General features: G+C 49.3%; 46 protein-coding genes, 1 long non-coding RNA gene and 3 other non-coding genes across 120 annotated transcripts in view; 22 read left to right on the forward strand and 28 right to left on the reverse strand.

The window, feature by feature from the left end:
* PSKH1 (protein serine kinase H1) overlaps window positions 1–4403 on the reverse strand; it is a 39258-nt gene extending 34855 nt beyond the window's left edge. Inside the window, exons 1-3 of one of the 2 annotated variants that reach the window (XM_075040496.1) lie at window positions 4356–4403; window positions 2408–2570; window positions 219–1250 (exon numbers count right to left, since the gene is read on the reverse strand). In XM_075040496.1, coding sequence (XP_074896597.1) covers window positions 219–1163 — 945 coding nt within the window. In that variant the 5' untranslated portion in view covers window positions 1164–1250; window positions 2408–2570; window positions 4356–4403. The other variant, XM_075040495.1, reaches the window with a different exon arrangement.
* Window positions 4404–11345: 6942 nt separating this feature from the next.
* Window positions 11346–14642, reverse strand: NRN1L (neuritin 1 like). Its single transcript, XM_075039410.1, has 3 exons — window positions 14532–14642; window positions 11832–11991; window positions 11346–11744 (listed from the first exon to the last, which is right to left on the reverse strand). The coding sequence occupies exons 1-3, from the start codon at window positions 14587–14589 to the stop codon at window positions 11471–11473; spliced, it is 492 nt and encodes a 163-aa protein (XP_074895511.1). The 5' UTR covers window positions 14590–14642; the 3' UTR covers window positions 11346–11470.
* A 440-nt stretch (window positions 14643–15082) lies between these two features.
* Window positions 15083–52786, reverse strand: EDC4 (enhancer of mRNA decapping 4). Of its 3 annotated transcripts, XM_075040497.1 has the most exons (29): window positions 52634–52786; window positions 48101–48257; window positions 46894–47005; window positions 45649–45748; window positions 43916–44105; window positions 42701–42848; window positions 42055–42159; window positions 41503–41612; window positions 40912–40995; window positions 40231–40326; window positions 39034–39136; window positions 38410–38590; window positions 36507–36579; window positions 35968–36059; window positions 35125–35321; window positions 32730–32818; window positions 31790–31943; window positions 30585–31048; window positions 28797–28898; window positions 27652–27804; window positions 26219–26255; window positions 25050–25230; window positions 22932–23087; window positions 22083–22198; window positions 21215–21380; window positions 19823–20009; window positions 18349–18568; window positions 17438–17601; window positions 15083–16091 (listed from the first exon to the last, which is right to left on the reverse strand). In XM_075040497.1, exons 1-29 carry the CDS (start codon window positions 52710–52712, stop codon window positions 15899–15901), a joined length of 4209 nt encoding a protein of 1402 aa, XP_074896598.1. In that variant the 5' UTR covers window positions 52713–52786; the 3' UTR covers window positions 15083–15898. The 3 variants fall into 3 exon arrangements, with proteins under 3 accessions (XP_074896598.1, XP_074896599.1, XP_074896601.1); XM_075040498.1 differs by lacking the exon at window positions 27652–27804; XM_075040500.1 differs by lacking the exons at window positions 46894–47005; window positions 48101–48257; window positions 52634–52786 and adding an exon at window positions 45987–46028.
* A 2355-nt stretch (window positions 52787–55141) lies between these two features.
* On the reverse strand, window positions 55142–82341 carry NUTF2 (nuclear transport factor 2). Its single transcript, XM_075040501.1, has 5 exons — window positions 82251–82341; window positions 71452–71569; window positions 67960–68031; window positions 63734–63832; window positions 55142–55671 (listed from the first exon to the last, which is right to left on the reverse strand). The coding sequence occupies exons 2-5, from the start codon at window positions 71548–71550 to the stop codon at window positions 55558–55560; spliced, it is 384 nt and encodes a 127-aa protein (XP_074896602.1). The 5' UTR covers window positions 71551–71569; window positions 82251–82341; the 3' UTR covers window positions 55142–55557.
* A 5288-nt stretch (window positions 82342–87629) lies between these two features.
* THAP11 (THAP domain containing 11) lies at window positions 87630–90601 on the reverse strand. Its single transcript, XM_075040504.1, has one exon. The coding sequence runs from the start codon at window positions 90599–90601 to the stop codon at window positions 89855–89857; it is 747 nt and encodes a 248-aa protein (XP_074896605.1). The 3' UTR covers window positions 87630–89854.
* CENPT (centromere protein T) lies at window positions 90344–111740 on the forward strand. Of its 2 annotated transcripts, none has more exons than XM_075040503.1 (13): window positions 90344–90587; window positions 91668–91788; window positions 92369–92462; window positions 94508–94641; window positions 96109–96142; window positions 97300–97442; window positions 97906–98334; window positions 102776–102952; window positions 103688–103885; window positions 106566–106656; window positions 108710–108886; window positions 109376–109480; window positions 111325–111740. In XM_075040503.1, the coding sequence occupies exons 2-13, from the start codon at window positions 91764–91766 to the stop codon at window positions 111446–111448; spliced, it is 1731 nt and encodes a 576-aa protein (XP_074896604.1). In that variant the 5' UTR covers window positions 90344–90587; window positions 91668–91763; the 3' UTR covers window positions 111449–111740. The 2 variants fall into 2 exon arrangements, with proteins under 2 accessions (XP_074896604.1, XP_074896603.1); XM_075040502.1 differs by lacking the exon at window positions 90344–90587 and adding an exon at window positions 90740–91039.
* A 4756-nt stretch (window positions 111741–116496) lies between these two features.
* On the reverse strand, window positions 116497–141445 carry TSNAXIP1 (translin associated factor X interacting protein 1). The gene is given in 17 exon segments (XM_075040505.1): window positions 116497–118669; window positions 119513–119619; window positions 119937–120060; window positions 120906–121015; window positions 121874–122035; window positions 123529–123657; window positions 124947–125077; window positions 125362–125521; window positions 126932–127101; window positions 127898–128033; window positions 128707–128903; window positions 133124–133217; window positions 134660–134783; window positions 136062–136165; window positions 137852–137942; window positions 141380–141414; window positions 141416–141445. Coding segments are annotated over 17 exon segments (2133 nt in total). The 3' UTR covers window positions 116497–118440.
* LOC142036842 (uncharacterized) lies at window positions 136157–139790 on the forward strand. The gene is made up of 3 exons (XR_012652237.1): window positions 136157–136322; window positions 137888–138033; window positions 139273–139790. It is a non-coding gene; the product is annotated as an uncharacterized LOC142036842 (long non-coding RNA).
* Window positions 141446–141972: 527 nt separating the features above from the next.
* RANBP10 (RAN binding protein 10) lies at window positions 141973–229464 on the forward strand. 8 transcript variants are annotated; one of them, XR_012652235.1, is made up of 15 exons: window positions 141973–142210; window positions 143156–143267; window positions 164203–164255; window positions 187842–188009; window positions 196543–196565; window positions 202910–203094; window positions 210030–210142; window positions 212843–212951; window positions 213949–214097; window positions 216255–216450; window positions 217868–217992; window positions 218874–219019; window positions 219250–219380; window positions 219498–219609; window positions 221809–221901. XR_012652235.1 is itself a non-coding variant. In XM_075040506.1 (14 exons), the coding sequence occupies exons 1-14, from the start codon at window positions 142006–142008 to the stop codon at window positions 221937–221939; spliced, it is 1827 nt and encodes a 608-aa protein (XP_074896607.1). In that variant the 5' UTR covers window positions 141973–142005; the 3' UTR covers window positions 221940–229464. The 8 variants fall into 8 exon arrangements, 6 of the variants coding, with proteins under 6 accessions (XP_074896607.1, XP_074896608.1, XP_074896611.1 ...); XM_075040506.1 differs by lacking the exon at window positions 219250–219380 and having other exon boundaries at window positions 221809–229464; XM_075040507.1 differs by lacking the exon at window positions 219250–219380 and having other exon boundaries at window positions 218877–219019; window positions 221809–229464.
* Window positions 229465–231838: 2374 nt separating this feature from the next.
* Window positions 231839–233589, reverse strand: CCL17 (C-C motif chemokine ligand 17). The gene is made up of 3 exons (XM_075039411.1): window positions 233303–233589; window positions 232532–232637; window positions 231839–232194 (listed from the first exon to the last, which is right to left on the reverse strand). Exons 1-3 carry the CDS (start codon window positions 233367–233369, stop codon window positions 232104–232106), a joined length of 264 nt encoding a protein of 87 aa, XP_074895512.1. The 5' UTR covers window positions 233370–233589; the 3' UTR covers window positions 231839–232103.
* A 12886-nt stretch (window positions 233590–246475) lies between these two features.
* On the reverse strand, window positions 246476–254338 carry LOC142036843 (uncharacterized). The gene is made up of 3 exons (XM_075040513.1): window positions 254157–254338; window positions 251200–251320; window positions 246476–250337 (listed from the first exon to the last, which is right to left on the reverse strand). Exons 1-3 carry the CDS (start codon window positions 254221–254223, stop codon window positions 249149–249151), a joined length of 1377 nt encoding a protein of 458 aa, XP_074896614.1. The 5' UTR covers window positions 254224–254338; the 3' UTR covers window positions 246476–249148.
* Window positions 254339–263090: 8752 nt separating this feature from the next.
* PLLP (plasmolipin) lies at window positions 263091–270212 on the forward strand. Of its 5 annotated transcripts, none has more exons than XM_075040515.1 (5): window positions 263091–263759; window positions 264333–264693; window positions 268730–268903; window positions 269336–269455; window positions 269535–270212. In XM_075040515.1, the coding sequence occupies exons 1-5, from the start codon at window positions 263745–263747 to the stop codon at window positions 269624–269626; spliced, it is 762 nt and encodes a 253-aa protein (XP_074896616.1). In that variant the 5' UTR covers window positions 263091–263744; the 3' UTR covers window positions 269627–270212. The 5 variants fall into 5 exon arrangements, with proteins under 5 accessions (XP_074896616.1, XP_074896618.1, XP_074896617.1 ...); XM_075040517.1 differs by having other exon boundaries at window positions 263094–263759; window positions 263894–264693; XM_075040516.1 differs by lacking the exon at window positions 263091–263759 and having other exon boundaries at window positions 263798–264693.
* Window positions 264161–264243, forward strand: TRNAL-CAG (transfer RNA leucine (anticodon CAG)). Its single transcript has one exon. It is a non-coding gene; the product is annotated as a tRNA-Leu (tRNA).
* TRNAL-CAG (transfer RNA leucine (anticodon CAG)) lies at window positions 264384–264466 on the reverse strand. Its single transcript has one exon. It is a non-coding gene; the product is annotated as a tRNA-Leu (tRNA).
* A 902-nt stretch (window positions 270213–271114) lies between the features above and the next one.
* ARL2BP (ARF like GTPase 2 binding protein) lies at window positions 271115–281994 on the reverse strand. The gene is made up of 7 exons (XM_075040519.1): window positions 281905–281994; window positions 280912–281031; window positions 278673–278734; window positions 277382–277488; window positions 276617–276702; window positions 275288–275384; window positions 271115–274126 (listed from the first exon to the last, which is right to left on the reverse strand). The coding sequence occupies exons 2-7, from the start codon at window positions 280947–280949 to the stop codon at window positions 274046–274048; spliced, it is 471 nt and encodes a 156-aa protein (XP_074896620.1). The 5' UTR covers window positions 280950–281031; window positions 281905–281994; the 3' UTR covers window positions 271115–274045.
* A 566-nt stretch (window positions 281995–282560) lies between these two features.
* RSPRY1 (ring finger and SPRY domain containing 1) lies at window positions 282561–322969 on the reverse strand. 2 transcript variants are annotated; one of them, XM_075040521.1, is made up of 16 exons: window positions 322823–322969; window positions 310828–311016; window positions 308168–308664; window positions 304094–304146; window positions 302480–302592; window positions 299643–299769; window positions 298124–298182; window positions 297699–297765; window positions 296850–296981; window positions 295466–295581; window positions 293983–294126; window positions 291054–291165; window positions 290155–290257; window positions 288484–288636; window positions 286229–286333; window positions 282561–285297 (listed from the first exon to the last, which is right to left on the reverse strand). In XM_075040521.1, exons 3-16 carry the CDS (start codon window positions 308512–308514, stop codon window positions 285201–285203), a joined length of 1728 nt encoding a protein of 575 aa, XP_074896622.1. In that variant the 5' UTR covers window positions 308515–308664; window positions 310828–311016; window positions 322823–322969; the 3' UTR covers window positions 282561–285200. The 2 variants fall into 2 exon arrangements, with proteins under 2 accessions (XP_074896622.1, XP_074896623.1); XM_075040522.1 differs by lacking the exon at window positions 296850–296981.
* Window positions 322970–326325: 3356 nt separating this feature from the next.
* On the forward strand, window positions 326326–338904 carry PSME3IP1 (proteasome activator subunit 3 interacting protein 1). Its single transcript, XM_075040523.1, has 6 exons — window positions 326326–326469; window positions 326661–326759; window positions 330675–330796; window positions 334838–334971; window positions 336965–337029; window positions 338153–338904. Exons 1-6 carry the CDS (start codon window positions 326340–326342, stop codon window positions 338368–338370), a joined length of 768 nt encoding a protein of 255 aa, XP_074896624.1. The 5' UTR covers window positions 326326–326339; the 3' UTR covers window positions 338371–338904.
* Window positions 338905–341876: 2972 nt separating this feature from the next.
* On the reverse strand, window positions 341877–397588 carry CPNE2 (copine 2). 7 transcript variants are annotated; one of them, XM_075040524.1, is made up of 17 exons: window positions 397459–397491; window positions 382339–382535; window positions 382189–382260; window positions 374583–374762; window positions 370851–370925; window positions 367415–367486; window positions 364281–364364; window positions 361211–361300; window positions 360875–360973; window positions 359473–359559; window positions 358651–358710; window positions 356087–356220; window positions 355225–355279; window positions 349916–349967; window positions 348572–348705; window positions 343595–343831; window positions 341877–342561 (listed from the first exon to the last, which is right to left on the reverse strand). In XM_075040524.1, the coding sequence occupies exons 1-17, from the start codon at window positions 397460–397462 to the stop codon at window positions 342454–342456; spliced, it is 1740 nt and encodes a 579-aa protein (XP_074896625.1). In that variant the 5' UTR covers window positions 397463–397491; the 3' UTR covers window positions 341877–342453. The 7 variants fall into 7 exon arrangements, with proteins under 7 accessions (XP_074896625.1, XP_074896627.1, XP_074896626.1 ...); XM_075040526.1 differs by lacking the exon at window positions 397459–397491 and adding an exon at window positions 397516–397588 and having other exon boundaries at window positions 341879–342561; XM_075040525.1 differs by lacking the exon at window positions 397459–397491 and adding an exon at window positions 391752–391863 and having other exon boundaries at window positions 341881–342561.
* Window positions 397589–400033: 2445 nt separating this feature from the next.
* NLRC5 (NLR family CARD domain containing 5) lies at window positions 400034–451893 on the reverse strand. Of its 10 annotated transcripts, XM_075040533.1 has the most exons (50): window positions 451831–451883; window positions 450504–450663; window positions 449924–450037; window positions 447107–447271; window positions 446268–446568; window positions 443458–443520; window positions 440604–440669; window positions 437581–439336; window positions 435667–435750; window positions 435208–435291; window positions 435039–435122; window positions 433255–433344; window positions 432326–432376; window positions 431375–431440; window positions 430567–430650; window positions 429495–429578; window positions 429003–429092; window positions 428334–428399; window positions 427273–427350; window positions 426485–426568; window positions 425335–425418; window positions 424009–424098; window positions 423838–423885; window positions 423281–423355; window positions 422136–422219; window positions 421287–421370; window positions 420430–420519; window positions 420257–420319; window positions 419488–419571; window positions 418920–419003; window positions 418234–418323; window positions 417335–417400; window positions 416751–416834; window positions 416591–416674; window positions 415901–415987; window positions 415380–415460; window positions 414736–414819; window positions 414264–414347; window positions 413528–413611; window positions 412753–412836; window positions 412577–412660; window positions 411792–411875; window positions 410758–410841; window positions 409817–409900; window positions 408642–408725; window positions 407379–407462; window positions 407128–407211; window positions 404636–404719; window positions 403436–403519; window positions 400034–400751 (listed from the first exon to the last, which is right to left on the reverse strand). In XM_075040533.1, the coding sequence occupies exons 4-50, from the start codon at window positions 447110–447112 to the stop codon at window positions 400628–400630; spliced, it is 5631 nt and encodes a 1876-aa protein (XP_074896634.1). In that variant the 5' UTR covers window positions 447113–447271; window positions 449924–450037; window positions 450504–450663; window positions 451831–451883; the 3' UTR covers window positions 400034–400627. The 10 variants fall into 10 exon arrangements, with proteins under 10 accessions (XP_074896634.1, XP_074896632.1, XP_074896638.1 ...); XM_075040531.1 differs by lacking the exon at window positions 449924–450037 and having other exon boundaries at window positions 451831–451891; XM_075040537.1 differs by lacking the exon at window positions 449924–450037 and having other exon boundaries at window positions 400034–402346; window positions 451831–451891.
* A 1827-nt stretch (window positions 451894–453720) lies between these two features.
* Window positions 453721–464253, reverse strand: CETP (cholesteryl ester transfer protein). 4 transcript variants are annotated; one of them, XM_075040543.1, is made up of 16 exons: window positions 462794–464239; window positions 461664–461778; window positions 460737–460871; window positions 460129–460199; window positions 458954–459041; window positions 458756–458825; window positions 458392–458452; window positions 457671–457762; window positions 457205–457384; window positions 456725–456775; window positions 456224–456391; window positions 454703–454770; window positions 454540–454582; window positions 454385–454454; window positions 453974–454059; window positions 453721–453877 (listed from the first exon to the last, which is right to left on the reverse strand). In XM_075040543.1, the coding sequence occupies exons 1-16, from the start codon at window positions 462936–462938 to the stop codon at window positions 453803–453805; spliced, it is 1518 nt and encodes a 505-aa protein (XP_074896644.1). In that variant the 5' UTR covers window positions 462939–464239; the 3' UTR covers window positions 453721–453802. The 4 variants fall into 4 exon arrangements, 3 of the variants coding, with proteins under 3 accessions (XP_074896644.1, XP_074896645.1, XP_074896646.1); XM_075040544.1 differs by lacking the exon at window positions 462794–464239 and adding an exon at window positions 462467–462560; XR_012652238.1 differs by lacking the exon at window positions 454540–454582 and having other exon boundaries at window positions 453786–453877; window positions 462794–464252.
* Window positions 464254–469094: 4841 nt separating this feature from the next.
* Window positions 469095–476338, reverse strand: HERPUD1 (homocysteine inducible ER protein with ubiquitin like domain 1). The gene is made up of 8 exons (XM_075040546.1): window positions 476202–476338; window positions 475034–475111; window positions 474875–474949; window positions 473644–473765; window positions 473161–473283; window positions 472161–472508; window positions 470779–470884; window positions 469095–470136 (listed from the first exon to the last, which is right to left on the reverse strand). Exons 1-8 carry the CDS (start codon window positions 476331–476333, stop codon window positions 469969–469971), a joined length of 1152 nt encoding a protein of 383 aa, XP_074896647.1. The 5' UTR covers window positions 476334–476338; the 3' UTR covers window positions 469095–469968.
* A 4145-nt stretch (window positions 476339–480483) lies between these two features.
* On the forward strand, window positions 480484–486474 carry PARD6A (par-6 family cell polarity regulator alpha). The gene is made up of 3 exons (XM_075040553.1): window positions 480484–480612; window positions 481879–482101; window positions 484788–486474. Exons 1-3 carry the CDS (start codon window positions 480550–480552, stop codon window positions 485573–485575), a joined length of 1074 nt encoding a protein of 357 aa, XP_074896654.1. The 5' UTR covers window positions 480484–480549; the 3' UTR covers window positions 485576–486474.
* A 2402-nt stretch (window positions 486475–488876) lies between these two features.
* ENKD1 (enkurin domain containing 1) lies at window positions 488877–502701 on the reverse strand. Of its 5 annotated transcripts, none has more exons than XM_075040550.1 (9): window positions 502561–502701; window positions 501966–502091; window positions 497794–497918; window positions 497271–497495; window positions 495819–495991; window positions 492205–492366; window positions 490852–491021; window positions 489783–489919; window positions 488877–489278 (listed from the first exon to the last, which is right to left on the reverse strand). In XM_075040550.1, exons 3-9 carry the CDS (start codon window positions 497876–497878, stop codon window positions 489118–489120), a joined length of 1113 nt encoding a protein of 370 aa, XP_074896651.1. In that variant the 5' UTR covers window positions 497879–497918; window positions 501966–502091; window positions 502561–502701; the 3' UTR covers window positions 488877–489117. The 5 variants fall into 5 exon arrangements, with proteins under 5 accessions (XP_074896651.1, XP_074896649.1, XP_074896652.1 ...); XM_075040548.1 differs by having other exon boundaries at window positions 501966–502096; window positions 502561–502698; XM_075040551.1 differs by lacking the exon at window positions 501966–502091 and having other exon boundaries at window positions 502561–502700.
* A 469-nt stretch (window positions 502702–503170) lies between these two features.
* Window positions 503171–508438, forward strand: C11H16orf86 (chromosome 11 C16orf86 homolog). The gene is made up of 7 exons (XM_075040554.1): window positions 503171–503309; window positions 503393–503448; window positions 505106–505272; window positions 506010–506167; window positions 506797–506981; window positions 507454–507606; window positions 508140–508438. The coding sequence occupies exons 3-7, from the start codon at window positions 505138–505140 to the stop codon at window positions 508268–508270; spliced, it is 762 nt and encodes a 253-aa protein (XP_074896655.1). The 5' UTR covers window positions 503171–503309; window positions 503393–503448; window positions 505106–505137; the 3' UTR covers window positions 508271–508438.
* Window positions 508439–509813: 1375 nt separating this feature from the next.
* Window positions 509814–525543, reverse strand: GFOD2 (Gfo/Idh/MocA-like oxidoreductase domain containing 2). Of its 3 annotated transcripts, none has more exons than XM_075040555.1 (4): window positions 525410–525518; window positions 523895–524214; window positions 519489–519832; window positions 509814–512133 (listed from the first exon to the last, which is right to left on the reverse strand). In XM_075040555.1, exons 3-4 carry the CDS (start codon window positions 519745–519747, stop codon window positions 511235–511237), a joined length of 1158 nt encoding a protein of 385 aa, XP_074896656.1. In that variant the 5' UTR covers window positions 519748–519832; window positions 523895–524214; window positions 525410–525518; the 3' UTR covers window positions 509814–511234. The 3 variants fall into 3 exon arrangements, with proteins under 3 accessions (XP_074896656.1, XP_074896658.1, XP_074896657.1); XM_075040557.1 differs by having other exon boundaries at window positions 524176–524214; window positions 525410–525460; XM_075040556.1 differs by lacking the exon at window positions 523895–524214 and having other exon boundaries at window positions 525410–525543.
* A 3141-nt stretch (window positions 525544–528684) lies between these two features.
* Window positions 528685–533998, forward strand: LOC142036859 (uncharacterized). 3 transcript variants are annotated; one of them, XM_075040558.1, is made up of 7 exons: window positions 528685–529797; window positions 530206–530487; window positions 531131–531376; window positions 531747–531800; window positions 532202–532306; window positions 532810–532856; window positions 533152–533998. In XM_075040558.1, exons 1-7 carry the CDS (start codon window positions 529737–529739, stop codon window positions 533338–533340), a joined length of 984 nt encoding a protein of 327 aa, XP_074896659.1. In that variant the 5' UTR covers window positions 528685–529736; the 3' UTR covers window positions 533341–533998. The 3 variants fall into 3 exon arrangements, with proteins under 3 accessions (XP_074896659.1, XP_074896660.1, XP_074896661.1); XM_075040559.1 differs by having other exon boundaries at window positions 530209–530487; XM_075040560.1 differs by lacking the exon at window positions 532202–532306.
* Window positions 533999–540101: 6103 nt separating this feature from the next.
* Window positions 540102–557931, reverse strand: CIAPIN1 (cytokine induced apoptosis inhibitor 1). Of its 9 annotated transcripts, XR_012652243.1 has the most exons (13): window positions 557838–557874; window positions 557482–557555; window positions 555281–555456; window positions 554847–554999; window positions 552797–552873; window positions 552354–552522; window positions 552072–552145; window positions 551617–551732; window positions 551006–551075; window positions 547323–550422; window positions 544846–547080; window positions 544334–544522; window positions 540106–542050 (listed from the first exon to the last, which is right to left on the reverse strand). XR_012652243.1 is itself a non-coding variant. In XM_075040561.1 (10 exons), exons 3-10 carry the CDS (start codon window positions 555435–555437, stop codon window positions 550312–550314), a joined length of 927 nt encoding a protein of 308 aa, XP_074896662.1. In that variant the 5' UTR covers window positions 555438–555456; window positions 557482–557555; window positions 557838–557874; the 3' UTR covers window positions 547111–550311. The 9 variants fall into 9 exon arrangements, 1 of the variants encoding a protein (XP_074896662.1); XR_012652240.1 differs by having other exon boundaries at window positions 540103–544522; XR_012652241.1 differs by having other exon boundaries at window positions 540105–542050; window positions 544334–547080.
* Window positions 557908–566204, forward strand: COQ9 (coenzyme Q9). The gene is made up of 9 exons (XM_075040562.1): window positions 557908–558027; window positions 559137–559302; window positions 559923–560058; window positions 560415–560557; window positions 560829–560913; window positions 561999–562103; window positions 564088–564243; window positions 564654–564707; window positions 566084–566204. Exons 1-9 carry the CDS (start codon window positions 557958–557960, stop codon window positions 566117–566119), a joined length of 951 nt encoding a protein of 316 aa, XP_074896663.1. The 5' UTR covers window positions 557908–557957; the 3' UTR covers window positions 566120–566204.
* A 61-nt stretch (window positions 566205–566265) lies between these two features.
* On the forward strand, window positions 566266–574205 carry POLR2C (RNA polymerase II subunit C). Its single transcript, XM_075040563.1, has 9 exons — window positions 566266–566423; window positions 566751–566800; window positions 567077–567145; window positions 567316–567368; window positions 567495–567623; window positions 568690–568741; window positions 569256–569424; window positions 572934–573008; window positions 573677–574205. The coding sequence occupies exons 1-9, from the start codon at window positions 566338–566340 to the stop codon at window positions 573819–573821; spliced, it is 828 nt and encodes a 275-aa protein (XP_074896664.1). The 5' UTR covers window positions 566266–566337; the 3' UTR covers window positions 573822–574205.
* A 1906-nt stretch (window positions 574206–576111) lies between these two features.
* Window positions 576112–582059, reverse strand: DOK4 (docking protein 4). Of its 3 annotated transcripts, XM_075040565.1 has the most exons (9): window positions 581980–582059; window positions 580493–580704; window positions 579538–579645; window positions 578989–579103; window positions 578774–578893; window positions 578451–578640; window positions 577999–578137; window positions 577786–577909; window positions 576112–577689 (listed from the first exon to the last, which is right to left on the reverse strand). In XM_075040565.1, exons 2-9 carry the CDS (start codon window positions 580556–580558, stop codon window positions 577565–577567), a joined length of 987 nt encoding a protein of 328 aa, XP_074896666.1. In that variant the 5' UTR covers window positions 580559–580704; window positions 581980–582059; the 3' UTR covers window positions 576112–577564. The 3 variants fall into 3 exon arrangements, with proteins under 3 accessions (XP_074896666.1, XP_074896667.1, XP_074896665.1); XM_075040566.1 differs by lacking the exons at window positions 580493–580704; window positions 581980–582059 and having other exon boundaries at window positions 576112–577637; window positions 579538–580485; XM_075040564.1 differs by lacking the exons at window positions 580493–580704; window positions 581980–582059 and having other exon boundaries at window positions 579538–580483.
* A 922-nt stretch (window positions 582060–582981) lies between these two features.
* CCDC102A (coiled-coil domain containing 102A) lies at window positions 582982–589985 on the reverse strand. The gene is made up of 9 exons (XM_075039412.1): window positions 589910–589985; window positions 587609–588200; window positions 586106–586308; window positions 585882–585990; window positions 585511–585627; window positions 585214–585423; window positions 584775–584945; window positions 584580–584683; window positions 582982–583515 (listed from the first exon to the last, which is right to left on the reverse strand). The coding sequence occupies exons 2-9, from the start codon at window positions 588140–588142 to the stop codon at window positions 583389–583391; spliced, it is 1575 nt and encodes a 524-aa protein (XP_074895513.1). The 5' UTR covers window positions 588143–588200; window positions 589910–589985; the 3' UTR covers window positions 582982–583388.
* A 5152-nt stretch (window positions 589986–595137) lies between these two features.
* Window positions 595138–600759, forward strand: ADGRG5 (adhesion G protein-coupled receptor G5). The gene is made up of 14 exons (XM_075039323.1): window positions 595138–595248; window positions 595740–595871; window positions 596119–596197; window positions 596294–596396; window positions 596503–596636; window positions 597607–597728; window positions 597861–597977; window positions 598146–598188; window positions 598352–598458; window positions 598802–598920; window positions 599087–599352; window positions 599447–599546; window positions 599993–600255; window positions 600396–600759. Exons 1-14 carry the CDS (start codon window positions 595138–595140, stop codon window positions 600521–600523), a joined length of 1824 nt encoding a protein of 607 aa, XP_074895424.1. The 3' UTR covers window positions 600524–600759.
* A 5409-nt stretch (window positions 600760–606168) lies between these two features.
* Window positions 606169–618594, forward strand: ADGRG1 (adhesion G protein-coupled receptor G1). 2 transcript variants are annotated; one of them, XM_075040569.1, is made up of 15 exons: window positions 606169–606227; window positions 606263–606312; window positions 611924–612011; window positions 612527–612952; window positions 613484–613607; window positions 613689–613836; window positions 613921–614049; window positions 614247–614363; window positions 614906–614951; window positions 615317–615417; window positions 615499–615614; window positions 616181–616455; window positions 617101–617212; window positions 617481–617749; window positions 617920–618594. In XM_075040569.1, exons 3-15 carry the CDS (start codon window positions 611972–611974, stop codon window positions 618024–618026), a joined length of 2010 nt encoding a protein of 669 aa, XP_074896670.1. In that variant the 5' UTR covers window positions 606169–606227; window positions 606263–606312; window positions 611924–611971; the 3' UTR covers window positions 618027–618594. The 2 variants fall into 2 exon arrangements, with proteins under 2 accessions (XP_074896670.1, XP_074896669.1); XM_075040568.1 differs by having other exon boundaries at window positions 606180–606312.
* A 715-nt stretch (window positions 618595–619309) lies between these two features.
* ADGRG3 (adhesion G protein-coupled receptor G3) lies at window positions 619310–625448 on the forward strand. Of its 3 annotated transcripts, none has more exons than XR_012652248.1 (13): window positions 619310–619544; window positions 620026–620055; window positions 620144–620300; window positions 620383–620500; window positions 621061–621201; window positions 621287–621409; window positions 621493–621532; window positions 621618–621718; window positions 622230–622342; window positions 622493–622776; window positions 623298–623377; window positions 623853–624139; window positions 624578–625448. XR_012652248.1 is itself a non-coding variant. In XM_075040571.1 (13 exons), the coding sequence occupies exons 1-13, from the start codon at window positions 619463–619465 to the stop codon at window positions 624691–624693; spliced, it is 1686 nt and encodes a 561-aa protein (XP_074896672.1). In that variant the 5' UTR covers window positions 619310–619462; the 3' UTR covers window positions 624694–625448. The 3 variants fall into 3 exon arrangements, 2 of the variants coding, with proteins under 2 accessions (XP_074896672.1, XP_074896671.1); XM_075040571.1 differs by having other exon boundaries at window positions 623298–623391; XM_075040570.1 differs by lacking the exon at window positions 624578–625448 and having other exon boundaries at window positions 623298–623944.
* Window positions 625449–625867: 419 nt separating this feature from the next.
* LOC142036870 (uromodulin-like) lies at window positions 625868–632374 on the reverse strand. Its single transcript, XM_075040576.1, has 9 exons — window positions 632361–632374; window positions 631379–631445; window positions 630666–630833; window positions 629678–629883; window positions 628889–629049; window positions 628077–628322; window positions 627246–627405; window positions 626663–626807; window positions 625868–626006 (listed from the first exon to the last, which is right to left on the reverse strand). Exons 1-9 carry the CDS (start codon window positions 632361–632363, stop codon window positions 625906–625908), a joined length of 1257 nt encoding a protein of 418 aa, XP_074896677.1. The 5' UTR covers window positions 632364–632374; the 3' UTR covers window positions 625868–625905.
* Window positions 632375–633658: 1284 nt separating this feature from the next.
* On the forward strand, window positions 633659–649729 carry DRC7 (dynein regulatory complex subunit 7). 4 transcript variants are annotated; one of them, XM_075040572.1, is made up of 18 exons: window positions 633659–633752; window positions 634555–634709; window positions 635118–635292; window positions 636174–636299; window positions 637466–637660; window positions 637990–638151; window positions 638459–638677; window positions 639350–639478; window positions 640409–640484; window positions 640997–641125; window positions 641984–642112; window positions 642758–642984; window positions 643834–644049; window positions 645144–645254; window positions 646321–646431; window positions 647487–647681; window positions 648176–648315; window positions 648459–649729. In XM_075040572.1, exons 2-18 carry the CDS (start codon window positions 634573–634575, stop codon window positions 648547–648549), a joined length of 2568 nt encoding a protein of 855 aa, XP_074896673.1. In that variant the 5' UTR covers window positions 633659–633752; window positions 634555–634572; the 3' UTR covers window positions 648550–649729. The 4 variants fall into 4 exon arrangements, with proteins under 4 accessions (XP_074896673.1, XP_074896675.1, XP_074896674.1 ...); XM_075040574.1 differs by having other exon boundaries at window positions 647490–647681; XM_075040573.1 differs by having other exon boundaries at window positions 640412–640484.
* Window positions 649730–651160: 1431 nt separating this feature from the next.
* Window positions 651161–671110, forward strand: KATNB1 (katanin regulatory subunit B1). Of its 5 annotated transcripts, none has more exons than XM_075040583.1 (20): window positions 651161–651175; window positions 651589–651778; window positions 654424–654554; window positions 656682–656799; window positions 658604–658704; window positions 659245–659286; window positions 659975–660058; window positions 661062–661177; window positions 662253–662324; window positions 662590–662740; window positions 663170–663357; window positions 663481–663614; window positions 664447–664497; window positions 664672–664748; window positions 665419–665538; window positions 666448–666597; window positions 666934–667010; window positions 667423–667497; window positions 668235–668351; window positions 668945–671110. In XM_075040583.1, the coding sequence occupies exons 2-20, from the start codon at window positions 651739–651741 to the stop codon at window positions 669075–669077; spliced, it is 1977 nt and encodes a 658-aa protein (XP_074896684.1). In that variant the 5' UTR covers window positions 651161–651175; window positions 651589–651738; the 3' UTR covers window positions 669078–671110. The 5 variants fall into 5 exon arrangements, with proteins under 5 accessions (XP_074896684.1, XP_074896687.1, XP_074896685.1 ...); XM_075040584.1 differs by lacking the exon at window positions 651161–651175 and adding an exon at window positions 651196–651461 and having other exon boundaries at window positions 663484–663614; XM_075040582.1 differs by lacking the exon at window positions 651161–651175 and adding an exon at window positions 651197–651461.
* Window positions 671111–671782: 672 nt separating this feature from the next.
* KIFC3 (kinesin family member C3) lies at window positions 671783–692173 on the reverse strand. 4 transcript variants are annotated; one of them, XM_075040579.1, is made up of 21 exons: window positions 692050–692173; window positions 687161–687275; window positions 685351–685496; window positions 683868–684015; window positions 681537–681733; window positions 679100–679165; window positions 678338–678481; window positions 678012–678251; window positions 677614–677787; window positions 677337–677484; window positions 677118–677248; window positions 676911–677022; window positions 676459–676640; window positions 676266–676370; window positions 675875–676005; window positions 675039–675162; window positions 674460–674589; window positions 674115–674344; window positions 673314–673448; window positions 672853–672961; window positions 671783–672306 (listed from the first exon to the last, which is right to left on the reverse strand). In XM_075040579.1, exons 2-21 carry the CDS (start codon window positions 687243–687245, stop codon window positions 672281–672283), a joined length of 2763 nt encoding a protein of 920 aa, XP_074896680.1. In that variant the 5' UTR covers window positions 687246–687275; window positions 692050–692173; the 3' UTR covers window positions 671783–672280. The 4 variants fall into 4 exon arrangements, with proteins under 4 accessions (XP_074896680.1, XP_074896682.1, XP_074896678.1 ...); XM_075040581.1 differs by lacking the exon at window positions 692050–692173 and adding an exon at window positions 691137–691155; XM_075040577.1 differs by lacking the exon at window positions 692050–692173 and adding an exon at window positions 688104–688150.
* A 6805-nt stretch (window positions 692174–698978) lies between these two features.
* On the reverse strand, window positions 698979–740785 carry CNGB1 (cyclic nucleotide gated channel subunit beta 1). The gene is made up of 34 exons (XM_075040591.1): window positions 735332–740785; window positions 733467–733571; window positions 730791–730897; window positions 730462–730519; window positions 730260–730317; window positions 730012–730141; window positions 729735–729777; window positions 729461–729539; window positions 729290–729371; window positions 728850–728889; window positions 728340–728490; window positions 728159–728234; window positions 727561–727597; window positions 723840–724014; window positions 722612–722704; window positions 720569–720698; window positions 719736–719778; window positions 717258–717396; window positions 712457–712555; window positions 711304–711461; window positions 710967–711146; window positions 709989–710197; window positions 709078–709128; window positions 708876–708962; window positions 708446–708510; window positions 707846–707968; window positions 706423–706564; window positions 706030–706189; window positions 705327–705424; window positions 705158–705241; window positions 704649–704767; window positions 703904–704050; window positions 703237–703423; window positions 698979–701867 (listed from the first exon to the last, which is right to left on the reverse strand). Exons 3-34 carry the CDS (start codon window positions 730887–730889, stop codon window positions 701655–701657), a joined length of 3555 nt encoding a protein of 1184 aa, XP_074896692.1. The 5' UTR covers window positions 730890–730897; window positions 733467–733571; window positions 735332–740785; the 3' UTR covers window positions 698979–701654.
* Window positions 731860–745914, reverse strand: ZNF319 (zinc finger protein 319). 3 transcript variants are annotated; one of them, XM_075040588.1, is made up of 3 exons: window positions 745775–745901; window positions 742239–743880; window positions 731860–732348 (listed from the first exon to the last, which is right to left on the reverse strand). In XM_075040588.1, exons 2-3 carry the CDS (start codon window positions 743877–743879, stop codon window positions 732163–732165), a joined length of 1827 nt encoding a protein of 608 aa, XP_074896689.1. In that variant the 5' UTR covers window position 743880; window positions 745775–745901; the 3' UTR covers window positions 731860–732162. The 3 variants fall into 3 exon arrangements, with proteins under 3 accessions (XP_074896689.1, XP_074896688.1, XP_074896690.1); XM_075040587.1 differs by having other exon boundaries at window positions 731861–732348; window positions 742239–744252; window positions 745775–745914; XM_075040589.1 differs by lacking the exon at window positions 731860–732348 and having other exon boundaries at window positions 740938–744252; window positions 745775–745914.
* USB1 (U6 snRNA biogenesis phosphodiesterase 1) lies at window positions 745905–750951 on the forward strand. Its single transcript, XM_075040590.1, has 7 exons — window positions 745905–746812; window positions 746927–747078; window positions 747282–747465; window positions 747960–748013; window positions 749190–749295; window positions 750169–750252; window positions 750546–750951. The coding sequence occupies exons 1-7, from the start codon at window positions 745941–745943 to the stop codon at window positions 750648–750650; spliced, it is 1557 nt and encodes a 518-aa protein (XP_074896691.1). The 5' UTR covers window positions 745905–745940; the 3' UTR covers window positions 750651–750951.
* A 1613-nt stretch (window positions 750952–752564) lies between these two features.
* Window positions 752565–758241, forward strand: MMP15 (matrix metallopeptidase 15). The gene is made up of 10 exons (XM_075040592.1): window positions 752565–753069; window positions 754248–754396; window positions 754662–754784; window positions 754899–755206; window positions 755440–755601; window positions 755723–755946; window positions 756088–756226; window positions 756457–756607; window positions 756729–756844; window positions 757082–758241. The coding sequence occupies exons 1-10, from the start codon at window positions 752941–752943 to the stop codon at window positions 757534–757536; spliced, it is 1956 nt and encodes a 651-aa protein (XP_074896693.1). The 5' UTR covers window positions 752565–752940; the 3' UTR covers window positions 757537–758241.
* Window positions 758242–764928: 6687 nt separating this feature from the next.
* On the reverse strand, window positions 764929–776006 carry CFAP20 (cilia and flagella associated protein 20). 2 transcript variants are annotated; one of them, XM_075040595.1, is made up of 6 exons: window positions 775785–776003; window positions 769289–769368; window positions 768089–768200; window positions 767572–767760; window positions 766287–766397; window positions 764929–765413 (listed from the first exon to the last, which is right to left on the reverse strand). In XM_075040595.1, exons 1-6 carry the CDS (start codon window positions 775866–775868, stop codon window positions 765408–765410), a joined length of 582 nt encoding a protein of 193 aa, XP_074896696.1. In that variant the 5' UTR covers window positions 775869–776003; the 3' UTR covers window positions 764929–765407. The 2 variants fall into 2 exon arrangements, with proteins under 2 accessions (XP_074896696.1, XP_074896695.1); XM_075040594.1 differs by lacking the exon at window positions 764929–765413 and having other exon boundaries at window positions 766278–766397; window positions 775785–776006.
* Window positions 776007–782196: 6190 nt separating this feature from the next.
* On the reverse strand, window positions 782197–810486 carry CSNK2A2 (casein kinase 2 alpha 2). Of its 2 annotated transcripts, XM_075040597.1 has the most exons (12): window positions 810241–810486; window positions 809853–809964; window positions 798741–798842; window positions 797856–797906; window positions 791557–791616; window positions 789280–789363; window positions 788011–788121; window positions 787699–787800; window positions 787270–787370; window positions 786431–786579; window positions 786136–786229; window positions 782197–782642 (listed from the first exon to the last, which is right to left on the reverse strand). In XM_075040597.1, exons 1-11 carry the CDS (start codon window positions 810342–810344, stop codon window positions 786153–786155), a joined length of 1053 nt encoding a protein of 350 aa, XP_074896698.1. In that variant the 5' UTR covers window positions 810345–810486; the 3' UTR covers window positions 782197–782642; window positions 786136–786152. The 2 variants fall into 2 exon arrangements, with proteins under 2 accessions (XP_074896698.1, XP_074896697.1); XM_075040596.1 differs by lacking the exon at window positions 782197–782642 and having other exon boundaries at window positions 784704–786229; window positions 810241–810485.
* Window positions 810487–815731: 5245 nt separating this feature from the next.
* CFAP263 (cilia and flagella associated protein 263) lies at window positions 815732–823785 on the forward strand. Its single transcript, XM_075040598.1, has 9 exons — window positions 815732–815796; window positions 816183–816309; window positions 817684–817845; window positions 818900–819055; window positions 819492–819572; window positions 820136–820291; window positions 820988–821095; window positions 821638–821793; window positions 823315–823785. The coding sequence occupies exons 1-9, from the start codon at window positions 815732–815734 to the stop codon at window positions 823375–823377; spliced, it is 1074 nt and encodes a 357-aa protein (XP_074896699.1). The 3' UTR covers window positions 823378–823785.
* A 65-nt stretch (window positions 823786–823850) lies between these two features.
* PRSS54 (serine protease 54) lies at window positions 823851–852927 on the reverse strand. The gene is made up of 7 exons (XM_075039324.1): window positions 849588–852927; window positions 845810–845891; window positions 844049–844152; window positions 834596–834661; window positions 832929–833016; window positions 825532–825943; window positions 823851–824429 (listed from the first exon to the last, which is right to left on the reverse strand). Exons 5-7 carry the CDS (start codon window positions 832939–832941, stop codon window positions 824057–824059), a joined length of 798 nt encoding a protein of 265 aa, XP_074895425.1. The 5' UTR covers window positions 832942–833016; window positions 834596–834661; window positions 844049–844152; window positions 845810–845891; window positions 849588–852927; the 3' UTR covers window positions 823851–824056.
* Window positions 852928–859857: 6930 nt separating this feature from the next.
* On the forward strand, window positions 859858–865474 carry GINS3 (GINS complex subunit 3). The gene is made up of 3 exons (XM_075040599.1): window positions 859858–860163; window positions 860629–860862; window positions 863541–865474. Exons 1-3 carry the CDS (start codon window positions 859990–859992, stop codon window positions 863769–863771), a joined length of 639 nt encoding a protein of 212 aa, XP_074896700.1. The 5' UTR covers window positions 859858–859989; the 3' UTR covers window positions 863772–865474.
* Window positions 865475–885740: 20266 nt separating this feature from the next.
* On the forward strand, window positions 885741–906395 carry NDRG4 (NDRG family member 4). Of its 2 annotated transcripts, XM_075040600.1 has the most exons (17): window positions 885741–885944; window positions 889819–889910; window positions 890395–890439; window positions 897450–897555; window positions 898816–898936; window positions 899209–899271; window positions 899478–899538; window positions 899850–899936; window positions 900034–900090; window positions 900469–900572; window positions 901108–901164; window positions 901262–901313; window positions 902047–902094; window positions 902336–902371; window positions 902566–902617; window positions 903279–903317; window positions 903963–906395. In XM_075040600.1, the coding sequence occupies exons 1-17, from the start codon at window positions 885908–885910 to the stop codon at window positions 904115–904117; spliced, it is 1212 nt and encodes a 403-aa protein (XP_074896701.1). In that variant the 5' UTR covers window positions 885741–885907; the 3' UTR covers window positions 904118–906395. The 2 variants fall into 2 exon arrangements, with proteins under 2 accessions (XP_074896701.1, XP_074896702.1); XM_075040601.1 differs by lacking the exon at window positions 903279–903317.
* A 22364-nt stretch (window positions 906396–928759) lies between these two features.
* Window positions 928760–945560, forward strand: LOC142036287 (membrane-anchored junction protein-like). Its single transcript, XM_075039413.1, has 11 exons — window positions 928760–928800; window positions 929263–929387; window positions 932935–932980; window positions 934276–934351; window positions 936128–936253; window positions 937194–937225; window positions 938052–938161; window positions 940536–940590; window positions 943780–943852; window positions 944254–944398; window positions 945249–945560. Exons 2-11 carry the CDS (start codon window positions 929287–929289, stop codon window positions 945292–945294), a joined length of 810 nt encoding a protein of 269 aa, XP_074895514.1. The 5' UTR covers window positions 928760–928800; window positions 929263–929286; the 3' UTR covers window positions 945295–945560.
* Window positions 945561–977991: 32431 nt separating this feature from the next.
* On the reverse strand, window positions 977992–978065 carry TRNAR-UCU (transfer RNA arginine (anticodon UCU)). The gene has a single exon. It is a non-coding gene; the product is annotated as a tRNA-Arg (tRNA).
* Between the last annotated feature and the right edge of the window lie 90263 nt (window positions 978066–1068328).

Below are 1068328 nucleotides of genomic sequence, written 5' to 3' on the forward strand. Positions count from 1 at the left end.
CAGTTTTTCAAAGGAGCTCACTATGCTGCACTGGGAGCAGTTTTGGAAAGCAGACAGAAAACAGGAAAGGATTTTAAAAGCTAGAATCACAGATTTTTTTTTTAACCCTGGTCATGTTATCACCCTGCACATGACAGCCAGCTTCTCGTCATCACGAAGAGCCATCTACGGAGAGCTTCTTGTTTGACTTCCCCTCACCATAACCTCAGCACACTCACCTCGCCTGAATAACTGTATTTTCCTTTCAGGATCTGGCGATATAAGCGCGTGCGGTTGTCATCTTCAAAGGGCATAGTGCCGCTCAGGAGAATGTACGAGATAACACCCAGTGCCCACATGTCCACAGAGTTCGTGTACGGCTTCCTGACCAGGATCTCGGGAGCAATGTACTCTGGGGTCCCACACGTGGTTTTCATCAGGCAGTCATCTCCCTTCTTCCGAGCACTTGCCAGTCCAAAGTCCGTTATCATGATTTTGGAATCTGTTCCTGGATGGTAGTACAGCAGATTCTCTGGTTTTAAGTCCCGGTGCGTGATACCCAGCGTATGCAAGTACTTCACACCATCTAACACCATCTGCAGCACACGCGTAGCATCTCTCTCGGTGAAGGAACCTTTAGCAATGATTCGATCAAACAGTTCTCCTCCGGTCGCCAATTCCATCACCATGTACACACGGTCCTGGGTCTCAAACACCTCAATAAGCTGGATGATATTGGTGTGCCGAACCCGCCGTAGCACACTAAGCTCCGACTCACACACTTCCCTTCCCTCACGGTATTTGGTCTCTATCATCTTGATTGCGTAGGGCTGCTTGGTAGCCTTGTGTTCCACCCGTACAACACGGCTAAAACTCCCTCTCCCGATCAGAGCTTTAATGTCATACTTGGCTGTCACTCTGGGGTCAAATTTGGCACGGTATTTAGCCACTTTGTTCTTGCGAGGTTCAGGCTGGTCCACGTGGGCAGGGAGGTGGTTCCCAGGATATGGACTAGTGTGACGCGGAGGTGAGGGAGAGCCAGCTTTGATGACAGTCCCACAGTCATCTTTGATGAAATGCCTGTATATGTCACTGTGGCCTGTGTAAGGTTCGACTTTTTTAACCAGGTCTAGCTGCACATCTTTGGGGGGCTCGGGAAGCACTTTGCTTGTCCCACAGCCCATCACTGAATGGTGTTAATTCTCTATCAAGGCATTTTCCCGGGGCAGCATCAGCAGCAACCACATCCAGGGCAACGCCCACATTTGAACCTTAGGAAATAACGAGAAGAAACAGAGAGACAGGAATCAGCGTAGCAAAGGTTCAAACAGGAACAAAATACAAGTGGTTCACATCTCAATGGAGCCATGCTACCACAAACTAAGAGTGTGGGATCTTCACTGTACTATACTACAGAGCATGCACAGTGTTCCGTTGCTTTCATCACAAGCTAGTGAAGATAGTGCCTATAAAAACACAGTCATGGTCAGAACAGAAGTCTGTGGAAATCACACAGTATCTCTTTATTGAACATAGTTTGTTTAATGCTCCCAGCTGAGCACTGAATCACAGAGTCGCAGAATGGCTGAGGTTGGAAGGAACCTCTGGAGGTCACCTCGTCCAGCCCCAATTACTTAATAAAAATCAAATTAAGGAAAGAGACGAGCACTTTCCTTAATTTTGTTTAATCTGCTCAACTTTGTAAGGCAGCAGCCACTCCAAATCTTATAGTTTTGAAATTTCTCACTAGAAACTCCACAAAGTATCTCAGCAACTTGTTCACTTAACAAATCTTCCTAAGATTTTCTTTATATTGAAGTTGTACCGGTGTCTTAAACCTCTCACTACTTTGCTCCTGGGGATCAATTAAACTGCGCAGGAGGCAGGGAATACAGAGGCAGGGAATACCTTACTGGTTTTAAGATGCATTTTACCAATTAACTCACTGCATCCCCTGCAAAAAGGCAGGCCTTACTTAACCAGAGCAGCTTCTAGCTAGCAATTCCCTCACCCTCCAAACCTTAAGAAATCAAGGTGGGCTTTGGCGTATTTTAACATCCTCACCCAGCTTTGCTTTCTCTTGCATCTTCGGGTACCAAGTGGCACTTCTGGTTTTTCATATGGAGCTGGGTGTAGGCAGTGGAAGTGGTATTTCTACCAGCTTTTCCAGACTAGAGCAAAAGGAGGTCTTGCTCATCATACTGTAGAGCAGCAGAACCAAATCAGCAGCACTTCAGCAAGCCTTTAGGGGCTGATTAAAACAGCATGACTGGCTAGGAGATGGAGACACTGCCTGGATGTGCTCTGGCAGTTAGCCAACAGTTTTAAATTTCTACTCTTTGGCTCGGAGCCCATCAATACAGTGCCTGAGCCTTCACAGGCAGCTACAGAAAAGCTGTTAGCCTTGAAATGTAATTGTACGCCTTACCATCACCAAGCGTATCTTCACTCATTCACCACCTCTCCAAGCAACTATTCAGCATGAACAGCAGAAAGGGAACCCCAGCTGGTCTTCCATCAGGAGAATTACGTGGAGAAACAAGACAGATTTTAGAGAGACACCCAGAAGAAGTTTAGACTCTACATCCAATCTGGAGAGAAAACAAGGCTTTAGTTAAGACTCAATTTTAAATCAGACATCATCAAAGTAACTTCTCATGGAATACCTCCTGGCAGCAGCGCAAAGTTAAGCACACCAACCATGCACAAACATGACTATACTAAGGTGCAAGCAGTAGAAATAAAAAACAACTTCATAGAAACCTTAACTGACTTTCACTAAGGGCTATCTTGTAACTGGATATACATTCAGATTAAAGTACCGTGACAAAAAGCAAGTAAAATACTATAGCTAGTCCTGAATAATGCCTCTCGTGGAGAGTTTTTCCCAGCATTATTCTTCCTTTACACATATTAAGTTCACAGAGAAATGGCATGAGAGCACCTGCAAACAGAGTAATTCCACACGCTGAGAAGCACTTGTGTAAAATGTCCCACCCATAAACAAAACCAATGAGAAGGATCAAACACTTGAAAACATCGTATATAAAACTGCTATTAACTGAGATCAGGCATGAACCACCAGTATGTCAACGGCTCTTCCCCGTACGTGTAAGGGTCTCAGTGAAGCCTATAGAAACCCAGAGCTGCATGCCACAGCCAGCAACAAAATGCTTAGCCCCATGTCAGAGCAGATGGCAACACTCCTGTGTAATAATCACCGAGAGTTTGGGAGAAGGAACTAACATGTTAGAGAAACAAGGCATTACAAGGCCCCTCTGAGCAGGAAATCACACACTCTGCGGGTGCCAAACTATTTGAGAGAGGACAGAACACCTGAGCTGGGGTTATAAGTAAGGAGGAGGAACATGGGGTTTATGCTTCAGTATCTACCCACTTCTCTCCTTGGACAACCCACATGTTACATCCTGCAGCTCAGCAGGGCAACACCTCAGCTCTTGCTGATTCAGAAGCTTCTCCACCTCTCCAAAAATAATCAGGGCCTGAATGGTTTAATACCTGAGGGTTTCCCTGTGGATAAGGGGTGTCAGCCACCCAAATAACCCACCTGAGGCCTAGCAGGCCTTCCACCACCAATTAATTATCTCACAACTTGAAGCTATTTAATTTCATTTTTCTATGAGATACCAGTAAGGAAATTTGAAGATACTAGCTGTTAACTGCATTAAGAAATGCTCACACACAGTAACCTTCAAATCACACCTATGCCAACACAGCATGTCTGAAAGCACCTTACCTTTAGTTTTACTAATAACTCTCAAACGTGCCTCTTACTGCCTGACACAAATCTGGTATTACCAGTCACCCGGCTGGCAGTGTAAGCCTTTAGTGGGTTTCTGTGGGGAAACTCAGGGCTGGGCTGCTACAGCACTGCAGGCAGCTGTGCCAGAGCCGGTGGCAGGCCAGAATCGGTCGAACCAACCGGCATTTCCAAAACTCGGGTCGTTTTTCATCGCTCGGCCCCAACTAGGCCGTTTTTTCCCTATCCTTTCCGGGGAGGGCACCCAGGGCCGGGCCGGGCCGGTGCCGGTAGCTGGTCCGGCGGCAGGCTCAGCTCCAGGCCTGGGAAGCACCGCGCCCGTCCCGGTGAGGGGACGCTCCGGGAGGCGGTCAGGGCTCCCTCCCCGGCCCGCCCGTAGCCGCGGCCCAGCGCCCCGGGCAGGGGCAGGGCTGAGGGGCCGGGGCCCGCCGCGCCCGCGCCTCCCGGGCCGCACCGCTGTCGCGCCGCGGGACGAGCCGCCAGCGCCCCGGCAGGGAGGAGAAGGGAGGGGCGGCCGGAGCCGGGGCGGCCGGAACCAGAGCTGCCGGGCCGGGCGGAGCGGGCGGTCCCGGGCGGCGGCCGCTCCCACACTCACCTCGGCCCGCTCCGGCCCGCGGTTCGGCGCCGCCTCCTGACGTCATCCCCGAGCGCCGGGGACGCCCGAAGGGGCGGGGACACGGCGCCCGTCGATTGGCGGAGGAGGCGGCGGCGGGCGGGGCCCCGGCGGGGAGGGGGGAAGGAGCGCTGTTCCGCCGTCCCGCTCTCTACCGCCCCCTGCCGGGGCCGCCGGGAACACGCCCCCTCCCACCTCCCGCCCCCCGCCCCCCGCCCCCCCGCCTCCGGACCCCCCTCAGTCCCACGGGGCCCGGGACCCCCCTCAGCTCTACGGGCCCCAGCAGCCCCACAGGGACCGGGACCCTCTTCGGCCCCACAGGGCCCTGGGACCCCCTCAGCCCCATGGGTCCCAGGGACCACCCCCCCCCCTCAGCCCCATGAGCTGCAGCACCCCGCTTGGCCCCACAAGGCCTGGGACCCCCCTCTTAGCCCCGTGGGTCCCAGGCCCCCCTCAGCCCCACGGGCGAAGCAGGAGGCCCCCTGGGCAGGCATGGTGTTCCCGCTCCCCACACTCCTGCCTCTGAGGGGCGGCCATGGTGACCCGCTGCCTGAGGAAGGATGGCTCCTCACCTCCTTTTGGGAGCCAAACCCAGCCCAAAGGGATCCCCAGCAGCGCCTGGGAGAGCTGCTCCCACCGAGGGCTCCCTGCTGGGCTGCGGAGCTCTGGAAAAACACTCCCTTTGCAAGAAAACCGCCCGGAAGCGTCGGTCCCTTTTCCTTGGCAGGGAAAACCAGGTCCCTGTGGGTTAGCTCTTGTGCACAACAGAATAACGAGGCACATTCCTTCCTCCTTTCTCTTGCCCAGCTACTAAGTGCCACAAAACCCACAAAGCTTGCTTGGTAACTGCTGGTGGACTTTCTTCCTAATACCCTTTCCCCTTCCTTAAACCAAACACTCCACGTTTCAGCCCTAGATGACCTGAAAGTAGCAGGGCGCAGGATGACACCTTCTTGCAGAGATGCTGACAGCACTTCTTGCTCTGGGGAAGGTACCATCGGGCTTGTTTTCTAGGCTGCTGTCGCGTCATTCCTGACACAGTTTGGGTGGAGAGGGGCTATTTTCACAGTCCTACCATGCTTTTAAATATAGCTGGTTTTATTTTAATGGTCCTGGGCTCTAGGCGTTTAAAATGCGTAGTAAGTCATACTGTAATAAAAGTTATACCTGCTGATGCACACTATTGTCATCAGCTTCTTTCCCATGTCATTCCAGAGACGGTATGGAAATGCATCACAGGTCTGAGAAGGGGCTGCTTGGGCTATGCTCGGTGGCTCTGGTGAGTTGTACAGTTTCCTGCAAGGGAAATTAGCTGGTTCTTGTTGTCCCACACAGTAATGGTGCTGCTGGTACTTTTTCAGCTCTATAACCTCCCAGTTTTCTTTCTGGAGATGTTTCCACAGCCACACATCCCCCACACTGTCCCTGGGAGGTGGCTTAGCCTGTGCCCGATGTAAAACCTTGCACGTGTCCCTATTAAAGCTGATACCCTTATTTTAGGCTGTTTCTCAAGGTCATCCCAGCTTGGTGCCACCAGCAAATTAAAAAGTGTGCGCCTCTCCTTGTCAGCTTGGCTGCTACAGATGGGCGTACAGCACCAGGCTGCCTCACCTTGGCCACAGCTGCTCGGACAGGGATAACCGCTCTGCAAGCATGGCTTTCCCTCAGGGTTTTGCATCTTCTGTTAGTCACTTCCTCACAGCTTTGTTTCCCAGACGGTTCATGAGAACATCAAATGAGGCAGTTACAGGTCCATCACCACCGCTAATTGTCAGGACAAAACTGTCAAAGAGCCAACACGAATCAAACTCTTGGGCCAGAAGCATGGACTTCTGAGAACTTCAATCAGAGCGGCTTTTGCTTGTATTATTTATGCCATGGTAGTTCTCCAAGACCCACTGGAGCCAAGAGAACGTCACACCAGACATCCGTGTGAAGCCAACATACCCACTCTGCAGACTACCCAGGGACGAGGCCAGAAGGACCCGTACCTCACTGCAGAAGGTCTGGGGGAAGTGTGAAACCTGTGATGGAGCTTGAGAGCAGGCAGGGATCTTGGGGAACTGTCCTCTCATCTATGTGATCCACTGCCTGCCGGTTTGGGCACCCATTTTGAGTTTGGGGCCAGTGTCAGTTGGGCTCTGAAACTTGTTAGTCAATCTAGAGGCATTTCTGCAGCTACAGCAACAAGTTTTATGACCAGGGTAAGCATCTTGCCGCAGAGGGCACTGGCTGCAGGCTGCAAAACCCCGACCGCTGTGGAGGCTCTACAGCCTCTTGCCCCGCTGTCCACGGGCTGTCATCTTCTTGTTTCTTGATTGACTTTCACCTGGTTCTGCCTCCTCCCTTCCAAGATGTTGCTCTCCCAAGAAAGGAGCCTCACCCTGCTCCTCCTTGCTTGCCCCTTCAGAAATCCCCTGCCACCTCTTACCCCCCCAAGACCCACAGCCTGCCTCTGGCACTGTGGGAGGGATTCAGCCCATCGAGGCAGAGATCTTTATGAAGAAGCAGCAGCAGAGGTGACCCCGCAGCCTGGCTGCTCCCTCCTGGGAACCACCATCCCTCTGCAAGGATGCATTCCCCTTAGAGTTTTGCATCTTCTGTCAGCGGCTTCCTCACAACTTCTCCTGTGGAAGCTGCTAAAGGCAAGCTGGGACCACGGGGGTGATGCCAGCTACCCAGAGAGGTGGAGAATCCTCCCTCCTTGGAGATGCACAGCTCCCCCGGAGACAGCCTTGAGCAGCCTGCTCCAGCGCCAGGGTAAACCCTGCTTGGAGCAGGAGCTCAGACAATAGACCTCTGGAGCTCCCTTTGCATCCAATCCCCACCTGCAGCGCTGCTGTCTGAATCCAGAGTCTCACGGGGGTGCAGAGTGATGGAAATGGCCAGCACCACCTCCAGCATCCCCCGGCACCCCCAAGCTGCCTGGGACATCGCTGCACGTCCAGGGCACAGGGCAATTCTGGGAGCCCGGGGCTCCCTGCTGTGCCAGGCCATAGGAAGCCAGAAGAGGAGAATGGGGTCCCCCATCTGCCATTGAATGGACATGCAGTGAAGCAGGAAACCTGGATTTCCTCTGAGCCGCATCCCAGCCCCATGCGGCAGTGAGCCCGTGCCTCAGCAGCCACGCCAGGCCAGAGCTCAAGGTTGTCCCAGCAAGGCTGAGCAGAGGTCGGAGAGGGAGGATGTTCAATTAAAGCTGCTTAAAAAAGAAATCCAACTTTCCATATGCCTCTCTGGAGAAAAAAAAGCCCCAAAGCTGAGCACAGGCTGGGGGTTGAGCACGACCCCAGCGGCAGAGGTGACTCCGGCTCAGCCGTTCCCACTGCGTCCGATCTGCGGGGATTGAGGTTGCCTTTTGGCATTTCTTTATGGAAAGTTGGACATTTGGCTCGGCAGAAATCCCTGCGCGAGCTCGGACGGCAGCCAGCCCTGCGACATAGTGTCCTCCAGGGTACGCACGGCTCTCGGCGCTCCCTCTCCCCCCGGTGCGCTGGGGTGCTGGTGATGCTGGAGACAGCTCTGACCGGCAAGGCTGGTGCCTGGGTGTGCTCCTGCATGGGGACATCAGACCGGGATGGTGGCACTGGGGAACGTTGGAGGGCAAGGAGCCATCCCACCTTCGCTGGTGGCCCCGGAACAGCTTCAGCCCATCCTGTTGGAGAAACCCAAGTGTGTCCCTGCAGATGAGGAGTCATTCCCTGACCAGCACCTTCATCAGGAGGAATTTCCCTGGGCAAAGGAGCAAAGGATTCAACCATTGCATGGCAGAGGTGGCGGGCGGCATGGCTGGGAAGTTGGCCCTCGTGTTGTCATGCCACGTGTGCCGTCCCACTCACGCAGCTGCCCAGAATAGTGTCACCATCTGGTTTCAGCTGCCCAGGGACACGGGGGCGTCCCCGGCCCCTTCTGTGATTACAAAAAGTGAATTCAAACATCAACTCAACCTAACTCGGCCTTCCTTTATCCCCCCCCTTTTTTTTAATAATTCAGGTTTGTCTCTTAGAAAAGAGAGAGGGAGATAATGTCTGCAGAGCATTTAATCTTCTGCCCAAAGAATAGCAGAGAGCAAATTAGGATCTACTCCAATTAATTTGCCTTGATGGGCAAAATCTGGAGAGCAGCCATATCTGGGAATTAAGAACAAAAGCGGGGAGTGTAAAGTAGGTCGCTGGAGTTTCATAACCACAGCAATGGGTTTTCACAGCACGCTGGGTGCTCAGAGGCGCCCAGTGCCGGGGGCCACCAGTCCCCTTCCCCCCCCATCCAGCAACCACAGGTTTCACCCTGGGCAGTTGCTTTAAGATGCTGGCCAGCGTGCAGGGAACCAGCTGTTTAGTTTGGGGGGCAGAAACGAGGATGTTGTCCCTTCCCACGGCAGGATACGGCCACAGGGCTGTCCCAAACCCTTGAACCCAAGGGGAGGATGGACAGTGGCTGCTTGTCCCAATTTCGGAGCACCCGGCAAGCTTTCCTGGGGGTCGGCATGCCCATCCTTGCTGTCACACTGCCACTCTCGGCCTTGAGGATGCTTCCCTGAAGGAGGACTAGGGGTGACATGGTGACAGCAGGTTTAGGGCAGTGCTCTGCTATGGAACATTGCACTGTGGTGTGTCACCAACCCCCAATGACCCAGAGGCCCATCCTAGCCCAGCATCCCCAAATCCCAGCCCCAGCTCCCTGGAGCCATCAGTGCCTGCAGGCTGTGCGGTGACATACTCTGGTGTCACGTATGGGGACGCCTTCCAGCTGTAGGACACACGTGGTAGCATAGCCAAGGGTGCGGGCCATGCGTGGTGACATGCTGATGTGCAGGACATGTGGTGACATAACCAAGGGTGTGGGACACATCTGGTGACATCTTCGAGGGCATGAGATGTGTGCAGCACATCTTTCTGCGTGCAGGATCAAACACCCAACACATTTGGTGGCTGTTTGTAGATCTTCCTAAACACCCACAAGCTCCCGGCTGGATCAAAGTGGCGCAGTTTGGTGTATGCCAGTGTCACCACCGCAGTGACGGCCTGGCAGAGCACCACTTCAGTGGCCCTCCAGCTCCCCGGCCACCTCCCACCACCCCACTGCAGGATGATGGGGAGAAGCCAGCGGCGGCGAGCCCACCGCTCCTGGTCCCGCGGAGGTGCTGGCGGGGTGACAGGCACTGCGCGGTGCATCGTCGGCGCCCGTCCGGCGTTTATCCTCTTAGCCACCCTGCAGGGATCCAGCACTAATTCACCCTTAAACACAGGATTGTCAGGAACTGGAAAGGAAAGAATCGACAGATTATCCCCCCGGCGCCAGCGTTAAACACGGGGAGTGGCAGCTGCCGGCCGAGGAGAGCCAGGACAGCATTTTGCCCCATGTCCCGTGGGGCACTGGGCCCTGGGGTCAGTGCCATATCCCGGCAAAGGCTGCTGGCAGCCCGTCCCCGCTCCTCCCCATGTGACGTTTTGTGTCCCCCCACAAGCCGGGTCCGGGTTGGTTAATAAAAGAAATAGCATGAAATAAATATGGGGTTCCTCCGTAAAGCTGAGGGATCGGCAGCGACTTCTTAGCCCCCTGGGATGCACCATGGCACAACAATCCAGGTGGCATTTCCTGGCCCTGGATCCTGGCAGGGTACTGGGGCAGCTGGGGTGATATCCCAGAATTCAGGGATCACACGTTTAAGTGACTGGACCTCGCAGGAAGAGGTATTGCAGTGAAACGAGCAATAATTTTCCCTGGCTCAATGAGGACAGTGATAATTGAGCTTCTCGCTCGCACGCTAAAGGCTTTCAGACGCAGGCCAGTGTGCAAAGGCTTCCCCAGACCAAAACCATGACCGTGCCCCATGACTGGCCACAGGAATGTTTTTGGGACAGCCTTGAAGTCACCCTGGGAATCAAAGAAACTGCAGCAACTCACTACTCACAGCATGTAGCTGCTTTTCTCATTGCTCCTGCTTGCCACTGAGCCTCACATAGTCCACGGCGTGGTGGCACTTGTGTCAGCCAGAGGATTTTGACGGTCAGAGTGCTGTTGCCTTTACTGAGCAGGATGGTTTCCCACATGCTGGCCAGATCTACCTGCTGGGCCAGCCAGGAGCCATTGATCTGTGCAATTGATGGGGTAGCCCATTTGCAATTTTAATGTCCCTTTTGGTGACAGGTGGGGGGAGATGGCTGTTCCCTGAAGAGCAGGGAGGTCGCTTTGCCAACCCACATCTAGGGGAACTAGTTTGCCGTGATGGGGTTTAGTATGCTAGGAAAAAAAATCTGAAGTTTGCAGCATAACAGCAACAGCGATGGGAATAACAGCGTCTTCCACTGACAGACACAAGTTTAACCAAGTTAAACTCCAGCACATCATCTTGGCTTAACTTCAACAAGTCCCACTTGGACCTGGATGAGAGCTTCAGTTCCCTGGTTTTCTTCACCTATATCATCTTGGCTGAAAAAACCCTCCTCTCCTCCCTGCAAACCCCAATTTCCTTGATGACCGTTAATAGGACCAAATATAGCAGGACCAAAATAAAAGGGATGGAAAATGGGATTTCTTTCAGCAAATTGTCTGATGCCACTGGAGTTGCCTATCAGAGGACAAGCTATGGGTGTTTTCCTAAGATGCCCCTTAAAATAAAGTAACTATTTGACCCATCACTAAAGGGAATATCCTCTATGCCTAGCCCTGAAAAGCAGCTGTCAGGGAACAGCAGGGTGGTGGGAATCCTCAGTACAGCCCTCTCCGGGCCATCATGGTCCCGTGGGCTGCCCACTGTGGCTGCAGGTGATGCACCGGGGGGACAGAACCACAGATCCCCCCGGGGACCCTCCCTGGGGGCTGGTGCAGGGACGGTCTCCTCTCCAATCCCCAGAGCAAACCCAGAGCTTAGGAAGGGCATGAGGGGCATCCCATGGCAGAGAGACGAGAGAAATGTAAAAGTGTCTTTTAATATAAATATAAATCCATCTGAAGGGCTGCAAGAGAGGACCGTGCCCCCCGAGGGATGCCTGGGGACGGGGAGGTGGGCTCGGTGGGACTGCGGGCACCTGTGCCCCGCCAGTGCTGGGGGACCAACCCGGGGCATTGGCCGGACCCCCCATGGGCGGGCAGGGCTAGAGCCGGGGCATCAGCAGCGGCAGGGCCAGCAGGGCCAGGAGATGGGGATGCGGGGGGGTGGCCGAGCCCCGCAGCGTGGCCTGGTTGGTCTCGGCGGCCGGCGAGCCATGGGCACTGGCCACGCGTCCCCGGGCACTGCACAGCTCCTGCAGGTTCCCCTGGAACTGGATCTTGCGGGACTCCTGGCGCAGCGATTCCCAGATGGCGGCCGCTTCCTCGGGGCAGTTTGACAGCACCTCGGTGGCACAGGCGTGGAAGTCGTCCCAGGACCTGGGGAGATGGGCAGGAGTCAGGGGCAGCGCAGGTGGCAGGTCACCCGGCCGTCCCAGCAGCTCCCACGGGGATGGGGACACTCACTTGCAAATGGTGTCAAGCTCCTGCGCCTCCTCGCTGCCCTCCTCCCTCTGCCGCCGGACGCTCTGGGCCATGCTGTCCCCCAGGCTGAGGAGGCAGCCAGCGAAGCCCTTGTAGATGGTGTCACACTTCCCCGCCATGCTGACGGGCTCCTGGCTCGTGGCTGCGGGGGAGAGGAAGATGGAGCTGAGCCCTCGCAGAACCCCCTGATGGCTGTCACCCGCCTGGCTCAGGGGCGCATGGCGTGAGGGTGTCACCAGGTGGGGTGACACCAGGTTCTGAAACGTGGCGAGGGGCTGGCACCCCCCTTCCGCATCCCGCCAGATCCCTGGCATCCTCTCCCCAGGTGCTCGGAGTGAACCTGCGCTCCTGGCCCGGGAGCCCGATGTGGCACAATGTGATGACCCCGCAAGCGATGCTGCCATTAGCCGCAGGGGAAGAGCGGTGTGCCGGCCACTTCGCCTTGGGCCTCCCGGGCTCTTCCCAGAGCCATCTGTCCCAGCTTTTATCCCCTAACAGAAAAGATTAATTTGTGACTACAACAGAAAAAAACCCCAAACAAACAAAAGCAAAGGCTCAGCAAGCTGGAGTGCCTGCTCTTACTGCAGTGGGAGGGAAAGGGAATAGGGGAAGGGGAAAAGGGGGAGATGATAGGGGGAAGGGGGAAGATGAAGGGGGAAGATGAAGGGGAAAGAGGAAGGAAAAGGGGAAGAGGAAAGGGGGAAGTTGAAGGGGAAAGGGAAGGGGGAAGGGGAAAGAGGAAAAGGTAAGGGAAAAGGGAGAAGATGAAGGTGGAAGGGGAAAGAGGAAGGAAAAGGGGAAGAGGAAAGGGGAAGATGAAGGGGAAAGGAAAAAGGGAAGAGGAAAAGGGAAAGATGAAGGGGAAAGGGGAAGAGGGAAGGAAAAGGGGAAAGATGAAGGGGGAAGGGGAAAGAGGAAGGAAAAGCACAAAAGAAAGAGGCACAAGTACAACTCTGGCTCCTTCACCCTGGGAAGCCCCAATTCCCTGTTCTGCTCTGCAAGGGATCAACCACTGGGACCACTGGTGAACCACCACTGGCCAAGCCCCAGTGCCAGCCACAGGATGATGGGTGACAGAGTGTGTTGGGGATGACCACAAGTGCCATCCACAGCCAGGGGGAAGCCCCAAAAGAGCCAGTGTGTGGCTGGGTCACAGGGAAACGCTGTACGGTCGGCTTGGCTCTGCCCTGGGGGTCCGGCAGGGCGAGATAGATGTGGGTTCCCCAGGCCAAGTCATGGGAGACGCAGTACTTTCGAAGTGCCGTGAGTCTCCACCTGGGAGATTTCTAAGCTGAGGATGCTAAAAAGGCATGAGGACAGTCCCGGAGGGCTCCCCTGCAGGAAAGTGACCCCAGAAGCCTCTGAAAATTGCCCGGCGGCTGCCAAAACAGCCCGTGCTGCTGGCACCCCATGCCTGTGCCCCTGGAACAATGCCCCGAGCAAAGTGTCTGTGGCCAAGACTAACAGCAGGTGAGCCTGAAACCTCAGCCCGTCACGGAGCACGGCGGGTGTTTGTGATGAGAAACGCCCCGAGCACATCACCGAGGAAAGTCTCGGATTGACGCCAGCCACGAGGGTCACAAATATCGCAGGTATCGGTAGAGAAAGTGGGATCCATTGCTCCTTTTTCGACCCAGCCGGGCAACAAGCGTGTCTCCCACCAGCCCAGGGACACAAGGGCTGGTAGGGCCAGCAGATGCCTTCCCTCGGCCGGCTGGTCCCTGTTGCAGGCTGGGTTTTGTCCTCCTGGGCTCTAATGCCTGCCACAAGCTCTCTCCTCCACCCAGCTCCCTCAGCAGGGCAGGCGAGGAAGGAGAAACCAGGAGGGCAAATCTCTGCTATTCCGCTGCAAAACCATGGGGGAAAAACCTGCCCCCCCCCCCCCCCCCCCCGCCCCGGCTCCAGCAGGGAGAGAGCCCCGAGGGAAACGCACGGAGGGAGTTTCCCAGGGTGCTGCGGAGCATCGCTGGCTCCCAGGCGATGTGCGGACACGGCTGTAATGCTTCTAGGGAAGGGCCTGAATCATTCACCCCCGAGCCCGAAAACCACCCCAGGCTTGGTAGTCCCCATCCTCCCCGCTCTGCACAGCACTAGACCAGGGCAGGGATGCTGCTGGGTACCGCTGTGCCTGGAGCCAGTCGGTGTCTTCCCTCGGTTCTGGGAGGAGTGGGAGAGCGTGGAGGCGGGATGAGGTGCAGGATCGGCGGGGTGAAGTGCAGGATCTGCCGGATGACCGTTCCCCAGCGGGCAGGATGACCTCCAAGCCCCGGGTGTAGGAGGGCAGGCGGGGAAAGCCAGCAGGAGCATGGGGTCGGCCGACAGGGCTGGCTTAGGGCACCGCTCCGGGCTGGAGAGCCGGAGCCTGGGGACTGTCCCTGCCTGAGCAGAGGGACCCCGGGCAGCGCCGCGAAGCCGCTTTCCTCCTTGCCCGGCAGCAGATGGAGCCACGGTGGCTCGCTGAGCCGGGGGGCAACCGGGCACCTCGCTCCCCGCAGCTAGAGACGGTACGGGCGGCGCAGGGGCAACGAAGCCGGAGACGGCCGGGGGTCCCCGCTCCCGCCCGCCAGCCTCCCCGAGGAGAGACCCCGGGGATGTCCCATCCGCGGCCACCGGCGAGCTCCGCAGCCCGGGGCACGGAGCAGCTCCCGGTTCTCGGCCCCTCCCCATCCCGGCGGCACTCACCGAGCTGGAGGAGCAGCGGGCAGACGACCCCCAGCAGCCGCCAGCAGCCGCAGCCCATGGTGCGGACCCCACCGCCGCCGCCGCCACCGTGTGCTCCGCGCTCCGCCGCCACCGGCATCCCCGGCCCCGCCGCCCCGCCCCCGCCCCCCCCGGCCCCGGGCTGAGCCCTCCCCGCCGGCCCCCGCAGCTGAGCGGAGGAGCGCCCCGGAGCTGGAGCCCGGAGAATGTAATCCCGGGAGGGAAGAGGGGCAGGAGACGGTTTTGCTGTGAAAAGGGGAATTAGCGTCTCCTTCCCGCGGCCAGCTGAGCACCACCGGCCATAACACAACCTCCCGGCTCTCGCCCGGGAAGGAAAGACAGATGGCACCAGCTGGACTTGCCCGGGAAAACTCAAGCAGAGGCTGGAGGGGAGATCTGGGAAAAGAAAGGGGAGCCCAGCCCCTCACCTGGGCTCCCACCTGGAGATCATTTCCCATGGCTCAGGACTGGTTCCAAAGGCCATGCAGCCTTTCCTCCACAGCATAAGAGAAGCAGGTCCCCACTTTTTTTTTTTCTCAAAAAGTTGTTTATTGAATTGTTCTTAATGTTATTTCAAAAAAAAAAAATTCAAAATTTAGATAAAAAGAAAAACCCTGGTGTAAAATGAAAACTAATGTCTGAACCATGAACATGCTCCAATACACAACAGAAGTGAGGGCCCCCAAGGGCTCACGCAGCTTGCCGCTGCCTGACCATCCCGACCCAGAGCACCTCCTCAGGTCACTCCAGAGGCATGCACGTACAGCCCCCCTGCCCAAATCTGCCTGCACCACCTAGGATGGGCTAGGCACCCCACTACAGGGGCAGTGGGCATCTGGAGTTAAACAAACCCCCCTTCCTGCTCAGCTGATATCCTCCCAGCTACTCACCCCAGCAGGGAGGAGTTTGAGTCCTTGACTAAGATACCAGTACTAGTTTCTGGTCAACGAGGAGCACATGTGCCCTGCAGCCCCCTTACTTGGGGCTCAGCACAAACCTCCCTTCTCTGCTCACGGCAGCAGACTCCAAACTAAAGGGGTAAGAAATCCACTGGCTTCTGCTGAATGCAACTTGGTCTGCCAGCCAGGCCTCAGGGACGGATGGGCAGGTGAAGAGACTTAACTCTCTCAAAAAGAGGCTAGAAAAAATTCCTATTTAGGAAAAATAAGCCAAGTGAGCGTTCAGTGACTATTTGGGACTATACATAGAAGGCGTTTGCCTTAGAGACATCACACACATGTTGATAGATTTCCTGGCAAGAGCTCTTAACACAAGCCATACGTGGTTAGTAACTACTGGATCTGCTGGGTGGGCTTCCATGGAGCAGCCCACAAGGTAGCCAGGTCCTCCTAGGTCATGCCAGGGGTGACCAGGCCCTGGAGCATGATCATGAGGCGACGAGCAGGCTTGCTCAGCGTGTTGTGGGGTTCCACCTGGAGGAACTGGAAGAGCTTCTGCCGCACCTGATTCATGACTGACCCCATGTGGTCTCGGGTGATGGGGTCACTGTGGTCCAGGTGCATCACCGCTTCCTCCAAGTAACTGAAGGGGATAGACCAAAGTTAGAACCAAACTCGACATCCGATTCCAATCTGATTCAGTTCATTTTAGCACTGAAGATGAGCAATGCTGCTCCCCCCACCCACCCAAACTCAGTGCGGTATGTTCAGCCGTCAGAACATAAATGTTACTGACTCACAGCAGAGTCCACCTATCCCTTCTTCCACATGTAAGGGCAGCCTACAGCTTCCAGCCTGCAGTATGGGCAATACAACCTGGCTGCCTGAACCAAAGCAGGCACAACAGCAAGCTAGAACTCCCTGCAGTGCTGCAGGTGGCACTTGGCCCCAGGCCATGCCTGGTCACAGCTCTGTAGATATTTTCTTTGATGCCTTTTTAGCATAAGCAGAATTAGTCACTTACTAGACAGTAAAAATCCTCAGCAGTGAGGCTGATTTCACGTAGGGATATATTTAAGGTCTTCTTTCAATATGTCTGTCCAGGAAGGGTTGGGGGAAGAGCAAGAATTTTACCAACAAGCCATTCTGAAATTCAGATGAGCCATAAACTTTCAAACCACAGCCTGAGAGTAAGGCAATGTGGTCACTGGAAAAGGTTTTCATTAACAGACCAGCCTCAACTTAACAGCAGCAACTTTAACTCTGATTACCAGCTCATCTGTAACTTTAAGCTCTTTTTCAGTTTTCCTAGCTTGCTTTATCCCTATTGTTAACTTGAGTTAAAAACTCTATTTAAGCCATTTTCCATACAAGCCATGGCCAAAACCTGCAGGTACCTTATCGGGTTAGTTTTTTAGGGCAGGTAACAGGGTTTTGACTCACTCAAAACGTTCATGGCAAGTATCAGCACAGTCACTATTTTGTCACATGAGCTTTGCTTAGAACATCTAACAGACATTACTTCCAGTAGCTCCTGCTGCCACCTCCCACTGAACCTGTCTGGCAGTCACGATGAGAAACAGCCAACAGAAAGTCCAGCGATGGGTTAAGAATTGAGGACAGAGCAAAGCTGCTCTGGATATTGAGCTATCCAGGAAACATAGAACTATCCCTCCTTTTCCCTCCACAGGGGAATTGTTCCTTGGTTAAAGGAGATCACTGCACAGACAGCAAATATTTACAGACTACAATCCAGGAGGTAACAGCACCTACAGCTTGGTATCCCTCTTGCTACTACCTCTGGGCAGCAAAGCTTTCCACGGCAATGCCTACATCTTTTTCCAAGTTACTACCAGTTGTTCACATGCCAGGAACAGGCTACAGAGGCTCCAACCTTCGTCAAAGCACCACCTTCCAGGCAGTGAATTTAAAGCCAGAGCCAGAAACAGGTCTGCATAGGTTCAGATCTGGTGCTCTGATCTTACTCACTTCAGCTTCAGTTCTGTACGAGTACCCAAATCCGAGGAGAGCTGCTGAATGAGAGAGAGCAGCACCGGCTGGGACAGCGGGCATGGATGCTGTCCAAATACTTGCTGAGTATCCACAGTCTCACAGACATAGAGAACCAGGTTGAGATCAGCTGCTGTAAGAGCCTGCAAAGAAGACACAGCTAGAAATCCAGAGGAAACAACAGGCAGGTGAGGGACACAGGACAGAGCACAAGGCAGCCCTCTGCCTTGGAGCAGCTCAATGGCTTGCCAGCCTCCTCTGGGAGTGGAATTCTCTGGAAACCCTGCTGTACATGTAAGCAGGACCATGTTCAGGCTTTCAGTCTGTACTCAGAGGACATCCGTGTCTGTTCCAAGCAAAACAGACCACAACAAGACAGAGGGGAGCAAGTTACAGTTAGCAGCATGGAGCAGGACCATGTTTGCATCCCCTGCCAGCCCACCAGCACAGCATTGCTATTATTCCCAGAGCAGTTAGCCTGCAGCAGCTCAAACAGATCTGCCTACATATGCAAAGGCAAAGGCAAGGTCAGGCCCCACCTGGTAGATCTGCCTGGAGAGGCTTATGAAGCTGTTGCTCTTCAGGGGTGCACCACGTGCCACCGCTGATAGCAAAACACTGTGGCTTACTGGAGCACTGACACTGTCCTGACAGGGCACGGGCATGGAAGAAGGAACTTAACTGCCATCAAACCATGTAACTTGCACTGCTCTGGCCAAACCTGCTTGAGAGCACAACTGCACCCCTCAAGCAGTCTGCTGCCACAGGTCTTTTCAGTCAACTCCTGTATAAGTTGTTGTGGGATTATGTCCTGACCTCAGGGAGCCCTTTTTCCCCCCCACTGTATCCCCCAACAAGCAGCGATGCCCACTGCCAGGAAGCCTAGGTACCTGCTGGAAAGCTTGGTTGAGGTGTCCCTGCTGGAGTAGCTGAAGGATGTGAGTTTGCTGAGACTGGAAATCCAAGTGAGCAGAGGGGATTGGAGTCCCAGCCGCCGAGCGCATTGCCTGGACAATACTCGAGGTGACAGCTGCTTGCTGCTCCTTCATAGCCAGGCTCACTTCGCCTTTAATGACTCTCTGCACCTGGGCCAAAATAGACTCCTGCATGCTAAAAAAAAAAAAGCCCCAAAACAAAAACCAAACAGGCATCTCTGAAAATTAAGAGCTGAGGGACTCCATTGCATAAAGCTTGTGCTAGAGAGAAAGCAGAGCCTTGCTTGCTTATTGTAGCATGACTCCCAAAGGGTTAATACAAATTGCTCTGAGGGACAGGCATCGGAAACATGCTGTGCAAGGTAGCTCTGTGGCCAACAACACAATGTCCCAGGGTGCATGGAGAAGATGCTGGGATTCTGTGTGGCAAAGTGATGTTTCAGGGAACTAAGTCTCTCATTATATAGCGTTTTAAATCTTTAATGTCTCTGGCTTACAAGCAAGGCTGCTAAGCTGTAGGTTCATCCCCAAACAGGCCCAGCTTTCTACATCCAATCTGTTAGATGCAGTTTCCCAGTCTGCAGATGTCACCTTTAGAATGGGAACACACCTTCACTGAGCCTGGGAGTTGTCCACAGAAGACCAGTTCACAGCACAGGCTCCGCTTTACCCCCAAGGGGTGGATTCTCCCCTCAAGCATCAAACCTGCTCTACCACAGGTAGAATAGCAGGACTTCCCTGGGAGCAAGGACAGCCCATGTAACAAAATCAGAATTTAGTCTGGTAGCCTTCCTGGCAAGTCTGGTCTGCAAAGACCCGAATGCGCTCTGACATATGTTCTAGTGGCTTAAAATAGACAGGGGCATTCTGCCCTGCAGGTGACCACTGGCCAGTCTTAATGCCTGGCAACCTGCCACCAGCTTCAAGGCATGAATGTGCTAAAGGCACCACCAGGATCACATATTGCAACTAGGATGGCCAAGCACAAATTGCTGCAGAGCAGCTGGGAGGACAGAGTAGCATGCAGAAACTGTTAGTATGCCTGAGGACACAGAGTTAAGATGAAAATCCTTCAAAAGACCAGAAGAACATTTCAGAACAGGAAGGCTAGTCAGAATTGAGTGTACTTTTGGGCTGCCTTAGGTCCTCCTGTCCTCCACCATGCACATGGGACCCTGTGAAAAGCAGGCCCTGGGCTCCCAGATGCAGCAGTGATACAGTTAGTCGTTAGAAACCTGTGGTCTTTGTTTTGTGCCCTACAGGGCAACAGTTACACCAGCCCACACGCTTTGTCATACTGTACACAGAGCCAACCAGCAGTTCTACAGTAGCAAATGGCTTGTTCCACAGCTAGCAGGGAGAGGTTTTTGTTACGCACATGCGTACCTCTCACTGACATCTCTCTCCACAAGCCCAGCTGCTAACTTACTTGCCCACGATAACATGCAGCTGATGCTGCACCTCAGCATGGACGCTGGCTGCGACAGTGGAAGCCAGCTGCTCGGTGGTGCTCTGGAAGGTGCTGATGAGCTGTCGAAGCTGATTCAGCAGCGGGTCCCGGGCCTCCTGTTCTCGTACCTTCTTGTTCTTCAAGTGAGTCTCAAGCTGCTGGATATCTGCAACAAGCAGAGAGGAAGAATGTTTGTGCCATCGGTATCTGTGGCGATGGTCAGGGCAGAAATCCAGCTGCCAGACTCTATATGTTCCCCAGCAGAAACAATTACTGAGTGAGTGCACGAGCACAGGAGAGAGGGGAGAATGCACAACCCTTGTTTTGGGCTGCGTTACACTAACCTAGAAACCCTGCTTCCAGCCTCCCCACCATGCAGGATTACATGATACAGCAACAAAGCCATGAGTTCTCTTGCAACAGACCTTTACAGGCACTGTTTGTTCAGGGAAAGATAAAGGTGGGAGCGAGGGTATTTTATTTCATACAGAGCATGAGTTGTGATCTGCATTAGTGGTGGAGTTCAATGCCAATGAAGAAAGAGGAGGAACATTTCTGATTAAAAAAAAAAAATCACATCTGCAGAGATCAAAAAGCTGTATTTTAAAATATTTTATGAACTGGTCTGATCAAAAAGGAGAAGAATGTAAGCTCTATGTACTTGTGGGAGACTTGTGAGGAAGAGGATGGGTGCGGAATAAACAGTAGCTGGAGACGCTCTGCAGATCTGTGGACAACAGAAGTTGCTGTGCTAGCACTAGCCAACTTCAGGCCCCCTCAGGAACCAGCTCTACAGCATAATAGCTGCCTGGCCTCCCAGAAGGCCAAGGAACTGGATCCCAAGCCTGCAAACAGGAAAGATCTCCAGTGTGTCAGTATACAATTTTCCTTACTTAAGGGCATACTTTTATTTTTTCCAGCCTGACCATGCCTACACTCTGTTCAGCCACTGATCATCCCCATACCCTTCTCTTAAATCTTCCCCAATCTATTACGCCTCTGAGATGAGGACCTAGCTGCAGACCTGCTACCCTCTCCATCGGTCATCTTCCTGATGTCAGGATAGGGTAATCCTACAGCTGGGCTTTAGTACTCAATAGATGAAGTCACAGATTCACAGAATGAGGCCAAGTGTTTCGCTGCATGGGCTACAAAGACCAGAGGTGAATCTCTCTTCTTATAGCACCACCCACAAAAACCTCCTCACTTCTCTTTCCATTTCCCAAGTGTGAAGTGAAGCATGCAGATGGGCTAAGAGGTTGAACAGTTACCAGTGATACTCTGAAAGGCAAAGACATAAGGCCAACTTGTTGTCAGCCACTAACGCAAATAAGCTATGCAGAGAAAACTCAGAGAAGAAAACCTACTCACATTCCTGTGTGCCCTGCTTGAAGGTGTCATTGATTTGCTGGAACATGGACTGGCAGCTTTTCTCGAAGGCTGGCAACACAACGCTCTGAAATGCTTCCCTGTAAGCTGACTGGATTGGCCCCTGCAAGGTATCGGCTGTTGCCCTCACGACGGTATCTGTAAGGTTCTTACAAGCACACACGGAAGAGATTCCAGAAAATTAAAAACAGCCTGCTGCAGAACAAAGTCATGAACAAACCCTGTAGGTCCCTGCAACACACCCACACGAGATAAGGACAGCCCAGTGTCAGAAGCGTGTATTCCCTCAGCTCTTTCCACTGACTAGGTTGCACCATGACTACAGCAGGCAAAGCATCCACTTGCTGAGGGGCTGCCCAAGAACATCACAATTTCCCTGTAGTGCAGCTGTAGAGCAAGGGAAGGTGGCACAGTCAGGCATGGCTCCTTTCCCCTTCCCCTGCTTCCCTCCCACAATCTACCGCTCCCTGCCAAGGTAAGTAGCAAGCTTCTACTCCCTAAATAATGTAGAAATGAAGAACAGAGCAGAGAGCAGAAGAGCCAGTTTTGACTGGCTTTCACCACTTGGCTGATTGAGATGGGCCTAAAAGCACTGCTGTAGTGAGAATTCTCTGCTTTAATAGAAAATGAACAACTTGGTAAATGAAAGAAAGGGCTAATGAGGCAAAGTGGGCAGGGGAGTACACAAGCAGCTCACTCACTGGATGAGACCAGGAAAGAGCTTTGACCACTGGCAGCTAAACTGACCTTACCTGGAGATATAGGTGAGGGGAAGAGGTATGAGGAGTCACTACCCAGGCAGGTGACAACTCAATGTCCCCAAAAGAAGCTACAGTCTGGTTTTCCTTACCTTTGATTTCACTAGCTTGGTAATACTCTCTTTCAATGTCCCCTCAACAGCGGTGAGCTTGGTGGCAATAGTGTTACTTAGCTGGCCAGTGATAGGGTCCATGCTCTTGGAAACACCTAGGCATAACACAAACACGTCAAAGTTGCAGCTTTAAGCCTAGAGTCACACTTCAAAACTCAAAAAAGAAAACGGAGTCAAACTCTTCTTGGATACGACACAGTGAGGGGCAATGATAACAAGCCTTAGCAATGATGGGGTTGGACATTAGGAGAAACTTTTTGCGAGGAAGGTGGCACAGCTCTGGAAGTCACCAGAGAGACTGTTGAATCTCCAGCCTTGAAGGTTTTCAAGACTTCCCCCGACAAAGTCACAGCAGATCTAGAATAGTGTGTAGCCCTGCTTCAAGCAGAGTAGTGGACACTAATGGCTGCAGAAGGGTTTCCCGCCAGCGTTTCTTTGAACATTTCCTTACATGGATGGTGTAAGTGCATCAAGGAAGGGCAAAGACAAGTTTAAGCTTCCTGTAGTCAAGTCTCAGCATTTCCAAACTCACTAGCCTCTTTTGCCTTCCTCCACCAAACAGACTCCAGAAACTTTATGGATTATAATGGAAGGTCTGACCATGCTCTCTGGAAAGGCATCCCCTCTGGGAGCCTCATACTCCTTCCAAACCACAACCCCTCTTCTCAGATTACAGTAGGGCCTGCACCAGTTTAAAGTGCAATGACTAGTCTTCACATAACGTAACTCCTACTTCATATAGTGCCAGCACTTTTACGCAGCATGCTTTCAATCCCTATGGGGCTAACTGCAGGGATCCACCTTCAAAACCTAGGCAGCAATACTCACACTGGGGTACGGTCTTCTTCATCTCCTCACGAATGGTCCTCTCCAGACGGTTACACACAGCAGTAGAAAGGGACTGAGAGAGCTGCTGAGTCAGATGCTCCTGCAGCTGCCCATTGCGCTGCTGTCCTTCCGTCAGCGCTCGGTCTAGTCTTCTCTCTGATGAGAATGCATGTTAAGGAGCACGAACAACAGACTTCCTCATTACCCTCGACACTCCTGTCCACAAAGATGGACACTACCCTCGCTTTCAGAGACTCAGTGAGAGCAAATTTGCAGCTCTGGTGAAAGAGGGGTCTAATAACATTGCTGATGTTGTAATGTTGTAATTGCTGATGCTGTAAACAACAGGGTGCTCTTCAAAAAAGGATCAGTGTGAGAGAAGAGCTCTGGAAGGTGTGGAAGAAAAGCCAAACAGCTAAAAGAAGCTCAACACCAGCACTCCCTATGTATTGTGGGTTAACTTGGCTGCCCCTGTAGGCAGCTCAGCCCCACACAGCTACTCACTCACTCTGCATCGGGATGGGGGAGAGAACAGGAAAGGTAGAAGTCAGAAAGCTCACAGGTTGAGATAAAGACAGTTTGATAGGTAATGCAAAAGCTGCACATGCGAGCCAAGCAAAACAAGGAATTAATTTACTGCTTCCCATTGGCAGGCAGGTGTTCAGCAATCCTCAGGAAAGCGGGGCTCCGTCACACGTAACAAAGACTTGGGAAGATGAATGTCATCATTCTGAATGTCCCCTCTTCCTCCTCCTTTCCCCCAGCTTTTCCTCTGAGCACAGCGTCATACGGTATGGGACATCCCTTTGGTCAGTTGGGGTCAGCTGTCCCAGCTGTGTCCCCTCCCTACTTCTTGTCCACCCCCAGCCTGCTCACTGGTGGAGCAGTGTGAGAAACAAGAGGCAGCCTTGACAGGGTTTAGCAGTAGCAAAAACATCAGTGTGTTATCAACATTGTTTTGGTCACAAATCCAAAACATACCACCATACCAGCTGCTATGAAGAAAATTAACTCCATCCCAGCCAAAACCACTACAGAAATAAGAAGCCCAATATCCATAAAAAGCAGATTGGTAGTTTCTACAGGATGGAATCGATGGACATAAGTGATACAGTGCATGGCAGCAAACCCAGGCTTAATAAAAGCTAGTCATACCTCATGAAGCAACCAAGTTCTCTGAAGAAACCAACACACTGAGATGCATGTGCATCTTAAAAAACAAAACCAGAAACAAACAAAAAACACCCAACAAAACAAACAGTGAAAGGACAATTCAGCTGCTGACAAAATTCAGTGCAGATATGAAGTTGTGCAGATAGGTAAAAAATATTCTAATATTACAGTATAGCTCTAGACTGTGAACTTCAGTAGAAAGTTATCTGAATTATCTTTGAAAATATCATTCTGATGGTCAAAAAGAAAAATCCAAGACTAATTAATAGAGAAAACAGAAATTCTTGTCATATCATAGAAGTTAAGAGAGGTTTCAGACATGAAACCAGGCTAGAGCTGCTCAGTTTGGGGAACATGACCAAATTCAGTGCAGCAAAAGATGTGCAGGAACTGACTACTCACACTACAATAAAAATAATTGGATACCAAGTTTGAAAATACCAAAGGAAAGTACTTTTCAGACAACGCATAAGGGACCTGTGGACCACCAGATGTATATATGGGTAGAAACAAGATAATTCTATATTCAGCTATGCAGTATGGCAGTCAGATATGATTTCTGGTGCAAGTACTGACTTGCCTTAAGGAGGAAAGGATCATCCTATAATTACTCCTGTGCAACTGGCCACTGCCTGACGTAGGATAATGCATTAGGTGCATCTCTAGTCTACTCCAGCATTGCAGCACTTATGGTCTTAATGGGTAACTAGAAGATTCAGTGGCACAGAGAAAGTATCAGTTCTTCTCCATCCTATTTCTGAGTTTCTTGCCCTTAGAAAGGGACTGAGAGGAACTGAACTAGTTATACTTCAGCCAGGCAATTCTACTGCACCTACAGCCCACACTACCAAGATCCTTGAACTTTCTCAGCTTTCCTCATGTCTCTAGTCTGCCTTGCAGCCTTCCCCTCCTTAACTGCCACAGAGCATTTGCAAACAAGGATACGCTCCTGCTCCTGCTGGGAGTCAATCACCCTCTCCATGTGACCCATAAGGGAACTCTGAATGGCATCAAGGTGATCTGTGAGTCTCTGTAGCAGCTCCATCTGGTTCTGACGCAGCTCAGAGAGCTCCCGCTGTTGGCTCCTCAATATGCACATCAGCTCATCCTGGAACTCTGGTGTCACCTATGCGTGGAGAGGACAAACATTCATTTCTAACAGGATCAGAGGTCAGTCAAGCTTGCTGCTAGGTATTACATCAACACCTGTGCCTAGGACTGAAGCGTAACATGCAAAGCAGAAAAACAGGGCCAGCTCAATGCCTATTTCTAAGACTTTTGTCCCAAGAAATAAACTGATAAAAGTATATGAAGTTCCCACATGGAATTCATAAATGGTTGCTTAGAATATCCTCAAGTGTTTAGATTCAAGACTCTCTTCAAAGCTCTGGCATCTAAAAGAAAACAGAAGAAAACAGATCCTATTCACTTTTGGCCAGTTACTCAGAGTGTTTACACCTCTGAATGTAAATAATGACCTCAAACGCTTATGAAAAGAGCTGTGCAATGAGTAGAGTAAGAAGGAAGTGTCCCAGAGCACTTTTTCAGCTCTTTCACTTACTTACGAATAAATGAACAACTGGAGAAATATGCATTTATAGTTCATTGTCTCTCGACCTGCTCAAAATATCTAAAGGAGGAATACACATTTGGGCAGTTTAAAAAGTGTACACAACTCAGCTGAGAGCATTTTCTGCCAGATATGAAGGTACTATCAACAGGGATAAGAAATTCCAACAGGCCAGTCCCACTGTGACTCTTTGCTGGGAACAGCTTATCCTGCTGCTCATGCATGTGAGTCGGCTCAGCAGGGGAGGAAATGAGTGGTAGCATCTTAGATTATATAGAGTTTGTGAGAACACAGAAATGCACATTGATATGCAAAGGTGAGAAGGAAGCCATCAGTCTGGAGTAGCTCCTTCTCTGCTGTGCAAGTCAGAGAACAGCGCAATGCCAAGTCCAAGCGCAGCCCCATCTCAGCATGCTCGGGCACAGCAGGGGCCTACAGTACTTCAAGGAACTGGGATGAACCTTCTCTCAGGTCTTTAGTAAGACAGTAAATAGAGCTGAAGCATCATGCCCTTGGGATGGACTGCAGAGCAACTCTGACTCACCTGGTTATTAGATGATCTTGGCGACTGGTTCACATCCCTGGAAATGAAAAGAGAAAGGGTAGTAATCCAATTATGTCCATTAACTACTCTTATTATCCAAGCCTTCTGCCAAAACAGATGACACATTTTACAGTTGCTTTAGATTTTACACTCCAGCTCATACTTCTGTTTTGCCTAGTATAACACAAAGAGCAATGGGAAGGTGATGAAATCCCAGTCCTTACAGCACTGACTCCATCATTTGCACCATCCACAGGCCCTGAAGTTCCTTACAGACTGATCCCTTTGCAGGGAGGAAATTTGAACCAAGTCTTAATGAGGACTGTTATGAAGAACGATGCGCACTGATTGTTCAGTTTTGTCCAAATTCAAAGTCAGGGAAGGCTTTGCCAAACAGCTTTTGAAGGTCTCCTGATATTTTACAAAGAAAAACCAAGTAGCCATTTGTTAAATACAGAATTAATGAGCTTCAAATCATCTGGAACAATTCCAGCTCTCAAGGTGAAGAAACTAGTGATGCGCTCCAGCACATACAACAGAATAGAAAATAACACCAAACTGATGCACTAATATTGCATGTCTCCATCAAAGTCACAAATCTATGAATATTCAAACACTACCAGAAGGAAAGTAAGCATTTGTTATTCCCAGACAGCATCCATTCAGCAACTTTAAAAGGACTAAGGCAGGAAAAATGAAAGGCATTTCTGAGGCTAAGAGCTTCTGGGTGTCACAGTACAGGACCACAGCCAGAAACTTAATGCCATAGCTCATCTTTATTGTAATCTGCACAGCCAGAGATCCAAATCACAGAGCTATGGGAACACAAGAAAAGGAGAGAGACCCATGCAGAAGCTGTGCTGCTCTCCTCACGTTAATGCAGATAGGCTGATCTAATTTGCCATGGGCAGACCTTTCCAGTCATCAATTTTCACTTACAAGACATTCATACGGGCACGTTTAGAAACACACAAAAGCAGCAAGCAGGTAACAAATGAAGGATATTGTTGAACGAGGGCACTGTGCAAGCATTCAAAAGCCAACCAGAAGTGGAGGCCACATTAAGCTACACTCACAGTGTCACAGTTCCAATGAAGCCTTCACTGAAACCAGGAAATGGATCCAGTGTCCCCCCACAACATGCAATTTACCTCCCACACGTTCTTCTGAAGCCCAGGCTATATTCTGGATTTTGAGTCCCAGCTGGAAAGGTAGTGCAGAACCTACTCCCACACCCCTGAGTGGCAGTCAGTGCCTGAGTAACCAGCAACACTTTCTGCGGGGTTACTGCCATTTGCAAAATGGGGTGAGGGCTGGGAGCACTTGGCCACTGCCCAGCCTCAGACCCTAGACTCACTGTGAATGGCTATACCAGACTGTGGCCCAGCACAGCTGGTCCCACAGCCACCTGTATTCTGGCAAGCCCAGCATACCCGTCATCTTTCTTGCCCTTCCGCTTTAGCTTTGGGGAAGCCCGGGGGGATGCCTTGGCTTTCCAGTCCTTCACAGGCAGCCTCTGCGTAGATGCTTTGGCACCAAATCCACCTGATGTAGAAGCCAAGCTTGCAACTTCATCATCATGGTCACTATGAAGGAACAGCAGGGGAGAGGACATCACTTGCAATACTGGACAGCATTAGCCTTCACTAAGGGGAGGGGATTCACACTCTGCTCTTCATCCACACATGGCCAGAGTCGTGCAGCTAAGGACACCTACCACGTTGGTCTTTAACAGAGAGACCTCTACAGAGCTCAGCACGTGCTGCTCCATTTTGATCCAGGTACGCTCAGGTTGAGCTCGAGCGCTGCATAACAAGACTTGAAGGGTCTCTGCATTAGGGACAACTGTGGTTCAGGCAGCATGGCAGAATGATGCCTATTCTTGCTGCACATACACACTAGCATATAAGCCCTCAGGTGTGACACTGACCCAGCAGGGAACCCAAGCACAGCATGTCCTTAAGAGCTTTACAGACAGAAAACACTTAACACAGCAAGTATTGCGGGAACAGAGGAGAATCAGCTTAGGAAGTATGTGATCCTCAGTACTTTGGAGTGTTTCTGTTACTGACCAGCCACACAATACAGGCTACATGTTTCAGTCTGAATTTAAGTGTGGATTATGAATGAACCTTCAGCTGTCAAACAGGGCTGAGCTTGCCAGGCGCACAGAATGTGCCCATGGAGCTTTAGGGTGGCTCCTGAGGGAGCAAATATGTCAAAAGCAAGAAACTAACTCCTGAGATACCCTTGCTACCTTATCTAAGGCACAGTATCTGGAAACTGATCCCTTAATAGGTTTTCACTGGTAATTAAACCAAGCTTGGACCATGCTCTTAGGAGCAGTCCAGTCAAACCTTTCCCTACAGAGAATAAATTGGACAACGCCCAGAGGCCAATCTCGTGATCAGCTGAAGTCATCAGAACATTGTGGAAGCTGGACTGCATACGCACATTAAGTCAGGAGACAAAGCAAAGACATTCACCCCACACGTGAAGGCTTGCTGGGGACAGAAGCACAAATGCAGCCTGAACTGAGTCCATGCAGGGCGAGAGAGGGGGCTGAGCACTCTGGTACCTTTGTTCTGCACTAGCATCCTGGCTGTCATGCTGCAGCAGATGGTAACTGTGTCGATGATAGGAAGAGCTCTTGTGCTTTTCTTCAACCTCATCCCTTGGGCTGGGGGAGGAAAAGAAAGAAAATACCATTATGGAAGTCTCTTTCAGCTTGGATATTTGTTCACTCTACTTCTCATGACAGATCCTGATAGAACGTCTAAAACAAACAAAAACCCCACACCTATCTGCACAGATCCAGAAAGTGGCAGGTGTTGTTTAGAGGCACTAAACACTCAAAATTCTCTATGCATTTTTCTGGGAGCCTTAAGAAGGGAGAAGCAACTCAGCTATGCTTCAGGCACTAACCAAGAACAATCTCCCAACAGACATTCATGCAAGACAGGTAAGCCACTGCTCAAAATAGGGAGTATAGAGTACTTCAGTGAATAGCATCATCTTGGGTTTGTTTTTCCTCAAGTAATACTGATCACTGGGGCAAAACCCATCAGTGCTTCTCAGTTCTTTCAGGTGTCTGAGGAAGTATGTGAATTTGATGGGGTAGCTCTACCAGCCAGAACAGAATTGTAACAGTGAATCCAGTCTGAGTTTCACAAAGATTTTGAAAGCAAATTGCACGTGCTTCTAAGCTGTAAACTACATCTATCTGAATTCAGCTTGCAAGAAGATCTTTAGACAGAGGTGAGCACTTGTTACTTTCACATGGGCTGATGGCTTGACTGAGCTGCAGTGTGAAAAAAAAAAACCCACCAAACTCTTGGATCCAGAGATATCTGATCTGATATTCTGATATGAGAAGTCCTGAAGATTTCAAAGACAGAGTGGGATTGAGGGGAGTTGCAAATTCCTATAGCAAATTATGAGCAAAAGCAAAAACACTACATAGAGACACAGCCTCAGTGCCCTTCCCAGAGCCATCAGAATTGAGACCATTTCCTGAAGCAGCATCCTCAGGTGTGGAGGCACAAGGTGCAGCCTTTCTCTTGCAATTCTGATGGGAGGGAACAGCCCTCAATAGTTTGGGGGACAACACTGACACTCTCAGCCTCCTAGTTCTGTTGAAAAGGAAGGTGTTTGCAGGCTCTCATGGTGCATGCAGCCCTGGCCTAGACAGACTCTGGAGGTGACAGATGCATCTCACTGTTCCTGTCCCACTACAAGACAGAGATACTAATTCTGTGATGCATCCTAGCACTGCTCCAGTATAATAGTTTGCTCCTGGTAAGCAGGCGTATGTGATGTTGCCCCATTCTGCATGCCCGCTCCACAGGGACATTGCCATTAATTTTCTGATTTTTAAAGTACTTTATTTATAATGCTAGCTGCAGAGCCACTCCTAGAAGAGAGATATACAATTAACCTATAATCAAATCTGTCAATTATGTGCTAATTGATTCCTTTCAACAAAAGCATGCAGGAACGCATCACCTGGGGCAGAACTTAGCTTGTACTGGTTTTATTTCTAGAGCACACAAAAAAAATATCTCATCTCAAGTCTCCACTCCCAGGTGAACATGAAGGCCAATAAAGTAGACTTTTCACCTTCTTAACAGAGATCCTTTATGCTGCAAGGGGTATTAGAGAGCACAAATTGTTAGAGCTGGCCTAGGAAGTTCAGGACACAGATACACAGACCAAGCACACAAGAAGGTTGAATCATAAGATCCTTTAAGGAAAGGCAGGATGGTGAACTGCTCTGGTTTAATCACAACATAAGAGCTTTTCACCAAGCTAGCAATTTGGCAAGTGCAAAAAAACTGCCCTAAGCAAGACAAACCCAAGCGATTACCTGTCTGCCATGCTGTTCCTGGTTTCCCTGGTTATGTCAGGAGCTGCTGGCCATGGCTGACTCACAACACTGTCAGAAGATGCATTTTCCTGAGTTAAAGCAGTCTCCAGTAACGATGGAGCATTCAGTCTGTCTACCTCCACTGGAGGCATGTCCAAAGAGTGGTGGCTGTGCTCTGAATTGTGCCGGTTCCTCGGAGACAGCAAATGCAAGGCTGAGGCAGCGGATGCCATACTGTCTGCGTGATGACTGGGCTCCAGCACCTCCGCAGGGAGCCCAGATGGAGCTCCCGCAAAGCTGCGTTGCAAGGTCTCAGAAGCAATCTCTGGGATATCTTGGGACATGGCTGTGGAAGCAGAGGAAATGACGTCTGGCGAGCGCTCACGGGTGGGAGAAGCCTGGGGCACCACCAAGGGCTCCACCTCCTGCAGTTCCAGTGCTAGAGAGGGGTTTCCTGGTGTGACCTGAATTAAAAAAAATCAAATAAGAGCCTTCAGGGTAAAGTGGAGACACCCCAAGAACCCCTGGTACTTTACACCAACCACCTCTGGAAACAGCCAGCTGTATCTTTTCCTCATGTGATCCCTGTGCTCCCACTCTTCAGCAGATGGAGAAGGGCCCCAAAACTTCTAATGGACTCTCAAGTGGGCTAACAACACACTTAAGCCAATGCTAATTTGAACACACTTTCAAAAGAATATCTAACACCAGTTCTCCCTCCCTGCTCTGCTCCAAGATCCCTTCTCTTTGAGGGAAAAAGTTAGAACTAACATTGAATATCTCCTGGACTGAAAGCTTATTTCAGTTGCAAGCTTTGGTCATAATCTGTTTTACATCACACCTGGAAAGAAATATTTAGGAATAGGATATGATTGTTTCAGACCTGTCAGACCAACAAGGAGGAAGAAACCTTTCCAGGTAGCACTGTCTCCTAACACAAAGGCTGACCATGTCTAACCATTGCGATAGTGACAGCACAAGCTAGAGCTGTCGCTAGTTTTCAGAGACATGCTGTTTCACATGAGGCCAAGTACCATTAACACGGGTAAACCTGGCTGCAGATCTGTGCCAGCAGTTGTGTTTTCCAAAGGGCAGAGGCTGGCCCTGTTAATATTCAAGTAAGTCTAATTTCAGCTTGTATAGGCCCATAGAGAGAGGGCCCTTGGCCATGAGGAGAAGGAAGGGAGCAGCATTTGGAGCCTTACTGGAACAGGTGCCTTTGGTGTTAGCTTGTCAGGCAGGCCTGGGATAAGAACTGAATGGCTCCTAGGACTAGTCTGGAGACTGCTGCTACTGCTACTCAGTGTGAGACTGGTGTCCAGCTGCATCTTGGGGCTCACAGTCAAGTCTTCTGATGGCCTGCAGAAAGCAGAGACACAAACAAATCAAGCAGGTCAATCTAATGACACAGGTCTGCATCAAACACTCGGGGTGAGGAGACGGGCTCCACAGGTCAACGGAGAAGCCCAACCCAAACTTCACTAGTATTCTCCAAGTCCTTGGTCTTTCCACCGTGGTCAGCTACCCCCTGTCAACTAGCACCTGCATCTCCTAGTCCCCGTACAGCGCAAACAGATACCAGGTGGAAACAAAACAAAACAAAAAACCCCAAACAAACAAAAAAGAGGGGCATTGCAATCTCTTAGAATTTGAGGGGTCAACTCTGTTCACACTGTACAGAGTTTAGGGAGAAACAGGACACTACAGGGTAGGTCTTTGTCCTTTTCCCAGCCCACAGAAATGAAGTTTTTGCCTGTTATGCAGCCTAACCCACTGCAACACTAGTAAAGTTTTCCTAACAGTCCCAATTATCTCCCTGTCCTTGGTGGCTGCAGTGTTCTCTTACCTGTAAACAACAACAGCCCTTTGGGAGAAGCATGTAAAGCAACAAAACTGAGATGCAATAAGAGAATCCCTAGGAGGCACAAATGAAACACTATTGTTGGCCCCTTGGATGACAACAGGCATGCTCCAAGCTGCATTAGAGATGCAAACAGTTGCCCATATAGGGACACTGGGACTCAGGCCGGTTTCTAACTCTGGTTACAATCTCCTCTCCTACAAGATACACTACAGCTCTGCACCACCCTGAAGGACCATATCAGTTCAGCTGCAGATATATTATTTAATACATGCGCTATTTACCTGGGCATAGAGGCATCTGTGACAGAAGTGCTACTCATGGCTGTGACTGCAGTCAGGGAACTGACACTGCTGCCTGGAGATACAGCGATCTGTAAGAAAAATATACAGCAGTCAGGATGTGACAGAAGAGTCCAACAGCAGAGCTTGACCTGAGAACTCTGGCTTCAGAATTCCTAGAGGTTTTGGCAGAGAGGGAACAGAATAAAAAAATAGGTTGAATTGTACTGCTAGGGTGCTCAGGTGCTGGTCAAAGGCAAGCCCCAATATGTCCTCATGACATGAACCACGACTGCTTTTATCAAGCAATTGCTCTCCCAAAATAAAGTGGCATTCTGCAGGGGTCCGTACCAGATCCCCATTTTCTTCTTTGAGCTAGACTGCTCTTGTAAAGGCCTGTTGCCGCTAGCGAGGCCAGAGTCCGTACGGATTTTAGGTCCTGCACTGCTGATATGCAGAAGTAGAATACTCCAATGCACAAGAAGAGGTATTGCTCATCTAGCTAGCTGGCTAGCAGTGAAGAGCACAGGGGGATATGCTGGCCCCCACTGCTGCTTCTGGCTACCAAGAAACACCTACACAGACCACCAACATAAGCACACAAGTACTCAGCTGGGAAAGCCGGTGTGGCCAAGCTTCTTACGCTTGACAGTGCTTATGGTGGAGAGCAGAGATTGAGCTAAACTCAAGGCTCTGTCCACCCTACAGTACTCCTAGGTGCTGGTGCCAGCAGGAAAAAGCCTGCCATAAAACAGGTTGCAGTAAAAAGCCAGATTTAAACCGAACAGTAACACTGTTTAAACTGAAGAGTGAGCTGCTCCTTGCAGCAAACAGTATGTGCAACCACCACCTCATCAACAACTTCTCTCTGCTCCCTTAGGACATCTTTGCATTGGGAAGGCTACCTACCCTCAGGCACAAAATTAATTTCTGCACTCAGCAACTTTGCCAGCAACATCAAAACCTTTAGGAGGAGTTTAATTTATTCTTTGCTCCCCAGGTTGTCGCCAGGGTGGCTCTCTCTCATTAGTCAACTCAGCACAATCTCCATTTCTGGTCATCTCCATGTGCTGTCCATCCTCATCCAGGCTCCTCCAGTACAGGTTCAAGCTGTGGTGACAACCACGCGTTCCTCCCTTGGAGGGAGAAGCCCTGCCTTAGGATGTGTATGTGGAGCGCTGCTCACAAGCACTCTCTTCCTTGCCTGTAAGAACTGTATCATCACAGCAAATAACTGCTGACTGTTCATTTCTCATGGGAATGCAGACACAAACAGCACAGCTTCTCACCAGTGGAATCCACACCTTGTAATTAAGTTGCAGATCACTTTCCTTAAAGGATGCACCTTAAAAAATACTTTTTAATTTACGTGTACTCCCATTCTAAAAGGACATAGAGAAAACTACACAGCCACAAATTCAGTACAGAGATTCAGTACAAATTCAGTACAGAGGCAGGCTATAAAGCAAGAATATCTGAGTGGGTTTAAGACAAACTAACATGACACTTGGATGCAGAGTGGCCAAGCAACAGTGAGCTCCTGCACTTCTGCTTGTTGGCATGAACAACAAGGGGCAGCAGAAACCTGTGCTGAGTCAGACAGATGCACACTGTCAGTGCTAGACAGCCCCTAGAAATGCCCAGCAGGACCCAATGGTGGGTGTCGCAGCACTGCTGGCCATGCACATGTGACAGAACATCAAGAGGAATTCTGTATTTTCTGACTGGTCCATTAGAGCTCCACTGAGGAGTAAATGCTTGCTTATGGCTCTTCACCAAGACACTTTGCTATCCTTTGCAGACATCACCAAATCCCAAGGAATACTTGGCATGCTTCCTGATACCAAAAATCCCTGGTGCAAGCACAGATGACTTGCCTTCTGCACAAGTTAAGGCCTGTTGTATTAGGTTCAAAAAACCCCACCAAGCTACTGGATCGATGATTTGCAGATCTCATGCAGAAGATGTTATGGTCCCATCTACCTACCTGATCATTTCAGACATGCATCCCACAGGATCCCACAAGACAGGATGTGCAGAGATGGCATATTTTCTTCCATTATAGTTATATCACAACCCCAAACAACATGTGTAAACCAGTAAGAGCAGTCTTCCAGCTTAGGTACAGTTATTTAGCAAACCCGTATTCCTACACAACACAGCCAAATCAGCAGTTTTGCAGCTAAACACAGCACTCGCAACACAAGCTTAGGCCAGCTTAGCATTTTAGATGCGCCAACATGTCTTTACTCAGCTTCGCTACCTGCACAGTTTCCTGCGTGCTCTGCAGTCCGCTACTTTAGCCTATCAGAGTCATTACTGCCTAGAAAAAGTTCCCAAAAGTATCAAAACCCAAACCCACCCTTTGTACCCCAAAACAGTGCTGCTTTCTGGTTACCTGTTGAAGAGATGTACTTGGTGTCATGAATGCATCTGGAGTCATCAGCTTAGGTTTGGCATCATTAGAGAGAGAAAGGAAGTCTGCTGGTACAGGCAGATCAGCAATACGCCGCAGGTCTGGTTGAGAGCCATGCACCGATCCTTTTCTAGATCCCAGCCCTTCTGTACTTAGATCAGCCATGTGGTCTGGAAAGGCTTCCAAGGGAGAAATACAAATCAATTTGCAGGAACTTCCCCCAAAAGCTAAAGCTTTAATTCCACAAAGTATGAACTTATGCCATTGCTAGCCATACAAGCAAAGAACAAGCAAAAACTCTGCAACACTGTAGTCAAAGCTTAGGGCAAGGCAAATCCTGTGTTATGCTTACTCTTCATATGCTAAAGAGTGGATGTTATCAGGCTTTGACAATAAGAGATCCAAGCTTCCTTTCTTCCCTAAACTTAAGGCCAGTTTAACAGCCACATCCCAGAATGGCAAATGAACTGAAAGAACACACTACTCTCAGCCCCTCTACTCCCAAAGCTCTGGTGTCACTCTAATCTCTTCTGCCTGACAAGAGAAAAATGTCAAGTTTCTGGCACAAGTGCTAAATCACCTAGCAAGGTGAACTCAAGCATGCACAAAGCATTAGCGCTCCCAGCCTAACATGTCTCCCTGCTCCATACTCACACCAGTGTCTAATCAAGTGGCCTGCTTCACAGGTAGTCCATGTTCAGAATCCTTTACACGATGACACCATTCTGTTACAAAGACACACCTAAAGCTGCCCTCCTGCTGTCCCCCATCAACAACCTTTAAAGGCTCAGCAATGCTGAAGATCGTCTGAATACAAACGCTCACCAAATTCTTCATGAGAGCCATGGGAAGGCATGGATGCACTCATGTCAGGACTATGAAGAGGCTGGAATCTAATCTGCACATCCTGTAGGGCCCTGAAAAAAGAAAAAGGGCATCTCTGATTAGTTTATGAATCACCCCGAAAAATCTAATGCTTAGAAGATTCCTCTTCATAGAGCTGATTCCCTTGGAATATGCTTTAGTGTCTTCTGTGACAGAAGCAGCAGAAGCTGATCCTCACTCAGCTGTGTCACCCAGTTCTGGCACCCAGAGCATTCGAGAGATGCTTCCCAGCACTTACACATGAGCACAACTCTTAAGTCACTGCGTACTCATGGTGACGAAAATACTAGCTTGCCACAGCACCACACAGGGCTACTTCCTGGTAAGGCCATACTGAACACAGGACAGCTAGAAGTTTCTATGGGTTCAAACAGTTTTTGTTATGAGCAAAAGGAATTGCTAAATCAAATTTCTACAGGTCAGTGCAGGATTAGGACAACCACAGACAGCTGCCCATGGCAGCTGCTACACATACTCACTTGGTGTGCACACAGAAGAGTTTTATCAGCACGCCTGCTGCTGATTCAACAGCCCCAGCTCCCTGAGCACCTTCTGGAAGCAAGACAAAAGTAAGACATGAAGTTGGATGGAAACTGCAAACAAAATACTAAAAAATCACCATAGCAGATGAACCAGCAGCAGAGAACCACCATGATATAGCTTCATCACCTCTCCACTTTGGAGGTGGATTCACCCTGTTAAGGGAAAGTATATCCTACACTCCCTTTACTTTTCAAAGTGAGAGCAATCAAATTTGCTCTAATCCAGCCAAATATACCTCAAGGAAGAGAAAAAAAAGATAAAAAGAAAAAAAGGTAAAGAGGAGGAAGCTGAGGTCTGGAACTGCCAGCGATTTGTTCTTGCTTTTGAAATGACTGGTTGCATGTATTTTAAGAGACACACACTAGCTTATGTTGTACAGACGTTCAGACCAGGGCTCAACCATCCTTCCTGGCTGTAAATAACTACAGTTATGAAGAGCTCTGCAATAACTTCCCATCAGCCAGTGCTGACAACATTCACCCATGACCTGTATCAGTCTCACTGCTAAGAAAGCTAAGGAGGCTGAGTAGAAAAGATAAACCTAACTCCCCACTGAAAAAAAAAAGTATTAGGCATTCCTATGCAAATTGTCCGTCCCGGTCTGCTCCTGACTTGCTACATGTATCAGTCATTTCTACTTCTGCATTTCAGAGCAATATGCCACAAATATTGACAACAACATGAATTAACTATTATTACGTACAATAATAGGCATAGGGAAGCACACCATACAGCTGTACTGATAAGCCCAGGAATCTTTCTAACAGTAAACACGCTGATATTATTCAAAGCATCTTTCCAAATTTTACTAACAGAAAGGTGGGAGATCAGGAGCAAGCCAACAGCTGAAGAGAGGCAGTGATCAAGGAATGCTTGCATGGAACAGTTCTCCACAGGATTCACTATCATACTCATTGTAGTAACAGCCAGAGAAGACATCTCAGGTGTCTCTCCTCTGTAAGAGAGTTACTTGTTAATTTCTTCTACAAGAAGCTTTGTGGCTTGGCACTATGCCTTCCAGACACTATGGAGAACTGCCACACCTTTTCCTTCAACTCAGACTGTGTACTGTCCTCACATCTGTCAGGCTCAGGGAACACAATTCAGAAGCAACCAATTGGTTTCTCAGACCATATGCTCACATCTCTGATGTTAAACTACACAGAGTTTACTCAGACAAGCAGTCACAGAAATATATCCTGCCATTTCTTCCAGGAGCTCTTCTGCTCCTGTGAACTTGCATCAAACTGTGCTGGAGAGGGACTCAGGCCTACGCTGCCAGAAGTCCCCTGTGTTCTGCTGGGGGCAATGATGCTATGCAATCTCAAAAGCATCATGGCTCAGATACCAAGCAGCTCATCTTGTACCTTCACCAAAGCGTCACTTGCAGTCACTTCAACCTGCACGGCCCTGGAATCCTTTTTAATAACAGAAACACCTCAGCAGAGTTTCTGTGTAGTAAGGGGCAATGGCTACAATCTGGGTTGGGAGGTCCAGGTTGGATATTAGGAATACATTTTCTTTAGGAAATGATGCAGCCGTGGGATAGGGCACCAGAGCAGAGCCAGAAATGTCATGTTTAGGGGCCTTCAACTCACAACTAGATGAAGCCATAGGTAACCCAATATACCACCAGCAATAGTCCTGCTTCAAGCAGCAGGTTGGACCAGAGACTTCCAGAGGTCCTTTGTATCCAACTCCACTGTGCCTCTCTGAAGCACTCTAGCTGCACAGGATGTATTTCATACAGACTAAGAGGAGAGAGACAGCCTTTCATGAGAAAGCCAGTCAAGAAAGGCATCCTGATCTCACAGCAGGCAAATTCTCTTCATCACCTACCTACACTCAAGTTGTCATTTTCCTCTTCTGCTGGGAGCACTTCGGTGTGCCTTAACCGACAGCGGCTCACTGCCTGGATACCAAAGCTTAGGACTGGGTGGGTAAGGAGGAACTCTGAGATGGAGCTGAAGTAAGCTTTACCCTCCTCTTGGTTCTGCATCAGCTCCATCACATACAAGACCTGGAAGAATCAGAAACAGTAAGTCACTGGGCTTTCAGAGCAGACCACGCATACGTGTGTGTGGACTACAAAGCCTAGCTCCTGAAAGAGATTTGGAACAATGGGAATAACGTGAAGAATAAAGCCTGGGGCTTTTAAATTTGAAACCAAACACCCAAGGGAACCACAATAAGCACACTCCTATCTGAGTCAACGCTGATCAGGAACTCAATCCTACTGTGTCAGACACAGGTTCCTCCAAATGAACGCTTTACTTTAGGGTGAGAAGTACTACTTAAGGCTCCCATTCGTCATCTTATGGTGAAGTAGCTGAGGTCCACCTCTGCATTTTTAGCTATTAACGTGCAAATCCTAGACCTAGGCAGCAGAATCAGTCACACAGATGGCCACTTCTCCTTCTGCCACTATTACCCACACAGCCAGCAATAAAATGAACCACCTACTTTTCTCTGCACATCACTCAGTATCAGATATTCAGCAGAGAGGTCCAGGCAGACTTTCAGGCTGGGAAGAATACTCATGGAGCTGAAGATGTCAGGAGAGAAGCTGGATCCACAAATAAGAGGTGGGGGAGGGGGGGATGCAGAAAGCAACGTAAATTAGCACAACCAGAACGACTGCTATGAAACTGCATAAGTTTAAAAAAAACAACAACAAAACAAAACACAAAACCAAAAAACCCACCACCTTAAGGAGTTTACAGGCATATTACAGTGCAACCACCCACTAGAACAAAAACATCACTGCAGAAATCAGTGCTGACTTCAGCTAAGAGACTTCATCAGGGACATCACACAATAGGATCTAGATTCTGAACCTTTAAAGGAAAGATGACAGTTTGTCGTTACTTAACATGGTCCACATTCATAGAAGGACAAGAGCCAATGCTACAGATTTAAAAACAAAAATCCACCAAACCAATAACCCTTCTATAGGTTTTGGACCTTCTGTAGTATGAGGTAGAAAAAGCAGCACTTGGCTGTATGCCATATTCTTCTCACTTTAAGAGGACAATTCAGAAGTGGCCTTACATGTGCATGTGATCAGAGAGGCCACAATTCAACAGCAGTAAAGTAAAATCAGGGAACATAAACTGAATGAAGGGATGGACTAAAGCAGAATTTCAACTTCTGGACCTATGTGGCTCAGCAAATAAGCCTTGTATAATTGCTTATGCTCTGTCAACATAGCAGCTTCTCATTATTTATATCACAAAAAGCAGTAATAGGAAAAGATCTTAGATTGGTTATTGAATATCTAGTAATTTTACAGAAGAAAGCACTCAAGGAGTGCAATTTTGGAATGCCTCTCCTCATGCTACAGGTATGTCTATGCTCTTACAGACCAAAGCAAAGACAACAGGTCTTGGTAACACCAAGGAGACTGTGTAAAAGGATCAACCTCCCCGCCCTTGCCAAAGCTTGACCTGACAGTCACCTGACAGGCCACAGCCCTGATAGTTTTCAACAGATAGGTCAGACTGGCAAAGGAGGAGGCTCTAGCTGGGGCTAGAGTAGACTCCATCAGAGACCAAGGATTACCTTTGCAAAGTAAATATACCTGGAAATTGAGAGCTTTGTTACAATCCACTGCTCAAAGTAAATCCAACCCTTCAGGGGAGTCGGCGTATCAACACCTACCGGACAGTTTGCAGACAGGTCCAAGACACAGTGCACCACATCTTCAGTTCTCTATTCTGATCTGCTCCTGTGATGAGAAATCTCCAGAATGGAACCCTGCAGGCACAACAGAATTAAGTTGTCTTAAAGTAAGATCTGGTTCTTCCCATAAAAACATTTCACAGGAAAGTTCCTCAAAAGCTGCCCATAGCTGATTTTGCCCAACCATGTCTTAAAGTTCCTAGAAAATCTCTGCTTTTGAGGCAGATTAGAAACCACTGTAGCTTTCAAAAACCTTAAGGCCACAACTGACTGAAGAAAGACTAAAAATTTAAAAAAAAAAAAAACAAAAGAAAACACAAAACAAAACAAAACTGTTACTTTTTAATCGGCTGCAGTAAAAATTTGAAAGCTAACAGGCCAGTCAAAACTGACCATAGCACAAACCAGAAAGGACTCATCAATTTAGAATTTTCATTGCTTTCATGGAATTGACACTGGGATTGATGTCACTTTAGGCTATGCTCCAGAGCCTTATTTATTTCCTCATCACTAGAAAACTGACTACAAAGAGGACAGGACTTGCTCCTGCCACAACACTAAATTTTTACAAGTACAACGCAGTTACAAGGAACCCTCCAAAGGTAGAGTTAGAAGACACTACTAAACTTTGATACTCTGAGTACAGGATTAGGGACTTACTCTGGGTCTTGTTTTTTATGGTTGTCACAGAAGAGCAGGCAGGAAAGAGGCCTACCATCATGGGGTTTCCACTCATGAAGACACCTAGGAAAGAATCAGAAACGACCGAGTGTGCAGTAAGTAGTAAATAAGGAATATATAAGGTGGGTGCTGAACATATTATCCCTTGTCCAAAGACAGCATTAAGCCAGCAGCCACCAAGTGTTATCAGCTTGTAGCTTTTACAGGCTTATATAAAATAAGGAGATCACAGCCCATGCAGCCATAGATTGTGACACCCAGGAACAGCTCAGAGAAGCTTACTGCATTTACAGGGACAGTGCAAAAGTTTGACAACAGTCTGTGCAAAGCACAGAACTTCTGCTTCCAGACACAGCGCTCTGCTTTTTTTCCCAAGGTTAGCAAACCTTGAGCATATGTGATATTCAGTGATACAACTCTTCAGCAACAAATTACTTTACAAACATACACTCTATTTCTTTGTAACATCCTGAGAATGACCATCACAGGTAATTCTGTAACAAGTAAATTCTCACAGAGAAAATGCTGGTCTCTGTTCCAAGATCCTTCATTTTCTAATTCTCCAGTTACCTTGGCTCGTCTTGCCCCTCAATATAGATCTGCCAGAATTTGACAAAACCATCATGGCTTGCTGTGGCCAACACAGTTCCATCTGGAGAAAGTGCTCCCTCACTCAGGTACTACATAGAGGGGAGAGAAAAAGAGACACAGAAGTCATTTTATAGCTTTTTTTATTTCACAGGAAGAAAGAGTACTCTCTTCAAACAGGAATTTGACTAACAGTCTGATAGTACAGGAGGTCAGAGTAATTTCTATCAGAAGTACAGCCCAGGTTGTCGAACAGGCCCTTGGAAATACAGGTGAGTTTTTTCAAGAGCCATTTTCAAAGCAAATGACTACACATTCACCTTGGCTCTTTAAGCAAAAGTTATTTACTCACAGTGTGTGTACATAGCCAGCAGCTTGTGGGTGATGATATGGATGAGTAGAAAACTGGGGTTTTTTTACAGCCCACTGTCCTAAGAACTGCAGCGCCTAAGACACTATAACCCAAAGAAAACCTACACAATCTGTAGCAATCACCTATGTGACAGCAGTAAAGAAAACAAAATAGGTTTATACCGTGCTGTGGCCTTTCACTACTATGAAGCCTTCTTTGATGCTAGGGACTTCCACTGGCCAGGAGCTGTGGTTCGTTCGGATAATGTCCAAATCCCACACCTCTGCCTGGAAAACAAACATGTAGGCACACAGGTTTATATCTACAACTACTGGTCTGATGCAGTAGAGAATTTCTTATATACTTATTGTATATCCTGACATACCAGCCCAATGGCCAGCATGTGACATAAACCTTCCCATTTCCACCCGATATAGCCATTAGATGCTTTTCTGGCACCCAGCTGTACAAAAGTATGCGGAACTGCTCTTGGCAGTTGTAGTTGCTGCTCACCAAGCCCCCTCCCCTAGGTACTGGCTCAGCCTGAACAGACAAGTGATGCCTCTGGCCCTCCACACTATTTCTAGTGATCCTCGCTATTTGATGGCGAGCAGAAGTTACCACTTTCCATCCTCCTGAGGCCCAGAAAAGGATCAGTATGGCCTCTCCTCAGAAGAGAGGAATCCCACATCTCATATTACAGGAGGATCCCCAACATGGACTAGACAGGAGTCTTTACAACTCTAACCGTATCAGCTCTTTCCTTCATTAGATTCTCCCCCTCTAATGATAACAAGGGACAATGTTTCAAAAGTAGGGTTTCCTTACCCTGTCCTCATGTAACAACGCCAACGTTTGACTTCCCTCTTCACCACTCTCCTCATTATCATCTGGGATGAAAGGGCACCAGATGATTCTTCGAGAGGTGTTCAACGGGGTATTGTCAGGTCTCTTGATGTTAACCAAGATTTCCTCTCTGATCACCATGGTTAAGAAATGTAACATTCTGGCTGTGTTACTAATGCTCAGCAATAACCTATTCAGGCTTGGTCCTCTGTTAAATACTATTAAACCTCAAGGTTTTTTGAATCACTGTGATTCAAAAAGAAAACAGGTAAAAGGATTCTGCTAAGAAAGCACACAAGCTAGCATTTCTTCACTAGCAGAAGAGATTAAGCTTACTAAAGTTAATAGATTCTCAGAATTTTCTCTTGCAGGCTGCAGGTAGGGACAGGATAAGCACGAGAGGGGCACACAGCCACATCTGAATGTGCAATCCATGTGACTGCTGATGGACAGATTAAATTATTTCAGCTAGCATTGCAACGCTACCATGGAAGGACAAAAAAGCTACCATGTTGCCTCAGGCTGAGTGCTCTAGTCCACCCCTACAAATCAGATCTTAAACAACTACAACCACCTTTGCTCCAGTTGCTTTTGAAATGATGGTATACAATTAAAATGAAGATGCCACAACCTAAGACGACATATCCCACAGACTAACATGCTTCCCAAAAGCACTAAGCAGTCACTCCTAGCAACTAAAAGGAAAAGATTTAGGGTAATGAGTCAAACACTGGAATTAAATTTCAGGACTACCAAAAGAAGGATGACAGGTTTGGAAGGAAGATAGCGAGCGGGAGGGATGTATTACATCTTCCTCCCCAGAGAAGTAATGGAGGAAAAGAGCTAGAACTAGACAACCATGAGTAGAAAACTCCGTCACATGGTCGAGGTGACACTGCCCATGTGTAAGGCCAGCTAGTACAGACTGACACTTCTCACTGACTACTTTTGCCTGAACCAGAAGGAGCACTGAGGCGTCACTGCTAGAATTTAAAGTTACATGCAATTTCAAGTAATAATTGTGCTGAATACAGGCACAGGTTGACTGATTTGATACTCTGGAAGGGGTAGAACTATCAACCTTCCCCCTGCAAGCTGCTGTTCTGGAAAGGCTACAAAATAAGTTGCAATGTTGAGGTTGCATTCACATCAAGCCACTACACAAAGACTGATATGAGGCATATTTTGACAAGATACTGGATTTTTTCTTTATCCATGGCCAGGCGCCAGACAAAAAGGTTGCCAGCCTCATCCAGGCATGCCAGCTGGTTGGAGTTGAGATGAGCAAAAGCCAGGTCTGCCACACCGCCTGTGAATCCCTTCAGCAAGGTCCGCTCAGCAGTACTGACGCTCAACACTCGCACCATAGCAGAGCCATTACTGGCAGCTGGAGGAAAGACAGAGGGAGAAGTCACCATTTATCTGTGCAGTTTTTCCACAGGACTGCCTTTGTTTCCAGTCATCGGCTTGTCATTTCCAGCACCCGTCCTGCCATCAGCTGTGACTGGCAGCACACTGAAAACTCATATCAATAGATACCATGTTAACAAGCCCTTGCAAGACCCAGGGTACATGCACAAATATTCACTGCACTTTTCAGCTTTGGCACAGAAGATTGGAATGGCAGCATCAAGAAGGACTTTGCCTGGGGCAAGCTTAATTCCCTGTATCTTGTTTTTGAACACCGCAAATTCTAAGTTGTTCTACTTAAAAAGAAGGCAACAGAAGTTGACTTCTCATAATTCCCAGGATTATTCTCATGAAGATGCCTTCATTAAATGCAAGACCTAAATCTTTATCCTGAGCTTATGATAAAGCTACCAAACTTCCAACAATGACCTCCAGCTATAGTGAATTAATTTTAATTGCAATTTCACTGAGAGGCAGGTAGCTCAAATGCATGTTCTACAAGGGGAATGTAAAAAGCATAAACATTCACCTGGCAAAGAGCACTGCTTTTTGGCTTGTGTGACTGAAAAGGACATGCTTTAGAGCATGCACATACCAAGCAAAGTTTCCAGCTTCCCCACTTCAGACAAACATAATGCAGGCAGTCTTATGAAGACCATCTTGCTTCCACTTCTTAATGCCCAAGCCAGCCCTAGCAGACCACTCAGCTTTCCATAGTGTTACTCACCCAAGCTTTAATATTTTAAAAAAGGGTGAGACACCCTAAAGCTGCCCTAAAAGAACCTCAGCTAGGAAATCACACAGAAGCAGAGTAGTAGATTTCATAAAAGGCCAGACAAACTGACAGGTGCTAGAACTAAGAAGAAAGGGAAGAGCTGATGGAGGCCCAGACACTGAATGCTTGTATGAGAGCAGAAAGAGACATTGCAGAAGATCAAGTGTTCATTTGTTTCATGTATGTTGTAAAACAATCTTTCCCTGCGCTGTTCTGCTTTTCTCTTCCTTCCTACTGCAAAATACACTGCATCTGCATTGCTCTTTGGCTCCTCTAAATCAAGCCTTAAACACAACTCTAAATTTATGCAAGCAAATCCATCACAAACATTTATCTGCTCAAATTACCACAGGGCTGTTTCTGTGCTTAGCTACACAGAAGCTTGTCTGCTGTAGAAATATTTAATTAGAAGACTAATCTGAACATCAGCTTACTGTCCAGTGAAACCAATGCAGTCCTTCAACTTTTCCTCCATCCTCACTGAGTCCTTCTCTTTCTTTTATTTCTAACTTCAGAAAAGCTTTCTTTCTCAGTGGAAACTCTCCTACACAACCAACTCTTCTCTCCCCCATAGCTCCAGCTTCACTTACATTCCCACTACAACACCAGCTTGATGAGGGTATTGCAAAATGTGTTTCAATTATTGCCCCTTGTCCAAAGACAGCATTAAGCCAGCAGCCACCAAGTGTTATCAGCTTGTAGCTGATAGAATACAAATCACATGCAAGACAAGAAGGTATCTCACCTCTAATGGCATAAGCCAGGTAAGAGTTTGAAACAGCTATCAGATTGCCGTAATAGTATTTCTGCTCCCAGTCATACCTAGCAACAGGCTGTATTTTCACCTGCTCGGGAGAAAAAACAAAACATGAGAAATGTCTGGAATTAACTTCTTCCTGGAACAAACCTGCCAAATATACAATTTCCTCTAGGGAAGATCTGTAATGCTTGATAGGAAACTGTTAGAAGCAGCAGTTGGTAAGAAGAATTGCACATTGAATGCCAAGTAGCAGAGCCCTGAACATTCAGAGTTCTGGAGGTTGAGGAATATTTCCTTGCATTGCAAGAAGGAATGCAACTCACTGAATCTGTCATGCTGCATAACAACACTTGACCCTGCAACTGCAGCAAAGCAGCCTTTATCTCTTTATTAGCACTGTGTCTGTTTTCCCAGTTCTTGGAAACTTCTTTGAAATATAGAAAACACATTTGCTGCATGGGCACTTGCTTTTTAGTTTTAATACTGCTTTCCAAGAAAGTGAGAGTCCTGGTCTTATTTGATAAGCATTACCTCTGTGAGCAAAGAATACGGAAATTATGGCAGTGATCCTCCCTTTCATTTTTATCTTCAGTATTATCTATGAAAAACAATGATAACATGGCACAGTATTCATTTACTATCTCTGCAGTCCCTTAATTCACTGCACATTAAGAAACAAAATTATATAATATGGAAAAGGGCCGAGACGATCAAGACCAGAGTTCTCTCTCCTATTACTAGCATTTGCTCTAAGTATGTCTTGGTACTCTGCCACAGCACTAGTTCGAATCTCAGCATCTTGATTCTTCTGCAGCTCTGATCTGTTGGGTAGAGCCCTCAGCAGGACTGAGGCTAGCGAACTATCAAGAGCAACTCTCCCTCCATAGTGAAGACCTTTCAGTGAAGAAACATTCAGCAGAAAAAGCTTGTTTGTGAAGGAAGGCCACTTTCCCAGGAACCTACAACTTAGATCATGGACTTATTCCCCAAAATTGGAGGATAACTTGGCCAGACTCTGCAATAACAGTAACAATCAGCTACAAGATACCGCTCCAATTTTCCCCCCACTTGTTAAGCTTTTTGACAAACTGCTACCTAATTAAAATCTCCTATAACACAGGAAAGGAGATCATAATTTCTGTTTAAAATAGTCAAGCACGAGCTGATGTGACAAAAAAAAAAAAAAAAAAAAAAAAAAGAGACAGAACTATGCTTTCTCTTGCTCCTTACCTTGTTACTCCCTCTGGCCTTACTAGTGATGCTGGAATCACTGCTGGCCACTATCTCCACATCCTTTGCCGATATCACCACACAAGTGGAGCTGTCATCACCAGAAAGGCAGCTTTTAAGAAAAACAAAGGGGAAAAAAAATTCAGACAGGATTCACAGGAAGAGAACAGAGGTCAGATATTTGTTATTTATAATTTTAACAGCACTGCAGAAGGAGTATCTGAGCATCTATGAGGTTTGAGCTGAACAACTGAAAATAGAAACTACTTTCAGTTAAGTCTCCCTTCCTCACATGTTACAGGTTTGACAGCACCAAACAGCTGATTTGTTCAGCTTAAGAACCTCCAGCCTATTTGACTTGAGCACAGACTTACATTTGGTTAAAGTAGCCTTGACTACTATCCAACATTGGAAAGTGCAAAGAGACCAAAGCCAACCAGCTGAACCTCATCAACAACAGTGCACGCTGCTCACAGTTCTCACAGCATCCTCTCTCAAAACTAGGACCAGAGAACCTGAACAAAAGCTATTTACACAAGCTCTAATGTTAAGACTCAGCACATGAAGCCAAGCATTACGCTAAATAGACTGATGTGAATTTGTAGTTGTGGATTTACATTATTACTCCCGTGACAAATCCAAAGTATTCTATATGCATACGTTCTCTTGCATATAAGCAGTAAAAACATATGTACTATCCAAAACACTCCGATGTACACGTACAACTCAGCAAGGAGTTAGGTAGAAATCTAGCTCAGGATCATTTGTCCTGTTTTAAGTTATGTGGAGACAAATACTTTGACAAGTGCAAGGTCTACCATACTGCAAACTGGTATAAGTTACCCCTCACGTAACTTGGGTCCCTGAAGGAGTCCAGATGGAGGTCTACATGAGAACACTAAGTTTCACCCAGAGCCCTGCTAATTTACCTCCATCCTGACTTGCAATGTCCATCACACCCCCAGTCATGTTCCCCTTCTCTCTAAACAACTAATATTCTTCAGTTCCTGAGCAGCAAGGATGGCAGGCTCCATGTATCAGCCTCACAAAAGCTACAAAACCTCTGACCAACAGCATGGACTCACAACTGTCACCTGAACTCAATGTAAAACTCATTGTCAGATTCCCAGCATGCTTGTTCAGGCTCAGCAGAACTAATTTTTAACAGTTTTCTATTTACTCTTAGCCTTTTTTCGACAAAACTTACATGACTTGCTTCTCCTGCAGGGCTCCCAAAGAAATGCTGCGATGCACTGGCTTAGCCAAAGAAGGTCCATCTCCGGCCACGATGGGATCAGGCACCAGGAGTCCATTCAGGTCTCCGTTATATGAATTTGATGGTCTCTGGTTCTCATTCACTGAACCTAGGGAAAAGCATGACCAACTGTGTGCAATATCCATTTAAAAGAAACAGCAATATGTAAAATACACTACCTCCAGAAGTTTTCTGTCAGGTTCTACTGGTCTATCAGATAGAATATGATGAATTGGTTGGGAAAAGTTTTCTTTTCCAAAAAGGATGTGTAAGAGACCTCCTGTGTAAGAAACTTATCTCCACAAAAATGAGTGAAGCCATAGCTCTTTTCTTAAACAAGCAATCCCAGCAGACCAGAAAAACCACCAAAGAACAGGTACAAGGAACTTACCAGGTTCAAGGAGCAAATAGTCCTGGATCAGAAAGACTAAGCTGGTAACTCAGATTTACTGAATCAAGTGCCAGACCAAAGGGTTCTTGAAGGGTCATTTCCAACCCTCATGCCTGCAGAGAGATCTCTGAAGTCCAGCAATACAGTGGTTAGCTGCAACATTTGGGGTTGGGTGGAAGTAATACATTTGTTACTTTCCAAAAACAGCTTCTAACTGAGACCTGACCTCAAAGTCCAGGTGTTTGAGTAACTGAGCTATGAAACTGTGCAGCTGTGCCTATGGGATTCCCATACTTTTCCCTTGGTTGACTAATCACACAGAAGTTTCCAGCACCCAAGTTTTGCGTAAAGCAACCAAGTGTTCAGAGCTTCAGCTGTGCTTTGAGGAGTGCGTTTGCCCTGACTTCATATATTTGGCCTAACACAAGTTGCCTGGTGGCCTCCATGCCTTCTGAAGGCTTTTAGAAGGGGACAGATGTAACAGGGGGTGAAGGAGACTCTTCTATTTCACTAGCAAGGTAAATAGTTGCTGGTCCCCATTGGAGAGCAAGCCCACTCCATCTGCACTTACACATCAGTACACCGAAGTCAAAGCCTCCTGTCTCAGCAAAATCCTCACTTGAAATTTTCACTGGTTTTGAAAACTGAAATTTCGTATACTGTTGCCAGGTAACAACTGCTGCTGAGCTCTTGCAAAATGGCTGCTCACAGGACCAGAAGCTCCACTGTTACTGGCACATATAACAAACCTAAACATAACTGTGGGTGAGAGGCATGTCCTTTGAAAGTAAGGCAAGCTTTCAGTTACCAAATAGGCTAACATATCAGGATGAGTGCTTCTGCCTACAGAAATAAATGCAAATATTATTCATTTGCCAGAAGAATATTTAAAGCTTGCCTGTTTATGAACAGAGTAATTAAATCAGCAACTACGCTATAGACACAAAAACCCTGTGCAGCAACAGGGTATCCCGATGCAGAGACCATTTGGGCACTCACCTCAATTTACCTGCACTGCATGAAGAAAACAGCAGTGGCACTCACACAGCACAAGGAAATTGCAGGCCAGGGAATGCAATCCTGTAACCACCTAACACATTTGTGCTGTGCTTGCTGGTGCAAGATTAAGATGCACTCCTTATTCCTACAGCATATAGTGGGTGCTATGCCAGTTGCAGCTACTTGCATCAACTGCAATTTATCCTTTGCAACCAAAAGCAGGAAGATATTCACTACAGAAAAAGCACTGAGGCTGCCAGAGAAAGACAATACATTCTTTGCTCTCTTTGCAGCAACAGGAATGCCTAACGTAAGTATCTCTGCTCTTTTATGGACAGCAGGACAGCGACATTTGCTCCATGGGAAAGGGAAGGAGGAAACACTCCCCAGAGGCTGACAGGCACAACAACAGTACACCAAAGTTTAGAAACGGGCTTAGGCCATCACTCTGTCTTAATGGGAGACAGACTAGCACAGGTGCTGCCTGCACACAGTCCTGAAGGCACAAAAGAAGGGAAGAGGCTCAGTGTTTAGTAGGTACATGAACAAAACCAAAACGTTAACCTAGACTAGTAGATCTAGGCCTTCAATGGTAAAGAACTGCGGTCGTATTCATTACCTTTTCAAAGAGCAGGAAAGCAGGAGCAATCAGAGCTGTGATACTGAACTCTTCTTGCTCCCACCTCCCCACCCCCACATCAGGGACTCTGTACTAAACAGCGACTTCCCTGATCAACGCCATGCGGGTAGGGTGAGCCCACGTAACACCTGGTTATCAGCAGTGATTTCAGCACAGACTAAAGGATCCTGCCCACCACCCCAGCTGGGACTCTCCTCCATAGCACACCAGCATTAATGGCCTGTCTACATGCCCCAGCTGGGGGGGTCCATGGTTTGATATGCAGCTCCCCTGTGCTGAGTGCATGGCATCAAAAAAAGGCAAAGGGCTACTGAAGCAATGGATGAAGTTTGCCAAAACTGGGAGAAAACTGTGTCAAGAGAGACTTCAGTGGTGGATCGTGTTTTCACAATCACCAAACCCAGCAGAGCTAATAAAGTATTGTGACAGTTGTAAACTCTAAAGAGTGGGGAATGTTTCTTGTCACCTGCCTGGACAGCACCCAGAATAACATAACGCTGCTCATAGCTAAGTGCACCTAGTACTGCAAAACTTGCTTCATGACAATAACCTTGGAAAGCAGCTACACTAGTCTCTGCTGGCTATTAAAATCTGTAAGTGAAACCCAGGGTATAAAATAAACTAGAACTAGAGAGGGCCTTGACCACAGCAGCTTTATGCCAGACAAGACTAGCCCTACACATGCAATTCATGAGGCTGCTTCTGTTCCCTTTCAAAAGCCTTGAAGGATCCCCCAGTTTCCCTTTCCTCTGACATCCTAAGAGGACTTTCAGAGGCCTTCACTTAACAAACATGTACTCTTGCTCTTCACTTTACTATGTCCAGTTCTTTCAAGTCTATTTGCTATAACCGAGGCAGTGATTTCTGCTGAGAACCACAGGTTCCTTACTGCTTGACTTACTGTCCATTTGCTCTTTTTCCTCTCAACTCCTTCTTGCACACTAGAGTTGACAGAGAAGGTATAAAGAGAATGAACAGGAAAGAAGAAAAATGAAAAGAAATAAGCCATACTTAGTAAATAACTCCTTTGCTTCGACCAGCAAGAGAAGCTGCTTCAGGGGGAAAGTCAAGTCACCTTGAGAGAACAGAAACAACTCCAACCATTTCCCAACCATGACACATCCTTTCAGTTCAGAAATTGCTTGTGAAACAAGTGTTCCCCATGCCCACACTGAGTTCTCCTTTCAGTCTTTCAAGTAGAGAGTGCTGCACTGTGAAGAAAAAATGTACTTTCTTCTAAGATTTATAATCTTGGAGCACCAAAGTGCTCCAGAAACAAGAGAAACTACTTCAAGTAATGAGAAGTTTCTCTATCGGTAGTAAAACTAACAAAGCTGGCTTCCTTGTAGGTTCGCTCCATCACCCTATGTGCCTCTACACCCCTCCCACAACAATCCTGCATTCAACCTCTCATCCTTTTGGCCAAGCAAAAGGAGCACACATGGCCATGCACATTCTGCACTCTCAGGACACTTAAAAGCTATGTTATTCCTGCCTTTCCCTCAAGAGGAGCATAACACGGGCATAAATTCCCAGAAGCTAAGTTTTTTTTGCAAAAGATTCATGGTCTCTGCCTCTTTCAGACCTTTACCTTACCAGGCTTGACTGAAACACCACGGTAGGTTCAGAAAGCTATGAGGGTGGTTGAGAGAGATGCTAGGCTACAGTGGGAGCGGGAAGATGTTTTGCACAGCTGACTCCTAAGCCTGCTGCTGTTCGCCACTGATATTTTTACAGGCAGAAGGGAGTCCACTGAACTCTGAGCACAGAAGTATAATGGCTCAAAGCAAAGGCAAAAGACTCACAACTGCTTCAAGAGAGATATTTGTGATCCCATTTCACATTTAAACAAGGAGAGCAAAAAGTCTGTGGAAAGGGCGAAAACGGCACTGCTTGCAGAGAGGCCTGATAGCCCCTTCCACTGAACCCAGTGAGACACTTGGGAAAAACTCAAAGGATTCTTAGTAAAGGAAGGAGACTTGGGTGGAGGAGGTCAGTGCTGTTCAGTTCTCAGCAGCGATACCTCTCAGACAGCAAGAGCCCAGAGACCCGCAGCTGCAGCGAGCTTTGGGTCTGAACCGCTCCCGCTCTGCTCAGCCACCAGAATCCTCTCCCATAAGCGAGAGTGCTCAAGCTGGGTCGCTGGCTCTTCTCCTTACCCGGCTGGTACACGCCTCCCCGCTGGCTCCCGGGCTCCTCGGGGAGAGAGGCAGGGGCGAGCGGGAACCCCTCTCGCCCTGGGCGGGACGGAGCCAGCGGAGGGCGATGCCGCCGGCGCCCCGAGGGGAGACGGGGCCGCCTGACGGACGGCGGAGCCCCGGCACGCCGGCTGAGGAGGGTCCCGCAGCCCCGGCCCCGGCCAGGGCAGCGCGGCCGCCGGCCCTGGGCGACGGCCCCACCCCGGCCAGGCCCACCGGCGGCGGCCTCCCGCGCCCCCTCAGTCCCGGCCCCTCACCTCCCGGCCGGTCCAGCTTGAGGATGTCCCGCAGGTGCTGGGTCGCGTCCTCAATGTCGATGCTGGAGGAGGAGGCCATGGGGCCCGGCCCGCTTCCCGCCGCCCGCACAACCGCCACCGCGCTGCCCCGGCCCGGCCCGGCCCGCCGCCCACGCTTCCGCCTCCGGTCCGGGCCCTGGTGCGCCGGGCGGAAACCGTCGCCGGGACGGAGGGTTCCGGGCGCGGCGGGGGGCGGAGCCAGTCCGGCCCCGGCGTAGGGGGGCGGGCGGCAGAGCCAGCCGGCGGCCCCGGCCCCCTCCCGCGGCTGGAGCTCTCCTCCGCCTACCCCCTTCCTCCTCCCCGCGGCGCCGGGGCTCCGCTGGCCCCGCCAGGGCAGCCGGGCTGGCCGCTGCCGCCAGCCCGGGCGCTGAGGGGGAGCCGGTTGCCGCAGGCCTCAAGGGCCTACGGCGGCTCAGGCCCCCTCGGAGCACGTCGTCGGTGCCGCGGGTGTTAGGGCTAGTGTGATTTCCTGCTACGTGCAATAGCATGAGGGGATACCTAAAGTCTCGCTCATAAAGGGTTGAGGCAGGTCGTTTAGGGCGTAGAAATAATCCCACAGGCAGCTTTGGCCATCTCTCCACACAGGCTGTTGGGAGGAGGCTGTTGGCGTTCAGCCTAATACTTGCGCTAAACACGGGTACAAGAAACGAGAGTTAAGAGACGGCAAACGTATTGGGCCTCAAAAGTGACCTGCAGGTGTCAAAAACACTAAGCGATACTGATTTTGATTTAGCCTGTAGGAAGAGAGGAAAAAAGTTTAAAAAGCTCTTTCCTGAGAAATATATTCCCAAACCTCATGATAAGACAACTTAAAAGCTAACATTAGCAGTGATGTCACATGCAGTAAGAAGCATAGTACCTCAAGAGACACTAATACAACCAGAAGTCCTGTTCCAAGGTGCCTTGCAAACGCCTAGGGCCCAATGACACAGAAATCCTGCAACAGCATCTGAAGCTGGCATTTTCTGGAAGACTTGCAGACATCTCATTCCAGCAGCTTCACAACACTGATAAGAGCATGCCTGCCTCAGTGTTGAATCACATATTTTCTTTGGGCCTTGCTCAGGAAAGAGGCATAAACACTGGTGTTGGTCTCTTCCCAGTAAGGAGCCAGGAGTGAATGACTGTGTGGTGAAAGGCAGAAAAAAGAGCCCCCGAAAGATCTACATGACCAATTTCGGGGGAAAACTGCTTTGAACTTCTAATGGTCTAAAAGAATCTAATTTTATATAGTTTTTAAACTGACACCTACCACATGGATCGTTCCTTGAACCTGACTTTAAACCAAGCTCTCTCCTGGCTCACTGAGGTTGTTATGCAAAGGACTGCCCTGACTTCGCAGACCAGTTCCTTCTGCAGGGCAAGGTTCATAAGCCAGACCTATTCTTAGATCCTCCCTCCCCTGCCAGGCTTCATTTAGATCTGGAGCTACAACATAAGGACCCTTGCTGAGCAGTGACCATACAAAATGCCTCCTTCTACTGAAAGAGCTAATCTCTTCAAGTGATTAATCTTGAGCATGACTTTCATAGCATAGCAGTAGCGACAGGAGAACAGTCCTGCATTTGAAACAGGGAATATATGAGAACGCTGCAATAGTGAACAGGAGGGCCCTAACACCAGCTTCCAAAAAAGCTCTGTTCCAATTCAGAGGCCAAAGCAGCCAGATTTGAGAAATGACCCAGCCTGAGCACACCCCATCCCAGGCTTTCTTGACAAGTCTCAAAAAGGCAAATGCCAAGTTCATATACTTTTTAAAAGCAAGCTCAGCAAGGCATGCTAATCCCCTGAAAACTGAGGCCTAATAGCTTGGTGACATCTGAAGGTAAAGTAAATGTGATTCTGCTCCTGTGCCATCTCATATGCTGGAAAGATTAATTTACTAAATCCCTTCACTGCTAGAATACCACCACCTCCAGGGTGGAGGACACATGACAGCCAACCATGCTGTAAAAAACTGCACAGCAAACGCACTACTCAAATTATAATGAGGGGATACTAGAAAGACAGCACAGAGCACCAATCTGGCCAGGGCTTTAGAGCTGGACACAAACTCCAGGAGGGCAGTGCCAGACTGACATCCTGTGTGTCTGCCTATGAAGGCAACACAGCCGTCCTGTTTAGCTCTGAAGGTGACCTTAATAGATGTCACGAAGATTAACCACAGGCTACCGTGACTGTTGTCATCCTTGTGTACTATTTGAGGCATTTGCCTTGGTAAAACACAACAGCTGAGAACTAACCTGTTGATGTTAAAATCTGAACTAGAAGTCTCTGTTACAAAACCTACTGAGAGGGAGGGAAAAAGAAGTTGCATGGCCAAGGGTGTACCTGAACTGCCTTCATTGGTAAAACTATCAAGTGCTCTTCAGTTTTAAGTTTACGTTTGCAAGCATTTCCCCACCAGGCAGATATGAGATAGCCAAAGCAAGCGATATCATATACTCCATATCCAACTCATTAAAACAATTTAAACTGTTAAGAAAATCTCATGGTTTTATTGTGTAATGTAGCATTGAAACATCTGAACAAATCAATATCTGGGCTGTACAGGCTGCTGTTCTTTCATTTCTTTGGGTTATAGAGCATCTTGTCAGTACATAAACAACAACCTTTTGCATTATAAATTCTTTCCGAGGCATGCTGGTACAACACAAATTTCTCTTGTCAAATGCAGCTAAGTCTAACTTCCAAACATCATGCACAAGAAACTCATCTAGTGACAATGTAAACTCAGCAGAAGGGCAGGTCACAGGTCTTGCTTGCTCACGCTCTGCAGTGCTGCAGGTTTGTGTATGATATTTGGAATGTTCCGTGAGTGTGAATAATACCAGTAAGAGGAGAGGAGGAAAAAAAAAAAGCACAGGTGCCTCGGGGTTGCCAGCTCAGCCAAAGTTGTGCAATGCTAGCCTGAACATGTCATTGGTGCAAACCCAGGCATCATTGATGTTCTTTAATAGAAATATCTGGTGGAATCCCATGATAGGATCTTCATCAGCCTGTAGGAAGAGAGGAAAAAAGTTTAAAAAGCTCTTTCTTGAGAAATATATTCCCAAACCTCATGATAAGACAACTTAAAAGCTAACATTAGCAGTGATGTCACATGCAGTAAGAAGCATAGTACCTCAAGAGACACTAATACAACCAGAAGTCCTGTTCCAAGGTGCCTTGCAAACACCTAGGGCCCAATGACACAGAAATCCTGCAACAGCATCTGAAGCTGGCATTTTCTGGAAGACTTGCAGACATCTCATTCCAGCAGCTTCACAACACTGATAAGAGCATGCCTGCCTCAGTGTTGAATCACATATTTTCTTTGGGCCTTGCTCAGGAAAGAAGCATAAAACAAGGTGTTTCAAAATTAGTTTTTAGTTGCTGTACTTTGGATTGATGACAGAAGGGAGTTTCTGTAGAAGTCGGTATCAAAATATTGCCTGAATGATCTAGGTAGTGATCTAGGCTTTTGAAAGCTTTCCCAGAGCAGGTACAGCTGGCCAGCAATGTAGTACTTCCCGCTTCCACTGTCCAGGAACAGCTCGAAGGGAGCAAAACGTTTGCTATAGCTGCAATGAGATGTTCTCAGCACAGGGAATCTTTGCAGTAGTGCCTCAACTCCTGCCTTTGACAATTCATCTAGGTGCACTAGTATAGTGCCTGCACTGTATTTACTGTATTACTACAAAGGTAGAAAATAGTATTAGAGGGAGACCAGTTCTCCCGCCTAATGTTCACCGGTCTCCTCAGAGACATCATGCAGGAATTAAAGCCTCAAAGTAACATAAATGATTCCCAAATCAGCTTGGAAAAAAAAATAAATCACACAACAGGATTTAATCTGAGCAGCACACAGGACCAAGCTACAAAACAGTCTTCTGATTACTGACCATAGTGTATTGAATTCAGCATTTTTGGAGGATTTTAAGCTCTATTCTTTCAGCACATGATTATTTAGCTTCCGAAATGGGGGGAAATGCATAAAAAAAAAACCCAAACACACTGAAAAGCAGCAGCCAGAGTAGCACATGAAACAGATTGTCAAAGTGCTGAATGTTTATTCGCGATGTTCTGCTGCTGTCCACCAAGAACAGCAAATGAAAAGATGATGAGCAAAGCAGACTACAAAATAAAAAAAAAAACTTTACTTAAAATAGTAACATTCACGTAAGTGGTAAGTTGACTGTGAAACAAGTCAGCTTCAAGGAGCAACTTGCTAAGGACATCAGTTTTATCAGAAAACAGCAAGTCTGCCAGAGCACTGGTAGGATCGAGGGCATGTAAAAGCAGCATTCAAATCTAAAACCACTGCAAGGATTTCACAGTGACAACTGTCTAGTAAATAAAATGGTATAGACAAAGTGCAGTTTCAGTAAGTATATGCTAATCCACAGAGGAAAAGCAAAAAGGGCCCTAGATTAGCTATGGCCTCTCAGGAAAGTGATACTGAAATCATGATGGACAATTTTTTATTTATTTTTTTAAAACCAGCTGAGAGCTCAAAAGATGTCAAGGCAAGCACAGTGTTAGCAGTTATTGGGAAAGGAACACAGAACCAAAACCTGTAAGTAAGCAACTGCATAAATGCACAGAGAGCACCCACATATCAAATCCTGCATGCATTTCTTATTTAAAGAAATTAAAATGATACAGTAAGGAAAGGCCAGAGAAGGACAAGAAAGATGATCCAGCTACAGGGCAGTTTCCTACTCAAGAAAGTAAATTGAGTATGACTCTCTAGCTTGCAAAAGTGTGATCAGGGTGGGGAGAACAGGTGAGATAAATTACTATAAAACCATGAAGGACAAAGTGAATGAGGAAACTACTACAGCCAGAAATTACGAAGACAACAAGTCCAGAATTATGAGCACGTCCAAGTGTTCAGTGGACAAATGAATGAAAGAAAAATCCTCAAGCAAGGTAAGTGCCGATAAAGTCACTTCAACAGGCTTCACTGTTGATAAAGTTCATCAACAGGCTGATGAACCAGGCAGCTTTTTTGTCACATCGATATACACCTTCTTTTGCATTAGGCAAAGGCTCCTTAACAATTGGCACAATGTGAACACAAGGAATTATGCTGATTAGACCAGCCACCCATCTAGTTCATTAGCACATATGACAGCAGTCATGCCAATTATTTCAGGGGAAGCATTATCATTATTAGATCTGTCCAGAAAAGATGCTTGCATATCCACCCTGAAGAGGTGGCCTGTGAGCTGAAACCCATGAGTTTATGCCTCTTCTAGCTTTTCCTAGGTATCAAATATAACACTTACATCCTAGTATAGTCTACTACTGCTTGATAGTTGGCAGGTTCCTGGGCATGAAGGAATCTTTAAGAAAATTGAGTAGCATCAGAGCGCTGTACATTAAAGGTTGACACACGACTTTGTAAAGCATCTTAATGTTATCCCTTTTGACTAAGTTGGAATGAATTCATATTTCTGTCAGCTCCTTTCTAATGCCTTAGTTTAAACCAGCCAGGCAGACTCATTTCAGCTTGAACCACTTCTAATCACAACCAGTAATAAGCATTTAGTACACTCTCAGTTGCCCTATGGTCTCCTCTTCTTAGGTCACTGAGGCATCTATTACAAGTTGCATAAGTAGTTTTCACACCAAATTTGAGCATGTCATTACTGACCTGAGTACACTTTAAAAACGTAACTCTGGTAAAAAAAACGTATCACCACCAGACTAGTTTTACTGCAGGTTTCCTCAATTTCTGATAAGCCTAGCTGCACTGCAGCTCTTAATCCTTTGGCTTGAAGAGAATTCCCTCCTTTCATATGCAATTCAGGACTGGACACATGAAAAAAGATTAAAAGGGAATTCTTCCCCAAACACTTGCTGTTGTACATATGGCAAATTCCACAATGAAGTCACACATTATTGCTTTCTTTATTCCTTTCATGTTATGTCTTCACAGCATAGAGGAACAGTATACCTTAAAACAAAGGAAAAATCCTAGACTATATTTAAGGCAAATGAAATAATTTATAGACCACTCACAAAATTCTGAATATGTCCTATTAAGATATAGCAAAAACTCATAGTTGAGTGACTTGAGATGCTCTAGAAGGCATAGACTAATGCTATCCCATTTTAATTTGAATCTTCATCACAGCTCAGGTAACCTCACTGAAAATCTTTACTCTTTCCACTCCCAATTTAGCTATGTCCAACTCAAAATTTGCATTCCAGATGTGAGCCCAGGCTTGAAACACAGGGGCTTTATTTTTGTACGAAGCTTTCCTTTATGCAGTTCAAATTGTTTCATGACATCCCTGAATTAAAATAAAAATTTAAAAAGTCACAGAATCAGATTGGAAGGATCCTCTGGTTTCCAGTCTAGCCTCATGCTCATAGCAGGACTACCAGCAGCATTGCATCAGCCACAGCTTTACGGTCTTCCAAGACTCCAAGAATGGAGGTTTCACAATGTGTCCAGGCAACATTTCCCAGGGCTTCAACCTTCTTGGGGGGGGGGGGGGGGGGGCAGCGGGGGGGAAACAACACAAACAACCCCCCAAAACCAACCAAACTTTCCCTTGTGTCCAATCTGAACCTCCCAATTTATGGTTTGCAACCACTGTCCCTTGTTAACACTGTCTAGCACCACCAAGAAGAGTTTGCTTTCAGGTTGTTGGAAGTAGTCAACTACTTTCCACCTCCATTTCAGGCAGATTGCCCTCATTCACCTCCTCTGCCAGCTCAATAAGCTCAAACACTGGCAAACTTGGCAGTTTTTGACCTCTTCCAGTTTTTCTACATCCCTTCTGACCGGGAGACTCATAACTGTAGAAACTCCTCAGTTCACAGAACCATGGGTCATGTCAGAGTATTAGATGCAACACTACCTTGTAATCAAAGTTTAGCTGCAAAACTTAGTAGGAAAACATGACTCTTCTCGTCTTGTCTGGTGAGAGGCAGTCTTGCTCTTTCACCAGCCCCCCCCCAGCAACTGTCAATTGAACTGCAGGCTTGCAGCTATCCTTATCTCAAAGGAAAGGCTAATTACTTAAGATAGCAGGTTCTTTCAGACGTTAAGCCTCATTTAACAGGCTTTAAGCAATGCTTTAAGTGTTCAGCATGCATTACAAAAACATCTAGTGATTTTAATTGCAAATTTCCTTTCCCTTTTAAGACTAGGCAACACTGCATAACAATTAGTTATTCACAATTAATTCTGCAACAATCACTTCAAAATTCACACTCTCCGGGAGAGCCACAGATCTGCCACATTGCTCTGAGAACACACAAGCCACAGCCATGCTTCTCAGCGGAGCTCAACTGACAGAAGAGCGAGAAGAAAGCACTCCTTACTCAACCAGGACAGCGAGGACTGCATGGAAGAGAGGTAAGGTAGAGGGTTAAACGTTGTGGAGGGCTAGCCTGAAGACTTCATTGGTGCACACCCAGGCACCTTGAAAACTTTTCAACAAAAAGGTTTGGTGGAAGCCTAGAACCTGGTCATCATCTGCCTAAGCATGACAGGAGAAATATGTTACTAGGCGAAGCACACTGAAAATACTGGGTGACATTCTGGATGAACATTGGCAAAGTAGTATCACACCAAATGAAACTCACTTCTAAAAGCTTACACTGATGCTTACTCTTCCTAGATGAAGCAAGCAAGCATGTACCCAGACAGTGAATAGCAATAAAAACTGATAACAGAATTAGAATAACTGGAGGTATACTTATTATACCTCTGCAAAAGGATTAAAAAACAAACCCAAAAAACATTACTACCTATCCCAACATCCATTAAAGAGGATCTTTCATACGTTTACTTGTAAATATGCTTTTTCAATGAAAGCGATTACTGTACTGCTTCTGCCAGCAAGTTAGATCCTCACTAGTGACATTCACCCTACTTAGATGCTCTATTACTCTCTAACATCTTCTCCAAGAAGCTGTTGTGTCTGGTCCCCTCAGTGCAGGTGATTATTCTGCTCCAAAAAGATGTTGCTTTTTTTATTTATTTACCATATCGGTACTAGCATGCCAGGCTGTAGACTGGAGCAGCATAGAGGCAGATACACATCCTGACCTTGTCACAGGGCAGTAATGATTTCAACTGACCCCAGTTAAATCCCCCTCCAGCAGGATAGGCCAAAGGCTTAAAACAACCCAAACCTGCAGGTTCACTGAAGGCACAATACTCTGGTAAAGGAAATACAGAGTTTGACAGTACTAGTCCTTGGCCCCATTACTTCTTCAGAACTCTCTTCTACAGTTAAGAAGAGAGCTGAGGCTTTGTGACAATTTGTTAACAGTTCACCCCACAGTATATGCAGGGAGAGTAGAAGGTTTTTCTGCTTTGGTTTGTTTTTTTTCCCCCCTAAAATCAAACAATATCAAAATATAATGGTTTAAGTTAGAAATACAAGATGTGCCCAGGTCACTTAAAATGAGTTTCCACTGAACTTTTGAGACCAGCAATTCAAGCAACTAAGGCCTCAGGAAATCCATTTAAATATCATGGCAAGAATGACTTCTTAGAAAGGGCATGTTACAGGTATTTTAGCATTATTTTCTTGGATTACTCTATTGAAAGCATTATACATGCTCCTTCATTACATAAAACAACACAAGTTTTGAAAAACTGCAGAGAATTCAAAAGCATATGCATTAATTGCACTAGGCTTTGAAGAATTTGGCTCACAGTCCCATAAAAAGGATGGCTTTTCCCTTCAAACCCTGCTACTGATGGTCTCGAAAGTGCCCTTCCTTTTGCAAATTTCTCTACAGTTTTCCTCAAGACCAACAGATACGAGCTGAACAGCCACACCATTAAGGCAACCTTTAAATAAAACTAAGTATGCAGCTCCATGTTTGCGTGTTAAAGTGTACCCCATTCAACTGGAGCTATAGATGAGCCACTTGTTAAAATGCACTAACTGAACCCAGTTGTTCTCAGTTACTGTACTGTACCAAGAACAGCATTGAGATGCATTAAAATGGCTGTCAACATGTATGTATTAGCACAAGAAGTATTCTCTACATATGTCAGGCAGGTTCATGTACTGGCAGAAATGGTTACTGTATGTGTCATGCTACAGACTGTTACTGATTATTTCATTTGTCCACCTGTGTAAGTATCACACTAGGCAGAAGCAAGAAGTCAAGTTCCAAGCCGACTTTGACTTTCTGGACACTTTCTCAGTGAGGAGCAGCATTCTCAGGCATTAAAATGTGATTTTTAAAGCTAAGATTGGAGATGCACACACGTGAAGAGTGGAAAAATGTTGTCTCTCCTACTAAAAATTCAGAAACAAGTTGGATTTGATCATGCCAATAGGCATACTTTAACCCAATATGCTAGTTCCAAGTACCTAGATGCACTAGCACGTGATCCCTGAATTACTCTGAGTAATTCCAGCTTGCTGAATATTCAGAGGATAAAAACAGCACAGTAAGAAATACTACTCCAAGCCACAGTATTTATGGAAAGCTCCCAGAATGCATCTACAACCCTAATGACCATACTAAAGGAGAAAACCCAAAAGGCTTACAGAATCTTTAAGAACTTTGTATCTTGCCACAGGATTCAACACAATCACTGTTGCAAGCTGTGATCTGCTTACCGATTGTGCAATAACCTTAAAAACATGACTGTGCAAAACCAGGTGCCGATGTGACTGGCCCAAGAGAGTCAAAAAGTCCCAGTGACATCATTGAGTTCTGTGCATGTCCAAGAGTAAGACAGATGAGATCAGCATGTCTGACTTCATACCTGTCCTGCAATTCAGTGCTTTCTGTGGCCACATGTGGCTGTCTTTTCTCAACAGTGTGTACAGGTGGGATTGAGCAACAAGAAAGCTGGAATCCAACTTGCAGCTAGGAAGCAGGAGCAACTTTGATGAGAGCCAAAGCTATCCATGTTAGACTTAGAAATGGACACAATACACTGGGAACTGCTCTTAACTGCTCAGCCCAAAACAATTAAGGAGAATAGCTAAGCAAGCAGATTCAAACATTCAGTCCTATGTTTGCTTAGTTAACAGTACAGTCAGTGGAAGTTTGAATGTTTTGATACCAGAGGTGCCATTGAGAGTTAACAGGAAAAGGAAACCTAAACAGCTTTTTTAAAAGAAACTGGGTTCAAGTAACTCTAAAGACTGGATGGCTTTAGAGTCCTGACTTGACTGTATAGTTGGACCAAACCCTGACAAAACTAACTCATAATTTTAAGTGTTGCTGTGTAATTTCACACTTTTCAGATAAACACTGCCCACTGCGAGCAAGTTCTGCCTACAGCTGACTTTAAATTCAGGATATTTTCTGCAGATTCCAGGACAACTTCTTTCATTAATAAGTAGTCTCATTAATTTACAAGTCTGTGGCCCTGGTATATTTAGATGCAACATTTCCTCAAAGGAACAGGAGACTAGGTAAGTTTACACAGTTCAGTAGTATAACTTAAACAGCAATGTAATCATAGTACAGCTGAAAAATAATCTGACTTCTTCATAAGAATGAGCTGTTTCAACAGTGTTTGAGCTCAGAGGCAATACTCCAATTGCTGAACCAGTTTTGACTACAGAGGTACTGGACTGCATTAACACCAGGACTGTATTCTTGTGTCCTGTGACAGCAAAGAAAAAACATGGTCTTACTGAAGGGTTGTCGCTAACAAAAAAGCCTGCTAAATCATAGCTTAATGCATACATGACATCAAAAAGCACATTAAACTAGATGTGCTTATGTTGCCCAAGAATGCTGTAATGATGCTTTTAAGTGCAACATAAGAAAGGAAGTATTGACGCTTCTAGAGCCCATATGATATTTGTACACACAGTAAAAACCATGGTACTTTGCTTGGCAGGAACATATGATTGTCAAATTAAAGGTATTTTACCTAGTGCTAAATATCTGAAGGGATGAGCAGTTTCTTGACAGTCTTGAGCAGTAGAAGGATGACATCCCAATGCAAGCTTACCAGCGTTCCTTCCCCACCCAAGAGAGCATTTTAATGTTTTCAGATATCGGATGATTTAGAATCCTGCAAAAATCTAAGACATAAGCATTTGTTAACCTGTAATGGAAAGAGTTTACCTTAAGCTGTCCCACTACCATACTGAGTATACAGCTGTCAGGTGTAGGTTGGTGGTCTTGTGCTGTGATGCTGTGTTGTATTTTTTGGAAAGGGAGGCTCTGCAATGGAAAGAAAGCAAAATAAGGAAATGTACAGTCATTGCATTATTTAACTTGGAAAACAAAGATTGAGCAAATCCAACATTATGAGGCATCAGACTATTTTGGTAGTACTGCACGGAGAGTTTTTGCAATGGCACTACTCAGGTTGGGTTGATCATAGCAGTTGTTTCTCAAGGACCAAGACATTAAATATGTCACCATATATGTTAAGCAGTACCTTTTCCTAGTCTACCGACACTGCCTGAAGAGCTTCAGTTCATCTACAAGCTGCAAGTTCATATGATGAAGGCACAAAGCTTCTCTGCTCCTAAGAGTGTTAAAAGATTGTTTACCAGACAACTCCAAATTTGCTTCTTTGTTATAGGGGCTATGAATAGAAAGGAGAGGTGGTTGACCAAGAACCAGTGTTCAGGACTTGAAATCCACATATCCACATTTCCACTTTTTTCCTTCCTTGGTAACAGCACCTGAGGGGGACCAACACAGCAACAGGTACCATCTTTGCCATGTACCAGGCCGGAACAGGGGAAAAGGAGGAGGAAGGAGGTAGAGATCAAAAGCACACATATTGAAAAGAAAAAAGCTTTCCATGCTCATGTAGCAGATGCAAGTATGTCTGGAGTTAAGTGTGCAAGGAACACATTTTAAGAAACACCAGACATTGGGGAGTAATTTCTCTTTCAACTTAGACCACATTCACATTCCAACCATGGATGACTCCACGAGGTGAACGTCAAATATCTAGGGGATCTCAGAGTCCTGTCACAGAAATAGAATTTTGGCACTGTTCTATCAAAAGCTGCATTAATGCTAGATGCTTTAGAAGTGGCGGTTCAGCATGGATAGAGCTCTGAGTGACCACACGGCTGATGGCTAGAGTCCATGCACTGCACAGACAGCAGCATGTGGTCATTTAAACCTCAGGTTGTACTTTGATGCCTTTGCTTCATTTCCCTGGTTTGTTAACAGGTTGAGGCAGACCCAAACATGTAATTTGACAAGTTCTGCATTTCACTGTAGTGGAAGGAGCCTGAACAACTTCCTGGAAGGCCTAAGTACAAGAACAGGAGACCAGAAACCTACTGTCAAGGATGTGAAGTACAGTCTTGGCTCCACAAGCATAAAGCTCTAGGAAGAATACCAGGAAGCTAAATCCTTAGATAATAGAGAACACAGAAACTGTGGAAGGATCAGGACTTGGGGAAGCAAAGGAAGTGTATGGAACAGCCCTCTAATCAGAGGGATGCTATTCAAGAACACTCTCTAATAAAGCTTGCAGTGTTTCCTCTTGGCTGGGAGAACAATCCCAACCTACTATGAACTGCGAAGTGAGCCAACTGGTTTGTAATATGGAATAGACACTTAGTTAACCAAAAAAAATAAATAATCCAGAGCAGTCTTTTCTGAACTACCAGCAGAGTATTCTCCAGGGTCACCAACCCAAACTTGAAAGTGCAAAGTGCCCGCACAGCCTGCACAAGCATAGGCTGGGACATTACACACCCTTCCTTTGACAGAAGAGTACTATGAAGCCTGGTCCCACCTCAGTACAACAACTTCTTGTTGAACAACTCCTGCAAGAAGAGTCTCTTGAAAAGGTAGAGGGACAAAGGGAAATGAGTGTGGTTGTATCCAGAACTCAGCTTTCAGAGTGACAAGATACCAATGAGAGGTGAGACTGGGGAGAGAAGACAGGGAGGAAGGAAAGGCTTCAGAGTCAAGAGGTCTGCAAAATGGTGAGAAGGAACCAAAGACAAGGCTGGGTAAGACAGTGCCTGTTTCAAGCACCTGCTTGTCCCCTTCAGAGAACAGGACCACAATGGTTGGCCAGCCAAATGAGCTACTCATGTGATGCAGTGGGGGAAATCCCTCTGGAAAGATTAGGGTCAGCCGATAGGAAAGATCACTGATTTTTAAGATGGACAGAAGCTACCCCAAAAGGATGGTTGCTTATGGACATCCATCTGTACTGGAGACAAGCATTTCTTGATATGAAGAGCACAATAAAAGTGACTAGCAAGTGAGAAGTCACACAACAACCAAGGCTTAGTGTTCTCTGACACTAAAACTTCTCTGGACTTTCACTACCAAAATGGTGGAATCCACCCTGAAGTCAGGTGAGTGAAATTCTGCAAGAATATAGTTGAGTAGCTTTAACTCACTCCTGGCAACAACACTACCTGTCCCAGCCTCCTCCTTGATCCAGGAGATTTGTAGAACTACAGGATTATCTCAAATGTTCAATGTAAATCACACTGCCCCCTTGATTAGGGCAGGCACTCTATTTGAAACAACTCCTAAGCCCAGCACCAATCAAGACAGAAGGAACAAGTGTCAAGTCCCACTCTGTAAAAAGGTACAGGTGCACCAGTGCTGGGAAAGCAATGTCTTTACAACCTTAGCCTACTGTATTAGCATCATCTGACAGAGTAGGTTGAAAAGGTGCCATAGTGTTGCTGCAACACACCAGAGAACTCGCTGTAAAAGAAAATCCTCCCTCTTGGTGCTTACATTGATTAACTAGCCAGGCATTGAAGAACACAAGACTATAGAAGTGCAAAAGAATTTCAGTGTCAAACTTTCAGTGATCTGCTCAACTGACTAAGAAGCTCCAGAAGCACAGAGTAGGTGAGCACATTAAATTGGAACAGCAAACAGAGCCCAAGTAGCTCAGCGCTGACAGAGGTATGCTGAAAGACATTAGAGTCACAGTAAGTTGATACAACCCTGTAATAAGCCATGGCAGTGGAAGGGCATGGAATAATTTTACTGCATTTCTTCCTTACTTTAAGCAGATGGATGGATACAAGTCAGAAGGAGTTACCCGTGAGGCAATATAGCATGCCTTCACGCACCAAGCAAGACTGTGCAGCAGACACATGAATCCAGAAAGTCCAACTTGCACCACAGACAGGGAAGGTAAAGATGAGTAATGCTCTGGTGGGAAAGGGGCCGATCTGCACTGGGCCAGATCCAAGGCAGCAGTCTGAGACACTGTGGCCAAGCAAATGCTTAGCTGGTTGGGTATCTAAATGGCTGCTAGCCCAGAAGTATAAAGAACACTGAGTACACAGACAACCAACTCTGGAGCTTGAGTATCTCCTCATCTAGAAGCGAGCAGTTGCAACCTCTGCTATTTCTGAGGCATTTGGCCTTCTCGAAGGCAACGCAGGCACCTAAAACACAGATCCAAGGGCAAACCTCAGCCTTCGCAATTAAAGATGTCCTGGATGAAAGCAGTGATTCCAAAACACAGGAACAGTAGCTGTGCAACAAGACAAGCATCCAAGTTACAAAGATTTTTCTCCTCGATGTGTAACAAAAATGGTCTATCTGCCTGATATATCATGCTCTGAGCAGAATGCCCGAGGACCTAAAGCACACCCTCCACATATCTTGCAAGTGAAACAAACTTTCTAGTCTGATGACAGCTTGTAAGTACACCCAGTTTTATAACAGAAGCATGAATTTACTAAAAAAGAGATAAAACTTCTCCAAGTTTAACTAAATGAACATGGAGTTCCAGTCTCTATGTGGTAAGAAATGCTTTCCTCTCACTGCTGTAGAGGAAACACTGGTTTCAAAGTTCCGAACCATAACCGCTGATATCTGAACAGCTAACAAATGCCGCATTGAGGATAAGTCAGGTTCTCCACTGTAGAACTTATTTGCAGTTTATGTATCAGAAAACAAATTGTTCCTTGCAATAACGTGTTTAGCCTCTGTGACAGGCAGATCCAAGTAACTGGTTTGCTATTGCTACTTCCTTGGCTTGCTTTAAAAGAATAAAAATACACCTTTCATTCCTCTAGATCCTGGGATCAGCTTATGAACTATACTTTAAAAAAAAAAAAATCAATAATGTCAAACACAATTGCAGTCACAAAATAACCTTGCAAACTAACAGAGTCAATTAACGTTCCACCATTAGAGCCACTAATGGAACACTCCACTACATAGAATTAAATCACAAGTAACATTCTTCTGATGACGAAAAGTTGGAAGCACAAGTCCCATGTTCAAGAGTTTTAAACTACTGAAGTCTAACTCAAATTTTCAGAAGCAACTAATATATAGTCTTCAGAACTGTTTCCCAAAACATACAGTAAGGATTGCAGACTTACAGATAGTTTTTCAACAATAGCTGCTTTGCCCTGGAACTGCTGTCCTTCCCACGTAAGGCATGAGGCATCAATCTGAGGGGAAAAGAAAAAAAAAAAATCATCAACCTGCTTAGGTAACCCTTAAGCAACCCTGGTAAGAGACTTTGTTTACTTGGCATATATCTTCAGAATCCAGCTATTTAGAAACTACCTTAAAGGGAGATGGAAAAAAACCCACAAAACAAAGAGCAACTGAAAAGTTTGGAATAATCAACTAGAAATTAAATAGACTAAATTTCATTATCATGATTCTACCAGCAAAAAAAGTTCCTGCCTTTGGATCAAAGTTCGCTTTCACAAGCGAATCTAAAGGATACAAAAAAGAAATCCTATGGACGCAAAGTCAAGCATGGAGAGAGACAAAAGTATATGAAGAAATCTGACAAAATGAGTTGCACCACCAGTTTTTTTTCCTCTCGGGTACTGATTTGCATATCCTACTCACACCCAGAAAAACAGAATGTGCCTCTGAAGGTTTTCTAACAGACTGCCCTGTGTGGCATGAAATGATTGAGGCTCTTCAGCCTACAAGCACTTCCAGTTTACAAGGGAGGACATTCTTACCATGCTGTGTCAGGTGCAACAGCAACAAGCAAGAAACTGTCTATTCAACTTACGATACTCTGTTTAAACCAGAGTCACAATATCCTATTGTTGACATAGCTCTGCCTTTTCAAATCCAGTTTTAAACCTTGGCAAATTTATTTAAGTTAGTTCCCACTGAGCTCAAATTCTGCCTGCTGCCACCTCCAAATAGTACCCTTGCCCTATACCTAATAGCTCAAGTTCTTGTGCGTCCTATCACAGATGGCTATTCCTTCCACCTTTTTGAGTTTAAATACTTCCAGGAACATGATTCCCAGCTCTTTCCCATCCAGTCTTCAACTCTCACTGAAGCTCTGAATGTCTCAGCAGAAAATGGCAGATTCCAAAGAACTCCATTTGTATGCTCTCTGGTAGATTTTCCAGGCCGTTTTTGACCCACACCATATCAAAAAGCCGCCCCTTTCAGCCACGCATGCTGTGCTGAACCTGTGACTGTACAACAGTCACAGCCACTCTAAAAAAGCTTCTGGTCCTCCATATATCATCAGAAGGAACTATAGTGCAGCAAGAGCCAAAAGAACAAAGAAGGGGACCAGGGCCAACAGCACAAAGCATTGCAGGGTCACAGATGCAACTGAAAGCAGTATGAAAAGCCTCTGAATACAGTCTCCTGAGTTCAGACATGTTCCTTTTAGGATGAAATAGACTTAGATTGTGTAATCTAAAGTCACATAGCAAGTCATCTGACCAACACCACTTGCATCATACATGACAGCAGCCCCTAACACTGATAATTTGAGAAGCCAGGTGATGGTACCAGGGAATGAGGCTATCCTGTCAGGCAATCAAATTACAGCCTTCAAGTACAGAAAGCCACAAAAGCAGAGGGGACCCAGAACCTTCCTTACCAAATCCACTTCAGCAATCAGCAGGTGAGCACAGTGGTGCAGGACCACCCTGATGTTTCAAAAAGCAGCACAGGACAGATTAAGTTGGTGAGGAAATATGCTCTTCCTGAAACACACCACAACTTCCCATTGTACCCAATTAGTGTCCACCTGACTCTCTGCTATAGGTTACCTCCATAGCCATTTGCTGTAACAACAATCTGGGAGCAACTGCTTCAAGAACAAAAAGCAACCTCTCCTCTATCTCAAAAGCCCTACAGATAAGAAAACAGCATAAAAATAAGAAAATATTTCGTTATAAGTAGTCACACACCCAAAGCAGAGGAAAAGTAGCAGCTACAGCATTTTCCTCCAAAACAACCGCAGGAGGACAACTGTAAAACAAGTCTTTGACTTAGTGCTCCAACTCATGTAACTCAAGCAATTCATAGCAAAAGTGACTGGCCCAGATCCCTACCTGGAATAGGTGACAAAAGCTCAATTGACTCGGATTACAGCACTAAAGGAGGAAACTGAACCTTGTGGTGGAAGTAGCCATACAGGAATGCAAAACAAATCCAAGAGCTCCCTGCTGCGTTCCTGCATGCTGTAAAATGCGTTTGCTCCCATGGGGTCTCGGAAGGCAAAAAGCTCATCAGTAAAAGCGCATTTCTGCAGAACCTCCTCTAATTAGGCAAGTTGTGACCTTGGTGCATTTTAGCCACAAAAAACAAGGTCCCTTCCTCCATAGTTTAGGAACTCCACAAAACAATACACATCGGTGACCTGCATAACAGTTCTCCTGACTGCATTTGCATAGGTATCTCTATTGAATGATGAAAGGCAGAAAGACCCTACGGGTGGAAAAAATCCCAGGAGTTGATTGTGTGGAAGGCCATGGTTCCAGGAATTTAAATTAGCCTGTACTTATCAGTCTTTTGAGGACTGAATTTGTTTTGGTAATTAAATGACAGAAACTGCTAAGAACCTTCCTATTTAGAGCTGTGGATTGAACACAGGCTACTTGTTTTTCTTGCTTTATAGGCTCTCTGTACACAGCTTCTTTGCCAAAATAAGGCAAAAATCTAGCAGATAGCAAATACACAACAATCCAAAGAGTAAATGCTATCAGTGCTGGAGGATACTGCTGAGGTATAAGGAGGGGTGTGGGGTGTCAGATGGCGTTCATGCAACAGTTTCAATCCTCAAGAGCTTGATGAAGCTTCATACAACTCACCCAGCAGATGAAAAACAGGATATGCTGCTAGACAGCTTGTAAGACTTGAGTGTCTTGCTGAAACGCCTCAGCCACCCAGCAGGATTCCTCACCACCAGTAATCAACTCCACAGGCAGAGCACTTTGCATATTCTGGAGCAGTCTTCCCCCAAAACTCAAAGCTGAGTTCCTTGAGTTTGTTAGTTACAGTCTTTAATTTTGGAAACCAAATCTATTTTGCCTCAAATAAGGAGCAAAAATAAAAACCTAATTTTTGAAGAAATTTAAACTGAATTTACATTTATTTAACAAAGTCTAAATATTTAAACTGGATTAAAAATTTGAAATCTATTTTAGTGTTCTAAGGATTAATACAGCATGAGATCCAAGAAACACCTGCAAGAACTGCTAAACACAGAGTAGGACTTAATGACATCCCACTTCAGGAAAGATCCAAGCAAGTCCACGCCTGTACATTAATGGCAAACTAAGGCTAGCATATTTGTTTTTACAGAGAATTTCATCACAGGATTATCATCAGCCTTCTCCACTACAAGCTACTGCCTACAGTCAACCGGGGCTTTTATGAGTCTGACTGTCTATAAGGCAAACAAAGCTCAAAATAGAAGTGAAATGTAAAAGAAATGCAATAAATAAAAGTTGAGTAACTGTGATTGCACTGACTGACATTCTGGAGTCAGGATAAAACCCACTGTCCCACTCTGTGTATCCCCACACTTCAAAATAGAGAAACCTAGACAGATAATGGGAGAGCGCCCCGGTCCCCTTTTTGTAGATACTTACATATATTGCTCCTAACTGAGTCCTGTCTGCATCAAAAAGCTGGTAGTAATGCTGTACGAAGCTGGACCCAATCTGCTCCCAGATAGGCTTGTCTCCCATTCTGAATCCTCACCTAAAGCTGTAAAACAAACAAACAAAACCCCCCCAAAATCAAAGAACAATCACATAAATAAGCATAGCACTTGGCTTGTGTATTAAGCACCAGTAAACACAGATCCTGTCAGCTGGCCAAAATTTTTCTTTGGAAGAAGTAGGACAAATCTCACCTCTGTATCCTAGACTTTTGTGAAATAAAAATCTTGGATACCAAATGGTTTAATTCCTTATTATAGCATTTGGTAATTTCTAGAGCTATTTCAGTGTGAGGTCACAACTCACGTACAAAAGTGGAGAATGAGAGCAAAAATGAGTGTTACCACCTTATATTCACATATTTCAAAAATTATACCATCTGAAAAAGTTGGCAAGCACTTGCTATTTCAACTTGAACTCATTTACTATAAACAAATGACATGTTAATATGGATCGTCTGCAAGTGGCTTACCCCAACTGATTTATCTATTCAGCTCCTTAGGTATGTCACCTCCCACAGGCCATTCTAAGGAAGAGTGTCCTTTCAATGCTACACAACAGAGGTAATTCACTAGTTCTCTGCTTAACGCAAGCTTACTTTCCTCTTCTACCCTGTCACTAAGGCTGACGTATCGTATATTCGACATTTATCTTGGAACCTGTAGTAATTTCAAGATACAAACCATGATTTTTCAGAGTGGTGAGAATCTGCAGTTCCCAGTGAAGGTACTGGAAGCTCAGAAGCATCACACACTTCTGAACATGAGTCCCTCTATTGTAGAGAGATTATACAGCATGTGCAGCAGCTCAGACAGGCCCAGTCTAGAAACTATCGTGCACTATCAGTACAGATGATCACTTTACCATGCCATTAAGCTTTTCAAGAAAGCAAATTCATTTTTTCTTTATCTTGATCTCTCTCTGAAAGACTGAAGAATTAAGCTAAAAGTCAAAACACAACAATGCTGCACTCAAAACCCACTATGCTGCTTTTTAAGATCTGAGTTTACTTCAAGCAAACTAAATTATACTTGCTAAATGTCAAGATCCGACAGCCACCAGTCCCTCTTTGCAATCTCTGACCAAGAACCCTTGAGCTACAGGTCTGTATTGCACTGCGAGTCTGGAAAGGCATGAAATTCTGTTTTAGGACACAGGAAGTGACAGTTATTTTGGCTTCCTTTAGAGGTCAATTACTCACACACCTGTTTAAGGTTTGACAAATTTCTAAGAGAAGCAAGAAACATACTCCTAAGATCTCCACAGCAAGTATTACTAGGCCTAGCTTTCTGTGCACAGTACAACAAGAAAGCTCTTTTCATATTTTAGGCTTTTGGCTGTTTGAGCTTTATGCATACAAATAGGAATTGAAATATGTTCAAACCCTAGGCCCGAAGTTTTAAGGTTACACAAATATGGCCAGACTTACAGAAGAGCAAATATCTTTTATTAGATCAATGGCATAACAGGAGGTAGCATACAAGTTTTCAGGGCAGCAAATTAAACTACCAAAGTAAAATACAAACCAAGAACAACTGCTAAGCTTAGACACCCAAACTACTTGAGGGAAAAAATTTTTGGCATCTGTGGAGCAGAGAATGTGGCAGCATGAAGAGCTGGCAAGGTGGTTCTCCCTGCTGAGAAAAGGACATTTTGTAGCCTGTGAAAAGAGGAGAGGTTCAGTAGGAGGAGCTTTGGTTGTGACAACATGCCACAAAAGCATGCCACAGACTCCACGGTTTTTGACACCCAACTGATGTTGGCTGCATGCTAGTTCTTAAGTGCACATTAGAAATTTATTTTAGTCAAGGATGAGGTAAAAAATGAACTTAAGATAGAAACATACCTATCCCATTTTTAAACATCCTTATTTCAATATCAACCACCTAGGCAATACGGTCAACATCAAATCTATCCCATTTTTAAACATCCTTATTTCAATATCAACCACCTAGGCAATATGGTCAACATCAAACTCAGTAACCCTACACACTAACATAGACTAACAATTCAAAGACTTGTTGCCACATAACTAATATTTGAACTGCTCCAAAAAGATATAAAATCTGGCATCAGTCACCATCATGTGTGCTCCACTAACACTTGCAATACAGGACCAAGTCTGAAGGAGTTTTACCCAGTGTGGTCACTCCTCTAGGAAAACAGATCACAAAACAAAACCCCATCCAAGTACAACAGGTTTAAAAAACCAAAACACATGCACATCCCGAACAACTTAAACCTACTTCTTCACAAAAGTTGTATTGATTGCACATCCACAATTGCCACATACCAGCGTAACCTGGAGCAGATGTAGAAATCAAACAACTTCAGACTGTATTAAATGATTTTATGTTGAAAGAAAACCACCCTAAAACCATCACACCAACTCCCTGGAAACTTTACTGAGGGCTGCCTACCCTGCTGTTTGGGAGGACTCTCATGTCTTGTTTGGAAAACCAGAAGTACTAGTATTTAGTTTTGAAGTCTGCTGTTTCCATTCCAGACGTGCAGGTACCTAGAGGTGTGTGGTTTGGGATAGCTGTGATGGAGCCAACAATCAGTTCAAGTGAAAATCACTTCCATTCACTTTTTATGGATTGTCATAGGTTCAATCCCAACCCATGAACTCACATCACTATCAGATATCCTTCCTAAACATTCAAGTGCAAATCTAGTTGACAGTATCAATGTTAAACAGCCACACATCTAACACTGAGATGAAGCAGTGAACAGCAAAAACCCACCAGATTATTCTCCTGAAGCTAAAGTATGTTAGCTACTGCTAAATGAAATCTTCCCACACACACAATGTGTATTTACCCTTAGCAGCTCACTGTACCATACCTATCCAAGATCAAGCTGTATGCTAGCACTGCACCTTGTTCAGACCCAGAGGCTTTCAGCTCCTCAAGGCACAACAGCCTCACTCAAGCACCAAATGCCTTCTGTTCAATCCTGACACTGTGAGAAAGCCTTTGAGACTGCAAGAAATTAAGGAATTCTTATTTTAAACACAGAACGCAGTATTATGGTTTCTAAAACTAAAAATTAGTATGCTAGCTTACTATTTCCTTCTAAAAAAAATAATTTGTATTTTGGCAGGTAAAATACCATTAAATAATAATAAAAAAACAGTATAAATTTGACCAGTTACAATGTTGATTTTGCCCGAAGTGAGAACCAAACTAAAAAAAAAAGCGCTGCTGAAATTAATGATCCTTGATTATTTTTTTGTTTTGTTCTGTCACAACCTTGCTCTTTTTCCTGTGCCATTCATATATGGTTTTGCTGAACACTCTCACTGGAAAGGTTTTTTATTTTCCTTTTCTGATTTGGCACCTTTTCCTCCATGCTGTCTTAGGTTTTCTGCCTGTCATCACAGATGTAAGAAGCTTAGGAGATGTACCTAAAGAAAGAACAAGATAGGAATGATCTTCTGTGTCATGAAGCCCAGTCCCGTTCAATGAGATATAATCCATATAAGATTGTATTGATACATTTATCAGGCTGTTTTAATGAGGTAAATGTAATATAAAAGGCTTTTAAGATCTATTCCAAAGCTAAGAGCAATGCATGTGTTCTGATGTCATCAAACATTAGGACGACACAGATGTACCTCAGAGCCATCCAGCCAAATCTATCCATGGTTCACTCAAAGTTGGGGTTACAGAGGCAAGAATATTCAGTTAATATTAAGCCAGATAAAAGAAGTTTCAATAAGCTAGAAAGCATGTAAGATGTGGCACACCTGTCCTTTTAAAGGAATCTGCTGAAAATTACCACTGTATAATACTGGATATTCCACCTTAATTCCCCCATGGAAAAGGAGACAGTTTCCTTTAGCTAATTAATTTTCTTTCCTTTGTCACTTCAAACCAAACGTACCTCATCACATGCACTTAAAAACATCACAGTCCATTTGATTAACAGCTTCTTTGCAGAAGCACAGGACAAAGCTGAGCTACCAACACAGAGTATAATACTTTTACTCACATTACTCACTCAATTTCTTGGAATCTGCTCATATTAGAGAATTACCCCTACCTCAAATACCACCCAGCAGCCAGTGTTCAAGCTGAAACCCAATACAGTGCACAAAAGCTGCAGCTGCCAGCAACGCTCTCTTCAACAGGTATATGCTGACACTGCAGAACTGGGATCATGGCTCCACATGGGACTTTTCCAGTGACATCTAAACCAAATTTTCCAATGCCTTTGCCAGGCCGCACACCGACACATCCTCAAGTGTAAACTCCGGCCCTCTACATGTCTCACCACCCTTCCTACAAATCTCATCCTACAAGGTACCATGGTATCCCCACTATCTTCATCCCATGTTCATCCCTTGGCCTGGCACTGCCACTGCTGCACAACACCTTGGGGTACACAGTGTCCCTGAATGCACAGCAAAGCTCCCATGCTCAACATCCCACAGCACAGGAGAGGGAGTTCATACCCCAAACCATGCAGAACTTCCCAGTTCCCCACACCACCAGGCGTTCCTACATGCAGTCACAGACTCCCAACATCAGCAGGACTTCCACAGGGCCCCACAATCCCAGCAGCCTAGCCCGCACAGTCCCTACTGCCCAGTGCTTCTGTTACTCCTCAACCTTGCAAAATCATCCAAGGGTACACTACACCCCAAAGCCTCTCTCCCCTGTTTCCCACAGGTTCCTCCAGCTTGTTGTGTCCTGTGCCACCAGCCATGCTGGCCCAGGAGGGAGACAGCTGCCTGAATTAAGCTCCCCCCTCATCTGCTTTGGCACATGGCACATGGCACCAGTATCATGCGAAGCTGCATGACCCAGGGAGCAGTAGCACCAAAAAGGAAGATGCATCAAGCTACGAGACAGAGGACAACTGGAAAAGAACAGAGCCTTCACATTGGCCATGAGTGACCTTGAATTAAACTAGGCTTACACTGGCCTCAGGCAACAGGTTTTCTGTCCACAAAATCCAGAAACACAGAATCTTTCCCATTGCCTGTCACTGCTTAGGTGTTCCTATCTACATTCAACCCTGTTCCTTCTCTGCCTTAACTCTGGGCATGAGAAAGCAGCACAAACACATCAAGACTGCCTGTAGCTCCCAAGGGGAACACAGTCCTTAAGAGACCCATTTCTGCAGAAGGTCTGGGTGAAACCTCTTCCCATTGCTTCCTTCGACAAAGAAGAAGCCACGAAACAACCTGAAGACAATTCTTTGTCAGCATGTTGCAGCACAAAGTCCATCCTTCTGCTCAAGTGGCATCACCAGAGCTACTCAGAGTTGTAACTTGAGGAAAAGCCACCTTTTTACTTGGCAGAAGCAGAGTCACCTGCTGACAGACAAATAAACAGATTGCTTTCCCTGAAACATATAAGCACCAGTGACATTTGGAGCAGGTGAGGTGTTGTCACATCTCTGCAGTATGGAGAAAGACCAAATAATTGTTTCAACCAGCAGTTATGTTTACTGCATTATCAGACCTAGACATATGTAAGTTTACTGCTAACCATTAAAAAAAAAATCTTTTTGAATTCAAGGATGGCAGACCTGCACTTCTATAAGAATCCTACGTTTTCTGAAAACATCAATAAAAACTAGTATGAGCAATAGTAAAGTATAACATAAATTGCTAAAGAAAACAAAGGTGGTCTCCCAGGGATTGCCACATTTAAAAAGCTGTATTCAAAGAATCAATGAACAACCATCACAGGCAAATAAACTCAGTAAAGACTTTCTACAGAACATCAAGAAAGAAAACACAGAATTTAAGAGGAAAAAACCTCCAACCAATACATTCTAACATGCTACTGGAGAAAAAGAATGCCATCTACTATCAAGTTACGACTACGCTTATTCCGAAAGTAATCAGACCATAAATAAACCGTGCTCTCTGGATATTAGAGCTGGCCCCACACACCACAGCACCAAAGTTAAACTCTTAAGATTGCATTCAAGCTTGTTTTCTGGAAGGCTTGAAAAATCAGTGTAACAAGAGAGCACCAATGCTCCTTTTAAATTGGTGCTATTGGTCCAGGGGTACATGTGAATCCATGGCAAACATGATTTAGACCAACGGTTGCTGCACCCTTCACTACTGATTAACAAGAGTAAATAAGGACAACGAAAGAGCTCTCAGTTGTTTCAGTTCCTGTTATTTATGCAATTTCTACCATGCATGTATTTTTGATAGCTCAGATTAAAAAGAGTGAGCACTTTAGACTGCAGTAAAAAAAGACAAAGTAAAGCAGCAAACCATTTTTAGACTGTTTTTCCTTTATTCTCTTTACTATTGCCACTAAAACTTACGAAGATAGGAGCGTCTCCTGTGCACACTTTCTAGGAATATAATGGAACCAGCATCACCAGACCAGTTCTCTCAAACAGATCATCTATTCAACTAAAAGGATCACTTGATAACAGGTCATCATCTTCCTTAGCAAAGGCATACACTCTCAACAAAAGAAAACATGCAAATTATCACAGAATAATTCAGGTTGTAAGGGACCTCCCTCCAGCTCAAAGCAGGGTCATCTAGGAGATCAGACCAGGTTGCCCACGCCTTTATCCACTTTGACCCCACAAAGCTCTGATGATGGAGGCTACATAACCTCTGTGGGCAAACTGTTCCAATGCTTGACCATCCTCATGCAGAGGGCAGGTCTCCCGCATCCAACCAGAATCCCTTCTGGTCCAATTCATGCTCCTTGTCTCCTGTCCTCCCACCAAGTACCCCTGTGAAAAAGCCTGGCTCCATTTTCCTGATAATGGCCTGACAGATATCGGAGGCTACGATTAAGCCCCGCTCAAGCCTTCTCTTCTCTAGGCTAAACAAGCCCAGGCCAGGCAGAACGCACATGAACACAGGGATGATGAAATACTAGAACTTACTTGGGGATCATACATCATCAGTCATTTATCTTAAACACACTGTACCTCTTTCTGATAAATTCCAATTTAGTGGTCCATTTTTCTCCATTTGAAAACCTATTAAATTTCCAGTTGAGGAGCAAATTTGTGCATTCAAAGACCGAAAGAAAGAAGTGCTTCTCTTAGGTATCTCCGCAGTAGCTGACTGATCCATGGAGGTTAACAATCTGAAAATTACTGCTCCAGGCCAATCAGAAATTATTGATTTCAACAGAGACCTTCACCTAGTAATTGCTATGGGCTGTGCTGTGCCAGAAATTACATTATTCTAAATACGCTTTCAGATCTAAAAATAATTAAGTCTAGGTATGTGAACAGTGGAAGGATGGAAAGGGAGAAAGGGGAAGACTGACAAGGTGCAGACTGTTTCTTTCTGAAAAACATGGAAAATAAATTGACTTTCCCCTTCTCAGTCTTTTCATTCATTAATGAAATTAATTTCAAATTAATGCAGGGATTATGCCAACCTGAAGTATATTTTTTTGGTTACAGATGTCAGCAAGTACAAGGCCACTAATAAACAAAACATATGGGGAGGACTCTGGAAAAGCTTTCACTGTGCCTACAGCTTGATGCTTATCCTATCTGCAACCTGCCAACCCAACAGAGTCACAAAGAGTCAGTCGAGATGACTTTCAAATATACAGACACATAATATAGTACATATAATTGGAGAGGAAGACATAATGTTTTGTTGTTCAGCAATAGCCACAATGCTACACATCTGCCATTTTTTCCACAGTATTCTTTATGCAAGCCAAAAACTGAATTCAAGTTTACAAGGCTGAAGTCACATTTCTTTTCCCAGGATGAACCCAAGACAGCTCAGTTTTAAAGTAACAGAGGAGGCACTGGGGAACTGGAGGGGAGAACTACTTCCAACGCATTTTTCTTTACCTTATAGTAACATTTAATCTCCAAGAAACAGCAGAATATAAGATATTTCTACCCATCTGTCTCTGACTATCATGACAACTGTTTCAGGTTAAGAGAAAATTAGGAGCTGATTTTTAAGTTACAGAAGCAAAGACACCATACTTTAATCTGTTCTTCTCTATCAAATCATTACTTAAAACTTAACCAGGTTCATTCACAAACTCAGTAGCAAAATAACATTCAGTATTAATTTTTATTCTAAATAGAACTTCTACCAACAACTGCAATTTGACCATTGCAAGTTTTCTTGTGGTTCACAACTGAAGTTTGGCACATTCGAAAACAATCACTGTAGTATGTTTGTCAAAGTGGCCAGTTGTGTAAATAACAGCCCTGAATTAGCACAAAGGTAGTCACCCCTAAAAACGTAACTCTAGGTACCTTGGTGCAGTGCTAAATGCAAGAGGGCCAAGATAACATTGCTATTTTGCAATATATTACCCCATAATTTTATGTTTAGCCACAGCATTCCTCTATTATTGACGGGCAGCATTCAAAATATGGAACATTTTCTCTGACATGCTCCACGATCTACAAGCTTTTCATGTGTGCAAGCAAGGCTTGTTATACCTCACCTCCACACAATTGGTATCAAGTCTTTGGTTAAGCTCCAAATTTCCAAGATACACCTGGAAAAAACAAAACCACAAAAACTTTTCCTACAGTATCTACCTATCTTACACTTCTAAATCCGCACATTTTTCCTGCTGCTACTTCCTTTTTTCCCCGCTTAAACACACAATAGTTCTGCTTCCAGAAACATGGTATGTAAGCACACAGATTGGTCATACGCAAATATGAATATCAAAACTGTCTGTGAAGCCACAATATCTACGAGTTTTAAAACAACTGAAAGAAATCATACTTACAATGTTACCAGCTATTTGTATATATTGCTATCCTTACACAAAACATACTCCATGCCATCACTAACTAGACAACCCTATTATTAGTAACAGAGACAAAAGAAATCCCAGCAGAGAACTGCAGAAAGTTGTTACCATTTGCATTTTTCTAAAGAACTGAACAAATACAGATGTTAAAGCAAATATATTTCAAATCATCTACCAAATAACTTGCAATCTTTTAGAGAAGAACATGAAATAATAATTAGGACCCCAATGGGAAAACAGTTAAATAGTCCAAAAGTAGCCAAAATATCACTGCACTTTAAATCAGATGATGTGTTTCACTGATAATGATACTAAATACAGTAATTTCTCTACTTCTATGTGGAGATCTGTGAAATGCCTTTTTTTTTTTGTTGCTGCTAAAAGAAAACTTAAAAGTCACTACACACAAACACAGAAAGCACTGCTTGAACACAATTCCCCCCAGAAAAAGAGAACTCACAGGAGTATCAACTTGAGAAGGCGGCTGATTAAGGAATCAGATTTAACTTTCAAGCAACAGTTCTGCAACCGATTTCTCTTCAAGCATTTACCTGGGCTTTGTTCCAGTTCGACTGCAATACAATGCGTATGCCACAAATCCAACTCTAAAAAGACACATTTACACTGGAAATGATGGACCTCAAATGAGAACGAACAGTTAAAGTATTATTACAGCCTGCCTTAGACAGGTAGTTAAATTTGAATTGCAAGAACAGCATCTTTGGGACTTAATATCTTCAGAGAGCCATCTCATATTAACAAAATGCAACATACACTCCTTGCTACTGTAAATTTGTGCAGGTTTTGATTGGTTTTGAAGCTAAATATGACAACAGCTATGCAGGCAGATGGAAAAAAATCATCCCTTGTAGAATTACACTGGAAACCGGCAACTCAAAGGAAAAAAAATAGACGGCTACAGCAGATCGCCGAGCACGTGCACTTTTGCTAGTTTTACTCCAAGGAAACGTGAATCTTTCGTTTTCTATATGACAAAGTGATTCAACCAGGTCAGATTAATTTCAGCCCTCGCACAACCTTCTGGCAAGGCAGTAATACAGTAAGAACATCAAAAACACTCGAAGCAGAAAGCATACTCAGGGGCACCTTTCACGCTGCACAAACCATCTCCTCGCGGCTCCAAGAGTTCAGCCCGTCTACCTCTCCTCCCTGAGATACCAAACCATTGCAAACCAAGGCAGAGGCACGACGGGGCGCCGGGCTCGGTACCGAGAAGTCCCGGTGCCTCAGACCGTGACGGCGGCAAAGCCTTGAGCACCCGACAGCATTCGGCAGGGACAGCACTCCCGGGAAGAGCCGGCTGCTGCCGCAGGCTGGCTACGCCGGTGCTCCGGCGAGGCTGAGGAGCAGCAGCCTTCACCTCCCGACTACCTACCGGCCAAGGGATCTGCTCCCTAAGCCTGTGGCCCGGGCTCACCCCGGCCGAGGCCCCCCGCTCTCCCCAGCCGCCCGGAGGAGCTGGGCCGGGGACCTTCCATTCCCCCTCCGCCTACACGCGGGGCCCCGCCGAGCCGAGCCGAGCCGCGCCCGGCCTCCACACACCACACCCCCCCCAGCCCCGGGCAGAGCCGCCGGCGGCAGCGGCGGCTCGGCTCCCTCAGCCGGTAACCGCGGGCGCCGGGCCCCGGCCGCCGCCCCTCGGGGACCGCGCTGCCGGCGCCTCAAAGACGGGGAAGGTCAGGGCGGCTACGGCCACCGGCTCCCGCCCAGCCCGGCCCGGCCCGCGGCTGCCGGCAGCGCCCCGCGGCGGGGCCGGGGCCGGACCACGGGGCCGGGGCCGGGGCCGGGGCCGGGGCCGCGGCCGGAGCCGGGGCCGCGGCCGGCGAACGTGGGAGCGGGGGGGGGGGGGAGGGCGGCGCCATAGGCCGGCCCGCCGGCGACCCGGGCCCGGGCCCGGGCCCGCTCCCGCCGCCCCGCCGGGGACCCGCCGCTACCGCCCCGCCCCCCCGCACTCACCCCGCAGCTCCCACTATGGCGGCGGCGGCACCGTACGCGGCGCGAACCCCCTCAGCCTCTGTCGCCCGCGCTCCCCGCCCCGCCCCACCCCGCCGGCCCCGCCCCGCGGCACGCCGGGACAGCGAGTCCCGCTGGCCGCTGGAGCGCGCACTGGGAGGGGTGTGGAGGACTACAACTCCCGACGTGCACCGCGCCGCCGCCCGCGGTGGCTCATTTGAATGAAGGGAAGGGGACCGTGCATCGTCGGCCCCGCAGGCGGTGCCCCGGAGCACTGTGGGATAGTGGCGGAGCGTGGAGGGGCGGGGGAGGGGAAGGGAAGGTGAGCCCCCTCTCCCGCCTCAGCGCGGCTCTCCCGCCCCGAGGCCGCCGTCCGGTGTTTCCAGTCAGGGCCCCGCGGCCCTTCCCTGACAACCCCAGCGTCCCCGCCTGTCCTGGGGCCACCCAAGGCGTCCCCGGGCGGGAGGCCTTGTCTCATGGGGAGGCTCTGCCGGGCCCTGTTAGCCCCGCGGGCCGGCGGCAGGAGAGCAGTCGCGGCCCTGTGAAATGGAACTGGTGGGTGAGGGGACCCTAAGGCCGCCCCGGGCCTGGGCTCTCGCTGCAGTTGTCCCTGGGTTGTAACGGTGACAGGATTTCACCCCAAAGAGGCAGGCGAGAAGGATTTCCACCCTCAGAGGGTGATGGACCCCGAGCAAGGAAGTGGGCAATGAGCTGCAGCCAGAACTGCAGATACTGGAATTCATTTTTAACTCCCTTAACAACAGCTATACAATGAAAAATCTTCTTAAAAAAAAAAAAAGGAATTGCTCAGCTTGCTTGCAGCGAAAGAAGTTATCACTGAAGGTGTGGGGTGGTAGAAAAAACCCTTTGAATAAATACTTGCAAACAGGTAAGTGGCCTAAAAAGCATGGATTCGGTCTTGCTGGAGGACCGCACCACATTCACTCAAGCAGCAGCAGGAAGGGCTTAAAAAGTTCAGAAGCCTTTGTTACTGGCTAGTTTAGATCATAGAACTGAGCCTGAAAGAGAGCTCAGCGATTGTCCCGTAGTAAGTACAGCATTTTGGCCCAGCTCTGAAGGTTCTGGGTCTCTGCTGGCAAACCTAAGCATTAGCTGTCTGCTTTTAGAGAGACATGGCATTGCACAACCCTGGAAAGAGATGACTCCACAAAGTGTTTGCGTGGGCTTGCTGCTGAAGGCAGCACTAGGAAAGGAGATGGAGGTGGGTGACATTGAGCCTCTTTCCTAGACCCTAATGTTGCACTAAGAATATCTTCCAACAGGTTTCTTCTATTTGAAAAGGGCAAACCTGAGTGCCAACACTGTGTCGGTCACTCTCGTGGCTTCTTACCCTGCGTGGCCTGGAAATGGAGACTGCAGGCAGCCGATACTCCACTGAGTCCAGGTGAAGAGTAACTGAACAATAAATAGGTGATTCCCCTCCCCCTTGTTTTCTGACTGGGTGCTGGTTCATGCCTGGGAGAAAATGACGAGCTTTTTTGTTGCCTTTATCGTGATGTTCTCAGATGTCCAGCTGGCAGCCTGAGATATGTTTATGTGCTCTGCGCCTTGTGGTCCCTACTGATGTCTCTCCCCCCAGGGGAAAGATGTCAGTGGAACGACTGGCACCATCCTGACCACAGTTCTTTGTGGACTCAAGTTAAGGATTTGTGTCATGAACAAAACCTATCTTTTAAATCGTGGAGCCTGTGACACTCTTACATGGTTAAACAGTTTGTGCACAGCAAGCCTGACCCATCAGATTTTATCTAGGAAGATCTAGGAACTGGGTTGTTTACATACCAATGCAAAGCTGTGAATATACAGAAAAAGCTATTTCTCCTTTGCTCTTTGTATGGAAAGACAAAGGAGAAGGATTTGCATGATATGGCCCACCTGGGGTCCCTTGTTCTAGCTGATGTGTTGTGGAGACGTTTCCAAACATAGGATCCAAGCCTGGAACTTGCAGGCTTTAGGATAAAATGCTGTTGGTTTTCCTTCTGCTGTTCCTGTAGTAGCCACTATAGTGGGATAAGTATCTTTTAGGATATGACTACCCAGCTATAGTAGCCCCTTTCTGCTCTGTGCGGTGTAGTTTTTAGATTTTGTGAGGGAGAATTGCTACATGAGTTGGGGGGGAAAAGTAGAAATGAGATGGTGAGGGCTGAATGGAGCATCCTGAGAAGGAGGTAGCTAGTTTTTAGGGATGTTTTGCTTGTGTGAGAGCCGTTCCTAAATCATATTCCATCAGAAAGGACATACCCAGAGAGAAGTGAAGGTCTATCAGCAGATGGTAACGTCACCACCCACAGGAGCACACGATTTTTGTTCTTTGCCTGCGTGATTCCCAGAGGAGTTGTGGGACCAGCACAGGTGTGGCCAGTACCTTGCAGTTGCCAGTCTAGTCTCTGGGGCTGTCCCAGCATGCCTGTCTGAACTGTAATATTTCTGCAGGGAAGCGATCAACCCTTTGAAGTGACAACTGACTGGGCAGAAGCTGAATGATGGTGATTCTTTATTTCTTAGCAAAAGTTAAGAAGGGTATCAGCCTAGGCAGCATCAAAGCCCTGCTTTGCTGGGCATTATGCGCAAGTGGACAGGAGAGGCCATTTTTACCCTAGAAAAAGTGCCATCTAAAGACCATAGAATAATCAAGGCATTGAAGACGGGACTGTGCTATGAAGCACATGACAAAAGTGCACACTTGGCTTGGTAGTATCTACCCTGACCAGAAGTGAGCAAATTTTCCTAGGCTGCTTCTCACCCAGCCAGTTTGCGATGCTGGGACCCTGGGAGTGCTCCTGTGTTCTGCTCAGGAGGAAAGTGAAAGCTTTGGGTGCTTCCTCCTTGCCATTGGTCCTGGGAGGCTGCTGCGGCTTTCTGGATCTGGGAATGATATGAGGAGCCTGTCAGACTACCTGGACTCTGACAGAGAATAGCAAGGGGAGCCAGGCCCAAGATTGGGCCTCAACACCCCTCATCATGAGAGTAAAAAGAGGGCATGTGGTGAGATGCAGGGAAGGAAGAGAAGGGCAAGGAGCAGAAGGTTGGGGTTGTTGGCAGCGTCTCTCTCAATTTATCCCTGATCTAGCCCAGAATTTCAGCATTTCTGCTGTCTGTATAGAGAGCAGGGAAGTCTGAGACTGTATCAGAGATATCCACCATCCAGCCTATATTGGTCTGTGCTTTCTAGCACACTAGTTCCCAGAGGAGTCTCTAGCCTCTGCATAATGACACTCACTGGCACGGTAACTTCTGCCCTGTCAGGAGGTAGTTTCTGAAGCTGGAGGCAGGACACGAGACAAGGAAACAGAGGTGGGAGTTGGCATGGGAACACACTGACTTCCAACATAACGGCTTCCAACAATGGAAGAGAACTTCAGATAAAGAGTTTGGGCAGAACACTGGAGAATATTCCTTGTGGAGGAACCCACCCTGTGAAAGCTGCTGTGTTAGAGGTCATGAAAACAGTCATCTGCCCAATAATTTAATGGGAGCAATACTGATCTCTAAAATAACAGTGAACTGAGCAAGCCTTGTGCATGTGCAGAAAAATCGGTTAGGGTTTCATCTACAGAAGAGGGAGCTTTGCATTGGAGAGAAGCTTCTCTGTCTCTCTCCTGTTTGGTTCTGCTTGTTAACTTTCCTTGTCACATCAGAGCTCCTGTGTCCCTTCCCATCTTTATCTGATCATGAAGAACTCAACATAGAGCTCAGGCTACAGGTCACCACCTTGCACTCACAGGGGCTCCAGCCGAAGCTCTTTTTATACTCCCTTCTCACAAAGTCTGATTTTACTTCATTAACATTGAAAAACCTTAGTCCTTGGAAATGCAAACACTTCGGGTAGAGCCAAGTGATTAGGCATGCCACCTTCAGAAGAACACCTTTTTCATTTAATCCAGAGGTGTGAATTGTGTGGCTTTTACAGATGCATAGAACCATTAGGTAAAGGCTACGTATATTAGAATGCTGTTTTCACTCAGTCTAGCCTGAGCTTCAACCAGTCATGGTGTGATTTTTCAGCTAGTTTGGGAAACCGGGTAAGGACAAACCAGAAACTCTACAGATACCGAAAACCCCATCAGCCAGCTGATAGCCTGACTAGCAGCTCTCCCTGTTACAGGCAGGCTGTGTTACCCTCATCCATGTTGCCAGGATTTTAGGATTACATGGCCAAATGTGCCATAGATGGAGTTAGATTTCTAGATTTCTTGTGTAACTGGAAGGTTGAACTGGTAGGTGAACTTGTACCACAACGCTGGATATAGACTACTCAGGGAATACATGACTAGTTTAGTGCTCGAGCTCTACAGCTTGAGGATGCTGAGCAAGAATGCTATCATCAAATCATTAACCCTCTGGGTTAAAGACTATCATATTACTACAGAAAAACTTAAAAATAGGTACAGAACCCAGAAAGGGAGTTACCCTTAATCTCTAGGGGTGATTGTTATGAAGATGAAATTAAGATTTTCCCTTAGAACAATAAAAGCCATTTTAAATAAACATTGTTCAAGTCCCCTTCTAAGGATAATGTTTGATAATATACACACACAGGAATGTGGCAACCACAGAGAGTCAATGCTGGTATAAGAAAAATATAGCAAGGGTACAGGCTAGGTTAGAATACAGCATGCAGAAAGGTGAGGAGTTGAAATGGAAGAAAAAAGCATTTGCACTGAGCAATAACACAATTTATTTGTTAACATATTAAGGTACCTCCCTACGGAATTAGCCTCTTAATTCACTGCCAGTACCATTGCTCACTTACCTCAATTTAGCAGCAAATGGGGGAAAGCATGCATGAGAAAAAGCATTCGCTTTTGTCATGCAGCTTCATTTAACATTCCCAGTTCAACCCAAAAATGTGATGTTTGAGGCACAGCTGGAGTTTTTTGCCACTTACAGTTGTTTGAGACTAATAGCTCTAAACCAATCTGAAATTAGGAACTTTGGGAAGTGGGATTACAAATTCAAAGATACTATAGGCTAGCTCTTCCCTGCACTAGGCTGGTTCATGGGAGGCCATGCTTTCTCCTTCCTCCACCATGTGTAACACAGGAGACCAGGGCTGTCCCTCCAGCAGAAGCCCTGTGTGGGAAGTCTAGCTCTCGCTGCTCAAATCGCTCCTGGCTATTTAAAGAGCACCCCTGTCCTAACAGCCGTTTGCTCATCAAAACAGCTCTAACCTCTGTGTAAGCAGGCATGTAATACACTGAACAGACCTCAAACTCCTCTTCCTCACCCTACACGAGTGTCAAGATATTCATGCTGTTGCAGCCATGGAGTTCCTAAGAATAAAAAAATGTTGCAAAAGAGAAGACGCACTACAGCCACCAACCTTTCAGAAATATATATATACACGGCATGGAAACAGGAAACATAACAAAACAAAATATACTTTATTAAAATTAAGCATGTTAGCACCTCAGTGTAACCTGGAGAAGTTGAAGAGTCCAGCAGTTAACCAGTCCAGCAGGCCAAATGGCTGAACATCCTGAAGTGCATTCCAATGGTAGAAAAAATACCACGACTGTTACGACACACACGTTCTCAAGAAGCTAGGACACACAACCGGTCTCATTTGTAAGGAGAGACATTGTGCTGCCTATTGTCTTGATGGGAGCATATAGATCTGCTGGACCAATTACATATGTTAAATCAGATGGTGTAGCAGGTGTCTGCTTTCCCTAAAAAAACAAACAAACAAACAAAAAAAACCAAAACCAAACCAACCAACCAAAAAAATCGCTGCTTACTTGACTTGCAGGAAAATCAGCATATCACGGAGCTGAAGTTAAGAGCTATGTATCAGATTGGAGAAAATAAATTAAAATGAAATAATGGGAAATACTTAGTACATGAATAGACCTGTAGTATCCTTATGGTCGACCACCCAACTCAGTACACACGTTAATAGAAAAATGACCCATGCATCACATAGCAGGCTGTGACAACCAATGCCTTTAGCTGAACAGGCTACATGATCAATAGATAAACCTCCAGCTACCAAATCCCACTGTGCCCCTTTGTTTGGTCATACAGAGTATTGAAACCGACAGTTGTAAAGCTAAGTTAGCCAGTGTTACAAAGATTACAATGTTTTCAAACTAAAGATACTTTTTACATTTAGAAAATACTTCTATAAAACTTAGTAAAACTGACATCCCGATCTACCGAGTGTAACGCACTCTGATTACAGGAGGAAGATCTCACAGACCCAGAAAACACGTGGGCGTTCCTCCCTCGGATGTAATTATGGGCACACTGTGGTGAACTGCCTTTTGTTTCCAACATCCATCGCTATCGAAGCCGTACCCCCTAAGTACACATCGCCATAGAGCTATGCAGGTGCACCAGATACCCTCCTCGTCCTCCTCAGCGCTGAGGTATCTATTCCACCGGGCTAACCTAGAAGTACACATTCGAGCCTTGCTACCCTCACTCCACCCTCCTTCTAGCCAACGTTGATTTGGTTTCCTGTTGCTGAAAGCGAGGGGACTAATGCTGGCTAGAAACAGAAACTACACAATCATTCCACATAGTTTTGTTACAATACTCTTAAATCTCGGTTTAGAATACGCAAGCACGTTTCAGTAAGGTCTTGCCTAATGTACAGATTATTAGTCATGCCAACTAGTTGAGGATTAGACAGCAAGGGTTTGCAACCACTGCAGATAGATAAACTCACTTCGCTTCTGTCTCATCCCAGTTCTCCTGAACGAAAGCCAAGGACTTAAATGCCGATGTGTTACAAAGGCTCCGTTTCATTAGAGGGAGTTCTTAAGCCAATGAGATAAACTACAGCCGTCAAATGCCACCGGGTTCTTTGTACCAGATCGTAATCCTTACTAGTGTTGAGAGCATCAAGACATCTGTAACAAATACGTATGTACTGTGGAGAAAGCAGAAACTACATAGTACAAGAGCACTCTTTAATCTGGGGATTCTTTCACGCTAGAAACAGCAGTCTTTTATGGCATCAGTAATTTACTGAAGAAACACATCACCCTGAGAGGGTTTCTAAAGCTTTCCTCGTGCCTCTGCTAAGCAAGGCCACACGCGACATCGTTGTTCGTTCCTATGAAGGGTACAGTGCCACTCATGCTTTCAGGCACGCCTTCTCCAGGGGGTAGTGTTGCTGCTACCTCACTTAACACACGGCGAGTTTATTTGCTGAAAACTGATACCCTACGTCCACTTCGTGGTGACACGGGTCCCATCTACACTGCAAGAAGTGCTTTCCGCCGCTGCCGGCATAGGGAGGGTGCTGATGGGCCCGGAGTAGATGGGACGCCGGCAGGCGCCCGCAGTGCTAGCTCTGGGGTAACGCTGGATCAATAACGGGGGTCGGCAGTGGGTTGAGAGCGGCCGCCCCATCTAAGCAGGGGAATCCGATGGCGCGGGCTTGCCCGGGGCCGGGGGCTGCTTCGGCGGGGGCGGGAGGCACCGGGCAGCGAGAGCCGAGGAGAGGCTGTGGGGACGCAGCCCGTCCTGTCTCCACTCTGTCTGGGAACCTCACCGAGGGTGGCGGAGGTGCCGGGGTGGAGAGCCCCGGGCCGGGCCGGGCCGGGCACCCCCCCGCCCCGGGCCGGACCCCGGCCTCAGAGGCCGTGACGCTTGCGGGTCCCGGCGCTGGCGGCGTGGAGCAGCCGGTCCTTCTCGCGGATCTCCTCACGGAGCTGGGCCTCGGCCAGGCGCAGGCGGCGGATGCTGCCCTTCATCTCCTTCATCTTCACCTCCAGCAGCGCGATGATGTCGCGCTGCTCGTTCAGCTTCCTCAGCAGCTCCTCCGACGTGGTGCCCGACGACAGCGAGTACGAGTGGTCCGGGGGTCCGCCCTCCACCGGGCCCTCTTCCCCCGCCGCCGCCGGTAGCCTGCCAGGGCCGGGCCCAGCGGGCGCCCCGGCCCCCAGCTCCACCTGCACCGTCAGGTCGATGGGCTTCACGTCCTCGGCCGCGCCCCCTGCCGGGGCCTCGGCGGCGGCGGCACCGGAGCCCTGCGCGGCGGCGGCGGCGGCGGCGGCGGCGGCGGCGGCGGAGGCGGCGGCGGCGGGGCGGGGGCGGCGGGCGGCCCGCTGCGCCTTGCGCTCGTTGACGCCGCGGAGCGGGAAGATGGTAGGGACCCGCACCAGGTAGGACTTGCGACCGCCCTGGAAGTGCTCGCTGCAGACGCGGTGGCCCGTGGTGGGCTGGAAGGTGCTGAAGCAGCCGCTGACGCCCGCCCGGGAGACGTTCTTCAGCCAGAGGCGCCGCAGCTCCTCGTCCTTGGGGAAGGTGTAGAAGTGCAGCGCCTTGTCGCGGTGCGAGTTGTTGTAGCAGCCCGGCACGCAGCAGGTGAAGCCCGGCATGGCGGGGCGACCTCCCGGGGAGGGGGGGGGGTACCCCTGGGCGGCCCCGGCGGCGGGGAGAGCGGGCGCGGGGGAGTCCCGCCGAACTACAGATCCCACAAGGCCAACGGCGGCCTCTCGCCGCCCGCCAACGCCGCCCGTCGCGGCCGCACCGGAACTACGCGGACCACAATGCACCGCGGCGGCGGCGCCGCGCCGGAACTACCCGCCCCACACTGCGCTGCGCCCCCGCCCCCGCCGACTGCGGCCGCCACCCCCCGCGCCCCGCCCTCGGCAGGCTCCGCCCTCCGCTCCCGTGGGGCGCCGCGCGGCGGTCTCGCGAGAGGCGGCTGGGCGGGAAGGTGGCGGGGCCGTTACTCCGCCATGGCCGACAGCTGGCCGCGGGTCCGCCGCGGGGCCAGGCGTAGCGGCCGCTACCCAACGCGGGCCGCTGTGAAGGTGGCGGAGTGGGGTCCGGCCGGCCCCGCCGCGGGCTGTGCGGGGGGGGGGGAAGGGGAAGGTCGCGTCGCTGTCGGCACCAGCCGTCCCGCGGGGGTCGCGGGGCGCTGCCCGCCCGTACCTGCTCGGTGTGAGGGAGCAGCGAGGTCCTTGGAGCAGGGACCGGGGGGCAAAGCACGCTCCCTTGCCCTTGTTTGCCTTTAACAGGGAAAAATGGGTCGAAACTCATGAATTTCGTGCTCACCGAATAGCCGGGGCTGGCACAGCCTTCCACCTCTATGTTTTTCTTCTGTTTCCCCTTTTTGGGTTATTTTAGGTGAGGGCTGTGAGGGACGAAGGGCTGCGGGCCGTGCTTTCAAGTCCCCCAGGCTGTTGCCCACGATAAGAGCTGTGCATTGAAACCCACCTCGATCTGGCGTTGCGAATTGTCTTCTGCCCAAAAATGAAGCGCCAGCTTTGTTGAGACGCAAATGCACACGATTTCTTTTGGGGAATTTGGAAAATGTTTCATGTTGGCTAGCTTAGCTTTTCATTAGAAGTCAGATGATGAATGCTTTTGATGCTAAGATTCATCTTTAATGACGAAAATACCATTTTTGAATTGCATGTCTCTGTTTTCTCTCTTTAGACCTTATCCGATTCAGGGACAAATTCTGATAGAAGCACCTTGGTGAAGCAGAGACCAACTGTGTTCCCTGATCTTGACAATGACACACCACGGATTATGCTCAAGAGAATCATCCAGACCCGTAAGTATCTTTTTTTTCAGGAAAACGGAGAACAGAAGGACAGTGCTTTGGTGGAGTTGAGAACAGGAGGTGTTCTTTTGTAGTCTATTATTCTTACCCTGTTATGCGGAACAGAAATCCAGACCCTTGTAGTGACTGATTTATGTAAAAGAGGAATCACTGCTGTGACAGCTGAACAAAGTCATGTGATACAACTCTGTCTCAAAGACCAGGTCTTGGATTGGTGAAATCATATTCTCTTCACTCAGTGTTCTTATGCTGGTGAGCAAGCCTGTAATCTTTGTGCTGCCTTTAGCTGTAGCATCGTGTGTTAATTATAGAGGCATGCGCTGTTGCAGGCTTCACCTCAGCTCTGCTGCAGTACGTGGAACCCCCATGCTGCCATTTGTCACTGTTGGCTTTGTTGCTGTATGTGGCAGCCTTCCCAGGAGTAGAACCCAAATATTTTTCACCAGGTCTTTATTTTAAACCGTTAATATATGTCATTTACAGAATGTAGTATGGATTTGTTGCTCTGCTGCATTTTGGCATTCTTGCTGGATTGAATGTTGGAAAGGAAATGTTTTGGGTTTTTTGGCAGAACCACAAGTTTCACCTCTAGCACCTCAGATATCTAAACATGAAGAAACAGAAGAAGCTCCACCAGAACTCCCATCTAAGAGGGTGTCCAGCATGTAAGTGATATTTTAATTTTTACTTTTATTTTTTACACAACCAGTTATAGCTGCGGTTCCTGTGATGGCATTGGAGAGTAGGATTTCTCTTACTTCTGTTTCAGTGATCAGAATTGCATTGTCAGGTTGGATTTTCAGAAATACCTCTCCAGCTTCAAAAGTTGCATAGGAGTCACTGGGACTGAGGGACTGAATAGTAAATGCTGCATGTTTGTGCTTAGTCCTGCTTCTTAAATGCAGATTTTTAGTATCTTTTTGCAGTGGAAGTGCTGGTTACAATAAGGGTCATGATGGAAGCCTACTTTTCGTCGTTGTCTGACAGACACTAAAATAGAAGTTCTTGGATCTCTCCAAGGCTACAGGCCATGTGCTGATGATGCTGGGGTATAATGAGTTACTGCTGTGTCTTGTATTCAGAATGCAGGCTGCTGTAGCTTTTTACAGTGTTACTGCTCCTTGGTTGCCCTTGTTTTGGGCTGCTATGGGTAACTTCCTTCCTGTAGAGTGGTTTGGAGGTGAGGTTTGCCTGAGGCTCAGCCACTTATTCATGTTTAGCTTCTGTTAATATTTTAAGTTAATAGGCCTGACTGAATTGGAGAGGCTGAATTGTGGTTCATTTACTTCCACTTTGTTATGAAATAGAAGAAAGCCAGTAGTGGTAGTAGGTCTTAATTTGCTTTAGCTAGTTTTGTCACAAAACTTGTGTGTGTTTTTGCTTACTGCAAAATAGACTGTTCTAAATAATGTGATTACTTTTGTCTTTATAGCTAAACTTTTTGCATTGACCATAAGCAACCTTAAACAGGTCATGTAAAATATTAAGCAAGCTTCTATCTTTCTGATTTTTTAATAGAGGAGGAAACATCTGAGTTTTCTGTAAGTGTAACCACTTGTTTTTTTTAAAATCAAGAAAGATGAGCAATATTATTTTTGTTCCTTCTTGATTTTGCTTGTTGTAGCTCTTGAACGTCTTTGAATGTGCTTCTCATCAGCCTTTCTTAAGCAAAAAGACAAGCTGGTTGGACATTTGCAGGGGTTTATGTTCCATGTTAGTTAGTTCTTGAACAGAAACAGGTATAGACTTTTTGTTTTTAAATCCTTCCTCACAACCTTTGTTTAGTTGATGGACGTGAACTTTCCTGAATTTGGGAAGGCACTGCTTTCCCTAGTTTTAATAGCATGTTCCAGGATAGATGCAAAAAAATGAGAAATCTTTTTTTCCCTACTACTTTACATTTCTTCCCTGTTACAAGCCAGTTAATTCTAATGCTTAGGCTTACATTAGGCTCATAATAAGAAATGAAACTTAGCTACATTTCTGGGTGGTAGAGAATGTATTTTGTAGGGGGAAAAGACCTGTAAACATGATCACCTTACCTTTCTTGCTATATTGAAGCCACGTTTGTTGCAGCAAAGGATACAGAAGGATACATCTGCTGAATGTGGGCCCTTGGCTGGGAGGGATGCTCTGCTCTAGTACTGCAGGACATGGTGTGGAGTGCTGGCAGCAACTCGCTGCCTGAATGTGACCTTCCTGAGAGGGGATTCTTGGAACTTCCCAGTACAGGGGGAAAACAACTCAGAAACATACTTTCTGATCCTGATCCAGTGCTTGACTGGGATGTTATGTGTCAATTCCAAGCACCAGTGAGCTTTGCGATACCTAATGTTGTTTCATGATGATGGCTTTTTCATTTATGCTGTAATAGTTGACAAACCTAATTGCTCTTGTGTGCTGTTAGGAGGGGAGAGTTATGGAGCTTGTTGGAAGTCCAAGCTTTTACTCTAGTCTGACCTTTCTCAGCCCTGTCGTTTTGCATATATATATACTCAAGTTTTGATTCTCTTTGTGAAGTTTACTTTGATTTAGTAGGAGGGAATGACATGTTCCCTCATTTGCTGAGCTAATCGCCCATTAGTTCCTTACTTCTGCTGCAGCAAGGACAAATAATTTTAATTTGCTTTTCAGTGACATTACAGGGACCTTCCTAGGGTAGCCAAGTGATAATGTTATCCTTTGTTAAAGGCTTGGTTTGTATTGGTAGGGTGGAAATGCAACTGCCAGACCTTGTTCCTGAGGAGACATCTATTGCCACGTTCCGTATGACTAAGAAGAGAAAGAAACTCAGCATTTCTGAATTTGAGAGAGCAGCAGACAAAAGACTTCCCCAGAACCAAGGTAAGGCCGCAGTTGAAAATTATGTTGTTCAGCACTGTGTTTGCTGTCAGCTGATCATCATCTGCTGCAGTTTTGTTCTTCGTGACTTCTCAGCTGGGCAGCTGTACGCTTGGAAGCAAGATTGCAGTATCTTGCACAAAGGAGATAGGGGAGAAGGTAAAAGCCCCTCCTATCAAATTTACAATAAGCCTTTTTGAGCCAAGTTATGGGCTCTGCCCTGGCTGTATATAACTTGACTATTTTCCAACTTGGTGCTCTTTGAGTTTTGAAGTGCCTCTGAAGGAAGCAAGCCCTGTCTTCCCCTCAATTCCAGAAACTTGAAAATGCAACAAGCTGCATGCTTTTCGTTGCAATTACATCAAGGAGGTTATAAAGTTCTTGTTTGAGAAGAAAGGGTCTTATAGTTTTATAAAAGAAATGATGTTTTATATTGGAGTAAGTCTTCCCTTTAAACATAAATTTGCAAATTTGGTAAATATAACTTCCATTTTATTTGCAGTTTAACAGAGGCAGATAAAACACCTCACCTTGGTTTACATATCCTATTGGCAGTAGCAACTGGAGTAGAATTCAAGGGTGAGATTCAGCTCTGAATTACAGACAACAGTACCTCAGCTCTGAATTACAGACGCTCTGTGTCTGCATGCACACTAGGTAACTGAAATCCTCCTAAAGTTTAGGGGAGATCTAGTCAGTGGAGTATGGAGGGTATTGAGCTTACCCTAAAGTAGACAGCTGCATTTGATTAATTGTCCTTGACTATAATGGGATCAGACACCTGTGTTTGGATATTTTAATCTGGAGCTGAATCCCACCCTGACTCAAAACCTGTTTTGACCACCCTGTGGTCAAAAAAATCGACTTGTCTTTCTTTAGCCTGATACCTGGTCTGAACATGTTCTGGTAAGACATGGGCAGCTCTGTAAAAGCAGAGGGGGCATGCTCTAGTATTTTCTAGTATGAGCATGATTATGTCAGTGCTCTCCAGATCTGCTTTTGGATTTTGGGGGCTTTGCGAGTAGAACAGGTTTGAGTTATGCTTTCACCAACAATCTGTGGAGTAGTTATCTGTACTTCTGAAGCTTCCAGATGCTTTAATGTTTAGTTTAGGTTGCTGAAGGGTTGTGACTGACGCACTAGCCTAGTATCTTGCTATTAATGTGGTAAGATTAATATTGAGTATGAGGGCGTGTGCCATGTTAAATTTTCTTTGAAATAATTGTTTTATTACACTTTCAGAAATTGCTTACTAGAATTCTAATATGCAGTTCTGAAATGCAGACAAGAAATTGTAAAATGAACCTGTCATCTAATTCTGTTCTCACCAAAACGTAACTTTTGAGGATTGTAGCATAACTGGCTCTAGAAAGAGGAAGATCCATTGGGGTGTTCCTGTAGCCTGTTGTGTAGGCGGTAATTTCTCAGCTAGCACAATTTCTTTACTAATGTGTCACCAACTTTTTCTAGCTCAGTCAACGTTGGACAGCACTGCTTTGGCTCGGTGAGTTTAAATTAAAATGTCTTAACTTCTGGCTCTCCTAACTATAGCTGCCTTGATTCATCACCTCTGTAGTTGTGATGAACATTATAGATACCTGGGTTCATGATAAAGACCTATGTTAGTACTAACACAATCATCTCCCCGCTCTGGTGACAGAATTTGAAGGTGTTCTAGTACATACGTTGTGATTTTCAGAAATTGTGGCTCTGCACTGTATGCCCAGGTTGGTCTAGCTTGTATTGCTACTATTGTTCCTCTTTTTACTTATTAGAATCATTCCTTTTTTCCTTTCATTCTCATGTTTCCAACAATAAATCAGTACACAATATACCTTAGAATATTATGACAGCCTGTTGCATCTATGCAGTCTATAGTCCAACTCTCCTGGACTTTAAAAGCTTTTTAGCAAGTCAAAGAACTCATTTTCCTGTGTTGCCCCTGTACTTTGCTAATGATCCTAGCCATGGTTAGCAATTTATTTCACCCTTCTCGCTGCAGCCCTTGCCTGTGGTCCCATGCAAGGTGATTCATAGGACTGCATTCTGTACTGCCTATCTTTGAATCCTCTGAACCTTTTTGATTGTGCTGCCTAGAGAGAGGGACAGGAGGTAGCTGAGCATGGCCAGTCTCTTTAGGATGCAAAATATGTGCAGTGAGATACATCTTTTCCCATGCTTTGCATGTTGCTATCTTAGTTCCCATCTCAAAAAAGTTACAGTGTGTTGGTAGCTGTACTTTGCTGTGAATACTGATACTGAGCAGCTTCTTAGACTTAAGTCCTCCTACCATCCTGCTGTCATCTAGAGGACGTCTTTACTCTCAAACATTTGTTTTCCTTTTTTTTTTTTTATTTAAAATTTTTAAAATGCCAGAATCTTCTGTCAGATACATTGTTGCAGCCCTTGTGAGGTAGGAGGCTGTAAAACAGTCTGTTTCCTGATCTCTCTGATACATATCCCGATGTTAGGTGATACCATAAAATTAAACTATTTGTTTAAAGTAGACTGGCATGTAATCTTCAAGGTTTTGGGGGGAAATTCCTCCTAGCTAACAGATTTGTGAAATGTCTCATGGCTAGTGGCACCATGTCTGTAATCTGAGGGTAAAAGGGGAGTGTGTAACTTTGGAAAAGTGTTTCTTCCCTTCTCTTTTTACAGATCTCTTCGCCTGTCTCTTGGTTACTTGATCCCACCAGACACTGTTGAAAAGAGAGGCTTGCTCCGGAGGCCAAAAAATCGCAAAGCTATTGACATAGAAGCTTTTGAAGGCGGAGTGGAACAGAACATGCTGAAAAGAAAAGGTTTCTTTTGTGTTGTTACTTCTGTTTTGGGAGGGAGGGCCTTATATAAGGTGGCTTTTAGAAGCAATTACTGAAGTGTGGTCTGTATTTTACAATTTAAAGGCTACCAGCACGTGCACAGAAATCCAGTGTAATTTGGGAGGCAAGATTAGAATGAGACTCTGCATCTGTAGTTGCTTTGATTCTATGCACTTAAATATGTGCTCCACCCAGTTTGGTGATTTATACCACAGGAATCGTTTGGGATCGTGTTCATAACTGTGGGTACTGGAGATGGTTTGGTAGAGAAAGTTAGGGACACTGAAGTGTGGTGATGCAGTTTCAGTGTTTGATCTGTGGAGGATAAATAAAATTTGGTTGAATGACTTAAATTTTGAATTATGCAAGTCCTGGTAATAAATGGGTGTCCCTACGACCTTGAACAGTTTTTCACATAAAACTTGTTTTAAAACTTTCTAAACAGCACAGAACTATCTTGTGGACTCAGAAACAGCATCTGGGATTCCAACAGCCATGCTGGCAAGCGATGCGGAAATCATGCTGAGTAACACAGAGCTCTTTGTTCAGCCTCAGTTTGATGAACAGAGCCACAATAAGCTTTCTGCTCTTGAACCACAGCTATCAGATTCAAAAACTTCAGCACAGACAAGCAAGATTTCTGATGCAGCTCAAGAGGAAGCAAGGCTGGTGGGCTTGGTATCCAGTGTGGGCACAAATGAGGGAGGAACCCGAAGATACTCTGCAGACTTAATCCTTGATCATGAGCGTGTTGACGGAATGACTTGTGTATCTCCAAAAACACCTGCAAACCAGCAAGAAGATAAGCAAGATCATTCCCCGCGGAGTAACCCAATGGAACAGCTTTCTGTTTCAGAAGAGGTGGTGGTTGGCAGTGAGTACTCTTGGGTTAGGACTTGGGGCTTAGCAGGTATTACCTGAAATCACAGAATGGCTGAGGTAGGAAGGGACCTCTGGAGGCAATCTTCTCCAGCCCCCCTGCTCAAGCAGGGCCACCTAGAGCAGGTTGCCCAGGACCATGTCCAGTGGCTTTTATGTTTCTCCAAGTATAGAGAGCAACCTGTTCCAGTGCTGAGTCACCCTCACAGTGAAAAAGTGTTTCCTGGTGTTCAGGCAGAGCCTCCTGTGTTCCTGTCTATGCCCATTGCCTCCTGTCCTGGCAGTGGGCACCACTAGAAAGAGGCTGGCTCCATCTGCTTTACACACTCCCTTCAGATACTTGCATATATCGATGAGATGCCCCCGAGCCTTCTCTTCTCCAGGCTGAACAGTCCCAGCTCTTTCAGCCTTTCCTCCTAGGACAGATGCTGCAGTCCCTTAACTGTCCTGGTGGCCATTTGCTGGACTGTCTCCAGTATGTCCATCTCTCTCTTGTACTGGGAAGCCCAGAAGTGGGCACTGTAAATTGGTCACAAATATGGGGAGCTAAGGAGATAATGTGTAGGAGCGGTAGACAGAGTTAGAAGGAGTGTCAGGAGGTTAATAGTCTAGACCTTTACCCTGCTAAGGTCATTTATATGTCACAGCCAAACGCTTTGCCGTCTCCAGGGCCTTAAAAATCCCTTGGACAGAGGTAGTCACCTCCCTGGTCACTCTGTACCAATGCTTTGCCAGTCCTATCAACTTGCCAGTTTTTCCCTGGTGTCCAGTATCTCTCTCCTGCAATTTCCCTGTAAATACCTTGTCCTGGCTGTGTAAATGGGAGCACATTTTCCTCATACTGTGTTGACGAGGCCCCAAGGCACAGTTGTAACCCTAAAATTTTCTGCTTAGCTACCCTGAGGCAGCTAGCCAGGACAGGATCTGCTGCAGTAAATGACTTTGTGCAGTTCTTCTATCAAAACACCCTATGCTTTCCATGAAATACGGACAGCTATTGGTTTTTTTCATTTAGTTTTTTTTAAGATCCGTTGTCAAAAAGGCCACAGAGACAGTATTTAAAGAATGATTGTTGTATTCAGTACTGCTCAGGCCAGGAACAGTTCTTGCCCTGGAAAGTTTAGAAATTAATTAATGCGGGGTGGGCTCTTGCACCATACTCTGCTTCTGAAGGGTTGTCTGTGGCAGGCTTGCTGGGAAAAGTTGTTTTGAAAGGACAAGGGAAGAGATCAACAGAAAAAGGTTAGTTGCTCTGAAGAGTCCAATGGTAGGCACTGTTAGGACAAATGGATAGATAACGTGGAGAAAAGTGTGGAGGACATGGAATAGAGGACTGGATCAAATGAGAGGAAGAGGGAGGGGAGTGAGAGCATATCTAAAGATGCTGGAGTTTGTAAGGCATTGATGTCAAAAGTTAATGGTTATGTAGTTCTGCTCTTTTGCCAAAGGTAGCTGATGTCAATGTTGCTCCTCAGTGTGAACTGAAAAATAGTTGAAAGGACTTTTCCAACTGGTTCCTAAGATACAATGTGAACTCCCTAAACTGTTTCAAGTAAAGGAAGAGCATTTTCTTGTGTGTATTCCTCTCTCTGCTTGGTTGGTATTTTACTTACCAGGAAAGCTAAAAGGAAATTTATAAAGATAATGGGAGCAAGTTAATGCTCTCAATTTCTAGCTGTTAATAGATGGAGCTCCTCTTTGCCATCCAGAAGTCCAAGTAAATGTTTGGGATCCCCCGTCAATCTAAAGCCTAAGAGATATTTCAGCATGTCTTTGAGAGAAGTTTTGTCCCATGTAGTTGAAGACCTAGATGTATGCGATACAGAAAAAGCAGATGGCTGATACCGTGAACAAAGTGGAAGAGATTTTCAGAGAGGGTAAGAAGTGCTTGCAGTGTTGCAAGGGAATGGAGTACTTCGATTAAAACCAAGAGTTTTTCAGGTGACTTGCAGAGTAAAACAAGACTTTATTTTGCAGTAGATGCTAGAGATAATTTAATTCAAGTCATATAGGAGATACTGTGAGCATTTCCAGACAAGCTTTCTAAAAGTAAGCTGTGACTTGCTCATGTGCTTTCTTGTCAGTATTTGCTTTGTTCACAGTGACTGCAAATGGAATAAAGGTTCATATTTTTTGGTACATCCATAGTACTGCTCATCTTCCCATAAGAAAGATGAATAGCTCCCTCTTGGCAAGGAATATATCTGGCTAATCACTCTTTTAATGCTTTACTGTATTTATTTAAGCCATGTTGGCCGTTATCTTTCTCCAGTACCAACCAGCATCTTTTTCTCTTTAAGACAAGGGCTTGAAGGTTGCCCTCCCTTAAGTAATAAAGATTGTCACTAGTAGGTTGGGCTTTCATACCTCCTTGTTCCTGGAAGAGAGCAAGTCATGCAAGTTGTCTGCTTTCACAAGCACATGCTCAGTTATCTCTGAAATCCTTTTGCCTTAGAATAAGACAGTAAAAACTCTGTGCAGATGCTGAGGGTGGCAGGTGTTATCCAGTCATTACATAAAGCTTTGGGTATGTGTGGACACAAATTCCTGTGTTTTCTTGAATTTCATTTTCCAGACTCCAGTGTAGGATCCTTTTAAAGTCTTTCGCATTGTTCCTTTGACAGTGTCTGGAAATGAGAGAATACCGTTGCCATGCAGGTTTACCTTTCCCTAGGCTTAATTACGTCTGAAGTTTCATATGAATTACCTTTTGGCGGTATGGAAACTGCACAGTCTGTAGCACCAACAGTTTTGTTATTAGAATTTTAAACTGAATACTTGCAGTGCCCATAAGTAATTGCTTGCACATACCAGATGTATCACCAAAATTAGTTATGTTGCCTTTTTATCATGATAATATAGCCTTTTGTTTTAAACAGTTCTTTTAGAGTAGTTCATTAAGGTAGCAGATATTCTGCACCTCCAAATTTACAGTTGTGTAAGGTTGGCATCCTGTAATCTTCCATGATTCTTTTGTCCTGTTACAGTTTTACTTGGGTGCACCTGTGGAGTGTGAAATTTAAATGGGATGTTTCTCTTGAGGCTGATGAAAGTCACCTCAGAATTGTTACAGTTCTGTGAATAACAGCTCAAAGCTTGGGGGATGGTCAGAAAAGCAAATAACACGTAAAAGTTATTATGAAAGGAAGAGATGGCAAAAGGTCACTGTGTCACTATGGAAATGATTGTCATGCTCTCTTTTTGAATATTGTGTGCAGTTCTAACCTCTCCATCTCTAAATAGATTTAACAGAACTAGAGAAGGTGCAGAGAAAACCAGATTTACTGTTAACGATAATCAAATATATGGAAGCGTTTCTGTGCATTGAATGACTGAAGATAAGGACTGCTCAGCCTGGAAAAAAGACAATGGGAGTGAAATGTAAGGAGATTAAAAAGGAAGGCCTTGAGCAGCATGGAGGAGATGATTCAGCAAACAAATTGAAACAAACAGCTCCCTGATCTGTCAGTGCAGCAACTAGAGAGGAGCAACTTGCACTAACAGCTAGCAGGTTATACCAAACTACAGGAGGTATTGCTACTAGCAACAGGTGAAGATTCAGTAAAAATTAAGACTTGAATGTGTCAATAGCATCTGGTACTCCACTGTTAAAGTACTGTATCCCAGCAGGGATCCAGTAGTGGGGGATACTCACTGGTGCCTGTCTGCCTTATGCAATCTTAGTGTAGAGCTGAGCTTTTGTCTTCTCCCCACAAAGCTAGTTAATATTTCACTTAACTTTAGGCAAGATTTTGCCCTGCATTGGTGTAGAGAGTCCAATGTTCTGGTTAGTGGGATTGGTATTACTGATTTTTGCACCACCTTTGGCCAAATTTCCTTGTCCCCTTCACTGGGGCTTAGGGCTCCCAAGGCCTTGACACTTGTACTTTTGAGTGTGAAAACTCCCAGTCACTGGAGATGATGGTGTCCATTTATTTCTCCTCATCCTGCCTGCTAGAGGCTTGTCTGGGATGGTTAAAACCACTGCTAGGCGCTCTCCTCTTTATAATGCAATGTAACTCTTGCAAAATTGTTTCTTCAGAAAAACTGAGAAAATGGGGAGGAGAAGCTGAGCACAAACTCCGTGTGTTGTTAGACTTAAAGGAAAAGAAATTTTTCTTTCACACAATCACCAAAAGTGAGAACAGACATAGAGATGGCAGATTTTGAGGAGCTCTGCTTACTGATAGGTAAAATTCCTTCATCGGGATCTAATGTGCATCCTAATTAGGTGGCTGTAGAGCAAACACAGGAAAAGTTGTGCATTTCTTAGCTGTAAACTTTAGGATGGGAGCTGCATTTGCTTCCCTTATTTATAGCTTATGGCTATTTCTGAGTTTACTTATGAGTAAATCTTAGTAGTTGTTAAACTGTATGCTGGTGGTTGATTGGGGTTTTTTTGTAGGTAAAATTGTTGATAGAATTTCCTATTTTAGCTGCAGAGCATCGTGCAAGTGCTGGATATTCTGAACATTTGGAGGAGAAACTGACCAAAAAAGCAGAATCGCAGATAACTACAGTAGAGGATGCCAGAGTTAAAACAGAAATGGCCCCTTCGGAAGAAGAGGGAGTAGCAGAAGGCAGTGTTGAACACCAAGGCTCTCCCGAAGCTGGTGAGGACAACCTCTAATACTGACAACTATCTCTAATGCCAGAGACCTCTCAAGCTGCATTATTGGCATCAGTGCTGGGCGAGAGACTTGTTAACTCTCTTTGCATTCTGAAATCTGGGCTAAATGCTGGGAAAATATCAAACTAATTTTGGCATTTAAGCTGAAAGACTGCATTCTGTTCAAATGGAAAACAAAATTATATTGTCAATACTGCTTAGAAATATATAATTGTGGAAAGCTTAGTTAAAATTTACTAGTGGGAGTTCTAGAATCAGGCAAAGATTGATAAAACTTGGAGACCTTCTGAGTGTGTTGGCAAATCAGGATCTTCTAAGTTACTTTTCCTGAATTGCTGGGTCTTCTGTGTTCAACTTGCTGCACTAAGGCTTTGGTTAGACTTCTTTTGAGATAAAAGTTGTTATTAAAGGAAGTTCATTTAAAAGGAGCTCAGATAAAAATTTCACTAAAATCTCATGGGCTTCTCCACATTACCAGGTGCTATTTTTTCTGTTTGACCTCTGCAGACCTAGAGGAAGCAGAGGGAAAAGTTGAGGATTCATCAGTGCTTTAGCTTATCTAACTTAGTGTATTGACACCCTAATCCTTGAAGATAGGAATATAATAGGTGGCAACGTCATTAGGAATGGAAAGTTGGGTTTCATTCTTATGAGTGCTTTGAAATTTTGGCTATGATACTTGTTTCAGTGATGTATTTTTCCTGCTTTGGAAATGTAGAACGTGAGATTGCCAAAGGTGTTGGAAGTCTGGGCAGGCATTCTCATGCTTTTTCCTCCTCTGAAAAATCTGGGATGGAGCCATTAAAGGAAGCTATTGAACAAGCAGATGAACTAGAAGACCAGGTTATCACGGTAGAATTGGATGGTCCGGAAGAAGAGCCTACTGTGAATGAAACTGAAGACCCTGAGAGTGAAGGTAAGAAAAGGTGAAGGTACTGTTGCAGCAGTAGCAGAAGGCAGTTGGAGAAATTTTTTCCTGTTACCTCTTGATAGATTGAGGAACAACGTAGGTTAATAATGTGATTAACTGTTTAGTCCATTGGATAGTCCAGGGGAAGCTGTTGGCTGCTATTCGTAGGGCCAGATTGTTACTGGCTTATCAGGTGCTTCAGGGACCTAGATCATCTTCTACTTTTTTGAGGTGAAAGTAATGGAAGTGCACAAATCGACAAAACTGAGTGCAGAGTGGTTTTATATAGTGACATAGGGATATCCTCTGTTTCATTCTTCCTTCCTTCCTGACTCCTAACTTCATGCTGACTTTTTAATGTCTTAGCACTGAACTGCTGTTTCCACAGCCATTTATGTGACTCCAGGCTTGAAACCTGATTTAGAACCCCATATTTTGTACATGTAGTTACAGATTTCCTTTCCAGTTAACCAAAAGAGTAGGCTGGCTTTCCAGAAAGCTGAGAGGAAGTTTCTGTTTCTAAACAGTTCTTCAGATACTGCATCAGTCTGCTCTGTTGCCTCAAGAGCGCTGTGCCCTTTGGAAGAACATACACGGCAGACTGAGTTCTCGTTGATCAAGGCCACATTTGAGAATGCCCAGAATGTGTTTTAGTGGTGTCTTTTGGGACTGGTCTTAAAGTCTTTGAAAGTACAATACACCCTGAAATAAAAAACTGAACTAAAAGAATCTTATTGCCAGGATTTGAGGCATTGTGAGGAAATACAGCTGTAATGAGAGTATCAATGCCTGTATGTATTTGTGCAGCGTGGAAGGCACAAAGACGACAGTTGAACTGGTACACTTTTGTCACAAGAAAAGCTGTAGGTGTTCTTAGGACATCTACAATCGTGTGTCAACGTGCTTATCTTTAACACAGCTGTATGAAGAGATGGAGAGATCTTGATGAAGAGATCTCTGCTGATAGGGTGGAACAGTAAGAGTGGCATCTTACAGGTCTCATTGGACAAGGAGAGGAAGAAAAGATGAGAAATTATGTACACTTGTCATAAAACTGACCTCGGAAACCTCAGCATAACTCATCTTTTCTCCTGCATCCTGCTCCCTGTCCCTCCAGCACACAAATATTTCTTCAGAAGAAGCTAATGCGAGGAACTGTGGTAGTTCACCTGGTCCTGCTTTCTCTAAGATACTCCTGACCCTCTGAGTTGTACTGCTCTTAGTAGTACCTGAGCCCTCAGCCCTCTAGTAGCTGGGCTTGTCTTCTATGACAGTGCAGGTGTCCTAGCTTTTAGGGAGGGTTGTGAAGTTGACAACATTGCCAGATATGCTGGATTCTTGGGCTGCACTCAGCTTTCAAGGGAAACTGTCAGGCAAGAAGACCTCCAAGACCACTCGCTCCTCTTCTAGACAGGAAGCTACTCAGTATTTCATTTCTGTTAACATTGTTTTCTTTCCTGCTCTCACTTGTTAAGAAGTAAAGAAGTTTAAGAGTGAAGTGAGAGGATGCAGATTAGGCTTGGAGGAAACTGATATGGGTGGTTCACAGCAAAGAGGAGGTGAGGTACTGACTATAACCTGAGCCTTAGTTGGAGGGAATTTATGAAAACCTGTGAATATGGGAGATGCCTACAAACTGACCCTTGTAATGTGATTTTGTTGCTCTGCTCATCCCTGTGTTCAGGACAATTTGCCACTGATTTAGCAGGGTGGCAGTGAGGTAGCTTGCAGATTTTGAAGTTTGTCGTGGTTTAACCCCAGCCAGCAACTAAGCACGACACAGCCGCTCACTCACCCCCCCCCCCACCCAGTGGGGTGGGGGAGAAAATCGGGAAAAAGAAGTAAAACTCGTGGGTTGAGATAAGAATGGTTTAATAGAACAGAAAAGAAGAAACTAATAATAACGATAACACTAATAAAATGACAGCAGTAGTAATAAAAGGATTGGAATGTACAAATGATGCGCAGGGCAATTGCTCACCACCCGCGGACCGACACCCAGCTAGTCCTCGAGCGGCGATTCCCCACCCCCACTTCCCAGTTCCTAAACTAGATGGGACGTCCCATGGTATGGAATACACCGTTGGCCAGTTTGGGTCAGGTGCCCTGGTTGTGTCCTGTGCCAACTTCTTGTGCTCCTCCAGCTTTCTCGCTGGCTGGGCATGAGAAGCTGAAAAATCCTTGACTATAGTCTAAACACTACTGAGCAACAACTGAAAACATCAGTGTTATCAACATTCTTCGCATACTGAACTCAAAACATAGCACTGTACCAGCTACTAGGAAGACAGTTAACTCTATCCCAGCTGAAACCAGGACAAGTTCTCTCTCGGAAAACAGGCTGCAGCTTCTTGGCAGCCTAAGTCGACCCAGCCGTCAGCCCCTGCAGCCTGGCCCCGATGTGTGTTCTTACGCCCTGCCCGGTGTGCTGGTGGGCTGATGGGCTGGACCTGGGTGGGAGGGAAGCTGCCAGCCTGTGTGGCAGGAGGTGGGGTGGGTGGAACTGCAGCAGCCAGCAGTCGTGCTGGTTCAGGGTGCCATGGAGCCACAGCCTGAGCGCAGGCAGTGTGGCACTGGACCAGGTGTGTGGAAAGCTGGCTGGGCTTCTGTCTGCTGCTGCAGCACTGCTTGCTGCGGGAGCTCTGAAAATAAGAGTTCAGTTCCTCAAGTACTTTTTTTTCCCTAGAGGTTTCCATGAAGACACCCACGTTTGTCCGTGCTGCAGCCTACAAGCCACTGCTGTCAACTCCACGTCCTGTAAAACCTGCTTCTCCCAAGTAAGTATAAGCCACCTTCAACAGTGGCCTGGTAGAAGTGTGTCTGGGGGGTGTTAGTGCCAGGGAGAGAGCGCCGAGCCCAGCTTTGTCAATTGTTTTGTGTTTTATCAGCTATAGCAGGGAGGGAGGAGTCCTGAAGTCTCTAGTTCATTCACTGCTTTAGTAATTGAATAGAGTTCTATCAAGTGAATGGCAGCACTCTCCCAGAACAGGTCTGATGCCTCAAGTCTTTCCAATGAATGTTCTTGTAATGTTTTCTTGCGCTGAAGGCCAAAACCTTTTCCTAGGAGTTTTTCAACTGGTAAGCTACCCTGGAGCCATAGATTTCAGTATGGGATGCAGAGGGCCTTGCAGAAGAGGGGGAATTGCAGATTATGTTACATTGATCGCATAAAATGATGTATTTGTATTGACTTTAGAAGCCTAAAGCTGTATGCAGTTGCCACATGCTGAGTATAAAATAAAGCTTGCCTAGAGGCAGAAAGTGAACCTGTCCTCTGCATTACTCCAAACAAATTAACATTTGTCACCCTCTTAACTAGAAATTTGGTGAAGCCATATGCTTCATCAGAACCAGTAACAGTGGGTCCTAGGGAACAGGAGGAATTTTCTAGCCCATGACTCTAGATTTTTGTTTATTGAAGCAATAAACAATCAAACCAAGTTCTTGTGCCCTTTCCTGCTGTGAACAAAGGTGAGTGATGCTTACCAGAAGGTGCTGGATGATCACTCTAATCATGAATAGTAAAATATATTTATAAAATAGAAGAAGGAGTCTTTGATACTTTGCTGAAGTGGAACTGAATGAATGCAGATTTGCTTTCAAGCTGTGCTGAGATAACAGCTGATCATAATTACAGGTTCAGAGCCTCGATTACAGGAAGTTGTTGCACAGAAAATGCATGGTTTGTTCGCACTTTACGTAATGCAGTCTACCCTGAGTGGGCCTGGTTGTTCCTGAGATAGCGATGCTCAGGTTAAAAGCCCAAGGAATACTCTAGGCTATGTAGTGGAGCAATAACCATGTGAGAGCTACGGTTAAGATGTTCTGCTATAAAATAATCTCTTTATACTGGTACAATTCTACTGTGATCAGCTATACCAGATTAGAGCCATAGTACTTTTCATTTAGAAACACCAATGTCTAATGCAGTCACTAAACTTGAATTTTGCCCTGATCCTGTGAACCAAACGTTCATATATAATCATTCACAAATGGGTAAGCTGAGGCACAGGAACAGTAACCAAGATGACTTAAATGACTGTTTTTTGTCTCGCTACTACCCATACTTCATCTCTGGGGCTGATCTCTTCCACTTGCCTCTGAGGTTCTGACAGAAAAACATGCAGGTGGGCTGGTGAGTGAATCAAATGATACATGCACTCCGTCTGTGGGTTTTGCATGTGTTAGTCTGAGATTCCAGGGTTTTTTTTTGTTGTTTTCCACTTGTCTACTGAGTGTTTCCTTCCCTTTTTCATGTTACAATTTTTCCTTTTTAGAACGGAAAACAGTCGTAATTTCCTTTGGGACTTATAGTCATGTTTAAGAAAAAAAACAAAACAAAACCCACCAAAAAAACCAACCAACCAAAAAAAACCCAACCCAAAATCCACAAAAAAACCCACTAAACAAAATGTTTGTAATAGTGTAAAAGTATACCCTGCAGACCGGACTCCTGTCTGCAGATACAGAGGTGACCTGTGGATGCATCAAACTTTGTGCGCTCCTGGAGAGTGAATACTACAGGGATGCAGTGAAAACTGCATTTATGTATTGGAGGGAACTATAGTTTGCTGACTATCTGTTATGCTAGCATGTTTATCTTGGGAAACTTGAGTCTGGATTGCTTCTCCCAAGGTCACAATGCTATGTGAACTGTTTGCAAACTGTACTTCATGTGCATAAGGGTTTTGAAGAATTGGGAGGGAGAAAGAATTAAGAGCTCGAGGTAGTTTGTACCCCTTTAAATTCAGCATAAGGTTTGCCCAAACTCAGCCTGATGTGTTCTCTGCCTCTCCCCTATGTTTGTTCATTTGATGTGCGAATTTTCAGTTTCCCCCAAAGGTCTCCCCTGCAGCCACTGCGGGCCAAGCCAATTCCAAAGAGCTCGGGAGTGACACGGAGGAAAACAAGTAAGCCTGAAGTAGCAAGTAGTTTGATAAAGAAGATATTTAGCCATTATGTGAAAATGCCAGTGGCCAGAGATGCATACAAAATTGTTGAAAAATGGTAAGTGACAGCAAACTGTTCCTCCTCCTCCCCCCACTCTTTCTAGTCCTTTTTTTTTCTTTTTTTTTTTTCCCCCCCTTTCTTTTCTCTCCTGAAATAACAAACCTGTCAGGAGTACTGCTGGGAAGCTGACAGCCCTCCCTATTCAGCTGTGGGGAGAGTCACGGGAGGTCTGGTTAAAACAAGGACAGAAATTTGCTAGGTGCTTTTGGCTGCTGTGAGGGTATCTGTGACCAACGCTGCCTTGCAGGAGCTTCTGGGTTTTGTCCCAGCCAGTGCAAATTGCACCATTCACAATCTTCTCTAGCTAACAGCACACTAATATCATTAGCACTCTCCGTGAGCTGGGTGGCTGCGGAGTGTTTCTTCTCCTGCAGTTTTCTCTGGCAGGCTGTGACCTGCACGACAAGCAGTTCTAGTGCAGCTTGCCCTACAGAAGTTCACACACTCCACAGCCTGATTTTATTTCCCTCCCCAATCCTTCTTTAGCTGTGAGAGATACTTCAAGCAGCTAAGCAGCGATCTGGAAGCTTACACCAACCATGCAGGGAGGAAGACAGTGGAGATGGCTGACCTGGAAGTCCTCATGAGAAGGTAAAAAGAAAGTTATTACTAACTTGTAGTAGTGTTCAGTAGTGCTTTGATAGCCCGGTAAGACTGTCGTTGCCAGGGTGTGCACTAGCAGTATTTCCACAGGAAGCGTGGTATCTTGTGATTTACTCTGCATGATGCCACTTGGTCTTCTGTCCCAGGAGGGCATTCGTGGATGTGGGTTTTTACACTCCATGATGATGGTGGTGGAGGGCCAAAAGGAAGGAATGAGGGGTTGAGGGTGCAAGGAGTCATCTGAGGAACAAATAGCAAGAGGAGGGGGATGTGTGCAAGGGTGAAGCTGTTATGGCTGGGAAATGGTCTCAGTAGAAAAAGGAGAGTAACAGTAAGTGTGAGGCTGGGCTGCACTGTTTGTGTTCCTGGGCGATCTCTTTACTAAAAGTGCTTGCAACTGAAATAGCGTGAGCATTTTCACCTGCCCTGCTCTCTGTTTTGATGACTTACTCTTCCAAACAGAATCATAGAACCATTTAGGTTGGAAAAGACCTGTAAGATCATCAAGTCCAACCATTAACCTAGCACTGCCAAGTCCACCACTAAACTGTGTCCCTAAGCACCACATCTACATGTCTTTTAAATACCTCCAGGGATGGTAACTCAACCACTTCCCTGGGCAGCCTGTTCCAAAGGTTGATAACCCTTTTGGTGAAGAAATTTTTTCTAATATCCAATCTAAACCTTCCCGGCACAACTTGAGGCCATATTCTCTCGCCCTGTCGCCTCTTACTTGGGAGGAGAGACTGACCCCCACCTTGCCACAACCTTCTTTCAGGTAGTTCCTGCTCCTGCAAAAGCTGATACTTTGGATTCAAACTGACAGTTCCTCTCAAGAGCAGGAAAATGAGTCTCCAGCCTGGTAGGCCAGGGCTGACCTCTCCTAACAACTGTGTTCCCCTTCATGCTGCCACTTCATGCCCATAGAGGGTCAGGCTGGCCAGCAGCCTGGATGAACTGTTCTTGGAGCCTCTCCACTGCTGCTCTTTCCTGTGGGGTCCTTCAGCTCCCCCATCTCATGCCAGAATTTATTTTGTCCTGTGACCAAAACACAAGGGGTTCTTGGCTTGGGAGCCCTCTATAAAACTCTGTGTGGCCTGAAACAAATCCATTGCTCCTCATTTAAAGTCATTATCATTATGCCAAGTTGTTATTCCTCGTCTCCACTGGAAGAGTTTCAGATGCGATGCTGAAGTCATCTGAGGGATTTTGCAGGGCATGTCTGATTAAAGGCTTTGCATGGGCCTCTGTAGATGGAGCTGGTGCTGCTGCTTAAAAAAATAATCTGTTGTTGTCCTGGTCCAGAGATTTTCATTTTCCCACCTGACAGGTTTGTGCTAAAATCAGTATGAAGAGGCTGAGAGGTGCGACAGTTTAGTTGGCCAGATTTGAGGATTCCGTACTCTTGTTGTTTTACCTTTTTCTAGATGTCTTTATGCCTTTCCACTGCCTCATAAAGGGATCAGGAGTTGTTGCTGGTTCATGAATAAGAACAGTATTTCTGTTCCTTTCACAAGGAAAGCATAAATAAATGCTGCTTTTTTTCCTTTCTACAAGACTAGGAGATGCTGATTTTTCGGGCTAATCAGCTAAACGGTGTACTAGAAAACTACATGCCCTACACAGTTGGAAAATGCCAACCACCTCTGAATTGGGAATGTAAAAAACTCCTGGGTAACGAGCTATTTGCTTCTGTTACATCATTCTGTGTATGTCTTTAAATGGTAAAATTTATCCTGTGGCAGGTGGATTGTGAGTTTAAAAAGCAATGAGCTTATACTTGGGTAAAGTACAACTCTGTTTCTTCTCTGTTCTCCTCTTTTTGAACAAAGACAAGGGCTGGTGACAGACAAGATGCCATTGCATGTGCTGATAGAGCGTTACCTCCCTCTGGAGTACAGGAAGCTCCTGATTCCGGTTGCTGTGAGTGGAAATAAAGTGTTCCCCTGCAAATGAACGTGCCCCTCTGGCAGCAGTGGCCCCTGTGGATGGGAAGACAGCCTGCTTGCAGAGGCTGGCTGGACGCTGTTCTGTGGAACTGCTCTGTGTGAGGGTTTCCCACAAGGAACTAGTGGGGCAATAAACAGTTGACATTCTCTTGAACTGACGCAGGCTGTGCTCTGGCTATCAGGCCAGCCTGCTGGATCTCACCAACTATTGTTACAAGTCATTTGACAAACCTGAATTTTTTTATGTTACCTTTGAATACTTGTACAGCTCTGACAAATAAAATATGTATTCTGCATGATGCAAATGCTACTTTATTCCGGTGAGCTGAAAGGCTACTGCATTGTGGTGTTCAAAATGTTCCTAATAGACATTGAGGTGGGTCAATACTCGTCATACTAACCAGTTGTTTGCTCAAAGGAGAAAAGTTGTGTACTGCCTTCCAAAAAGCAGATCCTTGTTACAGCTGTGTATTTTTTTAAAGCAGAGGCTTTCAAACTTGGGGTTTGTTCCCCTTTGCAAACCTAGTCTGCTGTGTCAAGAGTAGATCATTGTCCATCTGTGACCACAGCTGGTTACTGATGTAAATTGAAATGGGAAAACAGACTTTATATTTACTTTATATATAACCAAATCTCACAGGGAATTAGCAAGCAATAATTTTAAGACCATTTCAGACATGAGATTTTCTGGTGCACACATGGTAGATAGACTGGGAGAGATTGATTCAGGTGGAGTTAATTGTGTGTACTGGGTTTATGTGGCAAGGTTTTGGTAGTGGGATGGGGGGAAGGCTGCAGGAGTGGCCTTTGGCCCCTGTGTTGGACAGAGCCGGTTCTAGCCAGCTCCAAAATGGACCCACCGCTGGCCAAAGCTCAGTCCATCAGCAATGCTAGTGGCATCTCAGTGATAATGTGTTTGAGAAAGGGTAAAAATGCTGCGCAGCAGCTGTGGGTGGAAGGAGTAAGGAGAAAAGTGTGAGAGAAATAACCCTGCAGACACTGAGGTTGGAGAAGAAGGAGGTGCTGGAGCCACGACTCCCCTGCAGCCTGTGGAGAAGACCATGGTGAGCCAGGCTGTCCCCCTTCAGCCCATGGAGGACCACGGTGGAGCAGATATCCACCTGCAGCCTGGGGTGGATCCCACACCATGGTAGGTGGACATGCCCTGCAGGAAGCTGCAGCCCATGGAGAGGAGCCCATGCAGGAGCAGGTTTGCTGGCAGGGACCTGGGGGGGACCTATGCTGGAGCAGTTCTTGAAGGAGTGTATCCCATTGGAGGGACCAGAGACACAGTGTTACGGACTGACTGAAACCCCCAGTTCCACATCCCCTCTGCACTGCTTGGCAGTAAGGAGCTAGTTGAGCCTAGGAAGAAGGTGGCGTGGGGGGAAGATCTTTTTTAGTTTTATCTTTGTTTCTCACTATCCTTCTCTAGTTAGCAATAAATTAAATTAATCCTCCCCAAGTCAAGTCTGTTTTGACTGTGACAGTAATTGGTGAATGATCTCCCTGTCTTTATCTCAATCCATGAGCTTTTGCTGTCTAATTTCTTCCTGCTATCCTATTGAGGAGGGCAAGTGAGAGCAGCTGGGTGGGTGACTGGCAGCCAGCTATGGTTAACCCCTCCCCCCCATTGCAGGTAGTGTAACCCCACAGCTGAAGGCTGTGCTTCACCAGCTGTTTTCTGCCAGCCCCAGTGCTGTCCCCTGTCTACACACAGAAACGTATCTGGAAAGTCACCGCTCCCGCCTGGCAGTGCCACCGAGGCAGGCCATGCCAGAAGCTGCTCTGTGAAGCAGGGTCCAGCTCCATGAACTGCAGTTTGCTCTGCAGAGGTCAGCCTGCTACTGTTGTGTGCTGGTACCCCACGTCACGATCCAAAGCCGCAAGATCCAAGCGGTGACTCTGTAAGTAAAAGTGCAAATAAATCCTCTGCATGTTCAACACACCCGTGCAGTTTCTGCTGCTCTGCTCCTGGTGTGAGCCATGGTGCATGGTGCCACTTGGCTTTCCACCTGTGGTTTCGTACAGGTGGTTGCTGCACAGAGCTCATCTGCACTGCGCTCCCTTGTGTTCCTCAAGTAGGGAGATGATAAAAGCAAAATTCTTGTAAATGATTTTACTGCTTACAGTGAACCTAAAGCACACCAGGAATCAGCCACAGCAAAGGACTTCAGGTGCAAAGGACCGTGACTTTGTAAAACAACTCAGAAGCTGGGAAAGAATGACACCTGTCACACCAGTTTCAGAGGGATGGATGTGGATATCAAACTTCGCATGTTTTTCATCAGTGTGGTCTTCAGTGTCTTTCCACGGGGTCAGTCTGACACACTAGTCTACTGCAGTTTCCTTTTATATAGCTAGTCTGTAATTCCCAAGGTAAGACATGATGCTTAGTTAATTTCTAAGAAAAATTAATAATTTTATTTTTTCCTCCTAATTCTTAGCATCTCTGTCTTGAACTTGAAAACCTTGAGCCTTTAAATTGATTAATTAAATTTCCAGATGTCTGTGAAGACGGGATGGCTCAAGGCTGCTGCTTTGCAGTCTCAAACAGGATAGAGAGAGGCTGAGCGTGGTCAGCACGTCTACTTGAGGTAAGTCAAAGCTCAGCGCAAACATCATCTCACTGCTGGCTCTTCTGATGCTCCTGGGGCGGGACAGTCTGCACAGGCTCTAATTGCAACAGTGCAGGCGGCTTGGTGGTCACACAGGATGCCTGCCACCCTCTAGTTTCTCCCCATCCTAAGCCTGTCCTAAATACCACTGCCAAGTATGAATCCTTGTCTCTGAATTAAGTTGTGCGCACAGCAGAGTTTCCTAAAACTACAGCCAAATGGTGCAGTTAATAAGGTCTCCTGGAGATCCAACCCAGGTCTTGGCAGCAACGCTTGCAAGTTAAACAGGTTTTGCACAAAACTGAAGGAAATGATGACCAATTTAGTTAAAATCTCTTTGGCAGGCAATACCAATACAAAGGTCAGTCATTTTTCAAGTTGGTTTTTTTTTTTTTAAAAAGTAATTTCATTAATACAACAAAGGGGATTTTTTTGCAATATTCAAAAGGAAACAGCTTTGTTGTTTGAACAAATATAATGCAAAACTTTTACTTTTAAAAATATATTTTTGTCATTATGGGACTGTTCGAGTGTGTCCTTGAGGCTTTGCATGCCAGAGTTTGAAAATTTTGATCTGAAGTAGTAATTGTTATAGACGCTCGTGACAAATTGGAGGAGCCAATTTGTATTAAATAAAAGATTGAATTTATTAGCAAGCGATAAAAGAGCAAAACAGCGCTGGGCGGCCGGGGAGACAGTGCTCCGCCAACAAGCTCGTGCCGAAACTGGGGAAGAGTCTCTTTATTTATACAGTCTTTTAGTCCCTGATACATGACGGCTGGCTGGTATCTTCGGTATCTTGTGCCATCAGTTGTTAGGTGGTCATAATCTGCCTTCTGGTTGTTGTTGGGATGAAGGCCGAAGTCTTCCTCAGCTGTTCTTTAGGTGACTCAAGTCCCATTCATGCTAATCATCAGTATGTAATTGTCTACTCAACTGGATACTTATGGTCTTAGATAAGTGAAGAATGTCCCTGCCTTTACAGGTTTTGGATAAGTGAAGAATGTCCCTACCCCCACATGCGATTTCATGAACAAAGTTAACCCGTTCATTACAGTAATGAAGTTTCCAACTCCTTTTCCCTCTGTTGCTAAACCATGGTGAGAACCCTCTTTTCCTAAGGAGAGAACGGAGACGATTTCCCAGGAAGAAGCTGCTGGTTCTTCTTTCCTTCCATTGTATTGCCTCCTCCTGCAGCCATGCTGGGAGGACACACATCTGCAACCAGCTTCCTCAGTGTAAGAGACTGAATTCTTATCCTGAACCATTTGCCTCAAAGATTGTCAGGTGTGGGGGACTGGACCATCATCTCAAGGAACTATGAACTGCTTATCTTGAGCCCTTTGTCTCTAAGATAGCCTGTTCAAGCAGGACACTCCTGCCGATAGGGACGATTACCAGGCCATTGAGGCATCCAGAGGAGGAAACCAGGCTGAAGCTGATAAGATACTGGTTTCGGGTGTTGATCACGCGAAGGTCGTGTGATGGACAAAACCTGCAGCGCATGACATCATTGAAATATACCCTATAAAAAACTCATAGAGACAAGCTGTGGCGGAGCCTTCACCACCAAAGAATTGAAGACTGAGGACCAACGGGATGCCGCTGGATCCGTGGTGGTGACCATCCTTACAACTCCCACCACCGACTACTTCCCTGAGGACCAACGGGACGCCGCTGGATCCATGGTGGTGACTATCCTAGCAATCCTATCCCGACTGCTTGCTTAATTTCTACCTTTTCTTCCATTCTATCCTATCGCTACCATTTTGATAATTTTGGTAATAAAACCTATTTTGACTATATGGCATTTGACCTCGTTTGTGTCTTAATCTCGCTCTTGGGATCATATCGAAACCTTCCCTGACATTGGATCGGGACACTCAGCTGCCAGGTTCCTGACCTGAACAGCTTCCAGCTGAAGGCAGGAGATGATGGGGCTTTGACTGTTGGGAATTTTGGGAGAGGGAGAGGTAATGTTACTGATTTGTCATTGATTTGTTATTAGTTAGAATTAATCATATTTAATTTTAATATTTTAGCAAAATTATATGTACGTTGTATTTTATATATTTAACCAACAACCAGTGTTGTTGTGGAATCCCCTGTATAGCCCTGTACCAAGGCCGGAGAAATTGGCTAAGGTCATCTAGTAGGAACATTTAGAACTTAGATAACAAGATAAAAGAAATTAAAATCTGATTATAAAAGAGTTTGGTTTGACTAAAAAATAGAAAATTGTGAAGTATAAGTATGGGAGTGTTAAGTTTGAAATGTAGCCTTAGGAACTTAGGAGCTTAGAAAATGTGTAATGTGTAACCATAAGAATTTAAGTATTGTTCAAAATCATTTAACCACAGAAGTTTTGACAAAGATTGGTAGTCTTGTAGTGTTTGTTTTAAAGGCTAAGGAAACCGTTATGGACACCAGCTTGCTGCTTGGAAACACCTGAGAGGTCAAGAAGCGGACGAGTGAGGAAGACTACGAAAGACCACCAGAGGACTCTAGAAGACCACCAGAGACCTTTAGTGCGCCTGCGTGATGGACATTAACATATACAAATGATTTCCTGGAAATCTGATGAATATGTAAATGATGTCTTTGTAATCTCATGAATATGCATAAGTAAGTTCAATATAAGGTGTATTGTTTTGGTGACAGGTGTGCGTGGTTCGTGAGAGGACTCGCCCGCGCACCCGGCCGTCAATAAAGAAGTGTCTGCTTATCTACACTAAATTGGTGTTGATAAGTTTTTATTCCGAGATTTCAGTAACAGTAAGACTCCCCATCTGGTCTTTCTCTTCTGTTGAGATGTGTTCAGCATCTAGTTGCAGTGAAGTCAGGGTTAACTAAATTCAAGACTTTTAGGGACACATTGTTCAAGTGCTAACAATGTAACTGGAAGGGGAAAGAAAGAGACACCTGGCCCTGTAAACAGCCATTAACTCATAGAGATCTAAAGTCCTCGGGGTGAAGCAAAATGAACGATTCCTGCTCTCTGTAGCCCGCTGCTTTCTCTTACATCCCCATTAGGGGCTTTTTTGAATAGCTTTGCAAATTTGATGTTCATCTACCAAACACTTTCTTGGTGTTTAAGTTCCCTGTCCTCTTTAGATATACTGAATTTTGCCGTAGTTTCTTTCAGAATATTCCTAGAGATACCTGCAGTTAGGACATTTGGTTTCTAGCTAGATGATGTGTCTCCCTGTTCACTAAAATACAGTTCCTTTCCTGGTATTTTGTGATTTGTGTTGGAAGCGCCGGGCACCAAATTCAGTATTCAAAGCAGAAATCCCAGGGGCCTCCTACCTCTGGGTGGTACTTCTTCTGTTGCGCAGGCTGTGATGCCTTTCCAGTTTACAAATGCAGTCAGTTTTTGCAAATGCTCGCAAAAATTGTGGTTTTTTTTAGGAAGACGATTTCTGATTTCAGCTTTCTCCTTTCTACTTTTCAAACTATGTTGTGAGAAGAACGGGTTTTGCCTCTTGGGTTTGCTCCGCTTACTCAGCAATTGAGGCACAACCATAACAGAGCTGTTTTCCTACGGGGTTTTTGTTTCAAGAACCCTCATTACCCTCCCTGGAGAGGGCTATGTGCTGGATAGAGAGCACATCAACGAATAGGAAAGATTAATTGATGCCAGTGGTTGGCAAGGCAGTTACCAAATGCATGTGGTGTCTTCTTTGAAGCAAGGAACAGATTTCAGTGTTTCTGTGCTTGGATTGCTTCTCCAGCTCAGAGTTTGGTTAAACCTACTCGTGGGGCAGCACTCAAATTTCTTTTGAAGTGACTTCATAGTGGACAACAGCAGCTACACCAGGATAAAAGTCTTGGCAACAGACACGATAGCAAACCTGGTGTGGGCTGAACTTGCCTCTCATGTGCACACTCACTGTGCTGATGGCACTTTATTTTGCAAATGTGTCTTTGAAACCTTGCCTTTGAGCCAAAGAACCGTAAGGCCCAAGGGCTAAAGCAGCCATGTCACAGGCTGGAGTTTGATGACGGCTTCTCCGGTTCTAGCAATGGCTGCTGGAGTGTAGTTGTTTTGTTTTGTTACCAAGCAGAGACCCCAACACCCTGCGGTGGCCAGTGCTGTGGGGGTGTGAAGCCTCTGTTTGGGGATCAGGCAACCTCCCACTCCAGGTCTTGCTGAGCTGAAATGATTCTGTGGAGGCTGCAAAATTGTATTGGAATGCTTTGCTGCTTAAGTTGAAAGTGCTTCTGATAGTTCAAGCTAGCCTATGCTCTCAACTGTTAGTTACTAGGTGTATCTCTGTATGCATGGGAGGAAGTATTTAGTGCAGTAACTCTGGCTGCCAGTTTGGTATCAAAACCTGCAGATCAAACAGTTGATTTATTCTTAATACTGGAAGTCTGCTTACTCTCCTTGAAAGCCTGCCGTGCTTCCCTCCCTGGGTGAGGGCCCGACTCGTCTCACATCTCCAGCAAGCAGTCTCTCAAGTGCAGTTTCCACAGGCACAACTTCCTGGCCTGGCTGTTCTCTTCGGACCTGGTAAGCCAGGCCAATGTAGGTATCTAGCGTCTGATCATCAATATCAGGATCGATTGTGCAGAAGGCGCCCTTCAGGTCATCTGCCTTCACCTCTCTGTTCAAAAACAACTTGGTCACTGCTATGCTGTAGTATGTGAGAAGAATATTTACTTATTTGTGCCACAGTGAGAATCCATGTTGCTTGAAATACAGAGCAGAGATGTCTTTTGATATTGTTATCTCTGCCGCTACTAGTATCCCTTTGTTTTTTAAATACACATGTAATAAAGGCTGATAAGTACTAAATTTCAAACTGAACAGAAGTGAGGAAATGTTAGACTTGTGATAACCTGGGAAGACCTTAAATTCACTCAGTTGTGCACTGTGATATCCTTTGTTACAGAACTACATTTTCCTTTGCTAATTCAGTGCCCACATTGGACAGTACTTAACTTCATGGGCATATACCCACCTTCGGTGTTCTCTGTGCTCGGTGCATAGCACCAGGCTTTTTCTCTATGCAGTGACCGCCTCTTGTTTTGAGGTGGAATTATTTCTCAGTTTGCACCTTTAAATCTGCAGTTGTCAGTCCTGTTTGCTCTTCCCACTCCTCAGAACCAATCTCTGAGGATGAACAGAATTTTACTGCTGTATTTGGAGAGCTGAGGAATGTTGAGACATGAGACTTCAGGTACTGAAGGGGATTATTGGTACAACCAATCTTCTCTACTCACTGTCTGCCGTATCCAAGTCCTTTGTGTCAGGAACTGACACTGTTCAGTGTTTTGCAGAGCAGGCTCAGCCAGGTTTCACTATTTACTGCAATATTCACAGCAGGGGCCCTCTGTAGTGCAGGGGGACACTGCGCTGGCCACACACTCCTGTGACCAAAGCGGGTTCCCTCTGCACGCACTGTCCTGATCTACTATCCCCATCAGCCCCTTCCCTCCAGACTTACATTACATCTCCCAGCTTGCTCTTCAGCTGTTTCAGATATTCCTGCTTCTCCCTGACATACTGGCTCCTCAGCTTTGCGATGAAAGGTTCAGCGTTCCCTTCCTCATCCTGAAAGAAATTACAGGTGTGTTAGCACTGAATATGTGTTCCAGTCTGGATAGGAGCTGCCCTCTGATATGTATTAAAATAACTCAGCTCTCCTAGAAATGGAATTTCCATGTGAAAAGTGGAAATAAAGAGCAAGAATATGGAAAAACTCCTCTCACAGCAAAGGCACAAGCTTGCATTGCCATTGTCTGCAGATGGCCTTCAGGTGTTAGAGCTTGTGGCAGGCACTGCAACTTTGTTAGTCTGATAAAACTAACTTAATCCCTAAATTAGGCTTAATCTGAATCAAAAGGAAAACTTAAGTAACATCAGCTTACTTCTTTGAATAAGGATATGTAGTCAATGAGGTCTTCAGTGCTGTCCAGCTTGTACCTGCTTGCATGAAGTAATTCTTGGATTGACTCTTTCCTTTTCAGGGGAAAAGCTTCCCTCAGAGCCATGCTGTGTGGAGACAGGCAATACGGGCAGAAGTGTGTATGCTGTTACAGTACGAGCACTTAACGACTGCCAGCATGGCTGGCTGTCTTTTTAGGCTACCAGTGTGTGCACGTATTCCATGAGCCAGATCTTCAGAAATTCATTGCTTTCATTTTTTGAGAAGCATGTGCACCTTCAGACACCAAATCAAGGGCAAAGCTTTCAGCAGAGCTTAGGACTCAGGTGAATGTTGGATGCTGAGCCATGTGGGAAACTCTGAATGCAACCGTGAGCATGTGTTATCTGGTACACCAGATCAAATTGGTTAGCATGTCTGTACTGGAGCCATGTTCCCAGCTAAGTGCTGGAAATGGCTGCTGCTTCTCTTCTCTGCCATGGCCCAAAGCAATGCTGTATTTAGGGTTTCAGTTAAGAAGGCACAGCTGATTGATGAACTGGGAGAAGATTAACAAACCTTGCACCTGTAGCAAAACTCACAGAAGTGCTTTGTGACCTATCATAGGAGCTCGTGGGAGCACTGTGTAGGGTCCTGTGTCCCCTCAGGGAGCATGGCAGGGTGCAGGGGCTGCCAGCCTGTCCCACTGTATGTGTGAAGCACCCCATGTCTGCTCTCAGGCCTCTTCAGTTGCACTACTCAAAACTTGCAGTATTCACATTATTCTAAACCTAATGCAGACGTTAACGAGTATATACTTGCTAGAGCTGTTTGCATAGGAATTTAAAAGAGAGAAAAACCTCCTCCCCTGGCTGCACTGGCAGATAAGCAAAGCAGACAGACTCAGCATATCACAACATCTCATGTGAGCCAGACATGGGCAGAGCTCAGTGGGCAACAGTCGGCCTCTTGCCTGAACTGCTTGCTGGTCAGGGATCCGCTGTTTGAGCTGTCACAGGCAGCCAGCTCCTTTTGCAGGTTGGAAATCAGCTGATTCTGGCTGTGGTACTGTTGTTCACCCACCTGTGAAACAGGGAAGGTTCACAGGTCAGTAACCATCCCATCTGTCCCTTGGACTACCTTCAAGAGGGAATCAAAACTGCAAAAGGATTGTGCTTGCTTCTAAAGCAACTTCTACCTGAGCAGCTTTTAGCAATTTACAAATAATTAAGCAAGCAATGCAGTGGCTTCTTGTTGAACAACTTCCTTAAACTGTTAAACCCTCAGTTGCAGATGCACACCCTGGATCCCCCAAAATGGTGCCCGCCTCCCTGCCCAGATGGTGGCACTTAGTCCCAGCCACTTTTCCACTTCCAAGCAAGACGTAAGTAGGGCAAGTATAAGAGGACTTGGGGGGTGGGGAGGAGGTTATATGTGCTTTTGTTGTGGGAGATGGAAAGACGTGGCTATGTAGCTAGAGCTCTCCAGCTCTGACGCAGTGCTGGGGAGCAGGGAGCAAAGCTGCCAGGACCTGCACGGCCCTGCAGTTCAGAGATTGTGTCCTGATCTTCACAAACACTGCACAGGGACAGACCATGAGCTGTTTCAGGAAAGACCTACTGAGACAAAAAGGCCTGTAAGTCTTGCAAACAGAAGCCTCTCATCAGAGAGAACAGATACAATGTGACTAATGTGTTTGAAAGAAATGGGGTCTTCTAGAAGCTCTGCTGGGAGCAGTAAGAGCCTGCCATGACTTGCATGGACAGGGTTCCCTTCTTTAGTGTGTGTCAGTGTTCACTTTTATTCTCCTGAGAAGGTGCAGCTTCCCAGGGTGAGGAATGGGAGATGAAGCTGCTTTGCAGAGGAACGCTTCCCCTTGCCTGTGGCCTGTCACACAGGGATGTCTGGGCAGAGGGCGGCATTGGGTTGCAGGTTGCCTACCTTCCCGGTGAGTATGTTGTAGAATGAGCTCAGGACGTGGTTTGATCGACAGAGTCGCATGGTCTCATAGAGGGTGTAAGACCATTCCATGGCAGCGGCATCTCCATACTTCTTCTGGAGGTAGCTGAGAAAGAACTCGGGAAGACTGGATTGCTTCCCTGTCTGAGGGATAACAAGAGAGTATCTCCCGTAAGCAGCAGAACTAAATCAAATCTGCCTGTTTGATTCTAGGTGTTTGTGTACAGATGTCTGTCTTTTGGGCATCTCACACGGTGATAACACAGTGCTAGGGCTGGCTGGAGTCTTCCCTGTTATTAGGTCATTCAAAATGTTTCTCCCAGGTTTGTTCTCTAAATGTGGGTAAGTTCACAGACTTGCTACCTGTGAGGCAATCTGTCAGATTTAGATGAGCTTGGCTCACGGGTTGAGAAATGGAAGCAGTTATTGGAGAGAAGTAGAGCCAGGCAGCGATTGCAGTGACCCTATTTCCTCAGGAAACCAAGCTGAAAGTAAAAGACAGCTGGTATAGAAAACAGTAAGCTGTTTAGGGCCACTCTCAAAGATGTTTCTAGGCTTCTAGCTCAAAAGAAGAAACCTGTAAAGTGACTGTCTCTCCCAAGGTTGCTCTCATATGACTGAGGCACAGTAACAGGGCTTGTCCAGTATCTGGGGAGATGGTGTCATACTTGTGCCTATCATGGGAAGAATTAAACAGCCACTTTTATTCTCTTTTTGAGTCTTGTATTGCCCCAGACAGGCAACCTATATCTGCCTCGGCAAAGGACACATACCTCACCCCTTTGGCCTCCAGTTGTCACTCCAGAACCACCCGTCTTTGCTCACAAAGGGGAAATTCTTTGGGTTTTGTGTAACAAAACCAAACTACTTTTATATTGATAAATGAATTAACGTATATTATATTTTTTGCCCCTGCTCCTCATTTTTCCTGCAGTGCCACTTGTTCCTGTCTTGCATGGGTGCAAACACTATGGAGCTTAATAATGGACTGGCATGGGTTAAAATCAACCCCAGCAAAACCCCCTGGCCATGTTTTGGCCGCACAGATGTCGCCAAGGTTTCCACCACCTAAGAACAGACGTTGCGTACTCATGATGGCATGGTGGTCTACAGAGACCATCACACCTCAGAATAGCAGCAGTCAATGTATCTGATGTATCTGTCTTGGACTCATGAGTGTGGCTGATTTAGCTCAGGGTGACTGCAGTGGTTCCTCCCTCGGGCACCCTGCATTGTAGAGGAGTTTTCACTGACAGCTCAGCTGCTCTTGCAACAGCTGCTGGACCACTGCAGTTTACGGCCCTGGACATCAAAGCAACCAGTGCTGAATTCTGGTTTCCTGAATGTCTCTGAATTCACAGTGTCCTGGGAGCAGGAGCTGCAGAAGAAGCCTCTTAGGCCTGAGATGGAGCTACTCCAGTTATCCACATGACACTGTCCTAATTCGTGAGTCAGATCCCTGGGGAGCCCTGCCAGGCACAGGGTTACTGCCAGCTGAGGCAGTTTGTTCTTACAATGTTTTATGCAGCTCGATACAGATGAAGCACTAGGGCAGGACACGGGTGAGACCCTGGCTTCCCAAACTGGACTGACTGTCATAGCAAAAGCTGTTTGTGGAGAAGGAAAATGGGACAAACCTGCTGTTCTAGTGCAATTTTCTCCTTCCAGACATCCTTTAGAATGTTCACCACATCCTTCTTAGTCAGTTTTTTGTTCTTGACTTCACCTTCATGCCTCAGGTACACAGGAACTTTGTCACCTTTGCCCTAAGTAATGGAAAAGAAACAGATCTAGGTAAGGCCTTCCCCTCACTGGCAGTGATGCAGCACCAAAGCCATGTTGTCAGCATCTAAAGCCATTTTAATGAGTCATTTGTGTGAGTCTCATTCCCAGTACTGTAAAACACATCTGTCAGCACCTCTGCAGTGTGCCTCAATTGCTCCAGCATGGACCTGCTTAAGTTGCGGCCCATGTTAGCCACATTGCCTGTTCCCTACAGTTACACTACTTAAAACTTAGTTCACGAGTGATGTTGGTTGATGCCCTCCCTGCTGTGTCCAGGCAGCTGTGAGCATACCTGATGACTAGTGTAATATATTTGCAGTCAGTAAGTTGTTTATTACAGTAGAGCGATGTTGAAGCCCTTTGTGTTGTACTAGAAACTCTGTGGTCACCTTGGGGCTTTCAGCTGGAACTATAGCTGCAGCGGAGGGTGTGGGACCTTCTCTCAGCAGCAGTGAGCTGACAAACCTGTCCTTAGACAAAACGGGACTGTGTTGAGAGGTTCTGCCCAGCAAGAATAGAAGAGGAAAGATCTTCCTTGGAAATGGCTTCCAGGAATGGCAGGGCAAACAGTTCAAGCTTCTGGAAAGGCTGAGGAAAAGATGTTGAAGGACCAAAGAAATGTTACTTTGTCCCTGAGAAAACCTTTGGATGCAGTTATGCTTGGTACGATGTGAAGAATCCTTGTAACATTTCCTTGTCCCTGTATCATTTCCTGATTCTCCCACGTGCTGGGGTGCAGTGCAATGGGGCAGTGTGAGTTGAATTAACTTCCTGATGCCACAAAAAGGAGTCATTCCCTACTATGTAGTCTTGCTACTTACTCTTAGTCATTCTAGTGCTTTGTCTGAGTTCATCTCATCAGCAGAGAACTAACCTGGGGAAAAAAGTACTACTCTGCTGGATACTTCCCTGTTGTTGCAGCCAGTAGCAGGGGATAGGGACAGGGGAGAAGGACAACGCTTTCAAGCAGCAGGAAGCTGTTAATTTGTCTCAGCCCTGTAGTGCAGCATTAGTAAGGGGCTCTAGCCCTGGATGTCTGATGATTCATGTAGCATCTTTGTAAAGTGTAGCTACTTCAGCATGCTTACTCTCAGTTTCAGCTTTTCTAATGCACCTGAATTTTCTTAGCTTAAACTTTTTGGTGGTTACACTAATGGGAAGGTGAATATTGAAGACACCAGCCACAAAACCAATTCTCCCACCTTCCTAATAGATATTTATTACCAATTAATCTCAGTAGAAACAAGCAGAGAAGAAAGCTTGCACATACCCATCCAGGGAAGACATTTATCTCTTTTAGCGCTCCTGTTCCTATTTCTTCCAGAAGCACATCCACTAGCTGACTGCTGCTCTTCCCCTCAGCCAGACAGCCCCACCGGTCAGCTCCACCAGGAATCACCTCTGCAAAAGCAAAAAGATGCTGAGCTCCTAGAAGAGGACAATGTGCCCACACATACTGGTTTTGTGTGAATCCCACTAGGAGCCTTACAATCGATACAGATCTCTAGACGTCTAGTTTGTCTCCTAAGATGTCTAAGGCAAAATGGAATATACCCTGCAAGCTCCTTTCAGGCCACTCCTAAAAGCCTAGGAGAAAACAGGGCATTGCAGGTAAGAAATGCACCATAGCAAAGTGTTTAAAGATGAGCTGCCTTAAGCAAACCACTACTGAATACATTTGGCACCTGAACACTTTGGCCAGTTTGGCCGGGGCGTGTAGTTGCGCTGAACTCGCTGGAGTTCAGTGCAGAAGTTGTCTCGCTCTTCTGCAGTCTCTCTGTGGATTTCCAGCAGTGTTTCATATTCCTTATGGAGCTGATCAAAATTTTTCTGCAGAGTCTTCATCTAAAGGATACAGAAAGGAGGACTGTAACAAAATAACCAGAGTAACAGACATTTTCTTTGTCAGACAGCTCAGGTGAGCAGTGTAGTCCATAGGCTTACTGGAGAGGTGTCCCTGGTTAATTGCTTCTAGATCAGAAGAAAACTAAATAATTTATTAAATTTTATTGTTACCATTTACAAAAACTTCTGACAAAACATGTCAATGACCCTTTTATACCTGTTTTTGTGTTTAAAAATAGATCTTAATCTGCTAGGAGAGAGCAGGAGAAACATAGGCTTCTGTTCTAGAAATTTTTACATGCATTCCCTTCAGATCTGCTGTACTTTATTTAGAAAGTGTTTCTTTTTTATATCATTTATCTTTGTTCTACTAGTACAAAGGTACATTGTGATTCAGAGCTCTAGTCTGGGTTTTGAGGGCTATGTCTGTATTTATTATGCCATGATACAGGGACATGAACAGTTCATCAAGCTGTGCTGATGGTCAGGGCTGGAATGGAGCTGCCAATGGCCCAAATGTAGCTCGAACAGCCCAGGATTGCTTTTCTAAAGCACAAAGACAGGTAGTGCTTTTTTGCCTTAATGGAGGTTTTCATCCATCCCTCTTGACAGCTGTGCACTAACTATGTGGTGGGATTCAACGCATTCTCTTTTTCATCCTCCTCCTAGAGATCAAGTCACTGCCCCTGTGCCACTGCAGGGTTGGAAGCAGACGCCATTGTAGCCACTGGTCTGTGTTGTCCTTTTACTGTCCTGCATGTGACATGGCATTGCTCCTGTACATCTCCAGTGCAAGCTAAGCAGTCAAACATTTATTCTGAAAAGGCAGCAAACGGATGCAACATGAGGAACCTAGTTCCAGTTCTTTCACAGCTGGAAAATGCCTTGATCAGCCCCATAGCTGGGTTGATGACCTTGGAGTTCCAGTAGGCTAAAGAAGCCATTTAATACTACTGGAAAAGGCAAAAACCCAGCTAGATGGATAAGCATTTGTAGGCCAGCAGTAGTCTCAGTCAGCTGTGGTTTGGACAAAACTGTGCAATGTATGTGAGGTGAACCTAGTTCATTTATTTATATATACGATGACTTCAGACAGTAGTTCCCAAGCTGTAATCTGTGGGCTCTTGGTGGTCTGTGGGCCATTATTGCTTTTATGGTATCAACTCAGTTAAACCTGATGTTAAGGGTTTGTGATGGTATACTGTTCAGGCAGTCTGTGATTCCAATAGATAGGGAGCTTTTGGGGATTAGAAGACAGTGGCTTTTCATGTATTTCATGTACAAAGAACAAAGAAATGCCCTTATGTGAGCTCTAGGTTTACTGAGTCCCTATCCCAACCCGAATACTGAAGCATCATGTTATGTTTGTATTTATGTGGTATAGCTTGAAAATTAGGAGCTTATGCTCACCTCCTGAAGTAAATCAGAGTATTTTTTCTCCAGTGATTCAAAATCTCTCCTGGGCACAACATCTTCATAGTCTGCTACTATGGTGTTCAGCTTCACCTGGGCTTTTGTGAGGTCCTGCCGAGCTACCTTTAATGCCAAAGTTAACTTCACCACATCTTCACCCTTGATGTCTTTAAACAACAGCCATTGATGAAAGCTCATGACAACAAAATTGTAGTTGTAGTTTTCCAAATTGTCTATTGAGTACTTAGACCACATAACCCTACAAAGTGTCAGCAAAAGCTGAATGGGCATAGACTGTTAAGAACTGCACGTCCAGGAGTATATTGCAGTGTTCACATTCCCACCCTCTGTCTTGCCTCCTCTCCCATGCACACATACATATTCAAAGGCTCAGGCTTGGTTTTGATTAACAGAAAGGATCACAGATGGGGGGAGGCTTATGCAGATGCAATGGCTACAGCCAGCAAGTGAGAAGCAGTACCACTGTGGGTGCCTGTAACCCAGCTGTGGACAACAGAGATCATGTACTGAAAAAGTTCCTACCACCATGAGTAACCTCTGTGCCAGGTATTTGTGACACCTGAATTTCAGCAGTTTTGTCCATCCTTGTGGACAGGCACAATGCTGCCAGCTGCCAGTTGGCACTGGAGTCAGAAACATAAGGAACCTTTGCATTGGGCAGCTCCTGCCTTCAATTTACCTGTTGGGCTAAGCAAGAGCATACGAGAATACAAGCAATGACTTACGGAATCAGATCAGACTAGTAGGTACATCCCTGCCTATTCCCTTTCCTACTTGTTTATGGACTTTTTGGCCATGAATTTGTCTAACTTCTTTTAAGAATCAAAGCATATCTGAAGATATTTCAGAGATACTCTGAATTTTTACTGCAATGCTGCACCCATGGGTGTGCATTTGGGTGTCTGTGCAGGACAGGTTCTTACAGAGATCTGCTCTCTCTACCTTGGACTTGGTGACGTGTCATGTCCAGCTGTTCATTATACATATCATTCAGTTTTGCTAGAAGCAGTTTGCGGGCACCATACTCATTGAGATAGTGAGCATACTCCTCAGCCACACTCGTCTGCAGATGCTCCACCTGCAGGAAACAGAGGTTTGAATTGATCAGGAGCATGGCATCAGTGGGAACTCTTGGACTGGTTTGGTGGGTCTAGAGCAGAAATTAAGGAGCAGAGAGTGGGATAAGGGAAGCAAAGTGGGGAAAAACTGGAGCAGGAGAGTGGGCAAGTGATAATGCTGTAGAAAGGGATGGGCCAGATAGAAATATGATGGGTTCAGACTTGGAAGTAGTGTGCAAAAGGGTACTCCATCTGAGTTTTAGCCTTCTAGAGAGTGAATTATATAGATTTCATGATCTGAGTTACACCATTTAAGATGAATGATACATATTTAAAGATACTAAGGGTACAATGTTGTAAAAGAGTGCATGTACTTTTACATAAGAACTTAAAACATTAGTACCAGGAAGATATTTATTTCCTCCCCCTTTCAAATGCAACACTGGTAGAGCCAGATGGGACAACAGGTACAAGTGAAGACTTCTGACAGTGGCAGCACAGCCTGTCCCTAGGGAACAGGATATTCTCTGGAGTTGGCCAAGATCCAGCATCACTACTGTACCAGATGTTCAGTGCCTGCTCCAGAACTTCTACTTGCACCAAAGGATGAGAGGCTGGGAGGTAAGAGATCAGATGTATAAAATGCATCCAACTGCAGTTGGGAAATGTTGGACTCATCATTGTATAATCTACCTGAGTCTGAAGAGAATTCTTTTCTTCCTTCATGTTGTCAATGAACTTTAACAAACGTTCTTTCTCTTGCTTTAACATATTTATTTCATCTTTCTCCTTTTCCTGCAGTGCCAGTATCTGCCGGGTGCACTCCTCAGAGACAGTTGTGACCATAGCCTTCAGGGGCTCTAGGGCACGAATTGTCTTCTTCTGATGAGCTAAAGAAAGCAGAGGTGGGTCTCACAATGAGCAACAAAGCCTGAATTTTACTCACCTGGGCTGTTGGATATTCAATGCCAAAACAGTGCTGGTCGGAAAGGGGACTGAACATGGAGCTTTTACTGCTTGGCCTGGTGAGTGCCTAAGGACTGGGAGTAGTATCTTTTGGGATTATACCCCATTGTTTATGCAGCTGTGCATATGAACTTCATAAGGATTTCTGATTTCAGCTCATGCTATTTATCCTGGTTTGGAAAACAAAGGATGAACAGGATTTTATTTTGTTTTCTTGAGTACTTAAGGTTTTGATAAGATAGAATGAGCACTGATGGCTTTGTCATATTTCACTAGGTGGGAAGGTGTCACCATTTAAGCACAGGCAGCATATGGGGCTAAAGACAGCTGGAAATTAGCAATATACCCTCTTTTGTGAAGGCACATTCTTCATGAACTTCGATCTGCTTTCTCGTCTCCAAATGCACAGTCTCATGCAACCTTTTGCATACAAATTTGTTGTCTACCCACTCTCCCCTCTTTTTAGGTATGCCTTGACCTCTCTTCTTTTGCTTTTCTCTTCACTACATCTAGTAAAGAACTTGTGCTCTTCTTGGCTTTCTCTGCTGTAACGTGTGCTTTTCACTTTCAGCTATTTCCCCTTTGACTTGAAAATTTTTCTTAAAGAGATTTACCTGAGGAACCTAGTGACAGTACTTGACTTGGCTCCCATATCCTAGTTACAGTTACAGGGTAGAATTTCATCTGATGCCACCTCCTTGGTGTGGAGGCTTGTTTTTATGACTAGATGGAATTCCACCAAGAGAATAAAATGATCAAAGATAGGATATGGTGTGATTCAAATGAGGCTGTGAGCAAGCTTCATTTTGTTTGTAAATAACTGCATTATTCAGCAATCAAAACTGTTCACTCCCTCTCTGAACAGAAGGATAGAAATGCTGATGGATGATGAATAATCTGACTTGGAGGTTTTTTTCCTCCTCAATAAAACCTGGTATTAGTATTTATGTACAAATACTATGCAACAGATTTTGTATTTTAAAAGTTAAAACGCATACATAATTCTAAGAACAGGAACTACTTTTCTCATTATACTTGGGTGTGAATTTCCTTCCCATGCTATAACTGTACCAAAGGGTTTGCAAAACTCTTTCACTATGGTCTTTGTATCAGGACAAGAGGTGGCAAAAATTAGAGCATTAGCACAGGGATTCTGCCACTGTGCTGTTTGGTTGTTCAGTGTGAGCTAAGAAGACCACGTTAAAACTTCAGCAAACCTGCTTTGAGGCATAGTCTGAGTGTTTTGCAACTGACTCCTGACCACAAGCAAACCCCTTTAAATTAAGTGCAACAGTATTTTTAATCGTAGCTGCCTCGTATGTCAGAAGTTATAGCACAACACGTTGGCTGCCAAAGTGATTATTTTGTAGTGTGGACACTGGCCAGTGCCATCTGAGAACATCAGCTCTCTGATGACCTCTCATAACTCTCCCCATGCCAAGAAAGGACAGACATTTTCCCACTTGGAAAGAATTCAGGCTGTGGTGCAGATCATTGCACATACAGAATTGCTGGATGGACCCAGAAGTCTTAGCATCACAAAGGAGTGAATGTGAAGGCCTTGTGGACATAGCAACCTGAGTATTATTTTAATCAAGAAATGGATTCAGCCGTGGATAACATCACCATGAAGACCTACCCTGTCATTCAGCTTTGTCTTAGAGGAGCTCCCAGCAACACAACCTTTATCTTGGACCAAGCTAACAACTGTAGGGATTTGATGGCTCTCTCCTCCATGATGTTATTTTCCAAATTCTGCTTAGTACCTTCACATTCATGTGGATTTACTCCAGAAACAATGCTATAACACCTCAGTGTTGGTTGAGCACAACCTTACACCCAAAGGAGCTACAGCTACAGTTGTATGTCCAGTTCTGGCAGAAGACAAATAGTTGCAAGCATCCAGTATGGGCTGAATGCCCCTGTACCCATCAGAGGCAGCTGCCTTCTCTGATCCGCATGCTCAGCTATGCACGTGCTAGCTACTTCAAACATTGTGCTGCCAAAACGATGCAGCTAAATATGTAGTGTAAGCAGAACAGTTTTAGGAAAACATTTAATAATATATTTGTTATTGTTGTTGTTGTTTTTTTAAACGAGATTATTCTGACTGAACTGGGAATATGTTGTAATGCTAGCAGATTTAAGGGGAGAACCTGGCCCAACAGTGGGTGCAGTGGTGAGCACCTTAAATGTTCATATAGGCTAAGCTAGTACAGGATGTATGACTAAGGCAGAAAAAGAGAGTAAGAAAAGCTGCTAAATACAAAGATAAGAGCCAGTTGGCTGAGAAATACAATGCTGTGGTGTAAAGGAGGTTTAGTTTCAGTTTCAAAGGGAGCTGAAATGCTACAGATAGAGCATGCATGTTAGGGGGAGTGATGAGACATCTCTCTAAGCAAACTGTCCCATTTATCAGCTCCAAAGCCACAACTTAAGACTCCAAGCACTGTAGTGAGGGACTATAAACAGAATATAAAATTCTGATGTTAGGAGCCCTCAGAATGGCCACCTCTCACAAATTTTAAAGAAGCTGGTTTTGTTAAGGACAGACATAATTTAAGAATAAAGATAAATATTTAGGAGTGCAGTTCTACAAATCAGTAAACTTCCTTCCTTTTTGCTTTCTTTTGTACTCTTTCTGCTCTCAGACACTTGCTTTTGTCTCTTGCTTAGCACAGACACTTTCTTGAGCAATTCAACTCACTAAACCCATAGGAAACTTTGCAGCTCTTGGTCTTTGTTTTTCCTGCTGGGTGAGCTGACGGAGGTCATGGATATGTCCAGCGAGTGGCAGAGCTGGTAAGTTCTAAGCAGTGGGAGTGCACCATCAGGACTTGGGATGTGGGACCATCTTGTTTCCATGGCCATGAGTTGTTGGGTTAGATTAGATCACTGCTTCCTTGGCCAGGCAGGTGAGCTGTTGTCTGTGCTAGGCAGGGAGAAAGAGGCCTGGAAATCACTTTCTGATAACCCTATCCAACACCCTTAGCTAAAAGGGGATGGATGTCATGCAGGCCTCATTAGCAAGGTAAAATCTGTAATTGGGACAATGAGTCCTCAATATACACAAAGGTGGGAGGAACCCAATCCCAGTTTAAAAAAAAATAATCATTTGCTTTATTCTTAGAGCTTCAAGTATACTTGCTACGATGGCATATTGGTTCATTGGCATTCAGCTGATTTTCAAAAATAAGGCTATCATAAAAGATACATTTTGCTCTGAAGTCTCCAGAGACTTCAAAGAAAAAAAAGGGAAATATCACATCCAAGCAATATGGAGGAGTCAGTAAATAAATGCTTAAAAAAAAAAAAGCTTCAGAAAGCAGTACAATATCAGCTACAGCATGGACACCAGTAATCTCTCTGGGAGCTGAAGCAAAGAAATGTCTACTAAAGAGTTCTGGAAAGAATGTGATTTAAAAAAAAAACGTTTTTATGTGTGATTAAAATTTACTTATTCACCTGGTTGAAAGATACTGTGTAAAGAAAGATTTTTGTCTATAATGAGGGATTATGATTAGATGTAACAGGTACTGGGATAGACAACATACATCCTTTAAGAGACTGTGCTGGTAAAAAACTGTTGACTTTTGATAGCTGCTCAGTGCCCAGCGTGAAATGAGCTCCTGGTTACAGTCTATTTCTAGCCCACTGTGATTGTTTACAAAGTACTGGTATCACTGTGGCATCTGAATGCCAAGCAAGGTTTAAAGCACACTAAGAATGGCCAGGGAACAGTCAGTTCAGTTCTCTGCCCTGCCTTGCTTCAGGAGTAATTCAAGCTTCAAGTTACCAGAGCAAGTGCATCCAGATATATTAGTATGATACACTCCACTATAAATGTGATTGTCCCAGAAAAACCTTGAGATTCTGCTGTTGCCTGAACTGTGTATGTGATAAGATTTAAAAAACTAACAATCTTAAATCTAAATCTAAAAATCTAAAATATTATACAAAAAAACCCTCCAGCAACAACTTCTTATGTATGAAGGAAATAGACCTAATGGACCAGAAAGATGGTTTTACCAGTTGACATCTATTTAGGCTGTTCATCCTGTGTATGTATCTAACACAACTAAGCTCTGTAAGAACATGTCTCCATTAGTGTTTTCTCCCCACAGGTCAAAGTCCAAAAGCTTACCCAAAGTAACTTCATATTCATTCTTTATAGCTGACAGCAAGGGCTTGTAGGTCTTGAAGTTGTCTATGAAGAATTCAAAAATCTCTCTGTAGGGCTGAAAGAAGAAAAAGAGCTTGAGAAAACATTCAGTGACACATTTTTCAGAATTCAGAGATAGCTGTTTTGTCCAACACAAATGGCATCTAATGACAGTGAGAATAAGTATAAAAATACTGCTACCACATTTTATTTTGTCTCTCCATCTTTGTTTCACCATCCCAAATACATCATATGAAGGTGGAGTTCTCTCCCCTGTTGATAGGCATCACAGCATGATGGAGAGCAAACAAAGATTTTAGCAGCCAAAGAGAAGATTTGATCAAGTCTGTCAGGGCACAGCTCCAAAATATGATGCTGTTCAGATGGAGCTGCCTAGAACTCAAGGATGTAACAATACGGAAGTTAAAGATGTGTAACAAGATCATATTGCTGCTTTTGTTGCCTACTTTGCTAAGTTAAATGGCACTCTTGGCAGAGCAGAGAGAGTCTCTCTGCAGATGTCCTTCTCAGCAGAATAAAACTTGTTCAGAGAGGACAGTCAAACTCCCATGGTGTATCTGGGCCATGGGAAGACTTCAGTAGCAATAAGGAATGTTCTCACTGAGAGTACCTCACTATTAAATACAATTAAACATGTTATGTAAGACAGTAAAAATATTTTCAAAGCAGAAACACATTTATGAAACCTCTGTTTTCTCTTGCCATTAGACACTCTTTGTTTCCCTCGAGTCTCTTCCACGTACCACTTTCCCCATCACTACAGGATTCCCTTGGGAATGAGAATTTGCATTAATTTGTGCAGAGAAAATTGAATCCAAACTTCCCACAGTCTGCATAAATGCTCTAATTGCAGGATATTACAAAAACAGGAGTACCCACTCTTACTCTATCTGTGTTTTGAATTAAAGTGGTGGTTCTCAATGTCTCCATGAGGTGTGTCCTCAAACGCTCACAACAAATCCCCCAGGATCAGACACATTAGAAGCTGCAAATTTGGGGGATCCTGACTGGGCTCAGACAAGAGCTAGATGAGGAAGCCCCTCCTTGTCACATGCAGAAACCTAACTTGAGAAATGAGAGGTTTTGCAGTGAAAATTTGGGAACCTACACACTTGCTGCTTTATGAGTTTACACAGGAACGTTCAGGAGTTTAGTGACTAAATTCTGTTTCACATCCATTTTAGATTACCATGTCTTTTTGAAGACTTGGGCTATGATTTGAAAATGGGAACAGCTATAGGAGACGCGGAGTACACAAGAAGATGTGAGCAACTCAACAACATATAAACCCAACAACGTATAAACCCAACACGCAAACAACAACCCAACATATAAATGAACTGCTTTTTGCGCAAGTTCTCTAACATGAGCTGCAAACCCACTTATCCAATACCACCATAGGTGCCTACTCTTCTCATCTGCTTTTTCCTTTGGATGGCAAATTTAAGTAATCCATCTCGGCACTTAGTTGCAAGTCAAGAGACCCTTGTATCAGACCTGTAACTTCAGTTCCTGGGAGTTCTTTTTAGTCAGATCAAGAGACTGCAGCTCTTTCCTTAAGTAGGACTCTAGTTGTTCCAAGTACCGTGGCTTTGGAACGGTGAGAAGGGCCTGTTTATTGCTGCAGAGACATAGGAAAAGAATGGACGCATGGACTTAGGTGTGTCATACACATAAGAATGAACTCATAATAAATCAGCTCAAGGATATTGGTTTTCTTCCTACTGCCCGTTGCTTCACAGCAGGACTTTTTTTTTTTTTTTTTTAATGTAGTACATATATATTCTCTCAGGTAAGGGAAAATTGTATAGCATACAGTGGACAATTTAAAATTCCCTGATGGAACAGGAGGCTATTCAAGACACCATGCTATTACTACTCATCAGTTTAAGAACTTCATAATGGTTTTTAGTATAAAAAGGCAGGTGAGTGGGTTTTCTGTATCAGAAGAGAATAAATACTAATTACGTTATTCGAAATGGATAAAGGAAAACAGCTGTTTGAAAAGAGAACCGATAATATACTATGTTTCAGGAGGTTCTAGGCTAAGTGTCCCTTGGCTGGATGTTATCATGCACATTTCATATTAAAACCAGCTAGAACTAAAAGCCCAACTGCCCTTATTATATCATCCACAACTGTGTCCTGCAGTCTGCCAGAGCCCTGAGTGCACCAACAGGCTCTGCAACCTCTTCCCCCATGCCTGGGGGTTTGGGTGCTTGTGCTCAAGGGGAGCTGGGACCCCATAGGGTGACAGCAAGGAAACCACAGAACTTGAACAAGAATAGCAGAGTGGGTCCCTTGATGGTAGCCAGGGTCATCCATAGTTCAGTGATGTCAGGCAAGTCTGCAGTGATGAGGAAGGTCCGATGTTAAGTCAGCAGGCTAGGGTCAGTGAGGTACAAGACACATGGCTACACCATAGCTCCAGCAAGAACCAAAGGTGAGTGAGCCTGAGTGAAGGCTTCTCACATCTCTTTCTCACACAGCTCTTTTTACAGCACCTGGTCCCAGGTTGTCCATCTGTGCCGTATCAAAACTGGTCTTGAGCCCAGGCACCCAAGTGCCTAGGACTGGAGAAGAGCTTGCAGAGCCTGTTGGTGCACTCAGAGCCCTGGCAGGATCCTATATAATGGCAGTCAACGAATCATTAAATGATAGCATTTTAGGATGATGTTTATACTAAGCATGACTCACTATTATGTAAATACTTAACATCTCCTATAGAGCTACTAGTCAGAACCAACAACGTCTTCTCTGTTATACTGAACTGCTGTGGGGTAACCCAACATCATTGTTCTCACTAACACTGGAAGAGGTTCTGCTCTGTAAAGTCTTAGTTTTCAAAAACTGCTTCAGCAATCCTGGTGACTTAGCCAGTAGTATGGGCTGAGCTTACCTAGACTGTCTCTCCTCTGGGGCGCAGCAGGGTTTGTGATTCTTTAAGACTGTCTGTCCAGATGCAAACGCAGGCCATGTGGACCAATGGCCTCTAGCAGAAAGCTGAAAAGATTGAAAGGAGAGAATCCCTTTGCTGTATCTGAGCACTGCAAACTCACAACAAAGAGCCAAAATCCAGAATTGATACAACTGCCTATGAAAGACAAGGGCCGTACCCTGAAATTCTTCTCAGCCAGGACTGACCACACTTAAAAACCCGGTAAACTTTTTTTTGTTCTTTGAAGAAATCATCTTCCCAGACTAGTACCACTTGTTAAACACCTTTGAACAATCTCCTGGTAGCTACTGTTCATGCTGCCTAGATTACATGATTGTGGGAAAGTGTTCACATCTTTGGGTGAAAAATGGTTTCTTGGTCTATACTAGGACCACTGGAAAATAAAGCATCATACAAACAATCAGAATTTTGCATTAATCCAGATGAAACCCAAAATAACAGGTTTCACTTGGGTCTTGTTTCCACTAGGGAGTTTTGTACTGGGGTGTGTCCCTCAAAGTAAAGGCACACTGAGCTAGGGTAAATCATATAGGTTATGAGTTTTAAATGCAGGCTGGTGACCCTACACAAAACAGCTGAATTTGCATTAGCGTAGAATGTAGTGAAGGTAAGGTCTGAGGAACAGTAAAAAGAATGTGATGAATTAATTTTCCTTCAGAAGCTGCAAGCTCTTCTGAAAGCAAAATCTTGTTAAGAGTCAGTTAATCTCTATCTTGGAACTTTCTTGGTGTTTCTTTGGGGGAAAAAAAGCCAGCTATGCTGGATTGCTCTACTTTATCTTCATTATTACAACCAAATAATTAGTATGTGATTGTCCAATACAAATCCCTCCATACTCTGTAAAATTTACAAAAAGTTAATAATGGGCAAACAGCAGGGTTTGACTTTCAACACCCAAACTTCAGACTCACCAAGCCTTGAAACAGTTAAATGTAAAGCCTCAGAAGTTTAAATGTCCTAATTTCAGTGGAAGAAGCAGGAAGATTACATTGGAGAAACAGTAAGATTCAATTTACTGAGAGTTGAAAATCTTTTGTACAATGAAGAAAGTGCTTACAGAATGTCCCAGCTCTAGGGACAAAATAATACTTTAAGTTCTTATGCTAATGTAGCGCATACAGCTTGTCAGAAGTGGCATATTCCTGACATACAACCAAAATGCTAATGAAAAAAAACTCCAAAAATAAATAACATATGAGTTTATAGACCTTAACCTCCCATTAGTTTGTTGGAATACATGTTTCTGAAATTTATTTTCTCATAATTTAGATATAAATTTTTCCCATGCTAATTTATTTTTATTAAGACTGATACATACTAGGGAGCAGATGTTCCTGCAGGATGCTCTTAGCCTATGATTAAAAAGCATGTGGTTTCTTTCTTTTTTTTTTTTTTTTTTTTTAAACTACATGGGTCAAATTCTGGCTTTGGTATTTGGCATGTATGTCCACTCATAAAGTTGCAGCCAAGAACAACATTTATATTTCTCTCCTCTTTCTTCCACCCTTAAAAATGCAGTAATTAATTCACAAAGATGACACCTGAATCTGAAATTCAAGAGTTAGCAGCAACATATAGATTTTCTCTATCTATATATTAAAGAAAGATTAAAATGATTAGAACTTGCTTGACTTCCTAATAGTTTGGGATGGTCCATGGGCTTCCAGCAAGATTCAAAGTTGACCAAGTTAGCTAAAGTTTGGATGTTGCACTGGAATTCTTCAACTCACCGGAGTCTTCTGTTTCTTGAACGGGATGTATTTCAGACTGTTGATACGTGTTTGGCAACCTGAAATCTCAGAGGAAGATTCAGGAGCAGTCCTGTGCAATGGCAAGAAAGCAACTTATCAAAACATACAGAATTAATTAAATATGCAGTGGAGATTGAGAGTCTGACCCATGTGTACCTAAGGTAAGCAGCTAATTTTGTGCCTGATGCATGAAACATCCAATAGGATAATGTACAGGGAGGGACTGATGGAGAGATTTGATAACTGGCACAACATTTGGTACTTTCCTCACTGTCCCAATGAGAGCAACCAGGCTGAACCCTGCAGCTGGGTGAGCCTGAATGAATTGTCTTCTGAAGAGGAGAGATTCAAAACAGCACTAGAAAACCTGTTACCCATGGGTCAAGAACTGGGATTTGGGGTCCCAAAAGTGCCTGCAAAGCCAGTAGTGCCACGGCACAGATGGCCTGACAGCCAGTAGAACCAGAAAACCATGGAACAAATAGAACCAGGAACTCTCTTTCCTAGACGAGAAGCTGGCATGTATAGGTGAAAGGCCTTTCAAGAGGTAAACATAGAGTTGCATGTGTTTTTTAGGGAAAATTAGGGTGGCTGTGATATGATAAAGCAATCCAGAGATCACAGTGAATTTGCAGGCACTGCAGTGGCACAACATAACCACAGACTCTGCTTGATATCTGAGCATTGCCTTCAACTGCCAGCATGGTTTCACGCTCGGGTGGCAGGTAGCTGTTAAACCTTAAGCAGATCGAAGTCTCTAACCATCCGCTTTCCAGGAGAGGTGTGCATAGGGCAAGCTGGACTAGCTCTCAGAGGAGCCCACCAAGGGCCAGCACAGAACTGGGGTGGGAGATCGTATCTGGTGGGCTGTTGGATCTCCCACCCTCGTGTATAAAATGGCTGCAGCTCTATGAAATGTGGCAACAGCTCAGCACTGCTGAAAGGGGAGGTCCTGTTTCTCCCCCACCACAACAGGGTCCTGATGCCTAGGTAGCATTAGCTTTACTCTATGCTGGACAACTCTCTGAGCTGTTCTAGTTTGCCAATCCAGGGAAAACCTGCAGTTACCCAGTTTAGGCTGACTAAAAACATAACATGCAAGTTCACCCCTCAGTGTGGGAGTGATTCTGCAGCTGGCAGTGAGGATGGAGCCAGAAACTGCAAGCAGTTGGGTCAGCTTGCCCAAGAAACCATACCTTTGGGTGAGATTCCTTGAGATACCGTTAATTGATCTAGCAGCTTACTGCTCTTGAAAAGCCATACCATCTCCTCCTCCTAGCCATATGTTCCCGCTGTTTACCTTGTGCTGCTGCCACGGCTCATCAGACCACTTTATAAGCTGCTTTAAGGAATCACCTCAGCGGAAAACTAACCCAGTGTCATCTTTTAATTTTGCTTAGTGATCATAGGCACACAGAAGACACTTCATTTTGCAAGAAGATTGTACCTGGCACAACATGCCTTCATGGCACAGTTCCACCGGCATGAGGAAGCCGTGCAAGTTTGTGCTGTGTGCCTGGCTACAGGGAGGTATGGAAAAGCGGCAGCAACTGGGAGCCATGCCCGAGAAGATTAAACTCTGCTGGCCAGGGACACTCCAGGACCAAGGAACGGGATGAAGTGGCCTATGGTCAGAATTGCAAAGTGTTTTGAAAGTCTCCAATATATAACAGACCATTAAACATATAGTAACTCATGGTTTAGAATCCGAAGGGCACTTTTAATGCATTTAAACAAAATAAGGTTCCTGGCTATGCAGAAATGCATCTTCTTATCCGCAGCTAAACTTGCAAACAGTACTTCGATACTCAAAGTACTGAGAACTCTCTGTTTCCTTTTGCTTTCATAAAAGCTGAGTGCACTTACCACTCAGGAGTATATGTCTCTTTTTTTCTTGCAGGGTAGGATCTTAAGATAATGGCAATCTTTACAGCCACATCAGTCAGCTAGGCAGTCAGTACGCTACCAGCCATGACAGCTTTTCACTTACCTGACAAAAGCAGGGTCTCCGACTACAAGATCCCACCTTTGGAAACTGAAAGGTGTCTGTTCCATGGTGACCACATTAAGTGAAAAAAAGAAGCACCTGTAACTTTTCCCATGAGCAAAAATGATTGTTACTCGGACTGTGGTACAGATGGCCTGCATTTGGAACTGATGGCTTTTTCAGCATTGCAAAAGCTAGCAAAATTGAAGCAAGAAAAACTTGCTTGTTTGATGAAAGGTACTTCCTGTGAGTGTAAAACATGCAACTTCAATATTATCAAAGTTGCTTTTCCTATATGTAAATTTTCTTGAATGGATGTAGACATTGCTGTGCATATTGGAGCTCTCAAGCAAAAAAGGTAGTGATAGCGTGATTTGAGACTACCTGCATCATACAACTCTGAGATCTGAAGACAAAAACCTATCTGTGGGTATAAATTAGGCCTTCACTGTGCCGGAGGGAGGCTCAAGAGATACAGAGAAAAGCAGGCTTGGCCACGAAAAGTCCAGAATTTTCCTTTTGAGGCAGCCCAGGCAGATGTCAGTGCCTCCGGCAGGCCTTAATTACCCAGACCAGCCTCAGCCAAGACCCTCACCCATGCACCCTCTTGCCAGTTGATCCAGGAGCTCCATTTAAGCTCAGGCCTGGGCCTTCACCCCCTGCCTGAGCTACTCTGTAGTTGTAACTGTCTTCAGCCCTCTCTCCTGGATGTGCCTTGGACCTATGCTGTAGCCTTGTCTCCAGTCCTGTCTCTGAGCTGCTCTCTCGGGACCCAATTCATCACTTGTCCTTGTCTAGGACTAGAGGTAAGGGCTGTTGGGGAGGGCCTTGCCTGTGCTGCCGTCACCTTTGGCAGCCATCTCACCCTCCCGTGGGGAGCAGCCCCGTGCTCTCAGAAGGCGAGGAAAGGACAGCCAGCAGAACAAAGACCCATGTGCTAGAAGACACCATCTCCTTCCAGGAAAGGAAAAGAATGGAGACATCTCTGCTTTTATAACTATTCTGAACTATTTGGACTAACTCAGGCTAATTAGAACAAGGTATTGATGGTAGAGGTGGATGCTTTGATAAAGGAATGGTATGGAAAACAACTAGTAAGGAGAAGCACTGCTTTCTAAATGATAAACTAACTATAGCTAACTATAAACAGTAACAATGGCAAAGTAAATGCCACAAGAGTCACTCAATGAGTTCCTCGCTCTGCTGGGAGTGAGTGTGGCCCTTGCAACCGAAACGCTGCGTCCTGAAGCCCCACGAGCAATTCTTGAAAGCCGTCCCCGCTGTTTATTTACACTTCCAGACAGGCTGGTGTGCTGAGCCGTGTCCCGCCGCCCCCGCGCTGCTGACGCCGGCTCTCGGCGGGCGGGGCGGTGTGACAGCGCCCGCGGCCTCCCAGCCGGTACGTGTGGCAGGGCCGGGGAGGCACCGCAGCCCCGCGGGAAGGGAAGGGCTGGGCTCTGCTCGGCTCTCCCTGCCGGGCCCGCACCCCGGTACCTCCCTCCCTCCGGCCCGGCCCTTACCCGCCCGGCGGAGCGCGGCGCGCCGCCATGGCCCGCACCGCCCGCGATGTTTACACCCGTCGCCATGGAGACGCCCCCAGGACCTCATCGCGTGCCGCCATAGCTGCCCCGGCAGTGCCTGACGCGCTGGTGCCGCTCCCCAGCCGCGGCAGCCCCGCCCCGGCGCAGCCCCGCCTCGGCGGGAGGCGGGCTCTGCGGAGCGGCCGGGCCCGGGGCGAGGCCTCCGGAACGGCGCTGACCGCCGCCCTCGTCGGAGCGGCCGAAACCGGCCCCTGAGCGGAGGCGGCCGGCGGACGCCGGCAGGAGCGAGGCGGTCCTTGGGCGCCGCGCTGCCGCGGAGCACGCTGGGAACGGGAGTCCCACGGTCGGCGGCGCTCCCCAGAGCCGGGCGGAGGGGAGGACACGTTTCCCGGCGTGCAGCGCGCCGAGGGGAGGGGCGGGGCTTCGAGCGCGGAGCCTTTCGGGATCTGCAGTCCCAGCGAGGGCGAGAGGCGGGCGGGCGGGAGTGGCGCAGACTCCGCTTCCCGTCGGGCCGCGCGGCCCCATTGTGGCCACGCTCGCACCCCATTGGCTGGCGGCCGGAGCCGGGCCTCGCTCCCCGCCCGCTGACACAAAGCGAATCCAAGATGGCGGACGCGGGCGCGGGGAGCCTGCACGGGGGGGACGCGGCGCTGCCGTGCCCGCCCGAGGAGCAGGAGCTGAGCCAGCGCCTCCGCCGCCTCTACCCCGCCGTCAACCAGGAGGAGACGCCGCTGCCGCGGTCCTGGAGCCCCAAGGACAAGTACAACTACATCGGCCTCTCGCAGGGCAACCTGCGCGTCCACTACAAAGGTGCCGGGCTGGGGCGGCGGCGGCGCCGGGTTCGGCTTCGGCCTCGGCCTCGGCCTGGAGCGGGACGGCCCTTGGCCCGGCCGCTCCGCGGGGCCAGCCGGGCGGCGGACTGGGCCGGCAGCCCGGGCCTCCGCTGTGGCAGCCCCGGTGGAAGGGGGGCCTCGGCCGGGGAGCAGCACGGGGAGCGGCGGGGGGACGCCGAGCTCCGGCCGCGGGGCGGGCTGCTCGTCCTGGGTGCCGTGGCCGGCCTCCAGCCCGGCGCGGGGTTTTCCTGGGCTCGGGAAGCGGCGGTGGTCTGGAGCCGGGGGCTCTTTCCCCGGCGGCGTGGCTGCCTTTTATATAACGCTTTGCGGTGTCACCGGGCCGGGCCCCAGCGCGTCTGTGTAGCCGGATCGTCTATTTACTCTGTCATCCCGCTTAAAACCCGGCCGAGGGGTCGGATGGCGTCGGCACGCTGCATAACTGGGGCTTTGGCTCCTTGAATTTACACAAAATAGACGCTCGCAGACTTGTAGGACTTGGGGAATCGCACTGATGTTTTTCTTGCTTGCTATTGGAGGCTGTTCTCCCTACCCACCCAGCGGAGAGCTGATTATTCCTTTTCTTGCCTGGTTAGTAAACACTGATGTCATTCCCCTCTTGTGTAATCATTTTTGTCTTCTGTTTGTGTACATTGGTCTTCAAATTATGTATGTGGGGAGGGGGATAGTGAGTCCTTCTCAGCAACTTCACAGTGAAAACAAAGGAGAAGCTACAGTGCTCTTAGTGTAGGGATTGTTCATGGTGGCAGTGCAGGATTGTGCATTCTAGTTCTCTGAATAGTGTGCTTTAAATTGTTGGATATATGTAGAAACGGATCCCCGCTGTGTTCAGACAGTGGCATTTTAGATCAAGGCGTGGGACAGTTCAAATCCCATCAGTACTTACATTTCTGTTTTTTCCTAGGTCACGGTAAAAATCACAAAGATGCTGCCTCGGTCAGGGCTACGCACCCTATACCTGCAGCCTGTGGCATTTATTACTTTGAAGTGAAGATCGTCAGTAAAGGTAGAGATGGGTAAGTGTCTTATTCCAGTTCAGTGGTTGGTGATGCGTATTTAGCAGTTCTGCTGTACTCTGACCTTCTTTCTGGAAGGTTTAGAGGTCCCATGGCTGCTGAGTGTAACAGGCAGGTACATCATGGGGAGGTTATATTCTCTTGGTTAAGAGATTTAAACGTGGTAGAATGCACTGGAAGCAGAGGCACTTACATAGCTGCTTTCTGTGCTGTTTGGTGTGGGCAGCTTTAAAAATTTAGGAAACTTTGGGTCTCCAGTGCAGTTTTCATTAAAATAGTTTTTCCTCTTGCTAGCTGGGTCTGGTCACTCAGATTTCTGAAATTATGATGCCTCAGAAGTGGAGTGAAGTAGAAGGGAGGGACCTTGAACTTAATTTTGGACTGTTAGAGAGTTGTTTGCATGGTAAAGAGTAGTCATAGCAGTACTCGAGCACTGGAAGGAGAACTTCGGAGACTGTTTCTTAGAAACCCCTTATGCATGATCAAGGAAAAGATGTTCAAAGAGAGGGAAATGAAATTATGAATATAAGCTGGAATCTGCGCTACTTCTGTCATCTCTAGTCTAGGACCTGAATTTGGACTCAAGTCATTATCTCAGGATAGATTAGAGTATCATGTCAGATAACAACTGTGGAAGCTTGGGAGACTGTGCTGGAACCAGAATGCTAAATATGAGAAAGTTTTTCCTCACCGAATCATGTTTGTGGTAATATTTAATATCGTAGGCTGTTGTTGAGACTGTGTTCGCCCTATCGGTCTGTACTACTTTGAACAGTAGCAAGTGGAAGAACTGCAAAAGCAGCAAATCCTTTCGGTAGCATTAGAAGCAGCCATCCCTTACTAGGCGGCACCTCAGTGAACTGAACTGGCAGTGGATTTTGGCGCTCATCCAGTCTTACGGTCACTGTATTGGGCAGTATTTTGATCCAAGATGTAACTGAACCAGAATGTATGTGGAGTTCCTTTTAAGCAGCATTCAGGATGTCGGGAAACGTGGCGAAGCAATAAAGGGGCATTTCTAACAAGGTCTGGGTTTTTACTGCTAGTGTACGTTTAATTTTTAATCATTATAAAGGTATCCGCCTGCTGCGTGTGTATGTATTTGGCGTTTTTCATTGCTAAAGGATGATTGTTGCAGATATAACTATCCAGAAGTGAAAGCCACACAGGAGAAGACATTTGAACTCTTGACTGGTTTAGGGGTCTTAGGGAAGGGCAGCAAACATTCCTACTGAAAACGAATTTAAAGTCATAACTTCTTACTGTTGAAATTTTTTGCTGTCATTGAATTGAGACATGGCCTATTTGTAAAGAGGCTTGCAAAGGATCTTGAATTGTGCTGCATTTAGGCCTTTAATAATTATTAGGTTATCTTTGCAGAGGTGGATGCTGGGCTGAACACTTTACAAATGCGGGGAAAAGACCATCTTTATTCTTTCACTTCACTGACTTGGCAATTAACTGCTTGTCTGTTTTAAAACCCCACTTTGATTAGTTTATGTAGCTGCTAAAATTGAAATAATTTACAGTGAACTTCAAGACAATTTTCCAAAGAAATCACATTATGAAAGGTCACTGAACAGCACTTAATCCTTACTGCATTCTGGATCAATCTTACAGGGAGATAATGGAATTTGCTGCTTGTTTCCCAAGATCAGAGTTTTCTATATTAATAGTCCATTGTTGTTTTTACTGTATTCTGTAATTGCAATTAATGTCCAGGAGTACTTTGAAAGATACAGAACCATGTGTATTAACACTATAGCAATATGCACATGAAATGTTGATAGCTATGGTCTCAAGTCAGGGCAGTGGTGAGCTTTTGAGAGCTGGTCTGATGTCTCAGCCATTGCTGTGCCTTGTTTTTCTTTTGCTGGTAGAGAGCACTCCAATTTCTATCTTGCACACTGTAGTGCTGGGGATTTGTAATTGTGAGTTTATATTGTAGCTGCTGTCTGTCTGTCACTTAAGAAGGTAGGCTTGTGCGTCTCATCTTTAGTAGTTTGAAGTCTGCCCATTGGAGGCTTGGTATGTTATAATAGTGAACTGTGACAGAGGCATGTCTTCTTAGGAAGCTCTCCAGGGTTTACTACACCATGGTGTCTTCAATTTAAAGGAATACAAGTTCAGAAATCTAAAGAAGGGATTGGAGGGAATGGAAGGAAGTTTTCAAGTGGCATAAGTGGTAAAGCATGTCCCTAGGAACTCAGCTGGAAGCCCTTTAGCAAGGGGAGAGGAAGAGGGATCTTTCTAAGCTCATTTCCAGAATGGGTACTTCAGGTGTAAAGTCTCTGCTCTGTAGCTTGTTATTTTATTTATGCTGTACGGAGTAGTGAGGTAAGGACTGCGTGATGTTATTCACTGTGTCTCTCTTGCTGGAGTTTGTAATGGCTTTTCACATTTAGGTTTAAAATGTGAGCGATTGGATTTTGAAACAAGGTTTACTCAAAAAATACTTTGGTGGAATGAATTTCAGGAAGTGTGCTTTGAGGAGTTCTGATTGATTTTGTTCCATAGCTCAAAGCTATCATCTTTCTGTGCTAATAATTGTTAGTCTAGCGCTCTACGCTCTGGTTAGATGCTGACAGTTGCTAATAAACAACAGAAACAAAGGTTGCAGGTAAGAAATGGGATAGAAGTTCCCAGTGGCTTTTACTGGAGCTGTAAGAATCCTGAAGCTCACATGATGACTTTGTGCAGCCTAACAAGAGATGTTGCCTGTCTGTGATATGCTGTGATAAGAGAGTTCTTGAATTGGCATCAGACAGTGCCAGTTCTGGATTTGGTGGTGTCCCTGTGGCAGAGAAACCTGAGATATAGAGTCAACTGAGTACCACCATCAGTATCACCTTTTTAACTTCTCCCTTCTGTTACTTTCATGGGGCTAAGGTGATTTAAATCCGGTATGCTGTGGTTCTCTCCTTTGTTTTTACCCACCACATTGTATCCTAGCAGTAAAAACAACGCACCCTCACCTCCCCCCATTTTTCAGGCAGATTATCTCTCTGCTCAGTTTTGCAAAGACCAGTGCCAGCGCAAGGGAAGAGGGAGGGACTGCAGCAGTACAGACACAAGTTGCTTTAGACTGCCACGGCACTGCACCAGTAGCTGGCAGAAAAGCTTCCTCTTTTGCATTGTCTTTCTCCCCTGCCCTTTAATGCACCTGCTCCATAAAGGTGCTTTTGTTAAAGAAGCAGATGAAGTGATTTATGAAAACTCTCCTTTTACCATTGCTAGACTTTTCTGCCTCAGCATCAGTAAAATCTAGCTTAGTTTACTGGCGGGTATTTCAAAGCAAGTACAGCATGTAAAAAGTCCATTTGGTGCACTTAAGAAACTTTTATCAGCTTTTCTTAGCTTTGGCTCTCCCACTGCTCATTCACTGAGATATAACCACAGTCCTTTGAGTTAAAGAAAGGTGATTGAGACTTACTTTTAGCTGAATGGTGGTCATTTCTCATTCTGGTGGTTTTAGTGTGTATTGATAAGAGGTCATGTTTACTTACTGCATTTGTTTTTTGTGGTGTTGGGTTTTTTTGTGTTTGTTTTGTTTTGATTGTTTGTTTTTCTGGGAGGGCGGAGGCTGCCAGGCTACCCTTGAAAAATTGTCTTGACAAGGAGGCTAGGTAACATAACAAATCAGATCTGTCAGTAGATTGATCTATTGTTTGTGCTACTCTTTGGGGAGATGGCTCTTATCCTCAGAGAGTAGAGGAGGATTTAGTTTACAGTCTCTAGTTCTAGCCCTCTTCTCACCTCCTTGTCTTCGCTGAACACACAGGGAGTGGTTCCACAACACTTTAAGATGATACAAGTCAAGACTGTGGGATTCTGCCCTTCCATTTGCTGTATGTTTCTGTGCCTTCCCTCACGTTGACAATCTGTTACCTGGTCCTATGGTGAACTGGTTCAAGGAGATAACTGGTTGAAAGCTGGCCACATCAAAATAATTATGATGATTTAATCTATTGACATCACTGTCAGAAATTGCTGCTCTCTTTCTTTTATATTTTTTTTTTAAATGGAGGACTACTTTTCAGGGTTCTGCTCCCTGATGTGCATTGAAGGCAAGTCAATAAAGGGATGGACTGAGCTGGGGGAGGGAAGGGTAGGATTGTAGCAACCCTCATTTAGTTCTGTTCCAAGTGTTATTGAACGGTTTTGTCTTAAGGCTTGCTGGGTACTTAATTCCTGAGCCATAGTGTGTGTGTCTCCTGAGTGTTGTCAACTGGAAAAAAAGGACAAGAGGCAATGGGTCACAAGTTGTGGCAAGGGAAATGCCAGCTGGAAAGACTTTCGCTCATGAGAATGGTTAAGCACCAGAACAGGATGCCTGGAAAGGCTGTGACATCTCCATCTTCAAATTTGCCCAGGCAAGGCCCCAGACTGCCTGATAAGACTTTCAGAGTTACTTATGCTTTGGGCAGGAGGATGAAGAAGGAAGGTCCTAAGGTCCCTTAGAGTCCAGACCTCTTCGTGGTTCTGTGAGTGGCTTGCTTCCAGCATTCCTCAGATGAGCAGCCTGGCAGAAATGTATGTGACTCTCTGTTCCTGAGCTGCCACAAATAACTCATGCTTTTATCACAGTGGTGTTTATAACAGTTCAACCTTAACTATATTTGAAGCACTGGACTCTTATCCTCTCTCTCTTTCTCTCTCTCAAATACGTGTTTCTGTTCACTGTTGATATGTCAGCACATCTCACAGCTTCTGTTTTCCCATTAGATGATCTCTGCTTGGTAAACAGGAACAGTGTAAGACTCATCAGGGTAGGGCAGTCAACCCACAACTTACAGGCTGTTGTGACTCAGGAGGACAATTCATCTTTGTTGTCCACTTTATGCTGGGGGAAGGTGAATTGTCTCATGGGTGGCAGTGCTTGTTCCTGACCACTGTTTCAGTTTCTTGACCTGTTTTACCTCCCCCAGCCACGCGTTGGGTTGTGATGGAGTATTACTGGGGAGGACATCCCAGAGGCTGACCCTGATTGTGCATGGGTTCCTGATTCCAGCAAAAGTCACCTGTCCTGCAGCATCTTCTCCATTTCTGAGCTGCTCCTGGGAAGGACAGTCCAGCAGCCTATGGACTGCCTTTGCAATGGCAGTTTGCTGTTGACAGCTGTCTTTTCTGCTAATTATTTGGTTTTGGATAGCGGCTTACTGATGGATACTTTGGCATGCTGGCATTCTGCAGCAAGTCTGACCTCTCTGGTGGTGGCAGAGCCTGCAGCCTGTCGGTGGTGGCTCTGTGTGCTCTGTGCAAACAGAGCAAGTGTGGTCTGTGGGCAGAGGAGGTGCCAAGTGGCACAGCCCTCTGTGCCAGGGGCACCGGGCGGTTTCACAAGGACTTTGAGTCGTCTCAGGAAGGCTCCCGAAAGAGCCAGTCTAGCTTTTCTTCTTGCCATGATTTTTATTTTTTTTTAAACCCTTTCGTTTGTGCCGGCACTACTGACTGTGTAATGAGTTGGATCATGTTAACTGTCTTTTTGCTGGATCAGTCCTTGATACAGTGCTTTCTGTGCATTAAGTGGGGAAGAAGAGACCCAGAAGGGCAGAAGAGGAACTGTGGGAAGACATGTGTGTGTTGGTATCCTTCTTCCAGCACTGTTTCACAGTTGCTTTGAGATGTGAAGCCTGTTGTCCAGAGATGTTGGTCAGCACTCGCTTAGGTTGCAGGCATTTTTCTGAGAGAGGGAGGAAAGACTACTTTGAGCAGAGTGGCTGAAGAGCTAATCTAGCTTAGTTCATACCATAGTTTATTTAAAATCTTTAGCTTTTATACGCAAGTGCATCGTATCCCAGACTTAAAAATAGCTTAGTTTCTCTCTGACTGAAAAAGAAAAATAAAGGTCAGATGTATTGGTTGTTTAGCAGTCTTTACATTAGTAACAAGTAATGTGCCCCTCTCTTCCTTGCTTATGTTTCTCCTTGCCAACTTTCCATTTCTCTTCAGCATATGGTGAGTGTGATTGCTGTTTGAAAAGCCTTTCACTCGTGTGCTCTAATGGTTTCCAGATGCTGATAGAAGGCCTGTCCATGAAGCGCTCTGACGTCGGTGGCTTTAATGGCATGGTTGTCTGTGTGCATCCATTGGCTGGTTATACTGCGGACACTTTATAATGTCATGCATGTCTGGATGTGGCTGTAGGGATATTCTGTGGGAACTGATGATTTTTAGTGTCTGCGCATGCTGTGTGATCCCTGATTTGTATCTGATAAGCCTGTAAATAATTGATTTCCTCCCCCTTTTTATTTTTTCCATCCTGGTTTCCAAGAATCCAAAACCAGCACAGAGAGGGGGTTGTTCTGTTTGCAGGTATGTCTGCTTGCTTGAATTTATGCTGCTCTGCAGACATTCATTTAAACAAACCAACACATAAATAAATCCCCCCAAGTAGATTCAGTAAACAGTTCTCACCTTGTTTCTGTTTGCAAACAGTCTTGCCCGAGCAAGTCTTGCTTGCTCAGCTACTGACTGACTGAGCTTTGGTGCTCCGAAGTGTAGAGACGCTCTCATTTTCTGTGGAGGTTTCATGTCTATTGATGACATCTCATATGAGTTGTTATTTTTTTTGTTGTCATTCTGCTAAACTCTTGCAAAAGGGAGTAGTACTGAGAGTAGCTTTTTCAGTGTAAAGCATGTTATGAGATTGGAATATCTGATTTGCAGCTGGTAACTTTTTTTAATTCCCTTTTTTTTTTTTAAATCAATGAAATGGAAAGTGAAACTCAGTGCTTTATAGTAATATCATGGACCCATCCATTGTACTGGTAGAATATAAATTTCTTATTAAAATAATTTGTGAAATTAGGAAACAAAATGGAAGTAGTGATGGTGATGTGTGATTTTTTTTTTTTTTTTTTTTTTTTTTTTTACTTGTGTGCATTTAGGTATGTCTGAAATCTGAGATCTTCTAGATTTCAGGCTATGATAACTTCTTTCTTTCTGTTAATTTTTCTTTTCTTTTGTCCAGTTAGACTTGTGAGATTTTTGCACAGTAAAGAAGAATAATTTCAGGAAAAGGTTTTGTTGTTGTTGTGTTTTTCTTTTCTTTCTTCTCCCTCCTCCCCCTGCTATTTCTGACTATCTCTTATAGAAAAAGCAGGAATATGGCAAAAGTAAACTCTAACAAAATCAACTCAACATCTTTAGAATATATGTAAAACATTATTATGCTTCAGTTCTTCAGAATATGTTTACAGTTAATAAATCAAATCATAGAATAATGGGAACTTATTTAAATGTTCTAGGCTTATAGATCTAAGCAATTCTCTGTTTAATAATTAAATTCTACAAGTTGAATAACTTTTATAGAGGCGAAACTTTTTTCCTTTGCTTACAAAGCTCTGAGATGATGAACTGCTGAAGAATTTATCATCTGCTGTGAAGCCTGACTCTTTCTTCAGCTCTGCCGCTGGCCCTGTAAAGCTGAATAGTGTTAACTGTCTTACATTGACTGCACTGCCAGATTCGTTTTCTTAACTGCTTTTCTAGGAATGGGTTTTACATTGTACCTGTGGTGTAAGACTGGATCTCCTGTTTCCACACTACAGTTTCAATCCTAGAGATACAATCTTCCTTCTTGTTTACAAGTTCTTTGTATTGATGCTCTCCACATCTAGCCTTTGTTCCTTGTTGTGGAGATGTCAGCATGTAAAGATCTGTGAATTCAGTCTGTGTTGCTCTCCCAGTGCTCACCCTAACTCTGACTATCTGTCACTGTTTTAAAGAGAAAGTATTCTTATTTCATAAATACATCTACCAAAACTTCCCATGTGTTACTTTTTCTGTAATATGTTTTCCACATAATTAGAAAAAAAATCTTATGTAAACATTACAGTTCTTTCTTACTGTAATTTCATGAAAACTTCTATTAGCAGGTAAATCCTCCTTTCATAAGAATTGGTACCATCCATTTCCTGATTGAAGCCTAGAAGAGAGCAAATTAGCCTATAAGGATGGGAGAATACCTCTTAAGAGAACCAGCTACCTGGCAGCAGAGTGTTTTCTTCTGATTTGGGTATTGGATTTATACTGCTCACCCTGTTTTTTAGTGGAGAAAGCAGGAACTCAAGCTGCTGTTTGAAGCTGACTGTCTGTTATGACAGACTGAAATGCAAGATTAGTCTTCAGCATGAAACTTGGTAGTCTTTATGTGACTTGCCATCTTTTGGACGCTTTTCTGTTAGATATTTGCGGTACCTCTGGCGTCTTTCTTTACTGTTTTCTGAGCTTTGTTCATGCCAAGAGAAAAGGCCTGTTGCTTAGACTGGCAGTCAAACAATCTCAAGTCCATTCAGTTGTGGAAACCTGTTTAACTTCCCTAATGTATTGGATAAAAATTTTCAGCAGCTCTGAATGGTGCATTTGGAAGTGAGGTTTGTTAATCAGCAGGACAAAGTGAACAAAAATTCTACTTCCTCAATCGGGTGTAACCAGAATAAATAATCAGAGAATTGGTATCAGTAATGCTTCATGCTGCTCCCAGACTGAATGCACTATTTGCCACTGACATGGTTTATGTAGACTTTGTTGAATACCAGCTGACTTAGAGAACAAGTCAGCTGTCAAGAATGAAAAATCTAAAGTTGGAAAACTAAGTTGGTGGGACACCTTAGCTTCAGACACAGTTGGTTTCAACCACAGTATATTGCAGGGTTTGGGGTCCTGTTGGATGTGATGGTGCTTGAGGTGGCAGATGGAGAAGTTTGTTATTCTGGCCAGATCCTAGCAGTGATTTTAGCCTGGTGAGGCTTGTGTTATGCCTTTTCTTTCTTAAATGGTGCTCAAGTCAAGTCTTATCTCTGATCTGTATTTTCTGCCTTTCAGTATTCCTACATACATTGCTAATCTACATCATCAGTCTTTTCCCTTCCTGAAGGTAACAGAGAAAAGGGATAGATTTGACCTGTCCTACAGCTGACAGTTACCAGTTGAACGTGATCCTAAAATTGGAAGGGAGCTGGGAATCTGATACCGTTGTCTAGCAAAAGTAATTTTTTATTCTTCCTGTAGTTTTGTCAGTATTTACTCATAAACAGACTGAGAAGATGTGTTATGTTACCAGATTGCTGCCTCTTAATTTTGTTCTGCTCACTCACCTTCTCTTCCACACTCTTTGGCTTTTAGAGCTTCTCTGCCTTTCTAAAGGCTGATGTGCAGTGGAATCCTCCATGCCTCAGGATACTTGTAGTTGTTTTTAATGAGTTCTTAAGAATTTTATTTTCTTGTCTTTATCTACTTCTTTTCAGCCTTGCATTATTTGTCTTTACTGACCTCTGCTTGGAGAATTGGGATTCTTTCTGGAGCCCGTCAGTGCTATTTCTGAAGCACTGTTACAGAACAGCTCAACATCTGCAAATAAAACCAGAACCACTTCCACTTCAGAGATTCATTCTATTCCATTATGAAGTAGTCCCAAAATATTTATTGTTAGACTGAGGAGTCAGAGACAGTTGGAATCCAGTATTTTATGTACCATAGGTAATTTTTTTAAACTGATGTTACTTGTTTTTTCACTGCCTTAAAATAACGTGACCCTTCCCCCACCATAACTGCAACAATGTGGTTTTAGGTGGTAAATTGATATGGGTTATCATTTCTCACCACTCTTTAAACCTGGCATGAAGTCAGGGCCCACCTCAGACAACAAGAATGATAGTTCAGAGCTTTGTACAAGAGACTATGAAAGTCCCTGAAATGCCACCAGTGTGATGGGGAATGTTATTAATCTCTAAGTTAATAATTTAGCTTGATTATTTTAGACTTAACTGTGTGTGTTGAAAGAGTGGGATGCATTATAGCTGGCAGGACAGGTTTCCTACCAGATAGGTGCGGTTACTGGAAAAAATTGCAGGATGCAGTAAGCCTTTGAGTCATGAACTCGCCTCTGGAAGAGAGGAACATCCCTTGTTTAACTCGCGGCTCAGCTGGGTTGCTTGGTCTTGGCTGAGCCACGTAATAAAATGCCAATCCCAGGAATTTCTACCACGTGTTAGTGATATTGTTAGTTCACTAACTGAGCAGGGAATGACTGCTTTACTGGAAGTCATGGCCTACAAAACAAATTATTTAACATCTCTGTTTTTAACTCTTTAAGTTTGAGCCTCAGTGTACCTTGGCATATATAGTAAAGCATGCTCTAAGGAGAGACTACTGTGGCAGGGTGTTACCAGCACAGTAAAGAAGAGTTCTAGGCTTGTCGTCATTAGATAGCCAACCAGTGCTAAACCGATGTATTTTTCCTCCTTCATTTCCCCAGCTTTCAGATGGCATGAATTTTGTTAGCCTTCTAGGTAAACTTTACAGGCGCTTGGAAGAGGAGTGGCATGGACCGTTTCACCATTCTGACTTGGTACCTTTCAACAGGTTAAGAAATAAATAAAGGGAAGGCATAATATCTTTCTTTTCATGGCAGAGCCTTAATAAATCTGCTCTGCTAATTGTCAGAACTAGCATTTGAGAAGAGTACTCTTTCTGAGTTTCTTGGAGAAAGCCTCATAGTTTTTTGGGTAAAGAAATGCCTCCTTTGTTTAAGGTATGCTGCCCTGGTCCAGTTATGACCATGGACTAATTGCTTTCTCCCTCCTTCTGCCCTACCCTTATTTATTTTGCATATAGCAATGCCTCCCAAGTGCTGGGTGCTTTCCAGGCATTCAAAAGGAGATGTTCTTTGCTCCTGGGATTCTTAAAACTGATGAATATAAAGTATGGGTATACATGAGTTCTGTTGCTGTGTCCTCCTCTGTTCTACCCAATGAGTTCTTCAGTCTTGCTCTCAAAAAGCCAAACAGATGCAAGTGCTGCAATTTCAGCATTAGCTACTTGCTGTCAAAGGGCAGGTCTGTTCTTTTCTGCTGGGTTCATGAGGATTTTTGTGGGTTGCTCACACAAAGTAGCTTCAGACTAGCCAAAACACTTTTCTTACGTTGGCTTTTTGGCAGGCTCTCTGGGTATCATGTTTGTTCTGAAGAAATGTCTTTTGACTTGAAGAATTGCTTGTGACATGGGTGGATTCCCCTTCTGGGGACAAACCAAATGCAGCCATCAGTGTACTCCTCTACTGGTATGACTGTGTAACACTTAGAACAGACACTTGAAGAGATCCCTTTGTTAGAATTTAGGTTAGTCAAATATTGTCACTCCTGTGAAATAACTTTTCTTGTAGCTTTTTGGGTAACTTCTGCCCAGTAACAATATATAATGCCTCCTGGCTAGAGCCGGTGCCTCTGAGATCTTTTGTATCTTTAAAAGTTAGGTGTTAATTTAGAAGTACAGTTAGCATTTTGGCTCTTTCCATCTCTGTTCCAGGGAAAGTCTTTTATTGGCAGAAGCAAAAAAGTAAAATATGTATTTTTAAATACACAAATTTAAATTGCAACATTGAAAATATCTGCACTGCAGAATCCACCACACAAATTCTCTTAGGAGCCAGAAGTGAATGCTGTCCTATTTCAACATCACTGTGCTGGAGTAGCATACATGCTGATGTTTACTGCTGAAGTACTTGGGAAGTGGGGGAGGGAACCAAAAAGCTTTGTCTCTTTGAACTTAATCTTACCACGGTCATGGTGCTGTGAGATCTAGAGGGGAAAAATATTGGTAATCCTGCTGGCTGTGTGCTGTGCAGAGCCATGTGTGGAGCCAGCATCTTTTGGCATGAGGATTTGCTACCAAGGTCCTTCATTCATCTGCTATGGCCAAGGATGGCCAGTGCACGGATAAAAGAGGCAGAGCTGATGTTGTGGCTGGTGGTAAGTGTGGCTGATTCAGTCTATTCAAATTTTAAAAAGCAACCAGTATTGACAGGGCAGGGCTGAGGTGCAGTAGAAGTCTGGAAGAATTTGGTGCTATGGTAACTGCCGAGGCTGCTGGTAAGTGGAAACAAGACTGTTCTTCTGATTCAATCACTAGCATGTGTCTGCGTTTATTTTTGTCTGTCTGCTCTATTTGGAATTGATCTACTGATGCAGCATTTTTGAAGCTTCTGGTTGGGTGTGGGGGGCAGTTCCAAGTTTTCAATGTTCACTGCTGAGAAGATGGTTTTAGGAGGTCACTTTTGCTTGGCTTTAGTTAAGGTATATATCTTATGTATGGTGGATAATGGATTTAAATGCATCATTACCCAAAACCTAAAAAAATATTTTTTTTTTTTCCAGTTTGAAAGTGGGTGCTAACATTTCTGTGCATTCTCTTGTAAGAGGCTCTTTGAATCCCTCAAAAAGGGACCCCAGTTAATGGATACCCCATATGGAGTCTGTCCACACCTAAAAACTCCAAAACCAGGGATGATACAGGCAGGCACACTCTATAGAGATTTATGTTGAATGATACTGAATGTTATAATTTGTTCATTTAAAAAAAACAAGCAGTAGGCTGTGCTTGATGATGCCCATAAGTACTGTTTAACTAGTTTTGAGTTTGTTGTATACACAAAACTGGTTTGGAGCATTTAGAATCAAGGAAGTGAGAAGCTGTTCTGCACCAAGAAGTTCAGAAAGCAGCTGATGGTTTTGATGGTGGTGGAGTTGAAGGTGAATTTTTTTTTCCCCTCAATTTTCAAGAGAATAGAGTGATTTTTAGTCTAAGCCTTTGTAGGTCTCAAAGCTCATTTCATCCATCGCTTCTGATATGTTAATTGGCAGTAGATGGGGGGAAAAGCAAACTAGCTAGCATCATCTAAAACAATAACCAGCAATCAAGTACGTGACAATTAGAAGTTCTGGATATAAGCTGTACACTGTGGAGTTGATACCCAGCATGGTGAGAGAGCCTTATTTTATTTTAGGTTGTCTGCAGATTCTGTGTACAGTTCTACAGTCATTATGGTCTTATTTTTAAAGTTTGTCTTGAGCTTTAAATGGGAGCTTAAGTTGAAGAGCAAAATTTTGTGAACTGGGCAGGCTTGTGGTCATGGTTTTTTTTTCTTTTCTTTTCTTTTTTTTTTTTTCCCCCTCCAGTGACACATTTCCATGGTGGTATGTATCTAGTTTAAAGTGTAATCTTAAATTTAGAAATTCTGGATTTGTAGTATTTGCTTTTTATAAAAATAGAAGCTTCTAGCCCTAATTTAAAGCTGTGTTGTCTGAAAATGGAAAGATACTATTGTATGATTTTTTTTTTTTCCCTTGGTTATGTGCATGGGATTTGCTGCAGTACATAAAAGAGGGAGGATGAATCTGCATAGAAAATAATAAAGTTAAGCAGGATGAGCTGAAGTGGGAGATGACCTATTTTATCCGAGTTCAACAATTATGTTATTTCTTGTAATTTCCAACAGTTTGCTCAGTATTGCCACCCTTGTTGGGTCATTGCACTGTATTGCCACCATAAGGGATGGGGACAGATGGGAAGACATCAAAATGCTGCAGCTGTGATTCTGATGAAGCTGTGCGCCAAGGTGACGTGCAGAAGTGGTGTCCACTCTCTCTGTTAAATTCCAGGTGTGCTAATGTCAACAGCAGCAGCAGAGGCACAGAAACAAGCAAGCACCCTCAGGCAGTAAGGAGGGACCGAGTTGGCCAATGGCCCTCTGCCAGTGGAGCTGTGCTGTGTGATACTGAAACTAAGGAGGCTTGACACCACCACATGACGAAGCTGCCCTAGAGGACACAAAGTGGCCACAGTTCTATGCTGTTTCACCTTCAGCTCAGCCAAATAGATCAGGGCATAAGAAACATTCTCTATGCCAAGAGGCATGTCCTGCTCATTGAACAACTGCTGGCAGCAAATCCAGCAGGTCTTGGGCTTGCTAATGTGAGCAGGTGAAGGTGGTGGGGATTGTTTCTGCCAGAGTAATTGAGTGGTCTGCTCCTCTACAGATTTTTGCTAAGTGTTTTCGGGTCTGTCAGGACCAAGCACTCTGGTATTATTGCACAAGGCTTAGATGGTGCCTTTATTGTGTGTTCAAACAATCTGGAACCTTGAATCACAGCTCCCCTGAGGCTTGAACAATTGGCAGAGGTGGCACTTTTCACTGCTCTCTGCAGCAATATATACCTGGAATGTAGTTCTAGCTGTGTCCACAACTGTTCACAGATGTAGTTGGAAAAAAAAATCAAAGCAGCAAACCCCACCATGTAGCAAGGAAACCTCTGTAGCAGCAGGGGGTTCCAGACTCCGTAGGAATAAGAAAATTGAAATGCTAACGAGCATGCTATCTTATCAGCCAATGTGCTAAGAAGGCAGCAAGGAAGAGCTAGAGCAGTCCCTGCAGCTATAGGGAGAAATCTTCTATATTGTGCCTGGAAGGCTGTAAACATATCCTTAAAATTCAGATTATTCTTTATAGATGTGTGTATGTCACATGACTGTGTGAGAGTAAATTTTAAGATGCTGTAAATGACTGCTTCAGAGAGGCTAGTCAGGGAACTCATGAGAAAGGATATAACTTCTGACTCATGCTCTGAGCAGTGCAGAAAATGTTTACAAAAAATGCGTGTTTATAAGTTGCTCTGCAGCACTTACTGTAAGTACTCCTGTTTACTGTCCTTTGAGAAGCACTATAAAAAGGCCCCCAAACCCTACCACTTCAGTGTTCATCAAAAAAACCCCACCATCCAACAACAAAAAAAGCCAGAAAACAAACCTATATAAATTGAGGAAGCTTGTTTAAGAAGAGTTAATAAAAAGATGCAATCAGAAAAGTAACTTGCTTTCAGATGGTATGGAGACTGTTTAAGGAGACATCATATTGAAGGATCAGAGTACAAGTGTGTGAACTATTGGAGAGACTCAGAATGACCTGACAGTTGGCATAATTACACACGAGGGTGAGATAGGATAGAGATACACCCTCCAAAAGCTGAAATTTTGTTAGATGAGAAAAATGGAAAGAACAAACTTCTAAGTTTAAAAAAACCAATAAGATTGACCAAAATGACTTGAGGGGCATCTGTCTCAAGGTCTGAAATGTTAAAGGAGTATTTTTCCCTCCCAAAACATCAGGGATGGGAAGCAAGTTGGAGAGTCTGTAAAACTGGGAGATGATTCAGGAGAACTTTTTATGAAGGGCTCTGAAAAAGTAGGAATGTTTAGAGGCTCCCAAATGCCATTCTTGGCTTTTAAAGGATTATCTGGCTCAAGTCAAAGAGTTAATACAACAATGTCACTTGTCAATAAAACAGATGCCAGTCTTTGTTTTTAAATTATTTTCTGGCTCCCATTGAAGAGTTAATACAACAACAGTGTTATTTATCCATAAAACAGGAAAGAATGAAATAGCTGAGCCATTAACTGTGGAGTGCGATGTTTAAAAGTCTTGATTACAGAGGACGAGAGATGTGTCTGTATGGCTTTTTTTTTTTTTTTTTTTTTTGAGGGATCCAAAGGAATGAGATCACATAGTGCTTTCTCTTAAAGTCTCTTCTGTCCTTGAGATCTCTACATCGGAGCAGAACCTTCCTTGTTGCTTTTCTTCAAGTGGACACTAGGTTCAGGAGCCCTTCAGCCAAAGAGCTAACAGGCTCATGGCGGTGTGCCAGGTAGCAGTCATCAGGGCATGTTTTGTTTGTGAGTTCAGGGTTGGTCTGTAGATCAGGAACCAGTCTTTCCTGGATGATCTATTCTCCTTGAGGTCTAGGAAGAAAACTGGGTTCAGCTGGTATGATCAGATCAGGACTTAGCTTGTGGTGTATGTGTGTGCCTCAGGAAGTTCTGCCTTTTCTCAACTTGGTCAATATCCTGCTGTATGCACTGCTAGCCAAGAGTTTGCTGCCTGTCAGCAAAACTGTCCTGAAGTCAAGATATTGTTGAATAATTCAGGTTGGAAAGGGTCTCTGTAGGTCACCCAGTTCAGCTCAAAGCAGGGCCAACTTCAAAGTTAGATCAGGTTCCTCAGGACAATGTGCAGTCAAGTGTTTGACTATCTTGAATAGTGGAGATGGAGTAGCATCTCTGGGCCTCTCTTCCAGTGTTTGATCACCCTCATGGTTAAAATATTTTCAGGAATATCTAATTGGAATCTTCCTTGTTACAAACTTGTCTGTTGTTTCTTATGATTTTGGGGTGTGTGTGTCTGAAGTCTGACTCCACCTTCCCTGTACTCTCCCATTAGGTAGCTGTAGACAGCAGTGAGATCCCTGCTTAGACTTTTGTTCTTAAGACTGAACAAACACATTTCCCTCAGTGTCTCCTCATACACCATGTGATTTGAGCCCCCTAACTGTCTTTTGCTGCACTCACTCCAGTTTGTTACTCTTCATTCTACTGGAGATCCCAAACCCAAACATGGTACTCCCAGGTGCCAAACAGAGGAGCAAATCCTTCCCTTGACCTGCTGGCTGCACTCATAGGATGTGGGTGGTGGGAATAGTTCTCCTTTATTGTATTGTTTAATCATGGTGGTCTTCCCCCCCCCTCTTTCTTTCCCACCTTCTGTTTCTTGGCTTTCTCAAATCTCATCTTCAAGTCACAGGTATTTGTCCTGAGCCTGTAATATGATGTCTTTACATCATGTTTGTGTTCCTGCAAGCATTTCTCTTACCCTTGGTCTTTCATCATTTAAACCAGTTACTACTATGTGAGGTAACTTTCTTCTTTTTATACCAAGATAATTTTAAGATCTTCTGGTGAAGAACCTTATCGAAACCTCTCTGTGTTCCAGCAGTGGCAATTTGCTTATGGTGCTCCAAAGTCTTTTCGTGTCCTTTTCAGGGCAGTTGTTGATGCTGGAGGGTCCTTGGGTAGGGGTGTTTTGCAGGCCGCGTTTTCTATCATAATAGGGAAGTGGAGACCAGCGATTATCTCTGTTCATAAAATACTGAACACTTTCACTGATATCTAAGATCAGAATAGTGGCTGACTGCTGTTGTCTTAGCTGATGATGGCCACAATGCTGTCCTTAGCATCTCTGCTCAGGTGCATTTCAGAGGAGTTCCAAGGCCAAAGATGAAACAAAATCTTCCCCTCTGGACTCTGTGCAGTGAACATACTAGCAGTTATGGTATCCCTCCTCAGATGAAACAGGTTTTTTTTTTCTGTTTATACTGAGTTATTGAGGAGTAGATAGTCTAGAGAATAGGTTCTGTCATCCTTACAGTCCTTTGCAAGTTTATGTTTTGGAATGAATGCCCCAAAGTCTTGCCTTGTCTCTGCCCAGTTCATGCATCTTTTGAAATAATGCTGGTCTTTAGCATTGAGCTTTATACTTCAGGACATACTGCAGATTATGCAGGTCTTAATTTTGTATGAATCCTCCCCATGCCACTCTTCCATTATATCTTGCCTGGCTATTCTGCGGCATGTGGCAGCAGAAACCTTTGGGATACCTTTTGTTAGGCTGTATCTTGGCAGCCTCTAATCCCTCCTTGGAGGGAGTACATGCCCAGGCAGATGCTAGCTGACCTTTGGCTGACAGTTCCCTGAGTGCAGGTGAAACAATCCCTGTTTGTGCTGGAAGAGCTCCTTCCATCATGACCAAGCAAGGTGAGGAGGATTATCTCCGGGGTAGGGCCAGTCAGATCTCAAAGCTTAGGTCTACTATGTGCAGGATGTAGTAATTTCATCTGTGTCCTGGGATTGGAGCAGTGCAAAATAGGTGTTTCTTTGCATTTCTGCATGCGTTGTGTCCAAGCTGTATTGTACTGGACTGTCTGTCCACTGTCCTGTCTCGACAAAGAGAGAGTCTTGAGCTCTTCTTTTTGTAGACAGGCTGCAAGCTTTTAGCATTTCTGCAGAGAATATCAGATTTGCTATGTAATAATGTAAACCCTAGGTATTTGGAAACTCTCACAAATCTGTCTTTATCCTTCTAAATGAGAAATAGGAAATCCAGCCAAATGTCCTGGAATCTGTCCTCTGTGACTGGAGAGCTTCTGAGATAAACTTGTTTGCCCTAAATGCCATCAGGAGGTTCAAATCTCCTGTTCCTGAACCGGCCGCTGCCAAAGCCTCTTTTGGGTATTTTTCTAAGCTCAGCAATTTTTTTACTATTTCTGTTATCAAATGCTAACACTTTCCTGGTGCTTTTGTAGTTACATAATTTATACCTGGTGAGAGCTGAGGGACCTGGGCTGACCTTTGTTGGTTGTAGCTCGCCATTCCATTGGCATAGCCCTATTTATCAGCGTTCACCCCAAGAACTTGAAGAACTTGAACTTGAAGGGTCCTAGTCTTGTGGCAGGAAAACACTGAGCTGGATGAAGGGAAATAACAAGTCCAGCAATAGGTTCTCCGTATCATGATCACGTATCATTTTCCTTTGAAGATAACCCTAAGAGGCCAGGGGCCAGCTCAAACGAGAAGGTGGACCATGTAATGGTTAGCAATTCAGTGATCAGGTATATAGATAACTGAGTTTGTGACGCCAGGGAGAATGGCATTATGACTTGGCTGTTAGGCACAAAGTACACAGCTCTTCCAAGGCATCTGAATATTTTATCAGTTGCTGAGCGTGAATTGATAAGAGTTGTGGTCCCTGTAATCTGAAGGCAGAGGGAAGAACAGAAAAGGTTCTGTATGTAAAACTTTTTAACTATTACATAGGAAGTTGAAAACCCACGACCTCTGCTGTAGCAGCCCCTAAAATGCTTTTCCCCACCTTTGCCCACTACTGTGTTTTGCCCAGTACCAGAAAGAGAAGTGAGTAGGAACAGTTCTGGTATGTTGCTGAGGAAGGGCTCTGGATCCTCTGGAAGCTGGGGCACTTCTGAAATAGAGCTTGTTTTTTAAAGAAGGGAGTGGCTTAATTTAAAGCATTGTAAAACTGGGTTTCAAGTGTTTAAAATCTGGAGGGTCAAGCTACCCAGATGTGAAGTGTACAAGAAAGACAAAGTTGGCCATGTTTGTGAAGATGCAGTGCTGTTCATTAAAGAGGTCATAGACTAAGATCTGATAAACTTACAGATCTCTAAGGCTTAAAATTTCTCTGTAAACAAGAAAAAAAATCAGTTATTACCATTTCCATCCTATTGGATGGGTGTGGTGACAATGATTGAGATGGAGAAGTTGGGGCAGGGAACATTTGTTGCAGGAGACTTAACCCACATAGTTTGAAGAAATGTAACTTTGGGGTCAAATTCTGAAATAACATTTTTAGACATGGTTAATGTTCTATGGAGCAGCTGGTCGAGGAAGCCATAGGAAGAAACTGAGAATGTGAAAGAATAGGAGGACACTGGCTGTAGCCTGTTTGGATTTATACATTTTTACATGAACAAAAGCCCAACAGTAGCTGTTAATTTCAAAGTGCAGTAACCTGAAAATATGGAAGCTTGTTAAAAACCAACTGAGCAGGGCAGCTGTTTCTGTGGTTCCAGGGGCTATTAAGAGAACTGCAGACCATGCAAATAAACAGAAATAGAACAAACAAAATAGGTATGTGCATAAATATTGCAGTGAGGAAGAAGAGCCTTTGGGAAGGCTGGCTATGCGTTACAGTCCTGTTGAACGCAGAAGTAGATGAAGATCAGTCTGCCTCGATTTGCAAAAGCCATTTGGCAAGGTCCAGTCTCAAAAATTCTTGAGAAATGTAAAGGAAACGTGGGACAAAGTGAACGAGCTTGTGTGGTTGAATGATCAGTTAGATGATTAGCTAACAGGTAGAAAGCAGGGCAGAGTAATGAATGGCCCATGTGTGCGTGTCATGCCCCCTCTCCTCCCTGCAACTGAGGATGTTCACCAGTGGATTTCTGTGGGGATGTGTATGACACCTCTGATGTTCACTATCTTAATAAATGACCTGGAAATGAAATTAATAGTAAGACAATATTTTTTGCTGATGATATGAAGCTAACTAGAGTTGTAAAATCAACTGGCTGTAAAATCAAGGGCTGACTATGGATGATAAAATGAAGGATGCAGTTCAGGCTGGGTAGATGTAAAATGGTTCTCATGAGGGGAGAATAAACAATCCAAACCTGACACAAAAAATGGTCTCTGAGCTGCCTCTTACAGTGCAGGGACAAGTTCTTTGTGTCCCGGTTCCATGGAAAAATCAGCTTAGTTCTCATCTGTGCTCAAAAAATAAATGGAATAATAGAGACCAGGTGGGGGAGGAATAGAAACCAAAATGGAGAACATCATTACACTGTTGTCTGTAATAATCACCATGTGTTTGTGTTGTGAATGATGCTTGTGGTTCTGGTTTTCCCCTGCTTCTCAAAAGATACAGAACTGGAAGCGTAGTGACTGTATTAAGTGGTATAGATGAGCTTCCATAAGAGGAACAACTGAGTAGACTGAGAGTAGCCAACCTTGAGAAGAGACCATTGGGGAGTGGGGTATGAATGAGGACTTCAAAATCCTTGAGAAAGTTAACAGAGAAACGCTATTCCTCTCTCTTCCAATTCTAAAAATGCAAGTACCAAGCAAAACTAGCTTGGCTAGTAATTGAATAGTGGAGCTGCAGGATGTTGCCTTTTCAAAGAGTTTACAAAGGTTCAGAAAGTGATCAGATTAATGGGGGGAATCTACTGGGGTGTGAAATACAGAAATAGCACCTTTTGCTTAGGAAGCTGTGTAAAATACATGTTGGACAATGAAAGAGTGTTCTTAGAAGGTACAGCTGTTTGTCTACATTAAGCTAGATAGACATTTGTTGTCACATACTGTATCTGCCCTTACGTATTTTTTACTCTTGTTAATCACCTATATAAATAAGTGGTTTTTTCTGATATATGAAAAAAACCCCACCAATAAAACCCCAGAAATTTAATTGTTTCTTGTTTTCCAGTCCTTTTTCCTACCAATTAAGAGCTAAAGAGTAGCTGTAGTTGTATATCAGAAAGCTGTCAGTCACTAAAGCAGACTGATGTTTTATCTTGGAGTCAAGAAAGGACTAAAAAGGTAATGGAAAATCTTTAGCAATTTCAATATTCTTACCTTAAATGATTTGTGGATTGGGGTTTTTTTTTGCTACTGTATTTGTGCTGCAGGAAATCTTGTGGCTTGGCCATTCTGTGCTTGATTGATATTTTGCTTCTTTTTTTTTTTGAAGGTACATGGGAATAGGACTTTCTGCTCAAGGGGTCAACATGAACAGGCTTCCTGGTAAGTCACTGTTAAGGTTTGTTTTGGCTTACAGTCCATGTTAAATGTGCATTTGAAATAAAGATTTTAATTTATATATGTATGAATTAGTGAATGTGTGTTTCTGTTAATAAAATGTCATGACTATAAGTGTCTTATGTCTGGAAGTTTCAAACTATTGTTATCCTAAACTGAGTTACTAGTACTGTTAATGTAGCCATGATAATTTTAGCAGATAATAGAAATTAATATTAAACTAATGAGTAACGGGTAAGATGATGAGCTTTCAGACATGTAAGCTTTTTGCATCTGAAAAATAAGTAGCAAAATAATTTGACATTTAATCTGTATATCCCACTTGACAAATTTACATGAAAGAAGCTGAAAATGACAGGAAAATTGGCCTGTCATATTGTCTCTCCTCTCTTCTTTCCCTCTTCCCACTGAAAAACTAGAAAAATGTGATAGAGTGGTATTTCCAGTTAATATTATTGCTTCCTTTGTTTGAAATGTTTGGTTTTAGGATAGCCTCTAAGTTGGTTAAGTAGCTTCTTTATTTGGTAAAATTATGATTTCTAGATTTGGATCAATGTAGTGACTTCTGTAGCAGGAATTCTTTCAGCTGGGTATGAAACTAGAAGTTGTCTGCGTTTTGGTAGAAAGTAAATGTTCTTCAAGTGCCAGAATGAATGACAGCTCGTTCCCAGTGGTGGGGGCTTTTTTTGGTCTTGGTGTGATTTTCTTCTGATGGAGTTGTTTTAAAGCTGAAATGTGTGTTCAACCCTTATTACGCATCTTGATATCTCCAAAGGAGAATGTTTTATGAATGTCCTAACAAAATGAAGAGCTTCCATAGGGTTTGCACTAAGACCCTTGTGAATTCACTTCTCAGTGGGGATTTCACTTTCATCTTCACTGGCAGCTCGCATATTCAGAGAGTGGAACATGCTTGGTTTTTTTCCTTATAACCTCCAATTGAAAATGTTGCAGCATTGGAGCAAAATCCCTGACTGCTCTGTTGGCAAAATATATGATTCTCTAGCTCTGTTATAAATTTCTGAAATGTGTATTTCTATAGCTATGTTTCTGAAATTCTGCTAAGACTGCAGATGGAGTCTTAGCAAGAAGACAAAAAGGAGACTAGACAGACAAGGTCCTTGGATGATTTCAGAAAATAGCCAACTTTCTGGTGGCCATTCTTTTAATTGCTGAGTTTTGCAATGGCTGCCTTGTCTGGTTACTGAAGAGAAGCATGGAGATCTTGGCATACGTGACTGAGCGTTTGGGACCTTTTACATTGATAAAGAAGAAATTTTGAATTGTAGGCTAATTGCACTAGTTAATCAGTTCAATTAAAATTTCACCAGTGAAACAAGCATTGTTGTTTAGTGACAAATGTCAGTGCAGCGTGTGGGCCGTTCATAAATCACAACCATGGTTAACAGTTGCAGGCAGACCTTCCTTTTCCAGGTACTGCTTTGATAACATTTGATCGACCTTGAGAGTCTTCTTTTGGCCACTGTCAGAGGCAAGTCCTAAGACCTGGTGGTTTGACTGGGGCACAACCTTTTTTGCATGTTCTTCTCTGGTAATTTCAGACCTGCCTAGAGATCTTGTGGAACCTCTAACTTTGGAGATATTTAGGACTCAGCTGGACATGGCATTGACCAACCTGATCTAATTAGACCTCCCTTGAGCTGGGATTGGACTATGTGACTTCTGCAGGTCCCTTCCCTCCTTAGTTATTCTACACTTCTATGATAACTCTGTTTTGGGGAGAATGGTTTCAGTGACACCCATGTTTTAAAGAATTTGCATCTTACTGCAAACTAGATTTGTTAATAATTGTTATGACAACTATAGCATATACACATTGGAGGGAGAATTAAGGTCACAGGTCTTTATCCACTCAGAACTAGGCCAGGGAAGGAGGAAGGCAGGACATTGCCAGTTTTCTCAAGTGATACTTGGTTGCAAAACAGTAGGGAATGTCCAGATCAAGATGATTGTGTCAACAGGTATGGAAGTCTCAGTTTTCAGACAACTCCTCTCTCTGCAGTCCCTCTCCCCTCAATCCTCCTGACCCAAGTGGGTTGTGTGCATGTGCAAGATGAAGCATGACTCTAGTCCCATCATCTCTTCCCAGGGTTGAAGTGCTTGGCTGCTTGGAAGAGGAGTTGTTTGGCTATTAAGGGAGCATGTTCTGTTCAAGAAATGGTTCTCTGGCTTGTGCAATGGAAAGATGGGTGGGATTGTCTTGTAGACTTGGCCTGTAGACTGCTGGTTGGATTATGCTTAACCTAGGATTCTCCTGGCATTATAACACAGTGTCATGGTTTAAACCCAGCCAGCAACTAAGCACCACACAGCTGCTTACTCACTTCCCCCTCACCCAGTGGGATGTGGGAGAGAGTTGAGGAAAAAAAAGTAAAACTTGTGGGTTAAAAAAGTAAAACTTGTCGGTTGAGATAAGAACAGTTTAACAGAACAGAAAGGAAGAAAATAATAATGATAATAATAAAATTACAATAATAAAAGGATTGGAATATATGAAACAAGTGATGCACAATGCAATTGCTCACCACCCACCGACAGGTGCCCAGTTAGTTCTCAAGTCCCCCCAGCCCCACTCCCCCCAGTTTATATACTGGGCACGATATCACACGGTATGGAATATCCCTTTGGCCAGTTTGGGTCAGGTGCCCTGGCTGTGTCCCCTCCCAACTTTTTGTGCCCCTCCAGCCTTCTCGCTGGCTGGGCATGAGAAGCTGAAAAATCCTTGACTTAGTATAAACACTACTTAGCAACAACTGAAAACATCAGTGTGTTATCAACATTCTTCTCATACTAAATCCAAAACATAACACTGTACCAGCTACTAGGAAGAAAATTAACTCTATCCCAACTGAAACCAGGACACACACACACACACACACACATATATATATATATATAAAAACCATGGTTGAATACTAACCTGAGATGGTATGTACTGAATAGGTACATATTAGGTGTGCTGTCCTGAAATTGAACAGCCAACATAATCCCCCCCCCCCCCCTTTTAGAGACTAAAATTTAGCCAAATCACTTCTGATGGATGTCTTTAAAGCCCAAGAGCTACACAGGCAGTGTTTTGTGGCCAGTTTGAATCAAAGTGCCTGTATACTACTGTTATTTCTAAAGTGTATGTGGCAAATTTGGAATTCTTTTCTCTGAGTGAAATAAAACATGAAGTGAACTTGAGACTACAGATAGTGTTTATTTAGCAATGAATTGTACAAATGTGATCCTATGAACCTGTTGTTTGTTTGATCACATGTAGATTATGCTGCCAAGAGTGGTTCTGTGGGCATAGTTAGGTCAATCTCCCATCATCTGTATGAAATAAACTGCATGGCTCTGTATTACAGCTCGGTAATTATCTTCCTGGCTTTTGGAGAATGAGTCTGATTTATTTTTTATAGTATGTTGCTCAAGTAATTGAAGTGAGAAACATGTGTCAGGCTTAACCGTTATCAGGTGCTTCACAACACAGAGTGATAGACTTTGGAGTCTTGACTTGGCTTCACATCAAAGTGTAATTTTGACTTTTTGTGACCTGAAACCCTGCCAGGTTTGTCTCCTTAGACCCTTTCTAAGTCACTTCTGCTTTAACATATCAATTTTTGCTCGGTGTGCTGGCAGGGCAGTATGTGACCCACTACAAATAGTGGTTTGGGAGCCCAAAGCCTGGTATGGGAGCCAGTTGGTCCGTTTCTTGTTCCTACTTTCAGTGGGGATCCTTGGCACCCTGTCAGTCCTAATTCGAGGAACAATCTTGCTGCTGGGTTCTGTCTCAAACTCCTTCCCCCCCCCCTTTCCCCTCCCCCGAGAACAAACACTGGCCATATCCAGTTCCAAGTCAGGGCATTTGTGCTTTATGCCAAATTTATTTTGGCTTCAGCCCAGCTCGGTGTTGGTGGGGGTAGTGCTGAGCTTTCTCTGAAGGTTGGAAGTGTGGTTGGAGCAACCTGAGCATTTCCTTAAACTACCCCTCTCTGTGTTGTGAACAGAGACTGCTTTTAAAAGGAGAGTGCCCTGTCCCTGTTCGACTCAAGGTTTCTGTGGGCTGTGCTTTGAAATTAAATAAGCAGGTCTGAAATTATTGTGGGATTTTTATTGAAGTGCCAACTTTTGTGGCCCTGACATATCTTGATGATTTTATTATTATTTTTTAAATTTTTAAAAGACATTTAGAACACTTACTAATAAACATTCTGCTTTAAACTAGTGGCTTTTATTGAAATGGTTGCTTGCTATTTTCCCCGCATACAACTTTTTTTTCACGTGTGCTCAGCTTTTTGGTATCTGAGGATGAAATTACATGTTACAGCTGAACTGATCTAACTCACTGTCATCAAAGAAGAGAAACCCGACCCTTCCCCTCCGCCCCCCACCTACAGCTGCACAGTCCCTCTTCTTCCCTTGTGCAAGCCCCTGGCTCTGGCACTTGTCACCTCCTTTGCCAGGCCAGGCCAGCTTTCAGGCCTGGCAGGAACCTGCCTGCTTTTCTGCTGTGTTGGGATTGTGGCAGGCTGGTTCCTTCAGAATTCATGGAGCAATGCTCTTACCTTTGCATCCTGAATGTAACATCTGAAACGTCCTTTTTTTTTTTTTTTTTATTGTTATCATTTAGCCCTCAATCCAGTAAGTTTTTCTGAGCCCAGCTGAAAATGCCTTTGTGGTTTGCTACAGGTTTCACCTAACCTCCATAAAATGGAGAAGATAGGTGTTCCTGTCTTTCATATGAATGAGATGTGCACACTGGAGATGATTCTCCCCTGCATGTGGTGTTCCACATTGGTTCAAGTTCTTCATGCTGTTGAGAGATAACGTTTCATTTGTTCTAGCTCTTTGAGGGTAACCCAGCAGGAGCATAAAGCCAGGCAGAGAGGGAAGGAGGGATGATTCTTTATGGTGGCAGCAAGGTCTTAATTCAGCCTAAAATGTTGTGAAACCATAACCTTAGGCATACCCTGCTTCAGTTTCTGAAACAGCATAGATAGGATCTGACCAATCGCTTTTAAAGACTTTAAACACCCTCTGGTTAATAACTGACTTGCCCTGCTATGTGGCATTGCACATGTTAAAGGGAGTGCCAGCTTTCATTCACCATTGTTTTGTTTTATGAAACTTTATTTTTTCACCTTACTTTTCAAATGAAAAGATACTGCTTGACTTATTCACTATCTACCTGCTTCAAACTCCTTATTAAAAGAACAAGCTTTCAAATTGAAGAATGTTTTATAGACTTGAATTAGAGTGCAGCCAGATAAACCAACAGAATTTGGTGTACAGAAACCTGTTCCATATTGGGATTTGGCCTCTGGGATTGTAATGCCTTAAGCCAGGTCAGCAAAACCAGGAACAGTTTGTCCAACTGTCCTGTGTCTTTGTTCAGCAAAAGGTCCTTGTGAGTGATCTGTTTCTGTAGACATGTAGATAAAATAAAAATGAGCACTGGGAATTAAGACTTCCCCAAGCTCCCCTCCTCTGTGAAAGCCATCTGTCCTTCTCCGTAAGACACCAACATGATGAACGGGCTTTCCATTTTGTTAGGAGATCCCTTCCTTTTCCTTTGCATTCTCCTGTTGCTGATAGGTTTCTGTTGACATTTATAGATAGGACTTTTTCTTCTTAGCTTATCTTGCATGTTATCAGAGGAGGTGCAAGCAGAGGAGCAAGGCTACTGAGGAATCTGTCTTCCTGTTCCTTCCTTTGAGAGGAAGAAGATACTGGTTTCTCCCCTAGGGATGCTCACAAGGGTTTTTCAGGCAAGTGTGCTTCCTTCCAAGAGGGACCAGAGAAGGGAGGCTGGATAGATGTTGTATTGTAGGAACCAGTGAGAAACTAAAGGAACTGGGTTTGTTCAGCCTGGAGAAGAGGCAGAGAAGGGATCTAGTCAGCAGCCTTTCACTAAAGGAGCTTGCAGAGAACATGGACCCAGACTCTTCTCAGAGGTGCACAGTACAAGGAAGAGAGGCAATGGGCACTAGTTGCAACATATAAAATTCTCATGGGAAATTAAGTGTACTCCTTATCAGAGCTGGGGATGGGTTACTGCAGAGGCTCTATCCTCGGAGATTTTCAAACCTCAATTGGACGAGGCTGTAGGCAGCCTGATCTAGCTCTTAAGTTGACCCTGCTATGAGTGGGAAGTTTGCCTAGAGACCTCCAGATGTTTCTTCTAGCCAGTTTTGTTTTGTTTTTGTTTTTTGTTTCTGTGATTGCCAGGGGATCTTTCTACTTCAAATGTGTTTAAAGAACTTAATTTCCATGTATCAGAGTGTGCTTTGGGTTGTTACTTTCTGTGACACCAATGACAAATGAAGGACCTGTGCTAAAGGACTTGGTCCAAGTGGTAAATACAATAATTATAGAAGATGAGACCTCACCAAATCATCTGATCTGAAGCTAATTCAATTATGCATCAGTCCTGCCTGACAGGTGTGTGTCTAAACCAGTCTTTCATTATCTTTCTGGCAACTTCTTCCAACGGCATCCTTATGTTGGAAACATTTCCTGATGACTAAGCTGAATATCCCATGTAGTCCAAGTCCATTACTCTTGGATCATGTGGAGGTGGAGAATAGTTAATTTCTTTCCTCTTTGTAGCTGTATACATGAAGACCTCTATCACTGCTTCGTGGTCTTCTCTCTAAACCAAACGTCCCTGGCTCTTCACCCTGTTCTTATGTTTTCTTGATTTGTGGATGCACTGGATGCATCACAAGCACCAGTGTCTTGCTCCCTATAGTAAAAGAAAACATTAAAATTCAGAGCAAGTCCAGGAAGTGGCTCTTATCCCATGCTGCAGACAAGGGCAAAGGAAAATCCTTGCCAAGCTTTCACAACTTCTAAGGCTTAAGCAGAAAGATGAGGGGAGGGGAAAGGAAGAAGCTAGATGGTTAACTGGGAAAAGAAGGGCCTTTCCCCTTGGCTTCTAGAGCAACCAGCAAAAGCCCTGAAGTATGGGATTAAATATATGAAAAGTATGTAGCAAACAAATAGTGATTCAGTCTGCTTTCAAACCCTCCTGGCTAAATCAGCATTTTGGACACCCAGCTTGATTTTCTATCTTTAGAAGTAATTTCTGTTAAGTTTGTTTAACTATTTATGCAGCTGATCAAGCTCTCTCTTAAAATACCTTATGGTATATGTCCTGCTGCAAAGCTCTTCCAGAACTGTCCTTAAAAATAGTTGACCAAAGTGGCACATGGGATTTCCATACATTGTCTTAGTAAAGTCTTATATAATGGTACTCACACTTCCTTGTCTCTTTAGTAAATATACCTCAGAAGCAACTTTTCTTCTACTCTATTTGCTGTGTTGAGGAAATATAGCAAATCAAAGTTTTGCTTTTAGTTTAGATGTAATTTTAATTATGTAGTCTATCCTTATTGCAACTTGTGGACATTTTAGGAAGGTAGATGGGTAGAAAAAAGGATGAGAAAGCAGTGGCAGTCCAAGCTGCTGACAGTGTAGACTCCATGTGTCAAGGCTGAGTGAGCAGACATCAGGCTATGGGCAGGCTACCTGTTGTGCTCAGTGCACATCAGGTTGAAGTAAAGCTACTCATGGTCAGTGCATGTGGAGTGTGTAGGGAACCTTGGAGCGCCATGGAGAAACCTGAATTCTGTTCCCTCCCTCTGTTATTATCCATAAGGAAGGCTTAATGCTGTAAAGAAGCATGGAGACATTCAGTTTGCCTCCCCCTTGACCCCTGTTTTGTTCTTAGTGTTGCTGTGGCTCTTCATGGAGAACTTGAGACCATTGAGGTTTCTAGTTAAACCACTCAAATTATTCAAGAATGGCTGAAGGAAGCCTTGTGATTTCTTAGAATGGGTCTGAGTACTTGCTTTTACATGATCATTGCTTATAGTCCTCTTTTTCTTGCCTGTTTTCCTTGTATTTTGTACTTGTACTTTGTTGGGTCCTCTTCAGGACTGAACACCATGGAAACCTTTGAGTACTGTTTGATAAGAGTTTTGGGATAAAAGTGGTTATTTAAGTAATTTAATCAAAGAGGTACCAAAATGTATACTTGGTTCAACATTTAATACTTTTTATGGAAATTTGGATCTGTTAATGCTAATTCTGCTAGATTGGTAATGGCAATACCATCTATACCGTGTCCTGGTGGAGTTACTCAATGAAGAATTAGTATATAACCCAACTCTGCTTGCCATTCCACATTTAAACCTTTCCCCTGGCTAGCCAGGAGGAGATTTAACTTGTCAGGAATTTTATTTTATTTTATTTGTGCAGTAAGTATAACCCAGATTGAATAGGACCTAAATCTTCATTTTGGTGTGTGATCTGCATATAGATAACTGTAGTACCCATAAGGACATAAAGACATCACTTATTTAGTACCTGCATAAATTATAGAGTGTGGTGATTAATTTTTGTATGTCAGGTTAAGGAAAATACAGGGTCGATACTCATTTATTTTTGAATAAATAAATGTGCAATCCCCAAAACCATTTATGGAAACACCTCCAGGACTTAGTTACACATGCAGTCCTTCAGCTGGCTGTGCCAGTTCCTATCCACGAACTTGCTTACAATTCTGGTACCCTCTCATTTATCCTAGCAAACCAGTTTGTGGGGCTGCATGTGAACTGGGTCATGTAATTGGGTTAATAATAATGGGTGGGGGGCACTGCTTGATTTTGGGGTTGTTATTAGCTTGGATCTGTTTTGTTGCCCAGTTGATCAGACAGGTAGTGCAGGTTGAAACAACTCCTCTGTAAAACTTTATTCTACAGAAACATGTGGGTAACAGTGGTCTGAGATTATTTTTGATACAATCAAATATTACTCTATGTGCTGAAAACCTTAATTAAAGACTGAGCGTTCCTTCCAATTAACAGTTATCCAGCTGGTCATGGAGACTTTTTTATGAAGGAGCATCTTGCTAGGGCATACTGGGCTGAAGCTAGCTTGGCTGGCTGTATCTCTCTAATTTTTTATCTGTCTCTGCCTTTTTTCAAGTTGTTTCAAGGTGATGGCTGGATACCTTTTCTTTTGGTGTTTAGTCAGATGATATTTGAACTCCACTGGATTTTTTTTTTTTTTTGCACTGAGCTTTGTTTCATTCAGTCACATAGTGAAGCATTGAAAACAAATGTCAATGAAAGCATATGCTTGTTTTACTGTTACCCATCTGATACCTTATAGTCCAAATGATCAAGGGACTGAAGGTTTGTGAAGCTACTGAGCTCAGAAGGGCTATTAGCTATTATTAGAAGTGCTGTCTGCTAGTAGTAGCAATGCCCAGGCTATGGAATGGTGTCATGAGGGAAAACTCAAAGGTGGGTGATGGAGGAGAATCTTATCTTGGGAAATTTCTGGGCCAAATGCCTTCTAGCTGTGTCTGGTTTGTTGCTGGTGATACCTTAAAGAGGCTGTGATGTGTGTGCCATGGTTATTAATGCCCTAGAGTATGATAGGATGAGAGCATCTACAGAGACCCTCTTGGTGGTAGTGGTGGAAGTTACCTGAAATCAAAGGACAGTGACTTCTTGCAAAGAAAATGTATTGTAGAGGACTCCAGTGGTAGTCTGAAGTAGAGGCCACCAGAAGGTCATTCACAGTAAATCGAGGGGGATGCTGTTAATCACTCCAAAATACAAAGGTACGTGAAAGATTGAAGCAGAGAGAGCCTCTGACCTGCGGTGGCTGTAGGAGGAGAGCTGCGATCCTACCACTGCTGTCTCTGCCTCCCCAGGCTGAGCAAACCCTAGATGTATATTGAGTAAGACATGCTGGAGCATCTAGGAAAGTGTCCTGTTGCTTAAACGCAGGTTACTTGGGAGCAGTTAGCAATGCCAAAACTCTGAGGTTCAGTAGGAGCTGAGGGGATAAAACAGCCTGAGAACTGCTTCAAAACCTTCACTTGGGTAGCCTTGTTGTTGCCAACTTAACTAGGTTTTGACCTGAAAATGTAATTTGTATCTGTCTTCAACACCCTAAGAGGTTATCGGTATGTTTAGAAATTGCAGGTTTTAGTGCTGCATAATGGAAGAAATGAGAGCAGAGTGGGTCAGTGTGTTGGTTCAGCACTGGAGTTAGTGATCCATTTGTGCAGAATGGATTTTTAGGGGAATTCCTCACCACTTGAGAGCTCCTCTGAATGGGTGAAGATTATTGTGGAGCTTAGAACAGTGGTGGGTAATAAACATACACTGCCAAGAAAAAGATACGATAGATTTAAGACTTCTGGCGTTTGTAAGTCACAGCCTTTTGGATTTGTGTACATGAGTGTCTTATTTTTGGAAGTGGGGTGGTTTTTTTTTTAAGTGAATCTCCTGGTTGTCACCACTTGGTGTACTTTTATTTACATCTTCAATTGTGCTACCCTTGTTTCTTCTAAACTAAACTGAAAGATGTGCTCCAGGATCACAGTTAGTGCACTCTGGCCACTAATAACTATTCATTCCACAGGATAAGGCTAAGTAATACAAGGTACCCATCCCCATTTAAAAAAAAAAATTAAAAATCTCATACTGGAGAAATTGCCCTGAGACTGATTGAAACTGGTTGTTTCATTCTTGAATCTGCTCTTGCTGTGCTGCACCATGTGCTATTTTCAAAGTAGCTTTCGATTTTTTAATTTTTTTTTTAATTAAAGTCCAAATGAAGGCCATACTAAAGAAATGGATAAGAAATTTGGGCTTCTTATAATAAAACAAAAGGATTTCCTTTGAACTTAAGCTTTCACGTATTTTTATTGTAAGAATTTATCCCATATGGAACCAATTTCCTGTGTTCAGTGTATGTAAAATTTCATCATAGGAAACTAATCTGAGAAATGCTCATTTTCTGTTTATTCTGGGCATACCTGGTTTATTTATATTGCTTCTTTTTCATCTTCACTCTCAAGTCTATGTATGTATGGTACCTGACCAAATTTTAAATGCACCATGGGTGCCTTGCTGCATCTCTGTTGAAGAATCATGATCTCCGAGTTCCTCTGGCATTACTTAACTCACCTTCATCTTGTTTTCTCTTCCTGCTTCCACTCTCTGCAGATCAGTAACACCCTTTAAAAAGGTTGTTCTTTCTCAAAATTGTATGATCTTTATTAAAAAAAAATAAAAATCTACATATCTTTGTGAATCTTGTGTTTTGTGATTGACCTATCCGCTACCAATCAAGGTCTGCCAAGCTCCAGTTAATTGCTCAGTCATCTTCTCATCCTGCGTAAGCTTTCTCACTTTCCAGTCAGTTTTTTAAGATCCTAGTTTGCATGCTGAGGTCACCTGAATTTGTATGAAAATTCCAGCTTGAATATTGAAATGGATTTGATGCGTTTGCTATTAATTCATTCATATCCCATCTTCAGCTCCTAGAAGAACTGGAAGTTCATTCTTCCACATTCTTCAATTTTTCACATATCAATAGTGGGCTTTCTGACAAAGTTTGGGTTTGCAAGATCTAAGTTTGGAGACATCCAAAGTTAAAACTTGCTGGTATACAATTAAAAGAATTAACTGGGTGTACTGTGTGTGGGTGCATTGTGGTATGGGAGGGGAAGGTTGTAGACTGGATTTGTGTACAAGGATGGCTGTGATGGTTTTGTTATACGCGTTATGTGAATGGATATTTTAGATCAGATTGTGTTGTTAGGGCATTTGAATAACCTGAATTCAGATCAGCCATTCTTTTAAAATGTTTATATTCTTTTGAAATCAGTAGTTTGCAAGATTTTTGTTTTTGAGGAGCATAGTAGCGTTTATCTTCCATGCCACTCCTTTGTCTGGGCATGGTGTCTTGCATGGGGCTGGCCTTGTGTAGGGAAAAAGCTTTTATGGACCCTGGCAAAAGTGGTCAGCTCATGTCTTGCTTACCCATAATCAGCACTAGAAAAAGAGCATGATGTCCACAACACCTGCAGAAGGGAAGTTGTGTAGGGGCATGGAGAAGTCCAGCTTAGGAAGCTTGAGCTGTCCTGTTGGGTAGATCCTTAACCAACTTTCACTACAAACACACTCAGCAGGAATTGCAAGAAATGCACAAATTTGTATGTTAGTTTATGTACCATTCCCTCCTTCTTCCCAACAGGTCTTGTTTTTTGGAGTCGTCGTGCTGAAGTGTGGTGTGTAGGATCTGTAGTTTATAGTGGATGGACTCGCACAGCTTTTATAAGCTGTCAATAATCAGCAAAATGAGAAATGCTGAACTGGCAGTTTTATTTGTACCTGGAAGCACGTGCAATTTCTTTCTTTACCCTCACAGCAGCCAAAGCCTCCGTCCCCATGCACTTCTGTGTTCTGCTCATTAGGTGTGCCTCCCCTAATTAGGTTATCTTGCACATAGCTGGATACAACTTCTTTAGGTGTGGCATGTTTTAAAACATGAGCCTTCTGCTAAGAGCTGATACTAGGCAAGTTGGCATGGCATGGAGGAGTTAGACAGATATCTTAAGTACAGTGCATGACACGCGCTGAAGAGTGACAACAGAGTGGTGATGATCAAGTCCTCAAATGAGGTCAGACCTGACACTCCTCAAATATGGCCAGACCTGACACTCTCTATCAGGTGTGTTCAGAGCTGAAGAGTAACAAAACCAGCTCCCGAACCACAGAATTGGGGTGAATAACCTTCTGAATTTAGGTTAAATTTAATCTCATGTTTTATTTATGGCTATTTATGTGAACATTAGGATTGTATAAAGTAAAAGTTACTGCCTTTTTCCCCTTCAGACCCACTTCAGTTCACGTGTTTGCTTGTATTGATTGCATTGATTGCCCTGTCTGCAGCCAGAAAAACTGCTGTCAGCCATTTGGTCAGGTTTTTAGGGAGGCATTGTTTTTATTTTCTTTCGTTCTTTCTTTTTCTTTTTCTTTTGGTCTTTTCAGTTAGACTAGCTTTTGGGCACACAGACTTGAGGTTTGAATGGAGGAGGCAGATTGAAAGCTCAACTTTCAGTAACTATGCTTCACCCTGGAATATTTGGGAGAGTGCTTAGCCACATCATTCAAGCTGAACAAAACCATGAATCAGTATTTCAAGGCAGTAACCCTGACCTTGGAAGATTAATCAAAGAAAGTGTTTCCATTTGGCTATTAAGTGCTCAGGCATCAGTGTGGGTGAGTAAGTGATTCTTACTCAGAGGGTATGGCTGTCCTGTGCTTTTCCATGCCCTGATTTCTGTGCCATAACTCTTCTGGAGACGGATTGGCTCCTTGTAGAGGTCCTGCACTCTTTTCTCATGCAACATGTTCCCAGAAATGTATGATACAGGTATGCTGGAGCCTGCCTTTGCGTGGAGCTTTCTGTCATCCAACAGGTTGTGTTCGTTTTGTGCCATGTGAAAACAGAGCTTCCAAAGCAGAGTGGAGATGGCATTGCATAGTGGGGTTTGTGATTTGGCCTTCACCAATACCGCAGGTTGCATCTCCAGTTGTACACAGATTATGGACAATCCAGGTAATTTTAGTGACAGTTAAGAGTTGACTAGCAATTTAGAGACAGCAGTCTAGCTGTCAACAAGAGTTGTAATCAGCACTCCTTGTTTTTCAGGTTAAAAAAAATTTCTTTAGAGTGGCTGTACCTATTATTTGAGTCTTTCAGATAAAAGGTAACATCAACACAAAACTAAATTTCCCTACAACTCAAACTGATAGATAGCAGCTATTTTTACTGATGGATAAATATGATCCTCTTCAGAAAACCCTGTTGCTTTACCTTAATTGATGTGGAAAGTATTTAAGGAGCTTCAGTTTAGAATCTAGAAGGCCTTTTTGCAACCCCTTAACATCATGAGATGCACTTCTTCTGGAAGACTTCTCTCTCTATAAGGTCTTGTGTTTGTATAAATATTTTTTTGTTCATAATTTTCTTACCTCTTTAAATACCATTTTAGGGATTGTTTTTAATAGTTGCTAGATGCTAGCCCCTTGCATTCTGTAGTGAGCTCTAACATTGCTTTCGGCTGAGTCATTTAACTGCCCTGCCTCAGTGTCTCTGTAAAATGATTCTTGCCCGTTACCTTGAAAGATTTTTCTCAAGGTGTCTTAATATTTTATAAAGATGTTCTTGTCCATCAGCCACAAGTTGAAAAGTTAGCCTGTAAATGAACATGTGAATTATTTAGTATGTTGAGATTGGAAGCCTGTCTATGTGATAAGCTTTTGTATCCAACTTGTTCTTTACCCCTGCCACTTAATAGATAAATGGCAAAACTCCTCATCGGACTTTTTTTTCATCCCAGTCCTACATTGTTTTGCACCTCTGCTCTTCTCCCCACCCCCTCCAGTGTAGTGTGTCAGGGAATATAATAGGTATAATAGTACAGTGGTGGCCTGATCATGCTAGAGAGCTTTTTGAACCTTGCCTTTGTAGTTAGAACCAACCTGTTTTGTAGTTGTGTTTTAACCATGTTGTGCTCTTTACAAGGCTATAAATGGCTTGTAGCACATCTTGACCTCTCTGGTATAGGGAAGACCAGATCATGTTCTGACTCTGGCAGAAGATAACCCATCAAGCTTGTAAGTTAGGAGGGCTTGCCATCTTTATTCATTCAAGGAAGTAGAATTTTTATCTTGATTACTGTATTCTGTGGTGAGGTGCATGCTAAGTAATAGTGAAATGGGTTCATTAAAAATCTCTGGGGCAGGTGGAACAGACCATTCCTGTTGACAAGGTATTGCCTGTGTTGCAGCCATCCAAAGCCTTCTGGTTTTGTTTTTTCTCTTTATGAGTCAATGGGTAGTGTCACTTTTATATAATTAAGTGCAGGCTGTGGTTTGATGTTGTTTTGAAGGCTGGTTAACATGCAGTAGCTGTCAAGTGGTAGGAGTTGCTGATCTGGTCTAAAAATTGCCATGCCAGATCAATATTGTTAAAAGGAAATTTTACAGTGTTACTTTCTGCTTATAGTCTCTGCGGTGGATCAGGCAATGCTTGTTAGCACCCACATTCTGCTGGATCTCCCAAACTCTTGCAGGCCTTTTTAGCTGTCTTTTTTGGAGTCTTTTTGATCTTTGGGTCACTGTGTCCTTTTGTTCCTGCTTGCTGTTAATATGAGAGATGCCTGTGATTCCTTTTTTTTTCTTTTTCTTTTTTTTCCCTCTCCTTTGGATGCTTGCCACATTTAAGTCCTTCTACCATGAGATTTGATCTGAGCTTTGTCTCTTTTACAGTTGCAAGTACTTTATTCAAAAACATGGAATAGCCTCTGAGCCAAACCTACAGCCAGGCCTGCCAAGAGTCCTGCACTCTTTGATTAGCATCATCTGGTGTTGCTCTGTAGGGGACCAAACCGGCCATGGATGAATCTGCTTGATCTGCTGGGAACTGGAGTGAGAGGGAGGCCGCTGTAAGCAGTCCCTCGTTGGGATGCATGCAGTGATGTGGTGCACTGCACCATTACCTTGTACGTGACTCAGCATGGTACTACTAAGACTATGGGACCTGAGTACGTCCAAGCCCTGCTTTAGGAAGTTTGTCCTCCATGGGGTGAAATGGTTTTATTTTCTGTATACGCATTGGTCCTGTAGTGCAGTGTTTGGGCTTCTACTGCATTCAAAGTCATTTTGCCACCTTGCAGAAGAAGTAGAAGCTCTTATGAGAAAGAAAAAGTTGGGGTATTACTAGGTAGGGCTTCTTCATTTCCTGGTGTCCCTAGGTAAGTGGGTTTTGGGGACTTGTTTTCTTTTTTCTTTTTTTTTTTCTTTTTCTCTTTTTTCTTTTTCCCCTTGACATATTCTAGGCAGATGTCCAGGCCCTTGAAGTTCTGCCAGGAAGATGCTGTAATATGCTAAGCGCACTGTTCCCCGGTCCTATTCCTGTCCTGCAGCTGGTGTTGTGACTGTACCTAGATAGTTGTTCCATGTGTGGACTGTACCTCCCCTATTTCCACCACCCGAAATCTATAGCATAAGTTGCTGTGGCCACTGAGCAGTGGTTATTTTTGTAGGCTGGTTATAGAAATAGAAGGATGTGTTGCAACAGTAATAGTTGATTTGATTCTGGAGCATGGTTGAATGAAGAAGAACAAAGTTACCTCCTTGCTCTCACCCAAGCATCTGATGTTTGTGCAACTTTGTATGGTTTTGGATAAATGCTATAAAACTGAACTACAGCTGAGATACTGCAGCTTGGGCAGATGCTTCTTGGGGCAACAGGCTTTTCTTGACCAGGCATTTAGCTTCTAAGGCTGTAGGAGCACAGGTGCTTGCTCAGCCTTCCCTTTGCTAGGGGCAGAGGCATGCTTTCACTGCTCTGGGCTAACGTACACCAAAGGCACATCCACTGGGAGAGCCAAGACCACTGGAAGATGGTAGAGCAGTTGAAAGAAGGTGGTTCTGCTTCTGCTGTGATAACAGCTTCTTTCCCATATTTATTTTTGTCCTGTCCCCTCAGACACCAGTCCCTGCATGGGACTGCTCTGCCCAGGACATTGTAGAAGCAACTCTGAACAGCAACATCCTAATTCTCCCTGCACCATATTCGTCTGTTCAGCCTCGGTCTAATGTACCTTCCCCTCCACTGACATCATGCTCTGCTGCTGCCAAAGACCCATAGCTGGCTGGGCAACAGCAGCCTGCACGGTGCAGTACTTGGGAAATGGTCCTGCCTCCAGCCAGAGCGTGGTCTGGTCCAGCATCGACTCTGGGCTCTGTAGCTGCCTCCACCCTCAACATCCCAGCCCCCAAACACTGTACAAGCAAAGTTTGTACATCTGTTTCTGCTGGACTTTGGATTCAATAAATCTTACTAAAATTATTTTGTTTGGTTTATTTCAATGTGTTGACACAAGTTCTTGTCCGTCTGCAGCTAGAGTTGGCACACTACTTGCCCTGGCATGGGCAGCTGTGGGAAGCTAGGATTGCTGGCCAGAGGAGTGGGAAGAGGAATGCCACAGGCAAAATACTGGACAAGAACAGGGAGGGGAGAAAAATGAGAAGTGTTTCAAAGTACAAAAGAGAGAAAGTAGGTACAGATAAAATTTGGGAAGATGCAGACACTGCAAAGACTGTCGAGCAGTCACTGGGGTCTGTCCTGAAGTATAAGCCTCCAAGCTCTCACATTACACAGGATACGACAGCCACAAACCCTATTTACAAATCTTCAGATTCTTTCTGAGGAAACTCCATCTCTTCATATGGCCAAATGCATACTTCACCAATACCTGGTTGGAGGTCAGTTTATCACTGAATTTGTTGTGCGCAAGGCCCTGCCCTTTGCAGCAGCTTTTTCACCAGGTACCGATTACCTTGAATGTGTGGGCTGAGCTGCAGTGGAACATATTTCTCCCCTCGAATGTGCATGGGCAGGGAATGGTCCATGTGTCAATCATAAAGCCCATCTGTCTGCCATCATTTTAAGCCTAGCAAGTGGCAGAGTAGGAAGAGTCCGAGGTGACAGGCTGTAACTTACTGAATCAACCATCTTTTCCATGATCACTGGGCCTTACATGTCTGTCCTCTGGCATGCTATCAGAGGAGAACTCAGTACAGATCCCTGTGAATGTTGCCTTCCCCGTAATCCTGTGTCTGCTGGCAGGTGTGGCATGTTTGAACCTTGATGCATAGGGGGATGTCATCAGTTTGTGTTCTTCTCCGTACTCTGCGGAAGGAGCAGCAGGCCAGCAAAGACCTCTTGCTCTTGGTAATTTCCATCAGGGCATCCTGCCCTTCCTTGCCTCTGTTGTATATGGCCTGATGTTACATGCTTTCAAAGTTGAGCAGCGTATCCAGGTCCTAGTGTTCCCACATGTGTGATGCCAGTTTTACCCAGTGCCTACCAGAGGAGGTTCTGTGCACATTGCTGACACTCTTTAAATGGAAAGCTAAAATGATGTGTTATTTCCACAGTGCTAAGAGGTAAATGATGTCCCAGCCCCATAGTACCACTTCCCAGTTGCTGCTTTGTGAGGCAGAGCCTGATCTCAGAAACAGAATATAGGCCCATCACAGGATCTGCCTATAAGTCAAGAGTAAAGCAGGGCTGACACTGAATGGGCAAGGTGGGATTGAACAGGCATGGACGTGGGATAATTAGGGGTACTAGTAGCACACTTCATCTATCTCCAATGCTCTCTTCAGAGCGAACATTTATGATTTGATCCTGTAACTGTGTCCTGAAGTAACTCAAGTCTTTTCTGCCACACGGTCTGGTATTGCATAATTAGGCCTGTTTATCAAGCATTGGCAATGGAACTTGCTGTTCATTTTTTTTCACTGTGTGTTGGGATCAGGACAGTCTGCCGAGAAGATCAATGTATCTGCTTTTTCTTGTTAGCGGGCCAAACAGAACTTCAGTTTGGTGTTGAACATATAAAAAATGTCCTCCCGAGCCCTAGTCATGGTTTCTGGTTTTCTTTCTTCCCATTCTCTTATTGATTGCACAGTCTGAGCTATTCTGCATCTGTCTGGCTGTTAATAAATACTATACATATATTTTGGGTTTGGTGGTTGAAGTGTTCAATTTAAAAGTACGTCATTTTAACCTCTTTTTGTTGACTAGCTGCTGAGGTCCTACCTGCAGAGTGGTTCTGCCTGTATATTTGCATGTTCAAAGTGCACTTGTCTTCAAAATGAGCTGTAGTGAAAACAGGAGCCTTAGGCAGGGTTTTTAGGTTCTGCTTTGACCACTGCCTTGGGACAAGTGGCCAAATCCTTTCTGTTCTCTGCCTGTCTCCTTTCTTTAAAATGACTTTGTGCTTTTGAAGAGAGGATGGGGAAGGAAAAGGAAGAAATGAGGGAACTGTTCTAACTGGACCCTCCAGCCACTCTAGCTGACTAGATTTCAGTCAGTAAGAGTATGGTCCTTCAGAGGTCCATGATCTGCTTTTTCTGAGGAAAAGCAAAGCACATTCTCCAATCTTGTTGTCCAGATTTCTGAAGTTTTGTAAGGAATCTGCACTTGTATTTGAGAATTTTTAGAGTTGGTCAACTGCACTTAGGCGTGAAGTGTCCATTGCTCTAGACATCAGCTATCACCAGAAGTGGGATGTTATTTAAACCCCATAGCCTTGTTGGAATGAGTTACTGGTCAGAAACTGTTCATGCATGGGTGCTCCCAGGGTTTTCTTAGAAGCAGCTGCCTCCGCCTCACCAGCCCAGGATGGACTGCTCTAGCTGTTGAGATTTGCGAGCCACTGAGGGTGGTACGGTGAAAGGTGCTGGAGAGGAGCTGTGGCAGCGAGCTGAGGCTGAAAGCACTGGCGGTGAGATGGCAGATGAGGATCCGCGCAGAGAGAGCATTGTCACAAGAGTGTTGATGTGTTTTGGAGTGATTACAATAGCTTCATGGAAACATCAGTTCAGTGGTAAAAAGGATAATAAAGGGGAAAATGCTAGGATTAACTGGCAGAGGGCTAGGGAACAGTACAGAGAACAGCTACAGCCTGCTTCCCTTCTCCATGCTGCACCTTCATCTCCATTCTCAAAAGCAACACTATAAATCCAGAAGAGGTTCAGATGATCATGGTCAGAAATGCAGGAAATGGCTAAATAAGCCAGGAGTCATCAGTCTGGAAAAGGGATGATTATGTTTAGGAGACATATTTTCATGCAGCTTGCAGTTATACTGTGAAACTCCTTGTTGCAGGATAGAGTGGATGGTATGAATGTGTACATGTGCTTAAAGGAGGATTGGACAGTTTAATGGAAAGAAAATCCTTTGAGGAGTACTAAGTGAACAGAATCTCCATCTGGCTCAGTATGTCTCTATGCTGTGGGTGATTGGAAAGTGGTAATGCTGTTCAGTAAGAGCATGATACATGCATGTCCTATGCTTATGCTCTCACTTCTAAAAGAGGATCCTTATGTGGGTTGACCCCAGTATCCTGTATGGCCAGCCTTTTTAAGAATATGCAGATAAAATCTCATCACTGCCTTCTGGGTCACAATGGTGGCTTCTGGAAGTACTTGAGTACAAGTGGTCCAAAGGTTAAAATGTCCAGCGAATTTGCAGGTGTAAGTGTGGGGAAGGCATATAGGAAGTCTGATTCAGCCCTTATTAAAGCAGTGCTAGATTTTGTAAAGGAAGAAAGAAGCTATTGAATAACTGGAGGTGTGAATAGTGTTGTGGGAGTCAAAGAAAAGGTTGTAATATCATAGACCTATTACTAGGTGGCGATAGTAAATTGTTAATGATGCAGAAAAGTCCCAAATTTCCAGCAAGTGTTTTTGTATTTGGAGGGAAGTTGGAGAATGTATTTGCAAAATACATGTGATGAGTTACTCCCCACTCTGCTGGTAATCCAAGATAATGCCAAACACTTTCAATAGGGATACACTATTTAAATCAGTAGGCCCAGATAACTTTGACCTAGAAGTATTAGAAATGCTGGCTGTTATTTTTAATTCAGATTATTAGGAAATTCCAGAAGACTGGCTGAATTTGGCCAGTGCTGGAATGACCTGTATGCCATTGCCCTCATGTTTATTCAGGGCAGAATTTTAGAAATACTGATACATTATTTGATTAATAAATAACTAAAGGTTAGGCATATAATTAACGCCACTCAGCTTATGTTTATGGTGAGTGCAGTAAGTTCTCTCAATACAAATCTGGCTTGTTTTTTTAAGATGGCCCTGGTGATTTGATAAGGCTGACAGTCTAGATTTAAAACACTTAGTGTTGTCTCAGGACCAGATTCAGCACTGCACAACATTTGAGTTGAAAATGTTAACTCTGTATATCATTAGCAAAGTGCTGGGTGAGCGAGATTTCCTTAACTGGTGATAATAGTGGTTGTCTGTGGAGAATAAGATTCAGATCAAGCTTTTTTGCAGGCACTGTTGCAATACATATGAAATTTGACACTGCCCTCAAAGCCTTTATTCAGTCACTTCCTATTGGAGTTCATCTCATCAGTGCGTTCATAACCACCTTTGGTGGTACAGCAAGTACTGATACTGTGAAGCAAAATGTCTTACAGGAGCAGGAGGAAGTTTTTTCCAGTATGATCAGTCGTGATCTGTAGGTAATGAAACATTTTTTTTTCTTATACTACAGAATCTGTAGTGTCTGCATTGGCACAAGTATTTTGTGAAGTTGTCCTCATGGTTGGGCATGCTGTTGCATTTCTCATAGTAGCCTTACCTGGTGCATGATGTGTAAGCATCTGAATACTTAGACATAACTGATAACAAATTCTTACTAAATGCTTTGTAATGCCAGGAATTTTTGTATGCAGAAGAGCTAGAAGTTTGTATTTGGATTGTATTATTAAGTAGCTTAAGAGATAAATTGATGAGAGTTAGCATCTGAAGTTACCAACAGCTTCATTAGAGAAGTTCTGAACTGACACACATGTAACAGGTCTGGTTTGGGGGAGACTAAAATAATAGGTCAGCAACAGCAGCCTTTCACAGGCCAGCAGCAGAGAAAATAAAAGGGATAGTGGAAAGGAGCCACAGTGTTAAAAACTCAGTATTTCAATGATATTTTTACTGGACGGAGTCTTAGTGGAAGTTTGACAACAGACTCTAGAGCCCCTATCACTCCCTCCTTTGTTTTTGGCAACCCGATTTGGCATCATTTTTGAGCTTGCTGAGGGTGCTGTCTGTGCTGTTGTCTCTGTCTTTCATGGAGATATTAAACAGGACTGGTGCTACTGTCAACAGCTTGTTTGGAGCTGGTCCGAGGGAAGATGGAGCTGACTCTTGGGACATCTCAGTCTGTTGCTGTGGATGTGTGGGACTTAACAGAGGAAATTATTCACCATTTCTAGACTAGGATTTGCTAGAAGTCCTTCACACCTTTCACTCCCAAACTTTGCCCTGAGGTCCAAAATCTTGGACCATGGCGTGTTTCAGTCTTGCTCCATTCCCTGACTTTCCCCTTGGCATTCATGTGGTGTGGTGCAATAAACGGAGGGCCTTGGGCATGCAGCGAATGTTTCATGCTTTTCTGAGAAACCCTGAGCATGTGGGTCCATTGATGATAAGACACCTGAGTACATGTAGCTGGGCACCATTTTACGGGATTAAATTTCTAGTGCCCTCATGTTGTTGTTGTTTTTGTAGAATCATGGCTTGCGGAAGTGCTCCAGCCCACCTTCATGGGACTCCTCTCTGTGGTTTGCAGTCATTTTTTGCCTTATTGCAGGATGCGTGCTTTCTACTTTTCAACGCTTCTCCTCTCAAAGTCTTTGCATTTCTTCTGCAGTCCTTTTGCCAAAATCATGCCTCCACATTTAACAGATTCTGCACTACCCTTAGGTTGTATAAGGTCAGTAGATGGTCAAAGCACCTTCTTTTGCTTCTGCTTCAGTGGGCATGGTCTGTCTAAGGATCCAACCATATCTGCTTAAAACACAGGGGGTTGTTATTAATGTTGTGTCTATCTCAGACTTTTTGATAGAAGTACATCTCTCTGTGAGATGTAGTTTTGATTGTGTAATTCATAGGAATGCTCTAAAGAGCTGGAGAAAATCCTGGTTCTTCTGGAAGTCTTATAATAAGACAGAGTGTGTCATGCTTTCTTTAAACTCTTCAGTAAGAGGACTGTTCCTCATGACTCCCTACCTGCTGTAGCTGGTCTCCTAAGAGAAGAAAGGATAAGCCATCTTGAGCAGTAGTGGCAAATGAAGTTGGCCAGCATGGGTTAGCAGATTCAGGTGGCATTCACTGAATCACTGTGTGGCCACAACCATGGGAGCACTGTCCTGTCCTCTGCAAGAGGGAGATGAGAGTCCTGAAAAGAGAAGACCAGTGTGTTGCCTGAAGAACATTTTAGCTTTTAAAGGATGCATTAATCTCTCTTCTTTGCGGTAGTTGGCAGTTATATCTGGCATTCCTACATGTAAGAAATTTACAAAAGAACTTAGAACAGAATTGGGATAGAACAGAAAAAAATTAGGAACTCAGAATGATGGAATTACTGTGAGATGTAGAAAAGAGCAAGTGGGCAGGGTGCAGTCCCTGAGCCCAGCTTTAACCCTAGGCACAGTGTTACTGACAGAAGAAATAAGATACTAATGTTAGAATTGGCCACTTTGAAAATTGCCCATTGACGTTTAAGGGTTGTGTTTTAAACTGTCCACAGAATGGGAAATGTTGTTGCCTAAGGGGAGCACAGAAATCCTTATAAACTGTTAGAAGGGAAGTGTAAATGTGAGAGTGCAAAAATTGCCTCAGGCCATTCAGTTATGCCTGTGAGCAGCACTTACGGACAAAGCTGCAATTGGACGAGAGTTATTTTATTAAATGGTTTTGCTGGAAGATTGTGTTAGTGCGAAACACAAATGTTTTACAAAGAGGAGCTTGTTTCACCGCAGGCAAGATAAAACAGAAACAGGGTTTTAATGTTTTTTTTTTTTTAACAAAAAAAATATTTGTCAGAATGACTTTTGGCAATCTGTTCTTTTCATTTCTCATAAGGGACAAATGAGGTTGAAACCCGAATGATGTGTTATGATTGGTAACCATTAATTTCTTTTCAGATACTGGTGTGTGAGAATTAATATCGGGATGAATCAGGAGTGGGAATCAAAATTTTGAACTTCCTACCAGAAAATTGTGTCCTGAGAGCTGTAGTTGCCATGTCGTTCTGCTAAACTGGCTTCATTGCTGACCTGTTCTTCTGTTTTGTCTTTTGCAGGATGGGATAAACATTCTTATGGGTACCACGGTGATGACGGGCACTCCTTCTGTTCTTCAGGGACAGGACAGCCCTATGGCCCTACATTCACCACTGGAGATGTGATTGGCTGCTGTGTTAACCTCATCAACAATACGTGCTTTTACACAAAAAATGGCCACAGTTTAGGTAAGTGAAGCAAGGTGTTCTCAGGAGAGGGATGCTCCTGCCCTTCTCTCACTGCTGCAGTTTAATACTTTGCATGTGTTGTAACTTGTGTCCCACATTTGTGGGTAAGATTTAAGAAATGGGAGAGAAAAAGGGAACTAAGCAGCAGTCAGGAGATGTAAACTGGCTCCAAGACATAAATACTTCCGGCACATAAAATGGTTTCTATGCTGCTCCATTTGTTTTAAGTAGGTTAGGATTGCACCCCCAGCTTTTGCTCCTTTCTTCTGCTACTGCACAGCCTGTGGGAGGATAAGATGGCTAATGGCTGGGCAGCAGGGAAATAAAGAAGTGGGAAGTTTAGCTAGTGTATTATTCAACTGACTACAAAGCCACTATATCAGTGCCTTTTCACTTCTTAAAGGGTCTTGTCTATCTGTAAGCCTTAACACGTTGGTCCAAGCATTCCCAAAGCTAGACGTTAATTCAGCATAAGAAGTCTTACTTAAGCACTGACCTGTAATTTGGTTCATTCCACAGTTATTTCAGTAGTTCCTCTAAAGTTAAAGGCTTCAAAATTTTGCCCAAATGAATCTCTCACAGATGTTTTCCTGGCATTCATCGTATCTGATTTGTCTAAAATAGAAAGTTGTGGCCATTGTCACCTAAAATGTCTTTCCCTTGGATGACATATTCACCCCAGATAAATTCTTATAGTTTGGGGTTTTTTTTGTCACATAAGACTTGCAGTAAATTTTGATAAGTTCGTCTCACTTTTTGCGCTGGAATTCATTTGGTTTTGTAGGGACAGGCACTCCTTTCCTTTGCTTCTCCTGACATTGCTGTGTCAATTCGTCTTTGTTGAATTCAAGATGAAGAAGCTGGTAGAAAAATACCCCACTCAAAACATTTATCTGAACAAAAGTTGGTTTGAGTTACTGGCTGGGCTGAAGGAAGGAGTGGGATTGGAGTGCAGTGTATGTCTGGAGAGTGCATAATTTCTGATGAGCTCTTGGGAAAAGTACTGGGCTCCCCCATACAAGAAAGAGATGGACATACTGGAGAGAGTCCAGAGAAGGGTCGTTAGGATGGTTAAGGCACTGGAGCATCTCTCCTAGGAGGGAAGGCTGAGAGAGCTGGTACTATTCAGCCTTGAGAAGAGAAGGCTCGGGGGGATCTCATCCATGTATATAAATACCTGAAGGGAGGCTGCAAAGAGGATGGAGCTAGACTCTTCTCAGTGGTGCCCAGTGCCAGGACCAGAGGCAATGGGCACAAACTGGAACACAAGAGGTTCCCTCTGAACATCAGGAAACGCTTTTTCACTGTGAGGGTGCCTGAGCACTGGCACAGGTTGCCCAGAGAGGTTGTGGAGTCTCCATCCGTGCAGGTATTCAGAAGTCACCTGGACACAGTTCTGGGCAAGCAGCTCTGGGTGGCCGTGCTTGAGTAGAGGGGTTGGACTAGATGACCTCCAGAGGTGCCTCCAACCTCAGCCAGTTTGATTCTGTGAAAGTAGCAAGCTGTACTACAGCTATAGCAGAGATACGGATCTGAGATGCGGGCTTTTCCCCTCAATCTCAAGAAAGCTCCTTCCTCTGAGGCAGATGCAGAAAGGCCTGGTGCTCATGCAGACAACTTCTTTTGGAAATTTCAGTTTTCCTCTAATTTCATACCCACTGTTTGTTGATTTGTGAAGGGATGGTTGCTTAGAAATGAGGCACGTGCCTTCTGAGAAACTTTCTAGATTGAGTCTGTGACTGTGCATTCAGCAACTAGTCCTGATGCTTTGCAACACGTCAAGAGGTCTTCAGCCCTGAATGGAAAAAAAAAATTCTTTGAGCATCCTTTGAGACTTGTTTTTAACATTCCAGTTTTATAAATGGAGCCTTGCTCAGAAGCCCAGTGGAGAGGTGCTCAGAGTTGAGTGTCTTATATGGCTTCATTTTTGAAATTATAACTATTTATCAGCCAGACCATGTGTGATACCGGGGGACTCCTAGTGAAGTCTTGCAGCTTACCACCTAGTGAGATCAGTCACTAGTGGAGACACTAGCAGTCATTTGTAGTCCATAAGTATTAGTTAATTGCCCAGATTTCTAATAGCTGGGTTATTTGAAATTTAACTCAGATTTGTGGACATAGCCCTTGTTAGTCCGGTACTGGGAAGACAAGCAGAGATGTGAAACCAACAGCTGATGGTGTAGAGCAAGAGCTATTTCTTAGGAATGAGTCAAGTTCACCATACAGTAGCAACTAAGGTGCTGAAATAGTTAAAAATATTTCACAAAATCTCTCTTTTTAGTTTCTGCCCTTGATTTTGAGTGTGTATTTACACAGAAGTAGTATAGTGGTTTGTGCTGTGCTCCTCTGGCTGTTTTCCTTTGTTTGAGTGGGTGGTTTTCCAGCTTCACTGTTTTTTACCCTGACGGTGCTGTTGCTTTTTGTCACAACAAAAGTGTATCGGTCAGGAAGAGGCCAGGTCTTCTATTTAATGAATACAAATTTGTTCATTTGAAATTCAATTTCTTTTTAGAGACCAAGAGTCTGCAGAGTAGAAGGGGTGTCAGTTGAAAAGTTGTCCTTTGCTCTGTCCTCTGTTCTGTTCCCAGGGCTGTGTTGTGCCTGAGTGTCTGGACAGATGAAGCCAAACAAAGAGCACAGTTCAGTAACTTCTGTATTGCATTCATCATTACCATCCTCTGATTCTTTGCCTCATGTCCTGCTCAGAGATTTGTTTTGTTTGGGGCATTTGGAGGTCTTTACAGCAATAAGTTGCCTGGTCTTCCTTTCTTGCTTTTTAGTGCTCCTTTTCCTTCAAAGATGTTTTTTTTGGGTGGAAAGCTTGTGTTTTCTAATCTGACACTGAATGATCCCTTGGGGAGCAGCCTACCCCAGCAGTGAACAATGCCAGTGAGAAGAAATAGGAAAGGAAGGGAATTAAATTATACTGTGCTTAGAGAACAAAGTAGATTATAAGCATTGCTTTCTTCTGGATATCCTCCTCTTGGGCTCTTCAGATGTATGATACAAGACATGAGATGTATGAGAAAATTATAGGTAGGAGACTCTCCTGAGCATTCACAATTGGTTCATTTGTGTGCCAGCTACTCTTTTAGCTGTAGTGGCATAATGGTTGTACTCAGAGACGAGAGATGATGTGGTTAGAAGAGACAGTGATGGAAGTACTATGGAGTCACAGACCATCAGTCATTGCTGGGCTGACCCCCCCCAAATCTGCTGGAACATTTTACTGTCTTTTTACAAAAGCAGAATTAAAACCTCAGCCAGGAAGTCTCTTGTTAAGGGCCAGTAGTGTCTATTTGTGCTGTTGATAAAGAAACACAGCATTCATGAGAATTGCTTCCCATTGAATGTTGAGGAGAGTGTGTCTGAGCCCCATAAGACCACAAATCCCAGTCATCTGGCTGTTACACAGCTTCTCATGAGCACTGAACAGGTAGATGTGAGAGAGGGAGTGAGGCAGGTCTCAGCAGAGGAACCAAGAACAGGTGGAGGCAGGAGCAATGATTTATTTGAAAGTCAAAACACTTTCTGCCTTAGTGGAGGCATCTCCGTGAAGATCTTGAACATTTCATGATTCTTAATGCTAACCTGAGAATCTCATTTCTGTGTTGTGTAAACCCAAGATTTACCAGGAAGAGGATGAATGTGCTTTTTCTTGATGTTCCCTTACACAAAGCCGCTGAAGCTGTATATCTCTCCTCTTAGGAAATCAGGTCATTATGTAATCCTGCTGCACATATAAAAAAAATAATTATGAGACTAATCAGCCGCTCTGCGATGCCAGCTAGCTTAACAGCAGGGTTTCAGGGCCCTGTGTCTGGGCATTTGAATTTGTCTTGCTTTTAATGGAATTACTGTAGCTTTGTCTTTCCCTAAAGATGATATTCTCTCTTCACCATTTCATCCTCTCCTTTTCATCCATTAATTAGACACCCCCCTTTGTTTTCCCTGCAGTTTCTCCTGTTGCTTAACTGTGATCTTCCATTGTCTCCATACTTTTCCATTTCATCAGATCCATCAGGAGCACTGTGTAAGAACTGTTTTCTTGGCCATCACAAATTCTGGATGTTCTGGTTGGAGCTAAGTCTTGAGACGTCACATGAAAACTGTTTGACATCGTATGTAGCCTTAATTCTCTGTTCTGGAAAATGTCTTGAATGTCTTCTGGCTGCTGATGAAATGCTTTTGACAAGTTCTGAGCAGAGTCCTGGCGATAAAAAACATGATGAGATGCGACCAGAAGTGTGGGGAGAGTGAATTAGGAGAGAAAGAGGGAGAAATGTGAGAGATATTGGGGCTTCAGTCATTACGCAGAGAGTCTTGGACACAGACATGATGAGGGAATGTGACTGCTACAGGTCTCTGGGATTAAGTGGATGAGTTTGCTCAGGGACTAATGTAGGAGTATTTCAGATCTCAGACTTTGACAGCAGACCAAGGTAAATGGAGCAGGAAGGCTATAAAAAGAGCATGCAACCCTCTGAAGTCTTGGCATAGAAAACTTCCGTAGTCTGAGTTCTAGTGCAGGCACTTGGAAAGACCAAGTTAACCTGTAAATTAAAATACCCATTCTCAACCAGTTTAGAGATTAACAGAAACATTAGAGATCATGAAGAAACCTGCTTGTCATAGGGATCCACAGATGTCCATCCCAGCTTTCCCCAGGTTTAACAGGTTTGTCCTCAAACCAAGTTTGCAGAGAGCAGGAGCATTGAGAGCTTTAAAACAGGCTTTAAAGATGAACCAGATTTAAAATGAATGGAAAATATCAAACTTGGCTCAGCCTGGTTTCTCTGTAAGAACAGTTTTCCCCAAGTGGCTTGATTGGATGATAACTGTTTCCAGGAGCATGTAGAGCTATGTGGGTTTAATAGTGCTTCTCCTCAGCAGCAAATTGTACAAGTATTCAAGTATTTCATGGGCTGACACTTCCTAGTCTACTTTTTAAGATGCCCATCTTGCTGAGTCTGTTGTTGCTTATTGCAGTCCATCAGCACTGCTTATGCATTCTCTGAATTATGATTACCTAAACAGATGATGGAGGAGTATCCTGCCATATAGGAAATGGGGTGTTGTGGCTGATCACCCAAATGTGTGTTGTCTTGTGCAAATTGAATTCTGAAATGTATTGTGAAGAAAATGGCCAGCTGTGTGGCAGACGATGATTGTTGCTGGGTGGAGGGTAGAGTTGGGCTAGAAGGTCCACAAGCATGTTGTATGCATGGGGATGCGTATAAGTGTGTGTTAGCCATGGAAGGTTGAAAGTCCTTTGATTAGATGGCAGGTGAAGGTGTCAATTACACTGTCCCCCAGCGCTGAGCCTTCATTTAATCTCCTTCCATCACTGCCTTGATGATCAGGTTAACATCGTGGACTTATAGGAGAGGCTCTTCACACACTCACTCTTGCTTCCTGACCCCTTGAGCTATCCAGTTCTTATGTCTTTAAATTTATGAAGTTTGTTATTTTAAATTGGATCCAGACTTTGGAGGTGCTGCAGAGAAAGAGTGCAGTTTCAAATTCAGCTGCCTAGTTAGAGCTGTGATTCTTTTGCTTTCTTTTGTTGACTTGGTTGAATGCAGGTGTGTAGCAGTACCAATTGAGAATGAAGTCTCTAAGCAGACATATTTTGTGCAACAGACCTAGTTCTGTATGCATAAAGCATTTCACTGGTCTTAGTAATGTAACAGAGGGTGCAAAACATATAAATGCCTTAATTTAAAGGCAATGTAATAAGTTTATTTATAGAATCGTAGAGTAATTTTCATTGGAAGGGATCTCTGGAGGTCATGCATCCAATGCCCTGCTGAAAGCAGGACCAACTAGATCACATTACTCAGAAACTCATCAAGTTTTTACTGTCTCCAAGAATGAAGATCCCCCAGGGAGCTTTTCTGGTCCCCTGATTCAGTGTTTGACCACATTCATACTGAATTTTCTCCCCCTAATATCTAATCAGAATTTCCCATGTTGCAACTTGTCTCTTGCCTCCTGTCTCCAGTCACCATGCATCTCTAGGAAAAGTGTGGCTCTGTCTTTTCGGTACCCTCCCATTAGGTAGCTGTAGGCAGCAGTAAGTGTCTGAACAACCCCTGAGTAAGACTGAGCAACCCAATTTCCTGTAGCCTCTCTTCATCTTGTTGGCCTCTGCTAGACTCACTCCAGTTTTGCTCTCTGTCTTGTATTGGAGAGCCCAAAAGTGAACATCATACTCCAAGTTTACAGTCAAAAGTGTTGAAGAGAAGGGAGCAATCCCTTCCTTTAACCTACAGTCTTAGCAATACAACCCAGCTTGCTAATACAGCTCGAGCTACACTCTTACTAATACAGGCCAGGATGTGGTTGACCTGCTTCACTGCTGACTCCTGCTCTACTTGTTGCCCAGCAGGACCCCCTGCATCCTTTTCTGTAGGTCTGCTTTCTCTCCATTCAGCCCCAGCCTGTCCTGTTTTCTGGGAATATTACAACATGGTGGAAGGGCTCTTCAGTTGCTTTTGTTCAGCTTTGTGAGGTTTGTGCTGGATCATTTCTCCAGCCTGTTGAGGTTCTTCTGAATAGCAGTATGCCCTTCAGTGTATTGTTCACTCTCCTGTTTGGTGACATCTGTGAGCCTGCTGAGAGTGCACGCCGTCCCATTGTCCAGGTCATTAGTTAGCACATTAAACTGTATTGGCCCTACTATTGATCCCTGAGCAACAACACTTGGACTTTGAGCTGCTGATCACAACCCTTCGGTCCTGACAGGCCAGCCAATTTTCCACCCACCTTGTAGTCCACTCAAAAATTGTATGCTTGTCCATGTGCTGGATGTAGCTCCCAGACATACAGCTATATGAGTTGTCGTGGGAAAGCCAGGCCACCTTTGGCTCTAAGTGATCCTGGGTGGCAGAGGAGGACTCCACCGGGCTACAGACTGAAGGAAGTTGGCCTCATTGCGGTGTAGGGGTAGAAACAAGCTTTTATCCAGCTGAGCAAAACAAGTGCAAAGTGAAAACAGGTTTGAGTGAGGAACAATATTTGGGCAAAGTGCTGGGGTGAGAGAAATGCTTACTGAACATTTTTCTCAGCCAGGTATTCAGTGTTGCTTGTGTACACAATTTTTGGTTGGGTTGTAGAAGGGGTACTCAACAGACAAGGAGCAAACTGCCATGATGCTAATTAAACCTATTGGCTTTCTGCCAGGCTGTTCATTAAACCTTACTGGCTATTTATTTAGTAAAATATTCAGGATTTTTTCCAAGTATTTGATTTTGTATCTGTGCTGTTTCAAATAGTAATTATTTGCTTCCTATGTTCACTCCTAAAATTGGTTCAAATTACCATTTCAGGCTGATCTGGTAACATTACATTGCAGCTTTTGATTAAAATAGTCCTAACATTAAAAACAGAGAATGATGTGCTCTTGCTTCTGTGCAACTGTTTCACTGCCACCCAGAAGGGACTGCTGTGTGGCTGAGAGGTGGGATGTGTAGAAGAACTGGACATACTGGTGTGGGTACCAGCCTTCCTCTGGCTGGGGACAGAAAGCATTGCTTGGAGCACGCATGGGGCAAGACTGCAGCTTCCAGATTGACTCCTAAAATGTTAGCTTAAAACATGAATTAAGCTCAGCCTGATAAGGTGAACAGGGCATGGTAGCAGTTTCCCCTCTGCTGTTGGTGAGGGTGACCCAACACCCATGGGTTAGAGCTGCTGTAGCTGGCCAATCCATCTCACCGTGCTCCTGCCTCGCTGCTGGTTCTCACCCATGGCAGATGGAGGCACATACACCACGGGCAAGGGAGGAGAGGCACCCTCCTTCTGAGTGGTAGCTTGCATCTAAATCAGATGCAGAGCATTGCAGAGCTGTGCCTGGGGGTAGCCTGACTCTAGCTGAGCGTTGTGTCTGGCTACAACTCTGTTAGTCATCCTAGGCAGTGGCTGCCTCTGCTTAAATATCTCTTTTCTGGCATGCCAAATGTAAATAAAAAGGGAAACCATACACTTTTTTTCCATCTCTTGTATTTGGAACTGTAGCAGCATAGTTGAGGATGAAGCTGTTCTTTGCACAGTATTTCTCAGGTGCTCCTGGCTGCAGCTTGGTCCGGTTGCAAGGCTGTTCCCCATCTGTAATGCAAAGTGTTGAATGTTCATTCCTGTCTCTCTGGCTGGTAAGAACTAGTTATAGCCTAAAGTGAAGCAACATTATAGTAAAACTCTGTTTCTAAAGCCAAAGTGAGTCTTGAAAACTAACTCCATAGTAACAGAGGGAGAAGCAAAGAAAAGAGGAGCTGCTTTTTAGAAAATCAGTTTTTTGGGAGAGATGTCTGAAACATTTAGGCTTTTCCCTGAACCTTTCTCCAGATGCAAAACCTTGCAGAGAAGGGGACTGGGGAGGGAGGATACTTCTGAATACAACAGGTGGTGAAATGCAGGGTCAGAGCTGGGATTTATTGAAATGAAGTAACATTTTGTAGCATGTTAAGGATGTAGTCAAGCAGGGAAAAAGTCCTTTGTCTTTTTAATTCTAATATTTTTCCCCCCACAGGTATAGCCTTTACAGACCTCCCTGTAAGTACACCTATTTTCAGTATTTTAACTAAGGGTGCAAACAGAAGGGAGGGGGAAGAGTGTGGGGTGTGATTTTTTTTTTTTTTTTCCTGTTTGATGCCCTGTTAAAAAAAATGGTAATGCACATTACTGAACGGTGTGAATGCTCCTTTTTCTGAAACTTTGTAATCCTGTGGCTGGGTTTGTGGGCTACTCACATGTCTCCCCTCTCATCCCTCATCACCTCTAAGAATTTGTTGCTCCTTCTCCTGGAATTAAAGCAAGGATTCAAACTTCATTATAGATCACTGTCTTCCAAATGCAGCTTTGGCTGTGGGGAGTATATGTGCAAAGTCATTGAGTAGCCTCTCATGTCCCATCATCAGAGAGCCCCAAAATGCCTAATGTTAGTATTATTCTCAGCTTCTTCCTCTCACGTTCAAGTTTTGCAGCCATGGTGAAGTTTTTCCTTTACCACAGTGTGGTTAGGGAAGGGTATTTCTGAGAATGAAGGTCAGGCTTAGCTGGCTGTAGTGTGTGTCCTCATTGCATGGGTTTTTGACAAGCCTCCGCCCATGATAAGTAACTAGCTCATGGAATTACTGGAGGAATGTATTTGGCATCCATTTGGGGTTGATAGTTACTCTTCTGATTCACCAGCCCTGATACTGAGTTACTCTTGAGTGCCATGACACCAGCTGAGTTACACCAGGCAATAACATCTAGCTGGGTCTTACAAAAACATGACTTTCACCATGGGTCATGAACAAAAAAATGGTTGCTCTTTTTCAGACCCAAGTGTTCCTGGACAAGGAGCAGGTGTTTAGGAAAAGAAGATGAAACCAGGTCAGGTGTACACCAATACATCCACTGCATCCATTTCTCTCATACATAGAGTTTCTTGTCCCTGAGGTTGCACTCCTGTCTTTGTACTTGATAACCCCAGATTAATTTCCTCTGAGGAATTTCTTATTTTCCATAGCTTGTTTGGGCCTCCAAAGTGATCTGTTTTCTTGACTGACTTCCATGTTGTGTGGAAGAAGGCTTCCTTTTCTTTGTTTTGCACCTCCTGCCAAAAAAAATTATTTTGTTCCTCTAATTTTTGTGTTGTAAGAAATAATGACCAGCATTCCCTGTTCACCTTCCCAATTTGAGATTGGTCTGCTTCCCAATGGGATTTATGACTTTACAGATCTCTCCCATATCCCAGCCAGTGTCTGTCTGAAGGATGTTCCAGTTATTTAATTTGCCTTTTCACATCAGCTGTCAACACAGCTTTTTTGGGGGTTCCTAGGCTCTTTGAACTTCGTAACATTGCAGTGTATTCTAAACCAGAAACCCTCTTTATGTGGGTTGTTTCAGTACTTTATTCACTTGGTCCAAGTACAGTTTATGAAAGTAAAAGAATATTTTACCTGTCCATGAATATTAACCTTTTGGAGTGAGGTTTTGTGACAGCCTTGCATCCATAGCAGCAAGACGCTTCTATGATATACCCCTTAGTTTTAGGTGCTCTTTATTTTCCCTCTGGATATAGATTACATTAGGAGTCACAGTTTTACCATATTACTTCTAATTTTTTCACCGCTTTGTCTTCTCATTTGGCTAGACTGCTTCTCTTTCTGACATTAGAGTAGTCTTCATGTTGGGGTAGATAGATGATTACTATTTAGGCTCTTATCAATCAGGAGTAGCTATCCAACACACATACTGTTGTTTTGTCATTTACAGCTAAAGTGTTGCCATAGGGCTTCGCAGCACAGATTTGGCAGGCTGAAGTCACCTGTCCTGCTTAGCTTAACTTGCATCCTTTTGATCCAGGAATGCACAATATGCTAGTGTATATACATTTAATGTGAACTTGTAGGCTGTTCACCCTGGTGTTCAGTCTCTGTTACAAATAGGGGATGAACGGTTGGGGAAGCAGATGAGACAGAAGGGCTCGTGTAGCAGTGAGGTCTTGCAGTGCAGTTGAGATTGAATTCAAAGCCCTCCTGAGCCCAGGGCATCCCCCCATCCTGCTGTTCCTTGATCTCACCAGATCATCCTTGCAGGATCTCATGCTTGTTTGTGTGTCCTGTGCAGAGGAGATGTCATTTTAGTGTTAAACTGGACGAAGACCTGGTCAGGTGGGTTTTTGCGATCGGGTATTCAAATGCTTTGTGACAGAGTCTCCAATAGTTAAATGGTATCTCTGTGCCTTTTACCAGCCAGTTTGCTGAGCTGTTTTCCGTGGAAATCTCCTTCTGGCTTTTACAGCAGCAACTAATCCATAACACTATTTTTCTGGACCAGGAAGGAGAACAGTGGATGCCCTATAGGCCTCCTACTATTGAGAATTATCCTCCATGAGATAATTTCTCTTTAAAAAGAGGGCGAGAGAAGCTTGCCTGGGTCATTTCACCCCCTAACTGTGGATGTGAGCAACGACAGGAGACTTCTGCCTCCATGTGGATTTTGGACCTTTCTCTCCATGTGCTAAATGGCTCAGCTGCTCTGTTGCAGCTTCATCCTGAGGATGCCTGCACCCAACTTCCATCACTCCCATCCTCCTTTTCCAATACCCTTCCCTCAATTACTGCCTTCTTCCCTCACCCTTGCAGACTCTTATGTTTTCCATGTCCTTTTCTGGCCTTCTTTGCTCCCTCGGACCATGGCTTCTTGGTTGTTCTTCCAAGGGGATGCGAAACCCAAGGTAGACTTTTGGTTTAAATATAATGACTATCATCAGAGATTGTAGAAGTCTTGAGGTAGTAGGGAATTTTAAGTTGATATAACTTGCAAGTGGTATTTTTCATTTATTACAGCATTGTGATCCAGGCTTGAACACTATATCCACTCATTATAAGGTAAAGAAGAGAAAACATCCATCATATGAAAGACATAGAATGTAATCTGTGTTCTTCACCTGCTAAAGCTGCAGTCTAAAAATTTAACTGTGCAAATGGGAATGGAAGCAGCAGTCTTACCTGAGTGACCCTTGAGGTTCTCTGGTTTGAGCAGCTTGACATGCATTTTTTGGCTCTGGCTTTGTTCCATACCTCATTACTGAAATCCCCCAGGGAGACGCTGTAGGTTGAAAGCTTTTTCTTGCATTACAGCCCATGTGATGTTGAAACTGACTGGTAGCACACATCAGCGAGAAGCTTGGCCAGTAAGCCCCATTACTTTTACACCTTTCAAGCTTAAATAACTTTTAGGGTTGGCAGGTCAGTGAGATTAGACAATGAATTAATTTGAACCTTCAAAACGTTACCAGTCTAGAAATTGTTTCCTTGAAGTGCTTATTGCAAAATTCCCCTTTCAGAAGCAAATGATGAAGACAATAATTGGCACAATATTAGGAAGTTCAAATGGATATTTTCCATTAAAAACCACATTTTGTTGTGCTAAGTCTCACACACGGTGAAGCACATTTGCTTTAGCTTGCTTCATTTCCTTCTAAAGTGTGTTTGCATTTGTACGAAAATACAGTGAGAGAAAAAATTGCATTTTGGCTTAGCACAGGCTGAAGTTAATATAAAAATAACTGCTTGCAAATATAAGTGACTATCCCACAGAGGGAGGTTCCCCCTTTTTTACCAATTTAAGTCAATGCTTAGGCCTAACTCTCTTATTTACACAAGTCCCTATCAGGTTTATCCTGCCTGGCAGTTTGCTGAAACAACAGGGAAATGTAAAAAAGCAGAATGTGGAAGAGCCCAGGGTGGGATTGCAGGGGTGCAAAGGCACAAGGGGGTTAAAAAACAAGTCAAGATGAGTTAGGGGGTTGTGAGCAACTGGCCACCAACATCAGAGGCAAGAGGTGGTTCAATTGTCACGGGAAAGGTGTGCCTGAAGAACTTGGCAGGAGAAGCATCTGCCTGGTCAGTGGGCTCTGGGATGATGTCTCCCTGCATCTGGCAGGGTGGTGGAGATACATGTAGTTCCTAAGAGTTGCTAAACAGAGAGGGCACATCCCACGTGTGAAAAATGGGAATTCTAACTCGGAGATGATTTGAGAGAAGTTGGGGGTAGGCAGCTTCCCCTCAGAGATGAACATACCCAGCAGTGGCTGAAAAATATGTGGTATGTTGTAACTTGGGGTTTTTTACTTCTAACTTTCAAGTATTTTGGGTGTCAGATTCCTGGCTTTGGAAGTCCTTGGGTTCATAAAACTAAAAAAAAAAGCTAAGTTAATAAAAAAGTCTAAAGTATGAACTGTGGAAAAGATCTGATCCCTCCTTAGAGGTATTTCCTTGTCAGCTAGGTTTGAAAGAAAGGAGAGACTGACTTTAAATATGGTATTTTCTTCTGGTAGCTCTTCCTGTATCATGCTGTATTTTCTTTGCACACCTCTCTAACTCAGTGACTTCCTTGGTGTGAGAATAGGAAAGGAGGAGGTGTGCTGAGTCAGCAATGATGCAGTCATCTTGATTTCTGATTTCAGTTTCCAGCCTGTATTTTATAGATTCATTTTTTTGCTTTGTTTTTTTGAGATTTGATAATTTCAAAGGTAGAGCAGGTTGGCCAGGACCTTATCCAGTTGGGTTTTGAAAATCTCTGAGGACAGAGATGCTACAGTCTCTCTGTGAACCTGTTCCAGTCCTTAATCATCTTCACAAGAAAGAATTTCTTCCTTATGTCCCATCAAAATTTCCCTGGCTGCAGCTTGTGCCTATTATCCTTTCACTGAACACCCTTGAGAAGAATCTGTCTCCATCTTTTTTATCACCTCCCTTTTGGGAGTGGAAGACTCACAGTTAGATTTTCCCTTTTGCTTTCTCTTCTCCAAGCTAATTCTCTCAGCCTCTGCTTGTATGCCATGTACTCCAGCCCTCTGACCATGTTAGCAGAACTCTGATGGACCCCGTTTATGAATGTCTTTCTTGTCCTGGGGATGTGGATGTGAAGGCGGAGAACGAAGTACAGTACTGCAGATGTTGCCATGCCTCTGAAAGCAGAGAGAAGTAATCGCTTCCCACGACATGCTGGCTCCATTTTTGCCAATGTGATTAGGATTTTGCTGAGTTCTGCCTCGTAACAGTCTTAATACTTTTAGTAAAAAGTAAAATCCACAAGTACATTAGGTCTCAAAGGGAGATCAATGACATTGCAATGTCTCAGGTCTCTGCAAGAGTGAAGAATTAGTTGAATAGATTTTCCAGATAACTGTAGGAAAGCCCATGGCCCTTGCTATAGAGGAGAGAATCATCCTGCCTTTCTAACGTCTGACATGGGTTCAGCCATGAGCAAGGCACCGCAACCAGGCACCTTCAAGACTTCAATTTCACTATATGCATCCGTGTGCCTTGCCCAGTGTCTGATTTCTGTCTCTATCAGTCTCTAGTGTGTTAGAACAAAGTGAAAAAGCTAACACCAAACAGTTCATGAGTGGCATGAGAGAGATTTCTTCCTAAACCCTGCAGGCTATCAGCAGATGCTCTGAAGCAAAGGATTAGTAAAGTTTGTGTTGCAAACAGAATACTAATTTGTGCTGCAGAAAAGTAACATGACAGTGAATGGAACATGCTCTTAAAAAAATATGATCCAGAGTGATGAGGACCTGGCACCCCTGTACCTTTTCTGATGCCATTTCTCTTTTCCCCACATTTGAGTGGGCTCAAGGACTCAATTCATATCCATAAGCTTATTCTTAAAATAGCCTGAATTCAGAGAACTTCTAGATAGACTTTGACCACCTGTTTTCAATTAGATCATCTTTCGAAGCTGAATTTATTGGCTGAATTTTAGAGGTATTTTCATGGTGGTAACCTTTTTCTTTTCCCCATGTTCTGGTGGAGGGTCAAAGCTTCCATTTGGATCTATATGCTTGTTCTTAAAATTAAATTAGTCTATCAGTAGTAGAATTTCTTGTGTGGATGGCTTGCTGTCTTGGGATAATCAACGACCTAATTTCAGAGCTCCACTACCATCCGTTCCCTTTTCATCAGAGGTGTAAAATACTCATACAGCAGCTTCCAAGGAATAAGAGAGTTCAGCTGAAACAGTGGAGAACACATAGATCTGTTGATTGAGATGATGCCCGTTTCATTTTTTTATTACTGTTATTTGTTGGCTCTTGAACTTTGGTAGAAATTGCAAAAAACTAAGACAGAAAGTGAACACACCATAGACAGCAGTCATGGCATCGATCACAGACTGCTGGGGGATTGAACCCATTGTTACGGTTTTATGCAAAAACTTTTAATAACTGCACAATAAGTCATGGGGTTCCTTGAGATGTACCTAAAGGACTGTTGCCCCTTCCTATTCCATTACATTTTTCAATTTAAAGAGCAGCTCTTTTGTCTTACCAAACCATGTAACTGGAACCAGAAAGAGAAAGCTGGGTTTAATACAGGTTTCTTTTTCTTCCTTCCCAGTCCAATCTCTACCCTACAGTGGGTCTCCAGACTCCAGGAGAGATAGTCGATGCCAACTTTGGGCAGCAGCCATTTGTGTTCGACATTGAGGACTACATGAGGGAGTGGCGAGCGAAGATTCAGAGCACCATTAAGCGGTTTCCCATAGGAGACAGACTAGGCGAGTGGCAAGCCATGCTGCAGAAGTAAGTCACTGTTCTGGTGTTCAGCTTCTTCTGTTCTGTTAGGCTTTAAATACCTTTTTAATGCTAATTTATGCTTTCTTATGGCAAAAATTGCCAGTCAGTGCATTTTGCTCAAATTGTTTTACCTTCTGTTTTGTTGTTTAATAGTCTTTCCTGTGTAGATTGCTGCTGTTTCAAATGTAAAAGATATGGGAGAAGTTTTCAGCCAAAGACTGCATGAAAGCTTGTAGGAATGGAAGAACATACACTTTGAGGTGATGCACTGGGGGAAGGGGAGTGGAGAGGATACCATAAAAACTCTAACGTAGGAGAAAAGCCAGTATGTAAGTCAGCTGAATTCAGAAGTGAAAGAGCAAAAAATAGTGTAAACCAAAGGCTTCCAAACCCAACCTAACTGAAAACATGATTATGGCACTTTATAAATTTATGAATATTGAATGCATTTCCCATTGCAAAAAGGATTAAGTGGAACTTGATGAGAACAATTGACAAGAGTTGTCAGAGGTCAGGAGTATCTTCTGCCTGAAGAAAGACAGAGTTGACTAAGGCTCCACAGCTTGGAAACAGGTGATTGAGGGAGGTGGACTGTAGCTGTCTGTCAGTCGTTTACACAATGAAAAGCATGACTAGAAAGTGATTATTCACTGTTTCTCAAAACACAAGAATTAGAGAAGAAGCACCTTCTGGCTTAAAAACAAAACAATTTTTTTTTCACTAAGTGTATGAAACTGTGGGACTTGCTGCTGCAAGAAGTTGTGGTGGTTTAAGTACAAGTGGATTTTAAAAGCTACACATTTAAATATTCACAGTAATTCATGGAGGCCAATTCCATACTTATATTTTAAACCCTTGAGTCTGTGGCTGTTGTTTCTATCTCTGATTGCTTATATCTCTGGTGACAGATAGCTCTGTGTTTTGCCTTTTTATTACATTCTTTCCTTAAATACCTGACACTGGTCACTATCATCCAGATGACTTTAATGCAGCGATGATCACATCCATATGATGGTTCTTGTTTTCTGCTAGTCTCGTGTTTACTTATTTGCAGATAATTCAGGGCAACCAGCAAAGCCTTTGAAAAGCAACTAGCGGAAGCTATTGAAAATAATAGTAATATCTTTTTTCAAGAAAATAAGGACAAGGGGGCCTGCCAGGGAGTTTGTAGGGCCTGTAGAGGATAGCAGTATAAAAAGAGACCTTGAGGAAGACAAGACCGTATCCAATTGAATTCTTTGCCTGTGTGTCCAGAAATCAGGTAAATTGCCATGCTGGGATGCATCTTTGTGAGGGACTTGGCAGAGGCTGTGTCTGGGATTGAAGTGTCTGTTAAAGGAGCAGTGGAAGAAATAGGTGAGGGGAAGTGGAGAAAGTCTCTGGGATCAGATATTTACACAGAGTCCGAATGGGACTCAAGGAGAAAACAGGTGAGCTTGTGGCTGTGGAACAGAGTTTCTGTCTGAACTGCCTTGGGTCAAGAGAAAGGGAGGATGGTGTGTATGGTGCCATGTTTCACGAAGGATTTCAGAAGAGAGTCAGGCAGCAATGGGTGGAGAGAACCTTAATGTCTGGCTTGGACAAATCCATAGAAGCACTACTGAAGGGTAGATACATTGGGCACGTGGAGAAATAGGACGTGGGTTTTGCAAAGAGGAGCCAGCAGACATGTGGATACGGTTCTTGGGCTGCTGTCTTTGTCTTGGAAGTCCAGAAGGCTTTTGAGAAGTTCCCTTGCTGCAAACTAAGGGGGGACTACAGCCAGAGGCTGAGGGCACTTCCAATGTGCATTATGAGTTGTTTAAAAGGGAGACAAGAGAGGGAATGAGTGGGTAAGGGATTGTCACTTTGGGAGGAGGAGACTGTAGAGAAACTTGGATGTGTGCTGGTAGTGCCTGTAGTGTTGAGGGTGTTCAGAAATGGCTGGGAAGAAGGGATCCTCCAAGAAGGAATGAGATCTTTGGGTTATGGTGAATCATTGCACAGAAATGTCAGCTCAATTTTTTTGGTAGCAAGCAGGAAAAAAAAAAAAGCTAGGATTTGTTAGGTGAAAAACAGAGGACAGAAATAATTCTGTCACTGCGTGAATATGTGATGCACCCTTAATGTGAATACCATGTGAAGTTTCAGCTCTTTCTTTCCAAAAGTATGTAGTAGAAGTGAGAAAAGCATTGGAAAAAAACAAGGCAGGATGTGCAAAGGCATGGGGTGGGTATAAAGCAGGGAACAAATACACAGACCCACAGCACTGGAGAATAAGGGTGTGAGGGGTAAGGCAGAAGTGTAAAAAAAAAAATCTTGAATAGTCTTGAGAAGGTGATGAAGGAACAGTTGTACTGCAAGAATTAAAGGGCATCAAGGACCTTCTATGACAAGGTGACCTGCTTAGTGGATGAGGGCGAGGCTGTGGATGTTGTCTACCTAGACTTCAGTAAAGCCTTTCACACTGTTTCCCACAGCTTTCTCCTGGAGAAACTGGCTGCTCATAGCTCGGATGGGTGTACTCTTCGTTGAGTAAAAAACTGTCTGGATGGCCAAGCCCAAAGAGTGGTGGTGAATGGAGTTAAATCCAGTTGGCAGCCAGTCACAAGTGGTGTTCCCCAGGGCTCAGTATTGGGGCCAGTTCTGTGTAATATCTTTATAAATAGTCTGGACGAGGGGATCAAGTGCACCCTCAGTAAGTTTGCGGATGACCCCAAGTTGGGAGGGAGGGTTGATCTGCTCAAGGGTAGGAAGGCTCTACAGAAGGATCTGGACAGGCTGGATTGATGGGCCGAGGCCAATTGTATGATGTTCAACAAGGCCAAGTGCCGGGTCCTGTACTTGGATCACAACAACCCCATGAAACGCTGCGGGCTTGGGGAAGAGCGGCTGGAAAGCTGCCCAGAGAAAAAGGACCTGGGGGTGTTGGCTGACAGCCGGCTGAATATGAGCTGGCAGTGTGTCCACGTAGCCAAGAAGGCCAACGGCATCCTGGCTTGTATCAGAAATAGTGTGGCCAGCAGGACTAGGACAGGGATCGTCCCCCTGTACTTGGCACTGGTGAGGCTCCCCCTCAAATACTGTGTTCAGTTTTGGGCCCCTCACTACAGGAAAGACACTGAGGTGCTGGCGTGTGTCCAGAGAAGGGCAACCAAGTTGGTGAAGGGCCTGGAGCACAAGTCTTATGAGGAGTGGCTGAGGGAACTGGGGTTTTTTAGCCTGGAGAAAAGGAGGCTGAGGGGAGACCTTATTGCTCTCTACAATTACCTGAAAGGAGGTTGTAGTGAGGTGGGGGTTGGTCTCTTCTCCCAAGTAACAAGCGATAGGACAAGAGGAAATAGCCTCAAGTTGTGCCGAGGAGGTTTGGATTGGATATTAGGAGAAAATTCTTCACCAAAAGGGTTGTCAAGCACTGGAACAGGCTGCCCAGAGAAGTGGTGGAGTCGCCATCCCCGGAGGTATTTAGAAGATGTGTAGATGTGGTGCTTAGGGACACGGTTTAGTGGTGGCCTTGGCAGTGCTAGGTTAATGGTTGGGCTCGATGATCTTACAGGTCTTTTCCAACCTAAACAATTCTATGATTCTACAATTCTAAGTGAAGTTAACCAGAAGATGGCACATTTAGTAAAAATAAAGGAGGGTTTTTTTTCACACACTCTGCCATGAGATACCATGAAAAGAGCATGGATTCAAAAACTGGCTGGAGACATTATTAGAAAGAAAAATCTATTGGAGCTACGATGTAGACAGATACCACCTCTAGGGCAGGAAGTATTTGAATGATCATTGGAAGCTGGAAGGGTTATGGGGGAAAGTATCATTTCATGTGTGCCTTGTTCCTTTATTTTTTTCTAGGCATTTGCTTTTGCCAGTTGGCAGGTAGAAGTACTGGGCTAACTGGGTGTTTGGTCTGACCCAACATGGAGGAGATGTAACAACTGGCATTGACTTTAACGTTAGTTTTCATTCTGATGTACTGCATTGTTGAATTTATGGGGTCATTTCACTCTCTGCAATGCATCTTGTCAGGCTATGGAAAGACAGGATCTGCTTTTGGAAAGCTTTCTTAGCAGCCAAAGAGAACGAAGAGGTTCATTGATATTTAAATGCAAAGACTTAGCTCCTACTGCTCAAAAGCCAACTTTTTCAGAAAAAAGTGTGTGCCCTGCATCTTTGAACATAAAAGCACCTGCATTGGGTGAGAGCACTGGTCTGTCAAGCTTGGTTTTATCAATATGTTAATAGCACAGGTTCCTGCAGCACTAGAGTGTTTTTTCCTTTCCCTGGTAAAACCGATCATTTTTTGCCATCCCATTATTTAACTGAATATTTAACCATGTTGGACCCTTCCTTTTATCACATGGTAAGACAGTTTCTTTGAGAGGCTTTGCTGAAAGACTCTGAAATATCTTTGGACAACCAAGTGGACTGCAACAATTATCTCTTTTCTGCCTGCTTCCAGACTCTCTCCAAAATGTCACCAAATGAGAGAGCCATGACTTCCCTTTACAAAAGCTGTTGATTCTTCTCCAGTTGGACCAGTTTATCCCTATGTTGTTCCTTGTGTTCTCCAGAATTGTTTCTTCTGACATGCACAGTGGTGGTGTCAGTGTCACCTTTCTGGAGTTCCTCATATCTCCTTTGGACTTCTTTTTAAGAATCAGCATCATGTTTCCCATCTACCTCCTCTGTGTAGGCAGATTTAAGTCAGGGCTTGTACCTCATGTTAGTAGTCCAGCTGTTTCAGGCTGGAGCTCCAAGCTCTTGGGCCAATGTTTTCTTGTCCTGTGGCTTTGTTAGGATTCATAGTATCTTATTTAATCTCTAACCATGCAGCTAAGCATTTCCTTCCCTTCAAAGACTCTCCTCCCTGACAGATCCTGAGAGGCGCAGTCCTAGAGAGGCTGTCACTGGAGAAGGTTTGCTGTAGGGAATGCCTCGCTGGATTGCAGAGGAAGAATTACCCTGGCAGAATTTTTCATCTGCATTGCACTCCTGGATATGCTGTCACCAGAAAGGCTGATCTGACAAGGTTTTCAAGTGCTTGAAACTCTTCTTCTTTGTGTATTGTTACAGTCTTATAGGATCTCTAATGTTCTTAGCTCTTGCCATGAAGGATCTGAGTAGGAGTCATCTGAGACTTGAGATCAGCTGGTGTGGTTGATTATGGGAGGAGGAACGGTGTAGGTCCCTGTTTCTGGTAAAGCAGGAGGACTTGGCATGTTCATTTGAGAAGTGGTACCATGCAGAAGGAGGAGAATTTTATGTAATTTGTACAGAGAAGCATGCAGTCGAGTTCTGTTTTGAAGACGAAAAGCCACAGACAGTACAAGCCTCTCTACCACCACCATGACCACTCTAGGTGAGAGAAGCACCCCTAGATGAAGCACAGAGATAGCTGCTCCTGTGATTTGAGCACCTCTGCTCTCAACAAGTTTCAACCATGGCTTCCAAGCAGTAAAAGCTATTCCTTTGGAGAACCAGGGATTCTGAAAAGTTTTTGTTGTCTGCATGAACATGTCACACAGACTACAGTGGAGTGCAATAATGTTCCCCCAGAACTTCAGGAGAGGTACCCCTGGATGCAAACGTGCTGCTGAATGTTTGAGAGTGTGCAGCACTGCTGTAGAAAGTAGCTGAGACACAGAACTAATAAGTCATTGCTGAAAATTAGCCTGGCATAGTGACCATCATGTAATAGTGCTGCGTACCCATGCAGGGACGCTTCCTGTGGTGCCACGGGCAGAAGTGGCATAGGGAGGAGCTCAGGTTTTGTGCAGCTTTGTAGAGCATTTAAATTTTGCAGCCTCTGACTCTGGCTACTGAATTACACTGAAGCAAGAGTTGGGTTTTCCCCTCCCTTCCTGCCAGCCTGGGTTGCTCTGTTCAGTGTGTCAGCCTGGCTGAGCAAGGGTAACCTGGCTGCTATGCTTGACAGTCAGAGGGATACACTTCATTATGCCTGTCTGTACCATCTCAAGGGCAAAGGGCATGTCTTGTACCAACAGTGGTCAGAAGCACTTGGTTTTAAAACAGGTTTTAAAAATTACACACCTGCTTACAATGAAAATTATTGCTGACTCATAAAATACTTCTTTCTTGTACTGAAAGTAGCCAAGTTGAATGTGTGTTTTGAGCTGTGTCTTGATCGGATCAGTACCAGCTACATCATGAGAAGCCTATTTTGAAATTCATCACTAGAAGCTTTGAAAACCTGTACTGGCTTTTTAGTTTTTGTTAAAATCCGGTGAGCATTAACATTTACCCACCATATCCTGGGAAGGCACAAGTGCTTTAGAAATGGTCTGTTCAGAAAGATGGTTTTGTTGTGTTTGTTTTCTGACAGTGGTACTACCTCCCTCCCCAATGTTTTTTGAAAATACAACTTTAAAATGTGTTAATGTTTGTAAAATCAATGCTGACAGTCTACTCTTTGTAAATCAGGAGATAAAAGTATCTGTGAATGTGTAGAATTCATAAAGACATTCAACTACCAAAGATACAATTGCTGGCAAAATAAGCAATGGGAGAAATTCAGGACCGGAACCTTTTTTGTGAGATCTGCTTTAAAGCCATGCGCTTCTCTGAGGTTCAGATTTTATGTCTATATAGGATGTCACTGGTAGTAACACAGTACTGAGCTCTTACAAGTGACCCTTGGACAGCAGTCATTAAATAAATAAATACCGTGTATGCCTTGGGAGTTTTAATTATTACCCCCTCACCCCCCCACCCTGTAAGGTAAATTTAGAGCCGCTGTCCTGTTTCCTGAGGACCAGGTACCCATCTTGTAAATTTACACTGTCTGCACCCAGAAGTAGGACCCTGGTTATGTCCTAAGCAAGCTGAGTTTGGTCACTGAAATTGCAACTTCTGTTGTGTTGGATTTTTTTCCTCCAGGGTGATTACCCTGTTTTTACCAATGTCTCTTCATCTGTTTGTATTTTCTTGTTTTCTAGTATGGTTTCGTCATATTTGGTTCATCATGGGTACTGTTCAACAGCAACTGCCTTTGCCAGAGTCACAGACACCACAATCCAGGAAGAACAGACCTCAATAAAGAATAGACAAAGTAAGTCTCTTGACTAGTCATTCCCAAAGTGTAGCATGCTGGCCACGTGTTACCTTCAGGACTCTGCAGAGGATTGAAGTGCTGTGGGAGTAGAAAAGTTATTCCACAACGGTACAAAGCTGTCCACAGCACACTGCTGACTTAGTGTTGCTGCCTGTGGGTCAGTAGAACTTGGGGACCACCGCTGGGAGCACTTTTCCCATCACCACTGTGTGTCCTCCACCCTCTGCCGTCTTTGGCTGAAGAACTGCCTTATTCTTTCCTCTGCCTGTCTGCTCTGAGAAATGACCTGCATGCCTGGCAGTGTTGAATATGCTAAGTTTTCTGATCAGCTTGGTTAATTTTCCTCAGTATTGTTGAAAATAAATAGCTGAATCCTGGAAGAGATGAGGTGACTCTCAGCTTTGAAACCAGCAGTTTCACACATCAGGCTAAACGTGATATCTAGGGCAGAAGGTGCTTTCTTGGAGGTAGTGCCAAATTGGTGGAGAACAAAACGGTTACCTTGGACTTTAGCTGAACTGAGGTCACAGCGTATCAGGATCCCTTTGGATTTGGGTTCTTCGATGCAGTCTGTTGCAGCAGGGGCAGTTTCATTAGCCTGGTCATAAGGACCCAGACACATCAATCTATTTTGACTACAGCTCCCAGAGTTAATGAGTCTTCCAGTTCGTTTGCAAATTTTGTCTTTAGGTAAATTTTTTGCATACTAAGGGTTTTGCAAATTCATAGCCAACATGTTTAGCTCACAGAAGGTGAAGAATTTGTATTCTATGTCTGTTTTGGTTACTGCTGTTTCCTCCGAAGTGGCTCATCTCTCATTTGGTAAGGCTGTAAGTGCTTTTGGTTCCTGCAGAATAAGGCTTGCAGCTTTCTCCTGCTGTACTTTTTTTTTTAGCTTTTCTATTCACAGGCTCAAACTGCAGAGTCACAGAACATTGGTGTGTTTTCTGCATTCTCCTGGCTGTTGAATACAGGCTACAACCCGCTCTGTACATTTCCCTTCCCTTTGTGAACTGTTTCTCATGTGACTGTTACATATCAGGAGCATTGTGCCCCTTTGTAGCTCACTCTCCATACATTACATATGCTTAGCCAGCATTCAGGTTCATTTGGGGACTCTGCTTAGTACCCAAAATAACTTGTAGTTGCTGCCTGTTAGTGCTGATGGGCTTTGTGCTTTCCAGGTCATGCATTATGCAACCCTGACCCCAGCCAGTGTTCTTGCTGGTGTGGGTTTAATTGGTAAAGCTTTACGGGAGGCTCGCGAGACAGTGCAGTCTCATTTGTCTGAGGACAGGTGACAAGGCAGATGGAGGGAAGGAATATAGAGCTCTGAAGTTGCGGCTTAAATAAAAGGTGTGAGGAAAACACAGATGGGAAAACAAAAAGGGGAAAATATAAAAGACAACGACGTCTGTGAGAGTTGTCAAACAAGGCAAAGAAGAGAGCTGTCAAAAGCAGCGAGACATGAAAACGGACATGCAAGTAAGTAGAAGAAACAGTGAAATGAAGGAGACTGTGCAACACACATTGGTGTGAGAGCCATGTCTTTGTTTTTAGCTTTCAGCTATGATAACAAGCAAACAGACACTGAGAAGTGGGAGCCAAGACAAGTCATTGCAGATTGTTACTGGGGATTGCTAATGAGGATCACCAGGCTGGGCTTTCAACTGCTCATGACTTGCAAAAGTCACAGCCTGTTGTTACTAGAGCCTCTGCTTGCAATGCACCTCACAGGCAATCTAAAACCTTTTCTCTGTTGTTTGTAAGGAGTCCAGGAAAAACAGAGAGGGAAGTGCAATGCATTTTTAGTTTTAAGTACATTTAGTTCTTAGTTTTAAGTACACTTAGAAAGAAAATAAAATGTGAACCTCTGTAGATCAGCAGCTTCTCTTGAGAGTTCAGGGATGGAATCTCAAGTTAAGTCTTGCACTTGTATCTTCTGACTCACTGAAGGAACATAGGTGGGACATGAACACCCAGGATGGTAGATGACTTCTGCCTTGTATCTTTGCACTCCTACCTGTGTACAACTTGTTGAGCTGTTTCTGGCTTAGTCAATAGTTGCTTCTTGGAGCTAGCTTACAGGTGCCACATCCTCATTGCAGGCGAAGCTCAGGTTACTTCTCTGGGAATACATTGAGGTGGGACTTGCATGAACCCAGTTTTGTTGGTATAATTACTTCTACTTAGAGGTAGGGATATTGGGGAAACAGTACTGTGCTGTGGTTTAAGCCCACAGACCCCCTAAGAATACTCTGCTTATCTGATGCTCAGCCGTACATACGCTTCCAAGTGTGAACCAGCCAGAGGATGTAACATGGGGGTGACCTAGGGGCTTCCCCTCTGAAATTGTCATTTCCCCAGCAGCCTCCTTGCTCCCAACCAGTTGTTGTGTCCTGCTTTCTTTTCCATTGCTGCATAGCTCTGTGACTAAAGGACTAAAGTCAAGAGCACCCCACCCAAGCGCACTTGCTTCATCCTTCAGATCCTTTCACTCTTGGTGTTTCTGAGCTACTAACAGATTGTCCCTCATTTTCATAGGCTTTTCCTCACCCTAATCCATAATAAAGAAACTGTGGTCCCCAGTTCTCCTTAGCCTCCCTAGTGGAGAGCTGTGTGGCATATGTGAGACAACTCTTCTGCCTGTTCTTGTTGGCCAGTCCTGTGTGTCAATAGGTCTCCTTTTGCTTTCAGGAATACAGAAGCTAGTATTAGCAGGCAGAGTGGGAGAGGCTATAGAAGCCACCCAGCAGCTCTATCCTGGCCTCCTAGAACATAACCCCAACCTGCTCTTCATGTTAAAGTAAGTATGAATAGCTTTATATTCCCTAATGCTGAAATGTGTAGGTGAAGGAGAGAAGAAAGAGGCTGTCCAGCCATCCAGTCCAGCTGCACACCTTGGTCTGAATTCAAACGGTTTGAGATCCCTTTGGGAGCAGGTGGGAGAGGACACAGGTTCAGTTCTTCCATGGTGCTTGTAGCAATGTAGACATAGTTCTTTTGTTGCTGCTCAGACCCAGTATGGCTTTGCCTCATGAGGTCAGGCACAGGTGGGTGAAATTTAGGTCTGCTGACTGCCAGAAACTCCTTCACAGGTGGCCTTTGCTTGTCTTGTGGAGATCTTGCAACACTGGAGCATGTGGCAGTCACTGTGAGGGTTCCTAGAAGGGCAGATGTACGGAAAAGGCTGTCTGGGGTAGGGACTAAAGGAAAGAAGTGCTTATGTGTCTCAGTTCTCCCAGCCATACAGAGTGGCTCTCCCCAGCCTCCTGAGACATATAAGGACAATTCCCAGTAAAGCTAAATGAGGAGCTGTCCTCACTGTCACTGTGGGTATTGCATTTTTCATCATTCCGTCTCTATTTCCCATTGGCCACCAGTATTTCTAGGTTGATGGAGTAGTGGGGGAACTATGATGTTTGGCAGATTTAGTATCTTCTCCCTGAAAAAAAAAACACAACACAATTGAATTTTAGAGTACCTGCATATGTGGTGGAGATGAAAGCATGCTGTAAAGGAACAGTTTCTTCTTAGCACAATGGAAATAAACTTGCTTTTTGGGACTGTCTCAACATTCATTAGCATCAAAGTTGCAGTTTCTGAACTCTTTCTTCCCATAGCATTATCAGAGCTTTCACAAAACAAAAGTATCCGGAGTCTGAAATGTCTTTTTGAAAGCCAAGAAATATAACTCCTATGCAGTTGCTAGGACTTCTCCTCTCAGTAACTAAGGAAATCTCAGTGCAGAGCATCCTGGCTGTCACGCACCCTTTTCTCCTTCTTCCCTCCTATGAAATCAGGTGTCGGCAGTTTGTGGAGATGGTGAATGGGACAGACAGTGAAGTACGTTGTTTCAGCGCCCGCAGCCCCAGATCCCAGGACAGTTACCCCGGGTCCCCCAGCTTAAGTCCTAGACATGGATCAAGCAACTCACATGTTCATAGTACCGGTAAGTGGGTTTTCTGTGTCTCCTAGTGAGAAGAGCAAATGTCAAAAGTAGACATGGTTGTGTATTACACTACCTGCTACTTTCTGTGCATTATTCTATGAAATGCTCCTTTCCTTTCTGATACCAGCTGAGAGGACATGCTGTTATCATGGGTGTCTCTATACTGTTAAAGAATTGGCTTTGCGTTAGTTATTTTCCACAGACAATTGTCTGCAGAGCAGGTTTTTTTCAGAATAAAGAAGCTTTTGAAGCTGGCCTTCTGGTGCAGCCACTAGCGACTCAGTGTTTCACTGATCGAGCTGTAAGAGGAGGTCTGGAAAACAAAGCCTGTTTCTTGTACCTTGGAGTCTGCATAAGAATTGCTTTCTGGTAAGAACCAAGCAGAGGATGCACTGTTCTGGCCAACAGAGCGAAAGGTTACGGGAATGCCTTGCATGACAGCTTCTCCCTCCCCCATGGACTTTACCTTGCAAGCTCTAAACACGTAAAAAGTGAGCAGTTCTGTACCTGCAAAACCCATCTCTGGAGCATCAACTCTTTGCAGTTTGGGAAATTAAACTTTAGGATTTGAAGTGGAAAGAACAAGATAAAGCGGGACACCCAAGGTATCTTCCCTAGGTAATTATTGACTACAGCTTTGAAGATGGAGTGGGCCTGGGAGTATGACCTGCAGAGCCCCTGAAAACAGTCTGAGCTGCTTCACTGAGCCTTGAGCTGCTCACAGCAATCCGAGTGTATTTTGTTTTGGTATTCGTACTGCTGCATGTGACAAACTGTGGACGGGCAAACATTGAAGGGAAAGGAAGACAATTACTTGAATGCCTCCAAGCTGTCACTCTCCTTCCCAAGCCAATATCTTTGTTTGCCAATATTGCCTTGCCAGAAACCCTTGATATGTTTCTTTGACTAGATAGTCAGAATGATCCCATTAATGCATAAAAGCTCTTGGTAATACCTGTTTTAAACTGGGAGGTGCCTACATAAAAAAAGCCCCTGCAACGCAATGCAGCATTCATATGTATTTATCTTCATACATGGGACATCACCTTCCACAGTTCTCTCTGTCAGACCTTGTGCTTTCAAAATAGTGATAATTTCATCAGTGCATGTTTCAAAGATTAAGCAGAACTGTTGTGCACGGTCTACTGCGTCTTTGTCATTAAAATGCACAAAATGGCCCATTGTTTGAATCTTTGTATTGTTGTGATAAAAAAATAAGTGAATTCCCTAGCTATAAATATAACTGTGTGATCAGCTGATGAATTTGGATATATCACCATCACATCTGGAGGAACAGCCACGCCAGGTCACATCATCTCGCCGAGATCCTGTGGTCAATATTGGTTGGTTAGGGAAGAATATATGAAGAAGGCAAGCCCACAGTGAGGTTTTTCCAAAATATTATTTGATGCCCTAATGATTTGCAGTTGTCTTGGTTTTAAATAGCCTCTGTAAGTTTAGCCAGTCATTTTTGAATCCATATAAAACTTGTGGTAATGACTAAAGGTTTGTGCCCTGTGTCAGTGAGTTCCACAGCTTGATGGGCACCTTTTGTGGGGGAGCGGATGAGATTTCAAGCCTGACTCTCCTTTCAGTGATGTCTGTTCTCCTGAATGAGGAAGGTTAGCTTTTGATTTTTAAGAGGATTGTTGTTATTTGCTGAGTGTTGTGTGAATCAAGTATATCCCTAATGTAAGATAGGTTGTGGAAAGCCTGGGAAGTTCTGCTTGCAAAGAGTTCTCCTTGTGGCCCAGTTTTCACCTGTGCTTTCATAGTTTTCCTGGATAGAGGGTTTATGAGAAATATTTGGGTTTGTGAGGAGAGAGTTTGTAAACTTTTTTACAAACCACCCATGCTTCGTATTTCAACAATAATTTCTGTACTTGTGTGAGCTGTTTCTGCCAATCTCTTATTTGCAGCCCATTTTTAGAACTTCCTTAAGCTCAGGGGTTGCTGATGAGTAGTGGGGTTCCTTCCATATACAGTTGTGTTTTCTCTAAACCCCATTGAATTTAAGAACGATGAATCATAATTTAAAATCTGCAGTCTTATTTTGCTTTCTTACTTTGGGGCCTGCTCTCTTGCTAAATTGTTGACTTCACAGTAGAGTGATATTGTTAGTCTGGTCTCATTTTTCCCTTTCTTCTTGACTTTCAGGAGCAGATAGTCCAACCTGTAGCAATGGAGTAATGTCCACAAAAAGCAAACAGAGTCACAGTAAATATCCAACACTGAGTTCATCATCTTCATCTTCTTCCTCCTCCTCCCCCTCATCTGTGAACTACTCTGAGTCCAATTCTACAGATTCTACCAAATCTCAGCAGCACAGTAGTACGAGTAACCAAGAAACCAGGTATTTTTTCCTTTTTTTTTTTTTTTTTGCCTGAGGAGGTTGAGATGGTGGGAGAGGGCTCAGTCTGCTTTCTGAGGAGCCAGAAGGGCATCTGTCCTACTCTTTTGAACAACAACGTAACTCTTCGTATCTACAAGGTCCTTACTATTCCTCGCAGTCACAAGCCTGTTCCAGTTCCCCTACTCTGGCTTAGGCTTGGAGGCTCATCTCATAAGGAATTATGATGATGCTCTTGTTTCAAACACCAAGCTGTCCCATTAAACTGATGTCATCAGAGCCCAACATGATAGTTTGCATAGAAGCTCTCCCATTGAGCCTGTTTTTGTTACTGCTGCCTCAGCCAGTCGATTACTCCTGCTAAGCAGCTTGCCTGCCCTTTAGTGGGTGAGGCAGCAGCTCAAGTGATTACGGGGTTGGTGCATTGCCTTCTTGAGTGATTTTCTTGGGCTCCCTCCACCTGTTGCCCAGTTCCTTCCAGATGAGCCTCTGAATCAGCAGTATTTGTTCATGCTTGTTTTAGAATTTGTTTCATGCTTGTGATGGCAGGTCAGACTTTTAGAAAGCCTCCCTTCTCCAAGAAGCCATAGGTGGTCCAGGAGAGTGGTATAGTTACTTCTGCATTTACTGGAGTGCGGAGCATATTGAGCTGTGGTGAGAACTGAGCTTCCTTTGGGCTTGCTTTCCAGGTTGATGTTGCAGGGCTGTCTGAGGCCCTGCTGGAGCAGAGGATATCCTTGTGATTTGTAGAATCTCTTGCTAATTGCTACTGGCACTCATCCTCTTGAGTACTGTGCTGAGCACAGTTTGCAGGACAGTTTGTAGTCTCTATCATGACCTTTTGAGAGCCTTACAGCACGTAACTGAGTGAAAAACACTTGTTCAGACTCAATTTACCAGAATAATTTGATAGTGCTGGATTTATGATTCTTTTTTTAAATGTAAAGCCCAAGTCCCAGCAAGATTTTCTCATAATTTCAGTTAATCAGCACTTACTCAGCAATCTCATTCAGACTGCTGTCTTGAACATTTAAGCCTAGAGCCCTTGTGTTCTGTATTGCACTTTTTGCAAGGGTTGATGGCTTACCACAGCCAAGATTTCCCTCCTGTTTAGTATGCTACTATGTTATCTGTTGTCTGGCTGCTGTTCGCTTCCTTCGCTTCCTGAAGGGAAAATGATAAGCATTCTGCACCTGTAATTATGACAGGCACTTTCAGAACAGAAACCTGTTTCATAAGTTGCCTTCAGAAGCCTGCAATGTTTTTTACTACACTGAATTAGACCATCTGACTCCCTGTAGTGCAGCTGGCACCTTTCCTGGTTTACTGGCCGTTGCTGGGCATCATTTGGCACGTGTCATCTTAATTTCTTCCCTTTCTAATTTAGACATCTGGCCTTTCTTTCCTCCTTTCGCCTCAGTGACAGCGAGATGGAAATGGAAGCTGAGCATTACCCCAACGGAGTCCTGGAAAATTCGTCCACCAGGATAATGAATGGCACCTACAAACATGAAGAGATCCTGCAGACAGATGAATCCAGCATGGGTAGGACCTCAGAGGCAGGAGGGGTAAAGGGAAATAGAAAGAGCTGGTAGGAGAGTTAAAATTGTGATTGGATTGTGGGGAAAAAACATGTACTTTGGGTTTCTTTCCCCACCTCAGTGAATGAAGTTCTCAAGATGCCCATTTCACGGGGAAAATGAATCTGTCCTGGAACTAAAACCAGCTCTGGCTTTTCATAGTCTTGCAGCAGTGCTGCTGATGTTGTGGAGCAGAGAAAGCAATGGGAGTCAAAGGTTTGTTCAGCACTGGTCATGAATTCCAGCTCAGAGCAGTCCTGGCACTTCTTCCAGCTGAGGAACTGAACCGAGCTGTGAAAGGCTGGCTGATGCCCAGCCACAAAGTGTCCTCAGCACAGTGTGGTCAGCTGCAGCTGTCTTGTTTGTGGGTGATTTAGCCAGGAGGGTGAGGATGAATTAGCTACACTACCTCTGAAACTGAGTTATAATGAGTGTTGTGGCCACCTAATACTGGGAAGTTGGTGGTGTTGGCATCTCTGACTGAAAGTTTTCTGAGTCCAGGGTGTGTTAGACCAGGGGTTTCCATGTTGTGTATGCTGTAACAGGGTAACACAGCTGGAGTTGCAAGCTCCCATGATTTTATCAGAATACTTGATTTGTAGGTAGTCCTAGGTAGGCATTAAACAAACTGAGCTCAAGTTTTCCCTGTACCTAGCAGGTGTTATGAAAAAAACACTCCTGGCTGTTGTAGTGCAGGGATCAGAAAAAGCTTCCACTGGGATAAACTTAGAGCAGGGAGCAGCGACCTGCTCCAGAAGGGGAAGGAGTTTATGGGTGGCATGACACAGAGTGGGCAGTGGTGGGGAGTGAGAGACGATTGTTACTTCTTCACTGCCTTTACTCTAGAAGACAGCTGCCCCCAGAGGCAGCTCTGTGGAGGGAACCATGCTGCCACAGAGCGGATGATCCAGTTTGGACGGGAGCTGCAGATGCTGAGCGAGCAGCTTTGCAGAGAATATGGGAAGAACACAGTGCACAAAAAGATGCTTCAGGTAAGCCTGGGCCTTGTGCTGCATCGCAGCAGTTCTTTGGGCCAGGACTGGGGTTGTGGGTTCTCTTGCAGAGCTCTGGGTGGCCCCCAATTCTGCACCTGGTGAGGAAGAGGGGGACTGCATGGGGATCGGAGGTCGAAACTCAGTGAATGTAGAGCATCTAGACCCAGTTCTTGGCACAGGAGAGAAGACATACAGCTCCTGCCTGCCTTCGCTCTTCTTCTCTCCAGGTGACACTCTACCTGCCTTCCTGTGCTGGCTCCCCTGTCAGGTGGAGGGGGCACCCTCTTTAATCCACTGTCTTGATGGCCCAGTGTGGTCCCTTGCTGCCAAGAAGAAAAGGGCCATTTCTTTTCAGGAGGTAGGCACCTGTCACCTTGGCGATGGCAGGAGGTGCCCCGGCTGATGGACTTGGCAGTTTTCCTGTGTGTTTGTAGCCATGCATGACCTTACTGTGCCTTTCTGTTCTCTCACACAGGATGCATTTAGCTTGTTAGCTTACTCAGACCCTTGGAACTGCCCCGTTGGTCAACAGCTGGACCCGATCCAGAGGGAACCTGTGTGTGCTGCTCTTAATAGTGCTATATTGGGTAAGGCCTGGTTCCTACATGAGTGCTACCCACTGGACGTTCCTGCGCTCAAGGGCTGTCCTGTGGCAGGCAAGCCTGTGAGTGTTAGGAAAAGTTCAGAAATAACTTGTGGTTAGCTTTTTCCTCTCTTTCTGTTGCTGGGAATTGACGGGGCAGTGATGCAGGAAGGGAGGTGGGAGAGAAGCCTGCAGAGAACGGATCCTCCTGATCTAATCTTCTTTTGGCTCCCTTCCTTGGGTCTTCCTCAACACTGCTTCCAAGGATGCTCCTTAGGATTTTCCTCCCTTGCTTACTGAAGAAGCCAAGATATCTTTTGATATATTTCCTGCCCCTCTTCCTTCTTGCTCTGAACCCACCTGAATCATTTTGCTGACATTACCAGGGCTCTTTTCCATGCTGTTTGGTTTGGCAGAGTTTTGTCCTGACACCATCCTACTTTCTGGTACGGAATGTGGTTCCTCTGATGCAGCAGCTCGTAAGTGAAGCAGGTTTCCATGATGTTGGCTTTAAAACAGAGAGGGGAGCCGTAATTCCAGTTACCTTTGAGCTCATGCTGAACATGCAGAGTTAAAAGCAGGCAGGGTTTTTCTTCCCTTCGAGCATTGCCTCTGCATGTTCCCATCATGTGCTATGCCTGCTAGAGCCCAGAGAGCCTGGCTGCCTGTGGTCCACTGTTAGAATCAGGGCTATGCGAATAGTCCAGCCCTGTTGCTCTTTCCCTTCTGGTCTTAACTGTGCTGAGAGGACCCTGCTCTGTGCAGAGATCTGGTTATAGGTTGTTTTTCTTCAACTAGCAAGACAGCTCCCCTTTTTCTGATGAGCTTTGCTCTTTGTGTCAGCAGGATGGATCACGGTTGGATCCAGGTATGAGCAGTCTCTTGCCCTCCTCTGTTTCCTCAGAGCTGAATGTTTATGCCTGCTCTTCCATTTTCCTTAGACAAGCACGTTCCTTGGCCCAACAGCTTGTTGTCGTTTACCCTTCTGTCTTGAACCTGGTGTAGTATATGCAGTAGCTTTCCCTGATGGAAGTCTTGTGCTTCCAGTCAATGAGTTGCCATGTCATTGCTGACCCTCCTGGCATCTTCAGCTACAGAAAATCCCATGGTGGAGAAATGGGTATAGTGAGAATGAGGTTATGGCGTGCCAGCAGCCTGCAAGAAAGAGATTGATTCATTCTAGGCAGGGTCCTTGATCCTGTCACCAGACCATGCTCAGGTAACTTCACAGGACACTCCTGGGTTAGCTCAGTCCATCCACAGCCGGCCAAACACTGTCCGCTGGACAGCTGCTTTGTCTGGGAAACTCATGCTTCACTCGTGTGCACAGTCTAGCTCACTGTGCCCAGATATGTTTCCTAGTGGCTCTGTGCACCTCACATTGACTGTGCCAGAAGGAGATTTAGAGATTATCTTCTGGGGGAAGGAACAGCTTGATGGACAAACCTGTGAAGGCTCCTGTTCTGTCTGAGTAAATGAACAGAAATTATATGGTTTGGGAAGGAGAGTCCCTTCCCTTGACAGTCAGCATGGGCAAGTGTGCAGCCGGGTGGCTCAGTTCTAGCTATTGTTTGTCCAGTGTGTGAGGAGCATGGACAAGTTGCTGAGGAATGTTACCAGGGAGATGCAAAAATCAGTGTCTGGACATGCTCCGTCACACAGGTCGCAAGACTCCTCGTCTAGCTCAGCTGATGATTCCCTCTTGCATACATAGCAAACATGAAGTTGAAAAGGAGTAGTGACCAGTGAGCGAGTTTGTCTAGGGCTTGGACTACTGTGTAGACTTGCACAAGTGGGAGAGATGGAGAGGTTACCTTTCACTTGGTGCCAATTTCTCCTGCCTTTCCTTATTCTTCCATGCTTTGATTTCTCATTCTTTGAGGGTTTTCTGGCAAACACTGAGGCAGCAGGAGCTCCACTGCCTTTTTCTTGCTCTGGCCACCACAGCAGCACTTTCTCAAAGGCCCTGTTGAGCTGTGGCCCCACATGGGATGTGTCATGGGTGAGGCATGTGGGTGAGGTGTGTGGAAGAGCAGTGGTGCAGTGCCAGCAGTACTCAGGAGTAGCTTCCTTCCAGAGCCAGCGCGTTCTGCCAGGGATGCTGGGCTTGGTGCCCAGGTGGGACTGAGAGGGACCTGAGTGCAGGTGAGCTGGCACGCAGCCAGGATGCCTCTTCTAAATAGATTTCTTTTTGCCCCCACAGAATCTCAGAACCTGCCAAAGCAGCCCCCGCTGATGCTTGCCCTGGGCCAGGCCTCGGAGTGTTTGCGGCTCATGGCTCGTGTGGGCTTGGGCTCCTGCTCCTTTGCCAGAGTAGACGACTATTTGCACTAGCCACCAGAGCAAGATGGAGTTGACATCGTTGAGTGCTGCCCTTCACCCTCCGCTGCTGCCACTCTACACCACCACCTCGTTCGATAGCCTGACCTTCTTGCCACCAACACCCCCTCTAGCACACACACACACAGCGCCTGTGAAAGGATTGAGTGAGTCCCTCACTGTGTGGCTATTCCTGACCCCAGGAACGACTGGCAGATCTTACCTGTCTCCCTGCCATTGCTGCGGCTCCAGCGGCACTCAGTATTTCGCTGGTTATTCTAATGTAGCGCCTTCTGATGTAGGGATTTCTCTTTATTTTGATTTGAGTTGTTTCTCATGGATCCACCAATATTTTATCTGGAGAGTTTTGCTGAGCTGGTTTATGCTGATTTACTGAGGAAGCTCATCAAGTTGGTGACAGCTTGTTCTTTTCTTCCCTTCTCCCTCCATCATGCACATACAGCATCATCTTCTGTGCTAGTTATCTGAACTCTTCTTGCAGTGGCAGTTCAGAGGGATTTTTTTTTATTTTATTTGAATCCTGTTTATTAAAAAGGTCTCTTCCACCTCCTCAAAGTCATTGATGTATTTATTGCCCTCAGACTCGGTCCCAGCCATGCACATCATACAACCCTGCAGGAGACCTGGTGAGGTAGGTCCTGTCACGCACTAATGATGGGAGTTAGAGGAGCTTGGTCCTTCATGGTGCATGCCTCTCTTCAGAGTACAAGGCTCTCAAATGCTTGTCTTTGTGAGTGCGAAGAGTAGAAGACTTGACATTGCCTATGTTAGTGGCTGCGCTGTAGAAGCATCTAGCAGCCCTGAGAAATAGGTAAATCCAGCTCTCACAGCAGATAGAGGGACAGGACTGACAAATATGAAGTCATCTACCACTGTATTGGTAGAAGCAGGTGATGTTAGCCTGCAAGAAATATCTGTGGGTGCTGCCCGGCTGGGCTGTCAGTTTTTGTGTTAAATCACAAATGCCCCTTTTTCTCCATATAAGAGGGCTCTGTCACTAAGACTCAAAAATAGTAGTATTTACTGACCCCCTCCAGGTAACACTGATCTAAATGAGCACTTCTAAATTTTGGAAGTGTCTTGAGAACACTAGCGTGGACTGTGCTCACCCTTGCAGGTGGCACATGCCAAGATCAAGTTGCAGGTTAGGGTCAGTACTAGCTTTGTAAGGTCTGAGCCAGTCAGAAGGGAGCAGCAATGTTTCTTTAAGGATTACTAAGAAAATTATTAGTTTCAGGCCCAAAAGTGACCAGCAAGGATCTGTGGGTGAGTAACCTCCAAGTAAGATGGACTAATGTGTCCCTGCTACAACGTGTATCAGGCCCAGGGACTCAAGTGCTGCTAAGCTTTTGGCATTCAAACCATCTGCCTGTGTGTGTTTCTGAGTGTGTACTCTTAACTGGTGAGGCTGTGTAGCAGGACTGCACGCTTTGCGTCGTCTGGTGTACCGTTAGGAGACTTCAGGTTCAGTCTGGCTGCATGGGAGGAATTGTAATTCTGCACCAAATGAATTTTAGGTCAGTAGCTCTGAGGAGGGCCCAGGGGAGCTCAGACCCAGCATGTATTTTACTGCTGTTCATGAATTTTTTTTTTGAAGGGTCAATGAAAGAAGAACAGATTGTATTGAAGTTTGCCCTTAAAATGGAGGTTAGCCTGTGGCAGGGCTTCAAGCAGCAAGAGCGCTTGTGTGCCACTGAAGAAAGGAAGGTGGTGTGTGACCTCTGTGCAGTAGCCCAGAGCCTTAAGGATTTTCTGCATTTGCGGGCTTGATTTGCAGCTGGAACTTGAGGTCTGAAATCAGGGCAGAGTAGGGGGGCATGTGTCCCCCAGACTGCAGAAGATGACTGTGGCAGTGAATGCACAGATGGTGTTGGAGGTGGTTGGGAACACCTAGTGCTACCTTTTGGTGAAGGTACACAGTGTGTAGAGGCAGTGCTAGAGGCGTGGTGGCCTAAGAAAACAGGCAACACGAGGTTTAGAGGTGGAGGAGATAATTTTATTAGATCAACTCGTATAGTTGAAAAAAGCAGAGGGAACTCTGCTTGTTTTCCTAGCAATGGATGTTACCTCAGGCTGCAGTCCTTACCTCACTGCAGTTCCAGAGACACTTTAACTCGGTGGGCAGGCTTCAGACCTGCCAGGCTGCCCAGCCTAACCCATCGTGCCCCGGTGCTGTTGCTGAACCTGAGGCAGCATGTGAACTTGGCCTGGTGAGAGATTCTTCTGCAGGCTCTCTGTTTCTTAGACCCAGGCTTATGGCACACTGATGGGCTGATTGTGGGTGCTTAGGTTGGAAATACCCTAGTACCTGGCTTTGCGTTTCACATTTGGCAGCTTTCTCTGCTGTTGGTCACCATTTAGCTTGCTGCTGTCTGACTGCAGTCGGACCTCTCTCTCATCTTTGTAGCAACACCATCTTTATCTCTTTCTGAGGTTTTTTTTGTTCCTTCTCTTTGTGGTTCTTTTAAGCCAAGTCTCTTTGTCATGTGTCACATTAATGCCCAACTTGGAGTCTCAGCAAAGCTGTGCTGACTATCCTAGAGCATTTTTTTTGTTTTGGTTTCCCTTTCACTATAAAAAAGCCCACGCGGTGCTCCTAGATACCCGGTTATTCTGGTGCCAAGAAATGTGTGATGGGATGGTTTCTCTGGCTTCTCATGGAGAGAGACCTGTGTTAGAAACCATCTTGCTGTTCTGTACATTGTTAGTGCTGAGAGGCCACGCTCTTGATGATTAATTGTGAGTCACTCTCTGGCACTGACGATGTGCATCACATAGTGGCAGTAGATCCCTGTAGAGTAGACAGCAGTGATGCTGTCCACTTCTTGCACTCAAAGCAATAGTACTAGCTTGAGTTGTTTTTCTCTTTCCACTTGTTCCAGTTCCTAACTGGCCTCACAGCTGTAACTGACACCCATCGCTGCTTCCAGCTTCTTGCCAGCTCTTGTACCTGGTGTCCTGATTCTGGTTTTTGAGGAGTGCAAAGACTTTTCTGCTGTGACGTATCTGTCCCATACCTGTTACTTGGGTTTTTTTTTATTTCAAGTGTTCTTGTGGTTTCACTAGGGGTTTCTGCTTGTTGCGCTCAGTGCTGACTAACATGGCCATGACTCAGTGTGGGGAAGGTGAGTGTGTTTGCGGTGTGTGGTGGGGTGTAGGTATAGGCTTCAACCTACCACGGATTGCTGTATGAGATTTCTGACTTGGTTTTCCCAGGTAATTTTTCAAAGCCTCTTGGTGTCTGAGTGTCCTTGGCTGCTCCTTGATGGTTCATGTCAGCTGAGACTTGGTTTGAATTGTTGCAGTCTTTTTAAAAAGTGAAGAGAACTAAACTGAATTGAGGTCTTTAACTCTTGAGTGTGGTTGTACACCACCAGAGGCTATGTGCAGTTTAAAAATTACTTTTATAAAAGTGATTTGAGATTTGTTATTCTAAGTGCCTCATGCTTTGCTCAGAAACAGATGAACTAAGAACACCCCAGCTGAGACTCTGCTTCATCTGGGCAGTCCCTCACAGTGTCACTTCTCCCAAGAGTCCTTCAGTAAAGCCATGTAAATGATTGTGTAGCCTGTAGTAGAAACTGCTGGCTTCCCATTTCTTGGTGAGGGTGACAAGGTCTCAGCTATGTCCCTGTGTTATAATGCTGATGGCATCGGATATACGGCTTCCATCACATGAGGTTGACACGTAGGTTACTGACTTCAGATCCTAGAAGAAGGTTTTCCAAACCACAGCCAGACACTGCTCACAGGCAACATTTCTCACCATGCAGCCCCAAGAGAGGCTTTCTAGCTGTGGTGTCCTTCCCCAGACATGTGAAATGCTGCAGCTGTAACAACTAAACCTCTTCCAGCTCTGCCATGTCTGCACACTCGAAGGGTCTCAGCTCTCCACTGATCAGTCCAGGGTCACCACCAAAGAGTTGTAATCTACAGAGTGGCAAGCACACTCCAGCTATGTACTCTGGATACCAACCACTCCACCTGCCTTCCTCAAACTCAGCATTGCAGCAAGGGCCTCTCAGAAGGATAACATTTCCCAGGGACCTGGTGAAAACCTGTTTTCAAGGGTGGTGAACTGCAGCCCTGCACATCACGGACTTTGGTTTTGAGCCTAATGCCCTGCCTGTTAAGTGGCCGTTTGAAAACAACATTTTGGGAACTCCAGACCTGGAGCCTTGTTTAAAGTGTCCCTCAGGGGTTCTGTGGGGAGAGCTTCATGGAGCTGAATTACATCACCAGGTTTTTCTCCCCACGGACAAGAGTTTATGCTGTCCCCACAAGCAGTGAGTGAGAGCAGTCACATCAACAGTAACATGGGAGAACTTCAGAGTGAGACAAGACGAAGGATCGATTTGAGAGTCGGAGGCATTGGAGTTGCTGGGATAAGTGTTTCTGGGAGGTGCATCCACCTCATACACCTTGTACTCCAGCCTCTGACCATCTTAGTGGCCGCTGATGAGTGCATTCCAGTTTGTGGACATCTCTCCTGTACCCCGGGAGCCAAATCTTGTTCCTTTTGGTTCCTACTGTTCCTCTTGGAACCATCTTGTTGGAGATGATTCCTCTTGATTCCTCTGTGATCCTGTCCTAGCAGGTGTTTAACAAAAGCTGATTCAAGACGTACAGGGTTGAATGAGCTCTCAGTCATCTCTTCTGTGAGCAGGGAGGGCAACAGTCTATTTCCTGTGCATCCTTAGAAGTGCTCTCAGGGCCAGCTTGTTTTGGGAAAACTTCTTACTGCTACCAGGTCTCCCTTTTTGCTCCTTTGCCTCCCACAATCCCGATATTCTCCCACCTGTGTGACTACCAGAAGTGGTATCTGCAGCGGTTCGTGCTGCAGGAGCTGCTTTGAGACCAGGGTCAGCTCTGTGGCTCGGCCAACAACATGTTTGTCGAGCCTAGGCTTGGCAACTCCAGCTGCTTTTCCTGGGCTTGCTTCTGCTGCGCTGGCCTAAAGGGGCAGATATGCATGCAACGATCCCTTTTTGTCACTATACAGGATCCCATCAGCCTGCAGCTGGGCTGGCTGTAGCACTTCTGCCGTTCTTTTGGAGTCTGGTTAGAAATTGAGCCTTTGCGTGTGGCTAGCAGAATAGAGAGGGACCTCCGAAGTGAAGCACCGGGTACACAGCATCCAGCTGTTGCGGGGAGGTTGTCCAGTGGCTGCTCTCCCTCCCCTCCAGCCCCCTATGTGTACCAGAACGAGCTTATTGCTTTGAGACACGTGGAATCTGTGTGGTTATCAGTGCTATAGCCTGTTTTTATTTCCAACATCCTGGTGGTGCTCACTGTGCTGCTGCCGACCTGATGTGGACACCAGGAGATGCAGCTGTGACTGGTGTGGAGAATGGGCCCCTTCAGTATAGTACCTCGTGGTTGCATACACGTAGAATTTTCCCATCTGCTTCCTTATTCTGTCTGTTTTTTTACAGTGACATCTCAACCTGTCCTCAAGCTGTGTCCTTATTTTTCTCATAGTCTTATTAAGGCATCTTTACCATTCTTTAAATAGCTTTGTTCTTGAGGCTTCCTTGAACAACTGGAACAACCAGAGCTGGTGTAACTAGCTCTGGGGATTGAATTTAACATTTTCCTCCTTAGGCATCAGGGATGGTGAACCGTCTCCTTCTCCAGCAAAGCAAACCTTGTTGGATTGCTGTGATGCTGCTCTGCTTTGGTACCTGTCTTTCTTAATACTCACGTAGCACATGTTGCTTAGATGCAAGTTTCAGAGTTCCTTCTGGTGTCGTGGGGTTGATTGAGAAGGTGGACCATGGTAGCCAGGCTATATAGCAGCGTGTAAATGCCACGAAGCTGCATGGTGCACAACACAGTATGGGGATGTTCTTTCCATGAAGAAGCAGTGTGCAGACTTCACCTGCCCCACAGGGTGGCAGGCGGAGAGGTCCTGGGCGCAGTGAGGCCCCATGGAGCTGGTCACAGCATGAGAGAAGGAACACGTTCCTTGAAAAGGTGATCCAGGTCTACCTGGGAGTCATCTTTGCAGAAGGAGCAACTTCCTTCAAACCTTGCCCATGTTAGAGCAGCCTGAGTGGTGTATCCGGAGGTTACTTGTAGAGAGCTGGTGTTGGGACTGGAGCTGTACATCTCTGTCCCAAAGTGTTTATGCAAAAGTGGGCAGGGGGGGCAGACAACACGGCACATGTGCTGTGTGCTGCTGGCACCCTTCTGCCCCAGAAGAATGACCGATGGAGGGAACTGCAGTCCAGCAGCTCTTACTCAGAGCCAAAAACTGGCTGTGAACCATGTCCCGTCTGCTGCGTAGGTCAGAGAGCTGGAGGAAATGTTGGTGGGGTGAGTGCTGGGGGAGCTACAGCAGATTTGGGGAGGAAAGGGGAGCTGTTGAGAGCCTGGAGGCCTAGCTCCTCTCCACCATCCTTCCCTGCAACAAGAGGTGGCAGGTGATGGATGAGTGAACGTGGCACGTCTGTCCCTCTCCCTGCATCCCACACCAGAGCTCTGAGCCTGCAGTGCCCAGCAAGCCGAGGGTTCATCCGGGCTGGAGGAGCACACGTCCTGCCAGCTGTTTTATTTCCAAGAGGGAGGCTTAACTCTCTCCTGCTCGCAGGAAGCCGAGTCCCGTGTGGGATTTTCACTCACATTGCCACAGAAGCATTCCTGGAGGCCATGCAGGCCTCTGCTCCTTGTTGAACTTTCTCTGGCCAGGCAGACACCTTTTCTCTGGTCACTCCACTTGGGTCCAGGCACGTGCTCTGACCCCTTTGCTTGGGAGGGCTTTAGCTGCATCCTTCCTCCGGGAGGGAGCACAGGGGATTTTTTGCAGGCTGGGCTTCTCACAGGCTCAAACTTGGAGAAAGGAGAAGCGGCAGCGACTCTGGGGATAATCAGGATTTTAAAGAAAATTTTAAAAATACAAGTATGGTGACTCTTCCAGACCAAGGACTCTGCACAGGCATTTGATTGGGATTGTCTCTCTTGGTCCTACCTGTGCATGCTCTTCACGGCTCTCCAGCCAGGGAAGGCAGGAGGAGGCTGCCGGCACCTGAAGCTCTTGCACACAACCTGTTTGGCAGTGCAAGCCCCAGGACCTGCCCACCATGCAGTTAACTCTCTTCTGCTGGTTGCTCAAAACTCAGGTATGAAACGCTCAGCTGGAGCATGGGGTGCGAGGTCTTTGCAGGTTTCCAACCAGCCCTGGAGGAATGGCCACCACTGGGCTGCGACAGAGCAGATCTCCCTCTGCCGCTCCAGACTTCTCATCGCCTTTGGAGGGGGGGGTTCCTCCTCTTTGGTACAACATTGGCTAAGTGGACATTACACAAATGATGGACATTACACAAATTGTGCACATTGGTTCAGTCTAAGCTTAGTATTTGTGAATTAAGTTATCTGACGCTTCGCATGAAAACTTCAAAAAGGGGAGGGGGGATTTTAACTGAGAAAAAGCCTATGAAAATATACTGGAAATATGGTAAAGAAATCGACGTTCTGCTGTATATTGACAGAATTATTTTTATTAAAATACACATCCATGTGCAAGAGCTAGCGTGGAGCCGTGTGCTTTGTCAGTCTCTGCTCACTGGGGAAGGCGAGCAGCGGAGCTGGCGCCAGCAGCACCTTGTGTCCCCTCTGACACGGGATGGGGTCCGGCCCTGCCGGAGCAGGGCTGCCTGCCCGCAGGCAGCCGTCGGGCAGGACAGCGGCGTGGTTAGTGCAGTGATGCCCCACAGCTCGGGAGGCATCAGCCCTGGGACCAAGCACTCGGTGAAATGAGCTGGGGTCTGCCCAACAGGAGTGAGCAGGCTCCAGGATGGGTGTTTCCCACCCAGGGGCAAGCAGACACCAGCAGGAGTGTGTCCATGTCATTACGTGGGTCAGGGCAGGCTGTTGGCTCGGGCTTTGCTGCCTCACGTACAATTATTGGAGAGAAACAAGCAATTATCACTAAGACTTTCAGGTAGGCCCTACCCAGCTTCTATAATGGGTATTTATGGGGCAGTTCATGATGCAGCAGCTGCTGACACCTATATATATTTCTGCTGTAAGATTTTCTTGGCATAACAGAAAGCACGTGATGGCTGTTCTTCAAAACTTTCTACAGAATTGCTTCTCCCACTGTTGCTAAGCTCTGCTAGAAAGAGTGGACAAGGAGCGTGTCCAGCACCTGCTTATGGCCAAACCCCTAGGGCAGACCCTGGAAATTATTAATTGGTGCCCTTTTTGTTGTGGACCACCTCCTGCATCTTGGGTCCTGATGCCACGCAATCAGTCACATTCCCACCCGGCAGCATCTCACTCGTCAGCTCACGTGAGTGGTCCCTGAGCAGGAGGTCCCTGGGGTCTGGATGAGTCCTCAACATCACCGCAACTCCATTCCCTGTTGCCCAAAACAGGCTGTCAGGGTGGTAAAATCCTCAGGAATAACGTCAGTGTGCCCAGTGGAGTGTCATTTTACTTTGTTAATGAAGGGATAGAGACTAGTAAAATTGTAATAATGATTTTTTTTTCATCAAGGCTTACTCTGTAATACAGGCAGATGGTGTTTCTCCCACATTTCCATCATCACCTTTGTCACAGAGGGTACGATGTATCATCCCCATAATATTCCTAGATGATCTGCTGGCCTTTCTCAGCTCTTGTTGGCAATGGCATCTTGTAACACCTTTCACATCTTGTTCACCACCACTCTTTCTGCAGGTCAAAAATTTCCAGATTAGCTGTGTGCTATGGCAAGAATTGCTTTTTCCCCTTAAGCATCATGTTGTCCACCTGTAATAATCTGGGTTTGGGCCTACATAATTGTGATTTTCAGTGGTGTTTAAAAAAAAAATAATGGTGGAAATAATCTTTGTAACCCTCAGATTTGAGTGATTGGGGAAGGCTGCTCAGTTTCATAAGCAAAGTGTTTAAAGAGTTTATGAAATACAGACTGGGGGTGTCTATACACAAGCTTACCACCTTGCACGGCTACTTGCACACCCATTTTTTCTTTCAGAAGACAACGTGGCCATTGTAGCCCTCAGTGTTACGTGCTGTGAAGGTGTAACCCTGGAGCTTTGTGTCTATAAACAGTCAAGCACAATCCATGAGACGTGTCTCCCAAAATCTGATTCTGCTTCAGCTTTCCTTTCCACCAGTGCTTCATCCCATGGTGCTTAATGATTTGTGGGCAAAAATGTCATTTGGGATATTTTTCCTGTCCCCTGCCTCCATTCAGTGTCCTAGAAAATACAGCCCTGCCCTGGTTTCTAATCATGGGCATGAAACACTGATGAAGCTTTATGCTGAGGATCAGTCCATGGCACTTAACCGCAACTCTTGGCTTCACCTTCCTGAGGTTTTCCTGGCTTTGCACCTCTCACACGAAATGATGGACCAGCAGCCTGGTGTTAACAGCAGGGTCCTGTGCAGCTCCCAGCCCTCCCCGACCCTGCAGAAGGTCAGCAGCCAGGACATCTCTTCTGCCCAGCTGAAGGGGTTGTGTCCTCCCCCTCCTTGCAATGCAGACATTGTTTTTCATCTCCCTTACTTATTTTGCAGTGACCACCAGCATATTTGGAAGCTGACAAGGTATTAAGGGCTTGGCAGATCAGTATCTTCTCCCTGAACCCTCCACTCCCAACCACCTCATTTTGGAGCACCTGCAAAGCCCGTGGGGCTGAGAGCATGCTGTAAGGACTTACAGCTTTACCTATGGGCAAGGGTAACCTTCCCTGTGGGTCCTTGACCTATGGGTCAGGATCTGGCCCCACTATCACATTCCCAATGAAGCACGCCGTAACCAGGCATAGTTTGCTCCAAGCCTGGAGAAACACATGCCTGTGGCAAAGGAGTTTTTTGGTCGCACAATGCCCTGGGCTTGTAGGATCTGCTCCTTGGGCTGAAGAATCAGGAAAAATTCAAAGAGCAACTTTTGGCAATGAGTCTTTATTATAAATATTTGCTCCACTGGGCACATACCGGTAGGGCAGTGACAACGGGAGGGACTTGGTGGCCGGCTGGTCCATGCTGCTGTGACACCTGGTCCAGCCAGGGTACGGGCTGGCTCCACCTGCAGTGACAGTGCCCACCGCCTTGGGACCCTTTGGAGATGTGCCGTGAGCGCCGTCTGCTCCCTCCAAAGATGGGAGGACTGGACAGGCGGGTCAGATGGTGGACGGCAGAAGGAGGATTTCATTTTTTCCTTCGAAGCTTTTTCATGGCTCTCATCACCCAGGGCTTCTTGGGGTCAGCACAGACCTTGGCACCGTTGGCAGCTACAATCCTGCAGTGAGAAAGTGAGGAAAGAGAGTGAAAACATGAACCACAAGCCATTCCCTTCCCATGCATGACTTCTCCCCTTGCTGTGTGCAGGCTCATCCTGGATGAAGGCTTGGAGCCATCTCCAGCAGCCTGTGCCCTCCTCAGGCTGACGGTGCACGTCTGAGTCTTCCCAGACCACTGGCATTAGCAGAAAGCACCAAAACCTAATTTTTTTTCCCTCTGCCCACCCCACGGAGCTACTTTCCTACCATAGCTCCCCCCACCAGGCACATGCTCCCAGCTGGGACCCAACCGTGACGCCGTGCTGGAGGTGGGAGGCAAACCCCAGGGGTACTCACACAACTGCAGGCAAGGAACAGTCGTTGGATGTCTCATAGAAATTCTGCATGTGTCGGATGGGTTTCTGTGCATGCTTGAAGCAGCATTCAGTGGGCGTGTTGTAGGCTGTGAAGGGAAGGGAGAGATGTTGTGAACGCCCTTGGCAGCATTTTGCAACTAATTGCATCGCCGGACAATGACACTGCAGGATGTCGAACACAGGATGGAGGCGGTGGAGCTTCTCAGCAGCTCCCACAGCACCCCATGGCAGGGATTCATTTCCCTTCATGGCAGCAAGCACAGGACTGGGAAATGTGGTCAGCAGTGGGGAGGGGAACAGTGTGGGACCTGGCACCCCACAGCCCACATTGCTGCAGCTGCCAAAGTGCACAGTGAGGTTGGGGTGTTCGGTCTGGGGACGAGGTTTTGTGGGTTTTCAAGGCAGGAGCACAACTTGCAAGGTGTTTTGGGAGGCTCCAAACAGCTGCACATGCTCCCCCCCCTCCAAGCACTTGCTCATCCAGCTGAGACCTGGGGAATGGCTGCCAGCATCTCTTCCAAGCTCCTGGAGCATCTCCCCAGGGCTGGCTTTGCTGAGGCCACCCAGCACCCTCTCCGTCCTTCCCCGCACCCCGGGACGTGCCGCCCTGCCCCGACCAGGGGGTTGCTCCTCCTGCCAGCAGCACTGTCCCTGCTCCCTGCTGGGGTTTCTTGCCCAGCGACCCCAACGGGACATCCCCAGTGGGGACCCCAAGCCCTGACCTGCAGCGGTGACCCATGAGGTGCCTTACCTGCAGCACAGTGCAGGGGGAAGGTGAGGAGCAGCACGAGCAGCAGGACTGTCCTTGCAGCGAGCATGGTGGCTGCGTGAGGGCTCTTCTTCCGTCCTGCTTTGTGCCAGCCTGCCCGGTGTCTGTGGCTTTGGCTCTCACTGCACCGTAATTTATCCTCTGCATGTCATCCACTTTAACTGCTTTTCCAAAAATTTCAGACGTGTTCTCAGAAGTCTCTTCCCAGGGAAAACGGGATTTCTGTCGTCTATTTTGAGGGCACATCCAGCAGCGAGTGGAAGAGGTTGAGGAGCGGGGCAGCCACTTCTGCTTTCTGCGGAAAAGCCACAAGGCTGCAAGGGGCTTCCAGGAGGCTATGGGGGAACTGAAATTTACCCACGAAACCAGATTAGAAGCAACTTTCTGTGAAGCCAAGACATCAAGTCTAACGCTTGCCTGCTTATTTCTAACAGGACAGACAACCCAAACAAAATCTCTGAGCTGGAGCAGGTCATTGACGGGTTTGCTGAGTCATCAAAAGCAAGTGACTAATGACTCCCCTCCAAACCAGCCTCCCCAACCCCCCTGACCATAGCAAAAGCATTGGCTTAGGCAGTGAAGCACTGGGGATGGGATGGGATGGGACGGGACGTCAGGCAGAAAAAGCCACACTGGACCAAACTAGGAGGGACCCCAGAGCAGGGGGTGGCAGAGATGCTTTTAGTGGGTTCAGGAGACTTTATAGAGGGGGAAGAAATGGGGCAACAGCAGCAGGGTGGCTGAGGAAAGTCTGGGTCTGATCCCAAGTCTGAGCCCAAGCATTGCCTCTGCCTCCCACACCTCTGACGGCATCGAAATGAGGGTCAGAGGGATGGAGCTTTGTGGTCATCAGTGCACAGGCAGCTCATTTCTGCAGAAAGATGGGACAAACCCTACCACAACCCCAAGAGAGCCATCCCAGACCCCAGAGAGGACCCCGAGGGCAGGAGGGGTGGGTGGCACAGACCCCACTGGCAGCACTGTGGAGTACTGGTGGACATCAGCCCAGCTTCCATGCAGAGATCTGCTCCTCAGGAAGGTGAGATGCAACTGCAATCTGCGTGCGAGGAGGGGGTGATGACCCAGTGGGAAGCCAAGTGGGATGATGGTGAGCGGGAACACGGGAGGGGATATGGCTGTGGCTTGGGGATGAGGTAAGGGGGGGCTTCTCAGAGAAGGCAAAAGGTGGAAATGGACTTCCCTGAAGATTATCTCATGTTTGCACTTCTCTGGAAGAAGAAAGGAGAAGGAAACAAACCAAATGTGCTGATGAATCTGTTTTGGAAGCTGTGATCTGCTGGCCATCATGTCTGGTGGCCTGGCACAGCGGCAGGGTGGCTATGTGGAGAGCTGGGCATGGCACTGCTGGTTTCTAATGCCTCTTTCCCCAGGAAAGGGCTCTGCAAGAACAAAATACCCGATATGCAGCCCCTGAGCCCCCTCCTACAGTCTCTGCATCCCCCTGGCTCTCCCACCTTCCCTTCTGCAACTCCTGCCATGTCCCCAGTGTACAGACCCTTGAGCCCAGCAAGCCACCAGGGTCACACCACCTCCTAGACATCGGTTAAAAGCGAAAGGCTGTAATTAAGGGAGAACTGAGCTAATGGCTTTTTCCAGCTGACATCTGCTGACATGCCAAACTCTGAGCTCCCTTTTCAGGCTTGTCTGAGGCACAGTTGCTCCTCCTTTCCCTTAGCTAATTAATCCTGTTCCCAGTCCCATCGGAAGTGTTAGTAGATGCCTCCACTGCTCCACTGCTCTTCCTAAAGCAAATCAGTGCATGTATTTGAAGTATTTGGGGTATTTGAAGGCCCAGAGAGGACCCAAGAGGGTCTCTGGAGGACCAGGCTTTCCTCTGTGTCCCTGCCCCAGCAGAGGACCTTTGGGCTTAGCTTTAGTCTTCTCCAGCCCCTTCAAAACTGCCATGCCTGGGGTGCTCCTGGCAGTCTCCTGGGCCATCCCCACGGGCAGCACAGCCTCTTCTCCAGGTGTGGAGCTCCAGGGCCTTCCCCAAATTTGCCTGGTTAGGCAAATGCAAAGACATGCAGCATCTGTGTAGAGAGAAGAGAAGGGACAGGCTGCTCACATGATTTTATTGATGTCCAGACCAACTGCAACCTCACTATAATTTATAATTGAATACAAACTATCTGACTGAGGGAAAACTCTACGTTAGAAATTAAAATGGGTAGGCACAGACAAAAAAAAATAATGTAGAGATGGGAAATATTTTCTGACTCATACAATGGGGTTTTTTTGAGTGGGTAATCATAATAATTTAACAGGATATGTGAATCCTCTGCATATAATAAATGACAAAGAAAATGGAAGAACACAAGGCACTCGCACACTGGGGATGCTGCTCTCTGACACTGATGCCACTAAAACCCTCTCTGGAGGAAGTCTTCATCACCATCAGACACAGCCGGAAAGGCAAAGGTGAAACTATAGCAATAACCAAATTTCATAAGTTCACCAGAGCCTTCTGCCATGGCTAGGAATAATAGAATTGGAAAAGGCAGTGATAGCAAGTGTGTCAAGGGAAGTAGTATTACAAATGCTATGGTAGATACCAAAAAGACCTTACAAATAGAGGTGAAATCTAGGTCTCAAATGGTAGTACAAAACCAATTGGCATTAGATGATCTATTAGAGGCCAAAGGAGGGGTTCATGCTCTCATAAACACCAGTGGCTGTTTCTGTGTAGACCAAGACAAAAGAATAGAAACAGATGTAATGACAATCCAAAGCCACCTAAAGTTTTTTTCATAAAATGAAAAAACAAACCCTTTTGATGGGTGGGGTTGGACACCAGGCATTGGCGGATGGTTTGGAAAGGTACTTAAAACGTTGTTCAAGTCTATATGTAGAGGGCTAATGGCTATAATAGTAACCTATATGCCTGTTCAGTTAATAATTGGTTGTGTTAAGGTTATGTGTCTAAGCAGCGAGCAACTACTCAGCAAGCGATAAAGTTGATGGCAATGCAAATGCATGGAAAGAAAAAGAAACTAAAGCAGAAGAAAACCAATTCTTTAATATACAAGTATAAAGGCTGCCCTGAGGTCCCAAGCATCCATGCCATGGCCATTCTCCGGTCCCACGGACCCTGTTTGGAGGAGATCAGAGGTAGAGTGTCTGTGGGGCGAGTCTCTTCCCTGTAGGTCTGGGAACCAGAGGTCGCATGGGTACCAAGAGGCAGGTGGAGATCTCTGGGGTGCACCAGGAGGTGCTTCAGCTTGCCCTTTCCTGACAGCTGTGCAGGACCCTCTGCCAAGGGTTTCTGATGCACATGATGGCATCACAGCCCTGGCAGTGGCGTCACAGCCCTGGTCCTGTCCCCACCCCCAGGTGACAGCAGCAGCAGAGGACTGCGCTGGTTGGAGACCGCAGCTCCAAAGGATGGCCCAATTCCTTGGCCCCTGCCCTACCATGCTGGATGCCATGGCGCTGGTGCCCCACAGCTGGCTCCCCCTGCTCAGGGACACCAGCTGCCCCCTCTTCCTCGGCCCCAGCTTCCTCCAGCTCCCAGTGGCCTGGGCAGCCCCGCACTGCTTGGCGCAGCACCGCCAGCCCATGCCAATGGGTAGGAGGGATGCTCCGGGCCAGGCCTTCCCGGGGAGCTTGGCAGGCAGGACCCTGCTGGGACCTGCTCCTGTTCAGCAGGATGGCCGCTGGCCAGGGGGCTGGCAGCACCCATGTGCACCATGGGGCAGGGGTTGGTGGGACCCATGTACACTGTGGGCCAAGGCACGAGGTCTCTCAATGGGCTCAGCTGGGGCCGAGGCCACAGTGATGCTACTTCTGTGCCAGCCGGTCTCTGCCAGGAGCCGACGCTGGGGAAGGCGAATGAAAGACCAGGATGCAGGTGAGGCCCCGCTCGGCCCTGGCACTGGCTCCTCCAGGTGATGGAATGCTTCGCCTTGCTTGGCTCTGGGCTCTCAGGCACACTGCAGTCACCCCCTGCACCGTGCTGAGCTGGACCTCCCCTTCCAGGTGGAGCCCTGGGGTCTGGGCTGCACCCATGCCACAGCTGTCAGGAGAGGGCACCAAGACCAAGCAAACAGGGTGTCTCCATGGTCTGAAGGCTCCTGAAGAGGAAAGGCAACAGTTTAGAATTCTTCCTCAGACCGAAGCACCTCCTGATCTCCACCTGCTTCTTCGTGCCCATGAGACCTCTGGTTCTGGATGTCAGGGTCATCCCTCAGCACTGGATGGGTTTTGCCTCTGCTGTGAAAGCATCCCTGGAGGTGCTGCAGCCAAAATCCTGTTCCCCAAGGGCTGGGAGCATAGGCAGAGGGGTTGCCAGGGTGGCTGTTGCTCAGGGACTGGCTGGCCATCATCCAGCTAGTGGTGAATGATGGCTTTTGCATCGCTTGGTGGTTTTTGTTTTTTTTTTTTGGCGGTTTTCTGTTTTTTGGTTGGTTGGTTTTCTTCTATTTCCCCTTATTAAACTGTCTCGGTGAAAGAAGGAGGAAGTGGGGAGACATTCAGAGTTATAGCATTTGTCTTCCCAAATCACTGTTATGCGTGATGGAGTCCTGCTCTGCTGGCAATGGATGAACACCTGCCCGCTGGTGGGGAGTAAATGAATACCTTATTTTCCTTTGCTTGTGCATGTAGCTTTTGCTTTACCTGTAAAACTGTCTTTATCTCAACCCACAAGTTTTCTCACTTTTGCTCTTCCAGTTCTCATCCCCATCGCAAAACCCTGGCAGGGATCGCTGGTGAGCTCCCTGTGGCCCCTGGTGCAGGGGGGACTTCCACAGCTGTAGGTGCGTGAATCCCTCATCTGCTTCAGCATCCCCTCTCTGTTCTACCTGCCCAGGGAGCTCTGCAGAGAAATCCTTCCTCTGCAGCACAGCTCAGGTACACTGAAGTCCTGGGGAAGATGTGGCAGCTGGGCTGTGCTCACACATGGCATGCACGGGACAAGGCAAGGGACAAGCTGAAAGCTCTAAGCCCAAAACCAATGGCAGTTTTGCACCTAAAAGCCCTCAGAGGATTCTTCAGCCCCTTTTGGGCCCCCTTGAAGTGAGTACCCAAATGCCCAGGGCACCCACGCAGCACCCTCCCATCCCCCTCCCTGTCTGCCCCAGCAAGACCCATGAGGTTTCAGGAGGCAGTGGGAAGAGCCCCCATCCCACCCCAGCCCCTTGGCTGGCTCCATGCCTCAGCCGGACAGCAGCAGCACAGTTGCTGGGGCTGGGAGAAGAAAGGACACCACTTTCCAATACCACATGAAGTAAACCTTTATTTTGTGGCTGTGCTCAGCAGGAAGGTGCTGACAGGGCTGGCAGCAGCCCAGGATCTGGTGCCCAGCTGGGCGATGCGGTGCAGGGCTCTGGGGAGTCAGTGCCATCCCTCAGCGTCAGGGAGCTCCGCAGGCCTTTCCAGGAGGATGACTATAAACATTCCTTCCCACCAGGATGTTGGGTAGCCTGAACCAGGGTACCCACTCTACATCATGGGGCATGAAGTCTTTTCCTTTTCTGAAGCCTCTCAACCGTTTTCTCCACCCAAGTCATCTGTGGGTTTGCACAGACCTTGATCCCATTCCGGGTCTCAAACCTGCCGAGATGAAAGGCGAAGCTTGGTGAGAAATGACAGCTCTTGGGTCCATGCCATCCTCCCTCCCCTGCTCTCCTTCTCCCCTCCCTTTGGCCCTGCACACTGCCCCTGGGTACTTGCTGTCCTACAAGCAGCTCATCCTGCAGCCCAATGCCTCTAGAGCCTGGGCAGAGCCTTCAGGAGCTGCAGCGGACTTGTGTCCTTAACTCTGCCCCGTAGAAGTGACCAGGCATGTCCTCCCCACTTCGTGCTGGAAGACGGCCACTCATGGAGGCCATACAGACCTGGCCCAGTCCTGTCCCCAGATGGGATGGATGAACTGAACCCGTGGTGGGCCAGGAGGCAGCACAGTGGTGGGGAAATTACCAGGACTTACACAACTGCTGGGGAAAAACACTCCTCGGGAGTTCTGTAGAAACCCTTCAGGTTAGCCAGCCGGAGAGGGGACTCTATGTAACTGAAGCAGCACTCAGACAGTGTGTAAGGGGCTGGAGAAGACAAAGAGAGATGGAAAAGCAGTTTTTAAGACCTTCCCCTGTGACAAGGCTGATGCATACAACGTCCCCCAAGTTCTGTAGACGCTGCCATGAGGAGCCCCAGCTGCCCTCCTTCCCTCCCGGGGCAGGAGGATGCTCCAGCTTATCGTCCAGCACCAACAGCCCTGCAGCTGGCCTCGCCGAAGCCACCCGGCCCTGGCAACGGTCTCGATCCTTTCCCCGCACCCTGGGACATGCAGCCCTGCCCCAACCAGGGGGTTGCTCCTTCTGCCACCAGCACCATCCCTGCTCCACACCAGGGTTTCTTGCCTGACCTCCCCAACAGGAAGACCCTGAGCCCCAGCCCGCAGCGGTGGCCCGTGAGGTGCCTTACCTGCATCACAGCGTGGGGAGAGGGTTAGTAGCATCACGAGCACCAGGACCACCCTTGCACTGAGCATGGTGGCTGTGTGAGGGCTCTTCCTTGCAGGATGCTGTTCTGCCTCTGAAGGAGCTCAACTGTAAGCTCAGGCAAGGAGGTGCTGCAATTTATCCTCTCCACCCCCTCCCCACATTACCCTTTTCCAAAGAATTTCAGTCAAATTCAAGTGAAAGCCCTGTATGTTTTCTTTGGCCAAGGGGATTTCCATGTCAAGTAGGATCTTCAGGGTTACTGACCGAGATGATACCTAGAAAGACTGAACAGACCTCAGCAACTTCTGCGTTCACTGAGACGGGTCTGTGAGAAAGCCGTAGGATCCACGAGGGAAGTGAAATCCTCCTCCATGGAGGCATAAACTGGAGGGTTCCCAAACCCACAGAGAGGGGATTCATGGCCATAGGAAAGGCAAGTCTGGCTTTCGACACAAAGTCACTTTTCAGCCCCAGAGCCAATTTAAATATGCTGGGGACGGTTGGATGGCTTGTGAACTCCCTGCAGAACATTAAAGCAGAAACACAGTGACTGCTGCTGCCACCAGCCTTCCACTGCTCGAAAGCTGCAAGATGTGATGCAATTTCTGGCAGTATTTGACGTTTGATGCTGTTCCTATGGAGAGGAACACAAGTTTTCCACCAAAAGTCCTTGTTTCTAGCCAGGAAGCATGGGGTGAAAGGAGAAGGGGGGTGCAGCCAAGCCCTCCCTTTGCAGATGAGGCTGGCTTAGCCCCTTGGCTTCAGGGCAGGGCAGGAGGCTGAATCAGTCTGAGGGAAGTGGAAGGAAAAGTTGGTGTTCAAAGTTCTTGGGTGTTTTTCCAACATCTTCCTTGCCTTGAAGCCTTCCAGACCCTGAAGAGACCTGCAGAAATGGGGTCAGCCTCTCTGTGTTAACCTGGGGACAGCTTCTCCCCACTGTGCTTGACTCCCCCTTCCTCACCCGGCCACTCAGACCACCAGACCCTTCTGCAGGGCCTTGCCAGTCATGCACAGCCCCTGCTCGGAAGCTTATTTCCCCATTCCCTCTTGGTTTTTTTCCAGGCTGTAGGTGGATGCACGGAGCAGCAGGGTCCCATGCAGATGCCTGGGGCACCATGGTCCCCCCTCATCCACTGTGAGCTACCCAAGGGGCCACCTCAAGCCCTTCTTCACAGTGCACCCCCAGCCACTCTCTGCCCCTTTGGAGCAAGACATTATGCCTGGGACTGTGTCATCCCTGGGTGCCTTTTAAAAAATTTGGGAGAAAACCACCCAGTGTTGAGAACTGCTCTGGTCATGCCCAGGTCTCCTTAACCCCAGCTGCAGGAGGAGACACATCTCCTGCTGCTGAAGGCTCAAGGAGCCCAGGCAGGGTATGCCAAGGCTCTTCCCAACCTAGTAGAAATGATTAAAATACATACTCAGACCTCTGCAGCTGCTGTGCTTTGGCTCAGCTCCTGTGGAGAGACGGAGTCCTTACATCTCAAAAGGGTGACTTGGCCCAGGAGGAGCTGGCATGAGGCCACCCATAATGCACAGCCACCAGAGGACTAAAAATAAAGCATTTCTGAACAGGTCCCAGAGTGCCGTTCCTTCTTGCGAGTGTTCAACCCAGTGACTCAGTGTCTCCCTGGGCTGTCATAAACTCCTCGTGCTCTCCTGCTGATCCCCAAAGGCATCTTAGCACCTTTCCTTTCCCCCACAGCTTTGTGGGTGCTCCTTTCCCTTCTTGTCCACCTCCCCACCTCTTCTCTGCCCCAGGCTCCCTTCTTGCAGACTCACGTGCCTCTCCAAGAGCCTCTCCACAAACCTGGGCCATGGTTACTGGGACCGGAGTAGCCTCCCGTCCCATAGAGACCATCCCAGCAGGCAGCCTTTTGGACACCGTGACACTCTTCGAGCTGCAGCCGAACTGGCAATGCTGAGCTGGGGACATGGGCCATATTGCTACTTCTGATGCATTTTTGTCTTGCCTGTGGTGTGCACAGGAGCAGAGCCACCAAGTGCAGGCGGCATGATGCTGTCATACCCATGGCAGATATCCTCAAGCTGGGGGAAGAGAGGTGCCCCTGCAGCCATGGACCAAGGGAGCGTACAGCCTGCCCTAACCACGCCTGGGGCAAAGCCACCATCCAAGGGCTGGACTGTTATCAACACAGAAGGATTTTGGGGATGGGTAGGCATGGTCTTGCTGCAAGTCCATGGCACGTCTCCCTGTGGCCTGGGGCCTCACGCAGCCACTCCTCAGCTATGGGTCATGCTTTGGGTGGGCAGCCAGGGCAGCATATAGTGCTGGTGGCTGAACAAGTACAAGGGCACCCAGCAACCAGGGTCAGGGAAGAGAGAAGAGACAGCTCTGGATGGAGAAGACCTTGAGAAATAAAAATACTAGTGGAGACCTGCTTCTGCTGAGCTGTGCTTACCTATCTGGCAGAATATCTGGCCTGGGATGTTCTGCTTTCCCTTTCTCAGGTTTTCAAACCATCACTATCACACCCTGGAGACCCTTTGATGTTTATTCTTTAACTTTACTTTTTGGGAAGGAAAAGGCTGATGTGCAGTTGTTAACTGATGAGTGCTGGAAAGCCCCACTGCTGGCCCAAGTTCCCTTTTCATTTGAATGGGCTCTGGAGAATTTGCTTGTTTATATTAAAAAAAAAAAATTGGTTCTTGATTCTACAAGAGGAGGAGGAGGAGGAGGAGGGAAACTTGGGGGACAGCTTTGCCAGCCATGGTGCCAGTGTGGCTGGTGCCCAGAGCTGGGCAGAACAAGCCCCACTCTTGGAAACAGGGTCTCAGCAGATAACTGAGCACATCCAGCTGTGCTGGAAAACACAGCCACATGGTCATCATGCTGCTCAGGAAAGCACAGGCTCTGCACTGCAAAAGCAGCTGGGCTGCCAAGGCAGGAGAGACATGGCTGAGCATCACTGAGTGCCTGAAACCTGTCCCCAAGGAGGTGGTGGGAGGGTTAGAAATAAGCTTTTCCCTATTATCTTCTGTTCCAGCCAGTCACTTTGAGTCTTCTCCATTTACAATATGAAACATTCTAGTTTTTCTTCTATTAAAATCTCAGCTTTCTGAGTGTAAAGCCCTCCACATTTCCCTGGGATGCTCACTCAAGGGTCTCCCCAGCTCCATTTCGAAGCTCTGGTTGACTCATGATACAATCACAAACCAAAGGCGATGCTCTTGTTTCTTCCCGGAGTCAATACTCACCCTGCGACTCCAGGTACGACCGTGCCAGGTCCTACAGCCTGGAAAGACACTTTAAAAAGAGGAAAATGAGAGTCTTTTCCAAAGCCTGCTTCCTACAGCTGGACACTGGGGACCAGCAAGTACTGGAAGCTGGTGATCCAAGCTGCATCCTGTACGGTAAGTCCTGCCCAGTGTCATGAGATGCAGAGGCTGCAGGAAGGATGTGTCCAGGAGCCCATTCCCAGAGGATTATCTGCACTGAGTCACTGGGCAAGCTCACCCACCAGTGCAGGGGACAGAGCAGAAACTCACCACAGCCAGGCAAGGAACCCTCACCATGATGCCCAAGCAGAGAGGCAGGGGTGGATGCACCTGGACCAGAAACTGGAAGTGGCTGCTTCGCTAAGGAAGAGAAAAAAAGTATGTGATGCCCATTTTCTCAAATGCACTGAAAAGGAGACATTTCCCCATTTTTCTCCAGTGAGGTTGATCGGCTGCCTCGAAGTTAAGTGAAGGATGGATCTGGTGTGTCAGGAGGAGCTGCTGCTCCCAAGGGAGATTCTGCACTGGAGAGGCTTCTGTGTCAGGTAGCAATCAGGAGAAATGATGCTTGGTGAGGACTTCACCCTCCCTTTTTCAACCCTGATCTTTTTTGAGCTCCTGGAGTTAAACACAGCAGTGGAGCGCTGCTTCAGCTCAGCTTTTAAAGCAAAGCTGTGATAACAGAAAAAGAATAGGGCATGGAAGCAATTTCAGCCATTTTTAGTGATTTAATTCTGAACAGAATTAGTCCTGATAACTCCAAGGAGGCAGTAGAACAAGTTATGAATTAACTTGTTCCTTAGTTTTTGATTAGGATAAAACCCAGTAATCAGAAAACTAAATTCAGTTCAAAGAATGTGATGAGAAAGATACATTAAGGTCCCTAGATATTGTAATCTAGATATTGTAATAAAAAAGTATTTGTGCCAACTATGGTCTGAGTTGTCAAGCTGACATCACGTCCCTCCTTGGAGGGCTCCTCACCTCTTTCTATTATTTTTTAAAACTTATTTGCTTTGTGGCCTTGTAGCTCACCTGGCAGAATTCAAGCATGCTTCAGAAATGAGGCTTCCTTCGTCACCAGAGATGGTCAATGATGAGGTATGACCCTGGAGAGTCCTGACAATCTCTTTGTTTACCCAATGGGGACTTCAGCTACAAGAGCAGCCCTTGCAGTGATGTGAACAGGGACACAATCCTCATAGAAGTGGAGATTAAGCAAGCGCAAAGCACGGGAGAACCACAGCCACACAGCAGAACTGCAGCTGTGCAACCAGAGAGCCAAAGCAGTGAAGAGGACATTCTGTGTTCTGCTAAGCCAGCATTATTAAAGTGGTGGTACGTTGACTTGACCAGAGGCTGCCCTAAGCACAAGTGCGCTTACGCAACATTTCATAGAAAAACCACCGTGCTGGGCAGGGACAGACATTTCACAAGTCACAATCCAAGTCTCAAACCAGAGAGGACGGAGACTGCAGGGTCTCTGCTTCACAGGAATAACCATGCTCCTCACACATCACCCTGGAGAGAAGTCAGGGCTTGGAGAAGACAAAGGCAGAGGTGTCTCACTGCCAGGTCCAGGCCACAGCGGGGAGTGAGAGGGGACGAGCCAGGAGCTGAGGATGACCCCAGCACAGGCAGCGTCCTCACCAGCAAGGTGGGGTCCCACGGGGTCTGAGCATGGGGGGCAGAGCCAGGGGCTGGTAACAGGGTCCATCAACAGTCCCAGACACACCAAAGTGAGGAACTAGAGCCAGGTTATATTGGGGAGGGTTAGGGGGTGTCTATTCAGCAGGACATGGGAACAGAGGCAGGGCTACAGCACCAAAGGGTCCATCCAGCCAGGCAACAAGATACCTACAGCTTAGGTCTAAGGTCTATCCAAGGGCCAGGGCCAGGGCCAGGACACCAGACCAACACTCTTACAACACTTCCAAAGCAAGGACCAGAGCCTCAAGCCTGAGCTTAAATGGGGCTCCTGGGCTGTGGGCAGAGGGGGGTGTGGGAGGGGGGTGAGTCAATCCACACGTGAGGTTGGTCAGAGTGATTAAGACCAATTAGTGCCCTCAAGGCCTGTCACCCTGCCATCTGATGGATCCTGTGGGGATGGGAATGCATGGAGCTGGGCCTGTGTGGCATTCCATTGACTCCTTGTTCTCATAAGGTCAATCAAAACAGCTGGCTAACAAAGTGGTGGAGAGGGTTTGCACTGGTGTGGGGTTGAAAACCAAATATGTGGGTCAGCGAGGGACCAGAAGGGGCACACCATGACCATGGGCCCCCTGTCTCCTGGTGGCTGGGGGGAAATCTCAAGGCAGAAGCACATGTCTTGCACACAAGGTGCAGAAGGCAAGCCTTGTCCCACCTGAGCATGACAGGCATTACTTGTCTCCTGGGCCAAATTCTGCACCGGAGGCAGCCCACAGACCTCCAGGAGGAGCACGGGAAGGTGCACGGTTAGACATCCTCCACAAAAGGTCCTTCCCTACACTGTCAGACCTAGAGAAGCCAGGGAGCAGCAGCAAAGCCAGCGAGTGTGTGCCACCAGCTGGCCAAGGGACCGGGCATCCAAAAGCTCCCTCAGTGCTCCGGAATCACAGCTCCCCAGCGGCCCACGCTGGCGCCGGCACTTGCTCTGCATGTTGGAAATGATTCATCACTGTCAGGGCTGCCTTGTTTACACAGCCTCCCCCTCCCTCGCCTGCCCTTTCCCCCTAACAGAGAGGAGGGAAAAAAAAAAAAAAAAAGTGTTTTTCTTTCCACAGAGCTTCTTATCCTCAAAATGACCTTTCTGGCCTGGTGATTCATCTGTGGGAAATTTTCACGGCCCTCACCATCCTCCCACTAAGCCGGTGGTGCCAGAGCATGGGGCAGGGTGGCCACATGGCATGGGGCTGGATTGCAGGGGACATGCTCATCCATGACCCTCTTGCTTCTTCCAGCTCCCCACTCCAGGCAAGTCCCTGGGCACTGACTCTTGTTTTGCATTGCCTTTCCCACCTCTCCTTCCTTACACCAGAGAGGAGCATGCAAGAGCAGCCCAAGCCCTTGCTGGGGTGGGAGAGATCCTAGCTCAGCCCTTGCCCTCTCGTCCCCTTACAGAACAGACTTGGAGCACAACGTTTGTTTTCCGTGGGTTGCTGTTTGGCTGTAGCTTTGCTGAAACAAAGCAAAAATTTGGCTGTTTTTTCAGTAGTGCCTTAACAGTATAGGAAATGTGACTCCCTGTGAGAAAATATATTCCCTGCAAATTTTTCGCAAGCCTGAAGCCCTTAAACAGCGAAGAGGTGGAGCAATAGCCCAACTGCATCAACTGTGCTGGCTTTCCCATCTCTCGGCGATGCTGGGATTCCCCCCATGGTACTTAAGTGTATGCATTCATCTCTGCACCTCTGGAGGGACCAGACTTGTTCACCCAGTCCTGGGCTGAATCCTCTGAGGACAAGAGTTTTTAACATAAGGACTTTATTACTTTTACTTCTAAAAAAAGGTACAGAACATATATCTTGCGCACGTACTCATATATATTTGATACACAAATGAATCGGAACCTGTAAAAGTCACTATGTTCTACAGCAAATGACATGAATAAGCCCCAGGAACCAGTGACACCCGCAGGCTCCGTCCTTCTGCATTGGCATTTGCCTCATGCCCTCCCAGACTGCCCATCGCACAGTGTAAAGCAAGGAGGAGCAGTGGTCATCGTCCCCCCCGGGGTTTAACTGCCCCCCGGGGTTTAACTGCCCCCCATGAGGATTGCCAGCATCCTGCCTGGTAGCAGTCTGGAAACAGGAGAGGGGAGCAAGACGAGTAAAAGAACGGATCTGGGCTGGAGGAGCAGCTCCTCCTGATGAGTGCCAGCATGACCATGGCAGCTGGAAGATGGTGGGAGCTGGCTGTGGAGCTGAAACCAGTGTCCTTACAAATACCATGGCGGGAGTTGAAGTGATCAGATCTGCCTGGTGCATGTTCACGTCCCCAGCATCACTCCAAGCTGAGAACTTCACCCATAGCCAGTCAAGACAAGTGTCCACTCCATTTCTGTACTGCCTGGAGAGTGACCCAGCTCCCATGGACATGCACAAGCCATCCAAGACCAGCAAGAAAATAGACAAGGTGTTTTCCAATGTTTCCAGAAATGTCTTGACTCCATGATGCTTCAGTAGCAAGGACAGGACATTACATACATTCAAATGGCTGCAAAACTTTACTACAAAAATAACATTTCTAGTATTTCATATAAAAATAATGCCATAGTACACCACCTCACAAACTGTGAGGCCAGAACCCCAGCCACACGCAAGCGGGGCAGATGGGGAGGCTGTGCCGACAGCCTCCAATTTACCCTCCACATAAATCAATGCCAGCCAGCATTACAGAGCTGGGCTGCACAGGAGTGCTGCTGTACAAGGAGGGGTTTCACCCCAAATTCCTAATTACAGTTAATCTGATTGCATTCTGTACTTGCAAAGCCCGAGATGAATACCTGGCTCCCCTCTCTCAAGTCAACAAAATGCAGAACTAAGGGACTGAATGAAGGCAGAAAACAAACACCACTACAGTCTATCCTCTCCACCTCCAGGGCTGGATGGATGCCCTGAAGGTGCCATCTGATGGATCTAATAGGCCACCTTCCTCTAGCTCTGCTTTACAGCTGACCCATCATTTCTTCTTTGATTATATTGCTTATTATGTGGTTTTGCTTTCTTTTTTCTACAGGCATATTTATACTTTGGGCTGTGATCCACTGAGGTTGGTTAGCAGAGGATCTGACCCTTGATGTGTAGCTCTACCTACAAAGCATCATATCTTGAAGACCTGTGCACGCTCCAGCAAAAATCATACTGGAGTCAATGTTTAATAATGGTTTTCAGGAACTGACCACAGATAAAAGATAAGGCTTACATACAGTAACATCTAGACCTCTAAAAGTCAAAACCAATTTGGGTTAAAAAAACCAGCCTGGTACTGTTATGGTGCTTTAATAGCCTGGTGATCGTTGCTAGCCAAAAAAAGAAAAACTAAAATGCAGCTGAAGTGTACGACCATGAACAGGTACTTTTTGCTTTTTTGTGGATTAGCAAACATGCTGATTTCTAGAGAGAATATGGGACCAGAAGGATGGTACGTCTGCTGTGGTGGAGTAATTCCTATGTGACTAAATTCAGACTTGCATTAAGCTACTCCAAGAGAATATTTCCTGGGTTTTGTGCTTGCAGAGAACAGCAAAAACCCTCCAACGTTATCACATGAATAGCAAAATTATTGGGTGACTCCTTGTTTTCTCCCATTTGCAAAGGCTCCTCCACATTATCCTGCCCTGTTGTTGGACGTGGCTGGACACAGGGCGCATCAGCTGGCAGAAGGGTTTTCTTGCAGTTGATTTGCCAAGAGCTAGGTCTCAGACTAAATAGGCAAGAAGAAATGCCTGTAGCTGTTGGAGAGAAAGGTGGCCCTATTTCAAGAAGATCAATTGTGTGCTGCCAGCTCCTCTGAATGTGGAATCTGTAGCACTGACCTTCAGTCCCCTAATCAGATGCAGTTTTTGTCACCTCTATCTGAAAAGCTAGACTACCCCTTGTGTCTCCACAAGAGTAAATGGGGTATTTGATCAGCCCAAGGAGAGCCAGCATCCAGCTGGCCACCAGCATCAGTCTTGGTCTGACAGAGCAGTGATCTGAAGTGCAAAGAAAGAAGCAACAGAGTTTGTTAAGTGCAAATTTTGTGATTTTGGTGTTAAGATTGCTCAAGGTGGCTGAGCCTGAGTCCAGCAGTGTGTGGGAGTGGGTGGCTTCTCAGCTGGGCCATGATGAAATGCAGAAAAATTCCCAACAGCAATTTGGAAATTCACTTCTGCCCAGCACCTGGCAAAGAGCCACCAAGCAGCTCTAGAACAGCAAGAGCCTTTGTACGTAACAGTACCAGAAGAAAAAAGCATCATCTCATTTATTTCCAATATACAAATTAAATATATTTTTTGACATTCTGCTCTGCAAAAAAATTCAGTTTTCTCTGGTATTTCTATTCCCTGCTTTGCTTCCTACTGGTCACCAGTTGAGCATAAACTTAGCTTTCCTGCAGCAACACACATCTGGTTTAGGCCAAAAATGTCCACACCATAAAGCATTCAGATTACTTCCATTGGATAGACACTGTTTTCATGTCCTCCATTCTGGTAGAGCAACCCCTGTACCATTTCTCTTGACATTTCTTCCGTTTTGACTCCAAATTTTAGATATAGCCACACAATGGCAACACTGCAAACCATCAGACCACCTACCACAGAAACTGGGATGATAAAATGCATCTGAGATCTTGATAAGAAGCTGTGAAGAGGCAGATTGTTTGGTCTTTCTGTAGTTATCTGCACTCTGACTTGGCCTGAGAATGCTTGACTAGTAAAAACTATTGTATCTGAAGGCTCTTGCTTTGCTACAGGCGATGAAGAATCAAATATTCTAGTACCAAAAGCACCTGCAGAAGAACTGGCAACCTTATTGGTATAGACAGAAGTACCTTTGTCTGTGGCAGTTGTGGAGTTTAGAGTAGAAACTGAGGTAGCCTCTGGTGGAACTGGTGTGTCTGGGATTGTGGTGATCTCCATGCTACCCAGGAGGGAGGGGAGATCTGAACTAGAACGGCTAGAATCAGCATCTGGTGCATTGTCTCTTGCACTTGTAGGGTCCAGGGATTCATTTGTAGAAAGTACAGGATGGTCTGATCCTTTAGTAATGGCCATGGGGTCTGAATTTGAGCTAGAAGAAGTGGTGTCTCCAATATGAGCCGTAGCATTTGCGGTACGTCCTACAGGTTCTTCTGTAGATCCCACAGCATTGTCAAAGTTATGCACAAGCGCCGTGGGATATGGGGTAGACTGGCTGGAGACCATGCCTGCTGCAAAAGTTGTTGAAGGTGCAGGAGATTTTAAGGAATCTCTGTTTGCTTCTGGAGTGACTTCTGAGCGGGCAGCAACTTCCTGTATCACAGGGGATGATCCTGCAGGGACCTGGGTGGTGTCCTGCATGGCTGGTGGAGGCTTGCTGGATGCCTCTGTCCTGGCAGCAGGAACACGTATTCTCTCCAGAACTGTTGTGCCAGTCCCCTGGAAGAAACTAGTTGGAGCAGTTGCTTGAGATGGAACTGTAAGACCAACATGTTTCTGAAAAACACCGACCTCTTCTGGTGCCACTGCTGAGGTGGCATCACGTGGAAGTGGGGAGGCTGCGGCATTTTTCTGGTCCAGTTTCTGTACGATCTTCTTCACCCACTCTGCCTCTGGATCTGCACAAATCTCCAGGGACTTGAGAGTAATAAATCTGAGAATAAAAAGGGATCACTTACTGGATAAAGAAAACACTGGTTTAGAAGATCAGCGTGGTAGGGAAGGCACGCAGACAGCAACACGAACTCTCTCAAGCCCATAGTAAACACCACCATGTTGGATGGATTATTTATTTCAGGAAGGGCAGGTGCCTCTGAGATCTGATTGAATGAGGAGCAGCTGAACGTGACTCATGGGTGAAGGGTTTCCCCCCCTGAATTTTTTCTTTTGAAAGCATTGTTCTGATGTTTGGATGCAGTCTGCCTCCAGTGCTCAGAGCAGGAAGCTCTGCAGGCACCAGCTGCCCAGGGACAAGCATACGTGAAGGCAAAACCTTCTGATTTACTCAGTGAGATGAGACTTTCCAAGGTCAGCCCAGCAGGTTCACTTTAGAGCAACCTCCTGGGCTGCAATAAAGTGGTCCCAATGGTGCCTCATCTTCTGGGCAATTTGAAAACAACAATTATCCTGGGGAAAAAAAATGTAGCTTTTCGCATCTCCAGACAAGCTCAAAAGTCTGAATCTGTCTCCAGAGAAAACACCTGCTTTCACAGAAACACGTGAGCTCTTGCCTTGCATGCTTCTGCTGCCCCATTCTGCCAACAAGTACGTCTGTCAGTCCCTTTCCCCATCCATTTATCCCTGTCTCACTCTGTGCCTGAGCCCTTGGTCTCACATGGAGGCTGTTGGTCTTCAAATAGGGAAAAAAAACAACCTGCCCCTCAAATAAATACCAGCGTCTGCTCTGTTTCCAGATTGCTCCTTGCTCCAAAGCAAGGGCATTTGCTGATGGGCTAATGCTTAATCGGGGTTGGAGGGCATGCGGCAAGGGAGGCAGGCGGTGGGGCCGTGCTTACATGACAGCTTGTTTAGTGCAGTGGGGTTCGGTCATGCGGTAGCTCCTTATCCGCTTCGCCGCTATCCCAGATGTAAAACGGCTGCACTCTGTTGAACACTTCAGAGGTGCTTTGGGTTGCCCTGAAATAAAGTTTTCAACATATTAAATGTTGGCTTTTATTAGGTACTATAAAAAACAGCACTGTTTCTTTTTCCCTTTCTCTGGGGAGAAGAAATCCAAAGCTTGCCATGAAAGTTTCCAATCCCTGATAAAATGAGATGAAGACAAATCCCATCAGGGCCACGATTGTTTGTATCACCCAAACAGGTGATAAGATACCCAGAAAACTGCAAAAAAAGTACTGTGAAAATTGTGGGGCTCTTGAGACACCATTGCAGCTTGCCTTACGGGATGTGCAAGCACTGGCTGGAGGTCCTTTGTGCAAGCACCTGGACCTGCAGGTCCTCTCCCGTTTGGGTCACAGGAGGACTGCTCTCAGCATGGTGCCCAGAAGACACATTTCTTCATCCCCCAAAGACCTGCTGCAACTGTCACCAATGGGCTCTTGGTGCAGACAGTGCAGATCAGAGGGCAGGATGCTTGTCCTCCCCTTATCTGGATCAATCCTAACTCTTCCTCCCACGGGAGTTCCCCTCCAGGCAAGCATCCTGCCTCTCCCTTTGCTGGTGTGTGGTCTCTGAATGCCACTTGGACTCAGAGAAAGGGTGCAGGGAAAGAACCTTTTGGTGAATGATACATTGCTCCTGTAGATATCTCAGCAGCCCGGCTTCACAGCACGGTTTCTCACCAAACATCTCTTTTCCATCTCCACCAGAAAATATGGTTTTCAATTTGCAAAGCGTAAAAACAAAACCCCACTTGAACCCTTCAAGGAGAAATGCCAGTCACACCACTGGGGACCCTTCATTTCTGCACCTACCCCCAGCCTCCAACAAGAGGCATCTGCCACGTGAGAGGAGGTTGCACAATGCAGCCTGGCAATTTGTTTCTGACATCCAAGGGGCAAGACTTATTAAAACAAGCCCTGATTTATCTGAGGACCCCTGTGAAGAAAGGAGCTGGAGTCTGGTTTAGATCAGGCAGTCTCTACAAAATGTCATCTCAGATTCCCAAATCAATTTGGTGAATTTGATGCAGTTCAGTTGGGAATGATCCATCCACCAGGTGCAAGAATGAGCATCGCTACAGGAGCACCCTCAGCTCTTTTGATTCATTTACTGGGGAAATGCATGGCTGCAAAGAAATCCCAAGCAAACACTCCTGCCGCCTCTCTACAGAAGCACATTTCAATCTCTAGGTCTCTGTAATGTTAAAGGAAAACTCTTTGTTCACACAATAATGTCTTCTGTGGCACTTTAGGGTCAAGAATAGCTCAGGGGCAACCAACTTCCCAATTAACTCTCATTAGCCAGAGGACATACTGCTGGTGTCCTCCAGGAGCAGTGTTCAACAAAACAGGCACAGCAAAGAGGGCCAGATCCGTCCCTGTGGACAGTCGAGGAGGTGCATGGCAGGGAATGGTCAGAGACTGCTCCCAAAGGCCCTTCTCTGTTAACCGTTAGCTGATTTTACAATTATTGGCACCAATGCAAATGGTTTGCAATTAGCTGAACTCCTGGGGTGTTCTTCCCAGAGCGGAGGAGCTTGGAAAGCACGTACCAAGGAGAGAGCAGCGTTGCAGGGAGCATGGAGCCAGCCCTGGTAGTCCCCCTCCTCCTGGGGCACACAACTCTGCTTCTCTGAGCTGCATCTGAGTCTTTGCCAAAGGGACCTTGGAGACACCTGGGAACTGAGAGTTTACCCATCCAGGACCACCACTCCTCTGAGGCACTGCTCTTGGGAGCCATTGGTACCTGCTTTTCAGCATGGTTCCTCAGGAGACCCTGACCAGGGAGCACCACCAGCCTTTCTTTCTGCAAAGCCAGCCTGATTTCATCACTTTAGAGGAGATGGATGTTTGGCCGCAGGTGAGCAGAGCTAGGCAGTGCCAAAGCAGGCAACGGGTTCCCAGGGCAGGATAAGCTGCCCGGTGTCCCCGTTGCCCACTTTACTCAGGCCAGCCCTGGAGAACCTGCCCGGAGGTGTGAGGAGAGGAAGAAGCTCCATCCCCAGCTGCCCTTCTTGCTGTCCTCACTCCTCTCATCTGGTGGCAACAGGGCACAGATCTTAAGGGCTCTTTGCCCCTCTCCCTTCCCATGGTGGGAATAGACCATTCCTTTGTCCTGGGTGAAGTCCAGCTTTGCCTGCACTGCTGAGAAGCTGGCTGCCAGCCTGGCAACCCACCCTGCTTAACTGCTGCCTTGAGCAGCAATCACTGCTCTGTGCCACAGACGACTTAGACCGAGAGCAGCCCAAGGAGAGCTGCGCCCACCTCCTCCTGGTCCTCTGGCCCCACTCAACACCACCTTGGAGCTCGCAAAGATCTTTATCCAGCGAACAGGAGAGCGTTTCCCACTTGTGCACACACACACGTGCGCACTGCACACATGCACCGCACAGGCACTGGGGCTGCAGGCGACAGCAGCCCCCGCCTCGCAGCCATGGGAGCACCAGCACCCTCAGGACAGGGAGCCTGTGCAGACAGGTAGCCACCCTCAGATGGGCTGCAGCCTGCCCCCACAGCATGTCCCTAGGGGACATGAAAAAAGGGGAAAAGAAGCGCATTATGCTTCTTTTCCAATACGGATCACATGAAAGTCTCTCCAACACTCTCCCCACCTACCCTCAGGAGTGACAAAAGCCATCACGGGGCTGCTCCCACTTCCCTGCTGCCAGGATTGCCTCCCAAACCCAGCCTGATCCTGCTACGAGATCTCCCACAGCCCACAAAGGTCCCTTGGTGCCCACAGCCCGATCCAGCACCGCTTCCCCCCCGCTCCATTCTTCCCTAGCCCCTCGTGAACCTGGCTGCTCCTCCGGGGAGCCCAGGGGGTGGCAAGGGGCACAGTGGCTCACCTCCAGCCAGGGTCGCCAGGCACAAGATCTTCAGCACAAACAGGACCCGGAGAGAAACAGCCTTCATGTTCCCGCGGTAGGAAGGGCAGGCAGGGAAGGATTACAGGCAGTTATTTCCCACTCCTGACTGCTTATTGCATCCTCCAGAACAGCACAGCTGCTGCAGCTCATTCCAGGATTATGAAGCCCTGAGATGGGGTTTTCAGCTGTTATTCTTCTCCCCCCACACGTGTCTCAGGGTGACGACAGGAGGCGGAGGGAAGAGCGGGACAGGGGAGGGAATACTGCCTGCACCAGAGCTAGATGGCTCCTGGAATTCCCCAGCTGCATTTACATCAGCTTTTCTTAGCGCACACAGAGCAGCTCCAGCCTCCTTGGCAAATTATTCAGGCAGGGACTTTCAGGAGTCAGCAGCTCCATCCTCCTCTCCCACTGATGTGTCTCTTGGCCAGACAGCCTGCGCTAAGGCATCACTGTCCTTAGGCTTGTAAAGCTCTCTCCACCTTCAACCTGCAGCTCCCCAATGCACATTAAGCTCATTATTTACCCCTGAATGCAAAAACAGCTACTCCCTACCTTTTTGGCAGACATCTTATAACAGCAGCACTGGTTGTTAGGCCAAAAGAGGTGGAATTTCCTAATCAGGATTACAAATTCATCAACTAGGTTGGTGAGCTCACACAAGGCTGCCTCTTAGAGCATCGCCAAAGCAAGGGGTGAGCAGGGACCCAGTGGCCTCCCCAAGCAGCTCCTTGTCCCTGGGCATGCTGTCTGTGGCATGTGCCTGTTACTACAGCCCTGACTTTTGATATACGGCAGGGTCTCAGCCATCGAGGTCTTGCTGATACTGAGAGCAGGAGTATGAGTCCCCCAGATCTGCAAGCAACCAGGCCAGCTGGGGGGCTTCCTGGCACGAGCACGAAGCCAGGTCTGAAGCGGACATACCAACACGCAGTCACATCCTGCACCTTTATTTTCTCTTTCATCTCAGATCCCAGCAGAATACATAACAATTTTCCCCTGCCAATTCCTTCAACTGAAAGATGAAGATAAGATCAAGACTGAGACAGTGTGGCTGCCCCTGAAATATTTTTTTCCCAGAGTTTTCTTAGGGCTGGTGGAAACCTGGCTTCTCTGTTCTGTGGGAAATTCCAGCAGTTCCCGTTAGGATTTTATTCCTAAAGAGTGAAAACCCCCAAGTTTCCATATGCTCCATTTTTGAAACATTTGGTGAAACTCCCAGCCTGTAACTCCAGCCTTTGCTTATGTTGCAATAGAAAATAAAACCCATTTCAAGGAAAGAAAATAAAATAAAGACCTTGAAATAGTCTGTTTGAACCAGCTGGACCACAACATGCTGCATCTTTTGGGATGCTTTCTGGACCCTTCCCCAAATGGCGTTTTCTCTGGCTGGGCAGAGACTTACAGGAAACTTTTATTCCAGGAACAGGCATTGCCTGAGGCCATCGGGCGCATTGACCGCTGGCAGTGATGGCACAGCCCACACATGCTCACATCTCCCCTGAAGAAACAAGTTCTGCTTCTTCTGCAAAGGTTTTACTGCCAGCAATGGATAAAACTGAGGAAGGGCCCCAGTATGCACATAACGTGGGAGGGTGAGTGCTTTGTTTGCTAAAGGCATGACTTGCCACAGGCATTGTTGGTTTTAAGGTGCAAAGAGTTCTTTGGCAGGCAGGGTAATGCAGCTGCTTTTCCTGCGCAGACTGGGCTAGTGGTGTTTTGCCTGGTAGGGGACTTCTCCAGGACACTCTCAGAGACCTCCTTTTGCTCCCAGTGAGCTCGGCAGCTGGATTTGGAGGTGGAATCTGCACAAGGAAAAACCTGCAGGAGGGCAGCGGAGGGCAGCTGCAGCCTCAGTGCAGCTCCATGGGACGTGGCAAGCCTTCACGTGCTGGCAGTGCCATGGGTCTAAGCCACCGGCAAGCCCTGCAGTTGTTACCAAAAGCAGGACACAGCAATTGGCTCTGAAGGGAGCGGGCAGCTCCAAAGAGCAGTGACAAACCTGGGCTGCAGCTGGCAGAAAACTGGCATCATTGCTCTCAACTTGCTTCCTATACCACCCTCCCTGTCCCATTGCACATCTGCTCCTCCAGCACGCCAGTGCCAGCCACTTACCGCACTTCTTTTGGGTCTTGCAGCACTGAAAAACCCAAAGTCAGAGGGCCTGCTGTAGCCCAGGAGCTATTTCTGCTGTAACTAGTGATAAACCACAGGCATTATATTGATCTGACAGTGAAGGGTCTCAGGTCTTCTCTGGACTTGTCTTGATTTCAGATTATTTTAGCTTCTTTGGTTATGATAGAAATTGTCTAGGCAATTGCTGTTATCTTAATTTGATTTATTTTTGCTTTAGTTTCTAGGAATAGCAAGTAGTTACTCAGTGTGGGTCTGGGACTGTAGATTAAATTGTCATGTGGATGAGGGCAGGTAGAAGAGGACACCAGCAATCCCAGTCCATAAACACGAACCACAGTGCCCAAGCAATGGAGTCTGCAACTCTGCAAGTCAGGGACAACCAGCTTTCAAGAAAAAAGAGCAGAAAAACTGAGTAACTGGGAACCAGGGAATACAGACTGTGCTAAGAAAATATATGAAAATGAAACAAAACAGACCAAGACTGAGGAGGAATAAAGCCCACCATGAACATCATAGCCTTCCAGTGAAGGCCACAGGCTGGGGCAGCTCATCACAGCCCTTCCCCATTCTTCCTTAGGAGGACTGGAAGGAGGCTTCTTGAGGTTACCCTTAGCACCCAAAGGCTCTCTGAAGGGATGGTATAGCACCAAAGAAAAGCAGTAGATACTAGGAAGAAGGTTGCTTTTTTCCCCCCATATAATGTTAATTGTAGTATGAATGAGGAAGGACCTTAGGCTGATCTGAAACATGGACAAGGAAAAAACATGAGCAAATGTTCGTCTGTGCACCTGCTAATGCATGTGGGCAGAGGGTCCATGCAGAGGGCACTGTACACCATTGGGGCTGGGACTGTAACCTCTGGGCCCACAGCTCCAGGTTTGATCCCGCGCACCCACAAAAGCACTTGGTGGCTCATGCCAGACAGTTTGGCGTCGAGGCTGGAGTCTGGGCTGTCTGGCTCCAGTTCCTGCTCTGCTTTAAGGACAGTTTCATATCCCGGTGGATGTCCTGCTACTTAAACACTAGCTCTGCTGCAGAGAAAGGGAGAACAATGTCTGGTGTAGACTAGATGTTGGTGACAGCACAAGGCATGGTCAGAAGCCTGATCTGATGCCATACCCCTAACCTTTGGTTGCTCACTGGCAACCATTAGCCAGGAGCTTGGCTTATTGCTCCAAACCACAGATAGCACGGGCCAAAGAGCCGGATCCTCTCTCCACCATGAGACACCTGAAAGCAGCTCCAAGCATTTCCCACCCACTGCAGCTTTGCCAGGCCTGTGCACAGGGTCAAGGTTCTCACAGGTTGAAGGAATGTATGACTCATGCAGGGAGATTTGCTCTTGAAAGCTAAAAGCAACTTGCCCCTGTAAAGGCAATATGCAAAACAATATGCAAAGAGAACAAGGGCTGTGTCCTAAACAAACAGGAAATAGCCCCAGAACATGGCCTGTCTCCTACAGGGTGTTTCCATGTTGGAAATTTATGTTCCATGGCTATTCTTGGTTCCTTGTGCAAGAAGGACTGTGCGCTGTTTGTTACAGTAGGTTTGTCTTCCTGGAAATCAAGTGCTGACTGGAGAAAAAGGAAAAGTCAGTGAGATGTAGGAGGCTGTATGTGACCTGGAAGAAAGAGATGCCAGAGCGGATCAGATGAGAATGCTGATGATTTCCACTGCATGGTCTGTACAGGAGCTCCCAAGACTTCAGGAGTTGGTCTTCCTAGAACAGGGAAGCCCAGCACCCCTGGTAGCAGGTATTAACAGCATCCTTTGCTGTCCACAATGTTGTCCATGATCTCTGTCCCATAGGCTTGTTGGAAAGAGGCAGCAGGAACACTTGGCTTTTGGGAAGACCCAGCCAGTCTTGATGCTGCAAAGGAGACAGGCTGACCCAGGACTCCAACTCTGGCCATATGATGAGATTCTCTTTCCCCTGCTAATGCTCCCAGCTCCAAGCTGGCAGCTCGTCTTTGCACTACACCCACCTCTCCTCAGTGGGGTTGGCAGCTCAGCCACCACTCTGATACAATCCCCTTTTACTGCAGTCCGAGAGCATTAGACTCAAGGCAGCTCAAGCACCAGCACTGCGGCAGAGCTTCCACACTCACCAGAACTGGGCTCCTCCAGTTTCTCTTGAAGAGCACACATGCAGCAAGGTCTGAGCCAGGACGTGGGAGACTGGTGGTACATGTACTACGGTCAAGGCCAGGGAACGCAGCCGGTCCCTGACGTGTGGGACCAGATTTCCAGACTTCAATCTGGAGAAATCTTGATGGCTTTTCCAATTACATGGCACTGGGTGATATAGCCCAGAGTAGTCCAGAACTGACCCAACATCCTCCTCTCTCGCGGCCAAGGCAACCAGTGCCATACTCAGGAGATGGTTCCTTAGAGCCAAAAGTGACCTCTCATTTTGGAGATGCCCTCAGCCTATGCTTAATGTAGAGCTCTTGAGCCATTAGTGTAATAAAGGGGAGAATTAAATGACAGGGGATCCAGCAAATCTGTTTGTTTGGCACTGCAGGACACTGAATTTTCTCACATTAAAGAAAAAGGCAGGAAATGAGGAACAGATGTCTGGGGCTGTCTGCAGCCAGTGTCTCCACATGGGATAGAACAACTATTTGGGAAATATCAACCAGTGCAGGGCTTGTGTTTTTAAGAAACTGCTTTACATAGAAAATGGTTCAAAAATAGCAGAGAACATCACCCAGGCTTTCACTTCTCTGAACACAATGGTTTCCTCCTTCCTTGTGAATAAGAGCAAATTTGGGCTCCAGCACACATTGCAAAATGCTGATGCTCTGTATTTTTCCACAGTAAGGCAGCCCACGACTACCGGTCAGCATCCCAAGCCAGCCTGGCTGTGGGATGCGGCTCTGTCCCCTGGCAGCACCACACCTGAGCTGCAAGCTGGTGGCTGATCCCAGTGGGACATTACACGGAAGGGTGCATACCTGCAGTGGGATTGGTGCCTCTCCTTGGCAGCTGGAGGAGCCAGAACTGAGGACAACTCATTCTGCTCCTGTCCCATGGAGACTGCCAAGGACTGCAAGGGCTGCTGCAATAAATGAGATTTAAGCTGGTTGAAAATATTGCGTGCAGAGAAAAAAAACACAGAGCTGTTTACTCTGCAACACAGTTAAGCTCTTTCCAAACAGAGAAGAGTCACTTGTCCCCCACAGAGAAACGCTGCCACTGGGTGCAAGCTCTTCCCTAGGACAGGGGATGGGGAAGGCTCTTCTGGGGAGATGTGCCTGGACAGCACAGATGAAATCGGGGCAGCTTTGCAGATAAGGGGAAGGAGCATGCTGGGACTCCGCCAGGATAGGCTTGCCTGAGCACATCGGGTCCTACTAAGTCCCTACAAAGCTGGAGAGACATCCTGATGTTGCAATCCTTCTGCATAGCTGCAGGCCCCAAAGGCAACATTTCCATGGAGCTGGCATGATGAAGAAGAGCCAGGTGATCCTGAAAGGGTGGTCTCTCACCACTGCATGGCAGGGAAAAGAGGGGAGAGCGGCAGCAGGGCTGGTCAGGATGGGCGTGACAGAACCTCTGTGCAGCACAGGAGACCATAGCTGCCGTGGGAGCTGCTGTCAGGCTTTCCCTTGGCATAGGAGTGGCTGTGCTGTGCCTCACCCCAGGGTGGTACAGGGCGTCTCCTCTCCTTTGCATCCTGGAAGAGGGTCCTACCAGGGCCACTGTGGGAACAGGCAGAAGGCAGGGAGCAGGAAGAGTGCCACAGCTCTGCTATTTCACCTCTGCCAGAGCCCAGGGCCAGGCTAGCACCTGCTGCCCTGGCTGAGGAAGAGGATGAGGCATGTGCCTCTTTGCAGCACCCCCACTTAATCTCCCCATCCCTCCCTCCCATGGCAGTGGGAACAGAAAGTGCATGTGCCAGCAACCCCTCTGTCCCAGGGGGTTCCTTCTTCTGGCAGGAATGGCCAGCTCCTGGCCCCAGCCCTTCGCTCAGGGGCGCAGGGAGCTCCCACCTGCCGCAGACCCAGCCCTTTGGCCCCATCCAAAAGCATGTATGGGTCAGCACAATCATTGCCCTCCACATCCGCACTTCCCACTTCTCCATCCAACATGTTCACACATGAATGCTGCCAGTCTCAAAGAAAGGAGCTTACCAGAAGCAGCTCTGTTTGTTGCCTTCTCGGAAAGGCTTGCCTCTTCCCATTGCCTTAGGGCAGGAGAAGGCTGTGTGCCTTCCCACAGCATCTACGGGATGAGTTTGACACAAGGTTTTTGTTAAGCCATGATGGTGGGTGAAGGAGAGATCCAGAAAACTTCTCTGCAGCAGTGCTGCTGGGGCTGACCCCCAATGGTGTCTCCATGAGAGCTGGTGGCAACAGTGGGCCAGCCCCAAAGGGCAAGAGGAGCTGCCCCATGCAGCACTATGACCTGCTAGATGTGGCTGCGCTGAGGCCATTGGCACCCCCTGGTCTGAGCCCAGTCCTCCTGTCCCACAAGCTTTCAAATCCCAGCCAGTGTCCTATAGAAATGGGACATCACAGCCCTCCAGACTGGAGCTGTCACCCCACTCATTCAAGCAGCTCTTTCTGCCAAGCCTTGGCCACGGGCACGTGCCGAGCTTCCTGCCGATGCCCAGGGATGCACACCAGCAGCAGCAAACAGCCCCAGCAGCCCACAGGGCTTCCAACACCCAACAAGCCTTTACATGAACTAGCATAATAAACACACAGGGGCTGGGCAGAGAAACAAACCCAGACACATGTTTCTCTGCCCAGGCTCTTAACACTTTTCAAGACTTGCTGGCTCAACTGTGAGACCAGGGAGTAACCAGACCCCTTCCCTCTCCCACCCCAGCTTTTCTGCACCCTGTGTTGTAAGAACAGGGTGTCTCCTCCTCCTCTGCTTTTGCCCAGAGCCTCCATGCTCCCACTAGGTTTCAGCTATAACCCCACTGGTGACCTGCTCCCTCATCAGCTTGATCCCAAGGAAATACGCTTTTGCCTTACCCAAACTTTCTTTCTGGGAGCATTATGCCTGTCCCACCACCCGACGGAAGAGCTCCTTGGAGTCCCAGTCAGCTGTGGTGGCTGTGGGGTGTGTTTTTAGGATCAATGTCACTGCCTCACCTCCTGACAGAGCAACAGGCTACAGATGCTGGCCATTAGCATTTCGGTGCTAGCTGGGGATAGTTAAAAAAGGGCTTGCTGGGGGTAAGGATAAGGGAGATTCTTGCCCTGGGCCATGATTCCTTGTATCAACCAGAGAAAGCAGCAGGGGAGAATTGAAGAAAGCAGGGGTGAGGCATGTCTGGGATTCAAAATGCTATTTGGGGAACAAATCCCCCCAGGACAGAGCCAATCTCAAACCAGGGCTTGTGATTGAAGGCAGTCCTGCTCACACCTGCGTGCCAAAACAAAATGAACCATCTGCTGCAAGAGCTGACGTGCCTGTGCCTCTTCTCCCTGATCTGGACTGAAGCCCAGAGACCTCCCCGCAGGCATCCTCCACGTCCAGCCCTGGCTCACACCTCCAGAGAACCCCAGGTTCGCCCGCTCCAGGCCAGCGGGGTGAAATTTGGGGAACAGCCCAACTGCAGGCAGCAAAAGCCGCCCCTCAAGGAACCCCCAGAGCTGTGACAAAGGGGATGGGAGAGCACCGGCAAGTGCTAGAGCAAAGGCCCTCTCTGGGAGGGGTGCAGGGCAGTGGTGCAGCTGGCCCCTGTGAGCCCCCCAGCCACCACCGACAGGCATCCACCAAGAGGAAAGACCCCCATCAGCAAAGGATGCACAGCTTCCTCTGGGCACTCGCTGGATAGCTGGTAAAGAAGAAACCCACCCAAAGTGCCCCCAGCTCCTGGCCTGCAGCCAGGGCCCCTCGCTGGCCCCGCCAGCCCGAAGGTGACAGGGGCCATGAGGAAGGGACGTGTCCTTTCCTGCTCTTTGAAAGGGTCCCGCTCTCCCCAAGGAGCTCACACCATGCTCTGGCCCCGGGGAAGGCTCCTGCGGAGTTTCCTGAGCTGGAAGGGCCTCTGCCTCTTGCTGCAGCAGACAATGCCATCATGCGGCAGTTATTACTTCCTTAGCTGAAGCATCCGCACTAAGAATTACTGCTTCTGCCCTGGAGTTTACTACCAAACCCCTCTGCCCTGCTAAAATGTTTCCATGCCATGAGGAGATCCCCTAGCTGGGTGCTGGTAACTCAGAGCTGGTAGGGCTGGACTGGGGCTCCCAGCCACTGCCCTGCCTGCGGGTCCTGGACATGTCCAGAGCCTGGGCTTCTCCCATGGGGCAGGAGAGGGACCTCCCGGGAGAAGGCCAGCCCGTGGAGGTACCAGGCTCCTGTGGATCCCACGCCAGAGCTGGCCCCACACTTCAAGGGCCCACGTGGAGGAGATGATTTCAGCCCAGCTGTATCATTTCCTGCTTGTTGAGTTGCAGCATGTGGACACAGATAGACATCTCTGCTCTGAGGCTGCTGGGACTTTCACCGCAGGACAATGGGCTGACTGAAAAGTTAAAAAAAATAACTTTCTCTGCTGGCTGTTTATGTCACTCTGTATGTGGCTTTTTCCCTTTCCACCCCCCCAACCCCCCCATTCACTTCTGCCTCATCTGGCTGCTCTCCCAGCTTGCTTTTCTAGTGACAGCTTATGCAAAGGCGTCCAAGAACAACTCCTCCGAGCTGTGCCCACAGGCTGGCAGGGTAGGAAGCTGCAGGCAGGCTCAGTACAGATCTTTCTCCAAAATGCCAGCTAAAGTATTTCAAGGAAAAGCCGTTTCTGGGGAAGGGTTAAATCAAGTGCCTGGGGAGTGCATGCCCAACGTCAGACCCTCTGGGGCTCAGCAGTGGCTGAGGGGGTTTCTCAGCTGAGGCAGCTCCAGGTGGGACGTGCAACCAAGACCACGTGCCACCTCCCATCCCCACACGGTCCGGTCCCACGTGCCAGATGTCCTGGTACCTCCCTCAGTCCCTTAGCAGTCCTCACTTCTGCAGAATATGTAATACCACATTTCATATAAACCCAATATTAAATATACTCCAGAGAAGCAGCAGGAGCTGCCGAGAGGTGCTGAGAGGATTTGTGTTTTTCTGTAGAGAAATCCAAGCGCCGACTTCTCTGCAGCTGGCCCATAGAGTGAAAAGCCGTCATCCTCCATCACGTCCTCAGAGTGACACCGTCGGCTATTTCTGGTCCCTTGTTAAATATATAAATAAGCAGCTGCACAGTGTTGCGGTGTTTCCTCTCCTCCTCGTGCTGCGGATGAGGGCCCGGGGCGGAACGCTGACTCACACTTCCCACCATTGTGTGGTCCGGGCCCGGGCCCGGGTCCGGGTCCTCCCCCCGGCCGCCCCCCGACCGGGTCTCCTGCCACCGGCCGGGACTGCAGCCCTTTCCCCCGTGCCGGCGGGACTTCCCCGGGGTATTTCTGTCAGGAGGAGGGGGAAGCCATGATGGCGTGGCAGGTGAGTTCACTCTCCCAATTTAGCTGGCTGTGCTGCTTCCCTGGGCACGGCCATGGCGGTTTCTCTCCTGTGTGGGGAGCACGGGTTGTGAGACTTGACCAGGGCACTGACAGCAAGTATATACCTTTGGGAAGCTTTTTGCCTGTGGAGAATTTGTCACGAACACCCAAGGTACAGCCAACGTGAGGTACACACGCCTCCGAGCGTCTGCCACTGCAGCCTGCGTGCAAGAGGGCCGCCGGTCCCCCACCCCCGGCGGGAGAGAGGTACAGGCTCCGAGCACCGCCAAGAAGGAGCCTCGGGGGGGGCCAACCGCCGGTGCCCGACACCCGCCGCCGGGGACCGCCGCAGCGGCCGGCTGAGGGTCGTGTAGCGCGGGGCGGGCCAGCCCTAACAGCGCTGTCAGGATGGCCGAGCGGTCTAAGGCGCTGCGTTCAGGTCGCAGTCTCCCCTGGAGGCGTGGGTTCGAATCCCACTTCTGACAACCCGCAACTGTTTTGCAGTACGACCGAATTTTGCTGTTAATTAGTTTTAATTCTACTGTGGTTTGTCTATTTCTTTTTTTTTAATCAGCCCCCGCCCCCTCCAAGCAAGAAGCGGTCGATGGGCGGTGCAAAAGAGAGCTGTCAGAAGTGGGATTCGAACCCACGCCTCCAGGGGAGACTGCGACCTGAACGCAGCGCCTTAGACCGCTCGGCCATCCTGACCCGCCGTTTCAGCCGCCCCCCGCCGCCGCCTTCCTCCAGCTCCCGGCCGGTGCCACCGCCGGGTCGTTCGCGGTCGTCCTGGAGCGGTCACGGTGACCGGGGAGAGGTGCCCGAGGGAAAGCGGGTGTCACCCCCGACTTCCAAAGGGCAGCCGGGAAGCTACGGGCCGGTCAGCCTCACCCCCACCCCTGGGAAGGTGGTGGAACCCCCCGGGGGACCATTCCCAAGTAGGTGAAGGTCATCAGGAGCGGGCAGCGTGGCTTCTCCTGGCAGGGGAGACGAGCCGATGAAATTCTGGGCCTGGCAGAGGAGGGGAGAGCAGCAGATACTGTCTGCTTGGACTTCTGTAGGGCCTTGGGCACCACCTCCTGTAAAATCCTCCTAGAGAAGCTGTTGGTGCCCAGGCATGAAGTCTAGCTGGAGGCCGGTCACTAGCGGTGTACCCCAGGGGTCAACACTGGGTCCAGTCCTGTTGAACATCTTCATTAACGATCTGGATGATAGGGCAGGGCGCAGCCACAGCAGGCCGACAGATAATACCAAAGCAGCAGGAGGGTCGTGCTGCTGTCCAGAGGGACCTGGGCAGGCTGGAGAAATGGGCCAGCAGGAACCTCCTGAAGTTGAGGGCGGTGAAACGCTGGCACAGGCTGCCCTGAGAGATGGAAGATGCCCCAGCCCTGGAAACATTCCGGGTCAGGTTGGACGGGGCTCTGAGCAACCTGATCGAGTTGAAGATGTCCCTGTGGCAGGGGGGTTGGAGCAGGTGACCTTTAACGGTCCCTTCGAACCCAGACCATTCTATGATTCAACGAGGAGACGTGCGAAGTCCTGTCCCTGCAGAGGAACAACGCCAGCCACCGAGACACGCTGGGGGCCACAAAAAGGCCCCGGGGTGCTGGTGGGCACCAAGGTGACCGTGCGCTGCAAAGAGGACTCGGGGTGTGCTGGGCTGCCTTAGGCAGGGCATTGCCGGGGTGGGGCGGGGGGGTCCTGCCCCTGCAACGCTGGCTCCGCTGCCGGGCGCCCCGGTCCAAGGGAGACGGGACGAACTGGGCAGCGCGGCGCGGGGCGACGCGGGAGGGACCGCAGCGTCTCGCCGGGGAGGAGGGACTGGGCACCGGGGGGGGGCTCAGCCTGGCCCCCCCCAGCCCGGTGCGTGGGGATGGGGAGGACCCACCCGCCACGCCCGGGGGAGGCGGCGGGGCCGGCCCCGCGCTCCGCCCGGGGAAGGGCGGGAGGCGTCCCGGTGCCGGTGCCGGTGCCCGCGGCATGGCAGGGCTGTCCGGCGCCGCGCGGACCCGGAGCGGCTCCCCGGGCTCCTCCGCCGCCCTGCCCGCCCTGGACGGCGCCTTTCTCCGCTCGCCGCTCGGGGGGCTGATGGGGGCCCAAGCCGTGAGTACCGGGGAGGGGGCAGCGGGGGGGGGGGCTCGGCCGAGGGAGCAGCCGTCTGAACGCATCACCCACCTCGAACGCTTTTCTTCATTGCCCTGGCTGGAAATAGGTTTCCTTTTGGCTGCCGTCCCTAACCCCATCCTCGCTCTCTAACCCTCATTCATCTCTAACCTTGGGATGCTGCAGCCTCCCTCTCTCCTGCTTCCCTCTCCAAAGCCAGAGGAAAATTCGGCTGCTTGTCCCTGCGCCCTTTGCCGGTTGTAACTCAGCTCGATGCCCGACGGGTCCGGGCACTGGCCAATCTGCGTGGGCATCCCCGCAGGGGGTCCCATCCTGGCACCCACCGCCCCTGGCAGGGGCCCGGAGGGCTATACGAAGCACGCTGGCCCTGACCAAGGTGTGTTGGGGTTGGTCCTGAGGTGCCCATAGGACTCTCATGTTCCCTGGGCACTCCCAGCCCTCCAGGTTGTCCTCTCCAGCAGTCAGGCTTTGACAGCCACTCGCAGACAAGGCCAAGGGTCTTTGCATGGTCAAACCGAGCAGCAGCATCCCCTCACCATGGCTTCAGCATCAGAGGCAACCACAGAATAAACCCCCGCTGCTGGTCTCTCCTGGTACCCGGGACCTTGGGCGCAATGTGTGCACAGGCGTGGGCGTTCAGCTGCACATGGGGCCACGTGTGACCTGCCCACGGTGCTGCCCCGCTGCGGTGGGGAGCCTGTTTACTTGTCCCCTCTCCCCAGGGCAGCATTGTGGGGGACAGCAGCAGGACATAACCTGAGCTGCTGCTGTGAAACAGCTGGCATAGACCTGGCTCCCTGATCCAGATTTGAACCCCTGGGCACGGCTGAGCTGGTTGTGACATGGAAACAAGCGCTCAGGAAAGGGTCAGGGACAGATGCTGCCAGGGGGTGTCTTGCAGGAGCATCAGGAAAGAGAGATGGAACCAAGATCAGCAGAAGGGACCCTTTAACCCCACACCTGGTCCCACCTCTCCAGCCCATTGCTGGGGCCATCCCATTAAACACGCTGCTGTCCACCAAGACCCGCCGCTCCCCAAAACCTCTCTCCTAAGGGCTCCTGCTTTTCTCTCCCCAGCAGCCAGAACAGGGCAGCTCACACATGCCGCCTCCTGCTCCCAGAGCACACTGGGCTTTTTCCTGTACATGTTTCTCCCCAGCGCATATTTTGCGATCACGAGTGTTAGAAATGGATGTGACAGACAAGGAAGCATTGTCGGGGCAGCCGAGCGCCAGGGCGTTGTACTCAGGCAGGACAAAGGCCGTTGTGTTTCTTCCATGACAATAAGCGATGTGGGCTTACGCAGGGGCAGAGTGGCTTTCCAAAGAGCCCTTCTCCTCCCCACCAGTGGGCGATGACTCCGTGGTTCCCCTGCCAAAGTGGAGGCGAACATAGGAGCCGGGCTTTGCCCAAAGAGATCCCAACCCCAGCTAGGAACCAGAATACGTCATGGCTGCAGCTGGGGCACGTTCTCACCTCAGCCTTGCTGTGGGCATTGCCCCAGGACATTTGGTCATGCTGGTAAATGCAAACGGTGCGGGGCTGGAGCCTCCCTGCTCTCCAGGAAGCGGGTGCGAAGGCTCCCTGCTTTGCTCTGGTCCAGCCAGGAGGTGATAAAGGATGGTGAAGCAGAGCCCACCAGCATCCCACCAGCTGCCAGAGCCCCAGATCTGTGTCCCAGTGCACAGGCTGTGGTTGAGGCTGCAGAACAAGCAGGGCAAATCACAGAAAATGCCATTTGCTTTGCAACAGCCTTTCTTCTCCAGGCCCCATTGCTATGTGCTGGTGTTTCATCCTCTGCTTGCTCCATCATGGGTTAGGGACTTTCTAAATAAAAAAATACCCACAAACTTGCTGCTCCAGGGAGTTCCTCAGGGAGAGGATGGTGGAGAAGGCAGATGCTCCCTGGACCCATTGCTGCGGGTGAAGCAGGGCAGCATCTCCTCCAGGGTCCAAAGATCAGGGGTGGACACAGCACAGGGAGGGGAAAGAAAAAAAAAAGAATAAAAGAAATGCCACCTGGGCTGGGCTCTTCCATCCCTGCCTGTCAGGGAGCCAAGGGCAGAGACCCGTTCCCTGCTGCTGCCTCTGCCCTGCGGGCTGTGCTGGGGGCTGCAGGGAGGGGAGAAAATGGTTCTGCCCTGTCTCTGCTTATTTCTCCTTGAGCAGACCCAGAAACAGACTCACCTACCTGGTTTTTTTTGTGGATCACTCTGCAGGCACACGATGCTGCAACTGGTATGCAGTTAAACCTGCTGAACGGTGAGAGGTGAGCCCCGTTAGCTGTATATACAGGAGGTATAAACCAGACCAGACTAGACCTACCCAAACAGTGGAGAGAAGCCAAGAAGCTTGCTTTTTCTTTTTTTTTCTTTTTCTTTTTTTTTAAATGATGCTGCACCTTGGGGAGGTGAAGGCTGAGCTGGGGCCCCAGGAGCCCCAACGTCCAGCTCTCATCCAGCCCATGAGATGCCCCTAATGCTGAGCCAGCACCTGCAGAGACTGGCCCTGGGCATGGGGTTTTCTTGGTTGAGAAGTGACCTTTGGCGGTGAGGATGCCCAGGTTTCACACGTCCTGCCTTGCAGGACATCCCCGTGCTGGCTGCTGGGGCAGCAGTACCAGGGGGACAAGCCCATCCCTGAGCAATGAGGGTCCCAGGTGGACTCCCCATCCTGAGCTGTCCTCAGGGTCCAGCCCTGCTGCATGGCTCTCACATGTCCCTGCTTCGCTAGAGCCAGGTTGGGTGACCCAACTGCCGTAGGTGCTGGCGAGGCCGGGCTTGTGGGCGATGCTCTGCTTTCCACCTGCAGGAACCACCACCTGAACGCTTTCCCCATTTCACCCCGCAGGTGCTCGGCTTACTGGTGTGGGCTCTCATTGCCGACACAACGTACCACCTCCACGCGGCATACGGCTGGGTGATGTTTGTGTCCATCTTCTTCTGGATAGTAACAGTCCTTTTCTTCGTGACTTACCTCCTGCAGCTTCAGCTGAGGTTCTACGTGATCCCCTGGTCCCTTGTGGTACGTAGCTGAGAGGGAGCAAGAGGGGGTTCCAAGTGGGAAACATCTCAGGGAGGTGCTCTGAGAGCACCAGGGCTTCAGGCTTTCCTGGGCTGATGGAACAAAGTCTTCTGCACTTTGCACAATGACATTGTTTCATTCTGCCCCTCAATTGCTTAGAAAATTTTTAAAACAGGGAGCCCTGTATCAATCCAGAAAGTTACAGCCACCGCGTCACTCCTGCAGTTGTGGTGTCAACCAGAAACTCAGCAGAACCTGGAGTGCATTTAATAAGATGTTAACCTGAGATTTCTTCCCAGCACGAGGGGCTGGACCCTTTTTGTCTGGTTCTGGGGAAGAGGGAGGAATGTGAAACAGGCTTTTGCTCATCCCTCATCCTAGCACGTACAAGTCTGAGCCCAGACCTCACAACCTCCTCTTTGCCTTCCCCAGCTGATGATCTTCAATGCTGTGGCGACCGTCCTGTACATCACTGCCTTCGTAACATGCGCAGCCGCCGTCCAACCTACATCCTGGCGGCAGTGGGATTACAACCGGAGAGCTGCGGCATCCGTAAGTAGTGGCGGGCAGGCAAGGGCCACGGGGCTGGCGCGGGTGCTGCGCTCACGCACAGGGTGTGCTCCTTTTCCAGTTCTTTGCCGGTCTCACGATGATCGCTTATGGGGCGAGCACCTTCTTCAGCTTCCGCGCCTGGAAAGGGTTCGGCAGCAATGCGGCCACTAGCCAAGTGACTGACCACACGTAAGGAGTGGACAACAAAGCCCAGCCACGGGCCACCCTGGGTCAGCTCATGCTGGGCTCAGTGGCCCAGAGCCTCGTGTGCCACTGGGTCTTATTCTTGGACCAGCCTGCGCTGGCAGCGATGGTCAGAACAGGCTTGCATGGACGCTGCTCTGTGGTCTCTGATGATGCTTCCAGCTGATGTACCCACAGCAGAAACCCACTGGCGGTGTCACCGACAGCCTTACCAGGAGGACACGGACTCACTGGAGGCTGAAGATCCTGCTTGTCCTTGGGGTTCATCCAGATCCTCACCGGAACAGCTCTGCTGAGGGGGCTCAGCCAATTTGGCACACTGAAATACTAAAACTCACTAAACCAAGCCCAGGCTTGTGTGTCTGGTCGTTCGTAGCTACAGTGCAAGTAATTGCAATTAACGTGCTACATAAACAGCAGCATAGCTGGAGGATGTAGGCTACGCAAAGGAAAAAGTCTAAACTCTTCCTGTATTGATTTCTAAAAACATGAAGCAAAAATTTTATGCTTTAAATAAAAATCTTCCTAAATCCAGCACTGTCAATACAAAATTTGTCTTGTGAGAAGGTGGTACAATACAGCACGGCAGGAATCCGACAGCAGAGATGTCACTGGCGGAGGCAACTGCCCCTTCCCACTGCATACAGGCTTGGGGCCAGGCTGTAAGTCCACAGGGTTCACCTTGCTTTACCTACGTGCACACACACATATATACGTACACACACACACAGAGCGTGCACCTGAGATTGCAAGAACACGAAAGAGGTGCCAAGGCTTTGATGCGCTCCCTCCTCTAGGCTCAGCACCATACACACCACAGAGGTAATAGGGCCACCTACTAACTGGCAAGTCAATTTTGCCCATTAGCTGCAAGCGTCCTTCAAAAATTAAAACTAAGTCTGCAAATGCTCTGGGAACACACACAGGATCAGTGCCTCAGGAGAACACAGAACCACGCTGCTCCCCCACGCTGCAGATGACAAATTTGCCTTTTATTTCTTGGGGACAGGGGTTGGCATTTGTCAGAACTAGAAACGATGCCCAGCCAGACACAGGAACTTTTCCCTTCACACCCTCCTTGCACAAGCTAATAAAAATAGATGAAATGGGTTCAATTTATTTCCAGATATTTCTACACAGGCAAGCTGGTGCACAGTGAGCTACACTGCAAAATCTACTGCATGCTCTGCATGGGAAAAGTTTTAACAGCTTGTCTACAGAGGATCGAGAAATTTAAGTGCATCGATGGAAGGTGTGAATTGAAAAGGACTGGACAAACTGCGTTAGCCCCTGACCAATCTGCCTTGATTTGGTTTTCAGTGAGCTAAATGAAGGGTCAAGTTTTCACAAGTATGAATATATACATAAAAATCAGTAAGAAAATTAGCCTCTTCATGCATTGTTATGACAACGTTAAAACTCTTCAAACATCAAGTCAGAACTGCACACAGATAGTCCAATATAGAGAGAAATTTAATCTCTTTAAAAAGCCCCTCTGCCTGATGGAAAATGCATCAAACCAGGGACAAGTGACAGGAGTATAGCAGAGGGACAAGTTATTCTGGGAACAGCAGCCCACAGAAAACACACAGACAGGAGAAAGTGGCACAGGGCAGAAAGGTATTGCAGGAAACACTGAGATACAATTCCCCATCAGAGTACAAATTCATCCCCAACTGCGCCTTGTTGGCTCTGAAATTACAAGAGACTTTGCTTAAAATACAACAGAACTCCCTTCAGAAAATAATTACCTGAGGTACTCATTTATACTGCCATTAGATTAAGTGATTAATTAAAGCAATTGCAACAGGAAAAGAATGAAAACTTTTTTCAGAAAAAAAAAAAGACAGGGATATTTTTAGCTTCAGTTACAAATCACTATTTTAGCTCAACCATTGAAAATGAAAATGTTAGCAGGATTCTTTTAAAATTTGATAAAATCTGTTCCCGACATTAAAAAGTCAACAGGTAAGGAGTTAACCGATGAACTCTAGTCCATACACTGACAGTAGAAAAACAACTAGATTTAAGCCTTACATTTCTCTGATGTTAACCTCAGGGTTCACATGGCAGGACAGCTGTATCTAGTTTGTATTAAAAACACAACCCAATGTTTTTGTAATTTTTTTTTTTTTCCTGGGAATAAGCATCTCAGAGCATCATCTCTGCTCGCAAACTAACTGCCCACGCATGCCTGAGCACCAACTTCTGTGCTCACAGGAAAAGCTGCTTTTTATGGCACGGGTGGTAGGAAGACCTGTAAAAACCTATGAATCCTGGTGGGGTGACCCCAGCTGATGGAGCTTCACCGACTCTGCTGCTGTCAGAAGGATCAGGAACACATGTTTCAAACCAAGGCACTGCAACTTAGCATTTTTAGGGATGTACTCACGTTGCCTTAGCAGGTTACTGTTGCTGAAAAGAGAATCAAAATGAGCTTCGGTGGTGTTCACTGAAACAGAAAGCCTATAAAACTGCTTTTGAACAAAACATACCCAGAAGGATTTCTAACCCCCTTTTTAAAAAAGAAAAAAACCCCAAAGACATTCCTTGCAATTTTGCTCCAGCTTCTGGCTTTCATCATTCAAATCTGACACGCACAAATTTATTGAAGGAGATTTAATAAACTTCTGAAGGAATAGTTTGGTGGTTTGTTTTTTTTTTTTTTTAAAAGGAAGTGTGTGTGTGTATCTGGGTGTGTGCAATTACAAGGGAGATTTCAATGCACTAGAATAATTCCAGACAAAAAACCTGCAGAGCCATGAGTACAACATACTAGAAACTTAATGAGATTAATTACTGCAACACTCACAAATTTGGTGTACACAGAGTCAAAATACTAGGATGCTACACTTAGTATTGCTAGCCAGCCTTTCAAAAGCCATTATGGTCTGTCCACAAACCTGTTTAATGTTATCGTATTTTGTAGTGGAAATATGGCTCATTTTTGCCTGCATGGCTAGGTGTCTTACTGGTATTCAAAAACTATTTTAGCTGAAGAACAAAGTCCTAGTACTGTTGAAATCACTGTCAGACATCAATAGGAACAGGATTTCATCTCATTTGTTCTTGTAAGACATTTCTTGTCCACAAACAAAAATTTGCAATGGCCTGGCCATAATTTTCCTTTGTCTAGGCCAGGTTCTCATCAGGTGACAGCCACTGATCAACACCTTCACTGCTGTTGAAGGCCATGTCCCCTGCTGCATGAACCTGCTGTGGGGACAAAGTGGAGGGTTCTGCTCACCATCCTGTGTTTCTACCTACTTGTAGGCTTTTGAAGACTTATTTGCATTGCCCGAGCACGTCATTAAGTGGCAGATTAACCTGTCTGAACAGCATAAGAACAGAGGGTCCCTGTAGCTCCACATGCAGTTTAATTCCAACCACCAACAGAGATGTGCTTGGGGTTTTGTGACAGGCTTACGGCTACAACTCCACCAGCAAGCTACTCATCTATTTTTTAACGGATGCTGAAAAATGCATTGCTGTGCTAATTACAGTTTAATAGCAAAAACACGCCCTTTAATCAGCATGCTATTTAGAGCAGTAAATGACATGGTGGTAAACATGTCTGTGCCCAAAATACCATCAAGCTTATATTACTAGAACTAACGCAGCTGTGCCACTGCCCAAAAGAAAGAAATTGCATACATAAGCCAGATTTTGGTTTATCGTAGTTATTTTTCCCAATGTTGAATAGCTGGGGCCTGAACAAAAGTGAATCGGAGAACTTTGCACATTAAGGATAAGACTTATAAAAGCTGGAGAGCAGATTTACACACTAACGTATCAATTGTCAGAGCCGCAAGACAGTCTTATGCTAGAACACCTACATATTAAAACATATTCTTCCATTACAAAGCTGTAGCACTTCAGAACATATTAAAGTAGTATTTAAAAAAAACCCAAAACAACAAAACATTGACGGGGAGGAACTCAGAGGTTATGTATTCACACCTGTCCTTCCAAGAGCCGGAGGAACATACTCTTCCTACACTGTCTTCTTGATTCGGCAAAGTTCTACATTTTGGGGAGATGGAAAAGGTGCCAACCCAAATAACACACGCACAGGTCTATTTATTGTCCTCTCAGTGTGCTGGGCTTCTCAGCATGCGCAACGGTTAGGCTGGTGTACAAATACTGTGTATTTATTAAAAACAATTACTCTGGTAGAGGTGAAATTGTCATCTTCTGTGTTCACTGAATACCAAACAGAATTCACAAACAGATGCTTTTAGGATCAGGCCTCTGAAGGTATAGTCTGGAGGATGAATGAGTTTTCATCATATAAAAGCACCTTGATTCCCATGACCTTTAGTGTTTTAATGTCCAAATGAAAGCAGCAGCACTCATCTGGAGAAGGAAAGTAATGCATAAACTGTTCTAGGAGGAGGATATTGATGATTTGTTTAATGAAGTCACGACTAACCCACTGCTTAAATCCAGACTTCGACCTTCTTTTTCCTAGAAACATGGAAGAAAAAGAAATCAGTGACTCAATGCTGTTTTGGAATAAGCAGTTAAAAAAAATGAAACGGGCAATACATATTCTGTTCGTTGCATCAAATCAATATAAAATTACATGTTACCTGAGCATCTATGATTGAATGTGAACCCAAACTTCAAGAAGAGATTGTGCAGGAATTCCTGGAATAAGGTCGCTGTCACTCTGCAAGCCGTACGTCCAGCTCAGAGCAGAGTCTTGCTTACATCTGGTCAAGAATGCCACGCCAGCAGGCTCACCCAGTGCTCAATGAACTAGTGAAATCTAGCTTCTGTGGTTTGCCTCTCAGGAGACCCCAAAGGCGCAAACCCCAACTGAAACTATTCCTGCTGCTGAGGCACGGACTGTCTCTTTCTCCTCAACCTGCCCCCATTTTCACAAAACTTAAAGGCACGGGGGGAGGCAGCAGAGGGCGTAACTCTGACAACAACTATGACTCTTTTGCTCCTTTGTCAAATGTGACTGGACAAGACACTGGAGAGCATTTACGTGTATTTCATTTCCCTAGGAAAAAGCTCATCCACAAACCTTAACACTTTTGTTTGTTTGTTTCTCCAGCCTGGACAGAGAGGAGGAGAAATACAAATGGAATAAGCTTAAAAAGCTCACATTAGATTGGCTGGGAAAAAAAAGAAAAACAGAGAAATGTATCATAGAATCACAGAATGGTCAAGGTAGAAAGGGACCTCTGGAGGTCATCTGGCCCAAACCCTCTGCTCAAGCAGGGCCACTCAGGACCACATCCAGATGGCTTTTGAATAACTCCATGGATGGAGACTCCACAACCTCTCTGGGCAACCTGTGCCAGTACTTCGTCACCCACACAGTGGAAAAGTGTTGCCTTATGTTCAGTTGGAAATCAATGTTCAAAGGTGCACAAAGCATGTGTTTCTGAAGAACTGCTCCACATGCCAGCTTCATTCATGTTTTCTAGAAATTATTAAATGTGTATTTTGAGTTTAAATAGCCACTCAGTGAAGTTATTTCCTTTTGAACCTGGTACAGCCTTTGAATAAATGCTGCTACCTACTGTAGTAACATTACCTTTGGTACTCCTAGGTAAAGCTATACAAAGCCAACAGCCATTATGCCAATGAAAATAAACAATGTGACATACTTACAGCTCTGTAATCCAAGAACATTTCTTTGAAAGCCAGAAAGTCAGTAAATGTGAGAAGCATATCAAATATATCGCCTGCTATTTCATCTTTGTGCTGTCTATAGAGAGAAGTTGGGGAATTAGAAAATTATGTGGGAAATAAATTTCATTACTTTAAAATGGTATGAAGTCAAAAAGGATACTGGGACAAGCAGAACAATATCAAAATTTAAACAAGAATGTTATTACAGGTCTATCATAAAGCAAAACTTTAGCCAAATATTACCTTGTGTATTTCCAATCCAAGTACGTTAATATATTATTTTTATCTAAATCCAAGACATAAGAGTATCACATCAGTCCTTGAAAAGCAGACAAAGAAACTGACCTGTAAGTCAACAGAAGTAACACTCAACTAGCATTTATCTGTTTATTTATCTTGAGCACTGAAACATCTAGACAGTCCCTTGGAAAGTGAGAAAGGTTAGGGAGAGGCACAGAATGCTCATACACATCCCTTAAGAACAAGGGACTGTACTGATGATACTTGGTAGAGGACTTTTTATGACAACATTTTGGAAGAAAGATTCTGTGCTCCCACATCAGCATGTTTCAACAAGACTTTCTTAACAGTCAAGTGTTGTTTGGTTTTTGTTTTTTTAATTATTTAATTCGTATCAAAAGGAGCTTTACCTTAAACAGTCTTTTAAGTGTATCATGTACATTCATAGTAACCTCCCAATGTCTTATTTAAAAAAAAATTAGAAATTAAATAGATTCAAATATTTTAAGATATTCAGTTCCAAATTAAACTTGATTTTCTTATTCAAGAGGAAAACCTGTGATCATTCAAAAGTGATCTCTTAATGAAGTTGGTTAAGCTAAAGCGACCAAATGCAAAAGCTTAAAAAACCCCAAACTCTTCTCTGAATGCTTTGTACAAGAATTGCAATAAAGGCATTTCATCACATGACTCTTGAAAAACTACCAGGCTATGTAAGTGTCCAACACAGAGCCTGAAAGAGATAAATGAGACCTAACCTTTTAAGGGTCTGGCTTCAAAGTGACAGTGATTATGAAAACCTTCCAGTGTTCTCATTCTGATTTGTCTTCCTACCCCTTAAAATGCAATATATTTCAGCATGACAGTTCAGAAATTAAGAGTAGCAGGACATGCTGAAGGCAAGAAAAGTGGTCAGTCATTGCCTGCATGAAAACTTTTTTTTCTTTTTTAAATTAAAGAGGAACCTCTTTCTAAAGGGAGAACAGTCAAACCTAAGCTTTAATCTAGATGAAAAGAATTGAGAGGCACATAAGCTGCCCCTCAACCAAAAGCAAAGCAGAGACTTACTGCAATGACATTGTGAATGCAGTCATATTAAAACCCGGAATCCGATCAAGCAACTTTTCTTCAATGTATTTCTCTACTAAAGAGATCTGAAAAAAACCAAACAAACCACCCCTATAACATCATAACAAATTTCAGAAGCAGACCTCAAAACAGCACATCTTCCTTACATTGACACCTTACTGACACTTTGTATTATCCTCACTGGGCAAACAATTGCAGATTCCTTAGCTGGGCATTGCTAGTTCAATTATTCACACCACCGCTGAGGCACAGGGCTGAACATTTTTGCTGGAAATATTGGTGAGAACAAATACCGACTATCTGTATCTAGTAACAAATTACTTTTAACTCCCTTAATGGTATTGACTAGTAGGCTGGTATAGCTTCACAATTATGCTTTGCATGAAGAATGTAATTGAAGTGTCCAATACACAAAATAATACAACTGGAAAAGAACAAACTCTGTTATGCACACGTTAAACACATTATTTACTACAGCAATAGGCTAAATTTCTATTCAAGAGACTTACACAACTTCCTAAACATTTATAGAAATTTTCAGATGAAACAAAGAGAAAGGAACCTAGAGCTCCAGAAAACATCTTTCTTGCTCACAGATCATGACTGTGCTTCAGAAAGAGGCAGCATGTTGGCTCTGCTCCATGTAAACCCAGTATTTTATAAAGGGGGGAATACAGGACCTGATGTTGGCCTTAATAAAAATAAAAAAGCAATACATATGAAAAATAACGGAAAGTATCTTACATATTCATTAAAAATAGAAGTGTAGATGAGCTTGTTTTCTTCTGAGTCATCAAACTCCTGGTAGTGCTTCTCCATAAAAGTCCTCTGTATTAACTGGAAATCATCATCTGGGCCACAACAAAAACGCATCATATGGTTACGAGTTTAGTCATTCTTTTTGTAACACAAAACCCACATTCACCAGTCCTCTGCTTCCCTGTGATAACCACAGAGGCCTGTACACGTGCAGAGTCAGTCACCAGTACCGCAGCTGCTGCTGAGCCACCATTTCTGACCCATCTGTGAGAAGACAGAGGCTGCTGGCAGAGGGCAGCACTACTTCAATTAAGGGAGCCAAATCAACAGGACAGCAGCACATCAGTCTGCATTTTGACAGCACTGTGTATCCAGAATGGAATGGGATGAACACATCCACCTAGCAAGGTCTACAATTACCTCTTATAAGTTTCATTTACACTTAGTATTAGCAAAAAAGTCCTCCTGCTTTACATTTTATGAATAAGGTTATTTATTCTGAACCCCTTTCTGTTCAGGCTCTCAGCAAAACATCTGTATTTTTTAATGAAGTGAATACCTCTTCCCTACAAGAGTTCAAAATAATGTTTTTTTCCTTGAATTAAAAAATATTAGCGAAATTCCCAGATTCACTTGCAATTGCTGAAGAATTTTTTTTCCAGTTGTGGAAGGAAACAAGAATAAAAATGAACATGGTAGGTCACTGCCACATTAAACAGGACAGGTATAAATATAAAGGTTACTTACACACAGTGTTAAAATACACCAGTCTCAGCTTTCTAAACCCTAACACATTCAAAATTAATTTTGTTAGCATTTCTCTAGAATCAACTACATCCCCAGGCAACTGAGGCTGCAGAATCTACATCTCTCTGGGAAGGATGTAGTCAAAAAGATTATACGCTGTTCTTATGAAGCAGCTGATGGCCAATTAGGATGAATTCTGTCTTGGCATCTTGTAAACTACTTCCTTGCACATGCTGCCTTCTCAGTTAAAATTATCGTCCTGAGAATTTAGCACCTTTTATTGCCTAAGCTCACACAATGACATTGGTGCCATTCAAAATTCCTGCTATGAATAGGTCCTGCCACGTTACAACTGTATGCATACATGCAGGTTACATACAACAAAATCAGCTCAGAAGGAAAGTCTCAAAAGTGGCAAGACATGGTGACAGGCAGGGGCTATTTTAGCTCTGTATATCTGCTAACAGAAGAGCGACTTGCAATATGTTTAGCACCCGTCTTGCTGTCTATAACTACATGCAGAGCTCACCCATTATGATATCCTCCAGGTACCCAACAACTGCATCAAACTCTGCATCAGAAGGGGAGGAGCTGAAAGCAAAGAAAGACGGTACTGCAAAAATATACATTTCAACAACAGCAGAAATAAAAGTTAAAATTAAAAAGCATTATCAAAAGCCTAAGCACAAATAAGCCCAGTAATTACAAGATAACTGAACAATTTCCTAGTTCCAAGCTACAAAACAATCCATGACACTGATAAGACTGCTCCATGGGGATTCTCATGAGGCCTCTACTCTATTTTCCCCAAATAGGTTCCTATAAATGTTGTTTTACTGGCATTACTGTTAAGGTAATTCCAGTCTTGGTGCAGAAGGATGTAAAGGGTGTAATTAGAACAGCAAATTAAGTATTTTCCAACCCACAAATCCTAGCTGCTACCACAGTCTTTCCTTCTGCTCTCTTCCCTGCATAACTCTATATGGTGATCACAGAACTCTAGACACTCTAGAGAATATTTTTAAATACTTGGTCTTGTGGAACCACTTAAACTCAATGTATACACAAGTATTATATAACTGAAGAAACTTAAATATTCTTCTTATGCAAGAAACATCCTTACATGCTACAAATAAATGGCATAATCTCCTAAGGTCATTCTACCATGAGCAAATATTAAACACCATTATGGATCTGAAGTCATCCAGAGAAGAAACCTTTGGTACCAGCATTTCAGGGCTCTGGATCCCTCTGCTAAATTTATTATTGTGCAGCGTATTCAGACACAATAAATAATCCACAGGATGTTCTTGGCCTTGGCATTCACAGCTCGTCTTTAGTAGGGGATGAACTCTTCCTATATTTGCCAGCAGATGAAAGGCAGGCTTTTCTCACACATGAGGGAAACAAGCCTCATAGGACACTTGTCTTTAAGAAAAAAATTAGCTTTGATCAGCGAAAGCACCATTTAAATTAAATTAAAATTAAATGTCTCTCTATTCCTCTTTCAAATTTCTCTTTACTAAACAGAGCAGAACACTCTTTCAGACTAAGTTTTAAAAAACCTCGTTATTTTGGCATTGAATAATACTCCACTGAAATTAATCCAACAACAGTTTAACTATAATGAGCCATTGGACTCATTCTGACCAGGAAAAATGAAAAGATATTTGATTTAAAAAGGCATCCAATCATCAAGTGGTGTTCTAGCAACTTTTCTGATCTGTTAAGCCTTGGGAGATGAGTAAAGCCAAGGCAAGGGACTGGAAAAGTGTGCTCTTCCACCAGAGGGCACGACACCACCAGGAGAGGAGCTGGCACAGCACAGTCGAAGCATTACATACCCTGAGCATCACACTTAGGACTTCAGGCAACAGGGCTCATCGCTTCCCAAGGATAATTTCCACTCTCTTTTCCCCTCCAAATAAGTGCTACTACTAGTTTTATAGCTTATTTTAACAGCAACAGAAACAAATTTAAAGTATTAATTTAAACACTGTTTTAAGCCTGTAAGGCAAATAATAGAATTTTAACTGTTTCAAAATAACGATTCCATCTCTCTATACAAACACATGTGCATCCACATACCTGAAGAAACACGTGCTCACCAATCTTGTGGTTTAAGCCTCTGTTGCTTCATCATGCCTAGTCGAGGCCAGCATACCTGTGCTGCTGAAGCAGCCCAGGGACCATGCGGCCTTTCAGTCCACAGAGTATCACAAATGAAGCAAATCTATGAACTAGAGCGACAGAGGCACAGGTGCATGTCCCCTTCTGCCACAAGCTTCAGGAGAAGAGTATGCCAGACAAATGTGGAGCGAAGTAGTGTCTTAGCATCTACTAGTGTAAAATTTGGTTGAGGCCACCTGTAAAAGGTCTCACATGTCTAGAAGTAGCACATTCAAACACAGAGGAATTGTCTCCTCTTAGAATCCATGATATAAGATAACATGCTACCGAAAAGGAAAGAGAAATTTTTAATTTACAGTGAACACAAAATAAAATAAATTCAGCCTTACAGTGCTTATTTTGATCACTCAGCCAGGGCTATCTAGTGCTACACTCATTGCAGTTAAATTTAATTTCAGTTCACCTAAACTGTGAACTGATGTTATTTCTCCTGGAGCTTTGCATGCTGCGCCCTTGTTCTCCTAAGAGGCAGAATTTGCTAATCAGTGTGGTATAAATTGTGTAATTATATTTCTATTATGATATTTTAACCAGTAATTAGCTTACTGAAAATCTGACACAGAATGTAGCATACTCACGTGGCTACACCAAAGTTTTCTTCATCAGAAGTCTCCATTGTTACTGCATAACCAGACTGGAGGAGAGAGACAATCTGCTATATTGCTGCTGTTAGTAGTTACTTCTTGTTGGAAAAACTGCTAAGGAATAACATGTGACTTAGCATTAATACAAATTCAATTGTTAAATTACCATACGCTTCTCAAACAATGAATCAGGAGAGAGTCTTTAATTTTTAGACAGAATTTCAAAATCATGTTCTTCCAAGGTTACTGCTACTTCTTTTCTGTAATAACCCAAATTCTCTAGGAACTTTCTCTGCCTGCTCAGAGAAGAGCTCAAAACTGCATATACCTGCAGCTAGTCTCTGTAAAGGGGGTTCAAGCAACCTTTACATCTTTTCTCCTGAAGCATCTATGACTGACTATTATAAAGACACAAGCAAATGAAGGCAGATGAGATGAAGATGCCACCCTGGCCCAGTGCATCCCAGAGAGCAGGCAGGCCAGGCTTTGGCTTGTGATCCCATGTGTCAGGCCCTCAGCCTGTGGCTGTGAGCAGCTGCTGACCCATCACACAGGACAAGGCACACAGCACCCCAGGGCCGCTGAAGATGGGCCAGCTGCCTTCTGGGTGCGCGCTGGGGACACCCTAACTCCCGCCACCATTGCTGGGTGATACCCGACGCCAGCCTTCAGAGCAGCCCGCCGAGGGTGCAGGAGGAGGGATGAGCGCGACCCTCGCCTCCCCCTTCTCAGTCCTGGCTCCTGGGGAGAGCGAAGCTCCCCGTCCCTGTCCCTCCCCAGGGGGACCCAGGCACACGGCCCACCTCACCTCCTCCTCCTCAGAGGGTCCCAAGCTACTGGGCCGTCACCTTCCTTCTCTAAAAGGCGCCCAGGCGACCCGCCCTTGTCAGCCCCCCGCCCCCTTCCCGAGGGCCACAGGCGTCGGGCCCGTATCACGGCCCCCGCCCCGCAGAGGGGCCCGCGGTCCCGGCCCTGCCCCGCACCTACCGCTGGTCACGGCAGCCAGCACCGCAACCCCATCGCACGCCGCCCTTCCCCTCCGGCCCGGCCGTCTCCTGGGAAACGCTTCCTTCCGCCCCGCCCGCAGCCAATGGGAGAGCTGAGGCAGCCGTGGAGGGCCCGCCCACAGCCCGAAGGCCCAATGAGAGCGGGACGGGCGGGAGGGCGGTGCCTGCCGCCATGGTGGGCCGTCGAGCCTGGCTGGGCGGGCGGCACCGGCGTCCTGGGCCGAGTTTAGCGTCCAGACATCAAAAGGCTGTCCTAGGAAGAAAATAAAAGGAAAACATAGATAACGTCCTTTGTTATGATGCACGCAGGCTCCCCTCGCTGTTATTAAAGTGGGTTTTCCCCTCACAAAGCAGGGCCCTGAGGGCTAGAGGAGGGCACTCTCAGCCTGGCCTCGGGGCCCACAGCCCACCCAACCCGGGCATAATTTGGGTCATGCTGGCAGAAGGCTGAGCTCGAATGTTTCGCACAAGTGTAGACACCTGCCTGGCACTGGACTTGCCTTTCTGCCTCATGGCTAACTTGTTCAAGTGACAGCTCCTGCTTCCACAGGCTGCCTGCATCCCTCTCCAGCACCGAACTGTTTGTAACCACAGCTCTCACCAGAAGTGAAAGAATTAAAGAACAACAAATAGCCTTCAAGATGTTTTTATTGTTGAATGGACAACTTTGCTACAATTCATTTTGCCTTCTGAGGGCCTGCGGAGCCACCACCTCCCCTCCCCGGCCCTAGAGCCTTTGGGGCATGCAGGGACCAAGGGGGGCACTGCACCAGTCATAGAAGATCAAGCTTTACAAAGACGCCCCCATCGTGGATTTCAGCAGAAAGTCAGTTGAATTGTACAGTCTCTTCCTCTGTGAAATGAACAGGACAGTTCTCTGCAACACAGCTCCCTCCTCCGGCACCGTCGGCTTTCTCTGCCCAGCACCAGCTGCATGGAAGACAGTCTGGGGCAAAATTTTCCAAAGCGTTCATATCTTTTCAACAAAGAATGCAGGCACTTAGTCCCGCGTCCACAAAGGCAGCAAGGCCCTTAGGTCACCTCCATTTCAAGGGGACACCAGATACCTAGAAGCCATTGTGGACCTGGGCCTTAAGAGCTTAATCTCATACAGCAGTTGGTACGAATCAGGAGTCCTAGGCACTTCTGAAAATTTTACCTCAGTTAATCCTGGCCAGGGAAACCAAAGCCCTGAAGTTACTAGAATCTATTAAGGCAGAGTTCAAAATGGTTCTGTCCCACCTCTTCCCTAAAGTTATCGTTTGCATCTTTGTACCTTAGGGATAAAACCCCTATCATTGCATTTGGAAGCATTTAAAACTTCATTTCAAGTGATTCTGAAATACTAAGATCCTTGTGGCAGTGATGGTGTTCACGTTTGCTCACTCAGCACTGAGCAGGAAGGGACTCAGCCCTGACTGGCAACATGGATTACAGCAAAACATCATAAAGGACAGTTAGTGAGGAAATGAGGTCCCCGTGGCACAGATTTGCCAGTCTGACTTTAATCAAAACAGGCATCCAAGGCGGAAGAGAATTCACATTTTAGCAAAAAGACTAACCAGCACTCTGTTTTTGGATTCAGACTATATTTGGAAAAAAGTCAACAAGAAAACAATGGACAGAACTTTTCTAATTCACACATTGTACTCCAGAGGTTCAATGGAGACACTTTTTTTTTTTAATCTCTGGATGAAATTCAGCACCCTTGAGTTAGCAAAGGCAGAAGGTGAAAGGAGTTGCTAGAGAGCTTGATTCTGGGACCCATGTGCAGAGCCTTCAGCTCCTATTTAGGACAGCAGGAAGGAAGAATGCTCAGCAGGAAGAAGCAGCCTCAGCTCTGCTTTGTCAATACTTGATAGTACAATAAAGATAATAAACGATTTTAAAAATAAGAATCATCGCAGCATGAGAATTCACTACAACAGCCTCTGCTGCTGAATCACTGCCAAGAAGTGGGATGGTTTTGGTGTAAGTTGTGTGTGAATTAGTAAAGTTCTACTATATAGCCAGATAATTTAAAAAAGCAACCTGTATAAGTCTTGGAAGAGACCGAGTCATATCCTCAGTTGGTGCAAAATAAGCATAACTCCACCAATTTTTGTGCTACTTCACTGACACCAGCTGTGAACCCTGATTCCTTGTAGAAACCTAGTAAAACAATCAAAAGCTGCCTGCTGAAATGCATCCTTAACATACAAACATCACAAATGTGTAATTAAACTGGAGCAGAGATTCCCACTGTATGATCCCTACCAAAAATACAAAGTGTGGCCCCAAACCTGCTCAGAGCAGGACTGACACGTGGCAAGCAAGGTGCATTTTTAAAGAGTTACAGAATAAGACTGAACTTGCTATCCAAATAACATTTTTTTTTTAAATAAACTGGCCCAAAATTCTCCTCCAATCTAAGATAGCTCAATATTTCCAAAGTGAATATAACTTTCAAAAACAACACTGATTAAAAAAGATGTTTGATGATACCTTAAAAAATACCCAGAATATCAAATTAATTCCAGTCCAGTGTTATAATTAGTTAAGAATACCTCCTGAAAATTATATCCTCACAAAAAAATGTGGGTACTGAAGTTAAAAGCATCAGAAACATTATGTACTTGAAAATACCACCGATCTTTTAACGTTTAAAAACAAATCAGAACATTCTTTGGAATCACCAAGTTATTAAAACATGTGAGTTTCTCTACAGTCTCCACACTGTCTTTTCAAATCAGTCTGTGTACAGATTAAGTCTGTGAGCAGTTTAATATCCACTGTCGGAAAATACAGAGTCTCTGACCAGCAGGAGGCTACATTGAACAGGAAAACATTGGCATTCTCTTTTTAGTACTGACTTCTGCCAAAAATAGACTTTTGAGCACAAGACAGAACAGCCCTGTTTTAGGAGATATTTCTTTTAACTTATTTTCTAAAATGCATTGTACGTGTACTTCCAGTGCAAATTTTTTCAACACTTGCAACAGGTGAGAAGGAAAGGGGGAGGAAGAGAGACACTCTCCTATGGTCTTGCTTGGAGGAACCAATAGCCATAGCACACTGACTACCAGCTTTCCTTACTGTTGAAACCAGTCCCCGTTGCTGGCAACTTGAAATAGCTTATTAAAGATTTCATTTTTTAAGATAAACAGATTACAGTTTAGCATGAAATCTGGCCATGGCTATGGTTCTATGTGCGTAAAGATTGGTTAGAGATGCTTTCCCCTTTCAGTATTGGTTGGAGTTCATTAAAAACAAGTCTGTAGTATTTCTCCACGTGTGTCATGAAATGTGAGAGATCTGTCTGACTCGGGTTTGTATTTCCTGTCGACACAAAGGGCAGGTCTCCAGTTGCAAGGCACACTCCATGCACAGGTCACTGAAGGAGAAGAAAAATCAGTTGAAGTCTGCATTTACAGTACAAAAAACTAAACAAACAAAAAAAATTCAAGCACTGAGCAGTTTAGTTAGCCTGCTAGAAACACAGTCAAGGTAAGTCTTTCAGTGCCAAGATTAGGAATTGCAAGTCAGGTGTTGTGGATCCACAGGCTTTGAGAGGAACTCCTGCTGCTCAGCATCTTACAGACCTCAAACTACTAGTGCAGCTGGTCAGGATTACATCTGCATGCTTTTGTTAGTGTTAACACTTCTCTGGTCTGGAGAACAGCAGCCCCAGTGCCCTGTGTGAAGCAGTCTCCACTTCTTGTGGAGACACACTGGGCATGTCTCTTCTCTTTCTATCTTTGCAGCATCTAGACAGAAGACCCATAGGAAGACTGCTTCCATTAGTGCTCTAAAAACACTAAGGAACTGGACTTCACTGGATTAAATTCCTAGTACACTGCTTAAATGCAGGAAAGTGCTATTATGGTATTACTCATACTGCTGTCCCATTTTTAGCTTTTAGATGAACTTGTGACTTGAGACAATCCCATTTGCTGAACGCTTAATGAGTGTTTGAGTATATAATGAATTTTCTGCTCTCCTCATGAGATCTGGATTTCACAGCACCAGTACTAAACAAGTACTCATCAGTAAAACCTTTGGTATCAGGGAATTAAGACTTGGTAGCCACAGTACTTCCCCAACCCCAAACACACACACCATTAGGGATTAAATCTGCTCAGGGTGAGGGGAAAGGTGGGAATATTATGCTTAACCTCTATCTGTCACATCCTTAAAAGGAGGGGTTATTTCCTTTATGCTGGGGAGTCAATCAAGCAAAGACTGCATCCGGTCTCACCTCAGCTGAACATCAAACACATACATTTTCCTGTTTCTTTGGTTTTGGGTTGTTTGTAAGGTTTTACCTGTGTCCACACGGCCTGAGTTCTGTGTCTGCTACCTCATCACAACAAAGCGTGCAGCAGTTCTCTCTGATACTCACTTGCTTCAGCAAAGCCAGGCGCCTGTGTCTGAAGAGAGAGAGACAAACACCCCCCCCCCACATTAGTTTGACTCAAAATGATAGATTCATAACTATTCTGAGTATTGCATCAAGACCAATGCAACACTTGCCTGTGCTACTCAACACTACTGCTGATAAACATCGATCATAACTTCCCACAAAAAAGGCTTAACACACCCAGAGATGTTCAGCACAGTCTTCGACTCCCTATTCTGGTCTGTCAGAAAGGGACAAAGAGAGCATTAGATTACAATTCTTCTAACCCCTACAGCTGAACATTTAAAAAAAAATCTTCTTTAGTATCTGTGTACTTTTAAGAGTTAAGGAAAAAAGCCAAATAAACCACACAAACCCACATATCAACAAAATTCAGAAACACTATAATGCTGTAACACAGTTTAAAAGAATAGAAATCGAAAACAAAATCAACAGCCCACTACAGCAATTGCCACAAGGGAGTGTAAATGGATAAAAATCCCCCATTTGATGAAATAAGACATTTCAAGTTTAGAACACATACGCTACATGTCAAAACTCTTCAATGGCAAGGCGACATGTTTAGCCCAGACTATGCCCCATGCTAGATGCATTAAATTCAGCATAACTCTGCATGAGTTTATGTTAACTCCTGCCATGGATAATTAGGGTCCACTTAGGCCCTTGCCTTTTTTTCCTTATCACTTTTAAGATCAAAGCTATCTTTTAATTTAGGATTGGCTTATCGTTTCCAAACAGTTCAGGCTGTAGGGCAGGGATGATCTTTGTTAACACAAAGAGCAACAGTGTCCAACCCTGAATAGAGCCTTTCAGTGCTATCACATACTAAATAGGCTCTAACACAGGAGGCCAAGTTTCTCATCAGGCATCAACAGGAAATCAGTTCCCCCCAGTTTCTCCCTACACCTTTTGGCACAATCAAATAATAGCTCTCACAGATAATGCTTAAACATTGCAAGAGTAGTGCCAGAATGACATCAGTAACAATCACATCTGATCATCAGCTAAAAACTGCAAAACCCCTCATCTAGCACATGACACTAATAAGACAGAACACAATTTGAAAACAGGGCTGACCAAGACTGATAACTAACAGATCATCTTAAGGGATTAAATCAGACTCTCACTTAAAACACCTGTAGCCACAAGCAGGTGTAAATTACTCTGCAAGTACAAAATGGTCCTGCAAGTTGCATTTGATTTTCTTTGCATAAATGCAATATCACAAGCCTCATACTTTGTCAGCCTGTGACTCTGATCCAAGAGTACGGTATTTTTTTGTTTTCTTTTTAAACACTAAGATACTTGGGTACCTCAAGTACACTTGATGGAACACCTAGATAATTCAAAACCAGTCTCTGAATTTTATTATAGCCGGGGGTACACACCTCCAAGAAGAACCCCTGTCCCCACTTAATTAGATGCAACAAAAGATTATTTCAACCACCATGGCCATCTTTAGACAAAGTTGGAAATCTGGGGTACCCTATATCCAGACTACACTGTATACTGTTACTATTTGTGTTCCAGGAAGATATTTCATTACTAATGACCCAAGCCAGAAGAGCTATTAGTTTTCATTCCTGTCAGAAATATGGTAAATTAAGGAAAAATGTACCCAAACCTGTTTCTATCTGGCTTGATTTATATTTAGGTGGAAAAGCACTTCTAAATTTGAATAACCTTTGTTGGTACTACCATTCACAAATGGAGAAATTTTCATCTGGATCAGAAAAGAAGGACAACTTCAAGTCTTACAATCATTCAGTACCTCCATGCTGCCACTGTCACAAATTAGGTCAATTTTAAATAAGACATCTTTTTTTAATTAAGACTATACCTCCTCAACCAACCTAATCATTCTTAGACAGCAGGAAGCACTTTTTAGTAAAATAGTTTACTGTGCAGTACTAGTTAATTTTAATGTAGCTTAATATACCAAAAAAATATTTTGGTTTAATGAATTTCGATTGTATATCTCCTGCCCTACTCATTAAGTTGCACTGGAGCCTATGGTCTAGTCCTTTTCTGAAAGAGACCTACGGAGGCGTGACCCCATAAAAGATTAACTTTGCCAAGTATGATGTAAGACTGCAACTTGGAAGTGAAGCATTTTATTTCTCCATATGCAAACACTCTCAAACTAGACAAGAGGATTACCTGGGCAAAATGATTTTCTCTTCCGCTGTCAGAAAGGCATAATCATTAAAGGTACTAAACTTCATTGATGGTGGGTACTTGAAAGGCTTTGCCCCAAAGTTGAACTCACATTGTTGATAGGACATGAAACTAGCTGCAGCAAAAAAGCCAGATCTGCAATACGATGAACAGACATTTTAGAATGACTTGAACAATAATAGAGCTTTCCAGACATGTTACTGGTATTACCAGACAAAAATACACCCTAAAACACAGAGACAAGTTCCTTCTATTTAAGTGTTCTACAGCAAATTGGGAGAAAAACCTAACATCATTTCAGCTGCACATACTTTCCTTGTTTAGTTCTTAACTTCCGAATTTACAATAAGGATTTATCTGAATTTACTGCTGAGTCAGTCAATAAAGGCTGCCTACTCTACAACAAGGATTAGTAACAGTAAGAGCAGATACATGTATCTAAACAGCCTACAACCTGATCCTCTTCACACTGATCAGCTCAGCTCCTTCAGCACTAGAAAAAGGATTTTTCATCCAAACTGCTGTTTAGCACAGTTGTGAGGAACAGTACCAACTGCAAGGGACACCTCCATGACCACTGCTCCTGCTGCTTTATTTGAGCAGGCACAAATCTGGGGAACTTGCAACTCTTGTACACTTGTCATGTGGAACCAGTGCAGGATGAATCCAGGTCTGAGCTCTCTTAGCCCAATGCCCATCTGTTCCTCCTTGCCCTTGCAGGATTAACTCAGGACAGCTGTATTTTCTTCACAGCCACACAGACACCTTGTAAAAACATAACTATCACCTCTTTCAGTTTTATTTACTGAAAGGGCCCATGCTGACTAATACCCTAAGTTCTAACCAAGTAACAGAATCTGTTGAGTATCAGTGACATACTCCACATGAAGAACAGAGTACTGCAAGCTGAACGGACAAGATGTTCTGCAACACTTTAAATTGAATTACTATTTTGCTTGCATCTTGAACTTCATTTTGAGGAGAAAATATGAATGAAATTATTATCACAGTAGTATTCATTTACAAAGTACTGTAATGTTAATTTAACTGCATGGCTTCTCTCTGAAGTATCATACCAGATTATCTTTTCAGAATTAAAAGGCTGAACTTCTCCACAAGATTCAGAGGAATTAGCCATGTGTTAATTTGAACAGAGTTGGCAAAATAAGCCTAACACCTTTCTGTAATGCTACCCAAAAGATGTCCTTCCATGCTACTCAAGATGCCCTTCCATGAATATTCAATATGCTACTACAAGAGCTGGCCCCAGTGAATGGCAAGAAGTTAATACTTCAGCATTTACAGGACTGAGGCTTTATTTTTTAAAAGATCGAAAAATCCTTATGTACTACTAGACATTTGTTCATCTTTGCTACAGCCTCATTCTATTTCAATGCTGTGCTAGTCTGACAGTAGAAAACACTGAGTTGAACCTACCTTTGGAAGGTCCAAAGTATTTATTTTGGACCCTGAAATCCACCTGTAAAATTTTATCCTTCTCACTGATTTCTAAGCAACTTTCAATTGGGAAACCTGCTTAATAATGGCTTCAGGTAAGCACATATGAATTTGCATCTCAAAGGGGAAACCTTTCATATAATTAAAACAATTATCCATACAGGTCACTATCCTTCCAAATGAGCACATACTTACACAGCAGATGAAAATACTTGCTTCTCAGCAGGAAGCTGGTTTCCATTTAAATAGAAGATCATTTGCTTTTCTTGCAAGTCTAGTAGAAAACCTATTGTGTCTCCTTACATGCAAAACAAAGATAATTTAAAGATTTCACTTCTGTTAAATGCCAACAGCTGAAAGTTGTTTTAATTATCATATATCTCATTATGAGGTGTCTCAAAAGGAACTGTTTGCAAAAGCATAAAGGAAGAAACACGCTTGCTGAAGACTAAGTTTCTAATATGCTTGTGCATATGCTTATTTTTCAGAGGCATTTTAATTTAGCCATCCTTGGGAGAAATTTTTAATAGAAGAGAAGGCAGCACAGTTCACACAAGCATGGCATGCACAGACTCCTACCAAGATTTCAAAGCTGAGATCAAGAACAGAATTTTCCTGTCCAAGTAGTTATTAAAGAACTTAAAGTAAGCAAGACAGTGCAACTCCCCCTTAACCTCGATCTCTAAATTAGTAATTTTTTTCCACTTCTCTAAAATAACTCTTTCAACCCAGGAAGGAACACTTCAAGCCTGTTTGCAGGACTACAAACATCTAGGAAAAAGTCTTATGATTAGTGTCCAGCAATGTTAGTTGATGCTATGATTTGTACTCTGCCTATGAAAAGAAAAAGCATTTAACCAACAAGATTCTCTTTACACAGACTGTGGAACAAGAGTGTGGTGCCCACTTTGTATGTTTAAACCATTGCAAATACTAGTAAAGGCACAATAATTATTAAACCTTCAGTATCATCAGGATTAGGCAGTAACTGCTCCGTTTGCACCTACTAACAAACTGTTTTCTAGACACCTGCAAGGGGAAAAATCCTGTGTAGAAATCCAGTTAGGATAAACAGCAGAAGATGGACTGAATACCTTCTTTCCAACAGGGATGGCAATGTGGTTTACTTCTGGCATTATACCAAATCAGCTGCCGGCAGCCATCATATGCACAGGAGTATTCATCGTCCCCAATGCCATAACCTTCCTTTAGAAAAGAGTAAAGCATTTCAGTCTTCAGCCATTCCTCACACAGAAGGACTAAAGTTTATTTTTATTCAACTAAACCATTCATCCAAGAGCAGGAAGGATTTTTCCCACTGCTATGAAGATAATTGTTTCAAACTAGCCTTAGTTTCATTTTCACATGAAAAGGAATTTGTTAGGGTGAGGAGGGGGGAAGAAGGAGATACTGTCTCCAAGGTGTTTTGCATTCTCGGAGTTGAAATCACTCCTGTCTATTAAAATATTTAAAAATCAGAAGGCTAGTACCCAAATAGCTGACTTTTTGCATCTTAAAAAGTCAACGTAGAAGTGTAACTACTCTCTTATCTTGAAGACCCATACCAGACTTGTAACACCTTCCCCCACAAGATAGCCAAGTGCCACCAGAACACACAGTACACAAAAAGGGAACAAACCCATAGTCCCCTCACTGAATTTGTTGCATATTGTGTCCCTTTCAGTGCCAGCCTTTCTCAGTTTGTGAAAAGGTTATCAAGTGATAGTCCCAAGGTCCAAGACAAATATAAAACTAAAAGTTTCAGAGTGGGAGAAGAATCTGTCATGCAGGAGAGCCCAAACTCAAAACCCAAAAGCATTATAGAAGATAACTTCCTCAAGCTCAGCATGGTTTGCCTGGAATGCAAATACTAGACAGCATCTGATTACACAAGCCTCTGATTCCCAAATTAAAGCTAAGCCCAGCTAATGGGTTTTTAATGTCATATTTAGGACTAGTCTTTGTTATACATGCTGTAAATAAGGAGCATATGGCTACTTTGATGACCATGTTTGTGACATACCCAGAAGATAATATCCTCGTATTTCAGTAGACACCTGATGAACTTAAATAAGTGGCATTTAGCCACCAGCAAAACAGTTGTAGCAACAGAAAAATCATCCTGCTCAGAGATGTGACATTTCCTATTTTCATACCTTGTACAGGAAGCACAAACAGAAAGATACATATACATCAAGCTTCTTAACAGTAAGTGGGAAAAATCTTTTAAGCCTCTTAGCAGTCTAAAGGCAGACACACAGCCTTTTATTTCAAACAGTTTCCATTACACTCAATGTCTACAACGCCTGTGCTCAGGCCAGGTCTATATGGTATTTTTCTTCGGTTGTGTTTGTTTAGTTTTGTTTTGTTGTTGTGTGGTTTGGGGTTTTTCATTTAAATCACACTTGCAATTCCAAGCTAGGAATGTGGGACTGTAGAGTTACACACGTGTGTAGCATGTTATACACCAGCAAAGGACAATGCTATTTACATGAATAATTAGAAGAAATGGAGCGAGACTATGGAATTCACAGGAAGACTTAAGTTAAACAGTGAGAAAAGCTACCCTCCCACCCCTGTTGGGTTTCTTGCCAATGGTGTTTGTTTCATCTCCTTGATGTATTTCTCTCATAGCCCCAACTATCAATACATACTCACATGTATTTGGCCTATCTTCATATTAGCTTCTGCATTTGACTCAGCTGTAGAATGACTTTCTATAATAATCACAAATAAGCAGTTTTAACTGCTTTTCTATGTTATATATATTTATAAAATTCTTCTCCTAAATTAAATTCCAAGTAGGAACAGAAAGCCATGCAGTTAAAACAATAAAGAAGGGCTACAGGTACATTTCTTACTCAATCTCAGCCAGTAGAAGTGTCAACTTAAAATCCCAGTGCTGTATTTCCATTCTGGTCAGTGGAAGTAGGCTAGGCCATACCTGCTTTTTGTAGTAAAATTCCAGCTTGCACTTTAATGAAGTTTAATGGAAGTTTGGAAGGTTGATAATATGGAAAGTCCTCTCTAAGCTGAAGCAGACAAGTGTTTTGGCTAGTAATCATTAGGCTTTTTTAGTATTATGGAAATACTGAAGCAAATTATGCTACAGCATACTGAGTTAATAACAGCCATACAGAGTTATCATGAAGATTTAAGAAGAAAGAAGTCCTAGTTACATCTCTACTAATATTCAAGATTATTCTTTGACTATAGGTTTGGACTTCGTATGCACATGGCACATTTTGCTTTAATGCTAGGAAGTACATAATTTTAAAAGTAAAGTAGTAGGAAGAATACTGAGAATTAAGAAAAAGATGCTAAGTTATCTGGATGAGAGGGAGAGCAAAGCAAAACTATAAAATAAGGCAGTGTACTTATTCTATATTATCAGAATAAAGGCAAGAAGGTAAAAGGTTTAATCTTTTTGAAGTCCTTATTTTTAATTAAAAAGAAGCTGTCACATACCCATACCATATTGCTGCTACCAGCAGATCCAATGATACCATGTTATCCCAGAGTCAATTTAAATAATTATTTCCCTTGTGGAAGTTAGTTTCATAGGAAAGTATGTTAAAAAGGGTAATCAAATGGCTGCTTGGTGACCTGTGTAAAAGTGAGTGCATTATAATCTGCTAGTACCTAGTGAGTAGTAGTTTACTTCCAAAACCAGACAGTAACCACTGCTGTTATGTAAAGAATTTGCAAGAAGAGACTAAGCCACAAGAAAGAAGAACTAATTTCCTTGTAGCTTGCAGACAACAGCAAGTAGATAACAAGCTGTCACTGCTAGCAGCTATGCATGACTTGTATGACCACTGTCACTCTGTAGCAATGACAATACAGCCTTTACTTGTACCACTAAATTCAGCAAAAACAGTTTCATGAAAGTACAGAAAGATTGAAGGAAACATGCAAGTGCTCAGTTACTACCACAAAATAACCAGAGCTATTTTCATAGGTGTTGTAAGCAGAAAAACACTGAAGTTGCATCATCTCCTAGATGGCATTACACATACTCACATGATTGAGAAATTTGCTGTCTTTGGTAGCCCATCCTATCTGCATCACTCCCGAAGTAATGACTGTAACCTCATAGTACCAAACTCCAGAATCGACACAGAACGTACATCTAACGCTTTCAAAGGATGACGCATCACATCGAGCCTACCAAAACCAAACCAAAAATTAAGTTTCTACAAAATTAGTATTCAAACAAGCCCCTTTCTTCCCTGGATCAAGTTTCTTGCGTATAAAAATACACCAACTTAATTTTAGAAGCACTTCAGACAGAAAGCAACCTCTCTTTATAGCAATAATTGTCACGCCAACTAGCAAGTAGGCAAGACTGAAAATTGTTCAGTGGTAAGCCACAGGGCGGGTGGGGAGGAAGAGAATAGAGTTGACAGAGTCAATTTAAAGATTAAGACAACCAACACAGGGAGACTCAAGTCATTGGTTGTTAGCTGACTCCTGGTATGGACAGAGAGGTATTCAATGTTAGTTTATAAAAATTAATCTGTGAGTAGTCAAACAAGTTTTTAGAGAAAGTAACTGTCATGGTTTAACCACAGCCAGTATCTAAGCACCATGTGACTGCTCACTCACTCCCCCCTCCCCAGTGGGATGGGGGAGAGAATAAAAAAAAATATAAAACTGGTGGGTTGACATAAAGACAGTTTAAGAGGACAGAAAGGAAGAAAATAATTAATAATAATAGAATTAGAATATACATAACAAGTGATGCACAATACAATTGCTCACCACTTGCTGACCAATGCCCAGTTAGTTCCCAAGCAGCGATCCACTCCACCCCCCACTAACTCCCCCCAGTTTATATACTGGGCATGATGTCACATGGCATGGAATACCCCTTTGGCCACTTTGGGTCAACTGCCCTGGCTGTGTCCCCTCCCAACTTCTTGTGCCCCTCCAGCCTTCTTGCTGGCTGGGCAGGAAAAGCTGAAAAATCCTTGACTCAGTATAAACACTACTTAGAAACAACTGAAAACATCAGTGTGTTATCAACATTCTTCTCATACTGAATCCAAAACATAACACTGTACCAGCTACTAGGAAGAAAATTAATTCTATCCCAACTGAAACCAGGACAGTAACAGAAGAAGAAAAAAAACATATGGCTGAGACAAAAATACTACTGTTATGGGCTTTTCAAGACTAGACAGCACAAACAATAGGAATTATACTTTGTGAACAACTTTAGTCGAAAAGAGTGAAAAATCAGCTGGCTCTTAAGCATCCTCCTCACTTTTCTAAAGTTTTGGGGCACAGATACAGGTGTTACTTTAGTGTGAACATTTCTACAAATTGCGATCAGTGTAGCGATGTTACAATCCTCTGACGAAGCAAGTTTTCTATACAAAGCTGACAGAGAACTTTGATTCATTCTAGGAAATCACAGAAGCAAGTAGCAAACAAAAATAGTTAAAACCTGCCTTTTTCTTCAGACTCCTTTTTAGGTTGAAATCATGAAATGATATCCTACCTCTAATCCATGTGGTGAGATCTTCAGGTATTCACTGACATCATTACTGTTCAGCATAGCCCTGATGTTGGTCAAGTCAACCTTCTCATATGTAAACTGCCTGCCTTCTTTTAAAACTGCAAAATAAAACTAGTTTTAATCACTGCTGCAGCAAAACTTTAAACATTTCACACAGTGGCAATCAAACTCTCTAGGATCCAGTTAATGTTTGGCATAACTGAATGAAATATTGATGTTTTGCCTGCATGAAAAACAGCATCACTTCCAATACACCGTGTGTTAAATATCCTCTAAACATAAGAACACAACCTATACCTCTGACTAGAGCTTCTACAATCTAATTACTACTTTCAGGAAACCCACAGGCAAATGTAAGGCATCCAAGTTCATACCAAAATGCCACAATGTTTCAGGATTTACCATTGTATTTGGATACTCAGTTGGGCAGTTTTTCTGATTCATCACAGCAAAAAAGGTTTTGAGGAGGGGGAAGAGGAAAACAAAGAGTTAAAGTTTTTCACTCTCTCATTTTCAGGTATGTGATGAACTTGAACTGAGCCAAAGCAGCTCTTTCTCCCTGCATCCCGTCTTTACACAGAAGGATCAGAAGCATTTATCTTGGCAGGTGTCAAATTGCTGACACATGCATGTTAATTTACAAATCAGAGATCTTATCTTAGAACCCATCACATATCCCAAACTTGCTACAACACTTACACAGATGTTTACTAAACACAATTGACATTGGTCTTCCATAAGCTGGCTACAGCTCCAATAAAGCCCAACACCACCTTTTACCCAAATTTATCTAAAAGGCATTAGAAACTACAAGATCCTTAGAGTTGCTGCACCCTCAAAAGTCACAGCTAAACAAGTGAATTTCATGACCATTAGTCATCCAAAAGGATAGATTTAGTAAAGTGCACTTTTCAATTTTGATCACAAGACCAAATCTTTAAAAAGTCTTTAAGAATTCTTTGAGACTGCACTGCTGGCATACGATCACAGTAGTGACTGTCACCAGGATAAGTCAGTAATCCAGCTGTTCCACAGAGAGACAGAGCTGCACTATTTAGCTACTCAGCACGTCTGCTGAAGCATGGGTTCCAGGAAATACAGTGCAAAGAAGAATTTTCATTGCAGCTCTAACTTGCAGAGTACAAACCACTTCCTTTCACAAACATTTTCCTTGCCAAAATTTCCTTTCCATGCTATTATACTGGATTTATTTCCCTTTTTTTTGTTTGTTTTTGAAGGAGAGTGATTACGAATGCAGTCAGGTATATTTACAGTAAGTGCTTATACAAAACACACACAAAGTAGTCCTCCATTTCTTTGGAGACGTGATTAATATTAAATGAATCCATCCCTTCGTTATACCTACACAGATTGTCTAAACTCCACTGGGCACAGAATCCAACCTGGCGTTTTAAATAGTCTGCATTATCTGTCCATTTCTCTAGCAAGACCAGTTGGTCGCTAATGCACGATTCAGAAACTGTAATTTTATTTTCACCTGCAATTTAAGAGCAAAAAAGAATAATTGCTATAATCTAGGCATAAGTTTAGTTAAAAATAGTAACATTCTACAAACACAGTAGAAGCCTCCCCCCATCTTTAAACCTCAGCATTATAAACAGCATGATATCCTTTCCCCAAGCAGACATGAAATTAACTGAGCAGTCAGATACACCACTTCTTAGCATGGAGCTGCATCATCAAGAGACTATTAGATCACAGCTGGTCTCCATCTCTCTAATACAGATTTTTTTCTTTTCAAGTAAAAAAGGTCTCATGTCATAAGTCTTTATGTAGCAATTTCTAAGGTGAGAAGGACTGAGTTTCAGCAAATCTCTTAAAGGTTTGTGGGTAGGAGTGTCATTAAAGCAATAAATATTTTTTCATGCCTGCAAATACCCAGTCATAGCTGTCCTCCATCTCTAATACAGATTTATTTCAGTAACAAAGGCCTCATGTCATAAGTCCTTCTACAGCAATTTCTAACTGGGAAGGACTGCAGTGAGTTTCAGCAGGGTTTTGAGGGGTAGAGGGATGTCACTAAAGCAATAAATATTTCTTCTTGCCTGTAAGTGGACAAACATTTCTCTTCTACATTTGTGTTTCCACCAATCCAGTCTGTCATGCTCACAACTGTCATCAGATGAAGCAAGTGACAATCATGCAGTAGAAGCCATAGTATGACTGTTAAGGACAGTATCAGGCTAATACTTACTTGTTTGTGCAAACTTCTCCAGTGCTATTAGTGCAAAAAGCATCACTGTCGGATGGGACTGGAAGTTCTAAACATGGGCAGTAAGAAAAGTTATTTAGTAAGTACCCAGCACAGATGGATAGGAAAAGCTGTTAGTCTGTCACAGAATGATATTGGTTGAAAGGGACCTCCAAAGCTCCTCCTCTAGTTCACCCTCCTGTGGAGGGTTGGTTCAAGTAGATCAGGCTGCTCAGTGCCTTGTCCTAGTGACTTCTAATTATCTCCACGGATGGAGACCCCACAGAGTCTCTGGAATCTCAGCTTTCTATAACATACGTTACCAGTATTTACCAAACATGACCCCAACTTTTCACAATAATAATAAAAAATAATTTGCATTATAATTGCTATGTACGGATACATCCAAAAAGTTTGAAGACACTTACCAAGCTGTGAAGTAAATATTCCAATATGCCTGGGCTGAGTAAGCCTATACTTGCAGGACCTAAAAGAAAATTAAGAATTAAATCCATCCATGGGAACTACCATATATTCATCATCATACTCACAGATCTTTTAAAGACAAGGCAACAAATTAAAGAAGATTCAAGAACTTCGCAGCAAACCAGAACTATAATACAGAACAATTATCTTTGTTCCCGGTCAAATATTTGCTACCCATTTAATAATTACACAGCTACTGGCAAATTACAAACATTCTGTTTACCTGCTGTAAATGGGTACAGAGCTCTAGCCACACTTCTGAGATTTTGAAGTAAGACTACACCAGCCCCTGCTTAGCATTTTCATGCTCATTACTTTTCAAAAGAGACTGGCACTCCTTTACTTCCAGAATCAAAATATGAAGACCAGCTCCATTTATCAGTAGCCCCAAATAAGCAAAACTGAGCATCTAATATAGCCTACTTGATAGTTAATTATACAATTTGCAACAGCACCATAGCAAGCAGCCAATGTAAAAAAAAAAAAAAAAAATGCCCTGAAATACTGTCTGCTTAATCAAGGGAGAGATACAAGTGAATCAAACTCTGGCATCTACAAACTCTAACAAATTGCAATGGGTTCCAACACAGCATTAGCAGATTTGCTGCCTGAGCTGATACAATGAGACCCGTGTCCACTAAGATGAAAGTAGATGCAGGATCTCATTTTGACTTAGTATAACAGTAGAAGTATTATAGTACAAAAATACTTCCTGCCCTTGTTCTTTACTTTTTTTGACAGAAATATTGAAATTATTTTTTAATAACCATTGGGTGATACCTGGCAATCACTTTTTTCTCCTTTTCCTGTCTGCTTTCAGAAAAGGAGCAAAAAAAATAGATACAAAACTGACCATCAGCAGGAAGGAAACTTAATCATCAGTTTCCAGCAGGGTACTAAATATGACAGGGAATGAAAAGTTCTATACAAAAAGTCACCTTAAAAGAGAATCCCAGCAATTTTCTTTTAAGTAACACAGAAGAGGGAATCTTGTCAGCTAACTAAAATAGATCAATACATGTTTAGCGGAAAGAGCATCTCTATTTCTATACAGCCTCCATGACTACTAATTTGATACTCCTGCCTACTGGCTAAAGAACTACGTGTTCTCAGTAATTCACCCACAGCCAGAGTAGGTCTATAGAAAAAACTGATTACCAGTGTTAGGCAATATACCATAAACAAACACTGAGCCACAATCACTAACCATACATCAGAAGGATTTAAACTTTTTAAGTATCTGGGATTGTGAACAGCTCATTCAGACCCAAGCTAGTGAGTGTTCAACATTTTAATCAAGCAGTAGATTGTGTCACACCTGTCACACAAGGTCTCCCCTCAATGCAGAGCATTATTCAGTTCTAAGAAAACATTTCTGAACTAGTCTGCATCATGGGCGCTTAAGCAGAAGGTGCTTCAGCAAGCCAAATGAAAGCTTTCAGAAGAATCCCACAGCTTTACCTGCTAACTTCTCTGCTAAGCAGCCCAGTACTGCAGTAGTATTCCGGTGTTTGGCAGGGTGACAAGCATCCTGGCAAGCAGCAGCTCCATTTAAGTTTAATATTTCAGTTAACTTTTGTAATGCATCCTGAAAAAAAAAAAATCATAAATCTCTTCAATATTACTGACATATATGGCTTTCCCCCTAACTCAATATAGTAAAACCAAATTATTTTTACACTATATTACTAAAGTCAGCATCGTATTACAGACAGCATAGGATGGTTATCTTCTAAGATAAGATAATAAAGAACAGATGGGAAGAAAAGTTCAACATACCAAAGAGTTGTAACTTTAAAATTACCACCAGATTGTTGGTCATTGTTGTGATCAACAACTCAGGACACTTCTGGACATAGACAAGTGAGTTACCTATAGCAATAAAACTAGAATAGTAGACAAAGGCAAACAATACCAATCAGCACATATGGCACTACTGCCATCCAATCTGTTTCCAGTGTCCTAAAACTCACACCCTTTCCAAAACAAAAGGTCTGTTTGAGACTTTAGAATTCAGGACTAAAGAAACATGCCTGACCTGCCCCCCCCGCGCCGAGTCCACATCCCCATCATAAATTTAGGATGCTGTCAGGTTTAGAGGACATCATAAATGGTATTCTTGAGAGCATAAATGGCCTTCTGTAGTCATGCTAATTTAGGAAGTAACCAATGAGAGTAATAAATCTAAAATCCCATGCTTTGACTTGCTTCATTCAGGCAGTATGGTATGGATAAAATTCAAGATAGATCTAGAGCACACCCTCCATTTTCAGAGTAGTTACACATTAATCTAGAGCCAGAACAAGTTATCCCACAGGAAGCACCCCACCCTGCAAAGTTCCAAAACCCCCTCAACTTTCCAGACTTCATGAAAGTTTCAGCTGATTCAGATTGAAACTGCACAATCTCAGGCTAGGATCTAATTAAAATAGAAGAACTCCTCACACTGAAGTCATCAGGAGGCCATCTGGAGAAAAAATGAGTACTGCTCAAGTTGAATATATATATATATTTTTTTTTTTTTAAATTTGTACTCTGAGCCACACTCAAATCAGTTTACTGCACTAGAGTCTGAGGTCTGTACGGAGATCACACCGAAAAGTAGTTATGTTCCAAAAGAAAAGCCACAAAACCAGAACTGATCAACAGGACTGACACTAAGTGGAAAGAATAGAGAAAGAAGAAAGGATGACTGAGCCACAGCCTTGGGATGGAAAAGCGCCACTAAAATTAGACTCTTGATGTACTCTGATACAGCTTTTAGCCATTATTAGAACTGTCACAGAGATCAACTATTTTGAGTTAAATAAAGACTTTATAGAATAAACAGTTTACTGTGCTGCCATTTTAACTTTATGGACTTCATAGCCTATACTAACAGAAGATGAAATACAGCCTGCTGCTGTTCTGCAGCTGTCACAGAAGTGGGACACTGACTTAAAACCCTTAAGTCCAAAAACTTAAACTTATTCTGAATAGAAAGAAAATCAACAGCAGCAAACACTTTACTAGGCTGCATGTGACCAGCAGATCCCACAACCGCAGCTCCCTGTGCTGTGAAGAGATTGCTCAGGAAAAAAACCTCTGTACACTCCAGAAACAGGCATTTTATTCCTTTTGTCTTGTTAAGATCAACTATCTCATAGCTAGCTCCTTAAAATTAAAATACCTAAATAAAAGTTACATGCTTTTGAAAAACAAATCGTTTGATTGCCAAGTACACTGTAAGGCCGAACAAAAAATACAAGATCACTCTTCATTTGGCACATTCACAGTGGTCTCCATTTCCTGATTTCTTTTTCAAAGCAGCCAAAATTTCTAATCATAGCTTATTTCAAAATAATTTTGCAGTTTATGCAACAGCCATCACACAACATTTAACTTGTTAAAAAGTATCAGATGACTTTAATCAATAGCCTAGAGAAAAAAAAAGCACTTTGGGTAGTTAGAGAGCTTGACTAGCTCTCCAGCCACTCATCTATTTACGTAACACAAAAAGCTACCAGCTTTTTTATATCCCTAACAATGCAAACTGAAAACTAAAATTGGCAGCATAAGAAGTAGATTGATAAATGAAACCTGCAATGATGTCGTCATCAATTTCTGATGAAATGAGATCATGACAAGCATTTGAAGGCAGACAAGTTCTCTGTACAATTATCATGTCTGAAGGGATTCAACAATGGTTAGCATCTTGAAGTGCTTGAGGCACTCACTAAAACACTTGTACCAACACAGTATAAACACCTCAGGTCAATCTTTCCATCCAAAAAACAGATTAGTGGTTAGTAAAAAAAAAGTATCCAAACTTGCCAAAACTGTATCTAGGTATTTCATAGTTAAAAAACTGTCATTTGTTTAACTTAACACACACACTTGTGTTGCATTCCTTACGTGCAGGGCAAGAACAAATTCAATAGTGACTTGCAAATACACAGCTTTCAGAACTTGAGAACAAAACAGCATAACTTTGTACTGCTTTTGCAGCATCTGTACACCCTCACTGCACAGCATGCATGTACCACATGGCAGGAAAGGACAGCAAGAAAAGCAGCTAAAGACAAAGGCGTCTTGTTCGTCCCCATGGACCAGATTTATCTTCCACTCCCACCCCCATGTTTCTAGCATTACATAGCAATTAGATACCAAGTAACCACAAATTACTCAAAGTTGCAAGTTACACCCTTTCCTGAACAGGTAATAGAGTGTTGCATCTCTGGTGAAACCCACTCAGAAACTATCATGGGCGTGGCAACCACAAATTCAGCCACAGCTAAATACATATGGTTTAGACTCACTTTTGTTGGCAGCGGACATTCATCAAGTAGTAGCGTTATAACAGCTGGTCCCAGGGGATCTTCTAATGGAATAACTCTAATTAAAGATTGGACAACTTCCAACCAGCCTTCATCTGTCAACCACAAAACAGAAGTAACACTTAGAATTAACACTGCAATTCTAAAGTGTTCAAAATACATCCATAAATGTAAATTGAAAAATCCTCAAAATTACCCAGTGAGTTTAAAGACACCACGAAAAAAAACACCACAACAAAAAACAAAACTACGAACCCCAAAGAAAACACCAAACCAGTTTGCTTTTTACATCAATGTCTTAGTTTGCAGTAGTTTAAAAGTTTAAATTCAAGGAGAAAAAAAAAGTTTACAGCAGCAGCTTGGGTAATAGTGAATGTCTCTATTGTTTGGAGAACAGTCTTGCCCAGGCCAGAGCATCCTTTAGTTCCCACTAGTATTGGGAAGGAACAGTCATGACCCATATGGACAAGCACTTTGTTCCAGCGTGATACTCAAAAGTTCAATGTCCACTGTTAACGCTTAGGTGTTAAATGGTGCATCCATAATGACACTGAAAAAAAAATTTTCTAGCCAGAATCAGAGCTCTCTTGAGTTCCCTCAAGTAACACGGGCCTCAGAGGAACTGCATTACCTTGTCCCATGCCTCGTGGTCTAAAGAAAATTTGCTTTCATAAGGAATGACTCCTACTGTTTAATGAGTAAACAAGGACTTCTACATGCAAGTAAACAACCACCCACATATAAGATGTTAAACTACTAAACAGATTTAGATTTACAAGAAAGTAATTCCCTTAGAAGTCAAAATAAAGACAGAGTCTGTATCTGCATACAAGTGAGTGAAGTTGAAGAGACTTAGCACTCCCTTCAACAATGACACGTAAATATAAGTAACACATTGGGGTTTGAGATTTGTTAGCACATTCCCCTGAAAAACATTTTACTGAATTGCTGTAATATCTAATCAAGTTCATGAATTTATTTTGATATAGAAATACATTTCCTAAGACCAGCATCAACTCTACCAAGACAGACAAAAATTCACCTAAACCAGAAATTTGGTGGAGGTCTTGAGCTAGGAGAATTTCTGCTACTGTAACAAAGATAAAACAGCCCTTGCACAAATATGGCTCACCTTGCCAGAGTACTTAGGGACAGGACTGAAAAAAGTACACCAATAAAGCAGAGGTCTAAGGAGACAGCAAAACCCAAACCAAAAAGTATGTATTATTTGCCAACACTGGAGCATGTGGGCTTAAACCACGTCTACATACATACATGGGTTGTTTCTGCCTTACTGCAAACAGACATTCTTTGTGGCTTACAGTTTAATGCCATTACAACGTGTTTGTGGCCATCCATTGACTGCTTCTGGAGAGTTCACGTGGTAAGTTTAACGGAGTTCAAAAAAACTGAGGCAAATGCCATGAGCTCAGAGAAGCTTCTGAAGGGCAGAACTGGATCCCACATCCCTAGTTACAGCAAGTCGTAACACATACTGCTAGCATGTATTTTTCTTCGCCAACAAAAGAGGATTTGTTTTTTTTTTCCTTTTGCTTTGGAGTCACAACTGAAATGCCCAACACAGTGCCTTGATACCTGTTTCTGCCATTTCATGCAACGTGATCATTGAATAAGGAGGCTCCTGGTCACTGAAAGAGATATTACACAGGTCAAAATTTATGTACAATCATCAACATAATACACTGAATAAAATGATAATACACAGACAGAAAATGAATCCAGTAAGTATTTAACAAAAGAAAGTTACATAGACCGCAGACTGCTAATGCCATTTTCAGATCTGAAACACAGATGGGGTTTGAGCCTTTCCCCAGCTCAAAGTCAACAACTGCATGTCTACGATAGCTGATAAATGAAACGGTGGTCCATATCTGCACATCTAAAAGCCGAACATAATGCTTAGGCTTAGTGCTATTCATTAGCAGGTTCCTCAGAGTATGTAACAGGAGACTATACGTCAGAGGTCATGAAGTGAACCAAGAGCGCTGCACAAGGGACATAGCTTAAACATGATTTTTTTTTCCCCCCAGACATTCTCTGCTAAATATATAAATTTAAGAAAACCCACAAAACTGAAAGGCAAGCCACCTAATAGCATCATAGGCTTCAAACTCATTAACAAGAGCTGTAAGAAATAGTTAAGGCAGTTTAAGAGAAGATACTTAACCCAATCCCCTTTCCAACTTGAAAAAACATAAAAAGTTCAGTTAGATCAGTTCCTCAGTCTGGTTTGCTGAAGCAAGGACAAGAAGCTATGGCCAGGTCTGTTTATCTGAACAGGCACTGCTGCTGAAATACCTGAAGCAAGATCTCAAAATCCTATTCAGTAAGCACCTCCAGGTCCAAAAAAAGCTTATGCAGCAGCATGTCCTAAATGCTTTATTCAGTGCTACTTAGGCACTGTGAGCTAACCCCAGGCTTAGAGTGAGATGTTCCACACCCAATTTCTATCCCACAGCTCTGAAATGAAATTGGAAATGCAAAATACAGATTAATTTTAGAAAATTTCAAGACTGATTAATCATGCAGATAATAAAACTACCTACTCTGGAAGGATTAATTATAAAAGAAGAGAAAAATCTCAGTTTTGACTAAAAATATACAATGTAAATACATGCTTTTCTTAAAAAAATTAACTCATTCTTAAATATTTCCATAAGAAAATGCTAAAAAGTGAAGTTTAACCCATTTTTATATTGCTATAACATTTGAAATAAATAGTATTATTTTTTTTCCTCCAAGCATCTCTGCCTTTCTTCTGGAAACTAATCTCCCCAGGAGGAAGAAGTATAATACTGCAAGCAGAATTATGTCAAGAGAAAGGATGTAAAGACTCAAAGAAAGAAGAAAAAAAATACCATAAGTACAAGTAAAGGCTACGATAAAAAAGGATGACATTTTTTATCAGCAAGATTTCTGATTCTGTCATGGGTAGCAGGTGTTAGCAGTACTCGCACTGAGCAAAGGAGAGTCCTGTCCCAATGATTTGCCATTTAAAAACTTCATTTCCAAACATCCCCTCCAGCACACACCTTCCTCAATTGGAAACAAAACAGGCATTTTGCTAATTTGCAAAGCAGCACTTCATATAAACTCAAAAAATTAGTACTTATCCTTCTGAGGCTAGGAAATGAAACTCCTTTCCTTTTAGGAAAGAGATATGTCTAGATATGACAGGATAAAAGCAGTTGTCATGTTTTAGGTCCAAACTTGGAGATTTGATAAAACAAAAAAACAACAAGAAAACCCAAACAAATACCAAACAGGGAAAGCAACTGTTCATTGCAGATCATAGTATAACAGCTTAATTTACAATTAATCTCAGAGTGTTTCTATGTATTAACTTTCAGTATAGAATTTGGAAAAAAATTGTCAGAAAAAGGGGTTTGCCTTCCATTCTTTAGACTGCTATCTTTTGCTCCTCAAGGCTGTACTATATTGCACTGAATCCCGTCTTTCCAACCTGTTGTTACTTACATAGTTTCATTTTAGTTTGACTTTATTCTTGCACATTTTTTGACATGAAAAGAGATTTGTCAGCTTCCCTACCATTTCCTTCAGTTGTGGTGTTTTCAAAACTGAAAAATCAGGCTCTAGGAGGAACAGGTGGTAATGGAACATACTTATTCCTACAGTCTCTCATCTACACTGAAAACCAAGATTTGCAGACATTAATTCCCCCCCACCAAGTGAACATTCCTATTAATCTAAAAAGGGCTATCATTAGCTTCAAGTCTAGCAGAAAGGCTCCTTATACTTTTTTTCAGACACATTTAGATAGTTTGCCTTATGAACAGACCCCTCCATTATTCATAGACATAGGTCTGTCTAATCTTCAAAAACTTGAATATTAAGCTGTGTTATAAAACCCACTGTGTCTTACCAACTGCCTTAATATGAAACAAGGGAAACCAATATACAAGTACAGCCCACTTTTGGGGTCCCCAGGACAAGACAGACCTTGCTATAAGGGAACATGTCTGGCTGAGGGCTTCCAAGATGGTTGAGGGCTGCAGAACATGACATACAAGCAGAAGCTAAGAGAAATAGATTTGTTCATCCTTAAGGGGGGATAATGGAAAGGAGGAGAAATTATATTGCTGCAACTACGTAAAGGGAAAGAGCAGAGAGGACAGAGTCAGGCTCTTCTCAGAGGAGCACAGCAACAGGACAAGAGGCAACAGGGGTGCGTTGGAACATGGGAAATTCCAACTTTTAAAAGTATTTACTTATTTCAACAATGGGTGTGGTCAAACACTGGAACAGGGACTCAAAGAGGTAGAGAATCTCTATATTCTAAAGACATTCAACACATGACTGGATAAAACCCTGAACCACCTGTTCCTACTATACCTGGGTTTTAAGCAGGAGGCTAGAGTAGAGGAACTTCAAGAGATCCCTTCCAATCTATGTGATTGTGTGAGTCTACGAAAGTATATCACTGGAGTCTGTATTAAAAAAAAATAAATACAGTAGCTTCAGGAATTTGTCAGAAACAGAACTCCAGGATCAGTCAAGTAACTACACTTATTGTCCCTCAGTAGCATAGGAAAGTGCTTACAAGATTACAAAACCAACTGCAAGACCCACAGGAACAGGATCAACTATGCACAGAAGTGTTGTGAAACAGCTTAAGGAGCTGAACTTAGGGGAAAGGGGAAGGCATGCAAGATTAGGGAGAGACTTGCAAAAAAGTTTGCCATGATTTTAACTTAATGATTTGAAGACAGACTGCAGAATAAAACCTGTTAAAAAAACCCCTTAGATTCAAATGTTCAGGAAGAAAAATATGCCCTGGTATTTCCATTTAAAGCATTTTACAGCAGGAAGGCAAACTTCTCTGCAGGCACATTACAGAGTAATGATGCAGGTATATGAACGAAGGCTCACGTATCCCGAGCGTCATCTACCTTGAACTCAAATCCCAGCTGTGATGCTAGAATGGTGTTTTTCCTTCTGTTTTAGCCTTTCCAACTCAACTTTCCTAACCCAAAAGGTTATGAGCTAACATAACCCATCATTTTTAAGGTCCTTTTAAAGCTTTGTAGAAAGCAATGCTAAACAAACAAAAAAAAAGGATGAATCCATAAATATGCCCCACAACCTTAATGGATGGTTTGAGCATGCAAGGAATGCACTACTGGGATCATGAGTTGAAGAGTCACAACATGCAGTCTTTAAAAAGTAGTCAGACTTAAAACTAGAAAGAAAACCTCTGTTTATACAAGCTATCAAAGCTCTGTTTTGCTTAACCATTTCCAAAGAAGTAAATGCAGCCTGCAAACAGAAAACTTGCACAACCACCAATTTTTAGGACAGAAGTTCCCAAACTCTAGAGTGTTCATTGCTTCCTAAACTGTGTATCTATGCCAGGTAAGAAATACTGAGCACACTTCTCATCCCACCTGGGTGTAGGCCCATACAGGACCTGTGAGAAAGCTCCTCAGCTCCTGGAAGAGTCTGTACCTGGGCACTCAGGAGCTACTTCTATTACCTAGGAAAGGTGCTCCTCTCCTAAGCCTCCAGATGGAAACACGTGGCTGCTTCAGGGAGGGTCAGGTGTAGATCGGTGAGAGGATGGAGCCACAGTTTGAGAGAAGACAAGAACATTTTCATTCATGTTGAATTATTCCTTGGGGAGGTACTTACTTATCTACTAACGTCCGAATTACAGCCAGTGTGTCAAGTACTAGCCCATCCACATTCTGTTTTTTCCTTCTTGGTTCATGAGGCCCTCGACCCCTCCTGGGTGGACGGACAGGGTCCCTTGGATGGCTTCTTGCTTCAGGTACATGTACTCTACTGTTCTCCGTTTGCCGACTCCGAGATTCCACGTTGTCTTCTGCTCCACTGTCATCGCGGCAAACACACGAGTTCCCCATATTGCTAGCCCCCAAGGCTCCCAGTAAACGGGGAATGTGGTGCTCTAGAGTCAACAGTAAACCTTGAAAAAGGCTTCTGCTAGCATAGAACACAACCAAAGCAACTACAATCATCTAGAAAGTTTTACGAGTAATGTTTGTGTGATCCTGAATTGTGATTTTTTTGCATTATATGCGTTGCTACCAGCTGGAATGAATAGGAAGTTGGAGACTTAGTTTCCGATATAATAGGTTAACACACACATTGGTCATCCAGAAGGAGGTCTGAAAAAGCAAACCCAAAACAAGAATCAGTGTTACTACTTCTAATGAATAACAGAAGAATTCCTATTTTAGTAAACGGAATCAGTCTTGGTGGATAAAGCACCTAGGAAATATAAGGTTTGTACCTGAAGTCTATTGCAGGGAGGGGGAAAGGAAGGAAGAGGAGGAGGAGGAGGAAGTTCACTGGTAAGTAGCTCTCACCCACACACCATTCCTTTCTACACTACCTATTATTTCCCATTTCTTCCATTTTTTTTGGATGCAGAGGAACAACTTTGTCCTTAAATCTAGCACACTGCTACCCTTTAAGTACTAACAAACCAGTTTCATTTGTTCTTTACCATTTATAGACACATACTGCTTAGGCCAACCAAATAAAGCCTGTACATTTAAGGTTCTCATTTCACATCAGGAATATTCAGTACCACTTCCAGACAGACTCTACAAAATAGCCAAAATTGTAAAGAACCAATCTTAGAGTTATGGCCTATCTCAACAAACAATAGATTTAACAGTGAACTGATTAGTCCACCTGCACATAAATGCGTCTTTTTGGAACGTGACTACATCAACTGGATTCTCACCCAAAAACCACCAAGTACTGACCCTGAAATAAACAGGAATTAGACACCCTTTTAATGCCTACAAATCTAACTGGGATTTTGAAAGTGGTGTTTTCTGTGCGGGTTGCATGCTTGTTCATATCTAGCATCAAACCAATCTTCCCTTTTTGGGAACAAAATGTAATTAAATCGTTCTTGATTCAAATTGTTTGCATCAAATACAGGCCCACTAGCAGCTGAGATTGTACGGCAGTCCCTCCAAACCATTAAATTGAGAATGCTAGCAAGAGCAAAAGGATTCAAAACCCCACTTCATTGCAAGTTATTTTTCAAGCCATAGGATGTATTTCTACAGAATATTACATAAAGTCTCAGCTAAAATAAAGGCCTACAAAAGACAACATTTCACTATTTGTGCACTTCAAGCATGCCAGAATAAATAACTTAAAAGAATAACATGCATTTAGTCTTAAAAGAATCAAGTTTAACATTTAAGCTAGAAGTTACAGTGAATATCCTGTAACAGGTTATCACTATTCTACAATTATTAAATAATCTTTTTAACAGCAGACATGTAGCATCATAAAATTAAAAGAAAGTCAAAGACAGTTGCCACCTTTTGTATTTGAAAGGCCCCCTACCACTGGAGCTAACTGGCAACTGTGCAATTGCTGGCTGCCATTTGGGACAAGATCACAACCACATTATTTGGGAAGCCAGACATTGGTCATATGAGCAAGTCTCTGGATGTACAGCTGTTATTGGAAAAGCACTGCAAACAAGCTCTCACAGACTCTTCTGCAGTATGAAGTACATTACCTTCTTTTAGCACAGTGAAAAGTTCAGTATTAAGAAATTAACGGAAAGCTAACTAGGAAAGGAAAGAAAAAAAAAGCCCTCAAGGGGTATTAATTGCAAAAAAAAAAAATAATCTTGACTTCTTGTTCAAGAAACTCCTAAACCACACATCATTAAAAGGGTTTCAGCATCACAACACACTTGCCTTACTCCAAGCAGTTTGACCACAACAAGAGGTGGGACACTGGGCTCGGGTGTCCTTCCATCTGAGCCAATACAGCTGTTATCTTCGCAATCAGCAAGTAAAAAAAGTAGATGCAAGGGTGCCAATACAGATTGCATAGATCTCAGAATTGTGCAAGATCACAACTGGTTCAAATGACTTTAAAAGGTTGCAGGGGGTAGTGGTGGGTGTGGGGTTTTTTGCCCCTTTTTTTTTTTTTTAAAAGACCTAGTTATGTTAAATGTAAAATGTCTTCCTAAGGAAAAAATATGCACGTACTTATGAATCTAGATCATTTAAGGGCATTTTAGTAACATAATACTAAAATGTAAAACTGTTACAGATTTAGAATCTGAATTACGCTGTTCTGTAACTTACAAAAAGGTTTACACAGTGAATGTACCTTGTCATCAAAACGAGTATGGAAAAGCTGTATTTTAGGGATTAACAATGAGTAAGAACCTACCTAAGGAAATAAAAATAGACATAAGTCAAGATTAAAACTGATTATTGAAACCTAGTTTTTTCTGGTTGACAATTTAAAGCATGATTAAAAACAAGCAATTATGATCAACTCACCCTTCAGTATGTTTGGTTCAGGAACAATTGGGCTTGCTCACAAAGCGCTGTAAGAGAAGTGGACTGTACATCTTCAGGGCACAGACGCAGTTGTATCCAGAAAAGCAGCACTCTATAAGCCTTTATCGTGGGCAGTGAATCATTATGGCTGACTCTGCTTTCACTTTTAGGAACTATGCTGAAGAGTCCCTAAAGACAGATGGAAAAGAAAGAACAATTCACTTGGAAACTGCCTCTGAGGTAGATGTATTCCACCTCCTCCCTACATCCGCCATGACACCAAGCCATGCTGTTATTTTCAGCTACATTCAGCCTTTACAGGGGAAATTCTCTCAAGGCTTCAAAAACCAGTTTGCCACCTACCAGCTTTAGGACTAGACTCAGCTACAGAAAACCCAATCTGTTTTTACAGTATTGGTATTCCAGACACCATAGCATCAAGTGCAGAGCAGTGACCGACTTCTCCCCTCAAATTACTGCTTACAGGAGGAAGGAGGGAAGCAGTAATATCTGCTCCAGATGACCCCCAAGTAGGGACACCACATAAAAGCAAGTACACTAAAAAAGCTGATTAAATAAAGGGAAGAGAGAAATGACAAGATAGACTCCCCTCATTTAGTGAAGGGCTGAGTCTGACAGCATTCACTTGGCTGTTGCTCACCATCACATACAAGGAGTTCATTGGCAAGCCCCAAACAAACTGAAAGGCTAAATAATTAGGAACATAAGGTAGAAGAAGAGATTGCTACAGATCCACCTCACAAACCGGCTTGTCTGGACAGAATACAAATGCATGAAGAGAGGTTCTGAAGTGCAAAGGAAAAGCTTTTTAAGAAAGGTCTTTTAAAACTGTGATGTACTAGATTGCATTTGAGCTGGCATATTTTTTAAGGACAGCTTTACAACATTATAATGAACTGTGACTTCAGCATTAGGCTGCCAGCGGCCATCTTGACTCCCTCACCCTCCCTGCTGAAGTAAAGAGGACCGAGACATCAAACTTCAGTTCAGGTCAGCTGCAGGAAGGAACAGGGAAATAGAGTAGAGAAGGGAGATGCAAGTGATGAATGTGATCAATTCTGCTTCTGTCCAAACTCGGAGACACTCGCAGACCTCAGTGACACAACCAACACAAAACCAAAAGCATTTTGCACATCATGAAACATATTATTGTCTCAATAAGAGGTAACAATCTCTGCAGAGATGGAAAGAAATTTTAAATTTTAACTTTAAGCCTAATTTTTGCAAATCCCTGCTCTCAACAAAACCTGGATACAAAAATATGTTTTGATTTTTTTTAATTCCAAAAATAGTTAACAGTCTACTTGCAAATATTGTGGGAATAAAAGAGAAAGGGTTTTTTAAAAGTCTTTGTCTAAAAGAAGAAAAAAATTCAAGGAGCAAACCAAGAATATCACAGCAGCAATATCAAGATAGGCCAAAATAAGCCTCCTGTCCTACCTGACAGCAGATACTTAAAGCTGGGCATAACAGCAAGCATGCGGTAACAGACAAATCGGCTCTTTCCTAGTGCACTCACTCACCCAAGAGTCAATAGCTCAGTCTCCTGAGACAAAGGCCGCATGTTTGTTTTGCTGTTAAAACACAGCAAAGGAAAAGAACTAATCTTTCATAATCCATTTAAATGCTTTTTCAGTAGTTACACAGCTAAGAGTCTCTGCAACTGCTTTTAAAATTTAGCAATCTTCCATTATAAGGCTGTAACCAATTGTTAAGCAAAGCATACTAGTTTTCTTAAAAATTATGCTATTGGAGAATTTAGTGTGGTTTGTGACTTTTATATTTTGTGTTTTAATATCACATCAAAACACTCTTTAACCCAAGTATGTTGTGAGCTAACAGCTAAGATTCACCTAAGAAACAGCACAAGAATAAAGATAAGTTTCCCTGGAATGCTGCTGGAACAGAGGCCTATTGCCTCCTGTCAGGACTACAATGACATCATGCAAACACCATTTTCTTAAACAATTAGTGCAAGTCAAAGTAGAACTGAAAGTCTTCAGATGAAGCAACAGGGCATGAAAATAACAGCAAGAGCTAAGCTACAGGATAGAAAGAAAACAGGTTCTCCATGTTAAAAGCTGTCACCCCTTTCCCCACGATTAGTTAGATTTTGTGTCATTCAGATACACTGCAATGCTAGAAAGCCCCATCCAATCAGTTTTGCACTTGCCTGAAGAATATTCTTTGGCAAATTTAGAAAGCGATAACAAGATTATGAAAGCCGTTCACAAATGCAGTCAGATTTATAAAAGTGGTAACACTTTTATTTTACTTTGAAATGGTATTTTAATAAAAGCTTGACCCCATGTTTTCAAGTGCAAAAAATAGTAAAGGCAGCAGCCAGTACCTGCTTTTCAACAGGCAGGGTCATCCATTCACTCTGAATTCTGACCATCAGATGTTACATTGGGATGCAGGACTATAAAGTTGCCAAACATATGACCAAAATGTAAGTTTTTATTCTATAAGGAGTACCTGGTACTGACACATCTCTCTGAACAGATGTTGTGGGAACAGCAGAGAATACCAGTGTTTGACATCTCTTCCTTTACACCAGAGACCACCTCTGGGACACCCGCCAAATGGCCACCACAGCACATTTTCCCCTAAACAAAGCACCAGGCTCAGATGCCATTTGAGCCAGTCACCTTCTCGGCACAGGAGAAAAGCAGCCACTGTGGCACTGCTGGAGCCCTGCCAGCCACAGCCTCCTGTGCCCTCGTGCACCTCCACCGGCCATTGGGACCATCCCCACCACAGCAAAGCAGCTGCTCTCCTGGCAGGCTCAAGCACATGCATGGATGCACGAAGGAGTTGCAAGCTGCACAGACTGACCAACCTGCCACAGCTAGAAGTCCAATGGGAAATATGAAACCATCATCCATTGAAACGAATGCTATTCGAGTTGATTTGCACCTGCCTGGCAGCACAGATGCCCAACCTACCCAAGACAGGCCTCCTCTCGATCATCTGACAGAGCACACCAATGGAGAAGTCAGATCCAAGTGGCATTAGGCTCATTTTCTCTGCAATACACAGCCCAAGAGTTGGTGATTCATTCCCTCAAATATTCGGTTACAGCCAACGATAATACTGCTTCATGATGGAAAATGCCTTCCCTTTCCATGAAATGGAGCGCATTGCCAAGCAAACAAAAAAACCCCTCACGCACATAAATGAGTAGAGAGGGTTTCAGCTTGTAGAACCACTATTCCAGCTTCTGCCACCATTACAAGAGTAAGACCAGGGATTTCTCCTCTCTAGAGTAGAGTAACACAGGAGCTCAGTCAGCAAACCACAAAGTAAAGTTGACAGCTTTTCAAATGCAAAACTGAGAGCTTCGGGCAGCAGCTTCCTGTTAAGGAGATAAAATAATTAGAAATATTTCCTCAGCATTTTTTTCCCAAAGAAATGATGCTCCTAAAAAGGAAGATATGGAAATACTTGTGATGCCAGTTGGATGAAAAGTTCAAACTACCACAACAAGGAAACACAGCTATGAATTGCTGCAAGATAATCAACTTTGATACAGGAATAAGAGGGGGAAGAAGCCTGTTTGCAACTACAAGCTTTTATAACATGGGAAGGATATCAGCTTCGAAATGATTGGGATAGGTGATGAAAACCAAGAATTCCCAGTAAATTAAATACAATTATGAGGTGAAATTGAGACTTTCTCAGGACACTGCATTGAGACCTGACATCAACCTCTCAACTGTAAGACTTGTGCAACTAAAGAGGAAGAGCTACTCAGCATCCAGCATGGCTACCACGCAGCGCACGCACTAAGTGGACCGCAGGCTTCAGGAGGAGTGAGTAAATGCCATGCTCATTCTTTTGCATATAGTAACCAAACACCATATTGTGTAATCTGAAGCAAACCCCTAATTCAATTCTATTTGCTTTAAAAATGTCCCGGAGGGTTAAGACTAGTGTCAAAACTCAAGGGAAAACAGCATTTACTGGCATGCAGCATGTCACCATCCGCAGGGCAAAACCGTTGCCACACTCATCTGCTTTCTTGCTGTCATAAGTGCAGTAAGTAAACCAAAAGCAGACTGACCTTGAGCATGCCCGTTTCACAGAAAGGGAAAGAGACTGATCATGTCTCAAAATCTTCCAGCTTCTGCCCAAGTGCTTGTCAGTGAAGACCACCAGGTTGTGCAGGTCTTATGCAGAAAATTAGGCTTTAACCCTGCAGTCTTTTCTAGGTAATTCTAGCTTTGTCAGAAACACGGAGTAGTTGAAGGATCTGATCTCCTGTTCAACTTGATGTGGTAATAGTCAAAGGAAAAAGCAGGAGCAAACACTAACTACCACCACAGTAGTTTCTTCTTCCGTAGACTCACTGTGAAAGTCAGATTTTATAGTCACCTGTACTTTGTCTTTTTACTTCCCTTGACTCTGTTTAAGCTGGTACAGGAAAGCTAAAATTGCAACATAGATTTAAAGTGAACTTCACTTTCTCACTTAAACTAGTGTCTCTAAAGTAGGCCTGGTAAGGAGACTCCTGTCCTGCCCAGGTTTTCCCTTACCTCTGGATACAGACACTGGTGCTCAGGGCTCCTCAGGCACCAGAGACTGTTCTGCTGCAGCTCTTTCTGAAAGAGAAACTGAAGCATTTGCCAGCTTCTAAGCTTCCCCATCTCAGAGGTCATAATTTGCCATCTCACAATCATTTAGGTGGAACTGTCCTTTGTAGCATGGCCTCCAGAAAACATCAGCTTCGCTTTACGTCTAAATCACCCATTCAACACTGCTATCAATCATGCTTCCCAGTTCTCATCTCCAAACTGTAGACGAGCCATTAAATTTCTTTTCAGAGACAAAGCTGTAAGTTATGCTTTGAGGCAGATGAATACACTTTTGAGATAATGATCTTTTAAAAAAGATACTGGTATCTGACAGCGCTGGTGAAGTTGAACAAGAGCTGCCTCCAGCAGGCTGACGTGGCGTGGCAGAGCTGTGCAAGCCCAGCAGTTGCCCAAGGAGCAGAGTATAATGCACTGCTCCAGAAGTGGCAGGAAGATAAGGATAATGCCCTGCAGATGGCAGGGAACACTAATCCTACAAACTGAAGGGATACAAGCACATTAAATAAAATTGGTTAGCTATACCATACTAAGTTTTGGCATGGACATGCATTTGGAGGCTTATAAATAAATCCTTCAATTAATTCAAGTTAATCTTCCTTGCTGCTCTGAAAGTTACAGACATTATCAACAATAAACAAATTTACTAAATTTTGACAAAAAAAAAAAACACGAAGAAATTCCAGAACAGATAGCACTGGGAGGAAAGCATAGATTCTTTGGGTACCAAGCAGAGGTCTAGAATTGCAAAGAAACAACACAAAAAAACCAATGCTTTTTTTTTTTTTTTAAAGGTTTTTCTAGTAAATTCAGTAACAGTCTATTTCAGAAAGGATAAGGCTTTCTACTATCCAGATACCAAATTATGGGGAGATCAACTGCCTTGTAGTAAACTGCAATAACACATACTTAGTTTCAAGCACCTCATACATTAACAAAGTATAAACCACAAAAACATTTTGAGGGACAAATCAAGAGACTGAGCAGCTCTAACAGTCACACAGTGTAGTCCTGCCAGGGGAACTAGATCTAGGGCTAGCACAGAGGCATCCGACTAATCGCACCGTGGGCTATGGAAAGATGCTACAAGCAGGGACTGCTGGAAGCAGGGGCAGATTTTTGCCAGCAGACCACCAGTTTCATGTAACTGAGCCAAAACGGTGACAACCCAGAGTTGTGCTGTTTCTTGTCTGTAAACTAATCTTAGTGCTTTTGTTTCTTTCAAGTCAGAGCTGGGCTTATTTTCAAAGGTTAGGTACAGAACTACTCTGTAGAAGGCAGAAGTCTCCTGCTGTAGACCAGAAATGAGCCCAGCTAGGTGGCATAACTAAGCTATTACAAATGCGTAAAATACACTGAAAACAGTTTTGGATGTGTGAAAGATTTTGATAACATTGCTGAAAAATTCAGTGACGCATCAGTTGGAAGCTTGCATTATCAGCTGTCTGACAACTGCCTTGGAGAGCAGAGCACAGAGCAGACAATGTCTAGACCCTCCTATTCTCAGCCTCACCAAATTTGTCACTTTATGACACTGGTTATCATCTCAAACATGAACAACCTAACAACACAGTAGGAAACAGGCTGAATAAACTTCCTCTTCTTGTTAATTCAAGCAGCATTGGAGGATGGCCTGATCTTTCAGTGGCCATAGCTGAGAGCCAGCCAGTTTTATGACCTTCCTTGCCAACCATAGAAAGCCAGCAGCTCTTTGCTAGCCTAAGTTCAGGACTATACTGGCAGAGCAGGAGACATCCTTCTGATTCTCCTTCTTCCTGGAAGTGGATACAGTGACAGCTGCTCAAGAGACTGCCATCCGAGTCAAATATAACATATAGGTCACTAGGTTAGCAAACCTGCCTCAGCGGCACTCACGGGAAGCACGATCCCCAATCTGTCTGGGGCTTCCAGAGCTCAGAACTTGATGCACAGCTCTGGAAAGGTCACTGGAACCCTTTCTCTCACCTATTAAAAAGAAAAACAAAAACCCTACACAAGAACCCGGTTCATTTGTCTCTTCAGGTTCTGCCTTGAGGACCTTTTCTCTCTGCTCCACTACAAGTATACCAGGAAAGCATGCTACAGGAGAGATCCTGATATTGAGTAGGCAACCATGTGTAACACAAGTGCTTCTGTTGGCAGCAGAGCCATTGACTCCAGGTCTCACAGGTATCACGCTCCTACCACTGAGCTGTGGTTTGTTTGGTTTTTTTTTTTTTTTTTTTTTTTTTTTTTTAATAGTGTTTTAAGGTCTCTGCCTGTATGAAAAACTCAGAGGAAGCTGGTCAATGGGTTTTGGAGCTCCCGTGGCCAAGAAGGGGACTGCCTGCCCAAGAGATGACTCAGACAAGCACACGTGGGTTAGGAAGCAGGCCGAAGACAAGCACGTACGTGTTTCACAAGGCAGTCTAAAAATGGTTTAAATGAGAGTGTGTACCCATTTTAGTTTGTTATGGCTGTGCATCAAAAAAGGCAGAAAGCTCAAAAACAATTTAGGAAGCTTTCAAAAAGCTGTAACGATATCAGGAACACAAAGTCACAGTCATCTGAGGCTTTTCCTAAATAACTTTGTGAGGAATTTCAGCAGAATTAAGATTAAACTGTTTTGATAATTATATTTAGATACTACTTCACTAAATGTTCCAGAGGGGTAAAGCTGTAAAGAGAGAACAACTCACCCATTGGTGTTTGGGTTTTTTGGGTTGTTGTTTTTTTGTTTTGTTTGTTTGTTGGTTTTTTTTTTAATCTTTCACTCCAGGACTGATACATCACCCAGAGTTCAAATGCAAACACACACATCACTCTTCATTCACCATTAGGTGAATGTTTTTAAAAGCAGTGAAGAACTCCAAGCTTTCCCATGCCACCAGACAGCTTTGCTTTTAGAAAACAAAGAGCATCAGCATACCTGCTGCATTTTCTTTTTTCAGTATCACTTGCTAGCACGTCCCACTGTCTACAGGAAGGTATAAAATACACATGAATGGCACAGCCTTCTAGCATGTAGTTCACTGGCTGTCCTCTTACCTATGATTCATTTTGTACATATGCACTGAAGCAAGCAATCCCAAAAGCCACACCAATACTTCAAATCAAAATGTCCTCAACTGTTGTCCTCCTCATGTCCAGCAAAGCACCAAGATATTCAGAAACTTACAGCAAGAACAAGGCGTTTCCTATAGCAAAAAAAGCCTTAGAAAGAGAGGAAAAATAGCTACAATTACAAGTGTTTTGCATGCTTAGAAACCACTACTTCTCCAAGGAGAGAGATATATCAGGAAAAGGATGGATTTTTTGCCACTGATCATGGCAACTCGCTGAACCCCCATGAATAAACACACATGAATAAATGAGGAGCAGTATCTCACCCCAGACTTTGAACTGGCAGATATCCCTACTGAATGGACAAAACCTATCAAATACACAAAGTTCCCATGGTGGAGGAGTTGTGCTTCTAAAGCACAAGTTTGGCCACAGTAGTGATAGATCAAGGTATCAGGTAACTACAAGCACAGCTGAAGAGCAATCATGATGCATTGGTCAGTCACACAACCTTATGAGTCATGCGTGAACATCTGACTTAAGTTAGACCTCAGCGACATAAGACTAGAAAAGGACATAAAAATCATGCTGGCACAGCCACTGCCATGCCAACTTTACAGTCACTGCGTACAAACCAGGAAGGGAAAACAAAATATATTGTCAGGACACAAAGAAACATAAAGCACAAAATGACACAACATAATTCTAATGAAATACTTGAAAGACAATGAATCCCTGCACAGTACCTCTGCCGGCACTACTTTAAAGCAAGGAATAAATTCAAAGTCTACTGAGCAATCAGAAGCTCAGGAGAGGAAAAAAAACCCAAACCAAACAGTTTAAAATGCTAAACACAACATATTGACAATGGAGCAGAATGGGACAAACTTCATTACGTTAGCTTGCCTTCAATTTACTACAAGGTGACAGCATTTTAACTTGCTGCCTCTGTGTTGAGAGGGAAACCTAACGGTGCACATGATGAGCTCTGCTCCATTTCGTAAAGATACCACCACATATCTAAGTGACTCAGAGACCAATAGGAGTTGTTTCAAAACACAATACATTGTCAGCTAGGGGAGATACTGATGTGAAAGGAAATTTGAATAAAGAATCTAAAGAGTAACAGGCCAATAAGCATTCCGTGACAAATTGCCACCTTTATCACTAACTTATTGCTTACACTTCTAAATATCTCCCTTTCATTCCTTAATTTTAACAAACAAGCAAAAAGCTTGAGGGAAATGGACTTTGATATCACCTGACAGGCAGAGTATGAGAGATGTCGTACAATATTTTGGTTCCCTCCGATAAAGTCAGTAATCTATTTCAGCCCATCCATTAGGCTCACAGCAAATGAAACGTGCTGAGAGCCAAAACCTCTGATGTGAAAATACTGAAAACATACCAAGGAAGGACACTGAAAAGTTGTGCAGAAAACCATCACATCCCTTCAAAGAGAAAAAATAAAGAGCATTAAGAAAAGCACAGAACAAGGTAACAGTGAGATTAAGGGAGCTACTGAGTGATCACTGAATTACAAGGCCAGAGAGTAGGATGCCTGAGTGGCTAACATGAAGCGTTGCAGTCAAGCTCCATGTATAGGAGGCTGAAGGTAAACAAAAAGGAAAACTAAAGGCTTCAAGGAAACCAATAATCCCACCTAACCAGAAGCACACACCGATATCACATCTGAAGATAAGGCAGGTGTGTGGACTAGATGAATTAGATGTATCAGCAATCTAAGAGTAGGTAAATAACCAATACTAAGCTAACAAACAATCAGCAATAGCAAGAGTAATGACAAGAGTTGTGCAGAATGCAAATCACTGCATTAAAATATCCTGCAGGAGCTTCCTACAGAAGTGATGGACAGTAGATGCTGAAATGTTTCAGAGTTAGCAGGAGCCTTGAAAGAGTTTGGATGAAAAATTGAGAGACAACCAGAAGTGATCATGTAACTACAGTTGTGCTCCACACATCTGAAAAAGAACACACCAGGAGAAATACACAACCTATTCAACGAGACTTATAAATGAGAACAAATAGCAGAGATTAGGGCATAGGGCAATAACAGTAATGTCCTAAAGGAAGAGGCACAGGAACCGATGCCAGTAAGAGAAAGGGCCTCTTTTGCTGAGTGGGCTTCGGCAAAGAACAAAGAGTCATGCAAAAGCACTTGCAGAAGAATGGGCCAGATTTAGATCAAAGAACAGATCAATTCTTTGTATTTGGATAAACTCAGAAGAAAAATACATTTAACAGCATCCTAGACTCTTAACACAACACAACAAGTTTTGAGAACGCACAGTCCTCCAGAAATCCAGTCAAATACAGGAGTCCAAGAAGAGATGATGCGAGGGAATATTTCAGATGGCTCACAGGTGACAAGAACATCCACTGTTAAAAGACTTGTATAGTTTAGCAGGGAAATAGTGAGCATTTTAATACTGAGAAGTAAACAGGGGAAGAGTCCCAGTACACAAATGTATGTAGGTCTCTACATGACAATAACTTCATAGCACTGATGGATGTACAGAAAATTGTAAGTAAAGCAGAACAACTGAACTGAGGACCAGCATGAAGAAAAAAATCCACCAATATCAAAACAAATAAATGCATTCAATGCAAGACAAAGGACAGAAAAATTAAAAACCTGAGGCAAAGCTAGTGCTAAGTGGAAAAAAAATCTCTTGCTTATGTTGAAGAAAACAAATGCTGACACAGACATAAAAGGACAAAAACACCAAACACACCAGCATTCAGAAAACAGTGCAGTATCTACAAGGCTGAATAAATGTAGAAAAGAAAAGGCAGCTCTTATGTCCATGCTTCCTCATGGACCAAAGTTCCACTGTGTGAGAAATACTGATAAACACAGGCTGAGCACCAAAATGAACTCTGGGCTCAGGGTGGATACTGAGAGATTCAGAGCAAGGTTTTGCAATAACAAAACAGAAAATGAAAAACAAGATGACTACAGTCATTCTCAGGACCTACATTAAGACTCTACCCAGCAGGAACACTGTACCCACTGCTGCACAACAGAAGATAAGAAATAGCAATATTAAAAAAAAAAAGGGAAAAATGAAGATATGTGAGATAGAAACACTGATCAGCAGAACAGACTCAAAGGGCTTAAAAGAGAAATGCATGCTTGATATCGGCATAATACAAGCACTGAAAAGACCTGCTTTATAAGCACTGAACTAAGAGAGCAAAGCAGTACTGTGGTGTTACCACACGACTAGGAAAGGTGCTGCTGCCTAATCTATTGCCCAAGCATGCAAAACAAAAGATCTAGATAAATAACTGCATTTGGTAGCTCACTCCACATCTCCGTATTTTCTCTGTAAAAGATGAAAACTTGCTTTGCAGATATGTTTTTACATTGAGGCTGGTAAATAGTTCTCAGGATTCTGACCTTTTTTATCGATATAAAAATACTCGAAGGCTCAACAAAATTCTTCTGAGTGTTTCTGAGCTCCCAGAAGGTCCCAGAGCAGCACGTCACTTTGTCCCCTGCATTCCAAAACCCAACCCGCACCAAACCGCTGTGGCAAAGCCCTTGTTTTGCAAGTCATACAACTACCAGGAAGATCTCCCAGCACCAGAGACGGCTGTCGGAAAGTTCTAACACCTCACCGCCCCGAACGGTGGAGGACTTGGGGTGCCCCACTCCAGCAACTCCCCCTTTCATTCAAGTTTTGCCGCTTTCTTTTGCGAGCTTTTAACTTTACACCCGAGCCCAGCTCTTGCCAGCTCCGGGGCCTCCATGCGCAGCACCGGGAGCTTCCAGCGTGCCAGCAGCAGCCCGGCCGGGCACAAGGCAAGCGGGGCTGGACCGTGGCCACCCACCTTTTTTCGCTGGTTGCCCTCCCCCGGGGCGGGGGTACGAGTGACCCCGGCGAGGCAACGCTCTCCCCCAAAAGCCAGGGAAGCGCCCGCATAAACAAGCGGCGTCCGCGGGAGCGCGGGCCGCTACCTAAGGCTGGCGGGGCTGCGCCGGCCCGGCCCCCGACCCCCAGCCCCGCACCGGGGCGGCCTCCCGGCCCCCGCCCCAACCGGGACCCTGCCCCGGCGGCAGCGGCTCGCGTGGCTCCCAGGGAAGCGGAAAGCGGGGCGGGGGCGAGCACCGCGCCCTCCTCTTAGCGACCCACAGGCCGGCCCCGGCGGGCCCCTGGCGCACCGCGCCCGCCGCCGCTACCGCTGCCACCAGAGTCCAGCCCGCCACTGCTACTGCCCCTTCCCCTCAGCGCCAACCCGCTCCACCTCAGCCCCGTGGCACCCACCCGCCGCTGACTGCCGAGGGTGGTGCCCGCCCCGCCTTGTCTCACCTCAGCCCCGCCGGGAACGCCGCGGGGCCCGCGCCCCTCCGGCCCGGCCCGGCCCGGCCCGGCCCGACCCGGCCCGGCCCGGCGGTGCCGCTCCTTTGTGCCGCGGCGGCGCACGGCGGAAAGATGGAGGCCACACACCGACCGGCCCCGCCCCGCCCCGTCTGGCCCCGCCCCCCGCCGTCTCCCGGGCGACTCGCCCCGCCCCCGGCCTCGGCCCCGGCCCCGGCCCCGGCCCGAGCGCTTCGCCCAATCGAGGCACGGGGCCGCCCTGACGTCGCCTGTCAGCCAACCCTCCGGCGCGCCTGCCGTGCGCGCGGCCGTTCCGCGCGCTCCTCGGCCTCCCGTAAGAGCAGCGGGGATTGGCTACCGGGGGGGAGGGGCCTCCTAAGGAAGAGCTCACTCGGTTGGCTCTTGCGGGCGGAAGGGGAGTGGCGACCGGCGGCGGCGAGCGAGCTGGGGCGGGCCTGTGAGGGGGGATCAATGGCGGCGCACTGGGCCGGGCTGTGTCTCTCGCTGTAACGGGCCGGCGGCCGCGGTACGTGCTGGTGGCGGCGGCCCGAGCCCGGGGGGGCGGGAGTGCGACGGGCTCTGGAGGCAGGAGCCGGGGCCTCTGCGAGCGCGGCGGGGAAAGCGGCCGTGGCCGGACTGTGGGGCCCTTCGGCTGCAGGGGCGGAGGGGGCCGGGCCCGGGCCCTGTGAGCGCGGCGGGCCGGAGGCCGGACCGCGGGGGGAGGCCGCTCCCGGAGCGAGTAGTGGAGGGAGGGTAGAGAGAGGAGGTCGCGGTGAGGGCTCGGCGGCGCGGGCTGGCAGCAGGCCCCGGCCCAGCTGCCCAGGCCTGCGCCCGGGAGGCTCGCAGGCAGCGTTAGCAGCGGGTACCGGCTCCCGGTGGCGGGTTTCAGGCTGGCTGCGCCATGGTGGGGAGCGACTCTTCACCTCTGGCTCTCGGGTGGCCCCAGGCTCGGTGCCCGGCACTTTATTTGATGTGCCGCGGAGGTGCGGGGAGCGCTGTCCGAGTTTGTCGCAGTGATGGATGGAGGGGCCCGTTATTTAACGGAGGTCTGAACGCACACGGTACCCAAGACATTGCCTCTGCTCTAGATCTGTTCCAGCCTAGGTGATTGCAAGGGCTGCGAAGTTGTTTTGTTTGGGATTTTTTGATCCTGGGAATGTTACCATCTGGTAGTATCAAAAGGTGCAGTTTACAGCTGTGACAAACTTCTGTCATTTATGATGACGGCACATCACTCGCTGGAATACAGTCACCAGGTGAAAACATAGCTGAACGGGGGATGGTTGCCAATCACGTGTGTTTTGTCTGGTCTGGAAGATTTTGTGTGTGTTTCAGGTGGGGGAGGGCAAAGAATACAGCCAGATCAGCAAAGTTTGTAAGTGCAAGTGAACTTAAATGTGATGCTGCTTGATTTTTATTTTTTTCCCCACATCTTTGTGCCCCAGGCTGTGGTTGTCAGTAAAGTTGTTATTTGCTGAAATGTGTTTGATCAGACACCAGTTTCCGGAATTGTAGTAAAAATACCCTAGCTGTATGTCAAGTCATATTTAAACCTTAACCCACTTTGGCTATCTTAAAAATATATTGTCTAAGTGAACTGGCTGGTCAAGAAGGCAGATGTTGCTGTTGTAGGCTTTAGTCCCCAGCTGATACTGTGCCCTTGCTGAATCCCTCTCTTTTGGTTTGTTTTTATGACTTGCTGTCACCATTGTATTGGAACCTTTCGTTTCCTCTCTGAATGGAGAAGTTGAGATGACACAAGTGGAGAACCAGGTTATCATGTTTATATGGCACTTGGGTAGGAAAGCTGGCCTTGTGATTAGGACCTGTATTCATGAGGGAGATTCAATTTTTGTCTTCTCTATAGGTCTCCAGCTTGAACTACCTTCAGAAATTACACGCAAAGAGTGGGTGTTCCATGCTTTCTGGAAAGTGGACTTGTCTTAGGGTGGATTTTTGTTAGATATTAAAAAAGAAACAAAAGAAAAGTTAAAAAAAGAGAAAATCACCAGCCCTTGGTCTGTCCTTCCTTTCCCCAGCCCTTAAGAGAATCCTTTTGTCTTGTCTTTTGATAATTCCCACCTTAAGAATGCATCCTGCTTGTAAAAATGTCTGTCCAGTGCTCTAACCTGGACTTCTTCTGAGACCTCAATTTGTCATCTGTATTACAAACAATAACTCACAAAAAGTATCAGGTTTTGTAAGAATTTCAGGACTCCGCTTCCTTCAGGAGCCGTACAAAGGAAGGATGATAAACTAGTTCCTTCCATTATTTGGGTTACTGCATCCCTCCCTCCCTGGAAGAGTAAGTGTTCTGGCTTCTCCTCCAGTGCTGAAATGCAGGCAGGGTGAGATCCTAAATGAGTAATACTTGGCAGTGCAGGGCGCAATCGTCTGTAGTCCTTGAGGTACTTGCTGAAGTTATACCAATGAAATAAGAAGAAACTAGAAAAAAACATGAGGTTAGCATGGCTTTAAATGGATACCTGTCAATTCTGTGTTTACATTGTACTTGTGTATACAGGCTTGGTGTAAGAAACAAAATTAGGCATTAATGCCTTGTCCCATAGCGTGGAGCTGGCAGAGTAAGTCTTGAAGACTTGCACAAGCAGTTTGTTTCATCCTGGGTTTACAGTTGTCAAGACCGTGAGTTTCCTCCTTAGGAAGACTCCTTGGAGCATCTTCACCCTGCGCCTAATGTTGAAATAGGTACCTGGCCAGTACTCAAGTATTAGGACCTCTTAAAGCAGAGGGTGGGTATACTGTGTGAGAAGGGGCTGTGCTCACTTGGTCAGAACTGCTGCTCCTGTTTTCTAATCTCAGCCCTGCCTTAGCCCAAGGGAATTCCCTCATTCACTCACCTTTTGAGCTCTGAGTAACCCTGACAGACCACGCAGCCCCCGCATAATCTGTCCAAACCTAGCTCTCCCTAGAGGTGCAGAATGCTTTTGAAGGTTAGAGAGATTAGTTGCTAATTTCTGAAATGTCACTGTTAATCACTTACAAATATATGTGTTCAAATCACTGAAAACAGGCAAGCTTTCTCAAGTTTTCACAGGACGGGCTAAAAGAACTTAGGTAAAGTGAGGGCAAAGTGTCAAATCCTTTCACCAAAACTGAGGTGTAAGAACTGAAATAAAAGGATGCAAGTGTAGGTGTGGGTTTTTATTTTATTTTATTTTTTGTGTATTTATTTAAGCAAGGTGAATCCTAAGTGGGGTGGGGAAAATTCCATTAAAATATGACTTCTAGAAAAGCAGCCTGAGGCAGACAACTAACAGGGAAGACATAAGTACAAAAAAGAGTAAAGGAGTAATAGGTGTTGCTATTAGTCTTAGCAGTTATGCAGTGAGTAGGTATCTCAGTCAGTACTTACTATGTAGTGGTCTTCAGAGAACTGAAGTTATTGTAAGTTTTTCAGGATGTGTAGTAATGTCTCACGTACTGACAAGTGAAATCAGGCCCCTGGTGTCTTTCATATCGTGTTTTTAGGATAGGCTGTTCCACAATGGATGGGGGAGATGGTACTGCTGACCTTGTGATTAACAAGAGGTTTGTGTCTGAATCGGAGCTAGAGGAGCGGCGAAAGAGAAGGCAAGAGGAGTGGGAAAAGGTCCGAAAACCTGAGGATCCAGAAGGTATGGGATAGATTTTAATAATTATAGGAAAGAGATTGGAGAATATTTCACTTTTGTGGAAAACAGGACCAAAAGGTAATAGCTTGTATTTTACAAGTTCAAAAGGTTTTTACGAGAAGGAGCGAAGCGCTGTTGGTGATTCAGTGTTTCTAATGTATGGTCTCATTTCCTGATTTGTTCCTTCCTTTCAGAATGCCCAGAGGAGGCGTATGACCCACGTTCGTTGTATGAAAGACTTCAGGAACAGAGAGAAAAGAAGCAGCAGGAATTTGAGGAGCAATTTAAATTCAGTAAGCACCAGCAGTTACTGTTTTGAACTGAAACCCAGCAAACTGCATGTATTGTGTGCAACAGCTGTATGCAACATCTGACTAAGGGACATATCTGTGTGTCTTGTTTGCCTCTCTGAGAGATAAACAGAGGCTTCAGAAAGTATTATTGAATTTTTGCATCTACCATCCTTGCATTTTTCAAGGATGGTAGATGTTCTGGTGGATAATGTACTGTTCTGGGCACTGAGACAGCACTGCGCATGTGCAAAACTCAAAAGTTGCTTGCAGTTATGGAGTTGCATTCCTGTAAAGTGTGGAATACTAGGCTTGTTTTGCACATTAAATCCAAAAACGCCCCTGATATCAATCCATGGAAAAGTGGAAATGTAACTTGGTTTTGTGACTCTTGAACTCATGCTTTAACACAATTCATTATTTGAATCAATAAAAAGAAGTCTTGTTCCAGCAACTGTTACATTTCCAAGCTTTAATTAGTTGATTGTATTGGGTCTGGCTGAGATGGAGTTAATTCTCCCCATAGCAGCCCTCCTAGTGCTGTGCTCTGCATTGGTAGCTAGAAAGGTGTTGATAACACACCAGTGTTTTGTCTGCTGCTGAGTAGTGCTGGCACAGCATCAAGGCTGTCTCTCCAACATTTTTGCCTCCCTCAACAGAAGGCTGGGGCTGGGCAAGATCTTGGGAGGGGACATAACCAGCACAGCTGACCTAAACTAACCAAACAGATATTCCATACCATATGACATCAGGTCAGATATAAAGGCTAAGTAAAGGGAGACGGAAGGGGGGCATTTTTGTCTTCTGGAGCAACCACTACATGTACTGAAGCCCTGCTTCCCAGGAAGTGGCTAGACATCACCTGCGGATGGGAAGTAGAGAATAACATCATTTGTTTTTCTTTGCTTTTGCACGCGACCTTTGCTTTCACCTTATTAAACTGTCCTTATCTTGACCCACAAGCCTTTGTTATATTTTCTACCCCTGTCCAGCTGAGGAGGGGGAGTGATAGAGTGGCTTTGGTGGGCACCTGGCACCCAGCCAGGGTCAACGCACCACATTGATGCAAAAGTGATCTGAGGCTCAAGATTACTATTTGGAAGAAGTAAACATACAGGAGTTGGTTCTTCAAAAAGTAGATGTTTAACTCTTCTAATGAAATGAAAACCTAATTTCTACTGATGTTTGCATTTCACAAAGGTTTTGTAGAAAAATCCTTTGCATTATATCACCTGTACATGTGCTGCTGAGTGCAGAGATGATAATGAGAACTAGAAAATCATTAGTCAACCATTCGGGGAAAAAGGGAGCTATTGGCTCTACCTAAAGAGAAGTGAGGATGATACTGTGGAACTCCATTTTAAGGTGGGTTCCGATCAATTTTGGTTCTTTGGCTGGAAGCCTTACCCTCAAACTATTGTGTTCCAGTTTGCCTAACTGGATTCTGTCTAGAATTTCTCTTGCATTTGCGATGGAACAAAACTGTGTTTTACCTTTAACTATGGCACAATCTTTGAGTTCTGTTAGGTAACACTCCCTGCCCCTGCAGATGCTATCGAGTGCATTACTGATTACAATGATTGCCTTTCCTGTTTTGTAGTAGATCCTTTTAGAATCATTCCTGTAGCCAAATTTCTTTGGGAGGAGGTAAGTGGGAGGAACTGACTAACTAGAGATCAGTGTTGGGTGGACTGTGATCCACTAGTTTGTCTCATCAGAGTTCAGCCCAATTTGGCCACTTGTGACAAGATTTGTCCTCTAATATGCTTGAATTTGCCTTAAAATGTTCATAAGTGTTTTTTCTATCCATGGGAATTTTGGAGGAGTAGAAAATGAGTATAGTGCACTGTCATTCTGATCAGTTGGAATTTATGATGGGACTTGGGAGGAGAAACACCTTACTGCTGAAGAACTGAGTTTGCATAAACACACAAACTTAGTTACCCTTTGTGTAGATAAAAACTGGTGTACAGACTAGCAGTTCTTCTTTCTGCTAGGTTATTCAGCTTTGCAAGAATGCCTTCCTTTTTACAGTAAAATAATTTTAGTAGAATGTTATAGCATTTTAAGTGAAAATTAATACTAGTATTCTCTAAAATGCAACTTTTAAAGTTTTCTTTCTGGATGATTATGGTAACCAAAATAAGGATAAGTGGAAGTTATTTCTTGTCTCTCTAAGTTTTGCTTGTATTTTTATTGGTGCAAAGTGGAAAGTACAGATAGCAGCATTAATGCATTAAAGTCTCCCAACTGTACCTGCTGGAGAGTTTCCAATTTACTTCAGTAAATTTTTGATCCAAGTCATCTTTGGTGATGTGACTAAACAGTTTGTGTCAAAGTGGCCACCAGAAAACTGACTGCTATCAACCTGGATGGGAAAGGCTTCTGATAACTCTAAATTAATTGTTTCCCTTGCCCAGTTATATTAGATCTGCAATGTCTTCCCTGTGGTTCAAGAAACCTGTAAACCAAAAAAAGTTGCTTTTAAGGCAGCCCTTGCAGAATAACAGATACTTGCTAACCTGGAAAGCAAAATCTACTGCAGACTATTTAGTAGGGAATCTCAGTAACCTCAGCCATAAGGATCTCTATGGCTGCTTCTCTTAGTTTGCAGATCAGGCGGGCAGAGAATGAAATTAATTCACGTCACTCACTTCAGAAAATGTCCTGAGTTTCACTACTTTTGCTGTCTGTTTGAAGGGGGCCTCAGCAGTAGTAGTGAATGCTACAAGTTACTGTTTAAAGATTTACAAATGAGCTCTGCATTCTTAGAGTTGGAAAGATATAATTGATAATAATAATAATTGATTTCTAGAGCTTTTTTGTCAAAGACAGAAGCTTGCCGGTTATCAGTGTAAATGGATTTCTTAGCTTGCCGTTAAAGTGAGTAGGACTTGACTATGTGGGTGAAGATTAAAAAAAAATATGGCGACCTCACATAAAAACCTAAAAATCCTCTTATAGAATTAAGCTCTAATGAAGACTAGAGGTGATGTTTGGGTTAAGATTTCGAGGATGACTACAAACAGAAAGACTTGGTCTTTCTGAAAAATGTTTTTTATTACCTTTCTAACTAAATCATTTGATTGAGAGACATTGAACATTTGCAGAACAGAAAATAAAACGCCTTCCTACTGCACTTGTGTGTACTTTCCTTAAAGTAGGGTAACATGTTTAGAAATAATTTTTTTTTGGAAGTTAGGAATTGTCTTGCTTCTACTTTTTTTTTTTTTTTTTTTAAACGGATGTTAATCTCAGTCAAGTTACTAATTGTTTGCTTTAAGAAAATGTACTTCCTATTTTGAGGCAAGATTTATGGGGAGAAGTAGTGTGGGTTTTTTCCAGTTATTGATTGGTTTAAGAACAGATTCTGAGGAGACAGGCTTAAACTCAGTGTCTGAAACCAAAACAACAAATATATTGTTGCTTAATATAGTTATTCCTTATTTTGTGTCACCTGTTCCAAATGGTGTTTCAGAACCGCAGAAAGGCTGCTTGAAAGCTGGTTGATTTTCCTTAATTGTCAGCAAGACCAGTAGCATTTCATGGCTTCCTATGAATTGTGTCTTGCTTTTCTCTGTAGTAATAGTGTTGTTTTCAAACTGTGTTAGTTTGTTGTAGTTTGTGTGCTTGAGTTTTTCGACTTGTTAGCATCCAGTATCATTAACCAGGAAGTATTTTTACTCCTTAATTACAGAATCCAGCAGATAGCGTGTGGAGTTTTTGTACCCTTTTCTCGGCACAACAGTGAGACTGATGGAGTACCCAATTCACTCAGTCACCCAGGACTCTACTCCACTATGGGGCAGTTTGAAATCATCGTAAAATGTTCTGAGAGAGTGGTGAAGTAACACAAAACAAATGGCTGCTCCTTAAGTGGTTGTAGCTTATCAATATGCATTCTTTTCCTTTATTCAGAAAATATGGTAAGAGGCTTAGATGAAGATGAGACGCATTTCCTTGATGAGGTTTCTCGGCAGCAAGAGCTACTAGAAAAGCAACGAAGAGAAGAAGAGCTGAAAGAACTAAACGAATACAGAATATCCTTTGCATTAAAATGGCTGGTGGTTGTGTAGAGGAGGATAAGGGATTGGGCTGTAGTTTTGTTCTGTCATTGAAATTCTTTCTATAAAACTGCTTTACAGAACATATACAATGATAGACTTTTTTCATTGTAGCTTGGATCTCCCACTGTAATGTTTGATACTTCCCCCCTCAACCCCCACGTGTCTTTGATACTTTTCTTTCCTTCTCCCCCTCCCCATTGTTTGGCGTTTTGGGTTTTTTTTTCCCCGTTATAGAGGGTATGAAATACCATAGCTAAAAAGAGAAAGAGAATGTAAAGGAAAAACAGCCTGTTACTTCTAATCTTTTGCTTTTTTCTTCTTATTGAAAAGTAAATGTTTTTGTTTGTTTTTTTTAACTGCATGTTGTCTGTTTTTAACATACCTGTTTGAAATAATGTTTGATTTGCTCTCTCTGTTATTCTTCTTGAAGTATTAGCTACTTTCTCCCTTGCTGATAACTGTAGGATGAGAAATTAAATACATCTGTGCAGATGCACTAACTTTCTTCTGGGAAGTCAGTGCCCATGAAGACTCAGCTCCTTTGGGTAATACAGACTCTTAGACTGTACTAAGAGCAGGACTGTTTGGCTTTGCTGTTAAATGCCAAATTTTCATGAAGATGTGCTAGAAAATAATATAGGATGCTTTTTCTCTCTAGTCAGTGGCAGTGAAGGGAGGCTGGAATGATTTGAGGATTTCTGTGCTAAGCTAGATGTTGTTTATTTGAGGTTTATTGAATCTGTGCAGAACCTGATGGTTTCTTTGCCTCCTAATGAAAACCATTGCTTTTAAGTCATCAGCGAAGAAAGCACAAGTTCTCAAGGATGCTTTAGTATAAATGAAAGGATTTGTGGACACAAGGTGATCAAAACCAGTCAGGAAATAAAGCTGAATAGTGCCAATGCTACAAAGATCTGCATTACCTTCTGTTAGTTAATGATGTATAACTTAAAGTGTGTGTTCTGTGAAGAGTGTCTGTTATCTTAGTAATGTGTTTATGAAAAAGCAATACTGATGCATTTTTTTATTCAGAAATAGGCTGTAGTTGGTTAATAGATTTGGAATATTTTCTTGATTTGTTGGATCTAATAATGGGATGTTCATGGGATATGTTTAGTTTCAGTGATGGTTGCTTGCAGGTCTGGCTGATGCAGGGATGTGCAGTACAAGCTTGTGCTGCAGAAGCAGCTGACAGCTCTAGTTAGGTCACATACGTCTGGGGTGAACCATACCAGCCCAGAGGGAATCTTATGTTGTCTTGAATTAGCCACGTAACACACTGATCCCTGAATTTACTGAGCAGGGCCTGTTCAAGACGTACAGGCCATCTAACCTCAGTCTTTGCAATCTTAGTAATATTGTCTGGCTCTCTATCTGAAGACTTGCTGTAAATTAAACTGTAGAACTTATTGCTGATGGGGCAGAGGGAAGGAGAATGTTTTATAGTCACCTCAACTGACGAGAAATTGAGAAGTTTTGCCCATTCTGTTTCCTTTTTTTTCTTATTTGTTTATTTAACCATAATATTTCAAGCAACCTCAGAGCAACTTGCAAAATGACTCATCTGTGTTTGAAATTTTTGGTGGTATTCTTTTAAAATGCAAAAGGTGTTTTTGTGTCTGCAGGTTGTTACTAATGGTTTGTCACTACAGTGACCAAAAACAGTGGGTAGTAGGTAAACATGCTGGATCTATAGGTACTGTTCAAGTGCTCTTCCAAACTAATAAGAGGAATGTCAACCCAGTGAGTTTGATTATTTGGTCTTTTTCCTGGTATAATGTCCAATTTAAGCTACCCAGAGGCATTAATTTTGCAGTAAAACCTACATCAATATTCAAGTACAGAGCTTTTTTTCTTGCTTTTTTTCTTCATTTTTTAGGTTGAACAGTCATGAAATCATGTATCTTACATGCTTTGGAATATTTTAATGCACTCTCGAGCATAAGAAATTCGTATGCATGGATGCATAGGAATTTTACTTCTTCCTGCATGAACAACTAGGGGTTTTGCTCCTTAACCTATCCAGACCCCACGGGTCTGACAGTGTTTAAAGATTTACAGATATTTTTTTAAGCCAGTTCCAAGAAGTGTTTGAGAACAACATCATCTTGTTTTAAATCCTAGGAAAAGTCCCCCTCCAAGAAGCAGGCTTTACTGTAGGATAGCTTTTTTAATGCAGTCGATATTTAACATTGAGAGGTTTATTTCTAATGTAGTCTTCCTGAGAGGGGACACTTCTTGGCTAGGTATAGTGTTATATTTGCTAATGGCAGCAGTACATATAAAATCTCTGTTAAAAATGTGCTGTGTCTCTGGTAGTTGAGGCATGCTAGGAGAATGGCATCTTGGATGGAGGTGAAAAGCCTGTAATTTGGTAGCTTTTAAAAGAAAAGTCTTTGGGTTCCTCAGCCAGGCTTTTTTTAGTGCAGTATTAGAATATAATGGGGTAATGAACCTAAATGTGGAAGTTGAACACTGCAGCTTGTGGAATCATGTGTTGCAACATCAAGCCCTGTTTGACACAAGCAGCTTTCAGATTGCTTCTGATAGCCACAGGATGGCAGTCCTGTGCCATCTTAAGAAATAAATAAAATTAACAGTCTGATTTTGACTGAGAAGACTTTCAGTTGAGGTAGGGAGCAGTCTGGGTTACTGCTGTGTCCTTGGGAAAATCAAATAAGGAATGGCATCTGAACTCTCCTAATTGTAAAGTGATTGGAGACATGAGTGTGTCCCTTCAAAGGAAGATGTAAGAGTTTTTTATTTGCAGATGTTCAGTAGGGAAAAAAACCTATGACTTCAAATACATGGTCCATCAATGTGAAATTCACTATCCAGTATTTGTCTGCAATAACTGGGGCACCTGTGAATCTCCAGCTTGTGGTTGTGTCACCTGATCAGTGGAATCGTAGTCAGAGAAGAAACTGGTAGAAAGCTGGATTTAGGGTTATAAACAAATACCCTTTTCAATTAGGTTGATTTGTCTTTGCTATGTGTAGTTTAAAAGTTTTGCAGAAACTTTTGTGACCACACTGGCACCTCATTAACAAACAGGATCTTTGGCAGACCTTGCTTCATCAGATACAGCTGGACATTAACTGTTATCAGGGATGGGACTAGGTCCTGCCACAGAAGACCTGTTTAGTCTGTGTGCAGAGTGAGTGTGCCTTAACAACAGACCAAGCTCCTTCTTATCCTGTCTGAGAACCTACTTAAGCTTCTCCACCTCATTATAGATCTCAGCTACATCCCACCTTGCTAACACTGTTTTAAGCTACTTAGTTTTTCTGTGCAGTTGCAGTCTTTTTGGGTGAAACTTGGACCACACGTAGTCTTAATCAGATCTGTCTCCTTCCTCTTGAGGGTGGTGTTCAAACTGGCAGTAATAGCCTTGTGGGCCTTACAAAGAGATGACCCGAAAAGGTAGAGTGATAAATAACAAAACAGAAAATTGGAACTCTTTTGCTTTGGTAGGCTGAAGTCTGCTGGGCTCAGCAAAAGGAGTGTTTGAGGAGTGGAAGTGAGCCCACATATTGCTACTTAGTTTTTTTTGGTAAGGATTAGGGGTTGAAGTGGCAAATTTGAATTACAAATGCGTTGATCCTTGTAGAAGGAGGAAGTACTGCATTGCTTTTTTTTTTTTTTTTTTTCTCCAGTCTGACCTTTTTGATTTTTTTTAAGACCTTTAGGAAAAGGCAGGATGATGGGTATGTTTATGCATGCTGGATGTGTCGTGTGTTGCGCCTTTCTGACTTCAGAAAAGCAGCTCCTAGTCTGCTGCCTGGATGTTTTTACAGGGAGAGCTGGTATTGATACCCAAGAAAGTTCTGAACCCAGTGGGTGAAGTCTCTTCTGTCTTGGCCGAAGGTGCCAGCTAAATGTCATTACAAATAAGTTTATTTTGATAGAATATGTGAATGAACTTCGGTCACTGCTGTCAGCAGCTAAATATATCTGAGAGGAAGTGTCTGTTCTCTCTATTCCTTCCTGGTTGATCCTTAACCCTTAATTCACAGCACTCTCACCAAAGTGGGAGTCAGTATGGACCCAAAGAAGGAAACTGAGAAGAAATTGCCCGTGAAGTCAGTGGAAAACAAGAACAAATTCTCTCAGGCAAAGCTGTTGGCAGGAGCTGTGAAACACAGAAGGTTAGTTTCACACCTCTATAAATTCATGAGGAACGGAACCCAGTTAGCAGTCTAAAGGGAGGCAGGCCAAAACTGCCTCCAGAGAGTGAGGTGTGAACCTTAGCCCTAAAGAAAAAAGGGGGTAGGTATAAGAAAAGACCAGCCTTGTTTCTATAGGCTATCACAAACTGTGGGAAAAACATGAAGCAATTCAAGTAGATAAGCGTGTGTAAAGCAAGTGGGTAGACTCTTCATTCTAGACTGCCAGGCTTGGGCAATCCTGCTTGGGGATCTAGAGGAAATCTATTTTACATGTCTATTTGTAGATATCAGTGTCACCTCACTCATGTAATTTCATTCAGGTTTGCATAATTTATCAGCCAATTTTATCTGTGTCTAAAATGGATTGTTTTAGTTGCTGCTGGGGGCAGCATGGGGGAGACATAGGTTACAAGAGAAGAGCTTTGTGTACTGATTTGATCTTGAGGGCATCAGGCAAACTTCCTTGCTCCTCGCTGATTTGTACTGATACATCAACACCCCTTCCATTCCAGGGAGATGGCAGCTGGGTTTGTGATGTTTGCTGTTTTGATCTTGGCCTGCAAACACAGCTGCTGGTGTGCTACAGGTTATCAAGAAACTACGCATGTGGGGCTAGACTTACTTCCCACAGATGAGTTGTCTAATACTTAAGATGATTACTGACGTCTCGAAATTCAGTCAGTGTTTTTGAATCTGTCCCAGAGAATGAGAGATTATTTTAGAAGCTTATCTTGTAGGGTGATGTTTAGCTCCCAGTACAGCAGTAATTGCATGTCTGAAAACTGAAGTAAGCACTTCCACCACCTAATGTGGAGGGGGTTGGGTAGTTGTTTGGGTTTTTGGAAGGCAGAGAAGAAAAACCCTGAACAGATAACAAGCAGCCAACAGTGGTTTTTTTCTTGTAACTACTAGTACTTAACCTGGTACAATGTAGAGAAGGAGCTGGCATGTGCTTAATGGCACATCTAAAGCCTGCAGATGGCATCTATTTGAGGAGGGCATCTTAACTGATATGTCAGTGCCATCACAGACTTGCTTTGCAGTCTTCTGTTTTTGCCATCTTATCTTTTATTGCAAACTGGCCAAAACCAAGTGTAGCGTGAGCTCAACATCTGCTCTCTGAGCTTTGTAGTTTCCTGTAAAGGATGTATTACTATAAAACCTCCCCACACAGAACCTTTCATCTGTACTGCATATTCTGACAGGGACAGAAAAGAGTTAATGCATAAAAATGCTCATACTTCATCACTTTAGTCCATCACAGCTGAAGCTGGGAAACATTTGTTTATGTGGATGGCTTAGGATTGGGAACATGCGAGAGGGGGAAAAAGAAACTGAGCTGTGACAAGGAAGAGCTCTGAAGAGTCAGAAGTCCAAGTAACACTTCTTTCCCCCAACACCACTTTGGACCCAAAAGGACCCTTTTCTTTTTTAGGTCAGACACTGCAGCTGTGTGTGAATTGCTGCAAAACCTACTGGGCTTCTTACTGGGTGCAAGATTTCTAGATGTTTTGGAACAGGCTCTTTAGGTACTTGAAGGAGGGGAAGGAAACCCTGGAAGGGAAAAGACATGGATGTTACACCAGAAAGCATGATAATCATCCACATGTGCAAGCCTGTGGTCATGTGGGGTGTATGAAGCTCGGGTAGTCATTCCTGATCTCCTGTGGGGTACTTCCAGCTGAATAGGCAGCACTGAGTTGCTGTGCAAGAGGTCTGACTTGGACTCCCAGAGGCATGTTTCTGTTTCCCAGGTTAACAGGTGATATTTCCAGTGTAGGTGTTGACTCTTTCTAGGATTGTGTATGTTCCCTGAGAAGCCCCAGTTAACAGCATTTTAAAGTGGTGCTGGTCATCAGGGGATCCTGCTGGCATTTGCTGTAGGTTTTGAGGCAAAGATGTTACTTTAACTTCACAGTAATTAAGTGGTTGCTTGTGAGGAACAAGACATTTTCTTTTTTTTTTTCCACAGTTCAGATGGTGGTAACAGTGTGAAGAGGTTGAAACTAGATACTGATCATGACGAAAAGAATCAAGGTATGTCCTGATTTCTGCATGTGGGAAGCTGTCTCTCACCTGAACAGCAACTGACTCGGTGTTAAATCTGATAGAGGATTTGCTTTCCTGCTCCTTCATTATGCAAGACAGCACAGACTGCAGTTGGCATGTTCTCTCTTAAAGCAGTAGAAATGGTAACGATAGGTGCTGACAGCCTTCATACGGCTGGAGGGAACCTCTACAGGTCATCAGTCTATCCCCTGCCTAAACCATTCCTGACAGATGTTTGTCTAAGCTGCTCTTAAATCTCCACAGATACAGATTGTGCACCCTCCTTAGGCAGTTTATTCTAATGCTTAACTGATTTTACCCTTAAAGAGTTTTACCTGATAACTAATAGGAGTCTCCTTAGCTGCATTTCGAGCCTAGTGCTTGTTCTATCGACGGGAGACATGGAGAACAGATAATCCCCTTCCTCTTCACAGCAGCATTTGATGTATTTGTATACATCCCCTATTAGCTTTTCATGCTATGAAGTGATCTTGTCCATCCTGAAACCAATTTGTTTCAGAAACTAGAAGAAAAATTAAGTTGCGTTTCAGTCTTAGCTGTCAGGGCTGCAATTGACTTGCTGTCAGGATATTCTTGACACAAATAGGGTGAGCTGCAATTGTGTAACGACAACCCAAAGCGCTTCCTGAATCTCGTTCTGTTGAGTAAACTTTCAGAACGCTGAAAATAATTAATTAGCCATGGAAGATGGGAGACATTGACTAGCAGAACGATGGAATAAAACTTTTCTTCAACTATGCTGTTATATTGCAAAAAAAATACTCAATTACACAAAGCAGAGCTATTTATTCTTATTTAGTGGGTTTGGTACTTGACAAGCATCAAACTGACAACTTTAGAATAAAAATCTGTAATGCTAGCGTAGAGCTGGGCTTAAACTAGTGATGAGAAAAAAAATCCCCTGAGGTAGCAAGTCCTTCCTGTCAGAATAGCTTTATTGCAGCATAAAGCTGCCTTATGCTTTAATTAAATCCTGCAGTCATCCACCACTGATGTGGCAATAGCAGGTGAATGGCACGTGGCAGTTCCTGGGCTTGATTAAAAGCCCTTTCCTTCACTCTTGTTTTTGACTGAGGTACCTCTCTTTCAGAAAAACCATCCTGTGTTCCTTTGGGGAGCAGCTCAGTGGGAGGCTCCACAGTCCACTGTCCCTCAGCAGCAGTGTGCATTGGGATCCTGCCTGGCCTGGGCGCCTACTCAGGAAGCAGTGATTCGGAGTCCAGCTCGGATAGCGAAGGCACTATTAATTCCACTGGAAAGATCGTCTCTTCTGTCTTTCGTAGCAACAGTTTCTTTGATGGTCCATAACAAAATCCCTCCGTGTGTAATGTAGTGCAGAGTAACTTCCAAAGCCCTAATGGATGCTTGATGCATCCTTCTGCCCCAAATATAATCTTTCTAGCTAACCTCTCAACTCTAATACACTCAGATACTTCTAAAATAACTCATTGTATTTTATTTTATTCCCCCTCCCACAACTTTCCATTTCTGGGGTGCATACTGAGCCTGGAAGAAGGGCTACCATCCTAAATGAGAAGGCATACCTAGTAATGTAATGAAGGTCTGAGGGTAGGGAGGAGAGAGCTTTATCTTTTAAAATTCTTACGGAAAGAAAGAATTCTGGTGATTTAAGAAGTTTATACAAGACTAACAGGCAAAAAATATTCACTTGAAGCAGTGAAGTCTTGTAGAAAAAGCCATGTGTTCTGTTTTAAAATGTCATTTTTATTCTGTATTTGAGAAATGGGGGCAGAACAGAAATCAAGCAGATGGTGAAGTGTAGATTGCCATGACACTGTAAAGAAGTTTTAGTGTTACATGATTAAAGACATTCTGAATGCATGTTTTTTTATCTTGGCTTGTGCCATTCATAATTGTTCCTGTTCCATTAAGCAATTTCTGCACTACCCAACCAGCCCCTTCCTCAAACCACCACCCAGGAAAAGTGCAAGCCAGCCTCCTACAAATGCAGAGAGAAGGTGATGGAAAACTCTTGTTCTGAGTGAGTTCAGAGGAGCTGCAGTTGGCTGTTCTGCTCAAAGGCCATTGCTCCTGCACGGGCGCTTGACAAGTCATTCAGCTTTTCTGCAGCATTGTCCTGAAGAGCATGAATTCAGAGTGCATGGGATTCCCCAGTTCAGCCCAACCTCTTTGTGCAGAAGCTGGAGAACTCTGCCATCCTTTGCAGTTGGTAATTTTTGAAGTTGTATTGGATTTAAGAAACCTTACATGAGCATGTTTATGGGTGGTGTGGACCAGGAAGCCAGGCATGAGTGAGAAGCAAGCTGTGAAAGCTGAGGGCCCATGCTTTTCATCTGTGTGCCAACAGCACTAATGGGAGGTCGGTCGGTTGGAACACCTCAGTTTGACTGCTCAAAGGTGGAAATGTCTTTGTGACAATCTCCCTCACAGCAGTCTTGGTCTACGTACTACACTCCGAAGTGTATGCGCTTCTGAGAAAACAGCTGATACGTGCGTACCAAAGGGCAGTTATCTGAATGTGACGCTAAGCAACTTGTAAGAGAGCAGCTGGGATAAAAGCAGTGAAAACCAAAGGCATTTAGTAGGATTCATGCCTTAGCTTGAGTGTTGAACTTTCCTAAAGGAAACAAGGAGAGTTGTGCTCACGCTGAAGCTATCCTTAGCCAAATACCCTTTCTGTTTGCACAACCCTGTTCCACAATCAGATCTTTACAAACGTGCTGTAATTCCTCCCCTGTTCTTCTGGGCTGCCTGGCACCTTTGTGTTTGCTCCAGAGTTGCTCCTGCCTCTTCTCCGGCTACTGTAATTATGGCGCTTTCAGGTGGAAAATAGCTAGATCTCTTGCTGCCTCCCTAGTGCTTTGCTTTGGATGACTTTCATCGTACCTGGCTATGGAGTGAAATGGAAGCGGTGCACAAAAAAATATCTGTTTTTCTTGAAAGTTGCATTTGCAAGAGCCTTGAGCAGTTGAAATGAGAGATGTAGGTGTGCTTCCCTGGCATTAATCTAGATCAATAATCTCTCTATAGAGTTGGAACAGCCTGGCCTGGCTGTGAGCATGCTGGGGCCATTTTCCCGAGTGGTATTTTGCATAACTGCAGTCAAAATGGCTGATTTAGTAAGAAATTTATAGTGGGATTTGGCAGCCAGTTGCGGGCAGATGTGGTGGTGGTGGTCCATGGGGGCTGCAGGTGAGACCAAGAGGGGGGTGATGGTGGTTATGTTGGACCATGCAAGGCCAGGAGGAGATGTAATTCAGTGAAAGCAGGCAGGAGAGCTCCCCACTTTCCTCTTGTTCCCAGAAGAGCAGGAATAGGGCACTCGGGGAATGCCTTTAGCTCACACAAGCCTTTGAGTCTGAGTCACTTCTGCTGTTCTCATGGCCTGGCCCATGTAAACAAACTGCAGAGTTGTCACAGCTCATCACTCCATCCGTTGGGCCCATTTACCTTCTTACAGTCAGAAGCCATCTGACATTAAAATACTTAAGTGGACTGAAAGACATGCTGGGACATGAAGAGTGCAAGGGATAGAGGATAAATCAGAGCTTCTGGAAATAGCAGCTGTGGCAGTAACCTTGCCCCAGGGCTGATATGCTAGAGAAGAACGGCTGGGTCCAACAACTCTGTCATTCAGTGATGGATGTAGATTTTTTTTAATTTTATTTTTTTTTAAGACTGTTCTCTCTTTGCCGTGACTGCATAGTGTGTGCTTCATCCCCTCCCCAGAGACAGCTTCATAAACTGCTTGTTGTCTGTGCTTGTTGTTAAAGCTTCAGAGAGGTGTTAAAAAAAATGACAAACCCCCACAAACATGCTACTAGCAGGAGAGCTTACTAACTAGTGCAGCTGCATGTGAGGTTTTCATATGGAAAGAAAAAAAAAATTTTTTTTCCAGAGCCACAGACTTTGATCCGGAGGCTGAGCTGTATACAGCATTATTTTCAAACAAGCTGCCTTTCAAAGGCTGCTTCTCCATTTGGAAAATGGTGGTGTTGGTTTGTTTTTTTTCCCTTCCAGAGGGCTTTGCAAGGCAAATATTTCATGGAGCAGTCCCACCTCTCCCAAGGGCTGGGGCCTCACCAAGCTCTGTGCTCGGAGCTGAGTCGGGGCCTCACCATCAGCTTTGGCTTTGTGCTTTGGCCAAGCTGTGGGGCTGCACGGGGCAGCCTGTGTGCTGGTGACTTGGTGGCAGCAGTGACAACCATGCATTCACTAGCGGTGGTAACGAGCACAGCCAGTAGCACATACGCGTGCAAATGGGCTCCAGGCTTTAAATAGAGACACCAACCTCCCACCGCAAGTGTTTTCGCTAATGGGGAGAAGGGATGTCAAGTCTACCTGAGTTTGGAGTAAGGCTGGTGATCCCTGCAGTATGTTCAACTTCCTACCTGCTAGCTTCAAAAGACCTTAATCTAGTTAACAACAGAAGAAAGCAGCAATTAGCGCTGAAGAGAGCACGTTGCTGATGAGCAGCTCAAAGGAGCTGCTGGAAAGCAGGATTTCATTACCCAGCCCATCTTCTCCCAGGCAGCAGGGAACTTTTGTTACTCAGACTTGGAAAAATTTCTAGAGATGAAGCAGCAGCAAACCATGAAACTTCCTTTGCCAGTTTGTTGTGGGTTCACCGGTGTTTTCCCAAGCATGCGCATGCTTGCACACACACCAGCCTCCTGCCCTCAGCTCAGGCAGGCACTGAGAGCTGATGGGGTGGGAAGAGGATGCTGCCCTCCCCAGGACATCCATATTCACCTCCACCTTTGGTACATCGCCATCTTGCATGCTGCCATTGGTGGCCTGGGGCTGATCCTGGGGCAGAAACACTGAGCACAGGCTGAGTGACAGCCCGTCTCGGGGTGACTCTCAAACACCCAGCACCACTGACCATGTAAGGTGCCCCCAGACCTTCCCATATGGGAGTCCCTTGTTTTAAATGTCCAAGTTCCTTTATTAACCTGAGTATAACAAATATAACATGTACACAGTATAAAAATGAACATAGAGTGTGACAGATGTACAGGTACAACAACACAGATACATGAACTATACAATGACCAGTTCATTGAATGATAATAATATATTAAGCATTTCATTGCTTGGAAAAAGCAAGTTTTGATTGTAAAAATTGTATCCTGTTCCACTGAAATTATACAAAGTACATTCAATACTGAAAAGTGACTCAACAGAGCAGGACCAGGGCATGGCCTGGCCGCTTAGTGTTACCTCGGGCTGGGACTGTACAAAATGAATCCAGATGCTTCTCTGGGATGAGTTTTAAGAACTTAGCAATTAAATTAAGGAGTACAAAGTATTTCAGGGAGGGTATTCTCTTAAAAGCATGTGGAACATGCGTTTTCGGTAGGACCGACAGGCTTCAGCAACATGCAGAGGGCACAGCCTGGCACAGCTCTACGCGGGCTCTGAGTTGATGGGCGGCAGGTTTTGGTGCTTGAAGTACTGCACGACTTGCTGGGGCAGCTCTGCCAGCACAGCTTTGGCCAGGGTCTCCTTGGGGGCCTGCAGGCAAAAGGGAGCAAACACCGGCGTAAGCATGGCCGTAGGGGACCAACCGAGAAAACACGCCTGGGCTGTCCCCAACTCCAGACTGTGGCATTTCATTTAATACCCCCCCAGAGCCTACTGGCAGGCAGCATTTTATACACCTGGGATTATTATATTCTATACTTCACCTTCCTTCCAGGAGCTAATGCACTGATAGGGAGGAATAAAACATCCTGGGTAGGTTAGAAAAAAACAGGTATTGAGTAACAGCAGGTGAAATAGAAAAACACTGATTAGTTGCTAAAAGAGGGAAGATAAGCACAGGCTGAGTTTCTGCATCCTCTGGCAATCCTGTGCCAGCAACAGTGTCCGACCCAGGGCTGACTCCTGGCTGATCAAGATGGGCAGAGAACTGTGTCTCATTTTGTCCTTTTTTTTCCCCTTCCTTCGTCAACGTTTTTCCAACACACAACAGTGGGTCAGGCAGTGGGAAGCTGTCCCACAGAGGGGACATGTGCAGGGCCACTGCCAGTATTACCCCTTTCTACAGGTGCTGGGAGGGGACCTGTGGGGCTCGGGGCTTGCTTACCCCCAGGGCCAGGGCAATTCAGCATTAAGCCCTCAGCACGTGACACATCACGGGTGCCAGATGAGGCCTGAGTGGGAGACACTGGCATGGGACTGCGGCAAGGGACACGAGCCCAGCGCTGCCCCAGCTTGCTGCGGGAACCTGGACCCTGCTATAATTAACTGGTTTTTGCTCCCACCTGCCTGGCAATGACAGGGGGTGGCGGAGATTGTGGTGGTGCTCAGATGGAGCATGCTACGGAGATACAGAGCACTGTTGTCCTTGCCTGCAGTGCTGCTTTACATGGTCCATGCTGGAGCATCACTGAGGGATGTGGAGTTTAGGGGCAGGGCAGGCGGGTGCCAGCCCTCTACCTCTTGCCTCTATCTGCCTCTGCCAGGGTTGCTCCACTTCCAGGGTCCTTTCCAGGCTTGAGACCCCATTTCCGCCTGCGATCCCCTCCCCGCTGCCCATGCTCACGTTGCGGAAATCCCGGAAGGGCACGAACTGGACGATGTCACGCACGGCCTCCTCGCCGGTGTAGGAGCGCAGCACCCGGCTGTCCCCATCCAGGAACTCCATGGCGGCAAAGTCGGCGTTCCCCACCCCCACGATGATGATGGACATGGGCAGCTTGGATGCCTGCACCACAGCGTGTCTTGTCTCGTCCATGTCGCTGATCACCCCATCCGTGATGATGAGGAGGATGAAGTATTGCTGCAGAAGGGAGGGTGGAGGGTCAGACCCAGTGGCATGCTGGGGCACCCTCATATCACAGCCAGAGCCTCTAGGGTGTGAGCGGCTGGGATGCTCTGCACATTGGGGGGAGGCAGGTCCCCCGGGGAATTTGGGACCCTGAGGTTCACCCCTTCCCAGGACAGCTGGCATCACCCCCCCTTTAGCAGTATCCAGAAATTTCAGTTGCTCCCATTCCCCCCCGATTTTTGAAAGATCCTAACCAAACAACAAACCAACTCCCATCCCCAAATATTTTACTGATTTACTCTGCTTAATGATGGAAAAAAAGCCCCAACCTGTGCAGAGCTTCTGTGTCACAGCCAGGAGGAGTTTGGGGCCAGGACATGAGCCCAGCTGGGAGATGAAATCTCCCCCTACCTGCATGCGGTGGGGTGCGTTTCTGGGCGGTCCCCATCAACACATCCCTGCATGGATGGGGAGCATCTCCTGCATCCCAGTGCGGGGCGGGGGGGGCTTGTCCCATGCTCAGGGCTTGTCCGTCTCCCATAAAAAGCAGTGGGTCTCAGAGGCAGCGAGGGGGGGGATGCAGAGGGTACTGGCAAGCTGGGGGGGATGCCAGAGCAGTGGCATTAGCACCTGCTCCCCTTCTCGTGGGGAAAGGAGGGTGACCAGGCCAGTCCACGGAGTTGGGGGAGGATGAGCAGACGGACAGACAGTCCTGCTGGACCCAGCTCATCAAATCTGGGGCATGCGGACCCCTGAAAAACCCATCTCCTCTGCCTCCAGGGAAAGTAATTGTTCAATTTTGGCACATTACACAGCTTGCGTGTGCTGGAGAAATGACGAAAGCAAGCACTTAAGCACATTAAAGCCCTTTGTTCCTCTCCTCATTTTTTCCATTTCCTCTGAAAACCACTAGCGCAGCCATCCTGGAAAAGCAAGAGAGGGAACGCCACCCAAAGCCCGTTTTCTTGGTCTTCCTCCAGCCCACAGCTCCTGAAACCTTCCCTAAGCGTTGTCTGCCCTTGACACAGTCCGGTGCTAAATTCCAAGTACAAACAAGGCTGGATCAAGCTTAAACACAACCCGAGGATGTGGGTGAGGAGGTAGTCCCAAGCCAGGGCAGGCAGCCAGCCCCTTCCTGACCCTGACCCCTTTTGATGCATTAGCCCTGCCTGCAGAGCACTGCCCAGGATTTAGCTTTTCCCTAAATCCCTACTTTTCAGAGCGAGTCATGGGGAGACGTAGATCTGAAGAGCAGGACCCCAACACCCGAGTCTGGTGGGTAAGACTAAACTCCAGGAGAAGACCTGCATGCTTCTCCATGGTGGCCAGCACTGGTCATCACTGGAAGCAGGACAAGTGACTGGGGCCTGACTCTGTCTGGGAACCAGTATGGGAGGAAGTGTAAAAACTTGAGGAGAGCAGCAGATAATGGGAATGACTTTAAGCTGATTCCTCTCCTTCCTCCCCCGGCCTCTGTGCATGGTCAAAAAGAGGAAAACCAGAAAGGACTATTATTTCCCTTTGTTCCCTTTTTTTCTGTGAAATCCGTAACGGGATCAGAGAAAAATGCTGGAAAGTATGCAGGAAAAGAGGGGTAGAGCAGAGCTCATCAAATGTTTATCGCGACGTATTTTGGAGGGCAAGCAGAATAAGAGCTGATGGTGGGGGGTCAGGCTCAAAGCCCGGGGGGCTGCAGCAGGGTGAGCTTGCGGGGAGCATCATTACTAGCAAGGGAGCAGCGAGCACTGCATGAGAGCATCGGTGGGAGGTTCCCCAAGGACCGATGACAGTTTGGGTGGTGTCAGTAAATGGCAGCGGGGCAGGGGTGCTGGCGGCACCTCAGGGCTCCAGCCACGGTACCTGGCCGGGTGCAGCCGGAGCCACGGCGGCAGGGACCAGGCTGGCCCCATGGCCGGATCCCCCCAGGCTGGGGTCTCCATTGGCACAACAACCCAGCAGCACCTTCCCCCTTTCTCCCCTTTTTGTAGTTAAAATGGCTGATCTCTGAATCCACTGAGGGCTTTGGGGATGTTTCCTGATTATTTGCTAATGATATCAGCAATTAGGCTCACCCACGTGAGCAGGACTTGAAGGGATTAGGCAGCACTAAGCAGCATGTGGTAAGAAAAGGGGAGGTTTGGATGCAGGGGCCCTGCTGGAAAGGTGTGTTTTAATTCCCCAAAGCTTATTAATACTTCCCCAAGAGTCAAATCATGTGTAATCCCTCTGTCTCTCCCCCTCACCCCAACACGTTTTAGTCCTCCCATCCCTTAAGAGCCGATGGCTCCAGTGTTTGTAATCCATGTTGCCATGGAAAAACTACGAGGTTTTTTTGTTTTATTTGAAATGTTGGGAGCAAGCAAGTGCAGGAGGAAGAGGAGGGCAGGTCCAGGTGGCCACTGAAGCCAGCAGCATCAGGGGTGGCTTTGCTGCACACATTGAAGATGGAATAGAAGAGGAGAAGACCCCAGGGGAGCAAGATCCCTCATCAATAATGCTTTGTGCTTCCAAAAGAAAAGACCAAGCCAACCCCGACTTGCCTCTGACGGCACTATTAGTGCCCATTATTTAAAATCTCCCTTGATTAAACTATTAGTGCCAACGGAGGGGTGCAATTTGCATATGATTAGCGCCTCTGCTCAGTGCGGAGCCTGTGGGCTTCTCCCTCCCCCACTGATGCCGAGAGAGAAAACGAAAAAATGAGGAGCGACCTGGATTTGTGCTGAATTAAACCAAACTCAGTATTTCCTTGTGCCTGGGGCTGGGAAGAGCAACAGTGCTCAAGGCAAGGCTGGAAGAGGGCCCCTTGGGGAGGACGTTTTGGGTGTGATCCAGCCCTGCTCCAGGCAGGAACCAGGCAAGCTTCTACCCCGAGGCAGCTCCTGCCACACATGTGCTGACGGCCAAGCTGAGCTGCTTTTGGCCAGCAAAACCCAGGGGTCAGACCTGCTGTCCTCTGTGGGCAGCCTGCTGCCACGGGGACCCAAGTGAGCTCCATCTTGCAGTCTTCAGATGCTCTCTGCACCCCTGAGGGGACACTCCGGTCATCACCAGCAAGGCTGGACCCATGGCTGCAGCTCCTGACACACGCAGGCATCCCAGCATCCCTTCGACCACCAGCTTCACCCTCCAAAACCACGCTGGCACCGGCTCCCTCACAGCCCAGCGCAACTGTGTGCAGTTATACGAGGCCCCCGCACTAACGAGCAGCTTTTTGACATATGGATGCGAATAGTCTGATGGACTAATTAACAGGGACTTCCAGGACTGCCGAGCGGCTGGAGCAGCCGTGCGGGAACCTGAAGCCTGGCCCTGAGCCTGCTGCTTGTCCAAGTGGCGTGAAAAGCAATGATCAAATCGAGCCATCCTGTGGTTTTCTGCAATTCCTCCTCAAATATAAAAAGCTATTTGAAGGGGAATAGCAGAAAGGTCTTCTCCTGGCAAAAGGTTCAGATCTGGCCATCAGCCACATCAGAAACGTCATGCTTTACACCACGGCCCGGGCTTGCTCTCTCCTGCTGCTGCTTGCAAGGCTGGATGTGCACCTCCAGATCTCCCTGGGAGATCTTCACAGGAGAGGGAGATGCTTCCTGCAGCTGTTTCTTGTGTGTCGAAGGGAAATAAACCAAAGGTTTAAAGTCATGCTCAACCTCTTCCCTGTCGCTCGTGTTTCCCACCTGTGCTACCGCAGCAGCATCGCCATCCTAGTGCCCCTGGGGACCCCAAGACCATCCGGTCCATCCTGCCCCAGGACAGTCTTGCAGCAAGCAGGAGCAGGAGACTGTTTTGAAAGCAAGAACCTCAGGACTACCATTCCCCACTTATCCATAAGGACAGAGGTTGCCTCCTCAGAGCAAAGCCCCTTGGAGCTCAGCAGAGGTTGTTTTAGGAAAAAAATTAGGAGAGAACAAAGTTGTCTTTTCCTGTCTCCTGCCAGCTGCTGCCTGGCATGTGTCAGGGACTCCTGAGCCTGAGCTCACCCCAGCGCAGTGGTGATCAGCCCTTTATAGCTGGGTCTGCCACAAACACATCCCTTCCCTCTCTGGACCTTCACAGCCTTCAGCCCCAGGCACCGTCCTGGGGCAGTCTCAGCTCCCTGACTCCACTGCGCACTGGCCTGTTGAATACCCATCACCCAGCTATTCCTCAGGGGGCCTTCCTGGCCTTCCCCATAAGAATTAGGGAGAAATCAATCACTTTTTCACCATTCATGATTTTATGCATCTCTGATATTCCCAGTTGACTTCCTGGGCCAGAAGGTGTCAGCCTTATTGCTTCCCATACAGGAGCTGGTCCACACCACTGAGTGTCTTGGCCAAGTGTCTCGCTACCATTCCCAGGGCTGTTCGATCCTCTTTGAGGTAAAGGCACCAACATTTAAGATGGTGCTCAAGACATCTGTATAAATCCAAGGGATGCCCACCTCATGGCATCTCTCACCCCCATCTCCATTCTCTCCCCAATAATTTCTGATTCTCCACAGCTGCAGTTTTGTTGACTGTTGTCAACTTTTTGAGTTTGTTTTTTTTTCTTCCTAAGAAGCGCTTGCAATGACTCTATGTTCTCCATCTGAAGTGATGACAGCCAACTGAGAGCCCACAGCTGCAGGGACCCCAGGGATGGTCCTGGTGGGAGGAGTCTGCCTCCCTGCCCTCAGTGAAAGGGAAGAGAAAAAAACCAAACTCAGAGTTTGCCTTCCCCTGCCCAAAGTCATCAGGATTGCCATCATATCACGGGATCTTACGGACTTACGGATGCAGCCTCCTGTTGGGTGGCCTGAGCCGCGAAGCGGGCCACGTGGTTGACAATGGGGGAGAAGTTGGTGGGTCCGTAGAAGCGGATGTGGGGCAGGCAGGCTGAGTACGCTTGGACAATGCCCTCCACACCTTCAGGGAAAGCAGAGAAGCCAGGCATTACAATGCACCACAGCCCAGGCCCACCACAAGTCCAAGCATCATTAGCTAACGCTGTCACGAGAGCTGAAGTTAGACCTATCCCCCCCCTCCCCAAACTCATCCAGCTCCACAAGTTTCATCCACCTCAACTCAAATTTTCTAATACCAGGGCTTTGCTCTTTAGTCACTTTGTAGTGAGTCCTCAGACCTTCTGGGGTAAGAGAGCCCTTGTAGTGCCCACAGTCAAAGAAGGCTTTCCTTGGGTTTCTGCAAAAATCCCAGATTCAGCCAAAGAGGCAGAGCAAAAAGAAAAGCAACTCCTGGTCTCTGAGGATAACCAAAAACCAGACAGACATGGAGCAGAGCAGCAGAGAGAAGCAAAACAATCCCAGAAGCACCCTCTGAGCTCCCAAACTGTGTTTGGGACCTGCAGGTCATTGAAGACTCTTCTGCCACACCAGAACAGGGTAAATGGCTGCTCCCCCGAAAGGATGCATGGGCGTATAACTCAAAAATGACCAATTCCACAATTAATCAGCTGATAATCAGTTCTTCGGGAAGGACCTGTCACTAATAAGAGTTGCAGGATGGTGACTTCTGCGCCCCGTAACACCTGCAATAAATCAGGTCCAATGAACCCGTTACAGCTACCAGAGAGGGACTGAACGAAGCAAAGGCAGCAGAAGAGCAGATGTTCACAACCAGGATTCATGAACCAGTGATCAAGGTTTGGAGGCTGCCCAAGTCCCCGTTTTGCTGGGGGCAAAGGCAAAGGTCAAACCAGATGACTTTTGGAGTCCACGGTACCCCTTACCACTTAGGATCTGAGCAGTTCTTCAGCCATGACTGTGACCAGTTCTCAGTTGCTAAATGAAGCATTAAGTCTGAATTTCCCATCTGCTAAACAGGCCTAGTGTTTCTTGCAGGCTTGCTGGAGGAGCAGACGGCTGGTAGGACACACCAGACACCAGCGCGAAGGCGGATTTTACGCTGTCTAAATCCAGTTGGGCCTTCCTACACACCCCCAAATTTCCTCTGCTTTCTTATGAGTGCACCCTTAGCATGTGCTCTGCTTCACTGTTCATGTCTGTCTCTGAACAGACCTTGAAAAATCCCCGAGATGTTATTGGAGAAATGCAGAGGGAAGGACAGAAGACACTGAAGGCATCTAAGGAGTCTTAAAGACCTGGTAGATGCTTACCTGAACAGAACGGGTTTGTGGGATTGAAGTTAATGGCAAACTCATGGGATACCTGTGGAGAAGAGAGACACAAATTAACACAGAGCGCCAGTGCAGAGCAGGCTGTTCACTATCAGTTTAGCTGATGCTGCAAGGATGGTTTGGGTCTGATGCTCCCCCGGGGCAGGACCCGGTGGTCACAGACATTACGTTCCATCCTGTTGGGTCAGCAACACTTCCCAGCCCTCCACTACCCAAACAGCAAGGATTCGCAGAGACAAACTGTCCTGGTTTCAGCTGGGATAGAGTTAACTGTCTTCCCAGTAGCTGGTACAGTGCTATGTTTTGAGTTCAGTATGTGAAGAATGTTGATAACACTGATGTTTTCAGTTGTTGCTCAGTAGTGTTTAGACTATAGTCAAGGATTTTTCAGCTTCTCATGCCCAGCCAGGGCACAAGAAGTTGGCAGAGGACACAGCCAGGGCACCTGACCCAAAGTGGCCAACGGTGTATTCCATACCATGGGACGTCCCATCTAGTTTAGGAACTGGGAAGTGGGGGCGGGGAATCGCCGCTCGGGGACTGGCTGGGTGTCAGTCGGCGGGTGGTGAGCAATTGCCCTGCGCATCATTTGTACATTCCAATCCTTTTATTACTACTGCTGTCATTTTATTAGTGTTATCATTATCATTATTAGTTTCTTCTTTTCTATTCTATTAAACCGTTCTTATCTCAACCCACGAGTTTTACTTCTTTTTCCCGATATTCCCCCCATCCCGCTGGATGGGGGGGAGTGAGTGAGCAGCTGCGTGGTGCTTAGTTGCTGGCTGGGGTTAAACCACGACACAAACATGGTCAGGGTTGAGCAGCATTTTAGGATGGACTGGTTCCTCAATCCCCCCATCACGGAGCCACCTGAAATTATCACATCACGCATTCTGCTACAGCTATCCAAGCAGGTTTGTCCAGATGGCTTCCCACTGGCTGCCTAGAGGGAAAGCATGCAGCAGGGATGCGCTCAGCCAGCTGGGCCATCTCACCAGTCACTAGGAGAAATTACTTCATCCTATAGCAGCTTATAAAAGGAGAAAACTCAATTAACAATACAGGGAGCCCCAGTTCTGGCAGCATCCCGGTTCCCCATCTCTCTGCAAGTGACATGCCACAACAGGAGGGAAGCAGGCACAGAGTGAGCTGGGCTGAAGACCTGATCTGCCATGTCAGCTACCATGACAAAGCCAGCAGATGACTAGCTTCATCACCTGGGTCATCATGACAGTGAAAGCCAGCACAGGAGAGGTGATGTGAATGCTTGGGAGTGATGGACAGCAAGTCCCAGCACAGTCTGGGCTGGTTTTCATTGACCATGAAACCATTCCTCCTCCAAGGCAAGTAGGTGCAAGATCCCTCAGGTTTTCTACCACATCCTTTCAAGCTGAGGGAGATGCTCTCACAAGGAGGTCCTGTGGGACACTGGCAAGAGCAGATGGCCCTGCACACCCTGATCCCTGGCCTGTTGCACTAGCCTATCCAGAGAAACCAAACAGCAGTGCTGACTGCAAATCACAAAACCTTCCTCATCTGCTTCCACGGGAAGAGCCTGCAGACAGAGACCACAAAACACTGGGCAACAGTTGCTCTGATCCTACCTCTGCCAGCAAAGGCAGGGCAGCTCAGCGGCCCAGGTGCAAGAGAGGGTCAGGACTCCTGGCCCCCACTATAAACCTTGCCAATGTTGGTGTGGGTCAACAGCTTGCTTGCGGAACGACCATGAGATCTGGGGGCTTAGGCATTCCTCACTCTGCTACCTGCAATCTAGGCACCTTAAGAAGCAAACAGACTCTCAGGAGCACCAAGGATGCGTAACTGCCTCTTCCAGCACCTCTGAAGTTTGAAGGGGGTGATTTGGGCTTTCAGGCCGCCAGCTCAAGGGCTCTGAAACAAAAAGCTCCCACTCTGTTCATGCCAGAGTTACAAAACAAGGATATTTTCTCCCTCTCAGGAGGGTGGAGGTTTGCTGAGCTTCTCAGCCAGCGGATCGCTTCGGGACATGCGTATTCATAACGCTGGCAAAATGACTGTCCTCTAAAGCGCTGTGTGAAGCAGAAGTCCTCCTGAGACTGCAAAAGCAACACTGATTCAGACTTTCCAATTATACTGGGCATTGTGTTGAAAGCAGCAGAAACTATTTTTGCAAGAGGCTGTGGGGTGGGAAATAGCAACCCAACAAAAGTAGGTCAACAAAAAGTCCTCCCCGTGCTGCAAAGCTGACGAGCTGTCGGACCGGTGAATGTCCATCAAGAGCCTGCTTGGGTCTCTCCATGCCTGTTGAGCACAACCAGTAACACTCCCAGCCACCAGTAACCCCAGGGTTAGAGACGTAGTCTGAAATGCATGACTTGGTTTTGCATACGCCCTTTCTTGCAGAAGCCTCAATTTTGGGCAATGTATCCAAATTCAAATTTCTTGATTTTCAGTTGTAAAGAGCTCATTTTTTTTTTTAGAAGAAGATGTTCAAAATTCTGCCATACCAGTATTTATAGACAAGGCAAGCAAAAATATTTCCATGTTTTGCACTGCATAAAAGGGTTTTCTCTTTCTTTTAAGAGCAGCAACGAAATGGTTTGGAGCTGTGTTCCTCACCATCTACAGACCAGACCCCCTGCATAGCAGAAGTGTTGCAAAACCTCCTTTGGAGTTTTTTAGGATTATATATATATCTATATCTCTGCTAGAAAATTCAACAGAAGGCTTCAAAATACCCCCCCCCCCCAAAAAAAAAAAAAGATCTCATTCCCTATTCAGCTCGTACTTTGAAAAACGGTTTCTGTGGAGTCCAATTAAATGGATAGGGAGCATCTACAGGTATCACATTCACCAGTAACTCACAGGGAGAAACTCTCAAACCACCCCAAATGGTAAGACGTTCATCTGCAGCCAGCCTGTGTCCTCTTGAGTCCTGGATGGGGACAGCCATAGCTCCATCTTTTCCCATCAGGGATTAGGGACGTGCCTTGCAGACACATGGCTGGAGCCTGTGCCAGAGAACTGACCCCGCAGAGGGTTGTCACCAACTCGAGTGATCCTACCCCTGCCGTGACTCAGTTTCCCTATATCTATATATAAAAAGGCAAATGGATGGAAGCCTTTGGGATGGCACATCGGCAAAGTTGCCAGCTTCCTTTGGCCGACCCCATCTCCCAAACCCAGGGCGACTGGTGGGGCTCCGATGTTAAGCATCACCCTCTCCGCTGCTGCCTTGCCTTTGCTCATCCCCCAGAAACCACAACCCATCTGCTTCCCTCTCCTCTTCCCTACTGGGAAACCGCTCGAGGCTCTGTACAGAGCTGTTACACGGCAAGATGTTCTTTGACATTTCCAACAAGACTTTTGTGTGCAAAACATCTCGACGCGCGCCTGGGAAGCGTTGGGGGAGCCATGGCAACGGGAGCACAAAGCACCATTTATACGACTCTTATCTCTCAACTATCTTCTCCATTTCCACTCCGGTCTGGGGGTACGACAGCCACCTTCATCGTGTCCCCCCGAGGAGTATCATCACCCACGCTGCTCCCCGACGCCTGCCTGCTGGAACGCAGGGCGCGGGTTTCAATGAAGAACCACTGCTTTGGCTTTGAAATTACCCAATGAGCCTTGATGGCCAAAAAACCTTTAACAAGCGAGTCGAGCTGGTGATGCACAGACTCCATGGGCCAGACAAGCCTGGGAGGGATGAAGGCCCAGGCTGGAGCGGCACAGGGCGGTGCAGGGGGAATGGCCCCACTGCTAATGTGAGACAACCGATGGGTCGCTCAGGGCATTAGGGCTGGTGACCTTTAGGCATGGGCCAAGCACCTGGGGAGGGAGAGCTGCTCTCCACTAGGGTTTACACGGGCTTAGACATCATTCTGGGGGAAAACAAGGTGGTTTTTCTGGTAGTGCTTATGGAGTATCCCCAGGCCTGCAGGAGCAGTAGGAAATATTTCTGCAGCAGGCTGCAGGAGGCAGCCACAGCGGGGGCACAGGAGTAGCATCCCTCTGCCCCCCAGCCCCTAGCCAGCATCCTCGACCTGGTACCCACCTCCAGCCTTGCAGGAAGGGTCATTTCCAGCCCAGCGATGTGTTTCCCACAGGTGCTGAGGGATGTTCGCTGTAACAATTTGCCCATTCCTCCAGCAGCCCGAGCCACCATGCCCTTTCCATTCCCACTGCATTTTCCATTCCCATTCCTCTCCCCAAGTAATAAATCCCTGACGGCAGCTGGCTGTTAGTCCTTGGAAGCTGCCTATTTTCCCACCAAAAGTGGTGAAGTGACAGACCAGAGACATTTGCCGGCCAAGGAGGATGAATCAGCTCCAAAGTGCACATGGAGGGATCTCCTCCTGTGGCTGGCAAACAGGGAGAGCTCCCACTTGAGTCACATGAATTTTGGCTGCTGGGAGAGCAGAGAAAAGCGCAAAGTCGGGGCAGGCAGGACATCCTCAGCCTCGAGGGCTGGAAGCGATGAGCTTCCCTGCCCAATTCACAGCCACTGGTGACTTACATGCCCCACTGCGCTCAGCCCAGAGCAAACCTCCCCTCCCAAAGAACACAAAAGGCTCCCTGAAATTCAACCCCCAACCCAAAGCTGGGAACTTCTCTAAACCAGCGAGCAGAAAGAAAATGCACATTAAGGGCGTGAGCAAAGAGCAGCCAAAAGACCCAGCCAGTAATGAAAGACGGTGGTGTCCTGGCACACCTTCTCAGCCGTGAGAAGATGCTCCCCATCAGCCAGCATGGGCTGCAGGAACAGCCCCAACGCCTGCCCAACTGATGAGCAGAATGCTCCAGCTCACACCCTTGCAGGACCAGGGTGCCTTTAACCCCTTCAGTGCCTAATCCCAACAAAAGATCAAAGTGGCTTTTGGGAAGACCCCTCTTTTCCAGTCCTTGTAGGCTCTGCCCGTACAACATCATGTTGAGGCTACCCAGCTCCCAGTCCCCTTCCAGACTCTGCCGTGATCTCACACATTCATCCAGGAGCCTTTTCCCTTGCCTGGAATCGTTCCTGCCTCCTGCCAGGAAAATAAATCAATGCCTGACTCTGCCTGTTAATGCCAGGGAGCTGCTGCTCTTAGAAGGGAGGAACGGGCTGCCCGTGCCCCATCCCCGCCCACCTGCAGTGCCACATCTCAGTTGCCACCAGCTGAAATCCCACATCTGCCCATTCTCCCTCTGCCCAACAGGTTTTCCCCGACCAAGCCAGCCGGGAAGCCCCAGCAGCTCCACTCCTGCCCAGGCAATATCAGGACAAACCCATCTCAAACGCACAGATGGCCACAACACTTCACCTTCCAGTCTGGCGGGAGCTGGGCGCCAAATCCCAGAGCAGGAAACATCTTGTCTCTAAAAGAGAAGAAGAAAAACGTATGGATGTATTTACGCACACGAAGCAGGCTTGCATGGCTCTTGCTATGGCCTCCTCATGCTACCAGCTGCCCAACGCCCAGCTACAGAGAAAGTGCCAGCTAAAAAAGGTGCCAGCCTTCCCTCCTCCCAAAACAATGCAGTGCCTTTAAGAATCATGAGAGCTGAACAGAAAGAGAATAGATGTTCCCCTTCGGCTTTTGATCTTTAGAGAAAAAAAGAGTCCAGCTTTGCTTCGTCACCCACAGGGATAAGGAACATCCTCTTGCCCAAACACCCGAGTCTCTTGCAGATGCATAACCCTGGAGATTTAAAAAAAATTACCTATCCATTTTGGTCACAAAAGCCAGCACGGCGAGACCATCAGATTTCTGTTTTGTTTTCTCTATTGATGTCTAAGATGATATTTTTCTGTGTTGCACACCTCAGGGCACCTGGGGAACAAGGCAGGCTGGCAGTGCAGCTGCCAACAGCAAATACCAGCAAGCTGAGGGCATCTCCTCTGCGCCGAGAAAGCACCAAATGGCTGGTCCCCACCTCTGCTAGTGCACCCTTCCTCTCAACAGTGGTGATGGGGGGAGAGGAGAAACCCTGTCCTTACCCTCTCCTCCTCTTGTGTCCCAATGTCTGTGGTAATTTTCTCCCAAGGAGCTTTTCAAAAGCAAGGTATTATTTAGCCCTGGCTTTGCAGATGGGAAGTCAAGGCACATGCATCCCAGCAGCCCCTCGGCAAGCCAGGGAAACATCTGCAAAACAGGGGTGGAGGCAGAAGGGCACGGTGCTTACGAGTCATAGTCCTGGATGATCTGGCCGACAGCCCAGATAGCCGACAAGTACTCGTTTGTCCCCATGGGGTTGATATAGTGCAAAGAAGAGGGGTCTCGTGGGTTCCCATTGGAGGCTGTGAAGTCAATCCCAACCTGGGGGACAAGAGAAGGACAGACCCGTCCTCCGTTAGCAGACACCACCACGGACCTTGCCACCGAGCCACCATTGCCTTTGAGGTCCACACACAGTCCCATCAAGACCCAAACCTCACAAAATCCAGCTTTTCACCTTCCCTAAAAAAAGCTGATTAAATACTAGGTTAGGCAAAGCCATTCACTATTACATGTACATTTTTCACCAGCAAGCATCACATAAGGTGTCCCAAAGCAGCCCCTGCTCCTGGAGCAAGCCACCACCACCTCCAGCTCAGGACTCTCCCTGCCCATCTCCCAGGCCTTAAGCTCAGGAACTGAGTAGCCCCACAGACACCAAAGCAGCCAGAGCCACCTGGGCATTTGGATCTCAAGGTCTTTGATCAAAGACTCACAACCCTGAGCAGATCTTTCCCTGCAGCCACTCTTCATTGGGCTTCCCTGGGGACCAATATACGCGGAGCTCTCAGGAGACTTTGTCAGCAAGGCACTCATTTTTCTCCCTCCTCAATTAGGCTTTCTATTTAAAGACATTTGTAGAAATGCCTATCTCAGACCCAGTTAAACCTGGTCAGAAGAGGTGAGACGCTGAGCCACCTGATCTGAAATGACTGGGAAGGAAAAGGTGGGAAGAGGCAAGCAGGCAGCGTGACTGCACTCGTCTTGTTTGCTTAGCAAATAGGCAAAACTCAAAATAACTCCGCCGGCTAAATTGAGCTCAGGGGATTCGCGAGGGATTTTGCTCCGTATTCATAATGGGAGAGGACGAACTGCGATTTGGCTGAGACGGGACCTTGGCCTGGCTGGGCCAAGGAGACATCACAGCCCAGGACGTGCCACCACCCTCTGCCAGGGTGGCTGGTAAAACAGGCTTGACAGGACAAGGGGACGTGGTTTTAAACTGGAAGAGGGTAAGTTTAGATTGGAGATAAGGGAGAAATGTTGTACAATGAGGGTGGTGAGGCACTGGAACAGGTTGCCCAGAGAAGTTGTAGATGTCCCATCATTGGAAGCATTCAAGGTGAGGTTGGACAGGGCTTTGAGCAACCTGATCTAATGGAAGACATCCCTGCCCATGGCAGGTAGGTTGGATTGATGATCTGCAAAGGTCCCTTCCAACCCAAACCATCCTACGGTTCTATGAAAACCCAACTTCTATATCAAGCAACTTTACAGCCTTACCAACCTGTGGTTCACTGCCGTAACACCCACGCTTGTGTGCCCAGCTCCTGCCAAGCCACCACAGGCATGGTCAGAGAGCAAGAGGGAAACTGAGGCACGGGGAGGGGGCTCAGTGGACTGAGAGAGATGCATGCCCCACTCATGCAAGCAGTGTCACCCAGAGCAGCACTCGGGCAACAAATTTCAGAGGGATGCAGCTGGTCTGCCTCTAGCACAAGGCAAGCGGCCAGGCACCATGCCCCTCTTCTCTGCAGCTTCAGCCCTTCTCTCCCCACCATCTCCCTTGGCAGGGAGGACACCAGCAGCCTTTCCAAATTGCAGTGGTGCATGCAGCAGCATCCTCCTCCCAGCTCAGGCATTCCTGCAGTGTTGCATCCATTGCAGACCCACACAGGTTTTTGGACCAAAGGTGCCTTGAGAGGGGGAGAAACCCTCCAATAACTGGCAGATTTTTAGATGAGTGGAAGCATTTCTGCATTCAAGCCTAATTCATGCAAGAGCTCTGTGCTACCAATAAACTTAATGATTTTCTCTTCTATTCACTCTCCAGCACCAAGACCTTAGCTCACAGCAGCAGAACAGCACACAAAAAGCTCTCCCAATCACTCCTGTTCCTATGGCAACTCTTCCTCCTCCTCCTACTCTCCCCCCATCATGTTTTTAGACGAAATAACAAAATACAAACTGAAATACTGCAAGTGCCTGCAGCTCTCCGGATACTGCACCAGAGAAGTTTGCAGAAATTGAAAACCCCACTTCTGCATTGTGGCAGTTTCACTCAGGGTTGTAACGTCCTCGATTAGTTACTCCTGACAAGCCATAGTCCAGCTTGAAAGAAGGTGGAAATGCCAGTAAAAATGCAGAAAACCATCTCATTAACAGCCCAAAGCCTCTCAGCTGGCTTCAAAATAAGGAGAGCTTCCATAAAAAAACTGGAGGGTTGTTAAACCCTACGATAGGGAGAGAAGTCGGTAACATTTTGTGAAGGGTCACAAGGTCTTTGTGCGAGTCTGACCTTCAGCCAAAGTCTAGCCAGCTCCCTCTGTGCTACTGGACGCACCTGAACATCACCATAATGACCACCAAAAATGCCCAAACCACATCGTTTAACAGCAAAATGAGGCAGCTCCTCATCGCCATGAAAAGCCACCCAAGCTGGTGCCAAATCTCATGCAGAACCTCCCTCCCCAGGTTTGACCATTAAATATGTGTTACTATTACTGGGCAAAGAGAAGTAAAAGTCCTTACAGTAAACATTAGCTGGCAGCCTCCCAGGATGTAGTCCAGGAAGGAGAAATCTCTGGTTACCTGAAAGACAACAAAAAATAAATGTTTGGCAATCATCACCATGGCAGAACGAAAATAAATAAATACACGGAAAGTGCCCAAGCCTGCAGTCACTGTGAGTTTGGGCCTTGGGGGGACCTTCAGCCACATGCCAAAGCAATGGGAAGAACCACGTGGGTCTCCCATGGCAGCATTTTGGCACTTCATGAGTCGCGTGGGGCCAAGTAAGGCCGTGTGTTAGTCCAAAGCTGGCGTGGGAGGTCTGGATGGGGATCCTGGAGAGCTGGAAGTGTCCACCATGGTGAACTGAATGGAAGATCCTCTCCCCATGGCCAAAACGGTCTCAAACGACCGGCAGATCTGGTGTGGGAAGAGCTGTGTTGGTGCTTTCACCGCTGTGCTGCTGCCATGCAAAAAGAGGACTTTGCCAACACCTCAGCTCACAAGAAGGATCTCTCCCACCTGCACCCAACCCTTGTCCTCAAGGAGACACCAAGCAGTTGGTAAGCACCCACAGCTTGGGCTTCATGCAGACGCTGCCCATGTTGACCACCTCCTCCTGGGTCTGTGACCACCTGGGTGGAGGGTGGCACCAGCAACTCAGTACATGAGGTGCTCCAAGTGGAGAGAAACCCAGGCAGAAAGGAAATCACACTTTTATTCATGGTCTGCAGGACCTGTGCTTGGAAACGCAAGGGTGCTGGAGGCAGAAGGGATGGGGGGAGCTCGGGAAGACCTGAGCTCAGCCAGAAGAGGAAGGAAACATCCTGATGTCATACTCACTTTGCAGGACTTGACAATGATGATCCCAGAGTTCTTGTAATTCTTTTTCTTCTTCTGCTTTTTGGGGTTAATGCACTCTAGCTCAAGCTGTAACACATGAGACAGACAGTGGTCTGAGAGCAGTGCTGGGCTGTGCCAGGTGTCTGCAGATGCCACCAGTGGCCACATGCTGTGGACACCCTCCCTCCACGTGTTCCAAAGTGCTGAAGAAACATACATGAATCACAGTGAGCTACTAGTATTTAATGATGGAAACGGAGGCTCAGACCAGCCTGGTGATGGCCCTGGAGATGTCAATGAGCCTTTCCCCCCCATCTCAGCCAGGCTGTGGCTGGACCCTACTGATCCCAACCTGCAAACACACCAGCATGTGGTGCCTGGTCTACAGCCAGAGCATCTCTGTCCCTGCTTCTGTATTTACCCTCATCAGCATGGCCACACAAAAGGATGAGGCATATCACGAGGAACTGCCCCAGGGAGAAGGGATGCTGAAGGGCGATACACACTGGTGGCAAGCAGCGGCCACTTGCTTTTGGAGGCACCTTCCTCTGCCTGAAGCCTGCGGCAGCTGTGGTCAGAGAGCGGCGGCAGCTGGGAACGGCTTTACCAAGGAACGGACAGTGCCCGACCTTCCGTGACAAGCCAAGCGAGGGGAGGAGGCAGAGAGAGCCCATCCCCAGGTGGACCCATGTTATGCACAGGGGCACAGCAGCATAGGTTGCAAATCCAGTGGAAAAACGGGCTCAATGCCTGCCTCTGGCACCATCAGCTTGTGCAGTCCTGGACAGGACACTTCATGACTTTGTGCCTTGGTTTCCCCAGCCAGGAAATTTTTCTCATTGTACCATGCATGGTGTTTCACACACCCCCAAGTCTCGGCCAAGCCCTCGTCTTGGTTTTGTAATCCTAGCGACGATGGCAGTGAAAAGCTCTGCTTATCCAGGAGTCTTCGCGACAGGCCTTTGATCAGGTGGCATCTACCAAGGCTTTTGGCCAGCACTTCGGGGGGAAGACAGGGACACCTTTGGCCAAAAAAATGGTGTAGAGTTGCACAGAAGCTGACACTTCTGAGGACGAGGCTGTCCTTGCTGCAGATGCAGCCCCAGCAGCATGTCACACCTCCCCATCTGACCCCCCAAATCACAGGGCACCCCCAAATCACAGGTGCTGCTTCAAACATCTCAGCAGAACTCAATTTTTCGGGCAAGACTGCCTCAGCCCTCTCTCTAGCTCAGATGCTTTGGCTACAACGGTGGCCTGGGTCACTCATGGTGTGGGTGGGAGGAGAAAGGTGGTTGGACTTGGCTTCTTCTCAGCACAGGTTGATGGTCTCAGCCCAAGTCCACCACCAACCCCAAGGAGCCCCCTCCTCGTTCTTCCCTGAAAGCATGTTGGCACTTACTGGAAAGGCATCTTGGGCTTCGCACATCCTGGCCACCGAGGTCTGAAACTCCCCGATGAAGTCGTGTCCCCCATCACTGTCATAGTCATAACACATCACCTAGGGCGGGAGGAGCACAAACCAGCCTCAGACGCAGTAACTATCTCCTGCAAGGACACTTGCTGAAGTTCCCAACCTCTCCTGTTAGAGACCCCAAACAGGCTTTTTTATTGTTTTGGGGAGTGGTTCTGCTTTAGTTTTTTAGTTGTTTTTTTTTAATAAACCAGCCATGGGGTTTTAGATGTTTAACAATCAATCCCAGAGACTGACTGTACAAGCTGAAGGGACCCCAGTTACCTTTATCAGTTTCTCTACATCTCCATCGCACAGTGACACCAAAGGCACAGTGAACGGCTTCCAGACGGGGTCCAGTGTGTACTTGATCACCTGCGGGGTGGGAGCAGAGGGTGCCATTACAACGGGCACATCTGCAGGGGGAGATTGGAACAAAGCAGAGACACGTCTCCAAGAGTGTGTTCTCAGTGAGCCAGGCCAGGCAAGCTGCGGAAAGCCCCATCTCAGCCCTCTTCTGCCTCCTTAACTTAGACACAGCGGCTCCCCCTTCTCAGGCTGTAGCATGTGTGAGTTACAACAGATTAATTTCATTACTTTGGGTGATTTATCCACCTCCAGGGGTCAATTAAATAAACCTGCTTGAGAAAACAGCTGCAGCAGACTGGGCAGCATGGGCACAACCATGCCCAGAGCATGGGCACAACCACTTACCCACCAGTTCAAGGCCAGCAGCTACTATTTATGCCCTCTGCATCCCACTGCTTGCACCCTACTCACTGCTTACCTGCACCCCCCCCCCAGCACCCCAGTGCAGCCTACATCCATCTGGGGTCTGACCACCGAGAAGATGGAGCAGTGGGATGCTGCAACCAGCTGGGAAAGCCAAACAGCTTCGGGTATGTCCAGCTCTCTCATCTCATCTGTGTAACATCTGCTGCCTGAGCTGGAGAAATAATTGATGCTTTTTGACATTTCCTGAGAGAATGCAATCGCTTGGTGGAAACCTAAGCAAACGCTAGCAGGCTCCAGGCACATGCTGCGTACATCGGAGGTGCCTGCAGGGCAGGTGAAGACCCTCCTTCACAAAGGTGTTGTGCTCAAAAAGAGATTCACGTGAATATTGGTCAAGTCAGACACGGCTGGCAGGTTAATGCTTCTCTGTGCAGGGCAAATGTAGGGATATCTGGCGTGGAGGACCTTGGACCCTTGCAGCCAGAGCAGCAACAGCACAGCCCAGCGAGGAAGAGGTCCACGGGTGCTGCTGCAGGCAAACAGCTGCGTGGGACCTGCAACGGGCATCTTGTTTTACAGACAGGCTCTTGCACGAGACCGGGGGAAACCCTGACACTGCGAGCACAGTTTAGTGGGGAATTTGTAAACACCTCCTCCGGAAGGCTGGGAAGAGCAGGGGCAGCCCACGCAGCCCGAGATGGTGCCTGCACGCTGCCAGCCGCTGGGTCCCCAGGGTGGGTGGGAGAAGGATCCGGCATCTCCATTGCCGGGTGCCCAGCTGGGCGTTCACGCTTGTGCTTAAATAACAGGCTGTAATGTGCGCACTAATCCTTCCCTGCCAGACACCTCCGTGGTGGCATGAGAAATGCCAGCATCAGACTGAAAGCTGGTTTTATTCCTGCACGGAAAGCTGCAAGAATGGGGAACCTTATTTCTTCATATCCGGCCTTAAACACAAAGGTGGTTGCCTGGTATGGGATTCCTCTGAGGGCAGCGGGATACATTTGGGGCTGGGAGGGAGGAGGCTGTTGGAGCACTCATTACTTGAAAGAAAACCTGGCTAGACCCTTATCCAGCAAGACAGGACAGTGGAGGAACCAGGCAGCAACCCAGAGGAAAAATCAGTATATACATCTGCTCCCCATAAACCTGACCTGCTGATAGAGATCCCAATTGCCATGCCTCTTCCAGGAGGAAGGGCTGGAGGTCACTCAAAATCCCCATGTCCAAGAAATACATCTTGGTGAGTCAAAGCCCAGCTACCTGCACTAAACCAGGAGGAAACAACCAAACAAGGTCCCAGCCTGTTCCCGCAGAAATACAAGAGAAATAATAAGGTTAGTATGAATTAAATATGCATGGAAACATGTGTGGGAAAGCACTGAAAAATAAACAGCAGAGCTAGGGTTAAAAGGACGGCCTCTATGGGTACCACAGGGCACACACATCCTGGTGCTTGTGTGCACATGGGTGTGTGAGTGAAGGAAATCCTCATGGACTTTGCACAGCAGTGTGAAAAACCAACGTACAGAGAGACTTTGTAAATAAATACCACCCCTCTCCTTCCACGTGAGTTCATGCTGTGTTTTGTTACAGCAAGTTGCTGTGGTGGGACAACGGGGTCCTCAACCACGCCTTGAGGGGACAAGAAAAAGAGGAAGGGTGAGATGGGGACAAGAAAAAGAGGGGTGGGAGGTGGGGTGTGATGGAACACTCTTCTTCCAACAAGGAGGCTGCTGTGAGCCCCCCTTGCAGTGATCGCCCCCTCCTCTTTCTGCCAGCTGCCAGGCACTACATCTGCCCCCCTCCAAAAAAAGGCCTTAAAACAAGCTTTGAGAAGGGGGAAGAAAAAGCCATTGGAAAGTACTTATTAGCCTGGTGCTAAAGCAGAAGCCAGGCTTCTGCCTCTCCCAGCAAATGCCCCTGCGGGCGAGCTTCTCCCTGCCCGTGCTGTGCCTCTTATCCATAACATCACTGCCTTTAGCAGCTTGAGAACATAACCAGAAAGGAGCTCAGATCAAAATATCACAGGAGTTATAAATGAGGGACAGGGAGGGGTCATCTGCCTCTGACCATACCCACCGGGACCCTGGTACAGGTCTCTGCCTCCTCGGCCAGGACTCTGGCTCTGTTAGACATGGGTGCTTGTGCACTGAAGCTGGAGATGCCTAGGCATCCTCCCAGGTTAGCTGGAGATCTGGCAAACACTTGTTTTAATCTTTCCCCACTACTGTCTCCTCAGACCATCTCCCACCAACATCTCCCCAGGTCGCAGCTCGTCCCGCTGCTCCTGCATGTGGAAGGAGAGTGGTCCAGGGCACTGCCCACCCCCAGGCTGAGCCAGGACGTTAACACAGGTTGAAAGACCATCTTCTTCTGTTTGGAAGCTGCAGTACTGACTAGCACAGAAAAGATCTCAAGACCTTGCTGACCTCAGTAAATCTTCATCCGCTGGAGTCCAGCAGCTTCAGCTGGACCCTGGGAAGGCAGCCGTGATGTTTTGAAATCCCTGGATCCCACCCTGCTTTATGGGTGATAGATGAGATAATGCCATGACGGGCAAGAGGAGCTGAGGTAGGGATTGTTGTGTCTCAGCAGCTTGGGTTAGAGTCACACTCACCTCCGTTCTGTGGACCAGCATCCATTTCCCATCGTCACCCGGTTTATAAAACTCCAAGAAGGGGTCTGACTTTCCAAACAGGTCCTGGGGGAGAAGAACAGGACAGGGTTACACAGTGCTCTGCCACCAGCGACAGCCAGTCCAAGAGAGACCTCCTTTCCCCGGCAGTGCCAACCCTGCAGACACCGTCACGTCCTCACGAGACCAGCTCAAGCACGCCGGCAAACAGGCAGCACCCACGGGCAGCACCCTGCCACCTCTCCGTGTTCTAGTCAGGCAAATCCCATTGACGTTCACACCACGTTTTGGCATGGATGCGGCGGGAGAGTCGGCACCCTGGCGCGTGCCGGTGGGATTTGCCAGCGGGCGCCCGGCACCCGGCAAGCTCTCTGGACGCAGATGCCACGGAAAACAACCCCAGCTGGGAGGCAGCTGCGTTTGGGCTTGGAAAAACATCCAGAGCTTCAAAGGAAAAACAGAATTATGAAGTGCACAAGTGCCTTGGGAGGGAAAGGAAAAAAACCCACCCTCCTACACACAGTGGTAAAGCATGAGGAGAGGAAATCTTTAAGGAGCAAGCTGCCCTGGTGTTGACAGAGATCACGTAACACCCTCCGAGATATGCAAGCCTGAACCAGTGTGTGCTGCCTTTCCTGCCAGTGTCTCCTCAGATATTCCCCCGATAAAGGGCTGCTGATTTATGAGAAATACGTACACTTACACACATACACACACATCCCTGCTGGGTGTCGGCATGGGTGCTACTTGGGGGCACCCGCAGCCCAGAGAGGAGGGTGGCGCAGGTAGCACTGACACAGGGAAGCTCCAGCATTTCTAAGCAGAGCTTCATTCCCATTCAGAAAAACTAAGAAGTGGCTAACAAGAAATTAAGCCCCAAATTTTCCAAATGATTTACTGAGAACTCAAGCCATTTCAGCCGCGTTTTCCTCCCAGATGGAGGTGGGTGCCTGAGTCCTGCAAAGAGCTGGAGGAACTTCTTACGGGCTTGAACAGGAGCTTTTTGGGCTTCTAAGAGGGGATGCAGGGGGCTGCTCGTGGAGGAGGAGGAAGCATGGACACCCCAGGAATCCCTGTCCACAGCCAGCCCGGGACGTGGCAGCTGGGACAGACACAGGCTCTAATGATGCCCCAGCAGAAAGCCCATTAATGTTTCTATCCAAACCCTGTTTCCAAAGCCAGCCGGAAAAGTAAATCACTGCAAAGTGTTTTGGCTTGGAGAAACTATAACCTGCTTCAGACAAAATTCTTCAGCCAGAAAAGCAGACCATAAAGGCTTGCAGGGATGCTCTCTGGTGAGATGAGGTTGTTTTTCTCCTACCCTTTTTCACATGTTTGTAGGAGAGAAACCCAAGCCATTCTTTCTGCAGGGTTACTTTTATGGCACAGCTCTGATCCCGCTCATCCACAGCCTGGACTTGGCACTTTCAGGCTGCACTGATGGATTAAAAAAACAGCTGTGGGTACCTGATCCTGCCTATGCTGGCTTAACCTGCAACCCAGTGTGGTTTCATCAGCGCCAACGCAGCGTGGGTTGGTGGAGGCACTGGCTCAGATGACAGCAGGGAGCTTTGAAGGATGTCTGCTGCTGTCCCACGCGGAGCAGCCTGGTTTGCAAGTCCGGTCAGCCTTGCTCCATTCAAAGCAGGGTGGGAGATGCCTCCAAGCCACAGGATTGTGGGCTGCTATTTTAAAATGTCAAAACCACAAACATCTCACCCCTGCAAGCCTGGTGGGAGATGGAAACTGAGCAACCAAAGGAGCTCAGCAGACCAGGTCAACCTCCAAACTAGTCGAAGAATCTAAATCATCCAAACTGGTCCTTGCACATCATGGACGAGGAGGGCAGAGGTGGCACTTCCAGCTCCCCAAACCACAGCTTCCAGCACCAATCCTGGCTTGCAGCACTTGCTCTCCCCAAGCCATGCCAAAGCATCACTGCCCTCCTGCTGTCCCCACAGCTGCGGTGACACACACAGCTCTGGGGCTGAGTTCACCAGGACTGGTCCCAGGTGAAAATACCTCCTCTTCTGCAAGATATTTTTTCTTAAAACAACTCTCACAAGAGCTGATCTGACATAAGGTACGAGAGCTTCAGGCTGGTTCTGCTGCTGACATGCTCCCGCTGTGCATGGGGTTGACCGTCGGCCACGTCTCAGAGGAACCCACCAGCTCAAGGACATCTTCCAGCCCATTTATGAAATGGGAGTTATTTGGCGATTTCTTAACAGAGGCATTTGGCTCCTTGCACTAGGCAGGGTAAGCAGGAGGGCGAGAAAACAGCCGTTCCCAACAGGTGGAAAAGCATTTGGATAAACCAGGCATCCATCCGGTTTGGACAACAGGACTGGACAAATCATGTCTTCTGCCCCAGCAAATATCCTTCTGCCTGGATGCTTGCTTTACCCTGGTTTGAAAACTGAGGGCCATCCTGCCGATAACGCAAGCTCTGGAGAGACTAGAAAGAAGGGAAAAATAATATTCCCATCGATCGCTTAGCAACAGCACTGGTTTAAGAGGAATAGCTCTGGTTGCCTGGTAAATAAGGTCAGATGGCTTTGTTCGGAAAGGCTCACGGTTTCCCACATCTCATATCCAAAGCAAAACTCATGCATTACTTGCCTCTGTGAGCTCAACACTTCTTCCTCAGAAAAGACGGGCCCTACTGTTTGATATACAAGCAGATGTTCACTCCATTTCCAGGGGGGCTGAAGGTGACAAGCTAGGAGCTCTCAGCACTTCTGAGCTATGGCTTCAAGGGACATCAAAACTGCCAGCTCCACCAGGAGACATTTCCAAATGACAGCAACCAAAATAGTAAATCTGCTGTCTTTAAAAGATGCTAGTACACAGATCCTGTGCCACACGTAATCCTTCCATCTCAATGCGTGTGATGAAGAAAGCAATGCTGTGACAATAGGGAAACTGAGGCATGGGCATACCCAGCAGCCAGTGACACCACCAGGACTTGAACCCCTCCAGTCTCACCCTAGTGCTTTCTCCAGTAGGACTATTTTCTGTCACTGCTATACCCAAAAGCAGAGCTTTCTTTAGATCCCTTAGCCTACAAAGGACAGAATTTTAACATGGCATCCCCCAGACACAATACCACTCACCTTTTTATCCAGTTTTCTGCCAGCCATGCTCAGAGTAATCACCCTGTTATCCGAGAGCTCTTGGGCAGCTATCTGAAAGGCAAGGGAATGCTGTATTCATTTTCAGCACGAAAAGAAAGTGAACACCAAGTCAGAGGAGAAGGCAGATGCCGAGGATGTGCACTCTGAAGATACCTGCACAACTCCTGCAAAACCCATTTCCCAGCTAAGAGACTGGATGATCTAATGCCCACAGTATTTCACTTGTTGAGGAGTTAAGCTGATTTTACCTTTGCAGATCAATTTGGGACCAAAGCCTACTTCCCAGCTTCTCCCTGGAATGGAGAAGGATGGAGAAAAAGCCCAAACTTCCCCTGGATGGCCATTGCCATTTACCCTGCGCTGAGGTAGTGACATACCAGCTTTAAATCAAAACAGGATATGGTTTTTTAGAAGGCTACCAGCTACAATGCTGGTATTGCAGCTGGAGCCCCTGTGACATCCACCAGCCTCCACAGCCTCATCACTGGGGCTGGGTCCCCATGAAACACCTTCATTTGCAGGGCTGGGAGTCAACAGGTACGATTTAACCTCTTGAAGGGACAACCCAAAGGGAGAATGAGGTGCCAGCACACCCCAAGCAGTCTCCTTCCCTCGTGCCATCAGATCTGAAACAAAGCTTCTGGGAACAAAAGCATCCCCTTTCTTGGGTGTCACACCTGAGCTGGTCTCAGGTGGCTTTTCACACACCAGGACCTGGCGAAGACTCCAAGGACCAAGCCAAGAGGAACCAGGACCCATAAAAACCCTTGCCAGCAAGATGTGCCACCTTGTCCTCCATGTCCGAGGCCAGGCACGGCAAAAAGCAGCTGCCCCATCCCTTGGGGGAGATGCCGGCAGCACCAAGGACTCAAGCCACGTCTCTGCACAACCACCCAACAGGACGGCCCCAAGGATGAAAACTCCACTCTTGCTCCTGAGGAGCTACAGCAGGCAGGAGTGCAGCCCGGATTTCTTCAGTTTAAGAAACTTTATTCACATACGCCCCAGAAGGGCTTCAGCTGCCAACCACTAGTGGGCCGGTTTTGTCTGGAACGTGGTCTAATGAGTCTTTTGGTATTTTAAGAAAGGGAATGTTTATAACAAAAAAGCACATTTATTCACTTCTGTTACCAGCCTTTTTCTGAAACACTTGTATTTTTTTTCCTCAAGGCTGTGTCCTGCTCAAGCATCTGTTCCCCACCTCTCCCTCCTCCGCTCCCCAGAGTGGGCTGAGCCATCCCCTGGCATCACCGGCTGCAGCATTCTCCCCAGGCAGGAGCCGGCACCGGCATGGCCGGGAGCACAGTGTGGACATCTTCCTCACGCACGGTGCTCCCAAGCGTGGCTGTTTGCCGGGTCTCGCAAGGAGGCTGTCCTTCACTGGAGATATACAGTGTAATTACAGCAAGGCTTTTAGAAAAACTTGCAGAAATCAAGGGAACAATTTTCTGCAGAAGAAGCAATCAGAGGGTTATTGGCACTTAGGAGAGCTGTGGAGTTTGCAGAGACAAGGGGGTAGAGATGCAGCTTTTGAATCTGCCCAGGCGGCTGGCTGAGGGGACGAGTTGCAGCTCCCCAAGAACTTCCCAGCCTTTCCATGGAGGACACCGCTCTTTGGTCCACAGAGGATCCATTCACCGCATGCAAAAACCAATTTTCCCTCTGTCCTGCAGAGCCGTGAAGTCAGAAGTTCCCTATTGCAAAGCCATGGCATTGGTTTTCTCTCCCACCTAGTCCTCAGTGGGTATGCATGGTCACCAAAACTAGTGCAGGGAAGAGGATGAAATTTGCCCTTTGCTGATCCCCACAAAAGCACGTCCAGTTGATGTCCAGCATTTTAGGGCTCACTGGAGGCTATGTAAAAGCCAGACCGTGCAGACAAGCCAGGTATGTCCTTGTACCACACTACTGCAGGCTGCTGGTAGCATCTTCTCTTGGCCAGCATGGACAACAACATCCTCACCGCTGTGTCTGGCAGAGGTGTACAGCAAGATCTTGGGATTGATTTCTACAAATGCTGTGGCTTGCTTTGGGATTTTCCCCATCTCTTCAAACCTAGAGGCCCCCCCTCAATCCCGTCCATCCAGCCAAGGTTCTTCTGTTGCATTCACCCTTGTGGCACCTCAGTTAAGAAAATGGATAATCGGGCAAAATTTAAGGGGATGGGGGTGAGAAAGGCAGGCTTTGGCTCCAAACTCAATGTTTTATGTGTGTGAGTCCAAAGCTGAAGCCTGCTTCTCCAATGGTGTCCATAGCCTGTGCTCCAGCGCCGTGCCAAGCAGGGGGGAAAGGTGCCCATCGCACACGACCATGTTGTCATCACCTAGCCCAAGCCAGGGCAAAAAAAACCCAGATCAGAAAATCACATCAACGGTACAAAATGAAGCAGATGTCTCAGACCCTTTGATTTTTAATGACACAATAGTGACAGATTGGGACATTGATTTTTTTAAAGCGTGTAACCTTTGAACTTGACTGGAAACTTTTCATCTGGTCCAGCTCTTCCCATTCAAGCGTCGGATGGGGTGATGAGAGCCTGATCCCTGGGGATGGAACATGGCATCAGGCAGCACTTGCAAACTTCACTGTGGCTTTTCCTCTGGTGTTTAAAGACTAACTGCAGCAATTAGGGGAGAAAAGCTGGCAGCACCCTCCCAGCCTCTAGAGCAAACAGCGATGGAGATGCCTTGCAGCAGCCAGGTCCTAGACTCTAAAACTGCTCTTAAACCCTTCCAGTGCTTTCAAACCTGATGGAGGTTTAACTCCTTGTTGGCCTTTTCTTCCACACCTTTGCTGCCTGTTTGTGCATCTCACAAAATGCTTAACACAGAAGAGATCCAAAAAGGATGGGAAATGTGGCGGGAGAGAAATGCACCTAAATTTAGTCTTTTCTTTTTAAAAAAATCCATCACTAAATAGATCTGCAGTGGGAAGGCCACTGCCCGAAGGGGTCTGCATTGGGAGCAGCGGCTGTTGCTATGAGAGTTGTTGCTACGGCACAGCTCCCATCCTCTTCCTACGAACAAAACCACCCATCACTGGCAAAGGCATCAGCCCTTTTACCTCCCGCTGCTTCAGGGAGGGCTGGGCAGGCGTGTTGTACCAGATAACAAATAACAGCAGCATAGATTTACTTTGTACTTCTCCAGATTGAGGTTTTTCTTATTTCAGAGACCAAAGCAGAAGTTGAAGACTCACAGCACTGGACACCAAGCAGACACTGGGCAAGATGGTCCCTGCCCCAAATAAATTGTCCTCCAAACAGACCAAAGTGGGCAGGAAAATGAGAGGTAAAGGGAAGGATATTCATGAGAGAAAGCCCAGTCTCCTGGACCCCAGGTGAGTGTCCTCCATCACCCCCAGGTTATTATCCACCTTTACACACTCAGGAGGTAACGTAATGGAGTAACCGTACCGTTATCATCCCTTTTCCAGCCGGCTTGCCATTCCCCAGTAGGAGGGTCCTTGTTATTTTCTTGCTGGAGACGATCTAGAGAAGCCAAAGAAAATAAAGTCATGATTGTACCAGTGATCAAAAGCAGACTCATAAACAACTGATCATTGCTCATGTTAGTTAATTCAGATTAAGCATTCACAACAGTAGAAGACAGACATACTCAGGGATGACCATGCTACTGTGAATATCACCACTGTCACCCGAGTCCATGGGGTGTGGAGCAGCAGCTGAACAGTGCAGGGCAGTGATGGCGCAAGAAGCTGAAGCATCACCTCCCACTGAACCCAGGGACCAGCTCTTTGGGTGGAGCACGTCAGTGGGGCCTCACACAGCTGAAGGACTGTGATTTGTTTCCAGCAAAATCAGAACTCAACCTTTCAAACCCCATTTTAAATAATTCTAACGTGACCCCTGCCAGTACCTTGCTTTCAGGTCACGTTTCCATGGGTGAATCCTGGTTACAAGCTGGATGGTCTCCCCCAGCATCACTCTGGACCCCCTGCACAGCTGCTGCTAAGCAAGGCACAGGGGTCAGCACCCCCCGAAGGCATGTTCTCCCCTTCACTTTTGGCTTGTAAGAGGCCAGACAGGATGATCTGGGAGCAGAATTAAACCCCTTAAGATTTTTCCCAGCTCACTGAGTGTTGGTTGCGTTCAGATCTGGGGATCCCGTAAGTTTTCCCCACGAGGCACAGACCCCCACATGGGGCTCCACCAACCTGCTAGAACTATTTGTGTTCTGCTCCCATACCTAGTGGGGACCCCTTCGAGATCAAGGGGTTGCACTTTAAAAAGTGCAGCCCCATCCATCCTTCTGCCTCCACCTTTGGTCCTATGTCACGCAGCCAGAAAATAATAACAATTAAAAAAAACATATAATGAAATGGCTTAACTTGTTGCTCCTGCCATGCAGGTGACCTAGCCAAGCTTGGATTCCTCCCACTGCTCCTTAGAAATGTTCTTCTCCCTCTGGGGAGACCTTATTACGGCCTTTCAATACTTAAAGGGGGCTATAAGAAAGATGGGGACAGACTTTTTAGTAGGGCCTGTTGCGATAGGACAAGGGTTAATGGTTTTAAACTAAAGGAGGGTAGATTCAGACTACATATAAGGAAGAAATTTTTTACGATGAGGGTGGTGAGGCACTGGGACAGGTTGCCCAGAGAGGTGGGAGGTGCCTCATCCCTGGAAACATTCCAGGTCAGGTTGGATGGGGCTCTGAGCAACCTGATCAAGTTGAAGATGTCCCTGCTCATGGCAGGGGGCGGTTGGACTAGGTGACCTTTAAAGGTCCCTTCCAACCCAAACCATTCTATGATTTTATGATTCTTGTAATTTCAAGGCAAAAACCCTTTCCCATTGTGGCTAGCCAGCCATGTCCTGGTGCTTTTGATCCATAAAGCCATAGGAATCACCAGCCAGCATAACTAGATGTTTATGCCACACTGTGTACAGGGAGGCGAAATCTCCTCGCAACCCTGGCTAGTAGAAACCACAGACACCCTCCAGCCTGCAATTTGATCCCTCTTACATTTCATTTGGCTGCAGAGGTCATTACAGGCCCGTGAATGATCCAACCATCCTTTGGAATCTTACCACAGACCTAATTAGCTGCAATAAAACAATCTGGTTAATCTGACAGAGCTCCGATGCAAACTCAAAATTGAAAAGTCAAATGCTCGCTGTGCAGTTTTTGCTGCCCATGGCTGCTCTCCTTCCCTTCTAAGAGCTGCTCATGCCTCAAAATCAGGCAGGCTTATGAAAACATCTCACCAGACAAAATCCAACCCATCAGAAAACCCACAGCAGGGTGGCTGAACCCACAAACCCCCGTCCTCCCTGTTTCACCCCTCTCCTCACCAGGCACCCTTGCGCACGTGCTACCCCTCCACTCCACCTCTGCCCCGCAACTGGGCTGTGCTGCAAGCCCGTCCTGGCCACAAGGAGAGGAGGCTAACAGAATTTCAGGAAAAAAGGGACAATGAGAAGATGCCTCCATTCCAAGCTGGTGTCTCGTTGTGGACTAAAAGTCACCAAGAAGCCCACATGGGACCCGCTGCAAAAACTCATCAAAAACTGGGCACACGCATAAGCCAAGTTCTCTTCTGCTGAGTGTAAATACTTGCATGACATTACAGAAGTTCAGAGCTCTCTTTTTTTCTGATGGACTAAGACCACCAGCTGTGCCTAAAGACATAGTAGATAGTTATGCCATGCCCATCAGCAACCATGGCTAAACCATCAACTGTTCTGAGCAAGCACCTTGGATGTGAGACCTGCCAACAGCTGCTTGTCCCCACCATTACCACAACCACAGGATGGCCTGTCCAGTCTCATGCTCTGAGCTAATCACCTGACTCTTCCACCTTCCTCCCCAGCGCATATGGATAATGTTCCTCTCTGGCATGAGTCTGCAGAGCCCTGGACTTCTGCAGAGCCACATTTAGGAACAGTAAGGTTTCAGCTCTGTTTCCTTGTGTCCATAAACTCACTGCTTGCAGCTTCCACCAAGACCATGACCTTCACAAGGAGCATTGCTGAACTGCCCCACACCAGAGGTGGCTGCGTTTCAGCAACATCAGAACTAACGGTAAAGGATGGGTTTGGTCTAAATCACTGAACACCAGCCTGGGCTTTTGCCTGCACTGTCTCTTAACTTCTGCAGGAGCAGAATTAGGTCATCACAGAGCACTTCCAAAAACCCAGATGTTAAATCTCAAACTCTGTAAATGTCAGTGCTCCTCTACCACGTCAAGCTCTTGAGCTGGCAATGGTGACGACACTTGCCCCCCTTGCCACGTGCAGTGCCATACTGCAATCTGTATAATAAAGCGATTGCATTCACAAACACCTCCCTGAACACCTTGGGCTGGCTGTCCGTGCCGACCCACCTATTACAGTGTCTGCTTCCCCCGTGTTCCCAGCACCGACCACAACAGAGACAGTTTCTCCCAGCCCCTGCGCTTGTGCCAGGTACCACAGCAGCCCTGAGCAGCCAGATGCTGCAAAAGAATGGAAAAAATCCCCCTCATTCCCTGCCTCTGAGTCAGAGCAAACTCAGAAGATAAAGACGTTTGGAGAATGTAGCTGCCAACTTCTAACAGGGTCTGGGCTCATGAATACAAAGACCTTCCAAAGGCTTATAAATCGCATTGTCCTCTGAAAACTTTTCCACAGGAAGAGCAGAAGACACATTCCTGCACCAACACGCTAAAGTAGGAGTGAGGATTTGCTACACAACAGCAACGGACAAAGCTTTTAAAAAAAACCACCCCAAAAACCAAAACCAAAACTGAGATTGAAAAGTAGACTCAATGCATCCTAACTTTAAACAACTGGAAGTTTCCCAAGTCCAAATACAAGACGGTCATCAGGGCTCCTACTATAGCCCATGGCAAGATACAGGTACCTCCAAAAGCTTCCAGCTGATGTCTCTCTGCAGGCACCAGCAGAAGCCCACACTACGACTAGCTCAAACTTGAGCAAGTAGCCCACAGCCCTAACGTGGAACAGTTCAACCTCAACAGTTGAAGCGTGACAAGCAAATTGAATTAGTTTTGCCAGGAAGGACCCAGAAAACTTTACAGTGGATAAGAGTAGCAGCAATAATCCCCCCATGTCCCTGTGGCTGATGTGATTTGGGGTCCCTTTGCTGGAGGACAGAGAGCTGCAGGGACCTCAGAGACTCACCATGCCCAGCGTGCAGGAGAATTCACCCAGGAAGTCATGCTCATACAGCTGCATGCTCGACTTGTCCTGGTCAAACAGGGCAAACTTGAGCTTCTGCACTTCTTCAAAGTGGTAGTCGATGATGAACTTCTTGGCAAAAGCTGGGTTGAGGTTGTTCACGGCTGTCTCTGTCCTGTCAAGCTGCAAAGAAAAAAAAGAAGAGGCATTTAGGTATGTGCATCTTGCATCTTTGTCACTGCCATGTCTCTTCTCTGACTTCAGCCAGAGCCACCCAGAAACCCTGCAGTGACCATCAGAGAGTGAGCACAGCAGGCATTCAGCAGAGCTATCCCTAAATGCAGGCCATAATACTCAGTGTATATGAGGTGGGACCCATCTAAACAAGTAACGACACTTCATGCAGAGAGCTGCATCCCGAAGGACGGGGCTGTACAGACTTACCCCAGCCAACAGCCAGGACAGGAGTGCCCACCCAGCCAAGGCTCGGCATGGACTCAAGGCTCATTGAAGCCAGAGCCATTCCATTTGCTCCTAAGCCCTGTTCTCCCAGGAGCTGAAGCTCTCAAACACCTCCGATCCTCAACCAGACCCTCACAGCTGTAATGCCAAAGTTGCTTCTTTCAGGCTGTGCAGCTAAAAGCAAGGACAAGTAAAACAAGAAAAAGTGTCACAAGCCAGAACAGCAACCCTCTAGCATTTCCCTCTAGACCTCAAAGCAAAACATTCATGTGGTTTCTTCTTTCTTGGCCTTCCATGGAAAAAAAAGAGAAAAAAATCATCACCGCAGGCTATTTTTCATAGATTTCATCAAGTGTTAGGAGGAACAAGAGGCTGGAAGGACCGAGAAGACAAGACTTGAATAGACTTTGTCATCCTGAGCTACTGCAAGCAGGGTGGAAGAAATGACGTCTCCGATGGCTTGGAAGGGCAAGCGCATAGAGGATGATGGAAACTGGAAGGCGCGTGGGGAACCCGCTGTCGGAGGGGAAGCACCACGGCGGTCTGCAGCATCCCGCAGCCAAGAGCAGTGATAAGAGCAGAGGAAACTTGGCAGGCAGCCAGTGGAAGTGTGGGTTTATGATGCAGCATGGCACAGGCGGACAGAAAGCCTTGCGTGAGCCAAAAAAAAAAATATCCCAGGGACAGCCACACCAGAGATCCCAGGATGCTGCCCTCCGGTAATGGACCTTTGGTCCCAGACCCCATAACTCAGACTGCAGGAGGGCTGGGAGAATGGCAGCATCAGCCAGGCTCCTGACATGGACTTACACAGAGACAGCAACCCACAATTTAAGCCAAACTGGGAAACTGAGGCTGAGAAAAGCTGATGTATTTACTTCTGGAAGTCAATGACCAAGGAGGGTCTGAACTCTAATGTCAGGACCCATCATCCCTACCAGACCATCCTCCATCCCAAGAGGCACCGGGAAAGGGCAAGTTTGGAGCCCAACATGCAACATACCCTTATGAAGCTAAAATGGGCAGAAAGGATACTTGTGGCACAGCCTGAGTGCTGAACAAGAAACGAACATCCACAGCCTGGGGGAAAACCCTCCAGCAAGAAAACCAAGTAGGAGCTTTGTCAGGAGAGCAGCTACTGATATCCTAAGGAAAAAAGAGATGGCAGCCGGTTTGGCAAAGGGCATTCTGTGGCACAGCCCAGGCAGCCCCATGGGAAGAACCGATGGCTCCAAGCATCCAAGCTGGAACAGCCACAGGCCAACCAGAGCTGGCAGAGAGGCTGGCAGCATCAGCCTTTTGCCACATCACCCTATTATCCCAGGATATAGTAACAGGGGCTATTAAAAGAGAAAGAAAGGCACGCACTTGCCAGTGTGACTTTATCAAAAGCTCCTGCCCTTGGTGCCTGGAAAGACCATCCCATCTGCCTGCGGGACAACACGGAGCTTCCAGCCATGGTCCCAGCCAGCATGGTCCCATCCCACCTCGTCTCACAGCCAGGACACCCAGTCCCGGGCAAGGCTGAAGTGCACGTCCCAGGTCCCAGGGCAAGACCTCTGTGGAAAGCAGCTCCTGCACCATCATCCCTGGGCAGCACCAGGCTGCGGGATGGAGGGGCGTCTGCCAGAGCTGCAGAGCCAAGAATAAGTATGGCAGAGCATTAAAAAGCTCCAAAAAAAGAAAAAAAAAAAAAAAAAAAAAAGCAAACACATACCTTAGTCCCAAAGAAACTCATTCAGCACTGGAGGCAGGTTTTGGAGGGACTGAGTGGAAATGTGGTGAGTTTGCTACATATACCAACTATCTCAGTGTTTTTTGAAGTTGGTCACTTAGTCTGTCTTAATTGCCAAGAAATGACTAAAGTAAATGCTGTATTCCCAGAATAGCCACCTGCTGCACTCCAGGGAATGAAATACATCAACACCAGTGGGCTGAGCGCTGGCCAAGGCCATGCAGCTTCATGCAGATCCTTCCCTCTCTGCTGCCATCCCATACCAAAGGATGCCAAACATCTGCTCAGAGAAGCAGTCGACCAGGAGCAGTGGGCATCCACAAGCTCTGCCTTATTTCAGCAGCACAACACACGCAAATCCCCTTTCAAGCCTAGAAGACGAGACTGCACAGGCAACAGAGATGGATTTTAGCTCCTTCCATGTTCTCTGAACTACTGGGAAGCCGGGGACCAAGGGAAACTAGTCTTCTCACTCCCAGGCACCAATTTGAAAGAGATAACTTGAGGTCCCATCTCCAACTTTGCCCTGAAAGGGGTGACCCAGAGAAGGGGAAGAAAAACCCAGCCAACATGTCTTGAGCCAACCTTTGGAGTGATGTGGCTTCCCTCAATACCCAGATTAAACTGAGCGTTTAATCTCCTGCCTATTGTCAGTGTGAAGCACAACAAAATCGCAAGCCCCAGCTGATTGCTGCACATGGTTTGGTCTTTGGTTTGATGGGGGGACCAGTCACCTTGCCAGTGATCATCACATACAAGGCCTCTTCACACCACCCCCCCCAGGAGACAAGCATGCCATCAGTTCCTGCCTTGCCCTTTGCCCCCAACGCCTACAGGTCTGCGTTCCCTGTAAAGAGCAGAGGTGGCTTTGCCACCCAAGAGCAGAAAAGCACAAGGGTTTTTAAGAGGCAACCAGGCTAATTAAAGATATCTGTTTGGATAAGAGTCTTGATTCTACAAATCAAGCACGAAACTCGGAAATCATCTCCAGTGACAGTCCTTGTGTTCAAGGAACTCAGCCAGAGAGTCCTCCAGCATCCAAAGGGAGGTTGGCTAGAGACCTTCAAGCATCCCCAGCATGTGGAGATGCTTGATGCTCCAACACTGGGAGATGCTCTCCTAAGTGGCAAGGAAAGCTCATGCTGAAGACGTGGGGCCGGCCAGATGACTCAGAGCAGCACAAAAACAGCAGCATGGCTGAGTCATGTGTCCCTGCTCCCAGCATCACAGGCCAGGTCTTTCATGGCTCCTGCGAGATGACATCATCGGGCAGAACATTTAAACATGACCCATCTTCATGTCACTACTCAGCCTGTGGTTTACTGTCCCTCCCTCCCCCACCCCCTCCAAGGCTGATTCACAAAGATTTTTTAATTCCTATTAAGCTCAGACAAAATAATTGTATTTGGGAACAAATGTGACAGCTAGAAAGAACAGCAAGCAGAAAACTTTCTGTCAGCATCAGGCAATGTTGCAGCCCTGCCACCCAGCTCAGGCGCTGGCACCACCGCAGCTGGGGCTGGTCCTGGAGGAGAAGACCCACCTCCTAAACCAGGTCCAACGGCCAGGACGTGTCGCTAACCCCATGCAGAGGATGCAGGGGCAATGTGGTGGGACGGGTTCACGCCACCGAACTGCTGCTGTCCCCATCCGTCCCCTGTTTCAGCTGTGTTATTAAGGCCACCGCTTTCAGACGGGAAAGAGGTTCATCTCAGGGCAAGGGACACATCTGTGCGGCCAAAATCCATGCAGGACAACGCAGGCACCCCTGGGTAGCTCTGAACTATGGTGGCATGAGCTGCCAAGGGTCCACCAAGTGTCCCACCCAGTGAGGCTCTCGTGGGTGAGCCCACCTCTCCCGGCCCTCCCTGGCACCCAGCCACAGCCCAAACGCATGCACCACTACTGCTGCCTGTGGGTGTGGGAGAGTCTCGGTCCCAGCTGTGCCCCCGGCGTGCCGGTTGACCAGGGCCAGCTCCGTGGCATGCGAACACACCAGACCATGTGCCAGCTCGTGCAACACGCTAACCTCTACTGAAACCACAGCAGTGGAGCGCCGAGCAATCTGCCATTCAAGGCTGACGTCCAGTGCCTACCGTGCCAATTAAAAAGAAGCTAAAAATAGCAGAGGAAAAGAAAAAAATAAAACCACCACACATTTGTATTGTAAAAGAAACTTTGGAATCAAAACTGCTGGACTGAGACATTACTGACAGAAAGAGAAATTCCTGAAAAGTACAATCAGGTCAGAGAGATGACACCTATCAAGGCTGGAAAGCTCATTAGTCTCATCCAGGCTGCTGAGCAAAGTTAACTGCAGACCATGGTAAGGTGAGCTTTGCCCCTAACACCCTCCCCACTGACAGCAAGATCAGCGGCAGGACACCTTAGGTGATGCCCATTGATTCACCAGCTCCTTGGCCAAGCACTCAAAGGCTGCCCGACTAGTCCAAGTATCTGAAAAACAAGACCACCTAATTTCCCAGGAATTGGGACAATTTTTGTTTGGCTTACATGATTTAATGCCCTTCGGCTGCTCATTTTCTGCTGCATCCAACACAGGTGCCTGTATCCATCCATCACACCCCCCATGCTCTGCTTACCTGCTCCCTCCCAGACCAACTGAAAAGACGTCTTACACTATCTACAACTGCAGTTATAAAATGAAATCCCCATTTTTTTCTCCAGGCATTTTAGCTCAGAGTCTTTCCCCCTGTAGCCAAAAGGTTTTTGTTAGGCACAGAGCTAAATGCTTGTGTATAGACTCCGGGGTTTGGATTCACAACACCAATTTTATCACAGATGGCACCTTGCCCAACTCAGACTGCCACAGAAGGAGATGACAACTATAGCTTCTCCACGTTGAGGTGCTGAACAGCCAATAAAGCACCACGAAAACCATCCCTAGGAGTCCCCAGTCCACTTTATGCACACCCTGACTGCAAAACCAGCCTGAGATGTACATCTGCCTGGGAGACCCACCCAAGTGAGACCTCTTGCTGTTGCAGCAGCACTGCAGGTGATGACCATGGTCATGATGCTCAAAGCAAATTTGGGCACCTCTGGATGAACCGTGGTGCCAGCAGCATGCACTGACCTGGTCCCTGACATGGGATAACCCTGTGCCCCTTCCCTTCAGGAGGGGGATTTTCAAAGGAATACACATTCAGTTGGTGGGTATGCTGGGAAGCAAGCTTTTGGGATCAAGCCAACATTTTACTTATGCTGTGAAATAATTCGGACAGCTACTGATGGTCAGTTGCCTCGCACTCCATTAGCCTGGTTAGCAGCAGCCTCGTCCCGCTGAAGCAGAGGGCTGGGAACGACATACAAGGGCTCCTTGTGTGCTGTCTGCATCTCGGAGGGGACAGATTTATCCTGTGTTCACCCACTGCCAGGGATGGCACAGCAACAGCAAGTCCTCCTGTCCTTAAAGAGCCTTTTATCAGCACGGTCTTGCTCTGCAGTAAGCTTGTGTTGGAGTGGGTAGATAGGCAGAGGAAATGAATGCAGCTTTCAGCTCCTTAGCACATACAAGGAAAATAAAAATACACCCCCCCAAGCCACGGAAGTGTGCCAGCATGCTCCTCTGTGCACAACCTCAGTGCCCACAGCCCACGGGCCACAAGCAGCGATGCACATCTGCAGAGCGGGATGTCCTGGTGCGGCAGGGACACCCAAAGCAGGCAAGAAGCATAGTCATAGGATCACAGACTAGTCTGGGTTGAAAGGGACCTTAAAGATCATTTAGTTCCAACCCCCTGCCATGGGCAGGGACACCTTCCACTAGACCAGGTTGCTCAAAGCCCCATCCAACCTGGCCTCGAACACTTACAGGGATGGGGCATCCACAAGCTCTCTGGGCAACCTGTTCCAGTGCCTCACCACCCTCACAGTAAAAAATTTCTTCCTTATATCTAATCTAAATCTACCCTCTCAATTTAAAGCCATTACCCCTTGTCCTACCACTACATATCCTCGTAAAAAAAGTCCCTCTCCAGCTGTCTTGTAGACCCCCTTTAGGTACTGGAAGGCTGCTACAAGGTCTCCCCACAGCCACCTTTTCTCCAGGCTGAACAACCCCAACTCTCTCAGCCTGTCTTCATAGGAGAGGTGCTCCAGCCCTCTGATCGTCTTTATGGCTCTCCTCTGGACTTGCCCCACAGGTCCATGTCCTTCTTACGCTGAGGCCCCCAGAACTGAATGCAGTACTGCAGGTGGGCTCTCACCAGAGCAGAGTAGAGGGGGAGAATCACCTCCCTCAACCTGCTGGCCACACTGCTTTTGATGCAGCCCAGGATATGGTTGGCTTTCTGGGCTGCAAGTGCACATTGTCAGGTCATGTCCATTTTCTCATCCACCAGTATCCCCAAGTCCTTCTCTACAGGGCTGTTATCAACCCATCCACCCCTCAGCCTGTACAGGTACTGGGGATTGCCCCAACCCATGTGCAGGACCTTGCACTTGGCCTTATTGAACTTCATGAGATTCACATGGGCACACTCCTTCAGGTTGTCAGGGTCCCTCTGGATGGCATCCCTTCCCTCCAGCCTGTCGATTGCACCACACAGCTCGGTGTCATCAGCAAACTTGCTGAGGGTGCACTCAATCCCACTGCATACGTCATGACCCCTCCCATCCTCTCTTCCTGTAGGAATTACCTTTCTCATTTGTAAGGAGCCAGCTTCTGAAACCAAGCAAATAACAAGATCATCTGCAGTTTCTTCTCAGGGCCTCCCGGTATCAAATACAGCAGTTGAAGCATGTATTTATGAGATTTCTGGTAAGGAGGAAAGACCAATGTCTGCAAAGAGTTCATTCGGGATTTGCCAGCCTGTTGCTGTCTGTCTGCAGTTGAGCTGATCCAACCCTCCACACACCCAGCTCCTTCCCTGTCCCATGGTCCTGCCCTCTCCACAACCAGTCCGTGAATTGCCCAGCTTCAGGACTGCTGACCTTGATATACTTCTTGAAGGAGGCTGCAGGTGTTCAGAGCACGAGCTGCCCTGGATAGCGTTTTTCCACTGGACTGACCCGCTAGACCTTCATCCGGCACATTCCTGGCCCCCAGAAAGAGCCACTCTTCAAGCAAAACCCAAAGGCCAGCTCAGGATTCAAGAACCAACTTATCTTGACTCACCTAGAAACATGCCCCGTTGCAAGTAGGACCCCACAACATCTAACTGTCACGTGAGATCAGCATTTCAGGCACCCAAACCTGAAGCACCCCCAGCTTCCAACAGACTGAGAAGGGGCTGGGACCACTTTGAAGGTGGCAAGACCCTTTTATGCCTGCCACGTGCCTTGCCAGAGGTCAGCATTTTGAGACCTGCAGTTAAATCTAGCACCCAGCACAAAGCAGAAAGCACCGTCGGGGAAAGGACCAGTTGCAAAACAGAATAATTAACATACCGGCACCACGCACACAGCCTCGGGAGGACCAGAAGAGCTTCCACCTCTGCTTGGGGACGAACGAGGACCAGCCTTGTAGCGGAGCACAGAAGGAGACACCAGCATGGGCAAACCACAGGGGGAAGAAATCCACACAACTTCAGGACTTACCTCCATCCACTTCCCATTGACTTCCATGAAAAGGACGCAGAAGGGGTCAGATTTGGAAGTGACATCCCTGTCCAGAAGGTTTTGGCCGCAGACGGACAACTCGACTTTGCAGACACAGTACTGGGAGCCAACGGGCCCCGCCGGCGTGGGAGTCACGGTGTACGCCATGGACTCCAGTGGCAGAAGCTCCCGGCAGTCTGTGGGACACAAGAACAAAGAGAAACCTCAGTGCAAGCAGAAAGGCAGAAAACGCTGTCAGCGCCAGTGGGTTGGCCACAGACAGAGGGGCCGCATCCAGAGCCTCATGCTCTAAGTTACACGCAACGAGTTATGAGCCCTTCCTGGCTCCAGAGCAGCTGCCCTGCACAGTCACCATCCCCACATGGCCAACACACCAGGCAGATGCCTTGAGTGGGAGCCCAGAAGAACACCTACAACCTGCTTTGGTTTTGCTTCATAGATAACAGATTTTCAAGGAAAGGTAATGTCTTCTGCTTACCCCCGCCAAGGGAGTGGGGGGTCCCCCCAACCTCTTCCTCCAGCATGCTGGGGTTTTTTTGTGGGGAGGAACTACACTTCCACACCATCTTTCAGCAAGAAAACTGGTCGTTGTCTGGCTGGTCCCAAGCCATGGACCATGTACCTAAGTTATGAGGGCCAAACTTGAGCTCTGCCCCCCAAATTGTCGTGGGGTGAGACCGTGAGGATGAGTGGGGTGGAGGGCAGCTCCAGCCCTGGTTCAGCCCTATCACCACGCAACCCACCAGGCCAGCAGAAAGCAGTGGCTCTGGCAGCAGTTAAAAAGTAGCAATAGCTGGTTCACAGAAGAGGGAGGCAAATGTGACAACCACTGCATGACCTGGTGCATGGGATGATTTACAGGGCCCTGATAAAAAACCCCTTGTCATAAGAAGAGCTTACCAAGAGTCTGCTACCAAAGGCATTTTGCAGAGATATATGTGTTTTATACTATTATTAGTGCAAAACCCCATCCCACACAACAGTTTTACCTTCTGATGTGCAGTTTACTTGGCAAAAAACACTAAAGGTCTTCAACAGAGAAGAGGAAAGGGGGAAAAAAGAGAAGGAAAAGCATTTTCAGATTAATTTATACTAATAAACCTTTGTGGCTGGGGTTGCTAGTGCAGAGAGAGCTCTTTTCATCAGCTACCTCAATACCTTTTTCCCTCTTTTTCAAGGGTGGCTCCTGGCTCATCCACTTTATCTGAAAACCCTAAACATCACCTTCCTCTACCTTGCTAAGCCATCTGCTGCTGTCTGGCATTGAAACCCCAATTAATATTATTTGTTTGTTTTGCCCGGGCATGAGTATTTACAAGCACTTGCACTGCTGGGAGCTGCGCTACTGCCCTCTTCCCTTGCAGCTCAGCCTCCAAGCTGGGGTGGGGAAGGGGACAGGGACAGGGTGATCCCAGCGTGGCTGTGGGAGAGTTTGCTCTGGGCTCACCGCTGGCCGCCCTGAGCACTTGGCCCCAGCTGCAATGAATATCGAGTGGAAAACAGCTCCCAAGTCTTCCAAGGCTCTGACCCCCCCTCTCCTACCTGCCAAGATCTCTGCTTGGCACTAAGTAAGTCACCAGAAACAAGCCCGATTTTAACCCCCAATGGTAAATGCAAGCTCTTCACCACAGCCTGCTGCTCAGGACAAGAGCAGTGCAATCATTTCAGCTCCATAAGAACCCAGAAAGATCTCCAGAAGAAAATCCCCATCCTTGGCTGCACATGCATGTGTACATCACTGAAACAGCACCCACGTCCCTTCCATGAGCACAGGTTCCCCTTGCCTAGACCAAACACATCTTGTGCTGTCATTCCCCATCCACAGCAGCGCAACACCAAAATGGTGGCACATGTTGGCAACCGTCCATCTACCATGACTTGAAAGAGAAACACATGCAGAAGTAAAGTCCTCATGGCTCATCCACCATGAAGCCCCTGTGGCCGCTGGGACGACAGCTCTGAAACACCCGTCCCCACCAGAGCTACCTCTGCTCCTCTCAAGCCCATGTTACCAGTTGCAGCTAAAACAAAGATTTTATTTATTTTTTTCTTTAATGCACAGATCATGTAATCAATGTCTTAAAATAGCCAGGCCTGTTCTATTTATGCCACTGTCTGTCTGCCACTCCCTCCGAAAAGCAAACACGGGGCAGCTGTGCTGGCATGGACCCGGTCCTGCTGGAGCAGGGAGATCTGGGCTGGGTTTTTCCATCTCCCCTTCCCCCAAACCTCGGCACCGTCTCACAAAAAGCAGAGGCAGAAAATGACTCAGTGGAAAAAGCTTTTTCCCAGGGCTGGCAGGCACCAAAACATCCTCTCCACAGGCTGTGCATCGCCTGTGCTCTAGCCCCTGCGCTCAGCCTGCTGTGCTCCCCAGGGAGTGTGTGGTCCAAATGGGCACAGGGAAGAGGAGAGGTGGCCAGCACCGGCTGGGGCCAGCTGAGGGCAGAGACCTGGCGGGACTCGTGTCCCCTACACGGACACACTCCCCACCCAGGCACTCAAAATGAGGGACTGGGACACTGGCCTCTTCCCCAGGTGCCGAGCTGGAGAGCTTGATGCCATCTCATGGGTGCCAAGCACAAAATCCTGTGGTTGCTCCCTCCCCAAGAAGGCAAAAGGCAGTGGGAAGATGTCACCACTCCCTTCCACATCATCCTAGTAAGGATGATTTTTCCGCCGAGGAGCTGCTGATCCAGCCAGCCCACCAGGCATGGAGATGCCAAAGAGATGGGCAGCTCTCCTGAATCATGGCTCAGGCTACTCCTCCCCCCCAGCTCCAGTCCTGGTATAAAACCCTGAGAAGCTTAACTGTCCTGATTCAGCCAAAAAGTAATTAGTTTAAATGAAAAAGTCATTTTCCCAGCCAGGTTGGCTCCCCAGACTTCTCCATGGAAAGTTTAATGCTCAGAGAGGTGGCAGGGGCAGAAGGTGGTGATGCCACCAGGGCACAGCCACGTCTGTAGGTGACACCATCGCTCATCCACGCACACCATCCTGCTCCGCGAAATGGCCCTGGGAGGTCCTTCCTCCCCATCGGAGAGCCGCAGCCACCCCTCCTCCTGCCGCACCAGCATGGATCCAGCACCTTCCCTGGGGCCAGGCAGGGGTTTGGCCCCTGCAGCCTCGGCAGCAGCCACGGGTCCCCCGGCTCAGAGGCTTCGCATCTGAGGCACTACCAAGATTCAGCGAGCTGCCAGCATTTTAACCCCCCAGCAAATGCTTTAAATTCAGGGGGGAATTTGAGCTGGCACCGAAAGAGCCGGCTCACCATCATCTGTATTCCAGTCTCTCCTCCTTTTTTTGTTCTCCTCTCCTCGCATTCACCACCCTGAACGAAGTCCTGCGACTCACTTCGCATCTGTGGCCAAATATTCTCCCGACGTACAATCCCAGCTGCCGGCTGCGTGCCGATCATGCAGACACGTGGACTCCTGCCGAAACAAGGCCAGGCTACAAATGAGAGGTCTCAGGGACAAGCACGAAGGTCTGATTGCCCCACAGTCTCATCTGCCATCAACCACAGCAGATGCCTGAAGAAGTGTCACAAGAGCAGGACCAGGGTGGAGGGACACAGTCCCGAAATCCTTTCTGGGCTCCAGCTTCCAGGACCTCCTGAGCTGGATGCATCTTTGCACTTTGTAACCTTCAAATACTTTTTCCTTCATGACCTGGTCACCTCCAAGCTGTTCCGTGTCCACAACGTCCTGCAGCAAGGGGTTTTGCTGGCTGGGGGCATGCACAAGCCCTGGGACCACCCAGAATATCTGAGATGAACATATGGGAGCCCCAGAGCAACATGCACAGATGTTCTCCTCCCCCTCCTCCTCCTCTTCCTCCTCCTCACCCCATGGCCCCCCAATCTCTACAGCAGATCCCCAAACCCCATGCAGAAGGGCCAGCTGGAGGCCCTGGGATCTTTTCTTCCTCTCTTGTCTGAAAGAGGAGGGGAAGGAGTTAACTGTTTTGCAAACTAACTTCTGCCCTGGGAAGTTCCTCTTCCCTCCCCAGAAGAGAAGCCCCACAAGAAGCAGTCACTTGGGCCATGCTAAGGCCCCGTTTGAAGCATTAACAGGAAAAAACAGAGAGGAAAAAAAAAAAGAAAGCTGTGCTTTAAGTAGTAAAACATTTGGGGGGCTTTTTAAAATGTTAATAGTGCCATCAAACTTCAGTGATCTCCTCTCCTTAAAGAAATCAGATTTATTTTCACAGGGAATACCAGGCATATTTGAAACAGCTGCAGAAGTACTGGTATCCACCAGTGATACCATGCAAAGTCCCTTGGGGTCCCTCCTGGGGATGTCCCTCCCCTTCTTTGGGACCATCCGTGATTTCTGTAATACCTTACAGAAGTCACCTGTGACTCCGTTTACCCACTTGGGCTGCCCCACTACAGCCTACTGCAATTGTAGAATCAAATTTACTTTCTGCAAGGGGAAAATGAGAGACATGAGTATCAAACAGGTACATTTGGGTTCCTCTAAAGCACGCATCTGAGCTTACAGGCAGCAGAGACACAGCGGCAGAGCAGCAATACCCGAGAGAGGATGAAGAGAGGTGAAAACGGGTTGTCAGAAGATTGAAGCAAAGTTGCGGAGCAGAAGGACACAGAAACTGGTTGCCCAGAGCAGCAGCAAAGCTGAGAGGCAGCACACACAGAGTTGGAGATGCCAGGAAAAGCCGGGATGTGCTGTGACGGACGCCCGACGCAGCTCCCCACGCTGTCAAAACCCACACCGGCCGCTTTCCTCCCTCCTGTCAACAAATACAGTCATCTCCAGAATTATTTTGCAAAGCAAAAATGTTTGCCTTTCAGTCTTGCCTAGGCAACACGGTGGATTTACCAGCCTGCACCTGGTCTTAATAACAGCCTCGTTACCTTCTGAATGCATGTGCAATTAGTCATGTACACAGTACCGTACTCCTCCCCAGCAAATGCCTCTGCTGCGGTGGAGCAGGCTGGGGGAGGCAGAAAGGGGATGCTTGCACATGAAAACTCCCTGCAAGGATGTACCTTGGGTACCCGCTACCATCAGAGGACCTTCATCTCTCCTGCAAGGCAGGGAAAGGCTGAAAACTGCCTCTGAGCATCCCAGCATGGGCGGCACGGCTGGGACTGAGCTCAAATTCTCCCAAAGTCCCAGAGATTTGGGCAGAGGGGATGCCCAGGCTGGGCTCTGATTTCCAGGCTGGTGCGCTGTGAGTGAGTCCCACGGCCCTGCCCAACAGAAGGAGCCAAGGGGATTGTACTGAGATATTTTGGGGGCCTGATACAGCAGGAAAAAGGGTTTCAGGACAACATAATTAAGTAATTTCCCCAGCGAACCCTTCCTGATGGAAACTGTGCCTAATAGTGCTTCAACAGATAACGCTGCTCCTGCCAACCATGGGGTTTCTTGCACTGGTGCTGTGAAATCCCATCCCAAGCGAGACGTGACAACAGCTGGTGGCCACCTTGATGCGACAGCTGCTGCTTCTTCATTTCGTGCCCAGGCAATGGTCACCCACAATGTCCAGCTCCTCTCAGACCTATTCTGTCCCCAGAAAGGCCCCCAAACCTTGGCACAGTTTGGTGCTGGGGTAGGCAGCCTCCTTGCCAAACCCCCAAGTGGCTGCGCTGACCAGTATGCAGGCAGCAGCCAGCAAGATTCTCCTGTGGGTGATCAGCAAAGCCGTGCAAAGTCACTTGGTGTGACGTGGGAGTCACAAATCGCAGGAAGACCCCGAGGCAAACCCTGCGGCACCAGAGCTGGCCCCCCCAAACTGGTTTCACACTTCAGCCTCTCCAGAAAGGTTGTGTGCCCGCTTCCCAGCCAGAAAGAGAAGATGCCACACAAAGAGAGCTGCCATACCCAGCCATGTCAGAGACCACAACCTCCCAGCCAGCATGCCAGGACAGGCAAGGGGATTTTCCCCGAGTCCTGCAGCTCATGCAGGGAAGAGGGATAAAAGCCCACAAGAAAAATTGAGGCAGAAAGGGAGGATGAGCTCGAGTCCCAGACCAAGGCGCCAAACACAAGTCCATCCCAGCAGCACTTCTTGCATTCAGGCATTTTCAAGGGATAGAGGTTTCTGGTGGAAAGAAGTCTTCAGTGGGTTGAAATGTCCCATCATTTCAAATCCCTATTTTTAAAAAGGGAAAAAAAGGAAGACCTGGGGAACTACAGGCCAGTCAGTCTCACCTGTGTGTCCAGCAAGATCATGGAGCGGATCCTAATGGAAACTATGCTAAGGCACATGGAAAATCAGGAGATGATTAGTGACAGCCAGCATGGCTGCACTAAAGGCAAATCGTGCCTGACAGATTTTGTGGCCTTCTGTGATGGGGTTACAGCATTGATGGATAAGGGAAGAGCAACTGATGTCATCTACCTAGACTTGTGCAAAGTATTTGACATTGTCCCACATGGCATCCTTGTCTCTAAATTGGGGAGACATGGATTTGATAGATGGACCACATGGTGGTTAAGGAATTGGCTGGACGGTTGCACTCAAAGAGTTGTGGTCAACAGCTTGATGTCCAAGTGGAGACCAGTGACAAGTGGCGTTCCTCAGGGGTCAGTACTGGGACCGGTGCTGTTTAACATCTTTGTCAGCGACATGGAGAGTGGGATTGAGCGTACCCTCAGCAAGTTTGCCAATGACACCAAACTGTGTGGTGCGGTCAACACACTGGAGGGAAGGGATGCCATCCAGAGGGACCCTGACAGGTTGGAGGAGTGCACCCGTGCAAATCTCATGAAGTTCAATAAGGCCAAGTGCAAGGTCCTGCACATGGGTTGGGGCAATCCCAAGCACAAACACAGGCTGGGCAATGAGTGGATTGGGAACAGCCCTGAGGAGAAGGACTTGGGGGTGTTGGTTGATGAGAAAATGGACATGACCTGACAATGTGGGCTTGCAGCCCAGAAAGCCAACCATATCCTGGGCTGCATCAAAAGAAGTGTGGCCAGCAGGTTAAGGGAGGTGATTCTCCCCCTCTACTCTGCTCTGGTGAGAGCCCACCTGCAGTACTGCATTCAGTTCTGGGGCCCCCAGCATAAGAAGGACACGGACCTGTTGGAGCGAGTCCAGAGGAGGGCCACAAAGATGATCAGAGGGCTGGAGCACCTCTCCTATGAAGACAGGCTGAGAGAGTTGGGGTTGTTCAGCCTGGAGAAAAGGCGGCTCTGGGGAGACCTTATAGCAGCCTTCCAGTACCTAAAGGGGGTCTATAAGACAGCTGGAGAGGGACTTTTTACAGGATCCCACCCTGACTGTGCAGGGAGAGTTTCACCCAGCAGGAGATCCGTCTCCAGAGAGCAACCGGATGGATAATGGGGACGTGACCCACTAAGCCACATCCAAGCATCAATAAATCTTGGTTCATAACTTTGAAGAACGAAGCACTTCCCATGCAGAAGGACCTGCCCATGGAGATGCTTGTCGCTCCCTCTGCAGCCTTGGGACACACACCTCCGACCCAGGGATTCAGGAGACCCATCCAGCTTCTCCAGCCGGATGCAGGGGGAAAGATCGCCACATCACCTGACGAGTGACTGGTGAAAGGGAACCCACAGCAGCCATAAAACCTTCGGGGACCTCTGGAGACCCCCTGGGTGAAGCCACCTTTGCTCCTTGCTCAGGGGCAGAGGGGACATTGCAGCCCTGCCTCTGGACAGCCCACCAGGCAGCCGGCTGGCTTGCAAGGAGCTACATGGTGCGAGGAGAGGAGCTATGATGCAGCCTGTCCCACCCATGGGTGCCACTGCCAGATGGCCCAGGGTCACCCTTTAGAAGCCCAGCCCTGGCTGGGTGCTCAGCCATGACAGCCTGCTCAGCCTGGCAGCCAGCGGCAGGCAGGGGCCACCGGGCAGGACCTACTGAGGGGGTATGGGCATGTGCCAGACCACAGGAGAGGAGCATCCCTTGCCTGACTGCCATTTCCCAGGGCATGCCATGGGATATGCAGGGACACCTCTCCAGCCATACCAAGGTGCCAGAGCATCGGCTTCCCCAGTGCCCCACAGAGTTGGGACAGTGGCAGATACCATAACAGCATAATACATCACACCGTAATACCAGTGTAATTGCATTAACAGGTCCGGCACATAAGACCCTCAGGGAAAGGGGATTAGGAGATGTCATCATTTGCAGTCTATCACACTGGCAGAGCTCCTGTGCTGCTCGTGCATCGCCAACAACGGTGCTCAGCACTTGCGAAGACCTTGCAGGCTCCAGGTGCTCTGCAGGCACTGCAGCCCCAACCTCGGCTGTGACACACAGCCATCCCACCGCAGCCGGAGGGGAGAGGATGGGGCTATCCTGTTTTCTGCTTTCTGCAGACCTCCTCCTTGGGCAAAGCCCTTCGCTGCTCTGTGCCGTTTCCCCTCTCCCCCACCCAAGGGTCCAACCCAAGGCTGACCACCGCCTGTTGGGATTTGGGACTGCAAAGAGGGCTGTCAGGAGCCAGAGCTAGGGAAGATGCTCTGAAGAAGCCAGGCGGATGGACTAACGTTCCCCTCGCCCAGGCCTCCCTGTGCTGCCTGTCAAGCCCAGGGCTCATCAGCACCATCCACTGCTCATCTCGTTTTGAAAACATCATCACGTGAAAAGCCACTCCAAAGCACTTCCCCTGCCCAGTTCAGAGCTGAGGCAGCAGCCGCAGATGCCAAGCACAAATCCACCACCTCCAGCTGCCTCTGCCATCCCCCCCGGGGACTTCGGGAGAAGGCAGTGCCAGCGAAGAAACCAGCTTATGATGAAGGACCCACAGGGTGGGAGCAAGACTCCTCCAGGCAGGCCCACCCTGCCCTGCATCCCCCCCTGCACCGCAGTCCCGCTCCCTGTATCGCCACGATGACGTCTCCAAGTGTCCCCCCGCATCCCCCCTGCCACCCAGGCTGCTTCCCCCATCCAAGCAGAAACTGGAGGGACCTGGGGCTGCTCTGCCCCAAGAGGCCACCCCGTGGCTAAGGGGAGCTGCCATTCCCCGGGACAAGGGCATTGGGGAAGGCAAGAGCCCCTGCAGTGGTCCTGTACGTGCGTCAGCATCCCTCCAGGGTGGATGCCCGTCCCTCCGCAACCGCAGGGACACAACTGCTGCCCAGCCACGGCTCCAGGACTGGAGGACGGGACCCACGTCCTTGCAGAGGGGCTCATGTCCACAGAGACACCGAAACTGGAGATCTCAGTAAGCCAGGGATGCGAGAGTAAAACCAAACACCTTTATGTGCTTCCAGCGTGCGGGCAGCCTCCAGTGCGAGCTGACTGGCACTGACCCGCGCCCTCGGGCAGCGCTTGCCCTGGCACCGGGGGGAGCAGAGGGCAACAGGATTGGTTCTCCAACCCTCTTCAGACAAACCCTCTGAAAATGTCATTACACTGTCCCCAAAGTATCTAAAACCACTTACCGGCAAGAAATCACAAACCCCGAAGAGCAGGAGAGCCGAGTGCTCCAGAGAGGGCAGGGCCCCTGCGCTCCCAGCACCAAAGGTTGTTTCCGTAATTCTCACCCGGCAGAAAGCCAAGGGTTCCAGCCTGGCAAACGAAAGCAAAACTTGTTCTTCCACACCCAGCGGTGACGTGCGAAGGGAGGCAGCACCATTGCTGACAGGGGGCTGGACATGCTGCAGACACTGAGCGTGGTTTGGGAGAGCGCTCAGAAAAATCAGAAAGTAGAAAAACCACCCACAAAAAAAAGTATTTCCTCTAAGCCCGAGAGAAAATAAATGGGCTCTGATGGCTGCTACCAGACAACGGCAACACGGGTGCCTCTGCAGGAGGCAGAACCCAGCCTTGCTGCATGCCCTGAGATTGCTGCATGCCCTGCAATTGCTGCATGCCCTGTGATGGCTGCATGCCCCGTGCCTGCTGCACGCCCTGTGATGGCTGCATGCCCTGTGATGGCTGCACGCCCCGTGCCTGCTGCATGCCCCGTGCTCACCACATGCCCCACGCCTGCTGCATGCCCCGCGATTGCTGCATGCCCTGCGCTCACCACATGCCCTGCTCACAAATCCACGTGCGGTTTCCAGCACGGCAGCAGCACTGTGCTTGCTGCTCAGAAATGGAGAAAGGGCGAGGGGCTGGGCAAGGCGAGAGCGTAGCAGCCCCCTCCGTTAAGGACACGCAGTGACGGCCAAGCCACGCAGACCGACCCCATTCCAGTCTCCACTGGCGAGCGCGTATTTGGCTTAGATGTGCTGAGAAGATGGCACATTTTCGCTTGACTACAGGCTTCCTCTGGGGCTCAGTTTAGGGAAATCTGTGATTTAGGGCAGAAAACATTGTGATGTCGCTGTGAATCCTGGCAATCGCATCAAACCCTGCACACAACCGCCCTACAAAGCAGACCCAAGGAAAAGGTTTCTGTGCCAGCTCTGCGCCCGCTGCGTTCACACGCTGCTGGCTGCGGGGGCACCCACTTCCCTTCGCCGTGCCGGAGCAGAACACGACGTTGCCCGTCAGCCACGGGCAAGCGGGAGGCTGGGTCCTGCGGGCAGCAGCACGGCCGCGGGCAGCCCACCACAGGCAGCACCCGCAGCAGGCTGTGTCCAAGAGAGGCAAATGCCAACATGAATCCTTTACCTCCCCGTGGCAGCGATGCTCATGTCGGACACGTGCTCTGGGTGGGACAAACAAGCAAACCAGGAGATGCAGGGAGGGAGGACAAGGTCACTCTCAGGATTTTGGGCAGATTTTAACTTCCAGGCACTGCATTAAAACTTTCCCATCGCAATACTACGGCAGCCGTACAAGAGCTGGACAGGCTATCATGATGAGGGGGGATATATCTGTTTCAACAGCTGGATTTGGAGGAAAAAGTTGACTTAACTAAAGCCAGACCCTATGAAATGTAAAGGAGTAGGGCAGCCCCATGAGCAAGGCGGCTGGGCTGTAAAGAACAAGCAGCAAGCGGGGCTCCCTCGCAGGTGCAGAGGGAACCTCCTGCATTTTAAGTATACTTAATGTATACTGGCTGTTTAACTTATTAAAGGCTTTTGTACGTTACTGAAAACAAAAATGCTGGCTTTCTGAATTTTAATTGAATTCCTATTTCCAGCCAACACCATATATCACACGTGAGAGGGGAAGAAAAAAATCATCACTTAAGCGATAAGAAATATCTTTAACTGCTTTCTAACATAACCGCATGCCAAAATTACAAGCATGCCAGCCAGAAAGGCCCCACCAGCAGCCCTGGCTGTGGACAGGCATGCAGGTCCCTCCATCCCGTGCACCATTTCAACCCCATAGCAGCCAGAGCTTCAGAGCCCTTCCCCTCATAACATAAAGAAATATTAATTAATGGATCGTTATGTGCAATGCTCATTTGCACTGGCATGCCAACACCAAGCCACACAGAGTGCTGCTGATGTCCCCACGGGCTGGAGCCCACCTTCACCCCCCAGGCAGGTGACTCTCGTTGTTACGATCCAAGCTTTTCCTAAAGAATTGTATTTTATCGGCCTGCTCCGCAGCAGAGAGATGCTGCCACTTGACGTGCGAAGCTGCACCCTGAGAAGGATTTGTATGCCAGCAATACAAAAAACGCGGTGGTTTATAATGAGAATTACATCTGATAAATTCTCGACCCCTTCCCAACAGCTCTAGACAACGCTTGAGGGAATATAAACCTGGGTTTAAAGGGTTGCACAGCACTGGATTTGCTGTTTAACAGCAAAACTTGCGTTTCCAGCTCATCTCATTTTTAAAATCAGCCTCACGACAGCTGATGTTTCTTCATAAATCCTCAGCTTCTGGAATCACGTGATGATGGAAAATCCAGGGCTGGGAGGAAGGCGACTATTTTAGATGCGAGCTTTTTCCTGTTGGCTACAGGCAGAAAATCTTACAGCTCCCAAACCCACAGCCTCAGCAAAAGCAGCAGATAAATAAAAAGTGGAGACCTTCTTGCCAAATACTACACTTCTTTGTTTTTCTGGTATTTTAACAATATTGCTATGATCTCCAAACTCACCTGAATTCCCAGGAATTACTTTTTCCCCTGCTCCTGTGATCCAAACAAGTAACCTCGCAAAGCCAGCTGCCAGGAAACCAAGCCAAAGCAGCAAAAAGTGATGACTCAGGTCCCTCAACAAATATTTTACAGAGGTTTAAAAGACCAACTGTAAGATTTTTTTTGGGGGGGGGGGGGGGAAGCGTTCAATTCTTTTTTTTCATGCTGTTTCGCGGTTTTGCATCTTGCCAGGAGCACCATTTCAAATGCCTGGCTACTCCACCGTGCCAGCAAATTTACCTTTTTTTCTCCTTTCCCCCCACCCTGCCCCTGAATGCAAGCCAAGGCTCTCACATAAAGAGTTCCTTATGAGAGCTGGCAACCCTGAACCAGGAGAGGAGACTGCAAGCGTCAGTTTTTCATCAATTAACTGGGTATTACGTTCTCGGCACGCTGACGGCTCCTGGAGAACAAGCCCTGATTTACAGTGGCGCAAGTGGCTCCAGCCAGCTTTCCCCGGGCAGAGGTTTCCACTGAAGTCAATGGGAAACTCTTTCCACCGGATATAACGGGAGCAAGAGAAGGAGTTATTCCTCCCAGCTTCTTCACACACCATGCTGAGACTGCTAAAAGGCGAACAAAGCCAATGCAATTCCAGTATACAACTGGGCAGACTGGTAAATCATGGGGTAGCTAGCGGCTGCTCCAGCACCACGTAACCCCACTGTTTTGGGGTGAGGGAGGAGGATCGCTGGAAGACGAGCAAAGACACAGACTGCTGGGGGCTGATATATCCCCCCAAGGCAAAGAGCATCTTCACCCACAGCTCAGCTCCAGCGGCCGAACCCGAAGAGGATTCTTCCACCCTGGAAACCCCAGTGCACGGGGCCTGTGCCCCCCCCTCCTCCAGCACAGACTGGTCAGGGTCCCCTGACCGCCCCCCCCCAAGCAATGGCTTTACAAACTGCACTGGCTTGCCAGCAACCGGCACAAGGTCCCTTGCTGTCCACCAGCGCAGACCCCAGGAGCAAGGATGTGCCCAGGGCAAGACACGCTGATGCGGCTTTAGATGATCTCATTTCTCTTTAGATCGAGCTCAGAAAGGCAGCGGGGAGGGGAAAACATCACAGCCAGCATCTCAAATACTAGCAGTTGTACGACCCTGCCCACCCTCACATTGCTACAGCACGATGTCTGCAACCTGTTCAAGAGATACGAACTGCGACTCTGACCAAGCAGGTCCTGGGAACAGCGGGGCACACGCCAACGGTGCCGGCGGAGGCAGGCTGCCGGCAAACCCCGTCCCTGGGGTGGTGAGGGGTGCCGGGCTCTCGGAAAGGAGCTCCAGGACTGCTTGTCTACTCAAGGCAAGTGCTAGGGGCTGCCTACACCACAGGCAGGTGCAATTCTGGGGACAGCTGGAAGCCTCACTGGTGCCTTTCCTCCACCTTATCCCAGCCGGGATGCTCCAGAGGCAACAGCAGAGAAACAAAAACACACATCACTGGGAAATGTATGTCCCAGGCTATCACACAGCTGTAACCAAAGCAAATGCAGCATTTCCCCGAGGTTACTCCAGCGAAACATCCTCCACTGACTCAGTTCTTCAAAACAGATCCGTTCCACATGTGCCGAGCTTTTGTTCTCAGCCTTCCTCCTCCCATTGCTCCGCTCCCTGCCCCGCAAGGGGCTTCGATGGGATGTGATTTCTGGCCCATAATAAAACATTTTCTGAGTCCAGAAAAGCACAGCAGTATCACATGCTGGCATGAAAGCCCCCAATACCCGGGCTGGCAGGACGAGGCTGATGCTGGAGGTGAGGGGAGCAATATCAGAACTGAGGACCCCTGGGCTGTGCTCACACTGGCCTGATTCTGATTCCAGCTTCTCCAGCAAGGTTCCAGTGCATCTCCAGGAGGCTTCAAACCTGGGGCTCGAGGTTCACAGGGACCCTCCCAATTCCTTCCCATGAAGCAGCTCAGACTCTCGGGGAGTCAACAGCAAGGACCCAGCCCTTCGGAGATATTTCTACCACGGAAGCTCAGCTCTCGACTCACCTCTATCTCCTGTTCCACCCTCCTTGCGGTGACCAGCCCTGAAGGGTGTGTTTGCCCACCAAATTCTCCAGCCCCACTGGCTTTAATCCAGCCACTCGCCTAAATTAGGGTTACTCACCCAGAGACTTATTGCATCAGGTCCTCAGGCTGGCGGAGCCGATGGGAAAACACCTCCCCGCCTGCCATCCTCCGAGCACCCTCACGCTGCCGAGCGAAACGCTCCGCTCGCCGCTATCGCAGAGGACGAGGCGTCTTGCTGGGTGCAGAGGAGGAGAGAGGGGCAGCCCATCCAAGAGCATAAACCCTCTTGATTCCCCCCCCCTAAACACGCTGCACGAAGGATATCACCACCAGCCGGAGCAGCGTCGGGCTGCAAACAAGCTCCCAAAGAAGCCCTTCTGCACTTCCCCGGCCTTCAGCTCGCCAGATCCCCCCGCAACTCGATGCTGGAGGAGGAGGAGAGGCGCTTGCGGCAGCCGCCAGGAAAAACCCCTAACAAATGTCCCCAGCTTTGGGGAGCGAAGGCGGCAGGCCCCGGCGTTTGCTTGGGGGGGGTCACGCGTCCGGTTGGCATCTTTAGGAGCGGATGCGGATGCAAGGAGAGCGGGGACGGGCGGGACAACGTTTACACCATGTAGGAACAGAGCGGTCCGGGCCAGGGAAGGGGAGCGTAAAGCGTTGGAGGGGCTGTCCCAAGGGGTGGAGGGTCTGTCTCAGCGGTTGGAGGGTCTGATCCAAGGGCTGAAGGGGCTGTCCCAGAGGATGGAGTCTCTGTCCCAGGGGTCAGAGGGTCTGTTCGAGGGGAAGGAGGGTCTGCCCCAGGAGATGGAGGGCAGAAGGGGCACCACGCACCCCCGGGACAAGCCGATGGGGACACTGCCCTGCAGGTCCCCCCCACCGGGGGGCCGACACAGGGCTTTATGCCGGCCGGCCAGCACCAACCCTCCCACCGGCATATCCGAGCTCCCCACCGACGCATTCCCCCCCGGCCCACCTCTCGCCACCCACCCGACCCGCGGGGAACGATCCCGCCGTGGGACCGCCTCAACCATCCCCCGGCCAAAACGGCTGACCCTTCTCTTTTCGGCCCCCCCCTCTTACCCATCCCGTCCCCCTCCGTTATCCCCACGGCATCCTCGGGGGGCAGCCGGTACTCACCACGGCGGGCCGGGCCGGGCCGGGGCGAGCAGCTCCCGTGGGCTCAGCACCTCCCCACAGCCGCGCCCGCCGCCCGCCCCCCGCCATCACCGCCCGCCCCCCCCCCCCGTACGGGGGGGGGGGGGCGGGCGGTGATGGCGGGGGGCGGGCAGCACGGAAAGGCTGGAAAATTATTTTCCGTGTTATCCACCCAGCTACAATGAAAACAGAACTTTGTTAGCTCGACATCCCCCCCCCCCCTTTCTTTTAACCAAAAAGCACTATTTGGGGGGGGGGGTGGGGGTGTTGGTGCCGCCTGGATGCCAGAGGGACATATCCTGCCCGGCTGGTGTGGGTGGGTGCTTTCGGTGCTGGCATCGCTCTGTCTAAAACGGTATAGGGTCAGGATCCTTGCGTCCCGCAGTGCTTTGCTGACATCGCTTCCCTTGGGGAAAAAGCTGGTTAAGCGAGGAAAATGGGCAGACCCCCCGATGCGTGGCCCCCCAGAAGCGGTGGGGGGGAGCCCAAGCCACCGAGCTGGCCGGCATCGCACCTACCCGTCACCCTGTTCGACCCGAGGAGCTGGCGTGCTTTCCCTTCCAGCCTGGTACCACCGGGGTTTGCACCCAGCTTACTATTAGCAGTCTCACCTGAGGCTCGGCAGGCACATCATCAGGCGTCGGGGATATTTATATAGATATTTTTGATATGGAGATAGGGTAATAAGACTGGAAGCCTCCATCCGAGGCTTCAGATTAAATAAACCATCTTTATTTGTACAGAGCCCTTTCCTATGGGCTCTGTTCGTGCTTTTAAAGATCACGGGCAAAATAATCAAGTCCCGTATTCCCCCGGCCTCTCCTGCAGCTTGAGCTGTTAAAGGCTGAAGAGTTTCAAGGCACCGAGTCAGGTTTCAGCATTGATGAGGTTGTTCCCCCCTCTGCCAGCCCCGTTCCCGTCCTGGCACCCCAGGAGCGGGGCAGGGGACGCAGGACGGGCTCACAGGCCATGACCGCTCCTGATCAGTGCAGGCGACATGACAGGCAACATCCAACTAAGAGCTGAGCCTAGTTTTTAGGAGCAAAGCCCTTCTTTCTCTGTAAACCCATTCAGAAACCATCACAGGAAGGGACAAGGTTGTGCCTGAAAGAGGAATTCAGTGGGAGAAGTGGGGTCTGTGCCAGACCTGCCCTCCTACCTCCATGCCCATGGCTTAAAACGTCACTTTGGGGGAAATTGGGAGAGGCAGCCAATAGTTCATGAATGCCAATGTGCCTATTTTCTCCAAAGTCAGTTTTTCCTGTGTTTTCTCTCCTGCCCAGCATGATGTCATCAAATCACAGCAGGTTCAGCGCTACCTGGAACTGGTTTTAGTGGAGGGGAAACAGCAGCTGCATTTCCAGCTCTACAAACCAGCAGCCATCGTGTGCAAAAGCCCGGCCCAGCCTGGCTCCGGCTGTTCCCTAGCACAAAATCCAGGCTCCTCACCGCCCTCCAGCAGTTGTTTATTTACAGCAGAGTATTTCTTTCTAAAGATTTGATCTCAGGGGGCAAAATCCCTTCTGTGTGTGAAACCAGTACCGACTAGCTCAGACATTGTCTTCCGGAGACTGCTGGCAGCCTGAAACAATAGGGGTGTGTGGAGCGTCCTGATACATTTCCATTTTTGGACCGTGATAAATCTGAAACGTAATAGTAACAGCTCTAAAAATGGCCCACATTAATTAGCTATTTGGGAATCGGTTTGGTATTCAGCCATCACACACAATCCCCAATGGCCTCTCATCTTCCTGCATACCAGAAGATTCATTTCACCCCTCAAAACTGGACAAAGTCTCCAGGTTCCCCTTGGAAACTTTCAGACACGACCGTAAGCTGGAACACAGACGTCAGCAGCGCAATGAAAATGGGAAGCACGCTGGGGAAGGGTGGCCCAAAAGTCCCTGGCATTCGATGTAAGAAACAAACTAGGGATCGATTGCATTGTTATGTTTCATGTACCACTTAATCTACATCTCTGGTTTTTTTTTAAATGCAACCCATGCACTCAAAATACAGAACAGAGCCCGGTTTTAGCCAAAATCGCTGGACTACAGACAACCGCTTCCCATTTCTGGGGTTTTGCTGACACCTGGTGTTCTGGAAAAGATACCGTGACGTCCTGCAAGTCCCTTCCCTGGCTTCCACCGGGATGGCTGCTCTCTCAGGCCAGACAGATGTGTGTCTGGGAGCTAATCCTGAATTTGGGGAAAAACCTGAGAAATGCAGGTCTACATTTAGATTTCAGAGGCACTCTTTAACATCTCAAGTCAAGAGAAGTGCTGCAGCAGCAGCAATATTTGTAGCATGCCTTGTTACATTACCGCAAACCTCATGGCATAGATGTACGCTTCCAAACTTCAGGAGTCAGGGCAACTGCAGGGGGGAAATCTCAGGTCTCATTTATCTTTAAATAGCTCATTTCACTGCAAGGGAAAACAATCCAACAATGTGCTCCAAACCCAAGAGATCTCTCTACAGTGGCTGCTGTACACAAGGCAGCCATTTAGGGTTAGCACCCAAGACCCAGAAAACAACACTGACTTGAAAAGTCAAGCACTCATCAAAGCAGCATTCTCATTTATTCAGTTAAAGCACATTTTTACCCATCAAAAAAGGAGGAAAAACAATAAGCAGGCATATTTCACACCAGCAAAGGAGGAAAATAAATTATTGTGACACCTGAACAAATTCAAATGCAGGAGTGGGTGGCATCAGGAGATGATACAATGGAGCTGAACGAAGATCTGTTTGACAGTGATATTTTCTGGTTTTCCCCTGATGCATGGGCCTGTGGTAATAGCAAAAGGCTCTGGCTCTGGTTGCTACCAAAGATGACAAAACGGCCACCACAAAGTGCATTAAGAAGTCCAATCCCAGTACTTTCCTTCTTCATACAGAGTAAAACTCAGCCTCTGTAATTTATCACACATAGTCCTACTAAAATGATGTTTAAAATGCAGGAAAAAATGAATTTTCAGCTCATAGTCTGGACCAAAATGGACTGTTACTGCAAACTCTGTCCAATCTCTTATATTTCCAAAAGAAGTCCTGGGAGACCAGGGCCCGAGAAGAGCCCAGCTGACAAACATGCTCACCTTGAAAGCTGTGAAGAGCTCAGGGCATCGAGACACCTTTCAGTACATGATGATGCTGCCTTTTGTTGCCACACTCTTCCTCTGATGGGCGCTGGGAAGATTTGCATCTGCAAACCAGATCTAAAAATACAGGATGAAAATAAAAGCCACATTTGGTGAAGCTTTTCCTAAATTCCAGTGTTTGAATCTCAGGTACTTGATTACTCCATTGAATTATGGCCTGACAAGGAATTTCACTACCTTTTTTTATTTGTTCTTGTTTTTAAATCCTTTTCAGAGCACAGTTGCTGCAAAAATGCATCCCACCTTTACGCAACAATGCCAGTATCTCAGAGAGTCCAATGCTGATCTTTAAATAAGGACAGTGGCTCCCCCAGGAGTAACAAGCACCTGCTGTCCACATCCTCTGCCCAAAGGTTTGCTGGACCAGCATTTCCATCTCATTCCAAATGCCTGCCCTGCCCAAATCAGATCAGTTTTGTCTCCCCAGGCAAACACTGCTGCAAACAAAATTCCATAAATAAATCCACCACAAGGATTAAATATTTACAGCACAAACACGTAAGGAAAACATTATAATGCAAGTTAATAAATAATGAGAATGATGTGGCCATGCTCCTGCAATGCAAACTGGTGTTCCACATGTGTAAGGGGCAGCTGTAGTCCATCTCCTCCGCTGAGCAGCAAACTTGGTGTTTGGGATCTTCTCCCTCCAGTTCCCACAGGTCCAACATCCATTGCCCAGTGACACGTAGGCTTTGGGATTCAGGATAGCAGAGGCTTGAAGGATCTGTCATGTGGTCAGCATTTCAAGCTAACTGACCCCGCGCTTCACCTCAAAGAAATTAGTGCAATCGAGTCTTCCAAAAACCCCACAAAGGTCTACAAAACCCCACATGAAAATAGTCAGTAGCACACATCCTCTCACACATAATAGTTTTCTTACAAATTGTTTTACAACCTCAGTGCTTTAAGGTTCTCACTGACATTTATGGTGACATCAGCCTTTCCATGTTATCACAGTATAAATATTGATTATTTGCAGGCAACGATTTGAAATTTCAGAAGTCCTGAAGTTTCTGCTAGGAAACTGAGGCAATTCTGTAGGAAAAGGAGCCTGCTATGAAGCAAACAAAACCACATTTTTTGCCTAAAAATCATAGAGATATTTCACACACAGTTGTACACAATTTTCAAACAGCCTGTTTGAGTGCATTTGTAAAAGGGACAACAGTTTACAATTTTGTAAATAATTTTAAATCCTCTCCTGGAGGATGTACATTCTTTTATTGGAACACCCTGTAGGTGTTGTAACCTTGATAGAAGATAATTAAATACTCTGCTGGCTTTCTGAATGCCTGAGCAGATGCATCTCATCTTCTTGAAGAGAGTTTCAGTGTTTTTTACACCAAGAGCACTGCCTGCTCAGCAGCTATTATTTACAGTCTTATATTATAAAATCTCACAAGAAATGAAATGCCACTAAGTGTTCACACTTGGTTCAGTGCAACAAAGGAAGACCTAATAGTTACAGTTTTTAATTGCAGTAACTTTGAATTCCTGTTCTTCAGTGCAATTTTTGAGGCAGTGGGAGACAGAGAGCAATTCCTAGTCAGGCAAGGGCTCTTCTTTGCTAGTAGAAGGAGAAACACAGCCTTGGGTCTTGGCTTGTCAAATTCTCAGCAAGGTCCCTGGGCACTGGATTGTCCCACAGCCTACAACAACAGCAAACATACTTAGGACTAAGTATGGTGAGTGAGGAGGTGGCATGCTGAAGACAGTGGAAGAGGCAGCTTTGGGTTTTCATCAAAGCAGCTCCGACAGTGAGACAGGAGTGAGGTATGGCCATATCTCAGCGACACAACAGCAACCCAGCAGCTGCCTGCCCCCTGAAATGGACCCACTTATCTAGCTAGGGAGACAGATTAAGGCTTTGAAAAGTCCTCAGGCCATTAGGATCTCAGAAAGTGGAGGAAGAACTGAGTTACACACAAGCAACCTCATTTACATGAGCCATCCTTCTTCATCTACCTCATTTGGTGTAGTCTACCCCAAAGCTGCCCATACTGGGCTTCTACTGTGCAAAGGACAGTGCCCCAAGGAGTCAAAGGGACTGTGCTGTGCCCACCAATCTGAGGGGCCCCAAGCTCCAGCCAGGACCAGAAACATTCTTCAGTGGTTGCTCGCGGGCTGCTCTCGCTATCAGGGAAGGCTGAGCCTATTTTGGGCCAAAGATACAGCTCAAGTAGGAGCAGACACCTGGCTCTGGGACCTGTGTTATCAGAAAGTTATCAGAGGCGCTCTTGGAAGAGTCAATTTTCAAATGAGTGAAGGATGAGTGGGTCTCTCCTACAAGAGGTTTCTAGTGGAGCTTGATACACAGGGTTTGGAGAAGCAATGACAACGAAAGAGTGGGAAAAATCAGGTGTTCAAGTATCTGCAAGATATGGATCCCAGGACAGAGTGGGACAGGGCAAGAATGTATCTCGGAAGTGCCATCAGATGTAATGGGAGAAAGAAAACTTACAGGAAAAAATGCAACCAACTCGGTCTTCATTTTTACCTCATTTAAAGCCAGTAAGCTTTTCAGTCCCTTTCTCGCAAGACTTTCTGAGGGGGTGGAGCTGGCCTAGAAAACCCTCGGCTTTCGTGGCTTGCATCTGTGTCCCCTGCAATACCCTATTCCATGCCAGCTAAACCAGGGCAGCAGGCCAGCATGGGTCATGTCTGTCCCAAGACTGGTCACCCTGACTTCCCCTTGCTGAGCCGATACCCAGCAAGAGAGCTCTGTGATACCTGCTCACCTTATGAATTGAATTTCCGGGCACTTGGCAAGCTCCTCTGCTAGTTTTGTGGCTCCACGGGTGCCAATGCGATTTTTCTCCAGACTGTTTTAGAAACAAAAAGAGAGTTTTAAAATCCAAAACCAAATCAAGAGTGGAAAACAGCTGAATAATCACTGGCTCCTTCTCCTGTCCCAGAAGAGTTACACTTTTGCACAAGCACTGCAATGCCATACAAGTTACATCAGCCTCTTCTTTATGACCGTGACTCTATTTATGCAAGAGGTGCGTATGCATTTCTCCCTATGTCCTCCTTCTACAACAGGACTTCTAAGCAGATCTCTTGCCCTTGGAGCACTCTAATAGTTCCCACTGCAAACTTGGTGCCAAAAAATGCTAGTAACAACTCCTCCTGCTTCAGACACAACCTTCCTGCTTGTACCTGTAAAACAGCCAGGCTCTACTATGTAGTTTCCCTGCCCAAGACAAACAAAACTCAGTTCCTGACCCTACGACCCACAGACTAATATTTTCATACAGCCAAGAGATGGAAGACACGCCATGTATTCCAAAGGGTCAAGGGGAGGAAAATTCCATGAACAGTTCTTGAGCAGATGACAGCCTCTCCCTTGGAACAGCACTGGGCTGTGACACCACCAGGCCAGCGCATAAACTGGTGACATCAACCCCAGCTGCTGGTTGCACTGCAGATCTGGCACAGGAGCTGCAGATCTGAGCTTCCTGTGAGCTCCTATGGCCCAACACCCACAATTGGGCTGCTCCATCCTGGGGATGGATCGCTTGCCTTGCTGCAGGTTTTCACAAAGGAAGGCTCTCTGAGCACGGTACCCATCTAGACCATCCCAGGCACTGAAGAGAAGAAAAAGCTTGCAGGAAGCAGCTCACCTGAGGTCATTAGATGATACGACTTATGCCCTAGAAATACCAGTTTGTCTTCCCTAACTCAAACAGGAGGCCTTCACAGACTAGCTTCTGCTTAGATACCTATACTGCAAACACCTTAAATCAAAAGTGCCTCTGTGCGTTGTCTACAAGGCTGGCCCTTGGTGCATGCTGCAAGAATGCTAAGCAAGAATTTGAACTGCAAAAGCTTATCTGTTGTTCCTAACATCTGTCCCCTTTTTGGAAGTGCTGTGGTTGCAGGCTCAACAACAGAAAAACAAGTTTTCTTCCTGGGGTTGCTCTCAGGGCTGTACTCACTCTAACATCTTCAGCTTTTCCATCCCCGGGAGAGCACTGGCCAACTCTTGGGCTCCTCCATCTCCAAGGGCATTCCAAGACAGTCTAAGACAGACAACAAATCCCAACTGTGAGTCAGTTGATAAACCCAAGGGGAACAACAGCAGTGCTATGGTACTACCCCCTCATAGATTAGCTGGTTTACAAGAGCTTACCCTCTTATCATGGCAGGTAAACATTCCCCTGCTTGATTTTGAGGCGTTTCCTCAGTTTTACCACATATGTCCACGTATGGTAAGACACCAGGGAGTGTCATCACAGAGCATAGGGACAGTGGCCTGTGCCCTCTGAAGTCCTGCAGGCCCAGGGAATGAGATGCGAAAGATGGAAATGACTGCAGAGCACACAGCTTTACCCCAGGACAACTCCTCCTTGTGCTGATGGTGTTAAACTATTGCAGCAGCTAAGGTGCCGCTCCGACCTGCTCTTAAAGCTGCCTTTTGACTCTGAGCTCTTTCAAGGGATAGCTTACAGGGCTTTTGAAAGGCTGGGTTTTTAATTTTCTGGTGCATTAGCAAGTGAGAAAATTCTTCAGATCCTTTCTTTGCCACTGGCTGAACAGCCTGGCCATTTCCCTCTCACCTGGAAAACAGAAACCTAGCACAGCACCATCAGTGCTTCACCATAATACTCAGCTGGGGCCACCCCACAGAGCCATACCTCTATACCCAAGTCTGAGGAACTCCAGAATTTCTGTATCATGTGTAGGACTGTTGTGGTTTAACTCCAGCTAGCAACTAAGAAAAAGCAGGACAGGATCCAGCTTAAGAATTAGGGCCGTTCACCTGTCCTGGTTTCAGCTGGGATAGAATTAACTGTCTTCCTAGTAGCTGGTACAGTGCTATGTTTTGAGTTCAGTATGTGAAGAATGCTGATAACACTGATGTTTTCAGTTGCTCAGTAGTGTTTAGACTATAGTCAAGGATTTTTCAGCTTCTCATGCCCAGCCAGGGCACCTGACCCAAACTGGCCAACGGTGTATTCCATACCATGTGACGTCCCATCTAGTTTAGGAACTGGGTGTGGGGGGGAGTGAGTGAGCGGCTGCGTGGTGCTTAGTTGCTGGCTGGGTTTAAACCACAACACCACCAAACAAGTTCACAGCCTGTTCTGGGATTTCATGGGTATCAGCATATTGCTCGCTGCGTCACTCAGATTTCCCAATGACAGAACTCACATATGCCTCCGCTGACAAGACAAGACTCCCAACACTACTATTAAAGGAGAATCTGCCTGTCTGTTAGTAATTCAGGAGTAGTAACTCCCCACATGGTTAACTAGTCTTAGTGCCATGCTGCAAGCGACACACGTATGCACTGAATATTGCTTTATTCATCCCATTGCTCCACTGGATTATTGACAGACCTCTCATGGGTCTGGCAATAAAATCCTGGCTTTGACTAATGCCCTGAGTCCTAAGAGATCTGTGATCTCCACACAAATACCTTCTGGGGGAGGGAGAGGAAAGTCTGGTGGGCTTATGACCCATGCATCATTTTCCTCAAACCATCTGTAAGTACTTTGCAGAACTGAGGCACGTAAGAGAAGCATGACAATCAGGTGTCACCCAGCTGGCCACAGCAGAGATGACTGGAGAGCCTAGGTCTCACAGATCTATATCCTGATAGAGGAGTGATCTCAGCATAAGAGGCCTGTACCCTGCCAGCACCTCAGGCAGTGTTAGTCTTCATTAAACCAACAGTAGCTCAGAATTGATGAGACTGCTGCTGACTCCATGGGATCTTATGTACTACAATTAAAGTTAAGGTCCCTTTAGTGCAATGGGGCAAATTGCTTTTAAAAAACATAAGCTGGAGCAGGTTCCTGGCAGGCTGCTCGCTGAGGTTCTCTCGGGCAGGTGAAGACATGTCAGTAGTTAGCCCATCTATGCTGTTTATTGAAAACACGTTAAACGTCCACACATCAGAGCAACCCCTTTTATTCCAGTGTGGAGAGTGAGATTGCAGCTGGTGGCACACCCTGTTCGTCTACAGGCTGAATTCACTTTGCTTTGAGCTCTCAATTCAGCCTCTATAATTACACAGAGAAGCTCCTGCTCTGCTCTGAGAGTCAACTGTGGCCATCTTGTAAAAAAATGGAGGCAAGACTTGGATCATGGAGAACAAGATGCGGAATCTGTCCTGCCTCGCAAAGCAGATGCTGAAAGATCAAGGATATTGGGCAGAGTTTGAAGATGAGTATTTTCCTCCATATTCTGTTCAGCTCTTCACATTCAGCTTCCAATAATTTGCTAGTTATACCAGGAAATGTTTAGGAGTAAATTGAGTTAATTAGTAAATTACTAGTAAATTTATCACTAAGAATTACTTAGTGGTAAGTATCAATAAGTATTTAGCAGGATCAGAAGTATACTGCAGTTGAAAACAGGAGCAGACATTAAACCAAGAGTGACCTGTATGTTGAAGGGTCTCCCCATCCATTCCCACACTCACATTATCTCCTCCATGGAAGGACATTGTCGGAAGCCGTGAGAAAGTGATTTTGAAGCATCATCAGTGACTCCACAGAGTTTCAAGCTGAAGAAGCAGGGAGAGAAAAAACAGAGGGCACAATGTGCTGGTGCCAGAACCAGTAGGGAATACGGCACCAGCATCAGCACCGTCTGCTGCACTCCCACCCTGGCAACACTACAAACAAAGCCAGCCATGCTCTGCCCCAGCAGCCTTCAGTGCCCTGTACTCACTCGATCTTCCGGAGTTGTTCAAAACATGGCAGCCCCTCAGACAGGGCATGGATACTTTCTTCCCCAAGGTCATTTTCTGATAAACTGTAAGAGTAGTAGAGAAGCTTTGAGTTGCCGCAGAAAAAGCAGGTACAGTCAGAAAAAAGCCACCACCAAAACATAACTATGTGAAATAGCAAGTCAATAACTAGAACACAGACTAAGTGAGGACTCTAGACAGCAGGGACAAGCCAGATCAGCACATGGCACCTTAGGGTCAACTCCTTGCTTGGTAAAATGGAAATGACAGCCCTGCTCTAACTTGAAACATAAGTCCATTCAGCAGTGAATTGCTTGCAGACATTAATGTGGGGTTCTATCAATAGCCAAGACGGACAGACCTGCAGCACATCATGTGTTGCATGTGAAACTGGAAATAACAAGTTATACTGGAGTTAATGACTAGCGTGACTTGAGAGGAAATGATGGTAAGGGAGAGCGAGAAGAAGACATGGCTCTCAAAGACTCAGGGGGCAGCAGTAACTGCCTTCCAGCCTTTATCAGGGTGTGCTGCTCTGTTCTCATCTACCAGCAAACACAAGCCATGGCAATACCTCTGCTGCTCTCACATCTCTCACACTTCAATGACCAATAACCTAATTCATCTTGTTATCTAAGACTAGAATAGAATAGAATAGCATAGAATAACTTCAGTTGGAAGGGACCTACAGTGATCATCTAGTCCAACTGCCTGACCAATTCAGGGCTGACCAAAAGCTAAAGCATGTTGTTACGGGCATTGTCCAAATAATAAACAAATAAATAACAATAATAAAACACATAACAAACGTATCACAATAAACAAACACATAACAAAGAACAGTAGCATCAAGGATGCAGCAGAAAGAGTTAATTCACATCACTTCCATTCTTTCAGTTCCATATTCAGAAATTCTACTGCTCCCCAGGTTACTGCATACAGTAGTTCAAAGGCACGTGGCTACACGAAGCTTTGCAAACAGCACTGGCAGACAAGGTTTAACATCTAAAATGATCCAAGCTGCCCCACAGGCAGTGCACTGCAGTGATGTTCAGAGAGAGTCTCCTCTCATCCTACAAAAAGTGTCTAGGACGGGTGGAGGGATTGCCCTCTGCAGAGTCACCCTGAGCATGGAAAAACCCTACTTGACAGCCTCAGGCCTGTGAGCTGAAATGATTCCCACCTGCAGAGTGATACCAGTCCATATGTTTGGCACCATCCCAAGTGCACCTGCCATGGCCTACCTTATCTCTTCTAGCAGCCCACACACCACCAGGGCTCTGGCCAGCTCCATCCCTCCTGCTGGCCCAATGTTATTGTTCTGCAAGCTAACAAAAGAAACATAAGCATTGGAGGATTATTTTAGAATAAAGCTGTAACAAAAGCTCATATTTAACTTGCTAGGAAGGTAACCGCTACATCTTCTGAATGAGCACCCAGTGCTGGTAATAACCTGGGACCCTTGTAGATTAGTGTTAATGAAGGGGCCTGGAAAACAGGGAGGCAACAGTGGGGGCCAGCAATGTGGCTAGCATGTCACATGGCTCCTGCTGCTGCCAGTGACACCTGGGCTAAGGACATGCAAGTCCAGTGGATTTGCCAATGCTCACAACAAAGGAGCACAGTCAGCCAGTTGTTGCAAAAGCAAAGGCAGCATAGTACCATCAGGAGTCTGTCTCCAGCTCTGTGCACATGGGATCAGTTTGAGATGAGTGAGGAATGGCCTTAAGAACAAAGAGTGGATGTGACCTCATGTCTGCAGATTTCCCAACACCTTTCCAGTGAGACAAGAACCTATCCAGAGGACTGAAGTCTCCCACCACTGGGATTTCTCATCTAAGATATCCTTTGATGATACCTTAGACACAGGTTGGAAAACATACCACTAGGCTAACTGAGCCCAGTGAGCTCTTCCAGCTCACCAATTTCTTGCTTTGCTACTGTAAAACAGTATGAGAAAGTCCTACATGTTAGAGCCCTGGAAAGACTCCCATAAAAGGTTTAAAAATATAATACCACTGAGTTCAGGGGGAAAAATGACTCAGAGGTGCCTGCACAAAACTGTGAGGGACTACAAAAGGTGCTCATATTTATGCTTACATTACACCAGAACAAGAGGACAGCCACAGGCATTAGGAGCTAACATACTCAAAACCAATTTTAAGGGTTATTTTACTGTATATACAGTGCCTGGTTCATCTCTAAAGTTAACGCTGCAAGAGATTATGCAAGAATAGTTGATATGACTTGGAGCAACAGAGTAACTGTGGAGGGTTTCTCAATCCTGAGACACTTAAAATAATGTCTAAACAGGAGACCAGTGCACCACTGCAGTCTACGCCTTTTTCCATGCCTTCTTTCAACCATCCCACATATTCCCAGGATATCCAGCTTTCCTGGGGCAGAGGCTGACACTTACTGCAGGATCCTGAGGTTGGTCATGTGAGGCAGACAGAGGGCAAGTTTCACTGCTGTCCTGTCTCCAAAAACATTCCTTGACAGTCTGGAAGGAGCAGAAACGAAATGTTACTGACAGTGAACTACAGAGCCTCATTCCTCACCTGTGTGTCACCCCCATGTATCTGTGACCTCCATTCCATGTGCATGGGACTATGCTGAAAGGAACTAATGTCCATGATTCAAAGGACACTAGGAATGGGAGGAAAGAACAACGAGGTTTTGTAATCCTGCAGTAGGAGTTAAACAGGGAAGTAAAACTGACTTCCACTTCTCAGGAGCATACTGATCTCCCTTCCTGACTAGGTTGTCCTGAGCTGAAATTACACCAAAATTGCACTTTTTAATACGTGCCCTTAGTCCCGCATGCTGTAATCTGAAGGTTATATGAATAGCTCCAGCATTTTAACTGTAACATAAATAACTTTTTCTGATTTGGTATTTTTTTTTATTATTTTATTTCTTTAATATGGCAGTGACACGTTTGTTCTATAAACCAGTCTGCAATGGAATAACTGATAATAAATCTGGCCGAGTAAAGCCTCTATCTGTCATCTTCCCTCCATCTTTGCAGCCATATAGATTGATGCTGATTTCTTAGGCAACACAGGCACTGCACAGCCCATATGCCTGCGACTGCTATTAAAGAGCAGATTCATCTCTTCCCCACTGATGCAGTCTGTATGGTTCTTGGGAATCTCCAAAAGACTGCAGTGAACAAGCAATCCCCAAACCTCCCACACCCAGCACCACACATCTCATGTAGCTATGAGTTTTTACCCTGCACTCATAAGAATCAGTGGTAGAAATGGTTTTGGCTTTACTGGAGCCAGATTAGTTGTGGTTTCTTTGCCTTGATTTTTGCCCAGCTTCCTGAAGGGACATTGGAAATGACACACTTACAGTAACTCCTCGATGTGCTTGCAATAGGCAAGAGCTTCCATCAGCTTTTCCCCTCCAGCAGGACTAGGACTGTTCCCTGAAAGGCTAAAATAAGTATGAAAGACTCTCAGTGACTGAATAAGAACCAGAACATACCAGCTTAAGATATTTCACTGTTTGCCTGGCATGATGGGAGTCTTGGGTCACTGCATCAATGGGCTATACAGGGCTGCAGTGGTGTGTTCAGAGACACAGGTCTCTGGAAAATGGCCTGGGGATTTGTAGTGTTTTTTTGTCAAGTACTGAGTCATTCCTGCCCCTGCAGGTACTTGGGAGAAGGAACAGTTTTCCCTCTCCCAGACAGAACTGGGGATTTCCTTTTCTTGTTCAAGTAATTTCCAGGTTTTTATTTCAAAAAATTATGAGGCATACTCCAGAGCTGAGCCTAACAAACAGCCTGCATGCTCTAATTTCTGTTCCCTTAGAGAAGGGCCAGTTTGAATTCATATCTCTCAGAGAGAGCCTTGTCTAGAGACTGTGTCCTCGTTTTGACAAATTCTCAATTTCACCTCTATATCCACTAGTAAAAGAAAGCAGTGCAGCAACACTGGGGCCCACCACGCTGGGAACCCTACATAGCCCGAGGAAAGGTGCTGCGTGGATCTGAGACTTGTATGATTCCCCACAAGCTTGCAGATTTACTTTCCCAGACACAACTGAGCCAGAGATCTCTCCATTCAAACAGCTAGCGAAGGATGGCAAATGCCCACTGCTGTGTCTGGGGGTGACTCCACAAGGACATGGCTGTAAACTTCACTCTCTGAGAGTCTCTGCACTGGCAGAAAGAGTCATTGCCAGTCCCAGCTGTACATGGGAGGGCAGCAGAGGGAACACCTTCCATTGGTTTGGTAGACTTTGTATCAGGTCTTCAGTGACATTGAAAACTGGAAGATGGAACACTGTATAAATGAAGGTGGCAAAGGGCTTCTTATGCAGGCATCCCCACCAACTGTGGCCATAACTGAAATCGCTGCAAACAAAGCAAAGGGACTCACTCGATTCTCTTCAGGTTCTGCATTTCCAGCAGGACAGCAGCTAAATTCATCAGGCCTGGATCTCCAATGTTGTTGTGGCTTAAACTTTAAAAAAGAGAAGAAAGGCTGTGTTGTAAAGGAAAATGCTAAGCACCAGGCAAAGTATGAGATCTTAATGTCTCCCATCTGACGGATGACACCTCTGACCTTGGCAGCAGAATCAAAAGAGCTGCTTATCTCAACTACCTCATGAAAGACTAACAGCTGTTAATAAGGCATTAAAAAAATTTGCAAAGAACATTCAAATTCACTGGATCTTGTTAATAGGTGGGAAATTACTTCAGCCAGAATACCAAGACAGGCAACAGGTCGTTATTATTTTCCAAACTACTACAGTGGAGAATGTACATCATCTGGCTAGACAGAGGATAAAAAGCAGAGCAAGCCTGGGGTTGGCTCTAGATTCAGATCTTTTCAGAGTGGGGAAGTACTGGGTCTAAGGCTCTCCCAGGAGAGAAGGGGACCTCTGGCCCTGTTCTGGATCCCAGGGATTCCAGGGAAGATTTACATCCAGGGGTTGTTTAATCCATTTTCTACATGACTGCAGAAGAGTGGGGTTAGACCAAATTCTCCTCTTCTGAACATCAAACTCCAATTTCCTCTAGCCCAAGGTACCTCATACATGAGCATTTTGTAACCTCCCTGTTTTTGTTACAACATCGTGTATAAGCACATCTGGGTCTCTGCAAATGTTGACACTAGTGGTCACCTCTGCTGATGAGAGACTGCAGAAAGAAGAAACTTACTTGATTTCCTCCATGTAGCGCATATTCCTCAAGGCTTCTGTGAGTCTAGAGCAGCCATCATTACTAATATTGTTATGGTTCAAGCTGGAAACAACATCCCCAGGAAAATGGACATTAAGATCCTGTTATTCAGTATCACAAGCTGGGCTAGGGGCAAGCTGCAGTCACATACTTACATAAGCCTTTTCAGAGATGGCATTTCACGAAATCCCAGCACAAGCTTAGGAATGGCAGCACTGCTGAGTTCCATGTAGCCCAGGCTAAAAGACGAAATAACACAGGAACAACTAACTACCCACAGGCAGTCATGTGAGCACTCAGAGCACAGGAGAGCAGAAAAAGGGTGGAAGAGAAGTGGGAGTGTATTCTAGTCCCTGTGAATAGTTTTCAATTTTGTTCGCTAAGGCAATTCTACTGGACGTGTTTGGATCCTGATAAAATACCAAGAGAATCCCAAACCTCTGGAGCAAGAACCCAGCCTGTCATGGAGCAAGGTGCCACTGTGACCACAAGATGGCAAAGCTCTCACAACAGCGGCACACACGGCCCAGTGGCACTTCGTAACAGAAGGGTGCCTCACATGTAGGTGCCTGGAAAAGCCACCTCTGTGTGCAGGCCACATGATCATCCACCCTGAGTAAAATGCTGGCTCTGGGATTGCTGTGTGGGAAACACTGCCTCCCAGCTGGGAAAAGATCCATGCAAAACTCACTACCAAAACACTTGATTTCTCTACTGGACATTCCCTGCCACAGACTACTGATCTCTATCTCTCTCACTCATTGTTCATTGCAAATAAAAAGGAATTGCTGCTTCTTCCCTATCTGAAGTCCTCCAGCCATCAGGAAAACTACACCCTTCCACAGCAGAGGCAGAAGAGAGGCTGCAGTTTAACTAAAGCTTCTGGAAAGACCTGACAGACTCTGGACAGCCTGGTAACAACACACTCACTTGAGCTCTTCAATGGCCTGGCAATTCTGCAAGCCTGTGATCAAGTAATCAATTCCAGTTGGCATAATACTGCTAGAGGTCAGCCTGCAAAACAGCAAGGATCAAATAAGGTCAGGTCTCAGCACACTTAGAGAGAGGAGTTTACTTCACTGACAGACAAACTGCCCCATCCCAAACCCCAGCCAGCATAGACATCAGGGACCAGTAAATTTGAGAGATTTCCACACTTCCCATGCACAGGACTACAAGGATGAGGTAGTTCAGAGATGTTCACATGATGTACCTGTACCAAACAGCACAGTCCCGGCCTGGGCCAACCAATCCCCAGCATTTCACTGGGCAGAGATGCCCTTTATAAGCCTGTCTCTCACTTACAGGCAGTTGAAGAGGGCTGTGAAAAGGACTGAATGCTATTCATACCAGAAAAACCTCTTACACAGTAGGGTAGTATAAACTTACCTACAATGTAAACAAGACCCAAGGTCTCAGTCTCAAATTGCTTTCACTTCAAAAAAGGGGAGAGGAAAAAAACTCAAGACATGCACATGGTGCCCCTATAACCACCTTCAGCATGAACTGCAGAGAGCTGTTGAGTTTACAACCTAGACAAGGCTCAGGAGAGATCACAGAGCTCATGGCCATATTCCAGACAAAGAGTGTTTCAGAGAGGATCAGGGCGAGGCACAGGGTCAAGCAAACGACAAAGATGTGGAAAAGACCACAGCTGGGCACATACCCAAACTTCTTCAGCTCTGGAAGAGGTAGCAAAATCCTGACTAGCATTTCTGCTTCATCATTGTGGAGCTCAACATGAGACCATCTGCAAGAACAGAACAACAGATCTGGGCTATGTCCACTGATGACGAAAGGTCTGTATCAAGCCCACAACTAAAACATAGTGGTGCTGGGACATTGAAGAAGTGTCACGACATTGATACTTGGCGAGGTCCCATGGGGGCTCCCAGCCATGACAAAAGAGGACGGGTTATCTGGGCACAGGGGAGAGATTTAGATGCCTTCAAATACCCCAGGAAGCCACTAGGTTTATGGGTCTTTTCTATTTTCCATCCAAACACTCTAAGTAGGGGACCCAGAGGGCAAGGACTGCAACCTTGCACTGGCTTCTCCCCTGCCGTGTGCACTCCTGCACACACAAAGTCAAGCTACTACCTTCCCAAAAAAATCGTCTACAATGCCTGTCAACTCACCTCAATTTCTGAAGCTGAGCACATTTTTCAAGAACCCTTTGGGAGAAGCAAGCATGCTTGATTCCTGGCTTGTACAGATGCAATCTGCAGTATACAAACACACAACACAACTGTCAGTGATGATCAGCAGACACCCACTGCAGCGTCTGGTGCCCCTTAGGGGCAGGCTTAGGAACAGATCAGAGCATTGCAAGAGCCCTCCCTGGCCTCTCCTGCTATGTCCCATCTACACCACAGTCCACTATAGAGAAACACAGCCCATCCCCAACGGCACGAGAAGACAGTTGCCACCTTCTTCAGCTACACAAAGGGAAAAAGACACTAAGGCTGTTCTCTCTATATACATTCATGCAGAAGCCAGCATGTCTTAAGAGTCTTCAAAGTGCTCGTGTCTCCTGAGTGCTCCTGGTCCTGTGGGGAAGGTAAGTAAATTTTTCTACCTCATGCAGGTCCAGTATGGGCCTGGAGGAGGGTGGCCCAAAAGACACATGCACGTGAATAAGGTTCCTTCCAGACATGTGGCACAGAGGCACTCCGAGACTGAATCCATGGAGACTAGAGCATCAGACACTCTGAAGATGTTTTTCATACCATGATGAGTTTCAGAACAAGCAGAAAATAAGGACAAATAGTCACTTTCTCACCTGCTAACGACTGATTCCACCTTCTCCAGGCAGTGTGGGAACTTTACGCCTAATTGGAAGAGGGTTTTTTCTTTACATATCCTGGAAAGGTAGAGATTAGAGAACACCATAAGCCTATGAACTCTTGAGGGAGAGAAAATGCTATTTTCCAGGAGAAAACTCAGGACTGGATGGCACAGGACTATGCTGGTGCATGAATCCTAACCACTCATCTCTGAAGTGGTCTGCAATATTTAAACTAGTTCCAAAGCCAGCCTAATCTGGGCACCTTTTCTCCCAAGGAAGACCAGGAACATGGTCCCCTTTCTGCTACACCTACTAAGGTGTGCGACCACAAACCTTCTAAGCACTTCTACCCACCAGACATTTGGGTCAAACTTGCTTCAAGTTGGCTAATGGCTTACAAATGCACTGGAGACAGAGAATAAAGAACAGAAGAGCAAGTGCTGGCTCCAATCCCATGTCCTTATCAGGCTAAAAGAAAATATCTAAAAGTTACCTGAACTTGAGGTGCTACTTACGTAATCTCAGTTATGTTTCCACAGGCCTGGACAGCCAGCTCCAGAAGGTTTGTGATGCTTTCTTTACCTACCCACGGCTCCTCTATGCTGCAAAGCAGAATATAGGCACCTTTGTTTTATTCACATGCACGGATCCATCTCTGCCCCTGTCAGCTGAGTGCTCAGCATTCTAATACACACAGACAGGCTGCTTTGCTCATCAGAGTAAGGTCTACATAGGAAAGAGGGTGCAAACTGGGAACAGAGAAGCAGCCCAGCTTCCCTGCAGAGGAGGACACAAACATTAACTTCCCTCCTGCCTGCCTACCACTGACAGCAATGAGAGGGAGCCTGGCCCTTGTGTTCTAATGCAACACATTTTGGAGAAGTGAAGAATTTGTTACCCAGGTGAACTGTGAGATGCTCTGGCAAGGACACAGTAGGAATGCGTTCACCAGAATTAGCAGGTTTCTTTGTAAAGCAGGTAGAGGTTTGCAGAAGTAGCACAGTTTATGGCCACAGCTTTACATGATGCTCAGTAGAAATCAAGGAGATAAAGCCGAAATACCAGTAACTCAGAGTCACCCATAGGAATTTCTCAGGCCAATGCTACCTATCTTTGGAAGAAGCACAGTTCACTTTTGGTTTTGATGAAAGGAGATCTTAGATGATCAGACCAGCCTCAGACCTAAAACGGCAGTGACACAGTACCTGATTTTCAGAGGACCCAGATTTTTCCTCAGTGAATGTAGAAGCCTTTCTGCAGCTTGGACTGTCATGTTGTTATTCGAGGATCTAGAACCACAGGTCATTGTAATGAACAGCTTGCAAACAAGCCCACCCAAATAGGTCCAAGCAGCCATTAACTCACATGTACTCTGTCAGACCAGTACACTTCTCCAGGAGCAAGCACAACTTTTCCAAGTGCTCTGGCTGAAAGTTGCACTCTGAGAGTCTGAAAGGGTGTGAAAGACAACAGCCTTAGTCCCTTACAAACAGTTCAGGTTTTCTGACCCAGAAATCTCAGGCATCACACCCTTTCCCCACAGAGAAAGAAGGATGGCACCAAAACTTTAAATGCCTTGCAGGGCTTCCAAAAAAGATTGTGACAACACTTCAAAAGCATCTGTTGAGATGTTCTGATACAGCATATGTGTATGCTAATGGTGCAGCTTTTTGCAGCACCCTGTCCTGTGACAGGGACTGTAGGCATGCCTACAGGTTCCTAGGTGAGGAACAGTCAGTGGGGAAGCAGTGAGAGAAAGGGATGTGGGATTCTCTGTGACATGAGAAAGCTCTTCTCAGAAGGTGAACCAAAGGAAATGTATTATCCATTAGTGTTAAATATCACCATGCCAGGAGCTAGGGCCTGCAAGAGGTTTTGTCTGCCTTGTCCCTAGAAAAAGGACACCACCTTTGTCAAAGAAATCACAAAAAAAAAATCTGTACCATTACCTCAAAATCTTTCTCGGATCATCTCTGCTTGTCAACTTGATGATTAAAGTTGCTTTGGAGCACAAACTGCACAGAGAAGACATGCAAGTGTAAGATTTGGAGGGAAAATGACAATTTTTCCCAGTGGTCAGAATTTAACAATACATCAAAGTGTACAAAGCAACACAGCGCAGCAGTGACAGAGGTACCTGGCTCAGGTCACCTCTCCCTACAATAAACCAGCCCAGGGAAATGCTTCAATAAGGTTTTGCTAATGCTAAATTGGCATAAGGCAGCACTGGTGGTTGGAGAAGCAATCCTGATCTGCCCTGCTTTTGTCTGCCTCCTTTTGTCTCTGTCAAGCTCTGGGGAGAGCTAAAACAGGAAACTGATCTGCTTTAAAATAGTGCAGCCAAAACATTCAGCACTCACATTTAACTTCAGGAATTAATGGAAGTGACCCTGGTTAAATTTGGTTCACAACAGACCAACTGGTCTATGTGAACATAAACACTGATAAGGTCAGATCTGCAGCATGGCCCAGCCTTGTGACAAGCAGTTCATGCCAGTGCAACAAGCCCAGAACCCATGGGCTATTTTTGCCAGAGAGGAAAGGAGATAAAGACACAAATCCAAGTAAAGAACATCGGAAATTGCTTTCAACAGACTCACTCTGAAACCTGTGTCTTTATACACAAAAATGACTTGGCCCTGTGGAATAACAGTTCTGCTAGCTTCCTCCTTAGCAGCTATGTTTGGCCAGTAGAAATGGACATAAACAAAAGCTTTGCATGCATTTATACATAAAGGTAGTTGAAAACATGGCCCTCATCATTATTACCTGAAGATAACAAGCTTTATGATAATTAAGAGAAAAACATGCAGGGAAGAATCAGAAATTAGTGAGGAGAAAGACACACCTAACTTGAACTTCGGTAGTATTTCCAGATGTGGCAAAGGCATTTATGAGATGCAGAACTCCGTCCTGAGAAATCCTATTATGGCTGAGACTGCACAGAAGAGAAGGAAGGTTTTTCAGGTGTTAAGATTCAGGGTTGTCCCCAGGCTCCTCAGCCACACAGGTGAAATTCAAGTTGGCACTAAAGGCAGAGCAGTTTGTGGGGTGCTGGGCCCCTTCAGCTGTGCTAAATGTACCAAACCCCTCCAAGACACAGCGCTGATGACTTGGGTGACACAGCCAACTTCCAGCCTGCACTCCAACTGCTGGAGTAGTTGCTTCCCCACCAAAAAGGGAAAGGAAGAGGCTGGCATAGGGCACAGCTAAGCTCACAGCACCTACAGGCCTTGAGTTATTCAAAGAAGACAACGTAACCAGAAGTGATGAACTGAAAACTCAGGGGACTGGGTCAACTTCTGTCACACTACCCCACTCTTGGCCTTGTTATCTCCTGCTGATGCTAATAGAAAGACTTTTACTTACTTCAGCAGGTTTTGGGTCAGACCCTGAGTCACCCTAGCCTGGAGGTCTTGAGCTGTGGTCTCCCAAGCAAGTGGGAGTGGGCAAGAAGCATGAAACCAGCTTCAGGGAGGATCACGTGAACACCTTTCTGCTAGGGCACCTCAGATTCACAGTCTGTTTTCTTACTTGAGGGAACAGGTAACAGGCACTTGATGCAAGTGGTCCAAGAGGCACCTCAGGCCTTCATCTCCCAGCTGATTCCTGGAGAGACTGAAAGGTAAAAGAACAAGGTGGTCAACTAAAACTCAGCCTTTTAAGCAGCAATGCTCCTCTGAGAAGCTTTGAAGAAAAAAGCCAAACTTCCTGGACTTAAATCCCAGCTCAGCCATTACAGGTCTGTCTAAAACAAACTGCTGCCCTACAAAACTACCTCATGCATAAGCTCCAGAGCAAGCTCAGATGAAGAGCTCTGAACACAAGCTCAGAGCAGAGCTCAGATGAAGCAACAAATGCCTCAAAACAGCCACAGAGTGAAAATCCCAAGACAGTCATCCCACCAGCTCAAGCCCTCTTAAAATATATGTATAAAGGACCTGTATGATTACTAAACAATTTTGTTTCTAAATAGTCTGAACGAGCACACATACACATGCAGACAGGCTGGGAAACCCCAGGCAATGCTGAACCATGCCAACCCAGCTCTCCCTCAGTGACTCCTGTTCAAGGTCATGGTAACGAACCGAGCCCCACTTACTCTACTTCTGCCAGCCACCCATGCTGTTCCAGGACTCTGCAGAGCTCATCTATCTGCCCTTGACCAATGGCACAGTCCGTCAGCCTGCATATGAGACAGCAAGAGAGTTAAAGCATGGCCGGCAACCAGGCTCAGCCTGAGCAGTGACAGCTGCCCACCAGAAGTTGCATTTTTACACCAGTCTCCACACAACATTCACTGAGATGAATGCCCTTAGCTGGGCCAGTGGTTGATACTTCTCGTAATGCCTCCCTGAGGTTAGTAATGACAAACCCCAGTTTATAAGTGGGAAACAGATCTTTTGACATTTTTTGCCATCTCCTTGGTGCCTAAATGGTGACATATTACAGTCTTCTTTACAGAGGCACCCAGCAACCATCACTCCCAGAGAGGTCACAGACATGTATCCCATACACATCACACTGATGCTCATATGGAGATTATCACCCAGAATTTGAGGCACACATTTGGAAAATGTGGTGGCTAGGACTCAATTCAGCTGCTTGTGCAGCAGAATTTGGTGCCACTCAAGATGGTCCTTAGTCCAGTGGCCATTCAAGAAAGGCACGTGCCTCTGCCATCTCAATGCATCCAAATGGTACCAAGTTGCACTTAGGCAGCTGAACTGAGCCCCAAGACTTCAGCTACTAGCCCAAGCTCCTTGACTACCAGCCCATGAGTTCTTCATAGAAGAGATTTGGCTACCTACACTAATGTTTCAAACCTAATCAAAACAAGTGAATTATGATTAAGTGTTTTATGCCAGTACCTGCAGGATGTCTTTTGGCTTCGCATGCTTGCTCCTAAATGCAAAAAAGCATTTTTACTTGACCTGAAGCAAACACAAAAGACAGTCCTTCAGCAATGCTTCTCAAAGATGACAAGCTTAGTAGTCCCCTTTAAAGCTGAGCTGCTGGACTCCAAACAGTCTGAGCGTCTTACCGGACTTCTACCATTCTGATCCGCTCACAGAGGTTGACAGAATTGATGAGTAAGACCATGCAACTTGGGGAAAATGTGGTATTCCTAATACTGAAAAGGAGGGGAAAGAAAGAACAATTAAATTAGCTCCCAAGAAGAAAGGTTCCGATACATATGGCCCAATTTTCCCATTGTTTACTTTGAGATGCAAAAGGCTGGATCCACCCCATTTAACTTGAGATCAGTGAGCAAGGGTCTAAAGTTTTGAGCACAGGCACCCAGTGTTCCTTTAACTAAAGGAGAGACTCCTTTGACTGAAGAGGGAGTACAGACCAAGGGTTTACACTGAACAACTCCTCTTCAGGGCTACTTGACTAGAGATACCCCAGATTGGAAGCAACCTCCTGAGCAAGCAAATTCAGTGTCTCAAGACACTGCAGCTCCTCCATGCTACAACATCTTGTAAAAGATGGCCAAGATCCCTGCAGGGGCAGAGCTGTGAGATGCTGATCACACACACAGGTGGTGTGCTGTCACTATGTGTCAACCAACAAGTTCTACATATGTTATGGATAGCATCCATAAGTCACGTTCCATGGAACCTGCTAAGTGAGGATTATCTGGAATGCTGTGCCTAGGGTGGGTATTTCTCCTCCTGTCATTTTTTTTTTCTCTAGTTATCACTAAAGAAGAAAGGTTCAGTGCTGCTTTGGTTCCAGAAACAAGACAGGAATGGGTGTGAAAGAGTTTCTGCATTTTCTTTGCCTAGCTTGTTGATCTACAATTACTGATTAATGCTCCTGAGATATGTTGTGGTATTAACACTTTCCAAACCAATGTTTCATGGCAGCAATCAAAGCAGGGACCCCAAACATTACCTCAGTAGTGTCAGATGACAGAGGTATGGCAGGAAGCTCAGTAATCTCTCAATGCTCTGGTCACTCAATGAATTTCCAGACAGACTGTAAAACATGGAAGGAAACAAATTCCAAGAGAAACTGGGACAATCTGTAAGTATTTCTATAAAATCTACATGGACATGCACACCCACATGCACATGGGGGTGTTACAGGCAAATTCTGAAAAAGGACATGTCCAGAAAAGCCCTGAAAGTTGGGTGAGATTTAGTCCTTACAGGCTGATCTCTGTGTTCCACTACATTCTATAGCCAACTAACATTCCAGTTTTAAAAGTCTTACTTTTTCATTACTGTAAATTTACAAAATGATGCTACTGATGTATTTCGTGCATGCAATATGGCTATTATGTTATTTTTATTTGTTATTACTCAGTTTTTGTTTTGACCAGTATGCTAATTTTCTTGGTGCCCAGCTCCTGCCTGGAATGACCAGCTCTTCAGGAGTTCGGTTCACGGCTTAGTGGGCCTGGTGCTCTTGCTCTGGCTATACTACAAGCCAGGGTCTCGAGGAGCAGATGACAAGACTTGTGCCTAGTCATGATTGAGGAAGACTGTGAGAACACATACATGTTCTGGGGTGTTTACACACAGACATGGTAGACTTAGGAGAGGCCAAACTCTGAAACAGAGAGAACAGTAGAAGGTGTGGGTTTATCTAAGCATCTGGATGAAGTTTTGCAGGGATTTCTAGGAGGCTGTTGTGAGAGGAGAGCAAATTTACACTAGCTGCTAACCTGAACGCCGATTCTGTGTGTGTGGGTTGGGGAGACAGACAGACAGGCAGGGTTGCTGACTGCACAACACTTACTCGATTTCTGTCAGCTGGGGACATTGAGCCAGTATGTGGCACAGCCTGGTCACATCCTCTGGACCCACTCTGCAGTCCTTGAGACTGAAGAAAACAAAGCACTCAGGAGCTAAACATTTCCCATGACCATGGTATGGCAACACTCCTTTCATAACCCGGAGCCTCACATCCTAGGACAAGGCCCATAGCAACCCTCTTGCTTCCACTACATATATTTTGCTACCCACAACCCAGGACTGAAAAGTCAAAACCTGTGACAACCAGATGACTTCACCAGCTCTGAGCTGATTCAAGAGAGCCAGTCCACCAAAATACCATGTCACTTTGGGTGTTGCCTCCCTAGAGCCACATCATTGGCACTTAAATTGTATCAGGAGACTGAACAGTATCTTTCCCTGCTCAGCACTGTCTTGGCTGTCACAGACCAAGGCTGGGAATGGTGCCTCCTAAGTCCTTCTCCAAGAAGGAAATCACAGAAACCTTCCTGGGTAACAAACTGGCAGGTCTCCATGGGACGAATGTAGTAGCCAGCCAGATCTGTATCTCATTATTTATAGGTAGAAGCTTCCCCTGCAGGAAAGCAAGACAATCCCCTTGAGCTTAGCCAAGCAAAAGATGCACTATTTATTTTCCTGCATACACCTGTAGCAGTGGACATCCCAAGTCTATTCCAAGAGGGTGTATTATTCACCCAATCACCTCCAGCATATCACTGTGTGCCTCCAGTGACCACAAAGTACCAATACCTGTTGGCCTGGGTTGATGCCAGCTGGCCCGATCTCTTTAAGGCTTTGCCAAATTACATCAGCCAAGACCTTCTCCCTTGTAAACAAGTGTTATTTCGTGGACTGGCCTCTCTGACCAGTTTCAGCAGGGAAGAGGATGGAAGAGAGATATATTAAAGATGCACCTTTTCCAGAGGTGTCTCATGTGGAATCAGTCATGATGGGATACAAGCAGAGGAAAGAAACATCTGCTTTCCAAGAGAGCTGAGTGCCCAAAAGCAGGCAGGGCATAAGACAGCTCTCTGAGGAGACACAGCTGGAAGGATGGGTCTGTTCCACACATTACACTACAGATACAGACCCCCAGAGCCATCTCTCCCTACACTCCTGCGTGACAAAAGGAAGCTGGGGCTGCCATACCGAAAGCACCGTCCTTTTGCTTCATGCTTGGGATGCACCAGGAAACTACTTCTCCATCTGCTGGTACTTCTGACCCTGGGGAAAGAAGAGTTTACCCCATGAGTTGTGCTGATGTTATTGCCCCCATGTAGTTGACTCTCCACACTGCAGCTGGGGAAGAGGGTGAGATAGTGGCAGTGGCCTCGTGCTCCAGTCTGCCTTTTCTCACCACCTGCCAGAATTAGGTTCATGTCATCCCCAGATGAAAAATGGCCTTATCATCCCTCTTCCAACCTCCAGAGAATTCTGCATCCACTCAGCACTTTGAGCATTTGCTCTGCCCTGGCCCAGGAGGAAGATGACTGCACCCCCGATCAGCAGTTGGATACTGCCATCTGCTCCATACCCTCAAGCCACTGTCAATCCATCAGCCATAAAACAGCTCACCCTGCTTCCACCACCCTGACTGGACTTTGGAGCCAAATGGCACACCTCAGGGACTCACACATCACCATCTATTTAAGATTTCATAAGGAGGAGTTTGAAAGGCTTAGACAGATGAGTGGGTATGATTTTACCTGATTCTCTCCCAAAAGGTTAGATGAACCACCTGCATGTGTCCTAAGCTGTAACCAGAAAAGAACATCATTAGGATGGAGTTTGAAGACATGTGCTCCTGCATCACTCCTCAAAAACCACAGCTTGAGGTTTCAAATAGCAAAAATTAGGAAAAGTACTGCTGGTCATACCTGAGGTTCATTGTTTTAATGTGTTCCAATGTAGATAAGGACTGAGCTAAGAAAAACACAGAGTTCAGGGAGATCTGGTTGTCATTAAGCCTACAGGAAGAAGAGATTAAATCAGTTGCTGCAAGCAAAACTACTAGCAATTTACACTGCGTCACCTGATAATAGCGATCCTTTTCCAACACTCTCAGAGACAGCTTCTTTGCCACCTTCTGCCTGTGTTTCTAACTACAGTTCTGCAAACACAACTCACTCCAGGATTTTTTAAATTCATCCCTCACTTTTTGAGTTCAGAGAATCACAGAATAATTGAGGCTGGAATGGACCTCTAGAGATAATCTAGTCAATCTCTCCTGCTCAGAGGAGGGTTAGACTAGAGCAGACCACTCAGGACATTGTCCACCTGGGTTTTTAACATCTCCAAAGATGGAGAATCCACAGTCTCTCTGGGCAACCTGTACTAGTGATGGACCATCCTCACCACACAAGTTTTTTTTTCTTATGGTTAAATGGAATTCCTTTTATTACAAGACACTGATGAAAGGCAGAAACAACAGTTGTAGCAGTATAAAACCCCCACTAATTGAGATCATGCTCAGGTCTATTAAGTCTGTCACAGTATCTAGTGTGACCATGGGCAGTGTGCTTGAAGCTGGGGAAAAAAACCCAGATAAATAACAGCAGTGTGTTTCACTGCACTGACCTGAAGAGAAGCTGCAGACTGTCAGTAACTGGAACAGTCTTGGCTTGAGTTCCATTAATCAAACAGGAACAATAAATATCTCTTTCAATAAAACAGAATGGTGCTATACTCCTTAAGCCACAGTCCTGCACAGTGCACTTGCAATGGGAGTACCAGGTAAAATACCCAGATAAACATAAGCCACCATGGCGGCTGAATTCAGACTCCACTGCTGAAGCTGGAGCTCCCCAGCATTTATCTTCCAAAAGTGTCCACCTCAAGAGAGGAAGGACTGCTCTTCCTTCTGATGAGGAACCAGGAGAGGAAAAATTCAGTGGCCTGCTAAATACTCCAGCCTGTTTTAGAAACCAGGTGCCACACCTGCACACAAGACCACCTGTCTCCTTCATGGAGGACTGAATACAGAGGCTCTTGGGCACTGATCTCAATCAAACTTCAAGTGGAGTCAAACTGTTCTGCACTATAGGTGGGGACAGACCAGATAGCACAGTGGGTCTACCCTCAACAGACACAGAACATAACTGCGCTTGATCCTGAAACGACCTTCCCAAATGTGGACTGTGCTTCCACAACCAATACTCCCACAAAAACCCATCCATGAGTAAGGAGAAACAGGAGCTACTCACTTGAGAGACCTTAACATTTTCAAATTCGGGAGGAACCGAAACAGCTGCAAAAGTCCTTCGTCTCCCAGATGATTATATGATAGGCTAGGATTTAAAGAAAGGCAATTAATTTTCATAGAAAAAAACCCAATGGGCACAATCAGCTTTTAGTGACAAGAGCTCTGAAAGCAGAACACGGGCACTCTAATCAAAACAACACGTGCACTGCCCCTCTCCACTGATGACTAAAGCCCGCAGGGAAACCAGAGACTGGAATTAACGAACACAAGACAGCCAAAAACCTAGCTCAGGGCTCATCCTTTTCTCATGTCCACCAAGTGACCCCTCTGGACTGACAGTGCTTTTTAATGCAGTTACCAGGGATCAGAAATGCACAGCTCTGAGAAATTATCAACCTGGACAGGCACAACAGAGGAGCCACAGGTTAGGCCTGGAGAAGCAACTGGACTCTGACATTAGAGCCTAAGGGTTACAATGAGGCTATGGCCCATGTGAGATCAAGGGACATGATTGCTTAAGAAGAGCAAAGCCTAAAAATCTCTTCCACAGGCTGCCAGGCCTAAGGGAATAGCCAGCCCTCAGGTGGTGGTACCTAGAATACATGCTTGTGCTGGGCCTTGTTCTGTCCTCAAAACCTAGATGTGGGGGTGTGCGTTGGCTAACTTTTCCATCAGGGCTGGGTCTGCTCACGTCTTGGTGTCAGCAGACAGGATGACTCCCCACACACAGCACTAACGGAAGAAAGTGCTTTGGTGCTGAAGGTCCTTGCACACCATATGTGGGATCACCAGCAAAAACACAGGCTCCCACCCTTGATTTGGATGGGATTTCTCAGCCTCTGCAGCTTTTCTCCCAAATGGCCCAAAGCCAAAAATGACAGGGCAAGCTTTTACAGCTTTTGTAACATCTGAAGTCAGGCTAAGTGATCAAACAGCCCCTTTCTAGACTTATGTCCTGCAACCTTTTCCCTAAGAGAGCACTAGAACTGTATGTCTCCTTGGCAAAGGATATTAGCCCATATAAAGCTATGCCTTTCATAAGGCTACATCTCTACCACTTCCTCCATAGAACACTGCAGAAAAAACAACTGGCATTTTCTCAATATCCCAAAGAAAGCAGATAAAGACCATAAGAGTTAAGAAAGACTCACTCCAGCTCAGAGATGCTGTTACATTCCTTCAGGACTGCACACAGCTTTTCCAGGTCACTGGCTTGAAAACGACTGTCTGTCAGTCTAAGGGGAAAGAGAAATCAGTAGTCCAGGTCTGCAGGATTGCAAACAAGATTGTAAACTTAAAGGAGATAATAATGAAATAAAAAATCCCCTTGAAATATCTTGGGGTTTGGGGTTTTTTGTCTGCAACAACTGACAATCTGTACTTTCAGCTCTTGTCTGCAAACAGAGAATAAAGAGAGAAGGTAAAGAAAGCTTGTGGCACGACAAAGAACCAGGTCCCCAAGGTCCTGGTTAGAAGGCTTTAGGCACAACTTCTTCCTTCCTCACTGCAGCCTACAAAACAGACAGGCGCGCTCTGTGCTGGAATAAGAGCATGATCTGATATCCATCTGAACATGGGTCCAGCTTAGGATGCATTTCTCTAAATACCAGTAGAGAACCCCCCCCAACATCACAAGCTCTGTCACCACCAGCTCCCCCAACTCCCACATGGGAGCTGATGCAGTAACTGCACAATCACCACACCAATTCTGTGAATAAGACACACAACCCACAATCTATTTTGACTCCTGTAGAAGACCACAGACACTAACCACAGAGCTTCTAGTGCTGCAAGCTGGGAATGCAACACAGTGACAAATGAGTGACTGCAGGGGCCTTTACCAGCTCTCCTGCGATTCACCTTGGACATGCAGGTTACATCAGCTATAGGATCCAGAGACAGGACATGCATGAAATACAATGAAAATTTGCCATGGTACCTTATTTTTTTTGAAGCACTAGGTGTCTGGTTTTCATCGCCATTTTGTTGGTCATCAGTAGAGAACACAGGCTCTTCCCTAGTAAGTGAGCACAAAACCAGACAAGGGTAAAACACCTATGCTTTAGCAATTTGGCAGGTCCCTGGGGCTACCCTGGCTCTAGCCCACACCCATATCTTGCCAATAGCAAGCTCTTCTTTCTTTCTGTGAATAACCAAATACAAGCATGCAGGCAATGGGGAAGGGGAAAAGACAGATTTCTCATCTAAGATACAGTTTGATGGAGAATTCTGTGCAAAAACCTGACTATTCATAAATAAATGGAATGTCAAAATCCTGAAATATCCAAGTTTGAAATGTCACCTGGTGCCTTAAAGGAGTCACAGATCATGTGTCTCAGGCTGTCACTCTCTTTCAAGGACAGCCACAACAACTGGGTTGCATCCCATGATAGCCCTGCTGTTCCTCCCTGGCTAAGAGGTGGGATGCAGGTGTACTGTGGGAAATGCTATTTTACAGTGGGCTCAGTCCATGGAGAACAAGGGCATAAATAAATGAACCTACAGCTCCAGGAGCAACAGAAACCATTTCTCAAACAAAACATTTGGGTTCGGCTGGTTTGACCCATAATTTTCTAAGGGGAAAAATTAAACTCCAAATTTATTTTGATTTAGGAGTACCATGATCCAGAATGCAGAGTGTAGTGAACTAGATGGTTTTAACATGCAGGGATCTCTGAGTCTTTTTGGAATTTGGTTTGGAGGTGTGGGGTTCACTTGTTTTTTTCCTGTTCACTATTATCAGATAGCACAGCTGCCACTAAACAGCCTGCTTTACTTAGGATGCTGTGGGTTCATATGTCCCCTAAAGACATAAAACGTAATCAAACACTGTGGAATGCAGTGGACAACTTCCAAAGTGGCTAAGAGAACCAGGACAAAGTACTAGAGGGGAAGGGGGGCAAGAACTGCTGTGAGATAAGCATTACCCTTGGTACCTAAACAGGATGTAAGAACTAAATGAGATGCTGAGAAAACACCATTTGCACACACACACTCTACCTAGGAGGAAGGGAAGAAAACTCTGTGTCTTCTGTAAACCTCAGGACTGCAGTCTCACAACAATGGCTGTGAAGAAGAGAAAGAATCAATCAATTTTGGTTATTTACAGGACTTTGTGTTTTAAGAATGCTTGATTTTGCTCTGCAAAACTCTTTGGTGACACCAATCTCTTAAAACACTTCCAAAGCAAGCGAAAAATAATCTCCATTAGTTTTAAATCCTGGTTGGATCAAACTATGCAATATGAGGTGACCCAGTTTCTCTGAACCATTAGAGAAAGTGCAAACAAAATAGTTACACCTGAACTCCAGAGAGCTTCCAAGGGAAAGTAATAGGAGAGAACTTCCAGTTTCACTCCAGGAGATGTCACCAGTTCTCATACTCCAGAGACCCTCTCTCCAAAACTCCCCAGGGCAGAGAGTAGGAAAGAGTCTAAAACTGCCCCCACACATGAAAGGACACACACTTCTGTACCTTCTCAAATTCTGGCTGATGGCTCAGATAAAATCAGCTTACAGCAATGTATTACCAAGTGTCAGTGTTAATAATCATCTTTGGACATGTTCTTCACCTGCCCCACTTCTGAGCTGACTCAACAAAAATCTCAGAACCTAACTCTCAGACTTCCATGTTAGGATGAACCTCAGGAATGATTCAAGACCTACGTACCTGACTTGTACCTCCACCACCTTCTGGCAGGTATTTACTGACTTCAACAGACTGCAAATGCCATTAACAGAGAGGTGGTTTTGACTGAGACTAAGAAAGATAAAAAAGGCAATTAGTTGATCACTGAAATCACACAGGACTGTCCTAGTAGAAGTTATCATCAGCGTGCTGCATGCTTGAACCCAATTCACCTCAGAAGTGGCACGGTGAAAACCACACAGGACTACTCCTGAGGAAGGGGTTTTAATGAAAGGGCACTTCAAATGCATTTAGACCAGTTTCCAAGCATCATGCTCTGAGGAAGTGACCAACTTCAGCCTCAACAGTCTCATGAGCTGAGTCTCATCCTTCCTTAAGAGTGCTCAGAGCTGCTTCTGTAGCACTGGTCTGGGTGAGTTCTTTGCCTCCTGGATCCCTGCTCGGCATCTCTGTAGGGTACTTGCCAGGCTCAAGAAAAGAGGGCAGTTTGGTTTTGTACAAGGCAACACTTACTCCAGCTGCTTTGAAATTGATATCCAAGTGAGGCTTTCCAGCAGGCAACTGCAGCCTTCATCTCCAAGCTTGTTACCTGATAAACTGAGGCGTTTTCCAGTTAGTGGGGACTGTTTTGAACAGTATAAACAACAAAGCCCTCAAAATCTGCTTGCTTTCCTTTTCCTACAATTGCTTTTTTACTTGGACTGTTCTTCTGTCCCAGATCACTATTCCCTGCTTATCTCTGCATGAAGCAACTTCAGACAAAGACTTTTATCCCTAGGACAACATGATTCATACTTTAGCCCCAAAATCACCTTACTTTAGAAAACCTACGTGGAAGTACAAAACAAGAAACCAAATGAGTGAGTGTCTACTGGCCTCCTGGAAGGAAGAAAGGAAGGAAGAAAACACTGGATGACAAAGACCTCCAGATCCCAATTCAAATCAGTGAGCTAGAAAACTGGGGTTTGAAGTGCAGTTAAATTCAAGATACAGTCAGGACTGAACTGTCTTGCAACAGATATTCCAGCATTTTCCAGGGCACACAGGCTAGGAGATCTTTACAGCCAAACCCAGGTGGCCTCATATACAGGCAAATAAGGAAAGGTAGGGATGATACTCATTGCAATGTGCGGGTTATGAAGTAGATCTCTTGCCTTCCTCCTCTAACTTCTCCCAACAGAGCCGGATGGCTTTAGAAGACAAAAGGGACAACACAGAAGCAATCTGTGTCACTTCACTGGCTCAGAGGACTTGCTGGAGGAGCTGTGCCTCTGGGAAAGTTCCATACTGCCTGCAGCGTGCAGCACTGCATCGTCAGCAGGGTCTGCTCTGTAATGGGCATCTCTGGTTACAGTCTCAGGGAGCCAGAGGCTGCGGCTGTCACAGGAATCAAAGGTCGCTCAGCATTCACCTCCTGCTGAACCTCAACAAAATTCCCTAACCAGGATCCCACCAGACATAATACAGAGTGCTGGGACCCTTCCTTGGTGTAAGGCCCCATGTCTCACTGCCCTCTACATATAACATCCCCTGCTCCCCACCACCCTCCTGCAGCCACTTAGCAGGAAGGAAAGGAGTCACTTACTCCACTTCAGAGAGAGAGGGACAGCTCTGGAGAATGGCAATGATTTCCTCTGCATGTTGGGAAGACAGGCTGCAATCCTGCAAGCTGTGAACACGAAGCGTTAATGAGCAGCGAGGGGACAGTGGGGCCCAGGCATTTCTGGTGTCTCTCTCCAAATGAGGGCACACAGAAGCAGTACCAAGAGAGGGAGGTTTTACTCTCTGGTCTGCCAAACAATCCTGGGCATATTACTCCACCTCTCTGTAGCCAGTGCTCCAAAAGGAGTGCAGAGGGACACATTTGCTGAGTGCTGTGCAAGTGCAACACCTTGTGTCAGAGCCACCTGGCACTGCTGTCCACAAGAAGGGGATGGATGCAATTGTTCCTGTTGTGCGGAGTAGTACGGGAAAAAGGAGGTAAGAAGGTAAGGGAGGGCCATTTCCCAGCTTTAACATGCTCAGATAACACGCCTGAGTTCTCCTATTTTGAGAAAGCCAATACTCTCTTCTGGAGCCCGGGCAAGAAATAAAACTACATGGATCATCCCTTTGGTAGCTGTAAGAACATACAGCAAGATGGGCATTATCAAGGGAACTCTGCCTCTCTAGGGCTGTAGAGCCCAACACACAAGAAATAAAGCCACTGGCTGGGCCAGGTAGGGATTTCTGTTGTTATTTTTATTTACTGATTCAGGTTTATTTCAAACTTTTTCATATGTGGAAATATGCCCTGTCCTTAAGGACCAACACAGCTGTTATTCTTGTCCTTCTGTAGTACCTGTCATCTGCAAACCATATTCAGCAGCAGGAATTTCAATGCCTTCTCTTACCATAACTTCACATGTCTAGTTGGAGTTACATGTTCCTTCTTCTCTTCCCACCTCAAATGCAAAGATCTGCAAACAAGCAAAATATTTGGCCTTTAACATGCCTTCACAAAATATCTGATGACTTGGGCACTGGTTAGTATTTTCTGGAGGTTTTCTGGGAGAAACCACAAGGTCTGTGTTCTGTCCAACCATTCCATGTAAGGTTAAATGACGTTCAAGAGCCAGAAGACCTCCATCAGGAGATGAGAGCACAGAGAGTGTCCACAAGGGATTTCACTGTATATTTGAATCAACTCGATAACTGAGCCCCAATTCAAAGGCACTACTAAGATGCAGGGCATCTTGCCTTCACGTGGGATTGTGCCACCACAGGAAGGGATAAAGATACCCATCTGTGCCAGGCTATCTACAACAGCACAAAGATGACTGTTCAGGCATCTGCACAGGAGCTGTTTCTAGCTGACTCGGGGCCAGGCTGAGCCAGTTTACACATGCATGAAAAATATTGTGAAGTCCCTTGAGGACTGCACAACACAGGGCAAAGGGAGTTCCCTATCAAGGAACAAGAGATTATTTCGTAGTTTCTTAATTAAGGTCAAATCCACCCTTCCCTCAAAAGTATGCACAAACAGGGAGAACACAGGAGTCAGCCACAGAAGGAGCAAAGTCTTTTCCTTCATTCACCCTCATGTTCAACTGTTTTTCAGCAGTTTTGCAATAGAAATGCAGCACTTCAAGCTTACACAGGCACTAAGGTGCTGCCTTTGTGGAACTGGCTGGTAGGTCTGTGCAAAGACCAGCTATTTTGGTTACCCTTCTCCTTGCTCAGGTGGATCCAGCTCTGCCAGATGCAAGGGCAGAGGCAACCAGTTCTGTTGCTGGAGTGGTTTATAGTGACACCAAGCTGATGGTTTGAATCAGCGTAACTCTGAATATAGTGCAGTTTCTCACCTTGGAACTTTCCCAGATGGGCCAGAAAAATATATAATCACAGTGTCCTTCCTGAAAAAGAGATCCAAACCAATGTTAGGACACAGGTGGAAGGATGCCATTTCTTTAGCAGAGGTGCTCAGTAAGGACCAAAGCTATTGCCTGGATACTAAAGAGGGCCTTGACATCTGCCATGCTAGCACATTGACACAGGCGAGCAATCAAGCAGCAATGCGGCAAGAGGGCAGCAGGACACTCTGCATGTTGAACCGGGACTGCAGTACAGACAAAACAGTAACATGATTAAGAAGATTGGGCTGGGATTTTTTTCTTTTTTTTTGCAAGACCAGCAGTTTGTTGGAAAGAGGTTCAGTAGAAACTCCATTCCAGCAAGAAAAATAAGAAAAATCTGTATGCAACTGACTTCCCTTGAGTTACACCAAGGATTAATCTTGCCTGTTAAACTTACATTGTAAGACAACCATAAGAGCTAGGATTTAAAAATTTTGCCCTTTCTCTGTCATCCTGGACCTATGAAAACACCAAAACCTTTAATTTAAAGGAACATAGAGCTAGAGCTACTTAAATCCACATCTCTTCAGTAAACTTAGCTGATTTATAGCAAATTTATGCTATCTAGTAAAGAATTTCCCAGCTGATATATTGCAGAGCTTAAAAGCAAGTTTAAATTCTGTTACATAAGAAGAAATATTACACCTTGCAAATCAATTCACAGACCAAGGATAAAATGACCTATTTAAAAAATACAAAGTCCATAATATGATGAACTCAAATTTTGTTTCAAACAGAAAACAAAAAGGATTAAAATTAATTTTTGTTGACTTTGATTAGCCAAAAATTAAGCTGTAAAACAGTGTCCATTTAGAAAGCCAGCATATAAAGAGACAACATATTTGCTTTTGTAACAGCTCTCATACATTGATTGATACCTGACATGCAGCTCAGTAGCATTTTGACACATGACGACTTCCTTTGCCAAAAGGAGAACAGCATTCAAGGAAAGATCGTTGCTGCTCAGACTGTGAACACGAGGAAAAACAACACTTCAGCTGCTGGACCCAACAGCATCTTTCGTTACACAAATGCCCTCTGCTCTGCACCCAAACACCCTGAAGAACACATTCTTTTAGTTAGGGGATTTCTCCAAAACTTTAGAACTTTGTGTTTAGGACCCAACAAAAGCACTATCACATCATAGTTCTTCCCTGCAAGCTATAGCTCCCATGAATTTAGAATTGGCAACAATTCCTCTACGTGCAACAGATGAATCATTAACCAGTTTTGGGTTAGGTAGGAAATGTCCTTTATAACTGTATGATTACACAACTGACCCACACTGCAGTTAAACTCTTGCTATAACAAATCCAATTTAAGTATGGCATATTAAAGTAGTGTGGTCTAAACCCTCACATTTAAAACACCCCTGAAGACACAATACTAGCAACCACCTCTAAGGATTTATTCTTTAATTGCATGTTTATTCTGTTTCATTACTTGTTGAACCTCATTAAATATGAAACATAAGGTCTTGCTTCTACAAATTCTCTGCTTGTTCTCAGGGCCACAGAGCATCATTCCTGTGAGCCTGAAAGGAATCATCCACAACAGCAACACCATATGTGTGTAATAGAAATGTGTGAAGGAACGAGGCTTACAAGTTGCACTGGCTTCCTACTTTTTCCATACAATGAGCTGTGTCACTGGGGACAGGCTAGCATTTCCCACAAGCTCTTATCCAGTGTGCCCAGGAAAGCAGAGGAGCAGGTACCTTCCCCCTTCCCTCCCTTTATACCATGCTTTTAAACACTTCTAATCATACTGCAAAGCCAGTAATTAATTCCTGGGTGGGATCCAGCAATAACTGCAGGTATTTTGGATTCACCTGCTTGCACCTGGGGGTATATGGAAGACCTTTAAAGGCAGTCACTCCCTTTTAACTAGGGTAGGCAGGCAGTGCTGTGGCTTTGACTTCTGGCAGGGGCAGCACACCTTTGTGGCTATCGCTCTCCTGTAATGCAAACTACACTGAGACTCCAACACTTGCAGCAGTTCTGCTCTGCTCTGCTTTGCCTGCTGCTGCTTAAACTGCCCCTGCTAGCTTTTCAAAGGCTTTAAAGCCCTTCACGAATCGGGCTGGGTCTCTCCACCTAAAAAGATGCAGATCCATGCTGGGAATTTTCCTAGCGGTCAGTCCCTCTCATTCAGCACTGTGCTGTTACAGGAGTGTTAGAAGAAGGAGTACAGGAGAAGAGGGCTTACAAAAAGACTGGGAAGACAGGGATGGAGCCATCCTCTGCTATGCAGAGGTGAGGCATCTCAATCTGAGCCCAATCAAGGGGAAGAGAGGTGAGGAGGCAGAAGAGGGAAAAAGTCATGCCAGGCACCAAGCTAAACACATGCACTGTAATTCCTCAAGAGGTGTCAGTGGTGCCAGGACTCCTTTGAGATTATTTTAAAACACCTGGTTAAGAACTGCAAGGTTGAGTCTATCTCAAACTGAGCCAGGCCTCCAGCACAGCCCTGCTTGCACTTAGATGTCTGTGCCTCAGCTTAGTGCCCCACATGTCCCCCACTAGCATCTCTAAGAGCAATTGTCACCCCTTACAGAGACATCCAGCAACTCTGCTCTGATGAGGATTTAAACTCTCTCTGATGCTATGCTTTGCTTCATAGTGGCTACCATTTTTAATAGGTTTAAGCCATTTTTACTCACTCTATTTTCTTCAGCTTTTCCATTCTGGAAAACAGGTCCATCACCCTCTTCACCTCCGGATCCCGTATCCGATTGTCCTGCAAGCTGCACACAGATTCATTCACATTAGTACCCCGGGCCCCCAAGGAATGAGTGTTTGATTTGAGGGTCATTGTCACAACACACTCACTTTATTTCCTCAAGCTGAAGGCACTGTGATGAAGCCTGGACCAAGTTAGTCATCCCCTCAGCTGTCATGCTCCCGCCTGTCAACCTGGAAAAAGAAAGAATCATTCAAACCAAGCAGATGGAGGACTAGCATCCCGTGCAGTGCCTGGCAAGCCTGTCTCAGATGTGTGCCTGCACCGCACTCCCAGCACACCAACACAGAGAGGAGGTGGCCTGACTCTGCCATCTGCAACCAGCTTTATACTCCTTTCCAAGCACGGCAATGCAACACTTCTCTTGATACTAGCATAAACCAAGAGCCACACATATCTGTGCTGCTCTGCATAGCACTGCATTACTCTCTATACAGTGCTGCACAGAGCAGATCAGCCTTGAGTGAGCCGATGTAATTAAAGTGCAAGATAGAAACAGAGGACAGATAGAGAGAGAGAAGTCTCTGACCTTACAAGCAAAGACTTACTCTAATTTCTTCAGGCTCCCCATTCCTTGTAAGCTCTTCGAAAGAGCAGCAGCAAAGTCATCACCACATCTCCTACTACGAAAGCTAAAACATGAAGAAAAGGGAAAAAGCATAAAAACTGAAATAAGCTAGCCCGCAGTGCAGGTTAAAACACAATTTTAAAAAAAAGCCTTGAATTTCTTTCTTAACAGCCATTGTATCATGTTCTTTTTTGCAGCATCTTTATCTTTTCAAACATCTGTTTTAAAAAAACCCAAACATTAAACTCACATATCAACTGCAAATATCTCAAGAGATGACTTCTGCCTTTTGGTACAGTGACACCATGTGTAAGCGCTGCCACAGATGAAGAGTCAGCGCTATTGCATGTCCCACCAGAGTAACGACCCTGGAGACAAGGGAGGTCACACATGGGTGAACCAAACTCATACAAACAGTGGCTAACAGCTCCTGTGTGATGAGGTGCTGAGTTACAAGAGGGCTGATTTCAGGGCAGATACTTTAAATTTGGGTGGCAGAGTAGCCAGAGTTGTCAAAAATATAAAAGACACAAGGTTTTTAGGGATAGTACTTCTTTTATAGAAGGAACTGGTGGTGTTGGAAAAAAACAGACAAACAGGTAAGCTTTCAGGTACACAAGCTCTGCTTTGAATCAGCTGCAGAATGTACTGATTATGGGATGTATTGGTACAAAGTACCCTGGGTTGCATGTCTTCCACAGCATGTTTGGGGGCCATGAGAGCAGAAACCCACCTATGGCCCTGCTGCCCTAAGTGCCTCCACTACCCTCCCCTAAACCAGAGGGAGTCAGGAACAAGCTGCAGAGGTGCAGTGGGATGATGGACATCGCCCATGGTCATTAGGAACATGCTTGAGGCAATGCTGCTTCTTTAGACAGGTTCTGTACAAGCAACATGCAGCTGAAACACTTGGGGTCCCACTGCCCTTTGCCCACCCTTCCAAGAGAGAGTACTCAGAGTGCTAGTATCCTGCGGTCCATAAATAAAAGCAGGCACGAACTTTAATGTGTATGAACCGAGGAATAACCCCCCAAAATCCCCTGTTCTGTTCTCCTAACGCAAGGGAACAGCCCAACCATCCTCAGGCAGCTGCCTAATCTGCTCTTGGAAGGCAGAGGACTCTGTGCACTGCCCTGTGCCGGCATTAGAGTTAGGATGTATCATCAGAAAGCTTTTCTAACAGTACATTAAATGGTATTCCTATTCTTCTTAATGGAGGCAGACAACAATTGATTACTGTCCTTTTTACAATGATATAAATATCCAGGAACAGCAATTTTTATGTCTCTGTTTCTGCTCCTCTGCTTCACAGCAGACATCATTCCCTTCAGGTCAAGGTAATTCTCACCCTGGCTGCTCCCCATCTTCTCCACATTAGTAAACTCTACACATGTTCCCCTAAGTCAAATACAGAATGAGACCCATTCCGCAACAGGATCCCAAGAGATCCTCCCTGAAAAGTGCTTCCAGCATTACAGCAAAGCACTGATAGAGAGCACCTGAGAGTGCAGTTGTCACCTCCTGTTCATCTGGTTTATGGTGATTTCACTTAGATCACAACTTTTCCATTTTCTTGCAGGATTCACCCTGCCTTTGTATTGTCAAGAAATGCCTATCATTTTCTCTCTTATCTACTACACTAGTTAGACTGTTGTTTCATTGTTTTAATCAAAATGTACAAAAAATACAGCCAGAATGGATTTATCACCTTAATATCCTTCAATCACTCACAAATTTATTATTTCATAAATTTCTTCAGTATCAAAGTTATGCTGTTCAGATCAGAATTTCTCACATCTTCCTTCTCTCACTTCCAAAACAAATACTAGGCTTGCCCCTCCAACCCCCTAGCCCTTCTCTCCACCCACCAGCTCACAGCACTCAGTGTGTTTACCTCAAATGCTCTACATTTTCACAGCCGGCCAGAACCTCCAAACAGTCAATGTCCATGAGACATCCTGCAAAATCCAAGTAAGTCAAATGCTGGCCCGAGTTTATGACAAAAACCAAAGCCGACATGTCCAGAGGTGTCAGTCTAAAGTTTTTAAACTCATACTTGAAATTCAGCAGGCTCGCAATGTGCTGGGCTACTTTGAGGTCTTGCGTTTCAAACGTGCAATGGCAGAGCTCAATCACCTTAGGCCCTGTCAGATGAGTGGCTGCCAGTTTCTTGAGAGACTGCAGGATTGTGTCCTGCTTATCCTGCACCCAAGCTTCATCTTGTTCAGCTAGCAGCATGAGAAATGTCCTACATTCTTTTGATGACAAGCCTGACAGAAAGATGTGAAAACTCTCCATGAACTCGGTCTTTGTCTCATTCTTTAAAGTCCACTTTGACTTCAAAGAGAACTTCTTCTTCAGGTAGTTCTTGTCCACCCTCTTACTTACCATGAGACACAGTGCTGCAAAAAACTCCTGCAAGCTCAAGTGCACAAAGGCATAGCCAGTCTCTGGGCAACTACCATTTGTCTTCACCTCAAAGACAGTCAGCAATCCATGTAAGGAAGCAAATTCCTTCACATGCTCTGGAATATCACCAACATAAAATACAAGCTTTTTATCCTCCAAACCTTTCAGTGCAAGATCACACAGACCCAAAATGGCCTTCCTGTTACAGTTCAGCTGAGCCTCTTCACCACCCACATGCTCTCCCTGCTGCTTGTTTATGAAGATGAGAAGCATTTTGATATAAAACTGTGTCATAGTCTGAGGAAGCTCCACACTCATCTGATGTTTAAGGAGCAAATACTCCAAACAGATGCACACAACATAACACAGAGCTGGGATGAGGCACATGCTTAGGAGCTTGGTGTTGTTCTTCAGGTGAGCAATGGCTTGTTCTTTGAATGAATACCGATGAAAATAGCGGCTGACGTATTCCTCAACCTTCTCATGGTCAAATCCCCAAATTTCTGCTAGCAGATCTACTGTGTTTAGTAAGAAGTCAGGTAGTCTCTTAGGTCGGCTGGTGACCAACACTGTGCAACCAGGCAGAAGCTTCCCATGACAAAGGTCTGCAAAGAGCTTAGATATGGACATAGGGGAGGTAGGGGTTGGGCGTCCCTTAGAAGAGGATGACATGTCCATGTTAGCTGCAAACTCATCCAGCCCGTCAAAGATGATCAGTGTATGCGAGGCATTTTCCAGGAGGTACTGGAACACCGCATCAGGGCTGTCTTCTGGCTGAAGGAAAAGGTCAAACAAAAGCTCCTTCAGAGTCAATTTTCTTTTTAATAAATTCAGCTGCCGAAACTCAAACAGGAAAGTGAAGAGAAACTGAGGTAGGGCACCTTCTGCCCACTTCTGACAAATCCAGTGCATTAGCATGGTCTTGCCTGTACCTGGTTTACCAAACAAAAAGATCACCTTTGTAGTGCCTGATGGGACTACACTACGAAACAGATCTGACACTTTCATGGCTGTATCTGCACATTCTTCTGGTTTGGGAGCACTTGCCACACCCTCTCGGGGTTTATCTGTTCTCTCTTTTAAGCGGGAGGCTTTGCTCTGCTGAATGACAAGGTTGACAAAGGCTTGGTTGAAGGCCAGTGGCTGTGTTTGCTCCTGTGCTGCTGCTCCTGCTGATCTCCTGCTTCCATATCTCTGGCGGACAGAATCGATGAGGAGATGCTGGTACTTTACAGGTGAATCTGAGAGAGAAGACAACAGAGTGAGTATGAGGGTGAAAAAGTTAGTTCTGAGCCATGACAGATCCAAAATACTACCACTTATACACAGAGAAACAACAGCCCTGATCAGAGGTTGCTCCACAGAGCTAAGTAGAGATGACAAATTTTGAACACATGAAAATAACCCATAGTTTTTCCTATTTTTGCACAGGGGCTGAAGAAGAAAATTCAAGGAAAAGGTGAAACAGCTTTATATAAAAATAAAAACTAAATCTTATTATCTCTTTAAGATGAGAATTAGGTATTAGTATATTATGCATATAATTCCCTGTTCACGCATGCTGGCCTTGTGCCATGCTTGCTCAGCTATCTGTACCTTGGAAACAGACATAGCTTTTGCTTTGAGAATTTGAGATCCCTGATAGTATCAGCATCTCTTTGCTGAAGAGAGAACAGTGGTGATAATTAAGGGTGCTCAACACCTTCTGAAAAACCCTATCCTCACTGCTGTTAAGTTTGCTGAGTTTTGTCAATAGACAAGATCTGGCCTCCTGGGAGCACCTCCTAAAGAACTTCCCTGCATGCAAGCTTTCAGTTGAAAACTGGCCCCAGCCCAGCTGCAGCGGCCAGCTTTGCCATGCTTCCTGTGTTCCCCCACCAGGCACTGGGCAGCACTGGACTGTGGAGATTACAAGGCTAAAAGCGGAGGTAGAAAAGGGTAAAGAAGGGCAGATGATGAAGGAGAGGATGTGGACACTGGTGTTATACAGCCTGCAGGTCTGCTCAGGCTACCCAGTCTTTCCTGGAATCACTCTGGCTCGACTTTGTCATCACTCATCTATTCAGTTATTTCTCTACTTTAGAGTGAGCTGAAATCATAAGAGTTTTCGATGTGCTAGAGAACCCATGGAGCCTTTAGTGTGTTTAAAATTGTCGTATGTCTCCTGATTTGGTTAAAAAAAAGCAAACAATACAGGGATGACCTACAACCGAATGATTTACTGGCATATCACACTTTAAGGGAGTTCTTAGCCTATGCCATCTGCATCCGTTCTCCTCAGGTAGATTTAATATACCTCTGAAATGGAAATGGATGCTTCCAGTTATTTGCCAGGTCCCATTGTCTGTATATTTTAGAACCTGTTGCATTAAGAGTTTATGCAGCTACTAAACAAAAGTTTCCCTCAATGTGGGAGGTTGATTTCTTGAGTGTTTCTGCAAAGAAGTTAAATAGGTCCTCCCTCAGAGAAAAGCACACCACCGCTTTGCTTCTGGAACACCTACATACCTAGTCGTTGCTGTTTAACATCCTTATGACTCACAGAGTTGCTACAATGGCGACGTTGAGCAAACCCTGAAAATTGAAAAGTCAGAAACATGTCAAAAGAGCATTTTGAATGGCAGCTTATTAAAGCTGGGCAAGACTCTATAGCAAAGCATTTGGGGAGCTGAAGAGGCAAAATTGGAGAGACAAAACTATTTGCAAATTCAAGGTGAGTTTACAGAACTGCTTTCGCAAATGTTGAAGTAAAAGCAGAGGTGCATCTAGCTATAGAAAAACAGCTTGGACTGGTCCTTATGAGGCTAATCCACCCACCTCGAATATGCTACAGCTCTCAGGAGTGACCAAGAGGTCTGGGCTGGTTTAAAGACTTTCAGTAATGAAAATTCCAGGTAATTCATTCCAACACTTTAGTTTATTTATAGAGATTTTCCTAGTGGATAACATCAGTCTTGCCTGCCACAGTGTGATCTGCTACTTCCCCGTTCTATCCACTTGAGTGTTCTTGCAGAGAAGTCAAGCAGGTCCTTCCTCTTCCCTGGGACACATGATCAGCTACAAGGATTCAACATTTATCTAATATTGGAACATGACTTTGCACTTCACAGAGCTGTTAATATCCAAATCTTACCATTCTCAGTCAACAGCAGCTGGAACATCAGAAATAGGGAGGTACAAGCTGCTGGTGGAAGCCTGACTTTGAAAATCTTTGCAGGAAACAACATGAATTTTAAAAGGCATGTTTTGCAAGAAATGCGTTAGGTTTAGCAAATGATGCTCAGATCCTTTTACTCAATCCCCTCTTTTGCTTAGAAGTACAGTGCTAAGTAGTGCCAGAACCTTAGCAAAAAAACTATCATAACAGCCCACCAAAAAGCATCCTAGAAAACAACCCTACTGGAAAAATGAGGTATGTCCAATTCTGGGTTTGGCGGAGCATACAGAAGTAGAGAGAGCATTAAGGGCTACAGGCAGTCTAATCAAGACTTTCACCACAAGCACTGCAAAGTTACGTAGCGCATGGAGGAAGTGGTTCTGAGCATATGAAAGAAACCTGGCAGATTTGAGACAGATAAACCAAATAGCAGTACCACATATCCCAGCAACACACTGTAGCAAATCCCACAGCCCAATTTCTTTCAATTGTTCTCCTCAGGATTTAAGGCCACCCAAAGCAGGATAAGCCTGTGTGATAGACCTCAAAGAAAGGAGGAGCAGGAAATATCAATGACTAGACATATCTCAACTCCACAGAAAGTTTCCTTGTGAGCAAAGCCAGCTGCCAATTCAGCCTCCACGAGGTCAACCTCCACAAGCTCAGCTGGCCAGGGAGCACTGGGTGAAGGAGCTACATATACTGCTGTGAAAAGCTGCCCTGCATTTTCCAAGATTGACCATGACCGCCTCACTGGTGAGTCTTTTTGTAGGCTGGATAATGTATCTGCCTTGCTTTGAACACAGGAACTGCTGTTACTCTGGGGAACAGGGCAGGGACCAGCTATTTCTGGGGAAACACAAGCCACAGATTCCCAGGGCTGTTTATAGTGATTAATTCCCTGTTTGTTTATGGTGTGCTCTCAGATGGAGAGAATGGGCAGAGCTGAGAGAGGCTTGAGTCTTTCCTTTCTTAACTGGTCCTAGTAACTTTCAGCACTATTTTCAAATTTCTATTCTACCAGCAACTGGCAAGATTGACCACCTACTCACTAGGGCAGCACAGCAGCTAGCAGCAGCAGTCTGTCTGCAGAACAGAAGGGTCACTTTTGTTTTCAAGATCTGAAAACTGTATATGACACACAAGATAGATACAGTATTTGCAGTGCTGTGACTCAGAAGCAGTCTCCAAGTGAAAAGCAGAGGCAAAAGTGTCTCTGTGACCATATGAACAGCTGGAACTGCAAAGGGTAGGTTGAGAGCTATGATTTAAAATGGGTAACACCAGCAGAGATGGGCAAGGCAGGGAGTGCTCACTGCTCAGGGAGCGCAGTGCTAAAAGCCTGCCTCCGTCTGGCCAGGAGCAGGGAATGCAAACAGCAGATGCAAACACACAAGTTATAAGGTACTGAGGGAACTGGCAAACCTCAGCAAGAACCAGAGCCAGCTCTGTAAGATCAAGAGGAGCTGGGCTAGTGTTTCATTTTCTGGAAACTGAACATCTGGTGACTGAAGAGGCAACTCAGAATTTAGCAGCTTCCAGTTATTCCAGCAGCTATTACATGAGGACCCAGGGACATTGCTCCGTCGTGGCACATACCTTCACTATTTTCACATTGCACCAAAGGCTTCTGATGGGCATTTGGGTGAGGGATGCCGCTGCAAAGTGCCAGGGGAAGAGGAGGGATCTTGAAAATAAATCCCTCAAGTAATGATCTGCACTGAGTAGGAAGGCCTCAGTCCCAAATTCACCCCTGAAGAAAGCCCTAGAACCACTATTATCCGTTCTTTTAAGCTCTGACAACTCTGCAATGGTTTCTGCTGGATCAACTCCTGAATAGTCTTTCTGCTCGTCCTTTAAAAGCCAAACCAACTTCCTCCACCTAGCAATGAGCAAAGCACAAAAAGCAGAGATTTTGCAGAATGGGAGGGAGATTCTCTTGGCTAGAGAAACTAAAATGACCAAGTTCGTTAGCAGAGTCAGGGCCAACAAGACTCTTCTGAAACTCAGGGAGAGAAAACAAAACAGGGGAGGTTCATCTGGAAGGCACCAATAAGAGAAAAATCAAACCTGAAGTTGCAGTGGCTTCCCCACACCTTGCCAGTGCTGTGGCCAATACATGGGACATTTGTAGCCCTGCCCAGCCCATGGGCAGAGAAGATAAACTCCAAGTGCATAGCATCCCAGGGTCTGTTCCAGCCTTACCTTTCGGCACAGACGACCAGGCACTCACATCTGTGTGTGCTTCTTGCTTCTGGCTTAAGTTACCTAAAGGAGTTGGATTGGAAATGAAATACAGTTACTGCAAGCATCCTGCTCTTGAAATCTGGGGTGCTGCTGGCCAAAGTCAAAGGGCAAGCAGCTCGGGACACACACAGTGGTACAAACCAAGACTCAGCATAAGGGCTGAGGCAACACAGCCAGGTTTCAAGTTCCCTGACTGATCTTTTCCTTTCAGATTGCTCTAAAATACAGTTAGCCTCTGCTTTCAAGGGAGGAATGAAACAACTTGTCTCTATGATACATAAAAACTCAGAGCATGGGCAGCTTTGGCTGATATCTAAAACCACACCACAGCCAAAAGGGAAGCCTTAGTCTTCCCCATTCCTGCAAAGGAGGATTTTTTGTGGTGAAACTGTTGGCAGTCAGTTAGCAGCCCAGTCAAGGGCCTTTTCTGACTCACTGCATGGCTCAAGCTGCCACAAAACCCCACTCAGCACAGCCAGCCCCACAGACAACATTCACAGAGCTTCAGAGGCAGATCCTGCTCAGGCCAGACAGAAGTCCGCATACCACCAGGACTCTTCTGTTCAGATAAACTCATTCCTGGAAGCATTGCTCTCCAAAATCAGATGGGAAGCCTTCATACAGTAATTCCTCTCACTGTCATTTCCAGTGCTTCCCAGCTGGGAGTGCAGGCCAGTATTCTGGTATTTCTAGCTCTAGCATCAGCATGAAGCAACAAAGAACAAGGCTCCAAATGGGCAAATGTGCTGCACCACAGCCTCATGCAAAATCCGTTCAACAGCTCAAGTATCCTGACTCTTGCCCTGTGTGCCATGTAAAGCAAAGTAAGAGTTCTGCTGCTGGAAGACTCAATCCCACTATTTCTCCACTACTCATCCCAAGCACTGCTTGGGCTGCCCCTCAGGTTGGTTTTAGCCCACATCAGTTCTCCAGTCCCGCTCACCATGCAGACAGAAACTCTTTTCCCTAGGAGTCATTTCAGCTAAGGCAATCTAATGGTTAATCTTGCCTAACCTAAGACTGCTTCACTACTCTAAAGTGTGGTCCTGTATTGTCCTTCTCCAAACCACCAACTCCTGCCCTTGGGACAGCCCCTACAACCATACAGCTATGCAGAGGGTCAAGGTTAACTGAAAGCCACCCTGAGAGGAAAACCAAAAGCAATTCATCTTCAGAAGGATCAGTGATGGCAAACTGTCAATACTACAGTTAAATCAGCATAAGCCAACTCCGAAACCTTAAGAGACATCTTCTTTTATGATATGCCACAGCATTAAAAGGCTGAAATCTGTTTCAGCTTCAGTCCCAAGAGAAAGTCCCCATCAGTCCTTGCCCTCTGTTGCTTGCCTGGTCTTTCCCCCATTTCATCTCTGCAAAAGTAACTGCTGCTGCATGTGGTTACCAAACATTACCAAGTAACGACAAGTTACTGCAAACAGGATGTAAAAGACAGTACCATTGAGAAGGATTCATTGTGTAAGATTTCCTGTGAAGTATGATGTTAACCAAAAAGAATTAATAACCAAATAAGTAACCCAGTAAGGGAGAGGTGCAGCTTAGCTGGTGCCACAGGCTTTCATAAAGGAGAGCACGTGCACACTGTGTGTATAGTCTGCAACATAACACGCAGTGTATTGACTGCACTCTTTATGGATCACGTGATTTTCTCTAAAGCCACTGCCTCCAGCTGCTAATAAGAGACATGGGGAAGGGGTTTTCTTGTGGTATGAGTATTTTAAGACTTCTGTATTTCTCACCTTTCTGGATCAGGAGAATAAAAAATAGCAATTAAAAAAACCACAGAACAAAAAGGTAGAATTTTTTTCTTCTTCAATTAAATCTATCAAAAAAATTCATCTCAGCTTTATTTGAGAGCAGGTGCACAATTTTTACTGGTTTTGGCTTTTTATGTCTAATTTTTTTTACCTCAACTTACATTTCTAAGCCAAAAGTTGTGCTTCCAAGAAAAAAATAAAACAAATTTCAGCAGTTTCAAAACCCTCCTTCAAGAAATCTGGAAGAGAAAACATGGCAAAATAAGCTTTCTCACCAAGAAATATGGACTGAAGCTAAATTTTCTGATTAAGAAAACCATTGCCATCAAGAAACTCCTGAGCTACTATTGCATCAATGTTTTCTCTCTCACAGCTATTGTGACACTCTCCACTCTCACAAAAAGCAGACAGGAATCCCTACAGCACAGCACACCTTTTTCCCCACATTTCAAATAGACTTAATTAGTGTCTCAAAACCACTATTTTCTCTCTGAGCAAAGTGACTTTGTCCTGGGGGACACTTCCAATTCGGGAATCCAGATGATATGACCACGCAGGTTCCCACAAGGTCCACAGAACCCTCCATCCTCAAATCATGCCAATTCTTATTGAGAGAGCAAAGTAAGTGCCCACCAACACCAGCAAGGTGTAGCAGCAGTGAAAAAGCACATCTGAAAATGTGAACTATTGCTATTTGCTGGCAATAACTATTTTTGGAGGGACTGATCTTATTCTAGAGATTATGCTGAAAGACAGACAGGGTGAACCAGAAGGAAAGTCAGATCATTTTTTAAATGAAGTGGCTTGGTTAAAAAGGCTTGTAGTTGCCTGGACACCATGGAGAGGACTGCCACCTCTCACTGACAAGGCACTGACCATGAAAGTGAGAGCACTGGTGGTCTCACTGCCTAGACTGGTCTGCTGGCTATGGGGGGCCAAGGCATTGGCTGTGTTTGGATACAGTCCAGAGGAAGCTGTCCCGATCTCCATTACCTTCTCCCGCAAAACTTAAGAGCAGTATCTCCAGATCCAGAGGGAGGTTGCACTCCATGCAGAGGGACTGTGCAAACTGTTTCCAGGTGGCAGGACCAGCCTTCTCCAGCAGGTCAAGGAGCACTGAGACTTTTCCTTTGTGGTCGGTGATGCCATCCAGGCCATTCAGGACCATCCCCGGGAGGAAGCGCCGGGAAGTCGTGAGCAGCCAGTTGGGATGGTGACTGAGGAACTCCAATAGCTGGGGGCGGGCACGTGCTATGGCTGCTTCCAGGTCTAGATCATCATTCTGAAATGGGGGCTAGAGGGATGAAACCAGAAAGGGTAGCAATGGGCATAGGCGTGAGAGATGTTCACCCACACAGCCCTGCTGTTGAACAGCCAGCACAGCCCTTGATGACTTGATCTGCTTTTCTACCCCAGAATTTATCTGCCTTACTCTCACAGTGTTGTGTGGCAAATCCCAGCCCAGCCATGATACAGTGCAAGGATCGCAGCGCTTGTCTGCACAGTGCCTAATGCAGCGGTACTGCAAGGGACAGGAGCAAACGACAGGAGTCAGTCTCTCTGGCATCAGCCAGGGAGAAGCTCTGTTGACATCTGTATTGCTGCAGTGGCCAGGTGCCAAATATAACATCTCAGGCACTTTCCACATGCAGCAGGACCTCTGGGGAGGCATACTACTCTAAGAGCAAGTTATTTCCTTACACAAAGGGTGAGGCAGCTGTTCTTGCTGCTCGTTTTGTGGGGATGAACAACTCATTTCTGCTTTGGTAACAATGTCACCCTCCACTGCCACTTCCTTCCACCAGCAAGGCCATACACATATGGTGTCCTACCTGCATTGTTGTGTTGTCAGCCTCTGTTCAGTTGTCAAGTGCAAAGGTGGCTTCTCCTCCATACCCTGACAAGGAACTGATCTGCTGGTGGCAGTGGTTCAGCACACAGCTACATCCCAACGCATGGTGCATGCCTATATGCAGTTGCCTCACTTGGTGCGGTGCCTAGGGATAATAACAACAGAGCAGGATGTAGATACGAAAGTCACACCAGAAAAACTATGAAAAGCTGATCTTCTTAGGCTACATAGCTCTTGCAAGAGTTTCAGGTGCAGGGGCCTGAAAAGGCCACCAGTGCCACTGCCAGCCCCACCACCTCTCAGCAGAGATGGCAAAGAGAAGTTACTCTCTGCACTGCAGCTGGCACTGGCTGGTGTCCAACCACTCCTACCACAGGGAAAGGGACGAGGTAAGCGATTACCATCCTGCACGCCTCCAAACTTCCACCAGCAGAGCCCCAGCCCAGGCTACAGCAGCATCAGGACCGTGCTATCTCCAGCAGACAGCTGCCTACACTGCTGTTGAAAGCCAGCTCCAGCCACAACTACCATCACCATGTTTGCAGAAAGGCTGAGAAAGAGAATACACAGGGAGCAGCCTCCGTGCTCCTCGCCCCCGCAACTACTTGTCTTCTTGTCTTGCATCTAGAGAGGGCAGTCCTTACAGATCCAAGACTGCTGCACTGTGTGTCGTGTGGGAAAAATTCCCACAGCTGCTGTAACACCTGAGTTTACACGGGGTGGGGACAGGACAGTGACCAACCCAGTTCAGCAAACAGCCGGTAATGCTGTTGAGTGGTAGCATCCTGTTGGGTAGAATAATTTCATCCCTAATGAGGCTGGTGCATACAGTGCCGTTCCCCAGTAACTGCCATTTTCTGAGCAAACACCTTCCCAACCCAACAGCAGCAGCCACCCTACCACCACCAGGATGGAGGGACGGGGGAAGTCGTGCTGCAGAGCCCACCTGCTCTAGCGTTCACCCCTCACTCCCCAGACATGCTCTCCACACTGACCATTCAGGTATCTACACTAAAAGGAAGCCACAGGCCTTCAGGCTTTTTATTTTTCCCACCTTCTTGACCTGGCCAAGGAGGAAATTAGAAGATTTCTATAGAGCCAAGGGAAGAACTCAAAACAGAAGTGGAAGACAGAAGGGCACTCTGATGGAAAGAGCCAAGAACTTCCCATCTGAGCAGACACAATTCCTAATTCATCAGAAAGTTATGCTTGTGCTGGAGTGACCTCACAGCAGAGCCATGCCACTCCCTGGAGCACACTGCGTGGAATGAACATCACCTCCCCACATCACTGCTGGGCACGGCGTGCACCTGTAAGCTGAAGACAAACCAAAAAGCAGGCAGCAGGTTGGAGCACTGGAGGCAAGATTGCTCAAGATGTTTGTCCTGCTCATGTTTAAGAGGATACCCCTTCCCCATAATCCAGCACCACTCTTTGCCCTCTCTGTACTGCCTCTCTGAACAACCTTGGATGTTTTGAAACTGAGCCAAATGAACACGGCAAAGGGATGTGACTTGACTGAGTGCTACAGCAGAGGACTGGATGGAAAGGTCCTAATCAGTCTCTTCTGTTCCTGCGCTTCTAAAGCCAAGCAGACATCCAGTAAGAGCAAAGCGATGCTGTACGCTCTTTTACTAATCTCTGACTCTTCTGGTCAAAACCACGTCAAAGTTGGTTATTATGCAGCATCACCATATAATTCTTCTTCTTCTAATACAGTATCACTCCAAGAAAGACTTTACCCAGTTTCCCATTCCAGATCAAGCTTTCAGGATGTGTTACATAAACAGCTCTGGGATCCATCCAAATGTGGGTAAAACCCCCAGTTTGTAAAAATTCTCTAATGCCTGTCATTCACTATTCTAATAAGAAAAACCAAAAAGTTCCTGGTGAGATGCTAAGAAAATTGGGCTTAACCAGGATCAGTTTTCCTCACAGGCTATTTCCATGATGCCAAAAACTGAAACTCTGAACCTTACTGGATCAGACTCTGCAAGTTTTTATTCAAAATATTTTATTATTAAATTCATTTTATATTATCAATTACACAAATAAAGAATGCCAATAGTAACACATGCATTAAAACCAAAGCAAACAATATTTAAATTAACTGGAAAGCTTAAAAAATAAAAATTTAAACATTTCAAATTTAAACCAACTGCAAAATAACAGGGCTTCCTGCACAAACTTCATGTCCCAGCAGCCTCATCAGTCAACCTTTAGAGATTTTCATTTTACATTTCTCCAGCCAAAAACCAGAAACAAAGCCCTGACATTATACCTTTAATAACCAAGAACTACCTACTCAATAAGACCATATTAAATAATGTCCTGGTTTCAGCTGGGATGGAGTTAATTTTCTTCTTAGGACTTGATACAGTGCATTTTGGATTTAGTGTGAGAATAATGTTGTTAACACATTGATATTTCAGTTGTTGCTAAGTAGCGCTTATCCTAAGTTAAGGATTTTTCAGCTCCCCATGCTCTGCCAGCAAGCAGGTGTACAAGAACCTGTGAGGGAGCACGGCTAGGACAGCTGAGCCAAACCAGCCAAAGGGATATTCTACACCATAGAACATCATGCTCAGTATAAACTGTGGGAATTTGGCTGGGAGGCGCAGATCACTGCTTGGGCATCAGTCAGCAGGTGGTAAGTAACTGCATTGCGCATCATTTGCCTTTTCTTGGTTTTATAATTATTTTATTTTATTCCTTTTCATTATTATTATTATTATATTTTATTATTACTATTGTTAGTATTACATTTTATTTTACTTATTTATTAAATAATTCTTACCTAAACTCACAAGTTTTACTTTTTTTCTGCTTTCCGATTCACCTCCTCATCCCACTGGGAGTGGGGGGAGTGAGCAAGCAGCTCCATGGTGCCTAGTTGCTGGCTGGGGTTAAACTATGACAAAAAAGTAAATAAAAATATCAGACCTTAATGCTAATTAAGACTGAAAGCTGTTCAGGCAAAGACTAGACTCATGTGAATTAACGAAAGACTCATTCAAGAACAAAACAACACTGAAAAGTTAGATGAAAGCTCAGGCGATACTGCACAGCTCCTATACTACTACTGCTCTGCTAAATAAGACCATCAGAAACAATGAGCAGTGACCTACACTAAAATGCCTCTGAGCTCGAAACGAAGCACAAAAACCTTCCAAGAGCCACAAAACCTTTGAGCCTTGAGCCTTCCCCTTGCCCTTCAAATGCAGAAACACCATTAAAACACACTGCAAAACTATCCCTCGCCTCCCCAACTTGGCATTCATGCCATTCCCAGCCACAAAAAATAAAATCGAAATGTGAAGCTCCTTGTTGCAAATCTACCAACTTCTTGCATGCTCTGAGGAGCATGTGCTACTTACCAAAAGCCCAGAAACAGAGCAGCAGCACTGAAAACAAAGTGGGGGTCACAAAACAAAGGAGCTGGGGGACATGTATGTCCACTGCCTTGATTTCTTCACTTCCTAACCCATTGTTCTTCTCAAGCACACAGCCCTTCGGTGGCTTTTGGGACCTGATGAACTGGAGACAGAGCAAAATGAAAGTAAAAAAGGGTCTAGGAATTCCCCAAGTGCAACTTCTCTGTGGTAAAAACAGTCAGATGAGCAAAAATACCCAACCAGAACAGCAGGAGAGTGTTATCCTATTCTAAAATCTATAATTAGATGATAATTTAGGAAGAGCTTTTGGGGAGTGTCCAAAGAAATGGGACTCAGGGGCAAAACACTTTCTGTGGAGTAAAATGTGACTTCGTTGTGGTTAAGGCCCTTGCAATGGGAGTATTTTTATATATATGCATACATCTGATTATTCTGGCACATGGGGAAATATTTATTTACCATTTCCATTATATCTATGAGAAAAAAGCAACCTGCCTTTCCTTTAGAATAGGGACAAGGTTTAAGTGAGAATGTAGTAGATGTGAATGATTGGAGGAAAAATCCCAGGTTTCTAGATAGAACTGTATGCACAGGTATCTCCAGATCTAGCCAGATCGGGTGCTACAAACAATAAAATATTATTAATATTTCTTTAGATGCCAGAGAAGCTACGTTGGAAAACCAGATGCAGCCTGCAGCCAAGTCCCGGACAAGGCAGGATGGCGTGCTGCACTATTTCAAAATTTGTTTATCAGAAAAAAACCCAACCAACCAGGTCCAGCAACACCCACATCTCCAGATAGAAACGCATCCTCTGGTTGCGTTACCTCGAGCACGGCGCAGGGGATGGGGGGAACTCTGAGAGAACCGGGGGTGGATGGAGAGGATCACGGGTGGCGAGGAGCAGCTGCAGAGGCGACAGGCAGCGCCTACTGCAGCGCTCTGCCCCATTTTGCCACCATCCCTGCCCAGACCTGGCCCACCACACCTCCCACTAGGTGTTTCCGCCAGACCAGAAACTGTCACAGCGCTACCAATGCAACCCCTTTACGGCCAAACTAGCAATTCTGTGCCTAAAAATCCCCAATCTCATATTTGATGGCCTCCCATACATTGCTCCAGCTAGTAAAAGCTGCGATATTGGTTTGCTCCCAACACCTGGGAGCAAAAGGCACCTCCAGCAACATTTCTCACCTTAGACTTCAACGTGGGGAAGCAAAGACCACAGCCAGACCCCCCATCCCCCCCAAATCTAGACCCTCATGGGGTTGGCCCCGCACGACGCCTCCTCCCCGCCTACGGCACTCACCTGGCCGGCTCTCCGTCCCTCCGTCCCGGCTCGCTCCCAGTAGCGGCAACTGCGGCAGCTCAGTTCGCCCCCCCGCGGCCGCCGCGAAATCGAAACCGCTCGACGGCGAAGCGGCTTTGCCGGGAAAACACGTGAGACCGCCGCGCCGGGCTCCGCGCCAGGCTCGGCGAGGCGCATGCGGCCTCGGCGGCTCCCCTCAGCGCCCAGCAGGTGGCGGCGCGGGGGCCGCCATTTTGCGGAGGGGCTCACGGCGAGGCGCGATGCCGCTCGGCACCCGGCGGCGGGGGCTCGGCCACCATTTTGTGGTGGGCGCTGCAGCCCCACAGGGAGTCCGGTCAGGACCCTCTGGGGGTCCACTGACCGCTTTCCTGCTTCTTCCCCTTCAGCAGAGTCCCCGCTCCGCCATGCAAGGGCAGCCGACGTGCCCAGCTCCAACAGCCTGTCCCCACTGAATGGCCCCAGCAGACGCCTTCCCCCCAGGGGGGCAAGGCACCTCCAAGGCAGAAAAAAGGCATTTTTTTCCTGCCATTTCTTCTTCATTAATGCTCATCACTCTGGTGGGATGTCATTCAGGAGGACCAGAGGGCCTTGGCTTGACAGAAACCAGTTCCCATAGTCTTCAGCAGACATTGCCATGCAGAGAGGGAAAAACGTCACCTCAGCACTGGTGGCTTTAGAGCAGGAGGCCACCGTTGGGCACAGCATAGTGTCACACCTTTCACACCACTTGGCTCTTCCTGTGTCACAGAGGCAGCTGGTTGAGATCCAGTAAGATAAACCTTCCCTGGCTGCCATGGAGCAACCTGTAAACTTAGCCCACTCTGTGTGCCCCAGCCTTCTCCTCCACCAGCCTTCGCACCATGACCACCGAAGAGATGTTAAGCCCAGCAGTCGTGTGGAGCAAGGAGGTGTTGGGGGAGCTCAGTGGCCTCTGGCATTGAGGGTGGGAAAGGAGCTGGCTCATTCCCCATGGAGGACATCCATGGCAATGCGGAGGGAGCAACCGCCATGCCCAGGAAGCTTGAGAAACTGAGGCCATCCTGCTACCAGCCTTGGAAGGCTCTTTGTGGAAGCCCCAACTTTAATACCACTTTGTGTGGGAGAACATCATCCTCTGCCTTTGTTAATGTGATCACCATTACAGTCTTAGATTTGTTGCCTGAAACCTCTTCCAAGTGAAAAGACAAATTAAAAAATGGGAAGCATGAATTGGTACAGGAAAATAACTGACCGACTTCAGATAAATTATTGCACTGTAGTAGGAAGGAACAGGAACTTGCTGTCTGACTAGACACACTTTCTCTTATAATCTCTTTGGCTTCCTTATCATTTTTATTGCCTTTCTCAAGTTTGCTCCCCCTGTGTCAACAACATGGGCATAATAATTTGCCTAGAGCTCCACTAACAGTCTACAGGCTCTGTAAAGAAAGTACCCAGGGCACAAGATCTCTCCGTTATTGTACCACACTGTAAATTCATGCCCCATTTACTTTTAGCATAACTGGTTCTGAGCTTACTTGGGGTTTGGTAGTGTCATTTGAGTTGCAAAAGTCTGTCAAAATCAGGAGCCTCTTGGCTCATGGTAGAAATGAAACTGAGGATCAGCACAAAAGGTGCTACATTTCCCAAACATAACAACAGAGACCCCAAGAGGTGGGCAAAGCCCATTTCTGCTGCCACCCATGAGTGCTAATCCAGAGCCCATGCACTTCAGGAGCCCAACCCTTACTCCTAAGCACACAAGTTCTTTAAAGATCCTGAAAAAGTAGCGTGCATAGAGGTACAGACTTCAAGATCTTTGCAGAAGAAAGGCTTCATGGAAGTACAATTGCACAGAAACTGGAGCATTTCTCAAGAAAAGGAAAGAAAATTCAACCAAAGCTGATTTAAATCAGCTTGTCTTTTAATTGGTTCACACATGGTCTTTCTGTTTGTACACAAGTTCCTGTGCTCCTTGATGAAGAGATCAGCTCTATAATCTTTTCTCAAGAAAATCAAGGAGCAAATGATTCGGGAAGCTAAAGTCAAGTTGTACAATTACGTATCCCTAAAAAAGGAGGAGAAAAAAGAAAAGTATTATATTAGTTTATGCCATACTCCTAAGAAGGGCTTTGAGAGTCAGGTGTGTCTGAACTCTGCTTACCTTTCTTGTGATGATCTCAGGATTTTTGATCTCAAATAGATGAAGTCCTTTGCTGTTCATCAGTGAAGTCAAAGCTTGTTCGATCCCTATGGAATCAGTAAACCCAGCCAGTTGCAGGTATAGCTGTCTTGGCTTGCTGCTTATCATGTACCTTGTCTGCCTGTTGCCAAAAGCTAATTGTGCCCCAACGCCCCATGACCTTCAGCCTGACAGAAACTCACTTTTCCTTTGTCCCAGCCATCTACAAAGGGTTCCCTATTCCCCAGGTGAAGCCAGCAGAAATTCGCATCAGTAATGTGTTTCCCCCAGCTGTCAGGGTTATTGATGTATTTTTTCAGTGCTTAGATTTGGGAGATCTGATGTTAGATGCTTTACAGAGTAGGTTGGCACTTCCCCAGAGGGAAAACTCACTTGAAATCACTTCTGGGATCCCAACAACCGAGATCATTGTCTGCAGAAAGTTTCTTATGGATGTGTCATTCTGAAAGCAAGAAAATTCATACAAAAAGGTTTTAAAGACATCATTTAGCCACAAATGGCTTAGACAATACTTTCTTAGGACTTACCCCACTCGGATCAGCTGTGCATTTAAAGACTTTAAACTCTATCCTGAAGGGAAGGAAAAAAGGGGGTAAAAAAGTCCCTAAGGGCTGCAGAGATCCTCTTTGTGCTGCTCTCAGACATGGGCTAAAAGGGGCAATGAAACCCACAAGAGACCACAATACTGACCTGGAGTCCAAAGGGTGCAAAATGAGTTTCTTTTCCGCATAGGCAGCTTGGATAGTGACCGTGATTTCCTGCACAGAGATGAATGGCAGAGCTGAGACGTAGCTCATCTTGCCTTATAGCACATTCTGGTTTACTTTCTATGACCCAGAGTTCAACATCCTTCTGGCTTTACCTCCAGATATTACTAGAGAAGGTCAGCATTTTCCTTCTCCATTTGCATGCAACAAACTCCCCCCTGGTGCCCACAGCCTCAGCCTGTGGGGCTCTAGACTGGCCCATCCACACGACTGATGCTTTTGCCATTTTGTGAACCAAATCCTGCATAAAGAAGGAAATGGTTTTGTAGGGTGTTACTTCCCAATGACCATCCACCTCTACATGAAAGATGGATGTGGAGACAATAGCCCCAGGGTAGCCAGGGCTACCACAAGTAGTCTTACCATAGTGTTTCCATTTATAACGAAATTAAAAAAGAGAGCAACCTCTGAATTCTGGCCATTTAGGCTCATTTTCTTGCTTTTGCCTGTATGCAAACATTTACTTAAAAAGAGCATTTTGTGATCCAGTTGCAGGTCACAACCAGGGGACTGGCAGATCAGGAGCAGATCACATCCTGAGAGCCACAATTTTAGGGACCACCTCTAGTTCAGTGCTTCTGCAGTCCTACCAGAAATTTATTTCAAGATGTCACCTGGAGCACAAAAACCGGCTGTGTGTATTTCCCTGTAACACCCTGCTAACATGGGATACTTGCAGAGGGCAGGAGGGAATTATTCTCGATTACAGTTTAAACCTTTAAATTAAAGAGTCTGGTCTACCTTCAGGCAGGGATTTGCTTTTGTGCAGTGTTTAGTGTCTGTACTAGCCCATAATTACAAGGCTGGACAAACATACTGCTTTCTTGTGATGTCACCCTTAACAGCAAGGCTGTTGGCATTTCTTTTTTCTGCCTTCTTAGATTCAGTATAAAGCAGTTTGGGGTAAAACACAGTGTAAGCAGGAACTGTCAGATAGGCATACATAGAGGAAAAGGTTATATTTTGAGCTTCGCATTTTTCAGAGCTGTATCTTCATTTCAGAGACAACCATCCTCTAAGTGGGGGCCAGAGGGAGAATTTGGGAATGAGGAGATTTCAAAATAAACACATTCCCATGGTGCCTTCATTCTCTCCTAAAATACCTCAGCTAAAGGAGTTTCACTGTGTCCAGTACAGGTTAGTGGGGGCTCACCAGAGCTTTCCAGTGCTGCTCTTACCACCTTGCACACCAGCGATGTGCTGGCCTAATAGAGGAGGTATTGAGCCAACACAGTCACCTTCATCATTCCCAGCCTCATATGTCAAGGGAAGAGATGGGAGTGTTAGAAGGAACTGAAATGCCTTCTCCACCTCCCATGGTTTAGCCACTCACCCTTCCCAAAGCGCTCCCTGCCATTACTGTCCCTGAGAGCACCAGGAGTAGTCCAGACTCTGGACAGAGCCTGTCCCAAAGTCTTCACATTCAGGAGAAGCAAGAACTGACCTTCTCCATGTACAGAACCATCAGGGGCTCTTCTCCAGTGGGAAAGATGCTGACCTCCACTGCTACCAAGGACTTCACAACTGTCCCTTCAGGCTGAAGAGAGATTTGGGGATGGGCGAGACTCCACACCTTGGCCACAGAGTTGTTATAGGAGGTGCCTTGAAAAATCTGGTCAAGTAAGGAGCAACAGAAGAGTTAGGCTTTTTCCACACCTCACCCCAATTTCATGCCAACTTGCCACACAGCTGCATCCCTTTTGTGGTCCCCAATTCTGCCTACAGTTCACACAAGCCAAATAACTCAGCTGGGTTTCAGGAAAGCTGTGCCAGCATGGAGGGTGGAGAAATCCTCCGTTTCTCCATCAGTCCCTGGTTTTCCCCATCAGGCCCACCCAAGACTCAAGTTGTCGAGGGAAGGACACAAGATGTTACAATGCAACTGAATCTATTTGAAAAGTTCCTCATTTGACATAAAAATGGTCTGAGTAGGACCAAAAGTTACCATCTGCACTGCCTTCCGCTGCGCTTCCGTGTCTTCCATTTCAAACAGTGCCTTCAGAAACAAACCAGAAAGAGATTGTAGAAAAATGAATGACAAGGTTATGGTTAGCCTTGATGCAGGCTGGATGGGCCAGAGCCCTGAAGTGTGGCTCATGGCCAGTTCAGAGACATGGCTGAGTTCCTCCTAAGTTCACCCCCTTTCTGCCTCAGTACTCCCACAGAAAATCACGTAGCTTTACGACTCAGAAGACAAATTTTCTGTCAGCTGGTGTTACCGCTCTAAGGGATAACACTACCTGGTAGCACATACTGGCTAAGAAGACACCAGTTATTGATCAGGATCACATGTAGTGTCTGACTATAGATTTCTATCTTCTACAGAAACTAGCTCTCACCAAAAAAACCCAGTATTTAGAGAATTTTTTACTCTCTCCCCAAAATATGATGTATGAGGTAAGTAGGGAACCATCTCTGAAATTACCTGCAACTTCTCCCCTCTGATGGTCAATACCAGGCGCTTATCTAAGAAAGCTGCTGAAGCCAGAGAGCTGAGGATGTGTTCAGACAGCCAGAAGTAGAGCATTCGGGACTCGGTCAGCAGTGATGGGAAGAAAACAGAGTCACTGAAGACATCAGAGTAGTTCTTATACAGGACAAGGCCCTTTAAAGGAAAGCAAGCGTGTTTGCCATGACAAGCAGCAGGGAGACAGGACAAAATGTCAATACCTGCATTTTCATTGCAAGGCAAAGGCCTGGCTGGTTAGACTCGGAGCAGAGAGCAGGCTGCTCAGCTGGGCGAAAGGCTGGCATCAGCCCACACTGCAGACTTACCTTTGGCTGCAGTGCAGCAGCACTGCATGGCAGCAAAGGGACCAGCCCCTCCCAGCCGTCCAGTGAACATTATCACCAGAAAACCTCTGGTCTCTCAGCAGCCTGGGTTACTTTACCTTGTGATGTGATTCTAGGTAATTTGCTTTTATTAAAGGACCTGATGCAAGGGAGATATCAACACTGATATCCTCATCCCGGACAAAATTTTCTGCAGGAAGAAAACACAAAAACCTCACACCAGAAACATGACCTTAACCAGAGCTTGCGACAGTCGCTTTTAGGGCTTGCTGCAGAAGGTGACTGGGAGTTATAAAAGGACACAGGGATGGGACTGTGGGGGTCCCACTCTTTTGTGTGCTAGTGCTGATCCTGCTGCTGCTCACTGACTCAGATTCTCCACTGGGAAATAGGGGTAATTACTCTCAGTTTTACATTTTGCTCCTTTTCCCTGATATTTGGGACTGGGAACCATGGGAAAATCTTCAGCAGGCAGATACAGATGCTGTAGTATCACAGCCCCAATGCTCCAATACATGCTTTGGTTCTAGCTGACACCAGTCCTGCAGCTATCCTGCACCTCTGGTCATTACATAATGAAGGAGAAATACCTTACAAACTGAAATGTGTCTTTCAAGCAGTGCAATCACCCTTAAAAACCAACCTGATGCAGAAAATTCAAAATATAACTTTGCTAAGGTTTATTTTGCTGTTGTCCGCAGGCTTAGGTTCCCGTACATATTTTTGAAGGACTTTTTTGATGGGTGTGGCTACTGCCCTGCTGGGGTTCAAATGTCAAAAGTTGCACATAAAAAAAGCAGAAAAACCAAGGATGTTTACCTGCTAAATCATGTACAAAGTCTGCCAGCACCTGGGCAAGAAAATTTATTTCATTGCACACCTACAAGAGGAAAAGAAAGGGAAAATTGAAGGCAGGGGTTAGGATTTTGGATTGTGGAGCAGACCTGAGCCTCATGGTGAGATCTGGGAGCTGTTGGTCAGAGTCCAGCACCATCAGAGATGCCAGTGTCAGCACAACCTCTCACTTCATCCAAGCTGGGTTTTTTGTGGATTCTATTTATTTGTCTTATTTTTCACAAGCACTAAAATTATATTGCTATTATCTTGTGGACATATGTGAGCAGAGGAGTGTGTAGCATACAAACCAACCTTTCCTCCATCCACAGGCGGAAGCTGACCTTACCTCGCTCTTGAGAACAAGCTTCAAAGTGAAGGAGATGAAATCCACGAAGAGCTGCTTCAGCCAGCCCGGCCTGCGCAAGACAGGGAGCATGGTCAAGAACCACCCAGTGATCCCCATGGTGGGCAATGGTCAGGCTGAAGTGCTCAGGGACCAGCAGCTGGGCAAGTGAAGCCCGATTTTGAAGAGGGGCACACTCACTCCTTGTCTCCTTGGAGATGAAGCATCAGTTTGTGGAAAGTCAGGTAGCAGTCTGAGGCATCAGCAGCCACTTGGTCTTTTTGGCACACTGCATGGGATGAAAGAAAAAAAGAAAAAAAAAAAGCTAATTTGCTACTGAGACAAGGAGGACAAGTGCACTTTGCAGACACTGCAGACCTGGAGCAGGGCATCACTGTAGAGGGGCAGCCGGGGTTCCCCACACCTCCCCGGGGATGTTTCCAAAAGATTCAGGACCCTGCAAAGTCGGGGAAAGGTGCGGCTGCCTTGTACCTGGATGGAGGGTTTCAGCTCACAGCTCCAGCCAAGCTAGTCGACTGGGCACTCTTCTTCACGCTTCATTTGGATACCTGCCAGCTTTGCTAGCTCCTATCGTCAGGGACAGGTTGTCCCCTAACATCACCCAGGAGAACCTGGGCAGTACGTGCAACCCACAAACCAGAGTGGGGAGGGAATTAAGTTGCATTGCAAAAAGTTTGGAAATTGCAATATACTGTCATTGAGAGCTTCATGCTGCTCTCCCCCCGGGCGCTCACCAGGAAAATGTATTTTGAGGCACACGTAATAACTCACGTCCTCTCATCTCTTCTGGGAGGTGGAGGAGTGTAGTTTGTCTCTGTCTCTTTCTAGTCTAAGTCTATTGACCTTCCCGGGGAAGAGGCTTCACTTCCCAGAGCACACCTTGGGCCTTGACCTGGAGACAGCTGAAAAAGTGGACTATAAGGACATTCAAACCCCCTGCACCAAGGCCCTTATTTGGCTCACTCTTATGAAACATCCCCATGTTTTTAACAAGTCATCCTGAACAGCAGGAGATGAAAAGCTGGTACTGAAGAGAGCCCAGAAGGCCAGACCATTCTTTGCTTGCTGCTGGTGTAAATCAGCATTACTTTGCTGAAATGATTTATACCAGCCTCCTCTGCTTGATTTGTTAAAACTATGAGGTCTTTGAGGGCCACGTTGTTTCCTAGCCTGTGTCTCCTGCCATCCCCAGGGCAGCAGAGACCCACTTCCAGCCTCTGGATGCTGTCCAATCCCCACAGAGGTGAGCAGAGCCAGCCGGGGCTCGCTGCCTACCACCCGGTCCATCCTGCTGCGCTGGAGGAAGCACGCACACAAAGACTCCCCGCAGCTAGCAATCCCCAGTTGTTACTTACTCAGTTTAATGTTTATCTGGAGGTCAATGGAAGCCTCGATTTCAAAATCAACTGAATGAAAGAGATGCAAACTGAAACAGCAAAAAAGAGGACATTTAGCAACCTATGCTGGGAGCAGCTTCTCCCTGACCGTGGCTGGGTTTTATAACACCTCTCACATCAGTCCTTGCACTGTGGTGTGCAAAACCCCACAACGCAGCAGCCCGTCTCAGATACTCTGGCTTTAAATCATTGCAAACCACTACCTTAGTGGCACTTAGGAGAATGGGAGCATTAAGCCCCTTTTTTCCCCACTCAGTTTACAGAGCAATGAAGGGGAGTGAAGAAGTCAACTTGTACACTTTGGCCATCTTGTCTCCTCATGCAAGGGGTGACAGTGAGGACAGAAAGGCAGAAAGCAAGACAAGAAGAGCAGTGATGGGGCTAAGCAGCACTGCTGGCATATAAAATCTTGTCCTGCTTAAGCAGTAAGCAATGCTGCCATTGCTAGAGAGCCAGAGGAGCACAGCCCCTCCGCATCTACTCGTGCCGTGGGCAAGTCCTGCCTGCGGGCAGCAGCAGAAGCTGGGGCCATGGTGCTCAGCAGCAGCCAGCCACCAGGTACTTACAACCAGCCTCCAGCATAGCCATAGGTCAGGGTCCCTTTGAAGAAGGCCGTCACGTTTTTAATGGCAATGTGAATGGCATCATTCTCCTTGAGCTCCACCTGGCTCTGCTCTATGGACAAGTCGTTGACCTGGATGCTAGAAACAACAGAAACTCAGTTTGTCCCCAACCCCAGGGCTGTTTTCTGTGACTGGGCGAGACAGGTTTGCTCCTGATGACAAGGGGTCTCTAAGGGGACTGTGCCAACTCCGGACTCGGGACCTTTTGCAAATCACAGGGGCCGCCCATAGGGACAATGGGGCTTTCACTCAGCCTTGGTTCACTGCTCCTCCCCTGCAATGTTCAGGTATGGGGGGGAGTGCTTTAAACAGGAAACACGGAGCAACGTGCTGCAGAAGCAGCCCCATTTGATTGCAGTGCTCTGTGTCAGCCGCAGTCACAGCAGGAAATCCACCCTGTGTTTGCACCATTGCATTTGTTGTTCCCAAAGAAAAGTTAGTAACACAGCGAAACCCAGCCTTGTTTGTCACAAAGCGCAGCCAAGTGACATCCTGCTGACAAGGGTGGCTCCGGCAGCCCCGGCCGGGTTCCCTCTGCCACTCAATGTGCCATGGGCACCATCTGTCAGCAAAAGGCCCCAGGAGCTCCAGCCAGAGGGACAGAGCTCCCCATCCGTGTTTTCAGAGATATGTTCTACACACTGCCTCGATGTCTGCCCATCAAGTCAGAAAAGCTCTTAAATAATACATCAGCAGCCTAAACCTTAATGTGCAAATTATCTGCAAGGCATAGGACAGAAACTGCGTCTGCCCCAGTCCAGACCTTTGTTTTCACCAGGAATTGCTGGATCAAAGCTTCCTCTAAGGCCAGTTTCCATTCCCCTCCATCAGCCTATACTTCCCCTAACACAGAGACACAGAGATACTCACTTGGTCAGCCCATAAGCCACCTTGCCAAGGAGCCGCATGGACCTTTCCCCAGTGATATTTGGGAATTTGGCATTTCTGAAAGCTGCTTGAATGACCTGCGCTGTTTCCTGGTTCACTGTAAGTAGAAAAAAAGGGCAAAGATACTAAACTGCAATGTCTCCTGACTACAAAGACAGGTCCACACCCTGGAATAAAGCACTACTGAAGGGTTTTATCCAAGGCATTTCCATTAGATTAAGGAAGCACTAGAAGTAACTTCAGAGTAAAAAAAAAAAAAGATCCCTAACTTTAACAGCTGATGGCAGCTGGGGACAGCAGCATATGTGGCTCTACAGCTGGACCATTCCCAGGGAATCAAGCACAGCTTTCACACACCCCACCTGCACCCTAGTGGCAGATTTTGGGAAGGTGGAGGCTGTGCCCTTACACTGCACAAGCTGTTGAATTTACCCATGTTTTGCTCTGTTGCTGCTTGCTTGTATTGCAGTCAGCTGTCAGGTCTCCAAAGGAAATCTTCTGAGACTGAAGTTTCTGTACCCATTTTCCTAACATTTTCCAGCCCATTCCAGCCTCGGCCTCAGGCGCACACTTGTGCAGGACCTTTTCCTTCCAAAAATATCCTATCTTACTTTGGCCCAGCACCCTCCTCTGCATGTACCACTGTCAGATGGGATGGGACAGAGCTGTTCCCACCCTTTGCAGAAGCACTAATTATTCTTCCCCGCACCCACAAAGCCCCCACATCCTTGCAAATAAACCCACAGCAGCAGAGAAACCCTGTTTCTCCCCTTCTGCACACTCACCCCAAGAGATGAGATTGCAGCGAGACGAGAAATCAAACACACGTTTTCTCTAGCTCTTCCATCATGCCAGCCCCCAGTGAGGAACAATGCTAAAACTTTGGGGTAAGGAGAGGGGTTGGGGACTGTTTTCTAGCTCCTTTGAGAAGTTGTTCAGGTTCAGGTACCCATGCTTTAACCCATGCTCCCAAGGAGGTCTTAATACATCTTACTAGATAAACAGTTTCCACAAGAGCCGGGGAAGCAAAAAAGCTCCTCACTTGGCTGATGTCTCACTAACTTCTCCTGGTGGAGAGGGGGGAAACGCAGCCCCGTACAGCAGGTACTTACACAGCAATGCCGCGGGCTTGGTCATCCTGCAGACAATCCCCGTGACGCTGTAAGGGAAGGGCCCAAACTCACAGGCTGCTGATGTATGGACAAGCACTAGCAAGATCTCGAAGGTCCTCAGCCTCATCCTGCCAGCCCAGAGCATCTTCAGCCTGAGTGGAGACCACTGACAAGACTGACTGATCCTTGACCGTGGCAAAGGCTGCTTTCATACCTCCAAGCAGAGCTCGTTCAAAGCAGGACATGACCTGCTTCCTCTGGTTATCAAAACTCATCACACATTTCCTAATCTTCCTATAGTTTCCTTAACACTCTTCAAGTTGCATGCTGCCTTCCTCCCACAGCAGGCACTTGGGCTGCAGGACTTGGCACACATCAGGTGGGTGGAGAGAGCTGGAGGGGGATGGAGAGTGGGAGGAGATGAAGCCAAGGGAGCAGCCTTGCACTCTGCCTCCAACCAGTTCATCACTTGCTCTTCACACAGAAATATTCCAGATTTTGCATTCCTGCAGTAATTCCCCAGCAAAGCCCTGTTTGAAAGGCACCTACATTATTAACTGCTCCTCCTTCCACCGATTTTAGGCACACTGTGGTGAAACTGAGGCATGCTCCTGCAAAGGGGATCCCTCCTGCTACCACTGGGTGAATCCACAACTCCCACATCCCTGGAGAGCTCCTTGACTGCAGGACTGGGATGTTTTCTGCCTCTCGGCTGGATTTGTGAGCCATCTTTGGTTTTGCTACCTTCCAGGTGGGGAAGAACCCGCTAAGCTGGAGCTTTTCATACACCTAGCCTGTCAGCTGCTATTTAGAAAACATTAGAAACCCAAGTTCACATCCATTCCTCATGCACGCCTGCCCCGCACACCACCGAACCCCTGCACCCCTGTTGTGGTGCTGGGGCCCATCCCAAAATGAGCTCCAGGACAAAACAGGGTGAGGCTGTTTTCAGCAACGAGGCTCACAGCAGCTCCCATGAAACATTTTGCCAGCAAAGACAGATGGAGAAGGAAGGGTGAGATCTTGGCAATGCTACAGAAGTACACTCAACCCCCTGAGCAAGACAAGGTGCCAGCCTCTCTCCTCTCCCTGGCAGATGCCTCGTCCTCCCTGCACCGTCCACCCAGAGACCACATTTCCTCCGGGGAGCCCCGCTGCCCGGCAGCCCCCACCCTGCCGCACTGTTTTCTTCCTGAGTTGAGAAGGTGAATGGCCTTGGGTACCCCATGGGAGGCACTCACGGTCACTGACCTGCTGAGGGAAACTGAGCATCTGCAGGCTTCCTCCAGACTTTGCCAGGCAAGCAGCATAGTGGCCCAGGACAGGCTGCCTGCTGCAAGCCTATACTGCATTATAAATGAGCAATTAAATGTTGGAAACACATATAAAGATAGCAGGTGTCTGACCAGCATAGCTCCCACACAGCAGCCTAGTGCCATCGTTTCAGCCACTGTGGCATCCTCACTGCCCTGGCTAGGAGACCTCTTTACAGGGAAGCTGCAAGGGGCACAGACATGTTACAAAAGGATTTAAATTCAAGAGGCTTTAACCTTGTAATAGCTCCATTTTCTGTCCTTCAGCTCATAGCTCTCATGTGCCCAGCCCTCCCCAGCAACTTGCAGTTCAAGGGATGTTGGTGCAGTGGCCAAGACCTGGGGTGACAGACTTCTGCAGCCACAGCAGGAGGGGTACCCCCAGGCACTGTAGCACAAGCACAACGGAGGCAGCAAGGCCCTCGAATAGGCTGAGACACAGTTCTGCAGGGTGTCAGGCAAGCACATCTGCCTGTGTCCTCAGCACAGCTTTTGGCAGAGGAAGGACACCCATTTATTGCAGGACACAAACTTGGGAGTGCTGCACGCAGTTTTAAGTTTTACTGGAACAGATCCAGAGGAGACACTGCAGCAGGGAAGCAGCCCCACTGAGGCTGGTGTCAGTCACTGTAAATGAAAGCAGAGCAGGACCCAGGAGGCCACAGCCACCCCTCTGCCCAGGGCAGCAATTCATACAGCATGAAGGAAAGGGAAAAATCAGGGCATTTTGATACAGGGGTATTTGTCACTGGCGTCCCAGGGTAGATAAGAACAGAAAGACCAAGAACCCAGAGCCAATGTGCTGGTCACAGTAGATCTAGTGCATTTACAGCCCCCTTACAGGCCAGCTCCCCTGCCGCATCACAGCTTCAGAGGCTGCTGCTGACAGATGACCTGAGCTGAGAGCAAGGGAGGACAGGGGACTGCCGGGCATTGACCTCCAGCAAGAACAGGAAGGCTGGAGACTTTCCGCCTACAGTAGCAAAAGCATGTGGAACTTGGAGGTGCTGTGAGCATCCCTGCCCTGGAGTAACCAGGCAGAGGCCACAGCAGCAGGGACACAGCAGTCCACCCTCCTCCCAGTGCAAGGTCAGGCTAGCAGGAGGTAGGTCAGATTTAAAAACCCAAAGAAAGGTTAAATTCAGCTAGCAGGAGACAGGGCAGGCTTCAAAACCCCAAGAAAGGTTAAATGCCCAAGCTGCTGTATAGCACTTCCAAAGGGGATGTTGGAAGATGTTTTGATAAATAGTTGCTGTGTAAGGCTTTATCTGAAGGCCACGCACGCACACATAGGCTCACCACCTTGCTGGGGACTGTCCTATAACCAGGGTTGTTTTTCCCCACACTATCCAGAGCAGAGATATATCACAGTGCCATTAATCTTTGTGCTGCATTGACTCAAATGTTCAGTGTTACCCTGCAGCTGCTTCCCGAGATAGCCTTCCAGGTAGCCTAGCTGCACTCTGCTCTGTCAGCAGGATGGGCTCCAGCACCAGGACCCATACAGCAGGTCAGCCCTGGGATAGGAGGAGGGCAAGCCCAAAGCCAGCTGCTCCCATCTCACATAGATCCAGCACTCAGCAGCACAGGGCCATGGTCAAGCCCACCCATCCAGCAGCAGCCCTTGGAGATTATGACCACATGCCTGGCATTGTCCAGGGTGGTGGTGTCAAGCCCCAGCAGCGGGAATCTTGGGTTGAAAGACTCAGCTTTGAAGGAGGTTATTTCTTACAGTTAAAAGTTGTGACCATGACAGGCTTGGATGTTAGGCAGCAAGTAAATTCACAAACTCCAGTTTGTTAATTGTGAGATTTTAACAGACTATCACTTGGGAGGGTGAACCACCCATGAGGGGTTTTTTTTTTTTTTGAACAACAAAGTTTCATACAGTTTTCCACAAAATTCTCCTGAAACCAACCTGATTTCTTCTCTTCCCTACCAGTATCACCCATAACAACCTCCAAAAACTAAAAAAAAAAACAGTTGGCACACACAGGTGGCCCTAGGTCAGCCTAGGCTTTTCACAGCTGAGGCTGCCAAGGGCAGCTGGGTTGAGGCCTGGAAAAGCAGCCAGCTGTGTTTCTGCAGCACCAATTCTGCACTGCCAAATCAAGACTGAAAAAGCAGCAAATACAACTTTCAGTGCTAATATAAGAAATTTTGGGCAGTTCCTCTGCAGCACAGGCCACTGAGTAGACACTAAGACACAGGCCCAGAAGCAGCATCTCCCAGCATTTGCCCAACCCTCCTTGGTAAGCAGCTGAGCATTAACTGACCTCAAGCCCCTCACAGCAGGTTTGCGACCCCAGCTGTACACCAGGCCTGGTTTACCTCCATGGTATCATACCATTTGATGTTCAGACAACATTAAATGCTAGCAGACATTTCAAGAGCTATTCTTGTGAAGCAGAGGGGCTGGGATGAGGCGATGAAGGTGCAGTGGGCATGTTTGGTAACACAGTGGGGGAATAGCCCTGGGATGGCCTCCAGCTGGCCTGACATGTCTGAGGAGACCCTTTGGATGCACAACTCTGCAAATCCCACCAGCCTCACAGCTAGAAGTGGATCACAGGGAGGTTATAACACTTTGCTGGGCAAGTGCAGAGCCATTGGGAGGTCCCTGGCTGCCATGCACAAGTGAAACAGCTCTTTGGAGAAAAGGGGAAGTCTCACACACACAGAGACACACACACAGCTTATCAGGAGCACACCCTTGGTGACAAAGAGGACTTCAAGGACTCCTCAAGTAAGCAAGAAGTTTCTGCAGCAAGAAAAAGCCTGAGAAGACAAACTGTACATTTCTGCCTTGATTTGTTTTCCAGCAAGGACAGAGTTGCTCTCAAATGGGGTAAGCTGCCAGAGGCTATTAGGAGACAAAGCAGCAGAGAAGCTGGTTTTATTCTGCTGCTCACTTAGCCACCCTGTGGGCCATCACCACCTGCACAACCCACCTGCTTTCAGGGAAGCCCTGCACAGCATACCCATAGCTCAACAGGTATGTGAGCTACAGCTGTTCTGCACTAGTACACCTGCATGCAGCTGTGCTTGCAGGCATGAAGAGGATTTGAACTAGCAGCAGAATCACACAGCCTCAAGTGTGAGCCAAGACAAAAACCCAGCTTCCTAAACTTATAGCCTCGAGGCCGTTTCTGTTCTCTGCAACTTCTGTCCTAGCACAGGGTCATGTTATTCCCAGAAAACCTCTCTGGGATTCCTATACTTTTTCAGCAGCCTTGCTCTGGAAGTTTGAAGGCTCATTTTTTCCTGATGTCTAACCTAAATTCCCTCAAGTAACCTAAGGCCCATGCTCAGCCTCACCCACAGCTGGCACACAGGCTCTATCCCCTTTCCTGCCATCACTATTTACATACCTCACTGTTTATATTGCCCTTCCTCTAGGCTGAGCTGCCTCAGTTCCTTCCACTGCTCCCACACCTCAGTCATCCCCGCTTGCTCCCAGGCTGTCTCAGGCAAAGCTGAGGCCTTCACTGCTTCACAATTAGCAACAGGAGTTAGGGCTATGCCACACTCCCAGCTCCATGTAACACCAGGCTGGCTCAGAGTCACTGGTGCTCAGAGCCCTCAGTCAAACACTGCTCTCTTGCTTCCCAGTGCTCCTCCCAGGTGCAGTGCTGGCAGCTGCCTCTGCAGAATTACAGTATTTACTTTCACATTATTTGCCCAGTGTCCTCTGTTGTAGTCACAGCTTCCCTCCACCCCAATGGCAAAGAGAGGTATGCATTTCACTAAGCCATTAAGGAAACCTTCTCTAAGGCCCAGGAGCCTCACTACATCCCCCAGTGGCATTAGCTATGCTTAATTAGTTTTCCAGCTAATTTTAAACCAATCTGCCTGCTTATGGGAGTAGCAAAAGCCTCAAGACAACAACAGATGTTCTGCTATCTCTGGCAACTTCTCAGATTAGACTTTTCACAAGTAGTCCAGCACTCAGTGCTCATCGCCTAAACCATACCAAAACAGTTTATTTCTGGCTGCCAAGAAATACCCTCTCCTCCCAAGACTGGGCCCAGGCACATCTCAGTTGATTTGGGCACTTTGCCGAGACACCTTAGCAATGATTAGATACACCCTGAAGAAAAAAAAAATCCATCATCCACAAAAGGCACTGCCAAGCACAGGTAGACTTACCACTAGCAAGGCAAAAGAGGGGACACTACCTCCAAGAATAGCCTCAAAGGCTTGCACAGAATATACCCGAAGTAACAAAGCCCACCTCCTCTCAAATTACTTCATTTAAGCATTTAAAGATTTTATTGCTAAATTTTACTGCTGTCCTACCCATCCTCCCCAAGCCTGCAGCAAATTGAAGATGTGGCAGAGAAACTACTTGGTAAGAGGCTTGGAAAGGAAATTGTTGTTCAAAGCCAGAAAAAACACATCACTAAGATTAAACTTGCTACCACAGATAACACCAACAAACCATGTCTAACCTAACATCAGTCTGATCTGAAGTGACAAGATCAAGCATTACCTGTTAGGCTGTTACAACTGCTTGTACCAACTCATGCATGTTAGCCCTGACAAGACACTCCTAAACAAACAGTTTTGCCAACTGCAGGTAGCAATGAGGAAAAGCATTACAGGTTTCACGAGTAGCTGTTGTTCCTAGACAGCACATTAAGCCAAGTTAAATCCCCAAGCCAAGATAATGCATTGCAATGCCACTGGGAGTCACACACAGGGCTCAAACTCCAAACTTTCCAAATACCTGCAGAATTACCTGCTTCAAGATGTCTATGGTCTTTGTGCCCGCAGCTTTCAGTGAGCAAACACAAACTACAAGCTATCCAAGGAACTTTAAATGCTAAAGGTTGCTGAACAGTACAGGTAGGCAAGGAGCCAAGTTTAAGGCTCTGCAAGTATCTTTTCCCCTCATACCCCAACTAATTTATCATGACTTTTCAATAAAAACAAGGTGAGAGCACATCCTGTGCTTTGCATAAGTAGTCTTCTGATTGCTGTAGAGTATATACAAGCATGGATATAAATACCTGCAAATTTTATTGGAATCAAAGCCCTTAGCCATATCAGAAATTAAAGGGAACACAATGAAGTAATATAGGACAGTTGCTCTGGAGTGAGAATGCATCAAATTTGAAAAGTTGAAAGACATTAGACTGCTTTAACTTTGCATCCAAAAGCAGTGAAAGTTTATATCTTGCATAAATTCTTGCTAGATAGAGCTGAACACACTTACTCTTCTCCCATGATTTGACAGGGGGCGAAATTAAGCCTTGAGTTTAAACTGTCTGAATTTGGCAACATGAAATTTAGCATGCAACTCCACTGAGGTAATTGCTTATCAAGAGGTCACCATCTTACAGTCCTCCACTTTGTCCAACAAGGAAATTGCACCACACATCCTTCATAGGAAAATATTTACACAGAAAGTTTAAACTATTGTTGAAGCAATTTAACAATAGGTCTTTCCTAAAAATCTACTAATGCATATCTAGCTTTTTTTTGAGATCCTACACTCAGTGTAATTTAAATAGCATTTGAAACATTCCAACAGGAATCACATTGCACAGAAGAAGCAATTTGCTTCTCTAACATTTTTGCACACCTGCTTAGAGCCTGTGCATTTAGTGCACAGGTTTACAGCGCCAAGCCTCTACATAGATGCCTAATAAATGCTACAGAACAAAGTCCTTTGGAATGAGGGCAAGCATCTTAGCCTCTAGGCCATAAAGACTTAAGGCTTCTTGTAGTTTCATTTGCTTGGTCAGTGAGAGCCAGAGGAAGTGCCATCCACTTTCACTCCTGGTTTGGAGTTGGTATCCAATTTGCTCAGGTAGACTAAAGCCCATTGCCATTTCAGACAAGCAGACTGGTGACAAGTCAGTTGTGGGTCACTCCAGGCCCTTCTGGAAGAAGGGATGCAAAGAAAGTCTTGAAAAAAACCCATGCTGTGCTCATATATGAAGGGTTAGCCTGCTGCAGTTCTTGTAAAACTTGTCCCTCATCCGGAGATGCCTCAGATTCATCTGCTCTGCCTGCGTTTTCCCCCTGCCAAAATAAAGGCTATTTGGTAAATGAGATCATTTCAGAAATGCATTAGAAGAATCAGGTGTCAAACAGCATGGTTTGTTACCCAGATGTCACTGTCAGAACATAAAAAGCTTGCAAGTATCCCCAGACAACCACAAAGTCAAAAAAACCAAGCTGCACACTAGTATTACTGGTTAACTCACACCACGTGTCTACAAACACTGTTTAGGACAAACATGAAGCACCAGATCAGGTGAACAATGTATTTACAACTAATTAACTTTCACTGACATCAACCAGAAGTGTCAGCTTGAAATGCAAGACTCAGATTGCTTATATACTCAAATCCTACCACTGAGGTAGTCCAATCCCCATCTTCAGTTACAGAACCTGTTCAGCCTGTGACAGGCCGCTCTCCATTCATTACAACATCTTAAAGAACAGAAGCAACCAAACAACAACATCCAGCCTGAAATATTTTGTAGAACAGAGGAGTCAGCTACACCAGAGGAAGACTCAGGCTGACAGTTAGTCCCCCATGGAAGATAGTTTCTGACAGAAGTTTAGAGAAAAGTTTTTGCTACTAGATGGAATTAGTAAACTCCAAGTAAAACTTCACAGGGTTTCATGCTCATGGTTTAAAAAATAGCAAGACAATACCTGTAAGTTATTGTTCTGGTCCTGGTTTATAGCAGCCTGAGGAGGAACATTGCCTGGGAAGGGCTGAAGTGGTCTTCGTCTAAATGGAAGCCATCCAACATGGTGCCTGGGGAAGGCAATAGATTTTTATTAATACTGCTTAAACATTACTCCTTCCTGTTACACCAACACAGTTCAAGTAGCATTTGACTGCTGACTGCTCAGAGCTGTAGACAGCAAGTTCAGAATACTAAGGTCTTTCTGCCCTGACCCAGTAAGTACTTTCAAAGCCTCCTGTTAGCAGCAAACCATGAGATGTGGAGGGAAGACTGAGCATCTGCTCGCATTCAAAATGAACAGTACTTCATCCAGGTTTGTATCCAGCATGCTGCTAGAGGTACAAACAGCCTGCTTGTTTACCACATTATGTACACCCCGGGTAACTTCTGTGCCCACCCTAAAAAAGGGCACAACAAAGAACATGCAAAACACAATACTGTCTTACCAAAACATTACAGGCCATATAGACCTTCTCAGAAGGTCTGTATCTCTACAGCACCTGCACTTTGTAACCCACAATAGAAGCTGTTCAAAGTTACCCTTTGGAATTATCAATAGGAAAATTTAAGGACTTTTTATTAAGCGATTAACCTTCACTCTCCAAGTCTGCATAGAGGTTAGTAGAGCTGATCATTTGAGCTGCTCCAGTTTCAACTCTTAGACCTACCAACAGGAATTCAGAGGCCTACATCACTTGTTTCACTGGTGATCAAAGAATTTGAGAACAGATTATCTCTCAGACAAGACAGCCCAAGCATGTCAGCTGAGGGCCCATTATCTTTAGTGTGCTTTTAAGATTTATCCCAAGTTTTGCCCCTCTAAAGAGGCTCAAAGGCAATTCAGGACACTGCATTCAGTTTAGCTTGGTCTGCTCTCCAGAGCAGCAACACACAGCAGAAAAAACCTGCATGGGTACAGGACTTAAATAGCAGGTGTGAGATCCTCTTCCCAGACTTCAAACACTGGTTTCCCAACAAGCAACTGTCATTTACTACATTGAACCTACAGGTCAGTCTGCTCTACACTTGCCAAACTGCTGGGGCTTTACACTGAGAGCTGCTTAGGTTTCAAGTAGTTTTTAAAAAAGAAAGCCAGCCACACCCAAAGCTTTACTACAAAACTCAGGTAAGATCACCCACTATCACCCATTCTTCATTTAATCCAGGCATAGGCTATACTCATATTTTTGCTAAATAGCAAGTTATACCAGGATAGAGCAGTGGTTTACCCTTTCCAGGTACAAGAGTCATGTGAAGCTCAACTGCCAGAAAGCTGACCACAGTACAGAGCTCAGTACTTCAGTGAAACCTTTCTGAATACAATAGTTAATACCATCTACTTACAGATACATCAGAACAGTGCCACCCATAACCAGGAGGAATCTGCTGACACTGGAGTAGAAATAGATAACATTGACAAAAACATAGAACAGTGTTGCTGAGTAGAGCCAGTCCAACCAATCTCGATTGCCACCCTCCTCCTCTTCTTCCATGAGGGGACCCCCTTGGGCATTCATCCGCAAGTTCTGGTTGGCTGCTGCATTAACCTGGGCAGCAGCGTTCTGGTTTCCAGGCTGATTTTGTGCAGGAAATGGGTCTGGGAGAGGAGCTGGAGGTGTCACTGGTGCCACCGGTATCTCCTGAGAACGCTGTGCATGGGACGGGTCAGTAGATGCAGCAGTAGAAGCCAAGCTGAAACCAGAACAGAAAGTATAGAATAAGGCTTAGTCAAATCCTTTCACACTTAACACAGGCACTGAAAATTTGTCCATCTTTATACTTAAAGTCAGATCACATGCAAGTCAAAAGCATCAAGTTTAGAGGCTACAGAAGGGTTAAAAACAAGTTTTAGCTCTACCCATGCCAACAGTTGCATAGTGACTTCAGCAAGTTAAACCAGGCACCTTCCACTTTATGAACAAAAATTTCAACACTTTGCAAAAAAATTCTTTAGAACAATCAAAAGGTAGTCTAGAAGGCTTCTGCAATTCTCAGCTTTACCTCTGTCACCAATTTTCAGTCAGTGCTCTGTGAGCTACTTTAAGCAGTCAAAAAAATTGAAGAGCTAAGGCTCATCAGCAGAATTACATTTACTCTACAGACACCTGCCCTCCCAATCAAGAGGATCAGAGATCTGCAATTTGTTGCAAGATTCAAAACCACTGGCCTGAACAGGAAGCCAAGAACCACATACAGTTAGAGGTACATTCCCACACCATTCAGTGTAAGTTACAACAAAAAAGTGTCTTCCAACCACCATCAAGAGAGGAAGAACTGCCAGAAGCTCTCTATACCCTTGTGTTAGTTTCTACTTCCTACTGGTAGCTTTTGACAGAAAACTTACTATCGCATGTAATATTGTCTTGCATAAATCTGCTGAAACCAGGACATCTGAAGCATGCTGTAGGTTGTATAAGCAGAGAAGCCAGGAGCCACACTTTGGAAGGGATGCCAAGTTGTTTCCAGCCTTTATCAAAAGTTGAACACATTCATTAGCAAATACTGGACAAACTGCAAGAGTCATTTGTTACAGGACAACGTAAATAGCTTCTGCCATTTTGTGCATCCAAGTGCAAGCCTAATTTTTCCTTCTAGAGTATTAAAGATATCTCTTTACCCACATGAATAAAGGGAACATTTTCAACTAACAGACCAGTGCACTTTCCTTTAGCTTATTCCATGTCCACTAAAGCTTTTATATATAAGCTCATCATATTTGGCCCATATTCTATGGACTTAAGACAGCATGTGTGGCATAAGGAGCTGGCATCTATCACAAAGCCAACATTTTAAAAATCCTGGTGATGTACGTAAAAATTGTATTTACCTGTTACTGGCCTCTGCTGAAGACTGGCCACCAGAAGAGCATCTCAGTCTTTCACCATCTGAGGAAGATACAGATGGTTCTTGACTAGCTTCTGACGGTAACTTTGGCTCATCAGCTTTAACCTAGGGACAACAATGCAGTTAATGAGGTTTATTTGAGACACTACACAAGCTTGAAGCAAGAAGGTTATGCCACACAGAATATGCTCCAATTTTATAACTGCTACACAGTTCACACTCTTTGTCCTGCACAGTACTGACAGTGCTCTGGAGCAACATGCCACAAGCACCTCCATCAGTATTGTAAAGTTCCTTAAAAAATGACTGGTGTCTAAAACTGACTCAATGTTACTTTTCACCTTCACCAGATCTACACCTATATTTATTCATTTTTATGCATGTAGTCAGGTCCCATCTTGTTATAAAAATGTAATTGGAAGAAACAGAAGGAACTGCACTCAAGCTTGACTTTTTAGCTATGACAAGTTTGTACTTGCATACACAAACTGCTGTACATAGAATTTAGGAGCTGTTCTGTGGTGATACCTCTGTATAATATCCAGACCAAAACTGGCTCACATCTAGCAACCACCAAACATGGGTAGGATAAGCTCAAATTGCCTGTAATGGGCAATATAAACACACCTCTAGACACATTAGCACATCCACTTGAAAGTAAAAATTGGTTTTGGCCATTTGCACTTAAGACCAGTAAGTGCTCACTTCAAGCACTAAGGCTCATTTTTTGCTTCCGCTCTACAGGCTGTCATTAATGAGAGCAGTCAAAGTGTCTTCAGCTAACTGCCTTCTTCCTTCCCCACACCCCCATACATAGATCAGAACCACTTCCACCTTAACTACCACATCATCTGCCCACAAGCAGAGCCTCTGTCCAGAAAAGGCTGGGACATGACAAGTCACATTCTATTTAATAAAGCTGAATTTACCAGAAAGCATTTCTTCTTCAAGCTGTGTGTTACAACTAGATTATAGTTTTGATATTTCTTAACAGAAGCCACAAGAACCTTTACTGATGAACTGTAGAATCAATTTTTTACTTGGCTTAATCCAAACACATTCACAAATTCCTAAACAAATTATCACAAAATACTGCCATTGCACTACTAGGAAAAATCTGCGGTACCAGTGAACCTTAAAATAGCCATTCAACACTTCCGATTTTCAGTCACAACCCCAAGATTCAGCTTAATATGCTAAATTAGTACAAGTACCTCTGCATTGGTTTCTTGCACATTTGCAGGAGTCTTGAAGTTGTATACCAAATGAAGAGCATGCAACTCCCCATGCTAAAATATAAAGGAACACATGTTAAAAAAACAATCTCTTTTCTGGATGTATTTCAGCACATCATAAAGGATTTTTTTATATACCTTTGGCAGCAACTCTCTCAGATAATGATGATCAAGCAGCAGCTTCCCAGAATAAATCAGCTTCTGGTCCTCTTCAGGCTTTGAAAGAAAACAAAGAATAGGATGACTTGCTCCACCAAGCACATGCAAGCAGCAACTGACACAACTTGCAGCCAGATGGGCAGAGGCACACAGCTGGAAGCACCCCACACATTAAGGTACTGTAATGGTTTTGTGTGGTCAACCCACCACAGGTACACAGGGAATTGCACGCATTAAATTCAGCTGATGAGATGAGAACAATTGAATGCTGAAGTGCAAGCTTACTAACACCGAGGTCCAAATCAGCAGGAGGATACAAAGCACCCCTCTGGCCAAGAACTTTGTTACAGGCTGTCTCTTTCACAGTCCCAACAGACATTTTTTGTGTTTCTCAGAAACAGGCTGGGAGTGCCACCTAATCTGATCAGCACTGGAGGTGATGTCAAGTAAATCTGTTACACCCCATCAGTCGGCAAGAGCATGCTGATCTTGCTTCTGGGCAATCACCTTGCTCCTAAGAAAAGGAGAGCAAAAAAGCATATCCTCCTGCTGAAACGCTGTCTGTCGGGTGCAGCGGCGCGCAGCAGTGCAACGAGCACCCACGGCGTTACCGCACCGAACCCCGTGACTCAGAAGGAAGTCAAAGACTTCTGCATTTCCACCGCCCGACCTCCCCTACCCACCCCGTCGCCTCGCTCTGCGCAGACGGGGCTGCCTCTCGCTCAACGGGCCGAGAGCTTTCCCCCAGAACCGACCCCCGAAGGACCCTCAGCCCCCTCGCCACCCCCGACCTCCCCGCGGCGGGCAGGCTCCCCGGCGGCGGCTGACGATTGCGAACACCCCGCGGGGACAGGCGGCGGTGCCGGGGAGGGCAGTTAATATTCAACCGCGGCCGGAACAGAAACCGAGCCAAGTCCCAAAAGAAGGCGGCCCGCACCCACCTGCGGGCAGCTGATGCAATCGGGCTGCGGGACACCCCGGCGCGGGGGGGAGGGCCGGCAGGGCAAAGCGGCGGCGGCCCCGAGAGCCCCACGGCAGCTCCCGCCGCCCCGCGGGGACTCAGCACGCACGCACACACCCACCCCCCCAGCACCCCAACGGCGGCGAGAAGGGGCCGGTGCAGCGGGCCGAGGGGTCGCGCACTCACCGGTGCCTCCGGTACGAGGCGGCGCAGCTCGGCCTTGAGGCGGCGCACGGTCCAGGCGGGGGCGGCGCGGAGGCGCAGATCGGGGTGCCGCTGCGTGGGGCTCCGGACGAGCAGCGCCAGCGACTCCTCCATGGCGGGACCGGGACGGGGGCGGCCGGTACCCGACCCCGCAGAGCGCTTTATAGGCGCCCGCCGCGCCCCGCCCTGCCGCAGGGTCGCGGTGGCTGCAACCGATTGGCCGCGGCGGGAGAGGGGGGACGGGGCTTCCACGTGGGCCAATGGGACGGAGCCCCGCCCGCGGGGGCCGCGGGAGGGCGGTGGCGGGAGACGGAGGGGCTGATTGGGCGGCGCCGGGTGAGGGGCGGGGGCTCCAGAGCTCAGAGCAGCGTCACCATGGCGACCGTCATCCCGCCCCACTGGGCCGGGGCCGTGAGGGGCGGGCGGCTACTGCGGGGGCGGCGGGGCCCGGTCCCGCTGTCCCCGCCCGCGCCGGGCCCCTGCCCTCCCTCCCTCCGTCCCGGGGGCGGTCGGGCGTGCTCAGCCCCCGGGGCCCGCAGGTAGCGGGGCGGCCTCACCGGGCCGCGATGGCCGCCCGACCCCCCCCCGGGGCCGCGCTGGGCCTGAGGGAGCCGAGCCCGCCCGCCAGGCCGCAGCGCCGGCAGCCTCACGGGGCCCGGCCCAGCCACCCCTTCGGCACCGGGCAGGGAGCGGGGGACGCATAACCGGTGCTCTGCCGCACCTTCTCCCTCAGACACCCAGCCCGCCTCCCGCCTGCCCGCTCCGGCCTTGCCGCCGTGCCGCTGAAACGTGCGCCCAACCGCCGGCAACGCAGGCACCGGTTTATCTCTGGTGCTCACAGCCCCCCAAGGCAGAGGGGCTCTGCAGCAGGGCTCGTTCATCGCCGTCTCTCGGTCCCCTGCGCAGGCGAAAGCTCCGCCACGCATCGGCTTCGGCAGCAACGCTGGGTTTAGGGATCCCTGGCTTCGCTCTTCCCTTTCCCCTTCGCCCACAGGAGCAGCACACCTCTCCAGGAGGGGCCTGCACACCCTGGATCCACAGCCTGATCCAGGTGAAACATTGCCTTTTTCCCTATGTTTTTTTTTTTTACCGGATCTGCATAGCCACTTCAACAGGTTTGTTGCTGACTTTGTGGGGACAGGACACACCATGCTTCTGCGTGAGGCCAAAAGGAGCGCGCAGGGGTGTTGGGGAAAGGTGATAACTCAAGACATTATCACTGACAAAAAAAAGTCCAAAACATAAAAACGTAGAACAGCAGCTTCTGAGTCCTCCTCCCCATACATACCCATTTTCCTTTGAGACGTGATCCAACATCGGGAAAAACAGTGGTAATGATCCTGCTGCACCAGGAGGGGGTTTTAGTGTACTTTAAAACAATATCGTAGGAATGTGAGAAGTCAGTTGTATCTGTCAGCACCACATATTTACTCTGTGTGTTTCATTAGCTGCTCAGCATTTCTTGGCAGCCAGACCTGTTGCCCAAAGGCACCAGTGAGTTTGCAGCCAGTACCAGATTTTGGAAACAGAAAAGACACTCCGCCATGGGGATGCATCACCTCACAGCTTCCTGGGGAAGAGCTGTGCCACGGGGCATCGCTGCCTGGGCACCAACAAAATAGAATCACAAAGAAATGAACTGAGCCTATGTCTCATCCGACAAACCCTTTGCGGCTCCCAGGGTACATCCTTGCAAGGATGGAGAACACCAGCAGAGCCCGTTCCTGTGTTGCATCCCTCCCTACAACGAGCACCACGGCAGCAGGAATCACTTCAGCCATGAGGCTGCGCTCCCCACCTGCACTGCCCTCGGCTGTCCCTGAACAGGCTCAGCACTCAGGTGGGCTTTCCCTCCCCAATCTCAGTTCTGGGTCCCCACCCAGCCAAGGAGACGCTGTCAGAGCTATTCGCCGCTCTGGCTCTGCCAGCAGGGACCGTGATCCGTGTCCCGCAGCTCCTGACAGCGGTGAAAGAGGGAAAGACAAATGCAGTGTCCAAGGCCGCCCTTGCCAATGCCCCCTGTTAAGGTCAAGGTGACTTTGCTGCTCGCTCAGTTGCAGCCTTTGCTCAGAGTGCCCACAGGGGTCCCGTGGGTGGCAGGGAGAGGGTAAGGCTGAGCAGATACTGATGTCAAACCAGGTTCTCAGGCTCTGTGTGTGCATTTTGCTGGGACTCCCTGTGCTGTTGCTGGCCCCTGGACCAGGTGAGCAGCTGTAGTTGCAGCACCCATCCTGCCTTGTCACAGACAAGGGGGGCATAGCTCGCCTGAGCTGCCTGCTGCCCATCCCCTGCCCTAGCCATTGCTGGGAAAACTGCCCGCTCACAGGAACATGCTGGACAACCTTATCTGCACCCAGCGCTGACCTGGCTTTGAGCAGGGGGTGGAGGAGCGACCTCCCAAGGGGCCCGCCAGCCTGCGTGCGGAACCTCGGCAGTCCCCCCCTCCAAGTCAAGGGGTGCTGAGCCCCCCAGAGAGCCAGGCCCTTGCTGCCCTCACCTGAAGCAGCCAAGAACCGGTGGATCTGAAGTCGGTGGACATGTCTGGACATTTGGTAGCACGTGCTCTGGTCCCAGAGGCTGATTCAGAGCTCCTGGTACTAACGCAAAACAAATACCTGCCCCGATACTGTCTGCTTAGCTCAGGTCTCGCTCTGTAGACATGGGGCAAAACAGAAGGTGTGACCAGCATGTCACCCCCACCGTCCTGCTGAACAATTAACTCCGATTTACCAAAATTGGAGATGAAGGGCTGCAAGCTTCTTTTGTCAGCGGTGCCTGCGTAAACATTAACCCTGATGTAAATCAGGATTATCTCCCTGACCTCAACACAATTACTCTGTTTAAAAAAAAAAAAAACGAGGCGGGGGGGGGAGGAAACGGCTGATGAGTTTACAGCTCTGTGTGCGGTCAGGCTCATTTTCACCGCGTGGCAATCACTCAGCACAGCAGGAACAGCCGGCGGAGAGTTTGCCAGTACGCAAGGAGGTGTCCCACAGCCTCGCAGCCTGGCGTGCTCCCTTTGCTCACCCAGGTGCGGTGACGCAGGGGAAGAGCCTGCCAGGAGCTGCAGTCCAGCTTATGCAGGCCTGGCGGGGCGGTGATGCCGGGGTCCGAAGCAATATTGTGCTGTCCAAAGGTTGCTCTGCGGGCCGGGATGGGACAAGGATCAGAGGACGGCGTGATCCAGACAAACCGGGCTGATTCTCGGGATTTGGTTCAATGTATTTACTTAGTAGGAAGCACTGCGCTTGTTAGGTGTCTGGCTTTAAAAAGAGTTTCATGGTGCTGTTGTCACGGCCCCTTCAGCTGGTGTGGGGGCTTCCTCAGAACCTGCAAACAAGACTTTGGTCTTGTTTAGGCACTGGGCTCGGTGACCCCAGTGCCAGTGGCCCGCGAGCAGGCAGGGAGCTCGCAATGTGCTCCGGCATGGTGCAGGCAGAGCCGCACCACGGCGGGGTCTGCGGGCAGAGGGCTGCCCACGTCTCTGAGCATTTCTGTGCCCAAACAGAGCCAGTTCTGCCAGAGATGCATCCCACGGTCCTTCCCCACGGAGGCAACCCGTCACGGGCAGAGCGACACAAGCGCTTCGCCAGTGAACTCCAGCAGTTCCCCTCCTTCGGCTGGGTTGTTCCACCGCTCGGTAAAGCAACTCATCCCGAAACGAGCGACCTTCCCCGGCCCACGCTGCTCCGGCGCGGTAACGAAACTTTCCCGCCGGAGAGGGGAGAAAAACCGGAGGGAACGCGTAACCGGGAGGTTGGAAACGAGCTGCACGGCAGCGTGTCACAGGCCAGGCTGAAAACCGTCGCCTGCTGCCGGCGCTGCCCCGGCGGCCCGCCAGCCCTCTGCCAACAGGTCACCGGAGCGGCGGCGGCGGGGAGCGGGCAGCCTCAGAGCAGCGGGAGAGGCGGGACCCGCCGCCGGGCTGAAACATCCCCGGGTGGAGGCGAGGGCCCCCGCGGCGACACTGGTGGGGATGCCCGGCCACGCGGGAGAGCCCGGCGCCCCAGGAGCGGGGCGGACCCCCGCCCCTCTCGGGGTTCACTGTGCCGCTAACGGGGCTCCCCATGGCCGCGGGATGCCCGGGACGGCCGGGGCCGGGGCGGGGGGGGGGGTGTCCTGCCGCCCGGCCGGCCCCGCCCCCGTTGCCACGGCGACGTTGTCAGCAACCCTCCGGCCACGCCCCCCTCCCCGTGTGGGCCAATGGCGCGGCGGCGCCCGGCCTGCTCGCCGGTGACGTCATGGCCGGTGAAAATCCCCCGTGGCCGCGGGAGCGGCGGTGGCGGCGGCGCGGCCCCGTGGCCCGGTGCGGCCCGGCCCGGCCCGCAGCATGGCCAAGCACCACCGCACGCCGGCGCGCTCCGCCGAGCCCGTCATCGAGGTCAAGAGCAAGGTAAGCGCCCGCCGGGGCCGCCGCCGGGGCCGGGACCGGGGCCGCTTCCGCCGGGTCGCGACCGGGCGCGCCGCCCCCGCACCGGGCAGCACACGTGGGACGGCGCCGCGCGCCGGGGAGCGGCGCGGGAGTCGGGCCGTGCGGGCGCTCCGCTCCCCGGCGCTGCCCGGGGCCTCCCCGAGCCCGGCCCGGCCCGGCCCGGCGGCCGCGGTGTCCCGCCACCGGCGGGCTCCGCCGGGGCGCGGGCCCGCTCGACGCGGCCGGCACCGGCCCTGGGAGCGTCGCCGGGGAGCGCTCGCCAGACGCGCGGCCTCGCCGGGGCGCGGTGCCGCCAGCCCCGGCGTGCGGGATGGCTCCGCCGGTGCGGGCGTGCTGGGTGCGCGGTCACCCCGGGTGCACGGCTCGCCCAGATGTGCTCTCGCCCAGATGTGCACGCTCGCCAGGGCATGCACACCCCCCGGCTACGCCATCACCCAGATGTGCGCCCCCAGCAAGGGATGAACTCCCCCGCCCAGACACACACACCCGCACGGCTGTGCGCTCGCCCAGATGTGCCTGCTCGCCCAGATGTGCCTGCTCATCCAGATGTGCGCTCACCCGGCACACTCTCACCCGGGTGTGTGCCCTCGCCCAGCTGTGCCCACCCAGCCCTGCGTTCATCCAGATGTGCGCATTCTCCTCCTGCACCCTTGTCCAGCTGTGTGCTCACCCAGCTGTGCCCCTGCCTGACCAGGGTGCCCGGCGGGGTGTGTGCGCGGTGCCCTCCTTACCGGCGCACGCTGGCTGCCGCCTGCCCCGACAGCTGGGGTGTGATCCCCCCTCAGGCAGCGCGATACTCGCAGTGTTCCTCAGCCCGTTCTTAATTGGCTTCCCCTTCATCGTGACTGAAGGAGGCAATAATTAACGCCATTGCTCACCAGGTGCTATGGCAGCACCTGTGTCGCAGGGAAGGGCCTCCCGGCAGCATGGTGCCTGCCGTGGCTGGCGATACAGCCGGAGGTTCCTTCCTCTGCCGTGTGGACACCTCTCTGCCCCATCACTTTGGTGTTCAGGCAGGAAAACGGTTCTGCTCCTTTTATTTTGCTTTTGGGATGGGCTCCGGCCAATGGGTGCCGCTGCCTTGGTGCTGCTGAGGCTCTGGAGCCGGCAGTGCCTGGCTCTGCCTGCCCCGGGGCAGCTCTGTGCGGTGCCCTGCCTGCATCTGTCCTGTTGGCCAGAGCTAGCCCTGCCCAGCCTCACCCCCTTCCTCCTCCTCCTCCTCTGCAGTTCGACGCCGAATTTCGCCGCTTTGCCATGAAGCGCTCCAGTGCAGGCAGCTTCCAGGACTTCTACCGCCTTCTGCAGACGGTGCACCAGATCCCACGGGTGGACGTGCTCCTGGGCTACACGGATGTCCATGGCGACCTCCTGCCCATCAACAACGATGACAACTACCACAAAGCCCTGTCCTCTGCCAACCCCCTCCTCAGGGTCATCATCCAGAAGAAGGGTAAGTGGGAGCTGGAGAAGGGTGCCGGATCCATCCTCCACATCAAGGGAGATGAGCCACGTCCTGCAGTACCACTGGTTCCACGTTTGGGCTGTGCCAGTGGCAGTGGCAGCCAGTCACATACCTGTCAGCCACCGCTATGGTGGATGGAACTGGAGATGGCGGCACCAGGAGGGTCCCAGAGCCCCACTGGGGCCATGGCACCCATGCAGGCTCTCCCTGACAGCCCTTCCCCATGGCAAAGGCACCCATGCCAGCCTGGCCCCATGCACCCCAGCAAGCAAAGGCAAATCCTCCCAATTCACCCCTTTGAAGTTGCATTTTCCAGCCGGGCTTGCGTGGGCTCCCGGAAAACACCACATTGCTCCCGTGAGTGCCACGCTGAGAGCCCCGTCGGCTCCCTGCCCTGAGGCGGTGGCAGCCATTGTTTTGGCAGAGCTCTCAGGGTACCGGGTGCTGCAGAGTTTTTGGTGGTGGGAGGAGGCTCGTCTCCTCCCCGGCAGCCCAGGGGCTCGCCCTGACCGCAGCGGTGTGTTCCCGGAGAGCAACTTCCTCACACAGGAGCATGAAATCTCCATGATAGCAGCGTCCCAGTGAGGATGAAAGCCTCTCGGTGACAAACACCCTGGGTAGGTCTCTTCTTCACCAGGGAGATGCCCATCCTGCTCGGTTTAGCAGCACTGAGGCTTTCTCTTTAGTAGCACCATCAAGCAACAGTGCACAAAGCCGGAGCCTGACCTAAAAGCCCCTGTTTCCCTGTCACGGTGCAACTCCGTGTTTCCAGCTTATGCTATTGGTATAAAGTCCCTGGGCGAGGGGCGATGCCAGTGGCCGGCCCTGGCTGCTATGCCAGTTTTCCTGGGCTTTTGCATCGGGGTGATGCACTGGACCAAAGCCCAGACCCAGGCTGCGGCATGGGGAGCCAGCGTGGGGCTGGTTGTGCCGGGACTGCTGCGGGAGCATTGCTCCTGCTCTCAAGAACCGCCTCATCTGCTGCTGGGAAAAGCCTGCAAGGGCCCATGAGTGACCATGCCGAGCTGGCACAGTACGGAGAGTGGACAGCTGAAGCCCGGGCACCGTGGGCAGCACAATAAGGAGGGCAAGGAGACGGTGCCTGCGAGCCCCAGCACCCAGCTGTGCCCACAGGAGAGGGGCTGCGGGGCCGGCAGCACCGCGGGAGGTGTGTGGAGAGGCCAGGAGCAAGCCCTGGGTGAGTCACAGCTGATTTAAAATGGATCCAGGTCATCCCGGGGCTGGGCTGTCGTTGAACCAGTCCGGGTCGGTAAGGAATGCGGCTGCAGAGCCTCTCTTGCACGCCGGGCACGGGGAGCCATGCACACGCATGTGTACGTAGGTGTGCACCCAATGGTGGGCTCCGTGGCCGCCAGTCCTGCCGCAGGGGGTCAAAAAGCAAAGGCTGTAGCTTGGTTCCTCTCTGTGCTGTCACCTCACACGGTGAAGCTGTCCCTGCAGAGCAGCCTGGCTGGGGACGGCAGTGCTGGCCTTCCTTGGCTGGGCTTGGCTCATGGGAAGGGCAGGGGAAAGGCCAGCACATTGCCAGGGCCACCGGTGGGCTCGTCCATGGGGTGCTGGACCTGCCTGGCCCAGCTGCTCCGTGCCCCTTGGAGAGGAGCTGTGCACTGAAATAGCTGTGGGAAAGCCTCCACCGCCCTTCCCCGAGCTAAAAATACGCCAGGCTGTGTGTGCAGGGAGATATTTATAACCTAGGAGCCCTGGCAGGCTGGCTTGGCTGGGGAGAAACCCCATGTCCACTGGGCTTGGGGGCATCCCCAGCTCCCCTGCGGCTGGAGCAGGGTCCGGGTGCTGGCTGGGGGCACCGTGGGGAACGTGCCGGCAATGCAGTGGCCAAGATCTCACCCCTCGGCCCCTGGTGGAAAGGGATGGGGAGAAACCAGAGAGGGCCCAGGGGATGCTCCCCAGCACGTGGTGAATGCAGCCAAGGAGGGGACGTGGCAGAGCTGGGCCCCACGGAGCAGCCCTGGGGCAGGGTCAAGGAGGATGGGGTCAAACCCTCTGTGGTGGCACCAGATGGTGGAATAAGAGACAGCAGCACAAATCACAGTTGGGGATGTTCAGGGGCCCTGGGGACGCTGCAGCCCTGGGATGGGTCTCCAGGATGTGGGGAGTCTCCATCCTTGGGGATGGCAGGGCTCCACAGGACACAGCTGCAGCCATCCCCATCGCATGCCAGCGATGGCCCTGCCCCAGTGGGGACAAGGGACTCTGGTGCTGTCTCATGGAGCCGGACTTGCCCTCAGGAAGCTGGCTGCTGCCACAGCACCCCCTCATGCAGCGGGGGAGCCTCATGCGGGGGGGGGGTGGTTCCCCCTCCCCAAACTGGGGCACAGCCGCAGCTCCCAGGCCCTCAGGGCTGGCAGCTCTAGTGTTAAGCTGCAGAGTTTGGCTTAAAGTGTGATTAAGGCTGAATCACTGCCTCGATCCCACTAATCCTGGCCTTGTGTACGCTGGGTAATCCCAGGAGATGGGCCTGGCGGAGACAGGCTGCAGGAAAAGCTGGGGTGATGCTCCGGGGAGGAGAGCCAGTGAGACCTGTGAGCAGGGCACTTCTCCCACCGGCTCCCCTAACACCTGGGAGCCAAGGGCACACTGTTGCGTCGCTGGGCAGCTGCAGTGCCTGACCTGTGTTCTCCCTTGCTCCCTACAGCAGAGTCTGATGCCGGTGTCTTCGCCTCAAACTCCTTGCAGCGGAAGAAGAAGGGGCTGCTGCGCCCCGCACACTACCGTGCCAAGCCTCACCTCCTCATCGGCATGCCCCAGGACTTCCGCCAGATCTCCTCCATCATCGACGTGGACATCCTGCCCGAGACCCACCGCCGCGTGCGGCTCCACAAGCACGGCTCTGACAAGCCGCTGGGCTTCTACATCCGCGATGGCGTCAGCGTACGCGTGGCCCCGCAGGGAGTCGAGAAGGTGCCTGGCATCTTCATCTCCCGCCTGGTGAAGGGCGGCTTGGCCGAGAGCACGGGTCTGCTGGCAGTGAGCGACGAGATCCTGGAGGTCAATGGCATTGATGTGGCTGGCAAGTCCCTGGACCAGGTGACGGACATGATGGTGGCCAATAGCCACAACCTCATCATCACCGTCAAGCCGGCCAACCAGCGCAACAACGTCATCCGCAGCAGCAAGGCCTCGGGCAGCTCGGGCATGTCTACGGACAGCACCCCCAGCCAGCAGACCCCCAGCCCAGCCTCGCAGTACCTGAGCAACTACAGCACGGCCGAGAGTGATGAGGAGGGTGACCTGGTCATAGAGAGCGACAGCGCGCCCCACTACATCCCTGGGGGCTGCCCCAACGGGGGCCCCGCGGATGGACCGCTCCAGCGGAGCCTGTCCCCGCACAGCTCGCGGGGCTCCCTGCAGTCCCTCTGCAGCCACGATGGCAGCCCTGGCCGGGGCAGTGGGCGGGAGGACGGCACCCTCCTCACCCTATAGCCACAGGGTCCCGTGCCACCCTTGGCGGCCAGCCGGGTTTCCGCGCAGCCGGGCTGGTCATGGGCACCGGGGCAATGACAGGGCCGGTGGGCAGGGGTGGAGCGGGGCTGCCCGCTGCCTTCTCCCGCCACCCGCATCCCCGGGAGCCCCGCTGCGGCACCGGCTCCCGCCAGGCACTGCCCCTCTGAGCCCCCTTGCCTCCCTCCCCTTCCTTCCAAACAAGTGGGTTTTTTTAATTTGTTTTATCAAAATATGCATCATCAATTAATATATTGCAACGGACAGTAAAACCTTTTCTAGAAAGCACCCTGCTTGTCCCTGCTTCACGTCACTGCAGGGGCTGGACCCCAACAGCCGTGGGGAACAGCCCCCTCCAGGACAGCAAACAGCCCCAGTGCCGCAGGACAGGACAGGCACACCCCCCACCAGCCCCACTGCCCTGTCCCACACACTGTGGCCCATCCTGCCACGGATGCATGCGCTCCAGATCCCCTGGGAGGAGGGGGACGGGATGGGGACCCCGGCCCTGCGCGCACAAGGCAGTGCCTGGGAGCGGCACCCTTGACTGTGGTGCACATCGTGGCTTCGCTGCTGCACTGGGCAACCCCATCGAGAGCCCTTGCAGGGAGGAACACAGAGTCTGGAGGGACGCTGGGGCATGTCCCTCCCCCTGCATGTCCCTGTCCCACACCATGTGTCCAGGCTGTTTTGGGCAGCGAGCCTGGCATGGTGGCCTGATGCAATGAGCCTTGCCTGGCCCCCCGCCTGGTTCCCACCTTATCTCTGCTGCAGTGCCCTCGCTACACAGGGGACACCCCGGTGACACCTGCAGGGAGCTGGGTGGCACCTGGGCTGGCAGCAGCACCCTGGCTGTCATTCAGCCCCAGTAAACGCTGCTGGGGCTGGAGCAACTCCATCCTTCTCCAGCTTGGGGCTGGCCCAAGCTCAGGGGGGGCCGTACCCACCCTCCCTGCTCACCTGGGGCTCCTGGCGCCCTCGGTCCCTCTCCCAGCACTGAAGTGCCGGGCTGATGGTGGCTTTGGCCTTCGCTTTGCTGCTGGCCTGGCCCAGCTCCAGACCAGTATCTTCCTGCCCATAGGGAGGGACAGAGCAACACCCCAGCAGGAAGGTGCTGCTGGGCCCCATTGGACCCACAGTGGTAACAGCTTCTCCTCCTCCTGTGCTCTCCTGGCTAGGAACAGGCCTGGCCAGATCACGGCTCGCCATCCCCACAGTTCTTTGCCCCCTCTCGCCACATCTCCTGCAGCATCAACCTTCAGTGCCAGCACCAACACCTCTGCCCCAACCCGCCGTGGCCACCGGCGACATTTGCTGGTGAAGCAGCCCAGGCACAAGGTCTGGCAGGTAGAGCGCACCTGAGGGCAGTGCTTTTCCAGCCTGTTCGCCTGAGCTGGACACGGGTGCTCAGGAACCAAGGGCACCGGCACAGCGCCAGACCCTTCATGGCATAAGGGCTCTCCCACGGCCCTTGGATTAAACCCCATGGGAAGCGAGCGCAGATGGTGTCAGATGCCCTGGCTTGGCTCCCATGGGGCAACGCTGGTTTAGTGCCGAGGGCTTGACTGCGCCGGCTCTACCAGCCCCTTTGCCAAGGGTCCTACAAACCCAGGGTCCTCTCATCGGCACTGCTCTCAAGGGCACGGGGTGGGACTGGGTGAGGAGGAGGAGGACCCACAGCTCTCAGGGTCTGAAGGGATGGCACCAACTGTTCAGGTTTTGACTGTCCGTCTGGAGCCCCAGCCCTGCCGGGGGCAGGCAGGGAGAGCAGCAAGGGCTGAGGCTGGCAGCTCCAAGGCTCCCAAGCGGGGTGACACTCACGGCACACAGCCACGGCCCAGACAGGCAAGAGAGCAAAACAGACAGCAGGGCTGGTTATTCCAGACTTGTTTAGGGCAGGGAGGTGCACGGGGACTGGTGCCTGCGGCCTCCAGCTGCTCTCAGAGCCGCTCTCATCCAGCCGGCTCAGCCTGTTTGCCCTGAAGGCAGCGCAGGGAAGCGTGGGGTGATTTTTCCAGTTGGCATCTCACCTCCTCCAGCCCTCAAGTGCTAAAAGCTTCCCCGGCCCTCGGCAGCAGCATCGGCCCCTGACGTCCCAGGGCACTGCAGGTGCCGCGGGCAGGGCTGGACCACTCTGCAACATCCCCACCCCGCAAAATCCTGCCCGGGATGGAGTAACCCCCGGCAAGAAGGCACCTGCTTGGGGCAACCGTGCACAGCATCCCCACCCTGCACAGTGACAGGAGACGAGGCAACAGGCACAAGCTGCAATAAGGGAAATTTTGATGGGAATTCAGGGGAAAAAGTACTCCCCCTGAGGGTGGCACAGCCTGGGGAGAGAGCCCCAGCAAGGTAGGGTGGCAACCCCATCCTTGGAGATTCTCTTAACCCAGCTGGACAAGGTCCCAAGCTGTGGAGCTGGCCCTGCACTGAGCAGGAGATGGACCAAGCGCACCAGTGATCCCTTCTAGCTTGTATCTTTCTACGCTTCACGCAGCAGGATCCCTGCAAAGGTCTGCACAGGTCCCCATGTGGCATCTGAAGGTAAGGAGGCAGCGAGCTTGTTCTGCCAGCCTGTGGACCGAGATCTGGCAGGACTTTGCACATTCTCCACTCCGAGTCCACCACCAACATCCCAGCACCCCAGCTCAGCGAAACCTAACCTCCCTGGACACTTTGGGCTTCTGCAGAAAGTGGGACCAGGTCCCACGGCTCTCCCCCTGCCTGTACTACATCAATGCTGCTGATTTCCACTGCCCACTACTCCTCAGGCCCTGCTGAGCCCACTGGGAGCTGTACACACACCGAAAGAGGGAAACAGTGCTTTACTGGAGCATGTCCTGCCCCACAGACAACAAAGGCTTCTCCAGACACCCTGCCAGATCCGCCTGCAGCCGGCCCAGCTCTTCCATGGGCAGAAGAACTGAAGCTCTGCACCTCTTTATTGTCCTCAAGCTGTCCCTAAGCTGCTGAGCCCAGCCAGCAGGTTGGAGGGTGCAGAGTTACCAGCTGCGTGAGCAGGATGCATCAGTGCTCAGGACTGGGGCATGCACGGCAGACGTACAGCACGAGGGTTTTGTGCAGACACGAATGTGTCCAGAATGAGACATGATCATGGCCCAGCTCAGGAGAAAGAAGGGGACAAGGAACACCACAGGCAGCAGCACAGAAGACCTCCTACCAGTTTCTAGAAGTGGGAAAAAAATGGGAAAATAAGAGGTGATGCCATGGATCCAGAGCAGAGAGCTGATCTCTGAGAAGTCAAGCAGCACCGAGACACAGGTTCTTCCGACCACAGAGCAAAGAGTATATTAGGGTATCTCCCTCCCTTTTCCATGGACAAGACACAGCACTGGACCGTGAGCAAGAGACACCACCTGCACGTTGGGCATTGTATTGGCACCTGTGTGGGCCCATGGTCCTGAACTTGCCTTCCTCTCCTTCCCTCCCAAAGTGATAATTGTCCCTTCCCAGCGACGAAAGATATTCACGCAGAGCAGCACAACACACTCAGCCCCACCGGCTCAGGAGTCCAGCTTGACGAAGACTTTGGGCCTCGAGAAAATTTTGATGGCCTCTTCTATCTGGGAGAGCTTCCTCTCCAGCTCTATCCGCCTCTTCTGCATGCTGAGGGTGTCCGCGCGCACTGGTAGCATCACCAGGTCCTTTATCAGCTGCTCCTGGCCTGTGAAAAAACAAAACCCAGAAAAAATCAAGTTGTGTAAGTGGAAGAGCAAAGAAATCCATCCTTTGCCTAATGCTATGACCTCATCCTCAGTCATGAAAATGGTGGCAGCACAGGACTTAGAATACCCATCCTTCTATTTAAAGCTCAGCTGGATGAGGACCTGAGTGACCTGCTCCAGCGTTGAAGAACCAAGGGTTGGACTAGAGACCTCTGAAGGTCCCTTCCAACCAAAATCTTTCTATCATTTTAAGAGCAATATTAACCCTAACATCAGGTCTACCAGACAAGCCTGCTACAGAGAGCCAGTCCTGTAATGTGCAGGTCCCACCAACCTGAAGGAGATTGCTCCTTCCACGCACACAGCTCACATCCCAGCTATATGCCTTATTCCAGGCAACTCTCCAAGTGGCAGGAATCTGTGCCCCAGAACTCTCTTCTCCCTAATCCTGGCTAGGATTGCCTGTTTTTCTGAGGTAGAATCCCCATTTCTTTTTCTCTTACTCTGCTTCAGATTGCTGAGGGTCTCCAGCCGCTGGCCCTCCGGCATCATGGTATGACCAGGTGGCGTGTCAGGATCTGGCAGGTTTCGCAGCCGCTCCTCCATCTGTCTGCGCCACAGCTCCTTCCTCTCCAGCAGGCTGGCAAGGCAAACAAAAGCCCGTGTCAGCACATCTGGCAGGAGAGGTCACCCAGGGATGCAGGCAGAGGCCAGGAATCGAGCCCTTCCAACCCCACTAGTCTCCACATCACTGCCTGAGGACCACAGAGACCCACCCTTCTGGCACATGCCATTGCCATGGAGGGATACACCCGGGTTTAGCCCGCATGCATGGACTAGCAAACACACTCCACATGCACTGAAGGGCTGCTGGAAGAGACACCGTGAGGCCAACACGAGTTCCTCAGAGACAAGGGCTTCTGTGCCTTGCTTCTGGCCCTGGCCACAGAGTCCTCTCAAAACCAGCTGTGGGCCAGTGATGCAGTGAAGTTGGACAAAGTGGCTCACAGCCAGGGATACTGGGAGGGAACAGCAGGCACAGCAGAGAGCCAAAGGACTGACACCATGGTCAGTCCTAGGACAGGGTCACCCAGGAATTGTTTTCCATTCTGAATTCCAAAATGCAAGTCACTAGTTGGATGTTCCTCAGACTCCAGGTCCAAAGCAGGGTGAATACTTGTGAGGCAGAACAAACCATCTGCCTCTCCAAAACCAGACCTTTTAATACTGAAGCTACGTCATGTGGAGCAAGGCTTACAAAGGGGCAGGAGCACATTTCTCAGAGCACACAGAGTACGCTCATGCCAGCATCATGGTACGACAGCAAGCAAGGGAGGAGGAGACAAAATTCTTTCTAAGCCCAGTCACAGCGGCTATGAGGATACTTGTTAAGTCAAGAAACCAGGAGGGACTGCATTTATTCGCCAGGCCACAGTAAATCACACTGCTCGCATATGGCGAGAGCACCTCTGTCCCCAGACCCCCGTCCTTCTATGCAGAAGCTGGGACACGTGGTGAAGGGAAGTGGGCTTGTTACAGAAAGTCCCGTGGACCAGAGAGGGGCATACGTACTACTGGGGAACGTGGCCCTTTTGATTGGTGTTGTACTCCTCCTGCTCCCGGTGCCTCTGTTCCAGCAGCTCAGCCAGCGCCTGCAGGGACTGGGAGCGTCGCAGTGGGGCCCGCTTGGCGTTGCGGGCATTGTGCTTAATGAAGTCAATGCTTTTGCCCTCCACCTGCATCTGGAAGAAGAGAAAGGGAGGCAGCAGGGGCCAGCTCAGCACACGCACACAGGCACACACAAGGGACAAAGCAAAGAGGCACCCACAAAAGATATAGAATTGCAGGTGTACTACACTAGGACAGGCCTACCCTCAGTCCATTCCATCTCAGGAGTCAGGGAGACAGGCAGGAGCTATGGCTGTGTTTTGAGAAGAAATAATTTGCCAGAATAAGTGCCAGAAACCCTTGGGGTGCCATGGTTTGCCTGGCACCGAAAGCCAGGCAAAACCTAAACCCCACCTTTTTGAGGTCCCCAAGCTGACCTCCTCAAAGCCAGGACAGGAAGAACCAGGCTTAACATAGTCCACGAGTCTCCTACTGCTGTGTTTGGAGCCTATCAGAGCAAATAGAAGGTCGGGGAAAAAAAATGGTCGGGCCCTTGCCAGACCAGTAAATGCAACAGAGCCTCTGGCAGAGCAGGAACTTAGCTAGTCCTTGGGGGCATTTCCCCAGAGACAGCAACCTCTATCACAGCTCCTCTGATGGTCAAGACAGAGGAGAAGGTTGCTGGGTTTGAGTTTAAAGTTTTCTTTTCTTGGTTTTCTCCCTTAAGAGTTTATGTCCTGTTTAAATTAAGTCACTCCATGGCATTTGGGAACCAACAAACTGACAACCCCATGCTTGCCAAGGAAAGAAGACATGAGTCACGGAGCAGTTTAGGACCTCCCAGACAAGACTACCTGAAAGGTTTAATTGTTAATACTGATTTAAGTCTCCTTACTGAAAAGCACACCCATTTCCCAAATTTTTATCTAATGTCCAGAAACCATGGTTCCTTTGATTAAGGTGGGAGCAGTCTCCAAATCCCCAAGGCCTCCTGCAAAGCTCTACAAAGAGCTGATTTGAGATCACTGGCACTTCTGCACTGAGGACGTGGGATTTTCAAAGGGAACTTCACAATCTCTTTAACTATGAGCAAGAATGAAGCCAGAGGGTAGTATTAGCAATCCTTGAACACCCGTCTCACCACCCCAGTGACCAAGACCCTGTTCCTTCCCTTCAGGCAGGAACAGTATTTACAGATCTCCCTGTTCACACAGGACATCTGACCCAACTTTAGAAGAATGCATGACAAGTTCAAAGCAGGAGCAACAGATAAGTGCCAGAAACCCCTGGGATAGATGCAGTTAGTGTGCAGCTCACCTTGATTTCAGCACTCAGTGCCTCTGGAGCCTCTACGTCTGCTCCTGCTTTTGTTCTGGCAGGCCTTGGGGAGAGCGGTCTGCATGGCTTGATCCCAGGGCCACAGCGAGAATATGCCCTCAGGAATTTCAGAGCCTCTGGATTTGGAGGGGGGGAGCTCTCCTGGGAAAGGCAAGAAAAGATCCACTAGCGGAGGGAGGCTGGAGCAAAGAGAAACCCATCCAATAAAGTTTGGGTGGTCAACCACAAGCTCAACCACAAGTTTCCAGCAGGCACACTCTTTCTGCCATGACTTGGCAGAAGTTCTTGGGGGAAAGCAATCTGTACACAGCCAGCAAAGGCCAAACAGACTGCCTACAGCAACAAATCCGGACCTGGCAACTGAACTATGTAAAGAAACACTAAAAAAAAAAAAAGGGAAAAAATCTGCAGAAACATGAATTTGGATCAAATGCATGCATAGCATTGACTGGAGAGTTCCTCTTTACTGACTAATCTGGTAGGCATGAAAGGAGAGCAACACCAGATAACCCAACAAGAGATACCTACCAGAGCTAGGGACAATCTAAATGGATGGACAGTCCATACTGACAGTGATCACGACTCCTTAAAAAACAGAAATCTTCCTGTGAAAAGGGCATATGGCAGCGTGGAGTAAGCGTGCTGCAAGTTGAGAGATACATGCCAGTCTCCCTTGTTGGCAACACTAGAGAACTTGAACTCCCAGAGGAAGCCACCCCACCTCCATAAATCCAGAGCATGCCACAGAGCCCTGCTACAGCAAGCTTTAATGAAATGGCACAGGTAGGCATGAAGCTGTCTGCTGAGATGCTGTTCTCAAGTGCTGCTCTTCTCAGCACCCCAAATCTGTGGTTATGCTACTCTAGGCAGAAAGAGAAGTGGAGAGTGAGGGAGTCTGGTAGTTTTGGGAGGGTGGAATTGCATCTGACAGGCATCTTCAAAGGCCATTGATAGCACTGGCACAAGGTAACACTACTTGATGTCTAACAGCTGGTCTAGGGACTATCTCAGTCTTGCTGCAAGCAAACCCTGAAAATTGAAAGTTGACACTGTGGCAAGTGGGTGACCTTATGATAACGCAACTAGAGCACTGCTCTGCTCTTGGAAGTGACAGGAATGGTACAGGGCAGCCTCCAGGTCTTTACAGGTACCCAAGGCCTCAGCTGCTCTCTCAGCTGAAGTGTAGTCCCCTCGAGGCAGCCTGTTGCCTGGCCCATTTAGCTTGGCAGACCTCAAGACTGAGGGTGGGATAGCACAGTCACATCAGTAGTTTTGGTGTAAGGACCAGGATACATGATGCCCTCAGCACTGGCTAGACTGATCATGCTCCAAAGATGATCAGTCTTGTTTCAACAGGAGCCAGGAGACCCAGAGCTCTCTGCTAAGTTAATGAGAAGCACCTTTACCTAGCGTGGTTGGTTTGAAGTCAAATAAGTCTGTGATCTTAGGAGTGTGCTAGCAGAGTGCAGCATGCCTCTTCTCCCTCCATGGGAGCACTGAGACTGCCAGAGCCCTTTTCAAGGCAGCTGCTACAATTAACAGCCCCAGGGACAGATGAGAGAGAAGAAAATCCGTGTTAGACATCAAGACGTAACAGAATCAACTTAATCTCTGAGCAGCAGCTCCACAGAAGATGGAGATCCTTCAAAGGGAACACCCCAGCTCTAGAGAGCCACAGCAACAGTTAAAGCAATGTGAGTCAGCACCAGGGCCTCCTGCCACCTCTCTCTGGAGGAATCCGCAGAGCACAAGTAACGCACCACAAAGAAACTGCCTGCACAGACACCACCCCCTTTCCCCAAAACAAAAGAAGAAATTATCTCAATCTTCCTCTAACCCAGAGGACTTGTCAAACAAGAGTGTAGGCTTGCGTTCCTAAAGCACACGTGGGTTTGCTCCTGTGTGTGGAAGGGTCATGGACATCAGAGAGATTGGTGGCACACTGGGAAGAAGAGACACAGCATTTGGAACCACTGGCTTGGAAAACATCTTGGTCATTTTTTGCAGTTGTTATCAATACACATAATTTTAGTGTGAAAAGTTGGTCCAAGGGCCACAGACCAGAGGGAAGCAATGCAGAGATGAGGAGGAACTTGAAGGTTCCAACTCAGCAAGGGAGCACCAAGGGAAGGCTTGTGTTAGCGGCAGTGCTCGAGGCATCACCCAGCTTGCACCCACCATCTGCACTAGCAGCAGCTCTCTGTGTCGCTCCTGTTGACACAGCTTGGTTGGCTGCAAAGACAGAACAGAGACCGAGACTGTGAAGACTACCAGGGACTTGCAGAAGGACAAAGCCCTCTTCTGGCAGCCGACAATCCTGAGGCCGATGGGATCGCAGGATCTAACAGCCCTGCACTTCCCCTTCCTCAAGGAGCTTCTCCCATGCCCGGCTGAGCTGAAAGGGAGCCCCAAGGCCTGTCCTCCAGGAGGTCACTATGAAGAGGGTGGGCACTGCTTGCTGCCGTGCAGCAGGAACCCACCCCATCCATAGGAGCCACAGTGCCTACTTCTGGACAAAAGAAGAGGCTAACTGAACACAGAGGTCACCTCGACGACAGGGGTCTCCCAGACCCAGGCTGATGACAATGGATCCACCCAAAGATAGTGATGGAGCTTTCCTTCCCTCTCCCAGTGGGCCTTAACTTTACTTTCTGTACAAACAGGTACACCTCTTCCAAGGCAGCTGCCCTGGCGCATTTGGCAAAGCCGTCTGACAGAGGCACCATTTAAACACCAGGAACCCACCAGGGGAGAAAAAATTATCCAGAGAAAGAAACAGAAAAAAGCCAAAAGCAACCCAAAACCTTCACAAAGCCAGACACCTGCTCATTTCAGTAGCTGAGAAAGCCTGAGAAACCAAGGCACGGCCCTGCATCCCTTCTCCCACAAGCACATGTACAGAGGACAGGAGGTACGTACACCCTTGCAGGTTGTGCTGATCTATGAGACCTCCACCCTAACTGCCTGGAGAGGTCTGCGTGCCCCCACTGCACAATGGTTATTCACCAGGACCATTGCTCGGAGAAGAATTTGGAGATATACAGCCCACTGTGGGTCCACAGAGTGGTAAGAGTAGGACCAAGGTTTGATGCAGCCTGAAGACCTACCTCTAAGGACCATGACCCGTGGGGCAGAATACCACAGGCTTTTGGCACAAACCCCAGACAAGCATTGCCCCAAACACTGGAAAGCTGCAAAGCCAGCTGGATGCACCTCTAGACAGGGAATACGGCTGTGAGGGCTGGTCTGCACCCCCCCCAGGAACTGCCTTTAGATGCCTAACAGCTGAAGGGCAAAGTAGGATCCCCCAGGCAGATGGTGCAATGAGATTTTCCTCTTCTCAGCTTCCCCTGTATGAAGACTCTACTTCATCAGATAGGATGGGGATTATTACAGCAATCACTCTGCAGACCCACGCCGAATGTTCTCACTCAGCACACAGCCCCACTGTCACATCTGCCCACCGTGCTTCAGCACCAAGTTGCCCCTAGACCCATAGATTCTGGGACTCCCACATGTCCACCATCCCACAGAACCTCGTGGCTGACCCACATACCACACCAGGAGAGTTCAAGAGCTCAGTGGGTACTGACCTGCAGTTTGGCCTTCACCTTTGACTCCACGTTTTCGTATTTCTGGGATTTCCACAGAGCTTTCACAGGCTTGGGCTGGCTGTGCTCTTGGGCTCGCTCCTTCTCTTTGCACTTCTTCTGAATCTCCTTTATTCGCCTCACATTTTCCTTCTCGTGGTCCTTGGACTCTTTCCCTGCACAGCAAGGGGAGACACAGCCTTCACCCCTCAGACAATGCCAAGAGATGCAGGCTTTTGGAGCACTGGCACCAGAGCCCACAGCTCTGTCTCCAAAGCTGGTCCAACCACCCATAGAAATAGCAAGCTCTTCCTTCTCCTGCAGACTAGACAATCTGTGCACTTTTCCCACGTTAGATGCACACTCCCAGTTTGACCCTCTTCTGCCGGAGGATCCCACAGTGCCCAGAAGAGCATCAGCACAAGTCTGCACATTACTGGTGTCCACAGACTCCCTTGTTCTGAGAGAGTGTGGTTCACTTGTCCTATTTTGGACTATGCCAGACAAGCCATGCCAGCATCCTCTCAAGAGCAAGGTCCATTCCCAGTTCAGCATCCCATAGTGTTTCTGAAGCGAAGAGAGTTAATGGCAGCTGCAGAGCCTTAAACCTGCACTGTTCCTCGTTTCAGGGTCAGCCATTGTCCCACATTCAGGGGGAAATAATCAAGATTATGGATTGTATTTTTTGGGTTCAAATAAAAAATGATCTTTCCTTGGGCTCCCCAAGACAGGGTAGATCTCAGCTGACACAACCAGACCCTCTTCCATTCCCCTCCTGCTTTGGCACAGCAGTCATAGCAGCCACCAGCTGCCATCCACCATGCTGGCACCAGGCAGGGCTAGGGGCAATGCTAGTACGTGAGGTAAATCAAATGACACCCAGTGCTCAGCCTTATCTCCTTCCTGGACCTCTGAATGTACTCTGGGTGACCTCCCAGGAGAAGGGAACATCTTTCACAAAGACCTTCTCAGTATCCATGTATACAGACAGTCTTCCCAAGTCCTGCCTGGCTTCACTAACAAGGAATTCCCCAGGCTAAACATCCTCTATACATTAAGATTTCACTTGATTCATCTTTAAGTTTGACTATAAGATACTTGTTATATTCAGAGGCAGCAAATTAGAAGGGCTTGATTTATTTCCAGCATCTCTCAGTAGTCTCTCATCCATAACTAGTTCCTCAAGTCCAACTTAAACAGTGTCTTTTTTACAGTCCCTCTTCCCACTGCAGACCTGGGCCAGATTGGAGTCAAGCAGGCCACAGCAGCACCAGCTCCAGCACAGGCGACAGCCCGGGGACACCACTGCCAGGCCAAATGCAGGAGATGGGTGACGAGCCCTGCAAATCTCAAGCTCTCCTCAGGCAGCAGAGCCGAGGAATCCACCCATATCCCTGATGCTTCAACCCTGGCCCCAAACGCAACTCAGGCCAGCAGCGACTCAGCTGTACTTACTCTTGACTGGAAGCCCCCCATCAAGGGAGATCCCTTCGAGCTGCAGTAAGAGACTGAGCGTCCCCTTCTGTCCCTTCTCCAGAAAGTCCTTTCCACTGGGGCGAATGCGAGGGCCTGGCTGGATCTGGCGGGCACTGCCCAAAGCAGGGTATGGGTTGGGAACTGGGTCCAGGGGGCCAGAGGTAAAATCCAGCTTCTGAGCATTCCCTTCCAGCCTCCCTCGAGCTACAGAGAAAGAAACAGAAGGAGATTACCAGGAAACGATCTTACCTCATGGTTTTCTTCACCCACAGCCTACAAACAGCGCTGAAGACCCCCTCTCCACCTCTACCTTATGCTTTCCCATCTTTCAACCAGCTGTACAGAACCACCTTTAGGATCATCATCCGTGAGGCAGCAGAAGCACCTGCACCAGTGTGAGTGAAGACTGTTGAAGATGCCAAGGAATAAGGACATCAAATGGGCAAGCTGCGTCACGCCAACGTACAAAACCACACATTCGTAACAAGCATCAAAGACCCACCTGAGAAGGGGCGTTTGTAATAGTTTGGAAAGAGCGTAGGGTCTGGAGGAATGGGTCCAGAAATCCTGGATGGCCCTTCACACATCCTGCTGTCACTCTGCCTCCACCACGGAAACCAACCACCACTGAGAACAGAAATGAACAAGGCTCACTGAGCCACTGAAAAGCTACAATTTTTATATATTTTTATATATGTGTGTGTGTGTGTGTGTGTGTGAACTTCTGACCTTCATTAGAGAGCTCACACACAGCTACAGAGATGACCTGCAGGTAGGAAACCACCCCAGACTGGACTCCATGCAGGTGAGGCAAGGGATCCAGCAGTACTGTCCCTGTTGTGGGGCTAATCAGCGTTTTTACCAGCTTTGAACCTGAAATGTCCGCAGTTGCTGTAATGCCAGTATCTTCTGTACAGAAAATCTTTCCTGGCTTTGCTCTCCCATATGGGAACATTTAATACAGACATGCAAGCAGGAGCTGAGCTGCTGTAACTGCCCTGTGTGCCTTTAGCGAATAGGAAACTCAAGGTAGCTGGACATCATCTGACACATTTTAGCCTTAGAATTGAATTATCTTGCACCTTGGTCTCTTTCTAAATAGCTCCTGTGGTTCAAACACAACCTACCCAAAGCAAGCTGAAGCTCCTGCCCCACACAGACAAACCTCTCTGCTGTATCCTCTGCAAGAGACACACCAGCACCAGCACCACCCTTGAGCAGGCTGGGGCTGAACCTCAAAAGGACCCGAGACAAAAGACTTCACTAGGGGCAGACACTTCATTTTTGGGGAAGAGTACTGAGACAAAACCAGCCCAGCTGTCTCTTGGCTCTCTGGGAGAATGGAGACTTATCTGTTTAGAAAAACATCTTTTTCTTTTCTAAATAACTTTTCAATGCAGATCAACAGGGACCAGCACAGATCTGCAAATCCCTGCCCTGGCCCACACCAGTCCCTGCTGCCTCTCTCCTCTCCATGACAGAAGAAGCACAGATTCTTCCAGCACAGGAGCAGCCAGCATCTATTTCCCTGCAATGCTCACCAAGATCTCATGGACCGCATTTTATTGCCTACAAGAAACTTGAGGGACTTGCTCCCCACTCAGAAAATGAGGATGCAGGATGTCACACCAACAGGCACAGGCTGCTGGTGAACTTTTGGCAGACGCCACAAGAGCCTCAATACCTCATCAGTCATGCCATGATTTTGACAAGTGCCTGGGTAGCTCAGCTGGAGTCATTGCTGTAAGAGCTGGGGCTACAACCTGCATGCCCTGACTCCTGAGGCAGTAATTTAAAGATTTCTGAGACAGCTCTACAGGAGGAACCCCTTTCAGGATCCTTGGCATGCCAGCAGTGATGGGATGCAGCATCTGCAGTTTAATTTATAAACCAATAAACGATCAGTACAAGGCTGAGTGAGTCTGAGTCATAGCAACTAATGCACTGCAGTCTTCCTTGCTAAATCACCCCTGTTGACATGAGACCCATTAGCAAAAAGCTGTTATTCATCTCCCAGACACAACTGCAGAGGCAATGTAAGCAATGCTGACTGTTGCACACCAGCATGCATGTACAGTCTGTACTCAGCTACTCTGGAAAAGCTATTTCTGAAGAGCAGACGCAGACTCTCAGCCTGAGATAAAAGGACACTGTCTTGGTATTATTTAATCTCCTTGATAATGGATCCAACTAAGCCAGAACGGGCTCTCTTATTCTAGAAAAAAAGCGTTCATTCTGAGATCACTCCAGAACAGCTACTGGCCTTGAAATTCACATCTGATCTTGATCTGAACTTGCCTTCAAACCCAGTAATTTACATGCAAAATGACAGGCTGCAATCAAGACCTGTAACAGAGCAGACAATTAGTGTGGGGGATTGAAGGAGGAAAGGCAAGATGATGGGAGGCGGGGGATGGAAAGCTCATTTTATACCTTCACACAAGTCACATTTCACATCCCAACAGCACCCTGCCCTGCTGCAGGGAATTTGCAAATGACACCCACTCCCTGATTTGCAAGTCACATCGCCTCTGGATTGGGATCTTGCAAGATCAGACAACCTTATTACAATAGTAAGCATCTTGCCTATCTAGGCACCTACAGCAAACTCACCTACGTGGGGGACAAGCCCCTAGCATCAGCCTCCCAGCCCTGAGAAGAGGCAGCAGCCAAGCCTCTGTTACCAGTGATCGGTACAGACTTCCCAAGCTGCTGCTCTACTCCTGCCAACTGTGAGCGTATTTGGGGGACATAAGTGAGAGAACTTCATGGCTCACTTGTGCCAAAAGGGGATATGCGGACCTTCTCTGCTGCCATTCCCATCCTTCTGCTTCATCTCTTGTGACAGCTCTGTAGCGCAAATGGTCCTGTGCTGAGCCGATTCAACTTACTACCCTGCGTGAAACAAGTCACTCCTTTTGCTGGGTTAGTTTCCTGCCTGTTTAACCTTCTGTCCAAAAGTAACCTGGCTGTTGCCTCCACAGGGGGATCAGAAAAACACTGGAGCAAGCACAAGGGAAACAGCAGGAGCATGTGCTTATGAACACAGAGGAGGGAGGAAGAGGGAACAGGACCAGCCCTTTTCAGCAGTGACCCAATCGCTGGCTCAGCCACACTGTCTAATTTGCACCCAGGAAAGCATCTTCCCTACCACCACGTTAGAAACCTGAACATCAGGAATACAGGATCCAACCCATTACCACCAGAAACACACTCTTTAGAGCATTCACAGGCTATGAGATGCAGGCAGACTCTGCAAATGCAGTCTGGTTAAGTCCGGGTAAACAGATATGTACGTGTGCAACTCCTCTCTCTTCTTAACCCCCGCCAGACTGCAGAACTCGCTGGGGAAGCAGCAACGCTGCTCTTAGCCACAGGGCTGCACCAACCTTGTTCCCTGCTCACCTGAAATCAGCACATCTACAAAAGAGGCTCAGGGCAGTTGCCAGAGTAACCCAACGACTTAAGCCTTCCTCACTCACATTGTCTGAGCCGGGCTGGCTGCTCACTTCCCTGCCAGGACCACAGCTTAATCCTGGCCTAGGACTCAAGCAACACAGGCTCCAGCCCTACCTCTCCCAGAGTGTCCCTGTAAGTTTAAGAACCATTAAGTTGACTCTTTGTGCCCTTTGCTCCAGCTTACCAAGCGGTAAGAATGCTACTCATCTCCCCGGTAAGCTGGGATCTTTCAGAGCCCATATGAACCATGGCTTCCTTTCACGGCTTGTTTTTGGCATCATAGTTAAGGAAACTACAAAACATGGGAACGGACAAGGCTTTGGAAGGTTTTTTTCACAGCCCTGAACCTGCCGTGCCTGACTTTGAAGCACTCCCTCTTCTTCACAGATCACATTTTCACTGTGCCTGGGTCCCTGGCCAGGAAGCTGCTACCTCACACAGAGCTGAAGCAAGCCCAGCTTCATGCCTTTTTGAGCCAACCTCTGCAAAAAGCATGGGAAATAAAAATCCCACAGCTGTGATAAGCTGTGATAAGCAGAGCAAGTCATCTGCAGCAAATCAAAGGGCTAATCTCTGTGCAGCTGGTCTTGGCTGTTTGCTTCCTTCCTCAGTAGTTTTAGCTGAAATGGAAAGTAGCACCAAGATAACTTCCATGCCTGAGGGCTGCACCAAAACAGGGGGGCACGCAGATCTGGGACCATACCTCCTGCAGAACCAGGCATCAGGAAATGAGGTCGACGTGCTGTGAACCTACCCAGTGATGTTAGTCCATGCGTATGCTTTCCCCTTGTAGACTGCAATAGAGGGGTTTAACAGTCTACTTTTAATACGATTCCCCATGCAGGTTCCCTCAGGTACCGCCAGCTCTTCCCCACCTGCCAGTCTCCAAGACCCATTTTCTCTTTTGCCCCTCTGAAGACAAATAGGGATGGGTACGGTCAAGTGTGATACTGGCATTTGCATGTGGGAACATGTTGCCTGGAAGCTGGGCACGTGTCCGCCAACAGCCCTTTAGGTACAAAGCCAGCTTGTACAGCCTGCCCAAGGAGTCAAACACGTGTCCTGCAGCAGCACTTCGAGCCGGAGGTGAATGAGGGCTGTGCTCAGCACTGGAAGGGGGGCAGAGACTGATGTGGGTGTTGCAGATCTGCAGCCAACAGCAGAGTCCTCTCTCAGGAGAGCAAGGAAGGAAGGAGGACACGAGAGAGGCCCCACCTTGACGCGTGTGATTCCTCCCTGATGCAAGGCTGAGCCACGTGCTGAGTTTACAGGACCTGATGTACAACACTGTGTCCAGCGATGGAGACTGGAGCTTGTGTCACAGCCTACAGTCTCCTCCGGCTGCGCTGTCATGGGAAATCAATACAAACACAGTTTTGGGCATGTGCTGAGATCCAAGAGCCCACTGAACAACACTGGATACCCCTGAAAATCCCTTCCTGGCTCCTCTCGTCCCCCGTGTGCCTGGGAAAGGGGACGGGGGCGTGAAGCGCAGCCGGAAAGGCGGACCTGGGGTGTCGGAGCCAGACTGCCCGCAAAGCCTGAGGCAGGAGCTGACCAGGAGCCCCCCCAAGGCATCACCCAGGCGGGCGCAGCCACCCCTTCCCCGGGGCCGCAGGCTGTGGCCAGGGCTGTGCTTGGCCCCTGCTGCCCTCGGAGGGGGCACGGCGGCCCCCCGGCCCCCTGCTCCGGCATTTCCCGGCCCGGCTCCCCCGCAGTCCTGGTGCCCCGCTGCCCGGCGGCCATCCCAGGGACAACCCCCGGGCCGGGGCCCCTGAGGGATCTCTCCGGCTGCCCCGAGAGGACTCACCGAGGGAGGCCGCAGAGAAGCTCTACCGGCTGCCGCCCGGGGCTGCGGCTGGGGCCGGGCTGAGGGAGGCCGCAGCCTGGGCCTGGAACGGGGCCGCCCGGCGGGAGCCGAAAGCGCGGCCCGGCCCCGCCGCGCTCCCCGGCAACCGCGGCTTCCGCCGGCAGGGGCGGGGAGCCGGGGCCGGGGCCGGGGCCGGGGCAGGCCCCGCCCGGAGCTCAGCCCCGGCCTTCGCCGGTTCTCCCCGCCGGCAGGCGCGGCCCGGGGGGCGGCAGGACCGGAGGGCGATCCCCAGCAGACGGGCAGGGCACCGAAGCCGGCCGTCAGCCGTCCCCGGGGCAGGACAGCCCTGTTTGGGGCTCGCTCTGCGGCCGAGGTTCATCTCCCCGGCCCGTGCCGTGCCCTCAGCCTCCCCTTTCCCCGGGGTTTTGGGAGAGGATCCCGCCAGACCCACCCGCACGGCTCACAGCCGCCGGCTGCCGAACCGCAGGAGCCTTCAGGGCCGGGGGATGGAGCGAGCTGGGGGCCAAAGGGCTCCCAAACGTAGCCCAGGCCTTTGCACGACCAAGGAATTTTGTCTCTACTTACGTGCTTACCCTACAGCTTAGAGCAAGGCTGGTGCGGCGGATGGAAGCATCCCTACCAAGCAAAAAAGATGGGAATGGGCTCCCTGGGATCTAAACTTCAATGCGTAACGTGGTGTAGATCCTTGGAAGAAAACCCTGAAAGGCCGTTACAGAATGAGTCTTGAGGTATATTTTGCTGAAATATTTTCTTACTTCTCCTTTCTGTGATTTTCTTTCCAATTCAAGAAGCTGAACTTTCATTTTTCCAGAATAAATCTGACTTGGAGCGTGCTCACCATCAAGCCAAAAGGCTGTTGTTTGCTGGGTGAGTGCAGAAGACTCCCTCAGCTTGGTCGAACCAGGAGGTTCAGGCATACGAGAGCAGCAGAATGACCACGCTAGCCAGGTTTGATGCACCAGGAGACCACAACGTGCAAGGATGTGTTTGCCCATAACCACGCTTTTCCCTCATAACAGTACATCTTAGTGCCATTGCTCTGGACCTGGGTGGTTAAACAAATTTCAGGTCATTTATTGCTGAGCGGAGCAGAGACAGCTGTTGGGATCAGCACCCCTTTGATTGCCACATCACTCTCTCCAGGCTATAAAATGCCATCGTGTTTATAAAGTAGCTGTGCAAGAGCTTGTTTCTCCCACCACAGTGCGATGAACAGGGACCACATCTCCGCTCACAGTCAGCCTCTCCTGAATGCTCCAGGGTACAAAAGTCAAATAAAATCCCAGCGTTTTCCAGGATGCTGGCTTGAGGGATGGGACTTGGTCCTGGTCTTCATAGACCCCACAGCAGCATTCGTGGGGAGGGGACCACAGGGGTCCCTCATTCCCATCAGAGCAGGGCTGTCACCAAGTGCCAGATTGGGATGGCCGCAGCCATGTCCCACGGAGTCCTGCTGTCCCTGAGGATGGAGACTCCCCCCACCTCCTGGTGACCCCTCCCAGGGCTGCAGCACCCCCAGGGCCCCTGAACCTCTGTCACCACTGTGGCCAGCCCCATCGGCCCAGGTCCGCTGCGTCCCCCCGGTGCCAGGGAGCATCCCAGGGGCCCTCTTGGGTTTTTCCACCTTCCTTCTCAGGCAGGAGCCCAGATCTGGGGGACCTATTGCTGGCACATCCCCCGTGGCAGTTAACGGTCTTCTGGAATCTGCTGCCCAACTGCCACCTTCAAACCCATGCCCAGAGCCGAGCCTGAGCGAGGCTCAAAGGGGAGAGGTAGGGAGGACAGGCTCAAAGCGACACTGTTCATCCCAGTACAGTGGCTTAAAACACTCGCGGTTGGCTTTTGCAGCTTTCAGTGACCTGTGCCCATCCTAACCGTGCTGTCTTCCAGGCACAGGGCTGCTTCACTGGAGGTTTTGTGGCTGGAAAGGGAACTTGGCGCGTGTGGGGATCAGCGGAAAGATACTCAGGGCGGATAATTGGTGCTTGCAGCCTCTCAGGGTTGCGGGTGGTCAGTGGAAATGCTGAAATTGTGTTTGGATGTCCGTTTAACAGGCAAACTGTCCACTCTCATTCCCAGTGGAAGGGGAGGCAATGCCAAGGCTTTGGCCAGGGGCTGAATGCCAATGGTTGGCTTGAAGGAGGTACAAGGCAGAAGTGCAAGGTGTGCTGGGGTGGTTGGGGTCTTCTGGCAGCTCAGGGTGGGGTGGGGAGATCCAGCACCTGATGTGTTGGGAGGTTTTCACCTCCCTGCGTTCCCAGGTGTATCAGGAGAGCTCCTAAGGCTGGCTGCTTTGGAGCATCTCATGGGGTTCTTGTGCCGGGCAGACCTCAGCCACTTCAAAGCTGCTGCCCAGACCCAGGGCTGGGAGCGCGAATCACCACCCTGGCAGCTCAGCAGGGAGAGGCAGCCAGTGCCCGTGTCCCTGCAGCGGGGGCTCGCCATGGCCTGGCCGGGCTGAGCACCGTGCATTGGGCTGAGCCCCCATGCCAAACCAAACACTCACAGAGATGTTGGTCTGCAGGCAGCCCCCACTGGTGGCCTAGAGCATCTGCCATGTCAGCCCCGGTGCTGGAGCCTCCTGCCCTGGTGAGGAGCCCTGAGGAGGGGCAGGATGGCAGCCATGAGCCTGGGCACATCCTTGCTCAGCTGTCTGCAGCCCTGGAGAACCCGGACATCAAAGCTTTGAAGGTGAAGGGTGATGTTGCATTGGACGTGGGGGTTGTGAGGAGCATGGGCTTCATCCCTGGGTGCCACGAGCATGGCACTTGCCCCTGTGCGAGCCTTGTGTGAGAACAGGGGGGCCCCATGCGTGCCAAAATTTGGGGAGGGGGAAGGAATGAGAAAAGCTCCTTTCTGCAGAGGGTGGATGTCCCTGGGGCTGGGTCTGCTACCCAGAAAGAAAAGGCATGATGTTACTCCCAAGTCTTTCTCAAACTGAGAGTAGATGACCCCAAATAGTTACCTGCAAGCTTCTAGTTAAGCTGCATGAAATGGCAGCTGAATAATTTTCAGCCATCTCTTTGTAGAGCGGTTTTCTGCCATGGTGGCACACTCGAGGGTGTCCCTAGCTGCTGCTTGGGGCCTGGCAGTGCCACCATGGGTGATGGGGGGGCAAGACGGCAACCAAAGCCCTGGGAGGGCCAGCGGGACTCATGGGGCCACCCAGCCCCACGGTCCCACCCACCACAGACAACCACTGCAGCAACACAGGGTGCTCCCACTCACCAGCCAGCCGGGCTCGCCCCCACACCTTGGGGCCACATTGGGAGTAAAATCCTAAATCCAGGTGGTTATTAGTAGCCAGCAAAGGGTCCAAGCCACTGTGGCAGGGTCATCCACACCAGGGCCCGAGGAAAAAAAGTGGGTCCAGGGACGGGCAGGACGAGACCACCGCTTGTCAATGCTGTTCCCCGTGTCTACCGCAGTGGTCCAAAGATGGGCGAGGTGTCCTTGTCCACACCAAGCTGTATGAGGAGGAGATGGGGAAGAACAAAGAGGTCTTCCCGGAGCTGGTGGATCTCGGCTGTGTCGCGGCACTGCAGGCCTGGCTGCTAGCCTACGGTTTCAAACTCAAGGGGACAAAGTAAGTCGCCATGTCTCCTTCCCAAGCCAGCTTTGTGCTGCAACGGAGCCAGGATCACCACGCGAGGAGCAGCTGCCAGCGAGGCCTGGGTCTGCCCCAGGCAGGCTGCGTTGCACAAGGGTGAAACAAGATTGGGAGGAAGGGATGAGCATGGGATGGAAGATATTAGTATCCACGATTTGTGGCTGGACATCGCTCTGCTTTGTTTTTTATTTTGTTGAGAATTGAGCTTGGTTTGTAGTAATTTTGAGAGTTGTTTCAAGTTTAAAAGAGCAGATAAACTACAGAAGTGTGGAAAGGGAGAAGCCCAAAGAGCTGTGGGGCTCACGGTGGAAAGGAAAATGGCACCTATGGCAATGCAGTAGCCCCGAGCCATCCATCAGCCACAGTCAGTGACCACCAGTCATGTCCAAGTCCAGCCAGGGAGCTAAGCTAGCACAGCCAGGGCTGGAGCAGACCCTGGCACGACAGTACTGTAGCATGGGCACAGAACAAGGGCAAGGGCTGCACTTGGATGCAGGTCCTATGCCAGGGCATGTAGCCCCACCCTGAGGTGCCGCAGGGCTCCGTCTCCCACTGCGGATGGACCCTGAGCTGGCTGTGCCCCACAGCTGGTTTCTGTCCTTCAGGGTCAACTCGCAAGTGCTCCAGTTGCAGCACCCTGACTTCCAGAGGGCATATCCCACCACCAAGGAGCCAGGCACCCTCCGAGGTGACACTGGCCTCTCTGCCAAGCAGGAGAGGAAAAAGAAGAAAAAGAGACATGCGAGCAGCCTGCACCCTCCCAGAGGGGCCAAGACCCAGGACACGCTGGGTGAGCAAAGCTGGTGGCTGCAGCCACACAAGCTGGGCTGGCATAGTGTGTGCTCTAACTGGCTTGTCTCAGGAATGATGCTGGCCTAAGGCTGGGCCCATAGTACAACAAGGTGGTCTGCAGCTCTTCTGCTTCTCCCAGACCTGGCAGCATCCCCGTGGGTTGGGTGATGACAGGGGCTCTTCCACTGGTGAGTTTTCAGCCGGGCACCGTGATACCCAGGCAGGCTCACCATGGCTCTTCCCTCCAGCTGCTGCTTTGTCTCTGGGATGTGGCCACAAATCCCTGGCTTTTATCCTATCAGGCAGCCTCAGCTCAAGGGTATCTGCCTCCCCCTGCAGCCCCTGGGCTCCCCTCCTGGCAGGAATAATGTTCTTCCTCTCCTCCCAGGGCTGCTGCAGCCTTGTGAGCTACAGCACAGCCCTGGCAGGGAAGGGGGTGTCAGCGTTTAGCTCTTCTTGTACCTCTCCAGGACAACGGCCACGTCTGCGACCCTTGTACCAGTACATCAACTTAGACATGACAGAGTTGATGCACCCATCACCAGAAGATGAAGTCCCAGAGCTGGCACAGCCAAGCCAGGTCCCTGCAGCCTCCAGCAGGGCAACTGCTCCACAGCTGGAAGGTGAGCTCCAACAAGGTTTACCCAGCTCCTGTATTCCTCAGGGAGCTGGCCTATGTTCTGCCAGTGACCTGCTGGTCCCCATAGCTCATCCCCCCAGAAGTGGAGGCTTTGCCCTTGCCTGTGCAGATATTGTCACCTTATCCTGTTTCTTCCGCCCTTGCCCCTAGCTTTTAGAGAAGCAGCTTGGATGTCTCTAGGTCATCATTTGCAGCAGCTCTGCCCTTAGGTTTTCCCTTGAAGCTCTGAGGTGGCCTAGACAAACAGAGCAGGACCCTTCCCCTTAGGACAGCACTCTTCAGTTGACTCCACAGTCAACAGGTTCCAGAGCTCTCTTCCAAGATTTGGTGGAACAAAGCCATGGCCAGCCTGAGCTGGAGCTGGTGAACAGGCCTGCTCCAAGCAGGATGTCAGGCTGGAGACCCCAGAGCAGCCATCCCACCCACACTGCTGGCACCTGGCATCCTGCTGGTGCAAATACTCAGCCTGTCTCCGAGGAGGTGGCTGAGCTGTTGATGCACTCACTCCTCTTACAGATACCTGGGCCGGCAGCACTCCAGAGATCCCAGCCCCAGAAGCAGGTGACAAATCCATGCAGGTTGATATTGATAGGATGCTCAGATATGCAGCTCACCTGGTGCCACTGCTTTTTCCTCAGTATAAATAGCCATGCAGCTTTCTGCCTCCTGTTTGTCTACTACAGCCTGACCTGCGGGGTGGTGATCATCACCTGGCCCATACAAAGAGCTGTGGGTTTACTGGGTTTTTTCCTGGTTGCAGAAAATCTGATTTGCCTGGGGGGGGGAGCAGTTTTTCATTATAAAATACAGCTGCATGTCACTTGGCCTTAGGATGCATGTGCTGTCATTCCTTCCTTGTGTGTGAAATGCAGGAGCCTGGGGACTAGCCTTGAGGCTCGCTGCTGAAGATCACCCTGCACAGGGGACATAGGACGGGACAGTGCAGCCCTGCCTTTCAGTCCGGCAGACAGCAGAGCATGGCCTGGTCCCCCCCTGCGAGCAGCACTAACCAGCAGGTGCTTTCACTACCTCTACATTGGACCAAGAGGGTTTGCATTGGGAGAATCTCAGCTTCACAACAGGGATCCGCCTCATCCAAAGGAGTGCTCCTTTGGCCACTGTCCCACGCTGCCAGTGCAGGGCAGCTGGAGGCTGTAGCCAGGCTACAAAAAGCCCATTTCACCTCTCTGCACACTTCTGCGGTCAGGTCTCCTGCTCACCCAGGAGTCTTGGCACCCTCCTTTTTTTGCTGGGATCATCTGGAGATGTTTTGCACTTCCTTCTTCTCCTGTAGGAGTTGTACTTTAGGATCTTCTGCCCGGTACAAATATACCGACAAAGGCACAAAGGAAGGTTCTCAGTTCAAGGAGGACAGCTTCAAAACAGATCCAAAACTGGCATGAAATAAGCCAGAGTTGTTCTGTCTGAATGAAGGCAGCGGCTTCCAGGTGAGCTCAGGAGACATTATCTCACCTGCTTTACATAGCACACAGACATTAGATGCTCAGACCTATGGCAGGAACACCAGTCCTCTACCTGTAAAGGAAGGTTTGCAGAGATGCAGCTTTCACTGCTCCACCTGCTACAGCTGGGAGCAGTGAATTTCAACCATTTGCTTTCTTCATCCAGCTCACAGTAGAAATGAGATTGTGCAGAGAGCACAGGAGCAGCCATGCTTCTACCCTTTAAAACAGCATGTCAGTAGACTTGTTTCTGTCAAGAGTTTTACTGTGTTGAAAGTAAATACCCAAAGGTAAATACCTGATATATACACTGAGCAAAGAAAGCGGTCCCATCAATACTGTGGGGATTTTGCTTCTTAGTTGGCATCTTCCAGCAATTTCTACGATGAGTCAGGCAGATAAATAAAGATCCTGTTAATCACAAAAGTTGACATGGTGAGTCCAAGATAGGCAAAAGGATCTCCAAAACCAGCTACTCAACAGCTGTAGTGCGAGGGAAATAGCAAAGAGGTGGTAAATAGATCTTCCAGTGGGACTTACTTTCCCTTGGTGATAAATCAATGACACTTGCTAGGATAGCAGAGAGCTATACAGGATAGCACAGAGCTATATTGCTAGATATCATAAGAGCGTTTTCCACACCCAAGCTACACAGCTGGCAGCAAAGGCACACAGAAGTAGGGAAGGACTCAACAGGTACTGAGCCCCAGCTCTAAGTCTCCTGTTCACATTTATTAGGATGGTTTCAGCTTGACCAAATCAAAACACAAGCCCACAGCTGCATAAAGAATGCCCTCAACAAACACAACTTTTTATTTCTGTAGAAAACAAGATCCTTTTCAGGAAGGACCAGCTTATGAAACAGCAGTTTGCATGTTAAGATACATAAATACACAGGGTTACAATTTAGTCAGAAATACATTAAAAAAAGCTTTCAAGTACACAAAATATATGTAGTAAAATTGGATTATCCCTTCCGCATACCTGCCTCAGAGAGAAACGTTTCTCAAACGAATGAACTTCCACCCATCATCTGCCAACAGATCTCTCCACTGGACACAAGATGCAGGAGGGCGTGAGGATGGGCAGGGCCAGAGGGTTAATATCCAGTGTTTGAGATTAAGAGCAGACTTACCCATGACAGTTCAGTCCCCATTCTCTCAACTATCAGGATGTGTGTAGTGTGACAGTTACCCAGCCAGCACATTAAGAGAGCTACAAGAGGTAGGAAATACCTCCTTACTTCCATCTTCAGGTCCCTGGAAGGTTAATGCTGTACAACTTCATTACCCACAACACTGTGGAAATCCCATGACCCTGGGAGGCATTTATTAACAGTCACAGAAATGAGAACATGGCCCCGCAGTCACGGCACCAGTGCTGCCAGGCAGTAAACACAACCGACGGACACAGAGTTTATGGAAAAAAGCTGCTGGATGCAGGCAGCCTCTTGAGTAGAAGGAATAATGTCTACAGATAAGGAAGAACACCACAAATCATCACAAACTTCCTGAAGATTTTCCTGCCAAGACACCATCAACAGAAAATTCATAGCATCATTTAAATAAAATACCAGTTTAAATGAAAGACATTTGCCACATGCAGGAAGCCAAAAGGCTGATCCTTATGTTCCAAACTTTTATCCGGTCCTTCTACTATTTGTCCTACAGGAGTTTAGAGACCTGTTACATCACTAAACTCTTTTATAAAATTTTACAAACTGAGGAGTAAAACTTAATCAGTCTCCAAGAGAGAAGGAAAAGGCATCTGAACAACAGATACTCCCTGATCTTGCTCTATGTGCTCTCATGTTAAGATAAGGAACCTGTGCAACAGGGTTTGTGTCCCATGTCCAAGCCATGCAACGGCAGAGATCCCATGCTTCACTTCAGCTACTGCAAGTGCAAAGGGCAATTCAAGTTTTCCTACCAGTCTCCAAGACAAAAATTAAACGTTTGCAAAAACGGAAACATTTAAAACTCTTTAAACAATTTAAATGAGAACAGTTTCTATCAGAACATATTGTACATGTTTAAAAAACCAAGGAACTCAGGCTGTTAAATAAGAATCTACATATCTTAAAAACGGAGAGTTTTTTTACATTACAGCCAGAAGTGTTAATTGTCCTATCTTCCAAAGCAGGAATGTTCATAAGTTATTTCTCTGAAGCGCCTCGCAGAGGTTTTGATTGGCATCTGGTTCCTCAGTCATCACCTCCACAGCCTCCCACTCTCCTGACCTGCTGGATTTCTTGATGGCCTCTACTACACTTTGCATGTACAGACCATCTTCAAAAGAGGCTGCCATACAGACAGGTTTATGATCCCACGTCCGACGGTCTTCCTGGTCTTGGAAAGACTGCCGCAGTGCTTGAACCATGTACACCATTCCTTTTAGGTAAAGCAGTGGGATGTCTTTAAACCCTTTATCCAAAAGGCCCTTGTTGACAGTCAGAGAGTCTGTAAACAGTAGTTCTTCTTGGAGCGCAGTGTTTTTCTGCCCATACAAGTCCGTCCCGCGAGCTATCAGGCGACCGGCAGACCCAACAATCATGACTTCATGAATGAATGATCCAGGCATGTTGAAGTTGAGAGTCACAGTGCAACAGACACCCTCACTCATTAGCATCTGGAAAAAGCAGAAGTCATCGCTAGTGACATGGCGGATCCCGCTTATAGCCGTGTTCTGCTTCACAAAAGTCTTAAGCAAACCATGGACCTTCTCTGCTCTTCTGCTGATGAGGTGAGTTAGGAGGTCAATAATGTAGGTTCCCATTGTATGCAGACCACCTCCTCCCATCAGCTCATCACAGATCCAGTTGTACTTGTGGCTAAGCAGGCTTCCCCCATAAACTCGTACGTCGCAGATCATCACATTGCCCACGTAGCGTTCTTCTATCAACTGCTTCATCTTCACAAAGGCAGGCAAGAAACGGAGAACGTTGCCAACAATGCTCATCAGCTTGGGGTAATACCTGGCAGCTGTGACCATCCTGAAGGCATCCACAGAGGTAGCAGCTTTCTCACAGATCACATTCTTCCCTATTCCTGCAGCACAAATGGAAAAAAAGAAAATACAGCACACACAAGAGAAACATGCTCAGATGCCCCAAAGGTTGTCAAGAAGCAGGGTTTTTATGAGTCAGGCTTTCCTGCTGCAATTTTAAAGGCAAAGGTCTGGGAACTAAAATAGGAATGCCAAGTGCAGCAAGCAGTCAAAGCTGCTTCCAAAATGCTCCGGTTGTAGAGCTGACAAACTCCCACAGAGAGATGCTCCAAATAAAGAGAGGATTTTTACATCATGAAAGATAAATGGCCAAATGGCATCACATGGCATCAGAACAAGACACAAATTGCATGTTGTAGCTATAAAATTATTTCAATGCCTGTACAGCCAGAGTGGGGGGGTGAGGGGGGGGGGAAGTCATGTGACAGAAGAGGTGAGTGAAGGGGAGATTTGATTTTCACTTTGTATTTCACCATCACTATGAATGTATTATTTTAAATAGATTAATAGAAAAGGGTCATACAAGATACTTAGTGGCCTGTGTACAGAATACAAGAATTAGAAATAATGTTTTGGTAGGTGGATTGTTTTAAAAGCATCGTTAATTGGAAAGCAAACCATTTTGGTCTGCACGTACAGCCTACTCATACAATTAGACTGCAAAGGTGACTGTGAGTTACACAGATGAGAGCTGCGCTTGCAAGATGACCCACTGCATTTTTATTCCTATGGATGCACTTTATCTTGTGCTCAGCCTGAGTCAATGTGGGCAGTCAATAATTCATTTTTTTTTAACTTTAAAGCAGAAATAAAGTAATACAGAGGAGTATCCCAGTGCAAGCTTCAATCAAATTCCTACAGTTGGTGCTTTGCTGGTATTCCCTCTTCCTCCCCCATCTTCACCCTTTTCTTGTGACATGGCTTAACTTTTCCATATACATCTGTTCTGATAAAATACTTAAATAAACATTTTTCAATGTAACATCCAGGGGTGTACCTAGAAGCGTCCAGACATTAACTGGTGATGTCAGACCTGAAGGTCAGTCACATCATACCACAGTTTCTGCCTAAGAACTGCAGGAATTGCCGCACATGGAGGTAGGCACCTCTCTGAAAGCTTCTCCTTACCCAGGAGCAGACTCCACTCCCTGCTCAGAAGAGCTTTTAATCGACTCCCTGATGAGATGATACCAGCACAAGCGCTTCCGTCGGCCTCCCTCACAAGAGGGGAAGCCAGATCCCACACTGCAGCTCCTGCTCTCGGCACTCCACCTCCTGGCTGTGCTGGGCAAGCCTTTCAGGAACCACCTGAGCGGGCCAAGGGCCAGCGAGCTCCTGTGACCCATCGCTGTGCCCAACTCAGCCAGAGGACAACTACAGCTAGAGAAAACTCAGAACCAATATTTGTAACAGACACAAGCAAAATCCAGTCAGAAAATGACAAGACTACAATTTTTAGTGGTCTTGTCCAAAGAAGTCCCCTAAACTGATGTGAGTCAATAGAAGCTTTAATGAACAAAGGATAAAGTCAAACTCCCCAACGACACCCTGGCTACCCACTGGTAACCCCCCACATCAGGGACCATTTCCGACTCTCCCACCCCCAATCCTGCTGCTGAGATGACGCACAATGCTCTATTCAATATTCCGCAGGGCTAGCTGAAGCACCTTGAGATGCTTCAGCCCCTGGTTTATCTGCCTTCTTGTTTAAATGGCACTTATCTCAAGCCAGGTTACAGTAAAATACAAGCAAAAAGAAAAAGCAAAAGGATCTCCAAAGCATCCTAAGCAGATCTGCAGTTCTCAAAGTCTGACGAAAATAAAAGCGACTCTCGATCCGCATACACACAGGGTACAGCTCTGCCAGTGCTGCTCTCCCCCTTGCACAACTCCAGTGCCTTCCACCGTGTATTTGGTAGCACAGGAGCTGGCTCAGGGTACAAACCCAGCATGGAAATACTCACTCATCTTGGCTCTTTTTCTGGCAGGTTATTGCCCCAAGTTGGCTCTTCAAGGAGCCTGACAGTGTCCACACAAAAGGGGCTGCATCCCTGCAGTGGGGGACCAAGAGCAGAGAGGGCTGAGCCAAAGGAGACCACCCCTGCCACCCAGGGTCTGCTGTTCCATGCTGGGCAGTTGATCATGCCAGGCTGCCCTTGTTCTGCCGCCTACCCACCCAGCTTCATCCTTGCGTCAGCACTGTGCTCTTTTTGCCAGAGTAGGCTGAGCCACTTGAGGAGCTAAAACTGACTGATGCCTTTTTTGGGGGATGGCAGTCAGCGCAGCACAATGACAGCTCGGCACAGCCTACCAAGCACTGCTGGAGTGCCAGGACGAAGACCTGGGTACACCATAACATCTCTGAGATAATCCTGTGGTTGCCCTCAGTGGGACATCCCCCCAGCTGTCCCCAAGCTCACAGAGATGGCCGTGCAGCAAGACAAGGGCCGAGTCAGAGATGGCTACGAGGTCCCTTACCAACGCAACGGCCAAGCCTTCTGTTTTCTGAGGCAGAGCAACTTACAACCCCCGTCTTGTTACTATTATTTTGATAAGGAATAACCTGAACTTTGTACGATATTGTTTTCTTAAATCACTGCTGCAAAATTCTCTGTTGAGGTCCTCACCAGCTAGGAGACATGAGAGCCACCACAGGGCTCTGGTGCTCCTCAGAGCCCCCTGTGAGTCAGTTCAGATCACCAACTGAGCCCAGTTTAGAAAAGGAAGGTTCCTCTTTCAAAGCGGGTGGGTTGAATCTGCTCACAGGTGGGTCTAAGCCCACAGAAGGGCCTGGACGCCTCGAAGGAAGGAGATGGGGCTGCGGAGTTGCGTTTCCCCACCTCACAGGAAGCGAGCAAGGACAGCAGCAGCTCCGCTACCTGTGGTGAAGCTCATCGTAGGCTGTCCTAACACCACCACCTCAGGATCTCCTCTGTGCACACCTCGGAGCGAACCCCATCTGTAGATCTTCGCTCCACTGAAGTCCCCCTATTTATGGCTATGCTGGTTGTTGCAGTAAGAGGGACACAAAAAGAGAATAAAAAGGTCACCATTGCCAGGAGTCCTTAGACAAACCATCTACTACCATACTCAGAGGCAAAAGTACCTGCTAGATTCCAAGAATTTTCAAACCAATTCCTGATTTAGTAAATAAACTAAATATTTAAACAGAAGTCTTTTTACTCTCATTAATGTGATACAGCCAAATCATGGCTTCACTCAGTGAAATACTGGATTTTAAAGTGTGTTCACATCCTATGGAAGCAATCAAAAAACAACAGGTGAGCCGAGACTTACTGGACAGCAGAATAAACTAGACTATTTTCTCCTAAAGGAATCTTACATCTGTAGTCAGATCCACACTGTCCATCAGCACTGGGGCACTGGCTTCCCTTGCAGCTGCTTAGCCATGCTACATCCAAAACTTGCCACACATGAAATATTTTACAGCCCTGGTTAATAAAATGCAAGCACAGAAAACTTGCTGCTTTCTCATGCTACCTGGTGGACACTGCCCAAAGCCATCACAGGTGCTGGGGAGGGACACAGGCCCCAGCAACTGCCAGGACCCCCAGCCCACTCCTTCCTCCTGGTAGGGAGGGTGCCAGGGTGATCAGGAGGAAGGAGAAGGGACTCTGCAGCCTGGTGGGGCCTTGGGAAGGGGAGCATGCATGAAAAGATGGGAGAAGTGCACCCTAAACCTTAAAGAGCTGGCCTTGCTGCAATCAACATGCATATGAGCCAGGGTCTCCTCTCTGCTTCAGGCTGGGTGCATACCAGCAGGCCATGAGAAGGACACCGAGACCACACCTGGCCCACCGCTCCATCAAGGAGGTCCTTCATGTCCCACGGGGGCCCGCTGAGCAGCCTGGCATAGGAGGTAGCCCACCAGAGCTCCTGACGGGGAGAGGTCCTGCAGTCCTTTGTCTGTGGGACATGCAGGTGAGCAAATGCAAGAAGCAGGGGCAGCCGTGCACAGAGGTGTCCCTGCAGTGCAGTCAGGAGGGGATCGGCTGTGTGCCGTGCCACCCACCCAGGCAGTGTGAGGAGCGGGCTGGGCTGGGACAGCATTCTCACCGTGACAGCTACCACTCCACCTCTTTGGTTGTTTCTTTGCCTGGCTATCATAGCCACAGCTGGCCATCCAACACTTTCCATAAACAGCTAGTGTCCCCAGCCTTGCCTCTCCCTGCACGAGGTATAACGTTGACTCAAACTACTGAAGGTATTTATCCCAAGTAAATATGTCCATTGAACTGAAGACCCAGTTCTTTACTCCCCTGAATAACGTCAAATACCTGAGGTTGCACCAAGGAAGGTGTACAACCAGTCACTGTTGAAGCACACCAGACCATTGCTTTGTCCACTATAAGAAGTTGGGAGTGTCTGAGGAGTCTTCCCAAATAGCCGGCTGTTTCAGATGTACTTGCTTTGGGAGCCTCCCAATGAATGAACGCTCATTCCAAAACACATTCCTTCATTTCATTTCTTGTTTGCCTACAGTTTGAAAAGATCTTCATGTGACTTGTTACAGAGACGGGAAGCACAATATGCAAAGAGCACTCACAGCATGCTTGTTCATCCTGTCTCAAGAACAGGAAATCTGGATTTGTCACAACACAAAGCAGTGACAGAGCCCTTTCTGACTCCTTCCTTCATAACTAACATATATGTGCTATAATTTGTAGGGACTCCACAAAATCAGAGTGTCAAACAACCTATGTTGCAAAGATGTCTTAAATGATGTAGTCAACCAGCATAAACCAAGAGAGACAAGTAAGAGGTTCCTCTGTAGCCACTCCACAAACCATCCATTTGACAGCTGGGCTCAGTACGTGCAGCAGCATTATCTTTAGCACCATGAAGAAATTTTACTCTGAGGACTTCTCATGTTTTGCCTCCCTGAACTTTGCCTCATGCAAAAACATCCCATGTTTTACATTCCACTCTAGCTGGTAACTCCGCTCTGTGCTCACCTAATGCAAAGGTGGATGCATTTTAACTGTGGGACATGAACCACAACACAGACATTTTGTGAAATTAATTTAGTTCCTCTGAGATCAAAAGAAGCACAAATTTTAGGATAGCTTCTTGCATTGCCTGTTGTGGAGATAAACCATAAGATTAGACTGATTTTAACTTGAATTATCCTCTGGGCTTTGATCTGTTCTGTCTGGTTCATGAACTCAATCCAGTGTTACTGCTTTGTCCCCGTCATGCCTAAGTTGTACCTAGGCTTGTTTATGGATGTCTGTCAATAAGAAACTTATGCAAGCAAATTGCACTGCCTGGAAAAACTGGGTCTGTCTCTCATCCCTGCCAGAAATAAAAATGTAACCACATTTTAAAATAAAAAAAAAAAAAAAAGAAAGTATAAAAAAAGTTTACAAATAAGTAATAAAAGCATAAACACTTTAAAACAAATAAACAAACAAACCACAACAAAACAAAACACAAAAGACCATTATCACTGCACTGCATCTGATCTTTCCTAAAGCCTAGTTTCTCGACTAGTAAACACCAATCTATTATATACAATTCACAGCCAATAATTCTCCAATTACGTAGATCATGTTATCGCTCTGAACTTTCAGAGAAAATGTACTTGCCATCTTTGGCCCTATCCTGATTTTGTGTTCCTTCAAAATGCTCAATCACAGCAAGCCATCCAACACTGGCTCAAAATATGTCACAACATAGTTGGTAGCAGATCTATAAATACCATTGCAACAAACCTAGAAAGCTGAAAGACAAGATCAGCATCATATTGGGCCTGAGATGCCTGCACCAGTTTGCAGATCAGAACATTTTAGAACATAAGCGAAGAATAAACTGCCCTGTACTACTTCATCCATTCATTTCCCTAGCTTTTTCAGCTTTGCACTTATTTATACTTGCAGTCAAGCATACATATCACGCCTGTACTTCTGCACTCCTTTCCTCCTCTGGATAATGCCATCTTACAGGTTCCCAGCCTTTGAAGAAAGAATCTCAATCCATTTTAGTTAATAATTCACCAGATAAGGTTCAATCCTCTCCTTTTAGCCCACTTGCCCATCACAAGCCATGAGAACTAGTGAAATGCTTATTACCTAAAAAGTGTTTAAAAGAACTTTTAGCATATTTAAAGAGAGAAATTCTAACTTACAGTTCAAATATTCAGAAGTCAGAATACCTTAAATTCAAAGGGTAGTACTCTAACAAGGTAAACAAACAAATCTAACAATGTAAAAAAGAAAAAGAAGAAAAAAAAAAGCCTGAAATATCTCTCTGCATAACTAAGTGGCATTGAATGTTTGTGCAGGGAGTTGTTTACTTCCAAAACAAATTACTGTAGAGCAAAGAGGCTAAGAACAACAAACCACCCTGGCTTACAGAGTTTGAGATATTACCCGTCCTAAAATTAACTCATGTGGACCTCCTGTAAACATAGTAAAAATATCACACTTGTTATTTACAGAATTAGATGCAAACTCACACCCACGCTGTACTACGTGAGAGGACATTAACACTACAAAGTCACATACTGGAGAATTAAGAAATGTCAGGGTGTCCGGGCAGTTGGCTCCCACCTCCCTGCCCAACCACTTTGGAGTGTCATCCCTTCTCTCCCTGACACCTTCACCCAGCCCATCTTGCTGGATTCCTCCTGCTGTCCCCAACATCTCCTCCTCCCCCAGCATCTGCTCTCCTGCATCAGGTAGAAGGATTCCTCCAGCAAACCTGCACCCGGGACCATCCCAGACTGCTATGGACATGGATGTCCCAAGAGAGCTCCAGGTGGTGGCCAGGGTCACAGCACTGCTGGCTGAAAACAGCATCTGCAGAGAATTTAGGTCCTAACTCACAAGATTCTACTGAGTGCATGCAAACATTTTTTCAAAGGCTTTTAACTTTCCAATTTGGTTTTATTTGTGGGGAAAACCAAAAGCAGAGCTGAACAACCCCCCCACCCCAGGCAAATCTCAGTTTCCTATTGCAGAACATGGGAAGATTTGAAATTAATTAAGCAACTTAAGTTGTTTAGTTGGTTTTTCTTTTTTTTTTGTTTGTTTTTTTTTTTAAATGGGCATAAAAACATTTTACCCCTTCATTGTCATCTCTGAAACAGCTCATTTTTATTAAAACCTCCCCACCGTAAGTTCAGTCTGAAGAAGATGAGGTATTTTAGCCCAATTGGTTCAAGACTCGCAAAGCTATAAGCAATTACAAACACTATTTTTACAAAAAATTCGAGGTAACCTCTCTCGCAGATGGCACTACCAATTCCACACAAAACCTTCAGCACTGCATTTGCACGTTGGTGCAACCAGAATTGTGCTGGGGTAACAGCTTCAAATTTCAATCTGCCAACGAGCTATGGATTTTTGGTCCAACTCCAAAGATAAAAAGATACCTAGAGCCTTCACAGCAATTTGCCGAGTTAGTGGTGGAGGGATATTTATGCAAACCAAATCCACGTCCTGGTGCAGCAAGACATCGTCAGTCCGACTCGTGTAGAAGGAGATGTTCATTTCCTCTGCCAGCTGTTTGGCCTCCTCTTCAGTCTTCCCCCAAAGCGCTTCAATGGAGAAGCCTTCTGCTCTCAGCAAGGGTACCATTACCCGGGCGGTGCTGCCAGTTCCAAACACACCCACTCCAGGAAGCATTTTCATTCTGCATTTATTCAAGCATCAGGGTCTATACATAGGCTTTTGATAAAATGTTCGGCTCCTCAGCTTTCCGTTCCATCCACAGTTCCTAAAACATGAAAAGTTACAAGTCAGTATCAACAAAAAGCATATTTTGATATCAAATGCATCTGGCCTGAATACTAGCTTCTATCCTTCATACGGCATTCAAATTTTCAAAGATCCTAATGAAAAAAACAAAAAAACCCAAACTTGCAATCCATAAACAGTATTAAGGGACAAGTCTAACAATCTCATTGCAGAAGAATGGTAAGAAAGCAGCTTGACAAAGTCATGAGCACCTCCTGAGCTTCAAAACTCACGATGCACGTACAGAAGCACACACGAGCATGCTGGGACAAACCAGAGATGGCGAGGTACAAACGGGGAGCAACAGGAAGCGTCAAGAGGACAGGACATAGAGTCTATTGCACCGGCAGTAAAAGCAGCGCTGCTGTAGTTGTGATGATGTAAGTCTCTAAATAAGATAAAGGTTTGTGAGATGAGGTAATATCTTTTATTAGACTGACTGAGATAATTGGAAATAATAGGCAAGCTTTTGGGTGCATAAATCTTCTTCCAAATTAAATACACAAACTGAAAACAACTACCTGGAGCTTAACAATTTTATGGCAAATAGTTAAGCCACTCCAGAGAACATCTAGAAAACACGTCCTGTGGGGAAAGCCTGGATTCACTGAGCTTGTTTAGCCTGGGGAGGAGAAGGCTACAAGGGGAGATCATGTCAATGTTTAAATACATAGAAAACTGCTTTCAGAAAGGAAAAGGGTGCTCCTTTATGTCCATCATGGGTAGTTAAAAGTTTTACGTAACTTGGGACAGTTAAAAATATCTCCTGCCCACGCCATTCAAACCCCAGGAATGCAGGGTTTTGCACAGAATTATTATATTCCCTACACATAAACATTTGGTTAAGACACACTTCTTTTGTTCTTTCAAGTATTTCTTGCTAAATTAATCCCTTCGGACCCCTACTTGCCAGTTTGTCTTAGAACTGCTTCTGGCCACAACTGGCTGAACTGCCTTTAGCATTCACTTTAGCACTAACTCCGAGGAGAGATGTCAGAAGTCTCCTCAATCTGTGACACTGAAGCAACCTACCATCTGGCTTTTGTTCTCTGCCTTTTTGAATTTTTATTTACTGCACTCACTGTTGACCTTTTTTGAATTTTTTTTTTGAAAGAAAAAGTTTTCTTTATTTTATTAACATGACAAATTCAGTTTTCTTCAGAAGCTTATAATGAAAAGGCAAAGACCATATTTAAAAAGAGAACTGATACCAACACCAGATCAACACCTTTGGAAAAAAATCCCCACAAGCAACAAGAATCACAATCTGTTTCGGAAAGAGACTGTTATTCATCTCCCCATCCTAAAATACTCGTGCTAAATTACAATATGTGAAAACAAATCCTGACACAGCACCAGGAAGTCCCAGCACGCAAGTCAAACCACCCACAGTGCAAATGCTTTGTATGCACTCAGCGTTTTGTTAGTCTGGGGGGTGCCTACACTGACCAGCATAACAAAACTGCAACCCTGACTGAGTTTCTAGGTACTTTTGTAGTATAGACACTAAACTAGGAAATGGAAACAGCAGTACTTCTGAATATTTATTTTGCAAAACACACACAAATGTTTACAGATGCTATAGAACACTTTATGAGATATTTACTGAATTAATTCAGTACATTTTTCCCTTATTCTGTGTGATGTTAGGTTTGCAGTGATACAGTTGTCTGTCTTTATAAAGATGAACAAAGTTAATTTTAATTTGAATTAACTCCTTTTTATCTGACATTTACCAGAACACTCAAATAAGGACAGTATCAAAAGGATTTGAAAATATTTACTATTCTACATAAAAGGGTAATTTACTGGCAGGAAGGATGGCTTGTATTCAGGTTTGTTTTCTATAAATGACGCAAACAAAAAGAAAATCTTGCAACTGCACAGAGAGTAACTATTGAAGTCCCCACACATCTATATTTGGCAGTTTACAGGCCAGAAGAAAAAATGCGTGCAGTAAAAAAAGCATAACCTTCTTTCAGACAGACACAAACTTAGCAAGGTGGAATAGAGAGAGACAAGGTGAGCGTGTGCCTGTTTGCACCAGATCACACAGAAATGCTCAACAATGTCAAAATTACACAATATGACAAAAGTTTAGAAAAGGTTGAATTATTTGAAAATGCTACTAAGAGCACACTGTAGCACTTCACATGTGCAACAGGAGACTCCTGCTACTCAGATAAGCTGATTTCTGCAACACTCGCTCATTTTAAATTTTACTTTTTTCTGTTTCCCATCCAACTGCCTCTTAAAAATCTCAATCTGGTGGAATTAATTTTAAACTCATTTATTCCCAGAACTTAACATGCTGCTGCATCGGTATCACTAGCAGCTATCCGCACAAACCCATGAAAACTAGTGATTTACTACCATGGAGACCACCTCCTGATGATACAAGAACTTAAGGACACCAGCTCACCGCTAGTACCACAACAATTCAAGAATTGGCCAACCCAGCCTCAGCAACAACTCCTAGCAAGGCAGCCACGCTCCTGGGGTATGAAGACAGGGCTTGCACAGTTACAGGGCCCAACAGGGCTTGAGACCCCCCAAATACTGCAGCCAGCAGCCCCTGCAGCGAGTGGCACTGACCAGAGGGCACGCTTCTCTCCCCTCACCTGAGGACCACCCACAGCCTCTTATTCCCTCTCCAGTCGTTCACCAGCTAGCAAGTCCTAGTTTGTCAGGACAGTCACAGTGGGATGGATGTGGATGCTGAAGGTCAGGAAAAACACAGTCCTTGCACAGGGCAAGTCACAGAGCATACGTGACGCAGGGAGAACTAGAGTAAATGCTAAAAGAGCTGTAACAGGACATTCAACAGGAGCTTTTGAAAAGGGGTACATATTGGTACCCCACCCCCACACCTTGCAGACATACTCAAGCGCTGGTAAGCGAGACATTACAGCTAGGCCACCCTAGGGAAGCAATCTAAAAACCCACTGTGTCAGAATGAGGCCACAGCTGAGGAGACAGCCGGCTGTAATTAACAGTCTACTAAGAAGAGACCCCAAAAGAACAGCACTATGCCACCACAAAAGTCCCCAGAGCACCGTTCTCCGGAGCTCTGTGTGCATTTCTGATACTTCTGCTCTAAGGTGGGGAAAAAAAGCAGAACTGGAAATGATGCAGACAAAGGTGATCAAAAGCACACAACATCTTCTACATAAGTGTGACCTAAGCAACCAAAGATTGCTCAGACGCAAAAAGATGTGACTGAGAGGGATGTCACAGAAGGTAATAAAGTCATGAGTAGCTCAGGATGGAGAAAGACCAATTTTTCACTGTTTCTTGCAATGCAAGAACAAATTGAATGGAGCTCAGAGAAGGCAGCGGGATCAAAACAATCTAAAGGAGGTGGTTCCTCACACCAAACTTTGGTAAGCTGTGAAATGCCTTGCCACAGGATACTGTGGATGTTAGCCATTTATAAGGAGTCAAAAGGGAGACTAGACAATTTCAAAAAATCTGCTGAGGGTCACATCTAGCACAAGTAGCTGAGCTGAAAACTAGTGAAAACTAGATTCAGCAGAGCATGGAAATGGCTCTGAGAAAGAAATGCTTGAAACCGCAGCCAAAACCAGCTTAGAATTAGGTACAATGTCTACATCTGTACTTTATAAGCCAATCTTTCAGAAAAGGAAAACCCTCATGCATTGATACTTCCCGTGATCAAACACTGGAACGAACACTTTTCTGAGGATCCTCCCACCGAAACACCAAAAGGCAGGGCTTTTATCTGGAAGTGAAAACCGGATTGAAACAGATATCTTGCAGGACAGGAGATACAAATCAATCTCCTTTTTAGAGAGACGAAATAATCGATGCCTGCAACATCATTCTGAACTTAAATTTTCAAATAGAAGCACTTAAAGATCTTTAATCTTGTTGCTAGCTGCCATTCCTTTTTGTGGCCACAGAACGTTTCCATTATTGCTGAATTTCATGGTGAGTTTCAAGGAGCTGTTTGACTCTTTTGGTATACATAGCAACTAGCATTTATGTGACCCAAAGCAACAAAAAACCTGACGATTCCTACAGGATCCAATTCAATTCCACGTTGAAGCAGTCAGGGAGTTCAGAAGGCAGAAGTCTCAAAAATTAAATAGTACAGTCAAGGACTGCAGTGCTCAAAACCCACTGTGGACCATTACAGATGGCCAAAGATAGTAAAAGAGTATCAGCCTGTGTCCAGAAAGATGCTGGTCAGGGTAACGCTGGCTCTGCAGAAGGAGAAAGCAATTCACACTTCTTGCAACTCCTCCTAAGAAGTTTCATTTTGGCTTGAAGGAAAGCGAGGCATGTGGTGGAGACGCATACCAGCAACAGGGGCACTGTTTTCAAGCAGTTGGGTCAGTGCTGTTGAATACAGAAAGAAAGCAAAGACAAGTAACAAGGGTTGTACAAGTAATAAAGTTGCTACTGGTTGTGACATCCTTGTGGATCTTAAGGCTGCGTGAGAATCTTTGACAAACTCTACACAGGAACTACTCATATTTTCACTCTGCAGCAGGGGTCTCACACCTGTAATGTTAATGCACTGCAGAGACCTCCTGTGAAAACAGGTGCTGCCTCAGAACTGTCAGTTCTGCAAGGACCCCAGCAGAGGTGACAGAAATGCAGGCAGAGACTGTCGGCGCTGCTTTGGAAGTCAGCAAGGTCCCTGCAGGACTACTGTGGGAACTTCACTGGACCACCCTGAGAAGCCGGAGGTCACCTCACACATGATGTCGTTTTTTTCCCGTCAAACTGTTCCTCCAGCCTTCTGACACCCATATACATGAAGCTCTGTATGTAACGGTTCACATGCATGTGGTTCGAGTGCTGACGTCAAAGAGACTGACATGCTTTCTTTACTAAACGTGCTTTCAGTTCAGTGCAGGCAGGTTGTGTGATAACCCACAAGTCCAAACCCTCAAGCAACTCCCACCACACATCAAGACAAGGCTGGCACAGCGCTCTGTCCTTCCTGGTCTGGATACACAACAGCAAAGGCCCCATTTCTGGCACCCCACTTCCCACAGGTACTGCCCAAGATCAGAGGCGTTGGCGACGACCGTGCCAGAGACAGCAACAGGTGGAAAAACGCGGAATCCCAAACGGCCCTCACGCTATCCCTGTGCTGCAAAGCTCGGGGCTGGGCCATGGCAGCCCAGAGGATGCCTGTGGCATGGCCCACGGTGATCTCCGCTGACGGCGGGTGCGGGGGCTTGGGCAGCTGCTCTTTGTGCGTGGGTCCCTCACGGGACTGGATGGGGCAGGCCCCACCTCACCTCACCGGGCCGGGCCGGGCAGGCCCCACCTCACCTCACCTCACCTCACTGGGCCGGACCGGGCAGGCCTCCGACTCACCTCAGGGGGCCGGACCGGGCAGGCCCCTCCCCAGCCTCACCTCACCGCACCGGCCCGGCCCACACGGAGGAAGCCCCGCCGAGACCCCTCGGGTCGGGTCCCGTCCCTTCCCTTCCCGGCCGCGCCCGGCCCGGCTCAGCGCCCTCGGACAGGGCCGCGGCCCCGGGCCGGGGGACCCAGGGGAGCCCCGAGCTGCCCTTACCTGCCGCCGGCCGGCGGAGGGGGCTGCCGCCGCCCCGCCTCGCCCCCCGCGCATCCTCCTGCCGGGCGCGCTCCCGCGGCGACGTGCGGCGACGCCCTGCCCGGCCCGGCCCGCGCAGGCGCAGGCGCGGCGGCCCCGCCCCTTCGCCGGGCAGCGGCTCCGAAAATGGCGGCGCCCGGGACGGCTTCCCCTGCCGCGTGGAGGGCGGCCTATCCCTCGGCCGGCCGGGGGCGGGCCTTCGGCGGACGGACGGCGCCGGCAGCCAGTAGGAGGTCGGCGCGGCGCGTTGTCATCTCCTTGATGAGCTCGCCCGAGGCCTCTGCTGGGAGGGACGCTGCGGTCCCCCTGCATCGCCCATCGGCGGGCTCCCCAGTTCGTCCCGTCTCCCTTGGGCCGGGGCGCCCGGCAGCGGAGCCAGCGTTGCAGGGGCAGGACCCCCCCGCCCCGCCCCGGCAATGCCCTGCCTAAGGCAGCCCAGCACACCCCGAGTCCTCTTTGCAGCGCACGGTCACCTTGGTGCCCACCAGCACCCCGGGGCCTTTTCCACTCGTGCTTCTGCTGATGGCTTCACCGAGATGTGCCGCAGGCTGGCGCTGGCCCGGCTCAGCTCAGCGAGGGCTCCGGGTGGGGTGTCCTGGCCCTTGGATTTCAGGTCAACGTGCCTCTGAGCCCCGTCAGCTCCTCCGTCTGCCCGGGGGCTTGTGCAGTGAGGGGTCCTGGCAGTGGTCTTCGGCCGAGGGGAGCCGTGCCTCGCTGCGAGTCTCCCTTGCTCAAGGAACTTCCTTGTTACAGGCAGGCTGAGGGCAGGATTCTGCTCGGCAACCGAAGGTGCACTTTCAGAGACCCTGGGGAGGGCAGAGCAGCGCAACATCCAAAGAAGAGCTCCTGTACGGCCACCATGCTGCCTGTGAGGACAGCCCTTCTCCTCACGCTGCTCCTCATCCTCTCCCAGCATTGCACAGGAGGCTCCTCGCCTGCTCCCAACGGGCTGCACAGTGCTGCAGAAGTCAGGAGAGGAAGACTTCTGTGGCAGGACATCAGGCGGGTGGTACTGAGCCCCTGTCCTGGTTTCAGCTCGGATAGAGTTAATTTTCTTCCTAGTAGCTGGTATAGTGCTACGTTTTTGAGTTTGGTATGAGAATAATGTTGATAACACACTGATGTTTTCAGTTGTTGCTAAGTAGTGTTTAGTCTAAAGTCCAGGATTTTTCAGCTTCTCATGCCCAGCCAGCGAGAAGGCTGGAGGGGCACAAGAAGTTGGGAGGGGATGCAGCCAGGGCAGCTGACCCAAACTGGCCAAAGGGGTATTCCTTACCGTGTGATATCATGGCCAGTATATAAACCGGGGGGAGCTGGCCTGGGGACGGCTCAGGAACTAACTGGGCACCAGTTGTCGGGTGGTGAGCAATTGCATTGTGCATCACTTGTTTTGTATATTCCTATCCTATTATTATTATCGTAATTTTATTTTTGTTGTTATTATCATTATTAGTTTCTTTTCTGTTCTACTAAACTGTTCTTATCTCGACCCACGAGTTTTACATTTTTTTTCCCCGATTCTCTCCCCCATCCCACTGGGTGGGGAGTGAGTGAGTGAGTGGCTGTGTGGTGCTTAGCTGCTGACTGGGGTTGAACCATGACAGCACCTTTGTATTTCTCTGGTTCACTGCAAGGGAGCAGGGAGCTGCTAAGAAACTCTGCAGCCTCTGTCTTCCTTTGTATATTGCTTAATGTGTGGTGTAGCTGCCTGACAATATGGGGCACCCTGTGTTATTAACAGCATTGTAATTTCCTACTCTCCTTTCTCCTTTGCAGAGAGCGTCATGAAATGTTGCCGTGGAGCTGGAAGGCACTCTGGTAGGAGAGGAGCTCTGCAGGGCCAGTAGTAGGCAAGATATTAAACTGCAGTTCCATCAGCACCGCAGTTGGCAAGACTGGGAAGGCACTGCCCACTGGAGAAGGTCTTGCTGAGCCAAGGTCCTGCGGAGATGCATGCAGGTCCATGAGAGAGGAGGAGGTTGTGCGTGGAAAGGGAAGGGCTCATGGTTTTTGCTGTCACTGACTTGTTCTTACTGAGCTCTGTTAACTGTCTTCCTATTTCCACCCCCCTCCTAACTGGAATGTAGAAAATTATCCTAATTGAGCAGAGGCTCCAACTTGCTAAGGGCAATCTAGGTAAGGCTTGTACTTATGTGCAGTACTCATGGAGCAGGATGGCTCCTGTCCATCTTCTACACCAGAGACTTTGGAAGATGACCGCAGGCATTGCCTGCTCCAGGATCCTTGGTGCCAACATCTCCAAGATGGGAGGAGAGTGTGAAGGAGTTCACCTTGTGTCCAATCAGTTTCATCAGTGCTAGTGAACATGAGAACTAGAATAGAAATAAAAGGGAAGAAAGCAACAAATAGGCGTCATTGTGCAGTCATGAGGCAAGAGGAAGACTCGAGTGCAGAGAGGAACTGAACATCAGAAAGAGCATGGGAAGAGATGAAGAAGTCCAGAGGGGAGAGCAAGAGAGACACACAGCCTCTTGCTTGTCATTCTTGTGGTTCTTGTACCACAAGAATTTTGTTTTATGATGCTCTTGTCAGCAAATATCCTGCTGATATTGCTGTTTCCCTATGTGGGTTGGTTCCCAGATGAGAGCTCAGCTATGCTTCAGCCAGGAGGTTCCACTGGCTGGTGGAGAACAGTTCCAGTGAACATCCTTTAGCCCAGAAGATGTGCACAGCTGGGCTGTGCATGCCCAGCACAGGGGGTCTGAGGGAGACCTGGGGTGCGGAGAGGTGCAGCCAAAGCCAAGTGTCTAGGACTCTGCCCTCTCCCTGTCAAAGATGTCCACAGGGCTTTGGGACCACACCTGCTATGTGCAGAGGTGCAGGATCAGCCCAGGGACATGCCAGCATTCCCAAATTCTCATCATCGCTTGGTTTCTGCAACCCTCCTTCAGTCTTTGACCTGGGACCATTCCTGCGGGACAGGCTTTGCTGTCCTCTTCTGCTCCCTGTGCTGTAGTGAAGGTGGTGTTGGGACCATGCTCACTGGTGATAGAAGATGGTCCCAGTAGGATACTGCTCCCCAGACTCTGTTTTGGGGAGGGCTGTGGTGGTGGGCCCCTATTCTGCATGCTCAGTTTGGGCTCCATCATCTTGGGAAACGGAGAAAACAGGGATGGGAGGAAGGGGGCAGAGAAAATGGGAGGAGGTGGGGTGGTCATGTAATGTGGGGATGTGGGGGTGCTGCCTTCGGAGAAGGGAGGATGTCGGGACCAGCTTCAAAATGGAGCTGGGGGGTAATTACTGGAAATGCTGACAGGAACCTGAAAGGGAAGAAAGAGCAGGTGGGAGCAGGTTTTTCTCTGAGCATGAAAGAGGAAGAGCGGTGGCAGGCAGCGGACAGCCTGTGGGGAGCAGCAGATTGTACCCATGGAGGCTGGGGACACAGGGGTCGGCACCCGCTGGCTCTGCTGCCCACGTCCCTTTGGTGGCAGGGTTGATACAAGATGTGGCTGGCCCAGTGGATGTTCCTGTCCTGGTATCCCTCCAGCCAGAGGTGGCATGGGGATGTGGGGGGCCACCTGGAGCACCCCATCCCCACAGGGCAGGAGCCAGGACCCGGGTGCTCACAGGCAGAGCAGGGGGCAGGGGACTGCAGGGGTGCCTGCCTGGCTGGGGCTTGTACATCCCACGTGTGAGCTACCAGAAAGCTCTGACCAAGCCCATCCCCCCTGTCAAACTGCTGTGGTCCTCAGTGTCTGGGGGCTGGCAGGGTATATGGATCCCCACCTGAGCTCAGCTAGCACTCCGGATGGGGCAGACATCACCCCATCACCCTGCCGTGACAGCAGCATCGCTTTCTCCAAGGGGTCTATTCCCTGGTGTAAAACAAAAAAGGACTCGGGTGGCATGGGAAGGCAGTGCTGTAGGAAATTGCAAAGCCTTTTCCCCTGCCCCTGCCCACGCCAGCGACAGGGAGCTACTGGGCTGTGACCTAAAATACTGGGAAATGACTATCAGTGGTGCTCGGCTGCGTTATTTGGGTCCATCTCAGGGCTGAGGGCACGTGGCCGGGATGAAACTGCAGGGGGAATCACACAGCGAAGAGAGGAGATAAATATCAGGCTGAAGCAAGAGAAGGGGAAGAGAGGGGAAGCCTGTGAGTGCAGAGGGAACTGTCTGGGCAAGCAGCAAGGAGGTGAGCTCCTCACAGGGCTGCAGCTTGCTCTGGCTGAGCAGTGACCCTCACGCTGCAGGGAGAGACGGGAACTTCCCAGCCGATCCCGCTGGGCACCCAGCATCATTGCCGTGAGGCTGTTGGGAAGGCAGCATGGAGGTCCGGCTGGCTGGTGGCTTTCTGCCCCTGCTGCTCCTCGCCTGGCTGCCTGCTGGTAAGTCCCCTTGTGCCCTCAACTCTGCTTTGAACTCTTCCATCTTTGCATATGCCTGCAGGAGGTTTGGGACGTGGCTGCTGCTGCTTTTTTCCTCTCCTCTTGCAGCTTTTAACCCCGCCATTCTGCACCAGCACCTTGCAATGTGCCTTGCGAATGGGGTCCCCCCCTGCAATTGCCTGTGCCCAGGCTGTGGCCTTTGCCCATGGGGACCCAATTTCAGGCTCCAGGGCTTTGAACCAGTATTGCCTTCAGGAGCAGGGAGAGAAAACAGTTGGGGAGGGGAAGAAAACAGAGGTGCTTATAAGCTTGACAACTGCGAAGGGGGCCAGCTTCACATGGAATATATGGATATTGTTTAACACAAACCCAACCCCACAACCCTTCATGGTTGTTGTTTTTTTTCAGCAGAACATGCTTACCTGTTTTCAGCCACGATCGATGTGTCGGTAAGGTTAGATCTCGTCTTGCAGTGTCTCCTCCAGACAGGCTTGAACAGCACCGCCGGGGAGGTGAAGTGGTTTAATATCACCCAAAACGAGCAGAACAAAGGTGGTGTGGAGATGAAGAACAGTTCTGCCCAGCTTGTCTTCACCAGCGTGAACAAAGCACATACAGGAACATATGCATGCGGGATGGGGAACATGAGGAACATGTCCGGGAGCAAATGCTCCCAACTGGAAAACTGTGGTAAGAGATGCAAGCCCACCAACACCCACAGGAGCAGAAAAAAAGGACTGAGGAAGGGAGAGGAGAGAGGGAAGAGAAGGAGGACTCTGCTGAGAAGGTGTGAAGTGACTTCAGCTCAGAGGTTCAGGACCAATTCTGAACTACTCCAGAGTGAACATTAGGGGATGGGATGAAGCCAGAGAGGCTGTGGGGGGTCTGCTATGTTTTCTTTGCTTCTTTAGATCTGACCATTTCCCCACAGCTAGCCCCCCCAGTCCCATCTCACGCTCCATGAAATGCTGAAGCCTGAGCCTGTGGCCTCAGTGGCATGTCCTGCTCGGGTGTCGGAAGACCCTTCTGCCTAGGTTGGAGGAGGAGGAGGAGGTGTCTTCTCCCTGATCCTCCCATTTTCCTTCCTTTCCGAGAAAGAAATGCTTGTGCGCTGCACAGTGTTGGGTGGCAATAATCAACATGCAGCATTTCAACATTCAATGTTGAGGAGCGTTTAGCAGCCGGATTTGGAATAGAACATGAGCTGCTGGAGGAAAGGACAGTTCCTTTACTGTGTCTTTCATGAACGACACATGCCAGTGCGATATGACCCCTGCAAGGTCATATATATGACTTGTATTTCACTTATCACTTATATTTTTGTTTCCTCCAGGCAGCCAGCCAGGAAAGCCTATGGAGTGCATGTTCCAGATTTTGCTAGAGAATCACACGGTACATGTGAAGTTGTGGTACAAAGGTGCAGGTCTGGAGGTGGGGAGTCAAACCAGCACCACGGCTCTGGGAGAAAACTGTACCAATCTCACCAGCACCGGCATGCATGCAGCCAACATGAAAATCTGTGGGTGTGCGGTGCTCGTCACAGCAATAAACTTGACAGGCACTGTAAACGACACACAAGGTACAGTTCCCAGTAAGAGGCACCGCTTCTGTTTTCATGGGGGTGATGAGCGGGCAGAGAAGAATGCTATGACCAATGCTTCCCCCCTGTACCCTCATGCACCATTTCCCCCAAAAGCATCCCAGGCACTGGAGGAGCCGGCCCAGCAGGGCCCTTTTGGCAGATGCGTACCACCACAGAGCTGCTTGGCCATCGGGTCCTTGAAATAGGACCTGTCACATCCTCCAGCTGTGGCATGTCAGCCGAATGCTGAGGTGGCTGGAGCGGGACAGCTGGGGCTGTGGGGTCCAGGTCCCTGCCCCAAAGCAGAGTGGGGAGCAGGGTGTCGTCTGCTTCTGGGCAGTCTCTCACTTGTGTTTCTGTCTTACAGGCTGTGGCCTTGGGACACCTCAGTCCAATGACACCGAGAAGGAGACCTGGACAGGCAAGTCCCCACAGCCTTGTGTCTGCAAGGGTTGGGGGGCAGGAGGGGTCCTTGGGGAGAAAGAGGAGCAGCAAGGGGGGAAACGCATCCTGAAGTTTTCCCATGAGTGGGTGGGAGCCACTGCCAGACTGGGGTAGGCACCAGTGGATCAGAGGCTGTGACACTGGGAAGGGGCTCTGATGCTCTGACCACCCCCCTGGTTGAGTTCAGATGAATTTTTGGAGACCGTTCCCCACAGGATTTTGTTGGCACCCCAGGGTTGTGGGGGCTGCAGGTGGTTCGAGGTCTGGAAGCCCAACTTTGGAAAAGAACTGTCCCCCCCAAAAGAGGTAATGGCAGCATGCATTCCTGCACAGTGGGATGGCAGCTCATGAGTGTCTCTGTAATGGTTGTGTGTGCAGGACTCAGATTCCTCCTGTGCATCATCTTTGGCTTAGTGGTCGGGACGCTTCTTTACATGCCAATAATTGGCATTCTGCTGTGGCAGTGCAGAAGGAACAGAGAAGGTAAGGCTGAGCCCTCGCCGAGCCTCCATCTCCTGTGGGAGCTTGTCGGCATCTCCTCCTTACCTGCTGGTCTGGACAAGCCCAGGCTTGGGAGATGTCCATCTTCATTATCCTAGTGCTCCTGCTCGCTTGGCATTCCCTGCATGAGTCTGTCCTCCTGGACAAGCTGTCCAGGGGTGGGGAGAAGGTTCACCCCCTCCCTTCCCTCTGGCCAGTTGCTGGTGAGGGCCCACTTATGGCACAAGCTGTGGTGCAAGTGAAACAGGTCTTGCACATCACCACATTTTCAGAAGTGTCCAGCTCAGAGCTCTTCACCAGCCCCTCCAAAGGCTTTTAAATCCTTGCCAACGCCTCCTGACCCTTGGCCATCTTCAAAGCCAGCCAGCCACAAAGCCCCATCCTCTCTTGCAACAAAAGCAGGACCAGTGCAGATGTTTTCTCATTTAAAATAATGATTGTTATCATTATTTTAAGTACTTTTTAAACTATGTTTCCTTTTTCAGGAAAGCTCACAAGCAAGCAAGTGGCAGAAGGGGATCAGCTCAGCACGGTAAGCCAGGGAGGGCTTCGCACGTATCATTTCCTCCCTGTAAAAAAGAGCACTGGCTATTGAATACCCATTTAAAGGATTTCAAGGTAAAATCAGCTTTGCTTTCTGAAAACGTGGTCCTAAACACTTATTAATTCCTATTAAATAGGAGATTACAAGCTTCTGAATAGGTGGCACCTCTGAGCAAGCTGAATAATGCTTGGGCAGTGCAAATAGTTGTGCCAGTGGAAAAATATTAGCAGGGGAGATGCAGAAGGAAAAGCCAGGGGTCTACTCATTGCTCTCTCCCCTGCAGGCAGCCCCGGTGACAGGGACTGAGGACCTGACCTACGTCAACCTGAAGTTTGAAAAGAAGGGGACAAAAGCCGCCACCTCCGATGTCGTTTACACCGAGATCAAACCATCGCAACAAAAGCAGAGCGTCAGGGATGCCGGTGCTGCCAACGAAGGAGTGGATGTCTCCCCTGAGGGAGAAGGCAAATGAGGGAGAAGGGAGGGATGAGCAGCTTGTTGTATGCCTGTCGGGGTCATCATCCCTGAAAACTAGGTGTTTGCTCATACAGAAGCGCAATCTTGGTGACCAAAGCCACCTATTTACCCCCAAAGGGCTGCACCACTGTGCTTTATGTTCCCCTGGAAGAAGCCATCTCTCGCAGTGAGGACAGGGCTCTTCCAGACAGTTTCCCCCTGGCCTTCCTGCAGCCCCAAGCACTGCCAAGCCTCAGCAAGTCCTTTCATGGTCTCTGGTTACCTCTAGCAACTTTCTCCATGTTTCAGCAATGTCAGTGTGCACTGAATAGCCACCATTGTCCATGAAGCACTTGGTGTCCCCTTAGTGCTGGACATGCTGGGTGGGGTGGCCACGAGAAGCTCCTCTCGGTGCTGGAAAAGTCCTGGAGCAATTTTCTGGATTTTCTGCAGAGCAGGCACCTGCTGTGACGTGGGTTGACCTTGCTTTGGTTGACTTGCTCAAAACACAAGGAGCAAGGATGGAAAAGCATCGCTTGCTTCACAGAAGTGCAACGTGGGTGCTGCTGCACTGATCTATGTGGATCTACTTTGTACCAGAAGCGGACGGGTGTCTTCATGCATGTAGAGCTTTCCTGTAATTTGGGGGGGGGAACAACAAAAGAAAATAAAAGGTGGTGGTTTTGCCTTCAGTGTTTCCAGTTCTGTACTGCTGATGGAGCCAAGGCTGAAGTCCTGCAGGAATAGACTTTCTGGTTTCCCCATTCAGTCCAGTTTCAGAGCAGCTGCCCATGGGAGACATCCCCAAAGCAGTGGTGGTGGAGCTCCTGGTGTCCTGGGGGTAGAGCTCAGGTCGTGTGTGGCCAGGAAGACATAGGCAAGGGCTAAAGAAAGTGAAAAATTGGGGAAAAAAAACCCCAAATATCTGGGGGGAGCAACCAGTGGAAAAGAGGGTGGGACGTGAATGTCGAAGTGTTGAACCGGGAAGGCTCATAGAGGTACCAAAGTTGCTGGGCGATGCTGCCCAGGGATGCAGAGCAGAACCAGGCTCCACCAAACTGCAGGACATCCTCACCAGCCTCCTCCCGGGTATCTGCAACCATGGAGGAGGAGCAGGTGGAGGAGGATCCCTAGGGATGCCCCAGCTCGGAAAGGGAAGGCCTAAGTTAAATGGGCAGTTACAAAATGCAGCCAAAACCCTAGCAGCAGCTCCTGAAGGAGCTGGAGGAGGAACTGGGGTTTGAAGGAAATGTGCGCCCCAGGCCTCCGCCTGGCTGCAGAAAGGAAGCAAGATGAAGGATCTCCGGAACACCTCACTGCCTATCACTCCTCGGGGGCCGTTTCCAACCTATGTGCCTGGAGGCCCATGGGATTTGGCTTAGAGCAGACACCGCTCAGCCACGACTCCCACCCTATCCATGTGGCAAGGAGAGTGATTGCTTGTGCTTGGGTGGGATGTGAGAGCGGCCATCCCACACCCTCCTGTCGTGGCACTGGGACAGCCAGGGAGGTTGGGGTGGGGCAGAAGCCCAACAAGGGATCAGCGGGGGGTCTGCTGGCCACCTTTTCATCGACAGCCGACTGAATATGAGCCGGCAGTGTGTCCATGTAGCCAAGAAGGACGATGGCATCCTGGCTTGTATCAGAAATAGTGTGGCCAGCAGGACTAGGGCAGGGATTGTCCCCCTGTACTTGGCACTAGTGAGGCTGCACCTCTAATACTGTGTTCAGTTTTGGGCCCCTCACTACAGGAAAGGCATTGAGGTGCTGAAGCGTGTCCAAAGAAGAGCAATGAAGCTGGTGAAGGGTCTAGAGCACAAGTCTTATGATGACCAGCTGAGGGAACTGGGGTTGTTTAGCCTGGAGAAAAGGAGGCTGAGGGGAGACCTTATTACTCTCTACAACTACCTGAAAGGAGGTTGTAGCGAGGTGGGGGTTGGTGTCTTCTCCCAAGTAACAAGTGATAGGACAAAACGAAATAGCCTCAAGTTGTGCCGGGGAGGTTTAGATTGGATATTAGGAAAAAATTCTTCACCGAAAGGGTTGTCAAGCACTGGAACAGGCTGCCCAGGGAAGTGGTGGAATTGCCATCCCTAGAGATATTTAAAAGACCTGTAGATGTGGCGCTTAGGGACGTGGTTTAGTGGTGGCCTTGGCAGTGCTAGGTTAATGGTTGGACTCAATGATCTTAAGGGTCTTTTCCAACTTAAATGATTCTATGATTCTATATAGCCAGACTGGGTGGCTCTTGGGCTGGCCCAGCACAGCCCTTCTCATGTTCCTGTGGCATGAAATGACCGATACTGTTATTTTAAGAAGAAAGGGGTTTAAAAAAAGCTGACTTCAACTGAGAGGGACTGCTCATGACCCCAGGAAGAGCTGAGCAGGACACCTGAGAGTTGTATTAAAATCTTGGCAACTGGTTATCCTTTGCAGAGGCAAGAGAAGAGGCTTCAGAGGAGGCAAATACAACTGCAGAGAAGTTCTTCAGCATCCCACTGGTCAAAAAAGAAGGCCACGAGGAAAGGGAAAACACAAGAGACATGAGCAGAGTGACAAGGTCACTAAATTGCAGAGGCAAAATTGGAAAGCTAAGGTACAAAATGAGTTAAGACTAACAAGGGCTGTGAAAGGCTCTGCATTTGCTTAACTGCCTTAAAAAGAAGAGGAATGAAAAGGAAAAGTTTGGCCCATTGCTTCACCAAGAAAGAGTCATTAACTGATGAAGTGGAGAATGCAGGGATGTTCATAGTGCTGCTTTTGCATCCTCCCTTACACCCAAGGTTAGTGGGGTGGGGATCAGATTTGGGATAGTGCTTCTAACAAGGAACCAGGAAAGAAGCCATGAAATAGCCTTGGAGCAGTTACACGAGTGAGGAAGAGGTGAAGAAACGCAGCCAGGGCTGCTTAAGGAACTAGCTGAGACAATCTCTCTCAAGATCTCGGGGCCTTTTGCAAGTGCAGGCAGGAAGGGTGGGGCCAGCGTCTTTGTCCATCAGCTATTTTAAAAAGGTGAAACAGCTAAGGCCAGAGCTGAGCATCCAAATTTCAGTTCTCAGAAAGATGCTATCACAAGCAGTTAAGCAAGCGCGTGAAGATAAAGCGATAATAAACGCAATGCCCTCCTTGCCCCAAACGCACCCATGCCACCTCCATACGGACAGAAGGCTCCCTTGTCCCTGTGTGTGCTCAAGGCAGGTGGGCGAGACATCCGTGATGGGTTTCCATGCCAGGAGCATGGAGGGTGCCCTCGCTGCCCCGCAAGCTCTGCTCGCTGCACAGGAAGCCTGACTCAGGTGGAGGAAAAAAGTATAAGTGCTGTTTCTCCCAGTTTGGGTTCTTTTTAGGGCAGAATCATAGCAGCAGGCACCTGGGGAGACCATGGAGGAGCCACTCAACCTGGAGAAGATGGGTACCCGGGGGGGCAGCTCCCCAGGAGCTGCTGCCTGATGTGGTCCCCAAACTTCACGCCGACCATGATGGTGCTTTCGGGCGCTGGTGGACAAGTCCTCAGTGCTGCCAGCCCCATTCCTACATGGTCCTCAGCTGAACCTCCCACAGAAAGGGCTCAGCAGAACATAAGGTCTTGAGCAAAACTGCAGCCATGGCGGTGCACACAGGAGAGGCTTGGCCTCCACCATGCTCCCTGCCCACTGGAAGAGCAGCAGGAATCCATGTGGGAAAGAACAGGAAAGAAAGAATTGACCCGGGTCACAGTGGGAGAGAGGAGAAACAAGCCAAGGAACAGAAGAGGAGGAACGGGAAAGGATGGGGATGGGTGAGGTTGGCAGTGGGGAGGACTGTAGTATACTTGGATGGTGTGAAAAAGAGAAGGAGAGAGGCCAGCACAGAAGAGAAAAAACAGAAGAGAATTAGGGAAAGAAGAACAGAAACAGAGAGGTGGAAGGAAGTGGAGCAGAGAAAGAGAAGGAGGGGAGAGACCAGAAGAGTCAGAAGAAGGGGAAGACACTGGGGGAGGAAAATGGCTTAGCCCAAGGAAGGCACCGACCTCACTTTGCTGTGGGAACAAGAGCAGTTAATTCATTGCGTGATTAATCAGATTTCTGCTGGCAAGTTCATTGGACTTGAACACCTCTGAAGCTCTCAGAGATGTGTGAGCCAGGCACAAGGAAAGGTTTATTCCCTACTCTTCAAAGGGCACATGTCCCTCCCTGTCTTGCAGACCATTTCCTTCTCATCCAGGAGACTCAATTTCTCCAGCAAGGAAGTTTACCAGCAAGCACTGCATTTATTTAAGAGCAAAGTATCGCATGTAAAGCAAGATGCAAAGATGCAGGAGAAGCTTCCTGGTCTTTGCACTAATGGGCCTCTGAAGGCCACCCATGCAGCCATGCTTTTACTAGCAGGAGGAAAAGCAGCTGCTCTAATTCAAGGGGAGGAAAGCAGGTATGCATGCGGAGCCAGTGCTGAATTCCATGGCTCTTCTTGCCTCCTCAAGTTGAAGCTGTGCAAGGGGACATCCTGGAGTGTGAGTACAGAGGCAGGGGTAGTTGCACTGGGGTGTTTCTCTACGAAAGGCTCCATAAAGCATCTCCTAAACAGGCTCCAGGGTAAAAAGGGACATTCAATGGATGCTAAGAGAGGCAGGAGGAGAAGGGTGAAAAATGTGGCTGATATCATCTATCTAGAGGAGCAAGAGAAACGGACACTCACCTCTGTGATGCAGTGCTTGGCTGCACACTTGGCCTGTGGCACAAAGGGCTGCATCTTGCAACCCCCTGGAAAACGGGGACAATTCACTCTGATTCAGTTTTATTGCTGGGGAGGGTTGGAGGAGCATCCCTGATTATTTTAATCCCCCTTTTTGTAAATTAGACTATTTCTATATCCCCAAGATGATGCTCACCAGGATGGATTCTGGTGGTGCTGGGAGGAGAAGCCAACAGCACTGGGCTTTGCTGTGTGCTGGGGTCTGCAGAGCTGGTGGGGCGAGGAACAGGCAATCCTGAGCAGGCACAGCCACTGGAGGGAGGCAGTGGAGCAGAAAAGCTGGCAAAAAAACTTTGGACATGGCTTAAGATGGGAAACAGCTTGTCTGGAGCAAACTGGTTGGGAGAGGCACATCCATCCCCCCTGCATCAGGGCCTCTCTTGGTCCCCTGTAACTCCTCCTGCCTACAACCCAGTTGTGCTCAGGACCTGCATCTATCACCTTGGACAGTTTCTGCACTTCTGCAGCTGGAAAAAACCCACAGCTGTCATCTTTGTGTTGCACAAGTGGAAATAGGAAGAGGTGAGGGAATCCCTATGGTGACAGTCCTGGACCAAATCCCGTGCCCTTGGCCCCTCTTGTCTAGATGTCGCAGCCCCAGATCCCATCCTGATGCGGGTGGGATCCCCCAGGCTGCCCCAGCCCTTGGCTTGGAGGAGGAACAACAGGGACAATGAGGCTGCCAATGAGCCAGCGAGGGAAGAGGGATGTGACTTACAGCCACCAAGAAGGGGACGAGCAGATACTCGTCTTTGCAGTCCCCAGCCCTTGCGTGCCCTGTTTGCCTGCAGTGCCATAAAACACTGCCCGAGGCAGCGGTGCAGAGGGGATGCTTCCAGAGGGCAATGGATGATGCAATCCCCCCAAAGAAACAAACCCACCTGAACGATGCTTCAAAACCATCACGCAAAGAGTAAGAGATCTCACAAGAAAAAGTGCGTGGTAGGAGACAAAGGAACAAGTCCACAACTGGACTGATGGAAGACAGTTTATGGCCAGATCTGGTAAGGTCTCAGGGGTCTGGCCTGAGGCAGCAGGCGCTCTGAGACCCCATTCCAGCACAGACACAGCTGCACAGCTCACTCTGCACCACAGAGCAGCATGATTTTTAGTCCTTTCTGCTCTCCGCAGCCTCATCTGAGATGCAAGTGTGCAGGTCATTCCTGCACTCCCCATGGGCCGTACCTGGCACTGTGTGTCCATCCCAGGTCACTGGGAGAGAGGGTGGCTTCAGCTACCTGAAGCAAAGAGTTCAGAGGAACACGGGAACAGGTCAGCTACTGGGAGAAAAACAATTAGAGAAGCTTCACTGAAAATGGCTGAAGTTACAGTGACTTAACTCTGCTGCAGGGCATGTTTAAAGCGTCTGCTGGAGACCCCCGTAGAATTGCCCTGTCGCAGAGCTGGCTCAACAGCACGTCAGGACGTGAACCATGTCTGCTGAGTTCAGTTAATCCTCCTTCAGTTTGTCCTTTTAGCCCCTTCCCACCACCGCAGCTGCAAGGGAGGCAGGTGCTGATCTCTTCTCCCTGGCATCCAGTGATAGTGTTGTCCCACAAACAGGGTTCGTTTACCCGATGTGCAAGCCAATAACGCACAGAGTCAAGGTATTTTCAAACTGATTTCGTTGATGTGCATGAATGGGTGCCTGTCTCAAGACAGCATACCGTTGTCTCAAAAATCCTTATAATTATATACTTAACTAATACATATTCATTGTTATTTTCCTTAATGATTGGTTCTTTTTTCTTCATCCCTCATGTAAATTAGTGCACAGACTCTGTCTTCTTCCTTCATTGTCTTCTTTGGAGCAGGTGGTATCATTTAAGTAGGTGGTCAATGAATCGGTGGTCATGATCTCCCCTGTAGGAATTACCTTTTGCCTACTTCTTCCCTAATCTTGGCAGTTCCAAGCAGTTCAAGGTTTTTTGACCAGACCACAATTTATTACCTTTTCTGACATAAACATAAAGCCCCATTGTTGTCCTAAAAGTGGATTCCTCACCCGGTGTGCAATAAACCAATCTCACACACTTAGGGGAGACACTGCTTTTTATTCAGGCCTGGGTGCTCAGTGGATTCTCCACAAATTGAGCACACCCAATTCATCAGGTGTGCCTCTTTTACACAGTAACAATTACATACAATTCATTAAACTACTCCTACCTAGTACATATTCAGACTATCTAATGCATATGCATAAGATTACCTAATCGTGACACACAAATGCTTTCTCCGCATGAGCGGGGGTCTCAGGTGGTCTTCAGTGATCGTTTGGGGAGGTATCTCCTCCTCACTTTGACCGCTAAATCACTCTTGGATAGGTCAGTGGTCCGTTTTCCTGCCAAGAGGGATGTATCTTCAATCAGGAAAGTATAAAAAAGTACAGGATAACCTTGGCTACTCCTCTAGCTATTATTAAAGTTGTTTGAAGTTGAAAATTATTAACTAACTTAATTTCAAACAGGATTTTCTATTCTAAACAAACAGGATCCTTTATTCCTGACATCAGTCCTTCCCCCCTTTGAGAATTATGATGTCATTTAATATTCATCCTAAGTCTCACACCATTCCTTTATAAGTTCTTGGTCTACACGATGGCATGTATTGTATCATGCAACACGTTATCAAAATCAGAACTACAAACAACAGGATAAACACAAACAATTGTTTTAACCAACTTATATTTAGGAGCCATGAAGTCAACCACAAAAGTTCCAGTCAGAACATTCTTGTTCTGAAAAGTTAGAAGCTAATTCTTTCAATTGCTGTATCTTTTTTTCCACCAATTGTAAATGATCAGAAAGATTAAACCAACACATTCCTCACAACCATGTCTGTGCCTTAATAATAGATAATCCATAGCTGCCTGGTTCTCTAGGGTTGCCTCTCTAATCTGGGTCATTTCTGTTCCAAGAGCTGTCAGCACTTGAGATGTATAAGTAATGTCTTTGACCAAAGCACAAGCAATTCTTCTTAAGGTATGATAAATCATGGCGACTCCTATTCCGGGTGTTAATATTGCTGCAGCTGTCATTTCACTTGAACCATAAAGAGTAACTTGGGAGTCACAATCTTCTGGTAACCAATAGCTGCTCTTTTTTCCTCTCCTCAATTTTCGAATCTTCATTGCTTAGGAGCAATGGGGCTAATCTCCCAATTGAGCAAGGGCCTTCAGTGAAGTTGGCCGGGACATAGGTATAGGCTAGTCTACCACAAAGTAAAAACCATCCCAGAGGTAGTCAGGTGTGGGCCCAAGCATAACTTACATTTTCTGTTTCATTACATGCTAAAGGGGGTTGCAATTGCATTAGATTGTCACACTTTGAGGAACAACTTACAAAGTTAGCACAATGTTTTGCAAGTAGAGTTCCTCATACTCTTACTCTCAGCATTCCCCTTTCTTTAATTTTAATAGTTCTTCCCATATTGTACAAATTACTATATGTCATTTTGAATCCAAATACTCTTAACATAGTATATTTTTTCAATATTTCTAATGGGGTTGGGATCCCAATTAGAACTATACATTTCCCCAACCAAATTTCCTGATCCTAAACAGAAGGTGGACATGTTGGTAACTTCTCTGGCCAAGAGTTCCCAAATATTACAATTTCTATCCCATTGTGGCAACAAAAATTGAGGATTATTATTTCCTACTCAAATTATCAAAATATTTACTAACAATTAGCCACTTCATTATTGTTTCTGTAAAAATATTACGCTGTAACTTAATATTGGGTTGTCTTTAGTTTCAATTTCAAAGGTCCTTTTGGCATGGAAGTTCACAGGGCGGATGGTATCTTCTTTATTTAATATAGTGGATCCAGGATTCAGCTCCCTGGAGCTTCACTGCAGTCAGTAGCACTTGATAGGGTCCTCTCCACTTCTCCATGAGTGGTATGTCTTTCCACGTCTGCAGATACACTGAGTCTCCAGGCTTGAAGGGGTGTACTGGTGAATCCAAAGGCACAGGAGCTTTACCCTGGATGTGTCTATGGAGAGAGTTAATGATGTTGCCCAAAGATATTAAATAAGCCCCCAAGATCTGTTCTCCTTTCAGGTGCATCTGACTATCTTTTCCTGTCAAATTTGCAACATAAGGCCTTCCAGATATTTCAAATGGACTAATTTTCTCTTTTGTCCGAGGTGTTATTCTAAGTAGTGCCAGAGGCAAGACTTCAATCCATTTCATCTGAGTTTTCCTGACATAATTTCCTCCTTTGTTGTTTGTTTGATTGATTCATTCTTTCTACTTTTCTACTAGACTGTGGTCTCCACAGGGTGTGTAAATCCCATTTTATCTGTAAGAATTTAGAAACTTCCTGGATGACTTCTGCTACAAAATGGGGTCCCCTATCTGTGGAAAATCCTTTAGGAACTCCAAATTTAGGTATTATTTCTTTCAAAAGCACTTACACTACCTCCCTGGCTTTGTTGGTGCAACACAGGAAAGCTTCTGGCCAACCTGAAAAGGTATCAACGATTACCAATAAATATTTGTATCCTTTGCACTTTGGTAGTTCAGAGAAATCAATCTGCCAGTAATTCCCAGGTATAAAACCTCTTTTTACCTCTCCTGGTAAGAGTCTTTTTTGAATTTTGGCATTATTCCTCAAACAGATTTCACATCCTTGTGTAATACCTTTCACAATTTTTAGCATGTTAATGCCTGTTGCATGTGTTCTTACCATTTCTACCAGGGCTTCAGCTCCCATATGAGTGGTACCATGTGTTCTTTTCATGAGTTCCCTCATTATTTGAGGGGTAACGATACATTGTCCATCTGGAGTTTTCCACCATCCTTCAGGTGTCTTGATACACTTTAGAAACTCAGCAAATTTATCTTCTTTCTCTGTATATTCAGGGATGTTAACATTAAAAGTTCTTTCAGGAACTAAGGCTGCTATTTTTTGTAAATAAAGCAGCTCTTTTTGCAGTCTCATCAGCCTTTCGATTTCCTTCGATTATATCAGTCTGTCCAGATTGGTGTGCTCTGCAATGGTGTGCTCTGCAACACATCACTGCCACTTCCTTCAGCCTATTGACTGCTTCCAGCAATCTCAAAATCTCTTTGCTATATTTCATAGGATTTCCTTGTTATGATAATAATCCTCTCTGCTTACAAATTGCACCAAGTGCATGTATTATTCCAAAGACATACTTTGAGTCAGTGTAGATATTGGCCCGCTTTCCTTCCAAAATCTCTAAAGCTCAGGTTAATGCAATTAGTTCAGCCTTCTGAGCAGAAGTGCTCACTGGCAGCGATGTTGCCTCTATCTCTTCTTCCAGAATAACGACAGCACATCCAGCTTTCTGTTCCCCTTTGATGATGAAACTGCTTCTGTCGGTGAACAGTTCCTAATCAGGATCTCGTAAAGGGACATCTTTCAGGTCTGCATGGCTGGAGTATACCTCCTCAATAGTTTGTAAGCAGTCATGCGTCAATTCTTCTTTTTTGTGTAGGGGTAACACAGATGTTGGATTTAAGGCACTAGATACTTTCATTATTACATCTTCTTGTGGGAGCAGTATTGCTTGGTGCTGTACCATTCTGCTCAGGGACAGCCGATGATGTCCATTCTGTTCTAACACTGCTGTAACAGCATGCACCACATCAACAGTAATTTTCTGCCCCGAGGTCAGCTTTTGTGCATCCTGTACCAGCAATACAGCAGCTGCCACTGCCCTCTGGCATCCTGGCCAGATGGAACTTTATCTAGTTGTTTTGAAAAGTAAGCTACCGACCAACTTCCCAAAGTCCACACAAGAATTCCCAGCGCCTGGTGTTCCTTTTCACACACATAGAGTTCAAAAGGCTTTGTCAGATTCGGAAGGCCTAAAGCCGGAGCACTCCTGAGAGCAATTTTTATTGCATCAAATCCTTTTCGACAATCTGGAGTCCATTCTAATAGCTCTCCTGGCCCCTTAACGGCTTCATACAGGGGTTTAGCCATTAATCCGAAATTAGGAATCCACAAGCGACACCATCCGGCCATTCCCAGAAATGCCCTAAATTCTCTGAGCTAGGAGGTGCAATTTGACATACTGCTGCTGCTTTTCTTTCGATTACCAACTTCCTCTCCCCCGGGATATCTCAAATCCTAAATAAGTCACAGTTGTCTGAACGACTTGCGCCTTTTTCCGTGACACTCTATATCCTGCTCGCCCCCAAAAGTTTAATAAGCTTATGGTTGATTTTTTGCATTCTTCAGCCATGTCTGCCCCTAGCAGTATGTCATCCATGTACTGTAACAAGGGAACATTAGCTTCCTTACCTTGCCACTGCTCTGGTTCTGTTGCAAATATGTTACCAAAAATCGTGGGGCTATTCTTGAATCCTTGGGGAAGCACTGTCCAGCATAACTGCATTTTCCATCCTGTCATGGGACTTTCCCATTCAAAAGCAAACAGCTTCTGACTTTGTTCTATAGGAATGCAGAAGAAAGCATCCTTCAAGTCCAGTACTGTAAAATAAACATTAGAATCAATGATAGTAGTCAGTGAGGTATGGGGATTAGGTACCACTGGATGGACATCCACTACTATTTGGTTGATAGCTCTTAGATCTTGTACCAATCTATACTCCTGTGAATGTGGCTTTTTAATGGGTAGAATTGGAGTGTTATATTATGACTGGCATTCCCACAATAGTCCGTACTGGAGGAAGTTGTTTATGATAGGTTCCAATCCAACACAGGCTTCCAATTTTATAGGATACTGTTTTCATCTTACTGGCTTAGGTCTTGTCTTCAATTCTATTTTTACCGATTCAGCTGATTTAGCTCACCCAGGTTTCTCAGTTGTTCATACGAAGTGAGTTACAGCATCTTCTGTTTCTGCAGCGGAGCTGACTTCCTTTTCTTTGTCTTCTGCTGTTCCAGGTAGTGCCTGTAACACATATATCTGCGCTTCCCAGGCATATTTTGCAGAATATGGACTCTTACTTTATTTGCATCAAAAGTTATTTGTACCCCTAATTTATTCAACAAGTCCCTTCCCATCAGAGGTAACAGGCATTCTGGCATGTATAAAAACTCATGTACAAACATCTTGTTACCAATTTTACACTCAATCGGATGGAAAAAGGGGTCTAATCTCTCATTTTCCTGTTGCACAACAGCAGCCGTGGAATATTTACTTATAGGTCCTTTACAACCATTTAGTAGGGAATAAGTTGCTCCTGTGTCAACTAAGAACTTAACTACATCATTCCCCATTTTCATTTCAATGAGGGGTTCGGCTGGGGACTTATCTTTTTGACCCCCAGTCCCTGTCAATCGGAGTCTTCATAAATGACTCCAATTAATTCCCCCGGTATAGTTATCACTACAAGGAGTTGATTAGACTGTCTTTTTGGGCATTCATTCTTCCAATGTCCTTTTTCTCTACAAATAGCACACTGGTCTTTATCTAGGGGGGTCCTAATTTCCAGATTTCTTCTTATTCCTCAGCTCTTCTCTTGTCCTCATCCCCTTCTAAAACCTCAACATCTGGATGAGGTCTGAGCCTTTACAAAAGTAGCAGCCAATATTGCTGCTTTTTGCTTTCTATCCTTTAATTTTTCCTTTTAATTTTCTTTTTTCTTTTTTCTCAACCTCCTCTCTGTTATTATATACCCTATAGGCAATTTCAGTTAGCTGGGATATTGTCATCCCAGACATTCCATCGACCTTCTGTAATTTCCTTCTTATATCAGGTGCTGATTGTCCTACAAAGAGCGTGGTAAAAGTAATTTTATTGGCTTCATCTTCAGGGTCTAAATCTGTCCATTTTCTGGCCACCTCACATAATCATTCATAAAAAGCAGATGGATCTTCTGTTTCACCTTGTACCACTTGATATAATTTAGCAAGGTTCTTTGGTCTAGATACCGCATTCTTTATTCCATATAAAATTAGCTGGTGGTGTTGGTTATTAATCATCAACCTCCCTGTACTCAAATTCAGGTTCCAATTAGGCTCCTGAATTGGCATAAGCCAGTCAGGGCCACCTCTGGCATTCTGCCATTCATTCTCCTCCCTTGCCTTTTCTATAACCATTCTTTTTTCTTCTGGTGTAAATGGTACTTTTACATATACCGGCATACCATCTGCTTGGCGAAGGGGGGTCTGAACTACAGGATGCTGTTGTGCTCAAGTTCTACCTGCTATTGGACTTAAAGCTTCACTACCCCTTTCACTATCTCCTCCCCCACTAGTAACACTTTCCTTATCTGGAGCTACTAACATCTGGATATCCTCCTCCTCCTCTTCCAGTTTTAGGCACCTTTTCCCAATACTACAAGCAGAACAACACCTTGGTGCCTTCTTAATATCTTCCATCATCATCATTACATTTGAGTCAGAAGTTAACAAATTACATTTTTTCTGTATTTCATGATTGTTCCTTAACGAGAAGGACAGATCAACATATGGCACCTCATCCCATTTATCCAATCTTCTGCAAAACAACATTAATTGTAAAATTGTATTATAGTTCAATGATCCCTTTTCTGGCCCTTTTTCCCCATCATCCAATTTGTATTTTGGCCAGCACTGAGTACAGTACTCTGTCAGCTTCTTTTTTGTTAGGGGATCCCCTCCAAACTTGCCCCAATGTTTTAAAATACAACCTAATGGGGAACAAGGAGTTTCTGCTGGCTGCTGGGTGCCCATATTTCTCTCCAGAAAGAACGTTCTCAACCAAGATTTCATGTACTCCAGTCATCACAGTCAAATGTATATGATTAGCTTTTCCTATACATGCAAATACTGTAATATCATATACTGCAGTTGTCACTGTCAAATGCATACGATATACCAATCACACCAATTATACATCAAACTAGCAATATCTCTTTCAGTTGGTGTTGCACCATTGTGTCGCTTACCCGCTCCAGCTGGGGAGAATACTCTCGGAGTCCCCAATCAAAAGATCAGTGCACGCTGGAGTCCAAAGAGCAGCATCTCCCCACCAGTGGCTGGCAAGTCGATCCAGGCAAGGCGTCACAGCTGTCCCATCTGGGTCACCAAAAACTGTTGTCCTAAAAGCAGATTCGTTACCCGGTGTGCAATAGACCAATCTCACACACTTAGGGGAGATATTGCTTTTTATTCAGGCCTGGGTGCTCAGTGGATTCTCCACAAATCGAGCACATCCAATTCATCAGGTGTGCCTCTTTTACACAGTAACAATTACATACAATTCATTAAACTATTCCTACCTAGTACATACTACTGTACCTAGTACATATTCAGACTATCTAATGCATATGCATAAGATTACCTAATCATGACACACAAATGATTTCTCCGCATGAGCGGGGGTCTCAGGTGGTCTTCGGTGGTCGTTTGGGGAGGTATCCCCTCCTCACTTTGACTGCTAAGTCGCTCTTGGCTAGGTTAGTGGTCCGTTTTCCTGCCAAGAGGGATGTATCATCAATCAGGAAAGTATAAAAAAGTACAGGATAACTTCAGCTACTCCTCTAGGTATTATTAAAGTTGTTTGAAGCTGAAAATTATTAACTAACTTAATTTCAAACAGGATTTTCTATTCTAAACAAACAGGATCCTCTATTCCTAACATCACCATTGTCTAGTAGTTAGTTCCTAAACCCTCAATCATGTCTAGTTACTGTTTCCCTATTTTAAATATTAACTGATGGGGGTTGTACACAGGACTTTAGCAGCTCCCTGATTATTTCAATCTTATTATACATATTAATTGATAACAATTTGACACCTGGGAATGGTTCAAAGCTGCACTAGGGGAGGTTTAGACTGAACATTAGGAAGCATTTCTTTACCAGGAGGGTGGTCAAACCCTGGAATAGCCTCCCTGGAAAGGTGGTCAATGTCCCAAGCTTGTCAGTGTTTAAGAGGCATTTGGCCAATGCCCTGAATAACATGCTTTAGCTTTTAGTCAGCCCTGAAAAGGTCAGACAGTTGGACTAGATAATCGTTGTAGGTCCCTTCCAGCTGAAATATTCTACTCTATTGTAGGCACAGCCTCAGCTTGCTCACCCCCTAGGGACAAGTGGCACCCTCCCACGCGCAGGGTGGGCAGCCAGGCACAAGGACTAGGGGTAGAAGGAGGAAGGGAGGGTAGGCAGCGTAGCTGGAGACTGTAGCAGACAAGGGAAGGGGGCTAAAAGGTTAAATACTCCTCAAAAGCAGCCCGATAAGAGCATAATCCCACCCAGTTTATGCTCGATTGCTTAAAGAGAACGAGATTACACAGCCTTAACCATCATTAACTGAACTCAGCAGTATCTGAAAGTCCTTCCAGCTTGTTTGAATTCCAGTTGAGTGAATCACTGTAAAACAAAAGCTTCTGCTGCCTCCTCCCTCTCTTATCTTATTTACTCCTGACAGGAAAGCAGAGTTCAGGTTAAGGGCTGCCTTTATCAGGAACCTTTCACATGGAGACACGCAGATATCCAATTTTCCGCTACCAGTGAGGCTGAAAAAAAGGCAATAAAACCGAAAAAGGTCACAGGTGAGCAGAGGCTTTTACCCATTTCTTTAGATCACAAGATGGGAGTGCTAACAGGTTTGCTGGACAGGAGGTTTATCACAAGACTTGTGTCTCCTTGGGAGCCGTTCTCACTGATGACGGAGGCAGTGACTTGGGATAAGGGTGAGGAAGGGGTCTGGGAAAGCCGTGCTCTTGCTGGAGGGCAGCCGCCCCTCTACACACAAGCTCTTGGAGGTCTCTGTTGCTGTTGCCACCAATCCCTCATGTTCCCCTCTGGCTCCCAGGTAGGTACCAAGTAGTACACAGGTCACACTCGAGCACCTGCCCCTTGATCCACACAGGGTGCTCTGCACACCCGGAGGACTCTCTCCCTTCTCTCCCTGCAAACCTTAACCAGGAGAAAGCCTCTTTCTGAAATCTAGACCGAATAAAAAAGTTAATCTAGACAACTTGATTCTGTTCTTTCCACTAGGCATCATGTATTCAAGTCACGTTTTCAGTGGAATAATTTATGGAGAACTCCAAGATACAACCCAACATTTAAATGGTTCCAGAAATCACTGAGAGGCTGAGTAAAAGGAGAGACACGCTTAGAATGCCACTAATACCAGTCTTAAAACAAACGTTTTACTATTGGTCATTTTTATTTCAAGGACAGAACAGCCTTTCATCCCAGCTCCCTCCGTGAGTTTAGTGTGTAACTCAGGTAGCACAACAACAAGCAGTCACATCCTGTAGAGCATGAGCTCCAAAGCAAACCCCACTGAGACACCGGCTTTGGGTTTTCCTCCTCTTCCTCCCTGGGTGAGAAGCAAGCCTGGCACAGAACAACCCGCACCTGTGCAGATGCTTCACTAGCAGTAATTATGCAAATAAATAAAGAGTAGTCAGTACCTTGTGGAGAGGACGGTGACCACAGATCATCTAGAAATTAAGTTATTGCTATGTTCTTACTGGACACTGCAGGTAACTAACCTGGTAACCACCAAGAGAGGCAACAGTCTCAGATTGCCCTTGTGTTATCAGTTGATGTTGGACAGAAAGGTGTGGGAGGACAAGACACATCTTGTTTAATCTGCTCTCTGCCTTAAGGGCAGGAGTTTTCTCAGTGGGACTGAATCTTTGTCATTTTGATGGAAATAGGTGGGGGAAGGGGATATCATGGGCAGGCTCCCAAAACGCTTGGAAATTCATCAAGCCTGCCAGACTTTACCAAGGAGTTCACATATGCTGCTAAGAGTACATATACATACGGCTAAGTGTACTCGTGTACTCACTGCTCCTGACTTGCAACAGGAGCTACTGAGCCACCTTCACGTGGTAAGGAACTGCAGGTTCAAATTTCAAAGACAGCAGGAGCCCAGTGTCACCCTGAGCTGAGCCAGAGCTGCTGATTTGTCAAGGAAAATCAGGGCAAATTAGAGCTGTATGACAGGGGCATGGGGAAGTATGGGTCCTGCCACACACAAACGAGGTTAACCTGACACTTGATTCTACTTCCCTCTGCTGGTGGGACATGCTGTGACGGCCAGTGTCCCAGTATCAAGTCAAGCCAGCTAAAACAAGGCATAACATGAAGTCTAATACATATGAGACCACTTGTCACCAAAGATTATCAGGTAGCCCAAGGTTGATTACAAGTGATGAGTTCACAGCAGTGTCAGTGCCCCCAGTGTCCCTCCCCACAAGGAGTATTGGCTGGAGAGCATGAGTTTGAGAGGATGAGGAGAACTGCAAGAAGAACCTCAGACTGATGGAAAAGCAGGAGTCCTTCACAGGACAGCCAGAGATGCCTTTGTTAGGCATCATGCAGCTGGTTCTCTTTCAGGAGAATCTTCTCCCCAGGCTTGAAGGCAGGCATCCCCAGGTAAGGACAGCTGGCACAGCGGAACGCATCCCCCAGATAGCACTGGCAAAAGAAAGAAAAGCACCTTCTGTAATCAGGGACAACTTTCAGTTCTCTCCTCCTTTGATATGGTTTTTCCATCTTAAGAAATGACGCTCCTCAGTGTGTATTGGCACAGAAACCGGTTCCCGTCTACCCCCTTCTCAACACACATCTGGTTAGCACCGTTAGCAGAGCTGTGCAGGGCACTGTGATCACATGGAACAAGGAAGTTTCCATCCCAGCCGGTGTGCCCAGGCATGGCTGCATGCTGGGCTTCGGCAGCCCCCTAACCACCGCCAGGTCCCCTGGGGTCCCATAAGGTGATCCTCCCTGAGCAGATCACTGGATAGCACATGAGCAGGGAGGTAAAGGTTCACTCTTCACTTTGACTCCTACGAGGGCGGCACTTGTGCTGGAACAGACAGCACGCGCTGGTACAGAGCATGTGAGCACAGGGCAACAGGCTGAAGCTCTGCAGAAGCTGCTGCACAAGCAGTGTTTGGAAGCAGTAAACCAGCTTAGAGAGCAGTCACTAGAGAACACAGTTCTTGGATACAGATCATGTACTGCAAACCACAGTATAGAAACAAAAATCACTATTTACATTTCCACAGGCAGATTTGGGCTGTGAGCTCTTCTTCTCCTGTTCTAGCTCTTCAGCCAGGCCACATGTGCTGTAGAAAAATAAAGAAGTCACCTGCATCTTTCTGCTTAAAGGTTGTGAGTCACCAACACTCGTTCCAGTCCTACCCACACGCAACAGCCCTCGCCCTGTCAAACTACACAGCCGACTCTGGGACTTTCACGCTCTTCCCTTTGCTCTTCAACACCATGGTTTGTATAACAAGTGTTGAAACACACTCCTTGAGTTTAAACTGAGTGGGCAATTGCTCTACAGCACTTGTTATGTGTCCTGTTTCTCCTTGAAATCTGAGAAACCAGGGTTTTAGCCAAGGCTGCACAAACTGTGTCTCCACCTTCAAAATAACTGTTGATCATATCAGTGTGGTAATTTGTAGCAGTTTTGGTATGGCTAGTCAATTCTCATTGTATTTGGATTTACATTCAAATAGTTAAGATAAAAAAGGACATGAACTAAGAGAATTACACTCTGAACAACAGCAAGGTGGCTACAATCTTTTTAAAATTCATCCAGCTCTAAGGGTTTAATGTTACAGTTAAAAGGTTCAGCAATAGGCTAATCCCAGCACTGACCAGTTCTTGCAGGCTTTCTTTTTGCCCATTTCTTTGCAGGATGGAGCTCTAAGGGACGATGGATCTGGCTTTTTCAAATCCTCTGAATCCAACAGCTCATCAGAGTCCAGAAGATCCTGAAAACACACCATGGAAGATAACATGCAGAAAACTGATTTGTCAGTAGGGAATGACATTTCTGTGTTGTGTTCAAAGAAATGGTGCTATCTGTAGCACTAGCACTAAAGCGCTGCAGCTGTGCCCTCTTATCCGTGTCTCCTTTCCACCCTCACCACATCTCTGGGCTCTCATAGTAGATGAAAGTAGACCTCACGTAGTAGATGAGATATTTTGCCCTGGGGATGCTTCTCTACCTCTTAAGTTGTAAGGTTTCCCAAAAGGCATGACTGAAACTATTTAGAACAGGAAAGAATAGAGAGAAGGAACAGCAAAGCCTCACAAACAAAATCAGATACCATCTCTTCATCATTCATATCATTGGCAGAGAGCGTCCACAGCTTGGCAGTGGCTGGGTCCACGGAGGGTTTTCCTGGAGCCAAAACAAAGGAAGAAATAGTATTTACTCCAGCCTTTGCCCCATCTACTCCCAAGAAACAGAGTTTAAACAACTTTGGAAAGCCCCACTTGACAGGTTTTTACTGTAGCACTCCCTACCCCAGAACTGTCTCCCTATTCCACGGGATGCTTGTCACCCAAGAAGCAGGCAATCCAGACATTTAGCACGCACCACTCCTTACCTGAAGGACCAGGTTTCTTGGCAAAGGAAAGTTTGAGCTGACTTGAGGAACCCACTTCGAAATTGGGCTTCCTGCCTTCTATCTGAACAATGAGAAGGTCATTGCCTTGGTAACCCAAATGCTCTTGGACCGACTGTGCCTCCTCTGGGGTCAACGCTTCCTTTTGCAGCTGCAATGTAAAATTTTAGGTTAACCTCATGCAGAACCCCTTATTTCAGCACCCAGTTCAGCATTCCATTGAACACAGACAACCGGTATTTTCAATCCTTAAGAAAAACAGTACCTTTGCGGTAACTACAGTTTGTGGCAGGCAGTGTCCCTGCACATTTACAGTAAACGAGGGTAGTTAGACACCTTGTCACCCGGCACGTCCCCAGGAATCACCATCTACATTTCAAGGTAACTGCAAGAGGGAGTTCCTGGAAGTGGTGAGTACAACATACCTCCTTCACTTCCACCAACCCAGAGAGAGTCAGAGCTGTGGGGAGTTTGGCTGCTGTCTTGATTCTGCTGTTGTTTCCTGGAAGACACAAAAGCAGGAAGTAGGAGGAGGGAAAAACAAGAACTGAGGTCACTGAGAAACCTGGAAGAGCAAGAGCTTTAGAAGGACATACTCAAGCCAAACCTCTGCTTTAAAATTGTCTCTTTCTAATTGACAGCAGGAAGAAAGCAGAAAGAGCATAAGCAGCTTGTCATTAAAGTAACAGCCTGGGATCACAAAGCTGTTCTAGCTCCAGATCTGTTCTATATATGCCAAAAACCTTCCTCAACCCAATTAACACCCAACAAAAAAAAAAAAGGGGGGGGGGGGGAGGGAACGACCAACCCAAACAACAAAATCCCCTATTCTGGTTTTGGCTGGGATAGAGTTAATTTTCTTCCTAGTAGCTGGTATAGTGTTATGTTTTGGATTTAGTATGAGAAGAATGTTGATAACACACTGATGTTTTCAGTCGTTGCTATGTAGTGTTTATACTAAGTCAAGGATTTTTCAGCTTCTCATGCCCAGCCAGCAAGAAGGCTGGAGGGGCACAAGAGGTTGGGAGGGACACAGCCAGGGCAGCTGACCCAAACTGGCCAAAGGGATATTCTATACCATATGACATCAAGTCCAGTATATAAACTGGGGGGAGTTGGCCAGCACCAGAGGTGGGGCAGGGGGAGTAATGCAGATTGCTGCTTGGGAACTAACTGGGCATTGGTCAGCAAGCAGTGAGCAATTGCATTGTGCATCATTTGTTTTGTCTATTGTAATTATTATTATTATAGCAGTAGTAGTTGTATCATTATCTTCTTCCTTTCTGTACTATTAAACTGTCTTATCTCAACCCACAAGTTTTACTTTTTTCCAATTCTCTTCCCCACTGGGTGGGGGGAGTGAGCAAGCGGCTGCATGGTGCTTAGCTGCCGGCTGGGGTTAAACCATGACATCCCCCAAAATATTTTCACATACTAAAATGAACAACTCGTGAAGTTTTCAAAACATGGACTCCTAAATGAACATTACATTCAGAAACAAAACATTCAACATTGTTCTTGTAGGCAAAAGCTATTACAATCACTGTTTAATCAAAAACTCATCACAGGCTTCTTTGCTTGGGCGCAGGATTCTGCTGAACAGAATTCACTCACCCTCTCACTAGTCCCACTTGCACTTTATTCCAAGTCCACCCAGCCTGTCAGATGTGACTCTGGAAAAAAGAAACCTCATCTACTCCAGACTTTGCATGTTCTTTGTTCTGTCCCAGAAGCATTCCCCCTACCCCTATGGTACCACTTGCACCACAGAGCCACTGCCAGCTTCAAAACACTGGCAAATCTTCCCAACCTGAAGAAGCCATTTCTGCTGCCACTTACACCACCATTTTCAGCACTGTAGATTGTGCCAACAGAAACACCGTCAGCATAGATGCTTCTGTTCTTATCAGGTGGCATATTATTTCCCACTTCCATCCTGAACCAGCTCCTTATGCCAGTAAGGTTTGAATGCAGGTCAAGTAGAAAGAGAAACAATCTTGTGTTCACCTCCTTGTGTGCTCCTCCAGCTGTCCCATGACAGGTGCTCTGGCTTTACTCTTAAAACTTAGTCCAACCACTTCCACCTTTTCTGGATAACTATTTCTCAGCTAGCTTCTGGGACAGCCTCTCTCGGCGTTTGTCATTTTTAAAAGCACTTCAGAAGCTCCTCAGAAACACAACATCTGCAACTATTTAACATTACACACTCTAGAAGAAGGCCAGTGCCCACTGAGGTTTTCAACATAGTTCAGGAACAAGCCTATCCAGCACTTTTGATAGAAGGAGAGTGACTGCAAACATCTCTGATGGCTACCAGCTTAAACACAGGATAAAAACCTTGCTATTCAGGTTAGTGTGTCAGGAGAATTAAAATCTCTGAATGTCAGTCAGGGTTCCTGTGCTTTCCATTTCAGCCTAATCCTCACGAGAATTGCTGTGTTGCCATGAAAGCAAGGCTGATGAGGATTCTCTCACCTGATTCTGTAACCACTGGTTCTTTCAGGAGGACACGGCCCCCCGGCTTAAGTATCCGAGCTATTTCTGCCAGTACCTCCGCACTGTGCTGTGCTGTACTGCCTGGTACCACACCAGAGAGCACTACATCAAAACTGGACTCCTTGTGAGCTGCTGAAAAGAAAGAAAGAGGAAGATGGTACAATTTTACACATGTACACACAGGGCTTCGCATCAGTTCCACCTCTCTCATGCTTGCGTACAACAGTAATAACTGATTAAAGCACAACCAGGGTATGTCACTTTCTTTGCTGTACTGCCAGTGGCAAGAGTTAGCAGTAGGTGCTATTGTTGTTCTGAACGCTGACTTACAAACCAGGGAAGATGACAGCTCACACAACAAAAGCACCCTCTCCCTTTAAACAAAACAGTGAAAAAATTAAGCTCATTCTTACACTGAGACAGCTGGTTAACGTTTTCCACAGACACACGATTATTGGCTCCCACCAGTGCCTGAATTTTGTCCACCAAATCCTTCAGGGCTTCAACCGGCGAGGAGCTGTCCCAGATGATGGCCACACGCTGGCCTGGCACCACTCCGTACTCCCCCATTCCCACAGCAGCAGCAAACCTGACAGCGGCAGAGAAGGGAACCGGTCAGGGGGGAGACAGACGGGAAGGGTAAGTGCCAAGTGCAGCATGAACCTCTGTGGACTGTGACTTAATCACAGAGCATCGACTTGTTTTAATAAATGGGGGTTATTTTCTGGAGACATGCAGCATAGAATTCCCACAAGCTGAGCATTAACATGACATTAAGAAATAACTACACTTAAGGGCATAACTCAGTTTGTCTCCAGTTCAGAGACTAGTTCTGCAGGGAGACTGCAAGCCATAGTTAAAAAACTTACCTGCTTTCCTTAAAGATTTGAATTGAGACATACAGAGGATTTCTAGACTTCCAGACTAGCGATGACTATTTGACATTAAACACTGCCTTGTCTCTCCTACTCAGGACATGACCTAGCGGAGTTTGCTTCTGCAGTACATGAGAAGTAACTTTCGGCATTCCCAGCATTCGAGATTGACTCTCTTTCGACTCATATCATTGGTGGTGCTGGGTGAGCAATTACACAGAGGGAGGAGGGGAACAGAATATGGGGTGAAGTGACAGTTTTGAGAAACCTGTCTGCACTAGTATTTTATAAAAGATTGTACTCCTGACAGAGTCTGAAGAAAATCTGCACTACAGAAGTGTCACAATAGTATCATACCATCACCTGTACTCATAGCAGCACTGGCTGCTGAAACAAATTACCTAGCTTCTTTCACTCTACTCATCCAATGCAAACCTATTTTCTTTCTAATTTAACACAACCACTGAGAACAGAAAGCACCAGAGTGAGCACACTAGTTGCCCAATGTTACCTTCAATTAGCTGCAAGCCACACACTTGCTTCAGGAGAGCCTGTTGTAAGCAAGGTCTTTACCAGAAATCATTACGTTATGTGTCCTGGGTAATGTCTTATTTCTACCATGTTGCCATGAAAGCATAGCTTACGGATATGCTGTACCAAATTTAATTCGGTTGCCTGCAGTCAGCTGTGGAGTGGGTTTTGACCCCCTGTTCCTCTGGCTCTAAGCACCATGAACCGCTCTCCCCTGGAAACTGCAAACAAGTTCAGAACAGGACAACTCTGCACCTTGTCAGAGCTGCTCTGGTAGGAATTTGCGCTAATGCAGCCCAAAATGCTGACCAGGTAAGGAGCGGAAGATCTTGGACCTGTACGCAACAGGTTATAGCACCTCACAGTTGGCCCTGCATGCATATGCAACGCAAGCCAGGCAACTACAAGAGACAGTTACACTAGCAGACACACATATTAATCTCATTAAAAAGTCACCTTTCTGAAGAACAAGGCTGAAAACCTGAAAAGATACGTAAGTTGTTGGGCTAATGTAGAAAAAAAAAATCAAAAAATCACACCTTCCTCTCAGACCAGCAGGCTGCGACCTTTCAAGATCAGTTAGAGCCCAAAATACATCAACAGTGACACCAGCCTGAATCAATCGATGCAGCCTAAAGAAAGTAGGAAGCTACCGATGTCCTCAAAGACAGGACATTATGTCTGCCTCCAGTCAGTGTAAAGCCTAGGAGTTAGTTACCATTAAAGCATGCTCAGTCATGTTCTTGATGGGACGACGGGGAGGATATTGTTCCCCTCTTACGTGGGATATATTTAAAACGGAAGGTTTTATGTCTTCATTTTAAGTATCTCCAGCTCTAGACCACAATGACCTAGACCAGCTCAAGCACCTGAGCGCTTGGCCGGCCAGGGCTCCGTGAAGAGAGCGAACCGGCACTCTCCTCTGTCACACGGAGGAGGATTCCCGCCGGCCGGGATCAGGCTGCATTCTGCCGCGCCAGGGAGGAGGCCCGAGGCCTGGATCCGGGGCAGATACCGGGCTGGGGGTGGGGAGGGGGCCTTATCGTAATTTCGCACACATTTAACAGTCCTTGAGGAACGCGACTGCCCACAACGGGGCAAGGAAGGGACTTTGAACAATATTGGAGGTTTGCAGCTTCAAGAGGTTAAGAAGCTACCGCATATAGCACGTCAAAACTTTAAATTAAAGCCTTCTGAGCACTCCGTACCTTGTGACGCACAGCAGGCAGCTTCCAGCGGCCCAGGATGCAATCCAAGGCTGCAGGCAACAACCACACTGCCCCTACAGCAGGTGAGTGTTTTAAATACATCCCCTCATACAGAAAGGGCAGAATAAGCCTCTAAATGACAGAGCCGGGAAGGGTTCAGAGGGACGAGGAACTAGCTACGTGAAGGAATTTCACACAGCAATTCCCCACTCCCCGCGGCGGCCGCCTCAGGCAAGGCCTCGGGACAATCTTTGGAAGGGAAAAGAGGGGAGTATCGGCCAAGGCGGGAGGCGCCCCCCGCCTCCCCCCTGCCGCTGAGGAGAGCAGGCCCCGGCCCCGGCCCCGGCCCCACTCACCGCTCGCCTCCGAGCTCGCCCGCCTCGCCTCGCCTCGCCTGGCCGCGTCTCGTCTCGCTCTGACGCCGTCACCGCCGCGTCCCGCCCCCGCGACGTCATCGCCCTCTGCCCGCTTCCAAGATGGCGGCGGCGGTAGCGGCGGCGCGCAGCCTGCCGCGGGCGGGCTGGCGGCTGTGGCGGGGCCGCGCGGGTGAGGGGGCGGGGGGGCGCGGCTGGGGGCGTGCTCGTGCTCGTGCCCGTGCCCGTGCCCGTGCCCGTGTACGCGGCGGGCGGGGCAGGGCGGGGCGGGGCGGTGCCGGGCGGGGCGGGGCGGGGGAAAGGTGAGGTGAAGGGCAGCGGCGGGGCGCCGCTAGGGGGCGGTGTGGGGCTGCGGGGCCGCCCCGGGCCCGGCCCCGGCGCAGGCCCTGAAGGCGCGTCCGGGCGGGCGCCTGCCTGAGGCCGGTGGCTGCGGGCCCCGGGGCGGGCTGGCAGGCCGGGGGGGCGCAGCCTGGCCCGTGAGGGTCTCTGTGGGGAGCACAGTGTCTGGGTGAAGGAGGGCGTGCGAGGCCTGGCGTGAGGAGAGCCCTTCAGCCGGCCTGGCGCCCCGCCAGCCCCTCGCACCTCCCTGGTCCTGAAAGTGCCCCAGGCGGTGTGCGAGGGAACCCGGGGGGGGGGGGGTTGGAGTGGGGGGTGTTTGAGGGTGGGTTTTGTGGAAAGTGTGGGCCACGCAACCCAAGCTTACTAAAAAAACCTCAAACCTCGCTGCAGTGAAATCAAAAATTCTCAAAGAGTAGCTGTACTTGAAAGCTGCGTTGTCCTTGAGTCATCTGAGAAACGCACGGCGTGATCAGCGTGTTGTATCTATTAAGACTGCTCGCTCTCCGGAGTATTAGTCGCCTCTTGCCCCAAGCTCAGGGGTCAGCGCCTCCCTCTAGCTCCTCTCCTTCATCAGGGACCAAAAAGGAGAGAGGGTATGCTGCAGGGGAGTCAGGGCAGGTTTGCATGCCTGGTTTCCAGTCCAAGATTGGGAAACCCCTTTCTAGCATGCCTGGTTTCCAGTCCAAGATTGGGAAACCCCTTTCTATTTGCAGTGCGTGCCATCTGCGAGGTTCTTTTCCTCACAAAACATTTTCGCTTTATTTTCATCAAGTGAATGTGAGCTCAGCTGAGAGGGGCACTTCTTGGAAGTGTAAAAAAAGACTGTTTCTACAAATTTCTGTTCTTTTCAGCTGTGTTTGCCGCAGCTCTCTTCTTCACCTTAATTTTCTGTGCTTCCTCTTGCTGGAAGGAGACATCTGACTCTCTTGGTTTCCCTTCCAGTGGTCAGGTGCCAGCTCTACCAACCACAGCGTGCTCTCCAGGCCTCAGCCGTGCTGAGGAGAGTCTCCGATGAGCAGAAGGAGCCGTTGGCATCTTCTCAGCAGCAGTTCGATTCACATCCAACCGATCACCAGCCTGAAAAGGAACCTCAGGGCCCTCGCCCCAGGTAACTCACTAGCTATTTCTAGCGCTGTCCTGCTGGCAGCAGGATCGGAAGGCTCTGCTTTCCTGAAACTCACATCTGAAGCTCGGAGACAACGAGATCCAGAGTTAATGGAGCTTTAGACTGCAGCAGCTGGAGAGCTGGTTTGCTGTGACAGTACAAATTCCACTGTCCGCTGTGGAGACAGTATGGGACTTGCTTTCAAGAGGGAACCTCTCTGGTCTGCAAAGTGCAAGCCTTTGCTTCTGGATTTTTGTGTAAATCTACACAAAATATGGACAATATGTTGTCCATATGCCTCTAACTATAAAGCCCCACCCATTTGGAAAATCTTATACTTTAGCTTTTTTTTAAAGGAGGGGGAATCTGAGGCTGATTGGTCTCCAGGTAGGCACCTAGATTGAGCCCTCCCTTATTTTTCTCTTCTCCTCTTATGGCAAAGGTTCGTTGAGAATCCTTGTTCTGGAAAGGGAAGGATTTTACAGGAGGAGGTGAGATTTATACCAAGTAAGCAGATCTCAAAGTGTGCCTGCACACAGCAGTGGCAGTGAGTGAGTGGCAGAGTCCAGGTTGCTGATGTTTGATGGTGACATTCCCCTCACTGTAACAATACCTTCTCATAGTTACACTGGCCAGGGCGGCCAGGAGTCTGAGGACTATGAGAGCGAGGAGCAGCTGCAGCATCGAATCCTCACAGCGGCGCTGGAGTTTGTGCCTCAACATGGCTGGACTGCAGAAGCCATTGCAGAGGGAGCCAAGGTATGTGGGGAGAGAAGCAACAAACCAGTTGAAAACTGGATGGAGCTGAAGTCCAAAGACAGCCAGGCCTGCATGCTTCCCCCACATACTCTTGGGCGATGCACCCTAGTCAGCAAATGCTACTGGGCAGGAATGTGTCCCAGCTACTACAGGATCACCCTGTCAGAGTTAAACTAAGGCACGATATAGAGTAGTGATCCTAAAGACAGGAAAACATGTACAGGAAGCACTTTTTAATGCAGCATTGCTTTGTTTAAATTCATATAACTTCATTCATGAAATAAAGATGTTTTTCTTACCTGGATCCTGCTTAGCAGTGTATGACCTGGTCTGTGCTTCTCCCTTCTTCCCTACAGACCCTGGGTCTCTCTGTTGCTGCTGCAGGGATGTTTCACAGTGATGGCAGTGAACTGATCCTACACTTTGTGTCTCAGTGCAACACCAAGCTGTCTGAGCTGCTGGAGCAGGAACAAAAACTAGTGCAGCTGGGCAAAGCAGAGTGAGTATTGGGTATGAAAAGACATCTTCCTTGGCAGACTTTGGGGACTGGATAGACAGAGAGGGCACCTGGGACACAGATGCTTTTAAGTAAAAAATGTAATTTACCCAAATAAAACCACCTTCCCAGATAGAGAGTTGGACCAGAGGCATGAAGGATACGTAATACTTTGCATATCTATTGCTGAGGCAGGCAAGAGATTGATCTTTCATGTTCAGAATTGAGTTTAACTTGGATATTCTTCATATTTGGGGTTTTTTTCTTTACTCAGGAAGAAGCCTACAGATCAATTCCTGAGAGATGCTGTGGAAGCCAGACTGAGGATGCTGATTCCATATATTGAGAAATGGCCCCAGGTATAAAATGAATATCAAGACTGTCTCTTTTTTTGTGTGTATTTTAAACACTCTGTGGCCTTCAACATAGTCTCTCCACCAGAGTAGTTGAAGGTTGTAAATGAAACCTCTCCATTGTTCACTCCACCCATCTGGGATCCCCAGGGGATAACCTATGTCTCTGCTCAGTCCTATTTGCAGTGTCACTGCAAGTCAGGCTCCTTGCAGCATTGTTCTGGCTGCATCGGTCTTTCCTGACACCTGGAAATGCAGAACTACTGCTTTGAGCAAGAAACAACCTGCCTGGTGTGCAAATGACAAACCCTTGACAATCTGAGGATAGGTCTGTGAGCTGAGAGGGCTCCATGATCAAAAATTCAGATTTAAGTCTCAAGCCATTCATTCCAGGGTGGGAAGGGAATTGAATTGTGGCCAGAGTAACAAGCAAAATGTTCCCAACCTTTGGCTGCAAAGATTGCTGCAAAGTCAGCCTCTGTTGTCCGGACTCACTGCTGGCCTCTGGGCAGCTGAATCCAGTGCTCCTTGCAGAAAGAGAAGACGGGTTCATGTTTTTGTTCCAGGTTAGCATAACTTGTCTTCTGAAGGATGTGGGTGGTTTGTGACTCTCTGGCATTGTGTTATTATGTTCAAAGGCTGCAAGTTCCCAGTAGTGCCATTATGGCTGGCTGTTCTGCCCTTGGTAGCTGCTTTGAGTTCAAAGTCAAATTCAGAGAAATGAGAGATTTGACTCCCTTCCCATAGGGGCACAGCACAAGTCTGAGTCAGCTCAGCCTGTGCTGTGTTTCTGTGCCTGGAGAGGCACCTTGGGAGAGACAGCACAGTGGCGTTCGAGCTGAGCGGAGAGCTTTGGGCATGAGTACAGGCCGAGGCCTGAGCTTGGCTGCCACACTGTATATTCCCTGCAAATCCTGCTGCTTGGAAGGACCAGTGCTAGCTGAAAAGGGGTGGGAGGACTTGTCACTGGGAGCTGGTGGCAAGTCAGCAGCAACAGGGAAAAGATAACAGAGCAGAGCATTGTTGGTCTGCTTTATTATTATGTCCTTCTCTCTTCAACTCTCCCATTTATCTGTGTGTTGCCTTTGCAGGCTCTGAGCATCCTGTTGCTCCCGCATAACATCCCTTCCAGCCTCAACCTCCTCACCAGCATGATCGATGATATATGGCAGTATGCTGGAGACCAGTCCACAGATGTAAGTCTTTGTGCTTTGCAGACTGGCTGGTTCTACCCTTCGCACGTCAGCAAAATGATGGGTTGAAGTACACGTCAGGCCATGTCTCTCTTGAAATGATCCATTTGTTGAACGAGGAAGACATTTTCAGAAGCACCCAAGGGTCCTTATAAGCTATAGTCTCATTTCCAAAGAGACGTAGGAGCCAATGGGACTAAATGCAAATTAGTGCCATTGGAGTTAGTGCAAATTAAAAGGACCTACTTTCCTAGACTCTTTTAAGTGCTCCTTTTTTTTTTTTTTTCTGAAGACACAGACAAAATTGTTGAGATTTTGAGACTAAGAAGTTGATCCAGTATTCAGTGAGTGAGCAGCGTGTCTCGTTCAAAGCAGCTGTCTCTTCCACCAGCAGTAGCATTTACAGATTTGAATTGAAAACCTTTAAAGAACCTACCTAAAAATACCAGTAGCTTATTAAAGCTTTCATCTTTCTGGCAGGAAATAAAAGAAAATTATAACCTTAATTAAAGCAATTAATAAATTACTTTAATTCATATAGATGTAGGGAGAGATGGCAAAAGCTAAATGAGCCATTTTAAAAAACTACTCTAATAAGCTTCTTTTATCTGTGTATAAAAGAGAAGCTACTGCAGAGAAAAATAAATAAGATGACAGAAAAATTAAAGGAATAAACCAAAAGAGAACTGAAAGGCTATGATTACATCAGGAACTGCAAGTCCTTTACGGGTTATGAAAGTCAAATCAACAGGTCAAGAGTCAGTGTCTACACTGAGCTGCTCCTAAAGTCTCCTCACCAACGTAGGGATTAGGAGAGGTTCTAAAGTTTCTCTTTTGTTTGCGCCTTCCAACCAGTTGCGTGAGTTTTCTTGGGAAGCTGTGGTGCTGACCCCGCTCCCTCTTTCCCAGTAAAAGGGTTTAATGTCACTCACAGTGGAGCCCTCTTCACGATGCCAGGAGCTCAATAGAGTATGCCTATGCATCCGAGACCCCTTCAGGTGGGTTTTTTTTGAGCAGGAGGAGAATCAACAGAAAGAGTTTCGTCTCAGGCATCTGAGAGATCCAGTTGCAAGTAGCAGCATCCCTCATGTTTTTCCCCTTGTCAAAGCTTGCAGGTTGTGGTGCAGAAAGTAGAGCTTTCGAGCCAACTGTTGTCTTCAAAATCAAGGCCTGTGTTTTCATTTTTCTTTTGCTTTGTAATTGTGAATGGAACAACCAGTATTTTTTCTAGGTAATAGCAGCAAATGAAGTTGAAGACTGGTTTTTAAAAATGTTTATATATTTTGTCTGCCAGTGGTTCAAGTGCAACTGGAAAAACTGAAAAGTTTGAGTTATTTGTGCATCTTTGCATTGTGTAACCTGTTGTTGTAGCGCATCCTACAGCATTGCTGCCAGCAGTGTACTGGTGCATTTAGTGATTCAGCAGGCAGTACTGGTATTTCAATGATAGGATTTGGGAAAGGGGTATCTCTGTGTGAAGTCTTGCACAGTTCTGTCCTCTGTTCCCTTTCTTCACGCTTGTATCTGATGCGAACTGCAGCTGAAGTTCAATACTAAATATAGCTGTTTCTTATCTAATCAGATCTAGAATCAGAGCTTTGCATTGCCTGATAGCAGTCCATGAAGCAAAGATTAACTCTTTCACTGTGCATGCAGGCTAGCTGAGCAAGGGAGAATTCCTTGCTGCCTGCTGCAGGTGCCTGCTTGCAACCAGAAGCAGGTGGTGGGGATTTTGTTCAGCAGTTTTAGACACCGTACTTGTGACCTCTATCTGGTGCCACGGGAGCAGCTGTGCTGTCAGATGTCAGTGTTGGCTGGTGGCCCACTGCATCACAGAGACGATTTATACAGTTTAAGTGGGAAAGGAATGTGCAGTCGGTATGCTATTTTCCTCTACCGTTCTCCTGTCTACGTTTGTGAGCTGCATTCTTGATCTGCGTTCGGGTCACACCTTTCTCTCTCTCTCTCTCTTTTCATGCCCTTGCAGTTTAACTGGTACACTCGTCGGGCTGTGCTCACTGGCATCTACAACACCACTGAACTGGTGATGATGCAGGATTCATCCCCTGACTTCGAGGACACTTGGCGCTTCCTGGAAAACAGAGTAGCTGATGCCATGAACATGGGCAATACAGCTAATCAGGTAACATTACAGGCAAGGTATACATGCAGTGTCCCCCTTCTCCCCAAATATACATGCAGGCAGACCTGGCTTTCAGTCACGCAGGCCACACGTCTGCTGAGAGACTACCTTGTATTGGCGGGTGATTGCATAAATGCTGTCAGTTCAATATAAATAAACACCTATTTTCTAGTGAAATGATATGTAGGCGCACTCTTTGTCAGACTGGCCTGATGGTTAGGAGACACATATTCCCAGGAAATCTCTTCCATGCTTCTTATCTCTGGCTATCATTTGTCTGCAGTGCTTGGCGTCTGTCAGCACCTTTCTGTAGCAAATAAATGTTTGTTGTGCATTATGTCTCTGTTTGGGTGGCCATAAGTGTAACTGCAGAAGAAAGCCAAAGGTCATGTTCTCCTTGTGTCTCCTAGGTACAGTCAACCGGAGAAGCAGTTGTCCAGGGCCTGATGGGAGCTGCGGTTACTGTAAGTAATGCTGAAACCAGCAGGGCTGTAAGGGCAGAATTGTTTCTCTTCCCTTCCATGCTGAATGTCAGCATGTTTTTCCTCCCAAATCTAGAAGATGGCATGAAAGAGAATTGTCTTTTGTAACTTAACTACACGTCAGGATGATTTTCTGGGTTGTTTGGGGTTAGTTCACTGTTTTGTGGTGAAAGAACTTGTAATAGAGCATAAAAAATTTAACTCTGAAGGTGCAGGGTGAGCTTTAGGGATGAGAGACTGGTGATCAGAATAAATACAACTGTTCTCCATCGCTTGTCACGAGATCTCTTCCTCTGCCAGTCCCCATGCTGGAGATCTTGACGGAAGGTGCATGCCCCCGTGGGCACACAGGAGGTGGCACCTGTCCCTGAGGCACAGTGGGGTGACTTCCTCAAGCTGTTTCAGTTGACTGCAGTGTCCTTCCAAGAATTCATGCACATATTGGCAGCATCCTGGACTGCTTTGTGTCCATGCAGAGGGAGCTGCACTTCCTCTGGGATACAAAACAATCCTTTCTGTACTCAGGAATGATTTCTGAAGGGCTTCAGGGCCTCCCTGTTATTCTATTTTTGGACAATTCCCATTGCATTTAGCAGCAAAGTGATTTCCTTGTTACCAGAAAAACGTTTTCCTTGTACCAGTACAAGACAAACAGGCTGGAACGTAAATGAGAAATAATTTTTTACTGTACGAAGCAGTTCTCAAGAATTTCTCCCACTTCCTTCCCCCTGCGGTTACGGTAGAATCGTTTTGTAACTTCAGTGTTTCTCAGCCTCTCTCTGCTCTCATACCTGCCTATGCCAAAAGGATCCTCCACTAGAGAAATAAATCCCTGTGCTCTGTCCATGCTCTCGTACCTCAGCACGACACTCTCATCCCTGCGGCTCGGGTCTGGGATGTCTCCCATCACCAGCTGTTTAGTCTGTCCCTGCAGCAGACCCACTGCGCAGATGAACAGGAGGAACTACTAGACTGTTTCCCAAGCGGGGTGGGTTGCAGCCAGCTGGTTTTAGGGCAAAAATCATCCCAGTACATTAACTATAGGGGTAACCGGTCCGGAGCTCCCATGGCCAAGGGTGGAGCCGCTGTACGGGTGCGCTGAGCTCTCCAGGTCTCTGCAAAACGGACGAGCAACCTGCACGCCTCATCGGGTGCTTAAATTCTCTGTCGGGGTCTGTGCGGCCACGGAAGTAAAACCAGGCTGAAGCCCACTGACCGAGAGAGCGGGTTCAGCTCGGGGGCGGGGGTGGTGGTGCTGGGGCTGGATCCAGGGCGACCTTTGTCCGCCCCCTCGGCATTCACGGTGCCTTTTCGCCGGGGGCGCCGGTACTGAACCCCCTCCTCCCTCTGCCCTACAGATCAGGAACCTGGCGGGGCTGAACCAGCGCCGGTGAGGAAGGAACCGACGGCGGAGGAGCGACGCCGGGCCGGGCCGCGCCCGACCTTTTCCCGGCACCAATAAAGCCGTAGCCCAGCCTGGCACGGACTCTTTTTGGGGGCGCACCGGCGGCGGAGAGCGGGGAGCGGGGAACGGGGCGGGGACGGACCGGGCGGGTCCTCCGGGCGGCGGCGGCCGGTAGGGGGCGGGCGGCGGGAGCGGAGCGGGGCGGCCATGCCGTACGCCAACCAGCCCACCGTGCGCATCACCGAGCTGACGGACGAGAACGTCAAGTTCATCATCGAGAACACCGACCTGGCGTGAGCACCGCCCCGGGGCCGGGGTCGGGCCGGGGTCCGGGACGAAGCAGGCCGCCGCGGTAGGCCCCGGCGGGCGGCCACCCCCCGCCACCGCCGCAGGCCCTGCCCCCCCCGGAGGTGCAGCGGGCCGGGCCGCGGGGATTGACCCCCTCGGGGGGCGGTGTCTTCCGGCCAGCACGGCCCCCCCGGCCCCCGGTGCGGGCCCGGTCGGGGCCTCCGAGGCAAAGCCGCGGCCTGGGCCCCGGCCGGCGTCTCTGCGGGCAGGGCGGTGGGTTCGCGAAGCTCCGCGTTCCTTCGTGGCTGAAGGCGGCCGTTTCTCTCCCTCAGGGTGGCGAATTCCATTCGAAGAGTGTTCATCGCCGAAGTCCCCATCATAGGTACCAGTCCTGTCCCGTCGCTTACCCTCCAGTGCCGGCCGGAGGTCACCGTCCCTCGGGCTGCTCTCCCCGTTACTCCCGTCACCTCCCCTCCATTTTGTCCTGCACCTCCAAGCTGCTTTCAGCTCCCCTTGCCCATGTTTAGCCAGTGCTACGTATTACCAGATGCTGTCGCAGCTTCACTGTAGTCCCCGTAATGTTTTCTGCGCCCTCGCGAACTGCTCAGCTTTTCCCCACAGAACTATTTCTCAGCTCGTGACTTTTTCCTCTCTGCAGCCATCGACTGGGTCCAGATAGACGCCAACTCTTCCGTGCTCCATGATGAATTCATTGCACACAGGCTGGGTGAGTGCCGGGCATGGGGAGGAAGATGAAGATGTGCAGCAAGGCAGAGGTCCTGGGTGAAATCAGTCCGGAGACGCTGAAGCACCGTTGTCAGGAGGCTGCAGTCCCTCTGCCCATTGGTGCTCCTGTGATCTCACTCAGACATTCCCCCAATTTCCTTCTTCCCTCAGGTCTCATCCCGCTCACCAGTGATGATATTGTGGATAAGATGCAATATTCCAGAGTGAGTCAAGCAAAATGTCCCGGGTGCTTATTTTGATGGTGGTGGGTGTGTGATCTGATGGGAAGTGCTACTAATTTCTTCCTGGGAGAGGTTTGACATAAAGGTCTTGACCCATGTCTGTCCCAGGACTGCACATGTGATGAGTTCTGTCCAGAGTGCTCTGTGGAGTTCACCCTTGATGTCCGGTGCAATGAAGACCAGACCCGTCATGTCACATCCCGCGATCTCATCTCCAACAACCCCCGGGTCATACCGGTCAGTGCGATCTTCCTGCTTGTCAGCAAGTCCCCTCTCTACGTTTCTGTTGAGGCCGGGGTGGCGAACGTATGGGATGGGGACAAAACAAGGGCTGTGAGCACATTTCACGTTGCCCAAAGCCCCACTTAAAATGTAGTGGGGGAGCAAAGCAGGAATATCAGCAGAAACAGCAGTGTGTGCCAGAGCCCTCCTCTTCTTCACCTTGTTGTCCTTCATTTGCTGTCTGATGGTGTGTCAAAGCAGCATGGCCTTGTTAAAACCTCATCCTGCACCCCTCATCTCAAACTCTTGGGAGGCTTTCGTGTTGTCCCTCCATCTCACCTTGAACACTCGGAGCGTGTGCGCTTGTGTCCTGCTGCCATGTCACTGCCTTCTCCTGCCCGCTTGCTGGTGGGGCTCTGGCAAGGTCAGCCTCTTAGAAGGCTTGGCAGCAACCCGGAGGCCTCTGGTTTTCTGGTTCTTGGCTCTCAGTGCGGCAAGGTGTGAGGAGCCCGGGCCAGGGCACTGCTGCCAAACAGCCCTTGCCCAGTCACCTTGGGGAGGGTTGGCAGCGCCAAAGCAGAACAGATGCAAAGGCACTTAATGGACAATGTTTTAAAATGCTATTGAGGCTGCACCTGGGTGTCACCACAACCTGGGGGCTGCTTCTGGTGGCTGGTGACAGTGTCTGCCTGGTTAAAGCCTAGCTGTAGCCCGCTGTCTCTTGCTCCCTTCAGCTGAGGTGCTGCGAGTGCTTTGTGTCACCTGCCAGCAGTCATGGGAGTGACTTTGGGCTGTGTCGCAGAACCATGCAGCAGCACTGGGCTGGGCTGGAGTGCTCCCCATCCTGTGGGGGAGAACAGCTCGGGAGGCAAACAAGCTGGTGGAGTGGGATATCGTGTACCTAGCTGTAGCTGCCTGAATTGTCCCAATTTCCGTTAAATAGGGTGGGCTGGATATGTTGCTGTAAGTCACGCTAGAGTGGCTCTGTGCAGTCTCTAATGTTTGTAGGCCAGTGCTATTTGATGTGGGGAAAAAAGTTGATCTTGCCATTAATTTGCTTGCTTTTGATGTTCTCCTGCAGGTGACATCTCGGAGTAGAGACAATGACCCCAATGACTATGTGGAGCAGGATGGTAAGCGGTGTTTCACTGGGAATAAGAGCTGGAGAAGGAAATAAATTTTTCTTTCAGGCTCTTTGAACTCATTCTTCCTTTACTAGCTGTGTAACTGTAAGGCAGCTGTAAAGCTGGTAGTTGAGAGACACTGGCATCACTGCATCAGTAGGGTTAGCATTTTGTCTTAATGCTACTTAAAGGTTATCCCCGGAACTAAAGTCCCGTGTCAGAGGGTGCTTCTCTCTCCTTGTGAGAGCTTAGAGACAGCAGAGGTGCAAAATGCTGTGCTGTCTGCTGTTGCCTGGAGGCCTGAGCTGTGCGTCTGGGCATATGTGCAGCTCTTTTTTTTACTTAGCGAGATGTTTCCCAGCTTCTCTGAGGACACAGATGAGCCCCTCTAAGAATCCAAGCAAGCCCTGGCTTCTGGTGACATCTTCCTGGGCACTAAAAATTCCTGCCTTTGCCCCAGTGTGATCCTGCACACTCATTTCTCCTCTGCAACCTTCTCAAATGGGCATGTGCTTTTCTGCAGACATCCTCATTGTGAAGCTGCGGAAGGGCCAGGAGCTGAGACTGCGAGCCTACGCCAAGAAGGGCTTTGGCAAGGAGCACGCCAAGTGGAACCCCACAGCAGGCGTAGCATTCGAGTACGACCCAGACAACGCGCTGAGGCACACCGTATACCCCAAACCGGAGGAGTGGTATGTCCTAATGTCTGTCTGGAGGGATTGGAAAAGATTTTCCAGCAGGCACCTACATTTCAGCCCTGGGGATAATTGGGGTCAGTAAGTGATTGTGAGCTTGCCTGTCACTTCCCCTTGCACAGACTCTGCTTCTGTGTTAGGGTACCAGGGCCAGTCACTTGGTTGCAGCTGCATGCAAGGTGGACTGGTTTGTGGCCACCTCTTGTTGTCCCCTACACGTACTGTCACTGCTGTTTTACCGCACTTTCATGTTGTTCCCTATGACTCGTTCCTGTTTTTTCTTCCCTGCACAAGTGGTCTGTAGGTCAGGGCAAGGTCTGAGGAACAAATAAATCCATGCAAGGTAGAAGAGGTTGCTACAAGAGCAAAGAGTGGAAGGTTGGGTTGCAAGGCTGATTTTGCAGCCCTGTTTGTTTGAGGAAGACCAGTGTGTGGTTCTCATTTCACCCATACATCTCCTCACTCCTGGAGCATGAGCTCTGGCAGCAGGGTTTTCCTCTCTGGCCCTTTCCTCTGCTCTGACATATCATTCTGTACCAGTAGCACACTGCATCTCATCTAAAAGTGACATGATTTTGCTTTTGGAAAGCTGCTTTGGCCAGAGTGAGGGCTTCACCTAGCAGCACTTTTCCACGAGTAGATACCTGAGCTGCTCCTGGCTCTGCATCCCAGTGACCACCTAGCAGACACCCTGTCATTGAGCACACTGGAGCCAGCAGCAGAGTGAGGAACCAGGTGCTTTAGCCAAAGTAGGCTGAGAGCAGGGACTGGAGGGGGTGGTGGATATGCTGCCATAACAGCAGGGCAGCAGCCAGAGCTGCGCTCAAGGTCGGGAAGACCTCGGTACAGGAGCAGGATTTGGTGCAGGGACCGCAGAAGCCAGGGCTGAGCAAGCGGGAACAAAAGCCTCAGCAGAGCTGCAGCTGGAGAGGAGGCTGAGCAGCAGAAGGGGCTCAGCAGGTTTTCCTCCTGTCACCGCCAGGCCCTGCACTGCCAGATTTGACTCTGCAAATGGCTGCAAGCACTAGCAGGCAGGTAGTGGACTACTGTACCTCCACACTGTCTGGTCCAAGCCTGGGCGCTCAGACCCATTGCAGAGCATGGCCTTACGCTGTCCCTTGCTAAGTTAGCTGTCAGTAAATGAGCTTCCTGGAGGTGCGGTTAGCCTAGATTTCACACCTCAGCTGGACTGCCAGGGGCTTTCTGCTCAGGAGCTGTCATGGAGATCCTGTGTGGCTAGGTTTGCACTCGGGAGACTTGAGAAGTCTTTTGTCGCCGAGGGTGGAGGTGTAGGTGAATCCATAACATGCATGAAATGGGCTGGGATCTGCCTGCAGCCATCCCAGCCCTGTTTTACAGATGGAAGAAGCAAATCCCACTTGGCTTTGATGGGCTACGTAGGGTGCGTTCGTCAGTCTGGTTCAGTCAGTCTGGGTGAGAATGGGACATGCGAGGCATTCACCTCCCTCAGCGCTTGGTCAGGGTGGTGCTCTGGGATCTGCAGTAGGAACCAAGCTGGCTGGTAATGCTGGAAATCTGGAAATGGGCATTTTCCTTAGCGTTGATGACGTGCACGTGTGGGCTGTAACTGGACTTTGGGAACTGCCAGCTCCAGACCAGGCTGTTGGGGGGAAGGTTTGTGAGAGGCCAGTTGTGGTGAGGTGGTGCAGAGCCAAGGAGGATGCTGCTTAGCAGTTTTGTGGTTAGTAGCATGTCACAAGAGTTAACGTGCTGGCCTGTCCTTTGTCACTGGCAGTTTTGGAAGTGGAACGGGGTAGTTTTGAAGTTTCCAAATGATTTGTTGGCAGGTAAGTTGCCCCAAAGTTCAGTTGATTGTCTGGGTGATAGATTGGATGCTTGAGAAGCAAGAATGTCTCCGTGGTGTGGAATTTCAAATCAGGATTTGAAATAATTCTAGGTTTCATCTTGGTGCTGTAAAAATTCTCTGGTTTAATTTCTGTGTCACTAGATGGTAAGTCTTTGACGCTGATGAAGTGACAGACCTGGCATATTGCTTTGAACTGGACAGACAGGTGCCAGGCAGCCTGAGGTATCATCGGGTTTGCCACCTTTTTGTACATGGAATGTCACAGTGTGACTTCTGGAGAGTTTGGGTTTTTGGAGATGTCGGTGTCATGGAGAACAACCCCAGCTGCGTGGCTGAGCACATGTACCTCGGCAATGAGGCAATTCCCTGGCTGGGTGGCCAGGGAATTCTTTTGTTTGGTGGCAGAGTCAGCTGTGTCTTCGGGAACCTGGTGTGTTATACAACAGGCTGGGTACCTGGAAACAGTTTTAGAGATGTTCTTGACAAAATATATGTAAAAGTTGGAAAAATCCCAAAGGAAGATTGACATAGGAGCTGCCTGTTCCCTGATGATATGTCTGCCTTTCCAAGTTCATCTGATTCTCTGTGAAGACAATACAAAGGCCTCTGCTATCCAAGGCTAGTTATTATTTTTAGTTTGGTTTTTCATGCTAATTGCTTTTTGAGGCTGTTGGCAGAGCACTGGCATGCAGCTGGACTCTCAAAGCAGCTGTTATGGTGGTGGAAACCTCTGCCCTGTTTTCGGTCATGGCTGGTTCTGCAAGTAACATGAAGGCCCAGCTCCATTACCACTTTATCTCTCTCAGTGGTTTGTTACAGATGGAGTATTTGTTTGGGAAGTGCAGCTTTATTTAAGGCAGCTGATGATAGGGTGCTAGCATCAGCCTTTCTTGACATTGCTGGGGCAGAGGAAGGTCAGCACGAGACCTTGGTGGGCACAAGATTTTCTGTGCTGGCTTCTCAGCTCAAGGCTTTGGGTTTTCTTACATGGATTAAGCGCTTCCAAACAGTCTCTCCAGTATGATGCTCTGTAAGTCAAGGGACACAACGGGTGGAAAGATGTGTTGGCCTAGCTGATGCACAGGTATTGCAGTGATTTTGGTAGCAATGTGTGTAGAGGAGTGGAGGTGCAGGACATCAGGACAGGGCTCACTGACACAGCTGGTGTCTGAAGTACAGGAGATTTTTTTTCCTGCTGGGCACAAACTGACCAGGCCTTTCCATCTCAGCTGTGCTGCACAGACCGAGTGCTGGAGTGCTGAAGTGCTGCAGTGCTGCAGTGAAGAGTAGAAAGAAAAGATAACACAAGGTCCATTGCTTCACAGTGTCCAGGCTCCCTAAACACAGTCCCTTCAGGCATCGATATCCCTTCGCTGTAAGCACCTGCTAGAGTGTGCCAGTGTAGGTGGATGGAGCCACAGTACCCCGCACAGGGCTCGCTGAGTTTGGGCAGAGCAGGGCTGAGCCTCTTCCTCCAGTGCTGCTGGGTGACTGTATGGCATTAATGAGGAGCTAGAAAGGGCAATGTGGGGGACAGCTTTTTTTCTGTGACTTGACGTTCGTTTGATGACTGCTCCTTTGTCTGCTGGATGTGAGCCCCAGTTCTCGCTCTCTGGGGCCAAACAGTGCTGTAGAGTGCCTGGGCTGTGTGCTAACCTTTCCTGCTTTTTGATTCCAGGCCCAAGAGTGAGTACTCGGAGATTGATGAGGAGGATGCTCAGGCTCCCTATGACCCCAATGGGAAGCCAGAGAGGTAGGAAGCTGAATGCACTGCCACAGCTGGGAAGTGGGGGGACTAGCTGGGTGCATTTCTTTGGCTTTCGTTAATACAAGAGTATCTACTCTGTGCTGAAGTTTGCCAGCCCAGGGACCTGGTGTTCCCTGAAAAGCAGGGCAGAAGTTGGAGTTAACTGGTGATATGCCCAGGCCTGGCAGCTTTTCCCCTCTGGGAGATACTAGATGGCTCTCCTGAGTTCACGTTATTGAGTACGGCAGTGCAGCACTCGGTGAAGTGTGAGGCCTGCAGGGGAAAATGGCTTAGGATATTTATTCACCCATGTGGGGCTCTCATGCTCTGATTGCTGGTGGTACCCAGGTTATTTGCACTGGAGAAGTGCCTGCAGCCAGCCTTACTCCGTGGCCTGGGGCTCTGTGCTGGCTCGCAAGTCACAGTGCTGAACAGAAAAAAAATCTCAGAACCGCTCTTGCAGCCTGTGGAGTCACGAGTGTTGGCATGGTGGTTGTAGAGGGGCAGCGCTGGCTCTTGCCTGGTTGGGAGGTGAATGATGCTGATGGTTGGGATTCTCAGCAGATCTCCCTGTGGTGGCTCCGGATGGGCTGGAACCACTCTGCGGGTGCTCTCTGGTTTTGTACCTCCTCGCAGAGCAGATGGTGACTTAACCCCCTGGCTTGTAACCTCAGGTTTTATTACAACGTGGAGTCCTGTGGTTCTCTGCGCCCAGAGACCATCGTTCTCTCTGCGCTGTCCGGCCTGAAGAAGAAACTGAGTGACCTCCAGACCCAGCTGAGCCACGAGATTCAGAGCGACGTCCTCACTATAAACTGAGATGACCCCTTGCGAGAGAGTGCTCAGGTGTGAGTGAGGCAGAAGGTTCCTGGCTCTGCCCAGCAGCACTCTGGGCCGAGGCTTTTACCTCCCCATCTCCCTCTGCCTCTCCGGGCCCAGCTGTGCTGGTTGGTGACACCTCTTCCCCGGCCCCCCTTCCCAGGGAAAGCCAGCGTGATGTGTAGGGTAAAGCAGGAAGGGAATCGGTGAGCATCTTCACTGGAACAGGCTTTGTCTCTAAGTGATCCCAGAGTTTTAGGCCAGAGTTTTGGATCCTGGCCAAGTGGTGTTTGGCATTGGGAAGAGGTGTACCTCAGTTATACAACCCTACCTTATTTGCATGTCCAGTCCTTCTGTGCTGAATAAAGCCTTACCTCCTCTGTGTTTTGTCATCCCTGAAAGCTCGTCTGGGGCTGCAGGAGGAGATGTCACGTCATTTACTTCTCTCCAATAGACATTAACTTAATGAGATCTGCTTTGGAGGGAGCATAGCTCTCTACCGCTGATTGCTGCTCTTGACATAATCTCCTAAGGAGACCAGAATCCCCTCCAGCAGGTAGCCCGTCGTTTACCGATCCAGCGCTACATTTAAAGCAGATGTTTGAGGCTGGGCTGGTAAGTGAGATGCTGCAGAAGGCAGTGCTGCAGGGAAGCCCAGATGAGCCAGGCAGGCTCAGCTGTATTTAAAGACTCCTTTGGAGCAGACTTTACCCATGCACTGTATAATCTTTATGTTAGGCGCTGGGATGGCAGGGAGTCCATCATTAATAACCCCTGGCTGACAACTTCCAGTGTGCCTGCAGCCCCAAGGTGGGTTGTGTGCTGGGCTGGAGCTTGGTGCAGGTCCCAAACCGTGACCACCGTGGCAGTGGCTGAAGGGCTCCAGTGATTGCCTGGGTCACCCTTTCTCATAGAATCATAGAATCATTTAGGTTGGAAAAGACCTTCAAGATCATCAAGTCCAACCATCAACCATACCCACTAAACCATGTCCTGAAGTACCCTGTGCACTTGCTTTTTGAATACCTCCAGGGATGGTGACTCAACCACTTCCCTGGGCAGCCTATTCCAATGTTTGACAACCCTCTCAGTAAAAAAAATTTTTCCTAATATCTAACCTAAATCTCCCTTGCCTCAACTTGAGGCCATTTCCTCTTGTCCTGTCTCCAGCCACCTGACAGAAGAGACCAGCACCCACAAAAAAATGTTTTTTCTTCCCCAAATGATGTTTAAAATAGGTGCGTGCTTTTCGTTTTCACTGATATGCATCTGAATAATATAAAATTAAGATTCTTCAATGAACTCCAAACACTGTTTTGTTCATTGCTGAAAAAAACGCCCTATGCGATCCCTTCTTGCAAAAATCATACAGGCATAATGTCAGAACCTTCCAGAGTATTTTATGTTTCCAAGATCAATGGAAAACAATCTAACTGTGCTGAAACAATCTGACTAGTAATGAATAAAAGAATAATCTTTTCACATTATTCCAAATTCTCCTCCCCTCTGTCAGCGCCCAGCAGGACTTGGGATGAGCTTCTTGGTGACGCTTTCCTGGAGAGATCTGCCTTGTCCTCACCGTGGGGGCTGGGAGGAAGGGGAAGGCACGTGTGCCACTGCGCTTGTCCCAGCATGGACGTGGGGCTTGGGAACGGTTTGTGGTGCTGGGATGGGTGCTCATGCTGAGTAGGAGAGAGTAGCCCAAGTCAGCGCTGCCCTCCCCTCCAGGGAAGAGCTGCTGCGGCCGGGCTGCTGCTTCAGTGTCCTTGCCCTGGCACAGCCGGTTGCAGCACGGCTCCCCAAGATTTCCCTCCCGTCCCTGGAGGGAGCACTGCCCCGGCTGGCGTGGCTCTCTCGCCTTGAGGCCAGTGCTCTGCTGGACAGTCACGGCACGGGTAACTGAACTGGCACAATTCTGGAAGAGCTGGGAGATGGAGCGGCTTGAAACTCCTTCGCCCAGGGACTTGGAGCCACCGCTGCCCTGGCATGTCCCTGGAGCCCTGGGTGGCTGGAAGTGAGGGGTGACAGTGGGGTGCTGGCATCCTGTTTCACTTGGGGTTGGTTGATGGAGGGTGGCAACTCGCTCCGCCCTTCTACCCTCCCCAGTGGTTTTAGGGCTTCACTTGAAATGTCCTGGCCACGGCTGGAGGCAGAACAAAGCTTTGAGCCAAGCACGCTGCTGGGAGCGTCAGGAAATCTCCCTGCATCAGCATTTTTCTCTCTGGCAGGCACTACTCCCACTCGCACTTCCCGACCACATTTGGATGGAACGGACAAACAGGAAGGGTGGATAAGGATTGTTTATTCATTGAGCAACTCCTTAAAAAAAAAGAAAACCCAAACATTTTTGGTAATAAATGTGAAATCTTTTCCAGATGAGGTGTGTAGCTGGGAAAAGAGAGCGGGTTACACCTCTCACCTGGGGGAGGATGTGCTACCGGCCGGTGCTGGGGTACCGACGAGCCCCTCGGCGCCTGGCCGTGCTGCAGGGAGCAGCCGTCTTCTGTCCCGCCATCCCCCCCCCCCCCAGCCTCAGCCACAAGCTACACCAACCCAAGACACAGTATTTACAGACCACAGGTTCCCACATCACAACACTCCCTGTCCTCAAAGCACGGACCTGGAGCTTTAAGGGCGGAAATAAAACCACTGACCACCCAACCCAGACCAAAAGAAGACTCCAAAGTAACACCAAGGTTTGCACAGCAATAAAAAGATAGCCCTTCTAAAGGAGGTCAATAAATAGGAGAACTAGAAAAAATCAATTGCTTTTGAGTTCAGCACATGAAACCCAGCTCCCCCCCCCAAGGCAAGGGCTCTCACCCAGCCGAACTGGCAGGCAAGGAGGGAGCGAGGACGATGGGAATGCGTGGAGAAACGCGGCTCTCCCCTTATCGGCATGGGCTTCTCTGCCCAGGGACTTTTTAGATCCACAAAGCTGCCCCCTCAAGGGACAGATGCTACTGGCCAAAACCAGACCCTGGGTTGCCCACCAGCAGATAAACCAGGGGCATGGCCAGGGGGAGCGGCTGTGGGTGGAGGAGTGAGGGGTGCTGGGGTGGGGGCAGCCCCGGAAAGCCAGCGGGGGCTCGGGTCTGCCAGGCCGCTCACCCCAGCCGATCCCCCAGAAGGAAAACCAGTTTCTCCTGAGACATCTCAATTCTACAGCAAGTGTTTAAATAGCTTCAAGAAGTGCAAAAAGTCAGCTCAGGGGTGGTGGGGCATCATCCCCAGGAGCACCCTACTTTTCACGGGGTGGGGTGTGAGATGCTGGGACCCCACACCATCAGCCTGGCACAGCCACATCTTCCAGCGCTGCTCTGTCCCTGCGGCAGGGTGATGCTCCAGCCTTCCCCTCTCACAAAAACCACACCACATTTCTTGATACCCCCCTGCCTCTTCACCTCCCAGCTGGATCCCAAGAGTCAAAAAACCTCTGAGCATCTCTGCCTGAGGGCTCTTCGGCAGCCACAAAGTTTGCATTCATGTGAGAAGAAAAAATCGCTTATAATACGGATATTCAATATATATTTCAAGTCAGTTGAGGCTGAGCCAGCCGTCATCTCCACTAACGTCAGGCCAGGGTGTGAGCCAGCCCCTGTTCCCCCCAGGTCTTGGCACGGAGGATGTCCCAGCTTGGTCTTCTTAGGGACTTGGAGGGGTGGCTGCCTGCATCCTTGCCACCTCTTGGGGAAGAAAAAGGGGACCCCCATGGTGGTCCCGTTCCCCCCCCCCGCGCTGGCTCACGGAGACGATGTGGGCTCCCTGCTTTCAGGCTTGTCGCTTTTGGAGGACTTTGGCTTCAGCAAGATGAACCTGTTGAGGAGGTCTGTGTCCGAGCTGGCCTGGGGGCCCGTGTACACCTCCCCTGGGGACGAAGGAGAGGGTGGGCTCGTGGAGGGGACACACACGCTCTGGGGGCTGGAGGAGCGGCGGCTCCTCAGTGGGGGACAGGGACACTCACCGGCGTAGCTGGAGGACTCGGCCATGTTCTGGGAGCCGGTGATGTGGTGCCAGTAGGCGCTGCGGGGCAGCATGGTGGTGGGGGTGCAGGGGTAGGAGAAGTGCTCGGTGCCCTTGTTCAGCAGCTGCAGTGGATGAGAGGGGGGGTGAGGGTGACACAGGGTGCCCCGACCCCCCCACCCAAGCCGTGTCCCCACGGTGGGCTGGAGCTCACCCTGACATTCTTCTCCATCTCCAGCAGGACCCTCTTGTGCTGCTCGGCAATGGCCAACGTGGCGCTGTGCACGCGCTGGTAGATCTGCTCGCCCTCCTGGGTCTGGAAGGTGTAGAGACCTTCCCCCGCGTCACACATCCTGTGGGGACGGGGCACGGGGTGTCACTGGGGTCCCCAAGCTGAGGGATGATAAAAAATACCTCCCCCCAGGGTGGCAGCCGGCCCAGCTTCCCACGCTTTAAGTGCTGTCCCCGTGTCCCCTCCATGGTGCTGAGCTGGGACCAGCACCAGCCCCAAACCTCCCCGGCCGTGGGGCACCCTATGCAGGCTGTGGCCATCACCCCAGCGTCAGGCCTGCCCCGGGGCGATGGCAGCAGTGCTGCCTCCTGCTGCGCCCAGCAGGATGAAGGCACCCAGCGACGGTCCCCGTCCCAGCGGGGGTGACATCTCACCGTCCGGCCTCGAAGGTGAAGCGAGTGGCGTCACGCCCGTAGCGGCGCAGGGAGCAGAGGGGCCAGGAGACCAGCTTCACCCGGGGGTTGTGCGTGTCCCAGAGGTAGATGTTTTCGTGGGTGATCTGCAGCTTGCACTCGCCGTAAACGTCCAGGTTGGGGCAAGGGAGGAGGAACACGTTGAACCGGTCTGGAGAGGGAAAATAAAATAAAATAAAATAAAATAAAATAAAATAAAATAAAATAAAATAAAATAATTCGGGGGGGGGGGGGCACGTAGTGAGGCCGAGCCCTGAGCGAACGCCCCGCCGCCGCACGCTCACCCGTCTGCTCGCACTGCACGCCGGGCGCCAGCAGGTCAGGCTCCCCCAGGCTGATGTCGTTCAGGCGGGCGCCCAGGCACTCCACCGACAGCGTCTTGTACCACTCCTCCGCCTCCAGCTCTGCAAGGCACCACCGCAGCCCCTGGGCGACCCCGGCCAAACCGGGGTGGCCCCCCCGGCACCCCAGCCCGGCTCCCCTGGGCGCTGCCCCGTACCCGAATCGCAAGTGAAGGTCCGGGCGGAGTCATCGGTGAAAACGATGGCCACAGCCTGTCTCTTGGTCTCCTTGGGCAGCCGGGTGATGCACTTGACATTGCTGATGTCAGTCACCTGCGGAGGTGACGGGGAGGGGGGGGTTACTGAGGGCTGCACCCAAACCCAGACTCGCTGCACCCAGAACCCAGCTGCTGCTGCACCCAGATCCTGGCTGCCGTGGCACCCAGATCCCGGCTGCTGCACCCAGACCCCAGCCCTTGCGGCACCCAGACCTGGCCACCGTGGCATTCAGATCCTGGCAGCTGCACCCAGAGCTCGGTGGCACCCAGACCCCAGCTGCTGCACCCAGACCCTGGCTGCTGCACCCAAACGTGGCCCCTGCAGCACCCAGACCCTGCAGCACCCAGACACCGCTGCATCCCACTGAAGTACATGGAGCGACAGCCACCCAGCTTCAGCCCAGCAAGTTTAGGTGAGGAGGGACCCACTCTGGCATGTGGCCCCAAGCAGCAGGCAGCACCCAGCACCCCTCCACTGCACCCTCTCACCTTGGGGCACCCACGCAGGCACGCCGACTTCTCATCCGGGTACTTCTCCAGGCGCTGGGGCCCTTTGCTGGAGGATTTCCGGAAGACCAGCCAGCACCGCCGGTAGATCTGCCGGACAGAGAGTGCCGGCAGCTGCTGCGGTGCAGGTGGGGGTCCCTGTCCCCATGTCCCCATCCCCTTCCCCAGGACCCCTGCCCTGTCCTGCTGACCCTCCTGGCCTGGGGACAGGAGGGGACGCTGGGGCTGGGGATATCCCAGGGCTGCCATCATCCCCCCCACCCCCGCCAACACTAATTAATGAGCTTAATTAACGAACACGGGTAAGGGTCCCAAAGGGACCCCCATCCCAATGTCTCCCTGTTCCCTCTCCTGCAGCCCCTGCCTCCGGGGGTGGCGGGGCCATCGTCCCCAAGCATGTCCCCCCCCTCAAGCCCGCTCCCTCTTTGTTCTCCCTAATTAGCGTGAAATTACCCAGCATGCTCGTTGCTCCTGGCTCTGAGCGATGGAAGCGGGTGACCAAACCCCCTGACCCCCCACCTATGGGTGCTGCACTCCAGCATCCCCCTAATTTGCACCCAGCAGACCCCCCACCAGCGTGGGGCATCCCTGGTGCCAAAATTGGGTGTGGAGGGAAACTGAGGCAGGGGGGAGGGGTGGGGAGGGCTCAGAGATATCCCCCCAAATCCCCACGCTGACCTGTGTCCAATGAGGGGGTGCCACCCAGTGCAGGATCTGAGCCCCTGGGGCTGCTGGATGATTTGGGTACCAACAAGTGGTCTGCCCCTGCACCACCACCCCCCAGCCCCCAAAATGCTGCTTATTCAATCCAAAACCAGGGGTGCAGGTTGCCACGAGAGGCAATGTGGCCGGGGGACCCCGCCACGTCACCTCTCGCGGCAACCAGCACCCCAAATCCACGGGTGCCCCCCCTCCATTCCCTGAGACCCCCACTCACCCCCAGCTTCTTGCTCTTCATCCTCACGTAGCCTTGCTTAATGATGTCGTTAAAATTCGTCGCCATGGTGATGGCCCGATGGGGTGGGGGGATATTTTGGGAGGGGGGGGCTGCCTGCCTTCACCTTCGCCCCCCCCTCTCCATCCTCTTCCTCTGTACCCCCCTGCCTCACCGCCGGCCCAGCTTGGTGCTAGCGGTGTCCCCCATCCTGGCTGGAAAAGAGAAATGACAGATCGACGGGTGACATCTTCCTCCTCCTCCTCCTCCTCTTCCTCCTCCCTTCGCTGCCTGAACCATCCGAGTGGAACAATCCGATGTTAACCCCTGCCAGCGCGGCAGTGCCAGGCCGGCACGCACAAGTGGTCCCCCCACCACCAGCCCCAACGTGTCTCCCAGGGGACACCCACGCTGGACCTCGCCCACAGGTCTCCATCGCCTCTTGTACTGTCCCTCCTTCCTCCCAGACCGCTCGCTTGGGCAGCAACATGGCCTCGGCTGCTGGGTATCAGTAGGGTTCAGCGTTAATGACCTCTTGCCCAGCCAGGCCAGCTCTGCCATGGGGTGCCTCGGCCCCAGCACTGGGTACCAAAGGGACCCCGGCTCCCAACCTCACCCCCCCGGCACAGCCCAGCCTCCCTCCAGCCCTGCCATGAGCTCGGCCTCATTCAGCCTGGTCCGCGCCTGGTCCCGCCACCCGGTTCCCACCAGGTTCCTTTCCCAGCTGGAAAAATCCCCTAGAGAAGGCAGTAACCTAGGAAACGGGATGGGGCCATCCCCAGGGATGCTCGGGAGCCAGACTGCTCCATTCCGGTGACGCCCTGGTCCCCAAAGCCCCAGCACCCAGGGGGATCCAGCCCCATCCATCCCACCAGGGACGGACCACAGGGGCCATCCCGCAGCGACTACGCCCCAGTGTCCCCCCCCAGCCACCACAACCGCTGCCACAGCCTGTCTGGGTACCACCGGGATGGCTTGTGTCCCCCGTACCCCCCTCAGGAGCCAGGCTGACCCTGCTGCCTGGGACCCCAGGTGCTGCTCTGGGGTGGCCCGTGGCCCATCGGGAGCAGGGAGTGGGGATGATGGGGGCTGGGCCAGCACCCTAGGGACCCCCCGCTGTCCCCAGAGGCACTGGAGCCCGCGCTCGCCTCTGAGGGGAACATCCCCCTCCATCACCCCCACCCCACGCACATCAGCACCCGAAGGGAATTCAGAGGTGCTGGGGGGACACCTCCCGCCCCCCGCCCCGACCCACCCCACCCCCTGATCTGTCACGTCGGTCACCCCCAAGCCCCCGCACTCCCCACCCCTCCATCACCCCCAGGTCTCCGCCGCTCTCACCGGCATCCTCCCTCCCCGCGCTGCCACCCCCCGGCCGGGCCCCCCCCGACGCTTGTCACCTCGGCCAAGCCCCGGCCCGCGTCACCTCCCCCCGCAGCCGGTCCCCCGCCGCGTAGTCCCGTCCCGTCCCGTCCCTCCCCCGGCCTTACCCGGACCCTCCCGCTGCAGGCGGCGGCTCCGGCGTCCGGCTCCGCGTCGCTGCGAGCCCTGGAGCCGCGCGGCCCCGCCCGCCCCGGCCCCGCCCAGACCACGCCCCTCCAGGCCCCGCCCCCAGCCCCCTTCACCCCAGGCTGCCTCCGCCGTCCCTCCGGGCCCGGCCTCGCTCGGCCCAGCCCCGCCAGAGCCACAACTGGCCACCTTGGAAAGGTTTCCTGCGTGCACATCGTTAGGCTTCAGAGTGAACGCCCCGTGGTGACTGACGGGTGGCGGCAGCTTCTCACCGAGCCGCTGCCCCTAGGCGCAGGCAGATGTCTCCTCATCCCCGTCCCTCCCATCCGTGCCCCCCAAAACTCTGCATTTCAGGCCCCCCACCGAAACCGCCTGCAGGCACCTCCACCCCCGCAGCCTCATTTGTTGGGCCATAAAAAAATGAATAATCGCTGGAAATAAAAAGACATTAAAAAAACCCCTGTGAGCAGCAAAGAGCCATGCTTTCAGCCAATCAATTAAAAGGCAGAGCGAGGGGATGAGCTCACTGAAATATTAATTTTTAATAAGGTTGTGTCTGAGTTCCTCCAAAGCCCCACGAGGCCCTGCTCTGGGGGGGGCTAGGCTGCAGGGGCCTGGGCTGGGGCAGTCAGCACCCATGGGTGAGCACCCCTGCACCCATGGGAGAGCACCCCTGCACCCATGGGAGAGCGACCACCTCTGCCTGCCCGCCGCAGCCCTGCAGATGTGGGCACCTCTATGGCCATGAGCATTATCAGCCGCCCCGCAACCCCCGCTTCTTGCTTCACAGGCACAGGGATGGGCTTTACACATGAGCTGGGCTTGTCCCCAAGCATGGGGGCAGCGATGGCAGCGGGGTGACACCAGCAGCCACACATCCAGCCCCACTGACGGAAAAACGCCATTTCTGCCCCATGCTGTCCCCTCCTGTCTCCTCCATCCTCACTCCTGCGTGGGAAAAGACCAACAGCCCAAGCCACCACCAGAGCCCGGGCCCCTCTGGGCTCTGTATTTATGATAAAAAAAATCATATACAAATACATACATATATATAATATATATATAAAAAAGTGGGCAGGAGAGCGTGGCCAGCTGCAGGGCTCGATGCCCCTTTCTACCCTGCACTTCCTCCTCCTGGGCTGCTCAGCGATGCTGGCTTTGGTGGCCACATCCGTGTCCCAGGAGATGCGAGTGGCCAAAGGGCATCAGATACTGTCTGAGAGGCAGCGGGCTTGGAGCATCCCTGGGTAAATTCCTCCCTGCCGCTCCGTGCCTCAGTTTCCCCATCTATAGGAGGGTCACCGCATGGCCAGGCCCCACGGCGACAGGCACTTGTGGGCAGAGGATCACCATGGGACATCCCCGTGGTGGTGGCACCTGGCCCTGGTCTCTAGGGCACCTGGATCTGCAGGTCCTCATCCTCGTCAGGGTCACTGGTGCCGTCCCCGGCGTCATCGGGGCCGAAGCGGGTGCTGCGCATCTTCCCAAAAAGCGGGGTGCTCTGCTGCCGCCGCAGCCTGCCAAGAGAGAGCTGCTGGGGTGGGGGGCGGCGGGGTGCAGCCCTGGGGGGACGCCGAAGCCGAGCCCATCCCCCTGCACCCCTACAGCATGACCGCACCTCAGTGGGACCCCATTGCTGCGGCTCCCACTAAGCTCTGGGTGCAGGATCAGCCTCCCAGCCTGGGGCCAACCCTCCAGCGTGGGGTCGGGGAGCCCTGGATGATGCTCGGCACAAGTGGGGCACCAGCCAAAACCCTCCAGCACTGGACACCTCCCCGCTGGGCATCTCGGACTCAGCCGACAGTGCAGAGCAGGGAGGAGTCATCCCCCTAAAACAGGAATCCCTCCAAACTACCCAAGAGTCCCCATTCCCGGGAACCTGTGGTGGTTTTAGCTCCTCACATGCCTTTGCATGAAAATTCATCAACAAAAATTTATGATGCAAATTTGAAATCAAAAGGCCCAGGACCTGGTCAGATCTGACCAGTTTGCTGTGTTTTACTGGAAGGCATGAATTATTTAAGGACGAGCGCACGGGGAGGCTGGAGGGGGGGTGAAGATGAAGCCTCCATTATTCCTCCATGATTTAATGAAGATGTCCCAATAAAATAAAGGAATATTATAAACACAACCCCCTCAGCGCCTCCCAGAGATGCGGCATCGATCCCTCACGGCCATCTCAGCTCTTTAAGGCTGGAGAGGCGAAGCGAGGCAGGGAAAGTTTTTAAGGGTAATAAAACCCACCTCCTGCCTCCCCAAACCAGTGTGGGATGCTCGAAGCCTGCCCTGGCCCTGGGTACCGGCAGGTGAAACCCCAAGCGGCATGAAACTAGGCTGTACTGGTCGCTGGGCAGTCTTATGCTGGTTTAACTGGGAGGTAAATGCCATCCAGTTTGCAGTGGGGTGAAGGCTGCTCCAAGGATGGTTGCACACCCTCCAAGGTTGTTGAAGGCACTTTGGCCACACAGCCCAGGGCTCAACCAGGGAGATGCCGGTTGAGGGAAGGTGGCAAGGAGAACGTCATCCCACCCATGGGCCCTTGATGGTCCCCACCGTGGTCCCCCCCCAGTCTCCTACTCACCTGGACTGCAGATGCTCCAGCTGCACCTGGAAGCTCTCGCTCTGCTCCGTCTGCTCATCCAGTGACCGCTGCAGCTTCCGTGTCTGGTTGTGGGCCTCGTCCAGCTGCAGCATGGGATGGGATGGGGCTGTTGGCAGCCGCGGAGGGAGTGGAGCTGCCCACCCCTGTCCCCACCACCGGCGCGAGCTTCCTCACCTCGTCCTCAGCTTGGGCCAGCTCCTTCTTCAGCTCCTCCACCCTCAGGCGCAGCTTCTTCACCTCACCCTCGTGCTGCTCCACACGGCGGTTGGCATGGGCCAGCTCGGCCATCTTCTCCTGGTACTGCTTCTTCAGCTTGGTGTGGATGTGCTTCAGGTCAGCCAGCTCCTGAGGTGGGCACGGGGTGGGGGGCTGAGCAGGTGAGAGCCACCCCCACTGCCAGGTGCCCCCTTCTCCCACTCCAGGTACCTCTCCCACCACCCCACACCATGATAGAGGGGCTGATGGAGCAAGGATGGGGTCACTACCACCCCTTAGATGAAGGGTGGTGGCAGAGCTGGGGCTTGAGGAGGTCCTGGGGAATGCTGAGCCACTGCTGAAGTGACAAAGTCACCCAGGGAGGGAGTGGTGGGGAACAAGACCACCCCCATGGCACCTTGTTTTTCTCGAAGAGCTCAGCCTGAATGGTTTTGAGGTCGGTGTCCAGGGCGCTGGCCGTCTGGCGCCGCTTGCGAGCCAGCACCTCCTCCAGGTCCTCGATCTGTGCCCGCAGCTTCTTGTTCTCCCGCTCCAGGTTGAGCTTCTCCGTCTCCAGCCGCTCCCGCCGGCCCCACTCGGCTGCGTTCTCTGCCTGCAGCCGTTCCATCTAGGACAGGGACATGGGGTGGCTGGGGGGCAGTGGGGACACCCCTCACCACTCCCTTCGCCCCCCTGCACTGGGGTTTGGCCTCACCTCCGCGCGCAGCTCCGCCAGCTTCTTGTCCATGCTGGAGCGAGCGCCCAGCTCGTCCTCCAGGTCCTCAGAGATGCGCCCCAGCTCATCCTGGTGGATCTCCTTTAGGATGTTGAGCTGTAGGGGGGGGACAGCACCCAAGGTGGGCAGGGTGCACCCACCTTGCGCCACCTGAGCCCTGCCTGCACCCATCCACCCAACCTCTGCAGACAGACCAACTGGCTCAATAGCTCTAATTAAGACTCTTAATGAGCACTCTGGAGTCAGGGAGGTGGCTGTGGGTCACCATGTCCAACCATGAGGAGATGCCACCTGCCGGGGGACAGGCCACCCTCCCGGGGGCACCCCTGGTCCCCAGGCACCTCACTCACCTGCTTCATCACCTCCTGCTTGTTCTTGTTGAGCTCCTCATACTTGATCTTCCACTGGCTGAGCTCGCCCTCCAGCTTCTCGATGCTCTTGCTGAGCGCCAGCTTGTCCCTGGGGAGAGGCAACGCTGGTGACAGCCGGCAGGACTCCATGGGATGTCCCATCCCAGTGGGGACCGGGCTGGGCTCAGCCGGCACCCTGCAAGGATGACACCCTGAGCACTCACTCCCGCTCCTTGAGCAGCACTTTTTGGCACTCATCCAGCCTCAGCTTCAGGGCGGTGACTTTGGTGGCATCCTCCTCCATGACACTGACATCCTCCCAGAGCAGGCGGCTCCGTTCCTGGCGGGCGAAGGAGGCCCGGGGGCCCCGCTGCTCCCAATTCTCATCCTGCTTGCTCGTCAAGATGTTTTCCATCAGCTCCAGCTCCTGCGGCGCCGTGGGTGGCCCGGAACAGGGGACAGGGAGTCACCAGTGGGTGAGGAGGCAGCCCTGGCTTCCCACCCCCTAGAGCACCCAGCCTTCACCCCATAACCAAGAACATCCCTCCAGCCAAACCCAGCAGCATCCCTCCCTCCGGTCCCCAAGGACCCCCTGAGGCTGATGGAGAGGGACCCGTCCTCCCAGGGGAGCTCCCATACACCACCATGCTCTGCTGCCAGTTCCCTGCCTCGCTAGAAATTTGGGATAATTCTGATTTATTACACTGACCTCGCCGCAACCGCAACGTGGGCAATCTTCTACCAGGCTCCACGAGTGCGTGGTAAATGAGCTGCAGGGGTTTTCTGGGGAGGGGACGTCCCCGGGGACTAAGTGGGGAGCTGGCCGGGGATGCTCAGATTAGCCTCAGATTTGCTGCTCGGCAGCCGTGCCGTCAGGTAGACCAAACCAACACGGCGCGGCACCCCGAGCGGTGACTTCTGCATCGCAACAGAGCCGATGGCAGCAGAGAGGGGATGGCTGGAGCAGATGGGAGCATCCCTGGGATGGCTCTGGTGTCCCCTCCTTCCTCCTGCTCCTCCTCCTCCTCCCTTCAGCACAGACCTCTGCCAGAAGCCCGTATGGCCACCCTGGCATTCGAGCCATTGCTGGGAGATGCCACCGGCACTGCCAAAGCCACCGTCCCCTGTACCGGCACACCGACTTTTGCCTAGTGCTTCTAAAGGGAAAGCCCCAAGAAAGGGACCAGAGCCAGTGCCGAGGTGATCTTGCTGCATGGGGCTATGGGGGTCCTGCACCCCACCCACGACACTGCTCTGGGAGGGGTCTGACCCCCCTCAATGCTGTTTCAAGAGGGGTCTGACCCCATGACACTGCTCTGAGACGGGTCTGACCCCCGCACGCTGCTCCAAAATGTCTGACCCGCAAGGCTGCTTCAAGAGGGGCCCATCCCACCCCACCCGCTGCTCTGAGGGGTCTGAGCCCAAAATCTGGCTCCGAGAGGGGTCTGACCGCATGACACTGCTCTGAGAGGGCCCTGAGCCCCCTGTGCTGCTCTGAGGGAGTCTGACCCCCCCACGCTAACCCAAGAGGCGTCTGACCCCCCTGTACTGCTCTGAGAGGGGCCTGTCCCCCCCGTGCTGCTCCGAGGGGTCTGGCCCCCCACGCTGCCCACCTTGGTGGGGCAGGGAGTGACCCCATGGGCACCCGCAGGCAGTGATGGCTTGGGGAGACCCCCACGGCACCCCGCCAGCCCTGCTCGCCCCAACCAGCCCCCCCGCCCCCCCACCTTGGCTTTCTGTGGCGCCTCGGCCCCCACATCCCGCACAGGCTCATGCTCGGGGTCGGCCTCTCCCTCCGCCCCGTCGACGTTGGGTGGGCTGCCGGTGCCGGGCCGGCCATGAAGCCGTGCCGGCGGGCGGGTGGGCGGCAGGCGCTCCTCCGGCCGGTCGCGGTCGCGGCGCAGGCCGGCCAACTCCTTGGTGAGGGCTTCCAGGCGATGCCGCAGCTGCCGCACCTCCTCGCGGGCCCGGTTGCGTTCGGCCCGCACCTTGCTCCATTTCTCCCGCCAGTTGGCCGTGCAGTCCGACCACCATCGCATCGTCTTCTCCATCTGGGCCGCCCGCGCCCGCGCCTCCTCCAGCTCCCGCAGCCGCAGCTCCTCCCGCCCTTCCCAGTCCCCTTCCAGCAGTGCCGGTGGGGGGCCAGGCGAGGGCGTCCCACTGGGGGGGGACGGGGAGGGTTCGGGGGCCAGCAGGGCCAGCAGCGAGCCCCCCGGCAGCGGCGGGGAGCCGGCCAGGCGCGAGGCCCCGCTTTGGCTCATGGCGGGTCTCCCCTAGGGCATGGCCGTCACCGTCGGGGCGGCGTCTCCGCCTGGGGACCTGCGGGAGACAGGAGGGGTCAGGGGGGCCCCTGGGGGGCTGCAGGAGGGGGCTGGAGGGAAGGGGGGGCCACGGCGCCTGGTTTTGGGGGGAGCGGCACACTGAGCAACGAGGTCCCCGGCATGGATCCCGGTCAGGTCCCCGGTGAGGACTCCAGCAAGGTCCCCGGCGATGGCCCCGGCAGGGTCCCCAGCGAGGACCGCAGCCCACCGCCCAGCCGCTGGCACCATGTCCCAGCTTGGCGCTGCAGCAGGCACCAGCCTGGCCCCGGGCACCTCTGCCAGCCCACCAGAGGCATCAACGTCTACATGTCATCTGGATGATGTCATCCACATGAGGTCATCAGGATGACATCATCTGCAGGCCTCCAAGACCATCCCCGGTGCTGTGGTGGGGGGACCCGGCTGCACCCTGGCGGCTCCAGTGAGGGTTAAAGCCTGGATCCGGTGCCAGCGAGGCAGGAACAGCTCCGGAAGACCAAACCAGCCACGGCGGCAGGATGCGTGCCGAGGCGGCCAGACGCGCTCTCCGGTGATGCCGCAACAAAGGGCCGGCGCTGACCTCCTACAGCCCAGCGCGGATCTCGCATCCCGGCTGAGCCAGGCGGGTAAACCGCCCCAGGAAACCTTAATGGGAGGCTGCTGCGCACCCTAATGGGATAAGTACAGAGCCCGGCCGCGGGCAGCCCGCAGCCTCCCGGCAGGTTTTCGGGGGGATGGTGCAGCCCAGACCCACCGCCAAATCTGGCCGGGCTGTGCGAGCCGGTGCCGGAACAGCGGAAGCATCGGGCGATGGCAATTATGTGCTTTGCATGGGGGAAAAAATTAATTTCTCTGATGGTATTTGCTGATACGAAACGGTGAAGTTTTGGTAAAACTCGGAAGCAAGCCCTGGCCTGCGCTCTCCTGCTGCCCGCACGGGCTGCTGCCCCGGGGAGGAAATCCAGGTCCCGGTGGGATCCGGCACCGGCAGACCCCCAGCTCCTGTGTAATGCCCACGGCAGCACCGGCACCCGTGCGATGCCCACGGGAGCACAGACGGAGCACGGGCACCCGTGCAACACCCGCGGCAGCACGGGCACCCGTGCAATGCCCGTGGCAGCACCGCCGCCCCTGCAGTGCTCACAGGAGCACCGGCCCCCGTGCAACACCCACGGGAGTACACGTGGAGCACCGGCCCCCGTGCAACACCCACGGGGTGCATGCCTGGATCACGGGCACCCCTGGAACACCCACGAAGAGCACGCGTGGAGCACCGGCCCCCGTGCAGGACCCGCGGGAGCGCGCCTGGAGCGCGCTCCCCCCCCCTCCGGGCTCCGGCGCGCGGCCCCCGCCGGCCGTCCCGGACTCCCGGCGGGGGCGGAACCGCCCGCCCCCCGTGCCTCCCCATTGGTCGCGGGCGCTGCCACTCCGCCTCCGGCGGTGACGCGCCCCGGCCCGCGGGAGCCGCCGCATTCCTCCGCGCCCGCCCCGCCCCGCCCCGTCCCGTCCCGTCCCGGTACGGCCGGTACCGCCCGGCCCGGCTCGGCCCCGTACCGCCCGGCTCGGCTCGGTACCGCCCGGCCCGCCCTGCTCCGCCCCGTCCTGGCGCGCCACCCCCCACCCCCCCAACCCCGGCCAAAGTTTCCCGCAAGTTTCCCGTCGCGCCGGTGCCGCCGGTGCCGCGTCCCGCCCGCCCGCCCGCCGGCCCGGCCCGCCCCGCTCCCTCACCGGTAGCGGCGCGGCGGCGGTACGGGCAGCCCGCGCGGGCCGGGGCGCTGCCGGCGGAGTCTCCTCCTCCTCCCCCTCCTCCCCCTCCTCCTCCTCCTCCTCCCCCCGCCGCTCCCGCCCCCCGCCCGCGCCCCGGGGGGGTGGGGTGGGGGGGCCGGTCCCGCTGCCGGAGCCCAGCCCGTGGCCGCGGTTGCGTGTCCTGCCTGTGCGGCGGGGAGGAGTTTGCCCGTCTGCTTGTGCTTGCACGCGTGGGGTTTCCCAGCGGTTATGCTCGGGGGAGGTTTTACACGGGTGTTTGCACGTGGGAGGCCGTGCCCAGCGATGCACGTGGCGTGTTGCGCGTGGGTGCGCGATGACATGCTTGCACGCGCGTGCAGGCGGGTGTTTGCCCACGGGGGAGCTTGCTCGTGGGTGTCTCTGCAGGCGTTTTTAGGTGCAGGCGGGTGGCACGCAAGCGTCTGCGCCAAGGAGCGCGTGCACAGCGATGCCTGCGCACAGACGTGTTGCAAGCGTTTGCACAGGCTGTACACAGGCATGCTTGCGCACAAGCGTGTTGCACACAAGCGTTTGCGTGCGAGAGGTTGCACGCTGCTGGTTGCACGAGGTTGTCGTCGCTCATGGGTGCTTGCAGACATGCACAGGAGCGTGCTTGCTCGTGAGAGTTTGCACACGAGTGTGGTGCATAGAGGGGCTTGCACAGGCGCGTGCTCACACGTGGGCACGCTCACACACATTTGCATGAGTATTTGCACGCAGGCGTGCCAGCGCACAAGTGTGATGCACATGGGGCTGCAGCTGCCAGACTGCAGCTTGGCCCCGGCTTCCTTCCAGCCTGGGCCTCTTCGGGGTTTGAGTGCTCCTGGAGCCACCAGTGCCATGGCTGCGGTGGAGGGGGGGGCTGGTGTCTGCTGCTGGAGCAGGCCTGACCCTTCTTCCCTGTGGCTCTGGCTGCTCCCACAGGATTGGCATCGCTCTGCTCCACATCCATGACTCGGAGGCTGAGGCTTGGGATGGGACCCAGGGGGGATGGGACATCCCCACCCAAGGGTCCCCATGGGTGAGCAGGTCCTGGACGGCCACACAGCACTGCCCACCACATCACCGCACGTCCCAATGCTGGCTCCGTCCTGCTCCCGACTAAGCAGCAAAGCCCCAAACCACCATTTTCCCCTGGTATTTTTCCCTTTGCTGGGTGCTTTTCAGCCAAAAAAAAAGGGGAAATACAAGTGGCTGAAAGGATTTGTGTCGCACAGGACGGGGAAATGATGCCATGGGACACCGACTCACTTTTCTCCCCCAGCATCAAGCAAAGCAGGGAAAAATAAATCAAATCAAAGCAAAACTGCAAATGCCTGTGCATGTTCTCTGCAAGCCCGGTATTTTTCCACTGGAAACGACCCCAAAAAGCTGGAGGCGGGGGATGCTTTGCTCTCCCACGCCCCTATCCCTGCATTTTGCGCCAGGGAAGCCCAAACCAGCAGCTTTGCTTGGAGCCGGTAAAGCGATTTTGCAGGCGGTTTGGCCAGAGCTGCTGGTGCGTGCCGGCGGGTTGGGGTTTTAACCCGCTCCCAGCACTAAAATCAGGCTTTGAAAACCAGCAGTTTTTTCCAAGTGTGTCTTTACTGTTTGCTTGGTTGTGAACATCTCGGTGACACCGGCATGTTCAAGGACACGTTGCCAGCAGCCTGGGATCTATGGGTTTTGCCCCTGCAAAAATCAAACCTCCTTGGCCCAGGGCATGTCACCTAAGGACGTAGACAGTGACCCATCTCTGTGGTCCGTGAACCATCCTCCTGGCACCTTTCTCCTCCAGCTCTGGGTTTCCAGCCTGGCCCAGGGTGCCTGGCTGTGCCCAAAGGGCTCCCGTCTTCGGGGCAGGTCAGATGGAGGCAGATGGTTGCCCTGTGCCATGAACTGAGACCTGGAGACTGCTGCATGAGTGGCTGCAGGTGCTGGGCAAGCACAGAGTGGCATCGCTGCCCTGTGGTGGGAACCAGTGTGGCTGAGCTGTCCCCACGCCTCTGCATGTGGCCATGTCCCTGCAGTTGGACCCAGCAGCCCCTGGAGCACAAGGTGAAGCCTTTTGGGGAAAACCTAACTGTTTGGGGGAAAAAAAAGACGACCTTTTTTCTTTCGGCTGGGCCAGCTGGCATAACTGAGGACCTGTGCCGTCGTGGCTGGGGGTGGCGCAGAGGATGCCAGTTCTGTCCTGGCAGTAGCATCAAACTGTAGTATCAGAGAATCAGAATATCTTGAGTTGGAAAGGACTCATAGGGATCAGCAAGTCCAACCTCCTGCTCCTTGCAGGACTACCTAAAACTAAACCATATGACCAAGAGTGTCATCCAGACGCTCCTTGAACTCTGACAGGCTTGGTGCCGTGACCGCTTCCCTGGGGAGCCTGTTCCAGGGACCGACCACTGTCTTGGTGAAGAACCTTTTCCTAATGTCCAACCTGAACTTCCCATGGTGCAGCTTCATTCCGTTTCCTCGTGTCCTGTCGCTGGTCACCAGAGAGAGGAGATCAGCATCTCCCCTGCCGCTGCCCTCCTTGAGGAAATTGTAGACTGCAATGAGGTCACCCCTCAGCCTTCTCTTCTCCAAGCTGAACAAGGCAAGTGGCCTCAGCCGATCCTCATAAGTCTTGCCCTCAAGGCCTTTCACAATCTTGGCTGCCCTCCTATGGACACACTCTCGTAGTTTGATGTCCTTCTGATATTGAGGCACCCAAAACTGCACACAGTCCTTGATGTGGGGCTGCATCAGTGTGGTGTCGAGTGGGACAGTCACCTCCCTCAACCGACTAGCCATGCTGTGCTGGACGCATGCCGGGCCACGGTTGGCCCTTTTGGCTGCCAGGGCACACTGTTGACTCCTATTCAACTTGCCGTCAACCCAAACCCCCAGATCTCTTTCCGTGGGGCTGCTCTCCAGCCTCTCGTCCCCCAATTTGTACATATAACCAGGATTACCCCGTCCCAGGTAGAGAATCCAGCACTTGCTCTTCTTAAATGTCATATGGTTGGTGATTGCCCAGCTCTCTAGTCTATGCTGATCTCTCTGTAAGGCCTCTCTACCCTCGAGGGAGTCCACACCTCCTCCTAATTTAGTATCGTTGGCAAACTTACTTAATGTACATTCAATTCCTGCATCCAGATCATTTACAAAAACACTAAAGGGCACCGGCCCTAAAATTGAGCCCTGGGGAACGCCACTGTGACTGGCTGCCAGCCTGATGATGTGACCCCGTTTACTCTAAGTCTTTGAGCCTGACCTGTCAGCCAATTGCTCACCCAACATGTGATGGACTGTCTGCTGGACAGTTTGTCCAGAAGGATACCGTGAGAGACAGTATCAAAAGCTTTGCTAAAATCCAAACCCACCACATCTACAGGCTTCCTTTGGTCAACGTGATGGGTGACCTTGTGTTTTGGGTTTGTGTGGCGGGGTTTTTTGGCAGCAGGGAGGGGCCGCAGGGGTGGCTCCTGTGAGAAGGTGCTCGAAGCTTCCCCGGCTCCAAGTCGGACCCACCTCTGGCAAAGGCCGAGCCCATGAGCGACGGCGGTAGCGCCTCTGGGAGAACATATTTAAGAAGGGGAACCTGCAGTGAGTGAGGGGATTGGAATGTGAGAGAAACCCCCCTGCAGATACCGAGGTCAGTGAAGAAGGAGGGGAGGAGGTGTGCCAGAGGAGGGGATGCCCCTGCAGCCAGTGGTGAGACAGCAGGCTGTCCCCCCCAGGCCATGGAGGTGAGCAGGGGAGCAGATGCCCACCCACAGCCTGTGGAGGACCCCACACCAGAGCCAGCGGATGCCCCCAAAGATGGCCATGACTCTGTGGCAAAGCCCGTGCTGGAGCAGTCTGTGCCTGAAGGACTGCAGCCCATGGAAAGGACCCATGCCAGAGAAGTTCGTGAAGAACCGCAGCCTGTGGGAAGGACTCACATTGGAGAAGTTCATGGATGACTGTCTCCCGTGGGAGGGACCCCACAGTGGAGCAGGGGAAGAGTGAGGAGTCCTCCCCCTGAGGAGGAAGGAGCTGCAGAGACAACGTGTGACAAACTGACCACAACCCCCATTCCCTGATCCCCTGCGCTGCTGGGGAGGGTAGGAAGAGAATCTGGGAGTGAAGCTGTGCCCGTGAAGAAGGGAGGGGTGAGGGGAAGGTGGTTTAAGATTTGGGTTTACTTCTCATTATCCTGTTTTGATTTGATTGGTAGTAAATTAAATTGATTTTGTTTCTTCCCCAAGTTGGGCCTGTCTTGCCCATGACCATAGTGGTGAGAGATCCCTCCCTGTCCTTGTCTCAATCCACGAGCCTTTCTTCATATTTTCTCTTCATCCCACCAGGGCCAGGATGGGAGGAGTGAACGAGTGACTGTGTGGTGCTTTGTTACCGGATGGGTTTAAACCACGACACCTTGTCATAAAAGGAAATTAAGTTGGCTAAGCACGACTTTCCCCTCGTGAACCTGTGTTGGCTATGACCAATGACTGCATTGTCTCTCAAGTGTTTTTCAATAACTCCCAGAATAACCACCTCCATCATTTTACCAGGCACTGAAGTGAGACTGACAGGCCTATAATGACCAGGGTCTTCCTTCTTACCCTTCTTGAAAATTGGGACAACATTTGCCAGCTTCAAGTTGACTGGGGCCTCTCCAGACTCCCAGGACCATTGAAAAATAATGCAGAGAGGTCCCACGGTGACATCGGCCAGCTCTTTCAGTACCCTGGGATGAACCCTTCTGCCTTCTGCCCTGCTGGACTGACTTCCTACACTTACCAAACTGCACCATCGCGATGCTCCTGCCCCAGTGGCACCGCCGTGGTGCCAGTGCTGCCGCAGCAGCTGGCCAGGCTCCTCAGCACAGGAGAACGGGGGTTGCTGGTGAGCCGGTGGTGAGGAGGAGCACATTAGGGGCAGAAGGTTAATTATATCAACTTGTCTTTGGGCCACGCCGAATCGCAGCCGTCTGCTGTGGCCTTGCAGTTTGGCAGTGCTGGGAGTGCTCGCCCTGGTCCCTTACCAGGCTGTGAAAAAGAGTAAGCAAAAGGAAATGTAAAAGCTCTCTTGATTTAATCTGCGCATCTGCATACGAACACTTCCTTTTCGGCTGCCGCAACTGCTGCACAGGCAGAGCTAGAGCAGCCGACCCCACCGTGGTGCTGCTGACGCCAAGAGCTGCCCCGTGCCCAAGGTAGGGGCTTTGCCAGAGCAAGGTGGGGATGTGGGGGGCTGGCACAGTGCTGGGGGCTCACCGGGTCACCAAGCTGCTCCCCACGAAGGCAAAATCCACCCAAAGTGACACCAGCACCCTGCCATTTCTGGAGGGCGCAGTAAGGGAATGATGCCGTCTCCAGCTCAGCAGCAGCGGGGATGGCATTTGGCATTACCGGGCTGTGCTGGATGGCAGGGGAGGTCAGGCCAAGCACCTGCATCGGGCACCCTGGGGATCCGAGGGTTACGCTGGTGAGAAGTAAGAGGGTTATTTACTGGAAAACATCCTAAAGGGGACGTGGTGGCTGTCCCTCGCTGGGGGTCAGAGGGCAGCCTGTGCAGGCAGCTGCCCAACATGCTGCCCACTGCGCTGCTGCTCCTGCCCCGGGAGGCTCCAGCTGTGCTGGCCACCACCAGCCTCAGCACCTCGAGGCATCTGTGCTGTGAGCAGCACTGGGCGCGGTGTTGCAATGGATGCAAATCTTGCAGCCAGCTGCCTTCCCCCCACCCTGCACCGGAGACGCTTCCTCCTTCCCAGCTCAGTGCTGGGCCACTGCCAGCAAGCTGCGGCACCACGGTAGAGCATGCCGGTGACCCTTCTGGCTTGCAGGTTGCTTGCCGGGCATTTGCAGCTGCGGGCTGGGATGGCAGCGAGGTCCGAGTCCCTGTTGGAGGGGGAGAAGGCAAGAAGCCTTGCCCCCTGCAGTTTTACCACCTTGATGGTAAAATGGACGCAAAGGGCGTCTTGCACCCCGGTCGCTGCGGTGCGACTCCTCCTCCTCACCCTGCCACCAGCACAGCTGCTTGGTGCTTCCAGGGTGGGGCTTTGCCACTGCGATGGCTTTGGTGGGGCTTGGCCGCTGGGGATGGGGGGGAAGCTGCCAGGACCTCATCTTTGACCTGCGGCCGGTGTGTGGGAAAGGGCCAAGGTCCGGGGGACGTGGGTGGGGGCTCTAGAGAGCTGCCCAGGTCCTCGGTGCCTTTTGCAGGAGAGGAGCATGGCGATGCCCAGCCCGCTGCTCATTGTCCTCGTCCTCTGCCTTGCCACCTGTCTCCTGCGGGCTCAAAGTAGGGACATCTCCCATCCCGGCATTGGGCTGGGTGCTTTTGGGGCTCTCTGGGCTGGGTTGAGATGGGGAGCAGGGCAGGGTGCCGCATACCAAGGCTCAGGTCCTGAAATGGCTCCATCGGATCTGAAGAGCAACATGGACAGCCTGGAGAAGGAGCTGCAGCAGGGCTGCAGCAGTGCCCGTCATGCCAGGGAGAAGTGAGTGCTGGCATCTGCCCTGCTGTCCCCCAGACCCTTCACATTCCCGTAGACCCACAGGGGCCAGATCCTGCTGCACCCTGACCTGAACACCCTCCCTGTGAAGGTTAAACCAGCTGGAGGAGCAGCTGGCCCACCAGGAGAAATACAACTTCACGGGTGCCATGATCGAGACCTACGTGTTCAAGTTCATAACTGAGCACTTCAGAGGCTTAAACCTCAGCAGCAGGATGGTTAGTCGTGTGTCCCCCTGCACTGCTGGGGCTATTCCCAGGGGATGCCTGTACCCTCCTGGCCCTCCACCTCCAGTGGGAGGTACCGGGGGATGCTGGGGTGGCTGACGCTTGCCCACACTGGGTTTCCATCATCCTCCAAGGATGCTTTATGCCAGCAAAGCCTCCCGAGATGTGGCTCTGCCAGGGTGTTGCAGGCAGCCATGGCTGCAGATCCCCAGCACCATCACTGTGATAAATCCAGGGGCTTCTAAAGCCGGGGGGGGGGGGGTGTTTCTGCAGCTGAGAGCCAGGGTTTCCATCCTGAAGCTTTTCTGATTTACGAAAAGGAAAGCCGTGGCCTGCACCTCCCTGCGGTGGCGAGGGAGATGGAAACTGCCACGGGGAGCGCACAGGGTGACTTCCCCGTCCTGGTGCAAGGGGGCTGCAAGGTGTCACCGCAGCACTTCCCCAGGCCGTGGGGCTGCCCTGCTGGGGAATTCCGACTGCTCCGGCCAAAGGTCCCTTCCTGCAGGACAAGGTAGGTTTTGCAGACAGGGGTGCCTGCCTGCCAGCTGGGACCCCCCACTCGGGACCTGGGAGCAGAGACCATCTGAGGGAGCCCACCAAGGTGTGAAATCCCACTGGGAAAGCATGCTGGTGCGATGCCATCTGCGCCACGCTCGCCCCACGGTGGGGCCGGCAGGACAGGCGTGCCCACCCATGGGTGATGGACCCCCCACCTGTGGCTTCCTGTGTGCTACAGGCTGGGAGGGCTCAAGATGGGAGAGGCTGCCATATCTGCACATCTGCAGGCAGTGCGGCAGAGCTGGAGCTGCCACTGGGGCCGGGGGATGCTGCGGGGCCACGCCGGTAACTGGGGTGGCTGTGCTAGGGGGGGCAGCCAGGGCAGCACCCTGACCCCCTGCCGAGCCAGCCAAGCATGGGGCAGCTGAACCCATCTCTCCCCCGCCCATAGGTGCAGGATGTGAAGCGAGGCGTCGGCGGGAGGCTCAGGCACGCCATGAACTTCCCGGTGGAGCTCATGGAGGGCATCAAGACGCGGGGAGTGGAGCAGAAGCTTGTCTGCATCTACATCCACAGCCCCTGCATCTTCCAGGTGAGCCGCTGGTCTTCGCACAGACCCGCCGAGCATCCTTGGCCAGCAGCACCCCCCCCACTGAGATGCTCGGGGCGGGCGGGATGTCCTGGGGACCCGGGACTCTCCCCGCAGGCACCCCACCTGTTGCAGGATGTCCACAACAACTCCGTGCTGAATGACAATGTGCTGGGAGCCTTCCTGCGGAGCGGGCATGTGGCCGGGCTCAGCCGCCCCGTGGAGATCCAGTTCTGGCACGACATGGTGCTGGTAAGCAGGACTCCACTGCCGGCACGAGCTGGCGGGGGGTCCTCCGCACCAGCATTTCCCCTGGAGTTGGGGAAAGTGTCCCCCTTTGCATTGGGACCAAAAGGTTTCTGGGGTCCCTGGGGAGCAGAGAAGGTCCCCAGCTCTCCCCCTCTGTCCCTTTTCCACCAGGATGCCTCCAATGCCACCTGTGTCTTTTGGCAGCCTGGAGCCAGTAAGTGTGGCCGCGGCCAGGGCAGGGGCAATGCCAGCTCAGTGCCACCCTGAAGGCATTGCCCATCTGCCTCCTGGGCAGCCCTGGCAGGGCTCGACATCCCCTCACTGTCCCCGTCCCCTGGCCGCTGTGCCACCCTCTGATGGCAGCTCTCCGATGGCAGGTGTGGGCAGCCCAGGCAGCTGGAGCAGGGAGGGCTGCGAGACCACGCACAGGGAGGGCACCGTTATCTGCCACTGCAACCACCTCACCTACTTCGCCGTCCTGCTGGTCCATAGCCCCCCTTCCTCCTTCCCTCTTCTTCCTTCTTCCTCCTACCCCATGCTCCTTCTTCCTTCCCTCCTTTCTGCTTCCTCCTTCCTTCCCTCCTTCCATCTTCTTCCATCCTCCTTCCATCTTCCTCCTTTCCCCTTCCCTCCATCCTTCTTCCTCCTCCCTGGAGGTGTGGGTGTAGGTGGATGTGGGGGTACAGGCTGGATGTGGGGGTATGGGGTGTATGGGGAGTGTCCTGCAGGAGAGGGTGGTTTTGCAAGGGGCCCCCAGACTTTCCCAGTGGGTGGGTTCTGCTGTGGGATCTGTCCCGGCTCACCCCCTCCCTCCTTACTCCTAGCAGGTCCCAGCGGGCACCCTGAGCTCAGCCCAGCTGGCATCGCTCACCCACATCAGCACCATCGGCTGCTCCCTCTCTGCTGCCGCCACCCTCTGCACCCTCCTGCTCTGCTGCTTCTCCAGGTAGAGCTGTGCCATGCCGTGCTGTGCGTGCCACGTTGTGCTGTGCCATGCTATACCTTGCCATGCTGTGTCATGATTCACCGTACCGTGCCACACTGTGCCGTGCAGTGCCGTGCCATCCGGTGGGTGCCCACCAGCACCCCGTGCCCTCCACCCTGTCTTGCAGGAGGCAGCTGAGGAACAGCACGACCAAGATCCACATGCACCTCCTGGCCGCGCTGCTCCTGCTCAACTGCAGCTTCCTGCTGAGCACGCCGCTGGCCACCGGCCCCGAGTGGCTCTGCCGGGTCACTGCTGCCCTGCTGCACGCCAGCCTTCTCTGCACCCTGGCATGGATGGCCGCTGAGGCTTTCCACCTCCTTCTCCTCCTTGTCAAGGTCTACAATGTCTACATCCAGCACTACCTCCTCAAGCTCTGCCTCTTCTCTTGGGGTGAGTGGGCATGCACCCAACCCTGCCTGTCCATGCCTGCCTGCAGCACGGCTGCCCCGGCACAGCCCCACACAGCCTGTCCCTGGGCCCACAGGTTTGCCCACACTGGCCGTGGTGGCTGTTTTTGTCTTCAAGAGAGATACGTATGGGTACCACACCATCCATACCACTGAAGGCTACAGCAACGTGACTATGTGAGTGAAGGGGGGCTGCCAGCTTCCCAGGCACCCTGGGCACACTGGGCACCCCATGGACCCTGGTCACCCCCTAGACCCCAGGCACCCCAGGCACAGCATGGACCCCAGGCACAGCATGCACCCTGGGCACAGCATGGACTGCAGGCACAGCACGCACCCCAGGCACAGCATGCACCCTGAACACTCCAGGCACAGCATGCACCCAGGGCACCCTGGCACACCAGACACCCCAGGCAACCCAGGCACATGGGGCTGACCCAGGGCTGGGGCCAGCAGGAGCCAGCCATAGCTCTGCTGGGTGCCACTTTTTGGTGAGCCTGGCTCTGCCAGCTGCCTGCCTCCATCTGGGCACGTGTGGGGGCACCTGCCGCTGTGCCCCTTCCACGCCAAGCTCCTTCTTGGGGATGCTGGCCCTTGTACCCAGGAGAGTCCCCCTCTGCCAGGTGCTGGCTCACCAGCCTTCCAGCCTATTCTGCCACCCTCTGCTATGCCGGCCTCATCCTGCTCTTCAACATGCTGGTGCTGGGGAGGGTGGTAATGATACTGCGGAGTATCCAGCGGCAGAAGGGGCAGGCAAGGAAGGACTGGGCAACGGTGCTGGGGCTCACCTGCCTGCTGGGCACCACCTGGGGCCTGGCCTTCTTCGGCTTCGGCATCTTCCTCGTCCCCCAGCTCTACCTCTTCACCATCCTCAACTCTCTGCAAGGTCGGTGGGGAGCGCCGGGAGGGGGGGATCGGGGGGTGGGCACCCCGTGGCTTGGGAGCAGCGGGGTCCTTGTCACCTTCCTGCTCCTCGCGGGAGCTCAGTACAGCCATGGCAGGGACGGCGTTGCCACCCACCCACAGGTCTCTCTGTCTGCCTCTGGTACATCACCGTGCACCGCCGGAGCAAGCCGGGCTCTGTCAGCAACACCTCCAGATACCCCGACGCCAGGGTGAAGGGCTGCGAGGGGAGCTCGGGAGCTGCTCCTTGAGGACGCGGCATGGTGGTATCCCCCGGGCTCGACAGCCGGTGCTGTGACCCCACGGGTTTCTTCAGGGGAAGCATTTGGGCTGCAAAGCTGGATTTCTGGGTGGTGGGAGCTGCCTGCTGCTGGGGGGCTGTGGCTCGGGGCACCGCGCTGCCCTGGGAACCACGGCTGCACCCGTGCCAGCCCCTCCATTAGTAACCAACACTGACTTCTGCTGCTGAAGGTAGACGCTTCTCATTAAAAGCACCCTTGAATTGCTGATGCAGGTCTCCTCCACCGCTGGAGGAGCGGCACGGATGTGGCTGGGGTCCCGCAGCCGGCCGCTGCCACCCCATCACCCCGACCCCACGGCAGGCAGAGCCGGCAAGGCCGGCAGCCACGCTCTGCCTTGTCGTTAGTGAAGGTCCCACTAGATGGCACGAGGATTTCGAAGATGGTCGCAGCTCTGGACTGCACACAGCAGGCAGAGCCGGCCAGCAGCGGTCTGGGCCTCCGGCCATACCGGTTGGCAGTGCCAGTGAGGAGCCCCCGGACAGCCAGGAAAGGACGTCCGAGCCCCCTTGGGGAGCTGCCGCCTGGCATCTCACAAGGGACAGGCAGAAGTGGGGGGTCTCCAGCTATAACCCCCCAACCCATTTGGTGCTGGCATGGCTGCAGGCTTGCGAGTGTGGCTGTAAGGCTGTGGCACGCCCAACCCCCCCCAACCCTGGGTTTTCACCCACCACAGCACCCTGCCGAAAGCCCTCCTGCTTGCCCCAAAGCCAGCGCGGGGATGGAGGATGCCCGCAGCCCCAGGTCGGCGAGCAAACTGGGCAAGCAGGGCTTCGGCTTGGCATCGGGAGGACGTGCTGGAGTGGAGGAGAGGGTGGGAAGTGAGTAAGTGAACTGGCAGCTCAGCTTACCTCCTGCTCTCACTTAGGAAGGCAGACCCCAAGCAGAGCTCCTCAACATGACCAAGTGCTTTATTGGGGTTTAAGCAGTCCAGCCTGTGGGAAACAAATACTGAGGACAAATTGCAGGGAGTAAAACCATTGGCTGGAGGCAGCGAGTCAGCCCTGAGCCCCTGGTGCATCTCCATACACCGGGCTTAACCCAGAACTGCACCCATGGCTTTGGCATTGCAGGTGCCCGAGATTTTGGAGCTGGGCATTCCGCTCTGCCTGCTGGGATGCAGAGCAGCGTCACAGCACGGTGATGCCAGCAGGGCTACAAATCCACCTGTGGTGGCAGCGGGGTCCCCACCGTCCCCATGCTTGTAGCTTGCAGGGTGTGCCAGTGAGGTGCCATTTGCTGGTGCTGCCCATTTCTGGTCCTGTGGCTGGGGACCGGGCATCACCGGGCAGCCTCATGGGGCGACACGCTGCCCGTCTCTGCCTTCCCACGCCGCTCCGCCGAGCGGCGTTTCTCTTTCTGGCTGCTTCCCCAGGCCTGGTTCTGAGCAGAGAAGGAAGCCACTGGCTATTGTTCTTTGTTCTGCGCACAAAGGGCAGCCAGCGCCGCTGAGTTTCCATCCCTCCCGCCTGCGGCCAGGACAAAAGCCTGTCCTGCCGGGGCTGTGTACCCCAGCCTTCCAGCCCGCCAGGCACCGCGGTGTCCCTGGCTTGCGGGCGCGCTCCCGCCGCGTGGCGATGAGCTGTGCATGTCTCACCACTCCGGCGGCTGACTTCAGCTACTAAATAAGAAGCCTGGAGGTTTGGTGAGGTGCCAAGCGCCCAGCTTGTCCCCCATGAGCCCCACCGTGGGAGAGTTGCATCCCGGCTGTGGCAGCTCCAGCCCCCTGGTTGCTCTTGGGATGCGCTTTCCGTACCCCTTCTCCCCATCTCGAGATTTCGGGGTTTGCGGCATGAGTCACGCCGGCTGCCAGTGCCTGAGTATGCACTGATGCTGGTGCATGAATACACCTTGTTCCGGTATCGAGTGGCACTTGGAAAACAATCCCTTGGTGGTCGCCTCCCAGCAGTGGGAGCACAGCACCCGTGGGGCACAGTGGTCCCTGGGGAGCTGAGCCTTTTGGGGACCAGTGGGACACGGTGGTCCTGGGGGAGTCGAGCCCAGTGCTGGTGACTGGGGGCAGAAGAGGCACTTTTCCCACCCCACCGCACCAGGGCTGGGGTCAAAACACTCCCCTAGGTCCCCTGGGAGCGCAGGGTGGGATCCAACCTCCCACCACCCCCAGTGCCCCACAGCACCGGGGCTGACTTGTCCCAGCCCGAGGGCACCGTAGGCAGGAGAAGGGGGAGCCAGTCCATCTAACCTCTCCAAGGAGAAATAATCCTGTTTACCTTCCCCTGTGCCTTATCGGGCAGGAGGCCGGTGCCGAGCTGCCAGAGGGGGTTGTGCCATCCTTTTTTCCCCAGGAAAGGTGGCTTGGCGTCACTGCGGTGCCTTCAGGCTTAATCCAAGGGGCAAAGCTCTGGAATTATTGCAAATCCTCCAAATCTGGGGGTAACAAGCAGCCAGAGAAGAGACTAAATTCATTTGGGAATGGACCTCGGCTCCATTTTGGGATCTGCCTTTGGGACTTGTCTGCTGGTGAGCAGACGAGCCCGGTTTCTGCACCCCGTGGGAGCATCCTCACCTGGTGCTTGTGCAAATACTCCCAGGGACCACTTTTCCTCCAGATTTCCCTGATATCATTGTGGGATTACTTGCAAAGCCGAGCCTAAACAAATAAATCAGGTTTATTGCTCTCCTTACGGTTGGGTTTTATAGCCCCGGCTATACAGCCCCGGGACCTGGTGAGTCACTGTTATCCTTGCTGCCTGACAGAGAAACCCTGATGTGGGGTGGGGGTGGACCTACCTCCCCATTTGATGTATTTTAGGGAGCAAGGCTGAGGGGGGTGGAACAGCAGCGATTGGGGAGTGGGAACACCCACAGCCGCTCAAGGCAACTGCGGAACTTCCTCAGGCTCCCCTGGGATTGCCATCCTCCAAGGTTCCCAAGGCTGCCCTGGCATCGCTCACCGGAATTGGATGGGGGACCTCCGGGCATCGCCTCCCACCAGCACTCTACTTCTTCATCCTCACCCTCCTCCGCCGCCCACCAGAGCTGGGCTGAGCCCCGCTCACTGTTGCACCTCCCCTGGGAGCACCATGGTCTCCCAAGCTGCTTTTAGGGGGGGGTCTCGGCACCCTCGGCTGGGGCTATCACCGCTTGGCAGCGGGCCTGGCACTCACTGGCTCGCCCTCGGCTTCAGACGGTGCTGAGCCACCTCTGCCCGTACTTGCCTTGCCTTGGCTGGCAGCAGCCTGGCGAGACATGCCCTCACCTGCTGGAGCCTGCCCGTCGCACAGCCGCGCCGCCAAGCTCCCCCGGCACGCTCCCCCTCGCCCGCCGCCAGGGCTTTGAGGAGCTTTTAGGAAGTTTTAGGCCTTTGAGGAGCTTTTAAAGTTTTTAGGAAGTCTTAAAGGGTTTTTAGGAAGTCTTAAAGGGGTTTTTTTGGAGCTTTTAGGGTTTTAGGAACTTTTAGGGCTTTAGGAAATTTTAGGGCATTTAGGAGCTTTTAGGGTTTGTAGGAACTATTAGGGCCTTTACTAACTTTTAGGGCTTTTAGGAACTTTAGCCATATTTAGGAACTTTTTGGGCTTTAGGAGCTCTTAGGGTTTTAGGATCTTCTAGGGCTTTTAGGGTTTTTAGGAGCTTTTAGGGCTTTTAGGTCTTTTAGGAACTTTTAGGGCTTTAAGAGCTTTTAGGAACTTTTAGTGTTTTTAGGAACTTTTAGGGCTTTTAGTGTTTTGAGGAGCTTTGAGGAACTTTTTAGGGGTTTCAGGAACTATTAGGGTTTTCAGGAACTTTTAGGGCTTTGAGGAACTCCCCAGCTTGAGCAATAAACACTTATCAGGCCGAGTGAGTCCCACTGGCCTGAACCCAAGGGCATGTGTCCCTTGCAAGGGACAACACAAGGATTTCCTCCCTCTCCCTGCTCAGCCAGTGTCTTTGAAGACAGCAGCACAGCCCGACGACTTACAGATAATCCCGATAACATCAACAAGTGCAGGCGTCGACCTAAAAATAACGCCTGATAACGTCAAGTGTGGACAAAAGGCTCTTTGTTCCATAAACAGCGGCAAAAACATCCCCTAAAATGTCCTTTCCTCACTGGGATGCGGGGTCCGCACCTGATCCTCTCTTCCAGGAGGGCCTGATGCTGCAGGAGCCGCCACTGGGTTTAGCAGCATTATTCCTGGGAGGCAGATTTATGGCATTTCCCGAAGGAGCCGGTCGGGATGACCCACAGCAGGAGGCTTGGCTCGCCGTGATGCTCCCACAGCTCTGGCTGCTATCAGTGTGTGTTTCTGAGCCGGCCCCGCTCCCCACGGCGTGGGGATGGTTGGGCTTCAAAGGCTGCCGTGTTAGCCACGGTCCGGCCGCGTGAGGCCTCGTGAGCCGCTTCCCATGGGAGCCTCGTCCCGTGGGAGCCTTTTCCCATGGGAGCCAGGGAAATCTGGGGTGTGGAGCTGGAAATTAAACCAAGCTGGGGGGCGATGCGAGCATGCGGGGTGTCCCCCGCTCTGGAGGTCCCAGCACAGCCATGGCACCTCCAGTGCCGCAGCCGCCTTTTATGTCTATTGCCTTCCCTGCCAGAGCGGGAAGGTTGTTTCCACCCTTCCCCCAGCCGAAAGAAGAGTCTTATTCAAGCCTTTGAAAATATCTGCAAGAGCAACTATTTACCCAGGGCACTTCCCGGAGCCCTCCCCGCCTGCCCTCCTCCCTCGGCTCCCGGCAGCCCTGGCTTTCTCCTGCCTGGCTGCTTTTCAGGGCACACAAAGGGCTGGCACGGCAGGATGCAGGCACCACTTTGCAGCAGCTTTGTCCGCTCCTGCAGCGCCCATCGCTGCCACGATTCTTCCAGCCTCAGCTCCCGCCACCGCTGCCATGGCAGGCTGCCCATCTCTGGCCTTGGGATGGGTGGTGGGAGCCATGTGCCCTGGCCGGGGGCGGGGGGGGGTCACATCCAGGCTCCGCAGCCCACATCCCAGCCCACCTCCTCCAGGGATGTGCCATGGTGGGCACAGGGGACCCCTTCCCCAGCTCCCCCCCGGTTCGGCGCCTGGGCTCCTTGCCCTGTTTCTCGCTTCTGTTGTTTCCTGCGGGGAGCAGGACAGAGTTCACGGGGACACTCCGTCCCGGCTGCTTTCCCATTAATTGTTATTTTTTAATCCCATTTGCAGCCAGGCGTGCAGCCACACAGCTCCGTCTCTCCGCTGGATGCCCGCCAGCCCAGAGTTGAAGGGCGGCAGGATAGGGCACCCCCGGCTCCCGGCTGGCCCCAGCCGTGGTCCCCCAGCCCAGCCCAGTCCCAAGCCCGGTCCTGGTCCTGGTTTTGATCCTCGTCCCGGTGCCGGTGCCGGTGCCGGTGCCGGTGCCGGCCGGGCGGGGTGATGCAGCCCGGTGCCCCCAGGCAGAGCCGGGCCGGGCTGGGCTGGGCCGGGCACAGCCGGGCAGGTGCCGTGACCGCGGGTCGGTGACTCCGCAGCCCCCGCAGCGATCCCGGAGGGTCTTGGAGGGGTCGGTGCGGCGCGACCCCGTCCCGGTCCCGCCCCGCTGAGTCACGGCCTGCCCGGGGGGACGGGGCGGGGCTGGGGGGCGGGCCCGTTTGTCCCGCTGCACCGAGCCGAGCCCAGCCGGGCTGGGCTGCAAGGTGCCGAGCCGCGCCGAGCGGTGCCGAGCGGTGCCGGGCCGGGCCGAGCGGTGCCGAGCCCAGGCGAGGAGAGCCGAGCCGAGCGGTGCCGAGCCCAGGCGAGGAGAGCCGAGCCGAGCCGAGAGGTGCCGAGCTGAGCCGAGCACAGGTATCGGGGGCAGCGGGAGCGGCAGAGCCGGGCGCGGGGGAGGAAGGGCGGGAGGGTCCGGTGTTTGCTTTTGGGGTCCCAAAGGCCACGGTAAGGGGCGCTGCCGGGCTCGCCCTTACTGGGGATACTGGGAGGGGATGGTGCGGGGTCCTCGGTGCGGGCACAGACAGGAGGCGCCCGCTGGGTGCGGGGGCGAGTGGGGTGGGCATCTGTCAGCCCCTGGGGCCAGCCCCGCAGGACTGGGAGGGCACTGGGGCTCCGCGTGGCAGGGATTGGTGCCCCTGGGTAGCACCCTGGGGTGCCCGGTTGGCCGCTGGGGCGGGGAGCAGCCTGTGTGGATGGAGCTAAGGGGTGCTCCGGGGGGGCTTTGGGATGCACCCTGCTCCCAAAGGGATGGGGACATTTTGCCTCCCCACGCCGGAGCGGTGGGTGCGACGCCTCCGTCTGGGCAGGGACTGGGGGGTGGTCCCTGCTCATGGCCAGGGCGCGAGTTGTCCGGTGAAGCCTCCAGCCCTGCTAAATGGGGCTCACCCTCGCCTGTCCCAGAGCCACGAAGCCCCCTGAGCCACCCGGGACCAGCTGCACCCAGCTGCTGCTGGCGGCACAGCTGGGCCCCGCGAAGCTCCTGCCATCGGGCCAGGCCCTGGGGGGGAACCACCAGTGCGCCCCATTCCTCCTCCTCCTCCCTCCTGGCGAAGGGCGCAGCATCCCCGGGGGACCGCCGGTGTCTCGACAGGGTGATCTCCCTCCCCTAAAATGCCTGGTGGGGGCATTCCTCCTGCAACATCTCAGCTTGCTGCTGCCGGTCCTGGCATGCCGCTGCGGTCCTGGCGTGCCGCTGCGGGATGCGGGATGCGGGATGCTCTGGGTGCTCCCTGCCTGCAAGCTGCCTGGACTGCCCCTCCAGAGGGACCAGCAAAACCCAGTGAGGCCAGCTGGAGAATTGAAATGAAGTCTCCTGGAATAACCTCCTGGCAGCAAGTCCAAATGGCTGTTGAGGAGGGAAGGCAGCCAAAGCTCGTTTCATGGTCTGAGGGCTGCAGTAACCCCCACGCCCCCCAAGCTCCACCGCCAGTGGGCAGCCAGGAGTGTTTCAGAGATGGGGGGGGGGGCGCAAATCCTTTAAGCCTGGGTGCGCAGCTACAGTGGGTTTTGCTGTGCCCCTTGCTGGGTTTGCAGCTCCCACGTGAATTAAGCCGGGGACTAAAAAAGCTGCATACTTGGTTGCAGTCCATCTCTTAATCCCACAGCCTGGGGGCTGCTATTCACAGAGCAACAGGTTTGGAAGCAACTGCGTGTTGCTGGGACGGGGACCCCCAGGGCTGGCCGTCCCTGCACCTTGCGGTAGCAACTGTGGGTGTTAGAGGGACGCAGTGCTGCGGGGTTTGCAGGCAGCGGGCTGGGTGGCTCCTGGTGTGCCAGTGCCTGTGTGGTACCAGCTGGGCGGCAGCCTGTTGGCGCCTGTTTTTCATGAGGGCTCCGACCCACCAACTCCTTTCCCATCAGCTCACCGACAGCTGAGGATTGGCAGGGATCCGGGGAGGGGGCCCACGGCCTCTTACCTAGCTCCTCAGGTGCTGCAGACCTTGTCCCGACTGTGCTTGGCTTTTCTGCAACCAGAAAACCCTGCCGGGACCAGGTTCACCCTCGCTGGGCTCCAGGTTGGCTGCTTCCCATGCCAAATGCCTGGGAGCCTGATTTGGGGTGCGCCTGGGCTGCTCTGCACTGCCCTGTACGTCCCTTCCCCAGCACCCACGGCATGGGCGGGCGATGGGGACCTTGCTCATGCAGAGGGGAACAAGACCTGGGAGGTGACGGGGTGTTTTGGGAGCCATTTAAAACCCAGGGGAGTGGTTTGGGTGGAGGGAAGGTACAATCTGACCCCCAGGAGGAGGCCAAGGCATTGCTCCTGAAAAAGGCTGAGCAGTGGGATCGCACTGTAAGCACGACTTTCTGCGCCCCCCAAGGCCGGTGACGCCTGCACCACTTTATTCCCATTTCGCAACAGCCCTCAATTCGCCACAGGCGTACCTGGTTCTTCACAGACCATTTGCTGCCCCTGCCGAAGCCGCAGGCTTTGAATTCCACCGAGCTGGGTGCCATGTTGCCCAGGTGCTGGAGGAAGTGCTGATTTAGTTTGCTGCGATATTTCTGTCTGTGGTGTTTTTCAGAAAATGAAACTTTTTTTTGGATTTTGAATGTTAAGACCCAGCTTTAAGCAAACGCTCCATCTCGAGAGCCTCAGGCACCGGCAGTCTGCCTGTGCCAGCCTCCCGACGGCTCTCCCCACGCCTGTTCAGGAAGGGATGGTTGCCAGCGGCTGGCAAAGGACGAATCTGGCAGGGAGCTGTGCCGCTCCCATGGGAATCTTTATCAGGTCTGGTTTTGTCTTGTTGGCAAAACTCAGCTCACGGGTGCTGGGTGTTGTGTGCAACCCCACAGCCCGGGAAAAGCCGAACGGCCGTGCCCCATCCCGTGGCACAGCCGGGCTGCCGGAGCGGTGCAGCTGCCGCTCAGCTCCTCGGGCATTAACAAATGTGCCGGGTCGGACCCTGCCGCCCACCGGTGACGGGAAAGGCTTGCATGCCAATGCCGTGAATAACGTGCATGCTGGCCCCTGCGTGCATGGGCCGCTGGCCAAAGACAAGGGCGCTTTGTGAAGCACCCGGGTGACTGATGCTGGGGCATCCCCTTTGTGGGGGGGTCCCCGCTCCAGCCCCAGGGCACATCATCTGTGGTCCCTATGATGGGGGCTGGTTGTGCAAAGCTGTTCTGCATCTTGGGGAGCCCGTCATGGCTTGCCTCTCCGTGCCTCAGTTTCCCCATCCGGTTCCCAAGACCTTGCCTGTGTAACAGGCTGTGAGTGACGAGCTGTGGGCTCATTAGCATCTCGAGGAACAGAGCATCGGCATATTTTCCTAACAGACTTGGAAGGAAAACAGGGATAAAAGCCCCTGGATCTCCCCATTTCCGGTGTTTGTTTGAGGCGTCAGAGCATCTTCCCTTCTCCTCGGGGAAACACGTCACGTCCAAAAGTCACATGCGACATCCAAAATCTTAAATACCTGCTGCCAGGTCACCCAGAGACCACAGTAAGGTGGTAGTAAACACCAAGCTTTCTTCTTTTTCGTGGGTTTTTTAGGGTTTTTTTTCCCATTTGCCTCCAGTTTTAGAGGTCGCAATATTATTCCTTGGCCTTTCTTTCAGAAATCAGTGTGTTCTTTTAATGGGAGGATATAATGCGATGCTCGGGGCTGAGCCTCCCTCTCTGCCAGTGGCGAGGGAGCCTGTTCCAGTCTGTGTAGCCCCAGTGGTGTCCCTGCAACCTCTTTTTACATCATCTGACCGATTTTGGAGCCAAACCAGGAGTTTTTCTATGCGTTATTGTTGTTGGAGGAGCTCACCCCCCAGGCTCTGGCTGGGGCAGCAGGTAAAGCCACCCTGCCTTGGGGATGATGGAGTGGAGGTAGGGTTGGTGCCGAAATGGGTCTCTGCTTGGTCACCGTGATAGTGCAGGGCTTTTGGAAACGGTTGACACTGGGGAGATGGCCTGGTGGCAGTGGGGATGTGAGGCATCACCGGGCAGGGTACCCGGGCGTGGCGATGCCGCGCGTCCTCACTGCCACCCAGGGATGGGAAGATGATGGGGCAGGATCCAGCCCCGGCGTGGGCTTGGTGCATCCGGCTCCCTCCAGTGCTGCTTATCGCCAGCACAGATGAGAACTGCGTTTCCCTGCTGCGAAACCAGTTTCGGGGATTTTCTCTCGCTATTGTTTGGCTCAGGAAACAGCAATCGGCATCGGGGCGAGCAGGACCATATAGGGCTTGGAGGGGAAATACCAGCTCCCCCACCCACATCCCCAAAGGGATTTCTGGTCCCGGTTGAGTAACGGCTGAAAGGGGCTGATCCTGTCCTCTGACCACCCCAATAAAATCCCAACAGAGCCAGCGCAGCAAAATGGGCTGAAGCCTCATTGGGATTCAGCATTCCCCAGCCAGAGGGGATGCTTTCCTGGCATGCTGGCTCTGTGCCATCATGCCACGGTTGGCATTCACGTGCCGCTCCGGTGCTTCTAAGCGATCCGGGTGTTTCCCATCACCACCGGCATTTTGCCACCCTGGATTCATGCTTTTCAGATACACATGCCTGTATACGCACGTGCATGTACCTGCCAGCCCTGTCCACATCCAGCTACTGCTGCCTGTGCCATACCCTCCCAGTCCACACCGGGAAGCCTCATTAGCACCACACTCAATTATACCCTTGGCAGCAGGTTAATTAACAACCCGAAGCCCCCATCTTCTAGTGATAAACTGCTGCAAGAAGCAGATAGGGAGGGACAGCGAGTGGGCTGTGCCCACGGTGACGTGCCGGTGCAGGATATGCCCTGGCTCTGTGCTGGCTGGAGAAACCTCTGGGAGAAGCGCATGCTGGTGGGAGAAACCTGCTAACAGGGACGCCGAGGTTTCAAGCAAGCAATTTTCCCCCAACCTTCCCATCTGATAACTCTTGGGTGCCTGGGAGAGCTCACAAGCCTTTGCAGATGGTGCTGGTGGGTGCCCTGGCACCCACTTGCAGCAAATGAAACAGGATTCGGCCACTCAGTGGGTTTCGAGAAGGATGCTTTGAGAGCAGCACAGGAGTGAGATGCGGCGGTGGCAAACTGGACGCCGGCTTGGCTTTGGGCATTAGCAAGTGTTTGGCTCTGCTGGCTGGTCCAGCAGCCCCCACTGATGCTGTCCCGCCCTGGGGGGGCTCCCGCTGGTTGCTGGACCCTGGCAGGATGGGTCCCACCAGCCTCAACCCATTGCTGGGGTGACAGCAGGGCAAGGAGGAGGTGAAGCTCAGTGCATCCCAGCAGCGTCAGAGATGCAGTTTGTGGCATGGGCAAGGCAGAAAGCACGATGGGAGCAGCTGCAGTGTGAAGGCTGTGGCTGGGTGGAGTGCGTGGGTGCAGCAGCACCCGAGGGTGCTCGGCGCTGGCCTGGGTGCAGGTCACAGGAGCTGTGGCCACATATAAAGACAAAGAAAAGGGTGGTAGAGCAGAGTGCAGGTTGAAGGGATGGGGAAAGGGGATGTAGAGGACATTGCCCAGCTGGTCACAAGGGGTAGAAGGGGTTTTGGCAGCGGTGGTTGCTGCGTTTGCATCTCAGGGGTGAGCCCAGGAGAGCCCATTTCTGCCAGGCTGAAATGACAGAGTGGTTTGCAGCGTGCCCAGCTCCTTGGCTAATCTGCAGAAGCTGAAAGCACCCAAGAAAATAATTTTAGGGCTGGCAAATTAGGAAACCACCATTTCCTGCTGTTCCTATCGCTTGTTATAAGAAACCAAGGCTCAAACCAAAATATGAAGCAGGGAGATGAAGAGGGGACCCCTCCCGTGGTGAATCATTGGCAGTTGGTGCCTGTGCTGGGGTGGTGGGCCACCCTCTCTGTGCTGAGAGCCTGGCGACCCGTCTGCTGGCCTCCCCCGTCCTTCCAGCCCCGTGGCTGGGGAGCTGGCCGACACCAGCTGGTGTCCTACCAACACAGCCTTTGCTCTCCATCCCCTGACCCCATGGTATGGGTGATACCCAAATACTCATGTGGTCCCTTTCCTTTGTACCCTTCCAGGCTCTGCTTTCTCCTTGGAGGCCAAGCCAAAGCAGAGAGCCGCCTGGGATGAAGGTCCTCCTTCTGCTCCTTCTCTCCCCCTTTCAAGGTAGACTGCCCCAACCGCGTCCTGCCCCGGGACGGTGAGCCAGGTTTGGGCTGCTGGAAGTAATTGGCAACCCCCAAAAATTGGCTGGGGGAGCACCAAGGGGCGTTTGCGGCTGTGGCTTCCACAGACTTGAAATGTCTTGTGGGCCTCTGGTGGGGTCTCTGGGGCAGGATGGGTCCTTTCCAGGGAAAGGAGATGGTCTCCATCCATCCCTTCTGGGGATGGAGAGGTCCTCTGTTAGTGTCTGCTGATGTGGGTAGTGGTACCTGGGAGAGGGTGGCCCCGAGAGACAGGACGTCCTGCTGCACCAGGAGCCCCGGGGAATCATCCCAGTGTGGCCGTGGGGACACTGGGGAGGTGGCCGACATCACGCAGCCCATCCAGGACAGAATCAGGATGACTGGGGCAAAGAGCCCGGCGTGCCACGCACGAGGCCTGCCACGGGGGTGCAGTGTTTGCTGGGGGTGGCCACCCCTCCGGCTGAGCCGGTGTCTCTGTGCACTTGTGCAATGCAGGGGTGGGAGCCAGCAGCCGTCGGGAAGAGGACTTCCGCTTCTGCGGTGACCGAAACCAGACCCAGAGCAGCTCCGTCATCTACGAGCATGGCCCCGCCACCATCTCCATTGAGAACACGGCCCAGGCGCTGATCATAAAAAGGCCCTTTTTGCCAAACAGGAGAAACTCTTACTACAAGTACAGCTTGCCCCCTGCCTTGGGCAGGTACCGCTTCTGCGTCTACTGGTTCAAGGCCAACAGGACCCTGAGGCTGGTGTATGGGAAGCAGAGCTTCCTCCTGGGTGGAGACCAGTCCAGCAGCATCGCCCGGGGGAAGGAGAGTCAGAAGACTGAAAGAACCAACACCTCCATCTTCAATGTGTCCTACATCTCAAAGGGTGGGAAGAACACCTCCCTTGACAGTGCATCTGAATACTTCTTCCCCGGTAAAGGCAATGCAATGTTACTTTAATGAAATAAAGGGTTTGTTTCATCCCCAGCCCATTCTCTAGCCAGCAGCAGAGCATTGGTGGTGTCCCAGTATGTGCTACAGTATGATGATGTGAAGACATAGCTGAAGGATGATGGAAGGGAACATAGGTTTGCTTGAAGGAGCCCAGAGGCAGCCTATGGTATCCAGGCTCCCTAGAGATGAAGATGGAGATCTTCAAAAGTGTTTTGCCCCCTAAAATCCTGGGAAATAGTGTGCTTTGCAGAGGTGTCCAAGGGTCCTGTCTGCAATGCTAGGCACCTAGCTAGCCCCAGCCAGCCTGGTCCCAATGGCCGCAGCAGGAGCCGAGCTCTGGGCGGCAGGGGAAGCCCTCTGGGTTGGGGTCTCCATCAGCTCCCCAGGCTTGCGGTCACCTTGAAGCCCTCTGCTTTCTGCTCCCACCAGGGCTGTGCCTGGTTGGTTTGGGGTACAGGGAAGCTGGCTCTGCCCATGCGTTTCATGGCATTCCCTTTTGTGTGCCCATCAGCCTCTCCAGAGAGGATGCCTGTCTGGGAGCAAGACGTGGAGGACCAGCTCACCGCTTTGGACAGCCTCATCGCCCAGCCCCTGGCACTGGCCACGGGAGCCATGGAGCAGCGGATGCTTCGGCGGTGAGTTCACAGCTCTGCCATTCCCGCTGCCACCGATGCGGTGCCCGCTGCATCCTGCTCACTGTGCCCCTTCCTTGACAGCAAACTTGGGGAGCTGGAGAAGACGCTGGCCAGGGTGGAGCTCGAAGGGCAGAACCAGACCTTTGGAAAGGCCACCGTGCATGCGACTGTCCTGAGGGTCCAGCCCACTCAGGCTCCTCAGCACCTGGCCTTTGCTTCCCAAAGAGAGGTGGGTCCTGGGCAGCCTGCCCTGGTGGTCTTGGCCCACTGGCATCCTCTCCCAACTTCTCTCCTGACGAGTCTCTCCTTGCAGGAGGGTGGAGAGGTCCATGGGTTCACAGTGGACCTGCCGAGCAGCCTGTTCATGGTGGCGAAGAAGAGGGAGGAGGGGGTGGAGCACAGGGTGCTCCTCATGGACATCAACAGCCAGACCATGTTCCAGGTAACGCCCATGCGTGTCGCATGGTGGGGTGTCCCTGCTGTGCTGGGGGTGCTCGCTCGGAGAAGATGCTTCAAAGATGAGCTAGAAGCTTGATGGGGAAAGAGGCATGGGACCTCCTTCTTGGGGACTCTCACCCACTTCAGGCCTGGCAGTTCTCCCTTCCCACACTGCCACCGCCTCCTCTTCTTCTCCAACAGGATGAAAACAGCAGCCATGTCCTGGGTGACAAGGTGGTGGGAATCTCCCTGGTGGACATGGTGGTGGCCAACCTCTCTGACCCAGTGGTCCTCACTTTCTTCCACGACCAGCTGCCGGTAGGTGGGGAAACAGCCTCATTGAACCTGATCCCACCAGGAACGGAGGGGCAAGGAGGGCTCAAGCCCTGCCAGCTTAGAGAGTGGTCATAATCCAGCAGGTCCGTGCCCTTGGCCTGCCTGTACGGGGTCTGCTACGTCTTCTGGGGCTGTGTCGTGACCATGGCTTCACTGTGTGCACTGGTGGTGGCACTGCCTGTGCCTGTCCAGGAGATGCTGCTTTGCAGATATGTCACCTCCAGCACAATCTTCAGGGCTGGGGGACACTTTGAGTTAACAGTCCCTTGGCTCATTCATGGACCTGTCAGGTGCCTGCTCAAAGCTGAACCCCTTGTTTGAAAAAGGGGACCTGGGAGGAGGTATCTGCTCTGCGAGCTGCCAAGAGAATGATCTTTGCCTGGAGCCCGCTCCCATGATACGGGACAGTTTGTCTCCTGAGACCGTGTCACCTCCTGCCCCATGTTCTCCCCTATCAAATGTGCTGGCCAGGCAACAAACCCACTGCTGCACCCTGATCAGGGCCCGTGGTTTTGTCATTGCAGAGGAATGTGACCCCGCTGTGCGTCTTCTGGCAGGAGGACACCACCGGTGAGTGCTCCTGCGCTTGGGTGTGAAGCCAGGCGCTGCCTTTGCTCCTTTTGCAGGGTACCACAGACCCACTGGTAAGGGTAAAAGTCGCTCCGCACCTCCCTTTCTTGCTCCAGCTCCATAAACCTTTCCTGCAGGCTTGATTTCAGGTTTTTCCCTCCGTAGCTAACCTAAGAGCTTTCTCCCTCCCTAGGGGTAGGTCCTGATGCTGAGGGTGCTATCTGAGTATGTGTACTTGGCATGGGACAAGCTGGGACCCCCACCTTTGTCCTCCCCCCTGCCATGGAGACCTTGCCCTGAAGATCCACAAACCCCATGCAGATGTTCCTGCTGCTCACCAGCCGCTCTCTCTTTCTCTTGCGCAGCCAGCTCTGGGAGCTGGGACAGCTATGGTTGTACAACAGTGATGGGAGGCAGCCAGACAGACTGCAGATGCAACCACCTCACCTACTTTGCCGTGCTGATGGTGGGTAACACCTTCCCGCAGCTCTACATCATTCCCACCGGCTGTTCTTCCTCACCATCCCTCGTTCCTCCTTCTCCTCAGGTATCCTCCCCGGAGATCGCCTACATACACAGGGATTACCTGAGTATCATAACCTACATTGGCTGCCTGATCTCAGCTTTGGCATCTATTTGCACCATCTTCTTCCTCTACTTCAGGTACAGTCTGACAGTCCACCCCACTACACCTGGGTGGGCACAAGCTGTCCAGGTGCAGTTGGTGGCCTGGCTAGAAGCATGGTAAAGGAGACATGCTTGAAGAAAACAGAGTTCTCCTCTCTAGAAACCACCCCCTCGGCCAGGTATCCTGCAGGGCACTCAAAAACACTGGCTGTTTTCAATGATTTTGGAAATCAGCTTGGTGGTTGTTATGGATCTGGCAAGCAGAAGCCTGCAAAGATCTTTTCAAGGGCCCAGTGGAGAACACGAGTGTTTTCTCCTGAGTCATGTCACTGATCCTACATGGAGGATTCAGAGCTGAAATGATGTCGCTCCCTACGCTCCATGGCCTAGATCTGAAATGCAGGGTCAGCTGCAGGGACCTGAATTTGCACATGTAGCGGGGGGTCCCACCCGTGGGGTTAGGCTCTCAGCCCCTGACAGCACCAGAGCTCCTGGCTCTTCTGGCTGCGGCGAGTTGCCCCATGCAGAGCTATGGGGTATTGTGGGGCCCCAAGGATGCTGGTCAGGCATGGTGGTGAGGTCTCCCCACCTTGATTCTCCAGAAGCAAGCAGCGAGACCAGATCACGAGCATGCACATCCACATGAACCTGCTGGGCGCCATCTTCCTCCTGGATGTCACCTTCCTCGTCTCTGAGCATTTGGCTTCCAGCAGCAGTGAGGCGGTCTGCAGAGCCGGGGGGCTGTTCCTGCACTTCTCCCTCCTGAGCTGTCTCACCTGGATGGGCATCGAGGGCTACAACCTCTACCGGCTTGTGATTGAAGTCTTCAATGCCTACCATGACCATTTCCTCCTCAAGCTCTGCCTGGTGGGCTGGGGTGAGCATGGGGGAGGCAGAGATGCCCTGAGGGCATGGGCCACTGGGTGGGGGGGCACCTGGGTGGGTCTTTCCCACCATATACAGTGCCTGGAGGCGGATGGAAGTGCAGCTGTGGGGGAGCAGATGTCTGAAAGCAGAGGGGTCTCTCTGTCAAAAGACTTGGTAGAGGAGACAGTGACTGAGAGCAGAAGCTGGTGCTAGAGCAAGGGTGGATCACCCTGGGGGTCACCCAGCAAGGGAGGCACGTGAGAGCCACTGCTTGGGGTCTTTAAATAGTAATGGGATCCTCTCTTTCTGAAAGAAACATCCAGGACAGCCCAGAGAGATGGGCTTGATGCAGGAAGCACCCACACATCTCTGCCGTGCTTTGGGCAGGAGGCTGTGGTAGGAAGATCTCATGATCTTTTGTGGCCTAAAATTCCACAGCCCTGGGAGACCCCCGGCTGGGATCAGTGTAGCACAGCTCACTCCTGGGCCGGGGCTTATGCCAGGCGTCCTTGTTGTGTGAGTCACCCTCAGTTCCCTCTTGGGAGGGAGGACATTGGTTTGTACTCTATATGGGGAGAAAGGGGCAACAAGTCCTTCCAGAAGATCCAAGGGCCAGGGACTAGGGCAGCTGCTTCACTCTGTTCTTGCCACCCAGGACTCCCCTTCTTCTGTGTGACGCTGATCTTTCTGGCTAGCTGGACGAACTATGGCCCCTTCTCCATTCCTGTCTATGAATCCATTGGTGGCAAATCCACCAATGCAACCATGTAAGTCATGGGAAATGGGTTGCCTGGTCCCTGGTCTTAGATAAAGTCAACTGGCTAAACTTTCACCGTGTCCTACAGGCTTTCCTTAGCCCAGCTGTGGCTTCTCCGGAGCTTTGGGCAGGGCGGTGGTGGGGACACACACCCCCCCCCCGTGTAACTAGGCTGGGCGCTGGGTTTGCACCACGCCTTCCTGCTTCCCCCGACCCCTCCAACTCATGTCCCCGTGGGATGACACAGCATAACCTTCTGCCCATTCTCCTCCCTCCAGATGCTGGATCACAAGCCCCCTGATCCATAACGTCGTGAACCTGGGTTTCTTCAGCCTGGTGTTCCTCTTTAACTCGGTCATGCTGGGGGCCATGGTCCGGGAGATCCTCCGGCAGAACAAGAAAGGCCACAAGCTCAAGCACGTCTTAGCTCTCTTTGGGCTGAGCATCCTGCTGGGCATCCCCTGGGCGCTGGTCTTCTTCTCCTTCACCTCCGGCGTCTTCCGCCTCGTCTCCCTTTACATCTTTACCATCATCAACTCCCTCCAAGGTGAGCTTGGGACACTGGGCTCCTCCGAAGGGCACCGGGGCTTTCATGGGGTATTGGTGGGGTGGTGACGGTGTACGAGAGGAGCTGTCCCTGGCAGGCTGGCTGGCTCATTCTTGGCTGCTCTTGGTCCTTCAAGGGGGTTCACCCACCCTTCCTCCTTCCTCTCCCAGGTTTCCTCATCTTCCTCTGGTACTGGACCATGGTGCTGCAGGCGAGAAAGTCCCCTGACTCGCAGAGCAGCTCCGACAGCATCAAACTGCAGCCCAACAGCAGCTAGAGCCACCTTGGCTGAGCCCTGTGATGGCCGCACCACGCCGGGGCTCCCTGCACGGAGGATGGCTGTGGGAAGGACTGATGCCATCTGCTTTGCTACCACACCTGCCTCACAGGGCTGCTAGGAGCCCAGGGACCCACAGCGGGGCCAGCCGCCCCTTGCCTCTGCCGGCCCCCTCCCCAATTTTCCCACCCACCACGTCCTGCTGGGCAGTGGCGCATCCCTTGGCTTGGCATCCTTGGGGCAGGAGGGAGGGATGCTTGCCCAGGCAGCGGGGGCTGCAGAATGTGGAAGCGGCAGGGACGGGGTCCCTGGTGCCTCTGGACATCCCCTCCCGTGCCCCGAGGCCAGGGATGATGAGTGGGAAAGGCCCCATCTTCAGCCCTTGCTGCTGATCACTGAGAGGGTCCTTCCCCAGTGAAGACAGAATAACTGCCCCAGCGACACCCTCTAGCAGCTGAAATAATCTATTTTTGTTATTTTGTTGAATGTATATTTTTGGATGGTGTAGAAGTTTAATGAGCGCGCCTGCACACCAGACTTGTGCCCATTAAAGTTGTTCCTGCTTGGAGTGTGGCTCGCTGGGGTCTCTCTGCTGGGGTGCGTTGGCAGGCTCTTCCATGGGATCCATCCCCTGGCCGGGGTTATCCCATCCCCAGGACAGGACCTGATGTTTAACCCTGTAGGATCCTGCTGAGCTGGGACCAGTAACAGCGCTCCTGGCAGAGCACCAGCAGCCTGGTGCCGTAGGGGTCGGGGTGATGAGGGGGATGCTGTGCCTCGGGAATTTGCAGCAATCTCTGGGGACTGTCACTACCCAGCGAAGAGAGAGGCCAGCAGAGGATGGGAATCTGAAGAGGGAGACTTCGCAGGATGGGAATCGCCTCCCTTAGTGGCTGCAGGGTCATGCACAGCGCGGCTCTCCTGGTTGTGCCACTTGCGAGTGCAGCACCATGTCTCCCATCCCACCAGTTCACCTTCCAGATCATGAAGCCGTGCTTGTGGCTCATCCCCCTCCACCTATGTCCCAGCTCCCAGCCGGGGCAGGGCGACCTTTGCGGGAAGGGGATGTTTCATCCCCGGTGGCTCATAGCGATGCCCAGTGGCATGCCCAGTTTGGGAGAGGGACGCTCCAACACGTCACTGGGTTGGTGGGGGCCATCGATCAAGAATTTGGCAGGATGTGGGGGAGAAAGGGAAGGAAAAAAGCCCCGAGTCAGCCGGGGGGGAAGCGGCCAAGGGGGAAACGATGCGGCTCTGACGGTTATCGCTGTTGCTGTGAGCTGGGGCAGGAGGTCACTTGCCAACCCACAGGAAGGCACGAGCGGTTTGCAGAAGGGAAATGAGGACACGGCCGTTGCCTCAGGAGCAGTTGCAAGCCCTGTGGGAGCCTGAGGAGGAGCAGAGCCACCAGGATAAGGGGAGCAGAGCGTCGTGGGATGGCCGGGGGTGGCCAGGACACCCCACAAAGCAGCATGAACCTGCTCCTGGGCACCGTCCTGCTGCTCCTGGTGCTGCCCGGTGAGTGGTGGGTGAGGGGGATGTGGGCACCCCTGGCTTGGGGTGCATGTGGGCTTGGGGGTTATGTTTTCTCATGGGAGGGTGTTGACCCAAAGACCGTGGTGGGGTTTCACCCTGAAATGTGGCTGGGCCAGAAGAGAAGGTCCCCCCCGGGATGTGCGGAGGTGAGCGGAGTTGGGGGGGAGGGTTTGCTGCTGCGGGCTATTTTAAAACCCTGGACCAGCAGCCCAGAGTCTCTTCTGCCAGCCACCCTGGGGAGCTGGACGCGGTGACGTGTCAACAGGCAGGCACGGTGGCTTTGCCTTCACCAGCCCTGATGTCTGTCCTGTTGCTTTTTGAAGTCCATGTAATGGTAGGGCTGCTCCTTTCGAACCTGGCAGCTGCCACATTCTCCTGCCTCCCCCTTCCCCTGTGGGCAGCAGGAGGACTGACCCTAGATTTTGAGGTTTTCCCCCTATTTCCCCATGCGCTCTTGTTCCAGATGCTGCTGGGGGACAGGAGAGCTGTGACGGTGAGTGGTCCCCCCCATCCCTGCCCTCGCTCCAGTGCCTGCCGGGTGCCATGGTGCCCAGCGGTCACCCCGCTCCCCTCCTCCCCAGCCCTGAGGCGGGGTGACAGGTACCACAGGTGCTGCAACACGGTGGAGCTGGAGGACCAAGGCAACGGGACTCCCAGCCCCGACCTGCCCTTGCGCTGCCCGGAGCTGAGGCGCTCCGGCAGCCCCGCTTGCGCCTGCCTGCGGGAGCACTGGCTCAGGTAGCAGAAGGGGGGGGACGTGGCGGGGTTCAGGGGCTCAGCCCCCCGCATCCCCCGGTCCCACAGCCCTCCTGCCCTGCAGGCTGCTGCAGTTCGAGTGGCCGGTGGTGCACGGCAGGCTGGCTGGGCTGAAGGCGCTGCTTCTGAACATCAGCAGGACCGTCACCCACGATGTCCTCATCACCTTTTCCCCCAAGGAGGTGAGATGCCCCCCTCTCCCTCGCTCAGAAGGCCCCGTGCCTTCAAGCATCGCTTGGCCCCAGCCCTGGGGCTTGGCGTGCCATGGCGTGCTCTTCCTCCACCCTGCTCCAGCATTGCGTCATGGACCCACGTCAACTTTAGCATCCCTTGGCAAGAAGTCACGTGAAACAGTGCTTGGGAGGGAAGAGCCCTCCCTGAGGAGCCGTCCCAGCAGCAGGCGGGTGGTCAGGGGGAGGGGAAGGAAGAGGAGGAACGCGTGGGACCTCACGCCCCCTGCCCACCCCAAGGCTCTCCCACTCTCTGGATGTCCCAGGGGACCATGCCCCACGGAGTGATGGTGGTTTGGGAGCTCTCCTGGGAGCCGGTCCCAATTCTACCCCTTTGCTGCTGGGTGCTGGGGATAAGGTTCTCCCCTTCCGCCCTTGAGGCTCCTGCCGATATTGCTGAGCAAACCCCACCCGGACAGGGTTGAATTTGTGCCTGGAGAAAGGTTGGTGGGTCCTGAGCAGAGATGTGACATTGCCAGCAAGCAACCCCCCACCGCTGTTCTCTACCACAGGGCCCTAGGATGCTGAACATGACAGAGAAGGGGAAGGCAGGCAAAATCCAGCTCCCCAGGGAGATATTCCAGTCCCTGAGCAGCCAGACAGCGCGCGTGGTGGTGACAGTCCTCAACGTCCGGCAGCTTGGCATGTTCGAGGTACAAGCTGGCATTGCTGGCATCCCTCCGGCCACCGGTACTCGCTACCTGTTGGCTTGGCTCAGGCAGCATTGCCCCCACGCAGGAGATCAACCAGACGGGGCAGGTCCTGGATGACACTGTGGTGGGCATCACGGTGGGAGAGACGAGCATCTCTGGGCTGCAGGACCCCGTGCAGCTCACCTTCACCCACGGGCAGCTGCTCCATGTAAGTCAGCTGTGCGCTCCCTCCATCTCTCCTCTGGTGCCCCTCACTGTGGCGGCGGCTGATGCTGCTCTCCCCCCTTGCAGGGCGTCACCCCGCAATGTGTCTTCTGGGATGCCAGCAAAGGTATGGTCCTCGGCGGGGCCGGGCACAGGGCTGGGCATGGGTGCTGTGCCCGGCGCTCACGGCTGTCACCCTGTGCCTGTCTCAGGGCAGGCAGGAGGCTGGAGCAGCAGCGGATGTGTCACGCAGACCAGGGACAAGGGGACAGTCTGCTCCTGCGACCATCTCACCTTCTTCACCCTTCTCCTGGTGACAATCCCACTCCCCGCAGCTCCTGCCTGTACCCCATCTGCACTGCCTGCCCCACCTTGGTGGCCCCTCGGGTGTCATGAGTAGCGGCACAGGGACAGTTATAGCTGCTCCCACGCAAGCCCAGGCCCCAAAATCAAGGCCAGCCCCAGCTCAGGAGGGCAGCAGCAGCTCAGCAGAGCGGGTACGGGGTGGAAACAGCCCCCAGCTTAGTGCAGGCTCTGGAACAGTGAGGCTTGGGGTCCCATCTCCTGGTGGAGGCTCCCAGGAGGGTGCTCATGGTGCTCCACCATAGCCTTCACTCACCCCTCACCCCACCCCAGGGAGCATCTCCTCTGAGCCACCACTGCCCCGCTCCCCCCAAAGACCTTCTGGGGGGACAGACCAATGGCTTGCGTGGGGTCCCTGCAGCAGCCCACCGGGGTTATCAGCCCCGTGGCTCTGGTAGTGGCAGTCAGGTTTTCTAGGTTGGTCCAGGGCCTGTCTAACCCAATGTGTGTGTGTTTGGCAGAACCCAGCTCTGAACAGGTCCACGGCACAAGCCTTGATGGTTGTTGCCACCGCTGGCTGTGGGGTAGCCATTGCTTTCTCCATCTTCATCATCGCCTTCTGCATATTCTTAAGGTAGGATGTGCCAGCAGCTCCCTGGGGACTCATCAGGCTGGGAGAGACGTTGGGCAATTCCAATGCTTCTGCGTGAACCTGCTGCAATACAGCACGGGGCCCCGCTCAGCAGTGACCCCCGCCTTTTCTGCTCCTTCTGGGGACACTCAGGTGGAGATTCAGGTCTGAGAAGACCCTCCGCATCAACCTGGGGCTGCACGTGAATCTCATGGGCAGCGTGCTCCTCCTCAACCTGGCCTTCCTGCTCAATAGTGGGCTCTCCGGTGGGACCCAACTGGGGACCTGCAAGGTCCTGGGGGGGCTCACCCACTACTGCCTGCTCTGCTGCTTCACCTGGATGGCACTGGAGGGCTGTCACTTCTACCTCCTCTTCGTCAAGGTCCTCGGCACCTACATCCACCACTACCTGGCGAAACTGTGCCTGATCGGCTGGGGTGAGCACCACCAGCCTGGGCAAGAGCCGGGAGGAGAGGGGGGCAGTGGGCTACAACCAGAGGGCAAACAGCGTGATGCAGTGATGGGCAGAGTGCGAGCAAGCCCCTGTCCTTTATGTTTTATATGGGCTCGGTGCACCAAATTCAGGGCAGCACCTGCAGGCACCCTCCATCCCATTGGGGACCTGCCTCCTGCTCATTGAGCAGGTGATGATGTCCTCGGGTGTCTTTGTTCCCCCATTAGCAGCCCTCCACGGCACCTTGTGGGGCACCAGAGCAGATGATCCTCCAGAGAGGTTAGGGGACACCTCGAGCCCCACCAGCCAGTGCTGTCCTTCCCTCTCCACACCATGTCCTAGCAGCAACCGTTGTGCCCCCGACACTTGTGCAACCTCAGCGGGTCCCTAAGCCCCATCTTCCCTGAGGTCAGCACATCCAGGGACATGCAGAGACCCCCAAGCCGACCACCTCGCTCACCGCTTGCCTTTCTGGCCTCCTCCATGTCTTTCTTGTTCTTCCAGGCTTCCCTGCTCTCGTGGTGGGGGTGGCAGGAGTCATCGGCAGCTACGGGGAGTACAGCATCCAGACCACGGAACACCAGGTCGTAGCCCACCTGTGCGTGTGCCACCACCCACAGGGCTTAGGTGGCCCTTTGGCACGGGGAGCGGTAACCTGGTCCTGCCAGGAGCACGGCGGTGGGGGGGTTGCACCCATCCTGCTCAGCTTTATGCTGTGCTTCTGCTTCCCTAATTGTGATTACAACACGGCAGCTACAGCCATCGTAACCACTGCCACCGCCACCTCTTGTGCCGAGCCTCCTCAGTCATGCCTGCAGGCCTCTGGGTCATGGAGGGACTTCCAAGGTCCTCCTGGAGATTCCCCAGGCTCCCTCCCAGCTGAGCAACATGAGGGCAGCGGGTTCACGCTACTGTCCCCCCTGCTTCACCCTGGTCTCGGGAAAACCCCGCCAGCACAAGGGTGTCCCTGCATCCCCAAACACATCCCCCTGGGAGGCTCCCATGGGTGCTGCTGGGGCTAGCAGAGCCACTGGAGGCACCACGGTTGTCTCTTTTCAGGTGCTGGATCACTTCCAAACATCTCCTGGTCCACTACATCACCAACTGCGGCTACTTCAGCCTCATCTTCCTCTTCAACATGGCTGTCTTTGGGGTGGTGACCCAGAAGAGCTGCTGCCTGCAGGGCACGGGAACGGTGCAGGGAGACCGTAATGCCTGGAAGGTGGCCCTCATGGTGATGGGGCTCTTCTGCCTGCTGGGAGCCACCTGGGCCCTGGCGTTCTTCACCCACGGCACCTCCTCTGAGCCCGTGCTCTACCTCTTCACCATCCTCAACTCTCTCCAAGGTCAGGGCCAGCTCCGAGCTGGGCTCCCTGGGCGCGGGTGGGGAAGATGGAGGAGGGAGGAGCCCGCTTGGCAGGGGGTTGACCAGGGGTCCCAAGGCACCAGCATATTCCCAGCACTGTATGCACTTCCATTTGGCAGGGCATGTCAAGCCAGAGGTCCCAGCCACTGGTGTGGAGCTGGTCATGGCTCTAAATCATGTCCACTCCACTGGGGGTGGTTTTCCTCCAAGGATGCCACTCCTTAGCAGAGGAAGAGGGACACTATCCACCCAGGGCATGTCCCAGCCCAGTGGCTCACCTGAAGCATGGGGAGACCCCCTCCTGCAGGAGCAGGAGTGAGCTGGGAGAATCCCCTAGAAGTAGCAGGGAAGCGCCGGCAGCATGCTTCCCATCGTCTCCTCCTGCTGCTGCTGAGTGTCTGCCCTCGTTTCTCTGCAGGATTCTTCATTTTCATCTGGCTGGTCGTCCTCTACTACCCAAAGACGAAGGAGATTGCTGGCTCCCTCTCCCACATCATCAGACATGACAAAACCACCACAGTCTCCCAGGACTAGCTGCTGGCTACACCTCCCTCCCTGCCTGCGTGTGCCCCCGCTGAGAGCAAGTTTTGATCCCCATGGATGCAGCTTCCCCATGGAGGATAAGGGCTCAGTTTACTGTGCCTCAGTTTACCCTTCAGTGGGCATGATCCACCTCAGCGGGGGCTCTTTGCTTTGGCCCTTTCATTCCTAGTGGCCTGCTGTGGGCAAGGAGCTTCGGAGATGTCCCTTCCGCCAAAGTCCCTCCTGGCTGCAGCTCCCCCATGGTCTTGAAGTGCCTCTGATCTCATTCCCCAGGGGCTTTTGTGGGGGTGAGGAGGAAGCCCACAAACTGCCTGCCTTCAGCCAGGATGGAGCCATCCCCCTCCTCGCTAGAGATGGCCTTTGGTGCTGGACCAGCCCAATGGTGGGTTTTCCTGCTGGATTGACTTGCTCCAGCCCAGACTCAGGAAGTTCAGGTCTGGGAATCAGCAAAAATGGAGAAACCCATGAGCTTCTTTGCAATACATCCTCCCCAAACTGACTGGGGCCAAGCTCTTCAGGCAGGGATCTGCTGGACGTCCCTCCTGCAAAACACCCTCTGGGGCCAGCAGCGATTTCTGCAGGGACACTGTGCTTCAGCTGCAGCAGGGAAAACACTCGTTTTCTCCTTATCTGTGTTTTAATATTAAACTTCTGCCAGCTGTCTCAGCACTATGGATTTAGGCTTTGATGCTTACAATATTGTTTGTTATTTGCTTTATATTAGGGATGTATTGATGGGCAAAAATCTTGCTGGCAATTTGTCATGAATGAAAGGAGAAATCTGTCATGAATGAAGAAATCTGTATGGATAGGTGTATATACACACACACACGTGTGCACACACAGAGCAGCCCTTTCTCTGCTAATGCTACATCTGTGTCAGAACCATACAAAGTCCAGCTTTGGTGGGCGGGTATCTAGTGTGGGTACATCTGTCTCCCCACATGCCTGGGTGACTCTCTGGGGAGGAGGAAAAGAGGAGGAAGGAACCTCCCATCCCTAGCACATGTTTTGAGTCTAGGGAGCATGGGCCAGGAGGGGATGAGAAGGTCCTAGGGATGCTACAGGGAACAGAAACACTCTGATGTGACTCATCCTTCAAGCACCGTTTGCATCCAACCATCACCTTCCCAAAAAAACCCTGTAAAGACACAGGCAAGAGCCTCTCTGCTACTGGCACATTTATTTGGAAACAGAAGTTTTCTACACTGTTCGCCGCCTCGCACTGACAGCCGCAGCAGTCACGGTGAGCACACCAAGCGCGCACAGCAGGATGAGGGCCCCGGGGAGCCATGGGTTGGGTCCTGAAGAAGAGGAGAAAGGTTGGTTACACATCTGGGTCCCCTGAGCCAGTGCTGAGCCCTGGCACAGCATCTTCTGACTGGGGGCAGATTCAGGGAAGGTCATGTCCTGTGAAGGGTAAGAGCCACCGGAGCTGGGGCTACTTTGGGGCCCTGAGGGCACTAACAGGACTTGGTCATGCCAATCTGCCTCACCTGCAGCCTCCACCCACACCTGCTGCCCAGGGGCTCCATTTAGCTCAGCAATCATGCCTGGTCTGAGCTATGCTGTAGGTGGGCTTGCCCCCAACCCCAGTCCTGGACTGCTGCTTGGATCTCCTATATTGACCTTGGTGCTCAAAAGAAGCCTGCCTTGCTGGGTTGATGCAGAGGTGCAGCGTGAAAACCCAGCCTTCCCTGCTGCACCGACAGCCTTCTGGCTTCTAGTCCCTTCCCGTTCAGCTCCCCTGGTCAGCCCAACCTGTGCCTGGTTCGGAGCCGCTCACACAGAGTTGACCTCTCTGTGCTGGTTTGGCTTCTGGAGCACAACATGCATGGCCATGACACCTGAAAGACTCCACGCTTCTGTGCAGGGCAGCCCTCTTTAATAACCGAGCATTGCCTAGACAGTTGCAAGGGTCTGTGAGCTGCTCCTGCCCTCCCTGGAGTGACATACATACCCCCCAGGTCCTGTTGGTCAGTCCTGGAATGGTGGGTCTCTGCTCCCAAGGAAGGAGCAGCCAGCAGGTGGATGGGTCCGTAGGAGACAATCTTATTGTAGTCATCCACCAGCGCCCGTTTGCTCCTCCAGTGCCTGGGGCATTGCTGTCAACAAAGCCAAGGGAAGAGTGATGGGACCAGAGGGCAGGGGAGAAGCCTGCTCCAGGCGGCAAGAGCTGTCCTGCTGGTCTGTCCCTGGCAGAGGCACAATTAGGGCTGCAGCCTGGGAGCAGTCAAGACCCCAGAGCATGAGAGGAGCTGGTTCCTCAAGGACCTTAGTCTGCTTCTCCCCAAGTCCTAGCGTAAACGTCTCCTCCTGCAAATATCCAACAGACAGAGGGAAGAGGGAGAGGAGCTCTCTGGTCAGTTCAAGCCCTCGTACCTTTAGTTCAAGGTGCCGGGGTGAACTCCTGCTGCTGGGAGGTGTTTGTTGTGCTGAGGCACCCGAAACCAGAGCAGAGCCCCTTCTCCAAACAGCAGGCCAAGGGAAGGGGGATCCCCCTCTCTGGCCAGGGCGCAGTGCAGACCACCAGGAGAGCTCACCTTGACACAGGGCTCCGGGTCATCAGGGAGACACAGCCGGACACGGCAGTGCAGGAACACCTCAGGGTAACCAACAAACTGAAACATCTGGAAGCTGAACTTGGCAGTAGTGCTCTCTCCAATGGCGTTCAGGTATGTCACTGTCTCGTCACGGGGACACCTAGGACACAATGGCCGAGTCAGCAGGTGGCAAATGAGGGGGAACGTCTCAGCCTAGGACACCTGAGCACACAGGGACTGGATGCAGCCCTCAAGCTTTGCTGAACAGGACTTTTTCTGTCTCGGTGCTGGTGGGGATGCCCTTCCTTGGCACCCTGTGTTGTGCCCAGCTCAGGGAGGAGCTGCCACCAGCACAGGAGCTGACTCGTGTCTTGCTCTGTGGAGCCACAGCTGCTCTGCAGGGGTGGACTGAGCCTGGCTGTGGCTCCCACTTCCTGGATATCCACATTACTGGCTTTAGCTTGGCTGCAGCCACCTCTAACACAAGCTCTTCAGCAGAAACATCTCTGCACATCCCAGCAAGGTCTCTCATCTCCCCTCCTTGCCGTTTGCCTCCACACCTGATCAGGAGCAATGCTAGAGGGAAGGCAGTACTATTGGCAGCAGAGCAGGGTCAGAAGAGGGGGGTCAGTTCAGAGTGGTTATGGGGGCTCATCTATGGGGCTGTTCCACCTATTCAGTGATGCTGTCCACCATAGGTTCCACCTGTGAGCAATGATGGTGTCATTGCTTGTTGCTCCCTCACAGCAACCTGTCCTTAGCACCCAGGAAAGAGATGTGACTGTGTTCATGGTGCAAGGAGACCAGATGCGCTAGGTGCACTCCACTCACCCCTTCTCAATGAGCTCGTGCCGCACATCCTGGTAGGGATCTGCGCTTGGTGTGGCCCAGCAATCCTCAACACTCAGCAGGAAGTACTTGAGCTGGTGCTGTCCTTCTATCTTCAGCAGGACATAGAGCGTGTCTGTGACGGGGATGGCTGCGGTCGGCAGCTGATAGGGCTGGAGGTAGGAGGGGGTCTTGTACAGTCTCATGCTGACATTGAAGTGTCCTTCTCTGACCACGAACTGCACCAGCCTGAGAGGAGAGGAGGAGAGCTCGTGAGCAGAACGAGAAGGCAGGAAGGATTTAGTGCAAGTCAGGCCACTGGCGCAGGTGCACGGATGCTGGATGTGCCTCTGCTCCCAGGTGGAGCCTTGTGAGAGCCAGGCCCCGAGCTGCCTCCTGGCTGGTACATCTGCACTGTGTGTGGACAGAAGCAAGGAGCTCCAGGGCTTCCCACTGACCGGCTGGCCATTGAGGACTATGAGAGAGACAACCCAGGGGGTCCTAACCTGCACCTCCACAGGGGCCTGGTGGGGGCATCTTCCAGTTCCCACCCTTTATTTTTTGGATAGTTGGTTTTAAGCAGTGAGGATAGGGGAAAAGTAGATTGTGTATGCTCTTCTGGCTCTGTCCGAGGCCCAAACCTCGTGTTGAAAAACCATATTGGGAAGAGAAAGGGAGGCACCCTCATATGGCATTGCTGTCAGAGCTCTCTAGTAGCTCCCCAGCGCCTTTGCAGATCACCTCACTGAAGGCGTCTATTTTTCTGCAAGCTCAAAGATACCATGTCAGCAGCAAGGTGAAGAGGGACTACTCACTTGTCAACAGCAGTGAGAGCGAAGGGCAGTTTCACCACATGCTCGTAGGCATAGACGCAGGAGAAATGCACCTCCAGCTGAAAACTCCGGGAGATCACACCCCCGTGCACTTCCTGCTCTGACTCAATGACGTTGGAGTACGACACGTGGGAGCTGTTTTGCTGGAATGACACAGATATCAAGTCTCCAGACCACGTCTAAGTCCATACACAGAGCTCCAAGCTCCGGTTCAGATGGTGCAACTCGGCTACAGCTGCTCCAGGCCTCCTGGATATCTGCAGGGGTTTTTGCTCAAGCCCTGTGTCCAGGGGCTACTGGCAATCATCACCGGAGGAGGCAGGAGTCAGCATAGTGACCACAGGTGAGGGCCCTCCTGTGTAATGCAGAGCTGGAGCACTGGTTCCTCTGCACCGTCCCTGACCCATGAATCAAGTGAGGGATCAAGGGGCTATAGCCAGGGCTGCAGAGCTCAGAGGATACCGGCAGAAAGTTGAGGGCTGTTATCAGCTAGTAAAGAGCACACAGAGACTTCCATGCTCTGCTGAATAAGACAAGATGTGCTGCCAGCAGGGGTTTGGTGGAGGCAGAAGAGCTTTCTGACAGCTCCCAGGGAAGAACCCAGGAACAACCTGCCGCCTCAGCCCCCAGCCTTCCAAGGGGAACGAGAACTTTACAGCACCCAGATAAAAAGGAAAAGCCTCTGGGGCCTTTCCCTTGCTGTCCCCACTCAGCATGTCTGCTCCTCTCATGGCTTCAGAGCTATGCAGAGAGGCTCTCCTGGATCCTCACCTGAATTATTGATCCACAGGCAGTGTGGTTTTCACCTGTGAGAGTGGCTGCAAAAAACGGCTCACCCGCTTCTTCCCTTTCTGAGACCTTGCATGCCTGGTTCTTCAAGTGGACAAGCTCCTGAGGGATTTTCAAGAGTTCAAACACCTCCTTCCTCACCATCATCTTCATGTGCTCTTCCTCGCAGGCCAGCTTCAGTACCACATCTGGGGGAAAAAGCCATCTGCAATAGCAATAAGGAAGAAGCCTGAAGGAGCCCTAGGTCAGCTACAGGATGGCACAGTCCCACTGAGCTCAACAGACCCTCATCCCAGCCTTGTTGGAGGCTGCTGGTAGGGCTCTTCAGAGACACTGGACAAAAGACAAACCTTTGGGAACAAGCAGAAGTTAGTGTGGGTCTGCCATTTTTTACTGGTTGCCTAAGACCTGCACAAGCCCATGGCTGCCACTACTCTGAACAGACACAGTCCTTAGGCTCAAGACATCAAAGGCAGATGTCGTGGGTCTGGCCCCTTTCGAGGGCTGTCTACAGAATCACTGCAGTCTGCCAAGGGCACCAGACAGGGATAGTAATCCTCTCTTTCAGATGAAGAAGACACAGGTTTTGGCCAGTCTCTCGAAGGAGCCTTCACTGTAGCTGTGCTGGAGTGCGTGTGGTTGTGCTGAGACTGCGAGGCAACTGTGCTCTGCAGCATGCCCTGCTGCCCTGACACAGCTCCACCACAGCATGGCTTCTTGACAGCTGAGGTTTCCTTCTTAAGGGAATTAAGACATATGGGGAGGAAGGAAATGGCCTGGACTGGGTCTTGTGCCAACGTGTAGTCAGGATGTGGTGGTGGGGAATGCACCTGAACCAGGAGCTGGGACATGCTCCTGGACCCTGCAGCGGAGAGCAGTGGTAAGTAACATCAGTGCACCGTGCCCACCGCCCTTCCCTCTGGTGCCCGTGGACAGACTGGGGAGGGCTCACCAGCATCCCCAGCTCTACCTTGGCAGAATGTCCCTGTGAAGCCTGGTTTGCAGCTGCAAACTGGTCTGTCCTCCATCACCTGGCAGGCCCCCTGGTGCTGGCACGGATTTGGCAGGCAAGCGTCCAGGCTCCTCTTGAGATGGAGGGCAACCCCTCGCCTCAGGCCATGAGGGCTCGCCAGCTCACCTGCAGCAAAGGAAAGGTGAATAAGCTGAAACGCAGCAAGAATATCTCCCCTACAAGAGATGCAAGAGGGAACTTGCCCCATGGTTTGAAGCCCTGCACAGCTCTCAAGGACTGAGATCTTGCCTAAAGCCAGAGCAGGCACATCTAAGGAAGACCCTGCCACCTCTGCTTGCCTGGGAGGATGTCACTGAGAGCCTGGGAGACCTCCTCAGCATGGCCGTAATCTGGATCAGAGCTATAGAGCCTGCCACCAGCTAGCAAGGAGAGTGGTGGCATGTCACAGCACCTCTGCCCTCTCCACAGGTCATATGCCGTACATGGCTGGGATGGAGAGCCTGTGGTTTCTGCCTATTTGGCCAGCTCTTGCACCCCAGTTCCTGTCCCACTCCCCTCCCCCCCCCGAGCCTTGCTCTGTTGTACTCCCTTAGCAGCCTTCAGCAGTGCCCTGAATGAGGAACCTGGACACAGATCAGGTGAGGGTTTGACCTCTCCTTTCCATACTACCTGTCTGTAACCCAGCACGGACAGTGTACAGGGACACTCACTCTTGTTGCCTTTGCAGCCAGCCAGGCAGAGGGCAGAAACGAGCAGCAAACATCTCACAGTCCTTTCCTGTAAAAACAAGCAGGCTCTGGGTAACTCAGGTTTTTAGCACGCTCGCTGGAGATGTTTGCAGTCATTCAGAAAGAGCCAACCCTCAAGCATGGGTGCGATAATTTCTGTACTGTTTTTCCTCCAAAAACTCTAGGTTCGACGGCACAAAGTAATTTCCTATCCCAAAGGGCCAGATCAGCAACGTCTCCCCCCTGCAGGCTAATACAAGGGTCAAATTTAGGTAGCTATTCCAGAAAAAGGGGGTGGGAGAAACCAGACCTTGGACCTGCAGGGATGTGCTGACAGTGATAAAGCCACATTTCAGTAAGAACAGGCACTTTGAGTAAAAACCGCACTGCAGAAGCATCAGTCCAGGCTCCCTGAAGAGGAAAGGAGTTTCTCTCTTCCGTCCTCCCACTACAGCTCTTTTGAAGAGTTAGGATTTGCAAAAGGATCCTTGCTTTTCCAGTAACCCATATCCATAACAAGGAGACAACAGGAAAAAAAAAACCCCAAAGCCTTCAACACAACTAAAATTAATGCCACAAAGCCACAGATTAAGTCGATCTCCCCTGTTGGTACAGATAATGGATTTCTTTAGGGAAATTAATGGCACGGTGCTGGGTGAGCCCTGGACACTGGAGCCTCCTTATCAGAGATGTGGATGTGAGTCAGCCAGCGCTAGTGGCTGGAGCAAATGCTCTGCTGCCCCTCTGCCCTGCAGATGCACTGACATTGGGGCAAAGCCAATGCCAAAAGCCCCACTCTGGTCTGGCAGCACGTCGTGTACCCCCTCCACCCGACGCCGAGCAGCTGCAACCACCAGACCTCCGGACAAGGAGGGTTTATTCCCTGCTCTGCTCCTCATTCGCTGCAGCAGTCCTGAGAGATCCCACCAGCATTAAGATCTCACCTTGTTCTCATCCCACTTACCATCTCCAGGCCACTCTATGCTCCTCCACCCACCGTTGCCCTGGGTCACTCTCGTGCTCGCCGCCGCGTGCCTTATATTGCCTTCCGGCAGCTCATCCTTCTCCCCCACACAAACATGCTGCCCCCGCGATTGCACAAGAGCCAGTTTAGCATCCTTCTGCAGCGGCTGGGGAGGAAAGGACTCTGCGAAAGTCCATCCTCCAGGACGGACTTTCTGATTAGCCGACAGCTCGTGAACGCTGACCCAATTCATGGCCCTGATGGGATCCCAAACAGGGGGAGTATCTGCAAAATCCCTGGGGAATCTGGGGTTTTGGGCATCCAACTGTTTTTGTGGTACCTGCTTTTGACGCAGCAATAACAGCAGATACCACAGCGGCACATGCGAAGGCCAGATAACTGTGTGTACTGGATACACGCAGTTTTGCAACCACAATGTACATTTGCTTCGGCTGTTTTTTTAAAGACTTCTGACATTTAAGATCTGGTCAGAAGTACTAGTGAGAGATGGAGGGCTGAGGGCTTGGTCTTACCGTGCTTTGTTTGGGAAACAGTAACCAGCTGTGAATAGCAATAATCACTCAAAGTGATGCTTCTTGATATACATTGACTATAGTCCATGCATCCTCAGAGCTTTAACTGCTACAGTCACCATAACATAGCAGCAAATGTGAACATCTGTCCATCTAGGTTTTTTCCTAACCACAACGAAAACCAGAAAACAAGTATTTAGCACCTGACCCTGCTCACAGCCTAATGTACTACCAATTTAAAAAAAAAAAAAAAAAAGCCTCCTGTCATCTCCTGCTGCCAGCTTTTGGGTGAGAATATCTGCTTTCCATTATGTGTGTTTTACAAAGCAATTAACTGGGACAGAAGCTTGCACAGACTCACTTAGAGATGCAAAGGCAGTGCAGCAGCCCCCAGGCTTAGAAGGATGAGGAGGGCTCTTTGGGTTGGTTTTTTCAAAGAGAGCGAAACTCGTGGGTTTCTCTGAGGGCCTGGTGGGAAAGCCTTCCTGTGGCGGGCAGGCTTTGGCTGCTTCCTCCTCATTTTGCCCCAAAATTCTTCTGGACGGAGGGGGCTGCCACCAGAAAGGCGCTCTCTCCCCGGGCGGCAGGGGGGCGGCTGTCGGGAGCTTCCAGCCAGGGAGACGCTCAGGCCAGCGGGATGGGCGCCTGAGGAGCCCCGGCGGGCAGCCCGGGGCCTGGGGGTGGCCTGCGGCCTTGGGGAGGGGGGCGGGGGGAGCCTCTGGGAGAGGCCGGGGTAGGCCCTAGGGGGAGGCCGGGGTAGGCGCCGGGGGGAGGCCCGGGGGAGGCAGCAGGCCCCCGGCGCGGCCCCAAGCCGCCTGTGCGGCGGGCGTTGCCATGGTGCGTGGGCCCGGCGGAGACGGTGAGGCCGGGGGAGGCGGCGGCGGCGGCGGGAGAGGGAGGGCAGGGGAGCAGCAGCTGCAGCCTAGCCGTCCTTGAGGAGTGTGGGGCTGAAGGGGCGGCGGGGGCGGGAGGCTGTCGGGGTGGTGCGGAGGCCGGGGAGCGGTGCTGGGCCCCGGGACACCCCCCCTCCCGCTGCCCCCCCCCCCCGTGCAAGGTCTGTGCCTCCCTTCTCGCTGTCTGCTCCTCACGAGGTCAGCCCGACCGCAGGGAAGGGGAAACAAGCAGCCCCCGACCTCCCTGAGGTGTAAATAAATAATATAAGCAGCCCTGTGCCCTTGGAGGCTGCTGACTCTGCTGCGAAATGTCCCCTTCCCTTCAAGGCCGCTGAGCGGGCGGCCAGGCTCAGTGCAGCCCGCTGGCTCTGGCGCGGGCCATCGGCAGGTGCCCAGCGGCTTTCCAGAGCTGCTTCCCGGCCAGCAGCAGCCCAGGCAGGACGGAGGACGTGGCATTTACACGAGTACAGGAACTGGGGGGGCACACCGCAATCAGAGACTGAATGTGGGGATGTGCTGTGCCCTGCCAAGGCAGGCTCCCCCGTTCTGCCATCTGCCCTGTGCTCAAGGGTGTCCAGGAACTTGCAGCCACTTACTTACTAAGCCCAGCCCAAACTCAAATTCAGTGCTCACCCTTTACTGTCACGCTTCTGGCTGCCTCAGCCGTGCTCATATACTAAATCACTGTGGCCAGCATGCGAGTGTTTCTGTGTTGCTGTGTATCTGGGTTCCAGCCCTGAATTCACCCTGGTGCATGCATTTCTGTAGTGCCCCAGAGGAGGCAGAATGGAGGTCCTGGAGGAGAAGGAGGAAGAGGAGCAAACAGAAGGAGAAGAGCTGAAGGCTTTGGAGATAAGTGATAACCTCCAGGATGTGGAGATGACGGTGCCTATGGAGCAAGTCTGCGTCCCAAGTGATGTACCGTAAGTCACGTGTGTCTGTCAGTTACTGGGATGAGCAGAGACGGTCCTTTTGGGGTTCATGGGGAGATTGTACATGTGTGGATGGCACGTGTGGTCCCCTTGCACAGCAAAGGGACCTGGTGTGTTTGTCCAAGAGTGGGCACGTGTGAGTAAGATAACTCACTTCATTGTACATTCATTCCATGCTGTCTCATGTCACTATATAAAGATCCCCTGAGCCTCTGTGTATATGTCAGCTTGCCATCACTCCAGAGGAGCTTGGCTATGTCAAAATCATATTCTTGGATATGATCCTCATTTTTGCCCTGGGAAACAGAGAGCCCCTGCCATGTTTTGATAGCTGGTCATCTTGCCCAAATTGCTCCTGGCTTATTACCTGTGTCTGTCTGCCTCCTTCTACCCTGGAAGTGATTTTGACTGGAGCTCCATTGACACATCCCAGTTACCATCCTCGTACAAGACAAATTCCCCGAAGGAAAAGAAGCTGCTGCACATCGCTGACCATTTCCTCCAGCAGTACACTCACCTCTGCCCCGACCGCAAGCTGCTCTTCCTCCACCCAGTCAACGAGTGTGGCGTGGAGGTATGGGGTGGTGTGGGGCTGGGCCATAGTGCAGGGGGCACTCAGCTTCCATAGTGTTGAATGCTGGGGAAGGACAGCAGCCCTTCCTGCCCTCCCTTCTGACCAAAGGGAATGGGAACCCATTTGCTGTGCCCACAGCACCCTGAGCAGGCACACAGCACCCTGGGAACACCCCAGCTGTCCAAATCCACAAGCGTGTTGTACCTCGCACATGGTGGTGGTGCCATGTAGGCTGCAGGCAGCTTGCAGCCCTGCAGCATGATGCTTAGGAAACAGGAAAGACCACAGAAACATAAAGGAAAGTAAAAGAAACACATGAAATAGCTAAAGCTCAGGCTCAGTCACAGATATGGAGTCTGGATCCAGCATTAGGTCTTATTCTGAACTTCACAGAAGTTACAGGGAAGGAAGTAAATGTGGAAGTTTGTGGTCTGGTTTTGTTTAGGACTGGGCCCAAGCTGCACAACTGTTGTCTAGTTCTGGACCTGATGCTCCCCAGGCATCTGAAATGGCTACTTTGGACCAGCTTTCCCCAACATTTATTACATGATTAACATGCAAGGCAAAAAATCCTGGAGGATGTAAAAGCTGGAAAGGGCAGTAGCTATTTGTCTTGCTTGAAAACTAAGAGAACAACTGGCTCGCATCTGTAATGTGTCTGAGATGAGCTTCAAGTTTTAGCCACAGACAAGCAGATGGCTTTTCAACCCCATGCAGTTTCTGTGTCGGAACAGATGAGGAGCATTACTGACGCTGTTGATATGCTCTAGGGAGGTCCTGAATGTGAGCTGCAACATCCAAGGGCAGTCTGAAGGTGGCTTTGGAGAGGACACTCTGCCAGGCATCTCTTGGCTAACCAAAGTCCTCTTGTGGCCCTACAGAAGTTTGTGAGCACAACAATAAGGCCAACACTGCTGCCTTATACAGAGCTGTACCACTGGGATGGCTGTGCCAGCTTTGTCTCTGATTACCTCACCATGGAGCCCCTCAAGTCTCCTATCACACCGGTAAGAAAGGGGCTGCAGTCCCATCAGAAACATAATGGAGGTGACAGAAGGGCCTCTCAGCAGGACACAATGTAGAAACCCCAGTGGCTGGGATTACAAAGGTCTTTGACTCCTCCATCATCCCCTCATTACTTAGGCAACCCCCCAATTTTCCCAGGCCCTGTGCGCTCTGGACCGACCTGTAATCCCAGTACATGCACGGTGTTGTACCTGTCAAGCAATTAAGGACCATTTCTACAAGATTGGGCCTGATCCCAAATGTCACCCCATATGACCAGCTGGTCTGCTGTGGGTTGCAATGGCTGACAAGCTTCCCCTCCAAAGGCCAAGATGCCTTGGAACAAAGGAGCATATGAAGCCCAGGGGATGATGCTTGACCTCAGTGACCCATTCCTAGGGGCTTTAGACATTTCTATCCTAATTTTCGGGTATTTTGGGGTGGCTGAAGGGGTGATGCCAGAGTTCGGGCAAGTTCTTGGCTGGTGTGAATCAGCTAAGGCAAGGGGAGCACACTCTGCTAGCAAAGACTGCTGATGCCCTGCAGAGTGCCCCAAACAATCTCTGCCAGCTCCATGCTGGCCAAGTGTGTCCCAGGAGTTCCAGGGTCTCAAGAGGAACTCTGGCACTTTGCGACCACAGAGAATGTCTCTCCATTTAGCAGACAGAGACTGCCTTGATCACCTAAGGTGATGTCTGAGATCTGGGAGCAGATTATGTAGAAACTCTCTATATGCAGTATGTGCGTATTGATCCCTTTGCTTGCTCACTGGTGAGGGCCAGAAGGGAATATGTTCCCTCCTTTGAACTATAATTTAGCTTATGGGTCTTTTGCTTTGAAACATTGCAAACAGACCAGCTAGAGATGGAGGTAAGCCCCACTCCAGAGTTGTGGTTAGTGTTAGGTTTTCAGCAATTTGATGAGCTTGTCCTGCCCATCTCTCCCTATGGTTAAATTTGTCACCAGATTTGGCATCAGAATTTCCCCACATCACTTTGGAGAGGACTTTTTGGGTCTGTGGCTTGTATAGGAATTTTATGTAACAGATTCCCTATGGGTGCAGAGCCCAGGGACATGGGCAATGCCCTCTCTCTCTCTTGCTCTCTGCCTGGTGCATGTTTCAGCTTCACAAGACAAACACTGTGAACATGCATCTCTCTCTTTCAAGCCTAGTTCGCTCTATTCCCCAACCACCATCCTGAAATACCAGAAAGGGAACTGCTTTGACTTCAGTGTGCTGCTGTGCTCCATGCTAATCGGGGCTGGGTATGATGCCTACTGTGTGCACGGGTATGCCACCCACGAGATGTGCAGCCTGAATGAGACTCTGAAGCTGTGCCCACTTCTCAGGAAGCCACAGGAGGTGAGACGTACAGTGAGTGGGCAGGGAGAAGCCCCACATGCATGCTCAGCCTGTTCATTTCCAGTGAGCTCCAGAGTTGAGCTAGGGGGAACAGCTTCAGGTCCACACTAGGTTTCAGTCTGTACCAAGCAGGGGCCTCACCAAAGGGATCTTTTGAGTGATTTTCCACAGTTCCTTAAGAGGCCTCTTTGGCTTCACTGTATTCCTGCTCACTGGGTCCAATACTGCAAACTGCCAAGGGCTGGAAACTGGGAGGTACCTGTAAGCCACACATTTTCTCCCTTCTCTTGATCTCTGCTGGGTTTCACAGCAATACCCTGCTTTTGCAGAGGCAGGTACCAAAAGAGGGGATGAAGAAGAAGTCCAACAAGTACAGAGTTAAGCCCCCACCAGACCTGCAGAGCAAGTTTGAACTTCAGCAGGAGGCCAAGAAGGCAGCAGAAACTGAAGCTGCTCAAAAGAACAAGGAAAGAGAAGAGGAGGTGGTCACGGTGAGTTAGTGAGGTCCACCTCACTGTAGACTCCGGGAGCAAGAGCTGAGACACAGGTAATGGCTGACCAAAGAAAGGAGGTCACCACCCTCTGCCATGAAGTATGACACAACCCTGATCATGGCCATGATCACTTGGCCTCTGGGAACACAGTGTGTACTGGGTATGTACTACCTCACTCTTCTGAAGAGTGTTAAGGGCCTGCAGATCTTTAGAAATGGGCAGAGGAGAGAATAAGATTGCCACTGGGTTGGACTAAAGAGGCAATAAAATGGCAATAATTACTGCTCTGTCCTCTGTGCTACAGGAAGTGGAAAAGCCCAAGCGTGACCCTTTGTATGGCTTACGGGTGCACGCATGGGTTTTGGTTCTGTCTGGGAAGAGGGAGGTTCCTGAGACCTTCTTCATCAACCCCTTCACGGGAAACAGCCACAGCACCATGGATGAGCACTTCCTTGGGATTGAGAGTGTCTGGAACCACAGGAACTACTGGGTGAACATGCAGGACTGCTGGAACGGCTGCAAGGTAACAAGCCCTTAAGCATCCTGTGCCTGGGAGGGACAGTTGGGCTAACCTGAGTCCTGGGGAAGTCCAAGATCAGCAGTGATCCCAGTTGCCACTTACCATTCCCTATGTTAGCTCTGGTCATGTTGCTCAGATTACATAGACTCTGGAACTGCTCCAGGACATCCTAGACCCTGAGCTAGCAAATTAAACCCCTACAGTGCTAGAATATCAGCTTTTAAGGCTGGCTGAATGCTCATTCTCTCAAACAGCTTTTAAGGCAGAGGGTGTTTTGAGCCTGTCAGGCATGGCTCAAGGCAGGAAAGATCTTGATTAGGCTGCTCCCCAGCTGATACAAAGTCAGGGAGGCAAGGATCTGAGTTAGAGCAACTTGACGTTGGGGCCATGCATGGCCCAAGGAAGTATGCAGAAGCATTTCCAGCAACTTCTCATCTGCGGCAGAAGCACCATGAGGAAAAGGGTCTGCAGCCCTCTAGGCGGAGGGGCAGTCTTTGGGGTCCCACCAACCAGCCAAGGGCACCTCACTGACATCCAGGGTCTGTCTAGAGTCCTTTAACTCTCTGACACCCAGGCAGGTCCAGAGCACCGCAAACTTGCGGGAGCAGCATTCAGTTTAGTGTGAGGCCCTTGAGACTGCCCTGTAGTTCAGTGGGTTTCTTCCGTGTGGCCTAGGATCTCGTCTTTGACTTGGGTGACGCTATCCGCTGGGAAATTATGCTTTCAAGAAGCAACAAGCCTCTTCAGCTGCTCTCAGATGCTGAGGAGGAAAAGGAATTGTCTGACAGGGACACAGATGACATGGTGAGTGACCCAAATGATGGCTCTCATGCAGTGGGGATGCTGTATTGAACTGGTGTGTTTGCAGGCCTGCCTGCCTGCCTGCTGCCCTCTCCAGGTCAGATCACTATTGCTTTAGCTAGGTTTTGGTTGGCACTTTAGATTCCTTCTCAATCTTGAATAGTTCTGATGCTTTTTGAAGCAGGACCCCAAGTGGTACTCTGGTGTCCTAAGTGGCTAGGGATCTCTGTAGGCCTCCAGTGCATTGACCTTTGGGATGAAATAATTTAAAAAAATAAAATCCAAACTGATTTTTTTCTGGACACTCTTTCTCTGCTGGTTGGCACCCTGCTCTCCTGGCTGCTAGGTGGAGTTGCCAACCAAATGTAGAAATGTATGTACTCTAATATACCAAAAAATGTTGTGTACTGGAAGCAAAAAATGGTATGCTGTCCTGGTGGTGGGAGAATGCAGCATGATAAAGCAGGCATTGTACCAGCACAGCAGGACGGAGGAACACCAATAACAGTACATTCCCTCCTGTTATCTACTCTCCTCAGCCTGTCCCCATAAACAGGAAGCAAAGCGCCCTCCACAGTCTACATAAAACAAGCTGGTCGTTGGTTTGAATGATGATTGTCACATTTGTCCCCTGTCCAGCATGAGTGTTAGCTGGAAGATCATTTCATTAGGCTTGAGTAGGGGTGTACTAGTGAGAGTGGGGGGATGCAATAAAGCTCTCCTTCCACGTGAACTGCAGCGTGCTGCTTGCCTCTGTCCTCAGGCTGTGTGTGACTGACACAGCTCTCATAACTGCGCCACTGTGTTCCCCAGGACCAGCGCAGCCTTGCACGAGCTGAGCTCTGATTGCTGCACCACATTCTCAAGAACCAAAATGCCTCCTGGCACAGTAAGAGAACCTGCCAAAAATGCAAATCTCTGCTTCTGTTTCAGCAGGAAAAGGGGGAAGAAGACATGAGTTTTGACATGCCACCATCGTGGGTAGCCCCAATTCAGATATCTCCCAGAGGTATGTATTCTTCCTTTGCCTTTTGTTTGCCCCCCAGCTAACCTTTTAGTAGATTTGGGACATTTGTTTATCTTACTCAAGAATTCTCCCTTCAGGATGGACAAGGTACAGCAGTGAAGGGCAGTAGATGAAGGCAGCAACAGCTATTGATTTGAATGCCTGCCCTCAGTGCACTGTCTCATCCTGGGTGGGAGCCCCCCAGCAGACAGACAGACACACACACAGTGTTTTCCTGCCAGCTGAATGATTTTGCCTGGGATGGACTTTCTGTTACCACTATGCACAAGGGACTGCCCCTGCATTATCAAATACCTCTTTTGGGAGAGAAAAGAGTTATTATACTATAACATTAGAGCACAACAGGCAGGGTCTGAACAGCTTTACTGGCAGCTGAACGCAATCAATAACTGCGTGGTTTCCCTTAGACCATGGTTTTCTCCCTCTTGAATTCTTTTTCCTTGGGCTGAGTACAAGGGAATCAATTTTTTTGACACCTCTCTTGCCCACTGCAGAGTTTGAGACCCGCTGTTCCCAGGGGAGGAAGGTGGTCCTGTACAAGAAAGCAAAACTGGAGAAATGGGCACCATACCTGAATGGAAATGGGCTGGTGAAACGCCTCACTGTCTACGCAGACTTAGACTGTAAGAGGGATGAGTGAACACACTCGATGCAGTGAGCAAACACAGCCTGGGGTGTGCTGATGGAAAGGGGGAGGTGGTCCCCTTTCTGCCAGAGTGTCTCTTGTGCTTTCTTATCCTCCTTTCACATTTGTGGGGGACTTAGCTACCACATCTTCAAACGCTTCATCTCGCTCCCTGTCTGACAAGCCCCAGAACTTCCCAGCATTGTTAGGGGTTCCTCCAAGAGTTTTAATCTGTTTTACACCCCAGCGGTGAGGCTGTTCAGTGTCGCAGGTCAGCTGCTCGGATTTTCAGTCTCCAGAGAAATGGAAGACTGGTTTGAATTTATCCAACAGTATCATTATTCCCATTGGTCTCGACAGGAGCCATAAAAAGGGGCAGCTACAGACTGTGGATATTTCTGTACTGGAAAGCATTATTCTTCAACAGCTGGTCCAGGAAACTGCAGATTCCTAACTGGACATACAGTGTCCTGTCCTCAGCGCTCTTGGGTAGTGTAATGCCCCTATCTCATTTCCCTTCCCTCCTGACACTATCATTAAGTATTTGGGATGGAATTTCTCTTGCCTAGCCATAGCCATCCGCCATGCCACCTTCTCCCCCTGAGCTGATTGCTTTAGTTCTTGTTGATGGAGAGGAATAAACCCTCTTAAGGTGTAATTCATCTACTCAAATGTAGACTAGGATTCATCTGCAAAATGCCGCTGTGCACAGGGCCAATTCCAGTGACTACGTGTTGTCTACTGCAGCTGTATCAGGAGCACAGGGTGCTTGCACAGCCACTGAGAGCTCATCAGATGAATCTTGCCACCTCAAACACAGTGATGTAAGGTTGTGAAACAGTTTGTCTCCTGCCAGGTACTGAAATAGTGGAGGTGAGGGAGTGGTTCAGAAACCGAGAAGACATGTTGGATATGAGAGAAGTGAATAAACAGACACAGCTGACCACAGAATACTTCAGCCCAGGACACCTCCTCGGTCTTAAAGGTATTCTAGCTCATCTGGGCAGTGACTGCAGCTGATGGGACTTATGTGAATCTCTTCTAGCAGTGGCAAAAGTTGGGGGGGCAGCAAACTTCTGGATGAATTGCCTAGATAAATAATGTGGTCTCCAGTGGAGAGTAGAGAATTGGGTTATTGTCTTCCAGTCCTGGACAGTGTTCCCCCCCAGCATAATGGAAGAAAAATACATACTTATCACATTTATAGGGTGATATAATTTACTTTTACTGGTAGATGTGATAGAGGTAGAAACTTTCTCCTTAGGATTATGTTGAGTCTCTCAGTGTTGTGCAGCTGGGGGAGAGAAAGTCCTGCATCAGATCTCTTGCTAAAGCAGCATTTCACCCCAAGAGGCTGTGCCCATTCCTGGTTTGGGAAGAGCAGGATCCAGGCTCCACTTGCTACTGCCTTATTGTGTAAGGAAGGCAGTGGTCTTGCAAAGCTGTCCTGCCGTCCTCAGGCTGTGGCATATTGATACACAGCAGTGAGGAGATAACATTCCCTTCTTACACTCACATACATTTGATTTATTGGTCACTGAAGAAAATGAGACTTTTCTGGACATGCTTGTGTTCACCGTATTATGGTTGCTAACTCTGAAAATGTATGCATTCTCTCTTATGTCCTTAGCTCACACCTATACGTCACTGGAACCAGAGACTGAACATACAATGGAGTTTTACAACGAGGCGCGAGTCGATGGCCTCCAGAAACGTGTTGAAAATGATAACGAGATAACGGAGTACTTTGTGGGGCGGGATGACTTCCTGCATGTTCGGCACATGGAGTTTGGCAAAAGAGGAAAGAAAATACACTTGGCTAGCACTAGAACTGACATTAACTCCCGGCCTATAGTGGTATGGCCAAGGCAGGAACAGAAAAATATCTGTCGCTGTGATATTTATACTATGCAAAACATACTGCCTAGGGCTTTAGGTTCATTTTCAGTGGGCACAGCCAAGGCAAATCTCCAGATGGGACGTCCAAGCCTTGTTCAGCTGCTGTGTCTCACAGTTGCTTGCCTGACAGAGAGCTACAGTATGACCAGTTGTCACAAACTGCATTGAGCAGCTAGAATGAAACTAGGAAACTAAGACTTGGAAAATGCATGTCACAGGAAAGAAAAAAAGCTTGACTATGATTTTGGAATGAAATTTTTACAAGACTCAAAACTAGTCAAATGGTTTAATGATGAAGTGTCCTATCACTGATTTGTTACAAGCAGGTAATCTACCTCTTCCTCTAGTCAGGACTGATTTGCAGAACAGGAGAGGGAGGAAATATGACATCTGGCAGTATGGCTCAGATGATTCACCTGCCAAGACAGAGCCATGCAGTGGCCTGCCTTTGGACTGGCACCCAACATGCTCCTTTTTCCTTCCCTATATTGAGGAATATGGGAAACTGTTGTGCTCCAAAATACCTTGCTTCCTGCAGTTCCCTTGGGCAGGGATGCATCCCAAGCTAACTTTTGAGCTTGGGGAGCATACTCAGCTCCACAAATAGGAGACCTCTGTATTGCTTTAAGCAGCTTTGTACTTTTTTTCTCAGGCAAAGAACAGTAGGACCATGGGCCAAGAGATGCCATTGTAGTCCAGGCAGAAAAGCCCAATTTTAACCTTGGGTTTTTACCCAACTCTGCAAATCTTGCCAGTTTTATGTTGTCTAACCTGCTTCCATCTCTTTTTTTTTTTCCACCCCCACAGCAAATCAAGGAGTGTTTTCACAGAAACCTAGAAAAGCCTGCTGATGAAGATGTAGCAGAACGTATCTTCCTGATCACAGAGGAGACAATCCATCTGACATACCATCTCAAGGATAAATACATTACTGCCTCAAAGAAGGATTTCTTCAAAGCAGCAGACGAGGATAGGAAAGGAAATGAAATCGTCATGACCCCAGAAATGTGCATCACATACCAGGTATGGAGAAAAACTACTTATATCTTGAAGTTTTTCTAGATCACAAGACACAAAGAGAAGGTGAAATGTCAGTGGAAGAACTACAAGCATGACATATTCCATGCTGCCCCTCTGCTCCATCTGCATCCCTCCCTCACAGACAGCCTCCAAGGCTGACAATGCGAATGCCCCTGGAGATGCACTGCCATGCTGGAAGTGACTGGGCATGCAGGACATAGTGTAGCGTGAAAGGCTTGCTCTAGCTGTGCCTGAGGTCATCTTCCCAGACTTGGTCATCAGGCAATGTAGACGCAGCCACTGGCATCCTGCAAGATGCTCGTTCAGCAGCTGTTGGGCTTAGTCCTGTGGATTCATGGCAGGGAAGCTGAAATTTCCTCTGCTATTCTCTCTTGAAGAAGAGGCTACAGCAGAAAAGCAGGAGCAGGAGCTGGGTTCTAGCTCCAATTCTGCCATGGACTTCTTGGGTCACATCATTGCTTAAATCTCCCAGAGCTTGCCCTGCAGACGCAGAGCAAGATGCTGAGGCTTATTGCATTGCTGATAGATAGATAGCCTTAAATAAAAGATGTTCCCAAAAAAGTGGAGCGCTGTCATTAAGCCAGATTCTCTTATCCGGGGCGCAGGGTCACTCCACTAACATCATTGATGTGAGCCTGTAACCAGGGGCAAAAGTCTGCCAGTAAATTCTGCAGTGATGCTGCACAATTACACTTAGGAAAATCAAAAAGAGATTGCAAATACAGGATTATTTAATGTTATGCACATTTTTTTAAAGTTTCTATTTCCCATTGGGGAGAATACACAGAACACAATTGCTGGAGTGCCATCCTTTCATCTCTAACCCTGCAAAACCAGTTCCAACCATATAACAGTGGCATCAGCAAAGTGCGAAATGTGCCATCTGGCTCACATTACTGATGGATTCAAAATCAAAATGAAGTCTAATAAACTGTTGACCATGGGTTAGATGTTTCAGTGATGGAAATCAGTGTCACTATTGACTATAGCACAATTGTGCCAGTTTCTGTTAGCAGAGTACCTGGTCCGTGCACCCAGAGCAAGCTACTGTCTTTCACTAGCTTATCTGCTTCCAGGCGGGGTCCTCTGAAAAAGACAAGAAGCTGCTCCATCTGTACAAAGCGTTGCAGCAGCTAACAGAGGAAGAGAAACAGCTGAAGCAACAAGTCCGGCAATCTGAAGCAGAGGTAACAGGGAGGTGTCCACACTGTGTCAAAGTTGGTCAGGCATGGAACCAGTTTCAGCTGACTGGTTGCCAAAGCATCCTCAGCATAAACTGTGATAAAAATAAAACTCTAGTGTCACAAAGCTGGTCTCCATGCTGAATTATCAAGCTTGCAACTCAGCCATTGTTCTTACTCTTCATTCTCTGGGGGGGGAGACAGTTTTGGAGAGCAAATGACAGCATATGAATTGGGGCATCTGGAAACATGTCCGCCTTTTGCCTGGGAATGAGACCAAAAAGAAAGGATATTGTATGTAATGTTCTATCTAGTTGCTAGGCATTTCCAGGAAGTCCCATCTGAAATACTGAAGTGGCTTTTTATGGGAGCAACTGTAGGGAAATACTTCATAAAATATATTGCTTGTACTGCTAATCACACTGTGACTGGTTAACAAATCCATGTTCTTAGAAGTCTTTGTAATTACCTCATGATAAATACAACCATTCAGCAGATGGAGGCAAAGCTATTGGATTTTATTTTTTTTTAATGTTTTTGTGAGGAAGAGGAACCCCTGAAGGAGCTGGAGAGGGAATACTCAACTATATTAGCCCAGAATACTAGTAGTAATTAAGAACAAGATTGCAAAAGTCCATTTTTTTCCCCAGAAATTTGAAGCTAGTTCACTGTGACCTCATGAACTACCTTGCCAAATTTCTCAGTCTTGATGTATCAACGGACAAAATATTCACGTTGCTTGTGCTGTATATCCAGTTAAGACAAACAATAAGCCAAAGCTATCGGTGCAATTTCAAAAGTAGTGGCAAGACTGTGACTCCAGAAGAGCTTTCTTAACAGATAATATCAATAATTGTGTTAAAGAATTTGATACAGAACAGCAATCTAAAAATAAGACTGCTATCAGCTTGATGTGTCAGCAGGATATCAACATATTTGTATAGATCTTCTATATTTAACCTTATGCTACAGTTCTTGTATGCAGTATCTGCTCTGTTAGCAGGTCAAGCATGTAAAAGTACTGTCATTTTGTGGGAAAGCTGAGGGGTCTGTCTTCTGATTTTTTTGGAAGGTGTTAAATATTTTGAAGATCCGTGAGAATGAAGAAACCGCTGTTAAATTGACAGCTTCAATTTATAATACAGAGAGGAATGAAAAGAGAAGACAACAGTATGAAGCCATGGTAGGTAGACTTTGTTAATCCAGTATTTATTACATGTACACAAAGAAATCCAGAGTAAGCTGCTTCTCTCTGAGGAATTATCTCTGAAGAGCTTTAGTATCATTAAAATATACTGGGCCAAATCCCTAGCAGGTCTAAGTCAGCACAGCTTCAGTTGACTTCCTATGAAAATATAACATGATCATGCTATGACCTTCTGACTTTCTGGAAAAACCCACATCACAAAGAACGATTATTGTTTTATTTTGTTTAGTTAATAAAGAAAACAATTAACAAGGATTCGTTGATAATAGGGATTATGGGGGGAGTATGATAATGGATTCCAAGCTGCATCTTTCTAGCCAGGGCTTATTTTGTTAGGCAAATGTGCACTTCTTTGTGTGATATGAATCAGTTGTTTTCTTGGTTTTCATTATTACTTGTAAAGCCAATTTTGTTCCAGGATCTCTGTTGAGGAATTAATACCTTATGAATGTTCTGGACAAATAAAAAAAGATTCAAGAATAATTACTTGCAATTTTTCAAGATCTCCAAGATGCTTCCTGTAAATGGTTTTTAGACTGAGCTTTCCTGGATGGAGAGGTTATAAAAGGTGATATTAGCTTTTACATGCCAAACTTCTGGCATGAAACACAAGCAGGAGCAAAGATGGAAGAACCAGCTATTTGCCAGCCTACAAGCTGGTATCACTCAAAATACCCTGTCTTAATCTCTTTCTGTCCAAATACAAATGCATTTTATAGAGCCCTTCTTGCACCTCAGTGGATAACATGCTTTGTGTAAGAGACATCTCTACAATCAAGGAAATCAGGAGAAATGTTATAAAGGACAATAGAAAATAAATTACAGAATAAAAACCACATTAGGAAAGGGTTGGTATGCAAAGCTAATGCAAAGCAGTAGTTTTGATTAAACTATAGGAAAAAGAAACATTATTTCCTCTCAGGGGTAGGGAGTGGAGGAGTTTTGGCCTTTGCTTTTGTTTTGCTTTATCACAGGGTGTTTGGGGAAGCAGGTAAATGGGACCATGACTCTCTCTGTCCTTTCCCCTCCAGAAGAACACAATGGAGGATGAGCTTCTGGGACAAGAGGAACAGGATCTGGATTACTTGGCACCTTTCCTTATTCAAATTGGCCACAGAAAGAAAATGACCAAGGGGCAGGCCCTGCGTGTCAGAGATGACTGCCTGACTGATTTGAAGCATCGTCTCGTTGATAAAGCTAACATCATCCAGGCTCGCTTTGAAAAGGTATTCCCAGCCTTGCTCCAGGATGTGCATGTTACTGGAGTCTCTTCTGCACTGGCAGGAGGGTAACACACATCTCATTGTGACAGCAGGCAAGAAACAAACCTCCTTTGATTACTTTAAGAGAGCCATAAACATGCCTGTATATTTTTTTTTTGTCATTAGCGTGTGAAGATCAAAGAACAAAATAGCTCCAGGGTAAAGTTTAGTCCCTATCTCAATCAGAGCTGATTTGATTCTCCAGTGCTTCTTGAGTACAGTGAGGCAACATGTTCAGGTTTTGCTGCCTCTCTCTCTTCCACATGTTTTGATTCCCCTTGTTTTCTTGTTCAGTGAGACCTCATCTCAAACTTACTGCCTCCTATGAAAATAAACCAGCTCTGATTTGTGGTTTCCTTCATCTTGGCTCCCTGAACTTTGAGTTGCACTTTTGCATGCCTTTGTTCCTCACTGTCCTCTCAATTACCCTGACTTCTAGTTGCTCGCTCCCCTCACAGGCAGTGGAAGAGCTGCAGGAGAAGGACCAGTGGTTTCAGAAAAATCACAATCAGCTCAGCGCAGAGGAGGAGGATGACTTCCTCACCTGTTGCTCTGAAATTGCGTTTCGTATCCACATTCTAGCGCTGAGACTCAACAGGTATTGGGAATGACTGCCTAAGTAGTGTCCAGGGGTGGTCTATAAGTAAGCCCCCCAGGAACTTGGCACAGAAGCTATTTTGTAAAAAACTCTACTTGATATCCTGCTGCAGTTTTCCTCTGATATCCCCCTTCTTGTTCTAGGGAAAAGCAGACAGCGCCACAGAAATACCTTGCTCTTGAAGAGAAACTGCACAAGGATCCTCGCCTAGCTGAGTACCTTGGACATGCCTGATTTCTTTATTCCTTTGCACCAGACACTGGAAATCGGTGCTGAAGCCTGTTAGAAGCAGCCTGAAAAAAACATGGAAAGGTTTTCCTATTTGCCTGCAGTAAATCTTTCGTTATCATCAGATTCATGGAGATTTTAATGAACTTGTAGCATTCCACTCTCTTTCTTTTCCCTCTTTTGTTTTAAGGCCCATCTACAATTACATCAATTGTCCTCTTACACAATTTCCTCACGTTTAAGACTGAAGTCTGAATGAGACCTTAGCTTTAAGGTCTGCTTCTGAAGTTGCCACAAATTATGCATGCTGTATTGCAGGGCTTTTCTTCCCCAAACCTGCTCCCTAGCTGACATCAGGAGCAGGATTATTTGGGAATACTGGTTCTTTTCCAACATAATATTTTAATAAATTTGTAATTTAGTTTTATAAGTAGCACAAGCAAAGCTTTTGAACTTGTGAGTTCACAACAAATACAAGAATTCTTTGACCTCATTTAGAGCTCTCTAGTAACTACAAAACCCAGCAAAGACTAATACTCAAGTTGACAAACTTTGGATTTTAACATCTTTATTTTTCTCTTTGAATGTCTCCACTCACTATTCACAAATATTGGCGGACAGGGTAAAAAGTCAAGAGGAATCCAAAAAGCATTCCAAATCCAAGAAATTTTAGGTAATCGAGTGTTTTGGTTAATAAGCATTGCCTGAGATCCACAAATGGAAGTCAGCATGTGTGTGCCATGTATTGGTATTTATGCAAGTCCCTGAACCTGCTAGGAAACAATTTCTGATGTCACCTATAGTACATTAGGCACCGTGGATACTTACAGTGGTTCTACCTACAGTGCCCAACAGCTACAGTCTTCATGGAACAACTCTAATGATCACTCTCAACAAAGACTATACTGATTGCAGCTGGGGAAAGGCAGAAATGTATTTTGCTGTGATAGAGCAGAATAAGGGACATTACACCTGAAATACAGCATGAACCAGAGCAAATTAAACTGGTTTCATGGTAGCTGTCTACTTTAAATGCAATAGATACACTAAAGGGCTTTTGCAGAGAAATGCCCCCCCCAACTGTCTATTTTATTGCAACAAAGCTATTTTCTCTTGCGTTGTTTCTGTTACATACCATTAGCTTATTATGCCTAATCTGAATATCCTAGGTTATTAAAATATACCAAATTACCCTTATAGAGAGCCCATTAATTTAGGTGCCGCTTGAAGGATGCACTCCATTTTGGGCTCAGAAATAGAACAGAGAATTCAGCATCTTCCTGTGGGAGACAGTTGCAGTGTTTGACACCTACTGCTGCAAATCCCTGGGTCTGCCCGGGCCTCCCAGCTCCCAGTTTTGGAACTCTGAGATGTTTCACAACAGCACATGGTGTTCCAAGCTGTTGGACCACCACAGCAGCTGCGTATTTCACACAGTTTCTGACAGCTCTGTATCCCTCTATCAATGCTTGGCTAATGTGGCGACCTAGCACAGATAGAAACAAGCCAGGAAAGGGGAAAGCTCAGAAACAGCTCACTCTTTGAGATAAAGAGGTATTCAGATAAGAACACGCTACTGAAAAGGAACATCAGGAATTTCAAGAACTAGCCAAAACAATTTCCAAATCACAAGGACTGTGAACTGCTGAAGGCCTAGGGAGCTGGGGAGAAAGGAGACCCTAAGATCTCTGAACAGAAAGAAAAAAGGAGCAAGCCAGCCTGTGGATATGAACTCATCAGTGTTAGTTCAATACCAGAAAAGACACCAGAACAAATTAATTTAAAAATCCTTTTACAGGCACTAGGGACATAGCAGCTGCCAAAAAAAAAAAATCAGCTAATACATATTATCAAGGACTAGCATCAAACTAATTTGATTTCCTCTTTTGATGGAATAATTGGCTTCAGAGAGAGGGAGAAAAGTGCAGAAGAGACTCCACCTCAGCCAGGGTGTGAGAGCGCCCAGCACGGCTCCCCTGGGAGGAAAAACGACCCGTGGCCCCGGTGGGCCTGACTCGCCGGGGGGCAGCAGGAGTCAGAGGAGCTGGTGCCGGCGTTGCCTGGCAAAAAGATACAGATAAGACGGGGGGGGGGAAGGGGGGTGCGGGGCGGGAGCCAGGGCTGCGTCCGTGACACCCGGCGAGGGCAATCGCCTCCTGGAGATACACCGGCCACAGCCCGGGGCACAAGCGCCTCGCCGCCGGCGGGCCCTGAAGTAGCGAGCCTGGGAAGAGCCTCTCGGCCGCCCCCACGGAAGCTCCAGGCTAAACGGCCACTGCAGCCCCCCCATCGGCCGACAAGCGGCAGCACCCGGCGCCGCTCTCCGACACCGCCCCTCAGGGCGGCCCGGCTCCGCCCCGCCGCGCCGCAAAATGGCGGCCCCGCAGCCGCCGCGCACCGCCCTCCTTATTGGCCGTGCTTGAAAGGCTCCGCCAAGAAGCTGCGTTGCCAATGGCCGGCCGCTCTACGGTCGCTAAGGCAACCGCCCCTCCCTCAGTTCTTATTGGCCGAGCGGCATGCAGAAACCCGGTAACCGCCCTGCTCGGCGCGGCGGGGCTCAGCGACGTCGGCGATTGGCGGCGGGCAGCGGCCCTGATTGGCGGCGGCCGGGCGGAGGCGGGGCGCGGCCGAGGTTTGTTGTGAGGGGCCGGTTGTCAGGTGGCGGCGCCGCCGCCGGGGTTGGGGGGGGAGGGGGGGTCGAGCCGCCGCCGGTAGAGCCGGGGCGGCCGGGCGGGCCCCGCCGAGCGCCGCCACCAACGTTCAAGCGTCCCCGCGGCAGCTCCGGGCGCCGCCCGCTGCTCCTCATCACCCGCCGAGGCTGCGGCGGCCCGAGGAGCGCTTTCCCGCCCGCCCCCCCTCTCCCGGTACCGCCCGGGGGGCTCCCCGCTGGCCCGTCGCTACCGTGATGGTCATCAGCGGTGAGGCCTCGCCCCGCGCCGCCGCCGCCGCCTTGCGCGGCCTTCCCCGCTCCTCGGCCCAGGGTGACGGGGCCCTCGCCGTAACCCCGGCCGGCGGTTCGTTTATTTTTTTGCTTTTTGCCTCCAGGGCGGCCGGGGAAGCTCGGGCGGATGGCCCGGCGGCGGTAGGACGCGCCGGCGGAGAGGCGGCCCAGGCAGGGCCGGGCGGCGGAGCCTCGCCGGGAGGAGGAAGGCGCTTCTGGCCTGCCCGTCGGAGAGACGCCGCGCGGAGTGAGACATGGCTGTGGCCGTCACCACTAAGACGGCCTGGAAGCTGCGTGAGTGTCGCCGGGCTGCTCTCCCGAGAGAGGGCAGAGGAGTCTCCCCGGCTGGAAGGGGGGGGTGGAAGGGGCGGTTTGTGATAGGAACCAGCTAATCCCTGCCTTGGGTGTGGGTGCCTCTTTCCACGTTGCTGACTGTATAATTTTTAGCTCCCAGAAATCCTTTTTGGAAACATGGCAGCATAGTGGGATAGCGTAGGACCTTGTCATTGCGAGTATCAAAGGGTCATGGCCTGTATTTTTTTTGATTAGTTGCTGTAATGCTATCCTAAATTTCTAGCTAACCCCATGTGACTCTCATGTAGTACAAGAACGGGGGTGATGGAAACACCCCTTCAGAGCTGAGGCTGCAGCGAAGAGTTCCCTCGGTGTCAGGTTAGCCCATTTGGGGTTGCCCTTCATTGCTGCTCACTTGTTACAGGAGGTGCACTGAGCTCTTTGCTGCAGGAGGGATGAGGTGATCTTTGCAGGGCCTGTAGGTCTCATTCTCTTGAAATTGCTTTGCAAGAGACAGCAAGAATCTGCTGCTTTTACGTCCATTGTTTTTCCTCAGAAGGAGCAGTAAGCAGTTGCCAACTCTTGATTTATAGCTGCTTCCCTGGTCACTGATGAGTAATTTCACAGGGGCTGTTGAGGAATGCTCAGAAGCAGTGGGAAGTGATCAGCTATTCAGAAGTGTGAGCGTTAGACCAGTGATTTGGGGTCTAGAAGATGGCTAGCAGAAATACAGTATCCTTGACTGCTAACACAGTAAGGGAGCTGAGATAACTGACTTAGTAATTTCATATCTTTTTGAGCAGAAAGCCAGTTTGCTGTGTTATCTTCTCATCCCTGAAACTCTAGGGAAAGTTGGAAGTCGATCAATCCCCATTCTGTTTAAGTGGGCAGTTGTTCTTGATCTTCATTTTTGCTAGGCTCTGCCCCATCTTAGCATCCTCTTTAGAGCAAGAGGCGTTCCAAATGTTAGAAATGTTCCAGCGATGCTAATTAGGAGCTTAGTATTACCGAGTTGGTGGTTGATATCTGGTGACGAATGGTTCATTAAAAAAAAAAAAGTTTGTGGGTTTAAGGAAATTGTCACTTCCCTGGGGGAGCGGATGAGGCTATCTGGCCGAGGCTGGCGTCAGGTTATAACCTGCCTTTTACGAACAGAGGCTTGAATGCTTCAGCAATGACTTTTAAACTTACAATATATTATTAAGAACGAAATCAAGAGGAGGGAAAAAAGTGGAGCTGCTGATGCACTCATTTTACCAGCAATGCTCAGCATCTATCCTTTCAATTTTAACTAGCGAGTTGGTCTATTAATACTAATTGTATTGTTTGTTACCTTCAAGTGTTTGTATACATACATACTTTAGCATTGTCATATGGAAGATGGGTCTTTCGACACAATACAAGCATCTTTTCAGATTTGCTCTTCTCATGTAATTTGTGGTCCAGTTACCTTTGTAATTTGAAAGGTGTTTCTCCAGCTAAAGTGAAAGTTGCGCAGTTTTGCTTTCAAAAACGCACTCTGAGAGCTTGAGATCAAAGTACCTGTAATTACTATTGCAGCCATCTAATATCCTTTTGGATTAGTGTTGTGTGTAAAATGATCAAATTACTCCTCCCACCAAAACAATCCGAAGGAAAGCTGAATTGATTGCTACCTAGCCTTTTTATAAACAAGTTTCATAACTATTAGGCATGCAAATCCCGTGAACTTTCAGAGAAGAGAACTGTAAGAGGAAGAAATTGGTAAATACGTCTACCACAAAGCCCCTGCCAAAAATTTGAGTGGATTTAAAAATCTGTTGCGAAAATCAGGTATCTAAGAAAAGATGCTCATTTGGTTTCTCTTTTGCCCTATACTTGTTTCTTTATGATGAGGCTTCCTTGGAGTTCTGTCATTGCGAAGCCCTCTCAGTATCAGAGCTTTGCCTCAGCCCCCAATTTAACAGTCTTTTAGCATCAATCGCATTTGTTGTTTTGTGCACTTTCGGATATATATTCACCCTTCCTTTGTCACAGTTTCACACTTTGCATTGCTAAGTTTCACTAGTGTTACATAGTGGGAACGTAGCAAAGCCTCTGCCAAAGCTCAGAAAAGGGAGCTCCACCTATCCCTGCTGCTGAGTCTGACTTTTTTTCTGTGTAAGGTAACAAACTGTACTGCTGCTAATCTGCCAGTTCCTCTTAGGTTGGACAGTCTGCTGCTGTTTTCTAAAACGGGATTAGCCAGCCTTTCGCTAGGTGACTCTGGCTGCTGCATGTTATTGCAGCTTCTTGGACAGCTTGGCTTTCGGAGACCCACCCGGGTACCGAAGGTAATGCAGATTCTGTGAGCACATTGCCATAGCTGAGCAAATCTTTAAAAGCTACTGAGCTGCTAGTGAGAGAAGATGCTTTTTGTAAGCTATGTGAGCACTGGAGTTGTGAAGCTTGGTCAGCAAATGTCTTAAGTACAGCAGGCAGAGCCAAGAAAGACTGTTTCGAGCAAGATAATAGTGTGACTTCTTATCTGAACAGTGGACTGCTGCAGCTTGTGCAGTGGAAACTGGAAAGTTTTTCTGGAGGAAGAGTATTTTTTTAGTCCTTTGGGAGGGATGGGATGAAAATTGTTATACTAGTCTGTAATAAGTTTGCTTTGTTTTGTGCAGAAGAGATCACGGCTCACAGCAGCAATGTGTCCTCACTAGTCCTGGGAAAAAGTTCAGGCCGGCTGCTAGCAACTGGAGGAGATGACTGTCGGGTCAACATATGGTCAGTTAACAAGCCCAACTGCATCATGGTAAGAACAGGCCTGTTTTCAACTTTTGCGGGATGGGAATATTAATTCTGAGGTATGGAGGGTGGGGAATGAGGGAAAAGATTACTGGGTTGTAGCCTGTCAGACTTGTGAATAGAGTTTACCAACACAAAGCTGGGTGACTGGATTCTAGCTAAAGATAGGGACAGAATTTGGTAACTGGTGAGACCACTGGTCCGGAGAGAATCTGGGATGGCTGGCTGCTTCAGCAGGGCCAGTGCTTGCTCAGATAATGAACATTGTGCCTTCTGTTACCAGGCTACAAATAATTAAATGCAGAGTTTTGTATGAGATCAGCTAGTTTTATAGTGCAGGATGCAGGGGCCAGTTTTATACCTTGGAGTTTGCCCTCACAGTAGGAAACATCCCCAGCAGGATGTGTACCCACCTGTGCCACAGTCACTAACTGTCAGCACAAAGTATGTCAGAATAGTTTGTTAACTTACCTGTAGGCTGGGGAAGAGTAATGCTGGGTGTAGTGTGTTACAAAGAGTAGGGTTACTCCAGAAGTGACCACTAAAGCGCACCATAAATATATTTACAGATGTCTGTCCTGCATCTTTGCTTTGAGTGGGTGTTGTGGAAAACCGTCTTTAGCAAGTGTCCCTTGTCGCTAGTTTAATTAACACACAGTAATGTTGTGTTATGGAAAGCATTTCGCTAGCCATTGTGAACCTTGTGAGGAAGAAATCGGGAAAGTAGGACCAAAAAGGCTAAAAGGAGAATGCGTGTACTTTATTTTTCCATTTATTTACTGTATAAAGAGGTCGAAATGGGTGCAAAAGTTGTTGCTCATCTTTGGTAGTGTTGTGCTTCTTGCATAATGTAGTTAAGCTGGTCTTTCCAGGCTATTGGTGGTGGCATGACAGTCGTTTGAAACCAGAGTATTGCCTTCCACAATGAGGAAGGTTGAAGGACTAAATATCTCCGTACCCTTTCAGTGGGAGCAGAGAGCTGTAGCTCTCCTGCACTTCCTGGGAACCACAGATGTTAGAAGCTGGTGTTTGAGAGGCAGAGACTGACTGGAGCTGCTGAGGACTTCTGCAATTCTTGTATACCAAAAGAATCTTGATTTTTGGGATTGTGCTATATATTTTGTCCTCTGAAATTCATCTTTTGTGTTTATATTGTTAGGATTCCAGATGTTTATGTGTTGGGGAAGAGGGAGAAGAGGAACTTTTCAAGTAGCATTGCAACTTGGTTCAAGTTTGAGTTCTGTTTTTCACTAAGCAGTGACAGTTGCAGCTGTAGAGTATGTAGAGGATTTCAGTTGCATGTGAAATCCTAAGAAAGCCCCATCAGAACAGGCAGCTTTCAACTGGTGTTCCCAGCCTCTGAATGTGTGTGGGGGGCACAGAGCTAGCTTAGCTATTTAAAAAGACCTGTTTGAGGATGGAGTAAAGCACGGCATATTGCTTAATCGACAAGCAAAAACTCTGCAATAGTGGTATTGGCTTTCTAGAGCTAGTTTTAAATATTCTTATATTTTAATTAAATACTGGCTTTTTCAAAATACTTATGTAATTTGTAAGCTTTTAGGTGCTCAAGGGTGAAAGAAACTGCATACATGTGAATTACTACCTTATGCCTGAAGTTAATACTTCAGTAATAGCACCAAGTTATCACTGTGACACCCATTGTTGGCAGCAACGTATGGCTCCTTGCTTACGTGAAGGTTTCAAAGTAGTCCTGCTTTTACTTTGATTTTGTAACCGGTTCATGACACTTACGTGACCCATTTAGAGCAAACACGGTGCTGTTGTGCTTGCACAGCATAATTTTTATAATGTAAGCATGTGTCAACCTTGTCTGGGCATCCACACCTAATGTTTAACTACCCATGTCTCTGTTGATGCATCCTTTAAAAATTAGTCAGTGTGCCCCAGAAAGTGGGATAACATGGAAGATACATGCACAGTGCTATATGCAGTGAAGGTCTTTAGGGTGCTCTACTGTATTGGTAGCTGATGAGGAAAAAGGACCAGTGGCACAACCAGGTGGTCCCAACTCATGACTACATACTTCCTTTACCAATTGGGTATGAACAATGCCACTGTGGACAGGGCTGTGTCAGTAGCTGTTAATTGTGACTCATGGTTTTCTTTGCAGAGCTTGACGGGCCATACAACGCCCATTGAGAGCCTACAGATCAATACGAATGAGGAGCTCATTGTTGCAGGGTCCCAGTCAGGGTCCATTCGAGTTTGGGACCTGGAAGCTGCCAAAAGTATGTTTCCATGAGTTTTCACTTCTGTTAATGCATGCTTTTTGGAGTATCCTTATGCTTAATATCTATGCTGACCCAGAAGGTTCCCAGCTTAAGAAGGAACAGGAGCCTGGCATTGCTTTCGTCTTAATTTCCATCCCTCTTGGAGGGCTTTTATGCACTTCCTACTGAGTCTGTAGAGCTGTGTATGCATGCTCGAGCAGAAATTTGTACATGTATTGTGGAGACTGATTTAAGGAACTAGTTTCTAGGTTTTGACCCAAGTGTGTTGAAATCTATATTCCAGATCAGGTTCCATGCATGTATGGAGTAACTGGGCATATAGAATTTGTATTCAGAGTCTCAGCTGAAAATTGTCAATCTTAATAAAAGGATCTAAAATCAGATTGGAAGTTTAAAGTATATTAGGATCTGCACAAGTCCAGGACTCCCCCGGTTGCTGACCTCTTGTTCTCCTTTTTAGGTTCTAACTTTTCTTTATTTCCTCAAATAATTTTTCTCCTCTTCTGCTCTTGCATGACCATATAAATAGACAAACACCTGATTTTTAATAAATCATAAAAGCTATGAACTCATCAAGCTCTGACCCTTTAAAGGCCAACTGTTGAGTCATTCTTTATTTATTGCATTTTTCTCAAATCCTAGAATAAGTTTGCAAAGGTATCATGAATCACTTGAGTGCATTCCAGCAGGAATACCATAAAATGACTGAATATTTCTCATAGGTTGCTGCTTGTTCATAGAAAGAATGTGTAATGAAAATAGACTTACACTGGCTGAGCCAAGGTGGTGAGCAGCAGGTGGCATAAATAATAAAAAGCACTTCTGTCATTCAGACAGTTAGAATCAGTTCAGTTATAAAATAGTTTGGCTCTACCAGTGGAGAGAAACTGATCTGGCTGAATTTAACAGGAGACCTATGTGCCAGTGTCTGTGCAAATGACCACTCCAGGTCTGGCTCAAGAGCTAATTTCTGCCCAGGGAATCATCAGACTCTTCCAGATGATGGATGATAGAGAGAGATTGCCCGTGTTGTTATCTGAGCAATTTTTCTTCCTCGAAGTTGAGTTCTGCATTTGTGTCTGCTTTCAGAGATATGGTGTACCAGTTCTACTGGTCCTTTCTGGTTTCCAGAATTACAAGGGATGTTACTTGGTTGATGACTTGCTGAACCACTGTGATCGTTTCTTTGTCTCATGCTTCCCAAGCATCCTTTCCCGGTCTTTGGGATGCTTCTTGCCAGGGGCAGTTGAAGGAGTCCAGGGATAATATTGGTACCCAGGAGGTGAAGTCAGGTTTGTGCCTGGATGGGGGTGCAGAGTCCCGGGAAAGGGTCTCTCTAATAGCTGCAAGGTGAACCATGCAGGCAATGAAATGTCCCTTTCACTTCCTGGCTAAAACTCTTCCTCCCTCCTCTCCATTTTGTTCTCTTTGTGACAAGTGGAAAGATACACTGCCTGACAGCTGCCTCGAAGTGTGGCTTTTTAGCTTTATTTTCAGAATGGAGACCTTTGGAGTTTTAATCATAGTTTCCATGCCTAAGGACAGGACTTTCCTTAGGATCATTGAATATGGGCCCTCTATTGCTGTTTCTTTGCATTGCAAGGGTAAAGTCAGAAACATTTCCATAAAATAATGTATACAGATGAATAAACAACATGTAGCGCGTCTAATGTGTGTTGTATTAGCGTGTGCTTTATGGTGTGGATAGTATGATTAAACTTCTGCATGGTGTCTGGGGAAAACGGACTACTAAATATTTGCTCCCTATCCTTTCTCCCTCCTCTGCTTCTTCTTTTCCCAGTTCTTCGTACCTTACTTGGTCACAAAGCGAATATCTGCAGCCTTGATTTCCATCCTTTTGGAAGCTTTGTGGCATCTGGCTCTTTGGACACAAACATTAAGGTAAAATCCAGCTTCCCTTAGAGATTGCCCTCTTTACTTGCAGCATCTTTGTTTTGAAGAGTGCCAGAACATGTTTTGTGCCAAGCTGTTGGTAGATGCTGTACATCATCATTTCCATGTGTGTGGGCAGGTGTATTTGCAAGTGCTTGGGAAATTCGTGCATGTATTTTCACAGTGGTGGTTCATGAGTGTGACTCCTCTGTTGTGGAATGTGTCTCTGAGTAAGGTGCCAGCTGAGACTTGGTGTCAGCAAGTGCAGAGGTCCTGATTGCTGTGGATTGCATCTGCTTCATCAGGCTGGTATTTGACTGTAGGAACTGAGCTTTTGTAGTAAGAAATACCTTACAGAAGTGATTCTTACTTGGGGAATTATGTTAGGAAATACCCCTGAAGGAAAGAGGGGTTCAACAGCCCCTTCAGTGTTTTCATTCTGCAGTGTCGATCAGCTTGGTGACAGGGAGAGCTCTTGTTCTGACAGGACTCTTGAGCTCCCCACATATTGCTCTAAGTATATCTTTCATTTGCTTTTCTTCCCTGTAGCTCTGGGATGTAAGAAGAAAAGGCTGTGTCTTCAGGTACAAGGTAAAATGCTTCATTGGCTTTCAGGTGAAGAGGGGAGAAAGATTCCTGTCAAGGATTTGTGAGAAAACCTTAAAGTGATTATGTACAATTAACTTCATAGTTTTCCAGTATGAAAATATGATTTGCATGATTTGTGAAGTGGCGTGGCAAACCTCTGCAGGCCTCTGTGAAATGTATGGGAATATGAAATGGATATCATAGGAGTTAATGTACTACAGTCTGGTTGGCTTCAGTGGGGGATGGAGAGCATCCATGAGTGTTTCTTTATACTGTGGCTGATATTGCCATGCAAGTCCCCTCTGCACCGAGATGGTTCTATTCTTGGGGCCTTTTTCTACCCAAAGAACTTGCTGTATATTAATTTAATTTAGAAACCAACTTAAAGGCACAGCACTTCTATCTAACCACCCATAAATCTGTGTAATTTAAAATTGATTCTTATTAAACCAGATCTGTATTTACCATACTTAAACTGATGCCAGAAATCTCTAGATGAGAGAGATTACATGCATTTAGTGTGGATGACTGTAGCCCTTCAATGTAGTGTTCGGCATTCTGCAAGCTGTGGACTTTGTGAAACAGTTACTTGGTTTTATTTTATTGTAAAGGATTGAAAGATAAAAGCCAGAATTCCCTCTAAGGAAGGGAAAAAAAAAAAAGAAAATAATATTCGGTTTTCTCATTTCAGGGTCACACAGAAGCAGTTCGATGTCTCCGCTTTAGTCCTGATGGGAAGTGGTTGGCCTCTGCTGCTGCTGATCACACTGTAAAGGTAATTTATTGTGACACTCTCCTTATGTGCTTGTGGCACATAGGAATGCTGGGATCATCTTTTTACCAGGCATTACCAGCACTCGCTCATAAACACCTTTATTTCATTAGGCAGCGGGCTGAGCCCTGTGGCTTTGCAGGTACCAGGCTGTCTGAGGATCATGTCCAGTGGCCCACAACATCCAGAAAAGAGCTGCACATGTTGAAATACGCTTATCCAACAGACACGTTGGCTCTATGCACATGACGGTTCAAGTTTTGATAGTGGTAGAGTTGTGATACCTGAACATTGGCCTTGGTTGTCTCCGTAAATGTTACAGAATGTGTTGTCCACAGCACGTTGCTTCACCATACCAATTTCTGGCTCTGCTCAGTTAGCTCAGTAGGAGTGTGTTATCATACACACTGCACATGATTATCAGTCTGAAAAGTCCTGTCAGGACTGAGCAGAGCAAGAGAAGGAATTATCGACAGAAGCAGTGACTTCAGTTGTTTCAGGTGTGGTATGGAGGAATGTGGACAAAGGACTGATTTTTGTTTTGAGTTTCATACGAAATAAACTGATCAGTCATTTCACTCTGTTTTTTTTTCAGTGGAGACTAGAGCACAGGAAGAATGAATTGTGAAAGGATTCAGAGCTTTTGGATTTTTGTTTGTTCACTTTTGAGATTTAATCTGTGGGGACAGGTGGAACTGCTGTATTTTATCCCAGTCTCTAAATATATACCAGAAGCTTCTAGGGGTTAAACTAGGAAATAAAACTAAATGAAAAATTTAAAAGAGCATGCCAGAAAAAAAAAAAAAGAAGAAAAAAAGAAAAAATGCAGCCTTAAGTGACTGGGACGGTACTCCTTCCCTGATCATTGCTTTCTTTGACAAACTTGAGTCTGTTCTTGGAGAGGGAGAAGTGTTATAAGGTTGCCGGTATAAGGAAATCTGAAGTGTATTGGAATTCTCTAACATTAAATCTTTTCAAGAGTCTCTTTGTTCTTTCCTTCTTCCAGCTCTGGGATCTGGCTGCTGGGAAGATAATGTATGAGTTTACAGGACATACCGGCCCAGTAAACGTTGTTGAATTCCACCCTAATGAATACCTTTTGGCTTCTGGCAGCTCTGACAGGTATGTAAGAGGAGGGAGAAAGAAGGGAATAGTATATGTCAGTTCTTTTTCTTGATGCTCTCCCTTTTAGAAACATAGAAAATAGGAATGTTACACAACTCACAACTGCCATTGCAAGAACCTGACATCTAGCCAGCAGCACGTCAAATCTGTGATGCGCAGAACATGGAGATCTTGCCTTCTTGTCCAAAATTGATGGCACCTTCTGCCATACTAGAAAACAATGCAATAGCCTCAAACACCTTGCTAATCCAGCTGACATCCTCTCTGAACAGCAAGCAGCCCTCCTCAGCTAGCAGGGTGTCCTCTTAGCTCTGGTCAGCTGTAAATACCTATCCATATCCAGAGCTTCTAAGTATCTGTGGCTGGATTTATGGATCTTAGCTAGACTAGCCTTCTGTGTAGGTTCACCATATGTGTGCAACAGCAAAAGTCATTCTAGCTATTAGTATATTATTTCAATACTGGATCCTACAGCAGATTTCTAGAGGGATGAGTGTCCCCCCTATACTTGGCACTGGTGAGGCCACACCTTGAATACTGTGTTTGGTTTTGGGCCCCTCACTGCAAGAAAGGCATTGAGGTGCTGGAACATGTCCAAAGAAGAGCAATAAAGCTGGTGAAGGGTCTGGAGAACAAGTCCTATGAGGAGCAGCTGAGGGAACTGGAGTTGTTTAGCCTGGAGAAAAGGAGGCTGAGGCAAGACCTCATCACTCTCTACAACTACCTGAAAGGAGGTTGTAGTGAGGTGGGGGTTGGTCTCTTCTCCCAAGTAACAAGTGATAGGACAAGAGGAAAGGGCCTCAGGTTGCGCCAAGGGAAGTTTAGATTGGATATTAGGAAAAATTTCTTCACCAAAAGGGTTGTCAAGCACTGGAACAGGCTGCCCAGGGAAGTGGTGGAGTCGCCATCCCTGGAGGTATTTAAAAGACCTGTAGATGTGGTGCTTAGGGACATGGTTTAGTGGTAGACTTGGCAGTGTTAAATTTACGATTGGACTTGATGATCTTAAAGATCTTTTCTAACCTAAATGATTCTTGATTCTCTGATTTTTTTTGTTCTGTTTTGTGTACAGGACTGTTCGGTTCTGGGACTTGGAGAAGTTTCAAGTTGTGAGCTGTATTGAAGAAGAGGCTACTCCTGTCAGGTATATTAAATTCCTACTGCAGTGTACTAGGCAGAGACTAAAGTGGGGGTGAAGGGAGGATTTCCTAAAAGAGACTTTACTGGGGAGAAGTTTGGGCTGCTGGAGACATTGCACAGGCCCACCAGGTGAACACCAGATCAGTAGGTTCATTGTTAGGGATGGGGCTGGAGGTATTCAGTGAAGTCAGAGATACAGCCCTGGGGTCCTTGTGGGACTGAGCAAGGTTGGAAAGCTGGGCCTAATTCTCCACCTGCCTTCCTCCCAGATGTGTGCTCTTCAACCCAGATGGCAGCTGCTTGTATAGTGGCTTCCAGGATTCGCTGCGTGTGTACGGCTGGGAGCCAGAGCGCTGTTTTGATGTGGTCTTGGTGAACTGGGGAAAAGTCGCCGACTTATCTATCTGCAACAACCAGCTGGTAAGCCACTGCTCCTTGGGACTGGGGGAGGTGGCTGCAAAAGACGAGATAAAATCCTCCTGCCTCCTTGCAGGCCTTCTGACCTTTAAGCTCGTGTCAGACTATAAGTGGCCAGGGCTTGCAATATGCCCAGCGCTTAGAGCTTGTGTGCTTTTGCTTTCAGCAGCCTTGTCCTCCACTTCGTTTCTCTTTGCCTTCTGGAGGAAACAACTGGGGCTTGGTTTGATCAGTATTTAGAAACTATGCTTGGCAAAAGTTTTATCATAGCCTTTCATAAAACATTGGCAGCTTCGAATTGAAAAAGCCAAAGCACTCAACTGAGAAATTCTCAAGCATGGTTGCTCAGGGTCACTCCATCATGCCTATTCTCAAAAAGGCAGGCATGTACCCTGATCCCTGGTGAATTACCTTGACCTTTTGCCTCTGCAGATAGGAGTTTCCTTTGCGCAAAGCACAGTCTCTTCCTTCGTTGTGGATCTCAGCAGAGTGACAAAGTCGGATTCTATTCCTCATGGGCTGATCAGGGATGACGAGCCTTTTGTGCCACCTACCCCCACAGGGTCCTCCCTTCGCCGCATCTATGACAGGCCCTCAACTAGCTGCAGCAAGGCGCAAAGGTAAGGGTATCTGCTGGCTTGTTGAATTTCAAGATTTTAAGGAAATGTACAAGGAGCTTAGTGCTCTCCCTCTCTCTGAAAGGGTCCAAATGGCTTGCCCTGACAGCATCTCTTTTTCCACAGCAGAGTGAAGCACAACTCGGAGAGTGAGAGGCGCAGTCCCAGCAGTGAAGATGACCGGGATGAGAAGGAATCAAAGGCTGAGATCCAGAACCCGGAGGATTACAAAGAGATCTTTCAGCCCAAGAACGCTATCTGTCAGTACCAGGGTTTATTGTGCTTTTGAGTGGTGTTTAGATTAGAGCTGTAGGCACTAAGCTGGTTTGGTAGAAGTGAGTTTTGGCTTACTGTAATAGAGTCTTCACCTGTGACTGGGAGAGTTTAGAAAACTTTTCTTTAATATTCTGTGCTTGGATGCTGAACTACAGATTATGTCGGTGAACTGCTGAAAGGTGGCACCTTTACTAGGGTGTGGTGATGTCTGGTCGAAGCCTGGCTCAGAATGCAGAGCTCCATTGTAAGCATGCTGCCTTCCTGTCCTGATTCGGAAGGACTACTGTGTGATGGGATCTTTATTAGCTTAGAATTTTGATATGTATAAAATCAGCAGCCTCCATTAAAGAAGGTAAGGCAAAATGTTTTGTTAAAGCAGAGATTGTTGTTTAGGAGACACAGTGCCAATGCCTGTATCTCATCTTTATGTAAATGAGAAAAAGGAGATACTCTTTCTAAGGAATTAATAGTCATTATTTGGATTTACTTACGTAAATCAATTTAGTGGGAGGTGATTTTTTTCTAAAATAATTTGTTGTGACAGTGCCTTTTCTTGTGCTTCACACCTCTACAGCAGCAATGAACTACATGGGTCAGTTTTGTCCCTCCCATCCGTGAAGGCTGAAAGCCTTTGACTAAACTCAACAATAGCATCAAGGTCTAAAGGAGATAACTCTGGTTGCTGTATTACTGATTACCCTAATCTGTGGAGTTGTTGGAGATCTCCCAGCTCCAAGGTTGACTTATTGCTAATCTGTAGCCTTGGATGCTCCATCGTTTGTTTGTTTATTATTTTTTTTTCCTCTCTTTCTGTAGGTCGAACTCCTCCTCAAAACAACGAGCCCTTTCCAGCCCCTCCTGAGGATGGTGAGTATGAAAATGGCCTGTTGGTGGTAATGAGGTTAATGGCCCTCAAAAGAGGGAGAGTTGCATGTCTGCAGAAATGACTACTTTTAGTCTAGCTACATAGAACCTTTGCTCTCAGCTTCCCTTGAAAGGAATAGTCAGTTTCTGCTTTCCCACTTCTTTCCATCTTGGTAGATCCTGTAACTGCAAAGGAAGCAGTGAAGCCCAGCCAAGCTGCAGATGTCCAGGCCCCATTGCCAAAGCAAGAACTTGTACGTACTGTATGATCTGTTAATAGCTGTTCACGCTCCCGCTGTGAAAGATATGTGGGTGCTGGAGACACTATAATTTCTGATCAAGCTGATTCCTTTACTGAAGTGCAGTAGAATTGCAGCTCCAGTCTTTGTCCTGCCATGTGTCTTGTCTGAGCAGTAGAACTGAAGGTCAGTCCTCCAACAGGCGATGGCCCCATTGCTTTTGTTTGCATCTCACACTTGCAGTGGTGTTTCTCCTTGCATCTCAAAATTGGGGCACTCTGAAGAGAACCAAGTGCCAGATTTCTGCAAGTGCTTGAACTGAGGCTATTTTGTTGCCAAAATCGCAAGCAGCTGATGGGCCATGATACATTATACTTCTTTAGAATTCTGTCTTAGCCTTCAGGCTGGCCACAGCCCATTGCCCTAATTTTAGATGCTGGTAACAATGACAGCACTTGGCACTTCTGCTGGGGCATCTCCATGTTCTCTGCAAACCTCAATTACGTCTTGGTGTGTACCTGAGAGATACTTTATTGGGTCTTAAACTATGCTAGCAAACTGGAGACTGTTTCTGCATTAGGACCCTGCTGTGAGAGGAAGGGAGGAAGGTGGGTCTGGAAAAGAAGAACATCAGACTAGGGCCAGACTGTTGCTGCTAGAGTTTTTATCCCAATTTCTCCTGCAGCCTGATCCGGTTCAGAGGCCACCGATTGCCTCCTCAACTCCTTTGACTAGAACAGAGCCGTCAGTGATTCCTGCAGCCAGGAATGAGCCCATTGGCCTGAAGGCCTCTGACTTTCTACCAGTAAGTATCTCTGGACAAAAGTTTCCAGCCACTGTCTGTATTAAGTGGCATCAGAAAGGGGGTCCTCTGAGGTGCAGAAGTGTCTTAGGTGCTTTCTGTAGCCTGCAGTCCTCCATATTGAATAAGAACATATTACCTCCTGCTTTCCTTCTGCTCACTTGGTGCTTCCCCTGCCAGCTTACTCTCCTGCCTCCCAACTGCCTTGACTTGCAGTTCCTGTGGAATTATCACCTCAGGGATTGCTAGACCCAGCCCCGTTGTGAATGACAGCAGGCTGATGTGAACACAGCAACCTTGATCCATGCTCATGAAGAATGTGTTATCAAAGCAGAGAGCAAGGGATGAGACAGAGACACTGAACAATTCCACATGCTAGACAGTGATTCATTTAGAAAATTGGTGTCTACCATTACACATACATAATTATTTCACAGGAATCTTTGCCTCTTGCATCTTGGAGGCCTCTGGCTTCTCTTGGGAGGGTATTCCCTGTCCCAGAAAGGGAGAAGGACCAGAGCATCCTGATGATCCCAAACCCTGAATGTGAACAAAGGAAGCAGTGGTTCCAGCACGGCTTGGGCAAATTGACAGCCTAATAATTGTGTAAGATTTATGCTTTGTAATAAAATTTGCTGATTTCAGATGAATGTTTCACATTAAAAAAAAAGGGTTTACATGAAATCATTTCTTAATCAAACTATATTGGTTTTGAAAACTTACTTTTAATTTACGTTTTTTTTAATTTTGAGAGTTTTTCCAAAGCTCCAAACATGTTTGTGATTGATGTAGTAAGTAAAATCAGAACAAATTGAGCATTTCAATCAGCTCTCACCTAGGCCAGAGAAAGCTCCTACCCTTCTGTGCCATCCTGCTCTATTATTGCTGCTCTGTTGGTGTCTGTACTTTCAGGCTGTGAAAAACCAAAGCCAGACCGAGCTTGTGGATGAGGAAGCCATGTCCCAGATCAGGAAAGGCCATGAGACCATGTGTGTGGTGCTCACCAGCCGCCACAAGAATCTGGACACCGTGCGGGCTGTATGGAGCACTGGTGACATCAAGGCAAGGATGTGGAGAATACTTGAGGCTCATGAGGGGAGCAGCTGAGCAGCTCTTTTGGCTTGTCTGGGGCTGATTCTGCCTCTCACACAAAATGCAGGGTGTCACAGCTTTTATCCCCAGGGGTGTACCTCAGAGTGCTGCTGTGTCCCACCTGCAGTTGAATGGTCACAAAGAAATGTGGAGAAAACTTTCTCATGTGAGAGTTATCTTCTCTTCCCTAGCCAACTCAATGTTTTCTCTACCTTGTTTTTGAAAAGTGGCACTTGATATTAATTGCATTAGCCTAGCTAGTTTGAGCTTTGTAATAGATGACGACTTCTTCCCCTTCTCTCTCAGAACTCTGTGGACTCTGCAGTGGCGATCAACGATCTGTCTGTTGTTGTGGACCTCTTGAATATTGTCAACCAAAAAGCGTGAGTCCTGGGTGGGGGCAGCCCCTGGGATACTCGAGAACCATCTGGCTGGGTATTGGGAGCACTGCATTGTAGCTGCCTCGTGACCATGGCAGCATGAAATGCATGTGCTTGTAGTCAGATCTTCAAGTCTGCAGTGCCAGTAACTGCTGGAGTTGTATGGGGCCTTTCTGTAGGCAAATGATTTCTCGCAAGGAAAATCGAAGTCTTGGGGCTTCATAAAGTGATTGTGCTGAGAATCAATAAAATATGTCAGAACCTGCCACTTTCTATCACAAGGGGGAGTCAGTGAACTTGCTCAGTAAACTTGAGTGTCGCTGCCTGGGCTTTTTTGCCAGAAGGCATTATTTGTGTCGACTCAGCCTTGTAAAGTCTCAGTCTCTGGTCTCAGAACACGTCCTTTTCTTTTCAGGTCTCTCTGGAAGCTGGATTTGTGTACTATTATCCTGCCGCAGATAGAAAAACTACTCCAAAGTAAATATGAAAGGTGAGGCCCCAAGAACATGGATGTGCTTGAGGGACAAGGTGTGGATATTCATAGGAGAGCTCCACTGGGTATTTTGTAGCTGAAAGAAAATCCTGAAAAATCACAGCAGATACAGTATAATGCTGATACGATGCCTGGAAAAGAGCAATGGAGCTGCCAAGTGTGTGTGGGAAAAGATGGAAAGTATGCACGGGCAAGAAGAGCAGGATGTTGAGATTTGGCGTAGGTGTGTTGGACTGAAAGCAGCTCTGGCAGCCAGGAGGGGTCAAATCAATGTGAAACAAGTGGGCTCTGTGCGCTGATGGGAATGAAACTGTCAGCTTGGGACAAGCGGAATGAAGTCCTGCAACAGCCTTGGGGTCACATGGAAGACTGCTTTGAACCTCATCATTAGGTGGCAAAAAAATGCAGCCTCTCTCTTAAGATGGAGTTTCTGCCTTCCTACTGGGAGAAAGGCTTCTGCCAAGTCCCCTTGGCAGGACATCTCTGCTCTTGAGCTGAAAGGTCCCACTCTGCAGGGTATGTGCCAGGACCTTTCAAAAGGGCTCACTTTGTAGTCTTGACGTGAACCGAGATCGTGTTGGTACTTGGCTGTTGCTCTCCTTACCAGGTTCCACATGGTGGAGTGGGGGTCATTTGAGTAGATTATCCCCAGTGACTGGATGTGAGTGAGGGCTATGTGCTGGGGGGACAGGAATGAAATTCAAGTGGGACCCAATTCTCTGTTTGTTTTTCAGTTATGTGCAGACTGGCTGCACCTCCCTGAAACTCATTCTCCAGAGATTCCTGCCACTGATCACAGACATCCTCGCTGCACCACCTTCTGTTGGAGTGGACATCACCAGAGAGGAAAGGTGAGGCACTTACCTCCACTTGCTTCCTTTTTGAACCAGCCTTTCTCTTGTGTGAGCTTTGCTCCTCATGATACTAGACTGGGCATGCCCTCCCTTTTGTCTGCAAACACCAAACCTTCCTGCTCTGAGAAAAAGACCAAGGACTGCTTTTCCCTCTGTCACTGTGTATTAAGTCATACCTCAACAAAGTGTGATTATGTCAGGAGTAAAACCACCCTGTGGCTTCACCATCTACCTCACAAGACACATGAGTTGTCAGCCAGGCCCTGGATTTCCAGTTTATTCACAGGATAGCTCTGCTCTGAGAACTGGCACTCTGAAACCAGCACCTCCTCCCTCCTTGGACTTTACTGCCAAAGGGGAGAAGAGGAGTGAAAGAGCCCTTATGTGGATGCCATTCTCCTGTGTCATCAGGATGTGGGCTGAATACATGGTGTTTCTGCAGAGCCATGCTCACATTTCAGCCTCTTCCAGGCCACTTGCAGGGCTTGTGTTTTCTCTCCTGCTTGAGTTGCATCTTTGGTGCTACAGGAACAACCACATCTCTTTAGCAGCTGAGGATTCATGCTGTGTCTGCTGTCTGTTTTTTGCAGGCTCCATAAATGCAAGCTGTGCTACAAGCAGCTGAAAAACATCAGCAACATTGTCAAGAACAAGTCTGGGCTCAGTGGCCGCCATGGTAGTGCCTTCCGGGAACTGCATCTCCTCATGGCTGTCTTGGAGTGACAGCCATCACCTCCTCACGTGCAAACACAGGTGGCCAAGCTCCCCTCTGCTCTTGGCGCAGCTGGATTTCACTTCTCTCTGTGTGTCAATCTTCCCCCCCCCACAGCACGGTAGGGAAGTGGAATCTCACTGGCTGGTCGCTGCCCAGCCCTGGTGCCTTACGGGCTGGATGGAGGACCTGAGTGGAGAGACATCTGTGCTGTGTGCGGAGACCTGGCTGTTGGTGGGCCCTGCAAAGCCCCTGTAGGGAAGCAGCTTCATTTCAGCTCTTCATCTGAGCTCTCAGCTGCTCTGTCTCTGTGTGCTGGCCTTTCCCTGACGGGAGGGCTCTGAGACTGCTGTCACCCCTCCTTCACCTATGTGTGCTGTCAGTTCTTGTCGCTTGGCTCTGTGGGCTGGGGCCAGCTGGCCCTGGTCTCTTTGAGTGGCACGCTGAGGACTGCAGCATCCACCCCACAAAAGCCTGCTGAGGGGTGGAGTGCCCTTTCCCTACAGAAGGGACTTCCACTGCTGTGTGGGACTGGCCCCTTTGGCTTGCTTCATCAAACATGAGCCAGGACACTGTGCCACCATGCCTGGTGTGTAGTCCCAAGGACCTGTATTGAGAGGAGGCTGTCTCTTGGCTTCTCAGAAATCCCTGCTGGCACCCTGGGCTGCAGAAGATGATTATCTTCAGACTGTTGCTGGGAACTGAGGTCTACTTGGATCTGTTAAAATATGTGACTTAAACAGGACTTAACGTATGTGTTTGCCTTTGGGGGTAGGGATTTGGGAGGGTGGAGGGACATGGACTAATGTCTTTCTATATCCACTGGACTGATCTTAAGGTTTTTTGTTTTTGTTTTTTTTTTTTTCCAATAAATGTCTGTCAGAACCTTTCTGTCCCTCTTTCTTCTTTCCTGTTGGGAAAGAGGTTCCTGTTGGTGCTTCCCCTGCTCCTCCCAGCCTGTCTCCCATTTTATACACTGGAGCCTGTTCTCCAGGAAACTGTAACTTATAATAAATTTTATTAAAAGATTTGTAACTTTTTTTAAAAAGTTGTGTTAAATGCCTGAATCTCTTGAAGTAGTACTGTTAGTTCACCTTGGCACAGCTCCTGGCTGAGAGCGTCCAGGGAAAGCAGGGCTCTGGTCCCTGCGTGTCCTATGGGGAAGCTGGCCATTCTCACCCTGCTGGGAGGCTGCAGTGAGTAAGTGGATGTGGTGAGTGAGGCAGAGAGACAGCAGTAGCCAGGTGGCTTGCTGAAACCCTGGGGGAGGTTTCACTCTGCTGGGTAGTTCCCAGCCCAAAGAGCAACGTCATTGTTTGCAGCTTTTACTTCTCCCTGGCCTGATGCAGATCTCCTCCCCACTCAATTTCTAGCAGATCTTGGTGTGGTGGCAGTGCCTTGCCTATGTGGTTTTCTTTCTGTGAGCTGACCCAGGCACTGGTGTTTGGGGATGTGGGAGTGTATAGTGGGGCCAACAGGAACGCTAAAGCCAACCCTTACCTTCATCTAAACACAGTCAAGTTTTAGGACCAAAGGGGAGCATCCTGCTCTGCTCCATGGTTCTGGAGGAGGTGGCTCTCATGGTGGCTCATGCAGCAAGAGGCCATCACAGGACAGCAGGACCGGGGCTGAAGATGCTGCCTGCTGCGAGCACCCCAAAACTCACTATGTGTGTCCTGCCTGCACTGCAGCTGCTTGCTGCCTCACCCTGGGCGCTCTCTGGTGATAATCCCATGCCTGGAGCCAACCAAGGTGTGAAAAAGCTCCTCCAGCCCACAGAGCTGGGAGAAGCATGAGATGAAGCAAGATGCTGCAGTGCTGGGGTTTACTTAGGGTTTAACAACTCAATCTCCTGCTAATTAAGGGAGTTCCATAGCTGCAAACTGGGGGGGGGCTGTGCTGGCAGGCTTGTGGAATGAGGGAGTTAATGGTCTTTTCCAGCTGTGGAGAGATGCTGTGCAAGCAGCAATGGGGAGGGAGCACCACTCCGAGCAGGGCTCAAACCTGCTGGAGGGAAATAAGAGCAGTGCAGGAGGACTGGCTTTAACAGTTTATTTAAAATAAGTTTTGTTACAAAACAGGATTTTTTTTTTTAATTATTAAAATACATAGAAACATCTAATCTTACAAAAGGCTAAATTTATTTTTTCCCTTTTTTTTTTTTAAATAGAGTACACTGTGGAAGAGTGAGAGGAGAGGGCTGCGGTGGGAAGGAGCCATCAGTGCATCATCCAGTCGGTTATTTGCGGCAGGAGGAAGCCTACCCATGGGTGGGTGCTCAGCGGTGCAAGGCTCAGTGCCATCTCCTCTGACCCCACCTGCAAGCCACTGTCCCAACACATAATCCAACAGGCTTTTGGGCTGGAGGTTGGTGTGGGGTTTTTTGTTTGTTTTCAACTTGTTTTCCATTCCAAGACCATGTAAACAGGTAAATATTTCAAACACTTTCATCTCGACCACACTGTGATCTCTCTTGACAAGACAACTGGTAAATAACTTTACAATAGCTTCATTCGAGACTGCTAAATCCACCCTGGTGCTGTGTAACACAGGCAGCCCTGCGACCCTTCTCCCTCTGTGCCAGGGCAGCCGGTGCGGGGCCCTGGCAGCACTGGCACCATGATGAATGGCAGCTCGGCTCATGCACGGCACTGGTGTGCCTTCATGCAACAACAGGGCTTGAGAAACCTACAGGGAAAGGAGCTGCTGGGATTTTATTTTTTCTGGCTTAAAATGGAGGAAGCACTGCTCCGAAAGACATCAGGCAGCTAGTCTGGATGCAGTCTTGGGGGAGCTGCGGCCAGGCTGGCCCCATGGCGATAGCAGAGACATGTCCAGGGGTTCGCCTGGCTCCGAGTCCCCTCCAGACAGATACCTTGACTGTTGTTAAAGCTGGAAAGACGGAGGGAGCACCCAGCAGTTCCCCGCTCTGGCTAAGAACAGCTGTCCAGCAAAAACAAGTCAGAGCTGAGCGTCTGAGGGGGCAGATCCCTGCCCAGCACCACTGCCCGCCCCCCCGCTAAGAGAGGGGTCTGGCTGCTGGGAGAGCTCAGCCCCATGCTGCTCATGGTGAGAGGTGCCATCACCCTCTGGTCGTGGGTCCTGGTGGGCAAGGGTATGGCACAGAAGCCTTCATGTCTTCCAGCAGCCAGCTCTTGGTAGCACCATGAGGGGCTGGTTCCTGCAGTGGGTTTGGTGCCAGGGCTGGCACTTGTCACACGGGGACCGGCCTCAGCTTCCCTGGGGATGGAGACACATGTGGGTCACACCGGGCAGGGGACAGGGCCATTGCTGCCCCAGTCCCATCCGGTGGCATTTCAGCAGGTGCTGCGTTGAGCTGGTACCGCAAGCATTCCCATGAGCATCCCCGCGAGCGGCACTGCCCAGCACACCCCTGCCCTGCCCGGGAAGCGGGGCCGAAGCAGAGCCCTCCACCGGCTCCCGGCCGCAGGCACTCACCTGGCAGCCCTGGCTGCCCCTAATTCAGGCTGAAATCGAAGGGGAGAGAAGTTCAGCCCAAGGTCACTGCCACTGCCCTGCACCATCGCCCCCCCTGCACACCCCGAGCTGCCCCCAAGGGTGCTCTTGGGAAAGTGCTTACCAAGCTCCCGATGGCTAATTAGCCATTAGTTAATGAGGTGATTACAAATCAACTAGCTCCCCCACACAGGCTTTGCCTGCCAGTGTTTGGCTGGGACAAGGCTGGCGGCGGGAGCCTCCTCTGATGGAGGGACCCCGGCCAGGCAGACGGAGTGCAGAGTGGGACCACGGTGCCCCACCACCCACCTGAGGTCTGGAGCTTCCTGCGGATGGAGGCGGCACGGCCGGAGAGCTGCCCCGGGCTGGGGGATGCATGGCCCCGGCCAGAGGGTGCCGCGGTCCCCGGCGAGTCACCCTGGGGGGAGACGGGGCATGGCCCCAGGGTCAGCCCATGCCAGTCCCCAGAGGGAAGGAATGGGGATGGGCTCACGGGCAGATTGTGCCTGCCTAGGTAGGGATGCCCAAATACGCTCTGGGGGTCCCACAGGGTTGCTGCAAAACAGGGCTTGGAAGAAGCAAGGTGGCAGCATCGGTTGGATGCCGCTGCTTGGGGACAGCCTGCATCCCACCGGCTGATGCTCCCCAATGGAGGTGTCTCCAGGGGACACTCAACAGCAAACAGCCCTGGGAACCACATGTAGGGGCAAAACAGGGGGACGCCCTGGGGTGACGGGGAAGAGGAAGGGCACCGGCGGCCCCTCGGTTACCTCCAGCTGCTCCTGGCTGGGCCAGGAGGCCAGCTCAGCCTTGCGGGAGACGGGACCCAGCTCCACCGAGCGAACCCTCTCGGCGAACTTCAGGGAGCACAGTGTCTCGCTGGTGTTTTTCTCAGCGGGGGAGACCTGCGGTCAGGCAGGAGCAGGCAGAAAGTCACCCTGCCGCCTGCCTGCACCCCCAGGGCTCCCCCGCTCCGGCAAACACGCTGGGCCGGCGAGATGCTATTATTAACCCGCCGCTCCCAGGATAGCTCCCTCCATCCATGCCCGGGCCAGCGTCTGAGCCAGCTGGATCCCGTCACCAACTGCCCTGGCGCGAGGGACAGCCGGAAAAAGCCGCAGCAGGTGGCAGGGGCTCAGGCACCCCGAGGGGGCTCGGTGCAGGGACAGGCACTCGGCGGGGGGGGTCACAGGGCAGGGATGGAAGAGCTGCCAGAGCATAAAATCCTCCCAGCAAGAGGGGATGGGGAGATGCCAACGTGCAAGGACACCTTGCCCATAGGGACAGCACCTGTGTGCAGGCAGGGAGGGCAGGGTTGCGGACCTCCCAGTTCATCCCCCCATCCCTCCGCCTTGTCTGGGGTGCAGAGACGGGGACAGAGCTGCCCCTGGCACCGCGGGTGCAGACTGGAGGATGTCCCCATCGGCAAGCCCAGTCCCCTGGTCCCAGCCCAGCTCCTGCCTCCACCATCCCCCTCCCCAGCACAGGGGTGAGCAGGGACCAAACCCACCCCAAAACCAGTGCCGACCAGCCGCGGGGATGCCGACAGGCACCGGGTGCCCAGCCCCTACCTGCACCATCATGAGGGTCTTGCTGTCGCCGCTGAGGGAGTCCTGCAGCAGGTAGGTCAGCTTGGAGTTGCGGAAGGGCACGTGGCCTTGCCGGGAGCGCAGGGCGTAAATGACGTCACCCAGCGCCGAGAGGGACTTGTTGATGTGCTGTGCCTCGCGGAGCCGGCTGCCCTCTGCGCCCGACCGCCCGACCCGCTCCGATCCCGCCAGGTCCACCAGGTTCAGCTTCCCTAGGGACACACAGCCAAACCCCCGCCCCGGCTGGCGTCAGCGCCCGACCCTGCGTCCCCCTGGGGATGCCGCGGCCCAGACGCCCCGGTGAGGGGCTTGCCGTCGGGCACCCACCTGTGGTGCGGAGCCCCGTGCTGCGGTCAAGGCCGCGGACGGTGACGATGAGGAGGGCGTGGGAGCGGGAGCTGTGCTCGTTCAGGTTGGTGCACTCCGTCGCCCGGTTGACGTGGCCGAACTCAAAGACCTGGGGGAGCCCAGGGAGGTGGGGGGTGAGGCCAGCCTGCCCCAAACCCACCACGACCCCCGCCATGACCCGGGGACCCCCGGGACTGTAACCTGAGCTACAGCCCTCCAGTGAGGTGCTGGTCCACTGGGGTGATGACTGCTGTCAGGTCTCAGCCTGGGTGACACACCGAAGGCAGAGGGTGACAGGCAGGGCACTGCGGTGACAGCCGGCATCCCACTAATCCCCTGGGAGCCGCTGGGGCCCCACACTTTTATTTTTAACCCCCTGTGGCTCACCCCATGGGACAGTGACCGTTACATCGCACCCAGGGACCTATTTTGGTCTCTGTCGCTCCCCGGTACTTCAGAAATGCTCCCGAATCGGGGGGTCACACCAGCAACACTCCCCCCCTCCCCCAGTTCATCACGCCACCCTCCTGCTCCCACCGCCCCCCCATCTCCCTGCACCTTGTTGATGTCCTCCACGCTCTGCACCCTGAACTCGGTCAGCCCAGGCACGTAGAGCTGCCCACTGCCATCGGGGCACAGCTTGATCTCCAGCTTCTCCTGTGGCTCCTTCCCCAGCAAGTCCCTGGGCAAAGGGGTACCTGTCACCATCCCCACGCCGGGGGGATGACGGGAGCTGGCTCCCCTCTGGCACGGCATCCCCACCACGGCTCAGGGCTGTGTGCCAAGGCTGCCAGAGCAGCCGTATCCTCCCGGGGATGCTGCACATCCTATTTGTAGGCCTTGGCTCTCCGGCTGCCCATGTGCCCGCTCCCACCCAACTCGGACCACGCTCCCATCCAACTTGGACCACGCTCCCATCCCTGCTCTTTATTGCCATTCCCAGTCCCCATTATCCACACGGATGCGCTTGCAGCCTCATCCCACCCCCTCCTGCCTGTGGTTGGGCAGGGGAGGAAAATATTTCTCATGCTTCCAGCTCCCAGTCAGTTATTTCTAAATATAACATCCGGGGGAGCAGGGGCAGGGATGAGAGGGGGATGCCCCAGCCGCTGCATCAGGGCCAGGGAAGCAGGAGCGATGGCAGGGCTGGGAGCCTGTATAAGTAATGGACCTTGAGGGAGGGTGCTTTGCAAGGGCGATGTGCACTGAAAAAATAATTAAAAATAAATCCTTGCACAGCCAAATCAAGCGCCCAAGGCCCTGGGAACAAGCTGCGCAGCCAGGGCAGGGCTGGTAGGACGGGGAGGAGAGCAGCATGGGGTGATGCCCACCGATGCCAGCTCCCCAGCAGCTCCGCTCGCCCCACCAGAAAGTTTTTCCCCCCTTCCCTGTACCTGAGCGCCTCATTGTAGATTTCAGCGGCGCTGACGCTGATGGCGTAGTCCCAGTCGGCTGCCTTGCTCCGCACCTCGGAGAAGAGGAGCTGCAGGGCTCGCTGGTTGATTCCTGGGTTGGCTGCAGTTCCCTGATGGATTGGGATGATTAATGGGGGGTGGGAGAAAACACCCTCTGGGATTTTATTCTGCATTTTTTTTCCTGAGCAGGAGCAAAGCCCAGGGCGGTGTTGCGGAGAGCTGCACAAACCCCTCGAGAGCAGCAGTGACCATCGCTGGTGCACCCTGGGTCAGAGCTGGCCGCCAGCCTGGTTAGGGGAGGGTGCCAAGACTGGGCACCACAGAATGGGAAGCCAAGGAAGAAGAGGGAAGCAAAGCCAGGCAAACTCACCTCCATCGTGTAGGTTTTTCCTGCCCCCGTCTGCCCGTAGGCGAAGATGCAGACGTTGTAGCCGTCGATGCAGGAGGTGACCAGGGCTTGAACCTCCTGAAACACCTGGGGGGGAGGGGGGGTGGACCGGGGAGCGTCAGGAGAAGGTGGCTGCATCCCCCCTTCACGCAGCAGCGTGGATGGCAGAACCCACCTCCTCCTGGGATGCTTGTGGGGGGAAGACCTTATCCAGCTCGAAGGACACCTGCTTCCCCTTGTGCAGGAGGTGCAGGACGGCATCATCATCGGCGTCGAAGGTCAGCGCGTTGGCCGCCTCCGGGCCCTCGCCATCCTCCTTTGTGATGGGGCGGACTCGCCCAAAAACACGGATGTTTCCTTGGAGGGGGGAGGGGGGGATGCAGGGACGGTGTCAGCCCCAGCACATCCTGCTGCCACCCTCGGTCACCGTCAAACACCGGGTGGGCTGAATGCTGCCAGCTTGCTGCTGACCAAAGCATCCCATCACCGACCCAAGCATCTCATGGGGATGCGGAGCACCCAAGTCATGGTGCTGGGGTGCAGCAGCGTGATGCTCCCCTGTCCCTCCTGCCCTCCCCCTCGGGGACATACTCTCCCGTGATGGGACCCGCCACCCTCCTCACGCACCTTTCAGCCGCACCAGCTCGTTGTGACACTTCTTGCGGAGCTGCAGCTCCCGCCGGTACTTGCGCAGCAGCTCCCGGTTGGTGCTGTGCACCTCCTCGATGGCCTGGCCGATCTGGGGGGGCGGACGGAGAGCAGCGGCTCAACGACCTTCACAGCATCCCCACCCCACACAGCGGGGAGCCGGGGTAGCGGTCCCAAGGGGCTCACCTCGGCCCTGGCGCTCCGCAGGGTCTCCTGGAGGAGCAGGGGGAAATCGCGGACCTGACGCTTCAGGCTGTTGTAGTCGTGGGTGAGGGTGCGCAGTGCCGGCTGCAGCGTCAGCAGGTTGGTCCGGACGCCTGCAGGCACGAGGCAGGGTGAGGGGCAGGTAGCACAGCCCCCCAGCACCGGCCAGGTGACCCTGCGAGTCCCCCGCCCTCTCCTCACCCGCCAGGTTTTCGTGCACCGCCTTCATCTCCACTTGGGCGCGGGAAAACGCCTCTTCAATGGCGCGGTTCTTCTCCTCCTCCATCGCCTGCATCTCCTCCAGCATCTGCCCGTGGGCTCGCTCCAGCTCGGCCTCGTACATCATGATCTGGGAGAGGAGCAAGGGGGGGTATCACCAAGCTGGTGACCACCTGCTGCCACGCCACATCACCCGGCGAGCACCACGCAGACAAGAACTGCCGTGGCGATTTCTGATTTACACCCGTTGCACTCAGACCTGAGCTCGGAGCTGAGCCGCCGTCTTTTGGGAACTCTGCAGCTGCTGCTCCATCTCCTTCAGCACCTGCCTCTGCATCCCCACCTGCTCCTGCAGGTACTGGTTTCGGGACTGGCTCTCGCACAGGGCTTGTTTTGCCTTGGCTGACTCCACCTCCACTGTCTTGATGATGTACTGGGAGGAAAAGCACCCATAGATGGGGTGTACTGGGAAAGCAGCACCCAGGATGGAGCCGGTGTTGGCCCGAGGGGGTTGATTTACAAAATCACGATGCTGCGCTGATGTGGTCAGGGAAGTGGGATGGGTGGCACTTGCAAGGCACCTGCTGGGCACCGCTAGGCACCCAGCTCAGCTCCCCCTGCCCCTCCAGGAGAGATGGAGAGCCCCATGGTGCTCACCTTTATCTGCTGGGGCTGGGACTTGAGGCTGGCAATAGTCTCCTGGCTGTCCCGCAGCCGCCGGCTGAGCCGCTCCTCCTCCTCGGCTCTCTCGGCCAGGGAGTCCTTGAGCCGCAGCTCCACCTCGGCCAAGCGGTTCGTCTTCTGCTGCACCTCCAGGTCCAGCTCCGCCAGCTTGGCCCGCATCTCCTCCGCCTCCCGCTGCAGCTGGGACAGCCGCTCCTGCAGCCCGGCGTTCTCCTGGCCCCGAAACAGCACAGCCGAGGCCGCGTCACCCACGGGTACCCATCAACCTGCCACCACCGCCGCCACCGCCGGTGACTCACCTGGAGGTGGGCACAGTCCCGGCACGGTGCCTGCTGCTGCCGCCGCAGCTCCCGCAGCTCCCCCTCGCACGCCTTCATCTCCTGCCGCAAGCGCTCGTTCTCGGCCGCCAGCAGGTCCCGGTGCTTCTCCGCATCCGTGCCACCCTGCCGATGGGAGGGGATGGAAGCCTGCTGCAGCCCGGGGAGCCCCTGCCTGCAGCATCAGGGGACCCCCAGCCTGCTATGTCGGGGAGCGCCAGCCTGCTGCACCCCAGGGAGCCCCCAGCCCTCTGCACCCAGGGGAGCCCCCACCTGCCACACTGGGGACCCCCCCAGCCTGCTGCATCAACGAGCCTCCGGCTGCTGCCCCCGGGGAGCCCCTGGTCTGCCACACTCAGGGACCCCCAGCCTGCGGCACCAGAGGAACCCCCAGCCTACCACGTCAGAGACTCCCCGCTGTGCCCAGGGAGCCCCCATCCTGCCCTCAGAGAGCCCCCGCTGTACCCAGGGGGGGCTTTCGCTTCCCACCGCAGGGCGACAGCGTCGGGGGGGCCTTTGCCAGCTACACCCCACAGATACCGGTTGTGATATTGCGTTGGACAGAAACTCCCGCAAACTTTCGTCTCAATGGCTCCGTCGCGGCTCGCAGGGTCCAAACCATGACCCTGGGGAGGTTTTAATCCTTCTACCCCTTCCCTGCCTGCCCCCTTCCTCCTCAGGGAGCCACAGCTCCGGCGTCCCTTGGGGCAAGGTTGGCTCAGCCCAAGCCCGGTGGCAGCTCACCAGCTCCGAGCGCAGCCGGCTGATCTCCTGTGCCTGCTCCAGGAGCTTCGCCTTCAGAGTTTCAACCTGTCAACACAGGCAAGGTTAACCAGGAGGCATCTCAGCAGCTTTTGGAGGAGACCTCGTGGTGCCACCCCGGCCACCAACGTCCAGTCTGGCTCGCACATTTGTTATGCCTTAATTTTCCACCTCGCTCTGAGCGCCTGATTCACATGAGCTGATTAAAATGAGCGTTAATGAAAGCCTTGCTTCGACCTTGTTCGACCGTGGCTATAATTTGTCCATGTTGAGCATTAGCAGAAACCATTATTAAAAAAAAAAAAAAAAGCATCGTCTTTGGAGAAGGAAAAAAACAAACCTATCCATAACTGTGTTTAAAGAGCCAGGAGCACCTCGTCCTGCCCTTGCAACACAGCTTTGCTTTGCCTTCTCTATTTTTCTTTCTAGGAAAGTTATCTTGGGAGAAAGAGGGAGCAGGAGCTCTTTGAGAAGTCCACGTGTCTGAGTCCAAGGGGAGGATGCTCCCCAGCCACTCCTGCCTGGGCATCTGCCCATCCCATGGGGACCAGGCCATCCTCCCTGCAAAACCAGGTGGATCTCATAAATCCTCCAATTTTTTGTGCAGGGACCAGTGAGGCCCTCAAAAAAATATGCAGTTATTCAAAATAACAGTGGCAGCGAGTGCTTAGCAAAGCCAGTGGTCTTGTGCGCTGTGTTTTTATGGGGTTTGCCTGCCTGCTCTGTCCCTCGGCCCTGTGCCCAAAAACCGATGGCCACTGGGCGAGTATCGCTGCTTCCCCAAAACTTACCCTGGAGAGAGGCGGACCTGGCTGCACGCTTCACCACCGTCCCCCAGATCCCAGCTCAGTTCCCAGTTTCCCCACGCCGGGAAGCCGCCGTGCCGCCAAACCCCTCACCCGGATGCGGCAGGCTATTTCCCCATCCAAATAACCAGCTTTTTCTAAGCAACCGGGTCTCCATGGACCATAATTTAGGAACTGCTGATTAATAACAAATGCAGATGTGCTGACATGGTGCCATAATTAATGACGATAAGTTATTAAGCCGCACCCTTACGGACACGGCAGCACGGCGGGCGAGCACGTCCTGCGTGGCCCCGCGCGCTCGGCAGGGCACGGCCGGGGGCTCCGCAGGCGAGCTCCGCGCGCTTATGGCCATGATCTGGGGAAGGCAGCTGCTCCCTGCCGGCATCGGGAACCCCCCTCCCTCCACAGTGGGGCTCCCTGGCTCCGGCTGGGGGGCCGAGTGCGTGCCGAACACACCGGCCTCGCTCTTGAGTGGGAAAATCCCATTTCCGTATTCAGTAAGGTAGATTATTAAGGGTTTTTTTTTTTTTAAGTATTTTTAAAAGAGGGGAGGGACCAAGAAGACCAAGTCACGGCTTGTTGCGGGGAAGCTGCCACCCCAGCTGGCCAACACGCACGCCGGAGCCTGCCCACCGCTCCCCGTGCCAGCGGCACCCGAAAATGCCAATACACCTCTATCCCCTACCTGCTCGGGCACCTCCAGCTGCATCCTGCTCTCTGGAGGTGACAGGGACTCCTTGGCAGCCGGATCTGGCTCGAGCCGTGGCCCGGCCATCCCTGAGCTTTGGAAGTCTGGGTCAGTGCTTCGCTCTGGCCGGCGTTGGCTGCGCTTGCTGCCGAACTGGCTGGTGCAGGGCCGGATCCTGCTAGCGCTCACGCTTGTGTCATGCAGAGTATGCCAACCAAATGCAGGACAATTACCTCCACCTTTTTGACACCAGTGGAACAAGCAGAACCTGACTGTAACAGCTTCCACAACAGCCACATGCAAATCCCTTTACGAGCAGCCGGAATTTCAATCTCCCTGGGACGACCCAGGTCCTCGTGCCGAGGATGCAGCCACACTGGCGCAGGAGATGGCTTTTGGGGGGGTTCTGGTGGCGGTGGCCAAAATGCTCTGCCCTTTGGCAGACAGCTCTGTGCCCTCACATTCACTTTCCACCTCCTGACTCTCAAAAGTCACTAAAATTAATCTGCTGGGTTAGTCTAACGAGCTTATCCAGCAGTGGCGGCCCTGCGCTGGGTGGATGGATGGATGACTGCCGCGGGGCTCTGACCCCGATGCCCAAAGCCCTCCTGGCCGCGTCATGTCCAAGGAGCCACACGCCTTCGCCGGCATTATTGCGGTGTCACCGTCATGCCAATCGGGGGGCTGTGAGCATCCCGAGGGAGGCACAGCCAAAGCTGGTGGGACGGCCATGGTACTCAGGAGCACCCAGCTCCCCGATCATCCCTATGCACCTGAGCGGAGATGATGCTCCGTGAGGGAGGTCGTATGCTCTTTCCAAGCATGGTCCTCACTAACTGCGAGCCACGGTGCTCCGGCCAAGCCGCAGCCTGAAGTTGGAGACCCTGACAGACCCCCTCGTGTCCCCCTGTGCCCACTGTACCTGGCCTTGCAGCTGGAGAGAGCGGGAGAGCTCGTCGCTCTCCCGGGCAGCGAGCTTCTCCTGCAGCCCCAGCAGCTCCTCCTGCAGCTGCAGCTTCTCCTCCTGCAGATGCGCCATGGAGGCCATCACCTTCTGGATCACCGGGAAGGGTCGGGCCGCTGGCAGGCTGGCACGTTTCCCACTGCAGAGCCTCCCTCCTGCAGTGGGAGGAAGGATGAAGCTGGTCAGGATCCAGCCACCTCGCTGGGGAACGAGATGCCAGCTATGGGAAGAGTCCCCAGGGGATGTGGTGGAGATGGAACGGTGGGAAGCGAGACTTGCAGAAGTCCCACGGAGAGCAGTGATGTGCCAAGAGCTGCATCCTGAGCGCCACGGTACTGACCACGGCCGGCCGGGCGAGCCCCTGTGGCGGGGTGGGAGCCAAAGGGATCTGCCGATGCCAGCATCCCAGGCCGTAAGACAGAGCACCTGCCTACAGCACCGCGCCAGGACCCAGCCCCATCACGCACCGAGCTGCTGCCACCTCACTCAGATAACAACCGCCTTCGCCACGGCGCTCTGATTCATCCCGGCATCGTTTTTTCTGAATGAGCAGGTGCCGGTGGAAACCAGTATGCGATCGTGTTATTAAAGACTGCATCGTTACACACAAATATAATGGAAGCCAAATTAAAATTATATGGGTACCTTGAATGGCCGTATTGCCTAATCCTTGTGCGTTTGGCTTTCTAACCTTCCTAGTATTATTTTAAACATCGTTTTCTGTGTGTTAATAGAGCCACCGGTGCTGACAGAAGCCAACCTGGCTGTACATCAGAGCCTACCAAATGAACCCCTAAATGACTTGGTAGTTCCCGAGAAGAAATGAGCTGGCCTGACTCATTCCCAACGTGGGGATGAGGCACAGCAGCGGGCGAACCGGTGGCCAGGATCCCGGCTGCCCGGCACCCTTCCCTGTCTGCCATGGATTTCATCCGCTGCCACCAGAAACTTGAGGTTTTAAAGGCAGGAGGTGATGCTGGGAGTCGCTTTGCTGCCTGTGGGCAGATGCTGCCTGCTTTATGGGAAACATCCTGAATACAAGAAACAAGACTTTTTTTGTCTGCGAATCAGACTTTCTACCTCTAAAAGGAGATAAAGAGCCAGCAGAGGGGGCAAAAAATGGAATGCTGGGACCAAACCATGGCTCCGCTGTCGACTATGTGCTGTGGGACTTATCTGGCAATGTCTGCAGAAGCGATCGCCGGATTTTGTCTCCCTGCCTTGGGCTGGATACCCTGAAAGAGCACTGACGGGCGGTGGCTTTTCTTTTTTTCCATGCTGAAAGCTCAGCTGAGCTCAGGCAGGTGCCTGTGATGTTCCCTTTAAACCCAGCACACACAAAACCCACCCCAAAACTCCTAAAGTTAACAGGAACGCCAGCTCTTGCCCCTTGGGGAGCGTGTAGGGATAAGACAAGATTACAGGAGGCACCAGGGCTCCTGTGGAAACACCATGTGTCTGCACACATCATCCAGGCTAATCCCGGGCTGGGACCAAAGGCTTCTGCAGAGCTGGGTTCAAAGCCACAACACCCGGCTGCAAGTAAAACTGTCGGGCAGGAGTGATCCCGCACAGATAACGTGCTCCTCCTTGCTCCAACACCTTCCTCCTGCAAGAGCATCCTTGTGAGAGGAGGTGCCGGCCAGACCTGCATTACATCTACCACCAGGCAGACAAGCTGGTGGCAATGTGGGGTCTGAGCACGGCACGCACACCCTCCTGTTTTCCAAAATGCTTTGAAACCCGTTTGGAAAGGTGGCCATTTCCACGGCTCTGCCCCGTTACCATTGCCACACAGACTCCCTTCCTCCTGCATCCCTGCCTCTTCCCACCAGCCACCCCGCACCAGGAGCTCCTCGGGGATGCAGCCAGGGACCACATGGGGAGCAGCTCCCGGGATGTGCCCTGACAAGCCTGGACAATTCAGTCCTGATGGAGAAAGATGGGAAACCATGGGGATTCACCAGCCCTGGCACAGCCACGCATGCTGCAAGCGTTTCCACAAATGTTACGTTTTCCTTAAGAGGGAGAAAAGAGCGGTGGGTTTGCGGACACTCACCTGCTCTGTTCACCCAGTTAAATAATTCATCGGTCACCTGGCATCATCCGACAGCTGGCTGGTGTTTGATTTCTACCGAGACCCGATCCCCCCCTGGTGAGCGCAGCCGTGTGTCTATGTGCACCCCGAAAGAGGAGAGGTCCCCCCGGTACCTGCCAGCAGCACCAGGTGCCCATCCCATCGCATCCCTCCTCCTGAGCACCCGCCGCTGTATCCCAGCTTCCCCTTACCTGCTTTCTCCAGGTTCATGGTGGAGGCTGCCTGCACCGGCCTGGCAGCTGCCGGCTCACGGGGGGACGCCAGTGGCTCCTCCGTGGCCAGTGTTGGGGCCTGGCGCCGGCTCTCCCCGCTCCGCTCACCCGCCGCCTCCTGCAGGGCCTGTGTCCGCGAGAAGAAACAGGACGGAGAGCTGAGATGCATCAAACGCGCACATTGTTGTGGACACAGTGCCGGCAGCCGGCATTTCACCGAGCTGGCCAGGAGAAGCAGGCAGGGAGGAGGTCGCAGAGGACTGGACAGCGGGGGGATACCAGGGGGGAAACCCTCCCTCCAAGGGATTTTAGTGTCGGGAAGCTGCCGTGATGAATTTATCACCTTGCTTTTAGTTCTCCCCAGAAACACCTCCTTCCCTCAGCTTGAAATTCAGTTATACTGAATTTCACCTATTTTTCTCTCTATAGCCTTAAAATAAAAGACCCTGGCTTGCAGGCAAGGTTGAATGTGAAGTTGCTCGCTGGCGAGCCATGGCGCAGGTAATGCCATGCCCTGTGGGATGGAGCACAGCTCTGAAAAAAACAGAGAAGAAATCTGGAAGGAGGGAAAGGAATATAGAGAAGGTCCCAAATTTCTGTATCTATCGCATCTATCACTGGCTTGCAGGGAAAAAAAATAGATGCTTTTTTTAATCACCATTTAAAAAAGCGTTACGGCATGGATGCTTTCAGAAAGCTGCGCTGCCGATCGGCTGAGCTTGCAGAATTGCTCCCTGCCTCACTCAAAAGCGCCTTTTCTTACTTATATCTTATTTCAGAGCCTGTGGCATCGACCTGCGGATCAGCGATGCTGGGGAAACCTGTCTCACCCCAGCAGAGGGGTGAATACTCTGTACATGCCAAATTTCTGAGAGCAATTTGGAAGGAGGTGATGGTAGCAGCCTCCTGGAGAAGCTGCGTGTCTGTGGTGCCTCTACGTTTGAGACTCCGGGAGGGTTTCGCCGGAGGGAATGCATCAAGGCTGGTGTGAGATAAGAAGGTGCTTTCCTTCTTTTCAAAGAAGGGGAATTTAAATGATTTGCCTGAAGCCCAGAATGAACTGGTGGCAGCCACAGCAGTACATGGCGTCCTGACACTGTCCCTGGCCATGGAAGCCTTCCTCCTCCTCCTCCATCCTGCTGGCAAACACCATCTCACAGCACCGCATTTTCTTATCACCCTTCTGCCTTGAGCTCTCCTGCCTACCTGACCTAGAAGTGACCGAGAAAATACTATTCCGGGCTGTTTCCTGGCATTTTTTGACGCCTTCCAACTTCCTGGAAATGCTCTTCCCTCCCCACCCAGGCAGCAGCTCTGCGCTCTGCTCGAGGCATGCAGCACTGGGGCTGCGGTGATGGGGGGGACCAGCCAGCTCCCACCGCAAGATGGCCCAGCAGGATGCTTCCCACCACCCCAAAAACGCCCTCCCCACCCAAGCCATGGCCAGCTCAGTGCTCCTCACCTGGAGAGCCAGGCAGAGCCTGTGGGAGTTCGTAGCGTCCGGCCAGCTCACACGGAGGATTTTATGGTGAACAAGCTTAGGCAGCAGAGGAACCTGGGGAGAGGCGCCCGCTCCGCTCCCGGTGATGAGTGTGTCCTGCCCACAGCCTGAAATGGGGCAAAAAGCATCACTGGATCAACCCGAGACCCCAGGATGGACACAGCCTTCGGCCTCGCTCAGCAACCCCACTTCCTCCTCCCTGCCACCGCTGCCACCGCACTGGTGCGGAAGAGACTGTGCACGAGTTTTATTAAAAATGTTAATTAAGTTAATTAGAAAAATTAGCCCTTCAGGGGGTGGAGACTGGTTGCCAATGACTAGTAATGAGAATTCAAGGTGTAGCATCCGTCTGTCCTCTGCAGGACCAGATCTGTCCCCCTGCTGGGGACATCCCACGCCTGCCCCTCGCCAAGCCACTCCACTTCCCACGATCCTATCTCGAAAAAGCTGCCAAAGCCGGCTTGCATCACCGAAACCAGACGGACGGACCCTGCCGGCATCACCTTCCTCCACTGCCCCCAAATATTTCCTTTATTTGTCATGCAGTCAAACCCGAAAGCAGACAGGACAGCAGTTCCTTGTCCTTCTGAGCCACACAGAAGGAAAACAGCATCTCAAGGACCTTTTTCCTGTGGCTGTGTCCTCCTCTGCTACGGGAAAAGCAGCTGGCGAGGGCTACATCCCAATGGGATCTGCTTGGGGACCCTGTGCCCCCTCCCCATCCACCTGCCACAAGCACTGCCACCACTGCAGGCAGCCAAATGGCTTCTCTGGCAGGCAGGAAAAAAAATCAACAACCAACAAATAAAACCCCACTAATGCAGGGGTTTTTTTTTGCCCTAAAATCATCCGGAGGCGCTTGGGCCTGAGGTGGAAGCAGCATGTGGAGGGAGATGTGCCCTGATGAAATCAGTCCATCGCTCTGGACTTCTTCCCAGCCTGTAATTAGCCATAACATTTTGCGCGCGCCGTGAAAATCGAGTGTTTCCAAAGCGCTGGCGGATGCCCAGATAAGAGGCGATGAGTTCCCCATCCCAGCACGGGCGGTGGCAGCCGCCGAGCAGAGGAAGCGCTGAAAAACTCCGTTTTCGGAGGCTTTGATGCCGATCAGCGTTAGGCTGGACTGGCCCGAATGCCAGGGAAGAAGCAGCACCTAGATAAGCGGCTGCCAGCACATAGGGATGGCGAACACTGAAACCAACAGCAAAAAAAGCCCAAACGGCGGGGTTCAGCCTCCCCCTTTGCCAAAACCCATCCAGCACCACCGAAGAGAGAGGTGGGAAGGGCTGTTTCCCGACAAGTGGCTGCAGGTTGGGGCAAGCAGTTGCCCGCCCGCCTGCAAAACAGCTCAGCCGCCGCAGAGAAAAGCCCTCGACTAAACTCACCTACGGGGTCTGTGCACCGGGGCGAGATAAGGAGCCCTTCCAAGGAGCTGAGGCCGGGGAGAAGCGAGGGCCCTGCGTCTTCCCTGCCATGTGTATCGCTCCGTTTTCTTTCTCACATGTTAAATTTGAACCTTTCTCCCTAAGCTTCCTGCTCGGAAGGGCCAGAAGGGAGGTGGAGGCAGCCCTCTCTGCTCACCCCCCCGGCTGCCTACCGCTTCATGCCCGCTTCCGAGTCTCCATTTCTCAAATCCCGAGCTTCATCCGGAAAGAAATGTAAAAAATGCAGGCTGGCCTGTTCCCGGCCTCTCCTTCCCCAGGCGTGAGCAAGGGCGTGAGCGCAGCAGGCTGAGCCCCAAGGGAAGAGGACGAGCCGCCGCCGTACTCACCGTCCGGGGAAAGGTCCTTCGTCTTCCAGGCAGCTCTCGCCGAGGGTACGGCTCCCAGATCCCAGGTTTTGCGGGCTGTGATCATGGCACGGGGGTCCCGAGCGCCGCGATACCTCTGCGGATAAGTGCAAGGACAGACAGCTCAGCCTGGCCTCAGTTTCCAGCCGTGAAAGCCCCGGAGGCCGTTCTGGAACAAACCACGACGGCAACCCCGTCCCCGAGTCCCGAATCCCACAGAAAGTTGCATCAATCCCGATTTCACTCCCGGGGCCGGGGGTGCCGAAAGCCCCAGGCTCCCTCCGGGCTGCCGGCGGATGTGACATAAACCGGGTCTGTAATTAATTTACTCATTCCTGAAGCCTTTCCAGGCTCCTCCTAACCGCGAGCTGGGGGTTAGTTCTTGCTTTATTAACTCCAGGACCGCGGGCAGCCCGGAGCAGCGCCCTGCCCGGGCCGCGCAGCCCCCGCTGCCCCGGCACCGGGGCCGCCTCGGCGGGGGACGGGGGGCGCGGAGCCCCGGCACCGCCCCGCCCGCCGCCCCTTGTTCTCCCAACCGGCGGCCCGGGGGGGGGGGGCGGCGGGTTCCAGGCGGGCAGGGTGGTCCCGGTGCCGGTGCTGGTGCCGGTCCCGGTGCCGGTGCTGGTGCCGGTCCCGGTGCGCGGGAGGCGCAGCCCCGCCCCGCGCCCCCCGCCCCGGTGCCGGTGCGCAAAGGCCCGGCAACGCCCCGCTCTGCTCCGCCGGTGCCGGTGCCGGTGCTGCCGCCCGCTACAGGCTAACGGGAAACCGTACTCTCGCCGCCGCCCCGGGTGCTCCGTGCCAGGCGCTCCCCAGCCCCCTCAGACAAAGGCAGCCCCGGTCCGGTCCGGTCCGGTCCGGTCCAGCCCGGCTCCCTTCTCCCGGCCCCCCCCGGCGGTGCCGCTGCCGCCCCCACGGGGCCACTCACCGGGCGCGGAGCGGCAGGGCAGCCGACGCCAGCCCCGGCCCCGGGCCCGCCCTCCCGGGCACTTCGATAACGGAAACGGCGAGCTCCGCCCCGCTCTCGTTGCCGTGGAAACCCTCGAAACCCCCCGACGGGCGGCGGAGGCGGGGCTCCCCATTCTCCTCCCCGCCCCGGCCCGGTCCCGGGGAGCTCCCGCTGCGCCCCCGCTGCAGCCCCAGCCCCTCTTGCCGGAGCCCCGGGGAGCTCAGGGGAGCCCCGGTGCTCCCCTGACCCCCCCTTGTCAGAGCCCCGGGGGGCTCCCGGTGTGTCCCCGGTACCGCCGGTGTTTCCCTGGCCCTTCCCACCCCTGTCCCGGTGCTCTTCGGGGACCCCCGGTGTACCCCCATCCTGCTCGCACACCCCTGCCGGCGTGGCTCACTGGGGCGTTCCTGCCCCCCCCAGCACCGAAGCGCAGCGCGGCTGCGGCTGCGGCACTTTTTCCCAGGGAACGATGGGGACGGAGCCACCGGAACCACCCGAAAGGTGATGGCGGTGCCGGTGACCCTCGTGCGGAGGACCAGAGGTGACGAACCGTGCCCTCGCCTTCTGCCACGTCCCCACCTAAACACCGGTGCATCCGCCGGCACCGATGCCAACTGGCACCCCAGGCTCGCCGGGGCCCGGGGACCCAGATTTCACAGGGAAAACAACCTGTTTCTACCCCGCGGCCGTGAGGAAAACAGCACGGCGTGCCCCGAGACCTCTCCAAAGGCCCTGGTGTCAGAAAGGCAATAAAAAATTCTGCTTTAAATATAATTTATACGCATTTTTAGGGTGTGATTTGTATCTCCCTGTCTGTATTGCGCACACCATCATTATGTTAATGGCTGGTTTGGGTGACACAAGTTACTCAGGACTTGTTCATGGTAATTAACTGGCAGTACCAGATATTTCCCACACCAAAACTGAACTTGGCATCCGTGGCGGCGGATGCCCCATGCCGACGTCTCACGTCCGCACGCCTGATGTCGGGCTGACCTGTGGGGTGCGCGGGTCCTGTGCGGCTTTGGGGATGCGGGGGTGGGGGTCCCTTGGGAGATGGTGCGGGTTTGGTGCCAGCCCTGCAGGGCTGGGAAGGAGAAGGCTCTGCCCGCCGGCGAGGTGGGCTCCCCTTGGACCAGGGGTCCGTCACCTCCCACCCTGCCACGCTCAATCCCAGCCTTTTGCTCGCTCCTGGCCGGGTTTGAAGCAGGATTCGGCCTTGTCCTCCCATCCTGGCATCTCCCTCTTGGGCATCCTCAGAGACCCCCCATGCGCCACCCCATCCCCTGCTACGAGCCAGCCCCACGGATGGGGGGTGATGGGGAGTCACCGCCAGCGTGGGATGGGACACAAGCCGCTCCAGCCACTCATCCCAGGGAAAGGAGGCTGGTCACCTCCATGTCCCCATGCCCCTGGCGCAGCACCTTGTCCCTGAGAAGCAAATGCCACCCTGGCCCGGCCGCTGCCTCCCCCTCTGCGCTGCAGCTGCCTTCCCCCTGCCACCAGCGCAGCAGAAACAAACCCAGCAAAAACCTCCCAGCCCCTGCAATGCAATGCCTCCCCTTTGCTTCAGCTGAGGTTTATTGGGGTTCCCAGCACAGAGCCCTCAGCGTGGATGGATATATGTGTGCGCATCTATAGCCACACATATATATGTACATATATATACACCCGTAGAAGACCTAAGCAGTTGTGCTGATTTGCATAAATACCCTATTATCTGTGCAGCTCCTTTGACTGGTTTGGTGATAATATTGACACACATAAAGTTACTTTCTACTTTCCGATAGCAACTGTAATGCCCTATCATCACACTGACTTCATTTACAAGCTGTAAGGGTAAAATAAATGTTTATGTAAATGACTGTAACTGCTAAGTAATTTCCTGGCTTTTGAATGCTTCAGGTTTTTAACGGTATTGCAATTATGCAATGCACGTAAGTTGTATCAGTTACAACAAATAAGTCTAAATTAACCAGGCATATGCGTGAATTCCCCAGTTTAGAAAAATAACTTAATGAATAAGCATGGAGCAAAATTTGAGATGCAGAAGGGGTTTTGTGCCAACAGCCATATTCAAATAGTCACCTGTGAGCATTAAAAAACCCACCACTTCGAGCTGTGGGGCTGCTTTTCAGTGAGGATGGCACGGCTTTCCAGCAGCCTCAGCACACCAGGGACAGGATCTCCAGGGATCCAGAAGTGGGGTTATTCAGGGTTGGATGCACGCTGGCGGCCAAGCTCCATTTCCCTTGGCCGCAATGGTATTTAGCTCAAGGGAGTGCCGTAAATCCCAGGGGATGCCCGCTTGCTGCCAGATGGGCTGGGGGGCCGAGGGGCAGCACGGGAGCCCGTGCAGGCAGCGGGTACCCTGCTCATACCCCGCTTTCCACAGGGATTCACCGATGCTGGCTGGGATAATCTCAGCCTGCTCCCCCAGCAATGCTCCGGTCCTCATTTTCTTGGATGTCACGTCTCTGTGACCTGAGCAAGCACCGGCTGACGACATCGCTGAAGGTATTTTTAGAAATGCTGCTTTGCAGGCAGGCAGAGAAAAGGCAGCAACCGGCAGGGCTCGCCGCCAACGGCACCCTCCTGCGAGCACCCAGCAGGTAGTGGGAAGGGTCGATATATTGACGACCATCAGCGCTAAAACACAGCTGCCCTCCGCAGACAGTACTGGCGGCACTGGCCTGCAGCTGCTGGGGGACGGTGACCCTGGCGTGGGTTTGGCTCTTTGCTTTTAGCCCAGACTTTTCTGTAGCCGAAAAGCATCGCTGTTAAGTCAGGCAGGTTAATTCGCCTTTTACTTGGATGAAGGGAAGCTCCAGCAATCAAAACACATTGCTGAGCGAGGCCTTTTGCATTAGGCATTTGTTCTGCCCCAAGCAAATATTTAACCTACATCTGTAAGACAGCTAAAAAATCCCCCAAATCCCAGCAAAAATTTAACTCCCCCTCCCTTCCCTTTGAGCAACCTGATAACCTAGTCCAGGAATGCAGGCAGGAGCATACCTGAAGCCTCTTGTATATTGGGATGCTCCCCGTAGAAAACTCCCACCAGAAGCACCAGGCGTCATGAGAACGTGTCCCCAGAGCACGATTAATTATAACCTAGCTCATTATTCTCATTTCGCTCCTCCTTGAGGAGGTGAGGGGATTTCTCGGCGTTGCTGAGGCACAGTTTGCCAAGCCAACATGAAACACTTACCAAAGCAGGAACTAACCCCCTGCATTCCTACATTGCCGTTTTGTGCAAAGATAGGAGTTTTAATTAAGTCTTAGCAAGCTCCTGAGAAATGTAATACTCGTTTTAAAGTTCACCATGTGAATTAATTCACCCCGGAGGCTCCGATCCTTGAGATAGGCTTGCGTTGATGGGTGGAGAGTGGGAGCTGGGGAGGGGTGTTGCAAGGATCGCTGCCTTGGGACGCATCAGGCTGCTGCTGGCCACGGCAGCAGCTTTGGATGGTGGCAGGGGGCTCGGCAGCGGCTGGTCTCAGCCCCCCCGGCCAAACCCCGTGAGCTGGTTATGCCAGGTTTGGGCTGCCAGGGTGGTAGAGAGCAGCCCAGGGCAGCACGGAGCCTGTCCGGAGCCGAGGAGCCGGCCGGTCCAGAGCTGAGGAGCTGGTCGGTCCGGCTGAGAGTTGCTGCACGTGGCGGCTCGGCTCTGCCTGTGTCCCCCCATGCAAATCTCTTTTATATTAAGCAAATGACAAAAGCGACATCTTTTTCAACTTGCTCTATTCAGGTAGAGAAAAAAACTCTGCAACACACACTGTAACTCACCCGCAGTCAGGAGAGTGCCGTGCAAGATACAGCAGCCATCAGATGGGCAGCTTTTCCACCCCTCCAAATTTCCTACACCGGACTGTGTTGCAGAGCCATCTAACCAAAACCTCAGCCTCCGAGTCTCCCTTTTACCTACCTTTTCTCTTCATCATATCTTTCAGCTGGCTTCAGGTACGACTTGGGTTTGGCTTTAATGCTTGTGCCTCCCCTAAGCAAAGCGCTGCCGGGCTCATCCTGCACCACGCTGGCTGCTGGGGAGCTGTGAGCTGCTCTGCGGGAGGACCGCAGCTCACCTGCTAAGTCATTAATGTTTCATGGCATTAACCAATACGGGCTCCTGCTTACAAAGCACTTCTTAGAAACAAGGCTAAGAATAAGCACGTCCTGGACGAAGCTAAAACTACTCTGTCAGCTGAGGGATGCCCATGCTGGTTTGAGCAGACCCAGCAAGGAGGGAGCTTGACACCAAGTAAATATCATCCAGGACATTTTATCCAGCAAATAAAAATTAAGGCTGTACTGGAAAGATCACTGCATCCCAAGCAGGAGGTCCTGGAGCTCCTGGTCTGGCAGGAGCCCACCGGCCATCCCCCAGCCAGTGCTTATGGGGCGTCCTTGGGACCCTCCGCTCAGGACCTTGGGTGCTTTTTGCAATTCTTTTTCATTAAAAAAAAAAAGTATGAAGATAGAAGCTGCAGGTGGGTAACTGGGATTTTTTTTCAGAGTTTTGTTACTTCTACCACTCATTTTCTCCTTGAAGCCAAGCCCCTGTGGTGCCACCGAGCCCCTTACCCTGGCTGGGTGACACCGGTAGCAGCGTGTGCAAAGGCAGGGTTAGGCTTTCCTCTGCACAGGCAAAAGTGATGGGAGCCATCTCCTTTAAAAAATACATTCAGTTCTCCGCAAAACCATTTATTTTTAGTACCCTCCAAAGTGTGCTTGTCTTTGGAGAAGAAATAAGGCAAAAGGAGTAATTCTGAATAATTTAGGGAATAGACTTTTGGGGCTGATGTAAGTGGCCATGCCATGCTGGCGGGGGCTGGAGGAATGCAGGGCTCACTAATAATACCCAGCTAGTTCAGGCATGGGCACAAGTAAATCAGCAAGAGCCTCTACAGGGAAGAAGGAATTACCCCTATGGCCATAAAGTAAATGCACCCATGTAAAGGAAAATACTGTGATGGCAGTTAATCCATGAGACGGCCTCAGCTGCATCCTGACTGCAACGCGAAAGCTGCACCCAACAAAGAGATTAATATGCAAACGAGGTGGGATATTCTCTGATGGAATTAAATAGCCTTCTCGCTAACAGGCTTTGACTGCTCGATATCGAACTGTCTGCAAAATCCCACTGTGAGTTCACCCCGGCACGGATACAGCCACACTGGTGCTGCCGCCTCCAGGTCCTCGGAACACTCTGTGTCACCTATAGATTTTAACGTGCCCTAGGGATGTTCAGTGGGCACGGTCCAGCCGCTCCACTTGTCCCACCATGTCTCAGCGCCAGCGTGCACGGGATGCTGTACCACCACTTCTCCGTCTGCTCTTTTGCACCAAAGTCCTCCAGCAGGACAGAAACATTATCCTCCCATGCATTATTGACACCCGTTATGTATAATGGATGTCCCTGTGTTCACACCGGCGATGCGGCTCGGAGCCCTGCAGCAGTGGTGCCTGCGCCAGCTCCCGGGTGGGCATCGGCAGAGCCCCTTGGCCACAGCCTCGGGATGTGCCGGCTCAGCCGTGTCCAGGCGCCCGTTTGCATCCGAGTCCCTCGTTTCCCCGGCACCGCAGGGATGCTCCCACCATCTCTGTGCGCTGCTGGGCAATCTCCTTCCCACTGTTATCTTCCCCGAGCCCGAGCATGCCAGCCTGCCCCGTATTATTGTGGCTTCCCACTTAACAGGGGAAAAGGCTGAGGTCTTTCTGGTTTAACTTACTGAAACGTATTTCAAGGTGATTTAATTATTGTGAACTTAACTGGGACCAAATTCTCATTTTTTTTCTTCTAAAATGTACCTGAGATGGTGAAGAATTAATTAATAGGAAGAATCGCCAAAGAAATCCATGACTCTACCTGCCAAATTATTACAGAGAAAACTATTTTTTCCTCTTAAAACATAACACACAAATAGATGCACAACTACCATAGAAACTCATGCTGTTTCAAAATAAAAGCAAAATTTCTTGTTCCCATGCTGGTGCTTCAAAGACATCATTCTACTGCAGCAGACCACAGAATCGAAAACTGCAAATAAAATGCCAGGATCATCCTCACAGCAGGTTTTGCACCCAACGAGGGTCTTCTGCTTCTCTGTTAAGCCAGTGCAAGTTAGGGAGACAATCAAAGGAAACATTAAATTTCAGCCTCCCACTAAGGTTTGGGGAAAACGGAGCAGCGCAGTGCTGTGCAAAGCTATTTGAGAAAAGAAAACTTTTACTTCTACGGCCAATGAATATTAAACAGCCACACGCTTCGGCTCTGCCGCCTGCACCCGGCATTGCGTGAGCAGATTTAATTTGTCTTTATGAAGAGGAGCGGACCCACACCCCTATTTTCATGCATATGCCTTAGAGATGAGCGGGATGTGAAGAGTGAACCCGAGTCCTCTCTGCCAGGAGATCCCTTGAGCAATCACTCACAACAGGAAAAACAAGGAGACATTAAGGAAAATCTGGCAGCACAGGCAGGAGGGTTTATACAGACTGACATGGAATAATTGCCAGCTCGCTGCTTTTTTTTCATGCAAACCTTCCTGGGCTTTCAGGTCCATTTGGGGATCCTAGAGGGGTGTCGGCTGGAAAAATAAGGATGAGATGGAGAAAGAAATAGTACGTGAGGTGGGACTGAGGCATGGCTGGGGTGCTCAGCGTCCCAGGCGAGGTGGGACCGGGGCTCTCTGGGGCTTACACGTCTCTATTCAGCTACCTTCATCTTCATCCCACCAGACAAAACGTGCTGCTTAATTAACCCCTTGGGAAACAGCGGCAGAAAAAACACAGAGCCTGTGTGCAAACATCCGGGCACGTGTCACGAAAACTACTCCAATCCAGAGGTATTTTGCTGGTTTTCATCCCCAGCCTTCACTTTTGATGCAGACTCTGCTCACCCCCCAGCCCACCGGTCTCACCTGCAGGCCCGGCCAGGCCAACCCTGGTCTCAGGCACATTTTTCGGAAGCATCCTCCTCCATGGGCCAGTCTCTGCATGGCACCCGCAGGTCGGCAGAAACACCCCCTGAGGCTGCGGCGATCACCCTCCTCGCCGCAAGCAGGGATGCTCTCCACAGCCTGTGTCCCGCTCTTCTTGCTGTTCCCCTTCCTCCAGCCCTGCACCGACAGTCCCGCCAGTGCACACAGTGCATGCATGGCTCAATGCAGCCCGGGAAGGGGTGCCGAGCTCTGGATATGGCCCGTATGGACCCCCGCTGCAAGCCTCCCTAGGACCCTGGGAGCAAGCTGGGCTGGCGTGGATGATGCTGGCAGCAGCTTTCTGGGGTGGGATGCTTCACCGTGCTTTTCCATACATGGTGCCACGCTGCTGGCACGTTGGCACTGGAAAATAGTTGCCTTTTCGTCAGGGGCTTTGTCAACTCCGCCCCAAATCTCAGGGGTCCCTAGGTGAAGCCTCCCAGCAGTTCTCCTCTTCCCTTGTTAAGGACCAGTAAATGCTTTTGTAGAGATGGTCTGTAACTGTGCCCAGTCCCAGAGGGGTCCCAGGGGCTGATGCAGAGCCAGGGTGGCAGGATCCCTCCAGGGATGCTCTGCTCGCTGCCAGCTTCCCCAGTGAGCGAAGGCAGAGGATGGCTTCCCGCACCCAGCGTCACCTTCACCACTGAATTTCTCAGCCCGCAAAAAACCTCTGGTGGCTCTGCCCCATCCGTGACTGGAGACGGAGAAAACGATGTCCCCTCCACTCCCATCTGCCAGTGCATTAGGAAAATGAGAGCTGATTAAAGTCCGTCCCCTCCTGAGCACCATTGGTCCCCAGTAAATTGCTGACACAACCTATTTGGTAGCATTGGCAGACAGGTAGACTTTCCTCCCTCTGCAGACATCCAGATTTAGATGGGTTTGGGGTCGCTTGGGTCTGCTGCTCTGAGCACTGGCTATAGGCAAAAGAAGTGGTTTAATTGCCCAGAATAAGTGTGTTAATTGGATTTATTTTTTTCCGTCACCCGTTAAAAGGTTGGCTCAGGCAATACCTTTCCTTGCAGACCCGCTCCTCCACTGAACACTGCGTGAGGATGCTGGGATGGGATGGGAAGGAGCTCGGAGGAAAGTGCTCCTGTGTGCCCACACCACCCTATAGACCCGCATTAGCTGGAAGGCCCCTGTAGCACCCAAAACTCTTCTGTTTCTTGAGGTAGGCAAGCTGGAAAGCCCCATTTCCCTGCCATTAACCTCCACCTGCGAGCACTTTCTAGAAGGCAGCCAAGAACAGTAAAACCAGGGAGATTTGCAAAATAAACAGCAATCAAACACAAAGACCTTGGTTCCTGCTCTGGAGGGTGTCTGCCAAGACACACAGATCGTATCAGGCTAATTTACAAAAGGAAAACCGCCCTAATTAGTGTTCAGGAAAGCACTTTAATGAGAAGCGCTTTACTGTAAAAAGCAAGAGCGCCAAGAGGTCAAGTAGTTCCTAAATGCCAGAAAAACAGGAAAGGGGGCAGAGCTGATGTCTGCCCGCCCAGGCCGCAGCACCGTTTTCTCACTTTTTTAATGATATTTCAGGTTATTAGTGAGGAATTTATAAAACCCAGACCCTAATGCCCAGCGACAGGGCAGACACTGTACACAATAACCTCTGATCATCGTAATGCCAGATGTGGCCAGCTCACGCTGGGGAGGGTTCCCTGCAGCCCTCGCAGACATCTCCCCCCCTTTTTGGGGCATAGCATCGGTTTTACAGCTGGAGTTCCCCCTTGCGAAGGGGACCCCAGAAGCCCTGTCAATGCTACGAATCCCGTCTTGCTGGCGGCTGTGACGGCGGCTAGTAACCATGGCAGCAGAGAGATTTTCACGTGATATTGGTATTTCTGCAGCACAAAAGAGCCTCTTATCTAGAATGAGTAACTAGTCTGGCTGGTCTTCATTCCTCCAGTTATTGCTAAGACAGAGCAGCATGGCATGGTCCATGTGATGCTCACCCTGGGGTGAATTTGAACTATCCATGGGGATACCCACAGGCTGGGACATATGGGAGGTTCCAGAATGTAAAAGGATGTTCACATGGGTGCTGCGGCAACGGTCCTGCTGCACAGAGGCAGACCCAGCCCACCATTTCCAAACAGTTAAAGCTGGAAGGGGAGCACTGGCCATCCCGGTGAGCTCAAGCTTGCAACGCAAGTACCTGCAAAATGTGTGAAGCACATTGAGCCATGCCGTCCCCGGGATGTCACAGCCCAGAGCTGGCAGGGATGTCCTCCGGCCGCCCCATAGCATCCCCACAACCTGATTTATCTCACTTCTCCGGTTGTTCACACTTCCCTCAAATCCCTTCCAATTTATCCAAGAAAACAGGTTTTGGACTTTAACTGTGTGACTTCCAGCTCTTCTCATGCATGAAGTGACTTCTAAAAGCAGAAGAAAATGCATGAAGTAAGGTAAGTATCTAGGCTTTACTCTTCAGATGACTCAAACCCAACTCGCTGGATATTGCTCAGATCTCCCTAAGACATTCACCCTAGGGCACGTGCCAAAGCTGGAAAGTTTCGTCCCGGAATAAGAATGGGTAAACAAGGAAAGAATGAGAAAAGGAAAAATGTCATCCAGCCCAAGCTAAGCCCAAGCTGCTGTTAATAAATGCTGACATGGGCACCCGCCAGCTTGTGTACCTCTACGTGACCCCTTCCCAAATGGTGGTCTGGCTTTTTTTTCAGGGTGTTAACTCCAGTGGGACCGTTACTGCACATAAAAGGAGCTATATGCTCAGGGCAGAGAAAACCAGACTTGTATTAGCTCCATTTTAGAGGCAGGTAAAAGGGATTCAGGGGGATTTAGTTGCAACCATCACTCAAAGCAGATCTACACAACGGAAAAAATATATATAGGCAGAAAAAGTGGTTTACAGACTGTTCCCAGAATTAAGAGCATGTCCTGCTGGTTAAGGTATCCAGGTTTCAAGGTTAAAGTGCTTAATTTTATTTCAAGCTTTCTAATTAAACACCATTTAACTGGGCTTTCCATTTATCCTGCAATTTCTTTCTAGACCCGAGGCTAATCCTCAAACCTGCTTATTTGTTTTTACTTTCGTTATAACCTTATCAGTGATTAACCTGCAATTGCACTTAATCTTTTTAAAAGATTGCTCCGACTATAAATACAGAGAAGCTACCTGCCCTGTTTCTATCCAGAGGAAAACAACTTCTTCCATATTCAGATGTCTATGGTGGGTTATACTATTCCTTTTGTAAGTTGATTTTTTTTTTATCTGAGACATTTGTCTTTAACTTCATACAGAACATTAAATCAGTATCACTTTTCTGAAAGATGTAACAGCGCAGGCCACAAGGAATAGTATATATAAATACTAAAAAGTATCTATCATTATATAAAAGTGTGTGTGTATATATATCTATATTAAAACAGTATATTAAAGCCTCCTAAAGTAAAGATGCTGCTTGTGACAGTGAGGCAAAAGCTAATACATTAATACAGATCCAACAACAGCAAGCTCTGCTTCTTCAGCGGTTATCTGTTCCACTTATTTCACTCAAAAGCAGCAAGAGCTAAAATATTGTTGCAAGAAAACCTGGTTTCTATGACCGTGGACCTCTGAGAAATCAGTTAATCAGAAATAGAAGTCAGGAAGGACACTGCAATGCAGAAATTCCAGGGTGCTGGACTGGCAATAAGCAACTGCCCAGCAAGATCCCCCAAATACTGCATTAGTATTAGTAGAGAATCTCATATCGGATCAATCCAACACTTACCGACATCAAAGTGGAATGAGCAAAAGCTAATATGACATGCAGTAAAGGTACACGGAGCATTACCAAATCCATCAAGAACATTACAAGGGCAGTGGAAAGAACAGACCTGTGATAAGTGCATGCTGCAAGATATTTAATAGGAACGACTGCAAAGGAGGCCCATTGCAAATACAGCAAAACTGGTGAATCAATGGAATTACAAAACTCAGCAGAAAGCCAATTTATGGCAACCCCCAAAACAAGAGGCACTAAATGAGCTGCTCATCTCCTTAGCCTACCTGTCATTTCTAAATAGTCCTGCACAGCAAATAGATCTGAGCTCAACTCCACAACCCAGCCTGTAAGCCCAACCCTACCTTGACCTTAATTATTACCTGGAGAATAATCTCTCTAAAGAACTAAAGCCGTAAACAGATCACAGAGGAGGATAATTTCAAATCTACCCGTGGTTCCAGAATTACCAGTTATGTATCCATCAGCATGTTGAAAACTAAGATCTTCATGCAAGTATTTGCCATTTAAGAAAGCTTTTTTCCTTCCTTCTGGTGATGAAAAACATATTACAATTCTACTACTACTATTACATGACCTCTGAGCCTCTAAAAAGTTTATTGGAAAATCTGTGAACTGTGTGTGGGGACTTTACTGGCTCTGTCGGTGCATCAGTGAGCAAAAAAATATAAAACAACTGGGATTTTGAAATAAATCCACAGCAAATGAATGGTAATCTACATGGTGTTTATTGTAGATATAGTCAATTATGAAAGCCATTACAGCCCACTATTTATTTAAATGTTTTTTCTAAACCATATCAAATCGCAGCAGCAAATCAGAACCCCAGTTTGACTTTTGCACGTTTCCTGGTTTGATAATACAAACATTTACCATCTAGTGAAAAAAAAATACTTTGCACTCCCCAGTGAAACCTTCTACCAGCAGGAAACCGCTTGCAAATGACTAAGGACGAGAAATATTTAGGGAGGTTTGGGCGAGTCCAGGTTTTCCCCTGCAATGTTAAGGGCAATGGTGGCTTCAGACCCTCCTGCGGTATATTGGAGCTCATTAAATTTGTTTAAAAGAGAGCAAGCTATCGTTAATTAACATATGTCCTGGCTTTTTGCTGCCACAGAAACCCACCTATTTTCAAGAGAAGGGAAAAAACACAACAAAATAAGATGACCCCATAGGAGGTGAAGATCAGCCCCAGGCTGCTGATGGGAAGAAGGATCACCCACGTATGGGGCGATGCTGGTGCTGACACCCTTCACGAACAGCCCGGCTGTCTCACGGCCAGACCTGTGAAACCTGCAGCGCTGCTCACAGTATTTGCTGAACACCTGAAAAGTCCCTTGGCCATGGCGCTGAGGCTGCTCCCTGCGGCAAAACCTGCCCCAGCTTTTCCTCCGGAGGATGGAAACCGGCTCCTCTTGATGGAGCCAGCTGTGCCACGGAGACCTGGCCAGCCAAAACCTTGGGGAGGATCTGCATCGTCTCACCCGGCACCGCCTCATCCCCCACTTCTCACGACCTCTCAGGTCACCAGCAGCTCGCTCTGCTCGGCGCTGACTTTGAGGAAGATGAGGAACTGGTCGTGCTGGAGGAAGACTGGACACCTTGAGCCATCAGCTGGGCGTGCTGGCTGCTAACCAGGCGTTTGCCTTCTCATCCAGTGCCCGGACCCAGCATTGGGAGAGCGCCTTTACAAGCCCCGTTTGCAGTGACGAGCAAGACCAGAGTGGCTTCTCCATGGGAAGCATGGCCAAGAGCCAACCAAGTGACCAAAAGGGGCTGGAAATTGGCTGCTGGAGACATGGCAGATCACTGAGGTCCAGCAATGAGCGCAGGGGACCACCTGCACAATTGTGCATGCTCATTTGCATGCTACGGGCTCTGGTCTGACTCTGAAACGCTGGCTGGGAGAGGAGAGCACTTACCGCACTTCTCTTTTCTATCCCAGCTGGAAACCAACACGGCTTCTCCCTTCCTGCGCTCGGTTTATCCCTGGTGCACCCATGGAAACCCAGAGCTGGAAAGGATCTCCAGAAACATCTCCTCATCCAGGACTGTGCTTCTCCATCCCTTAAAGATGCTCATCAAATCTCTCTGTGACAGCCACCAGTGATGGAGAGCCCACCACCTCCCTGGGTGGGTGGCTGGCAGGAGGAACTCCTCTTCCCACAAGGCAAACCCAAGGTGGTCTTGGCACCATGCAGGGACGGACCCTCAAGCATCTCACAGTCTATACACACCGGGATGGACCTAGGCCTTCTCGTGACAGTGTGATTTGGCCTGTGCTCGGCTTATGAGCATAGTCCACATCCTTTTTGGATGAATCACTTTCCAGCTGCTGCTGACAACCTTGAGCCCAACAGAGAAACCTTGTTGGTTTTTTTTCCCCTCGTTTCTGGCCAAGAAGTGACTCAGCTGTCAGAGGTGAATAACTCTTCACGCTTTATCTGAACACTCATTAACCATCCAGAGCCATAAAAAGCAGTTTCTTCAGGGCTCAATCTCTGTAAGGCTGGATTTTGAAGCAAGAGGGCTGGCCTGACATTTAGTGCCGATATTCATAAAGACGCTCAATAAAAATATATCTCCAGAGCACGGAAGCCTTGTATGGTTCTGGGTCATATGGCAGAGGGTTTTATTAACAGTGGGTGAAGGTCTAGGCAGAAAAGAAAGGCAGATCCTACCCACAGCACTTAGCGAAGCCTACAGCCACTGCATGGAAAGCGTTAATGACAAAAACTTCTACCCCAGGTGTTTGCCTGACTCCTCCTCCTGCCCCAGGATCTACTAGTTTTTCATTTCTCTTCTTTTTCTTCTTCTTTCTCTGAAATCTCAGCAGCAAGGATTTCTTCATCCTCTTGTGCTGTAGAAATCACACGAATGGTGACTAAACTATCAGAAGATTTTGAGAATATTTCTTCTCCCAGGTGGGTGCGTGCTTTGTGGGATGTGACAGGCGATCTCTGGTGCACTGGTGATTTCGGTGGGATTGGACTGAAACTGGAACCCTGCAATAAAAAAAAAAAAAAAAAAAAAAGGTAAAATCTACCTTAGCACACCCTTGTCCACCACCCCCAAGCATGGCGTCTGCACTGCGCAAAGCCCAACAGGGGTTTTGCAGAGTTTCACAGCTCTGGACCCCATCATCGGGATGTCAGCTTGCTGCCAGAGACGACCTGTGAGAAGGGCAGCTGGCTTATATTCTGCACATCTTGAGAGAAGTACACTGAGATGAGCACAACAAAGCTTTCTCACACCTCCTGCACTAGCTCTTGTTTTGCTCCTTGGAGTATCTGGAGGGGGTTATCTCAGCAAAAGCTTGGCAGAAGTGTTGTTGTGAGGGAGCAGCCCTGGACTGCCCTGTCCTAAAGCTGCCTTTAGAGAGGAGCCTCAGAAACCTCACCTACAGACGTGCCATGGAGAGGGATGTCCTTCTAATGGGGTCCTACGAATCCCTTTAGCGGGGTTAGCTCCTAATATGTGCACCCTCCAACGACGGGTCTTGTTGCCACCACTGTAGGGAGCACAGCACGAGCACACGGTGCCACTGTTTACCGTTGCCTTTACTGGGTTATTAATTAGTGTTAAGCACCGTATTGTGTGAAGCCTCCTAGTGCTTTTGGGAAGGACTGCAGAAATGCAATTATGCTCAGCATCTCCCTGGATACTTAGCCAGCCTCAAGGCCATTGTGTGCTCCCTATCAGCTGCTCTTTCACCTCCCTTTACATGTCCAGAGGTGATAGTCTGCATAATTCCATGCTGGGAAGAGTAACAACCAGGTCTGCATGGAGATACAACCTTTTTTGTGAGTTTAGCAGAGACACTTGGAAATTAAAAAAAAAAAAAAAGAGCAGGCTCATTTTCTTTTTCAGTTGCTCATGACAAAAAAGCAAGGGTGATTTCACTGCAGCTCATGCAGAGCCAGCAGGATGGTGTGCCTCTGCCTTGACCATGCCGTGAAAGCTTTGCAAATATTGACTGGCCTGTGGATGCTGGATGCCAGCATCACCCTCCGTCCCGCCAGCACATTGATTAATTACGAGTGGCTCTGGCTCTGCGGCACGGAAGAGATATTCGTCTGTGGCTGTAACCCAGCTAGAAATTAGACTCGGGCTCAGCATAGCTGGGCAAAAAGTCAATGTATTTCCCTTTTGTGTTGCAAAACAAACCCCTGTGGGACAATGACATTCTCCCAAGGCCGTGTGTAAGACGCTGGACCACCCCTTCCCATCTGCCGGCACTACATCAGACCCCGATGACCTGAGCTCACTCCTTTAAGGCACCTTAATGACACTCAGGCTCTGGAGCCAGTGGGGGAGAGCAGCGACTGGACACCTAACGAACCAAAGCCAAATTGCCATCCTGCCCACACTGACCTGCATCGCCTTCAGCTCCTTCAGCCTCCACCGGAGCTGCGCCAGTGGCCTTTTGCCCCCCATCCTCCCTGTGGCGGCCAGGGCAGCCTGGAAGAGCTTTGGGGTGTCAGCTTTTGGGGGGATGATCAGGGGGTCTCCAGGCGCTCCTTTCTCATCTTTGGGTTTATTGTTGTTTTTCAGCATTTTCCTACAGCAAGGTAAAGGAAAGATGATTTCAGTCCAGGGACATATTATACTAGCTGGATTTTATAATGCAGAAAGGATGGGGATTTTTTACGCCTTAGAAAGGACAGAATAACAAATCTAAGTAACGGTAAAAACTAAAGCGAGTATTTGAATAGATTTTTAAACGAATGCACTTCAGCCACGTTGGTTCCCGAGTTGCACCCGCTTTTAGCAGTGAAGCTTTGCAGCAGGGCTGGGCTGGCTCTGGGCATCTCCAGCCTCCCCAGCCCAGCAGCAAGGGCTGGGTGCCCTCTGCCGAAGCGCAGCAGCTCCAGCCTGGCTCTTCTCCGGGGACACGTGCCTAATACCCGGTGCCTGCAGCAGGAGCTTTCCCAGGGCTTCACACAGAGAGAAATCTCCCCTGCGATCTTGAAACCCATACTCTGTTTTGTTTTGTTTTTTTAAACCCCCACAGGCTAGAAAGCAGCAGCCAGATACGCACTTGGCCTTCTTACGCAGCAGCTTCTGAGACTCCGGGTAATGCACCAAAATCTCGTTCAAGTCCTTCTTATCCAAAATGAAAAGGTTAGCGAATCCATGAGCTATGACGTTTGCTGTTCGGCGATTTCCCCCTCCTGCTGCCAGCAAGCTGAGAGAGACATGGTGACATGTCAGTGTTGTTATTCACAGGATAACTTAATCCCCCTTTTCATGTCTCCGTTCCTTTCTTTCAGAGGACTCAGTTTAATTTTCACCCCCAATTAAATTTTCCAAGCCCAAATTTTAAAGAATAATGGGAAACGTTGGCATGGAGCGCTATATAAAAATTGATTTGCCTGTTCCAAGATTTAAATATTGCATTTTACACCAGCCTAATGTCTGCTGGGCTGTAGGGAGACAAACCCTATCACCGTGTTACAAATTGGTACAGGACTTTACATGCCCATAAAATGGGCAGATTAATGGTTGGGGGGCTGTTTTAGTGCAACATCTTTTCTTCATGTTCCCATCACTCCATATACCTCTGCTTGCTGTCCCTAGCTTCCCAGGCAGAAAACAGCATGATGACAAAAGTAGTGGAAAAGCTCCGAGAAAAAAGCTGTTATTTGTGTAGCAGATGCTGCTCAGTGTTCACAGCTCTCAGTCACAAAGATTAATTAGGGTGTTGCTGATCTCCCCACCTCCCACCCTCCTCACCCAGAGCCCGCAAGCTGTATTTCCCTGGCCCCTGGCAGTGCTTCACTCACCTTATTTCTCCAAACACGGATCCGGCTTTCAGGGTCACCAGCACGGTTTTGCCGTCAGGTCCCCCCAGCACCTGCACTTGTCCCGCTTGGATAATGTACATCTCACGGCCAATTTCTCCCTGCAGGGAAGATGCGTGCTGTGTGGGGTGCCCAGAAACAGGGAGACCTTATGGATGCCCTAACCTGCATCTTGCTGGAAACCCCCACGACCATACTGCCCTCTCCAAGCTCTCAAAATGCTTTGTCCTGATGATGCTCACTCCCAAGCATCCTCATCTAAGCATCCCAAAGTCTCCTCCAGCTCAGCAGGCTCTTCCCTGCTGTCCTGCTGTTCGTGGCTGCAGCAGAAGAGGTCAGTCTTTACACAAGACCAGCTGCAACAGAGGATGGTTTTGTTCTGAATTCCCTCCCTGCTCGACGCCACGGTGATGGGCCAGGCCTGGCCTGCCCCGCTCTGCATTGCCCGGCCATGACACTGGGGATGGGAGGGCACCCAAGCATCTCATTACCTTCTTACACACGTAGTCATTAGGCAGGTAGACCACTGATCTGAGCCGCTTCAGCATGTCAAAGATCATCTGCCTGTCGCAGCCCTGAGCCAAAACAGAGCCAACAGCACCGTTAGTCCGTGCCGGCACGGCAGGCTCCACCAGCCAGGACCCGCGCTGCAGAGGATACCTGGAAGAGGGCCACTTTGCTCACGATGTTGTAGTTCACGTCGATGGCGATGTCCAGCCTCATCTTGTCTGGCAGCTGCACCAGCAGCTCTGACTCATCTGTGAGACAAAGCAGAAAACTGGCTGTTTCCAGCCCTTGATCCAAGAGCATGTGCTTGGTGTGGCAGCGTGCTGGTGGCAGAAGGCAGGAGCCAGCTCACCCAGAAGGGTCTCCTCCAGCCTCTGCCCACCCAGCAACCTGCAGGGCTAAAGCCAACGGGTGATGGAGAGCCGCCCTTCATGTTATCCCTGCCCTGACGGCTCTCAGAGACAGACCAGTGAGCCCAAGCCAGCACCTTTCTTGGCCAGGAGAGCAGGCGTAGAGGTCCTGCCTGATGATTTACTGGTAGGGCGAGCTAGTGGGTTTACTGTTGGACACGTTCTGGCCAGCAATTGCCAGTCACTGCCCTCTCCCCAGGGACCGGCGGGTGGGATGCTGGACTCACTCAGTGCACTGTGAGTGATGCCGGGTCACCATGGTGCTGTGACCCGCTGGCAGCCTGTATACTCTATAGGTGGGCAAAAAAAGCCCCTATAGCGAAGAGTAAAATAAGCCACCCCCCGCCCCAAAACTGTAGTGCTATTTGACAGTAACGTTTCTGCAAAGCAACCGCAGTAAAAAACACGCGATGCAAGTGTTGGTCCTTGGAGCGGTTGGATCTCACCTAGCATGCCTTGCGAATGCCATGTGTACTCATACCATGTTTTCACCCGGTTCTGAACAGTTCTGGGAATTTTGTAGAAGTTCATGTATTTAATGGTACTGTCCATGCAGCTCCGATAGTAAGTTTGCCCCGCAGTAGCGGCACCAACCACATCTCTCATCTGAATGGGAGGAAGAGATGTTTTAATTGCTGTCACTTATCCATCACACAGGCTAAGCAGTCTAGAGCATGTATGCTGAGTCTTAACAGCATCTGCCAAATACTTTTTGTCTTCCACCAATGCTGAGCAGGTCTTCACATGGGGAAAACAAACCTGGAGATGCAAACTTGTGGACCAACCCCATGAAAATGTTCCCTACCTGAGGCTGGGAACCCCCCACAACTCCCGCTCACCTGCCCTATCATGATGGAGAAAGCAAAGACGCCCGTGAAGTAGTTCAGCAGCTGGAAGACGATCTCAAACAGTGTCTTGGGGTCCGGCAGGCCACCGATGGTGATGAGGGTTTTGACTGCCCAGTAGTAGCAGCGGATGTAGCTGGGAGGAAAAGAGATGGCAGCTTTGAAGGCGTTTCTAGCGTGAAGGCCTGTTTCACCCCTCAGTACCAAGCTCACATCCTCTGGCCACGGCAAGCCAGAGCCTGTTGAGAGTAATTATGGGTGATGAAGGGAAAACTAAGGGGCTGCAGGCTCCCCACCACAGTTGCAGGTGCTTCTGGAGATGCTACAGGAGCAGGGGGACATAGCCACCCTCCACAAACCTCCAACAACCCTTAGCTGCTCCGGCTACTCCCACTTTCTGCTTCTTACAGCTCTACTACCATAAACCAGCAACGTATTTGCAGCAACATTTACACTTTTAGAAATAGTCAAGGGGAAAAAAGGGTTTGTGAGCAAATTGTTGGCATAGGACTCAGGAGATGTTGAGCAAATTCTTGGTTCACTGGTCTTGGGCACTCCCTTGGATGTCATAGTTACACATAGAGATAGAGATATGTATATCACACAAAATAGCTATGTAGCGGCAACATTAACATGAGAAGCTGAGTGCTCAAAGGGAAGGCAACACTCACACTAACGCTGCATGGGTGACAGTCACTTGTCCCCACCTACACCCACACCTCATAGTAAGTCTTTAATGCACTTACCCGTGCCTTTTTACAGGAAACTCTCATTTACTGCATGGTGCTAAGTTAGCTAAACATTACTCAATATTTTATTTTGCTTATGTTGTGAAACACACAGGTGTGGGCATTTGCTACAAGGTGGCATTCAGCTCGTGAGCTGAGTACTCTCCCTGTGGCATCCATCACTGACGATGCAATGGACATTTAACGTGTGTATCTTGGAAATGCCATGGTGAGGGGACAGGATGGCCACCATCCCTGTCTCGCATCCTGGGAATGAGGGCACTGGGCTGGTCCAAAGAGCCTGACACACGGCACCTAGGACATACAGCTTCAAGCCTCCATCCTGACCTGGCAGCAGGTCAACATGAACAGAAACAGGGCTGACACTGCCATCCTGCTCGGCCAGGGAGAACTCCCTTGCTTCCCAGCACCAGGTTTCCAGTTTTTCAGCCTCTTCAACTTGCCATTGCCTTCCATCTGAGCCCAGCTGCAGCCTCTTTGTCTTGCAGCACCATATATTACTGCACATCCCATCCTTCCTGTCCCTGTCATTCTCCCTGGCTCTGCACCTTCTCCTGGCACCCCCAACCCTTTGCTTCAGGGTTTTTTATGAATCTGGCTGCATCCCTTCTTGCTCCAGTTCATCACAGCAAGCTGTGCTACGTGAGGACCCAAGCCCTGGCTTGTACCTGTTTCCTTCCCCATCATAGACCCAGGTGGTAGAGCCCAGTCCTTCGTAGGCTGATGCCCAGTAATAGAGGCAGGAGTTCACGTGCAAGCTGTACAGTAAATAGGCAGTGGTCCGGATCACTCTGCAAAAAAAAAAAAAAAAAATAGGAGAGAGCAGGAGGGGAGATGATAGAGTGTCTGCTGGGAGGAACACATCAGATCCACCCCTGGCATCACAAGGAGCTTTGATGCGATGAGCCGAGTGCTGACCATGCAGGTCCTGCCAATGCAGGAACCACAGAGCACCCAAACATGCAGCCCCTCTGCTCCCTCTCGCAGCCCTGCAGCTCCTGAAGTGCCAGAAAAAGCAGCTTATCTGCTGGCAGGTCCTCTTCACTGCCAGCACCCCTGTCTCCACTGGGTCGGGGAGAGGTGATCCTACCCACGTGGGCTCCAGGACCTCCACGTTCAGCCTGCACCAGCCAGTGCCCCTGTCAGCTGGTCCAGGAACAGCAGGAAAATAAATCAGAAACCCAGAACAGGTGCACACCAAAGTGAAACCTTCTTCCCCAGTAGCAAAGAGCAACTCCATGCTCTGTCCCTCCCTCCCTTCCCCTCACCTGTAGATGTATGCCTTGCTCAGAATAGCCTCCAGGCGGTTGTTGAACTCGAAGAAGGCCATGTACTGGGAGGAGAAGGAAAGCAGCGTGCTCCAGCTTCCCGCGGCACCCACCGGGAGAGTTACATCCCCATAAAACCCCGCTCCCTCTCCATTTCCCTCCTGCAGCCCCTCTACAGCAGAACTGCCACAGACAGACTTGGCTCCATCTGTAAGTGCCCTGCTATTCAAATGTGAGTGTGTTTTAGGATTGAAATGAAGTGTTTGACCAACAACCCTGCAAAGCCTTTGGTACAAGACTTCTGTCCATTTTAGAATCCTCTCATCATCATTGATGAGTCTAGCAAGCCAAAGCTTACCCAAAACAATATGGGACTTCTTCACATCCACTGCAACTGGTGCTCTGCCTGATTTTATAAGCTCCAACTCACCTTCAGACAGCGAGGAAAGCGCAGGAGCGGGTTGACACCGACTTTGAAGTAGAAGAAATCCAGGGGCAGGAGGCACACCACATCCATCTGAGATCCACACAAAAAGAGAAACTTCTGTGGGGACCTGCAGGCATGGTTGGGTGGAGCTGCAGGCCACAGTTCAGATTAAAGATTCAGAATAATAAATAAAAGTATGTCAAACCTTAAAGCGTTGTGATCGCAGGTAGTTCTCTTTCATGGCCTTTTTATCAGTCTGATTGGGAATAGGAGAGGGAGAGAGAGAGAGACAGGAAGATTGGTCGTTGCTTGCAGAATGGAAAGTCATGGCCAACGTGGCCCTGCCTGGCTTTCCTCTTCCGCAACATGGAAGATGCTCCCTTTGTGCCCAGGAAGGGGAGCAGAGCAAGAGGAGCAGAAGACCTGGTTGTATGCCATCTTCCCATTCTATCTCAGGACATCCTGTGCTCGTTTTGCATCCCAGAGAAAGCACATCGTGGTGCCAGCACCACAGAAGCCAGAGTTTACAGGAGAAACCTCCCTGTCTGAGCATTCGCATGGGCAATGGGAAGGCTGTACCCTCAAGGTTTTGTTTTTCACAGCTTATTTAATTGGGTATGGAAGCAGAATGAAGGGCTTTTACTTATCTCAGGCACGTGACCTATGCATTCAGATTGCAATCACTTTTGTCATATCGCTAATGCATTCTGCCTAGCTGTGCTCCTGAAAATTAAACTCGGAGCGTATGGCTGTGCTGGGGCCGGTCGGCGTGCACCTCACCATGCTCTTGGCAGGACTGCCCTGCGGAACATCACCCTGCAAGCATCCCTACCCAGGAATGGGGCCGCCATAGACCACATGCTTTCTAGATGGGCTAGTATCGACTTCAGGGGAAAAATACGGATGTTTGGCAGACAAAAAGACTGCCGGCTTATCCACTACATGGCAGGAGAGATGCTTGTAGTCCTCCAAGAGTGGACACAGCCCTGATGGCCACAGCCGTGGTGGGAGAGCTCGGGGAGCTCGATTCAGAGATCAGTGACCAGCACCATCCATGCCGCTCGGGGGGATGGGAGGTCCCCACCGGTGGGACGCAGCGACCGTGCTGCCACTCACTATTATGTCTCCTCCCTGGACGAACTGCAGCCGGGTCTGAAAGACGAGGACGTCCAGCAGATAGACAAGGTCGCAGAGGTAGTCCACGAGCAGCCAGCAGTGGATGTTTGCCGGTGTCTGGTAGGGGAAAGCCCAGCGGACGGGGATCAACCAGCAGTTCCAGTTCCAGGCCATGACAACGAAGAACAGCCACAGCACGTACATCAGATCTGTGCACAGGGAACCACACTGTGATTAGCCGGGCACATGTCCCTTGTCCACATGAATCCACTACACAAAGGCGTTTTCATCCCCTGCCCTGCCCTGCGTGCAAGGAGGAGACCCAAAGGAGGTCTCTTATGGACAGCATTTAACTGCTCGTGAGCTGGGCTCTAGACTGAAAGTGAATACCACTGTTTGCAGAGCACATTGCTTTTTATCAGAAAGCCTCTTCTAATTTTGATGGTTATACTAGGTTTGCTTTTGCTTTGCTCCCACACTACCAACTTTCTTGCTTTTTTGGGGGGGCTTTTTTTCCCGCTTGAGGCTGTGCTGAGCTGATGGCTCGCTGCCCAAGCCTGGGGGCTTCAAAACGGCTGTGAAATAGCAAAGACTAAGGAAGGAGCTGGGTTCCTGTGGGGTGCCCACCTGACAGTGGATTTTTCTTTTGTGATTGTTATTTTTAATTGGGGTGTCCACACCACAGGGACAATGTTTGCCCACTAAAAAGCCTGAAAGCAGAAGGCTACCCCTTCCCTGCCTGGTCATGCTCCTGACACCCACAGCTATCAGGAAGTATTTAGGAATGCCTGTGCCTCTCAGGGGAATTTAAAACTCTGGGGTTTAGTAGACAGGTGTAAGCTAAGTTGCTCCTTCCTTACTTGTCCTCCCTTCTCTACAAGGTCTCATCTTTTACACCTCCTCCCCTCCTCACCCCCTCTTCCCCAGCCCCACCTGCTTGTCCCCAGCCCAGGTGTGTGGCTGTGCTCCCTCACTCACTGGTGAACGGGTCGATGCTGGTGGGGAACCGGTAGTTTTTCAGGTGGTCCAGCCAGGGCCGGTACTTGAACATGCAGCACAGCATTTCGCAATAGTGCTCATCCCCTGCCGGTTTGTCCCCCTCCGGCTCCCCTCCTGGGGGAGGAACTGGTGCTGCCGCAGGCACCAGCTTGGCGGGAGCTGGAAGAGGCCATGCAGTTATTTCTAATGGCAGAAAATCCTCTTACAGCAATTTGTTTTAAGGTCTTTAAACTGTTAATAAAGCAGCTGTTTCCCTGAAAACACAGCGTGTGTGGGGACCCACTAGTCAAACACTCCCAGCCCCACTCAAACTCACATGCCACAGGGCTCTCATCGTCCGAGGTGACATCGGGGTCGGTCAGCTTCTCCTTCACCTTCTCAGTCCTCTCTTTGAAGAGCTTCACCAGCTCCTGGAGCCGGTTGTTGATGATGGCACTGCTCAGGCTCGTGGCTGAACCGATGCGCTCGGGCAGGCTGCGAGGAGACCATCGGGCATTTCATGCAGATAGGAAAGCCCAAGGACAGGTTCATGACCCATTTTTTAACCTACAGGTTCCTGAATTAGGACTTACTCATATTTATCTGGCTATTGTGTAATCAGAAGAACACAAGTTAAGGTGGTTTGAGTAAAATACCGTCAAGCAGCACCAGCCTGATCCTTATCCTTGCCCTGGGGTGTGAGATGCCCTCAGAGGGACTTGGGAAGCACCAAGATCCCAGGCTGGATTGCATAAGCCTGGGAGAAGAAGATTTTGGAAGAACTATGGGGTGAAAATGTGCACCAAGCCCCTGAATTTATAAACTACATCATTTCCTTTCAGCCTCTTTATTAAAACTAGGTCGGATTCAGAGCAGGATGCTTTACCTAGCATGACTGAGAAACATCACTAGAAGGGAGGACAGAAACAAGCTCGTTTACTGTAGCTCCAGGCTGGTTCATTCTGATAACTGGCACAACAATTTCTGCCAAGGAAGAAGGCAAAACCCTGTGCCATGTGGAGGTGCAGACCCTCTCCAAGACTTTGCTTCCCAGGGCAGGCAGCTCCCTCCAAGGCTGTCCCCCAGGGCTGTAGGGAAGCCAGAACTTGGGGTGCATGATGCACAGCTTCCTACATGGAAGAAAAAGGTAATTTCTCCACAATCAGTAAAAACAAGGTGTCCCCATAGTGCTATATTTTATGTAGATCAAAGGTGCATCTTCCCTGTGGTTAAACCTAGTCTTAAGGAGAATATTTCTACCTAGATACAGGAAAAACAAGAGAGCAGTTTCTGCTCCAGGGAGCATCGTGATTGTTATTTTTGGAGGGGGAGTGCGTTACTTGCTACACAGTGCTAAACCTGCTGCGAGCAACGCTCCCTCTCCCTTTGGTATCCCAGCACTTCTGGGATCTTTGCTATTTCCACCTGAGCCCCAGGATCCGAATGCCTGGGAGCCTGGCTGACCTGGAGCCCTCAGTCCCATCACGCACCTTTCCCTCTGCTCCTCGTCCCAGCCCAGCAGTGCTCGGGTGGGCAACTGCCTCACCAGTCCCTTGTCCAGACCATCCTCTGGGACGAGCAGCTTCCTCCTGCAGACACAAACACAGTGACCAAGGCTGGGCTTGTCCCCCATCCTCAGCCAGCTCCTCCTCCTCCTCCCAGGGCTCATCTGTTTCCACTTCCCCTTCTCCTACCATGGTCAGTTTTCCCCTAATTTTTGGCATTCCCTGAAGTAAATGGGAGCAAACCACCCTGCTCCTTTGCTGCTAAAGCCCTGTTGCTTCCTGGGCACCACTGAGCCCATGGCTGCATGGGCATGTGGCACCCGGCCCATTTTGCAACCCATTTTGGGCACCTGGCAAGATGCATGGAGGGTGGGTGCTCATCCCCAGTGCTGTGCCATCACACCACTGCACTTTGAAAGGCAGGCAAGGAAAATGCAATACCAGTAAGGTGGAGCAAGAAAGTGAAATCTGGAAAAAAGAGAAGGTACTGGGGACAACCTGGCTCTGGGCTGGCTCCGTAGCACTTTAAGCCCCCAAGACAAAGAGTGAATTGCAGAGCAGCAGGTACATAACATGGACCCTCTAATAGCTGCTGATACCTGCAAAGCCAGGTGCAAAGTGCAACAGCCGAGAGAAGCTCCAGGTTCGAGAAGAGCCCTATAAACATTGTCCTGGTGACGCTGAGCCAGTGGCAGCTGATGTCTTCCTAGAAGATGTGTTCTAACGAACACAGCTGGTGGCTCCTTTTGGCACAGCCAGGTTTCTGGGACAACTTCCTTACATGTGGGCAAGCAAAGTAGCAGAAAGAGAGCTGAACACGAAGATGACAATCATGACAAAAATCTGGACTGGTTTGCAAACCTGCAGTCAAGTCCAGAGTTTTAAGTGCAACAAAGAAATTGTCTTCTGTCACCACAGCTGTTGCTCTAAATGAGCCAGGATCTCACTGACCCTGGTGCAAAATGGCTTGGCGCTGCACGTGGAGCAGGAGCAAGGAGGATGCCAAGGGAGGTTGTCCTGCCATCACAAGTCTCCTGAAGAAAGCCAAATGTTAGAACCCAGCCATCTCCAGCCTCGCTGGCCCTCAGATGTGCCCTGCTGGGATGGGGAGCAGACGAACAAGACCAATGAAACCTTCATTCCCCAAGCTTGCAGCACAAGGGTGGAGGAAAACCACCAACCCCCCTGTTAAAGTACCCTCAGATACGGATGGAGGGTTTCCCAAAACCACATCAGTTTGGAGAAATAGTCCTGCCAAGGTCTGTGATGTTGTTAGGACAACATCTATCGCCTCTCACCAGTCTCCAGCTGCCTTTCCCCTGCCTCTGTCCCCTCGGGGCACTGCATTACCCCATCGCCCATTCTCATCCATGAACAAGCCCAAGAAGCCTACATCAACGTCCCAATGGCCCCTTGCCCTGTAAGGGGCACACTGCAGAGAGGGTATCGCCATCCCCCCTCTTTGCCTGTGGCACAGCATAGGTCTCACGGGCCACAGAGCTCACGTGGTCACCTTCTGAGTCCATGCAAAGCTTTATGTGTCAGCATCCATCTGGGAAAAAAATGCCTCTTTTCGCTTCAGATTAATGGATGCCCTCGGAAAGATGTGAAAAGAGATAAACATCCCCAAGAAGGCTGTAAATTCAGAGGTGCAAGAAATATCCCGTGATATTCTGTGGTGCCTGTAGTTCATCTGCGTTCCCAGCAGACGTGGATGTGAGAAGGAGCAGGAGTTACCCGGAAAGCAATGCAAATTTCAGCAGATATTGGAAACTGTGGGGTGAAGGGCTCAAAGAGAACCTGGGATTTTACATTAAGTTCCATGGAGAAGCTCATGTATGTGCAACCCTAAGTCCAAAACCCTGGCAGGTCTAGCAGTTTGAGTCATCCATGTTAAAAAAGGAACCCGTGTGATAATCCCCTGGAAAACATTCAGTCTTTTCATACAGTCTAGCTGCAGGGGACATTTTTGGGGGCAGGACCTCCAGACCTCTGGTCAGAATGGCACTAAAACCCAGAGTTTTTTTCACTGATGCATGAAGACTTCAAACTGCATGTCCTACGATACAAAGTGATCCAAGAGACACATAGCTAGTGAAGACGAGGAGTGTGTGTAGACCAAGTAAAAGCTAAAGATGAAAGATTAAATAAATAATTAAATTAATAATAAATTAATGGTAAAGAAATCGAGAAGTGGAAATGTGCAGCACAGGTACAAAGAGCTACACGAACACCCTTGCACAAATGTGCAGGAAGCCAAGTATGAAAGACTTTGAATACAAGCAATAAAAATGTAAATTGCTACCTCAAGAGACCAGGTAGAGAGTGCAGTTGCCTAAATAAAGCTATAGGGTGAGCAACATGAGGCCAGCAGATGCTGCCTGGGGTTGGCCATCGGTGTGGACCATGGGTAGCTGCTCTGACGCTGCCCAGGAGCGAAGGCTCCAGCTGTGCTCAGGTAGCTCTGCGGCACCGGCCACCACACAAACATCCACCGAACAGCCAGCTGCGACAGAAGACCCCGTCGCAGCCTAAACGTTGCTCCATTTTCAATGCCCTTGGAAAGCTGTGGCCATAAGCACAGGGCTGTCCTGCGCTTGCCCCGACAAGTGTGGGATGCACAGGGTCCCCCAGAGGGGCCCTGCCCATGTGGCAATGGCAGATGTATCCTGGTATTTATCACCTGCGAGAGCCTGTTTCCAGGCACCACTTAGTCTAAGTGGCTCATTTGCAGCAAGTCTTTCTGGATGTGTCTTAACAATGTTAACCCTAATCCTTCACAGCCCCTTGTGGGAAAAAACTCAAGACTGTGGCCAAGAGAAGTGACTTAGGACAAACAAATGATTGCTTAATGCAGAGTTGATGTCCTCCTCCTCTGAAAACACCAGCCAGAGCCAAGCATTTTCCTTCTGGTTCAGAATGATGAAATTTTATTTCTTTATGTAGCGAAACAGGAGTTGCTGGCTTTTAAAAATCTCCAGCTCTACCAAGGGACCTCCAGTGTTTTGAGAGACACTACCTGGAGACAGGGCAGAAAGGTTCATATGCTCATATGTGTAACTGCAAATGTACAACCTGCATTAAGAAATGAGTAGAAAATAGCATGAGAAAACCAAGGTGCTCCAAAAAATAGCTCTACTGGGGAACCATAGGATGACAGAATGGTTTGGGTTGGGAGGGATCTTTGAAGATCATCTAGTCCAACCCCCCTGCCATGGGCAGGGATACCTTCCACCAGATCAGGTTGCTCAAAGCCCCATCCAACCTGACCTTGAACACTTCCAATGATGGGACATCCACAACTTCCCTGGGCAACCTCTTCCATTGTCTCATCACACTCATAGTAAAACATTTCTTCCTTATGTTCAATGTAAACCTACCCTCTTTCAGTTTAAAACTGTACCCCCTTGTCCTGTCACTACAGGACCTGGTAAAAAGTCTTTTTCCATCTTTCTTATAAGCCTCCCCTTACATATTGAAAGGCCTCAATAAGGTCTTGATAAAAGACTTGATAAAAAATGATGGTGGAGACAGAATTGCACATAGACAAGTGGATCTAAATAAAATAAGGTTGCGCTTTTGGGTTGCTGGATTCTGGGCTTCAAAGATGCCCACAATGTGCTGGGATGCATGACAGGGGTGTTAATCTAAATTGCTGTCCATTTTCTATGTTGGTTGAAGGCATAAGGGAAAGCCCATCACCTTGACCCTGATTCAAAGCGAGACCTGCCTTGCCTGCTGATCTGACTGGAAAACACGGACTTTTCTGTCTCAGAAAAACAGCCTGTCCTGTTCATTAACTCCAGAGAGAAAAACATCCCGAGCAGCGACTGCTAAAGGTGTTTCAACAGACTGATCCTGGCATGTGAGCCTCGAGCGCTCTCCAGCAACAAGCTGCTTGTCACAGGACAATTTTCATCGCTGGGCTAATAGAAAGAAGGCAGTGAGATTCAGCAGGCTTTAAATAATTGGTGTCTTAACGCTGTCAGTATTTGCACTGCAGGTATCTCATATGACTCCTTGGGCTCTGCTTTCCCAGTTTAAAAAGCGGTTCAAACAGACTGGATTACGGGCATTTTTGCCATTTTATTTTCAAGTCCTCCAGGAGCTTGTTTACTAAAAGATCCAAACTATTAAGTGAGGATGAATATAACACCTGGTTTTCAGCACAGAAAAAAACACCTTGGTTTTTATTTTTAATCCTCTGAGAGAATTAGCCTCAAAAATACCCCAACAACAGCTAAAAAACCATTGGCTTCCTCCAGCCTCAATTTTAAAGCTCATTTTTAACCCTCCCCCTCTCTAACCATCCTTGATCTGAAGGCGCAAACCCACGGAGTAGATGCTGCAAACCCTTACAGCAAAAATGCAAGAAGAAAATTGTTGGGTTTTATGATGAAGGCCCGTACCCAGCACATGGACCTCCTGTGCTCTGAATTTGGGAGTGCGGACGTGTGGGACAACAGACAAAGGGGATCTGACCACAGCCCGGGGATCGAGCCCATCTCCAGGAGGACACACAGACAGGGCTGTCCCCAGCCCCCAGAAGCTTTAAACAAAATTTAACCATTTAATTAAAAAATGCAAACAAGAGGCAAGGCTTTTGCCATCTCCCCTGCCTTGCACGGGGGTGACACCCACCACACGGACATCACCCCATCTCACTGGCCAAACCTGCCAGAAATGGGTTGCTCCATATGGTTGCATAAATTTTCCTGTACCGGCACTGTTGGGGCAGGGGGCGAGACCCCTGGGACCCGGGGACCGCGCCTGGGCAGAGCCATACCTGGGGGATGCCGGTGCCGTGCAGGGCACCCCCAGCTTGTTGGGAGCGCCAGCAGTGGGCACCGGTAAGTGGGTACCGTCGTTCTCCACAGCAACGCCTCCGCTGTCCACATCCTTGATGTCCACGGTGGGGTAATTACCTGGCCCGTGGAGAAGGACAATTGCAGGTGAGAGGGGTGCAGGGCCCAGCCTGCAGCCGGGATGAATCCCCAAGCCCCATCATCTCCACGGAGCTGCCCCCAAACCCCGCAGCACACTGGAAGGACTCTCCTTTTCCCTCCATTCCCTTCTCGCCCAGCACTCCTTTCTCCTCAGGGTTTGAAGCATTTCTTTCTCTTTTTTGCCCAGTTTTTAACACTAGAAGATGTGCCACCTGCTTCCTTCTGCTTTCCCAGCTTGCAACTACTCTGTGCAAGTGTTGGGTCCCGGTGGTTCGGGAAATGATGGAGATGAGGATTACCAGCTGTGGGTGTTATGCAGGAACCCAGGATTTCCAGCTGCAAACCTGCTTCCCAGGGTCTAGAAAATCTCCTGGGTCTTCTGCATGTGGATCGCGCAAGCTCCAAATTACACGAGTGTTTGTTTTTCATGCAGAATAAGGCACTATTTAAATAAGAACTTATGGTCTCTCTCTTTTGCAGAGGTAATAACTGCTTCCTGCCACAAGCAAGGGTAGAAGCAGGAAGGTTGGATGTTTATAGTGGGTAAAGAGAGATGCCAGTTGCCCAAGGGAGAAATGGCACTGGAGCTTATCTTGGCTAGATACCGCAGCTGGCCGGGCTGTGAAGAGTCACCCCTTTTCTTAGCTATATAACAAAATGCAGTGAGTTCCTGCAGGTTTTCTTCTAAGGGGGGGGTTTACATGCCTGAAAGACCCCGTGCATCCCCTCCAGTCCCACGCTGATGTAGGACCAGTGGATCAGAGCATGGCTCAATTAAATCACTGAGAAAAGGCCTGTTTGGGTTGCAAAGTTAAAATCCCATTGCGTGTAAGGAAAAACAGCAGAATTTGACTTGCTGGTTAAAAACAAAGCAAAGCAAGGCCACAGAAACATAATTTGTAGTTCTGGGTTAAAAGGCAGAAAACCGTGAACAGCAAACCTCCATCTTACTGTCCTCTTAGTATGAGCAGGTTGCATGAATGCTAAGGAGAAAACCACGTCCGCAGCGGATATTTAACCCTCGGCCTGCAGGTCCTTTGGGAGAGTTTTTAGCCAAGCAGGTCAAAACATATAGCATATAATTTACGGATACTTGCAAACGCTCTCTAGGGGTTAGCTAGAAAGGCACATAGTGATGAGGTGAGAGCAGAAAAACATGAATTTTTTTCCCAGCCTCAGTGCTGCAACATAAAGCATGCTTTTATTTATTTTTTTCCCAAAAAAGCAACAAAAAGCAGCTACTCCAGGAATAGCCCCTTGCCCCCCTCAAACTACGCAAGCCCATCGTCAAAGCCGACATCTCTAATACCTAGGGGGGATTGCTCCTCATTGCAAAAATTGGGGTTGACAACTCCAGCCTTTGGCTTGCTGGTGGCAAGGACGGGGATGCGGGAGGCAGCGGTGGCTCGGTAGCTGGGGACATTGGGGAGCTGCTCTAGCACGCCGCGGCCAGGAGGGGAGGCATCCCTGCCGTCGAGCGGCTTGTCATGCACCAGCCGATCTAGCTCGACGTCTCCGGCACGCTTGGACATGCTGCTAGGTGCCTAGGTGCTTCAAGCAAAGGACAAGGCATCTGAAGCTGCAATAAAACACAGAGTGGTTTGAGATGGGACGGTTGTGTCAGCACAGAGAAATGCAGGGCTGCGGGGGTTTTTGTTGCCGCCTGCCGCTCACAGACGTCGGTAGCAGTGGTGGTAAGCATCGTGCTTTTAAGCGGTGGTGCCACGTGCTTTTCTAGCATCGCTGCAAGGTCAGGGCACCCTGCAAGGGCTGCATGAGCAGAGAAATCTCCAGCCTGTACCAGGACTCAGGTCAAGCCATCCCTTGTGCAACTCCCCCGACGTCAGTGGAGTTATGCCAGGACCTGCCTTGGCTCATTCAGGCTGCGATGGGAGCTCACCACTTAATTTTCATTACCTCCTAAAAGGTTACATTAAAATGCAATTCATGCCACCGGTTATTTCCCAAATGGAGCAAAGTGGTAGAGAAAATCCTTTTTATCCCCTCCCACCTTCTTCAGCTGAAGGAGAAACTCTTATTTCACATAAAAGATGGCTTAATCAACAAGACTAAAAGTACTGCATAAGCATCAGCCTTTCAGAGCTGGCTCCAGCTGATGAAAATATTGCCATCGTGCTGTGCCCACGGGATGCTTTAAGCCAGTGAAAAGCCCCGACTGCCCACACAGGCCCACACTGCAGAAAACTCAGCTGCCCAATCCCAGACAGCGAGCGAGAAGCTGCATTTTCCCTGCACTGGGCATCGCATTGCCTGCTTTAGTTCATCCTAATTTGACATTATGCTGCTGTATGTTATACCTTCAGCATCGGTTTCAGCAGCTTCAGCTGTCTCCTCTTCCACCTTCAAAATGAAAAAAGCCATTTTAGGGCCATGAAGACGATCAGAGGGCTGGAGCACCTCTCCTATGGAGACAGGCTGAAAGAGTTGGGGTTGTTCAGCCTGGAGGAGAGAAGGCTCCGGGGAGACCTTAGAGCAGCCTTCCAGTACCTAAAAGGGGCCTACAAGAAAGCTGGAGAGGGACTTTTTACAAGGGCATGTAGTGATAGGACAAGGAGTAGTGTCTTTAAACTGAAAGAGGGCAGATTTAGACTAGATGTAAGGAAGAAATTCTTCACTGTGAGGGTGGTGAGGCACTGGAACAGGTTACCTAGAGAGGTTGTGGATGCCCCATCCCTGGAAGTGTTCAAGGCCGGGCTGGATGGGGCTTTGAGCAACCTGGGCTGGTGGAAGATGTCCCCGCTCATGGCAGGGGCGTTAGAACTAGATGATCTTTAAGGTCCCTTTCAACCCAAACTGTTCTATCATTCATTCATTCTATCATTGTAAGGAGAAAAAGACCTGTTCCTTCAGTAAAGAGCAGACTTTGCAGCTTGATTGGATACCCCATATCCCCCCACCATTCACCAGCCTCTCAGCTTGTTGTCCAGCGCCAACATTTTAGGGTGAAAGCATCCCTCCCTTGGTGCACACCTACTGCTGCTGTCTCAGGTTCAGAGATGGGGATGTCTCAGCGGACAACATGCCCATACCAGTCCCTGCCGCCCCACAGACAAGCTCTTGAGCCCCTGGCATGTTCTGGGCAGCAAGAGCTCATTACAGACCTGAGCCCAAGCAGGAAGCAATGCCATACCTGTACAAAAGCACCTTCGAGATCACTTATCTCAGCTTCTTCTAGCTGCTCAAACCTGAGGGCCTCCTCTGCAAAGTAGACTTCATCCACGCCCTCATCAGCGGTGAGACAAGGTGACTGGAGCAGTGGTCTGGATGGTAGAGATCAAGCAGAGACAAGCACCCGAGCTCGTTTTTGCCCTTTCTGAGGTTGGGCACATTGTGAATGGGGGGGCATCTCGTCAACAGGGGGGCATCGTGTCAACGGGGACGATGCACAGGTCTGCCAGTATCGGGGAGCACTGCTCCTCCAGCTGCGATGCAAGCCTTGTTTGCAGGTGAAAAATACCACAGGAATCTTAGTTTAAATAAGTAGTGGTACAAAAAAATATTGCTGCTTAGGTTCTAAGGGACTTGGAAAAAACACTACGTGGGAGGCCAGGTGAGAGGTGCATAAATAATGCAGAGCATTGCATATGCATAAGCAAAGATTGCATATGCAGAAAGATACAGGCAGTATGTTTCTCCTGCTGTGCGTAATTTCTCATGTAATTAAAATTTGCCAAATAAAAAGCTGACCGCCTAATTTCCAGGCAGGGCTGCCCTGCAAGCACCATCCAAATCCCACGTTTGCCTGTGCAAGACACCACCAGGACACATAAGTCCCATTTTCATTCAGCGCGGACCTCAGCTCCACCATTCTGACAAAGGGGGTTCACAAGATCAATTTTATTGGTTTAATGTAACTTTATAACAGGAAAAAAGAAAGCAAGCCTCATCATGCTGTTCTGTGCACTTATACCCTGATTTGCTCTTTCCTGGTGAGAAAAGCAAAGCAGGGATTGGGGATAATGAAAAAAATTTTAAGACAGCTAAATGCATGAAAATTGAAAAAACATCTTTCTGCATCCTTGGCAGGTCCTAAGTCAGAAGAGGTATGTAGCAAGCAGTGGCTGCTTTTTCTCTTTTATCTCCATGTCTTGAAAAACTGTTATTTTCCAAGGTATTTTTAAAATTAGTTTTAATAACTCCTCCAGCTTTTTTTTTTTTTTTTTGAATAATTAGGCTCCCTTCAAATGCAATCGCAAGCCTTTTCATCCTAATCTAGAAAACCCATCAATGTCTCTCTTTTCCCATAAACAGACAAACACATTGAAGGATGGAACAGCATCTCATTCACCCAACAACTGAAGCTCAAGTTTCTATAATGCAGCTCCAGGAATAGAATTTAATGAAATAAAAATATATGGGTTTAACACTGAATGATCATGCATTTTCAGCTTCCTCCTGAAAATCTAGCTACTTCAGAGGAATTAACAAAGAATAATATTGCAGCACTAGGTAATAAATCCCTAAATGTTTATCTCATGTGAAATCAGAGCAAACCACTAAACTAAGCAGAAATATTTTTCTAAATACCACCTAGACCAAAATCACCACCTACAACAGCTGACAATAACTCGGCTAGTTTCTACAACAGGAAAAAATGTAAAATTGTACCTACTTGTATTAAGTAGCATTTGCAGGTACAACACATAATCGTGTCTTTAAGTTCAGCTCTGTAATACTCATAATAATCCCGACTGCCCTGAATTAACAGATATGGTTTTAAATAATGTGGACTGTCTCCAGGAGCTGGGTGCTTCCAGCTCCTAAGGAAGGCACAAGCCGGGGTTCCTGCCTTGCCGAGCCGCTGGACCCCGCGGGAGGGGATGGCCAGAGGCTGCGGTTGCTACGGGTGGCCGCGATGGAGATGGAGCCTGTGTCACCAGGAGACACTCGCCTGTCACCAGGTGCTGCGTCAGCAGCAAGCCCAGGGGTGAGCCGATTTGCGAATGCATCCCTCCTGAACGCATCCCTCCCTCCCGAACGCATCCCTCCCTCCCGAACGCATCCCTCCCCAGCACACCCCGGCTGCCTGCCAGGCTGGGGAGCTCTGCTCTGCCAAGAGGACCTCGCTCGTCCACGGGTGTTTCAGCCTCTCCGGCTTGCGAATGCAGCTGAAACAACAACCGCGTTCACGCTCATTTCCAACAAAGCCATAAATGCAACGGGAGCCACTCACCCCGCACTCTCCTCCACGTCCTCCTCCTTCTCCTCCTCCTCCCCCTCCTCCTCCTTTTCCTCCTCGGCAGCGCTCAGGGAACACAACCAGAGCCTGGGGAGGAGAAACTCATTAGGTGAAATCCAAAAAGTATGTCTGAACCTCACAAGAGGAGCACTGCCAGTCTCCGCACCCCCTTTGGCCGGAGATGCTCTCCCTCCATTCCTCAGCTAACATCTTGGGGGGACGGACGGACACACACAATCAGGCACACGCTGCTGCACAGCCGATTAGTGCCTGCAGCCCCAAGTGGGTGGGAGGAAGAATGGGAAAAAGTTTGGGAATGCAAAGACAGAGTCCTTGAGCCTTCAACTTCCCCTTGCGGCACAGGGAGAGGAGGTGCTTAGGGGTAACTTGTTGCTGATTTTAACCAAAACCTCCCTGTTAATGAAATCCACCCTCCAGGACAGGACATGCTTGCTGCCCACATCTTCTCAGGCTCACATATTAAGGGGAAAAAAACCTGAAAAATATTTTTGTAACAGTGTTTTCCTGCTGAGCAGGAGAGAGCTCTGCTGACTGAATGTGGCTCCGGGCATCACTTGTGCTTAGTGCAGTCGAACATCGCTCATGTCCAAGGTGGGGACCCCTGCGCTCACCATTGCCTGCACATGTGCTGGGCACAGGGAGCATTTGGGGGGGCTCCCAAACCCTTTGGAAGCGTGCATGGACACCTCTCATCTCCCTGCTGCAACGCAGCCCTTCTCCCAGCTCTGAACTCATTGCCCAGCCCTCGGGAGGGCCTCAGCAGCAGTTTCTTTTGGAAGATGTAAAATGAATTATATAGAGAAGACTACCATTTCTAAACGTCATGACAGTTGGATGCACAGTTGATGGGAATGAGGTCCAAACCCTCTTGCCTTAGGGCCAAAATCTACTTAAGGGAAGCTGAAGCAGAGCAACCTTCAGCTGTCCTCTGCAGGGCAACATGAAGCATTGCATTCATGGCTCTGCCACTCAGCACCGGAATCTCAACACCAAAAGGAAAGGCCATTTGCTCAAACACCTTTTGGGTCCTGCTGGTGCCCCCCTCTTTGGAAATGGGCACCTCGGCTGTCCGCTGCCAGCTCCACCACCAGCGCTGGCAAGGAGAGATGCCCAAGAATATGCTCGTCCCCTCCCATGGCCACCACACTGGTGGCTGGAGAGCGCGCAGAGCTGCCCGTCAACAGCATCTCCCTTCTCCTACCTGTTTTCTTCTTCCTGAGGTTCCTCCTGTATGGAGGGAAGGGGATGAACATCTGCCACCAGCTCAGCCTCCTGACCCCAGGCCATCATCTCGCACGTGGCTTCGTTAATCCAGTCATCATCAATCTCTTCCAGGACAAGGTTGGTCTCCTTGGGTTCCTCAGGGACAATATGAACTGAAATGGGAATGGGGAAAGGGAGGTGATGAAGTGAGAGTAGCAGATTTTCAAGAGGCCAGGGGTAGGGCCAGGGCTGATCCCACATTTTTGCTGCTCGATGCAGAGGTGCTGCCGCATGCCAAGACTGAAAGACCTCTCTGCCTGTGCAGACCTGTGCAGCCCCGGTCCCCTCGAGCTGTGCCGGATGGATGCCTCGGTCACTTTTGCCAGAAGGAAGAAGAAAATTCACCATTTTGTGCCAAGCGCAGTCAAAGCCCCATGAAAACTATAACTCTTTGCACACAGATGCCTGTTGGCTTCCTTACATGTGTAGCAACCTCCACCAGCAGACGATTTGGCCCATCTCCAGGCCACATTTTGGCTCTCCTTACAAACAGAAGCAGCCACAGGAAGAGACCAAAACCTTTCCCCTCGTGAACCCCGAGCAAAATGCTGCGCTAGCACAGGCTGAGGGCCCTGGTTTTGCAGAGCAAGACTCAACCCAGAGCCCACGTTGCAATGCCCCAAGCAACACGCCACGTCCGCTCTGAATGCTCCCCAGGGCACGGTGTAGGAAGCATCCCACATGCCCCACCACTTCCCACTATCGCTGGGGGAAACCCCACAGCAGGTTACTGGAGAGGCTGTTGGACCAGCTGCAAAGCGAGGAGCACGGGGCTGACCCACGGCTAGCCCTCTCCATGTCGCAGGGATACCCATCCTACCACATCAGGCACACATGGGAGAAACAGGAGGAGGAAGAGCACCCGCATGCTGTAAAACCAGTTTATTTTGAGGTCTGCCTGACAACAAAACTTACATGTCTGCAGCAAAGCTAATAGGAAACGCGCAGATTCAACTATAAAAAGGCAGAAAACCCACCCACAGTTGACTCTGTGCCCTATTTACCCACGCCATGGTGCCCACACTGCCTTTAGCCCATTCCCTCTAGTTCTCCATTAATTAAAATGTGGGACAGTGATCAGGGAGATGGCTTTTAAAACACACCACAACTTCTGGATACATTATAGGAAAACAGGCAAATACTAAAATTGTAGCCTGGTACCAGCGGGGTTCATTATAAACACAGGGGATGGATCTCAGGTTGGTTGCTTGGCTCATGACTCATTGTTACAGCTGCCTAGATAATCCTAAAGAGATGCAATCAGACAGCGGGAGACCTTATCGTGGCATTTCAATATATCAAGGGGGCTTATACAAAGGATAGGGAAAGACTTTTTACCAAGGCCTGTAGTGACAGGACAAGGGGCAACAGTTTTAAACTGAAAGAAGGTAGATTTAGGTTGCACATAAAGAATAAATGGTGTACCATAAGAGTGGTGAGGCACAGGAACAGGTTGCCCAGAGAGGCTGTGGATGCCCCATCCCTGGAAGTGTTGAAGGCCAGGTTGGATGGGGCTTTGAGCAACCTGGTCCAAGTGGAAGGTGTCCCTGCCCATGGCAGGGGGGTTGGCCCGCATCATCTTCAAAGGTCCTTCCCAGCCCAACCCATTCTGCAATTCTAAGGTACGTACTAAAAACCTGGGGTGCAGGGGCTCTCACCCCATCCAGCCCAGTGTGCCTGCACTGGCTATGCCTGCCCGCACTCCTCTGGGCTGGGGACAGCCGCTGGGATCCCTTCCCTGCTGGGACACTCCCGCCACTGTGGTTAGTGCGGCATCCAAAGCACTGTGAGCTTCAGGAGACAGTAGCCGTAGTTGGGGGTAGGGAGAGTTTGGGGTAAGTTCTCCTATAAGGAGAGCCCAGGCAAAGGCTCTTAACCATTAACTCCTACCTATTCACCTAGAGATTAAACTCACCCACCTGCATTTGCTGCTGTAAACCAGAGCCCTTTCCACTTGCTGGGAGAAAACACTCAAGTTAACAGAAGAAAAGCAGTAAGAAGCTGGTGAGAGCTTAAAGAGCTTTATAATGTGACATCTTAGAGGCAGAAGTCAACTAAAAGAAGCCTGTAGGCTTCAGCTGGAGGTCTCAGGGGTGAATATTTGGATGCTAGGGGGGCATTGAGAGGGCCAGAAGTGCTCGGAGGCTGCAGCAAGAGGCTTTCTGCCTCCAAGGTGTCCTGAGTGATGCTTTTCTACCCTCCTATAAATTATAGCTGCCGTTTCATAGACATCATCCTGCAAAACCAATAGCTCCAGTTCCCAGAGGCAAGAGGGAGCCAGCATGGGACAGCCCTGGGACCGGGGACACGTAGCCGGCATCCCTGTGCCAGCCTCGGGTCCCCGCCGCCCCCGGTAGCAAGGAGCTAAAGACCCTTTGCAGATTCCCCCTTGCTTTTCCTCCCCAGCAGCACTTTCTCCTTGGTTTGGCCCCATTTGGTTGTGGCAAGAAGGGCTGGCTTGCCATGGTCTTCATTTTCCATTTGTTTCAGAGGCACTAAGCCCCTTTGCCCCCTGAAACAAAAGGAGAAGGAAAACATTAATGAGAGTGCTGGCAGTTTGGTGCCAGGGCAGATCTCTCGCTCGAGCCAATGACTCCCTTCCTTGGGCAGGTTAAGTGACCTTGAGATGCCTCAAGGCACCAAAGTGAGCTGTAACACAAGCCAGCCACGCACAAAGGGTGCAACTGCCTTGCACATGCAGCAGCATCCCACTGGCTTTGCCTCTTTCCAAGGTCCCTGGCAATGCTCAGGTCTCCAGTTTGTACAAACAAGTGGAGAAATGCCTTCCTGCAGGATTTCCCACTCCGAGATCCCACCAAGTGGCTGCTGGCTTGGTGGGAACAACCTCCCGGCATGTCCCTGGGGGGATGCGCAGCCTGCATGTGCCGTGGTGGGTCCCTGCTGCCATCGGCGGCTCCCATGGCCCAGCCAACCACTCCTTCCTGGGGATGGTGCTTGCATGGGGCTGTGTGACATCTCCCCTGCCCGGTCCATCCGTGGAGGCAGCCATGGCTCCCTGCCAGGCTCCCCATTTTGCTCAGCATCCCACAATGTGGCTGGTGGGGGGACCCAAGCCTGGCTGCCCACAGAACCGGTGCTTGCTCCCCTCCATGGGCAGGCAAGCAGCGGTGTGACCCCCGCAATGGTTTCCTACGACCATGCAGACTCACATCTAACACATCTAATCCCAGGATTTTGTTTTCGCAAGGTACCTCCCTCAACTTCTCACACCAGGCTCAGCAAACACCCTCCAGCTCGGCAGCAAACATGCCAAAAAGGGTGATGAAGGCGGCAGCTTTGAATTCCCTTGTAATCCTTTATCAAATCCCACCAGCCTGGCAAACATCCTCCGGCACAGCTCCAGGACAGACCTCGATATCAGCACTAACCTCAAACCCCGGGACCTGAAGATGTGGGATGCTGCACTTGGAGAGACTCCCACAGCCCAAGTTTTACCAAGCCTGTGCCACAACTCTGGATCTGCTCCTGCTTCTCAAGCAGCAACAGCCTCTCATGGCTTCCCTGGGGGGTTTCAGGGGCTCCCCAGCTGGTAGTCACAACAGACTGGGGGATAAAAGCCGCCAGCAGGCCCTCTTCCCAATAACCACTTTCTGACCTTGGCAAACTAACCGGCATGGTGAGACGGAGCAACCACTTACTTTCTTCCACGGGACTCGAAGTTGCTGTGGCCACTCCCTGCCAGGAGGAAACGGGAAACCTGAGACATTGCCCATTTTCAGTAAACTTAAATTTTTACCCTAAATGCCCCATTTTCAGTAAACGTGACCCTTTTATCCTAAATAGCCCATGTGATTTCCCAGTGCATGTTGGATGCCTTGGCCATGGGCATGAGCATCCCCATGCATGATGGTGAAGGGCAGGAGCACATCAGTGAGCCCGCCTGGGTGCAAGGGAAGGAAAGGAGAGCATGTAAAGCTGCTGCTGCTGCTTCTCCTTAGAGCTGGACCGCACCTGGGTGAGATGCCAGGGCCTGGACACCAGCCAGCGCTGCACAGAAAGGCAAGGAAATGGCAGAGAAAACACAGGCTATGGGCTCTCTTGATGCTTGGAGGCCAAGTCCCGGTTTTCATCGGCTAAGCAGGTCATGGGGATTTGTTTTCTTGAAGGAGCTGGGTGACAGCCCAAACCATGGCAGGTCCCAGCACTGATCTGGTGACATCTGCATGGCAAAGGACGCCCTCCCTGCCAGGGACATGGTGCTCACCCACCCTTTTGCCTATCCAGCAGACGACATACCTCTGCGTCCTGCTTCTCCCTGGTCACTGGCTGCGGCATCACCTTCTCCAGCTCCTGGACCAACCAGGCAAACATCCTGGTGACCAGAAACAACTGTTAGACCTGGCTGCTGAAGCCTTTGATCCCAAGGCAGCCGTCCCTCTGGCCACGGTACCCACGCAGAAGCTGCCACCACAGTTACCTGCTGCCATCCCCAGCCAGGGACCGAGGGATGAAGGTGGCCACCGGCTCTGGCTGCCCCTCGGCTGCTGCTGGCTCCACTGCTACCGGGATGCTCTGGGCAGCTGAAACACTGCTTTTTGACTTTGCCTGTGTTTCTGTGCCTTTCGTGCCTGCTCAGGTTTGTTTGGAAGGAGAAGGGGGATAGGCAATGAAGCAGTCATCTTATAAATTGTTGGGGAAGGGGAGCAAGCAAGGACGAGTTACCTCCCACAGAGGGACAGGCTTGGGGGACCTCCCTGAGACGAGGGGACCCAGCCTGAGACGAGGACATGGGTGGTTTGGGAACACATGTGGTGTAGGGGCAGTGCCGTGATGCCAGAACCCGGCATGCCCACCCCTCTCAGCACAGACGGTACCCCAGGGCACAGGGATGGAGGGCAGCCCCAGTGCTGGTGCCTGCCTGCACCCAGATTCTCGCAGGCAGAGTGTCCCCTCTGAAAGGGCCACCCGGGGAAGGGGGATTGCTCACCTCCTGCCACGGCTTCGCACTTCTGCTCCTTTGGCTCTGGCTGCAGAGGGACAGAGGGACGGATGGATGTGGCAAAGCACTGTCTGTGGCCCACACGTCCCTGGGTGGGTACATCTACCACCCCAAAGGGACCCAGGTGCACAGCCCCACACACCCTCTGCTCCAGTTTCAGCCCCATTGCATTGACAAGGACCACTAAACCCAGACCCTGGCATTGCTGGCACCAGCGGGTCCCAGATGGAGGGTCCCCCCTGCACGCAGCCTGGTTGGGGAGCACTGGGATGGCACCCTGAGGTCTCTCTCACTCTACTGAATTTCCCATGGGGTTTTCCTCCCCAAGGTCCCAAGCAGGGCATACAGGAGGACAGGGACAGGGAGCCCGCTCTGCTGTCGCCTCTGCCAGGCAGCTCCCCAGTCTCCCCAGGCCGGGAGGTGCTCACCTCCAGCTTTTTCAGCATCTCTGGCTGCGGCACCATCCTCTCAAAGCCCTGCACCAGCCAGCTGAGCACCCGTGCTCCTGTCCTGCGGGGAGAGAGCACCGTGGTCGGGGAGCTCGTCCTGCACCCCTCCTGCCCTCCCACATCCCTCTGCCAGCCTCCCTGAGGACCCACCACTCCGTGCCGGTATCTGAGCCGGCCTCGGGCTCGCAGCCATCCACTTCATCCTCCTCTGGATCGAAGGGGGTTATCTCTGCAATGAGAGTGGTGCCGTGGGGTTGAGGGAGAGCTGGGACCTGCACTGTTGGGAGCTCCTGGTCCCCCCCATCAGCCGGCTCAAGGGGACAATAGCGCCAGCATCACCGACCAGAAAGTTGGGATGTGGGAGGCAGGAGTCCCAGAAAGGCCCCTGGGATGTTGCAAGTTGTGGGCTCCTGGCTCTCCTTACCCAGAGCATCCTCTTCCTCATCCCCGAGGATCTGGACCTCCGTCTGAAAAGCCAAACAGACTGTCACCTGCCCAGCAGCCGAGGGGGGCTCATCCCACCAGGCAGGGAGGGAAACCTACCCTTTCTCCAGGGATGGACAAAGGCAGAAGCCCATGCAGGGCAGGTTTAGTGTTCCCAGTTAGCACTGGGAGAGTGATAGGAAGGGGAAAAAAATAAGAAAAGGTAAAACGAGCTGGAAGCCCAAATATGCCAGAGAGTTGCCTGATCTGTCACCTACCTGATCAGGAACATCAATGCTTGTTTCGAAGCTCTTCCCAAGTGCCTGCAGCATCCCTGGGGCCGGGACCGGCTGGGGAATCACCTTCTCCAGCCCCTGGGAGAGCCAGGAGAGCACACTGCTCCCCATGCTGCCAGAGAAGGGGGTGAGTCAGGCTGGGACCCCCCCCATCCCAGGCATTCAGCCCCTGACTGAAAGCAAAATCCCAAGCAAACCATGTTGCACGCTGGATGGTGCAAGAGCAATACCTCTCAAACACGGAGCCTTGATCCTCGGGCACCACAAATCCCACCTTCTTTTCCATTTCTTTAATGGCAGCAGGAAACAAAAATGAAAGCTCCCATCATGGCTCCGCCAGCCCCCAGCATGCTGGGCAGGAGGGGGACCAGCCGGTAAAGGAATGCTGATCCGCTGCCCGAGCCACTGTGTCCCCCTGCCATGGGGACTTACCCTTGGTGCGTGCATGGTCGGCAGCCTCCCCGGGGCCACTGGCCTTTCCCGTCGGTGCCTTCAGGGTAAAAGGCAGAAGGTGGCAGAGAGTGAGGCGCAGGGGACTGTGTCCCCCACTCAAAGGTGGCCGCAAACTCCAGGGACTCCCCGTCCTTCCTGCTGCCTCCCAGCAGCTCGGATGGGGGATGCATCCTAGCCCCCATCCCTCCCGGGGATGCTGCAGTGCATCCCTGAGTGCCGCAGTGCCGGGGCTGGACGCAGAGGCACCAGGCGTCTCTCCACTGTGCTCGCAGGCTCCCCGGTAACCCCCAAACTGGCTCCCTGCTCACCTTAGCTGTCTCCGGGTCTCGCACCAGGGCCGGGGGAGTCTCCTCCGTCAGATGGGGCGCTGGGGGCTGGGGAACCACCCGCTCGATCCAGCCCAGCATCCCTCTACCTGTGGGTAGCAAGGAGGGGTCTCTGGCTAGCGAGAGGCCAGCAGCAGTGGTGCATGCTCCCCAGGGAATACTGGGAGCACCAGCTGCTCACGCTGTCCCCAGGGCAGCCCAAAAAGGTCCTGCGCATCCTTCTATCTCCACGTCCTGCTTGGGAAATGCAGCACTGCAGCACAGCCAGACCAAAGCCAGCTCAACCCCTGACCCCTCACTGTTATCGGGAGCAAACTACACCCTCTATTTCAAGCTCACAGGCTCAGTTAAACTTGCTTTTCCTAAATGTAACTGCTCGTTTAGGTTTTTTTTTGCACAGCCCTCCGTGGCTGGGGTTGCGCAAGGAGAAGTGCTTGTGAAGCCGTAGCAGATAAATCACAGAAACTGTGCTGCTCTGCTCAGCGTCCTCTACGCTCCCCCTCATTTTTCATTCGAGGGATGGAAAACAATGGTAATTTGAGCTGAATTTGTTTATGAGCAAGTTCACATCCCAACACATGTATCAACTGATTCTGCCCCTAGGAAATGACTCTGCACCATCACCTTTCAGCCATTGCCCAGGGCCATGGTGGCCGCTGGGGCAGTCACCTGCCTGGGGCTCTGGGGAGGGCAGCAAAGGCAGCCAGCGCTGACTTGTTGTGGCTGCCAAGATGTTGATGGGGTAGGTAAAAATAAGATGTTGCAGAGCAGAAATTCAGTTGTTCAAGCTCTGTTTGCTTGGTCTTTTCAGGTCGTTCCCCCCCCCCTTCCCAGTGTAACTCCAGACTGGGATGCAACACCAGCGAGGTGAGCAATGCTGCACGTTCCCACACTTGGGTACAGGACAAGGGCTGGGGGTTCTTGCCCAGCTCAAACTGGGGATGTCTTCTGCTGCTGCCCCTCCAAAGAGCGCCAGTCTGCCCATAATACCCCTCCAAATACACCCCACCCTGCTCAATGAGTGGCTCAGGAGCAGCTCAGGCGGCCCCCACGCTGCTGCTCGCAGGAGGCACCCATGAAGGGCAAGAGAAAGCAGATCCCTGAGCTCCATCCAGCCCAGCCAGGAGACCGCATGGCAGTTTTGAACCCAGGTTAACACATGGCCCCGGTCCCATATAGCAGCAGGTTACAGGCTGGAAGCCGCTCAGCACTGGGCTCTTTACATTAACCCCTCACTCAGCTTTTGGGTATGCAGAATGCCTTCAGCTCCCTCAAGGAGGTTCATTGGGGGCTGCCCAAAGCCTGGCATCTTAAATCTTAACAAGACGAGGTTCCTGGGTGGGATGATGTGTCCTCAGCTCTTTGCTTGCCCCCACCTCGTGCAAGTCCAGGAGCCGGGTTTGGATGTGGCCAAAGCATCGCCCCACGTGGCACCTCCAGCCCCTGGCACACCACAGGCAGGCTCAGCTCTCCCAGAGACCCCCATGTCCCCAAAGCAGGACAGGGTGGCTGTAAAACACCCCCCAGGAGGCCTGATGACCTGAAACCAATTAAGAAATTGCCTTTTACCTCCCACTGGGTATAAGGGATTAAGAAGCTGTGAATGCCCCAGGAACAGCAAGGAAAACCTGGCAGCACAGCAGTGTTTCCACCCATGCTTTGGGAACTTCACAAGTCCCAAAGAAGCCTAGGGCCAACATACACTGCTGAGCCCAAACAAGCCCAGAGAAAGCCCCCCGGGCTAGAACAAGCCCCCCCTGCCACAGCCGAGGTCTCCTCCTCCTTCCATAGAAGCTTGCGCAGCTGTAAAAGCCTGGAGCTTAAGCCTGTCCTTGGCCCGGGAAGGAAAGTGGAGGGCTGGGGCCGTTCCTTTGGCACATGCAAACAAGAGAGGGGCAGAAACATTTGTGGGTCCCCAAAAAACTAGTTGCCGGAAGAAATAGGAATAAGCAGCCAGGATTTGCATGCGATGGCACCCATTGCAATCCCCCCCATGTCACAGGCACTGGCCGGTGCCACTGCCCATCGCGCCAGCTCCGCGGGGCTTGTGCCAGCAGGCGAAGGGCTCCAGTCCCCGAGAGCAAGAAGTGGGGCGCACACCCAACATCCCCATTCGGAGCAGGGAGCACCACGACCTTTCCCTCCCCTCCAGCATCAGATCAAACCTCTTTACATCACCCAGCTCCATCGCCCTTCCAGCATCATTCCCCATGGACGTGCCCCATCACCCCCCTGCCATAGACCTGGACCCCTGCCCTGGTTCATCCTCCAGCTATTTCAGAGCACCAAACTCCCCCGCGATGTGCGGCTGTGACCCCGCAGAAACCCCAGCCTTTTCCCTCGCCTCCATCGCTGCCACTTACCCCCACACGCTCACCGCCACCTCCCCGGGATGCCAACCCGGGATGTGCGGGCTCCCTTGGCCACCGCAGCTCACCACTGACCCCCCAAACCCACCCCAATCCGCTCAGGGCTCTGCAGGGATTAGCCCAGCGCTGCCTGCAAATGGGATTATTGGCAACCAGCTGTCCTGAATGCCCCGGCTCCCAGCAGACAGCCCAGTTTTGGTGCAGGATAGTGCAAAGAAAACCCCAAAATGAAGGAGGTTTGAGCATCCTCAAAATCCCCAGAGCCACCGAAGCTACCCCAGGCACTCACCAGCCAGGTGCAAGCCTGGTAGCACTCCAGGGAAGGCTGTCGTCTCGTCCAGGCGCAGGTGGGCGCAGGGATGCCCCGACAAGCAGCAATGGGGCTGCTGAAACCCTGTGGGGCGATGCAAGGGTGACGTGCCCAAGGATACTCCACCTGTGGCTCTGCCCCAAACCTAGAGGATCTGGGGCAGGAGGTAGCAAATCCATGCTGGGCTGAGCTAAGCCTCCCCTTGCTGAGCCTGCCAATTGCTGCTTGATCCGTTTACCTCCGGCCCTGAGTGACCGCCAGCCTTTCCCATCGTCCCTAATCTCAGCTGTGGTCACACCTTGGAATCCTGGTATTGGCATGGCTTTGCTGCTCAATGTCCAGCCCTGGCTTCTGTCTTTGGCCAGAGCTACCTGATCTGATTCCTCCTTCCCCAACCCCGGGGGTGTCCCCAGCCTGGCAAGCAACAAGTACTCATCCTGCCTGGCCCCAGACCAGCACCTCTGCAGCATTGGTTCAGAGCTAGGGAAACTGAGGCACAGAGCAGCCATCTCCCAAATCACACTCTGTTCCCGATCCGTCAGGCCCAGGGAAGCCGACCAAAAGGCATCTCTGTATTTCTGAGACACCGTTCACTCTGAAGCAGAATGATGACTGCTTACAGCTCAGCATTAGCTTCTGATTTTAATGGCAAAAACATGAATCAAAGGTGCTTCCTACGCTCTCCCAGGCCTTGTGGCTACCAAAGCCACTACCCAGTCTCAGCTCTCCCCCCTTTGCTCCCCACAACTCAGTCCAGCAGAGCTGTCCCTGCCCCAGCAGAAATCAGCAGCAAACCCTCCATGGTGGCCAGGAGAGGAGCTCAGGGCTCCCATCCCAGGCCAGGCAGCCCCAATCATCCTGCTTTCCCCCTCCTTGAGGTGGGCTCAGACCCCCAACTGGCACAGCACCCACTCGCAAACCTCCAGCCCCCGCAGCGCAATGGGATCGGGGTCGCCCCCACATGTCCCTTTGCCTCCCCAGCCGCTCGTGCTACCTCCAGCCCTGGTGTAGCCCCTGGCCAGTGGTCCCAAGGGGCAAGCAAGGCAAGCTGCATCCCCGAAGGCGCAGAAGCCCTGTACACACGTGCCATCGTCATACAGAGCAGATGGGCCACCACCACTCCTCCCCTGGCCCAGCCTGCCCCAGGAAACGGGATGAGCCTGGAGATGGCCACCACCAGGATGCCGCCTCCATCACCAGGCTGCAGGAGACAGGGAGTGTTGAGTGCCGGGGCAGGAGATTCTCCAGCACCCCAAAAAAAAAAATCTCAGTTTAATCCGTCAGCAACTTCAGCTGCCCCAAATGCATGCCTCCACGTGGGGGGAGGCAGGGGAGGCTCGGCTCTGAAAGCAGGGCACGGGGGCTGCTGCCTTACGCCTTGAAAACCCTGGATCACCAGGAAAAACCACCCCTGCAAAGGGAGCAAGCTGCAGCGGGCCCACCAGCCCCATGCGCAAGCTCCTGGGGAGAGGCAGTGGCTCCTGGACAGGCACGGTGTTAAATCGACTTGCTGCCCCTGCAGCAGGATCAGCAGTGGAAGCGGCACAGGCCCGAATCCTGCACCCCTCGGGGTGCAGCCTGGCCCCGGTCCCACCTGAGAAGACGGTGCTGCCTGAAAGAACAAAGCGACGCAGGGACAGTTTCAAGTGGACTTTTGCAAGCTCAGGCTTGTGAAATCCTGTAGCGAGGGGTTAAAAAAAAGTGGCATCTGCTGACGGCTAAACCTCCACGGACACTCTGAAGACACCTCGTCTTGGAGCCAGACCTGCCCACAAAGGCCTTTGACTTATTTCTGCAAGCAAATACCCAGGAGGAACCCTGGGGAGGGAGGTTCTGCTGCTTACCTGGGTGATGCTGCCAGCATTCCTGGCACGTTTGCTGAAGAACTACTTTCCATCCACTTCTGCTGTCCCTTCATTTGCATCCCTAGCTTTTATGTTCACGGGACAAGGCAGGAGGGACTGCTGATGATACCTGCATGGAAAATAGCTACCAACTAGGTAAGGTCTTCAGGAAAAGCAACCTGACCTTAAAGGGCTCTTAGTAAGTTACTGAGAGGATGCTGCTCCTACCAGCCGCTCCTGGTCCTTCCCCAGCCAGAGCCTGGGGCTCCAGCATGTGCAAAAATTACATGGCTTTGCTGTGATTTAGGGAAATCAAAGATGAGAAAGTAAAAGCCTGTGCAAAGCACCAGTGGTGCCAATGCAGTTTGCTCTGGCCTGAGGATATGGAATATTTCCTCAAACCACAAAGTTCAAACACGGGCACAGCTTACTATCGGCTGTGGTTTAACTTTTCATCTTCCCATGGAAATAATCCAGCCAGGAATGAGAAATTAGAGCAGCTGGGAAAGGTATCGCCCTTCTGCCACTGGGTACGATCCTGCTCGGTGGCACTAACACCCTTCCAGGGCTCAGCACAGCTGCCACGGAGGGACCAGTGACCCAGTACCAGTGTCAGCAAAGGGGAAGGGGGTCCTGCCCCTTCCCCAAGATGTGGACACCCCTTCACCTGAGCACCTCTCCACTGTAATTTAAGGAGCTCAGAATGGAGCAGCCAGCCAGGAAGGGTTGCTGAGATGTCTCCCAGCTGCAGGGTCCTGGGTGAGTGCTGTCCCCACTCTTATCTCAGTTTCCCATCCCATCCCCTTCCCAAACCTTCAGCCAGAAGCATTTTTTCAGTGATCTGGAGACAAGCACACATCTCACCTGGCCTGGGTGTGGGATGGAGCGAGTCAGGTCATCTGCAGGTAGCGGGCTCCTCTCTTGCTATGACAGAATTGAGGGAATGCAAACAAAACCTCTGGGAAAGCTGTAACAGTCATGCATGGTGCTGAGGTCCTCAGAGCACAACATGATCAGCTTCTGCCTCCTAAACAGATGCTCCTTTCTGGCAGGCAGAGAATCCTGCCTGCTTCTGCCCTGAAGCCCCAGCAGCAAGCTTTGCCCCAGGGAGGGAGCAGTCCACCTCTAGCAAAGGGCAAAACCACATTGCAGACTCTGCCTGCTTTTGCTTTCAGCCCCTGGGAGCCTGCCTGTACCCTGCATCTCGACTTTTGGTTACCAGGCAGATGAACCATCATTTCTCCATCAAAAAAGTTCAGGGGAAAGAAAGAAAACATGAAAAAAAAATACCAAGCAGAGCCAGACAGAGCACAAAGACAGACAGGGGAAGTGGTGCCTGGCACGTGGCCTCCGCTCCAGAAATCTTACACACCCACAGAAAGGTATAAATAACTATAAATTTATTAGTAAAGCAAACCCATTTGACACTCACACAGAAGAGCAGGATGTGTTAATACAATATATATACACACATACATGGAGTATCATCTTAGAAACACACGGACAGCAGTGTTAAAGGCACTGCAAGCCACACAAACCTCATCATCCTTGGCCGCAACTTCCCACGGCCCTGGGAACTCTGGCAGAGGCACAAGCACAGGTTAGGAGGAGCCCGAGAACCTCACTGGCCATGAAATCCCTCAGATCCACAGCTCGGAGACAGATGGAGACAAGCCCATAGTCCAGTTCCCACCTGTGGTCCTGCTCTCCCTGCCGAGCATCGCAGACACGCTGTGAGAGCAGCATCTTCATGTCCAGAAAGCGGCAGAGGCGGCTGCCAGGAGATGCTGCGGAGGAAGCCTGGCAGCTGGGGAGAAGCCGGGCTCACTGGGGCCCCATGGGAGAACCGCTGGCCCCAAACCTTGCCGGCCTGCCGTTATTGCATCTCAGCATTACGCCTGCATGTGCAGGAACCTTCCCGCAGGTGAACTCACCACCTAACGGAGGAGGAGTCAAACCTTGAAGAACAATAAGGTTTTTTTGCTTATTATTAATAGCCAGGCTCCAGCTGCAGCCTGTACTTGATGGTAAATACCCAAGGGAAGTGCAGAAAGTGCTCTCCTCCCTCCTAACAGTGCAAGGCCAGGCTTGAGCGCCCAGAGGTGGTCCCAAACCACTACCAGAGGACGCTTTCCCCCTTGCCCCCCACCCCAGCGTGTCAGCGCCAAGGCCAGAGCGTGCACGTCTTCCCACCCAGATCGCAGGGATGGCATCTGCTCCCCGGAGAGCTGGCAGGGCTGCCTGGCCATATTCGTGGTCCCAGGGGTGTCTATGCCACGGCTAAATCAGCACAGCCGCCTGCTTTATGCACACAGCCGCTCCGCAGGCATTCCCAGGGGAACTGAGCAGTCCGGCTCTACCCCAGCGCCATGACTTCTCCCCAGGACTGTCTGACAACCCTTCACTGACTTAACGCCCAGCCTTGGAGATGTGGCAAGGGGACTCACCATGGCAATGGCCGCTCTCACCCCAGTGCCCATTTCCTACAGCTCTGCTCTGGCTCCTGATTCTGGCTTTGACTCACTCGCCAGAGCCAGCTGTACCAGGGACACAACCTGGCCAAGCCAAGCTGCCAGGCCACCAGCATCGCCTGTACCCAGAGAGACAGATGGCCTCATGGGGGGGGGGAGGACCAGAAACACCCACTGGATTCCAGTGAGATTCGGATCCCAAACACCTGACCGCATCATCAGTGGTGTGGAATCACATGGATCCAGCCACAACCTGGGAGAGGAGTTTGGGGTGGAGAGAGGGTGGGAAAAAAGAAAAAGACCTTGCAAGCAAAATGGAAAAAGGGATGAAAACCAAACTGCTGCTTACAAATAAAGAATTGAACAAAGGACAAAGAAGCCTAGAAGGTCTTATAAAAGTATAAGCAGAATAGCTGTGGAAGGGAAGAGGCCGAGACACAGCTAAAGGCATCCAGTAGGTAGGGTAAGCGGAAGCGAAGATTGGAAAAAAGCCCAGGTAACAGACTACCTTCTTCCTGGATCCAGGGACCCAGAGGAACAGTAGCCCTAGAGAGCAAGATTTATCTCCTGGACAACATCCACGCTGCCTTCGGCCAGCCTAACCCTCCCTGCCACCTCCCCAGCAGCATCCTATGCTCAAGCTGCCTGCTGAAGAGAAAAACCCTTCGGGAGGGACCATCCCCTATTCCAGCCCTACAGAGCATCCTCAGGGGGTCTGGCAACCAGGTCTTGGAAGACATGCAGGAGCACTTGCCATGGGGCTGATGCAACACCAGCTCCAGCACAGCAACCGTCTTGGGTGCTGTGGGGTGGCAAATGATGCGAGAGGCCAAGCAGAGGCAGCATGAAGAAGTGTGAAAGTCTCTTGAAATAAATCTCAGAAGTGAAGTGCAATACGGGTACAGGTTTTACTGCCAAGAGCCTTTGGCCTCAACTGCTCTTTGGTTTGAAAAGAAACACCAGCAGTTAGCAGAGAGCCCTTTGCAGTGTCGTGCCCAGTGGACATTGGTCCTCCAGGCCAGCCCCTGCCTGCCCACCCAGCACCACACTTCCTGACACTCATGTGCCTCCTGCTATTTCCATCACCTTGTGCACCTCACAGTACAAAACATGACCCAAAGGCACAGCAACAGAGATCAACCTGCTCTCCCACCCCGCCTGTACCCAACACAGCTGCTTCTAACTAGACAATCTCCCTATAAAAATATACCCAAGGCTCTTGGCAGCCGCTCAGCCGCCTGCTCCGCACAAGCCCTCCACCCACCAGCACCAAGGTCTGGCAGCAGAAGCTACCATGGGCTTCTACTGGATTTGGGCTGTTGCAGGGCAGCAAACAAGATGAAGAGGCCGAGTCACCACAGGCAGTCCTACTTAATGATGTTCTAATGCCATACCAAGATGTTTTTGAACCTGGAGGCACCTACTCACAGGTACGGGCTGATGACCTGGACCTGGGCTCATCCCTGCCAAGCTCCTCACAGCATCCCTCTCCACCAGGCACAGGGCCCCAGGCGCACAGCCCTGATGATGCTCTCTCTGCCCAGGGCACTTCTTGGCTGTTGCCATGTCCTAAGAGGAGCTGGAGCTCCTCGCTGTGACACTGAGGGCTTTCCCAGCTGCTCAGCACAAGGGAAACACTCCCCAACACTCCCTATGCCCAGGGGACAGGATCCAGCAGCTCCACAGCCAGCGCACAGTGTGGAGTTGTGTCTGGGGCCCACCGCCATCCTCCTCTGCCCCAAGCACCTGAGGCTGTCCAGCCACCTGGTCCCCTGGGGAGGAAAAAGAGCAGGGCACAGCCATCCAGAGACCAGGCTAATGATTTCTGCAAACCCCTCCTCTAGCCAGCAGCTGCCCCAGAAAGAAATACAGCCACGAAAGCCCCTGGAGGCTCCAGCAGCCTCCATTTCATGCCCTCCTCCTACTAAAGATGAGCCTCTCTGCAAGCTCCCAGCTCTGGGCACTGATGCTGGCTGCCAGTGCTGTGCTCAAGCAGTCAGGGCGACTGCTAGACCCCTGGCTCAGTGGGACCTGCAGCAGCTGCTCCAGGCAAGAGCAGAGCTAACCATGGCCTGAGGCAGGAACAGAGTGAGGGTTCAGGTGGGTGCTGCGCTGCCCAGCTGGCCCCAGTCCCATGCTCACAACCTCCATCACCACCAAGCCCTTCTGTAAAGACAGGATTAGCCTTCCTTGGTTTGGACTCATTTTTTACTCCTACAGTAAAGCATACACTGAACTTACTACATATTAAACAGCAAAAACCAGCCATCTAGAACCAAAGAGCTCTTTAAAAATCCAAGTTATCACATTTTTTTTCTTTTTTTAAAGATCCAGTATGACATCGAGTTAAACTATACAGTATTTTTTAATGAATATTAACAAACTGCTTTAAAAAAAAGGCAAAAAAATAAAAAAGGAAAAAGAAACGCTGACAGAAAACTCGGTAGGAAGTTCTACATCTTTGAGGCAGCATGAAGTAAGATCCCTCCTCCTTGGGCAGCAGACAGCAAGGTCTGCTTTAATCTCCTTAAAGCTGCGCATGAAGAGTACTCAGCCCCAGGGTCAGGTCTGTCACTGAACTGTCTCTGTCCCCGAAAACGCACTCCGTTTCCCCTCACTGTGCTGGAAATGGAAACAAAAGCCTTTTTCCACCTTTCAGATGAGCGTCCCCTAATAGCAAAGCAGGCATAGCCCAACCCTCTGCAAGGTTAATCTATCTATACTTGCTGTGGACAACATTTATTAAACTTAATCACCTGTGTAGCACATGGGCAACTTCCTGGCTGCTGTTCACTAATCACGGCTTGTCACAACACTCCTACCTCATATGAAGGCCAGCCAAGATCACAGAAGAGCTGAGGCTGGCAGGGACCCCTGGAGATCATCTAGTCCAACCCCCTGTTCACGCAGGGTCACCTACACTAAGTTGTCCAGGACCACATCCAGTCAGGGCTTGAATATCTCCACAGATGGATACATAACATCTTAGTATCTCCAAAGATGGAGAGGGAAAGGCTGGTGGGCAACCTAGTAAGCACGCCTTCAACTTCCAAGGCATCTAACTGGCATGTAACGGGTCTCTCGGTCATGAGAAGCCAGCAAAATCCTGCAGAGGAAAACACCTGAGGCTGCATCGACCTTGCTAGGGGAAATTTATTTAAGTGATGTTTACAAGAACTGTGCAAAACCTGAAAAATACAGAAGAGGTAAAGAAAGAGTAAAGGGGTAAAACAAGACTCCTGCAAGAGGGGAAAAAAAACACACTCCTCCTTTACCCACTGCTAACCTTCCCCTCCCTGTGAAGCTGAGCCCACAGGCCAGGAAGGATTCTCCTGGCTTACTCTGGTTCCCACCAGCAAATCAGACACCAAGCCCCTGGCACACGGTGTGGGTTACCGTCAGTAATGGTAACACCTCCAAAGTTGTAGGTTAGTAGTAGTGTTCGTCTCGCCCTTTAGTGTTCGAACTGCTGGGATGGCCCTTTGCCTGACCCCCCCTGGAGGTACACTAACAGCCCAAGCGGTGCAAAGAGGGAAGGGGCCTGGAGGTAAGTCTTGGCAGGAGACCTAGGTCCCTCAGGAAGCAGCTCTTAAACGCCAGGCTCTCGGCAAGGAGTAGGGCACGGAGGCTCTCCCCTCCACACTCTTCGGTAGCGGCGCAGCGCTTGCTACTCTTCCCCATGTTGCTGGCAGGGACAGGGGGTGGGCAGGCTCGCTCAGAACCCTTGCAGAGTGTGACAGACAGCGACTGCAAAAGCAGCAATGTCAAAGTGCTTTTTGGAGCTGTGCAGCCCCATGGCTTTTCCCTTTCTACACTCTAGAAAGAGGGAGAGCAGGGGAGTTTGGGGCAGTCAATCAACGCTAACGATCTGAAATGGTCCTTTCAGCTCAGCTTGGACCAAGAAAGGTGGGAGATCCCAGCAGCAGAAACCTGCTACTTCCTCGCCGAGCAGCGCACCCCACAAGAAGGGGGGGCTGGCTCTGCCTTGCTCCCAAGCCCTCTCCAGGAGGAGGAGAGTTACCCAGCCCTCCCCACTGACCCCGCCAGGCAGGGCAGGGGAAAAAGACTGCACGCGAAGGGCTGGTGCCCACAGCAGACAGGTGAGCTCCCAGCACTGGAACTGCAGGTACACCACGAACTACAGTCCAGGGGACACCAGGCAACTACAGGCATTGTTTCCTCTCCCCACTTCCCTCCTTTCCTCTCCACCCCGTCGAGCTTTTCACGTCTTCTGCTGGCCCTACGATACAGGTGGCGTATCAACCACAGAGGCCAGAGGAAAGTTTACCTGCCCGCCCACCATACCTCCCCTTTCCCCCAAACTCCCTGGAGGCCGTCTACAACCGAGGAGAGGGAAGGGGAGGCTGAGGCTCAAGAGCGTCACATGCAAGCTGAAAGCCGCCGAGGCGGGAGGCTCACGGCAAGCAGGCAGCCACCTGGTAGGCGCCCTCGGCCGTGTGCTGGACGCTGTGCTCCTGCAGCAGGCCCAAGTCCAGGAACCGTTCCCCGCACCACATGCACTTGTACTGCTGCTCCCGGGCATGCACGCTGTGGTGCTTGTTGAGGTGCTCGCGCTGCTTGAAGGCCTTCTCGCAGGAGGGGCACTTGTAGGGCTTCTCGCCCGTGTGCACGCGCCGGTGGCGCTGCAGGTCCGAGGCGTACTTGAACCGCTTTTCACAGTCGGGGCACTTGAGGGGCTTCTCGCGGGCCGGGTCGCAGCGGTGCTGCACGAACTCGGAGGAGGAGAAGAAACGTCTTTCGCAGAGCGTGCACTTGAGCGGCTTCTCGGCACAGTGGGCCAGCTGGTGCTTCTGCAGAGCCGAGGCCCGCTTGTAGGACTTGTTGCACACCGCGCACTTGAAGGGCCGCTCCGCGTTCTGCACGCACTTGTGCCGCAGCAGCTCTGAGGATTGGTTGAAGCCTTTCTGGCACACGTTGCACTTGAAGAGGTTTTCTATGCCATGCACGTGCTGGTGGTACACCAAGTGCGAGGGCTGCACGAAGCCCTTCTCGCACAGGTTGCACTTGAAGGGCTCCTCGGCCTTGTGCGTGCGGCGATGGCGCATGAGCGCGTACTGCTGCTTGAAGCTCATCTGGCAGAGGTCACACTTGAAGGGCCGCTCCTCGCTGTGCGTGCGCTCATGCTGCCGCAGGTCTGAGGGGCGCTTGAAGGCCTTCTGGCACTCGCCGCAGCGGAAGGGCCGTTCCCCGCTGGGTGTGCAGGGGTGCTGCAGCAGCTCCGACGACTCCTTGAAGTGCAGCTCGCAGACGTTGCACTTGAAGAGGTGCTCCCCTGAGTGCGCATACATGTGGCGCACCAGGTGGGAGCGGTGCTTGAAGGTCTTCTCACACACGGTGCATTTGTAGGGCCGCTCGGAGCTGTGTGTCCGTTTGTGGTGCACCAGGTGGGACGACTGGCTGAAGCTCTTGTCGCACAGCGTGCACTTGTACGGCTTCTCACCCGTGTGGATGCGCTCGTGCCGGGACAGCTCCGAGAGGTGCTTGAAAGTTTTCTGACAGATGGAGCAGCTGTAGGGCTTCTCTGAGGGGTCGAGAGGCTGCGAATGCTCTGCCTCGGGAGGCTTGTAGGTCTTTTCACAGATAGAGCACTTCATGGCGTTGCCATTGTGGACATTGTGGTGCTGCGCCAGCGAGGTCAGGAGGGAGAAGCCCATCTTGCAGACGCCGCACACAAAGGGCTTCTGCTCCACCTGGATGCACTGGTGTTCGAGGAGGTCGGTGGCCTGGTGGAAGATCTTCAGGCACTGGGTACACTGGAAAGAGCGGTCATGGCCTGGCAAGCACTGGTGCTCATGGGGGTTGGAGAGGTGAGCGAGGTCGTGGCCACACACACCGCATTTGTGGGACGGCTCTCCAGCCTGGATGGGGGCGTGCTGGTGGTGCTGCAGACCGGGGTCCGGCTGGAGCAGGATGCCGTAGACAGCACAGCCCAAGGGGTTGTCAGCAGTGCTGGGCGGGATGGAGTGCTCTGGGAGGGCGGCTGCCCCAGCGTGGTGCTGCTGCGGTGGCGGCGGCTGCTGTGGTTGCTGCTGTTGCTGCTGCCAGCTTTCTGACATGCTTGGGAAAAAAAAACGGGATTTTAGCAGTGACAGCTTCAGCTTCTCAGTTGAAAGGGTTCAAGTAAAAACAAAAATCAAAAGTATCCAAGTTCCTGATTCCCCGTAGCTGATCCCCTGAAGTCGAGGACAGAAAATCCAGCCCACAGCCAGGATCTTGGGAAGCAAAGAGGTGACTGGGACTCCAGAGCCTCCTCCTTAGATCAGCACAAGTTCTTTGTGGACTGATTTGGTTTGGCTTTTTCTATTTTGGACAAAAGAACAGGAGGCAGAAGCAAGTGCCTTGAAGACAAGAGGAGGCCCTTCTCCGTGATGGCTGCAATGTGCTTGCATTTGGGAAGGGCAAGGGAAGCAGCCCAGGGAGCAGCTCGCTCTGCAAGGAAGAAGACAGCTCATGTCAGGTCTCGGAGAAAAGAAGGGCAAGTCTCTACCCAACCTTCTCCCACAGCTCACTTTGAAAACTCTCCTGCGTCCCTGCAAAGCTACCAGGAAGCCAGCGTGGGGGAGCTAATCAGAAGCGGAGCCCCCCTTGCTGTTGCATGAAGGGCCTGGGACAAGGTATGCTCAGGCGAGAAAGTGTCGGGCTCTGCTCAGCCACAGCCAGGCACGTGTTTGAGTGGCACACTCTCATGAGAGGCAACACAACTGCCCAGGTCCCAACCAGCTCAGCCATTACCCCGTACGCTGTCAGTTGCTGGATCTCTCAGCCCCGCTGGGGGCACTGGCTGAGAACATCGGGGTCTCTGCATGGGCTGAAGTACGCCAAATGCTGTGCAATCAAGAAGCTACTGGGTTAGATTTTACAGATATCAAGGCAAATCCCAACCTGATCCCACCCCAGCTGAAACACCCCTGTGAAACAGTTCTGCTCCTCCTGCTGCTCAGGTATCGGGCGCGTTACCCAAGGGATGTATGTTAAGAGATCTCCCCCTCTCCGGGCAGCACTTGTAGACTAGAAAGAGCCAGAGAGCTCAGGGGAAGGTTTGCCCTCAACGTTATCCCATCCACAGACAAAACACAGAACCCACAGGTATCGTGCACAGCACTCTCTGTGAAGATAGAAGAAGTGTTAAAGCAATGGCTCAGCTGAACGTCCTACCAAACCATGGAATAAAAGTACACTGGAGCCAAACAACGCACACCAGAGGTGCTGCCTGGCCTTGCTATAGGGCATCACAGAGGTTTTGCTCACTGAAAGGTTCCGGTCTTTCTAGAGATGTCCAGTAAAACCTGCTATCAACTTAGAGAAGAGTAAAACCCACCAGTGAGCAGCAGATAGCAGCAATGCCAACACACCTCAAGAGAGAGGAAGTGTCCAGGCCTTGGCAAGAAGCAGCAGCTAGCACTCCTGGGCGAGGAACCCCACCCCCATAAGAGCACACCCGTTTCTGCATCAAACCGCCTGCCCTCACCCAGGGCAAGTAAAACCTTGGTCTTCCAGGGAGGTGTTTGTTGTATTTAAAACTAAGCAATAAGGAGCATCAGAGGAACCCACTCCCCAGGGTCCCCACCTCTTCCAGCATTCAGCTGAGACCAGATTGTGCCCCACAGCTTAGGGAACACCAGACTGCACTTCTGCCTACAGGGACACCGCGTTACTTTGTCCGCCAGCACAATTTGGGCCAGTAAAACGCCCAAAGGTCCCCACCGCAGCCCTGCTGGTACGCAGGATCTCCTCTTTCTCCTACATAGTCGACACGAAGGGAGGGCTCGCAGCTACGATACCTAGCACCCGAGCTCGACAGGATACAAAACTTCAGCACAGCCCAGCCACCACCCCAGGCAATGTTAACCGTGGCAGGAGCAACCCAACGGCGAGGGCATCCCAGACCATCCGGCCTAATGGGGAGGGGAAGCTCACGTCCCCCCGGCAGGGAAGAATAAGAAATACCAACCTTGGCTTACCGAGGGCTCTGCACGGGTACCCGAGTCGGCGCCAGCTCCGAGCCTAACTCATCCCTCCGTGGGAGGTGGGAAGCGACAACCATTTAAGGAGAGAAGACGGGAAAGCAGAGGTACTTTCAAACTGGAGAAGCGGCCCGCGGCACGGCCCGCTCCGGCATGGTCCGGTCCGACTCCCGCCTCCCCGCCGTCCGGGCCTCCCACAGCCGGGCCGAGGCCGCCTCAGGGAGAGGCGCGGCGGGGCCGCGGGGCGCGGGGGCGGCCGGGGAGCTCGCAGGCCAGCCGCCGCCGCCGCAGCCCGCGGCGAGGCCCGTCCCGCCGCTCGCCTCTCCCCATGGGACGGGCTCCTCCGGCCCCGCCGGCCTGCGGACAACCGCGGTGACGGCGGCCCGAGGCCTTCGCCGCCGCCGCCGCGCCGGGAGGCCCCGCGGTGGAGTGGGGGGGGTCCCTGCCCGGCCGGGGCCGCCCCCGCCCCGGCGAGGCCCACACAAAGGGCGGCGACGGCGGCCGGGCCCCTCACCTGCGGCGGGAGGCCCCTGTCAGCCCGCTCGCCGCCGGCGGGACCGCGGCCTGCGCGCTCCGCCCGAGCCCCGCGCTGGCGTGGCGGGGGGAGCCGGGAGGAAGAGAAGGAAGGAAGGAAAGGGAAGGGAAGGAAGGGGGCGCCGGTGCCGGAGGCGGGAGGGCAGGCGGGCGGGCGGCGGCCGCGGGGTGCGGACGGGCGGGAGGGAGCGGAGCGGGCCGGGCCGGCCGCGGCGGCGGCGGCGGCGGCGGAGGAGGAGGAGGAGGCGGGGCGGGGCGGGCCGCGGCGGCTGCCCCCTGCCGGGCCGCGCCGACAACAGCGCCCCCGCCGCCGCCCGCCGATACCGGCACCGAGACCGCCACCGGGGGGGGGGCCTGGGGCCCGGAAGGGCCCGGCGGGCGCCGGCCATGAGGGCCGCGCTGGTGGGGTACAGCAGCTCGGAGGAGGAGGAGGAGGAAGAGGAAGAAGGGGGGCGCCGGGGCGGCGGCGCGCAGGAGCCCCCTCAGGCCAGGTGGGGGCGGCGGGACGGGCCCTTCGCGCGGGGGGGGCGGTGGCGGCAGCGACCAGGGCCGGGTGAGGAACGCGCGGCCTTCATCCTCCTCATCCTCGTCTCCGGTCCTCGTAGTGCCGGCCGCCCCCGCCTGCCCGTCCCCGCCGGCCTGCCGGGCGATCCGGAGCCGGGGGAGGCCGTTAGCGACGACAGCTCCCGGCACGGCGGCCGCGTCCGCGGCTTCCCCCACGAGCGGGGCAGCTGGGCCACCCACGTCTACTTGCCCTGTAAGTAACCGCGGCCCGGCCACGGCGGGACGGGACCGGGAGGGGAGGGCGGGACGGAGCCCAGCCGGGTGAGGCCCGACGAGCCCCCAGGGCCAGCCGGTGCTCGGCGGGGACGGGAGCCCTGGGGGAGCCGGCTGTCCCCGGTGGGCATCCGCGGCCGATGCTCCGGGGAAGGACCCGGCTCTGACCGCGCTGCCTCGCAGACAGAGTCCAGGAGGAATTCCTGGAGCTGCTGGAGCTGCTGGTCTCCCGTGCTCGCACCTACGTCTCCTCGCTGGCTGCCATGGAGGAGTTCCACCTCAGCCTCTCGCAGTGCGTGGTGCTGCGCTACCACTGGATAGAGCCCTTCGTCCGCTCCCTCAAGGAGCGCCTGGCCTCCTTCCACAGGTAGGGATGGCGGAGACCCGGGAGAGCGCTCCTCACACCCTTCCCGCTCCCTCAGGGTCTGCCTTTCACCAGCGTCCGCACCCTAAGCTGCCTCTGGCAGCTGCTGCTGCTCCAGTAAAGTCCTGGGGGTTTTCCTTTCTGCCTCGGGATCTGGCACCGGACAATTCAGGTCTCAGCTTTCAAGGACCAGGCCAGAGCTGTGCCATCCTCTGAACCGCGGATGGTTTCATTGCTTACATCTGGCTCAGGTGCCCGCTGAGCATCATCTGCCTTAGGGCTTCTGTCACTGTCTGGGCTTCAGAGGGCTGGAAACCAGGAGGGAACGGATGAACCTGAGCCCAGAAAGGTTCTGGTTGCTCTGATTCGGTCCGACTGCGGCACACATTTGCCTTTATCTTTCCACAGCTCTGTAGAAATCCTGTCCCCTCTCTGTCTTCTGCTTTTTTCTTTTCTTTATTTTCCTACCAGCTGAAATAGGATCTTTCTTATTTCAGGTTCTTTTGTGTGGCTGACCAAGTGAAGGTTTACACCAACCAGAACAAAACCAGGTGAGTGAGCAGCAGGGCAGCCTGCCTGCTGGAGGAGAAGGCTGGGCAAGGTGCTGGGTGGATGGGAAGCATCACCCTGTCTGTCCCATGGTCACCAGGCTGAGCCATGCGATGGGGCAGTACACGATCACCGCGTCTCCAGAGGTTTCATACCTTTCCCCAACCGCTTGCACAAATTTTTAGCTTCAGCGCTGATTCTCTACAAGCCATTCGTCTCGTTCATGGTGGGTGAACCTCAGGCTGCAGGATTTCAGTCTTCTGAAGGGAAGAGATCTGTTCACAACATGACCTGAGGCAGGCCTTTCTGCTGGGGTTAGGTTCGTGCTATGGTTTCACAGCAGCTAAAGGAGGCAGCTGCGTTCGCTGCCATCTCCCATCTAGTTTGTTCTGTGGTTTTGCAAACCCTCGTGCCAGCCTAAGCAGCCTGGGGCGAGCAGAGCTGGGGGCCACCTCTTTTGGCAGTAGTGCTGGTTGTGCAATTGCAGTGCAGGTCTTCCAAGAGCTGGAGAGAAATAGCTCGGATGGTGCTAATATTCCCGGGTGTCAGTTCAGAAGCCTGATTCCAGCTGAATGGAATTAAGTAGTTTAAATGTCAAAGCAGAGGTGATTAAAATTGTGAAGAGCCGCTGAATGTAGCAGGAATGATAGCCCATGAGAGTCATGGGCAGGATGAAGTGGATCCTGGGTGAGACTTGCTCTTCCCCTCCCCTCCTGGAGTCTAGAAAGCATCATCCAGACAGTCCTTGAGGAGGTAGCTCTTTGTCACGTCTCTCCAGCTTGGTACTTCCTGTTCCCTGCTTCCTCTCCTACCGTAAAACCCCTCTGGCAACTTCCGCTTTTTGAATGCAGCTCCTCCATGGGTATGGTGCTCTGCCAAAATACCCATCGAGTGCATCCTTTGCCAGGAAAATGAGTTTTCATGTCCAAAAGGTGCTGAGTTAATCTAGTAAATCTACATGGTGTATCATCCAGTCCTGCTTCTCCCTGCTACCATGTCTTTATTTCTGTTTTTCTTCAGCATATGGTCAGTGTCCTTGAATGCTTAAACCTGGCATTCCTCAAGTTATCTTTTGTTGGGGGTAGGGAATTTGCCCCGTAGAAATGCAGGGCTAAGTATGCTTATGGCTGCGCATTCTGTGGCATGAAAGGATGCTTGCTGTCTCGCTTTTTCTTTAGGACCTTCATTGGCTTGGAGGTCTCTGCTGGGCATTTCCAGCTGCTGGAGCTGGTCTCGGAGGTGGACAGAGTTCTGGAGGAATTTGACCTTCCCACGTTCTACAAGGTGAGGCATCTCCCACTTGATTCCCTGCCAGTCCAGACATGCCAGCTGGTTCCCTGCTAGAGGTCCTTGAAATGTTCACCCCAAATAAACAGGAGAAGGGAGGTTAGCCTCTGAAATGGTCTCCTCTGGGCTGGTTGGTGATGTTCATACTTAACACCTTGAACACAATCCTGCTGGGAACGGGCCTAGCACAAGTCTGACTTCTGTATTGCGTCCTGTGCAGGAGAGTAAGGATGTTAGCTATCTGATGGCCTCTCTAGAATCAGGTTTCCAGGGGAAAGGGCCAGAGCATACGTCATGGTCACTGCCCTGCTGTGCCTGGAAGCAGGGTTGTCCTAGGATTGAATGGGCTTAAGGTGAGTGCTGTGGGACTGAGGGCAATGCTTGTGCCTCTTCCTTGGGTGGTTTCCTGGGGTATCAGTCCAGCTTCTTTGCTTGGTACTAGCTTTGGGGACAGGTTTTGGATTTTGAAGGGCCAAACCCTGATTTCTCTGTCTCCAGAGCTGAGCAGGGGGCTCTTGTGGGTTATTCAGAAGTGACCCACCTACCTGCTCCAGGATGGTCCATGAGAGGTTCTCTGTGCAGTTGGAAAAGCTTCTGCAGAGTTGACCGCAGAGAGGCTGGGAACTAAGCAGCCTTGCCCACTGGTGTCCAAAAAGGCTGGGGTGGGGAGCCCAGGACTCATCTCGCCTCCAGCACTGTCCATATCAGCTCTGCAACTGTTGAGCTGACAGAGGGGGCTTCCAGCTTTGGGATCCTCCCACCTCTGCAATCCCAGGCAGGGCAGCATCACACCAGATCTCCCACTGCAGCTCCGTACATTGAGCAAAGCCTCCTTTAGCCCTCACAATCTGATCCCTGTTTTGTCTTCAGGACCCGTCGTTCCATATCAGCTTGGCCTGGTGCGTCGGGGACCTGTCCGGCAGACTGGAAGGGCAGTGTCTGCGGGAGCTCCAGGTACGTCCCCACACAGTGTGGAGAGCAGGGGAAGAGCAGAGCTGGTGTCCAGCCACATCTCCATGCTGAGGGCAGAGAGTGGGAAATTCTCTTCACTGAGCAAGACGACCTTCACTGGCTTGAAAGAAGAGAAGCTTTTGGGGGGAGTGTGAGCTAAATCACCCTCCAGAGGGAAGTCAGAGGCTTGCAGCCACAAATGGCCTTGTCTCTGACTTGGTTCAGAGAGGGAGCTGCTGATCCCATCCTCTGGCAGATCCACCCTCCTGCTACTGACACCTGCATCTGTTTTCCAGGACATCGTGGATGGGTTTGAGGACTCGGCACTCCTGCTGCGTGTCCAATGGGAGGAAATCCGCTGCAAGTCGGGGAACAAGTACTTCTCCTTCCCCTTGAGGTAGGGGCTGGCGGGGCTGTGCATTTCAGAGCCTTGAAGAGCCTGATGTTTAACCAAGGACCGTTCTCCAGCGCAGCTCTGAGTAGCATGGGCTGTCACGCACCTCCCACGCTCTTCTTGCCTGCTCAGCATCTCTGGGGTGTTTGTAGCCTCAAGTAGGGCTACATCCAAGTTTGAGTTGCTGGCTGAAGAAATGTGTGTTTGTAGCAGATTTCATCCTTGCTGCTGTATGTGCTGCAGTCAGCACCAGCGGTTCCAGCCATCCCACGGTGGCTAATTTTGCTGATTTTTTTTTTTTTTAAAAAGAAGAAAAAAAGTTTCTGTAAAAGCCATAGTTGCCTTATTGGAAGGAGGAAGAAGGTAGCGTGGGAAGCTGTTGCTAAAGGGAGAGTGTCTTGCACAGTTGGAAATAGCACTACCTGATTGTCAGGAGGTTCCGAGCATGCTTTGAGTAGCAAGAGACAAGAACATGGAGCTGGACTGTCTCGCCAGAGCATCTCCCTACTGTAAGCCAGCTCGGACAAGTTCCTGTGTCATGTTCTGCGTCCCTCTCACACTGATGCTGCCTCTATAGAGAAATTTCAGTATCTGATCCTTTTGCCAAACAGCAAAAGATGAAATCTGGAGGGGAGAGGTTGGAAACCCCTCGCGTTCCAGCACTCCAGGCTGGGTCTAAAAGAAGAGCTTCGGTTTAAGACTGTGGGTGCCATAAGCCCAGGACCTTTTTGGTGGGCTGCTTCTCCTGGGAAGCTTGCTGCCATGTGTGGGCGAGCCCAAGAGAGGGCAGTGTCAGCTTTTCCCTGAGCTGGAAGGGCAGTGCCCGCGGGGGAGCCAAGGGCTGGCAGCTCCTGCCCAGGCTCCACACTTTCTCCCTGTGGGACCAGCACCCCCGGTGCTGTGATGACCCTGGGGATGGCAGGCTGGACTTGGTCCCTTGGGCGAAGCTCCTTTTTAATCCTTTTGTTCCTGCGAGGAGGTCGGCTGCAGCCTCTCGTGTAGCTGGAGAAGGATGCCGATGTGCTGCCCTGAATCTTTCATTCCATGTCTGTCTGATGAAAGACTCTGGGACTTCTGAGCAGTAAAAATCTGTCTCCTCGTGTCATAAAACTGTTTCTGTGGTATATTTCAGCCGTTCCCCTTCAGACATGCCCAGCTCCCACAGACTTCAGATGAGGCGATGCCTGCAAGCGCTTCTGCGAGCTCGGTGCCGCGCTGCCGGTCCTCGCACATGAGAGCCCTGGGGCTTCGTGGCCGTGGGAGCACCTCGGCACAGGCGCCAGCGCCTGTACGATAGCCGGTTTTCAAAATCCTTAACAAAATTCGGTTAAGTCTGTGTGGCCACTTAGTTTCTGGGATGGGGATCTGCGTGACAAGGCACGCGATTACACCCGGAGTTTTCTTTTGGGGAAGGAAAAACAAAGATATATTTAGACCCCGGGGACTTCCAGCGAAACTGGCTCCGGCACGACCGGTTTCTCCGCGGTCCGAGTCCAGCAGTGTCAGGTTAATGCTCAACCAGCGGCCCCGCTCCCGCCCCGGCGGGGCCCGCCTTGGCCCATCGCCCCGTTGCGTAACTCCGGTGGGCGTCGGGGACCCCGCTCCCGGCTTCGGGGCTGGGGGACGGGCCCGGCCCCGGCGGCAGGGCCGCGGGGACAAAGTCCGGCGAGGGGCGGCTGCCGGCGCGGCCCGAAATGGCGGGTGCGAGCGGGCAGGTGGCGGGGGGGGGGAGGGGGGGGCAGGGCCGGGCCTGGCTGCCCGCCCCTGACAGGCCCTGCCTGAGGCCGCGCGCGCCCGCCTGAGCAGGTGGGGGGGGCGGGGGGGGGGTGGGCGGTGTGTGGGCGCCACGACTCCGCCCCCACGACGCCGCAACCCCGCCCCCTCCCCGCGGCCCCGCCCCTCCGCTCGGCCCGGCCCCGCCCAGCGCGCTCCCCGCCGACCCGAGCCGCGCCGCTGCCGCCGCGCCCGCGTCCCTTCGTCCCGCTCCGCTCCGCTGCGGCCGGCGGGCAGGGCAGGGCAGGGCAGCCGAGCCGCGCCGAGCCGCGCCGCGCCGAGCCGCCGTGGCCGCCCATGTGCCGTGCGCCGCCGGCCTGATCCCCCACACAAAGGCGGGCCGGCAGGCGACGGGCCGCGCCTGGCAGCGCCGCCCATGCACCGTGCGCAGCCCCCCGCGGCGGCCCGGCCCCGGGCCATGAGGGCGGCATAGCTCCGACACCGCCGCGCTCGGCCCGGCCCGGCCCGGCGCGGCCGGGGGCAGCCGCGAACCGGCAGCGGCGGCTGCGGCGGCGCGGCCCGGTATGGCAGGAGGTGGCGGCGCCCCCTGCCGGGCGGGCGGGGCGCTGCGGGCGGGCGGGCGCCCCCCGCCGTTACTGGCGCTGCTGGTGCTGCTGGTGGGGGCGGCGGCGGGCGAGGAGCTCAACGCAGAGGTGAGCGGGGGCGCGGAGCGGGGGGGGGGGGGTTCCCCCGGGACACCCTGCCTGCCCCCTCCCCGCACCCTGCCTGCACCTGCGGCCGCCGGCGCCGCTTGCCCTGGCAGCCGCAGGTGCAGGCAGGGTGCAGGCAGGGAGGGGAGGCGGGGGGGGGGGTGGTTCCGGGTCGCCCCCCGGGGCGGCGGGCAGCAGCAGCCGGCGGGGGAGAGGAAGAGCTTTGTGCCCACGCGAGGCCGCGGCGGGAGGAGGAGGAGGAGGGGGGTGAAAGGGCCTTTGATAAAGTCCTGCTCCATCACCCTGCCCTGGGAGGGGGGTGTAAAAAAAAAATCAATAAAAGATTAAAAATGTTTCAAAACGAAAACGTTAAACCATTTTTTTAAAAAAATTGGAAAATGAAAAAAAAAAAAAGAAAAATGTAAAAGGAACTTAGAAAAAAGCAAAAAGTTTTCAAAATTAAAAGGAAAAAAAAAGCCCCACAGTTAGAAAGTGAAAATTAAAAGGAGAAAAATAAAAAAGGAAAAAAATAAAAGAGAAAAATGAAAAGTAGTAATGAAAAGAAAAATAAAAAGTAATTAAAAAGGACAAGGGGAGGTGGAGGCCGCTGCAGGAAGGAAGAGACCCGGCACACCCCAGGCTCCCCTCCTGCCCGCTGCCCCTCTCCGGGGGCCCCTGTCCCGCACCCCGGGGGGCTGCCGGCCCCGAAGGACAGAAGCCCCTTTGTGGGTGGAGGCCGGGGGGGGGGGCCCTGGCCCCACGTCTGTCTGCAGCTCCTGAGGGACACCTCCGGAGGAGGACAGGGAGACAGGCAGCCTGCGGGCAGGCTGGCCCCCTGCCAGCTGCCTTCTCCTCGGGGTCAGGGTGACCGACAGCCCCCCCAAATCGGAGGTGTTGTTTCCCCCCCCCTCCCCGCTGTGGGGAAGGACTGGGGCTCTGTTCCCTGCCCCCCAACCGCTGCCCGCGTGCTCCAGCTTGCCCGTGCTGCCTGCCCTGCCTGCTTGGGTGCGGCATTTGCCCCGGGAAGCTGGCGTGGACGCCCCGTGAGGGGGGGGATCAGCCTGGGGTGGCAGCGGGTGGTGGGCCGGATCCTGCCTCGCCCGGGTCTCCCCAGGGAGCTCCAGGTCCCCCCACGGGGCCGTTCCCTGCCGCGGCCTCACGCTTGGCTCTCCCCGGCGCAGGCATGGCTGCGGCTCTACGGCTACCTGCCGCAGCCCAGCCGGCAGATGTCCACCATGCGCTCGGCTCAGACCTTCTCCTCGGCCCTCGCCGAGATGCAGAAGTTTTACGGCATCACCGTCACCGGCGTCCTGGATGAGGAGACCAAGGCGTGAGTTTCTCCATGTCCTCTTGCTCTAGCAGGAGGCAGCTCCGCTCCCGGGCTCTTTGGCTTTGCCCGCCAGCCCCGGAGCTCTGCCTGCACCTGGAAGTGTGGGTGCTGTCTCCCATGGGAGCTGCATCTCCCCTTTTGGGGGCTGCACCCCTGCAGCCAGGAGAGCTCCCTCGCCAGCTGTGGCTGCTGTAACCCCTCGGGGACCTTGGCCACGGTGGGCTGAGCTCTGGCTCGATGCACCCCCCCCCCTCCCCCCCGGCAGGTGGATGAAACGTCCCCGCTGCGGGGTCCCGGACCAGTTTGGGGCACGGATGAAGTCCAACATGCGGCGGAAGCGGTACGCGCTGACAGGGCGGCGCTGGAGCCAGAGCCATCTCACCTTCAGGTACCCAAACGTCTCTGGGGCTCCCCGCCCGCCCCCAGCCCATGGAGAGCCATGGACCCCCTCGGGGAGCAAGCGCTGTCCCGGGCCGTCCCCAGTGAGCTCTGTACCCCCCAGCATCCAAAACTACACAGAGAAGCTGGGTCGGTACCACTCGTACGAGGCCGTCCGCCGAGCCTTCCGGGTGTGGGAGCAAGCCACGCCGCTGGTTTTCCGGGAGGTGCCCTACGAGGACATCCGGCAGAAGCGGAAGAAGGAGGCCGACATCATGGTGCTCTTTGCCTCTGGCTTCCACGGAGACAGCTCCCCCTTCGACGGCGTCGGGGGGTTTTTGGCTCACGCCTATTTTCCCGGTCCTGGCATGGGGGGGGACACGCATTTCGATTCGGATGAGCCCTGGACGCTGGAGAACACAGATGTGTCTGGTGAGTTGAGGGCTAAGGAGGTGGCGAAGACAACCAGAGGAGCCTGGTGGCCCCTTGGGTTTGGTGGCGGGGGATGTGCTGGTGTGGGCAGGAGTGGCAGGAAGAGCAGCTCCACCATGGGTGATGCAGGCAGCTCCCAGCAGAGCATTCTCATCGCAGGGTGTTGGGACCAAGGACCCACCCCGTGTGTCGTGTCCTCCACCCCGTCTTGCTGACGGTGCCTTTCCCTGCAGGGAACAACCTTTTCTTGGTGGCCGTGCATGAGCTGGGGCACTCGCTGGGCTTGGAGCACTCCAGCAACCCCAGCGCTATCATGGCCCCCTTCTACCAGTGGATGGACACAGAGAACTTCCAGTTGCCTGAGGATGACCTCAAGGGCATCCAGCAGCTGTACGGTGAGGAGCTGGGTGGGGGATCAGCCCAGAGGTGGGAAGCTGGGCACGTGCGTGGGGAAACTGAGGCACGGGCGCTGCTGGTCTGCATTACCCCATGCCTTCTCTCACCCACCCGATCCAGGTACCGCGGACGGGCACCCTCAGCCCACCAAGCCTTTGCCCACCATGACACCCCGGAGACCTGGCAGGCCAGACCAGAGACCCCCTAAACCGCCCCCCCCAGGGAAACCGGAGCGGCCCCCCAAACCTGGCAGCCCAGACCGACCTGACCAGTATGGCCCCAACATCTGTGATGGGAACTTCGACACAGTGGCGGTGCTGCGTGGGGAGATGTTTGTGTTCAAGGTACCAGCTGGGACCCCTTCCTGCCCCTTCCCTGGGGATGTGGTGGGTCCCTGGGTGGGAGGACACCCTGGCGAGATGTCTGGCGCTGGGACTGTGTCCCGGCATCCCCCTGTCCTCTGTCAACACCCCGTTTCCCACCAGGGCCGGTGGTTCTGGAGGGTCCGGCACAACCGGGTGCTGGACAACTACCCCATGCCCATTGGGCACTTCTGGCGGGGCCTCCCCGGGGACATCGATGCCGCCTATGAGAGACATGACGGGAGGTTCGTCTTCTTTAAAGGTGAGCAGGGAATCTGGGTGGGAGGGCTGAGGTGGAGGGGGGCCCCCAGTGCCCCCTCCCAGGCTGCTGAAAACTGGTTGGCTTCATCCCATCCTGATCCCCCTCCCCAGCCAGATCTGCTGCCTGATCCCAAAGGGACAGGCATCGCATCCCCGTCACTGTCCACGTGTCCCTGCCACAGCAGTGGGCATTGCCGCCTCACCCCCCTTCTCCATCCCCTCCCCCTCCAGGTGACCGGTACTGGCTCTTCCGAGAAGCCAACCTGGAGCCTGGGTACCCGCAGCCCCTGGTCACCTACGGGCAGGGCATCCCCTACGACAGCATCGACGCAGCCATCTGGTGGGAACCCACGGGGCACACCTTCTTCTTCCGTGGGGACAGGTGAGTGGCTGTGGGGTCCTTCTCCCTGCTCTGCCACCTCCTGGCCCCTGGCAGGGGTGGGCATGGCGGGTGGTGGAGCCCCCCCCTTGCTCCTCGCCTGCTCACTGCCTCCCTCCCCCAGATACTGGCGCTTTAATGAGGACACCCGCTCCGTGGACCCTGGGTACCCAAAACCCATCTCTGTCTGGGTGGGCATCCCTCCCTCACCCAAGGGTGCCTTCCTCAGCCCGGATGCCTGTAAGTAGAGGAGGAGAAGAAGGGTGGGCAGCAGGGGTGGGACCAGAGGGGATGGGGTCACCCCTCTGGTAGCCTGGCCATGCGGGATGGAGGCCAGGAGGATGCCCGGGAGTCAGCAGTGAAGCCCTTTCTGAAGGGTTTCACCGGTCCCAGAGCAAAACCTGTTGTCCTGGGCATCCGCAGGAGTGTCCTATGCCTGCCCACTTATCCCTCACCTCCATCTTCCTCCCCCCCCAGCCTCCACCTACTTCTACAGAGGCACAAAGTACTGGAAATTTGACAATGAGCGGCTCAAGACCGAGCCAGGTTATCCCAAATCCATCCTACGGGACTTCATGGGCTGTCACACGGAGCTGGTCCCGGACCCCCATCCCCGCTGGCCTGATGGGGACCGACCCCCCTTCAACCCCAATGGGGACGGGCGAACCGAAGGCAAGGAGGAGGAAGACGAGGAGGAAGAGGAGGAAGACGAGGAGGATTACAGCGAGGGTGGCCGCCAGCCGGGCGGGGACGTGGACGTGGTGGTGCAGATCGACGAGTACACACGCACCATGAGCGTCGTCATGGTGCTGGTGCTGCTGGTGCTGCTGCTCTGCATCCTCGGCCTCATCTATGTCATCGTCCAGATGCAGAGGAAGGGCACGCCTCGAATGCTCTTGTACTGCAAGCGCTCCTTGCAGGAGTGGGTCTGACCCTGGCTCCCTCCCCAAACCGCCCCCACCACCATGGTGCTAATGATGGACCTGACCTCCCCCTCCCCTTGCCCCTCCCCATGGCCTCGGCCCCTCTGCCCCAGTGTTGCTTGATGGCTCCAGCCTCAGAACAGGGGGGGGTGCCCACCACCCCCCCAGCCCCTCCAGAGCAGCTGGGCTGGGACCGGGCAATAGTCACGGCAGGGCTGGAGGGCATCCAGGTCTTGCCTGCTCCCTGGTGACTGTGTCGTCCGTCATCCCCCCCGCCGGCCGTGACCCTCAGGTTACCACCCATCATGTTGCACCCATCTCTGCCAAGGGGTCCCAGTAGGGTCCCTTCCTCCCGCGTGTACCTGCTGCGGCTGTGCCTGTGCCGCATGGGCTGCTGAGCGGGTTGGGGGCTGCTCACAAGTGCTACGAGCTGGCAGGTCTCAGCTGCTGCCACCTGCAACGGCAGGGAAGCGTGAGAGGAAAGGAGGGCCGTGCTCGCGGCTGTGTATCCTGTTGAACTGTGTGGGTACAGGGATGTGGTGCCTGAAGATAGCATGAGGAGGGGAGACACCACCTTTGCATCCCTGCCATGGGCTCAGCTCAGCCCGGAGCCTGCTGCCACCGTGGGGCGAAGTCGTGGGGACACATGGTCCCAGGGGCAGGGCAGTGGGCATGGCCGCCTTGTACGTGTATTAAACGGGTCGGGTGCGTGGAGAGCCATGGTGCCGTCCTTTCTGCTGCGGGATGGGGGCAGGAGGCGCATGGGCTCCCCCGCACGAGGTTTGGCAGATTTTGTGGTAATGGAGGGTTGCCTGGGGGTGCCACCTGTCTGGCAGCCACGGGGCCTGGGTGCTCTGCCAGGGGATGTGGGGAAGGGGCTAGCATGGCTGGCGATGTCCCTGCAGCAGCCCCTGCCCTGGGGCTACCATTTTTTTTTTGGGGGGGGGTGTCAGCAAAAGCAGCCCAGCTCCCACCCCGCCGGCAGCGGACAGAGCTGCCTTTCACCAGCTCCCACGGCAGCGGCGATGGCCTTGCCAGGAACACAGTGCGCCTTGTTCTTCCCGGCCGACGCTGCACTCTAGCCCTGGGCGGCCACCTCCCTTCCCGGCCAGGGGCCGTCGGCTGCGGCAGCCAGGGGTCGGTGCGTGGTCCCTCCTGGAGCCGGTTTACCGGGTGCTTCGGCTCCCTATCCCCACGCGGCCCTGGCGTGTTTCCTGGGGGGAAGGGGGTGTCCGTATCCTGTCTCACCGCTGCTGTCTTGGCAGAGGAAAGCAGGAGGAGTCGCAACCACTGCAGAGATCGGGGAGAAATAATTGTGGGAGTGGGAAAGATTAGACCTGGCGGGGGTGGGTGTGTAGGAAATTGGCTTTATCCAGGGAAAAATGGTGCTCAGGCTTTAATGGGAAGGAAAACCAAACCACAGCAGGCGGCAGACGCAGCATGCGGCAGCGATTGGGGATAGCGGCTTCCCTGCCTCTCCTGGAAAGGCACCACCAGGCTGGCGAGCAGGGGCTGGGTTTGCTCTGGAGCCGCAGGGGCAGCCTCGAGGCGGGTGGCAGAGGCCTGGCACAGTTAATACACTGGTGGGGAGGCAGGCTGCACCAGGCGGGGGGTTGTGTGGGTCTGGCCCATCCCTGTGGGGATGACCCTATGGAGTTGGGGGGGGGGTCTCCCTATGGGACTGGACTCATGAGACCAGCACCCAGACAGCACCCATGCCCTGCCTCTTTCCCCACGGGGCTGGCAGCTCTGACACAGGGCTTGGTGCAGGGAGCATTAACCCATCCCCGACCTGCTCCCCCCTCCCTGGGGCTCCAGCTGTCCCTCTGCCCTCATCCCCACCCTGCCAGCCCTTGCAGGAGGGAACCCCCGCCTTCATGGCTAGGGGTGAAGCCTTTGTGTCCCACCCCCCCATCCTTCCCCCTCCCAGGACCCAGAGCCGCTGGCTCAGTGCCCAAGACTCAGCTGCAGCCACTTCCCAGCACTAAATTACCCTGTACTGCCGCACCACTCGTCAGCCACTAATTACTTTAAAAGGGAAGGACCGATGCTGGCTCTTGCCCCGCTTTCCCGGGGCTGCTGGCACTGTGGGGGGAACCCCATGGCCTGGGCCACCCTCCCCTCCCCTCCCCTCCCCTCCCCTCCCCTCCCCTCCCCTCCCCTCCCCTCCATCCTTGCTCACACTGGGCAGTGATTCCCAGCCATTAGCTGATTCCCTGGGAAACACGCTTGGCTCAGACTCAGCACATCACTGCAGCCAAGCGAGAAGCCAAAATCGGGGTCAGAAAAACCCTGAAGAATTGGGGGGGAAAAAAAGGTCTCCAAGTGGCTCCAGTCTTCCATCAGCCAAGCTGTGCTGGGTCACATTCCTTGGCTTTTAACTCCTTTCAATTCGGTTTTGGCCATTCTGGCCAGATTTGTGCTTGCAGGGGTCCTCCCCAGAGCCGTGGGAGGACCCACAGCTCTGCTGGACCAGGAGCCCTGCCATGGGGCCGCCCGGCACCCCAGCCTGCCCTGAACTGGGGCCAAACAGGCACCAGGAGCTACCAAAAGGCATGAACCTGACCAAAAGGCGAGGCAGGAGGAAAGCATGGCTGGGATTTGCCGCTCCCTGCCCCCGCAAAGGCAGCTTCAGAGGCAGGCGCAGATGCATTTCCCACGGCAGATGCATTTCCGACAACAGATTTATTTCCCACGGCAGCTGTGTTTCCCCTCTTTCCCAGGGGTGCTGAGGGCTTGGTGGGAAGCAGGAGTGGGGACCCCGAAGCCTGGTACCTGGAGAGATGCCTGGCTCACAGGGAAGGCCAGCTGAGCCGGCCAAGGATGCCCAGGGCCAGATGCTCGTGGCATCCCCTTCCCTGGGCACCAACACCACGGCAGGCGAGGGAGCTCCTTGCTGATTCAGGGTGGGACAGGATCTGGGAGCAATTCCTCAGGGGGAATCGGTGGCGCTGGGAGCAGAGGCCCAGACTGCCCATGTTCGGTGAGCTGAGACTTCACTTCCCACCCCCCCTCCTGCTTTTCCCCGGATGCTGCAGTGGAACTGGTGGCAGGAGCCCGGGGCCATCTGGAAACGCTCATGGACAGCAGTGAGGGACCCTGCCGGAGACAAAGCCCAGCATTTCAGCAGGGCCTGGGCTCTTCGCTGGAGGCTGCCACTTTGCCCTCCATACCCGCAGCGGGGTTGGCTCGCCTCCGGCCACCCACAGACACAAGACCCTGGGGAGGGCAGGGATGTACCTGCTGCACGGGCCAGGGCTTTTGGTGGCTCAAGGAAGCACGAGTCCTGCTCAGCCTGGCCCTGGCAGGCACCAGGCAGCCCTGCCAGGATACACCCCCACTAGGCAGCTCTCAGCTTCCCCAAAACAGGCTGGAGAAGCCCGACCTGGAAAAGACCCCAGGAGCTGTGTCCTCCAGGGCCTGCTGCGCTAGCCTGCTGCAGGAGTGGCCGCCGTGATGGGGGTGACCAGGGCTGGCAGGGGCTCCCTCTGCCCGCTTGGCACCATCACAGGAGAAACCGCGCTCCCTCCCACCACCTCCTCTTCCTCTGCAAGCCCGGGTACGATCCCCTATGCACCGCTGAGAAGACTCGGAAAACAGAGAGGAAGCTGGGCTCGGCGCAGAGGAAGAACTGGGGCCGGGACACACTGAGCAGCAACTGGCCGGCCTCAAGGCCGGAGGAAACGATGCTGGGGACAGAGCGGAGAGCCATGGGGCCCTGGGAGGGGTTGAACCCGCTGCCTGTGCATGCTGCAGGCGGGAGTGAGGCTCCAGGTGCTGCCTGGGCAGGGGGTCGGTGCCAGCACAGCCCTGCTCTGGGTGGGATGCACTTGCCGGCTGCATTGAGCTCGGCACACGTGTACGCCTCATGCCCGTCACCTCCCCTCGCGCCCACCCCGCAGCCCCCAGCTTCGTTCCCCATGGTGCCTGACCCTTCGTCTCACAGGGAGGCAAGTAATTTCTGGGGCTGCAGGGGCAATGCACAAGGTGACGGTGGAGCAGACAGTCTGCAGGTCTGCTTCAGCACAACTTGGCATCCATCATCTTCTCACCTCTAGCGGCTCCGAGGCTTTCCCCATCACACCCCAGGGTAGCTCTCAGAGCACACAGCCACTCCCTCATCCAAATAAAATCTTGCTTGGGTGGTCCCATTCTGCAGCCTGCCAGGGGAAGCTATCACCCCTCTCCCGCAGGCACCAGCAGAGCAGGAAGATCAGCTCTCCCTGTGTGCAGAGGTGGCCAAAGTCCCCAGCACGGTCACTCATTTTTCCTGGGCAGCGGCCAATGGCAAAACTCAAAATAAATATTTCCCTCGCCTCCAGCGCCACCCGCCCCATGCTAGACAGCAGCTGCAGAGGATTAGCGTCGCCCTGGAGGTGTAATCCCTCTACAGAGACAACATTTGGCCCAAGACATCCAGGGAGATGCTGAACAGGAGGCAGAGAGGGCAAGGAGCAGTTTAGCACGGATTTTTTTGATTCCTGCATATCACCTCTGTGATCAGAGCTATGTGCTTTGTGTCAGGATCCACTTAATAGGAAAGAGACAAAGAGTAAGGGGAAAGCCACAGGCAGGGACAGAAGCCCATACCAGTGTCCTGCCACTCCACTGGGCCAGACTCTCACCCAGGCTGCTTCTCCCCCAGCAGCAGAGCAAATGGACAGAAAGCTTTCCAGGAAAACCCCATCGTCTGCTTCCCCTGTCAGCTGCTGCCACCTGCCCCAGGCAGAGCCACCGGAGCCGAGGGATGTCCCAGCCTTGGCTCACGCCACATGGTGACTGCCAGCTGCTCCAGCTTCATCTGAGCATGCCTGCTCCCTGACTCAACCCGGGAAGGATCACTCTCCCGTCCCTTGCCCCGAGGTGCTGCAGCCCCGTGCACTCACCATCCTTCAGAAGCCAAGAATTCAAAGGGAAGCTTTGCCTTTGATGTAGAAAGCAGGCTCCCAGCACTCAGGTCCCAATCAAAGTGCCCAAGTGCTGGACCTTGCCACAGCCAATGGAAGAGGAAGGTGAAAAGCCAGGGGAGGTAAGGAAAACTCATCTTTGGGCAGGCCATGCTCTGCCCCGGGTTGAATCCAGGGCTCCCTACGAAGAAAGATTCCTTTCTTCCCCACTAGACATGAACTGCAATAAGGACTTAGCAGGAAGGAAGGAGCAGGCCACCCACAGAAAGGTGAACAAGGAGATGTTTTCTCCACAGGCTGCCTGCACTGAACCAGGACTCCCCCTCTGCTCACCCCTCATACCAAGCTAGGGCTGCCCCGGGAGCATGCAGGCGGTAGCCATCCTCAGGGCAGACTCCCATCTCTGCATCCATGTCCTTCCCGCCTTCCTCCACTCTTTCCATGTAGGACGTTCTGTCCCAGCCAGGTCAAGAGCCATAACCAAAGCAGTAAGAAGCTGGGCGCTTCATTGCAGGAGTTTTGCTGGTGCATGTTTACTCTAGGAAACAACTGCTGACAGGATGCCTGTGCCGTTTTGGCCTATCCACCAGAAGCATCCTCTTCTCCTGCAGGGAGAGCATCCAAACTTCACTCACCTTCAGCAAGATGGTTAAAGTTTTGAGGGGAGAGGGGGGATTAGAAGATTTTTGAAGAACACCATGTAAATCCACCACTGCCTGGTCCTAAAGGAAAGAGCCAGTATCTGAGGATGCTCCACTTTGTGAGGCATGTAAACAGGAAGATTCAGTATTTTGTTTCATATTAAAAAATACACAGAGGGTCCACATGGATGTAAGAGTTAGCGGCTGGGAGTTTATTCCAGCAAATCCGCTGGCACAGCTCCTAGAGGTCGGGCAGGAATTGGCACCAAGGCCCATCTAATCTCTCCACAGAGGCAGCCAGCTCAGGGCCCTGGGGAGCCCAGCCCCTCTTAACACATTAAGGTCACTCACTCAGAGCAAGCCCAACTCCTCGAGGACAAGGGCTGACTCCAGCATGGGCCACAGTGGGGCAGGGAAAGGTGCAGCAGCTCCCGGCGAGTGCTCATCTGCCAACATCTGCCAAAAACACATGTTCATGAGCCAGGGCTTGCGGGAAAGGATGCACGCTTTACCCTGCCGGGGTCTGATGGCTTCCCTCAGCAGCTCCCCCAGCCCTGGCAAGCTTTGAAAACATGGCAGGAAAGCCTCACCGTGGACTTCATTAAGGGCTATCCTTGGCACACGATACAGTGCGATTCCACTTAACAAATCTCAAGTCCAGCCAAGCCTTGACAGATGTCAAAGCAATATGGATAGTGCCTTCCCATGTGAGCTTCCTTGGCTTGGCTCCTTAGAGCTACCAAGCTATTCAGCTGCTATAAAAATTGGAAAGGTCTTCTCCAGAAAGTCTTCTGCAAGTGCCATCCAGCACCACATGGCACCACGGGGTCAGCACCTCCAGTTCAAAGCCCACTAGCTTTAAAGGTGCAAAAAAGGCAGCTGCGTTATAGGTGCCCTGAGAGCTTGCCACAGAGGTAAAGTAGGATCTATACAGAGGAGCTGCTGACCGTGAGGGTGCACAGACATGCCAAACCTTTAAGCCAGGTGGAGAGTCAGTGGTCAGTATTAAACCCAGAGTCTGGGGCAGATGTCCAACAGGCTCTCCTCCTCCTGGGAGAGACCAGCTTTGTTTGACAGGACAATAATGAAAGTGAAGTCTTCCCAATTCACTGCACAGCCCAACACCAGGGACAGATCAGTACCTGCCTTAAGCACCTACCCACCAGAGTAGCTGTGGGGGGTCTGGCCCCAGAGAGGAAAGGCATCAGCTACTCCCAGGCTCTCTGTTACCAGTGGAGGTCTGCAGCCTCCCCTCGGCAAGCCCTTCCACAACAAAGGCAGATTGGTTTGAGGCAGGGAAGGGCAGCTTCAGCACAGGAAAAGACTTCCGCTCCTGTTATGCTGCTTTGCTAAACCTCCCCTTTGATCCCTGGGGAAAGGGACAATTTGGCAGCTGGAAGACTATTGTGTGCCTCGTGCTATAAGTAGCTGCTAAAGGCTTGGCTGAGAGCTGGAGTGAGTTGTTTAACTACACAGCGAACAGATCTGTGCCTCGACAGGCTGGTAAGACCAATTTGTCACTGCTGGAAAATGGCTTCAAGGAAGAAGGGAATGATAAACCCACTTCCATGTACTAAACGTGAACAGCGTGAGTTTTTGTCATAGGTAGAGTACCAGAAACCTCATGGACTGGAGACAGATCCTGTCCCTTCTATGGAAACCCTACTATTTTTCCTCTCTCCAGATTGCTGTTGTCCACGTCTGTGCCATCCCTTAAACAGTGAGGCTGCCAATAAAAGTCAAATTCAGAGGCAAATTCTAACATCTGGGTTCCCAAAGAAATTCTTCGGCACTTTCTGAAGTGCTAACACATGCAAGTTAAAAGATCCATCAAAGGAGGAAGAAGCCAGAAGCAGACTTAGAGAGTCAAATGTTTAATGACTTTCCAAGAGTATTACATCCATATTTAGAGCATATATAAAATAAGAGATGGAAAACAAGGAAAGAAAAAATAAAATTGGTATCTTCAAGAGGGCACACTTAACCCCGTAATTCCTGCTGAATCCCCTCTTCAGAGGCACAGTGGCCATTTTGAGCAACGCCTCTGTGCAACAAAAGATCAGGTACCAGGCCACTTGCAGTGTTTAGGCTCAGCACTTTAGGAACAGCTAGGAGAACTCTGATTCTGTACAACTCACACACCAACAGCATAGTCCCAGACCTGTTACATGGTTAATTGTGTCCTGTCCAGAAGAGGGATACCAGATGAATCAAAGTTACCCTAGGCAAGGTCAACTGATCTAAAACTTGGTCTCAGCAGGGCCTTCTCTTCCACCTGCTTTCGTTTTCCTACTGACCCCAAACATTTCTCACATCTCTTCCCAACGTGGTGTTATTGCTGGACAGAGCAGGGAGAAGAAAGAAGACACTTATTAGACTCAGCAACACCAAGACAACTGTACTGGGAGGTCTCCAAGCATTCCCCAGGCATTCTCGGGAGGCTGCTACAGCCCAGAAGGCAGTGACAGGTTCCTCAGAGGAGTTACCTACTGTAAACACTGCCTTCTACCTCCCACTAAGATCAGCACCCAAAATCCTCCCTCAGCTCCTTGAAATTTTGCCCAGGAATCTTCTCTGCTAAAAGAAGCATCTGCACTGGGACAAAAGAAAGTGCTTCCTCACAAGCCTCAAGACTGCTGCCAATATGCCAGGGACTCCTCTCCCATCACCGTAAGAGCAGAGCTTGGCATCTCTTGCTGGGCAGCCACAACCTTGCCTATCCCCTTCCCACCTCATAGGACCACTGTCTGCACTGGGCAGGGAAGAGATCAGAGGGGAGTAGATTTGGATTAGAGGGACACAAACAGCATCTCTCCTGGAAGACAAGTGTGGAGCTGCAGCTAGCTCTGAAGAGCAAAGCCACTGCACTGAGTCATGGGTGAAAGCTCTGGAGATATGCCGGGAGGCTGCCAACCTGCCCAGAGTCCTTCAACATGAACAGGAAGGACGTGCGGAGCAGCTGCACAGCTCACCCTGCTCCTAGATGGGAATGACAACTTCCATGTGTTCTGGCAGGAAAGCCACTCAGCAAGGCACCCCTGACAGACTGCTCACCCTGGCAACAGTGAGGGTGCTCCCTGGCTGACAGCCAAAGCTGTAAGAGCTCTGGTGCTAGAAGAAACTCTGGATTGTGAAGGCAGCGGGAGAGGGAAGAGGAATGCTAGCCTGGCCCAGCTGCTGCTCCCACCCTCCTTGCCCATGGCTAGCTCACCTTGGCCTTGTTCTGGACAGGCAGATACAGCTTGAACTCAGCTGGGAGCTCATCCTCTGAGTAGAGACGGTCAGAGAAGTACACCCGTCGAATGCGACAATTGGCGTGGATCTGAGAGTCAAAACAACGAGTCAGTCCATTTTCCATATACTCTTTCTACATCCAGCTTCGCTGTCGTGCAGCAGCCTGGATTCCTTGGCTCAGCAGCTGGAGAAGAGACCTCACTGCCTCTCTGAATCTGACAGGACATCAGAGCAGAAACATTGGCCTATGCCCTCTGTTTTGCATTAGATGCTCTCTCCAGTGATGCAAGCTGGCTCAAGAGATTTGGCCGAGCTCTGGCATCTCTGCAAATTGAGATCTGCCTTAGTTGCTTAGAGGGTTCTTTGCTGTGAACCCACCTCTGCCTCTCCACTGGTATCAGCATTTGCCGGAACACTCTCAGCCTTAGCTTGCTGCATTTTTAACACTTCCTTTTCAGGGCCTCCCTGAGGTCAGGAATGAGACTGACCAGTCTGCGCTGCCTCCACTATCAGCTGGCAGCAAAGAAGTCGCTCCAGTCCCCCTCACGGGTATGTGAGAAGGCAGACATTTCCCAGTTGGCTGCCTGTTCATCTCAAGGCAACCTAACAAGGAACTGCAGCAGTCCCATCATACTAAGGAACAGGCATGCTCCACGCACAGGCATTCCTCAAAATAACATATGCCATTGGACACAATGAACATGAATCCCTAGCATATGGAACAAGTTTCACGTCCTCAGCAGAAACAAACACTGTGTCAGCTCTGGTCCAAGGAGCTCGGTGAAGGCAGGGTCACTCCACCCACACTAGGAAACAAGCTCAACTGGGAATATGTATGGACCATAACACCTGGGGTCTTTACCAGCCAGGCTCCCACTTGGCCAGTCGCTGTCTGGCATGTCTGCACAGCAAGGCCGCACATGGCTAACTCCCAGCAGACGTCCCCCCAGCAGGATGTGTGGCATGCCACAGGGAACTTTAGGTGGACTGCAACTCTTACCCTAACTGACAGCCAGCAAGAGAAACAAGATGGAAATGGGCTCCTTCATCTCAGTCTAGTCCAGTGAAGTGAGGCAGTACCAAGACCTCTGCTGCCTCAGTCGGACCTTCGCTCCCGTCCCATAGTGCTCTGCAAAGAGCAGGACTGGCAAAGGAACAAGTCAGGGCTAAACCTGGATTCCCGATCTACAGCAAGGCTGTCCCAGCCAGCAGGAAGATCACCAACCATTGGTTTCTGTGGGTAGGACATGCCTGCTTCTCACCTGAACTCTCAGGGTCTCAATGTAATTTGTCCCGTAAGCCCGGCGTGTGAAGTCTGACAGGTTGAACTGGATTTGGTTCCAGCCATCGTCCAGCCGCATGGGCATGGTGCAGATGAAAGGCTTCACCCGAGTCGTGCTCTGGTAGTTGCTCGCCCGGAAACGGCGCCGTACATTCTTATCATCCAGCACCTGGGTAAGGAAGGAAGGCTGCTGACCCAGGCATCAGGGGGCCCCCAGCTCCCCAAGACAGCAGCTGTTCTAGACTCAGGCTCTACCCATCTCAGAGAGGGCTCTCCTACTCCCACCCCTCCGTTTCACAGCACAAGTATTTTTAACAAAGGAAACAGACCCATTTTCAGGAATAGCAACTGATGCCCCCCTAGCAGAAGACCTGACACATCACATAGCCAAGACAGCAAAACTGTTTTGGGGACCACTTGCTGTCTGGGACAAGTTCCAACAGAAGACTGCAGGCTCACTGGTTGCTGGAGGGGCCTCCCCACTGCACACTCCTCACCTGCACTTCAAAAGTGAAGTATTTCTTCAGGTTCTTGATGATCATCACCAGGAAAGGTAGTTTGATGCCCAGGGTCTTCTTTGGGTCAGCAGGGCACGTGATGTATGTGGTACTGAGAGGGACAGAAAAACGCTTTAGGATCTCACACAGCACAAAGACACAGCCCGAGTCCCAAGTCTCTCTCTTAACCTAACACAGTCTTGGAGGACAGGCAGAAAAAGATTGCCAAGATTGTAAGATCTCAGCAGCAGCCAGGGCTTCCTGTAACAGGAGTGAGAGTTTCAGAGGTAGCTGCAGGGATAACAAGATAAAAGGCCCAAAGAATGCATTTCAAATCCCACTTTTCTCACCCAGGGCATGAAACACCTTCCTAGACAGCTTCACCTCCCCAGTTTCAAGGCCACATCAGTGCTGTTTCTTAACACAACCTCTTCTTACCCTTAACTGAACAGGTAGAGCCCTCCAGAGCACAGCAGAGGCCCTCTGTGCTCTATATGGCTGGGAAAACAGAGGTCATGAACCCTAGAACTACACGTCACGCCTGGCAAGTTCTGTATCAACACATCTTGGGAGGAAAAGAAGTGTTGGCTCAGTCTGTCTGCAGGAGAGGAGTCTCCGCTGCCCTTATAAGGAGCGCCCTGCTCTGAATCACCCCTGGAGAAGCCTTGGAGACTCTGAACATGCTCATGGAGCTGCCGTCTCTCTCCCTGGTCGATAGAGACGAGGTTGCTAAGTGAAGCACCATAAGCGACTCCCCTCATAAATCTCCCTTTGATCTTCCTGCTGTCGGGAGAGCAGCAGAGCAGGCCTAAGACAATAAAAGATGCAGAAGACAGAATGCTGCTTTCTCAGTAACTGGCGGCTTTCTCAGTAATTGGCAGCACTGACTGGAGACCAGGTATCAAATATAGCTTTTTTTCCCCTAAGTGATGGAAAAATAATGGGACTTTATTTCCATTTTTTATCCCTTAGTCCCACTGAGGATGACAGAGAGCTCTACAAGCACATCCAGGGAAAGGCACAGTACAGTGCCACAGAGGGGTATCAGTGATCTGACCCCAGATCATATTCTTCAATTTATTGACAAAGAGATTGCAGTAGAGTCTGAAGGAGACGTCTGCTGGGCACCGACATCTTTCACTCTGCGCCAGGGCCAAGCCCCCAAGGCACACTAGGGCAGAAGAAAATGCCTTCTCCTACCTGACATTAGTTCCTTCAATCTCCAGCACCAGCGACTGAATGTCATTGTCAGTGATTCGCTTGATGTGGCCATTGCGCACCTGGAAGAAAAGTGGGGCAGACAGCACAGATGTTACCTGAGAGGGAAAGAAGAGGCGCCCACAGCTCCATTGAGAGGGGGAAAAAGATCCCAGGAGGACCCATCTACGTTCATTTGGCTCCTATTGTCCTGGACATCGCTGTTTCCAAGGCTTTGATCACCACCCCAGAGTGCCAGGACTCCAAGTAAGAGTTTATGGCCCAGCATGCTGCACAGACACTGAGTACAAGACTTTGATAAATCAAAATATGCTACAGTGAACAAAACTGACTCAAGTCTCACGTTAGAGGCCCAAATAAACAAACAGAGAAGTGTCAGAGCAAGATCAAAATAGAGTGGGATAAAGGGTAAGAACAAGTAGGAGCAATACAGGGGCAAGCAAAGGGAGCCACCAGCCAGCCACTGGTCATCAAGGGGTCTCAGTCTCTACTGCTGGGCATGACTGACTGCCTCTGTGGAAAAACTTGGTTAAAATTATTTGTAATTGCAGCGTACGCAAGTGCAGAGCCATCATCTGCTCTGCTGAGGGGCTTAGGGATTTGGCTACTTGGATGCAGCCAGCTCCCCACAGAGCTCAGGGAGGCCAGGGCCGGAACCAGAAGCCAACACAAATTCATTTTTCTCCACATGCAACATGGCTGAATCCCAGGATCTGAGGATTTATTTTTTTAATGAAGCAGTTCACTTCCCATCAAATTTATCTCCATTTAAAAGGCACATTTGCTAATTAAACCCTCTGCTCTTCCCCAATGCTAGATCAGCAAATTGCAACGCTCCTTCCGGCTCCATGAATTAATTATTTTAGCGCCTATCACCACTGCTAATATATAGGATACATTAAGCTTTTAACAGGATGGTTCCAGTCATGAGCTACAAAATGATTTACAGGTTTAGCAATTCATCTTCAAAGTTCATTTCTTCAGAGGGACCTACCTGGGTGATGCTGCTTATAATTGCTGGAAGAAAGAGATAAGCCCTGTGAGCAGCCCACCCCCCTGGTCTGTCTCTACACTAAGCAGTTTCACAAAACCTCAGCCTGGATCACCCAGCTGCTGCTGATAAGTACAAGAGCACAGCTCGCCCTGTCAGGCTGCTCTTAACTTTGCTTCAAGCCTGCACAGATACTTCTAGAAAACATTAAGCTCAGAGAGAGGATCCTTACAGGATAACTGTATCTCTCCTTTGCATCAAATGCAACTCCTATGGATGTATAGGTCTGTTCAGGAGAAACCAACTGCACGAGGTCTGGATGAGTTGCCTTTATCTTTTTTTTTTTTTTTTTTTTTTTTTAAAAATCACCAGCCCAGCAGAAACCCCATGTGCCTCTCTGTTTGAAGCAGTGATTGGCATATGGGAAATTAAACCCTGGAAGCCACAGGGATACAGCATGCAGACTTAACACCTGGAAATAACCCTACCTATGCAGGTGACAGTAGTGCACAATAAAGCCTGCCTCCATGCCACGCGAGACAGCTTTCACCAAGGGTAGCTTATGGCTCCACAGAGGGGAGAAGGTTCAGGTTTGGGCTTCTCTGGCGAGGACAGTAACAGAGAAAACAGCTAAACATGCTTTAAACCAATTAGTCAGCAGTGTTTCTATCTGCAACCAGGTCCCCTTCCTTAGCCTGTGAAGGCTTTCCTTCCCCAGATTACAGGGACAATGAAAAGAAGCAACTCTTCTTCCTCAGCGTTGCCAGAAACAGGATGAAAGACAGTAGAAAAGAGACGAGATAAGTAGATAAGTACAAAACAGGGCCAGACTGCAGCAGAGCCCTTCCTCCCAGTCCTGCCTAGCTTGGTGTAAGTTTTTGCAAGCTGCACTACCACCCAGCTGCAGGGATATGGTAGCCAGGTCATGCAGGCACCCTTCCACACAAAAGCCAGCCTGTCTGCACATGCCTGCAGCCAGCGCTGGCAGGACAGACACACAGACATTTGGAGCATGACATCCAGCACCGGCTGGATCAGAAGTCCAAGCAGCCTCGCCGTTTCGGTAAGATAAGGCTGAATAGTATCAGAAGTGCTCACCGCCAATGGGGGCTCAAAGCGCTGCCCTCCAGGACTCGGTGGTGCTGAATGCCCCATCTCAGCTCCTCGGCTCACTCCAGAGCCTGGCTCCCCAATGGAGGCTGAGCTCGCCTCCTGCCTGCCTCAAGGACCAGCTCCCTGATGGAGGACACATTTTGGTCACAGCCCAAGGAGCACTTCTCTTCCCCTGCCAGCTCTGGGACCCCCTTCACAACAAGCTCATACAGACCAAGAGGCAACCTCCGGCTCCATCAGGCACAGACACCAGCTCTGTGTGGCACAGGGCGGTAAGGATGGTTCTGCTGTGCTTGCAGTGGCTACTCAGCAAGAGCTCCCAGTCTTCAGGGGCCTTCCCCTACTACATGGAAGCTCAGAAAGATAAGATTTCAGAAAATTTTAGAAATCTAAACAAAACACTCCACATTGGTACTTGGCCAATATTTTCCAGACATCTTAAGCCTAAGAAGGTGGATTTTTGAAGCTGGAAAAAAGGCTAATAGCCCTCTTAGAAAATAAAAGTTCTTCAAATGCCTAATATCATCTCAATCAGGATAACTGGGAAGTTACCTGCTGTCTAAAAACAAACTGGAAAAGCTTTTTTTGCAGATACAAACCTCAAACCTTGCAAGGGTTGGAGGGAACAGCACCTTCACAGACAGTTGTGTCTGAACAGATATAAGACCCGAGGAAAAGCAGCAAGGAGCAATCCTCCCCAGGCCCAGCCGCCTACCCATCAGCGGACGGGTTGCCACGGTCTGAGGCCGACCTCTGGAGGCTCGCTCCCGCATCGTTGCTGGACACCCCTTCGTTAGGCGATGGGCTTGTGCCAGCAACAGCAAGCTGAAACACGGCTGGCACCATCGCCCAGACTACCGTAGGCATGGGTACACACTCGCCTCGAGACAGGCCAGCGCTTCTCAAAGTCAGCGGTGGGTCCAGAACAGGCCCCTGTGCCACCTCCCTCCCCCAGGAAGGGAGAGGGGGCAAAACAAGAGGCAAAAGCAGGAGCTGCCTTGCTCTGCTGTAGCGCCTGGTGCACACAGGTTTGGCAAGGAGGAGTGAGCAGCATGGTCTGCTGTATTTGAGATGCAGAGGTCTGGAGCAACCCAGACAAAGATACTGTGCAAGAGAACTAACGAGTCAGAGAAGGGCTGCAAAGAGAGAACCCCACCACAGCGTTGGCAGGGACTTGATCCTGGCTGTGCTCATCAGGGAAACTGCTACCTGCATCCTGGTGGCAGAGCATGCATTTGACATTCAGACGAGTATTGAAAGCTAGCTGACCTTGCCTCCTCCCAACAGCACTTGAAATTGCTAACAATATTCTGCATTGACGTGCCAGCAGAAGGAGTATGGAGAAATTAGCAAGAGGATGGATAGGTTTGACAAGTTTCATTGAACCATTCCCATTTGCTCTGCAGAAAAGTGTCAGCGAGTACCCTGGAGACCAGTCAGTGTATCTCCCACATGTCAGGGTGGGGACCACAGTGGCAGGATGCTGCAGGAATAAACAGAGTACTCAGAACAACAAAGTGCTGGAAGGCAAACAGAAGACACCTTGAAAACAGGTCTCCAACTCCAAACCAGGAACATGCAGCGCTGGAAGGCAGGAGAAGAGAGCACACCCCAACAGTTACTGGCTCTCTGCAGATGAGGCTGAAGGAGGAACCTCTGCCTGCAGGCACGGTGGGACAGTCACCACGCTCTTCCCAAGGCCTGGACACTTCAGTCCTACCAAGTCCCCTGGGACAGGATGCTGGTGGCCACGACAGATTGGGCTTTGCAGGGTTTGCTACGAAGGCCTGCCCACAGCTTACCCACAGCCCCTGAGGGAGAAGGGAGAGAAGGGAGGGACTGTATCCTACTACTTAGAGGGAGGTTACACACGCTCACAACAAGGAAAGGTTTCCTGTACCCCATTTCTACACCTATATCAACTGAAGGCACCTCTACTTCACACTGTCTCCATCAGCACAAGCAGCGCACATCCTACTAGGGCCGAACAAGAAATGGTTTTCCCCATGTCACAAAAGCTTGAAATTCCCCAAGATTTAAAAAAAAAAATTAAAAAAAAATAAACCACTGTCTGCTGGTACTTTTTGCAAAGAGAGTCTCGCACCTAGGACGTGCAAGAACATCAAATCCCTTGTTTCCAATTCTCACCAAAACTACAGGTTATTTCATGCACCCCTGAACAGAGCAGTTAACACTTATTGCAAAGTTTTGGTTGCTTTCCCTCTTTCCAGAAACTCCAACCCTAACACTCTCCTGTGGCGATGCCATAGCTGGACCATTCCTGGGATGTCTGGGCTTGGACAGATCAGTATTTTCCAATAAATAAATAAATAAGCCCACTGGAAAAATCCCTCACCATTTCTGGACATTTACTCACTTCATGAACACCAGCCTGCCCCTCTGCTGCCAGCCTGGCAGGTTCCTCCATCAAGCCAGAGAGGCTTCATCAGCAACTTAGCACCCAGCTCCCTGTCTGCAGCAGGCCATCAGCACCCAAACCATCAGTAGCACTCCCCATGCTGTACATTCACACAGTCTTTGCACCACCAGCAGGATTTTCTGAAGGGGCTGAGCAGGGGAGATGACACCTACATGCTGTAAAGACCTGACGGACTCCGCTTTCTCAGTTCCAAGGCAGCAAGATGCCCTAAGTGCTGCCCTTCACCTCCTGCTGCTGCGAACACACCAAGGGTGTCAGGTCAGGAATGCCGAAACCATTACAAACCCACCACCCCAACTCCTTTTAAATGGAAAAGTGAGGTGAAAGAGTGAACCACACTGATATCCACAGGCAAAGAAGTCAGAAACCCCACTCTGGTTTCATGCCACACCTTTGTGAGCAGGGCAATCCTCACAACAAGCTCGCCCAAGCTGGCCGCGCTTCCTCAGGACAGGCAGACCTCTAAGTCTGCCTGCATGCAGCCCTACTGCTCCCAAGGATACAGGGCTGCTGCCACTGGGCAGTGCTACATAAGCCCATGTAGCTCATGCAAGCCCTACAACAGGCAATGGAAACAGCCTGCACACCCAGCTGCTGTTCTTGGGAACGGCAATGCTAATTTTTCATCAGTATTTTCTGGCCAATCCAGTGACTATTGCACCCGAATGGACTGCTGCTTACGTCCACCCTGCAAGCAGACTTCCTGCTGGCCACCCCACAAGCTGCACAGTCGCAATGGTGTCACCCTGCACAGGACAATTCACCTTGGAAGATACCTCAGGAGGTCTCCAGTCCAAGCTCCACCACCAAGCAGGGTCAGCCCAGATCGCTCATGACTTTATCCAGTCTGGAGGCATGCTACATCCCTTTGCCTAAGAGTCTTTAACGCACCCCATCCTCACACCATCCAAATAAGCTGCTGATCCTTTTTTAAAGTCACAAATATTTGTGCAAAAGCCCTAATGCAGGCACATGCACACAGCCAGGCTATGTGACGCAACCCAGTTCTTCACAGAGCTACGTGGGTACCCCACTGACGGGAAACAGGATGGGTCTGCGCTGCCTGTCGCCCATCCCACAACTTGTAAATGCTCATGCGAGCCCACTGAGGTCAAACAACACCGCTGTCTGCTGTCTGCCTTGAAGGCTTTCATTCCTGCCAAAAGCACAAGAAATTCAAATTAGGTTCAAGCACAAGTAACTGAATACATGTTGTAACTTCAGAGAGGAGAGGGTTTGTGAAGAAGAAGAAGCAGCAGGTCTCAACACCCACAAATTTCCTGACACGGGCTCCCTGATGCGAGATACTGGAGAGAAGGCAGGGGACCCTCACAGAACCACTCTAGAAATGGATAGGATGGAAAAACAAACAGATGAAACACTCATGACTTCTTGTACATCCTAAGGCCGCCACACAGCCTACCTTTAAACACCTGTCGCAAGCCTGTTTAAAAAACGGGTCACATATGACAGAAGACCCCCATCTCAGTTACATCAGGTACTGGGGGGAAGCCGCCATACGTGGCGAAGGGTCGTTTTGTTTTCTGCTGCCTATTTCCAGCATTTAACATTTTTTTCTAGCCTCTTGTAGTGCTGCATTCCTGACAGCGGCCCGGCCCGCTCCCCTAGCGGGGCTCTTCTGCTCGGCAAAGACGGAAAAAAAAGATACTTTCACAATAACACATTCCCCTCCAAAAAAGACCCCCGTCCTCCCCGGGGGGGTTCCCGGTAACCTGGCTCGGGCGGCTCAGGCCCCGGCAACCCGCCCAGAGCGGCCCCACGGGTGCCCGGGCCACACCGGCTGCTTCCCGGTGGGCCGCGGCCCCTCGTCTCGTCTCGTCTCGCCTCGCCGGCGGCTCCGCGCAGCCCCGGGCCTGCCCCGGGAGGCTGAGGCGAGCGGTGCCGCTGCTCCCCCGGCCCCACCGCCGCCTCACCTTCTTGTCCCAGATCTGGAGCGGCTTGCTGCCGATGCTGTACAGCACCGAGAGGAACCCGCTCTGGAACGTGTTCTTGAACATGCCGGGGCCGCGGCGGGCCGGGCCGGGCACTCCTCTCCCGCCGCCGGGGGCCGGGGCCGCCGCTCTGCGCAAGGACACGGCGGCTCCCGCGGATCCCTCCGCGCCTCCGCCCCGCGCTTCCGGGTCGCGGCGGCAGCGCCGCCGTCACCAGGGAACTACTTTCCGTGCCCGCCGCCTGCCGTCGGATCTACTTCCGGCCGCTGCTGAGGGAGCGGGGTGTTACGGGAGCGCGCGCTGCCGTGGCAACGGGGTTGGGCGGGGCCGGGCTCGAGGGGAGGCGGAGGCGGAGGCGGCGGTGGCCGAGGGCCCGGGCGGGGCCCTGTCTCCCTCCCTTCGTCACAGCGGTGCAGCCCCGTGGGGCGGTCGCCGGCGGCCCCGGGCAGGCACCGGCTGGTCGGTACCGGCCTGCCGGGCCCTGCGCCCGGCCGCCGGCGTTGAGCGGTGGCGGACGCGGCCCTGCCGAGGCCTGGGGCCGCACGCCGTGGTCCGCCCGCCCCGCCTCTGCCCCTTGGACCCGGCGTCGGTGCTGGTTGCCGCTGGCGCCGGGCGTTGAGGTTCCCGCCCGCCGGTGAGGCCGGGTGCCCGCGAGGGGACCCCGTCAGGGCCGGCCCCCGTCAGGCCGCTCTCCGGGCCCAGAAGGGCACTCGCAGGCCCCGCGGGGGGGCAGGCGGGTCTGGTGTGGCCACAGCACTGGACACCGTCCTGAGTGGAGCCTGGCCTGCATGGAAACCCTCAGGGCGGTGAAAGCCCGGCTGGGGCAGGGCCCTGCCCTCGCTCTGCTGCCGGGCACCGGGGCTCCCAGCTGCCCCGGAGGGCTCGCCAGGCACTGGCTCTGTCCCCTTTCCTCGTTCACTCGGCAAAGTGTGTTACTGAAGCCAAGACCATTCAAGGCCACAGACTGGTCTGCTGTAGCTAATGAAATGGCTGGTACTACATCTACTGAACGTTGGGACTTAGGTGGGTACATTTGTGAAACATCCCAATTCTCCCCCTGCGATTCACAACCATCAGACAAAAGGCAACACTTTGGTTTTCTGTTTCCAACAATGCACTTTGCTTACAGAGAGTTTCTCCCAGACTTTGGGATTTGCTGTTTTCTTCTAGGGGCCTCCGTTTCTCTCTGTGCTGGTTTTACAAGACCAGAGTGCCTGGATGGTGTTTCCTCCACTTTCCTGCTTCCTTTAGCCCCCAGTCTTGCTCCCAAGTTCCCAAGCTTCACTTGCCCCAGCAGGTGATGTCCATCCATCCCAGGCCCAGTGCTGCTCAGAGCAGCCTGTGCACATCAGCATGTATGCACGCCTGTTGGAAATCCTGCTTGAGTATTAATGCTAGTGCCTCCATTGAAACGAGTGATAAATGCTGACAGCCTAGCCCTGTGTCTGTGGACCTGCATTTTTGGGTAGCACTACTGCGAAGTGTGAGTACCAGAAAGCAGCTCCTGTCACTCCCAAGTCCCTGACTCGGATCTTCCAAGACATGGCCAGGCCCTTTCCTGTACCTCTGTGGCCAAGGGAAAGGCAAACGTCTTTGATGGAGGTGGAAGGGAAGGATGCTTTGGTCACACAACAGCAGTGGGCATGTCCCACCCTCTGCCAAGCCATTTCCCAGCCCTCTAATGCCACCCAGGCTGGAGCTGGCTGCAAACGTGTGCTTGGAGCAATCTGTTTCTGCCCCACGCCGATGCAGCACTAACAGGGACGTGCTGGTGCCGGAGGCTGCTGCCTTGTTAGGGCAGAAACCACTGGGAGGTCTGGAAATCCGTGTTTTCCAGAGGAGCCTCCAGCACATCAGCTGGTGTGGCAGGTTGTCCCAGTGCTCTGTCACACTTGCTGTCATGGTGGCATTTCTTCAGATAGCATTTCAGGCCAGAACTGCTCCATCTCCATGTGGAAATGGGCCGGATCCTGCACTCGCTGACACCAGAGATACCCGTCATGAGGCAGGCTGGTAGGAGGAAGGGACAGGAAAGCTCTCAAACACAGCAGCACCATCAGTGCAATACCTCCAACTTCTACTTGATGCTCTAAGCCAGGCAGGGACACCAGCACTGTGCAAGGGTCTCCCCCCAGGGGAGAGGCGCAGCAGCTCCAGCTGCCTGGCTTGTTTGAGCAGGAAGGTGCTGATCTGTGCCCGCGTGGAGATCTGGATTTTTGGATTAGTGGAAAGAGGGATCTTTGCCCTCTTGGAGAAGCACCAGCCCCCGAGGCCAGGTATACCATGTAACCACTGAGGGACTGCAGTGGGCACTGCTGGGAGGTGGGCAGATGCTGCCTGGGGTCAGCGAAGGCTGCGTCAGATCCAGCCCCTGCCAATGTCTGTGGGGGTACCCAGCTCAGTGCATGCAGTACCAAAACCCAAGCATCGAATGGGTTTACTCAAGCAAATAAAGGTGCCTGAGGAGTGAACCTCTGGAAAAAACTTTCCCAAAGGCAAGAAACCAAAGCAGCTTCCCATGAGTGTGAGAAACAGATGATGTGATGTGGCTGCACACACGCTCCCTCCCTGCCCTGCACCAGCTGCCACTGCTCAAGCCAAAATGGTGCCTCTGCCCTTTGCTGATACTGGTTGGTGAAACCCTCTGCAATCAGGATTCACAAAACTCCTTGTACACGAGCTCACAGGTGGGCAGAACCCTGTCCCTGCTGTGTCTGTTGCCTGGCTGCCAAGGGACCATTTATTTGTCCAGGAAATCTCTGTGGCACTGGGACCTGAGCCAAATCCAGTTCATCTGGAGAAGCAGCCCTTATCTGAGCACGAGCAAGAAGCGGCAGTGTACAATGTACAGCCCTAAATTTTCATGCTGTTTACTTACTCCTTTTAAATTGTTACTGCTTTCAGCTCTGGCCTAACTGCCAGTAGAAAGCTTTATCTGCTGGAGTATGTTCATCTTCATGCTCTGAGATAACTGTGCCAGCAACAACCCTTGTTGCTTACTGCATGACTGCAGAGAAATGTGCTTTTTTTTTTTTCTTTTTTGGTGAGCTGGGATAAGATGCAGTACCTTGGCAATATAAGGGGGGGCTGATGTACAGCTTTGCTGGTGTGAAAATGCTTTCGAGTATAGACAGGGCCTTGCACAGCTGAGGCTTAACAGGAACAGCTTGGGCTGGAAATTACATTTCTAAACTGAAATATATTACATTTCTTCCTACTGTAATAACACCCCTAACATCTATTTTCAATGTACAGACACTAAACAGCATAAAAATTACCATTCTGCATCAGCTTTATGGTCCTGCAGTTTAACTCCAAGCCCTGTATAGCTCTTGTTGCTAATGAATGCCCCATCCAAATCCCGCTGACAACCACAATGTCATCTGCTAGTTGTGCTTGTCTCTCTCCCTTGGGCTACAAACACTCCGACTGTCCCAAACGTGCAGTCCCTTGCAGCACCGGGGTTAGCAGCACTTTCTCCTTAGTTTACAATTCCTTGCACAAACAAGTGGAGCACACAAAAAGCAAGGCGTTATTTAGAAATGACCAGCTATATTTAGTCAGTGGGTTAGAGTACACTTTATATGGCATGATTAAATAACTTGTTCCCTTAATCAGATGGTAAGAGACAACTGGGACACATATCCAGCTGCCATTCCTGAACAGCCTGCTCATTCACACGCTCTCCACTTACCATTTTAATGTCATGTTTTGCTGCAAGTAATGTACATGGAAATATGTTGTGGTTTCAAATTGTCCCTATTTCTCAATGAATTTTAATGAAAAATAATACCCGTTGCCTCTCCTCCCTTTCCAGGCATGTGCGGGCTAAAGGAGAGGGCAGAAACAGAGAAGCCTAATGAGACGTTAACGCATATTAATAGTCGAGGCTGGCATTCGGGAAGAGGCCTCTGGAAGATGTATTTCAGTGAGACTCGCACACTGATGTTATCCACCTGGAAGATGACTAGGAAGATGTCGGCATGTTATACCACCCCTGTTCCCAGTTCCCGGGGTGTAGAGGCATTGGATTGGGGGGAGCACTTAGAAGAAAAGGCCCAGCCTAAGAGAATAATCTGGTCCAAGAAGTGAGCAGAGGTTGCCTGCTCCAGAAATAACTGTTCACTAAAGCATTTCCTGCCCTTCAGAGTTCCCAGCAATTTGATGCCTTCAGAGGAATGACATCTTCAGGAAGCTCCTGAAACATTGCTCCTCTGAAGTTTCACATTGCTGGGTGCAGTTACTAGAGCAAAATGTAGCAGCTCTCTCCAGTATCACCAAGTCTATGCTTGCCTTGGAAGACACAGTCCAGGTTCATGGCCTGGGAAATCCTAACCTGGACCGTTGGCCTCTCAGCTTAAGCCATCGCTAGAGAGCAGATGCCTAGGGCTGGCTGCATGGCCCAGTGGGCCAGCTGAAAGGGCAGTACTTGGACCAGTAAAACCAGAACTGGATTCAGTCAGTACCTTTGTGAGCCAAAAGCCTTCACTGCACGGCAAAAAAGACTGCAATGACTTCTGCAAGGAGCATGAGATCCTGGAATTTGTCCAGATGACTCCAGCCATCTCTCCCAGCCTGGATTTTCCAACAGGAGCAGGACTGGATGAAAGGCAGCTGTAATGAGGAAACCAAAAAGGGAACTGGGCAGGAGATCCATAGCCATCACATGCAAGGGGAGGGAAGGTGCAAAAGTGGCTTTGGGTGCTGAGGGAACCTGGATGAAGGCTTTGGACGTCATGCTGGCTGAACTCCCAGCAGTGCAGAAGGAGGAGGACGAGGAAACTGGGCTGCTGCTGAGCAAGGGATCAGAAGAGAACAGGGGTGTAAACATCAGTGGGTGCAGAAGGAGACAGTGCCAGTGTGTGCTGGAGCTCTTTGGCAGAGAAAGTCAAGGAAGGAGGAGACACTGCCTTGGTGGGACCACCATGCCATGGATGTCACGGTGGAGCAAGGAACGAGAATGACCAAAACCTTTCTGACTCCGGACAAACTGGAGACAAAAAACAGGTAGGTAAACAAGAGTTTACTTCTGACAAGCAACAGTTAAAAAGTCATTGAGAGCATCCTTTAGAGAGAAGCTGTTGACTTGGAGAGGACGTGGGGCTGCAGCAGGCAGCAGGTGGGAATGGGGGGCACGACCCAACAGTGTCAGGAGAGGGATGGATGAAGTAGCAACAGCACTTGGATGTGCCACCATGCTGCAGGGACCTCAGTTCAGTGTGTGCTTGCAATGCTGCTTCTGTCCAGCACATGTGGACCTCAGGTGGGACTCTGCCATGGGCTCTTCCCTGCAGGGACAGGCTCTCACCACTGGCCAGATCTGCACTAGCCAAAAAGGAGTCTTGCTGAATTTAGGCACCAGAAATCAGCACAGTCCTGGCTACAACAGGGCTATCATTACACTGTGCCTTGGCAATGGACCAAGCCCTGCCTTACACCACCAGTTGCTTGAACTTACCTGATGTACATGTCCACATCTGGCCCCACATCAGCACATCTCCAGCTGTGTGATGCATGAGGACGGTGTTGGCAAATTTCCACCTGTACAACTCACAGGCTTTGTGCAAGGACTCACTCTTGCATTTCCACTTCAGCCACTGCCCAGGGCTGTGTGAGAGCAGCACCATGTGGTTCTGTGCCAGCAGGAGCCTGGGGCTCACCTTACCCGAGCTCCCCTCCCTGGGAACCAGCAACAGGTCTATCTTTCCCAGTCAAGAACCTTGTCTCAGATGTACCCTTAGCCTGGGCAGCTTCAGTATAGGGGAAAACTGTGTAGGGAAAACACAGGGACAGTGAAAGAATGGGACAGCGGAAGAGAAATGACCGTATACAGTTTGTATAGAGTCCAGCTGGAGGTTTTTAGACCAGAGTTTCAAGTGGTCCGTTAACATCTAAGACCAGCGCACAGCTTGGACAGCCACCATCATTGCAGCCAGGCTCTCCTGAGAGCTGCCGGTGAAGCACCACATCTGTAGGGGAACTCCTGCGATGCAGAGGCCCACAGGCAAGAGCTCCAAGCTCAGGGCTTTGCAGTGACGGTGCTGGGGAGGAGGAGGAGAGTCTCAGCCCAAGAGAAAGAGATGGTAGCTCCTGGGGTGCAGAGACAGAGCCATGCCCAAGCCCCATGGGCTGGGAAGAGCAGGTACCAGCATTAGCACTCAGGCCACCACCCAGGCAGGCATCTCCAGAAGAGTATGGGGGCCTAAGGAGGGACACCTCCAAAGGTGACAAGTGGCTCCTTTGCCTCTGCCCACAGTGATTTCGTACAACTAGTTCCTCCTGCTCTCCTCGCCCAGCTTGTCCTAGCAGAGCACAGCTTACACTGCCAGCATACTCCAGTGTGGCTGGTCCTGCTCCATAGCTCCCCTCCCACTGAATACTCTTCTTCATATACTTCTTTTAAAACTTTTATTCAACAATATAGAATTCTTTTAATTATAATATAGAACTGTCCATCATGTTAGTATACCCCCTGCCATGCCCGTGCTCTGGCAGAGACAGGCGCAAGCTGGCTAACCGTGGTCCGTCAGAGGTTGGGGGGGAAGAGCCAGAACGGGGGAAGGAACAACTAACCAACAACTGTTTTGCACACCCTTCACATTTCCACACTTTCTGGGTCAGGAAGAGCTTAACAAGGAACCAAAGGCAGAAGAACCTTTAACACTCGGAGGGAAGGGCTGTGGTCATAAAGAGGCGAGTGCCATCCAGCCAGGAGCGCTGCCCCACTCTCAGCCCTGCCCACGCTGCGCAGTCTGCCCGCCGTCACTCTACACGCGCTGATAGGACGTTTGATTTGGTTCTCATTCTGCTTATGGAAAATTGGTAGCAACAGCATCGGACCTGAGGAGAGATGGGAGGAGGGAAGTGAGCGTCATGGGGCACCGCCAGCTCGATACACAGCTCCTCCAGCCCCAGGTGACGAGGAGATGGCTGGGCATGCTGCCCCACGTCCTGCCACCCCACTCCCAGCCAGGCCTGGCTGCACCCTCCATGCGCCTCTGGCTGTGGGGACAGGGGGTGATCCTCAGCCTGCTTTGGAAGGGGTGGCAGGGTGAGAGGGGAAGGCAGGGCTGAGCGAGGCAAGGGAGAGACACAGTCCAGCAAAGCAGCACTTTTCCAGGCAGCCAGACAGAAGTTTGGACTTTTTTCTCCTGTGTTAAGTCTCCCTCCACTGCCGCAAACATCTCCTCTAGTCCTGCTAAAGGCTCCCGTCATGCCACAGCACACTTTCAACAGGCACGGACAAGCTGGGGAAGTTGCTTACCACATCCCTCTCCTACTGCATCCCTCAATGGCTGCCGTGGTTCTGGTTTTGAGCCTTTCCTCTTACAAGGGACTCGGCCAAACCTGCGCTTTACCTCTGCTAGAAAGCTGGGCCCGGGCCACCTGAAAGGCCAAGACATGCACCAGGACCCTCCCAACTTTCTCCAGGAGAAAGCATATGAAAATGCGTGTTCCCCAGACTCTTCCTTCCTAAGGACAAGACACTGTCTTCTCCAGCTCCTGGCTGTCCCTACAGGCAGGATGATGCTTTGCTAAGGTCCAGAGGAGAGCAGGGTTTCCTGCTCTGAGCACTGGAAGGGCTGATGGGTGCAGAGAGGAACTGGCCCAAGCTGCAGCCAAGCATCCACACTACCCCGGAATCAGGAGACTCCACACCCTTCTTGCTCCCAGGCTACACTTCCTCAGCTGCCGTGTTTCCCTCCGGGATCAATCTGTCACAGCTCATCCTACCCTAGAGCTGGGGTAGGGATGTGGGGAGATACAGGGCAGGTTGTTCCAGCCTCTCTGGTTACTGCAACCAGGGAAAGCCATTTACCCATTTCACTTGCTGGGAAAAGCGTCTCTCTTCCTCTGCTTGAGGGTACCAGGAAAGAATTTCTGACTCAGGTTTACAGAACTGATACTTCCCAAAGCACCACCTTGAAACCCTGCCATCAGGTTTGGACACTGTCAAGCACACATATACAACAATCAATGTTTTTCACCTATCAGAATTCCCACATTGAACTTGTTCTTCTGCCCCACGCCTCTTCTGCCTTGGCTCTCCAGAAGCTGGGAATGCCAATACACAAGAGCTGGAAAACAGCCAAGTTTCCCCCATAGCAACTTGGACAGGCCATGAGAAACATTCGCTCCTGCCTTTTCTCAATGGAGCAATTCAATACATGTTTTAAATCAGTTCAGAAATTTATATTAAAACCCCAAACCAACCCTGCTGGTATTAGCACAGCTTAAGAGCATAAGAGACCTCCCCCCCACTTCTCGGGCCAGGGCAGCCTGTAGGTCAGGCAGATGAAAGGACAAAGGGCTGGCAACCCTCGCCAAAGCCTTCAGCAGCATCTACAGGAGAGTTAATGTTAGCGAGGGCCCTGTGGCACAGTAGCCACACCACAGACGACAGCTCCTCAGCCCAGACACTGGTAACTGAGCTCATGCACCGGTTGCATCCCAGGGTGCGAGGAAAGAAGAGCTACTCTCTGCTCAGCACATCTTTAGAAAAAGCCATCCACCCAGGCTGAGAGGAGACAAGCATGGGGGTACACACATGGAGAATCCCCAACTTCCAGCCATGCATGGGTGACTTTGTGTCTGACCAGCCACATAACAGAGACCAGTACGACGGGCACCAGCTGTTTGAGTCCACTGTACCACAACAGCCAACTCCCACGCTGTACCCAAAACCTTGCACCTCCTCTGCAGCCCCGTGGAAGCAGAGACAATCTGCCACAGTGAAACTCTCAGGGCTGACAGCATAAAGATCTGCAACCAAAGACTACGAGATCCCAAAATACTCGGACAAGAGGGGCCAGAAGAGCCAACCTGACATCCTCGAGGAGGCAATGCCTTCAGCTCTCACTCTTTCTGGCTATCCCATAGATTTGAGACGGCAGACATTCAGACGTATAGATATTTATTGGTTTCAGTGAATTATACAAATGGATTGACCTGCTATCGATGCCAATAGAACTTTATTGGAATATGGAATGTAAACAGATGTTTCAAATAGAAACATTGCAACCTTATAAAAAATTAACTATTTCGACAATGCCGCAGAAGGAAATTCTGTGTTTAGGTGCTGGTGGGAAAACACTATCTCCAGCTTCTAGGTTTGAGTGTCACCAGAACCACTTGATGAAGTTACACACAGAACAAGTAGAGGAGGCAACTGTGAATTGTGGGGCTATAAAGCCATCGAGGGATCTGATGAAAGAACCCGCAAGACGAACCCCCCACCCCCCACAACAGGATCGGCACCCCAGAATTCAACAACTGGCTGACTTTGTTAAAACACTGCGTGGGATCCCAAGTCCTGGATCAGTAGCTGCACAGCCCCCTCCCCGACAGACCACACTGCTGTTTGCTGATCCTTCCCCCTCCCTGTGCTCTCCTCCCTGGCCTCCTCTCCACTCCTCCATCCTGCGGTGCTGGATTGAACCGCTCCAGAGCTGTGCTCTGGCACAAGTCTGCGTCTGGCACGAATTCTCATGGGAGCCACGTCATGAGGTACGTGGTTGCACACCTATCACAAGAAGTCTTGCAACACTGACTTTCCTGAGCTTGGTGGGAAAGTCTGGATAGTCCCTCCCCTGTCCTGCCACAAGAGCAGCCCTCACATTCACAAGTTTCCAAAGCAGGTCTATTGAGTTTCTTCTCAGAGCGAGCCTTTGTCAAACACAGCTGGAGGGGGGAATTTCACTTCTCCCCAGCAACTCGGATCAGTACCTTCGTTTTAATGCTCCAAACCAATCCTGAGATGCTGCTGGGTTTGCAGGCTGCTTTTTGTTGAACCTCCCCCCTCCCCCCAACCGCCCCGGCATTTGCAATTGAAACTGGAATTCAAGGGCCAAATTCAAGCCCAGAGTGAGCAGTAGGACTTGGACCTCAAAACAGAGTTGCAGCTGCTGACCCCCAGCCTGAATTTGGTTCATCCAGAGTCTACAAGTCAGAAAGGCATGTTTAAAAAGAGGCATGCTAAGGGCTGATGGTGGAACAACCAATTTGTCCCCACTGGTGTGGTGGGGAAGGCTGGACTGAGAAGGAAGAGAAGGATCCATAGAGATGTGAACCAGAATCAGTTGTGTTGAGCCCTGGGGATATCACTACATGTTTAGCTCTTGCAAGACCATTTGCCCAGGGCTTTGGTACCACAGGGTTAGAGTTACATTAACCACAACCACCAGAGAGGAACTGAGGTGTATGACCCCCCCCAAGGTTAGATTTCTGCCGAGTATAAAGGGGAGGGGAAGGAGGGGGGGGGGGGGTCCTTGGTTCTTTTCCCTTCACTGTGTGACCGAAGGTTTTGCTTTTATTTGTAAACATCTTGAATTACCCGTCGTTTTCCAGTCTTCATCGTGCTGTTGTCAGGCCACTGGAGAGCACAGCATTTTCTGAGCTGGGCTGGGACTGCTCCTTCACCACTGGATCTGCAGGAGACACAGATCAGGCAGGAAGGGGAAACAGCATTTAATGAAGCGGAAGCTCCACCCTGGCAAACCCTTCTAGAGAAACTGCCCTCAAAACCCAGAGAGCTGCTAAAGCTTTTGCAGAATGGGGAGCCGAAATTTGCCCCCATAACCCAAGACTCCTCTCCATCCCAGCTGGCCCCAGCTTCTCCACAGACTCACAGAAATAGGGGTGCTCCATCGCCTCCTTGGCGGTCAGCCTCTGTTGATGGTCATATCGCAGGAGCTTGTCCAGGAGGTCTAGGACTTCAGGACTGACCAGGTGTCTGTTCTCACTGTGGATGAAGTTCTCCCAGCGCTTCCGGGAATGCCTGCAAAGGGACCAGCTGTCACTGCCCAGCTCTCACCAGCAGAGCAGTACCCAGAGGTCCTGGAGGAATCACTATCCACTTCTGAGAAGAGATGGCTGCGACAGACACTGCCTACAGCTCTTCTTTGCACAAGCTACTGCTCAGCAAGCACTTACTGAAGGAGGAAAACCCTCTTCTTTAGGTACACAATTGTGTGAATGTCCTATGCCTGGGAAAGGCACAATATTGCACATTCCCTTCTGTCTACAGGGACTAGACAACAGCATGCAGCAGGCAGGGTGACACCCTTGGGATCAGAAGTGCTCTGGCTTGCCAGCCAGCCTCACAAAAGCTGTCCTCACTATCCCATCCACCTCTCTTCCTCTTCAGAAATCTCAGCTGCGAGATTTTGAGCCCCTCAGGCCACACTCAACTCCAGTGTCTACATCTGCACTTCTAGGATGTCAACAAGCATGAGAAGGAAGGAGCAGGGGATGGCTCGTGGATCATGGGAGAGGCAAAAGGAAAGAGCCTGCACTTCAGTGACCTCCTGAGATGACATGAGCAGCCAGACAGGAGGCCTGCAAGCAGCATTGCAACCCAGAAGATCAAAGCAGGCCTTTGCTTAGAGTCCTTCAAGGGGATGGACATCAGTTTATCTCCCTCTCTGTGTTACAAGGAAAAAAGGGAGCTTTTCACTTCTCCACTTACTGGCCCAGGATATCATTGAAGTGCGGGTCCAGTTCTATGTGGTACTTCTTGAGATACCCATACAGCTCATCTGTGCCCAGGACCTTTGCGATGCGAACCAGCTGGAACAAAAGGCATGTTGAGAGACAGCAGAAGAGCAGGCCAACACTTTTGCACAGGCAGAGCTGCCCAAATCTAAGAGGTCTCCTTCTGGAAACATCCCAGGTGGAAGGAATATCTCCCTTGAAACTTGTTTTTGCAACATGTGCAGAAAACAAGTCTCCTACACAAGGCAGTGAAGCATAATCCCAGATGGCTTAACTAAGCATGTAGCAAGTTGGACCACCCTCCCAGCCTGGTGGTCCAATCCCCAGAACCTCCCCATTATACACACAGAGATGAGGTGGTGACAAACATCTCATGAAATAAGCCAGGTAGCAAAGTCTTTACTTGGTCATAATTGTCCTGGCCATGGAAGAAAGGCTCCTTTCGGAAGATCATGCTTGCCAGCATACAGCCTAAACTCCACATGTCTAAGCTGTAGTCATACATCTGAGGGGAAAAAGGAGAAGCTGTCAAAAAAGGCATGCTCACCACGACCGGGTTCCCCAACCGCACAGGCAATCTCAGCCTTTTCACATCACAGCCAGCCTCTTTCCAACCCAGGCAATGTCCTGGCAGGCAAAACCAGACAACCCAAAGGTGGCCAAAGTGCAACCACAAGTGGTATCACTGGTTAGCAAGGAGGCGGCAGACTCTTACTTGGTAGTCCACAAGGAGCTCCGGTCCTTTGAAGTACCTAGAGGCCACACGGACATTGTATTCCTGAGCTGGATGGTAGAATTCGGCCAGACCCCAGTCTATGAGCCGCAGCTGAACATGTGATAAAGAGACACAGAGTCAGAAGCCTCAGTATGAGCCGGTTAGGTGAAGCCACGTTGGCCAAACGTCTCAACCCTGTGATGCAAGCATGGAGCCTGGCATGCAGGAAGGCACTCTGAGGACAGCAGATGCTCTCAGCAGTGCTCTGGTCAGGCTCTTCCCTTCCCCCTATCACCAGCTGGTGGGGCAAAGCCCAGCTTAGAGAGCTCCTCTGCCTCCTCAGAGCACACTGTTACTGCTGGGCAACTGGCTCCTTACCAGCACAACCAGCCACAGCAGACAAGTCATTGCATACTAGGGAACAGGCAAAAGCCAGCTGTCTTATCCTGCTGTTTAGAGGGACTGGGCCAAAGGCAGTGTTGATTTTAACTGGGGGCTGAGAGCAGAAAATGAGGTAGGAGAGAGACCCATCACATCCTGCAAGGCAGACCATCTCCTCCGCACCTGCAGGGATGGACGACCTGCCATGTTACTGAAGGACAGCGGGTCTAGTAAGAGATTTCCCCCTCCTTATAAACCTTGCCTTGCCTGTACAGCCACCGCTGATTGACAGGGAGGGACCTGTGGACCAGCAACTAATTCACTGCTGCAAATCCCAGGTCCCTGGGGAGACAGGTACACACAGCACCCGATGAGGTACAAGTACCATGATGGGGTGAGGAAGCTCCCTGTGCTGTCCATTTCCATGGTAGCAAGCCGGTACAAACGTTTCCTGTGATCTAACTAGCACGCCCCAGAAGTGAGGAAGGCACTGTGGGACAAGCAGACCATACTACAGGAGGAGCTTATGTTCCCTAGGAAAAAAATATCCACCTGTATTTCGGATAAGGCCACCCTTCCTCTGCCCAGGGCCTTTGCACCCTACTGCCACACCTCCCCAGGTGGAGGTTAATGGCCCAGACCTGCTCCTCTCAGCAAAGAAACCCAGCATGGTTGGCTGGTGGGAAAAGCAACCTCCAAGCCTTGGACTCTCACTGCAGTGCTCCCCAGTGGGACTTTGGCCATCTCCTGATGCGGGCACAAGTGGAGGGGAGCCAGTAAAGAAAAGTTAAAGGGGTAAGTACAGCTGCCCACTATATGGGTACAGAGGTGGCAGAGTTTCAAGTTTCCCTGGAAAAACCCTGCTTCTAAGCCCTGGTGCCACAGTACCTTTTTCTGTTGGTGGTCTATCATGACGTTGTGGGGTTTGACGTCCCTGTGCATGATCCCCATGCTGTGACAGTAATCCAGGGCCTGGCAGACACATGCACATACATTAGACATGTCTGTAACCACAGGCACAGCATTAACAATATAACAGACAGTTCTCAGCCAGGAGCAAGAGTGCCCCACTCATGAGGAGGTGCTGCAACCCTGGCACAAGAAACTGGCATTTTCAGCTCTTATGCTGCATGTGATGAAGTGACAAGCTGGCAAGAAGACTGTATTGATCTCGTGTTCTACTGCAGCCACAGGTCCTGGAACCATGTTCCCTGCACAGTCTTTGAAGAACATGATGCAGAGAGGCGTCCCACCTGGTGGCAAGCCCAGTGCTCCAACCTGGGTAGCCCTGTGCTTCCTAGGTCACAGTCTCTTCCCCAGGAGGGGATGATTCTTGCATGCATACAGTTTTTATGGCCTTCCAGTGCAGCTTTCCCCCTGTGTCCCAGAACACACTTAAGCTAGAAAGTCACCTCTGCCCTGCTCATTTAAGCCAAACCCGCACTTACAAAAGGCAAGTCATAGCACACAAGGGAGGACGATGCTGCTTAAAGCTTGAAGGCAGGAGCACATATAAGCTCTCCAGCTCCGTGACCTTGCACCACTCGCCCCCCCACGCAGCTGTTCCCTTGAGCAAGAGGGTGAGAATGTTGTTTTCTCATCTCCAAGGGGGAGGGAGATCCATCCATCAACATCTATCAGATGCTCTGAGATCTCCAGCAGCACAGAAGGAGGGTACAGCCTGCAGTCATTCAATGTCCAAAACATCAGTGCCAGGGAAGTAACACTGCCCTTGGGACCCTGCCGCAGCAGGAAGCATAGGAGGCAACAGCTTCCATCACAGCAAGACCTCAGGGAACATCCCTGCAATGACACATGGCCTCACAACCAACAGGAGCCACAGCAAATGATGGTCCTGGGATCTCCAGTACAGGAGATCTATAACAGGTTTGACAAACTGCTTCCAGGGATGATGCTGTCCTAGTGTCTTGCTTGTCCCAAGGCTGGATCATCTAAACCTCTTCACTCCTCCCACCCTAATCCTGGGCTGCCTCAGGCTCCCTCCACCTTTCAGTAGGAAGGTCCTTCCCTTGCAGACAGGTGCAGCAAGCTTGGGGGTGCAGAGAAGAAAGCCTCCCTCAAGCCCACTAGATCTATTTCAGGAAGTCTCTTGCAGTCACCAAGTCCTGGAGCACAAAGGACTTTCCCTAGCCTGTCCCACTCATTTCCAGAGGCAGGGGACCTGCAAAGTGCCAGCCCAGAAGTCCTGAGAGCCTGCTAGGACCTGACACAGCCAAGCTGCTGCTCCAGCAGTTCAGCACAGAACAGCCCTGGCATCAGCCAAAACCTGTAAGCTTTCCCTAATGCCCTGCTGCCTCCCATGTCCTGCAGCCAGAGACCCCAGAGAGGGAGCGCAGCAGATCTCACAGATCTGCCATATGGCTCCATGAGCATTTCCATGGGGAGGTGCAAGCTAGGCTAGTTAAGAGGAGGTATTTAGGGCACTCCTTGCCTGTTGTCAGAGGGGCAGGGAAAGCTTTGGCTGGGAGGTCTCAAAGGAAAATACCAGTGTTATATCAACATATAACAACCAGCATAAGCAGAAAGCTTCATTCCCCAAGACCACATCCATGGGGTTCTGTGAGCACAGGGTACCAAGCTGGCCAGCTTGTTCTTGAAGTGTCCTACATCCCCCACCCAGAGACATGGGTCTAAGACCAAGTGGGCAGAAGTCACCTTCTGGGGCTGCATTTGAATACTGCAGCAGAAGAAAGCCTGGAGTTGGCAATCCCTCTCTTCCACTCTCCCTAGCGTGCTAAAGAGTCCCCAGTTCCCCAGCCCTGCAAATGCCTCTCAGTGTTTGTACTGGGTCTGGCTGGGAGGGAGTTGATTTTCCTCACAGCAGCCCAATGGTGCTAGAGACAGAGAGAGACCAAGCACAGCCCTACCTGGCTCCTAACAATCACAAACGCTTCATGAAAAGAACAGACCCCGGAGAATCAGAGACTCTTTGGAGGTGACCAAAGGTCCCCAGTTTGGCTGTAATACCTTACAGCAACAAGCCAGGTAACCAGATCTGTTCCCAAACCTTCCCGGGTTATGAGACATGGATTCTGCATTGAACACGAGAGAAGTAACCACTTAGTAGCGCTGCCCCGTGAGCCCACTACTGCCTCTCTCATTCCTGGTCTCCCCATCTCGACTGCCATATGCAATACCACTCACCTTCAGCAGCTCATACATATAAAACCGAATATCAAAGTCTGTCAGGATCTGGTACAGTTGCTGAAACAGATTTGGGGAGGGAGGGGAAAAAAAAAAAAAGAAAAAGAGAAACAAAAATAAATACTCCAGATTTGGATTAGTCTTGTTTCCTGCACCCCACCTGCCTCCAATCACTGATCTTATTCCAGATCCCCTGAGAATGCTGCCACTCCTGAGGGCTGTCCTGGTCTCAGACCTGCCAGGGCTACATGCTAGGAAATCTAGAAAGGACACAAGAGCTTCTGTGAAATGCTACTGGGATCATTCAGACCTGTCATGACTTCTTTCCAGCAGGAGACAGGCAGCAAGCCCTTCAGAGCATGCTGGACTTGGCAGATGATCTTGACTCTCTGTTCACATGCAAAGTCATCACGGTGACTTCACAGCAGCTTTAAGAGCAGGCAGTGTGGGAATACCTGGGCAACATTTCCAAGTGCTCAAGGTGGGGCAGGGAGAGGAAAACATTAACCTAAAGGAGCACTGGGTCGGAGAAGCACAAAGGGTAGACACAGCCTCAGAGCCACAGAGGCTCCCCTCTATCCCAGGATAAAGGCTAATGGAAATCAACAGCACAGAAATGTTTGTGGGGCCAAGGAGAGCACAGCTCGGAGCCTCAGTGAAGTGCTTGTTGCCAGCACACGTTTGACACCCTCTCTCCTCTGCGTCCTCCTGCAGCTACTCATGCAGAAGCGACAAAGATCCACGGTGCACTTTAACCTGCACCGTGCCACCCACACCATCACTGGAGAACTCATCATCCTGCTGCTCCCACGGCAGGACACAACTGGCCCCAAATTTGCCTTCTGCTCTATATCTGTCATTGGCAGCGGTGCCATCCCAACCCCGTTGGGCTGTGCTCTTGTCCCGGGAAAGCTAGGCAAGATGCCAGGACAGGGCAAGGAAGGACATTCACAGGGCAGCAGTAGGACCAGACCCCTCTGCCCTTTCTAACAAACAAGGATCATCTCACAGCTCAGTCAAATCACTTATTGCATCAGCACTAGAGCCAGCTGCCCATCACAGGCACCACTTGGCAGCTTCAGGAAAAATCCCAGAGTGAAGGATTGAAATTCACATTCCAAGAAAGCAGCTCCGGCCCCAGATCCCCTCCAGGCCCATGCTGAGATCCTCAGGATCCTACCTTACTTAAGGCCAGTTCCAAACAGCCCCACCACCCCTAATACTGCTCTGGGAAATCATTTGACAACATACAAATGTCACTTACAGACGCAGAGCTTTAACGGCCTCTGGGAGACAAGCTGCATTGTATTCTCATGAGCTGGGATGATCCTAACACTTCGGAGCAACCCACTGAAGCAGACAAGTGAGCAGGGAGCAAAAAAAGACATAGCTACATGCTACAGCAGGGATAGATTTCCTGACTTGGTTGTGCATGGCTCTGATGCACAACCCAGGGCCAGCAGAGGACAGCTCAGCCCTTCTGGGAGTTTGTTTAAATGGTTTGCTTAGGTGACAAACACTATGTGGGGACAGAGATGCTTAAAACATCTTTCTGGGAATCACTACCCTGTTCAACTTCACCTGGCAACATCAATGCACCTGGGGAAGGAGGAGGGCAGGAGAGGCAGTGGCAGAACAAAGCCAGACCCCATTTTCCCCATTTCCTGACTCCTCTGCCTCTCGCTGCCTGTAAGCAGTAAGGGGATGGAACGGAGGTCACCAGTGCTATTCTTCTCAAGCCCATGATGGTGTCACTGCTCCGACGCATAGCCTTCAGCAGAGGCAACTGTTGGGCAGCCAGCTTTCAACAGAATTCCCTAGAAGAGCTGTCTGTGAAACCCAGCACCACTGACCCTCTCACTGTGCCAAGGCCAACAGCGTGGCTAGCAGCACCCAGGCTCTGCTTGCTGCGGGGAACAGTCCCTGCAGGGACTCAGCCCCACTTGCAGGCAGCCAGTGAACACAGAAGGCTTTGAAGGACAGAGCAGAGGTTTCCACTGCAAGTGGGTCCTGCACAGCAGCTGCTCCAAGAAGGCTTTGATAGTGGGCTCCAAATCCCTTTGGCCAGCCTAGCAGGGGAAAGCAGACACCTCCTTTACAGACATGTCCCATGCTCTGCTGTTACAGCTGGCTCTTTGGAGTAAAACTATCGGAAACATCACTGTGGGGATCACTCAGACCCCACTCAAACATCTGCTCAGCTACTTGTCAGCACTCAGGATCGCACAAGGCCTTAGAGGCTGGGCTGGTCTCCTTTCTCCATACAGAGCACAAGGAAAGGCCAAACTCACCCCAAGGCAGCCTCTACCCCTCTCCAGCTTTCAGTGATATTTTGGCATACATCACGTAACCAATCGTAAACTAATCACGTTAGTGCCTGAGGAGGCAGAGACATGCTTCCCCTCTCCTTGGGGCTGACAGGAGTTAAATGCTTATTCTTCTCCCTTGAGTGAGCAACACAGCTGGCTACGTGCAGGAAGCAGCATCTGCAAAGCAACAGGGTGGCTGCAAGGAACTGTCAGAGGAGAGAGATGCTGCTTTGGGGTGCAGAGCAGGCAGCAGCAAAAGAAAAGGCAACAGTTCCCAAAGCATCCTGCCCTCAGCAGACATGCAAGGGAGGAGAATCTTTCATATTTCTGCATTCTGCATCGTCTTTGCAGGGCAACAACTATTTTTTAAACTAACCCTGGATGTACAAGCATAAAACCCATGCACACACTTCCCTTACAGCAACTTGGCCTGAAAATTCACCGAGGTGCGGGCGAAGTGGAAGATTTGACTCAAAAGCCTACTGTCCCCACAACTGAACAGGCTGAACATCCTGAAGCAACCTTTCATTGGTCACTGTTCTTGCCCATCTCCTCTTCTTCAGCTGCAAACCTGCTAGTGTGTTTTAAGAATGAAAGAGCAAACCCAACCCAGCACTGCTCCTGGAGACCTGGCTTTGACCCCTTCTTTCCTGAGGGATTTGCCTCTTTGGGGCAATGAAAGGCACAGTACCAGGTACACTCATGGACTACACAAAATATGTGACAGTTGACAGAGGTTGAAGGACAGGCGTCTCATTTCTAGTTTGAAACCAATTAGCAAAAGACATTTAATTTCACTGATGGTTACTCAACTGACTGCATGGCTCTGCAGTGCAGCTATCATTTAAGGCAAATGACTGTGGGTAGCTTGAGTGCTCACAGATGACAAGTAATACAGCAGGTCTGAAGAGAAACACTAGCCCCGTACACAAGCAGCTATCCTCACACAGCAGAATATGCATTTAGTCTAGTTCCAACCCATCATCCCTGTGAGTACACAGCCATCACTTTCAGAAGGGACCCAGCCAGGTAATTTAAGAAAACATAATCAGCTCTAGGGAGGTATCACCCAGGTCTCCTGTTTATACCGTCATTTAAAAATAGCCAAACTGTGTGGAATACAAGCTTGCGCTTCTGATCCGGAATCATCCACAGCCATGGCTTAGGCCCCACAGAACTGCAGCTTTTGCCCGTGCACAGAGAGCTGAGGAAACCCAGCAGCCATTTTAACGGGTGCACGGACATGAATAGTGTCCTGCCATTTGAATGGGCAAAGGGGTGAAAGTATTAACGTTAAGCAAAAAATGATAATGTTGAAGGAAAGAAACAGCCAGACAGGAGGCAACTGAGGAGACACCTAAGCTTGTGAGCAACTACTGCCAACAGGACAGAGAAAAACACAATCCTGTAAAGCAGTCTGCAACCTCCTGCTACCCTGGGAACCCCCTCACACACCCTGAAGGCAATTTGCCAGTGAGATGCATGGTACTCATCAGTACTGCTGAATCCAGAAGTCAATGTAGAGATGGGCAGATCAGCAGCAGCCACCTCAAAACAAAGAGAAGAGGTCCCTGTCACCAGGATTAGCTCATGTGGCACTTAACTCCAGCAGAATTTGGCTGTCCGGGGAGATCAGGACTGTGGAGCAGATGGGACAATGACTGGGTGCTCTCTGGCTGCTTCAGGTATAGAGGCATAGTGCAAGCCAGGACCTCCAACACAAGTGGTCTTATCTACTCCGTGTGCTTTCTGCTTGGCAAGGGCCAAGGGAAGAGACAGGGAGCAAGGGAAGAGACAGCTTGGGAGCCTCTGTATAGAAGAGGATATCCACAGGTACCTGTGAGTAGCAGCAGCTCTGTAATCTGCCAGCTAGCTGCAGCCCCAAGAACTTACCCAAACAGGCAGCAGAGCTCATGGGAGCGTAGCTCAAATAACCCATGCACCCCATACATAGCTAGTGAAATTCAGGTTACAAATAAGCTCTGAACACGACAGCCATACCGCATGCCCTGGGGGGACACACTTGCATTCCCCAGACAAGTTATTCCTGCCTTGTACCCATCAGCATCAAAAGCATCAATACTTTCTGTCTTGGACTTGTACAGCTGTGAATCTGGACTTCCTTGAGGAGCCAGGCTTTCTCCTAGGAGTCTAGAAATATCTGCTGCAAACTGATATAGTTGTTTCTAATGCAACAGCCAGAGCTGAGCACTGTTACTTCTGCTGTGGCCAGACCAATGTTGCCTTACCAGCTGCAGTGGCGCCTGTGACGGCTCTCAGCATGGCTGAGACAGCTGACCTACCACGTACTCCAGGCTCTGCATTTCTCAGTTAAGAGTCTCTATCAGCCACCAGCCTCAAGTTACCACTTAATGCTCCACTTCATGAACTTATTTCAGTTACTGGATGACATCTTTGATGATAATTTTTTCCTCTAAGGACACGACAGAGTGGTGTAATCACATTTTGACTAGGAGACATACAAAGCGATCCTCAGCAAGGTGTGCTGCTGCCCTAGCAATCTTTTTTATCTCAAGCCATATATTAAAAATAAAAATAAATAAATAAATAAAATCTCTAAATAGAAAGTTAAGAACTTCCAGGATCAGCCTTATGAAGAGTCCCTGGATCATCAGAAGCAGCACAGAGGCATGTTCCCAACATACATGTAGCACTGGAACAGCCCAGCTGATGTCAATGAATCCCAGACAAACCAAGCCCACCCTGAAAGGTCACAACATAGCACTCCTCTCCTGGCTGTTTACTTGATGGAGGCAACACTTGCCTCCCCACCCAGAGCTGTCAGGGCAGACACTGCTGCAAGTTACTATTATACTAGCCTCTGCAGTAAGTCTCTACATGAGATTAAACAGTGCTAGACTACCACTGTCAGCATGGCTACAGCTCTGGCTATGCACAGGGTCCCACCTAGCAGGATTCAGCTCGCCAGACCAACCCCAGAGGGACAGAAACAACACATGCTGCCTCGCAGCGTGCAGGACTGCAGGTGAGATGGTCCACGGGCCAGCTGACAAACTGCCTCCTTTCCATCATCACCAACCCAGAGTCCTTCTCTGGGTGTTTGGTGTATCTGCTGAAGCTGCATCCTACAAAGCGTATACCTACATAAGGCTCCAGCACAGACAAGAAGAAAAAAAAGCACTGTCCCATAATATGGAACAAAAGAGATCTCTGAACAGTGCAGGAGGGGATGACTGCTGGCTTTCTAATGGCAACTGCTCAATTAATTCTCCACCACTGACTTAATGACTTAGGGTAAAGATTCACATGGGGGAAGCAAAGATACCATTAAAATAGGCGTGGTTGCTAATTATATATCTCTTTTGTGTATCAGCTCACTGCTGCCAGCCAGAAGCATTTCAGTAGCACAGGCAGTCGTAGCTGCACTCAGACAGAAGGCCCCCATTTTGGGAAGGAGTAATGCCACTTGGAGCAACCCAGAAATCAGAAGAGCCAGGGAATATACTGCAGCCTCAGGCAAGCAGAAAAGCTCTTAAGATGTATTCAAGACTGCGCAGTCCCCCGCTGCCAGGCCCACCGGCAGTGGGAGACATGCTCTCCAGCCTCTGCCACCCCACAGTCCCCAGGTCTGAAGGATACCAGCACAAATTGGTGTCACCTGCTCCATCAACTTCACTGCTGTTAATAGAGCATCACAGCACAGGGATTAACTTGGGCTGAATATATAGCACTGCAGTAATTACTAAATTGAGAGGGGAATAAGAATATCTAACCTGTTGAACTTACTCCTCAAAGTTGGGAGGAGATTCAGCACACAAGCTTTTTATTCCTTCTCGTCTAGAGCCCATTTACAGATTTGTGATTTACATGGGGAAAGGAAGGTGAAGCTGACATAAGTTAAAACTCCAAACTCCCCCCATAGCTCTCGAGGAGTATCTGACAACCCAAGATCACAGCACTCTTAACAGAAATGGGAAGCCTCCCCCCTCTACACTCAGGCAGACTCACCTTAAAATCTGTGTTATTGATGTATTCAAACACCAGAGCAGGGGTCTTTGACTGCAAGAGAGAGAGAGAGTCACAGTTTAAAACACCCTCTTGACCTTTCTTTGCTCCAAGAGACCCAAGAAAGCTTTTGCTTCCTGCCCAACCCTCACTGCAAAGAGCAGGACAGCAAGAGAAACAGCCCTGCAGCAGGGCTCCCCATGGGAGGAGGCTCCTGCAGAACCCCATGCAGCAAGCACCAACACAGCATTTTGGTCAACGCTGCTCCTCCCCATGCCATGGAGCAGAGGGCAAGGCAAAAGGTGTCACCAGGGGCTAAGGCCTCACAGCCCATCGCAGGAGGAAGATCAGCCAGAACTGCCAACACTACAGCAGCATCATTTCCTCTCCGTGGCTGCCAGCAGGCTGGGAGTCACAGGCCTCAGCCAGGTGCTAGTCAGACAAAACTTCCCAGGAATTGTGGCAATGCAAAGGATATGACCTCTGGTCACTGAGCAGGACAGCAACCAGAAGGATGAAAAGTGCTTAATATCCAATTGCCCTGGCAGATACTTATGTTCCAGATGCCAGACAGAAGCTGAAAGACTACAGGCTCTGCTTTCTTACAGAAAATTTGTAGGGCTACAAAACTTCTCCCCCATCAGCCACAGAAAGCTCACAGAAGGAGTGTAAAAGTGTCTGGGGAACATGGAGAGGAACACGAGCTCATCCAAACCAACCCACCTCAGGAGACCGTAATGAGCTGGTCGCTGCTTGCCCCTGGCTGGCACGAAGGCATGGGCACCTAACCCAAGCTGAGAGCAGGAGTCACGTGGCATTGCCTGCCCCGTGCCTGCAGTCAGCGGGGAGGCAAGCCCACCACACACACCACGCCACACAGGCACCTACCACTGGATCCTTGACAGTGTCAATCAGATTAATGATGTTGGTGCCACCACGTAGATTCTCCAGAATCTTAACCTCGCGTTTTATCTTCTTTTTCTTCACTGGCTTAAATAGACAAAAGAAATTAGAAGTGAGAGTCCTTTCAGAAATTAACACTGATTTTTGCCACCAATTTTGACTGGATCACATCACCTCTCTTCCTCTCTCTGCTCCCACCCTCACGAGGGAACATTTTTAGCTTCAAAGAGGAGACAGACACCTTGCTTGAACTAGGATTTCCCTCTCATCAGTGAAAGCTTTCCACTCATGAGGTGAAAGTCAAACCACTCGAGACAAACATAATTGTGACTCCAGTAACTGTAGTTAAAAATGCCTTGGACTGCTATGTGGAAATCTCAGCACACTCGTTCTACGTTATGCATTTAGAGACACAGGACAAGCATGGTGGACCTCGTACCTCAGCTTTTGGTTACCACCACAAACCAGTTTTTCACTCCTTAATCCCAACCCATTTCCCAATGAGTACTTTAATCCAATGAAACGATGACCTTAGAGTATCCAACACCAAGATTTCTAGTAAGCTCAGACACTGCTACGCCTAACTGTGCACGTCTTTCGCAACCACCCTAAGAGCATAGACCCAACTGCACAGCATGCCATCGTATCCATATACCATGATTATTTTTAAAGCCTACAGACATTTTAAACAGTTTTTGACTCTTCCTTGAATCTGCAGAGTCCCAGGAACTCCCTTTGCAGAGTAAGCTTTTCTCTGGACATCACCCTGCAGAGAGTGACAAAAACCAGCTGCTCCCAAGGCAGGGGCTTGGAGTTTGCGTTAGCTTTTACACTCTGCTGATCCAGCGGTCCACTTCAATGCAAAGGAATGATTGTTTCTTTAACTCATCCACACTCAGTACAACTCTAGCTCTGTGCCTGCCTGAAAGGAAAGGCAGCTTAGAGGGGAGACTTTTTTAATGAGCCTTGGCTAGCGACCAGTGTGGGCATCACCGTTTGCGAGTCACCGGTCTAATGGCCCTTCATTGCAGAGCTGGAACAACCCCTCCTTGCACCACTGGTACCATTGCAGAGAGCTGCAGAGACATCCTGCAGAGACTGGTAAAGCCTGTGCCCTACCTCTGAGGTTTGCTGATGAAAACACTCCTCTCCAGACATTTAGCTTTCTAAAACATTTGCCATCCAGCACGGAGTCTGGTGTGTGAGGATGGGAATAATGGTGAATGGCAAAGAGGTACGAGGCACCTTACCAACACGACACATGTTATTAGATGTCTACATGAAGGACAAAGAGCCACAGGAGCTCAAACAGCTCGTGCTCACCACCTTGCCTCTGCCACAGCCTCCCACTTCAACGATGGCTGCAGAGTGCCAATGGAGCAACTCGTACTCCTGTTACAGGCGAATCCAAGGCAATCACTGGTTTCAGACCCCTCAAAGGAATGTACCAGGAGACGGGAGAAGGAACAGAAGCTTTTTATATACTGGGAAAATATGGCGTTTATATAAGTGATAAAATATGCTGTCTTTCTAGGCTTTTCAGGTGGCTGAAACCTTCAGATTTTAATCCTGCCCTTCTCTTCCAAGTTAAAAGGCAGGAGCTAGACTTTCAAGCCAAAAGATGAGAATCTCAGCCCGGAGCAAAGTGCCAAAAATAACACCGATGCCAGCAAAGGAAGCGTCAGCACCTCATAAAGCCACTGTGGAAAACAGCAGCAAGGCCACTGCAGCCGTCAGCCAGAGCTGGAGCTACACGGGGCAGGGTTTGCTGGGGAGGGGCGACCAACAGCCCCTGGGCAGTACCCAGCCATGGCTGGAGCCAGTAGGAGGTCGGACAGACAGGGAGAAGCAGCCAGAGCAGGGGGACAGAAACCAGCAGAAGTGAGGGCTACGTTTCTGAGCCTGAGAGGAATATGGTTCATTAGGGACTAATTTCACTTATGTCAGCATGGGGACAGACACCATCTTTGTGTCGCCCACATGCACTGATCTTACCAGAAGGCCAAGATGGAATTAGAGGATGTAATTCGGTTACTCTGATCATCTAGCAAGGCAGATGCCCACACAAGCTGTTTTCCAAGGAACTTCAAAAAGGGAGCTGAGCCACGGCCATCCTGAAGTGCTTGCTGAACAGCCTGGCTACTGATAGATATGCATCACAGCCTCTCTGCTGTGACACTTGCACCTGATCGGGAGCTGAAACAGTGCCTGAACACAGCCAAGAGGACCCAAAGCTCACTTTGAAATACCTTTTCCTTTGTACTGTAGTTTCAAGGGCCTTTTGCATCAGCTAGGTAGTGGAGGATATCCCTCCAACATTTCCATTTCTCCTTCCATAGCAGTCACCACTCCCACTGGGGCAAAAGTTGTTGTCTTCTGGTCACTTCCACAGGTTTCCACCTTTTTCAGGATGGGAAAACGATGCCCTGCATGATCTCCACCAGAAATCTACCCCTGCCCACAACACACATTAAAAGACATGAGCAGACAGAATCAGCGACTTTTGGAAAAAAGAAGAGAAGAAAGTTGGTCTTTTTTTAATTAAATGCCTGCAGATAATTGGCAACAGCAACATCTCCAACATCACTGAGGGAAGACACTCCAATGAACACTGTCTCAGCAAGAGGGAGAGTTAAAAGCTGCTCGCTGTTTGCACGTTTTCCTGCTAAGCTGCCGTAGCACAGAGCTCAGGCCAGGCTGTCCACACATGGCTGCACTACCTCCACGCCGGCTGTGAGCTGGCACGAGGGCCCCACAAGCCTCTGGGCAGGGAGGGGGTACGGGAAGCCCTGCTCATTGCAGGGTCATAAGCAGTGCATCGTCAGAGCACTCTCCCCGCCTGCAGCCAGTGGTCAGGACAGGGTTTTCCACCACTAGGTAAACAGGGATGAGGCAGGGAGAAATGCCACAGGCTGAAGTAATGCCATCTTAGAGGAAAAGCTATTGCCTGGAAGTTTCCTCAGAGAGCAATGCAGGGGAACAAGGATTTCCCCATTTCAGATTTGCAGGAGAAAACAGTGGCATCCGCTGGCCTCCACCCTAGCAGCCTATCCAGCCACATACCACCTCCTACCCACACACTGTCCCATGCCATTGCTCCAGCCACAACTGCAAATACTCTCTACTACCCAAAAGCACATCACTGGGGCTAAGTTTTTGCCCAGTAACTGATTCCAAGCCCAAGCTCTTGCATCTGGCAAATCAAACACCTTGGTGCAAACCACTCCAGCACACAGCTAGTACTGCACTGGAGCTAACCGTTCACAACCACAGGAACTCTGCTGACTTCCCTCCTGCTGAAAGCACCAGACCCCAGTACTGCTGAAAGCACAGGCAATCAGCAGCATACCCTCCAAGCACCAGGATTAAGTCTGGGTTGCTACAACTGTCTCTCAGTCACCCGATCTGTCTCTCCAAGGATGTTGACTCCAAACACACATGGATTAAATGTGAACTAACTGAAGCTATTATGGCCTCCAACCATCTGCCCCTCCCAGCAGGGATAGCTGCTAAACCACTAGCCCTTGCAGCCAGAGTATTTTAACAGTACTCATTTAAGGCTATTTTATTAAACCAGGCTATGAACAGTGGCATTTCAGGTTGTGTTTCCTACACAGCTCAGTCCTCCTGCTCTGGGAGGGGGATTTCCAGCAGAGGAATGGAGCAGGCACCTAAACAAAATTAACTGCTCCTGAGTTTGATCCGCTTGTGTTTGCAAGGCAACGTTTCATATAGGTGCAGACTCCAACTCCATCTGTTCCCACAGCAGAGGCATTTTAAAGCTTTCCTCCATCCAGTGACCAGTATGAGTCAAACCCTCGCTGCAGCCTTTCCCTCCGAGGCAGGGTCTGACAGAGTCCCTCTGCTCTATGCAAACACCTATTTCCATGAAATCTGTAGAAACTTGACAGCTCGGAGACTTCTGTCGCATTTGGTTGAAATTGGCCTACCAGTGCAAACTACTGGGGGGGAGGAGGGGGGAGAAAGGCTGACAGACAACAGGATTGCATAAGGCTCGTTTCCATAGGAAACCAGGCTAAAAGACATGTCTCAGTTTAACCATGTCTACACTGGGAGGGGTTTAATTACTTCAACTGCAGCAGTACCCTTAGAACAACATGACTGTCTGGCACAAGCCAGTCTTCCAGTTTCCCAGAAAATTGCTTCCTTCTTCAGGCAAACTGGAAGTGAGGTGACTGTAGATGGTGGAGACAAAACATGCAGCTCACGGCTGCCCACTACGCTGAGTGCCCAGAGCAGAGGGACAAGGTGACCTCCAGCCACAGGAAGATGGTCTCTGCTGGACCCAGCAGCTCTCACTCCCAACTGTCCCCAGCCAGCCACCCTTTGCTGCAGGTTTCCTACCCTACCAGCCAAAAGGATCCCATGAGGGTGCTTCAATCCACTTGAAAGTCAGGCAGAAGAGACAGTGACAGTGGTCAGTGCTATCCCAACTGTCTTTGCCCAAAGACTGGGGAGCATCATGCGATGCCATCCTTCTGCAGAGATGACAAATGGCATGGGGTAAGTAGTTGCTCTGCAGTCAGGTAGGTGCAGAAGAAAACACCTCTCTGTGACTGAGAGATCAGATCCTGGGTCATTTTCCATGAGATCATGTAAACTTGTAAGCAGGGAAGGAGTCCAGCTGCAGCAAACACCAGCTGGGAGAATTAACATTGTTTGCTAAAATAAACCTTTAAATACAAGGTTGCAACGATCGCTTCCTGTCTTGAATGAATAAATGGCTGCCTGGTTAATCATCTTTTTTGCTTGGTTTCTGAAGCAAAGGGAGTACACTCTTCTGTCAGATGCTTCAGTTCCAGCCTTCCCCAACAACCTGGGGACCCGTTGCTTGAATTCAAGCAGAGAGAAAATAAATTTGTTATCCGAAGTTCTCTGCGCATTTCCACACTGAGAAAGAAAAGTAGTGACCAGGAAGGCCTGTGAAATACAAGTTAAATCCAAAGCATAAAAATCATTTTACATTAGCAAAAAGCAGGCAGCACACACACACTGCCAGTTGAGGAGCACACATGCTGCTCTGACGGAGTCACAGAAGGCACTGGGTTTTGCCCAGCAGGTGCTCTGAAAAAGGACTGGGGTTAGCACAGCAGGGGAGAAGGTTTAGCAGTCAAAAGATACAAATCTGTGAGAAACTAAAGTCATTTATTACACCACTCTGTAAAGAAAAAGATCCTTTTTTTGCTCACCAAACCTGAATAGCCTGGGAACACCACGATGCTTCCAGTGACCAAGCAGGGAAATCTCAACATACAACGACCAGGACCAGCAAAAGGCTCAAGCAGCATCCTTGTGACAGGCTTTAAACATTTAAAAGCTGGCACTAGAAGCTCATTCATCTCTAGCAAGTATTATCAAAAGGATCACAATAATCGGCCTATAAAGCCTGACGCCAATTGCTCAACAGGAAAATTGGCTTCAGAGCAGCAGTGCTTACTTTGCCAGACATCAGCTGGGAAACCAAATAATCATATTCAAAAGAGCTACAAAATCAAGGAGCCCACTTGTGTTAATATTCTGTCAGTTGTTTGCATCTTACAACTCCCATTATGGGAGTTCAAACTTTCCTGAGCTGCTCCTGAGTTTTAGAAAAGACAGAAAAAAACCTGCCCTGGCACTACTAAAGCACTTTTGCTTTTTTATTTAAGTTTGCTAGAATATACCAGTACGTGTTTTGAGGGCAGTGCCATTCTTTCCTTCAGAATGCCTTTCCTCCTCCATAGCACATCCTGAAACAGCCCTCCTGGGGCTTCAGGACTGTCCACAACGCATCAAGACTTCTGCAGTCAACTAAAAGGGAGACGCACAAGGACCAAGGCCCGATCCCCACCACGACCATTACAAGATATGAGAATCATTCATTCAGGCTCTGGCCTAGGCTGCTGCGAACAGTGCTGTAACTCGCCCTCCTCCTCACAGCAGCCGCAGTTTCGCCGCTCACAAATTCCTTAGTGCTAGAACACCACCGCGAGAGTTATCAGCTGCATCTCCAGGCCTCTGCGAGACACGCAGTACCATCTCAGTTGGTCTCAGCTCCAAACAAGGCTGGACTCCAGCAGCCAACTGTGCCAAGCTCAATGTGGGCAACTGGTGTTTAAAAGAGAAGAGCTGTGTACCCGGCTCTCTTGCAAAAGGGCTCATTTCAAGACTGCCAGAGGAGGAAGTGGGCCAGGGAGAGCTGATTCAGTGCATGCAAACACAGGAGAAGCAAGAGACACAGATAGCTACCAGGAGCAGGCATTGAACGCCTTTGGTAGAAGGTCACTGATGCAGTCGAAAGCTCCAGCCTGAGGGACCAACATCATCCAATCCTATTTCCCTCTGCAATCCCTTCTGTACACCAGCATGGGAGTCATTTCAGCCCCCATCTAGAACATGCTGATATATGTGGGCTCTAAAGCTTTTAGGGACAGAGGAAAATTTACCAGAGCCACAGGGCTACCTCCCCCAAATGGTTCTCTAGCTACTAAAGCGATAATTTGAGTTCAACACTGGAAGGACCTTGCAGCAGTGCCTGGTATAAGCAGCAGCTCTGGAGGGTTCACATAGCCCAAAAGGGGGAACAGGGGAAAACCAAAGCCAAACAAACAAGAATGCACTTGTGAAACCACGTACATGGTTGAAAGTTCTAGTTCACAGACTCAGCACAGAGGGACAAAAGCCACCAAAGGAGAAAGGGGCTATTTCATCACTGCTGCAGAACCTCCATTTCACTGGTCCCTCTCCTCGTAATTGCATTCTTCCCCTAACCTCCGCGAGTGTTGTGTCCATGCAGATAGCAACCATACCAGGAGACAAAACTGTCTCAAAACTGTGATGGGTTTAATGCTTCACAGGCAAGTAGAGTGTACATAGACAAGCACATCAGGGAAGCAGGAGGACTCCTGCACAGAGCTGACAATATGGATGCTGTAATCTCTGCCTTGAGTGGGCACTCAAGATGGTGGTAATCAGTATAAGGGAGTGGGCTATGAAGGACAGTGTGGTACAGCTGAAGCTCTCCAACAGCCATAGCTGTAGGTAACTTTAACAGCAGCATTCTCACCACACAGAATCACCCACAAAAGTTACAAGCCGTGTAGAAAGTTTATCTTTGGCTTTTAGAGTGGCAACTTGCAATGCTGTTCACACCCCTCAGGAACACTGTTACCCCAGAATGGAGGATTCACTTTTAAGGCACACGAGGAGACTGGCAGACACTTTGAAGCTGCATTAGCAGAAAGAAGAAAGAAAAGTTCATCAAAGAGACAGCACAAAGACTGCAGACTGACCTCAAAGGTCCACCAAAAATCTACATGTATGTGGTTAGATATGAAACAGCAGAGCTGTGCTTTAGATACCAGCATTGGATGTAGACAATACATGAAAAGATGTCTTGAATTTCCTTTGTAAGTGCCGAGGAATGTCAGACCTCATCCCAGGAGTCAAACCTTAGCATCAAATTTAAGTAAGACACAAAAGCACGTACAGGACACGTGCACGCATTCCCTCTTCCTGGTTTGGCCCTCCGCTAAGCATGCGGGAAGCATGCCCACAGCTGTACCAAGGCCAGCCAGATCAAAAAGCCCACAAGAGACTTCCACATCAGCTAGGGACTGCAGGAACACAGCTGATGGCTAACTCCATGCCCTACTACCCATGAGGGGTAGAAAGGTCAGTACAATGCAGAGTCCTCCACTACCTACCAAGATGACTTCAGCCCCATGGCTCTTTTTGGTGAATCTCTGCTCCCTGAGCAGGTTGAAAAGGTGGGGAGTTGCCCTCTGCCTTGCTTCTCAAGATAAAAGCTTTCAGAGGATGCTTAGCAGGGGGTTTCTGTGTGGCAAACCAGGGCTTCTACCTCGCCGCTTTGCACACACTGTCCTACATGGCACGTCCTGATGTCTTGCTGCAGTGGAGTGAGAAGGAACCTGCTTGCTTCATTTGCCTTTTTTTAAAAAGAGCTGCAGAATTCTGGAAAAAGTGACATTAAGAGTATTACATTTGCAAAGAAAGGAACTTGATCCAGGAAATGGTAACATTATAGTCATCTGCATGATCTTAATTCTGCTCCTTTGCTGACGCATGTTATGACCACAACTAGTGGCATGAGCACATGCCATTTTCCTGCAGGATTATGCCTGGTCCTGCACTTGGGGTAGCAGAACAGAAAGGCAATGCTGGGTCCTGACCTTCCCTGGCCATTTCCCTATGGGGCATCTTGCTTTATGCAAGCCCCAAAGGCCTGGGGCACTGTGATACCAATCAGAGCCATTAGCTCCCTGGTCTTGTCCAATACTAAAGTCTTCATAGGGCACTTAAACAAACAAGGCAAGTGGCTGCCAGAAGAGAAAGAGCAGTTAATTATCTCCTTCGTGCAGCACTAGACTAGGACCTATGCTCTAGTCTCAGCTTTGTTGAGGCTAAGGGACTTGCCCAAAGTCACACAGGAAATCTCTGTGGCTCAGTTCTGCATCAGAAAAAGGGTGATAAAATTTCCTGACCTCTCTGGAGGAGGGTACAAGATGTTCAGGTAGCACAACACCAAAGAAGGGGAGAAAAAAAAGGCAGGGGAAGTGCTTGCTACATGTTAACTTGAGCTCAGTAAGGATAAACTGCTTCAAACAACAAGGCTGGGAAGAGACACCAGTCACCTCCCATGAAGCGCAGATATTAAAACAGTTACTCTTGCTAAAAATCGGTCTAACACATAATATAAATTGTCTTCTCAAAAAACCTTAACGAGAAAGGAGCAACTGTGGTAAACAGCCGCATCCAGACCCCTTTGTCCCACCCCTAAAGCCACACAAAAACCTGAAGACTTTTGGTTGCATTTCCCACCTCACAGGATCCAGCCTGAATTAGGAGGTAAAAAGAGACCCAGCCTCTTTGCTAAGGTTCCACTGTAGATACATGTAATTACATTCGCAATTAAGTTTGAGTCTAGCTACAGGAAACCAGAGGCACTTTCCACAGATCAGAGTGATGTTATTGCCACACTTCACAGGTTTTCATAATGCACACAACATGGTGCTCTGAAACTCACTTTTCACTGACACACTTTCCACTGAGAAGTAAGTTCATCTTTATTTATCTGGACTTTCTGCTTTTCCTTGCTCACTCGCAGGAATGCTGTCTGCATGTTAATGCAAGTGGGGGGAGCCAAGGGAACTGGTGGCAACACCATCCGCTTCAAAACTGGGACAATCCAGTCCCCTGCTTGCAGGGCATTAAGGCAACAGATTCAGGCCCTAAGGAGAAGGAGCACCCAGCCGCCCTCAGATGACTCTTGCCAGCTGATTCACAGTCCAATGCTGACAGGCTCCCTAGACATGACAGAGTTCCGCTGCCACAGTGAGAGGAGCATCGCTCCAGGGGAGGCTCCTTAGGCTGGGAAGAGGCAAGGAGGAAGATTTCTGACGACTTTCCCTGCAGTCTCTTCTCAGCCTCGTGGTGCCTTTCTATGTGGGACAAGATCTAGGATCTCAACAAACCACAGCAGTCCTGAAGAGACCATCACGGGCTCCAGAACAGCGTGCAGAAGTGCACAGTTTCCCCAGCCTAGCCACAAGCCATCTTGCCGTAAAACCCAGCTCTGCACTGGCTACCTTTGACTACTCTCTCATAGCAGAAATTCCTGCGTGCCCCTACTTAAAGAAAAACCAAAAACCAAAACCACATAAAGCATCCAAAGGAGGGGAAGGCCCAAACAGCACGCCAGAGGAACTCAGCTCACTGAGGGCATGTGAGCCTCACCCTTCTGCCCTGACGTCGGGCTCAGCCACAGGGACTCTCCCAAATGGCTCACCTGGCCACCACGTTGACCACAGCCAAAGCAGGGGTGTGCATACCACCTCCCAGAGGCAGACAGGAGATCACACCTTGCCTAGGAGCAGTGGCCAGGCAAACGGTGACAAGTTCCCTGGGAATCCAAGGAAGATCCCAAGGAAGCAGGCACAGTGAGAGAGTGGGGATATCAGCAGAGACAAAATGAGACAGCTAGCCACACTACAAGAGCGGATCTAGCGAAAGCCTTAAGGCTACAGCCCTGCAGAGACACACATGTCCTAGGTAGCTGCTAGTCTTAGTGGCTGCAAGGGCATGTAAGCTCAGACCCCCCTGCATGCTGCAGATCAACATGTGCCCAAATTCTTAGAACACCCGTAGTCAGACACTGGCTTCCACATGCTCTTGGGGAACAAGTGACAAGTGTTGCTGGTCCAACAAGTGACAGCCACAAGTGTCAGCCACACCAAAACCAAAAGCACCTCAAGTCTCACCTTTCATTTCTGTTTTTTTAATACTCCTGCCTACCCCCAGATCACCAACACAGATTGCTGCTAGGACAGTTACTACAACTTGCCATGAGCCTGCTGCTTCAGCGCCAAACACGGTAAGGCGTGCCCTGCAGCGACTAACCAGTGCATTCAGCCATCTCAAACTACAACCTGTTACGGCCGCATGAAGGTCCCCACAGCCTGACTCCACTAGGGCCAACACACCAGAATACAGGACACAGACACTGCCAAATTTCAGATGGCCTATTTCAGTCTCCTCGAGTTTCCATGGTGGTTTTGGCCTGCCTATGGTGAAGTTCCTTTCCGTGCAAGATCCTCTAAAGGACTGAATATAAAATTTTGTCTGCTTTTTTGACTGCTGAGCATCCCGCAGCCTGGCCTGAAAAGGCCACGTGCCAGCTGTCTAGAGGTTAACAGAAGGATTCCCCCCTCCAGGCTTCACATTTCTGTTAACATGGCAGTCCCTGGGCTGTTTTAGACAGGCATTGCCATATACAATTCACCAAACGCAGGCAGCACATGCAAGGCTGTTCGAGTGTCAGGAGTCGCAGCTCTCCTCCTCCAGAGGAGCTCTCAGCCCAGAGCTATGCTGGACAGGAGGGGTGGAGACATCAAAACATCACTACAGCACGCGGGACACCAAATCGATTTCCAAACCCACCGTCCCAATGTCCTTAACGAGAAAACAAGAGGTTTGGGGTGAAGGAGATCCAACAGTCCTTTGGCCCTGCCAGCCCAGCTCCTGTCCCCCTCGCTTCCAGCCACCACAAGCCCCTACAGCCATCAACGGGACACTCACCTTGAGGATCTTCACGACGACCCTCTCGTTGTTGGTGATGTTGATGGCCTCGAAGACCTCGCTGTACTTCCCTCGCCCGAGCTTGCGAACCAGCTGGTAGTCGTCCTGATTGCTGCGGGCACCAAGAGAAGAGAGGAGGAGGAAGAGGAGGAGGAGGAGGAGGGTGGGGGGAGAGGATAACTGACAAGGCAGCAGGCCGGGACGGGGACGGGGGGGCCCTCTCCCAGCGCCCCCCTCAGCCGCTCGCAGGCCCCCGGGGACACCCCAAAACGAGGTGGGGGGGGGGGGGGGGCAGGGAACCCTTCCCGTGGGCTGAGGCCCGCAGGACGGTGCGGGGCCGCCGGCGGCCCGGGGAAGGGGGGGGGTGTCTCCCCGCGGGGCGCTTTACCCCCAGCTCGGGACGTGCGCCTCGTAGTCCCAGTACTCGCGGCTCCTCAGGCTGTTCACCTCGGCGTACACCCGCGCCCGGCTGCCGGCGGCCGGGCCGGGCATGGCGGCGCCGGGCGGCGGCTGCAGGAGGAGGAGGAGGGCGCGGGGCCGGCGCGGGAGGCCGGCGAGGCGGGGCGCGGCGCGCAGGAGGGCGGCGGCGGGCGGCGGCAGGGCCAGGCCGGAGCGGGGCCGGAGCGGGGCGGGGCGGGGCCGGCCCGGGGGCGGCGGGCGCGGGGCCCGCGCGGAGCGTGCCGAGGCCCGGGCCCGGTGCCGGCGGCGGCGGCGGCTGCAGCCTGGGCCGGCCCCGAGCGCCGCGCAGCCAACCCGGAAAAGGCGCCGCCGCGAGAGGCGCCCGCCCGCCCGCCGCCGCCCAGCCGCCCGCCGCGAGGCGCCCCCCGGCGGCGCGGAGGTCCGGCCCCTCGGCGCCCGCTCGGCGGGTGGCTGCCGTCACGCCTCGTCACGCCCGCTCCGCCATCGCCGCCGTCGCTCACCCGTCAGGCCCCCGTCCCCCCGCCTCGTGTCACCCGCCACGGCCCCGTCACCCAAGCCCTCCCCCTCCCCGTCACCCACCCAACCTCCTCCCGTCCCCGTCGTGGCTTCGTCGCGCCCTGTCACACCCCCGTCACACCCTCCTCGCCCCCCACGCCCCAGACCCCGGGGGTGCCCAGAGGGACCTCCGCCGCCCCGTCACCCCGCCTCAGTCTGGTCACAGCTCTGGTCAGCCCCCTGTTACACCGTCGCCCCCGTCATCACCTGCCAAAGCCCCTGTCAGCCCGCCACCTCCTGTCACCCCCAAGGTGGGACCCTGGGCGGAGGAAAGGCCCCATGTTCCTCTGGAGAGACTTCACAGAACCACAGGCTGTTGAGGGGAGGCACCTCCGGAGGTCGTCCCGTCCAGCCCCCTGCTCCAGCCAGGCCACCCAGGGCCGGTTGCCCAGGACGTGTCCAGACGGCTTCTGAATACCTCCACGGATGGAGACTCCACCGCCTCCCTGGGCAACCTGTGCCAGTGCTCGGGCACCCTCACAGTGAAAAAGCGTTTCCTGATGTTCAGAGGGAACCTCCTGAGTTCCAGTTTGTGCCCATTGCCTCTGGTCCTGGCACTGGGCACCACTGAGAAGAGCCTGGCTCCCTCTTCTTTGCACCCTCCCTCCAGTCCCTCATTCGTCTTGGTGGCCCTTTGCTGGGGTCTCCCCAGTATGTCCCTGTCTCTCTTGTACTGAGGAGCCCAGCACTGGACACAGCACTCCGGGGATGGCCCCACCATTGCTGAGCAAAGGGGAAGCATCCCTTCCCTCCACCTCCTAGCGATATGTTGCCTAACGCAGGCCAGGACACCATTAGTCTTCTTTGCAGCTTATGTTCAGCTTGATGTCCACCAAAACCCTCAGGACTTTTTCAGCCAGGTTGCTTCCCAGCTGGGTGGCCCCCAGTGTATATTGGCGCCTGGGGCTGTTCCTCCCCAGGGGCAGGACTTTGCATGTCTCCTTGTTCAGGAGAACTTCAGGAGGTTCCTGTCAGCCCATTTCTCCAGCCTGTCCAGGTCCTTCTGGGTGACAGCACGACCCTCTGCAGTATCAGCCACTCTTCCCAGTTTGGTGTCATCTGCAAACCTGCTGATGGTGTGCCCTGCCCCATCACCCAGATTGTTAATGAAGATGGTTGGACTGGGGATGCTTTACCTAACGCAGAGCCCAGGAGACCATTCACCTTCTTTGCAGCAAGGGCACATTGCTGGCTCATGTTCAGCTTGCTGTACACCAGGACCCCCAGGTCCTTTTCAGAAAAGCTGCTTCCCAACAGGACTGGACCCAATATTGAACCCTGGGGTACACCGCTAGTGACTGGCCTCCAACTAGACTTCGTGCCACTGATCACCACCACCCTCTGGGCCAGTTTTCAACCCACGTCACACCCTTACCTCCCAGTGCCCAGTGAGTCCCAGGGGAGCTGCCAACTCCAGCCCTTCCCCAAGCCCACACTGGCTGGGTGCAGCCAGGTCTCAGCACCAGCCATCAGCCTGCGAGGTGACCGAGCAGAGCTCAGGACACAGGTTGCTTGGTCTTACTCTGGCACTGCTCCTGGCTGGCCTCCAAACATCAGCTTAGGTTCAGCTGGAAATTAGCCTTGGCTCCAGGCTGTTTCATGGTGACTGCTGAGGAGCCTTTCCAGCCATCAGGTCACAGGGCCACCACTGTCCTTCCTTTTCTGCAGGCATCCACTTTCAACTCAAAACCAAGGTGAGGTTGGAGCCTTCAAACTGCATGTAGATACTTCTTGGTAATGCTATTAATGGGAAAAGCAGCACTTGGTAAACAGAGGAGATAAGCCTTTAGCTGCTCTTCCTAATGGAAGTACATAGAGAGATGATTTTCTTTTCCTTTGGGTGCTAAGAAAGGAAAAGGACCCATAAGGACCTCGATTTAGAGGGCTAAAGCTGATGTGAGTGCTGGGCTTTGAGGTTTTGAGGAAACCTAAGGAAAGTATCCCTGGAAAGATAAGCATGTGGAGTCAACTGTGTGCTGCAAAACCCAGTGAGCTTTCCAGGTGCCTGAGACTGAGTGATGAGAAAACCCAACAAGACTTTATCATTTCATACTTTGGGTCCTGACTGAACGCAGTCCAGGCAAGACTTTCACAGGCTCTTTGGAAAACAAGGAGGATGTGCTCAAAATGGTCGCTCTCCCAGGGCACTCATCACTGGGAGAAAAGGCAAGCTCGACACCCACTCCTGCTAAACCTGTCTTAGTAAAGTGAGAGGAAAATCAGCTGTCCTTGGGGAAGTCTGCCACATCCAGAGTCCAGCTTACTGGCCTCCTTCTACCAGGACTGCAGAGTGAAGATGAACATCACCTCCTAGGACCCAGAGGAGATGCAGAAATGCACAAGCAAAGCAGTCAGCCTTTGCATGAACTAGAATTCATGACAGCATATGCAAAGGCATTGAGTCACAGGTTTAAAGCGGCACCATGATACTGGCATGTGCAAATGGCTTTTTCACAGAGCAAGATGGCTAGAGCTGCACCACTACACAGATGAGACGTTCGTCTCTCGCAGTAAATTCTGCATGGGACCAGGGTAAAATCCTGCATTAAAAGGGAGATTTGCATTCCACAGGGTGCTGCTATTTGGGCACAGGTGCTCAAACGTCAGGTTGGCTAAAATTTTTCTGAAGGATCATTTTCCCAGTGGAGTACACTGGGTTGTCAGCAGTTTCATCACTGGTGACATCTTCCTTGGTGCTTTCCGGCAGGACACAGGCAGACTACCAAACTGGCTTGCCAGGCTGATTTCTGGCAGGAAAGCCAGCCGGTGTGCTGCCAGCTCCTCCAGCTGATGCCTTGGCTGCCCGACTGCAGGAACCGGGGCTGCTTGCTGGTTTCTGATGCTGCCCGGCGCTTTCCACAGCAAAAAGCCCTGTTTGAAGTTAATGGGAAGTTTGCCAAGCTTTACCTGCTTTCTCTGAAATGTTAGTGAGCTGCTGCTGTTGTTGTTGTTGTTGTTATTATTATTATTACTATTTTCAAATCTGGCCAGAAAGGTCCAGCTGTTTCCCAAAGCAAAGTCAGGGAAAATACGGTTTTGGCCATTAAAAACACGTGGAGATCCTGTCCTGAAGGTACATCAGAGCTCTGGAGCCTGGTGTTTGTCAAGGGACAAATCTTCTGGCAGAGATGTGCTGAGTGTCCTGCTGGCCTCTGAAAAGCTTTGTGCAGCTGGACAGATCTATAAACTTCTTAAAATCTGCACCCCATGTTCCTGCAGCTGCAAAACCTCCGGCACAACATCGCTGTTCCCTCCAGAGATGCCATGCCTGCCCATCATCCCATCATGGCTCCCCCGGGTCACTCAGCTGCCTCTCCCCATCATACTGAATGATGAAATACTTGCTGTCTCAGGTTGGAGCATCACAAAACTTGGGCTGGTGCAGAGACCAACAGTCTGGTGTTACAATTACCTCTGCGATCTTAATTAGCCAGCTCACACAAGTACTGCTTTTAACACAGGTTTTAATTCATGACCCCTTGTTAAGGTTTTTCATGGGATCCCCGTCCCACCCTGCAAGCAAAGAGGACCTCCAGGCTGTGTCACGTACATCCTGTCCCCTCATCCTCATCTCAAAACTCTTGCTTCCTGTCATCGAGTTCTTGTATATGATGAAAATCCTGCAATGAGGGGTGTTCATCCCTGCACCTGATGAGGCCGGGAAGCATGGTTCCTCCCATGGATTGGATGCAGTTACGACTCAAGATGCATTTTGAAGGTGAGTTTTGACATGTTCTGGCCAGAAATAGGACTGGCATTGCCAGGGCATTGATTTTTCTCCTGTTTATGTAATTAGGTTGGCTTGCATCCCTCATCCTGGAAAAGCCGTGGAGATGCATCACCAGCCACATCAACTTTCGGGGGACAGGTGCACATTGAAACAAACCTGCCACCCGCTGCTGTTGGTCCTGAGTGTCCAGCACAGGGAAGTCAGAGCACATCGCCGTGCCGTGGTCTGGATCCAGCAACAGAGCCACTTAGAAACGATGCTCCACACTCTCACAAAGCTCCTAAAATTAGGCATGCCTGTGGGGGCAGCTGCCTTCAGGACTGGTGCTACCGTTCCCCCCATTTTACAGCCAGACCGTGATAAAGCAGAGTCTGCAAGACGAAGATTGCAGTGTCACAGGCAGAGAAACCCCCACCGTGGTGCCGATGCACCCCAAATGTGAGCTGGGGGCCAGTGTTTGCCTGCACCCCTCCGGGCGGGCTGGATCCTGTCTGGCATGTCTGGCGAGGAGGAATCAGAGGCAGTGCCTAACCAGGAGCTTCTGGGAGCGGGCACCGCAGGGGTGGGAGCTGCGTGCACCCCATGAAACCCCCGAGATGGTTGCCCCTCTGGCATCGCACCACCCCCTCATCCCTGTGCCCATGCCCCCTATGCCGCCTGTCCCCATGTCCTCCTGTGTCCCGTGTCCCCCCGTGTCCCACGCCTCCTGTCCCCATGTCCCCCTGTGTCCCATGTGTCCCCATGTCCCCCTGGGCCCGTGTCCCCCCATGTCCCATGCCCCCCTGGGCCCGTGTCCCGTGTTTCCACGTGTTCCATGCCTCCTGTCCCCATGCCTCCCTGTGTCCCATGTGTCCCCATGTCCCCCTGTGTCCCATGTCCCCCTGGGCCCGTGTCCCGTGTCCCCGCGTGTTCCACGCCTGCTGTCCCCATGTCCCCCTGTGTCCCATGTGTCCCCATGTCCCCCCGTGTCCCGTGTCCCCCTGGGCCCGTGTCCCCCCCGCGTCCCATGCCTCCTGTCCCCATGTCCCCCCGGGCCCCTTTCCGTGTCCCCCCGTGTGCCGTGCCTCCCGTCCCCACGTCCCGTGCCCCATCCCCGTGCCCCGTGCCCCCCCGCGCCCCCGCCCGCCGCCCCGCCGGCAGCGCGCCCCGCCCCCGCCGTTGCCAGGAGACGGCGATGGCGGAGCGGGACCCGGCGGCGCTGCCGCTGCCGCAGCTCCGGGCGCAGCTGCGGGAGGCTCGGTACCGGCGGCCGGGCGGGGAGGGGGTCCGCGGGCTGCGGGGCCCTGCTGGGGGCTGCGGGGGCCGGGCCGGGGCCGCCGCTGGGCCTTAACCCCCGGCAGGGTGCCCCCGGCTGCAACCGCCCCCCCCGCGCTGGGCACCGTCCCCAGAGGCCCCGGCGGTCCGGGCTGGCCGCGGCCGGGGTCTGGAGCCAGGCCAGCCCTGCCACCCCTGACCCCCGGGAGGGGCCGGTGCCCCGGGCTCCGCCGGCTGCTTCGGGTCCGGGAAGCAGTGGCGCTGGCCGAGGCCCTTGCCCTGGCCGGGGTGCCCGCGGGCCCTCCCGCCCCTCCCGGGTTGCCCTGCGGCGCCCCGTTTTGGCTCAGCCCGACGCCCTCCTCCCTTCGCAGCCACGCCAACGCCCTGCTCCAAACGGAGGCAGAAATGCTTGAGAAATGGTACCGTAAGATGGAGCCGTGCAGCCCGTCGCTCCCGCCGCCCTCCGAGACGCGGGATGCCCCCCCGGAGCTGATGCAGGTACCGCTCTGGAGCCGTGGCAGCGGCTGCGTGGCTGCAAGCGCTGGGTGTTTGGGTCTGGCTGCCGCCTTACCGTGCAGAGCCGTGACCCTTCGACCCTCTGCAGCCCCTCTGACCTCCCGGTCTCAGTGGTCGTCTGACAGGTCGGCAGGCAAGCTCCCCTGTTTGAAATGTGATGAAGAACATCCCTCAAGAGCCCTCTGCGCTTGGGCTTCACAGTGATGAGTCCCTAACCTAGACATCTGCTTGCAAAAAGCTGCTGCTGGTCTTGTAGGTGTAAGAGTTTGGGCTGCCTTGCTGTTTCTGTGCTCAGTGCAAACGCCAGGCTGCCTTCTCATTTCTGCTCCTCCAGCTGATGCTGTCTCTTGCCTGCGTGACAGCATTGTGTCCTCCTGAACAGCAAGTGCCAGGGAGATCTGGAATGAGTTACCCCCCCCCCCCCCAGCATGATTTGAAGTAGAAGTTAAACAAATAGGGAGGTTGGTGCCAAGAAAGCAGGAGACTTGCCCACGGCCGTGCCAGGCCTGTGACAGGACTGCTCGGCTCCTCTCCTCCCTCCTGGGGAAGTTCGCGTGGGCTCAGACTTGTGCACATCCACACTCGGGTACCTCTGCTGAGTGCGTGCTGCTCCCTTCCTTCTCACTGGAGCCATGCACAGGCTTTGGGAGGAGATTTTTACCTCCTGGCCAGAATGTTGCCTTTTCACCAGAGACGCAGTGAACAGGAGCTCTAGACCTGTTGCGGTGGAGCTCCTTTCAGCCAGCGTCCTGCACTGGGTTTTAGCGCCTGCCTGAGTCCAAAGCAGCCAGTTTCTGGTTAGTCCCAGACTAAGCCCTCAGAAACTTTGCCTTTGACCAGGTGGGCACTTGCCCTCTGCAAAGCAGTGCCTGCCTCGCTCTGTCCCCACAGCAACTGGGAATTGCTCCCGTGTGGTGTCAGTTCTTCTGAGAGCATACTCCAGCCTGCCCACGCTGCAGTACGCTCAGCTCCTCAGGGTGTCTGACCCAGGTAGCGGTAGGAGACCCCATCTGTCCCGCACAACAATTAGCATCTTCTCTACGAAGAGGTGTTTTACCTGCCCACATGAAGCTCTCACATTGGCTTTAACCTCTAGCCCTGGATTTGCCTGTTGAATTGAACTGAAAGTGCTTGCGTAGGAGGGTTTTGTGGGCAGATGAGAGGACAGATAGGGTCAGTCCAGGTGTGGCCCTGAGTTACCTCTGCTCTGGAGAAGCCTCCCTGTCCTTGCTGTAAGCTGGAATCCCTCTAACATGATCATTGAGATTATTTTCTTTTTGAATACAAGGAATTGCAGCAACAGTTAGCCACTGCTGGCTTTCTAATGGCATCTGCGTTGTTCCTTGGTTGTTGCAGACACGTGGCAGGTACAAATCCAAGTTGCATGGTGCGACAGACTATTTTGTAGGCCTCACAGTGGAGCAGAAATGTGAGCTGGCTGAGCGGGAGCTGACTGAGATGAAGGATGAGATTCAGAGGATGAAGGAGGACTCAGAGCAGACCTTGCAGAACCTTGAGGTATGGCTCTCCAGGACCTCTACGATCACCAGGGTATCAAACAGTCTTGTTACTTTCCACACCTCTTTGAACATGTCATCCCTCAGGCAGTGAGACAGACTTGCTTGGTGTGGGCTGTTCATAGCACAGCATTGCTGTGAGTGGTCCTGAGTTCAGAGTGGGAGCCAGAACTGTCCTCTCACCTCACCCCTTTCTTGACGGCAAGTACACCAACAGAGATCAGAGGCGCCCAGTCTCTAAAGACGGATCTTCTTATGGCAGGAGCTAACAATAATACAGGCGAGGGGAAGATTTTTAGGTCGAGAAGCTCAGATCTGCTGTGTGAGATGAAGAAGTCAACACTCGAAAGAAAAAACTCCTTTTTGTCAGCTTCTTGGAGGTGTGCCCTTTTGTGCCAGACATGTTTTTTCATTCTAGCAGCTCCCAGAAGCTTCCTGATTTGGCTGGGCCCCATGCAGTCCCCTCCGGGGTCTGCCTTTCTGCTGTCTCTGGGATTTCTTCAGAGTGTGCTCCAAGTCTCCGAGACTGTGTTCCTGCTGCAGGCTCCTTGAGGCTGTATCACCATCCCTGCCCTGTGCTGCCAAGACCTCCTCCTACCCAAGATGCTCAAGGAGCTTTTGGGGAAGGAGAGACCTCTGCATTCGGTTCAGTCCACTGGTGCTGCCTGCAGTGGCCAGGAGAGGTGAAGCAGGCAGCCCGTCCTTCTTGTGTGGCCGCAGGGCATATGCAGTAAACAAAGGGTGGTAATTTGTCTTGTGTTGGCTTAGTCAGACTGGCAATGTTTGTAGGTCAGGATGGAGTGACAGATGTTGAAGCTCAGGCACGTGAGAGATTTTTTTCTTTTTCTTTTTTGAGTCAGTGAAGTAGCAGTACTGTGTGAGCCTGCACCCCATGCCCCGAGCTGCACAGGGTGAAACTCAGTGCTCCCACAGGAGAAATGCTAGTAACACCAGCAGAGAGCATGCCTGGTCCTTTCTGGTGTTATCTGTTCCTAAAGCTGTTTGAATAAGGGAAGTTAGCACCTCTTGACGGTTATGTGACTTTATTTCTACAGGCGGTCATTGAAGAAGCAGATGTTTGGTGGAATGATATTAAGAAAGCCATCAGTGACTTTGAGAAAGACATCATCAGCACCATCTCCAGCAAGAAAGGGAGTATCATAGCTTCTGAGAAGCTGCTGAGATACATGGAGGAAAAGAACCGCCAGAGGGTCAGTGCATCATGGCAAATTTTGAGGCTGGTCTGTCATCTGACAAGTATGTTGGTTAGGGAAAATCCTAGTTCCCATACTCCTATGTGGCCTATATCACATTTTCAGACCATCTTAGCTAGTCTTGGACAGCCCTTGTCACGCTTGTCAGTCGGTGACTAGCCCAGGTGCTCATGAGGCTGCTGAGCTGCAGCACAGCTGTGAGCACAGATGATGCAAGGCCCTTAGCGGAGCTTGGGAAAGTGCACAGCCATGACCCCACATTTGGGGCAGGCTGATGCTGCGCAGTGTTTCTTGCTGGGCTCCTTTCTAAGCCAGCAGTGAATACTGCAGTACGCATGAGATGAACGAGAACCACACCATAAGGAGTGAGGTCTGGGTGCTTTTTCTCCTCCCAGGCTCTGCTGTTCCACTATAATCTGCTGTCTTTCTTTAGGATCTGCTGAGAGAGAAGTTGCGCTTAAAAAATTATTTGCTCAAGGGTTACAAGAAGAAGCTGCAGCAGCAGCTCAGGCAGGTGTGTGCGGCAGTTGAGTAGAAGTAGGGACTAGATGGCCCCTAGAAGTACGAAAAGAGTACAGCCCAGTGCAGATGCAGGGCCTGCTCTGGGTAGAGATGCGTGGCCCTCCTCCTCCTCCTCCGCTTCCTCCTTTGCTTCTGGCCTTGCTGCCTTTGTCAAAGGGCATTGTTGTCTGCCCAGGTTCAGACCTGGCACATGTCTGTGTGCGTGACATGAGACCAGAAGTCTACCAGAGTGGAAGGTGGCAGATCTCTTTGTGCCCTTTGTGCCCTGGAAAAGGTGTATGGTGGATCAGAGTAGTTCCCTGGGGACTGGCTGCTGTTGGCATGGCAGGAGCCTTGCCAGAGGGGACCTGTATGCACTGCTTGGACCCTCTAAGCTAGGACACAGAGCACAGGCTCAGTGGCATGCTGTGTCTTGCATTTCTCCCCGAGCCCCAGGTTTGCAGCCAGGCTGAAGACCCTGTTCTTTAGGTCCGCTTTCCCCACAGAGCAAAGCTCCCTTACTTGGGATGCAGTTTTGGTCAGCAGCCTACAGCTCTGGTTCCTTTGGGTTTGCAGAAAGAGCAAATGGGAGAGACACTCCATGAGGTCCGCTTGCAGCAGCTGCAGGTTAGAAATGCCCAGTACCAGGAGAAGATTAATGAGAAGAACCAGGAGCTGCTGCACCTAAAACTGACCTCAGGGAAGACTGTCCAAGTCCTCAATTTCTATAAAGTGAGTGAACCTCCCAGCACCTCTGTTTTGCCTTTCTTCTTTTCCCGAGGGTCATACACAAGCTGATTAACAGCTCTTGCATCCGTTCCTTTCTCAGTCAGGGGATGCTGAACAACCTCTCTGCCTTCCTACTGACTTAGCAGTTTGGTTGGGAGGTTTGCCCAACACACCAAAAGTAGCAATGCCCTTATTCATGTTTGGCTGCAGCCTGAAGATGGATTTCATGCTCTGCAGCATGATTATTTTACACCCCAGGGGAAAATTCCAGTAGGAGGGAGCTTTGGTGCTTACTTGCACAGGAAAATACATTTTTTACATAACCTGTGACATTTGAAAAGATGTCATGAGCTGTAGCTGTCACTCTGAGTCGCTGCTCTTATCAGTGAAAAGTGCTTCTCAGCTGGGTGTATTTGCTTGTCTCCAATCAGCCATTCTGTCTGGGTCAGTCCTAAACACCAGCTGCTGTGCCATGAGCTGTGCTGCAGTGAGACACAGAGGACATAACGAAGCAGTAACTGTGTGACCAGGGCATAATGCTGCCTTCTGCAGGGGAATGAGTGGTGCCGCAGAGCTCCCTTGGGAGCAGAGCTCCCGTACCACCAGCTGAGACCAAACTGGAGGAGTAAAGGGGTAGCTTTGCAGGTGGCTGGGAGCTGCCATTGTGCCCACTGATGCTGTCCTGCTTTCATGTTCTAGAGGAAGCTGCAGGACGCCATGGAAACGTCCACGTCCCTGATGAAAGACATCTCCCAGAGGAAGGAGCTGCTGGAGAAAATTGAAGGAGAAGCTGCTCTGGTGGAGGAGGTAAGAGAGCAATTTGGGAGGCCCTGAGACTTCACTTGGGAGGACTCGAGGTACTTTTTGTGGTATGTTGGATACTGATGCCCATTCGAGGCCCGGCAATGACCTGGATACCTGTGTGCCTTTCTGGGTCTGAGCAAGTCTTGGGGCTCCTGCCACTGCACAGGTGGGTTTGCAGAACAGGTCACGTTGTGGATTTTGGCCCTGGCTCCACAGGGACCTGCCACTGGCTTCCTGAAATTCTGTTTCCTTGAACTTTTCATCAGCTGTGTCCTCCCCAGGGAGAAGTGCCACTGCTGTCATACCAGTCTGGGGACACACAGCCTGGCAGGGACACCACAGCTTTGGGAAGTGGGTTCAGGGGGCTCCTTAGCAGTGCTGCCTAGCAGGGATGAAGGCATTGGTGGATGCATCCCACTGCTACCCCCAGCAGTGTCAGGATTTGATTTTATCCTTCCTGCCTGCTTCCCTGGAGTATGGGCTGCGGGCTGGCAGAGGGACTTCTCCTTGGGATCTCATTGCCTTGTGTCCTATTCCTCCGGCAGCAACGAGCCAAAGCTGAGAGTGTGAATTGGCAGCTGCGGAAGCAGCTCTCAGACTACGGCGTCCCCCCTGTGCTGACTTACGTGCAGAAGGCGGCTGCTGTCACTGACCTCGAAAACAGCCTCAAGGCTTGGGAGAGGAAGGTGGCAGTTGCTGAGGTGAGCAAGACTGGGCTGGGTGTGCAGGAGCCTGGATGTGTGCCAGCCGGGCTCTGGGTCCCAGTGGAGCCGCATCTGTGCCTGCCCACCTGCAGCCACCCTGGGGACCAGAGTGCTCGCTCCTGACCCGCCGGGAAGCCGTGCGAGAGTTCTCACACGGCGGTTTCACCGGTGCCTGGCAGAGCCAGAGGCTCTTCCTGTTTACAGAGCAGCGATCGCTCCCTACCCCGAGGACGAGGACGGAGGCTGAATTTTAATGACTGAGCTCAGAGGGGAAGCCAAGGCAAGGACACAGCTTGTCATTTGACAGGAAGCACCGTCGGGCTGTTGCTATAGTGAAACCTGTCGTGCATGTAAGGAGAAGGGGATGTATGGCAGCCTGATGTTTCCAGCTCTGCATGTGTTACCTGCACTGGCCTTTTCCAGTGCCCCGATGGCTCCCCAGTGTTTGTAGTCCTCTTTGATGATCTCAAACATTTCTTACTCACTTGTATCTTGACTCCTCCCTGATAAGGAAAGGCTGGCCAAGACCCAAACATGAGTGCATGGCAAAGTTGCAAGAATATCTTTGACTCTTCTCCTGCCCCAACTCCTGCAGCCTGGGAGGAGATGGAGAGATAACACAGAGGAGCATAGTCAAAACGTGGAGGTAGCAGAACATGTCTGTATCCCTGCCCTGTGTGCACAGCAGTGTGGGGAGAGAAGTGGCTAGGATGGATGGGATGGATAGTGTGGTCCTGTACCTTGACACCCTGCTCATCCTCAAGCAGAGATGGGCTTAGTTGTGGCTGGGACAGGGAAGGCTCTGAGCTTGTGCCTGGCTAGCACTTAGCTCCCCAGCACCCCAGTCTGCAATGGACAGGGTTTATGTGGTCCAGCCTTTCTCAGAGGTCAGAGCTGTGTGGGTTTGGGCTTGACCCATCAGCGCCAGTGCTGTTAGTTCAGAAATAGGGGTCCGGCTGTCGCTATCCCAGAGCTGGTGGGCAGCCTGCCTGCAGGCCTGTCTTTGCGCAAGCAGATCCCTTCTCACCCAGCTGCTCCCCTTGACCAGGAGACCCAGGCTCTGGCTTGCATGCTGTCTGTGCAGCAGTGCCCAGAGTCCTGCCAGCCTCTGGGAGCTGGAGAGCAGCAAGGGCTCAAGGGGCTAAAGGAGGAACCTGTAGTTGTCCCTGAGATAAAAGTGAGGCTATAAACCTGTTTTCTTTGCTGGCCCCTCTGTGGCAGGGCGTGTCCAACACCACTGCTGCCATGCAAGGGGCTGTAGGTTTCTATACAGTGCTGTTGTGTGGGGTCTCCAGGCTTCCTGTGGCATTCCAGGGAGAAACCAAAGTTGGTGTAGACCTGCAGGAGCTCTCCTCAGCATGCCACAGTGAGCACCAATCTCAGGTGGGAGCAGGGGGGGCATGAAGGGGCAAGCAATACAGCAGCTCAGGCCAGGCTAGATTCCAGCCTTGCAGCTTTCTCCACAACATATCACTGCTGTCTGAACCTATTAAGGCCTTCTCCTTTCTCCTCTTGCAGATGTCCTTGCAAAGCTACCGCAGAGCATGGAACCAGGTCAAGATGTCTGGTAACCAGCACTAGGCTTGTCTGATGCTGCAAGGCGGGCAGTGGAAGCTGCAGAAGGAGCCAACCCTGTGGGGAAGTTTACTGTCAAGTGGGTAAATGTAGCACCCTGCAAGCTGCAGTGAGATGAAACCACTTCTGCATGAAATGATAAAGAAACCCGTGGCTCTGTTGTGAGGCCATCTCTTCGGTCTGTCCCAGCATGTGCTGGCTTCCACCAGGCCCTGCTGCCTGGCCCCTCCGCAGGCCCTGCTAAGTCAGCCAGCTGTGCTCTGGGTGATCCCCTCTCCCTCCCTCACCACCAGCAGTTATTCCCTGGTGATCAAATCTGACATGTTCACAGGAACTGTCCTTTCTTTCTGGGCAAGCCCTGGTGATCACTTAATGCAGGAGCAACCAGAGGGAGTTCCCTGGGATATGTGGGAGTTCAACATCTCCAAGTGTGCACTGACAATAGAAGAGAGCGGAACAGTGTGAGCATATAGGGCAAATCATTTCAATGTGGCATGCATGAACCAAGCAGGCTTTCTGATCGCAAAAGCATACTTCATTTACCTAAAGAAACAAAACAGCAAGAAAGGAGCAGCTACCCCTTTCCCAAGCACCTGGGGCAAGTGTAAGTGTCCCTTGGAGATGGGAAGTGTTTTCCCACTGCAGGAGTCATAAATCATCTCAGATGGCCCAGCCTCAGATGAGTTCAGGTCTGTTTTCCCCTTCTGGGGTTGCAACCAACTTCCTGAAATATCCTCACTACTGATCTGAAAGCCTCTTCCCAGGCTTTGGGTGGAGCCTGCAGATCAGCTCGCACCCTGACTAGCGTGGGGAATGTAGGAGGTCCTGTCCTCTCCGTGGTGGCCAAGATCCAGTGGCTGTAGTAGGACACTGGGGTGTACAGGAATGGTCTGTAGCAGCTCATGCTGCTTTCACTGAGAATGCCTTTCAGGACCCATTTCTCAGTCTCTCTAATCTGGCACATGATGGGGTTGTGGGCATCACCCTTTTGGGAGACAAAAAAGGCAGGGTTGTGTCTCAGCAGTGTCCCTCCTACCATTGCTCTCAGTGGCTGTGGCCTTCACCGGGCTGAGAGGAGGGCAGATCACAGCAGTTTGGTCCTTTATCATCACTGGCATCAAAGCATCACCGATTCAGGGGTCTGGCTGCCTTTGGGCTGATGATGTCCCTGTGTGCCCCAGACAAAGTGACCAGCATCGCCCTCTGTGGCTGTCCATGCCCGCGTCAGCTCAGCCCTACGCCTGATCCTTTGGTATGTACCACAAGGAACCCCTCTTGGTTTTGCCTCCCAGGCATCTTTGACCCTGGCCACATCAAAGGCCCTTGGAGGCCCCAGCAGTGGGAGAGGTCCAAGGACTGGGAGCAGCACCCACAGGCCTGCAGGGAGATGCTCACCCTGCAGCTGATGCAGAGATGGGTATCACACGTTCAGTCTCCCATGCCTGCTATTTGCAAGCTGTGCAGAAGGGATCTTTTCCTGTAAGAACTGAGCAGGAGAAGCCCAACAAGTGTTTTGGCTGCTCCCCCAGCCTGGAGTTGGGGATGAGCAGAACAGGGACGAGGCGGTTTGGCTAAGTGTCTGCCTGGTCTGGGTTGGTGCTCTGTGTCCCCCACCAAACAGCCTGCCACTTTGTCAGTGTCCCTGTGGCTGCAGCATGTGGTTGCAGCAATCCTTTTCAGTGGGCAGGGATCCATGTCCACCACGGAGAGCTTCCTCAGGAAGTTGCTGCAGCACTTTCCTCTGCCTGGCCGAGGGACCACCATGAGCCTGTGGCTCTGGGCAGCCCCTGGCCTCCAAAAAACAGGGATGGTTGACCAATGGGTGCTTCTTCCTCCCAGGACAAGCCCTGTTCTCCTTCCTCCCATTGGGGCTCTTGGCAGGAGGGACCAGGAAGGCGGCTCTCTGCCCTGCTGGAGGGACCTCTTTGCCGCAGGAGCCAGGGGTTACCTGCGGTGGGATGGATCCAGCCCAAGACCCAGCAGTTCATGAGGTCTGAGGCAGGGAGGCTCCCGTGGGGGCAGCAGATGGGCTGAACGATGCTGCTGAACTCCATCGGTGCGGCTGTCCTGAGCAGAACGATGTTGTAGAGCATCACCTCATCGAAGTCCTCATGGGCGATGACAGAGCTGATCGAATACTGGGGCTGGTCCTCCCATCACCTCTTCATGTCACTCAGCCCAACCAAGGCCAGCACCTGCTGCCTGCGGGGGGTGGACAGAGGGGACTGGGTACAATGAAAAGCCTGGGACAAACTCTGCCTGCCCCTGCTCTGACCAAAGGATGCTCGCCCAGCTGCTGGGCAGCGACAAGACCCTCCTGAGACAATTGAGGTGCTGTTATTCCCTGATGATTCCCAAGCCTTGCCCGGGGTGATGCAGGGCCCCTCACAGGGCATGGACCTGCTCTGCAGGCTGGATGCGGTGCTGAGGATCCAGTGCTTGTTCAGGATGGAGCTGAAGGCGAGGAGGTTGCGCTGCATGTCCTGCAGCGTGACCACCCATGGGAACTGGGCTGCGGCTGCAAACTCCTGCACTGCTCTCCAGGGGGACGGGCTGGCCTGGATCCCGCAGGCTGCAGGGAAACAGGGGGCATGTCGCTGGGCGTGCCTGGACCTATGCTTTCCCACCGCTCCCCTCTTCTCTCTGATGCCCCCTTGCCCCTTGCTGCAGCTGGCCGGAGCTTTGACCTCGCCTGGGACTGATGCCAGCATCACCCAGGCTTGCCCACCCACGGGGCTGAGCCGGTGGCACGGTGTGCGGTGCACGAGGGTCCGATCACACCACCTCTCTCACCTCACGCTGGGGTGGCACAGAGACACAGCAGCATGAGGCTTCGCACTGCCCCAGCCGGACAAAGAGCTGGGGCCGGGGAGCCAGGGCCCTCCTTCTCTGCCCGCCTGTGGGGAGAGGGGGAGACGGCGTGCTGGGTGCCAGCTGGCAGTCGGCCTGGAGGGGTTTGTTGTGCCTGTGCTGAGCGTGCCGGGCCGGTTTCTCACCCTGGTACGTGGGCGCTGCACATCCCAAGAACCCTGGCAGCGGGCAGGGACACAGGGAGACTGAGTGGGCACATTCCCAGCTCCCTGGCTCCCACCCCCTCTCCACAGGCCTCATCCTACTGCATTCTGCCTGCTCCATCACGGCCCTGCAGAGACCCTGCCACCCCCTGTGCTGGTGCCCCTGCTTGGCACTCCGAAGCTGCCGCAGCGCCCGGGCAGCAGGACGCGGGCACAAGCCGCTCTGTAAGCTCACCGTCGCTGGGGTGGCTCGCAGGACCCTGCTGGCCTTCCTGCATGGTGGAGCAGGCTGTTGGAGGCTCTTGCAGCACATCTGCCTGCACAAAAAGGAACTCTGAGGCACAGGTCCTCCTGCCCTGGGCACCGATGGATGGTTTCTCCCTGGGACAGCCTGGCCTGCCCAGGAGCTTCCCTTCTGCGTGCCCACGGGGGTCTCTGCCCATCCTGGCCCCACTTGCAGGCAGAAGCAAGGGCAGCAGGAGGCAGGAGGAGCTCTGGTGCTGCTTAAAGGGATTTATAAAAAACTGAAGGACCTCAAAGTGCATGGGGGTGTTGGTTAGGGAACCTGGAGGGTAGCAGGAGCTGTTACAGAGGCACCACCAAGCTACAGCTGCCTGCACTGGGCTTTCCCATGGAGTGGTGCCGGTGGGGACAAGAAGTCTCTTCCCAGCTCATGAAAGGCCAAGTGTGCCTTTGAAGAGCAGGACAGAGAAGGTGGGATGGTAAGAGGAATATGAAAACCCCTTCTTTCCATCAAGGATGAGAAAAATGTTGAGAAAGAAAAATTACAGTACCCCTTGTATGCACTAATTAATAGCCGTGGGTGAAAGAAGCAGGTGAGAAGCAGAAAGCATAGGCACCAGGGCTCCTGGAGGGCTGGCACCCTCCCAGCAGATTATCCCTGGATCGCTCTTCTCCCTGGCGAGGCGTGTGGTGGCTGTGGATGCACATGCCCAGACCAACCCCTTGGATGCCCTCTGCAATACTGGGGATAAGGACAGCCAAGGGGAAGGGAAACAGTGCTGGGAGAAGGCTGGAGGGAAATCCAGGTTTGAGCGCTTGTTTAAACCTGCATATGGACTAGGGCAGCGTCAGCTGAACTGATTTCTTCCCAGCATGTGAATACATGTTTATTATATGCAGGGTTTATTATATGCAGCAAGGGCAGGGTCCACGCTATGGCATGTTTAAGACAGGGGCATCCCAGGGAAACCTTGGATTTTTTTTCATGGTTGTCTTCTCCTCCCTCGATATAGCCAATCCTGCACATAGGAAATTCAGTACTCTATGTTCCTGCAATAACTCTGTTAGTGCTTATCTGTCCCACTGAGAAGGGTCTTTCGTGTGTATTATCCCTGAGTCTTGTGATGTTGTGTTTGAAATGCTGTGGGAATCAGCTGGGAGGCAGCTGATGATCCCAAGGCCCATCTGTAGTTGATTTTTGCCAAAAGGGGCTACTTAACCCTGCAAGAGCCAGGAAAACATCTCCGAGAGGTTGGTTTCACCCTGCCCTCCCCATGGGGATGCCACTCTGAGGCTGGTCCCCGCTCACCGGCTGCGCTGTTCCACCATGATGTTGGTGTTGCTGCAAACAGAATGTTTCCAAAGGTGACGCTGGCACCTGACAGTGACACTGCCTGAGCCAGAGGTGCCTGGCACCTGACTCACTGTGAGCACGACTTGACTTATTTCATCTTATCTGGACCCACAGGGGTCAAAGACAACCTGCATGAGACCAGGTGCTGGTGGAAGCATGACCAGTCCATGTCCTTGACCCACAGGCTGTGGGTCAGCCAGCTTGGTGACACCAGTCCTCTCCCATTTTGCAGGCGTCAGAGAAGGTCAGCATTGCCAACGAAGCATGACCTCCATGGCAGCTCTCTTGGGTGGCATGGGATGCTCTCCGAGGCCAGCCCAAGCCTCTGCTTTTGCCCAAAGGACCAGCTGCCTCCCTACCATCCCTGCTGGGGGACAGGTACCTCTCGTGAGGAAGCAGAGCCTCCCAGCAGCCTGGCCACAACTCAGAACTAGTGAGTTTTAAGCCCCATGGTTAATGAAGCTGACCTGACTCTGCACAGAGACAAAGCCTGAAGCCTGCCTCCAGCTCTGCCCACAGCAAGCTGAACACGGCGCTTCTGTGAGCTTGTACAAAGCCTCCCTTGTGCAGAAGGGGATCCAGCCAAAAAAGTGATCTCCTTGGCTGCGTGTCTCCTGGTGCTCCATCATTAATATTATTTGCTGGATTGCTCCTACTACCAAGGAAAATTTAACAAGTAAAAGCATCTGATAAAAATCTATTGACCACAGTAAAACACCAACCGAGCCAAACCAGTCTGTACAGCATGACTTTCGCAGCCTTTGAGGTACATTCACTCAGTTTACCACCTAGAAAAACAAATGCTGTGTAGTACTTGCAACACCGCCAGTGCAAAGGCTTTGATTAAAGCTTGCGTTACCAAAGCACAGTGACATGTTTGAGAATCAAGTGCTGCTTCCTTCCCCAAGCCCAGTTCCCTGTTGCGCAATGACATGTGTCTTAAGTCATCTCCTTGGCATTCTGTGCTTCTCCGTTTGTGTTTCCAGATCACACTCCTCCCCTTGCTGCTGGCCTTTGCACTAAGGTCCTGACTCCGGGGTCCTGGTGACCGCCCTTCTGGCTGGGTGCCCAGCAGGAACGATGCACCTTGTCTTTGCCGAGGAACTCTGCAAGAAAACAGCTTTTGGCCACTGGCGCCTTCATGTCTTACAGGGTTACTCACAGGTGGTTCAAATCTTGCCTTGGACACAAATCTTGCCAGTGCCACAACTGATGGTTTTGGTTCTGTGCTGGAGGCAGCAGCTGCGAGGGAGGCTCCCACGGTGAAGGCACGTATGGCCTGGATGGGTCGGGTACCAGCACGCTTGGCAGAATGAGGCCACCAGCATGTTCCTCTTGGTTGAATTCATTTCAGCAGATAGTGAGCACATGTGAGCAAACCCATCTAACACTCAGAGACAATGGTGTTTGCCATTCTCCGAGAAGGTGGCCTGGGACTGTGCGGCCAGTAGTGAATGACTCCAGGCAAGTAGAGCTATTGCATGGGAGTTCTGCTGCATGGCTTACTTAGCCAGCTCCATGGCTTGAATACATCTCTGGATGGGAACCTTGCTTTTTTATCAAAGCACACATGGAGACCGCTGAGGGCGTTGCCTGCAGCAGCTGTGGCAGGGTGCTGTTCCCTGGCATGACCCACAGTGCCCTGGTGCGTGGGCTGTAGCAGCTCAGTGGAGCCATTTGGCCAGAGTTTGCATGGAGCAGCCTGGTGATGGAGAGGGCACCAAGTGACCCAAGAGACATTTTGTGAATTGGCTCAATACCTTTTGAAGGACACTGGAATCAGTGGACCCTTAAAATCCCTTCCAGTCCCATCCTACGTGAAATCCCTCCCTCCCAATAAGAACAGAGGACAGCAAATAAAAAGAGAGGGAAGGTATTAAGAAAGCCAAGTGTCTGAGGAGGCCTTTGTTCAATGTTATAACAATGGTGCAAAGAGATGATCCAGAATAAACCCACCTTGCTGGCTCAGATTTGCTTACACATGTCAGTGGGCTAATGTTTCACTGGGAGGCTTTACGCCAGATTGGGTATCAGCCACCCTTCAGCCACCTACACATGAGAAGTGACCAAGACACAGATCCTTGCAGCTCTCACAACTCTGCTCCACTCCCTTACCTTCACTATGGACAGACACCAACCTGCAATTCTTTATTTTTCTTTCTGTAGCCAGATAAGAGTTTTATAGCTCTGGTAGATTCTTCCATACTAAGAATAAGGGTACTTCAAACCTGGGGTTGTACTGCCAGCTATGTTTTGTGTAGAAATGAAGGCAGAAAGTAGAGAGCAACTAGGTTGTGGGCAGGTCAGAGGACAAACAGTCTCCAAGCTGAGTCCTTCTAGCAGTGGATGATGTAGTAGTCCTGGAAGTACCGCAGCACTGTTAGAGGAGGGCCCAGGACAAGGCTGATCCCACATGAGCATGTTACTGTAGCAGCTATCAAAAAGCAATTTCCACTGGCAGGACAGTGGGATCGGTCAGGAAAAGCAAACAGCAGTTACTAGCAGAAGTCTGGTCAGTCGGTAATACCATTCCCTAAGGGATGTGCATGCCTTTATCTGGAGGACAGATCCATACTGAATTAGCTTTTCTATTATAAGGATGATGACTCAATTTATTTCTAAAGTGTGCCCTTGCCAAGGGGCTCTGTCTGTGTGCTTCATAATAAAACAATTAAAACCCCCATTAATGCTAAAATCTTACCAGGCTAGCACAAAAAGAAGAAAGAAGGGGTCTTTCCCATCCCACAGGGCCAAGAGCTACCAAATTTACAGGCATCGTGGGAATGGAAATTATTTTTAAAGGCTGGAAGAGATTAGATGGGAAGGATTACAGATGGCCACAGGTTTTGCACTCAGAAGTCATCGCTGTTTGACAGATCGTTACACTGAGGATATCTGCCCCCAGACAATGCTCAAAAGCTTTCAAATTAGTGGCAGGCTCGTTGCGGATCGGGTGACCTAGTCCACCCTCACTGGGCTGGTTATGAAACACCTCTGGCTCTGGTCTCACTTGCTGAGACTGGAAGTTCAGGTACAAATGGCTCAAAGATCTGATTTACGGTTTCTCAACACTCCAGTGGCTCTACATGTTAGGTAAAGCCTCCAGAGAATGAGGAGTGCCTTCCTGATGGATTTACAAACAAGGGATGCTGGACGTTTGGCTGGTTTTTGTGAAAGAAATGAAGGATGCTCTTTGCGACACAGCAGGAATTACGCTGCCAGGGAGCACTCCATCCTGAAACCGATCCTTTGCAGTCTTGCCTGTTTTATTCATGTCAGAAAATCAAAATCAATAAATTTAACTACCAGCCTAAAACTACCACCTTTGTGCTTTAATTGTTAAATATCATTAAAATAACAGTAGCAAGAACTCTGTGATCAGTGCCCTGATAGATTTATGTTTGCTGGCAGATTCCTCATTTTAATGTCAATCTTCCCATACCTGAGATGGCATAGCAGTAAACATCCCAAACCAGAACATACTCAGTGAGATGGCAATGAGATACTGGAAAAGGCAAGACCAAGAGTCTGACATGCACTGTCCTGTGTGATCATGTCTTGTATTGGCTCTGTACAATAGCAGTGAGGCGTAGTTGAGCGAGCATGACGGACCCAATACTAGTGGGACTTCATTGATAGGTTTTTCTTCATATTGGAGTGAAACTTAAGTTAAAAGGAATTCAAAAGGGGAAAGAAAGCCTTGAGATACACAGCTTCTGCCAGGCCACTGGTCTATGGCACTGTTCCCACTGAGTGAAGTAAAACTGAGCTGGCCAGCCAGGACGCCTGTCCTCAGTATGATTTTTTCAGCTTTGTTCATCTGTTTTTCTGATGGTCCCATCCGTTTGCTCTAAACAGCAAGGATCAGGAGTATACAAAGAAAAGTCTCTAACACTCCAGTCCCTGCCTTGGACTGGGGCACCACTGGCTTCCCAGGGCTTCCCCAGAGCAATAGCTGGAAGTCACAAAGCAATGTTCTTGGTTTAAGTGACGGTGTAATCTGTGCTACAAATTCTTCTGTCCTAGGAGGAGGAGATGCCATGCAGACCAATGGCTCTTCCAGTTTCTGCCTTCATCCTGCCTCATCGATGTGAAGATATGAGAGCTCCCTAAATTTTCTTGTGTGACATATCCCTAATCCCTGTGGGAACTGGGCTGTTCTACCACCGGATGCTGGAAGACATGAATGACTGATAGAGCATCCAATGACTAATGCAATGGCTTGCATGGCAGAACAGGGTCATACTTAATGGCCTGTGACAGAAAGCTGGCCAGGGCCAAGATGCGGTGCACAGATACTTTTACAAACAACTCTGCCCGTTGGGTACTGGATCCTTTGCAGTGGGAGGCAGAGTCTGGCACAGCCTATGCACATTGGGTGAATTGCTGCAGTGCCACTTTCCTCCAGGCATACTTACCTTTTAACTGACCCCATGCTGTTTCCCAGCCACTGTTTCCTAGGTGCTGGGAAACTAAAAATTTTCTTCAAAGGTCAGCTAAAGGTCTCTCCTCTAACCATTGAAATTTCTAGCTTAATCCAAAGCTTACTTTGAACCCAAGCTAGCAGATTGTCAGCATGGGCGGAAGGTCAAGAACTGCAAGCACTCAAGCTACTAATGCAGTGGGGACCTGGCCACTCAGCACTGCTAATGCAAGAATGCTGGAGTGCTAATCTAATCAGTCCATGAAGCTCGAGTGTTATTTTGCAACATGACTCCTCTCACTAGAACTCACATCAGTATTTAAAACCATTTGGTAGCTAACTCACAACCCCAAACCTTATTCATTTGGTCTAGATGCCATCTCAGCACATGGCACCCAGCTTAGGTTGGGATCTGCAGGCAACTAGAGCAAATCTCAAAATCTTAGCTGCTTCACGTAAAGCTATGTGTTTACGTGAACGAGAGGTCATGGCTATGACTGGGACGGCTGCTACTGTGACCTACCTTGCAGAAACATGCAGAGAGAAGGAACGCAGCCAGCCAGGCCTGCCACTTGTCATAACCATGATGCAGTAAGGGCTTGTAGACGTGTCTGTTTACAGAGCACAGAAAAATGGGAAGAAGCTTGATAAATTGTTCCCAGTGCACTGCTAGTCATTAACATCAGGATTAATTGCACAGAGCAAGATAACGCGGTTTATATCAATCAGCCCGCCAAAGCCAAAGGAGTTGCTCCAAATGCACACACAAACGAGTGAGGGGAGCATCTTGCACAACAGCTTAGGTAACTTGTGGAAATGCGGTTCATTTCTAAGACCTCAGCATTGAGTGATGGAGCTAGGGAGGAGGCTGCTCTGAACTGCTGCCTGAAATGAAGTCTAAACCTTCACACACTGCCCAGACCCATGTGCTTTGATACAGGATCCGTTTTAAGCCCTCCTCTGCATCTTTTACTCTGCACACATCAGAAATCTATTAATACAGGAGAAGAACTTTAAAAATTGACTTCTTAAGTTAGGCTCTTTGTCCATACTGAGGGCACTGAAAACAAGCAACTTGCTTCTGGTTTTCATGAGTGCTGAGTACTTATTGGATGCCATGAAAATATCTGAGGCCATTTATTTGGCTTCCAATTTATTGGAAGGAGCCTGATTTTATGAACTACTTTTTTAAGCTCAGCAAAAGCTCTTATCACCAAGAGCTTGACACAAGGGTTCTCCATAGAATGCTTGTGCCTTTGTAGGGAGTGAGTCATCATCAGAGTATCACAGATGGTGCCAGTCTTGACCTCTTCACTTAAAAGGCTCGGTATTTACACTGCTGCCTTTTCAACACTGCTCAAGCAGTAAAACGGCAGCAATCCTGACTTGTGTACCCACTCGCAGGCTGTCACTGCATGACAGGTGACCGTGTCTCTCTCCTGGAGGCTTTTGGGCTAAAACACATGATCATTCTTTACCTTTCTGAATCTGCATGTGACGATGAACAGCCTCCCAGAGGCACTAATGGAAAGAAATGTATTCTGGCTATTTATAGATGCAAATAAGATCCAGTTTCCAGCTGAAATATTAAGCAGTGGTTTGGAATCTGCCTCCTTCCTAGACAGCTCCTGGAGATGCTGACAGCTTGGGCTTCCTGGACCTTCCCAAGATTTTGGGGTGAAGGAGCAGAGCTGGTGATGCAAGATGTATTCCCTGATGGGGAATACTAACTCCTGCCCTCAGTTTCCTGCAGTGGGACTCCCCTCTTCGATCCCTCTTTAGAGAAGTGCCAAGATTTAGATTACTGGGGCTACGGTGCTATTTCTGAAGAGCTTGTTCCCAGCAGTACAAACCACATGCTTACAGAAACGTTGACACTTTTAAATTAACAAAGTTATTTCATTTCTGTCAGCACCCTGCTGTTCCTTTGAGACTATGCTAAAATGTAAAGCTTGCTCATTAATTACTTCAAATGTCAAGGTTTAATTACAATGCCTCCGAGTTAAATTTCAAGACAGCCAAACTTTCAGAGCCATACAGGAGACAGAGAGACAGACATACCCATAGCAAGTTAATCCTTCAAAAAAGATGATGATGATGATGATTAATATTATTGATTTTCCAGCAGCAGTATTTCACCTTTCAGGCACAGAGTATGTTAACCGGAGTATGCAGAAGCCAGTGTCGTACCTGTCTAGCCATCTGTGGGCTGGGGTATCCCACTTGGACCACAACTGCAAGTGTGAGTCTGCATTCCTGCAAGAAGAGGAGGAGTAAAACCAGGCTTCATTACATAGCTCCAGAGAAAACACACACCCATCCTACTGGATGGACATCCTTCCCCATGGGTGAGGTAAAGGTGCATTAAAAATCAAATTGCACCTGGGCTGGTTATCACAGCACAGCTGAAAATCTTCCTGTAAGCATGCTGGATTCCTGGCAACCCCTGAAGCCAGAAGTGAAGGCAACACTTGCTGTTTGTTGTAAACCGTGCCACTTTGAATGTCAGTGTTCTATAGCAGTATCCCATATTTTTTCCAGATTTAGAGACCGTGAGCTCAAACACAAGATAAGAGCTACAGTCTTGATGTGGTAAATCACCTAACTTAAAGCTGATAAATAATTTTTGGCCCTTGTCAGCCGTGAAGGTGTATTAGGCTTAGTTATGAAAGGATGACTGAAGTCCTGGGTACCAAGAGAAAGCCCCTAAAAACTGGCAGCTTTAGATTTCAGCAAAATCAGGTGCTGGGAAGTGTTACGGAGATTAGCTGCTAGCTGTAGGTATTTCCCAGGAGGACAAAAGGAACCGCCTCTCCACAGCCTCCGCACCTGGCTGACGGCACGCCTGGCCTGTGACGCACGTTCAGTGCCTTTGCTGCAGAGTGCAACATCGGGCCGAAGGTTTCAGAGTCTGTAATTTAAATGGCACCAGTCCCGGTTTGCCTTTTAAAGCTGTGGCAGTGTGAGAGAACCAGAATGGTTGGTCAGTCAAGGTGACAGACGGCTGCTAGATGAGATGTACCAGCACAAGTTGCCTTGTCATTGACTGCCAGAACGTAGAAGTTTCATCTTCCTGACAGCGCTTTCAGCGGTGAAAGAGGATGAAGCATCCAAACAAAGCATCTCCTGATTATACTCAGGGGACTGTAATCTTGCAGTTTTCTTAGATGCTGTGTCTGTATCAGAAACTTACATTTAATTTCTACTGTCTTAATCATTAAATCAGGATTTAGAAGACTGTGGCATGTTTTCATCTTGCAATATTTACTGGCTTCCCTAGAGCCCCAGCTCTGGAGCCATGTTTCAGTAGGGGGAAAAAAAATCCAGTACTTTTTGAAAACTTAAAAATTGTCAAAAATTAGACATCAGAAGAATATAAAAAACCCACAAAACTAAGGCCTGCTGAGAAAAAAAATCTATGACTTCCAAGCCAGCTTCATGACTTTTAGGGCCCAATTCATTATTTTCTAAAATATATTGTTGTCAAAGCTGTAATTTAGCTCATAAAAATGTTTGTTGTTCTAGGGATAATAACACGTCCTGGGGTTAATGGATTCTGTAACCTCCTATGTTTCAGTTATTTTTAAAAATCAGTCATTGGCAGCCAGCTGGAGAGTGCTTTATTAGCAAACATCCCCAGAGAACAGACACTCTAACACTTGATATCTTTTTGGCTTAGAGGGTATGGCAAGGACACAAAGCTCCTCACTGCACCTTGGAAAATGGGAGAACAACAATGACACAGCTTAAAACGTGCTGTGCAGCATCCCACTGACCAGTGCTGCCTTGGCACAGGGTTTCCCCCATCCTCTGTCTGCCCCGTACCACCGCCACCACGATCGTGCAGCGGGGCAGGTCTGACCTGCACCCTGCCCTGATGTATCACCTGCTGCATGTGTAGTTGATTTTTATTTTTCATATAAAGTAATACTACAATATCAACATTAAGTATTAACAAGTTCAAATGCGTTTTACAATTTTTAGCAATGTTTGAAAGCAAAGGGCTGTATTCTTGACTAATGTGACACTACTAGAGAGATCAAAGTCAACTTTATTAACATCACATCTTACATCAATATCCACACATATATCAGGTCAAACCCCATTTCTTTAATGCATTGCAGATCCTGTTTCCCTTTTAGATCAATACATGTTCCTGTTGTCTGTGGAAACCCATGTTATAACTTCTGTGCCATCACCATTTAACCTTTTAATATATTTTTTCAATAAAATAATTAGTGATCTATATGGTAAATATGTATCTAAAGAATGTATAAATATAGATGTCGATACATATATGTGCAAATAGTATTAACATATATTAATGGGATTTTACTGGCTAAAGTATACAAATATAATGAATTCAGCTGCCCCTAAAGAATATACAACCATTCATTTGAAAATTAAATAAACATTTCAAAATCAAATAGACAACAAGGGGAACCAAAGTGAATTTCTGAGCACGTATTGTCTCATGTGGTTTTTTAAACTTTCTACCGATCAATCAGAAGTGTTTTTTCCCAATGTGAAGTACAGCAGGCTTCTGAATGACTTCAGCTCTAGTCAAGGCATCAATAGTTGGACATACACTTATTTTTTTGTTCAGCTCCTGACTCCTTGTCATCTGTTAGTGATACCAAAATACCTAGTTTTTCTTAGCTAGTTGCACTGGAGAAGGAGCTCACATTACAGAAAATCCAGCAAAGGCTAAAAATGCAAACTTCATTCAGAGTCTGCTGGTACTTTTTTTTTTCCCCACAACTACATCTCCTTATATGGGGATGCTAACGGAAACAAGACACAGAGGCTAAAATAATATTAGGTGCAGGATTATACACTTAGCTAAAACAGGTAAGGATTTGGTATTTTTGGATCTTGCCCATACTTTACTTGCATAAATCAAGTGTCTGTTTCTGAAGAAACAGTAGTGAAAGCAAAAGATAATGCTTACTCCTAATGTGAACAATGTGTATTGGTTGCAATCATTTATACCACAATAGGTATGAAGTCATTGTCACCCTGTCAGTAATGTTTACTGTCTTCTCCACAACCATGTAAATGACAATCCTAAATGTAAGATGAACAAGGTGTATGACTTTGTTTTCTGAAAGCCTTATCTTGCATTTGCCTAACAGGTATTACCCACTGAACCCAACTTGTTAATTCTAAACCAGCATTCAGTCATGCTAGAGATCTGTCAAGTTAGACCTGTACCAGCTAATCAGGGTTCTTGTTTGAAAACTGATTTACAGTTCTTAACAAACCTAAAACACGTCACCTAGCAGTCCTATTCCAAACAAAGCAGCAGCACACTCTTTTTGCAAGAGGTGAAAGACACACATCTGTGTAAAATTGTCAGTCTCCAAATCACAGCAATTCTGCAAGGCAATTGAGGCACGAGTGAAAGTACCAATAAAAAAAAATGAGCCAGATGAAATGATTTGCCACTTAGAGGAGAAACAGGCAATAAAAATAATCTTTCTCTCTTGGTTCGATTCCACTCCTTCAGCACAGTTTGAATATAATCTAATATAAATGTGCCCTTTCCAGAGCAACTCTTCTTATAGAGAGATTTACCTCGGCTTGATTTAAAGTATCCATTTGCAGGCCAAGCACCATGAGAAGCTTTTAAATATGACATTAATATAAAAGATGACAAATAAAAATGGTTCAGATATAAATAAGTTGACAGACCAATAGAGGGCAAGGTACTAAGAGTAAATTGCAAAGCTATATGGGTCTATGGTGTGTAATGAGATAATTTAGGACTTGGGAGCATGAGAAACAGAGAGCCCTTAAGGGAACAAGGCTAACTAAGATAGCTTTGGTCTCTTCTCATGTTCCTCAGCCCCCTTCTCTGGGCATGAATGAGGGGGGATGCCCTGTGGTGATGGTAAATGTGTATGCAATTTGTTATTTTAAGTAGAAAAGCCCTCATTAAGTGAACTGGATAATGGAAAACACATCTACCCTGGACCTCTAGTACAGAAATGCTAGTGCATTAAATATAGCATTACCTTCAGTGAGTATTATCAACCTGAACCTTGCCTGCATACAAAAGTTGTAACACTTTAGTTATCATAAACTATACCAATATTACTCTCCTAGCATGAACACTGTTATACAAGACTAAAGATACTACTTGTACACCCCTATTGGTGATACAAGCAGGGGAATATAAGAAATAGTATAAAACCCATTTTATAAATGGTTTCACAGGAAAAGCAAATGGAGGTATTGGGCCTTTAGGCTTTAAACTCAGGTTTCCAGGGAATTCACAGTCATTCCCCTGACACATCTCTGGATCGGACAGCAATTGCCCGGGTGATTTTTTTGAACCTTCTTTAGAGAGACTGCCCATGCTCAGATAATGATCTGAGCATGTACACAAGCCACCTTCTGCCTGGGAGTCATGCAGCCATGTAAGTGTGGCAATGAATCATGGAATAATTTGGAGGTCACTGGGCTCAGCGTCCTACCCAAAGCAGAGCAAACTTTGAAGTTAGAACCAGTCTGAGCCAAGAGGTGACATTAGCTTGAGCTCAGCGCTGTGTAACGCGGGATTAACTGGAACTGGTGCATGTCTGGCAGGCTTCAGGCACGGCTGGGGCAGGCACGTTGTTGTCTGCACCTCACTGTGTTGATATGCCTGCTATCTCCCAAGAATACACTGAAGAGTTTTGCAATTTTCTGCTCCTAGGCTAAACAGGGAAAGATCTTGGCACTGGCAAAAAAAAAGCAGAGGGACAGAAAGGGTGCTTTTGACATAAGGCGCATGTTCTAAGGCACGAGAAGCTAATGCCATGACAAACTACCAATTTGGAAAATTACTTTAATAGCCATTGTTAGATCTTGTGATATCCTGGCACAAACAAAAAAAGTGAAAGATATAATTAAAAGGTTAAATGCTGTGAAACTGCAAGGAAGCAAACAAGGAGAGATACTGAAAACTTGCCATGATTAGAAGAGTGATAAACACCACCTGGTTTTTCAGCAGAAAGATGGGAGCAGGAAAATCATTCGGACAAGGGGAAAATGCCAATAAAATCAAAATACAACACTGAGAAGGGTGTTGCCCTTTGTGGGGCTGGGCAAGGTCCTCTGCTGCATGTCTCAGGCAGAGTAAAGGAAGAAAATGAGCTACAGCTAAGGAAAAAAGCGAAGTAAATTGCAGACAGAAAATATCTGCCATACCCTCACTGTAAGACTAATAGTTCAAGAAAGTTCACAGCACTCAGAAAAGAGAGCATTAGATATCTTTCCCGTCACAGTCTACTCTGGAGCATGCTGAGGCATTGTGCTGGGGCAAGGAAAATAACTAAACACACCAGGGTGCAATGTCAAGATGCACTTTGCACTGTTAATGTAAACATACACTTGGGTGGATGCTGTAGGAGAAATACTGATGTCAAACAAGGTCCTCTTACTCCTTTTGCCTGATATCATCGACTATGCTCTCAGAAAACTCGTTGATGGATACAGCAGCCAGCACCACCTGGCTCAACTTTCATACAACAAAATGTCTGGATTTTGTTGGCATTATGATTCACTGTACATGCACAGCTTGAAAGGGAGGCAGCAGCAAAGGCAACCGGATGAAACCTAGCTGTGAAAACACACATGTAATGAGAATCTCAGCTCCTTTGAAACCCATCTGCACATTAGGGCACAAAACCACAAATCAATTCTCATGTCTTGACAGTGGTGTACAAGGTAGTGGGGCAAAAACATACAAGTCAACGGTGGCAGCTGCCTCCCCAAGATTAACACGGCTCCTTCATTGAAGATCTACAGCCCTCCAAAGCAAACTGCAAACCTTCAGTGCCAGTTATTTCTACCTTCACATCTGGGTGTAAAAGCTGGAAATACCTTAAGAGTCAGGACAAACATGTAAGGGCTCTATCCAGGCCACCCAGAAGTTAGTCCTCCCAGTGACTAGTGTTTCACACTGCAATGGGGACAGCAGGTGATGGAGGCTTATCCAGGGAAGCTGCCACATAAGAAGTCAGTGTCTGGCAGCCCCCTCAGTGCATGCGTCTGAATGCCATCCTATATGCCTTCAAAGCTAGGCCCTGAGCAGAATCCTAGCTATTAAACACTCTTTCACAAATATGGAATTTAACAATCTGAAGGGTGTGCAAAGAGCACTGTGCAACCAGCAGAGATGGCAGAGCTGTGCTCATTCCCTACACATGTTGGATAGAATGAAAAAGGTCTGGATCCAGAAAAGAGCAATGAACAAATCACAAGAGATAAATCCCACTAAAGTCAATATGAATGTTGCAGCCCATTAATTTCAGCAGGAAGTTTGGAGATTAAATTGGTTGTTGAGTCTGGGCCCAAGTCCACTTAAAACAAGACAAATAATTGGGAAAGCAATCAACTGCCATAAAGGTCACTAGGGCTTAGATGTGCAGCAGCAGAAGATCCCTTACTCCTGAGCAGCAGCTTTGTTCATAAATTACCGTGTAATAGTTGCAGACCCATGGAGAATGGTGCCAGCAGCTGGGGAACTGCTGAGAGGCTTTGCACGGGGAAAATGACATGACTGAAGTGGGCAGACTATGAACAGGGAAAAAGAAAATAACATACATGGTTCCCTCAGGGATGGGAAGGTTCTTCCTGCAAAAGTGTTTGCAGAAGGGGCATGGCTGCTAAATAGTGCTGCAATTTTCTCTCCAGCTCTAAGAAACGCTGTTTCTTCTCAGCCCAGACCCTGCGTGTTCCTCTCTTCCTGGCTGTGTCACCACAAGTCACTGCGTGAAGCTGGCTGTGAATGTGGGGCATGTGCTCCAGCCAGTACAGCCTACCACCGCCCAGCTTACACAGGGTAGTTTAAAGTCTTGTTTCTTAGGATCATCACGGTGCATACAACACTGCTGTGTCAGATATCACATTTTGATCCCCAGACCACCAAAGAGTTACATTTCCAGGAGACGACAGCCCAAGAGGAAGCCAGGGAAAAGCTGGAAATGAAATACTCTCCAACTGAGGAATCAAGTTACAGGGCAGATTTTAAGAAATACTGCAAAATACTGTTCTCTGAAAAAACCTTTCTAGTGCAAAGTACTGATAACTCCTTAAGCCCTTTTTATTCACCTCCCTCCCCAACAAAACGGATGAAACAGCCTACCCAAAGTAATGATTTTCACAAGAGACGCTAAGCAGAGACTTCATGAAATCCACTGGGTTTGATATCGGTATTTTGTATGAAGGCATTTCAGTAATGCTACCATCAAGGGCAATGAATGGCATCTGACAGTATTTAGAAGGGAACAGAACTAACGTGCTTGCACTCCCTGACCTCCTTTGTTTTATGTTGCAAGGTGAACTCTGTAACAAACATACATCAGACTAGCACATAGATTGACCTTACTGCTAATTTCAAGATGTATTCTGTAAGCAAGACAGACTCTTTCCTGCGGAAATAAATAAAACAGACTAGAACATTACCTCTAGCAATGATATGAAGTAGAATATGCTTAAAGAAAATAAACTGGCATTATTTGCTTACATTTATAAACTTCACTGATTCATGTATATTTGGTAAAATCCACTGAAAGAAAAAATAGAGAGCAATTAAGGTACACAGTTTTGATTGCAAGGCCCTATAAAGTGACTCATTACTTTGTGTCTGCTATGCTGAGAAAACACAGCTGCAGCCTCTGCCACATATGAGCCCATACAGACTGATGAGATGCTGGCACTGGCAAACAGCCAGCAGATAACCCATGGGTGGCTCTTTCCCTGAGCACTGAGGATGGCTGTAAAGCCTTCACCATTGAAACTCCCCTGTGTAAGCGGGACAGGCCAATGGCAGCAGGACAAAGTCCCCCAGCCTTCTCTACCTGGGAAAGAAAGGCAGAAAAAAGTTCTGTTGGGATGTATTAACAGAGAAGAGCATCCACAGCACATCCTCTTGTGTGAAAAAGGCTGCCAGCTGAGGTGAAGAGCTTGCACGGGTAGCTATTTTAAGTGCTTTATTACAGTGAGGGCTTTATGAGAACTATACCATACTTACACTGGCATGAAAAATATACTTTATGCCCCCCAAAATCTTTGAACAAATATTAATTTACTATTCTCAGCTGCCCACGCTGCTGGCAGAAAAGGTTCTGGAGAAATTATGCGGGGATCTTGGACAAGCCAGGTGACAGCTGCTGGGAGACTGCCACAGGAAGCACGAGAAAGAATTGTTTGTATTAACACAGCTACAGAGCTTTTCCTCTGCAGATCCCAAAGTACCTTAAAAAGTTACAGCCTTTCACAGAGAAGAGAAAACTTAGACCCAGGGATGCAAAGGGTCATCTAGCAGGCCATAAAATGAAACAGGCAGCACCCCTGATCCCAGTGTCTTCCCTTTCCTTTCTTTACACTGAGTAGGCACTGGAATCATCATCTGTGGGGTAGCTGCTGTGTTTAAGGAGATGAGACTAAGTACAGACATGATAAAGTGAGCCATTTCTGCGGTACCTAAGCATTAAGGTAGTTGCAAAGGTGGTTAGGAGAATAAAGTGGTGCAGGTCAGCCATAACTTTCCTGTAATGTTAGATGCTAAGAACTGCATCCCAGCAGTTCTTGTTATATGTGACAATTGAATCCCTGGGTTTTAACATTAAAGAAAAAACCAGTACCTGTTGAAATAGCACCAGCATGAGATGAAAGAGAAATATCTGCAATGAAAACAAGAAGAGACTTCAAAGCCCTTCATTGATTACCTCACACTAAAGTCACCATGTCCTGAGGCATCACTCCGTATCTCCATCTATTTTGTATTTAGATACCACAACGACCACAGTGTCTTCAAGTGTAATTAACTGACACTGAAATTGCTTATGCTGCAGCCATCCCGTGAAGGTCTCAGAGGCTGGCACACATCCCAGCACATTACTCACTCTAACATAAGATGTCAACATCTTAGTGCAAGGACTCCTCTCACTGTCACTGTTTCAGAGCATTCACCATGCACATTGCCTGTGTGGACAACGGATGATGCTTGGCCTTGCCTGGATGGGCCAATGGATCTGTGACGACCTGCTAGACCAGGGGGCTTAATTTGGTCTGGTTTATTGGCAGGAGGTGAGAGAGTCCCACACACTTCATATCACCTCTATGAAATTGCCAGATCCTTCAAGAGCCCCTTTAAAGGTTAATCCATGATGATCAAATAGTAACTCCCATTCAAATATCCTAAAAAAGGGGAGAGGGATTAGAAAGGACTGTGTGAAATCCCCACGATTAGCAAAATACCACTGTGTGATGTCTGAAATTTTCATTATTTCACAGCGTAATTGCATCAGTGTTGGACTTACACAAAAGGAAAGCAACCGCAGACAGCTCAGGCTATTGCTACATTTTTAGCAGAGTGCACATACAGTCTGCAGGACATTTGTTTACTCCTTCAGGGCCCTGCAAAGTTAAGAAAATAGTTTTGGAATATCAGAAATAGATTCCCACTTTCTGTCAAACATCAGGAGAAATATGCCTGTGTGATAAGGCAATATTTGACACACAATTGTAATGTCAGCATCCAAGGGAGCAATGTCAACCCTGGTACGAATCTCATGGCTCAATACAAGAAGTATTACTATCCAAGGAGAGTCACAGAAATTGACAGGTTTAAGTGCAGTGTCATTTTCTTACCACTTCCAGGAGCCTCTTAATGATATAGCTGTGTCTGCAGTGTGAATTTCTTAGGAAATTCAGGTGGTAGCGAAGCATGGAGGCTAGCAGAAAGTAGCACAAGCCTGGGAGGAAAGCAAGGAAATCATGCATCATTTTCTTGTGTAAAGTCTAGCGAAAACCAATCTGCTTTAACATTCAGACCCCAGGTTATTCTGTGGAGTTCTGGGTGCTGTATCAGTGCATACCTTGTCATGGCTTCACTAGCTGTAGCTGGGAAATAGATGGGAGTCACTGTGTTGTTGAAACCCACATAGATATACCAATTTTAAGCAGAGCCTCAGGCTTTATAAAGACCATTCCCAGCCCTGGGGCATGTACATCCTCTTGTGACTGCACAGAACCATGACCAGCACATCACTGAATCCCTACCGTAAGTTAATCTCATGTAAAAAGAAGAACAGGGACTTTAAGCTTCCCCTCAGAACTAATAATGTGGTAGTAAACAGAGTAAGATGCAGATGATGCAAAGTGCAAGACTGCAACGTCAGTGGGGTGACACTGAATGACATGGATAGAGAAAATAGTATCTTACGCTGTATTGACATAGGGTGATTGCTGGCTTGTTGAAGTCAATGAGAATGTTCTTGATATTAAAGGGTGGGGCAGTGCAGAATTTGTTCTCTATTTTTGCATATCCTAGGTGCCCATGCACTCACCAAATTTATAGACTTGATCTAAGGACAAAGCTGAAAGAGCCTCATAAGCCCAAACTGCACTGCATGGCAGACAAAATTCCCTGTATTTGTGAATCGGACTGCCTGACTGCTGCCTTGTCATGTTTAGTACAAAAGTTTTTGCAATGCGTAAGGGTAGAGCACGCCAAAGCCTCATGCTAAAAAGCTGATATGGTGTTTGTTCACTGGAATTTAGCAGACACAAAGATCAGGTCTCATAAATGAGAGAACCCATCAAAGAGAGCTTCTAAGGTAAACACATCCTCTTAAAAGGGTCTTATCTCTGCACCAGTAGATCAAAGAGCACTCTTGCACAGCTGTATAGTGTGCAGGTACTACTATGAGTCCTCTACAAAACAGACTGGCTTGCTTATTGACTTGCAGGACTGTGAGACGTGCATCACACATGAAACTCATGATGAAGAGTTTGGGGATTTTTAATAAATGGATATCTAATGTTAGACTATTGTTTAGGAACCTGAACTAATACCCTGACTTTCAAAACACAAAAAACTCCACAACACCCAAGGAGTCCAAAGTGAAAGGATTCTTCAAAGATACAAATTAATTTTATCAGCCACCAAAAGGGGATGATACAAAAAAGTGTTAGAACATGTTTCCAGGAACTTCATGTGCCATGGAATACTCACTAGCCACCAACACTTGTGATTTTATAAAAATGCTTTCCATTTGAAATTTTTTTTCTATGCCTCCATTGCCTAGTGAAAGACACATACACACACAAAAGACCAGACAGAAGGAAATGGCAGTACTTCTTATACCTGAAGTGCTGCCAAATATACACCATCAAGCTTGGAGACGGCAGTCTTAGATCACTTCCAAAAACAGTAATTTCCAACAAAGGCTTGATTTTGAAGGAATAATGTCACATCTAAGAGATTATGAAAGCAATAGTTCTTTGGCGGAAGCAGAAACTACCCACTTGCTAGCCTATCTCAGCAACTTGATGTAGGATTTGTTATAAAAATCCTACTCTGCTGACAGAGAAAAGGTAGCCACTGTAAAAGGATGAATAGTTAGTTACCTTTTACTTTCAGGGTCACTGGGTACGTGGTCTGCTCTGACTGTCCTTTCATTCTTCCTGGAGCGATGGCTGGAATGTTCTGCTGCGAATAAAAAGCGTAAAAGGCATCATAGGGATCAGGTGAATCTGAGGCCACAAACGACATTACATAACCAGGAATGGCTGATACTGCACCAGTCAACTTCTCATGAAGTCAAGGTGATGGTATCAGCATGAATATTTTATCCCCTTCTGCTTTTGGTTTGATCCCTGGGCAGTCTCCAGCAAACTGGGTCAGGGATTCCTTCCCTCTGTCTTCTGGGATTCAACAGGGTCTTCCACTACCCCGGACTCTGAGCACCCAGTCTCTAACTGGTGTACCTTCGTAACTCACCTGGGAATTAGGACAACGCTGCTGTCCCCTTCTTACAAATGGGGCACAGAGGAACAGCCAGACTGTTGCACAAATTCTTAGTTGTGTTAAATTGTGTTTTGGCATTTGACTATGAGCTCCTCCTCAGCATCACTTCCTCTTGTCTCTAAGGTTTCAGCTCTGAGTTAGGCATTTAGGTACTTCTTTGGCTTCTGGAATAAATGACTTCTTCAGTGCCACATGCAGACAACGTGGGAAGCCTGGGTCTGACACTGCCATTCTTGGGCTAATTTAAAAGGAGATCCTGTCATGAAAAATCTTCCTTTTGAGATTATGTGCCTCACAAAATACTAGTAGTATGACCAGAAAGCAGGATTTTCTTGCAAGATCATGTACTACTTTAAAAAAGATTCATATGTTCTAAGAAGAGGAGAGGAGAGAGGTTAAAAAGTAGAATAAATAAGTTTGACTAAAAAGAAGCATGCAGTGTGGTATTCAAAAAAAGCTCAGCATCAGCTTAACACTGCTCTCAAATTTGTCAAAGGCAGAGGGGAACTAATATAATTTTAGCCACTATTCCCCATTAAGGCTATGCATTCATGGAAAAAACAGGTATGTTTTTACACTGAATTAGTTATCCAGCTTGAATCAGGCACATTGTGCATACACTTTAGCCAGCCTTTACTTATATGACCCCATGTCTGTCTTCTGTGGAGCCTCTGCTTCACTCAGTCCACAAGGCAGAGATGCAGAAGAACTTACTCTGACTGACCAGATCGGATGAGTCCTGTTAGTTCCAAGTCAAGAGCACAGAATGAATCGAAGTGCCTTTTTCAAGCAGAAGAGCTCTGCCAGAAAGAATGGCGGGAACAATGCTCAGGAGAAAATTAGGCCTGAAGACTGGGCAGGAATATTATTAAGTTAATAAGAAAAGCAAACAGAGAGGTTTGGGGGAGAGAAGGGAAGGAATTTATACATTAACTTGCCCCATCATTGTGGCGTTTGTCCATTTGTAGGCACTTGGACCACTGTCCTCCTCCCCCCAAAGTCAATTGTAAAACCTCCCTCTGATGCACTGACACAGAGTCTAGCCCTGCATAGCAGTTTATGCTTTGAAATGTACAAGTTAATTAATCCTACCAGTCTTGATGAGGCAAGAGATGTCTATGTGGCCCAAAGACTCTCTCTACTGATAGGGAAACTGAAAAAGAGAGAACCGACTTTCTCCAAGTCACAAAGTACATCCTTGGCAGAACTGGGAGGGGTTCAGAAAACTGTAGGGTGCAGAAATCCCAGTTCTGAACTCATCCCACGCATAAGCAGATCATAATTTTTAACGTCTGCTGCCAGTCACGCTGACGGAAGGGTTCTGGGATCTGCTGACTTCATGTTACCATAGCTTCTCAAGTGCAGGCAGTGCAAGAAACTACTCTATGTTTGCTAATCAGATCGCAGCTATCTCTGTTTATACAGCCTGCCAGATGCATCCAAAATAGACATTTACTAATTATTCTCTTGTCTAAAATGAGATGCAATGACACTCAGCTGTGCAGGTATAATTTTATTTTATACATACTTGGAACTAAACTCAGCCCAGTTGCATGTCAACATAGATAGTGTCTGCCATGAAGGGTCCTCCTAGAACTGAAAGGATGGGAGCAGTCAGCCTCATCCCAGTCTGAATTCGTTCAGCAGTGAGATACAGGGACCTTAATGAGAAACACAGCCTGCACTGGAAAGGACAACTGGGACATGTTGTCAGCTAGGACATCAGTAACACCACTGAAAAGCAATCATTTGGCAACACAAGAGCCTGTAGGTGCCAGAAGAGCTATCATCTGCCACTGTATTTAGAATAGGAAGTAACTGTGGTAGGGTTTGTTTGTATTTTTTAATAGCAGCCAGTATAGATAGTTAAAACCATAGATAACAGCAGACACCACCACACCCCCCAATACCTTCCTCTCTTCCCAGATATCACTGTACAATTTAGATGGTGCCATTAAATATTTGCTTGCACACAGCAAGCCCTACACAACAGCCATATAAAAACACGGACACTCTGAGAAAGTGAATCCATTCACTACCCTTTATTAATCCACTTGACTGAACGTCAGCCACGTGCTTGTCGATCTCATCCCTCTGCTGTGTGGGCACGCATACAGACAAAGAAACTGCAATACGTTCTTAGGCTATTCTTAAGTAGCCCACCCTAGACAAAGAAACACAGAGGGCATTAACAGCACAGATGATAGGAGAAATACTCCCATTTCCCACAACTTTCTGAAGTTTTCAGTGATTTATGAGTTTTTGCAGCAGATGGAGCCATTGCAGTATACACCATGAACTGCGAACTAGGCTAATTCAGCATGTTCAAAGGAAAAAAAGTTTATGCCTGCTATGAGGATATTTTCAAAAGAATCATTGGCTGTAACCAGGCAAATGTGTGTCATCCAGGCAACTATATCCTCTTTTAGCAATTGGATTGGCTTGCCCTGAATGTCCTAGGACTGATTTTTAGATCTATAGGATCATGAGTAATTATACATTAGTATTACAATCTAAGCTGCTGGTTTTAACATGCATCCGAAAGATGGCAGGTCCCCAAATCATGCCCACCCAGTAATTCTGGTACATAAAGACCAGCCTTTGCCATGATAATCAGCTAGTTCCCCTTACTGGTGCCAAAATCCATCTTTTTAAAGGTCAAATGTCACTACCATGGAAATAGTATATAGCTGCAATTGCTGAATTGTTACGTTGCGGGATACCCCTGGCTGATGGCGTGAGGCTTTCAGAATGTTTACACACACACATATTGAGGAAAGTAATACAAATAAGAATACAACAATTCAAGTTTCCAGAAATACATTCATTTATGAGTATGACTCTTTAAAGGTTCTAGGAAAATAACTATGATCATAAACTTAGGCATAAAACAGCGAGCAATTCACGGTACAATTAGAATTTGAGATAAATGGATTAATAATCTCCTGCTCAAGCATCTAATTAAGAAGAAGCTACATTCATCAAAGGCTTCTGTTGACATTATACATTACTGAAGGGGAGCTGGGATTTAATATCTCCTTGGTATGCAAACTCATTACCATTTTCCTTGATGGAGGCTACACACGTATACAAGAGGCAGAGATTATTACACTTAATACAGAAAGACAGAATGCCTTCAAGAACTGACCCCTTATGTTCTGCATGCTGCATAAGACCTGCTCATAAGCTACACAAGAATTACTTAGCAAGTCTGCTCCATATACTTTTAAATGCTTTGTAATTTTGAGTGTTAAAGATAGTACAGCAGCTCTTCTACAGTGACAATCACATCAGTTCTGGGACATGTTGCCATTGCCAGCCACTGCTGGGCTGATGATAAATCAGGGTAACACTTCTAGTCCAAAACAAATCTCTCACCTGGAGTTATGGCTTTCACTCTACAGACCATCACAGCAGGGAATGTTACACTGAAAGCAAGTTAGGAGGCTGCAACACCAAGCCTATGCTTTCAGCACCATGAACCTACAAAAGACACCAATGGTATGTTATTACATTATCCAGGGATATCTTGGCCTTAGGAGTAACGTGCTGTAAATCAAGGGCAATTCGGTGAAATTGAGAGCTCACAGAAGGGCTGGACAGAGACCAAAGTCAGGCATGCAAGGAATTTCTGCCATGCTTTTCCACTAAAGTCTGGAGGTCTAGCTTCTAATATATCATTCAGTCCCAGGCTCCAAATCAAAGCCTTCTCATTGCACTAACTCCTATGGTAGTTTTGGATTGAAACAGCTATTAAAATTGAGGCCACAAAACCCTTCCCTTTGGGGAATAAATCTAAATTTAGACCCTAATCTTCAAATGAACATATGAAGCTGATCTACCTCACTGCATTACTAATGTTCTTTACAAATATATGATGTCTTAAAGGCATTTTGCTTCTCTCAGTGTGTATGTGGCACAGAGTTGGATTAAAAAGATGGATTCTGCTAGAAATACCCATCATTATATAGAGCAAGCACAACTAATAAGGAATCAGTTCACCTACGTTTTTAAAATACCTTTCTATAAAAACTGCAGGAAGTGCAAGCAAAAGAGAAGCTGAAAAGAAGGAAATAGTAAAACATCAAGAAATAACTGCGTCATATACTGGTGTGAAGATGTTATTGGTATGTATGCTCAGAGGCTGGGCTGGGCTGAACTGGCTGGCAGTAATGGCAAACTAAAACTTCTTTGGGGACCATCAATCAGGCCGCTGCAAGTCAGGAGTTGCATTTATGGAGCTGAAGCTTCTGCACCCATGGGCTCAGAAGAGGTTACCTAGAACTGACACAGTGAAATGATGAGACTGCAAATAAGACCAAGCATGTTCCCAGCCAGCTGCTAAGCCATCCTCCTGGGGAGGTCAGACCTCTCTCCTAAGGAGCCTTCTGGGGATGAGGTAGCTTGCAATGGCATCAGATGAAAAAGCTGGGCAGAGACTCTATATGAATCTACAGTTTTAAACTGCTCCTGTAGAGTTGTCTGTGTAGTCCAGGAGTGGCTCTTCAAACCTTTTTGCACCAGCCTGCTGAATTAGGGAAGGGAATCAATAACATCTCTCTGACATCTCAGGAGGCTGGGTTTCCATGAGACGTTAACTCTGAAACCTAAATGCTAATTTAAATTCAAAGTTTTGAAGGGTGTCATTCCTAATCAGCTTTGCAAGAAATAGCTAACTGTTTTGGTGTGGACAGTCAGAGCGAACTGTGATGATGCCATTACCTCCTCAACTAATTATTTGGGATGAAACTGAATGCAAGGGAAAATTTAAAAGTAGAGAAACATTCTGCAATAAAAATGTAACCTCATGCAGGGAAACTAGATAAGCGATGTTTATTAGGAGCAGGAGCTAAGTGTCTATTTTCTAGTGCTCGTGACGGGTTGACCTCAGCCAGCAGCCAAACACCCACCCAAGCCTCTTGCTCGCTCCCCTCTCCTGCAGGATGGGGAGAAAACAGAAGGAAGGTGAAAAGACTCATGGATCAAGTTTAATAGGGAAAGCAAAAGCAAAAAGCGGAATTCATTCACTACTTCCCATCGGCAGGCAGATGTCCAGTCACTGCCTGCGAAGCAGGGTCTCAGCATGTGTAACTGTTGCTTGCGAAGACAAACACTGTGACCATGAATGTACTCCCTTCCACCTCCTTTCCCTGAGCTTTTATTGCTGAGCTCAATATCATATGGTATGGAATATCCCTTTGGTTGCCTGTTCCAGCCATGTCCCTTCCCCATCTCTTGCCCACCCCCAGCCTACTCATTGGAGGAGGGAGCAGAAAAAGCCTTGCCATTGTGCAAGCACTACTCAGCAATAGCCAAAACACTGGTGCATTATCAACACTGTTTTAAACACAAATGCAAAACAGAGCACCATGCAGGCTGCTATGAAGAAAGTTAACTCCATCCCAGCAGACCCAGTACAATGCTCTGTAATAAAATTATTCCTAAAGTTTAAAGCCAAAGTAGGCTTGAATGCAAAGGATGTTATAAAGAATCTGCTGCAATTTTAAGCAATTGCATTAGACCTTTACCTTCATGGTTTGACTCATGCATTTCACATCATTAACATTTCAGATATGCTAACCATGTCTGTGTTTCCACCCTTTGGGGAAAAGAGGCAACAAACTGCTGCGTGCACCAAGAAGTTCCCAGGTGCACCCCAGTTCACCAGCCATTCTGACATAGGCGCAAACTATCTCTGCTGAGACACACCAGCAGGTCTCAGCTGGTTGAGATTTTCATCTCCTTTACTTGGTTCTGTTTAGAACAAAATTTTCTACCACGTGAACAAAGCTCATCCGTACAGGAAACGAATGAGGCATAGATACAGAGCTAGTGAAGTCCCTCTTTGGTAGCTCATGTCCCATTGATAATTACCTCCTAACAGAGCTGGGCATCTAAGAACTGTTGCAGAGCTGAGTGTTGGTCTGTGGAATGAGCTCCTTAGGAATCACAAACCCCATCATGTTTTACCTGAAGTAAAACCAACTATCATCCAGTCTGACATCTCTACTAGAAAGCCATAGAATTGTGGGCATTTAGAAATGAGGCAGAGAAACAACTCTGTACTGCATACAAGTCTCGGAAAGGACATAAGGGAAAGGCTAAAATCTATAAGACACATTACTTAGTCCACTCAGAGGCTCCAGGATGGAGACCACTGGTCAAAAGAGAATAAAAGCAAAGCATTTGCACTGAATCACCAAAGAAGGTTTCAATGTCTTTAAGGACTGCTAATTGTAATATTGAAAGACGCCATCAACAAAAAAAATCACCATTGGTGAACGGACATAACTGCACTTTCTGTAGTGGATTTACATCTACTTGCCATGGAGATATTTGGCCCTGAAATTCTGTGAGAAGGATACAGATTTTTGAACTCCATATTTTGAAAATAAGGTCTAAAACCACCACTCATCTCAATGAGATTACTCTGGGTTTGCTGAACCTTCCCCACTGAATGTGTTTTTCTGTTATTTTACTAGCTCTGCTTGTAAATACAGGATTATAAGAAAATGAGAAAAATTAAAAGATAGGCAGTCTCTCCTAGAAGAGGTTAAAACCCCGCCAAAAATCCACATCTGGGTTTGTGTGATAAAGCCTGCCACTGAGTACAAGCCACAAAGTCCAGAGAAAATACATTTGCTTTTAAAATATCTCATGGGGTTTTGTCACTTTTGAATATAACATTCCTGGATATTTAGCTGATGACACCTGCACACTGCTGACTTACCGAGAATGAGATATATTGCTGGCCACTTACAGGGGTGTTTCATGAAAACCAAGATAAACTTTATAGGATCAAAGAGTAGTCCATGCCTGAAAGAGAAAAGCTGTCAGATTTGAGGATACACTGTGACAAGATGTTCTCAGAACTACAGAGCCACTCAACCGTCAGACGATGCAAGCTGCCTGTCTTGTCTCTTCTTCATGTTCCCCCCCACACTGTGAATCACTGGACTTCTTCCAGATGGGATGTTCAAAATGAACTGCATCATCCCCTTAATCCTTTGACTCCAAGGGTTAATATCTCAAACTCTCCCCACGCTTCGCAAGCTCCCACTACCTGGGATCACTTGCCTGGTCTGGCAAGTGATAGTGAGTAGGGGAGGGGGGGTCCTGCAGGACTCCACAGGCATCTTTTCAGCAGGTCAGAAAATGCTGCTATCAGACCACATCTTAGATGGTTTCCTCTCATTCCCAGCAGTTACCTTTCTGTCTCCCAAAACCGCCAGGAATGCAAGCAAGAAACTCTGGTTTTGCTCTGCTCCTCGTGGACCTCCTAGTTGTCTAATACTAATGGTCTTTTCCACTGGGGCATAGAATTTTTGGTGTGCTAATTCTGACTATAATCACATGATATTAGCCAACTCCCCAGCATGTGTTCAGTGTAACCTGACATTTCTATAGCATTTTTTACATTGAAGGATGAAAAAAAAACTTTTCACAAGCTACGAATGAGATTCTCTACTTTTTGACATGATCCAGTCTGCTCCAGCAAGGTGCTGTTAGATTTCACTTCCCATATGTGATCGGAGAAGAAACAGTTTGGATCTTTTCCTATTCTAACATGCCTCAAAAACATGGGACAGCCTGACCAGATATCCACAGTCCAGAAAGGAAAAGCAGCAGCCAAGAGGCAATCAGGTTTAAGGTATTCAGAGATTCTGCTCGCCAAAGACAGCAAGCCATGGGGCAAAAGGAGCATTCACACTCTGACAAAGTAAAGGGAGATTCTGTTTCTAAGATCCCTGGAATATCAGCAGCATTCTGCTCACCTAATACTGATGGATGAAGGGCTGAAGTAATGCTGGTAACACTGAAACCATGGTTCAAAGAGCACAGGCAGTTGAAAATATGAAATGCAGATGACTGCCATCCTCTGCCACTAGTGATCCTGGATCACTGGTATAGACAACATGGCAGATAAAGGCAGATGGTGGGTGGCGAAGCCAGATACAAGAAATCTGAATGAAGGCAGTGAAGAAATTGGTAGCATTCATGTTTTAGTAACTTACTGATTACACAGAAGTGAGTTGATATGAACATACTCTCCCTGCAATTCAGAATTAAAGCTCTTATTCTAGATCTTGAGAAATAAGTAATGTTGCCTTTTTTTTTTTCAATAAGTCACTCACTCAATTAAACTCTCCAGACTAATGTGAATAAGAGTGAGAACCTAGAATGAAGAGAAATATTATCAGGATGTAAAGATAAAAATATTAAAAATATCTGTAGTCAGATATTAAAATTGCTTATTTGAGTCTGAAAGACAAAGAATAATATTTTCTTCTCTTTATAGGGGTAAAATTTGCAAATTTTACCTTGCTTTTACTGGAAATGTCCTGGATAGCCCACAAAAATAGCCCAACATCATTTAGAAAGTGAAGCTCATATAGCACCCCGCCCCCTGATCTTCCTTTCAAACAGGTCATCAGTTTCTAGTTTTTATGTAATTTCTTACAAAAAAAAAAAAAGCTTTCTTCTGTGCACAAAGATTGATTCATTAGATGTTTTTTGTCTCTGGGCATTGAGCAGCCTTTTGCTGAACGGAGTTGGAGTGCATGCAACTTAATTGGAAGAGCATAATTTCCAACATCTCCCTAGGATATTTACTGTGAATGGTGAGACATAAGAAAAAGGAAATTGCTGATGTTTAATGTTTTATGCTGTGGAAAGGATTAATTGTTTTGCTCAGCAGCTTGAGTACCGTACAGGTAGGAAAGGGTCTCCCTCTCAAGAATGAACACAGTACTTTTCTTTCATCCGTGTCATGTGAGTAGATGTGAATGAAATAAAAATACATGTGAGTTTTCTGCTCCCATCATCACAGTTACACTGAGATGCCAAAAATTTGAGAAATCTCACCCCTTTTGAATTTACCGCAGATATAAAATTCTGCACAGTAATCAGCAACTTCCTTAATTTATTGCTGAATGCAGTTATCACAATTACCATTTTCCCATACTTCTAAACAAAAACAATAGTAAATTGCCATCTAGGGAACTCCCAAGTGCAAGAAGCACCAACAGTTTTGGCAGTATTCCCATCTAAATTATAAAAAGTTTTAGCAACATGGCACCACTCCTTAAAACAAGAAACCTTCATCAAATGCCTGCTGCTGACTTAACTGTGACTTTTCACTTACCAGCAAAACTACACAATGGTCAAAAATGCCTTGGAAATTGCTGAATCCACTCCCACATAATAACAGAGATTCACACAGTGAATGACAGGAAAGAAATATTTAAGAGTTCTAGAAATGCTTCTATTTTCACTTTGGTTGTCAAAAATGCTATTTGCAATACCAGCTATAGCATCTGGTTTATCTTATTACTTCAAGCTAGCCAGAGGCCTTGCTGAGATTGCTGCCTTCTCGCTAAGAGACCCTTGGCTAGAAGCTGGAAGCCAGAAGACCCTTTCCATAGGATGCTTGGTTACCCTAAATCCCTTCACTTCTTCTATGGCTGTTCTCCTGTCTGCAAAATGTGACACAATCCTCCTCCTTTCCTCCATGTGGAAAGGAATGATACTTTGAGATGTAAATAAGAATATGGTGTATCATTAATACTGTTGCTGAATCTCTCACATTGGCAGATAAACTGAACAGGCAAGCAATTATGTCCTTGGTTTAACTACTGACTTGTGCTGCTACCCCTTTTCATTCAAAAAATAAAGTTGTACTGGACTGCAGGATCTGTCTCTTGGAGAACAGTTTTTATTCATAGCACTTAACTCTCTTATGATAATCCTACTAAAGCCAATTGGTTTACTTGAGTTATATGTCTGTATTTGCACAACAAAGGGGTTGTGAAAGCTTGTATCAAAGATACAGTACGGCATTACCTACAAATAAGAACTCCCACTGCTGCAGGCAAGTTAACTGATTAGGAAATGCAAATTTGGTAAGTGAAAGTTCCAGGAGGGAAAGGAATGATCTGAGTAGCATCAGAAAACCCTGGGGATGTGGGTGAAGGATACGTGCTATGTGTTGCCTTCTGTCAGCTGGACACCACGAAACAGAAAGCTCCGCTCTCAGAAGTATACACACCACATGCCTGAGTTTTACTCGTGCACTCGGGATTCTCTGGCCAGGATTAGACAGTGAGATTCTGGGTCCACTGAAGTCAGTTGTCTCATCTAGGGATCTTAAGACAGCCAAAAACCCTGCCAGGGTTTCCAATTACTTGATACAAACACAAATAAGAAAAGCAGGTCATACTATAATCCTATATGGTAATTGAAATTCTGCAAGAGAGGGGACAAAGGCTCAATATCAACCTTAGTTTGTGCTGTTGTTTAGTCCAATATGTAGAGACTGATGATTGCTCTCTCACTTCGACCTTAAAAAGTAAGGTAAGGTGAGGTCACAGGGAGTGGTACTTCCTGCTCCCATCAACATCCTGCAGCTTTTTCAGTTGTCTCACTTCATGTATTTAATATTATTTAAATTACCCATAATGGCAGCATCAGCTGATTGTCGTAACATCACATACACATGCTGTCATGACACATCTCGCAGCTATGCAATATGCACAGACATCAGCCTGCTCTGATCAAATGGAAGTCCCTAGAAGAAGCAGGTAACATAATTTTGCTTCCCCGAATTTATCTAAGAGATTAAATTGGCTGAATTTTGTGGTATTCAAGATTTAAGAAGTATATAGATGGGATATAACAGCCGTCACTTGATTTCTAAGTTTTCACTCTTTTCCATACTTTGCAATCCTCTCAATTTATCTACTGTACCTGGAAGTAATTTGGGTTTTACCCATCACAGCTCAAACTTACTTCTGTAATATTTTGCTCTGTCATTACTCAGTTTTTAGCATATGCCTTCGCCTCCTGCCTCTTTTGCTCCGCTACCGCCTTCTGTCAACATCTCTTTCCCTTTCTTCTCCTTACATGCCTTTTGATCTTTTTTTTACTCTGATTATTGAGGGATTCTGTTGTTATTTGTCTCAGTAAAGCTACAGGGTCTGATTCCCCTCTCAGACTACTTATGCATAATGAGTCCGGCATCCTAAACCATATTATATTTTCATGAAGATAATTTCCAAGACCTTCCTGAAAGAAAAGGAATGTCTTGTGTCATAACTGAACCTGTTTGTACTTGGAGGATTTGTAAACTGGAGACTCATTATACCTATATTTATACTAAGATTCATACATGAGTGGTCAAGAATAATAACCTGCCTAGTACCTTTCTCAGGATGAGAAGGCAAACATACTACAAAAAGGGGCGACATAATTTTGGTTACCAAACCCATCATTCATTAAAATTCTCACAGAAGAACAATTCTTCAGCTGATTTTACAGTGAGTGTAAACATCTTTCCCCTTTGTGTTCTTTCAACTTTGCCCAGTACCTTAGGCCTTCTGCATCTCTGTGCCTCATTTCAGTATCACCCGCTATAGGCCGAGGCATTTTGGAGCACATGGAAACAGTGCTTTTCATTCTTATTTTTCCAGATGTCTACTTCTGCACCCTAGAAAAATAACATATTCCATTTGCATAGTTCTCTCCTCTCACTCACAGTGCAAGCTTTCATATTTAGCATAGAGCTTTGTTTCCTAAACCTGATTAAGCAGGGAATATTTTTACTAATCCAATTCAGCAAATTATAATTTTATCAGAACTGCCCTTTAGAAAGGGCTTTTGGAAATTGCTCTGTAACTCATTTGGAACATGTGCATAGATAGAAGGATTTCTCTTCCAAACAGAAAGACTTCATCTCTCATTAAAAAACACAAAACCAACACAGGACAATAATTAACATTGCTAACTCTAATATAATGTCTGGTTTCTGCACCATAGATAAAAATTCAGCATCTTACCAGAAATGGCCTTTTACATTAAATCTCATTTGAGGAGCATGCATTTCTCTTATGGCTGTTGTCAGGATTTAACGTACTGACATTCTAAAATCAGCAGTGTGTAGGCGTCACATTGACAAACACATGTGCATACATTTCTTCTGTTCCTGGATCTCTATTTCTGATACTTGTCTAACAAATTAATGGCATTTAGATTTTTGCAAATCCAGCACGCCACAGTTCACAAAAAGCTTGCATTTCTTTGTTGGCTGCATTTTTATAGCATATACTGCCATGGCAGCTAAGGGATTTGTAAGTGATGGAAGTACATCATCCTAAGGTCTCAAGTCTCCACTGCCTGTGCTTTATTTTTCTTAGTCTGAAATAAAATAGTGCAAGATTTAATACACTGGTGCAAATTTGATTATTTTTGCATGGGTTTGACTTTGAACAAGATATTAAAGTACCAGCATGCTAATTAATGAAGACAAAACAATATCAAATCACAATGGATCCAGCTTGAGCAAACAGCAGCCATGAAGAATGCTGAGGCTGTAAGAATTAAAAGGTAATTGAAGAGGCATTGGCTTACGCCTTGGTCATGGACTGAAAACGTCATTAAACAAATCATCAACCCCCCTATAAAGAACTCTGTCGTTATCCTTCAGCAACATTGTCAAGTGTCTGAGTTTCAACCCTGCTCAATTGTTTGTTTTGGTTCCTTAGCAGAACAAAGACTGAAATGTTTACTAGATTATTTAAATGTTATTTTATAGACCACTGTATATAGAAAGAGTAATGTTTTCAGCACATACAGTTTCGGGAATAGCAAGAAAACTTTAATGTGATGAAAAATGAACTAATTTTGAAACAATTGAGCAAAAAAAAGAGGTGGCACAATGTCAGGTTCTAATATGAAGTAAAATTCAGATAAAAATGGGGCTAACCACCATTCTTATACACAATCAAACCCAGAATTTAGCACAGGCTATGTGATTCTGCCATCAAAATATGACTTCATTACTTATTTTATAGCACTGAAACAAATTACTGAGGGATGTAGCCTCACCTTGAAATCCATGGTATACATAGCTCATTAATACCAACCTCTGCCTACTCAGCACAGCCACATCTGTCGGTCTCATCTCCTACTCTGCAAGACGACCCAAGTCCTTAATTACCAAAAAGAAAACACAGAGATAACTAACCACGCGAGCAGCACTTGCTTGGCTTTTCATACAGCTAAATGGAAGGTTCTGATGAACGTACTGAAGCTGCAGGGCAATCCCTCTGCCTGCCGAACAGCTGTCCCGAGGGCCCGCGGGTCCTGCCGGAGGACAGGGCCTTTGTCAGCCAGCAGTGCTGGCCACGGCCTGCAAATTCAGCCTGGTGCGTGCACGTAGACGAGATACGCCTTCGAGACGCCTCTTTTACAGCGGTCTGCATGCAAGACCAGGCTGGCAGGCTGGGCTGGGGAGGGGTGGCGGCTGCAAGGAGCTGCCCGGAGGCCAGTCTGAAAGCAAGCCAGAGCCGCTGCCACGGCCGTCCCTTACTAGAAAGGCTGCTGGCGGCGGACAACCGCCGGAATGGAGGCCACGCCGGCACGGGCAGGCCAAGGCCGGGCCAGGCCCGGCGCTCGGCAGCTCGCAGCCGAGGCCTGAGGCCCGGCCTCCCCTTGGCTCGGCAGCGCGCCTGCCCGGGCCCTAGGGCCGCCAAGCGGCAGGGCCGGCGCGGGGGACGGACCCCCGCCGCGGTGCCGGCGCGGCCGCCAGGGAGAGCCCCGCCGAGCCCCGGGCCTGCCCCCCTCCCGCCGCCGGGCGCGGGGCGGGGCTGCGCCGGCCGGGGCGGGCCGTGCCAACGCGCAAGCGCGAGGCCGCGCCGTCCGGCGGCGGGAGGGGTGGGCCGGCTGCGCGGGAGAGGCCGCGGGAGAGGCCGCGGGAGCCCCGAGGCGCCCCGCTCGCCCGGCCATGTCCGAGGCGTATTTCCCTGTGGGCCCCGGGCTGGGCCCGGAGGAGAATTTCCTGTCGCTGGACGACATCCTGATGTCTCAGGAGAAGCTGCCGGGCCGCGCCGAGAGCAGCCTGCCGCGCCTGGCTTTCGCGCTGGGCCCGGGGGCCGGCACCGGCGACTCCATCCCTGAGGTAACCGGCGGGCGGTGGGGAAAGAACTACGGCTCCCGGCAGCCACCGCGTGGGGCGGGGCGGGGCGTACAGCGGAGGCGCGGGGGACGCTGGGAGCTGTAGGCGACCCCGGTGGTGGCTGGCCGGCTGGCGTTTTCTAGCTACTTTTTAAAAAGTTACTTTTATTCTATGCATTTTGCCTGCTTTGTTTTGTTGTGGGGGCTTTTTTCCTGGTGTTTAATAATCTGACAATTATTGCATTACACAACATCAATTAAAAAAGTCCACTTTCAGAGTCTTGCCGTAACAGTCAATGCATCTAAAGTGTGTCTCTTTTATATTACAATTACAGCAGACTGTTCTGAAAACAAAATCGACTTTTTGCAATACTGGATCTGCATGAATAAAGTTCGCTATCTATCTTTGGCATTGCTTTACGTCCGTTTTCATGATGTAGACAACTTTGGGTGTTTCTCATTCATGCAGGGATCAAAGCTGGAAATACCTCTGTGGCTTGCTAAAGGTCTACATGACAGCAAAAGAAGAATCATTTCTGTGGAACTGCCAAAGATTTACAAGGAAGCCTGGAGGACAGTGTTCAGTGCTGATGCCAACGTGGTTGATCTGCATAAGATGGGGCCATACTACTATGGATTTGGCTCCCAGCTCTTGAATTTTGACAATCCAGAGAATCCTGAGATAGCTCAGAGTATCCTGCAGGCAAGTATCTGAACTAAGTCTTGAAATTTGGTTTTAAGTTTTTCCATCTTCCTCTGGTTCCCAGCTGCTCACCAGTCTTCAGGAAAGATATCCTGTTGTCATCCAAATGACCTCTGGATATGGATGTCTGGATCAAGTTGTAGGATGACCCTTTGGGCAACTGCACAGTCTAGTGGTGGAAGCCTCAAGTATGCATCCGGGAGTGTAATTTTAGCTTGGCATTTCCACACTGTAAATATGGTATTTCATAAAATCCTGTAAAACAGGACTAGAAGAGACATAAGATTATTTAATTGTGCCCGTGCTTCAAGGCAGAATTAACTCACTCTCTATTATTTCTATTTTTCTACTCTGTTTTTAAAGCTCTGTAATGATGAGACTTCACACTGCTCTGGGCAATCTGTTTCAGTGCTTCGCCATCCTAATCTTAGAAGATTTCCTCTCATGTCTAAATTAAAGCTCCTTTGCAGCAATACAAGCTCCGTTCTGTTAGTCTCATACAAAATAAACACTGAGGACAGATTATTCTCTTCCTTCCTGCAGCAGTCCCAATTCATTTGGTATCTCTTTGTGGGTCCTGCTTTCTAACCTCTGGTTGTCCTTATTGTGCACTCCTGGTATCTTTCCAGTTGATCTGCATCCACTGTGACTTGCAGTGCCCTGAACAGCATACAGCCTCCTGCTTAGGACTTGTGCTGATGAAAACAAAAAGCTTACTTTGTGAATTTTGTATGCTCATCGTGGTGCAGCATCTTGTTTTTCACGATAGAGTGACATTCATATGCGTTCGGTTTACAGTCCACAGTAAGACGGTACAGACTGCATACACAGACAATCGTTCCTCTTCCTGCCTTTGCATGGTTCCCTGTTTTTGCCTTAATGTAAAACCTTACATTAGTCGCAGGCGAATTACATCCTATTGTTTTCACACCATCTTTCTAATTTGTTAGGATCATTATGAATCAAGAGTTCTGCTCCCCAACATGCTTGCAGTCATCCCTTCTCCTTCTCCTGCATGTTGTTTGTTAATTTAATAAGCATAACTTCTGTTCCTTTAGTAACCTTATTAATATATTAAACTACTTGGTTCCAGATAGACCCCTGTTGAACTCTACTCAATATGTTCTTCCCCCCTGACAGGAGCTATGGGTAATTGTCTTTACCAACCACCTATGGGTGGTTTAGCTAAATCTTGCAAGAATGCCCCATGACAGATACCTGTCTGCTGCTTTTCCTCCCTTTGTAAGGCCTAGCATCCTGCCATAATAGGAAACTAGGCTGGTCTCTCAAAGTTTGTTCTTGGCAAGTCCATGTTGGCTATTATTCTTCTCTCTATTTTCTTGCAGAAGTTTATGTATAGTCTATTTGTTCCAGTATGTTTCCAGGAATTGATAATGATGGATTTATAATTCCCTGGCTCTTCCTTCCTCCCTCTCCATCTCCCCTTTATCTTTTAAAAGATAGATACCATCTATGCCAGTTTCCGGACTTCTGTGCTCTTTGAGCTTTTAAAGATAACCACTAACAGCTCTGAGATTTCTTCAGCCAGCTCTCTAAGTAGTCTGGGATGATTGCTATTGGCTTTTTTTTTCTTCTTTTTTTTTCTTTCTCTATTCTTTAAATGAAGGCTGATGCGAAGAGGCTTTAAAGCACTGTTGCTTTCTTGAAGTTGTCCACTGAAAGCTTGCTTTCTGCATTGAGGAGGTGACCACACCTTTCCTTGTCTTTTCGCTTTCTGCTAATGGACATCTTGGGGAAAAAAGCCACATTAGCACAAATTACTTGTTGACAGAAAAATCAAAGCATGCAAGGTATGCTTTCTCTTTATTAAAAGCAAACAAGAGGGGAGCAGCGCTGACTTAAAAAATAAACAAAACACCAGCGAAAACTCCTTTTCCAAATATTCAGGAACTATAAATGTGAAGTATAACTATTTGGTGGCAAAGCCAAAATGAAAGTTATTAATTTATAATATATTTATTCTATAAATAAATCTTTAAAATACTACAGTTCTGATGATTCTAAAATCAGTTTCTAAAATAACAAAGCACAGTTTTCAAAGAGTTTTGACCCTTTTTTTAATTGCCAAAAGCAAAGATAAGGGGGGGAATAAAAATCCTTAAGTATGTCCTGTTGCTTAGCTTTTTAAAATGTTATTTATTAGTTGTAGATGTGGAAAAAGACTTTCTCTGTAGAAAAAGACCTTTTTCCTGGTTAAGTGTTTTTTCAGCATACTGAATGCTTTACAGTGGCAGTTTGGCTTAACTTCCAGGCCATTCACAGGTTGCAGCTTCTATGTTCCTGCAGTAGCTGCTGTGGCATGAAATTCATTCCACCTGCTCTAAACCAATGATTGCTTGTGAAGTGAGGTGGAATAGATCATTAATTATGTTATATACCATGTGGTCTGCTCAAGCCTGTCATTAGCAAGCAGCCAAAATCTAATTCTGTGCTTGCTTCCCATCTAGTGTATCAGGGACTTGTTCTCCCAGCTCAGGCAGGAAATGGTTTGTCTTTGTATCCAAGGTCAATAGGTCCTATGCTGTTTGGAGACCCTTGACTAGTTGTGAACCAGAGCCTACACCTTTGGCTTTTCAGTCTTGAAAGCTCAGACCTCTAGCATTTGAGGTGAAGAAGCCTCTGTGTTACTTGTCAGTAATTATGCTTATCTTCTTTAGACATTTATTAGCCGTTTTCGTCGTATCATGGACTCCTCTCAGAATGCCTACAACGAGGACACATCAGCACTGGTGGCTCGGCTGGATGAATTGGAGCGAGCCTTATTTCGAGCTGGCCAGAAAGGGCTGAATGACTTCCAGTGCTGGGAAAAGGGACAGGCTTCTCAAATCACAGCTTCCAGTCTGGTCCAGAATTATGGGAAAAGAAAGTTCACAGATATGGATGGTTAAAAGCCTGAAGAACATGCAGCTACAGTGGGGGACACTGAGAGATTTACAGTCTGTCTGTCACAGAAGAGAAAGATGAATCAGCTTTGCGGAAGGACAGGCTCCCTGTCCATTAATGGGAATTCTTCTCTAGAACATCTTTGGATTAGACTAGTGCAAATTTTAAAGGCAGACAGCAAGGGTATAAAAAATAGATTGCATCACATCACTGGATAGCTTTACAGCTTACTCATACCACTCCTGAGGATTTGCAGTTAAAAGTGTTTGCCAGGTGGCTGAAAGGGTATGAGAGGATTTTCTAAAGGGGTAATTAATATTTATTATTCTTTATCTTCCAAATTGATATTTACAATACTGGATCTGTTTGGAAAAAAGTGTAATTCTATGTATTTCATCTTGTCCTTCCCATTCCAGCCTCCTGGGAACAAGTGTTTCCATGTTCCCTGTTCTTTGGAGAGCCTCAATGATGTGCAAAAAATTGTGGTACAAACCGCATTGAATTTTTCCCATTTCTAATACATTGAGGTGGAACAGGTACTCTTTGTGAGGCAGGAATGTTTTTCTTTGCTGACTTTTGTACACAGTGTTAGTGCCCCAGGGAAAAATACCTCCTCTAACCCATGTTGCAAGCGAAGTGGCTGGACGGGTCTCACGTGCTGCCTCATCCTCTCTCTCCCTTTCCACCCTTGTGGTCTTGATGCTGCACAGGGTGGAGAATGTTCTCGTTTGATGTGAGTGGCTTTGGCCACTCTATGCATCTCTATGATAGGTGTTAAGCTCCTCCGCTTGTTTTACAGAGGAGGCAACAAAGAGTCCGGACCTTATCAGAAACAGCAACTTTAATGGAAACTCTCCCCCATTATCAACCTCTGAGCCATCTGTTTTCCCATGAGAAATTCTTCTGGTTACTAAATTTGGTTAGTAGAAGAGACAGAGCAAATGAACCGAGTTTCCTTTCTTCTGATCCATCTAAATGATTCTAGCAAAATGATCCTAGTAAATGTCATTCTTGCCAATAGAAGTGACTGGAGTTGGAACTGGCTAAACAGCACAGTGGTTATCATCCCATGTGGATGCCCTTAAACTTAGATTATCTGAAGTCCCATTGGACTGGAGACAGAAAACAGATGGTTATCTCTGTAGGGCATAGTTCCCGTGATCATCAGGATGGTCGTCCTTTAGAAGCAGGTATTAGATATCTTACGGATGCTTCTGAGCATCTGTAGCAGGTGGACCTTGCAGACTACCTAAGCGGAGGAGCCAGATTGTAATGATACTGAGCGCTTCCTCTTCTGTGGGAATCACTGGGAGGTGGCAGCAAGATCCAGACCTTGGAGGAGTCGTTACTGGACTTGCAGATGCACCTGGATATTGGATACTTCAAACTGGAAATCTCAAGTACAAAAGGTGCGTGGCCATCCCTTGGCCAGAGGACTGAAAGCTCTGCCTCTGGAGGTGGTGAGAGGGGACAGCGTGCTGCCTTCACAAGCACCTTGGCGTCTCCACCTCAGCTGCATTGGGCCAGCTGTCCTGCCACAGGAGACTAACTGGAAGCTGTGCCTGACAAAGTATTTCAAGTATGTGCAAGATCGAATGCTGCTGAACTTAATGACTTAATGGCACATAATAGCCTATGCATTTTCATGAGGTTTTTGTCTGTTGTCCATTTCTGGATTTTTATGTCGAATAAATATTTTGTAAGGGAATGCTTGCAATGTAAAATGTCTGTTGTTAATGGCCGCACAGCAGAAAAATTAGTCATAGATTGGAAAGTGCAGGTCTCTACAAAACTGTGGCCATGATAGATAATGCAATCCTGCTTATATCATTCCTCTCCTTTTACAGGTAATGCAGTCAGGAGCTACAGTCATGCAGTCATGCAAGTGTAGAAGTAGTTCCTGTCTGACTTGCCCCACATGGGTAATAGCTGTTTGCCCAAGTTGTGGGAGAGACACTGCCAACCAATCAATAAGCTATTGATTTTATAAATTGCATTTTTGTAAAACACGAGATGGATGGACGTGATTCCGTGTTACCTCAACTTTGTTGTAGAGTGGTGGGTAGTGGGTGGAAATTGGCCATCTCTGTATTCGTACCCTGCTGCTGCAGGCGCTCTAGCATAGACTTCATGTAGCATGTCAAAGCTGTTTTCAGTGCTTCAGCTGCAAGGGAAGCAAGCTTAAGTCCATCTGTGATGAGAACCATTTTCGAACTGGAAGGATTATTTTAATGAGATGGTGGCTTTGAGATCTCATAGGTTTATAACAAAAATCACTAGTTCATCAATTTCAGGACTGGTTTTGGTGACTATCCAAACTCATTTTCCTACATTTGTGAGACGTTTTTCTTCTGTACTGCTGGGTGCAAAATCCAAGCAGGCGGCTGCTCATTTGCCAACATTTTGTACAGCTACTTTCAGAGTGGGGAGAAAAAAAATCCCTGAAGTAGTCCTCAATGTCACTGGCTTTTTGTAAGTAGGCAGTGTCACTTTTAGTAACCCTGAGTGTTCAGGAATAAACACCAGTAAGACCATTAAAAAATTTCATCCTGGAATGTTAAATTAATTACAGTATTTGGTTAGTAGATTTGATATTATTTTGATTTTTTTTCCTTTTTTTTTTTTTGTTTTTTTCCTTGCTGGCTGGAATGCTTTTTTTTCTGTCAAGAAATACAACAAAAGAGAGCTCTGTACTCTTTATGAACACAGACTGTCCTTTATGATTGCACCGCAGCAAGCTCTGAGTTAGAGGAGTTTGAACTTGTGTATTTTCAGAATGGCACAATAAATCCTCATTACAGAACTATACAAAAGAGGGCTGAAAAGGACTTTTAAGTGTCATTTCTCCCCATGTCCCTCAGCTTTTAAACTGGAGGACTACTGATGTTTATGAGAAAGCAGTCCATAGACATGTTTTACAGTACTGCCACAAGGGTTTTCATTGCAATCAAGTAAAAAAATATGCTAAATTTGAGATGCTTATTAGTTATGCGTTCACATAAGAATATTTGTTTGGGTTTTAATGGCCTGTTTTTGAAAAGAGGTAGGGGCTTACCTGGCCCAGTCCTTCCCCTAAGGCGAGGCGTTGGACTTGATGATCCTTATCGGTCCCTTCCAACTTGAGATATTCTACGTTTAGCCCTGTCTAACCCATCTCAGGCTGAAGCTGCCTCTGCAGCAGAACCCACAGCCTCCCTAGGTAGTCTGTTCCTGTGCCAGGCTGCAATGTATGGTGAACAAAGCAGATGAGGCAGCCGTGGAGGGCTGACCCCCAGTTAAATACAAATAGCTCTGCAACCAGCACACACACACACTTTCTCACCTACCTAAATTACCCTTTCACAAAACATTCATGTTTCTTCCTTGGTCTCCTTTGCTCTAAACAATGTCTTAGTTTGTCCTCTGGCTTTGATTTATTTTTGGTCAGCAGAATGAAGCAGTTGATTGCTTCTGCCAGCCTGGAAGCAATAGGTGGTGTCATTTGGACCAAGAGCAACCAGGAGGAGCAGCAGCAAGCAATGTTTTGAGCACTGACATACTGTAACACCAGATATTATTTTAATGAGAGAAACAGTGGCACCAGAGTTAGGAGCACAAGCCTCTCTGATCTTGATCAGTGATTTTCTACCCATTTTTGGTGACCAGCTATTACAAGAGCTTCATTCAAAATTTTAATTGAACCAGTTGAAGTAATCAGTAGAGGCACAGTGTGAATGCTTTCTTCATGCAGAGCTGCTTCTGTCCCCAGATGTGCTTTTTATAAAACATATTGTCTGGTAGCACAGCCTATGGCTCAGGAGTTTATGGTTTTATTAAAAAAAATAGCTATTCATCTAGCGCTGTCTCTGCCTGGCAGGAGGCAATTCAAAGCTGTTCCTTGCCTCAGTTTCCTTTTCTGGCAAACAAAGGTAACAATCCCTTATTAAGACTATATTTTGTCCTCTGGATTGTAGGCAGTGTCTTTGTCACAGCAAATATGCCAGCCAGATTTTCCTAGCTCTGCTGCATCTGCCAGAGCTCAGATGCTTACTTCGGTAAGTGCTTTTCAGAGCTGAAAGATTCCCCTTTTCAGAAATCACTCTGTCTTCCTTGATCAGTCCCATTAAACCTTTACTGCTAATCTTCTTCAAGACTACCAGATGCCTGATAACTTACTAGAATAAGATAAGTGCTTTTCTCGCTCTCCGCCCTTCTCTCCTACCTGAACAGCCACTTGGCCCTGCAGAGAATGGCTGAGCATGCAGTGCTAAGCCCACATTTCTCCTCTGTTTTCCTGATCTTACCTGCTTAGAAGTGCTTTCACTAGAGTTGATGGCAGCCTGAGCACTAAATGCTGAGCAGAATTGTTGGTGGGACTTTGAGCAGAAACTGGTGCAAGGATCACAGATTGCCCTAGTTTCATCATGTTACATGAGTAAGTAATGGGGGAAGGCCACGCAAACTTCCAACCTATGTCTGATGGTTTTGCTTTTCAAGACTGGTTTTGGGAGCTGCACACTGGTGGGTGTAACATGCTTTTCTGTGTTTTGTGCTGACAAGGCAATGTGATTCAAGTCTGGGGCAGGCAGATGCTGCTTTTGAAAGAAGCTGTGCCAGTTTGCGCTTTCCCTTGAATGTGTCTCCTGGGTGAAGACCATCTGAGTACTTGAGTTGTGTCTTCTACTGCAGTGCTGCTGACTGAGAGCTTCTTCTTACATCTAGGCCCAAGGGGCTTTTGGGTGTGGGAACAGCCTGATGGCCTTTGTTGTGAAACTAAACCTGACATGGTGTCAGCAGAACCCTGGGGATGAACCCATTAATGTCACGTGCGTGTGGCTGTGGAGAGGATGCCAACGTCCTGCAGCTGGGCTGGAGCTGAACATACGTGTTCCTAGTGTATTGAGTTTTTATATAGTTTATAGTGTCCTCTGACCCTATGTGCACAAATCAATCTGATCTCTTCAGCACTAAGACACTTCTGCAACGAATCATGGTCAATGAAGCTGGAAGCTTCACATTGCACTCTCTGCTCAAACAATATTGTCATCTCAGCCTATGTTAGATGCATGGTCAGGTTGGAGCTTTACTACCGTGCTGGTATTATGCAGTTTTAGAGACACCATCTTGCTCTTTTTCTGCCAGAGTCTGCTGTAACCTCTTTGCTGCTGGCTGAAGTGCACGTTGGGTTTTCCCAGTAGTTCCTAGGGGAGTTTGAAAGGGTTACACAGGAAGGCCGTGGCCTGGAGGGCCTGTGCATGCACTGCTTGTCAGCAGCCAGGAGAGGGGGCACTGAGCTTAAGACATTGTTTTTGTGCGGGTCCTACCGTAACTGCTTTAAGTTGTAGGTAGCAAGAACCCTATTCGGCCTGTGAGATCAAACTAGGTGTCCAAGTGACTTTCTGTTGTATCTGCCAGGTGAAAACACAAGTCAAGTGAGAATCAAAGCAGAGTTTAGGTTGCGCTACCTTGTCCTAGATTTGAGCACACAAAAAGAGTGGATGTCAAGGTTGGCAGAGGCAATGAAAAAGAAGAATTAGTGATTGCTGCATAAGGAGGGAAGTGGTGAAAAAGCTGCCAAGAAAGAGTAGCAGAGGAGGATATGGACAGACACTTGGCTGTGCCACTTCAGTCAATGTGAGATGTGCTGAGCACGCAGCATGCCTGGTACTACTTGAGCGGGTGCGGAACTTGCCTCGCGCTGAAGCAGTCAGTGCCCCAAGGGGTCCTGTGGCACTGCACTGGGCTGGGGAAGGGCCGGCTGCAGGAGTTAGCACCCTGGCTTCTGGTGTCTTCTCCTTCACAAAGTGCTACTTGCTTATTCCTCAGTTGGGAAGCCTGGGAAGTAGAGTTAAGATTGACTGTGTGTGTGTTTAAAGGCTGAGATTCAGAGAGACCCAAAAGGCAAGAGACCAGCAGGTCGTCTGCATGTCTGTTCTCTGTCTGCCAGCTTGAGCCCAGTGCTCAACATGCACCATCCAGAAATTAAAAGCCCTTCTGCTAGGGACAAATTTGCTGTCCTGTGGGCCCTGGCTGCAGTGGATGCTGCTGTGCCTGTTCCCATTTTTACAATATGTCCTCATGAATTTGTTGGGACAACAAGAGACAGGGAGCAGAAGTAAAGTTGCATCTGCCCTCTTCTCCCCACCACTTGTTGGAGGGAGCTTTCCTAGCTGCCAAGGAGCAAGAAAAGCAGCCTTGGAGAAGTTGCCACCCATGGTAGCCCTGGAAGCATCTGGCCATGGGAGCAGTGTGCCTGGAAAGGCAGCCAGCTGCACAGAGCAAGGCAGGGGACGGCAGCCACAGTGGTCCCCTTGGGTCTGCTTGGGCAGGAGACGGGAGGTGGGAAGAGACAATGGGAAGCAGAGCAGGCAGGGAGAGGTCTCAGAAAGCAGGTCAGCATTCAGTGTGGTACTCTGTCATTTGAAGGGGTCCTGAAGTGCCTCCACTTACTACTGTAAACAGTATAACATCTCAGCAAATAAAGTGCAGGACCACTTCCAGGCTGCACATCATCACATGGTTTGTCTGAGACCAAAGACTAGGGTGAAGAGAGCTGGAGATGTGTGGGGAGGTAAAGGAGACGAGGAGGCAGGAGCTGGGGAGAGACCTCAGGGAGTGAAAAAGAACCCAGAGGGGGCTTGAGACAAGGATTGAAGACAAGAGGGAAGAGGAAGACAGTGAGGTTCCGCCTCCCCCAGGCACTATTTCCACTGAGTATGCTTAATGGGTTTTGCTTCACAGAGGAAACTACTCCTGGGAGCCTCTTCCTCCCTGGGCACTGAGGGCTGGCCAGGCTTTTCTGCGCAGGTGCCAAGCTTGCTGGGAGTGCGGCAGAGCCGACCCCACGCCACTGCTCTTGGGGTGGCTGTGTGTGGGAGAGCAGAGTGGCACCAAGAGCAGTGCGCTGCCACCGGACCCCTCCTCGGCTGCTGTGGAAAATTACAAGGGGCGGCACAACCCCCAAAAGCCAAGGCATTTGTTCTGGTTTTCGAAACACTTCATTAATGTCATTGACAATACCAGCAGGTTACTGAGATTAGCACGCTTCTATTTTTGAAGAGTTATTTCTCATGGCAGGCTGCCAAGCAGTGCCAGTGGCCTTAGTATCCTTTCTATCTGGATTGGCAGGACACACTGTGGTCTTTTGCCTTTTGTGACGCATATAGCTGCAGCTCTTCGCAATGCTCCTCCACGCCTTGGGGGAAACGTACCTTCTTCAGGTTTTCAGCTAGCCCTGTGGCAAGGCAGAAATCCCTTGTGTTTTAGGACAGAACCCGCTTTTCCTCTAGGTGCTGGGTTGCAGGCAAGGCACGGGCAGCACCCAGGCTGAGCAGGGTTTGGGGTGTGAGGAGCACGTTGGGACACAGATGACGTTTTCAGAGGGCAGCGTGTACTGCCTCGGGGTGCTCTCTGCCTGTGCCTAGGCCTAGGTGCAGAGTTTCAGGCACAGCTTCTCAAGGGAACAGCACGTTGTGGTGATGGAGCAGGTGAGGGATGTGGCTGCCTCGGTACACATTCCTGAGCAGGCCTGCAGCTGCAGCACTGCATCCTGCTGTCAGGATGCGGCTTCGCTGGAGTCACAGAGCAAGCAGGTGGAATTCCCTGGGGGACGGTGAGGTTCCTCGGCTCATCAATTTAGCCACCTTGGAAACACAGACCACAGGGCCTGCTTCTCCCCAGCTCCAGCTGGAAGGTGTAGGAGCACAGCACCACCTCAGGACCAAATCCATATCATACTGGTATTGTCTCCTAAGTGTGTCTTCAATGCCTGGTGGTGTGATATCAGAGCTGTGTTTGAGTCCTGGCACTCAAATGCATTGTGAACTGCTCTTGCCCCTGTTTCAGGCTTAGGTTCTTGTTGACAACTACACATTAAAAGCATTTTACTTTCAATTAGCCTACGAAATGGAGGGGGGACCCCAAGGGTGAAGATTGCTTTAAAGCTTAGAAGCTGTCTTCTGTTTATGCTGGGATCCTGTAAAATCAGACTAAAATAGCTTCACCGTTAAGAAGTCCCAGTTTGCCTGCAGATGAGCTTGAGAAACTGCAACCTAAAGACACTCCCAGCCTTACGGCCCTCCAGATTTCTCTGTGCCTAGAAATGGGCAGTGGTAAGGAGATGTCTCCTGAGGGTCGTGATGGTGCTGTTCCATCTCTGTTGTCATGCTGCAATACAAAAAATGTGGCAAAAAGCAAATGGAGGTTGCAAAAGCCCAACCTGCGCTCTCAGCTTCTGTGGCTTATAAGGCCAGGCCTGTCTCAAGCTGTCCTGTTGGTCCCTCAAGGGCTATGGGTTCTCCCTAGGTAAAAAGAAGCACGAGGATTATGACAAAACCTCACAAAGAGGAGGTTTTTGCTGTTTTTCCCTGACATCAGGCCAAGAAACTGCCAAATGCTTAGGATGCAGTGTGGCTTTTTTTCTCAGACATTAGAGCAAAAGGGGAGTAAGGAGATGACCACACCACAACTTAGTCCTGTAGCTAGGGGGGCTTGGCAGCGATGCACTTGGGAGGAAGCAGTAAAGCAGATACAGAAGTCAAGGCACCATCAAAACAATCCTCAAATGTGCCTGTTTCTCTTGCTGTGGGACCATCCTCTGCAGGGCGGGTGTATCTTGGCAGTCAGGCTCCCATCACAGCAATGATTTAAGATGAGTTTCTTGCCTTCACCTTGCTTACACATACAAGATTGGCAGTTTGTTTGGGTGCTTAATTGACACCTGGGGGAGTCCAAGCTGATGGATCCTGCAGCCCCTTTCCTAAGTGCTTTTTGTGCCCATGGGTGGCTGAACGGCCATTTTTACTGCTGGGGTACAGTTCTGTGGCTGGGGTAAGGGAGCGGAGGGCTCGTGGGCTTGAGCAGGGATTCATGCACAGGCGCAGGTCATAATTAACAGCCTTTGCAATAACATAATTAACCCTTTGCAAAGGCTTTCAGAGAAGAGTCCCCCCCTTGCTTGTGCTGGTGGAGACCTGAGGAGCGCTGGTGGAGTGGAGCCGAGCGGAGCCGAGCCAGGTGCAGCCTGTGTTTTCCTAGTCAGAGCTGTACTCGGTCGTACTGCCTCTGTGAATGTGGGCTGGTTCGGGTGAAACCAGCAGGGTTACTCCAAGTTTGTACCAAATCAGCAGGGTTTATTGCAGTCATGGTGGATTTACCAAGCCCTGCCTGGAGGCTGAGCTGTGATTTTTCCTTTCAGTTTGGGCTTTCAGGTGCACAAATGCAGCTCTAGCTGCCTGGCTGTGAGTCTGTCTCATGCTGACACAGGCAAAATGCGGTGAACAGATCATCGCTTCCCTGGATGGCCAGGTCTTGTTGCAGCCACACTGCTCCCCTGATGAGCACTCCTCTGGATTTACACCAGCATTCTCCAAGTGAGGCCTTCCCTGTGCAGCCCAGGGCATGCAGTTGCATTTAACCCCTGAGCATCTCTGCAAAGTGATCCCACCCTCACCCCTGGAGCGCCCCTGAGTCCCAGCTGCCCAAGCTGCGCCCAGCACCCTGGGGCTTCAGCTGAGTCAGCAGGGCAGGATGGCACAGGGAAAGGAAAATCACTTTGAATCAGGCCTTGGGAACAGCATCTGCTTCGTGGCAGAGACCGATTTAATCTCCTTAGCAATAGCCTCAATTGTAGAATCAGCAGGATGCTAATTAATTGAGAGGCACTCAACGACAGACATTGAGATCCCTGTGGCTTTAAGTGGAACCCTTTTGGGTTTGGCAGTTGTAGCTGGCTGCTCTTCTAAGGAGCAACTCTGCCTTGGGGCTAAAGTCCTGCGTGGGGTGTCTCAACATCGGTTACCCTGTGGCTGCCCATCCCTTTCTGCTGGCTCACCCTGGGGTTGGGGTGTCCACATGCCACTGAGATGATGCCACATCTGTGCGGTGCTGGGGAAGCACCCCCAATCAGCCTCTCGCTCCTGGCTTTCGGCCGAGGGACCCAGCAGACAGGAGTGGCTGCAACCCACCAGACCCCTCACCCTGCCTCTCCCCAGCCCCTCTGGCCTGGAGCCAGCCCCTCACCTCCACCCTGAACGCTCACAAGCTGATTAAGCCCAGCATATTAACTGGCTGCGACAGCTCATTTTGTTATCTTGCATTTAGTTATTGATGGGGTGCGTGTGACTGCATTCACAGCGAAGGTCAGTGCCAGGCTGGGCCAGATCCCCTTGTTTGGTCCACCCCAGGACATGGGATGCGGCTCCAGAAGCTCTGCCACAACCAGCCGTAAACCAGCAGTACAGTCACACAGCCAACAGCAACAAAGTCAAGGATGATTTTGCCCCAGGGATATGCAACACCCCTGCTGCAGGGGGATGTGGAGGCTGGAAGAGAAGTGGGTTTGAATGGGTATTTGGCAGCTGCTGGTGAAAACCACTCTTTCCAGGGCTGTTCAACACAAGGACTGGATTTAAAGCCCCTGAGCTGGGAGGTTGCACAGGTGAGGACAGCACCTGGTATCCAGCCCTCCCCAAACCAGTTTGGTGACTTCATCTTAGTTTTGTCTTGTGCTTTTCCTATAAGGGACAAGGCTAAAAAGGGCAGGAGAGGACGAGCAGGCAGGGAAGTGTGTGCCGCATGGCTGGGTTGGTGCTCCCACACATGCACCCCAGCAGTGCTCCTGGTGCCACGTGGGGTCCAGGCTGCTCTTAATGGGAAGCTGCTGAAATTTGGTGCTTCCAGCTTGGGCAGGCATGGTGGGGGCTGGAGGGGCAGCAGGCTGGCCACCCAGAGGGACTGGACTTGCAGGCAGGCAGGCAGGCAGGCTGGCTGACTGGCAACTGTGTGGGGGACAGGGGGCATGTTCAACTCTCCATCATTACCCAAGTGCCTGCACTTTCATCCTGGCTAAAAGTTGAGTGCCTTGAGAAAAGGACTCTAGAAATGTTGACTCCTGCTTCCCATCATTGGTGGGTCAGGGTGTCCTTGAGTTCCCCCATCTCCAGACAGGCACAGGGAGTTTGATGGAGGCTCTCTGGAGAGGAGCAGTTGCTGAGTGAAGAGGCAGTGAGGGATTGTGAGGACACATTGGTGGGTTTTGGTTAAAAGCTCCAAAATCCTGGCTGAGACAGTCAAACATACTGAATGTGCCTTTCCAAGGAGCTGAAGAGCTGAGAGAGGAAGGTTTATGGTCCTCCAGTGAGCCATGAGCTGTGGGAGGAAGGGCTGGAGACCTGCCTCTGTGATGGAGAGGGTTGTGTTGCAAAGGGGTGATGCTAAGGGTTAACCTACTGTCCTGGGACAGCGTGTGATGATGCCTTTGGCCAGCCCTCTGCCTTTCTCCCAGCATCTGCCAGGTCCATGGCCCAAATGCAGTGCAACAAGAGAGTGCATTAGTGAGAAGTGGGATGAAATCATTAGGATTGATGGATCCCCCCAGAGCTAGAGGTATTGATCAGCTGTGGGCCAAAGAGAAGGTCAGGGGCAGAGCTGGTGGGGTGCAGGCAAGGGGAGCTGGGTATTTGGCTGCTCCCATGAAGGCTTTTGGGATGAGCAAGGAGGAAGGGCTGCAAGTGGCTGCTCAGGCTCCTCCAGATGCCTTTTCCTGCCTGGGCAAGGACTGCCTGTGCTGGAGCCCTTCCTATGTGTGCTGCCCTGCCCTACTGCATCCCCTTCCTGACCCAGGCACCCTGGCAGGGCAGCTGATGCCTGGAAAGCCCCAGATGTGTTCCCTGTGCTCCAGGCTCCTCTCTTTTTATGACTGTGACCCTAGGGAGCTCCCAGCACTCAGGACAGAGCTGGGTCCACTCCGGCCAGCCTCCCCCATCCAAGCCCAGGGAATTCACTCCTCAGCTGGTTTTGCCCAAGGGTTGCTGTCCCTCCTGTGTGACAGCCCCTCCTCGGCTCTGCCACCAACCCAGGAGCCTGGGCCAAGGCCCCAGCCTGGCTCTGTCTCGGATGTGCTGACAAGGTCCTGGGAGTTTGGGTAGCACAAATGGGGGGGCTTGGCTTGCCTGGATCAATCTCTGCCTGCACAAGCAAAGGAACGCCAAAGCCACCCAGGACTGCTGCAGCCATCTGCAAGACTGCCTGAGAGCCCCCTCCCAGGGACATCTGTATCAGGCCAGGCTTAGGTTTGAGCTAGAGCAGCTTATTTTCATGGGCAGTCTGCTGACGCATCCACTGCAGGCCATGGGCATCTGCCACCTTCCAGGGAGAGGTGGTGGGTGCCCATTCCACCAGGGCTCCCCGTAGTTTGAGCACAGAGGGGACAACCCAGATCCAGCCTTGTGCGGGGATCAGCAGCATCTCGCTATCTCAGCAGGAGGGTTGCTGGGCTCACCTGAGCTTGCTTCTTATCTTTCCAATGTCAGAAGCCAAATATAATCTGCTTTAAAAAGTCTGCCCTGCCAGCCTGAGGGCCTCCGCACCCTTGGGAAAGTGGTCTGTGTTTCAAGACCCAGGTGCTCTCAGCTGCTGGCACATCCTGGTCTCACCACAAGGCGACCTTGGTATGTGCTTGTGAAGGTCCCCGGTACCCAGGCAGGAGAGGGACCCCCCTCCCCACCTCCTGGCCAAGCTGCACCTAACCAGCCAGCGGAGAGGTGCAGCCCACAGATGCCTGGCCCCTGTGTCCCCAAATGCAGTTGGTGGCGATTGGGGAACTATGGAAACTGAAAACAATTGAGTCTTCCCACTCCATCACCCTCCCCTTAAACCATCGCAGCAGCTCGCATCCAGAGAAGCCAGCCCTTGGAAATGGCGTTATCCTGCTCTCCAGGGGAAGGTAAGAGTGGGCAACTTTGTTCCATCATGATGGGTGCTGCGTAATTGAAAATGCTGATTAATGCTGCCTTTGAGAATGTGCCAGTCTCTGGCCTCCGAGGAGAGAGACCCTGCTGTCTCTGCTCTGTCTCACGCCTATCAACTTGCTAACACATCTGCACACATGCAGTCACTCTGAACAGCTCAGCTCTGCTCTGCTGACAGGTATTTATTTAAAGCCTGGCTTGGCTCCGAAAAGGGACTGTCACAGAAGTGGCACGGCGGGGCCGGGCACTGCGGCTGCCTGCTCGTGTGGCCAGGAGGAGGCAGGGAGGGATGGAGGGGGCTGCTCAGGAGAGATGGGCAGGAGGCTGGCTTGTGGGCCCAAAGGCCTTGGCAGCCTAGCAAGTCACAGAGGGGCTGCAGGTGGGCTCTGCAGGTGAGGACCTGGGAAAGAGCCAGACACCAGAAGAGGTGTCACCCGGTGGTGGGAGAACTCTTCATATGCCAGGCCTGTTCCCGCAGCCGTCTGTCTCTCCTGGTGCCTCTCTACATGTTTTGAGGCACCTCTTGCCCAAAGCAACTCTTTTGCTCGTGCTAAGACATCTTGATGCCGCATTACGCATCCTTCATTTTGTACCTTTTCTTTGAGTGCCTTTCTCTATTTGTCCCTGGTGCAGCTCCGAGGGGTGCTGGGGGGGCACGCTGCAGCGGGGGTGGAGGCTGCACCCTCTTTGGTGCCTGCAAAACCCAAGGGAGATGGGTGAACCCTTCTGTGGTTTCCATGTATTTTGATCAAGGTTCTGGTGTTCCTGGAGGTGGTTTGAGACTTTGAGATGGAGATTCTTGGATGCTCAGCTCCTCCCTGGCCATGGTGGGCTCCCTGGAGCAAAGAGCAGCAGAGAGATCCCCTCAGCACCCATGCCTTCAGCCTCCTCTCTGCCCCTCCTGGGACAAGCTGTTTCCAGGGCAGTCAAGGGAATGTTTGTATCCACACTCCCTGCCAGATGCATCTGATGCCCCCTGCTTTGGAAAGCCACACGCTGTCCCCTCTGCATGGATGCAGGAGCTCGAGTGAACGCCAGCTCCCGAGGGACTCCTGCATCCTCCGCCTGGCTCTGGAGCAGCAATGGCAGGCGCTGGAGTGATGCCTAGTTGCATTGGCCCAGCTGGGCTCGGTGCAGGAGGAGGAGGAGGGCTTGCCTCTCCACCTTCTGCTCATTTAGGAGTGGGGATCTCCCTCTGGCCCTCCAGACCCACAAAGTGCAATGCCTAAGCTGAGATTAGAGTCGAGCAGCTTCATCGCAAGGAGAAGGGAGTTCAAGGCAGCACAGTGCCGCACACACGCTGCAGACATACTGAGCTCCGGGGCCCTTTGTGAATCAACTTTGCTCTGCCGTGCTTGGCCAATCAATGCAGTTGATGGACCCAGACTTTCAGTTCCAGGCATTGCTTGCCTGTGCAGAGGCAGCTTTGGAAACAGCTCACAGCAAAGTCCCCGGGGCTGCCTTGCTCCTGGCCCAAGAGTGCAGCTGAGCCATGGGAATTTTTCTTGGCACGTTGCTGGGCTTTTCTTTTTTTCTGGCTTTTGGACAAAATCCTCCCGTTTCCCTGAGGCAGAAGGGCTGTGAGCGCAGGGAGGAGCAGGGGTCGGAGGAGCAGGGGTCGGAGGAGCAGCCGTCCTGCAGAACTGGTGGGAGGCTTGAGCAGTGAAAGCAGGGGGGACTCCTGGTTTGAATGAAGAGAGAAACTTGAACGGGGCCCAGCCCTATTAGAGGGACGTAGGAGAACATCTCGTTAGGGCAGAGCCTGCAGCCAGGATGGAAAATTACTGGTAGCCCCGCGTTGCAAGGGCAGGAGGCAGTCGGGGGGGGGCTGGCGGCTGGCCAGCCCCAGCACATGCTTTGTGCTGTGGTGGGGGAGCAGACAGGGCACAGCACATCTCTGCCCTGTGCCAGGTCATGGAGGCACTGCTCCCTGTCCCGGGCTCGCGGGCTGCATTGCAGGGAGAGGATGCTGAGCTCCCTGCAGGATTGCATTTTCCCAGGCAGCTTCAGCAAGATGTGTGGTGTTACGCTGTAGAGCAGCCTGCAGCCCAAGCCATAAGCTCATGCACGGGCAGTGCCACATCGCAGCCTCCCCTTGTTCTGCATGAAGCCCAGCGGTTCTGGGGGGACTGACCCTGCCCAGGGCCAATCTGGAGGCTCTGGGCAGGGTTTGAGGAGTCTCTTTTGGGGTGTCCAAGGTCCAATTGCCCTGCTGTCATTCTGGCCCTGATTATTTTGGAGCCAGCAAGCTGTGGGCCTTTCACTGCCCTGCGAATGCAAGGCTTGGGCAGATCGTGCCTCCCCTAGGGTGGGCAGGCAATGGGATGCAGGATGGGGCCCATCACCAACAGCCGTTGCTCCAGCACTGCTGCCTCAAGCCCAGGCCAGCCTGATAGCCCCCTTGCTACGGCCATGGCATGCAAGCTGGCCATGCACAAGCACATCCCCATGGCCACCGAGGTCAGCCTCTTGCTGCTTTGTGTGCACTGCTGTTTTCTGAGAGATGGCTTCTGGGCATTTGGAAATAGGCCCTTGGGATATGTCTCACTAACTGCTAATTTCCTTGTTTCTCCCCCTTTTGAACAGCTTGGCCAAAACAGCCCATCAAAGGTCCAGGGCTGAGCAAGGCGGGGCCGGCAGCCACATGCTCCAAACAACGTCTTTATTTAAGGGCAGCAAAAAAACCATCACACTTGCGCACAACCAAGGCTAAATTTAGCTCTGACTCCTCTGCGCATCATCACTGGACTGCATGCGCCTCGGGGTGGTACCTAATCTCTGTGAAACCCTTCGATACAGGCACATCGACCATGCCGATCCCCTGCCCAGCCAACATGGGCATCCAGCACATCTGCCCTGGGCTGCTTCTCTTCCTGCCCCCAAATTAGCCCCGTGTGCAGAGCAGGATGCACCCTGGAGCTGCCAGCCATGTGTCAAACCCTGCCCTGCCTTGGAGCTTGGATTCAGACCTCTGCTTCCCTTGCTGGTCATCTCTACGATTGCTCTCTGTCAGTGGCAGCTGCGTGCTCTGTCCATCACTAGGTGTTCTCCACCGGATAGGTCCTCGCGGCGCTGCCAGCACTGAGTGCTGCTGTGGGAAGGGTGGCCAAGGTGTGCGGAGGTACCTGCAGCGGGGTTGGGGGTCCCAGCTCACCTCTGCCAGGTTGAGATGGCACTGTGGTCCTTAGAACAGGAGCTTTGGGGAGGGACAGGGCCATGCTGAAAGGTTTTTGTTAGTTTTGTGGCCTTTACCCTCTTTTTCATGAAATCTCTCCAGGTTTCTTCCAAAAATGGGGGAAATGAAAGGTCCCAGGGCCTTGTGTCCTGCCACCTCCCCTCTGCCAGCAGCAGCATCGCTGGGTTCAGCACTTCTGGCGTCTCTGCCTCTCCACTTGCAGGTGTGACTGCTGAGGCAGCAGCAATGCCAGGGATCCTGGCTAGAAGGGCAGCCCATTGCTCTCAAGCTGGTCTTGTTCAAGAGAGGTGACTCTTTGAGAGAGAGGGGGGCCCTGCTGGGAGCACAGCTTTTGCTGGAGTTTTGCTGGAGCCCCAGCAGCACCCCCATCTCAGCTCCTTTTTCCCCATCCACCTGCCCCGCTCTCCACCACATCACACTGAAAACTGAGCTGCTGTAAGGATAAGGCTTGTGAGCCTGGCAGCCCCTGCCTGGACTCAGCTGCTCTGTGCCTCAGTTTCCCTACCAACAAATCCCACAAGACGACCTCCTACATGCAGATACATGAAACCTTCACGTGGATGTTTCCAGCTTGCAGTGGCGCTCGGTACAGGTAGACAGTGTAAAACCTTCCCCACCCCTGCACATAACCCTGGCCTTCAGGGACAATCTGCAGCCCCTGTCACTACATGGGGTCAGCTGGATCTGTCCCAGGGCCTGGGACTGCAGGTCCCTGGCTGTCCACTGTGCTTTGGCTGCAGAGCTGTGACTCAGAGCGGCTCCGGCTGGGGGACAGAAAGGAGCTGCCACTTTTGCATCAGTGATGACAGCCCCTCCCATGCTCCCCATGCCACTGCTGGCATTGGCAGTGCCGTGGAAAATTACCCTGTGCTGCCGGTGGAGGAGTAAACCGATGCATGGGGGAAGGAAGGGGCTACAAAATTACGCTGGCTGGGATGTGTCCTTGAGAAACACACCAGGCAGCTGGGGTGGAGGGGTCCAGCTCCCAGCCAGGGGACTTCAAATAGCGTCTCCTGCTGCCTGCTGCCTGACCTCCACTCACCATGGGGAAGGATGGAGGCTGGCTGGGGACGAGGGGTTGAATGGCCCTGGGATGGCACACTCTGCTCCAGCCCGCAGTGGCAGGGCAGAGGCTCAGGTCTGGCGAACGGCACCATGCTTCTGGCAGCCTTTCCTATGCTACTTATGACCCGACTCACCCCGCAGCACCCAACTTCTTCCTCCCACTTCTGGCTCCTGTCCCGCTGGGGTGGACGCCCAGCACACCGTGGCACAGATGAGGTGGGTCCCAGGCTGCTCGGGCTTTGCAGGAGCCCAGCCAGGATTCGCCGTGCTGCTGGGGAGGCTGATGGCTGGCTGCCAGCGCAGGTGGGGACCCCAGCCCTGAGCGGCATGGAGGGACGGCTCACTGCGGGGTGTATTCAGAGCTCGGTTTGGTCCCTCAGAACCACTTGCTTTGGTGGACCAAGGTTCAGGGTGTTGGCCTGATGGCCAGCCTGAGCCTGTGTCCATCACCACCCAACTGCTCTGGTATGTGTGGCAGCACAAAGAAGGTGGGAATCTGGCCCCAGCCCCAGGAGACCATAGCAAAGCCCAGCTGGGAGAAACCGGGGGGTTTGGCTGTGGCAGCAATTGGCAGATACCCCTCTCTGGGTGGGCCCTGGGCACCGGGGAACATCCCCTGTGCTTGACATATCTCCAACACGATCTTCCCTCTTTGGTGCAAGAGATGGGACATCGCTCAGACAGCTGCCCAACTTCAATGTCACCACCGACATCTCCGGGCAAAGGGCTCCTCAGGTCCTTGGGAGGCGCTGGTGCCACAGCAGCACCTGAAAATGAGCATCGGGGGGGTGACTAAATGCCATGAGACGACACAAGTCTGCAAGCAGCATCCCCAAACCCCCAGCAAGGTCCTGGGGAGTCCCTGTCCGGGGCTGTGACCTCCCTGATGCCATCTCTGGAACCAGACCTTTGTTTGACTGGCTTAGTGTCGCATGGCTGAGCTAAAAGCACAGGGAGAGCCATGTGGAAAATGCCACGTTGACCTGCGTTAAAAGTGCAATGAAAAATAATGTGGAAAAATCCTTGCTGTAAAACTCCCTCGCTTTCCTTTAATCACGCAATTCAGGATGCGGATAGCTCTGGGTGCAGGTGATTTCTGAACTCCCACATGGGGTGACACCCCAGTCCTTTCAGCTTAGAGCACGCAGAGCTTGTGCTCTTCCCAAGCCTAATTAATTGTGCAATTATTTCAGCCACATGATCTTGCTCCCTGGGCAAAGTAGCCATCTAAAAGCTGTTATTTGATAAAGTTGGACTTCATGTGGAGAAGATAAATCCCCAGTGTGAAAAATAATTTATTCCTGTAGGAATGCCTGGCAACTGGAGGAGGAGGAGGTTTAGATTTGCCCCGTGTCAGGAAGATCTGAATCCCACCCTGTCTCATCCCTGAGGAAACCCCTTGGCTGCTAGACCCACAGAAGAGGGTGAAAGGCAGCCCTGAAGACAGGGAAGATCTGACCCCATTGAAGTGCTGCATGTTGGGCTGGCTCCTAGTTGAGGGATTAAAGGGTCCCTGTGCTCCTTGACATCCCGAGTGTTTTCTCCCTTTGAGGTGAGAAGGTGAACACAGCCTGGATGAAGAGCTCCTGGTGACTCAGCGGGAGAGGCTGAAATCAGCTGAAAACTGGTTGCCATCCAAAAAGCCTGGGACAAGCAGTTAAAACAGATGTACCAGGGATGGAGATGAATGTCTGTATCAGCAGACGTTCCTCCAGCCCCTCAGCAGGCGTTTATATGATGAGCTGCCTGTGGCCGCTCTCAAGGCACCCCATGGTCCAGCAGTGAAAGGTGCTGTGAAGCACAGGGGTACGTTGGCCACCACGGCTGGCCGAGGGGCGATGAGGCTGAGGTCTGGGATGCCTGGTTCAACCCAGGTGCTGAGAGCAGCCTGTGGGCACCTGCCGCCATCCTGGGAATTTAGGGTTGGGGGCAAACTTGGATCTCTGGATGAGGGTGGTGCTAACAAGACCCTGGTTCAACCCTCTTGAGATGCCAGCACTGCTCCCAAGGCCCATGGCTGGGGGTTACAGGAACCACCAAGAAATCCCTTTCCAGGCCAGTCTAGGTCTGTTGCCAGCTGGTCCCCAGGACTTCTAGGGCAGAGGTTGTCTCCGAGATCGCAGCACCCAAATCTTGACCTTCTTGCAGCATCTTGCATGGACCCCTCTTGGTGTAGGAGAACCTGAGCCTCATGTCCTGCAAGAAACCTTTGCTTTCCCAAGCTGACAAGTAAATAGCACTGAAACACAGGATGAAGCAGCATCAGGCCCTGACTCATGCATGCCACCTTTGCAATGGAGATATGAAATATTTTGTCTGGACTCTCCTGGCAGAAATGCTCAGCAGGGAAGAGAAGCGAGTGATAGCATGGACATCAGACCAGAGCCCTGCCCTGGGGAGCAGCCTGAGTCCTCCCAGGTGAGGATCATGTGGGGCTGGGTTTGATGGGGAAGCAAGCCCATGGAGGGGAGGTGATGGGGTCCTCAGCAGTTTCCCCATGGGGGTGTTTTGGTAATGCCCAGTTTTGAATGGCATGTCCTGTGCCATAGCCTCAGGCAACTTGGGAGTGGAGACTGTTACATCCCTAACTGTGGAAAAAAATGAATTAAAGTGATACCAAAGAAGTACAGGGGAAGGAACAATGGCAGGATGCGCTTGCCCAGCTTGGAGGCAAGGGGGAATCAGCCCTTGTTCTAGGGGCAGGCTGGGGCCCTCTGTCCTCGCTGGACCAGCTGTCCCAATTCAGGACACAGCCTTGCTTCATACCCTGCCAGCTTGGGAGCCCCTGGCTCCTTTAGAAATCTGGGAGCACCATTACAAGAGTGGTGGGCAAACCTCCACATACTGGCTGCCCTGCAGAGCTGGTGGCCTGTGACATTGCAGGATCACAGCCAGGGCAGAGGGAGGCACCACCAGCATCCCCACCTCATGCAGAAGATGAGGGTCCTGCATCTTGCCCAGTGTGGGACTGGCCCTCTCCAACCACCCCCATGGCAGTGTTCACAGCCCCCGGGTTTGCCTGGCTCAAACAGCCACCCTACAACCTCCTCCTCTACCCCAAACAGCTGCCACCCTACAGCCCCAGCATCAATATGTGGGGGGGTCATCACTATCCCGGCCATGGCCTCCACTCCTGGCTGATCCTTCAGACACCATGGCTATCACCATCCTCACTCCCTGGCACCCCCAGACCATTATGGCCCTGCTGTGGGGACACTCATTGCACAGGTCCCACTTATCCTGGGACCACCTGGGCCCCTTGACCATGACCATCCTATGCCCAGGGCAACCTGCACCCCTGTGCTCCAGAGGACCCCCAGGTCCCTTGTCATCCTTATTCTTGTTCTTGGATAATCCCAGGCCCTTTGGCCTTCATGGCCCCACTCCCCGGGACTCCCTAGACCCCTTGGCCATAATAACTCTGTTCCAGGTATCCTTGTTGCACAGGTCCCCTCTTGTCCTGGGATCGTTCCTGGGCACCTTGATCATCACCATCCCCTGCTCTTGGGGACTCCCTGATCCCTTGGGCATGGCCCCATACCTGGGGTTCCCCAAGGCTCCCACCGTCCCCTGCTCCCGGGACCCCATAACCACAGGGACCCCCTGGACCCATTAGCCATCATGGTCCAGCTCTGGGACCTCCATGGTTCCCTGCAGGGTGATGTGTGCCACCCCCACGCGCAGCACTCCCTCTCCCGTGTAACCCCCCAGCAGCGCTCCATCTCCCCTGTAATCCCCACAGCAGCGCTCCATCTCCCGTGTAACCCCCCCGGCAGGGCTCCATCTCCCCTGGAACCCCCCCGGCAGCACTCCGTCTCCCGTGTAACCCCCCCGGCAGCACTCCATCTCCCGTGTAACCCCCCAGCAGCGCTCCATCTCCCCTGTAATCCCCACAGCAGCGCTCCATCTCCCGTGTAACCCCCCCGGCAGGGCTCCATCTCCCCTGCAACCCCCCCGGCAGCGCTCCATCTCCCCTGGAACCCCCCCGGCAGTGCTCCATCTCCCGTGTATCCCCCCGGCAGCGCTCCATCTCCCCTGGAACCCCCCCGGCAGTGCTCCATCTCCCGTGTATCCCCCCGGCAGCGCTCCATCTCCCCTGGAACCCCTCCGGCAGCACTCCGTCTCCCGTGTAACCCCCCAGCAGCGCTCCATCTCCCCTGTAATCCCCACAGCAGCGCTCCATCTCCCGTGTAACCCCCCCGGCAGGGCTCCATCTCCCCTGTAACCCCCCCGGCAGTGCTCCATCTCCCCTGGAACCCCCCCGGCAGTGCTCCATCTCCCGTGTATCCCCCCAGCAGCACTCCATCTCCCCTGTAACCCCCCAGCAGCGCTCCATCTCCCGTGTATCCCCCCGGCAGCGCTCCATCTCCCCTGGAACCCCCCCGGCAGCACTCCGTCTCCCGTGTAACCCCCCAGCAGCGCTCCATCTCCCCTGTAATCCCCACAGCAGCGCTCCATCTCCCGTGTAACCCCCCCGGCAGGGCTCCATCTCCCCTGGAACCCCCCCGGCAGTGCTCCATCTCCCCTGGAACCCCCCCGGCAGCACTCCGTCTCCCGTGTAACCCCCCCGGCAGCACTCCATCTCCCGTGTAACCCCCCAGCAGCGCTCCATCTCCCCTGTAATCCCCACAGCAGCGCTCCATCTCCCGTGTAACCCCCCCGGCAGGGCTCCATCTCCCCTGCAACCCCCCCGGCAGCGCTCCATCTCCCCTGGAACCCCCCCGGCAGTGCTCCATCTCCCGTGTATCCCCCCGGCAGCGCTCCATCTCCCCTGGAACCCCCCCGGCAGCGCTCCGTCTCCCGTGTAACCCCCCAGCAGCGCTCCATCTCCCCTGTAATCCCCTCCTCCCCCAGCCCCGGCCCGGGCCCATTGTCCTCCTGGAGCCCCCCCCCGGCGCCGGCCCCGTTCCCGGCCCCGTCCCCTCCCCTCGGGCCCCGGCGAGGGGAGGAACCGGCCCGGCGGGGGCCGTGCCCAGCCTCGCCCCTGCGCCGCCCTGAGCGCCTCGCCCCGGCACCGGCACCGGCACCGGCACCGGCTCCACTCGCTCCCCGCGCCGGGGCCCGCGGCCGCCGCCGCCCCCTCCCTCCGCTCCGCTCCGCTCCGCTCCGCTCCGCCCCGCCCGCCGGCGGCGCCGGGACCCGCCGCCCCGGCATGAAGGTGCTCCGGCACAAGATCGAGCTGCTGACAGGTACGGCCGGGCCCGGCCGCCCCCGCTCCCCCTCCCCGGGCGTGCTGGGGACGGCGGGGGGGCGAGGCTGGGAGGAGCGGGGCGCTGGCGAGATGGGCTTGGGGCCGGGGCGGGGGGGAAGAGCCTTCAGCCCCTGCCTAGGAGATGGGGCTGCCCCCCCTGCCCCCGCCGTTGCCTCTTCTCGCCCAGGGATGGGCTGCTGGGGGGAACGATGCTTTTGGGGGTGCGGGAGGTGATGCCTGAGGAGGTGCCAGGGCTGCAGCGGGGGAAGCCCAGCCTGATGGTGCTGGGGGGGGGGGGGCAGCATCCTGGCACGGGGGTCCGCCAAGCAGACAGCCAGGGTCGCGGCGGGGGGTGTGTGCCTGTGGGACTGCTGGAGCATCCCTTCAGCGCCTGCTCCTCCGCCAGCTTCCCCTGGGATTCTCCCCGCCGCCTGGGTGCCCCGAGGATGGGGCTGGGGCTGGGGAGGAGGTTGCTCTTAGCAACAGCCACTGCGAGACAGCCTGCACCCCAGCAGAGCCCCCCCGCTGCTGCCACCGCCCCCCGAACCCGGGATGCTCAACCCCTGCATCGGTGGCACTGGCGGGTCTTGCGCTGTGGCCTGTCCGCTCCTGCGCTCCCCAGTTGGACCGCACTGTTAGGCTGGTTTGTGGGGGCTGCTGGGGTGCAGAGCTGTGCCCCCCCATGGGGACAGAGAAAACTGTGGGTGTTTATCCTGCACTGGCAGGGCGGGAGGTGGCCCAGGCTGTGTCACACTGGGGTTTTCCTCCACTTCATCGCGGGTCCTTAGCGGTCCTGCTCGGGGGACGATGCTGTGGGCATGCTTCCATGTCTCGGACTGGGCTGCAGGTTCCTTTCCTCCCTCTCCCTGCCTCGCTGGAGGTGGCCTTGGCTTCGCTGCCTGGCAGGGACCAGCCCTTGCTCCTCCAGAATTGCTTCCCTCTGTCGCGCGCTGCTCAGCCCGGAGAATCCGTGCTGACATCCCGTGGGTGCCACGTCTGCGCCAGGGCAGGACACAGGTGGTCAGTGAGGAGACTCCTGTGAGGCTGGTGGGTCGTCCGAGGGACCCCTGCCTTCTGACCAGGCACACTGCCCGGTGTTAAACCCTTTCCACAGCCTCATGGTGATGATGATGATAATAATAACAATAATAATGATGATAGTGTATTTCCTTGCCATGCGCTGGTTCTCCTCCAATAAGCCAACACTGGACTGCAGATCCCTGAGGAACGTAAGCCAACGTGGCTGTTTCCATCCCTGTCTATATATGCAGTGCCAGGGCCCCGGCAGGGCAGAGCACTAGTCCCAAACAGAGCATTAATGTCGTGCTGGGTTTGGGACTGATATGGGATTAGGGAGGAGGCGTGTGCCAGCTGTGCCCAGGAAATGGTGGCACCGCAGTGGGAAGGCAGAGTGGGAGCAGAGATGGGTGCGCTTGGGGCGGCACCCTGGGGATGGGTGCTGTTGGGGAGCATTGGGGCAAGCTGGAGTGAAAAGGGCTCGCTGCCAGCCACGTGCCCCGGTGTGTGATGGAAGCCAAATTGTTTTGGCTGGGAGACCTGGAGCCATGGCTTCCTCACCAGCCCTCCGCAGTGACAGTGGCCCACCAGGCTGGGTGACGCTACCCACAGCCCCACTGCTGTGCTGGCAGGAGCAGGGACGAGGGTACCTTTGGAGTGCCATGGGAAGCAGAGCACCCACGGGAAGCTGGCAGCACGGCTGTGATCCTGCTCGCAGGCTGTTGCGCCCATGGGAGTCCCTGACATGCCGATCCCTCCTCCATTCCTGCGCTCAGCACCACTTTAGGTGACCATCCATCCTGCACTGAGGATGCTGATTGGCACAGGGCTCTGCCACGTCCCTTCTGAGCCAGCTTTCCCCCCCACCACGCAAGCAAGGTCACAGGGCCTTTCCTCATTGCTCAGCCACCCTCCCTCCCATACTAGCTGGAGGCTTTAATTAATAAAGGCATTCACCGTACACTAAGTGCTGTTCCCAGCCACCCCGGGGCTGCGGCCACACAGTGGGTTGGTGTGGTCAGCGTGGGACGCTCCTGCTTTCTTCCAGACCCAGCTACCGGTGAGGCTGATTTTCCTCCCATTTTTTAACCCTGGGATCATGCCCCAGGGGATCGCGGGGTTGCTCGGTTGGTGGCTCTGCAGGCTGCATCATCTCGGCTGTGCTGGTGGGCTGCAGGCGAGGACTATCCCCTTGTGGAAAGCCATTTCCCCAGCAGCAGCCCAGCCTGGAGCAGCGTGCCCCAGACGTGTGCCTCTCTGTGGGGCTGTTGGCACCTCTTCCCGCTGGAGTTTTGCGCGGCCCCTGGTGCAGCGGGACCCTCTGTGCAGGGGGTGACACGGAGACCCCCGATGCTGGGTGCCAGGAGAGTGCCGGGAGGCTTCATGGTGGTGTTTCTCCCTCCAAACAGTTCTGGTTTGTTGGATGGCTCCCAAGGAGCAAAGCGAAGTGCGGTGTCTGCAGAAAGCAGCCAGGTGGCATAGCCTGCTTGGTTTTTGAATGGAAAACCCAGTTGGATGAGCAAAAGCCAGCTTTGGAGGGGAGTTTATGACCAGCTCCCGTACTCCTGGTGGCCTTGCAATGCTCGTGGCATTGCTTGGCCTTTCCACATGGACAACCTGGGTTGACCCAGGTTTGAAGGTGGACAAAGTGGAGCAGGCTTGGCCAAGGCTGTGAATAGACTGGGGTCTGTGCCTGCTGCTGTGCTAGCGTGGTCCCTTATCACCCCCGGTATCTCCAGGGAGATTGCAAAGAGTGGGTAGCCAGTGGAAGGGATGTGGGACTGGTGCTGGCCCATTCAGAGCAGCAACAAGTCCTCCGAAGGCTTGGCCTTGGGGAAGGGGTGGAAACAGAGGCTGCAAAGGCGAACGCCTGAGGACTGGATCCTGCCTGAGCGCAAATAATCCCCTTGCACTGGGACCTGCCAGTTACCCACCCCATCTATACGCAGGGGAGCCTGGATTGTCCCGTGTCCCCCTTGTCTGTCACCTTCTGTGTGCAGCCAGCTGCTAGGGGCACAGGCATCCCCTTGCTGCCCTCTGCTTTCTAAGCTGGGCTCGTGCCTGTGGGTGTTTTTGGAGGTGCTGGCGTTGGGGGGGGTACGAAATCCTGGTGCCCTGGTCAGCAGCATCCAGTCTCATACCTCTGCTGAATGGCAGCTCCATGGTGAAGTCTGTCCCTGCAAGCGCTGGGTCTGAGCTGCCAGCTGGCCAGCACCTGCTTCGCAGGCAAGGAGAAGAGCTTAGGAGTCAAGGCTTCACATTTTGTTTTCTCCCATCATTGCAATACAAACTTCAGGCTGTCTCTCTGCTCCCCTGCTGCTCAGAGCATCCCTCTGCCTCCCAGCACGGCTGACAAACATCTCACCTCATTCTGGCTGTGCAGGGAGATCTTCCTTTCTCCCACCTGTATCTGTCTGCAGCCTAAAACCAGCCAAAACATTGGATTTTCTCTCTCTGACTGATGCTGGAAGCTGGGGTGGGAATTGGGATGCTCTTGCCCTGGATTGAGTGCTTACAGGGGCGACTGGCATGGACAGACCAGGTTGGTCTCCCAGTTTGCCTAAGACCATGCCTTGGAGACAGGTCTGTCCTTAACTGGGAGACCTGGACCTGGGTGGGAGCTGGGAGCCGAGCTCCTCCAGGCACTGCCTGCCCCCTGCATGCTTCCAGCTCCCAGCGGAGGGGCTCGCTGTGGCCTCCAGACAAGCTGAAGCACCAAGTCCCCGTGGTAGATGGGTGGAGTGATGATTTGGGTCCCGTCCCCATGAGGAGGGAGTGGGAGGCTCGAGGGGCCTGGGGCGAAGGGACCCAAGTCAGGTCCCCAGGAGCGCTGACATCTCCCTTGCCCTGGGCAGGGCTGCTGCTGCAGGAGATGACCATGGCAGGGCTGCATGAGCTGCGCTTCACCGAGGAGAAGCCACTGCTGCGGGGCCAGGACGCCGAGCTGGTGAGTCTGGTGACTGCACTGGCTCCAGCTCCTGCACGTGGGGTGCCAGGACGTGGGTGCTTAAGTGGGAGCTTGTGTGTGGGGGGTGTGTGTGCTGATATTGGGTACACGTGTGTGCCCATGTGTTGGTATTCAGTGCATGTGTGTGCAGACGTGTGCTGGTATCGATGCACATGCATGGGTGAGCACCGGTTCTGGTTTGGTGTGATGATGTATGTGTGTGAAGATGTTGCACATACATGCTAATACACACTTGTGTGTGTGCACACGTGCAGGTAGTGCATGCGCATGTGTGCGGGTATTGTAGATGTGCGTGTATGTGTGCACATGTGTGGGCATCGTGTCCTCCTGCAGCCAGTGCTGCCCCAGGGAGTGGGTGCTTGTGGTATCAGGGGACTTCAGGAGTTGGGTGGGAGGAGGGCACCACAGGAGTGAGGGATGGCGGGGGGATGTCTCTGTCCCTAACGGCTCCTTCTCTCCCCAGGAGAACTCGGATGTCTTCCTCTCTGCTGTGGACACGGACTGGAAGGTAGGACCAGCCATGAGGGGTGCCCCCCACCTCTGGGTCCGACGTGGAACAGCAGCCTGCGGCTGGGGAATGCTGCAGGGCACTGAGCGGACCCAGGGGTGTTGCTGTCCCCCCCTTCCATGGGGTCGCAGTGCCTGGTCGGTGTCTGCGCATGGGGCTGCACGTCCATCGTGGTCCCCGGCAGGAGGGGACGGGGGGGGGTGTCACTGCCAGGCATGCTCTGTGTTGGTGCTCAGATGTGGCTGGCGGGCACTTGGCGATGGGCCTGGGACAAAACCTCTTTAAAGCAGGCGATTTCTTCTCAGGAAGGCCGAGCTGCTTTTCCAGCTCCTCTACCATTGCTATGGCAATGGTTTCCCGGGTGATGCCAGCTCCCTGCTTACATAAAGATGTTTGAAAGCCTCTTTCTTTTTTGGAGGGCTGGGGCATTGCCTCCCCATACCACCCACCTCTCTTGGAGAGCAGGGCCCCTCTGCTGCCCGGGCTGGCACCTGCCCACCTTGTACCTCCATTTCGCCTCTCTGGAGGAACCCCATGACATGGCCTTGGGGCTCGCAGGGGCTCAGGTCCTGCCTGGCTCCTGTGTTGGTCTTCATGGCTCTCACACCTCTGCCCGAGCTCATCCCACACCAGGTTCCCCCTGCAGAGACCAGGGTGCCGGTAGATGGGGAGGGAGGGTAGTGGGGCTGCCAGACCCCAGCTCGCTGCCTGTCCCTCTCCCAAAGCATCCCCCCTCCCAGGGGACACCAGTGACCGACTTCAGCTTGTATGTTGCTGCTTTGCCAGTGGCTGGGACTGCCAGGAGTGTGGGCTTGGGTGGTGCTGGCTGAAACAGCAGCAGTTGCAAGGATAAAATAAATCTGGATTTCATTCATCCTGGGAGAGGGGCAGGGGAGCCCAGGTCCCCATTTTGGCAGACCCAAGGCAGTGCCGAGGCTTTTGGGGCTGTCTCCATCACCTGTGTGGGTGGCAGCGTGCAGCCGGTCAGGAAGCAAGGACTTTTGTCAGGATGCTGGGCAGCAGCTGCTGTGGTTCACAGGGTAGAATTCTGGTGGCCCTCTTGGAGGCCACAAAATTATTCAAAAATGGCAGTGGTGGAAAAGAAATGCCGCCCTTCCCAGCAGCTCCAAAGCTGGTGAGATGCTGGGGCGGGGAGAAGCAGGCTGTGCGGGTCTGGGCTGCTCCTTGCTCTGCTTGCTCAGGGTCCCTGTTGACCACTGGAGAAGAAACCAAACCTCCTGGTGTCACTGAAGTGAGGGCGAGGAGGGAGAGGAAGGCAAGGAAGAAGAGGGAGGCAGCAGTGGCAGGCTGCCCAGAGCTCCCAGTAGTGCCACAGGCACCATTATGGCTCTCACTCAGCTGTGCTGGGGCAGGGCTTGGTTGGCATGCAGGGGATGTTAAAGAGCAATGACTCTCCTAGGACAATCTTTGCATGCCAGTATTTCAGGGATTGGCCCATGGTGACGCTGAACTGTGTCCCCAGTGGTGCCCAGGTGGAGCGGTTCCAGACGGCAAATGCCACAGTGATGCACCTGCATGCCCTCAGTACATAAAAAAAATGAACTGGGCAAGGATCAAGGTGGCTTTTCCCAAGCCAGCCAGGCCCTGTGCCCTCTTGGTTCCCTTCCAAGAGTCTCAGGGTGGAGATGGGATGAGCTTCCCAGGCTGTGTTGGGGCAACCCCCTCCTTCCCCGCCCCCCAGCGCTTTGCAGGTTGGTTTCCTGCAAAGGCTGGGGGCTGCCTGCCCTTCCTCGGGGAGATCTTGCCCCATTTTCTAGGCTCATCTTCTTGGGTAATTCAATCCAGCCCCCAGCTTCTCTTCACTGTCCCTCTGCTCCTCCCCAGAGCCAGTCGCTGCTCCCTTGCCAAGATGCTGTGGCCTGGCTGGGGGAGCAGGGACCCCCCACTGCTGCTGCCCACCGAAGTAAAGCCCTTGGGGCTGCTGGCATAGGCCAAGGTGCAGGAGTGCAGGGGCGGCAGGTGCCTCTGCCCTGAGACCTGGGCGCCCTGGCCCTGCTGGAGGTCTGGGCCACCCGCCAAGTGGATGGGCTAGTAGCCAATAGGGTGGCGATGCCATCTGATGCCATTCAAGTGGAGCCAGCCTTGCTCAGCCCTCCCATCTCCCTGCTGCCCTTTTGCATTCACGTCTTACTTCACCTCAGCTTTTCCACCCCTCCTCCCCTCTATTTTGCCACCTTCTGTCTTTTTTTGCCTGCTCATGCCCCTCTGCATCTCTTGCTTTTTCCTGGAGGCTGTGGCTGCTTGTACTCTTTGGCTCCACAGGCAACAGGGCTGAGGAAAGCAAAAATGACACCCAGATCCGCGAACGGCTTTGTCCCTGTGCCAGGAACCACCTGGGAGCAGGGCTTCCCTCTCACACATGGTCCTTCGTTAGCAGAGATGCATCTCTCTAGGCTTGAGTATGAGCTCCCTGTAGGACAAAGCAGTGCAGAGGAAAGCCTCTGGTAGAGGCAAGGTGGATGCTGTCCCTCTGCCTGCCTGTCTGTCTGTCCTTTCTCCCATGTCCAGAGCCGCTGGCTGCCCAACCCTGACTTGTTTGCAGGACACTCCTTTCACTGGCTCCCCACCAGCTCTGGGTGATCATTTGTCCAGGTCAAGGAAAGGGCTCTCCGCAGGGAAAAGTCACTCAGCCCTCTTATTAGACATCAGAGACTCCACAGGAACGAGCCTGCTGGGTGAAGCCAAGGACATGGGGCTTTGCCATGTGGGGAAGCCCCCGTGCATGTGCTGGTGACAGCAGCTGGACCACCTCTGCCCATGGCTGCGGTGCGTGCCAGGGCATGGAGGAAGCAAGCTGTGGTGAGCTGCCGGGGTGGGGATGATACGGAGGTGATGGCAGGCTCCAGCTGGCACGGAGCATCCCTGTGGTGGGCAGGGAGGCTGGAGGGTCCCTGCTGGATGCTGCCCTGGTCCAGCACTGCCACGTGGCTCTCCAGCCCCTTTGGGCAGGCGCTGGAGGGACCGCAGGACTCTCTCGCCATCCATGATTGCCGAGCTTTGTGTGCTGGAGCGGCTCAGGTGCCAGTTGTGCCGAGCTGGAGAGTGGTGCTGGGCTGGGCAGGGGTGGTCAGGGTGCAGGGGGAAGGCACCCAGAGCCTCCCAGCAGGGCTTCTGGGGCCTTGGCAGCACAAGGCCGTCTGTGGGTGCGAGCTGCAGGCAGATGGACTCACCCTCTCGTGAAGCCTCATTGGAATCAGGGCAGAAACCATCTGCCTGCACGCGTGGGAATACACATGCATGTGCGCGTGCATACAGCATGCGTCGGCCCAGGGACAGGATCCAACCCCTCAGCACTGCTGGGTTGTCTTTCCTCCTGCCTTATTTACTTGCCACCGGTGACGTCCAGACTGGGGCTAAATCCTGCATATCCCCTGCGTGCCAGCATCCCGCAGCAGGCGGGATGACTGTGCTACTGGGTAAAACACAGGTACCCAGGCAGTTTTCACATGTGTACATGCACGTGCCCCTCTGTGCACAAGGTTCTGTGTGTGTGCAGGTTGTTGTGCATCCATGGGCATGAGTGATGGCCATGGCATACACGCTAAGCACGTGGGAGAAGGATGCAGCAGGTGTGTTCCTTATATGCACGTTACCATGCACATACATGCACAGGAACATGTAGCCATACAGACACACAGGGGCCAACCCCATGTGGGTATGCGCAAGCATTTTGTGGGGTGCATGTGCTTCAGCATGGGTCATTGTATTTTTTTTTCCAAAGTTTGTGTGCACAGACGTGGGGAGACATGGTTTTGCCTGGCCCCTGTGTGTCTGTATTGGTACGTGTTCCTGTGCATGTATGCGCATGGTCACATGCGTATGCGGACCATGCCTGCTGCATCCTTCTCCTGTGTGTTTACTGTGTACCCATGTCTGTTCGTGGGTGTGGGTGTGCTTTCTGGTGCATGTGCGTTGCTGCAGGGCCTTGGTCTGGGTGGCTGCAGGCTCAAGCATGATTCTGCATGTTTGCGTGGGGCCGGAGTCACACGTGTGTGCATGATGGGTGCAGGGGAGCATTGCTGGGCTCTGTCGTGATGCTGCTGTGTGAGTTGCAAGGGGTGCGAGTGCAACCCTGTCCTGGCACCCCTGCCTGTCTCGGTTTGCCGAAGGAGGGAAGATGGAGCAGGTACCGCACGGTGCCAGACGTTTTTTCTTCATAAACAAGGGTGCTTGAGGCCAATTGGAGCATGAATAATTCCCGTGGCAGCCAATGGCTGAGTGCTGGCTCCATCGCAGCGCTTGCCCGCAATGGAGGCCAAACCTGCCGGGGCTGCGCGTCGCGTCGAGGGGGAAGGGAGAGGGAGGGCTTAGCGCAGGGCTGGGGCTGCGCTATAAATCGAGGTGAGGGGCTGAGCCAGCGCAGAGCTCTGCTTTGCCCCAGCCTGCTGCACTGCTGTGCCCCACGCCAGGACCCCGTGCTCGGCCCACCCTACCTGCGCAGCCTCGTCCACCCGGTTCCTCACCATGCCTGAGTGCTGGGATGGGGTAGGTACCACCATTCCTGTGCTTGCTGCCCTCCCTTCCCAGGGAGTTTTGCCCCAGTACCTCCCCTGTTCACCCAGGCTGGAGCTTTGCACCCAGCAGGGCTTGGCATGGGCCAGGCAGGCGTTGCTGCCGGGAGGTACCTGCTGCTGGGGAGCTGTTCCTTCCCCAAGCCCCGCTGCCGCATCCCTGACATGCCGCAGATTTCGGGGACGCATTGTCCTTGAGCATGTCCTCCCCGAGCCCAGCAGAGATGCTGTGCTGAGGCTGAGGGTGAGTGAGCGCAGCTGCAGCAGCTGTGAGCTGTGCTGGGGCTGACTGCTGATGGGGGAGGAGGCGTGCTGCCCCTTCCCCACCCCCAGAGTTGTAGAGGGAGAGGGTCTCTTGCTGTTTTGAAGCAATCCTTTGGATGCCTTCTGGCCTCTGCGCTGATGGCAATATCCGATGGCAACAGGCTAGTGTGGAGGGGGGTGAGCGAGGTGGGAGCACTGCAGTGGCGAGCGGGTAACCTGGACAGGGCTGGGGTCTCTCAGGCAGCTATGGGTGCTGTGACGCCCGCACCCCTCCTCGCTGGGGCCATGGGTTGTCACTGCCCCCCCCCCGCCTCGCTGCCTGCATCCCCTGCATCCCGAGCCTCTCCTCCTCAGTGAGCATCCCTGCGGCAAAGGGCAGGGCTGTCGTACCCAGCGATGCTGCAGAGGCTGCACCACGAGCAGGGATGTGCCTGCCGTGCGTTTGGGGGGTGGTGGCAGTGCTGGGGAAGGAGCTGCCACCTTGGGCGTGTGATTTTGGGGTAGGGTTGGAGACTGAGCTGTTGGGGCTGTGATGGGGACTGTGGGCATGGTGATGGCAAGGAGGCAGCCCTGTGCCCAGGATCAGACCACATGGATGCCTCCTGCTCTGTGACGTGGGGTCAGGCCCTTCCTCTGCCTCAGTTTCCCCATGCATTGTTGCAGGGCAATGTCCCTGCTCATCGCCTGCTGCCTGATACAGCCCCGGGGAGCGGAAGGACAGCTGATGAGGGCTGGGGACAGCGTGCCCTTGGGGAGCCGAGCACTGTCTCCACAGAGCCCTTGAGCTGCCCTCGGGCGCTGCGTCCCCCCGGGGACAGTGGATCTCAGTGAGGGGAGGCACTGCAGTGAGGAGATCCTGTCCTCATGCGGTTCCTCCCACCTGAGGCCCGTGTCCTTCAGAGTCCTTGGCAGTGTGCAGCCCACGGGAGCATCCCTGTACCCGCTCCCCTCCCTCTAGTCCATCCATGGGGCTGCCAGTACCCGCACCGAGGACTGTGCCGGTTGGGCACCTTGCCAGCATCCCCTGCCCAGCCCTGCTCGGCGTGCGATGCTCCTGCACCCGCCAGATCCCAGCTTCGAGGTCACTGCCACTGGGCTGGCTGGCAGGCATGGGCATCTGGAGGGGATCCCTGGTCCCTAGGCAATGCGTTGGTCAGCACCTGGGAATGCAGCCTCAGTTTCCCTTGCTGGCTGGGGACAATGGCTGTGAAGGTGAGGCTGGAGCCCTCCCAGCCAGGGAAACTGAGGCACGGGGCAGTCTTGGTCTCTGTATGGGGGCACAGCCATTTCAGACCAAGGGATTTTAAAGTTACTTTAGCTGTCATTTTGGAATCAGGCTGCAGCATTTCCTGGGGTGGTGTCCAGGGTCTGACCTCTGCCTGTTTGTCCCAGGCACAGCGAATCCAGGCCAGCTAGGCCATGCTGTGATCCCCCACCCTGTTGCCAAAAATCCCTCGGTCTCAGGCCCTCAAAGATCTCCTGTCCCATCCTGTGGTCCACCTGTCCTGTCCTTCAATCCTCCTCTCCCAAGCCCTCTTAGATCATCCCATCCCATCCCAAACCTTTATCCCTTGATACCATCCCATGATACACCTGTCCAATCCTAAATCCTGTTATCCTATTCCAAGTCCTTCCTTCATTCCCTTCCCTTCCCTTCCCTTCCCTTCCCTTCCCTTCCCTTCCCTTCCCTTCCCTTCCCTTCCCTTCCCTTCCCTTCCCTTCCCTTCCCTTCCCTTCCCTTCCCTTCCCTTCCCTTCCCTTCCCTTCCCTTCCCTTCCCTTCCCTTCCCTTCCCTTCCCTTCCCTTCCCTTCCCTTCCCTTCCCTTCCCTTCCCTTCCCTTCCCTTCCCTTCCCTTCCCTTCCCTTCCCTCCTTTTCCCTTCCCTTCCCTTCCCTTCCCTTCCCTTCCCTTCCCTTCCCTTCCCTTCCCTTCCCTTCCCTTCCCTTCCCTTTCCTTCCCTTCCCTTCCCCTCCCTTCCCTTCCCAGGAAGCCAGGTCAGTGGAGGCTGGGAGCATTTGTATGTGATTTGTCCTGCCTTCTGTCACCGCTGAGATGCCCAAAGCTGGGGTTTTTCCCATGATGGCTGCTCCTCCTTCCCTTGTGCTCCCATGACACCCAGCCACGTGGAGAAGCAGTGGTGAGGGGTGGGATGACAGGGCAGGAGAGGATGTCTTGGGGCAGGCAGGTGTCACCCCATCTCTCCTGTTCCCCCAGGAACATGACATTGAGACCCCCTACGGGCTGCTGCACGTGGTCATCCGGGGCTCACCGAAGGGAAATCGCCCGGCCATCCTGACATACCACGATGTGGGCCTCAACCGTGAGTGCTGGTCCCTGGGCCATGGGGCGCAGGGGCAGGCGGGAGCAAGCCTGGGGCTGCACAGGGTGCCAGGATGTCGGCCAAAGCCCCTGGCTCAGCTTATTTGCCTCTTCCCATGGAGGGTCCCCAGGCTGCATTGGGTCTCCCCCGGCATCTGAAAGCACCAGGAGGGTTTGGATGCTCAGCCAAACCCAAAGCCTGGGCCAGGCACAGCCAGGAGTTCTTGCCCACCCCGTGTCCACCCACTCACGCCAGGCAGGGATGGGATGTGGGGGATGCTGGGTCAGTCCCCGCCGCCGCTGCCAGCCTGCTGGTATTCAGAGCATGGACCTGGCTGGCAGCAGGGCATGGAGGGGGCCGAAGGTGACAGGGAATAGCAGGGAAGAAGGGACCCTGAGGGGCAGGGAAAGAGGGATGCTGAGCCGGGACTCTGGATTTGGGGATGCTGTGCTCTCTGTTAGCCTGCAGCCTTGGACCTGCACCCCAGACCTCTTGCCCAGGCTGTGCCCCCTGGGTAAGCCAGGATGCCCAGTGCCCTGTGAGCAGGGAGAATCATCTCCCCTTCCACTGGCGGCTGAGGCTGAGTCACTGGCATGCTACGTGAACCGCCTCTCCATCACAGCAGCACTCTTGTGTCCAGGGATGCATCATGTTGGTTGCAATGGACCTTACAACCTGCCTTACCCCCATGTTTTGGGAGGGATGGCCCAGCACCGATGCCATGGGTGGCAGCATCCTCCAAGCCCCGGCAATGGCTATATCCTGCTGCAATGGTGGTAGCCCGTCCACAGCAGTGCTGAGGCTGTTTCTTTGACTGTTTCCAAGCAGGGACATTTGCAGCCATTTCTCAAATCCCATGTTTGCTTGAGCCCTTTCTGGGAATTTTAGATAGGGCTGATAACACTCTGAGCTGCTAATCCCACTGCCTGCTGGGTGGTCCTGCAGCTCCGGGCTTTGCATCCCCCAGCCCCATCCCTCCAAGAAGACGAGGCTCACCCAAACTCCTCGTCCTCCTGGCTGTGTCCGTCCATCCCCATGCCTCCCAACACCAGTAGGGATGCAGACCTTGCTAACAGTGGCTGTGGTCTCTGCTGTAGGGTCAAGGAGCCTGGAGGGAAAGGGATAGGAGGGCTTTGATGGCATGTCACCTCCCGGCTGAAGGGCAGTGGGAGGGCAGGCAACCTCTCTCCATGCTCCCCTGGCCCACCAGGCCCCCGTGCTGGGGTGTTTCGTCTCTGATCCCTGCCTGCCCTTTGACAGACAAGCTTTGCTTCAACACCTTCTTCAACTACGAGGACATGCAGGAGATCACAAAGCACTTTGTGGTGTGCCATGTGGATGCGCCGGGCCAGCAGGCAGGAGCCTCGCAGTTCCCTCAGGGGTAGGTGCCAGCTTTGGGGGCTCACTCTGCCTGCCGGGATGTCACCTCCCTGCCCACTGGGTTGTCACTGCTTGGGCAGTAATGCCCTGCCTGTGGGTCTCTCTGAACTGTATCAAAGCCTGTGGCAGCCGACTGGCCCAGGGTGGTCAATGGGGTGGTTTGCAGGTGGGTGGCATTTCCCTGCCCACTTTCGGCAGCCCAGCTGCCCTGTCCCAGCCTTCCCACTCTGCGTGGGTCCCATAACCGCTGTCCTGTGCCTCCCTGTGCCGCAGGTACCAGTACCCATCAATGGACCAGCTGGCTGCCATGTTACCCAGCGTGGTGCAGCATTTCGGGTGAGTCAGCCTCTCCTCCATGGCTGCTGGCTGAGGGTGCTGGGCAGGGAGGTGGGCAGGAGGCAAGGGTTTGGGGCTGGGGGAATTGTCCCTGTAAGCTGGCACCCTGCATGTCTTCTTGTGCCCCAAACTGTGGGTGGAGCAGTGCCCCAGGCAACCCACGCTGGCACCCACTGTCCCTCCATATGCACCTCTCTGCTTTCCAGGTTCAAGTACGTGATCGGGATTGGTGTTGGGGCAGGAGCCTACGTGCTGGCCAAGTTTGCGGTGAGCCTGGGGCTGGAGTGGGCTGGCCCTGAGCTGACTGTACCTGCTGTCAGCCCGGGGCATGGGGAAGAGTAGGAGCTGATGCCCCTTGGCAGGCTGTGCTGCTGTGAAGGTTCCTGGAGGGCCGGGGCGCCAGGATGGCAGTGCTGTGGCCATGGTAGCCAGGCAGTCTTGCCACAGGTCTCCCATTGCTCCCAGGACAGGGCCATGTCAACCCCGTGCAATGCCTGTGCAGTGGGCAGTGGTGCTGGTGGGGGGCTGCCCCTCAGTCTCCCCTTCCTGCTGAGCGTCACCCCTCTTGCTCACTGCAGCTCATCTTCCCCGACCTGGTCGAAGGACTGGTCCTCATGAACATCGACCCCAACGGCAAAGGCTGGATTGACTGGGCAGCTGCCAAGGTGAGCAGGGCCCCGACCCCCCGTCCCGTCCCTGGCAGCTCCCTGGGGCATGAACCAGCCACGGCGGAGCTGTAACTCTCTTGTGCTCCCTCCGCAGCTCTCTGGCCTCACCAGCACACTGCCGGACACTGTCCTGTCCCACCTGTTCAGCCAGGTAAGGGCTGCGCATCCTGCCGGCCCCCTGCCACCAGCCCCCTACCCAGCATCCCAACCGGGTCACCCGGGCTGTGCCCTGCCCTGCCTGCCGGGTGCCACAGTGCCACTGGACCTGCCCCATGCCCAGGGATGGAATTAGCCAAGCCCTGCCTGCATCCCTCCTGCCTGATCCGGGGATTAGCCTTGATGAGTGTGCGACTCATGCCCGTGTCCTGCCTGGGTGTGCTGCTTGCAGCACCACTGTGCCCAGCTGCATTGCCCAGCACCCTCCTCCTCTGCCCCCCTTGCTGGCACAGCATGGGCAGGCCTGGGGGAGCGGGGTGTCTCCACGGCACCCAGCAGCGCCTGCCCTGATCTTCATCTCCTGCTGGCACAGGAAGAGTTGGTGAACAACACAGAACTGGTGCAGAGTTACCGGCAGCAGATCGGCAGTGTGGTGAACCAGTTCAACCTCCAGCTCTTCCTCAACATGTACAACAGGTGAGCACCCCGGGTGGCCCTGCCAACAGGCTGGCCCCCTGTCTGCGCCGGGGTGAGGGGCTGCAGCGCTGGTGGGTGGCCCTGAGGGCACCATGGGAGCCCTGACCCCTTTTGGGTGCTGCCATCACCCTCCGGTGCAGGCAGGCAGCAGTGCAAAGTTGGCCACCAGTGCTGGCCAGGGATGTGGAAGTGGTGGCACCTGTGCTAGAGCCTTACCATGTCCCAGAGCCCATGGCTGTGGGTGCACGTCCCCTGGTCTCCTCCTGCACGGGGTGCTGGCACAGGCCTGGGGAAGGGGGCAGAGATGCTGTCCCATGTGTAGAGGGGGTTGGGAGCATTGCTACTCTGCATCCCGTGGTGCAGGGTCTGCTTGGGTCATGGCAGAGATGGCCATGGGGTCCTCCATCCACAGGGTGCCAGGACAGTGGGGCTGGGTGCTGCTTTCCAGAGCTGGCAGTGCCCCAGCTCTTGTGCTATGGCATTGGTGGCAGCACCTGCCCATGGCCTCACACTGGCCCTCTTTTTCCTTCATCAGCCGCAGGGACCTGGACATCAACCGGCCTGGGACTGTGCCCAATGCCAAGACGCTGCGGTAAGAGTCGCACTGGCGTGGCATAGCGGGGGTCCCAGGGCAGCGGAGTCCAGCCAGGCCAAGCCCTGACTGTGCTCCTTCCTCCTCCCACTTCCAGCTGCCCCGTGATGCTGGTGGTCGGAGACAATGCGCCTGCTGAAGAGGGGGTGGTGAGTGATGGGGTAGTGCCTGCGGGGTGGCATGCAGACAGTGCCCACGTGTGGGTGTGCTCATGCTCACTGCCTGCTCAGACACACGTGAGGTCCTGTGTGCGGGAGTGTGCTGATGTGCAAACCTACCTGCTCGTGTGAGCATGTGTGCATGTGCATCTGTGCATGGTCGCCACACCTGGAAAACCTCCCCTTCCTCATATGCCCAGACGTGCTCACAACATGCATGCTCTGATGTGTCGACACACCCCCTGCTTGGCCATATGCACCCAAACAGCTGCTAGCACATGCGTGTGCTTGCACACATCCACATGGTTGTCCACACTTGCACAATCAGCCTCAGGTACTGTGCAGGTGGCCACATTTGTACATAATGTGTAACTGCATGCACACACCCCCCACCTCCAGCACATGTACCTCTGTGCATATGCACATGAGCACACTTGTGTGCTTGTACACGTGTGTGACACACAGGATGCCTCACCAGCCGCTCTCCCCTATCTTTCCAGCCCCCATCCTTGCCCAGACGCTGCCTGGCAGGAGGAAGGTCCCCTCTGTCCCATGGCAAGGGATGGTGGTTCTGCAGGCTCAGTGCTTGCCTAGCACCCTATCTCCACCTGGCTGGGGTGGGATGTGCCAGCTGGAGTGCCATGGGCCAGTGGCAGTACCCGTGGGCAACTTCTGCCAGGCTCAGGGCACCCCAGGGTGCTAATATCATCCCTCTCACCTGCAGGTGGAGTGTAACTCCAAGTTGGATCCCACCAACACCACCTTCCTGAAGGTAGGCGGGTGGCAGGGGGCAGCTGGGCGGTCCCTCCTGCCCATGAAGTGCCCCATTGCCCTCTGCCCCAGGGTTGCAGGGTGTCCCCCTCTCCCCGTTTGAGGCCCGTCCTGGCCACAGGACTGGGGACAGGTGGGGAGAGCAGTGTGGCCCCAGCAGTGGCATCCTGCAAGCAGGTACCAGGGGACAGGGTGGGCAGCAAAGGCACCCTCCCGTACTAAGCAGGACCTTCTCTCTGCAGATGGCTGACTCCGGTGGGCTGCCCCAGGTCACACAGGTGAGCCCTCACAATTTCCCCAGTTAACTGGGTACACTGGGCCCTGAGACATGCACGAGTTCTGTCCATGGCTAGCAGGGGATGGGCTGAGGTGGGCACAGGGGTCTTTGGCAGGGGCTGCCAGAGGCAACTCAGGGCTAAGTGGGGATCTCGGCCCTGGTGCTGCCTCAACTCAGCGTGCTCTCTCCCCGCAGCCTGGCAAGCTGACCGAAGCCTTCAAGTACTTCCTGCAAGGCATGGGCTACAGTGAGTGCCAGGGATGGGCAGGGGGCTGGCACATGCCTGTGTGTGCACATGTGTGTGTGCCCGTGTGTGCGTGTGCTGACCCTGCCACAGGAGAGAAGCCTGGCACCCCCGCGTGCCCGTCCTGATGGAAAGCTGCACGTGCGTCTGTGGCGTTGTATGTGCAGGTGCGCAAGATGTCTGTCTGTGCATTCGTAGGGGTGCCAGACGTGCAGGCTCTGTGTGCACACAGATGTGTGTACAAAGGCTCTGTGTGTACATACGTGTGTGGACAGGATCTCTGTGCATGCACGCACACTTACATGTCTGTGGGCATGCACAAGCAGGGGCTGTCTGTGCACACAGACGTGCAGAGTCCATGTGCACAAGTCTGCGTGCATATGTGTGTGCGTAGGTCCGTGGGCACGTGTGTGTGTATGCGTGTCTGTGCAGGTCTGTGTGCGTACCCGTGTGTGCACACATGCGAAGGTCCACGTACACACGTGTGTGTTTGCAGGTCCACATGCACGTGTGTCTGTGTGTGTGCAGGTCTGTGTGCACACGTGCAGTTCCGTGTGCACGCACACGTGGGGCTGGGCAGGGGCTCCTGGCCCCGCAGAGCGGCCAGCACAGCTGACGCTCTCTTTCTGCCCTCCCTGCCCTTCTCCCGCTCCACCCCTGCCAGTCGCCCACCTGAAGGATCGGAGGCTGAGTGGAAGCACAGGTACCGCTCAGTGCTGCTCGGCCCGTGCCTGCTGCTGCATGGTGCCCGCCTGGCCTGTGCCCTCGAGCTGCCTGGGCACCTTTGGGAGCAGCCTGGGTGCGGGGCTGGCCTTCCCCAGCCAGGTGCCCTCCGCCCTGCTCCACTTTGCCTGAGATGGCACCCTGAGCCGGGTCTGGAGGCTGAGAAAGGGCATTCAGAGAAGTCCCCCCCGATGCAGGCACAGTCTCGGCAGTGTGCCCACTGTGCTCTCCTCCAGCCAGCCAGGAGCTGTGCCTGCTGGGCATCCTGGCTGGAGGAAGGTGTCACCTTCCTTGCACACACTGGGGAGCCAGGAGAGCTCCCATCCCGGCTCACTTCTCTGCAGTGTGACGGCCAGAGGTCCCCACTGCCTTGTGCTCCGTGGTCACATGCCTGGGAGATGTGCCCGGCACATGTGCCAGGGCACCCTATCCCTGCCCCGCTGTCCCGTGCCAGCCTGGAGCTGCTCATGTTGTCACAGCACCGCATGCTGCAAGCTTGTGCCTGGGGTCATTCGCATCAGGGAGTGGGACCGGCAGCTTTGCTTGTGTGAGGCAATGTCGGCTCAGGTCCTTCTGGCTTTTGGGGGGAGTTGAGCACCCTGGCCATCTCTCTGTACCCGTGCAGTGCCATCCGCCAGCATGACCCGCCTGGCACGCTCCCGCACGGCCTCCCTCACCAGCGCCAGCTCAGTGGATGGCACCCGCCCACGTGCCTGCACCCACTCGGAGAGCACCGAGGCCATGGGGCAGATCAACCACACCATGGAGGTATCGTGCTGAGGTCCACACCCGCTGCCGACGTCTCCTCCAGAGCCATCTCCCATCCGTCAGCATCCCGCCAGCACCCACCTGCCCCGTGGACATCCTCTACCAGGGCCCTCGCTCCTTTGGGATCGATTTGTCTTCTTTGCTGTTGGCCTCATCCCTTTGTCTGGTACCGGAGAAGGAGAGGGGCTTCACTTCACTGCCTCCTGGCTCCGGCTCCTGGCTTTGTCCAGCAGTCACATGTGGTTCTGCATTGGTCCTCACCCTCCCTGGCACTGGCTTGGCCCTGGCTTGGGAGGGTGGGTGGTAGGGGGACAGGGCCAGGATGAAGGAGCAGGACGGGGTGCTGAGATGGGGACGGGATGGTGCGATGGGGCAGGACAGCAGGCTGTGGGCAGAACAGCAGGATGTGGAGAGGACACAGAAGGTAGATTGGTCCCCCAAGGTCAACTGACGGCTGGCCAAGCCAGAAGGAGGACAGGAACAGGGAGTGGTGCTCACTGGGAGGTCACTGGGCCCTTCCCTGGGGATGCAGCTTCCATTTCTCCCTGCTGGCCCTCCCTGGGGAGAGCTAGCATGGGATCCCCCAGCACACCCAGGACCTGGTGTCCCAGAGCCAGCTGAGCATTGTGAGAAATTGCACCCCAAACTGTCCTCTCGCCCTGGTCATGTACCCTGAGGGCTGCCCCGGGGCAGGGGTAGAGGGCTCAGCCCTGCTCCAGAAGCCATCAGGGCAGGAGGGTGGCATGGGTGTCCCGCTGCCTCTGCCCATGCCCTCGCCCGTGGTGGCACTTCCTTGGTCCCTTGTTGCAAGAAGGACAATCGCCACCTGCCACCAGAAATGCACCGGAGGGGGAAGGGGGGCTGTGTGCCCTGGCTTGCTCTGTCCCTGCCACACCGGCAGTTCCACTCGCAGCTCTTGGGCTGAGGCCGCCAGGGCTCAGAGGCCACCGGCTTTGGGGACATCACATGGCAAATCCCCCCTCCGGTTTCGCCACAGCCCGTGGGTGTCGCTGCGGTGGAGCCATTAGCAATAAGATGAGACACTCCTCCCCTGCAATGCTGGGGAGCCCTCAGCACTCTCTGCCCTGCAGGGTGCATCGCTGCAAGGTGCTGGCAGTGTGGGGCGACCCATGGAATGTGGGGAGCACCCCAGTGTCTGGCTCTGCCCACAGGCTGGCTTTGCCCACAGAGCTGGCCAGAGCCATCATGGCCCCCCCGAATCCACTCCCTCCCCAGCATCTTGCCTGCGCACTGAGCGGGGTGTCTCTCAAGGGCTTGGCTCCCCCTGAGCCGCGGGGTCCCATCCGGCCACCAGCTACAGGTGGATCCAGCCCCTCGCGCTCGGCACGGACAGCCGCGTCATCGCGTAACCCCGCCATCGGCCACCCAGCCTCTGCTGCTGCCCCTGGCCTGCCCCCCCAGCAGCAGAGCCCGGCTCCTCCTGCACCTGGGGTGAGGGAGCCCCTGGCTCTGGCGATGGGTGCTCAGGTCTTTGCGGGTGGTCCATGGGGAACCCGAGCAGGGACCTGTAAGGGACCCACTGGGTGCCACCATCTGGACGAGCAGAACCAGCCCACTGGGAGCAGGTCCCACCCAGCGCCCCAAAAGCACTTGCCCCCCAGACCCCGTGCCTGCTGCCCAGCAAGGGGCACAGGTGTCCCAGGGCTACCAGTGAGTGTATGAGGGCTTTTGGCCCCGAGACCTGTGCCCCACCCAGCCCCTCCCACATTGAATGGCCACCCCGAAACACCAGTGTCCCCATTTGTCCCCCACTTTGTTCTGCCGTGTGCTTCCTTCCCAGTGTGACTCTGAAAGCTATGTAGCTCCTTTTTACTGTAGATACCGCTGCGATCTCTTGTTTTCTCAGCGTGTCCTTCCAGATGATATATATATAAATACCTATACATAATATATATAAGGGTTTGTCCGGTCCCTGACCTTTTTGGGTTCATCCCCCGTTGTATTCTCATCCAAGCGGTGCTGTGTAGTTCCGCTGGAGGTGGTCTGGCCGTGCTCGCCTTTGGTTCCTCACCTTGGTTTTGTTGGTTGGTTTACTTTTCCCTGGTGGTTTGTTCTTTTGATTTTTGTTGGTTTTCCTTTTTTCCCGGTCACAGCGGAATTTAATGCATTTTTCAGTCTGAGCGCAACCTGGTTTCATTATGGCGGCATCAAGGCTGCAGCACTCACGAGACGGCAATACGTAAACCGGATTTAACTAACTTGTTGCTGTAGAGAGGATTTACTGTGTTGGAAAAAAACCAACAAACTAATAAAGATGTTAAGAACCTGCTGTGCTCTTTTTAACATACTGCAGGGAAACGGGTCTGAGCCCATCCTGGGCCTGCCTGCAGAGATCTGGCAGGCAGGGAGAACAAGGGGCACACCTTGGCCACCAACCCCACCAGGGGCTGCACTGCTGGGAAAGGGGGACCAGAGAGGAGCCCAGGACCCCAGGGTGCATGTGGATGGGAGCTGTGGGGTGCTTTGGCTTTGGGGCAGCCATAAGCAGAGTGTCCCATATCTTGGAAGTGGATGGAGACTGGAAAGATGCCAGTTGTGGCCCAGTGAGGTTGGATCCAAGGGGTGTCCACTGAGGGAGGAAAGACGCGTGGCTGCACAACTCTGGGGATCATCAGGGTCCTCAGGAGATCCAGCCTCCCTGTCGTCTTCCAGGACTGCAGGCTCCCTGTTTGTCTCCCTATCAAGGTCTGAATGTCATGGGCCACAGCCCTTTCTAAGTGCATGAAGCCCTCTCTCTGGGAAGGATCCCCTCCCTGCATCCTAGCCCCATCCCTGCTCCAGTGTGTCAGTGTCTGCCTTGTACTGGTCCCGGTCCCTGAAGAGGGTCCCAGAGCCAGGGCATGGAGGGAGAGTGACTCTGTAGTCCACACACATGGTTGCCTGGGGTGTGTGGAGAAGAGCCTGGACACGTGGGGATGGAGTGCAAACCGCCAAGGCTGAGCTGAGATGTGGGCAGGCAGCCTGGGAGCCTTTCTTGGCTGGTTCAGCTGGAGGGCTCTGCTGGTTTCCCTGCCTTTGGTTCTTCCTCTGTCCTGCTCCAGCCTTGAGGCTCCTCTCTTGCTGGCCCCTTTGTCCTTCTGCTTTGGTTTTGGGGGCCTCCCTCCTGCCCCTTCTTTCTCTTTCCAGCATTGGGCTCTCCCTCCTCTGATCTTGGGATTCTCTGGCAGGGATGTCTATTTGGGCCCCACTCTCTGCTGGCCCGAACCCCCAGCCCCTGCCTGGGTGAGCCTCATCTGGGTGGAGGAAGACTGGAATAGTCCTGGTGGGGCTGGGATGGGTTGTCTTCTGCCTGGCTGTAGGACTGGAGACCATTGTTGTGGTGTCAGGGCAGCTGCAGCTGGGATAGCTGAGCTGCTGGGAGTGGAATGGCCATGTGAGGACTTGACTATGGGCAGAAATTCGTGCCATGCCACTAGCCCATTATTGCCTCCATTGTGAATAATTATCTGGTACTGCCTGCTTACGAAAGAAGGCTGTTTATCTTCCTCCCACTGCGTCCAACACAAAGCAGTTTGCATGATGTACCATGTCAGCCAGTACATCCTCCTGTCCCACAGCACAAAATGGGGTCGTCATACTGCCCACCGAATGTGCCCACTGGCTATGTCGGCAGCCTGGGACAGCTGTGCTCTTAATGAAAGCAACTTAGTTGAGCACCAGGGATACGGTCACTACATATAGCTATATACTGAGGGAGATGGGAAAGATCTTCATTTGACCAGGAGATCTGCAGGCATAAATGTAGATAATTCTGCTAAATGAAGCAAGTGATACGATGAATTACTGGAACGAGAACATCTCATCATGCAAGTTTACAGTGAAAACATAGGAACTTAGGGAAAGAGTTGAGCTGGATTTGAGAATCTTTGCTGCTGAAGTGGAGGAGTCTATGCAGTCAGTACAATGAACTCAACTGAGAACAAGTTCCTCACTGAATCTAGGCGATGGTCTTACCATAAAATGGAAAGAATTAGCCCAGTTGTATTAAGATCTCTGAGAATCTCATCTTGAATACAGTGTACAAGTTTTGGTAACCTCTTTGCAAGTCGAATAAGAATAAATGAAGAGAAGAGCTGTTAAGGTATGGGGAACAGTGATCCAATTAACGAAGAGAAGGTTGGCTCATTTGTTGGAATGTTTAGCTTAGTGAAATGAATGCTGGATTATGGACCATAGACCACTAGGGATAACTGAGAGTTGAAGAAGCTCAGTGAAAGGAACTGGTAAGAGAAGACCCAAGAGTGTGCAGGTGCAAACAAGTATGAAGACCCATGTTGGCACGTTAGAAGGCTCCTACCCAACGGTGCGTTGACTTCGGAACAATTTTTTCATGTAAAGCGGCACGAAACCAGCTGGTGGCAGTGTGGAACTTGGTTTAGAGAGGAAGTTCTGTTGCGTGGCTGCCCAACAGGAATCATGATGCAGGAGGCTCTCATAGGACAGTTTCTCTTATCAGTGGCTCTTAGCTATGAGCTTTATTTCATTAGGTAATCAATTGCAGCTGTCTGTTGCCTGGACTACAGTTAGTTTTGTCCTACAAGCAGTGAACTAGACAACAGTTTAGTGTATCTTCTAGCAAGCATAACATTTAAGACCTGGGAGGACTGTCACCCTGCTAGGAGCAGAGTTAATGAATCTCTCAAATACTGCAGAAAAAGCTACTTGGGCCATTCCACCATATTTACTCTCTTTCTTGTAGAAGGAAGAGCTTATGAGGTTGTTCCATTTCCTTAACTTCTTCCCAGTATAAGAGAAGCCAAGGAGAGGGTGAGCCTTTCTATCTGCTCCTTTCTCTCCTTCATCGGCTTTCAAGACAGAAGTAAGGACCAGAGAAGAGTGGGCCATTGCTGAGGCGGTGGTCTGACATGGGTATTAGACACTTGCCTGATGATCTAGTGATCAGGTTTTGTGAGCAAGAGGAACTTAAAGCCCAGTGGAATGCCAGTTCCAGCAGCAGCTTCTCCTCCTCTTCCTGCAGAGTCTGCCAGATCCCTGGGCTGTGTTGTTGGAGTAAGAAAACGGACTTTGAAGATACTACGAGTGCTGGGGAAACAGGAAAGCTGCAAATGAATTAATTCTTGTCCAGCTTTAAGGCAAGTGTGGAGTCTGTAGGGGTGGGGTTTTTTTGTGTGTTTATGGCCTCAGCAGTTTCCAGTACTAACTACATGGGGCTGCTGCTTACAACGGGGTGTTATTTTCACCTTCCTTTCTCTAGTACTTGGCACCAACTTTGTTTTACTCTCTGTGTTAACAGATTTTTTCACATAAGCAATTTTTAGACAGTAGTTCAAAAGAGAAGAAGTAGATTACTGAAAAATAGTTGGAAAGTTCTTAGAAAAGGGGCTGCCTATTTCCTTAACATTCATGGGCAGGATTTACAAGTCTTGCAGATCTCCTACGCTTCCAAAGTTTTACACTCGCATTTTGAATAGCATAGTGATTGCTGCATATTATTATTTGGGTAGTACAAGCTCACTGCAAAACGAGGCATTCTTCCCCAGGGAGAAATGGGGAGGCAGAAGCATTAGGCATTCAAGTGCCCCATTTCTGTACTTTTCAGCTGGGTACATCTCACGTGCACAGGAATGTCCTTCTGCTGTTGGCTCTTCGGGTGGCGTTTGAGCTTCTGCTTCACACGCAGCCTTTGGCAGAGAGTGGGGACCCGCAGGGCTGGGGCTGCAGCCAGTGCCCTGACTGCTGGGTTGGTGGGGTCATTCCTCATCCAGACATTGCTTCTCTTCCCTGGAGGGTACGCTGACTGGCTCACTCCTAGCTTTGCAGTTTTAAAGTCCTTCTCACCTCAAACAAATTATCCCTTTCAGGCCTTTTGCACTCCTAATAATCTTATTTGTATGTGACAATTGCAGCAGAAAGTGTTACTTTAACCATCAATATTTGTAACCAGACATGCAACTGAACACTGCATAAATCCTGAAATGGAATTTCTGCATGTTCGGTTCTCTACGTGATCTCAGAAAACACCATTTAGCCAAGAAAGCATGAAGACAAATCCAGCAATACCTATCTAATTTGATTTTTCCCTTCACTGAACCTGTCTCCCGACAAACAATTAGTGGATGACCATTATTTCTTGTTCTCACTGCTGGTAATTTAATTTGCTTCTTCATTTTAATTAAAAAAATATTATGTGTGGACACATATTTAGCTAACGGTCACAAGAGCATTCCAGGCACCTTTAGAAGGCCTTGAACAGAATAAACAAGAAGACAAAAAAAGAAAGATGCCAATTAGAAGAACACAGGTGTGCATTCCACGATAAAGGGAACTTGGCACAAAGAACCTCAATTCGGCAGTTTATCTTGACCAATTAGACTGAGACAAGTTTCGCATGTTTTAGTTGATATAACCAATTATGTCCTATGTTTATGTGCGTGTACAGAGTTAGTATAACCAATTATATCTTATGTTTATGCACGTGTACAGTGTCAATATAACCAATCATATTTTATGCTTGTGCACGTGTACAGTAACTTTGCAGAATATGTGACTATAAGTATGTGTGTGTTTTAGCAATAAAGGGTCGTCTGTTGTCTGCTTTCAAGATTACAGGCATCCGTCTACTTCAATCTCCTCAATTATGAAGCTAATTTTTAAGTTATCGCACTTTGCAGATCTATTGAGTCCTCCCCACAGAGAGGACAGAACCGCGTACAGCTAAAATCAAAATCATTAGCTGATCGGTTACTTTGGGCAGGATTAGTAGGCATGCCTCTTTACTCCCAGTCAGGTGCCCTACCCACTGCTCTGAACTACCTCTTAAACTTGCAGTTGGAAGCCTAGGAACACAGTGGTAAAAGGAAAACCAATTGGTTGGGAGTAAAGAAGGAAAAGCATGCTATTAAATCCCAAGAAAACCAGCTTTCTGTTTTATCCATATTTCATTTTACTGGCAGCCATGTGAAATCAGAGCCAAACCTGGTATCCTCACATGTACTGCAATCCCTCACTACAGTGCAGACAGAGCCAGAAAGCTGTAATGGAAAGGGACATATGAATTAAAGGTGACATATCCTTGCTTCAGTTAGCACTAGAAAAGGCTTTACCTGAGAAGTTCAGTAGTGACCCAACTCTAAATGTGAAATAATAGCCAGTTGAACAGGCAAGTCCATTAATGGACTTGATGGACTCTTCAGAGCTCAGTCAGGTAACAGCACCCTCAGATGTGGTATTTTACAAGCATCTCATATTTGCACCAGCTACCGTGAGCACAGGAATCCTGATGATAAGCTGGATATCAGAAATACACAACATACTAACTGAAGATTTGATACTGAAGTGTGCAATGCAATCTGACTATCATTCATGGCTTTGGGAGGGAGGGAAGGTCCCTTCGAGCTAAGAGAGTTCACTGTTATCTAGAAACTGAATTTTTTTTCTCCCCAGGGTTGGCAGGTGGAAGGAACAATTCGTTTGTCTGTTTTACACTTCAGCCTTTCACAACTCTGTAAGTATTCCTTCTGCCCTACTTGAACTACTTGCTGAACCTTGAAATTTGGATGGTAAGTAGTGCTCAGCTGGAATGTGTACTACAGCTGGCTAAGAATCTGTACAGATCTCTTCTAAAAGACGGCACCCAGCACGCTTCTCGGTCACCTAATGAAGCAAGGCACATTCCCAGTGAGTCTGCTGCCCCATTAGCATTCAAACACTTGCTGTGGCAGTTCGCATGAGAGTACCTGTGAATGCTTTGCTAAAAAATGACAATGACAATGTACAAGGGAAGGTAGAAGTACAGAGCAGGGATGTGTGTGTGTCTGTGTGTATCCACCTGTGTGTTAGGGAGTGTCTAGACACAACAGTTATCATTCAGTCCAAGTCATCTGAAACAATCAAAACCTGTGCTTGCTAGCGCAGCCTAGGCTGTACTCCCTCCATTATAGTCATGTAAAAATAGCCTCGAGTGCCAAGAGCCATCAAAAAATACTGGATGTTCTGCTGATGCCCTTTGCACTGCAGAAACACTATCCATTTGACTCAATGTCATCTTAGAAATAATTAGTGACACTGGCAAAAATGAGGATTAGTACCATCATGGTATAGCAGGTAAGAAGCTGATTATAGGAGGAAGAGGCACAGAGGGATCTGTAATGACAGCAGAGGATCATTAACTTGCAAGTAAGTTATTTGAGATATTCTTCAGGGACTGCTGTCTGGACTCACCTTACTGCAAATTTCCTTTAACGACTGTTGCGAAAAGTGGAAACACTGTGCAGAAACTTAGTGATTACCTCAATGTTTACAGGTACTGTCCATGGGGAAAAAGATGTGACTCTGAGAACTGGAAGAAGGTATATAAATGTAAGCAGTATAGACTCCAAAGTCATCCCTTCAGCAACAATAGCAAGAATTTCTGCTCTAAGCTGGAGGTCAGTGGTTGAAAACTGCCAAGACAGCCAGGCAAGTGTGCATAACTGGTCCTAACATATCTACATGTCACTAAGAAGACAGTGCTGTGACAAGGGCAAGTGCTTTCACAGGGCAGGTGCAAAGCAAGATCCAGAAGCACAAATCATACTAGTGAGATATCATGTAGGGTCCAGTTCAAGTCCAAGAAAGATTAAATCAATTTGGAACAGGTGCAGAGAAGGACAACTAAAATAATCATAGGGAAGAAGGCAAAACTACAGAAGCTTGACATATTTAGTCTCACAAAATGAAAGCCAAGAGGAGTACAATTACTGTACATGAATACAGTATGAATACTGAAATCCTGAATGGCCATGCTGCCTCAAGACCAAATAGGTTTAAACTGATCACAAATACATTTATGCTGGAGACAGGAAGACATTCAGTTTCCGAAGTGGGGGTTTCGGACCCATCATACTTGATTGCTAGTGTCATAAGGACAAAAAGACCCTGAACCAAACAACAACAACAAAAAAACAACCTTAATTTGTTTTAAGATGTTTCTAGGAAACAAGGAGTCATATTTCATGTGCTGGCCCTGTCTCACATTCCTAGTTTCTATGTTTGAGCTAGAGCACCATGTGTGGACACCAAACTACAGTGTTCCTGGCAGGGATGAGTTTCTGGTCACTGGCACTGGTTCTCCCAGGGGCCTGGCACCTGCTGCAAGGGAAAGGCCATCAGAGAAATTTCTGGAGGGTGTCAGGGATAACACAGGTGCTGGATGGACCAACCTGGGGTGATGCTGTCCTGGATGCACTACTTAAGAACAAGGAAGAATTGGTCAGGGCTGTAATAGTGAATAGGAGCCATGACTGTAATGATCCTGACACAGAGGAGTTCAAGATACTGGGGGAGTTAGGAAGGCGAGTAGCCCTGGACCTCACGAGAGAAAGCTGTGGCTTATTCAGGGAAGAAGTAGGTGGGAGGCAGCTCTTGTGGGACCCAATTGTGAAGGGCAAAGATGCTCAAAAGGGCTAGCAGACCTTTAAAGATAATCTTCTCCAAACACAAAAAAAGTCCATGCTGATGCTTAAGAAAAAAACACAACAGATGTATCAGGAGGCTAGCATGGCCAAACAGGGAATTCAAGGCAGAGCAATACAAAAAAAGATGTATATGGGTGGTGGGAGTTACAACAGATTATGATAGAGGATATAGAAATGCTGCTGAGGTATGCTGAGATGCAATCAGGAAAATGAGAGCTAAGGCAGGGCTGGCAAGGGATATGAGAAGCAACAAGAAGGGCTTCCGCTGCAATGCAAATAGTAAATCAATCATCCCTCCTTGACAATAGGGGGCATCACTGGATTTCCCCGAGTAGATTAGCTAAATATTAAGTTGTGTTACTGGAACAAGACAATATCACACTTTCTTTGATCTCCACCTGCCACCTTGCTCCCAAACTCGGAATCTGATGAATTACAACATGATTGTCTAACCACTATTGAAGTGTATTCCAGCAGACCAGACCTACAGGATGAACCCCTGCCTGATGTGGAAGCAGAGCTCTTCACTGATGGCAGCAGCTATATGCTGGAAGGCCAACAAAGAGCTGGCTATGCAGTGATAACAAATGCCCAGCCATTAGAGACTAAGGCACTGCCTATTAACACATCCGCTCGAAAGGCTGAACTAATAGCATTGACTTGAGCTCTGGAGTGAAGCCATGGAAAAATTTTTAATATATATACAGATTCTAAATATGCATTTGGAGTGGTAAACGTACATGGGGCAATTTGGAAGGAAAGACAATGTTCAACTCACAAGGAACTCCAATAAAATATGGGACTGAAGTTATAAGACTGCTGCAAGTGGTTCTCCTACCAGAGAAGGTTGCAATAATGCATTGTAAAGACGACCAAAAAGGAAATAGTGAAATTATAAAAGATAATCAGAAGGCTGATTGTCTTGCTAAAAAGGTGGCTCGCAAGGAGCCAAAATTTGAAGGAGCTTTAATTCCAGGGCCTCGTTTAGAATTACCACCACCAAAATATACTGAGAGGGAAGATCAATTAGCCGAACAAACAGACAGCTCCAAAAATGAACAAGGTTGGTGGATAACACTATTAAAGCAATTATTGATTCCTGAAAGAATGATGGAAAGTTTGCTCAAGAGATTACATCAGGAGACACATACAGGAGCAGATGCATTGACAATAACTGCAAAAAGAATTTTTTTTGAACCAAAAAATGCAAAGGGTAGCAGAGATGGTAGTAAAGAAGTGTACCATCTGCTGTGCTAATAATCCAAAAATTGGGAAAAAGGTTATAGGAGAAATTGTGATACAAGGAATAACTCCTGGGGAATACTGGCAAATAGATTTTTCAAAGCTACCTAGGTGTAACCAATATAAATGTTTATTGGTACTGGTAGCTACCTCTTCTAGTTGGCCAGAGGCTTTCCCTTGCTGTAACAACAACGCCAGAGAGGTGATTAGAATCTTATTAAAGGAAATAATACTCTGAGCCAGTATTCCCGAGGGAATCTCCTCTGATAATGGGCCTCATTTTATTGCAGAAGTGGTGCAAGGGATTTCTAAATTTTTACAGATTAAGTGGGAATTACACACCCCTTGGAGGCCACAATCAAGTGGAAAGGTAGAAAGAATGAATCAAACTCTTAAAAGACAACTTGCTAAACTCTGTCAAGAAACACACCTTAAATGGACAGGAATTTTACCTGTAGCTCTTTTATGAATTGGAATAACTCCTAGGGTCAAAGAGAAAGTAAGTCCTTTTAAGATTGTGTCTGGGAAAGCATATCCCACAAAGTTTTTTACCATCACAGGAGACCAAATGCATATAAAAGGGCAGGCTGATGTTAAAGAGTATTTGATTTCTCTTTCTCAGACTTTATCTTCACTGCACAGGTATGTAAATTAGAAGGTCTCTCTCCCATTGGATATACAAGTTCACCCATCCCAACCAGGGGACATCATTCACATACGGACCTGGAAAGTTGAACCTCTAAAGGAAGGGTGGAAAGGACCTTACACTGTGTTCTTGAAAACCTATACTGCAGTCAAAGTAGAAGGAATTGATTCCTGGATTCATTACACGCAAGTGAGAAGAGCACCAGAACCAGATCAAGAAGAGTGGACAGCCACACAGACTGGGAAACTCAAATTTTGGCTAATCAGAGACTGTTGAACTTTGAGAGAATGAAGAACCTGCTTCTTATAATAGCCTATTTGGTACTAGCTCTAGGTCAAGAGAATTTGGTTTTACAGCTTATCCAGTCCTTTGAGCGAATCCAGAACGTTAGCAGCGTAACCGCTTGTCTCCCTCCATCTGAGTCGGCCAACAGTCCTTTAAATTGGGGGATATTAATAAATAATATTTTCTTTGGTAGTCTTGGGATTAGGGAAGTGGTCCCCCATGTTTCAAAACCTTACACACAATAATTCACACACTGTCGATAAGTGGTGCAGAGAGACCTGTCCAGGAGACATTACTCATGTCCTCCACTATCCTGGAGGAAACAATAATTTTCTCCCGGCAAAGGCAATAGAACAAAGTAAGACCGGGAATTGCTATTGGTATCCATGGGGATTGCATCTTAAACCACTATGGTCCAAACACGAAGAGAGTAAACGGAATCACATGAGGGGTAATAACTGGTGTATAACTTGGGGACCCCTAAAAGAGAAAAAAATCACCCAACACCCTGAATGGAATCGCACTCTGATATTCAAATGCTCTGCTGACGATTATGGGGCTCAGCGATTAGGTCCTGTAGCTAAAGCTCTACAAGAGGGATGCAAGTGGAAGAATCAATTTACTGGCATAAAGGACACTTGGACTGGTGTTGGGATCCAAACTAACCCTCTCAATTGTGAGGAAGGAGTAATACCATCAGTGGGCCCTATAGTATGGGTAAGCAGCGGTGGAACACGGGCCGCTCGTTTACCTCTTACGAAAGAAAAACATCAACATACGTTAGATACGTTGCTTCTCATATTCCTTGCCAGCCCCACTGCCCACGAAGCCATGGGTGTGGGCACATATATTCCTGAATATAGCAGCAAGTCTGCTGCTACGTAAATAGTAAATCAGGCAAGGAAAGTACGTGCCTGCTTGCCAGGCAGGTTGAGTGATACAGCAAGAGCAAACGCAGGCAAAGCCGAGGTACTCAGTGCCGCCTTCATCTCAGTCTTCACTGACGCTGTTCCCAGCCATTTTAAGCTAGAGGCAGGGCTCAAGGAGCAGAGGAATTCCAGTATCAAGAGGACGTTCAACTCAGGGGTCTCCTAAGACATCTCGTCCCATACAAGTCCATCGGCCCTGATGGGATTTGTCTGAGGGTGTTGAGTGAGCTGGCTGTTGTCACTGTGAGGCCGCTCTCTGTCATCTTTGAAAGGTTGTGGAGCTTGGGGGAGGCACCAAAGGCTAGAGAGCGCCAGATGTTGCACCCCGCCTTTAAAAAAGGCAAGAGGATGATCTGAGGAACTCCAGGACAGTCATCCTCGCTTCTGCCCCTGGGGAAAGTATGGACCAAGTCCTCTTGGCAGCTATTTCTGGCCACATGAGAAACCAGCACGGGTGGGGATGGTGATGCCGACATTGTTAGAAATACCAAGACTGTTTCTGTAGTTTTCATACATTTATTGTATTATTTGATCATTAGAGCTACTCATGACCATCTCCCGGTCCCTTTGGGGGCTGGTGGGTGCCCCAGCTGCTGGCCCGTCCCTGGTTTCGCCAGCTCCTGGGGCACCCTCCTACTGCCGCCGGTGGGGTGGCCTCTTGTCCGGACGTGGCGTGGCCTGAGGGCTGCCAGCCCTCCTCTTTGGGGCTCTCCGGGGTCCCCCAGGAGAGTGTTCGCGGCCCCGGCTGGGAGTGGAGGGCCCGGGCACAGCCTCCCCTGGGTCCTCCTGTGGCTCTCCTTGCTCCCCGTGGGTGGCAACAGGGGCAGACGGAGGGCTGCCAGGACCCCCACGAAGGGCAGCCGGCGAGGCGCTGGGGAGCTCTTCTGCCTCAGAAGTGTCAGGGCTGCTGGAGGGGGCTGGGCTGGGGGCAGGAGGCCCCCTTTGGGAGGCAGCGGGGCTGGGGGCAGCCGCAGAGCTGCCCTCCCGCTCCTCAGCAGCATGGGCATCCTCCAGGCCCGCCCGGCGTCGTGCCTCCCCGCCGCACCGCTCCACGACGGTGATGATCAGCTGGTGCACGAAGGTCCTTGTGTACTCGCCCAGGGCCCCCTGCAGCAGCTGGAACAGGGTTTCCTCGTCCGGGCCGAAGAGGTGCAGGCTGGACAGGACGAGCCTCTGCACTGCTGCTGTTTCCCGGCGGCCACCCTCGAAGAAGAACACCCGCAGCTCCTGTCGCAGCCAGAGCATCACGGGCCGGAGCAGAGCTGGGGTCTCTCGGAAGACGGATGCCCAGACGTGGGGATGGAGGCTGCCCACAGGAGCCCTGGGCAGCGGCTGTGCAGTGATGAGCACTGATGGCTGGGATGCTGCAGCTGGACGGCCAGGAGCACCTCCTGTCACGTGGATGACAGCCGATGGCACTGCAGATGGTGTGAGAACGTGCTCCTTGAAGTTGTCGTCCGCCTGCACCGAGTGCAAGATGGAGGTGACCTTCCTCTTGCAGAGGGGACACTCGGGCTTGCTCTCAGCCCACCGCAGGATGCATGGGTAGCAGAACGGGTGGAGGCATGGCATCACGTAGCTGGCCTCCTCCCAGCTGTCCAGGCATATTGGACAGCGGTTCTCCAGCTCCGTGGCCATGCTCTCCACGTGCCGCGGTGGACTGGGGGGAGCTGGGGATGTTGAGCTGCTCCCTGTCACCGGCGCTGCAGCAGCGGGTGTCACGCTAGAACAGGAAGAGAGGCCAGGGTCATTGGCTGGCCCGGGGAGGGCTGGAAGCAATACCCAGGTCCCTCGAGAAGGAAACCCTCCCAGCTCCCCACCCCAGGCTGAGGTTTCCCCTGCCAGCTCACCTCTGCTGCTGCGAGCGCTCCTCCTTGGTGCCCCGGCTGCCTGAACCTGGCAGGGCTGGGGAAAATCCTTGGATGGCTCTGAGGCTGGACACGGAGAGCTGCAAAAAAGCAACTGCCCAAGCCCAACGCCAGCACCAAAGGCCTCGCTCAATGCTCCAAACCTCGCGACCTCGCTCAGCTGGAGTGCGGGCACGAGCCGGCTGGCTGAGACTCGGCGCCCGAAAATAAGCAGCGAGGGACGCGTGGTCACAATCCGTCGCTCGGGGATGTCATAGTCCGTCCCTCGGTCACGTCAGAACCCATCACTCAGGGACACCACCGTCCACCTGGGGGATGTCACGACAGGCCATCCTCGCCCATGGCGCTCACCCCACACCTGGGGTTACCGCGACGCCACTGCTCACTCCATCCCCCCATCTCTCATCTTGTGCTCGGCATTGGTGCCTCGCACCAGTCACGGAGGCCTCGGCCGTGTCTTCCCAGGGCCCCGTCAGGTCGCTCTGGCCAGGGCAGACATCTCCCGGCGCATAGGGCAAGAGGGTTCCGTGGATAACACCTCATGCCTCCCTGGGAGGCTGCAGGACAAAGTCCCACAGACCCTCCCCACAGCCCAGCACTGCTGGCCAGCCCTCCGCGCTCCCCTGCTTCCTCCCACAGGGATCACTGAGGCAGCACTGGGCTCGCTCTCAGGGGCTTTCTCTTCTCTTTGTCCCCTAGCCAGAAGGCACAAGGGTGATCCCCCCCTGCTCAGCACCCATCCAGCCTCATCTGGGCACTACATCCTCTTTGGGGTCCCAGACAGGAGATCCATTGACAAACCAGAGGGGCTCAGGGGAGGCAAGGAGGCACTGCGGGACTGAAGTACGCACCCTGAGAGGAGGGTCTGATTCAGCATGGAGCAGTGGAGGGTTTGGGGCACCTCACAGCACCCCTCCCGTGCCTATGGGGTTGGGATCAAGGGGATGGGGACAGGCTCTTCCCGGTGGTGCCGGGCTGAAGGGCAAGAGACAGAGACATCAGCTGAAACTAGAGAGGTTCAGCATGGTTAGAAGGGAAAAAAATGACAAGAATTAAGCCCTGCAGGAGAAGTCAGAGAGGCTGGGGGATCTCTGTCCTTGGAGGTTTTCAAAGTCTGGCTGGATAAAGCTCTGAGCACCAGGGTCTGAATTCATTCGTGACCCCACTCCAAGTAGAAGTTTGGACTAGAAGCTACCCACGTTCCTGCAAACTACAATGCTTCTGTGGTCTCTGTCACCTAGGAATTAGTAATGTTTAGATACAGCTTTACGTGGACAAAGTAGCTACACGTACGAGTGAATTCCTGATGAATCCAGAGGACTCGCACTCTCCGGCTGTCAGGTTACACATGTGCTAGGAAAGCAATGTACTGCAGCAGCTACATTAGTGTCCCGATCCAATGTCGCGGAAGGTTTCCATATGATCCCAAGAGCGAGATTAAGACACAAACAAGGTCAAATGCCATATACCCAGAAGAGCTTTTATTATCAAAAGTATCAGAAGTGGAAAATAATGGCGATAGGATAGAATGGAAGAAAAGGTAGAAGTTAAGCAAGCAGTTGGGATAGGATTGCTAGGATAGTCACCACCACGGATCCAGCCGCATCCCGTTGGTCCTCAATCTTCAATTCTTCGGTGGTGAAAAAAAAAGCCCCACGGCTTGTCTCTGTGGGTTTTTATAGGGCATATTTCGATGATGTCACACGCTGCAGGTTTCGCCTATGACACGACCTTCGCATGATCGACACCAGAAACCAGTATCTTATCAGCTCCAGCCCCGTTTCCTCCCCTGGATGCCTCACTGGCCTGGTAACCGTCCTTATGGACAGAGGAGTGTCCTGCTTAAACAGGCCATCTCAGAGATAAAGGGCTCGAGATAAACAGTTCACAGTTCCTTGAGACGACAGTCCAGTCCCTCACACCTGACAATCTTTGAGGCAAACGGTTCAAGACAACAATTCAGTCTCTTACAATTAGTCCACAGCAGATGGCCTGTACAAGCTATGAACACTGTGACAAAGCCTCAGAGCATACCATATTGTCCTCTTTTCTCTGGCAGTCAGGACAAAAAGCAAAGTGTTGGCAAGTGCATGCTCAAAATCAAGTAATGCATAAATCCACAGTCAGGTCTCTATAGAAGGATCTACTTTGGTGTCTCATTCCTCACACCACACTGGAAAAGATTGGTCTGTGTGTGGGGCAGGACAGTCGAGGCCAAATTTCTTTAAATGAGTTTTAGCTGCATTTTGATTAAATTAAAATACTTTCAGATCAACACAGTGATGACTGTAATACGATTAATGAGTCATACAAAAATAAACTGATCTAATTTATTCATAGTAGCCCCAGTTAGACCTGTAGGATTTGATTCATTATTTTTCAGACAAATACTGTGCGTGGATTCAGTGTTCCAGAGTAATTGCTGCCAGTTTCTGATGTCATTTCCCTAGGAGTTTTCATAGTGCCCTCAGCAATCCATTCTGCAACTGTTCAGTCCAGCCCTGAAGTTGGGAAGACCCTCACTGTGAAATGGTCAAATTGCAGAAATAGCAATGGGCTTCCCTGGCTGAATGCGTTATTTCCCATTCTAACATCTCGTGCAATAACTGGCCTTAGTTTGGAAATACTGAGACATCTGGCCTTTCCATAGCAGGTCTGCAGAACTACAGAAGGCTGATATGCAGTTTCCGACTTCCACTTGTGCTTGTTCTTACAGCACAGGCAGGGCCAAGACAGGACAGAAGCTCAAAGCAAGCCTGAATATTAAAACAGTTGGCAGAGTCTGCACTCTGAAACACTGTAAAATCCGCCCCCAGCAGTAACTGCCCTTCCTGCTAACAGACCCAGCCATCAGATAACTGTCCTCAGAGACACACATTGGCAATTGTCAAACCCCCTTCATTTTCATTCCCTTCCCTTTCAACTGTCTAGCATTCCAACGAAACCAGTTATTGAATAACGAAACTTTTCACGGATAAAAAGATTTGTGCGTTTCCAAATAAACTCTCTTGAAGCATACAGAAGTCAAAACCCTCCTCTCCTTACTGACAAGTAGTCTTTATGCATACGGAGATTTACAGAGTTTAATTCCAATTGTCCAGTCAGTAGCCTCTCCCAGGCATTGACACTGATGGCCTAAGCTTCCAGAGTCACTAGCCATGACTGTTACAAGCCTGGAAGATGACCTCTGCTTTAAAATGCTTTGGGCATCATGCAGCATGCAGCCTGGCATTCCACTGCAAGCTCCCATCGGCCTTTCTTAGCAAACCTTTTACCCTGGAGTAGCACAATGACACTGATGGGACTGCAAGAGAACCTATAAAAAACCAACCAAACAAAAATGTATATGAAGGGGTTAGAGTCTAACTGCTGGCACAGTGCTGGTGTGAAGCTGGACTGTCAGAAGCAACGTTCTAGGAATAGCTCTCAGAGGCAGCATGCCTTGCAGCCACTCTCTGACCTGAGATTCTTCTCCCCACTCCTTGTCCCTTGTTTCCTTAATAAATGGGATAAAATGAATTAACAGTGATTTCAGATTAGGAAGTTCATGTACTTGCTATATTTAGAGTACCTAAATCTCTGTATAGGGGGGGAAGAAAAAAAAAATAACAAAGGTTTTGCTACTGAATGAGAAAACTTTTTATATGTTTAAGGAAAATTTGTAGGTTAGTTTTGATGTGCGGAAAACAGACTCCACAATCAGTGAGATTGTAAAGTAGGTATGTTCATTCAGCGCTGGGCAGCATGGGGGGTAGTCCCACCAAAGTCGTGCACGCCCGAGTCGTCAGTTCGCTTCAAGTTTATACAGTCAAGTGTTACATATTCACAATACGCCTATACATATGCATGACCTATCCCCACTTCATACTAAAATTAGCTCCGAGAGGTTATTTCCATAGTCTCCTCTCAACTGCGCTTGTGCAGTGCCTCTTTATGGTGGTCGTCTGGTGGTCGCAGAGATGAAGATAGATGATGACTCTTCGTCACTGCTAGTAACCTTTTTTCTTGCGCGGGCTCAGTGATTTCTTGGTATTCACCCAAACCGCAAGACCAGCCTTGGCTGGCTCTTGGGACCAGCTCCTGCTTCTTATCAGGAACTGTCTCTGCCTCATTGGCTGGTTCTCGGGATCAGCTCTTCTGATCAAGAACTGTCTCTGCCTCAGCTAATTTCAACAATGTAAGCGCTAAACGTCATCTTTCATCTCCCTTTATTATGTCTACTGAGATTCTTTTGACTCCCCTTGTCTCAGTTTTAGCTGAGAAATCTTTTGTGGGTTTTCCCATGTCTGGTACTGACTTTACAGATAAGAAATATCATCTAAATATTCCTAATACAAGTACTACACCCACATAATTAGTGTAATAAATATATAAGTCTGTCAAGATGATAGCCTAATGAACTTGCCACACTATTATTTTATAGTGAATTCCCAGTATTCTTGGCAGCTCTCTGAATGCCAATCAAGCTAAAAGCTTAACAACAAAACAGTGATAGCTCTCAAAATAAAAGACCCCACGTGTGAATCCCTACTTAAAAGACATTTCCGTCCCCTTTTATCACTAAAGGCTGGGTTTCATTTTGATCTCATACTAACTTTAGGTCGGTGTGTATGAACTACAGGTGCTTCTGTGCAGACTCCAGTGCCAAGATCTATGGTGTCCAAGTGCTGATGGAAACTTGAATGGGAATTTCCATGCTTCTGGGTGTGGTGCTGAAAATGCAGACAATGATTTCCCTCATCCAAGGGAGTAACACTGCTTTGGAGCGGGATTTCTCCACGTCTGAGAGCTCCAGTCCCTTTTGATGACTTTTTTCAGGCCTTGAGGCATGCAGACATGAGAGGTCACTGACAAAGCCAACAAAAAGTAACATCCAGACCCTCTTCTACCTGCAGCTGGTAGTGGCTGAAGTGGTTACAACTCCCTCGCTGCAAGTTACCACTGCTCCCATGGTCACTGCCTAATACCTCCTGGTCTAGTAAGTTGGTTAACCTGAGCAGCTGCTCTCTACTATCATGACAAACAGTGTGAAGCTGCTTCAGTGTTGTCTTGCACAATAACTGAGAATGACTGTGGAAGGTTGGTAGCAGTTTCATGCCTCAAGTAAACCTCCAAATTATTCCTGTAGTGAAAGAAACAACAGGAGTCAGATAAAGCTCCTGAGTACATGCACAATTAGATTAAGGGTGAATTAATTTACACTGTATTGATTACTGCAACCTGGAATCTAAGTACCGGTTCACCTACTCCAGAGACATGCTTGCAGCACCTGAAAGGTGCACTGGTATTCTTTGCTAATATGTGTTACAGAGAAAGCAAATGGGAGCTCTGCATAAAGGCGTGTGGAATGGAGACCAGTCAAGTCAATGGAAAATCTCACCCTAACAGAAAAATAAACACAACATCCTAGGACACCTCACACTGGTTCATGCCCATTTAATGTCAACAGCTAGTGGGAAATGCCTGCTTTTGAAACATTTTTCTGGGATAGGTCACTCATTGTGAAAGGTGTAAATGCTGCCTTTCATTAAGGGAGCTCTTCATGTTGCTGACTGCCAGTCACCCTGCTACTTTCCCTCACCTCTCTGTTCCAGTGTGTGCTCCACTTGATCCAAAGCTCCTCCAGACTGTGTTGCCCTTCTGGAGTCCTTCTTCACATATACCTAAGTAACAGCTCTTCCTAACCACCATTACAAGCTCAAAATCTTGACTCTTCCTTCCATATCTCTGCTGCTGCCCATCTGCTGGTATCCAGCCTCCCAGGCATCCACCTGGAGTACTGACCTCTGTATACCTCCTCCCAGTTCAGCATGGCCAGTACAAGCTGCTTTCTCTACCTTTAGGGCCTTGTGCAGGCCATGATACTGTTCCTGTCACTTCTCACTTGGTTTTGAAAAGTCAGCACTTGCCTCTGAAAGGTCTGAAACACAACTTCTGCTATGAATGTGCTGCTTTCTTGCAAGCACAGTTTCATTCCTTGCATCCTTAGACTGTCAGTTCTTTGGGGTGAGAATCGCCTTCATATTCTTTATCTGCCATCAGTCCTAATGTCTGGGTAGGACTTGTAAAAACTATGGTTATGCTAGTAATGATTGGCAGCCTTAATAACATACAGGTATCTAAGACAGTGGGATGACCCAGGCAACAGTGCGTAGGCACTTATTGCAAGTTAGTGCAGAGATTGAATGCACTGACTTATCATGAGCTTTGAATGATGTAAATATTTCCCTTGATGTTTGCCAGAGAAACTGCAGAGCCTTTTACCAAGAGTGACTGGACAAACTGTAGTAACATGCAATAGGGACTTTTTTCGTGGTTGAAGAGCTGAAACACACATAACCTGAGGTGAAAACACACAGATATGTACACACTGACCTTGTTATGCACAGCCCTGGACAATGCTGTCAGGTCTAAGGGTCCATAACAGTCACGGTACTTGAAACCAGGAGTCTGCTCACAGCTTTGAATGTGTAGTGAGAAAATTCACTCAGTGGTGAGATCTTATTGTAAGATGTTTGACTCTCTAAGCAGGGTCTTAGCCTTAGGCCTCTGCCTGATGGACTTCATACAGTACGAGGCTTGAAGGTGTTACTTTCCCAGGTTGTCAGACATATTATCCTGTTGCTCAACATTTTTCTTGCTTAGCTTCTTCCTCTTTTTTCTCTTTATGATACAGTTTTTCTCAGGTCTCAAGGCTGTACTTCTTCTATGACCAGGAACTGACTACTACTGGATTTTTTATAGCCTCGGGGATGCTCTTTTAGCCCACATGCATATTTTCAAGGCCTTTGCTATTACCTTATACTCAAACTGCGCATCGTAACTTGACACACCGTTACAAAGCTTCTTTTCACAAAGTAAGTTCTCACGACAAGCCAACAAACCCAATAGACTCTGGTCCTCTGGCCTCACAAAGTTAGCATAAGGACTGTGGTCTGTTACCAACAGCAGCAAAACTGCTTTTACTGGGCCATGAGCAGCTGAGAGAATCAGGTCCTTGAACATTTGCTGTAAACAAGCAGGCTTGCATCAGACCTGCCTCAGCGGTCAGATGCTTCTTCCATTAAATGTAACATCACTGGCAGAGACCTAGGAGTTCACAGGCTCCAACTGCTCGCTACTGCGGGCTCCACAGCATATATACACACTCTGATAAACTACCAGCAAGGCCCTAAGCTTTGGATTGTAGGGTTCGGCGTTCGGAAGATCTCATGATGTCACGGAAAGTTAGAGGGTTAGTCACAGCCTTGTGATGTACCTGTAATCCTGCCTCCCCTTGTTAGTATAAAAGGAATTAACTGCGCAATAAAAGGCAGAAGTTGGCGCTCACACTGTGTGTGTTATCTGTCTCTTTCCCTGGTCTGGGGGTTGATCAGTGATCTAATCGTGGCACCTTGATATGCGGCGAACACTACATTGGATAACTCTTTCAGTCAGAAAGGGGACAGCACTGACTCATGGCCCTATCTCTGTGCCGTTTGAATGTGCGCATCTTTCCAACTTCCAGAAGCACTGGGGTTACACAAGGAAACCTGGCTGCTGGGAAAGGTGTACCAGAAGCACAAATACTTTTCTGTTACCTTCCCTACCACATTTTGGTTTCACTGTGTTTTCCTCCGCCCCTGCAAGAGCCAGCTGTAATTAATGGCTTCGCCTAGTAACTTGTAAGACATGAAAACATACACCTCCATTTGGGAGACAGCAGTTCCTGGGGAATCCTGGACAACTGAAAAGAGCTGAGCAGGACAAAGCCACGGTGCCATGAAGTTGGAGCAACTGCACCAGGGAGATCAAGTTACTTGGAAATTAAAATCCAGGAGTTCTGAAAAACAAAAAGCAATCGTAGGCATTTGCCATCGAAACCTCTTTCTAACTTTTGGGTGCCTATTCCAAAGAGGCACAACTTACAGCACTGTGCTGGGCCAGTATCTACCAAACACTGCTCGATATTATGCAGCACCCTCAGGGAGAAGGGAGGGAAAAGAGACCGACAGGCACTGTGGCTGTTCCAACCCTCGTGACAAGCACTGCAGCTACTCCAACCCCAGCGCCAGGCACTGCAGCTGAACCAGAGAACCAACCTGTGCCGGTGTCAGTCGCCGCTATACAGAAGAAGAAATACACAGAGAAATCAGTTCGCTCAGCAAGGGATGAAGGTTAACCAGGGTCATCACGAGAACAGGAGGAAGAGGCAGAACCTGAGATAATCACCCGCTCCCTATCCCTGAGTGAGCTGTAAGATATACGAAAGGATTTTGGCCACCATCCAGGTGAGCACATTGTTACTTGGCTGCTCCGATGTTGGGATAATGGGCCAGTAGCTTGGAATTAGAGGGTAGGGAAGGCAAGCAGCTGGGATCCCTGTCTAGGGAAGGGGCCATTGACAAGGCAATTGGGAAAAAGACACAAGTCCTCAGCCTCTGGAGGGGACTTCTGTCAGGTGTGAAGGAAAAGTACCCCTTCAAGGAAGATGTTACATGTCTCCCAGGCAAGTGGACCACCGTGGAGAGAGGTATCCAGTACATGAGGGAATTAGCTGTGCTGGAGGTGATTTATAATGATCCAGATAACGAGCAGTTACCCACAGATCCAGGTGAAGTCCAATGCACACAATCCATGTGGCGGAAGTTTCTACGACGTGCACCAGTGTCGTGTGCTAACTCACTGGCAATGATGTCCAGGAGAGAAGGCGAGGGACAAATGGTGGATGAAGTGGCTAGCTGACTCCGGCAATATGAAGGAAGTCTGTCTTCCTCCCTATGGGCCCATGTCTCGGCTGTAGACGAACTGTCCCGGGAGTTCCAGCAATTCAAAAAAGATATGTCCTCCCCACCTGTATGGGCCCGCATCTCAGCTATTAGGAGTAAGCGTTCCTCTGCTCAAGAGAGAGGAGATAGAAGGTACACACCATGGTGTACCCTGTGGTTTTACCTGCGTGACCATGGAGAGGACATGAGGAAGTGGGATGGAAAACCTACCTCGACCCTAGATGCACGGGTACGTGAGTTGCAAGGAAAAGCAATCAGAAAAGAGGATTCCTCCTGGAAAATGCCATTCCAGTTTCCAGCAGGCAGTTCCCCAGAGAGAGTAGAAGGCCTGAGCTCATTTCTGATCCAGGTGTTTCCTGACAGGCAGGAAGAGTACAGATGCTCCCTAGAAGCACCAAAGTGGTGCAAGCACTTGTCTGAGCCAGGTTCCTCAGGCAGAGCTGCCATTAGAAGCCTGTGAGCACTGATGGCCTCCTAGTTCAACAGAGAAGCTCCTCATTTTAATGGAAAGGATGTTCTTTACAGAGCAAAAGGAAATGCTGACTGTCCTGCCCTGAGGAGGCAGATCAGTGTCTGCTTTCGTTCTGTGTTTAGGTTTTTATTTAGTTCACTAGGAGCCTCTTCTTTTACACCAAAATCTGTTTTTGTGTTTGGCACAAGAGAACTAACTGGGACATTGTTTTTCCTACAGACGTCACTGTTAGGCTTTCCTGGGATTAAAAGTGGCTCTTTTTTGATCATTGCTCAGCTAGGTCACTGGCCATTGGAGCTTTTCGGTTGTGTCTGAGAAGTAAAACGTGGCTGCCAGAAAGGCTCCAGACAGCTATCTACAAGGGCGTTTCCTCCCCAAAACCCCAGAAGAGACTAATGCCGCTGCTGTTGCATTTCTGCAGCCCTCCAGGAATCCCACTGTGTGTGTAGGGGAGGAATGAAAAAATCTCTGGGAATCTTTGCATGAAGGGTGCCTAAACCAAGAAAAGGCAAACCTGACATCATCGCAATTTGGGAGAGAAAGGGCTGAGCTACCAAGGCTACTGCTAGGGTACTGCCATTAGGCACCAGAGTTAACGTTGACTTGAGAAGCCTGGGCAGAGCCCAGAGCCCCTTGAAAGCAGCTGCAAGACCTGCCAGGAGGTACAGGCCAACTCCTCTGACGCTTTGGGCTCACGCTGGAACCCAAAGCGCTCCAAGCCCCAAAATCCAGCTGCCTCTGCAGCGCAGCAGCCAGTGCAGAGCAGCGCGTGGCCGTGGGGAGCTGGAGCAGAGGGAGGGGGAGCTCGGGCCGGGCTCGGCTCCGCTCGGGCCGGGCTGGGCTCGGCTCCGTCCGGCTCATCTCGTTTCGGCTGGGCTCGGCTGGGCTCGGCTCCGTTCGGCTCATCTCGTTTCGGCTCGGCTTGACTCGGCTCCCCTCGGCTCTGCTCCGGCGGCAGCCCCGGCCCGGCCCCGCCTGAGGCAAGGGCGAGCGGCGGGCGCGGCGGGACCGGTGGCCTTGGCAGGGGCTCCTCTTCTTCCGTGGAGCGGTGGGCTGCCGGGCGGTCCCCAGCGCCGGGGCTGCCGGGGGGCCTCGCAGGCCGGCAGCGGGGCTGAGGCGGCGGCATCTCCCCTCGCGGCAGGCCGGGGCGCCGGGTGCCGGCCTTCCCCCCACAGGCCTGGCCAGCCCCCGCCGCTCCCTGCCGCCCCCGGGGCTGCGGGGGCGGTAGGGAACTGCCTGCCGCTGGTGGCTGTCCGGCGGAGGCCGGCGGGCACCGGGGAGACGTGCGGCTGTGGAGAGAAAGGAGTTTCTGCCGGCTGTCCGTCCCCGCAGGGACCCGCAGCCGCCGGGGGTGTCCCTCACAGCCTGGGTCGGTGGCGGGCTGCGACGCAGTCCTGCCCGGGCGTTCTTGGCAGCCCCCGGGGCAAGAGGCCTGTCGAGCTTCATGGAGGTCGGCAGTGGCATTTCCAGAGCAGTAATATCCCCTTGACTCTCCTGCTTCCTTCCCTAGGCTGGCATTCCAGGAGAAAGGAAGATGTCCTTGAAACCATTTACCTGTCGGTTGCCTGAAACAAGGTTTCTTCATGCAGGCAGGCTTGTGTACAAATTTAAAATCCGTTATGGCAATTTCAACAGGTAAGCATGTTAAAGCTACAACCTGCAGTTTGATGACTGCATGTAGCAGTGAGTTAATAGGAAACCCTAAATTCAGATTGTGAGGGCTTCTCTTTTCCTGCCTTCTTTCACTGACCATGGAAGTGGTCACTTCCAAGTGGCTACTGTCCTTGCACAGGCTGAGCATCAGGCTGAGAGAGTAATGTGAGCTGTAAAAACCGCTCCTGTTTCACTGCCATGTGTGGATTTTGTGCTTCAGTGGAAAAAGAGGCTGGTTTTACTGATGGTATTTTTAAATTTTATAAGTGTTTAACTGAGAAGCTCTAGAGCCTTTGTAGTGGTTTAACCCCAGCTGTCAGCTAAGCCCTGCACAGCCGCTTGCTCACTGCCCTGCAGTGGAATGAGGGAGAGAATCGGAAAGTAAGAAAACTCGTGGGTTGAAATAAAGACGGTTTAATAAGTAAAGCAAAAGCTGTGCACGTGAGCAAAGCAAAATCAGGAATTCATTCACTGCTTCCCATTGTCAGGCAGGCATTTAATCTCCAGGAAAGCAGCGCTCCATCACACCTAACGGTTTCTTGGGAATATGTTCCTTCCTTCTTCTTCCCCCAGTTTTATTGCTGAGCATGACGTCCTATGGTCTGGAATATCCCTTGGGTCAGTTGGGGTCAGCTGTCCTAGTCTTGTCCCACCCCCAAATTCTTGTGGACCTCCAGCCTACTCACTGGTGGGGCAGTGAGAGGAGCAGAAAAGACCTTGATGCTGTGTAAGCACTGCTCACATCCCTGTGTTATCAACACTGTTTTCAGCAGAAATGCAAACCAGCCCCATCTAAGCTACTGTGGGGAAAATTAACTCTCACGTTAATTAACCAGCACAGCCGTGGAGCTCTGTACTCAAAGTATGTACTTATTTCTTGGGCTGTCTGCTGTTAGCAGTGTGCCTTTCGCTGGCCTGGCAATCTGGCGCTCAAGTGTGGGTGTGGAAAGAGTCTTTGGAAACTCTCACTGGCTGTTGGCAGTAGTTGTTTGTTGTGCTCTTGGGATTTTTTCTCTCTCAAGGTTCCCTTTGCACTGCCACTCCTATTTCAAATGTGTTTGTGATAAACCTGTCCTGTGGTTTTGAAACAATAGCATGCCCCTCCTGCAGGCAGAGGGGCTGAGCAGGACCTTTAGGGTAACTGCTGTTCTCCGTTTCTAGAAGGCACTGTAGTGGCAGGCCTGAGAAATGAGAGTGAAGGGAGAGTGGTTTAGTCTGTGGTACTGCTGGCATGCAAGTCGGAGAAAGGAAAGCGGTCTTTGCGTGTGCAGGGGACAATGAATAGGAAGGTTATGGGAGGTAACAGTTGTGTGGTAAGCCTCAAATGGGAAGTTTGAGTTAGTAGCCAGCAAAGTAACTAAAGCACAGGGTACTGAGTAGTCTGGTCAGCTGGGGAAGATGTAAAACAAGTGAAGAGGCTGGTCCTTCAGAAGTGAAAAAGAGACTTTCCCTGAGGGTATTGCCCTGGAGGAGTCTGCTTGTGTCTGCTAGTCAGGCACACAGAAATGATGGGCAAGTGCTTTTGCGAGTGGGCAAAATCTTGACCAGCTCACTCAAGGAGCTCTGGAGCCTTTAGTTTGAGAGGGGACTTAGAATCTTGGAGGCTGCAATCTATAATAATTCCAGAAGTTTGAGCTGCTCTGAAAAAGGAGCTGGAGCTGCTTAGGTTTAAGGGTGGTATTCTAAAGCAGGTGCTTATAGTTTGGGTCCTGCTGAAGGAGTGTTCTGTAGGGCTCAAACTTGGTCTGAAACTTATGAGTTGTTGCTGTCTCAGCCTCTGATAAGTGATTAATAATGATAGTATTCATAAGCCAAAGCAGTGGCTCAGCATAATCTGGCTCCCTGTGTACATCCTTCAAGGCTGTGGTCATCATCAGACAGCATTTCAAGGTTGATGCCCTCACAGGCTTTTGGAAAGTCATCTAAACTGTTGAGGTTAAGTCTCTTTTCAGGTGGTGGCACCCATGCAGAAACTAGGACTGAGATCCTTTTGAGCCAGGGAGTATCCCTGCATCAGAGAAAGAGAAAAGCATTGTGGCATCCCGAAAACCCTGTTTTCTTGCCAGTGAGGCTGCAGCAGGGCTAAATGACTTAGGCAATGACTCAAGCCTCTGCCTAGAGAGTGGTTTTATGAGTGTGAGTGAATTTGCTTTTGCAATCAGATGTGCACAGGCATTGCCAGGGCCTGGATTTACTCTGGAAGTGACTGCAGAAGAATTGAAGAGAATGTGCTATGAACACCATGCTGTCTCCAGACCTGAAGCTATGTTAAATCTTGTGCCAGATTTGTCTCCTTTTTCCTTTGGAGAAGTAGGCTGGGTCTTTGAAATTCTGCTGCATGTCTTGTAATGTCACGTAGTGTTCAGAAGATGCTTGAAATATTGTTCTTGTCTGTGACTAAGGTCTTTCCCTCAGCGTAATCCCTTTAGAAGGCACTGCCAGTAAGTGCACATATGTTTCTGAACAGCCTGCAGGTGTTTGATCTCCTGATGGTAGAGAGCACACTGCATTTGAGTTTTGCAGTCTGTCATTGCCCCTTGCTTTCTTCCATTCTTTCTACCCTCTTCTTCTCATCGCCGCGGCAGCGTCCCTTCCTGAATCGTGCTTTTGTGTCCCTGCTGATCCATGAAGACTTCATGACCACAGCATAAGTCTTGGGTGGGTGATATCTGTCCTTCTGCTGTGGCGCAATGTGTAATTCCTTTCATTAACTTGTTCTGTATCAAGCAAGGAGAGACCCTTTCTGAAGAGGAAGGAAAGTTCTCATCTCTGACCGAGTTCTGGCTGGGGCCCCTGAATGTGGAGGATATGAGTGGCTGCCTGCCAAACCATATACCAGAGAATACTTGCATGCCATAATTCCTTACACTCCACCGTATTTCCTTATTTCCAAGTGACGTTTGTGCGACACTTGTTTACTTTTTAATGGGTTCAGCTTTTCTTTGAGACCTTCTCTCTCCCTATGCATTTTATTGTTGGCCGATACCTAGCAGCAAACAACTTTTGAGAAGCTGGCTTACAAAAGATGTAGTTAGTAGTTGGGAACACAGTTTGATGCAGGCAGTACACAACTCCCAGCATCACAAGACATAGCCCCAGTGCTGTGAAGGCCTGTTCTCTGCAGGTTTGCACCATGGAGGGGATTAAGAGACACATCCTGCCGGTTCCTCCTTTTTAGTCCCTTGAGCACAATGGCATTGCGATAGGCTGGAAGGGAGAGGTGCTGGTTTGAGGGCACCTTGTCAGAAAACCCAATCCTAAAGGTTGCTGAGAATCGACTGAAAAGATCTGATCTCTCATCCATTGAATCCTCAGACACACAAAATACAAATGGGCAGAAAAGTGAAAATAAACAGTCCTTGTGGAATAAGGGATGTTTTTTAAGAACAATAAATTGGGAATTCGTCTGCCTGCTAAGTATTTTCTCTGTGCAATGGGAATGATGTTTTGTTGTTTAAACTCTTACAAGGAATGTAGCTCCATTGCTTTTTGATCGGGGTGGGACTAACTCTCTCTGTTTGTTTCACAGCACTCTGGATCTCGACACCACTGGAAGTGCTGTCAAGGAGTTAGAGGTAGGAGATGAAGCAGGTCCATGGGACCTTAGCTGAATGTTAGGTTGAGCAAATCTTTTGTTCGTTATGGGACGGAGGATGTTTTGTCAAATGCAGGGTTTCAAGTGCGAGTAATGGGGAACTTCTCTGGAGAGTATGAGGGTGAAAAAAATGACGTAAATGAAAAATGTCATCAACAGGCAGCATTAGCATAAGCGAGTAATGCTTTTATCAGAAATATTTCAAAGAAGCTACTGACTGTTAAAATTAGACAAATGAAAACTCCTATTTGTCTAGCTAGTTGCACCCCGTCACTTTCTGGTTCCTATTCAGATTCATTCTGCAGTAGCAGTTTCCTGTGGTTTCACTCTCAGCCCCAGACCTGACCACTGCTTTGAACTTCTCAGGCTTGACTAACTCTCAGACCCTCCTAGTTTTTCAGGAGCTGTGGCAGTACTGGTGAGCTAGCTTGACAGCAGCTAATCTCATACTTAATTGCACGTGCTTTCCTCATAGCTGTGGAGCTGGGGGAGCCAGTGGATGTTCTTTTAATGACGCCATTACTTTGTGACCAAGCTTGGTGACAACTGATGAATTCTGTTCTTGTCATTTTCTTCCTGGGACAGGAGAAAGACCCTGCCATTCCTGAGGAAATGAGACCAATATACTGCCTGCTTAAAAATGCTCCTGTTACTTAATTTTAAACAAATCTTTGGAGTACAGTAACAGCATTGTAAATATCATTGAAGAAAATGTGCTGACTTTAATTGATGTGGAAAATTATCAGTTAATTTTTGTTTCTTTTTCACTTTTGATAATATTGAAAGGTATTACTGGAAAAAGTTTCCTGTTTATAAAGCAGGAATTTGTTGGGGCTGAATTACAGTTCCTTTGTAACTGAATTGTGTCAATATTCAGAAAAAGGGGAATACGTTTATTTTTGCAACAGGTCAGTTGGTTTTTGCAACACACTATATGTGTTTTGCTGGCAAGAAGGAGGCTTCTTAAATGTAAAACTTCTTAAATTTAAAAGCATAACTCCAGTTTCCATAGTAATGCTTCTATGTTGGTTCAAGATTAAGACATTCATTCACTTCAATTTCTGTGAATCTGTTAGGGCAGTGTGCTCTAAGGTGATGGGAAGGAGCAGGGGAAAGAAGGGGAGGAAGAAAAGCAAAATACCTAGAACCTGCTCTTCCACTATTCATGCAAACTGTAATGTTAATTTTTTTCCAAGCCTCAAAACTGTACTTGACAGTGGAATTGTGGCTATATTGTTAATATTCTTCCTTCCTTTGTTGTTTTGGCCTCTCCAGGAAGCGATTCGAGTAATCCTTGGAAATCTTGATGATTTACGTCCATTTTCTACAGACCACTTCACTATCTTTCCGTGTATCCTTTCTTTCCTACTTGTAAAATAAAAGATTCGATGACTTGCACCTGTTGGGCATTGCTTAATTCGACATTCATGTCTAGTAGTGTGCAGATCTTTAGCTAGAGTACGAATCCTTTGACCTTTGCAGTTTTATGTTAGCTGAAGATCCTTCTCAGTTGTTGCCTTCAGAGAACTGATGGGAAAAGAGTGTTTTGCAGTGTTTTTGGATGAACACCTCTGCGTTCCAAATCTGATTTAGCCAGAGAAAATGAACATGTATATATAAAGTCCCAGGAAGCCCACATAATGCAATTGCAAGCAAAGCAAGCTAGTGCGTTGTTTCAGAAGGTTAATAAAATGTAAAATGCTCCTTACAGGCTCAGCAGTGTTGGTCCACTAGTAGAGAAGACTGCAGTAGTTTTCTTGTAAGGTATATTAGGATTAAATATTGTAGTTGCTTAGTGTGAAGGGTTAAGAAGAAGTTACTCTCCTGAGGCTGTTGTTGAAGAGAAAAGTAAGTTAGTTGAAGGAGAAGCCTTTTCAGTCCTAAGGTGTGTCAATTTGTGAATTGGATCAGGCCCTTTGGCATCACCTCCTGTGATTCCAAGTGCCCAGGAGTAATGAACACCCACGTGTTTCCGCCTCCAAGGCATTCCCTTCCAGTCTTGGCAGACTGCATTATTGCCACCCCTCGTACTAGCAGGCAAGAACGAGGTCATCCTCTTTCTCTGTCAGAAGCTGGTACGTATGAAAGCAACTTATTCATGTTAGTACCAGGAAGAGAAAGTAGCCCAGAGCATTGTCAGACAGAAAGCACCCAAACAAACAAAGCCTCATTGTTCGTTTGCTTCACTAAAGCACAGCCAGTTTTGCCTGTGTGCTTGAGGACAGTTTGATTCACGAACTTGTATTTCTAGAGCTTGGAAGTCCATCCACCTGCTCAGCCAGCACCAGGCCCTGATGAGAACTGCAAGCTCAGAGGCCTGGCGTGATGAATTGTCCTGCAATCTGTGTGTCGGCCTCCTCGCTGCAACGTACCTCTTAGTTAATCACCAGCTGTGGGAGTCCTTGAAGCCAAACTCAAACGAGCAATTTCATCCCTTAAAGGAACTGATTGCATCAGTGTTTCATCTAGGCAAAACTTGGGCTTCATCTCCACTCTTCAGGATGTTAGTTTCTGCTAGCAAATGGACTAGAAGTATTCGTGTTACCTGTTTCTTCCTGAGATCAGAGGCACATAAGGAGACTGCTGTCTGGCGTCATCCATTCTTGCATGCATGTGCTCCTAGGTGTGCGAACTGCACCCACAGGAAGGAACATCTGTGACTGTGGCAGTTGTCATGTTAATTATCTGTTTTCCTCCCATTTTGAACTGTGAAGTGAATGTAATGATGCTACTCCTTATGAATCCTTGTCCTTTTCAGTTTTAAAAATAATTCTAAAAAGAATTACTTTTTAGTTAGGAAAGCTGTTGAGGTTTTATTCACAGTGTTGGAAGAGCCTGGCATGTTGTTTCTTGTGGGAAGATGCCAGGACTGAAGCCAGATACAGTTAAGGAAACACAATGCTATTAATACAAGCGACTGATGGGAGAGTATCACCTGGATGAGTGTTTCTTGTAATGTGTTACTAGTGGTTTTTCACAAAGTTCATACCAACAGATTGTAGTTGCTCTCTTATGCATACATGTTCAGTGTGGTATGACTTTTGAAGCTTTACAAGAAGACATTGTCAGTACTCCTGCTCCTTTGAAATGTTAGTGCTATGTTCTTAAGTCTTATCGTTGTTCTCAGATATGAGTAAATGGGAGAGAGTATCGAAGATGAGATTCAAACATGAGAATGTCCACCTTGTGCCTTATCCCTACATTTGCACTATGTATCTAGAACTCAACTCATTTCAGCAAAGCATATCTTGTGGTAAGTCACTATGGTTATGTTTGGATAATGTCTGGGAACATCTATGTTCTATGTCTTGCTTTTCCCTTTCCCTTCCTCTACTGTGTCTTTGAATTAGAGGGTGCAAAACTGCATGCAGTATGGGTGTACCATGGATTTGAAATAGAGCATAGTAATGTGTTCTCTTTTGTCCTGTATTGCTTTTTGAAAACTTCTAGAATTTCTCTTTGCCTTTTCACCCACTGCTGACTCTTCAGCTAGTATTTTTATGAAGCAATGCCCAGTGGCTCCCAACCTTCATTCTTGAATGTCAGTAGCTAGGCTGGAGCCAGCACATATATATGGAACACATGTTTTTCTTCCTTATGCTTGACTACATTTGTTGACATTGAACTTCACACTCTTTGTTTCTATTTTCCTAAAGAAAGAATGCATTTGTTTTTCTAAATAATGATAGTAATAATGGTAATAATGTCTTTTGTATAATTAGCAAATGTTGTCACCTCCCTAGTGTCTCGTCTTCCAGGTTTTCTATGAATTCCCTGAACAGCCTCAGGCCCCAGCTGAGACCTCTGTGGGACTCTGCGTTTAACCTCCTCTGTTGTGAAAAGGGAGTGTTTTTTCTTAGTATTTCCTGTTCTGATTATTCGTCCCTGGGAAAAGCTGTTGGTCTTTCTTGTGAGTGCTTAGTAGATATTCTGGTCTCCTTTATCAAATGGACAAGTAGTCCAAAGCAATTGTCGCCATCCCATTGGCTTGTGTTATTCATAGCCAGGAATTCTTAAAGAGCTGTATTTGCAGTTCTTCAGTTTCAAGATATCATATGCAAGTCCAGCATTGTTTCTAAGTAGTTTATCTTGTTCTCAGGAAGTGAGGTGTAATGCAAAAATGTACTTTAAAGTTGGTTAAAGAAAGTCCAGTCACCAAATATTCACCAGATTTTATAATACCTCTGTTACAGGTAAAGAAGTAAACAAGGGCAGTGATGAGCTTGTAAGTTGTATGTGTGGTTGTGTTTTGTGTTTTTTTTTTTTTTTAAAAGTCATATTCCAAATAGTCTGGAGAAGCAGAATATATATCTAGGCAGTGCTATAGTTCTCCTGTTTCTGGGTGTCAGTCAGGCAGTGTAAGGTGGGACTGAATTCTCCCCTAGAACCATCCAAGTTGAGGGAAACCTTCCTGTCAATTCCAGCGGACTTTGAATGAAGTCCTGCCTCAGGATGCGAGGGCCATGCTGGCTTCAATTAAATGTGTTTTCTGCAAGTCTGAGCTGAGCTGTCAAATGGTTTCTTCACCGTGAGAGTCTGTATGAGGTCAATATTGCTGAATAATTAAGTAGTTTCCTAAGTGCTGTATGTGTCCTAAACAACAAAGTCAAGCTTCTTTGGAAAGTTATTGTTTAGTGAGAGCTCAGGGTGGTTTTGTTTTCAATACAGGTAAGTGTCTGAAGATGGAGTGAATTAGTGAAGGTGTCCTGTCCAAATTCCCCCAAAGAAAATCCCACTCTCTCTGCTAGCATTACGTTCCTGCTAATTACATTCCTAGGCCCTCCTCTAAAAACGGAACAAATAGGATGTCCTGGGAAGCAGCAGTTCTTGTTTAAAACTGTTGAGCATAATTTTCTGGATGGCCTCTCAGTGCTTACCTTCTGTTTGAATAAGGCAGCTAATCTTTTATTCCTGAATCATTTTTTTTTGTTTTTGTTGTATAAGCATGGACAATGTTTCAAGATATGGATGTATTTTAAGTCTGACTTTTGTTCTAAAATAGAAAAGTCAAAATCAAATTTTATCAATACCAACTTTGCAATGTTTTGAAGGTCAAGAGAAGAAATGAAGTGTCAGAAAGTGCTGCAGTGGAAGAAACAGTGAAGAGGAGAAGAGTGGAATTCGGAGCAGAGGCCTCACACTCACAGTCGGATATGGACAGGTCAGTTGACTACAAAATAGTCTTCCAGGGCACATATCAGTGTTTTTGATGTTTCTTGTACTTCCTCGTATTTCATTCCTGTGTAACCCTTTGGTCCATTTGTCTTCTTCCTTCTCTTCCATAGGTGACAGAATCTAAGCAGCATTGTCCATGTTTGGAGAAAAGTTGTCCTGTGCTTTCAGGTTCCCATGCCATTAACTAGAGCTCTTACTGTCTAACTCCTTTGTGTTAACGTTACCTGTAGAATCACAGCGGGATGAGAACTGGGCAGCTCGACAAAGCAGTGCACTGGCTTGCACACCTGAGTCAGGGATGACAAGGGAAGAACTGGGAACAGTTTTCTAGCTGCCTCCCAGCTTGTTCCTCTGAGTCAGCTGATGACTGCTACCTCTTGGCTGGTGGCTGAGATCTCTATCTGTGGCTTTCACAGAATCATTGAGGTTTTCGGGACCTTTGATATCATCGAGTCCAACCCCTCCTGCTCAAGCAGGGTCACCCAGAGCAGGTTGCCCAGGATGTGTCCCCTCAGGTTTTGAGTGAACTCCAAGGGTGGAGATGCCACAACTTCTGCGGGCAGCCGGTTGCAGTGCTTGACCACAGTTGCAGTCAGAAAGTTTTTTCTTGTGTTCAGAGTTAATTCCATGTTTTGCAATTTGTGTCCTTTGCCTCTTGTCCTGCCAGAAGGCGCTGCTGAGGAGAGCCTTGCTCCCTCTTCTTTGTTGCCTCCCATCAGGTGTACATTGATAAGAGCCCCCTGAGCCTTCTCTGGGCTGAACAGTCCCAGCTCTCCCAGCCTCTCCACATATGAAGAGTGCTCCAGTCTCTTCATCATCTTTGTGGCCTTTTGCTGGGCTCACCCCAATGAGTCCCAGTCTTGTCCTGGGGAGCACAGTCTGGACGAGTACACAGACTGGCCTCAGCAGCCCTGAGCAGAGGGGAAGGATCACCTCGCTCGAGCTGCTGGCAAAACTCTTCCTAACGCAGCTCAGGGTGTTGCTGGCCGCCTTCGGCACGAGGGTGCAATGCTGGCTCATGGTGACTAACTTCAAGTTTAGTTCTTGATTACCTTTCAGAGGCAGGCCCATTATTAGTTACAGTCTAGCAGGCTTCTTTCTTTCATGGAGTGTAGCTTTTAAAAACAGAAGATTCATGTCTACTTAATATTCACAAGTATGTGGCAGAGAGTCCCAGATCCAGCGTTGTGGTTGGAAGTGTTTATGCTCACCTTTCGCCTTCCATGGCGACATACAGACCATGTCAAATCATCTCCCTTGTTGCCTTATATTCTACCCAATTCCCAAATGTATTTCAGGCAAAGATTATAATGGGAGAAGTCTGAAGCCAGTTCTTTTCCTGCTCATACAAATGTAGTCCTTTCATTCCCCACGCCGCCCTCTCCATCAGTTTCTAGTCACAATAAAATTGCTGGACATGAGTGATGAATGCAACCAGGATCCAGAATGCTTTCTAATCTCTTTTAGCCAAGGCGTGATTTGTAGATTCATAAGATACAAGGCCAGAAAGGGCTATTTCATGATCCAATCTGGCAGTTCTCTCTTAGTCCTGTGTCTTGCCCCAGCAGTTACGCTATTCCAGAAAAGATTAAAACAGTTAATAATTCTAAAGTGTATCCTTGATTTCAAAATTAAACTGGTCAGGCATCAACTTCAAGCCTTCTGTCATTTTTCCCCAATTACTCTGTTAGACTGAAGAGCTGAGCATTCAGTCTGAGCATTCCCCCACCCTGGGAAGGAGTTTGCCTACTGTAGTCAGACCGCCTCTTGATCTTTTGTTTCTTTTTGGACAAGCTCTTTAGCTTGTAAGTCCTCATGGGGCATTTAGATTTGGGTTTTCTTGGGGTGCTATTGAGTGTTGAGCTGTCAGAATCTCTAGGTGATGCTGATCAGCTCCAAGAGCACTATTTTGTGTGTGAAGCTAGGACTCTTTTTCCCCACGTGCATCACTTTGTACCTCTCTGCCTTTTTATTGCTCCACGACTGAGTCTTGTAAGATCTTTCTATGGTTCTTTGCTACCTGCCCTTCTCTTTGTGTCAGTAATCTTGTAGGATTTGCAAGCTTTCTCACCTCACTGCTCATCCCCCTTTCCCTGTCACGTCACACTGTTTTTCTCTTTAACTGCTTGTTTGGCTTACTAGAAAAGCAGAAAGCCTAATACTGGAATGAGTGCCTATTTTCATTTTTTAAATGAGACTTTGAAACATGAGTACAAATATAGATTAAGGGTATCTGTCTTGTTGGCTAGAGGTACTAAAACCTTAATTTCTAATGAAATACTTGAGTAGCCATTTACAAGATTGCTTCCTTTTTGTGACTTTTTGTAAACTCAGTTCCTACCTGTTTGACTTATTTTTAGAACTGAAGCCGACTGTGTTCACCATACGCGTAAAGCAGAGCATGGATTTGAAATGGTAAGCTACAGAATATTCAGGAAGAGACAACAGCATCTGTTTAGTCCTAGATTCTTAAAGTGGCAAGCATAAAAATGCCTTCAGGTAACTTTTTTTCCTTTTTCACCTGCATCACCTGCATGGAGAGATTTATGATTCCTGCTCATCAAACTTAGCCACGGGATGAGTTTTACCAGGAGCCAATACAGGCTTTTCTGACTGCGAAGCTACAAACTCTAGGGGTGAGCTTAGCTTCTTGGAGCTGAACCTGAAGGATGCCCTGCCTTGTCTTCAAGCCTCCAGTCCTCTTTTACCTCAGATGCCCCTTTGTGCAGAACTCCATGAAGGGCCAACAGTGGGTGCTGACACGTGGACGCTGGCTTTGCTGCGAGTACTTGCCACTCGCCACCAGTGTCCTCTTTCTGTGTAGATGGCCTTGCAAGCATCTCCCTCTTCTTGAAACAGTGTCATGCCTTTTCTCGCTATGTCATCAGAAGGCAGATTTACGACAGGATTGTTCCAGAGGGATTGGCAGGTGCTTTCTAAACCCACTGTTCTCCAGAGACCTTGTCAGGAGGGCGAGATTCTTTCTTTTTTAGCCCACAGGCTAAATGGCTGCTTTGACAGAGCTGCTGTTAGGCACACCCTTTAGTTAAGAGGGTCTTCCCTCACCCCCCTCTTCTCCTCCTCCTGGCTGTTGCCCATCTTCCCAAATATCCCAGTGCATTTCGTCCATTTTCTGGATCTTGATAGCCATTCTGCATGTAGTTCAAATCCCTGCCACACTATTGCCTTCCGGGCTGCTTTCCTTCTCCAGCTCTTCGGAGAGAGTCTTTTCTGAGGAGGCAAGCTCATTCCTCTTGGGGTTGTCCAGAAAGGAAGTTGCCCAGTGGTATAAAAGGAACAGCTTCTTTTCCTGCTGTTCCTTGGGAGGTGAACAGTTGCATCAGATGCCCAGATTTCTGTGTGTTTCTGCAGGATGACATGCTGCCCCATTTCAGAAACCTTTTGGACCTCTCCACAACTGGTTGAGCTTTACAGAAATGTTGTCTCTGGGCTTGCTGCCTGGTGGCCAGGTCATACTGCCTGCTTGCTCCTATAGAACTGGTTTCAAAGGGCCAATCTCAGTGTAATTGCTCTGCAGGGATCCCCTGCATATACAGTGGCCTGCAATTTCAGTTGCTGCTAGTTGCATGGTTACCTTCAGCCTGCACAGGCTCCTGTATTGAAACCTCCTGTATTGAAACAGCCCTCGCCTTGTTGTAAGCCCAAAACTTTCTTTCAGAAGAGGGGTTTTTGACAGGTTTGTTAGATTTTCAAGATAGGAAGGAGACTGCCTGGTAACTCCTCAGGAGCATTCAGTACAGAAGAACTTCTCTAAAACAAGCAGGCTGATTTGTTTCCAAAACCTGTATCCCTTTTTTTTCCCCTCAGCTTACCTTTGCAGGATTAGTGACAGGTCTGTCTGCACATGCCCTTTCTGGCTTCTTTCCTCAGGTGCTCCAAACACTCTGTTGGTGGGGTAAGGTCATCCTCTGAAATATGCTTTTTTTATTCCCCGCTTTGCTATAATCACTGTCCCAGAATGCCTCCACTCCTTGTACAGTGGCTGAATTTCCCAAACGTTAGGGTCCTTGGAAGCTGGAGCTCTGGGTTAGCATGTTGGACGCTGGGAAATGATGTGGTAGGTGGCAGTCATCACCATAACCTCCTACTGTGTTAACTGATGTGGGAGGACATGTCCTGAGCTCTTTCCAGGTAAACTGGAACTATGATGAATGAATCATCAACTTAGCAAATACCAGTTCAGGTGAGAAGAACCTTCTCCAGAAGAGATGCTTGTGCCACCATGACTCGTACCTGCAGTTTTCACTAGTCAGGGCACTGTTACACTGAGAGGGAGCTCCAGACACAAACTGGTGTCTTTATGAATACCAGACCAGATGTCAGGAGCACCACATGAAATCCTGGGCAGATGACGTCTCCCTTATGTGCTTTTTTAGGAGATAAGAGCCAGGTGCTTCTGTGACATGCTTTCCATTTGGTTTGATTTCCATTTTTTTTCTTCTGGTATTCAGGATGAGAAGAAAGATCAGGCTTAGGAAAAAACATATCAGTAGCTCCTGTACTTTCTCAGGATTCTTCTGATCATTCCTCCAGGGCTCTTGTTCAGTTTATCAGCAGTGTATGATTTTGGATCCAAATCCAGCTGGTGTTTTAGAGTGCATCTCGAAAAGGGAACAGTCTTGTTAAAACAAGGAGGAAATCTGTCTGCTTAGTACACATAGGACTGACTTTACAGGATCAGCACTCGATTCAAAAGGAGGAGCATGGAAGTGCTACAGTCAGACGGCTGTTAAATAGATTGCATTTTCAGCTCTCCTCCAAACGCCTTCCAGGCCTGCGGTTTTGACAGTAGGCTGTATGGTCAGGATGATTGGAGTTGAGCCTATGCATCTTTCCGCCTACCAAGAGCACCAGTAGAAGTCCAAGGAAGAAAGAGAACTGAGAGACGCTCAGCCTGTCACTGCAGATAATTTTTGTAACTTAGTTAATGCTCTGAGACTAAACTGCAAAGATCTCTGGCCATCTGAAGTTTGGAACTTCACATGAACCTGAGCTTAGTGCAAGAGAAGCACCATCGGGGAGTGGATCTATTCTTCTCTGATCTTATATCTGTGACAAAGTTGTTTTACTGTCTCCTAAAGAAGCTTACATGGTGATTTTGTTGTTTGTGATCCTTTGTATTGCTCATAGCCTTGCTAATAGGTATTTCTGGCTCACCTCTTGCTTCTGGCACTTTTCACTTTTGTCCCTCCCCTGTTACTCTGCTTCCTATGACTGTGTCTTAGCAGGGCTGATGTCTAGGGACCGGTATTGTCCAGCGGCTTTTATTTCCCACAGCACCTCTACTGACGTTTTTTAAAATCTCTGTGCCATAGGTGCTATTACTCTTTCACTATCTACTATATTAAAGTCTACACAATGAATTACTGCTTTATGTTAGGCCTGGGAATGTCCTGAGGAGGGAGGGGTAGAAAGATATTGGTGAAGAAAGCCCTCATAGTAGCAGGAAAGAAAATAAAATCACAGAACAAGAGAGTAGACCTTGCCTTTTAGTTCTTCAAGCAAGCAAGCAAAGAAACAAAAATCTCTTGTAGAACAGAATTTTACATTGTGTGACAGTTCTTGGGTTCCTTTTCATTTCAGAATTCCTCCAAAGAAAATGAGCGCGAGTTTAGTCCAGCATCCCTTACTGTGGGCAGTAAGCGAATGAGTTTGTGTAAGTAAGGAATTCCTGGTTTGCTTCATTCAAATTAGTCATATGAAATCAAAAGCTGCAAGGATGACATTGGTATTAGTTTTCCTTTAAAAATGGTGTTTGGTATTTTCCAGCACATGAGACTAGGAATTAGAACCGCCGTAGAGCGGTAGGTCAGCAATGATTTTGGCTATAAGCAACTCCCACCCATAGAGCCAGGCTACGTAGCTCTTTCAGAGCTGGGCTGCAGGAGGAGAGGCTACCTCCAAACCAGTCTGCATTGTGATTGCTTCGAAAGCTCCCAGGCGTCACGTCAGTCAACAGTCTGGACCTACCTCTCAGTTTCAGAGTCTGCCGTTGGGTCTGCAGGGAGTGTGGAGAGAGCAAGCTTATGTTTTTATTCTTGCTGCTGTTTCTTACAGGGGGACGTGTGGGATCTAACCTTGAACAAAGAACGGGAACCGGTCAGGCTGAGGGTGAGGTGCAGCTACTGCAGCAAATGGACCAAATGATAAACAAAGGAAACATGGAGTCAGGAGGAAGAGGTCTCTCCAGGTTCTGGAGAAGGTACTAATACTGCAGCTATGAGCAGTCCTGGCTCTGTCTGAGCCTGTGTCAAAGCATGTGCCTGATTCTGGCAGTTCAGGTGATTCTGCATTCTCTTGAAGAATGGGTACCTCTTTTCTGCGGTTAAACCAAAGTCTGCCAAGGCAAAGGAGCATTCAGGGATGTCCTTTTGTCTTGCGGTAAGGTGCACCTTTCCCAGGAAATGTTCCTCTTCTGAGCTGTTTAGGGGGAAAAAACTCATGGGAGGGTTACTGACCTCAGTCACAGCCCTCATAGGATGTGGCTTTTATCAGCTGAGGAGTGCCATCTCCAGCCCAATTTTTAAAGGACTTAAAGCTACCCCTTCTCACAGGGCCTTTCTGGGAGGGACCTTCAGTCCCGTTAAGGTAAGTATGGCCTTTATTTGGCCACTTAGCAACTGTGGCCTTTGTAACTTTGACTCCCAAAGACACCGTTTTTAACCAACATGAAAGTAACCATGCCAACAGTTGCTGGGCATTGCTGACTAAATGAGTGCTCTAAAGCTGTTGAAGCTGTATGCTGCAAGAGTGGTCTGTTCACTGCACAGCACGTGTTGAACATAGGCAGTAACTGTTTCTTTGATAGGTGGGTTGGTTTTGGAAGCAATGAAACTCCTTGTTAATCATAATGTGTGCTAGTCTCCTTAACTATTGAGACTAGACCATTATGGCACAGGTTGTTCTTTGTTTCCTCTACTTTTTTAGTCTTCCTCTATTATTTTGTGCTGGGCTTGTGTCTTTCTGGTGGACAGAAATTACCTTGTTGTTACAATTCTCAGAGAAGTACTTTAAGTATAATGTGGGTTTTTTTGTTGTTGTTGTTTCCTCAGCATAATCTTCTCGCCACTACAGCATCTCTTTGGTGGGAAGAACTGACCTGGAAGTACTAATTGTTGTGGAAAGGTAAACTTGTAGCATGAATGTTGAGTTGTATTGTTTCTTTTGTAATTCAGCTTTTCACATTGCTTGTCTCCACTATTAGTGCTTGAAATGAAATTCTACTTTGTTTACATTTTCAAATTAATGTACTGAAGATGTCAGGTTAGAATGTCTTTTTCTTCACAACCTAGAGTTTTTGGAAAAAGAGCAACAAGCTTTAAGATTTTGATTCTTGAGTGTCATAAATTGGGAATTTTACATTTAAAAATCATTATATGAGACTCTAATAAAACAAGCATTAGCTTGGAACTGTGTGGGGTTTTAATCAGTCCTACCCTAGCAGAAAACACTCCTTCCCTCCAAGTAGAGGTTTCTAGTATTGGATGGACTCCTGCACTGTGCTTCACAGCATTAAAAACGTCAAAATTGGTGAAAATATTTTTGATTAGATTTTTATCACTCCCCTACAGGTTGTGTAGTTATTTACGCCTTCAACAGGTAGTGGGAGGAGGCTGGGAGTTAAGATTTCAGACATGCCTAGGGCATGCTCAGGCAGCTTTTTGCCATCACGCTAGTGCATTTACAATAAACCATCATTCTTCAGCCATCTCCTGAGCTGAGGCACTGTCAGTACATACATGCACAATGCTGGTCTAACACATAACACTGTGTTACTGGTTGTTACTTTAGCAGTAGCGGTGCATGGCCATCTGACTGCGTCTCAGGGGTAACATCTGGCAGAATGAGGTGATGCTCTAAGTGAGTCAGATAATGCAACATGGGGTCTGTTTGGCTTGTTCCCACCCTGGTGCACAGATTGTCCACCCTACATACTGCTGTATTCATTCCCAGACTCCCATCAGCAGTGAAAGAATGTTTTCCCTCCAAGAAGAAATGGAGTTGAGAAACTGGTTCCATTTATGCCATTCTCCTTAGTCCTGTTGCACAAACTGTGGTAAAGGCTGAGCACACCAGGGTTCAGTCCCTTCTGCTGGGGGGCTGTACAATGAGATGGACAGCGGTGAGGACCAGGGAATGGATAAAGAGTTGACCAGATGGATATCAAGCCATAAATAAGGGAAGATAACCATGAGTTGATCTTTAGCACTGGTTCTGTCAAGAGGAGGATGTCCCACTTCCCTAATCTTAGATGCAGCTGCATAAGAAAGGGCCTTTGCCCAGCAAGAGCTGGGCTGGCTGAGGCTACAACATACACACAAAGACATTTTGATGTCTCAATCTGGAAAATGCCATTATAGAATTACGGGCAATATTTGCAAGATGTGTATCCATTTTGGAAAATCATTTTAGGTGATAAAGAAAATGGTTTAATGAAATCTAAACAAAAATGGGTTTTATTTTAGCTGGGATAGGCATTCTTTTAACTTTGAGAAAGCACCTTGTTCTTTAAACAAGTGGCTGCCTTCTAAAAGGAAAGGGGAAGGTACTTAAAAAAGAACAAGCAGAAACAAGCAAGCCAGGCTATTTCTCGAGGGGACTTTTCCCTCTCTTCCCCTTGGCATCCCATAAATGCTGGAAAAAGCCACACGTGTCCAGTGGTACGTAGGCTCATGGCACCGATGCTGTATTGTTGGCACTGGTGTCTATGGACCTTGATGCTCCTAGCTGCTGAAGTCAGTGTGATCAGGCCGGAGAGCTCAGTGGTGAGGGAAGTCGGAACTGGAAAAGGCTTTTCCATTTTCCTCTTCCTGCAGGGTGTTTCTGGGCTACTTACCCACTCCCCAGAAGTGGAGATCTCTGCCCTGGGGCTGCTTGTCCTGCTGCTGGCTTTGCTTTATTAGCGATTTACTTTCTTGGAGGTAAGTTTGTGTAATACTATATAGGCACCTGGTGCTCCTCTGATTGATTGTTGCTGTTATCGATTGTCGGCAATTAGTTGTACTAGCTTGAGAGATAGAGCTAGAGCCCCCCCCCAACACAGACACAGACACTTGCTTTTTGAACCCCGGGCACACTTGCTAGCGGGGACCTTGTGGCACTGGTGGCAATGTGTGGCAGAGCCGTTCAGGGGAGGAAGCCTCCGTGGCCGTGTGTCGCAAGGGAGGGAGGTGAGGGACCCCCTTTTGTCTGCCGCCTCCCCCCCCCCCCCCGCCGACCGAGGAGGACAGCAGGAGGGCGCTGGGTTTCTTCTGCCTGGGGAAGGAAGGGGCGGCCGAGGGGGATGCGATGCAGTCCCCCCCCCGCCCCCGGGCAGCTCCTCCCCAGGGCTTTGTTCGTGACGCCGCTGTCAGTCAGTCCCCCGCTGTGAGGGCAGCGCTGTCTGTCAGTCCCAGTGCCCCGGGGCAGACCAAACGGGGTCCTCCCGTTGCCCCCGCCACAGGGGGGGTCGCCGCCAGGACAAAGCCGGCCCCAGCCCAGCCGCTCTCCCGATGCCCTTCCCGGGCACCAGCGCAGCCTGCCCGGACAAGGGGGACCCGAGGACGGATGGAGTGGCGGGTGGCTCCTGGTGGAGAGAGCTTCCTCCAGAGGAGAACCCTCATCGCCAGGAGCTTCCTTGGAGGACCCTGGGGCCGCTGCCCGGCTGTCACTGCGAGGCGAGCAGCACCGGAGCCGGCCCGGCCCGCAGCGGAGCGGAGTGGAGTGGAGCAGCAGGTCTCGGCCCAGGGGCCGCGCCACCCCCGCCCCTTTCCAAAGCGGCCTGTGGAGAGCCGTGGCCAGAGTGGGCTAAAAGAGCCGGGGTGGGTGGCGGTTGGCGGGGAAGGGCAGCGTCCCCCTGCCCGCTCCAGAGGAGAGTTCGGCCGGTGGCCATCACCTGCTCAGAAGGCCCTTAGCGACGGTATCCCCCCGCAGAAAGCCACGTCCTCTGCCCTCTCCAGAAGGGATGTGGCGACCCAGAGAGAGCTCCCAGAAAGCACGCAGCCGCCCCGGCCTCAGGCGGCAGGGCGGGCCAGAGCCTGGCCCTGGGAAGGGATGGCAGGAGCGGGAACAGCCCTCTGAGGGGGGACTGAGCGGACAATCTGCTCAGCCCGCTGGCAGAGCCCCAGGAGGCAGCAGGAAGGTGAAGGTGCACCAGGGACTCTGAGAGAGGCTGCTGGAACCATGCTCTGCCCTCCCTGAGATAGAAACAGCCGCCAGAAAACACCCAGGAGCCAGGGGACCCTATATCCTCCCGCTGCCAGGCTGAAGGCAGCAGTGGAAAGGAAAGGAGTGAATGGAGGCAAGGCCAGGTTGGGGGCAGCAGGCGAACCCCCTCCTCGCCCACCACGCCTTCCCAGGTGCCTCTTTACAACAGGCATGAGGCTCAGGAGGTGGAAGGCCAGTCAAGGGAGGACGTGGAGGATGGGCCAGCTATGCCAGAGGTGTTGCCAAGGTCAGAAAGGCCTACCCCCCTATCACAACCACCTCCACGAGGAAGCAAAGATGGGTTAGGGTTGTGGGTGACTCCCTTCTGAGGGGAACAGAGGGTCCGAGATGCTGGACAGAGCCTCCTGTTTGTTAGGGAAGCCTGCTGCCTCCCTGGGGCCTGGGTTCAGGGCAGCACTGGGAAACTTCCTAGCCTGAGATGGCCCTCGGGCTATTGCCCACTTACTGCTCTCCCGCCTGGGTGGTGATGAAGCTGCAATGCATAGTCCAAGGGCGATCAAAAGAGACTTCAGGGCCTTGGGACGGTTGGGAAGGGAATCTGGAGCACGGGTTATTTTTCCCTCTCTCCTTCCAGTTGCAGGCAGCAACACTGGAAGAAAGAGAGAGAGAACGTAGTCTATTAATACATGGTTTGTGGCTGGTGTCACTGCCAGAGTTTGGGGTTTTTCAATAATGGGATGGCCGGCACGGCTCCAGGACTGCTGGTGTCAGATGGGATTCGCCTTTCTCAAAGGGGGAAGGGGGTCTTGCCTCATGAGCTAGCTGGGCACATTGGCAGAGCTTTAATCTACACTCGAAGGGGGAGGGGAATAGTATCAGGCTTGCCCGTGACAAGCTGTGGGATGACATGCCAAGGTTAGAGGGACAGGATGCTAGTGAGGGCCCTCAGCCTGTTGCTCAAAAAGACGTGCAGGGTACACTGGAACACACTTGTGAAGTCTTACAGAGATGAGCCAGGGGCTCCTGAGGTGATAGGAGCCAAGAGGGAAACAACAGTGAAATCATAGAATCATAGAATGGTTTGGGTTGGAAGGGAACTTTAAAGATCATCTTGTCCAACCCCCCCTGCAATGAGCAGGGTCGATCAGGTTGCTCAGAGCCCCGTCCAACCTGACCTTGAACGTTTCCAGGGATGGGGAATCCACCACCTCTCTGGGCAGGCTGTGCCAGTGTTTCATCACCCTCATTGTAAAAAGTGTCTTCCTTATATCTAGTCTACATCTACCCTCTTTTAGCGTAAAACCATTCCCTCTTGTCCTATCGCTACAGGCGCTGCTGAAAAGTCTGTCCCATCTTTCATATAAGTCCTCTTTAAAGTACTGAAAGGCTGTAGTAAGGTCTCCCTGGAGCCTTTTCTTCTCCAGGCTAAAGAACCCCAACTCTCTCAGCCTTTCCTCACAGGAGACGTGCTCCTCTCTCTGATCATTTTTGTGGCCCTCCTCTGGACCCGCTCCACCAGGACCATGTCTTTCTTTTGCTAAGGACTTGAAAGCTGGATGCAGTATGCCAGGTGGGGTCTCACCAGAGCAGAGTAGAGGGATTGAATTCCCTCCCTCCACCTGCCGGCCATGCTTCTTTTGATGTGGCCCAGGATATGGTCGGCTTTCTGGTTTGCAATGGCACATTGTCAGCTCATGCCTAGCTCTTCATCCACCAAGTTGTGCACAGGGCTGCTCTCAATCCCTTCAAACCCCAGCCTGTATTGATACTGGGCATTGCCCCAACCTAGGTGCAGTACCGTGCCCTTGACCTTGTTGAACTTCACAAGGTTCACGTAGGCCCACTTCTGCAGCCTGTCTGGAGTCTTGGGTGGATCCTGGAGGGCAGAGCTTCCTCGAAAGGAGAAAAATCATGTTGGGTAGCTGCCTCGGAGGAGTCTGTGGCTGTGACCTGAGATCTTCGGTACTTAAAGCAGAGGTCAAAAGACTCTGGCAGATGCCTGGGAGGGGTCTTGAGTGGATCCCAGAGAAGAGAGTTTCCTCCAAAGGAGAAAAAACATCTTGGGTAACTTCCTTGGAGGAGTCTGGGGCTGGTAAGCCAAGCACGCTGAAGCTGAGCCAAGCCGAATGGAGCCGAGCCAACCGAGTGGAGACAAGCATGCCAAGCCGAGCTTAGCTGAGTGAAGCCGATGCCAGTGAAGTCAAGCCGAGCCAAACGGAGCCAAGCCGATCCGAGCAGAGGCAGTCGGGCGCAGCAGCATGGGTGGGCAGTGCAGGTGGTGCGGCTCCTCCAGCAGCAGGTGATGGTGGGCAGGAACCGGCCCCTCTGCACCGCGCACCAGGCGCTGCAGCTCCTTGTCCAGTGCTGCTCCGGTGGGGGAGCATGGGCTGAGACCTCCTGCCCACGGCAGGGGCAGGTGGGCAGGCAGATGGAGAGGGACACTGCAAGGGGCTGGGGAGCGACCCGGGGGGGGGGGGGCCTGTGTCTCTGGCAGCAATTGCCCTGGTGACAAGGACACCAATGCAAAGGGACCGAGCCAGTTCTCATGATGCCAGCGCTCTCCAGAGGCGCCAAAGGTCAGCCAGGAGTAAGGCTGTGCCAACCCTCGGCTGCACCCACAGCAGACTTTGCCTCAGGCTCAGTGCTGCTGGTCAGCCTGTCCCTGCCACTGGACTTCAAGTTCCTCTTGCTCACAAAACCTGGTCACTAGAACATCAGGCAAGTGTCTAGTATCCATGTCAAACCACCATCTCAGCAAGGGCCCACTCTCCTATGGTCCTTACTTCTGTCTTGAAAGCTGATGAAAGAGAGAAAGGAGCAGATAGAGAAGCTCACCCTCTCCTTGGTTTCTCTTATACTGGGAAGAAGTTAAGGAAACAGAACAACCTTGTAAGCTCTTCCTTCTACAAGGAGGAGAGTAAGTACAGTGGAATGGCCCAAGTAGCTTTTTCTGCAGTATTTGAGAGATTTTTGTCTTTGCATCCATCTCTGGGGCAGAAGGCACTGAGAGGCTGTGGTCACCCTGAGGAGCCTCACCCCATGCTTGGCTGCCCTTGCTGGAGCAGACACGGCCCCCAAAACTCTTGACACCAATGTTTGGGTCTGCTCACTGGGAAGCAAGGTCTGCCAAGGTGGCAGGCAGATGTGGGCAGCAGCTCAGCCCCAATGCCAGGAGCTTCCCAGCCACCTAGTCCACGGGAGGGGATGGAGCAGGGTGGCAGCGAGGGCCTGGCACCCTTCAGGGCACACTGCCACTGGACAGCTCTTGGGGATGCCCTGGAGTGGGGAGGAGCTCTGGGTTTCCCAAAAGAAGAGACTCCTGAAATACAAGGCACATCCCAGCTGGGGCCGCTTCTCCCATGGGCAGCGCAGGCAGCTGCCCTTCAGCAGGTGGCTGTGCCAGGGCTGCCTCCACCAGCCTGGACAGCCTCCCCATGGGATCGCAGCCCTCCACAGCATGGGGATGTGTGGGACCAGGAGAGGAGAGGAGGGTATTCCCCCAAACCTCCATCTCAGCCTCTTTCCTTGCCCTGGCCTTCAGGAGAGCAGGCACTGGCCCCATCAGGGACCTGTTTGGAAGAGTCCCAGGGGACTCTCCCTTCCCCTTCGCCTTCCCTTTCTGGCGGTGCATCCCCATAGGGATGAGCAAAGTGTCATGGAAGAAACCAGCAATGGCCCCTCTCCTCAGTTCCAACATTGACACACCTCCCTCTCGACCAGTTCTTGAGCCATATCACACCCAGTCCCCAAGTTCCCACAGCCATATTCTTCCATGTTGCCCAGTTCCCAGGGCCATAGCCCACCCACTCCCCTGTCGGGGAATGCGGCGGGTCTGCAGAATGCCTGACGATGCGTGAGCAGTGTGACCTTGAGCAGCTTGTAGTGTATCCTTGAGAGTCTGCAAAGTCCCGAGAAGAGCTGCGCAAACAAGACGATGATAAGAGGAACCGTCCTGACGACTCACCAATCATGAACTGTTAGTTACTAACTAAACCAATCGTGTATGAACACATACTTTGAAGAAGGTAATCAAAAGGTTTGTTAGAACAATAAAGTAGCCGTTTTGCACAATCTGATGCTTGTCGTGTCCGTCTCTACTGCGACACCATCCCACCTGGCCTTGAACACTTCCAGGGATGGGGCATCTACAACTTCTCTGGGCAACCTGTTCCAGTGCCTCACCACCCTCATAGTGAGGAACTTCTTCCTTACACCCAAACTAAATCTACCCTCTTTCAGATTAAAGCCATTACCACCTTGTCCTATTGCTGTACACCCTTGTAAAAAGTCCCTCTCCAGGTTTCTTATAGGCCCTCTTTAGGTACTGTAAGGCTGCTATAAGGTGTCCTGTGAAGCTGCATGCCAATGAGCGGTCCGAAAAGGTGAGGCGGTCGTCAGCTGGGTCGGTGCTGAATAGCAAAGTATTATATGGCCGCTGGGTTAAGCATTTACCTTTTGTTTTGCAGGCACTGTGCAGGCCACCTTTGGAATTGGATGAGCGTTTGAGGTGAGCTGTGGATTAGCGAGGAGGAGCATGGGGCTGGTGGCTTTTCACGAGCGCCATACTAATTTTGTGTCTCTTGGTATCTTAGGTAGCATGAGCGATGATGGCCGCGGGGTCCGACTCTGGAATGGGCGGGTAAGCGTAACACTGTGGCGCTTGTGAGGAGGGGGCAGTTGGGGAAGTAGTTGGCATTGGCTGATGGGATGCTTATTGCTTTCACCGGTTTTGTGGTTTAGGTTTGTTTTTTTTCTTTATTGCAGATGAGGAAGGGGAACCTGGCGACTGCAGGAACATCCCCGTTAGCCCGTGTGGTTTTTGTTGAGGATGGATTCAGACCCTCGGCCCTCTGAAAGCTAAGTTGAGGGACCTGGGCTGGGAAGAGGCTGGGAGGAAGGGGCAAAGCTGGGAATTGCAGGGAGGGGTTTTAGTTAGTGGAGGAGGGCAGGGCTGTCCAGGAACAGTCACCTTTGGGCAGGTAAAGGGAGTGGGTTGCTTTTCAGCACAAGACAAGCATGTGCTGGGCAGGGCAGTTGCAGCCTGTGTCTGTGGTGGTATGTAGTTTGTGTAGTCTTCTGTGCCTTAGACCTTCCTCGGGTCTCGATGTCCTCATCGCTCTCTGCGCCAGAGGAGCGTGGCATGCGCTTTGGGCGCTGTCCCTAGGGTCTCGAATGCCCATAGTCATTGACATGGTGCCGACTGGGTGCTGCTTTTCTTGTGTTATGAGCTCTAAAGCATGGACCGGTCTCAGAAGGTTCCGGTTGGTCCTCTTTTGCAGCATTCTTCTGGGCTGCGTCGACAGCTCTGCTCGCTAGCTGTCTGTTTTCTCCGACTGGGACTTCTTCCCTGCATCCTGACGTTCTTAGGTCTCAACGCCAGGCTTCTTGCGCATCCATCGTCTCAGTTTTGACAGTACCGTCTTGTAACGGGCTGTTACTTCCAACTCCTCTTCTCGGGGGCTGCTCTAGAGCCTCCTGGCCTCGCAGTTGCGGCCCCGTAGGTCGTCTTGCCCGACAGGGTCTCCTGTCCAGGAGTCATTCTTCTTGCTGAGGGCTTTCTCTCTTTGAAGCACCTTGTTTGTAGCATTCTGTGTAGCATTGGTCTGTGTGTTTGGTTTGGAGCTGCTCTGCCCGGGCACGTAGAGTCAGGGGTAGGTGGAGTAGCAATAAGAGTCTACGGGTGAAATGATGACACGCCTAGACCATTTAGGTGTGGGCTGTACAGTTGTCTGGGATCGAGTAGCCATCGGTGGGTTGTGTGGAAAGCCACGTCAGAAGTGTTTTATGGAGACGATTGGAGCCGTGTGGCAGGGGCTGTTCAAGGGTAGTGAAGTGGATTTGAATCTCTAAGGCGTTAAGGCTTGCATGTGATGGGCTTAAAGTTTGGCGTGTGTGGTTTGGGTTTTTTTATGGCAGGCTGTAGTTGGACTCCAGATGGTATTCCTAGATGGAATCAAGACCTCTGGAATTGTTAAGCTATTGCTCTGCATCCAGGTGACTTGTTCAATTTTATTATTTTTTTTTCAGATGGTGAGGGACAAGATGCATGTCAAAGAGTGACAGAGGAGGGGAGCGGAGTGCTGTTAGAAGGTGGGTCTGTGAGTGGAGTCGGAGGGAAGATGCGGTTGGTGGCTCTATGAGATTGCCTCGCTTTGCTGCGCTTTGCGTTGTTTTGCATTGTACTGCTCTGTGTTTGGTTTTGTCTTGTGTTGTATTGCTCTGTAGTTGTACTGACTGTCATGTGAGGCTGTCTCACGTTGCTTGGCCCTGTATTGTGTTTTGTCTGGCATTACAGTGCTCTGTACTTGCACTGACTGCCACCTCAGACTGTCTCGCATTGTATGGCTCTGTATTGCGATTTGTATTGCTCTGTACTCGTATTGACTGCCATCTGGGAGTGTCTTGCAGTCTGTGGTTCTGTATTGGTTTTGTATTGCATTGCTCTGTGCTTGTATTGACTGCTATCCGAGAGTGTCTTGCATTGGCCCCGTGTTGTGTTTGTCTGGTATGGCAGCGCTCTGAATTATTCTGTCTTGACTGATATAAGAGTACTGCCTTGTATGGCATTATATTTGCATGTGAATTGCATGCCTCTTTGTTTGTGTGCATACTGTATGGTATTGCAGAGACCGCATAGCGGGTTAAACGATTTTGGGGTCTTTTATGCGGGGAGTCGAGTGGATCGCAATTGGATTGTGAGGTAGCACGGGGTCAGGCAGTAACTGGGCAATGGTGTTCATATTGTTTATGCGGACACCTTGTGGCAAGCCTCTAGAAATGGTCAAGGCATTGAGGTCTGAGTAGCAGCGTGACAGCCCTCGGAGCAGCTGGTAGCTTTGGGACAGCTCTGTGTTTGGGACGCTCTGGTTTTTCAAGTGCCACGGAGGACTCTGCTGGTGAGGATGTGTTCTTTTTGGAATAGGTGGGAAGCAGGGGAGGGGAGCTGTGGAGGACTTCTCTCTCAAGGATGAGGTGTCTATTAAAAAGCTTTGTGTGTTGTTTTCGTAGGTGATCACAGGGCACGAGGTGATTGAAGGAACCTTGCGTTTAGGTGACGTGGCTGCTACGCAGGTGGGACCGTGACATGTGGCACTGTGAAAGCTAAGTAGCAGGTTGAAAATCCATGGGCGGTGGAGATGGTATGTGTTGAAACACTGATGTAATGGAAGGGTAGGTTGTGGGGAGTTTGGAAGGAGGTTGGGCTCGGGCCGGGGTTTTCGCAGGCAGGGTGATTTTTGAGGCCCCCGGTGCCGCAGGCACAGGGCGACGGCCTCTCGAGGGCGGTGGGATGGATGAGTTGAGAGTGAGGGCTGGCGTGCGTGTGATCTGAAGCAGTGGTGTGTTGTGAGTGTGCGTAACCTCGTAGGGTTATATGGTTTGGCCTTTTTATATTTTTTGTCCTTGCAGGTTGGGTGTAGAGTTGAGATGGTTTTCAGGCAATTAGAAAAAATAAAAGATTAGAATAAAGAAAAACGAGCTGGGGGGGGGGGGGAAATCCCCCGGCTGTTTGGTTTTGGTTCCCCCACCCCCCCACACCCCACTCCCAGCCGCTCCGTGAGGTGATGTTCATTGCTAACGTTCGGATGGGGGTCAGGCTCAAGCTGGGGTTTTTGCAGGCAGGGCGATTTTCTTCATGGCTCCCGGGAACAACGTTCCCGTGGAGCACTCCCCTGGAATGTGGCAATTGCTGGTCAGCGCAGGGAAATACGTTGTTCAGCGGATGGTCTTGGGAAGACAGTGGAGGATTTTGCAGGCGAAGGGTGTGGGGAGTTGGACTAGGAGGCCAGCATTGCAGAGGACACGGTTGCAAAGTGCATGGGTGTAACTGTATTTTTCCATGGTAGGTTTGTAAAATCTCTGGGTGGTCTTTGTAGTTTGTGATGTAATGATATTTTTCAGTTTTTATTCCTGTGCCTAGGTGTGGAAGTCAGCAGTCCATCAAGATGAGTGGAGCTCACCCATTTTCTGCCCGGGAATAGGGACACCCGTTTTCTGCCCGGGAATAGGGATCGTGGCGGTAACGTCACCTCGGGGAGGAAAACTCCTCGACGTGAAGCGATAGACGTCATGGGAGCAAGGAATGAGGAGAAGACCGCTACATAGAGAATCGCAGGCACTGAATAGTGGCAATTCTTCTTAAGGTAATGCTCAACTTGTGGAGTTTAAATGTATTTGTAAAAATAGTGATTAAAAGGGGAATAAATGTAATAGCGGACAATATTTGACCAGTGTGGCCGTAACTATTTTCTAGACGTTGTAGTAAGAGTACACTGTAGAATTGAACTGTAAATCCTGACATAGCTGAATGTACTTGGAGCCAGTAATGGACCAAACGAAACAATAAAAATAAAATTAAAAAAAGACAGGCAATTAGGCGTCCCTGTGAGAATCACGGCATTAACGGCAATCGCAAAGGCACATACAGAGCCAAGCGTGTGTGTTTAGTGCCCGTGGGCCAAACTTAGCTGCTGCGAGTGAGTGCAAGCGTCCATCAGAATTAGGCATCCGAGGGAGAGCTGTAGATACCTAGAGGTAAATGCAGCTGCGGACGGGTTAACAGAAAGGGTGCGCATCGCTGGCTCTAGTAATTGCGTACCTTTTGAGATTCGCTCCGTAGCTGCGTAACTCCGAAATGGGCTCGGGCTCTGTGGAACGTCTCTGAAAGGGGCTCGGTCAGTGTGTAACCCCCAAATGGGCTCGGTCAGTGTGTAACCCCCAAATGGGCTCGGTCAGTGTGTAACCCCCAAATGGGCTCGGGCTGTGGAACGTCTCTGAAAGGGGCTCGGTCAGTGTGTAACCCTCAAATGTCAAACAGACATCAAGGGGCAAGGAAAGACAAACACAGACAGACAGAGGGAGGGGAGGGACAGAGAAATGGATACAAGGAGCAGAAGAAACAGTGATGCAGAAATAGGGAGGGAAAGAGAAATACCCACAGACATGCGCCTGCAGCAACAAAATCAAGCCAAGTCAACCAGCTGCTGGCACATACCCTAGCCAGCAGTAAACGTCCCCATTCCGACTTCTTCGCTCCACTAACCTTGTTGATCTGTGCTCTGCGCTCCAACCTGCCACGCTGAATCAGTTACATCAGTGAGTTGAAGAAGAACAGCCATACCCACCAGAAGCATACACCCATCCCTCCTCTTTCCCCCAGCCCGAGGGCCACATCCCGGACTCGCCTTTTCCCCAGCAGCCTGACACGGCTCCGCTCTCCTCCCGTGCCACAGCGCCAGCACCAGGGGCCACTTCAGGTGCCCGTCCGTCCCTGATGTCTCGGGAACCGGAACCTTCGATGCCAGGTCTGCCGCGGGAAGACGCAGAGATGCAAGGGGATGTTATAGACGTATTGCACAGTGACCGAGCCCTTTTCGGGGTTACACACTGACCGAGCCCCTTTCACAGACGTTCCACAGAGCCCGAGCCCTTTTCGGGGTTACACACTGACCGAGCCCGTTCCAGAGACGTTCCACAGAGCACGAGCAAATTTGGGGGTTACACACTGACCGAGCCCATTTGGGGGTTACACACTGACCGAGCCCATTTGGGGGTTACACACTGACCGAGCCCATTTGGGGGTTACACACTGACCGAGCCCCTTTCAGAGACGTTCCACAGAGCCCGAGCCCATTTCGGAGTTACGCAGCTACGGAGCGAATCTCAAAAGGTACGCAATTACTAGAGCCAGCGATGCGCACCCTTTCTGTTAACCCGTCCGCAGCTGCATTTACCTCTAGGTATCTACAACTCTCCCTCGGATGCCTAATTCTGACGGACGCTTGCACTCACTCGCAGCAGCTAAGTTTGGCCCACGGGCACTAAACACACACGCTTGGCTCTGTATGTGCCTTTGCGATTGCCGTTAATGCCGTGATTCTCACAGGGACGCCTAATTGCCTGTCTTTTTTTAATTTTATTTTTATTGTTTCGTTTGGTCCATTACTGGCTCCAAGTACATTCAGCTATGTCAGGATTTACAGTTCAATTCTACAGTGTACTCTTACTACAACGTCTAGAAAATAGTTACGGCCACACTGGTCAAATATTGTCCGCTATTACATTTATTCCCCTTTTAATCACTATTTTTACAAATACATTTAAACTCCACAAGTTGAGCATTACCTTAAGAAGAATTGCCACTATTCAGTGCCTGCGATTCTCTATGTAGCGGTCTTCTCCTCATTCCTTGCTCCCATGACGTCTATCGCTTCACGTCGAGGAGTTTTCCTCCCCGAGGTGACGTTACCGCCACGATCCCTATTCCCGGGCAGAAAACGGGTGTCCCTATTCCCGGGCAGAAAATGGGTGAGCTCCACTCATCTTGATGGACTGCTGACTTCCACACCTAGGCACAGGAATAAAAACTGAAAAATATCATTACATCACAAACTACAAAGACCACCCAGAGATTTTACAAACCTACCATGGAAAAATACAGTTACACCCATGCACTTTGCAACCGTGTCCTCTGCAATGCTGGCCTCCTAGTCCAACTCCCCACACCCTTCGCCTGCAAAATCCTCCACTGTCTTCCCAAGACCATCCGCTGAACAACGTATTTCCCTGCGCTGACCAGCAATTGCCACATTCCAGGGGAGTGCTCCACGGGAACGTTGTTCCCGGGAGCCATGAAGAAAATCGCCCTGCCTGCAAAAACCCCAGCTTGAGCCTGACCCCCATCCGAACGTTAGCAATGAACATCACCTCACGGAGCGGCTGGGAGTGGGGTGTGGGGGGGTGGGGGAACCAAAACCAAACAGCCGGGGGATTCCCCCCCCCCCCCCCAGCTCGTTTTTCTTTATTCTAATCTTTTATTTTTTCTAATTGCCTGAAAACCATCTCAACTCTACACCCAACCTGCAAGGACAAAAAATATAAAAAGGCCAAACCATATAACCCTACGAGGTTACGCACACTCACAACACACCACTGCTTCAGATCACACGCACGCCAGCCCTCACTCTCAACTCATCCATCCCACCGCCCTCGAGAGGCCGTCGCCCTGTGCCTGCGGCACCGGGGGCCTCAAAAATCACCCTGCCTGCGAAAACCCCGGCCCGAGCCCAACCTCCTTCCAAACTCCCCACAACCTACCCTTCCATTACATCAGTGTTTCAACACATACCATCTCCACCGCCCATGGATTTTCAACCTGCTACTTAGCTTTCACAGTGCCACATGTCACGGTCCCACCTGCGTAGCAGCCACGTCACCTAAACGCAAGGTTCCTTCAATCACCTCGTGCCCTGTGATCACCTACGAAAACAACACACAAAGCTTTTTAATAGACACCTCATCCTTGAGAGAGAAGTCCTCCACAGCTCCCCTCCCCTGCTTCCCACCTATTCCAAAAAGAACACATCCTCACCAGCAGAGTCCTCCGTGGCACTTGAAAAACCAGAGCGTCCCAAACACAGAGCTGTCCCAAAGCTAGCAGCTGCTCCGAGGGCTGTCACGCTGCTACTCAGACCTCAATGCCTTGACCATTTCTAGAGGCTTGCCACAAGGTGTCCGCATAAACAATATGAACACCATTGCCCAGTTACTGCCTGACCCCGTGCTACCTCACAATCCAATTGCGATCCACTCGACTCCCCGCATAAAAGACCCCAAAATCGTTTAACCCGCTATGCGGTCTCTGCAATACCATACAGTATGCACACAAACATAGAGGCGTGCAAATATAATGCCATACAAGGCAGTACTCTTATATCAGTCAAGACAGAACAATTCAGAGCGCTGCCATACCAGACAAAACACAACACGGGGCCAATGCAAGACACTCTCGGATGGCAGTCAATACAAGCACAGAGCAATGCAATACAAAACCAATACAGAACCACAGACTGCAAGACACTCCCAGATGGCAGTCAATACGAGTACAGAGCAATACAAATCGCAATACAGAGCCATACAATGCGAGACAGTCTGAGGTGGCAGTCAGTGCAAGTACAGAGCACTGTAATGCCAGACAAAACACAATACAGGGCCAAGCAACGTGAGACAGCCTCACATGACAGTCAGTACAACTACAGAGCAATACAACACAAGACAAAACCAAACACAGAGCAGTACAATGCAAAACAACGCAAAGCGCAGCAAAACGAGGCAATCTCATAGAGCCACCAACCGCATCTTCCCTCCGACTCCACTCACAGACCCACCTTCTAACAGCACTCCGCTCCCCTCCTCTGTCACTCTTTGACATGCATCTTGTCCCTCACCATCTGAAAAAAAAATAATAAAATTGAACAAGTCACCTGGATGCAGAGCAATAGCTTAACAATTCCAGAGGTCTTGATTCCATCTAGGAATACCATCTGGAGTCCAACTACAGCCTGCCATAAAAAAACCCAAACCACACACGCCAAACTTTAAGCCCATCACATGCAAGCCTTAACGCCTTAGAGATTCAAATCCACTTCACTACCCTTGAACAGCCCCTGCCACACGGCTCCAATCGTCTCCATAAAACACTTCTGACGTGGCTGTCCACACAACCCACCGATGGCTACTCGATCCCAGACAACTGTACAGCCCACACCTAAATGGTCTAGGCGTACCATCATTTCACCCGTAGACTCTTATTGCTACTCCACCTACCCCTGACTCTACGTGCCCGGGCAGAGCAGCTCCAAACCAAACACACAGACCAATGCTACACAGAATGCTACAAACAAGGTGCTTCAAAGAGAGAAAGCCCTCAGCAAGAAGAATGACTCCTGGACAGGAGACCCTGTCGGGCAAGACGACCTACGGGGCCGCAACTGCGAGGCCAGGAGGCTCTAGAGCAGCCCCCGAGAAGAGGAGTTGGAAGTAACAGCCCGTTACAAGACGGTACTGTCAAAACTGAGACGATGGATGCGCAAGAAGCCTGGCGTTGAGACCTAAGAACGTCAGGATGCAGGGAAGAAGTCCCAGTCGGAGAAAACAGACAGCTAGCGAGCAGAGCTGTCGACGCAGCCCAGAAGAATGCTGCAAAAGAGGACCAACCGGAACCTTCTGAGACCGGTCCATGCTTTAGAGCTCATAACACAAGAAAAGCAGCACCCAGTCGGCACCATGTCAATGACTATGGGCATTCGAGACCCTAGGGACAGCGCCCAAAGCGCATGCCACGCTCCTCTGGCGCAGAGAGCGATGAGGACATCGAGACCCGAGGAAGGTCTAAGGCACAGAAGACTACACAAACTACATACCACCACAGACACAGGCTGCAACTGCCCTGCCCAGCACATGCTTGTCTTGTGCTGAAAAGCAACCCACTCCCTTTACCTGCCCAAAGGTGACTGCTCCTGGACAGCCCTGCCCTCCTCCACTAACTTTAAAACCCCTCCCTGCAATTCCCAGCTTTGCCCCTTCCTCCCAGCCTCTTCCCAGCCCAGGTCCCTCAACTTAGCTTTCAGAGGGCCGAGGGTCTGAATCCATCCTCAACAAAAACCACACGGGCTAACGGGGATGTTCCTGCAGTCGCCAGGTTCCCCTTCCTCATCTGCAATAAAGAAAAAAAACAAACCTAAACCACAAAACCGGTGAAGGCAATAAGCATCCCATCAGCCAATACCAACTACTTCCCCAACTGCCCCCTCCTCACAAGCGCCACAGTGTTACGCTTACCCGCCCATTCCAGAGTCGGACCCCGCGGCCATTATCGCTCATGCTACCTAAGATACCAAGAGACACAAAATTAGCATGGCGCTCGTGAAAAGCCACCAGCCCCATGCTCCTCCTCGCTAATCCACAGCTCACCTCAAACGCTCATCCAATTCCAAAGGTGGCCTGCACAGTGCCTGCAAAACAAAAGGTAAATGCTTAACCCAGCGGCCATATAATACTTTGCTATTCAGCACCGACCCAGCTGACGACCGCCTCACCTTTTCGGACCGCTCATTGGCATGCAGCTTCACAGGACACCTTATAGCAGCCTTACAGTACCTAAAGAGGGCCTATAAGAAACCTGGAGAGGGACTTTTTACAAGGGTGTACAGCAATAGGACAAGGTGGTAATGGCTTTAATCTGAAAGAGGGTAGATTTAGTTTGGGTGTAAGGAAGAAGTTCCTCACTATGAGGGTGGTGAGGCACTGGAACAGGTTGCCCAGAGAAGTTGTAGATGCCCCATCCCTGGAAGTGTTCAAGGCCAGGTGGGATGGTGTCGCAGTAGTGACGGACACGACAAGCATCAGATTGTGCAAAACGGCTACTTTATTGTTCTAACAAACCTTTTGATTACCTTCTTCAAAGTATGTGTTCATACACGATTGGTTTAGTTAGTAACTAACAGTTCACGACTGGTGAGTCGTCAGGACGGTTCCTCTTATCATCGTCTTGTTTGCACAGCTCTTCTCGGGACTTTGCAGACTCTCAAGGATACACTACAAGCTGCTCAAGGTCACGCTGCTCACGCATCGTCAGGCATTCTGCAGACCCGCTGCATTCCCCGACAATTCCCCCTTTTTGTATTTGTGCTAAAAATATTGCCCCGGCGGCCCTCTGCAGGGCCCTTTGCAGAAGGCTGAGAAGGCAGGGGAATATTAGGAGCATAGTTATCACAATCAAGATCACTACCCCCACAGTCTTGAGCAGAGATATCAACCATCCAGACAATCCCCAACCCTCGAACATCTTTGTTAGCCAATCTAACTCATCGCTTTCTGTCAACTTCCTGACTTCCTTCTTTAATTGTTGAATACTACTGTAAATGGATTCTGAGTGATCAGATAGATTCATACAACACATCCCTTCAAACTCATCACAACCATGTCCTTGTGCCAAAAGCAAAAAATCAATTGCAGCTGTATTTTGTAGCATAGCATGTCTGATGCTATCAACGTCAGCTAGAAGGCCACTTAAAGCTAAAGAGGTAGCATTAGTTTGCTTGCTAAGCCAACATCCCCACTTATTTAAAGTTCTTAAGGCATTTCTAACGCCAACTCCTGGTGCCAATATGGAGGCTGCTATGATCGGGCCTGGATTCCAGAATTCAATGTTATCTTGACAGGAACTGCTAAACTGATGAACAGTCCTTTGGACTCGCTTAAGTTTTCGAGTCATGTTCAGAATCATTGGCACACTTGGTGTCAATAACGTGAGGCGTCCGAGGCTACACGGGCCTCCATTCAGTTTAGATGGAATGCCTCCCCAGGCACGATCTCCACATATTAAAAACACACCAGGAGGTAGCGCAAGAGGAACAACAGAGGATCGTGAAGCATTAGGTGCGGTATAATTACACCATGCAGTTGCATTGCGATAGAGAATACTAGTTGCATTAACATTTTGGCCTCGGTGAGCAGTGTTGCTATAAGAGTAATTAAAAAACACACAAGCATCCATCATTACAGATCCTAATAATTCTAACTGTTGGGGCTCCTGGGCGACTGGCGAGAGGCGCGCATACACACGGTCCCAGTTCTTTGCACAATTTTCTGGAGAATTACAGAGATTTGGGATCTGCAGTGGGTTCGGCCAAGTGTCCATGGGTATTCCTACCAAGCATGTAGAAAATGGATTTTCAGCGCTTGCAGTGGCGAGACACAGGGTGTCCTGATGTGTCATGTTTGCTAAAGTGACCCAAACATTTTGTTTAGGTTGTGAGACCACCCATCCTTCACCGTGAGGCAGGTTCCAGTACAGGCTGAACACACCGAGCAGGAACCCAGCGAGGACCGGCATCTGTGGAAACACAAGCATAACCCCTTCCCCAGGTTAATAACTCACATGGTCCACTCCACTGACCAGTAACTAAATCTTTAACATGTACTTTGATGCCTTTTTGTAAATTCTGTGTTGAAAAAAGAGAAGACAAGTGTTGAAAAAGAGGAGGTAGAGAAGAATTATCCCCATAAAGGAGAAAGTTAAGAATATAAACTGCTTTATCTAAACATGCTTGTGGTGGCTCCCCAATCATTCCCCCTTTTTGTTTTTGAAGCTGCCGCTTCAGCGTGCCATGTGCACGCTCAACAATTGCTTGTCCTGTTGGGGAACGGGGAATTCCTGTAACATGAGTAACACCCCACAGATTAAAAAATGTTTGAACTTTCTGTGAAGCGTATGCTGGGCCATTGTCCATTTTAATTTGGCGTTGAGAATAAGTTGAGCAACGCGAGCACCTTTGGGGATTGTTACTGGTGGGTAGGGGGTTGAAACCATCGCGCAAATTTGACCTGTAAAATCAGCATCAATAAGTCCCACATGTACAATTATTCCATTTAACGTGCTACTTGATCTTCCCAATAGCAATGCACTCAGTCCTCGTCCGATAGGACCCCTTGCATTAAGAGGGACCTTAACGATGTCGGTCGTGACGAGTTACTGTGTCGGCGGTGGATGCATCCAGCCCTGCTGAGCCGGCTGTCGCGACCGATACTTGTTCGCGGAGGGGAGCTGGCCGGCTGTCGGGAGGGGATTTGGTGTCCTCGCGCGCCCTCTCGCGCTCTTTTTGTGGTTTCCCTGTAGCGGCTGCCCATTAGCATGAAATTTGGAACGACATTGTTTTGCAAAATGTCCTGATTTTCCGCATTTCTTGCAAATAATCTCCGGTGAGTGGTGCACCCGATGTTTACCTGGTGATGTTTTGTGTGGAGAAGTTGCATTGATGTGCCCCTCACAGCCTCACCCACAGCACTTTCCAGAACGTCTCATAGCACTGGCTATGGTGGTCACCGTGTGTTCCAGTGTCCCAACTTTAGAACATGCAGCCACCATGTCGGGAATAGAAGGATCTCCTGGTAAAGCCTGTATGATCTTTTGACAGTCCTCATTAGCATTATCCTTTGCCAACTGTTTGCATAGCATTTGCCTGTTTTTCCAGGGCGGCAGATATTTTTTCTACAAATTGTAAAAAGGGTTCTGTGGGGCCTTGGCGGTTAGTGGCATATTTTTGCTTTGGAGCTGCCAAGTCCATGGTTCACTTTATTGCCATAAGGCCTATATTTTGTGCTTGTTCGAGAGCAATCGGAGGCCATGTAGCCTGCAGCTGAGGGTTACTATACTGCCCTTCACCAAGCAAAGCATCCTCTCCAAGGCCTAATCTCAGGTCATCCTGTGGCAGGCGTGAATTTTGCAGCGCTGCCGCACGTGCCATCTGCCTCCAAGTGGATTGAAATACTTGCAATTGTACGGGCTGAAACAGCACTTGTGATAGATGCATAATGTCATATGGACACAGCAGATCTGTGCTGATTATACGAATAAGTTGCATTACCTCAGGAGAATTGATGCCATATTTTTGTACTTTATTCTGCAAATCCTGCACTACTCTCCAGCTGATTGGATTGTGCTCATCATGCCGGTTTGTGCCTGGTGCAGCTTTAAAAACAGGAAATGTACAGGAGCCCCTGCTGCGTTATCTAGAGGCTTTAGAAACGCTGGTGTTAGAGAGCACGGGCTGAGGCGTTCTACTAGATCCCAGTTGCCAGAATCGGCAGCATATTTTCTAACTCCCTCCCAGAATTGATCAGGGGATCTCGGGACCACAGTTATTGTGGATGGAGGGAGAGTCCACGGCAGGGGTTCTTTCGGTATGGTTTTATCTGCAAGCTGCAGAGATCGCATAGCATCAATTAGAGACTTTTCTGCCTCAGTTTCATTCTGGCTCTCACTCTCCATTCGGCCCTCACATTCAGTTTGACTCTCACCGTCCTTTCAGCCCTCAATTTCAGTACGGCCCACACTTTCCGGCTCGGTGTTAATCGCCACATTTTTCTCCTCGGGGGGGGCTGATGGAGTCACCCCTTCCGCCGCCGCACCAGTAGGTGAGGAGGGCCCCTTGTCGCCCAGTAAAGGAATTAATGGCGTAGGAGGAGGAGGTGAATAAGGGTACAATCTGATTTTGCTCGTGAGGGGTTTTCTGCCCGCAACTGCTGAGATTGCAGCATCGGCCGCAGCTGTTACTTGAGCAGAAGCTTTTTCCTTGCTAACATTGTGTGATTTCTCAGCTTTCTTTTGCTGATCATTCGCATCACATTCTGCTTTCCATTCTTTCAGAGTCTCAGTTAGTAAACGCCATATGACCACCAACTCGCACAGCTCTTTCTGCCCTTTAGAGATCTCATCAAACATTTTCAAGGCCACAGATTGCCATGCACCCACACTAAACGCAGTGAGAGTTGTGGCTGGAAAGCCTTGGGTCTTACACCATAATAAAATCCTTCTCAGGTTTTGTTCTGAGGTTTTAACCCCTTTTCTTTTTAACAGGGCTTTCCAGGTAGACAAAATTGTCTCCTCTTCCTTAGTCAATTGCTGCCCCATTCTAACAGTTTAGTCCCCGGTGGCTCACCTTATTAGGTGTCTAGGCTCAGGTCCGGACCAGGCAGATTCCACTGCTCTCAGCTTCACCAGGCTCCGTCTCCGCAGCTTGTCTCGCTGCCGGTACGCTCCTTTGCAGCTCTCGTTGCCACTGATATATTCCTCGCTAGTGCTAGATGTATCGCCGTTAGATGATCTGTTCGCTCAGACGCGTCGGGGTCACCATTTGTCGCGGTAGAGACACACACGACAAGTAATAGATCACACAAAATGGCTACTTTATTGTTCTAACACACCTTTTTATACCCTTCTTTAGAGTATGTGTTAGTATATGATTGGTTTGGTTAGTAACTAACAATTCATGATTGGTGAGTTCGTTAGGATGGTTTTCTTATCACTATCTTGTTTTTGTACTGGTCTTCTCGGATCTTTCCAGACTCTTCAAGGATATACTACAAGCTGCTCAAGGTCGCGCTGTTCTCGAACTGTCAGGAATTCAGTAGACTCGTTGCATTCCCCGACAATTGGGAACAAGCCAGAGGGATTGCAGAAAAAAAGAGAGAGAGAAATATCAGGACAGAGAGATGGATAAAGAAAAAACATTGATCATAGAATCATTTGGGTTGGAAGGGACCTTTAAAGGTCATCTCGTCCAACCACGCTGCAATGATCCAGGACATCTTCAACTAGATCAGGTTGCTCAGAGCCCCATCCAACCTGACCTTGAATGTTTGCAGGGATGGAGCATCTATAACCACTCTGAGCAACCTGTTTGTGTTTCACCACCCTCATTGTAAAAAAATTCTTCCTTATATGTAGTCTGAATCTACCCTCCTTTAGTTCAAAACCATTACCCCTTGTCCTATCACAACAAGCCCTACTAAAAAGTCTGCCCCCATCTTTCTTTTAAGCCCCCTTTAAGTACTGAAAGGCCACAATAAGGTCTCCCCAGAGCCTTCTCTTCTCCAGGCTGAACTACCCCAACTCACTCAGCCTTTCCTTGTAGGAGACGTGTTCCATCCCTCTGATCATTTTTGTGGCCTTCCTCTGGACCCACTCCAACAGGTCTGTGTCTTTCCTGTACTGAGGATGCCAGAGCTGGACACAGTACTCCAGGCAGGGTCTCACAAGAGAGGAGTAGAAGGACAGAATCACCTCCCTTGACCTGCTGGCCACACTTCTTTTGATGCAGCCCAGGATGCAGTTGGCTTTCTGGACTACGAGTGCCCATTGCTGGCTCACATCCAGCTTTTCATCCACCAGGATCCCCAAGCCCTTCTCTGAAGGGCTGCTCTCAATCCCTTCATCCCCCAGCCTGTATTGATAATGGGGGTTGCCCCAACCTGGGTGCAGGGCCTTGCACTTGGCCTTGTTGAACCTCATGAAGTTCACATGGGCCCACATCTCAATTTTGTCCAGATCCCTCTGAATGGCATTCGGTCCCTCGGGCGTGTCAACCACACCACTCAGCTTGGTGTCAACTGCAAACTTGCTGAGGGTGTACTAGATCCCAATGTCTGTATCACTGATGAAGATATTAAACAGTACTGGTCCCAATACAGACCCCTGAGGGACACCACTCGTCACCAATCTCCATATGGATATTGAGCTGTTGACCGCTACCCTCTGGATGCGACCATCCAGCCAATTCCTCATCCACTGAACAGCCCATCCACCAAATCCATATCTCTCCAATTTAGAGAGAAGGATGTTGCAGGGGTCATATGAAAGGCCTTACAGAAGTCCAAAGAGATGGCATCCGTAGCACTCCTCTTGTCCACTGATGTAGTCACTCCATCATAGAAGGCCACTAGGTTGGTCAGGCAGGACTTGCCCTTGGTGAAGCCATGCTGGCTGTCTCAAATCACCTCCCTGTCCTCCATATGCCGTAGCATAGCTTCCAGGAGGATCTGTTCCATGATCTTCCCAGGCACAGAGGTGAGGCTGACAGGTCGGTAGTTCCCAGGGTCCTCCTTTCTACCCTTTTTAAAAATGGGTGTAATGTTTCCCTTTTTCCAGCCACCAGGGACTCCACCTGACTGCCATGACTTTTCAAATGTCATGGAGAGTGGCTTGGCAACTACATCAGCTGATTCCCTCAGGACTCTAGGATGCATCTCGTCAGGTCCCATATACTTATGTATGTTCAGATTCCTCAGGTGGTCAGAAACCTGATCTTCTCTTGCAGTGGGAAGGACTTTGCTCCTCCAGTCCCTACCTTTCAGTCCATCCACTCAAGAGGTGTGGGAAGAGAGGCTGCCACTGAAGATTGAGGCAAAAGAGTTGTTGAGTACATCAGCCTTCTCCTTGTCCATTGTTACCAGTTTGCCAGTCATGTTCATCAAGGGGTACACTTTCTTTGACCTTCCTTTTCTGGATGACATATCTATAGAAGCCCTTATTATTATCCTTTGCATCCCTTGCCAAGTTCAGCTCCTTCTTGCCCCTTAGTTTGACCAGCAGGTCTCAATTCATCCATGCAGTCTCTTGCCTTCCTTTCCTGATTTCTTACACCCGGGGATTTAAAGCTCTTACACTCTATAGAAAGCATCCTTAAAGATCTGCCAGCTCTGTTCTGCTCCCTCGTCCCTGAGGGCAGATTCCTAGAGGGTCCTATTGAGTAACTCCTTGAGCAGCTAGAAGTTTGCTTTCCTAAAATTCAGGGTCCCGACTTTACTCTTCACCTGCCCTATATCCCTCAGGGCTGCAAACCCCACCAGCACATGATCACTGCAGCCCAGGTGTCCTGGTTTCGGCTGGGATAGAGTTAATTTTCTTTCTAGTAGGTGGTACAGTGTTATGTTTTGGATTTAGTATGAGAATAATGTTGATAACACACTTGATGTTTTCAGTTGTTGCTGAGTAGTGTTTATACTAAGTCGAGGATTTTTCAGCTTCTCATGCCCAGCCACCAAGAAGGCTGGGGGCGCACAAGAAGTTGGGAAGGTACACAGCCAGGACAGCAGACTCCAACTGACCAAAGGGATTTTCTATACCATGTGATGTCATGCCTAGTATATAAATCGGGAGGAGTTGGCCTGGCAGGGGGGCATTGCTGCTCAGGAACTAACTGGGCACTGGTTGGTGAGTGGTGAGCAATTGAATTGTGCATCACTTGTTTTGTATACTCCAATGCTTTTATTATTATTATTGTCATTATTATTATTATATTCTTCCTCTCTGTTCTATTAAACTGTTCTTATCTCAACCCACAAGTTTTACTTTTTTTTCCCCCCCAATTCTCTCCCCCATCCCACTGGGTGGGGGGGAAGTGAGTGAGCAGCTGCATGGTACTTAGTTGCTGGCTGGGGTTAAACCACGACAGTCCTTTTTAGCACCCAACGTGGGGCTCGAAGGGTTGAGATAACAACAGATCTGACCAGAGTGTGTTAAAATGAATTTGTTACAAGCATTCATTCCACATGGCAGAAGTTTGTACAGAGCACACCATCGTCATATGCCAACCTATTGGCAGTACTGACCTGGCAAGATGAAAAGGCATTGACAATGGATGAAATGGCTTGCCAACTCTGGCAGTAGAAGAAAATCTCTCTTCCTCCCTACGAGCCTGCATCTTGGTTCTGGAAAAACTGTCCAAAAAGTCAAAAGAACTGATCAAACTGATCAAAAAGTCGTACTTCCCACCTGTATGGACCAGTACCTCAGCTATTAGGAGTGAGCATTCCTCTGCTCAAGAGAGAGAATATAGAAGGTACATACCACCAGGTACCCTGTGATTTTACCTGCGAGACCACGGAGAGGACATGAGGAAGTGGGATGGAAAACCTACCTCGGTCCTAGATGCACAGGTACACGAGTTGTGAGGAAAAACAACCACAAAAGGGGATTCTTCCAGGAAAAATGCTGCTCCAGTTTCCAAACAGAGTAGAAGGGCTGATCTTACTTCTGATATTCTGGAAGGGACTTCTAAGTCAGTTTTACAAGTAGTGGGTAATGGATACTCTGATCAGGATTAGAGGGGCCCTGCCTCCAGCCAGATGGAGGAAAGGGACAACCGGGTTTATTGGACTGTGTGGATTCAATGGCCTGGCACGTCAGACCCACAGGAGTACAAGGCACTAGTAGACACCGGTGCACAGTGTACTCTAATGCCATCAAGTTATAAAGGGGCAGAACCCATCTGCATTTCTGGTGTGACAGGGGCATCCCAACAGTTAACCATATAGGAGGCTGAAGTAAGCCTAACTGGGAATGAGTGGCAGAAACACCCCATTGTGACTGGTCCAGAGGCTCCATGCATCCTTGGCATAGAGTACCTCAGGAGAGGGTATTTCAAGGACCCAAAGGGGTATTGGTGTTCTTTTGGTATAGCTGCCATGGAGACGGAGGGAATTAAACAGCTGTCTACCCTGCCTGGTCTCTCTCAAGACCCTTTGATTATGGGGTTGCTGAGGGTTGAAGAACAACAAGTGCCAATTGCTACCACAACAGTGCACCAGCGGCAATATCGCACCAACCAAGACTCCCTGATGCCCATCCACAAGTTGATTTGTCAACTGGAGAGCCAAGGAGAGATCAGCAAAACTCGCTCACCCTTTCATAGTCCCATATAGCCAGTGCAAAAGTCTAATGAAGAGTGGAGACTAACAGTTGACTATCATGGCCTGAATGAAGTCATGCCACCACTGATGGCTGCCATGCCCGACATGCTAGAACTTCAATACAAACTGGAGTCAAAGGCAGCCACAATTGGTATGCCACAACTGACGTTGCTAATGCATTTTTCTCAATCCTTCTGGCAGCAGAGTGCCCTGCACAATTTGCTTTTACTTGGAATTTTTTACTTGCTTTTCCAGTACACCTGGAATCGACTGCCCCAGGGGTGGAAACACAGCCCCACCATTTGACACGGACTAATCCAGATTGCACTGGAAAAGGGTAAAGCTCTGGAACACCTGCAATACATTGATGACATCATCATATGGGGCAACATGGCAGAAGAAGTCTTTGAGAAAAGGAAGAAAATAATCCAAATGCTTCTGAAAGCCGGTTTTGCCATAAAAGAAAGTAAGGTCAAGGGACTTGCACAGGAGATCCAGATTTTAGGAATAAAATGGCAAGATGGACATCATCAGATCCCAATGGACATGACCAACAGAACAGCAGCTATGTCTTCACCAACTAATAAAAGGGAAACACAGGTTTTCTTAGGTGTTGTGGTTTTTGGAGAATGCATTTTCCAAATTACAGTCTGATTGTAAGCCCTCTCTATCAAGTGACCCGGAAGAAGAACGATTTTAAATGGGGCCCTGAGCAACAGCAAGCCTTTGAACAAATTAAACAGGAGATTGTTCATGCAGTAGCCCTTGGGCCAGCCCAGGCACAAGAAGATGTTAAAAACGTGCTCTATACTGCAGCCAGGGAGAATGGCCCTACCTGGAGTCTCTGGCAGAAAGCACCAGGGGAGACCCAAGGCTGGTCCCCTAGGATATCAAGGATCTGAGGCTCACTATACTCGAACTGAAAAAGAGATATTGGCAGCATATGAAGGAGTTTGAGCTGCCTCGGAAGTGGTTGGTACTGAAACACAGCTCCTCTTAGCACCCTGACTGCCAGTGCTGGGCTAGCTCTTCAAAGGGAGGGTCTCCTCTACACATCATGCAATCGATGCCACGTGGAGTAAGTGGGTCGCACTGATCACACAAGCTCGTATAGGAAATCCCAGTTACCCAGGAATTTTAGAAGTGATCACTGGCCAGATTTTGGAATATCACCAGATGAGGAGGTGATGCGTGCTAAAGAGGCCCCATTGTATAATAAACTGTCAGAAAATGAGAGGCAATATGCCCTGTTTACTGATGGGTCTTGTCACATTGTGGGAAAACAACAGAGGTGGAAGGCTGCAGTAGAGTCTCCTATACGACAAGTTGCAGATACTGCTAAAGGAGGTGAATCGAGTCAGTTTGCAGAGGTGAAAGCCATCCAGGTGGCTTTAGACACTGCTGAACAAGAAAAATGGCCAATACTTTATCTCTATACTGACTCATGGATGGTAAAGACCAACAGCCAGACCAGGCACATAGAGGTATCAAAAGTCTCATAGCAAAATTTTCCATTAAATTCTCCTGTAAGCTGGCTGGTTTCTTCATTTGGCTGTGGTTTGTTTGGGGATTGATAAAAGCATTATTTGAAAATGTCCAGCAACTGCTCCCACACAGAACGTGCCAGGACTGAAAGCTGTAGCTGGCCCTCACCTTCCCTTGGCAGCCATTTAGCAGCTCCACCAACACTGGGGCCACGCGCTTTCTCAGCCACATAACAGTTTCCACACTCTCTCTCACTCTAGCCAGAGCCAGGCTCCAAAATTGAAAATGTCCAGCAACTGCTCCCACACGGAAGGTGCCAGGACTGAAAGCTGTTGCTGGCCCTCACCTTCCCTTGGCAGCCCTTTTAGAGCCCCACCATCACTGGGGCTATGCACTTTCTTAGCCATCTTAGACTTGCAGAGTGCCCCAGGTCTTTTGCTGCACCTTGCTGAAACCCAAAAGGGGCCCTGCTGCCTTCCAGACTGCCCCAGGTCTTGTGCCAGGCTTCTCCAAAGCCCACAAGGGGCCCTGCTGCCTCCTGGTTATCCCAGGGCTTTTGCTGTTCTTTACCGAAGCCCAGAAGGGGCTCTCCTGCCTTCCAGATGGCAGCATGGCTTTTGCTGGGATTTACCAAAGCCCACATGGGGCCCTGCTGCCTTCCTGATGGCCCCAGGGCTTTTACCAGGCTTTTCTGAAGCCCATAATGGGCCCTGCTGCCTTCTCAATTGCCCCAGGGCTTTTGCTGGGCTTTGCCAAAGTCCACAAGGGGCCCTGCTGCCTACCAGAGGGCCCCAGGGCTTTTCTGGGCATTTCCAAAGTCCACAAGTTGCCCCACTTCTCCCTGAGTGCCCCAAGGCTTTTGCCAGGCTTTGCCAATGCCTGCAAGGGGCCCTGCTGACTTCCATAGTGCCCTGGGGCTTTATCTGCTCTTTGCCAAAGCCCACAAGGGGCTGTTCTGCCTTCCTGAGTGCCCCAGGGCTTTAGCTGGACTGTGCCGAAGCCTGCAAGGCATCCTGCTGCCTTCTACAGTGACCAGGGCTCTTGCTAGGCTTTGCCGAAGACCGCCATGGGCTCTGCTGTTTCCACAGTGTGCCACGGCTTTATCCAGGATTTACCAAAGTCCAGAAGCGGCCCTTGCTGCCTTCCAGAGATTCCCAGGGCTTTTGCTGGCCTTTTCCGAAGCCCACAAGGGGCCCTGCTGACTTCCAGAGGGCCCCAGGGACTTTGCTGGGCTTTGCAGAAGCACACAAAGGGCTCTCCTCCTCCCCAGAGTGCCCCAGGGCTTTTGCCAAAGCCTGCAAGGTGCCCCGCTTCTCTCCAGAGTGCCCTGGGGCTTTTGCTGCGTTTTTCCGAAACTTACAAGGGGCTCTGCTGCCTTCCAAAGGACCTCAGGGCTTTTACCAGGCTTTGCTGAAGCCCACAAGGGGCCCTGCTGCCTTCCAGATTTTCCCAGGACTTTTTCTAGGCTTTGCCAAAGTCCACAAGGGTCCTTTGTGCCTTCCAGGCTCTTAGACTTCAATGAATAACTTCCTTATGTCAACAGGGAAGGAAGTTACACCTCCAGCCAAAGTCACTGTCCACAGGGTATCAGTTCAGCAAGATCCCAGTCCCTCAGGGTTGAGAAACTTTCCATCTTTGGAGAAATTCAGTTTCACAGGGAAGGCTTTGGGGGTCTCAGCGATGAAGCTCAGGGATTCCTTGCCCCTCCAGATGGGGATGCGTTCCTGGGAGCATAAAGTCATAATGCCGACTGAGATGGGTCTGGAGGACTAAATAGAAGATTTCATGCAAGCCCCCTCTTCAGTATTGCTTGTAAGGGGATCCTAAATGTCCTCTTTGGATGGAATTCAGAATATTTCAGGGGCAGAAAGCAAAGTCTTTCTGATTCTGCTGAAGATGGGAAATGTGTTACAATTAGCAGCAGATAAACTGCTTTTTAAGTTAGGTGTATGTTTGCACACATTGTTCATGCATAGCCATCTAACAAAATCCACCAAAAAGGGTACCCTTACTAGGAAGGAGATTCTGCAACATAAACACAATGGGTCATACCCAGGTTAATTTTAGTATTTGTGTCCTACAGGAGATGGCAATAATTCACTTCACTGCTAGCACAGATGTTATAAACATTCCTCATTCTTCCTCACCCTCTTATGCATGGCTGGTTCTTTGATTCTTCTGCAGATATCCCCAAACGAGAACTTCTTTTCTTCTTCCAGGGAGAACAGGAATCCTCACACTTCTTCATCTCACGAGCAGAGCACATGAGGGCAACCTTCTCCCTGGAGAGATTAAGTGGAGAGCTGAAGGTTTGGGAAGAAGTACGGAACTGAAGGAATTTTTGGAAAAGACAAAAAGGAGCTGCAGGAACTTCTGAAAAAGAAACCAAGGGAGACCAAAAATGCAGCCAAGAGAGATCAGGACATGCCACCAGAAGGGACTGTTTTCAGGTGTTCTTATTAATGAGGAATTAATATGGGTGATCTGAGGCTGCATGAAGTGCATGGTCACATGGCATCTCACTAGCACAGCCCTTTCCCCCACACCAGGTTTTCCTTTTCCATGATGGGGATTCACAGTGGGTAACTTGAGCTATGCACTCTCATGAGCTTTAGGTAAGAAAGCTTTGGGTCCTTCTCAGACAGGTGAGATGATCAACAAAGCTCATCCTACATAAGCAACTACTAACTCTGCACGCCTGATTTTAGGGGGTCACAAGACTCACCTGTTCACCTGCCCAGACATGGAATGCCCTGGGGTACCTGAATCAGGAGGTTCAGCATGAGGGCTGTGACACAGAAGGTGTAAGGAGAAGGAGACACGGAAGCAGGAGGAGACCATGTCTGGTAATACCAAGGACCCTGCTCCCAAGCTTTTATATATTCCTATTCAGGGGAGAGGAAACCCAAACCTTCCTAGTGGTACAGCAGTGTAGCGTTCGCTACATATCAAGGTGTCACGATTAGATCACTGGTCGGCCCGGACCAGGGAAAGAGACAGATAACACACAGAGTGTGAGCGCCAACTTCCACCTTTTATTGCGCAGTTAATTCCTTTTATACTAACAAGGGTAGGCGGGATTACAGATACGTCATAAGGCTGCGACTAACCCTCCGTCTTTCCGTGACATCGCGAGATCTTCCAAACGCCGAACCCTACACAGCAGCTAAACTAGAATCACAGTCATATTGCTGCCTCTGTCCTAAAAAGAAAATGCACATATTTCATTCTTCATTTGTTGAAGGGTACAAGTGATCTCTGCAGAATCTGTCCTTTCTCCCCCCATTCCCACCAAATTTTACCTTGTGTGTGTGCACCCATGCTCACTGTCCACATACTTTCTCAGAACAATCTCCTTCTGGCCTTTCAGGACCCCCCATGGATGTCATGGACATGACACCTGTATCATGATGAACAGAGGTGTAGAACTTCTAGCACCACCAGGGTCTGGTCTTCCAAACAGGCTGAACTCCAGCATTTGCACAGACACCACAAGAAGAAAAGGAAACAACAAGCCAAGCTCACCAGCTATGGTGATAGAGATGGACTGGTTATCTACAAGAGGCTAGAAATCCTGTCAACTGTAGCGTATCCTGTGTTGGCAAACATGCAGTGCAGCATGTTTGTACTCTGAAAGGTTCAGGAGTGTTGGGTTACCCAAATAAGAACATATTTCTCTGCTCCTGCTGAACTGAAATCATGACATGTCCTGGTCCTGGGATGAGGCTTGAGCATTGAAGGTAATCTTCTCTCCAGGGAAATATACAAGAGGCTGGGAGTGCAGAGACATGGATGGAGACCTGGGTCCCTGTGGAGATATGTGTGAGCACAGGCAGTCACTGACAAACATGACAACTGAAGGCAGGAGCTGATGAGGAGACACCAAGGAAGAAAGATGTGTCAACTTGGCCAAATTATTTTTTTGCACTGCACCTCAAAACCCAAAGAAAGCCACTCCTCAATAGACAAAGGCCAAGAGAACAGCTGGTGGCCACTGAAAGTCATGCAGCTGGGAAGAAGTGGAATTGTGGGGTCACATGGCCCAGTAACGGGGTCAAGCTTCCCACTATCTTGGGATTTGAAGGAGGCAACCAGGCAGATGCTGCTACCTAGGTCAGCCCTGGTTTAGGTTTCATCCCTTGACATATTCCAGATGTGGGAGAGATTCACCTAACCATAGGCCAGGAAGGGAAGAAAGTGTTCCTAAGACATTATTTTTCTCATCCTAATGGGGATATCTGAAAGGGATTCTATGAACTATCCTTCAGAAGGACCTTGCTCCACCACCCCCACCAACGGCAAATGGTACCCAGATGATTGAGGTGGCAACTGAGGAAAGAAGTCCCCTTCCAGTGGGCTCTCTAGTGCTCTCTGCTTCTCTAGTGCAGAGCAACACTAGAAGCTCAGAGGAAACAGCTCAGCAGTTCCTACGATGACCCAGAGCTGAATGGACCTGGCTGATCCAAGGACACCTTCTATGTTTATTCACAAGCTTCACTGGTCCAAGCAGCATGCCTGGCTCTCCAGAGCTGACTATATATCAGACATCTCCAGCAAGCCATACAGGAACTTCTCTCTGAAGAGTACATGAAGCGTCCAGGTGGAGGACCCTTCCTCCAACCTTCAGCACTTCTCCACCATAACTAACACCTGCAGAAGCTTGGAAAAGCTATCCAGCAGCCCCCACTGAACCCAGTTCACCTACCAATCACAGCTGCGCTCACCTGCAGCTCCCCTTTCCTTTCTCACTACTGATAGCAATGAGATCACATAGGAAGTTACATACTAATAACTTAGAACATCCGTGAAAGAAAAAGAGTCAATTTGCTACTTAGGAAGATGAATCCCCAAGGGCATGTGGAGAGGGTTGCCAGCAAACATGCATCTTCTAAGCAAAAACATGGAAAAATAAGAGCATTTGCAAAGAATTTCTGTAAGGTGAAAATTCAGAAAATAGACCTACATTTTTTTGCCACATATTTGAAAAAAAATGACCACATTTATCACAGGAAATATCAACAGAAGACTCTAAACTACTGCCTAACCACCTGATTTCTACTGCAAAGTACAGTACTTTTCTTAAGAAGGTATCAAAGATTGGACCCATGAGCAGTATTGGGGGAACAAGTGGGGTTAAAACACCTAACTATTCAGGAGATACCAAAAGGAATGAGGAAAGGGGAATATGATGAGAGGTGCCTTAGAAGGGAAGCACATGACTGTTATGTGCTGTAGAGAGGGTGTCATGAAAAGTCATTATCTTCCCATCTGAACCCTCAGGGGTGTTATAAATGTAACTGATTGGGACCTATAAAGGAACATGCATTAAAAAAAAAGAGACACCCGCCTGGAGATCATCTCTGCCGGGACTCGAACCCGGAACCTCTGGATTAGAAGTCCAGCGCGCTCGTCCATTGCGCCACAGAGACCTCACCATGAGTACAGTATCAGCACCAGAACTGAAAAATCCCGCACCTCCTGCATCACTGGAGGGGTCTCAACACCCCACTCTCACAGCATGGCGCTGAGGCAGTGTGAAAACCCTATGCCCAGATCAATCTCCCTTGCAAATCAACATCTCTAGGCATCCCCTTCTTCCACAGGGACGGGCAATAATTCTGGGTGTGATCTATATCTTTCTCAGCAGCAGGGATGCAGCAAAAACCTGGATGCAGGCTTGTATCTGCGTCTCTGGCAACCTTTCCGCAGCATCTCTAGCTCGGCTGAGGGCAGAGCTAAATCCTGGAGTAGAGTTAATTGCTGCATCTCCCTCAGCATCATCACAGCATCCTCGTTGCAGAAGCCATGAGAGATAAAGATGAAAGAGGATTTAGCTTACAACACTGAACACTGACAATGAAGAAGAAAGCCCTGTTTGTCATGATGAAAAATGCAGAAACCTGTGGTTTGAGCAGAGAAAGAAAAGAAAAAGCAGCTATCATGTTTTTATTTTAAGCAAGCTGCCAATCAAGGGTTTAATGTTTCTCCATGTGCATCTTCCATCGGAAAAAAATTAAGATGACATCAAAACAACAGGAAATATCCTGCTGTTCAACAATTGATCAAACTCTGTGACATGATTCCTTGCTGTGAACAAAAACATTTTGCATTTCTAAACTGCATGAATTTTAGAGTATTGTTTACTCCCAAACATCCTCTTAATTAGGGACAAATGTGAAAGGCGAGATGCTAACTGCAGTATGACTTGCTTAGAAGAATGAATGCTACCTGAGACTATGAGCTTTTACCTCAGGGTTGACGTGACCTGAAGACCCAACCTAAGCCAGCTCTTGCCAGCTGAGAATACCCCTTACCAAAGATAAAACAATAGAAGATTTACCCTTCAATAGAACCAGGCGTATAACCACGGTGAGAACCGCAACCGACCAGAATTTAGGATAAACACTACCACCACCTGTACAGGACATTGGTTTAGACCAATGAAGATCATCACACCACTGACCATACGCGTGTCCCACCTGCACAGGACAAGCACATAGTTATCCCGCATGGGATAAGTACATACCAATTATGCGAGCAACAGTAACCAATTAGCCCACCCCTTAACATGAAAAATTTCATTGACCTATACGACTGTATTGTCACATATATAATCCCTGCTCTTCTCTGCATCTGTGTCCTCCACACATTAGGCTGGGGCACAACTATGCACATAGCTAATATATAAAAGAATAAATTCCCTTGGTAATTCTATGCTAAGCATCCTTGCCTCCCTCCTCAGCTGGCGAAGAACTGACTTTTATGCAAATTGGGCTGTGAAGTCACATGGTGCTAACGAGAAGAGGCACAGCACTAACAATCTCAGCACATGTAATGCAAAACCAAAGAATTTGGTTTTCCTTTTACTGATGCTCTGGGGCTTTGGAAAGATTTATGGTTGTTTTGACAAGCAAAATTCAGCTAGAATTGGTGGGAAAGAAGGCAGGGGTTTAACTTCTATCAGACAAAACTGCTGCAAGAGATACCCAGTAAATCGATAATCCTTGAAATAAATTAATCTGTGAACCAACTGTAATGCCAGTGTAGCACTGTAATCCCACCAATGCCTTGAGAAAACTCAAAAAACCCACCTATCTACAGGGTGAACAAAGGCTGTGCTTAAAAAATGTCATATAATAAATCTTATACAAAGTTATAAAGCACCAATATAGAACAGAAAGGAAGGAAAAAATCTCACACAGCCTGTGGCTGCACTATGTGTGTTCCTCATGGGAGGAGACAACACTAATTCTTTTAATATGATTTTGGGAGGCTGTACGTCAAAAGCAGTGCCTATTTTGAAGTCATTAAGAGTTTTATCAGAAAGTGGAAAATCTGGAGATGAAGTACTAAATTGCACAAACCTCAGAAGAATGACTGTGGCTTTGTGAGCAGCTGCATCCCAGGAGTTGGGGGGCAGATAGGTTTCAAAAGAACTCCCATTCCTCCTGACTGCAGCTGGTCTGGGGCTTGTGGCAGCTCTGTAACCTGCCTTTTGCTTCTGCCTGCCTATGCTCTCATACATCTTCGGGTAACACATAGCTCAGCAGCATGCATGCCCAAATTTTTACCAGCCAACTAGCATTCAGCATCTGGAGGAAAGCCTGCTCCAATCAGCCGTAATTGTACCAGAAACAGGTAAGGTCCAGGAGTTTTAGCAGATACTGGTGAAAATGACACATTTCCAACAGAGAAAGCATGGGAAGAACCTCCCACTGCAGGGAAATGGATATGCCACAGGCTGCAGCCCCCAAGAGCACCCCCTGATCAGCAGCACTGCTAGGAGTGCCACCAGAGTACCCCACTCACCTTCTCCCCATCCCAGCACATGCCCGTGCTGGCACAAGGACATGGCCATGAGCCACATGGTACCAAATGCTCCCCACTGAATGCTACAAAACAATGTGTAACTTTCAAACCCTTGGTACCTTCAGTAATTTGGCCAATCTTCCCCAAGGTATTGACTGTGCCTGTTATCTCCATATGTGACATACTTGGAAAGCAGAGACTGGAGTGAGCAGCATAGATGCAGGTAGGTTATTTTTGGTGCTGGGGGATGCCAATACACCCATTTCTGTGGGAAGAGATGACAAATTCAGTAAGCTGGGCAGCATGTTTTGAGATGAGCAATATCCCTCTTTAGATACAGACAGGGAAATGCTTATAATGTGTCCCCAGCACACAGAGATGTGATGGGAGTGAAAAAGCTGCAAGGGGTCCAAGCAAGGTACAAATTGGCCCCCAGCTCATCCCTGATTGCCTTCCAGTATCAAATCATTTGCTGCAGATGGGAAGAACATGAGCAAGGACGCAGTGGACCAGGGTGAACCAAGGTAATTTACTACCTTATAAACAGCTGGGAAAGGCCTTTTGCAAGACAAAGACTTAAGCAGTAAGATGGCTGCTGAAGCGTGTCTCACTTGAGCAGCAAGATACCACCTCCTGTCAAGTTGCTCTAGGGCAGCATCGTCTGTGCTGAGAGACTCAAAAATCTCATTGCGCACCTAAATAAACAGCAATAGAAAATCTGTATCGGAGCTGCGACTGTTTTGTGGTACCGTGGCTAAAGGTTTTATTCACAACTACCCTGTTACCTAATAAAACCTTCTCCAAGAGTCACCAAAGAGCCAGTCCCACCAAGCTAAGGATAAAGCTTTAGAAGCTGTGTGCTTGCAGGCCACAAAGCCCATTAACCTGTGTATCCACAGTGGGGAAGGATTTTCCCCAAATCCTTACAATTTGCAAGGTATATTCTTGTCTTTTTCCTAAACTTGTAATCTCTTCTTTATTACTTTTTTTCTTTTTTTACCAGCCACGTCAGAAGCACCCAAAATGCAGTCAGGTACCTTGCACTTGATTTGACCACCACCTCACATGTGTCTTCAAACTCTCCAGTGTCTTTGTCTGCAGGACTGTGACTGGGCTCATCTAAAAGATGTCCATCGGTAACTCCTGCATTTTGCTCCCCTGATAATTAACATGTTATCGTGAGACACAGAGCCAGTTTCAGAAGCTTTTGCCTTCAGTGCCATGGGCTGGCATTGGTGGCTGTACTGAAGCTTGCTGGGCAAGGGCACAACTCAGCAAGTGGCTGATTTTCTACAAGCTTACAGTTAAATTAAAGCAGATGCTCTTTTAAAATCAGCTCAGCTGCCATCTTAGTATCTAAGATATATACAACTGTTTGATTTGCATTTTGCTGGAGTTAATCCCCACAGGATTTATTTTCGCATCGCAGATAAGATAGATGAAGCAAGAGGGCATGACTAGCTCCTGTTGGGAGACTGAAGCAATAACCACCAGGGTAAAAAGAGGAGAGAGAGGAGCTGACATTTCTGGGGAGCTGGCTGGATCCCATCCACAAGGCAGAAAATTAAAACTGACACTGGGCCCAAGCAAAGACATCTCTGAACTATACTTGTAATTGCTGTTGTGAAAATCATTGCAGGACTGAGAGACTGATGCCACACAGAGAAAGCAGAGCATAAGCACAGACTAAAAAATGCCAACGCAGCGATAGAAAAGGAAGATCCCAGTAGAAACCGCAAATCTAACATCCTTTGCCTACAGAGCAACGATTTAAAAGTTGTGGACCAGAGGGTCCCCCTTTAGCCTGTTTTTTGGATGGAGCTGAGCGAGTTGGCTGAGACCAGATGCTGGAAATTAGAAGCATTACCTGGGTCTCCCTTGTCATGTCACCACCCACGGCAGTATAAACCCAACGAGGATCTCAAACATTCAGCAGCAAGCAGCCAGGGGATGCTTGGAACAACGGGGGTGTCCAGCATGGGCAGATTTACCCAAGAGGTTGAGAACATGTCCTCAGCTGGGGTCCTCAAAATGGCTCCAGGAGGGAGGGACACACCAAACCAGGTATCCAAGACAGACCATGTTCCCAGTTCAGGGCAGTACAGAGAAAACACTGTCCTCTATCTGGCATACCCAGAAGGGCTGAGCTCCAGCCTGGCAGCACCTCGGGTGGCCAAGGTCAGCCTTCCTGCCATCTTAACAGAGGCTGGAGACTTAAGCCCCCTTGATCATCCACACCACCAGCTCTTCAGGACAACTAATGACAATGAGATCTGGTTGGCACCCCATCCCTACTGGCTTCACATAACTGTGCAACACCTAATTTTGGCTCTCACTTGGGCACTGGGAATGAAGCCAACACTGTACTCAGAAGCGAAGCCACCTGCAAAGCAGCAAACAGCCTGTGCAGAGCTCAACAGCCATTGGAGATGCTACCCCACATCATCAGATGGAGATCAAGTCAGGAACTGGGTAAAAAAAACACCTTTCCTCCCAACTCTGCAGTTAGTGGTATCACAGCCCTACAAAAAGAGGAGATGGGACCTTCCAGACCCAAGGCCTAGAAACCTCTACCACAAAAAACAAGGATAAAATCCTCCCACTCACTATCCTACAAGGATTTTCCAAAACTTAATATTATGCTATTGGTGGCAATATCAAGAACATGGGCACATGCTTAAGCAGGGAGGATGCTGTAACCCTAGTGTTCCTCAGCCTGCAAAACAGACGCATCACAGGGGATCCAAACTAGCAGAGACTGTGACAACGCACCTTTAGAAACACAAGAGTCTGCTAGAAAGCAGGTTAGGTGCGCTCCCACCATTACCCATCAAGAAGTGCCACCTTCCATGCACACACATACAATTATAGACACATAACCAAATTTCATATGCAAATTTCATCAGCAAGATGGTGTTTCTAAGAAATCTCTGCCACAGAGTCTACAGCAACAATACTTTGATTGGAAGCATCCAGAAGGCAAAACCAGTCCCTTTCTTTATACTTCACAGAAAACTGGTATTAGTGATCTGCGCATGCTGCTACCATCATGACACCCAAAAAGCTTTTAAGTGTGATGGAGCCTGATGTCTCCAGCAGGACAGAGCCATTTGTGTTGCATATATTCAGGGCAGATTTTAGGGTCAAGGGACTGGAAGGTCTCCTTTCTTCCAAGGAGTGCCGATCCGCCAACTCTAACAAAGCATCAAGTTATTTTCACTACAAAAAAAAAAAAGTATTTTATCCCTAAAATGACTTATTTAGCTGCAAATTGCCATCCATCCCCTAGTGCTATGCCTCATGTATTGTGCCTCAGTTTACCATGGATACCTGGCTGTGTCAGCACAGCATGGGCACAACCTGCCCGATTTCTCCACAGGCAACTGATGGCTCCCAGAGCAGGGCATGGCAGTGACACCCACCCCGCATCTCCCAGCACCAGAGCAGGCAGTGCTGTGTCAGCTGCTCGCCCAAGCTCTGCCAAGTCCCTTCCACCCCCAGGCTCTTTCTAATCTCAATGTTTCAGGCTTTGTCTCTTTTCTAAAAAAAACCAAACAAGCAAACAAACAAACAAAAAAACCCAAACCACAATCACTCACAGGATTTGTCTGGCAACCCAAATCCCGTCTATCACTTACGCTTGTCACTCAGCCTGACATATTCACCTCTGTGCCACCTCTGCTGCTCCCAGGTCTTGCTTTCAGCTCTCTTTTCCTTCCAGCAACTTGGTATTGCTGCCCACGTCCCCTCCACACCCGCCCAGGACACTCTTTCGGCCAGCTCAGGTGTCTCCCGAACCGGGCCCAGCCACGCTTCTCCTGCCGGATCAGTGCAGGCCTCGCTGGCTCCAGAAGGCAACGGCCTCCCCGCTGGCCGGGCAGCCTGTGGCCGGGCGAGGGGCCTCTCCGGGCGCTTTTCCTGCGCCTCAGGCCCCGCACACAGCCCCGCACCCGTGCCTCCGGCCCCCGTCCTCTCCCAGCTCCCTTCAACTTTCCCCGGCTCCGTCGCCCCGCTCCTCTGCTGGGTTCGCCTGTGCCTCTTCTCCTTGGATTCCTCCCTCTTTTCCGGCGCTACCCCCCCGCCCCCCTTTTCTTTGTCCCCTCTCGGACTGCCCTTTCCGCCCAGGGCGGCCCGGCGGCCGGAGTTTCCATGGGAATGGAGGCGGCGGCTGGGGCCCTCGGCGGCGGGGGAGAGCACAAAGGCAAGGGGAGGACGGAGGAGAAGGGCCGGGGACGCAGGGTCGCGCTCCGGCAGGCCCGGGGGAGAACGCAGCCCCTTCGCGGGGCGGCCGGCCGGGCTCTTGGGACGCAGGGAGCCCCTCGAAGGCTGTTTTCTCACTGGGACCTGCGTGTGAAGGTTTGGGGGTTTGGTTTTTTTTTTCCACTGGAAGAGAGAAGCAACAAAGACAAACCGAGTCATAGTCAACGTGGAACGTCCCGCTCCCCGGCGTGGCTGCGAGGGCTGTGCCTGCAGCCAGAAGCACAGAGGAGAGGAGCCCCTCGCTGCCGCGATGAAAGCGGCGGAGCTGGTCGACAGCTTTCCGTCAAAACGATGACTGCCTCTGCCCGGCGTGGTCTGCCACGCAGGGGCACGACGGACAGGTGGAATAAAGGCCGGGGCGTGACAAAAAGCAAAATGCATAAGCAACACCCTCTGGTATGGCCGTGAGCTGGGGTTTTGCTTTAATTTATGGTTCTTGCATTATTCTCTTTCTTCTTGAGGAATAAAAGAATGCAAGTTGAGAGGTATCTAACACAAAGGGAAGGTAAAAGGGGGGTCTCTAGGGAGGCAGACAGCAGGACGAAACTGCCTCTGCAGATCCAATTTGTGCCTGTCACCTGGCATTGCTGAGCTCTACCTCAGTGGAAAGGACTGAGTGGCCGTGTCTCATCTTCACAGCCCTTATCCCTCTGAGAGGTCCAGCTCTCTCAGATCTGTCTGCAGACAGTTCCTCTACCTCTACAGCTGGGACTCTGGGAGTCTTGCCTTTTCCTCCTCCTGCTCCTCCCAGAAAAGTTCCTTTACTTTAGGGGCCTACATGGAAATCAGATGTACATACACATCACTGTCCAGGTAGAACAAGATAGTTACAGGAAAGGCTTCTATTTCCAATAGAAATGAGAAAGAGAAAATTTTTAAATTAACCAGAAAGGAGCAGCTATTTCTGCTCTGCATGATGCACTTACACCAGAGGATGGCGAAGATGAAGAAATTATTTTTTCCCCCACCTGGAGCAAGCAAAGAGGGTGTCAAAGATGTTCCTGAGGTCAAAGAGCTTTTTGTCAGCACATCCAGATCAATCACATCCAAGAGATAATAAATAACTGGCCAACAGAACATCAAGAGGATTCAAGTTTCACTAATTCATGGGACATTGAAAAGCAAAGAGGAAAGCTTAAGTGAAGCCAATACTTCTGGAGGCTTAATAGGATTCTCAGTCACAAGCTTGTCCATATCACACCTCTCACATGCAAATTAACTATATTATCTCCAACTAACTGAGGATAATTTTTATCAGGTTGTGAATTTGTTTAGAAAGGTGATTAACTCCAGATTTCCCCCTCTCTCTCTCTTACAGCCTGCTCATGTCAGCTGCATTTCTTCCTTGCCTGTAACAGCCATTCTCTGCCCCATTCCTTTAGCTCTCCACTGGCATGCACATGTTCCTTGGAGGGAGGCACTGATATGGGAGGGGAATCTGAATTGCACCCTGCAAGGCTGCATGTCTGTAACAAGTAAGGCTTTTAATCTGGAAATGCACATTTATATCAAGATGCTATAATCCATTAAAATTGGGTAAAAAATGAAGCAAATAGTAATTATAAATAGAAGATTGTTGATTTAACAATTCTGTCAACACTTCATAATGGTCGATTTTAATTTTCTAGGATTTAACTTTTCTATCAGTTATTCAAATGTAATGACTAACTGCTTATAAGGTTTGCAGAGGGCATGAAGGCTGGAGGGTGGGGGGTAGTGGAGAGGATGGACCCCTAGGTGGGTCACTCTATGTATTGGGAAACTCAAAACCATTTGTTTCAATATGGGCAAATACAAGGATTGGTGCGCAGGGTCAGAGCAAGGCACCCTCAGCCCAGTGTCTCACTGCCACCAAGAGCTGTTGAAAAAAGGTTATAAATCCCAGGAAGTATAGAGTGCCATTTCTCAACTCCTTTTTAGGGACCTTCTGACTCAGAAGGTGCATTTTAGCTTTTTTTTTTTTAGGGTTTTTCTTCCTTCAGTGTTTCCAGTCACTCAGGGGAACTTTTAGCACTCAATGTGGCAAGGACTTCCACAGTGCTGCCCAGCTGTCCTAATGCCTTGTCTTCTCCCTCCCATTCCCACCGCCTCCCATCCTAGAGTCTCACCTCACTTCCCTGGGGCTCAGTCTTCCAATGGCTCATGTTACCTGCTACAGCCAGGTAGCTTAGCTCCATTCTACCATGAGAGGGCTCACAGGCAGCTCCTACCAGCACTTTCACAGGAGTATGGAAAGAAAGCGTCTATGGGATGGAAGAAGCTCTTTATCAACTGAGTCAACCCACCTGCAGCTGCAGCAGTGCCTCCCCACATCAGACTCAGCACCCTCCCAGTCCACAGTAGTTAAAAGCCAGGCAAGAAGCATCTGCTTTGGGTGGGGTTGGGCTAGATGATCTCCAGACCAATACAGGCTACTCAGTGATGCTACGGAAGGTTAGACCTCAGGCTGGGAGTTGCATTTCAAGGGGGAGGGGAGGACCAAAACCCAGGGCAAAGCCATGTGGCTCATCCCATCCTGTTCCTGGGCAAGGTGCCTACCTGCTGTTTCCCTGAGGAGCATCCACAGCTAAGCATCTTCCCAAGCCTGGTGGCTCGCTTTGAGTGTGGCTTTGAGTTGTGGGATGCCCTGACCATAAAGAGCTTCATGGTGAGTCTTGGTCACATTTATTCCCTCTCTAACATCCCCTTATGCTGTGCTTTAGTTGTTCTGTTTTCATATATGCCCACTTGGTGCCAGTGTTACTCCATGTTTCTCCTCCGTAGCAAAGCAGCAGGTGTGAGAGCCTGTAGTAGAGCAGGAAAAAAATGTCCAGGGCAAGCCAAACAGAAGGAAGTTTGGGTGAATAAAATAGGGTTGTCACAAGACCATGAAGACAGTTACTGCAAAGTTTTCCTACAGCAAGACTGTTTCTTCATGCAATGGAGAGGTAGAGAGGTGCTGGTCCTCCAGCTAACCTACCTGGCCATGGGAGCTCAAGCACTAAGGCAACGTCAGATCTAACTACTCCATCATGTGTTTAGGTTATCCTCAGCGTGCTTGAACACCCTGGGGACAGGCAGATGGGGGCTGAGCAAGACACTGGCACTCTCTGAGGCAGCTCAGGCAGGGACTCAGTGCCCCTGGCTCAGCTGAAACGGGACTCCTGGACCCATGGGCAGATGGTGTGAGGTGAGGCTCGTTAGGGTCATTAAGGCCTATTAGCGCCTTCAGGGCCACCGCTATTGTGGTGGGATAAAAAGCAAGCTCAACTAGCAGCTCCTGGCCCAGTCATCTAAGCTAAGAATGACATGAGTACCCACAAAGTAGTGTTCTACCAAATTCCACATTCACATCTGCAGACCAAGGACCTCACTGGGCTGTTTCTTCAACCAAAATGAAGGGATTGTCCCCAAACCTTGGTGGAGAGGTCCCCTCTGATCTGTTCAAAATTGCATGTGTTAAAGAAAGAGGACTGAGCAAGGCACTGAGCTCAGGAGCTGGTACTTTGGAGGAGATGTCCTGGTAGATTCAGGACCAAAAGAATGAGGCTCACCTCCTTAGCCAAGGGCAAACTGGATCAGGCAGCTGAAGGAGTCCAGAAATAGCTTCAGCATAGATAAAGGTGCTTCCTGCCTGCATAGTCCTATGCTGCAGTGAGGTAGGGATTTTCCAGACAGACAGCATCTCTGAAACCCTTTTGGGGGCAGTTTATGGAAGATCTTCAGGTGCACAGGGAGTACGTGCAAACTGGCCCAGAGGCAGTCCTGCAGGGGCAAGTACACCCACAAGAAGCACTCATTTCCCAAGGCCTTGGAGGATGTGCACCCATCTGATCCTTTGCTTATCACTGTCCCTTGTATTCCCCAAGTCCAGTGTGAGCATCCGAGGGGAATGTGAGCATGAGTTAGGATTTGCTGTATCCTGTAGCCTGAGAGAGGTGAGGCTCCATGTCCCAGGTTGTGCCAGGGGTGAGACTGAGTGTGTACTGTCAACGGGCACGTACACAAACACACACACAAGCAGCCAGCCACAGTAATCAACACAGGCAGAAAAAGCACTACTCCACAAACACGAACAGCACCAATGGCCTTGTGCTGTTCCAGCTGATCAGGATGAAAGCCCCTTAGTGGAAAATACATATAAACATGTAGATCCCTTCAGAACATGGTTTAGTGGGCATGGTTGATGGTTGGACTCGATGATCTTGAAGGTCTTTTCCAACCTAAATGATTCTATGATTCAATAACTTACGGTGTAAATAAGGCCTAAAAGAAGCTTGCGCATATAGTATGTCAACATAGTTGCCTTTATCAGACAAACTAGCACCATCTCATAACAGCAAGTGAAGTTGAACTTGCAATCATATCACTGTTATAAATATATGCTTAATATTAGCAGATGCTTTTTAGCATCTTGCCTAGTTAATGTTACAATTAAAAAATAGAAACACCATAATGGGATGAATAAACGAGCAATGTCTGTAGCAGCATGAAGTAACAGGGATGAAGCAGTTCACCTCTTTGTTGATAAGGTCTCAGGGGCAGTCCCAGGTCCAGGCTTGACTCCACAGCTGGAACTGGCATGGGCCAGTGCAGTCAGGCACCTACAAGCACAGACAGGAAGAAGTCTGAATCCTCACAGGACATTGTCCTGATCAGCAACTTTTAACAGGCTGGACCATTACTTGCCAGCCCCAGTTCTGTGGAAAGGGGAATGATCTCCCCATAAACCTCCCAAACTGCAGCCTGGAGTTCATATGATTCCTATTTTGCTGTGAATGTAAGATGACATTATCCTGCTTCCTCCTAAATACACAACTTCAACCAATCTAAGATTTTCTAGATCTTTAACAAAAGTTTTAGCATCTGCAACCAGTAAGATATGCAATGCCACTGCAAGGATTCCTTTTCTTTTTGATATGTATGTATCCATGTATAAAACTATTCATACTGCTAGCTCTGCTTGGTTGCATAGCTTTTCATTGATATTTGAGCTTCCTAAACAGCAACCCATACTTCATAGCTTATTAATAGCTACTGCCACCAAATTTTCCTTCTCCCTTTTTGAAGAATACATGAATTTTGCTTCACTTGCAAGCCTATCGTATGGTTTGTGACTGCAGTTCTCCTGGACCACACTCATAAAATGTTGTGACAATCTGCATCATCTCTGCACACCTTATAAATCTGTTTTTAATTGTTATAAGCTGTCTCTGTGAGTTATAAACATCCATGAAAGATCAGACAAGCAAGGTGTTGAACGCTCAGCAAGGAGTCAGCCACACATGCTGAGCGTGCAGTACATCCAACCCAACTAAGGGCTGCACCAATAAAAGACCTACAAGCTAGGTTAAGACAAAGCTAGTGCATTTATTAATGGTGATTTCTAAAGGTACTGCACCTGCTGACCTTGAATGTCTGTGCCAATGCAATATATGCTCCTTGTCCACAAACTCAAGGAGTTTGGGGAAAGACTGGGGCAAGGCGTGCTCTGGATGTGATAATCAAGCCCTGGTGACAGCTGAATTTATCACTGGGCAAGTTTCAGCGTTTTGATTCAGGAGAACATTCCCCCTTGTCATTGCTTGCTTTTTACTCCCAATGAAAAATCTCCGATGAGATTTCCAGCGACAGCTCTCTTTGCATTCCTGGCGCACACTCAGCTAGCCAAGCAAGTCTGTAAATAATTGAGTACCCATCATTCCCTTTGCAGTCCCCACCAGCACCAGCTTAATTTGCTCTCAACAGCAAATATTTAGTGAGGTAATCAATCCAGAAAATCTTAATTTGGATCAGAAAATTAAATGCTTTTCCCAGATCTTGTAACTGATTATCTCTGGCATCCATTCTGCCTTTCTTGGACAACCTTTCTCAGGGTAGGTGCCGTACCAGGAGATAATTATGGAGGATCATAGAAGCAGTTCAATTAGCTGCAGCTAATGCTTCTTATTAGCATTTTGCTGGAGCTTGTGGAGTTCTTCAGCTGAAACAGATAAACAAGCTCAAACATTCACATATGAAAGCTCAGACAAACACAGAAACAAAGGAACAGGGAGAATGTCAGGAAAACCACAGAACAGCACACGAGTAGCAGGGGCTGGCTGCAAACCTGAGCAGTATTATCACACAGCTCTCAGGGCGTGGATGCAATGCCTGGACTTTGGGAGCTTCAGCATCTGGACAGGAGCACATTTGGGTCATGGAGCACAGCTGGACCCTGCTGTCATAAGAGAGTGAGTCCTAACACCAGATCAGACATCCAACAGGACATAAGACGTACTCAGAGGACCTAGGGGAAACCCAGTGCCTACGGTGGTGCATCTGTGTTCAGACACGCAAACTGATCCCTTGCTGCTCTGTACAAGGTTTGTGCCTTTTTTGGAAACATGAGCTCAGATGAGGATGCTCCATTTTGGATACCCATCTCCCACCTGCTGTGTTGAGTCCTTGGCCATCACAGACTCCACATCAAACAATTCGTTTCATAAACTTGTCAGCCTTTACCTTCACATCAGCCACATCTCCTATGCCTTCTCTACCCACCAGAAGCTGCTTCACAGCATCCTACTTCTGACACTAGAAAAGTGAATTCAATTTTCAGTGCAAATGAACCCTGACTGCTTTGTAACTTGTCCACATTTGGGAGCGTAGTCCTCCAGCTTAAGCACCTTCCTCTGGTGTTTCCCACCTCAACTTCTTCTTAGGAAGCAATCAGACAGTGTTACAGCCTACAGTTTGTGAGGTCAAACACACCAAATACTTTTATTCTTTTTTTTTTCTAGGACTGGCTGTCATTCTTCCTGTGCATGAGGCCATGCAGCTCCTTCTTGTCTGTGCTAATTGCTGTGGTCATTTTATACTTAGACTCTCCTGGATCACATACTCGGCTCCCTTCCTTTCTTCATTTTCTTCCTCATCCAAATTCTCTTCCAGTCAGTTCCTTGTCTCCTTTCTTTCCTTCTTGAAGAGCCTTTTCTTACTCCCTTCAAGAAATAGTGTTTAAATGAACCTTATGAAATAAACCACCTGTTTTGTAACTTCAGAAGTGGAAAGTCAACAGTTATTAACCACCTACAAACATCTGAGGAGAAACCTTGTACTGCAGGGGACCAGTGTTCTCAGACAAGCACACTGGGCCTTTCTGTTCTCCTCAGAAGAGGGTCTCCTATGGCAATAACTAGTCTTTTTTTCTTAATGGAAGTAGTTTTCATGTGGGGCCTAGGCCAACATAACCTTGGCGACACCTCCAACCTCGACGGACCGTTGTCCTCATCATTGTTTGGTTCCACTTCGGGACCCTCATAGCTATTGTACAAGGGCACCTGGGCAGGTGGGGTGGTCACAGAGGAGATGTGCCTGCTGCACCACGCAGGAACTTGCTGCCGTTCGCCCCTATCCCTCAAGTGACTGCATTCTGCCGGGTGGAGAGAGGATAGGGAATTCTCCGTATCACGTGCCCTGTCTGCCCTGCAGGCCTGTCCCAGGGAAGGCAGGGTGCGCCTCCAGGAGTCAACCTCCTCCTCAGAGACCTCTCGACCTACTCACCTCCTCCCGGATCTCTGCCACTAAGCTGAGGGGTTCCTCTCCCTGGGTGAACCTCCCACTGGTGCGCTCGCTGCTGCCATCCGGTGCCGGGGTAGGAGCGGGGCACAGCCTGCAGCCCGACACCCGGGTAACAGCACGTTCCCTCCGGAGCTCTGCCTGCAAAGCTGCGTCAGTGGCGGACAGAGCCTTCTGCTGGGTAGAGGCCATCGCTCCCATCGCTCCCCGATCGAGCTAGCAGAGTTATGGGGAGGAGACGGGGACGGGACACAGACCGCCCCCGCCCCGTACATTGCACCGGAGCTGCTTGCGTGGGCGACCAAGCGCTCGCCCCGGTTGCCCCGCGTTTAAATCTCCCGCCGTTGCGCTTGGCACCGCCCGGGCCTCGTCAGCGGCTCTCGCGAGAGCTGCCGGCTCCCACCGGCTCCCTCTGCTCCACCGTGGGCCTTCCCAGTTCGGGACCCCCCGTTCGGGACCCCCCGCCCCGTACACCGCGCTGGAGCACCCAGCTGCAGATGGCGGCGGCACCGGACCCGCTCGCCTCGGCGGCCGAGCGAGGCACCTGGAATTGCTGATGCGGCAGCGGGAAGGGAGACCGTCCCTCGAAGAAAAATGCAGGCTGTCATGGCGGCACAGATCCCTCAGAGCAGGACGGCGGGTGACACGCTGCCTGACAGCCGTGGCGGTGCACAGAGAACAGCCGTGTCTCCCGCACGTGGGGAGACCTGCGTCTAGACACGTCCGTTTGCAAGGCGAGTCCCAGCCCGCAGGACGGAGCTGTGAGTTCTCCCCACCGTCAGGACAGCGCGTCACAAAGATGGCTGAGTCTCAAACCCGTTCCCCATCGAGGCCGTAGCGTGCTTGGCAGCTGTGTTCACACCGCTGACCGGCGGCATCAGCCCCTTGCAAAGGTGCACCTCCCTGCCAGCATCCAAATCCTTCCTGACTGTGCCCTCAGCTTCCATATTCGCCTTCCAGGCTGCTTTGGCTGCCTTGCTTTCTGTGTCCTCTTCTGACAGGTTGCTTACCACATTTCTAATAGCCTGGGGACAGCATCCAGCAAGGCTCTTCCAAGTTCATTGCTACATCCTTCTACAGTTTTGCCTTTCCAGCAATGGCATTTCAGGGCTGATGCTCTTCCACACTGACAGCACAGAGGAGGAGAGACAGCCCTTGCAAGCCCATGGCCATTATCGATGAGGGGAGCGTGGGATTGCGAGCGAGATGTTTGTTGTTTAAATAGCAGCACCCCGACTTCTTAGGGTGGGTTTATTCTGCAAACCAAAGCTTTCCAGCCTTACATGTCCCCAGTCTTTCTGTCTCCAAGAGTCAGTGAATTATCCAGCCTCTGAAATGAGGCAACTTCGTAGCTTTTTACTTCAAGTTCCTCTCAAAGCCCCGTTTTCTCCCTTTTTTCCCCTGTTTATCATTAGCAGAAAGACCTGATAGAGTATTGTACTGGAAATTGTAAATTTTGGAAAGTTTTAAAATTTACTGGAGATCAACAGTCTGTTCAGGGGGAGCAGCCGCACTGTTTGGGCTAGCCTTGACCAAACTCCAGAGGAAAACAGTCATTCCTCACTGCAGCAGGAAAGCAACCTCTGGGTTGAGATTGCAGCGTTTCTATCAACATCTGCTATGGATGGCTGATCACAAGGGCACCACCAATTTGCTCTCCTAAGTCACACCATTTTTGGTGTTGATTATAAGAATCAGGTGGTTTTGTGGCATCTTGAGGCCAGATATCAAAGTGCAGAAAGAGGAGCCTGCTGCTCAGTAGGGTGGGGTGTGTGCAGCTTGCCCAGTGCCTTTGTCATTCCCTGTGGCACATTCTTATTTTATTGACCCAATTCTCTCTGTGCCACATTAGTCATCATTTCCCCTACATGCAGAGCTGAGGTTTGTTGCCCTGAAGCAGCAGAGCTTGGCCGTTTCAGAGAGGAGGCAATGCTCCACCTTTGTGGTGTGGGTAGAGATCTCACAAGCCTCACAGTCAGCTCACAGTCCTCTTCAGTAGAAATATCAGGGCATCTTCTAGGAAGCAGGTTCCCAGTCTCCTCAGTCTTCATGGATAGCCTAGCATCACATCTTTCCTTGGTAGTGCATGACTGAGCACATTTGCCAAGCCTTTAATGATAGCATTAAGGCAAAGTAGTGTCCTTCTGCCACTTCATAAGACTTTGCTCAGTAAATGAGGGAGCAGCTGTGAGGGAAAGCACAAAGGCAGAATGAGATACTGAGTACCATCTGTGGCCTGCACAGTGAAAGCCTGCCCTATCCTAGGAGTTGGGAGCAAGAGGAGGCACCACAGGATCAAGAGCTGAGAAGAAACCCCAGTTCCTTCTGGTGCTGCGACTGATGCTGTACATCAGGGGCTTGTGCTAATGCTGCCGGGATGCTGCACCTTCCAGCCAGGCAAGTCCCTGAGCTCAGTGCCATGAAGTGTTTGCACTTTTTCTCCACTGCGGCAATGGCTTAAGAGGTTTTTGGCATACCCATGGTGTCCTGAGAGCTTGAGTGTGCCTAAGGTTTGGCAGTGGGAGAGGGTCGGGGAGGTCAGATGTGCCTGTTTTCACCCTGGCACTAGAAGCCCCTTGAGTTTAGCCCCTGGCTGCTCAGTCCAGCAGGTTCCTGTGTTTCCCCACTGTGCCTGTAGCTAAAGCAAATCTCAAATACACCAGTGGGGATTCACACGATACAAGGGTGAGCAGCAGATGAGGAAGAGAGATGGATGCAGGTGTCTATCACTAGCATCAGCCAGCTCTAAAATGGGTTCACACCAGGCTGTGCCTTGCAGTGCACAATCCTTGCCCAGAGCACATGCATACAACTCCTGCCTTATCAAAAATAATAACCAACATCAATTAACTCTTCTAATGCCTGTTTCCTGTACCCCCAACAATCATCAGCCAAGACAACATATAACAGCTTGATATCAGGCTCTCAACAGACCGCTGAGCTGAGCCAGAAATAGCCTTTTCTGCCACATTCCTTCGGCTCTAATCCCCATGTGCTTAATCCACATTGGTACCATGGAAGGTCTGCACAAGGCATGAACATTACTGTAGGGATGGGAGCTGGGCATCTGCGAGAAATTGTAAATCAGTGCAGAATCAGTGAACTCCTATGAAATCACCAAAAGGAGCCAGCCAGTTAAACCTGACCCACATGCCAGAGACCCAAGTCTTGAGATCGTTGATTACTGCTCTATCTCCTAGGGAATAAATCTCTTACAAGGCAAAGGGCTGGCTGTCACCGAGTGATGCAGAACCATGCTGCCTGGCAGGGGACTGCAAAGCTTTATTATAAATGATGGGCATGGGGTTTTCTGATGGGAATTTGCTCTCAAAAGCATAAACAAAAAATCCAAACAAATCCACTGCTGTGTGCATAGCTCCAGAGAGGACCAGGAACCTATTTAAAGACAGAATTTTGCAGGCATGAAGATCCAGGGACAGCATCAGTCAGGGGGAAAATGTACCAAGGGAGGTCTCAGGCAAAGGCCAGCCAAAAATCCTTGTTGTGCCTTGCACAGATTCCATCAGCTCTGGCAAACTGCCAGAGAGCAGAGAGTAAGAACAGCCAGAGCTGAGCACAGCATGTCAAATCAGCAACAGAGGAATTGGTAAACCCCATAATAATGGACAAATTAGCCAGTACTTTGAACAATTATGATATAACAGAGGAGAACCAAGTGGCTTCAGAGGACAACGTCATAACTCACGGTTGTAACAATATTATTGGCAGTAGGATTATTATGGGCAGAAAGGGTTGATTGGGCTAGGGACCTTATGTCCTGGGATGACGTGGAGGCTAGACACACATGCAGCTGTGCATGATAGATCTAGAAGGATCTTCTACTGGAGCAAGTGCCATTTTCCCAGGAGCAACGGAGGTGTTTCTGACTGAGATGAAACTTGAGGGGTCCAAAAGGTATAATGGCAATGCTCAGTTACTCCTTTAACTCATGGCAAGGTCCCTGTGTCCGGTGGCTACTCCCCCACTCTGGCTTCATGGGCTCCTCCTTGACCTTGTTGGGTGGCAACCACTTATCTCATCTTGGACAAGTTTGTAGCGCGAGCAGTTCTAGGTCTACCAACTGCTCTGGGATCCTGAAAGCTTGCAAGCAGTTCCTGTCTGCTTTGTCCTCCAGGAATATGAAGGTGCTCTGAACACACTCATCACTTCCAAGGCATTAGCTGTCTCTTGGAGACAAATTATTTCGGTCAGAATGGATTAAAAGGATAAAATCTGACAGTATCATGGGCTGCAGCATCTCCTTCAGAGACTCTTACACCATACTCAGTCATCAAAAATTAAATAAGAGCACTTCTCAAAAGACAGCAAACTCTTATCTCCAGATTATGGAGAACTCACTCAATCCATAAGGTCATTTTTCAAGTAGCTCATTAGCTTCCCTGCTAAAGCCATGCAACTTTTTGCCAATCTTGCCTCAGCTTCCAGCTGTTAAAGTGGGACAGTGTCTCTGTCGCAGCTAGCACCCATCAAAAAGCACTTCTGGCCAGACAGAGTCTGATTCTGGCTTCACTGAGAGTATGAGATAGCAGCTTTTTGCATATGTGATTGGCACCTGGAACAGAGCTCTCCTCAAAGTTTGCCAGAAAAAAAAATGTTGCATAGAGGCTGGGGTTTCTGAAATGAGTGTGTTAGGATATGGGATCTCACTTGTCCATCTATATCACTGTCACAGGGGAACTGAAGATTAGTGCAACTTCACCAAAAGTTTCTTCCTAACAGGCTGTGTAACCCCTTTTATGTCTGTATAAGGCACCAATCTGAAAGGGATGGAGCACAAGGAAAGCCTCACAGGAGCAGGAGACATGGCTGTCTCCAACATCGCTCCTCTCTTGGTATAAAAATGCCTCTAATCCAGAGAAAATGAAGTGAAGGGAGCTCACCTCTCAGCCCTTTCAATGCCTGGGATCAGAGGGGCTCCCCAAGGACCCAAAGAGTAGCTGGTGCTTAATTCAGAAACACCTGGAGGGACAAGACTCATTTATCCTGGTCAGCATGTGAACTTTAACTGCTAAAAGCTAATAGATGTCAGAACAGATTTCAAAGTGTCAAAGAAAAGATACCTTATCAGGGAGCATTTACAAATGCAGTCATTTTTCAGAGCTCTGAGACAAAACAGAAAAACAAAGGTTATTTTTAGGCAAAAGGATCTCTTCTTCCTCCACCGTCTCTCTCGGAAAAGACTCAAGGGTGGAGTTTGAAGAATTTCTTGTGTAGGAAAAAGATGTTTCTGGCCTAAACTGTTGCCAGTATTGCAAAGCAATGAAATGACCATAACTTACAGCTGCTTACTAAGAAGTTAGATCTTGTTTCTTCAAGCTTTTTCCAGTGTACTGATTTTGGCTGGGATAGAGTTAATTTTCTTCACAGTAGCTGGTATGGTGCTATGTTTTGGATTTGTGACCAAAACAGTGTTGATAACACAGGGACATTTTTAGTTACTGCTGAATAGTCTATTTCTGTTTTGGAGTTGGAATGAAAGGCAATGTTGTCCTGATCGCAGATACCAACAAGCTACATCCCAGCCCATGAGCAATGTGATGGAGTTTCCTGGCAACCTGACACATGAAAATTCATCTTTTCTGGTGTCTTTGAAAAGTATCAGATGGAAGTCTAATGCCTGAACAATCCTGCACCATCAGTGCATCCCTTCTTCCCAGGCTCAACTTCACTCCCAACTTCTCTTCCTCCTCCCCACAAGCAGCGCAGGTGGACAGGGAACAGGGGGGTTCTTAAAGCATCATCTCTGCCGCTCCTTCCTCCTCATGCTCTTCCCCTGCTGCACTGCGGAGTCCCACCCACAGGAGACAGTCCTTCACGAACTTTCCCAATGTGGGTCCTTCCCACAGGCTGCAGTTGTTCACAAACTGCTCCAGCATGGGTCCTTTCCATGGGCTGCAGTCCTTCAGGAAAGGACTGCTCCAGCATGGGTCCTCTGTGGGGCCATAGGTTCTGTCACAAAAACCTGCTCCGGCGTGGGCTCCTCTCCATGGGGCCGCAGGTCCTGCCAGGAACCTGCTCCAGCGCAAGCTTCCCACAGGGTCACAGCCTTCCTCAGGAGCATCCACCTGCTCTGGTGTGGGGTCCAGCCCAGGCTGCAGGTGGATATCAGCTCCTCCATGGACCTCCCTGGGCTGCAGGGGGACAGCCTGCCTCACCATGGTCTTCCCCACGGGCTGCAGGGAAATCTCTGCTCCGGCACCTGGAGCATCTCCTCCCCCTTCTTCTTCACTGACCTGGGGGTCTGCAGGGTTGTTCCTCTCACGTATTCTCACTCCTCTCTTCCAGCTGCTTGTTGCGCAGCAGGTTCGTTTCCCTCTTCTTAAATACGTTATCAGAGAGGCGCTGCCAACATTGCTGATCGGCTCAGCCTTGGCCAGCGGTGGGTCCTTAGAGCTAGCTAGAATTGACTCCATCCAATATGGGGGCAGCTTCTGGCATCTTCCCACAGAAGCCACCGCTGCAGCTCCCCCACTACCAAAACCTTGCCACATAAAGCCAATACATGGGCTTATTAATAACTCTGTAAAATTCTATGGCTTGTTTTATACTTGTGGCCAGACCACATGATCTTGTGTTTAATACCTGATGTCTCTGTAGGCACCCATCTCATCTCCAGTTCTGGAGGGCAGTAATTTGTCTCTTACAACAGGGTCATTTTCCTGCATTTGTACACCTTTCCCTGGAGTTTCTCATTCTGCTGCCAGCATCCAGATGTCACAGGTGCAGCAGTGTTTGTCCGTGCCTAGAAAAATCCACCTGTTTTTCCTAAAGACCTTTTGGAGAGCATCAGTCTCCCAGTCATTCACCACCTAGCATTTAATACAAGCTGAATATCCTCAGGATGTATCACTGCAACATCACTTACTACTGGAATCGCCAAAGCAATGGCAAGTCCCTTGAACAGAGGCGTGATGTGACAGGTTTGAACTGATAAGCGATTGCTTTCTTCTCTTGCGGTTGGAGGAGATTGTCACCTAAGGAACATGATAGCAAGGCAGGGCCAATAAGAGTGCAAGCTGGTTGAGGATCCAGGCAGGCAGCCCCTGAAGACCAGGGTGGAATGTCCAGACAGAAACATGCTTCAGTTTCTTTTCTCAGACCGCGACATCCCAGATAAAGCCCTTATCTGGCCTTTTCTCAAATCAATATGATGCTTCAGTCTCATTCTCAGAGCACAGCAGGGGCAGGCATCTAGGGAACAGCTTTATCACATCATTCACTACAGCCAGAGGAAGCTGGATTTTTCCACCCAAAGGTGAGTTTGGTAGGTGTAGTCATGTCCCGGCTGCATGTTGTCACTGCGAGGTTTTAGCTTTGTGGTGTGCCAACACTCAGGTAGGCTGAAGATGTCAGCCCAGCCAGCCTGGGGATGCCTGCAAGGGGGATGCATCGAGGCAAAGGTAAAAATGCCCTGGGCACTCTCCTGGCTGCTGTGGAGGCCGGTGGAGCCCTCAAACATTACACTTTGTTTTTAACCTCTCCACCCAGAGACCTGAAAGCAATTTCCAAACGGTCCGGCACGTTTTCTGCCTGCCTTTGGACAGGAGAGGGCAGCAAAACGCTCCTTTTGAAGAAAGGGAAAGCAGGCAGGAAGGAGAGCGTGAGGTCTCTGGGAATGTTTTGCTCTTTGCTGTGAAAAATTTAAGCCAGAATCATTTTCTCTTGCTCTTATTACAAGAACGGCTTACTGCAACCAAAATGTTTGGAGCAGAGCCCCAAACCGTGAATCTGCTCCCACCAGATACTCCCCAAAATTGGGCCTTTTAAAAGATGTGATGCAGATGACGCTCATGTTTTGGATGCCAGAGGGAGTCCACAGCTCCCAGCCTGGGAAATACCAGTCCCCTACTTGAAGTGCAGCCTTGTGCTTCCATCTCCACTAGTAAATTAAGGAGTGTCAGATGTTCCTTGGCACAGGGACTCTGTCAACCTCAGTACTACATCATTTGAACAGTTTCCAGCATGTTTTTTTGGCCATGCCATGCCATGCCAGGCCATGCCATGCCATGCAAGCCAGCTCTCTCTCAAATAATTTCCTGGCACAGGGGAAGGACTGTTCCCAAGAGGCTCTGGTTGGGGATATCCTACTCTGAAGAGAGTTTAATGGTGTAGATACAAATCCCACCATTACAGTTTAGCCTCCATGCCTGAGAGTGGTCCCAGGCATGTTTAATTTTCTAATACAGATGTGCTAATCCCACTGCATCCCAGCACTCATCCTCAGGAGCATTGTGATTCCCAGTCTGCTTAGAGCTAATTTCAGAGCCTTAATGCCTCTTGCCACCCCCTCCTGTGGGGAATGCAGAAGCTCTGCTGAGCCCTCATCACTAGGGCTGTCAAGCCCTCTGGTGAGAGTCATCTATCCAAATTTAGGCAACAGCAAAGTAGTTGCCTCCAATGAGCTCATCAGGTTTTCGTCCCTTTATAGCCAGTGGCAAGAAACAGAAGTGACTCACACAGCTGTAGACACCTGTCCCAGCACAAGCTGACTCACCTTCAGAAAGTGCCCCTTGCTCTCCACTGCCCTGCACTGCTCAGACACTGATGTCCAGGGTTTGGATGCTGAAATTCAAGCAGGTGTATCCCATTCCTTGGAGCAACATGTACCAGGATTGCTGATTGCTTACATCCTTTCTGTGGAGTCTCAGAAACAGTCCTACAGACACCCCATTGACCCCATAACCAGGGCTTAATTTGCACCCCATGACCCACTCGGATGAGCTTCCCCAATCACACACCCCGTATTTGTGCATAAACCTCATTTTCTCAAGACAGGCTGAAAACTAAGGAGAAAATATAACAACCAGAAAGTTCAACCAAAAGTATTACAAAACCTTTCTTAGTAGATGCAGCTGAAAATAAGAGTTGCTTGCACACACAGGCTGCTCATGCTTAAAGAAATCTTAACTGCCTTGAATGTATTCATATTTATAGCTGAGAAAACACTGCTTCCCTTGGCAAAAGCCTGTGTAAATGCAACTATTTGCTCAGTACGTGTGATGGAGAAGTGCGAACCCACCAGGTGGCTGTAGCATTGCCAGCACGTAGAGTTCATTCAACCCACCGCATTCCTCCTGGGATTTCTGCAAGCGGGCAAGATGCAGAGCTGAGCAGCAGCAAAGGCGGGTGGGTTGTATCCAACCCTACAGGGGACAGCGCTTAAAACAGAGAAGAGCCCGGAGGTGGACTTTCAAATCCAGGGAAAAGCCAGCCTGAGGCACAGAGGTGGTTGGAAACTCGTTCATGAGGCCAGATCTCCTCTGGTTTAAGGCTGAAGTCAAGCTGATGACTGCAGCTGATCTCTGAATACAGATCCATATCATCATGCCAGCACAAAGAGGCCAGATTTTCAGATCTGCAAACGAAAATTGTGATTAGAACTGAGACCATGCTCATACGAGTGCTCTGGTGTTTGTAGGTAAGTGCTACCTCTTTCAGTGTTACTGCTGTTGTCATTTTATCAGCTTGCTGCAATCTGTTTTTTTTTTCTATATTTGACTGTTTATAATTAGCCTGCTGGGTTTGCTATTGTCTCAATTTCCTTATCTGTTTCCTGACAGTTTTGGAGATGGCTCCATTTTAAATATATACTATGCTTTAAGAAAAGAAACTCTTCTCTAGCTCTCTTTGAAGCTCAGCACTCTGGGGAGAGTGCCAGTAGACAGGCTGTCAGCTTAAAGAATACGTGTAATAAGGGACAATTAGGTGGCAGCAAACATTTAATTATCAAATGTATTGGTGCTTCTTACCCTGCCTGAAGTTAAGCAGGTGCCTTATACACAGGATCCTTCAAATATCAAATGTGAAAAATGTTTCAGAGCAAAACCAAATGAGCTGATGAATACATTTAGGCTATAAACTAGACAGAGGTTTTTAGCAAAAGCCTGGAACAGGCTTCACATTGCATTAGCATTTGCAGGGGGACAGCTTCATAGGTTAACATGGGAGACTGCACACCCTCTCTTGTGGTAGAGAGGACCAGCTCCTGCCCGTACTGTGTTTGGGAAATGCCCCAGTCAGTTGCCACTGCCCTCAAGAAACCAGGATCCTGCTCGTATCGGTGGGGTTGCCCAAACCCACTTCCAGATGGCCGAGGCTGAAACCACCAGAGGTGTCTTACCTTGTCCTGGTCATCGGTGCTGCTTGCTGTCTCTCACTGGGCAGTGGAAAACAAACCAACTCCTGAGACCCCTAAACTTTTCTCAGCTGTAAAGAGCCACAGACTCTCTTGTCAGCCTTTACTGATGAAGGGACACACTCCCTTCGGCTTGATGTGTAGGATGGGATCAAATCTTGTGGAGAAGCTCCGAGCAACTCCCCTGCAATTCTTTCAAAGCCGGTGGGAAAGCAGGCTTGCTTAGGTGCTGTTCATCTGTTGAACATTCCCCTGAACTGTCTGACCCTCTCTGCTGATGGGAGAAATCCCAGCACCTGGATAGAGAGAAGCAAGCCTTTGCCATCGTGTGCCACAGGTCCACCCCATGTTTTTCAGAGACAAGGCTGACATTGCTCCCAGGGACAAGCTGAGAATGAAACCTGATGTATTCCGGGGGGGGGGGGGGAAGACATGTTCCTGGATACAAAGCAGGAAACAGATTTACAAAACTCCTTGCAGCTCCATTACATGCCAAGGTTTGTACATGTCACCACCAGAAAGAGGGGTCAGACAGACCCCTTGCAGAGGGGCCACAGCACCATCTTGTCCCTCACCAGGCTGCTCACAGAACAGCTTCTAAGCCTGCAGTACTGAAGGCAAGCAGGATTCTTCCTGAAAGTTTTTCCAAGCACTAGGTAGGAATCCCCTACCAAAAAAAGGGAGCTTCTCCCATTCTCCGCCTTCTGTTCTCCCACTCAGCTCTATTACTCCAAACTCTACCAGAAATGACCATCTGCACTTGGGCCAGTCCAACTTTGTGAAACATTTGAAAGAAAAAAAGGTTGATTTAAACAGACTAAGAGCTGTTAAGGTTACTTCCTAAAACCATTTCCCATACATTTTGTAGTTCATCCAGGAAATTCTGTTCTTGCATCTTGCAAGGAACAGCACATCCCCTGGATAGAGGGACAGGCATTACATTTGCACACCCACCCTCATAAATCTACACTGGCTCCCAGTGCTTTGTACTTTAAGAGCTCTGTGTCCCTTTCTGCACTTTCTTTTTCCAGTCTCAGGATGGAGATGTATTTCTTGTGCTCCAGCTCAAGCCAATGGGGTCTCCTCACTCCTTGCAAAACAGACCCCCATCTGGGAACCCCAGCTATTTTGAACTGTCCCCCTTCTCTGATTCTGCCACCTTCATCATTTCAGGCACAAAACCTGGCCTGAGTGCCCCAACACAGGTGGTATATGACAGGAGGGAGGCTGTCAGGGACTGCCTGGTGTGTGCCACCTCCCTGGAGCTCTCCTGCTGCTCTGTTTCATAGATGTCAAAGCTGGAGGCCTCTTTCCAACATCAGGTCTCCTGCGCATTGTGAACCAGCAAATCGAATCACATCCTGATCTTGTCATTTGGAGACAGAGCGAGGGGGATTTTTTCATTAATTGTCAACTTGGGCTTTAAATATCCCACCATGGTGGGGAATACTCACTTACCTCTCTTCTGATGGAGCATGGCTTCCAATGTTTGATCTCCCGTTCAACTTTCCAAACCTCCTTCCCAGGCAGCTTCTCTTCACCCACCTCCTAGGAAAAAGACAAACACAACCCACTGCCTCACAGGTGGTCTCAAACCTTGCTTTTCAGACCAAGGTCCAAGTGGTCTGAGGCACTAAGGCTGAAATGGGCTCTGTTCCCATGGTGCTCCCCTTGGTGCTGTGCATGCAGCAAGGTCTCTCCTCTGCCTACTTTCTGCTGGTTCAGATACACACAGTTCCCAAAGAGCAAAATCTTTTGGAGACGGTGCACAAGGGACACTTGCTTGTGGCTGGAGAGTGCAGCTAAAGCAAGCGTTAATTCTACTTACAGGATGAAATTGGCAGGAGAGCAACTGAATTTTCTGTCCAGCTCTAAAGTGCTCTCAAAGTGATCTAATTTATCACTGCGGCAGCAGCAGCAGCCATTCAAATGCTCTCCCAGCTCTCTGGTTTTGCAATCAGGTGATAAGATGACTTCATGTTAGCAGATGGGTCCAAGTTCTTTGTCTGTCTCCAGTTCTTGGGTCCTCACCAGATCTTGCTCTTGCACTTGGCCCTTTCAGCCCTCTGCTGTGCTGCTGCACCGTGGGTGGCTCTGACAGGCATAGACTCTGGGCTTCATGGTTCAAACCACCACGCCTGCTTAGAGGAGACTTCTGTCTGCCTAGAGCATGTGGCTGTGAGCTTGGCCTTCAAGGAGCAATGGCATTGGTAGGTTGTGGTGGGCTGTGCTTCTTTTCCTGTGCCCTGGTGAGAAAGGAGTGGAGGGGAGCAAGGGTTCTGTCTCTTTCCTTGAAGCAATAAAAAGATTCATATGTAGAGTCCCTGTCTCAGTCCCCGAGAGCAGACAAATCTCGTAGTAGGACAGATGGGTCTGTCCAGGATATGCCATATGCTACGCTGCATATGGGACAGCAGAGACCTTAGGGCTCCTGTGGATACAACCAGCCAAGGAGGGAGCATGTGAGGTTGGAAGAGGGGATGTAGAAGTGTAGGATAGGGAGGGTGGGGGGACAAGGACTGGGTGAGGAAGAGGGAGAAGGATTTGAACACTGAAGGTTGGGCTTTTTTGTGAATAGTGCATGGACCAAACATCTCAGTCTTTGTCCCTGGGACTCTGCTGACATCACTCGCACGCCCTTCAGTGGGAGCAACTGTGCACTAAATCTAGCTTGGAGTGGGATTTAGCTTGTATAACTTCAGGTGTTGTTCAGATGATCAGATGGATGTGTCTGACTACCAAGTGAGATGGCTCAACAGGTCCCACTGATTGACACCCAGCACCCTTGGATATACCTTCATTTAGACATTGTATTGGTTTTGTGTGGCAAGGTTTTGGTAGCGGGGAGGTTACAGGGGTGGCTTCTGTAAGAAGCTGCTGGAAACTTCCCCTGTGTTCGAGAGAGCCCATACCAGCCGGCTCTAAGATGGACCTGCCGCCAGCCAAGGCTGAGCCAATCAGCGATAGCGGTAACGCCTCTGTGATAACATTTTTAAGAAGGAAGAAAAGTTGGGACAGTGAGAAACAGCCGCCGGAGCGAGGAGTGAGAACATGTAAGAGAAACAACCCTGCGGACACCAAGGTCAGTGAAGAAGGAGGGGGAGGAGATGCTCCAGGCGCCGGAGCGAAGATTCCCCTGCAGCCCGTGGGGAAGACCATGGTGAGGCAGGCTGTCCCCCTGCAGTCCATGGAGGTCCACGGTGGAGCAGATATCCACCTGCAGCCTGTGGAGGACCCCACGCCGGAGCAGGTGGGTTCCCAAAGGAGGCTGTGACCCTGTGGGAACCCCGCGCTGGAGCAGGCTCCTGGCAGGACCTGCGGATCTGTGGAGAGAGGAACCCACAGAGCAGGTTTTTGTGGCAGGACTTGTGACCCCATGGGGGACCCACGCTGGAGCAGTGTGCTCCTGAAGGACTGCACACCGTGGAAAGGACCCATGCTGGAGCAGTTCATGAAGAACTGCAGCCCGTGGGAATGGCCCATGTTGGAGAAGTTCGTGGAGGACTGTCTCCTGTGGGTGGGACCCCACGCTGGAGCAGGGGAAGAGTGTGATGAGCCCTCCCCCTGAGGGGGATGAAGCGGCAGAAAATAACGTGTGATGACCGTAAACCCCCATTCCCGTCCCCCTGTGCCGCTGGGGGGGCTTGGTGGAGAAATCCAGGAGTGAAGTTGTGCCCGGGAAGAAGGAAGGGGTGGAGGGAAGGTGTTCTGAGATTTGGGTTTATTTCTCATTACCTTACTCTGGTTGATTTGTAATAAATTGAGTTAAGTTTCCCCAGGCTGAGTCTGTTTTGCCTGTGACGGTAATTAGTGAATGATCTCTCCTGTCCTTATCTTGACCCGCAAGCTTTTTGTTATATTTTTTCTCTCCCCTATCCAGCTGAGGATGGGGGAGTGATAGAACGGCTTTGGTGGGCACCTGGCGTCCAGCCAGGGTTAACCCATCACAGACATGCAGAGCTAGATTTGGTTGTGAAACATCAGCAGCTAGCCTCACTCCAAATGCCTAAGAGTACCTGAGACATCCCCACCACGACAGCAACTAGAGGTTTGAGCTGCACCGTTCTCTCTGCTTCTGCCAGACTCCTGCTATCCAATTTACACTGCAAGCTTAGAAGGAACATGCAGCCATTAGACCAAACAGGATAGTCCCTCCCAAGCTCACAGGGACACCAGCAAAACATATCTATGACATCAACATAACCTCAGGGTTCTCTGAGCTGAGCCATGGAGTGAGGATGTCCTGGAAATCCAGTGGAAATTTCCAGCTTTCATCTTGAGTTTGCTCATTTTTACCCATATTTCTGCTTACATCTTTTGTGAAGGCAAATAAATGCCAAAAAAAATGGAGAGACAGATGAGCATTTGGGAGCAGAAACCATTAATGTGTCAATGTCTGTCTTAAGAAAGAGGCAACTGGAAGAGATACAGAGAGATGATGTGATGAGATGCATGCAGACCAAGGGACACATGGCTCTGACTGGAGTCACTGGGGTCCAGGGTACCTCATCAACCCTCTCCATCCTCTGAACAACCTCCAACACACACACAGTTTCTTACCTAGAAGTAAGCCTGAGTGTGATTGAAATAACAGCATCCCTGCAGCCCAAGTGGCAACTGGCTTTTCCTGAGCATTGAGCTTAGAAAAAGGATGAGACACAGAGACTACAGCCCTCCGGAGAAGTCTCAAGAAGAATCAATCAGTGCTTCTGCCAGAAATTACAGCAGAGATGAAGCTCCAGCACAGCTATGCTGCTCACACACAGACCATTGAAAACCAGCGTAAGTTTAACAATTGGGTCATACCCTCTATGCAGAGCCCAAGACCAAGTGCTGTAAGCCATCACTATCTTCCTAACTAGCAGGTAGGACATGTGGTCACCAGCATGGAACTCACACAACCTAACATCAATCATGAACAGAGCAGATGTGCACATCTGGCCCCAGTGCTGGGATCCCTTCATCGTATTGCACTTCACCTTGGGATGGCAGGACTGCATGCCCCCTGCATACCTCTGTTGACGGTCACAGATGTGCAGGGCACAGATGGGGATGCCTCTGCAGTGGACAACTGCAAGTGGAGACATAAACCCCACTCTTTCTGCATGCTCCATCACCTTGAGCTGTGTACACAACACCTGCAAGTCATCTATGGAAAGATAAGCCTAACTTGATCATCAGCCAGAGCCTTAACGTAATTATGACCTGTTTAAGCCTCAGGTTCAGGCTTCAGTAATGGTTTCTGAGGGAACTAACAGTATATAACAACATGACTAATGATGCACTGTACTTAGCATATGCAAAGGACCTCATTTTGGGTAGCTACCTACAGCACCTTTTGACAATGAGAACCTGTGCAACCGGGTATCTTCTACTAAGCAGACAGTATGTCTCTTATTTGTGTACCAAAAGTTTTAATTTAGACTACCTCAGAAGAAACCCAAGGTAAGGAAGAAATTTTGCTGCCTTCAGGAAACCAAGAAGTACCCTTTCAAACCAGCATGAGACATAAGCTTGGTGTGTAGGCAGCTCTGCATTTACCAAAGGCCAGGCATGCTGATAAAACACCTGAGAACAGGCCCCGCACTTGGAGAGAAATGTCTTTTAGAGCAATTTCTGACACATGTGTAACTCCCTAAACAGCATCTTGTGCCCTCTGGACACATGGGCCAAAACTCCCAGTCTAATTTCTCCTCTGACAAGAAACAGACAGAGAGGGGAGACACTGCTGTGATAAATCACCACTTCATTGAGGTCTCTGTCACTGCCACACACGATGTCCTCATAAGCAAACCAAAGGAACAAGATCCAGCCAAAGGCAACACCATTTTACAAGGTCTTCTGGATACTTGTAACAAGGTTAACCTGTCAGGGTAAGTTCAGTGGCATCAGCTCTGCTCTTCTGTTAAGATCCGTGACACAAACTGCAGCTGCTCCACAAAGATTAACGGAAATATAATAAATATGGCACCTCCCTCAGGAACGCAAGAAATAGCTCTGCTGCAAGACACCAGCAAAATATCCAGAGACAATGACCGGAGGCTTCTAATTATCCTAGTCTATAATAATTAATTGAAATTAGGAAATACATATGCAATATGAAAACGACGTATTGAGGGGGATTTACAAGGGCATCTTCTCCAGCTTTGGACAGGGACAACAGGGGAAAGTCTTCTCCCAGCTGAACCATGTCTGGGAAAGGAGCAGGGAAGGAGTCCAGCCTCCAGTGGGAAGAGGGGCAGGGGTGGGCCAGGCTTGTGTTATTTACTCGTGACTTAGCCACGCTGACAATACCAAAAAAAAAAACCCAAAAAACACACAAAACCAACTAAAAAAGCCCCACATGGCAAAAGCTGTGAGTTAAAGAAAAAGGCGGAGCTGTAGGGGTTTTGTTTGGAGAACCAAGGAGACGCTCTTCAGGGGTTCAAAACCCACCATGAAGAAGATGAGAAGCTTGAATTTGTTTCGATGTCAGCCCCAGAGCAGGGCTGGAGAAATGGCCATAGAGCTGTATTTCTATGACGTGAACTAATTAAAACCCAAGAAGGAAGTGCAAGTGCTGAAGAAGTTTCACCATTTCAAAGCCCACATTAGAGACTGCACAGATGCCTTCTGAAGGCCACAAGCACCATATTGACATTGCATGGCCATAGCATGGGGTGCTTCCACCTGACGCAAGGCAACTAGAGGAACACACACAGAGAAATGATAAAAGGAGCACACTACCATCGCCAATGCCCCCATGTAAGGCCAGCTCAAAGTTACTGTGCACAATTCAAGTAAGTAACTGTGACACCACAGGAGAACGCTGGAAGGTGGAGAACACAACCAGGTAAGACCATTTTCTGTGTCCCATTTCTTGTGCTCTTCTCTGGGGAGCGGGGAGGAGGAGAGAAAGATGAAAGCTTTATTCAACACATCTTGAAAGTTTGCACAAAGGGAATCCTGTATTTGAACAGCTGTAGTCAAAGAAAGGTGTGAGCTGGGCTCAGAAGTAACACGTGGAAATACAGAACTGAGAAATACTGACCTTTGCTGAGTCCAGTGCTCTTCTCCATCTTCTGCTTCCTCAAGCTGTTTTCTGTACTGCAGTAGCTGGGTAAGAGCTGTATGGACAGTACCTTCTCTGCACCAGCTGTTTCCAAATCTCCATTTCCTGCTAAACTGCATCATCAGAGCTTTCTTCACCTTATATTTCTTCAATTTTTTTCTCCTTGTTTTTGCCTTTTGCCGCACCCAATGTTGCTTTTGCCCATCCCTTCCAAACACCTATCTAGATTATGAGTGAAGTCAGAGATTTCTTGCTCAGCAGGAGGAGGTGAGAAGAGGATCCCAAGCACTGAGGGCTGGTCCTGGGTAGCAGGGAGAGGATGGCAATTACTGTACTCTTAAGCAGAAAGAAGGTGGACCAGGCCAGGATGGTGCCAGATGGCTGGGGCATATTTTAGCAGCAATGCACTCCTCATTCTCATCCATGCACCATTCGCAGCAAGAGCAGGGCACAACAAAACCCCACATGAAAGACCATAAGGGCAGCTATGCTGGTGCAGAGGAAGACAACGTCTCCTGCCAGGATTTCTGCACCTCTCACAGGGAAGAGGAGTAAGCAATCCCCATACCACCATCCCAAGACCTGCAACAATCCATCTCCCGCAGTGTGGGCGCAGCTGCCAGCTCCCCCCACCCCCCAGCCTGGAGGGGTGACTCCACCCTTGCACCCCTGGACAGGGCTTCAGAAGGGGCCGGGGGGAGTCTAGCCTCCACCTCTTACTGCAGCTCTGCTACCCACTAGCCCATCTCTTCCCTTTCTGCCCTCACGCTCACTTTACTGGGCACTTCCCCCCACCTCCCCTTTGCCAGGTTCACCCAATTTCCACTGTCCTGTTCTGCAGCCTCTCTACTCTTCCCACAGTCTGGTGTGCATTTCTTCCTCTCTCCTATTGCCATCTCTCCTCAGACCCCACGTCTGACCACGCTCCCCTTCTTCGGCAGAGTTCTCCCCCCAGATGCTCACCTCCATGGGACACACACCAGCCTTTCTCTGCACAGAAGTAGGGGAAAGCTGAGGAAAGGGGATCCCTTACCCCCTTGCTAACACCGACTGCTTCTACTGCAATTCCGTGGTTGAGATGATTGCTGCCATAGACCCCTGACAATTGGAAGACATGAGCGTTGGAGCAGAAGCCAGGCCATGCCTTTCCTCAGGCACAAAAGTGGGACATGGAGACAAGGCACAAGGCTTTTTTTGCAGCAACGATGCATGGGAGACATGTGGTGAGAGGGGTGCTGGAATGCGAGAGCTCAGAACTGGAGATTTCACTGAGGTTCTCCGCTAGAAATGCATTCATCTCATTGTGATTCCTCATTTATAATTACACCGAGACCTAGCAGTTCACTGGGCTTACAGTAGTATTGCTGGTGCTCCAGTTGCTCAGTCATGTGATGCCCAGGCAAGTGCCTTACGGAAATTCATCAAATCACACTAAAGCTTTTATCATTCAAGACTGCAATTTCAACGAGAAAAGAAAATACACAGTGGATGTCGAAGGACAACTACGCTATCATCAGAGATGAGCTGTGGAGTGTACAGCCTTTGTGAAGTTTTCCCACGTGGTGCAGATGAGACTGGATTTATTGTGGACCTTTGCTGCCCTAAACCTTGTACAATGGCTTTATCCATCCAAACTAAATAAAACAGGTGCAGCCCACCCTGGCTTTGATGCAGAAAGAGAGAGGTCCCCCTCTTTATTCTGGAAAAATAATGACATAAGACTGCCAAGGTCCTGGAACAGAGACACCACGCCACAATTTACACACTGAATACAATATGAGCTAATGCAGAGATTGCCTTCCTGACCTCCCTGACCACACAACGTTGACTTCAAATGTCCTCACGTGTGTAAGAGGGTGCAATCGTGCTTTTTATATACACCATCACACACCATTTTTCAGCAACACCCCAACATACAAACCCACTTTGTCCCCTTATCAACTTGCAATATTGAGGTGAAATAGGTTCCTGAGCCCAGGGCCATTATAGCCTGTTGATGCCCTCAGTGCCCTGGCACAGACACATGCTTTTCAGAAAAGATGGTCACACATAAATGCTGCTCAAAGGAAGGCAACGGCAAACATGCATGTCCTTTCTACATGTGGCTAATGTTTTTCTGCATCGTTATATCTTTTTTTGCAATGTATCATGAAATCATAGCTCATCAAACACTTTACATGTAGACAATTTTCAAAAGCCCTGTCTGGCATTCACTGTAATAAAAGGCAGGATGTGTCTGCTTAAACCTATTGAAATATTTAATCACAGATTGGCTCGTCTGAGAAACAGTATGCAAACTGGAGAAAATGTTCAGATACCTATGCCTGTGTATATGACAGGACTGAAACTGAGGCTGGGCATGCACACTTCATTTTGCCCCTAAATTTGTAATTTTAAACCCAGACAATTTTCATCCCTGTTCTGGGGCTGGCTACATAATCCAGACCTAGAGAAGCTTCCCAAGTCACTCTTAAATCAGGCATTTATCATGGTTCATCTGAAGCAGTTATTTTAGAGAGACACCCCAGGGAGGGATTCAATTGGCTGTTATAGATGCTTAAAATACAGCCACCTGCATTTCATCCAGGCACCCAAAGCTCCCTTTACTGTCAGTGGAGGTAATGGGTGCAGGTCATGTCATCCTAAAGTAGGCATCTAAAATAGCTTAAATGAATCTTAAATGAACTCCATTCCCAAATGTAATTTAAAGATGCAAAAAGATAGCAAACATATTGCTTCCTTTAGGATATGTTCTCCTGACAGATTCCCCTCCTTGTTAAAAGTCTGAATCATATTTTGAGCTTGAAATTGCTTAAAATCTTTCATCCCTAAGTCTTAGTACATCTCTGCCAGTTATATTAAATATTCCTCCACTCGCATTCTTCACTAGTTACATAAATAGTGCACGCAGTCAAGTAACTTCCCAACCTTTCCCTTGCATTGCCTCCTTTTCTTTTCATGCTAAATACTACAGAGGCAACAGTGCCTGGAAGCTGTTCTTCCAATATGATGTTTCTTAGCTTTTTATTTGTTTTCTTTGGAAAAGCCAACATTGGACATGTAAAAGAAGGTGCTCTGGTCTCCACTACTTGGAAATTTTGCTAGCCACTAGCATTTGAATTGATTGGCCACCAAAAGAAAAAACTTGCCCCAAACCTTACAGCACAGAGGCAGGCGGCCATAGAACATCCTTCTTTGTGCACTTTGATAGTGGATGTGAAGCAAGGGAGGCATAAGGGATCTTCCTGCACAAGCACAGGTCTACACTTTAAGCAAGCATAAACTCTTCTGTCCCATCTCACCTCAGCATCTCCAGGCACTTTGTATGCCCATCAGTCTGGTGACACTTTCAGATTTTATGATCTCTGCCCTTGGCGTGGTCTGGGTCAGCACTTTAAATTTCAACTCTGAGGCATGTGGATTTAGAGACAAATCATGCTGTTTATTTATGACAGCTGGAAACAGCTGGTCTGTTCCTGTTCAAAGTTCTAGATGTTTGGGGTTTTTTTCCTTTTTTTTTTTTCTTTCTTTCTCCAGGAGGATTACTACAGAGCAATACTTTCTGTAAGTTTTGATCCACACCAAAAAGTTATCTGAATGAAAATCATTGTGCAGCTTTGGAGAAAGCAGACCCTGAGGTCCCTGCAAGATTAGTGTTCTCAAGTGGTCCCACCAGCCTGAGAAAAGCTGCCTCCCTCCAAAGTGTGGTACAGCTTCTGCAGCATTAGGAAATAGCACTGAAATAGCAGCCCAGCCCAGATGCAAACCTAACTTTGTGCCTTTAAAAACCATGTGCAAAGAGGGATCAGACATGAGGAATGTGGAAGGGTTTGGAGGAGAGACAGCAAGATGTCAGACCTTCTGAGAAGCAGGTTGCCATGGAGACTGGCTCGTTTAACCCAATAAGGGTCAGGCAACCCTTCATGTTCAAGCTAATTTAATTAAAGAGGTGGGAAGGATGAGCAAAATAAATTGGCAGAGACTTCACTTCGGGATGCTGTTCCTCAGGCTGGGCAGGATTCATGATGCCAGGCTTTGGTTGGCCATCTCAGGTACCATAGGACCATTTGTAACCAACACTGGCCCCTGGAGAGGAACAAATCAGGGAGGAAGGACCAGATGCAAAGGACACCCCAGGGGGTGTGGGGGGGAGAGAGCATTTGCAGTGCCTCTCATCCCTCCGCCCAGCTGCCACAGGCACATCTCTCCTAGGATGAGGGAGCTTCCAGCTGCACTAGATGCTCTTCTTGATGGGCTCCTTGCCTGAGCCATTGGTAATGTGGCTTTATCTCCCTTCTGAATTCGAAATGTGGATAAAGCAAAGCTGGCAAGGTAATTATTCCTCACTGTCAAACATTGCTCTTGGTTTGCTGTCTGCAGACAGCTGGAGAGTGATGAATCCCTTTGTGTTTGCAGCAGCCTTGGATTTGCTCCAGGAAAAGGTGCAAACAGGCAGGGAAGTTTTGTTTTAACATGCCCCATCGGCATAGATTTGACTGTTACTGCATCTAAGCCAGAGAAAGGGGCTCATCTGAAGTGAGAGGGCAGCTATGGCCCAAGCGTGAAAACAGCTCAGTGCTAAAAATTCAAATCTTCAGCACAGAGAGCTGATGTCAGACTCTCAGAAGACATCATCAGGCACCCAAAAAATGCTGTGCCCTATTGAAAGCCTGGTCCTTAATGGCATGACTTTGACAGCTTTCCCTGCTATAGCAGGGTCATTGGGAGCTTTACATGTTACCACTGACCACCTCCTTTCTGGCACGCTGCCTGCAAGCTCTTCACCTTCCATCTGAAGGTGTGCTCCCCATACAAGGGTTAGAGCTGCCATCTGCTCATTCCCTCTCCTCCTCTCTATCTCTGACCCCTGATACTGTAGAGACTAGAGCAGAAACAGGTAACACACCAAACCAGAAAGTTTGAGGTTGGCAGGGCACTTCTGGAGATCACCTAGTCCAACCCCCCTACTCAAAGCAGTCAGCTAGAGCAACTGGAGTTGTTCTTGCTCCCAGCATATCACAAGTGCCATCACAGGGCACAGCCACCCATGGCAGAAGGTGCTGTGCTGCAGGCGCAGGCATGGTCAAACTGCTTCCAGTGCCAGAGTGGGAGGATCACCAGAGCATCTCACTAGTGTTATGGTCTTGGTCCCTCTGTTGATGGCCAGGTGACACGAGGGGATACTGTGCTCTTGGATGAAAACACACGCACAGTCAGTTGAGCTCTCAACACCTTTAAACCATCACTAACTGGAAACAGCTTACCGAGTTAGTGGCTGTGGCCAGCGTGAGCCAGTCCTCTTCCCACCCCCAGTATAGATGTCAGCTTCAGGCAGAAATAAACCTGTACCCTCAACTCCAAAAGCAGCCCTGGGCCACCCACACAGATAGAGACACATTTCTAGGCAGAAAAATCCCATCCAGTACATACCTCTTCCCATTCATCAACCACAGGACCTGGTTTATTGCTTAGTCCAGTCTTTTGGCAGCTCAGGACCTGTTTCTATGGCAGGAAAGGCTCTTTCTTGGTTTTTTTCTGTTAAGAAAAAAAAAAAAGAAAGAAAAAAACCAACTCTTTCCCTTTTCTGAATCTTTTCCAAATTCATTCACTGGCCCTCTGCCGCTCTTCTGAATGACTCTGTGGGAGTCTTTGAGTCTCAGCATTATTATATTTTATTTATACAGCACAATAAATGTATGTGGCACTTTTCAACTTACATCAAACAGCAAGGTCCATTTTCTGATGAGTGTACAATTTGATTCAGAAAAACACTGTATATAAAATGCAACAGTCTCCTGGCCTGGATAAGCTGAACTGTACTGGTGAGGAGACTGAAGGCTCTTTGCTGTATTTCCTCAACCCCTAAAATTGAAACAAACAAAAGAAATCCCTGTCTGTAGAAGAGCATTTTATCTCAAACCGCCCCTGGTGATGGCATTCCCTGGAGCTGTTCAGATTTACACTGATGTATCTCTTTGCTGCTTGTGCCAGGCACATCTTTCAGGTCCTGATGGGTACATTGGTCCTCACAAGCAGCAACAGCTATTTAGGGGTCCTGCTCCAAAGGTTTTCACCAGCTGGACCATATCAGGTAACCAGACAGCAGCCACCACCAGGAGAAAGCAGAAGACCACAGGCAGGGAAAAAAAAAAAATGCAACCAGGAGAAAGGAGAGCTGCTTTTCTTGGTGGAAACTGTTAAAAACCACCACCTTGGAAAGGCTGAGCACTCTGGGGCAACTTCAGCAAGGCACAAAGCACCACGCTGGGGAGTGCCTTGAGAGGGAAATGGTGAGAGAGACCAAAAGCAGTTCTCTGAGTACCTGAGTGCTCTCTGCTGTATGCCCAGCAAAGCACAGTACATTAATTAATTAGTGAATTGGATAATTCTGGAATCATTCTAAGAATATCTACTCATGAAGGACAAATAATTAGTTGTCAGTATCTCACAAGTTTTCCAAAGACTGCTTCCTCTGGGCACAGCTACAGTTATCTAAACAAATAACGGTGAGCAAATGTAAGGCTCAGATAAACAAATAAGAAATGCAGTGCCTAGAGGCATTTGTGCTTCCCAACAGGATTTGCACTTAATCCAAAGCCTTCTCCTCCCTCAAGCTGGTGAAAATTTCTCCGGGGGTTTCAGAAAACTTTAATGCTAACCTGACCTCAGCAATGGTCTGAAAGGACAAGGTACCATGAGTCAACTGGTGAGATTGCTGTGGCTTGTTTCCCCTTGGCTATTACAAAAGCTGTGGTGTCAGTGCAGTTTGCACCATGGATAAGACTAATGCCATGCACCATCACAGAGGTGACAATGTTACAGCAGCCCTGGGATTGCCTTGCAAGGAATCATGACAATTGTTCATTTCTGTGCCGTGCTGAATGTATTCTCAGAGGTTGAAACAAGAAGCCTAAATACATTTAAATTTTCTAAAACACTTTTGGGCGGGGGAATTCCATACTTTTCAAATCACAGGGTTCAAATGATCTCAAATATCTAGGCAGATGGGGTTTGTTTTTTACTAAGTGACCCAGGGTAGAAAGTTCAAAGATCCCCCATGACACACAGGATTCATACTGTTTAGAGAAACAGGCTATTCCCCCAGGCAGCAAAACCACAGGGGCTTCTGATGTTTTTAAAAGGACATCATTGATTGTCAACCAAATGTTACCTATAACGAATCAATCCTCAGAGGCAATCCTCATGTACAGAAAAGTCATTATAAGGCTGTTGGTACGAGGCACACAAACACGCTGCAGCAACCTGCCAGAGCAAGGTGTTCCAAGCACAGATGTTCCTCAGCCATGACTCAGCCACTGCATCGTGAAGTTACCCGCACGCTTTAGGGCCTCAGGTACCCTGGGTTGGGTTCAGTCCTGCATACCTCACCCATGTGCACCAGTGCATTTTATGGGGCTCCTCACAGGGGCTGACTCCCCACCTCTGCTAAAGGCACATCCTGGAGACCTTGCCCCACTACACAGGTCTCCAGTTGGGACACAAGTGCCCAGCTCAGTCACCTGGCTGTAAGAGACACTCTCCCAGAAATAGACCTCTCCTGGAGAGTTTTAGTGAAGAAAATCAGAATATAAGCACACTTAGGAACCGATTTGGTTGCTAAGGGACATTCAAGCAAACCCTGACCTAATGAAAACCTAATGCAGGAGGGAAGCCCATGGCCTGTTTTCCCCACCTCCTCCCACACAGGCAGGGCACTGGTCACAGGTCAGCCACCCTCATGCCCTCCCATAGGGAAAGATGTACCCAAGCTGCCCAAAGAGGCTGTCCCCACAGGTAGAAGGGGCCACCAGGACAGCATCCTCATGGACAGGGGGTGCAATTCCAAATGAGAAGATCAGAGCAGACCTGGAGCAGGTTTCTAGGGTCAGCCGCAGCCCAGGGATCACCAGACAAGTCCAGCTCAGTCCAAAAAGTCAGACAAGGAAGATTGGCCAGGTGCATGGCCAGACACACATATACCTGCAGCAGAGCTTAGGCATGAACCAAGGGCAAATGCCTGAACCTCACTACAGCTCCTCAGCAAAGGGCAGGAGCTCTTTCTCGCAGCTTATCTATTTTCCCAGCAAGCCGACCCAAGGTTACACAGCTGTGTCATATTAGTGCTTGCCTTGAACCCAGGCAGCCAAGCCCCTGGGGTGAGGGTGTTGCAGAGGCTTTGGTGTTCTTTGCTCAGGCTCTGATGCTGCAGCTAGAGCTGCATGTGAAAATAAAATTAGTGCATCACTACCACACGCAATTTGAAACGCGCTCTGCAAACCAGCGGCCCCAATCTGACACCAAGCTCCTGCACTGTCCTGCCACTCACAGATCATAGCCAGGCAGGCAGTTTAGCCTGCCACATGCATCATGCAGCCTATAGGGCTCCTTCTGACTTGTTTCCAATTAAAAACGCTTCACACCTGCTGGACTGTGGAACATATCAACACTGCAGTGGCTTTGCCTGCAAGGTATCCCCTGTTTTGGAGACCAGCAGGAAACTTGGGTATTGATCCTTCAGGACTGAAATGGTGACTCCGAAGAGGGCTGCATGGCTGCTCTGCTAGCTCATCCCGAGTGCCAGGATGGCTGATGCCCACATCGAACAGCTCCGTGGGCACCCATGGTCACCCAGCATTTCCAGGAGGATCCAGCTCTGTCACATTATTTAGGTAGTGCTGTGCTAGGCAGAGGCCACTGAGGAATAGATCCAGTAAAAAGAGCCCAGATGGAGTCACAAGGATCCCTCCCCAGTCTTCAGAAATCTCATGGGGACTTCCCAGTGAACACATTACCCTGCCACATCCACAGACAGGAATTAGCAGCTCTCCCTGGTAGTGGTTTGAAATGGGGTGAGAGCTGATGGCAGCAAGTATCTGAACCTTAAACCCTCTGTTCATCTGGATACCTGGACCTATGCCACCATCCAGAAGGAAAAGTGCTCAGGCTGCTTGGGGCTGAGACCAGAGTGGAGGTCCTTGTGTCACCACAGTGCTGTGAATCAGTGCCATCTGCTGCTACGTGAACATGGGACTGTGGTGCTCTCAGCGCTCCAGCAGACTGAGAGTTTGAACACACACTGCCAAATTAGTTACAGAAATGTAATCACATCTATACACCAGAGAGACTGCTAACGGCTGACGAGTACGAGGAAGGCGAGGACTGGAGGTGTGCAGGAATGCAGATGGACTGGGACAGATCTTTAAAGCAGTTCAGCATTAATTGCTGGGAGAACTCCCCAGCTGATCCTTTTACTAGTGCTGGGTTTAAGCTACCTAATGGAGGGGGTTGGTTAGAGAAGTTCATCTTCAACAATTGCCACTTCACATCCTGCCTCCTTACTTGAGGAGGAGAAAGTATTTCATTATCTCTGTTATCAAGAAACATCTTCCTTCTGCTTTTAAAATGCAGAACAGGAATACCTATTACAATGCCTGGCTTTCCTCTGCTGAGACTGCCAAGTTAACTGCTTCCATGTGGGAGTGAGTCTGTGCCAGTGCTCATATTCCTGTTATTCCTGGTAGAAATAAATAAATAAATAATCTCCCTCAATTCCTCCAGACAGACAATTGCTTCACAGAACTGTCAAGCTGTCACTCTCAGCAGAGGCTTCCAAAAGGGACAATGTCAAGTGGCTACATGCAGACCCCGATACATTTTTGAGGCCAAACAGCACTGTTTAGCCAGCCAGTCTGGGCTCCCAGGCCAGAGACAGGGATGCTCCCCATGGAAATCCTTTGTCCTTTCTACAGCCCTGGGCTTAAATTATGATACATTAGTGACATGTTGTGCTCGAAGTCTGTGCAGGAAGAAGGTTCACAGTGAGAACTGGAGCCTACACAGAGCATGCATTGACCTCTTTCCCATGCAACCATCATGTGTACCTCCACCCCCTTACTGCCACTGCACCATGACAGTAGGAGCTTGTGGAGAGGTGTGTGTGTGTGTGTTTGTGCACTACACAACATCCATTCACGAAGCACTTGACCTCAACAAAAGAAAGAGTCATAAATAGTCAAACTGTATGCCTCGGTTCCCCTTGCATGATCCTCTGTTAATAGACTTTGCACCTTGGCATCTGTTTGCAATGCTCTTGGGGAACCCGATGAAAAGCAGGGAGGGGAGCAGATGAGTAGCGTCTGCTGACCCGATGCTCCAGGCTATTAGGAAACGAGACAGTGTTTAACACATTGGAGAAAAAAGCATGGGGGACACTCTATGCAGCAGGATCACTCCCAGGTGCACGCACATACATACTCACATGTTTTATAGGGCAGCGGAATCAGCATTCACTTTACAACTGACCTGGATTGCTAATGCAATGAAGCCAAGGCCCCAGGCACTGCTCTGAGGGCATGGCAACCCGCGCACTCTCGGGGTGATGCACACTCACGTCAGTCCCGTGTCCGCTCTAGTGTGTGATCTGAATGGGGTCAGACATCAGGTTTGGTGGATTTTCCACAGTTGGCCAAGTCCTTTAGAAAGCAGCTTCAGAAAAGAGAAAGGAAACAGGATCCAAAAAGTGACTCATGAGGAGGAATTAGTAACTCATTAGCTCTGGGGTTTAAGGGGAGAGTTTTCTGGTCCTGTGGACCAGAGCAACATGCAGCTCATACTAATCCAGCCTCTTTCAAGTGACAAGGGAAACCACCAAAAAGAGAGAAAAAAACGTTTCTCGATGGATTGACTCCCACCCAAGGGTGGGAGCTGCACCGCTGGGAAAGCAGAAAGAGATGGTGTGCCGCACTTCAGAGGTTTGGTGACAGCTGTGATTGACCGAGACACTCTGAGAGGAGGAATCAACCCTTATCATTTACAGTATCTCAAGCTCAGATGTACCATGGCAGAGCATGCTCCACCAGCTTGGAGCATTCATTTTGACATTAATAATAAACCCCTTTTTCTCATTTTGGGCACGGTTTGTTGCTGATGCTGTTCAGTACCACAAGTCCATGTTTTCCAGAATTTCTAATGGCCTCTGAAGCATGAGATTCAAGTCAACGAGGCAGGTTGTTGTGGTTATTGCTCTGCTACCAGGGTTTCAGCAGAACACGCTGTGTTCAGGGCCAGGCATAAATATCACCTGAGGCCAGTGTAGTAACAGCCCAGTTGGGCTTTTATTAGAAGTGCTGGGATACCACAGGAGATGCACTGTACACCTGAGATCACTGCAGGCCAGGCAGGATACTCCAGAGCATCTGTCCTGGTTTCAGCTGGGATAGAGTTAATTTTCTTTCTAGTAGTTGGATAGTGTTATGTTTTGGATTCAGTATGAGAAGAATGTTGATAACACACTGATGTTTTCAGTTGTTGCTAAGTAATGTTTATACTCAGTCAAGGATTTTTCAGCTTTTCCTGCCCAGCCAGCAAGAAGGCTGGAGGGGCACAAGAAGCTGGGAGGAGACACAGCCAGGGCAGCTGACCCAAACTGGCCAAAGGGGTATTCCTTACCGTGTGACATCATGCCTCGTCTATAAACTGGGGGGAGTGGGGGTGGGGGGGATCGCTGCTTGGGAACTAACTGGGCTTCGGTCAGCAAGTGGTGAGCAATTGCATTGTGCATCACTTGTTTTGTATATTCCAATCTTTTCATTAGTATTTTCATTTTATTATTGTTATTATTATCATTATTAGTTTCTTCCTTTCTGTTCTATTAAACTGTTCTTATCTCAACTCATGTGCTTTACCTTTTTCCTTCCGATTCTCTTCCCCCATCCCACTGGGTGAGGGGAAGTGCGTGAGTGGCTGCGTTGTGCTTAGTTGCTGGCTGGGGTTAAACCACAACAGCATCTCAGCACCAAAAGCTTTAGTGTGAGCAGCTGAGCCCCGGACATCAACATTACTATGAACAAATCGCACCCCAAGGTCTATTCATAATATCAACAAGGGATGGGCATCAGCTGCAAACTCCAGAGCCTTCCACTTAGCAGACTGCACAACTGAGTCAAGGCCCAAGACAGTGCAGAAGAGGGAGCATTGCATGTAACATAGGTGCAAGAGAAGACATGTCTGTCTAGTGTCTGGCACCGTGAGCAATGCTACCTCCTTCCAGCAACTTATCCAGGACTCTGGGAAGTCCTGTCCATACTGACCTTGGGGATGTCTTGGATAAGCTACATTATTTCAAATGGCTCTAAATGCCTTAGCTAATGAAACTCAGTCAGGCCCTGAATCCTCACCCCTCACCAGTGGACAAAAATCAGGTCAGGCCAAACCAGATATTGCATTCGTTGGGCTGAATCACTCTCCAAATTCCAGCAGCTGCATTGACTATGTCTCCATTGACTGCAATAGGGTGTTTGGACACCCAGCACACAAACAGACAACCTCAGCTGGGTGAGTGATTATAGGCTTCCTCATCTGCAAACTGAATGTCTCTGAAAAGCTCCCAATTCTGAAGGAAATTTGAGGCATCTACATTCATGTTGTCTACTCTTAGCAAGATGAATCCCTCCTCCAGTGGAAAATGCAAGAGAGCCTTCACCTCTCTGCACATATCTGCTGTATTTTTCACAAGCAGTCAGAGGAATAAAATGGGAATGAGTCACGAAGAAATTTCTTCCTGTAACAGTAACACATGAGCAGGGAGATGCACATTATTCAGCTTAATTACTGGCATGTCAAAAAAAAGGCAGACAGCCACACAACCCAGTGTCAAAGGTATTTATGACCTTCACCCAGCAAAGGTTCATGGATGAACCTCTGCAGCATCCTCTGCTGGCTCAGCAGTAGGATGGTCCATGCTATGAAGCTCTCCTGACTCCACCCTTCTGCCCCAAAGCTGGTAATCATTTCTTTCTGCAGAGATATCCTCTATGGCTGCTGAAAACGGCTCTCAGCTATTTGGGATTTGCTTACTGATATCTTCATTGGGCTTTCAATACATTCAGCCCTTCCAAGGGTCTGAGTGTCTCACCTGTATTCCCAATCCTCAGTTACATCCATGCAGAAATTGTGTGTGTTGTTTGGGATGTTACAAATAACCTACCTGCCTGTAGGTATTCACCTTTTGCTAAATGAGTGTCCAAACACGAAATTGCACCAGATTATGTAAAATAGTAAAAATATGTAGAAAGAGTGTAAGAAAGATACATCTTCATGTTAAATCCAATATAATTCTGTATTTGGTGATCTGCTTTACTTTTGCAAGTCTCAGTGTTCTAGTTTTGCGGTGACTCAGTGTCTGCTAGCCAGATATCTGAGACAGTTCTGTGTCGTGGCACTGTGGGACTGCCTTCTCCAGTGCCCTGTTTTATCTGCATTTTAGTATATCAAACATTTTTCATCCTTTTATACAGAGCTGTTTGCTTTGCTAGCTAAATTCAACAGGAGGAGGGATGGAGGAGTCTGAACTACTAAGTTTTTACTCGACCCCAGCATCTCTGAGCCCAGAGAGGGACTTATCACAGGCTGGTATAGGCAATATTTCTCTCGGGTTTTAGTTCCCTCAGTCTGGCTGCTGCTAAAGTTGGACATCAGCATTCAGTCCTAAATAGCAGAAGGAGTAGAGTTCTACTGCTCAGTAGTTTTAGCAACAGTTTTACTGGGTTTTTTTATCTATCCAGTGGTTTCTTTACTGCATACAAACTTGCAAAGCTTTCCCTTGTAATGTTTTTATAGCCAGCCCAAAGCTCCCTGATGTGTTTGTAATGAGCCTCATGTATGTATAATTTAGGATAAGTTTAATCTCTCTGCCTCTGTAATAAAAAATTTACTGTTTTGGTTGGTTTGGGGCTTTTCTAAAATATCATACTTTTTGTTTTTTCCAGGCTGACCCAAGAATCCCATGTGGTTGAGTCAGACTGCTCCAGTAGGGATAGGGAGTAATTGATGTACCAGAGATGATGACCTTTGTTGGGCTGAGACTGCATCTCTCCGTTATTCCTTTTTTTTTTCTTTTGCTTGAAGTCCTATCTGCATGAGGTTTGTTTGCATCCAGCCTGAGATGGATGGTGTACGGATTTAATGAGGTCGTGTTTTCCCACCAGTTCCGTTTGTAGCCATTTAATGTTCGTCTCTGAGTAGTAGATTGAGTTAAAGGCTATTTAAAAGTCTATGATGCAGACAAGCATTCTGCCCAATTTTTATTCTTTTACATATTTGTTAATAAGCATCTCCAGGGTAAAGGTGATGCCCATGGTTCACTTCTTGGAGAAGCAGCCAATTTGGTACTCCTGGATTATGCTGTCGCTGCTGAGATACTCTGAGATCCTGCTCCTGACATGCAGAGCAAGTGCATATCCTGCACAAGGGTAAAAACATCATCATGGCAGTGTTAATGCTGTGAAAATTCAGGCAAACCTGCTGTTCTGCTGAAGCAGAAACATTTTATGGAGACATTGAGAATGGGATGAGCATCAGTGAAGAAGGGTGATTCTTCCCTACACTGGTCATTGCGCACAGGGAAAGCATGGGCTCAGGTTCCGACTTGCCAGATCTGAGATGAAAATTTCTGCTTGGTCTCTTGCACAGGATACAATTCCCTGACTGAATGGAGATGTCAGGAGCTATTATGTGCCTGTCCTGGTAATTGCACAAAGAGAGATCTTTTAGCCAGGAGGCGGCTCCATTTGGATGAGTTTGGAGATGTCTGCATCTCCAGCACATCAACCTGCATCAGCTGTTTTGTAACCTTAAGGGCTTTCTGTGGCTACCCTTGGAAAGCACCTAGGAAAATTAATTCCACATAGGCCTGGGGGAATAGCCTATACATACACTGTGGTGCTCCCCCAAGCACTGGCAGTGATAGACAACACACACCTGAAAATCTGCATACTTCCCCAGGAGGTTAGTACCTTTGCCATTGAAACCATGGCTGTGGCAGACACCATCTACCCTCTGATGTTTGCACCATGGGCCCTAGTCACTCTGTTACTCACGTATGCAGGCACAGTCCAGCCTCATCTACTATTTCACCATGGCAAAAGCATACCATAAGTCAACAACTCCCAAACCATGCACAGCTCTCCACCTCAAAGCTAACAGCAGGCTTAGGTCTGCAGACAATACATCCAGCTCCACACCATAATGCCCAGTTGTACAATACTCGAGCCACACACACTCTTCATCCTCCACATGGCTCATGAAAAATTGCACCTACAAATACCCCGTGCACACTTGAAGCACACAGCATGTGTGCAGAAAGTCAAATGTGGCAGCAAGTGGTACAGTGACATGCCCTGAAAATCCTGACACCTGTGGTGCAGAGGCTGAAGTACAGCATCCAGCAAAACACACTGGCAGCCAAGCCATGGGGCAGAGGCACTCTTCACGCCCAGGACACAGCACGTACACACCGTATACACTTCCACACATACACTCTTCCTACAGGGGAGTCAGGACTGTGAAACCAGCTACTGCTATTCCCAGGAGTCTTTCATTTAAAGGCACCGTAAAGGAAGAGCTCTCTGCTGCATCTCTTTGGACTAACTGTCTTTGAAACAATTTTACTCTAGCTTCCCTCTCGGCTACTGTCAGGTTATTCGCTTTCTCTGTCAAAACCTTTTTATTCACTGGGAATCTCAGCAGGGTTCTTCACTTGTTAATATTGCTGATTAGATTTTATAGTCTCCAACGTAAGTATTCAAAGAGACTTTCCCTCTTCCCACCATTTAAATAGCACAGACCGTGCATTTACATATGTCTTGTACAAGAGTGAATTGGATGGGACTAAATCAGAGCTGCCTGCACAGGGCACACAAGGCTAAGAACAGACATGACATCTAACATACATTCCCAAGCATGCTGGCAAGATCCCCAGACAGCCCTGCCTGGCAATGCTGGGCTTCCCAACCCCACGGGCACTGGTGACCTGCCTGCTTAGCTGCCCCTCCTGCCCCCTGTGATTGCTACCTATCAGAAAGGATGCAGGAAGCCTTGTGTCTGTCTCCAGGACCTCCCGGCTAAAGTCTGGTCCTCACAAACCTGTGCAGGGAGGAAGGAAAGAAGGAAGAAGGTGAGAAAACCGTCTTGTACATGTTGCATTTCATTACAAATAGCAAACCTCTGTGCTTCAAATGATGACTGCAGGGCAGGCGAGGGCACCATGAATCAGGGCTTGGCACTTCTCCAACCATTAGCATCTATTTCCTTTGCTAGCTCCAGACTCAGTCTTGGTAGGGGAGACCTGAGAAAGGATTGCACCCTCTGGCCCAATGAGCTGTTCTGTGGCTGAGCTGGTGATTTCAGACTGGGGTCTCCTCCCCACCATCACCATCTGCTTATATTTCTCCATTTACTATTTCATTCATCTCCCTCCTGTAGTGCAAGGCTCTGGCGTGTCTCCCCTGCCCTGAAGACCTCATGCCAGTGGTGGGAGAAGCCAGACCCCCCTCAGACAGGAGCCAGACTGCAAGGGAGGGAGCCATGTCCCAGCACTTGCATTGCAGGATTCATTTCTTTGCAGGTTACAGCAATAATTTGTCTCCTGCTTATAGCAGAAAGCTCACACTCCTTGAAGGGCTTTACCTCTTGTGTTAATAGGAGTTCCTTAAGGAGAGCACTTCTAAAGAGGGGCATAAATCTTTGATGAGGATTCATGAACACACCGAGCAACGCCCAGCCAGATGAGAGTTAAACGGGCAGCGAAGCTGCGGGAAAATTATTTCCTCAGCCCCATCCTACTTTGTTGTCCAAAGTGCTGGGACAACAGAGCCCAGCAACTAGGAAGGGTACTGAAGTGGGCCAGAGCCTGTGCCTCTTCTTGTTCCCTTACAGCATCTCATGATTATCATTAGTTTATTATCACCTGATCCAGCACTATATTTTCTCTCCTCTCCTTCATCATCAAGTCTTTCTGTCTGCTTCTGGACAGAAGGAATGACATTCTTTCCCCTGGCATATGAAAGACTATAAAACCTGGTAAGTATCAATCTATCTCAGCTTCAACATCATCAGCCAAATACTGACACTGCTTAAACAAAGGGGAGCGCAGGCACAGTGTGTCACTCCTGCTGCTGAGGACAGCCACAGGGAGGTATGGTGAGATGGAGAGAAGCTGTTATTGATTCAGCTCCACATTGCAAAGCCCTTCCCCTTCCTGCATTAAGGGCTAATTTTAGGCTGGGATGATTTGATAATGTGGTAATGTTCATCATGCAAACCCACTTCATTTCCTGTCCAAAATGGACAGACGTGGGGAGCAAGGCTCCAGCGGAGCAAAACAGCATTGGGTGTTGGGCAGCAGCAGGGTCAGTACACCTGGATGCCATCACAGCTTTCTCTTGTGCCCTGCTGCTTCTCTGCTGGTGTCTCTCCCTCTCCTACCCTGTCCCCAGATGCCCTGACTTCCCTCCTGCCACAAGCAGGAGGTCTGGACATAGGCGATGACACCTCCAGAAGCACCAGCCCCTCTCCAGCAGTGTTGCCTGGTGCAAGCGAGGCCCCAGGGCACCATGCATCCTGGCAGAGGCTGTCCAGACCATGGGGTGAGCTGAAGTGCACTGGGATGCCCTGCGGTTTGCGGCCTTCAGTTTTCTTTGCACAGCAGCTAGGACACAAGGTCAGTTATGAACCCCAGGCTTGCCCTGAAACCAAGCTGGGACTTGAATTCAGAGCAAATTCTGTCATCACAGAGCTGATTCCAGTGAATCTGTGCCTAACTAGAACAGCACGTAAGGGAGTCTGGAGCCAAGACAAGACTCTGCCCTGAGCTGTTCCCTGGACAGCTGTGGAAAAGCAGGGCCATACTTGAGACATTGCTCAATGAGAAGATACAGCAGCAGAGGAAGCTCATCCCAGGGAACATGCCCTTCCTCACCCCAAAAGAGATTTCACCAGTAAGAAACACCACTCAGAGCTGTGCTGAAAGTCCATGGTGTGGGTGGCACAGACCAGGCTAGCCACGACGCCCCAGCCCATAGCAGGAGCCTTAGATATCTGTTTATCTATATCAGGAGATGAACACATAGCATTCGGTCTCTCCTTCCTGCTGCCACACCACAAGTGCTGCAGAGCAAATGGCTGCAAGAGATGTCGGGCTGAGAGGAGCTGTACAGAGCAGATTATCCTCGGCTTTTCCCTGGACATGCAGAAACAACGTGATGCTTTACCACTGCAGGACAAATTGCAGTCCTTTCCACAGGCCCCTGGGAAGAGCAGGGGACGGCAATGCTCCCATCCCACCCCAGCATCACACCTTGGGGCCAGTGGAGCTGCAGTCGCCCTCATCTGCATGGCTTTGCCCGATGCTGCGGCACTGATGCCAACTGAGTCACATTCTCATCAGACCCTGACTTAAATGACGGTGCAGAGCCTTGATGCTGTCTGGTCTGAGCAGGGCGAGGCTGCTGGCACAAGCCCAGCCACTGGTCCTGCACACATCCAGCAGAAATACTGCAGATTGCCTGCAGCCAGGCAGGGGAATTAGAGATGATGGAGGAGCAGGGACTGGGCACGAGCCAGGAGGAAGGGATGCAGCGAGCTCACAGCTACCTGGTGCAGCATCCCTCTTCTTGAAGGGAAGCACCAGAAACATGGGGGAAGCATGCCCCTCTCTCATCCTGCCATGCTCACCCCAGCCCTGCTTCCCTCCCCACCACTCTCCTGGTCACTTCCAGGTCACCACCCCTTGAGGGGTGCTCACAAGCCCATGCTTCTCTTTGCCCCATAGGACACGCCATGGTAGGGGTGGGGGGAAACAACTCACGGAACAGACAATTCTCTCAAAAGTCTGTGTGAGCTCATCTGACGCTTTGCACACCCAGAGGTCCAGAGCGAGCTGCACAGTCATCTCCTGGGCTGGGCTGTGGCTCTCGAGCCTGCATGACATGGGCTGCAGGCAGGCAGCAGAGCGGGACTGCTCCGCAACAGAAGGTGAGCCAGGAACCAAGGGTGAGGACGAGACAAGCAAGGGCAGCAGCCACACTAGGAAGGGGCATGCTCCCATAACAGCCCGAGCAAGAAGGGCAAACCAAGCAGGTTAGGGTCAGGACTGGCTGGGTATGGGGCTAGACACAGGCAAACCTGCCATGTAGCTCAGTCAAGGACCAAGGGCAAGGGCTTGAGCTTAAATGCAGGTCCAATGGGTGCACGGGGAGAAAGCTACTTACTGAAGGTTTCCTGCAGCTTTTTCTCACAATTGAGCTGTTTTCCCTGCAGTCAGACCCAGCACAGTACAGATGGCCCAACCCCAATGAGGGGGCAAAGAGGTTGTCCAGCTCTGCCACCCAGACCCTGGCCATGGGGGACGCCCAGGATCTGGAGGTAAAAGTGAGGGGGAAAGAGGTAGCAGTGGCAAACTGGGGATCCACTGCTGTGCATGCAACAGATGCCTGGCTCCAGGACTAGTCTTGGGGTTGTGACAGAGCATGCCAAAGCGATTCAGTCGCTTGGACTGCTGTCCAGTCCAATGAGGCTGCACAGTCCCTGCACCACTGCGCTTCTCTCTGGCAACTCTTACAGCTTCCGCCTGCTCATTCACTCTAGTGCTAATGATAATGGCCTTGCAAGCATCGCCCCATCTTTGCAGAGCTTTTAAAAATTTGGCGTGGGAATATGCAACACGGAAGAAACATGCAGGACAACTGAAGAGAGGCAGGTTACACTGGCAGAGCTCCTTAATTATCTGGCTGCTATCTTGTCAACACTGGACTGGTGTAGCACCTGTGTTCAGAAGCCAGAGGAGTGTGAAGAGAAGCACTTTTTGCCCAGGGCTCTGTCCAGCCCAATCTTCAGCAACCACAGACCTGAGCATCAAACCCAGAGTCAAGTTTCAAAAGCTCTGCCATTTTGGGAGTGAAGAGAGATTTGTTTTCATCACTGTTTGGACAGCCTTATTCTCAGCGCTGGCTGCTGCAAGACCAACAGCATTTACCTTTCATCTTGACTCTTGGCATCTGCGGGCATCATTCCCAGCCAGGGGAAGGTAGAGAGGCAAAAAGTCTCTGTGCACTCCAGGCAAGCTGAGCAAACCTGGTTAACTTGCAGCTACTGCAGGCAGCAGTGAGCAATTTGCGTGAGGAAGATTCCTAGGACTCTCCCCCCCATTGCCTTCAGCGCACAGACCCCTGGTCAGGAATATCTGCCAGGCAACACCACCCTGCTCTGTTCTCACTTTCCTGAGCTGCAACGAGCTTTGTCCCCACACAGTTTTCCACACAGCTCCAGCTCATTGCACATGGGTTTGCAGCCCGCAGACAGACCTCAGGCAGGCCTGGCATTATTTTCAAGCTGAACCAGATCACACTAATGATTTGTCTTTCAGGAAACAGTACCAAATGCTTCAAGTACATTCACTATTTAATCTTCTGTCACTAATGAGCCAGAGCCACTAACTTTTACTGTGCTCTGTAATTCCTTCTCCTACAAGTAGTTCCATGGAACAGCTAAGGTTGCAATTCGATATGAGAACACTTAATTATCATTACTGATAGAGCATCATATGCTCCTAATTTGTGGAAATAACTTCAGAAACAAGCATCTTCTTCAGGGATGAAACAAATCTGCTATTCCAGCTTTTTAACATGGTAAAGAGAAACAGGCAAGAATACCTTCAAGTGCATCGTTTGAGTCACACTTCCTTTAATAACTTATACATTTTCAAATGGGGTCAATAATTTTGGTTGCCCACCTCCAGCGAAGTGGGGTATAAGTTTGCAACTGTTGTGCACAAGGGATTGACTTGCAGCAGGCAGTGGGAAGAGAGACAACTCTCTGGAAACCCACTCCAGTCTGTTGAAATTTGTGTCCCTTGTCAGAGGCCATTTGGAAATGCAGATCTGTGTGTCCAGACAAGCCCAGATAACATGCTCTCTTCTCTCAAACAGTCAGGCTCATTCCTGGTTTTAATCTGATAGGCAAGAAGGGGGTTCACAGCAACAGTGGAAGAAGCAGGCTAGAAGTGAACCGAGCACAATAGGGGTTCCTGCAGAGACAAAATTCTAGTTTTGAAGCCACGGTGGCTCATGTGGATTAGTAACTGACTTGAAGAATTTTAAAAGAGCCATCTCTGGTCTGCCTATCACCATTTCCAACAGCAGACAGCAAAGGAAGGCTGTAAGAACAGGGTAAGCATCCCTGGCATGCTTTCTCATCCCCCAGTGACCTGTGGCTCAGGGATTTCCCAAGCCCGAGATGGTATCTTCAGGTTTAATGGCCCTTGATGCATTTTTCATCCATTAATTTGTCCAGCTGCTTTTTGAATCCACACAGACCAGCAGCATCCACAGTGTCCTCAACTAACCCCCATGCTAAGTCAAGTATTTCCTTTTTGGTTGTTTACAAAACCAGGAAAACTTTAGAAACCAAATCTCCCATCTCTCCTTAGAAACCCTGGAGCAGGGCCACTCCACAGCTCTGGATTCCAGTTTGATAGCAAAAGGGATGCACAAGTGATGGAAGCCAGCCCCTGGCTAAGCAGAGGCAATGTGAAGAAATGCTGCTGCTTTAACAGCCAGAGAAATGCAAAGCGATTGCAGAAATACTCACCATTGCCTCTATCCTCAGCTTCAGTCCCCTGCTGCTACAGAGCTCCCTCAGAGACAAGATTGCCTGGGTCTCCAGCAATGCCGCTTATGCTGCATGTCCTGAGCTGTGCTGCCCTCTCACACAGCTCATCCACTCACCTCCTTTCTCCGAGCCACACAGAATTCTCTATAGCCCACTCAGGCCTCCTTACTACAGACTCATATGCAACCCTAGAGCTCTTGGCTTTGCTGCTGGCAATGGTCCAGGCTCCTCTTCTGGCCACACTAGGCCCCCAAGCTGATCATGTCTCCAGTCATTTCGTCCCATAGCAAGGCACAGTCAGGTCTGACATGGCTCCGAGAGTCACTCCTCCTCCCATAAGAGGTTTGGCCAAGTCTGCAAGAGAGGATGTAACATAGCAGAGGACAGCAGGACCCTGGGGTGAGAAGGATTCACCCCTTTCCCTGGTATTTCCTACCGCACACTATGTCTTCCAGCTTTACAACCTCCCTGACTCTCCATTTATATCAAAGGAGTGTGCAGGCAGGGAGCAGCAAACAGACCTATTAGGGAGAACTAGGCTGCTATAAATAGTCCCATCAGTAATTAGCTGCAGAACTATTCGTTAAATAGGAAAGCATGTGAACAAGAACTGGAAACACTAGGGCTGAGGTAACCAAGCCATAGTCCATGTCCCACAAGGCCATGAGCTCTAAGCAATTTTAGAGTACTGCCAGGGAGCAAGAACAAGCCTTGTGTCCCTGATGGATCCCAAGGGGAACACATAGCAAAAGCCAAGCAAGGAGGAACACTGCACAGAGCCTGAACACATATCTCTGGCTAGATGTCAGATTAGGTCCACTTTCACCACCACCTGCATCCATTTCCATGGGCTGGAGAGCCATTTTGCTTGTCAGTTTTTGATCCAATGCATTGTTTCCAGCCAAAAAGCCAGCTGCCCTGCTTGACCCAGGAGCCTCTGACTCTGGGGCCATGCCTACAGCAGGCTGGTGGTTATAATTTGTGCCTGCAGAGGACAAAAGTCCTCCCCTGATGGATGAGTAGCAGACAGTGATCCCTAGAAGCTGCTGTGCTGTCCTGAGCAAGGAGGGATATTTGAGCATGGTGTATCCTATGCCCAGCATTGCCAGACACATCCCATGCCCTGCAGTAGTGCTGTCAGGATGGGACATGCAGGTCGTACAAGCTGGGACCAACAGTACGCTCCTTGCCAGGATGTGCCACCCCATCTTTGTTCCTACAGTTGCTTTGCTCTCACACCTTGCTAGGTTGCCCCACAGCCAAAAACCATGCCCGCTCCCAGCCACAGAGTGTGGGACTGCCCACATCTGCTTCATCTGCTCAGCCCCAGGTTGTGGACAACTTTTAGGTATCTACAAAAACGTGCCTACAACTGAGCAGGGGTCTCCAGTGAGGACAGTACAGACCCTGGGGAGTGATTTGCTCTCCAGCCACAGTAAGTCCTAGGGGCGATCAGGTCTCGTGTAGACATGTTTGCTCTCCACACTTAGCGCATTGCTGTCCACACACAAGGACTGAATCCATCCTGCAGCTTTCACAACAGCTGGGGAAGAGCAAGCTCCCTTCAAGCCTTCATCCCATCCTGAGGTGGTGTCTGAAAGAGAAGGATACGTCACACCTTAGCACAGCATGGGGAGGCAGGAGCAATTGGAAAAGTTTTAAGATTGCTCTGAAGGAATGACCTGCCTGGGAGCAGGAGCAGTCCCATAAGCAGTCACCCACCCCCAGCCTGTGTGTGCCAGCCCCTGTGTGCCAGGCAGTACACAAGAGCCTGGCTGTGCCTGGGGCACTGTACTCGCTCTGCTGTGCTGCAGTAGATGTACACATTTGCCTACCAGATTGGCAGCAGAACTGGGTTCCTGTGTGACTCAGATTCCTCTCTGGAAAGGATGTGGCCCCAATCCCACGTAGGCCATATGGCCCCAACCCAAAGACCTCCTTGTGCTATTAGCAGTGTCCCTTTTGTGCTCCCCAGCCAGCTCAGCTGCACAGCCCTCCCACTTGTCCTTCCAACACGGGCACCAGCTCTGAGGCCACCAGGGCATAAATGACAGGGGAGAGACACGTTTTTGTCTTGCTCTTTGTGGCCATTTCATTAGTGCAATTATGGTCCTCAAGAAAACCCAGGATGCATGCAACACTGCTCAGGCAAGCAGGTATGATTTGCTCCCTGGAGATGCATCAGGCAGGTGTGAAGCCCCAGCGGAGGGTCCCCGAGCCCCAGGTCTCTGCCAGCCCATTCACCATCCAGTGCTGCACTCTGGTTTCCGTCCGCCTGTTCCAGCCACCCTCTGCCTGCGTGCTCCTGGTTCTGGCCCCTGTGCTTGCACTGAGCAACAGATTGCTCTGCACCCTTCCTTGCTGTTCCCTGGGAGCGCTGCAAGCATCGGCCTGGCCTGGTGGGGCCAGCCGAGTGATTCACGCTGGCAGGCTCAGGTCTCTGCAAAGGGGGGCTCTGCAGGGGCTCTCCAGCAGACCCAGAGGTCTCCTCCATGAGAACCAGGAGGAAATTGCTCCCATCGCCCCGCAGGAACGTCACTTGAGTCAAGAATCATTGAGGGAGGATGAAAATGCATGTGTTCAGGCACGACCTGCCACCACAGCTTCCATTAAGGCTTTAATTTCCCAGAGCTGCTCCAGAAGCTACTTAGCAGAGCAAGCAAAGGAACATCAGCCCAGCTAAGCAGTTTGCATGCTGGCTGGCTGAGCATGGGGAGAGCTAACCTGGGCCAAACATCTGCAGGACATCGTGCCAGGCTGCTCCACACCCTGTGGGGATCACTGGAGGGGAAGAGAGAGATGGAAGCTGCAGCTGGAGGAGAGCAGGCCCCTCACTGGCACTGTTTGATAGCACAAAGACTTTGGTGGAAGAGGACCTCACAGGGACATGCAACCAGATGCAGGCTGATTGCCTGGTGGGGTAAAGTAGCAGCACAGTTAAGGACACCAAGAGAAAGCCATGCTGTACTTCTCCCCCAGTAAACGGTCAGCAAACTTGTGTAGGACTAAAAAAATTCCCTATGTTAAGCAGCCTGACCTGACTGCAGCCTGTGGACCACTGTTGGCTACGGTAAAGGGCTCGGCCTCAACGTCTGGATGAAAAGCCAAAAATATCCCACATGTGATACCCAGACTTTCAAAAATGGCAGTTGTCTCCTTTGTCTGCAGGAGTCTGCAGCCCAGAAGGCTTAGAAGAGCCCCTGTGCCTTGCACTGGAGCCCTCAACATGCTTTCTAATGGCTTGCGCAGCTTGTACTCCCATTCCTGGATGGATATCGCTTGGTTCAGCAAGGCTGGACGGTGACACTTCCCTGCACGTGGGATAACTGACAGAGCACACACGTGGGATAACACACCAGAACATCAGCCTGATTGAGAGACCAAGAGGTCACCAAGAGCTTCTTGCTTTGCTGCTGGCTGGATATGGTCAGGAAACATTTCTGAGGACCACAAGAGACCCACATATGAGCACTATGAGGCAGAGATTGACTTGCCTGCATTTGGTAATCTTGGCCAGCAGCCTTTGCAATCTGATTTTGCCATTTGTTTTCTGCTCTCCTGTTGCTTCCTCTACAAGCATGATATCCAAGAAAAGCCAATCCACATAGGCCCTGGGGTAATTTGGCTTCCCTTTAAGGCGCTTTTCAACTGAGAAGGGTTTGCTGGAAGTACTGACCCACAAACAGTGCCAGAGAAGATGTTTAACTCCCAAGTCACTTAGTTTAATGGCACACTGTGGCCAGAAGTTCCCCAGATCTCCAACTTTAACAGGAATAATTTCATTCTCTTCATTCTGAATTTGCTCAGTTTAATGCCTCTTCTTAAGGCACATTGCTTCCCTGTCATGTCAGGAGCTCATGTCTTCACTGTGTCTTAACTCCTTTCATATTCTCCCTGTCTCAGGCCAGTAATTCCAGTTTCCCGGACTCTCTTCCAAGCACAGCTTTGGGGACTCCCATGCACATGAAGAGGCATTTTTGTCACCACCCCTTACGGTGCTCCCATTTTTAATTCTGCCCCCTCACTCTGAATTATCCCCACATGCAGCTCCCTAAAGAGCTCCGCTCTGTTTGTCTGAAAGGTTTTCAGGCTGAGAGGGGCTCATCCATCAGCCGGAGATTTGGCAGCTTTCCTGGGACTGTCAGTTCCCAAGAACAAACAGCTGCAAAGGCACCATCCTCTTCCCGGAATCGGGGAGGAGCACACATGGCTTCAGCCCATTGCAGAAAACAGCCAAGCACCAGAACTGCTGCCCTCAAGCCAGCAAAGCTGAGTTCACGGGTCATCTCTGGATTGAACCAGTCCCCTGCTCATCTTGGAGGCAGCAGCACTCTCCAGGCAGCGTCTCCATGGTGTGTTTGGACCCGGAGCTGAGCCGAGCATGAGATTGTGTGCTCCCATCAGGCACAGCCAAGGACACTGGACTTGCGTCCTAGGGGACACAAATGCTTGAAGCCGCATAGACAAGAGCCTACACCTTTGCGCATCCCTGTGCACAAACCATCGCTGTGAATGTCAGCTGCCCACCTCCATATGGAGGGCCCCGTGTCTAAGGAGCTTGTGCTGTCCACACACTTCTCCCATGAGTGCTCTGGCTGTGAACACACCTTGCTCTGTGCAGCAGGCACCATTCCCACACCTGGCACCAAGCCCTTCACCAGCCCAGCTCTACAGCTTGTCCAGCCAGGATGTCTCTTTGTACTAGTAAATTAAATGCGTCCAAGACTGTTCTCCAGCACTAACGTCAGCTGGCATCACCCACCCCATATCCAGGCTACCAAACTCTCTTCAACCTCCACAAGCGAGCTCAACACACAAATTGCTCCTGAGCAGTCCCTGCCCAGCAAAACCTCCCCGTGCTCATCCAGGAACAGTTTGGGAGAGCATGACTTGGCCTGAACCAAACCCATCTAGAGATGTTGGCTATCCAGAGATAATCCCTTCACACTGTTTAACTCACTACAGCAGGCATTTGGCCTCTATATCTGCAGGAAGACAGCAGAGTTTTCCCCCAAGGTGGAAGGGAGAGGGCTGACCTATGTGTCCTGGTGAGCCTCAGCAATGCCTCCTGCAGCGGGGCCTGGCAGGGGAGGCCGGCTCCACACGTACCTCCAGGGACAGGGGATGCACCCAGGGTGTCAGGAACTGGTGGCTCAGCAAGTTGGAAGCAGGAAGGTTGTGTTTACCGCCTTGTTGGGCAAGAGTTGCACACCCGCAGAGGTCTTTAGCAGGTCCTTCTCAGGGAAGAGTCATGCTCTCATATGTTATGCATTTGAGGAAAAACTGCTCGCTGTGTCCTAGAGGAGTACACCACAAGGAGCACCAGTCCACTTGGCTTGCCTCTTTTCCATCCTCACAACAGCCCTCATGCCTCGCAGACCCTCATTTCCCTCCCACCCCATTGCACACACCGAAAGCAGGACAGGGCGATTGCTGAGCTCCCCTTTCCAACAGCATTTGGTGGTAACAGTTTGCAGGTCCCTAAAGCACAGCAGAGTGGAGACAGACCAGAGGCCTGACACGAGCTCTGGCCTTTGGGGAAGGTTGCAGCTCGCAGATTCTCAACACAGCCTTGCTTCTGACTGTTAGTGGGGAAAACAAGAGCTCGAGTCACCAAGAAGATCCTTCCTTCACGGCACTTTGCTTCCCTCCAGCTCCTGTTGTGCCTGCCAGGATGATTGCTTTGTTATTTTTTTGTGTTCAACCCTGAGAAGTCACATTTAACAGCTCTGTAATAACAGAGCTTACATAACTCTTCATGCAGCAGAAAACTGTGCAGCCTCTTCACTGCTGGCTCGCCATCCTCCAAACACTGCAGGGCTTCTCCCTCCCAGCATGAGAGGACCTTATTTGCACAGACAGCTTGGCACAGTGCAAATGTATTCACAGCGATACCTTGGTCACCTCAAGTTACCGCAGCCCCTGGATCTTCTGCACACTCCTGGAGGGCCTCTTCCTCTAGGTCTTCCTGGCTTCCAGTCATCCTCCTTCCATCACCTGGCAGAGGTATCAAGAAGAGGCCAGGCTGCAGTGCTGAGAAGACAGCCAAGGGTGCTCCTGGGCTCTCTGGACAGCAGGACCAGACCTCAAGGACACCGCAGGCTGCTCTGCTATGGTTTTCCTGGGGAGCTGCTCCCATGAATGAGTCAGTCTGGATACCCTTGACAGAAACAACACAGACTCTGGAGACTCTGGGGAGATGCACCATTGCCTATGGGGAGAGGGAAAAGCCCACAGAGGAAATAAAGGGCTGGAGCTCCCTACCTGGAGGAGCTGGGCATGGCCTGGAAGTGTGATGTCCAAGTGTCCTTAGTGAAAAGCCATCACCAGCTCTGAGAACAGCCATGGAGAAGATGTACCTGAGGCAGGGCTGGGCCTCTTAAAGGTGCTCCCAGCAGGCTGACATGGATTCTGGTGAGTCGGAGCTGTTTGGCAAAGGCAGTCCTCACATGAAGAGCATAAGCCCTTTCTTGGAAAGGGGGAACGCCAGCATCAGCAGCTGGCTTACAGGTACCCATGTTACCGAAATCTCGGAATAAAAACTTATCAACACCTATTTAGTGTAGATAAGCAGACACTTCTTTATTGTCGGCCAGGTGCGAGGGTGAGTTTTCTCACAAAGCAAGCACACCTGACACCAAAACAATACACCTTATATTAAAACTTATTCATGCATATTCATTAGATTTCCAAGAAAGGTTATACATATTCATCAGATTTCCGGGAAATCATTAGCATATGTAAATGTCCTTTACGCAGGCGCAGTGGAGGTCTCTGGTGGTCTTCAGGAGTCCTCTGGTGGTCTTTCATAGTCTTCCTCACTCGTCCACTTCTTGACCTCTCAGGTGTTTCCAAGCAGCAAGCTGGTGTCCACAACGGTTTCCTTAGCTTTTAAAACAAACACTACAAGACTACCAATCTTTGTCAAAACTTCTGTGGTTAAATGATATTGAACAATACTTAAATTCTTATGGTTACACATTATACATTTTCTAAGTTCCTAAGGCTACATTTCAAACTTAACACTCCCATACTTATACTTTACAATTTTCTACTTCTTAGTCAAACCAAACTCTTCTATAATCAGATTTTAATTTCTTTATCTTGTTATCTAAGTTCTAAATGTTCCTACTAGATGATTTTAGCCAATTTCTCCGGCCTTGGTACAGGGCTATACAGGGGATTTCACAGCAACACTGGTTATTGGTTAAATGTATAAAATGCAACATACATATAATTTTGCTAAAATATTAAAATTGAATATGATTAATTCTAACTAATAACAAATCAATGACAAATCAGTAACACCCATGCCAGGACTGACGGAAGGAGCAGTGTTGACTAGTATTCCTTAAATGCAACAGCTAGACACATTTCTACCCATCTTACCATATATTCAGCCTGTCCATACCTACCCGATATGGCTATAAGAATGCTTTGTGATGTCAGAAGCCTTGCTAAAAATCAATATAAACAATATCCACTGCTCCCCCTTTTTCCATACAGCCAGACATCTCATCAGAGGAGGTAATTGGGTTGGTCAGGCACGCTTGGTAAATCCCTGCTGTTGTTCCCAGACATTTTGTGTCCTTTATGTGCCTGAAAATGTTCTCCAGGAGGTGAAGCTGACCAGCCTGTAACTCCTCAGACCCTCCTTGCCTTTCTTGAATGATGGATCTGGGAAAGCAATGTCTGACTGGATTGCCTGGGGGAAGCAGACACTCTGCGTGCACTAGGAGCAGCTGCTGAACCTCACTGAAGGCCCATGAAAGCCTCTTCCCCTCCTCTCCATGCACGGGTACCTCAAAGAAGTCTAGACCTTTTTTCCTGGAGCCTCTCTGTCTCTCCCTTTGGGAACCAGGAACATTTTGCAGCAGACCATGTGTCACCAATTGTGAGTATGCTCTATGGATGAAGCATCCTTCCCCACCATCCTCACAGAGAAATCTTCATTGAGGTTCTGTCCACACTGACACAGGGAATTCAGAGCCAGTTAGGCTCAGCAGACATGGCAGGAAGTGCTGGGATACCTGCACCATGAAAGCATGCAGGGAGCAGACGCTATTGGAAGAGGGAGAAATGTCCCTGGACTCAAAGGAGACCATACAAGGTTTTTCTGCACCTCAGAAAGTCAGATGACTAAAGACAAGCCTAGGGGCGATACTCTTTTCTGCAAGTGGGCAGGGGGGAGTTAAATAAACACTTTTTAGTCCTATTTGATCTGATCTGTCTCTTTGAGATATCTCTGTTAAGTATTTTAGCTGATATTACAAAAAAACCCAGCTTGTTTGAGTTTAAAAGCCTCTTGGTTCCTTTAGAAAGCTGGCTGCAAGAGCAGATCAAGACAGATCACCACAAAGCTCTGGCCAGCTCTGCCTTCACATTTATTTGAACCAGAGCAATTCACCTGTCAAATAAGAGGTGCCCAGAGCAAGCTGAAACACTATTTGGTCTCCAGTGACTGTAAAAGAAGTCAAGACATCACATTCGGCACCCACAGAGATGCCTATCCCTGCACACCTACACACAGGCAGCTTAACCCAAAGCAGACCAGTCACGGGTCAGATCTTCTGGGTGGCTGCAGTGCCTAAACAACCGCACCCAGGGCCACTTGAGATGCCCTGGGGCACTTGAGACCCACCGCTGGAGGACAGGACACAAGACCACATGTTCCACATCCCAGGCACAGCCTGCGGCAGTGGGCACAGCCAAACGGGGCCAGCCCCATCAGAGGGCCTGGAGAGGGGAGGACAGGGAGTGACGCTGCAGTGCAGCCCAAATCTGGCATGCCCATCATACCCATCACACCAGCAGGACCAGTCTGTACCATCAGAGGTGTGCTCTGCCAGGACAGGAGAGCAGCCTGCCCGTTCATCACCACACTAATCCACTTTGCCTAGTTTCTGACAGTTTCAGACTGTTTATTTCTAACACTCCTCCTGGTTGTTAGAGCAGCCCTGGGATGACAGCAGCAAACACTTGTGTTTGGGCAAGCCAGACTTGTCTTCAGCATCTGCTGAGTTTTACAGTTTAGGCTAAAATTGCCTTATTTAAAAGGATCCTTTTCTGGAATTACCGCTTGGTTTCTGCCAACTCAAGCCACTGTCTCAGGAAGAGACCAAGCCCAGCTGAGCTCCTGCTCCAGGGAGCTGCTAATGAGCATGCTACCCACATCCCATCCCCAACCTGCAGCCCAGTGCAGTGTCCAGCAGCACCCCTTTTCACAGCAGAGAGCACTGAGCACGATCCTGTCTCCTGGAGCCCTTGCTCACCTGCTGATGGCAAACCAAGGACCCCCTGCCTCGAGGTGTCCAGAGCCTGATACTAATTTCTACCAGTAGGCAGCGGATCAGCTAACAAACATCCATCTAGGAGTTAATATTTCACTGAGCAATTCCAGGAGGAATTATCACAAAATTTGTAGCTGGCCTGAAGTTGAAGCATCATCAATACAAAAGGGAGTAAGGTTTCTCCACAAGAAGGGCTGCCTGATTTTGAGGTCTGGAGTAACATCACTCCAATGCAATCTAGCAGAGGAAAGGAACAGGCGCATGCTTAGGCACTGATCCTAAGGATTTCTGCTCAAAAACGGGAGTCCATCAGAAATGACAGAACTCAGTTTGTTCAGTGCAACAAAGCGAAGGCTAAGGAGAGGCAGAAACGCTTGCTATAAATATGACAGGGAAGTAAACACCATGGAGGGAGACCTATTTAATCCAAAGCACAAATTGGCACAAGAATAAATAAATATAAATTTGCCATGAACATAGGCTGAAAATTAATAGGATTCTAACCACCAGAGAAGTAATGTTCTAAAACCACCTTTTGACAAGCAAGAAACCATACTGATTTCAGGATGGCTATTGAACCATTTATAGTTCATAAGAGGACAAGGACAATAGTGGACAACACGTTTAATGTCTTAGAAATCTGTGTATACAAACATTAGAAACAGAACAAACAGGAGGAGCCGAAATTCTTCATACAAAGCAAAATTCTGATTTAATTGGCATAACGGGCTTGTTGGGATAACTTACGTCTGGAATATTAATATCCAACTGTATAGCTTGTTCAGGAAGGGCGAACAAGGAGAAAAAGGAGGATCTCAAAAGGTAGGTACATTCACTGTGTATGAGACTGCATGAGGAAATAGTCTCTGAATAAGAATTAAAGAAGGAAAAATGGGTGCCACTAGAGCAGAGGCATACAGCAATTCAGCTAGGAAGAGAAAACAGACCAGCCATTTTAACAAGTCATTCACAATATCATCCAAAAAACAGTATTTTGTGGTAGCAAGGGATTTTAGCTACTCAGAATTACTTGACAGGGATCCTGTAAATCACTGATTGCTTGGCAAGTTTTATGACTGCATTGGCAGAACAGCTTTTATCCAAAAGGTAAAACAGACAAACAAAAACCCTAAAGCTGAAGCTTTTCTAGATTTTATTCTGGCCAAAAGGGAAGAAAAACAAGAAAAAAAAACCCAGCTGCTTTATAAACTGGTAAAATTGATGAGGAAGAGCCCATGGAAGGGAAGTCTACGCAGGTTCTAAAGAGAACTTGTGGTTACTTAGAGAAACAACAGCAACAACTGAAAACTATTCCAATGAGGAAGCAGCAGGAGGAACTTAGTAAAAGACCAACTTTTCAAAACTAGGAACTTTGCATTGACGTCAAGCATAGGACAGAAAGGAAAAGAAAGGTAAAACACTTCAGGTTAGTTGGGATGGACAGTTAAGAGCAGCACACGGAATTAAACACAAAGTCAGAGGGTCTGGGCTCCAAACAAGACACAACCTCAGAGAACCCAAGAGCACCCATGACCGCTCCATAAGGCACTGCCAGTACACAGAGGGTGACAGCAAGGAGTGGTCCAGCAATTCACCACACAGAAATGCTGTCGAGAGGTGACAGTCACAAGCACAAGGCTCTTTTTGCTACAGCCTTTACTCAAAAGAGAGCTACTCCAGTAGCTGAAGTGTGAAATCTTCAGTGATACAAGGGAAGGAGATAACAGATTAGGAAGTTAATTTTTTTATTAGCTGGGCTTGATGACTTTCATCATGGAGGGCTTCTAGACTTCCAGGTCCAGAGCATTCAGCAGTTTTCTCCAAGAATCCACCCGACATCCCAGAGAAGATGCCATGTACAGGGATTTCCACACAGCTTTTGACACCATCTTGTATGACATTCCTATAGATGAGGTAGAGAAAGTCATCTAAATTAAGCTTCTCTGAAACAAGTGCAAAACTGTCTGCTACTAAAAAAATCTACTTGGGAGATGGTTTTAGCTCAAAATGGGAAAATATATCAAAAGGAAATCTGGCTGAGGCCTAGCGTTATTCAGTGTTTCATACCTGACTTTCATGCTGACATAAAGACTTTTCTTATTAAATCTGCAGGTGGATCAACTTAGAAGCCAAGAGTAGAATTCAAATTAACCTTGACAAATTGGAAGAAATAGTCTGAAAAAAACCCCAGGCTTCAATTTAGGGAGGACACGTGTCCAGAGCCTACATAAGAACAGCCCATTTCAGAAACACAGATTAGGGAACAAATAGTTTGATAACAACTCTAAAATAATATGGACACCATACCAATACAACCATGCCATGCTGGAGTGTGTAAACTTGCTTATAAGATGGGGTTGAACAAACAACTGGAAGGAATGATCTTCTCCTGGGACCCTGAGTGCTCCCCTGCATAGGAATTTCTTTTTCTTATTTCTAGTCCAACCTTCCTTTAATGCAGCTTGTGCTCATCACCTCTTGCCTTCTCTGTTTTTCCTGGGTATGTTTTTTCAGAGTTTCTTTTTATCCACTACCAGTAATTTGCCTTTGAACAATCCTTTGAATGCATTTACTTATTTTTAATGGCATTATGATCATCTGAGCAAAGAAGTGTTGCATTAACATGTAAATATCCAGCGTATTAATCTCAGCAACAAGGTGCATGCTAGGCATTTCATAAGGATGCTTTCTCCCACGAGGATGACAAAGTGTGTTTGTTTCTCTATAATTACAAGCGGGAGTACACCTCCACACTTCACACTTCAGCTCTGCCTGTCTATTTATTGCAGTTTTGGCAAATTCATATGTCACTGAATGGGACCCTCTTGTTTGGTTTCTTGAGTTTTGGTTTGGTTTTTGTTGTTTGGTGGTGGTTTTTTTTCCCCCCTCAAATTTGTCTATTTTGCTGGTTCGAGGATTTTTTTTTTTTAAGTATTCTCAAACTTTTGATTGAGCATTTGTGTCCCTTCTTGCTGCAGCCCTTCATCATTTAGCTGATCAAGGATATCTTAGGGAGTTCAAATTAAGCATTCCTCCTAAGCATTAAACCTGCAACCCATTTCAAAGACTTTCTTATGCCTCTTGCAATATCACAAAGAGGAATCCTTCATCTTTAAGATCCTGGGAGTGAATTCCCTAAAACACAGAGGGAAAAGGTGCAGGATGGGGGTACTGGGAAGCAGTCCAAGTATCACTCATGGTATCTATGCATCACATTTGGTCCTAGAGTACATCGCAGTTAGTAAGGCGCTGACATACTTGTTAGCCTTTAAGGTGTATTAAATATGAAATGCAATAGGAAAAAAAGTGACTCTATGCCCTAGAGAGAGAGAATTGTAAGCATTTATGGTTATGGTGACAGTTCAGGCAGCCTATCCAAGACTACAGGGCCAGCTTTGGGTCTGTTCACAGCCCAGTGGCTCCAGGTGCTGAATCCTACCCTCAGCACAAATTTAAATAGCCTTAAAGATTTATTTTTTTTTAATTGAGCATCCGGTGCATACCAGTGTATTTAAAAACACCCTGAGCCAATTCTGCAGCTATTGCTGAATATTGGTCCTGGCAAATTTTCTCCAGAGCAAACATGAGAAGCCCTCGCAACACCCAATACATGTGGTGAGGACTCAGTTTTCTACAGGTCCTTATCTCCTTACAGATCTCCTCACAGTGACTTTTTGTCCTGTGATGCTAAATTTGGGGCACTGAATGTTAGGGCATTGAGTGAGGCCAAGAACAAACAGCCATAAGACAGCAGGATCTCTTTTAGAGCTTAGGATGCAGCCCAAGGACAAGGGAGCTGGTGCAGGGCTGCACAGACAGCTTTAGATTTGACTGTCCTAAACAATACTGCACCAATGAAAAATACTGCCACTTGCAACCACAAGAAAAGGAGATAATTATGTTGAGCACTGCCACCTCCAGCACAGATCTTCACACCACTCAACACTTAATTCCCCTTCCCCATGAAAACCAAATACTCATTCTAGCCTTTGGTCCCCATCCCTTAACATGCTATTAGTCCCTGCAAGTGGTCTCCCCTTAATCTGTGACCACTAAATTTCCTTCAGAGCTGTCACAGGAGGGCTTTTCCCACACTTTTTATAAATCCAAATACCCACTATCACCCGGATCCCATTAGTCAAATACCTGCTAATACCTTCTAGGACACTGCAGAAGCATGTTGGGTAAAATCCCTGCCAACACCACAACTGCCCATGTCTTAAGGCTGGTGATGTTTTCTGTTTTCCTTTTTGCCTTATATATGAGTTCAGGCAGCTAGAACTGCTCTGATGAGTCTTTCTGCAAGCTTTCAAATCCATCCATTCATGATACTCTGTGCTTCCCTTCATATCAGAGCCCCCAGAGTTGGTATTTAACACTCGTTAGCTTTTCCTGATTCCATTTTTATGTAAATACACATTTATCATGTTTGCCCAAGGAGAAAGTATTTGTGGTTTCCAATTCCCAGTGCTGCCTAATGCTTGTGCGCACAGTGTTTAAACACTGTGACCCTTCTGTCAGGAAGACAGCGGAGATTTTGAGAGGGGTCTAAATCCAATTGTTTTATTTACTGTATACTGAAAGGTACTGAGTTGGTTAAACTTGCCATTTGTGCTGCTCTAATTCCTTGGTTCTGTGTCCAGCAGTGGCAGGTATGGAGAGGGTCTCCATTCAGCAACAGATCTCTATGGAGCTACTTCGGAAAGAGGCAGGTGAGAGAGGATTACTCACATTATAAGTGAGGTGAAAAGAGCCAGCAGCCAAAGATACATGTGGGTTGGGACTTTGGCACATACCTGGGTTTGCTCATTAATCCTAGCAAAGGGTTTACTAAGCTTGCAGGGAGAAAAATTTGATCCAAGAGAGCCTGAGCCTGAGCAGGATTCCCAAGTTCCCAACAGCAGGCTTCTTGCTTACCAAGAAGATTCTAACTGAGAAAACAGCCAAGGAGCTCACCAGACCAAAACGTGAGGAGTGGCCATGTGTGATGTACAAGAGAAACTGAGGTAGGCTTGCCGGAAGGACTGATGTGTGAGCACCAACCAGGGAGCATCACATCATCAGCACGGATGGATACCACGTTCTGCCTGTCTGGAGAGTTGGAAAACTCCTCAGCCTTCACAAGATCATTGAGAGACCAAAGACCTGTTTTCTCCTCCATGAAAGATGCCACAAAATTATTACAAGTTCTCTTTAGACTGACCTAGTGACCCAGATTTCATTGCAAATATTGCTCTCAGTAAGGATGTCACACCTTGCTTCACAGAAAAGGAAGAACAAACCCAGGGGTGGCTCCCCACCTTTCAGGATGGGCAGAAATGTGGCTCCCTTACAGGAAGAAATCTTGGAGATAAGTGAGAGCTCCTGTTCTGACCGAAGGCAAAAACCTGTGCAGACTGCCTGGGTCTGCTAGTATGAGAATCGGCCAAGGCAGATCTACGGACAGAAGTGAGAACAGAGCCAGGAGGTCCAGCAGATGGGAAAAAAGGTATAGTCTGTGCCAATATTTAGAAAGGTAAATGAGAAGACTTGGGTAATTACAGGCCTGTCAGTCAGACAGGGAATAGCTGGCTGTTCTACGGGAGTTCACAGAAAATAAACTTTATCAGCATAACCTGTTCTCTTGATGGAATGATAAATCTGGGTGATAAAGGTAAATTAATAATTTAATGATAATTAAATGTGAAGAGCATTTCATTTGGTCCCATATGACATTATGACCATGAAACTCAAATGGTAAAATCAACATCACCCCTATAAAACAGACTGAAAGCATCACAACCCACAGGTCTCAACCTGCACTGAAAACGTGCCACCACCAGGAGGTCTCCAAAGCATCCTGCAAAATGCAGCTCTCGGACAGATACAAACAAGTAAAATGGACACAATCCTAAATCCCATCTGGAATGTTCATCTTACATAATTGTGGATATACCCAGTGCCAGCATCACCATCTCAGCTGCCACCTCAGACTCCATTTAGAAACAGAGATCACATTCAGCCAGGGAGAGCCAATTGAGGGGTTCAGCTCAGATTTGGACACCTACAAGGGAGCAGGTTGTACAGCTTCCTACCATGGTCAATGGAACTGGGATTCAGCTGCACACATGTTGACTCATAGTGCTGCTTTGGATGCCTTGGGGTATCCCAGACATTCACACAGTGCTGAGAGATAAAACACAGGGTCTATGGGAGACTCACATGCAGGTGGGGCACCCTGGGGAATCTAAGATAGTACTTAGAGATTGGTATTAAGGTAACCAAACCAAGTTCTGCAGCTCTAGTTGGCAAGGTCTGGAGAGAGATTCAAGTGAAACCAGCATCTGCTCTGCTACCAGAATATGGATTCAGTTGCCCACACAGATGTCTGGTGCCATTCGAGATGCCCTGGAGACCAAGCTTTGCCTCCTGCTGTCATTCCAAAAGGGCATGGGACTCCAGCAGGTCCTCTGTCACAAATTCCATCCCTGGGGTGACTTCTTATGTACTCCAGGACCTCTCACATCCCTGGACATCTCTGTCTGGGCAAGCAAACTCCACCTCACCCCATATAGACATCCCACACCAGGTTACTGGGAGCTGCACCAGAGTAGCTTAGAAGTGTCTTCTTGTGTCAGCTTCACAACTAGCGAGTTGCAGGGGCCTGTGAGAATGCAATATACAGCTGCTGCTTCCAGCAGTGCAACCAGGTACCTCTTGTCTTGCAGGCTCTGAGTTTTACAGGAAAAAACAGTTGCTAACAGCCCTGCAGTGTCATCTAGCAGAGCCAGCCATGGGTTGCTCCAGCTGCATACATCAATTCACAGGGCTTGGACTGATGCTGGAGCATTCAGCACTGCACATTGCCCATCAGCACAATGTCATCCATGTCTGGGCCAGGCACGTTTTGAGCAGGGATTGAACAAGCTGCCCAGTTACCTGCAGGTACATTCACATGGCATGATGCAGTGCCAGATGGATGTTCGTATCTCCTGTAGGCAGAAAGAGGCCTGCAGATATCCCATTTCCTGGGCAGACATTCAAAGTTCTGGAACATTGCACACATTTCTCTCGGCTTCCTGTTGCTGTGATTAGGCATGCTCCTAGGAAATCCAGCTTTTCAGGGCATGGGGACTCCAGGCAGCCTTTTTTCTGGTTCCCAGATGGCCTCAGGGAAGAAGTGGTCAGCTCACGCAAGCTCCTCCAGGCATGCTCAGTAATTAATGCAGTTACGGGCACCGGTGGAAATTTATTCTCCTGAAAGTCAAGGTGCCAGGGAATATGGCCAGATGAAACTCCAGGATCCTGCGACTGCATGCAGTGGGTAATTCACACGGAGACATCAACAAAGGGACTATCGTTTAGCCAAATGAGACCCTGTCCTGGGTTCTCAGCAAGCCCAGGCACAGCAAAGAAAACACAAGGGCATCACTGCTAGCAAGAGCACGTGCTAGATTACCACACCATCCCCTGCCCAGGTTCCTGCTATGGTCTTCAAAAGCTGTTGGTTGATGGCAGATGAATGACAAATCCAACGGCCGCCGGCAAAGCTCTCCCCTTCCAGAGTCTACCCCAAGACCTGCACCCAGCACTCACCAGCTGACCCTCCTGTGGGACATGCCTCGTTTCTGTCATAACTCCTCCACAACTATTCAATAAGACAGTTAGCAAGGAAGGTGGCAGCACCAGGAACAGGGGTAAATACCTGCCCTCTAGCTTGGCTGCTAGCTTAGACCTCAAGTTAAAAGGATGGTAGTAACTGCAAACAATCTCAGACATTAAGCAATGAAACTGTTATCCCTTTTAAATTTACATTGATATGTTTTCTAACATGGAGCTCTTTCCCAATGCAGAGGCCAGAGAGAGCAGTAGATTCAGCGAGAATATAATGGGCTTGAAAGGTATTTGTCAGTGCTGGTTTCTCAGGTCAGGCTAAGTGTCTGTGCCTGAGAATTAATTTGTAAATAGGAGGTTTATAAATCAGAAGTTCATCATCAACACACACACACTCTTCAGGAACCCACCAAGGGTTATATAGGTGCAACCTGGATCCCTAATAAGCTTTGGGCACGGGGTCTATTACCTCTTACTGGAGGGAAGGGAGGAATAAAATCTCAATTTCTAGTTAGTCACAGAGATTTAATCAACACTTCGTGTTAATGATCTGTATAGTGCAAATTGCATGAAATCCAAAGAGACACAGAGAAGAAGATGTTACAGACTACAGGTACCCAGACCCCCAATCCCACACTTGGCCTCTGAGCTGCTTTTGGGAAAAGGAGCATTTTTGTTTCTCTGTGCAGCACCTAATATAATAAAGTCCCAGCATAATATAAACAGGGTTCACTGGTGCTGCTACTGTGCAGATACTAAATAGTCATAAGCAAGTGTGAGAGAACTGTAGCATATCCTTACCTGGCAGGGTCAGACTTTGCATACTGTGCTTGCAAGCATACATACTGCATGCTGCGATTAGTGTAGTTTCAGCAGGGTAATTTTTCACAAATGTCTGCAACAGAACAACAGTGAGGTTAATATACAAGATCCTGTGCAAGTGCCAGCATCAGCAATTTAACTGCAGCACTTTGACTCTGTCACCACAGGGCAAGGAAGACAGGCTGACCAAGTGCCTCCCTTGAGGCAGGTCCTACTGCCTTCCCCAACCTTATCCTCAGTTACCAAATTTCCACATTTTTCTCCTCTACCATGTGGCAGCTCTTGTCTGGATGTGTCCCTAGCTACTCCGTCCATCTGTTCTAATGCAATAGAATAACTTCCCTCCCGGCCCTCGAGTAACTGGGGGCAGGTTAGTGTTAAAATCCTGTTTTATCCATACATTAGGACGTGTCCAGAGAAAGCTGTGCCCCACTCTCTGTGACTATGGCTCAAAAAGCAACACAAGAAGGCACAGGCTCTATTACACACTTCTGCTCTAACAAGATCTGCCACCTCTGTACTTCTTAGCAGTACTCAGGGCAGGGCGGGACTGGCATGCCGGTCCCTTTTCACATTCCCAAAACCCTAGGTAAATCCAGCTGCAGCCAAATCACCATCCACCAAAAGTTTTTTTTGCTCAGATTCATACAGACAGGAATTGGGAAGGGGGTGACCAGGGCTCTGTTGGTGCAGGATGAAGCAGTGGTGGTGGTGGTGGTGGTGCCGTGAATTACTCACTCTTACATGCAGTCCTATTTACTCCACAACTGCTCCGTTGCTGCCTCAGGCCCTCCACAGGCAGTCTTATGTGCAAAACGAAGCCACATCCTCCAATGTTTGAACAGAAGAAGAACACATCCACCTGTGAAGGCATCACATTTGCAACAAGTTAGGCCTTCGCTTGCCACAAATTGGGCAAAACCCCCCATTTTACCATCACACCTGCTTTGAGGATTTGCTTCTCAGTCTGGGAATTAAATGTAGCAGAGGGTTTTTTTAAAAGCTCTCCTCACTCCATCAGAAGTGCCACTCTCATCATGTTCCCAACCAGGAACAGACAATCTCTTGTTGGAAGAGTAAATTTGAGTGTAATCTATCCTTGTGCATGATGGAGCCACCAGCCCTTCTCCACAACCACTTGCTTTCAGACCAGAGGCATCAGGTGCAGCTTGTCCACTACCACCTGTCTCACTGCTGCTAACCCTTACAGCACACAGCACCCTTGCCATGAGGGCCCACAAGTCCCAATCCATAAAACCTGATCGCTCTCAATCCCACAGATGCCCATTGCCTAGCACGGTCTATTAACACATTTCTCCCAAATGGTCTCACAGCTCTAGGCTCCTCTATAACTGCATTTCTTTGCACTGGCAGCAGCTATACCCCTGCTCTGTGTGTTTGGAACAAGTGTACCTCTCACCCACCACTTCCCATGCTCCTTCAGGAGAAGGGAGAAGCCGTCTCTGGAAGCATAAATTGGTGGGATAAGCTGCTGTTAGCTGAGCCCACTGAGCTCCCCTACTTACTCCAAGTGAACTGCTCACTTTGAAGGGATAAACAGTCTGATTAAACTAACAGCTCTTCCTTCCTCGCAGTGATTCTCTTTGAAGGATATAGGCAAAGCCAGAGTGAGCGCAATCTCTGGCAGCAAATCCATTGCTGACTCCTCCTGGGAGAGAGCCCTCTGCGCAGAATGGGAGGAGGAGAGCCAGAGCGGGAAAGCTGGTGGAGATTTGCTTTATATCAAGTAATCTCGTTATTGCAATTTCAGAGCTAAATGGTAAATAGGCAGGAGTGCTGAGCAGTGCAGCAGGAAGCAGGCCTGGGCCACTGGGTAATTTAGCTGATATAAACAATAACCTGTGCCTGGAAGGTTGGCGTCTGCTGCTGGTGCAAACCTTCGGCACCACTCAGAGTATCAGTGGAGCTGTGCAGTGTAGGTAGACAGTCCTGTTGTCTGAGGCCGTATCCAGAAGTCCTGGGAGGGCTGATACAGGAGAACTAGGAAAGATAACAGCAAACTAATGTCAACCAGTATAGGTGTATTAAGAGGCCTTATCAAATGAATAAGGAAACTCAGTGGGTCTGTTCTTGGTCTAATGCTCTCCTGTGTTCATCCCCAATGCAGAAGGGGAACAGTGGTGGGGAGCACAGAGCAGATACAGAAAGCAACTCACGTGGTGGCCTGGCATAAACTTGAAGCATCTTTATACAAACTGACAAGACATAGAAACAACAAGGGTGATTTGCATTTTCCAAGGAGAGTCAGTGCTCTCCAGTCAGCTCCGGGGCACAACAGTCTCACGTGGTCCCGCATAGAAGGAAGAGCCCTGGATGGGTATAATCTCTGTCGCAGCAGCCAGACTGGGCCCAGATGTTGCTATTAGTGTTTGTTCCCTTGTTTTTCTAGGTTTGAATACAGTATATAAGGGATGACCATCCACACGAGACTTCTTTCAAGGCAGAATCACACCCAAGACACCACTGCTGCATTCCCAGGCACAACGGATTCCTTTGATAATGCATCAAAACTCCTTGATGCTTGCAGCTCAGATTGAAGGAACCACTCCTGCCTCCTCTCTCAATTTGTAGCATTTCTGAGGACCCTCCTGCCAACAAAGTGCTCAGCAGTTGCAGTGTCCTGAGTGGGTCTATCTCACTGACCCACTCCTTCTCAGGTCCCGAGCCTGCCTCCCGGTCCAGACAAACTGCAGCCAGTTTCCTCTGAGCAGTCTTGGTCCATACTGCCCCGCACACTTCTCATTCAGCTGCACTGGCTCCTTCATGGAGCTCAGCACCTGCAGTGCTCACCAATTTCACACTGACATGGTGCACTGTCTGTGCTCCACACCTGTATTTCCAGACAGATTAACCAGTCCTTTCTGGACAGCTACAGATTACACTGTTTTGTGCTGCATTCCTGCACTGTTCAGTGCAGTTTGTATCTTCATCATTCAGTGTACAGCCTCAGGGCTTGTTTACTACACATCAAACCCTGCTCTGAATAGGCAACCTTTTGCTTCCTCTTGCATTTATCTGTTGCACTCATCCACTCATCATCCGGAGAAGTAAGTCTTGGAAATATCGGGGAGGTTATGAATTCTCACAGTGCCCTATGACATGAGGAGACATATTCTCCTGCTTCAACCTGGCTCCCAGATGTGCGTCTCTCTCAAAGGCAGTCCTTGGACACTCAACAGCACCGAACTTTGTTCAGCACTCACACTGCTAATGCAGCTGTGGTCCCACCCAGCTAGACCCCCTTTGCTCACCACTTGGTGCTCTGAGTACAGCAGGTGTTCTTAGAAGAAAACCAAGTTGTCCAGGAAATTAGAGCATGAATAGTACAGTTTGTTTGCCACAGGCAAAGATGAAGTTATCTTATTTCTGGTACTTCCTAAGATCTCAGTTCTTGCTTAACCCTCTGAAGGTGTTCATAACAGGGTAAGGTTTTTATCAAATATCTTAGGTTTCAAAAACAAGAGGTATGTGTCATGTCCTGCTATACTCTCCATTGAAGTGCACCAATGCAATAATCACAAAAAGATTTTGGTTGGTGTGGACCCTGGAGGTCTCTCATCCAACCACTGATCAGAGCAGAGCTGACCTCCAGCTGAATTACATCACTCAAGGCCTGGTGCAGTCAAGTGTGGAATACCTCCTAAGATAGAGATCCCACCACCTTTTTGGCCCCTGTCCCACTGTTTCACCACCCTAATGGGGAAGATTGTTCCCTTATGACCAACCAGAAGTTCTGTTGTTCCAAATTGTGATCATTATCTGTTGTCTTTCAAGAGTCTGGCTTCCTCTCTATGAGTAGGTAGCAGAAGACAGCAATTAGATCCCCCTTCACCTTTTCATAGCCTCTCCTCATTTGCTGTATGCTTAAACCCCCAACCATCTTTGTGACCCTCCTCTGGACTTGCTCCAGTATGTTGATTTATCTCTTGAACTGGGGAGCCCAAAATGGGACACTAGATGTGGCTTCACCAGTGCTGCAGTAGAGGGATGCAGGATCCCAAAAGGAAGCCACTAGTAGCTGGCCACCAGTTGGACTTCATACTGCTGATTGCAACTCTATGAGTTGGTAGTCCAGACAGTTTTCCACTGGAGTCATCTGTATCTTGTGAATTGACAGACCATGTTAAATACCTTGCTGAAGACAAGGTATGCAGTATCCATTGCTCTCATCTGTTGACTCCTCTCACACAAGGCAATCAAATTGGTCAGGCATAATTTGCTGCTGGTAACTCCACCCTGGAGAAAGGTCAGGTCTTCCTCAAGCAGAACAGGGTTACAACAAGTCATCAGCACCCTGAAGTCATTGCCAAGAAAAGTCTGCCATTCACGGTAGTGATTTCTTCCTCCTCAGTCTTGTGCATGCTTGGATTCATTTTCATATGTTTTGCTAACACTGTCTTCTCGCTGGTTCCCAGCTGAAGTTTGGAAGTTTCCCAGTAGCCTCCTCCAGCTTCATTTAACATAAAGGGCTGTTGTTTGCTACACAGCAATGCCTGGGTTCACCAGTCCTTTAGCACATATTCACAGACCTCAAGCTAGGACAAGTCGGGCAATAGTTACTGACCAACAGGCAGCTGTTGAATGCAGATAAAACCAGCTGAAGCCCAAACAAGACCTGAGACTCCACGCTATCTGGTCAATGCAAACCCCCTGGCCTTCTGCAATAAAGACAACAGGAATATTATTGGGAAACTAATAAAATCCAGTGCTCCCAGTTTGGTCCCTGGCTGCGGAAGTGCTGTACCTGCTTACCAGGACTGAAAGCCCTGCCCACCCACAAGGCCAAATGACATATTTGCTTTGCAGTCTTACAGTTGCTTTCCAGTGCTCCATGTGACAGCCCAGAGATATCCGCAGATGTGTGCCATGCTCCATCATCACTCATTTGTCCATGGGGTCAAGCAGCTCAGCAGGGTCAGCTCAGTGCGGACTTCTTCCTTATTGCAGGTTTTCCTAGCCTGAAACTGAGAAAAAAATGGTTCTACAACTAATAATAGAAGCTGCGAAGAGTTAAAATGTCCCAGGAGTAGAGGAAGCTTTGATTCATTTCTCCACATAAAAAGTTTCTAATTATACTGAGTCTTATCTCTGTGCTAGAGTGGATTCATAACACTGCCTTTGTCCTTGATGTTCAGCAGCAATGGCTAGATTTCGGACAGTGCAGGGATGACAGTTTAGGAAAGAAGAACAGTTACCAGGCATCCTTCAGGGAGGAGGGGCATTTGTCCGAAGCCTCAGGAACTCCAGAGATGGGTATTGAGCAAAAGCAGAATCGTTGATGAACGTACCCTGACATGCATAGCTGTAGCCATGGACCAGATGACTTCCCCAGGTCCCTGCCCACCTGAATTATCCCAGGAACGTCTGATCTCAAGCAGCAGGGTCCATCCCCAGGAGCTCCCAGTGCTGGGCTAGCACGCTTGCACAGCAAGGATTAATGTGCAAATGGAAACCCCGCCTTTTCACCATCGTCAGAGTCAATAGCAGGCCTACATACTCCAGCCTGGCACTGCATCCCAAACTCGCAGGCGTCTCCTGAGAGTTCACACAACAGGAGAAGGCGCAGGCACTTCTGTTAGGACAAACCAGTCAGCCAAGCTCTTAAGCAGCACTCAAAATCTCCTTACATAACTTCCGAAACAAAGGCTGCCCGTGCAGCCTTTCTACTTAGGCAATCAAATACACTCCCTCTTGCTCCCTCCCACATAGAGGGCATGTTACCATGATGGGTTTCTGCATTGCATTTCCACCTCGGGTTTCTGTAGAGCACATGGGTACACACATGCACACACACATACACTCTCTCCCTCATTTTTATACAATGCCTGACCTGCAGTTCAACACAGAATGTAGCAGATATGAGATACGACTTAAAATGCAAGTTATACATAGCTCAGGTAGTGACAACAGCAATATTAACAATGACCAAACTTGCTGCCATAGGCCACAGACTGCAGGGACCACAGTATGGAATAAAAGCTGTTGCACTCAGCAGCGTTAGAGAATGAGCCAACAGAGAGTCCAGTCCTTTCTCCAGACCCTGCACCCCTCACAGTCTGCCAGGTGGTACCAAGCTGTAAAGGCTGATGCATACCATGTGCTTTAGAGAGTGTCTTCCCGGGAAGAACACAGTGAGCAATGGTGATACGGACAAAGATGGAGAGTGAGCAAATGCTGTAGGCACTGGTGCTCGAGCTGGGCAAATATCTGAGGCCAGAAAAGCCAGTGCTTGTGATTGAAAGAGCTGGTCCTGCACTGCCGTGTGAACAGTGGTGGACAGGCCACAAAGACATTCCCCTATGGGGAACTGGCACAGATGAAAAATAAGTGGCAAAAAATAGTGATTCTGCAATAGGAGTAACTTCTCAGACCATGTCACCTTACGACCACAAACCCACTTGCGCCAACATGTGAGCACAGCAGGTCTGCAGGGTAGGAAGGAGGAGCAGGGAGGGGCAGAGACTCCTGCTTGCAGGGACACATCAAAAACCAGCAAAATCTACAAAGTAAATGCCGTTCCTGATGTACTTCCTCCTCTTTGTGTCCTCTCTCTTCACTTTCAGCCTCTCTCTGTAGCGATGCCCGCAGAGGAGTGATGGGCTCTTCCCCAAAATCCCAGACAAGGCTGTTACACTAGCAGCAGAGAGCTGCTGTTAGCACAGCAAAGGAGCCATCTCAAACACTGTGAACCACAGTGAAAAGGTTTTTTCTTGCTGGCTGTTGTTGCACACATGGGGTAAGGATGCAGGTAATGGTCTACCATCACGGGACATGCTTGGCAAACCTATTCAAGCAAAATTTTCCAGCATGAATTTATCCAAAGAGAGAAGCCAAATGTGGGAGTTGGAGAACATCCCACTCAAATGCACACGCACGCACACTTGCTGCCTACATGGCTGATTTCAGCTCTGGACAAGGGCCAAATCCCTATCAGTGCTGTGAGGTCCCAGAAGACTGGGGCAAGGATGCTGCTCAGGGCTGAACGGGTAAGGCTTTCCATCCAGCACAGAGCAGCTCATACTGAAACACAGTACAGAATACTGCCATAGCTCTCCCAAATGATTTTTTTTTCCCATAGAAGTTTAACATCTAAAAAGGTAGTTTTAAAATCAACTTTCAAAAAGCGAGAATCCAAAGTTTTAGTCACTGATAAATATTTTGGTTCTAGCTTTCCAACTGTGTCTGCTCCTACAAGAAAACAATGTTTGCCCTCATCTTGGGGTCAGGGTATTTTGTTAAAAGCACACTATTTCAAACGAATCTTGCTTTTCCTCTGTGAGAGTGGCTGAGCGGTCCCATGACAGAAACACTTGCAAGTTCTTTGGTATGAAAGGAGAAGTGGCTTTCCAGGGCAGTGCCACAGCAGCCCCAGAGATCCCCTATCTCAGGCTGCCAGTCGCAATGCTGCTCACGCCACCCTCCAAGAAGCACGTGCTCTGCCTGATCCTCCAGCTGAGGTTAGCACAACCCTGCAAGCAAACTCAACTGAGCAGCTGTGCCAGCCCTTGTGGCTCTTACAGCTCCAACCTTGGGAGCTCCCCTGTGTGCATCAGAGATATTCACCTAGCCTAGGGCTCTGTCTCCATCAGAAGCAAAAGGAGCTGCTCTTTAGGATGCACACAAGCCTGGGCACTCTGCAGGCATCCTCCTTGCTCTTCCCCCGCGTGCACAGTTGTTGTATCAGGGATGTTAGAGGAGATGTCCCTGCTTGCTGCCTTCAGTCTCTGCTGATGGACCTGTTGCCTCTGAAGTTTTCTGATCCTTTTTTGACCCTGCTGTTACTGTCTTTCCTCTGCCTCCTCCAGCAGCAAGTTCCTCACTTCCACTTCCTGCTGTGTAAAGATGAACTTTTTTTTACCTGCTTTAAACTGCTCTCCTAGATTCATCAAGTGCACATAGTTCTAGTACTGTAAGATCTGGTGAATGACAGCTCTGCTTTCATCTTACTCACCACCTCCATAATGTTATAAACCTCAGCCACATTCCCCTTCTTACTACCTTCTCTGCAAATGGGAGTCTGGGTCTTTTCGGTCTCATAAGGCAGCTGTTTCATCCCCTTGATCATTTTAGCTGCTTCTCTGCACCTCTCTCTAACTTGAGATGCAGAGACCAGAGCTACACAAGGTGCAAGACAGCTGCAAAATGATGCCTGGTGTCCCTGTGAGGATGCCCAACACGCTGTTGCCTTTTTGGCTGCTGCTGCTGCACACAGACCTCATGATTTCAGAGAACCACTGATGGCTCCAAGGGCTCTTTCCTGAGCTGTACGTGCCAGTTCCATATTCAGCATCATGCAGCAGAGTTTGGAGGGAGTTAAACAGAGGAATGGTTGGTGCAACCTGCTGTGGCTGCCTCCTGGAGCAGAGACCTCACAAAGAAGTTGTACACTGCAGTGAACAGTGAAACTGCTTGAAAACAGAGCACGTTCCTAATGCAGCCCCCTGCCCTGCAGGTCTCCGGCTTCCTGAGCTAAGGGTCTAGCAAGCACAGAGGGTAAGCAAAAAGCACCTCGTTGCCCAGGCTAAAGTCTACCACCCTGGACCTAGGTCTGGTTCCAGGTGAGCCCAGATGTTTCCAGAAAGACCTGGGGTGCTCAAGGACAAGGGGGATTTTTCATATGAAGGAGCAGATAAGACATGTTGGGTAGACACAAGAGTAATTAATTACAGGAGAAGTAAATTATTTCACTGCTACCACACATGGAAGCACAAAACCCAGCTGTAGCGGGAACAGTCCAAGCCTCCTCAGGCCATTTACCTCTATGGCAGATGGGGATTAGCAGCCTTCTAAGCCAGGCTAAGGACTCCACAGTTAAGAGTGTAGTTTGCGGTTATTTATAAGCCTGATTTCACAGCCTATATTTCTCAAAAAATGTCTTTGCGTTTGAATTTCACACGCATTATCTGTGGCCAGAGCAGAATTTTGGCAAAATGTGAGCTGAAAGGAGGAGAGAGGAGGGATGAGAGAGAGAAGAGAGGAGAGAGGAGAGAGGAGAGAGGAGAGAGGAGAGACGAGAGACCAGCGACCAGAGACGAGAAATGAGAGAGAAGAGAGGGTTTGCATTCCAAGAAATGTCTTCTCTGCAAACAGCTTGGCATTTATCACTCTTGGAGAGCAATTCCTGATGGCCAAGGATGAGATCAACCCAAGGCTAAGGGAGAGAAAGCCATCCTAATCACACCAATTTCAGGACAGCTGGGTATCTGCTAAGTAAAGCCTGCATTCATGACAGGAGAGTAAAACTGGGACCACCAGCAAGAGTTACTGATGTGTTCCTGGATACTAGAGCTCCAAAGGACCAAGCTCATCATTTAGCCCCAAGTCCAGGCCTTCATGGACTTCAACCAGGGATTCCTCAAGCACAGCCCACCCCTCCCAGCTGGTAGACCACACATCTTTTAGGAAAGAAGACCCTAAATGGCAGAGAAGCCTTCACAGCACCCCAATTGTCAATTCTCTGCACAGCTGATATTTTGCACCCTCTTTCTTGTTTGAACCTATGCTTCACTTCCGCCACTTGACCTCACTCAGTCTGTAGCTGGGATTATTCAGTCTTCCACTGTGAGAAACCTTCCACCCTTGCAGTGAACTGCAGATGAAAATTAGATCATTTTTTTGGTCTTTTTTGTAAAGCACTTGGAGCTCTTGGAACTTTCTTTCAAAAGCAGATACTTGTGGCTGTTTTCTTTGCCATTTCCAAACAGACTTTTTAAACATGTAAGTACTGTAGCTGGATGCAGCATCCATATGATAGGGATGAACAAAAAGACAGTTCCTCTTTCTGCTCTTACTCAGGGTTTCCTTGCATAAACAACCTTCTATCCTCGTCCACCAGCTCACATCTCAAGCTCATACTTGTCATTTATACTTCAGGATCCTTAGCTTTCTTCTGTGTCTTCTTCTTCCCAACAATAGTCCCCACTGTTTAAATGTGAGCACCATTTTTCTGTATGTCATTTTGCAATTCCCCATACTAAAATGAACACATCATGCTCAGCAAGTCCAATTCACCAGCCAGCCCAGATGAATCGGTATAACTGAGTAGTTGCTACCATTTTCTTTTTTACTGATCCAGTGTCTTTTTTCTATATGATACATGAGAAAATAGTCCTGCAGCAATTAGCCCCATATCAATAGTTGTGGTCATTGATAATTAGGGCATCAAAACGAGGCAGGAGTAGCTGTACTGCATCAGACCAGAAGTCTCTCTGACTCACCAGTCTCCTTCCAGCTGTGGTCACAGGCAAATGCACAAGAACAGTGAGAATGAGGCGGGCATGTGTGACACCTTTCCCAATACCTTCCCAGTACCTCAAGCCAGACGTGTTTTCTATGTATTTGCAACCCTCAGCTCAACTTTCCTGCATTAACTTGTCAAGTCTCTCCTTGAACCCACAGTCTCTGCAGGTCTCCAGCACTCAGAAGGACTGACTATTTACTCCCACCTTATTTCTGACCTTTCAACAAATTATTTATACTTTCCAGCACTTTTCTTGTTATCCTATGGCTGCTTATTTTCCTTATAGCCTTTGGTGAAGGACACTGTCAAAAGCATTTTGGGAATCCCAATACAGTCTATTGAATAAATTGCTCATCTGCCACATGAGAGAACATCACTGCCTCTTCTCCCATGAATCAAGTAAATCCGTGTGCCTACAAATACCATTTTGTGATATTATGGGGTAAATGAAAATCAACGAGATCTTTTCTGGAGCTCTTTTTCAAATTTTCCACACTTCAGCCTTTAGATGCAAAGACAGTTTGGGAAAGCACTTGCACACCACCATTTCTAATTCAGCAGTCTCATTCTTGGCTTTCTGAAGAGTCTGAAGCAAGACAACCGGCCTGGATGGCTTATCACTGTCCATTTCATCAATTGGATCCATAATCTCTGCTCCAGGCTTTTCAGTTTTGAACATATCCTCTGATGAGTCCCCACGAAGGTTAATTACAGCATGGGAATCTCCATGTTTTCTTTTTCAATCAACAATAATGCAAATAATTGCTTCAGCTTCTCTGCAATGGGCTCGTCTTTTCTAATTGCTCCTTTTATACTCTGATCATGTGCTGGCTCTGTCAACTCTTTGGCACACTTCTTGTTTCTGATATATTTGAGGAAAATCTACTCTCTTCTTCTTTAGCTGTTTCTCAGATTCTTTCAGTGTGCCACTTGGGCAAGAAACTCAGTGATGCATACCCAATACAGTGATGCAGTACTACCATCGTCTTACCTAGGTCTGGCCTTTCTTTCCACAAGGTTTCTCTGGTTTTTACCAGGATGGTTAGCCTGCCCACTTCCTTCAGTTTACAACCCTCTGTCAAACAGCATCACTCAGCTTACAGTGCCCCAGGATTGTCTGCTTTGCCCAGGTTTCCAATATGCCTGTTGTGTTCATGTCTTCGTTTAGGACCTGCCAATCCACTCCCCCATTTCCAAAGGCTCTTGGAGATCTAGAATATACCTGAATTTTAATCCACTGCATAACTTTCTCCTAGGCTGTGTGACTGAGTCTAACTCTGTAATCAGACTGTGCAGCAAAGGAACTCTAATGCCCTACAGAAGCTTTAACATACAGCATTAATACATCTATATATTTTCAACAGCCAAGTTTGTAATCTGGCCAAGAGATACCACTCGGGTTTGCAGGGCAGAACTTATTTTCCACAGAACAGAACTGGCAGGCATTAATCATGCTAGCAATCTGTAATCTGCTACAATCTACTGTTTCCAGAGCTCCAGCATATGACTTTGGCAGGAGGCAACCTTAGGTCAACAGCTCAGATACAGGGCAGAGCTCCGCACCCAGCACTACAGCATGCTTCAGCACACGTGCCATTTCTCTGCAGTGCAGCTGAGACAGTACTGTCCTCTGGCAAGACAGCACCCTGGCCACCAGCATCACCAGGACTGCAGCAGTTGGTCATTTAGACCCATAAAAGTGGAGAAGTCTGAGAACATTTGTCCCCAGATGATAGCTTTCTGTTGTCTTATTTTCTGGCAAGGTTGCTGAGGGCCCTGTGTAACCACGCTGCTGGGGATTTAGCTGCTTTAACCATGCAGAAGATGTTACAACAAGCAGAGCTGGCATGTAAAAAAAACATCTAATTTCACAGAAAAGCAAAACCAAGATACAGATTTGCCTGTTCAGTGGCTTGACGTTTGTCTTTTGTCACAGACTCAGTCATTCAGGAAAAAACATGTCATATTCCTATTACCTGCTCCTTTGTCACTAGCCTACAGGCATGAGCCCAGGCACTGCAGAGAGGGTTCCTGCCCTCACACTCAAGGAGTGATTTCCTACTCATGTAGGAAATGCCACCATCCCCTTTGGGGGACAGAGCCACGAGAAGCTGTGAAACATGGAAAACCAAGCAGAGCAACCAGCATTATCACCAATCCCAATGAGATTCAGCTTCAGGGACCTACCTGTGCTGGTAGCAGTGAGCAGAGAGGCCTTCCGCACAGATATACTAAGCAACCTTTCTATGTCCCCTCCAGTCCCGCCAGCTACTATGCCGCATCTGTGCCTGAATTCATGTCAATGATTTCATGTAACTGAATTTGTGCCAGTCCTTCACCCATGGAGAGGACACACCAGGCTGTTCTGACTCACTCATCACTGGAAATGTAGAAGTTTCCATCCTGGACTGAACTTTCTGGACCATCATCTTTGCTGTGAACTTGTCTAACCCCATTTTGAACACATTCTGCTTTCCACCCTCGGCATCATGTGAAGGTGGATTCATAAAGAGATGTGAATGGATCACATCCATTCACGCACCCACTTCTCACACAGTGGGAAATGGCAAAACACTTCCTCTCTTTCTACCACAGATGTCTGCTACACTCCCTTCAATTCACCCCATCCCAAGCTGGGCGCTACGCCGTAAGCTGTCCTTTATAGAGAAACTGGCTCTGGTCTCCTTGCCAGAATTTCTGTACCTCCTCCAGTCAGCTCTAATACCAGCTGCAACAGATACTATCAACACCCTTGTACACACCACTCTCCTCTGAATTCGGCTTCACATGTATTTGAATTGAATGCAATCTGTCATTTTATGCATGAGCATCATGGGACCCTCTTCAGCTTCTTGCATTCAGCCCTAGATTTGGCTCTCCTGAATCATTTTTTTTTCCCTACAAATTTGCCAGCTCACTATTCACAGTCTTCTCTGCATCTTCTATGAATGCACTGATTGGCATGAATACCAGCACAGACCTCTGTATGCTGCCACTGGCACCCACCGCCACTGTGAAAATGGGCTTGATACTCCTGTAAACAGTTATTAGTCTATGGGCCTGCCTCTTCACCCCTTGAAAAGCTAGTTTTCTTGTAGGTCACTGATGCAGGAACTCGCTCAAAACATGCGAACCCCCATGTACAAGTGTACTAACTGTAAATCACCCTGCTCGCTCACACCTTCAGATAGCTTGGATACACTTCTGTGCTTTGACTTCCTTCTCTAAGAGCCAAATAAAACTCTTCCCCAGTATACTGTATTCATTCAAGCATCTAATAAAATTATTCTACATTGTTGTTTCTAACAATTTGAGGCTGTTTGAACACTAACTCTGGTTCCTAAATCAGTCCAGGACTCCTTTCACTCACTGACATCACACTCCTGCATCCCTCAAAAACTGGTTTAGGCATTAAAGCACAAGCCTGTTAGTAGCTGAACAGCTTTACTACTGCGCTCCTCCAGCACCATTGGGTGACTGCAGTCGGCCAGGGCAATGCACTGATTTGCTCCTAAACCTCTTTGCCAACACTTCAGTTTGAGAGAGTCCCTCAGCCCCGTCTCCCTCCGCACAGCAAATAAAAGAACCTTCCTGGGATGCCACTGCAGCCAGCAGTAACACAAGGAACTCATTTGCTTCTGCACAATAGCTTTGTTTTCTTCGTGTGTCCTCCCTGCTCCTGATGTACACACCTCGGGACAGAGCTGCCTGGATGTATTCCTGAAAATTGGCCTCATAAAAGGACTTTTAACCTCTAAATATATATAGTGTCAGAATGTAAATGAGAACAAAATGTCTCTTGAAACAGGGGAAACTCAGACCGGTGTCCCTGCAGAGTGAATTTGTCCTTCAACCTCAATTCAGCAACTTTGGGTGGCTTCCTGGTTTCTAAGAAACTTGAGTCCCTCCTCCAGCTCTGCAAAGGCTCTTTCTTCACTGTCAAAGCCTGGCTGTGCGTCAGCTCCCCAGTCCCCTCGGTATCTCCTGGTCCCTTGCCACGCAGCACACTCTGCCCGCTCTGGTTGTCCCTCTGCTCCCGCAGCTCCACCAGCTGCTCCAGATGTCCCCCCCCACAACCCACCATTCACTCCCCAAGACCATGCAGTACATCCATGACAGCAGAGAACAAGGACTATTGACTCAAGACCTTCACACAGCGGCTTTAAATATTCTCCATGGCAGAGCCAAGGATTTTATTCATTTAGCTGTTCCCTTTAATTTCCTTCTAACTGGCCTCCTCTTTTTATGTTATTTAAAGACTTTCTCAAATTCCTGCTGCTGCAGTCAACTTTTTTGGCTCTTTCCCCTCACAAGGATGTTGAATTTAAGTACTTTACAGTCAGTATAAAAAAAAAAAAAGCGTATCTTTGATAGTGATATATTGATCCAGGTTCTGTGTATTACTCTGGAATAAATCAAAAGTTACTTCTCCCCTTGTAAGGTCTTTCACCAGTTGCTTCACAGATTGTCATTTATGGTGTCTAAAACTCATTTTCTCCCCCAAACAGAAGCAGCTTCTCCAGCCTCAGATTTTGCCCAGTTGTTCAAAGCATTTCCCCATAATAACAAAAATCTAATTTTCAGTAGCGGAGGATTGCAAAGCTGGATCTATAAAATGCCAATGTTTCATGGATTAAACCATTTTAACCAAAAATTTATTTCACTTATTACATGCTCAGGTGACTAACTAGTTCCCAGTAACATAGGACTTGCTGGAGCTGGTGTTACCTTCCTATAACCGAGCTTTTGAATTCTGAAGTTTGAGAGTTACCAAGGAGAAAGTTCTGTTGCATTTGTCTTTTTCTGTTAATTTTTATGCCAGCTTTTCAAAGAACATTTTCTTTTTGACTGGCGTTTTGTATTGTTTTGTTTGTAGCTATTTAAATGCATTGTTTTGACATCATGTGCATTTATACTCAATACATCATTAATTGGGGCAAATTTCATTCCTTTGCAAAAATAAAATCCTCCAGAATAAATTCCTACACTATTTGCAACATTTTCTACACCAAAGCTACACAAACCCACTGTTCAAACTGCAATGGAGACTACAGGGGGATCTCAAAGAGGACTCAAAGCTCTGCTGTACCTGTCCTACCAGTGCTTGGAAAAGCAGTCTGCACAACTCATGAAGAGCCAATTGCCAGCCAGGATTTGGAGTCAGCTCAGAGCTGTGCTGTAAGCCAGAAGCTAATAAATGTCACCGAGCCCGCACAGAGTAGATTAGAAATGGCCATTTGGATTTTGGCCATCAGCCTGTGCAGTGCAGCCACACCACCTCTCTGAATTCCTGCTGAACGTGAATGGACTGTGCGAAAAGTTCATCCGTAACTTAAAAACTACCTGAGTGGGTTAATCTGCCTTGGGAAGTCACTCCAATGGTCAGGACCTTCTTCCAAATCCCAGCTGTCCTCTGTCAGCTTCCAGCCACTGGATCCTGCTCCAGTTATTGCTGTCCTCCAGCCTGGAAGACCTGTTAACAGAGCAGGATTTTTTGCTGAGACACTTAGGTACTACGGCTAAGTAAGCCCTTAATGCTCTTAGAAATTCAATAGTTAAAGTAGATAAAGGTTATCTGATACTCCAGTGACCTCCAAGTCTTCTCTGGTCACTGTGTCTCAGAGCAGCACCATCCATCATTTGTTCCTCACCCACTAACGCTATATTCACCCTTATTAAAGCACCTATTTAGTTCCAGCTTAGCAAATCACCAGTCCTACCCTCCAACCGTTTTGTTATCTGCACAGTGCATCAGAGACTTTTCTGCTTTTTTCTGCTAGGCTTTTGGTAAAAATGTTGAATGTAGCCAGACCACAATACAGGTCATTCTAAGACTTTGCACTTGAATACAGTGTGAAGTCTAGAAGTTACAGAAGTAAAGGACAGTGCTGGAAAATCTGAGAGTTAGTTGGATAAAGGAGATGTTGAGGGCTTGCTGCAACACAACAGACTATCCAGCTGGTGGAAGTCAGGTTGAACCCACCATACAACCATGCCACATTTGGGGTTTTGTATTCACTCCCCACTATTGTCATCTCCGCTGCTCTGGGCTCGCTGCAGTCAGCCATGAAATAAATCCTGCCTTGATGAAAATTGGTTCAAATGAGATAGGCCCTAAATGTACAAAACCCAGTCTCTGGGAGGAATCCCCAAGGACGGCCATTGGGTTCTGGTTCCTGACACACAGCAGAGCTGTGATCTGACTCACAGCAACGTGACTCAGGAGTAACTACCAAAGCCTTAACAGAAGCAAATCAAGGACAAGATATTTCTGTACAGAATATTTCTGTAAAATCAGCTTGGTTGCAGGTTAATGAGTTTGATAAAAGCCTGCACGGGTCTGGAACAAGCATTACGAATATCTGGGCAGTATGCAAACATAGGTGAATAGCCTGGACCTTGATCTTGATATAAAAGGAGTTACAGAAGTCAAAGAAATACCAAAACATCTGGCTGCAAGCTCTGCAGGACAGCTCAAGCAAGCTGCTAAGAGCAGCAGTCAAATGCCCAGATGAAATCACATCCCTGCAAGACTCTATCTCCCCACCCAGATGGCTGCAGAGAAGTGGCAGGCTCACTTCTTTGACAAGAGAGATCAAAATGGCATGAGACTCCAGCAAAAGTGCGATAACAGCAGATGATAGTAACGGACTTGAACCACCCACATACAAACACGCAGCACAGTGGGACACAGTTCAGAGACAGAGTAACTCCACATTTGACACGCTGCTCTGTGCAATCGCTCACTTGGAGCAAGGAGAGGAGCAGGAAGAAGTGGGGAGGCCGTTCTTGACTTAGTTTTAAGTGGCACACAGGAGCAAACTCATAAAGCAATAGTAGCTGAGATGCTGCATAATAGCAGCTCCAGTGCTGTTCAATTCAGCATTGCATTAGGGAAGCCAAGACCAAACAGCAGCAAGTGACACCAAACGGAAGCAAATGCTAAAAATCAGTGTGCGGCTAATTAAGCAAAGCCTAAAGGGGTTTTGAAGAGCAAATCAGTAAAGGTATAAAAACAAACAACAGGGCTGAGCATGTCAAAAAGCCATCAGGAAAACATGGGGCCGTTAGACTGTCAGAGGTTAAAGGAAGCAATTATGGTAGATGAGTATATTGCAGAGATGCTAAATGACTCTTCTCCTTATATCTTCCACACCTATGGGGATTTCTATGCCTTTGCAGAGCCTCCAGGGAGATACTATCCATGGCTGGGGCAACAGCAAACACAGGCTAGGAAACATGATTGTTTAAAAGGAAATATGTTATCGAGCCCATTTGATGATTTAGAAGGCTTCATTCTCACTCCATCCTCCAACCCCACTTCCAGAGAGAGTATCCATTGGAGGGACTACAAAGGAAAGGCAGGAGCTTCTGGTCTGATCCTAAAAGTCAGGAGACAGGCAGCAAGACACCAGAAAAGGCCAAATTCAGATAAACAGAGGGGAAAATCTTCTCCAGAGGTGTGATAAGAGAGTGGTCAAACAGACTGGATTTTTTAGATCTGGGGCGGGGGGGAGAAATTATAACTGGCATTGCTAAGGTATTTTGGAAAGTGTTTTAGCTCTACATTCCAGCTGGTCCTGAGTGGAAAGTTAACACCGGAGTGGTTTATTCTTCCTCTGTGGCATTAATATTAGCTGCAGCCAGGACATGGGGCTGGAAGTTTTTCACAGATGATCAGGACTGGCAGCTCTTAAACGGATGTCAGTGGGAGGTGAGTGAGATATGGTTGCTTCTGCCTGAGGGTACTATACCTAAGTGGCACAGCTGAAAAACACAGTCCTGCACCCGCAGCCTCTATGTCCATACCTCGCACAGTCCTTTACACTTGGCTGGAGGATGCTGCCAGACCACTGTTGGCACATGTGGGAGGGTCTGGAGGACTTGAACAGCCTAGTTCAAGAGAGGCACGTGGTCCCAGAGAGCAAGGAGACCCAGAAGCCAACACTGCTTTGAATGTAACAGCCACCTTTGCAGCCCCGCATTGTCATCAGCAACAGAGAACCAGAAAGATTTAGGCCAGCAAGGACTTCTGAGGGTCTCTCAGGCAAAGCAGAGGTGAGGAGCACCAACCTTCCTGGGCATGGCAGAGTGAATCCATGCAGGGGAACTCCGGTTCCTGGGAGCTCCAGGATGCCTTGGCAGAGGCGGCTGCGTGACATCAGCCCCCTCAGCCGTTTGTTGCCGTTTGTTAACGTTCGGTACCCGGCGGTGGCAGATGCTCTAGGGCTGAATCACAGGGATTTGTTGTGGCGAGCATCGCCTCAGCACCTGCTGCACACTGAATACCTCCTCTTGCTCTGCCTCCAGCAGCTCTGCCCTGCACTGGCCACCACCTCTCGGAGCCACCCACGTGATGGAGAGTGTGGGTGCTGCACCCACAGAGGCAGGGGCAGCCAGGCTATCTGCAATGCACCTGCCTTGCAGGAGACAGGGAAATGGTTAAAAGCCCCACCTGGAGCTATGAAGCCTCCAGGTTTCAGCAGGGAGAGGGGACAGGCTGGGGGGGCGCAGGCTGGGGAGATGGGGGGTGAAGGGCGTCATGCACTGCAATGGTGTCCCATGACAAAGCCCTGCCACGCTGTAGCCAGTGCTGCAACAGGCAGGCAGTGTGCCCTCCCAGTCTCCCTCCTCCGTAGAGGGAACTGCAGCACAGCCCCATGGGACACGACACTCCTGCACATCCTCCTCCAGCAAAGACATCTGAGGAGAGGTTGGGGGATCACAAAAGGCCATAAGAGACCCAGTGTCACCCAAGACCCTCCTCTCTGGAAGAAACTGCCCCCCCACCTGCCACATGCAGTGCCAGGAGCCACCCACACCCTCCCAGGGCCTGACCCAGCACGGTCCCCTGCCACGAACCATCCTACGACACCCTCTCCAGCTTCCCTCCCCCATCTCACCCTCCCACCAGAGCCTCCCTCATGAGGCCGTGCTCATGCCTCAGAGAGGAGCCATGCTTGTATTCACTCAGCTCCTGGGGGAAGACCTCATGTGAGCTGCTGTCACATCCCCCAGCTTGCCGGAGCCATTTTCCAAAGGCAGCCCCTTCTCCAGCTAAAGACCTGGGGAGACCCTCCAATGGCCTCGCTTGGCCCACGCTGTCCCCAAATCTGCCCCACGGGCTGTGGCTCTGCACCCTGAGCACTGAAGTCACAGCTGGGGCCAGCTGCAGCTCCTCTAAGGCTGGCTGGACAAGGCCATAACACAAGCAGCATCACCTTTAGGGCCACGTCCAGACATAGATGAAAATTGAGGCAGAGCAGCGATCTGATCTGACCACCAGAAAGCTGTTCCTCCCACAGCCCCTTCCCACAGTGACTGTGACTAACGGAGACATCCCTCTTGCACAGCATTTGTGCAGGAGAGCATCAGGGTGTGGAAAAGCTCAGCATAAAAGCACATGAGGAGGAGTTTATGCTGACATGTGAAATGAATGTATGCATTTGTTTCAGACCTACTAAAGC

This window comes from Buteo buteo, chromosome 11 (genome assembly GCF_964188355.1).
Source record: "Buteo buteo chromosome 11, bButBut1.hap1.1, whole genome shotgun sequence".
NCBI classification, from domain to species: Eukaryota; Metazoa; Chordata; class Aves; order Accipitriformes; family Accipitridae; genus Buteo; species Buteo buteo.

Excerpts from the sequence above, each read along its gene's own strand:
- PARD6A (XM_075040553.1), top strand. The coding sequence starts at position 480,550 with ATGGCCAAGCACCACCGCACGCCGGCGCGCTCCGCCGAGCCCGTCATC. Across the intron at positions 480,613-481,878 it reads TCATCGAGGTCAAGAGCAAG|TTCGACGCCGAATTTCGCCG; the intron begins GTAAGCGCCCGC and ends CCTCCTCTGCAG. Across the intron at positions 482,102-484,787 it reads GGTCATCATCCAGAAGAAGG|CAGAGTCTGATGCCGGTGTC; the intron begins GTAAGTGGGAGC and ends TGCTCCCTACAG.
- ARL2BP (XM_075040519.1), bottom strand. The coding sequence starts at position 280,949 with ATGGAGACTTCTGATGAAGAAAACTTTGGTGTAGCCAC. Across the intron at positions 278,735-280,911 it reads GAAAACTTTGGTGTAGCCAC|CTCCTCCCCTTCTGATGCAG; the intron begins GTGAGTATGCTA and ends CTTTGCTTTCAG. Across the intron at positions 274,127-275,287 it reads TGTTCTTGGATTACAGAGCT|GAAAAAGAAGGTCGAAGTCT; the intron begins GTAAGTATGTCA and ends CCATGTTTCTAG.
- RSPRY1 (XM_075040521.1), bottom strand. The coding sequence starts at position 308,514 with ATGATTGTAGTTGCTTTGGTTGTGTTCTATGCTAGCAGAAGCCTTTTT. Across the intron at positions 288,637-290,154 it reads CAAGTATTTTCATCTGCTGT|ATCTGGCTTTTTTGCTGCAG; the intron begins GTAAGTATGTGC and ends ATCGTATTGCAG. Across the intron at positions 285,298-286,228 it reads CTCAGGCCGTGTGGACACAG|TGACCTGTGCATGGAGTGTG; the intron begins GTAAAACCTTAC and ends CTTCTCCTTCAG.
- DRC7 (XM_075040572.1), top strand. The coding sequence starts at position 634,573 with ATGGAGGTCCTGGAGGAGAAGGAGGAAGAGGAGCAAACAGAAGGAGAA. Across the intron at positions 634,710-635,117 it reads TGCGTCCCAAGTGATGTACC|TGATTTTGACTGGAGCTCCA; the intron begins GTAAGTCACGTG and ends CTACCCTGGAAG. Across the intron at positions 642,985-643,833 it reads TTAACTCCCGGCCTATAGTG|CAAATCAAGGAGTGTTTTCA; the intron begins GTATGGCCAAGG and ends CCACCCCCACAG.
- THAP11 (XM_075040504.1), bottom strand. The coding sequence starts at position 90,601 with ATGCCGGGCTTCACCTGCTGCGTGCCGGGCTGCTACAACAACTCGCAC.
- ADGRG1 (XM_075040569.1), top strand. The coding sequence starts at position 611,972 with ATGAAGGTCCTCCTTCTGCTCCTTCTCTCCCCCTTTCAAG. Across the intron at positions 614,364-614,905 it reads TCTTCCACGACCAGCTGCCG|AGGAATGTGACCCCGCTGTG; the intron begins GTAGGTGGGGAA and ends TTGTCATTGCAG. Across the intron at positions 614,952-615,316 it reads CTGGCAGGAGGACACCACCG|CCAGCTCTGGGAGCTGGGAC; the intron begins GTGAGTGCTCCT and ends TCTCTTGCGCAG.
- NLRC5 (XM_075040536.1), bottom strand. Across the intron at positions 440,670-443,457 it reads CTGGTCGTCTGTGCCGAAAG|GGTTTGCTCAACGTCGCCAT; the intron begins GTAAGGCTGGAA and ends TTCAATTTTCAG. Across the intron at positions 431,441-432,325 it reads CCATCTGGGAAAGTTCCAAG|ATCTTTGCATTTGAGGTGGG; the intron begins GTGAGAAACTGC and ends GCTTGTTTGCAG.
- CFAP263 (XM_075040598.1), top strand. The coding sequence starts at position 815,732 with ATGGCGGAGCGGGACCCGGCGGCGCTGCCGCTGCCGCAGCTCCGGGCG. Across the intron at positions 817,846-818,899 it reads AGACCTTGCAGAACCTTGAG|GCGGTCATTGAAGAAGCAGA; the intron begins GTATGGCTCTCC and ends TTATTTCTACAG. Across the intron at positions 819,573-820,135 it reads TGCAGCAGCAGCTCAGGCAG|AAAGAGCAAATGGGAGAGAC; the intron begins GTGTGTGCGGCA and ends TTGGGTTTGCAG.
- HERPUD1 (XM_075040546.1), bottom strand. The coding sequence starts at position 476,333 with ATGGAGGAGTCGCTGGCGCTGCTCGTCCGGAGCCCCACGCAGCGGCAC. Across the intron at positions 472,509-473,160 it reads AGACAATATTACATGCGATA|CTTGGCTTCTACTGCTGCAT; the intron begins GTAAGTTTTCTG and ends TTCTGGTTTCAG. Across the intron at positions 470,137-470,778 it reads ACCAGAACAATAACTTACAG|GGGGAAAACGCAGGCAGAGC; the intron begins GTATTGTCTTGC and ends TTATTTTGGCAG.
- POLR2C (XM_075040563.1), top strand. The coding sequence starts at position 566,338 with ATGCCGTACGCCAACCAGCCCACCGTGCGCATCACCGAGCTGACGGAC. Across the intron at positions 566,801-567,076 it reads CGCCGAAGTCCCCATCATAG|CCATCGACTGGGTCCAGATA; the intron begins GTACCAGTCCTG and ends TCCTCTCTGCAG. Across the intron at positions 567,146-567,315 it reads ATTCATTGCACACAGGCTGG|GTCTCATCCCGCTCACCAGT; the intron begins GTGAGTGCCGGG and ends TTCTTCCCTCAG.
- C11H16orf86 (XM_075040554.1), top strand. The coding sequence starts at position 505,138 with ATGTCAGCCCCGGTGCTGGAGCCTCCTGCCCTGGTGAGGAGCCCTGAG. Across the intron at positions 505,273-506,009 it reads CGGACATCAAAGCTTTGAAG|TGGTCCAAAGATGGGCGAGG; the intron begins GTGAAGGGTGAT and ends TGTCTACCGCAG. Across the intron at positions 506,982-507,453 it reads CAAGACCCAGGACACGCTGG|GACAACGGCCACGTCTGCGA; the intron begins GTGAGCAAAGCT and ends GTACCTCTCCAG.
- ADGRG3 (XM_075040570.1), top strand. The coding sequence starts at position 619,463 with ATGGCCGGGGGTGGCCAGGACACCCCACAAAGCAGCATGAACCTGCTC. Across the intron at positions 619,545-620,025 it reads GCTGCTCCTGGTGCTGCCCG|ATGCTGCTGGGGGACAGGAG; the intron begins GTGAGTGGTGGG and ends CTCTTGTTCCAG. Across the intron at positions 621,719-622,229 it reads CCTTCTTCACCCTTCTCCTG|AACCCAGCTCTGAACAGGTC; the intron begins GTGACAATCCCA and ends TGTGTTTGGCAG.
- LOC142036859 (XM_075040558.1), top strand. The coding sequence starts at position 529,737 with ATGGAGGTCCGGCTGGCTGGTGGCTTTCTGCCCCTGCTGCTCCTCGCC. Across the intron at positions 531,377-531,746 it reads CACTGTAAACGACACACAAG|GCTGTGGCCTTGGGACACCT; the intron begins GTACAGTTCCCA and ends TCTGTCTTACAG. Across the intron at positions 532,857-533,151 it reads AAGGGGATCAGCTCAGCACG|GCAGCCCCGGTGACAGGGAC; the intron begins GTAAGCCAGGGA and ends TCTCCCCTGCAG.
- ENKD1 (XM_075040547.1), bottom strand. The coding sequence starts at position 501,713 with ATGCAAATGCCAGTATCACACTTGACCGTACCCATCCCTATTTGTCTT. Across the intron at positions 497,919-501,504 it reads GCATGGACTAACATCACTGG|TGGTGGTTGGTTTCCGTGGT; the intron begins GTAGGTTCACAG and ends TTCTGTTCTCAG. Across the intron at positions 489,279-489,782 it reads CCTCAGCAATCTGAAGCAGA|GCCAGGAGCAGCTGATAAAG; the intron begins GTAAGAGAAAAA and ends GTTTTTTCACAG.
- CCL17 (XM_075039411.1), bottom strand. The coding sequence starts at position 233,369 with ATGCTCGCTGCAAGGACAGTCCTGCTGCTCGTGCTGCTCCTCACCTTC. Across the intron at positions 232,638-233,302 it reads CCCCCTGCACTGTGCTGCAG|CCTACAACACGCCCACTGAA; the intron begins GTAAGGCACCTC and ends TTCCCTTCACAG. Across the intron at positions 232,195-232,531 it reads TGTTCCTTGCCTGCAGTTGT|GATTGTAGCTGCCAACGGTG; the intron begins GTGAGTACCCCT and ends TTCTCACTGCAG.
- KIFC3 (XM_075040579.1), bottom strand. The coding sequence starts at position 687,245 with ATGATCACAGCCCGCAAAACCTGGGATCTGGGAGCCGTACCCTCGGCG. Across the intron at positions 679,166-681,536 it reads CTCTCCAGCTGCAAGGCCAG|GTTGAAACTCTGAAGGCGAA; the intron begins GTACAGTGGGCA and ends CTGTGTTGACAG. Across the intron at positions 676,371-676,458 it reads CACAAGCATCCCAGGAGGAG|GTGTTTCAGGAGGTTCAAGC; the intron begins GTGGGTTCTGCC and ends CCTCCCCCCCAG.
- EDC4 (XM_075040497.1), bottom strand. The coding sequence starts at position 52,712 with ATGGCCTCCTCCTCCAGCATCGACATTGAGGACGCGACCCAGCACCTG. Across the intron at positions 47,006-48,100 it reads CTGCAGGAGAAGCAAGTCAT|CTGCCTTTCTGGTGATGACA; the intron begins GTAAGTTTTGTC and ends TTTTCTTAAAAG. Across the intron at positions 35,322-35,967 it reads TGGCTCTCATGAAGAATTTG|CCTTTCCAGACCACATGGCT; the intron begins GTGAGCGTTTGT and ends CTCCCTTGGAAG.
- CCDC102A (XM_075039412.1), bottom strand. The coding sequence starts at position 588,142 with ATGAGCCAAAGCGGGGCCTCGCGCCTGGCCGGCTCCCCGCCGCTGCCG. Across the intron at positions 586,309-587,608 it reads AGGCGCCACAGAAAGCCAAG|GAGCTGGAGCTGATGGAAAA; the intron begins GTGGGGGGGCGG and ends ACGGCGCCGCAG. Across the intron at positions 584,684-584,774 it reads TGGCCCAAGCTGAGGACGAG|CTGGACGAGGCCCACAACCA; the intron begins GTGAGGAAGCTC and ends CCCATGCTGCAG.
- GFOD2 (XM_075040556.1), bottom strand. The coding sequence starts at position 519,747 with ATGAAAATGCTTCCTGGAGTGGGTGTGTTTGGAACTGGCAGCACCGCC. Across the intron at positions 512,134-519,488 it reads AATTGCTGTGAAGGCTCTAG|GAATAGGGAAGAATGTGATC; the intron begins GTATCTTTTTAT and ends TTTGTGCTGCAG.
- CSNK2A2 (XM_075040597.1), bottom strand. The coding sequence starts at position 810,344 with ATGCCCGGCCCGGCCGCCGGCAGCCGGGCGCGGGTGTACGCCGAGGTG. Across the intron at positions 788,122-789,279 it reads TAGACCACCAACAGAAAAAG|CTGCGGCTCATAGACTGGGG; the intron begins GTACTGTGGCAC and ends TCACATGTTCAG. Across the intron at positions 786,230-786,430 it reads GATGGAGCACCCCTATTTCT|ATCCAGTGGTGAAGGAGCAG; the intron begins GTGAGTCTGTGG and ends TGTCTCCTGCAG.
- GINS3 (XM_075040599.1), top strand. The coding sequence starts at position 859,990 with ATGTCCGAGGCGTATTTCCCTGTGGGCCCCGGGCTGGGCCCGGAGGAG. Across the intron at positions 860,164-860,628 it reads CCGGCGACTCCATCCCTGAG|GGATCAAAGCTGGAAATACC; the intron begins GTAACCGGCGGG and ends TCATTCATGCAG. Across the intron at positions 860,863-863,540 it reads TAGCTCAGAGTATCCTGCAG|ACATTTATTAGCCGTTTTCG; the intron begins GCAAGTATCTGA and ends TATCTTCTTTAG.
- NDRG4 (XM_075040600.1), top strand. The coding sequence starts at position 885,908 with ATGAAGGTGCTCCGGCACAAGATCGAGCTGCTGACAG. Across the intron at positions 899,539-899,849 it reads ACGTGCTGGCCAAGTTTGCG|CTCATCTTCCCCGACCTGGT; the intron begins GTGAGCCTGGGG and ends TGCTCACTGCAG. Across the intron at positions 902,372-902,565 it reads GGCTGCCCCAGGTCACACAG|CCTGGCAAGCTGACCGAAGC; the intron begins GTGAGCCCTCAC and ends CTCTCCCCGCAG.
- MMP15 (XM_075040592.1), top strand. The coding sequence starts at position 752,941 with ATGGCAGGAGGTGGCGGCGCCCCCTGCCGGGCGGGCGGGGCGCTGCGG. Across the intron at positions 754,397-754,661 it reads CTGGATGAGGAGACCAAGGC|GTGGATGAAACGTCCCCGCT; the intron begins GTGAGTTTCTCC and ends CCCCCCCGGCAG. Across the intron at positions 754,785-754,898 it reads CAGAGCCATCTCACCTTCAG|CATCCAAAACTACACAGAGA; the intron begins GTACCCAAACGT and ends TGTACCCCCCAG.
- CNGB1 (XM_075040591.1), bottom strand. The coding sequence starts at position 730,889 with ATGCTGGGCTGGATCGAGCGGGTGGTTCCCCAGCCCCCAGCGCCCCAT. Across the intron at positions 728,890-729,289 it reads AGATGCTGAAAAAGCTGGAG|CCAGAGCCAAAGGAGCAGAA; the intron begins GTGAGCACCTCC and ends GTCCCTCTGCAG. Across the intron at positions 719,779-720,568 it reads TCGAAGGTGCTTTTGTACAG|GTGGAAGAGGAGACAGCTGA; the intron begins GTATGGCATTGC and ends TTCATTTTGAAG.
- CENPT (XM_075040502.1), top strand. The coding sequence starts at position 90,773 with ATGCACCGCGGCGGCGGCGCCGCGCCGGAACTACCCGCCCCACACTGC. Across the intron at positions 91,040-91,667 it reads CAACGCGGGCCGCTGTGAAG|ACCTTATCCGATTCAGGGAC; the intron begins GTGGCGGAGTGG and ends TTCTCTCTTTAG. Across the intron at positions 106,657-108,709 it reads GTAAAACCTGCTTCTCCCAA|TTTCCCCCAAAGGTCTCCCC; the intron begins GTAAGTATAAGC and ends GCGAATTTTCAG.
- PRSS54 (XM_075039324.1), bottom strand. Across the intron at positions 824,430-825,531 it reads GGGCTGAGTGACATGAAGAG|GCCACAGCCACTGAGAGCAA; the intron begins GTGATGGGAGGA and ends AGCCCGGTGAAG.
- RANBP10 (XM_075040506.1), top strand. The coding sequence starts at position 142,006 with ATGGCGGACGCGGGCGCGGGGAGCCTGCACGGGGGGGACGCGGCGCTG. Across the intron at positions 142,211-143,155 it reads CCTGCGCGTCCACTACAAAG|GTCACGGTAAAAATCACAAA; the intron begins GTGCCGGGCTGG and ends GTTTTTTCCTAG. Across the intron at positions 217,993-218,873 it reads GACAGATGAATCCAGCATGG|AAGACAGCTGCCCCCAGAGG; the intron begins GTAGGACCTCAG and ends CCTTTACTCTAG.
- LOC142036287 (XM_075039413.1), top strand. The coding sequence starts at position 929,287 with ATGTCCTTGAAACCATTTACCTGTCGGTTGCCTGAAACAAGGTTTCTT. Across the intron at positions 934,352-936,127 it reads CCACTTCACTATCTTTCCGT|ATATGAGTAAATGGGAGAGA; the intron begins GTATCCTTTCTT and ends CGTTGTTCTCAG. Across the intron at positions 936,254-937,193 it reads TCAGCAAAGCATATCTTGTG|GTAAAGAAGTAAACAAGGGC; the intron begins GTAAGTCACTAT and ends CCTCTGTTACAG.
- NRN1L (XM_075039410.1), bottom strand. The coding sequence starts at position 14,589 with ATGGGCTGCGGCTGCTGGCGGCTGCTGGGGGTCGTCTGCCCGCTGCTC. Across the intron at positions 11,992-14,531 it reads CCCGCTGCTCCTCCAGCTCG|CCACGAGCCAGGAGCCCGTC; the intron begins GTGAGTGCCGCC and ends TCTCCCCCGCAG. Across the intron at positions 11,745-11,831 it reads GAGCTTGACACCATTTGCAA|GTCCTGGGACGACTTCCACG; the intron begins GTGAGTGTCCCC and ends CCATCTCCCCAG.
- ZNF319 (XM_075040588.1), bottom strand. The coding sequence starts at position 743,879 with ATGTCAGAAAGCTGGCAGCAGCAACAGCAGCAACCACAGCAGCCGCCG. Across the intron at positions 732,349-742,238 it reads CGGCCGAGGGCGCCTACCAG|GTCATCAGGCCTCCTGGGGG; the intron begins GTGGCTGCCTGC and ends AATTGGTTTCAG.
- COQ9 (XM_075040562.1), top strand. The coding sequence starts at position 557,958 with ATGGCGGCGGCGGTAGCGGCGGCGCGCAGCCTGCCGCGGGCGGGCTGG. Across the intron at positions 558,028-559,136 it reads GCTGTGGCGGGGCCGCGCGG|TGGTCAGGTGCCAGCTCTAC; the intron begins GTGAGGGGGCGG and ends TTTCCCTTCCAG. Across the intron at positions 562,104-564,087 it reads CTGGAGACCAGTCCACAGAT|TTTAACTGGTACACTCGTCG; the intron begins GTAAGTCTTTGT and ends ATGCCCTTGCAG.
- PSME3IP1 (XM_075040523.1), top strand. The coding sequence starts at position 326,340 with ATGGATGGGGGAGATGGTACTGCTGACCTTGTGATTAACAAGAGGTTT. Across the intron at positions 326,470-326,660 it reads AAAACCTGAGGATCCAGAAG|AATGCCCAGAGGAGGCGTAT; the intron begins GTATGGGATAGA and ends CCTTCCTTTCAG. Across the intron at positions 334,972-336,964 it reads GGAGCTGTGAAACACAGAAG|TTCAGATGGTGGTAACAGTG; the intron begins GTTAGTTTCACA and ends TTTTTTCCACAG.
- LOC142036843 (XM_075040513.1), bottom strand. The coding sequence starts at position 254,223 with ATGAAGGCTGTTTCTCTCCGGGTCCTGTTTGTGCTGAAGATCTTGTGC. Across the intron at positions 251,321-254,156 it reads CCTGGCGACCCTGGCTGGAG|GGCAACCCAAAGCACCTCTG; the intron begins GTGAGCCACTGT and ends ACTTTATTTCAG. Across the intron at positions 250,338-251,199 it reads TGCACTAAACAAGCTGTCAT|ATTTATTACTCTCAAGTCCC; the intron begins GTAAGCACGGCC and ends TTTTATTCTCAG.
- KATNB1 (XM_075040583.1), top strand. The coding sequence starts at position 651,739 with ATGGCTGTGGCCGTCACCACTAAGACGGCCTGGAAGCTGC. Across the intron at positions 651,779-654,423 it reads TAAGACGGCCTGGAAGCTGC|AAGAGATCACGGCTCACAGC; the intron begins GTGAGTGTCGCC and ends TGTTTTGTGCAG. Across the intron at positions 660,059-661,061 it reads CTGCTGATCACACTGTAAAG|CTCTGGGATCTGGCTGCTGG; the intron begins GTAATTTATTGT and ends TCCTTCTTCCAG.
- LOC142036870 (XM_075040576.1), bottom strand. Across the intron at positions 626,808-627,245 it reads ACCCGGAGCCCTGTGTCAAG|CAATGCCCCAGGCACTGGAG; the intron begins GTGAGCTCTCCT and ends CTTTGTTGACAG. Across the intron at positions 626,007-626,662 it reads TGACCAACAGGACCTGGGGG|GACCCAACCCATGGCTCCCC; the intron begins GTATGTATGTCA and ends CCTCTTCTTCAG.
- CIAPIN1 (XM_075040561.1), bottom strand. The coding sequence starts at position 555,437 with ATGGGGGAGTACGGAGTGGTGCCAGGCCAGCGTGTGGCCATCATCTGG. Across the intron at positions 552,146-552,353 it reads CAAGAAACCTGGTCCTTCAG|GAAAACCCTCCGTGGACCCA; the intron begins GTAAGGAGTGGT and ends TTTTGGCTCCAG. Across the intron at positions 550,423-551,005 it reads CCAAATCTGCCTGTGGAAAT|TGCTATCTGGGGGATGCGTT; the intron begins GTAAATAGTGAT and ends TTCTTTTGCCAG.
- CFAP20 (XM_075040594.1), bottom strand. The coding sequence starts at position 775,868 with ATGTTCAAGAACACGTTCCAGAGCGGGTTCCTCTCGGTGCTGTACAGC. Across the intron at positions 769,369-775,784 it reads TCCAGATCTGGGACAAGAAG|GTGCGCAATGGCCACATCAA; the intron begins GTGAGGCGGCGG and ends CTTTTCTTCCAG. Across the intron at positions 766,398-767,571 it reads TTGAGACCCTGAGAGTTCAG|ATCCACGCCAATTGTCGCAT; the intron begins GTGAGAAGCAGG and ends TTTGACTCTCAG.
- NUTF2 (XM_075040501.1), bottom strand. The coding sequence starts at position 71,550 with ATGGGAGACAAGCCTATCTGGGAGCAGATTGGGTCCAGCTTCGTACAG. Across the intron at positions 68,032-71,451 it reads CTCAGTTAGGAGCAATATAT|ATTGATGCCTCATGCCTTAC; the intron begins GTAAGTATCTAC and ends TTTTCCCCTCAG. Across the intron at positions 63,833-67,959 it reads CTATTGTTGAAAAACTATCT|AGCCTCCCTTTCCAAAAAAT; the intron begins GTAAGTCTGCAA and ends TTTCCATTGCAG.
- ADGRG5 (XM_075039323.1), top strand. The coding sequence starts at position 595,138 with ATGTGGGGGGCTGGCACAGTGCTGGGGGCTCACCGGGTCACCAAGCTG. Across the intron at positions 597,729-597,860 it reads ACAGCCCCTGCATCTTCCAG|GATGTCCACAACAACTCCGT; the intron begins GTGAGCCGCTGG and ends CACCTGTTGCAG. Across the intron at positions 598,921-599,086 it reads CTGCTCTGCTGCTTCTCCAG|GAGGCAGCTGAGGAACAGCA; the intron begins GTAGAGCTGTGC and ends CCTGTCTTGCAG.
- CETP (XM_075040543.1), bottom strand. The coding sequence starts at position 462,938 with ATGCTCTGGGCTGGCAGGATGAGGCTGAGGACCTTCGAGATCTTGCTA. Across the intron at positions 459,042-460,128 it reads CCAGATAAACATTAAACTGA|TGTGCCAAAAAGACCAAGTG; the intron begins GTAAGTAACAAC and ends CATCCCATGCAG. Across the intron at positions 457,763-458,391 it reads CTTTGTACATGATTTAGCAG|AAAATTTTGTCCGGGATGAG; the intron begins GTAAACATCCTT and ends TTCTTCCTGCAG.
- CPNE2 (XM_075040524.1), bottom strand. Across the intron at positions 360,974-361,210 it reads ATGTAGAGAAACTGATAAAG|GTGATGTGTTATGACTATGA; the intron begins GTAACTGGGGTC and ends CTCCCGCCCTAG. Across the intron at positions 355,280-356,086 it reads ATCATCCAGGACTATGACTC|AGACAAGATGTTTCCTGCTC; the intron begins GTAAGCACCGTG and ends CTTCTCTTTTAG.
- PLLP (XM_075040514.1), top strand. The coding sequence starts at position 264,873 with ATGAAGTCTAGCTGGAGGCCGGTCACTAGCGGTGTACCCCAGGGGTCA. Across the intron at positions 268,904-269,335 it reads TGATCCCCTGGTCCCTTGTG|CTGATGATCTTCAATGCTGT; the intron begins GTACGTAGCTGA and ends TGCCTTCCCCAG. Across the intron at positions 269,456-269,534 it reads ACCGGAGAGCTGCGGCATCC|TTCTTTGCCGGTCTCACGAT; the intron begins GTAAGTAGTGGC and ends CTCCTTTTCCAG.
- USB1 (XM_075040590.1), top strand. The coding sequence starts at position 745,941 with ATGGTCCGGTCCGACTCCCGCCTCCCCGCCGTCCGGGCCTCCCACAGC. Across the intron at positions 746,813-746,926 it reads CAGGAGCCCCCTCAGGCCAG|TGCCGGCCGCCCCCGCCTGC; the intron begins GTGGGGGCGGCG and ends CGGTCCTCGTAG. Across the intron at positions 747,466-747,959 it reads CGCCTGGCCTCCTTCCACAG|GTTCTTTTGTGTGGCTGACC; the intron begins GTAGGGATGGCG and ends TTCTTATTTCAG.
- DOK4 (XM_075040564.1), bottom strand. The coding sequence starts at position 579,807 with ATGATGGCAGCCCTGGGATATCCCCAGCCCCAGCGTCCCCTCCTGTCC. Across the intron at positions 579,104-579,537 it reads GCCTGCGTGGGTGCCCCAAG|GTGACTGACATCAGCAATGT; the intron begins GTGAGAGGGTGC and ends TCACCTCCGCAG. Across the intron at positions 578,641-578,773 it reads CGTGCAGTGCGAGCAGACGG|ACCGGTTCAACGTGTTCCTC; the intron begins GTGAGCGTGCGG and ends TTCCCTCTCCAG.